Below are 1,021,420 nucleotides of genomic sequence, written 5' to 3'. Positions count from 1 at the left end.
GTTACTTTCGGTCCCGTTCCCCGGTACCCGTACCGTACCTACTCGTAAGGTTAGTCGTACACTATTAAGTTCTTCTACTATATATATATATATATAAGGTAGAGAGAGAGAACTGATGGTTTGTTTAGTGAGGAATAGGTTGGAAAGGAGGAAAGTGCTGAATTTATAGTCATATTCTGATGACAACGCTGTGATTTTTGTCTTCTTTGCCATAAGGGAATCTTGGGTGGTAATTTGATTTGCTCTGATACATATGGTGCTTTGCAACAGCAACTGATGTGTATCAAGACGCAAACGATTCGTGTAAAAGGAAAAATCTGGAAATTCTCTCTGTAAGTGATGTTGTTCTAAGTGAATGAGCATTAAACTTGACAAGTCATTCATTACAGGCAATAAAACACACTGTGATTCCACCAAATAAGCAAGAGATTTTCGGATTTATTTCTTCTTTGCATATGCACCCGGAAATTTGTTATGTATGCTCGCTCGTTTGCGTCTGCAGCACGCAGATGTGACAACCTCTCATGAGAGCAACTGAGTCAGAGCAAGCAAGCAAGTAAGCAGACAAACCTTGCTCTGCATCTCAATCCCTGGTACTTCTTGACCTGCAAGCCATGTTTCAGACTGAGGAGCCCATGAATATTTGTGTTTGTATGTCGATCCTGGTCAAGTCATCTCTTGTTCGTTGTCGCATGATCTGATGTCCAATTTATTCGGATATTTGCATGGTGTTACCAACCTACCTACTCGCCGCAATTCAAAACCGCGCGAGGAATACGACATACCAGGTATCCTACTGAATCATCGTGGTTAATTCTCACAGTCTGGCTACACCGGTGTCCAATTTGGAGGGAAGAATGCCCCTGCACTCTAGTGTTGGCAGCTATTTATTGGGTGTCTTAATTGAGTTTGCTATGGATGATGCCACAGTCAAAGCGCATGAATGCTACGGTATCCAGCCAAAGAGAGCTCTTTTTTAGCTGCTTATGCTTTAAAGCCGCCGGTGACCATGAGAATGAGGCTGGCTGAAGTCGTTAGCGACAATAGTGTCTGTCAGCTGTTACATCAGTGGCTAATAGCTCGACGAGCATAAGCTGAAGGTCAGGAGGGAAGCAAGACATGGTACACGGTATAACTGAATCTTGTTTCCCCTCTTTTTATCACATGCTCGTAATAGCTTCTTGTATTCACATTCATACTGTCCTAATCATCGTATAACTGGTGTTCAATATGGCTCCAGCTTCAGAACCACTCTCAAAAGGGACATATGCACCTTCGGGTCCAAACGACATACGCGGCCCCTGCCCGATGATAAACTCTCTCGCGAATCATGGCTATCTTCCCCGCGACGGCCGAAATGTTCGAGTTGAAGAAGTTCTCGCTGGCATGGACGCAGTTGGCCTCTCCAAGCCTCTCGCTGCTGCCTTTGCCAATCCCATCTTTCAAGAACGCGCGCCTTCAAAATTTCACGATGACCCAGTCGTCAAGAAGTCTCTTTTGCAAAGTATTTTGCTAACGATCAGGGACCCTTGGTCTCTGTTGGGTCGATTTGGTATGCGCAAGCCGGGTCAGCTGGACTCTGAGGGTCACAGGGTTCTGAACTTGGACCAGCTCGGGTTACCCAACACAGTTGAGCACGATATATCTTTGACCCGCCGGGATCATCAACAAGGTGATAACATCACTCTTCAGAAAGACCTTGTCGAAGATCTCTTGGCGAGTTCAAAGGACGGGCAGACTCTTACTGCGAATGACCTCGCAGAGTTTCGCAAGAAGCGCATCGCCAGACAGAGAGAGGATAACCCGGGTCTTCAATACGGGTCTTTCGAACACGATCTTGCGTGTGCGGAGATTGCCCTGATCCTCAATGTCATTGGAAGTGGTGATAGAGTGCCATGTAACTATGCCAGGGCCTTTTTGCAGGAAGAGAGACTGCCGATGCAAGAAGGGTGGAAGAGAGAGGAGTCGAAACTGGGTATAATTGGATTGCTCACCAAGAGGAACGGTATCAAGAAGATTATTGGTATGGAATTCAAGTCTTGATGTCAAGGTTGTCTCTCATTTTACTTCTGTAACAATTTCACCCGGGAAGCCTTTCTTTCATCTTGCTAATCAATGGAGGCAATATTGATGACCAAATTGGTTGGTTTATACAGAATGATAGATAGGTATCTCCTTATGACAACACCTCCCAGCACGACTACCTACCTTACTGCCTCCACTCTTTTACCTACCTTACCTCCTCGGTGATTTTGTTCATCCAGGGCCCACCCGCTTTCAATTCCATGACAACTAGATCCATGGTCATTCTTTCATCTTCAAGCTCCTTCCATTTTCTGACATCTTGACCGAGTGTTTCCGGATACCTTAGAAGTGGCAAGTGCGGATACGGGGGTTTCCAGTCACGCGGAGATCGTGACGGGTAGTTGCAGTTTCACCAAGGATGACTCCTTCCTGCGAGATGCAGTCAGCCATGACATTGGAAGGTTATTGCATTAAATTCGCGCTTTCTGTAAGACATTTACCTGCAGTCAACCTTTTTCAAGGCCGTGGAAGGTAGGTACCTCTAGGTAAGTTCCTTGGCCCCCAAGTACCTACCAGGTATGTAGGTCTCTGACGGGCTGTTTTCTCCTGCCACGACCCATCCATCTCATCGTCTTACTTCTGCCATCTCCACAGCTTCATAACCTGTCCACCAAGAGATAAACCCTTGCAACTCGTCTCATTTGCCGCCTCGTTCAAGCCTCTAAATTGCAATGCAAAAGGACTATTCGATCACAATGTTGAGCAACAAGACCACGGGATACGGCATAAAATACCTTCCTAAACACTCACCCCTTCCACAATCCTCAAACTGTGCCCGACCAGCAAGTAAGTAGTATCCCACTATTCCAATGGAGTTGAACATATAATACTAACACTGCGTTCGAAGCCAGCCAGCTCATCAATCGCAAGCGTGTGACGCCCGAACACTCCCATTTGAAGACGACCAATCGCAAAAACCCAAGGAAAGAAATACTGAACGATGTGGTCGCTCTTGGGTAGTAGGTTGTCCTCTAAGAAGATGTTTCACTCATCTGCTAATTGTCCATTCTCATTTGCACAATACATCGATCACTTTCTGGAACCATCGTCTACATGACTGAATAAGGAATGAAGGGCTAGTGATCACTCCTATCCTTGAGTCTGTGAATCTTGTCAATACCTCAGCAAGATAGATCCAAGAAATGAGAGCATCAAGGATGTGGGCTGTTCTCTTTCTAACTCTCGTAGCACAACAAACACTCACCACAAGCCAGGCTTGTGTTCAGTTTGAGCTTGCGCAGCCACCCGACTCGCCTTCCCACACCATACCGTACCGTGCCGTTGCGTATCATGCCGACCTTGGCGCCATCGTGTCAAGCGACTTCACCGCGAACTATCTCTCCATTGCACAGGGCGGCCGAGTTTCCATACAAGGCTAGATATGTTGAACGCTCCGCTCTGTCATGCGGTTGCACTTGTCCTCCAGCGCACGTCAGCTTGATCCTGTACCTAGTGCAGAATCTCTCTTGTCTACATTCCAAGTATGCTAGCTCGATATGCGAGTATCTATTATGAGCTTTGCCTGCAGCATATGCGTAACTCGACTCGACCAGGGCTTCCATGCTACGGGCAGGTGCTTGGATTCCTGTCCTGACACAGAGCTCTGGCTTCTATTGAACCTCGGGACGAGCAATAGGCTTGGACTTCATCATACAACTTACACAACTGCCCGCCCGATGCCGCGGACTTACCTTTCGGACAAACCCACACACTTTTCGTTGGCCCAAACAGCATTTTTCGGCCTACATCCCCTGAAATATACAATGTGATCGACCACATCCCGCATCAACACCACAAACGACCAACGCGGATCATCATGGTTACTGTGGCCTGGCTTGCGGACACCCGCATCCTTCGAAACTGAGCCGCCCGGTTCTCGCAGCACCCTGATGATACGATACGCACGGGTTCGTACAGCCTCCAGACGACACTAACAGGGTTTGGTCAACTAGCTCTCTGCCGTGCTTCCACGGCCAATTTTGGTGCTGTTGCTCAAGAATTGATACATAAGCCTATATATCGAGAGGCAATCTCCTGCCAACTTGCCAGGACAAAGACTCACAAGACCTTCTTCGTCCCGTGCCTGCCCAGACATTCTAAACCCACCCTAACGCCAATCCATATCTTGTCACAATGATCTTCCCAGTCAGCTCCGACTCTGCCCAGGCTTCCAGCCCTGATCCTGTCGCCAATCCGCCAGCTCAAACCCCCGAACCAGCTCGCTATCAGGTTTTTCATATCCAACACTCCCCTGGCACTCACAAGATCTTCATTCCAACAAGCTCTCCGCGACCGGCAGGCTATCTCTATCATGTTCTGGAATCTTCAAACCCTGGACATACGCAGCCTACCATGACTCTGGTCTCGGATATCGTCGAGACTCTAGGTCAGGTTGGCACCATTCATGATAGCAGATGTGTCGGCTCCATTGCGTCCCAAGAACTCGACAATGCGTGCGCTATGATCAAGAGTCACCCAAGACCATTCGATCCTTACGAGCCTGCCAACGCTCCTGGCAGACCTGGCCGCTGCGAGCTTTGGGTCCTCTCTGTAATCGATACACTGCTTGGGGACGGCCTCCTCCAGCCGCTTCCGTCGGAGCCTACCTCTCGAGCCCATCAACCTCCAAGACATCATCACACATCTCACTGCACTCACCAACGCCTCTACTCGTATCATCCCTATCGACGAAGGAGCCGCCCGGCTTTGGACCGTGAGTGATGAATGCCAGATGCACCGACCCTGTTGCAAATACTTGAGGCAGCAAGGAAATGTGTTTATTGCTTAACAAATGCCGGAAATTTGACGTGTACTTTCGCTCGAGGGAAATCATAATTTGAACGTACGACAAACAGGAAGTAAGGTGTGGCCAACACTTGTATTCATTCAACATACTTTTGCAACAATAATAAATCATGAGATTCAACTCTCCCAAGCATTCCGCCCCAAGCGAATAAGAAACAAGACTCATAAACTCCCTGTATCTGTCCCAAGGCACTATCAAGATTCAACAACCATAGGATATGAGACAGACGTAAAATAACAGCACGTTCAAACGAGATGCGTCCATGGGATCCAGGATTAGAAAAAGAACAAAAAAGTAGATCATAGAGCCAACCCGTCTAAACCCTCAATTCATCCTCCTGCTGCGCCATCCATGCTACCAACCAGGCTTCTTCTCATAGTACCAAGCACACAATCATTCGCATAAAAAAGATCCGGTTATCCAGTTTTGATCAAAATCCAGTAATGTCGTGATATATGCATGTACAGCTCCGGAAGTCACATTGTGCTTGATTGAAAGGTCGAAATATCGTTCCGATAACTGACTCCAAATACAACGTAGCGAGTCCAGGATCAAGGTATCCACACGCCAGGTTGCTCTAAATTGTCGACTTCCACAATTGCCATGTGTCCAGCAGGGTGTAGCAAATATCCAGGCTTGAGCGAGTTGACTCATCCCAAAGGTTACTCAAGAAGTCGGCCCGCGATGCAAACAGGAATGGATTCAGTAGAATCCACGGCAACAAGCGACCTATGTCGCAGACAGTAACGAAGCAAGTTGCGATCCAGTGATGTGAAACGAGATTGAATCCAGATTCGTAGTCATTGAATCACATTGTTTGCATGTTACCTTGGCTCCTTTGGCATGGTATGCTTAGATACTTGTTTTGTTTCTTTGTGTCCCAGGCAACCCATTGCAGACGCAAATGAGTACCGATATCGTCAGTGACGAATGAGCAAACCTCGGCTGAGGTAAGTTGTCCAGGTCATAGGATCCAAAGCAAAGCATTGCTTGAGTAGGAAGAGATCCAGGCAAAAGCAAACATCCTCAGGGAGTGGGTCCATTCCTTGGTCAAGCGGGAAGGTATTTGCCAGGTGGTTGATCAGAGTCCAAGATGTCCAGGAAGTCCAGTAAGAGGTATGAGGTATCTGAGTCCAGGGAGTTCATTTGTGCACCTAGCTGCTTGTGTCAAGTCTGGCGAGTCAGTGTCTTTGCGATTCATATCAAGACAAATATCCATGGAAAGTCCCTATGTGGAAAGAAACAGGAAGAGGGGGAAAGAGGGGGAAAGCAGAAATTCCTTTCAAAAGGGTTGGCTAATATATACAAGCTCAATCGAACTCACCTTGCTGTCCGGATGCCGGCCTCTGCCAATTATTATTCCGATAAACACCACGTTTTCACGATGCTGAACACCGAAGAATCCGGGAGCTAAAGACATTGGAGTCGAGAGCAAGAACCAGCCAGATCCAGGGAAGAACGGAAAACAGAATACTCCCCCTGAGGGTACGTCCGGACAGCAAGGTCATGACATCGAAATACCACCCCAGATCCACCTGGTAAGGGATGGCTCCCCTTCCTTTTCCCAGCTCAGCGCCGTGTCCCATTGTAAAACGTATGCAGCATAATCTCATCCGTAAGGCAAATAGTGGTGTGTAGTCGATGAGGTCGTCAATCCAGGAAAGGCCCATCCACAATGCAATGTCGTCATAAAAAGAGTAAAGAAAAAAGACACCCAGGTATGCGTCTCGTAAGGTCCAGTTCGTGTATCCAGGGCATCATCGGTAGCAATAACAGTTGGCACGGTACGTCCAGGGGTATTATCGACTCCAAGGGAGATCCAGGTTCGTAGAAAACGGAATCAGCGTCCAGAGGATGGAATTTGATACCTTTCCAATAGGAAGTTCCTATTGAGATGCAAACTTGCAACTCGGTGGCGGCACCAGCCAGAGAAAAGAAACCGGAAACCTCTGAAGGGGATCATATCCGGAAGAAACAGAAAAGGATGAAATGGTCGATCCAAGGAAAATAAGCCGTACTCCATGTAACCCGGTCATTATGCAGAAATCATCACACTCGCGAGGAGGTCGGATTGCCTCGTCAAGTTCAGGCAGGAAAGGGAAGGGCACAAAGATCCGGCCTCAGTCCTCCGGGAAACACACCTTTTACCGGCGGCTTGATCGGTGGTGTCGGTCTGTGCTGTGCCTGTCGCTCTCTCGCTCACTACGTCGGCTGCTGGAGGTACCACTGGGATTTGTTTGAGTATTTGTTGGTGTCGCAGAAGCGCGAGTACGGGGGGTTTCTTCATACTGTGTGGCCTGGGTATATCCTTGTGCTGTTGATTGACCTGCTAGACCTTGAGTGTTAGTAATTCGACCATGTGGAAACCCGCCGCGCGAGTGTTGCCTCCGCTATACGCACCACGACCGTAGAAGGGATCCTGGGGCTGCATCGCGTAGCCCGCAGGAGGAGCCTGACCTGAATATGGGTAAGCAGTGGCTGTATAGCCTTGTTGCGTGGGAGCAGCAGTGGCATAAGCCTGCTGTGCAGCAGCTGATGATGTGGCCATCTGGTTAGCGTAAGGGTCGTATCCGCCTCTAGGGCGCTGGTTTGTTCCAACGGCCACGTAGGGGCTCTGGGAAGCCTGGTAGGATGGATCCATGGTGGCCGCGGTAGTAGAGCTGAACCTTGTATCCGCTGGGGGAGGAGATTGCTGGGTTTGGGCATAACCGGCAAACGCACCACTACTTGAGGCACCGTAGGACTGGCCGTATGAGCCAGCGGCTCCAGTGTAACCGGGAGCACCCGTTCCTGGGTATCTGGGACCATCAAAGCCAGGGTCACGAGCGAATGGGTCGGTCTGATAAGGGCCCTCGGTAGGACCGTGGTGCTGACGCGACTGGTGCGTCTCCGAGTAGCGGTATTGCACTACAGGTGAGTTAGATGAGTGTCTCGGCGGTACGCCAATGTTTCTCGAGGCAATAGTACCTCCAGAGGTATTGCGCGACGTCTGCGCACGCCTTTCACTATCCCATCGAGCAGAGTCTGCTTTTAGATCCTCAATCATAGCCTGGCGTATCATTAGTATCTGATGAGTAGTTATTGACGCTGAGAAAGAAACCCACAGTTGTAAGATTCCTGTAAGCGGTGATGTAGTAGCCTTGCACGGCTTGGCCTGTCTGAGGGTTCTGTCGTCATGAAATGTGAGTCATTTGTTTCATTGCGATAGTGGGGTTCATCAAGGTAGATGGCGTACCTCGTAATGACCGGGACGCACGAGGGCATCGTTTCCCAGATAGCGGCAGATGTCTGCGGAGATGACTTCACGGTCGATGCCATCGCGAGGGACGAAGTATTCGTTTTGTCGTCCCGTACCTGACGTGGTAGGGGCAGCGTTCCGGGATGATCTCGACATGTTGTTGATGTGTGGGGAGGATATGGCCGACGAAGTGGTAAGATGAGATGAGGAAGAAGAAGAGATGGAAGAGAAGGTCGACAGAAGTGCGGGAGACGAGGAGATAGAGCCGGAAATGGGGGAGGAGGGAGACGACGTGGAGGGAGCTGAGAGGGTAGAACAGGCAGAAAGAGAAGAAGCGGGCAGGTGAGGATGAGGAGGAAGAAAAGGCGAATGGCGGTGGTGGGCGGTGGGCGTATCCTGTGGGTCTGCACTGTCTATTGGCTGTGGTAATGGTGGTGCTGATGCTAGGCGCTGACGAGGGGATTTCCCACTGGCAGAGTGACTTGCAGGAGACCGAGAGGCCAGAAGACGTCTGCTGGCACCAGTGCTGACACTCGAGCTCGAGCTCAGATTGGAATTTGACCGGCAGTGGGACAGGTTTTGCTGACGGCGAGACGTAGTTGGCTGGAAGCGTCGCCTCGGCGGTGGTCTTGGTGGAGATACAGGAGAAGGCAGAGGAGGAGGAGGGGCCAGTCCAAAGACAGATGTTGCTGGTGCTGATGATGGAGGTGCTGGGAGGGGGGAAAGAAAATGAGAATGGTGGCAATGAGCATGCAGGAGGTTGGTTCTGCTGATGCTGATAACCAAACCCGGAAGGTTGAGGTTGCTGATGACTTGTTGATATTGATGGGTCGTCGCCCACAAAACCCTGATACTGTTGGGCGTTGTGGTTTTTGTGGTGGAGCTGGTTTTGCAGTAAGCCAAGATAGTATAAGCTGGGGTCTCCCGGCTGCTCGAGACAAGCTGCAGACTCTGCTAAAACTTCGTCTATTGATGAGGAGTTTCCCTCTTCAGGCTGGGCTGTCAACGTGATGACTGATTCTTCCCTGGGACTATCCGTGCCGGACGCTTGTCTCCCTCCTTGACCGAGCCCAACACCAAGCTGCGGGATCTGCAACTGGCGCTGGCCTCGTGCGTGGGTGCCCTGATATTGATCCTGATCCTGGCTAGCCTGGTCCTTGTCTGTTCCGTGCTGCCAACAACCCTGCGTCCAGTGGCGACCTATTTTGGTGGACCGTTGGACGTTACCGAAGCCAGATGCGGTTGGCACGTCCTGGGTTTGCAGAGCTTGCTCTACAGCGCGTCCTCTGCCTTGCCCGCCTGGGTCTTGGTCTCGTGGTTGGGCTTTGACTTTAGCGGTGACTGGCGACACTTGGGCACCGCGAGAGGCTGGGCTAAACCTTCTGCTTGTCGGTTGAGAAGCTCTGGGTTTCAATCCCTCTCCCAGATTCTGCTCTCGACTTTCTTGTGACTCTGCGACCAAGCGGTTTCCGGCTGGCGAGTCACAGCGCAGCCTACCGTGTGCTGAATGATCAATGATTGCGGTGGCGGTCACGGCGAACGCCGCTTGTTGTCAATTAACTTTCAAACCCCGCGACAAGGCTTGTTCGATTTTCTGCGAAACTGTTCAAAGTCCCGTACCTAGGTTTTAGCATCTATCCCGTCAACTGAGGTTTTGCACCGTGATGTACCCCTCGTGTGGTGTGACAGGTGCGCTGTAAGCCACTTTTCCTGTCTTATCCCATTAAGGAAGTGCAGATGTCTCGTCGTCCAGGTCGCAACGTGGCTTGTCCCTTGTTTGTTCCAAAGATAGCGAAATTGCGTCAGTTATGGGGTACTTTGATTGAAATATCAATTCTCGAAAATTGAACATGTAAAAACGATTCAACCTGTCGTTTATTAAGATCGAACCCGTCGCGGTCCGGATCAAAGATCGAAACGGATCACGACCTTGTCTGTGCTGGCAACGCAGAATGTCTGGGTCCTTTGGGGACAGCTGTTGGCAACCAAACAAGTTGCAGATATCAATAGCATGCGCGGCAGATGACACTTCCAATATCGCTCTGTTTCTCGCGTACAAGGCTATCCCTTGTTTTGACGATGCCCAACGACCACTCGAGCCTTCTTCTCCGTCTGTGGTAGGATAATGATGGCGGTACGCCGTCTCTAAGTTACGATCGCCCTCAAGCGGAGCTGAGATACCTCGTACGAAACTCGAATAGGCGACATCAAACTTTGTTTTCTTTCAAGAGATCAGCGCTTGTTGGCGAGACTAGTACTGTAGTGCCGTGAGGTAAATTGTAGACGCGAAGAGAAATAATGATGGGGGTACTATGACGTCTTGCTTTCCAACTTGGGGCTTTGTTTTCCTTTTCCAGGGAAGTGCCGTGATCTGTAATAACGAGGCTACCTTGTCGAAGTGACAGAAGAACGAGAGTGGACGAGAAGAATGAGCGGCCACAATCTGTGCCATCGCCCTCAGCTCATCATACACCTCACAATGCTGCTTTATATCTCTCGTCAAGTATTCAATACTCCCGATACGTGCAGATTCACTATCGCTCCTCAACTCTAAGCGACACGTAGATAGATGGAGCTGGTCGTAGCTCTACTCAGCTCTTCGTCACCATTCGCAAGGAAAGCTGTGCCTCTATTCCGTTGCGGTTGCAATATTCGGCCTCGCCCAACTGTCTCGGGACGTTGGGCATCCTTACTCCTGTGGCTCCTTGTTTCTCCATGCCATGTCCCAGTCGTTGTCGCTGACCGTGAATTGCAACCTTTAACGCCCACAAATGATAGGCAACGTGTTTCCACAGCGGGATACTTGTCAGATGTTGCGATATTCCAACAATACCGCAGCTGCATTTGAGGCCTATTCCCGGTTTCAATCTCTGAGTGGCTGGCGGCTGGCTTTTCGGCTGCACTTTGGAGGGTGGGTTGGGTAGCAATGCCTGCACCAATTGGAGCCCAACTCTCTGCCCGCAGGTCCATGTGTTCGGTGCCCAAGCCTTGCTGTCCAATCATCTGGGGAACTTTGACCCAAACTTGTCAACATCTTGGCATCCCACGAAGTCGTACATTTTGTCATTGACTTTGATGGTTTCTGTACTCCGTACATCCATCAGCAGACTGTGGTTTTATTAACATGCTTCCGGCCTCTCCGTTGATTCAAGATGAGACGCGTGCGTGAGAGCACGACAGCCTTGGTTTTTGCTGATCCCCCTGATGGTCGCTTCGGCTGTTCGCAGCCTTACCGAGCTGTCAAGGCGCTTCGGTTGTTTTGACAGACTTGTGTGACCAAGAATCTGCATGTTTCCTGAATTGTGCATCTGCCTCTTTCTTCAAGGGGTTTCCAAAACGCCAACGAAAAGTGGATTATCGCACAGCCACGGCTGTACGAACAAGTCCAAGTCTCGTGTATGCTGAGCAGAATGTTGATAACAACCAATGTAACATGTCGTCTTCTGGCGGCAAAGCCCAGGTATAAGCCGATGCCGGTGCATCGAGTTACCTCCTGCCATCATGCCGTGACCTTTTGTTGACGATAACGCAAAGTGAGCGTGAGCAATTGCAACACAAACCTGCAAAAAGCTCGGGCGAGAAACCGCAGAGTAATCACTCTCTGTTCAACCAAATTTGAGCCGACTTTGACCTTGCTCGAGTTTGCCTCCCCGGCTCCTTCTTGAAGTGGTTCCTTGCGTCTTTTGCGCAGAGTTACGTGCAGCAGGTTGTCGCTCAGCGAATGTGGGCTTGACACGTTCTGCGTCTTGTAGATCTTTGGCCATATGCCAATCTCTATGGCTTTGCAACGCTTCCGGGTCTGCGAAGCTGGCCTTGCAGCGAGAACATACAACATCGGTCAATGAATGCTGTTGTTGATCCACTTGCACATCGAAGGCGCTTTCATGCCACGGTGATCCATGAGACTCATGCATAGTAAGGTCGGATTCATGGCGGGCCTCATAATCATACTTAGTAGCGAGAGTGAAGGTCTTTTGGGCGGGATCTGGTGGCAAAGAGCTATCTTTGGGGTCTTCCTCGGGAGTATGTGAGTCGGTTAGGGAGGTCTTTTCGTGGTCAGTGGAGGGTCGCTTGGAGAAGAACCGCTGAATGCCACCATCCTCGACGCGGCGTTTCTTCGCGGAGGGTTCCGGTCCAGTAGAATATTGACGGCTATCGGGAATCGATGATCGAAGAGCTTCTGCCTCTTCCCCCTTGACCAGAAATGCGCCAATCCCCATGTTGCCTTTGACGCCGTCTTCAAAGCCTGCTACGCTGAGACTCAAGTTTGCACAAGGCCAGACTCCTCTCCCTTCTGCGATTATTTGCGAAAGGAGGTCCTTGGCCAACTCGAAAAGACTGCCTTCGTCTATGGTTCTCCCCTGAGGGATGGGTCCCGACCGAGATCTCACTTGTCCCTCATGGCGATGATGTAAGTTCATCGTCCTCGGTCTTCTTTTGTTTTCCAGAACTCCCTCCTCAATGAGGCGAGCGAATATGTCAGCTGCGAAGATTCTCAGCCATTGCGTTGCTTGTTCTGAAGAGTTGATAGTTGGACGAAAAGATTTAGCCGACAGCATCGATTTGATCTGTGTTCTTGAATTGACCTCGCTTGCGTCAATACCTCGGATGGTGTTATATATCCAAAGACCTGTGTCATGGCCAAGCTTTGCTTTCATAGTTGTCAAAGGAACATCCAACAGTTCAGTGACGCTCTCTGTGTTGAATGTCGATACGATCTGCTCGCCGAGTTTGCCGCCCAAGTTTCGAAGTTTTGTGATTTTGAAGCCAGCCATGAAAGCAGGTACAGCTCTGTTGCGTACAACAGTCTGTTTGTTTGGTTTCTTGTACGCCGAACCCAACTTACTGAGAAGCTTGTTGCTTGCTACTCCAGCTGAGCATGTGTATCCCAACTTCTGTCGAACTTCGGCCCTGACTTTGCGAACGATCTCAGATCCGATAAGGATTGCTACATCATCCCAATCCGGGTCGACTGTTTCCTGTTCCTCATCCAGATCAATCAAAGCATCGGTCTGCCAGTCGAGCGCGGCAATGGATGGCAAGGGAAGGTTCTCAGTAGGATCGTCATAGGGGGGCGGGTTTGATAATTCTGGAAAGCGTTGCAGAAGGATCTGGTGGATTTGGCTCGAAAGATCGAGGAAGACCTCATCAATACTTGCTTTTTCCACCTTCTGGAGATCCAGCGGCAGAGCCTCTTTGATACATGCTAAGATCTTTCGAGACTGGAGGCGATAGTGATCAAGTGAAACCTTATCTGTTGCTATGTGGGCGGCGGCATCCTCGCGATATGCCCACTTGTCGTCACCTTCTCTCCATGTAGCTACGTGCTGGGCGATAAGTTCAGGGCACAACTTTTTGGCTTCTTCGACATTGCAATGGCGTCCAATGCCAAATTCGCGTGCAGGATAGTTGACTGCGATGAGACCTTGCCTGCTGGAATGTCAGAAATTCGAATGTGAGTTGGAGAATCATCATGTTAGGAGCAACGCTCTAGTGATAACTGGGGAGAACAGAGCTCCAGGACTGGACATAAACCCCAGCGTGGCAAAACGAGGCTTTCATTTCCATGGCTATGGACAACCACCGCCTATGAATGTAATCGTGACAACTTTGCCTGCCATCATACAATTTGTGGCCGAGAATAGTGGAGTGACAAGGGCCAAGTGTTACACAACCTGGGTCGAGAGGTCACGATCTTCGGAGAATCAACATATGAGTTTTCGAAGGTTTCACTGAGAATGTTCTCGGGGGCTGTAAGGTGAATTGTTGACTCGCATTTCCATGCTCTACCGCCTTTCAGAGATTCTTGGAAGGAGCATTCTCTGTTCCGCGAACAATAAACGATCATGGCAAAAAGCACGAATATGCTTAGTGACGATCCATCTCGCAAGGTTGAGAGTAACACGATGCAAGCCTCAGCGAAAACTAATTGCTAGTGTCCAATCACTGCTGCATCTGAAGAGAAGGATCGAACAGCAGACTCGATTCTCAGTCCAACAGAGGACTTGAGGAATCGGAGAAAAGAGAAAACACCTTGTGTTCCATGAGAAGTGTGAGAGTGCAGGAAAATCAGGGCTTGACGTTGGTAGGGACTCGGGAAATAGGAAATGCATTTGTGCTCACCACTGTTGAACAGCTAACGGCTTGTCCTCTGGAATACCAAGTCTAACCGTCTCGCACTGCGCATAAAAGGCGTCGAGGTCGATGTGGGCAATGACGCGCAGCGGGTTCGAAGTGTTGGACGAAGCCAGCTGTGAGAATTGGCGATACGTGAACTGGGAACGCCGCCGGCCTCCTCCAAGCAGTGGTGACGAAGCCCCGAGAGGCCTGTGTAGCGGTGACGAAGACATAAATTGCGAGGCTTGGATGATTTTAGGGCTTTCTTGACGGTGAAAAATGCTTTCGTGTTGTGCGGCTACTGCAAGGCGTTGGTAATGCAGGCGGTCGATGTCTCTCTTGACAGATAATTTCTCGTGTCCGTGAACGCCACAAACAGTGCGATAATGTCGCTCTCCTCGCAAGCTCTTCACAATTTGGAGCTGGGCTTGTTGAGAGAATAGAGAGAATTGAGATATGCTTCTACGAGGAGTCGTGAGCTTGAAGATGAAGATAGATGTGGTGAATGGAAAGAGGAACGCGAGATGTGATAGGTTCGCGCCAGTGCCATTCAACGCCTTCACAGAGCAAGATCCACTTTCGAACCTCGTTCCTTCTTGTCCTTGGTTGCCATTCAGTTAAAAGGTGAGGTTTTAAGTAGGATATCTCAGTTGTTTTCTCTAGGAAAGAAACGAGTCTCGCGGTGGTGAATGCCTGCTTCGATGATTGTGTTGTCTGGCGTTATCGAGGTTGCACCCTTGGCGATGCAGAAACATGCACATCATACATTCAAATGAGATGCTGGCCCAGAAATTGCAGTACCTCAACAAGACATTGAAAGAAGTTATCCTCTATGAGATTACGCATGTCCTAGTGAGATTACAAGTATTCAGTAATTTTATATGTACAGGAAGGTTCTTTGGTTGTTAGGTGTCAAGAAAACCACCCAACCCGTGATAGTCACCCTAGACCATGCAGGCGACGATGACTTCAGCCTGCATCACAGCCCATCGTGGTACAAGGCACTTCCCCTCCCCTCTTCAAGTGGCACTGCCTACATGAATTGACCATCTCAGTAACTTGGATCTCAGAGCAGTGCTCATCTGGCTCTCCATATTTTCCTTCACAACTACCTAACTCATCCCCAGCGCAAACGTATGAGCCTTGCCATCACCTCTTCTGGTACATACGACCAAAGCTCGTAGAGAATACGGGATCCCGTCCGCTCTCCCATCGTCAAGCTGCGAAGCGCCGGATTAGTAGTTGGGTCGGTGACGACCAGCGAATCCCCGGTGTTGTATGTGTTTTTGCAATATTTGACATCTCTTTTTGCTTGAGACTACTCAAGTTACTGCACATCCATATAAACGAACTGTGATACTTGTCGAAGGACCCTTCTATTTGCCGTTGACAATAGTACTAAAGCCTTTACCTTCTTCGTGGCCCCCCGCTCGCTGTTTAAGCTGCTCGTAGCACCAAGGAACAGTAGCGCGTGTCTGAGCAACCGATCCCAATGAAAACATAAGAAAACACACAAGTCTTTGTGCTTATTTTGGCGGTTAAGCTGGGATATACCAACTAGTTCTAGTCTTTAAACATTACGTATACCGCTACTGTCCTTTTCCACCTCTTGCCGCGTAACAAATGATATGAGTCTTTGTGAAACTCTTTGGGTATCTAATTCGAAGTCATAGCCGCTGCCCTCTTCTCGGGGTCGATCCCTTCAAGTCCATACCGTCTTTTCAACTCCTCCACCAGTGGCCCAAACTGGTAGTCGCTCACCATGCTATCATGGCGGCTACAGGGCGAGTGACGGATGGGTAGAAGCCACTCGATGATCGAGTCCCCCATGACTGATTTGAAGTTTTGCAGGTAACCCAGGTGCCATGGGTTCTCTCCAGGTTCTGCCTGAAGGATAGCGAATGTCCGCCTGGCTTGCTGGTCTCTAGCCGCCATTGCGCTTGCTCGTGCGGACGCAGCGCCGTTCGCCTGTGTCATCCCACTGGTGTGAGCTGCATCCGGGGTCCTGGGACCCTCTCCGGGTCTTTCCAGTGGGTAGGTGACGGTGTTGAATCGATCATTTGGAGGAGTGTCTGTCGGAATCCGAACTGCCAGTCGAAAGGTCTGGGTCTTCCTGTACAAGTCGACATTGGTGATGTTTTGAAAAGCAAACCTTAAAGCCGTGATTGTCATGGTTATGGTAAACAAACCGAAAAGACCACCAAGCGCCAGAGCAACAATGAGTCGCGCATCAATACTTTTGTCTTCCTGTAGGCGTAGGCTAGTAAGGTAGCCATTGGTAGAAATGATGATTATGCAAAAACAAGCGCAGTAGAAGCAAAATTGTATAAAAAAGTTAAAGGCTGCTGAAGCATTAGTTACTGCACAAGGTTTCGTTAGGGCTTAAACTCACAAGTTTCCGAGATGATGCCGCCCATCCAAGGACAGACATGATCCATCTTGTACACGCAATAATCATACTCGGTAGAATGATGCGCCCGGTCAGGCTTCCAATTTCTGCATTCGGAGCACCACTTAGGGCGACCATCGAGTTCGCAAACGAAGATATCTTTGCTGTAGAATGACTCAAGACCGGGGCTGTCGGGTTCATCGTCTCGAGGGGCCCAAGATCGCATCTCGACCTCGGCTCCGTTGCTCGCTCGTTGGTTACGCTCCTGCTCGATGGTTTCCCTTTGGGCTGTCCATGGCACAAATCCAGGGTTGTACTGAATCGTTACGTAGCATCGTATGTAGGCTGCGACCATGAGAAGGAGGAAGATAGAATATAGTGCAATTAGAACAACGCCAACTGCGGTCTTGCCCCTTTTTTGCATAAAGTCCTGGACTATTGATTGTCAGTAAATGTTTGACAAGCAGCAGCACAGCAATGCAGAGCTCACCGCAGCAGTAGACAATGATATTGTAGGTCGCGTAAGCAACGAGTGCCAGTCCCAGCAGAGGAAGCCCACGCGCGATCCATCGCGTGGAACAGCGGTTGCTGGTTGAGGTTTCTAGCATCTCATCGCTCCATGGGAAGGACCAAATCGACGAATGGCTGGATTGAAGGCTTGCGGGCGGCTCTGTCGCGGCGTTTACAGGGAGTGAATAATCTGATTGTGTACGAGCTGATCGTGGACGAGTAATGATCTCATCTTCTGTTGTTTGTGATGCGGCATTGGCAGTTCCCGCCGTTATAATAACAGTGCCAGGTTTGGCCAAGTCCGCCAAGTCCGACTCGCCCGGGTGGGCCATCACCGTGCTTTCCACTACGGCCGTTTCTTAGACCGCACTGTATAATTACCCAATCAGGCAATGCAAGATGGAAGGGTCCGAGGTTGGTAGATTCTACCGACCGATATATAATCGTCGACAGATTTTGGTTGCAGAAATAAAAAAAAGTCCGAAACGAACAGCGTGTGCAATACTTATGTTATGGAAATTATACTTCAATTCCCTTCACGTGTGAGTGGTAGTGTCCCCTTCTACTGGGCAATGTCAACTTAGACATCGATGTAGAGTACTCTCGAAGCTAGTATTTACACACACGGGCACCACACAGCAAGATATCTTACTTGCTGATAGAGATTTTGACATATAGGACCCAATAAGAGCCCGTAGTTGCATGCTGGTTAAGGTTGTCTCAAGAACCCAGAATTATTACAATGACCAATGACTGACATTTGGAATATTGCATGATCAAGTCCGTACCTTTGTCATTCATCAACGTGACAGAGAAATGAACCAACTAAAAATCTCTGAAAGTGTCAAGATTCCAACCCTACGTATACCAATACCCAGTAAAAATAATGTCTCTTAGGAGACTCACATTCAGGCTAGGGGAGGAAAGAAAACTCAGGACCTTAACCCTAAACGATCCAAATACTTAGGTAAATCTAGCCTAACCTTAGGGGACTCTTTACTAAGTTTATTTTGACACCCTATACTAAGGTCCCGGTGTTTTCTTACCCCCTGAGGCGTCAGGGACCTGAATTTGCGATCCAGAACCCACCCCCACTGTCTCTGCCGCCCTCTTCAATGGATCCATCCATCCATTCCCGATGCCTTTGTCCTCAGCCGAATTGAGCATCAACCAACAGCACGACCAACAAGCCAGTCAATCTTCATTTAGTGGTATCATAGTAACAAAGCTTCATCTCGTAATTGAAAGGCTGTCATTGTCTCCTCCAGAAGCCGCTATTCAGGGATACCTACTCTTTAGATGGCTTCGAAGCATTTGTGAAAGCCCCAAATCAAACCAATGGTGTACGATCTGCCTCAAGTCCGCCTTAAATGCAGAACTCCTGCACCAACTGCGGATTCTATTCACTACATTTACAATCCAGTCCAAATGAGGGTTGTCGTCTTTGTGATGTGCTGCCATTGAGTCTCTTTTTGGACTATCAAGCATTCGAGCTGTCAGAAGATCTGCTGGCTTTCAAAAGGAGGGCTAAGCCTTGGAAGACACCTCAGCGCTTCGTCAGCCCATAGAGTCCACACGTACACCAAGACTAGATATAGTGAGGATTCCTATCCTGTAATTTAAGGAGATCCGACGAGTCTGTTGCTTACATGAGGCCCGACAACCTCTTACTTATATGCCTGATGAGGAAGGCAGAGCAGGGACCCCTTAATTAAAGCAATGCTAATGATCGCCTCGGTTATCATGCCACAAGGTTTATGCCTCTAACATTCATGGCATGTGAACCAAAGAATTCTTTGGCAATGCTCTTGTTGATTCTGAAGCTCGTATTATTGGCCACGATGCAACATGCAAAGCCCGAAGAAGCTGTAACGGGACTGGTGCTACACCTTAGAACTAAGGAAGCCATTGGATGCATTTGATGTCAGGCATCAAGGAAGCTCCCAATCCTTCTTCAGGTTGCCTAAACCCATAATCTACCTTGTCTTTCATCCGTCATCCTCACTCGACTGTGGGCGTAGATTTCACCTACTGAGCGTCACGACGTCGACCTTACAAACGTCTTTTCATCAGTGCAAAACAACAGAAAAAACAACAAAAAAACAGCGTTGCATATTCGCAGAACCCGTTCTAGCATACTTCAAAAATATTCAGGGCCGCTTCTTCACATATCATGGTCTCGTCAAGGCTCAATAACTGTGTTTTCACCGATATTGAACTTTCATCAGCCCATAACATACATCAAAACCCCTGCGCCCGTCTGCGAGGACCATTTTTTCTGCAGCACACAAGATACACAAAACTAGAGCCTTACGGATGCTGTGGCTTGACTACTGGGTCTATTGAGAAGAATCTGTTTCAAGCTCGATAGACCTCCAACTCCACGGTTGGACGCTCATGTTGGCATACTAGGTCTTTGACACAGAGCAGTGTTATATCACGTCCAAGAAACAGCGCTCAGCAATATCACCATGCGGCTCCATATGATACTTGGGGTATTTTCACAATGGCTATATGCTTACACCCAATACAGGTAGGCTGTTGGCACGACTTTTTCTATTTACACTTGACCTGCACAAGCACCCAGCCTGCTGATGCAGGTGCATATTGATATCAAGTGGGGGCAAGGCAGTCTTGCAAGAAAACATCCATATAAGCTCGTTCCCCCGTCCTCTGTCTTTCTCAGTTTTCACCGGAGCCTTGTTTAATTCTTTCATACCGCTGTCGTTTTGTGTCCTTTGAGTTTTCTCGCACTTGCTCGGGGTGAGTATCTGAGGCCTAGAGGCTTGCAATGCTACCTGAGCGAACAAATCATTGTTTGTAAGTCGATATCATTGAAGCAGTTTCTTTTTGACTAGAACTAACGATCCAATATAGATACAAGTATTCTTTCTATATTAAAGTTCCCACGACACGATGTATGGGCGGATGATATGTCCTTGAACTTGAAAGGAACCATGCACCTTTTGTGGAAGCTTGGTCGAGACAAAGCTGCACTATCTCGGTAATTACCCTTCAAATCATGGCCCTCAAAGAAGAACTAGAACATAGCCATCTCTAACTCTCTATTTTGTTACCTAGGCCGGGTGTCTAAGTGTTTGCTTGCGTTGTTTGGCGAACCACCCCCAAAGTCCTAAACGTACCTTTGTGCTTTCAAGTGCTTGGCAGAGGTACCTGGGAACTTGGCGAGGCATGTTACTCTTCGGCTTTATTCTTGTATCGGGATTCATAAGTTCGGCTAGGATGGATGCAAACAGCCCGAGAATGACATTGCATAAAGGAGTTTGCACTTTGATGAACGGGGCTTTCGTCACATGCCTACAACAAACCGGTATCGACATCCGATGTCGGCCGGCGCAGAGCCTCATCCATCCCCATCCAAACTTCGATCTTTTTGTTTGGGCTTGTTTCCATTGCATTCATCCGCCCTGCTGAGTTGGATTTGTTAAAGCTTGCGACTAATACTGTGATTTCGAAACTGACGGTTAATCCAACACCCCCTCGGCTAGTTATTTCCAAATCGAGAACCCTCGCTCTTACGAAAGAACAGCAACCCCGCCCTGGTTTCCAACATACACTTACAGCAAACATGCGCAGTCCCAAAGCCCAAGCCCAAGCCCAAGCCCTGTCGATGGTACTGAGAGGCCTTGCCCTCGCAGGAATGGGTTTCAAGTCTCCGTCCTTGTCTTCGTCGTTGTTGTCGCTAACTTCTAAGCTCCAGGGGCTTAGCAAACACTAACATCCAGGTGGGGCTTGAAAGACTGGCTGCCCGTCAACGACGTTCACCCGCAATTGCGAGGTCCAACAACATCATTTACAATGCCCATGACATTTACCCGAGGCTGCTTAGAAGCTAAGTGGGAGTTGAAAGCAGCTAGTAAGGTATTCCTGCAAGTCTGTGGCTGAGGCGTGTAAGGTATCTTGATTCAAAATGTGCGGTTTCTAGACCCCTTCTAGAGGCTCGCCTCAGTGACAAGAGCACCCATTTTCTCAAGAACTCGACTATCACTGGTTTCCTACGACTGATGTCGACCGAGGCGAAGCTACTCTCGATAACGGTTCTCATGCCTTCCTTGGGCAGTGCCCAAATGCGCAGCTAGTCAGAACCGATGGCAGCAATCCCCGTCCAGTCCTTTCGAGAGTTGACCAGACATATAGTCAGTGCGTCAGGGTCATGGCAGCTAAATTGTGCGCTCGGGGAGTATGAGGGTTGAAACTTTCTCAAACCCCCTATTGAACAACCCCTCTGAAGTTAGCGATGCTCGACCGCTATCTCATACAGTCACACGATAGACGACTCTGGCAATTTCAATCATATACGAGTGTATCTAATTGCTCCTATGCGAGGAACGCTCGGCCTTTTTGACTATCAACCAGGTGACCATGGGGCTTCCAAACATGAGGCTTGTTTGTTCATGGTTCAGCAAGTGAGATCCATGGAAATCACAATATTCTCAGTGATGCCCTGTTTGAACTTGAGGTTGAGGTTGTCAATAGCATGAATTTGGAAACAGTGTTCTAACTCTACAAAAAGAGGCCAGAGCCACCGCCTCCATGATGAATTAAAACTCATCCAGTCTTCTACATCGTTAGCAGCTCTACAGCTCTTAGTCAGAGATTCATATCACCCTAACTATCACTATCTCCTACCACGCCTTTAATCTTGCCAAGATGAGCGAAACGTGGCGCTGGGAATGCTATAACTGTCACTCCGAAAACTCATGCAGCATCAACAAGCAGTGCATAAACATGGATTGCCAAGTTTATTATGATTCTTCGAGGTGCAAGGTCTTTCTATCCACAACCCAAGACAAGTAGACCATCTTTTCGAAGCCATACCTCATCAAAAAGCATCGCTCCCACAAAGCGACCAGATGCATTCGAAAGCAGGCTGAAGAATAAACTATTCTTTGTGGAGAAGCTTGGCTTTGAAGAGGCTCTGACCCTGCATGAAACAACTTCGATCTCACGACTTTTATCCTGGGTTGGTTCTCAATCTGCCAGTCGAGTCGATGTGGGAGACGTATCCAACTGGAGAGGGCAAAACCAACAGTACCATGCTATGATATACAGCGGTACATCGTGACGCTATAGACAAAGCGATGGGGAAAGTACATATCCCTGGCACTGTTGTCCAGGGGCGATAGGTGGCGTCTTGATGGCGGTGAATGAGCATGGCCTCCCTGTTTTCATGATTCCCATGGCTCTCTTCTGCCATGAACTGGTGACGGTCGTCTGGCCTTCTCCTTGTTTTTATTGGGATATAGGACTGTCTTCTGTCTTCAGTTGTTTTCATTTCCTTCTTGATGCTTTCGATTTTCTCCGAATACCCCAGTGGATGCTATCTCATCTTGTGTTCCAGGATGCCAGTATCTCGATTACCTTCGGGTTTCTCTTTCTGCTCTTGTTATATCTTGGCTTCTACTTCTATTCCCGAGTGTCTTAAGACCTGGATTTACGTCTTTGGACTTTTATTTGTTTTCTACGGTCTCCTTTGTTGCTTCTCCTCTGTACCTTAGACTAGATGTGTGCTGCAATATGCTGGCGGTTTCATTTGACATGCGCTTTTCATTTATCCGGACTGGCAGGCTGATAGAAAAAAAAATACTCGTTTTTATCCTTGATTTTCACAGTCCAATTGATAGATAAGTGACTATCGTGACTGAATCTTACTCTAAATCGAGGCGAGTTCTCCTGAACGTATCGCGATACACCCAATCTTAGCACAGCGCCTGGTTTTAGTGAGGTTGGAGTATGTAATACTCGAGGCGCGAGAGCGGTTAGTTAGAGCGGCTTAGTCAACTTCGTTACATGGAGACAGGAAGCATCGCTTTATCAGAACATGCAAAAGAAGCATCATATCATGTTCCCGGAGGCGGTGGCACCTAGAGACTTCATTATAATAGGTTGGTAGCTTACAAGCTATGTATAGGCCTCCAGCCTCAGCAGGATTAGATGTGGCCTCTGGGACCACAAGAGAGGAGGCATTTACCCACGTCGCTCCATCGCAAATTCAAGTTTAAGTCTTTACCTGGAGTTCTTGTCTTTACAATTAATAACTAGAGGGCTTTCTAGACCGTTCAATAGAGTTTAAATTTCTTGAAAAGAGACTCTAGACCTCGGATAAAGAACAGCCTCTCATTCGATCATTCCCCAAAGCACAGATGGAAGGCTGTGAGTGAATGTGTGAAGTGCCTGAAGTAGCCAAGCCGGCTCACCTGCACAGCACGAGAAGCAACTAGAGTATGCATCTTGACCGCTAGAAAACAATATGTTTCATTTGAAAGCACAGGCTCCTTCATCGTGTTGCCTAGGGCCTACGAATTGACGACTCGTACCCTTGGGCCTTCAGTAATCACTGACCCCCCTGGGCTGGCAAACACCCGAAGCTCGCCAGAAACAGTATCAACACTCCCCTCCCAGGCACCACCACTTGAGATTTGACCAAGTCTACAACGTACCCCCAATTAGACGTTGCGCTCCTCGTCCAAGAGAGTGCAATATCAAATAAATGCCCAAAAGCGCAATGCGCACTTGCGACTCATCAGTCCTGCGCTACAAATTTTAGTACGAGAACAAATATGCCCCGACGCAGTGCATTTAGCTCCGATGCCTTGTTTCGCCTCGCAATGTTTTGGAGTCGATGTATCAAAGTGTGATTTACAAAACAACGACAGTCATCCAAGGCTGAGTGAGTATTCAGGAATGTGCAATCAGGTCTGATTCAGTGCTTGAGATATACGATCGCATAACCCCTGATCCTTGACGATCAATGTCATTGCAAAGCCCCGCATCGCATTTTGACCACACACATTGTAACTACTGTACACAACAAGCAAGCACTTCCAAACATCATTACAATACGTGTTGAACAGTAAAGCATGAAAGATAGCTAAAGCAAGGTTACAGACCACCAACAGCCAGCCAGCCTTCCATCCGTTCCCTGATACTGTACAATGTCAAACCTCGCCTCCCTATACGCCCTGGCGCCCGCAGAAAAGCAATAAAATGAAGATAATGGCGGGAAAAGAGCAACATTAGCACCCATATTTCCTATCGCTTCCCCTGCTCCTGTTCGTATTCCTGTCCCGATTCGTTTCTCCTGCCCCTATTCTTGATTCATTTCATGATGCAGCGGAGCAGTCCAGGTCTGCGAGAATGCATCCTTTATCAGTAAGCACAAATCCCGATCCCAACGTCATCAACTCTCTGATATTCCTAATCGTCTGCGACCACCCGGATCTCACCATCGCGTGAAAGATCCAATGCCTGTTGGGGCGAGATCACCCTTGATGAGGTTCTCCTGAGACTGGCCGTCGTCTTCGTCGTCTTAGTTGACACCTTGGTCACTGAAGAGCTCTTGGCTCGGCTTGCAGAGACAAGGCCGACACTCGATGCACGCTCCGATGCTCGTCTCTGTGGAGTGCGTGAGTATGTTTGCATGACTCGCTTGGTAGTCGTCTTCTTAAGGAGAGCCCCGGTCGAGACGCGGCGCTTAGCCGGTGACTTTGAACCCAGAGCCGCCTTCTTGGTGGTCGAGGCCACTGTGGAAACACCCTTCTTGAAAGCATTTGCTGCACCCTTGGCCATCTTAGAACCAGCGTTGGAAATCGCTCGCTTCACTCCCTTTGCAGGCTGCACCTTCCGCTTCTTTGCATTCTTGCCATCGTCTCCTTCGTCTCCAATAAGCTCCTTAAGCTTACGTTTGCCTGCCTTGACAGCGCCCTTGACTGCATTCTTGAGATCGGTTTTGGGCTGCTTGACTTCACGAGGCTTGGGCCCCAGAACACCGCGGCAGTTGGGTTCACCGCAGAGACATTTCTGCACGTTCTTGGCAGAAAAAGGGTCAAAATTGTAGTCATAAGTCAGCTCATCACCTGTCATGATGGGCTTATCACCCGCAAACAGGGCCATTCGCGGCTGTCCGGAAACGATCCATTTAATCATTCTGCAATTTGGGTTGCAGCTGTGATTCACGAAACGCGCGATAGATCCTGTTGTTGCGTCGATGATCATATTTTGATCGAAGCTCATCAGATAGTAGCACTTTGCTGAGTCAGCCAAATCGTCCAATCAAAGTCGCATAATGACTTATAAACTAACCTCATTGTCCTTGTATACTTCGGTCATGCGGCGCTCACACTCCTCTTCAGTGATGATTTCTCCAGCATACTCCATGATGATCTGGTTGGGTCTGAAGCATCGGTTGCTTCGGACACCATATCCACGGTCAGAAGTCTTGATTACCTCAACACCAACTCGGTATTTTCCGCCCTTGTTTCGGCGCGCCGTGAGGGTGGCAAACGCACGGTTGGTGCAATACTGCTTGCCCGCATTGCAGTTCTGCTCATCACATTCGTAAAGCATAATTCGATTCTGACAGCTCTCGCCACACCCATCTTCCGGCTTGCAAACGCACTTCGATGAATAGTCGTGAAAGTGGGGGGACTTTCGCCAGTAATCCTTAGATTCGCCAATGAAGCGATCTAGACAACGTTAGTGCTAAACTTGCAATTTCGGCACAAAACTTACTCTTTGTCATTTTCTTCCATTCATCGGGTTTAGGTTGACCTGGTGGAAGCGGGTTGCAGACCTGGTAGGGGAGCTTGAAGTCGCGGCCTTCAATGAGTGTGCGTAGACCGTTAAACATGGGCAAAGGCATTGTCTTATTAACGCGACCGCTGGGAATGAGTTCCGGCAACTGAGCCAGAGCCTTCTTTTCACCCACGGTCAAACCCTTAGAAATGTCAATGGGAGCATCCTGTCCAGCGTAAAGACCCTTAGCAAGATATTTCTTGACCCGACGCTTCCTGGTGTTAATCACGGGCTCGGGTTCAGCCTCTTTGGGCTCCTCGGCAGATTGTTCAGGCTCAGCCTTCTTTCGTGAGGCTGCTTTGGCAGCCTTAGGGTCAACAAACTTTCCGTTTGACCATACACTCAAAACCACAGGCTTCTCGTCGATGTGCGCAAATTCCTTAGTGTCCTGCAGACGCCTCAGCTCGCGTGACATGGGTGTTGAGGGCTTTTCCGTAGATTTGCGACTCCGTTTGGTAGCCTTGGAGTTTTTAGTAATAGGTGTCGCTGCGATAGGCGCAAAGACACTGGAGCGACGCGTCGAAGAACGTCTGCTCGAGCTACTCTCCTCCGCGATCTTCTGGCGACGAGCGCGGGGGGAGTCCAGCTTGCTTGCTGACTGAGTAGCACCCAGCGCGTCGATACCACTGCGTACGGTTTCGGGTGTTGCGTCCTGAGGAGTATCGGACGTTCCCTTGTCATTGCCCAAGACTGGGCCGGAGATGGTCTTTCTTCTTCTTCGTCGGTCCGCGACAATGTCTCCTTTAGCGCGTCGCTTTCCATGGCCAGCTGTACCACTCAATTGAACAAGATTGTAAACAGGGGCACTAACGCGGCTACGTCGAGAGCGAATTGGGGCAGGCGGCGGCGCATTGGCGGCGCTGTCGGTCTCTGTAGGCTCGATGGGCTCGGAAGTAGTAGGCGCGACTTCGGGAGAGTCAGGCTCGAGTGCAACGTGAACGACATCGCGTTTGGGAGAATCGGAGTGAAGACTGGCTTCATCGGCGACGGTAGTAGGAGGTGTTGAAGTTGCAGACGCGACATTTGAGGAAGAATCGTCCGTGGTGCTGACCTCAAAGGCGCCCTCAGAGGACAATAAGAGTGCCATTCCGGCAGGGGCAAAAGCTCGCCTGAGTGGTATAATAGACTGTTTGACGCGAAATATTTAGAACCCAGAAGTCATTCAAAGTGTAAGAAAAAGTAAAGAAAATGGATAATTTGGGTAAATTGAAGAGAAAACAAGTCAAGATGTTGTGCTTGACAAAATTTAGCGTGTAGAAGGAAGAAAATGTGAGGTAGAGAATTAAATGAAATGGAAGTGAGAAGCAAACGCGGCGCGCCCAGAGATGGAGATGGGAGCGGGAAGGAGCGTGGGCGACTAGATAGGTACAGTAATACCTACCTAGTCGAGTGGGTGGTGCTTTACCCCCGCGCGCGCCGGTCCAACCTTAGACTTGCCCAAGGGCAGGCAGGGAAGAGGAAGTAAGGGTCCAAGGCTAATGCTTGGTACGTACTATGGTTGTTTCCGTGTAGGAGTAAAGAAAGCCGAAAAAGGAGAAGGAAGGATGGATTCGGCGAGCGAAAGGGAATGCGGAGAGAGAGTCAAAGACAGGAAGGAGGTTGATGTGATGTTGTTGATAGAGGGAAGCAAGAGAGGAGCGAGCAATCGAATAAAATAGACTCGATAAAGTGAATCACTCTTCTTTGATGAATGAGAGAAAGAGGTTATCAGAGCAACTTACAGATAAAGCAAAGATGATTGGGTTATTTTATCTTGTGCCGTATTGTATTGTATTGTCTTGAAAGAAGCCCAGTTCAACAATGAATGTTGATGCTGCGTTTGGACCTCGTCGCGTTCTTTGTTGGTTGATTTAAAGAAAAAAGTGGGATTGAGTGGCCAGGACGTGACGAGGGTCGAAGGAATAGAGAGATACGAAAGGAGGGGGGGGATGAAGAAAGGAAGAAGGGTAAAAAACGAGATGAGAGAGATATAGAGACGAATAGTGGAGAATAAAAGTCTCGTGCTCAAGTGTAATACATCAATACCTAGGCTCTTGATACTACAGGAGATAGATGGAGGGTATCGATGTATTGCAGTTGGTTGTAGTTAGTTGGAGGATGAAGAGAGAGAGAGGCTGGGAGAGCAAGGAAGAGAAGGGAGTTGAGTTGAGTTGAGTTGAGTTGAGTTTGCTCGACCCCCAGAAAAAAGGCTGATGAGTGAGCGCGCTCCTGGATGGGATGGGATGTAGGGAGCAAAAGAGGAGAAAATCAACAATTGGATGCGAGGATGAACATGGCTGGCTCAATTTCGAGGCAAACGCGAATCTCCTAGACCAAAGCAAGGCCAAACAGACAGACCAGACCACCCGAGGCTCAAGAGGCTACTTTATTTCCGATGGCGGTACGATACCAGCCAAAGCATTCATGGAATTGGAAAAACTGCACCTGATTCTATGCAAATGTTTATCTTTTGATCGCATGCACACACACTTGATATTGCTCGAGTTACAGGTCTCCATCTCGACATCTCGTCTTTCACTGCTTTGCCACTTTCAGCCTTGAGGGCATCTGACTCAGATACCACCACTTTATCCGACCGATTCAAACTCGGGTATTCACTCAAAACGGACGATGCAAAAATTTGAGTATGCATATCGCCCGTTGTCGAGTTATCTCAGAGTGACGATATCCGGATGCCGCATCACAGCCTCGTTGAGCGAGCATCTCGGCTACCGAGTACCGGAGGTGCCATGTTTCAGCACAGACGTGATCTTCATATAATTGTTCAGTGCCGCAGGATCAGTCCCGAGTTTCGTGTTCAATCCAGAAATCGAAAAAGTCTCGGTTTCTGGAAAACTCTCGTGAGTGACGTTGCGTTCCTTGTTCAGGGGCCAGCGTGCGAGTTACTCCGAAAAGGGCGGGTACTGAGGTTCTCACGGACCTCAAACCACTTCGACACTGCACGCCAAACAAGAGCGAGTCTAACACCTCAGTTTGCCCATTGAAACCCGAAATTCCATTTTATCCCCAGAAGCGAAGGAAAAACTTCGAAGTCGACTTCGCTCTATTTGTGTCCACGACCTTGCGTCTGAAAAGATCCCCTAGTTCCGGATAACACTCCCTTGCAGCGACAGAAAGCATATCAGTCGACTCCGGGGACTCGTGCATTCTTATCCTGTCGGTGGTGTTTCGACTTGCCTGGCCCTTTTCGAGGTCAACATTTGCCGAAAAAATACGCATATCGCCCATGTAACCTGAAGGATCACCAAATCACGGGTTCTAGTCCGGCTTCATCCCTCCCCTGCAACTCCAGCACCGCCGCAGTCAGTGTACTTTGCAAAAGACATTTATCTATGTACTTCAGCATTGCACCGCTTATACTGTTTCTATTTCCGTAGCAAATGAGACATTGTTCTGAAGTTTCGCTGATACAGTCAATAGTGATCAACAGAAGTGCCTCTCGGTATCTCATGGGCCAGTGGTAGTCAACGCACTGAACGACTGGCGCGCGCTGACCTCTATCCCTTCGTGAAGTCTGTTGCTTCTGTTTGCTGCAAGTGTTGGCAAGTTTGGATTCGGTATGCTCTTTTGCGATATCATCAGTTCAGTGCCATGTACCATCTACAGTGGCGTATCACCACATGTGCACACACGCAGGATCATACCAATTCATCACCGAAGCTTACTCGCATTGCCCTCAACTCTCTTTCGTACAACAAGCAAACTTTTTTCTGCCAAAGCTTCAAAGCGCCAATCAAATTACATGTCGTGATTTTTCCAATCGAGTGACGACCAACCCCAGCAGTCCTGTATCATTGAGGTCGAGGTGAGCAAATGCATTTAAAGAGGTCCTGGACAGCCAATTTCTCCATTAGGACCACTGTCTCTCGCTAGCACAGCATCATAGAAGACGTCTGCAAGTAATGAATTGGGTGATGTTTTCTGTGCCAGTCATTGCCATTTGGAGAGGACCTTACGCACGTTGTCTGGTGAGCAGCGTGCTACTAAGGCTGGTGCGCATATCAACACCAATTTTGACCTTGGCAGCAGAATAGTCTCTGAAGATTGCCGCTATGGCTTAGAGTTCCTCCACTGCCCAATTCACTCGTAGAAGAGCTTCACCATGGAAATACTTCAAATATTCTTTTATGCATTTGGTCATGTCCAAGTTCCATTAAAAGCGACGTGTCATCGCGGCGGGTGCAGTTACGCGGATCAAGATCAGCCAGCCTCTCCATTAACGCAGCTCGTTGTCGTTTACGTCCACTGTGGACTTTCTTTCTGGTGGTTTATTTTCGTGCATCCGTGCAGTTCCCTTAATTTGAACTCGCTCTCACAATTCCTGTGTGTTTCTGATGCCTCAACAATAGTCCAAGTGCTATAAAGCCCATTGCTTCAGAAGTAGGTAGGTAGTGGGCGTCACAGGCAACTTACCTATGCTGACAGCCAATTCTTGGTCGTATCGCCCCATCGCTTCTCTCGATCAAGTTTCAGTATTCTCTGATAGGATAGAATGACCAAGGCTGCTCTTCGAATAGCTGTGGCTTCTGAGACGTGATATATCGCTGGTGCATGTTGGCATTTGCATCGAGCTTGAAGCTATCAGTTGTTAACCACGTGAAATGAAAAACATCTTGACGAGAACCAGATGCCTAATGGAAAGCTTTGTTTTACTTTTGACTTTTGACTTCGCTTTATATAACTCTCCAGAAGCATCTGAAACGCACATAGAAGCTGATAGCCGGGAGTTATGTTCGTCTTCGGTGTTCAGTCAAACACTTCCTGACTGAGAGGTCGCTCCCTCAAATCTGCACCAGGAAATTCCCCTACCGTTTCATATGCCCATAACTACCCATAGGCATTCATACCGCAGTCATTTTTAAGACACCTTGAGAGTGCTAACGATCTAACTATCCCAGCATCACCACCTATCAGCAAACGCATCACTTCTTAGGTCCCCTGGCCTCAGAGTGTAATAAAAGTTCTGAAGCTCAGTTAGGGTGTCAAAATGAAACAGCCTCAAGACCTTCAAGGCTGCACTGGATTTACCCAAGTATTTCGACACCTGGGTATAATAGAGCCGTGAGTTTTGCCATCCCTACGCAGCCTGCCTCTACATCATGACTCTAGGGTACGGTCACAAAAGACATCACAGCAAGACGTCATAGGTCTCTTTACAAAAACTAGCATCTCAATTCTCGATCTCAGTCTATTGTAGAGTTAAAAAATTTCTAAGCAGTGATTTTCGCCTCTGGTGCGCTCCTCATAACTGAATGGGGTATTGTTTATGGTATCAAATCACACGGTTTCTTGGTATCCTTCACTCTCTCACTCGCACGTTTTTACTTGCACGCAAGGCGGCTCAGGCAGCCATCTCCTTCTTCTCAGCATCGGTAGCAAGAGAATCCCTCTTCTCAGACTCAGCTGGGTCGACGGACAGCTTCTCCAGGGCCTCCTCGATGGGCTTCTCTCCAGCTTGCTCCACAGCTTGTTCTGCAGTCTCGGCCTTGGCTGCCTCTACAGGAGCAGGAATCGGGGCTGGGACAGCCTCTGTAGCATGAGCGGGAGCAGGGGCAGGAGCTGCGGCAGCCACAACAGGCTCAGCGGCGAGGGGCTTGTCAGTAGCGGGAGCTGACTCAGGAGCGACGGCAGTCTTTTCGGCAGTGGTAGAGTCGCCGGCAGCCGTTTGTTCGGGAACCCCAGTAGGTGAAGGTTCAGCCTTGGTCTCACCAGTCTCAGTCAACGAGACAGACATACCCTCCTTGACACTTGGTCCTTGACCACCATACTCCTTGGGCAAAGTAGAAACGATGCTCTTGAGTTCAGTGGCCAGTGAAGTGCCAGAGGTCATGGGGTGGAACTTGCGGAGGGTAGCAGGGGCAAGGAAGAGCTTCATGGCGCCAAACATCCATCCCATGATGGCGGGAACATTGACAAAGTACTTATGCACGAGCAACTCGGGGTAAGCCATTGAGAAGACGGAGATGGTCTCCTTGCTGGCGACCTTGACGGCAGGGTCCATGCGGAAGAAACTGACATTAAGGTAGTCGTGGACTTGGATCATCTGGTAAGGATCCTCACCCCCTTCAGGAATTGGCTCAGTGACTTGGTCTAGCTTGAGCTTCTGAACGCTGAGTTCCATGATGGCAGCGCGCCATTTGATAAACCTGGTGTAGAGTCAGTGAAGCTGTTTCATTTAAACAAGAAAACTCAAGACTTTAGATGTAAGCCATATAAAGATTTAGCTGAACTATTCCAAACTTTGAGGACCATTCGATGGACTTATCAATAGTCCTCCAAGTTTAGGGTAGTATAACCAGATCTTCTGCTCCCTGAGGCTGGGGTTGAAACTTACTCCTCTACATTGCCAAAGGTGGCCTTGTTGTCCTTGACAGCACCGTAGATGTTCCAGGTGATGATGGTCTCGTTGCCATTCTCTCCCTTGTGGACAGTGACATAGCCCAAGTCACCAAACTTGCTCTTGTCAAAAGTCTGGGTGACGAGTGCGGTAGGGTTCATCTTCTTGCGCCACTCAAGAGCCTGAGTGAGCTGCTTCTCAGCTGCCACTGGGTCATCATTGTTGGCGCGGAGGAACTTTTGGAGGACGACCTTTGTTGGGACATGGTCAATGTTGGTGAGCTGGACACCCCACATCTCTTTGTGGAATGTCTTGGTGAAGATGTCCTCAAGGCGAGCATTGAGCTTGGAGAGAGGCGTCTCGGGAGTTGCAGGGTTCTCAGCAGGGACGGCAGCGGGAACGGTCTTATCCTGTTCGGTAGCCATGGTAGCGGTTGAGGCTATAAGAAGGTGGTAGATGGTGAGATGATTGATGATCGATGATGAGATGAGTCCAGTGATGGAGATCGTGGGGGGGTTCGAAGCTTTTTGTGTCCAGCTTGTCCTTGTCCTTGTCCTTGTCGACTTGACGAGTCTTGTCTGACGCGGCTCCTGAAGTGGATTGTTTTGGTGCACCTGCCGAGCGAGACGGGAGCACAATAATAAAAGACAAACAAACACACTCGGAAAAGTGAAACTCGTTTCGACGAATATAATTCGATTGGTGATGTTGTTTGTCCGTTCAAGAAGGGAGCACGGATTATCAGGTGTCGGCAGAAGACCTTACCTTGGGTACCTTATTATTAAGGGAGACAGCTTGACGGCCGATCCTACCTTAGTGTCCGTGGGCCAAGGGCGGGAAACGCCCTGTCGTTTCGGCAAGTGGAGGCGATGCCCTGAAGGCCGTTTACATTGGATACAGTCTCTGATGAAGGTTTCTTTTCATTGGCTGAACACTGAGAAATAGACTTAGGCACTCGACATCCAATGGGGCTTATTCAACGCCTGTACCTGAATAAATATGCAGCTTTTCAGGGCTGCATTAATCAACTGATCCATTCTCAAGTCTTATTATGCACACACCCTGCTTAAGCCCATACGGGCAGAGGTAGTAGATTCAAAACATGACATGTGACAAAGTTATCTTCCAAAGAGGAGCTGCAAAAGGTGAAACAGTTGGGCCAGAATACAGAATACTGCAACACAGCATTAATATGGATATACCCTGTACACTGCACACCGTACAATCAATACGAACCATTCACCCAGTCAACATCATAGCACAGCATCAGAGCCACCACAATTTACCAAAAATGGGCTTTATGTTCTTAGGTTTTTTTTCGGGGGGTTTTTTCTTTTTAATTATTTTATATACAGCCACTAGGCTCTAAAGTGACCCAAAAACACAGGCAATATCCCTTAAACTCCTTAAACTCCGAACCATGTTAGCGTCCTCTGTATAACCCTGAGCTGGCATCCATCCTCGCCCCCGAATTAAATCCTGCCTATTAGTGCGCCACGCGTTTTCTTCCTCCAGTCTTTATGGTCCTCTAGCCTTAGCCCCGAGTAAGTCAACCAAAAGCTGAGTAGCAAATATTGCCGAAGAAGTGACTAAGGAGTCTTGGGTGTTGAAAAAGATGACCAAAGATCACTGGTGACATAGTCCAGTGCGACGCTGAGATGCAAGGCGTCGTGAGAAAATGAAATCTAAAAGAAGCGAAATGAGTAGCCTCACAAGGCCATCTCAAAAAAGCAAATCGGGTGGCCGAATTGTGATGTGCAAAGTCAGGGAGCAAATCAAGCTGTTATCAGCAGGCCACCGAAGCAGAACAAGAACGGTACCACTGGTTGCTTGTTCAGTTGTAGCCGAGAGCGCGGCCAAGGATCCGCTCGATAGCTGAAAGCTCGAGGTAGGCACACTGTCCCAGAGTCATTTGATCAAACTGAGGACCCTGGATGTAGTTGACCTCGTTGAAGAAATAACCCCAGTACTCATCAGTCTCCTTGAGTGTTTCCTGAATGACAGTACGCTCATGGATAGGGCGGACCAGGACATCACGAGTGCTCTGGTCACGGATCAGACGAATGTACCACTCAACAAGGTCGAGAGGAGCATCGGGCTTTCGCGTGATGGCGTACTGGTGAACCCAGCAGTTGGCGTTGGCCGGCTGGTGGTGACGGCGCTGCTGCTCCATGGGGATCATCTGAACCATGAAGGCAATGTTATCCTTCTGAAGGGCGGTAAAGCCATGACACTGCATTGTAGTCTGAACAACTCGCTGAAAAAGCTGGGAGGTGAGGTTGACAGGATCATCCTGCTGCGAAACTGATCTGCTGAGCAGGCGAAGTAGCTTGATAGTCGCCTTGTACATGGCACCCCGCTGAGAAATGGTGATGTGGTCAGCGGCATACCAGGGAAACTTGCGGAGAGTGCTGATGAGGCACTCGTAGGGGCGCTGGGGGCATTCCTTTGAGAATGGAGATCGATGAGGGACCTCAACATGCTTGACGAGCATGACCATCTCTTCAGGGGAGATGAAGCCTTTGAAGTTCTCCCAAGGCTCTTGATGGTTGTTTGGGAGTACCTTAGGAGTTGCGCCATCCCAAAACACGCCGTGAGCAAGAGGGAAGAGATCCTGCATGAGAGCAGACTGGCTCGACAGCTCAACCTCAATGGAGCGTTCCCCAAGACGACTCACACGGCCAGCCTGAGAATGTTGGTGGTGCTTCTCGGCACAACGCATCGCATCCTCCATGGTAACAAACTCCACGAAGGCGTCCATGGTCTTGGACGTTGCCCTGTCCATGATTATATGGATGGGCTCTTCCACATCCGGCAACATACGACTATTGCGGCCGATAAAGGCCACAATCTCGGCGCGCTTGGTTGAGAAGGGTATCTAATGAGATCAGAAAAGCAAAATGAGGCTCAGACTAAACAGGTACTCACGTTCTTAAGACGAACAGCGCCGGCAACAGAGGCTTTGGCAGAGCCAGGGCCGCTTGCAAAAGGAAAGAACTCAGGTTTCATTGCAGTCTCAAAGGTGGGAAGGCCTGAAGGAGTGTCTACCAACTTGGATAGCTCAGGTGACATGTTGCTGGCGAAGTGTCCGGCCATAGGGGCCGCGAGCATGGCTTGCTGTATAGCGGGCGGGGGCAGATTCGGGAATGGAATCAATGCAGTAGGTTCAGCACGTTCGGGACCACCAAAAGGGTCCTGGGGGATGGACTCATGTGTCATAGGAGTAGCCTGCAGACCCAAGTCGAATCGAGGAGGAGGTAAGCTGTTGATACCGTGGGCGGATGATCGTGGTGCGTAATTTCGCGGCTCTGTCAAATGCTGGTTAGGTCCCGAGTTGGGAGTAGACTGCGAAGCACTCATGCGGTGTCCGCTGTAGTGGTGCGGAGTGTGACTGGGGCTTGCAAGAGAAAGACCCGAATTGTATGAAACACTCTGTGGCAAGCTGGAGTTGTAAACAGTGGTCTGGGAGACCCCAATAGGGGTGTAGAACTGTTGGCCACCAGTAGCAGGGTGAGAGTGAGCAGAATGTTGGCTGCCCGGCTGAGATGCCGATGGGCGACCACGGGGAGGGGACAAGAAGCTAGTCTGTCCTCCACTGCCAGAGTTGCTGCTCTGAGTATGCCGAGTAGTCTAGGGTTGCCAAGGTTAGAATGGGGCTTGAAGTAGATTTGCCATAAGGCTTTATGTCTCAACATAACACAAGCAGGATAACTTAAGACTTACCATAAGCTGTGTACCATTGGGAAGATGACTGCCAATCCCTGAGCCACCAAGACCTCCAGTGTTGCTGTTTGTGAGGTGATTGCCACGAGAAGCCTCATTTGTTGTAGCAGCATTTGCCGATCCATTTACGATAACATGCTCAGGGCTATTGTTGGACGAAGGGGTAGCACCACTAGCCATGATGTGGGAAACATGCCCAGATGCTGAAGGAGCAGCATTGTTGTTGTTGACCATGCCATCGATTGTACCATTGACTGTCTCAGCGATTATGTTCATGCCATTGTCTTGGTAGTGGCCTCCCATCTAAGGGGCCACAGCGTTAGGGGCGTATGACATGACTGAGTACATTGTATGAGCAGCACCGTCCGAGGGGCTGTTGGGTGGTGCTGTGGGAGGTCCAGCAAAGCCAGAGTACTGTGCAGGCAGCGCCGTTGCCATGTTCACTCCAGGCTGAGTACCAGCATATCCGCTGGCCTGCCCCAGAGTTAGTGGGTGATTGAGAAGCCATATGAGTGAGGGTCTCAGGCACTTACCTGAAGGGCATTGTGAAGAGCCTGTTGGGCTGATGGGACCCAAGAATTCGCGTTGGAAACTGTATGCGAAGCAGCCTCGAGTTGGTGTCCGCCGTCCGAGCCTTGGGTTCCGCGAGGCTGCGGATAGAAGGACGGTGCTTGGAACGAAGGGTTGGAAGCTGGCTGGCCAGAGCGTTGGGCTCCGGAGTCTCCGTGAGCCATCGGAAGCACAGAACGATCTGGTTAGCCCAGAGGTGATCGGTTTTGGTCTAACTTGAAGTAGTTGTCAGTCAGCATATTAATGTCATTGACCAAAATATCGATTAACGAATAGATACTGAACTGCAATACTCTAGAGATAGATCCCTAGTTGTTGGAAGTATTGGGTAGGAGTGCGGGAAGAGCTTACCAGTCGAAACTTTGTGCCGATGTATTTCGGGCAGTGAGGGACAATTTGGGAAAGACAGCTGTGTTTCTGAGCTGAGTGTCTACAACCAGTCGTTTGACTTTGAGACAAGTTGAAGATCAAAGAAGATGGTAGAAGCTCAGGCACCCGAAGTCGTTGGTAGAATGACAGAAAAAAGAGAAAGAGATCAGGGGAGTGTTCGGAAATTTAAGGGCAGAGCAATGAAGGTCACACGTGATTATAGAAGCTTTTCCTGAAAATCAGCTGTTAGTCTGTGATCCCAAGAATGAGTTGCAGGCAAGGTTAGATGAAGAATGAAGAGGGGGTGTTTGCAAGTGCTTCAGACGATGATTGCGCCCAGAGAGTGCACGCGGTCTTTTGAGCTTCCTGAACCCCGCTTTATTGTTTGAAAGGCATGTTGGCGTCGGCCGCGAGATGAAATACAGGCAAGTTGGTGAGAAGAACGGAACGTCAGTGTTTGCAGGTACTTATATTCCCGGCAGCTTCCAAAGAATACAAGCGAAAGAGGACTTACGGACTGGCAACACACTACTGATGCTGGAGACGATGCGGAGTTAGAGAGACTACTGAATCAAGAATCCGGGCGCAATCAGAGAGCTGCGTTCAAGACGCGCGCGTAATTGTTCGGGTTTTGGGTTTGGCGGTTCGCAGGGCTCGTGTATGGTGGCGTAAGGGCGTAGGCGAGAAAGCCGAGAAACACCTTCAGAGTATCTAAAGGCTAGCACTATGCTTGATGGATAGTTAGCGTCGCCGAGTGAAAGTGTTGGGCAGAAGTCAGTATTTCAAGGATGAAGGGCGTTGGCTGAAGGTTGCAGAATGGATGAAGGAAAAGGCTTCCTGCTTCTTGGGGCAAGGCAAAGGACAGAAACCTTGATCAAATTATCTTGAAAGATCACAAGATGATCTGAGTTGATAGAGCGGAATGGCCCAGAGTGTCAAGGTTGAAGAGTGGCCAGTGTTAGAGCATAAAGGAAAGAAATAATGCTAACTCCAAAGGGCAGAAGATAGAAAGAGAAAGTAGAAGAATCTCAGTTACTGATTCAAAGCGTTAAAGATGCAGGCATGACATAGCGTTGTCAAGCTTGAAATAGTGCAACGGACACTCGTGGTTGAATTGTTGTTGAAGGTCAAGGAAAAGCTGCCTACCTAGCAACAAAGCAGCACTAGGGTCAAGCCATCGACTCCAAGAAAAGACGGTAAGTGAAGAATCGCTTTGGCTTGACGGTGCTAGGCACTTGTCTCAAAAAGGAGAAGAGAAAAGGCTGAAAGCAGAGCACAATAGAAAGGGGATATCAGAGACAGTTCCTTGTAAGTGATTGGCAGTGATTCACCTACCATTGTGAGAATTGAGTTCGGCAGTGACCAGCAACTGATAGAAGAAGGATAATGGTAACAATAATGCTTATGAAAAATGAAAGTTGATCAATTGTGAAGGATGAGATAATGGTAGTTGGTTCAAAAATATATTAATTCCTTACGTAAAGACCCATTGATTCCACGAGGCAATCACGACAATGCCTCCTTCCTCAACTGGCAGTACTCTGATTCGAGAACTTATATACTAATTTTGGCATAAGATTGGAAATCATGGTCTCTACCCCAAGAATGACTATGTCAGATGCAATAAAGGCTTCGTTTCCAGAATGATACGCATTTCAATTCGGTAAGGTCGGCAAAGTTTATGTCTAATGTCGTTATCTTGAACCTCCTTCCTCACCACGGCATGAGGCTCGCCTATCAGAGCCTCCGCAGTTCAATGCTATCACGAATGGTTGATACATTTTGCCTGATCACAGAAACATTGCGACAACCGACACTCCCAAGCAAACTCCGAGCCTCAAACCAGCTGAGGGGTTTAGTCAAACTGCCGAGGTCAGTAATCTTATAGGTTGTGGTAATTGTGATTGGATCATTCTTACAGGTGTAAGGAAAGACTCGGCCACGAATCGTGCTCGAGCGTTCAACTATGACAAGTTAGTATGGAGTTGCGTAGGGTTACAGTCCAACTACTCACAAATAGCTTCATCTCAGAGATCTCCTTGTCAACCTCTTCCATAAACTGAATAATAAAGTCGACAAGTTTGTGCTTCAGCATTTCCTCGGTGTGGAAGTTTGTTATCAGGAAAGAAATGTCATAACCCTACAACAACGTTAGTCAGGGGTAACTCAATTGAGTATCGCACGACCATTAACCGACCTTGATAGGTTTCCTCCGCAGAATGAAGAAGGACTCTGCACGTTGTGTCAAGAATCTTGTAAACTTGTGGACCAGAATATGCTCAATTTCGTCGGCCTGCTTGATCTTGATGCTGATACGGACGGAGTTGATGCTGGGCTCAATCAAGACACGCTCGTTCTCGTTGCGCGCGATGGTCAAGGGCTGAAGTAGGACCTCGGGGGACGTCTGGGCCTCAATCTCTGGAACGTTGTGTCGCTCGGCGGTCTGGGAAGCAAAGTTGGACAGTGTGAGCGCGGCGGTCAAGCTGCTGCGTACGCATTGCAGGTAGGGTCGGAGGGATTGAGACTAAGCGGGGGATAGCTGTCAGCTTGCGGTCTGGATCGTGAGATATCATTGAGCATGTACCATGACAACAAATACGTCCTCAGACGTCCTCAATCAACTAGAAGTAGTACGAATGTAGATGTCGACGGTGAACACGGAGCTCGGCGGGGTTGGTCGACGTTGACGTTGGAGGTTGGAGCTTCGGTGAGGTGAGGCGCAGTTGTTAGTGAGGCGTCGCCAGGCCTGACGTTTCCCGTGTCTTTAGGGTGGAGCGATGATGGGGGAAAGTTGGAGAGGTTCACGTGTGAAGCTTGAGCCTCAAGAGCCGCCTGTGGCTTGATAACATCATAGCCACAGCTCTCTCTCTGGTTGCCCCGCGGAAGCTACACCGCTTTCCCCACTAACATATCGCCTTCGTCCAGGTACCACTTGGTGACGCACCTCTAGCATCTTCCACGCCTTGCAAACACTGACCTTGAGCAAAGGGACGCTGACTCAGGACGTTTTCTTTTTTCTTCTGCTATTATATTTTCTTTTAGATCCTTCTTTTACAAAACCTCTGAATAGAAGGCATCCAGTGCCTGGGCAGACTCAAATTGGTCTTACTGCACCCCTCCTTCGACGCTTGAGCTCCGATAGACCGAAACCATGTCATCCATATCAGGTCAGTAATTTTCCATGCCCGCGTTTTCATGGTCTCTAGCCCAACTGCACAAACAGGTACTGACCGACCATAGTCGTGGTGAAACACCAAGGCAAGAAACACGATGTCGAGATCGACCCCAGCTCTACTGGCGAGGACTTCAAACTCCAAATGTTCAGCTTGACCAACGTCGAACCCGAACGCCAAAAGATCTTGCTCAAGGGTGGTCAACTCAAAGATGATGCCGATATGAGCAAACTCGGCTTGAAGAACGGCCAGGTCATTATGATGATGGGTACCCCAAGCGCTGGTGGTGACGCCCTTGTCCGACCAAAGGAAGCGATCAAGTTTGTCGAGGATATGACAGAGGCTGAGCAGGCTCAACAAGTTGGTGCGACACCCGCCGGTCTTATCAACCTTGGAAATACATGTTATCTCAACTCAACCCTCCAGACTCTACGTCTTATTCCAGAGCTCCAGGAGGCGCTCGACACGTACCAACCCGATGGCAACGCCAGCAGCTTTATGATGACAGGCACGAACATGGACTTGGCATCTCAACTGTCAAGCTTGTATAAGAGAATGGGAGAAACTCAGGACTCCTTCCCTCCCATGAACTTCTTGAACGCTTTGCGAGTGGTATTTCCCCAGTTTGCGGAGAAGTCCAAGACTGGACAAGGCTTTGCTCAGCAGGATGCAGAGGAGGCTTGGTCCCAAATTGTGCAGCAACTTAACCAGAAGCTCCGCATCAAGAGCGAAAACGCCTCGGAGACCTCCTTTGTGGAGAAGTACATGTCTGGCGAGTTCAGCTCGGTAATGGAGTGTGATGAGGAAGAGGCGCGCAATGCTGGCGAGCAGCCTATCACTAACAAGGAGAGCTTCGCCAAGCTCAACTGCCACATTGACAGCTCAACAAATCATCTGCGAGATGGCATTGCCGCCGCCCTGAAAGAGAAGCTTGAGAAGCAGTCGGAAGTTCTGGGTCGTGACGCAGTCTACACGAAGACTTCCAAGATCTCTCGTGCTCCTAAGTACCTGACAGTGCACTTTGTGCGCTTTTTCTGGAAGCGAGAGACTCAGAAGAAGGCCAAGATCATGCGAAAGGTTACTTTCCCCATGGAGCTTGATATTGTTGAGTTCTGCTCCGACGAATTGAAGAAGGCTCTTGTTCCTGTGCGCGACAAGGTTCGTGAGATTCGCAAGGATGAAGAGGATATCGAGCGGGCCCGTAAGCGACGTAAGAAGACTCACGATCAGGACGTCGGCGATATCCCAGGCGGTGCTGGTCTTCCCACCGAGAAGGAGAAGAAGGAGGCCGAGAAGAAGGAGGGCAAGTCAGCAGATGGCGACGTTGTCATGGGTGAGGAGGGCGAGACATACAAGACAGACGCCGACATCGAGGCCGAGAGAAACGCTTCCATTCTTGAGGCCAAGAAGGAGCTCAACGCTCTCATCAACCCCGAGCTGCGAAACGACGATGGTGCCAATCAGTCTGGTCTCTACGAGCTCCGAGGTGTCGTGACACATCAAGGTGCCAGCGCCGACAGTGGCCACTACACCTCATATGTCAAGAAGGCTGCGCCCGTTGATCCCAAGACTGGCAAGAAAGGTGAGGAGGACGGCAAGTGGTGGTGGTTCAACGACGACAAGGTTTCAGAGGTTGAAGCTGAGAAGATTGCGACTCTCGCCGGTGGAGGCGAATCTCATTCTGCTCTCATCCTCTTGTACCGAGCCATTCCTCTGCCCACTGCCGAGGGTGTCCTGGAGTAAAAAGCGCTACTAGGGCGGGCTTCACTAGAAGTATGGCCACCTGGGAATGGTGCTAGATGATTTGATGAATAAAAACGGACAGGAGCATGCCATGGCATGGCAGGGCGGTCAGGCGTAGGGAGAGGGCATGACATATAACTCAATCAATAAAACGTTAATTAAACAATCATATGTCTCGGCGGAAGCTTCTAATCCTTTACACCCTCGAGGTTCGTTCTATGATGTATGTTTAGTAGACGCCTGTGTCCAGTAAAACCACCTTTTAGCCATCCATAACGCCTTTGCTTCGTTTCCAACAAGATGCCCATAGAGTTACAACACAATAATACAACCGCACCAGTCCATAAACCTTGCCACAGTCATGGGCCTTCCTTTTCTCTCGCCTTCTCAGCCTCGCGTTCCTTGACACGCACTTCGAAGTCATCCATTTTCCTTTGGAGTACAGCCTTTTGTGATAACAAAGTTTTTCGCTGGGATAGGAGAGCAGCTATTTGTTCGTTGGGGGATGTCGCCCGGAACTCTTGAATTGCCTGTCTCAGTGATTAGTCATGTTCTTTGTGATTTGTTCTGTTTGCCATACCTCTTTCTTCTCGTTGTCTGTTTTTAGTTGTGCGCCTGTGATGGTGCCAGCAAAAATGCATGCCGCAAAGGCAACAGCCCAAACACCGCGCTTGAACTTTTCTTGTCTTGTCCACTGATGCACCGCCATTGTATACGTTATTATTATCCAGTAGTTCGTTCGTATTTATCACCAGTATCCCTTCCAAATCTCTTCTGAAAGCTTACTACGCTGTCGGCGTGACAGCTTGTCAGCAGTAAAATATGAACCCGATGTCGAGGAGGACGAATTCGTAGAGCTTAGGATCGGTCGTGATAGATTGAGCGGTAGTGGAGACAAAGTTTTTGATCTGGAATCAAGGCATTGAAGCTCAATCGGAGGAGTCGACGGCGTCGGATCTTCAATAGAGTCGGAGGCGGATCGCCGGGTCACGGTCACGGAGGAGGAAGAATTATCGGCATCACGGAGGTTGGGCACCGAGTGGATCTTTTGCGGTAGCGGTGGCCTTACTAAGCAAGGAGTAGTGGGTGTAGTGGGGATGAGGGGCATCGTGGGGGAATGAGGTATCCTTGATGTCACGGCTTAGGGAGGTTGAGGTCAGAGGGAGTCTGTAAAATATTGGTAAGGATTGGTAAGATTATAAAGATTTGACTTTGATATTCGTAGGTACTTAGGTTTAGAAGGTGAAGAATTGGGTTACAAGGAGATGAACAAAGAAGGTCAGAAGTCAAAGAAATGGAAAGTTTTCTCATGTTCATACAGAAGGAACGGTGATGGATGATTGACAGAGTTTATCGAGACTCGCAAATTACATTTTTGGGACATTTGCACCTGGCGAGGCTAATATTCACGGCTGTTTATTTATCTAGTCATCTCTCATGTGCCTTAATTAGGTAGTTATCGTGTTCTCGTGAGGATAAAGAGTTTCACTTATTGTTTCGACCACTAGGTATCTCACCTACAGCGTAATACTTCAAGCAGAGACGCAGGCTGATACGCCCCATGGATGGACACGCGTAAGTTCAACCACTGCGATTAGGCAGGCGACAGAAGCGGCCGCCGCAAATAATAGCAACAGCATTTATTCTGCAAGAAGGACCCTTGAGAGTCTAGGTAAGGTAGTCCAAGGTAGGTACTCTGTGGGTTAGGTTCTTTCCAAAAATGGGCGTGCTTACGTTGAAAGAACGTCAATGGGAAGGTACCTTAGGTACCTTACCCCTCCACATGGTACCTGACTGATGAGACAGCGGGGTTTGTCACCCAAACGTAATCCATCCACTTCATCCTCAACACCAAAATCAAGGTTGGAGATAATCCATTCGCCATCTTTCCTCCTCCTTTTCTAGGTGGAGATTTGTTTTTAATTTTTGTTTTCTTGCCTTAACAAGCTCTTTTCGTGTGAAATAAAATACCCGCTACTTCCATTTCATCCACAATACCTCTCAAAACGTTGACGTGGTTCGTTTGACCCCGCCATCACCAGGCCACTGTCACGTCAGATCATATTCCTTCTGACCACTCGACAAGCTTGGCTGACACCTGATACAGAATTCTTTAGAGTCTCGCGGGCTTGATATAGTCTAGACGCTTGGCACGCTACTGGGTTAAATTCAAGTGAATTCGCGGAACTCCCCATCAAGTTCCAAACATTCCAAATATGTCAACTCCGCGTGTCTTTCTTATTCGCCACGGCGAGACAGAATGGTCACTTGATGGCCGTCATACTGGCTTGACTGATATTCCACTCACTGCCAATGGCGAGAAGCGTGTTAGAGCTACAGGAAAGGCTCTTGTTGGGCCGGATCGTCTCATTGCCCCCAAGAAGATTGCTCACATGTAAGTCTCCTTCGACTGACGATGATTTCCAAACAATCAGTATGGGAGTACTCCTGGAAGGGCCTCATGTAGAATGAATTTTGCATTGAAGTCTTTCGAGAAAAGCCAGCGAGTTCGGAATTCCAATCGCGTCGCATTATCACCAACCAAAGTTGATTTTATCTGATCTAGAGTGAACTAATACGCTGCCCAGCTACGTTTCACCACGAAAACGCGCCCAGCGTACATTTGAACTTCTCAACCTCGGGCTGAACCGCCCTCTTCCTTGGACACCTCACGGTGCTCCTAATGGTACTGGCCTTCAATGTGAAGCCGAGGTGGAGGTCACGGACTACATCCGAGAATGGGACTACGGTGACTATGAAGGAATCACAACACCTGAGATTCGTAAGATCAGAGCTGAACAAGGGATCAAAGGGTCCTGGGACATCTGGAAGGATGGATGCCCTGGCGGGGAGTGAGTATTTATCTAAACCTAACTACCCTATATTTAATGATCAACGTCTAATGGTTCTTCCATCTAACACTTTCACAGGGCTCCTCACGATGTGACCAGAAGACTTGACCAATTGATAGAAGAGATTCGTGAGAAATATCACAAGCCAGCCATGGACAAAGGAAGCGATCAATGCGGTGACGTGTTACTTGTTGCCCACGGACACATCTTGCGTGCCTTTGCTATGAGATGGGCTGGCTACGCTTTGCGAGAAGGACCAACTTTCTTATTGGAGGCAGGTGGTGTTGGAACACTCAGGTCAGTCAACGGGGCTTATTTCTTCTTCATATGCCCAATTCACTGACAACATACAAGCTACGAGCATCATAGAATCGAAGAGCCGGCCCTTCTCCTCGGTGGCGCTTTTGTCGTTGAACTTGACGGCCAAGATTAGCCGCTTGTCAAGACCAACATCTTTCAGGAATTGGCATCCAAATGGTATCCTAGAGCATAGAATTGATTGTTTAATGAACATATCTTCGGATCGCACCGGCAGCTGAGCCAAATCCCCCCTAGTCCAGAGATGGCAACTCATAATCTCCCGACGATCAGACCCCAATGATATTGCATCACTCGGTCACTACTCCGTACACGACCAACAGACGTTTCAATAATCGAAGCTGACCTCGCACAGACAACGGCAGGGCTAATGTCATCGATACGTATCTCGTGCACTTGAGCAGGCGCTTTCGACGGAAATGACCAGACCTCCGCTCGGTGGCACCAGCGTCAACAATAAGAGTGCGTTTCACACTTATTTACCAAGAGTCGCCTAATGCCTTTCAATAACAAAGGGCGTGGCCAAAAGTACTTCAACAGAGCAAAGCCTTGTTGCACGAGTTGGGAGACCCTTGCTATGGGCGTTCTGGAAGCGCGGATGAGGCTGAAGGGGCGACTCTCACATGATATCCTTTTCCCGCCTACCAGACACGGGATCGCACCGCCCCGGACAACCCATTTCCCTCCCTTCTCATCTTTTCTTCTACCGACGATATCTCTAATTTCCCATAGCCTGCTTCGACTATTCATCGACTAATGTGCCAAGAATGATTCACTTCATCCCTTGACATCGAAAGTGGCTGGCTGCTGCCGGAAGAATGCATCCGTACACCATTACCTACGGCTCCTCCTCCGGACAAAGCTTTTTTCGACCGCAAGGGCGGGACGGGACGGTCCAGTTGGGTATAAGGGTGTGAGGGAAAACTTGAAGGGAGAGGTTTCGTCGGAAGGAGTCGTTGCTAGGGCGAAGGGCTGACTTACTCACGCCGGACTAGTAGTAGCCTCCGGTCACGAACGGCTGTTTAACTAAAGCATGACCGGACTGTTGGATCAGACGGGCTGTTTCTGGGCTGCAATTGGGCTTGTAATGTGACTGAGTCTCGTTATCATTCCAGTATCTGGTGGCTGATGTAACGCCAGTAGGAGCACTGAGAGAGCTGGGTACCTTGGATAGACAGGCTTTGACTACAACAGCTGTACAAAGTAGATGGCTTCAGATTACCATTGTTCTAGGAACTACCACTGATCACGTATGAGACACATCGTCGAAGAGATATTGTGCAATTATAGGTGTCTGTGACTTATTATTTACTCAGCTAAGTAATGATACTAAACAAGACGCTGGAAGCCGAATGCCAGAATGACAACCATCGGCACCTTGCGTCGTGAACTACTGGCACCGTACAAATTGCTCTGGTGCATCCTTGAGGGCCATATACTTACTTGCCTCTGGTGCTGGGTGACGTATTGTTAAGGGCCGGCGAGATAGGCACCCTTTTATGGCTTGGACGCTCTGGCAATGAATATCCTCTTAGTCGTAGTTGAGCCCTTCTTCATCCCGTGGCCTTGAACATGCTCACCACTGCTGCTTCGGTTGTCCTCGTTGTGCTCGTGATTATGACCATGGCCATGACTATGACCATGCCCGTGGCTATGATCGTGGCCGTGACAATCCTTGAATGTGATAGGTTCCGGGAGCTCTTGGTAAGCAAAGTTTGTGAGTCCAGCATCCTCAAACATCTTCTTGATCTCGTCCTCAATAAACCCATGATGTGTTATACCACGCAGAACGGCATCCTTGGGGTCTATCTTGTGGGCAACAAAGTCAATGATGAAGAGGACACCGCCTGGGTTGAGGCGCTCGGCCAATTGCTTGGATGCTAGATCGGGCTTGTCAAAGTGGTGGAATCCGAGCCCCACGCCTGCAACGTCGAATCCGAAGAACTTGCTATCAGCAAAGGCTGTTGGGGAGGGGTCCTTAGGATCAGCCAGATTGCCTTGGTAGGCTTGGCGGGAAGAGCCCTGTACGCGGTTAGGATATTCAGGTCTGTTTGGAGAGCTTCAAGGGGTTCGAATGCGTGGTAACTGAGTTTCATGCTCATGCGATGGACTAGTGGATGGTACTGACATGGCTTTGAGCCTGGGCGTTGTATACCCTGACCATTTCCTCCGACAAGTCAATGCCTATAGCCTCACTTGTATGCTGTGCTAAGACCTGCAACCCACTGTCAGTCCAAGTCAACGTCTCGGAGATCATCTCTTCTGGGGAGAAACTCGTACCCTCGAAAGCATGCCGGTGCCACAAGCGTAGTCTAGCAACCTCGCATCTTGCTTGACACCAATGAATGGAATCCTCTCTCGGATGCCGCGCTCTAGCTGCACAATCGCATCCGCATTGCGCTGGTCATATTCGGTGGCGATCTTGCTATAATTGTACTACATTAGCGACGGACTTTGGGTGAATTGTGTAGCACTGCATCGCATGCCGTAGTGTGCTCTGCTACCTTGGAGCACAAGAAAGGACGACCAGTAACTTAAGCAAACCGCACGCGCCCAAAGGGTTTGGCAACGATCATCCTATACAGGGAACAAGCGCTCATTCATTATACGCACCCAAAATAAGCCTGGTTTTCGGACACGACGTCGGTCATGGTTGCAATGTCGGGATCGGTGCTAGTTGTACAGGAGGATGAGCAAGTATGGTTGCATAAGACAAACGGTGACTGTCGAGAGCCTGAATGTGGTTTCACAGAGAGTCGAATGCGGTTGATGCGATGTAAGACAAACCTCTATCGACTACTCAGTTTGGCTGTCTTATACAAGCTGCAGCGGGGACTTTTCGGGCAGTTAATTTCGTGTCGCAGACATATGTTCGCAGTTTTGAATGATATCTCCGCCATCCATTATCAAGTCGCCGACCAAAAAGAAAGACCCCGCACTTGATTGAGGGTTGTTCTGATACTGGTAATGCAGTTTTGCTCTATGACGAGTAAAACAGCGCAGCCAGATCTCCCGCCGGTTAGGTTGGTTAGAGGCTCTGAGCCAAGCTCGATCCATTGATAGCAACTACACCGCAACAAACGGCGCAGTGCAACTTGCACCTGGTGGTCGATGAAACATGTTCCTCAACTTGTCTGGGTTGGAGTGATACAGCAGCCATTCAATGATCCGTTCATTGTAGAACACTGCAGATGCCTTGACAACAAACGTGGCCGCCCTGGACAGGTTGTGCTTGACGATTTGACTGGGTACGTGCAGTAGAGAACTTGTGAGTACTCTAACCAGGATCGAATTGCGGGTGATCCGTGATCCTGCGGCTGCACGAGCGCACCGGTCCGCCAACCGCGAGGGGTGCACTGATGGTACAATTAAGGCATAGTTAGTACGTATCGAAAAGTACATGACAGTCAGTGATCACAGTCGTGGTCGTATTGCAACCAAGAAATAGTCATGTAAACAGTCGACCGCAGGCATTCCCCGTCCCCTATCCCATTCCGATGCCCCATCTGTGTACAAAACAAGGTCCCAGGTGTCACGGTGTCAAGGGCCATGCAGCCGTCTAACCAGCAAAGTGGTACGAGATGGCATCCCGCCTTGTGAGCCCTGGATATGCACAAAGCCCAAAGAGAAGAAAGGGCGGGGTTTCACCTCGCCCAACGCTGATCGCTGGGCCTGCAAGGGATGATACAATCCCGCAGAAGCTACTTTCTTTTGAAGCGGTAAGAACGATGCATCTCGAGTGCTGCAGTAGATAGGTCATTCCAGGAAAGGCGATGTGCATCTACCTACTGTCTCAGGTCTGTTTGCCTGCCCCTGGCCGGCAGTTCTTTTGTTGACCACTCTGGCCACTCTATCACTATTTGTTTGTCTTACGAGGGTGTTGATAATAATTCCGCCAAAGTAGTTTCGCCCGCCCGACTGGGATACGAGCCGGCACAACGCAAACGAATGAAAACGATGATCTCTGCAGATAAAAAGGAATGCAAGTGTCGGACGCATGCATACGGAGTATTGGACTCAGGTCGGCCACCTCACCGCTTAACTGCCATGGCAAGATACCTTTTTTTCTGGAGCCCGGGGGTTGCCAGCTTCACCAAAGGCTTGCTCCGTACGGGTACCGGGATTCACGGCACCTCGAGGTTCGGCAGAAGGTCTTCAGTGACGGCGTTCTGTACCAGTCCTTGTCCGTTCTTTTGCTGGTCGCCTGAATCACTGGTGACCGGCATCGAGGGTTGTTTGGACCCGCTCAACGGAGACATTATCGCGGTTGGGCTGGCTGAACCTGCAATGGACGAGAAATCGCTGGACCAAGGCCGAGACAATTGGTACCACAACAAATGCAAGGTGTATTACAATTCATCATCAAGTTGAAGCAGAGCAAAGAATGAACTAGGGGCGTGTTTTCTCGCAGGGGCCCCGTTCCCGTCTTGTCACAAAATGGCACTCTCCAGGCCAGATCAACGCGCATTCTTCAGCCTGCAGGTCGCCGTGCATGCAGGCGAGGTCTCGTGGTGCGATAGTACCTGGACAAAGAACACTACTTGCTTGCTTCGTAGTTCTGTAGACATCTTGAGGCCCGTGTCACGTCACACATGTACGTACAAACGAGGCATCAAACGGCCCATGGCATACACAGTATTTTCTCCAAGTCCCTCCTGTTTATTGAATTGAGGTGTGGACACGGCAATAATTGGCTTGCTCCTTTGCCGAAGAGGGGAATGAAGCGGAAGTGACAAGGGGCTGACTGACGGCGGCTTCTTTTCCAATATTGGCAAAGAAATCGGCTTCTGCGCCCCTTTTACCAAATTCGCACTGTAATGTGTACCCGGGTCTTGAGGGCGCAGGATGACATGCAGCCCCCGGGATGGCGCGAAGTGTCCAGCGGCCGTGCCGCGCCGTGAAATTGCGACGTGGCAGGCTTTGATGGATGGATGCAGTTGTAGCTGCAGCCGCCAACCCTTGTTCTCGTTGTTTTTTCCCCTCCCTCCCCTCCAGGCCCAGGATTCCTTCTGCATGCAGTGTTGTATTTTTATTTTGTTGGTGGTCTAGAGAGCCAGATATTTGGGTCGCTGCCACGCCATAAGGGAAAAAATGACTGCTCGACTTTTCTTGACACCCCCCGGGCTGACCCCCCTCCGTTATCACATTGCAAGTCGACAAGCAAATCAAATCCATGAGACGGTAGCCTCGCCTGTCTCATTAAGGTATGGCGGCCCGACCATTAAAGCCACGGCGCCCGAGGAAAATTGGGACTGATTGCGGGAGACATGCAGTCAACTCGAGCTAGCAAGGGTCTTCCGCATGAGCTCCAGCTCACGTGATTGCTGGCCGACGTGTGCGATTGGCGGACCGGGCCTTGCCTCAGCCAGGCCTCTGGAGGTGGACCCTCCAGATGGAGTCGAGATTGTGACAAGCGAGCGTGGCGGCAGCTTATGATGCAAGCCGCAATGTCAATCCTGACGCCAGCCCCGGGGATTCGGAACAGCCTGAACATCATTGCGGCGCAGATATTTGATATGGCGTTCGTGGAAATAAAAGAGTTTGTGGGCGTGATATCCTTTAGCTGTATTGCTTTTTGGCTGTTGTCGAAAAATCTGGTCCACCGCCAAAACTGAATTTTATGCCATCTCTGCACGTCTGCATCAGTACATAGGCTATACAGAGCGCCGTGCATTAGAGTAACTGTCTCAGTTGTTGACTGTCAGCTTTGCTTTGTGTTTCCTGACCAACCGATTCGCAAGCTGTCAGCATGGGTCAGACTGGCTGTATTAGCCAGCTTCCAAGGTGAATCATACATGGATATTTGAGTTACATAGAATACAAACCAGCTTTACCGCATGATGACGAGGTCGTTGCTTCTTTCTGATGCACAGCACTAATCGTATCTCATCTGGCTCCACGACATGCCGTGAGTCTTCTTCGTATGAGGACTTGGGTACTCTGTACTGAAGTGGATTATCGATCGTTTCTCTAGTGACGCTTTGGCGGCGTTAGACCCTCGCCTTTTTGCTGCATATATGTTATTGATTGGCCCTTATCAAAGAGTGGACTCGTGAACTCTATGGCCCGGCCCGTTTACTGTCAACCCATGGCATGCGGTAGCTGTTGATGGTATGTACTGTGTCCCGGACGGAGATCGTCGAGTCGAAGGGGCCGACCGAATCTACGCTTGTTATTGGTCACGGGGACCCAAAGGGAAAAGCAAGTGTAAGTTGAGACACGGCAAGAGAACAACAGCTTGCTATGAAATAAAAGAGTGTGTCCGATTGAGACCTGCATCAAGGAGGAGGGTGCGCTGAAAGATCCAAGAGGCTTAGCGCAGTCCATTAATATGACAAAGTGCCTCGCGTCTCAGGCAAGAAATTTCCCGTGCCCATTCCACTGAAAGCGCGATATCGAAAAAGAAGGTGGCAGGCAATGGCATTTAGTTGGTAGTTGGAAGGTACCACCGAAATCAAACGTGTTTACAGAGGAAGGTACCTTCCTTCTGCCACCAGACGCCCGTACCCGAAGCGCAATGCTCACCTTCCCTAAGTACTATGATAAGACATGCCTCGGATATTTCAACAAACCCAAAAAGAAGTATCCCGACTTCGTTATGAGTCAGACATCCATCCTTGGATATTGTGTTTCTTGAGAGAATTATAATTTCTGTTTTCGGGTATTTTCAGTGGCAATAGGCAACCAACATCAGTGAGAAACGGGGGCGACAGGGGTTCAATGCACTCAGCTTAGGGCACCCTCTAACGTCCCCCACCCAAAGACCGGCCACCCCTACAGACTGGCTACCTTATTTTTAACCTAGCTATTTAATTTATATATACTTTAAACAGTTATAACTCTATTAATTTAATTCTAATTAATTTTAAATTAATATTAATTAATTTAAAATACCTTTTTTTACTAAAAAAGATATAAGTATTATACTTTAGATAGTTATAGATAGTATATTAATAAATAAAGTAACTAAAGCTTATAGTATTAATTATTTTATACTTTAAAGTTAGATTAAAAGAAGTATAATACTAAAAAAAGCCTAAAAACCTTATTAAAAGCTCTTTAATATTTAGGAAAAGAGTCTTTAAGATTAAATTATTATTTAAGCTAATTTAAAATACTTTATATTATATTAGTAAGTTAGAAAGTTTATTAATAAGATTGCTATCTATAATAGCTTCCTAAAAGGCATTAAAAAGAATTAATTATAAGGCTTTTTAGGATAAAATCTTAATATTAAGATATTAAAAGGTAAGAAAATTAACTTTAATTAATATTATAAAGCTTCTTTTAAACTAATAAAGGTATTCTTTATATTCCTTATAATGCCAGTAATATATTTAGTTAAATAAGAGAATAAATATAATATTAATAAAATTAAAATAATAGAAGAAATAAAAATAAATAGTCTATTTCTTAATTATTAATTAAAGAAATTAATACTTATTTATTAGTTTAATTCTTATGCCTAAATTATAATTCTTAAGTATATCTTAATAACTAAAAAGGTCTTAAAACCTATAGTTATTTTTAAGGGAAAAACAGTTTAATAATAATATTTCCTTAAGAATTTAGACTTCCTAAAAGACTAGAAATTTATATATAGTAATAAGGGCTAGATAAGTAATAAATTAATATTAGTTTAATTAAGAAAAGTCTTTATTTTATTAATATAGCCTAAAAAGAAAAATAAACCCTAATTTCTTATTTTTAATAGCTATAAAAATTATATTATAAAAGATTTCCTTTAGAAATATTATAATAATAATATATATTTATTATTTCTTTTTACTTATACTTTCTATATCCTTTAGCTATTAAATATTACAGTTTTTAGTCCTCTAAAGAGGGTATATTATTATCTTCTTTTAAATCTTACTTCTATCTTTAATAATAGTTATATTAATAAGATTATATTTCTATATATTTATAATAAGGCTTAAAAAGAAGCTATTATAAAGTCTAATATAATTGCTAGCTTTAAAGTTATTAAACTGTAGCCTATAAACCTAATAAAGGTCTTAATAAACCTAATAGTTATAGAGATACCTTCTCTTACTATTATAGTAAATTTACTAATAAAAGAGTAGGATTTAAGTCTCTTAAAGACTCCTTATTTATCTATATAGCTTTAGTAAGCTTTAAGTTAAATCCTAGCTTCTATAATATAAAATCTAACTATTAAGCTACTTTTTAGGAAGATTAGTAATTAATTAAATTATTATAACTTTAATATTAAGTAATAAAATAGAGAAATAAGTATTTTATAGTAAGAAAATAAAGAAAATTAATTAAAATAATATAAAAAAGTTATTTATAAATTAAATATAAAGTTTATAAAGATTTTAATAATAAAGAAAGCTTATAAATAGATATAAAAAACTTTATAATTAAAAAGAATAGTAAATAAAGTTAAGAAATTAAAACTTAAGGATCTTTATATTAATTTCTATATAAATATTTATTAATTAAAGTTTTATTTAATATAAAAAATATAGTATTATAATAATTTATTAATTAATTATAATATTAGGTTTTTAGTGTTTTGGCTAAGGTGGCCAGTCTGTGGGGGTGGCCGGTCTTTGGGTGGGGGACGTTACCTCTACAATCATATATCCATCCAGCGACAAGACGAAACATCCAATGCCATTACTTTTAATTTATTACCCCACTGATCTTATACTTTTTTTTCGCTGCTCTAGGTACTGAATAGGTACATAAGGTATGTATGAGAGATTCACCGGCAAGCCCTGAAAACATCGCACCCAGTGGATGCTGGCAAGTCCACTGTTACAGTGCCTCAACAGATTTCCCTGCAGCCAGAATCGATCATGTGAGCGACGATCAAGAAGCCAAGGGTATTCCGGGATCCCATCCGGTTGTTTTTATTCGACCAACAATTCACAAGCCCCTGGCAGATAAATCTCTCGCTCCAGGCATGGAACGGTTGTCGTTGTGATGATTGACTTGGCTAAGGCCCTGGTCTCCTTTCCTTCTTCCTTGTTAGGGGCTAGAGAAAGAAGACTCAATGATTACCTAGGCTGTCGACAGGAGAAAAATCAGTGCTCTGATAGGCCAGCTTCCTCGTAATTTCTCCCACAAAACAAAGTCACTATCGACAGGGATTGGCAGCTCCGCTCATCTGGTTTTACGGAGTACATACCAGGGCCTCATCAACACTCTGTTCCAATTCTTCGGATGGATCGAAACTCGCACATGCAAATACATCAATAGCAATGCACCATCTCATTGTGGCTGTTGAATGCACATCCTGATCCTTACTCCTTTTGTACTTCAGGATTGGGCTATTTGCTCGGCAGCCGAATGTCTCGGTTCAATGTACATACCTGGCCACGCATTCCATGTCCGCCTGAGTCTAGCGCACCACGTCTGCTGCAGGATGAACATCAACGCTGGGAGGCTGGCCAAAGATGAAACGACTTAATTGCAACACCTTTGTCAAGTCTGGGCATGACGCCCCAGCACAAGGCCCCTTGTGGCTAAGATTCGCCAGTGTTAGCGATTGTTGATCCTCTCTATCATCGCTTGTGACGACTCATGGTTGACTTGCAGCTTCTGCCCATTCACAGCTCGAGACCTTTCACGTGAAGCGGACTTGACGCGGCTTGCCGGGTTGGCCAAAATTGTCTCCCTTCAACAAAAACCCTTCCTTCCTTCCTTCGGACGGGACAGCCCTTGCGGCCCGACGCGCACCTAGAAGCCGCATGCCCCGTATGGCTCAGACCACCCCAGCCAGGCCCACCAACAAAACCGCCACTACTGCGTCAATTTTGGCACTCTGCCAGTTCATGCCACGACGATACCTGTCAGTTGCTTACCGACAATTGGGTCATATGCTCACACTTTTGCCAGCCTTGATTGCGCTCGCCATGGATTATCATACTTGGCCAAAACTGGCCGACTCGCCTCACTTTGCTGCAAGTATGTATCTTCTAGGTTGGCATTCTTCGAGCGTTCCCTGCACCATGCCGAGAACAGGCAGAAGGCATTTAGTTAGTACCGATTGACTCACTGAATTAACCGAGCAGGCCCAGTTAACGCCCCCATAGGCTTGTTTGTGGTCAATAGCAATGCCATGAAATGAAGGGCAGAGGCATCAAAGGGAGCCTGACTCCGGTGTATAGCGGTCAGCCACCTGAATATGGCTAAGCCTGCCTCCTCCAGACCTCAATGGTCCAGCAACATTAACACCAAGGCGTGAGATTGGACATTCTGCAGACGCTACATATCATCATGCATAAGCAAGCAAAACCGTAACATCGTGCAATGCTGGTCGGTATTATTTGACAAGGTCAAGGCAAATTCTGCACAGCCAGCGAATAGGATGCCAATCGGCATGGCGAAAGGAGGGTTTGGGCGTACACGGTCGGGACGGGAAGAGCCTTTTCTGTGAACGGCTCAGGCCATAGCCGTGCCTGTTCTCACAAAATCGATTCCCCGATATGCGTTTTACAAAGTTTTGGAGGCTCGGCCTACTGTGCTCGTTGATGATGCCTGCTATAATCTGACGCAAGCGACGTGTTGGCCCATCCCACACACGCATGATGCTAAGGGCCAGGTTATTACGGCAAGGGATGCAATCGCAGCACAGATACATCCACACATTATCTTTTTGCCTATGTATGTCTTGACTCCCCATACAAAGAGGAACAGTGGCTGAGGATTTTCAGCTGATGAGTGTTTGTGGAATGACTTGAAGCTCCGCAGATACAAGACGCCCCTCCGAAACAGACTTTTATTACCCAAAGCTAAAGAATCCCGCCGCTCCCGTGCCTTGGATGTGGCTGGGGGCAGACAGAAGGGTCACGCCCCTGATTGGCTCACTGCAAGTCACTGGAACAAGCACCGTCTTTGATAGCGCCCAGATTTCTGTCCCGGTTCCCAGAGAATCGGAGCCTTGCTCCACCCTCAGCGTTCGTGACACGCAACGATCCGGCATCCAGCGATTTGGTGCGGCCGGAGCTCTGGCCAATGATAGACTTCGACCCCAGGCTTGTCTCATCGGAGGATTGGACTTTGTTGGCCAATTCATTTGTCACTTGAACCGGTGTCACGATGTTGTCTATTGGATTTGTGCCTCTGCTTCCAATTCGATGTGGTCAGCTCCGCGATCGGACCTTCGGTTCTGCCATCATGCACACAGCATTTGCCTCGAACAACATGATTAGATGGGCCACATGTCGTGGTGTTTTTGTTTGCGTTGGTGGCTAGACTACTGACTTGCGGCTTGTATCAGCCACTGGATCTCATGCTGATCGGCAATCATCTCGCTTCAGCGCCAATACCATCCAGCATGCGAAAATGCCTCTAGCCTGAGTAACTCGAAGGGTTGGCAAAAGACTATCGGATACCGCAAAAGAAAATGAGAAAAAAACTTCTCCGCACCACTTCGACGGTACGAGGGCCAAGTCTAAACGGACTTGGAGCCAACACACCAATCAGCACGCTCTACACAACCTTCGGTATTTTCTGGCAAAGTATCTTATGTCGTGTGGAGGGCTGCATAATCAAACATACATACAAACGAAAACATACTTGGACCACACAAGGGGTGAACCTCGAAGGCAATGAATGTTGGTTGAGAGGGGTCATCGGACATGTAAACTAATGCCTTTTCCCATGAGCAGTCGCAGTCAAGGCATTGTGCCATGACCCGATCTAAAGCGCAGGGCACCCGTTCTATTGGATTTGTTCAAAGCCATACTGTGTGCTTCCTCGCGTCTGACTGGTTGCTTATTTCAAGCCAACTCTGGCGCCGATGAGCGAGCGTGGAGCTGAGTGTCGACCTGCATGAGTCGTGTGGATGCTCGTCACCTGGTCCCTGTCAGGGAGGGGCACCAAGCCAAGAAAAGTCCAAAAAAACGTCGAAGGCACATGGACGATGAAGCAGGGATGGAACAGATGGAACACGCTGGCCGATACCTCGTGCGTGTCCAGGGTTTTACAGCGCGTTTGGTTGTCAAGCCCGGCGCTATCTTGAGAGTTGCGGGTTGAACCGCAGTGCATTTACGGATAGATGGCACCCAAATGACGAGCTCTTAGTGGGGCGGACGGTATCGAATGTTCACTGTCTCATGGCTCAGGATCAAGCAATCAAGCATTCATCAATCATCGTCACAACGGCATATGTACTCTTCACCTCTACACCACACAATACATGCGTTGATAAGCAAAGCCGTTACATTTAGCCCCCATTGATACATTTCCCGACAATACTGCAGCTCAGATCATGATGTCTGCGTACACTTCGGATAGCGTCAAACGATGCAGGGTAGCCTTTTCAGTTGTACACCGCGATTTGAATTGAGTTGTTCTTCATTTAGACAACACCATTACGAGTAGTTCCTTGGATGAGCAGCGCCGAGTTAAATCACGTTGACTTTCGACAAATAGCCAGTTTCCCTCCTCTGTCAGTCTATCTCCTTTTTGTTACTCCTCGAATCACCGACTTGAAATCTCAACAAACGACACAGATGCTCACCGCATAATTGATTCAATTATTACTGATAGGCTATATCTCGCAAGGACACTTATGCGTGCTTCACGCATGTCGCATTGCATAGCCTAATGTTTGACTGTCGAGAGCTCCCGTGGTGACCTACGACCCATTGTACATAGCGGTGAGCAAACGCAAGTCAGCTCGTTGCTTGTTCCACCGTATGCCAGATCCTCTTGGCTGACCCCGCGTTCGAGCAGGCGAAGAAGGGTGGCATGAGTGATACGAATCTCTTGGACTACCTTGCCTCTCTGAACGAGGCGTCGTTCCTTTCTCCGGGGACTACTGTACGAGAGCGGCACGCCACTTGGGCCGTGGGGTCCTGTTGAGATGGCTGGATCTTGGATGGTAGTACCATTTTATAAAATACCCCGTCAATACTTGGTCAACGAACCGGCTAGACACATAAAGGTGTGCAATGATGCGAAGAGAATGGTTGTCGCAAGCATGTACAATTCCCCATCCTGTCTACCGTCGATTCACCGACACTAAATAACGTGGAGGAGGCTCTGGTAGTAGACACCCAGGAAGAAAATCGGTGACGGGTGTTTGTATGTAGTTAGGTATGGATGAGGCCCTCAATAGGTGGTGGAATCAGAAGTTCACTGGCATGGTCCCAGCGTTTCAGCGTCCCTGGACCCTAACGCAGGCCGGACCGTCCCAGGCCAGCGCCGTGCAGCCGCGATCATTGGCGAGACCGACCTTGGCCCTGTTCATGTCATCTCAGCAAGCCGTCATGCATCGTCTCCCAGTTCATTCTTATCAACTTGAGTTCACGGGTTGTCAACAAACGACAACAACATTTCGAACGACATGACCAATCGAGGGCATAAAATTCCTCGGCCGGCAAATTCACACCAGGGCGAGGGCCATCGAGCTTATCGTTCTCGCTGATTCCACAAACTCTGCCGATGTGACTTGAGCGTGATTTCGAGTAGAAACAGAACAACGAACGGGCAAGAAACACTGAATTGACACAGACAATGAGAGGATTCACATTGTACTGTACAGAGGGCCTGAAATAGTGAACTGCAAGGGAGCAGACGAGACCACTGCACGAAGCAGAAAGCGGTTGAGTTGCATGAATGATACATACAAGGGATTCGCATGAAAAGAAACACTAACTAATTGCGTCGGCCATTTCCACTATCGTCGTCCAAGGCTCGAATCCGCCGCACCGAGGTCCACCAAACCAAGCAAGTCCAGCAGCCAGGTCCCACGACCGTGACCAGGGTCAGGGTCGTTTTCACACTCATGCTCAAACTGCCAGCATCATCATCAATATCATCATCATCTTTCATAGACCTACCCCTCTGAGAGGCTATGTACGCACTGCACCCAGAACATCTGGCACACACTCACAATGCATCCTGCGGCCGCCTCTGCAACCCGCCGTCGGGAACAAGCGCAGAACCCCAGAACACGCAGCGGCCCAAGGTTCGGGGCCCTAGAAACCCCAAACCATTCGCCCGCGCAGTGCAACGCCCTGACAGCATCTACAGATTGTTCTGTCCTTGTTTCCAACAAGAGAGACGAGAACCCCAGTAGCGTTACACTGATTGATGATAGGATAAATTTCCCGGATACTAACTCAACTCAGCGGATAGCTTTCATGATGTAGGTATGTGTGTCTTCAGGTATGGGAAGCATTACAGAGCCTCTTGGATATGCTTCATTCATGTCCTTTGACTTGGTTGGACACGATGTCTCTACCTAACCTAAGCTGATGCCACATCTAGCAAGTCGCTTTCTGAGCTCCGGGCGCATCTTGCCTCTGATAGGTTCGGCCATATCCAGGCTATCAATGCCCACCTGTCCAACTCTTACGTACGTCTATCAACCACGACTCTCACAAATGGGCCATCACGAGCTCTTCAACCACACTTTTCCTTTTTTCGTGTGTGCAAAGCTCTCGTTTTTTGTCTTTCCTGGTTAGAGGGTGATCCAAAAAGATGCTTGCCGGCGCACGTACGCACACTCGGGGAGAAACATCTTTTGTTTCGCCAACTAATTCACAAGACCTGCGCTTGCTTTGTAGGCGGATCCGGCGTTTGTTCAGCCATAAAACAGAGGAATTATAGTCTACTCACGAAGTTATCACTCGCATCTGTCATCTATTGGGGCGCGGGATGCATCCATGCGGCTGCGAGACGCTTGGAGCCATGCTCTGAATGGAATCAAACACCAGCTGGGCTCGCCTGGCATCTCCTTGGACAGAATGGATGGATCCACAGCCGCTTGTGTCGCCGCCTCGGCTGTTCAACTTACCCCTCGACTGCTGTAAGGTACCAGCCATTATGCTACAGCCAAGTCATGATTGAAGGGCGAGATGGTGTCGAGCGTGTGTGGCCCGGTTGATTTGACGCCAGACAGTACACAGAGAATGCGGTATTCGTACACTGGTGCATCTGTATACACGTCCAGAAAGACTATGTTCTGTGACGTCTCGTGCTGCTGCGCCCTACCTTATGCTCTGTTTCCCGGTCATGCCTTAGCCTTGGTTTGCTGAACCCTTTCCAAACCGCTGGGACGGATGAGCACCCACAAGACAAAGATTGCCAGTAACAGCAAAATATTAACACATGACACTGAAAAGCCCCTCGCCAATACAAAATCCTTTACTGCTATGTGGTCACTGGCCATATCTAGAAATTCTTTTACTTGGATGCCGATCAAAATGTTGCTCTGGCTTTGCGCGACACGCGAGCATGACCTTGATATATTGCGGAGGTTGTTGCTCTCATAGATCTGGGCTGTGTCTCCCATCTTTCGAAATACACCAACTTACTAGACCTATGACCTCGTGACTGTTACTAACTGAGGCGGCAAACGACGGGCGCTCAACAAACCTTGTGGCATATTGGCCTTTACAACTACGTACGTACGGGAATTAAACCTTGAATTGCCGCGCTTGTGCCGGTGTGTCATTTTTGGAACTATACTTGGCAAGCCGCATTCAGTCTGGATTGTTTATTATGCCGAGGACTTGTGTCTGGCTGTATCGTCTCCCATATGGTATGCTCCCATCCAGACGTTGAACGAACGTACATAGGATGCATCGAGGGAGAGGAGCGACACAAATATGATGAGCTTGGATAGGTAAGAAGAGCTAGTCGACAGCGACGGGCGTGGATCGTTGAGCCAAGTTATGATCAATCTGATTGACGAACATATAGTCTAATGGTCTCAGGAAGCCCACCAGGGAATGCCCAGACCTAGACAAGACACGCGAGAGAGGGAGGCGCCGTGCCCGTTGAGATGTGGTTGTCGGCGGACATTCCAGTCGAGAGAGAAGCCCAATGTCCAAGCATATTTCTCTTGCCCCTCGCTTGTTAACATTTGCTTTGAGTTAATATTGACCTGAGACTTGATTTGGTCTACGCAATTACCCTTCCTTATTGATAATTAAATGCTAACTCATCCGCTGCCTTGCCCTTCCGCTCGTTGACCGCTTGAATGTCTCGGCGCGATAGTCATTGCTTGGAGGCAATAGCCTTCCGCACCTCGAAGGATCTCCAGCTCCCCATAGAAAGCCTCTTTTTTGTTTGTCTCTAATTGAATCAAGGATGCATATCAAGCAGGAAGCAATCTTCTATTGTGCCATGTCATGGGCTCGAATTGGGGCCCTGGTCCAAAAGAACAAAGACGATGCAATCAATACGTTGCGATACACGCTGAGCCAATCGCTTACGGTTCGGCCCTCGAGGCGTCGATGAACATATGGGCATGAATAGTGTTATTGATATGGGCAGCCTGGTGTAGCCTTGCCATTCCTCCACTTGGCTACCTAACCTCAGCTTGCTTGAATCAGTCAGTGACACCCAAGGCAGTCCACTCAACTCCGTATTGTTGTTATTCTCATTCTCATTCTGGTACGTGCTCAGCTGGTCTTTTCATCTCCCGAGACGGGCTGGCTTCTAGCCCTCGACTCTAACGCCAGAAACGCCAGAAACGCCCTGGACCCGGTCCTATGCTTTGTTTCCTCCACATCAAGTCTTTATTGCCTGCCTTTTTGGAAGTCTGTTAAATATAGTCTCCCATTGCCAGATCGGTAGCTTGTATCAGAATAGGCGCTTGCGCAGATTAGTTTGTGTTGGGCAGTTTGCACGTCCGTACTGTATGTTACTCTATTATATTGCATGGTACGGGATAGAGACTTGGCTTAGATCATGATCGTGAATGAATCTCATTTTGACCGTACTCGCAGCTTTGCTTCCAGACTAACCCAAGTAATATTTTAGTCGAACTCGCCTGGTAGCCGGGCTCCTGGGTACAGCACAGTGCTTGCCGGGGCTTAAATCAGAGTACAAGGGCAGGCTGCTCGGGCTGGGCTGCAGCGGGTACGGTACCTTAGGTGCCAGGTCTTAGGTCTTAGGCCTTAGGGGCTTGCCTGCGTTAGTACATACTTAGATACAGTGCACTACAGTACCCCGAGGACGGGAGCTGTCCCTAACGTGGTTTTCTGGTTTTTGGTCCATGAGGTGCCCTGCTAACTTACCTCCACTAGCTGGGGCCGGTTCCCTGGGAACGGCACGACACCGGCCCATCCGTCCCATTAACTTACTCCCGCCCTGGCCTTCCGCCACTTGCCTCCACTGTCCTGCCAGACAGTCAGCCAGCCTAGGCCAGCCAGTCCGTCCAGTCCACAGCCAGTTCAGTTTAGTCGGCCAATCCACAACATCTCGCCCTAAGAAAAAAAACCCTTCCTTCTGCTGCACCTTAGCTGCAGTGCACACACTACCTACCTACACTGCGCACTACGGCGTACACTACACAACACTACACCACGCACGCTGCACCTGCGCCTGGCCCCTCGCACAAACCCTTTCTTGGTCGCTTTCGTTAGACTCACGCCCCTTCATCCCCTGCTATTAGCTCCCCACTTCCCTGTCGCCGCAATTGTATGGGATGAGGACATCTTCTGAGAGGAACAGACCTTACCGTAGGTAGGGACAGGATACCTGTAGCTTGACGTGGTAGGTATAGCACCTGCCCTGAATTTACCTTACCCTTACCTCACCTTAACATTGACCCAACTCTCCCTCACCTCCCCTTCTTACTTCTCCATCATACATATCTCTCAGTTCTTCAACTCTCCACTCGCAACCTCCTCTTCTCCATCAGCATTCCCATCAAGTGCAATCAAAACACTCTATCAAAGCTGTAACCTCATTCTTGTTTGACCTTGGTCCAGGGGATGGCACCTCGTTTGTACATGCTCTGTTGTCGCCCGTGAAGGAAAAAGAAACAAATTTCACCAAAAAAAAAAGAGGAAAAAAGAAAAAGGAAGGACCCTCGCGAACGAGAACAAACAGCTCTCTTTCCGTTTCTTCGGGGCGTCAGACATATCTCAATCCCACGTCGATCGACAAACGCTTCCTTGGGAGGATATCTCCTCTTGCAGACACGCACAGCGAGACATACAGACAGACAGACCAGCACCAGTAGGAGGGAGACAGTACATATTTTGTCTCTCACCTGACTATTTCCGCACCCCCAAGAAAAAAGGGAAAGCAAGGGCAAAAAGGGCCCAAAACTGTCCCCTCTTTTATTTTATTTTTTTCTCCCCTCACCCCCAGTACCAAGTCTTAAGTCTCAAATCCCAGTCTTCGCAAAGCAAAGCAAATCCACAATCCACAATCCCCAAAAACCCCAGGCTCCATTTACGGTTGGGTGGTTCCTGGTTCTTCCCACGCACCGCACCGCACGCACGCACGCACGTACACCGTCGACGTGGATCAGATTGGATCGGAGGTTCCTCCCATCCCATTCCCTCCCTCGCTATAATTGTCGGCCTGTCCCGCCGCACTCTTCCCGCCCACGTCAGAGACCATTTTCATACTCCTCCGCCTCTCAGGAACCAGAACCTCCGTCAGGCCAGGCTTAGGATTGCGGTTCCAAGACCTTGTGGAATTTGCTGTCATCTCCCGCCGAGACATACACTCGCTCACTCATTCTTGACTCGCAGCAATCGGTCTTCCCGTCGACCTACAATACAGTAGGCACAAGACACGCGCGACAGCTCAAGAGAGTAAAAGACAGCCTAGGATCTCGACGACTCGGTTTAGAGTACTTGGCTATTTCCCTTTCCCTCCACTTCGCCTTGGTCTTGGATTATTTCCACCGCCAAATGCTCAGTTGCAGAAACGTCCCTCAAATCATTCAACTGCACGCATCTGGTATCATCGTCGCTGACCGCATCTGCCCGTCTGTGGCCCTTTGCGCCTCAACATAGCATGGCCGACGACAGCTACCGAAAAGAGTATCCCCAGCAGAGCCGCCCAGAAGACACTCACACTCGACCCCAGTCACATTATCCCCCTCCGCCGGATACCGCCCAGCGGCCCTCCGACGCTCCTCCATCCAGCATGGCTACATCAGTTACTTTGCCCTCCATCCACGACTCCCGTGGTTACGGCCCGCCGCCTGCAGCTCCGGGACGTGGCTATCCTGCCGACCCGCGATACGCATCTCCCAATACCGTCAATGGCTACCCTCCTCCCGGCCATCAGCCTCCGCCCGGTCAACCTCAACAGTACCTTCCGCCTTTGCAGCCGCAATCTGATCCCCGATCTTCGGCCTATCCTCCTCCGCCGCCGGACCAACGTAGTGGCTACTATGATGACCGCCGTCCACCATACGGGCAAGAGGCGTATAGCACGGATCCCTACTATGCCTACTACCGCGGACAGCCTCCTCCTCCTCCAGGACCTCCGCCGCCAAATGGCCACCCAGGCTACCGTCACATCCCCGCCGGCGTTTATGAATACCCAGTCGGACATGGCAGTGCGCCTCCTCTGACACAGGCAGCCCCGCGACAACGAACATCAATTGCTTGCAGATATTGCCGGAAGAGAAAGGTTTGTGACTGACGCGATGTTTGAAGGTTGTTCCATTGTCGCTCAAAAATGCTGACTATCTATAGATCCGCTGCAGCGGCTACCAGAGCGCCCCCGGTGGCAAATGCCAGAATTGCGCCCGTATGAACCAAGAATGTATCTTTCAGCCCGTATCTTCTTCAAGCTCAACAGCTTTTATCCCCGTGTCAGCTCTCCCAGGAGGTGTACCCCCGGGCACTCAACTCTTCGGTGCCTATGGGCAACCACTGGCCCCAGGCACAGTCCCAGCACCTCCACCACCCCATGCTGCTTATCAGCATGCTAGTGCCCCTCCCCCTCCTGGGAACTACTACGCGCCTGTCCAGTCACCTACAGAATCCTTTTCGTCTTATGGCGATGCGAGAACCGATGACGGCAGCCAGCTTGCAGGGCGACGACGTCGCAGGACGTCAGAAGAACAGGATGAAGGCTATAGACTGCCCCCTCCACGAAGTGCCGTGGATGAAGACCCGCGCAGAAGGTCTCCAGCAGAATTTTCAAACCACAGCAGCCCTGGTGGAGTGGGGTACCCTCCATATCAAGGTGCAAGACAGAGCCCACGAAACCCAACGAGTGGCAGTTTGCCTCAAGCTGCAACAACTGGTAGTTATGCAGCTTCTGCACCCGGCGGTCGTTCCCCGACAGGCCAAAATGGGTCTAGTGGTGCCTCCACCCCTGCGAGGCAGGGACAGCAGTCCCAAGGAGGAAATACATCGATCATGAGCCTGAGCAATTTGGTAGACAAAAGCGATATCGACAAGACCATGATTGACAGGCTCAACCGACCTGTACCTGGTCAGCCTGGCGCACGACGAGATGTCAGCCGCTAAGGAGATTGTATGGTGAGAGTTGACGCTGCCGGACACGTCAACGGAATGACAACGCTTGCCGAAGAGTCTGTTGGTTTCCGCTGGAAGGCTGCCGACAAGTTGATGACGAATGCATTGTTTTTAATACCCTTTCCGAATCAACTACACGTCCACATTTTCGTTGACCGGGAAGTGATAGGAGCGTGGCTCAAGTGAGGAGGAAAAAGAAAAACAGCGGGCGGGGGGATCGCGATAACAAATACAGGACAAGTTGTCAGGATCTAGAAAAAGACGCGAGTTTGGCGACAAACAACCCCTCCGTTCGGTTCTCAAGGTTTATTGGACGTTTTGTTATACGGCACTTGATTTTATGTGAATTGTCCTTGACAGACTGTTCGTTTCTCGGAGGGGGGAAGGATTTTGCCCGAAAAGCAACTACTGCAAAGTCGTTGTATTATTTTTAATCGGTCGGCCACTATGTGTTTCCAGGAAAGACGGATAGCCTCACGGCACCATACGGTTTGGTTTTATTTATGCTGATGCTTTGTCACGTTTGTACATTTGTGTTGTTTATGTTGTCTGTTCTGCTATTGTTGCCATCTGGGTAGAGAGAACGAGAGCCGTAGCGATATGGTCTCGGGTGATGTTTAAGGGTGTTCTGGAGAACGGAGGAAAGAGAAAAGCCAGATCCTATCAAAAGGTACTGGAGGAGAAGATGACAAGCAAAACAGAGTGAGAGAGCTCAGGGCTCCGAGAGGAGGATGATAGCAAATGCTGTGGGGTTGATTCTGAAGATTCTTTTAACTCTTGTTGTTCTTTTGCCTACGTACCTGAGTACTGATCGCGATGGTCAAATCCAATAGGGTGATGACCATGTATAAACAGAATTATATGTTGTGATTTTGATCGAGATGTGTAGGTGATGTGATGAGGTTTTTCAGTTCAAGGTCACTTTATGCTGAGAAGACATCTGCGTGCCTGTATAATCCCATACTGTCTCGTCGAGCACATCTCTCTCTGTCTCTCTCGGGACTGGGACTCGGTGGTTAGGCTCTTGCTTCCGCTGTGCCCAGCTAATGATTGGTTTGTCACAGGCGCAAGTCCAGGCGGAGAGGGGCAAACGAGCCAATGAGTGGCTCTAAATTCAAAGGACCTACCAGCAGGTGGCGTTGGAGTTGGCACTGGCTGTAGGTACTGAATGGGTTTATGTGATGCACTAAAACCACCAACCTTTATTTACTTGATAGACACATAGCCCATTGATTTACCAACTGGGGGCCAGAGTGTGGAATCCGTGGTTGATTATCACCGTATTATACTGAGCTAAAGAGTAAGCGGAGATGCACAAAACTGGAGAGGGGACGAGGAGGCAAGAGGACAGAAAGAGAGAACGGCTCAGGCCAAATCAAGTCAAGCCAAGCCAAGCCAAGCCAAGCCAACAAGCAGGGACAAAAGACTAGAGCTCACAACTAGAAATGCCCAAGTTAGGATTTAGGCAGGCCAGAGGCCAGGCAGGGAACAGGCCTCTCCGAGGGGGGCTTCTACAGTATGGACTGAACACAACGATCTTGTTAGGGGAGTGGGCAAGCAACGGATGCATGGTCATCGAGTGTCACCCGAAGACTCCCGGCGGATACTCGGCAGATACCGTTGAGATTTACCAGGGTATCCAGTGGGAAGGAGTAGGTACAGCAATAAGGCAGAAGGATTTGAATTTTGATGATGATATAGATTCGCACGGCATGGGCATCCATTCAGTTAGGTTGTAAGTATGTATGTACCTGAGACTGAGAGTTTGGGGGACGGAAGCGGGAAAGGCGTTGACAGTAACAAGGTTTTGGGGACTGGAGGGGCATTACAGCACGGTTGGATCAGAGGCCAGGCTCGCCCAAGGGACAGAAACGGCGTTTGACTTTGTCCGATTGACGGTTGATCAAGAGAGGAGCAGAAGAAGGAGAGGGAAGGGCCTCGCGGGGGATGGGATGGAATGGAATGGCGGGGGGCGGACTAGACTACACAGGCGGCTCTTTGTTTACTATGGAGACAGACAGACAGACAGACCATCAGCAGTAGTCTAGCTATCTTGGTCTGGTTTACAAAGAGCGGTGGGATAAGAGCGTAGATGCATGTAGGCGAGAGAATGGAGTATGCTCAGAGAGGGGTAGGCAGAGCAGAGAGAGTACTGAGAGAGAGAGAGAGAAAGAGAAAGAGAAAGAGAAAGAGAAAGAGAGAGAAGACAATCACAGAGTCGATCCACATGGTTAGAGATGATATTGACCGCTATCTAGACAATAAGAGTAAGAGACGGGGCTCAGTCATCAAGTGCATCTTGAAATGCAGCCTTGCGGCATACATGCATGCATACCTACAGTACAGTGTGGTCCAGTGCAGTAGTGGACTGACCATGGCTGGATGATGCAACGGGTAGTGGGATTAGTTACAGTAGGCTCTGGAGAAGAGGGTAGAGAGGCTACCTTGAGGCAGGCTGAGTACAGACTGCATAGGCTAGATGCTAGAGAGGAGGCTTTTTGCGGCTGTCTATCAAACCGTTGACTTTTAGCGTTGATCACCCAATTCGAGTCAAGTTCAAGGGTGTAAAATGTCTCATTAGTAGCTGATTGTGCTGGGTGAGCCGTGAGCGTGTGTGCCTTGTCAAGGGGGGATGGGAGGGGGGAGGAAGAGGAAGAGGAAGAGGAAGAGGAGGGCGAGAAATATTGAGAGACATTACTATACCCCTCCCTCCCTCCATCGGACTATTCCCACCGCCCCAGACCCTCTCGGCCAGGACATCCCCTGTCAATCCATTTTCTTGTGTTTGAAAATAAGTTGAGGGTTTCCATATGGAATGTTGGTCTGAGCACTCTCAGTTCACCCACTCACTCATTACCTGTGAGGACGGGAAGAGCACATGACCTTTGGCTGATGTGGTCAGCAAGACATGGGCAGTTTTAGTGAATTGATTTGTTGGTCTGAGCTCTGAAGTCTTGTTTGTTGGTGATGTAACTGTTGTGCTAGCAACACGAGGCTACAGAGGGACTAAGAGCCATGAGACGAGACGAGATCAGACTCTGGCCTCAGGTACGAGCCGTAGACTTGATAGATTAGCGGACGATTATAGCCGTGACACCGGTTTCCAATGGTCCAAGCGGTGGGCTACTAATAAACTACGTATGCATGTTACTCTACTTGATATTGAAAAGTCTGAGCTCAAACGCGTCTAAGAATAAAACGAAACATTCATCTTGTCAGCCAAACTGACGATCCCCATGAATCGTGACAGATGGCATGGCGTTTGCAGTCTTGCTGAATAAACGCGGCATTTTCGCCTTTCTCTAGTATTGAAAGATTGATATTACAGTGGATAGAGCCAGGGGTAGTAATGACATCCCTTCTGCCGTGGTGCATCACAATTCCAGGGACCCGGTTCGCAACGTTCTCTGCCCAGGCACTCACTGGAAATGCGCTCCAACGGCAGGGGATTAGGGCCAGGGCAGGGCTTGCCGAAAGAGCATGCATACGGTTTGGGATACCTAGTGAGGAATACGGACGGATCAGGATCTGGATCTGGACATGAATAGGGGATTAGAATAGACACTGTAGCTAAGCAAGGGGGGCGAGGAGGGGGAGGAGGGGCTATTGACCGACACCGCGATCAAGAGGGGGGACAAACTTGAGGGGCGTGTGAGTGAGTGAGTGGATGAGGACTGAATGACTGGCAGACAGACTGAGAAGCGATGATCTGATGAGGCGGCAAGGTTTTGCTTGGACTGTGCTTGGCCCTTAGGCGTAGTCCCCAAGACAAGACTGACTGGACGTGGACGCTCGTGGGAACTGGAGAAGAAGGGAGCAAAAGTGGAAATGAGTCAAGCGAGTTCGGCCAAGGGAATAGCCGTAGACTGTAGATGTACTAAAAAGGGGGGCGTGTAAGTCAGTCATTGTCTGTCTTAATTAATCTCGAAGAAGAGAAGCCTCGCAAGCCGTTGGTGATATGATTGTGATAGCGATTGTGATTGTGACTGCGAGAGACTAATAAAACATAGAAAGCGGGGAGGCAAGATATTGGTAATGCAAACAGTAAAGATCAAGCGACGGGAGAGTCTAGAGCTGATGCTGATGCTGATGCTGATGCTGTAGTCTACATCCTGGTTGAGCTGACTTGGGCTACTACCCATTACCACCGAGACACGAGTTCTGATACGAGAAGGAAAAGGTTGAGTTGTGTCTAAAACTGACTGTTATGTGATCAAGCTGTGATAAGACAGACGTTGCCTGCCGCTGTCAAAACGTGATTATGAGGCTATTTCCGTCGAGTCCGCCGCCATAAGGTTAATGGCACCCTAAGGAAATTCCCCTAAAAGCTGGGGAATGCCGTCCTGAAAAAAGTATTCATCGAGTTGATGTTGATAAAGTTTCCGTCGCACGTCGTGTCGAAGTTTCAGAGTCAATGATGAGTCCATCTGTCTGTCTCTAACGGAAGGATTGTGATAATCAAAACGGCAGGCAAATTGAGTGGCATTTGACTCAGGCATGAACTAAATCTCCGAAATCCATGATGAACTGATGTAGAAAGTAACAGGCATGTCGCTGAAATGCCAGTGTAAAAACAAATATCCATTCTTGAAATGCTTGCACGCAATGGAATGCGGGTGGCCTCACAAAATGCAATCAGAGACAGAAAAAAAGGGGCTACTGAGATGAAGCTATACTACATGCCAAACCACGAGATTGCAGCTGACCAAAACCGCTATGGACCGTCCCGACGGAACGAGGCGATTCTCTGAGACACCAGAAGAATGGAGGGAGAGGGAGAAATGCATTCGGCCGCAATACGAGTATCGTGTCTAAGACATCAATCTACTTTGATCATCAGGCACTCGGGCGAAGATCGTGATGAAGAAGTTGCAGGGTTGTCTACATCAGCAGGAATGCAAATCAAGGGACATGGCGATATCTCTTGTCTCTCGGAGAAGTGGCTTTCAGCTGGGTAAGGTATGGAAATGCTACCTCGGAGCTACAGCTACAGCTACAGCAGGTAGAATTTACCAGTTACGTTTCTACCTGACAATAATCTCTCCTTGGTGTTTTGCGCCTCGTCACCACCAACAACTTCTGATCAACAACTCTACTTCGTACACGCCCATACCCGATACTCTGGATTGGGAAAACCAAACTCGGTTTAAGCTTTTTCCACGCATAGAGTTAAAGCAGAAGAAGAAGAAGAGAAAGCTCTTCGTTTTCAGCTGTCCACAGTGCAACTTTACCTCCCGCGAACCAGGAAACCCGGATCGCCTCCCAGCTCGCGTAATCATCCCAGCTCGCCGGGACTGGGAGGCAGAAATAGAGAGAAAGAGGCGCATGCGGACGTTTCTGTACTACGTGGAGGGCGAGATCTGGCCGAAAACGAATCTTCGTAAAGAGCGTTCGAGGGGCACTGGAATGCAAATGACGTCCTTTCCAAACCGAGACCAAGAGCCAAAGGGTCCGGATGTGCACGGGAACAGCTTCGGAGGTTCCGTGAGCGGCCTCGGCGATCCAAACTGACGGGAGCTGAAGACACTTCCCGATATCGTACTCCGTGAGCAGTCGTGACTCTGCCTGACTTCCTTTTGAGTTCGGCGACGGTGATGGTGACGGAGAAGGGAAGGAGTTTACCGACCTCGACTTCCCGCTTCCGGACCACGGGACGTCACGGGATAACGGACGGTTCCATATTACAAACGGGAAGGATCGAACTCTACTGCTTCAGTTATCTTTGCAAACTTGGAAGAGGCAACAGCAGTGCAAGTGCAGCTGAAAGATGAACCCCACGGCAAACTCCGTTCTGGGCCTTTGATTTCTATTTCCATCATCATCATCATCATCACCTCCGCCGCCGCCGAAGACTCGCCCTATTAGCAACTCCGGCGATGCCGTCTTCCATCACGAGACGAACAGGGGCCCTCTACTTTCTATATCCGGCCGAGGGAGAATCATATCAGCCGGGATGTTGTGGAGATGAAGAGCGGTAAAGGGCTCGAGAGCCATTCTGCATCGTCTGGAACCACTGACGCCTTGGGCTGGTCTTGACGTTTATGGATATCCAACCGTCTGGAACGGGAACAGCCTTCTCTGGCAAGAGGAACGAGACGAGGGAGAGGAGTTTCCTGAATCTCCGCGTGACTTACTCGATTCTTTCAGCGTGTGAGTCAAGACCAGAGTACTTGCGCCTGGAATCGCCAACCTAGGACTTCCTTGCTCCCGAGCACGAATCAACAATGGACACTTTGCTGCCAGTTCCGTCAAGACACGACAGGTCGCCTTGAGAGAAGACGATGCAAGGGCTTTGATCAGACATGCCCACTAGGCAACGATGATCAAGTCCAACTGGACATTGAAACAAAAACCATTTGGTTTCTATTGCTACCATCTTCAAGATTTCTGCTGACCAGAATTTTATCGTCATACCGTAACGATAGGAGACACCAAGCTCAAACCCCCCTTTCGAAGAATGGATCAACCCATCACCAGCGGGCAGCTCACCTCTGCTTGACTTGCTAAAGGGATCAAACAGTTTTGGCTATGGCAGTCAAGCTATTCAGATGTTTGATAAACCAAACTCAGACTCGATCCCAGAAACCAACTCGGCGGCGAACGATTATACAATGAAACAAAGGGAAAGAAAGAAATAGTACTTTTGCCCACGATCTGAGAAATACAAGACTGCTGACTTGTGGTGTCCTTGCTGGGTTCTAGCTCGTGTTATTTCCAGTCGGATATTAACTGGAAAGACCAGAGGCTATAATCTGTAACCAGCACCAGACTTTAGTTGGCGTTCCCCTGCATTGAGTAATGCACCAAGAGTCCCTGCATTTTGACTATTCGGAATCCTCTCCTGCCGACTGTATTTACACGGCTTTGAGGAAAAGCCAGCAAGTGCTGAATTGCTCGTGATTGTCGGCTCGCTGTCTTGGTCTAGTTTAGACATGATATGCTTGCAGACAAGAGTCCTAGGTTGCATCCTGCCATTAGCTCCTAGAGACCATGCCTTGCGGGGATTACTAGACATTACCAAGTTGCTGCTGCATATGTTCACAGTTGAAGCTAGTCAAGGGCAAGATGGTATCAAAAGTCTCGATGACTTTACTGTTGATACAAGTTAAGCAACAGTACTTTAATAAGCACGGACCCTATACTTGCTGCCGACCTTTCTTCTCAGCAGTTCTATCACGGCTTCTGTGGTTCATCAATGGGCTTGCTGGTTGTCACTTTGTAATTTGCGAATTCTCATCGAGACATGCAACCGATAAGAACCTTCCAGCAAGGCTGGTCGTTATATACCACCATCCGTTGAACACTCTACTGTTTAACATCTTTGGAAAGCGTTTGTCAACCAAAAGCCTCTATGTCTTTGTTTGATTCTTCTGGCTCGTTCCTTGCTCCTTGCCCGTCGGCCAAATTCCCTACAGGGCTTCAGATCAACCATTTGGTACCCTGTAACTTGCTTTCCTCAGGTCTTCGCATCGGTTGCTGATACTCGACCTCGGAGCTTACCTTTCTCTCGATCCATTGCCCATGTCTACAGCTATTCTGGTTTCCACTTTCGTACGTCTCGCTTGGGCGACACTCGCCGCCTTAAGGGGACTAATGCGGCCGGGCCGGAGACCCGGAGACACAACAGCACGCTCCACACTGTGTGAAGGAGAAACAGGACGCCTGGCCCTTTTCTCTTCAATTAGAAACCGGTCAGAGTCCGTCTCCTTTCGAACGATGTTGGTGGCTAAGTAGCGTTGAGTGATTTCGGTATCTGGACCCATGAGGCATCGCGACATATCATGATGGGGTTTGTTGGCTGAAGAAAAGGGACGGGAAGGCCCGCGCGGGTAAAGAAGGGATGGAACCAACACACGACAGGGGTGGCTTTTAGGGCGTCATGCAAGACAAGATGGGGTAAGGGTGCACTTAACTTCGGCTCTAGAGAGACCGTCTATGGGCTTGGTGTTACGATTCCACCGTCGTTAGGATCGAGACCAAAGGTGGATGAACCTATTTGGCATATCCCTCAAGTTCTCGCATCAATGCAAGCTAAAGTGGTTATCGCTTTGGCTTCGGGTTTGGCCGCCCAGCCTCTCCGTGGCTGGGCTGGATACGATGGGCCCGAAAAGACCCTCAAAATAGAAACGAGTCAAGAGAAAATACTCCCTTACAGACCATAAAGCTCGTAGTGAGCCATTAGCTCTTCAGTAACCTAGAGATAGCCTCTTGGTCTATTTGATTCTGTCGGAAATCCCGATTCATGGCAAGCCCGTGGCGTGTCACTCATGAGTAGTTTGGTCAATTCTCCCGTGAGGGTCTCGACCGAGATAGAGATTCGCGACGTTCCCGATAATAACATATTCCATCTAAAATGGGGAGGTATTGAATAGCCAGTCATGAGGCATAGATGACAAGATCGAATCGATAGTGTGAGAGTGAGAGGGGGCGATGAACTTCAGCTGAAGACTACACAGCTCGCTATATCTAGTCTATCTGACACGATCTCGACTAGTGACGAAGTATTCTTATCTTGTGGGTGAGTGACATTTTCTGTGCGAACGCTACAAGGGATATAATAGTCTGGTGTGTTGAGAGGCCGTCGACATGCTTTGAACGAACACGGTGGGCCATCGCAGCTTAAAGTGAAGTCCCTTTCCCTTGAACGGCCTCCGGGTGAATGGTACTCTGGTACCTGGCTCTTCGCTCGCAGTTACGTTGTACGCCTGCTGAAGACGAAAATTACCCAGAGGTGTTTAAGGATTGAAAATGGTGTCGACTGACTCTCGGGGTTAAGTAAACATAAGAAAGGTGTCTTTCGAGAAAGGAATTGTGAGTATATCACGAAAGGTTGGCCTGTATACATCGGTATCATGCTTGGAGTTGTGTAAAAGTTGGCCATGAGCTATTATGACAAGATTACATATGAAATATGGTAGCTGTCGTTAAAGAACAAGGCAAAGGCCCTATGCTAAAGAGGAGATTTGGACCCTATGGATTAGAAGATCTCTCGATAGCTCGGAGCTCAATTGATCTGTTGCTGGAGTCTTGTTTGAACTACCATGCCCTCAAGGCTGGCGTCAGTCCTCAGCTTGAAACAGTGATTGAGACGGCGGTACTGAAGCACAACTCTCGATACGCAATAATCTTGGGATCTCACTCAATGGGCGATAAACGCACTTGTTGCTTGGGGGCAGGCCGTAGGATGCGAAAGAGAGTGTCGATAAGTGGCATGGACTCTGATTACCAGAGTGTCTGTATGATCTATTGTGTGTTCAGAGAGGAACTTGGGGATAACATTGAGATTCACGCGTCAGTTTCAGTGCCGTCAGCCAAAGGCTAGTTGCTATTGAGGTAGCGTACAGCGGGTAGACTCGAATGATAAGAGAATGGGATATGGATTAGGGAGCCAAACTCGGAAACACGAGCGAAATATGTAATGGCTATATATTATGTTTATGTTTTATGCTCATAAAGTCGTTTCTTCGTTATATTTTCCAGGCGCCTAGTCCAATAGACGCACGTTGATGCAATGCTTCTTCTAATGTAATGTCTTTGCCGATGTGCATGTGTATATGTAACTGGTAGCAAGGTGTTGCAAAGTGGATGGTGTTTCGGTGAGAGCATCGATGCATAGTTTCACTGCAGTTATGGTGATACCATCAAGGGCTTGGGCTTCCTCCACGGCTTGTGTTCTCAACACAGACCTCTTCGCGCACTGCGACATTTCCGTCGCGGGCATCGCGTTCATAGACAAAGCATCTTTCAGCGTAAATGCCCATCTCGTTCCGTCTTCGCCATACATCACCCAATCGCCGCACCATGACTCGCTTCCAACCTCCGACATTGAGTACGATATGTTTCCAAGGCGTATGCGAGCCGAGTCTCTCCTTCTCCTGCACAAGTAGTTTGAAGGTTTGCATCGCAGCCTCTCGATCACGGTCGACTCCTGGAGACACCTCTTCTAGAGGGTGGATTATTGTTTGGACGTGTAAGGTCAGCGTATGCACAGCTGGGAAGACACATATTGCCCTGAGAAAGGTAGTAGGATCGCATAGTCTGGTGTCTAGGTCAAGTTCAAGAGTGTGAACACACTTTAGCTGTTGACCCAGTTGAGCCAAGTCAACAGGTGCCAGGGTTGGGCATTTCTGGTCATCTTCTGAGAACCCAACGTGGTCCCTCAGCCGTAGCACCTGTAGCGACCTTTGATGTGCTGCAATAGATTCAAGCTGGAGCAATCGGATATGGCAAGTCATGTTCAGGATCTCGAGTGCCTCGATATGATCTTTCACCAACAAGTTCAACCCAATGGTGGCATCTTCTCTCTTATCAGACAGATGGGCACTGTAGTCTTCCACATGGAGTGTATGCAACGCCGAGAAGTCTCGGAAAGGCACTGAGCGAAGGAAGTTGAAGATGGGCACAGAAATCAACTCGAGCGACTGTATCTTGGAGAAATCCCAATGTTTCTGGACATCCTCAGCTGTGTGGCTCCAGTCGTATGACCGTAGCATCAAGTCGACGATGGGTGGCATTCGTTCTCCAGGAGAGAACTTGAAGCACGTGCCTTGCCCTCGATCTTCATAGCGTAGTGCTTTTAGCTGTCGAGATTGGACCAAAAGCTGCTTTAACGAGCTGAGCCTCGTTGACAGCACCGGCATCGGATTGGCGAGTTTCAATGACGCCAACAGCTCCGAAGGAATCGATCTCGTAAAAGTTTCCAGTGGATTGCCATTGTAGTCTCGTCGCAGGGGGAGGTCCTCGATGTACAGTCGGGTGCTATTTGAGTTGCAATTATGCAGGCGACGGAGCTCCGAGGGTGACCACAGACCCTCTGCAGGAATGTCGCCATCTATGTATTGCCATCTGTTGTCAAACTATCAGCAAGAGAACGAGGATATCGAGAATGGGTGCCAGTACCGAACCGACTTTAATCGCTTGATGCAAGATAATATTCCAGTGATTCTTGTGGGGTCCAAGTTGCTTCGTATTGTGACATGATTTGTGAGATGTGAGATGTGCCGAGAGACGTTAGGATAGCGTTGTTCAGCATCTGGTGCGACGAGAGATTCGTTCAAGGTCAGGAATCGGTAGGCGATCGGTGTAGCTATGGCATCGAACCTCTTAGAGACTAGACGCACAGACCTGAGCGTCGGTGAGTCTATCTCACGAAGCTAATGTAGCATTTAGTATAAAATACTATCGGTAAAATTGGTTGTATTGTTGTGATATACCTGTTCGAACACAAGAGCCAGAAGTTCCGAGCTCAGGTGATTCAAAGATAGAACTGGCAAAGTCGGGGCCTTGTGCGAAGTGTCCATGCAATAAGAGGATTCCGATGACCTGAATGAAAGGCAGGGCCGAGTTGGTGGTACAGAGTACGATAGCGTGATGGAGGGTGCGGGAACCAATAGTTCGGTAATAGATAGCATGGTAAGATGCCAGGCTCCGAGCAGATGGGGTCAAAGAATATGTTGGCAAGGAGAAATCGTTTCGGATTTGTGAATAACAAGAACTGATGAGCAGGACGCTGCTTTGACTATGTATCAGTCGGCCAGCTAAGATGATGCCCGGCAATGACCGCCGGGCGTAAACTCTACTTTTTTGTTTGATGACACTAGACTAGTTGAGGTGAAAGTAACGAAGGATGGAAGACGGGCAAGCCTCATGCGGGTTGGGAATCAACTTAGACACAGTACCCTCGCTCGACATGGAGTTATGATCCATCAAAGCAGAGCGGTTCCAGCAAGACGGAACCATGCCAGGGTTAATTGCCCAGGATATGAGAGTAAAAGCGGGAGGGGTGGAATGATATCCACCAGGATTATGTATGGTCACGTCCTTTGCCCAAGTCAGGAGCAGCAGAGTCATGTATGAGCGAGATACATTGTCGGTGAGAGAATGTTGAGAACAGTCAACAGATGCCTAACTAGGAAGTGAACGAGAGATGGCGATGGCCATGTCACAGAAGGAAAGAAAAGGCCAGACAAATGCCAGAAGCTCGGACTATCTCGAGACAACTGAGTGACCAAAGAGTCAAACTAAATACGGAGAGTCCAGGAGGGATGTGTGGAGATGGCTGAGCCGCCGAAGCGATTAAGATCGGGGTTCCCTTGTGGGGAGAGGCCGAGAAAGCAAAGAAAGGTAGGCAGATGCAAAGTGTAGACGACGAAGAAACCAGGGTTCTAATCCAGGTTCGGGAGGTGACAGATGAGAGGCAGACATGGAGCCAAAGCCAAAGCCAGCTGTTGTCACCGTTATGGCTTTGTACAGGAAGCTAAGGAGACGGGACGAATAGTGGACAGAGAGCAGAGACATGGTGTGTAAAACGACATTAGGTACAGAACAGGGAGGAGATTCTTGTGATGCTACGCATGAGACGTCGTCTCTAAGAGAAGAATAAGAAGAGATGACCAATGTTGATCGGAATTTGGGAAAATTTGATGCATCATCACGCCCAAAGAACGTCTTGGAACCAGGATAGCCATGCCAACGACCTCGGTCGTTGGGCGGGGACCCAGCTTAAGAAAGAAGTCGAATATGATGCCGTACCTTGTGATGAGTCTAGTCGTGCCGAGGCGGGAGAAACACACGAGAGACAGAGCAAGATTGCGTACGCAACAAGCCATGTGGTTCTATCCAGAAGAGAACAAGCTTCATCGCATTGAATAGGAGACCGCAAACCATCGAATAGAATGGCCTGTGACATTGATGCCGTGTGCGGGCACCTCCCGCTTGCATTGTCATACAGAGAAGTAAAAGTCAAGGTCTGATATATTCTCGCAAGAGTTCCCCGAATCGGGAAAATGGACCCAATTGAAGGGAACGGCGGCCCCTCATGGTTTCAATGTCTGGAACCAATCGCAGTTGTTAAAACGCCCCAGACCACGGTGCGGGACGCAGCGGGGAGAAAAGAAACTTGAGCATTCAATCGCATTCTTCCGAGATCCTAGTTTGACCGGCTCGAGTGTTGATGGGTCGACAAAGATCTCGGCCGATGCACTAGCAGGAAAAGCCACATGAAGGTTTGTTGTCGCTTGAGATATCGGGTTGTGCTTGAGGCTTTGTTGGCCTCGACTCCAACGCTATAGGTTGATTTAAACGTTGAAGCAAGCATTTCCTTTCTTGGATCTAGCGATGGATCCCAATGGCTTGGCTTGTTGGCGGCTCATCGACCCTAGATCCCGGCCGCTACGGTGATATCAGCTTCAGGCATGCCATGAAATGCAATGCAAGTTGTCGCTTTGAGTATGAAATTTGCTTGCTTGGCTCTTCAATGGAAAATGGCAGCTGTCATGTGAGACCTTCCCATGTCAGGCAGGTATTGTTAGATACTAACCTAAGTAGGTATCCAGCAGTCCTTGCTTCCTTCCGGATCCTGTGGGCATGGTTGGTGCCTTCCTTGCAATTAAAGATTTGATGCTGTGTTTTTCTGGAAGGAAGCATGGGGTTTGACAGGTGATTGCTTTTTATGGTGAGCTTTCCCGTTTACTTATAACAGCCCCAGTCTGTTAAGGCCCAAACTTCATTTTAACATTTCTACAACTGACCTGTCGCATCTTATCCCTGGATTCGTTTCTTAATCTCCTGAGGCCTGCTTTGCGATCGTTCTTCATCCACCGGGAGTTGTCAATCTCGAATCCATTTTCGGTGCATCCACTTTCCGAGTATCCTTGCACGACTCATCAACTTCCAGCTGCGACTTCAACATTACATCGCAGCAACGTTATGCTCCTACATCTCGTGTGTCCTCAGAAGGCGGGGCAGACCAGTTCCAAACTAGATGTTGAAGCGGTGGAACAATGATGTCAAGGATTCCGTTAATGCTTCCTCGGTAGCCATGTACAGCGTCATCTGTATCTTCGGGAACAAGTCAACGGAACCTGCTTCCTGCAGTGCAACCCAACGACTTCTCATCCATTCCCCTCCTGTTCATGTCAAGGATAGCCGACATGATCTGATGACAAGTAACGGTCTTGACCTTCTAGACATTCAAGCAGTGATGATAGTGACGGGCAATTCATATTGTCCCATCGTAAATATGCCAACTGCCTATTGCAGATAACTGGTAGCAATTGAGCATGGGCTTTCACGTGGGGTGATTGTGGTCAGGTCGTCGTAAAATGCGACTGGCTCGGTAAACGCTGTTCATGGTTACATCGACTGATTAGTCGCAATGCCCGGAACGGCAATTACAGAATCCTTCAAAATTCCCAGTCAGTGATCCTGGGGGGTTTACGTCTAGGTACCGCGTACTGAGATTCAATGCTTCAAGATGCGCGCTCTCAACGGTTTCACCATTTTACGTCGCATCGCGCCGTTTCAATATGTTTCCACACAGGGCTACGACCAGTGTGGATGAACGACCGTTGTCTGTTGTCATTCATGTCTCGGTTTATGATTGTGTTGCTGTTCATCAACGACAAGCAAGAGATACCTTGGCCACGCTGTCGAGTCCGAGACTCGAGACTACAAACCTGAGATTTGCATCTGCAGTGAACCCTAAAAGGCATGCATGAGTCTAGATCTGTCTGTCCGACGCCAATTCTGGATGTCAGCAGGTTCCAAGGCTCCGACCTGGTGGATCATAAGCTACGCAGCATTTGTGAAAGTAACCACACTTATAAACAACTCCGAACTGGCTGAGGGGAATGTGGTACGATTGGAAACCTCTTGAATTCGTGGATTGAACTTTGGGTATCGCGACATTTTCGATCTCGGAGATGCTTCAGGCTGAGACATGTCCTGTCTCTTTGTTGTCCTAATGCGACAGTTCTGAAATACATATCATATCGGAACCTGATAAGGGAAGGTGATAAATTCTACCTCAACTTCAAACACTGATCGAGACATAGGATCAAGAACAAGTCGTCCCAAGGGCTGAGAACGGGTATTGATGCCCTTGCCTTGACGCAATTAACGATACGATAGGTACAACAAGTAAAGAACGCTATGGGAATCTGCCCTTTCGCCGCGCCAACCTATTTCATGCATGGACGATAATACAAGAATGTCGATCCAGAAACACAATTCCACCTTTCCAAAAGAGTCCATCCCTCACAAATCCGGGGTTACTCGACCCAGGCCGTTGACATCTCAAGTTGAAGCAACGCAACACATTCTAGTAATTCCGGTAAACTGAGGCTCTTGGATTATGGACAGCAGCCACCATGTGCGTGTATCCATTCCTAACATCGCCTCTAGTACCGGTATATAGGCTCCTTGCTCTTGGGTGGTGGTCCACTTGGCGCATCGTAGATGTCATCGTCGGAGACTTCGTCGAGTCGCTGTTGTGCGGGCGGCTGGGCTGATGGCGTCGAAGCTCCAGCGCCGTGCATGTGAACCTTACCAATGGCGCTGTCTTGTCGGCCCAGATAGCTTTCCGTGGGTTTGAAGCCAGGATGGAAGGGCTCGTATGCAAGGCGTTCGTGTTCGGAGTACTGAGTCGCTGTGTTGGATGGTGGTTGGACCGACGAAGAATTACCTGGCTGAGGATCTGCAAAGGGATCCTCGGCGGGCTCTTCATAGGGTCGGTTCGAACTTCCCTCGCCATTCTGGGGTGGAGGACCTGGAGGTGGTGGGTAAGAATGCGTCTCTTTACCCTTGCCGGAACCTGACCCAGATCCGTTGCTGAAGTAGTGATTGTTGCCGTTGGTCTCAGGTTGAGACTCTGGCTGCTGTTGGGGCTGAATCTGAGGGGTCAGACTGGGCGACTGTGAGTCGGATCGTTCGTTCAGACCCAGTTGTTTTCGGGCGCTCAGGACAGCTCGCTTGTGCTGATTGAGCGCAGTTTGCAGCTGCTCATTGGTGTCGATGAGATTCTCCATCGTGTCGTTATCAGGAGTGGGATTCTCAGACGTCATGTAGCCTTGGATACTGCGAGATGCGCTTGAGCATCGATCAGCAAATTCCTTGATAAGCTCGTTGTCGAGAATCTCGCCGGGAGGCGTATTCATGACAACTTGCTCCAGGAGCTTAGCTGATGTTCGGGCTTCTTCGAGTCGGCTGGCCAGCTCAATAGGGTCAGGCAAGCGCTTATTCGTGTGGTGTCTCGCGAAGTAATTCTGCGAGTGTGGATTTGGAGGAGGCGTGTTGAAACCGCCTGGCGACATCATGGGCTGCTGCGGTCCCTGTACCGGCTCGTTAGTATGTAAGGTCCCATAACCCGAATCATGTTACACACCCCAAAGTTCTTATAAGCTTGTTCCTTCTCCTTTTGCCACATTGAAATGAGCAAAGTCAAGTTTTCGTCGTACGCCTTGGTGTGCTGGAAATCATCGAGTGTTTCCATGAGAATCTGCCGCACGCTGGGGTCTCGTACAGCCTTGAGAAGTCCACGCGCAGTATCGACAAACTTTTGGTCTAGGTTCCGCGTGAAAGTCGCGCCAGGGTTGTCGGTCAAGATGCGCAAGAGCATGATTGCGTTGTACTGCCATGATGGCTTTGAAAAGTATTCTTTGGACAGGTACTTGCGGATCAGGCGCGCGCATTCGGCGGCAGCGGCTGGGGAGGATTCGGCGGCATCGACGATAGGAGGGAGAAAGAGAACTTCATCTTGCTGTTTCGCAGGAGATTAGCTGAGCCGTGACGTCTGAGGGGGCGACTGTAAAACATACCTTGGACTTTCCTCCAGACTCGCAAAATGCTTTCTAGGCTCTGGTCAGCGATGGCCAGACGGACGACACGGACGGTTTCGCAGGATGCGCGATAATATAGGGACATACCACGCTGTTGTGAGCTGTAGCCTCGGGTGTTCCGGCTGGTGTCGTGCCTGAAGGTGAAGCTCCGGAGGGTCCGTCAGATGCTCCTATGAATTGTCAGCTCTGGACGTGTGCTGTGTTTATTTTGGGCTGTCTGAAACCAAAGAGGTCGATCGCAAGGCAGCGCGCATGAGAATACGTACGATTGGAGACATTGCTGGCTTTTCTTCTGATGCTACCGAGCACCTTGCTCATACCAAGACCCTTCATGGACTTCATGGCTGTGTTGGAAGCTCGCGCCACAGCGGGCGACTCTAGGGGTGGAGGAATCGGGGGGCTCTTGGAACAGGAGGCGAGATGATGCTGGAGTTTATAGCGGTGTTTGGTAGATAAGGAATAACAAAGTTGTTGAGGTCAAGTTGTGACTCGAAGAGTTGAAGATGTAGGGAAATTAAGGCTCAAAAGGGAAGGCGCCGGGATGCAATGCAATTACTATCACGGTTTCAGAAGCGAACGGTGATGTTGGTTGGTCTTGGTACGTTTCTGCCTCTCGGAGCTGACGATGTTGGAGCAAGCGTCGAATGATTGGCGCCGTTGTCTGGGAGTAGCAAGGGTACTGATCCTTTTGGACTGGTTTGAAGAGGTTGAGGGCAAAGTTGCTTTTAACTCGAGTGATGTGGTATAGTAGATGATGACAAAGCAACAAGTAAACACTGATTGTCCGGTGACGAGGTAGTTGTTTACCCGTAACTCTCCTGTAACTGTAGCTGTACTCGTTCGTTTCTTCTTGTTGGGTCTCGTCGATATTCAAAGTTCGGAGTTGTTAAGGGTCCGTGATGCGCCTCCCGCTAATAGAGCCCCGTGCGTCACCCACTCTCTGGGCTGGGATTTGCAGGGTCCTACAAGGTCGAAATAGAGCAATCTTGCGATAGGCAAAAAGAGTTGAAACACGAGGAAAGAGAAGACATCAATTTACGCATCAAATAAACATAAGGCTCTAGACGATGGCCTAATTATCAACAAATATAACTACTCTAACCCAACTGTAAAGCGGCCGCCGTTGCACAGCCTCATCACCCTACGCAATCAACCCCTCTCTATCGCCGCCGTAACACATGACATTAGCATTCCCTCCCCTCAGCATTAGTATTGGCATCGTGTCTTGGCTTCACTCTAGACTTTGTCATGAAATGTGCCGGGCCTCTTTCTCACTATCGTTCACCAGAGAGACGGACAAACAAGAACGCGTGGCATTTCAATATGCGGAGTGTTTATCTAAAAGGTGAAGATCCGCGCTATCTCCACAGTGGGAGCCGTTCTTCTGGATCTCTAACACGCGGCCCGAAGTTTGAAAGCTGGATAGGCTGTTATAGTGCACCCTTTAACATACAGTAGACGCCGTTAAATAGTGAGTGGCAGAATGTGTCAAGTTGTAAGCTTGAACTGCGTAAGCCTCATTTACTAAGATCATGCTTGTCTCAAGAATCTGACAACCAGACATCACACAAGTCTTGAAGTTGGCAGGGGTCTCGCTGTGTTCGTTAAATTACTGCGGACTTCAGGTTGTATAGGCCTAAGTCCGACAGACACTCAAACCTCTCGGCAGTTTTCTTTGCCCCAGTGTAGCCCACAAGCGAGCATCTGATAAGCGACACCGTTTCCTGTCGCCCAGGCCTCCAACACATGCTCCCACGACACCCTCTTGTAGTCAAAGTCGTGTCTATTCTTCATTATATAACAGCAAAGCTCTTGACCGCCATGAAAAGTCTCCATAACAGACGACCGCTGGTCATGACCTCTTGGCGCTAGTTACTGACTGACCACCCTCCGCCTCCTAGTCTTCGTCATCACCCTCGTCGTCCGACTCATCTTCCGAATCCGGTGATATGTCCTCCACAATCAGATTTCCTGACCGTCCAATCTTCTCCCCCATCGTCACTGTTGTGCTAGGTTCGTACACCGTTCTGGGGAGAATTGAGGCGATTCGGAACTTGTACTCGTGCTCGTACTCCCCCGGCTTATCACCACCCGCTGCACCCTCCTCTTTGAGAACACTGTAGCACTCCACAAAGGCATACAGGTCCTCCAGGGAGGCATCTTGGGGGAAACGCCGCACAATTCGGCCGATACCCGATTCCTCGGGCATCTTGAGTGCGACTCGTACCACGCTCTTATCGCTGGTTGGTGGCTCGGGCACAATAGTTGTTGCTCTCCATGCAATCCATTGCTCGCGCTTCTCCTCGAGTCTCTTTGCTGCCTCTGCTTCTTCCTGCGCGCGCTTCTCTGCTGCTGCAGCGGCGGCCGCTGCTTCTCTCTTCTGGCGTGCGCGTTCTCGGTCAATAGCTAGTGACCGTTCGTAGGCCGAGTCTTGCTCAGTTCGTAGATTTCTTGTTACTTCCTGGGCTGTTCGCTCTGCGCGTACTCCATCCAGATCTGCACCGTACTTTTCGATTGCTGCTCGAAGCTCTGATAGGTAGGTGGAGGGGGGCATGGGTCCAACGAGTCGCTTAACGATGCCCATTCGTGTACTACCCTCCTTTGGTGTAAGGCAAACCAATGCCGAGAAGGGAAACTTGGTGCAGATATATTCCTGAGCCACCTGGTATGCCTCGGAATCCAAGACGTTTCCGCCCCACAGAATTATGTTGTTGGAAGGATCTTTGATGAAGTCTACAACTTCTGGTGCCAGTAAAGTCTCCTTTACGAAAGACTCGGTATCGTCGTGCTCAGGCGACATTAATACCACAAGCATAAACTTGAGGTCCTTCTTGGCTTGATCATGCGCCTGAGCGACCCCGCCCTCGAAGAAGGGTAACTCGTTCTCTCCATACTCCTCTTCGAACTCTCGCTTGAATCTCGAGGCAGTATCTCGAGGCATGAGAGGTCGTCGACCATTGGTGCCTCTGAAGCCTGTCGAGATTCTGCTCGTAACAGCCCGCGGTCGAATCGAGGCGGGCAAGAAGGACAGCGCATAGATTAAAGTCCGAAATAGAGTCGAGGCAGCTCTCCAGCCTAAGCTAAAGGGTGTGAGGAACAGGCCCAGCAACCATGGTGTTCGGTTTGTGACAGGGTTCTGAGGCACGATTCTCGGAGCTAGATCAGTGCGCTGTCGTGGTGAAGCTCGAGGGGCACGAATTGCCTCATCAAAAAGGCTCTCTTGTAGGTTCTCGTGCCGCGCTGTCGCTCGGGGTATCTCTTGTTGTGCTGCAGCTACTGGGTCTGCAACTTCGCCGTCGAAGAACTTGGCGATTGCAATCTATGATGTATCGTTAGAAGGATGAAAAGGAGCAAAGAAGCGAGTTTGATACCTGAACATTCCATTCGGAGCGTCGGAGAAGCGGAATGGCTTCGCTAATCTCTTGGTTGGTCACTTGTGTATATTGATCAAGAGCCTCCTGCTGAGTAGTGGACAGTTGTCCCAAGTCCATGTCGCCTTCAGCCATCTTGTCAATCTATATCATCCACACTTCTCTTGTTACAGGGTTCGAATAATGTCTCTCAGGTGAACAGCAAGAAGAGGGGAAAGGAACCGAGGTCAAATGTGCGGGAACGAAGAGTGAATGCGGTCTACGTCTCGCTTGTGGTGTAACCCCACGGTTTTATAAGATCCAATACATTGGGCATTCGTAAATAAGTGGTTGGAAGATTCCGGCTTCGCTGCATATAAAGGAAAAGAAGGAGTGTGAAGAAAGATTAAAAATTTCAAACTGTCCGAGATAAAATAAAATAAAAAGAGGTTTAAAATGGACTCGGTTGAAGTATCTCTTGTATGTGATATCGAAAGACGAGAGCTAGAGATGAGGTTGACGAATGATGGCATCAAGCGCGCCAAAGCTAAAGTGGGCGGGCTTGCTTATCAAAAGTCAGATTAAACCCGTTTTGGGGTGGGCTATTCTTCGGGACAATGATGTTATTGGTGTCTTCCATGGGAACAACGAACTGGCTTGAGGTTTGGCGTCATGCCGTGGAGACACATGTCTAAGTATATTTCCATACAAAAATAATAGAAAAGATACTAGGATTAAGCGCATTGCTTTGCTGGGCTCGCGACACTGAAGGCTTGTTCACCCAACCCAACTGAAGTGTCCAGTCCCTCCACCAAAACTGCCCCCCCCACCGCCCACATCCACATCCGCACCTAATCCAACCACTCGTTCAACTCCTCATACCTACCTTACCTCAACCTCACCTCTCCTCCTCCCGACCTCGCAAGACTTTGCTTGCTCCCGCTACGAGAGGCGACGGCCCGCGCCTTGTTCCCCCTCGAACACGGTTGTTGGCTTCCCGCGCTTTAACCACTGTTCAAGCTGGTCTGCAACGGCCAGCCTCTGGACCCCGCCGTTCGTCTCGTTACTCCATGGGCGGCCGCTCGCCTCGATCAATTGAACAATGGGAAATGCTTGCCAGAGTCAAGTAGGTGCTGTTTTTGTCAGTATTCGGCCTAGGTGCTGTGGGCATTGTTATCTGCACCAGATCGTTTCTCAGTCGGCAGCTTGCTAACATCCTCCTCTTTCAGACGTCGTAAACACAGCCAAGCGGGCTGCACTACCTTCAACACTATATAACTGACCATGGCGACTTCGCGATATCAAACGGCCGATCTGCGACGCCAAGTTGGGTCCCCGAGACCCAAAGGACGCGGTTCGTTTGCCCTTCCATCCATCCCACGATATCGACACACCCCACCAACAAATCAACTCCAACATGAACGCTGACCTGCGCTCTCCAGAGAATAAAGATACACTATGCCGGAACGTACTTATTTATGGCCATTGTCGATATGAGGACCAAGGTTGTGCCTTTAGTCACGACCAGAACAAAAACAACTCCAATTCAGACTTGTAGGTTACTCAAACTTTTGTTTTGTTTGTTTGTTGTTTTCGGGATGGATAGACCCGACCCATGTTGCGACAGTTCGCAGCACCCAAATTCGATCCGACTTCGCTTGGCTTATAAAGTTACACACTTCAGCCATGAAAGCCTCGCGCTGTCGGTCCAATGGTGGGTTTGTTAATGAGGTTTGTAAGTGATCATTGTATACAGTGGTTACATACCTTACTTTTCCTCTGTAGACGGGAGGCTTCAATGCTGCTGCAGGAAGGACCCTATGTCGCATGAACTCTCCGCTCATCGGCCGATACTCCCTCGTCACCGATGACTTGCCAACTTTACTTCAACTCTTCCAAAACACAACACTCCCATGTATCAGCAGCCCTGGTACTGTATCACTACTTCAGGCATATAATATCCCACACTCTTTCTTGCTCAAGTTGACTCTTGCGAGCTGCTACTCCACATCCAGCAACTCACACTGCGATTCCGGACCTCCAACATGGCTAATGATGATGAACCCAGATCCAAGAAAGCACTCAATGTTGAATCGCCATCTTTCACGCCCGCTAGCGTTGGGAGTAAAAAGGCCACCTTCTCTTCACAAGCTGCCAGCGCTCCAGCTTTTACACCACGTGGCTTGGGCTGTATGTTCCCCATAAGTACCCTCATTCTTGAGTCAGTCAACTGACAAAATGTTTGTGAAGCCGCTACCCCGGTTGGGCCCCAGGACGGCGACAGCAGCGTCTTCAATCCTGCAACTGTTCGCGAATTTACCCCTAACTTTGACGTGAACAGCACGGTATGAACTGTCACTGCCGATATTGAGACTCTCCGCTAATTAAATAGACTACTTCCGCAAATGGCTCCGGTCAAGATGGCGGGATCTCTTATGACCCCTTCACTGTGCCTACTATGAATCAAGGCATTACTACTCCTCAGTACAACCCCTATGCTGAAGATCCAGGAGCTCTCGGTGGCCATGGGCCAGGGTACTTCCCAGCACAAAATGCATTTGCTGCTCCCGTTCAGCCTCTGCAACATCACTTATACTTCCCCGCTGGGCAACGTCGAGATGATTTGATGCCATATCATCGTGTTCCTCACGACTTTTTCATCGCTGAGAAAGAACGAGTTGAGATTGTCAATAAACTTGAAGCGACTGGCCAAGTTCTCCCCAACTCTCAGTTACCGCAACTCGACAATTACCACAACTTGGTACCCTTGGATACAACTCATCGGAAAAATGCTAACATCTTCGGCTATCCGAGCTGGGTATATAAAGCTACACAAACCAAGTCGGGTCACACTTATTGTCTCAGGCGATTAGAAGGCTACAGACTCACCAACGAGAATGCTATCAGGCTTGTCAAAGAGTGGCGGCGCATCAACAATGGCAGCGTGGTTTCTATCATTGATGCGTTTACCACCCGCGCTTTCGGGGACAGCTCACTCATCTTTGTACAAAACTATTTCCCCCTTTCCAAAACACTAGTTGAGGCTCACTTGACCCCAAGCAGTACCCATGGTACACGTTTCCAAGCTAAAACACCCATTGCTGAGAACGTCCTGTGGGGTTACGTCTCACAGATCGCCAATGCGCTCCAGGCCATCCATTCGGTCAATTTGGCAGCACGATGCATCGACCCTAGCAAGATTATTCTTACAGACAAAGGCCGCATCCGTCTCAGCGCATGCTCTATCTTGGACGTCGTTCAATATGATGCTCATCGATCCATTCAAGAGCTTCAGCAAGAAGACTTCATTCAATTCGGCCGGCTATTGCTCTGTCTGACGACGAACACTCTGCCAGTTCATCTCACTAATTTTAACATATCTTTGGAACAATTGTCGAGGGTATATTCAGTCGAACTGCGGGATACTGTGCTGTGGCTCCTCACCCCTCAGCAACCTCCCGCTCAGAAGGGCATCGATGAGTTTGTACGCGGAATCGCCGGTCGTATCACATCCACGTTTGACCAAATTCTTCAAGCCAATGACAAGGCCCGCGCCGACGTCATGCGGGAGGTGGAGAACGGTAGGGCAGCCAGACTGATGATGAAACTCGCAACCATCAACGAGCGATATGACTTCAACGGAGATCAGAATTGGTCCGAAAATGGTGAGCGGTATATGCTCAAACTCTTCAGAGATTATGTTTTTCATCAAGTGGATGCCAACGGTAATCCAGTTCTGGATATGGGACACATGCTTCGTTGCATGAGCAAACTAGATATTGGGACGGAGGAGAGGGTTTGTCTCACCAGTCGAGACGAACAGACCAGCTTCCTCGTCAGCTACAAGGAGCTTAAAAAGATGCTGGCGAATTCCTTTGGAGAACTTGTCAAGGCGAGCAAATCAGGTCGAAGCTTCTAGTCCCAGCAGGAACAACAACCTGGCTCGTGGCAACTTTCAGAGAATCGCGGTACAAAGCCTCAATACTCACAAGGACATTAGAAAAGGCCAGACCGAGGGTGGGGGGCTAGATTTGATGGTAAATTGATGGGTATTGGTCCTAGCCAGTCTCGTGCAATTTCTATTCCTACGAGGCCAAAGTCCTACAGGGCAACAGAATATTTTCCATGGAAACAAACACACCAGGAAGAAACAGGGTCTCAAAGCGAATCAGACCTGTCGCTAGAGGTTCCCGGCGAGTTATGCCAAAGCTCCGAGAGGAGGCTAATGTGCTTCGCACGGGCAGGGCTAAGCAAGCCTCCGTCATTGCCTGAGGATGGATCAAACGACGACTTACAAGGAAGATTGAGTCCTCAGAACGACAAGGACGCCCCGGCTGTCAAGAAGAAACGTAGAAAGAAGAACAGGAGGGCCAGAAAAACAAAGAGTACCATTTTTTGAGAACAGAGTCTCATACAATCACGACACATTGGGTACCTATAAGGGCATCGCCTTGGATCAGTCAAGCACTCAGGACTGGCACAATCGCCAGAAGGTTTCTGGCCTCTTGTCATATGATGCGATGGAGGTTGGGACATTGGAGGCAATCTACAGATTCATGATGGTCTGCCATGGCTGATGATGTTTAGACTGTGTGTGTATATGGCAGAGGTTAGTGGTGGTTCTGAAGCAGAGAGAGACGAGATAGCGAGACAGAAGTAGCGTATTTGTCTTTTCAACCTGATATATTGCCTTCATTCGTTACAATATTCTATGAAGTGGCGGCTAACGTGATGATTTCACGGTTGGTGCCAGGGGTTTTCGTAAGATGCTGCTTTTGATGCCTATGCATAAGGTAAATCAAAATACCCTGGTAGTAGCTGGCGGTCTAATTGTGTCGCTCTGTTTCTTGAGTTTAAACCAGACTTGACACGGCCGTATATATTGTACCAGCTCCAGGTTGGATGGTTTGTTGTTTGCCTTTGTTGTAATATTCGTTTCCAGCTTGATAACAGTTGAGTCCTCAATCATCCTCGGCCTGCACAAAAGGGTTGGCAATCTCTTCGCTGCCGTCGACTGGGCTGACAAGAACAAGGAGAGTACCTCGAACAACTACGAGGCCAAGGGATCGAGTGGAGTCGTTGCCTTCGTCGTCTGCGGTCATTGTGTTAGCTACGAGTACCTATCCAGGGACGGGTAGAATATTAATCAGGAGATGGTTTGTAAGAGTCGCGCGTCATACCTCGAACAACCTCGTGTACATCATCTAGTACCAGGTTCATAAGAGCATCATAGCCCTTCAATGTGCCCTTGACTGAATCAGAAGTTAGTGACTGAGATCTCCTGGCGCGCAACCCGAATAAATATACCCTCGCGACCGCCGTTAAACTTGACGGTGATCTGCTTGTCCATATACTTGCCCAAGTCAAGAATGTTCTCCTTCTTGGGTCTCTCGCGTTCCTGCTGGGCGCCTCCCGCGCCGCCGCCTCCACGACCGCCTCCGCGGCCACCTCGGGGATGCGATCCTTGGCCACCGCGGCCACCTCGGTGTGAGGGTCTATCGGACATGGCGTATCTTTTGGGGGGGTTAGATTGAGGAGATGGGGTGTGATATTGGTGATGAGCCTGTGGTTTGGGCTGAGGTTGGAACTTGTGATGGCTCTGGTGGGGTGAGTGGTGCTAATACAATTGTGGAGGTTTAGGGGTGTGGATTTTGGCTGTTTGTGGGCAGTCATGTGTGAAATTGGTTGAGAGTGGATTGTGAGAAGAGAGCTTGACTTGAGCTTGATACATACGATTCGACCAATGAGTGGCAGGAATTAGATACAGCAACACTCACTTCTTCATGTGAATACGATAATCATAACTCACACCGCGTAATCATCTGGTCTAGTCTGCCGACTGCAGGAAAGATATTGATCATCAGAAACAAGTCTAGCAAGATGCAGGAGAGCTTTGTCGATTAGTGATGGTCACTTACCGACTTTCAGTGCCGCAATACCGAGCGTGATACTATTGGACCTGTAATATAGATGCAAGTGGAAGTCCAAGTGCAAGACGAAATATATCGCTCGCGTGCCTCGGAGACCAGCGTCGCAAATTGCAGTAGCAGATCGACGAGCGGGATGATGCAGCGCAGCCAGCGCCAGTGATATTGCCTCACTCATCTGACTTGAAACTAGATCCATGCAGCTCGAGTGAGCTTGTCTCTTTTCCTGTTTACCGCCTGTAGTAAATCATCCCTCCCTCCATCCGTGCAAGCTACTCTACCTTGGGGATTTGCAGCAGCACAGCCTCAGACAAAGATCCCGCGGTAGGACATGCATTAAGGCGCCTATGTACAGATTGACAGGAGTGATATGCGACTCTCATTACAGGTATATGAGCTGTTTTTTTGCGTGTACTCGACTCCTCAGAGGAGGCCTCTCAACACCCATCATGAACTGTCCGAAAAAGGAAATCAAGCTACAGTAGCACTGGGTCTTGAGCCCGCTGGCCCGCCGTTACCAAGCTGTATAGGTAGTTAATGGATGTCTGGGCGGCTAGCAGTGGTTGCGGTACCCAGTTATAGGGCATCACCAGTGGAGGGCATTTGTGTTTGTGTCCCGTCTGTCAGTTTCGAATTGGTTGCTGCTACTGCCGCTCTTTGTCCTTAAATCCTCCTGGCCTACCTCGTTCCTTCTTTTCTCTAAACTTTCCAAAAGAAAATCTTTCATCCTCAAAGGAACCATCAACTATCGTCGTCCTTTTCAGGCACTATAAGTCGGAGATTCTGGTGTTGACGTGCCGTCCATTCATACCTACCTATCCATTCAAATTAACCAACTCGGCCGTTGTCACTTCCCATCGGCCTCGCACCTCGTTCCGCTGCACTCTTCCCCACATGGTCCCGATTCCCCGGCACTTTCTTCTTGCTCCAAGGCTCCCGTCTCTTTTCCGTATTTCCTTGTGCTTCTCCCCCAGCCTGTCCAATATTTGAACCGTTTTCAATCTCCTTTTCTCACTCTTGAAGGCTCCCCTTCACCCACTAGGGCTCCAACGTTACCCGTCATAGCTCACTGCGTTATTTTGCGCGAGGGATTTTCTGTGCTGGAATAAAATTGAGACTGCTCCACGGAGAATCTACAATTGTTCTCCTCTTGGCGCCCATTTACCTGCATATCCAAGGTATCTATCTATCTGGGGTTACGGGCTCTCTAATACTACTACAAAATCGACATATCCTCTCGATTCACCGTCAACTTATTCCGGCTTCATTCCGTCGCCATGAATATCCAATAACCGCTGTCGTTGCCCCATTCTCTCTCTCTCTCTCTCTCTCTCTCTCTCTCTCTCTCTCTCTCTCTCTCTCTCTCTCGTCTCTTCTCTCCTCTTCAGTCCTATCCGTCAATCGATCAATTGGAATCCCCGTCGCAATCCCTTCGCGACGTTGCCACTCACCTGACTCTAATTCGTCCTCTGGTCAAATCTCCCAGAGAAGCTTTGATATCTATCTCCCTATCCTGTCCACTTTTCAGCGCAATCCAGGCAGATCTGTCCGCTTCACAGGGCATTTCAGGGTTCAATTTCGGCTAGGACGTTTGTTGGTCAAGCGTAAGCGCCTCAATCTGTCACACGGCATCCAGGCTCGTCTATCAATCTCGACCTTTTGGTCAACATACCACATTTACACCCATCAATCACCCATCATGGGCCATACTTCCGACTCGGAACCTGCAAAACGAAAGCGTGATGTCGATGATGCCGGTGGTCAAGGTCGCGCTCAGCATGCACCTACATCTCTTCAGCAAGGTATGTCTAGTATGACAATAGCCGCCAAAGGCTGCACCATATTGTGTCGCCTCAAATCCTGAGACGTTTCGTTTGTAGCACCACATACGAGACTGTCTTGTTTGCCTCGACCTCGTCGTCGTTGCACACTTGCATGTGTCTTCGTGTCTCCTACATTCTTCAATGCATGTCGTTGCCTGATGGCACGCGCAAACGAGACGGCACTTGCAAAGCCGATGCTCTTGGTTTGACTCCTCGCCGGAAGTAGCGTTCAGCTCGACTCCTCCAGGGACGTACATGCTTGTTGCTTTTGTATCCGGCTTTTCTGTCTTGGTGCGATGGCACAGCTTGTTCGCTTGGAGGATATGCTAACCCGACCTCAAAGGCGTTCCCGGTTATATCCACTATCTCCCGAGATCAAATGCATCGCATTTGAGCCTCGTACAGGGTGACGCAGACACATTTGCCGACATCATCGGTCTGATTGGCGAATATGAGAGTAAGGATGCCAAGAGAATCGTTGAAACCATTAATGGGATACCATTTACTGACGTACATCAGACGTGCTGGACAGGCATGAGAGTCTTGCAGCAAGTCTTGGGGCTAAACTTACCGGTCCAAGACTGTTGAGAGGCATTGAGAAGTTTTTCGATGGGCCAATCAAGACGACACCACTTCAACCCTTCTCCAACCCTATAAGTTGGCTGGATGTTGTCAGTTTTGCTAGATCAAACCCAAAGGATTTCACCCTCGTTCAAAAGGCGGATGGCACCCGATGCTGCCAATTTGTTCTCAAAGGCTCACAGGTGGAGATTATGGAGGACGATTGGCGGTTGGTATGGTCTGGCGCTTTGGATCGGTTCCCTCTGGATCACCCCCTCGAAGAGGATGAGACTGCAGAACTGGCGACATTGGATATTCTCGAACAAAGAACATCAATTCTGTACAAGAAGGCTGACGAAGTGGCGGCAAGAGCTCGTATACTTAACCATCGGCTGGGGCAGAGGAAGCAGGATATTCGTCGACGCAGGAGCACACAGGACACACCGCCGTCACGATATCAGCCCACTAACAGCACCGGCAGTAGCGGTTCACAGCGAACGACCAACTTCAGCGCCGGCTATGATTTACATGCAGATTTGCTGCAGCAGTTTCTCGCAGCTTCAGCTTCACCACCACCATCTCGGTCAACTTCAGTTACGGGAATTCCTATAACCACTTTGAGTCAGCCATCTCCTTCACACAGCGTAACACACTCTCAAGCACACGGTCCGAGATACAGTGGCCATGCAGCAGAGACAACAGTGCAGCCTGTGATGGACAGCCGCGAGGCAGCTTTCCGGTCTCTTATTACACAAAGAACTGACCAGCTGGGTAAGGGGGATGTTATCAACCCACCGTGCGATCGCTGTCGGCGACTAAGGGTTGAATGCGTCAAACATTTGACAGCATGCTCAGGATGTACCAAAAAGCATGCAAAATGCAGTTGGAAAACAGTCACAGATGATGAGTTCCGACAACTCAAGCGAGACATGGGTCTCAGGGATGAAATGGATGTTGATGGGCAGTCAGATAGTGGACCAGTTCCTGACACGTTAGACCCCAAAGACGGGCATTCAAGTCGACTTGGAGAGAGGCAAGAAGCAGGCAGAACGTCCGGGGATAGAACACCTGGAACATACGGTACCGATGAAGGTTCGAGGCCTCCTAGTCGGGACAACGGGCATCTTCCTAGTACAATGGAGCCGTCGACTGCATCGATGCACCGATTCGATCTGAGTGCAGAACGACATCGGCTCCCTTTTGGAATGGGGCAGTCAGCTAGGTCAGATCACAGCAACCATTCGGTTGAAACACTAGCACCTGGATCAAACGCCACGGGATTGGCGAGTTCGCTGGCAACACCTTCGAACAGTACGTATAGGGGTAGTGATGGTTCGTTGAATCCTTCAGCCAGCTGATACTGCATCAGTCAGAATAGCCCCACTGGCGTTTTACGCTTGAAAGTCCCGACTAGTGAGAGTCAACACATGGAGATGGCTTGACAAGGAAGAAGAGTGTGCGAGAAGAAATCAACGTTTTATGAATTTGATGAATACAAAGACATTTAAAATCTGCTTCAGGCATCTCATCACATTTAAAGAACTGCCGTTATTTGTGTTTCGTTATTTTTGTCTTGGCTTTAATCGGCTTTACACATGGCAGCCTCTGACCCACATATAGCTAAGTCTCGAAAAGAATAGGTACCTTGAAGACCCGCCAGCGCCACTTCCATTGCGGATCCCGTCGAGACGCATCTCATCCAGTGGCAGCTGTAGAAAAAAAGTTTTGGCAGAGGGCGATTAGATAAGGCACCAATGACCTCTTCTACCGCTAATGAGGTGCCACTGCTGCTAATGCTTCGCTGATTCATGAAAAAGATTCTCCATCTTTCCCAATCACCAGAGGCGATTCCTCTTCTTCAACAAATACTTGGCGACCGAGCCCTTGTCTTATCGCTCGCTGATGATCGTACTACGCCTGCTTTCTTAATAATTATACAGCATCGACAGGCTTCACTGCAGGTCGCTCTTATCGACCGACGGTCCCGCGCAAAATCGAAATTTAACGGCGAATCGATTGAAGGAACGAGTAAAAGCAACAAAACAACCAACATTGACGGAATTCAGGGCTCTCCTCTTACTTCACAACCGAAAACTGCACCTCACCATGTCACACCATCAGCCTGCGTCGCACGCCATGTCCAGCCGCGACGAGAAACCATTCCATCATTCCCATTCACCAATCGATCACTCGGCACTCATCCAGTCACGGGAGACTGGCGATGTAATTCCTGATGACACCCCTATCCAGGGAAATGTTAAGGCATTGCCCTTTGCTAAATCATGGGTTCACATGTTTGCTGGCGGGTATGTAATCCTCCATATGGTCCCCAACTAGCTTGCGATAACTTGTCGTAAGACTAATTTGCGGGGAACGACGAGACTGACTTGATTGTGTTCATAGTGTTGGAGGTATGACTGCCGCTGCAGTTACAGCCCCCCTCGATGTGCTAAAGACCCGATTGCAATCCGATTTCTACCAAGCCCAGATCCGAGCTCAACGCGAAGCTCAAGCTCAGGTCATTGGCCGACTAAACCCTGCCCGGGCCGCTCTATATCACCTGAACGATACACTCCAGATTCTCGGCTCAGTATACCGGAATGAGGGTTGGCGAGCACTCTTCAAGGGTCTTGGCCCTACCTCAGTTGGAGTTGTACCTGCTCGATCCATCAACTTCTATGTCTACGGCAATGGAAAACGCCTAATATCTGAGCATTTCAACAATGGTGTAGAAGCGCCTTGGGTTCACCTATCGGCTGGTGTAGCAGCCGGCGTCATTACTTCAACGGCTACAAACCCTATCTGGATGATCAAGACTCGGCTACAGCTGGACAAGAATGTTGCAGCTGGCGGTGCGCAAATGCGCAAATATCGCAACAGCTACGACTGTATACGTCAAATCATCCGGGACGAAGGTATTCGAAGTCTCTACCGTGGCATGAGTGCTAGTTACCTCGGCGTGGTAGAGTCAACGATGCAATGGATGCTCTATGAGCAAATGAAGGCGTCTTTAGCTCGCAGGCACAACACGATCGTGCGCAGTGGTCGTGAACTGAATTGGTGGGATAAGACTGTCGACTGGACTGGAAAGGGTTTCGCTGCTGGAAGCGCTAAGTTGGTCGCCGCTGTGATCGCCTATCCCCACGAGGTACGTCATCGGTTTGAGACGTTGGAATCTTTACGGGATACTGACGAGGATGAAATAGGTTGCGCGAACACGACTTCGACAAGCGCCTATGGAGAATGGGCTGCCTAAGTATACCGGCCTTGTTCAATGCTTCAAGCTTGTCTGGCTTGAAGAGGGTGTCATGGGTCTATACGGGGGTCTGACACCTCACTTGATGCGAACAGTACCTAGCGCCGCCATCATGTTTGCCATGTATGAAGGCATCCTTCGACTGTTCCACACACCTGCGTAAACCGTTCTATGAACGAGAAACGCACTGATTTTGCACAAAGCGATCAAAAACTAGGGCGCTACCTAGAACTGATCCGCTCATCGATATCCTGTAACACTATCCGACACGAGTCGCTATGAGGCTTTGAAAGCTTTACAAACACTACTCGCTCTTGTATCAATATACAACACCCAAGGTCTTCAAACGAAGCTGGGACATGAAGAATCACGAGAAACTAACAAAAGGGGAGATGGCGTGGCTAAGGCATATTGATTTTTCGGCGTTTGGCGAGTGGGTGGAGCAGTAGAGAGGAAAATGCAAATACCTACACTCATGCTTAGGCTCATGCTCATGCTCACACAGAGGCCATGTACGAAATTATGTATAATAGGAGAGGCGCCTCTATTTTTTGGATATCATCACACATCGGCGATATGGTCATAAACATATCCCCATTCTGGAGAAGGGAAGTATCTCTCCGTGGGATGATGATTAGAAGTCAATATGAATGAACATGAAACCATTTTGCTGACTTTGATATTGTGTTCTAAGCAATGCGCTTTAGCTTCATGGTCTGGGTCTCATGAGTCGGATCACTCCTGTAATTCAGAGCAGATGATATGGATACAAGACAACCCATCAGCACATTAACGCCCCAAGCTAAAGAAGGGAGTGCCAGAGCTTTGAATGTAGGATGGAATGCAAGTTGAAAGAATAGCTTTGGACTGAAAACATAATGACTGGACCAGAGTTTGCTTTTCCCACATGAAACAAAAAGAGGATAGTATGTATGTGAAGAGGAACGCCCATTCCACCCTCTCCTATCGTTTCGTTTCTTTTCGTTTCCCCGACTTTTCTCATGTAGTCAAGGGGAGGGCATGTTGTCGAGAAGGGCTTCTCGCTGGCTGAGAGCCGGATTCCGCTTACGGAGCTTTCGAGGTTGGCGCGGAGCTGAAGTTGGAGATGGAGAGCGAGAGCGAGAAGAAGACATGGCTTTAAAGGGCCAGATCAGACGGAGGCGTCACCAGGCGTTGCGATCCCAGTTAGGGTCTGCGATTCTGTGTCAACCTAGACATCATGATGGCAAAGATAGACATGGCGGCAAACTCACCCTGGACAAAGGCAGCCAGGACCTTGCTCCCTGTCTGCAACAGGGGGTGACCGACGACGATCTTGAGGAACTTCTCGAGGCCTGCGCGACGACCTTCGATAACATCGTCGCTGAAGCGGTTGGTGAAGACCTTTCCGGGCAGAGGAGGAATAGTGACACGGGCGCTCTCGCGCTCGAGAATGTCGCGGAAGTACTCGAAGTCGGAGTATCGACGACGGACGCTGCTCTGACGGAGCTTGAAGGCGGGAATGTTTGTGCGGCAGAGGATCTCGTAGTCTGTGTACATGTGACGGCCCATGCCATGTGTTCTTGGGTTGCGGACCTATAATGGCGCTTTTTAGCATATCCTGCGTGAATTGCTTGTCCGTCTGACGATGCATGGTCGCGGATATGGCGCATGAGGGACAAGGGAGCGCACCTCAATCTCTAAAAAGTTCTCGGGAGGACCGTAGATCTCGTCAAAGCTCTGCTGTCGCGTATCGGGCATGGATTGCAAGATTGGTCGGTGGAATTGTGAGCCGGGCGCATCGAGGCCGGAGTTGTCCTGATCGGACGCCATGGTTGGTGATGTTGTAGGGAGTTTAGTCGTTAAGGTATAGGTATTAAGAGCTAGAGATGTACGTTGCAGTCGACTATCGGCGCAAGGAAGAGGCTGAGGCTGGTGGTGACGTCGTGTAGAGTAGAGAGAGTCTGATGTTCACTCAAGTTCAGGCTGTCGCATGAGATGAATGAGTTCGGAGGTAGAAGTGGAAGAGGGTGGAAAGAAAGTGGAGGTGGGGGAACTAGGTAGGTAGGATAGGGCGGGGTACTTGAGAAACTGGTGGAGGACCAGGGTAATCATAAGTACCTTTTTGTTGTTTCCTTGGTCAGTGATATGACCGTTCAAGAATATGTACGTTAACGGGCATCATCAACAAAGCCTGTTTCGGGTCACTCGGGCTCCGTTTTGTTGATTGATGATTTGTTTGTGTAACCATGAGCGCTACGACATTGCATCGTACAAGTCAAGACAGAAACGGAGATATCCAACCAATAGATAGATAAACTTGAGACCTAAATACAGTGGCTAATGTATTTCTGAGACAACATCGGTTCACTTGAGTACGGAAGAATTGATCATATTGTTTTACATTCAAGTTGTAGGGCTCTGAGTGGCTCGTTAAGAGCGTCAGATAGCACTCGAGCAACAGTCTAGAATGCTTCATTATATAACATCGATCCAAGCTGCGTTGACGCGGGACATCTTGACTTCTGATACAAGTATTTGCCCCCTCATGAGCATGGTCAACAGTCTATCTGTCTGTCTTGCGACATGACATGACATGGTTGAAGATGTACGTTTCCGATCATCTCCTGGCAGCCTATTCACCCAATTCTCAGCCAATCTACTACCTCGGACATTCTCGATTCGGCATCCCCAAAACTCTCGTGCAAGACTGAGCTGCATCAAACAAGTATAAGCCCATATGATTAACGAAACGCCATACGCCAGATGTGCCTCACCTTGGGGCCTCAACCTACAACGCCTACCGCGACATGTAGTTTTACACATGATCCGTGTACACGAGAACAGCATGCTCCCTTGAGGAGCTGGTCTGTTTCTCTTCGTCTTCTTCTTCTTCGTCGTCGTCGTCGTCTCTGATCGGGTACAATCTGCCCATCAACCGAGTTCCTCACTTCTTGTCAGCGAACTTTTGGTGAATAGCGCGGATCTGATCTTCGACGTTAACGTTCTGCATATGACCCAGCTGTGCTTGGCTCTTGGCATCCATGGCGCCATCGTAGCTGTGTATGGCAGCCTTCTTTCTGCGCGCTAGCTCATCCTCAGAAATGGCCTGTCCAGTGACAGGATCGAAAACGTCGCTGCGCTGGCTGGCAAGTCGCTTGAGGTTGTTGGCGACATCGACATGTATCGTGTTGGAGGATGCGTAGCGTGTGTCCGCCTTGGCCTTCTGTTCCTTCCAGCGAGGATCGAGAAGTTCAACTGAAAACAGGTTAGCATTCTGACTGAATAAAATGTTAGGGTGGGGCACTCACTTCGCATGTGAGCTTCGAGCTCATTCATGGGAATCTGCTGTTTACAGTTAGGGCACAGCGCTGTCTGCGCGCCCTGTCTGTTGGCAGCCTTCTGTGCGGCACGAGGCACGTAGTTCTCCTTGATCTTCATCGGAGGAGCACCACCACGCGCTTCAGCAGTAGCCTGTTGTTTTCGTGCTTGTTGCTCCGCGCGTTCCTGGATACGGCGCTCCTCTTCTTCTTCTTGAGCTGATCGCTGCGGTTGCTGTGGTTGCGCTTGTGGAACAGGAGAGTATGGCTGAACAGGAGGGGGCATTTGAGCGGGTTGGTAGGCTGGCTGTTGAGGGGCGATGGGATAGGGGGCGGGTTGATTGGGGTATGCGTTGTAGGTCGTGTCTTCGTCAGGCATGGCTTCCTCAATTCTGAGGCTGGCACTGATAGACGCATTGTTGCGGTCCTCGAGCGAAGCGTACTGAAGATCGGACAGGTTGGTGGGAGGTGGGAGGTTGGCGTGCTCATCGGCCTCATTGAAAGTGATTGTCTCGACAACAACGAAATCGCCCCAATCGATCATCGCAAACTCTTCCTTAGCCTTGACCTCTTCCTCTTCCTTCTTCTGTTTTTCCGATTCGACGTATTTGGCATATTCGGCTCGTTGCTTGGCGCGGTTCAACACAAGGAACTTATCGTTTATGTTGGCTTCGAGCTCCTTTATGCGCTCTTCTTGGAGCTTGCCGCCTTCTCCACCGAGACCGCTTGCACGTAACAACGTTGTGTATTGGTCGATAATATGCTGGAAAAAGTTGTGAAGAGTGTGGTTAGGGATGAGGAAGCCGAATTGTGGGTTACCAGCTTCGCGCTGAGCCAACTGTGTCATAAACTGTCGTCCATTCTTGGCTACAAATAGAGCCGACAGTTGAATCACATCCAGATCCTTTCGGTTGATGCGAGGCGTTCGCGCAGAGAATAGGTAATCGGCAGGCTTCGGGGGTCCCTGAGGCTTGGGAGCCTCGGCCGCAGGCTCACCCACGCGACCAGCAGCAATCGCTGTACCACGTCCGCTCTTGACCTCATCTAGTCGCCATTGGTAGAAGGGATGGTAGGCATCGGAAGGGTTGAGAAAGCTGAATTTCGGGTTTGATCGTTCCTTTTCACGAATGCGATCTTCGAAGACGGCGCCGTTTCGCGCCACATAACCCGCTGTCTTTTCAAGAACATTTCGAATCTCGCGAGGAGGGAGGACTACTCCAGCGGGAGGTTTGATATCGTCGAGAGTATTTGCGGCGGCATCGCCGTTGGTTGTTACGGCTGCCATTGTGAGGAGGACGCGCTGAGAAAGAGGAAAAAAGGCTGATGGAGCTGCTAGTGGAAGGCAGGCGACTTTGGAAATTTCGAGGTGTTCTGGCGACGCGAAGCTTTGGTCGGCGAATTGTTGTTCCGAGTAGTTTCAGGTATCTACCTGCAATCGCCTCGACTTTATTAACGACAGCTTTATTTTGGCCTGCATGTAAGTCTTGTTCATGAGAATTAACGAAGTACTTTGGTTATTCGAGTAGCTCGAGTCTGTAAAAATTCACTGTTTGTTGTTAAATTGCAATGGTACTTCCAGGACATTGTACAAAACAGTCTCTGCCAATCCATTGCAGCAAGTTCTTCCTTTGAGCAGACATATACTTCTCTCAGTCGTTAAGCCTGATCAACAAATGCTCTATCCGGTATAAGCTGTTTGGTACTATACTTGAACAGTCAGTTAATGTACATGAGCTTCTGTGGCTTAGTTGATGGTCGAGATGCCGATACTAGGCCAATCTCTATCATGTTAATTGGTTATATCCTGAGTTACTTTGTACACCTTGATATAGGGTGTCAAAATAAACACACTAAAAGGCATCTAAACTTATCCTAAGCTTATACCAGGTCATCAAGTTTTTTTTTCTTTTTTATCACTTAGAGTTAAGGTGCTGAGTTTTCTTCCCTCCCCTAGGCACGATTCCAGAGTGTGGTAGACACTCGTTTCTGCAATAAGGGTCTGAGGTTAATCTGCTTCTATCCGTGACAGGTTTCTCCCGTGATTAGATCCTCCAACGGCTAGCTACCTCGGTGGTTGTCTCAAACCTTGGAGGGCTACCGCTTTAGGCCATGGTAGAGATTGGATATGTGCCATCAACTTGAAATGCCCAATCTCTGGCTTATCGTGTTCCTTCGGATTACTTCCACAACTCCACGCACAATATCTGAATCTGGATATGTACCCCGCAATACCCTAAATGACGTTTATCGTCTGCCACGGAGCTTTCGCCGTTTTCCCCGACCTACAACCCCAGGCTGGCATAGTATCTTTCAACACACCACCGGTATTCGGCATTCAAAACCGCGATCCAGAGTCCAGACCTGTCAAGTCTATCAGGGGATCTTATCAATAGCCTCGTTGGAGACAAAGTCTGGTTAAATACCAGGGAGTTTCTTCCAGTGGGAAAAAGTAAAAACATCTGCAAAACTGGAGTAGGCTCTTGGTATAACGCTTCTCCGTCGTCGACACAGCTGTCGAATAAACCCCTCCTCTCCTTCATGAGATGAGATGCCGAGCCAATTCCTCAGCGCAGCTTTGAATCTCATATAAGTCACTTTCGATGGAGTTGACAGAATGGAGAAACTCTGCCCTCGAGGCGGCTTCTCAGTCTCTGTTTGACGAGAGCTCCACCCGGTCCGAAGATGCCAGTGTCCTATTAGTCCTACTCTCGTTCTTTTCACCATGCGAGAAAATTCCCCTGGAACTATTTAAACGGGGGTCAACACCTCGAAAACGATGGACAATCGAGGGAGAGGTTGAGCTTGTTGATGCGACCAAAGTTGGCCTGGCCTCGTGGTTGATCGACATACTAGCAGATGACCAACGACTTACACGAGCCTTTTGTGAACTATGTCAACTGGCAGCTGTTCTCAAGTATCCAGATGAGACATATCACTTGAATGAAGATATGTCAGCGAGAGTCCACCGAAGCCTTGCCCCAGATGCGCTCCCGTTCTGGCGACAACAGTCTTTGATTGTGGCATATAGAGCCATACCCTGGAAGTACATCGAGTTCCCGTGAGTCTGAAATCGATATCCAGCGAGCTTGAACCGCTGACACTACACAAGAGAACCCGTGGTTAAATCATTCTTACCGCATCTGCATCATGTTGCTGAGGCGTTCCACGACTGTTTCGATGAGCTGCCTACAGCCACCAGAACCGACTTCATGCTCACACTCATTGAAGCCTTCCGGTTTCCAGACATGGCATGGAAGTATTTCGCGATTGGTCAGGCAGAGTTGGCTGCTGGGCGCTTGAAAGATACACACCTCCGGCTTTGCATTGGCCAGACGAAAGCAGTCCTGGGACGTCTCAGTGGAAACATGGATGAGGCCACAGAAAGTCTTCACGACTTCGGAATCAACTGCCCGACGGCCGCTGTGAACAAGCGCATAAGCTGTGAGGTAGGAGTCGCTATTATCCAACGTTCCCTAAACTCAATCCAAGTGGCGGATCTGTCGACTGCGCAGAAGCTATTGGAGGATTGGAACCCGCTCGGCGATGAACCTTCGCCTCTGGAAGAGATCCTCAGTTTCCGCAAACACTCACTGCTGGGAAGAGTCAAGCGACTGCAGGGCAATTTCGATGAATCTCTAAAGTTGCTGGAGATAGCACACGAAGTGTCGCAGAAATCGAGTCAGCTCGTCTTTGATGAGGATCTTCGGGATCTGACATGCGATTTAGCCGATGCTTTGAGAGAACTTGACGAGCCTATGATAGGCGAAGGATATCTTCGTACTGAGATCATACGGCGTACCGAGAGGCCCGACCCTTTGACAGGCAAATCACTTCTTGAATTGGCTTTGTCAGAGGCTCTTTTTGCCCAGGAACGTTAGGAAGAGGCAGAAAAGATATGCGTCGACATCGAGTCTCGGGCTAGTCTTCTGAAGTATGAAAGACTGCGAGTATATGTCATCTTGGCAAAGCTATCGCACATTAGATCGGATTTTGAGGTTGCATTATCTCGATGGAGCGAGGCGATGCAGGCACTGCAAGAGTTTTCCTTGGTGGATGGACAGGTACAGACTATTATATCGGCGTCAATGGCTGATGTGTTGGATGCCCAAGGTCACAATTGGTTGACGCGAGAATCTCCGCGCAGGGCGTCACTCAATGAGTTGGCAAAACCTGAAGGCGTTCCGCATTGGATTGCTGGTTTTCGACAATGGGCAGATTATTTGCAATCTCGGGGTCGACAGGACTTGTAGTCTTATCTGGGGTTGCAACACCAAAAGTCAATGATGTTATCATGAGTTAGTACCTACCTTGAGGTATATATATATGTCGGAATTGAGATACCCTATATCAAGGTCGTTGGATGGGCTGGCTTAGGTGCCCCCGCGGTAATGAACACGACACGATAAAGTAGAAGGAAAAGTTTCATGGTCTAGAACGCGTGTTTCAAGTAGTGCGTAGCAATTTGGAGATCAAAGGCAGAAAAGGGGTTAAGTTGTCTGTGTACCTGAATGTTTAGTGTCGTTTTGTTTGGAGCTGGTGCCACATTCGAGGGAGCCGGCCCCTGTATGGCTGCAGTGGCTACATCTATCAAGACTCTCGAGGCACTGTATTGTTCCTGATACAGAGATAAGGTAGAGAGGCATGAGGTCGGAAACAAGGCAGTTATGATTCACTGACAGAAGCCTCATGACAAGCCATTGTAGATCTCGAATGCCAAACACATTTGCGGGAGCTGAAACCAGTCGAGCTGCCCTCAGAGAGCTATCGCCAATGGTTGATGTCTACAGGTCTAATGGCGCCTGCTGAAGCTCTGTTCTGAGCCTAGCGCTGCGGGGACGCCAGGGGATCTTCACGGCCGGGGCCGGGTTTGATTCGCTGCAGGGGTAAAGGGATGTTAGGAAGAGCATCCACTGGGCTGACGCTGACATGTCCTGTTAGATGGGAGGTCAGAAACAGACAGGAACGAACCGAAGAGGCCACTGTAGCTACAACTTTTTTCTCCAAGAGCCCCGAGTGGATAGAAACGGGTACGACGCTGGACGCGACTGCTCGTATCGTACTGCAACCATCAATTTACCTATCACCATTTATAGGTGCAGTCTCAGCCCGCATAAGGTCATTGCTAGCTGAGGTGGTGCTAAAATATCCCCTGAAGCTTCATCATCCCTCTTTTGCCCACTTCCCTTTTTATTTTCTTACTCCTTGCAAACTATCGCCCAACGTCCATTCTTCTTCCCCCCAGGCTTTTTTTTACATCGCCTATCGTCCGTTGATATCCATATCATAACGGCGGTCTGCGATTGTGTTTTGGGTCCCTTTTTCCTTTCCATTTTCATTCTTGTTCGCTTTCTGTTTAGTCAAGTACCGGCTATCGATGAGGTATCTCTAGATCCTCCCGGTCTCTGTTATAGCTCTTCTTCGTCAACTCTCGTTACATCGAACGAACGATTTGGACATAGCGCCCTCTAGCGATCGAATCGACTCGAATTCTATATTGATTGATACCTGATTACCATGGCTCGTACGAGGGGCAAGAGTCCCCAACCGCCAGTCAAGGCCCCGACGCCTGTGACCGAGAAGCAGCAACCTTTTGCAGCTCCTCCTCCTCCTCAGCCGCAGACCACTGCTGTCACCACCAAGTCCAAGAACAAGTCCAAGTCCAAGGACACCAAGAACACTTCGTACCAGTCAGATGGTGTTGAGGATAATGATGTCTTCCTCCTCCCCCTCTCCGACTATTGGGTAGCCTTGGCCCTCATCCTCGTTGCTACCCTCGTTCGTGTGTACAAGATCTATCAGCCCACAAGCGTTGTCTTTGACGAGGTCCAGTGCGTCCCCCCAGCCAGCTGAAGCTCTATTGCAGCTTCCACCCCGTCTATTTCATCAATGCGCTAACTCATATATCAAGCTTCGGTGGCTTTGCTACAAAGTATATCAAGGGCAAGTTCTTCATGGACGTTCACCCTCCCCTGGCCAAGATGCTCATTGCCCTTACCGGGTGGCTTGCTGGATTTGATGGAAGCTTCGACTTTAAGGAGATTGGCAAGGACTACATTGAGCCTGGTGTTCCCTATGTTGCAATGCGAATGTTTCCTGCCATCTGCGGAATTCTCTTGGTTCCCTGCATGTTCTTTACTCTCAAGGCTGTTGGTTGCCGCACAATGACTGCTACCATGGGAGCTGGCCTGATCATCTTCGGTTCGTATCTCTCCTGGCCCTTCAAGTGGCTCGGAGAGTCTGATGCTAATTTTCTACAGAGAACGGTCTTCTTACCCAGGCTCGTCTCATCCTTCTCGATTCGCCTCTTGTCGCCGCGACCGCTTTCACCGTCCTCTCCTTTTCTTGCTTCACCAACCAGCACGAGCTTGGCCCTTCCAAGGCTTTCCAACTGAGCTGGTGGTTCTGGCTTGTTCTTACTGGTCTTGGCCTGGGTATTACCGTCAGCATCAAGTGGGTTGGACTCTTCACCATTGCTTGGGTGGGATCCCTCACTCTTCTTCAACTTTGGGTCCTTCTCGGTGACAACAAGAACGTGTCCATGGTAAGAAATTGATTAATATACGCATACGAACATGGTTACTAACAAATGAACAGCGTCTTTTCACAAAGCACTTTATGGCTCGTGTCTTCTGTCTAATCATCATTCCTCTCACCTTCTACATGGCCATGTTCGCCATCCACTTCGTCTGCCTCAAGAACCCTGGTGACGGTGATGGCTTCATGAGCTCCGAGTTCCAGGCCACTCTCAACAACAAGCGTATGAAGGATGTTCCCGCCGATGTCATCATGGGCAGCCGTGTCACCATCCGCCATGTCAACACTCAGGGTGGTTACCTCCACTCTCATCCTCTCATGTACCCTACCGGTAGCAAGCAGCAGCAGATCACCCTGTACCCTCACAAGGACGACAACAACGTGTGGCTCCTTGAGAACCAGACTCAGCCTCTTGGAATTGATGGCCAGCCCATCAATGGCACCAAGGCCTGGGACGCCCTTCCTGAGCCTCAGTACATCACCGACGGTACCGTTCTTCGTCTTTACCATGGTCCCACTCATCGCCGCCTTCACTCTCATGACGTTCGCCCACCTATTACTGAGGCCGACTGGCAAAATGAGGTTTCTGCCTACGGTTACGAAGGATTTGAAGGAGATGCCAACGATTTCTTCCGTGTTGAGATTGTGAAGAAGAAGACGTATGGATCTGTTGCAAAGGAGCGTCTTCGTACTATCGAATCCAAGTTCCGTCTTGTTCACGTCATGACTGGCTGTGTTCTGTTCTCCCACAAGGTCAAGCTCCCTGACTGGGCCTCTGAGCAACAGGAAGTTACTTGCGCCCGAGGCGGAACTCTTCCTAACAGTCTGTGGTATATCGAGGGCAACTCTCACCCTCAATTGCAGGGCGATGTCGAGAAGGTCAACTACCGCAATCCCGGTTTCTTTGGCAAGTTCTGGGAGCTTCAGAAGGTCATGTGGCGAACAAACGCCGGTCTCACAGACTCTCACGCCTGGGATTCTCGCCCTGAGTCGTGGCCCATTCTCCGCCGTGGTATCAACTTCTGGGGTCGTCAGCATAAGCAGGTTTATCTCCTCGGAAACCCCATCATTTGGTGGTCTTCCAGCGTTGCGGTTGCCATCTGGGTCGTCTTTAAAGCTATTGCTGTTCTCCGCTGGCAGCGCAGCTGCAATGACTACTCCAACACCACCTTCAAGCGGTTCGACTACGAGATTGGTACTTCAGTTCTTGGCTGGGCTCTGCACTACTTCCCCTTCTACCTGATGCAGCGTCAACTTTTCCTTCATCACTATTTCCCTGCTCTCTACTTTGCGATCATTGCTTTGTGCCAGCTCTTTGACTACGCCACTGCCCGCATCCCCGGAGCTGGTGCTCGTGATACCGCTTTGATCAACCGTATTGCTACTGTCTCATTCCTTGTCCTGTCGGCTGCCGTCTTCATGCTCTACTCTCCCCTTGCCTACGGAAGCCCCTGGACCAAGGCCGACTGCAGGCGCATGAAACTTTTCAACACCTGGGACTTTGACTGCAACACCTTTTATGATAGCGTGAGTTTCACCGCGAACCTTGACAAGATATGAGCCTTGACTGACATCATTCACAGTATGACAAGTACAGCGAGGTCCCCTCCATCAGCTCATCTGTAGTCCCCACCACCTCAGCAGCCAAGAACGTTGAGCCTAAGCAGGAGGAGGCCCCTGTCTCCCAGAAACAGGAAGAGGCTGTCATCTCTGGAGCTCCCCCTGCTCCTGACCAGGCCCAGGTTGAGCACCGAGTCGTTGCTAAGGAGGAGAAGGTTGAGTACCGTGACCAGGATGGCAACCTCCTTGACCCCGAGGAGGTCAAAGCTCTTGAGGGCAAGGTTGAGTTCAAGACCAAGTACGAGACCAAGACACGCGTTGTTGATGAACAGGGCAATGAAGTCCAAGAGCCTGCTGAGGGCTGGGACCAGAACCTGGCTGGTGTGGCTCCTCCTCACCCCGACGTTGAGGGTGTCAACAGCGAGACCGTTAAGGGCAAGGATGAAGGTGCCGCCGCTCCTCAAGATGTGGCTGCCAGCAAGGATGGTGAGAAGGAGGCTGAAGAGGCCAAGGCTAAGCCTGCGAGTGAGAACCAGCAGGATGCCACCGTCAAGGAAGAGCTGTAGAGTGCCACAGGCCTCTGTCTCGCCCAGCAACATTTCCAGGTCACTAATGACCCTTCCTTTGCTCTACGACTGACCTCATTTAAATCTCGCCACAATTCATGTAACATCATGTACTCTATCACTTACGACTTATGGAGGGAGGGTGGGAAGATCCCTAGTGGTCTGATATTAGAAGGCTGGAAAGGAGAAAGCAATGTCTTGTTCTGAAAATGAGATATTATAGAAAACATCTAAAAAGAAGGAGGAGACGAGGTTACGTGGAACCAGAACCAGAACCAGAACGTCTAGCAATGACGTGCTCTCATTTGTTGGCTTATGTCGAGGGTAACACTGTGGCATCGGTACGATTGGCAGCGATGTACACATTTATCACATAATACATTTTCATGCTAAAGTTTGAGTCTTGTATAATTTGTAGTGATGAATGAATAATCGTAGTGTTCCTGTTACAGCTTGATTACTGCAAGCCTCAAGAACCTAGTCCATCGGGCCGAGGGTTTAATTTAGTTAACAGAGTGTTACAAAGGACAAGTCGTAGTTGGTATCATATCTATTACTACTACAACTAAAGGGCATCGTCAGAGGGCATGCTTGACGGCCTTGAGTAATCTATTGTGTAAGAATGCCGAGGCATGCCTGCGTATTGTGCGCTCTTGTTGCGCAATATCAGCAACTCAATCATGAACGCTCTGAATAACAAGAAATAGCAAAGGACAAGTACGTCATTCCAAAAAGAAAGGCCCATTTCCCATGTCGTTGCGCCGCCCCGAATGAATGATGCGCATATTTCCATCAAACGCCAGCAATGAAATTCCCATCTGAGAAGAACCCACGCAGTCCATAAACGACCAAATGATTGCTTGCTTCCAATCCTTCCATCCATCCAATTTCCGTGCCATATTCGTTCAAAAAGGAAATATTAGGGGCCGATCCATCATCCCCTGAGCTCATAATATTTGATCCCACCAGCCCATAGTAGTTAGCAACGAAAAGGTGCAATCCAAAAACAATGCATGCGATCCTGTAGCCCAAAAGAGTATACATAGTCATACACAAAGTCCACAGTGGCGTCGATATCATCGACTCCAAGGGACTTTGAAGGATGTGGGGTTCTTAATCCGTAGTCGGAATCGTGATAGATAGACGCTTCGTTTCTTCCGAACCAGAGTTGCTCTTCACATCGAGACTCTGGACGGAGCTGCGCACGCTCCTGGCTCCATCAGTTTGCATAGGAGGTGTGTGTGGCTCCTCGATTGGGCCACTCTTGGTTGTATCGCTTCGTGTCCGTTCTATTGTCATCGGTGGTGTTTGAAAGCCAGGAACTTCGAGATGGTCAGACCTCACACTGCCGTCATGGCTGTTACGCGGGCTCTTTTCTATATCGACAGAGAGAGGCGCCGGGATGCATGGAATAACACCACCTCCAATGCGAGACCAGAACATCTGCTCCCTCAGTCGTACACTCTCCTCCCAGGCAGCCTTCTCGTGATCCTCATTGTCCGCTCGCCAATGACCATCCTTAACCATACGCAAGAAGCCCAAGAAGTCACAAGTCGACCGCACACGAGTCAGGCAGTACTTGCACAACGGATGCCGTTGAGCGGAATCAGTCTCACTCGTTCTGAATCGATGGTTTCGTAAATACTGAGGGTCCTTGCGTGAATCACCGCAGAGTGCACATGGGTAAAATTGCGGCTTTGTCAGTGCCACAAGACTGCCAGTGGTTGGTACAGGCTCAACCACCAGAGATCCGTCAGCGATGGCGGCGATAACGGATCGACGAGCCAGCCATGACAAGCCTGGAGCCATATCTAGACGAAGTGTAGGTTCGATATCTTCAGCTAAAACTCGCTTGTAAAACTTTGTTTCCTTCAAGCTCGGCAGAGGGGTGGCTGACGCATTTGAAGCAGCACTGACGGTTGAGGCCGGTGTGTTGGGAGACTGGGGTGCACTTCCGGCCCCCGCGATAGGTGTGCCAAGTGAGGTAGTTGAGGCGTTGGAGGGATGGGCACTCGATATCGAACCACCAAGTCCAAAGCCAGTTAGAGCATTCAGAGCACCGACAGAACCTGAAGAAACGCGGCTGCCAGGGCGATTTCGAGAAGTCCGTGCGAGTATAAGAAAATCGTCATAAGACGACAAATCGGTTCGCAGAACGGGTTGGAGAAGATGCGAGAAGCTGGTCGGGTGAGCAGGCTCGACGGAAGCGGTCCAGAGTGAAGCAGCAGGCTCCTCAGTTGAAGATCGAAGATCGTCACGCGTATCAGGTTTCGTCAAGCCGGGAGAAGAGGGAGCAGTGGGGTTATTATGATCTCCTCGTTCTGAAGCCATATGTTCCATAACGTTCTTGAGCTCGACGAGTTGCTCCTGTTGAGATTTTAGAATGCTCTCAGTATCGGCAAGCTGAGACTTGAGCTGGTCATTCTTGCGTTGAAGAGCCTCATGATCAGCCTTGGCCTCTTCCTTGGCAGCAATCACCATCTTGTTTGCTTCCTCAAACAATGCGGCTGTAAGATTCTCGAGCTCCTGCTCAATCTTCTTCTTTTCCATTTCTGTGTCAATTCGCTTTTGACGTTCCGCGGTAACCTTGGCCTGCCAAACCTTCTTTTCGTCCTCAACGGTGTGCTTGCGAACCCATACGTCACCAGCCAACATTTCGCGTTGTGAGGCATTTTGAGTCTCGAGCATGCGAATTCGTTCCCGTGCGGCATCAAGTTCGTGGCGAGCGGCGGATAAAGAGTCGTCCAGGATGGTTTGGTGATTAATGGCGTTGATGAGCTTATTACTGAGGGTGGCGACTTCGTCATTCAGATCGGGGTGATGACTGGGAGTCGCGACACCGCTGTCATCGGCAGGGCTCATTGCACGACTTCGAGGATCAGGTATTGTGCTCATCTCATCTCCAAAATCTGTAGGCGGGTTCGGTGAGACAATCGGTAGGTGTGTCGAGGACGAAGATTTGATCGGGGTGTGGTCGGGAGTGAGCGAAGGTGTTCGAGGGTGGTAGCTAGGGGTCGCTGCGATGGAGGAGAGAGATCGAAAATGACCTAATGACCGCCGAGAAGCTGGCGATTTTGTCGCGAGTGGTTGGCCCCAGCCGGCGGCTGCGGCGGACATTGGAATAAATCTACAACGCGTAAGCTCGAAGCCAACAAGATGTGGTGGCCAAGTCTGGTGATAGAGTTCGGGCTGGAGAGTATGTGTGACGGAACGAGAGAAGAAGGTGCAAGCGGGTGCGGAGAACGGAGGTATCCTGAGTCAAGAATTCAAGATGGCAATGATGGCAACGTACGAGTCCATTGTGATCGGGCGTATGTGTGCCAGTTGAATACGTCCTGTGCTCTCGGCCCGGGCAGAGAAAGACGTGACCTGACCTGGCGTGACAGGTCAAGATGAGACGACAAGTCCGTTGCGAGACCGACCAGACGTGGAAAAGTCAATCCCTCAGAGAGTTTGGAGAGGGAATGGAGAGAGAGATGGGCGGACCCTCCGGAGCCGACGAGTGACAAGCCAGTCCAATCCAGTGAGGGAAACGGCTGTGAGTGTCAAACGGGGAGACGACGGACGGGAGCTGCAGCTGTAGCTGGAGCTGGAGGGCGGCGAGATAAGTGAGAGATCCGAGCGGAGCGAGTGACTGTGAGACCTCGGGGCCTAAGACAAGATGAGCCACGTTCCACAGGCTCTGAGGAGCCGACGGGTTGATAGGGTCGAGAAATGCTGTGGCTTGTTTAATTCGAATACTGTTGCCAGCTCTGGCAGCAGGCACGAAGAGCGTAAGATGAGCAGAGAGAAAGACGAGAGGGAAAATGAGAGAGAGAGATCCTAGTAGTATGTACGAATACGTGGGTATTGTATGGTAAGGTACCGTCCGTAGTCCGTACTGAACCGAAGCGTACGGTAGCAGTGTAGCACGGGCGGCCGCGGTCCCTGGTTCTCCGCAAGCTTGTGAGATGGAGATGGATCCTAATCCGACAAAGTCCCAGAAGTCGTGTCGTATCGTATCGGTCGCGGATCGTAATTGGGAGGTGGAGTCGTTTGGGAAAGTCGTTTGACGATGTAATGATGCAGACGAAGCAAAAAATAGAATAGACAATCCGAGATACCTGAGGTACTTTTATTCAGAAATAAGATAAGATACCTTATCCAGGGAAAGGCAAGAAGGGTTCAGTTCAGATTGGTAGATGCGCATCATGAATCGCGCCTTCTTGCATGTTCCCCTTGCTTTTCGCCTCACTCCGTCTTTCCAATCTCGACTCGCTGATGGAAGGAGCATCAGTCAGTGCAGATACGCCCAAGGCATGTACCTCTTTGATGCTGACCAGTCATACAGCAGAAAACTAGCAGGGAAGAAGAGACGCGATGGGGTCGGGGCCTTGGCTCCTCCAACCAAACTCTTAGGGGAACCGCCTGCGCCACGAACCGTCTGCTGACGCCACGCTATCACATCGCAGGCGCTTGCCGATGAGTTAATGCTTGTTGGGAATAGCCAATGCTCACGGTTGCTGCGGTGGTCGATTTATCGATACTTGAGAGCGAAGTAGACCTTATCGAGAAAACGAGCTAACGGGATGCGCGTTCAGTGCGAGCCCGTGCGCTAGCGATTTAAAGGCAGGGGCCGTTCCAGCGCCCATCCGGGGGGGCTCGTTCTCTTTGGCAGCTGAGGCTATGTACAGTAGCAGACCTACAGAAGCTAGGCCGAGATTTTAGTGGAAAGGCTTCAGTGGGTTATCGCCAAGGTTCCAGTTCCAGTTCCAGTCCAGCCCAACCCAGAGCCAGGCCTGGGCCTCGTGTTTGACCAGGCTCTTGGGTCTCGTCTCGTTTGGAGTCTATTGCCATTGCTCAAAATTACGAGCTGAAAAGGGGAAAGGAGTAGAAGGAGGAGGAGAATTCTTCCTGAGTCGTGCGTGATTGATTGAGGGAGGAAATATGAGACGAGACGAGTCTTTCTACACAGGGTCATTGGTGAGGTATCGTTTGATGAGACACGGTCAATTGCTGCTGCAGGTAGAGTGTTTCCCTTTGCTTAGCTCCAAGTGGAGGAGAATTGATTTGGCAAAAGTGGGCAGTGATGACGGGTCCATTCGAGTGATTCAATCAAGTTTGGGCAAGGATGACGATGAATTGGACAGGCTTGGACTGAACAGCGGACAGGGTCCTTGTGGAGGATCCACCTTTCAAAGCCACGTCGAGGGGGGAGGGAGCTAAACGGAATTGAAAGGGAGAGTGAAGCGAGACAACAAGCGCAAGGCCATGACGAATACCAGATTTGATTCAGGGTAGGCTATAGTTCTGTATCGAACTGGACAACAACAGGCATGAAGCCTGTTTATTGCAGATCAACTGGAATGCGGTTCTCGAGATCAGAGAAACATTCAACCAAGACGATCAGTTTACCCCTGACTAACTTAGTTGTAGCCCCTGCAGGTCCAACGTCTTGTGCATACATATGTTGGCGTGTTGGCCAAGTAACATTACACGTTGTGAGTGAGTGAGTGAGAAAGTTATAGGCTGTGATAGTGTGATTGCACTGCAGTGTATCCGTAACTTGAGGCTGAATTGAGGGTGAGTTGGCACTTCCGTTAACCGCCTCAACCTAGATCCTAAGTTTCAACTAAATCATTGATTGACTGTCATGTTCCATTGTTTGTCTGTGCCCAGGTCCAAGTGTCTTCATCCATGTTAGTTGTTGGTTAATCTCTCCAAGATAAGGGTCAGGGTCCAACGTGACCTATGACATCAGAGCCAGCATCTCCCTTGAACCTCAAGTTTAATGGAACAACGACCTTGCATCGTCATTCTTTTCGCCCTGGAAAATAGCAAGGACAATTAAATTAGTTCGTCGTTGGTTTCACTACAACCAACAAGTCGCACAGACTCTGACGTACATTCCATCACTTGTCCCTCCCTACGGCGTTTTTAATCACGACGACCAAATGACATATCCCCAACCAACAGCCGAGAAATGTCTTGATACAGCCGCGCAAAACCGGGACTTTCCCCTACAGTGCTGTCCATTCACTAAGGAAGCTGGAGTCTGAGTTATTACACAGCCACATGGAATTTCAATGGAGCCTTACTATGACAACGTATCAAGCAGTCAAATTAGACGCTACGCGTGCAAAGAATAATATACTTATCGTCTTGAACTATAAATTGCAACTTCCCAGCTGTTCAATGAGCTCTTATGTCGGGTTGGCTTTATGTTAAAACCAGTCCAGAAGCAAATGATGATGGAAGCTGAAGGAATTGATATATATCTGTCCGCATATCCATCAACGTACTCCGTGCTCTATGAGATCTAGTCTTCACAAATGTCTTTAACTAGCTGATATAAAGCCACTTTGCCTTTGTGTTAGATATCTTGATCTTGCAGGTTCACCAACCATGAATCGAAATTCAAACAGTGAACCCGTCACACACAAAGCGTGGCTTTAATTCTCAGGCTCAGACCGTGAGATATAAGCCTCTAAGCTTTATAAGTAATACTCATCAGTAACTGCTTTCCTCGTATCTTTACGTAGTGACTATCACTATTCATGAAAATGAAGTATGAAGGGAACATTGTAAGATCACGTAATATTCATTACAGGTTTGGTGATTGGCCAACTTAGGGATTAAGCAAATGACCCGAATAAGATGAAAAGCGTTTCTCGCCAATATAATGATCTAAATGCAATAAGGAATGCCTGCTCTGTATGATGGTATGAGGCTTACGGCAAGCTAACGCTAACCACGATGAACATCATCAGATCTCACGGTAGCTGCCTCTGTACCCCATTTCACATAAACATGTACTCATGAAATAGATGAGAATCAAGTGCCTTTCTGTTGCTCTACTCTAAAATCTGTTCTCAAGTTTCAACATGTAAGCCTCAGTTCTTGAATATCTAGCAGTAGATAGATAGTAAGCACTTTACAAAAACAGGAGATGAAACCTCCAGACAGATTATGTTAGCTACAGCCAGTGCTCTCATCCAGGAGCTAGAATAACCAGGAGAGAAGCTTGTGAGAACTGGCTAGGGCGAAACCAGCTCGGACTGCTGCTCTTTAAAAACTCTTTAAATTGGGAACACTTGAAGCTTGGAGAAGAGCCACAAAGCAGTTAGCAGTCGAGATGTCTGGCTCTAAAGCCGATCTTGTATTAGTTTGTATGTATTCTTTAGTCTCCAGTAGTTGGGGGTTGTTCTGGTTGATTGTACCATGGTTACTCGAGCTCTGAAGCATTTGGTTGCCCATGACATTATCAAAGAAGTCGGTCAAGAGTAATATGTCGATACACCATTCTCCATGTGAACTAGGGAGCCAACAATGAAAGGCGGCCTTACATGCAGCTCCGAAGGCATGATTCCAAAGTTCCAGGGTCTTTCTGGGTTCTTGTCCCAGACAAACTATCGAGTTCCCCTCGACACCAACCATTCTCCTGTTCAATATTCCTTGAGGGCTGATAAGCACCCCTTCAGTATTCTCCGAGATAATGTCAGTCTGGGAAAAGGTTTCAACAGTTTTATGGCCGCTTAGGCTAAGGCGAGGCCCCAATGGACTGGAGTTAGCCCATCCATATGAAGAACGACTGGGCGAGGATACTAACGATATTGCTCCTTGGCTGGTTGACCTTGGTGATGACCTTGGTCATGAGTATTAGGTTTAGTTTCAGAAAAGGTCTCTAGAAGATTGGTATGGCAAGACCTTCTGCGAGTCATGGTAGAAGCTAAGTCATCTGGTGAACTTCCCAAGATCATCGAGCTACTCACCACGACTTCTTCACTCCTTAGCTCTTCGAGTACAAAGGAGAAAAGGCGTATCTCATGCGCCTGATTCTTCACAGCAGGCCTGATGCAAAGTGTGTTCCCATCCTGGCCTACCTCCTAGAAGCCGTGAGAAAGGGATACTCCCGACTACTTATCAATGAAACTACTCCGCGAGATGTTGGTGCTCCTTGGCTATAGACGAGCACTGACTGGACAATGATGGGCATGTTGGTGAATCGCGAGCGGACTGAAAGTCAGTGGCATCAGCTTCTCAATGATGCGAGATTGAAAATCCTTGGGATCGGTCACGAAGGCACCAAAAGTGTGATGAAGCGATGTCGGCTTGAATAAATCTTTGAGATTGGGTTCTTTTACATCTTGAGGTGTTGTTCAGCTGAGATATGTGGCTGAAAAGAGCCACGGAAGATGCATTACTTTTGTCTATGTAGTTCGGGTTTAAAGTCCTTACGAAAACATTCTATGTTCCGTCATCCTCTCTCTCCTTCACGTCGTTTACACAATCCTGCCAGCTAATCCACTTCATATACACACATTCAATAATCGCAATAATGACCATACCACTTCCAAGTCCAATCCAAAGACCGTCGAGCTTGAGGTCAGGGCTTCCCAGCTCGAGCCATATGGCAAATGGCACGGCAGCAAGGTAGTTGACTGCTAGCACAACCCACGCAGCGACGGATTGCTTTGCCAGACCTCTCAACACACCATTAGTGCCACAGATGATTGAGTCGATGACCTGGAAGCATGCCACAGCAACCATGGATCCCGTGGCCAATTCTCTGACAGTACTGTCGTCGGAGAACATATCTGCGAGTGGGTTTCGCAACACATACAAGAATGCGCCGTCGAGGATACCAACCACGGTGAAGACGCCGGTGTATAGAATTGCAGCACGTCGGGCTTCCTTGAGCGCGCCAGCACCAACCAGGTGACCGAAGCGAGTGGTGACTGCGACGCTGATCGAGAACGGTATGTGCCATGTAACAATGGACAGCGTGTTGAGTACTGTTTGCGCGGCCAAGTGGCGGGTACCGAGATAAGAGGTGCTGACCATGAGGATCTCAAAGGCGAGCCACTCGGCAAGATTCACAGCGGTGCTTGCAACAGAGAGCCGGACCATAGGGCCCCATTCGCGGAACGCAAATGCAGACCGGCTATCCCAGCCGCCCCAGCATCGGTGAGACTTCTTTCCAATGAACACGACATACAACAGAAGAAGCGCAGGTCGAAGGTTATTAGCAAGAGCTTGACCGAACGCAGCACCATCAAGGCCCATGTCGAGCTTGACGGCGAAGTACCAACTCAGAAAGGCATTGACGGGAGCGCAAATGATGAGAATGACCATCCCGGGGGCAAATTCACCCTGCGCCTGAAGAAACCTCTTACCAGCTTCAAAAAATGCATAACCGGGAAGTCCGACGAGACTGACACGCAAGAAAGAGGCAGCTTTCAAGGCGAGGCTTCGTTGAGGGACGAGCAATGGCAGAATCCAGTGCGAGCATAGCCAGATTGCCCCGACAGGAACCATGACGATTGACATAAACACGATCATCCGTTGGATGTGCATTCCAACGCCGGTATAGCGACCTGACCCGTAGGCCTGCGCACACAATGTGTCGAGAGCCGTGGCCATGCCCTCAAAGATGGTGAATCCAATGATGTTGATCGTTGTCAAGCCTAGACTTGAAGCTGCCAATTCCTCGGCACCCAACCGACCAGCGACAATGGTTGTAATGACAGTAAAAGAATACTGAAGCAGATACGTCGCGATCAAAGGGAGAGAGTATTGGCATAGTAGTTTCGCCTCAGCCAAGAGGCTGTTGACGTCGGTCAACGACTTTGCGGTGCCATTTTCGCTGACTTCTGATATCCTTGGAAGCAAAGGCGAAGTCTCATTGTGTAACACGCCATCGTGAATGTGAGAGCGAGAGTCTTGGTGACCCTCAAGGCGCCGGCGTTCGCTCGAAGGCATTGGCGCTCGTGTTGGGTGTGTTTGCTGTTAGTCTCGGCTCAATTGACGAAAGCTCGAGCTTCAATAGCGCCTTTGAGCCCTGTGAGATCCACCAACGGAGGGCGAATTGGGTAGAGGATGTTTATAAGAAGAATTCTTCAGTGCCAAAGGCGAAAAGAAAGACGTGATCCACCGATTTCGGACCCAGCAACGGAGAGAGGAGGCTAAGCCAAAGGCAGAATGACAGGCCCACTTAGACGAACTCAATTGCTAAGAATTGCCTGATGCTTTTGGACGACTCATGAACTTACACCGACCTTGTTGATGGAGAATACCGTGACTCGTAAATGACATTCTGGTTTATGACGTTTGGGAGATCAACCGAGGCCAGCCATATCACGTGGTGTCGATGTCAGGCCAGTAGACTCATTCGCCATTGTGATGGACAGCATATCGAGCCCCATCCCATGATTTCTCAACCGACTCGAGAGTCGGTTGAAATACCAAGGAGCATTAGACTTCAAGACGTGATTTCCATGTCAGAGGTGGTATCGATGAGACGCAGAATCCCACCATGTTCGAGAAGAGAAATGTACTCAGCTTGGAAACCGTCAGTTCGCTCTAGGGAACAAAGTCTAAAGTACTTACTCGCAATTGGCCAACGTTCGGATAGCCTTTTAAGACCATCGACAATAGTCACCAAAGCATCTTTCATCTGAGGCTCATTGTCTTCCCGAATAAACCATGAGCATGCACTACAAGCGGTATAAAAACATCTTGCTTGGAGAGGACAATCTGACTGAATCTGAGCCAGCTTAGGGGTCAAAGTACTACCTAGTGCTCTCAGGCCTTGAACGCTAATACTTTGCAATTCTGTTTCGTGTGTCAAGCGTTCTCGACTTGTTATTCCAGGCGCGTCAGGACAACCATAAGCTCCGTATAGGAGCGCTTGAGCACTAATGCAAATGGCGGAAGCACATGCCAGAGAGGATGCTGAAGAAGAAGAAACGTTGCTCAAGGATTGTTCTTCAATAGAAATTTGTAGTGAGTTTAGTGCTCTATTAAGGCTCTGGGCTTCCTGGACAACATGTAGGATATCGTGCGAAGATTTGGTTTTCAAATGTTTGTGTGTAATGACCTTGCCGAGCATATGAGCTGCTTGGCATGTCCTAGCAAAGGAGCCAAGGGTTGTGATAGAGCTGAAGCATGCTGTATACAGTGGCTCGCTTGGTACTGTCTTACCCAAAACCCAGTCTTCGTCGTTGACTGGCAGAAGCTCGTCAGGGCAAGGCTCCGGAGCTGAAAATGGTAGCCCACTTGTGTCCATGCTGATGAATCTGAACATAGTTTCATCAGGTGGGAGGCTGAAGAATGCGGATTTATGACTTACCTGTCAAGTACAAAGATAGTCCACCATGTCCGGCGCTGTTCTTCTCGCTTAGACCAGGAATCAGCAAACTTGAAGAGCTGCTGTGCATCTCTATCATGCCAACTCATTAGTATGCCCAGTCTCGCCGCTCGACTGATTGTGAGGTAGCAGGCAGGATATATAGCCTGGCACGCTTCATAGAGAGCCAATAGCACCAAGGACTGAGTTAGGCGAAGTGAAACTAGGCCTGCACTTTCGGCGGCGGCACATAGAGTTTTTGCCAACATGTACAACGGGTGCTGAGATGGAGGGTGGCCATTGGGTCTGAGCGTGCATATTTTCATGCATAAAAGTAGTAGATCATGGCAAGCATCTTGACTGAAAGGATCGGGATGTGTGACACGCTTTCTGCTAATCATGGGAAGCCACTCATGCACTGAAGCAAAGTAATTGTGATAGAGGACTGGCAAGTCATCTGATTCCAAGTGCTTGGCTATAATCTGCTGCAGATCGACTCTTGGCCCAGGTGCTAACGCATTGCTGGTGGTTAGTGGTGTGAAGAGATCCGGATCCAAGAAGAAGGCCAAGGGAAACGGTTGATTGGGCTCTGATAGAGACGGCTGACTTGTTCCATCTGGCGGAGGAGCAGTTGGAGGTGGAGGAAGTTCTATATATTCACATTTCTTGCCAAGGCGCCGACACTGTAAGCCGTCAGTTTTAGGCTATATCTGCCCAAGTTCTGAGCCGTACTAAGGAGCAAGATGGCAGCTCTCTCATGCATTTCCTCTTCAGGCGGCTGAACAAGTTAGAGAAGCTTCAATTGGTTCGAGGGCTTAAACTTGCCGACATGTTGCACATGAATGACGAGCTACCGGCATCTCGATCTGAGTAACGTTGACAACCGCGTCGATCTGCAGTGATTGTAAAGCAGCTTATAAATCAATCGGGGCCTCTTGGGCTGCAGTGTGAGCGTGAGTGTGGGGGTGAGATACTGCGAGAACAGGCTGAAGAGATCGATTGAATGCAGGAAGAGAAGAGAGAAGCTGAAAAGCTGAGAGCTGAGAACGGACGTGAGCGGGTAATAGGGAGGCAGGAGTCAGACAGAGGCGGATCTGGAGCGGACTTTAGTGGAACCGTTCCTGTATGAGACACCAACCAACCAACCAACCAATACCAAGCCAACAGCGAGGCAGGCATGAAAATGAGAATAACGTGATGAGACTTATTGCGAATGGGACGATTAATAATGAATGAACGACTATATCCTCTCAGGGATATATATGGGTAGAGATGTAATGGACTATTGCCATCTCAAGCAACATACTCTCTCTCTCCCTACCTACACTCAATATGACCACCAAAAAGCTCATAGTCATCATCGGTGCAACAGGCGGCCAAGGAGGCTCAGTTGTCAACTCTTTTCTCAACGATCCAGAATGGCGTGTTCGTGGTATCACTCGAAACCCTTCAAGCCAAAAATCAAAGAACCTTGAGGCCCGCGGTGCCCAGGTAGTCCAAGCCAATTTGGACGACAGGTCCTCACTAGCCAAAGCCTTCCAAGACGCAAATGCCATCTTTGCAGTCAGCGACTTTTGGGGCATCTACAACGATCCAAAGAATAGAAATAAACCAAGGCAGGGACAAGCTCTCAACGAGTGGACAAAGGGACAAGAAACCCAACAACTCAAGATTATCATCGATGAAGCTGCCAGAGTATCAAGTCTAGAACGCTTCATCATGTCTTCACTTCCGGGCCCGACGAAATTATCGAGAGGAAAGTACACAAATGTCTGTCATCACGACTCCAAGGCAGATGCAGAAGAGTATGGTGAACAAAACCAGCCAGAGCTTTGGGCTAAGACGAGTGTATATCTCCCTGGATACTTTCTCAGCAACTTCTTGACTCATCCAATGGCTCAGCCAACCAAGGTTTGATTTCAACAGCTGCCCAAATCCAATGATATTCAAACTGACATTGTAGCAGAAACAGAACGGAAACATACAATTCGCAAACAACATAGATCTAGATACCAAAGTTCCTCTGATATCACACGACCAAGATTCTGGTCCGTTCGTCAGAGCCCTAATTCAAAACCCTCCAGGGAAAAGCGTGGCCGGATATCGTGCCTGGATCACACTACGGGAATTCGTACAATTTTTTAGTAAAGTCACGGGGTACAAAACTGAATTATTACACATACCACCCGGAGAATTCAGCTTTAACTGCAAACAAGAGTTGAGGGCTGAATTGCAAGACAACTTTGCATTCGCTAACGAAATCGGGCTTCATGGCGGTGATGATTCTCCTGCTGTTCATCCCAACGAGGTAAGCTTCCCTTAATATTTGTGACAAGCTAATGATGGAAGCTGATCTGTATACAGCTAAACCCGCCTCCTCAACTCGGAAGCGTTGAAGATTGGATCAGAGAACAAGACTGGTCTAAAGTTTGGGGATCTTGAGATATGGCCTGGGAGGAGTGAGAATCTGGCTAGATGTACCATAGCTGAGGCTACCTACTCATGCTAGTGGTCAAGGGTGAATTGATAGGGGCTAGATAGGTACTATAACAAACTGTTTTTAGTGGCAAATCTTGATAAGTAATTCGGACTAGTCATCGAAAGCTAGGGAAATAGCTTACATGGTTATCGTGACTCTGCTCTGAATAGAATTGATAACAGCTGTTGAATCTACCAATAGCGGCTACAGGTGGGGAACACAGCCCAAGCCAACCACTGCAAAACCCTCGGCTCGGCTCAGCTCAGTCAGTCAATTCAACAAATCACAAACTGATTGTGTCCAGGGTTAACGTTACGTTAGTTACCCATTGATAGTATCCTTTGACCGCCAAGGCATGAGCACATCTCGAAACAATCGAACCATAATCAACGTCCTCGCCAAGAAATTCGCTCTACAAAGACCAAGAATGGAGCCCCCTCAGAAGCAAAAGCTTGTGGTCGTTGCCTCAAACAATATCCCCAAAATCAAAGCAACCCGCGATGGCTTCACACAAATGCTTTCAGACTCTTATGACTTTCAAGGCATAAGCGTAGACTCCAGCGTCCCAGATCAGCCCTTCTCAGATGAAGAGACTCTGCGAGGTGCAACAAATCGAGCTCAGAACGCTCAAGCAGCCAGATCAGAAGCTGATTTCTGGGTTGGCATCGAAGGCGGTGTTGAAACTCACAACGGCTCCATCTGCTCTTTTGCTTGGATTGTTATCATTGGAAAAGATGGCAAGGTCGGCAAGGCACGGACTTCGGCGTATTTTCTACCAGAGAAGACTTGTCAATTGCTGAAAGAGGGTGTTGAGTTGGGGCACGCGGATGACATGGTATTTGGACAGACGGATTCAAAGAACAAGCAGGGCTCGGTTGGGCTATTGACAGGCGGTGTTGTTGATCGCGCTGCGTATTATACACAGGCCGTCATTCTGGCCCTGATACCGTTCAGGAATGCTTCTTTGGACTTTTGATAGCTTTAATTTCATATTGAGCAATTTTACAATTTTATAATGCCATATATGGCGGACGCTACATTTCACTTCTGGAGTCCAGTCAAGAAGGGATTCACATTCTGGCAGAGGAAAACACTTTTATTAACCTGCCCATAAGGAGTGTAAATGTATATATAAATGATTAAAGGATTAGATGTGCGTAATGCGTGTACTTTTCCACCCCTTCCATGCTATCTCTCCATTCTCTTATTACCCTTCGTTCCATCTCTTGACAAATTCTGTAAATGCATAGACAGTAATATATGTACAGCCATGACGCCACGCTGTATTGGGACAAAAAACAAAACCCCAATCACTGATATATCCAGTAGTGGCTAATATGAACTAATATATATATCCAAGAATTGGGGTAAGGGCGGCCGTTACAGGTCGGCTTATATCGCTGGGTTGACTGGCAGTCTAAGAAACAATCTCGAGCAGAGGTAGAAGCATGACATATGCTGGGCGTATATGAGTAGGTAGTGCGTGTAAAGGTAGGTGAACAGGCAGCGACGAATGGCTTAGCGGTCCGTCGCCTCGTTCCAGTCACCCATCTCGGGCATGCCGTAGGGATTCCACTCTTGTCCAGGATAACTAGTCGCACTCATTTGAGGAGGAACCTCTCCATCTGAGTCAGCATTGGGATCGTAGTGAATCTTCTCTTCTTGCGAATCAATTCGCAATGTGCGCTTCCGGGCATCCTCAGTATCCTCGAGCTCAGCGTGGAACGATGTGCCTCCCCTGCTCTTTGGCTCAGGAGGGCCGAGATCACTACCACCTGATGGAGACTGCCTCGTAGAGTTGGGGCTGACACTGCCCGGTGCACCAGATGGGGGACTGAGCGACACGCCCTGAGACTCCTCTGCTTTGGGTGAGAATTGTGAACTGGTACCCGGCGCAGCATGGCCTCCCATGAAATCGCCCCCAGCAAGCACAGGCATGGGAAGACTAGGAGCCCGGGACTTTGAGCTACCATTCTGCTCTGTGCCTACTCTTGGAGAAACGTGTTGCGTTGATGGAGGGTTTCCACCGACTCTAGGGCTCCCGCTGGTTCTGCCACTATGAGGACTGTCGCTGTTGAACCTCTGCATATTGGAGGTTCCCTGATGAGTTGCATTGGGATCATTTCGAGGAGCAGCATCTAAGTGCTCACGCTCTCCTTCCTGAGCGTGGTCGTGTTCAGGGTTGGCAGCAACCATAGCTTGCAGATTCAACAGTGAAGGACGAGGCGACGGGGCGTGAACTGGTGTAGGAGAGTGAACCTGAGTAGGCGTTGACACATGGACAGGGGGCGATTCCTCCCCATGAACATTTTGTCCTGTCGCGAACCCATATTGCGGGCTTTGGGGTTGCGATGAGAACTGAGAGTGCTGAGGACTTCTATATGACGAGGGCGTATTTGGGCTTTGACCAATGGTCCCGCCGTGCCATTGGCCAGGATAAGAAGCCTGTCTTTGTTGAGATGGTGGGAATTGTCCAGCGGGGGAAGGCATCTGAGGCTGCCATTGACCCGGGGGCTGTGGGGGGGATGGGAATTGGCCCTGTTGCTGCGCGGGAGACTGGAATCGACCTTGCTGCTGTATGGGGGACGTGAATTGGCCTTGTTGCATGGGTGGAGGCACGAACTGGCCTTGCGGTTGAGGAGGTGATTGGAAGTGATCCTGCTGTTGGACAGGAGACTGGAATTGACCGTGGGGCTGGGGCGGGGAATGGTATTGAGCCTGTGGCGACTGTGTCGGCGGGAACTGGCCCTGCATCTGAGGAGGAGACTGATACGGATGACCAGGCTGTGGCTGGCTCATTCCTTGGGGACCTGAAGCGAACGCCCCCGAAGGACTTCGGAACTCTTGCTGTGGCATAATTGGGCTGGTAAACATTGATGAGTAGCGCTTGGTCTGCGCTTGTCCCATGCTCTGGTTGCTGAACTGAGATGACGGGCGAGCAGTTGGCACTTGTCCGAAAGGTTGGCCGCTGACCTGCGAGGATGGTCGAGGAGACTGGGTCTGTCCATGCGGAACTTGACCAGCAAATTGCTGCTGGGGCTGCTGTTGTCGCTGCACAGGCCGCATCTCATGGTTCTGATAAGCCTGCAGATCGGGAATGACCATTGACTGCCGATTCTCCTTGGAACCTCGTTTAAATGCCCCAAGGATCTTGCTTGCAGTCAGCTTGTCGTTCTCGCCCTTTCCTTGACTCGCTGCTGGCTTGTTTGAGACCTGTGCCGACATGCGGTTCCTCAAACCCTTCCACTTCGAAGCTCCCGGACTTGCTTGGCGAGCTGGTTGATTGGCAATCTGAGGTTGCTGGAAAGCACCCGAGCCGTCCTTTGGGGGGACTGGAGGACCTGAACCAGAGTGCTGCATCTGCATAGGTGGACGGCCAGGAGAAGTGGCTTGTGGGTGTGAGCCTGGCAAAGGCTGACCGGCAGATGGCTGGCGGAGATTGGGCTCGTACTGTTGACCTGGAGTAATCTGGTAGCCACCATGCTGAGGGTTCACCTGATGCTGTGCCTGTTGCTCAGCATTCACAGGCTGTTGCTGGAATCCAGAAGGAAACTGCTGTTGTTGCTGTGGTGGTGAGACTCCCATCCTGTTGGCAAAGGTCTGATGTTGTGGAGAAGTAGACACTGCAGATACAACAGGCGTGTTAGGCTGTGAAAGCTGGGAGGACTGTCGTCTCCCAGCAGCCAGAGTAGTGATATTCAGACGAGGACTCTGAGTAGCCATCGACGATACAGACGGCGGGCCCGTCTTGGACATTTGCGACACTGGAGATAAGGGCATGTCATTATCTGATGCACCATGGCTAGCCCTATTCTCATGTCTGAAGGACATGTTTGGAGAGTCTGTGACTGGTCGTTGGATCCGAGTTCCCTCCTGCTTTGCATGTGCGAGCTTGTCAAGCGATTGCGAAGATTGTGACGCATGGTGGAATGACGGCTGAGTGGTTGAAGCCGTGCTTGGAACGTTGAAGGAGCTCTGGGTTGTTGGGGCACTTCGGATTGCGGACGCAGCTGGTGAGATCGATCGCATTCTTCCAGCTCGCGCGTCCGGAAAGCCCTGTCCCACGCTGAAAGGTGTCTGTGGAGTCCCATGGCGGCTGGGATCAGTCGCAGATCCGATAGGAGGGGTTCCTGCCGGTGTGGAAGAGCCAAAGCCCAGAGGTGATGGACGTGAGTTGCGGTAGGCAGCTTGAGCGTGCTGGTTATCTCTTATCCCACCAGATAGAGGTCGGGCAGATGACATCGGGGATTGTTCCCTAGATATTGACTGCCGGTCACCAAATTGATGAGGTCTCTGAGGTTGGGGACTAGCCAATGGCGGTGCAGTGCCTTGGGGGCTCCCAAGCTCCCCCCCTGGAAATACAGGGCTGGTCAGTTGGGGCCCCGAAGGTCTTCGCCCTTGTGTCTGCAGGGACGGCGGGTGAGGGGTACCAAGCTGGGAACCAGAAGCGCGGCGATCATAAGGCTGTTGTATCTGGAATGACATAGCCTGTTGGGACTCCTTGCTCTTGTGGACGTGTCCCAAAAGGCCGGAGATCAGTCCAGCAGCCGAGCCTCGTCTCTTGCGGCGCTCATTAGCATCAACAGGCGGCGTACCTGTTGGAGTCGGAAGGATCTGGTTGAAGGTAGGGCCAGCAGTGCTACTTCGCTCAAAGTCTGGATGAGGAGGGCGCTCCAGGGAAACTGGTTGCTGAGCTCCCAGGTGACTTGAGATCGGCCTTGAGGAGGTGGGTGTACCAGGCTTCGAGGATGTACCACTGCTTGGCCGATTGAAGACATTCGTCATAGCAGCCTTGGTATTGAATGCAGAGAATCGCTTCTTTGACGGAGGAGTAGCAGATTGGCTCATCTCGTTGGCCAAGTTCGAAGTAGCTGCGCGTGGGGGACCTGCAGGGCGATACTGACCTGAAGCAGGATCGAAGTCAGGGTTGAGCCGAGATCCCCTTCTCTCTTCCGTCGATGTCGCGGGCCTGTTGTCATCTGGGCGTAGAGGGGGAGGCATCGAAAGCCGTTCTCGGCTCTGCTTACTCCTCAGGCCTAACATGAAACTGGCTCTCGACTTCTTCTTGTCATGTGTTCCGTCCGTCGTCATACTTGAGACGGAAGCCGCATCATGATGGACGTCAGCGTGCGGTGGGTGGAGTTGCTGCTGTTGTTGCGGAGGATGGAACTGCTGACCATGGTGATCCACAGGCGTGCTTCGTCGCTCAGTCGAGCTCTTCCTGAACCGATGTCCAATGTCCTTCAACAATGCTGAGGCCTTTTTAGAACGTCCCCTGTCTTCGTTAGTAGTGTCGCTCGTCCCAGTCCTGGTGATGCCCTCCTGAGAAAAGCGTCTGATGAACTGAGATCCAGGGCCAGGGTGAACATCTTTAGAACCGCTCGGCTGTCGTTGATGACCAGGGAAGAGGCCAGGGTAACGATTGGCCGATGAAGGTGGCACTTCTGAAGGTTTTTGCCGTTGATGATGCCTATTAGCCGTAGAAGTCGAGGATGGAGAAGGGGAAACATCTCCAGTTTCTTTGTTATAGCCGTAGAAAGGATCATGTTGGGACTGCTGTGAACGTTGTGAACGCTGCGAGACCTGTGAAACCTGTGAGGCATTCGTGCCCGCTCGATTTCTGTTAACCATATGAAGGGGTTCAGCCAAGTGACTTTCTTCCAACTTCCATTGGCCCGATGGTGGGACTGCCTGAGGCTTAGGAGTAACGCGGTGAAGAGGTTCAGACAAGTGGCTTTCCTCCAATTTCCAGGGACCAGACGGAGGAAGCCTTTGAACGGGGTTGCCACCCATAAGCTGAGGTGGAAGCAAGGGTAGCGTCGGAGGCTGATATCCTTGAGTTTGCGGTGGCATAGGCCCGGGTTGGACTGGGTGCATCTGGAATGGATGCTGTGGTCCCCTGGGAGGCGATTGCTGCAGCGAGTGGCGTGGGGATTGTTGCGGAGGGGGTGATTGAGGTTCTGATCCATCCGCATCTTTCTTGAACTTCTCTTCCATGATAGAATCTGTCCCAACTAATGTAGAGCCGACCGTAACCTCAGATGTCAGTGTTCCCTGCTGACGAGCAATCTCATCGAAGTCTTCCGGCTCAGCAGAAACATGCTCAGCGATAGGCTGTGTGGTCCTTTGTTCAGTCGCCGTCGATCTCGAGTTTACGTCAAAAGTCGACCCTCTTCTGATGGGAGGTAGTCCAACAAAAGAGGAATGACGCTGAACCATAGCCGGGGGATCGTGTGGCTGAGTCGTAGTTTGAGACTGAGGTACATTTGTCATGGGGGCCTGGATAACTGATGAATAAACAGACGTCGATTGAGGTGATGGGCCAGCAGGGTCCTCTGGAGGCACCATACGAATACCGCCGCTGGCAGGCGTAGGAGTAGCCCCGCCAGACATTGGGTTACTGGATGGCATTTGGGTGCTGGAAACATCCTGAGGATGACCTGGGTTTGCAAACATGGCTCCTGATTGCTCAGAAGCTTTACCCTTGGCAAGGTCTGTTCCCTTGAAAGGATCCCAAGTAGACTCATCGATGGGAGTTGGAATGTACCATTGCGATCTATCATCATTTTCTTTACTGGCGGGAGCGGAAATAGAAGCCGAGGCAGAGGCAGAGGCAGAGGTAGAAGCAGGAGCAGATGGATCTTGTGAGAGCTGAGGCCCGTAGCTCTCGCGTGAAGCAAGTCTCTTACCTGATTCGCCAGTCGATGGCACAGAGCCAAACTGTAGCATGCTAGAAGATTGGGAGGACTGGGGAGCATGATACGACTGGGTCGAAGGCCTCGAGATCACGACGTCTTTCTCGGAGGAGTCATCAGCGCGGGATCTTGTGAGACGATCTAAACCCCACGATGCGCGTCTTTCAGCTTTGAACTTTGTTTGCACCGGAGATGTTGGTTCGCCCTGTCAACCAAAGAAACATTAATAAACACTCTTGTCACATAGCCTGATGGATGGGCAACATCATGATGGATGACAATGCGGGAGGAGAAAAGGGAACAAGCGTCGTAGAATTCCTATCTCATACACCCGTCTCATCATAAGGTAAGGTCAAGAGTGATCATCAGCCCCGAAGTGCATGACGAAAGGAGATTTAATCCAACAGTAACCCTGCTCCGAGGGAGAAAAAAAGAGGAAGAAGCCCATCACAACAGGTTCTAAAAAGAGAAGCGTCAGTGAAATACCTTGTCCCCAGTTCCACGCAATTTGCTCTTTCCCTTGCTAAACAATCCCTTGCCCATCTTTCCAGCAGACTGCATGAATTCCTTGCCCTTGGTTCCAATCTGGTTGCTCGAGTTGCCGAAGCCGCTGGTGCCGGATGGCACGGATCCGCCAAGTCGAGATCGCCCTGGTGGTGGCCCTGTCGTAGGCGAGCTTGCATTAAGATACTGCTGGTAATACGGCTGTTGATTGTGAGAAAGGCTGGGACCTGATGCGTGTCCCTTTTGACTTGTGGGCACCCCAGCTCCGGAGAAGGAGGAAGTTCCGTTCGCGTATTCGGGATGCTCGGTCATCAAATTAGACAGCCAGTTCTCCAGACCTGACTCCCACGCTTGGTGTGTAGCTAAACCCGCTTCAAACTTGAGAGTCCTTTGAACGGGTGTTGCTAGGCTCATAATATCGCGCCATGGAGTAGTCTGAGGGAACTGACTGGGAGGAAGAGCTTTGGTCGACTTATCTGGGGGTGGCGATGCTGACGTAAGATTTGAAGGTACCTGGGTCAATGATTTATTCTCTGCAACAGATGGACGACGATTGTCAACGGCACGAGGAGTAGCATCGTCATTCTCGATAGAGACGGGAGAAGGAGGCTCCAAAGTAGCTGGCTGCTGGCTTGGCGGTAGCGTGCTGGCTTTGGAAACTTGATGAGAAATGCCACCAGAAGGTGGGATGACGATTCTGGGAGTCTCGACATTTTGAGGTGACTCTTTAGTTTGGCTGGCAACATCTAAAGCCTCGTCCTTCGGAGATGGGACTCCCACTGGTGCTAGAGGTGAAGGAGAAGCTGGGCGAGGAGCTTCGTTGTTGAAAGTACCAGAGGGCGGCTCAACAGGGAGAATCTTTGGTGGGGAATCGAAACCAGCCTCCCAAGAGAATCTACGCCGTGAATCAGACTTTGGTGACTCTGGTTGAGTGGTAGGCTGGGATTCGGCAGACACCACGACGCTAGAAAGTGGTTGGACAATTGGTTGCTGTTGCTGTTGCTGCTCATGAACTGGAGAGGTCTCAGTCTTGGGCTTCTCTTGGACTTCTGCTTCAATCTTTGAATCTTGCCCGGGTTTCTGGTTTGAATCGGCCCAATAGCTATCATAATCGCTAAGGGTATAACTGCTATTACGAGTGACACCTCGGTCGCCTGGTGTCAAAGACTGAGAATTATCAGGCAAAGGTCGAGACACTGCAGAGCTTGGTGTTGGAGCAATGGGGCTAAGGGACCTCATGATTTCCTCACTCAAGACGTCACTTTCCTTAACAGGCGACGAATTGAATGTGTTCAATGATCCTTGTGTCAAAGCAGAATTTGGCTCGTAGTTCGATGGAGAGTAATCCGGTTGTCGAGGGTGCAGAGGCTCTGTGGGTGTAATCTTGGAGTCGGTGGCTGATGCAGGCTCTCTAGGTGATGGGAAGAGTCCCTTTGAGTTCGGGCTCGGTGTACGCAGAGGTGGAACAGCTCGAGGGTCATTCGCAGGGGCAAGAGAGGTACTGCTGTTAGGTCCAGGAGTGCTAGTATTGTCTTCACTCTCTCTGGGCTTCTCTTCCAAAGTTGCGAGATTTCCGGGGCTATCAGTTGCTTGGCTGGGAACTGAAGGTTGGTCTTGCTTGGTCGGGTCTTGGGCAGAGGCAGCAGCGCTCGACTTGCTTCCCGAGGAGAAAAAATCAGCGCCAAATACTGACATACGCGCAACATCGGGAAGCTGCGGGCTGACAGATAATCGCTTCCTGTCTATGTCTGCAGGCGAATGAATCACAGCTTCTTCCTTGTGACTAGCAGGCTCTGGAGAAGCAATGCTATCCAAAGTGGGGGGATCGTGCAACCCCTGAGATCCTAAACCAAGCTCCTCACGCTTCGCAAGAATGGCATCAAACGTTGGCTGCTTCTGGACCTTATCAATCGCTGGGCCATCTTCTCGACCGTATCCTGGCTGGTTCGGTTCATTGACTGGGGGTGTAGAGCGGCCATCGGGTCTCGGTGCGATATTCTCTGCGATGGACAACGGCGACCCGCCCAATTTACGTTCATCATCTATATGGCGAAAATCGGGTCGGATTGAAGGCGAACCACGAGCAGCGGAACTTGCGGTGCTCTGCGGGGTAGAGGATCGTACGTCGGGCTGTTGATGATAACTGGGCGCCTTCGAAGATCCAGGGCCTGAAGACAAAGGAGCAGGTGATCCGGTTCGTCCTGAAACCGGCGACGAAACATTATGGAATTGTTCTGGGTGGCCTGGGTTGGGCACATCCGGATGGTTCGTCTGAAGCTGTAGCGAAGGCGCGTTGCTTGAGCTACGAGAACTGGAAGCGACAGCGGCAGCTAATCTTGGGGAGGGTCCAAATGATTCGGTTCGTTGTCCGACCGGTCGGAGACCTGTTGTTACTCGAGGAACCGGGGGAGGCGGCGGTGGCTCGTCATCCTCGAACTCGTCGGCGCCCCAGTCGTCACCATCGTAATTCTGAGTCGGCGCTTGGACCCATTTCCTTGTCTTGGTACGGTTGACGTTGACCTGATATCCTCCAGGCGTTTGGGGAGATCTAGAAGCGATTGCGGATTAACGTTGAGAAACTTTAGATATCTGCGAAGGATAATTACAATGGAGATTGCGACTGCCCTTGCGCATAAGGGTTATTATATGTCCCATCCATGTCGTGTTTGGGGTTTTCAGCCAAACTCGACTATCGAAGCATTCTTGGACGACCTCGTGATGCTTGATGGAAATCCAGCGGTCGGCGGCGTTGGCAACAGTAGAACTGGGAGGACGTGGCAATAGGATTAGGTGTACCGGGCTATTTATCGGGTTCGGCGATGAAGATCGGCGGCGGAGAAAGTAATGCGTCGGTAGGTGACGGACGGTTGGTCAAGATTGACAAAGAGCTTAAAATACAAGGTCTGCAAGCCAAGAAACACAAACAGCAAAAAGAGCCAATACAATAAGAAGAAGGAAGAATGAGATCAAGGCAGCAGAATAAAGAAGGGTATGGCGAAACAGTAGATGCCAACGACAGCTTGTGAATGATGGCGACAAGATGGTGAGTGATAGAAACAAGGAGGCGGAGTTACGTTTCTGGTGGTGGTCGGGAGCGAGCGCGACTGCAAATAGATAGATGGTTTGGTTCATAGAATGTACCTATGAATGAATGGTGCGGTCAGGCACTTTTGGCCTAGTGCTATGCTGCCCGCCGCTGTGGTAGCCCGTTGGAGATTGGATGACGGAGGTGGATGGGGCACTTTAGGCGTTTGCTGTTCTAAAGACTGGGGGCTGCGGACAGCTTGAACCACTAATAAGGGGAGACAAGGAGCCGAATACAGAGGAGCATCAAGATACCCCAGTTCGCCCAGCCTCGTTGAAACCCAAGAAATGGAAGATCACTGCGAGGATTACATATTGCGACGGTTATTTTTTTTATTTTTATGGCAGCCGTTATCATACAGGAGACGACTAGTCCACTTAGAGTCCCAGAAACGACAGAAAAAGAAACCGAAATGGGTCGATCGATGGAATGAAATTATCAGCGGAGTCAACCCAACATTAGAATGATTAGATCTTTATTATTAGGTCCTCACTGGCACGAATTTACGAGATCGTCTGCTAACTTGGGTGGACTCCCGTCTTCGCGTTAGTGCACGGAATGGACGTTTATAGAGCAAGTAATTAAAATCCACGTTGATAATTATCCCAATTAGCCTTCGAGACATGGATCAAGAACTGACCATTGCTATTTTTGACATATCCTTGCTTTTCATTCGGGGGAAACTGTCTATTGTCTACGCCTCGGGATAGGACAAAGCAGAAAAGAGCTTCAAGTCTACAGAGGTTCATCTTAAAAGTCTTTGCCGGCAAGCAGGGATTAGCAACTACCCTTATAAACTTAAATAGGGTATCCTTACTGATTTTATTAGCTATTTTCTATAAGTAATTTTTATACTATTTTTTTCCTCTTAACCTTATAAAGAAGATACTATATATAAAAATAGATATTGCAATTTAGGCTTTAGTAATAATATTAAAAGTACCTTATAAAGAAATAAAAACTATACCTTAAATCTACTTTCTAATTAATATTCCTAAATATATAATTAATAAGATATATTTTTATATAATTAAGAGAGGCTTTAAGCTTAATAAATATTTCCTTAAGTTTATTAATATTTAGCTTAAAAATAAAGCTTAATTTAGGCAGCCTTTAAAGTAAATTAAGGAAAATTAAGGCCTAATTATCGCTAAGGTTAATATAAATTAATTTAGTAAAGAAAAAACACTTATTAATATCTTTAATAAGCTTAATAATTAAGGCATTAAGATTTTAATTATAATTATTATTAAAATCCTTAAATTAATAAAATATAAAAAAATAAAGCTAATAAAAAAGCCTAAATTAACTATAATAATAAAGAAAGAATGCCTAAAATAGTATATTACTTATAAAGATTAAACCCTTAAAGATTAAAAAGCTATAATTTAATTAAATAAGACTTTTATAGTGCTTCTTTATTGCTATAATAGCTATTATATTTAAAGGCAGCTTAAAGAGCAATTTCTTTATAGCTATATTTATAAGAAATAGAAAGGCTTTAATAAGTTTATATTTTAGGCCTGCTTTTTATATAATAAAAAGGGTCTCTATTATTATTAATCTCTAAAAACCTTAAAAAAAAAGAAGGCCACTAAAGAAATAATATAGGTAATAAATAAAGAGCTTAAGTTAGTTATAAAAGAGAAATAAAAACTTAAAAATAAAATAAAAAGGCTAAGGCTTTATAACCTACCTAATAAAAAGCCTATATAGTCTTAAAATAAGGCTAATAGTAAGCTAATAAAAAAGGAAAAAGGTAATATTAATTAATAGTAATACTATATAAAGATCCTAATTTTAAGATTATTTCCTTTTATAAAGGAATATAAAAAGGAAAGACTAAATACCTTTATATAAAAAGATTAAGCTTCTACTTATAAATACTATATATAGCAGCTTCTATATAACGCTAAGGGAGTTTAAAGACTTCTTTAATATTTAAATTTGCCAGATTTAAATACTATTAAGTCTACCTAGCTATAAATAAAGAGAATAATAATAAAAAAAGGCACCCTAAAGAATAAAAAGAAAGCTATTTATAAATAGAAGGCTATATAGAATAACCTTTTATAAAAGTAGATTTAAATATAGATAGAGAGAATTCCTATATATATTTAAAAAATTATAGCTTTAAAAGGTAAGAATAAGTATAAAGAAGGTAGGGATAAATAGGTATAAAATTTAAGATTTATAGGTACCTAGTCTTTTGCCTCACTTAGTGTGATTTTAGCGCCAGCAAAGACTTTTAAGACGAACCTCCATACCGAGTCAAGATACCCGTAAGCTAGCGTGTCCTTCTGTGTTAGGCCCCTCCGATGTTGCACAGAAGGTACTGTAATTATTCTTGGAGCCTTGGAGATTGATCACCTGAATTACGGCCGTCGAAGAGTTTACTGTTTAGTCAAGGGGGGCTTAGTGCCTCGGTCCTCGTCACCCATCCACTAGGATGAACCCTTTTGACACCTCGTGATAACTTTACCTTTGCGGCACTGGCCTCAACATTACGAACTGCGAACCCATTGCATAACAGGTGGCTTTCTTGGGCCCCTTATATCTCCTCATTGCTGTATCATGTATGCGAGCTTTACACGGCATTCAACGCAAATGTCACGCGTAAACACGGATTCCAAGTTGCACATGCACACGTGCTACCATGGATGTGAATAAAAAGACAGCAACGTCTTCATTAACTTGCTTTTGATAGGACAGGTGACGTCGACTATGACACGTCTTGTAGGATACCAGGATTTCGAGTGCCGACTATGAAAAGGCTGTGAATTGCTGACCTAACCACCAATTCTTCCAGTGGCCGTCTTGCATCTGTACAGTGTTCTAAATCTCTAGTCGATGGCATGGAAACTCTCAGTTATTGCGTGTCTAGCAAAGAATGGCAGAAGGGCACAGTAACAGGTAAGGGGCTCATGCCGTCATTCCCGCTCACCCTAGGCTCCACTCGATTGCAGAATAGGTAAGATGATTGGATTTGATATACGAAGTAACGTTTAGACTGGAGCTATAAACAAGCTACGGAGATGGAATTCTGATACGAAGAAATGGTAGTAATTGGAGGTAGACTTAGTGGTGGTCTTTACGAGCTGGTAGCAGAGGCGGCTAATGAGAGCATGCAGTCGTCGTGTGGATTTCCAAATTAAACGATCAAGAACCTTACTATGGGTTTAACGTGTTACTCCATGTACCAAGCATCTCGAACTAAACAAGTACCATTTAGACTGATATAAAATATATATCTCTTGCTCGAAAAACTCGTGATTAACTCGCGATACAGAATCTTCAACCCTCCACGTAGACATGCAGGTCGTGCTTGTGATAGAAGCTGTCGGTCCCAGTAGAAGAAACACTCAACGCATATCCATACTTACCTAGAGAGAAAAAGCTTCATTACCTCTCGTGTCAACATATTCTTTGCTGATGCTGCAGCTACAAGATCTTCTCAAAGTCCAACTCCAAACTCAGCCACATGTAAAGCCACACATCTAATAACAGCCTGTCTGGTCAGCATTGATAAAAGAGCCAGCGTGGCGGATCACACTCACTGAACTGACTGCACTGAATTGAACTGAACCTACCCCTGCCCCTCGACCAGAACTGGACCAGTCTGGAACAAGCCAACGACACGACACGTTCCCCAATCATTCAATCAGTCCAATCTCCTTTCAGACGCAGCGACAACCAATTCAAATCAAACCTCATTTGTCTCTGGCATTCTTTGTTGCGCATCTACCGTTTAACTTAGCTCTCTCTAGCCTTTTTCTCCATTTCGTACCACTCCCGAGGCTTCACGACACTTTAATTGTCTCTTACACATCGCACTCTCGACCAACTCCTTCGATTCGAATCACCAAAAAAGTACTCCTTTCTAATTATCCTGCTTTTTGTTCGTCCGCGTCACCCCTCGACGTTCCGTTCCGCCTGCGCTGCCAACCGAGACCTGATCCGGACCCTTCCACATCGACGTTCGACATTCGCAGCTCGACACATCTCCAGTGAAACAAAAGTCGCATAGGTGGCATATTGATCGCTGCTATCTATCACATCGATTCCCCCGACTCGTTTCGAGACACGAAGCCGCGCTGGCCGCAGTCTGACATCTCGGCTTTTATCCTTAACCCCTCTTAATTTGGCCACCATGGCTGTCGCATCTATTCAAGACCGAACCTCTGAGTTCAAGTCGGTACTCGCCCAGGCACAGCGAAAACAATCCTCCTCAAAAGTCAGCTCTCAGCGCCGGTCTCTATTGACTGATGCGCAAAAAGATGCCGCCAACGGCCATGCTGGAGGTCCCCCAAGACGATCCGAGTTCGCCCGGAAGGCTGCTGAAATTGGACGTGGCATCTCTGCGACTATGGGCAAGTTGGAAAAGCTAGCTCAATGTGAGTACTATCTGCCAATCTCGGCGACGCGAATGCCCGGCGTAGTTCATAGTTCTAACCTAAGAAACAGTGGCGAAGCGACGAACACTTTTCGACGACCGTCCTGTGGAAATCAACGAACTTACTTTCGTTATCAAGCAAGATCTCTCATCTCTGAACCAGCAAATTGGAGCTCTTCAAACACTCACCAAGCAACAACACCCCAAGGCCGATCAGGAGGGCGAGCACAACAAGAATGTTGTCTACCTGCTACAAGGCAAGCTCACTGACGTCTCGGTCAACTTCAAGGACGTTCTTGAGGCCAGAACCAAGAACATCCAGGCATCGCGATCGAGAACAGAGAACTTTATCTCCTCTGTGTCGCAACATGCTCAGCCATCGATTCAACAGTCGGCTTCTCCTCTCTACGGAACACCAGCTCGCAATTCGCCCGCGCCAGGAGCTCAAGATACCCTGTCTCTCAACCCCGTTGGCGATCAACAGCTGCTGATGATGGAAGAGGCACAACCCTCCAACACATATATCCAACAACGTGGTGAAGCGATTGAGGCTATCGAGAAGACCATTGGTGAGCTTGGCAGCATTTTCGGACAACTAGCCACCATGGTTTCGGAACAGAGCGAGATGATTCAGCGCATTGACGCCAACACAGAAGATGTGGTCGATAACGTTGAAGGAGCACAGCGAGAACTCCTCAAGTACTGGAACCGAGTGTCAAGCAACAGAATGCTGATTGCCAAAATGTTTGGAACGCTAATGATCTTCTTCCTGTAAGTTCAACTTCCGTCTCCAGGACACTACCAAGACTACGGCCAAGGGTGATTAGCAGTTACTAACAAACTGTAGGATCTGGGTTCTTGTTTCGGGCTAAATCTTGACGATGAGACGCAATACAACACAAGACACGAGAAAAAGAGGCGGGCGCGGAAAACTTGGACCAAGGAAGGGAGTTTACGGAACATGTTTTGTTGTAATGGGGTACTATTCGATAGGTGCACTTCTTTTCCATATGTACGTATGCTTGTACCTTATACTTTGTAGTCGTTTTTTTCTTAGAAGAGATGGACTGGAACGACGTAGCATAGAGAGAAAGAGTCTTGCAGGATGACTCTCGTCCATGGCTCATGTTGGGGGTTTCAGGATTAATAATGAATCAGTAGATCCTCAATTGCATAGACTTACATACTGAGTGACCAAGTATCAGGCATTTCCGGGAACAGATTGAAATTGTTCGTGATTGGCCTCATGGCTTCTGGCACTTGACTTCAGAAGCAACCCCCACGTTGATGGGAGTGGTACATCACGGCCGGGATATGTGATGTAGCCGGTATAGCATCATCAGTACAGGATATATAGAGGCAGAGTCGGCCATCGGCCCTTCAACTTTTCCTACTCACTTCCCTAGCATATGGTCGAGTGTAGACATTTCCTGGCGTTCTCAGAAAGGGTAACAGCGTCTTTCAACCTTTGGGGGCATCGTCGGCCGGAGTTCTCACCGACCTCTCTACCACTCCAAGTTAGCCTCAACTCACCATCTCGAGCCCTCGGAGCAACCCCACCCCGAGAAATCTCCATCGATCAGCGCTTTTCCGTGTAAACTACACCCCAAACTTGCTCTAAGAGACAAAAATGCCCCTCGAGCTCGGTGACATGCCCAGCGCTTTGGCGGGGTTCACCCCGCAAAGATGAGCGTGTACATTGGGGGGGGGGCTTGTTTTATCCAAGAATAAGGTGCTGTAATAGAGTAGCTCGGTAGATCAAGCTACGTAGGCATGAGGGGCATTGGGCCGTGTTCATGATGTGGCAGCGGTTTATAACCTGCACGTCTCCCGCTTCTGTACGAGCTTCTTCTCTTGTGTTTTGTTCTAGATCTCTCTCATCTTCTTCGCGATACCCCCTCTCGTACAAGATTCACACAATGGCTCCCTCTTCCTTCAAGCTCAACACTGGCCAGGAGATTCCTGCCCTTGGTCTCGGTGCGTTGTTTTCACATGTTTTAATCCTCAAGAGCTCAATTGACTGATTCTTGTTGCTTGTAGGTACCTGGCAGTCTCCCGCTGGCGAGGTTGAGAAGGCCGTCACATATGCTCTCAAGGATGGTTACAAGCTGATCGACTGCGCCTACTGCTACGGAAACGAAGAGGAGGTTGGTGCTGGCCTCAAGGCTGCTTTCGAGGCTGGCGTCAAGCGTGAGGATATCTTTGTTGTCACCAAGGTCTGGGCTACATACAACACCCGCCCTGAGCTTGGTCTCGACAAGAGCTTGAAGGCTCTTGGTCTTGACTACGTTGACCTCTTCCTTGTGGTAAGTTACTACTCGAAATATCTCTTGAATTTGTATGCTAAGCCGTTATAGCACTGGCCTCTTCTTCTCAACCCCGAGGGCAACGACGACAAGTTCCCCAAGAAGGCTGATGGTTCCCGAGATGTCATCCGAGACTACAACCACGTCGACGGCTGGAAGCTCATGGAGAAGCTCCCCGCTACTGGCAAAACCCGTGGCGTCGGTGTCTGCAACGTATGTTAATCACCTTAAGTCCGCCAACCTCAGCTAACACTCGGTATAGTACAGCAAGAAGTACCTCGAGGAGCTTCTGCCTCATGCCACTATCATCCCCGCCGTCAACCAGATCGAGAACCACCCCAGTCTCCCTCAGCAGGAGATTGTCGACTTCTGCAAGGAGAAGGGCATTCACATTGAGGCCTACAGTCCCTTTGGCAGCACCGGTGGCCCCGTCATGACTGCCGAGCCTGTTGTCAAGATTGCAGAGAAGAAGGGTGTTTCTGCCTCTACTGTCCTCCTCAGCTACCACGGCAAGTCTCATGAACCTGATAGTGAGAAGTGTGTTGCTAACAGTCTTCTAGTTGCCCGTGGAAGTACCGTCCTCGCCAAGTCAGTCACCCCCGAGCGCATCACCGCCAACAAGACCATTGTCGACCTCGACGACGAGGATATGAAGGATCTGAACGACTACTCCGAGGACCTTGTCAAGAAGGGTGAAGTCAAGCGATATGTCTACCCTCCCTTCGGCATTGACTTCGGTTTCCCCGACAAGTCATGAATCAAAGGTCGGCTATAGTTACATGATATTGGGAATAAAGATGAGATATGATGAAAAGCGGCATTGAATGATATTGCATCTATAATAGATCAGAAGCTCAACTTGGCTTCATGAATAGAAAAAGTTAAACTCCGCATCTTCGACGTTGCTCAATGTGCTAGTGATTGCATCGAAGTATCGTAGCCATGATGCTTCGAGGACCAGGTCATAAGAACACCTGTGAGATGCTCCTATCTTGGACTACGATGGTATCTGCGATGCCACATCTGCGAGTCTGGACTGAAAATTCTGAACTGATTAATTCGTTTGCATCTTGGTGCAAGACTTTGTGGTTGTTGTGTATACAGCTCTCCCAACACCGTCGTCCATAGGTACGTTAACTCATCAGTTAGACATGTCACGTACAGTAGCGAGAAGGATCAAGATGCAGTATTAACTTATTCCAAGATCTCATCATTTTGCCAGAAATTAGGTATCTATAATCCCCAAGACCCCACACAACACGCCTTTTACCCCATTCATAAACCCTCACTGCCAGCTCCCTCAATTGTTATTAAATTACAACCGACCTTTTAGTCATTTTTCGTCAAAGTCCACTACAACCTTGATAACAAGGTTGCCTTGCTCATCCCTCACCTTACCAGCCATCTTGAAAGCTTCCTCAATGTTCTCCATGCCGTTGTATCTTTGAGTGACCAGACGGCTCACGTCAGGCATGTTGGCAGGAGGGTTGGCCAATAGCTCAATGATCTCCTTGTATGTGTTGGCGTAACGGAAGACACCCACGATGTCGACTTCGCGAAGAGCAGCAGCCGACATGGGGATGGTGAGGACGGGAGTTCCCATGCCAATGATCATGACCTTGCCTCCAGGCTTGGTAGCGTAAATAGCTGTTTGCACACATGTCTCGACACCAGTGCACTCGTACACAGCAGTAACCTCACCGACAGCCTCTCCGTTGACCTGTGTCTCCTTCACCATAGCAGCGACCTTCTGGGCAAAGGCGAGCTTGTCTTCGATAGTTTGTGGGCGCTCCATGGGGACAACTACTGAGGCATCGGCGAAACCGTTGTTGATGGCAAAGTCAAGACGGTCCTTGAGGATATCGGCAATGATGACGGTCTTTGCTTGGTCGGCCTTTGCGACAGCGGCTGCGAGAAGACCGACGGCACCGGCGCCGAGAACGAGGACCGTCGAGCCCTTGGGGAGAGCGGCGCGATCACGGGCGTGCATTGCGACTGAGAGAGGCTCAACGAGAGCGCCGAGATCGAGAGTGACATGTTCAGGCATTCTGAGCAAAAGTCAGTACATTTCTCAGTTCACAAAGTTTGGATTGTCTAACTTGTGGCACCACTTAGCAGGGTGGTTAATTCTCTCCTGTAGAGTTCCCTGCGCATGAGGATTGGCCTTTGCTGAGCTGCGGAACTTCATTCCACGGCAAATGTTGTAACGGCCCTCACCGCAGAGCTCACAGGCCTCACAAGGAAGACCAACCTCGAGAGCGACGTGGTCGCCAGGCTTGAGATGTGTAACTTCTGATCCGACGGCTACGACTGTGCCCGCGGACTCATGGCCGAGGGTAAGAGGTTCACGAACGATGATGTCGCCGTTGCGGAAGTGGTTGTAGTAGTGAAGATCGGAGCCGCAGAGGCCGGTTGACTTGACGGCGACTTGGACTTCGTTGCTTGAGGGTGCGGGAAGTTCACGTTCTTCCTGTCAATTGAGTCAGTCTACGATCTTGAATGTAATTGAGTAATGGCATTTACCAGACGGAGATCCTTCTCGCCATGGAGGACGGAGGCCTTGACACGCTCAGTTGCCATGATGAAGGTATGAGAGAGGCGAAAGTGCTGATATGATGAAGGGGAGCGATTAAAGAAGAGCAATTGAGTAGTTGATGAACTATTGCGACAGAAATATGCAGGAAATGGTCAATGTTACAGATGCAAAAGTTATTGGGAGATCATGGATCACGACGAGAGCAAGAAGTGGGTTAGTAAAGGGCGAAACCAAACAAGGACATTCAAGCCAGGGCCGATGTCGACCAAATATCGGATTGGACAGAAGCTACAGACTACAATCCCCTAATTGATTCTCAAGCGAACATCGCGGAGAGAGGACCGAGATGAACTTGACCTCGGAAAAGGCGCCCCACGATAGCATTGAAATGCCCCGCGACGAGACGTCCCATGACGTGCAATGCCCCCATGACAGCAAAAAAAGAAGAGAATCTTTATCCGCAGTGGTAGAGCCAGTGCTAGCGTGCCCCCACTGCCCTGTATCCCGCGGGGTGAAGCGCTAAAGACTGAGCCGTTGGGTTTAGGACGATCCACTCCATGTTTTGGAGATGTTGGAGAAACCCGGGGAGGAAATGTTGACCGACTCATGAGCTGGATGAGAGAAAGAGATCAGCTTTGTCTCATATGAGATGCTTTGTCTCTGAACAGTCAGTAAACATCTGTAATGCGTATATGCTAGGCCTGTATTGTAGAGAGCTACAAGCTACCAGTCTGCACATATCTCATCATAAGGTACCTACAGAATAGCATCACCTCTCTGCGGGGACCCAGAGCTCGTCTTCGGCCTTCTCTCCGACCTTCACAAGCCGGTTGAATGTAAACCTACAGAGTAAAGTAAACCTGCATTACGAACAGTTAATCAATTGGCCAGTTCTAGTCCGGTCCAATTCACTAATTAGAACCAACCCGGCTCCTCCTAAGTCGGAGCTCAGAAGCTTACCCCTCGGTCATTAATAGCGTAGTACCCATCATCTCATGGTGGAACTGAACTGTCCCTCGTCAAATAAAACAAAATACATCACCAATTGCTCACGACGTCAACAACTAATATCTCAAAATGTCTGCTTCTTTCTTCTCCCTTGAGGGCCAAACTGCTCTCGTAACAGGTGGTACGCGCGGTATCGGCCAGGCCGTAGCAATTGGTCTCGCTGAAGCTGGTGCCGATATTATTCTTGTTCAGGTACGGAACGTCTCATGATGAGGCCAGAACTCGAGACTGACTGGACGTACAGCGAGATACTACATCACAATCGACAAAAGAGTCCATTGAGAAGCTTGGCCGAAAGGCATTCATCTACACTGCCGATCTATCGTCGCAAGAATCTGTTGCTGGACTTGTGCCTAAGGTGCTAGCCGATGGGCATCAGATTCGCATTTTGGTGAACTGCGCTGGTATTCAGCGACGACATCCTTGTGAAGTCTTCCCTGACAGCGACTTCAACGAGGTATGAAAGACCAATTCTTGTGTCATAACACATCTAATGAGCTACAGGTCATCCAAGTAAACCTCAACTCCGTCTTCACCCTCTGCCGCGACGTCGGCGCCCACATGCTCAACCTCGAACCCTCTCCCATCACCGGCCGTCGCGGCAGCATCATCAACTTCGCCTCCCTCCTCACCTTCCAGGGCGGTTTCACTGTCCCCGCCTACGCCGCCTCCAAGGGTGCGGTAGGCCAAGTCACCAAGAGTTTCGCCAACGAGTGGACCTCAAGGGGTATCACTGTCAACGCCATTGCTCCCGGTTACATCGCTACCGACATGAACGAGGCACTTCTCGCCAACCCAGAGCGTCTTGCTTCTATTACTTCAAGAATTCCCGCTGGTAACTGGGGTTCACCGGATGATTTCAAGGGTACAGCTGTGTATCTGGCGAGTAAGGCCAGTGGATATGTAAGTGGGCATGTGTTGGTTGTTGATGGTGGTTGGATGGGCCGATAAATGATTCGCCCGAAGGCGGTCTCTAGAGCAAGCTTGAAAATAGATCATAATATAATATCTTTGGCGTTTTGCAATGTCGGAGTGGCGAGTGATTAGCGACGGGCGCGAACAAGTCTTCGTCTAGCCAAACGAAGGGAACCGCTTGGGTCGATGAAAGTTGTGACTCGTTTTGTGAGGTGTCTAGCAATATGGAAAGCATCAGGATGCTTGGATCGAACACTATAGTAACCAACTTAACAAGGATTCTACAGTGGTAGTTATCACTTACAGCAACTGCAAGGCCGCAATTCGGACTTTGACGAAGGAGTGGCTCAACTCGTCGGACATCTTGATATGACTTGAGAATTTCGACGAAAAGACTTTAGAGAACTGGGCGAGACTGAAGATGTTGGGCTGGGTGATTGTAGCTAACAATGTAACATACGAGCAGGTTTTATGCGCAAACCTTTCGGTCATTTACATGTGCTTCGAATCGGAAGCCGAATATGGAACCTCACTCAGCTGATGATTCTTGTCATACAGCAGCTTACATGGATTTCCTCCGAATGTCTCGGGGTACCCGCAAGATCTCACTCGTTCCGTCGCTCGGCAGATGTACAAGCAGTGCAAGAAATGTCGTCTATATTCTCCCGTCCATATCTGCCTCTAAGCCCGCCCAATATCGTATCCTCTTTAGATTTTGCTTCCTGCGCGCCATGCGAAACCGCATCAGCCTCTGTGCAACGCACACAAACGATAACATAGGGAAACATGCGGATGCGCCACGCATACACATACGCATTTCATAATATCGTAGAATTGCTTAATGAAATCACTGGGATTTACCCTTTGAGCCCTCATAGTAATGGGCCATCTGGAGGCCTGCTCTTCGGAAGCCACACTTGACGTAGAAACCTTCGTTGGCTTCGCTGCAGTCGAGGATGCTCTTGTAGCAGCCGACTTGCTCGGCGATGTGGTCGAGGGCTTGGATGATTCGGAGACCGAGCTTCTTGCCTTGCTGGTCCTTTGCGACGGCGATATCTTCGATGTGGCCCACGGCGCCCAGGCTGTGAATGCTACGGATTGTTAGTGGTTGTCTAGCAGACAGCGAGGACCATTGACTTACAACTTGCGCTCAGTGATCAAGGCGCCAGTTCCGACAACAGGCTTGTCGCCTCGCGAAGTGTCCTCAATGATGATAACGTAGTAACTGCCAGCAGCGAGCATGTCATCGTACTGCTTGGCGAAGTCGGCTTCGGTGATGTCGCCAACGGTGGTCAAGACACGCAGACAGTCGAGGAAACCGCTGTTGAAGTCAGACTTTCGCAGAGCGCGCAGAGTATAACCCTCGGGGAGAGCGGCGCTGACCTCTGAGGAGAGGAGGTTGGCGCTGAACATGCCGTTTTGAGCCATGGCGGTGTCGGTGTCTATTTGGCGGGGGATTATTGTGTTTGGCGGGGTGTTTATCGAGGGGCACGGGGAGATGTCTCAACAAAAAGACGACCTTGAGAGATGTTCAAACAGAGCAATTGAAGAGAGAGATACTCAAAAGAATACGTAAGATGTTGAGATATTATCGATGTAAGATCTGGGAGTAGTTTCGTCTTTTTCCGTTTCAGAACAGAATGGGCGGAGCCTTGAGCTGAGCTTGGCTTGTCCTTTCCCGTACCTTTTTGTGTTTAGTGCCCCCCACTGGTTCTATATCGGGGACGATTTACCATCATCGCTCAGGGGTCGGCGAGTCACAGCCTCAAGGCGATCCCGACACTTGAAAAGGAGGGCAAGGCTCAAGGCCAAGGAACAAAAAGAGTGGTTCCGCCCGGGATCGAACCGGGGACCTTCTCGGTGTTAACGAGATGCCATAACCAACTAGACCACGGAACCGAGGTATTTGATTGGATGGGAGTGAAGGAGCCAGTTGGGGATCAAGATTGTGGTAATGGTGGAGGGCGATGAAGCTGTTACGAAGTCATTCCGTGGTTCACTTACACGGATGAACGGAAAGTTTCTGTCTTATCTATCATCCGGATAGAAACGTGGAGCAAACTCTCATGGCGAGTTCATTGCATAAATTCAAGTAACGACATCTAAACTGCTATTATAGGCATGCTGTGGTTTGTTATGCGATACAGGCGACAATGAGATTAGGAACACCAACGGTCGAGTCGCGACAGATGGTCCCTTCTATTTACGTGAGTCAAGTCACATGCTTGGTACATGACATGAACAGATTGGGGGACTCTGCTCTAGTAGTCATTAAAGGATAAGTTACACGTTGGATCTGTGTCTCAAAAGCTCCGTTGTTTTGTCTCTTACCACTAGCAATCCGCATCTCAAGTCCAATAAGTGATTGTTTACTAGAGACATTCGGTAATCTTACTATCCTTTGAGGCATGAAGGGTCGCGTCAGGAGATTGAATGTTTAAGAAAATCAAAATTGGATGGCCTCTAGACCCTGATAATCGGTATCAGAAGCCTCCCAACTTCGGAATATTCTCGACACCGTCTGTGATAGCGCTGTAACATCGAGGTCTGATCAGGTACAAAACTCGATTCATAAGGCGAATTACAACAGCGCGATTAGACACTAACCACTCACTACATGCTCGCTAAAACAACAAGGATTTAAATTGATGAGTTGTCAAGCATCAAGTCGGGTCTTAGTCTTGGCAGGTACACGCTCCTTTATCATGCAATCACATGCAAATCTGTTTCACATCTCGTCATCTCTTGATGTGTCTCTTGTGTCTCTGTCTTATTCCCTGTCGTCCAACCACATTCACAAGCGACATGCCATTAGTTCTTTGTCACTTCTTATTTACATTCCGACCATGTAATTGGTGTTATTCGTTTGTAGCCACCCTTCATTGTTCAACGTGTCGGGATTCACGACGCTAGAGTTGAACTACTCAAACTTGGCTCAAACTTGGCTCAAACCTCGTCTCGAAATACGCCAGAAACACTCAGACCTCTCTTCATTGTTATTCCATGGACGAACATTTAACGTCTATGCTAGTATCGTTGAACTACAACTATCCCGTTATATCCAGCCTTCTTTCGCCCCTCGGCCCCATTACGCTCGGGCTTCAATGGCAACCACTTCACCATGGATAACGCAAGCATCATATCGGCCGAGGACCTCCCTCCGCAACCAGGCCAAACACTACTGCCCTCTCCAGTCGCTCAAGCCGTTAGTCTTGCAACACGCTCAACATGTTTAGCTATTCGTCTCAGTTCCAGGGCCGGATCTTACGGTCTAAGTGCTGCAAAGGTAACCACTTTATCCTCCTTGGAACTTGCTCGCAGCATGGTCGAAACTGTTCTATCGCAAGCAGGAAGAGAAACACTCTCGCGGTCACAAAGCGATATGTCTACCGCTGAAGCCGAATCCATCATCGAACGAAGTTTCGAACATCTCCACCATGCCATGTCCCAGGCCGTCTTTTGGACAAGTGCAGGTTTTCACTTCACGAGTACCACCTTCTCTGTGGCTTCAGGGATATCGCAGCTACTTCTATCTTCACTCGACCAGATCTTCGGCTCAACTGATTCCTCTCGAGCCATTGCGAGCATAATCACACTAATCAGGCGGGAGTTCCACGATCCCGCCACCGGCATTCATGGAGATACTGTTGGTATGATGGATCTTGTGCTCGGTCTATGTGCTTTAGCGTACCTACAGAGGTGGTCCTGGAAGATGGTAGAAGAAGAAAAACGACGGCAGGACTCCGAAGAAATCATCTGGGATGTTGTTGTTCTAAATGACGGCGAACGTGTTGACATTCAAGATCGCATCACTCGAACACCAGTCTTCACGAGGCCAGCCAGTTCAACATCTCGAGACACGAGTCCTACCAAACTCCAAGAAGCTGTCATTGGTTCTCAATCCGCATCTTTTAAAGAAGAGGAAGCTGTCATCGACCAGCTCAAAGATGAAATGGTCAAGAAACTCCCTCCCGACACTTCCGTTTCCATTTCCAACACGGTATCATCGACACAAACAGTCACCATTGACGTCGATGGACCTCGTCCATTCCCTTTACCTTTGCTACCGGGTGCTGAGATCGTTGAGACTAAGGGATTGAGTAGTCAGGCAGGCCGTCGTACCAGTCAGATACTAAGCGACCCTCCCGAAGCCTCTAGCTACCGTGTTGTCTATAGGCTTGAGAGATCTAGGACTGGTGACATTTCCTTTCAGGGATCTCAGGACATACCTGTCTCTGTGGTTGATGTGTCAAAGGAGGAGCCAGCCCCCGAGGTCCCAGCCAAAGAACCTCCCCAAGTGCCGAAGAAGGCGAGGACGACGGGAGTCAAGTCGCCACCACCACAACGTTCAAGACCCCTCAAAAGTGCCAACGATCAAACATCTCGAACTTCTCCTCAGACCATACCAAAACCTCGAGCTAGTGCACTACGAGATGAAAAAGGGAAGTTGGCACGACCAACTTCCGCGTCACCACCGTCCTCGCCAGTAGAGATCAAAACTTTACAACGCGAAGCGAATCAGAAGAGACCACGAGTGCCTCTCAGCTCCTCGAAGGCCACCAATAAGTCTAACGCTTCACGTGAAAGTACTACGACACCGAAAAGGGTCCTACCAAAGAGGAAGTCAGACTCTTCGACTACCAGTCAGACAAGCGAGAAAAAAACTGGTCTTAGACAGGCTCTTCGAGAAGGAAGTCAGTCAATCTCAAATATTTGGAACAAGGATTCACCGCCACCGGAGAGCAGACCTCGTCCACAGTCAAGGATATCAACTATCAATAAAGCTGGCAACAAATCCATGCATAGTCCGCGCTCTTCCTTGGATCAAAAGCGTATTGAGAAAGCGGAACTTATACCACGCAATCCTTCTCGTGCAAGCTATGTCTCCGTTCACGAACGTCGTCGGGATTCTATGATATCTCAAACAGATACGTACTCCATCCATTCGGGGTATGGCACTCCAACCCACTCTCCGAGTGTTTCGCTAAGTGGTGCTGCATTTGATTCGTCTTGGGTTCAGCAAGCCCAAAATGATGGTCTGCTTGCACCTCCTCCAATTTCTGCTGGTCACCGCAGGGTCCTTCGTAGGAGCCCAAGTCTTTGGAGCATGGCATCCAATGATTCACAATCATCACTGGTCCTTTCATACTACCATCAAAAGAGTGCCTACACAGCGTCAGATGCACTTGGGGAACTTCGACGTGATGGTACGGTGAATGGAATATTTCCTCAAGCACATGTACTTCGAAACATCACGAGGTATATGAGGTTCTCGTCTGCATCGTACGGCTCTGCATTTCTCAAGTTCATGGGCATCTCGAAAGACATGCCCCTGTTGAGGGCTTGGGATAGCACCCATACAGATGTCAGACACTTTGTCCATCATACTGAATCAGACACCCACAGTGTTCTTCTTGCCTCTATTGTTGATCCACAAGGAGGGACGGACTCCAGTGGCTCGACCGGTACTGGCGTTCCTTTGGTGCACTACATCTCCCTAGACCATGATGCTAAAGCAGTCGTGCTTGCTTGTCGAGGTACATTAGGCTTTGAGGATGTTCTGGCAGATATGACATGTGATTATGATGTTTTGACTTGGCGTGGTCGAGGCCACAAGGTGCATAAAGGTGTTCATGCGTCAGCTCGTCGTCTTCTATACGGTGGCGATCGCCGCGTGCTGTTTACTCTCCGAGAAGCGTTGCTTGAATTCCCAGATTATGGCCTTGTTCTCTGTGGCCATTCCCTCGGCGGCGCAGTGACGGCATTGCTTGGAGTGATGCTTTCCGAACCAAACCCAACAGGCACTGGCTTTGTAACTGCGATCGAGGGACCAGAAAGGACTGTCGGTGATGAACTATCCGATGGGCTCCTACCTGTTCACTCTACGTTACCACCACGACGTCCTATACACGTGTATGCCTATGGGCCTCCCAGCACTATGTCAGCATCTCTGCGCAAGAGAACGCGTGGTCTCATTACGACCGTTGTTCATGGAAACGACATCGTTCCATATTTGTCACTGGGAGTTTTGCACGACTTCCAGGCAGTTGCACTCGCATTCAAGAATGACCAACAACAAGCCAAGGCGGAGATACGTCAACGCATATGGCAGGCCTTCCAGACAGGCGTAGCAGACAAGTGGTACGGAGGTTTGCCCTCTGTCCCATCTGGAGACTCCTCCAAATGGGGTCATTCAGTGTTGCAGGGCCTCAGGGCTGGTATGACGAACCGTAAGCTTGTGCCACCTGGAGAGGTTTTTACCATCGAGACACAACGGGTTTTGAGGCGAGATGCATTCTTACTACCCGAAGAAGATCACATTGGAAAGCCCGCCCAGAGAATTGTGATGAAATATGTCAAGGATGTTGAGGAGCGCTTTAAAGAGCTGAGATTCGGAACGAGTATGCTGATTGATCATAACCCAGCTAGATATGAGGAAGCATTGAACAAGCTTCGTGTTGGAGTCGTGTAAGTGTAAGTGGGTCTTTATGCTGATCAGTTACGATACGGAATGATTCGGAGGTTTTGTGATGTAGGTGTACAACAATATGGAGTGTTTCACGACGGAATGACTTGGATATATGTGGTCTATTTACATCAATTGTTTCTTTTTATCTCATATGTGCAACGCCGTAAATATCTAATCAGCTGTAGTGGTAATGATCTTACCATCATCGTCATAGAAGATCTCCTTGGCCTTGACAGATCTCAAGTGATCCACACCCTTGCTTAACTCGCAGTCGTGGTAGAAGAGATATGTCTTGCCCTTGAACTCAACAATAGAGTGATGTGTTGTCCATCCCAGCACAGGCTCCAAGATACGTCCACCGTACGTGAAAGGTCCGTATGGGCTGTCTCCAGTAGCGAAGCACAGGAAGTGTGTGTCGCCTGTTGAGTACGAGAAGTAGTACTTTCCATTCCTCTTGTGCATCCACGCAGCCTCAAAGAAACGTCGGTCATGGTCATCCCCCAGAATAGGCTTGCCAGTCTCAGGATCAAGGATCTGGATCTCCTTGACTTCATCGGCGAATTGGTGCATGTCCTCAGTGAGCTTGGCTACTCTTGGTCCTTGGGCGGGAACACCCTCGCCGCTGACCTCCTTAGGGCCCTGCCATTCGGGGTCAAAGATATCGTTACCCTTTTGGTAGCATTGCAACTGTCCACCCCAAAGACCTCCGAAGTACAGGTACGCTTGTCCATCCTCGTCTACGAAGCTTGCAGGGTCAATACTGTAGCTTCCCTTGATGGGCTCTGGGTCGGGAGTGAAAGGTCCCTCAGGCTTATCACCGACGGCAACACCGATGCGGAAGATTCCCTGCTTATCTCTGGCGGGGAAGTATAGGTAGAATTTTCCGTTCTTTTCAGCGGCATCGGGAGCCCAGAGTTGCTTGGAAACCCAGGGGATGTCTTCTGTCTTGAGAACAACACCGTGGTCAACGACCTCAGCTGGTGGGTCGAGGCTCTCAGTGCTGAAGACATGGTAATCAGCCATGTCATACTGATCGCCATTGTCGTTGAACTTGATATCGGTCTCACGGTCGTGAGAAGGATAGACGTAGATCTTGCCATTGAAAACATGCGCCGAAGGGTCGGCACTGTAGACGTTGGTGATGAGAGGCGCCATGATTTATGACTTTTATGGATGTAGTGTTGTTGGTTGGTTGGAGGTGATGACTTGCAGTGGCTGAGAGAAGACTGCCGTTTAATATTTGAATGAGAATTGCAATATGATATGGATAATTGACCCCGCGTTGACTTGTAAATACGACTTGAGGCTCATCTCAGTTGATTCATTTATCCAGTCAGGCCACGCAATTACCCGGGTTGAGTTCCACACCAGATGATCAAGTTAGAGAGCCAAGCCAAGCACCTCGGCATGGTGCGAATGCTCTCAGTTGGAGAAGGATAAGTCGATGAAACGGTGCGACGGCTTGAATTAGCCGCCGGTAATAGATTCTGCCCATTTAGTTGTGGCGTATTTTGTTCCTGGGTTATTTTACCCAAAAACATCGTGAGAGTTTTTGTGGTTGTTTCATCATATGTTTTCTGATATACCGCATTTGCCTGTTGGACACTGACAGCGGAATTTAGGCAAAATAGCTACAAAATGCCGGCATGTTTTCAATATGCATAATTCAGTTAGCTTGAGCCTTCAGGGTAAGTGGCAATGTGGTGCGGTAATTCATGGGACCGTCATTATCGACGTGTAATTCGTTGGCTAAAATAGAGAGGGTTTTTGTGGTCTGTGGTCCTGGGTCGGGTCTTTGGAGATCATCAGGTTTGAGATGGGGTCGGATGAGAGAGATATTGCGGGCCTAGAAGTCTTGGACTCCAGTCTCGCCCTGTCTTGTTGGCAGCTGTGCTGAGGATTCATCCTCATCTATCCAACTTGGTTCCTCATCATCGAACCAGGCATCTTGAGCGTCTCGTCTGATCATGGTATCGAGATCCTCATCTGCGTCGACGGGCTTGTAGTCAAAGTCATCGTCTAGACCATGGACGAAGCGCTCTTCTAGGAATGCATGCCACAGGAGAAGCCCATGGGCTTTGTCTGCTGCTGGTTTTTCCCATGGATGCTCAAGATCACCACCCGAGTTCTCAATGTCACCATCTTTCAGGCGCGAGAGCTTAAGCTCTCCACGTTGCAAGTCAGCCTCGAGGGTTCTGCCATAGCCTTTGGCTTTGCCCTCAGCTTCACGCTCCGAGGCAGACTGGAACCTCTTGACTAGCCGCTCGTACAGCACGGGATCTAGGGGCAAAGTCAGGTTGGGAGCTGGGGATGATCGAGTAGTACGGCTTTACCAGCGAGCTCGTGCTCCAGGTTATCAAAGTATGACGGATGTCGACTGAGGTACTCTCGCCTTCGGTTCTGCGCCTGGATCTGTGCAGTCCGAGAAGGAGATTTTGGTACGCGCGGGACGGGCTTTTCTGGTTGCTCGCCTAACGTTGTAGGTTTTATAGGAGCCATGGCGATTTATCTGTGATATACCGTATTAAATACTGTTGCAGTGATAGATAAATATTGCAAGTTCCTGATGGGAGATCGACAGAAAGGCTGGTGTATGATGGAGGCGAACTGATGCGCGCCCAATTATGTCAGCTTCTTGAGCTTTGAGGTCCCCACTTCTCATTGTCCACCATTAGATGTCAAAATATGACATTGGTGTGTAACAAACAGCAAGACCTTATGTATTTGGTTGCCAAAAGCACATATCTTCTATCCACTCTTCTACTGTTCCGTTTCCTCGAGTCTAACGCGTTGAAGAAAATCACTGATGAAATGGCCTCCAATCACCTCTGAGTTGGGTATCATTCTTCAACAAAAGAAGATACTCCAACTGGGGGAATATGCTGCCAAGCTTGACCTTTCTGGCGTTGCCACGGTCATGGAAAAGGGCCGCGTAAAGTTTGTTATGCCCCGGCTCCCAATGGCTTCGTTGAAGGAGAAGCTGTGTCTGGGGTATCAAGCCACGGGGCACAAACGGTGCAATGCATGAGCAGCACTGCAGCATGTGAACTCATTGTTACATGTGAGATGTGACATAACCTCAAGAAATGGAATGATCTCAAGACGCCAGCTTTTGACTCCGAGAATCTCTTGACAAGAGATCTAGACTGACAACAAAGTCCAGAAATCAAGCCCCAATGTCGAATGGACCAGGGACCCATCTTTAAAGAAGACTTTCAGAAGCCTGCTGTCAATATTTGACAGGTGAAGCGATGGTCTGAACGGAAAATAAGTCCAATGGACCTGGATAGCCCCTGTCGATGGAGACGCTCGGGTGGCTTTTGAATGGGTGTAACCGTCTCGAATGGGTGCAATGAGCTGTGCATTGGACAGCTCGAGCCAATGCAGGCTTGGCTTAAGATTACCCTGGCCAAAAAAACGAGCGCGCAATCACGATCATAACGAGGCCCGAAAGCACGCCTAAAAAAGCCAACCAAGCTTGCTTGCTTGCCTGCTTGTGCTTGTGCTTGATATCCTGGGGGAAGCTTTGGCTCTGGATCCCATCGACACTGCAACGGCGGATCTACCCCTTGGAGATTATTTTTTTTCTTTACTCCCGTGATATCCATGACAGGCCTTTTCTCTTCTTTTACCTGACTCTGGTCTTCATTCTTGGGATCGTCAGGTTCTTTTATTCCCCTTTTAATCCTTATCGGCCTCGCTTGTTGATACCCTGTTCCGAGAGCTTCGAAGGCTTGCCTCCACTGTCGATAATATTGCGAAGCTCGGTACAGACCATTCACTCGCAATTTTTTGCTGCCTTCACTCATTCACTCATTCACTATTCGTCTCCTTTGTCTAGATTAATTCTTTGACCGAATTTCGCCAACTGTTGGGTCGTTGTCTTAGTCTCCCTGTTATATCGCCTCACCTTCAAAACTCCGACTCCACGTCCCAGTCGCGTCCTGGTACCAGAGGATGCCAATGTCGACCTGATGGGAGCTACTGATATCGCCTCGCGCCTTCGAGCCAAGTTCACCAAAAGGCGACACTCGACGGCGGGTTCACAGGCATCTTCCAGTCGGAGCATTACCGACACCACCTCGTCGTCGTTCGGGAGTCGTCACTTATGGGATCGCGATCGTTCTCGAGCTCGTGACGGAGATGGGGACCATTCATCTCAGCGGGCCGTGAGCAATTCGAGGGGCACCGTGAGTAGCCGGCGTGGCATGACAGCGACGCCTGATGGTTCGCATCGACAGCGAGAAGATGGCGATGATGTTGCAAAGCTCGAGGGTTCTCGGGAGGTTTCAGAAGCAGCAAAGTCGAGCTCAAACTCAAACTCAAATTCAAATTCAGAGTCCCCAGCCAAGAGTTCCTCGGAAATAGGTGCTGAAGCAGCGGTCCCACCCGCTAACGACAATTCCACAGCACCCGACACCACGAGCGAGCCACTGAAACAGCCGCCGTCTCCGCCTATAGATCAGCAGAGCCTCGATGACCTGGATGAAGAGCCTGATACAACCGCCACTAGCTCTAGCGACCAGCTCCCGCCCCATAGCGATCTGCACCCACCACAACCTCATCCAAGACTTCACTTCAATCAACCACCGCTGCTCTCTCCCTCACTTCATCCTTCGGAACAGCCTTCACCATCGCGTCTGCGCCAGGCAAGCTCCAATCTCGACCGTATCCACGAAGACTCCCAGGACTCAGAACCCCCATCACCTACTGCGCGCCCAAGAAAGGTCGCAAGTCTTGAGTTGGACGCTGGTTCTGAGCTTGCTGGTCACAATGACGACGACGTGTTGAGTCTTGACCAAGCTCCCAACTCCCCAAAGTCTGCCGTCTTTGCGCCCCTGGCGGCAGCAACCTCGACGACATTTGTCGCACCGTCTCCTGGCCTTCCACAAGCTGGGACCCCTGGCTCTCCGTCACGACCAGCCCCGCCGCCCAGACGACAAAGCTTGCTATCGAATCGCCAGACGACATTGATCAACACGCTCCTTTCACCATCCTTGAACGAACCCGGATACAGCCAGAACACCACATACGCGCCTATTAACGGAAATATGGTGACCAGAAAGATATGGGTCAAGCGACCTCATGCCTCGCCGACCCTCGTTACCGTCAACGAAGACGACCTGGTCGATGATGTCCGCGATATGATTCTACGTAAATACTCAAACTCACTCGGCCGAAGCTTCGACTCTCCAGACATTAACATACGCATTATTCCTCGCGATCAACATTCAGAACGTATCCTCAACCCTGAGGAGCCAATGGGCCGGACTCTCGATGCTTATTATCCAGGTGGACAAACCGTCGAAGAAGCTCTAGTAATTGACATTCCAAGGCGTCCGCCTAAAGCTTCCCCGCGCCCTGTCGTTCCCGCATATGTTGGGAACATCTACTACAGCGAGGATGGCCGGCCTACGGAAACAAGTGATGGCTACTTCCCTTCGGTCGCCGCCCATCCTGGCGCTGTCGGCTCACCACATCTTCCAGTCGCAGTTCCGACGCATGTTAATCCTCAGGCCCCGCACTCAATCGCAGTATTAGGGACTGGCCATATTCCACCTATTCCGTCGCCTGGTAGATCGCGCGCATATCGCGAACGTCCGGATCGTCCCAGATTAGGCCGCACTCATACATCGTCGCCAACACTGATTGCTAATGGCTCTGCCGTGTCACTGGCCGCCGCCGCCGCCGCGAATCATGCGAACCACGGTACGCAGCACTTCAACCCGAGGCTACCGCATTCACGAACTCATTCAAACTCTTCAGATCAACCTGGTATGCCACCTGCTGCTCCTCCTCTACCGACGCCTCCCGCTCCCGAAACTTCGGCAGTACGTGTATCGACACCTCCAGTCAGGCCAATTTCACCTCGACCTACGGCGAAAATCAAGAAGAGTAAGAAGGCCGAACATCCTAGTTTACCGCCGGGCATGCTCAATGGCGGCGTGCCTCCTATCAATGTCCTGATTGTGGAAGATAACCCTATCAACTTGAAACTCTTGGAAGCTTTTGTGAAGCGCCTCAAGGTGCGATGGTCAACCGCCATGAATGGACGGGATGCTGTAAAGAAGTGGAGGAGTGGCGGATTTCATTTGGTTCTGATGGATATCCAACTTCCAGTCATGAACGGTCTTGAAGCGACTCGTGAAATCCGAAGATTAGAAAGAGTCAACTCGATTGGTGTCTTTTCATCATCCCCCGATGGTGTGGTTACGACGGAAAACCCCGACGAGCTCGACGACAAAGACCGCCTGCAGAATCCTTCCTTGTTCAAGAGTCCTGTGATTATCGTTGCTTTGACTGCTAGCTCCTTACAGAGTGACCGACACGAAGCTCTAGCCGCTGGCTGTAACGACTTTTTGACCAAGGTACGCAAATCTCACTGACAAGCAGAGATAAATAGCTAACTCATGATACAGCCCGTCAATTTTGTCTGGCTAGAGCGCAAGGTAATGGAATGGGGTTGCATGCAGGCCCTCATCGACTTTGACGGCTGGCGCAAGTGGAAGGAGATTTCTCAAGAAGCTGAGGAGACCGCCGCTGCTAAGAAGGCAGCAGTCGCAGCAGCCAAAGCTAAATCAAAGAAGAACCGCCTCTCGATGACCAAGCCCGGTTGATAGGTTCAGTTGGATATACGAAGATACATGCTTTAGCACAACCGAGCTGGTCTTGACAGTAGAATATTCGCCAGGAAACAACAAATATTCTGGCAAAATGCGAGCCAAGCCAAAAACGAGACATTGGTATTATTCACCCGCCGAGGCAACAGCAAACATGAGTTGCCTCAGAGATCTATCCGCTACCTATAGTTTTCGCCATAAGATTAATGTTTGGCATTTGATGTTTGTTGGGAGCTGGTAAGAAGGGAGTTGTATAATGGACGCAAAGCATGATGGCGCAGGTAACAGATACATACGAATACCAATGTTTATAATGCCACAAGACTTGAATAATAAATGTCGACAAGACGCAAGCTAGAATTTAATGCTGCAGAGTTGAGGATGTTCCTGACGAGGTGAATCTGAAGCTCGAGTACGATTCAATGAATGAGATAGGTCCAGTCCACATGTTGCGTCGAGCGTTGAGAATTGATTACCTCAGTCAAGTAATTATTTCTCATCGCGTCTCTTCCCTGGCTTGGACGAGAGCTTCTGTCATTATCCCACTGGGCTTCCGCCCCATTTGATGTGGACCGCGAGGTTGCTGATGTCGGGCCGGAATAATTCGACCCCGGGATGAAAATTACTGCACACTTGGAACAGCATTAAACACCTCCAAACAAGTGCAGCCTTTTCCGACCTGACATCCAACCAATTCTAATCAATTGGACCTGGGTCGCATGTAATGCAGCAGAGAGTCAGAGAGATTCTGAATCCGCTGTAACCATGCCTCCTCGAGTGCGCGGTGCATCGACGCCGCTGGCTGGCCTCGATGCCACCATTTCCCTCTCCACGAGGACCTCCGCTGCGTCACCGTTCCTCCGAACCTTCTCGACAACACCATGCCGCGAGAAGATGAGCAAGGGTCGAGCGCAGATGTTCGAGTGGTTGAACTCAGGCAATGGCAGAAATCTTGCCGAGCCTGGCAACGGTCCCAATTACCTCGGTCCTCACAATGACCAGCCTTTTCCTCTCAACCCGCTCTTTCGAAGTCAGCCTGTGCTCTCTGATGCGACGAGGGAGATCATCTATGAGAAGGTGACAGCGAAGGGCATGTCTCTGAAGGCGGTGTCTGCTGAAATGCACATCGACGTGAGGAGAGTTGCTGCTGTTGTGCGACTAAAGGAAGTTGAGAAGCAATGGCTCTCCGAAGTAAGTACCATCCCAGTGAAGCTCTATCTGTCCTGCTATATGATGAGACCAAACAAAATTTTCGATTAGTCTTGAAGACACATACATGGTTATACCTTTATATACTCTGATAGCATCATCTGATTTTGGGCTTGCTTTTTTACCCTTCCGAAAGCAATGCTGACCAACTCCAAGGGCAAGCAATTAGCAACACCATATGCCAAGGCAGTTATGAAGATGCTACCCAAAACACATTACAATGAAGGCGAGGAGAATATTCCTCACGAGCCTATCAACGAGATTCACGTACACAACCTTACCCTACAACAACTATTTACACCAGTGTCTGAATCCCGACACTTCACAAGAGAAGATGCCGCCAAGGCCTTCCACGAGAAGATGCTCTCCGCCGACCAGCGATCACCTCAACCCGAGCTCATTAAGATGGAGCAAGACATCATCAAGGGCACTGCACGGCCAGAGGCAGTAGCCAAGTTCCAAGCAATCACACAAGCACACGAGGACAAAGTAGCCAAGAAGATCCTGGACGAACGTAAGCGTGAGGAAGCGCGAACGAGGCGCGTCAAGACAGATCGCTACGAGTTCCGATTTAAGGAGATTAACGTTGATGATGTTGGTCGTGATGGTCGATCAAGGAAAGGTACTGGCTGGCGGTATGGTGCGCCGTTCGAGGACCGCAAGCGTGGGTTGGTCAAGATTCCTACGTCGGTGCCTTGAAGTGTATAAATATATATGGGATATGGAGTGGCGAAACTGTACTATACGAATACCAACGCCATGTATTAATTAGACATGGACTGTATACTCGTCCGGAGATGATGAATAGCGCTTGCATTTCTGTATGTAGTTCCTCTATAAAGGTGCTAAAATTATGTCATTGACATTGATGTTCATAACTTTCTGGTCTTCGTTCATAACTCATCGACTCTACTGCCTGCTCTCCTCGGGCACGATCAAGTTCTTTCGAATCTGCTCAAGATCTTCCTCTGTCAGACCGCAGTTCTTGACCACATACTCCTCGACAGAGCCATGTTGTTTACGAAGGGCTTCCAAAGCAGCAAGCATGTTCTCGGGCTTGGCTCCCAGTAATCGTTGAGCGCCTTCAGGATTGGCTCTCAATTCAGGACTCTTCATCACAGCCGCAAGCAGCTCCTCTCGAAAATTACCAAGGCCAACCTCAGTCAGACCATACTCATGAGCAATAGTCCCTTCATCCACGCCACATATGGACAGGATGAAAGCACAGACTACACCAGTTCTATCCTTGCCCGCAGTGCAGTGGATGAGTAGGGGTGAAGGATCCGGTTTGGCAAGGTGTGAGAGAATAGTGTTGATAGAATCCGTTCCCGTCTCCCAAATTCCTCGATACGCCTCAACAAATCCCTGACTTCCTTCGGCGGTATAATTTCGGAAACGCAACGCAATAGCTTCCGGGCCGTAGTCCTCGTCTAGAAAGACTGGAGTAAAGACCCGTTGGGCGCCGGGCCACTCTCGGGTTCCTGTAGCGTAGCGCTCGATCTCAGTTCGCGAGCGCAGGTCGTAGACGTGAGAGATCTTGAGGTCCTGTAGCGCCGAGACGCCGTCTTCAGTGAGACGGGATGGTTCTGCGGAGCGGAAGATGAGGCCCGGTCTGATTGTGTATCCGGGGCGGGACTGAATAGGCAGCGGATGACCGCCGAGATCACGGAAGTTTGCAATACCAGCGATGGGATGGAAAGGAGGGCCGAGATCTGCCATGGCTGAGTGTGGTAAAGCAGTGATATCTTCTGCAAGAATCTATCACAGGTAGAGTTATTATTGCAGTGACCCAAGGCTGACCTTGTAAATATAAGAGTCAGTTCACATATGGCGGTTAATGTTGGTGGAGGTGGGGCGTCATCAATCATGCCTCGGTCCAGAGACGGGTATAGGTCACTCCCAAATCTAGAACCTCCTACAACTAAAACCACGTTTCTGTTTAAAGGCTATCTATTTTTTGTTTAGATATGAAAGTTCGGACTAAAGTTCGTCTCATATTGGAAGTTACAAGTTTGTCGATGCCCACAATCAAATAGACTTAGAACTGGTGGGCCAGCAATGAGAAGTCACTTCGAAGGCCATGTTGTTAAAGAGCGTAGGTAGTTGGATTTTCTATGCTAAACAAAGGAAATAAAGAAAAGCAAGCGTGAGCCCCCTTCTAAGATTCTAAGCTTTTGAAAGACCAGGTATTTTGTGCGAAAAGCCCAAGACAAACGTCCTCCAACTCCAAAGATCTAGCCCATCCACATCTCCTAGTAATACAAGAACCAGTCTTCAAGAAGCGAAAGATAAGGCCTCAGGTTCAAATTCGAACCCATCCTGCCGTCTCATGTCTTAAGAGTACGTGCAGTTGCTGCAACGATGAGTTCCGCATTCGGGACAGTTGGTGTTGATAGCCATACTCTGCCAGCCGCAGCTGCAATTGCACTGTGAAGGTCAGTATATCTCTACATAAAGACCCAGATTCAAACTACTCACGCATAGCCATTTAGATACGGCGTCGACGAGCTGTCCGCGGTTACCAGCAGAGCAGGCGGTGGAGGCGCTGGAAATTGTTAGGGACTACTTATGTTAGTAGTGACAGTGGATGTTCTCGACATACAAGTTCATGGCAGCCATGACTGATGGTATTTTTTGGTTGGTTGAGTAGTAGAGTTGAGTAGTAGAGTTAAAGATATAGTGTTGGTATCCTTAGACACGAGATGTGCTTTTGTCTTATGAGTTTTGGTGAGTGGTCAAGTGTATTGGTATCATGATCAGAGATGTGCAGATGTCTATTATATAGGAAAATATCGACAGTTCTGTCCAAGGCGTACATAATCGAGGGGCCTGTGAGTTACGAACTCCATCTAGTAACAAGTCCATTGTAGTTGGCACAAATCACACGAGATGAAGTCCAAGTCAGTGACTAACAAGGATTAAAGTTCGAGGCGGTAGCAGTGCCACCATTTGGGCTATAGCTGCGATGATTATCTGCTTGAAAGCGAGTTTCCATCCTGTCAGTGGGAGTACGGAACAGGTTTGCAATGGTCATTGTTTGGCTAGGAAGCGAAGAAGACAGGATGAAAGGGTGATGCCTCAGGGGGCTACTCTAGGGTGATTGAGCATAGCCCTGTTTCTGGAAGCTTTAGGCTCATTGTTCTTCGCAAATTCGAAACACTCGATTCGTTTGTTAGGTGAAGGCAGCGACTATGAATCAGTCAGGAGTTTTGTTTAAGATGAAGTCTCCTCTCGTATGCGAGGCGATGCTGGAAACTAGACTGTGCCCCAGCAGCATGCAGCTACAGCTAGGCAGTACTATAGGGAGTAATACGGCAATTGATTCATTATATCACCCTAACTCGCCTCGTGTTCACTGGCCCTCCCTGCAGACCCGTTGCTCAATTCAATGTTGAGGCTCTGCGTGCGGCTCAAAATCTTTCATGTGACTCAACGAATTGGCTGGTAGGCTGAGTCAATTGAAACGACACCGCCCCGGCCTGTTCCCTGCTTACCATGTGGCTTTCTAACCAATGACGTCCAGTTTTGATCACTGTTTTAGGCATGAGTTTATTAGTCCCGTCTCTAAACTCCTCAGAAGCGAGGGTTGGAGTGATAATGGCAATGCCAATATGAGCATTTCAACGTCGTGTCTTTCCTCGCACCTCTGGGGTTCCGTTCCTCGTTGTTGGCTTTAGCGTTTGCCGGAAACGCGGTATTACTCGAGGCATCTGCAGCCAAGAACGATGATGCTACACATGTTCCTGGATGAATCCGGGGTTTTGGGTGAAGCAAGCCTACCCTATTCTCAAACAGCACTTTCAGCTTTCACATTGAACTCGTGGTCAGGACAACAATTTACCAATAACTTTGGCATAGCCTCGAAACTACCCAGGTATCAAGGTGATAAGCTTATTCGATTGACTCAGGCAACGATGTTTACCCTCGCCAACAGTGGAGACGCTCTTGTCATGAGTGAGATGGTTGGTTGTAGCTTATCAAAACCAATCAACAAACGTCACACTCTCGTCTCTCGTATTTCTCACCGACTTCCCAAAACCGCATCAACAACATTGGACTTCTCATGGAGATTAGCGTAGTCAACTCACATGCTATTCTTACGAACATGTGATTTTCAAGTCAAGTTAATTTCCCACTTCGTCTCGTTATGTGAATCTCAAAAAGTCACGCTTGAAATTGTCATGCGCGCCATTAAATTGGCTGACTAACTTGGTAAGCCTCAATCAAATATGGTGACCTCAAAACTTCGAGAACTCTTCTTTTATCAGCACTAGTTTCTCGAGAACACCTGATCTCAAACATCTGCATTTTCAACGATGCACATTCTTGAACCCCTAGGCCGAATTCCGGTTTTGTCTACGGGGCGACAATTATAGGGCGGTCGTGATAGTGATGTAAGATGAGACCTGTTAGAAAGTGTTGACGTTGACATTGATTGAACTTTGAAAAAGACACAAACTCAAGGTTGGAAATTACCCGCTAAACTGATAAACTTTAACAACTCATCCGCTAGCAATTTTCAGCTCTGCATGACTTTCTCTTCCTTGATTGAAGGGATCACAAGGCAGCATCTAAAAGCGGAAGTTCGATAATCCGAAGCCTCTAGAACAGAGATTCAGGGTCTAGATGTCAGAGTCAGGGGTCATGCAGCGACTAAAACAAGCTTGCTTTGCACTACGTCATAGGGTCATATCAGTGAATCACGACAATTTCCAAGGGCGAAATTAGATTCTGTTGAGTTTTAGGTCGATCTCGCTTCTTAGGTCGCAGGAATGACGGCAGAGGCTTCCCTTCGCTACGCTACGCTACCTACCTATTAATTAACTGGCGGTCTACCCTACGAACGAGCGAGTTTTCGCCAAGCTTGACAATTTTGCACGCCCAGTCAAAGTGACGCTTCAGTGACCAGCTCATTTTCTTGACTCATCCTACCTAATAAACCCGCGGTCCTCTTTCCTTTACGTCTGAATCTGCGATCAATCAATCACTGACCCGCTCCGACCTACGATAACCTCATCTCGTCAATCTTTTCTCGTAATATCCACCCCCTTTGCGAATTCCCGTTCGAATTGCCGACACGGAGCAAACCAAAGCAAACCAAAGCGACCATGGGTATCAAGGATCTAGCTATCAGCTATGTGGTGTTTTCCACCATCCACTTCTTCCTATTCGCTCTGGCTCTGACCACTATCGGTTTGTATGGTACCGACCTTCATAATGCGAATAAGCAGGGCAAATACTCTGATTCTAAGTGGGTGAGTGACTTGCTCTCTCCGTTCGTCAACGTGCAAATGCACATTGCTACAACGCAATACAATACAATACAATACAGTGCTGACAAAAGTTCAATGCACAGGTCTATGCCGTGGTTGTTGGTAGCATCTCTGCCGTGACGTGTGTACTCTACTTTATCCCGTTTGTACTGCGTGTCGCCGGCTTTGTTGTCGCGATATGGGACTTCATTCTATTCGTCCTTTGGATCGCCCTCTTTGGCGTCTTTGGCAAGGTACGTTCTATCTGTCGTCAAGTGCTTACTGCAAACGATCGGCGGCATCGTTTGGCTGACATTTGTGAAACCTGCAGATGTACATCAATGAGGACGCCGAGGGTGACGGTGGTGTCAAGCGCATGAAGAACGCGGTCTGGGTCGATCTCGCCAGCGCCCTGCTCTGGCTGATTGCTACCTTGGCGGCCCTGGGCTACTGGTGGAAGCACAGGGACACTCGATCCAAATTTACTGGCCGCGCTCATGTCTGATCAGACACAAACGGGCGTATCGGCCCCCCTCAGAAAGAGACGGACATGTTGAGGGTGGTTGCATATGGGATACACAAATGCAACTCGCGACGGAGATATTCGGCAATGGTAATGGAACGGTAATGGGAAGGGAGGCCTGCAGGTCGGGCTGTTTGTGTGTATGTGTGTGTGTGTGTGTGCGCGCGCGTTTGTGCGTTGTTTTGTGTGTCTGTATGCTGCGATGGGAATGGATGAGACGAGATGAGATGTTGGCACGACTTTTGATACCATGGTTTTTCTGTGTTTCCTTACTTTTCCTTTTCCGACAAAGACTGCTTGTTCCTGAAACACTAATATCTGCATCGAACTCAAAATTTATCGCTATCAACTGAATCGAGAATATCACACTTATTGGTGCAACCATCTACGGCAGCCTCCCGTACGGCGTGCGACATGGCTTGTGAGATGGGTGGCTAGATCTACCAACGGCCGCCGGCAGCAGTGAAACTTGCTTAACCAATGGACAGTCAACGGGCAGTCACTGTAGGATTCATGCTGTGTAATCACCACGGACATTGGCATTGGCAACACAAAGCCAAGAAAGTGCAGCTTGCCGAACCACCGTTTGCGCCAAGACAGAGTGATATCCGAGATACCCTTTCGTAGTACCCTGGAGAGCGTCGATATGGCACCACCACGGAGAAGGATGTTGCACCAGTTTGACCAGGACCTAAAGAAGAAAAGAGAGAGAGCAAAGAGGGGCGAGCGTCGATCGTCGATCGTGGACAGGTTCGCCTCCAACGCTTCCGAGGGGTGATGTGACGATGACGGACTTTTCCTCAGAGGGAGAAGGGGTCTTTTTTGCCCTTTTTTCAAGGGTCTGGCGTTTGACTGGCTGCGTCTCTCGCTCTGACCTTTGTGTCTTGACCCTGACCCTCAAGGGGATTAGGATTTTCGACTCACGGGCGAAAGCAAGCGGCGCTTGTGAGCGGGCCAAGCCAAGCTACTCTCTTGCCATGACGTCGATCAGATGCCTGATGGAAGCTTCAAGTGGGGGCCGCTTCTGAGAGCCCGTTTGTTTTTGGTGTAAGGATCTGTTGATCTCTTGTCCTCTTTGTTGATACCGGCGGAGATGTTGGGCAGCGTTGGTGGTGATGTGAGTGTTGATCGTAGCCTGTAGAGGCGGTAAGTTAAGCGATAAGAAATGCACGTGGGAATATTCTACGACATTAGGCATTGAATACGAGCGGTCAAATGCTCAAGTGTCTCATTGATACCATCTTTTTTTTAGGTGATGGTGGTTGTGAGTGAGCAAGTTGGAGTGTACAGTAGTGTAGTGAGTGATACGAGGGTCTAAGATTGCGAATACCCATAATGGGAATTGTTAGCAAATGCGATCATAAGTTCCTGAATGTAATATTGCCCACGTATTATTGACCTCACATGTACATAATACTATACGGTACATACTCCGCACATACATGCAAAATTGTCTCCTCACAAAGAGTGCCTGTGACTGTCTTCCAAGACTTGGAAATCAGAATATTCGCGGAGTCGGATAATACACCGTCCAAACGGCGTCATTGACCAAAAACAAACCAAGGAGGGGTCTCGTTTTCAAAGGGTCCCTACAGCAAATCTCAGGGACTAATTCGTTAGTTTGCTGCGTCCAGGTCGTTGACCACGAGTTCTAATTCGTCTCTGCAAGCCATCTGAGTCTGGCCTGGCCGTAGACGCGATGGCACAGCAAAAATAAAAACCAAACCCAACCAAAGCAAACACTGTGCTTGGTTTCTTTGTTTGCGTTGGTGACTTTTGAGTGGCTCACAGGGTCGTCCCGCATGTATTTCCTTGGCATTCTGTACGGTGACGGCGCATGCAACCAGGTACAAATCAAGGGTCACTCCAGCAGAGTGTGCCTCAAAAGTCCTAGCGGGATACCTGCCAAACTCGTTGTTGCATGTCGCATTTCTAGAACGGGTACCTTGTAGCGGGTTCCAGCATCGGAAACATTGGGAAACCCGCTGCAGAGGGTCACCGTACGTGGTGGAAGCGATCCACTAAACCTCGCCTTGCCCTGGATCTTGGGCTTCTCTGGCTTCTGGCTCACGTCCCGATGTTCCTCGCTCGAGGTACTCGGAGCTGATTTGTTGGAACTCCCACTTTTCGGGGGTTGGGAGGCGCTGGAAAGAACCAGGATGGAACGGGAGAGGCAAGATCAATTCTGACATTGGATCCATCCATGAAAGAGTGTGTCTAGTGAGTGAAGTGAGTGTGTCTCGCTTGCGATAACAAAACCGTTTCGGAACCCTTCGATCTTCATTTCTCAGGGAACCCTTCATTTCTCGCCCAAATAGGCATACATTTTACTCATCTTACTTACGGTACTCTCCTGTACTGTACTACCAGTATACTGCGGTGCGGTGCGTTGCGTTGCGCTTGCTTACATACTACTACACTGCAGTGTCATGTTGTGTTGTGTTGGGTGTTTGCCTTTTACTAACATTGCATCTTGACGCCGCCATCACATTCTTGAGTTACAGCTACCTACCTACCTACCTTATTCATCCGCCTCACTTCTTTTTATCCGTCCTCCGTGGCATTTCGTCCAATACATTCACCTTCGAAAAAGTCACTCTATTGTACTCTTATCATCTTCTCTTGGCCGCCCGCCATTTGCAACACCGACACGACCTGCCCCTCATTGTTAATCATCAAACCTCCCCGACTGCCGCCGCCCTCCCGTGAGCGCGCATTCATTCAATCCAATCCATCCATCTCCTGCTGCTTCTCAATCCTCCATATATACCTATCTATGCAGCGACGTTGGCGCTTGATTCAAGACTCAGGCTGGGTTCTCAGTCAGGCGAATAGCTATTCCCAAAGAGACCAAAGACTCAAACCTCAGACGCTGAATCACGACTGCAGCGACGATATGGCCAGTTTTGCCAGAACCATCAAATCTCCTTACTTATCACCCCGAATTCGACCTTCCATGCCGGGCCGCTCCATGTCTACGAATTCCGACCAAGCCAACCCTCCTCAAAGCCCACGATCAGGTGAAATCATCGGCGAATTCGACCTGTCTGGGCGAAACACCCCAGCGATTCCACCCCAAAGATCAAGTGAACTGCAAGACGGATTCTTCGACCTTGATGACATTGAACCTCGCACTTCCTACTTCTCAGGTACGTTAGCATTGGGCATTAACATTGTACGGATTGCTTGGAATGCATATCCAATATCCAGTCGTTTGACCCCTGATTACCCATCCATCCCCACCTCCCTCTCGATGATCTTCCATCACCTGGCCTCAAGTGAGTGATCTCAACCTTCTTGCGGCCGGACGTCGGGGCTATCCTCCGGCCGACGATCCCGGACGGAGACGGGCGGTGCTCAACCCGGCAGCTGGCATCGCATCGTGCAAAAAGCTCCGAGGCGAGACACGTTCTCCTGCTCAGACTTGATTCGGCGCCACAAATTCCCCTCTACGAACCCAAGAGACCCTGACACATGGCATAAGCTCTGGTTGTACACCACCAAAAACAAAACAAAATTGTACAACAAATAGATGCGATGCTGTGTAAAGAAAAGGGGTGCCTGTTCTGAAGAGGTCGAATCATGTAAGAGCCGCCTCCACGCCGCTGTCCCTGTCCCACCAGCGCAATGCATCAATAGTTGTGCCTATCAACGCTACTCAAGTTGTCTATTGGAGCATCCTAACCAATGATGCACCCGGCGATTGACTGGCGCAAAGCGCGCGGGGCGGGATTGAGGTCTCGGGAGGCTCCCGCACCCCCCGTTTTCGAGAATGCCATATTGGCTTCTCGAGCTTGTCCATCTTCGATATCCATCTCTTGAGTCGTTGGCCTTTGATCTGCTTGACTTGTCACGCTCCCCAATTTCCACAATTCTCCTCACTTTATTTCGCTCATCTTTTCCTTTTCCCCTCAAATCATCTGCCCCTTCTCCACCTCTTCTCAATCATTTCCGAGTCAAAATGTCTCTTGCACCGGGATGATGGCCATGCTTTATCGCGCTACTCGCTGCTCTCCCCACACTCACTTCCCAGCCATCGCGGGGTAGTCTAGCGGCCCCCATCAACCATCCCGGGGTTGGCCGTTGAGTGACGCCTGGACTGGCCCTGAAGTGCACTACCGGCTTTTGCTTTAAAATGTTCTTATATCCTGTGCTATTCCTCAATTATCCTGTTTTCGATCTTGTTGTCATCGACCCTCCCTTCGTCACTACGCATTCGGTCATCGCAAACCTTATTCTTCCTACTGAACTTCCTTTTTGTACTTACATGTCCCCTCTTTATTAGACGACAACGAGAGGTCTGCTCCTGGCACTCCATCAGCTCCATCAGCTCCCTCAACCCCGCGCAGCCGCAGCCACGTTCGACCTATAGCTATCGATCTACCTCAAATCAGACGTTTCACTTCCGCTCCCGCACGCACGCCTCCCGAACCCTTATCTGCAAGAGGTGACCTTCCTGGGTAAGATGTCCATTTCCCGTGCTCTCTCAATACAACTTCGTTCCATTCATCTTAAGCACCCACGTGGACTAACACCGTTGCAGAGGTTACTTCCCACTTCACGAGGATCCCAACAGCCGTGTCCATCGGCCACACCCTTTCCAGCATCATCCCGACACTCGCATGAGTCGTCTCATCTCTGAATCTGGACCAATCTACGCGGACTCTCCCACTTCTCATCCAGCTCAAAGTGTAGTCATGTCTCACTCAAACACTCCCGTAGCCTCCTACCTTGCCCCAGGCTTCCATGACCACCCTGTCCCCATGGGCAAATACTACCCATCCAACTACGAAAGTAGAAATGGCGCCCAATCAAATCTGCGTCCTCCCTTGTCTGGAAGCGTGTCTTCCAACATTGGATCCGATTCCAGTGCAATCCCCAATGCAAGTAGCCTGTCGAAACAAGAGACCGAGCTTCGTCGCAAGTTACTACAGTATCAACGCGATATGGTTACGCAAACAAGTATGGCTGCAAATGAACTCATCAGTAGCTCAGCCAAGTCTGGCGACAAGCCTGGACTGTCACTCAAGGACCTTCCCTTCCGGGACTCTCGCTTTGCTACTCCCGGCTGTCAGAAGCCCTTATCACCCAGACTCCTTCCCATAGGAAGTCCTGGCCCTGTCACCCCCATTTCACTTGAAACCGTTGGTAATGGTGACTACATGAGTCGCTAAAAATATGGTAGCATGTCGCAAATTTCTTTCTCTTACCAGTTACTATAATGGGATATTGAGATAGAGTGGCATATGCATACAGATTGAGCATGGTTCTTGCATCGAAACTGGCTGGACTTGTTGTTTTCATTTGACAAAGGGCGTTGGCTGGAGATGAGCCCATCAGTGGCCTGATATCCCTCCTAGGTGGCATTCAGCGTGTTATTTAGTTGCATCTGGTACAATTTGATACCGTACGTGTTGAGGCATGATACCCATAGAATACATTTCATTTGTAAGGACTAAATGGTGACCACTGGGCCACCCATCTCCGCAGATAAGTATATGCTGTTCTCTGTGATGTTGAATTGGTCAGTAGCAGGTGAGATGATAGTACTTTTTGTGCAAGCAAACGCGTTAGACGGTAGGACTGGGCAATGATTCAGGCAACACCATTGAAGACCTCGTTCCCGTTGAACTATTTCCTTTACATGCCAGCTCCATCATATACATTCATGTTGAGGCCTCGCCTTGTGTGAGTCCAGTCTGCAAAAGGTCTGCAAATGCATGCCGCGAAAATAGAATAAAGAAAAAAAACTCTGTTGAATTTATCCTGACAAAAAGTCCTAACGTCGCAACAATACACAAATGAGGTTGAGCTGAAGCTGCATGCAAATGATGTACATGTTTCAGTTTCTTTGGTGCTGCCTAAGACTGACGAGCCAAGATGTACAGGGTAGGCGGCACTCCAGGCAGCAAGAGCTGTGGTGTGAATCAACACGTGATTTGGCGTCGCGTTTGCCTGCCGTTCGAGCCACTTCAATTTAACTCTACGCGTTCCGTTTGTCCACCTCGTGTTAGTGAAACCCTGTCTTTTCGTGGACTTCGTGTGCTGCAGCACATTTGAACGATCTTTACGACATCGAAATGTTGAAGGGGTTATTGTTTTGTGAGCTCGAGAGGTCACACCTAGCTTTTCACCAAGCATGACTTCTTCAGTACCTACAGCTGCCCTCGTGGTGGATTTCATTTGTCTCTTTACACACGATCTGAAGAGAAAGCAAAAAAGGTGGCAAGATGGAGTGCTAAAATATCACACGTTCAACAAGCGAGTTATGGTGTATGATGATCGTAACCACTTCATAGGCGATGCTCATTGGCAAGAAGGTGGTGACCTTGAGCCTGGTGATGAGTTTGAGCTGGATCGTGGTGCAGCGATTGTTCAAGTTTCGGACTGTACTGGACAACGAGAACAGGATCTCACAGAGCTACTGGACAAGCGCGCAAAGGAAGTCGAGAAGCGCCGGACAAATGCTGGGACAACGCGAACACCAGGATCGACTGCAGCAGTAACTCAAACACCAAGAAACGACCAAAATGCCCCCCATTTTCAACTCAGACATCGCCCGCTTAATGATCTTGTTGGAGGAGCTTCGAGAATTGGGAGGGCCGTCATTTCACCCCACTCGCCGTTTGAGCAGCGCAAGATGGCAGAGAGCCCAGGTCAGCAGCAAGATTCACCATCAGAAGACGCACGGCCGAGCAAAAGGAGAAGACGAGAGGAGTCGCCTCCGAGTAAGATGGGGCATGCTCGGGCTCTATTTGGAACGACTTTAACTCTCACTCCGTTCTCGTCTTCAATCCCCTCAGCTCGAAGTCAACTATTGCATGATAAGGTTGCCGCAAGGCCAAAAGTTGCACCACCTGGCTCACGAGATGGCACATCCAGGCGTGCTGATGGAAGCTCAACATCACCACCGCCTTCTTCTAACCCTGAAGAGGCGGAGACCAGCACTCGTCAGGCTGCACCCCGCCGAGTTCTTACGCAACGGGCATCGTTGAAGGAGCTGCTGGCAGGCAATGAGCACAATCGAACCAGCGAACTTCCTCGGGCTCGAGAACCTCTGTCGAAGAATCGCACGAAAACCCCAAAGCCGGTGAAATCTCGGCAACCGCCTCCCGAAGGTGAGGTTGTTTCACTTCTCACTCAAGAGCCCATAGCACCAAAACATCGCAGTGATGCAGCCGCGAATAGCTCACGCAAAGGCCGAGGACATCATGATGCCAATGCAGACGGACCGGCCAAAAACCGAACATCTGTGCCCAAACCGCCAAAAACAATTGAATCTGACAAAGGCGATATAGAATCACCAGCAGCTGACGACGAAGCATTTCTCATTTGGTTGGCGGAAAGTGAGGATTCTCCAGCCATAGAACAAGCATTGGTGCCACCTGCGGACAACCGCCCACCACGCCCGAAGAAGGCAAGGAGTGACTCTGTTCCAGCAATCCAAAGGTCTACAAAGGAGTCTACCCGAAAGGTCGCCCAAAAACCCATCGTTGTCGATGAAGATGAGGATGAGGACGTGGAGGCACTACCGCATCCAAAGACTTCCCGAACCCGCCCCGAGAGCGCTGTCTCAAACACGACCAAAAGAAAAGAGACGAGCAAAGCGGAACATCAGGGAACGAAGCGAACACTGAGTGCCGATAGAGCATCCGCAACAGAATCCGATACGGACAAACCTCATCCTGCGAAGGAACCACGGACAGAGCTTAGGATCAGACCAAGGCAGCGGCGCGGGCTGCTCATGATGGCTCAAAGGAAAGAAGGAAGTCGACCAGGCTCAGCGGGAAAATCAGCCCCCCCCTCATCAGGAGCTGGAAGCGACATGCAAAAAACATCGCATACCATCGCCCGCGCTGCCTCGATTTCAGAAGAACCCCCAGCTACTGAGAGGATGAAGACAAAGACGACCGTTTCGAAAAAGCGAAAAAACTCAGCTAAGCCGAGTGAGCTTCATCACTCCGTGGAGGAGCCTTATGACCAGTCAATCACGATTCATAACTCGAATACAGAAGAGCCGGCCCGCGAGAAGGACTCAGATATTGAATCCGAAGCCCTGAAAGAGCCAGAGGTCGAACTTTTACCAACCGACGATGCAATTTCAGCCAGTGGGCTTTCTGGAGATAGGATATCCCCTACACCTCCTCGCCGACGGATAAATCCAAGCCGACGCACACGAAACAGGGCAGCCCCTGTTGTGCTCAGTGACAACGAGGGCGAGACCTCAGCATTCGACTCCCCAGCAATATCTGACGATGAAGAAGGCTTGTCTCTTGCGTCGAAAGCTAGTCGAAAACCTGAGCCTAAGCCCAGTTCTGGCCCACGTATCACCAAGATGTCACGGAAAAGCGTCAAGAGCAGAGAAATTATTGGTTTTGTTATGCCAGATGAAGACTTTTCGATGGGAGGTTTCAACGTCGGCCTTGCTGAGCCGGCTGAGGTCAAAAAGCCAAGTAACGACTTGAAAATAGCTGAGAAGCCTCCAGGCCAAGCTCGCGATACAACAGTGGTACCAGCAAACCATAAGTCTGTCAGCGACGGACTTGAAGTGGAACAACTACAAACGGATAAGAAAGAGCCTGAGAAGGAGCAACCCCCAACAAAATCAAAGGTACCTGAACCATCACAGTCTTCAGCGAATACGAAGGAACCAGACATAGTACCGCGCTCCACGAATAGCAGAGCACCTGAAGCTGCAGAATCTGCGTTGCAAGGAAAAGAGAGTGAAACCGAAATAGTACGACCCCCAACGAACGCAAAACAGCCCGAAATAGGTCAACCAGCAACAAGGGTGCCAGGGAAGGAAGCCAGCGCATCGAAAACAGGTTCGAGAGACCCTAAGGTACAAGAACCCTCAGCCAAAGAGAATGAATCCAAAGAAGTACAGCCTGCAACAAGTGAGAAAGAACCAAAATTAGTACATCCATTGACGAAGGATAAAAACACTGAAGCAGAAGCCCCCTTAACGAGTGGGAAAAGGCTCGAAGCAGCACAGCCACCAGCCAATGGAAAAGAACAACAAGAAAAGCAACGACCGCGTATTGTGAACCCTGCGACTAGAGGTAGGAAAGCCGCAAGAAAACAAGACGCGGCCGGGTTGCCGCCGCAAACACTGGTTCAATTTGAACCTGCTACCTCGTCTCGCATTGCTCCGGCGCAGCCACCAAAGAATATACCCCCCTTGAACCATGTGCCTCAATCAGAATTGCCGGTGTTCTGTAGAGCAAATGGTGGTGCTTGGAGCAGGCATGCCGAAGATCTACTAGGTATGACGAGGCCTACGAGAAGAATGCCTCGACGGTGATACGGCAAGGCACCTCATGTTTTGTTTTTCTTGTGTCTGCATAGAAATTCTTTGTAGGAGAAGGACCTTTCCGAGAAATACGTCGTTGCTGGGGGTTTCTGACTTTGTCTGGCACGTCGTTTTTACCGATACTACCTGTGAATACTTTTGGCACTTCTGTCTTTCACACGGACCCCTCCATCAGTAATCCGGACTGACATTACCTCCGCGTCTGAGCTGTCAACCACCGGCTTTATCTATATTCTGTTGAGCAACAACGGATGCACTAGGTACGAGTTTCCCACTGAAGGCCTTCATTGCTACCCCTGGCCGCTCCCATCGATGTTCAAGACGAGTCGCTAAAACTCACGAAATGAAGAGGTTTGATGATTGAGAGGCTACTGGCCAGTCCCAAGCCTGTCGAAGAACAAGAAACCGCTCTGCACGACTCGATCCTCGGGGTCAATGCTTGCTTTGTTTGAGTAAACAGGGATATTGGTCAGCCACGAATTCGCACGACGACTACTTCTGTTGTCCGACCCGATCTGCGCTTGGCCAGCTCACCCCAAAGGCTCGCCAACAGTATGGCCGTGTACAAAACCCTCGAGCAGCAAGAGCACTGGATGGTACAGCGAGCTCCAAGCCATCTGTCAGATTAGTGCCGTTCAGTCTTTGCAGACATGCCCTGCTGTGGAATCGCTGGAAAACCCTTGTGAGCCATTGGGACTGCAGTGCCTCAGTTGTGCGTAAAGGAGCAGAGCGAGTAAGAAAGCCAGAGCAGTGGATCTGCACAAAGTATCTACGTGTCGCCGATAGAGTCATCTCGGCGCCTTGTCATTAAGGTTTTGGTGATTTATCAGCATGTTGGGGGATCGGAATGGGCTACAGGGGTTAAGTTGACACTCTGTCGGCGTCTATCGTGTTAGATTTCCTATTTGGACGTTTGACGAATACAATCAGAATGAGTCGAAGTTTAGAATGGTGTCTACCCCCGCAGCACCCCTTGTTTTGTTTCTCGGCATGGTTCACGCGGCCAATCTTTGGGTTCTGGTGTCGTGAACTAAAGGATGGACAAGGTGTGGATCCTGGGAAGTGCTGCGTCTGCTTACTTGATGCCCAGATAATTACGGTCGGGCACAATGTTGTTGGTTCCACTGGAATATATATAAGAGGCCACTGGGCCCCGTCTTGCTGTCCCTCATCGACCAACTCACTTGGCGTTCAAAACGGAGCCAACAATGTTACCAGGAGTTTTGTTATCAAGACCAGGCAGGCTCTGACCTGCCTCAGGGTTTTACACTTCAAATTTTGATGAGAGTACAAGGTTGGAGTTATCACTCTAAGTTTTGCCTTTACCTTTGCACCTTTGCCTTTTTGCCTTTATCTTCTCATAGGCGAATGTCCACCCGGTGTGAGACGAGACCAAGTTACGTGGTATGAAGAACGAAGAGTCATAACTGAAGAGATCTCAATAGTTTACACAATAATGATATGATGATTCGGCGTTTCCCCAGTTGATCGATGATCCTTGAGACTATTGAGACGAGATATCACTCAACCAACAATGGCTGAGCGAGGGTACGGCCTCCGACTTAACCGTAGTGTAACTAACACATGGGGTCGAACGAGTTTCAAATCTGGGGTCGCGGAAGTTGAGTCATCCTCGTATGCGGGCTTGAAAGCATTGACCAACCAAAAATGCTTTTCTCTCGCCGAAGTCTTAGCTCTGATGGTGCAGATGGTGGGTCAGGTTGACCAATAGGCATATTTCTTGGGGCGGATCTTACAAAAGTCCAGGAACATGATTGGTGGCTGGGTGTCACTTTGCCTTGTCGCGCTTTTCCTTTTCGAGCACGCCGAAAGACTCAATCTCCTCCACTCTGACTTTCCCTCGAAGTGCTGCGCCATGCTTCCGCCCGGGCACCTGCGGCTTCCATCAAACAGACAGTGAAATACTTCGACGACGCCCTCCCCCGCGGCCTCAGGCGTTTCCTCCTTCACTTCCTCCTCCTCGTCACTATCACGACTGATTCGATTATTCGATCAAGAGAATATCTTGTATCGCAATAGTCCTTCCCAGTATTGACACAAAACAAAACACAACACACGCTACACTAACACCGAAACTGGCGACAAGTTCGGTACCTCAAGGCTTTGCCTATCTCTCTATCCCCCTTCAGTTCAATCTGATACGCGTCAACGAAACAAGACTCTACGCATCTCTCTTGGCGCAGTCTTCCTGTTTCTCACTTGCACGTCCCATTTCGAGCGACCTCAAAACACCATAGTCTCTCGTTTGACTCCTTGACAAGTACCCAAACACTTCACGTGAGAGTAAGCAGGTCGGAGTAAGCAACTATCCGAACCTGTCACACCTTATGCATCGATCGACTAACAGAGCCGCATCTAGCCAACTGACGTGACCTACCAAAGCTCTCCAGGATATTGGATTTGGAGAGTATTACAGCAATTCCAAGGCCCCGTTCCCGTTTTCAAAATTCCGCCTTTTCAAGTAACTTTGAACGGAAATTTCGTGCTTGCAATGGCGTCCAACACCAATACTCTTCCTCAAGGATTCTCGGTCTTCCAGCCTACTCTTGGTGCTCAGCTCCAGTTCTTCCCGGCCATCGGCACCCGTGAGCTCGATGACATGATCAACGCTTACATGCCTGGACCCGCCTCCAACCAGGAGAAGCGGGCCAGCATCGCTCTCGACTACTTTGAGTATGCTCACCTGACTGGGCAGACTTTCAAGTTCTACCCAATCTACTCCGCTGCCGACTCTCCTGCTACTGCCAGCCCTCTTCAGGATTCTGGTTATGGATCTTCTTTCAACACCAGCCCCGCTACCTCTACCTGGGATTGGAGCAATGTGAACACCTCAAGCTCTTCTCGCCGCTCATCTCCCAAGTCGACCTCCAGCCCCCAGGCCACCGACTTCTCCAACCTCCCTGGTATGAAGATCATGACTAAGGATGGACGGGATGTGACCAACTCTGCTTCCCGAGGATCCAAGACAAAGGAGCAGCGAGATCACGCTCATCTCATGCGAATCATCAAGGCTTGCGATAGCTGCAAGAAGAAGAAGATTCGTTGCGATCCTAGCCACAAGAAGCGTGGTGTTTCCAGCACAGCGGCTCAGCCTGCTAAGGTGACCAAGAAGACAAAGACAGTGGCCCCAGAACCCAAGGCCACTCCTGTCGTTGTTCAGGATGCCTTCACGCAATTGGCCTTCCCCGAGCAGGACTTCTCAGCCGAACTCGACAGCCTGTCTGCTCCTACAGAACAGGGAGTCGAGCCGTGGGAACAATTTGTCCAGTTCCCCACTGAGGACGACAACTATGACTTCTTCAACGACCCCGAGGGCTACTTCTCTCCTGGATCCTCCTCCTTCCTCTCTGAGGACTCTACGAAGCCTGTTACTCCCACAACAGACCAAGACTTACTCCGTCGTCCACGCGACGAGGACCTAGCAGGACTTACGGATCTTGCGGCGTATATGCCATTCAACCAGACCGAAGCCAATCACGACTATGTGGACTTTAACCTTTACTCTCCTGCTTCAGTCTTCTCTGAAGATGAGCGTATGGTCCCGATTGAAGTTTCCAAGCAGTCTATTAGTCAGCCTAGGTCACCAGCGCCGAACCCACTACCGCCAAACGAGTCCTCGAGTGGCTTCTATAGTAGTGGCGGCGAACTTGGCGGCGGCGACCTGAATGGCGATCTGTTTGGATCGCTTTCTGTGGCCTCATCATCCGCACCTCAACAACTCACTACCCATGGCCAGCTCGGCCGCGAAGACGTCTATCGCGACCCTGGAGCTGGCCTGGAGTATTACGCCGGTACCCCAGAGTCTAGTCTCGGCTCGCAACTTCTGAGCTCGAGCGCGAACTCACCGTCAGACCGCGCCGCGCATGGCTCTGTGTCTGAACCGCTGTCCTCTGTGGACTCTCAACTATCCACGAATAATAACGTACGTGTCTCACTGATCATCCCGCTTCTGATGGAATGGCAACTAACTTCGGAGAAGGTGACAATTAGTCGCGATATTATCGAGGCCCGCGGAGTAACAACGGCACAATTAGAGTCTCGACCACTCGAGACAACTACCACCACTACAACCGCCACTACTACCACGACTCTGGGCACGCAGTCCACGAAGACGACAGCACAATCAAGCTATCAGCCAATCGCGACGGAAGGCACAGAAGATTTATCGGATTGTCGAACATCCGAAAATCACACTGTGACCGCCCAAACGGTTCTCCAACGTGTCGATGCACAAGGCGACCTACAGCAACCAGCTTCTCAAGATGCAGAGATTCACAATGTGGCGGAAGATATATCCCAACCTTCTTCCGCGCCCGTTGTGCCAGCTCACCACACGACTGGCCTGGAAACTCAATCTGACCAGTCAAGCGTGGAAGCGCTTGCATCTATTGCTGCGATGTTGATCGCCTCGACCGTTTGGTCTTATGTCTCTCAGCAGTTTGTCATGCAAGACAAATATCGGGAACAGCAGACACAAAATGTTGCACTCAGTCAACGAAAGGTCAATGGTATCATGCCCAGCATTGGAGAGAAGGTCTGCAGGCTGCAGAGCACGATACGAAGCGGCAAGACGTCAGTCGGTCGAATGGTCTCGATGAACAGAAGTCTCATCGCTGTGTAGCGATGAATCCTTGTTGCGCACCAGGTGGAATGAATGGAGTTGGCATACAGGCTTTTGGCTAGAGCCATCATAGAGCTTGCACCCTTTTTTATTTGTTTTATTTATTGCATTTAGCATTGGGAGTGAATGGCCGCGCATTTGTGCAGGTCTTGACAGGGAATGGCTGTTGCTATAGAGCGAGCATCGAGCCCAAAATCAATTGAACTGGCTTCCAAGGCCGTATAATATTTAAAATCCGTTCCTCTGTGATATGATCTATGCTGCCTGCCAGATGGTGACCAACAGTAAAGTTTGTGTTGCTTATCTGTGATGGAGACGACACCACCGTATTCTGAATCTGTGTTCCGTAAAACTTGAGGGACTGTAATTTGATGAGTGACTTTGAAGGCGGGTCATCTGTATTAGACGGTGGATCAAGCAGGGATTAGCGCAAGCATGGAAGTATGAAATCTTCTCTCAAATTGATGAAGGACATGAGTATCTTGAACTCTTTCTCTTACTTTTTAAGGTTGGGGGGAAACTTTGTTAAGCCATTCAAGGCAAAAAGAAGAATCCTACTCCTCTTGTCTCTCATTAATTCATCTCTGGGACCATAGGAAGACGCAGCACGACTATACTTTGGCCTTTCTTGTTCGGTGGCATCTGTACTGTACGATCGATTGCCAGAAATCTAGTGATTGCATCTGGCGATGATCTTAGAGTGACAGCCAACTACTGGTCTATTGTTTGAACTTTCTTGTTAAGCAAGTCTCGTGTGAGCTCTGATTAAGCTTACCGGATTATTGTTATCCATTGTCCGAATTGTTAATACACAAAAGCCTGTGTTACTTGGGTTTGAGACGACAGTTGGTGTCAGCCTATTGTTCTAGAAGGAGGAACAAAGGACCAGGGTTGAGGAAGAAAAAAGTAAAAATCGGGAAGAGAAGGAAACATTTGGATACGAGTGAAGGGACTATCGACAACGAGGGTACGAAAGTGAAGGGAATTGTCACTGAGAAGTAAAGAGGAGGATTGAAGCCTGGAGGATTGTGGGTGAGTGAGTGAGCGAGGGAGGGAGTGAAGGCATTCAGAGGCCCGAATAAGGAGACAAAGCCAAACATGGGAGTTTTCAAGTCACTTGGTCTTTCGCCGGCCAAAGCGGCAGGTGCAAAGGCCTTGCGTCGTCTTTTTGGGCGGGTGCTTCCAGGCGAGACTGACAGTGCCAGTGACACTGATCAAACGGGCAGGGGGAACTCCAGCAACGACAATAATACTCAGAGGGAGAACAACAACAAAACAAACGCAGATTCTTCATCTACAAAATATCAGGATAAATCTGCCGCTTCTGATAATCGCCAACAACAAAACGCTCTCACCAATACGGAAACATCTGCAGCTGCCTCCGATATGGTGTCGCCTCAGAAGCGCGTCCCCCAGGGGATCGTAGACAAGGAGAACCAACCGCCGACTGCGGGCCAGTTATCAGACTCGCTCTTCCGTATGAAGATCGGAGAGGAGAAGGCCGTCGCAACATCCCCCAAGCCCGTCGTTTCCACTGCCCCTGCTGTTGCTGCCGAAGATGCAGCTCCCGCCGTTGAGCCTGTACCTGCTGTCCCCATCTACACAGACCCTGCTGTCATAGCGGAGCGAGCGATACACATGAAGTTCACTGAAGAAGCTCTTGACATGGTAAGTCAACCAATAAATTTGGAAATAGCAAACCGTCTCCCGCCTTCTACCGAGGCTGTCTATTCCCTGCGATCCTTAACTTCCAGCTAACTCTCAACTCAGGCGCGACTTGCTCTCAGAACAAACGAAACACCCGTGGGATGTGTCCTTGTTCACGATGGGAAGGTGATTGCTCGAGGCATGAATGCAACCAACGTCACTCGGAATGGTACTCGCCATGCTGAGTTCATGGCCCTCGGCGCTTTGCTCTCTTACCCCCCCAAGAATGGACCAAGGACAACCTACCTGAAGCCCAAGCCCGAGAATCAGTCAGCTGAGGCTTCTGATGAATCTTCTGTCGAATCAGGACCCGCCGACGAGGGTAATGAAGATGGATCCAAGGGCCACCTCTACCCTTATGGCCAGAAGTGCCACCCTGATGCGCGAGTTGATAGGTCGATCATTCGAGAGAGCATTTTGTACGTCACAGTAGAGCCGTGCGTCATGTGTGCTTCTCTCTTGCGACAGCTCGGTATTAAGAAGGTCTATTTCGGCGCAGTCAACGACAAGTTTGGCGGAACAGGTGGTGTCTTCAGTATTCATGCTAACTCACTTCCTGTTAGCGCTGATGGTCAGACTGCCAGCGCGCACCCAACACCAAAGCCTGCGCAGCTTCCTGACGGAAGCGGAACACTGGGCGTCTCGTATCCTCCAGGTGGAGGAGACGGCGGAAACCTCGAATCTGGCTACGAGATTGAGGGTGGATGGGGTCGTGATGATGCTGTCGCCCTGCTGAGACGATTTTATGTCCAGGAGAATGGACGAGGTAAGTGACACGGATTGCCCAGCTTCTTTGACTGATGTGCTGACTTTATAGCTCCGGTACCTCGCAAAAAGGAAGGTCGTGCAGCTCGATTGGCTGCCATGATGGAGGGCGAGGGTGCCGGTGAGGGCACTGGTGAGAGCAACGGTGAAAGCAACGGGGAGGATAATGGTGAAGGCAACGACGACGAAAACAGCGAAGAAGCGCCAACTCCGGATCTTGTTGCCACTGAGGCCGAGTCCCAAGTCCTTGACCTGCCCACTTCAACTCAAACTCTGAAGGAAACGCCCGCGCCGCTAGGTGATCGTACCAACGTCTAGAACAGCGTTGTCGCGATGCCGTTGCCGCATCTGCGCCGAAAGAGGAACACAGAAAATGAAGGAGCCACGGAATAGGTGGCTGCATCCGATGGAACATACCTGATGGAACTCCATCCATCAGCCTTTTGAGACACCCGTGCCAAAGTATTGAGGACACAATTGGAGAGGATAAACTCATTTTAGGCGTTTGGAGGGTAAAGTTGCAGTTTCGGTGGATATTTGAACAGAATTGCGGTGGGAGGATGGCCTTTGACTTTTACTTGATGCATTTTGGGCGAGCATGACGTTCAAGCGGAGGACATGGTGTGCGAGCCGCTGAGCTCCAGTTGATTTGGGGTAGGAAGAATGCTGTCACTGTATGATGTTGTGGTTTGTGATAGCACAATACACCTATGAATAAGGTTGATGTATCGTCATGGAGCCCTGGGTAAAGCACGCTGCGTGGTAGCCTCTACCATGGAGAGTGTCGAAGCTCGTATTGCTTGGCTGCACTATCTTGATCTTGGATGCTCCGAAGTCGTCTTAAGTGATGGTTCCTATCAAAATTCCATCGGTGCCCTTGAATCTGTGTGTTGCGTTCCTTTTGACATTGGTGAAAAAAGCTGATGAGACCCGGGTGCTCCCAGATGCGTGTGCTCTGGAATTGCCCGAGCCTGTCTTGATACAGTTTCCGATCCAGATACCAGCACGAAGCATTTCAATCGTGATGATCTTGGAGCCGTCTCTATTGTTCTGAGCATTATAGTCATTGCTGATTGGCAACAAGGAGCCCCCGTTGCCAGACTCCTCTCACTTCACAGTCTTGCCATCTGGAGCCCATGTCATGCATGATTGTTTTTTGGACATTGCGTTTGCAAGATGTGAGTAGTCCAAGCGAGTCGTAGCTGAGAAGCAAACTTGAAGATCCAGTGTCCCTGCAAACTGCCCTCCAAGCCCTATCACATAAGATATCGAAAGCTGTTACGGCACCTCGTTTTCTAGTGGCCGAGTTGCATCCGTAAGAAATGGTCGTGTCCGTATTTGTGAGGATGTTGCCTGATGGATCACATGCATAGTTCTTTACGGTTGCCTCTCGGATCTGTGAGTTCTAAAAAATGATTCCCTTCGTAGTCGCGTTTCCTAGTCACGTTGCAAATTGAGTCAAGATCCTGGGCAAGTTGGTCTGCTTCGTTTTAGATGTATTTGTCCTGAATCAAGGGCTTGGTGTCGGAGGGAGGCTGTCCTAGAGGGCCAAGGTTGTGGCTGAGGGTGCACGACTGGAGATCATACTCGAATATGAGCTGAAAGTCTGTCTGTCCATCGGGCTTACCGGAGGTGACTTTGTTGGGATTCTCTATGGCATTATTGATGCACTGGTTTAGTTCCCTAACACCGTTGGGATAAGACTTTGTCAATGCCTGTCCCTGCCAATCGTCCTCGAGGACTGTTTCGCACTCAATCAGAAGCTGACCAAGCCGCTTATATTCCATCATTTCTCTTTTGCTCAAGGATGGGAAGCAGGCAACAAACTACCGGCAACATCGTACTTGAACTCTGAAGTCAAGGCTCCCTAATTCGTAGCTGAGATAACATGCTCCTTTCCGTTGATTGAACTGTATGTACGAGGCACTGACCAGAGCACGACATTGTGTTACAGCCTCCAAGACTGTTTTGCCCCCAATCAAAATATTGTAGGCTTTAGACGACGTTGATGACCGTGTTGTTGTGGCATCTGCGAGTCTGGCTAAGGACTGAGGTTGTGCCTTCTGACGACTGGAGCTGATACTCGAAATTGTCCCAAGGAGCTGACTGAAGACTGAAGCTTTCAAAGAGGAGATTGTCGCATGTGTCATATGCCTAATACTTTTGACATGCGTGTCTGTTGACCTGTTAGTAGGGTCGATCCCTGGTATAGATCGTTGTATCGCTTCTTGTCCAACGCAATCAACAACATCAAGTACTTGAGTTGACCCAACGTCTGTGTCATTAACGTATGACAACATCAACGAAGCCAAATATGACTTCCCTGCCCAGCTCTTGGAAGAGGTCTATTGTTGAACTCGGTCCAGGATACACTTGTCGGACAATAGCTTTGTGAAATCGCTCGACGCCGCATGCAGCTTGGGTAGAGATTAATGGGCTTTAATCGAGAGAGTACCCCTGATATTGCTTTCCATGTGTGTCTCGATGTTTCTGCCGCAGTCATCGACGTGAATGAACGTGAGCCCTCCACTAGCCTCACATTTGGGCAGCAGCTCGCCACTCGCCATATCATAAGCAAGAGGTTGGATTGAATTGACGCCGCAGCATTCCTATGAAAGTCGGAGTGGGAGATAGCTAAAGTAGGAATCTTAGGCCGTTGTGGTCGTGGGGTCGGTAGGGCCCGTGGATGAGATCTCATTGCCGTAACCATCGAACCCATGTGCCGTGGTTAAAAGGTATCCGGTATCATACCCTACCTATTGACGGTTGCAAGAAAGACAGACTTGCTGTTATATGTGTACTGGGTCAAGCCCATGCCTCCTGGTTGGAATTCGGTCAACTGCCGGTCGATTTCAAGCAAGTAGAGCTTCATGGCCGTCATGAGATTTGTGATGCTCGGATAGAAGTGTAAGAACAAAGTCCTTCCAAGACTGGAAGTTAATGTGACTATGCTGATCCCCTGAAAAAATTTGGCGGTGGAGTTCCGCTGTCGTCGTAGGTGGACTGGGTCGTCTGTACCCGGACTTCCCCCCCCTGTCTCGAGCTTGTCGAATAGCCTGTCGACAGACCAGACATATGAAGACAATATTTAGCGCCTGGAACCCGGCCTTTCCAAGTGTCCCATATCATACAAGTAAGATCAGTCAGTGCCTTGTTAGTAATGTTCAGGGGGGCGCACGACCAGGACACTGTACTCGGTATGAAAAGAGTCGCTGGCACCATTTTCACTTCCGATGCGGTTCCTGTGCGGTGTGTGAGAACGAGGTAGGGAGAAGATTAACAGTCTGAACCTTCTTTTCCGACTTCTCCATTTCTTGCGAGATATATGAACCGTTAATCCTGGCTGACTGGCTATACGCGAGGGAGTAGGCCTTGTTAACCGTGGTCTCACCGCCGGTATCAATGCCAATGGGATAGAACCGAGGAGTTTGCCTAGGTGATGATAGCTCCCGCAATGGAATGCATGTCCAAGTCCTGGCACTCAGCGTAGTGAAATTGGACAGAACGCACCGCAGGGAGCCAGTAACGTCGTTGGAACAGTAGTAGATCGAGTCAAGACACGATGTGTTGACGTCTTTAGTGTTCGACCTGAGAGGGAACTTAGTAGATAAGAACTACCAACTCGTGCAGTCCGGGGACTCTCTACAATATCAGTCGGCCTCGGCTAGCGTCTTTAATGGCCTGTTTGGTGACTTCGATGAAAAGGGGAAACCATCGTACAAACTTTGGAACCCATTTGGACAATTAGGAGTTATTGCCAAAACACTTGCTCGAGCGGAAGACTCAACAATCCGTGCCCATGCCACGAGACATTCACTTGGAGGTTCATACTCAAGCATGTGCTCTAGCCAGCTTCTGATAGACGCCCCTGATTTTCTCCTAGGGTTCGAGATGTCACCATCTCCATAGACAAGGCTCCGCAAGACGTGGCCTCAAAGATCAACAGTCCTCCCCAACCAGGCCGAAAGTTCACCACCTGAAAAGAGCCCAGACGCGATGTCGTTGATGCAGGCCACATCGTGAGTCCACTTCGAGGCTATTCTGACCTTCTCAACTGGCATTGTTTACAGTCCCGAATTCGTACTATAACTCTATTGTTGAGGCAATCAAGACAACTGCGACGAACGAGACTCTGAAGGGAATGGCTTCTGAACATTAGGCTCCTTGAGTTATGTATTAATCTATATGCCTATTGCAACCTCATTCATGATCCCATCATAACAAGTGAAACCAATAGTTGGTTAGTGCATACGTGTCGTAAGTCGTTGGCTCCATAGCTCGTAACCCCACGAAAGCTTCCACTGCCATAACAACTCGTGTTACAAGATAAAGCAATGGACTTGCAACCTTGATAACAGTCAACGGCCCATCCCATATAAGACTCATCTTCCTGAACTGCATACAGACAACGGATGTGATAACTGAAACAAGAGCACTGAATCGCCATAGCCAACGCTCTGCCTCTGACGGGAAAGAGGAAGTCCATGATATCAGATGAATGGCTCCAAAGGATGCCCCTAATAGGCAAAGAAGTGGCCAGTATCTTGTCATGTAGAGATTCGAGTCCCACTCAGTGATGACGTTGCCGGCCTCGACTTCAGTGACAATCGATTCGATCTTTCTGCAGTTAGGCTCAGTTATGGAAACGCTTTCATCCGCAGTTCGTTCTGGATCCTCCATTATCCCAATCTCATCGTCTCGACAATCACGCGGCACAACGTACCAAGCGATGGAGTTGTCATGTTTTTGACTGGGATCGGAAACGTCAAAGGTGTTTTCCATTGCCAGACTCTCGAACCTATCCCACTGAAGAGGAGTCATTTCTGGCAAGTTGACAAAGGAGGCGGTGACGATATCCTTGGGCTTCTCCCACCAGAAAGCATACGTGACTAGGCCGTTGAACACGTAGGCCAGCGTCATGGTCTCGATAGTTGCCAAAGGAAGATGATGAGCTGAGCGCGTGATGCACTGCACTGTGAACCATACGACCTGAAGAAGAGCAGCCAGTTTCACCAGACCGTCAGCCTTGTTCTTGTCAGCGATCTCCTCCTTGGCAAGGCCCCAACTCTTGTGATCTTGCCATGATACCAGACCGTTATTCAAGAGCCAGGCATACTGGCCTGTCCAGAGAGTTCGGTAACCCCCATTACAGCCGGAATTATAGCGTACACCCATCATGCAGAGGTAGAAGCCATGCACTGTCTTGAACTCGTTGTTCGTAGTGGTGGCGCATCGTTTGACGGCTTAGCCTGTAAGAACTCTTGCAAAGACTCAAGGCATACCATTTCAGGTGCCAGGACAGCTTTGACAAGTTGGTAGAACTTGTGCTGATGCCGAAGCTGGCGAGAGACATGGATACGTGGATGAATGGCCGTCCAAGTGCAGATGGCGATGGTGAATAGACACGACGTGATGAGAGACCATGTGCCGCGGTTTGAATCTTCGGGGACCCAGCCTACGAACTCTGTTTCCGTCGATCTTCTTGCTTCTGTGCCGTTCATGGGTAACTTTAGTGAACTTGATATCGACGGCTAGAGCTTGACATGTGATAGAGAGAGGCATGCTCGTTGCAGTTCATGCCGGGAAGCAAATGTATTTCAGCTCGACTGTCCAACATCATTAGCATTCTCTTGAGTACCAACGACGCGAATAGCATCATGTTCAACCCAATGAATCGTTATCATTCTTCAGTGTGTTGGTTCCATCTAGGAACGGGCCGCATATATTAAGCGCCTGAAGTCAAATTTAGGATATGCCCTCCACCAAATTGGTCAGTAAGGTGCTACAATCGGCTGTTTTAGCGCCTGTCCCTCAAGTTTCAGGGGTGTGGCTGCTTACGTGACGCCTGAAACTCCACCGTGTGATAACGGCCAACATCTGGAGGTGCGTTACTTCTTGCATCTTGACACTTCAACCAAAACAATTGCTTTTGTTTGCCTGCAGCCCTGGGCCATTCTCTGTTTAAATTGGTCGGCTACTGTCTCTTTTTACTGGCCTATTACCAGAATGGCGGCATCTTCAGCCCTGCGGCCGACGATGATGGCGCTTGGTCTAACACTTGGCGTTCTAGCTATGCTGTATTTTAGTATTTTGGGAGCGTTGGTTGTTGCGCCCTGACTACAAGCTCACGCAATTTACCTACACAAAGTTACGTTGACGTGGTTCAAGGATCTAAACACACCGGAGCAATTTGGATTCGCTCATCATCAAGTCACACCCTTCTACATCTCAACACCGGATGGAGTCAAGCTGCACACATGGCATGTGCTCCCTTTAGTGACATATGAGTCGCACCAGGAAGAATTGTTGGCCCAAGGGCCAGACGGTGGATTGGTAGACAGGTTTGAAGATACTTTGAACTTCCGTCTACTGAAAGAGAACCCAAATGCTCGCCTGGTCCTTTACTTCCATGGCACCAGTGGAACTATGGCCAGTGGTTGGCGCCCTGATAGCTACCGCTCTCTCTACTCGGTTGATCCCGTCAACACCCACGTTCTGACGTTCGACTATCGCGGGTATGGAGAGTCAACCGGCTCGCCAAGCGAAGATGGTATTATCATAGATGCGGTAACTGTTGCCAACTGGGCCATGCATACCGCAGGTATCCCCCCCGAGCGCATTGTTATCTTCGGCCAAAGCCTGGGCTCAGCAGTAGCCATTGCTCTTGTCAACGAGCTCGCTCACAGGCAACCATCCGTTTACTTTGCTGGGTTGGTGGTTACAGCCACCTTTGCCGACATCCCCCAATTGACGGCCACGTACCGCATCGGCGGTTTTATCCCTGTGCTTTCACCAGTAGCAAAGGTGAAACCGCTATTTGCGTTCTTTGCACGACAGCTTTCCAGTACTTGGCACAATATGTTCAGACTGGGCGAGTTCGTAAAGGCTGCTGAGAGGTACGATATCACCCTTTTGCATGCCGAGGATGACACAGATATTCCCATGGAGCATTCCATCAAGCTTTACAGAGAAGCTGTCCAAGCTGCAAAGGGTGTCAAGGACTTGGCCGAGAATGACGGTGAGCTCCTCAGCGAAATTAGCAGCGTCGAGAAAGGTCGTGGAGCAGGGGGCTCAATCACCATCTGGCCTACCAACAAGGGAACCATTAGACTCGAGATTTTGAAGAACGGAGTGCATGACAAGATCATGGCGTATCCCGCGACTGGGCTTGCGATCATCCGGGCGTTCGCTTCGGTACAGCAATAGAGGGGCATACAATATACAGAACATAGACATGTTTTCTCTTTACCGTTCAACTTGGCCGACTTCATCATCGAAAGCGACCTCCATTCAGCACTCTCTATCTCATCTTGTGCCAACTGGAAAACGGCCGTTTTGACCCAACAACACTGGGGCGGCGCAATGTTTGCAGTGACAAGGCAGGTAATAAGCCAGAGACACATTAAGAGCCGTGCAAGAGTGGTGTCTTAGTACCATCAATTGCCATTGTGGCATGGCAAGGTGAGTCTGCCCAGCATGGGTACAAGCTTCAGGACTAACACTTCCCTGGGTATATACCGAATTGGTCAATGAATAGGTACATACGACCAAAGGTAGTGGAAAATACGGGATCCCGTCCGCTCTCCCATAGTCAAGCCACTAACCGGCGGATTAGTAGTTGGGTCGGTGACGACCAGCGAATCCCCGCTGTTGTATGTTATTGTACCTATAGCTTGCTTTTTTGCCATTTACTACTATATGTCCGGAACTGTATTGGCTGAAGTGCTTATCAACCTATCGTGAACCGTGAGTTTTAGTGTCAACTACCGCCAATATTCTTTGAATAGACTTACAGCCCGCTGTGTCTCACCTTTTTCACTAACATGCCTTATACCCATGATGGTTCGAATTGGTTATGTGAATAGTGAAGTATATGTTCTCATCGAACGAAGCTGTAAACCGGTTGAATGGCATGAGCAAGGCCGTCTCAAAAAGAAAGGCACAACGCTCTCTTGCGAAGGCAAAATGCCCTCCAAAACCACCAGGTGTTTAACGTTATGTTAACGTTATCGTAACGTTATGCGTCCTTCAACTGACATAATCTCCAACGTTGTCAATGGACCTGAACCTCGTTGAAAAGTTATTTAATCTCAAAGTGCTTGACAGGATGGTGGATGAAGATCAACTCTTCATTTCTCATTTCGAACAGTTACCACCCAATCATGACTGAAAACAGACAACGCAACGTACTTGTTACTGGAGCCAATGGTTATATCGGGTCAGCAGTTTGTCGAGCCTTTGTAAGAGCAGGCTGGAATACCTATGGCCTCATCAGAAATCCACAAGTTCGAGAGGAACTTGCACTTTCTGAAATTATTCCAGTAGTGGGATCTTTCACTGAACTCAGTTTCCTGGAAACACTTTTCAAAGAGGTCAACACTTTCGATACAATCGTCAGTTGCACGGAAAAGACCCCAGGCTATGCTGCACACTTCAAAGAGGTTATGGGTTGTGTAAAGAGACTGGCTGAGAAGAGTAACGAAAACGGAGTCCGACCTCTGGTTCTCTGGTCATCTGGCTGCAAGGACTATGGCATGACTGGTCTTCACGGCATACCTGGTCTTGCGCCTCATACTGAAGAGTCCCCGCTGAATGCACCTGAAATATTGAAAGAACGTACAACGAACTCTGCCAGGGTTTTCGAGTTCACAGAGCTCTTCGACGCGGCAGTCGTCAGACCAACCTGCGTCTTTGGATATTCAAACAGCTACTACGGTGCCATATTCAACTATGCTGCTGATCAGCGACAAAGGGGATCTGAGGTTCTTCGGATTCCCGGGGATCCCGATAGCATCATGCACGCAACTCATGTTGACGATTGCGGTGAGGCCTACGTTTCTCTTGCAGAACTTGATGATCGGCGAGCCGTAGGTGGCCAGTTCTTCAATGTGTCTGGCTATCGCTACGAGACACTCCAAGAGGTTGCAGGAGCTGTAGCTAAAGAGTACCGCTTCACGAAGGGTGTTCAGTTCGTCCCAGCATCTGGGGCAGAGCCATCATTTCCGCCAGGATTGCATTTCGTCTTCAGCTTCAGTCAATGGGTAGGAAGTGAAAAGCTGCGGTCTTTGACAGGATGGAAAGACAAACGAGCGTTGTTCTCAAAGGGGATACACGCTCATAGGTTGGCCTACGAAGCCTATAAGGGCCTGGGCCATCCCAGTGTCGCTGAAGTGCAGAAGAGGATTGGAGGAAACTTTAATGCAGAGAATCAACAGGGGCAGGGCTCAAAAATAGCCTGGGACGATCAAATGCGACTCGGCATTTAGAAGCCGTGACTAGCCCAGTAGGTGAGTCCGGGAGATACGGAAACAGCTGTAGAATGACGTAAGGGAGAGACAAAGTGAACAAAAACGAATTTATTCGGATCGCCGGACTCAGCTACCCATTCATGTGATACTACTTACCAGGTTTTCCCACTAACCCGAGTCATTTCAACAATATTCTTATCAGCACCTCGGCACCTATGGAAGACCCCATTCAACTAGAGCACTAAACGAGGCAGGCAGTTGATCACTATTCAAAGCCAATGCAAAAGGTCAGACAGAGTTTGGGTCTAGACCAGCCTAAACCATCCCTGACCAGTCAATCTCCTGTACCGTCTGACATTGCATCGTGCTAACGTTTAGCAGATGGACAGGACCAGACATTTAAATCTTACCTCGACCCCACAAGTGACTGGAAGCGCAATGGAATCTCAATTTCAACGTCTTTGGCCTAACAAACGATAACGAGCGTGCGTGTGTACCTGTACCTCGGCTTGTATCAAATATCTTCAATTGACCTTTTCCAACGTCATCCTCCTCCCACTGCACACCCACAAGAGCCCTACAAGATGGACCTCAGTCGCATCAAGTCCCATGGACTCGGCCATGTCGCGATTGATGACAGTGACACCGACAATGGCCCCTCAGGAAATGTCATCGACGATGGTCGCGTCAAAGTCCAATTCCACGACACTCCCCAAGCCCTGGCCCAATGGTGCGAACACCTAAAGGAGGCATTCGCAGCCGACGGAGCAGATTCAGAGCATTTACTACCGCCTAAGCCGTCAAAACCGCGTCGAACAAGCACCGTCGCTTTCCTCCCGGGCGTAGAGAAGCCAGCCGAAGGTCCCCGACTAAATATTGCCATCCATATCGTGGGCTCTCGAGGCGATGTACAACCATTCATTCCCATCGCGCAATTGTTGATGAAGCCTCCCTACGGTCATCGAGTACGAATATGCACACATGCGAGTTTCAAGGAGTTTGTGGAAGCACAAGGTGTTGAGTTCTTCAACATTGGCGGAGACCCTGAAGCTCTCATGGCGTACATGGTCAAGAACCCTGGATTACTACCGAACAAGGACAGTCTCAAGGAGGGCGATGTCGGGAAAAGACGAAAAGAAATGATGGAGATTATCTCTGGTACCTGGAGGAGTTGTATCGAGGCTGGTGATGGAATGGGAGACCCTGTGAAAGCGGCAACCGTGGAGAACGTGGATGATCTCTTTCTTGCGGATGTTATCATTGCCAATCCTCCATCGATGGGCCACATTCACTGCGCCCAAAAACTCAACATTCCATTGCATATGGTCTTCACGATGCCTTGGTCACCTACCAAAGCGTTCCCCCATCCTCTGGCTGCTATGAGCTACGGAGATGCCGACGCCAAGGTCGCCAACTACCTCTCTTTCATGATGATGGAGCTTCTAACATGGCAAGGGTGAGTATCTTGGTCCCCTTTCGAGCCATTGGCTGACAGACAATCTTAGGTTGGGCGATCTCATCAACAAGTTCCGCCGTCAAACACTTCACCTCGACCCCATCAGTCCAATGTGGGGATTCCAGCTTCTCTCCAGACTTCGCATTCCATATAGTTACCTCTGGTCGCAAACACTGATTTCTAAGCCTTCCGATTGGGACGAACACTTGAACATCACCGGCTTTTCCTTCCTACCTCTCGCGAGTTCTTACACGCCCCCAAAAGACCTTCTGGACTTTCTCGAAGCAGGTCCTCCACCAATTTACATCGGTTTCGGGTCAATCGTTGTTAAGAACCCGCAAGCGCTCACAAATATGATATTGAAAGCAGTCGAGCTCGCAGGAGTTCGGGCGATCGTGTCGAAAGGGTGGGGGGGTGTCGGAGTTGGCGAAGTCCCCGACAACGTCTATCTCATCGGGAATTGCCCGCACGATTGGCTCTTCCAACGAGTATCGGCTGTTGTTCACCACGGCGGCGCCGGTACAACCGCTGCCGGTATAGCGGCCGGCCGTCCAACTGTTATCGTTCCCTTCTTCGGAGACCAGCCTTTCTGGGGTCAGATGATGGCTCGCGCTGGCGCAGGGCCCGTATCAGTGCCCTACAAGGAGTTGACAGCGGAAATACTGGCAGACAGCATCAAGTTTGCTCTCAAGCCAGAAGTGCAAGAAGTCGCCAAGGATATGGCTATTCAAATTGGCGAGGAGGATGGAGCTGGTGGTACTGCTCAGGATATTCAAGACCGCTTGGATATTGACAGCCTTCGTTGCGACATTTGTCCTGATAGGCTGGCGAACTGGCTTGATCGTAAGACAGGAGCACATCTCAGTGGTTTCGCCGTCGGTTGTCTCATAGATGCTGGGCTTCTTCAGTCCCAGAACCTCAAGCTACTCCGGCATAGACACTGGTACGTAGATGAAGGAGCTGAGTATCCTCTCGTCGGTGCCGTAGCTGCTGTGTCAGGCTTCGCCTCAGCCATAGGAACCGCCACATCCGATTATGCCGAACGCCTAAGAAATTCCCCAGGTCGCGGAAAGACAAGGCGCTCCAGTGTCGACGACGCGCAAGAGGAGGTGCTGACAGATCCCGAAGAAGCCAAGACGGGAGAAGCCCGGCTCCGGAAAGGCCCACGCGGGGCAAATCAGAAGGACATGGAAATCCTGGCACGGAAAATGGCAACCAAGACGCTCAATGGCGCCGAGCCCGTCTTTCTCACTCCGAAACTGCGTCGACCTGTTACGGGCCTTCACCAGAAGCATAAAAAGGCATGGAGGGCCCATGAAGGTGGCAGAAATGGACGCGTCTTCTATGTTACACGTGTGACGGGTAAATACGTAGGCGACCTTGCTGCAGCCAGTGCGAGAGCACCCGTGGCTTTCTTCTATAACGTCGCCAACGGATTCCATAACGCCCCATCCAATTTCTGGAATGTTGAAGTTCGGCGCCGTGATGAAATAACAGGACTAGGCAGTGGACTCAAGGTTGCGGGCAAGGAGTTCGTCTTGGGCTTTTATGATGCGTTCAGCGGAATTGTGACGAAGCCTTACGAAGATACCAAAGCGAGAGGAATAAAGGGTCTTGGAAGAGGCTTGCTAAGAGGTGGATTTGGGGTTTGTGGTAACTTGGGTGCAGGTAAGTCGCTGTCATTCCCCTGAGTCCCAAAGCCGAAAGTCGCTAATCATGTTACAGCATGCTTTGGTCTTCCAGGATATGCGCTGAAGGGCCTCGAGAAGGAAATGATGAAGCATACAACAACGCGCTTGAAAGCAGAGCTATTGCTGATCAGGCTAAGGCAGGGCCATCAGGATTGGCAGAGAGCGACTGAGGGAGAAAGGGAGGAGGTTGTAAGACGGTGGAGGGCATTAAAATTATAATCTCTTTTTTAAATAAAAAGACTTAACCTTTATAGTAAATATATAATATTATTATAGACTGGCTCCTTAACTATAACTATAACTAAAAGGATATTAATATTAATATTATTAAACTTAAAGAAAAGAAAGAAATTTCTTAAAGAAATCTCTTTATATACTATTAAGTTTTAACTTAAGTTTAAATTAAACCCTTAAGTTATATAGTTCTATAAAGGCTTAAATAAAGCCTAAGCCTATAATATATATATATATATATATATATATATATTACTTTTTATAAAGGGATTATTTTTACCTCTTTATTTATATATTAAAAATAGTTTTAAAGTATTAAAAGCTTTAATTTAGAACTTTATTTATTTTAATTTCTAATATATTAAAACTTTAATTTTAAATCTTACTTAATTTAATTTAAAATTATATAAGTTTTTAATTATAAAATATTTAAATTTTAGCTTAAAGTCTATTATAATTTTAATTATAAGTTTTTAAAATTTTAAATTAAATATATATTAAAAAGTTAAAATATCTTTATAGTAATATATAAAATATAGCTAATTAAAGTCTTAAATAAAAAGATAATATAATAAAATACTTATTTTTTAATATAATATAATATTTTTTTTTCTTTTTTTTTTCCTTATTATTAGCCTTATAAGGCTATTAAGCTTTTAACTTTATATATAAAGGCTTAAATAATAAGGCCCTTATAGTAGGCCTATATCTTAAAGGTTAAAATTATAGAAGGTTTATTTGCCTTAATAGTATAATTACTGCCTTAATTAAGCAGTATTAATACTACCTATAGGTTTACCTCTTAATAGCTATATTAGCCTTCTTTCTTTACCCTACCTAAAAGACTAAAATAATATTAAGCTAAATCTATTATACTTCTAAAATGTATTCCCTAACCTATTAGTTATAGTTACTAATATTAATTATAGCTATTATTATAATACTATATAATAGCCTACAGGCTAATTAGGCCTATTATATAGTTAATTATAACCTTATTAATATAATTAAATTAATACTAATAGAAGCTATAGGCTATAAATACTATAAGCTTTATATAATAGCTATAGCTATTAAAAAGAATTTCTTATTAAAGAATTAATTTAATTTAATTAAAATAGCTATTTTTAATTATATTTTAATTAATATAATTAATTATATAGATTTAGATATTCTATTTTATATAATATCTTTAAATTAGCTAGCTAAAGAGCTATTATAATTAAAAGACCTAAAAGAAGCTATAAAGTAAGGTAAGACCTTAATAACTAATTAAACTACTTTCCTAACTGCCTTTTTAGGCTTAACTGGCTATAAAGAGTATCTATAGAATATAATTATTAAGGCTAAATATATATTTAGCTTTTTCCTACTTATATAGAGGTTAATAGGCTAGTTATAATTTAAGACTATAAAAGTAAAGGGATAAATATAAGGTAATAGTAGGGTTTTATAAAGATTTAAAGGAATTAAGTTAACTTTTATATAAGTTAATTAGTAAAAGTTAAATTAACCTAAAGTTAATAATAACTCTACTAATTAAATATATATATTTAGGTATATAACTAATTAACCTTATATCTAAAAGCAGTTAAAGTAATATTAATAAAGAAGTAGTGGTTTAAACTAGGGATAATATAATATAAGGTATTATATATTATATTAAAAAAATATAATAACCTTAATAATAAGCCTTAAGGTTATATAGCTATTGCTATAAACCTTATAATTTAATTAAATAAATGGCTTTAATCTATAAGTATAAAAAAGATATTTCTTTTAGTTTTAGTAAGCTAAATGCTCTTTTTATTACTATTTTATTAAAGTAATTATTATTAAGGCTTTAACTTTAAAAAATTAAATTATAATAATTAAGAATTTAAGAATTTAATTATAAAATATATTACTATATAATTAATATTAATTATAGCTATTTTATTATAGTAATTAATAACTATATAATTAGTTTTTTAATAGAGGTCTATAAGCTTAACTTTAGATATATTTTAATATTATAATCTTTTTTAAGGTATTATAAAATAATAAGAAAATACTTCTTATATATTAATAAACTATTAATAATATAATAAATTAATTTAATAATCTTTAGCTATTAAATATAGTTATTAAGTATTAATATAAATAAAGCTTTAATTAATTATATTATAAATTAAATAGAAATATTAAAAGATTTAATTAACTACTTAAAATAGGGCTAATATCTATTATAATAATAATAGGCTTTTATTAATAATATTATATTAAGTAGTAATAATAGTTAATATTAACTATAATTTATAAAGTTAAAATATATAGTTATAATAGTTAAATAGAGGATATAAATATTATATTATAGAAATTAAAGGTTATTATAAAGTAAAAAAAGAGAAATAAAAGGAAAAAGAAAGAAAAAAAAGTAAATTAAAAAATAAAGGTTTTAATATAAAAGAAAAAACTATAAATATTAATAAATTAAAGCTAACTTAATAGGTTAATAATAAATTAAATTAAATAATAAAATAATATAATTTTTTTTTTTCCTTACTGTTAGCCTTATAAGGCTATTAAGCTTTTAACTTTATATATAAAGGCTTAAATAATAAGGCCTTTATAGAAGGCCTATATCTTAAAGGTTAAAATTATATAAGGTTTATCTACCTTAATAATATAGTTATTGCCTTAATTAAGTAATATTAATACTGCCTGTAGGTCTCTTAATAGCTATATTAGCCTTCTTTCTTTACTATACCTAAAACATCTTAAAATAACCTTTTTATTAAGCTAAGTTTATTATAAAGTATATTTCCTAACTTAACTTTCTCTATATCTATTAATTATAATTATTGATATTAATTATAGCTATTAATATAATACCTATTATAAAAAATAGCCTATAGCTATATAATTATAATTACTATATAATTAATTACAACCTTAATAAAGCTATTAGGCCTACTTTAAGTATAGTTAATAAAAATAAATTAAAAGAGATTTATATAATAGTAATTATTATTAAAAAGAACTTCTTATTAAGATATTAATTTAATTTAATTAAAATAGTAATCTTTAATTATATATTAATTAAATCAATTAATTATATAATTTATTAGCTATATTTTAATATAATTAATTTAAATTAAGTTTATTATAAGTTATTAAATCTAAAGGACCTAAAGAAAGACTTAAAGAAAGGTTATTTCTTTTAGTTAAATTAAATAGCCTTCCTTACTGCCTTTATAGATAACTTAAATATATATAAAAAGTGGCTTTTTAATATAACTAAAAGGGTTATTATAGTAAAAAGGGTATTACTTTTAATATAAGGATAGTATATAGAGTTCTAGGATAAATATAAGGTAATAGTAGGGTTTTATAAAGAAATTAGGTTAACTTTATTTATATAAGTTAGTTAGTAAAAGCTATATTAGCCTAAAGTTAATAATAAATCTATTAATTAAATATATATATTAAGGCATATAATTAATCAACCTTATATTTAAGAACTATAAATAAAGTAATATTAATAAAGAAGTAATAATATATTTAAGAAGTATATATACTATTTAAGTATATATATCACTTTCTTTAACCTTTTTAACCTATAGCTTAAAAAGCTTAATCTATAGTTTAAAAAGGCTAGCTTTTACTTATTAAATTTCTCTTTAAATAATTTAAAAGCTATTTAATAAATTCTTATATTATAACTATTTTTATTATATATATTATAATATTAATTACTTAATTACTTTAATCTTTTTTAATTATTATTTTTTAATAATTTAGCTATTATTTATATATTAATATTTATTTAATTAATTACTTATAATACTTTTTATATAATTATAGTTTCTTTTTTTTATAGTTTAATCCTTTTTACTTTATAATATTAATTTAATATTTTATTTATATCTTAAAGATTATAAAGTTTAACCTTTAATAAAGTAATTTTATATATAATTACCTTTATTACCTTTATAATTAACTTTAAAGCTTTAATAATAAATTTTAAAGAGCTATTATAATACCTTTTAATTTATATTTTAAAGTATTTAAACTAAAATTAGGCCTTAATTACTATCTTTAAGGTCTTTAAAGCCTATAATATTAATAATTAAATAGCCTTTTTAAATAATATTAAGATCTATAACTATATATTAAGCTTTAAAATTATAGTTTTTAAGTTAAAAAAAGTAAATTTATTTCTTTAAAATCTTTTTAAATATTACTTTTTATAAAGATAATTTTAAATATAATATAAAAAGTAAAAAACAATTTAATTTTAAAAATATAAATTATAAAGTATTTAATTAAATACTTTATATTTTAATTATAAGCCTTTTTTAATAGCTTAAAGTATTTAATATTAAAAGGCTAAAGTAAATAAAATATATAAGTAAGTATATAAAATATAATAATCTTATTTTTTTTATAATATCTCTTAAAATTAGCTAAATAATAGCTTTTATAACTATTAAGAATTAAAAGATAATAAAAATTAATTAATTAATTAATTATAAATTAATTAGAGTATTTTAATTACTTAAGATTTAATTTATTATTTATTTATTTATTTTAATTTATTATAATAACTTAATTATTTAAAAGGTTATATTTTTAATATTAATTAATAAGATAATATTAACTTATATTAATAATAAATAGTATAATTAATTAACTTTTTATATTAATTATTTAAATTATAATAATTTATTTTTAGTTTTTAAGCTATATTAATTTTAGCCTTTTTTATATTTTTAACCCTATAATAGTTATTTTAGCTATAATAAGGCCTATTATAAAGTTAGTTTTATTAAAGTTCTAAATATTATTTAATTAAATATTATATTTTATAATTATATTTTATATAGATTAAAATTAACTATAAGTAATAATTAAATCTTTATATTTAGCTTTTTAATAATTATATCTTTAAAATAAATATATTTTTATTTCTAATTATTACTTTATAAAGTTATAAATTTAATACTTATTAATAGGTAATATATTATAATTAATAAATAAAAAATTAACTATTTTTTCTATAAAATATAATTTTAAAAGAAATCTTTATAAATTTAAGTTAAAAATAAATTAAACTATAATCTATTTTTTTAAATTAAATAGTTAATATAACTTTAGGATCTAATTATATTTTAATTAAAGGCTATTTTAATAGTAATATAAGGTTATATAATTAATTTTATAAATATTTATAGTATATTAGATATTTAGTTTAGGGTTATTTTAAAGAGCCTAAAAGGTAAGAAGTATTCTAGCCTTATAATTTAGGTTTAATATATATAGTAGTTAATAAATTAATTAATTAATTAAAGAGTTAGGTATAAAAAGGAAAAGTGATATATATACTTAAATGGTATATATACTTATTAAATATATTAGTTTAAATTAAAGATAAAAAACTATATAAAGTTTAATAAATATTAATAAAAGAGATTAAAATAAATTAATATTTTTTATTATTATTATTATTAGAAAACCTTATTTCTTTTTTAATAAAAAACCTTAAGACTGTAATTAATTTAAAGATATTTTCTATAAATTAAAAGCTTATATTAAAGTATTTAACTATAATAAACTAATAAAAATATTTAACTTTAAGAAATTAAATTATATTATTAATTTAATTAGAGAAAAGAAGCTATTATATAGCCTTATTTATTTCTTTTTATAAATAGAACTTAAGGAGTTTTATAAATATATTTAAAAGAAATTAAAAATTAAATAAATCTATTTATTTAAAAGCCTAATTAGATTCTCTATTTTCTTTATCTTTAAGAAAAATAAAGGTCTTTATCTCTATATAAATTATTATACTTTAAATATTACTATTATAAAGAATTATTACCTTCTATTTTTAATTTTAAAAATTATAAATTATATTTAAAAGGTAAAATATTTTTTAAAAAATAATATTAAAGATATATATTATTAAATTTATATATAAAAAGAAAATAAATAAAAGACTGCCTTTTAAACTTATTATAGTTACTTTAAGTATATAAGAATACTATTTAGATTAATTAATATATTTATTATATATTAATATTATATTTATTAAGCCCTTTAAGGTCTTATAAATATAATTTATATTATCTATTTAAATAATATTTTCTTTAATTTAAATTATTACTTCTTTATTAATATTACTTAAACTGCTCTTAAATATAAAGTTAATTAATTATATATTTAGGTATATATATTTAATTAATAGAGTTATTATTAACTTTAGGTTAATTTAACTTTTACTAAGTAACTTATATAAAAGTTAACTTAATTTCTTTAAACCTTTATAAAACCGTATTATTACTTTATATTTATCTTTAATCTTTATATAAGTAGAAAAAGGCTAAATATATATTTAGCCTTAATAATTATATTTTATAGTTACTTTTTATAGTTAGTTAAATTTAAAAAGGCAGCTAGAAAAATAGCCTAATTAGTTATTAAGGTATTACTTTACTTTATAGCTTTTTTTAAGTCTTTTAATTATAATAGCTCTTTAGCTAGCTAATTTAAAGATATTATATAAAATAGAATATTTAAACTTATTTAATTAATTATATTAATTAAAGTATAATTAATAATAGCTATTTTAATTAAATTAAATTAATTCTTTAATAAAAAGTTCTTTTTAATAATTATAGCTATTATATAAAGCTTATAGTATTTATATCTTATAGCTTTTATTAATATTAATTTAATTATATTAATAAGGCTATAATTAATTATATAATAGGCCTAATTAGCCTATAGGCTATTATATAGTATTATAATAGTAGCTATAATTATTATTAGTAACTATAACTAATAGTTAGGTTAGGGAATGCACTTTAGAAGTATAATAGACTTAGCCTGGTATTCTTTTAGGTAGGGTAAAGGAAAAAGGCTAATATAGCTGCTAAAGGTAGACCTGCAGGCAGTATTAATACTGCTTAATTAAAGGCAGTAATTATATTATTAAGGTAAATAAACCTTATATAATTTTAATCTTTAAAATATAGGCCTACTATAAGGGCCTTATTATTTAAGCCTTTATATATAAGGTTAAAAGCTTAATGGCCTTATAAGGTTATATAATAACGCCCTGGTAATAAGGCTAACTGGCCTCTTACTATATAATTTTAGGACCCCCTTAAGTCTATTATAAAAACCCTTTAAATAGAAATCCTACTTCTTTAAGCTTTAATTAATATAATACTATTATATCTATCTAGCTATTACCTATTTACTATAATAATTCTAAAGCTTTTACTTAAGCTACCTAGGTATAATAGTAAACCTATAAAAAACTACTATAGTTAGTATAAAACCTAATAAGCTATTAATAAATCCTTTAAGAATTAATAGTAACTTTACTTAAAATAGTAATAAAGAATTCTCTTAAATAGTAATCTATATAGCTAATTATATTACCTATATTATATATATTAATACCTTAGAAGTTAGGATTAAGTAATTAGAAAAAAAGCTTACCTTTTGATAATAATAAAATAAATTAAAATAATACCTTAAGGAGAATAAAAACAGATTATAAAATCCCCTTAAAACCTAAAGAAAAAATAAATTATTTATATATTTACTTAACTTTAATACTAAAGATTTACTATAAATAAATAATAATACCTTAATAAAGTAATATTAAATAAAAAATAGCTTTACTTTTAATAATAATAAAGAAGTAAAAGCTAAAAATATTATTACTTTTAAATACTTAATTACCTTTTAAAAATAAAATAAATAGTTAAATAATATAAATTAAAGCTTTAAAAAAGCCTAAAAATAATATTATATTAATAAAAGCTATATTCTATTTACCTATAATAATATAGTATTAAATATAAGGCTTATATAGTTAGGTTATTTAAATAAATAAATAAAAAAAAGAAAAAAAGAGTTAAAGAGAGATTAAAAAGTATTTAAGGAATAATCCCTTATCTTTATAAAAAATAGAAAGAATTACTAAATACTTATAACTATATAACTAAAAAATGCCTAATAATAATCTAATTAATTCCCTTAAGATTTCTATAAATATCTTATTTTTATTAAAAATTATCTTTTTTATAAGCTTAATATAGCTATAAAAGTTTATTAATATTATATTAAACTTTTACTTACCCTCTAGAATACTATAGCCTTTTAGAGAGGTATTAATTTCTTTAAAACTAAAAAAGAATTTAATTAATTAATATAATAACTTTAAAATACTTTAAATTAAAAAAATAAATATATAAAAAACCTATTAAATTCCTTATTATTTAAAAAGAACCTTTATTAACCTTAAAAACTGCTTAAATTATATTTATATTAATAACCTTAAGAAAATAATTAGAATTACTTTTTTATTATTAACCTAAAAGAAAAAGAAAAAGATATAAATTCTATAAAATACTATAATTATTATAAAAAAGGTTACTATTTAAAAAAATTACCTTAAATTTAAAAAAATAAATTAAATAAAGAAATTAAAAAACTAAATATAACTAGAAATATAGGTTAATTTTTAATTAATACCTTTAAAATAACTTTAATTTATAACTAAAATAGACTTTAAACCTGCTTTAAAAGGAGGATTTTAATTACAGTAAAGACTTAAGGCTATAAAACTATTAAAGTATAGGCTTACTTTAATTATAGTATAAAAATAGATACTATTAGTAAAACCTTTATAAGATTTTAGGGATTTTAATAACTAAAAGATATTAATATTTCTCTTTAAGAAGTAAATAATATTTAATTAAAAACTATAAAATGCTAGAAAATAACCTTAACTTTAATAAATTACTAAAAATAAATATATAAAATTATATAAAGTTTAATAGATATTAATAAATAGAATTAAAATAAATTAATATTTCTTTTTATTATTACCTTAAAAGACCTTTAAATTATAATAGACTTTAAGATAAAGAAATAGTAATTTAAAAGGTACTATAAAGGCCTTAAACTCTTTAAATTTTATTAATTTTTAAAGAAAATATATAATAAAGTTAAAATCTTTATTATTACTATTATTAAAGAACTTTACTTATTTTTTAGTAAAAAACCCTAAAAACCTAATTAACTTAAAGGCATTCTCTATAAACTAAAAGCTTATATTAAGGTCTTTAGCTATAATAAGGTAATAGAAATATCTAACTTTAAGAAAATAGATTATATTATTAATTAAATTAAAGGGAAGAAGCCTTTATATAGCTTTATCTATCCCCTTTTATAGATAGAACTTAAAGAACTTTAAAAATATATTTAAAAAACCTAAAAATTAAATAAATTTATCTATTTAAAAGTCTAATTAAATTCTCTATCCTTTTTATTCTTAAGAAAGATAGAGGTCTTTATCTCTATATAGATTACTATAGCTTAAATACTATTACTATTAAGAATTATTACTTTTTACCTTTAATTTTAGAAATTATAGATTATATTTAAAAGATAAAGTACTTTTTTAAAATTAATATTAAGGATATATATTACTAAATTTATATTTAAAAAGAAAATAAATAAAAGACTGCCTTTTAAACCTATTATAGTTACTTTAAGTATATAATAATGCTATTTAAATTAGCTAAGATATCTATTATATTTTAATATTATATCTATTAGGCCTTTTAGGGTTTTATAAATATAATCTATATTATCTATTTAAATAATATTTTAATATTCTTAAGAATAAAAAAAAAATATATTAAGTACTTTAAATAAATCTTAAAATAAATAAAGAATACTAAATTATATATAAAACCCTTAAAGTATTTCTATTATTAAAATAAAATAGAGTTTCTTAGCTTTATTTTAATTATAAAAGGTATTAAAATAGACCTAGTAAGAATTTATATTATCCTTAAATAGCCTAAATCTATTACCTATAGAGAAATTTAGGTATTTTTAGGATTTTATAACTTCTATAGGCAGTTTATTTATAAATACTTTAAGGTTACTACTTTCCTTATAGCCTTTATAAAAAAAAGCTAAAATAAAAAAAAACTAAAAAGTATAAGGTTAAATAACTAAAAAAAATAATTATTTTAGGCCTTTATTATTAAGTTTAAAAAGGCCTTAATTCTATAATACTTTAATTTTAAGAGATATATCTATATTAAAATAGATATATTAAATTATATTATAATAAGAATCCTTTTTTAATTAAATAATAAAAGGAAATATTACCTAATTGCCTTTTAATTATAAAAGTTTAATAACCTTAAGAGAAAATATAATATTTTTAATTAAAAGATAATAGTAATTATAAAGTTATTTAAGTATTAATAGTATTACCTTAAAGGCTTTTTAAAATAAATAAAGGTCTTAAATAATTACTAAAATCTTTAATTATTTATAAAAAATACTAAACTAAATAGAAAATAAATATAATAATATTTATATTTAATAACCTATAACTTTATTATTAAATATAAAAAGGGATTTATAAATCCTATTAATATCTTCTTAAGACCTCTAAAAGTTAAAAAAGAGAAATACTAAAAGCTAGATTTAATTAAATCCCTAAAGAATAAAATAGCTAAAATATAAGTAATAATAAAAGGTTAAAAGCTAAAGAAAAGGTTAAGTAAAAGGCTTATAGAGAAAGTAAATCTACCTTAAACCTTAAGTAAATTAAAGGCAGATAAGATATCTTTAAGTATTAAAAATAATCTAACCTTACTGCTAAATAATATAAATATTATAGGCTAGAAATTTAATTTAAATATATAATTTTAAAAGATATTAGGATTATTTATAGTAATTTTTAATAAAATAGTAAATTAATCTTTATATTAAAAAAAACCTCTAAAAGATAATATATTAAAGCCTTTAATTAAAATAATTAAATTAATATAATTAAAAGATAAAATAATACCTAACTAAAAGGATAAAATATTTAAGGTAAATTATAAAAAAGGATCCTAAAAGTAAAAAGTAAAAAATAACCTTTTTTATTTTAAAAATAGGCTTTATATATTATTAAAACCTAACCTTAAAAAGAAAATATTAAGATTATATTATAATAATCTTTTAATAAGGCAGTTTAATATTAAAAGAACTTAAAAGCTAATTTAAAAGAAACTCTATTAAAAAGGCCTAAAAATTAATATAAAATAGTATATATTTATATACTATATTTACTAAAAGATAATATTTAAAAAATATTAACCTTATAGAAAGCTTAAAAGCCTATTAATTCTATTATATCCCTTTAAGGAGGTTTTAATAGATTTTATTATAGAATTATTATTAATACTCTTTAAAAATTAATAAGTTAATATAATTTTAATAATAGTTAATAGACTTATAAAATTTATATAATTCTTACCTATTACTATTAAAATTATTATATTTAAATTAAATAAACTTTTCTATAAAGAGATTAAACTATAGTTTAAAGCCTTAAAAGGTATTATCTTTAATAAAGGCTTTATATTTATAAATATATTTTAATTAAAATTATATTATTATTTAAGAATTAAATAAAGACTATTAATAACTTTTTATCTCTAAATTAATAAATAAATAGAAAAAATAAATTAAATTTTTAAATATTACTTATATTACTTTATTAAAGATAACTAAAATATTTAGCTAAAACTTTTATAAATAGCCTAATTTACTTATAACTTAAGGGTTAGTACTATAATAAATATAACCTTAAGTAAAGCCTTTATAGATTTTAACTTAATATTTTATATTACTGCTAAAGATATTAGCTTAAAGAGAGAAGTCCTAGAAGTTAAATATAGAGTCTAAAAGCTATAAAAACTATAAAATAAGCTTATAATATATTAATAAAATATAACTAAAAGGCAGGCTAAGTATTTTAACTTAAAGCATTAAAAAATAAACTTTAAATAAAAATAATTAATTATACTTTTAATTAAAAACCTAAAACTTAAAGAAAAGAAAAAAAAGCTAGCTTTAAGATTTATTAGCCTATTTAGAATTACTAAATATATTAAACTATAAGTATATTACCTAACCCTATTAAATTAATATATAAAAATATATAATATCTTTTATATAAACCTCCTTAAAGTATATTAAGTATATAACTAAAAGGATAATAATTTCTTATTAATACTAAACCTTAAAGAAAAGGATAATTAATAGGAAATTAAATAAATTAAAGATAAAAAGGAGATATATAAAGAATTATATTACTTTATAAAATAGAAAGAATAGCTAATTAAATATAATTAATAGGTTACTACTATAAATATAGAAAATACTCTATAAGTTATTATTACTTAAAAAAAGTTCTAAATAAAGTAAAAAGGCAAAAAATTAAAGTTATAAGTAAAAATAACTTTAAAAAAAAGAAAATATTTAAGAAAACAGCTATAATTAAAGCTAAAAGGCTTAAGCTATAAAAATACTATTAAGAAAAATAAGTAACTATAAACTATAAATAAATCTCTCTTTATTTTAACTTAAAATTATTAAGTAAAACTGTAATAATTATAATATTAAAAAGCTATTCTTTAAGCTAATTTATCTTTCTTTATAATATAAGCCTTATATAAACTATTAAAATATTTAAGTAATATACTTTAAAAGCTAAAGTTATTAAAAAGAGATTAATTATACTTTTAAGGGATTAAAAAGGGATATATAATTATTATAGTTAAAGATTAAAAACTTTCTATAGATAAGGTAAATCTAAATATAATAAGAGGCTATATAAAAAAAAAATAATAAAAAAGAGATAAAGTTATAGTCTTTACCTTAATAAAAATTAAAAAGGTAAATATAATAAATATCTAGAAATATTAATAAAGATTTAAACTTAATATAAAGCTAAAAGTAAGAATTTAAGTAATAATATTAAAATTATTATAGGGATTACTAATAAAACCTAAATATATAAGATAGTAAAAAGTATTAATAGTAGCCTATTAGGCTATATATCTTTTATTATTTTTCTTTAAATATAGAACCTATAAATCCTTAAATATAGCCTAAACCTCCTTATTAGTATTACTTTAAGGAAATAGATATATTTTAGTATAAATATAGTAATAAATTATAATAGCTTAAATATATAAAAGAGTAACTTTCTATATTATAACTTTATTAATTAATATAATAAAAGAGATAAAAAAAAAAGAACTTATAAGTAGCTTTTTAATATTAATAAAGTAAAAATTAATAGTATAGATAATCTCTAAATATAAAAAGGCTTTTAATAACTAATAAAAGGTATAAATAAGTTCTATATAGATATTATAATAAAGTTTAAAATAGTTTTTCTTATTTATAAATAGGATAGCCTTATAGATAAAATTAAAAGTATAGTAAATATCTATTTAATCTCCCTTAATTATAACTATAAGACTATAAAGAAGTTAGTTAAATTAATAATAAAAGGTAATAAAAGAGAAATATATAAGTGGCAGCTATATTTATATTTATTATATTTTTTATAATATAAAGTACTAAAGTTAATAAAAATATATTTAATATTATAGAAGTAATATAAATTCTATATAACCTTAAGGTCTATAAAAGTAGCTATTAATTAATTACAGTATTTATAAATATAATAAATATATATATTTTTAAATATAGTAAAGCCAGGGGGATAATAAGGGACCTATAGTTTAGAATTAAAGGCTATAAAAGATAGAAAATAAATATACTTATTATTAAATATTATAATAATAAATATAAAGAAGTTAAAATAGAATTAAAAAATAAAAGGTTAACTAAAAACTAAAATAAAAGAGGTATAGACTGTAAATAAAAAGTAAAAATAAGAGGTATATAAGCTAATAAGGTTATATAAAATAAAGAAAAAAAAAAAGAGAAAGAAGCTTAAATTAAAGAGAGGATTAAATACTTATAGATAAGGTAGAAATAAAAGCCTATAGAAGCCTAAAGAATTAAAGGTATAGCTTATAATTTACAGGCCTAATATATATATATTTTTAAGGGTATCTTAATAAGACTATAGGAAATAGTTTAATAGTTTATATAGAGAAAATACTATAAATATAACCTTTTACTGCTATAATATCTAACTTTACTGTAAAAAGTTAATAAAAGGTAACTATAATATAAAAAGATATTAATAACTTTATAACTCTATTATAATTATATCTAGCTAAAGATAGCTACTTAAAAAGGGAGGGATAATTATAATAATGCCTTAATAATAAGGCTAACTGGCCTTTTATTATATAATTTTAAGACCCCCTTAAGTCTATTATAAAAACCCTTTAAATAGAAATCCTGCTTCTTTAAGCTTTAGTTAATATAATACTATTATGCCTATCTAGCTATTACCTATCTATTATAATAGGTTAATAGTAAGGGAAAAAAATAAAAAAAATAAAAAAATAAATTTTTTTTTTAATATTTTTAAAAATTAAAAAAAAAAATATATTAAATACTTTAAATAAATTCTAAAATAAATAAAAGATATTAAATTATATATATTTTTTCCCCTTACTATTAGCCTTATAAGGCTATTAAGCTTTTAACTTTATATATAAAGGCTTAAATAATAAGGCCTTTATAATAGGCCTATATTTTAAAGGTTAAATTATATAAGGTTTATTTGCCTTAGTAATATAATTACTGCCTTAATTAAGTAGTATTAATACTACTAACCTTTTAATACCTATATAAGCCTTCTTTCTTTACCTTACTTAAAAGACAGGCTAAGTCTATTATAAAGTATATTCCCTAACCTAACTATTAATTACAGTTACTAATATTAATTATAGTTACTATTATAATGCCTACTATATATAATAGCCTATAGGCTAATTAGGCTTATTATATAATTAACTATTATTTTTTTTCCTTACTATTAGCCTTATAAGGTTATTAAGCTTCTAACTTTATATATAAAGGCTTAAATAATAAGGCCCCTATAATAGGCCTATATTTTAAAGATTAAAATTATATAAGGTTTATTTGCCTTAATAATATAATTACTGCCTTAATTAAGCAGTATTAATACTGCCCCTTAGCAGCTATATTAGCCTTCTTTTTTTACCCTACCTAAAAGACTAAAATATCTTAAATTAACATTTTTAATATACCAGGCTAAGTCTATTATATTTTTAAAGTATATTCCCTAACCTAACTATTAATTATAATTATTAATATTACTTATAGCTACTATTATAATATCTATATATAATAGCCTATAGGCTAATTAAGCCTATTATATAATTAATTATAACCTTATTAATATAATTAAATTAATACTAATAAAAGCTATAAGCTATAAATACTATAAGCTTTATATAATAGCTATAACTATTAAAAAGAACTTTTTATTAAAAAACTAATTTAATTAAATTAAAATAGATATTTTTAACTATATTTTAATTAATTTAATTAATTATATAAATTAAGATATTTTATCTTATATAATATTTTTAAATTAATTAATTAAAAAACTATTATAGTTAAAAGATTTAAAAAAAGCTATAAAGTAAGGTAAGATTTTAATAATTAATTAAATTACCTTTTTAATTGCCTTTTTAAGCCTAAACTTAATTAGCTATAAAGAGTAACTATAAAATATAATCATTAAGGCTAAATATACATTTAGCTTTATCTTATTTATATAGAAATTAATAGGCTAGTTATAATTTAAGATTATAAAAGCAAATAGATATATATTTATAAATAAAGTTTAAAGATAAATATAAAGTAATAATAAGTGTTATAGTAGATAGGTAATAGCTAGGTAGGCATAATAGTATTATATTAACTAAAGCTTAAAGAAGCAGGATTTCTATCTAAAGGGTTTTTATAATAGACTTAAGGGGGTCCTAAGATTATATAGTAAGAAGCCAGTTAGCCTTATTACTAGGGCATTATTATAATTATCTTCCTCTTTTTAGGCAGCTATCTTTAGCTAGATATAATTATAATAGAGTTATAGAGTTATTAATATCTCTCTATTTTATAATTACCTTTTATTAGCTTTTTATAGTAAAGTTAAATATTATAGTAATAAAAGGTTATATTTATAGTATTTCCTTTATATAAACTATAAGACTATTTACTATAGCCTTATTAAAATGCCCTTAAAAATATATATATATTAGGCCTATAAATTATAGGCTATACCTTTAATTCCTTAGGCTTCTATAGGCTTTTATTTCTGCCTTATCTATAAGTATTTAATTCTCTCTTTAATTTAAGCTTCTTTTTTTCTTCTTTTTCTCTTTATTTTATATAACCTTATTAGCTTATATACCTCTTATCCTTATTTCTTATTTATAGCCTATATCTCTTTTATTTTAATTTTTAATTAACCTTTTATTCTTTAACTTTACTTTAACTTCTTTATATTTATTATTATAATATTTAATAGTAAGTATATCTATTTCCTATTCTTTATAGCCTTTAGTTCTAAATTATAAGTCCTTTATTAACCCTTTAGTTTTATTATAGCTAAAAATATATATATTTATTATATTTATAAATACTATAATTAGTTAGTAGCTACTCTTATTAACCTTAAGGTTATATAAGACCTATATTATTTCTATAATATTAAGTATATTTTTATTAATCTTAATACCTTATGCTATAAGAAATATAATAAATATAAATATAGCTATTATTTATATATTTTTCCTTTATTACCTTTTATTATTAATTTAATTAACTTCCTAATAGTCTTATAGCTATAATTAAAGAAGATTAAATAGATATTTATTATACCTTTAAGTTTATTTATAATTCTATCCTTTTTATAAATAAAAATAACTATTTTTAACTCTATTATAATATCTATATAAAACTGGCCTATATTTTTTATTAATTATTAAAATTATTTTTATACTTAAAGATTACTTATTACTTAACCTTTTACTTTATTAGCAGAAAGAAACTACCTATAAGTCTTCCTTTTATCTTCTAAGTTATATTAACTAATATAATTATAATATAAAAAGCTTCCCTTTTATATATTAAAGCTATTATAACTTACTGCTATATTTATATTAAAATATACCTATTTCCTTAAAGTAATATAAGTAAGAAAGTTTAAACTGTATTTAAGAATTTATAGGTCCTATATTTAAAGGAAAATAATATTAAATATATAGCCTAATAAATTACTATTAATGCTTTTTACTATTTTATATATTTAGGTCTTATTAGTAATCCCTATAATAACTTTAATATTATTATCTAAATCCCTACCTTTAGCTTTATATTAGATTTAAACCTTTATTAATATCTCTAAATATCTATTATACTTACCTCTTTAGTCTTTACTAAAGTTAAGGCTATAACTTTACTCTTTATATACCCTTTACTTTTAGTATAACCTTCTATCCTATCTAGCCCTGCCTTACCTATAGAGAGTTCTTAGCCTTTTATTGCATTAATTATATAACCCTTTTTAACCCCTTAAAAATATAACTAGCCTCTCTTTAATAACTTTAGCTCTTAAAATATATTTCCTAAATATAATAATTTATATAAGGCTTATACTATAAAGGAAGATAAATTAGCTTAAAAGATAGCTTTTTAATATTATAGTTAATTAATTCTTAATATAATTATTGCAATCCTACTTAATAATTTCAAATTAAAATAAAAAGAGATTTATCTATAGTTTATAATTACTTATTTTTTCTTAATAGTATCTTTATAGCTTAAGCCTCTTAGCTTTAATTAAAGCTCTTTTCTTAAATATCCTCTCTTTTTTAAGGTTATCTCTACTTATAATTTTAACCTCTTACCTTTTTACTTTATTTAAGACTTTTTCTATATAGTAATAATTTATAAGGCATTCTCTATATCTATAGTAATAACCTATTAATTATATTTAGCTAGCTATTCTTTCTATTTTATAAAGTAATATAATTCTTTATATATTTCCTTTTTATCTTTAATTTATTTAACTTTCTATTAATTATCCTCTTCTTTAAGGTCTAGCATTAATAGGGAATTATTATCCTTTTAGTTATATACTTAATATACTTTAAAGAGGCTTATATAAAAGATATTATATATTCTTATATATTAATTTAATAAGGTTAGGCAATATATTTATAGTTTAATATATTTAATAATCCTAAATAGGCTAATAAATCTTAAGGCTAGCTTCTTTTTCTTTTCTTTAAGCTTTAGGTTCTTAATTAAAAGTATAACTAATTATCTTTATTTAAAGTTTATTTCTTAATACTTTAAGTTAAAATATTTAGCCTGCCTTTTAGTTATATTTTATTAGTATATTATAAGCTTATCTTATAGCTCTTATAGCTTTTAAATTCTATACTTAATTTTTAAGATTTTCCCTTTTAAGCTAATATCTTTAGCAGTAATATAAAATTTTAGGTTAAAACCTATAAAGGCCCTATTTAGGGTTATATTTATTATAGTATTAACCCTTAAGTTATAAGTAAATTAGGCCATTTATAGAAGTTTTAGCTAGATATTTTAGTTATTTTTAATAAAGTAATATAAGTAATATTTAAAAACTTAATTTATCTTCTCTATCTATCTATTAGTTTAAAGATAAAAAGCTATTAATAGTCTTTACTTAATTCTTAAGTAATAATATAATTCTAATTAAAATATACTTATAAATATAAAGCCTTTATTAAAGATAATACCTTTTAAGGCTTTAAACTATAGTTTAATCTCTTTATAGAAAAGTTTATTTAATTTAAATATAATAATTTTAATAATAATAGGTAAGAATTATATAAATTTTATAAGTCTATTAACTATTATTAAAATTATATTAACTTATTAATTTTTAAAAAGTATTAATAATAATTCTATAATAAAATCTATTAAAACCTCCTTAAAGGGATATAATAGAATTAATAAGCTTTTAAGCTTTCTATAAAGTTAATATTTTTTAAATATTATCTTTTAGTAAATATAGTATATAAATATATACTATTTTATATTAATTTTTAGGCCTTTTTAATAGAGTTTTCTAAATTAGCTTTTAAATTCTCTTAATATTAAAGTGCCCTATTAAGGAGTTATTATAATATAGTCCTAATATCTCCTTTTTAAAGTTAGGTTTTAATAGTATATAAAGCCTATCCTTAAAATAAAGAAAATTATCTTTTACTTTTTACTTTTAAGATCTTTCTTTATAATTTACCTTAAATATTTTATCCTTTTAGTTAAGTATTATTTTATTTTTTAATTATATTAATCTAATTATTTTAATTAAAGGCTTTAATATATTATCCTTTAGAGGTTTTTTTTAATATAAAAATTAATTTACTATTTTATTAGAAATTACTATAGATAATTTTAATATCTCTTAAGACTATATATTTAAACTGGATTTCTAGCCTATAATATCTATATTACTTAGCAATAAGGCTAGATTATCCTTAATACCTAAAGATATTTTATTTACCTTTAATTTACCTAAAGTTTAAGGCAGACTTATTCTCTCTATAAGCCTTTTATTTAATCTCTTTTTTAGCTTTTAATATCTTATTATTACTTATATTTTAGCTATTTTATTCTTTAAGGATTTAATTAAATTTAGCTTTTAATATTTCTTTTTTTTAACTTTTAGAGATCTTAAAGAAATATTAGTAGGATTTATAGATCCCTTTTTATACTTAATTATAAAGTTATAGGTTATTAAATATAAATACTATTATATTTATTTTCTATTTAGTTTAATATTTTTTATAAATAATTAAAAATTCTGATAGTTACTTAAGATTTCTATTTATTTTAAAAAGCCTTTAAGGTAATACTATTAATACTTAAATAACTTTATTATTACTATTATCTCTTAATTAAAGGTACTATATTTTCTCTTAAGGTTATTAAACTTTTATAATTAAAAAGCAATTAAATAGTATTTACTTTTATTATCTAATTAAAAAAGGATTTCTACTATAATATAATCTAATATATCTATTTTAATATAAATATATCTCTTAAGGTTAAAATACTATAAAACTAGGGCCTTTCTAAATTTAGCAATAAGGGCCTAAAATAACTGTTTTTTCTAATTATTTAACTTTATACTCTCTAGTTTCTTTCTATTTTAGCTTCTTTTTATAAAGGCTATAAGGGAAGTAATAACCTTAAAGTATCTATAAATAAACTATCTATAAAAGTTATAAAATCCTAAAAATACCTAAATTTCTCTATAGGTAATAGGTTTAGGCTATTTATAGATAGTATAGATTTTTATTAGGTCTATTTTAATACCTTTAGTAATTAAAATAAATTTAAAGAACTCTACTTTATTTTAATAAAAGGAGTACTTTAAGGGTTTTATATATAATTTAATATCTCTTATTTATTTTAAGATCTATTTAAGGTACTTAATATACTTTTCTTTTATCTTTAAGAATATTAAAATATTATTTAAATAAATAATATAGATTATATCTATAAGACCCTAAAGGGCCTAATAGATATAATATTAAAATATAGTAGATATATTAGCTAGTCTAAATAGCATAACTATATACTTAAAGTAATTATAGTATTTTTAAAAGGCAGTCTTTTATTTATCCCCTTTTTAAATATAAATTTAATAATATATATCCTTAATATTAATCTTAAAAAAGTACTTTACCCCTTAAATATAATCTATAATCTTTAAGATTAAAGATAAAAGGTAATAATTCTTAATAATAATAGCATTTAAGCTATAGTAATCTATATAAAATTAAAAATCTCTATCCTTTTTAGAGATAAAAAGAATAGAGGATTTAGTTAGGCTTTTAAATAGATAAATTTATTTAGTTTTTAGGTTTTTCTAGATATACTCTTAAAGTTCTTTAAGTTCTGCCTATAAAAAGGGGTAAATAGGGCTATATAGAGGTTCCTTCCCTTTAATTAAATTAATAATATAGTCTATCTTTTTAAAATTAAATATCTTTATTACCTTATTATAACTAAAGACTTTAATATAAGCTTTTAGTTTATAGGGAATATCTTTAAGTTAATTAGGTTTTTAGGGTTCTTTATTAAGAAATAAGTAAGGTTCTTTAATAATAGTAATAGTAAAGATCTTAACTCTATTATAGCTATTTCTTTATCTTAAAGTCTATTATAATTTAAAGGTCTTTTAAGGTAATAATAAAAAGAAGTATTAATTTATTTTAATTTTATTTATTAATATCTATTAAACTTTATATAATTTTATATATTTATTTTTAGTAATTTATTAAGGTTAAGGTTATTTTTTAATATCCTATAGTTTATAGTTAGGTATTATTTACTTTTTAAAAAGGAATATTAATATCTTTTAGTTATTAGAATCTCTAGAATTTTATAAAGGTTTTATTAATAGTATTTATTTCTATACTATAATTAAAATAAGCCTATACTTTAATAGTTTTATGGCCTTAAGTCTCTACTATAATTAAGATCCTTCTTTTAAAGTAGATTTAAAGTCTATTTTAATTATAAATTAGGGTTATTTTAAGGATATTAACTAAAAATTAATTTATATCTTTAGTTATATTTAGTTTTTTAATTTTTTTATTTAGTTTATCCTTTTAGATTTAAGGTAATTTCTTAAATAATAATTTTTTTTATAATAATTATAATATTCTATAAAATTTAAGTTTTTTCTTTTTTTTTTAAGTTAATAATAAAAAAGTAATTTTAGTTATTTTCCTAAAGTTACTAATATAAATATAATTTAGGCAGTTTTTAGGGTTAATAAGGTTTCTTTTTAAGTAATAAGGAATTTAATAGGTTTTCTATATATTTATTTTTTTAATTTAAAGTATCTTAAAGTTATTATACTAATTAAATAAATTCTTCTTTAATTTTAAGGAGATTAATACCTCTTTAAAAGGCTATAGTATCTTAAAGTATAGATAAAAGTTTAATATAATATTAATAAACTCTTATAGCTATATTAAGCTTATAAAAAAGGTAATTTTTAATAGAAATAAGATATTTATAGAAATCTTAAGGAAATTAGCTAGATTATTATTAGGCACTTTTTAGTTATATAGTTATAAGTATTTAGTAATTCTCTCTATCTTTTATAAAAGTAAAGGACTATTCTTTAAATACTTTTTAATCTCTCTTTAAGTCTTCTTTTCTTTCTTTTATTTATTTATTTAAGTGGCCTAACTATATAAATCTTATATTTAATGCTATATTATTATAGGTAAATAGGATATAGCTTTTATTAATATAGTATCATTTTTAGGCTCCCTTAAAGCTTTAGTTTATATTATTTAACTATTTATTTTATTTTTAAAAGGTAATTAAATATTTAAAAATAATAATATTTTTAGCTTTTACTTTTTTATTACTATTAAAAGTAAAGCTATTTTCTATTTATTATTACCTTATTAAGGTATTATTACTTATTTATAATAGATCTTTAATATTAAAGTTAAGTAGTTATATAAATAGTCTATTTTTTTTTTAGGTTTTAAGGGGGTTTTATAATCTACCTTTATTCTCCTTAAGGCATTATTTTAACTTATTTTATTATTATTAAAAAGTAAGCTTTTCTTTTAACTACTTAATTCTAACTTTTAAGGCATTAATATATATAATATAGGTAATATAATTAGCTATATAGATTACTATTTAGAAAGATCCTTTATTACTATTTTAAGTAAAGTTATTACTAATTTCTAGAGGATTTACTAATAGTTTATTAAGTTCTATATTAACTATAGTAGTTCTTTATAGATTTACTATTATATTTAGGTAACTTAAGTAAAAGCTTTAAAATTATTTTAGTAAATAGGTAATAGCTAAATAGGTATAATAGTATTATATTAACTAAAGCTTAAAGAAGTAGGATTTCTATTTAAGGGGTTTTTATAATAGACTTAAGGGGGTCTTAAGATTATATAGTAAGAAGCCAGTTAGCCTTATTACCAGAGCGTTATTATAAAAGCCCTAAAGGGTATTATCTCTAATAGAGGCTTTATATTTATAAATATATTTTAATTAGAATTATATTATTACTTAAAAATTAAATAAAGACTATTAATAGCTTTTTACCTTTAAATTAATAGATAAATAGAGAGAATAAATTAAATTCTTAAATATTACTTATATTACTTTATTAAAGATAACTAAAATATTTAGTTAAAACTTCTATAAATAGCCTAATTTACTTATAATTTAGGGGTTAGTGCTATAATAAATATAACCTTAAATAGGGCCCTTATAGGTTTTAATTTAGAATTTTATATTACTATTAAGGATATTAGCTTAAAGAGAGAAGTCCTAAAAGTTAAATATAGGATCTAAAAGCTATAAGAACTATAAGATAAGCTTATAATATATTAGTAAAATATAATTAAAAGGTAGGCTAAATACTTTAACTTAAAGCATTAAGAAATAAACTTTAAATAAGGATAATTAATTATACTTTTAACTAAAAATTTAAAGCTTAAAGGAAAGAAAAAAAAGCTAGCCTTTAGATTTATTAGCCTATTTAGGATTATTAAGTATAATAAATTATAAATATACTGCCTAGCCCTATTAAATTAATATATAAAAATATATAATATCTTTTATATAAGCTTTCTTAAAGTATATTAAATATATAATTAAAAGGATAATAATTCCTTATTAATACTAAACCTTAAGGAAAAGAATAATTAATAGGAAGTTAAATAAATTAAAGATAAAAAGGAAATATATAAGGAATTATATTACTTTATAAAATAAAAAAGATAGCTAGCTAAATATAATTAATAGGTTACTACTATAAATATAGAGAATACCCTATAAATCATTATTATATAGAAAAAGTCCTAAATAAAGTAAAAAGGTAAGAAATTAAAGTTATAAGTAAAAATAACCTTAAAAAAGAGAAAATATTTAAAAAAAGAGCTATAATTAAAGCTAAAAGGCTTAAGCTATAAAAATGCTATTAAGAAAAATAAGTAACTATAAATTATAGGTAAATCTTTCTCTATTTTAACTTAAAACCACTAAATAAAACTGTAATAACTATAATATTAAAAAGCTATCTTTTAAATTAACTTATTTTTCTCTATAATATAAGCCCTATATAAACTATTAAAACATTTAAGCAGTATATTTTAAAAGCTAAAGTTATTAAAAGGAAATTAACTATACTTTTAAGGGATTAAAAAGGGATATATAATTATTATAATAAAAGGTTAAAAACTCTCTATAGGTAAAGTAAGTCTAGATATAATAAAAGGCTATATAAAAAGAGAATAATAAAAAAAGAATAAAGTTATAGCCATAACCCTAATAGAGATTAAAGAGATAGATATAATAAATACCTAAAGATATTAATAAAGGTTTAAACCTAATATAAAGCTAAAGATAGGGATTTAGGTAATAATATTAAAGTTATTATAGAGATTATTAATAAGACTTAAATATATAAAATAGTAAAAAGCATTAATATTAGCCTATTAGGCTATATACCTTTTATTATTTTCCTTTAAGTATAGGACCTATAAATCCTTAAATATAGCCTAAACCTTCTTATTAGTATTACTTTAAAGAAATAGATATATTTTAATATAAATATAGCAGAAAGTTATAATAATATAAATATATAAAAAGGTAGTTTTTTATATTATAACTTTATTAGTTAATATAATAAAAAAGATAAGAAAAAGAACTTATAGATAGCTTCTTAATATTAATAAATTAAAAGTTAATAATATAAATAGTCTTTAAATATAAAAAGGCTTTTAATAACTAATAAAAAATATAGATAAGTTCTATATAGATATTATAATAGAGTTTAAAATAGTTTTTTTTATTTATAAAAAAGATAGCCTTATAGATAAAATTAAAGGTATAGTAAATATCTATTTAATCTCTCTTAATTATAGTTATAAAACTATAAGGAAGTTAATTAAATTAGCAATAAAAGGTAATAAAAAAGAAATATATAAATAACAGCTATACTTATATTTATTATACTTCTTATAGTATAAGGCACTAAAGTTAATAAAGATATACTTAATATTATAGAAATAATATAAATCCTATATAACTTTAAGGTCTATAAGAGTAGCTATTAATTAATTATAGTATTTATAAATATAATAAATATATATATTCTTAGATATAGTAAAGCTAAAAAGATAATAAAGGACCCTTAGCTTAAAACTAAAGGCTATAGAGAATAAGAAATAGATATATTTACTATTAAATATTATAATAATAAATATAAAGAAATTAAGGTAGAGTTAAAAAATAAAAGGTTAACTAAAAACTAAAATAAAAAAGGTATAAACTGTAAATAAAAAGTAAAAATAAAAGGTATATAAGCTAATAAGGTTATATAAAATAAAAAAAGAAAAAAAGAGAAAGAAGCTTAAATTAAAGAGAGGATTAAATACCTACTATTATAGTGGATAAGTAATAGCTAGGTAGGCATAATAGTATTATATTAACTAAAGCTTAAAGAAGTAGGATTTCTATTTAAGAGGTTTTTATAATAGACTTAAGGGGGTCTTAAGATTATATAGTAAGAGGCCAGTTAGCCTTATTATTAAGGCATTATTATAATTATCCCCTTCTTTTTAATTAGCTATCTTTAGCTAGATATAATTATAATAGAGTTATAAAGTTATTAATATCTTTCTATTTTATAGCTATCTTTTATTAGCTTTTTATAGTAAAGTTAAATATTATAGTAGTAAAAGGTTATATTTATAGTATTTTTTCTATATAAACTATTAAACTATTCTCTATAGTCTTATTAAAATTCCTTTAAAAATATATATATATTAGGCCTATAAATTATAGGCTATATTTTTAATTCTTTAGGCTTTTATAGGCTTTTATTTCTGCCTTACCTATAGGTATTTAATTCTCTCTTTAATTTAAGTTTCTTTCTCTTTTTTTTTTTTTTATATTTTATATAACCTTATTAGCTTATATGCCTTTTATTTTTACTTTTTATTTATAGCCTATATTTTTTTTATTTTAGTTTTTAATTAACCTTTTATTTTTTAACTTTACTTTAACTTTTTTATATTTATTATTATAATATTTAATAATAAGTATGCCTATTTTCTATTCTTTATAGCCTCTAGTTTTAAGCTATAGGTCTTTTATTATCCCTCTAGCTTTACTATATTTAAAAATATATATATTTATTATATTTATAAATACTATAATTAATTAATAGCTACTTTTATAGACCTTAAGGTTATATAAAATTTATATTATTTCTATAATATTAAGTATATTTTTATTAACATTAATGCTTTATACTATAAGAAGTATAATAAATATAAATATAGCTGCTATTTATATATTTCTCTTTTATTACCTTTTATTACTAATTTAACTAACTTCTTTATAGTCTTATAGTTATAATTAAAGGAAATTAAATAGATATTTATTATACCTTTAATTTTATCTATAAAGCTATCCTTTTTATAAATAAAAAAAACTGTTTTAAACTTTATTATAATATCTATATAGAACTTACTTATATTTTTTATTAATTATTAAAAGCCTTTCTATACTTAAAGACTATTTATATTATTAATTTTTACTTTATTAGTATTAAGAAGCTATCTATAAGTTCTTTTTTTTATCCTTTTTATTATATTAATTAATAAAGTTATAATATAAAAAGCTACCTTTTTATATACTTAAGCTATTATAACTTACTGCTATATTTATATTAAAATATATCTATCTCTTTAAAGTAATATTAATAAAGAAGTTTAAGCTATATTTAAGGATTTATAAGTCTTATATTTAAAAGAAAATAATAAAAGATATATAGCCTAATAGGCTACTATTAATACTTTTTACTATCTTATATATTTAAGTCTTATTAATAACCTTTATAATAACTTTAATATTATTACTTAAATCCCTATTTTTAGCTTTATATTAAGTTTAAACTTTTATTAATATCTCTAGATATTTATTATATTTACCTTTTTAATTTCTATTAAGGTAAAGGCTATAACTTTACCTTTTTCTTATTATTTTTTTTTTATATAGCCTTTTATTATATTTAGATTTACCTTACTTATAGAGAGTTCTTAACCTTTTACTATAATAATTATATATCTCTTTTTAACTCTTTAAAAGTATAATTAATCTCTTTTTAATAACTTTAGCTCTTAAAGTATATTACTTAAATATTTTAATAGTTTATATAAGGCTTATATTATAAAGAAAGATAAATTAGCTTAAAGAATAGCTTTTTAATATTATAATTATTACAGTTTTACTTAATAATTTTAAGTTAAAATAAAGAGAGATTTATTTATAGTTTATAGTTACTTATTTTTCTTAATGGCATTTTTATAGCTTAAGCCTTTTAGCTTTAATTATAGCTCTTTTTTTAAATATCTTTTCTTTTTTAAGGTTTTTTCTATCTATAACTTTAATTTCTTGCCTTTTTACTTTATTTAGAACTTTTTTTAGGTAGTAATAACTTATAAGGTATTCTCTATATTTATAGTAATAACTTATTAATTATATTTAGCTAGCTATCTTTTCTATTTTATAAGGTAATATAATTCCTTATTTATTTCCTTTTTATTTTTAATTTATTTAACTTTCTATTAATTATTCTCTTTCTTAAGGTTTAATATTAATAGAAAATTATTATCTTTTTAGTTATATATTTAATATACTTTAAGGAGACTTATATAAAAGATATTATATATTTTTATATATTAGTTTAATAAGGCTAGGTAATATACTTATAGTTTAATATACTTAATAATCCTAAATAGGCTAATAAATCTTAAAGCTAGCTTTTTTTTTCTTTTCTTTAAGTTTTAGGTTTTTAATTAAAAATATAATTAGTTATTTTTATTTAAAGTTTATTTTTTAATACTTTAAGTTAAAATATTTAGCCTGCCTTTTAGTTATATTTTATTAATATATTATAAGCTTATTTTATAGTTTTTATAGCTTTTAGATTCTATATTTAACTTTTAGGATTTCTTCTTTTAAGTTAATATTTATAGTAATAATATAGAATTTTAGGTTAAAATCTATAAAGGCCCTATTTAGGGTTATATTTATTATAATACTAACCCTTAAGTTATAAGTAAATTAAGCTATTTATAGAAGTTTTAACTAGATATTTTAATTATTTTTAATAAAGTAATATAAATAATATTTAAAAACTTAATTTATCTTTTTTATTTATTTATTAATTTAGAGGTAGAAAGCTATTAATAGTCTCTATTTAATTTTTAAGTAATAATATAATTCTAATTAAAATGCATTTATAAATATAAAGCCTTTATTAAAGATAATACCTTTTAGGGCTTTAAATTACAGTTTAATCTCCTTATAAAAGAGTTTAGTTAGTTTAAATATAATAATTTTAATAAAAATAGGTAGAAATTATATAAACTTTATAAATCTATTAATTATTATTAAAATTATATTAATTTATTAACCTTTAAAGAGTATTAATAGTAATCTTATAATAAAATCTATTAAGACCTTCTTAAAGAGGCATAATAGAATTAGTAGGCTTTTAAGCTTTCTATAAGGTTAATATCTTTTAAATATTATCTCTTAATAAATATAGTATATAAATATATACTATTTTATATTAATTTTTAGGCCTTTTTAATAGAGTTTCCTTTAAATTAATTTTTAAGTTCTCTTAATACTAAAATATCTTACTAAAAGGTTATTATAATATAGTCTTAATATCTTCTTTTTAAGGTTAGATTTTAATAGTATATAAAGCCTATCCTTAAAATAAAAAAAGTTATTTTTTACTTTTTATTTTTAAGATCTTTCTTTATAATTTACCTTAAATATTTTATCCTTTTAGCTAAATATTATCTTATTTTTTAATTATATTAATTTAATTATTTTAATTAAAGGCTTTAATATATTATTTTTTAAGGGTTTTTTTTAATATAAAGATTAATTTACTATTTTATTAGGAATTATTATAGATAATCTTAATATCTCTTAAGACTATATATTTAAATTAGGTTTTTAGCCTATAATATTTATATTATTTAATAGTAAAGCTAAATTATCCTTAATACCTAAAGATATTTTATTTACTTTTAACTTACCTAAAGTTTAAGGTAGACTTACTCTCTTTATAAGCCTTTTACTTAACCTTTTTCTTAGCTTTTAATTTTTTATTATTACTTATATTTTAGCTATTTTATTCTTTAAGGATGTAATTAAGTCTAGCTTTTAGTATTTCTTTTTTTTAACTTCTAGAGGTCTTAAAGAGATATTAATAAGATTTATAAATCCCTTTTTATACTTAATTATAAAGTTATAGGTTATTAAATATAAATATTATTATACTTATTTTCTATTTAATTTAATAATTTTTATAAATAATAAAAGATTTTAATAGTTATTTAAAACTTCTATTTATTTTAAAAAGCCTTTAAGGTAATACTATTAGTATTTAAATAACTTTACTATTACTATTATCTCTTAATTAAAGGTACTATATTTTTTCTTAAGGTTATTAAACTTTTATAATTAAAAAGTAATTAGATAATATCTGCCTTTATTATTTAATTAAAAAAGGATTTCTACTATAATATAATTTAATATATTTATCTTAATATAAATATATCTTTTAGGGTTAAAATACTATAAAATTAAAGCCTTTTTTAAATTTAATAATAAAGGCCTAAAATAACTATTTTTTTTAATTATTTAGTTTTATACTTTTTAATTTCCTTTTATTTTAGTTTCCTTTTATAAGGGCCATAAGGAAAGCAGTAACCTTAAAGTATCTATAAATAAACTATCTATAGAAATTATAAAATCCTAAAAATACCTAAATTTCTCTATAGATAATAGGTTTAAGCTATTTATAAATAGTATAAATCCTTATTAAATCTATTTTAATACTTTTAGTAATTAAAATAAATTTAAGGAACTTTACTTTATTTTAGTAAAAAAAGCACTTTAAGGGTTTTATATATAATTTAATATCCCTTATCTATTTTAGAATCTATTTAAGGTACTTAATATACTTTTCTTTTATCTTTAAAAATATTAAAATATTATTTAAATAGATAATATAGATTATATCTATAAGACCCTAAAGGGCTTAATAGATATAATATTAAAATATAGTAGGTATATTAGCTAATTTAAATAGTATAACTATATACTTAAAGTAACTATAATAGGTTTAAAAGGCAGTCTTTTATTTATTTCCTTTTTAAATATAAATCTAATAATATATATTTTTAATATTAATTTTAAAAAAGTACTTTATTTTTTAAATATAATTTATAATCTTTAAAATTAAAGATAAAAAGTAATAATTCTTAATAGTAATAGCATTTAAGCTATAATAATCTATATAGAGTTAAAAACCTCTATTCTTTTTAAGGATAAAAAGAATAGGGGATTTAGTCAGGCTTTTAAATAGATAAATTTATTTAATTTTTAGGTTTTTTTAAATATACTTTTAAAATTCCTTAAGTTCTACCTATAAAAGGGGGTAAATAAGGCTATATAGAGATTCTTTTCCTTTAACTAAATTAATAATATAATCTATCTTTTTAAAGTTAGGTATCTTTATTGCCTTATTATAGCTAAAGACCTTAATATAAGCTTTTAGTTTATAAAAGATATCTTTAAATTAATTAGGTTTTTAAGGTTTCTTACTAAAAAGTAAGTAAAGTTCCTTAATAATAATAATAATAAAGATCTTAGCTTTATTATAGGTTTTCTTTAAGAATTAATAAAATTTAAGAAATTTAAGGCCTTTATAATACCCCTTAAATTACTATTTCCTTATCTTAAAGTCTACTATAATTTAAAGATCTTTTAAGATAATAATAAAAAGAAATATTAATTTATTTTAATCTTATTTATTAATATTTATTAGGCTTTATATAGTTTTATATATTTATCTCTAATAATCTATTAAAGTTAAGGTTATTTCTTAATATTCTATAGTTTATAGTTAGGTATTATTTACTTCTTAAAAGGAGATATTAATATCTTTTAATTATTAGAATCTTTAGGATTTTATAAAGGTTTTATTAATAGTATCTATTTTTATATTATAATTAAGGTAAGTCTATACTTTAATAGTCTTATAGCCTTAAGCCTTTACTATAATTAAAATCCTCTTTTTAAAGTAAGTTTAAAGTCTATTTTAATTATAAATTAAGGTTATCTTAAAGGTATTAACTAAATATTAACCTATATCTTTAGTTATATTTAGTTTTTTAATTTCTTTATTTAATTTATTCTTTTAGGTTTAAGGCAATTTCTTAAATAATAACCTTTTTTATAATAATTATAATATTTTATAGAATTTAGGTTTTTTTTTTTTCTTTTAGATTAATAATAAAAAAGTAATTTTAGTTATTTTTTTAAAGTTACTAATATAAATATAATTTAAGCAGTTCTTAAGGTTAGTAAGGTTTCTTTTTAAATAGTAAAGAATTTAGCAGGTTTTCTATATATTTATTCTTTTAGTTTAAAGTATCTTAAAGTTATTATACTAATTAAATAAATTCTTCTTTAATTTTAAGAAAACTAATATCTCCCTAAAAGGCTATAATATCCTAAAGTATAGATAAAAGTTTAATATAATATTAATAAACTCTTATAGCTATATTAAGCTTATAGAAAAGGTAATCTTTAATAGAAATAAAATACTTATAGAAGTCTTAAGGGAATTAATTAGGTTATTATTAGGCACTTTTTAGTTATATAGTTATAAGTATTTAGTAATTCTTTTTATTTTCTATAAAGATAAAAGACTATTTTTTAAATACTTTTTAATCTCTTTTTAAGTCTTTTTTTCTTTTTTCTATTTATTTATTTAAGTAGCCTAATTATATAAGTTTTATATTTAATGCTATATTATTATAAATAAATAGGATATAGCTTTTATTAATATAGTATTATTTTTAGGCTTCCTTAAAGCTTTAATCTATATTATTTAACTATTTATTTTATTTTTAGAAGGTAGTTAGGTATTTAAAGGTAATAATATTTTTAGCTTTTACTTTTCTATTATTACTAAAAGTAAAGCTATTTCCTACTTATTATTACTTTATTAGGGTATTATTATTTATTTATAGTAGGTCTTTAGCATTAAAGTTAAGTAGTTATATAGGTAGTTTATTCCTTTTTTAGGTTTTAAAGGGATTTTATAATTTACTTTTATTTTCTTTAAGGTATTATTTTAACTTATTTTATTATTATTAAAGAGCAAGCTTTTCTTCTAGTTACTTAATTCTAACTTCTAAAGCACTAATATATATAATATAGATAATATAATTAATTATATAGGTTACTATTTAAAAGGATCTTTTATTACTATTTTAAATAGAGTTATTACTAATTTCTAGAGGATTTACTAATAGTTTATTAAGTTTTATATTAACTATAGTAATTCTTTATAGGTTTACTATTACATTTAGGTAGCTTAAATAAAAGCTTTAGAATTATTATAGTAGATAGGTAATAGCTAGATAGGTATAATAGTATTATATTAATTAAAGCTTAAGGAAGTAGGATTTCTATTTAAGGGGTTTTTATAATAGACTTAAGGGGGTCCTGAGATTATATAGTAAGAAGCCGGTTAGCCTTATTATTAGGGCGTTATTACAATAAGGTTTTATAAAGGAATTAAATTAACTTTATTTAATTTTTTTTTCTTTTTTTTTTTCCTTACTATTAGCCTAATAAGGCTATTAAGCTATTAACTTTATATATAAAGGCTTAAATAATAAGGCCTCTATAGTAGGCCTGTATCTTAAAGGTTAAAATTATATAAGGTTTATCTACCTTAATAGCGCAATTACTGCCTTAATTAAGCAGTATTAATACTGCCTATAGGTCTATTACCCTTTATTAGCTATATTAGCCTTTTTCCTTTACCCTAGCCAAAAGAGTATTAGGCTAAGTCTATTATACTTCTAAAGTATATTCCCTAATATACCTATTAGTTATAGCTGCTAATATTAATTATAGCTACTAACATAATGCCTATATAAAATAGCCTGTAGCTATATAATTAGGCCTACTATATAACTAGCTATAACCTTAATACAGCTATTAGGCCTGCCTTATAGAGAGCTAATAGAGATAAACTAAAAAAGATCTATATAATATTAATTACTATTAAGAAGAACTTCTTATTAAAGTGCCAATCTAACCTTATTAAAATAGCTATCTTTAATTATAACCTAATTAGGTTAATCTATTATATAGGCTATTTTAACTTAATTAATTTAAATTAAGTTAATAATAAGCTATTAGGTCTAAAGGACCTAAAGAGGGTCTTAAGGGAAGGTTATCCCCTTAAATTAAACCAGGCTACCTTTCTTGCTGCCTTTATAGGCTTAAATATATATAAAGAGTGGCTTTCTAATATAGCTAAAAGGGTTATTATAGTGAAAGGGGTGCTGCTTTTAATATAAAGTATATCTATATATAGAGTTAGATAAATGCAAGGCAATGGCAGGGTTTAAAGGTTTAAAGGAATTAGGTTGACTTTTATATAAGTTAGTTAGTGAAAGTTAAATTAACCTAAAGTCAATAATAGCTAGCTCTATTAATTAAATATATATATCTAGGCATATAACTAATTAACCTTATATTTAAAAGCTGCAGTTAAAGTGATATTAATAAAGAAGCAGTAGTTTAAACTAGAGTTAACTCTATTTATATAAGTTAGTTAATAAAAGTTAAATTAACCTAAAGTTAATAATAACTCTATTAATTAAATATATATATTTAGGCATATAACTAATTAACTTTATATTTAAGAGCAGTTAAAGTAATATTAATAAAGAAGCAGTAGTTTAAACTAGGGATAACTAATTATAACCTTATTAATATAATTAAATTAATATTATTAGAAACTATAAGCTATAAATACTATAAGCTTTATATAATAGCTATAGCTATTAAGAAAGTCTTTTTATTATAAAACTAATCTAGCCTAATTAAAAAGCTATTATAATTAAAGAATTTAAAAGAAGCTATAAGGTAGAATAAGACTTTAATAATTAATTAAACTACCTTTTAAATTGCCTTTTTAAACCTAAACTTAACTAGCTATAAAAAGTGGCTATAAAATATAATTATTAAAGCTAAATATATACTTAGCTTTTTCCTACTTATATAAAAGTTAATAAGCTAGTTATAATTTAAGACTATTAAAGTAAAGGGATATTATAATAGTATTCTTATATAAATAGTTAGCCTGGTTTTTAAATTATATAACTTTAAGACTTTATAGAATCTTTTTAAAAAACCCTTCTTTAAGGAATCTACCTTCTTTAAGCTTTAATTAATATAATACTATTAAATCTATTTAGCTATTATTAATTTATTATAATAATTCTACAGGTTTTATTAAAATTACTTAAATATAATAATTAATCTTTAAAGAATTATAATAATTAATTTAAATTTAAATAAATTATTAATAATAACTTTAAAAATATTAATAATTTTATTTTACTTAATTAAAAAGAATTATTTTAACTAATAATTTATTTTATTAAATAAATTATATTATTAATTTATATTATTACCTTTAAGGTTTAAATTAAATAGTTAAAAAAAAAGCTTACTTTTAAATAATAAATATAAAAATTAAAATAATAACTTAAAGAGATTATTAAAAATCTTTTAAAACATTAAAAAAGAAATATTTAAATTATATCTTTAATTAATATTAATAACAAAAAATTAAACTAAATTAATAATAATACCTTATTAAATTATCTTAAATATTATAAAAGCTCTTTTTTTAATATTAAAGAAAAAGTAAAAGTTAAAAAGATTATTATAATAAAATATTTAATTACCTTTTATAAAAAAGATAAATAATTAAATAATATAAATTAAAGCTTTAAAGAAATCTATAAGTAATATTATACTAATAAAAGCTAAGTTCTCTTTATATATAATAATATAACCTTAAATACCTAGATTATATAATTAAGCTATTTAAATAAATAAATTTAAATTTAAAAAGAAATTTTAAAAAAAAATTAAAAAGCTTTTAAGAAATAATCTTTAATTTTTATAAAAAATAAAGAAAATTATTAAATTTTTATTATAGTTTAATATAGTTAATAAGTATATATACTAGATAAGTATATATATCACTTTCCTTAACCTTTTTAAATTATAGCTTAAAAGCTTAAGCTATAGTTTAAAAAGGCTTACTTTTACTTATTAAATTCCTCTCTAAATAACTTAAAAGCTACTTAATAAGTCTTTATATTATAACTATTTTTACTATATATACTATAGTGCTAACTATTTAGTTACTTTAACCTTTTTTAATTATTATTTCTTAATAATTTAGCTATTACTTATATATTAATATCTATTTAATTAATTACTTATAATACTTTTTATATAATTATAGTCCTTTTTTTTTATAATTTAATCCTTTTTACCCTATAATACTAACTTAATATCTTATTTATATCTTAAAGATTTTAAACTTTAGCTTTTAATAATATATTTTTATATATTATAGCTATTACTTCTTTTATAAGAGACTTTAAGGCTTTTAATATTAACTTTAGGGAACTACTATAATAATATTTAATTTAATTATTAAGATATTTAGACTAAAATTAGGTCTTAATAACTATCTTTAGGGTTTTTAAAGCCTATAGTATTAATAATTAAGTAGCCTTTTTAAAAGGTATTAGGGTCTATAGCTATATATTAAGCTTTAAGATTATAGTTTTTAAGTTAAAAGGAATAAATTTAGTTTCTTTAAAACCCCTTTAAATATTACTTTTTATAAAGGTAGCTTTAAATATAATATAAAAGGTAAAAAAGAATTTAATTTTAGAAATATAAGTTATAAAGTATTTAATTAAATACTCTATTTTTTAATTATAAGCCTTTTTTAATGGCCTAAAGTACTTAATATTAAGAGGCTAAAGTAAATAAAATATATAAATAGGTATATAAAGTATAATAATCTTATTTTCTTTATAATATCTCTTAAAATTAGCTAAATAATAGCTTTTATAACTATTAAGGATTAGGAGATAATAAAGACTAATTAATTAATTAATTATAGATTAATTAAAGTACTTTAATTACTTAAGATTTAGCTTATTATTTATTTACCTATTTTAACTTATTATAATAACCTAATTGCCTAAAAGGTTATATCTTTAGTATTAATTAATAAGGTAATATTAGCCTATATTAATAATAAATAGTATAATTACTTAACTTTTTATATTAATTACCTAAATTATAATAATCTATTTCTAGTTTTTAGGCTGTATTAATTTTAGCCTTTTTTATATTTTTAAACCTATAATAGCCATTCTAGCTATAATAAGGCCTATTATAAAGCCAGTTTTATTAAAGTTCTAAATATTATTTAATTAAATATTATACTTTATAATTATATTTTATATAAGCCTAAACTAGCTATAAATAATAGTTAGATTTTTATATTTAGCTCTTTAATAGTTATATCTTTAAAATAAATATATCTTTAGCTTTAATTATTATTTTATAAAGTTATAAGCTTAATGCTTATTAATAGGTAATATATTATAATTAATTAGTAAGGAATTAGCTATTTCTTCTATAAAATGCAGTTATAAGGGAAATCTTTATAAATCTAAATTAAGAATAAACTAGACTATTATTTATTTCTCTAGATTAGATAGTTTTTATAACTTTAGAATAATATTATATATTAAAAGAATACCCTATTTACAGCAATATAGCCTTTAATAGTTAACCTTATAAATATTTACAGTATATTAAAGACTTAATTTTAAGTTATTTTAATAAGCTTAAAGTATAAGAAGGATTCTAGCTTTATTTAAGGACTATAATATATTAAATAGTTAAGAACTAATTAATTAAATAATTAGATATAAGGTAAGGGATTTTTAGTGTATACACTTATTTGGTATACATGCTTATTAACCACATTACCTTAAAAGTATTTAATAATAATTAAAATAATCTTTTTAAGATATTTATAAATACTTTATTATTATTAAAGATTACTTTTTTTATAAATTTAATATTACTATAAAGGTATATTAATATTATATAAAACTATTTTTAATCTTTTAAAATATTATAGCTTTTTTAAAAAAAATATTAATTTACTTAAAATTAAAAAAGAATTAATACAATTTATATAAAGATTATAAAATATATTAAATTAAAAAAATAAATATATAAAATTTTTTTTAAAATTTAATTAATTAAAAACAAGCTTTATATCTTTAAAGAAAGCTTTAAATTATATTTATTATAATATCTTTAAAATAATAACTTAAATTATACTTTAATTTAATAAATAAAAAATAAAAAAAAAGATAAAAAAAGATTTCTCTTTTTAATAAAATATTTTAATTACTATAAGATAAAATATTACTTTAAAAACTGCTTTAAATTCTATAAAATATATTAAATTAAAAACTTAAAAACTTAATTTTAGTTAAAAATAAGATTAATTTTTAATTAAAAACCTTAAAAAAGATATTAATTATTATTTAAAATATTTTTAAGTTTAATTTATAAAGAAAATCTTTATTATAATTAGAATGTAAAGCTATAAAAGTATTATAATATAAATATATTTAAATTATAAAGTAAAAATTAATATTATTAATAAGATTTTTATTAAATTTTAAGGCTTTTAATAATTAAAAGATATTTCTTTTTTTTTTTTTTCTTTACTATTAGCCTAATAAGGCTATTAAGCTTTTAACTTTTTATCTAAAGGCTTAAATAATAGAGCCTCTATAGTAGGCCTATATCTTAAAGGTTAAAATTATATAAGGTTTATTTGCCTTAATAGTATAATTACTGCCTTAACTAAATAGTATTAATACTATCTATAGGTTTACCTCTTAGCAGTTATATTAGCCTTCTTTCTTCACCTTAACTAAAAGACTAAAATATCTCTAATTAATCTATTTAACTAGGCTAAATCTATTATATTTCTAAAGTCTATTCCCTAACCTAACTTTCTATACCTATTAATTATAATTACTAATATTAATTATAGCCACTATTATAATGCCTATATATAAGAGCCTAAAACCTAATTAGGGCTATTATATAACTAACTATAATCTTATTATAGTAATTAAATTAATATTAAATTAGGCTAGAGGTAGAAATTACTATAAGATCTATATAATAGCTATAGCTATTATAAAGAAATTTTTATTAAAAAGCCTATTTAGCCTACTTAAAATAGCTATTTTTAATTATACCTTAATTAACTTAATTAATTATATAGATTAGGCTAGTTTAGGTAATTAAATTTATTTAATTTAATTAATTAAGAAGCTATTTAAATTAAAGAAGCTAAAAAGGGCTATTAAAGAAGGCTTACCTCTTAATATAGAAAAGGCAGCTTTCCTAATTGCATTAATAGGCCTATTAGCCTTATATAAAGAGTGGCTTAGTAATGTAATTATTAAGGCTAAATATATATACTATATCCTCCTGGTTATACGAAATTAAGGATAAAGGCAGGGTAATAGCAGGGTTCTATAAAGGTTTAAAGGAATTAGGTTAACTTCACTTTATATAAGTTAGTTGGCGAAAGTTAAATTAACCTCTACTAATTAAATGTATATACCTAGGTATATAACTAATTAACCTTATATCTAAGAGCAGTTAAAGTAATATTAGTAAAGAAACAGTGGTTTAAATTAGGAAATTAAAAGATATAAATATTTTTTTATAAAAAGTTAATAATAATTAATTAAAAATAATAAAAAAATAAAAAATACCTTTTATTTTAATAAATTATTTAAAATAATTATTTAAAATAATTAAATATTTAATAAATATTAAAAAATAAAATTATAATAAATCTATTTTTTTCTTTATAATTACTTTAAAAGGCCTTTAAATTATAGCTAACTTTAAAATAAAAAAGTAATAATTTAAAGATTATTATAATAATTTAAAACTTTTTTAATTTTAATAATTTTTTAAAAAAACTTAAAATAAAATAAAGATTTTTATTATTATTATTTTTAAGGAATTTTATTATATTTTAAAGAAAAATATTAAAAAGCTTAATTAAATAGTAAGAATATATTTTAAATTAAAAATATATATTAAAGTCTTTAATTACAATAAAGTAATTAAAGTTTTTAATTTTAAAGGAATAAATTATATTATTAATTTAATTAAAAAAAAAGAATCTTTTTATAGATTTATTTATTTATTATTGTAAATTAAATTAAAAGAACTTTATAAATATATATAAAAGAACTCAAAAAATAGGTAAATTTATTTCTTTAAAAGCCTTATTAAATTATCTATTTTATTTATATTAAAAAAAATAAAAAAGTTTATCTTTATATTAATAATTAAGGCTTAAATATAATTACTATTAAGAATTAATACCTTTTATTTTTAATTTTAAAGATTATAAATTAAATTTGAAAACTAAAATATTTCCTTTAAATTAATATTAAAGATATATATTATTAAATTTATATTTAAAAGGAAAATAAATAAAAAACTATATTAATAATTAAATATAGCTATTTTAAGTATATATTTATATTATTTAAATTACTTAATATATTTATTATATTTTAATATTATATTTATTAGGTCATTTAATACTTTATAAATATAATTTATATTATTTATTTTAATAATATTTTAATATTCTTTAAAATTAAAAAATAATATATATATTACTTTATATAAATTCTAAAATAAATAAAGGCTATTAAATTATATATAAAACCCTTTAAATATTTCTTTTATTAAAATAGAAGTAAGTTTTTAAGATTTATTTTAATTATTAAAGAAGTAAAAATAGATTTAATTAAAATTTATATTACTATTATATAGCTTAAATTAATAATATATATAAAAATATAAGTATTTTTAGGATTTTATAACTTTTAATAAAGGTTTATCTATAGTTACTTTAAGGTTATAGCTTTTTTAATTATTTTATTAAAAAAAAGCTAAAATAAAAAGAAACTAAAAGCTATAAAGTTAAATAATTAAAAAATTTAAATATTTTAGGCCTTTATTATTAAATTTAAAAAGGCTTTAATCTTAAGGTATTTTAATTTTAAAAGATAAATTTATATTAAAATAAATATATTAAATTATATTTTTTCTTCTTATTATTAGCCTTATAAGGCTATTAAGCTTCTAACTTTATATATAAAGGCTTAAATAATAAGGCCTTTATAATAGGCCTACATCTTAAAGGTTAAAATTATATAAGGTTTATCTACCTTAATAGTATAATTATTACCTTAATTAAGCAGTATTAATACTGTCTATAGGTTTAACTTTTAGTAGCTATATTAGCCTTCTTTCTTTACCTTACCTAAAAGACTAAAATATAGGCTAAGTCTATTATACTTTTACTTAAAGGTCAGTTAGACCCTACCTAATTAAGAGATTAAATATAAACTTATAAGTATATTTCCTAACCTAACTATTAGTTATAGTTATAAATATTATAAGCTTTATATAATAGCTATAACTATTAAAAAGAACTTTTTATTAAAAAATTATTTTAATTTAATTAAAATAGCTACTTTTAATTATATTCTAATTAATATAATTAAGTATATAAATTTAAATATTCTATTTTATATAATATCTTTAAATTAGCTAATTAAAAAGCTATTATAATTAAATAACCTAAAAGAAGCTATAAAGTAAAATAAAACCTTAATAACTAATTAGATTACTTTTTTAACTGCCTTTTCAAGCCTAAACTTAATTAGCTATAAAGAGTAGCTATAAAATAAAATTATTAAGGCTAAATATATACTTAGCTTTCTCTTGCTTATATAGAGATTAAATATATCTATAAATAGAGTTTTAAAATAAATATAGGGTTATAGCAGGGTATAAAGGGTTAAAGGAATTAGATTAACTTTTATATAAGTTAATTAATAAAAGTTGAACTAACCTAAAGTTAGTAATAATTAGCTCTATTAATTAAATATATATACCTAGGTATATAATTAATTAACCTTATATTTAAGAGCTACAGTTAAAGTAATATTAGTAAAGAAGTAGTAGTTTAAACTAGAAAGCTATATTATAATTAGTATTCTATTTTAATTAAATAACAAAAGAAATTATTACCTTACAGTATTTTAATTTTAAAAGTTTAATAATAGTAAAAGGTTATATAATATATTAAATTAAAAGATAATAGCTATTATAAAGTTATTTAAGTATTAATAGTATTACCTGAAAGAGTCTTTAAAATAAATAGAGATCTTAAATAAATATTAAAATCTTTAATTATTTATAAAAAATACTAAATTAAATAGAAAATAGGCTAAATACTATCTATATTTAATAATATATAACTTTATTATTAAATATAAAAAAGAGATAAATAATCTTATTAATATCTATTTAAGATCTTTAAAGAATAAAAAAGAAAGTTATTATAAACTAAAATTAATTAATTTTTTTAAAAAAAAAATTAAAGTATAAATATTAATAAAAAGTTAAGAATATAAAAAGAAATTACCTTAAGTTAAACCACTACTTCTTTACTAATATTACTTTAACTGCTCTTAAATATAAGGTTAATTAGTTATATACCTAAATATATATATTTAATTAGTAGAGTTATTATTAACTTTAGGTTAAATTAACTTTTACTAACTAACTTATATAAATAGAGTTAACCTAATTCCTGTAGTATAACCTTTAAACCCTACTATTACCTTATATTTATTTTTAACCTTTATGTAAGTAAAAGGAAGCTAAATATATATTTAGCCTTAATAATTATATTCTATAATTACTTTTTATAGCTAGTTAAGTTTAGGCCTAAAAAGGCAGCTAAAAAGGTAATTTAATTAATTATTAAGGTTTTATCTTACCTTATAGCTTCTTTTAGGTCTTTTAGTTATAATAGCTCTTTAGCTAATTAATTTAAAGATATTATATAAAATAGAATATTGAAATTTATATAATTAATTATATTAATTAAAGTATAATTAAAAATAGCTATTTTAATTAAATTAAATTAATTTTTTAATAAAAAGTTCTTCTTAATAGTTATAGCTATTATATAAAGCCTATAATATTTATAGCTTAACGTAGTTAATAAGCAAGCGCTCCAGATAAGTAAGCACTCTAAAAATCCCTTAACCTTATATCTAACTATCTAATTAATTAGTTCTTAACTATTTAATATATTATAATCCTTAAATAAAGCTAGAATCCTTTTTACCCTTTAGGCCCTTTAAAATAACCTAAAATTAAGTCTCTAATAGGCTATAGATATCTATAAAGTTAGCTGCTTTATTTTATATTATTGCTAAAATAGTATTTAATTATAATGCAATTTTATTTTAAATTTATAGAAACTATTTAATCTAAAAGAAAAGATAATAATCTAATTTATTCTTAATTTAGATTTATAAGGATTTCCCTTATAACTGTATTTTATAGAAAAAATAGCTAATTTCCTATTAATTAACTATAATATATTATCTATTAGTAAGTATTAGGCTTATAACTTTATAAAGTAATAATTAAAGCTAAAGATATATTTATTTTAAAAATATAACTATTAAAAAGCTAAATATAAAGATTTAATTATTATTTATAGTTAATTTAGGCTTTTATATAATATAATTATAAAGTATAGTATTTAATTAAATAATATATAGAACTTTAATAAGACTGGCTTTATAATAGGCCTTATTATGGCTAGAATGGCTATTATAGGTTTAAAATTATAGAAAAGGCTAAAATTAATATAGCCTAAAAACTAAAAATAAATTATTATAATTTAGGTAATTAATATAGAAAGTTAAGTAATTATACTATTTATTATTAATATAGGCTAATATTACCTTATTAATTAATACTAAAAATATAACTTCTTATTAAATTAAGTTATTATAATAAACTAAAATAGGTAAATAAATAATAAGTTAGGTTTTAAGTAGTTAAAGTACTTTAATTAATTTATAATTAATTAATTAATTAGTTATTATTATCTTTTAATCTTTAATAGTTATAAAAGCTATTATTTAATTAATTTTAAGAAATATTATAAAGAAAATAAGATTATTATACTTTATATACCTATTTATATATTTTATTTACTTTAGCCTTTTAATATTAGGTACTTTAGGCTATTAAAAAAGGCTTATAGCTAAAAAATAGAGTATTTAATTAAATACTTTATAACTTATATTTCTAAAATTAAGTTCTTTTTTACCTTTTATATTATATTTAAAGCTACCTTTATAGAAAGTAATATCTAAAGGGATTTTAAAGGAGCTAGATTTACTTTTTTTAATTTAAAAATTATAATCTTAAAGCTTAATATATAGCTATAGACCTTAATACCTTTTAAAAAGGTTACTTAATTTTTAATACTATAGGCTTTAAAGACCTTAAAGATAGTTATTAAGATTTAATTTTAATTTAAATACCTTAATAATTAAATTAAATGCTATTATAATAGCTCCCTAAAGTTAATATTAAGAGCCTTAAAGTCTTTTATAAAAAAAGTAATAGCTATAATATATAAAAATATACTATTAAGAATTAAAGTTTAAAATCTTTAAGATATAAATAAAATATTAAGTTAATACTATAAGGTAAAAAGGATTAAATTTTAAAAAAAAAGGACTATAACTATATAAAAAGTATTATAAGTAATTAATTAGATAGATATTAATATATAAATAGTAATTAAATCTTTAAGAAGTAATAATTAAAAAAAAATTAAAGTAATTAAATAATTAATATTATAGTATATATAGTAAAAGTAATTATAATATAAAGACTTATTAAATAGCTTTTAAGTTATTTAGAGAGGAATTTAATAAGTAAAAGCTAGCCTTTTTAAATTATAGCTTAAGCTTTTAAGCTATAGGTTAAAAAGGTTAAGGAAAGTAGAGCGCTTACTTATCTAAAGCGCTTACTTATTAACTATATTATAGCTTTTATTAATATTAATTTAATTATATTAATAAGATTATAATTAATTATATAATAGGCCTAATTAGCCTATAGGCTATTATATATAAATATTATAATAGTAGCTATAATTAATATTAATAATTATAATTAATAATTAGGTTAGGGAATATATTTATAAGTTTATACTTAATCTTTTAGTTAGGTAAGGTCGAACTGACCTTTAAGTGGAAGTATAATAGACTTAGCCTGGTTAAAAAGGTTAATTTAAGATCTTTGAGGTAGGGTAAAGAAAGAAGGCTAATATAGCTATTAAGAGGCAGTATTAATACTGCTTAATTAAGGCAGTAATTATATTACTAAAATAGATAAACCTTATATAATTCTAGCCTCTAAGATATAGGCCTACTATAAGGGCCTTATTATTTAAGCCTTTATATATAAAGCTAAAAGCTTAATAGCCTTATAAGGCTAATAGTAAAAGAAAAAAAAATTTAATATATTAAAAGGTTATATATTAAATAAAGAATTCATTTTTATAAATATATTTTAATTAAAAATTTATTATTATTTTAAAATTAAATAAAAACTATTTATAATATTTTACTTTTAAATTAATAAATAGATAAATTAAATAAATTAAACTTTAAGTTATTACTTAAAGAACTTTATTAATAAAAATTAAAATATTTCATTAAAATTTCTCTAAATTATATAATTTATTTATAATTTAATAATAAATATTACTATAAATATAATATTAAATAAAGGCTTTATAGGATTTAACTTTAATTTTTATATTATTATTAAAAATAATAACTCTTAAAGAAAAGTCTTAAAAATAAAATAAAAGATTTAAAAGCTATAAAAGCTAAAAGATAGATTTATAATATATTAATAAGATACTATTAAAAGATAGGCTAAATACTTTAACTTTAAGTATTAAAAAATTAGCTTTAAATAAGTATAATTAGTTATATTATTAATTAAAAACCTTAAACCTAAAAAAGAAAAAAAAAGTTAGGTTTTAAATTTATTAATTCTTTTAAGATTATTAAAAGAATTAGACTATAAATATATAAATTAGCCTTTTTAAATTAATATATATAACTTTATAAGATCTGTTATATAAACCTTTTTAAGGTATATTAAGTAAGGTATTAAAAAGATAATAATTTTCTATTAATATTAAATATTAAAAAAAAATAATTAATAAAAAATAAAAAATTTAAAGAAAAATATATTATTTAATAAAATAAAAAAAATAGCCTATAAAGTATAATTAACAAACTATTATTATAAATATAAAAAATACCCTTTAAATTATTATTATTTAAAAAAAGCTTTAAATTAAATAAAATAAAAAGAGACTATAATTATAAATAAAATAAATAATATAAAAAAGAGAAAGGCTATAAAAAGATAATATATTAAAGTCTAAAGATTAAAATAATTAAAATATTTAAAAAATTAAATAAAATAAAATTAACTATAGATAAATCTTTTTTTATTTTAATTTATTTCCTTAAAAACTATTAATTACTTTTAATTTTTACTTTTAAATTTAATAATAATAAAATTAATTATAGGCCTAATTCTTTATAAAGCTATCCTTTAATATAAATTTTTTTTTTAAAGTAATTATAATTATAACTATAAAAAGTAGGTATTTTTAATTAAAATAAAAAATTAATAATTATATTTCTTTAAAAAGTTAAAAGAATTTTAAAAATAAAAGCTTAAATAGTTTTATTAATAAAGTTATTATTAAAAATTTATTATTATTTAAATAAATTTATAATAATTAAAATAAAAGTTATTTTATTAAAAAAGTTAAATAATAATTTAAGTTAAAATTATTAAAAACTTAAATTTATTAAAAAAAAAAGATTAATTAATTTAAAGGTAATTAAATAAAGTAATTAAAAGAAATATAAAAGATAAAATTAAAATATAAGTTAAAGTTATAATAAAAATAAAACCTATAAAGAGATTTTTATTTAAATAAAAGCTAAATAAAAAAGAGGTTTTAAGATATATTAGAATATCATAAAGATTATTTCTTAATATTATTTAAAGCTATTAATAAAATATTAAGTTTATAATTATTTAGGCTATAAAATTAAGATTTACTTTTTTTAATTAAAAAGTTTAATTAATTTTATATATAATTTAAATTTTAAAAAACTAAAAATATTAATATAAAATAATATAAATATAATATTAAAATTTATAATAAAAACTAAAAAGGTATTATAAAGATATATTTATAAAATGTAATAATAAATTATAATAATAATATAAAAGGTTTTAGTTTTTTATATTAAAAAATATTAATAAAAAGGCAATAATATTAAAGAGAAAGGTAGGATTTATTAAAAAAGTATTAATATTTTTAAATCTATAGATAAATATATAAATTTCCTTTAAGTAATAAAAGGAAATTAAAAGTTCAGAAAAATATATTTAAGCTTAATATATATAATAAGTATATAATATAGATAAATATATAATATAAAAATCCCTTACTTTATATTAATACTATTAGATTAATTAATTCTTAACTAAATAATATATTGTAATTTATTAATAAGGCTTATACTTTAGGCCTATTAGAAAGACCTAAAATTAAGTCTATAATAAGCTATATTTCTCTATAATATCTACTTCTATATGCTTTATTACTAATCTTAAGGTAGATAAGCTTAAGATAATTATATTCCTAGCTTATAGAAATTAATTAATTAAAAAGAATAGCTTATAGTTAAGTATATTTTAAATCTAAATTTATAAGGATTTCTTTCTTAATATTATAATATTAAAAAAAATAGTAAATTAATTAATAATTAATTATAATATATTATTAATTAGTAAGTATTAAGCTATTAATTTTATTAAGTAATAGTTAAAGCTTAAAATACTTTCTTTTTATAAATATAACTATTAAATAGTTAAATATAAAGATTTAATTATTATTTATAATTAATTTAAATATATAAAAAATATAATTATAAAATATAATATTTAATTAAATAATATTTAGAACTTTAATAAGACTGGCTTTATAATAAATATAATATTAAATAATATAGTTATTATTAGCTTAAAAAGGCATAAAAACCTAAAGTTAATCTAGCCTAAAAATTAAAAATAGATTACTATAATTTAAGTAATTAATATAAAAGGCTAAATAATTAATCTATATATAGTAATTATAAGTTAATATTACCTTATTAATTAATATTAAAATAATAACCTTTTAGGTATTTAAGCTATTATAATAACGCCCTGGTAATAAGGCTAACTGGCCTTCTACTATATAATCTTAGGACCCCCTTAAGTCTATTATAAAAACCCCTTAAATAGAAATCCTACTTCCTTAAGCTTTAATTAATATAATACTATTATAACTATTTAGCTATTATCTATTTACTATAATAATTCTAAAGCTTTTACTTAAGCTACTTAAGTATAATAGTAAACCTATAAAAAACTACTATAATTAATATAAAACTTAATAAATTATTAATAAATCCTTTAGAAATTAATAATAACTTTACTTAAAATAATAATAAAAAATCCTTTTAAATAGTAATTTATATAGCTAGTTATATTACCTATATTATATATATTAATGCCTTAAAAGTTAGGATTAAATAGCTAGAAAAAAAGCTTACTCTTTAATAATAATAAAATAAGTTAAAATAATACCTTAAGGAAAATAAAGATAGATTATAAAACCCCCTTAAAACCTAAAAAAGAAATAAATTATTTATATAATTACTTAGCTTTAATATTAAAAACCTATTATAAATAAATAATAATACCTTAATAAGGTAATAATAAGTAAAAAATAGCTTTACTTTTAGTAATAATAAAAAAATAAAAGCTAAAAATATTATTACCTTTAAATACTTAATTACCTTTTAAAAGTAAAATAAGTAATTAAATAGTATAAATTAAAGCTTTAAGGAAGCCTAAAAATAATATTATATTAATAAAAGCTATATTTTATTTACCTATAATAATATAGTATTAAATATAAGACTTATATAGTTAGATTATTTAAATAAATAGATAGAAAAAAGAAAAGAAAACTTAAAAAGAGATTAAAAAGTATTTAAAGAATAGTTCCTTATTTTTATAAAAGATAGAAAGAATTACTAAATACTTATAATTATATAATTAAAAAATACTTAATAATAATTTAATTAATTTCCTTAAGATTTCTATAAGTATTTTATTTTTATTAATAATTATCTCCTTTATAAGCTTAATATAGCTATAAGAGTTTATTAATACTATATTAAACTTTTACTTACTTTTTAAAATATTATAGCCTTTTAGAGAGATATTAGTTTTTTTAAAATTAAAAATAAACTTATTTAATTAATATAATAACTTTAAAATACTTTAAATTAAAAAAATAAATATATAAAAAACTTATTAAATTTCTTATTATTTAAAAAGAAATTTTATTAACCTTAAAAACTATTTAAATTATATTTATATTAATAACCTTAAAAAAATAATTAAAATTACTTTTTTATTATTAATTTAAAAAAAAAGAAAAAAACTTAAATTCTATAAAATACTATAATTATTATAAAAAAAGTTACTATTTAAGAAATTACCTTAAACCTAAAAGGATAAACTAAATAAAGAGATTAAAAAACTAAATATAACTAAAAATATAAATTAATTCTTAATTAATACCTTTAAAATAACCCTAATTTATAACTAAAATAGACTTTAAATTTACTTTAAAAGGAAAATTTTAATTACAGTAAAGGCTTAAGGCTATAAGATTATTAAAGTATAGGCTTACTTTAATTATAATATAAAAATAGATACTATTAATAAAACCTTTATAAGATTTTAGGGATTTTAATAATTAAAAGATATTAATATCTTTCTTTAAAAAGTAAATAATATTTAATTAAGAATTATAAGATATTAAAAAATAACTTTAATTTTAATAAATTACTAAAAATAAATATATAAAACTATATAAAGCTTAATAGATATTAATAAATAAAATTAAAATAAATTAATATTTCTTTTTATTATTATTTTAAAAGATCTTTAAATTATAGTAAACTTTAAGATAAAGAAATAGTAATTTAAGGGGCACTATAGAGGCCTTAAATTCCTTAAATTTTACTAGTTTTTAAAGAAAACCTATAATAAAGTTAAAATTTTTATTATTATTATTATTAAAAAACCTTACTTACTTTTTAATAAAAAACTTTAAAAACCTAATTAATTTAAAGGTATTTTTTATAAATTAAAAGCTTATATTAAAGTTTTTAACTATAATAAAGCAATAAAGATATTTAACTTTAAGAAAATAGATTATATTATTAATTTAATTAAAGGGAAAAAGCCTCTATATAGTCTTATTTATTCCCTTTTATAAATAGAACTTAAAGAACTTTAAAAGTATATCTAAAAAAACCTAAAAATTAAATAAATTTACCTATTTAAAAGCCTAGCTAGATTTTTTATCTTTTTTATCCTTAAGAAAGATAAAGATCTTTATTTCTATATAGATTACTATAGCTTAAATACTATTACTATTAAGAATTATTACCTTTTACCTTTAATTTTAGAAATTATAAATTATATTTAAAAGGTAAAGTACTTTTTTAAAATTAATATTAAAGATATATATTATTAGATTTATATTTAAAAAAGAGGTAAATAAAAGACTGCCTTTTAAACCTATTATAGTTACTTTAAGTATATAGTAATGCTATTTAGACTAATTAATATACTTACTATATTCTAATATTATATCTATTAGGCCCTTTAGGGTCTTATAGATATAATTTATATTTTCTATTTAAATAATATCTTAATATTCTTAAAGATAAGAGAAAAGTATATTAAATACCTTAAATAAATCCTAGAATAGATAAAGGATACTAAATTATATATAAAACGCTTAAAGTGCTTTTTTTATTAAAATAGATATAATAATGCCCTGGTGATAAGGCTAACTGGCCTCTTACTATATAATCTTAAGACCCTCTTAAGTCTATTATAAAAACCCCTTAAATAGAAATCTTATTTCTTTAAGCTTTAGTTAATATAATACTATTATACTTACTTAATTATTATCTATTTACTATAATTATTTTAAAGCTTTTACTTAAGCTATTTAGGTATAATAGTAAATTTATAAAGAATTATTATAGTTAATATAGAACATAATAAGCTATTAGTAAATCTTCTAGAAATTAATAGTAACTTTACTTAAAATAGTAATAGAAAATCTTTCTAAATAGTAATCTATATAGTTAGTTATATTACCTATATTATATATATTAATGCCTTAAAAATTAGAATTAAATAGCTAAAAGAAAAGCTTATTTTTTAATAGTAATAAAATAAGTTAAAATAATACCTTAAAGAGAATAAAAGTAGATTATAAAATCTCCTTAAAACCTAAAAAAGAAATAAATTATTTATATAATTATTTAACTTTAATACTAAAGACTTACTATAAATAAATAATAATACCTTAATAAGGCAATAATAAATAAAAAATAGCTTTACTTTTAATAATAATAAAGAAGTAAAAACTAAAAATATTATTACCTTTAAATACCTAATTACCTTCTAAAAATAAGATAAATAGTTAGATAATATAGATTAAAGCTTTAAGGAAGCCTAAAAATAATACTATATTAATAAAAGCTATATCCTATTTATTTATAATAATATAGCACTAAATATAAGGCTTATATAATTAGGTTACTTAAATAAATAAATAAAAGAAAAAAGAGAAGACTTAAAGAGATATTAAAAAGCATTTAAGAAATAGTCTTTTATTTTTATAGAAAATAAAGAGAATTACTAAATACTTATAACTATATAACTAAAAAGTGCCTAATAATAACCTAATTAATTCCCTTAAGACTTCTATAAGTATTTTATTTCTATTAAAGATTACCTTTTCTATAAGCTTAATATAGCTATAAGAGTTTATTAATATTATATTAAACTTTTATCTATACTTTAGGATACTATAGCCTTTTAGGGAGGTATTAGTCTTCTTAAAATTAAAGAAGAATTTATTTAATTAGTATAATAACTTTAAGATACTTTAAACTAAAAGAATAAATATATAGAAAACCTGCTAAATTCTTTACTATTTAAAAAGAAACCTTACTAACCTTAAGAACTGCTTAAATTATATTTATATTAGTAACTTGAAAAAAATAACTAAAATTACTTTTTTATTATTAATCTAAAAGAAAAAAAAAAAAACCTAAATTCTATAAAATATTATAATTATTATAAAAAAGGTTATTATTTAAGAAATTGCCTTAAACCTAAAAGAATAAATTAAATAAAGAAATTAAAAAACTAAATATAACTAAAGATATAGGTTAATTTCTAGTTAATACCTTTAAGATAACCTTAATTTATAATTAAAATAGACTTTAAACTTACTTTAAAAAGAGGATCTTAATTACAGTAAAGGCTTAAAGCTATAAGACTATTAAAGTATAGACTTACCTTAATTATAATATAGAAATAGATACTATTAGTAAAACCTTTATAAAATCCTAAAGATTCTAATAACTAAAAGATATTAATATCCCCCTTTAAGAAGTAAATAATACCTAACTATAAACTATAGAATATTAAGAAATAACTTTAACCTTAATAGATTGCTAGAAATAAATATATAAAACTATATAAAGCCTAATAGATATTAATAAATAAGATTAAAATAAATTAATACTTCTTTTTATTATTACCTTAAAAGACCTTTAAATTATAGTAGACTTTAAGATAAAGAAATAGTAATTTAAAGGGCATTATAGAGGCCTTAAACTTTTTAAACCTTATTAATTCTTAAAGAAAACCTATAATAAAGCTAAGATCTTTATTATTACTATTATTAAAGAACTTTACTTACTTTTTAATAAGAAACCTTAAAAACCTAATTAATTTAAAGGCATCCCTTATAAACTAAAAGCTTATATTAAGGTCTTTAGCTATAATAAGGCAGTAAAGATACCTAACTTTAAGAAGATAGACTATATTATTAATTTAGTTAAAGGGAAAGAATCTCTATATAGCCTTATTTACCCCCTTTTATAGGTAAAACTTAAGGAATTTTAAAAGTATATTTAGGAAAACCTAAAAACTAAATAAATTTATCTATTTAAAAGCCTAATTAAATCCCCTATTCTTTTTATCCTTAAAAAGAATAAAGGTTTTTAACTCTATATAGACTATTATAGCTTAAATACTATTACTATTAAGAATTATTACCCTTTACCTTTAATCTTAAAGATTATAGATTATATTTAAAAAATAAAGTACTTTTTTAAAATTAATATTAAGAATATATACTATTAAATTTATATTTAAAAAGGAAATAAATAAAAGACTGCCTTTTAAACCTATTACAGTTACTTTAAGTATATAGTTATACTATTTAAATTAGCTAATATACCTACTATATTTTAATATTATATCTATTAAGCCCTTTAGGGTCTTATAGATATAATCTATATTATCTATTTAGTTAATATTTTAGTATTTTTAAAGATAAAAGAAAAGTATATTAAGTACCTTAAATAGATTTTAAAATAGATAAGGGATACTAAATTATATATAAAACCCTTAAAGTGCTTTTTTTACTAAAATAAAGTAAAGTTCCTTAAATTTATTTTAATTACTAAAAGTATTAAAATAGATTTAATAAGGATCTATACTATCTATAAATAGCCTAAACCTATTACCTATAGAGAAATTTAGGTATTTTTAGGATTTTATAATTTCTATAGATAGTTTATCTATAGATACTTTAAGGTTACTGCTTTCCTTATAGCCCTTATAAAAGAAAGCTAAAATAAAAAGAAATTAAAAAGTATAAAACTAAATAACTAAAAAAAATAATTATTTTAGGCCTTTATTACTAAATTTAAAAAGGCCTTAATTTTATAGTATTTTAACCTTAAGAGATATATTTATATTAAAATAGATATATTAAATTATATTATAGTAAGAATCCTTTTCTAACTAAATAATAAAGGCAGATATTACCTAATTACTTTTTAATTATAAAAGTTTAATAACCTTAAGAAAAGATATAATACCTTTAATTAAAAGATAATAATAATAATAAAGTTATTTAAATACTAATAGTATTACCTTAAAGGCTTTTTAAAATAAATAGAAGTTTTAAATAACTATTAAAATCTTTAATTATTTATAAAAAATATTAAATTAAATAGAAAATAAATATAATAATATTTATATTTAATAATCTATAACTTTATAATTAAGTATAAAAAGGGATTTATAAATCTTACTAATATCTCTTTAAGACCTCTAGAAGTTAAAAGAAAGAAATACTAAAAGCTAGACTTAATTAAATCCCTAAAGAATAAAATAGCTAAAATATAAGTAATAATAAGAGATTAAAAGCTAAAAAAAAGGTTAAGTAAAAGGCTTATAGAGAGAGTAAGTCTACTTTAAACCTTAAGTAAGTTAAAGGTAAATAAGATATCTTTAGGTATTAAAGATAATTTAACTTTACTATTAAATAATATAAATATTATAGGCTAGAAACCTAATTTAAATATATAGTCTTAAGAGATATTAAGATTATCTATAATAATTCCTAATAAAATAGTAAATTAATCTTTATATTAAAAAAAACCCTTAAAAAATAATATATTAAAGCCTTTAATTAAAATAATTAGATTAATATAATTAAAAAATAAGATAATATTTAGCTAAAAGGATAAAATATTTAAGGTAAATTATAAAGAAAGATCCTAAAAGTAAAAAGTAAAAAATAACCTTTTTTATTTTAAGGATAGGCTTTATATATTATTAAAACCTAACCTTAAAAAGAAGATATTAAGACTATATTATAATAACCCTTTAGTAAGGCATTTTAGTATTAAGAAAACCTAAAAACTAATTTAAAGGAAACTTTATTAAAAAGGCCTAGAAATTAATATAAAATAGTATATATTTATATACTATATTTATTAAGAGATAGTATTTAAAAGATATTAACTTTATAAAAAGCTTAAAAGCCTATTAATTCTATTATACCTCTTTAAAGAGATCTTAATAGATTTTATTATAAGACTGCTATTAATACTCTTTAAAGGTTAATAAGTTAATATAATTTTAGTAATAATTAATAAACTTATAAAGTTTATATAATTCCTATCTATTTTTATTAAAATTACTATATCTAAATTAGCTAAACTCTTTTATAAGGAGATTAAACTATAGTTTAAAGCCCTAAAAGGTATTATCTTTAATAAAGGCTTTATATTTATAAATATATTTTAATTAGAATTATATTACTACTTAAAAATTAAGTAAAAACTATTAATAGCTTTTTATTTCTAAATTAATAAATAAATAGAAAGGATAAATTAAGTTCTTAAATATTACTTATATTATTTTATTAAAGATAACTAAAATATCTAATTAAAACTTCTATAAATAGCCTAGTTTACTTATAACTTAAGGGTTAGCGCTATAATAAATATAACCCTAAATAGGGCCCTTATAGATTTTAACCTAAAATTCTATTTTACTACTAAGAATACTAACTTAAAAGGGAAAGTCCTAAAAGTTAAATATAAAATTTAAAAGCTATAAGAGCTATAAAATAAGTTTATAATATACTAGTAAAATATAACTAAAAGGCAGGCTAAATACTTTAACTTAAAGCACTAAAAAATAAACTTTAAATAAGGATAATTAATTATACTTTTAACTAAAAACCTAAAGCTTAAAGGAAAGAAAAAGAAGCTAGCCTTAAGATTTATTAGCCTATTTAGGATTATTAAGTATATTAAACTATAAGTATACTGCCTAGCCCTATTAAATTAATATATAAGAATATATAATATCTTTTATATAAGCCTCCTTAAAGTATATTAAATATATAATTAAAAGAATAATAATTCCCTATTAATATTAAACCTTAAAAAAGAGAATAATTAATAGAAAGTTAAATAAATTAAAGATAAAAAAGAGATATATAAGAAATTATATTACCTTATAAAATATAAAGAATAGCTAGCTAAATATAATTAATAGGTTACTGCTATAGATATAAAGAATGCCCTATAAGTTATTACTACCTAAAAAAAGTCTTAAATAAAGTAAAAAGGCAAAAGATTAAAGTTATAAGTAGAAATAACCTTAAAGAAAAGAGGATATTTAAGAAAAGAGCTATAATTAAAGCTAAAAGGCTTAAGCTATAAAAATACTATTAAGAAAAATAAGTAATTATAAACTATAGGTAAATTTCCCTCTATTTTAACTTAAAACTACTAAATAAGACTATAATAACTATAATACTAAAAAGCTATTTTTTAAACTAACTTATCTTTTTCTATAATATAAGCCCTATATAAACTACTAGAATATTTAGGCAGTATACTTTAGAAGCTAAAGTTATTAAAAGGAGGTTAACTATACTTTTAAGAGGTTAAGAAAGGGTATATAATTATTACAGTAAAAGGTTAAAAACTCTCTATAGGTAAAGTAAATCTAAATATAATAAAAGGCTATATAAAAAGAGAATAATAAAAAGAAAGTAAAATTATAGCCTCTACCTTAATAAAGATTAAAGAGGTAAATATAATAAATACCTAAAGATATTAGTAAGGGTTTAAACCTAATATAAAGCTAAAAATAGAGATTTAGGTAATAATATTAAAGTTATTATAGAGGTTATTAATAAGACCTAAATATATAAAACAGTAAAAAGCGTTAATAGTAGCCTGCTAGACTATATACCTCTTATTATTCTCCTTTAAGTATAGGACCTATAAATCCTTAAATGCAGCCTAAATCTCCTTACTGGTATTACTTTAAGGAAATAGGTATATTTTAATATAAATATAATAGTAAGTTATAATAACTTAAATATATAAAAAGGTAGCTTTCTATATTATAACTTTATTAGCTAATATAATAAAAGGGATAAAAAAAAGAACTTATAGGCAGCTTCTTAATGCTAATAAAGTAAAAGTTAATAGTATAGATAATCTTTAAATATAGAAAGGCTTTTAATAACTAGTAAAAAGTATAGGCAAATTCTATATAGGTATTATAATAAAGTTTAAGATAGTTTTTCTTATTTATAAAAAGGATAGCCTTATAGATAAAGTTAAAGGCATAATAGATATCTATTTAGTCTTCTTTAATTATAGCTATAAGACTATAAGGAAGTTAGTTAAATTAGTAATAAAAGGTAATAAAGGAGAAATATATAAGTAATAGCTATATTTATATTTATTATACTTTTTATAGCATAAGGCATTAGGGTTAATAAAGATATACTTAATGTTATAGAAGTAATATAAATCTTATATAACCTTAAGGTCTATAAAAGTAACTGCTAATTAATTATAGTATTTATAAATATAATAAATATATATATTCTTAAATACAGTAAAGCCAGAAAGATAATAAAAGACCTACAGCTTAAAACTAAAGGCTATAAGGAATAAAAAATAGATATACTTATTATTAAATATTATAGCAATAAATATAAAAAAATTAAAATAGAATTAAAAAATAAAAAGTTAATTAAAGACTAAAATAAAAAAGGTATAGGCTATAGATAAAAAGTAAGGATAAAAGGCATATAAGCTAATAAAGTTATATAAAATAAAGAGAAAAAGAAGAGAAAGAGAAGCTTAAATTAAAAAGAGGATTAAATACCTATAGATAAGGCAGAAATAGAAGCCTATAGAAGCCTAAAGAATTAAAGGTATAGCCTATAATTTATAGGCCTAATATATATATATTTTTAAGGGCATCTTAGTAAAGCTATAGGAAACAGTCTAATAGTTTATATAGAGAAAATACTATAAATATAACCTTTTATTGCTATAATATCTAACTTTACTATAAAAAGCTAATAAAAGGTAGCTATAAGATAGAGAGATATTAATAACTCTATAACTTTATTATAATTATATCTAGCTAAAGATAGCTACCTAAAAAGAAGAAAATAATTATAATAATGCCTTAATAATAAGGCTAACTGGCCTCTTACTATATAATCTTAAGACCCCCTTAAGTCTATTATAAAAACCCCTTAAATAGAAATCCTACTTCCTTAAGCTTTAGTTAATATAATACTATTATGCCTACCTAGCTATTACCTATCCACCATAACACACTAAAAGCAAAGGGTATATAAAGGGTAAAGTTATAGCCTTAACCCTAATAGAGACTAAAGAGGCAGGCATAATAGATACCTAAAGATATTAATAGGGATTTAAACCTAATATAAAGCTAAAGGCAGGGATTTAGGCAATAATATTAAAGTTATTATAGAGATTACTAATAAGACCTAAATATATAAAATAGTAAAAAGTATTAATAGTAACCTACTAGGCTATATACTTAATATTATTTTCCTCTAAATATAGGACCTATAAATCCTTAAATATAGCCTAAACTTCCTTATTTATATTACTTTAGAGAGATAGGTATATTTTAGTATAAATATAGTAGCAAGTTATAATAGCCTTAATATATAAAAGGGAAGCTTTTTATATTATAATTATATTAGCTAATATAACCTAAAAGATAAGAAAAAGACTTATAAGTAGCTTCTTTCTGCTAATAAAGTAAAAGGTTAAGCAGTAAGTAGTCTTTAAGTATAAGAATAATTTTAATAATTAATAAAAGGTATAGGCCAGTTCTATATAGGTATTACAATAAAGTTAAGAATAGTTATCCTTATCTATAAAAAGGATAAAATTACAGATAAACTTAAAGGCATAATAAATATCTATTTAATCTCCTTTAATTATAGCTATAAAACTACTAGAAAGTTAGTTAAATTAATAATAAGAGGTAATAAAAAAGAAATATATAAATAATAGCTATATTTATATTTATTATACTTCTTATAGTATAAGGCATTAAAATTAATAAAAATACACTTAATATTATAGAAATAATATAAGTCCTATATAACCTTAAGGTTAATAAAAGTAACTGCTAACTAATTATAGTATTTATAAATATAATAAATATATATATTCTTAGCTATAGTAAAACTAAAAGGTTAATAAAAGACCTATAACTTAAAACTAAAGGCTATAAAGGATAAAAAATAGATATACTTACTATTAGATATTATAGCAATAAATACAGAAAAGTTAAAGTAAAATTAAAAAATAAAAGGTTAACTAAAAACTAAAATAAAAGAGATATAGGCTATAAATAAAAAGTAAGGATAAAAGGCATATAAGCTAATAAGGTTATATAAAATAAAGAGAAAAAGAAAAAAGAGAGAAGCTTAAATTAAAAAGAGAATTAAATACCTATAGGCAAGGCAGAAATAGAAGCCTATAGAAGCCTAAAGAATTAAAAGTATAGCCTATAATTTACAGGCCTAATATATATATATTTTTAAGGGTATCTTAATAAGGCTATAGTAAATAGTCTAATAGTTTATATAGAGAAAATACTATAAATATAACCTTTTATTACTATAATATCTAACTTTACTATAAAAAGCTAATAAAAGGTAGCTATAAAATAGAGAGATATTAATAACTTTATAACTCTATTATAATTATACTTAATTAAAGATAGCTACTTAAAAAGGGAGAGATAATTATAATAATACCTTAATAATAAGGCTAATTAGCTTTTTACTATATAATCTTAAGACCCTTTTAAGTCTATTATAAAAACCCCTTAAATAGAAATCCTACTTCCTTAAGCTTTAGTTAATATAATACTATTATACCTATCTAGCTATTACCTATTTACTATAATAGCTTTAAACTATAATTTAATCTCTTTATAGAAAAGTTTAGCCAATTTAAATATAATAATCTTAATAAAAATAGGTAAGAATTATATAAACTTTATAAGTCTATTAACTATTATTAGAATTATATTAACTTATTAACCTTTAAAGAGTATTAATAGCAGTCCTATAATAAAATCTATTAAAACTTCTTTAAAGAGGTATAATAGAATTAATAGGCTTTTAAGCTTTCTATAAGGTTAATATCTCTTAAATACTATCCTTTAGTAAATATAGTATATAAATATATACTATTTTATATTAATTTTTAGGCCTTTTTAATAAAATTTCCTTTAAATTAGCTTTTAAGTTCTCTTAATATTAAAGTACCTTATTAAAAGGTTATTATAATATAGTCTTAATATCTCCTTTTTAAAGTTAGGTTTTAATAATATATAAAGCCTATCTTTAAAATAAAGAAGGTTATCTTTTACTTTTTACTCTTAAAATCCTTTTTTATAATTTACTTTAAATATTTTATCCTTTTAGCTAAATATTATTTTATTCCTTAATTATATTAATCTAATTATTTTAATTAAAGGCTTTAATATATTATCTTTTAAAGGTTTTTTTTAATATAAAGATTAATTTACTATTTTATTAAAAATTACTATAAATAATCTTAATATCTCTTAAAATTATATATTTAAATTAGGTTTTTAGCCTATAATATTTATATTATTTAGCAGTAAGGCTAAGTTATTTTTAATACCTAAAGATATTTTATTTACCTTTAATTTACTTAAGGTTTAAGGTAGATTTACTTTTTCTATAAGCCTTTTATTTAACTTTTTCTTTAGCTTTTAACTTTTTATTATTACTTATACCTTAACTATTTTATCCCTTAAGGATTTAATTAAATCTAGCTTTTAGTATTTCTTTTTCTTAACTTTTAGAGGTCTTAAAGAGATATTAATAGGATTTATAAATCCCTTTTTATATTTAATTATAAAATTATAAATTATTAAATATAAATACTATTATACTTATTTTTTATTTAGTTTAGTATTTTTTATAAATAATTAGAGATTTTAGTAGTTATTTAGAACCTTTATTTATTTTAAGGAGCCTTTAAGGTAATATTATTAATACTTAAATAACTCTATAATTATTATTATTTTTTAATTAAAGGTATTATATCTTCTCTTAGGGTTATTAAACTTTTATAACTAAAAGGTAATTAAATAGTATTTTCCTTTATTATTTAGTTAAAAAAGAATTCCTACTATAATATAATTTAATATATCTATCTTAATATAAATATATCTCTTAAAATTAAAGTATTATAAAACTAAGGCCTTTTTAAACTTAGTAATAAAGGCCTAAAATAACTATCTTTTTTAATTATTTAATTTTATACTTTTTAATTTCTTTTTATTTTAGCTTTTTTTTATAAAGGCTATAAAGAAAGCAGTAATCTTAAAGTATCTATAAATAAACTACTTATAGAAGTTATAAAATCCTAAAAATACCTAAATTTCTCTATAAGTAGTAAGTTTAGGCTATTTAAGGATAGTATAAATCTTTATTAAGTCTATCTTAATACCCTTTATAGTTAAAATAAAGCTAAAGAACTTTATTTTATTTTAGTAAAAAGAGCACTTTAAAGGTTTTATATATAATTTAGTATTTTTTATCTATTTTAAGATTTATTTAAGGTATTTAATATACTTTTCTTTTATCTTTAAGAATATTAAAATATTATCTAAATAGATAATATAGATTATATTTATAAGACCCTAAAGGGCCTAATAGATATAATATTAAAATATAATAAGTATATTAGCTAGTCTAAATAGTATTATTATATACTTAAAGTAACTATAGTAAGTTTAAAAGGCAGTTTTTTATTTATTTTCTTTTTAAATATAAATTTAATAATATATATCTTTAATATTAATTTTAAAAAAATATTTTACTTTTTAAATATAATTTATAATTTCTAAAATTAAAAGTAAAAGGTAATAATTCTTAATAGTAATAATATTTAAATTATAGTAATCTATATAGAGGTAAAGATCTCTATCTTTCTTAAGGATAAAAAGGATAGGAAATTTAACTAAACTTTTAAATAGGTAAATTTATTTAGTTTTTAGGTTTTTCTAAATATACTTTTAAAGTTTTTTAAGTTCTATCTATAAAAGGGGGTAAATAGGGCTATATAAAGGCTTTTTCTCTTTAATTAGGTTAATAATATAGTCTATTTTCTTAAAGTTAAGTATCTCTATTACCTTATTATAACTAAAGACTTTAATATAAGCTTTTAGTTTATAGGGAATGCCCTTAAATTAATTAGGTTTTTAAGGTTCCTTATTAAGAAATAAGTAAAGTTCTTTAATAATAGTAATAGTAAAGATTTTAGCCTTATTATAGGTTTTCTTTAAAAATTAATAAGATTTAAGGAGTTTAAGGCCTCTATAATGCCCTTTAAATTACTATTTTTTTATCTTAAAGTCTACTATAATTTAAAGGTCTTTTAAAATAGTAATAAAGAGAAGTATTAATTTATTTTAATCCTATTTATTAATACTTATTAGACTTTATATAGTTTTATATATTTATTTCTAATAATCTATTAAGATTAAGGTTATTTCTTAATATTTTATAGTTTTTAATTAGATATTATTTACTCTTTAAAAAAGGATATTAATATCTTTTAATTATTAAAATCCCTAAAATCTTATAAAGGTTTTATTAATAGTATTTATTTCTATATTATAATTAAAGTAAGCCTATATTTTAATAGTCTTATAGCCTTAAGCCTTTACTATAGTTAAAATCTTCCTTTTAAAGTAAATTTAAAGTCTATTTTAATTATAAATTAGAGTTATTTTAAAGATATTAACTAGAAATTAATCTATATCTTTAATTATATTTAGTTTTTTAATCTCTTTATTTAGTTTATTTTTTTAGGTTTAAGGTAATTTCTTAAATAATAACCTTTTTTATAATAATTATAGTATTTTATAGAACTTAAGTCTTTTTCTTTTTCTTTTAAATTAATAATAAAAAAGTAATTTTAATTATTTTTTTAAGGTTATTAATATAAGTATAATTTAAGCAGTTTTTAAAATTAATAAGGTTTCTTTTTAAATAATAAGGAATTTAATAGGTTTTTTATATATTTATTTTTTTAGTTTAAAGTATCTTAAAGTTATTATATTAATTAAATAAATTTTTCTTTAATTTTAAGGAAATTAATATCTCTTTAAAAGGCTATAATATCTTAAAGAGTAGGTAAAAGTTTAATATAGTATTAATAAACTTTTATAGTTATATTAAGTTTATAAAGGAGATAATCTTTAATAGAAATAAAATACTTATAAAAGTCTTAAGGGAATTAATTAGGTTATTATTAGGCACTTTTTAGTTATATAGTTATAAGTATTTAGTAATTTTCTCTATTTTCTATAAAAGTAAAAAACTATTTCTTAAATACTTTTTAATCTCTCTTTAAGTTTTTTTTTCTTTCTTCTATTTATTTATTTAAATAACTTAACTATATAAGCCTTATATTTAGTGTTATATTATTATAGGTAAATAGGATATAGCTTTTATTAATATAGTATTATTTTTAGGCTCTTTTAAAGCTTTAATTTATATTATTTAATTATTTATTTTATTTTTAAAAGGTAATTAGGTATTTAAAGGTAATAATATTTTTAGCTTTTATTTCTTTATTATTACTAAAAGTAAAGCTATTTTTTACTTATTATTACCTTATTAAGGTATTATTACTTATTTATAGTAAGTCTTTAGTATTAAAGTTAAGTAATTATATAGATAATTTATTTCTTTTTTAGGTTTTAAAAGGGTTTTATAATCTATTTTTATTTTCCTTAAGGTATTATTTTAACTTATTTTATTATTATTAAAAAGTAAGCTTTTCTTTTAACTACTTAATCCTAACTTTTAAGGCATTAATATATATAGTATAAATAGTATAATTAACTATATAGATTACTATTTAAGAAGATTTTCTATTACTATTTTAAGTAAAGTTATTATTAATTTCTAGAGGATTTATTAATAATTTATTAGGTTTTATATTAACTATAGTAATTCTTTATAGGTTTACTATTATACTTAAGTAACTTAAGTAAAAGCTTTAAAATTATTATAGTAAATAGATAATAGCTAAATAGGTATAATAGTATTATATTAATTAAAGCTTAAGGAAGTAGGATTTCTATTTAAGGGGTTTTTATAATAGACTTAAGGGGGTCTTGAGATTATATAGTAGGAGGCCGGTTAGCCTTATTACTAGGGCGTTATTATAATTTTATTTAAGCCTTTATATATAAAGTTAAAAGCTTAATAGCCTTATAAGGCTAATAGTAAGGGGAAAGAAAAAAAAAATTAATTAGGTTTTTTATTATTAATATTAATTAAAGGTATATCTTAAAAGTTTTCCTTTTAGTTTTTAGGGAAATTTTTAATAGTTTCTTTAATTTATTACTTTAATTTTTCTATTTATTATTTAAAAGTAAACTCTTTTTTTAACTATTTAATTTAAACCTTAAGGGCAGTAATATAAATTAATAATTTAATTTATTTAATAAAATAAATTATTATTTAAAATAGTTCTTTCTAGCTAATTAAGGTAAAATTATTAATAATTTTTAAGGTTATTATTAATAACTTATTTAAATTTAAGTTAATTATTATAGTTTTTTAAGAATTAATTATTATATTTAAGTAACTTAAGTAAAAGCTTTAAAATTATTATAGTAAATTAATAATAATTAAGTAGGTATAATAGTATTATATTAACTAAAGCTTAAAGAAAGAAGATTCCTTAAAGAGAGGTTTTTTAAGGAGATTTTATAGAGTCTTAAAATTATATAACCTAAAGACCAGGCTAACTATCTATATTAAGATGCCATTATAATATTTTCTTTTTAAATTTTATACTTATTTCTTTTTTATTTTTATAATAGCTTAATTTTCTTTAATATCCTTTTAGCCTATTACTTAATGCCTTTAAGCTACTTATTATATAAGTTATTTAAGTAAATAGCCTTAATAAATACTAATTAATTATAGCTTAAAGCTATTTCTTTAAATAATTTACCTTTAAGTTTATTAAACTTTTTTATTTTAAACTTTAAGAATTCTTTATTAATTAATTAATAGTAAGGCTATAAAACCTTAAGGACTTTATAATTACAGGCTATTAGCTTAATATAATTAATATTATTTATATACTTTTAGGCTAATTTAATTTTTATAATTATATTATAAAAATTAATATAATTATCTTTATTAATAAATAACTTAATTAAAGGGATTATATTAAAATCTTTAATTAAATAAACCTTATTAAAATTAAATTATAGACTTTTTTTAATAGATATTATAATAAAGTAATTATAATATTATTAATAATTATAATAAAAGTTAAGTTAAATAACTTACTATTAAAGTATATTAAATACTTAAAGTATAATATATTATAGAGGTTAATATAAAACCTTTAAAGTAAGGTTATAAAAAGAAATTTTTAACTAGTTAAAAAGTAAGGCTTTTTAGCTAAAATAAGTATATTTAAGTTTAAGCTATAATTAAAGTAGCTAACTTAATAATATTAACTTAATAAAACTTTACTATTTAAAAGGTAAGAAATATTTAAATTATAATAAATTTTAAAAATACTTAAATACCTTTTAAAGTTAATATATAAACTTAAAAAGAAATATATAAAATAAATTTATTATTATAAATTTATATATATTATAATTAACTTTTTCTTTTAATTTATTAAAACCTTTAGCTATTTAAGTTTAAATAGAAATTTCTATTAATATATTATAAATATTTTAAAAAATTAAAATTTTAAATATATACTTATAACTTATATACCTTTTTTTTAACCTTTTTATTAATATAAATAGAGGTAATACTATATACTTATTATATTTACTAAATAGCTAAAATGTAAATAAGATATATAACTATATTATAGTAATTTAAAGGTTAAAAAGAAGCTATTTAACTGCCTTCTAGTTTAGGTATAATAGGCTATTAAGCTAAGGTTTAAGGCTATTAAGGTTAGGATAGCAGTTCTATAGATAATTTAAAGTTTACTAAACCTTTTTAATACTTTTTAATATTATAAAGACTTTATTTCCTAACTAATAATTTATAATTATAAAATATAGTTATTTTATTTAAATAAGTTAGTGCTGGTAGTATTATATATAGAAAATCTAAGAAGGATATTGCCTGAATTTATATTACTATCTTTTCTATAAGATGCCTCTTTTTTTATAATTATTTACTACTTAAATTAAAGCCTTTTATTTCTTTATTTTAAGTATGTTTTAGGCCTTTACTATTTAGTAATAATAAGTATTTATATAAGAATATATAGAGAAATCTCAATATAATAATTATAAAGCTATAAGTTATATAATTATGTGTTTGTAAAAGAGTAATATAATCTAGATGCTAAGGGAACTGTTGCCCTTACTATTATTTTGTTCTTTGTCCCCTATGTCGTTTAGAGACCTATTAGAGAAGCTCCTATTGCCAAGAATATACGTGCTTAAAATAATCATCTTCTACAGACAAATAATACTATAAAGTTTGTTCCGACTCTCCTCCCCCCCCTTCTCCTATGGTGTTCTTACTCTTTAAGGTGCTCTTCGACAATCGGATCCTCAGCTCATTCACCTTACCTTCCATGGCGGCCTTGATTCCACCTCTATGGCTTTCCGTGCTGATGGCAGTACTCGTAAGACTGGTAGGCGTTGCTCTTAGCATACCCTTTTCAACCACTTACCCTATGTGCTCTTCTCCAGATCATGATCTCAGTGTCGATGTCATCGACAACTCAGACTATAATGCTCTAAAACAATGCTTCTTCGCCATTGAGGGCCAAGCGAAGTTGACCCCTAAAGTCAATACCAAAGATGGCTCCCAGCATATCCTCGTTAACCCCTCTCGAGTGATCACTGCTATCAATTGCACCAGCAGTTGTGTTCCTACGTACGGTAAGCACACCAGATCTAACTCCCGTAATCCGGCATATCTGACGAAGATTAATAATAGGTAAATACTATGATACACATAGGCAGCCTGTAGGACCTTACCGCAACGGTATGTGCATAGCCAATCGTTATCGACCGTAGAACTCGACTCTGTCCTAGACTACTAGCCTACTGGAGAGGCATATAGCGAGAGTTCTTGGGAGAAAACGGTAATTATCCGATAAGTAAACGAGTGTTATTTCGGCCATTCTTCTGTTAAAGATTTTAAGTTAGTATGTCGGTTATGGGCTATCTTCAAAGTATATTGAGTTCAAATTGACCAGACTGAGAATAATTGTGCAACATAGTTGTGCTGTCACTGACATCTTCGGGTCACATCAAGCGTCAGAAATAAGATGTGGATACGATTAAAGCATAAAGTAAATCTCAATTCTTCAAATCCAGAAAGGTATCTAGTGAATATCGTACAGTTGTCATAATCATTATATCATCAACTCCATAGCAATGTGCCGATCCAGTGGTTGTCAATAAGCTCTCTGGAATGTGTAACCTCCGCAATGCTTGAGCATGGTTTTCTGAAGTAATTTGTAATCTTTTTAAGATAAGTGTCAAATACAATGAAAATAGAAAGGCAGTGCCGCCAGTCGTTATCGTCTCCGACCACTGCCATGGTGCTCAGGAACCCTTGTGGTTTGAGCTGAGGCAAGGTCAATACCCTCCCTCATCAGTTTCTGTCTGGTACTGTTGGGATGCTTCTGGCCCATGAAGCCGTCCACCAAGGCCGCACCAAGAGCAGCAGTTGCAACTTTGGCGCCTTTGGGGCCGAGCCAGGGACCAGATTCACGACCAGACTTCATCGCAGCTTGAGCGCCAGCTGTGAAAGCAGTACGGGCACCAGCCTGGACCATGGGATTCTGCCACCATGCATTGCGTGGCTTGGTGCTAGCGGGCATGGAGCTGCGACGTCCGGTAGGAGCGCTGCCACGATTCTTCTGTGTGGTAGGAGGCCGACCTCGATTTGGGGATCGAGCAGGATCTCGACCTCGACGGTCTCGTGTTTGGGACCGTGGGCGTCGTCGACTGGCAGCAGCAGCAGCACCCACTCCAGCTCCGGCGGCTCCAAGTTTGGCACCGTAATGATCATCTTCTGAGTCAGAGTCGGACTCTGGATATCGTGACTTTCGACCCCGTCCTTGTGACCTAGAACGAGGTGGAGGTGGCACTGATCTTCCATGGCGCCGAGGCGATTCTGGGTTAGCATCGCGATGTTTGGACCTTCGCTGGTCTCGGGGATCATCAGGGTATGCGCGGGAAGTTGGTTCTCGGGCATATGCATCACGATCGTAGGGATGCACTGGTGGAGCATCGCGCTCGAATCGAGGGTCTCTGTCAGGGCGTGCATCCCGCTTTCCACGGATGGGTAAATCTCGATCCCGATCCCGATCCCGCCCTGAGCGAGGCTCGCGTGAAGTTTGGCGAAATTCTCGCTCGGGGTGGTGAGAATCGCGATCAGGACGAGCTGAGCGAGCCTTTCGACGAGGTGAATCTGGCGGAGGTCCGAAGGGTGGGGGACTGATGTCTCGGCTTCGTCGATCAGGCCCGGCACTCCGCCCGCGACGCTCTGGCTCATATCTGCGGCGTGGACGGCCTTCGGCTCTCCGATCATCCATCATAGGATCATCAGGGTACACTGGCCTGCTAGGACTCGGAGGGCGGCGACTCCTTTGTGACTTGTAACGGCGGGGAGGTGACGCATCTGTCGCCGGCTCTCTTCTGACTTTACGGGGAGGAGGGGCATTACGGTCATCGTGAGGGTCATATGACCTCCCGGGATCTGGCGCTACGTAGCCATCGTCATATCCGTATGGGCGCGCTTGTTGTCTGGACGGGCGGTAGTAGGCCATATGTGTAGCAGTGGTACGGGTGTTGAGATCTGTGAGAGCGGAAGATGGAGGCTCTATCCGATGGTTTGTTCGTGTGTCTGAGAGGTGAAAGGTTGGTAGGTTGTGGTTGACGTTGTTGTAAGAGAACAAAGGTTTATGTAACGTTAGGTACCAAGTCAGGATTTTGTGAGTTGCTTAGATGTACATATCGATAGTGGAGGGGTGGAATGTTGGGGATAAATCCTTCTTTATGTAAAGAGGTGCCTGCGTAAAACACGTAATGAAACAGGTGACAAGCGGTAAGAGGAGGGAGTAAAGGAGAAGTCCGTATCCAGGGATCATCAAATAAAGCAGGTCACAACTTGGGTCATGGCGCGGCTTGAATCTGAACCGGAAGTGAGACTGTCAGTGAGTGAGTGGGTGACTTTGGCGCGAGGATCAAAGGGCTGAGTCCCTGAGAGGAGGGAGGGGACGCTAACTAGATCTTCTCTTCCGTCATTGAAAAGGATGCATTAATTTTCGCACATATAATTAACACATAGCGCTACAATTCGCTGATGGGATGCATAAAACCAAGGTCAGAATTATGGCGTCGAGGTGCATTACCCGGAGAAGAACACCAGCCATCCAGCTCTGAGCTTGACAAGCTTTCGTGGGGAACTTGGCGTGGGTTCCATTAAAGACCCTGCATGTTCGACGTCATAAGATCCAACTGCTCAGCTGATTGACGTCACTACTCCAAGGGTCTAGTCTCTCGTTAACCAACGGAAAATGGCAGACAAATGATTGGAAAGATTGCGAGTGATTTCTGGTCGATTCCTACAATCGACGCATCTAATAGGCACAGAATATCATTCAAACACCTCTTCTGAGAGAGCATTGTTAATGTCTCATGAGGCCATCGGGGCGCTGCCTCTCATGACCCCCGCTTCATACGGAGGATGGCCGGTCTCTCACCGGCAATCAACCCGCCTTGAGCGACCCTTGGACGAATGTTAGACTGAAACGTGTGCTTCATCCTTCAACGGGAGTCGTAGCAATTGTTGGCCACCGCCTTTCATGCGCATCATGACGATGCTGAGCTTTTCTTCGGCCTCCGAGTCCGTGATACATCTATTGAACCAGACAGGAGCATCGATGCTGCTCCATATGTCATCAAGTACAATAGTGGCCATAGGAGATCGTGTATCATATGACGTTTCCACACGATGATGACAGTCACAGACACATGTTTAGTCGTAGTGATATTGAGAGACATTGAGAGATCCCATCACAGATAAGCAGACACACTGCGAGATTAGGACATTCAGCTCGGATTCCAGACCAGATAGCTCCCGCTCGTCAAGATTAAAATGATCGCCCTTTGATGGACTGGGGTTGCATGTGTTGTATCGGAAGTTTATCACGGGATCTCATCGACAATGCCAATCCAGCTGATCGCATTTAGTTAAACTTTCACCTTGACGCAGGGGGACCAGGGTTCATCCATGCTGCACGGCAATATGCTGGGGTTTGTTGCAGGCAAAGAGCAAGCTGACTGCGTGTATAACCGTGTTACCTGGTTCTCGTCGGCGTCGTATCGTTAGGCGCCTTGTCTAACGCAGTGGCAACCAGCCATCGGCCCTTGAGACGACGGCCTCGGGACTTACAAATTCCGCTCGCAAGTGATGGCGGTGAGAGTCGTCGGTCAAGATCGTCGTCATACACAAATATGAGATCAACAGAGTAATGTTTTAAACAAACCTGTATGATGCTCGGGAGATCAAGAGTAGTCATCTGGAGCAGAACAAGGTTGACCAAATTGGGATAAGAACGAGAGGAATGGAAAGCGGGGAACGGAAACCCGCAGACCACGAATCCATCCTGACCTGGGGAAATGGCGGGAAGAGGTTGAATTGAAGTGCCGGGGACCGGCAGTCACTGAAACTGAGCCATGAGGTTCAGTGCTTTGAGGCCAGAGTTCATGCTGTGCAACTCAGAACGCTCAAAGAACTCCATGTTCCATGTTGAGCCAAAGATGCACGTTTTGCGCTGGGTCTTTTATTAGGTCTGAGTAACTCTACAAAAAGACGGCGTTATTTGGGTCAATATCTCTTTGTTGTCTGTCTCATGAATACGTGGCATCGCTCATTTTTCAGCTCGACTGCTGTTGCACGAAGCAAGGGCGAAACTGGGCAAAGTAACGTTATAAGAATAGAGGGACGAGAACACCAGAATAAGTCCGAAGTGCAGAGACTTGAGACACCCTGGACGACATGGATAGTTATTGCAATTCAGCTGTGATGATTTTGGGAGCTTGTGCATTTACGGCGATCTATTGATGCACTTGCATCGTGATTGACACCATCACCATGAGAGTCGCGATTAGCATTGATACAGCGATTCAATTGAGTTTCGGTGAACGGCGTCAATACAGCTCGCAGACCTCCGGCCCACCTCTATCGGAACAACTCTCGGCCCAGGACAGCTCAATTGAAGATCATCAATCTCCAGTCGTTTCGTTCACTAAAAGCTGTTAGCAGGCGAAACTCGGATAGGTGATAAAGCTCGGAGGACGGCGCTTTTCTGGGGCTTTTGGTCCGTTATCTTTTGCGCTTATCACACTTGACATGCCTCAAGGGTCTTTATCGACGAGTGAGCACAGGCCAATATTCAATTAGTGAGCTACTCACTCCGCACGGTGTACCAGAGTTTCAGCACCAGCGCAGCACGCGACAGTACATCCAGCCTGGGAAGGTCATCAGCCACAAGCTGAATCAACCGACCGCTCCGTTCAAAACGGTGAGAAGCTTCTCCAGCGTGCTAACAGCGACCGCAAAAGCTCACATCTTGAAGCGAAACAGTCGCGATAATTCAAGAAGCAACACCAGAACGCCAATATTATAATCCCAAGGCACAATAGAAGAGCACAGCATTACACCTGTTTCTAGAAAAACAGGTGTTTACCCGCCCTGTTCTAAAGATGTTCAGCTCCATCCATCCACATTAACCTCGAACCATTGAAATTGCCATGCTAGCTGTCTCAGCTCGTCCGTGTTGCCATGTGTAACAGACCAGCAAAGCAGATAAGCACAAGATCGATGCTACCTCCTTACACCATTCAAATTGGAACCTCCGACATTGTGATTGTGATTGTGACTGTGCATTGTGTCTTTTGTGAGCTGTGCTCGACCTTCGAGTCATTTCCCTACTCGTCGCACGAAACAAAGCCCCGCGCCAACTACAATTGCTGGAGCCGCTTGATTATCATCATCAAAACAGCGGATGCATGCAGTTGAATACGTTTGAGCTACAACATGGCACCACATGGTCCAAGCCACAACGCGGCCAGTATTCGCTCGCACAGTCCGCTCCACCTCTTTTCGAAGCCCGCCAGTGACTTACAGTGACTCCATACCGTTAGAACGGAGGAGAGCAAAGAGCTAAGAGCAAATTCGAGTCTTCTGAATGGGCGGCTCGTCTCTGGGTGGCGTTGTACCCGCGCCGCCGCTATCGCTATCGAACTCCACCTTACCCGCGCAATGGCTTGCATCCTCTTTTGCGGTTCCTAGGTATCCGCAACTGTTTCTGGCAATGCTCGTTAGCTGCTAGGCCAAGAGGCGACGACGTTTTAGGTAAGGGTTTAATCGGACGGAAATTCAACAATGGGCAACAAATTTTTTTGAAAGGATGAAAAAACCGGGGTCACTGGCTCAAAATCGACTGAGATGAATGTAGTGCCTCGGCCGATTCGTTCTTGCCATTCAATTTTTTGCGGAGCATCTCGAGGAAGGAGCTGCCCATTCACTGGAGACTGGGCAACTGGTACTATCACGAATTTGCCATCTGCAAATTTGCTCTCTTCTCTTCTTCCTTCGCGCATCATCGCAAATCGCTTCTTGCCTTGGCTGCAACGCTTTGCTCACCTCTCAAGGGTTGGTTGAGCTGTATATACCACCGACATCTCTTCATCGTCCTATTCTTCGCCGTCGTCTCTTCAGAGTCTCTCGCGCAAACTATAGAACTTCCACCAGCTGCAAGTCAAGTTCAACGCTGGCTCCAAGCGCATGAAGGAAACAGAGAAACTGCTCCGAGCTTTCCTTGATCAACCTTGCTAGGGCTTATATCTTTGTGCTCTGGCTCGAGTATTTCTTTGGACCTTCCCTTGATATCGGGACGTTCTCTTCCCAATACGGCACCTTCGTCCGTCGGCGCATTACACCCTCTATTACTCGACAGATTGCGATCGGGACCCATACGTTTCCGTCGCATCTTTGTCGAACTATTTCAGCCGTCAATCGCATCTACAAGTACATACACTGCGTTAGAATTGCATTGCATTGCATTACATCGCTGGCTTGCCTTGCACCACGTACTAGGTATACCAGCCGACGCCTCTTTTGTACTTCCATCGGTAAGTCTCTAGTCTGTTGCCTTCCCTGGATCTTTTGTCGCCCTTGCGCATCAATGTACAACCTCTTCTACGCATAGTTTTAGACCTCGCGCCAATGCACCCTTGTTCACATGCACCCAATTCCTAAAACCCCAGTTCCCAAGTTCCCCAGTCTCTTATCTCCCCCAGTTAAGATATCTGGGCTTGGACCCCCATTGCCTATCCCACCACATACATAACCTCCGTTGTCCCTCCATTAGCCTCCTCGGCCGCCTCCGACCCTCTTTATCGGAGACATACCGTTGGCTATCTATCTGTCTAGACTTGGCCAATACAGGAGCTAACTGTAAAAGAGTCTAGGACATTTGTCGAACGCTTGGGATCGCCATTAGTTAAAGACAGCTGCCTCCCGTCCGTCTATTCAGCTTTCAATCTCGAGCTTCGCAGCACGCCGATCACACTTGTCCCGTGGCTTTTGGGTTTTCCTCAATTTTTGAATACCTTTTTGTCACATAGTCATTGTCAACTCAATCTTCACGATGGGTTGGATGGACAAGACCAACCGCAAGATTGCGGCCAGTCCTGTTGGACGTTGGTTCCAGCTCGAGGGTTCCGGTCATGTAAGTCAAATCGGCCACCTCCGATATAAACTTCATAGCTAATGTTCTCTCCCATTAGCCTCGTGAGCGCAAGGGCTCTCTCTTCTTCACTGAGATCCGAGCTGGTCTTGCCACCTTTTTCGCCATGGCTTACATTATTGCTGTCAACTCTTCGATTGTTTCTGAATCTGGTGGTCCATGTGTTTGCCCTACTTACAAGGACGGTGCTTGCGTCCCCGACGAAGCCTACCAGCTGTGTGTTGCCGAGGTTAAGCGTGATGCTGTCACTGCTACTGCTGCCATTTCCGCTTTGGCTACTTTCTTCATGGGCCTGCTTGCCAACCTTCCCGTCGGTCTCGCTCCTGGTATGGGTCTCAACGCCTACTTCACCTACACAGTCGTTGGTCCCAGCGGCTCTGGCCCCGTCCCTTATGAGCTTGCCCTTACAGCCATCTTCATTGAAGGCTTCATCTTCTTCGGTCTTGCTCTCTTCGGTATGCGTCAATGGCTTGCTCGCGCCATCCCCCGCTGCATCAAGCTCGCCACCAGTGTTGGTATCGGTCTCTTCTTGACGCTCATCGGTCTCACTTACAGCGAGGGTATCGGTCTGATCGTTGGTGCCGTTTCCACCCCTATGGAACTCGCAGGTTGTGAGTCGCAATATCGAGACCCTGCCACCGGTCTGTGCCCTTCCTCGCAGAAGATGAGAAGCCCTACCCTGTGGATAGGTATCTTCTGTGGCGGTATCTTCACCGTATTGCTCATGATGTACCGCGTCAAGGGTGCCATCATTGCTGGTATTCTGCTTGTCAGCATCATCTCCTGGCCACGAGACACCCCTGTGTCATATTTCCCCTATGACGCCCTTGGTGACGATCGATTCAACTTCTTCAAGAAGGTTGTCGATTTCCATGAGATTAAGAAGACCCTGAACGTCCTCCAGTTCAACATATCTGGCCACAGTGGTCAGTTCGGTCTTGCGCTTATCACCTTCTTGTATGTCGACATCCTGGACTGTACCGGTACTCTGTATGGTATGGCTCGTTTTGCCAACCTTGTCGATCCCGTTACCCAGGACTTCGAAGGCTCTTCGATTGCCTACATGGTTGACGCCCTCAGCATTTCTATTGGCGCTGTTTTTGGTGTTCCCCCTGTCACTGCCTTTGTCGAGTCTGGTGCCGGTATTTCTGAGGGTGGAAAGACTGGTCTGACCGCCATGGTTGCCGGAATCTGCTTCTTTATTTCCATCTTCTTTGCGCCCATTTTTGCTTCCATCCCTCCTTGGGCCACCGGCTGCGTTCTGATTCTTGTTGGTTCCATGATGGTTGGCGCGGTTACTGAGATCAACTGGCGTTACATGGGTGATGCTGTTCCTGCTTTCCTCACCATTGCCATCATGCCTTTTGCGTACTCCATTGCCGATGGTCTGATTGCTGGTATCTGCACATATATTTTGATCAACACCGTCGTTTTGGTTATCAAGGTTGTTTCCGGTGGTCGTATTGTGCCCCCCAACTATGAGGAGAGAGACGGGTGGACTTGGCGCATTCCTGGTGGTTTCTTGCCCCCTTGGTTGAACCGTCTGGCCCACGGAAAGAAGGACTTTTGGCGTGAGGATTTCCCTCCTGCTGCCAATGACACGACCTTGAACCAAAATGCCGTGCCTGAGGAGACTGGATCTGATCATGGTGGATCTGAGGGCGGTAAGGTGCCTGAGACTACTCTTCCCCGTGAGAAGGAGACTTAAGAGGATATGGAAGAGATTATGGTTACTTCAAAATGTTAGTATGTGGCGTGGAACGTAGGAGGATCTGGAAGATGCGATACCCAAGAAAACAATAACATGATGATGTTCTGTTTGATATACTCGACATGTCCCTGCAAGTGATGTCTCGGAAAGATGTGTCGCCCCGACTTCCAGCTGCACCGTCAATTCAGAGTTCATTAGTCCCTAGCCCGGTTTCTCGGAGTTGTTGAGATTCGACTTACCGAAGGCGTACATGTCTGGGAAGTGCTGGGTGACACTGATATAAGTAGCATGTCATGGTGTACGTGGACGATCCGTTGCATTGTGTTCTGGGAACTGAATACAGAGCGGACAATATACAATCAGATAAGCACGTGTGATGAAACGAGTAGCACCAAGGCCTTCGTGTTTTCATATCTGAGCAACTGTCAAACAAGGCGTATCTACAGCTGGGTTTCATTCGAGTTCAACACAAATGAGCCTCATCCCACAGCCTGTATCCTGTCCTCATAGCAAGTCGTCTTTGAGATCTTCAAGTCATAAATCATCGCTCTTTGCTAAATAGTTTCGCTCGTTAAGCCATCAAAGCGATGTGCTTCAGTTCCCTAAGACATGGATCAGCATCGATCGTCATTGTTTGGAGAGGTCAACGTACTCCTGCACTTGGTGTCCAACTTTCATGGGAGGATACTCAACCTCTCGTCCCTCGTCTCTTCCAAGCTCTTTCTGTCGCTCTCTAAGTTCCTTTGCCCTGGCTACGAGCTTGGGAACGGGGTTGAGATCGACGTCACTGCCGAGATGCCAGAACAAGGTACTCGAGATTCTGACCAGAGGTCTATCTGGGAAGTCACGCTTCCTCTTCTCAATAGTTTCAATGGTCTTCTCATTCACGATAACCTCGTGGAAGCCAGCTTTGATGAGACCACCAGTGATGTGTTCGATCTGCTTGCCCGCTTGGACGAGAAGGTAGTTTCCTGGTGGGATCTTGACGGCAATACGGTTTCCGGTGTTGCGTGCCCAGATGTGAAGACCAGGGTAGCGGGAGCGTCCATGGATGGTGAGGAAGTTGAGATCTGTGTGGAAACCAGCCAGGATGGTGTTCTTCTCACCGTACTTGACCAGGTCTGAAGCTGTCGGGGCAAGAAGATGAGGTCTGTTTGCGCATGTGAGTTTTGGGGACTACTATGATGTTTTAAGGGTACTTACCCGTATTTTCCAGCATCACTGAAGAACTGGGCCGGTAGATCCAGCCCAACGGCGGTCATCTCTGCCAGTTTCGACACGCTGTTCAGCCGGTCAGTATCAGGTATCCAAGAGAGGGGATCCAGTGACATACGCGCTCTTCATGGACGTCCCCCACTGGTTCATGGCTGGCTCCCATCGGTCTCTGATATGAGGGGCTTCAGGGACCACGTTCGGGGCGTTCAATCCAGGGAACTCGGTCTCAAAAGGGGGTTGCTCGCTCATTCTCCAGAAGAATCTGCACTTGGGGTCAGGTGAGTGAGCTGAGATATCCAAGGGTCTTTGTGAAGGGTCGAGTCTCTGAATGACATCAAGGCATGGCTCATCAACAGCACACTTGGGCTTTTCAGTATTTTCTAGCGTGACGCCAATCTGATAGCTCAGCTCAGGTTTCTCATCTTTTCTGAGAACCCCTTCGGGTTGAGCAAAGTAATCTTCAAGAATGTCGAGGAAAGTTGAGTTATCCTCCTCTGAGACTCGGCTGTCGTGAAGGACGAGAGCACCATATGTGATGAGGGCGTTGGCTGCTTTTCTGCACTCTTCCTGAACGGCTTCTGAGTCGAGAGGGTTGTTTAGATAGACATCGAGGTCGATGACGGGGAGATCCATGGATTGTTCTGCTGAAGCCATTTTGTGAGGTTGTTGGTTTGGAGTGACTGAGATACGATGACAGGTGAGATAAGCAGATGTCGACACCACGATCTGCCCTTAAGTTATCCAGATTTCGCAGCAGAATATATATGAGAAGAAGGTAGAAAATGAGGTTTCAGTGAAACAACAAAAATTCTTTTCTTGGTGTTCCACTTTGGGAAGCTGTTGCGGTTTGAATCTGTGTTCTTTGGGAGAAACGTCGATTACACGAGCTTTGATTGGTCGGGAGCTAGTGGTCCAGAGACGGAGTTGGCCGGTCCCCGATAGAAACTGATCATGAGGAACGGACTTGGGCGGAATTGAACGGACTTGTCATGAGAATGTTACATTCAGACACGAAACATTTGCTATGAGCAGCTTGTTAAGAATAGGCTCTTGCCGTTTACGTATTCTTGGCCCGTATCTCCAGCGCGAGTGGAAAGCGAGCCAGTCAGTTGGCCTAGCTAGCTATCATTCACTAAAACAGGCGTTAAGCGGACATAGGATATCTCAAGTAACAAACGTCCATCTCATGTTCAAACTGGAAGAACAATGTAAATAGGATAAGAGTCTGGTAGTGACAGTCCATAGTATGAGGCTCAGAATCAAGGTTGTCCAATGCTCTACGTGCCTGTGCTATATCATGACTATTCGATATCAGAGATGCACGAGGCCCATCAAGTCCACTGCAGCTCATTCCTTGTAAAACAAGACGCCTAAGCTAATCAACTTACCGTCTTTCAGGCCTAAATTGTCAAGCTCATCATAAAAACACCAACATGAGACAAACAAATGGTTCAAGGAATCTATTTCCATCTCACAAATAAACTCGCCAGGCCGTCGAGGCAATGCCCACCTCCGCTGGTAATATACACCTCTTTTCCCATCCAATCCTCCTCTCGCTCTCCGTAAATCTTAATCTCTCTCCCTCCTCTCTTACGAGCGCTCAGCCTCAAGTTCCCGCTCAGCCTGTTGGTAGTACTTGGCTGTATCAACACCATGCTGGTTATGGTTGACAAAGTTGAACCAAGGAATTGTGCTGAGGAACAGAGCAGAGTATCTGCTTTGTCGGGCAGCAACACCCTGAAGATGAGGGCTTAGCCGGCTGACACCATATAGAGGCTCGCCGTTCTTGACCTTATCGACCATCTCGCGCATATCCATCTCAATCTCGCGAGCGTTCTCGGTAGCACCGTAGAATCGCACTATTCAGATTAGTTCACCTTGTCGATATATCATTCGGTGTTGTAAACGTACGGGCTGATCGCTGGTAGAAGTAGAGGAATCCACCCAAGAGGCCAACACCACCAGCCAGTCGCATGGCCTTGGGGAAACCGCCCTTTCCTACATGTGAGGGAGCGAACTTCTCGAGAGCGTAGAGAGCAGTGGGAGCGAAAGCAGCGGCGACGGTGCCGGCGATGTAATCGGATGTACGGGCATAACCCACGACTCGCTTGAAGTGACTGCCGAGGATCAGCAAAGCTCAACCCAACTCCAATCCAGGCAATTCAATCCTCCAAAACATTCCAATCCATTCGTATCGTCGTCGCTGGATATCGAGGGGTTCAGGTTACGTACGGATCGTTATCAATGAGCTATAACATCATCAGTTAGCAGCTGCAATTACTCCATCAATTGAAGCGTCACTTACGGGATACTCGGTCTGAACGACCTTGCTGGTCCCGACAAAGGACGGGGCCGACTGCTTTGTCGCTGTCTCAGCCATTGTGTTATGCGTCGTCCGTGGCAGTCAATTCCTTGAATACTATCACCAAGGCCTTTCGAGGTCGTCGGTTTCGGTACATTCAGAAGCTGGAGCCAGATTGGATGCCTGAGGATATAGATCACGTGCTTTGGTCAGCCCATCAAAGTTGGCGATGATTGGTCACGTGGGAAATGGTGGGGTTGAAAATCAATTAAGCTCTCGACGCGTCTCCCCAGTTCAAGACGCGTTAAGCAATTGAGTTCACCAGACTTTAGGTACAGTCACAATACAAAATGCCCACACTAGACTCGGATCCCGCCAATGGGCTTGATAACTACGATGTTGACGACTTTTCCGACGATCCCTTTGCATCACCACCACCAGAAGCCGCCAACAAGAAGCGAAAAGAGCCAGATTCTGGCCTCGGTATCGACGAGGAGGTTGATGTCAAGAAGAGGGCGCGAGTCCCCAATGTGAAACTCGACGAAGAGAGGTATGGAAGTATAATACTATTTTGTCTCAAGTGATTCTGACAATACGTAGATTACTTGGACCCAAGGGTATTCCCAAGCTAAGGCAAAGGGCGAAGGATCTCAAGATCAAGGGCAAAGGCCATGAAGTATGCCACCATCTACCAATTAGCACATTTCAAACATGTTAACAATCAGTTCAGTTCTCTGACGCCTCTCGGCTTCTATCCTTTTATCAGCTATGGCTAGACGACCTCTTCCCCAAAGCCAAATTCCTCGACGCCCTTGCTATGGTCGAAAAGGCCGGCCACAAGAAACGAGTCATGATTGCACGAAACGATTACATAAACGAGAGCAAGCCCAAAGACAGAACTGCAGATGACGAGGAAGAGGATGACTTGTTTGGTGAAAACGATACATCAAGACCTACGGACCAGGAGGTTACGAGACCAGCAGAGCCTGCAAGACCAAAAACACCAGAGCAAGACACAGGTGTACCAGACGATGACGATCTTTACGATGCTACACCACGAGCTGCAAGACGAAGCGCAGGGCCAATTGTCCCCATCCGCAACGACGTTCCAGAAGATGATGATTTCGAGGCTCTTATTGCTGAAGCAGCAAGCCACGACGCAGCTCCAAAAGCGAAAACGAAACCTACACCAGCAGAGCCAGATGATGATGACCTAGATGCACTCATGGCAGAGGCAGAAGTGCAAGATACAGCGAAGAAACCAGAAGCAGCACGGGTTGAACCGGATGACGATGATCTAGATGCGCTGATGGCGGAAGCTGAGAGTCATGATCAGACGAGCAAAGAGAAGAGTCAAGGGTCGAGAGATAAGGAGATAAACAATTTTGATGATGAAGAGGCGGCTATGCAAGAAATGGATGGGTTATGGTAAAGTTCCAAGAGGGATTATGATAGTTTGGCGTTGGGCGTATGAGTAAGCATGAGTTTCTGTCTCTGGACTTTGGTGGATGTCATTGAACATCAATTGGATCATATACCAAGCACCTGTTGTCTTCACATTGGCATTATTAGCTAATATGCTGTCAACCTTGAGAAATATCTTTGTTCGACTTCAAATGATACTAGAAGCTACCAGGCGGAGATATAAAACGATGAAAGATACCGAAAACTACAAATGGGCCCAATGCTCAAAAACAAAGTTGACCTAAGGTGCAATTTTCTTCGATACTGGCACCTCTTCATTGCACCTCTATTAGAAGTATGAAGCTCCTCGCACTCAACATCGAAGTGTCATGTGCCACGACGACTTCAAACTGTATCACAGCCCTGTCAACACTCAAGTTGACCTTCGAGGCAAAGGCCAGTATCACGAGGATGGAACAAATATTGTTGGTCATTCGCTTCTTTGAGCGTTCATTGTATTGTTACACAAAAGATTTTAACTGTTGGGCTTTATTGCCAGTCCCCCATGGGACATTGATCCTTTGCGCCTTGCACCTATTTTTTCCCCAAATCAAAACATTATCACATTACGGTAGATCATCATGGATATAACTCTCATAATGTCTGTACCCGATTGTTCTCTTCCTCCAATATCACTGACAAAGCAGCCTTCTTGCTCGGTTGATGTACACGTAGTGGGGAGCGAGTCTCAGGGTCGAGGACCTCGCCAGCTTCACGCTGAATTCGGGCCTCCTCTAAGCGAAGTGCCCAGAGGAGTGTCACCAACAGTTCACGCGACGGCAAAGTAATCTCGGATAAGCACCTTACCAACTCGTCTTGGCCGCGCGAATCCTCAGTCTCGCGCTCCGCATCCTCGACCCTGGAATCGCATCCCTCAGACACCAACCGCAATGCCACCAACGTCGCATCCATGAGAGGACGCGCCAGGGAGGGGCTGCTGGATAGGATTTTCCGAAGAGACTTGATTCTCAAGTTCGTAGATGCGGAACTCGTCGCTGAGGATCGCAGCGGCGTCGTCGGTCGGCTTCTGGAGCTCCACCGAGATGCCGTTGTCCGTGTCGTTGATGAAGGTGTTGTACAGTTCGTCGTTGAAGCTGTTGTCGAGGGTGAACGAAGACGTGTCAAAGTCCAGATAAGGCTCGTCAGTAGCTGAGGAGAAGGGTGAAGAGAGATGCCCGTTTTCAATGAGATAGCGATCTGTGTCAAGGGACGTTGACAGAAATTCAGAACCGCCACAGCTGAAAAGAGTGTCATCTGAAGTGGCAGGAGCCAGGCCAATGTTGGCTGAGTCAAGGTTGTGGGTGACTGGGACAGGAACATCTTCGACACCTCCGCCGACATGTGACACTGCAGGTCGGACAACATCGCAGCAGGACGTTGTGTCAGGTCGGGAGAGGTGTTTTCAGACTGTTCCAGGGTTGTCTCGTTGGCCGGCTCCTGTTGGAGGGTCTCTTCAGATTCTTCGGGGACGGGTGATAGACAGGGGGATAGTGCCATTGGGTCGACAGTGGCGTTGGGAGATACCATGGTCTCCGCTGGCTGGTGTGTGGTTTGGGGGCTGAAGAGCTCCTGGGACAGAGGGGGAAGACCATTGGCCTTTCGCATCTGTGCAAGCTCATCCATGAGCCTGGCGTTCATCTGCTCAGCCTGTTGGATGGCAGCCTCGAGGTCCTTGTTCCTCTTCTCGAGCTGCTCAACCTCCTGCCTCTTGCGTTCACGAGATGACTGAGCCGCGCGACGGTTCCGTAGAACGCGCTCAACTCGGCGTTGCTCCTTTTCATCAGCGGTCTTTGCTCGCTTTCTGCATGGGTAGTTAGTGGAACCGTTGGTGACATCATCTTCAGCTGTCGTTGGTTCATACCTAGGAGGGAGGTTTGTCTTGGGCTCGGGAAGGACTTGGCCCCATGACTTTCTCTTCTTGGTTGTCTTCTTCTCAGGGGCTGGAGAAGGGGATGGTGTTGATACAACGCCCTCCTCCTGCTTGATCATTGGTAGTAGAGAGTCATCGTTGTATGACTTTGGTGTCAACATGTCCATGGGGTTCACTGTTGAGGCCGCGCTAGGGGTGGTAGCGGCGAAGAGTGATGTGTAGGCGTCTTCGGGAGCTGACATGAGAGAGTCGGCTGGAGACTGGAAGAATTGGGAAGCTGGTGACCCTTGTTGCTCCATGATTGTGTTTGTTTGTTTATGTGTGATTAGGTGATATGTGGTTTGTTTGAATGGAGAATCTGGAGTTCAGATACAGCAACGGATATTATGGGGATAAGTAGCTGTTATTAGAGATGTATGAGGCGCAGGCAGCGATGTTCCACCATCACAAGACTTGGCCAAAGTGTGAGTCAGTGACTAGACCTTGATTACGTCTGCCTTGATCAACTATGAGTCAGGTCAGGTGATGGTTGGAAAGGAGCTTCAAGAGGAATAAGGACAGCGTGTTCACTCTGTATTAGCGACCTTGATTTGCTGGGTGCTTGTCGATTTGGGAATGGAAAGGACACCTCAGCTTGGTAGGAGCGGACAGGCCCTCTTTATCTCTTGAGGACACGTTGAGAGTTTGGAGGGGCACGGCTCGGTAGATGCAACTGCCTGAGGCACCAACCCCTGAGATGGGGTACCAAGATCACCCCCTGAACTCGTTTTGGGAGCCTAAAGAGGGAAGGTGCTCTCGGATAGGACCCTTCTGGTGCCGGGAGCCCCTCCTGGAACAGGCTCAAGCTCTCAGGGGGCGCAAGTTACGCCACCGAGCGACACGCACCTCGACTGCAGGGGGGCTTAGGAATCTCCCCCACAGCGCATGCCGCAGGTCTCATTGGCGGAATACGATCTGACACAGCGCTGTCCGGGCCTGTACGGAGCCCCATCGACCGTTCGAGTTTCCAAAAAAAAAGGGGGTTGATCAATCGGAGGCCGTGAGACCTTTTGGTTTGGTTCAGTCCGCCCGTTAGTATTAGGTAGTTACAGCAGTTGACGGGCCTGCGGTGCCAGAAACGCCGTTCTTCCTTTGTTCAGTAGGTGTCGGACCTTGTAGCTCCTTGTGCCTCATTTTGAGGATGGCGCGATGATCCATTTGCCGAGAGACTGTACTCGGTACATACTCGTGGAGGGTACACGAGAATAATGATCAATAGCCAACTCAAAAGCTGATGAGGTTCGTGTAACAAATAACAACAAACCCTGTGTTGGTGGCTTTTAATTTTAGAGAACAAGAGAGAGAGGCAATAATACATGCGTAAGATAAGCCCAAAAACTGCTGTGGGTGGTGCAGCCCGTGCATTCCCACGGAGGAGAAAAGGCTATTGAAATGTCGTGATCCCCTCTTCTTGGTAACAACCGCTGATATGGATCTACACCATCAACTCAACAAGAAGCTTTCATCAACTCTATTCCATAAGTACCTACATAGTATTCACACTTTGCAGATTTTAGCATGGCCCTATAGCATGTTTGTTTGCTTTCCCCAAGGCGTCTTATTCTGCACAATGACGAGATCTCAAAGAATGGATACTCGAAAGGAAAATGGGCGAAGGAGGTCGAAGGAATGGATCCGGCAACACACAATTCTAGCTGCCTCCTACTGTAATTCCTCTGCCTAGCGCTCACGATATGGAGAAGTCCTAGGCTTTTACCTCAAGGTAGTTTTCGTACACAGTCAGCTATTGTCAGCTCTCCACCAAACCCACCAATCCACCCAAGCCACGCAGGGAGAAAATCCACAGACTCGAGTCGATGATGGCTGCTAAGGGGGGAGGAGAGAGAGAGCGGTGTTGAAAAGCCATCAGCTCTTTGGGGTCTGTAGGAATGTGACCGAAGGTAGCTCAACAACATCCCAAAGGCAAATGGTGTCTAGGTGTCTTTGCAATCAACCATTAAACTCAAAGCAAATGATGGACAGGCCAATTGAAGAGCTCAGTAATTATCGTGACCCCTCCTGTAATGAAAGCCTCGTAAACAACGGAAACAATACCACAGCGCCTCAGGAAACATTATCGGTGTTACTGCTGCTACGTGACAGACGAGACTCGTAACGAAGCATTTGTATGCAACCTTCGTAAGACGACGTCGTCTCTTCTGTCAGTAAGGTATCAGCAGCCATATCCCAACTTAGAAGCTGGGCTGACGCTGACTGACGCCTCATCAAGTGGAGTTTTGCTTTCTCGTGTGTGCCCGTGTTCCAAGAAAAGAAACGGCCTGAAGCTAAGGTACTGGCGCTGCTGCTATTGTACCGCCGGCCCTACCGGGGACGTATCCGCCATCCACCGAAATACCACCTCCTCCATTTGTTTCGTTGGCTCTGGAATCTCAAGGCCTCCATGTTATCCACCAAGTGCCCCATATCGCCATCATCGACAGTCGCTCATCTTGGCTCTGTTTTCCTTGATTGATTGCTGAGATCATTGGGCCCTCAGCTGAGAGCTTAGAGTCAAAGCTACCAGGTTTCAGAACTACGTATTTTACTTTTGGTCAAGCTTTGCATTTGAGTTCAGCTTGCGCAGGGACAAACTGCCAAGCGATGAATGCAACAGAGAACCTTGATAAGTCGGTCTGGCGATAACTGACATGCATTAAGATTGGCGATATACTCGCGAATCCCCTCACCAGATTCTCCACTGCCGAGATACCTTGAGATGCGGTGAACCGACTGACATCTGCACTTTGGGTTTTGTTGAGCGCCCTTGATTGCTGGAATTATTAAGTCGGTGAATCAAAGTCTCAAGTAAAGGTCAGCTTTGAGTCTTTAAGCCTCAAACCCAAATTGAGATGGAACATGCAGATTTTCTCATTCGTGAAGATGGTCGATTCCATTCTCCAAAATTCAAATTCACCGGTTCTTCGGTCGAGCTCCCTCGTAGTGCTACGGATCACTTCCCCGCGACCTGGAATGGAACGCTACTTTAGTTCTCTGAGACTTGCCAATGCCAATGCCATGCCACTGGGGACCTCGCTACGAAATGGGACCCTTTTACTTGGCGAGACTTGAACTGAACAAGACAAGACAAGACAAAGATCTCGTTCGTCTCGAGCGGGAAGGGGATGGATCTAGGCGAATCTACCAGCCGCCCATCCCATCCTGCCAGCTCGAGGGATGCCCTCTTCGAGACACGGAAGGGAGAGAGACATGCCAACGGTTAAAGTCGCAGGGAGAAACGAACGTTCAACCTCTTCTGCCTCTGCCCTCGTTTCTGGCATGTCTCAGGAGTACCATGTTTCACTGTAAGTGATCTTCCCGTTCCCTGCCCTGCCCTGCCCTAGCCCGTCAGAGATATCGCTCGACCCTGATCGTCAAAGAAGCCCCCTTTCCTGATCCCTCGAACCCAGGGATACCGATGGTCTATCCCTTTTAGCCTGTCCAGCTCGCCTCTTGTCCCTAGCTCCCACGATAGTTCTTCCGCCGGAGATATAGTCCCATACCATTGTCAGACCATAGATTCGCGCGCCAGTGCTTGAAGGTCTGGACGCAAGAGGAGCTGGTGGAGATTCTCATTCCAAAACATAGTGTAACCCCTGGTTTGCAATATCGGGCTCATCTGAGCTTAATTGAACCAATTAATTAATCTCAAACCTGTGCTCTATTGCCGGGACCGTATCGAATATTATCTTCATCTCTGACTTACGCCATGTCCTATCAAAGGAATCTCATCTCATACTGGACGCGTTCCCCATTGTGTCAGGTTGGCCGGTCCCGTACTTCTGTTAGTATCAGAAGACGATGGAAGCATAGTGAACCCACTTCCTCTCACCATTAGGCATGTCCATGATATGAATTGCCCATCTCCAATCTCATGTCCGTGACTGAGTCAAGTCTTATCAGCTAAAACTTCAGCATTGATCAATTTCCAACCACTATTTTCGCCCAGCCTCTTCGCGTACGGCACCACCCGCCGCCCTTTGGCCAAGCATTGCTAGGACCAGACATTGAGTGAGAAACAGACTCTGATGATTGATCGCAGCAAGTCCAACCTTGGACTCCTAGGATAATTGCTCGTTTGCTGCACAACAAGATGTGTAGTACGCGGCGACGCGCAAATCGGCATGTGGGATACTAATGCTTATCACCCAACCCTAACTGCCGATTGATGAGATATCTCTGGGCCGGTCTGGAAACAACCCTCATTACCAGGTCTCGATTATTCCGACAGAACTTCCACATAGCGAGGACCCAGTAATTTGCGGCCGCCCTCAGTACGACTCAACGGCCGCTACTCTTGAACGGGATCCTGAGTCCTGCGGCATCTCGTAGAGTTTATGCCCGTTCTCTTGAGGTCACTGACGTTTGCTGTGTGTCGTTTGTTGTTTCTCTTGAGGTCCATGTTTCATATTCGATATTTTTAGAATGAACTTGTGTAGTAGCAACTTTATTTATTGAAACAGGTATAGCCCAACAAAGCGTATAAGTAAGTCACAGAACCTGAGGCAATGTTTCAGTGTCGTTTCAATAACCATCGCATCTTGAATCATTAAGCCGAGAGTCGTTCGTTCTTGCTAAATGCAAGTCTACTGTTAGATCCTTCGCGTCAATGTTTGTGTGCGTAGTTCCAAAAGCTCGAGGTGCTGGTTCGCTCTCTGGACTAGGTACCTATAGCAGCTCTTTGGGTGTAACATGCTACGAGAGATGGCCAGTTCCTTCGGTCTCCACGCCGTCTAGTGCTAATGAGTATATCTTAAATTTTATGAGACTATTGTTCATGTGGCATCATTGATGAGTACGTGAAAGAACATGCAGTCAAGTCCTCAACTCTTTGACTGGCAATTTGGCTGCATATTGTCCACTATCCTCGTATGATATCATGGCTAGGTCACCCTCAAGACCAGAAACAGTCACTTTAGCATCTCCATGATCTTCAGCAAAGCACTAACTACTGTCAAAACCATTATTGTCCATCAATTCGTCATTGATGAATTCGCTGGTTGACTGTGGTCAAAACTACCCTAGATCAATGTAACAAGCCATTGGGAAGTGGCTGTGCAAAGCCACAACCAGAGCCTTATCAGTTCCGCCAAAATTATCCGTCGCCGTTCGTTGCGTCATTCGCCCACTTCTCCAGCCTGTCTTTCGTGGCGCCCCGCATTCAACCATCCCATTGCAAGTCAAGTCAAGGTTCTGATTCTAGGCCTTCGGCGCTTCCATGTCTGCTTCACCTAAAGTTTAACGCTCACATGACATTTACAACCTCTTCCAACTCTACTACTCAACCGTAAAAAAAATCTCTTCTTCTACGGCCTCTCCCTCCACGACTCCTACCATCAACCTACCACCCAAAATGGCGAACCGTCAGATGGCCCGCGACATGCAAGTCGAGTTCCAGGCTCGCTTCCAAGCCAAGCAGGCTCGCCGCGAGGCCCAGAAGGCAGCCAAGCAGGACCCCATCCTGAAGAAGCAGATCCAGGACCTGCTCAAGAAGGGCGAGACGCAGAAGGCTTACCAGAAGGCCAAGATGCTGCTGTCGAAGCAGGCGCTTGCTCAGCAGATGGATCAGATGGCTGATATGGCCGAGTTGTCTGCTGCGCAGATTCAGGCCAACAATTCGATGAACCGCATGACACAGATGATGGCCCAGTCATCGCGAACCATGAATGTGGCCCAGAAGAACACCAACCCCGAAAAGGTGAGCACATTCTTATCCATACAATATCGACCGACACTAACAGTAGCCCAGACCCTCGTTACTCTCGAGCAGTTCAAGCAGCAAAACGAAGAATACGCCATGTCCAACGGCATCTACCAAGACGCCATCACCCAGTCCACCTCCACCCAAGTTGGCGAGGATGCTGTCCACGAACTTCTCGGCAAACTTGCCGACGACGCTGGCCTTGAGCTCAGCAAGGAACTCAACCAGGCGACACCTTCGAACGCCGAACCCCAGCAGACCAACGAGCCCACCGCTGAGGAGGAAGATAAGCTCCAGCAGAGGCTGCGAGCCCTGCGCGCATAGTCTTGCCCTCCACAGGAGAACTTGCTGGGTTTAGGACATTTGGATGCCCATCATTTTATGCGATAGGGAGGCATGACTGCTACATCACGATCAACTTTCGGAGAGGTGCGTTTTCTTGGTTAAGGTTTGGCGTTGGGGCTTTGGTGGCGACATAAATTCATCTTCATCTCCAGCTTCGAGAATGAACGCAATTTTTCTTTTTTTGTTTATCAACATCATACATTAGACATGACACTCGCTCTCCCTTTTATCCTGTACACTCGTGACGTACATTGCACGCTCCGTACAAATGCCAGATACTCCAAACCATGCTTGGCTTACATGTAGAGACTTGCCACTGCCGTGATATCCCTCTTGATCATTTCCTGTGCCTGTTGCATCTTCTGATATAGTTCGGGATCACCCACAATCCTCGCCGCATTCTTCACTTCGCGACATGTCTCATCTAATCGTGTAATCGTTCGTACAATCGTTCCCTCAAGGACATCGGTCAAGCCGGTGATGTTCTTGAAGCTCATACCTCGAGCCCACTCGTAGACCACTTCCATGATACCAAACCGTGGTCGAGAAACAAAGTCATTTGAGTCATCAGCAGACTGAATGACTTGAAGTCGGGTCTGCACATCGTTCACCTTCTCGGAGATGGCAACAATCTTCTCCTTTCCTCGTTCGAGGTTGCCAGTCAGGGACGGCTCTATGTCGGTCTTTTCTTGGAATACAAACGCCGAAAGGAGAGCGGCAATCTCGGCGGGTTCATAGTCGGCGAGGACGTTGTCAAGAATGAGCTCAGTCAGAACCAGTTCATCACCAGAGTGAATCTCACAGGCGACTTTGCCCTTGAGCTGGATCCGAGTGGCATCATCGATGAAGCCAAGCTCCTTAAGCACTTGGACTCGTTGTTCGTAATCAGGTAGAAGTTGAAGGTTCTGATCAGACAATGACTGCTTCAGCTGAGAGATATGATCCTTGATGAGCCACTCGTCGTGACACATAGCGAACTGTCCATATAGTCAGTACTGAGGTTTTTTAGGGAGGTTGAAGTGAACTTACGTGCTTCAAGAAGTCTGGGCACTTCTCAGCTGGCGAGTTCGATATCGTCTTGACCAATTCAACTCTTTTCTCCACAATCTCCTGTAGTTGCAGTTGCTTGATTCGAGAGAGATCGAGTTCCTCCCATCTATCATCCCACGAACCACAAAGCTCCTGGAGTTTGTCTTTCGCTTGTTGATAGCCATCTCCACCCTGGAAGATCTCAGGAATAATGCCCTTGGTCACCCATCTTGTGAGACACTCCACGTCACTCAGAGGAACGTGAAGAGTCTTGGTCTGCACTCGCTTCTTACTCTTGGGAAGTTCGTGGAGGTATTTGCGGAACGCAGGGATGAAAGGAAGCTGATCGGTAGCATCTCTTCGATCTCGAAGTGACTTGATGGCGCATACGTGCAGTGTTGGATCCTCCGTCGTTCCCTTGTTACTAACTCCGTCTGCGAGGAGGATACCGATGGAGCGAATGCCGTCCCAGTTGAAGACGACAAGGCGGTGCTGAGAGAACATCCTACGTCCAATAGGGATAGACAGCAAACCCTTGTATAGCTCAAATGTGAGTCTCTTGAAGTCCTGGGAAGCTTGATGGCATTCGTCCATCGAAACGTCACAGATCTCGCAAGAATCTCTCTTGACCTTGGCCAAATCTGCTTGCGCAAGCTTCACGTCCTTCTCGTGTTCGGGGAGCAGCTGTTGAGTAGCATGTTCAGAGAAACTGCGCTTGATCATCTCCTCAATCTTTAACGCCTCCACTCGGAGAAGATTCAAAATCATGTTGTATGTAAGTCGGAACTGTGACCGCAACTTAGACGGCTCTCCCAGAATCATGTTTCGGAGATCTGCAACAGGAGGAGCATCGTCCAAACCTCCTGGTGGCACAATGATGACTGAACCAACGGTATCCAGACCACGACGGCCAGCGCGACCAGCCATTTGAGTATACTCGCCTGGCAACAAATTTCGGAACGAATGCCCATCATGCTTGCGGTACCCAGAGAAGACTACTGTTCGTGTAGGAAGGTTAAGACCCATAGCAAATGTTTCTGTAGCGAACAGTACCTTAACTAATGTCTGGGCGAATAAGATCTCAACTAACTCTTTGACAATAGGCAACAGTCCACCATGATGGACAGCAATACCTCGACTTAGAAGCTCCCTCAGCCTGATTATCTGTGGAAGCTGTCGGTCGTCAGGCTTTAGCCGTGCAACTGACTTCTCGATGATCATGTGAATATGGCTCTTCTCAGCAGCAGTGCAGAAGTCTTGGTTACTGAGGGCATCTGCGTTCTCCTCGCATCGCTTCTTCGAGAAGACGAAGATACAAGCTGGCAGGAGGGTTGACTTCTTGAGATACTGCACAAGATGAACCCAAAGGTTCTTGTCTTGCGCAACAGACGTGAAACCTCCAGCGCGGCCTCCACGGCCCATATGACCAGGAGCATGGCTCGCTCGTGGTGGTCCGCCCCGACCACGTTGCTGACTACCTCCTCTCTGCTGTTGGCCTCCTCCACGACCACCACGCTGGGGGCCGCCTCGTTGAGTACCACCACGTTGATTACCTCGGGGATTGCCTCCACGAGTGGCGACAGTAGTCTCTGCAGGCTTTGGCTTGTCCTTTCCTTGAATAGCAAAGTGTGCGTCCTTCCAGCCCTTTTCGATGAACTTCTTCTCCGAGTCCACGATCTTGTGGATGTTCTTTCCTGCCCAGAGATAATGCTCCAGGGGAACGGGTCGCTTCGGTGTAGAAATAACGTAGATGTCTTTTTGCTTCGTTCGTCCAACCCACGAAGCAAACTCCTTAGTGTTTGGAACTGTGGCGGACAGCAGAATGAGAGACACATGTTCAGGCAGCATGATGATGACCTCTTCCCAGACAACACCTCGTTCAAAATCGTTGACATAGTGGACTTCGTCAAATATCACAAATTCGACATCGCGGATTAGATCGGCGCCTCTGTAGAGCATACTTCGAAGAATCTCCGTTGTCATGATGAGGCAACTAGCCTCTGGGTTGATCTGAACATCACCAGTGAGAATTCCCACCTCGTCAAAGGTCTGACGAAAGTCACGGAACTTCTGGTTACTCAGTGCCTTAATTGGCGAAGTGTAAATGGCCTTGGTCATGTGTTTAGCAGCCAGTGCGATGGCATACTCTGCCACAACAGTCTTGCCGGCTGAAGTATGTGCTGCAACGAACACTGAATCGCCGTTCTCCAGGTGGTACACTGCTTCCTTCTGGAAAGTGTCGAGTTCGAAAGGCCACTCTCTAGCCATGTCAGGTACAAGCTCTCTGAAGTTGGACATATCGTGGTTGATGTCGACCATATGCGCCCACTCGCGACCAGCTTTGCGGGCACTCGAGGCTGCAAGAACTCCATGTGGTTCCAGGGCAGGGAACTCAACAGGCAGGATGTCGTCGATATCATCGCCATCCTCCCCATCTTCGTCGGGAGTTGCATCCGGAGTAGTAACGTCTGTTGAAGCCTCATTACCACCTTCTTCGACCTTGGCGTCTTCCGGATCTTCTTCGAGTACCTCCTTGACAGCGTTGGCATCTTCTTGGCTGATACTTGTCTTTTTCTTAGTGAAGTCGATACCTCTGCTCATTCCAGGAGCCTTTTCTAGTAATCCACCCTCGGAGCCAAGCTGGATCACTCGTTCAAGCTTGTTTCCTGTACCACTGGTCTCTGCAGCACCTCCTGCAGCACCTGTGTGAACTTGATCCTCAAATGCCGCCGTTGCTTCGATGCCCTCGAGGCCACCAGGAGCAAAGGGGAAGAAACCAGCGGCGCCTCTCACGAAATCAGCGCGGTTGGCAGGTTTTCGAGACAGACTTGTCGAGTTCTTGGCCGTAGCACTGTTTGCGGGGACAGTGACGTTCTTGTAGCCTGTAACACGGCCTTCAAGTCCATGACGCTGGAATCTGGTGAGAGTCCGAGTATGCGGCGGCGCGATCTTGTAAAGCGAAGTGTAATCGGCCTCATAATCCCATCGCTGCTGAAGTCGGTTGAGCCACTCGGGTGAGAACTCAGGTGAGGGTGTGAGGAGGAGCTCCTCTAGGTGTCGCTTGAGCTCTTCTGGATCTTGAGTTGCGGGTTGGCGTTGACCGGTCTCTTCAGGCCCTCTTTCAAGGAGAGCGTCGATACCAGCCATGCCTATTAATTTTTGAGTCAGGTTACAGGCAAGACTGTGAGGTTGAATTCGTTATGATAAAATGAATATTGAAGTGATGAAAGCTCCAAGTTAAAACTGCCCCACCATTGACGTTGGTGATTCTGACATTCATGGCGGGACACTCATAAGAGCTCACAGCTCCACATTGGCTACCCTGCACCTACAAATATCATCTTGGGTTTAATACAAAGCTTTGACTGACCGAGTCTCTACAGGTGTAGAAGGGTCACAAAAAAAACCAAGGACGTCTATCCTAAGCAATATTTAGGTGAGCTTAGGGCTTAAGATCAATCATTCTTGTTGTTTAGGATAAAGGTCTCAGGTCTTATTGCCGCCAGTAGGGGAGGCCTTAGGAGACAATGACCTTAAATAGATCTTAATAAGAAACTTTACCAGTAGAACAAGATCTCTACGGAATACAGCTGTTAGGTTAGCGAAAGCACTAGGATCATCATGTATTAAAGCCCGAGATTCTCTTATGGCTGCTGAGCAAATACATGGCAGACTACAAACACAGGTCACAGTGTTGGATGCACAAATGTGAATTGGTAGATCATTAATAAGACGGATGCTATGCCCTGACTATACATGGCAACACGCGGTAAAATTACATTTCCCTTCCCTTCCGCACGTCTATCAAAAAAGTGTCCATCAAATACGCCAATTGGACCAGATTCTCATCCGCATCGCAATTCATATGCCACGATGGGTAGCATGAAGCAAGCTCTGTCATACACGATACGTAGGCATGGGCGTCGACCTGACGTGCTCGAGCAGGTAAACTATATTTCTCTCTCAACCTCCATTTCTCTTTTTTTTACAGACGGAGGACCTTGGCAGCGTAGTCCTCAATCAGCTGCTCGGTGGGGAAGGACATCTCCTCGAGCTTCTGGGCATAAGGGGTAGGGACCTCAGCACCGGTGACACGGGCAGCAGGGGCATCGAGGTAGTCGAAGCCGTACTCCATTGTCAAGGCAAGGATCTCAGATCCGACACCGAAGGCAGGGTAGCCAGACTCGACGGACAGGAGACGACCAGTCTTCTTGACGGACTGAATGATGGTCTCAACATCGAGAGGCTTGACGGATCGCAGGTTGATAACCTCAGCCTCAACACCGTACTTCTTCTTGAGGTTCTCGGCGGCAACAAGAGACTGGCCAACAGTGCGGCCGAGGGAGACAATGGTCAGATCCTTGCCGGATCGCTCAATCTTGGCCTTGCCGAAGGGAATGACAAAGTCGTCCTTCTGGGCAGCCTCAGACATGGGGAAGCTCTGTCCGTACATCAACTCGTTCTCGAGAACAACGACGGGGTTGGGGTCACGGATGGCGGCCTTCAGGAGACCCTTGGCATCCTCGGAGTTCCAGGGAGAGACAACCTTGAGACCGGGGATGCTGCCGTACCAGGCGGAGTAGTCCTGAGAGTGCTGAGCGCCGACACCAGCAGCGAAGCCGTTGGGGCCACGGAAGGTGATGTTGCAAGGCTGGATACCACCAGACATGTAGAGGGTCTTGGCAGCAGAGTTGATGATCTGATCGATGGCCTGCATGGCGAAGTTGAAGGTCATGAACTCACACTAGATTGGTGAAGCACAGTGGTTAGAGTCTCGGGCAATCACAATGCGGAAGCTGAGATACTTACGACGGGGTGAAGACCACTGAGGGCAGCACCAACAGCAAGACCACAGAAACCAGACTCAGTAATGGGAGTATCAATGACACGCTTCTCACCGAAGCGGTCGAGAAGACCCTTGGTCACCTTGTAGGCACCGTTGTACTGAGCAACCTCCTCACCGAGAATGAAGACCTTCTCGTTCTGCTCAAGCTCCTCAGCGAGAGCCTCGTTGAGCGCATCTCGGACAGTGACCTCCTTGACACCGGAGCTCTGGCCGTCGGCGTAGGATCGGGTCTGGGCGGTTCCAAAGACAACAGGTCGAGCAAGAGCAGCACGAGCGGCGGCAGACTGGGCGAACGAAGGGGCAGCGGGAGCGCGAAGAGCCCGGGTCGAAGCAGCTAGGCGAGCTGCGGGTCGGAGAATGCGAGACATGATGTGCGGTGGTTTGTTGAACAAGTCAATTGACCGTGGAGTCGGAGAGGACGAGGTCGGAGGGTCGACGGGGAAGAGAGAACAGAACTTGAAAGACAAGAAGCTGCAGTGGACAGGCTTCTCTTAATTCCCTGGTCGTCGACTTGACGTGGGAATTGGAAATGGTGATGAACTGAAGTTGGTGTTGAGAGATGGAACAGGTCGGGTTGAGAGAGGGAATTTCACCGAACAACGCTTTCGCTGGCCAGCTATCAGTTTTTTTTTGGGGCCAGTCGGTACGTATCGTGCCGGAACTGCGAGGTACCTGAGCCCTCACCAATTTCCGGTGACTAATGGGGTACCCGCTCTCCAAAACCCCCGAGTGAGCCTCCGTTAGCTCGGGGCAGCTTTATCCCTCTTCTTGCTCCCCGCCTACAGCAACTCTGATGCGACCCCTGCCACTCACTGCAGCACTGTTTTCGCAGGGTAGCCTCTAGCGCTGAAGCACCTATCATAGCTCAGAACAGAACCGTCCGACCCATTTCGAAAGTCTGTTGGGGGATCCAGGGGCGCATTGGGGGACCATTTATCTCCACCAAAAACATAAAAACTGAGTGCTTTATCTGCTTGAATACAGTCAGATGGCGGTGCCGGAGAAACAAGAAACCGCTAATAAGAGATCACTTCAGTACCGAATGTTGATATGATTCAATTAATGTTGTATCATGGCCGATCAGGCTATCATTGACAAGAAATTTGAAATTGTATGGTATGTATATTACAATTATAAGCCAGTATTGTCCCCAAACTCCTCTGCCTTCTGGATCCTCTATATCTTGAGGCCGGCCACTTCATATATGTATGCATCGTCAGCCAGCATGATTTGAATGCCCATTTTGATCTTCATAAGATGTTTTTGTTTTGGAATTTTGTTGTCATCAGCCTGTTGCTTTACGCAGAAGGCTTGCGAGCCACCATGAGGTACATGGGGGTGAAGAGGTGATCGCGACCACCTGCGACCAGGCAGTCGGCAGCGAGAGCCAGACTGTCAGCAGTCTTCTTGGTTCCGGCAGGAGCAAGCTTGAATGTCTCAAGAAGACCAGCCAGACCGTGGGCAATGGTTCGTCCCCAGGTGGTCATGCGCACAATGGTGAAGATGTCACCAACGGACTGAATGTAGCGGAGCTCACCAGCCAGGGGCCAGTACCAGGGGAGGGCATCAGGGCGCATGGCAAGATCCTCGTGGTGGAGCATCTCGAAGCCAGAGTCCTTGATGGCGTCAAGTCCCTCAGAGACCTTGCACATGTTGGAGATACCATCACCCTGCTCGATACCCAATCGAATCTCACGGTGGCGGAGGTTATCGTTGTCGTACTCGTCGGTCATGAGCCACTCGTACACACCGAAAACACCACCGGGCTTGAGAACTCGGAAGATCTCGCTGTAGATGCCCTTGAGAGTAGGAGCGTGGCAAGTAGCCTCAATGGCATAGACGGCATCGAAGCTGTTGTCAGGGAAGGACATTTGCTAAAAGGGGTATTAGCTGGGGGGTCGGGACCCGAGGATGCTGGGCAGTACGAACCATAAAGTCACCCTTGACAAACTTGAGCTGGTCTGACAGACCCTCCTTGAAAGCGTAATGGGTAGCACGCTCAATCTGGTAGTCGTTGTTGTTAAGACCAGTAATGTGGGCGCCAGTGAACTTGGCGATCTCGCGAGCGGGACCACCAACACCGCAACCAACGTCGAGAACCTTCATGCCCTCCTTGATGCCGATCTGGTGAGCAAGGTAGTGCTCATGGCGGGCAATGGCCTGGTAAAAGGGCTCGCCCTGGGAGAATCGGCAGAAGTGGAAAGACTGGCCCCAGCCATACTCGTAGAGATCGGTAGCAAGGTTGTAGTAGCTGTGAACCCAAAGTCAGTCGCCGGTCCAAAAGGAGACATTCCAAGACATGGACCAAATGGCCACGGAGAAACAGAGACAATAATCAGATCACTTACTGTCGAGTCAAAGTGGCGTATTCGGCAGTACGGGCCTGACCGCTATGTTAGTTCCTCCTATTTGTTCATGGCGGGGCATATCAAGGGATCATACAGCTCGCTCCTCAGGAGTCTCGTCCTCAGCGCGCTTGTTGTCCCAGTGCTTGAAGTACTCGTCGACAGCAGCCTGCTTAGCAGAACCGCCCTTTCGGAACATGGCAGCAACACCACCTCGGGCCTGGGCAGAGGAGCCGTGCATGGCCTTGTTGAAGTCGGCATCGCGCTGGTGATCCTCGCGCTCGAGGTTGGAGGCGGTAGATGAGGCAACCATGTTGAATATGGTGTATAGTGTTGAAGGTGAAGGTTAAGGTTGGAAGAGAATCGAAGTCAATGCAAAGAAGAGAAGGACAGCAGGCGAATTAAGGATCGATTGAAAAGCAGAAATCTAAAGGGAGTGGGTTGGTTTTAATGGCTGAAGTTTACGCAGAGGGACGACCTGTCGCAACAAACAAATTTCAGGGCCCTCCCCTGAACTGCACAAGCCATCCCGTCTATGGGCATCCAATCTCAATTGCGAATTGAGAAGTAACAGTACGCTAAACCTGAACTGCATTGGTTCCCCTGTCTATCGCTTGGGGGTCTAGGGGGCCGGGTTCTTGGTCTAGGCGACCCGATAGTTTACGACCCGAAGTACCTAATTTATGGATGCTAAGTTGACTCTCCATGACTCTGGCCTTCATGTGAAAGACAAGGACTTGAACGAGTTGTTGATTTCTTTGGAAAAGGTTTGATTTGCTATTGCATTAATTGACCAAATTATCCTTGTAGTTATATCTCCTTTCGCCACAATTCGTAATTGTATGGCGGTGAGAGCGCAGCAGCTAATTGATGGATGCTAGGTAGAGGTATCCGGAGGCTCAATTTGCGAGAAATGATACGAATACGAAAGCGTCTACGAGAACATTGTCTCTTACAACAAGATAACAGTCCAAGTCATGACAACCAACTAAACAATTGAGTGAAGGCTGTAGCCGGACAGGTTCCGTCATGATGATGGCTAGTCTATCATATTGCCTACAATGCTGCATCATGTTTGGGACTTCTCCAACTTTTGAATTGCCAAATAGAGAATTTTCGTTTTCGTATCGAACCATTCATGTCCACCTCATGTCATGAGAAGCCCCCAGATCTACTAACAGCAGATGACTTTTCCAAAACTTAAAGTGAGAGAATTGCGGAAAATAGATTTTATGACGAAGCCATCAGATTATCGATCTGTCTCGTGCAAATCTTCCAAACTAAATGATCCAGTCACGATTGGGCACTTACATCTATCTGTCCGAGATGACCAGGAGATGTTATTACCGAGGCTTATCGATAAGACTATAGCCCCTCTGCCCAATGACGGCCAACTCCGGTTTTAGGTTTGGAGTCTGAGGCCATATTTTGTATTACATAAGGTGGCGGATGACCGAATTTCCGCGCCTCAACTCCAAAAGTCATCACAGTCAACTAGAAGCTTTTCTCTGTGCAAAACCATTACTCTCTATCTACTCACGATGCCGCCTCAGATCAAGCAGGATCTCAACCGATCAGGATGGGAGACCACCGACTTCCCCTCCGTCTGCGAGACGTGCCTACCTGATAATCCTTATGTCAAAATGCTTAAAGAAGATTATGGTGCCGAATGCAAATTGGTAAGTCTTTCGCGTCGATTTCCTCCGCATTTTCGCATAGAGACAATGCTAACATATATCTGAATAGTGTACCAGACCTTTCACCGTATTTGCCTGGAGTGGTACTCGCGCCAACGGCCGTAAGAAGCGAACAAACATTTGCTTGACTTGCGCGCGACTCAAGAACTGCTGCCAGTGCTGCATGCTCGATCTTTCCTTCGGTCTCCCCATCGTCGTACGCGATGCTGCCCTAAAGATGGTCGCGCCCGGCCCGCAGTCCGATATCAACCGAGAATACTTTGCGCAAAACAATGAGCAGCTCATCGAGGAGGGAAAGGTTGGACAGGAGGAATACGAAAAGACGGACGAGAAGGCGCGCGAACTGCTACGAAGACTCGCCAACAGCAAGCCTTACTTTCGCAAAGGAAGGACTATCGAGGAGGGAGAGAGCTCCAAGGGCGGAAACGCAGCTGTCGGCGCTGGACGAGGAGGACCTGGCCCAATTCGAACCCGAGACTCAAAGGCAGCAGCTGCTGCGGGAGCTAGAACTGGTGGTAAGGGTCGTCAGGTCTTCCCCAGTGCTGCCCAGCTCCCTCCTAACCCACGCGACTGGGCTCCTCCTGCTGACAAGAACATCATGTCACTCTTCGTGACAGGTATCGAGGACGATCTTCCCGAATACAAGCTTCGCGACTTCTTCAAGGTTCACGGCAAGATCAAAAGCTTGGTCTGCTCACACATGTCGCACTGCGCATTTGTCAACTACGAAACTCGAGAGGCCGCTGAGAGGGCAGCTGAAGCATGCCAGGGTCGCGCCGTTATTGCAGGATGCCCCCTAAGGGTTCGATGGGGACAACCAAAGGCTATTGGTACTATGGACAAGGATGAGAGGATGCAGATGCTGCGAGAGGCTAGACAGCGCCAAGGAGGACCTCAAGGCCAGCGATCGATCGAGGGTGGCAGTAGTTCGGCCAACCGTCAGGCTCTGCCAGCCCCTGTGGCAGCACCTCCAGGAGCTTCCGACACGCCTGCTTACGCCGCTCTTACCGGAGACTAAATGAAGTAACGACTTGTTTTATGTTCATCACAAGGTAGAAAACCATGCCTTTTGGAGTTTGGCGTCGGGAAAAGGACATCATGGATAGGGTGGTCTTCATTAGCGAAAAGGACAATTGATCATGGAAGTTGCAGATTACGTGAGAAACAGGAATAGAAGGGAAGCAAAGAGCTATTCTAGAGTGATGATCATTTTGGTGCATTTCATTCCTGGAGGGTATCATGATAGTCAGATAATGTTACAAATTGTACAATGGGACTAATAGGTAGTCTCCTCTCATTTTTTACCACCACCGCAGCAGCCACCTCCAACTGTGCCCTTTCCAGCTGTCTTGATAGACTCATTATCGCCTCGCTCAATATCTTCGTGTATTCTGAGCTCTGTAAATGTTATTAGCTTCCGTTTTCGCCCTCTTCCAACCAGTCTGAACTCACTGAAGGTGTCTTTGCCCTCCTCTGTTCTTTGACCCTGGACAACGTTCTGACGAAGGACCTTTGCTACCTCTTCGGCATGCTTAATCGCTGCAGAAGCATCGGCAGCATCGACCGAGGCTTTCTGGCGGAATTCGTTGCGGATCTGAAGCTGGGCGGCAGAGAGGATAGGGGCGTCGCCTGCAGTAAATTGGACAGTCAGCATAGCCCATAGGAGCGAGCAGACTCGAAGATGACATCCGCTGCATGCGAAGTTCGGTTCCGGAACGATCTCGTACCTTGGAAAGCGATTCGCGCCGCGCGCATTAGGTGTCGGTAAGCATTGAGAGCGGGAGCTGGAGCGGTGGCCATTTTGAAATCTGATAATTCTAGCGAATAAAAAGTCTTCGAACTGAAAGGAAGGACTGGCGCAACAGGAGGTCGTGGCTATCGTGCTGGGGCTGTCGTGGTCGAGTTGAAACTGCTTGGAAATCGAACATAAAAAAAGTCCAGTTCAAGTTCAACTGGATTGGATGGTCTCAGTGGCCGGGCGGTTCAGCGGGTTACTGTACCGGGAGAGCCCGATCACTGAGCCGGGAATACTCAGGCAGATCCGGACACATGAAAACGCTGTGGTAGGGCATTCTAGAGCACCATCCCACTGTAAGAAGTGTCCGATCGTCCACTGGAACCTTTACCCCGCCAATGAGTTAAAGCCGTCCATGGTGGGGGAACTCGATCAAGTGCGCCATTGAAAAAAATTATTACAGCCAAAAAAAACGTCGGGATTTTTTCTCCCTCTCTCCATCACCACCAATCCACACATCACATAATGGCTTCCGTGGCTACTGTGACCATCCCCCTTCCCGCCCTTCCGAGCGGCTGGGCTGCCGAAAAGGACTTCAAGGCCATCGGCAAGCTCACTGAGGCTACTCAGCGAACCATCGAGCCCGTTGGACCTCACTTCCTCGCCCACGCTCGCCGTGCCCGCCACAAGCGCACTTTCTCTGAGGATGACCGTATCCAGGCTCAGGAGAGCACCAAGAACGTCGAGGATGGCGACGTCAGCGATGAGAGCGAGCCTGAGGATCCTATGATGCTCCAGCGCGAGGCCAAGGACTGGAAGGTGTGTATTTACAATGATTCGAGACAATATTCCATACTAACAAGCGTAATCTAGACCCAGGACCACTACAAGATTCTCGGTCTCTCCAAGTACCGATGGAAGGCTACTGAGGACCAGATCAAGAAGGCTCACCGCAAGAAGGTCCTCAAGCACCACCCCGATAAGAAGGCCGCTCAGGGCCGTACTGAGGACGATCAGTTCTTCAAGTGTATCCAGAAGGCCACCGACGTCCTCCTTGACCCCATCAAGCGCCGCCAGTTCGACTCCGTCGATGAGGAGGCCGACGTCGAGCCCCCTACCAAGAAGCAACTCCAGAAGACCGACTACTATAAGGCATGGAGCAAGGTCTTCAAGTCTGAGGCTCGCTTCTCCAAGACGCACCCCGTCCCCTCATTCGGCAGCGCCGACGCCACCAAGGAGCAGGTCGAGGAATTCTACAACTTCTGGTACAACTTCGACAGCTGGAGAACTTTCGAGTACCTCGACGAGGATGTTCCCGATGACAACGAGAACCGTGACCAGAAGCGACACCAGGAGCGCAAGAACACCAACGCTCGCAAGAAGAAGAAGGCTGACGACAACGCACGTCTCCGCAAGCTGCTGGACGACGCTTCCGCCGGTGATGAGCGTATCAAGCGATTCCGACAGGAGGCCAACGCCGCCAAGAACAAGAAGCGTTTCGAGCGTGAGGCTGCTGAGAAGAAGGCTAAGGAGGATGCTGAGGCCGCCAAGCTCGCCGAGGAGAAGGCTCGTCAGGAGGCCGAGGCTGCTGCCAAGGCTGACCGTGAGTCCTCCAAGAAGGCAAAGGAGGCTGCCAAGAACGCTGTCAAGAAGAACAAGCGTGTCCTCAAGGGCTCCGTCAAGGACGCCAACTACTTCGCTGCCGGCGAGCCCACGCCCGCTGACATCGACTCCGTTCTCGGCGATGTCGAGACCATCCAGGGCAAGATTGACCCTGATGAGATTGCTGCTCTTGCTGGTAAGCTCAACGGTCTCAAGGTCGCTGATGAGATCAAGGCTGTCTGGGCTGGCGAGACCAAGAGACTCGTCGAAGCCGGCAAGCTCAAGGAGGGAGATGTTAAGGTCTTGGCTTAAGCGATGCGTGCGTGTTACGTGGTTAGGAAAAGTGCATGTTGAGCTATTATGATGGGTTCTAGATAAAAGTAGATACGACGATATGTTTTCCAGATCAGAATAGAACGAGCTGTAGACATTGTTCAGGCTACGTTTTGATCCCATTATCTCGTCTTCAACTTTGCAAATGTGACAAGGACAAGTGACGTCGTTCTTGTAATGATGCTGTATCTGTCTGACCTCGAAGTTGTTGTTCCAGTTGTCTTAAGATACAAGGTGAAAAAGAAGAGTCTCACTGACAGGACCGGGCTTAAATGTCAGTTTCAACTGCTGATGTGTGAAAATTGGAAGTCTATTTGCGTACGGCTCTTGCGGCCGCTCTATATTACAAAAGTAGTGATGATAAATGTACAAAGAGTAGAAAGATTGGTTGTCCTGATCCTGGACTCAACCATGAGCAGATGAGTAGAGAATCCCAAACCAGAAACATCACAAGATCCAAGTCCCGTTTGGCCCTGATATCCTAAGGGCAACTCCCCTGAACGCCGGTTCCTTCTAATGCCTATGCCTCCCTATCCAGAGACTGACCCAGCACCATCTCATAATAAAGCCCCCTTTTCGCAACAAGCTCCTCGTGTCGTCCCCTCTCAACAATCTTTCCACCTGCAAAGACGCAGATAACATCCGCGTCTCGAATTGTGCTCAGTCGATGAGCTACAGCAACTGTTGTCCTTCCCTCAGCAGCTCGATCCAATGCTTCCTTGACGACCTTCTCACTCTCGGTGTCGAGGGCACTCGTGGCTTCATCAAGAAGAAGAAGACGTGGCTTGCGGATGAGAGCTCGAGCGATGGCAATACGTTGGCGTTGGCCTCCTGAGAGTGAGAGACCTTGGTTTCCGCAGGGTGTAGTGAGACCTTCGGGAAGAGATGAAACGAACTCGTAGACGTTGGCTTGTTTGCAAGCCTCAATGATTTCGTCGTCAGAGGGAACGCCTTCCTCGATACCGAGGGAGATGTTATCCCTTATGGAACCCTGATATAAGACTGGCTCTTGCTGAACAAGAGCAATGTCCCTTCTGTGTAATCGTCTGTCCTTCGTCTTGATGTCCTGTCCGTCCGCAAGTAACATACCCGAAGTCGGATCATAGAAACGCTCGAGAAGCGCTATCATGGTCGATTTGCCACAACCTGATGCACCAACCAGTGCAACCATCTTTCCTGATTCAATGCTGATATCGACGCCCTTGAGGACCTGCAACTTGGGTCGCCGGGGGTAAGCAAAGGTGATTTCCTCACAAGACACATCAATACCCTTCTCGGACGACTTCTCACTTCCCAAAGCCCCTGGTCCGTTGTCTGCATTGTCATGAAGGGCCTTTTGACGACGCTGCTGAAAGATGTAGTTGATGGCAGTTCGCGCTTTGGTGATGCTCGTGGTGTATTGGAAGAGCATGGCTGATGTTTCTCCGGAGAAGACGACGGCGATGAAGATGACGTAGAACTGATCTGTAGTATACTCGCCAAACGAGACAAGACGACCGCCATACCTATACTTGTTAGAATTTCCTCTGTGCTTCGCGGATAAGAATGAACTAACCAGAAACCCAGCGCCATGGCAAGGAATGACGCCGACTGACTGAACGAGTAGAACAACATCTTCCACCCCAAACCAGCAATTGCCTCCTTAGCAAGTCCTTCAAGGGCACTGCTGTATCTCTCAATGACAGCGCGTTCCAAGGCCAGTGAAGACACAGTCCTGATTCCCAGCACAGCTTCAGAAGCTAAGCTGCTACTCTTCGCAAACCGTCCAGCAGTATCATCGTCGAACTTATACTCAAGACGGATTCGGACATAGCCTGAGCCAACGAGAACGGGTAGAGCACAAAGTGTCAGAACAAGACCGAGCTTCCAGCCGTAGGCTATGGCGAGAATGGAGCTTGATAGAACAGTGACGATGTTGATCATGATGAGTGATAGGTTCATAGATAGAAGTTCCTGAAGACTGGTAGGCTCGGCAGCTAGTCGAGAGACGAGGGCACCAGTTCCGCGGTTGGGATCGTCGAAGAAGACCATGTCTTGTCGAAGGGTGTTGTCGAACAGCTCGCCGCGATATGCAGTCATAACATGCTGAAAAGTGTTAGTCACAATCATCTTATGGCACAGCACAAGGATAGACTTACCTGGCCGATCTCGTTGCAAACCCAGCCAGCTACAGCATAGATGACAAAGTTGGCGAGGGCAACGACGAAGAACATAAGTGAGAAGAAGTTGGCCTCGCTGACGTCGATAGTCTCGAAAGCCTTCATTGTTTTGGAAAAGAGAATCGCCAATGCTGGGTAAGTACCGCCTAGTTCTTGTAAGTTTACCCCTTTTCTACAGTCGCTTGTGATGAGACTTACCTCCCAATAACGAGATGATGATAAGAATGAACCCAGAGAACCACAAGGACCTCTGCTCCTTGATGACAAGCCAAAGGCCCTTCAGAAGCCCATAGTTGATTCCATCGTCCTGCGAGATATCGGCCGTAGCATGCTGAGAAGCACGAGACAGAACAGGATCAAGACCAGCAACTGGCTCCTCCTTATCCGTCTCACTATCTTCGTCATCTGTTGAAGCACTTCCCTTTCCAAGATCCTGCAGGCGAACAAGACGCGAGTATGTACCGCCTCTCTCAATCAGAGAATCGTGAGAACCTTGCTCGATAGTTTCGCCCTTGGCCATAACAATGATGTTATCAGCATCTCGAATCGTAGACAGTCTGTGAGCGATGACGATCATGGTTCGACCCTTGGCGACGTTGTTGAGAGCTTGCTGCACGATCTTTTCGGCGTTGGGGTCGAGAGCGCTGGTAGCTTCGTCGAGCATGAGGACTTTGGGGTTGGAGATGATGCTGCGAGCAATGACTACTCGCTGCTTTTGTCCACCAGACAGAGAAGCCCCTCGCTCGCCGATCCAAGTATCGTAGCCCTGAAAAGGGGTTAGTCAAAGTATCATACAGGGAAAGGAGAGACTTACATTTGGCAATGTCTCGATAAAGTCATGGGCATAAGCCGACTTGCAAGCATCAACAACCATGCGTTTCTTTTCTTCTTCTGAAAGGTCCACCATCGAAGTACCGGTCAAGCCGTCGACAACGTTTTGATAGATAGTGCCACTGAATAAAGTAGGTTCCTGGGAGAAAGTCAGCGCCAGTTCGGTTTGCAGTGACCATGAATAGTGGGACATACCTGCTGAACCATTCTGATGTTTGTTCTTAGCCATTGCAAGTTCAAGCTCTCAACAGGACGACCATCTAGGGTGATAGAACCAGCACTCGGCATATACCACCGCTCCAAAAGTCCAAAGATAGTACTCTTTCCTGATCCACTAGCACCGACTAAAGCAGTCGTTTGATCGGCCGGAATGTCGAGGTTGAGTGAATGAAGAATTTCAACATTAGCTCGTGATGGATACGCAAAGCGAACACCACGGAACTGGATATCGCCCTTGAAATCAGAGATTGTGTCTCCTTCCTGTGACAAAGCGTCAATCTGAGACTTGCGATCGATCATCTCAAACATCTCTTGCGCAGCTGCAGTGGCTTTGGAGATGGCGATTGTCTGGGGTGCAATTTGAGTGAGAGCTGTAGCAGCAACAAGGACTGCAAAGATGACACTAGAGGCATCAAGTTAGTCAGACCGTCGGAATATGAGTAGAGACAGAAGACTCACGTAACAACTGTACCAGGCTGAGTGATCTCACCCTCAGAGTACATCCTCATACCCTGCCAAAAGGCCAATCCATAACCAGCAAAGATACAAAAGAACTCGGTTGGGAATAGAACCATGTACACCCAAGACTTCTTGTGTCCAATCCTCCTCGCCTCCTCGAGCGTATTCGTGAACCTCTTTGACAGCTTAGGGAAGGCCCAGAAAGCATGGGCAGTTCGAATAGTCGAGAAAGCCTCTTCCGCCAAGGAACTCGATCGCGAGTAGACATCAAACATGGCATATTCATATCCAGTATCGATAGCAACACAAATAATCGTTACAACGAGGTTGACGGGAATGATGGCAAGGACAATGAGTGTCAATTTCCATTGCACGGCAAAGGCGACGACAAAGGCTGAGACAAAAGTTGATAGAGCGGCAATGGTGATGCCAAATTTTTCAGATATTCCCTGGTTGATGAGATTTCCATTTGTTGTGATTTGCCCTGGGATTGACGATGATGGAGAGTCGAAGAAGGCGACTTCTTGACGAAGGGTGCTTCGTACGAAGTCGACGCGCAGTGCTTTTGTGGTGTTGATAGCAGCAATAGAGACGAGAATCTACACCTTTAGCACCATCTCCATATGAGCATATTGCGTGTAAGTGACTTACCGTCCAAAGATATGTCAAAGCAAACTTTGCGATAAAGAGATAGATAAAGTACAAGCTATGAAGGGTCAGTGTCTGAATGCAAACAGCGGCTATCAAACATACCTGTACTTGCTGACTTCGCTTCGATACCCAGCAGGCGACAGCACTCCAGTCGCAAAGTCGGTGAAAACATTGATGAACTTTCCAAAAACAAGGTCCATTAGGGGCAATATCGTTCCAGCGGCGATCATGGCCACGAATGCGATGCTGTTGAGGATCCATCCTAAGCGATCGTTGTAAGTAAAGACACGCTGCGAATATTGTTAGTAGAGGCGCACAATTATCGCTACTGTGACACTTACCAGGTAGTACTTGAAGCTGGTATCCTTCTTTTCTTCCTTTGTGTCACCCTTTTCACCTCCGTTGTGTTCAATAGTAACCGCCATGTCCTGATTATTCGATACAGCAGAACCTGACTGTGAACCGCCAGTCGGCGTGCCTTTTTCTTTAGTTACAGCCATACTGACTTTAGAGGTGCAGTTTGATGAAGTCAAAATAAACTGCAGATAAAGGTCGTTTTAAACAATGATGCTCGCTCTTGGCGTTGACGTCTAGACGCAACCCGCAAACCCCGGGGTGATTACGAACTGACCAATTAGCTTATACAGCCACCAAGATCGACGGGGCTTGACATGTAAGACCTAGTTTTGGAAGGTGTCCCAGAATGGCTCATTACCGGGGGTAATTATTGAGCCGCCTGCTTAATCTTGACAGCCCGAGAGTCCTTTTCCTAGATTTCGTATTCCTCGTTTAAGGGCCTACAGTCCTACATAAGTTACAGAGTATATACTGTAACCTCAGTCCTACATGAAACAAACTCAGTGACAATTGGTTTAAACTAAAAAAGAGCATCAATGCTACCATGCATGTCCTTAGTTAGTCAATTCTACTCCCTGTTTCTCCAACTGTTACCCCCGACAATGTCAATGTCTTGTCAAAGCGAAAGCCACACTCAATGCTGACCAGATCCGGGATGCGCGCGCCACATGCTACTCTAATCTTTGCACGCCAAAGCCACAGCCCGGCGCCCTCAACTGCCGCCAATCGGTCCCCGCGGCTCCCGCTTCCACTCTCCTTCACCCTTCACATCTGCGATGCTTACCGGAATACGCACGTCGTCATCTATCTGAGAGCCTAATCGCTTTCACCGATTACCAGAGCAAAAAAAAAACTTATCACTTTATTGATCTTGAGCTTACTGCTGCAGCCTCAATTCCTTGGCTGCAAGTGAATACCCAAGAGAAGGTTGCCGCATCGCATATCTCTACTATCAGAAACTCGATATGGAGCCTGGGAACGCAAATAACGGACCCGCGGCTTCCGATGACTCTGCTCGGAGAGCGGTAAGTACCAGATTTCCGATTTAGCCAATTCCAGCGTTGGCATTATTCAGAATATGGACTCCCCCGGCCTGACTGTCTGCGTATCGTATCGCATCGCTTACACGGCAACCCCAAAGCGATCAATCGCGAAAATGGTGTGCCATGCCAGTATAGCCTTGTTAGCTGCATCGGCCCGCTGCGAGTTTCACCCATCAACCATATTTTGTGTTATGTAACAATCCTTTTGCATGTCAGGACTGACAAGAACTCTTGTGAACACAGTGTGATCAGTGTCGTACGAGAAAGGTAAGCATCACCCATGAATGCCTTCAGAAACACACCATAGTCAGGACGTTTCTGCAAACAATGGCTGTCCAACATAGATGGTATTAATAACACCTGCACATTATAGATCCGATGCGATAAAGATTGGCCATGCTCCAACTGTCGTACGGCCAAGCGCTCCTGTACATCCACAGGCATTGGCCAGAGACCAAAAGAGCCCCGGCAGCGAGTTCTCATCTCGTCCCAATAGTTCGTAACCCCATATCATCTTCTACCCCAGACACTATATCTGCACTTGGTGCCGCTTTGTCCCCTCCATGCAGCTTCGCCGATAGCCGTTCGCCAACCTGATAAGGCAGTTCATCCACTAACCGCTGGCATGCGTGCCTCGTAGTGAACGAAAGATCGACCAGATTGAGGTCCGCTTAGGCAATATAGAAAGCCTCCTCCGGGATCTCTCTCAACGCCCCGTCTCCACTCCAGGAAGTAACATTCATTTTCCTGTCACCCCTGCAGCCTTCCCGGGTCTCGATCCAGCCTCTGCATCTACAGCGGCTTTTGACAGTTCCGATGATGAGTCTGTTCTGGGTGGCGATTCGGTCATTGCCCAGCAAACCACCTTTGCTAGCGACCTTCTTGAGCATGCCGTCGAGCGCACCTCGTTAAACGATGTCAGTCCTAAGATGTGGGAAGCTCTCGCAAACTTGAGACAATTGGCCGAGCTTCAGAGCCGCCAGTCCATCAGCCATGGTCCTCGTTTTCCACTCCAGCAGCCCATCCCAAAGGGGGGGTTGGGTCAACTGCCAATGCCTCCCATGGATATTGTCGTGAGCTTGCTCAAGAGAGTTAGAGGTAGCAGTGGCCACATCAACTGTGCAACCATTCGCTGACTTTTGTCCAGCTTCTCCGCCAGGTCTCTTCACGTTTGTCTGCTACTTCATTGGAATAAATGACTTCTCCAACCTTTGTCGGATGGTCTACTTTCCCACAGACGACTTTAGTGACTCCACCTTCATCATCGTCAACGTTGGTCTCTATTACTTGTTTCTTGAACAGCACCACTTGACCGTTGACAACAAACCTCTGAAGGATGAGTTTGCATCACACCTTTACACAAGTCGCGTCAACCTGGAAACAGCGCTGGCAAACATGTCTCTCTTCATGTCGACCAAGATAGAGACAGTCCAGGCTCTCCTCATGGGTGTAAGCACAAGTTGGTTTGGTGTAATAAGTGCTGAGCACTAACAAAGGCATAGACATTATACACCATCGACGTCTGCAGACCCTCCGTGGCTTGGCATCTCAACTGTGCCGCCGCCCAAATTTGCCAGACTGCTGGTTTTCATCGCAGGGATCTCTCAACGCGCAACCCCGAGGAAGCTGACATCAAGGCGATCCTTTTCTGGTACACGTATACCACGGACAAAGCACTGGCACTTCGACTTGGCCGTGCCCCTGCCATCCAGGATTGGGAAATCACCATTCCACGTACTTTTGGCTTCGATGGTATCTTGAGTCTTGAAACCAAAGCTGTTGCGGGTACGTGGCTTAACGCTGCAACGTTGCAGGGTCAGGTATATGAGCAACTGTAAGTATCATCATTTGCATCCATGTTCCCGAGTTCTCGCGGCTAACGAAGCCAGGTTTTGTCCGGCAGCATTAAGCCAACCACCAGCTGTCCTCGCCGAACGAGCCCGTCTGCTGGCAGCTGAGTGCCGTCGTGTCGAGGCGGAGTCGTTTCAGAGCCGAGAAATGGCTATCTCATCGCTTGAGAAAATCGGTGCTTCCCCTCTCGTCGATGTCCACCTGAAGGGTGACGAAGTGCAGCTGCTGTCAACCATGACTCTCATTTACAGAGCAGTTCCAGCTCCTGAAGGGTCGCACACAAGGTTCTGTCAAGACTGTATAGACACTGCACGAAAGGCTTGTCACGCACATTTCGCATGCATGGATTTGGTGCGGAAAGACCCCCACGCGAGAGCCATATATGTCCATTGGTAGGTTCATCTTTGCATTTCCTCGGATTTTCAGTAAGTCTAACAAGGTTTTAGGAACCTGGTGCTGACTCCATTTGCCCCCTTCTTTGTTCTGTTCGGATATGTCATCGAGACATCATCTCAAGATGATCTCCAACTGTTGAAGCAGTTCAGCGCGTCCATTGAAGAGACCAGTGATGCGTCCGAGACCATGCAAAAACTGTCGCGGCTATGCAGTATCATGAGCAACGTCGCGGCTCTGTATGTCGAAGCCAAGTCTCAACAAGTGGAAGATCGGACCATGGTGCCAATCAATGACGAGTTTGACGTGTATTTGAGCCAGCTCGGACTCATGCCTGTTATGGACTCGACCATGGGCAATGCAGGTGATCCAAATGCAGAGTTTGGTGAGAACGCCCAAGTCAACCAAATGGCGGACTGGATGTCTGGAAGTCGAAATTTGCTGGGATTGTTGGAACAGGATATATCGCAGATCGGAGGTGTACAGTGGCCGCCCATGTAGAATAGAATTATAGATAGGACCGGGTAGATACCCGCAAATAGAATTTTGGTTTGATGTTTGTAACTTGGGATGAGTCCGATGCAGCTCAGTCGGTGGGAAACCGAGGGTCATAGACTTCATAGCCCTCGTCTTCAGTGTCGCTTTCCGGTGACAAGTTCTTCTGGAGACCAGGATTGACTGGTGTTGAATCGAGTGTACTAGGCGGCTTGGGTTTCTCAGTCGTCGTTGCTGCTTGTCCGCCGCTCTCAACTTTGGTGAAAGCACTCTTAAAGCCACTCTTCTTGAAGCCGCCTTTCTTGAAACCTCCTCCACCAGTGGCAGTCTCTTGGCCAGGGAGCTTGATGCTGATGAGACCGTCGGCTTTGGCCTCGGCCTTACGCGCACGAGAGCCCGCGGTGGGGTCACGAACCATGGCCTTCATGTCTTTGAGGCGCTGTTTGTGACTGTGATCATAGCTACTGAGATGGGCTTCATAGTCATTCATGCGTGAGTAGCCTTTTGAGCAGAGTTGGCAGTAGAAAGACTTTTGAGCTTCACGTGCCGAAGCAGTCTGCGCCGAGGGAAGAGTTAGATGTCGCTGGTAACGCGTTAGTCAAGGAATGAGCACCAGAGTATTCTGATCTTACTGGAGGCATTTTGTTTTTGTGTTCTTGTTAGTATAGTTATGAAGATGACCTCTGATAGTGTGGTGTTTGTGAAAGCGCCGTGACTGTTGTATGCTGCTGATGTTTGATGAAGGAAGTTTGAGCAGTGACCACGATCCAGATAAGAGTGCGGGCACTAACTCAGTTCGGCTAGAGGTTAGAATCTTGACCCGCCACCAATCAAAACGTAGCAGGTCTCGCTGACCGGGCTCCCAGAACCTCAACGTCATTTTCCCAGGGGGTCTTCGACAAGGGGCTTCCAGAACCACCTGCCCCAGAGTCTTGAAGGTTTCCCCCGTTAATCCAGCACGTTGAGGCGCTAATCCCAACTGGAAAAACTTCCAGTCCCTTCCCTGTCACGAGCCCGCGCCGTCATCTCTTGTTTTCTGTCCCCCACCAGATATTGTTTCTTTGTCCTTTGTTTTTGTTGTCGTATAGACTTTAAACGCGCTGGGCGTGGTATCATTATGGATTTCGACCAATCCCCAGATCGTCGAGCCTCACAGGCAAGCTTCTTGTCTTTACAGCAGCTTGACCCTTCCCCGATCGATTCTCCGCCAGCAGATCCCTCTATTGACGGCCAGGACCTCGGGCCACCGCTGAGAGGAAGCGATGATGGTTATGAGATGGTTGATGCCGATGATATGGAGAGGAGCTCGGCATCTATCAAGGCGCCTTCGGCCGGTGCTCCCGGGCTGAGCGCAAGTACAAACCTCACAAATGGAGCTACAGGTCCAGGCCCAATCTTCTATCGTGAGTACCCAATGCGTCCACGTGTTTGGACGGCACAGTAGACTCACACTTCATCAGTCATGCGAATCCAGAAGTTCTCGAGCTACGCAATGGGTCTATTCACTTCCCTCCATCTCGCCAACGTATCCCTCATCCCCGCTGTTACTCGCTCTGTCCCTGGCTCCGAGACGTACCTCCTCATGACTCGTGAAATCTACCAGACCTCCCTTACGGAACCAATTCTCGTCGCTCTCCCTGTTATCGCCCATATTGGATCAGGAATCGCTCTTCGATTGTTGCGGAGATCACAGAACATGAAACGTTACGGTGCTGCGACCCCTGGGATGTACGCTCTTCATCGTTCAAGGACGGAACTCGAGAATCAGAGGAGAGCTTCTTCGCCATGGCCACCACTGAGCTATATCTCAATATCCGGTTACGCTTTTTCCGTCTTCTTCGCCGCCCATGTCTTTGTCAATCGTGTTCTGCCCTTGCAAGTTGAGGGCGACAGTTCCAATATCGGTCTCGCCTACGTCGCACATGCTTTTGCTCGACATCCTATCACTTCTTGGGTTTCTTACGTCGGTCTTCTTGCTGCTGGTTGCGGGCATATGATCTGGGGTCAAGCCAAGTGGTTTGGTCTATCGCCTACGACGAAATACATCTGGGGTACAAGTACCGCACCCGCGGAGAAGAGAGCCAGGAAGCAAAGGAGAAGGAGATGGGCCGCTCTCCACGGAGCTTCAGTCGCCTTTGCTGCTCTTTGGGCAGTTGGAGGCCTAGGAGTCGTCGCGAGGGGAGGTCTCATGGAAGGTTGGATTGGAAAGGTGTATGATGATATCTTCGCAGCGGTGGGGTTGTGAGGGCATGATTTATCTAGCATCATTGGAGTTTGGGTTCGTTTACATGGGAGATGTTGAACTCCTCTCTTTACACGCATTATGGAAATACCCTACGTCTATACGTTGGAGAATGAAGTAGATACGCATGGATGTATCAGGAAACCAAGCCAGTATGATAATCCACGAGCAAATTGGTGTATAGAATATGAAGTGACATTTTTCACAGCAGTGTATATTCCACGATGGCTTCGATTTGTGGACCACGAAGTCCTCAGCTGCGTATTTAAATCACCATAAGAAATACCGTATAAACCATTTACTAATCATATATCGATGAGTGAATCAATTTGGTGCCAAAACTCCGAAACTCTTTGAATATCAACCTGTACAGGGTAAGCTCACAATCAGCAAGCTCCGGTCAACCACCGACCTTTGATCGCCACCGACATTTTGTTTCTTTATCCTACCAACCTTAGAGCTTCATCAACACCTCTACAAACCCCCATTTCCTTTCTTTTCTAGTTTCTATATAGCTGATCGCAGGCTCGTCCTGCTCAGCGCACAACATCCGCACAAAATGCCGAAGCGTAAGCTCCCTCCGACCGAAGAACCCTCCGAACGACAAGAAGTATCTCAACCTCGGCCTTCAAAACGTATACGTTTCGCAAATGCGGCATATAACCCACCTTCCCACGATATTCTCACCACTATATCCTCCGAGGTTCTATTGCGAATATTATCCTTCCTGTCATCGTCAGAGTTGCTGGATATCTCCCCCACTTCACAGCGTCTTTACCGCCTTGCGTCGGATCCTCATCTCTGGCGCGAACATTACTACGAGCGCTTTGTTCTTCCGCGTGCTTTACGTATACCTGGATTTAGAGTCGGCGGAGCTGGCGGAACCAAGCTACAGTATTCTTCTCGACGAGCTGTGTGGGCAGATGGACGGAAAGGAAGAGCGCCAGAGGATGAGGTTCTAAGGGAGAGTAATAAGATCGAGAGTGTCGACTGGAAGAGACAGTATAAGCTACGTCACAACTGGGCCAGAGGTAAGTGCGCCGTGGAGGAGGTCAGCGTGCGGGATGCGCCAGATGAGAATGGAGGGCAGAAGAGGACGTTGGTCAAAGTAGTGGAGGGCATTGCAATAACGGCTGATTCGGAATCTGGACTGCGCGCATGGGATCTTCGAACGCGGCGACCGATTACGCAGCGCAACTTGCAGGAGGAAAACGAAAGCGACGATAATGCGCCGACTTCACTTGCGGTGGACGAAAGCGGTTCTGGAACAGCCGTGGATATCGTGGTGGGATTCGCAGATGGCGGTTTCGGACTTTGGCGCTTGAACCTTGAGCGACAAGAACTATTACGGAGATATCGGCACGAGGAAAGTTGTAACGGAGAACTTGTCGCTGTCGCTTGTGGATATCCTTATGTCCTAACAGCGACGACAGCGGGTTTAATATCGCTATACACGTTCAACCGCCCAGATGACAAAGCTTTAAACGACACTGCGAATAGTGTCAACAACGAACCGCCATCGAAGGCGACAGAGAAACCACCGAGCGCGATCTTGCCGCCTCCATATCTCCTCACATCGCTCAAGTCGCACACCACCCACTTACCACTCGCTCTATCGATACGGCGCATGTCGTCCTCTGTGAGCGCCTCCATCGCCTACACCTTCTCCGCCCGAGAAGGCTGGTGTATCGGAATACAGGACTTGCTGATAACTCCATCAGCCGATGGCTCCGGCGTCGACACAATATCCTCCCGCCTCGCATCGACGCTCCCCATTACAGCCACCGGCGGCGCTGACTCTCCCCTCACCAATGAGTCACGCTCAGGACTTACGACTCTTTGCTACAGCCACCCGTATCTTCTCGCCACACTGCCCGACAACACTCTCGTCCTATACCTGTGCACGTCGACTGCGACATTCCTATCACTGTCCCTGGGTATCCGCCTCTGGGGCCACACATCAGGCATCTCAGATGCGGAGATCACACCGCGGGGTAAGGCCGTGAGCATTAGCACGCGAGGAGACGAAATCCGCGTATGGGAGCTGGAGGGCCGCGGCGGAGGCAGCAGCATCGAGGTACGACCTACGACCAGGCAGCCAGCCGATGACGCAGGCAGCCCTACATCGGCACCAAGGGTTGAGTGGGAAGACCGGAGGAACTGGGTTGGATTCGATGATGAAATGGTCATCGTCCTCAAAGAGGCGCGAGACGGTCGCGAGAGCCTGATGGTCTATGACTTTACATGATCCCAATTGCCTCGCGCCGTCATATTAGACGTGCCAGAAGAAGCATCACCATGGCCACATTGGGACACGCGCAACAGGAGACTGTGTCGCGACTTTGCCGGCAATGGCAATCGCCGCCGCCTCCAGTTCACGCCACGCTCCAGGGGAGAAATTCCGGCCACCCGTGGCATGCTGAGAATCGGCGCTCTGGAACTCACACCATCCGGGAGCGTGGGAAGAACCACTCTGATAGTCCTGGAAGCCACCACCACAAACCAATCGTCTTCAGTTGAGGCTCCTGGGGTTAAGGCAGCACGGCTGAAAAGTCCTAGCAAGCCTGGCTAACGCAAAAGCAAATACAAACTTGGCAGACACCACGATACGAGCAAGGGGACGAAATACATCGATTGGCTCTGAGATGTCAATCGCGACAATTGATAGCCTCTTGCCTGGGCGTTACGATTAAACTCTGAGCGGCATTCCCGCCGACAGATGATCCTTCGCGGCGACTGGTTAGCACGACGCCTCAAGGCTGAAGCAGCGCCAGGCACGTCCCTTTGCTAGCTGGAGTTTATTGAACGGCATGAAAAGCCAATTCAAATAAATAAAAACAAGGCAGCTCCAAAACCAAGGTCGTACAAAAGCCGCATCCGCATCTCGCTCGTCAGGGGGTGGCTGTAAGAAGCCAAACTCTCTCCGGCGTAGCATCTTGACCTGAGGCCAGCTGGGATGACTTGTCAAAAAGCTTAGAGTACCTATGTAGCGATTATCCCAACGCCGCAAATAGAAATCGTCCCTTGAAAGAGGAGATCTTCAAAGGCCCCTCGTTTCTGAAACGACATCCATTGAGTTGAGTCAATAAAACGCCGGAAGTTTACTGGGAGAAGCCCCAGCTAAATTGGCGTAGCATGTCATGTTATGCATTATGTGGCTCCACGGCATGAAACAAAACCCAGGTCGTACTGACAGCGCATCAGAGGAAACAAGGGAAGGGAAGAGGCGAGAGACTTAGTTACGGAATAGACAGTACCGGTAGTTATCAATTGCAATGCGCCTTGCCTTTCCAGACGGTAGACGCGTTGCACGGGACCATTGGCTCACTGCGCCCAAGCAGAAGCTGACACGCTGAGTTGCTGGATTGACCAAGGATGCTTGCTTCTGCCAGCGTATCAGCTGCGCCAATTGTATCCCGCTCGAATTGACAGGATAACGCCTCAAATGCAGTGCTACTGTTTACCTGGCAGCCTCTTCTTTTCTTTTCCAGTCCTGAGTCCTGACTCCACAATCAGTGTACGCCACACTGGCTACCCGCAGCTTCACCGTCCATTTGCTCGCAATACTCAGAGGCAAAAAATAGAAATCGATAGATGACCAGAGGCGAATGCTCGGTCCCATGGGGTAGCATCAAAATGTCCGTACGATATTCGCAGAAACTGCACGTTGCCGCTGTTCGTAACCGCGTAAAGTGATACCCCCACTAGACGCGAGGGGTTCGACTTTCACATGGCAAAGATAGAGGGGGTCTTTGCTGTGTCTAGTCAAGTCTAGGAACCAGACCCAGAAGACGGGGAGGGATTGAGGTACCTCAGTGGGGCCGTCCGTTATGGAGTTGAGTTGTCTTGTGGCTATGGATCATAGTGGAGATTCTTCTTTCCAGGCGGAGAAGTCGAGTGAAGGGAGGGAGTGTGGTTATCATGGACTTTGATATGCGGAGCAGCGTAGTTGTTCAATGCCATTGAAGTCAACAGAAGCAATCATCAAGTGATCAGTATCTTGACTGAAGTGATAACTGAGCACGGAAACCATTAGCACCTTGCTTTTGACCGCCGAAATACTCATAACCGAGGAAGAGCTGAAGTGAACCGAATTGAATTTGACAAAACCACCCGTGCACGCGGCCCGAATCTGCCTTAGCCGCTCAACAAGGCGGGCGATATATCAACCGCCGCCTGAGATTGGCCGAACTGAGAGACGGCACGTTGGAAAAAAGGGAAACGGAGGGCCGAATTCGAGGGGCACAACGGACGGGGACGGTGTAAGCAGACGGACTGCGGTTGGCGTCTAGAACTAAGACGGTGGATCAATATCTCTCACCGTTTCTTTGCGTTACAAATGCCGAAGGGTAAAAAGAAAATAACGCTGCAAAGTTCCATTGCTCGATCCAACCCATCTCAAGCAAGCCAAGAGGTGGAGGCCCGAAGCCGAGGCATGATATGCCGTCGCGTGGGTGTCAATCAAATTGGAGAGGAGGACAAAACAAGACAAGACAAGACAAGACACTTGATATTCTGTGTTTGGTGTTGACGCTGTAGGCGCCTGAATAAACAATCGTGAGCCCAATGTTGTGATATAGACACTCCAGCCATGGCAACCATTTCAAGAAAGTCGATAAGTGAGGCATAATATCTCAATTGCTGATTAGAAGAAGTTGAGTCAATTTGACTTGACCCCTCTATCGCGGGGTCGCGTCGGACATCAAAGAACCATGGAAGCGAACCAACAGTTCACTCGAAGCCAGCACTAGAGTGGAAGGGTCCTCCACTAACACGCCCGTCAAAGACTGGCCTCTGTGACGAGCATTTGGATGACGTCTTTCTGCTAGCATTTGATGGATGCTCGGGGTGGTCTAGATCGCATTGGATCCCAAATGTCGTGAGCTTCAACTGCACGACTCGCCGATTTCCTTGGTTTGATGCATCCGTTGCTATCCCTTCTCTGTCACTTGAGAAGGGAGATGGCTGAAAGATGCCTCAATGTTGACCGCCCTTGCAGTCAATGAATGACATTGGTCTTCACCGTCGCACTGGCCTATGTCCTTGGCGCCTCCAACTATGTTCCGTCGGTCACCAGCATTAGCCTCGTTTGTGGAGTTGATAGACACTGAGACAGTGCTGATGACTTGCCGACGCGCGCAGCACGCTGAGTTCTTCATTAACTTCCCGAATTGATCCAGGATGTTGGGATAGACTACGCCGTTTCATTTCTCCGATCCTGCGAAGTGATGTGGGTGCCAGAACTGCTACTGCCCAAGATTCATGCGTTCAGGCTCCCAAGTCTCAAACTCACGCACAGAATCGCCCACTGTATTGTCTCAGACCAAAGCGGTCAAATGATATATGGTAGTATGATAGCAACACGATATGGGACGGGTGACGCTTCACGGGATATACCTCGTGAGCCTCTTGACTCCAGCCTCCGGACTCAGACGCACCCTTCCTTGAGCCTATGGTCCTCTCATATCCAAGAGCAGCCCTCGTAGGTGAGTCTTCGGAGTGAGGGCGGCCACCACTACGACGGATGTTGATCAGCCACCACCGATTAGAAAGACGGAATGGATGGTACGGAGGATACACGCGCCGAGCGGGCCGTTTCACAATCACCCATGCCATTAGAGATTAAAGCGCGGTAGGCCGTCGTCCCGACTCTGCTACCAGCCTTTACGAGTAGAAATGGAGGGCCAGATGCCATCAACCATTGCAAATCTCAGCAACTTCCTTGCTTGTTGCAACGCATGTCTTGCATTTGGACCCTACACAGTTGAATCAATGATAAGTAGCATTCCGTTATCAGAAGAACTGATAAGCCAATCCCACCATTACTTGTCATGTGCTCCCACCATTTGCTCACCTGCCATAGGACGCCGGCTGACGATCCAAGGCGAATGGTGGGGAACCTGGTTAGTTCATCTGTAACACCCGCTGCCAAACTCTGGGGAATATCCATTTGCTATCGATAAATATTCGGAAGCGGGTATCAATTGTCCTTCCCACCTTGTCTCTGATTGAGAACCGCAGCAAAGGGAGGTGTGTAGCTCGTTTATTTCGATAGCAGCAATATGATGCCAAGGTTGCCGACCACCAAGCTAGATACGCATGTATCACCTCGGTATTCATGGTTTGCTTGGTTGCTCGGCTCGGGCTTCCTCCGTCGGTGCTGATGTGATAATTCCAAATTGGATTGAGCTCAGACAAAGCGTCCTCGGATCATAGTTCCTCTCATTGCTCTGCGAATCCCCCATTGATGGTTTTGCCTCAGGCTTCCACCTCAGAGTGGCAATGCAGTTTCGTTTCGGCTTTACTATAGCAACTGTCCAGCTCCGTTCGGGGTTTGTCAGGCTTTGCTCCGTCAATTAGGCCACGCAATCGTGCTGTCTCGGGGCAATGCTGAGATGAAGCGTCCGGCTCACCCGATGGAGCAATCTGCTCCTGTCTCAAGCTGACCAAAGTTCTGGACAATTTTGCCCATAACCCTTACTGTGTCAATGTTGGGAATTACCACAACAAGCCAGCATACCTCATGCTACTTTCGGGTCCAACAAAGAAAACCATCTCATGTCATCGAGAGATGATGACGTTGATATTTGACCATGATGCAAATGCCATCATGCCATCATCTCCTTCAACAACAACTCAATCCATCGTTGAACGCTAAAGTTCACCAATCAGCGATCCTTCCAGAAGCCCAAACGTACCAGGGCCTCAAACTCCTTATCGATAATTCACTCCCCCCTGGTCTGGGTCGCCCCCAAACCAGCCAAGACACTAGACCAGACATGACTTGGTGGCAGGTCTCGTTTTGGTCTCTCTAGTCTGCTCCTGCGGGAGTCCAAGCCTGTTTCTCCATATCCTGTGACTCACATCAATTCGGTGTGGGGGGAAGTGAAGCCCAAAGCCTGAGGAAGCAACATAGCGATATGTATGTACACAATTGTGTGAATAATGAACGCTGAAATGGCACTCAATTGCAAAGTTGGGGAACAATTGTTGGTAGAGCGATGGTCGTCTGATACTGCTATCTGCTGAGAGCCACGTAATTTGAAGACGACAGTTGTGAGGCTGCCAGTTGGTATCTCGGCTAACACCCAACGACTTACACAAAATAGTCCTTGATGACAGCGCAAGAAGGAGCTGCGCTGCAGGTCCAATTATGAAGTCGATGGCTGTTCAACGATCGCCAACTCAATGGCTGACTTTATTGATATTACTTTCTTGCGCTGCAATGTCTACATTGGTCAGAGACTATTTGAATCATGGACGGGCATCAATTAAGGACATGAACCCTCGGCCAGAAAAGTTGCGACTCTGTTGCATGGCGGGGTTGATCGCTGGGTTTCCCCAACAAGCAATCTTCAGGGCCCTTCAGGGCCGAAACAAAGGGTCTGGAAATGGGAATCCGGATGCGGGAACGATTGACGAGATGCAGAGTGCCAAGCGGGTAGCCACGAGAGTTGAAGACGACAGATGCTCCGCGAATGCGCGCGAATTGACCGGTTGTATCCTTGAATATCCACAAACGTGAATGCAGTCGCTGTAGATTGCGAGGTATGCATATCAGCTCAGAGTGCCACCTCGCTCGCGAGCATGAGCCTGTTACGGTAGGCAGTGGGCTGAGGCAGAGTGATTTGGATAGGTAGGCAAGACTGGTGAAGCCAGACCGCAAATTAAGACAACCGGTGAGATAACAGCCAGTTAGTCTGGCACTCACAAACAAGTAAACCACAGCCAACGGAACCAGGTCGGCGCTCAGCATTCTTAGTTAATAATTGGGCGTCGGGCAGCGAGCAAGAGGAGGGCTGATTCAAGACATGAGCCGTCACACGCAGAAACCACACGCCCCTCAGATATTAGGCGTTATGTAGGCACTGTCGCGATCGTGATTTGCCTAAGGAGGTAAGAGAAAGGAAGAGGGGGTCATGTATGCATGAGGTTGGCTCTTGGTAGAGAAGCAGAAGTGCAAAAGAGTCCATTGCAGTGTAGTGGCTACTACACAGGTAGGTGAGGAACGTGGGAGTTAGCGTACATAGTTGAAGATAATCAGTGATGGCGTCGCAAAGGCCCTCGTGTGATCTTCCCAAGTTCAGATGGCATCATGATCGACCAGATATGAGCATGTGTTAATGTAGGGACGCGCATCTGCCGCCAAACAAACGCAGGCCAGATCTCTTGCCCGGAGACTTCTGTAGGAACAGGAAGATGGACCATACCAAGCTCGGGACTAGCTGGGTTTGGGAGATTTGGCGCCGGGTCTCGTGGACGTTACCAGTTCTGACCAAGCCACTCAGCGCCTCCCAGGACATGATGGATGGCTAAATAGGTTAGGTGGGATGTGTACCTACATGCTGCATACCAAGGCTGTAATGGCGCACGAACTCCTGGCATCACCATTTCCTTGGCCAACAGAGACAGCCAGCCAGCCAGCCAGCCTCATGCATTGAGACTGCGGTTTGGGCTGAGGCAGGACGAGCGAGAACGCAGCGTCTCACTTGCGTATACCATGAGAAAACACAGTGGGAAATCGCATCTTGGTGACCATTAATGATGGTCATGCCCGTTCTGTGGAGGCGCTGGGCTGATTGAATACCGTATTCGTGCAACTGGGGGAACTGGCGTCTGTTCCCGTTGCTCGCCTCGCGCACCCGCGACATGGTTCTTTGACATTGCTTCCGTTATTGAATCTCGGCTGGGTAGGGGCTGTTGGCTGAAGCAAATTGTCTATTCTTCGTTCAAATTAAGTTGAGATTCTCTCTGGCCTCCTACCTCATTCTTCCCCACTCACCCTATTACAGAATTCCTTGGGTGGAATTGACTTCATCGTCCAATTCCTGGCTGGAGCTCTCGGATCGGATGTCAGTGAGGGAAATGACCGAGTCGAAATGGCGAATCGCCAATTGCACAGACTAGGTAACAATGGATTGGACAATGGCATGAGTCAGAGGGCAAAGCAGGGCAGAAAAAGTGACAGGATGAGAATTTGGTTTGTAATTGAGCGCTTACCTTTTCTTTACCTTAGTCGAACTAACACAAGAAAAGGCAAGGCATTCAGTCAGTTTGATGGAAGGGAAGGAGGAAGATGGCGCTCACTCACACCTTCCCCCCCGTGATTCAGTTTCCAGACGGTGGGATATTTGGGAAGGGTCAGCCCGTCACCGTCCGTCAATCACCACTAGCGGTATTCAAGTTCCAGTGAGGTCACACCCCTCGTGGCTAATGAGAGGTCCCTGATGACCTGTGCACGATCACGCATGACTGCTGAGTACGGAGTACAAGATGGGTGATTGGGGACTGCGACATTGGAGGAAAAGCAACTGTGTGATTCAATTGATACGAGCAGTTGTCAATTGACAAACTTTTTGTGAATTGAAGCATCTCCAACCCGAGGCTCTCTCAATGGGCTATGCTTCCAGAATAATGCCCCTCGCAAAGTCTATCTGAGCTCGGATCCACTTCTATTCATGGATCCCAAATGTTTGGCATCTGAGGTGAGTCTGAGTGAGCTGCAGCTAAAACCCGTGCGAGTGCAGCCTGCAGGCAGTCACTCACCGGGGGCCCTGAAAGGGAAAAGCAATGAACCTCTACTCTAGCTAGGGAAATGGAGGGCTGAAAGAAGGCTGCTGAATTTAGATATCCATTGGACGATACAAAGCGTCCATTTTCAGGCATTGATGAAAGCCATTGAAACAAAGGAGACTGACCATGCATGAATAGAGGTGTGTCGCTAGTCAGTTTTGCATCGTCGCATTGTCACATTTGATTGTGGCTGCGTCAAAATTCACGTTTGTTTTACTAATCACACTCCAAAGTGATCTTCCACTCCCTGTCCTGACACCCTCCTTCCCGTCCATCTCCCTCTGTTTCCACAGGACGCCACCCGACTGTGTTAGGTGTGAGTGTTAGGTGTGAGTGTTAGGTGTGAGCGAGAGTGAGACTGGCTGTCTGTGAGTGAGTAGGAGCCATTGATTGTGAGCATCTGGGCGTATTGTGTTAGTAGCAATCCAATTCATATCAATCATGGCACGCGCCTTTTCAGTGCCATTCGCTTTCTCTCCTTCTTTTCTTCTTGCTTCCCTCTTTCTTCACTTCTGCAATATCGCACGAGCTGGTAACTGGCTGATGGACCCTTTGCGCTCTGTTACCCACACTTCACCATCTGAGCCAGGCTCTAATAATCGTCTCTGAGCATCAATCCATCAATCAATCGACATCTCGTTCCACTGGCCCCCCACTCGCGCCCACTCTCCTAAAGACTTTGAGTCTGAGCTGCTTGTCAATAAACCAATCAAGTCCGCCTAACCCGAGATACTACTTGTCAAGCGCACAGTTGTCACAGTGGTTCCTGCTCTGACGCCTTCACCAACAGAAAGGAACTTGACTTCCAATTCACTACGAGAGTGTAGCAATCAATTCAATTGCGACCCAATCTATCCCCAATTGGACTTCCATGAACACGGGAAAGAGTCCGTCATTGATGCTAGTGCTGGTTGGTTACCGAGCCGAAACAATCGCGACTCCTCTCTTTGCTTTGCTTCTCTCCATCTTGAATTCTTCTCTTCGTGTTTAGCATTGCTGCGCGCACATAATTGAGCCAACTGCATCTCCTCTATTGCATATTCACGCAAGGTATACTTTTCTTATAAGAGTATCATCATACTCTGACCCTTAATTGGTGTTTTCTGTCTGGCGTGTGTCGTTTTGCGTTTTGCATGCGCACACGCGCGCAAACTCTCGTCGCTCCTCTCTAGGTATATATGCCCCGTGTTTGCCCAAGAGAGCATTCTACCCATTGTTTTCCTCTTCAAGCCAGTTCACACACTTGCGGACTCGCCTTGAAAACTGTCTGTTTCTGCCCGCTGCGCCCCAGGCCATCCAGTGATCCCCGTCTTCAGCAGGCATAGGCTGCCTTTGTTTCTCTGCCACATCATCAAGTCAAGCTCCCGGCCGACCCTCAAAAGTCGTCAGGTCGCGGCCAAACCAATTGCCCATTCGACTGGCTCGAGAGTCATTGCTTTCAAAAGTCATACGGTCTGGCACGGTGCCCGTCCCATAGATCGAACAACCCACGGCCCTATTACTGTTTTTCGGAGCCTTGTATCTTCCTTGGGATTCTCTGTTGAGGCCCCATTGCTTTACACCTCGTACTCTACTCTACTCTACTCTACTCTACTCTACTCTACTCTACTCTACTCTACCCTACTCTACTCATTTACCCACGTCGACAATCGCATGTCGATTTGCAACAATTGAATTACACTGCACTCTTACAGTCATACGGTTGCCCCCCATTGAGTGTACCCCTGGCCCCGCCTGTTGAGTGCCTAGACACTCCTATCACCCCATATCCATATCAGCATTGACAAACAATTGCACCTACGTGCACTTACACACTCGAATCACTCCGGGCTCAGCATTCTCATAAGAACTGCCCTTCCCACTCTCTTCACCACCATTCTTCTCTTTTTAAACAAGAAATCATCTCGGGCACTCTTCAGTCCGTCTCGGAGGTAAACGCAATTCGTCACTAAACGCCGAAGCAAACTCCGCTGCCTTGGGTCGACAGGACAGTCACAGTCCTGCACATCTTACTCAAGCACCAAGGGACTAGGAGGGTCTCGTCAAGATCTCACACATCACACCCCCCCTCCTTATAACTCCGCCCCCCTCGCCCCCCCTCCAGTTTCGCCGCCCTGTTGCTGCCTACTCTGGTCTAGGCGCCCATCCAGTCACTGACAGCGCACTTACATACACTTTTGGGTTGGGCATACGCAAACAAAGTCGACAAGACTCACTCGGGCTTATTCAGGCCTTTCGTCTGAGCCTATTAATTGAGAGCCCCTCGCTCTTTTAGATTGTTCTAAAAGGTCTCAACGGTTTCGCCACACTCCCTATTGTCCACGTCACAGCCATTGTGACGACTGACTGACGGATTGCGTCTCGTGGCTGACAAACCACTTTCGCTTTATCTGCGCTATGCAACCTTCTACCACTTTCGACGACAATACAATCTCGTCAGTCAAATTGCAGACTGAACGAACCTCGTCTCTTCTCCCCTCTATTCAATCTCTTTCCCTTCATCACTCACCATCCGGCCCCTCAAACAGCACAAACAACACCACAACAATGGCGGCCAATTCTCCTCGCTCTGCGCAAGCGACCAGCGCAATGCCTCCTCCAGCTCATCCTGCCTCAATTCCTTCCAGGATGCATATCAACATTCTGATGTCGCCTCCAGACCAAACCCACGATAGCTTCTATTATCACACCGGAAAGGCCGACTCCTCCTTCTCATCCAGCAAGGACGCTTCAGGGCAGACTCCAATGTCTCCCCCCATCTCGCCTTGCAACAGACCGATGGCCACCACTGAGACACCAACAAACTCAACGGGCCGTGATATCGTTCTCTACCCAGATGATGCGTCTTCCAGTCCAGCCCAGATTCCCCTATTCCCAACCGCTGAGGACCGTGACCACAGTCGAACGATTGAGGAACACATACAAAAGAATATCAACGACAAGATTTTTGTTGAGGTGCAACCCCCGACACGCAATGACTATGAGCTTGTGGTTTCGTTTCAGTCGCAACTCAACAAAGCTTACGCACAAAACCCAAAGGCATGGATGTTGTCAGTGACTAAGCAGGCTCGTGACGACAATCATCGCATAGCTCTAGCAAAAGCACGCGCTCGTCCCTTGGCGGCCAAAGCCCCCAAGATATCCCGGCCTCGCACCGATAATAATCGTGTTCTGAAACCTCCCGGGCGAACTATTCGCGTTCAACCCACGAACAGCCCAAGACGACCAACTCCTCAGCTCAGTGTCAATGACATCGCTGAGCCTAAACCTCGGGCTCAAGGCCCAGACAAAGATTTTGCATCACTGCCGGACTTGTGTCCACCCCCGAGCGTGGCCCCCGACAAAGCGAACTGGTTCAAAGTTGATTGGAAGGGGCAGCCACTCGACAACAGCAAGGATCCTAATCGACATCTTCTTTCTTCTGACGAAATAACGCTTGCAAGCAATCTCCGCCTTGACTGTGCGACGTACCTAGCCAGCAAGAGACGCATTTTCATAGGCAGGCTTTCCAATTATAGGCGAGGGAAAGGCTTCCGCAAGACCGACGCCCAACAGGCTTGCAAGATTGATGTCAATAAGGCCTCCAAGCTGTGGATGGCCTTTGACAATGCCAAATGGTTTAGGGAGGAACTCCTGGAGCCATTTAAGGACGTCGTTCTGAACTAGTGGCCTTCACAATGTTGGACGGTTTCGAGCCTCGTTGGCCACGGCGTAGCTTGTCCTTCATTTGCCGCCTGTCTTCTGAGCAATGATGCTTGTCACCGGAGTTTCACTTCACTTCACTTCATTTCATTTTTCTCTGCTGAACCCAAACGATTGGGTCAATATATGAGAATCAAGCGGAATCACGGCACATTTCCTTTTTCCTTTAGGCGATACACCATAGCCTTAGGGACTCTCATCTTCACGATACCCGGAGTGCATATATACCTGACCCTGACCCCTTTGCGATCATGTCACACCACTCCACAGTTTTCTTTTATTTCATTTTCTATCATGGGTTGCGGCCTTGTCTTGTCAACCTCGCCCCTCTGAAGTCATGTCATCTTCGAGGTTATCAAGGGCGAGATGTTGTGGACAGCGAGGGACAGCATGGATGGATGTTTGGCGTTATCATGTATGGCCCCTCCCAGCAGACTCCGCTGGGGTTTAGGGGACTATTTTATTTGGACTACCAGGATGCAAACGTTGTGCGTATATGTGATGGCTAGTCATAGCCGTGGACTTGAACATCACTGGATGATTTCAGGTCAACGAGTATCGACTGTATGCAGGCGCGCGCCTAGGCAGAGGCACAACCTTCTGACCTTGAGCAGAGATTGGATTATGGTTGCCCTTTGGAAGGGACTAGCTAGACAATAGCGAAATGAATTGTTCACTCAAGCACTTGTTGTATTGCCATGTCTGTGAGCGTGATGGATGAGAATGCCGACCCGATTGATGGAAGGGCAAGAAAACGCCTGCTTGACATGTGTCGCAAGATCAAATGCACGTAGGGCCCCTTGAAAGAAAATCCATTGACTTCAGCCCTACACTACACTACGATTTGGGGGCCGGTTCGCTTCCTCTAGAGGTTAAGCGTGAGCCATATTTCTGGGTAAGTACGGGACATAACCTAAGCATGTTCTGACTGATGTGCGCGGGTGAAGCCGCCGTTGCAGCGGGACCAAGCCATTGGCAAAAGAGGTACATTCCCAGCGACGTCTCACCAAAAGAGTACTTTAGCTAGGGGAGGGGAGTGTGGACTGGACAAGGCCAGGCCAGGGATATGGGTGAGTGGTGGAGTTGGACAGCGGGAGCTTATCGGGTGGAGCAAGATGAGAGAGGAAAAAGAAAAATTACGATGTGGCGCTGTGGCTTGAAGATGTGCGTTCAGTGTGTAAGAGGAACATGTCGTTCAGGGCTTGTGATGTTTATTTGCGAGAGATGGAGGTTTGTATAAAGACACGTTGTGTTGCGGGAATGGCGTGAACGTGTGCGTGTCTTTTTAGAGGCCCCAAGACAAATGATGAAGTTTATAATGAAGTAGTCTGTTTGCCAAGTCCCTCTCACGTTTTGGGTAGAGGATCACATTGGTGGTACAATTGAAGCAAGGTGTCTTCCGAAAAGCCTACATGATGATACTGTCCAGAATAACTTCTGCTGTGAATGATGTGATGAAGAGGGAGAGGCCAATGAGGATATAGTGACTCGGCACTGGGAGTGGCTTGTGAATGGGTAATACGTGTCCGTTGATATCAAGCTCCGAGATTTGACTCAACAGAAAGTGAGGCTGTAGATGATTCCTGGTCTTTATTGCTTAACTTTGTCAATACTTTGTGGTAGCACGTGTCTTGTCGTTGCTGCGCCAATGAGTCCTGACGAACTTGGTCCATACCGTTATCAAGGCCACCATGCTCTGTACTCCGTATGGTACCTATGTTAGACCAGTCGAAGCTCTTATCACGATATGGTTGACATCTTGCAGTTTTCATAAATCTAATTTGCAAACCTAGCTTTCAACCAATTAGCAGCCTTGTCATCCGGTATGGTGTAGTGGCTAACATTTCGCGCTCTCATAACCTGAGAGATCAAGTACCGCGGAGCCCAGGGTTCGATTCCCTGTACCGGAGTTTCTCTTTTGCATTTTTGGCATCTGAATATGTAAGGTGTCTGTGGTGTTGCCTACTTTTCGTTGGTGGTGATGCTTTGTTTGGGTAAATGGGCCGTGTCCGTGGGAGTCTGTCTGAAAGGGATCATCAGTTAGTTAATCTTTAGCAATTGTCTCTTAGGTATATAAAAACGGTGTTGCGCAGTGACTCCTGATGGTTGATTGACATCATCACTCGCTGTCAACTTCATTCTCGGCGAATTGTTTGGGAGTCAATGATATCAACTTAAGGTCTTATCGGTGCTGAAGAAAGCCTGTCTCATGCCAGAGAGAGGGGCATGTTCATACGACCAAGGACATTCACTTCCAGCTGCTATACCAGCCGTAACTGGAAAACAAGTCTAGAAGACAGTATAAGCCATACAATCATCACTGGAATGAACTGAAGTCGTGTTTGTCAATCATTACGGTTGATTCATTATGTCATGTCCCTCTATAGTACAACTTTTGTCCCTCCATCAAATTTACTGGCCAGCGGCAATAGTGTAACCACCATCAACAGCAACAGTCTGTCCCACCAAGTACTGGTTCGTAGCAAAGAACAGCACTGTAGCAGCCATATCCTGATCCTTGCCAGCCCGTCCAGCGGGAACCTTCTCAGCATACTTCTCCTTGGGGATGAAGCTCTTCTGCGCCTCATCACTTCCATCGGTGGTCATCTCGGAGGGGAAGACACCAGGCGCAATACCGTTGACGCGGATCTTGAGCTTGTTGCTCACGATCTCAGCGGCGAGCATGCGTGTGAGATGCACGGCTGCGCCCTTGGAAGCGTTGTAGGCAAAGTGGTGCTGAGACTTCTGGATAAGACCGCTGATGGAACTGATGTTGATGACAGTTGAACTCCAACCCTGATGCTTCTCACTGCTCTTCTGCAAAAGCGGCAAGAAAGCAGCAGTGGTGAAGTACAATCCCGTAACGTTGGTGTTGTACGTCGAGTTCCAGTCCTCGAATGTAGCATCCTTGTTGTCGAAGAGGTTCTCCTTCATCTCCTGCGCAGAATCGGCCTCGACCTGGAAAGAGTTGCTCGAGATACCAGCGTTGTTGACGAGAATGCAGAGGCAGTTCTCCCTGGAGGAGTACTCCTCGTAGAGCTTCTGAATACCCTCCTTGTTGCCAACGTCGGCTTGGATGGGGATGATCTCGCCGGCGATGTTCTTGCCATACTTCTCGACGACGGTGTCGAGCTTCTCCTTTGTGCGGCCGGTGATGTAGACCTTTGCGCCGTTGACAGCGAGGGCTTGAGTGGCCATGAGGCCGATGCCAGAGCCACCACCTGCATTTGTTAGCCACACTCCTCACTGATGATGTCGTTGAGAGAGACGTACCTGTTACGAGAGCGACCTTGCCTGAGAGGTCAAACAAAGCATCGCGGGAAAAGTCTCGGTGCTCGCCACCACTTGCTGGTTGTGTTCCCGACATTGTAGTCGTAGTGTACTGAAAGTTCTTTCTGTTGCTTGACTGAAAGGTTCGTAGTTGATATGAAGTTGCGATGCAAGAGTTCTTAACAAAAGGAGTCGTGAGTCGAAGTGAAGGTGCAAGAAAGCTTCTGGAGCCAAGTCTAAGAAACTGCCTGGACATGATTCTTATAACAAACAATTCTTCAATTAAAAAGAGGGGTAGCTAAGGTACACAATAAAAAGTAGAAACTGCAACTCGCAAGAACTGGCACTTCAGCCAATGCGCATCTTAACTTATGGCCCTCTCTTGTCTCATACACCCAATGACGAGCTCATGATGAGATCAGCACTTTCTCTTCTGCTCAGTCCATGACGAAAGAGAGCGGAGGAAGTGATCCGTGAAATGAGAGAGAAGGAAAGAAAGGGTATGACAAGCGAAACAACAATTGGAGTCTTTTGCAGCGTGAGGCTCTATCATGACGTCGACGTGGGGTCAAGATGATGAATTGATTGGTCCTCATCGCGATCTTCATAAGCTTACAAAGAAAAGGCTGAAGCAAAAACGCTGATCGGCCAAGCCACATGTTACCGTATCTAGAAATCAACGAGTGAATTGACCTCTCAGGTTAAGAAATGGCTTCATAGCGTGTCATGACTTCTAAGTAGAGGCGTGAGCTAGGTAAGCAGAAGCATGAGGCTTAACATCTACCCCACTATAGTTTCAACGACATCAACACCATCACGATCCTTTTCAGAGGCATTGACAGTTTCAACAACACTCGATTGTTTTATTCACAGTAATCCTATACTTGTACCAGATATCGTCTCATTACAGACCTCAGCGGCGTTACCCAAACCAAACGCCATTCCATGCATTCCAAGTCTCCTTCACCCTCGCGAGCATCATCTATTTAACCTCGATATGCTGCACTGCCTTCTGCCACTTTTGCTCGTCCGTCCTGTTACTCTAGATTAGTCTGTGCCCATCAAGGTCGTACGTAGTAAACACTTACTTGTCAAAGCGCAATAGCTTGCCCAGCACCGGCACAAGCTGAGCTCTTAGCTTGGTGTCCTTCTGCTCCAGGAACTGCAGTAGAATTGTCTTGAGATAGACCGTATCTGGAGTTCCGCCAGCGGCCGGCGAGCCATTGCTTCCGCTTCGCACCGAATCGAACGAGCTGCGGCTTGAGTTGGCCACAAGCCTGGTCTGCACCGACTTGAGATCCTTGGATACCTTCTCGTATCGTTGCCTTGCCTCCTCCAACATTCGTCGTAACTCGGCTCGCTGCTTCTCAACATCACGGACTTGCTTCTCTGATGCATCGAGAGCTGTTCGCAGCTGTGATGCTGTTGTTCGGAGTTCGTCCGCCTCAGCCTCGGCCTTCTCTTCCACCGACTCAAGCTCTTCTCGTCGTCGGCGCCACTCCTTCTCGCGCTGCTCAAGCTCATCCCGTTCATGTGTCAAAGTCTTGACCTCACGCTCCAGGTCCTTCAACTTCAGCTTCAGGTCTTCCGTCTCTCGTGTCTTGCGTCGCGCAAGGGTACTCGACTCATCTTCAATTCGATCTCGCTCCTCAACAGCTGCCTCCATTCGCGCTCTCATCTCTCGAACCTTGTTATCGGCACGCTCATCGACATCAGCCAACAATCGTCGCATCGTCTCGCCCTCGCGCGTACGCTCCTGAAGTAGTCGCTGAACCTCAGCAAGCTCCTCCTCCAGTGACTCAGCCTGCGACTTGGACTCCTTCAGCTGCACAGACATCTCCGCCGTCTGGTCTCGCATACTACTCAACAGACCCTGGGCATTACTGTACTGCTGCGTCTTGAACTCAGCCTCCTCTTGCGCTGCTGTCTTCTCCCGCTTCAATTTGTGCATCTGCTCTTCAAGCTCCTTCACCTTGGGTCGCAGCTTGCTGAGCTCCTCCTGTACTGTCTTGAGCTCTGCCTCCGTCTTCTCAGCCTTTGCACTAATCTCAACCTTCTCAGCTTCAGATCGGCGAAGGTCTCGTCCAGATACCCGTTGGGCATCCTCGAGACGAAGTTTGGCGTTTGTCTCGGTGGCCAATTTCTCAAGTAGACCCTTAATCTCAGTCTCGCGGTCTGAGGCTAACTTCTGGACGCGCTCCACATCTCGCTTGAGATCCTTCTCACGCTTCTCCATATCCTTTAGCTCCTTGGTCTTGGCTGCGAGCTCCTCCTTCGTAGTCTTTAGCGTAGCAGACTCCTGGCGCAGGCTCTTCAACTCAGGCTGCGCCTTTTGTAGCACCTCACGTAGGTCTGTAAGATCCTTGAATCGGTTTTGAGCCAGTTGCTGAGCAGCGCCCAGGTCTGCTTGCAGGGTGGTCGTCTTTTCCTTGAGCTCGTCGTATTCTGTCTTCAAGGACTCCATCTCGCTTTGCAGCTTGGTGCTGACTTCGGCATCTGAAGCAGATGAGTCAATCTTCTTCTCAAGATCAGCAATCTGTGTCTTGAGTTCCAACTTCTCCGCCTCGAGCTCCTTAATCTTCTCCTTGGCCTCAACATGATCCTGACCAATTGTGAGCAGGTTCTCTTGGAGTGACTCAATTTCCTCGCGCAGGTCCTCCTCAGTCTTGCGCCTCTTGCTCAAACGTTCGATCTGCGTATCCTTCTCAGCAACCTCCTCCTTTAGCTTCGCGATCTCAGCCTCAAGCTCAGCATTGCCCTCGGGCTCAGCGGGAGTTGCTGGCTCAGGAGTCTCCACAGCGGCCTCTACAGCTGGAGCTGCAGCACCACCGGCGCCACCCTTGCCCTTCTTCTTCTTGTTCTTCTTCTTATTTCCACCGCCCGCAGCCGCAACAGGTTGTGAGGCCGTAGGCGCTGGAGTTGCAGCGGGTGTGGGTGCAACGGGAGCAGGCTTTGACTCTAGTTTCTTGGTCAGATCGTCAATCTTGGTCTGGCTCTCAGTCTTCTCCTTCTTCAGGAGCTCGATCTGATTGTTGAGGTCATCGATCAGCTTCTTGGAGATGTTCTTTGCGTTCGAAGCCTTGGCCAACTCGGCGTCCAATTCGCTTGCACGTTTGTCTGATGAAGCAAGTGAAACCTCCAACTCATCAACTTTGGCTGTGTGCGTGCTCTTGTCTTCTTCCAGCTGCTTGAGTTGCTTTTGCGCCTCTTCCAATCGTTGGTTCAGAGACTCAATCTCCTTGTTGCGCTCATCAAGCTGGGTCTGTAGGGACTCCTTGGCGGCGGCAGCATCGCGAGACTCGCTGAGCTCCCGAGTCGCATTCTCCAGGTTCTCAACCAGACCAGCGCTGTTCTCCTTAACGGTGGTAAGTTCCTTCTGGAGACTCTCGACCTCGGACTTGAGCTTATCAATTTCCTCAGACTTTGACGTGAGGTCAGCTTGAAGGTGAGGAATTTCATCGTCATAAGAGAAGAACTCCTCGCTTTTGGCCTTAGATTCAGTAATGGATTCAGTAACCTCTGATAGAGACTTTTGCGGCTTATGTTTGGGCGAGAACATCCCGATGACAGAGGAAACAGGAGACTTGGACTTTTCGGGGATATCAGGGGGAGTATCTTCGTGCTTATCGTCCTTGGTAGCTTCAGATTCGTCGGTCTTTGGCTGGGTAGAGTCTCCTGACTTGAGTGCCGCAAGCTCCTCCTCCAATTTCTTGGCCCTTTCTTTGGTTTCGTTGTGCTTTTTCTGTAACTCTTCCTTATCTGTCGAAACCTTCTTCAGCTCCTGCATCACCATGTCGCTTCGGAGGTTCAGTTGGTTGAGATACTCGACAAGAGCTTCGGGGTCGCTGATGGAAGTCAAGGGGGTGTTTTCTCGGAGGGCCTTTTCGAATGGTTCGATCGCTGTCGCTCGCCTATGGGCAACACGGTAAGATCGAAGTAATTCTTTGAACATGTATCAGTTTTCTGCCCCTGGCATGCGCACTCGTAGATATCAACTTACCGGGATACGTCGCCTCGAGCTTCTCCAGTTTGCGCAGCTTCTGGCGGATCTCAGGGCTCAACTCTTGAGACTTGGTCGCCTCTGACTTGGCCGCTGAAGCGCCATCTCCACCATCCTGATTCTTGCCCGAATTGGCCTCGTCCTTGGAACCATCTGCATTCTTTTCATCCGATCCGTTGTTCTGAGTGTCACCATTGTCGGTCTTGGAATCGTCTTTTGCAGTAGGAGGCATTGGGGTAGTAGCTCGGCTCGGCTCACTCTCGTCGTCAATCACAAAAGCAGCCTCGAATACGGCAGGATCTGGGTTCGGTGCGTCGCCAGCATCGGCAGCCTGTTTCCTAGCCTTTGCGCGCTGAGCTGGTGTGCCATCGCCCTTTCGCGACGATGTTGAGCGGGTTCTCGAGGGGGACCTGGATTGCGCAGCTGTTTGAGAGCGGGCTTGTTCTTCGGCGATTGTCCGATCGATGGCGCTTTTGAACCTCTGAAACATGTCAGTCGCTGCATATATGAGGTGCAAACAGATAAGTATCACGAAGAACTAACTTGGAACATGATGGCTCCCTTGGGTCAAAGACCAGCGTCTTAAAGATACCAAGGGACGCGCGTAATTTAAATATTAAGTACAAATCTTTGAGGCAGGAAAATACAAAGAGACAAAAGAAAGTCTAGAGGATCGATGTAAAGGGAATAGTAGGCGGCTCAACAAAACGCCTTCATGACGATGCGAAAGTTGGAGTTGTTAAGCTGATGAAAGGAGTTGCAGGGTCTCAGTGGACAGAGTTACAGCACTTGCTTCCGAGCCATGACCGATCCTGTCAAATTTCTGGGGTAGGATTGTGGCGTCTAATGACTGTGGCTCAGCCGGTCAGGGGCCGCATTCCACGTTTGCATGTCAGCTATAGTTTGCTTGATCTTTTGGATGTGATGTCCTTGACATTTTTGGGAGCTTTGAACTATACATGGAGAACATAAGGCATTCGAATGACAGTTCAGTTTATTGCAGGTGGCTGGCCCATTGTTGCAGGTCGAGAGCTGCACTCGCCTGTAACGTCGCCTGTGACCTGTAACTTGTAATATCTTGGTGCTTAAACTATACGGAATAGTGATAAATCACTCTACTATACATTCGAGTCAAAGTTGTTTGAATGATTGAATTCTACAATCAGACAGTTGTATTTAGTTTTTGTGCCTAGTAAACCTCCAATATTAGCCATAACCGCTATCAAATCCTCTCTGGTTGTTGCGCTCAGTTGATCTTCAAGCGTCCCGTCCAAAAATGGCATCAGTGGAGCCACTATCCGTACAGGCCCCCTACACGCTATAGCTCCCTGTCTTACTTGGACTCAAATCTGTTCTAGGCTGCCCACATGCTCACAAGCTCAGCTGAATGAGGTCACTCCTGGCGAGAAGCTACCTACCATCAACTTGACCATTCCTTCATCACATCTTTTGTCTATCTTTTCACTTTTCCCGCCTTTTCTTCGTACCGTCCTTGTTTCGCCCTTACCTGGGCATACTCTCCCTTTCTTATCTTTTTTCATTCTGTCGTCTTTCCTTTGTGTTCTTCATACATCAAATCTCCCCCCACTGTTAGGTTGATCAAAATGGTGGCCTTTTGGCCCTGGGGGGTAAGTCGCCGTCATGACCGAAAGACTTCATTGTCAGCTAATATGGCCTTTCGCAGGGCGAATCTTCCTCGACTGCCTCCTTCGAGAAGACCCTTTCTACCCTGTCGACCAAGATAACCGACACCCAAGCATCCCTCGACAAGGTCCGCGCAAGCTCTCGCCGCGCTCGCGTCATATGGACACTCTACCTCAGTTTCGCCTACCTCGTCTATGCGATCGTTCTTCTACTCGTCGTCGGATATAACAATCTCGGCGCTTTTGAATGGGGCGGTCTTTCCGGTGGCCCAGTGCTGTAAGTCTAAGTCCTCCCTTGATAATCCCTGAGCATGCGACTGACGATATCATGACAGCATCTACGTTACACGCACGACTCTAGCCGCATATTACAACTTTCGCATCGAGAACCTGAGCGCTCGTCTCAAAGACCATCAGTCGGAGCGCGCGAAAACGATCCAGAAACTCAAGGATGCCACCAAATATGACTCTACTATGGAATTGATCGAGAAGTACGGCGGTGATGGAAAGAGCAAGGGCAAGAAGAAGGACGGTGAACAGCCTGCCGATAATGCGGCCAACAAGCAGCGACCTAATGGTCCTCCCCAGGGAGTTCCCGGACGAACACGCATGCCCCCTCCTGCGACAGCCAACATCCAGCGCCCGCATAGCCCAATGCCAGCTCCAAACCCCATGGAACCAAGTGCCGAATTCGCTCCCAACGCCGAATTCTCTGAACCTCCTCCGCCTCCCATCGCCCCCGGTACTCCTCAGCCTCCTCCTATGCCAACCGGCTACGCCTCATACCAGACCGGACCCCCTGAATCTCACTGGTACGACCGTATCTTTGACGTTCTTCTTGGCGAGGACGAGACTGCACCCAAGAACCGCATTGTTCTCATCTGCAAATCATGCCGACTTGTCAACGGCCAAGCACCTCCTGGAACCAAGACACTCTCCGAGGTCGGGCAGTGGAGGTGCATGTCATGCGGTGCTCCCAACGGAGAGATCGACGAGGGAAAGCGCATCATGAACGAGGTTCTCGACGCCGCTAAGGACTCTCCCACAGATGGCGAGAGCGCTCATGAAGACTTCGCTAGTGACAAGAGTGAACCAAGTGGAGGAAAAGGGAACTCAAGACATGGATCCTAAATGATGAAAAGACTTAGGTAACTTAGTCTAAATCTAGGGCGCCTTTTGCTGAACTGTTCATAACTTAGGGTTAAGATCCTAAGTTTTCGTCCCTCCCCTAGGCGAGCTAGGGACCAAGGAGGAAGATGGTGACGGTCAAGCCGCGAGCGTTAAGAAGGCCGAGGCAATGGCAAGAAATGATATATATCTACTATGTAATTCTATACGAGCGCCATGGTGGTGACAACTACGGGAATGAGGTTTGGGTTTGGGTTTGTTTAATAATGCAAATACTTTGGAACTTGATCACCCTAGACTGGTCTGTCAAGGAGGGCAATGGGCCACAAATCTTCGGCTCTGCACATATTTCTCATTAAAAGAACCATAAGGTTTGTAGTTTTCTCGATATGTTACTGGCCAGAGACTGGCGTGTGCATGATGGCCATCTGCAGGAGTTTCTCAATTAGGAGTTGTTGGGAGGTGTTACCCTCCGAAGAAGAATGGTGATGACAAGGGAGATACTCTGTATCGCCGTGAACTGCGAGTCGTTTGTGGCGTGATGATCGTTGACAGGTGATAACTTGCGTTGGATGGGAGAGGTTACCTTTATGACGTCTGTAGTAAAGTTGGTATACTGTCCGTAGCATGTGATCGCAGTATACCTCAGGTTATTATATCGCTATCGTCTCACGGTCTTGAATGGCATAGCTTAAGTGGGCGGATGGGATGAAAGATGCGGGCAATAGAGGGTATGATCTCCGTAGTACCAGCCCTCGTAAAGCCGGCATTCTCTAAAGTCGATCACAGATTCAATCTCATACCATTGCTATAAAACGTGTCATGTCTGTCATGTTTCAGCTATAGTCTTCTGACCAGAATAAATCCAACATACGCTTCCGTCAAGTCTACCATGTAATGCTGTAAAGCCTGACCATGCGTAGCACCCAAGATTCATCATAATCTAGACTAGATAAAGAGAAAACTTACGACCATGATCCTAAATGATGAAAAGACCTAGATAAATTAGCATAAGTCAAGGATACCTTTTGCTGAGTTTGTTTGACAACCTATATTAAGGTCTGATATTTTCTTGCTCCCCAAGGCTAGACCAAAGAGCGCTTAGACAATGGACGAGTCGTTAAATCTTTTACCCCTTACATGTACTCCCTCCCTCGCCTACATACATCATCATCAAATTCGGCTCGCTTGATAAGATGCCGCTGTTCCAAATCGTCAAGGCGTACAAGTGTAATGTAGCACCGCAAGCCGTTCGTGTGGATCATCAAAAAAACAATAAAAAAAAGACCAGTCAATCCCACATGCGTCAGTCACGTGGGTTGCTTTGGACTGTCGACTTGTGTTTCGCTTGTTTCTCTGTATTCGACATGCCCGAAGCGTCTATAGTCACTTTATCTCTTCCTCACTTCCGTCGCCCAGCCGTCGATGCCTTCACCGCGGCCACCGACTTCCAGGCCCTCAATCTTCAACCCCTTCATGCCAGGTGTATCCTCCAACCAGACGTGGCCTGCCATGCCGCCAGCATTGGCTCGTTTCTCGGGTACTAACTCCAACATTGGGGTCAGGAAGTCTGCGATACGCTTTGCTTCGTCTTCCTTAAAGTGATACTTCTCGCGTAGCACATCTGGTAGAGCCCAATGCCGCAGCCGGTGGATGTTTCGCAATTCTCCCTTTCGGTTGAAGATCTCCTGACTCCACTTGCCACTGAGACATAGAGATTTGGGGAATGGCCCAAGAAGCTCGATGATCTGAGCAATGTGGTCATCGTCCTTGCCATACTTGGTACCTGACTGGGGATCAAACAAGTAATCACCTGTGATTAACTCAAACACCTAATGAGCAGTCAGTAATGTTCTGCAGAAGCCAGTGCCAGCTTCACCGAGGAGATCGTTATACGTACCATAGCTGCCATACTCCATACATCAGTGCTGGCACCCCATTTGGAACCTAAAATGACCTCGGGTGATCTATATTGTCTTGTCTGGATGTCGTTGGTAAAGTGATGATTGACCCAGCAGGCGTTGCCCAGGTCTGCAATCTTGACGCTGATAACATCGAAAGCGTGCGCATCTTCTGCCTTGCGCTTTTCGCCTGTTGTAGCAGAGGGAGAGTTTGACTTGTCTAGAGAGATGCCTGAGACTTCTCGACTGAGAAGATCGCTTGAGTGCTGTTAGCGCCTGATAAAACTTCTTCGTTGAGTGGCAAATAACTTACGCAGACTTTTCTCGTTGCTTTTGAGCATCGTCGGATGGTTTAGGAGATGCTTCCTTTGATGACTTGCCTGCTGACAAGATCGCATTAGCCATTGTTGAGCCATATACGAGATGATCAATGGCTTGCTTACCTTCGTTCAGGACACCAGCAAGACTAGAGTGGTTGTTTGGTGAGGGGAAAAGATTGGACTGGTTGAAGCTGGTGTTAAGGGGAGATGGCAGTGGTTGACTGCCGGTAATGAGAGTCCTTCTACGCCGACGTCCGTTGCGATTGTTCTCCTTTTCGGCAGATTCCGGTTTGACGACGCGTTTAACGATCTGTTCAACATCCCCAATCTCGATGAGGACATTTTCTGGTTTGAGGTCGGTGTGGATGATACCGCATTCGCGATGGAGGTAGTCGAGGCCCAGTAGAACCTGCTTTGTAATTTGTTTGACGAGAGGCATGGGAATGCCACGGTGATTCCAGCGCTTGATGAGCCCAAGCAAATTCTCCCCCAGCACCTCAAAAACCATACAGACGTGAGTGCCGTGAGGTCCCTTGTGCTCGAACGAGTCTAAAAGGCTCACAACGTGCTTGCGACCGGGGTGATCGGGCTTGGCTTGGACAATCTTGTTGAGAAGCTTGATCTCATCGATGGCGGTCTCGGTGTAGTGGGCAGCGGAACGGACGACCTTGAGGGCGACATGCTTGCCGTTGGTATTGTCGCGGGACAGCCAGACGGTTGAGAAATGACCCCATCCTAGCTTGCGAACAACGGTGTATTTTCCATCCTTGAACTTCTCTCCGACTTGCACTGGGTGGTAGCCACCTTTGCAGTAATCTTCAGAATCCTCCTCATCTGCAGTATTTTCGGCGGCATCGTCTACGGACGAGGAAGAGGGGGAGTGGGCCATGGCGGAAAGCTGGTGGGATCTATAAGGGGGGAAAGGAGGTCAGCGGTGGCTTAAAATATATGTAGAGATGCGGCAAAAATCAGCGCAACAAGGCGACGTGTAGATGATGAACGAGAATTGAGGCGGAGCCAATGCAATCAGATCAAACAACCACGGTCGCAAGATTTGGTGGGCGAGCGACGGCGGCGAAAGAGCTGAGGCCTTGCGCGTGGTGGGGGACCTTTGCCGGATTGGGTTTGGGTATAGTGAAATGGCGGGGAAGCATCAAAACATCATCCAGACGATAACGTAGCAACGAGTCAAGTCTTTCACTGGCGCTTCCAGTTGAAGATTTCGGTACCAAAAAGACTCGGGCACTGAATTGACCGACAGCGGTGAAACACACGCCTAAGCTTGGGCGCCAAACCGCTACCGACAAAGCATAAAACGGGACGGGGAAGTGCAACCTTGATTTGAGAAAGCTGGTCATGGTGCCTTCACATGACGCAGCTTGCGCTGGTAATAAGTCGGGCGTTGAGTCTGCTTCTTCGTCCTTCTCTGCTCCGTAACTCCGGGAGCACCAGCTCAAGTCAAATCACGAAGTGAAATATAGTGACAATCGCGGGAGCAGCGCGACAGATAAGCCGGTGAGCGGCGTGGCGGTTTATGAGCGGGGGATAAGGAAAGGTGATGGAGAGAACAAGGATATGGCGAAAATGACGAAGATGACAAAGACTTCTGGTGCACGATGGTAATGGTTGAGGTTGACGGCAAGCTGGGGCGCATAAAGGCCCGAGTGAAAGCCAAAAACAGGAGAAAGGAGAAAATAATATAAAAACAGGCGAGGCCAAGTCGAGGGAGAGATTGATGGAGATTAGAGGTCGACTGGGCTCGGGGGCGTGCTCCTTGTCTTTGGTTTTGATTTGCTTCGCTTTCCTTGACTCTGGGCTCAGCGTTCTTTGCGGATCTGCAGTCGCTTGGCTTTCTGTTCCTAGGGCCCTGCTAGAGACCATGGGATGGCTGGCACGCGGCGCAAGACGGAGCGTCCCGCCCGGCGAATAAAGGGTCTCTGAGAGCTCAAGGCTCAAATATCCAGCTCGCCAAGCGAGTTCCAGAGAGAAGGAGCGGCAACAGAGAGTGCAAAGCGATGGCAAAGGGCGGACAACTCAGTCAGGTGGTATCGCATCAGACAGCATGAGCACAACCACCACCATCACATTCTCATCCTCCTCCACATGCATCAGCCAACAGAAGCTTCAGGCACAATCAGAGGTGCCACGGGCAAGTGACTGACTGCACCACCTTCAGGGCAGACCAAAATCAGGTACAGAGGACCCAGTGATCGATCGAGTGATCCAAGGTTGGTGAATGCCCAAGGCCTATGGGGTCGTATCCTCCTATCAAGGCCCAAGCACACGGGCCCCCAAGCTCCAGAGCAGCCACTGTGAGCAGTGTCCACACTTGTTTCAATCTGCCCTCGCTACTTCTGTAGGGTGATGCAATGCCGCGCCATATTTGTTGAGTGTCCATTTTGGCGATATGAATGGAATGATGGTTGATCTTCCTTAATAAACCAGCATCTGTTTCCTTCATAAACAGTCACATGGAAGTTGTGGATCCGGTCTCATAACCGCAGCAACAGCTGATCTGAGCGGTAGCTAGAGCAGTTGGTTGTATCAGGGTCGTTGGCAACATCGAACCAGCGGCGCCTTGGGGATTTTGGGATGGTGCCATGCGATCCGTAAAACCAGCGGTCTCGAGGTGAATGTCAAAGCAATGTGCGACCAAGAAGTTCCCCCAAAATCAAGGTTGTGCAGTGTGATGCGGTTGCAACAAAACAAAACAAAACATGGAGAAAGAATGCGAACAAGATGTGTATATAGATAACCAAAACAAAATGCGGCCAGAGTTCAAAGACCAACAAGGAAACGATTTTATACATACCCAGCTGGTTGGTTTGTACCCTCCATAGTAATTATTGGCTTCAAGTCCTTCTTGCGCTTCTTAGCCGCAAGACTGCTATTGTTGCTGTTGCTCCCGTTGGTGTTGGCATTTGATGCCTTTTGGGCGTCGGGGGATTGTGTGCCGTTCATTGTGGTGTATTCGTCAAATCTGCCTGTGCGCGACAGTGCAGGATCTGTATTCTAGGGACAAGTCGAGATGGATCTGGCGTCTATGTCGCCAGGTTGTCAATGAACAGAGTCGTGAAATCGTCAACGGGTTTATCGTAATGTCGGATGCGACAGCTTCTGGGTTCTTTTGGGCGTCGGTAAGAAATGATGTCGAGATGAAGTGGGGGAAGAGGGGCGCTTGTAAGTGCTTGCTCGACGGACGTGGGGTTATTTTCTGTTCGTTTTCTTTCGTAGAGATGCTTTCTCAAGAATTGTCAAAATCGCTCGGGTAGATGAATTTGAGGGTGTCGGGCAGAGTCAGGAGAAGAATAGATCGGGGAGACGAGCACGGTAGGATAATTGCGGTCGTGGTGCGGCAGTGGCGCCAAGGTAGATCTGTTGCAAGTCGAACCAAAAGATGTTGCGCAGGAATAACCTAGTGGCGGCGTAATCTGAGGTGACCGGGATCAATCAGGCACAGTGAGTGATTGTGCTTGGTGTATTGGTCCCAGTGTAAGCTAAAGCTAATACGCTGTAATATGGATACTTTCATGTAATCTGGTTGTCCGAGTAATGACTTTTGCGGCGGCTTGTCTAGATGTTTTGATGGATACAAACTTGCTTGGAGAAGAAACGGAGGAAAAGGAAGAAAAAGATTATCAGTCGGAGACGAGGAGGGGCAGCTAGAAGAAGCCGGCCAGCCCAGGGTACGGGTTGGTAAGGAAGGTTGGTGAGGTTCTTGCAGCCAACAGATTCCGCAATCATTTATTTGTAAGGCCAGGCCAGGTCAGGACAGGTCAGGTAGATACAAGTGCAAGTGCAGGCTACCTATCTTAGTATCTTCAAATTTTGCGATCTAATCTTTAGCGTAACGAAAATACACCGAAAGCACATACTTTTGCATCGACAAAAGCAGATAGAGATATGTTTTAGAGTTAATCCGGGTTGGAGATTCATCCGAAAACACCAGATTCAGATGGAGGAAAGACAAGTCATGACTGAGACCTCAACTAAGACGACGATACCCAAAAGCAGGCACACTACGAGATGCATCTATATGTGGATATCGTTCATCACGACCCTGAGGCAGCCTAACGTCTCACTGACAGGATTATGACGACGCACGAGAGGAAGCTTCTGGTTAGCATTGGATCCCACAAGAGAAACTTGATCTCTAGCCTTGTAACCCCTGTGCCTGAAATCGAAAGCTTTGGTTGAGATACACAGCTAGTGGCATTTGGAGAAGGCAAGATATCGTTTATCAAAAAGATACGCGCTAAATCGACACTCTCGCTCGCTCGCAGATTTCCAGTCTGACGCCATTCCTCCAATGAACCCCACGTCCGTGAGGTACTTGAACAACATGAGCAGGGCTCTCCAGGTTGTTCTTCTGCAAGGATGCCGCGAGTCAACTACTAATTAATTCAGAAGATGTCAATACTCAGTTCAACTTCATGTTGATTCTACTCTATTACCGCTACCATGTCCCTTGTGTTGCCGGCTTCTTCGCTACTATACCTACCCCAAATCGTATTCGCATTCATAAGGCATTGAATTTCAGCTCCAGCCTCCAATTACCAAACTCTTTGGGCTTCAATGCCCGAACCTGACGTCACCGCTCCAGGGACTTACCAAGGAAGACTTCCCGAAAACCCAGTCGTGAAACCCCATATTTCAAGAACGCCCAGTAAGTAAATAGACTTGTTCAACTTGAGCGCTTTGGGGTCATGGTCTGTTACACAAGGACCTGGGTCTCTTTGTGTTAATGTACAGATAAGTTGATAAAGTCTAATTGAAGCCATATCAGGCGATGCTTCTGTAAGTCAGCAGAGACGCACTTATAAGCATAAACCGAGGTTACCATGAATCCTAGGGCTGAGCCAATCATCATTTTTATCCTTCAGAAGAATCGAACAAGTCACCAACTATTAACCTACCTATAGTAGGTAGAGCCATTTCTGCATCCAAAGTGCTCACAATAAGCTCCTTGTCGATGGTAGAAGGGCCCACTTATATTGGCCAATCCGATTGACGGCTTCTAGTGGCCTGAGGCCAGAATTGTATCGACCATGAGACAGTGATAGGTAATACACCAACGGGCCAGACTTTTGATCAGATATCCTAAGTTGCAGATCACTCAAATCGCTTAATAGACATCTACTTCAATGGCACTCACCATGTGTAAACCAGTCTTGTCAATTTCTGCCTCCTCAACCCCATATGAAGCCTGGGCCAACGGCTACAACGATAATCCCTTCAACCGCTGGAAAACCCTTTTTCAAATTGCTGTTTCTAGACAGATGCCTTCCCGGCGACACTCAAACTCCTCAATCTTATATCTTTCTTCAACCAAACTTGTCAAATATGGTCGCACAGTCCACCTCTCTGAAGCCTCAGCTCTACTCTTCTTAGCTTCCTTTGCGCCTGACGTTCCTATTCCGAAATTGCATTGCGCGTTTCGAGATGATCAAAAGGGGGTGACTTATATTGTAATGGAAAGGATTGACGGGCAACCCTTGAGTGAAAGCTGGCATGAGGCGTTAAGAGACGAGAAGGATAGATTATTGACACAGTTAAGGAATATTTTTGGTGGGCTGCGAGCACTCAAGAAGCCCTCTGGAAAGGGGATCGCAGATGATGCTGTATGTGCCGCTGATGGAGGCAAGTTGCACGACCATCGGATATGGAATGCTGCTGGGGAGAAAGGTTTTGGCCCCTTCTTGAACGAGGCAGCATTCAACCTTTTCCTTCGGAACGGAGTCTCGAATGCAGACTCCATCACAGACCAAGGGAGTCAAGCCGAGATCCAAAAATTGATCGAGATGCATACAGCATCAGAGCAAAGGAAGATGGGGACCGTGTTTACGCATGGGGATATTAGCCTGAGTAACATTTTGGTCAAGGAGGGGAAAGTAGTAGGAATTGTAGACTGGGAGATGTCTGGCTGGTATCCTCGGTATTGGGAGTACACAACAGCGATTAATACCCATTACATCAAAGGGTGGAGGGAGGAGATTGGGAAGTTTTTGGATGAGTGGCCGCAAGAAAAAGAGATGGATGATTTATGGAGAAAGCATTATTGTGATGGGGCTTGAGAGTGTATGTCAGCCAACCTATTCGCCTGGAACTAACAGACATTCAAGATGGCCGGGAGATGCTCAATTCGACCTCACACCGGCAAAGCATATACGAACAAACTCAGTACCGGCTGAGCTATATACAGAGTGGACAACATTGCGCAGTTGTACAAGGAATCTGAGAGTGCGTGCTAAGTGATCAACACGGCTCATTAGCAGCTGCTATGACAGACGCTGAACGGATATATCTATGCGTGTCGCGTTCCTGAAATCCATAACCATGGTTATATCCCAACCCAACCAACTTCGCTCTCGACCTTTGGTGTACAAATGTTACCCAGGTACCTATCAAATTCACAAGCGTCGGCGAGGCGCTCTCTGGGATCATTTGAACGAGGTGAGATAGATCTTTTGCCTCCTTGTTGCTCTCAATACACAGAGTACGTCACAGACCGCAGCACTGCTCTTGATGCCTGCTTCTATGAAGGTAGAAGATTCTGCATAGGCCTTGGAGCTGGAAGGGGCTGCCCTTGACGTCGCATTTCCCGGAACGGGTCCGAGAACGATGTGCATTGCTGATGAAGTATGGCCCAGTCCGCCGGGATTGCATTCGTACCCACGCATCTCTGATCCCCGACGACAGCAGCCAAGGCTTGCTCAACCCACATCTGGCAATTGAAGACGGTCCAGACAGCACTCGTTTCTATAGGGACAGCTTTAATGACCTCCTCCAGGCGCCGTAAGTTTTCGATCTTGGCCACGGCTGTGAATGTGAGCATCGCAGGGGTGGGACCGCTCGAAAGATCGCGCGGTGGCTCCTCGAACTGCCAGTGTATGCCCTGTGAAGTTGGGATGTTGCGAACGTGGTAGAGAAGCATGCCGTCCATTCCACCATCCTTTGGGCCACTGGCGAGACCCCAGTGGTAAGGGTCAGGGTTTCCACCTTCTTGAGGAGCGCGAAAGAAGCAGACAACATACAGTCTTGGCTTGTTCTTAACCATGTTGACGATTGTTAAAGAGGTTGGGACAAAATACCGATGATACCTAGTTATGTCTACTCTCTTTATACCTGCTCTCAGAGCATTTGGGCATGTTGGCTGTACCTCTAGGGGAGTCCAAGGGCGCTAAGTGAAACGACAGTATATCTAAATATATTACCCACATCAACCAACGACTTACACTTGGTCAATCAATTCATCTGGCTAGGAACGGAAGATTCTACGGTATCCCATGGTTGGATCTGCCTCTGTAATGTGCATGACACGTCGTTCAAAGAACCCTTGTGCATGAGTGTAAGCACGTTGTCAGCTTCCTGGTTGACTTGTAGAATAATCTAAAGCGGTCTGGACGACTCAGCGTGTAGTGGTACTCTTCATGGGGTATGGGCACAGCCAGCTTTCTCTTCCGCACTTGAGCGTCTATGTTATCTCCTCCGAGTCCTGAACCCTTCAATCAAACAACATACCTCAAGACCTAACAACTTGGGACCATTGGCTGATAAAGGCCAACTCGAAGGGCCGCCGGTGGTTCATAGACACCTTGGATATGTCAATGATCGACTCGCCTCTGTACCATATAAGGACATAAACCTCTCATGCCGCCTTGATTTATGACCCCAAGCGCACCCCAAGAACGCCAGGCCCTGCATTCGAGTGCGACATGTTGCTGACGTTGACATGTATTCATTTGGCCGCAGGCACCGTCTTTTCCCGAGGTCATACTCGAGGCCTGCTTCAAGGCAACTCGAGTATGATATGGCCAGTTTAGTAGTCCTAAGCGCTGAATTAAAACCACCTGCAACCAGTCGTTAGCGGCCGGGATCTTGGGTACGCCAATTAGGACTACGGATTTGACAGCAGCGCAGGGCGTTGTAATAAACAGTTCATTTACTTCTGGGATGGAACTTGGTTGAAACATCCGCGATGCCTGTCTACCCATCATTAGGCTCCAAGTCTGGAGGCAGGTTTGTGCTGTTGATGGCAGATGAGGGCTGGCTATGGGAAGAAAGAGGCTATGCGAAATGTGTGAGAGGCAGAAAATAGCGGTACGAGACGGGCCAGAGGCACCCTTTGACAAGGAGATGCATAAGGATGGCATTTTTAGAGAAATGATCAAAAGTGGCGTCACAGGAATTGTTCAACGTGTGACTGAAGGGTGCCCTAAGCCGCTCACGCCTCGTATCATCCACGGGGCGAGAAGATAGGCTTGTTCAACTTGAGCGCTTTATTAGGACCGTACTCTGTTGCACAGGTTACTGGGATATTATGCTCTGAGTAGGGCCTGCTGGTGTTCTACATATGAGCTAAATTCTGAGGTTGAAGCTATTTTGGGGAACGCTTCTCCAAATGATGACAGAGTCACAGAAGAGGTGCTCTCACAAGCATGAACCGAGGTTACCATGAAGATCGAAGGATTCCAATGTCGAGCCAATGAACACACCATGACAACGACATTCGTCTCTCTAGCATGTGTTCAGCGACCAAACACCCCCAAACCCATGTCGGAGTCAACCGTCTATGTCATCTGATGTCTCATGAGCACGGGACGACCACGTTTCACATCACAAGTATCAGAGTCACAATCATAAAGGATATGGGGAAAAAACAGTTCGCCTTAGCCCGTCATGAGGGCTCCAGTTTTGATTTGTTTAATAGCCTATTATGTGAACGCCGAGAACGCCAAACCCAGAACCCGCGTGCGTCGACTCTTCTGCCTCAACTAATAGCTTACAACTGTAATGCTCGCCTAAATATGGTACGCTCCAAGAAGCTCCGAACAAAATCCAACCGTGAATTTTAGCCTTAGTTAGCCCTCTTCTTGCTCTTCTGAGCCATCTTGCGGAAAGCTTCCATACCACCTGCACCAAGGGGACGATGGCTGGAGTTTTGCGAGCCCATAAAGGTGCTCTGGGGAGCAACAGTGTAGCTCGAAGGCAAGTTGACCATACGCGCCGAGTTGTTACCTCGTGATGGGGCCAGTAGACGTTCGCGCTCAGCATCTTTGGCGTTGACGGCAGGACGCTGGGAAAGACTGAATTGAGAGCTGGTCTTCTGGCGTTGTGCCATCTTGGCAGATCTATCATCAAGTCAGCACATGTAAGAGACAAGCCGCAAGAGAATACATACTCATAATCGTAGTCACGGGTCTCGATCTGGCGCTTCTTGTAATCGTCGGTTCGTTTCAGGATAGGTCGACTCCATTCTCCCAGGAGTCGTGTAGCAATTCTCTTGATACTGGGTTCGGGCTTCTTGCTACGAGTATAGAACACCACCACTCTTCCGATGCCGCTGCTGAGGAGTGCCTCTTTCTCGATGTTCATCTTGGCGAGAGCGTTGAAGATGTCGCGTTGAATGTTGTACGCTGGAAGAGAGCCATCGTTCAGAGGCTCCAAGAAGAACTTTACGTGCTGCAAAAAGTTCGTATCGGGGTCCAGAACGGCATGTTGGACGTTGTTTCGGTTCAAGATAGCGGTGACCTCGGGGAGAAGCTTCAGCTTGTGCAGAGCTGGTTGGCCGGCCTCGCGAGCCTGGTTATCAGCCTGACAAGCCTGTTCCATCTGTACCTTGAGATCCGCTAGAAGGTCATCAATCTCGTCCTCAAGATCCTGGGTAAAAAGAAATTAGTGAAAGAACTTGAGCATATGCACTTTGAAACCTACAATCTCATCCTTCTTCCTGCGCTTGAGACCGCTTGGCTTCTTGATTGCCGCATCTATCATTCGGTCGAGCTCTCGCTGCTTTCGCTCCGCCGGCGTCAAGTTCTCCTCCTTCTCTGGCTCTGGGCTAGCAGGCTTAGAACGTTGACGTCGCTCTCCATCACCAGCAGCGCGTCTTGAACGTCGTGACTTTTTGCCCCCATCCTCTGCATCATCCATATCAACATCTTCATCTCGATCTCGGCGCTTCTTATCTCGGCGGCCTTCACGTGGTTTCTTTGGGGCTTCTCCGTCTGCACGCTTTCGCTTTGTAGCTTTCAATGTGCGAGCAACATCTTCGTCAATGTCGACGGGACGGTCCTCGATGTTGGCCGTTTCTGGGTCGTAATCCTCGAACTGATCCTCGTCTACCTCGGACAGCGCATCGGAGTCGCGATCAGAATCAGCGGCGGCGATAGCATCTTCGTATTCTTGCTCTTGGCCGTCGTTGACGGGCTCGTTGGCATGCTCGCCAATGGGGGAATCCCTTTCCGACATGGCGTCGCGTCCTCGATCGTGCGAGATCGCTCTGGGAGTTCTTTATCGCTTGTTGCAATTTGGTTATCACAGCGCTTGAGAGACTTCGAGAGGTTCGTGCTAGAAATTTGTTGGTGAAGAATCGTCGAAAGCTGTGAATATGGAAAGATTGACAATTCGCAAACCTTCAACTTTCTTTGTATGGCTAGAGCCGCCACAGGTGCGAGGCGCGACCCCTGTTGGCTGACATAATCGTGAAGCTCCACCTAGAAACCTCAGGCAGGTGGCCCGCACCCTTTGTTTACTTTGGCCTTTTTGGTTGCCACGGATGAGTTGAAGAATACTCGATGGATTGAATCTGGCAGCTACTTTCAGTCACTACAGCTGCCCCGACATCAACCCCAGCCTCTGTCCACCTGGCGAACCTTACATCGTAATTATTCGAGCTAATCAGTAGCTGTCATCGATTATGGATCGTCGAACTTACGAAGGTCCTATGGACTGGGAGTACCAGAACAGCGGCCCTTTTGATCCCACAAGTCCTTTTACACATGCAGCAAAAAGCAACTCACAGAATGGCAAGTTTATCTTCACCGGCGTCACAGTTGCAGCTGTAGCTTCTACAATCCGCGATGTCTGGCAGCTCTTTGCTAACAGTTTGTAGTCTTTGGCTCCCCTTCGAAATCGAGCTTAAGACCAAATCCTTTCGCAAATCTAGGGACACCCTCAAAAACGAAACCGCCGCAATCCTCCTTTACTCCTCAATTGTCTTCGAGAACTACCGCGCCAGCATTCCGCAACCCTGCCTTTACAACACCTCGACGACCTTTTGATGACGTTGCGCTGTCTGAAGCCTCAGGCGCAGAAGACAGCCCTGCCTTGACAGAAGTTTCTGACTTCCCGAATGACACTCCTGAAGCGGACCGTATGAGTGATATCAACATGAGTGGCATGACGAGTCCCTCCAAGATCGACAAGTCCTTTCGTTACAGCAAGACTCCTTTCTCAAGCAAAAAGCATACACCAGGTCGAGGCGAAATACGAGCGACTCGAGACCTCTCTGTGTCGGGATTCATTCGCAAGCGAAAGAGACATAATCTCGATAGAGATGTCAGCAGCATAACTCGACACCGATGGACAGAGTCAGATTCCGATTCGGAAGATAGCATCGCACCGAGACGAACTCGTGGCAAGAAGAAGGCAACAAAGGAAGCCCCGAGGGGTTTCTTGGGATCTCTGTTGCATATGTTGGACGAACACCCTAACGCCCCCGACAATCTTTACAGATGGGTCAAGTTGATTGTGAATTTCTTCCTGGTATCAGTCTTTGTCTACATTGGCTGGTCCATTGTAACCACCGTGAAAACGGACATCGAAAATGCAAACGAGATGGCACGAATCGAGATCATGGGGAAAATTACGGAATGCCAAACTCAGTACAGTATCAACGGATGTGCTAAGAACGACCGTCCGGCGCTCAGAGTGGCATGTGAGGAGTGGTCTGAATGCATGACACAGAACCCTGAGGCTATCATGAGGGTCAAGGTGACTGCCAAGCAAATCGCAGAGATCATCAACGAGTTTTCTGAAGCAATGAACCTCAAAGCTTGGGTGGGTACCTCATGCCGCATAATACTAATCGCCAAGCTAACCACTTCACAGGGATTTTTCTTCGCTGTTCTCATCTTTTGCGCCTTCGCCAACAACTTTTTCTTGGGTGGATATGTCAGCAAGCCAGCACCTCCCGTTCAGTCACAACCCGCAGCTCCACCTCACGATCCATCCATGGCCCCTGAGAACGGTCCAGGATTCATGTGGGTTCCTGTACAAACACCAAGGATGCAGCGTCACATGTTGCTCGACGATGGTACCGATACGGACAGTACACCGCCGCCAAAAATGAAGACGATTCTTGCGCCTCCATACACTCCTTCACTGCGTCGGAGTCCAAGCAAGACGGATCGGGGCCGTAGCCCTGTTAAAAACCGAAGTCCTAGTAAAGGACGCCGGGAACCGTTTGCATAGGCTCTGACGGAGAGTTAGGCATATATTATTTTCCTTTGTCATCGAATAACCTGGCTGTATAATAGTAGTGCATGGAACTGGGCGCATGTATACGGGGCGCGGTTCGCTGGTGTTTGGAAAATCAGGTCATAGCATGGACGGCGGTATCATGGACGGATGGATGGATATTGGGGTATGTAACATTGTCAATCACTATATACCGCAGTTAACTCTGCATCTTTTGTTATTGAAGAGTTCTCTCAGCCCCTCTTATCGCTGCCGCAATTATAGGCCATGTTACAGTGCAGCTCAGCTCCTGGTCATGATCCAAGCTGAATTGATTGAAGGTTGAGGCTGTCAGAGGTTGATGACGTACTGTGGGGTAAGGTTAGGAGGGGCACTTCGATGGATGGCCCTGGCATGAAAGTTAATTCTCAGGTGAAGGTGGAAGACAACTGGAATGAATACCCAATATTCTGAGAAATCGCTCCTTTTTACCACCTGGACCACCATTTATCACGGTCGCCCAGTATCGTGTGGCATTTTTCTTGGCAGTTGCTCCAGTACCATCAGCAGTACTTCGATGCAGCAATGTCAATCATATGTTGCCAAGATATAAATTACCCCAGCCTGGGTACTCCGTACGATCATCCATGATGTTCTGATCGCCGCAAGCCTACCATATCTCTGACATCATATCTACAAGGGCTCTAGACCTTTGCTCTCCTCGAGAGATCCCATTGAACGAAACATAGGGCTTGGTTATGGCCATCCGTTTTATATCCGTTTCGCTTTTTCCGATGCAAAGTTACGGTGATGAGATGGAGGGCCAAAGGATGCGCCAAATGCAAGGAAGCATGCACAATCTGGCAGGCTCCGCAACATTCCAATTGGACGATGGACGTGCTTGTGGTGGATGTGACCTTGGATCAGGCTTGGAGATAAGTTTGATGGCGTACAACTTTGTAGTATTCCTTGCCCAGAAGCTGAGGGGAAGTGCGGTTCGGGCAAAAACAGCTTTGTTTCAGACATCTCAAGGTTCAAAAAAGACATGATTTGCAGCTGGAATATGGCGATGAGAGGGCGAGCAATAAGAAAGGCTCATCGGCAGTCTATAACTGCAGAATGACGAGCCGCTGAACACATTGTCCACTCAGACCATGGCCCTAACTAAATTTCAAGCTTCCAGTGGTATGGCCTGGTCGATCTGGCCATGGCACTCATTCTCATGGTTATCAGAGACCTTTTGACAGGAGAATCCTAGCTTGGCGGTCGACAATCTTGGACTGGATTACAAAGACAAGAACATTTGAGCCGGTTCAAAAATAGAGTTCCTTCCTTTCTTCAGCAGTAAAAAGCGAAACAACCCTCTCCAGATAACATTAGTAACCGTAACCTGAAGAGGTTGAGCGTACCTTCCAAGTTCTACCTCAGGCAGAACCAGAAAAAGCTCTTTCATTCGGCCACCTAATCATTTTCTCAACTTTGATCTCCATACCTCATCAACGCTCATTGTATTTCCTTATAGAGCTTCCATATCCGCGGTTCGAACATCGTCTGTTTCACGACATGAAGCGTGAGACAGAGCCAGGACCCCAGCTACTGTAATCGACTACATACGGAGTAGCTGCAAGACATACAATCTGCAACGAAGTTCGCCGAGGAAACGCAAGATTCATTCAGCACGGTAACAGGGCATCAAACAAATTAAAGCTACAGCCGAGAAACTTCGCCGTGGTTCTAGGCCTCTATTTGAACCGGCCCGAACCTGGTAATCGAGCGCGACGATAATCGTGAGCACAATCGCAAGAGATTCCCATACTGGACATAGCCAATCTTCATCATCCCATTTCCCACACATCCCTACAATCAATCAGTTCTCATTTTATTCCCAGTCTGTCCAACTTCCGTTGTATGCGCAAACTTCCGCTTTCGGTCTCAATTTGACTTCAATATCTTCAATTGTTCAACTCAAATCGTTGCCAATCCGTGTTGTGCATGGACCACAGCGCCCAACTTTTGGTCTCTATCGCCGGCGCAATCGACGATCGAGTGGACACCAAGTACACCAACCAGTACTTCTTAGCAACCTCTTTAATCCCTCCTGAGATCGCAAATTGCGACAGGAAAAGAGAAACAACATTGCGCGCTTCAAAGCGCCACTGATCTGCGACTTCTGCAACCCTTCATTTTCTCTCCCTTGACTCGCGGAGTCGGCCTCGAGCTCCTTGAAACCCCCGGTCACGTATCCTCGAGTTCGTGAGCTTTCAAAGCTCACCTCTAGTTCGGTTACGTCGTGCTAGAGCCTAGCACTCTACTAGCTAGTCGATGAATGCGCATTGCCCGGGCTTTTTACCCAAATTCGACCTACGACTCGCTGTGACTGGTCTTGATGCAATTGTGAGAGCTCAGGTGGGCCATCTTCAACCGTCTTGTCTCCGCATCGCATTCTCCCCGCTACAAAGCCGCCCTGACGCGACTGAGAAAGCAGAAGTCATTCAGGTACCAACAGCCCAAAGTCATCTTCGCTTCTGGCGCCAAAAAACCAGGCCTACTTTTTTTTTTTTTTTGCTGTGGCCAGAGGAGAACAAGGTGAGAGTTCAAGCTTCAGGACTCAGGTTGTAACTTTGACGACACCATCGCGAATCCCCTCGCAGCATGTCAGACTGCGCCGTGCCCTCCGCCGTCGCCCCTCCAAGACCTCATCCCACCCGAAGCTCTTCGAGCTGAAGGTTGGAGCTCACAAAGCTTCACGACAGACGCCTAGTTCCATACGCACGACAACAGCGAAACGAAGAACCTTTCCTCTGTCTCCACAAACTTCTGTACTTTGCAATAGCCTGCGGTCAGGCTCGTTTTTCGAGTGATGGATGTCGACAACGAACATTCAGACGCTGGTAGTCAACGACAACCCAGTGCTGAACACACGCCGCAAGGAGCTACTGCGCAGGTTGGGGGAGCTTCCTCGCAAGGGAATCCTACCCCCACCTCAGTTCAGTCCTCCAATACGCCCTCGACTGCATCAGGTCCTGCAACAGCTAACGTCACCCATTCACAAAACTCGAAACGCCGCCGAGGGCTGGGTGTTGTGACGCCCAATGCCTGCACAGAATGCCGCAAGAAGCGCGCAAAGGTATGTAGCAGATCAGCTTACTTTCCCGAAATCCTTGGTTGCGTAGTCGGCTCTTGTTCTTCACTTTCCTTGTACGTCATAGCAAGTCCCACCACAACATTTTATTTAGCTTGTGATAGACTTCCGCAATTGGGTGCAGTGCTCGCTTTGTTCCCGTAATGATTATGCTGTAAACCCATCCTTGCTAACAATTGATGTTATAGTGCGATGGCAAAAAGCCGTGCGGACGATGTAGAGCACAGAAAGATGCCGAATGTGTATACGAGATTCCCGTGCGCCAGTCGAAGGAGAACCTCCGAACCGAAATCGAAACTCTCCGACAAAAGCAGCGTTCAAGTGACCAAGTCTTCGCTGCTCTTGTCCGACCAGAACTATGGGAAGAGGTTCTAACCCGTCTTCGGGGCGGCCAACCCGTCGAAACCATTTCAGAATGGCTCGCAAGCGCACCACGCCCTGGGGAGCGTTCTATATCTTCGTTTCCTCCCCGTTCCGAGGCGCCTACCATGGGTCCTAACCCGGGGTTCCCAGGAGGTGGACTGGGTACATTGGCAGCCATGAGCCTTGGTGCGAGCCATCAACAGTCGCAGCAGTCTTCCATGCGGCCCGAGATGGGTCAGCACAGTCCCTGGCAATCTACCTTCAGCCAAACCGAGTCAACAAGGAGCGACTCATATCCCGACGTCATGAACTGGCAGACAGATATGCGAGGACCGCCACAAAATCGAGATGGGTCATGGGCCGAAGGGATGAATCCTGATCAAATCTCGGACGGTCTTCCACGATATCGTGGAGTTGAACAGATCCTGTCACCATTGAATGAACCGGGGCTCCGAACACCGGCTTCAACTTGGACCGTAATTACCGGCGACAACGTTCTTGTTCAACACCTTCTGGCGTTGTATTTCTGTTGGGAGTATCCAACATTTGCGTCCCTGAGCAAAGAACACTTTCTTCAGGATTTCCAAAAGGGACGGAATCGATACTGTTCACCGATACTGGTGAATGCCCTTCTTGCATTGGGGTGCCGCTTTTCGACACAGCCCATGTCTCGAGCCAATCCCAACGACCCTTATACTTCTGGTGACCACTTCTTCAAGGAGTCATTGAGACTATTTGCCCAGGAAACGGATCACCATTCCCTTACAACTATCCAAGCTTTGGGGATAATGTCGATCCGAGAGGCTAGTTGTGGGCGAGATTCAGAGAGTTGGTATTACGCTGGGCAGAGTATTCGACTCGCCATTGAGATGGGACTCCACCGAATAATGGACGAAGGAGATGAAGATGAACTCGCTGTGCAGTCAGCAACCTTCTGGGGTGCTTTTGCGCTTGACCAGTGAGTGTTCCCTTTCATCGTGAGATTTCACTCTAACAGACACTACAGTGCATGGTCCCTCGCCACAGGCTCATTGCCGCAATGCTCCTGCTTCCCTCACCTACCACCAAAGCCCGCGATAATAGGAGACGTCGAAGCGTCTCTGTGGGTGCCTTATACTGACGACGGTGAATTTCTTTTGGTGTTATTCTATGACTATCGCTGACTGTGACAGGCGCTCCCTTGCAACGCTCATGCCAACAACCGTCTAACGTGCGTTCCGTGTATAAATGTTTCTGCGAACTCAGCGAGCTCGTACACCAATCTCTGTACATTCTTCATTCCCCTGGCAAACCCCTGACAGCAAGAGAACTTTTGAACATGTACACACAGTACCTCAATTGGTATGATCGCATACCTGAGGTCCTTCGACTGGGGCACAATTTCACCCCAGCTGTGCTGTTCGCTCAGTAAGTCTAAGCCCAACACGTTTGTTTCACCACAGCCGCTAACTTGAGCAGCATGTACTATCATTTCGCTATCCTACTCTTATTCCGGCCTCTCATCAAGCTCCGAATCATTGGATCCAAGGTCTCGCCTCGCGATGTCTGCTCACAGGCGGCCGACGCCATTCAAGGCCTTCTAAGATCGTACTCTTCACTCTATACCTTGCGACGAACGCCCTCGTTCGTACCATATTTTGTTCTTACATCAGCCATCATGCATCTAGCGATTGGCGCAACAACTGTCGGCTCGGATACGACTGAAGTGGATATGGAGAAAGCGGTCAAGGTGGATCCTCGTGTGGCCGAGTCCATCACTCAAGGCATTTCAGACCTCACCGAGATGGCTCCTTGCCACCAATTCGCTGAGCAGGCTCTCAACATACTACGTTATTTGGCCGCAAAGTGGGACATTGAGGTCGAGAACAACGTCGACAAGCTCACGGCGGAAGAGTACGACCGTTTGGTCTTGCCACAAACGGGGAGTCTCAACTTCTTCTCGCCCAACCTGAGGGAGGGGGACATTACGTGCCAATGGGGCGCAGGACCATTCATGGGAGAACAATCACCTTCGGTCCAGAAGACAGGAGATAGTATGGAGAACCCCCTCTTCTGGCCTTTCCCGATGCAAGGGCGGCCGATTCTCCCTGATGGTGTTGAGTTAGAACATGCAGGTTTTGCGATCATATAGAAGAAGCTTTCAGTGGCCTTTCAGTTGTACATCCTGCTTATGTACATTGAGTCCGTACACGACGACAGATATCCCGGGGTGTTGATCGGTGTTCTTACCAGGCGAAATGGGATCAAAGGTCAAAGGAATGCGGCGGGCATTTTCTGGCGAAAGGGGGCTTTGGTCTGTAGAGTCATTATCGCGGATTCCAAAGCGATTTGTTATGGGGTATACCAACACTTGTGTAAGAGAAAAGAGTGATTGCATGATATCATGGGTTTTGGTCGAGTTGTTGCTTTTGGTGAGAGGGTTTGATGCACGGAATACCCGGGAGAAGAATAAAATCGCCAACTCTGTTCATGCATACGTTTGTTCTCTGAGGCTTGTGATTGATGATGAGGCTTGCATGTGTTGTTTGACATGCAGGTCAATGAAGTGTAAGCGTTTGCTGCATGCTGTTTGATGCCCAAACTGCAACAGTGGCATACTGTTTGTCCATGCATGCTTCTAATTGCGCAAACGCTCGTTGCAGCATGCATTTTCTTTGCTAGAATCGCAAATGATGTGGCGACAAACGAAATACACGACAAGTCACAACCCATGTCGTTCCATCATGACACATAAACCCTTTAACTCTGATTAACTGCTGTCAAATCTTGTCCATCCCATATAGAACGACATGCATGTGTCACATTGTCTGTCCCTCATTGCCTTGATTAGGCACGGCCCTGACCGCGATGCAAGATCCCACATACACCCCTGAAGACACGCCCGGTCTATGATTCAAACATGCAAATTGCCATGATTCCGATGCAAAACATCCATTCTTTCATCTTTCACTGGCGCGCTGAGGGGGAACATGCAGCGGACATGACGATTGTTGAGTGTAGCCCTGTGCAGGCTCCCGAGATCAAGCACCAGGGGTGTACTCTACATTTTCTAAAGTTTTCTCCTTCTCCTCTTCCGTTTCTTTCTTTTCATTTCTCTAAATAGATACGAAGCTTTATGTGAGGTTCTAGAAGCTGGTTTCGAAAGACGATTTGTGATTTATGACGAGCGACGAATTACCCCTTTCTGCGAGGGTACGAGACGAGGCATTGCCCACGAGCGAGAACTACAAGGAACAGCTTTCAATTGAAGTTACTAGACTGGTTTCTAGTCATAGCATTTGATGAACGGTTTGTGTCTTTGGGCAAGCGCGGGAAAGGTAGACTCCTGGAACCTGTCGGTCGAGCGCCAACGTGCTAACCACGACGTTTGAGCGCAGGACACTCATACTCTACGAGAACACCAGCGATCAGTCGCTCAATCAACAAAAAGACCTCAGTATACTGATCCTTACGGTCGTCCATTATAATCTTCCCCGGCGCTGTTCTCAGCCGTCGTGTGCCCTGCTGTCTACTCCTCCTGGAGTGTCCCATACTTCCGTCGACAACCAACGTTTGTCCTGCACTGAATTGAAACAACACAACGCGGTTCAATAACAGAAGTCGCTCTCCAAAGTCAGAATCATCTATCAAAGAAACCAACTGTTCCCAATCTGTCAAGGAGGAAACCCCGTGCCCGAGCACTCGCCTCAAGCTCAGCACAACACTCTGTACACTCATCAGTTATACTCCAACCATCGAAACAACCAGTACAAAATCCACAACAGCTTCATCGCAGTATCAAATACATCCTCCGAGCCAGATCACAATTTCTGATTGGATGCCCTAAGGCCATTTACTCGCTACTGTACTGGAACCCTTTCTGAAGCAACTGGAGCCAGGGGACGTGCAACCACCTCCCGCTACGAGGAATATCCAACATCTGCAAGTGGCACCTGGCGGGCAGCTGGCATCAACTTTTCATCCTCAACTTTTTATTGGACTCAAAACTTGAGTTGAGTCCTCAGTCATACCTGCAGCTTGCGCCCGTTACCCACCTCCTTCTTCCTTCTCTCATATCTCCTCGTACTTCTTCCTTCTCTCTCTACTCTCATTCTCATTCTTCAGAGTTGCTGGGCAACAAACGGTTCAAGAAATAGCTCCTTACTATTCCACTCTCCCACTCTTCTTTTTCTTCTTCTACTCGGAGTCTTCAGCCTCTCGCCTCTTCTCTTCTTTAACCGTACTCATCCTTTCCGTCGTCAACCATTCTCATCAGAACACACATCTCTTCTATCACCAAGCCCTCAGAGCTTCCTGATAACATACCAACCCTTTGCGCCGTATCTCGTCTGTTATCTCCTTGACACTGTCCATATTCTCCCTTACAACGCCAGTTGTGGGTGCTTCCCCCTCTCATCGAGTTCATCGAGCAAGGTCACCTTCATCTTGCAAGATGGGGGATCAAAACCAACAGGTGAGTACGACAGCTATACCTTTTCTCCTCGTATACTAATGCTTCCAAGATGCCGGGAGACCAAACTCCTTTGGAAATCATTACTCAGCATGTCAATCACAAGAACAATCTGCCAAAGACTGGCAGCGTCCCTTGGCACTTGGCTCCAGAGTTTCCACACTCAAGCGAGCTGATGTCCATCGATGCTGCCCCATTGCCCCATCCCCCAAACATTAAAGTTCTATCTGAACGTGATGCCAAGAATGCCTACCTTGAGTTCCAGTACATCACGAATCGTTTCGAGGGTACTGAGCTTCTTCGGCAAGCTATCAACTGCTTCAGGAACAAGCCTAGAATGATGGAGGGAGACAGAGATAACTTCTACATCTATACACAAGTCAGTCACATTTTCTCCTTCCTCAAGTCCTCTACTAACAGCTACAAGGTACACGTCCAAGGCTACTTGTTTGCTAGATCTGGGGCAGCTTGCCGCATTGCCTTCTCAACAGAGCGCTCACCCACCAAAGTTGAGTGGAAACAGTCGAACCGGCTTACTGCTGGTACCCTTATTGCGCTGTCTCCCAAAGATGACAACTTCAACACCCAATGCTATGTTGCAGTTGTTGCCGCACGATACATTGTGGGTGGCCTTGAACCTGATCCTGCCAATGACGAAGGTGAAGACACTCCGCCCCGGATCGAGATCTTTTGGTCCGACTGCAACAATGCCGTCTTCGATCCTTCCGTTGAGATGGTGATGCTCGAAGCCAAAGGAGGTTATTTTGAGACTGTTCGCCATGCCATGGTTGGGCTACAACATGCCGCAAAGTTTGAGTAGGTCTATCCCGTTGCATACTCAATACCCAAACTAACATTCCTCAGTTCCAAGTTTGACAAATACATCATTCATGAGTCCAACACCGAACACACGACCGACTATCTTGCAGACACTCCAGGGCAGACTCCTCGTATTCCTGACAGAGCTGACCACCTTGATCCTTCTCAAAGGGAAGCTTTGGAACGCATGGCCCACAAAGAGCTGGCGGTTATCCAAGGTCCTCCTGGCACTGGCAAGACTTTCACATCCGTTGTAGCCATTGAAAGCTATGTCCAGACTCTCAAGTCTCGACAAAAAGGAGATACCCCACCCGTCATAGTTGCTGCTCAAACCAACCACGCTCTCGATCAGCTTCTGGACCGACTCTCGGTTTTTGAGGCCGTCATTGTTCGTCTCGGTGGGCGCACAGAAGACGAGGCGATAGAAGAGCGTACTTTGTACAATCTCAAAGCCAAATTAAAAACACAAAGTGGTGGCATCGCGGCTGAGAGAGCTCGAAGAAAGGTTCTCGGCACAATGGAGAAGTTGTTGTCGCAATGCTTCCCTGCATTTCTGATTCCAGCTGAAGAGTTTCTTAAAGAAGGACTCCTCTCGGATGCTCAGTACAAGTCGTTGGATGATGACGAGTGGGAGTCTGCTACTCTGGTCAATCGTGATGACGGAACTGAGATTGAGTGTCGCATTGCGCACTGGCTCCAGGTCATCGAGACAGACACCACTGTTGACATACGCCCTCCCCAGAACCAGGCTGAAAATCCCGAAAAAGATGATGCTGTTGATGAAACCCAGCAAGAGAATCAGAAGGAGAGACTCAAAGGTGCTTTCTTTCCCATGAAGTTCAATGTCACCGGTGCCCTTCCCAGTGAACTCTCCAAACAAGCCTCCTGGGCTCACCGAGCCCGCAGGCTATTGAAACAGCATCAAGATCTATATAAGATCCAGCCACGTTATCGCGGCATGGTCTATCACCTCCTACGAGAAGAACTTATCCTCGCACGAGCTCAAAAGTTCCCTCAGCTTCTCAAAGAGTACCAGGAAGCATGTGATGATATCAAAGTCAGCCGATGGGAGTCCGATGTCAGACTCATCACAGGTGAGCGTATTGAGATCGTGGGTTGTACAACCACCGGACTGTCCAAGTATCGTGGTATGATCGCAGCATTGAAGCCCCGCATATTGATGATCGAGGAAGCGGCCGAAACTCGAGAAGCCAACATTAGTTCCGCTCTCTATCCCAGCCTGGATCAGGTTGTGCTCGTCGGAGATCACCAGCAACTGGTCCCATCTGTAGATGTGCGAGAACTCGGCCGTGATCCCTACAACATGCATGTGTCTTTGTTTGAGCGCCTGGTCAAGCTCAAGTTGCCATATAGCATGCTCCGAGTCCAGCGTCGTATGGTCCCTGCAATTCGCGAAGTGGTCAACGCGTTCTATCCCAAGCTCACAGATCATTGTTCCGTATACGACCCAGACAACCGGCCTCCTGTACCGGGCATGGGCGGGAAGAGCCTTTGGTGGTTTGATCACGAGGGACAAGAGAGGCAGAATGCCAACGACTTTTCATTTTCGAATCCAGATGAGGCTGACATGATAGTGGGCTTCGTGCGATATCTTGTTCAGAACGGCGTTGACCCGGAACGCATCACTGTTTTGACGTTCTACAAGGGGCAGGTTGCTCTCATCACGGAGAAGCTTCGTCGCGACCTATACCTCGAACTCAAGAATCCTTTGAAGAAGTGGTCGGTAAGAACTGTCGATGGCTTCCAGGGCGAAGAGAACGATGTCATTCTACTATCACTAGTTCGAACCCTTGGCCCGGGCTTCATTGGGAACGCGAATCGGACAAACGTGGGTACCAGCCGAGCGAGATGCGGACTGTATGTCTTCGGCAACTCCCAAACACTGGTGAGAGATGAGACTTCAGAGGCTTACAGTACATGGAGAAAGGTCATTGATGTGTTTGAACGCCGTCAGAGTATCGACAACTACCTGCCGGTCACTTGCCGTAACCACGGAATACGAACAAACATCAAGAATGCCAGTGGTTGGAAGTACATCCCTGGAGGCGGTTGCGATAAAAGTTGCGAGTCCACGTGTGCAAAGGGCCATCCATGTAAGCTCGCTTGCCACAAGTTCGACCACAGCGAGGTCAAATGCTTGGAGAAGTGCGAAGAGGTCTTGAAGTGTGGCCACAGTTGCGAGTCGCGTTGTTGGCAGCCTTGCAAGTGCCCCTCACGATGCGATGAGCCTCCAAAGATGAAGTTGCCCCTCAGGACTTCTCCGTTACCTGCTCGAGCTCCCAAAAAGCCCAATTATCGCCCCCAGTCACGAAGCGATAGAACAATTTCGGGAGGATCTAGACCTCAAACGTCTCCAACTCGCCGGTCCGATGCCTTTGAAGCTCCAAGTTCCCAGGTACCAACTTCAACTCCCATGGCACAAGCTCGAAAACATTGCTTAGAGCCAACCAGTGAACAAATAATGGAGGGGGGCTATTACGCGGAAACGATCCAGCAGGCCCACCAAACTGCGGACAATGCCATAACGACAACTAGAGTCTTTGAGAGTTTCGCGGATGCCTCAAAGGAAGCCTCTCGCCGCGAGAACTGGAGCCCAGACAAATTGGCCAAGAAGGATAAACAGCTCGCAGAGGACGCGAAGGCCAAAAGACGCCAGAAGAGCCCCGAGTCAATACACATCAGTGAGACCTGGCACCGAACAACAACATCGGACAGCCTTCATCGGCGACGTGAAGAGAAAGTTGAAAAACATTGGTCAATTAAGGTCTCAACTTGCAAAGAAGCTGAACCCAGCCGGGAGAAGCCTGCTACATCGGGCACCGATATTGGAGGGTCATCAATGGAGGATGACAAGAAAGATGGGGAGGACTTGATCAGCTTCGATTGAAGTGCCGTCGGGGAGCAAGAAAACATCGGAACTTGTCATAGGGTGTCAAAATAAACTCAGCAAAAGGTGTCATAAACTTATGCCAAGTTACATAAGTCTTTTTGTTCTTTATGATTAGATTCCTGAGTTTTCTTTCCTCGTTGAGAGGTCAGTCGGAGTGACTGAATGAATAGCTTACGATAGGAATTGTAGATTATGTAGTCGTTGGTGTAGAAATTGTACGGGTGCTGTATCAAACCCTGACTGCTGCTGATTGAGTGACCCGAGAAGTCGAAGAATTGAGGAATAGGAATGGAATTTTGTCTAACTGTTATAGAGGCAGGAAAATCCGACTATAAATTAAAGCTCGCCATGACCAACTCCAGTATATACAAAGCACGACGACCAAGTCCCAAAGTTGGAGAGTCAGTTCGAGTTGAGACGACCCCAAGCTATCCATTGGTAGCATTAATCTCATAACCGATGAGGACTTCTGTACTCGTACCCTCCCAGCCTCTTGTGCCTGCAGCGCTCAGCATGTAGCGGCTTGTCGGGTCGATGTAGAGACTGGAGATGACGCCTGCACGGGGAGGACCGGGGATGATGAGGAAGGGAACGCTAGAGTGCTTCATGGGCGATTCACGAAGATCGTAGAGACGCATGATATCGTGGGAGGCACTGGACACTCACTGTTAGTATGGACAGACTGATAAGAGGGGAGGGGGAGGGGAGGGGGAGTCTACCAGACGAGATGACGGCCGTTAATCATGGGTCTCACGGCACTGACTGCTCCGCTGCCCCCGGGGAACTTGAGCGTCCTGTGGGGTTCCCAATTTCTCTTTGCCTTGTGAATATTGTACTCTTCCACGGTCCCGTTGCGACGGCCCGCGTAGATGTTGTTGCCGTTGGGACTCCAGCAGGCGCCCATGCACCACGGGGGGACACCATTCCTTGTGCCGATGCGCGCCACGGGATCTTGTTGGCGTCGATCCCAGATTCTTAATGTTCCGTCCATCGCAGCCGAGAGGAATGTTGTGTTGGATGTTTGTGTTGGATCATGATTCGTGGGGGTGTGTGATCTGAGGAGTAACGAAGGAGATGTTGGCTCAGACTTGGGGAGTGCGTCTTGCGATGGTTCTGTGCCTTGCGTTGGAGCCGGTACGAGATCGACGTCCATAGCGTCGCTTGTATCCAGCGATGGCTCAGGCGGGGGCGGTTCAACGACCGGTTCGGGTTCCGGAACGGGTTCAGGCTCAGGCTCTGGATCTTTTCCTGCGTCGAGAGCGGCCATGTCTGCTGAATGGTCCATAGCGCTATCATGACCATGGCCCGGCATCACGGCAGTGAATTCATCGTCGTCGTTGCCAAAGGGTTGATCTTCCTTTGTCTCGCCGAATAAGCTCCCCGCATCGCTTCCTCCAAAGAGACTGTCGTGCGCGGGTGAAGCTGACCCGTCGCCATCGCCGTTGCTGGGATTGGCGTTGAACTCAGCGGTCATATCGTCGACTCCATCGTTGTTGAGTGGATCTGTAAAGTTCCCATTCGCTATAGGCGCCGCGTTATTTGTAGTCATTGTTGTAGGAGGCAGTGGCTCATCGTCGTCTTCTGGGATGGGAGCACCGCTTGCGGGACGGAGTTCAAGAGCTGATATTTGACCTGCGTTGCCATCGAAGCTTCTGATGGTTTGACCGGTGTTGAGATCCCAATCAAAGATGTTCTTGTCCCATCCACCGCTAAGAACGCTCCTTTCGTCCTGCGCCATCGTCAAGACAGACACAGCGTTTGTGTGCTGCTGCAGACAGTGGATTCTCTTGCCCTCGTCGTGTCGGACGCTCTGTAGATTGATACCCCCTGACTCCAGACCAGATAGTAACCAAAGAGCCTGCGATTGTACAGCGAGAGAGTAAACAGGCGAGAGAATATGCTCCTGGTCTCCCCGTCCCGGAGGCGGCGGCTCCTCATTCTCCCAGTACGACATGAGTATGCCAGCCTTGGTAACGCTATCCACAAACGGATGCCTCTGCGCAACCGTCAAAGCCAGCTTGCCGTTGATGGTATTGGGCCCGTCATATTTACGAATATACCCGTCTGAGCCTCCCGTGATCCAGTACCTCAAATCGGGTGTGATAGCCATGGCATTGACACTCGTCGATTGCGGCGCTGCCATGGTCGGCACGATATCGTAGGACGCTGCGCCGATGTACTCAGGCGACGGCTGAGGCCACCGCTTGTCGAGACTCGGGGCGGGTGTAGCTGATTTCCTGGGTTGGGATTGCGAATCGTCGGGTTCGGATTTTATCTGAGTACTCCGTTGATCGTTTGAGTCTGTCGCAGGCGGTTGAGATTCTTCACCTTCACCGTCTGCATCAGCGTCTGCATCTGCATTGTCGTCATCGTCTTCGTCGTCGTTGTTATCATCGTCATCGCCTTCTGCATCTTGATCCTGATCGCCATTGTCGTCAGCGTCCTCCATTGCCTCGTCGACGTCGTTGCGGTCGTTGTCATTGTCATTATCGTTGTCGTTGTCATTGTCCGAGTCAGCTGAACTGGCGGACAGGCGATCATCGTCCAGGGTATTCATTATGGGTGCTGGGGAGGTTAGCTGGGTGTAATTGGGAGGATTGATCAAGGGAGACATGGGGACAACTCTGGCGCAATCGATCCAGAGGCGTAGTGAGTGATTACCTGTATAATATATCCACCTAGCAAAAGTCTAAAGCATCAATTCATGGAGCAGTCTTTTGAACAAAGGAACCAATTGCGAATCGCATTCGAAAGTGTCGCAAAGGGTCTGTAGGCGTGCGCAGGATCGCCAGGTCGTCTTTGAAGCTTGGTAAGCAGTCGCGAGAGATCAGAGAAGAAGCTCAGGGTATTTGAAGCCAAGATATGACAGGTATAGAGGGCAGTTGGCAAGGTTGCGATGTCGTTGCAAACTGCGGGGCCGTGATGTATAAAGGTCCAAGTTTAATAAGTTTGGAAGCTCCCTTCGCGCGTCGCGTTTAATTGGAGTTGGAGATGGAGATGGCCCGATGTGTCTTAGTGATATGCGGTACAATGTGGAGCCGAGGCAAGGGGGCCATGGGTAAGGGTCCCGAGATGTTGGTGTAAGTCGGCCTTTACTATGTAATATCTCTTTCTATTACTCAATCACTTCAGCAAATGATATATTCCTATCAATTGATTTCATTCTCTGTGATGTCCTGCGACAATAGAGCGCCAGCAGCGTTGACGTCGAGTCTATCAGCCCGATGCATCAATCCCCGTCAGCTGAGGCCACCCACTTACAATCACTACTACACTCACATCACTCAGCATCAAATCAGTATCAGGCAAATATTACAGACAAAGGAAATTTATTGTTGTACTTACCACTCGAGGCTCAGTCTAGGTCTCTCACTAAGACGTAGCTATCAATACTTACCCTCCCTCTCTCGCTATCTCTCTGACTTACACCAATGACTTACCTAAACACCAATCTCACCTTTCACTCACTCTTCTCTCAGCCACTCACTTCCTCCCCGAATGTCGTCTACTCCCACCACTCTTCAATTCCCTCTGCAAAGATCCCCGACTATTCCGCACAACAACCTCCGTAAGGCTATCATCCGGCACAACCGTCTCTCCACTCCCCGGCCAAACCGTCGGAGCATTACTGCCCCCAAACACCGAAGGCTCCGGCTCCGGCCCGTTCTTGACGCAGTCCCTCCAAGACTGAATCCTAGTCTTTGTGCCCTTGGGGACATGCTGAAGTGATGAGGGCCAGGCATCTTGAGGAACGGGGGGTGCTTCACGAGGGTTCAGGAAGAACTGCGATGAGCGTACGGACTGAACGTCTGCGTCGCGATGGCTTGAATCACCGTGTCCAAAGGTCTCAACTGCAAGAAAGTCCTCTCCATCACCGAGACGATGACGATGGACGATAATCTCACCTGGACTCCTCTGATCCCGACGAGGAATATTCGCAAACAGCGCATCATTATCAGCATCATAACTCACCCGATGTCTAAGCCTCTGCTCCTCCGCCATCTCAGCCTCAACCCTCCCCAGAATCCGATTCAGCCCCGAATCTCTATGAACAGCCGGCGGCTCGCGCGTGAACGCCGACCCCTCAGAGTGCGACCACTTGGAACAGATCCTCTGCACCGGCTCCGCACTCACAAGCGACTTCTGCTCATCGTCAGAATAGTCCTCACCGCAGTCACTGCAGTCGCACTCATCTTGTGGCTCGGGAGGGACGTCAGCGTATTGACGCCATTGACGAGCTGTGAGGTTAAGATCTTTCGGGGCGTTTGCGAGACGAGCTTCGCGAGTTGCTGATGTGCTGCGTGGGTGACGACGGCAGCGGGAGCTACGACTGCGGTTGAGAGAGGGACCCATTGTCCATTGGCCTAGGGCATCTAGGAACCCGACTTTGCGGGTTGAGCGCTTGCTGTGTCTAGACATGATGGGTGAAGGGTCCTGGTGTTTTGTTGTGTTTATCTGTTAGTGAAGACGAAGACTACCTGAGCTGTGATATTTGCTGCTGTGACAATTCTCAAAGCTGTTGACGGTGATGAGAGAAAATGAGATGCCGTGAGGTAAGATCATCTTGGTTATATAGCTACTCATGAAAAGTCGATATTCCAGGAACAATAATGGACTTTGATGGTGTACATGAGACTGTCACCACTTTCTTCACCCATGTACACCACCAAGTGAATGAACAAAGGCGCACAGCCACGAGGTGAGAACAAACAAGCCCATTATCTTCACCTTTATCTTACATGCCCTGTTCAGGCGGCCAAAGAGTTCATATAATAACTTCATCATTCACTTGTACGCCGCAAAAGAGTCTTGCCAAGCGACGACTATTCGACTCCCCGCCAACTCAGCCATCTATCTCATCATGGTCGGACTGCGGCTTCAAGATCAAAGTAAAAACTCAATGTGTATTACAGCTCAACGCATCGTAACTCGTGACTCTATCTACATGCACCCAAATAGATCCAAGACATACATCTCCCTAGCCAAAGCCCTAACTGCACAAGGTACAGTACATGCCAGCCCAGTTGTCTCAGACACCACCTCATTTCCCCTACATTCCTCAAATCAATCCCATATATTTCAGCCTCTGACGCACTCATTCATTCAAATCCGTCCCTTCGGGTTCTTTATTCCTTTCTTGCTTGCTTCTCTCTCTTCCTATCATATCCTATCTTACAGCATATGGCTCTCCAGCGTCGCTGTAAATGCGCACCAACCTCAATGCCAGTACACATCCTCACTCACTAACCGCCGGTTTTTGTCCCTATTCAATCCACCAACCCAAGTTACTCCCATATATTCTCATCCATCAATGACATAAAAGGAAACAAAGGACGACAGGAGAGCTGCATCACCCAACTCCACCTTTTTGATCCAGGACCAGGACATGATAAGCCCAATACATTTCTTTCAGCCTGCCGTGACAAGATAAAAAAACAATCCAGATGCCCTCACCTGTCGTCGCGATGAAGGGGTATTATCATTATCTACTAAGGAAAAACAAAAAAGGAAAATGCTTGCAGGAACACCAAGAGGTCCGCAAGGGTTGTTGCTGATTCGATTCAAGGAAAACGTGGGGGAACCCAAAACTGGGCTAGCAAATCAGATGGCTCAGTTATGTCCAAAAGTCAAAGAGTGTGTTGTGTGGCTAGCTTAAGCTCATGAGGTAACGCGAGGGTCATTGAAATATTGCACCATTCCCCAGCCACTTGTGGCACCGTCATGCTGCTGGCCATGCTGCTCGACAACAGAGCCTGTGAGACTCTCCCAGTCGTCAAACAAAACAGGCGGTGCTGCTGGCGAGTACTCAAAGTCCATCATTGACTCACCAGCGTCGTGGCCCTGTGAGTGAGGGGGTGGTGGCAGCTCACGCTTCTCGAGCGGAGAAGGCGCTGGTGGCGGCATCAACGGCGATGTTGAAGGTCCCATCGGAGAGTGGGACGAAGAGTCTGGTGACGGTCTTGAGGGTGAGGGGAATTGTTGGGAAGGCACCATTATCGTGTTTCGGAACGGCGTGTTGAATTGGGTCTGCTGAGGGTCAGGTGAAGGCATCAGAGACTGATGACCTGCGTGGCCCTGGGTAGGCAGCGGCATAAACGACATTCGTGGGTCGTGTGTAAAGCCCTGGGGTCCAAGACTGGCGTGTGAGTACTGAGGAGAGGGGATTGGTGCCGAGGTAAGAACGATATCGGCTAGGTTGTACGCAGCGCTGACAATATACTGAGCTTCGCCTTCATCTCCAGAGAAGAACTCAAGCAGGTCCTGGAGTTGGCCGGGGTTCTCATTCTCGAGGAAACCTTGGGCACGGCCAGTCTTGCTTGGGTGCCAACTGAACTGGGGTCGTCGGCCATTGTACTCGGCCTGCTTGCTCACAACCAATGCATCCCAAGCCTCGTGGATCAGAGGTTGATGGAGGAGACCATACACAACACGGGAATGCATCCAGTCACCCTTTGTCATACCCGACTCGAAGTGTCGAGCAACGTGTTCGACGTGGCGCTCACGGGCAGGGTGGAGGGCAGAGCAGAAGCCACAAGCCCAGTACTTGCGCTTTCGGAGGAACTTGACCACCTTTTCGGCGTGAGGGCAAGTCTTGCACCCGTGGCACTGCTTGTGATGCTGATTGAACGAGTTGGATCCCCAGAAGCTGCGGTTACATCCAGGCTCGGGACAAGGATACTTGCGCCAGCGCTCGTGAAACTCATCCTCGTGGCGCTTCCAGTCATACTTGCGCTTGAAGCTGGTCTCACACGAGGTGCACCAATAAATGTTGGTCTTACCAGCTGTGCCGACCGGGGCACTCATGGGACCGAGTCCGTTCAAGGAGCTGGAAGGGGGAATAGGGAGCGGCGCCTGAGATCGGTTGCAAGTAGAGGCGGACTGCCAAGACATCGAAGACTGTCCCGAGTTGGTCGACCAGATGGAAGCATGTCCAGAAGAACCGGAGCTCGTCGACGAAACGGAGATGCGAGGGCGATGGCTAAACGCAGCTTGAGGGGGAAGAAACATGGCTGAGTTGGGAACTTTATTAGCATCAATGTTAGCAAGTTTCCCGGGGCTAAGGCTTCGTTGTTGGGCAAGCTTCACGTACAGTTCATGTCCTCGGAAGTGATTTCATGCTTAATCTCAGCCAAGGGGGTCGTGGAGGTGGATGAAACGCTATTAGGGGTCGTCGTTACTGTCTGGATACTGGGGCCGTTGGAGGCAACAGGAGGCGGAGGAGGGCATCGCATGGGTGGTGGTGGAGCAAGCGAAGCAGTAGAGGCCGTATGACTCGGGTTGGGAGGTTGCTGGCTAAAGGGAGTCTGCTGAGGTTGGGAAGGAATCGTAGGCATGGCTTGCATGGCTGTCATCGCGCTGAGGTTCAAGCTGAGGCCATGGCCGCCATCGACTAGCTGGTGGAGAAGCTCCTTGGACATGCCTGAGTCAATCAGGACCTGGAGGTTCTTACGGGCCTCGGCGAGAACATCCTGAGGGTTCGCGTCGTGAGACTGCTGAGGCGAGGGACTCGGTTGCTGCGACATGTTGTGCTGTTGGAAATCGAAATGCTGTTGAGGGCTGCTGGTCTGACTTGAGTGTCGCTGATTCTGGTTCTGTCTCGGGTCCATGGGCTCCGCTCACATGGAGGGAAAATCGGAAATTCGAGGTGAATCAAGATGAGCAAGGCGATGATATTCGAGTTTCGTCAGCTGGTTTTAAAATTTGGGTTGGATATAACGCGGTTGTTGAAGCGAATGTGGTTGAAGTCGATGGGTGATGAGCTGATAGATAATACGGGGTAAGTAAGGTAGCGAATGAGTTGGTTCCGTCAAATTTCGGGAACGATTGAACAACGAAGGACAAAAGCGAGAGTCTAAGGTCCCAAGACCTTTGAGCGAGAGTGGATATGAAGCAAAAGAAACAAGAGAGAAACGAAAGAAAAAAAAGGTTTGGTGACGGTTAGCTTGGAGTTGTGAAGAGACGACGACGGGAGAGGATGGAAGATGATGGGGGATGGGGAGGGTAGTGTAGGAGTAGGCGCAGGCCGCGGCGACAGCGACAGCGACAGCGACAAGCGTTGGTTGGTACAGGCTTGCTCAGTCAGGTACTTTACAGGGAGTGCCTCTCTCGTAGGAGTGGGAGAGTGGGAGTGAGGAAGAAGCTAGACTAGGGGTGCTGATGCTGGAGTCTTCCTAGACACTGGGTCCTGGTCGTTCGGTACAAGCACAGTATCCGCCGTAGATTGAGAGATCAGTGGCTGATGGGGGGAGAGAAGACGGAACGATGCTTGCTTGCTGATGGGGCAGAGATCAGAAAGGGAAAGGGGCGTGTAGTGTAGCCAGGATATTTCTCCGACTAATTAATGATCGCCTTTGGTGTTTTGTGTGCCTTTTTGTGTTTTGATCGTACTCCGTAGGTAGGTGGTGTTTTAGGGGGTGCGACAAAATTGGTCTGTGTAGCTCTGTGCTGCTGCAGTAATTGCGGCTGCCGACAGCTAAGCAGTGCGCTATCGCTGGTGCTGGAAGGAGCTTGTCGCACTGAAGAAGGGGGGCGGGCCCGATTTGGAGCCCGTGCTTGAGGCGTCGTCGGTTTGTGATTCTGGCACCACTTGCTCGCTCGCTCACTCAATTCAGTTCAATGACTGTCTGGCTGACTGACTGCCCCAAAAAGAACAGACACCCACGAGACTGGGACTGGGGCAGAACCTAGAAAGGAGCAAATGGGGTCGAAAAATAGAGCTTGAACCAACCAAAATTGTCCCTGGTGTTTAAAATGGGGAACCACTTTGGTTAGGTTCGGGTACCTTGCTGTTGCGGTCTTTTTGGGGGCCTGTTCCTTTTTTTTTTTTTGGCTGTATCAAGCCCCGTCCCGTGCTGTCCGGCTCTTGAGCCAGAGTTTCACAAAAATTAATGATTGATGACGAGCCGCGATGGTTTCCCATGTGGAAATGAAGAGGAACGGGAATCCAAGATCGAGTACTCACTCACTACCCGTGTCGGGTGAACAAGCTGCCCCAAAGATAGAAGAGCCTATTCTCCGTGTGAGAGTGTAGATAAAACGACGGGAGAGGATGAGTGAGTGAGTGAGAGAAGCTATGGATGATGTGGAGGAGGAGAAAATGATCCGGGGGATGGGATCGAGGAAAGATCAAGGATAAGGTAGGAGATAAAATCGACAGGTACAGTTGAATAGTGACGTGACGTACAGGAAGGATCCTATTGACTGGCCGTGACTGCATTGCCAATGTACGCCTGCTTACCTTACAGCACGTTGTGCTTCACTACCGAAGTCCCTATTCGCGGATGAAGCCGTTGTACTGTCGAAGTAATGTAATGGAGAGCGCTACTGTCATCATCTGAATGGCTCCCGTCGATTCGTTTCGATAACCGCTCTACTAAGCAAACAGCGACGATCTCGCCTTGCTCCTCCATCCCCCTCCCCATCCCTATCCCTCTCCATCTTGCCTCGTCTCTCAACTCATCACGATCTCATCTCTCTGTTTAGAGCGTCATGACAACGAGATCTCCCCTCTCTCGCGCCGTCGACCGACAGGCGGGACCTGATGGGCGACGAGACAGGCACATCCTTGTTCTGTTTGGGTCGAAGCGGCACCAGGGGTCAATGACGAGCCAAGGAGCCAGGACAGGGGGTCTTGCAGCAGAAACCGGCCTAGCCAAGACCAGAAGCCAAGCCAAGCACCAAGCCAACAGGAGCCGGGGGGGTTCAGAACCAGGTCCTGGCAGTCAATCAATCCCAAGAACGATGGATGGCGGGAGCTTTGGGTCAAAACAGCCAGCGACAGAAAAGGCGCCAGCTCACTTGTGACATGACAGCCAGCCTAGCTGAGCCAAAACATCTCGTGATGGTGTATCAGTGTGTGTTGTAGCCATACAAACACAGAAAGACCTGTGTTTCACCACATATTGACTCTAAAGATAGCAATTCAATTACCTGTCCGCCTGCTTGTGTTCAAGTTGCGTTGTCGCTTCAATGCAATGTCTCGTTCTTGGCTAATCAAGCAAATAGGATTGATTGCCCCTGTCCCGCGCATCGGCTGCAGGCACAGAGCGACAAGAATCGACATGGGGTCGTGTTCGGGAGACCGAGAAGCGAGAGTCCTATCTGTCATTGAGAGAAGGAAGGCCGTAATGGCCGTAATGAAGCTGTTCAGAATGCGAATTTCCCATGACACGAGCATGGCATATGATCCACAGAGGAAAGATCCATCGCCCATGAACGATACAATAAGGCGGCGCCCTCTACCCAAGCGTCCTTGTGCTAAAGAGCCCGGTTGCTGATCCTGGGCTGTCTATTTCCAAATCCCTTCTCTTTGCTCCGGGGTTTGGCTCGATCAAGGTAGGATACTCCGTGGCACGTCCCTTGTTATCAGAGCTGTTTTTGCTAGCTGACGATGATAGGGATTACCACGTTTTTCTGGCAATCTCTGGAATTGATTCAGTCAATCAGATCAATTTAATTTTGGCCACCCGCAGGTCCCGGAAAGGCACAGTTCTTTAAGCCACCCAGGCCAAAACGTGCTTCCAGCCTTTCTGGGCGGAATGCTGATCTGATCTGGCTCGAACCCGGAACCCGCGCTGTAACAGCTTATGCTCACCTGAAACACCAACGGCAAGGAACATTGGGTAAAGCCAACAGCCATCGATTCAAGGGTCGCGATCCAAAACGGCCAGCCTAGCCAGGCAGAGAAGAGTTTACTGTGCACTGGAATGAGACAGAAGATAACCGTCGACGCCGCCCGTCGAGCGTTTCGAAACGGTTTTCCGCCAATCAGCCACTACAAGTATAGGTCCGAGGGGAAGGCCCCGACAAGAAAAGGAGCAACATCCTTGGCTCGAATGATGTCGTGTCCGTGGCTCTATGTGAACATGGGTAGCGACCGAAAAGAAGAAAAGAATAATTACTACTGTACCTAGAAGAGGGTCTCTTTAAAGGGTTGGTTGTTACGCTGAAAAGAGTTCCGCTGTTGGGTTACGGCGACTGTCGAACCCAGGCATGGATCATGACATATGCCGGGCCAAGACCATTCATTCAAGTCATAAATGACCAGGTAACGATAATTCACTTCGGCCAAGTCAGCATTCAGCATCCGGATTCCAGCTCGATTTCAAAGCTTCCAGGATGATCAAGCCTGTGGCTGGGTCTGAAGCTGAGGCTGGAGCTGGGGGTTGGGTTGGTTGAGTGACTGGACTGGACTGAACTGGACTAGCCTTTCTGACCTGTAGTGATTTATGGCACCATCGTGTCTGCAACTCAACGTCGCACCTTGACGCCTCTTCCATCAGCCCGGACTGGTTTCTAATTAAATCAAACCAAGAGAAGAGAGCAACGCAAGGGGCAGACGAGCAACGTTGTGGTTGGATCTGCTATACAAACAATAGCTACAGTGAGTGAGTCGGATAACTCTAGCTCTTCTCGACCCCTGGATCGCCGCTGTCATCATCGTCATCGCTTACCTATCTCCTCCCGTCTTGGCCTCTCCACCCGCAACGAACGACAGGCAAAGGCAGGGCCCTCATTCAGTTTGTGTTTTCGTCTGCTCCCTTTTTTCGAGCGAGGCGAATTGACTGGTGCCTCTCAGCACTGTAATTGAAGTTCCCCGGGCCATTAAGCAAGCAAGCAACATGATGACTAGCTAGGGTCTTTAATGCGTCCCAGCACAGGGGTAAGCTTTTACTGGCGCGGCACATGTGGAAATTGCCTGACTCTTGTCAGGACGAAGACAAACCCGGGCTTAAACGAGCCCAACCGAACAAACACAACAGCCTCAGCTCGGTTGTCTGCATCTGAATCTGCATCTGCATCTACCTACTGTATCTGCAACAAGAGGAAATACTCCGCTGCTGTCAAATCATCAAAAACTTGTCTTGGCTGAGAGATTAGCCAGAAGCTAGCTAACTAGCAGTAAAGTTTGGGTCACTCACGCACTGTCCAAGTTCGAGAAGCTCGCTCGCTCTTACGTGCATCATTTCGCGTATCACGACTCCCCATGTCCCGCCCCCTTTCGCCGTTGAGCATGGCATGGCCATTCTGACCGACAGAAAGAAAAGCAACCATGACGATCCAGAGGTCGAGAACCTTGATGATGACGATGTCAGAGTTGCATCCCGCCTGACAAACGCTCTCTTGGTGCCGATTACATAGACTAGCAAACATCTCATTACCCACAGTTCACGATATTGCTCACCCGCGTATAGAGTTATATTTTTCATGGTCGCATCGTTACTGGTCCTTGAAAGTTTATCCATATCTGTTCTAGTCAGGGACCAGAGGTTACATATCATCATCATCACATGAACCGATCAACGACGCTATCATGTTCTGGGCATGGTCGCCGAGACTCAGGGTCTGTGCTTCTAATTTCATTCAAGGGCACAAAGTCACGAGAATTGATTGACGATTTCTCGTCGAGTTCCGCTCTATCAGAGACACTTATGCAGCCATCGTGTCTAGCTTGGCCTACTTGTGTTCTTCAGTGACGGCTAAAATCTCCTTAGGCACATATCCACAGCATGATTCATTTGCGGATCCCATTTCGTATTCCAGCATTAAAAGCAGATCATATGCAACAAGCATGTCGCTCAAGACCCTTTTCTAGCCCATTTCTTGGGTTCGTGTTTCTATGTTTGAACATGACCACTGTGTGTCACTGTCACTGTCCCACGTCGACCAAAACTCTTTCTTGTCGTAATAAGCTCTGTGTATGTACGTCTGTCTGCGTTTATTTTTAATTGTATCGTTGCTTTTTAGTCCTCCCGCATTTCCCGTTCAGCCCCCTCTTCACAGAGAAAACCCCAACGTCAAACGTTTCACCATCCTTGGCTCGGGTACCTACGCACCGCGCAGCACACAATTACCCAGCTGAGATAGCCCGGAGATAAAAGAGACTGAGGCACAGTAAGAAATAGGGGATGAAGGGTTTTTTTTTTAAGTATGGTACCTTGACAAACCTTGCTCGGGAACAGAACGTTTCTATACCAAAGGAGCGATATACCGTCTATACCCTGCCCGTTTGGTATATATAAAAGGGCAAATATGTATTGCATGCAAGGGACCGAGTAGTACCACGTTTTTTCGCGAGATAACATTTCCGGCAATTCGTTCACCGTCTCTTTCGAGAAGATGTTGTCTCTTTTTTCAGCTGAAAGATTCTCAACAACAGAAGAGGAGTGAAAAGACTGTTGAACACACACAACAGCCCACTGCACGCTCCTCCAAATCAACATGAAACCAGCCTCCAAACGCACCGGCTCCGAGTGCGCCACCTCCTCCTCCACACCCCGGCACCTCCGTCTTTCTCTATCGCAGGTCTTTGGCCGCGCAAAAGCTGCAGAGAGCCGAACGGAATCGGGGTCTTCTCTCCCTCCTTCTTACGGATCCTACGCTGTAAGGTACCGTTCCATCTACAGGGGGTTCATGTTCTCGGCCGAGCACTGCCACGCGCACTGGAGTCGAGATGGCTCGAGTTGAGTTGAGTTGAGTTCCATTCGCTTGCCTTCACTTGGCCTACACCCCGCTCCACCCCCTTTCCACTAAAACGTCACCGATTTTCTAGTCCCGATCCTAGTTCGCCGTTACTTTTCTTGGATGATTACATTTCGTTTCCTTATTAAACTATAGAAAGAAGAGATAGAGACAAAAAGTAACTCGTACAGTGATCAAGGTGTAACTGATCGTCAGGTTTGTGCTCTCGTCCGTGCGAACCCTTGCGATCGCCCATCTTAGACACCCGCACCACCCAGAGTTGGAAGCCCAAAACCCGATCAGGGACGATCAGAGAAACACTATGCCTGATCGCTCCGAATGGGATCGGACAGGAGGGCTCCAACTTTCGATCTTAGGCTCGGGCTTGGGGCTTTGGGGAAAGACCAGACCGCACGGGCAGAGCTGAAGAGCAATCGTGCAACACCGGCGCGAGAGTTGTATTCCAAATCGGGTGTTCATCAAAGTCAAAGTCAATGCTCGAATGGCTAGCCACTCTTTGCCCATCTGTCGATCGTATATGCTATGCCCCGTAATGTTTACTTGAAGAAAAACGTTTCCAAAACGTCCAGTAGCCGAGATCGTCAGCCGAAATGTCTCGGCGAAGTATAATCTTCAATGTACTTGAGACAGCATGGTCCGCTCTCCAAACCAAGTTGAGTGCAGAGAGTAAGTACACATTATGCGCTCGTGCTAAAGTAGTAATTCTCCCAGAGGTACTCGTAGTCCTCAAGGATACCACCAATGAAGGAGGGCATTCTCTTTGTTACACCTCCGACGACTCCCTTGGTGATGTTCTCGTATGCAGCGCCCCTCATCGCCCACCAACCCATGGCCCAACCACGCTTGCTCCATTCTTCCCGCTCAAGGGTTGTGGTTCGTAGCCCTCGGTCTCGTAACTGCCGGGCAGCATACTCGACTGCAAAGCCGATCAACCAAGGGGTCCAGTTCTTCTTGTCGCCACCTCTCCTGATGTTGTAGGCCATGGCTGAAGCGTAGATAAGCGGTGACAGGATCTGCAGTATCTCAGCACCCTGGCCACTTCCCTGGAGTTGATTGAGGAGCTTGGTCGCGGGCTTGATGTCGTCAGCTGTAAGCACGCGTCCCAGCAGATACGAGCTGATGTCTCCTCCCTCTGGTAATGATGGTAAGCTCATTCCTGTTCGGGGCATGGTCCATTCACGCTCGTGCGCGGGTTTCATGTCCCGCGAAGATCCTGACGCAGAGCCGTTCACCGAAACGTCGTCCATGAGTTCACTTTCACTTCGGTACGCAATCTCTTCCTCTTCATCTGCGGCCGCATCTTCAGGGATAGGCTCACGTTCAGGCAGCACGGGCGTGACGAGTGGACGCGACCGTGTGATGCGCAGGAGCAGAAGACGGCAGAAGGCCTTAAGTGCTTCCAGGATCACGACTACCTTCCACCGTGACTTCTCGCCACCTCGTCGTTTGGCTGTCATCTCCCATAGCATCTCTGTGTAGATGATCATTTGTAAAAACATAGCTATTCTTCGGTATGCACCACTCCGTTGAGTCCAGTATCGTGTATATCGAGCATGTGCCGATGGCATGCTCGCCATCGGCAGACGCGCGATGGCCTTTTGGAGGAGAGAGTCATGGTAGAGAGATAGAAGTTGAACACCAGAGTGGATTGACTCTGATGCGATTTCGGCATCGCGGAAGCGGCCTGTACATTCGTTAGAAACAGTTCCAGCCTTGAACATTCGCCTCAGAAGAGCTTACCTGGAATTATATACGTCAAGCTCCGTAGAGCGCTCTCAATTTGCGACACCTGACCGGCATTCTTGGTTATGAACTCCTCGTACGTAGACAGCCACTTGGGTGGTAATGACAGAATGCGACCGAGCGAAGGTTTCTTCTGTTGTTTATTCGTCGTAGCAGATGGTAATGTAGTAGAATTCGCAGCCGAAGCAGGCACGTCGCGCTTCAGAGAAGGGTCCATATTCTCTGTCTCTCCAGTCGGTCGGCGATGATCGGACAAGGGGGAAATAGCGATATTAAAGGAGCGGTGCGCGCGTGAAGTCGGTCGTTGGCGGAATTGAAATCAGTCGCCAGCCATGACGCGCTATCAGCGGTGTTGATAGGAACGATGATGGTGATAGTCGGTGATGATGGAATGAATGGGTGGGAGAGAGGTGCTGCCAGCTCAGCTCAGCTGCGTTGGGCTTGGTCTTGGGGATTCGCTTTGGCCCCCCGAACCCCGAGGCACAGGCACGTCACTTTCCGTCCAGGTGCCTCGCCCAGAATGTGGAGGTGGCGCGTGCCTGAGGCCGACGACCTCGGCATTTGCGCCGAGGTAGATACCCTAAAGTTGGCAGTTGAAAGGGGTGGATGAATGTGAGAATAACGGCAGATAATAATATATGACCTCAAATTATATTCGTATAATATGCTGGTATTTATTGAATAACAATTCACTTGTAATTCGTCTCAATATTATGGTTTTGCTATCTGTTTGTTGACCAATTGTCGATTTCACATGTGAATGGCACGAGTCGAAGAATTACAGCAACACCGTCAAACTGATAACAATACACAATAGTAAATGTTGGTCAGACAAAGTAATTAAGAGCAAGATTGCACTTGTTAGCATTACGGCAGAAGATACAACTCAGTAAGAATATTATACAGGTTCAATTCACCATGAATCACACAATTGGGCTGGTATCGTCATTCATCTCCTGAGGTTCACCAGATGCTATCTCAACACGTCTAGATAACATCAAATTACGGACACCAGCACCTCTTAAAACAAGTCGTAAGATCCTATGGTTGGCTATCGTCGTAGCCTAAAAGCACGTACGCCAAAACTCCTACGCTTGCTATCTACCTTACCCAAATCCTCCTCTATTCCCATCAAAACTCCCTTAACAAACACCCGAGAGAATCGACACCGACTCCGAGATAGGTTGTCTATGCCAATTCAACTGCCCATCCTCCCCAACCATAAATGCCGCCACTTCCTCGATGAGCTCCCACTCCCCCGTGCCCTGATTCTTCTCCGCATACCGAAAGATAATGTTCATCCCCAGATCCTCAAAGACGAGCTCTCTCCTCCTCAGTCGTAACCACTGCTGGTCTTCGTCACCCTCCGTTGCGTTCATAGCTTCGACTTCGAGGTTCTTCAGAGCGATGGCACGGAAGACACGACTGTCGCGGAGGGCGTTGCGTATGGGGTATTTCCCTAAGATGCGAATTGCGTCTTGCTTGACTTCTGGATCGCGGCAGCCGAATGCTGAGACGAAGAGGGGCCATGTCCAGCCTGAGTCCATTGCGAAACCACAGTTGGGACGCGATGCGATTAGAGTCTCGGCAATGGCGTTCAGCTCCCGGTATTGTGGCGTGAGGTCCTTTGCTGTTTCGACACCAGAGTATCGTGGCATGGCGGTGTAAATGTAAAGGATGAGAAACTCGATATGGAAGTTGATCGCTTGCAGATACGACTGCTCATCGTTCTGACGATTGTCCTGTGCTCTTTGAAGCAATGGACTGAAGGATGTCGACCATCGTTGAAGCCAATGCCTGGATTCCTCCAGAAACTTTGAGATCCTGGGGTTTTGCCTCACGCTGTCTAGCTTTATTTCCAGTTCCTTCATATCTTTCACTTTCGTCAAAGCAAGCTGTGCTGTTGTGGCTGTCAGAAGAGGAATGTACTGCACAAGCTGCCTCTGCAGTAATGTCCAGTATCCATGGGCTTCGTCCAACGTGCTGAAAACAGCGGGCATATCTTCAATCACACTGATGTTGGTCTGCTTCGGCCTGAAGTATGGAGAGTGCTTTGTAAATGGCGCGATACCAGGGGGTCTTTGTGGAGGTGCTCGCGGAGGTGTCTGCTGGTCTGACATAGTTTGCGGACTCGCTTGACTCTGTGGACTTGGAAGACCAACCGGTTTCTGTTGACTTGAAGTTGCGTTCGCCCATGGTGTACCAGGCTGACTCGGTGGACTCGATACCGAACGAGGACTGGCCGTTTGTGAGGGAGGAGCCTGGTTTGCGGCGACTGCGGGCGGTTTCGGCGGGAAGAAGAACTTCTTATACGACCCCATGAATGATCGTGACTGGAGTTCCAAGGGCTTATAGCAATCAAGAATCTCCTGGACGAGCGCTGGAGGTGCAGGGGCGATTCTGACAAGACCGGGAGCTTTGTCGGTACAAGCCGCAAGCTCATTTAACATGCTGAAGCCGTGAGTGATGTGCTTGAGAGCCGCTGGCATGTTTCCTCGTTGCGCTTCGAAGCAGATGAAGAGCAGAGACGCCAACATCGCTGTCCGTAGTCCTTCTTTCGTCGGTCTAGCCTTGGCTTGTAATTGTAAAGCCTCGCAGTAGTAGACAATTGCATTGAGGTAGTGCTTGTTGTCGCCCGCGAGTTCATTCCCTGGCGAAGATGCTTCAAACTCGACATTTGAAGCTTTACGTAGTGCGCCTACTGCCATAGCGGCATACCTCAGTGATGGTTCCTGTAGTGTAAGTTGAGGCATTGTAGTCGTCCATAATCGTGAGTCTCCGAGTCCCCCACTAAGGAACCCAACACTAAGAGCCGACCACTCATCAAAGTAAGATCGCTGCTCACTACTTGTGAAGCAGATGGTGTTGATTGCAGGTTCTTCGGGGATCGTTGGTGGTCTTGCTTTCACAACAGCCGTTGAGCCCGTAGTAACCTTAATCTTGGACGTTGCGCGGGATTTGGTCGCAGAGTTCGCCGTTGCTTTTGATCTTGAGGCTGTTGAGCGCGGCCGAGGTTCGGTGGCGCTCTCAGCGGGTGTAGCTGCTGCGTCGCCATAACCATCGCATGAGCCTCGCCATTTTAAACAATTAAGACAGGCTGGTTTCGTCTCGTCACATTTGACATGTCGCTTTCTTCACGATGTTAGTGCCGTTCTTACGCCATCTGCACCCCAAGGAATTGAGTTCATGCGACCAACTGCATGACACTTACTTGCCTAAGAAGCCGTTAGTAACAGACTCAGGAAAGACATGTACCGAACTCACATGTAGCACAGCCCGTGCGAGCTCTACTTGAGCTTCGTCTTGTATGTCGTGCCCTTGTCTCAAGTGCAAATCGATGCGTACCGGCCCTTGAAGCCGTCGCATTTGCATTTGCAGATCTCTCAGTGTCTGTACCTGAAGAAGAACTAAAAGACAGAAAGGAAAGTCAGTCAGCTGTGCTCGGATCCATATTGTGTGTGACAGGGTTTCTGGCTTACGGCGCCGAGCTGCTGGATCGCCCTCCAGTGATAGGGATCGAGAACTGGATCTCCATGATTTACAGGTACCAGGGGTTCCACCAACAAACGAAACAACAAAACCCCAAGACAGAATAGACACGGCTTGTTGGTTCAAGACTCGAAAAGGAAGATCGTTTGTGTGAGGAGAAGCCCGCTCGCGCAGAGACGAGAAGCCGTTCTGGTAAAGTAGAACGGACGGGGGGGACCAGCTCGGTACTCGGTTTTGGAGCTTACAGGGGACGGGCCTTGATGTACCGACCCAATACTCTGCTGTGCTGTGCCGTACCTGGCTAAGCCAAACCTAAGTGCAGAACCTGTCGGTGGAATCTTTCAACGTCAGCGGCGTTTGTCATGAGGTGAGACCCCGAAATTGAGTGGGATGATAACAACGACAGGCTCCAGGAAAACAGATTATTTCCACGTGTGAAGAAACAACGAGTTCATTAACTAAAGAAGAAGCAGGGGGGAAAGGGAGAAGGCGAATGTGGAGAGAGCCAAGCAAGATGAAGCAAGGTTTATCTTTGTTAGTCACCTCCACTAGACGTTGAATTGACTTTTGAGGAGATAATCTCGATAATTGAGCTGAGTCTTTTAAGACTGATAGCTAAACTTACAATCTTTTGACGTGTCTAACGGGATCTAGAAGCTCAATTAGATGTAACGGCGGTTCCGTTGATCGCTGGACGGGCGAGGCGAGACGGTATGGATCAGGATGGGCTTGGTTTAGCTGCCGGGTTGTGGAGGGGGGCCTGGGTCTGATCACAGCGGGGATTGAGTTCCTTGATTGGATGATTCTGCGATGATTGGTGTAATACGGCGGTTATTGTGGTTAAAGATAAAAACTTATGATATGGATTCTGATACTGATATCTCATCTCTCGGCATTCAAAAGCTGACTTGAGATTATTATAAATTACATTACGGCATGTTATTCTGCACATGTGAAAAGTAATCAGCCCTGCTATAATAGTTTATGTTTTAAGTAGATGAATCCTTCCAATAACGAGTGCGTCATGAATTAAGAACAAGAACAAGAACAAGACTTATTAGCAGTAGATGGCGCGTGGTAGTGGATACCTCTGAGATCCGCTAGAGCATGGAAACGGGTCTCGGCCCAGACTTGAAGAATAACTGCCGTTGCTTCCGAAGACAAATGAGGAGAAATAATGCCCAAACAAGTGTTGGGAGAGCCGGAGATTGCTGCATTGGGCACTGAAACTGTCATATTTAGCATAGCGAGAGCCTTTCCAGGTGTCTCAAGATGAAGCTTAGATATACTTGAAGCCCCCACGCTCAATCGTCAGACACGCAACAGCCATTGGAGAGAGACCTTTTACTGACTTTTCCCTCAACTTCCAACCATCCATCACACTTCCCAGCGGCCGCACTTTGTCCCATCATCCATAATCCAAGACCAACCCTGCCAATCGACTACTGTCCAACTTCCCCTCACTAGTGGGGAGATCCAGGGACCGTTGGAGGCGCTTCAGCAGGGGTGTCAGAGTTCAAAGTCGCACTGCCGAGACCAGGAGGAGGATTGAGTTCATCCCAAATCGAGGGATTGCGACGATCATGGTGAAATCCATGTTTCAATGCTCGATCCTACAATTAAAAGGCGCATCGCGAGGCATTCTCGAGGATGCAGACTGTTGTGTTGCATAGGGCTGAGGGATCAAGGCTGGATGATTATGCCTCGATGGGTTGCATTGCATTGCAGTGAACCATTGCCACTATCTTGAAGCAAGTGGCGCACATTGATGCCCAAGTGTACACTGCTTTACCTTGATGGTTGCTCATCGAGTCTTCGGTCAGGTCGTTTTGTATCACCTTTCACCGTGTGCGACACTACAGCCTAGGATTCATTGACGGCTGCTGATGTTGGACCCGTGTTGCTGACATGCCCGATTACATCCGGAGCTAAAGGTGAATAAGTCCTGCAGATCTACCGGCATATGAATGCAGCTATATGAACGCCAGGCATTTATCATTCTGCCAATCATTCAGACCTCACCTTGCCGCTGGGCGTCGAGCGAAGTGAACCTCAACCGATCTTATAACCCCCCTGGCCATTAGCCTCACATCTCACTGCACATGGAACAATTGACATGATCCGTTGGTTCACATCATTGGCATTAACTCATTAAGCCATCATAGCTAATAATACATATCGCTCCATGTCGTCCGCACAGCAGACATCTAAGCGCGCTCACTGGCAACCTGCTCAGCTTTAACAGGCTCTCTATCCTCCGCACCAGGATAATCCACCGCATTCTCACCACCCTTTCCACGATAGTTCGTAGGATGATCCCGGTCCGCACCCATATCATGAATAGGATCAGATGGGTTCGCGCCAACACCAGTAAGACCAGAACGATCCTTCTTCTCCCGACCGTGAAGCTCCTGGCTCGTCTGCCCAGCGGCAGGCTTGCCTAGACCGGTGTGTACATCAGCAGATGTAGCACCTCCGAGTGTTGCGGAGGCAGACACGCCGCCTGAGGCACCGGGGGCTTGGGCGGGGACTTCGGTCTCGGGGTTAGGCTGGAAGGTGTTCTCGGGGGGGGGCTGTGCCGGCGGGATGTTGCTCGGCGTGGAACTCGGGGACGGCGTCGTTGCCAACGAGAACTCCGGGCTTGTGCTGGTAGATGTGAGTATGATGTATCATGGAGAGAGTACTTGTATGACGATTGACTTACGCCCTTGGTTGCGAGGGGCTCAGCGGGAGCGACCTTGCTTCGGAACTCACCCTGTTGGGGAGTGGCAGACTCGGGGTTCATAGACATGATGATTGTGTTGTTTGTGGAGTGTTTGAAGATGAGTGTTCAATTGAGCTTTGGATCTTTGTGTGTAATCACAGAAGAATTATAAGAATGAAGAGGATAAAAGTCATGTCTTGCACGCTGTAGGGCTACATATAAAGCATCGTGATGCTACATCTACACATGTATGATGTCAACATCTTCATCGTCGCCATGACATCACTCTGTGCGCACCGGACGAGATCCAAACATCGTAAATACAATCTACATCGTGTCTGTTGAAGAAATCACTGTATATCGCCTCTGTTCAAGGCGAAATCGATCGATAAAGATATTCAGTGGGTGAGATATGTGGAGCGGACGTCGGAGTTTTGCTCCGCTTGAGAGCTCGTTGGCTGGTGTTGTGGAGGAAGGCCCTTGTATACAACGTCATATGTCCTTGGCTTGTAGGGAAACCGACGAGTTTTCCATGTATGCTTATTTGGTTTACTGTGTGATGCCGGCTTTGAGAAAGGAAGATGGGAAGATTTGCTTGAAGGCTAGCTGGTGTTGACGGAAGACCCGGTCACATGAGCGGGTTTCTCCAAGACCTTGGGCGAACAGATGGTATAGCAAGGTCGCGTGTTGTGTTTCCTTGTTCCCTGGGTCGGTGCATGATCTAGATCTTATTGATGATCGGGAAAGGCCATTGTGATTGGCGGTTTGTATGTTGGTGATGCTTAAATTGGTGTTGTTGACAGCTGGCCAATTAGCATTAGCTTATTGTAACGACAACCATGAAGGTAGAACATATGTGTTGATGACTGGATACAAGTTTGAAGTGTTTCTCATGATATCAGATCACGACGCACATATACCCTCCATGTTCTCAAGTATGCTGCAAGAGTCTTGTGGATGTTCTGGCCTCTCGGGTTCGGACATATGCTGAGAGGATGCGATTCGTCAGGCTGCAAGTCATCCAGGTCCTACCATGCTTCAACCGAACCTCTTCTTTCTATCGAAAGTCGCGACATCTGCTGAAAGGTCTTGTGCGCTCTGAGCACAAAGTCCACAAGCTGTCATGAGGCGGCGGCATCTTGGTGATGAGGATGGTCATGGGGCGACTACGAGTACAATGTATAATAAAGAATGACTATTTCTACCGAATGCAAGCTAAACCAATTGTGCGCATCGTGTATTAGGCTTGAGTGTACATATTGCGGCTGGCAAGTATCGATTGAGTGATGCGAGCATTGAGGAACAGAGATGGTGTACTGGGAACGCCCTTGCAGGTAGTATCTGATACGAAATGGAAGCCTCGCCAATGTCTAGAGCAATACGACAGACCCAAATATGGTTGCGACATGGCTTGAGAAGAATTTCTGGTACCTCCGACAATGGACGGCGCAATGGTTCTTGGTTGTGAAAATTTCACAGTGATGGGAATTGCTTCACAGCCTCCAAAGCTCAGCCTCTGGTCGAGCATGACAATAAAGAAAGCCGTGAATATATTAAATAAACAATATTGCGCAAAGCACCCAGTCCACACTTCTCAACTAAGCAGCGCAATAAACATTTTCTTACCAGCCTGGCGTTGTTCGCCCACTTGCACTGAATATCATATTCATGTTGTTCTAATTGAAGTCAGTTACCCTGCATCTCTCAGCACCGGCCACATCAAGAACTCTCAAAACGACCAGAGCAAATCAAAGCCGCCAGTTCATGCCCCCAGCTGTCAAGGGATGCAATATTGAGTACTTTGACGTCAATGCAAGACAATTTTTGCACTTTGTGCACCTCTGGCTTGCGCCTTAATGATGATGTACATATTGATCGTGTAACGTTCCACGACAACCTCTCAGTACGGCTGAACCGCGATCAAGACGCAAATCCGAATGCAAGGGATTCCGTCCCCAACCGGAGATGGCTTTTTCGTGAACTTCGGTCTCAGAAATAGGGGTCTCGACGTTAACATTCCGTAGATGTCATTTCTTTTTTTAAGCCTCAAGGGTCCATGGCTAATTCCATTTTCAGCCACCAGCAACCATTTTAAGTCACGAGCATACCACCAATTCAGCCTTCAAGCGACCCGACAGCTTCAATTTGCTGACAGGGAGCCAGAATTGGTCTTGGTCAAATCTCGTGGGGTTTTGTCATAAATCGCCGATGACCAGTTATTTAGCGAATCCTTATCGGCTGAACTTCTGAAGCACAGAGCTTTTTGATCGACCAACGGTGTCGCATAGAAAGCCTCTCAGGCGAGAGGATCGCCGATAAACAAACAGTGTCGCACCAGGGAGACAAGGAAAACTGGGAAGAATACCGGGTCACAGAGGATCCTTTAATCTGCGAATTGTGGTACATAAACAAGATAACAAAAAGACCAGAGTTCTCTTCATAATTCTCTGTTTAATCTTGCGAAATAGCGCCTGGAAGCTGGTTAATATGATGGCGTGTTGGTGGTAGCTGTGCCGCTGGTGATTATGAGGGCGATAAATTAATATTATGGCGACGCCACATGTTGAGACCCGTCTTGCATCGATCAATTGCGGCTGTTATCTTGGCAGCATTCATCTCCAGCCTCATGACTTTCAAGACATTTCTGTTTCTGTTTCCGTTTGTTTTGGTTGATCACTGGATAGTCACAGCTGAATTCTCAGTGATTCTCATCGCCTCTCCCTTCTCTGTAACCCTCGAGGTTCCATGTTGATCGTCAATCGACAGGCTAAAGTCGTATTTTACAGGGGGATATAATCGAGACCCAACTGTGCCATGTTCGTACAGGACTGACCCTCGTCGCTTGTTTGAGTTTTACGATGAGGCCATTGTTTAGCAAATTAAGAATCGATTGATTGAGGGTTTACGTGGTCATTCCTGTATAATACGAAGTAAGTGAGTTTGGGAATAAACGGCGATTAAACTAGAACAAAGAAGTTCGCCCTGGACTGAGACAGTTTCCGAATATAGATCAAGGTTCTGAGGACGCGCAACACGCGCATCCATCCATTATGGGAAGATGGAGTTGGCTTGACCAAGTCAAGACAAGTTCAACCCCGTGTTGATGATCTCACACACCACTAGAGGATTTTCCAACCTCGTGTCTGCCGTTGCACCCGTTTTGGAGGAGGCTGTGCAATGAACCGTTTCTGAAGGGTATTTGCAATTGCTATTGAGTGTCAAGTTGAATCAACAATATTAATGACATTTTTTGTTAATTTGCAATACAATATCTCTCGTATTATCAACGAGGTAAATGCTCTTGGCCCTGGTTCCAGAACATCTGCGTCACGGGTCCCGCCTTGGCCGGAATACTAGGGGCCGGTTGCCGGGGAGTCCAGGGCGGAACACCCGCTAAAATGGGAAATTCCAGGTTATCGGTCCGCATCCGGTGTGGCTACCTGCCCCCCCATTCGCTCCTTCCAACTGGGCCGTTACAGTTGTAACAGCGATTCATTGACTTGACCTTGACTCTTGGCTGAGCTCTTTCTACTCTGGTCCTCGTCACTCCATCTTTTTTTCCCTCTCTTCAGCTCCATCTCCGTCTCTCGCAATAACAAGGCAGAAAGAAAGACTCGCTCGGGTCGGTCGGTCTCTTTATTTCCACTCGCTCAGCTTGTTTGTTCCTGTTCCTTGCGCTTCTCCAACTCTCTCGTTTTAACTGCAAATTATATCTCGCCGATTGATCCACCTTCTTCCAAGGTGATCCCCTTGAGGCGGCGCGCCCGCTGCTGGCATCATCGATCCTCTTGGCACTGCCTGCTCTCGAGTTGTTGCAGTCACCTACCTTATCGCTATCTTTAGCAGTGTCACACTGCTTGAACCTGCCTGCTCCTCCGCCTGGATCCAGATTTAATATCCAACCATTACCCACAATGCAGAACTACCACGGGGATCCCTACGAGAGCGAACCGCTCGACTCTCATAATCGCTACGATTCCTCTGCCCGAAGACCCATCCCTCCTCCCCATAGTTATTCACCTTCTGCTGCCCACTACGACGCTCCCCCGAGATCAAATCACCCAAGAGCACATCCCGATTCTTCATACAGCCGTGTCCAAGGTGGCTACGACGACTACTCTTCTCACGGTCGCCCAGTATCGCCTTCGCCGTACGCTGGATCCGCTGGATACGACAGTCCTCGACGACCATCGCCTCAACAAAACGACCACGGTTATTACGGCAACCAAGGCTACAATAACTACGGAGGTGGCGGCGGCGGACATATGGGGTATGATCACCCAAACTCCCATACTACACCGGGCGCAGACAATTTTGGAATGTCGGCATCTGGTGGTATGACCGGAATTGCTGTTAACGTTGCTGACCGTAATCCTCGCTATAGCGGAATAGGCGCAATGGAACACTCCAACTTGCCCCCGCCTCCATCGCGGACTCAGCAAAACCCTCATGGCGGAAATGGAGGTTACGGTCACGGTTACGATTCTCCTCGGGGGCCACCATCAGCTGCGACATCTCACTTCAACGGTAGCGATCCCTACATTGATAACCCATACCCCGGATATACGAATTCGCGGCACGGTAGCGACAATCTTGGCGTAGTGAATCCTAACGACATTATTGACGATGGGGACGACGGACTTGTGTATGGAAAGAGCCAAAGGAACTCAATGCTTAGCCTTTCCAACTCCGACCGCGCGAAGAGGGGTGCCTCTGCAACCGCTGCTGCGGTTGGAGGTGGTGCGGCTGCTGGCGGCCTTTTGGGTGGACGAGGTCAGTATTCGTCTACCAAGTTTGCGCATTTGCTAATTAGGTACAGGCGGAAGCTACGAGATGAATGCGCGGGAAAAGCCTTACGGTTATGGCTCAGACGATAAGGACACTGGGAGGAGTAAGAGGTGCAAGTGGCTCATCATCGTCGTGGTGTTCCTCGTCATCGTTGGAGCTATTGTTGGTGGTGTCGTTGGTAGTATGGTGAACAATGGCAAGCACGACGACAGTTCAGCGAGTTCGGGAGAGTCAGCTAAGGATGACACCAAGAAGAACGGCGATCTTGGCAAAAACAGCGCGGAGATCAAGGAACTTCTCAACAATCCCGACCTCCACAGAGTCTTTCCCGGCATGGACTACACCCCTCTCAACTCTCAGTATCCCGACTGTATGCATAACCCACCTTCTCAGAACAACATCACTCGCGACGTGGCCATTCTGGGTCAGCTTACCAACAAGATCCGATTGTACGGAACCGATTGCAACCAGACGCAGATGTTGATCCATGCCCTCGACCGATTGGAACTCAAGGATACCAAGATCTGGATGGGTGTTTGGCTTGACAAGAACGAGACAACCAACGATCGACAGATGGCACAAATGTGGGACATCCTAGATGAGTATGGTGAGGATCCTTTTGAGGGCATCATCATTGCCAACGAGATCCTCTACCGTAAGGAGATGAACATCACCACATTGGCCGACATCTTGGACGAAACCCGCACGAAGCTCGACAAGAAGGGCATCAAGCTCCCCGTTGCTACCTCGGATTTGGGCGACGACTGGACATCTGAGCTTGCGACGGACAGTGACTATATCATGGCCAACATCCATCCCTTCTTTGCCGGAGTGACGGCATCCGAGGCTGCCGCCTGGACCTCCAACTTCTGGAAGACCAACAATGGAGATTTTTGGAAGACGGACACGAAGAAGAACATCATTTCGGAGACAGGCTGGCCTACCGGAGGCGGCACCAACTGTGGCTCAGCCACGACCTGTACCGAGGGATCAGTTGCTGGTGTTGACGAGCTCAACACCTTCATGGACGATTGGGTTTGCCAATCTCTCAAGAACGGAACCAACTATTTCTGGTTCGAGGCATTTGACGAGCCTTGGAAGGAGCGGTACAACACCAAGGGCAAGGCTTGGGAAGACAAATGGGGTCTGTTGACATCGGACCGCGAGCTCAAGAAGGGAGTCAAGATTCCCGACTGCGACGGCAAGACGATCCAGGACTACAGCATGTTTTCCTCATAAACGACTCGATGCATTCACGACATTGCTCAGCGGCGATTGATGTCTGAGTTTATGTCAGCTCTGCGGATGCGAGGGCATGCATTGGATATATAACCATCATCACAACACTCAGCATTTAATGTCTTGTCACGGACGGAGTTACGGAGTATTAGGGAAAACAGGTAAAATGTTATGCCCTCTATATGTTTTTTTCTTGTTTCGGATACGCCTGGCACGATTGTTTTGTAGACGATGGAAATGGAAGGCTGGCTTATTGTAACGATTCGCATTGCGAAAGTATATAGTTGATGGAGGAATGGCTAGGACAAACAATACAAACATTGGCTCAACGATTGATGTGTGGTTTGATGAATTGATCTGTCATGTGAAGTATTGATGTTTGTTGCAATGAATTGTTCATTGATATACCTAACTGATGGGTATCTTGCCCGTAGGCGCTGCATATTTGTGTCGTCGTCAGTCGTTAGAAGCTAAATGGCCAAGCAAGATGTAAATAACGTGCTTCGATGCGCCCATCCCAAGCATTCGTGCCAAGCAATCGCCCACGTCCTTATTCCCAGCAACCATGGCATTAATCGCCCGTATGAAAACTCCTCATCTCCGTCTCCCAACGCAAACCCGACTCCATGTTCTCCGTCGCAAGCCTCAATTTCCATGCTGGTACATCCCATCCCCTTCCTCATCCCCTCCCTGCGTCTGGCTTCTAGGCGTGAGAGGTCCGGGATGCGGATAGGTGGCGGCAGACAAGCCCTCGATCCCCTCAACGGGGTAGTTGAACAAGCCAGGAGAGACGGAAGCTGACTTTTCCATGTCGGTGTTCATCATGTCAATCGTCCCAGCCTTGTACATTTCTCGCTCGCGAGTGATCTTGGCGACTGTCTTTTCAAGAGTGGCGATTCTTTGGGCGTACTGGCGAAGGGTGTTGATGACTCTCTCCATGTCTTGCCGCAGGTCTTCGTTAGTGTCCGGGATGGCAAAGTCGAAATCTGGGGGAGAAGCACGAGCACGGGGCTGGGGGATTGGTAGCGGTGCCTGGGCGATGTTGTACGGAGCTGGATTGCCATTGTAGGGACCTGGGTTTCCGTTGAAGGGATCCGGGTTCGCAGCATACACGCTCTGGGGCGGATTGAATGCAGGGCCGTTTCCCGCGTACGGCATCGGACTGGGAGCAGGGGCTGGAGCAGCCATACGAGCACCCGCGAGAAGACGGCCGGCGACTTCGCGCTGAAGATGAAGCGTCACCATGGCGCTGATGTCAGTCCCGCAGGGAACCTTGCCGAGCTTCTGTCTACAGATCGTCAGTTTTGGTCAAGCAATTGAGGAGAGGCGGCTACCTCTTGCGCATAAGAGCGTCACATGTGTCTTCGAGAAAAGAGCGTTTGAGTCTTTCGTCGCCGTAGATGTACTCTGGCTTGCGAGTTGCGCGATCGCAGACCTGCCAGAGTGCCTGATACTCTGCTTCGCGGGCGGCTTTGTCAATCTTTGCCTCTGGGAATGGAGATGCCATTGTGAGAGTCGTTGATACTAGCTTGAGTTGTTGGTCTAAGATTGTAGAATCTTTGTAGAATGTTGATGTGATTGACTGAGTTTTGTAAGTTGGATGAAGGAAGACGAGAAGAGACGGAATTTATAAGAGGGAGATTGAAGAGGCTGTGAATCACTGTGCGATGCGCCTTTAGACGAGACTTGTAAAAGAGAGAGGATTGTTTAGGGGATGTTATGGCGGATTAGAGGAATAGAGGAATAGAGGCAAGTTTTTGAGGAGAGGAAGGGAAAGATTGAGAAGTTGGGTAAAGGTTAGTGGAGAAGAGGAGGAAGTTAGAGGACTTATGGGGATGGATTGAAGAGATTTGATGAGTTGAGATGAACTTGACAAAGAGAGAGATTGAAGGGACTTACAGGAAAGGTCAAAGTCTTGAATATTAAGGTGCGCGACGATGTTGGTGTTGGTGTAGGTGTAGATGTAGATGTTGGTGGTGAGTGGTCGAGTTGGAGTTGTTGATCAATTGAGGATGATGATGAAAGGTCGAAGTGAGGATGAAGGGTTGTGTTGAAGTAGATGAAAGAGAGAATTAAATGGATCAAGGCAGATGTCGAAAGGTCGAAAGGGAATGGTTGCGACAGTTGAGTTGAAGACAGGAGCCGAGATCGGATGTTGGGCTTGATGTTGGAAGAAGAGAGGGTGAAGAGTTGAGTTGAGTTGAGTTGAGGTTGATGGAGAAAAGAAAAGAAAAGAAAGGAAACGCGAAGGAAGAAGCTGAAAGGTTGAAAGGGGATGATTGCGGCAGTTGAATTGTATACTGCAGCCAATATCTGAAGTTGGGGCTGATGATGTTGGAAGCAGTTAGAAGAGAGGATGAAGGTCGCGTTGGGTTGAGGATGAAAGATTGACTTGAAGAAGATGAAGAGAAAAGAACTGTCGACAACGAACTTGAAAGGTTAAAGTAAATGACTGCGACAATAGAATTGAAGTGTGAGGGCAAGTTATGAAGATATTGAGGATTGATGATGATGATGTTTGAAGAAGATAGAGGAGAGGATGAAGCGTCGAGTTGATGTAGACGACGAAGAGAATTGGAATGGTCGCGACAGTAGAAATGAAGAGTGAAAGTCAGCTGCTGTTGAAGATGTTGACGACTGTTGATGATGTTGCATGAGAAGTTAGAAGATCATGAGATGTGGCCGAGGGAAGATCAAAGAGACTAGAGACATTGGACATCATAGCGCGACATTAGATTTACTAAGGAGAGAATGTGTGAAGGAATTGAGCACAATAAAGGAAGCCCATCAGTGAATGGAGCACAGTCTTCGCAGTCACCAGCAATCGAAGCCTAAGACACAGACCATCGCGAGACATGAACAAACACTCGCCAATTAACAATTACCAACAATGATTAATTAATAGTAGTAGTCTCAAGCTTCTTGACCAACTCCTCCTCCCCATTACTATCCTTCTTCTCATCCCCATCCTCAATCTCAACCTCCTCAATCACAATTCCCTTCCCTTTACCCTCACCCTCACCCTTCTCCTCGCTCTTGGGCTTCCAGTAGATACTCGTCGTAGAAAACGCACAGTCCAGTCTCTCCTGGGGAAAGTCACAGCGTTCATATGACTTGTGCATTCTCTCCACGTTCTCGATGTGCTCGTCTGCAAAGATGCTGTTCCCAATTAGCACCAGCCCATCAACTTCATCTTTGGGGCATGACTTACTCTCCCCAATCATCCCAACTAGTTCCAACAAACAGCGCGGGAAGTTCGCCCTCTAGCGCATCGTTGTAGACAGGTCTGTAGAGATGAACGCCAAAGAAGAGCGTCTTCTTGTCAACCATCTGCGTACCCTTCGGATCATCGAGAACAGTGTGGCCGATAGTCTCAAGGAACTTTTTGTCGGAGGCGCTGAAGGCTGGGTCTTGGAAGAATGTCTCAATCTTGCCGCCCGTGATTTTCTCTGCATTCATCAGCACCGTTCACTCACAAGTCATAAACGTAGTAGACGTACCCAGTTCTTCAACCATGATCTCAAAAGCCGCAAGTTGCGCAAACGTGGACCTCTTGCCATCAAGATTGAGCCCATCATTCGGATCAAATGTCCCGACGCCAAGATGAACCGCCTTGTTAATCTCTGTCAAATGCGACACCTTCGCCTTGACGAGCTCACGGAGACGGGGACAGGAGTACGCTTCGTCCTCCCATCGTTTGCGATGCTGCTTGTAATCCTTCTCCAAATCCTCCGGTGATCTCAAACCTTCTGTCTGAGGCTTTACGTGTCTGGAGGAGTGAGATGCCGTGTTGGTTCGTCTGTTCTTGCGGCCCTTGCGGACGACTCTTGTCCAGTCTGAAGAATCCTGTGATGAAGACATTGTGAAGTGAATCTCTGATAGTAAAGTCAAAGTCAATATGCAGAAAAATATTAGTAGAAATGAAGTGAGACAATGAATCAATTGGAGCGCTTGCGTAAAAGACGGGGAATAATGGTGAGATGATCACTTATAGTGAGTCTCTCAATGAAGATTGTCGTCAAGATTGAGATTTCGAGACTCCACAGGGCTCGGTGAACTTCGGTGAAGACAAGGTGAGTTTTGAGATGTTAGTGGCGTTTTGAGTTTCAGTGCTTAAAAACGATGGGGAATAAAACTCCGACTGGTCTGTCTCTGCCCAAGTTATATAGCCCAGCGACGCCATGATTGCTATTTTGTGAGATATTTGCTATTATCGTCGTTGCTGTCGCTTGCCATGCCCATCCCGTAAGGCAAGGCACATACATGCATGATTGAAGAACCCGTGGTCCAACAAGCACAAGTTGAACTAGTCTCTCGCCGAAAATGCAACGATAGCACAGAGTACAGAGAGTAGCCAATCACGGGCCGTACTGATAAGAGCATCAGCTTACGGTAGTGTCTGCGTCTGTGCTTGTCCAACTTGTGTGTCCTAGTGCCCTGGATGTGACCATGGCATGGATCTTGGCGTCTACGCGGCACCCTCGCCCCGAGCCTCAAGCTATCACTCACTGAGAGTCAGAGTCTGAGAGTCCCATCATCAGATCAAAACGCGGCTACGAATCGTTCATCGGCTCTCCTGATCCGATCTTTCCATCAAGTGAGTCGACCTCTACCGTCCCTTTCTTCCTCCTCATTAACCGGCATATCCTATCACCAACCCCCGCCCCTCTACCCCATCAATTTTTGTTTCTTATTGGCCGCCCACTGAAATAAGTCTAGCGCCAGCGCTTAAAACATCTCCAGTCACAGCCCAGAAACGCCCTGTAGCCCTGTAAATCACTCATCCCGCTGATCCCATTGGGCGTGTGTTCCCGTTCTGCAGCAGGGGTCACACCCTCCAAGATGCATCGTCAACGGCCTCTTACTGGGCCATCACATCTGAGCTTGAGCTGGGCGGCTGCAAACATGGCCACTCTGTGTCTGCCTTAAGACCAGAACTCGCGGCCTCCTCTTCCTCTTCCTTTTTCTCCGAAGAATTCTTTTTGCAATCTATAATCGTTGGTTCGTGAATTTGATGTTCGAGGCTGAGCCTTGTTCGTGGTCTTTGTCTGTTTGCTAGAGTACCTATCCATCACCCAATACTACGAGATATACACACAAACCGCAATCATGAGGACGTCAGCATTCATCTCGGTCCTCCTCGCGACAATCGTGTCGGCACACAGCGTCATTACCTATCCCGGCTGGCGAGGAAACAACCTCATCACCAACGCAACATTTCCCTACGGCATGCAATGGGTCTACCCATGTACGTCCCCATCCTCTCCTCTTGACCGTGTCAACACCAATTAACAGCATCAGGCGGCGGTCACAATGTCACGACAAACAGAACATACTGGCCCACAAGAGGCGGCGCTGTCGCTTTCCAGCCCGGCTGGTTCCGTGGCCACGAGACAGCCTTCGCCTACGTCAACATGGGCTTTGGCGATGATGGTCCTGATGGCGGCCCAGCAAACATGACACAGCCCGTTGTCCCCATGTTCCAGATCCTCGGTCCCACCAACAATCCCTTCCCAGGAACCATCTGCCTCCCTCAAGTGCCTCTGCCCAAAAACACCACCGTCAAGGCAGGCGACAAGGCTACAATCCAGGTCGTAGAACTCGCCGTCCACGGCGCAGCTCTGTACTCTGTACGTCCCTTATCTCCCTAAATTCTGTGGTGAAGGTAAAATTAACATGCCCAGTGCGTCGACATCATCTTCGCTGAACCAGGAGACAAGAGAATCGCCGAAGTTAACGAGACAAACTGCTTCAACTCCACCGACATCGGCTTCGCAGAAATCTACACCATCACGACCAAAGCATCCGGCTCCGACGCCTACGTTAGCGAATCCGGCGCGACACAAACACTGCGCCAGCTCAACATGGCAGGCTGGCTACCGCTCGTGGCAGCGGGTGCCTATGCCCTGTTTGCGTGATTGATGAGAAACCGATACGAAAGAAAATTGTACAAAGCATAATGACTGGCGTTTTTTAACGGGTGGGGAATATTTTGGCATATCCCTGGATTGATTTGGTACTATTTATTATATCCCTTCATTTTTATCTATATAATGTTGCGGTTGTCCTGAGGGGACCGAGAAATCGCACGTGGTATGGTGTTGGAGGAGCTTTATTTGCTTCATTCATTTGAGACACCGCGTAGAATGAGAGTCTACGACTATTCAAGTTCACAAACTGTTCCATTCATGTGACAGATGATCGCTGGAATGAGATGTTGAAGTTTTGAAGTGAGATGAAATAAGACGATGCCTCACAATTGAGATCAATTGACAGCCGCCTCTCACAACGCCAGACATCACTCACCACAAAGCCCTTGTGTACAATGTATCACATTCGTCTACCGCTAATTCTATGTAATTCTCTTTTAATTCCGTACATCCGTCGTTCCACGTCAAGAATAACCCGTCTTGGCGCTGCCCGCCTGCATACCCGTCACCATTATATCACATTCACGGAGCAACCTTAGCGCACTCGGCCGCGACAGACTTGACACGCTCCTCAGAGCTTCGTCCAACAGCACTCTGGATCCACCCCTTGATACCGAGATTAGCCGCCTCCGCCTTTGATGCGGAGAGCAGTGTGCCGAGCGCCACCAGGGCGCGGTATAGAACCTCTGAGTCTGTCTGACCATCGCGGGAGAGGATCGTGCCGAGAAGTATGGCGAGACGGCGACGCTGGTCGGGTGTGAGGAGACGCTCGCGATGGACGAGCACTGAGAGGTTGATTGCTGCGGTTGTAGCAGCAATGAGGACGTTGCGGTTGAACGGCCCGATGGGTTCCGAGGAGACACCAACAATACGTTCCAGGAACGAAATGGCCTCGTCCGATTGAGCACTAACAATCGAGCGGCCATTTGCGGTGGAGAAGATGTTGGCGAGGGTACGCAGACCCATCATGGCAGCATTCTCATTGGGAGTTTCGCCCTTGGGTAGAGAGGACGCGAAAGCGAGGTCGAGAAGGGAGCCAGCAGTAGGGTCAGAGAACTGAGCGACAAGAGGGTACTTCGCGACACAGCGAAGGAGATCAAGACCGGCGAGACGGTCTGAGTAGGGCCATTGTGTAAGGATGCGGACAAGAAGAGGCAGGGCTGTTTGCGGAACGGGTTTGTTAGACTCAAGCGCGGCGCGCAGCTCTGACAGCACAGATTCATCGGATGGGTTCAGAGCAGCGTCTTTGCGACCCGATGAGACCATGTTCTTGTTGACGGTCAAGATTTTGTTGAAGATGGCTGGCGCTGTCAGTGATTGAACAAAAGCACAGAGACAAGAACTGACCTTCGTATTTGGCTGCTGTAATGCTGAGGTAGTCCTTCTGAGGGAGCACCTTGGGCTGGGTGTTCTCACCGGGTCGGTATCGCGACTCGGTGCCAAGAGGATCTGGTCCGCTTGGCTCTGAAGTCTGACCAAGAGTAGCTCCCTTGGTGTTTTCCGTAATGAAGTTGGCAACGTTGTCAAGATACGAAAGCGGTAGTTCATTGTCGCCCAAGAACTTGGTGGCTCGCTCGTAAGGGTTCTCAGAGAGGTTGTAGGGGAGCTTCAGAGGAGGCTTGCCATCCTCAATATCTACATCAAAGACGTAGTCGTACATCCTTCCTTGGTACTCAACCTTCTTGCCAGTACTGGCGACAGCATCAACGACAGTACCGACATTGACCCATTGCTGTTGGCTCACTGACCACGTATGAGCAGTAACATTGCCATTATCCTCCTTGATCATCTGGACCTGTCCCTCCTTCGTGCCCGCCTTAGTGGTCAGGAACTCAGGGCCAGGGAGCTTCTCCTTGTTGACACCCCCGACCTGTTGCTGAGGGATTGATGACGCCTTGACAGACTCCTCAAACTCCTTGAGTGTCGCTTGGTCGGCAGTACGATCGGGACTTCGTGTAAAGACGCGGGCAATGCTGTCGCTGGCACCCGTAACGATGTCGCCGGTTTCGGGGTTCGCAGCGACCGTCCATACCGAAATGGCGGGATGTGTGATTGTCTGTACACATTCGGTACCCTTCCATACCCTGACGGTACGATCCTCTCCCGAACTGACCAGCTCACCTGTCGGAAGACTGGCCAAACAGTAAACAAAGCTTTCGTGTCCATGCAGCTCGGCGACTTGTTGACCATTCAGCTTCCACAGGCGGATTGTTCCATCGTTGCTTGCGCTCGCAATATCTGCACCACTGGGGTGACCGTTCGGTACACGACAGAGGGCGCGGACAACGTCAGGTGTGTGGATGGTAGAGCTTGGCGACACCTCACCGGCGGTAGACTGCCGCAGGTCAAAGATACGGATGCTCTTGTCGGCACAACCAGTCACTACTGTGTGATCATCAAATGCAACAACGCTCCAGACGGCCATGCTTTCGTGGCCGCTCAACGAGAGCTCTGTTTCCCACTTCTGAGGGCTCCATACCCGCGCCTGACCATCCCAGCCGCCTGATACCAAGTATTTGCCGTCGGGTGAGACATCGAGCGTGCAAACGTTGTGAGAGTGACCGATCAAGAGGCGTTCGGCGTTATCGGAGCTGGAAGCTTTAGGGGACTTGACTTCGATGATAGTATCCTTGCCACCAGAGACAACATAGCCATCTGGGTGCTCACTGGACGGAGGGAAGAAGGAGATGGAGTTGACGTATTCGGAACCACGGCTGACCAGGGTTGCGTCGAAGTTCGGGGGAGATGCTTGGGTGCGGCGCCATATGCGGACGCTGCAATCGCGGGAGGCGGTTAAGACGGTATCGGGAGAGGGGAAAGTTGCGGCTCGAACCTATCGATCCGTTAGTGTTTCGAGATGCAGAGAAAGTCGCCTAATAATGCCTACATCGGATTCGTGCCCGACCAATTGTGCCGACAGCTTGAAGTCGGTCATCTTTCTGGAGGTTGGTTTGATGGATGGATGAATGATGAGAGTACGTGACACTGCTGAATGCAGTGGAGGGGGGAGCTTGATGAATTGACTGGACGGACGATGATGCAACAGGGTCAAGAAAGAGAACGGCCTGCTATCTCTCTAAGCAAGGGTAACGCCAACGACAAAAAAGGATGAATCACAGGGAGTATGAAGAGGTTGTATCGTCAAAAAGTCATCAAAGGAACGTGACAAATCGTAGAGTTGATCGTTGGTCAGTTATGGAAGCTGATCGATTGATTGCCCCTTCCCGTCAGATCTGTCCCGTCCAGCTTAAGCCACAACTCAATGCGTCACGTCACTAAGCACCAGCCACCTCCACTTGGCCGGCATAAAGTATCGCTCGGGCTTTAATGTCGTGAGCTTTCGGGCATTATTGCTTCGCATTTAAGCATATTTATATACATTCCATGGGAAGACTAAAATTAGATTGCTGCATGTATCATAAGTTATCGTTCTACCTTCATGGTGATACTGCTTTAGCAAGAGTTGGGCAGAAATAGCTGTTGAGGGGACTCAGGAGAGAGCAGTACTGTATATATCTTGCGTGGGATTCCGGTCCTTTTCTCAACACTACACGCTGAACCAAAGACAATCTACACATCCAGGCACCTTAAGACCCCTTACTCTCTGTCTCACAAAACAATTCCTTGTTCTCTACATCAATATCTTTGTCTCTCAAGTCACGTCAAGATATTGCAGCCCCCAATTATACCCCGCTTTGTGGCGGTGCCCACCGGAAAGAAGGGCCCCGTCGTGTAACCCCGCCTCGAGGCTGCAAGAAAACTTAGGAACTCTACCCTAGGACGATCAAAATATTAAGGCAGCTCTAGCTAAAGTTTAGGCTATTTTTTACTGCATTTATTTTGGCATCTTCATCTCAAGTCCCAAGTTTTCTTGCTCCTCAAGGCCCGCTGCTCAAGTCGGGCAAGCGTGACCCTGTCATTTTGAATGCGCGCCGCTGTTTCCTTCCCTGTCCAACCTGTTTCGTCCTCCCCGTCTTCGCAAATATTTGGCAAATCCATCACCGCCCTCCTTTCCTCTCTCCGTCTCTCCTCTCCTTTCTCTTCTCAAGGGGGTTCGCTTTGGGGGCAACATTCACGCTTTCTTGACCTCACGACACGACCCCATACAATCACGACCTTGACGTTCCGCTTCTCTATCTCTTTCCTTCAAGTTTTGGGCCCATCATTGCCATTTGCTCGAGAAAGACGCTCCACACTTCTGCGACGACACGCGACAAGCTCTGCCACGAGTCACGATCCAAACCACTCTTAACGACGCATACGACTGTTACGGCCTCTCTCATTTCCAATTTTGACATCCTCGATTAATATCGGGTATCTTGCTCCTTTCTAGACCGACATCAAATACTACAGCTGGCCGCAATTGGCTAGATCCCCATCAGCAAATCGATTCCCCGCTCGTCTTCGCTTCTCTATACTGTCGCAATGGCTTCCGAACCTCGACAATACCATCCTCTCACCTGCCACGGTCATTCCCGACCTGTTCCTCATATCGCCTTCTCTGGCTTTGAGAAGGAAAATGAGAAGGAGATCGAGAAGAAGACCGACAGCTTCTTTCTGATCTCAGCCTGCAAAGGTGCGTCAATGTCTTGTCTCAACAGAGCGCATATTGACATGATATAGATGGCAACCCTATGCTTCGAAACGGTATGACTGGCGATTGGTAGGTCACACTCAACTGGATCTGGTAGCTCTCCTGACTTGTATAGGATCGGCACTTTCATCGGTCACAAGGGTGCTGTTTGGCAAGCTAGACTGAGCCCTGATACCTGCAGCGCAGCGACCGCATCGGCTGATTTCACAGCGTGAGTATTCCCCTTCACAGAACCCAACACTGCTGACATTTGCATAGCAAAATTTGGGACACCTACTCTGGCGAGTTACTCTATACGCTTCAACACGATCATATTGTCCGTGCGATTGCCTACCCTCCCGACAACTCTGATCTTATTGCGACCGGCGGTTTCGAGAAGAAATTACGCATCTTTGATCTCTCCGAGCTGTCTTCTACTGGGTCCCCTGCTACAATCCCCGCCTCCGCTGGCTTCGAGATCGGCGAAGGCGTTCATACTGGTTCGATCAAGTTCATTTGCTGGACCCAGGACCCTAACATTGTTGTGACCGCATCCGACAAAACAATCCGATGGCTCGACCTGCCTAGCCGAGCCTGCATCCGACATGAAGTCCTTGATGGAGACATCAAGTCTTGCGAGATGGTGTCACTGGATTCGCAGTATGCTTCCCCTACCGACATTGGCGGCGGACTGCCAGTTCTCGCTGTTGCTGCTGGCAAGACGGCGTACTTTTGGGGTGGCCGCAATGCTATGGATGAGCTCAAACGCTTTCCTCTGACCTACACCATCGCTAGTGTTGCGCTCGATCTCAAGGGTCGCAAGCTAGTTGTCGGTGAGGAGCCCGGCACATGGGCCAAGGTTATCCGATACGACGATGGAAAGGAACTCGACGTACACAAAGGACATCACGGACCTATCTGGTCAATTGCATTCTCGCCTGATGGCAAGATGTATGCTACAGGATCGGAGGATGGTACCATCAAGCTTTGGAAGAATTGTGAGGGCTTCTACGGGCTCTGGCGCGGAGGCGGAGAGAGAGTCGCAGAATAGGAACGCAGACTGATCTCTACATCCACGGACAATTCGGAGGCGGATGCCAAATCAGAGTTCTCGTTTACTACAAAGGGTAGTAAGCGTGACATGGCCAGTCGCGCGAGTCTTGGACGCTCGAGCAGAACTGGAGGCAGCGGGCAGTCGTACCGAACAGGCAGTCCTCTTGGGTACCTGTTCAACCATCATCACTGGTGATTAGCTGTATAATGTCGGAGTTTGTTGACAGATGATACATGCATTTTGAAGGGAGATCGAGAAGTTTTCTATGTTAGACACGACACAGTTTAGTGGAGATGGCCTCAGAGGCCGATGATTGAGGCAACAGATTATATACCTATCTACAGACGCTTTAATACAATAGTGTACTATCAGCCGTCTATCTATCCAGTCCGTCTAGTCAATCCCAATACTCTCATTTCACCTGACTCTAATCCCATCGTCCAAGTAGTCTATGTACTCTCTATCTAAAGAAAGCTCATCTTGTCTACCTAGCCACAGTTAGTCAGTCTCTATTCTACGGCCAAGATCCCAATTCAGGGGGCGCATACTTAGCATTGCCCAGAAAAATTTACCAAGAGGAAAAGATCATTCACAAAATGTGGATTACTCTTACTTCTGCAACAGCTTACGAGGACACATCTACTAGGGACAGCCCTACTTGAATGCTCGCATCTCGGCCTCACGCATTGCTCGGCGATCAGCCTCCACGACCCGACGGTCAAACTCGTACTGGTAAGTACGCTCATACTGGGTCTGGCGGTTGGACCCGCTGTCGTCGAACGTCGCAATCGCACTGCGGCTCTTGACGACAACAGCCCAAGGTTCATCCTTGATGGTTGGGATGACTTCCCAAGGCTTGGTGGTGTCTTTGGGCTGGTTGACAGTATTCTCCTTCTGGTCGCGGTTCTTATCTTCGTCGGATGGGCCCTTGATGAAGGCGGTCACCTTCTTGACTAGCATCGAGAACATGATGGGAGGTTGGCGTGTTGGCTTGTCGTAGCCGGGGAGTCCTGGGGATGGTGAACAAGGTTGTCGTGTAAGGCGATTCAGCTCAGCTGTGTAGGCTGATGTTGGTGAGTCGGAAGTTCCTGGAGATAGCGAAGAGGTCGTGGTGTCAGGTGTCCAAAAATGGGTGTGAGTAGGTGTTGGTAGGTTGGTGAGGATGGTTGCTGATTGAGGAAGTTCCGGCTGGAGGTGATGTCGAGGATGATTGAGGAGAGGAATGAGAGGGCCAGAGAATGGGATTATATACGGTCAATCTCGAGGCGATGTTGCCGCCGTCGAGATATCTCCTGTTCCACTGTTACTGGCGAGTTTCGTCGAACAACCAGCATGTCTCTCTGTCCATACCAGTCGATGCACACGCACAACTGGACGTCGCAGTGGCAGTGCAGTCGCCAAGCTGGAAGACTAGTTCATCCAGCGGCGTGAATACAGGAGATCCTCCTGTTCGCGCGCATTGATCTCGAGTTCCTCTCTCAAAGTGCGAGTGTCATCGCTGTTCGCGAGATCACCATCAAGTTCATCATGATCGATGAAGTCCCACTCCTCGCCGGTCTCAGTATCTGTAACAGTGATGCTGGGGTTGCTGCAGAGCTGGTACTTGGGCTTCTGCTCCTTGAGATGCTGCTTGGGGGTCTTGGAGAAGGTTGACCAGAGGGTCTTTTTGAGGCTTGACATCACGCGCGAGGCTTTCTTGGTGGCCTTGCGACTGGCGTCGGAGGGATAGATGAGGTTAAACATGACTGCGATGGTGTTTACTTGTCGAAATACTGGAAGTTGGTGGTGTTGATGGTGGTGCTTGGTTTGGCAATCAAGACTCTTGTCGCAGGATGCTTGGGGCGCAAACAGAAGACCAGGCAGCGGAATAGGATGAAAGAGAGAAAGTAGAGACTGCCTAGGGATTGAACGAAAGATGTTGTGCATTTATTCTAGTGACTGAGAGTGAATCAGCGTCCACGGCGGTTGTTCTCGATCAGTTCACTGATTCAGGCGGCTTGTGCGCGAGCACTGGCAGCCGTCACAGAGGTATTAACAAGCTAAAGAGCTCCATTGTTAGTCTTATAAGAGTCGGAAAGCCAATAGAAATCTCCGAGAAAATGCTAGATGAGCTTTTGATGAAAATGGTGGTTGAGGGCTGTTCGATTGAACATCGCTGATGAGGGCGGCTGTTCCGTTACCTCAGTCTGTCGCGATGAAACAGCTCGAATAAGCCGAACTCTTGTAAACATACTCCAATGGACCTAGCGACACAGGATATTGTGAGTATTATGTAAAAAGAGCTATCGTTGAGCGCGCGCAATGGAGTGGCTCGATGGCAATGATTGACGATTGACCAGCGGAGCGAGAGCGGCGACATCACAACCTGGCATTTCTCGGGATGAATTCACTATATTAACTACCTCAAGGCATTAAAGAGACCCATAGATTGTGCGACAAACACTCTATCTCCGTATCTTTGATGTTCAGTGGTAGTCTTGACAGTCTCACAGCATCAGAGAGAGTCTTATGGCGGACTCCAATTTGCTGCAGCAGACATCGAAGATGAGTCGCAGTCATTTAGAAATGATCTAATGGACCCAGAGAAATAATACATGGAAAGAGCTGAGTCACAAGAGCTTTCGTTTATGGTGTGTGGTAGAGTGTCTTGATGATGAAGGTGGACGATTGACGATTGTGCAGCAAAACCGTGAGCGAGGACATCACAACAAGGGCCCCAATTGGGCCAGTATCACTTCATTGATCTTCACAGATAAAAACGAGGTCCCCCAACTGGACAAGGGACAGTTGATCTCATTATCCTTGTTGTTTGGAACGGCAGCGTTGCCCAATCTCGCAGCATCAGTGGGAATGTTGTCGTGGACCTGAGCGTTCCACGACAGCACATTCAAGACGACTTGAACTTTCTTACACATGTCTGAACGAACAGAGAAATGAGATCTATTTAGAACCAAGTCAATGAGGCCCTTATTCGTTGTATGCAATGTGTACCGATCGCGATAAATGACAATTGGCGACTGCGCACAGAAGGACGAGCGGCGACACTGTAACCGACGATCCAATTAACTTATCCCATATTAGCGAGCACCAATTTACAGAATAGAGGTCCCCTTATCGGTCAAAGATGAGTTGATCTCAGTTTATTGATGTTGGGACCCTGGGACGCAGTGACCGAGAGTCTTGACCAGTCTCGCGATTCAGTGAGATGAACACAGCAATTCCTGGCAACAGAACATTTGAGATAGCTGGAGCCCCTTTGAACATAATCGAATGGATCGAGTGATAATTTTCATTGTAATGGCCAAGAAATAGAGCCTCATTTCGCTCTTGTTCGATATGGTGCTTGCGATCACGATTGAAGATCAATCATGTCGAGAACAACGAGCAGCGACGTCACAGCACAGCGCCATGATCTGTACTCACCTCAATGAGTCTGAGTATGGATATTAAAGCCTATTTCGTTAGATACTGAGCATTTTGATCTCGATACATCTAATACTGAGGTTCTCTGGCACGGTTGCCGGCAATCTCATAGAAACGTTGTCGGAGAACTCAGCCGCGACATACCTTGTGTCATAGCAACAAAGTAATGAAGGTGGGTTGGGTTCTTTCCGACATAATTTAATGAGTCTTGCAATATTGTACTGTGCGAAAGCTGAGCCAGTAGAGCTTTTGTTCGATATGAACAGACATGTTGCTTGGGCGGTTGATCGACGATTGCGCACAACGACGAGCGCCGATATCACAGCATGGCGCCCAATAGACTATAGCCACTACAGTGAGCTTTCAGCTACGCATAATTGATCAATTAACTGGGAAATGAGAGTTTAGTCTCAATGAGTTTGATGTTGGGATCGTCGAGCGCGAAAACGGCAGTCTTCTGCCATTTCTAACGTCAAAGAGATCGCGGAACTCGTCGTGGAGATGGCAGAAGAACAATATATATGAATAAAATTCATACAGGCATACTCTAGTAAGCTTTGAGATACAGCAAATCACTTAAGATGGGTTAATAGACCCTTCGTTCGGCATGGGAAAAAATGCTGCTTCGATGGCAGATTGACGATTGTGTCCAGAACGACATCACAGGAAGACTTGTGATTGACGAAACTCATGATAGTAAGCATGAAAGCATCTAAGATCGATCATTTAGTTAGAGCCTGAGTATTGCACTTCGTCATATTTACTTCTGAGCCCGTTCGACGCGACAACGGCCGTCTGGGTCAGTCTCGTGGAGGATGTTGTCGCAGACCTCGATTGGGAGAATGCCACAACTCATGGCAAAACAACAAACTAGCTGGTCAGAAGTATACGAATAATCCTATAATAGACATAGCGAAACAGGATATTGCAAAAATGAAGTCAGTTGAGCATTTGTTCGTCGTGGGCGATGCTCGATGGTCAATTGACGAACGCGCAGCGAGGCAATGGGCCGCGACGTCGCGACAGGATGTTCCCATCGTCAGACCTCTTTTTAGAGAGCATACGATCTATTGCTATGGGGGTATCGATTGGTGTAGTTGCAGTTTATTTCCCTATCTTCCTTCTATGAACAGCAAGAAGCGAACGACGAGTGATGAGAGAGCAATTGAGGTGCATCGCATCGCATCGCATTACATTGCATCTCGCGGCGGTAGACTTGCTTTTGCATACCTCAAGACAAGCCCTCTATTGATCCTCTCGAGATCTCAGCTCTGCCAAATCGCATGCGGCTCTGAAACGGCACCTTCACGTTGGTTATAACAGCCCTGATGTAGTTGTCAATACTCTTCACCTGACGAGAATGGACACTGACTGCTAACCTGATCAGACTGGCTATCTCTAGGGGTCTACAAGAAGTCGTACTCAATTGGATTTACTCAAGATTTCTACTTTAGACGCAACCGCGACGTGCGGCTATGCGACAATGCCCTTGTCTACTTGGTGTCGCGATTGAACCGACTCGTCAACCCGTCTCCATGGGGGACTACGGACCAAATATCGGTGAAAGCTAACATCAGTGAGCCTCAAGGAACTCTCAAGGTTCAAACTGGTCCAGGTTTTAGTAGCGATGTCTATTTCTGCAACAGTGTTCTCCTGCGTGTCCAGTCACGAACAGCTCCGTCGCGGTGATTGAACCAACTCAACACTTTCGTGACACGATGTCGACTGCGATGCTAGGCAAATTGGATTAAAGAACTTGGGTCAAAGAATTCAATTAGCTCTTCTAAAACTTCCACTTTACAGGGTCATATCGTAGTGACTCGGCTCTGCGATTTGTCCTCGTGTTGAACGACGAGCAGCGGTCGCAATTAAACCAGCCCTTCAATGATCACCTCACTGTATCTCACTCTACATCACCCATCCAGACTCTAATCTACAAGAGATGAGCATCAATGGATTAAAATTCAGTTTCTACTTCATTGCCTCTCATTAAATCTCAGTTAACGACCCACGATCCGACATCACGACGTCTCGGCTCCCGTGTCGGCCGATACGGAGCCGGACTTCAAGCTCAGTCACCAACGGTAAATGGCCAACGATCAACCCGAAGCACGCCAGCACTTCCGCTTACATAGTAGAACTCAATTCCTTCGACCTGAGACCGCTAAAAAAGAACCGCCGCATCTAAAACCCCCCGCCTCTTCCGGCATCGCAGTTCTCAACCAGCAAGAGCACGAGTTTCGCGCATGCACGCAGCCAAAAGAGATAAGAATAGCCAGCCACCTCCACTCTGTCAAAAGACTTAGCGCGCAATGCCATGTGGAAAAAGCGCCAAGATCTTCAACTCGACCTTTAATATCACCGGATCCGTTGACAGTGGATCAAACTCATATCAATCTCACACAATCATTCAATGAGATTGTGCCTCGTGCCAATTAACTTCACTGGAGGGCCCCAGATCCCAGATCCCAAAGATTAAAATCGCGGCTCCGAGCTGTCCGGTCCACGGTGTCAAGGCCGAACGAGAGCAAAAATTCCTTACACATGGCTTAGGCATCTTTTGACGTTTGCGTCTGGAACGGGCTACGACCGGGATAAGTTCGAAGGTCTCATCCTTGAATCTTGGCTACAAATCAAGTGGATCTCAACTCATTGCGAGATTGGCGAGCTGAAGGCAGCGTATAGCCCAAAGAAGAAAGGAAGAGTGTCGATCAGTGGGCGGTGCGGGATGTTACAGTGCAGCAGACGAGTTGAGTGAGATTCGGCAAACAAAGCAGAGAAGAGGGAGATCCTGCAGCGATGGCTTGGCTAAGATGAAGAGGGGGGGACAACTAGACTGCGTTATGCAGTGAAGGATGCACTGGGCATATGATGTCGATGCACGTAGAGCAGGGAAAAGAAAGATGGCAACGAAAAAGGATGTGATCAAAAAAGACCTTTTGTCGCAAACGAAAATGCAAGAAGGAATAGGGTGGCTGATTAAATTGCATGGGCAAGTCTTTGTTTGTTCGGGCACGAGTTTTATGAGACATCATGTTTTCTCGCTGTTGGTGTAACATCTGAACCATCCGGGGTCGAACACGAATTGAGGGGAAAGCTAAAAGAGAGAGGCCTCAAGACAAACGGCGGCCAACGCCAACACCAACGCCAGCGTTTTTGTCTCAGCGTAGCATTCAATCAATTAGAGACAAAAGAGAGAGGAATGTCTCGAGTTACAGCACATGAACGCCACAGCGGAAACAACGTTTGACAAAGGACGAAAACGACACCCGTGAATTTGGGGATCAAAGCTTGGGTAGCTCATGTGGAGACAAGACGAGACGAGACGAGACGAGACGAGAGAGAAGAGGACAGAGCTTCTCCCCCCCGCCCGCCCGAGCGAGCACCAACTGAAGCATGAGTTTATGCAGGGGTCCATTCACTGTGTGTACGCATACACAGCTTCAATTGAGAAGAGAGGAAATAGCTTCAGGTTGTACAAGGAAGAAGAAAAAAAGCTTGGGTGACATCACTTCTCCCCCCCTCGAACGATTGAGGGGAAATGACAAGGAGTAGATAAGGAAATGGAAAGAGTCGAGATGATCGTGCTGCGATGTACAAGCACGGACACTGGACGCTGCCGCAATCGAACCAAGAAATGTGACAGACGAGGTTAACTCAGATACTACGGAGACGAGAGGGACGGGTTGAGATGAAATGTCAGCGCTTGTGAAGCAATTGCCGTAAAAAGAAAAGAAAAGAGAGCCTTTCTTGGGTACATCATGTATTTTGCAGTGAGAGTCAATTCAATTTGCGGAGAGACAGAGACAAGCAGCATCCCATCGACACACACTGTTTTATGGAAATGGTTAGCCGACGCGGCCCGCTGCAGGGACGTTTGACGCCGGGCCATGTCAATAAAAAAAAAAAAAAAAAAAAGAAACACTAACAACAGAAATTCAATTCCTCTCCCTAAACTCAATGTAACTGTGATTGATTCAGCTGCGCAATCCCGTGAATTAAAATTTGTGGCTGATTTAGATACAGCACGGGCAAAGGAATGAGATTGAGTCAAGATGCTCTGCCTCGTGAAGAAGAAAGAAAAAGTGCGGATCCGAAGGCTTGATGATTAGCTTGACACGCTAGGACAGGGCTGATTGACATGCCAATTTCTGTGGGGATGATCAACAGACACTTCAACGTCATATCGATCCTTCACAAGATTCAAAAAACAAGAAACCGAGGAAGAAATACGATGGTGAAGAGGATCATATCAGAGTAACCATCTGTAATTGCCCATCACTTACCCATCGCGATGAGCAAGTCCCTTGCTGCTCCAAACCCCCTTCAACGTCACCACCGTCTATGTCTCAGCCCTCCCTCTCTGGAAGAATTAGATGCCACTAGCCGCGCCGCAAGATGCCGCAAAAAGATGCCGCAAGCTGTCACCCCTTCTCGGTGTTGCTCTCCCGCCTGCTACGGTGAAGACCCGGTGAATCTTGAGACCTCATTAATTAAAACGCGCCGATACTGTAGACAGGCCCGCGCTTAAATGGCGATTCCCGAAACACCGTTCTCGTGACACCGTAAAACACACCATCAAACGGACGACGACAGGCACGTTTCGACGATTATTTCCCGCGATGCAGCCCAGGTCCCTTTTCTCTTCAGGATTGGTGGGGGAGTACATCTAGTCTAACACGTGCCCTCCGTTCCGGCCCCCTCCGCTCACGCGGGCATGGGCAGGTCAAGTCCAAAATGGGCTGTTGGCAAGATCAGGCCACTTTTTGGAGTTGGACCCCGGTTATTTTCACCACCACGGGTGAAATATCGACGATACAATGGGGGTCAGTTTCAATGATGTGCAGCTCTTTGCTTTGTATTTTTCCCGGGACAGCGGACGGGAGGCTGCTTTAGTGGTGAATCATCGACCCATTGCGACGTAATTGACCCGATGAGCTGTGACGATTTTGTGTCTATTCAGAGAAGATTAGATTCATTGAGGTAATTACACGGACAAAGTCTCGGGAGAGAAGTGATGCTGTTTGGTGGATGAATTGAGCATCACGGGTAGTGGCAGAAGCGTGCGCTGAATGAAGATGGAGGTTTGTTGATTGAGAACAGACGTCGACATGGGCTGCATGCACGGCATTCAAACAAGTGGGAACACGAAAACATGTGTATACAGTATCTGTCTGTATACCCTCACATCTTGCATCCCCAATTCTCGTTCCTGGATTGCATTTCCCTTTTAAATGTATCCGCTTCATGCTACACGACGATAACACAATCCCTGACCCCGGACCGGTCTCGACCATGCGGTTTGATCATATCAGCATGTAAATCTGCACGTTTACGATTATTTCCCGACAATTGTCTCACTGCGACTCCATCTTCGGTGTTCGCCAAAACATAGAACGTTGTGTTTGAGCTTCTAGGCCTCGGGATGTTTTTCGAGCCCACGAAGTGTCCAACGGCGATTGACACGCTGCGCTGCGCGGAACAGTGCCGGGGCCGGACTGTACGTATTTGGGGTGGGGGGGCGATAGGCGAGGAGCGAGTTTCTGTTTCGCTTCGGTGAATGCGGCTTAACTTGTGAATGAATGAATGAAAGAGACGGCAAGTGTTTAGTGCTGTTTTATTTTTACATTCTAGCTCTGGCTTGACTGGGCTGAGGCTGATGGTGGATACTGTCTCACGAATTATTGAATCCTTTTGATGGATATGCTTAAGAAATGGCCGCGTAGCGCAGTGTCTGAGCACGCATGCACTCGATGTGTTTGTGTTACATTCACCGTTGGAAGGTAATAAAAAAAATGCGTGTCTCGGCACAAACCCAACGCCTCAAATGACAATGTCTTGAATGATAACAACGTCGCCTACAGCTTGATGTCTCGCCACGGGACAGCTTTCGTTTGACAAACGGCGAGCCAGAAATGATTGACTCGCGAGTCATGATTGGGCGGCACGGACGAGTCTGACAGCTTGTGGGACAGGGATCAGTGCTGTTCTGGACCTTCTGGAAATTCCGAGGTGCATCGGGTAAGGAATTCTGACAGCTTCTGCACTCAACTGCATTAAACCCGGAAGCATTTTTAATTCGGTAGATGCTATACCACGACGTGTCAACATAACACCAGCTGTCAACATCCATTACACTAGGTGTTGGTAGAGAAAACGTATGTAACTGGCACAGCGAAACCCTTCTACAGCCTCGCTTGCATCCTCACGCACAGGGCACTCGTTGGCTCTGGTAGACAGCCATTCAAGTCTAGAGCGCGGCGATCAAAAACGGACGGACGGGGGGAAGCATTTCAGCCGCTGGGAATAAACGGAGTTCGTTTGCGTGCGCATGTGCGTAGCCGCTCACTTGAGTGTTTGGCTTGTCTCAGAATTAAAAAAACAGGATTGGTTACTTGAGATCTCGATGTACAGTAGGTAGATACTTGTTATGGCAAACGTTGTGAAAATCGCATTCCCTGAATTTACAGGGGGGTCACCGAGGTGAGTGAGGATGCTTCAGTGACCGAGGAAGAACGGAAGACGGAGTGCGAGGGCCCCCGAGAAACGAGCGAGAAAACGACCCATGATGGGATCAAAAGTGGTCAATTAAGTTGCCCATCCTCTGAATCCCATCCCATGGCCCATGTGCTAGCTGTCTTCCGTGTCTTGCTTGTGTCTGTCTGTCTGTCTCTTCCCGGCTCAGTTATCCTTAGCTTAGCTTAGGTATGGATAGTTAGTGTCTACCCCCTGGACAGGGCCCTTAGTGCTACACCCCCGCCAAGCTCGGCAGCCCCCGCCGCTCGACCAACGGGTCGTATGACGCGGAACAGACTCGTCGGGCGCTGTCGCTCTGTGCTAGCAGCAATTGAGCAGCGTAGGGTTCTTTTTTATTTTCATTTGTTCTTGTTTCCATGGTCTATATATCGCTTGCCCCGTCTGACCATTCTCTGTTTCTGGAAGCATAGCCATCGATATCTGAATAACATAACATCACAGTCCTCTCACACCACGCACGACTCTCTCTCTCCATCTCATCTACAGCAGCATCTCGTCTCACTCACACACACACACACCCCTGGCGAGTATTAGACATATCCACACGCCCCGAGCAGCAAAGATACAATACCATACAATATCACCACCTCAGCCCTTCAAGCACCACCATCAGTCAACCATCGACTCTGCAAAACCTCACAATGGCCGACATATCATTCGACTACTTTGACCATCCCCAGAACAAACAGGTATGTTTTGTCGGTCCTTTTTACCCTACAGCGCAACGAACCTTACCTCACATTGGACCCTGGCCCCAAAAGAACCCTTGTCTGGGGCATTTTGCTTCGTTTATATGGCACATGTTTCCCCTCCTTCGTCTGCCCCCTCACCTCACCTCACCTCATCTCAGCCCACTCTGCCCAGTTCGAGTTACTCGACTCAACAACATCTGCAATCTATCAATCAATCTCATCTTTATATCAAGACTCTCTCACCACAACTCACCCCATTTGCTCTCTTACTCTACCATCTCATACAAGCTCATCTCATCGTTCATCGTCTTGATCACTCTAACATTCACCTCAGCACCTTGTTCCTACATCCTTCTACGACCCTGCAGACTTCAGCGGTGACTCGGCCCATTCTCCCGACTCACCACTCTCGCCCGTCTTCAACAACCCTTATCAGCTCCCCGTCTCCAACGACTGGGTCAACTGGGACGACAAGGCTACGCTATCACCTGACCTCGACGCCCTCCCCAAGCAAGAGCCCTTTGAAGGCATCAACCTCTCCACCATCCCATCACGGAACAGCATGGAGCTCAGCCCCGCCATCAACCCACACGACCTCTCCGGCACCATCTCCGATGCTGTCCCCTTCGGTAGAGTAGGCCTGAATGACATCGACACTCAGCCTCTCTTCCAGACTCCCATCCCTTCCATCTCTTCTCAACCTCCTCATCTTCAGTCCAACATGATGCACTCTACCTCCAACCCATCTCAGATGTCTTCCTCCCTCGACAGCATCAACTCCAAGGATGCCAACGGTCGATATCCCTCCCGCAAGCGCAAGTCCTCCGGTTCCGGAAGCTCTTCCTCCCGCTCTTCTACCTCTCCTCCTCCCGCGACGCGTCGCCACTGCTCTCCTCCCAAGAAGACAGCCCACAACATGATCGAGAAGCGATACCGCACCAACCTGAACGACAAGATCGCCGCCCTTCGCGACTCCGTCCCCGCTCTGCGCGTCATGGTCCACCGTCTCGAGCAGCCCTGCGCTGAGACCATGGAAGAGGACGCCGACGAGGATCTCGGCGGTCTTGCACCAGCGCACAAGCTCAACAAGGCCACCATCCTCAGCAAAGCGACCGAGTACATTGCGCACCTCGAGAAGAAGAACAAGAGCCTCGCCCGGGAGAACAGCCAGCTACGGAATCGCGTTGAGGGCTTCGAGATGATGGTCATGTCGCGAGATCAGGGACCCCCAGCAGGAGTCTGGGCATAGAAAGCAGAGACATAGAATTGTGTGCTTTACTTTTGCTTTGTTGCGATATTATTGTTTGGATCGGCACAACTGGAAACGCAATGCTTCGAGCTTGTGTGATGAATCATGATATCAGGCGTTTACTTCTGGCGTTCAAGACATGGATTGGGAAAGGCAATTGTGTTATTTCGGCGCATTGAGCGGACATTCTGCCATCATATGGGCTTCTACATAAAACGCAGGAATGGTTCCTGGATAGTATAAACAATCTCCAATACATCTAATGTCCTCTTCAATCTTGTTCTCTCTCAGTGACACTTTGCCGCTTCCGCCTCTGATTGACTTCGACTCACGATGGTGCAAGTTGTTCAGCACTTCACATGCGTTTGAGCCTTACCTTCGCTTGCCGGCCTCGTGGGTCCGTCCATGCAGGGACTTTAACGAGGGACAGGGTGTATGTGAGATGACCACGTGCATATCAGGCGTGACATCGGTAGATGGAGAACGAGAAACTGACGTGGCGTGATGGGCATCAGGCGACTATGGGTCGGTGGCTCAGACGGTTTGGTGGCTGATGAGGAATAGAAACGGGTGATGATGGTGAGAAGAGTAGCGGTGGATTATTGTTGAAAGGATGATATAGAGTGAAGTGGTATGTTATGGATGGTGAACAATCGTGGTTGGGTTGGGGGTTGAGGGAGTTGGGAGTTGTCATGACGAGGATTGGGTGAAGTTATGATGGGGTCAATGAAGAGAGGGGAAGAAGCTAGCTGTAGCATTTTAACTAGTGAGTCTGTTATACTAGAGTGGCTCAGTCATAAGGGTAACTGTCTGCTAAGCTCAAGTTGGCTGAGTTAAGAGTTGTCATGATGAAGGGGCCAGGAGGTGAGAGTTGAGAGTTGAGCGTTGCTACAAGAGTCAGGCTAGTGTAGAACGAATATGCCTTAGCGCTGGGCCTTTGATACTGAATTAACTATGTAAATTGAACTGCCTGTACAGCATTCAAAGTCGTATTGAGGTTGATTTTGTGTCGATTGCCTGAAGCGAAGACGGTGTAAGTGACCTAACCTGGACAACAAGTGGAGGTTTAATAACCTATACCAGGTCTGAGTGATCTAATCTATAGGTACGACCTCGAAGCGTCGCAACCATTACAAAATCACTTCCGAAGTACAAGGTAGTACGCTAGAAATGAGCGACTAACACAGAATATAAGAGGTTACAATGATAAGGCCTAATACTACTACCTAGGCCGCTGCCATCAACTGAAGCCCCTGCCCGGTTGATGAATGGATTTCGTCTGTACATCAGTAGTCTTACGAAATGTCACGACCTTAAACCAGATCCATATTCTGGCAACTACCAAACAGATCAGTAGAGCCACTTGACTTTGAGACCATCCATTACATCAACAGTAAGTGATAAGCCGACATAGGAGGCATCAAGCAGCACCACTATTACTCCCAGGGGCAACAGTTCCCACGCACCAGTCATAGATGACAGCGTTCAAAACAACAAGGTCATGCATTCTAGAGGCTTCACTACTAAGGCGAACCATTTCTTCCTTAAGGTAAAAGACTAAAGCCTTCAGTGGTCAGAAACTGCGGAGATTAACCAACAATTGCCTGAGTGGGAATGTTCGCAAGGGGTTCTTCAGGTGCAATATTACACGAAACTCAAGAAACACAACGAACATAGAGGGAAAGCCCGTTAGACAAGCCTAAATGTATTTGAATGACAGACCAATTATAGTATGTGTTCTTGCACTATTGGTCCGTCCTGACGGTTGTATCATCTGTACGTGCTCTTGGACCCAAATGCTGCTAATCTGATCCTGCAAGACGAGTATATGCACCCCAACCCCATTTCGGTAAGCTCTCCGCCACAAGTAAGGACTGTCCCTTGTAAGAAATGCCAATCAATCTATTCGTAGCCTGCGCGGTATTTGTATACGGGATCGAAGAGTGGGTGCTGTAGGAGCTCCTTGTCAGTAACCCTAGATGCATCTGTGTCGAGAGCCGCAATCTTGATGCTGAAGAACCTTGGATGCTTCTGTCGCCGGGCAGAAGTACAAAGCTCTTGTGGGTTCGCAGATCCCAATAGTTGGTGATTAGAAACGAAATAGTTGATAATAGAGGCTGCTGAGATTTGCCAGCCCGCTCTCGTGTCATCACTTTCTCTTGAAGCCTGCTGAGCAGGCTGGACATTGAAACGAATGTCCGGATGTCCACTCCCGTACTCCGTAATCCCAAAACTCCCAGGCGCCTATTTTCGCATCACGGCGGTATATCTCTTCTCATCTTTCTTCCAGTAACTCTTCTTGGTAGGCTGGTACCGTAAACAATCGCAGCAGAGCGCTAATGTTCGCTTCTGCCGCCGCCCGAGCGCACCTGAAGGGGCCAGTCTTCTCATCAACATGAACATTCTATCGCAGAACGGGGCGGGGGGGGGGGGGGGGATATCCGTGCTTCGAAACAGAGGGGATCTTCACGACGAGGAACGAAGAAATCTGGAGTAGACGTCTGCAGGTGAGTGCCAAGCAGAGCTGGTCTATGGGTCGGTGACGTGGGAGAAGAGGATGAGGAGCAACTCGGTTGGAAGACGAACGAGAGTCGAAGATACCGTGGGCACTGCGCTTAAAAGCTGATCATGGATTCGTTAGATGAGTCGATCTGAGTATGGGAAGCGTATGATTACCTCTTGTGGAATGATAAAGGGCACCGAGTCATGCGGAGCCATCACTGGCTTTGAGATGGCAGTCGGCATGTCGCACAGCCAGTCCCTAATGGGTCTGCACTGGAGACTAGAGTACTGAGCGTGAAAATGACGACAATAGTCTTGAAGAAAGAAAGAATCGTTATCGAGTTGGTTAACTTGCGTGCCCGTAAATGGAGCTGCGTAGTTCTTACGTCCCTCGCATCGGCGTCGGCTGGGTTGTTGATAGGAAGCTCGCTCAGATACCAGCTTCGACACCGTCGGCCAGTGTTAGTAGTGAAGCAACCTACTGAGGCTGGTTATTTAGGCGGAGGCCTCAGGCAGCAGCATCTTTACTGGATTTCAGTACAGGGAGGGTCTTAGTGCTAGAATTTCTAACTTTGAATAATCCTTAGAAAATCACTTAGACACTCCCCAAGCTCTTTTTGCTTTTCTACAGAACTCTCTATTGTTCTTGCACAGAAACCTAACCGCTATAAACAACACATCTCTGTCGCAGCCATGAGCACTTCACCTCCACCAACCCCGCCTTCAAGGGCACCAGGTGACCAAGAGCGGCGATTTAAGGATATTAGGTCGCCTTGCGAATGGATAGAGGACTACCGCCCAGGCGGCTTCCATCCAGTGCACCTCAGTGATTTATTTAATGATGGCCAGTTCAAGGTGATCCGGAAGCTTGGAGAGGGTGCTTACTCAACTGTTTGGCTTGCACATGACCTGAGGTTAGCTAAATAAGACTTGCCTGCATTTTAGTCACTGGCTTATGACATCCTTAGAAACTCTCGCTATGTTGCCCTCAAGATTCTTATCTCAGAGAAGACAGAGGAGACTAGCCACGAGTTGCATGTCTTGCACCATCTTGCCAAGGTTGCCCCCCAAGATGGGATGAGGCATGTTACTCAACTTCTTACAGACTTTGTACACAAAGGCCCAAATGGCACCCATAAATGCCTTATATTTGAACCCATGGGCCCATCTGTCAACTCTATGGTATACGAATTGCCCCAGTTCAAACCACGCAAGTATGGAATGAAGATTCGCTATCCCCCCCAGATGGCGAAACGCATCCTCCTGCAATCCTTGCAGGGGTTGGAATTCCTTCATAAAAATGGTGTTGCGCATGGAGATTTGCAGCCCGGCAATATTTTATTCTCAGTCCAGTCTATCGATTCCCTTGATGAGACGTCCCTCCGCCAGGAAGAAGACGTCCAGACAAAGTTAATCTCGCCTCCTGTAGAAAGACTTGATGGCAAGCAAGACAAATGGGCGCCGCGATATCTCTGCCTTGCTCAACCATTAGCACCCTACGCGAGTGTTTCCGAAAACCTCCGTGTCAAGCTCTCTGATATGGGTGGTGGTAAGTCCCTTCTCCTCTCCTTCAGATCCGTTTCTACTCGAGATGTAACTTACAACGAGTAGCCTACTTTCTGAACGACCCTCCCAAGAAGCCCATCACACCGCTTGGCCTACGAGCGCCGGAGCTTGTTCTCATGGGAGAGGTGGACAAGTCTCTCGATATCTGGAGTTTTGGTTGTCTTGTTTTTGAACTCGTCACCGGACAGCCTCTCTTCTGTACTCCTGCATACGGCGACAGGACCGAAGAAGATGATAACCATATTCTTGAGCTCCAGGCAAAGCTTGGCCCACTTCCTGATGAGCTTTACAGCCGCTGGGAAACATCTTCACGGTACTACACAAAGGACAGAAAGCTTTATAATTGCCAGCTTGGTGGCATTGCCGAGGGTGAAGAGCCGCTTATGCTAGAACAGACTTCTATGGAGGAAGCCTTCGACTTGGCAATCCCGGACTTGACTGATGAGGAGGCAGAGAAGGTCAAGAGACTTATTCGTCGAATTCTTCAGTATGATCCTTCCAAAAGACCCATGATCGAGGTTATTCTACGTGATCCGTGGTTTGCGGAGGATTAAACCCCAGAACTAGATTTTGGTGCGCAAGGCATGCAATGGTTTGCTGTACAACACCAATGCATACTAAAATGGTATCTATAGAACATTCAAGAAAGGGTTCATGTCTATTTCCATATTGTAAGTGTCTATAGAGATACGTTTGGAGCATCGTTATCTTTCTTATGATTATCTTAAACTGGAGACTCTCGTGTCATTCAAGGAATACTGTAGTCTAGTGTTTGTTGCACGGCCATTCACAGACTTGTCCTTTGGAACCAAATAGCGATGTGACAAAAGCCGATGAAAACTCTGTACTTGTTCCGAAGCCAGTAACCCATCTAAACTTCTAGTATTTGGTCATTTATGACTCTGTTCAGGCTGTTCGTGTCTCAGAAACCACGATCTACGCTCGAACAAGCGAGTTCGCTCTGTTTGTTTCCGGTATGACCTTGGGCAATTGTGTTGGGTAGCTGGTATACTGCCCGAACTGACTTTATAGGAGTGTTATTTTTAGTTGACAGACCCACAGCTGATGGCTCACATCACGCGCCTCGCACGAGAACTCAATAAAAACAGGCAGAAGAACTCACAAATGGCCTACGCTTAGATGAAATTCTCCGCTCAGATCTTCTTGGGAAAGGAAAGACATTGGGAGATACAGTGACGGAACCCCATGGGGATGAGAAACAGGCATTTCTCGACCTCGGTTCTGGCATGCTTCAATGGTTGCCCGAAAAGAGGAAGACTGCCAAGCAGCTATTGCAACACTCATTCTTCGATCCATTATGCAAAGACAGCGCAGGCTCCGAATAGATCGATCGACAGGTTTTACAAGAAACAATCATTGCCTGTACCATGTCACATAGATGATTGTGTTTTACAGCAGAAAATGTGCCTTGGATCACACATTGAATATGTCCAACAACACTGTGTTTATGGGGAAGCTACTGTTTAATGGAAGAGATAGATTTAGCATGGTTATACAGACATAGGTAGCTCATATAAGGTCGACGCCCATAATACATTTTCTTTCGAGATGGCCGCAGAGAAGACGGAATTCCGAGCCGATAGAGCGCCTTCTACTACTCGTCCTGTGAGTTGTTGTAATCATCCTTAGAATAGACCACTCTCCCATCCTCGTATGCATGAATTGAAGTCAGACGCTTAGTACCTTTGTAGATCTGACCAGAGACACGGAATCCCTGATCCCTTCGAGAGGTATGAGGTTGGCCCCTGACTCTTCGTTAGAAATTTCCAGGCAACTGGCGGATCTTCGCAATCACTCACGCAATCTCCACTGTATCGGCGTCGGCCAACCTGGGGTTCCTCGACACTTTGTCCTTAATCAAATTTTCGAAGGAATCCACGGGCTCAGAGCCCCTCCAAATGAATCTTAGTAGAGCACGGGCCGTGGTTGAGAAGTAACGGCTCATGTTGAGTGGTTTGTTGTAGTAAATTGGGTCTGAGAAAGACAAACAGCGAAAAGTGCAACTCTAAATGATATCGAGAAAAACTGCGTATTCAGAGGTGAGGGCAGATGCAGGAGAAGTAGAGATAAAGATCAGGGGCCAAGCAAGAGGAAAGATGGGATGAAACAGAGCTTAAATACACGGAAATGAATAACCCATCATCATGCTGCACCAACACCTGGGCAGGGGCAGGGGCAGGGAAATCAAGTTTAGAGCAGGTACCCAAGCGCTTAAAGTAAGAACAGTGTCGATACTCGCCTTGGAAGTGCTGCTAACCTAAATTGCGTTATCTAGGGGCCAATTATGAGCCAGAAAACCAGCACCTGGAATCAAAATAGAGCCATAAGGTCGTAGCCGCGCGGCAAGGTGTGAGTGAGGCTGTTCATGACATCCATGATGGCGGCTAGGTTGTTGTCGCCTGAGGCCGAGAACTAGGTACCTACCCCACCATAATCAATCAACCAACCTCGCTTCCTCACGCAACGCTTTGCTTGCTGAACAGTGGTCCTCATTGAACCATCCATCCTATGCTGGCTTTCATTATCGTTTTATACACAGAATGACCAGGACCTGGCCTTTAATGGCCCTCTATCGACGACCATGGCCCATACCCTCGGCCGTTGCGCCGCGACTCGATCCTTCGATCCTAGTGGAAGAAGAAAAGACACCAAATTATCATGCTGATCGATTCTACCCCATTCACCTCGGTCAAGTCCTCAACGGACGATATCAGATTGCTACAAAGCTTGGCTACGGCGCCAACTCCACTGTGTGGCTGGCTAGAGATCTTAACCGGTTGGCTGCATCTTCACCGGGTTCAGAATGACACGATCTAACGTGCTGCAGCTGGCGCTGGTCACCGGAAAAATATGTCGCCGTTAAAGTCAATGCAACCAACCAACGCTCACGGCGACCCAAGGGAAACGAACTCGACATTATGAGGCATATCTCTCAAGTGAACCCCAAACATAAAGGTTGGCATTTCATCAGGAAGCTCTCTGACTCCTTTGAACTACAAGGTACATTGGGAACCCACAGCTGTCTTGTCTTGGAGGCTTTGCGTGAACCTTTGTGGCTCTATCAAACAAGGTACATAGGCAGCGTGATACCTCCAGATATTCTAAAGATCCTAGTACAAATGATCTTGCATGCACTCGACTACCTCCATTCGGAATGTCGCATCGTTCATACAGGTATGTTATAGGCTACGTCGGCTCCTTGACCTTTTTCTGACCTCACATAGACCTCAAGCCTGACAACATCATGGTGAAGATTGAGGATCCTTCGATTTTTGAACGAGACGCTCAGGACGAGTTCGATAATCCGTTGCCGCAAAAACATATTGATGAACGTACAATCATCTACCTCTCTCGAAATAACTACGGGCCACTTTCTGTCCCGACAGGGACCATTCAGATTGTAGACTTCGATCTGTCTGTTCGGGCAGAGCCGGGTCAAGTTCACACCGGTGCCATTCAGGGAGAAATATACCGAGCACCAGAGGTAATACTTAATGCAGGCTACACATACTCTGCCGATATTTGGAGCCTAGGGGTCATGGTAATGCCAACTATTCCCATATGTCTCTATATATTTAATGCTAATTCTTCAGTAGTTATGGGACTTACTCGAGGGAAAGAGTCTTTTCAATCCTACAGCCCCTGGCAACGCGGATGAATATGACGACCAATCGCACCTGGGCCAGATTTCTGCCTTGATCGGACCTCCACCGCAGAGTCTATTGTCAAGCGGCCAAAGAACTTCCATGTTCTACGAACCCAACGGTATGTGAGGCGGATCCTGAGCAATCAGATGTCACTAACCCGTGTGTGTGTCCAGGCGAGCTCAAGAATCCTGGCCTTGTCCCAGCCCCTGGCGATTTTAGCTTTGAGAATACCATCAGTTGCATGAGCGGCGAGGAGAAGGTCAGGTATATTCGATTCATTAAGAGAATGGTGAAATGGAGTCCGGAGGAAAGAAGTACTGCAAGAGAGCTGCTTGATGACCCGTGGTTGTACGAAGATTTCCCCCAAGACTAGAAAAGCAGTCCCGAAGGGCTGTCGCATTTGGTGAGGGCGGCATAGCTATTCCGACAGTGAAGGACAAGCAGACAGAGATCCATGGACATAGACTCTGAACAGTAATGATCGGTGTCGGATTGAAGTCGTCTTGTTGGGTCAGTCGCGTTGGCTCAATCGCGAAGCAACACTTGACGAGAGGCTACCATCGCAAGCCAGCAAATCGTGAGCTCTATAGATATTACTACCTTGATCCCAATTTCCAATGTATTGTCTCATAGTGACCATATTTTGGAGGTCAGAACTAGCTTGTTGCTTTCGTTATCGCCGAGTTACAGCAATCTGCCACCGCAGCATCAGCCCAAGACACAAGGGGCCAAAATCACAAAATCGCAAACCTCGAAAATAGCATAATAAAATGACATCGCCTGGGTCGCTCGAGTCTCAAATTTCAGTAAATACTATTATCAGCTCTATATCAGTATTATTGGCGCCAATATTGTCGAATAGCAAATCGACTTTCTGCGACTGCCTACCCTGTTGTTTGCCCTGTCATCGATTGCCCCAGCCAACAGAAGGACGTGTCGCAGAGCCACAAATCAAAGAAATAGTAGGAAGAAAGACACTATCTCAAATATTCGAGCGTCCTAAACCGATGAGCCTCTTTATTTTGATCGCATCTGCCTTGAGACTGTTGATATCGACGAGTTTCAGAGTGGCAGTCTGGTGTCAGACGCCCAGCAACCAAGGACGTCTCGCAAAGTCGCAAATAACGGGAATAATACGGTGTGATAATGCTATTCCAATAGAGAGTACCCATTAATTCAGGAAAGACATTTATTAGAACCATAAACATGCTTTTGTTGCCGGAAACGTTGAGTCGCGAGTGACCAGTTGACAACCTCATCCAGTCGTAACACTAGACGCACTTATCACAAAGTCACAAAAGGCAGAAAATGCGGGCACTGATAGCACTGTCTTATCAAAAGGAGTATATTGTGGTCCAAAAGATCTTTTATTGAGTTAGAAATGCATTGACACCGCTATTCTCGTCGAGTTACGCGCCAGCAGTCGGTGATGGTTGACCCGGACGAGGTTGTCGCAGGGCCTCAAAACCTTGAGAATACATTGTTTGATACAGAAAATACAATCAGAGAGGCTGCATCTAGTGGTGAGGGAGCTGAGTCAAGCTCTAAGTGCGTTGTCGCTGACAGTATCACTGGGTTGCAAGCCCAGAGTCTACCTCGGCCCATTCAAGAAAGCAGTGTCGCAAAGCGACACATCACAGAAATGATAGACTTCAGTACCAGTCGCCTAAAATCTAGGACATATGTAATTGCTGCACCCAGTTTTTGAAACCGTAGAAGCCTTATGGGGGTCATTAACGCAGAATTGCAAGCGAGCAGTCTGCAACTGTGTACCCAAAAGGACGCCACCGTAGGGCGCGTTATCGTAGAAATAGCATCTAATAGTACCTATGAATCAATCCAGAGGTATCTGTTTCTTGGTTCTGACTCTCGACTGCTCTCTAAAGGCGTTGTTGCCATCAATATCGCGAACTTACAGTTGAGCATCTACATGCATCCACCGTGCTCGCGACGAAACAGTCCAACGCAAGAAACACAAAACAGAAAATCGCAGGTAATATGAGATATTTCAATATGAAAACAGTCTATAGAATCTTAAATTTAATTATCTGTATTTATTTGAATAAGAACATCATTAATGCTGCTGATATGGCTGAGTGACAGTTCTGCGTTCAAGGCCCGCCTATGTGTCGACGAAGAGTCGCCCAGCTTCCACTGCAATTAAATGAGCACTAATAGATTAAGGGATATTGATTGTGTATGTTAATGTTCAGAAAAGCTAAGTCTTTCTATTTTTCTTTTCCTCCTTGCTGTCAGCCTGATGAGGCTATCGAGCTGTTAACTTTCCATACAAAGGCTTAAACAATGAGGCCCCTATACTAAGTCTTTCTATAGAGATGTGTTATTCTGATGTCCTCGCTCCGGCGATGTTCGCTTCAATCGCTACTGAGGCATGACAGCAGCTCACAGCTCACGTCGACCTGAAGGCTCAGTCCCCTTCCTTTACAAATTAAACGTGTCGCGTGGCCTGTAAGCGAATATTTCCTGGGTCCTATTCTCAAGTCAGAGCTGCGTTGTCATTCTGTATCGCATGCCCGGGAGCGCTGGGTTATTGGTGATGTCCTCAACGCTGATGGCTGCGACGACGACGACGAGATGAGATGTACTACACATGGCTCAAGCGAATGCTACAAACAGAAGGCGCAGAGATCCTCTGTAGTGATGTTTTGCAACTGAATCGTCTCGTTGTGCTGCCATCGCCTACCCTGCTACTCAATCATCAGTCGGCAATGAGACACCGACATCTCCACACGACGAGCATAAGACACTATCTTGGCTGACACGGCACGCGACGTCGGATATTCCATGAGTGCACGTCTGAATCATCGATCACGAGCCGTGACGACGCGTCGTTACTCCGTAGTTCAATCGTACTGCCGATATGATATCGCTCGCTACCTCCCAAAGAAGCCAATCACGTGAAGGATACCAATGGCGAGAGATTTAAACAGAGGTTCAAGATGACTATCGTAGTGAGATCGGTAGCTGTCAGGCTGCGATGTAGGCGAATAACCTCAAGTTGACAGACCATGCTTCAGCTCCATAGGATCGGATGCCGACACTCCTCAGTCAACTGTGCTATCAACCTCTCAGCTTATTTTAGCAACGAGGCGATGACAGAACCAGGACATGGCTCTACTAAGCCAGCAATACCTTGAACGCTTTCCAAGAATTCTTCGAAGAAAGAGAATGCCCATCTGATGCCTCAACATCCGAAAGCGCGGGAGCACTCGCCTCTTTGACAAGACCTGGAAGAGCTTGTAAATACTTGCTCAACTTTTGAAGACCGAACTATAGTGTTGACAATTCATAAGCTTCAGTACAATACGGTCTCCGATACAAGCCAATGGATAATGCACATGCTGCATGTAGATGCAAATGAGATTCTGTGTGGATCCTTCGCACTCTGTATATTGTATCCAGTCCTCTGTCTGTGAGACGTCCTCCATTGTCTTCTTGACCAGGTTCTCTATCAAAAACAACTAGTTTTGAGGCCTATGTACACCTTGTCCGCACTTATACCCATTTGAGACCATTTTGCTTACGAGTCTTGTCCATTGACCCTTCCTCCCCGTGACTCGATATACTGCTCCCTGGTCTGGAAGTCGAACTGAGGAGGTAGAATAAAATCGTAGTATAGATCAGCGGGAATTTTGCAGCTAAAACTTCTTCCGTGATAGTCCCATCTGGAGATACGGCGTCCCACATCATCCATCCCTTTAGTTTCCTCCACCAATACGTTGGGGTCTACCGGGACCCCAGGGTGAAAATCCGAACGCAAAATCGACGTCTTGTTAACCAAGTGCTTGACCGCCTCCCTGAATCTGGGGTCAAGGAAGAACTTGTCTGGTGTGGCGGACAACTGATTTGTAGTCGAGCTGAAGAGGTCCAATTCGCAGCATTTATCGAATGCTGGGCCCTCCGCAAGGGCCATGTGAATGCACCCTTGGAAGACCTCGGTACAGAGATCGCCATAAGATCCACCCCACAAATTAAAGATGAAGGAACCTGAGGGAATATCTAAATCCCGCACTGAAAGAGCGTCAATGAGCCAAGACTCCAGAGTCAAGAGGAAGGTGGGCCCATAAAGACTTCTAGGTTTATCCCGAGTCATCCATTCCTTTTCCGGTCCCGCCCAGCTATGGATGCAGCCAAAAACACTGACACGGCGCTCCACCTGAAGTAGTGGGTTTTCCTGGTATAAAGGGACCAAGCCCTGGGCGTGGAGTGACGGCATGTTGACTGACGGCGAGTCTTCATGCAATATGATCCTGCGGATCTGGGTTCGCTGCTCAGCGGGCAGCCTGCTCATGAAACGTATTGCTGTAGCGGCAGCAGAGAATCTTATTTTATGGCGATAACGGTAATCGAAACGATCGACCAATCTCGTGGGATTCTCATATTCGGCATCGTATTGGCATCTTTCGGCATTTTCTGGACGTGGCTCGACGGGATCGCCAAGCTCACGGTAGAACTGGTGAGGGTATGTCCAAAGTTCTGGCAGCTTCCACGCAAAGTCATGAATATGTAATAGATCCAATGCATGGGCAACATCCTCCCTCGAAGGAATGTCCCAAAGGTTGAATTTGAGCCCGAGAAACTCTTGCGGATGGTATTTGCCAACCCAGTGGGGCAAGGTCTTGTGTACCTGGTTGTTAAATTCCCTTGGTGCCTCTTTAGCGATGAGACGCAGACAATACGAGAGTGCATCTCGGACATCCCCTGACTGCTGTTGCCATCTATCATGTGAGTCACCTGGCAAACTCCCACTTGGGTTCATGAAGTCTTGTTCATGAATACTAGCAAAGCTGACATAGGCAAAAGGACCATAGACATCGGGATTGTCGACGTTCTGTCTGAAAAAGGATTCTACCCAGCGGCAGGAGGAAGGTCGTATTCTATTGACAAGCTCTGTCGTCGAGCGGGGCCTGTCTCTTACGGGATTGCAGATGTCGTGAATTGCCAATTCTGATTCAAACATAGACCTGAATCTTGGAAACTTGGCGTCGATCTGGGCGAACATTTCCGGAGTAATAAACTCGGCGAGGTGGAAGACAAAGTCTTGCTCTAGAATGTAGTACGCAGTAGCAACGAGGTTGAAGCAACCGGCTAAGCTGCGTCGGTCATCGCTGGTTGAGAAATAAATAGTGTTGACCGCCAGGGGAATCGTGGCCGTGTCTCTTGCGATGGAACGGCATGTGTATCGAAGGGAGAGGTCGATCGGGGTACGGGCTTGATCGGCATTGGTCAGTTTATCGGTTTGCGCGTTGTAGGCATAACCGCCATCTACCTTGAGGCACTCTTCGAAGATTTGTTGACGAATCTCTGATGGGAGATCTGTAAGACGCTTTCGAGCCATTTTGATGAAGGCAACGAAGGTGAAGATAAAGATGATGAAGGTAATAAAGGTGACGATTGAAAAGTTTGGCCAAGTTGAGTTGGCAGACTTGGGAGGGGCAGATAGCGGGGTTCTTATAGTGGGTTGAGTGTGCATGAGTCATCCATTAGAGGTACAGAAGGCCAAATCGATATCTGTGCTAAAATTCATCTTAAGGGATTTTTTTTACTCTATCCACCCTAATATAGCACTAAAGGCCCCTTTAGGCTTTTAGGTAATATAATATTATTATATTAAATATTATTGCTATAATATAGCACTATAGATTAAGGCCTATATTAAAGGCTATAGCCCTCTCTCTTATATATACTTATATAAGCCTATAGTATGCCATTTAAAGCTAAATTATTTACTTTTATTTTTATTGTTATAGATTATACTAAATTCTGCCTTAAAACTGGCTATAGTTATAATAAACTTTATATAGAATTAAAGGCCTTTAGAAAAGCTAGTTTTTACCTATTTTATTAATAACCACTTATTAAAGCTATTAAGGTTATTAACTTTACTGTAAGTAGCCCTTTTAGGCCTAATTTAATAATAATTTAAACTAAATAAATATAATTAATTCCTATTATATATATTAATACTATTAATATAGCTATTAAAAGCTAGCAGTATAGTATTATAGTAATAAGCTATAAAAGTATAATTACTATTAAATTAAAGGCTATATTTTATATTACTTTAAAATACCTTAAGGAAGTTATTTTAGGCATTTTTATATTAAAGTATAATAAAGGAGTTAAAAGTAAAAATATTAAAAGTAAGATTATAGCCCTATTAAGCTTTATATTTTTATTTTATAATAAAATAGTTTATTTTATTATATTAAGCTATTATAAAGAGTTTTTATTAATAAAGTAAAAGCTTATTAGTAGTTATATTATTAATATATATTTAAATAGACTTATTATATATAAAGATACTATTTATAAGACCTTATAGCTAAAGGACTTTTTTAAGGCAATAAGTATTATATTTTCTATAAGGGCTAAAGCTTTAGTTTTCTTTATATTTTTATACTTTAATATATAAAATAATTTAGAAGATAGTAATACCTTATAGCCTAATAAGCAGGCAATTAAGTAGGCAGAAATTAAAATACCTACTTTAAAGTATATAATAAAGATTAAAAGGGAGATAAAGAATAAGAAAAAACCTATATAAAATAAAAGAAAGGAGAATAATATTAAAGCTAAAATTAAAGTTAAGATTAAGGCTAAAAAGATAAAAGGTAAAAAAGAGAGATAATATAAAGATTTAAATATATTTAAGGTATTTCTTTAATTTATAATATTAAATAAGGATTAAAGGAGTAAGGAAGATAAAGAGAAATAAGATTAAGAAAAAGCTAAAGGGCGCCTTTTATAATTAAAGGCCCTACTATAAAGGTTTAAGGAATAATATAAGGCTAGCTTTTAACCCTATAATTAATTTTATTTTAATTAATATTACTTTAAGTCTTTTAGTTAAGTAGCTATATATTAATATTATATATAGCTAAATAAGACTGTATGCAATTAATCTTACCTATAGGTATTTCTAGAAGACTAATAGCTGGCTATTTTTTATTAAGTATATATATTTCTAATTATACTTATAGATATAAGTATATAGAGAGCTTTAGGTTTTTAGAGGTATTTTAAAGAAAGATCTGCCCTTTAAGAATCTTTTTATATACTGTAATTATATTTTAGGGTAAATATATATTAAGATTAATATTATTATATTTAAAAAGCTCCTTAAGAGGCTATAGTTAATTAAATAGTATTAGATAAGTATAACTCTTTATTTTATAGATCTTTAGCTAATAATATAAGACTTAAGGCTAATTAGAAAGAATATATAGCCTATTATGCTATTTATAAATATAATATGAATTCTATATATATATAAATTTAAAGAGTTCTATATATATAATTAGCATAAAAAGATATAAAATAGTAATTTAATCTAAAATAGAATTAGTAAAGAAATATCTATTAGCTATAATTCTTTTAAAATACTTCTATAAGCAGTTAGTATATATATATATATGCGTTAATGCCTTATTTAACTATCGCTAAGTCAGTACTACTAACTCTTAATCTTTTTATTATATATGCTTTTACTATATATCTAATAATTATAGAATTATATCTGCTAAGCTATAGTAGCCTATAGGGAGCTTTACGCTTATAAAAGGTAAAAATAAGCCCTAACTATTATAAAAGTCTTATTACTATAATTTAATTAGATAATAAAAGGTATACTCTTTTAATTCTTTAGAATATAAAGGTATTACTTAAGTATACTTTATAATATATTAGCTAATATATTAATATATAGCTATATAATATACTATAAGTATATATTAATTAATATATATATTTTAATCTTTTTTGCCTTTAACTTATTATAAGTATTAATTAACTAAATAAAGTTAGGCCTAGGTGCTATCTATTTAGTTTAATAGTATTATATTATATTCTATTAATTAGTTATATTTATAGGCATAAAGTTATAAAATGCTTTATATAGTGCCTATTAACTTAAAGATAGCTATTTTTACTAAATATAAATATAGAGATATATCTAACTAAATAATTATAGTTTAGTATTTAATAAGGTATTATTCTTAAAGAAATAATATAATTTAATAAATTACTTTTCTTTTTACTTAAAGGTCTAATACTATAAAAGGCTAAGGCTTTATTATATTTTAATTAGCCCTCTATTAGTTATTATAAAGCCTTCCTTTTATAACTAAAAAAGGATATTTTTATCCTTAAGAATATTTTTAAAGAAAAGCTCTTTAATATAATTTTATAATGCCTTAATATCTTCTATTTAGGCCTAGGTTATATTAAATATTATTTAATTTAACTGCTAAATCTAAAGATATTAATATAATACTCTATAAGAGGTAGAAATATTAAATTTAATTAAAATATACTATATAATATTATCTGCAGTTATTTAGTTATAATACTTTTATTATTTAATTTAAATATAAAAAGCATTAAGGTTAATAAGAAGGTGCTTTTTAGAGCTTATTATAAGGTTAAAAGAAAGATTAATATAATATAAGAAAATAAATTTATATTAAGGGACTTAAGATAAGTGTAATGGTTATAGGTTTTAAATAGGAAACTAGTCTGTATTAGGTTTTATATTTACAGAAATATAAGGCATATATACTAAGCCTGGCTTAATTATTATATCTCTTAATAATTAAGTAATACAGATTAGGCTTATTAATATAAAGAAGTTTTATTAATAGCTAGTTAATTAAGTTCTATTTAATGCTAAATAAATATATATATATACTGTAATATATATAAGTTAAATATAGTCAGTTTAACTCTATTTATAACTATTTATTATATAAGTTAAATAGCATATATTTAACTAGTATAAGGTAGGTAACTCCTAATTAGCGAAAAATAGTAAGGTATATATATATATATATAAAATTACATTAGGTTATAATACGATCTCTCCCCTCTTTAGGGTCTTATCTTTAAGGCCTATAAGCAACTAAATATAAAATAGTAAGTATAACCTAAACTTACTTCTATAAATATTTTTCCTTACTAATAATATATCTAGTTATATTTCTAAATATATTAATTATCCTAAAATAGCTTTTAAGCATTATAAAGATATTTCTAGCTTAATCTATAAATTTAGTTTTAAGATGCCTTATTATTTAGCTTATTTTTAAGCTAACTGTCCGTAATATATAATTACTAAAGGCAAGCAGTAATGCAATTTCTATATCTCTAAGAAATATATTAACTGTAATTTTAGAGAGATAACCTCTTAAGCTTATTTATCCTTCTTTTATTCTATATATCCTTCTTTTACTGACCTAATAGTTATATATATATTATATAAAAAAGACCATATTAATAAGCAGAAAGAGTAGGCTAAGGCAGATCTTTAAGAGGCTTTAGCTTATCTATAGCATCTATATTATTAAAAGAAGTATCTTTATAAAAAAGCTATTAAAATAGTTTATTATAATTATAAGGATCTTAATAAATTAGAGGTATTAAAGACTTAAAAGTTATTTAACCGTTAAGTAGCTAAATTATCTATACTAAATAATATTTAATTATTAAAAGACTATAGGGTTATTAACTAAAGTTTTATACCTAATTCCTTTTTCCTTAAGGTTAATAGAAATTCTTTAGGAATCTCTAGGCATTAATAAGGTATTTTAGTAATTTCTATATATTTTTATTTTTTAGGTAGTCTTTTTATTTTACTAGATATTCTCTCTTACTATTTTCTATCTATATTTCCCTAATTGCTTTTACTTTATAAAGTTCTAGTCTATTAATTTCTTCTGGCTTATTACCAATTTTAATATAAATTATATTATTTACTAATTTAAGTAATGCAATATAGAAAATTTTATAAAGTCTAACCTTTATTAGTAGGTCTAGCTTATAGTTATTTTTTAAAATCTTCTTAATAATTCTATAGGGTTTAATATACTTAAAATTAAATTTATAGCTTAATTATTTTATAGTAATATTTTTTATAGATAGATATATTATATCCCCCTCCTTAAAGGTTAGCCCTGCTATCCTTTTAAGGTTATAGTACTATTATATCTATTTATTAATAAATTTTAGTTCTATTTATAGTTTATTATATATATTCTTTAGGTCCTTACTTTTAATTATAGCTACTAAATTAATAATTTCAGTCTATTATATATTATAATATGCTATTAATATATAACTGAAGTTAGCATTAGATAGTATAAGCTTTATACTTTTATTATAAGTAGTATTATAGGCTAGTTAAGCATATAGTAGCTTTTTAACCTAATTATTCTATTTATAGTTAATATAACACTATAAGTATTACTTAATTATCTAGTTTATCTATTCTATCTATCTATCTATCTAAAGTCTAAAGGCTATTATAAGTTAATAGTTAATTCCTATATAGGCCATTAGTGCTTACTAAAATTTACTAGTAAAGGTTATACCTCTATCTATTAAGATCTCTTTAAGTAATCTACATTCTTTTATTACTTTATTATAGAATATATAAGCTATAACTTCTATATCTATTAATTTTCTATAAGGTAGGTAGATTAAGAACTTTATAAGTTAATTTATAATAACTATAATACTATTATAAAAGATACTAGTTAAGGGTTTTTCTAATAGTAATAGCTTTATTATAAAATCCATTATAATTAAGCTCTATAGTGCTTCTATAACCTTAAGTAATTATAATTCTCTATAAGGTTTATATCATTATATTTTAGTTTATATACATATATTACATTATTTAACCACTTTATTAACTAATATTCTTTTTACCTTATACCTATATTATAGAAGTCTCTTTAAAGTTTTCATTACTTCTTAATATCTATATACTAGGTAATTATAAAATTCTTATATAAATTCTTTTAATTCCCTTAAGATTTCCTTAACTTCCTTAATTTATATCTATCCTAATATTTATATTAGCTATATAAATTAATATTCTCCTTTTTTATTCTTCTTTAGGAGTTATTTTATTATTTTAATTATATTAATATTATAATTTAGTCTTCTATTAATTATATCTACTTTTCTATTATCTAATCCTTTTTAGTAAATAATTATAAAGTTAAATTTATATAGATATTTAGTATAGTATAATTATTATCGGTTAAGTTCTTATATTATAGTAAAGTATAAGATATTTTAGTAATTAATATAAACCTTAATTTAATGCATACTTTCCATAAGGTAATGCCTAAATTCCTTAAAATAGTTAATAATTACTAAGAATTCCTTATTATAGATAGGGTAATTAAATTCTATTTTATATAGTTTATATAAGTAGAATATAATAGGGTATAGTTTACCTTAATTATTATATTAACCGATTTATCCTTTTAGTATATACTTTAATAAGTCAGTCTTAAGTTCTATTTCTTTATTAAGGTTAAATATAACTAGTATAGGTTTACTAAAGATTATATCTTATAGCTATTTAAATACTTTTTAGACATTTAATGCCTAAATAAACTTTTATTCCTTTTTAATAAGCTCTATTAGTAGATTTACTATCCTACTAAAATCTCTAATAAATTATTAATAGTAGTTAATAAAACCTAAAAAGCTTTATACTTCCTTAACTATCTTAAGTATTAGCCAGTTTACTACTACTAAGATTTTCTTTTATTTTATCCTAATCTCTTTAGGTATAATAATATATCCTAAGAAGTCTACTTCTTTAATATAGAAGTAACTCTTTTCTAATTTAACTAATAGATTAGTATCTTATAGGGCTTTTAAGACCTTATAGATATATTTCTTATACTCTTTTTTATTATTTAAGAAGATTAAAATATTATTTAAGTAGTATACTATAAAAACATCTAAGTATTATTAAAATATATTATTAATTATCTGCTAAAACATTATAGATATATTAGTAAGTCTAAATAGTATTACTAAATATTTAAAGAGTCTAAATTTAATTTTAAATACTATCTTCTATTTATCTCCTTCTTTAATACAGATTAAATTATAAGCCCCCTTAAGGTCTAAAGCAGTAAAGATCTATTTACCTTATAGACAGTCCTTAAGTTTTATAATAAGCAAAAATAGGGTCCTATCTTTAATTATAAGGGCATTTAACTTTCTATAGTCTATAATAAATTATAGTTTTCTATTTTTTTTAAAAATAAATATTACTAGAAATCCTATTAATAATATAGATATCTTAATATTTCCTTTTATTAGTTCTATTTTTAGGTATTCCTTTAAAGTTATTAATTCCTTTTTATTAAGGTTATAAATCTTCTAGAGTAGTAAGTCTTTTAATTTAAGCTATATCTTATAATCCTAGCAGCTATACTATAGTACTTTTATTTTAAGTTCTTTACTAAATAGTTTCTTATAAATATAGTATTTTTCTAGTATATTTTTAAGTTAGTCTTACTGTTTTTTTTTTTTAAGTTCCTTTTAGATTTATAGTTATTTATTTAGGCTATATAGTTATATTTTAAGGAGCCCTAGGATTTATTAATTTTATTATTTTTTGCCTTTTATATATTTATACTTAACTCCTGTTAGAGGTAGTAAATTCTTTACTTTATACTTACCTATACTGTCTTTATTAGTTAGGGTTTAAGATCTCTTATTGTTTATTATAATTATCCTATTATTTCTATTGGTATTACTAGAAAAGGTAATTTAACCAGTCTTTTAGTTAATATAGGGGTTCTTCCTTTATAGCTAATTAATATTTAAAAAGATATTAACTTCTTAATCTAAAGGAAGGATATTAAAGTTTATTTCCTAATTTTTTTTTTAGATAAAGACCTTAAGGTAATTAATCTCTTAATTAATAATTCTATTATTATAATTAAATAGTTATCTTTTTATATTAATTAGTAGGTAGGGTTTCTTTTTCTTTCTTTATAGTAGCTTTAACTATATAACTATTTTTAGGTTAATAAAATTTTATTTAGCTTTATAATTAATTTAAACATTTAGCTATTTTCTTTTAATCTAAACTTTTAGTATTAGGCATTATAGTATAGGATCTTTATATAGTCTTAATATATTTATTAGTTTAAGTTATTTTTGTCTAGTTTATTGGCTTATTTATAGCTTAATTATAGATAGTATATAACTTTTCCTGATATATCTTAGTGTATTTATTTACAGTTATTATTATTATATCCTTCTCTGTTAAGGCAGTTGTTAAGAAATTTCTTATTAAATAACTATTATTGGTATTTTTCTTCTAAATTTTTATCTAAAGTCTTACATTTATTTAGTTATTTCTATCCTAATAGGATATCTTATATTAGATATAGGCTATCTGCCTCCTATTAATATTATAACTCTTTAGTATTTTTTAAGTTAGTATTATTAATTAAGGGTTTCTTTTAGAGATATTTATATTTTCTTTAAGTGATTTTATTAAATTCTTTTTTTATATCTTTAATAATCTTTATATTTTCTTTAATTTCTTACGTTAATTTATTAACCTTATATACCTTTCTATAGAGTATTATATTAAATTATAGTTCTATTACTTTAAGGTAGTTATATTAAAGGTATATTAAGTATCCTTTTATTTTATTTATTAAATAGGGTTTATTATTAGGTATTCTATTTATAGTTATAAAAAAACAGTTATTATCTATTTTATCTAGCTTATATTGCTTATATTAATGGTTTTTATATAAAACCTAGGCTATCTTATTATATTAAGGGTATATTAGCAGTATTTATATATTATCTTATATATTAAAGATAGGTTTTAAGTATAGTGGGTTTAATGTGTTATTAATGTAATATACTTTAATGTAGATTTTAGTTTCTATTTCTATATCTTAATGCTTTCTGGCTTCCTATATATAGATATCTTTCTATATATTATAAATCTTTAGGCCATCTTTATTAATTTCCTTTTTATAGGGTTACTTCTATTTCTATAAGATCTATTTATCTTAATTATAGAGATATTAAGCAGTTATTCTGGCATTCTTGCCTTTATATCTTATACTGTAAGAACTTTATTATTTTTTCTATTAGAATTAGTCTCTTACTTTAACTTCTTACTTCTATTATTCTTTTTTATTTTAAAGTATTATCTTAATAAAAATACTATCTATTAATTTAAATAGTTTACTTAATTCTTTTATATTAAGGATAATAGCTTTTCCTTTTCTAATAACTCTTAATATTTATAGGTTTTTTATCTTTAGTTATTTCTTAAATTCTTTAAGTTTCTTTCTATTTACTTTTTTTTTTTATTCTTTCTATTTCTTATTAAAGTATTCTTACTTCTTTAGGTCTTATATATATTTATAGTATCTCTAATTTTACAGTTTATTTTATTAGATTCTTTTTTATTTAAGTTCTTCTAGAGTATATAACTTATTTTTCTTTCTTAATTTCCCTTCTTCTTTAGGTTCTAACTATATAATTTCATTTTCTCTATTAAATTATCCATTATAACTGCTTTATATTATTTCTAGTATTTAGATTTATATAGCTATCTAAAGTTCAAGCTATTATATTAGTCCTAATATTTACTTATTATAATTAAGGTTATATAGTCTTTTAGGTTATAGATATTACTATACTATATATCTAAACTAATTACAGTTATAATATTTATATTTAGATATATTATATAGTCTGCAATTTCTATTATCTATTTAGGTAACTTCTAGAGTTATCAGTCCTTTATATAATCTATATAAGGTATTATTTTAATTACTTCCTTATTGCTATTATTAGTTTTAAAAGTTACCTTAGTTATTATTATTTTATTATTAATTAAGGTAATAAGGGTTAAAATTATTTCCCCTTTTATAGTTAGCTCTCTCTCTTTTGCATTTATACTATTATTTATCAATTTTAACTACTATAATAATATATATAGTTAGGTCTTTAGGCCTATTGGCTAAATATAGTTTATCCTTAACTTCTTCTTTTAGACTTTAGTAGTAGATTTCTATAAGTAAGTTATTATCTTATTAAGTTTTAGCAGCTAGCTATTAAAACTTGGCTAAATAGGTTATATATAACTTATACTATTAAAGTATAAATAATTTAGCTATTGCCTATCATTCTTTATTAACTATTTTAAAATTATCTTTAAGTATTTATTTAAAATTTTTTTAGTTTCTAAAGATATTTTAGGTATCTTAATTCTAGAGGTTTTCTTTATTCTTAAGGTAATCCCTTATAATAGGTTTAAACCAGTTCTTAGCATCTCCTTAAATTAATAGTATAGTAAATAGTAGCTTCTTTATAAGGCTATCTAGCTTATTAAGAAATAATTAAAAGTATCCTTTTATTTAGATAAAAAATAGAATTATATTACTTACCTGTCCTTTAAATAGTTTTAGCTTAGGTAGCTTAAGTGCTTCTCTAAAGTCCCTTCTGTAATACTTATAATTACCTCCTTTATTAGTTATAGCAGGTTATAAGTTTATCTGCACCTATAAGTTATAAATAGTATTATAAAGCTATTAAATTTTAGCTGCTATTTTAATATTACTAGATAGTACTCTAGTATAAGGCAGTATAGAGATACTAATATTGCTAGATATCTTAACAGTATAATATTACTTAATATATATACAGTATATACTAAATAAGAGCTATTAATATATAACGGTTATAGGTTTTAAATAGGAAACTAATCTATATTAGGTTTTATATTTATAGAAATATAAGGCATATATACTAAGCCTAGCTTAGTTATTATATCTTTTAATAATTAAATAATATAAGTTAGGCTTATTAATATAAAGAAGTTTTATTAATAGCTAGTTAATTAAGTTTTATTTAGTGCTAAATAAATATATATATATATTATAGTATATATAAGTTAAATATAGTTAGTTTGACTCTATTTATAACTGTTCGTCATATAAGTCAAATGGCATATATTCAACTGGTATAGGGTAGGTAACTCCTAATTAGCGAAAAATAGTAGGGTATATACGCATGTGCATAAGACTACATTAGGTCATAACAATAAGACTGTAAAGAATAATATATAGCCTTATACTATAGTATATAGCCTTAAGATATAGTATATAAGTATATTATATTAACTATAGCTAGTAACACTAAGAAAAATATTTAAAATTACTTATAATAAGGAATTACAAGGTATTATAAGGTGTTATAAAGTACTATAAAATCTATATATATATTTATTATAGATATAATTTAAGGATATAATTAATTAATAAAGTAAGTTAATAAAAATATTAAACTTTTACTATTAGGTATTATAATACTTTATATGCCTTATAGTTATTTATAGTAGCCTATAATGCTTTATAATGCTCTATATACTTATAATACTGGTTATAATTTATAACCTATAAGCTATATTTTTATAAAAATAAAGACCTAAAAACTAATTATAGATAACTAAAAGAAGTTAGTACTATTTTAAATAGTTATATATAGAATTAAAATATCTTATTTACTGCCCTTTACCTTTTTAGATTTAGATTTACCTTTACCTTTAGACTTTTTCTTTTTCTTTTTATAGTTAGTAACCTTATAGAAGAATTAAGAGAGTTTATAACACTCCTTTTTAGTAAAGTCCTTTAATATATTTATAAGGTCCTCTTTACTGTTAAATAAAGAGCTATTATTACTACTAATAATAGAAATAGCATTAAATATAGCCTTATACTTTTTAGGAGTTATTATTAAATAAGTTAGTATAGAGATATATAAGGCACTATAAGTATATATCCTTAATATAGCTATAATTTAATTCTAAATAGTTCTAAAGGTAATTAATATAGCCCTTAAATAGAGCTATAATATAGTAATAGATAAAAGTATTATTACTAAATATATACTTATTATATAGAAGTAATTTAAGTATTATAAATCTATATAAATAGTAAAGTATAGTATTAGCATTTTATAATAAAAATTTAAGTATATATTTAGCCTTAAGGTTTTTACCTTTTTTCTTATATAAAAAAAGTAAGTTAGGCTTTTTAAAAAGCTATATAAATTAATATAATATAATATAAAATAGAAAGTAATTAAATATTTTACTTTATTTTTATTAAACTTTATATATATAAGGCCTTTATAGAAATAATTCTTTAATGCATTTATATATACCTAAATAGTTAACTATAGGTTTATAGAAAGGCATTTAGCCTTATAGTTAAAGATAGAGGTAGAAATTCTATTAACCTCTTTAGCTAAATACTTAAAAATATAATTACTAAAGTTATATTATAGAGCTTCCTTTATAGCTCTATAGTCTTTATTATTATTACATTTAAGGATATATAGCTAACATTTAAGTTACTTTTTCTTAATAATATAATCCTCTTTAAAAGCTTTATTATCTATTTCTTTCTTAATATAAGTAAGTATTTCTATAAGCTTATTATAATACTATTTTAATTTAGTATACTTTACTTTAAACTTCTTAGCAGTAATATAGGCTTTTTTAGCCTTTTTCTTCTAAATAGTAATATAATTAGCTTTAAGCTTCTTCTTAAAGGTAATATATTTCTCTTTAGCCTTTTTAGTAGTAATATAATTAGCTTTAGCCTTTTTAGTAATAATATATTTAGCCTTAGCCTTCTCTATAGTAATATACTTAGCTTTAATCTCTTCTATAAGATAGGCTTTTTTAGCTTTATAGGCTAAGCACTCTCTTTTAGCCTTTATAGTTTTATAGAGAGATATAATATTATAAAATTATATAAATCTTTATAATATCTAAATAGATCTTTTAATTAAATATTAGCCTTAAGTTATTTATATAATATATTAAAATATAAAAAATAAAAGATAAAAAAGATATAAAAATAAAGCCTTTAATTATATAACCTTAATTAATATAATATAAAGGTATAAGAGGGTATAAAGGTAAGGTAAGAGAAGGGTTAATATAGGCTAAAGCTTAATGCCTTAATAGTCTGGCTTTAGGTATAAAATTAAAGAGAGAATATACTTTAAATTACTTTAAAGTAAAATAAAAATAAAGCTTTAAAGTATATAAATTTAATAAAATATATATTAGGTTATAGAGGGTAATTATAGATAAATATAATATATTAAAAGTAAGGATTTTTTACTTTATAAGGTATAATAAATTTAAGGGATAAAAATAAAGCTAAACTTAAGATTAATAATAACTATTATAAAGTTATATAAAGCTATATAACCTTCTTAAGTAAAGGGCTATAATTAATTAGATCTATATTTACCTTACTTATATTGAATTATAAGGAATATTAATTACGGTACTATACGGTATAGGGTCGGCCTACTAAGAGATGAATTTTGGCATAGATGTCGATTTGGCCTTCCGTAAGAGGAAGCCAATTAAAGGAAAGAAACAAGACCCTCTGCCTAACTTAACTGATAGTTGCAAGGTAAGGTTGTAGACTTTCACAGGCAAACAGACAGGCAGGGAACAGCAGGTTGGGGTGTGCCTGAGCACGTTTTTATTTTTTTAAGTTTGCATATCAGCCCCGAAAGGTATCCAAGCATCTCCAAACTCTACCATAATTTAAACGTTCCTTGCCTCCTAGGTGGCAAAGCTTCATTAAGTCAATATCATTAAGTTAGCTGCCTCAATTACAGCCTGAACCTAGATGCACTCAATTCAGCTGGAGAGCCCTGTCATCAAGAGTCAGTGATGCAGATTCACAAGGAGGCGAAACACATACTTACTTGCTCTTCAGCTGGCCGGAATCTTCCTCCTGCCACCCCACTTCAAAGGCTAAGACATTTCAAGTCAGCTATCAGTACAAGGTATCACGGTCACGATCGCATGCCTACTCTTGTGTTGACCCCTGTAACCTACAAACCGGTCAGCATTGATGACGTCTAGTTACAAGATAAGGCAGAGGCGAAGATACAATAGAGAAAGAGCGAACTTACATACCACGCTTCAATCGTCCAACACGCTTCGACTTCTAGGTCAGCCAAAGCCTAAGCACAAGACATTGGACCGCAAACTCACCAGTAAGTCATCCAACCCGACTTCCCTTATCACATTAGCCTAGCTTCATCATAAGAAAGCCAACATACCTACATACCTTCTGATCGCAATCGCTAACAACACCGCAGCTGCCCCATCACGATGCCTGCTGCCACGAGACCGAGGGTTAGAAACTAACAGGATGTGGGAACTAACCAAGTGGTAGAGGGATACTTACTCAGAAGAAGCCTGCAGTCCGATCCCAACGAGGCTTATCTAACCGAAGACCTCGACATGATCCCCTTGATCGACCTATTTATCAACAGAGACGATCACGCTGACCTCCGTGATATGGCCATGGAAATCGGATCGGCCTGGGAGCATACGGACGATGCCAGCCGCGTCACTACAGAAGAGTAAGTATCAAGAAAAGACAGAGACATACTTAGATAAACTTACAGCTGGCAGCCTTTGGTTGCAAGATCCTGGAGGTCTTGCAGCCTCACCACCGGCTGGTCGACAAAGGATTCCTCAAGCTCGAGATAAGGGAACTCAACGAGCTTAAAGGCAAGTTGCTCAGAGGGGTAGCTCCAGGCTACGATCAGCTGGTATTCATCGAGGCCATTCGCCTACTTGATAAGGTAAGCAAAAATATCATTCTGGTAATCAGTGAACTTACGGCGGCTCGTACGACGAGTGGCTCAAGGGCATCGAGTGGCAGGCCGAGAGGGTACTGAGGAAGACCGAGCCGCTGCGACTATGTTGAAGGTAACAGTATTAGCATAGGTACAACAACTGAAAAGGGCTTGATGTAAGACAGAGTAGCATACACACCAGGCTCGTCATGATCTCAAACCACGAGAGCGCGACTACCCGTGACAATAAAGTCAGTAGCAACTCGAAGGAGTGTTGAAAGGAAGGACAGTTGCGGGCTTACAGATGAGAGGGACGGCGTACCGCGAAATCTGCTATCCGAGGATGGTCAATGGAGGAGAAGACGAAGAAAGAGGGCGAACCTACGGATGAAAGAGGGGTAATCGCGGGGTTCTGCTAAGACATGTCAGAGTCGTGGCAAACGGGCTTGGCTGAGAGAGACAGAGGCAGAGGAGAAGGAGGCGATGGCGGAGCAGTGAACGACGTACCGGGAGGAAAATGTATTGAGTCTAACATCGGTCAGCGACATGAACATGCAGGCAGAGGAGGTAGGACTTACTTTGTGTAGGTTCGGCGGTCCGCCAAAAGTCAATGACCTGAAGTCGTGACTGGCTGAGTAAGTTGGACCGGGATGAGAGAGTAAGGCTGAAGGAGGACTTACCGTCGGCGAAGGAGGGGGAAAATAGATCACGCTACACAGCACGTGACCAATCCACAATCATAAAGACCCTGATGGACGACGTGAGCAACACTCGATCGGAATGGAAGCGAGGGAAACGGTGGGAGATACTTACAGCCAAACATTAGTGCACCATCAATATAAACAGGGGCCTCATAGTCAGATGAATGACGTGAGTGAGGAACCCTGAAGACGCGAAATGGAATGGATGAAGAAGGCATAAACCAACAGAGGAATGCAAGGATTGAGTTATGGGTGAACCTGGTCCGGCAACCTCATCGTCTTCCAAGTCTCGTGTGTGGGAGCTCAAGAGCTCCCGGAGTCGACATAGGACATAGCGTCTAGTCGAGCTAATGAAAGCTGTTCAAGCCCGAAATACATCATGGCCCAGTGAACAGCAACCTTCAGGTTAGTTGTCAGAAGCGTCTCCCATCCGAAATGCTTGACCTTCCGAATCAACAGTAACCTGGCATCATGGAGATCAGGACACTCCATGAACATGTGATAAACCGTCTGGTTGGGGTGCCCGCAGGTACAAGTAGCTTCAACTCGGACCCTGACGACCGTATCGGAACCAGGAGACTTGACCTCCCTGAACACGTGGCACTTGTTCAAGCACCAATTGAGTCCAACGCACTCAGTCCGCAGTTGCATGCCAGGTGTAGACTCGGGTCGCGTCATACCTCGGTGGTAAGCTAAACTCTCTCCGCCCCATTCCCCTTTGAATGCGGGAGGCTGATAAGTAGTGGTCTTCGTATCTGTTCGTTCCCTGCGGTGGGCTTCCCATATCACTTTACTTACCTCGGTCGCCTGCCGAATCGCCTGTTGTCGGATGGCCCTGTTGCGGTTTGCCGGGATTATCCAAGCTTCAAGAACTGTTGTTGTCGGCGGACACTTCCAAGTATCTTGAAATGGTTCTCCGGCTTCTTTGACTAGCACTCGCGCGTTGCGCTGGAGGACGTCAAAGGCGCTTTCGTTGTAGTCGTGAAACTTCTCATGAAATCTTCCATCCTCGTCATGTTGGGGTACCTTGTTGAACCAGAAGTCGTGACAGCGCACCTTCAAAGACTTGGAGCGACAAGACCTTGACATGCGGTAGAGGAAGAATTCGATGCTGTCAATGTAACACTCCTTCTCCAGGACAACAGCTTGATGCACTTGTACTGCAGCTTCTGGAGCCGTGCTATCTGGCCAGGTGGCAACGAGCGGTGCAGACCCGGCAGACCCGGTTTGTATGGACGCCAGACAAACCATGCTGCGCAAGCATAGGAAATAACAGGCCGAATCTTGCAGATGTAATACTGCCTAGTCTTCTCGAGCGTCATCCCCCAGTTGGCCCCAGATATCCGTCTTTGATACATCAATGCTGTCTTAACCTTTTCCTCGATATGTGTCAAGTGGTGTTCAAAAGACAGCTTGGGATCCAACATAAGCCCAAGAACCAAAAGCTTCTCCGGTTGAAGACCTTTTGGGTTGTTCCTGAGCTCGTCGATGCCGGGCAGTAGCGTACATGGGAGTTCGACCTTTGGCGCGCCGGTCAACCCGAGGGCCTCGCGTTTCCGTTGGTCACTCTTCTGCTTGTCGTCACTCACGCCAGGTTGAAAGTGCATCACCAGTGACTTCTCTGGAGAGAAGGAGAGATAAGCGTCTATGGCCCATTTCATGATTAGATCGTGGAACACCTTCAAGATAGAACAGTTCTCCTCATAGGAGGGGGAGACAGCCATGATATAAGTGTCGTCCACGTAGGCAAAGATATAAACCTCAGCATATGGCCAATCCAGCTTCTTAATTTCTTCGGCAAGAATTATAAGCAACGGTGCCGTATAGAATAGGAAGAGTAGGGGGGACAGCCGGGATCCTTGGGGGATGCCAATGCTGATCAAGAAAGGGTCTGAAACGCTCTGGGGAAGTTTGAGAACGATGGAGCGGTCGGAAAGAAACAAGTGAATAACGCGGAGGAACCATGTAGCGACGCCGCGGTCGGCAAGAGTCTAGAGGAGTAAGATGCGACCAGCACAATTGTAGGCTCCAGATGCATCAAGTGCAACCATCAAGACGTACAATTGAGATATGTCGCCTTTGGTTTCCAGGCCCAGGCCTTGCGAATAACACCTAACATGGCTTTAAGAGCGTCTGTTATTGATCTGCCCGGAGCACCGTACTGAGTCTCGGGAAGAAGCTTGTGATCCAAAGCAAGCTTCTTCATGCGTTAGGCAAGAAACCGCTTAAATAGCTTGCCAAGACACGATAAGAGTGCTATAGGTCACCAGCTATTTAGGCGGTCATAGGAAGGCTTGGAAGCCTTAGGTAATATTACCGTAATGGCTTTCCTAAACGCTGCCGCGTGGTAATCAAGCCTGATGCATGTGTTGAAGAGCTTAGTGATGTAAGGTGCTACCAACGTGCGACACAGCTTGAGGGCCTCGTTGGGGACGTTGTCCTCCCTACAGGCCTTCTTTGACGGGAGCTTCTAGATCAGGGCAATGATCAAAAGCTCCGTCAAGACCAGATCCATTTCGAGCTCCTCCCGATCAGGGCTGAGGTCTGGGAAGGGAAGTTCCGGAGGGGCAGTCACTCGTCGCTGTCCAAATGAAATTGCGGATACAGTTCTGCTTTTCTTCCTCTGAAGCAAACGTAGTTCGGTTATGGACAAGTGCGGGCATATTGATGATACTTCGAGGCTTGCATTGCGCCTTGCCTATCGAAGTCGCCACCCAGAGTGCCTTACTGCCGATGCCATTGCGATATGCCTTCTGGGCCTTGCGTTGCATATGTTTGACGTGGTCATCCAGTCGAATATCGGAGCCCGCGGGAGTTGAGAGGCATTCAGTCGAAAGGATGTTCCGCAAGCGAGGATCTAGTAGCTGTTGTCGCGGAGGGGGATTTGCAAGACAGCTGTTGACATGTTTCTGTATGGACTTTATCCACCTTTTTTCTTAGCGAGAGTATATCAATAAGGTAGGTTGCCAAATACAAGCAACTCACTCAATCTTGCCTCTTGCAGACACACACACACACACACAATAACAGCCATGGAAGAATACATATCAAAACTTCGTCGAGCGGAGGAAATAAGAGTCCTTGAAAAGGCTCAAACATGAGCGACAACAGTCGCATTTTGCGATGACATGTTGATATCTAGTCCCCCAAGTTGCTCTGCTGCAGACTTCAAGAGGCCGCGCCTCCGGCGATGCCTTTTTGATCCGACCACTATTGATTGGAGCCACTCCACACGTGTTGGTGGTGGACTCGATGGATACATCTGGAAGGTGTGGTTCGGAGCCGATGGCCCTTATGCCCACAATGTGGTAAGCATACCAGATGTTTATAGTGCAGCTAGCCTTTTCTTACCTTCTTCCTCAGTTCAGGGATGCCAATCAGCCGGACTTTTATCACTACTTTGCCGCCCAGAGGGAATGCCAAAATGTTGCCCTTCTTCAAATGCTCAAGACGGCAATTTAACAGGCGACCACTCCAATTATGGTTAATACCAGCCTAAGAACTAAAGATGAAGCTTTAACCAACCTGTACGGGTTTTCCAATGAAGGCCGTCAAACGAATACATCGGCTTAAGGAGCACATGTGGAGGAGATAGTAGCGATCCCACGCATTAGGAAGTGCTATGTGTGGACGATGTTAAGTGGCCATTTATTATTGGAGTTGCCTAAAGTCCTAAAGCCGCCGATTTTTCAAGTCAATAAGTTTTGCCGCTCGATATCGACGGAAAAGGAATATACTGCAATAGTGTATGAATATGTCGACGAAGGCGAAAATCGACCGGAAGTTGTGGAGGAAGCAGATAGATTCTTTTGGCTTGCTGGATTTAGTCATAGTTCTTCTCCTGCTGTAAGTAATTGGAAGAGCGGAGTCCTTGTGGATATACAAAACGCTATGGGCCATAGAAGGCAAGTAAGTTGCTGAGGCTGTAGATATTCTGCTTAAATTAATAGTGTATTAAGTTAACTATATTTAACATTAAAAAGGCAAAAATATATAAATTTAATTTATCTTAAGGTATTACATAAGAAAGTAATCTAATAATTTAATTTATTATTAATAAATACTTTTAAGTAATTTATTAAAATATAATAAATTTTTTAAAAGTAATTATATATATTAATATTTAGTATTTTTATTTAATGTGGTTAATAAGTGAGTAGGTTATTTAAGTAAGTAGGTTAAAAATCCCCTACCTTATAATATTTCTATTTAATTAGATAATTATTAATAACTTAATATATTATAATCTTTAAATAAAGCTAGAATACTTCTTGCCTTTTAGGCCCTTTAAAATAACTTAAAACTAAATCTATAATAGGCTATAACTAACTATAAGGTGCCCTTTAAGACCTTATATTACTGCTATTATAGCATTTAGTTATAATATAATTCTATCTTAAAATTATAAAAACTATTTAATTTAAAGAAATAGATAATAGTTTAATTTATCCTTAACTTAAATTTATAAGGATTTCCTTTATAATTATATTTTATAGAAAAAATAGCTAATTCTCTATTAGCTAATTATAATATATTACCTATTAGTAAATACTAAGCTTATAACTTTATAAAGTAATAATTAAAGCTAAAAATATATTTATTTTAAAAATATAATTATTAAAGAGTTAAATATAAAGATCTAATTATTATTTATAGTTAGTTTTAGCTTATATAGAATATAATTATAAAGTATAATATTTAATTAAATAATATTTAAAACTTTAATAAAACTGGCTTTATAATAGGCCTTATTATAGCTAGAATAGCTATTATAGGTTTAAAAATATAAAAAAGGCTAAAATTAATATAGCCTAAAAACTAAAAATAGATTACTAAAATTTAAGTAATTAATATAAAAGATTAATTAATTATACTATTTATTATTAATATAAATTAATATTACCTTATTAATTAATATTAAAAATATAACCTTTTAGGCAATTAAGTTATTATAATAAGCTAAAATAGATAGATAAATAATAAGCTAAATCTTAAGTAGTTAAAGCACTTTAATTAATCTATAATTAAGTAATTAAATACTTAATATTATCTTTTAATCCTTAATAGTTATAAAAGCTATTATTTAGCTAATTTTAAAAAATATTATTAAAATTATAAAATTATTACTTTTTATATATTTATTTATATATTTTATTTACTTTAGCCTCTTAATATTAAGTACTTTATAGTACTAAAAAAGGCTTATAGTTAAGAAATAAAGTATTTAATTAAATACTTTATAATTTATATTTTTAAAATTAAGTTTTTTTTTGCCTTTTATATTATATTTAAGGATATTTTTATAGAAAGTAATATTTAAAAAGGTTTTAAAGGAATTAGGCTTATTTCTCTTAACTTAAAAACTATAATCTTAAAGCTTAATATATAGCTATAGACTTTAATGCCTTTTAAAGAGGCTATTTAACTATTAATACTATAGGTTTTAAAGACCTTAAAGATAGTAATTAAGGCCTAATTTTAGTTTAAATACCTTAAAAAGTAAATTAAAAGGTATTATAATAGTTCTCTAAAGTCTATTATTAAAGCTTTAAAGTTAACTATTAAGGCAATAAAGGCAGTTATATATAAGGTTACCTTATTAAGGGCTAAGCTTTATAATCTTTAAGATATAAATAAAATATTAAGCTAATATTATAAGGCAAAAAGGATTAAATTATAAAAAAAAAGGATAATAATTATATAAGAAGTATTATAAGTAATTAATTAAATAGATATTAATATATAAATAATAGCTAAATTATTAAAAAGTAATAATTAAAAAAGGTTAAAGTAATTAAATAGTTAATACTATAATATATATAGTAAAAGTAGTTATAATATAAAGACTTATTAAATAGTTTTTAAGTTATTTAAAGAGGAATTTAATAAGTAAAAGCTAGCCTTTTTAAACTGTAGCTTAAGCTTTTAAGCTATAGGTTAAAAATGTTAAGGAAAGTAACCTACTTACTTAAATAACTTACTTACTTATTAACTATATTATATTAATATTATTATTAATTAATTTAATTAATCTTAATGTAACGGTTAGTTCCTAACTGTAGATAAATTAAGCCGTGCTAGGTTTATTGTTAGCAGATTATATAGGGCGTGATATTAAGCAATTATTAAAGTATTATATCTCTTAATAGTAGATTTAATATATATTAGGCTTAATTAATATAAAGAAGTTTTATTAATAGCTAGTAAGTTAATTTACTAAAAGTATAAATAAATATAAACTATATACTACTAATTATAAAGTATTTATTAATACTTCCTTTAAGGACTAAGATATTAATCCCTTAGTTCTAGACCGGTATTATTATATTTTAGTCCTATCTTAACTAATTAAATTAGATAGACTAAAAAAGATTTATTTAGTCTAGTTTTAATTAATAGAGATAGTAGGGAATTTTATAGGGTTATATATAATGTAACTGTAAGGGTTGTAATATAATCTCTCTCCTCTTTTAGGTCTTATCCCTAAGACTATGCTTACTTATCGTTTCTATTAGTTTATATCTGTAAGTACTAACTTAAACTTATTTCTATTTATATATATCTTGCTAATTATTATATTAGGTTAGGTTTTTAAGAAGAAATATATAAAAACTACTAAATCTAGTGCCTTTATGTAATATATTTACGAATTTGGCGATTTTATTATACTATATTTTTATTACTTTTATTATAGTCTTATATATAAGGCTATTAACAAGCAGTCTTATTATTATAGAAATTATATAAATATAAAGGTAGTTTATAATAGTTCTAGTGTTATATCTTTTTATAAGTCTATTATTTTATATATTTATCTATTTTTTATATTAATTTTATAGTTTTGAAAAATATAAAAGAGTGTAAAAAGTTAAAAGAGAATAAATAAAAAGCTAAAGAGGCTCTTAAAGAAACTATAGCTTGCTTAGCTTATATTTAAAAAATAAAGTATTATCTTAAGGAGTAAGGTAATAAGTTATTTTCTTATAGTATATAGTCTTTAAAAGAATAGGGTAATTTCTCTATTAAGCAGGCTAAGTTATTAATTATTTCTAAGGCTTAATTTTATAGTGCTGTAAATTTAATTAATTGGAATTCTATTTTAGCGGATATTTTTTTTATTAATTCTATTATTTCTAATAGAACTTCCTTAAGAGTCTCTAGGCATTAATAAGGTATTTAGGTAGTTTCTATATATTTTTATTTTTTAGATAGTTTTTCTACTTTATTAAATATTCTCTTTAACTGTTAATTTTTTATATATCTCTAATGGCTTTTACTTTATAGACTTTAGGTCTAAAGATCTCTTATAGTTTATTGCCGGTTTTAACCTATATTATATCTGCTATTAATTCAAGTAATAAAATATAAAAGATTAAATAGAGTCTAACTTTTAGTAGTAGATCCAGTTTATAGTTATTTTCTGAAATTTTCTATAATACTTTATAAAGTCTGATAAATTTATAGTCCAGTTTGTGTGCTAATCGGTCTATTTTAATGTTTTTTATAGCTAGATAGACTATATCTCTCTCTAAAAAGGTTAGTCCCTTTAACTGTTTTGAATTATAGTAGTTTTTTATTTATTTTCTAATAAACTTAAGTTCTATTTATAGGTATTTATATAGGTCTATTAGGTCTTTACTTTTAATAATAGTAGCTAGATTAATAGATTTTTTTAGTTATATATTATAGTATAACGTGGGTAATAAGTAAGTAAGTTATTTAAGTAAGTAGGTCAAAAATCCCTTACCTTATAACATTTCTATTTAATTAGATAATTATTAATAACTTAATATATTACAGCCTTTAAATAAAGCTAGAATACTTCTTGCCCTTTAGGCCCTTTAAAATAACCTAAAACTAAATTTATAATAGGCTGTAACTAACTATAAAGTGCCTTTTAAGACCTTACATCACCGCTATTATAGCATTTAGTTATAATATAATTCTATTCTAAAATCGCAAAAACTATCTAATCTAGAGAAGTAGATAATAGTTTAATTTATTCTTAACCTAGATTTATAAGGATTTCCCTTATAACTGCATTTTATAGAAGAAATAGCTAATTCCCTGCTAGCTAACTGTAATATATTACCTATCAGCAAGTGCTAAACTTATAACTTTATAAAGCAATAACTAAAGCTAAAGATATATTTATTTTAAAGATATAACTATTAAAGAGCTAAATATAAAGATCTAACTATTATTTATAGCTAGTTTAGGCTTATATAGAATATAATTATAAAGTATAATATTTAATTAAATAATATCTAGAACTTTAATAAGACTGGCTTTATAATAGGCCTTATTATAGCTAGAATGGCTATTATAGGTTTAAAAATATAAAAAAGGCTAAAATTAATATAGCCTAAAAACCAGAAATAGATTACTATAATTTAGGCAATTAATATAGAAGGTTAATTAATTATACCATTTATTGTTAGTGCAGGCTAATATTACCTTACTAATTAATACTAAAAATATAACCTCCTAAATAATTAAGTTATTATAATAAGCTAAAATAGGTAAATAAATAATAAACTAGGTCTTAAGTAACTAAAGTACTTTAATTAGTCTATAACTAACTAATTAACTAATCCTTATTATCTCTTAATCCTTAATAGTTATAAAAGCTACTATTTAGCCGATTTTAAGAGATATTATAAGAAGAATAAAATTATTACACTCTATATACCTACTTATATATCTTATCTACTCTAGCCTCTTAATATTAGGTACTTTAGGCCACTAAAAAAGGCTTATAGCTAAAAAATAGAGTATCTAATTAAATACTTTATAACTTATATTTCTAAGATTGAGTTCTTTTCTGCCTTTTATGCTATATTTAAAGCTACCTTTATAGAAAGTAATATCTAGAGAGGTTTTAGAGGAGCTAAATTTATTTCTCTTAATTTAGAAACTATAATCTTAAAGCTTAATATATAGCTATAGACCTTAATGCCTCCTAAAGAGGCCACTTAACTATTAATACTATAGGCTTTAAAGACCCTAAAGATAGTAATAAAGGCCTAATTTTAGTCTAAATACCTTAAAAGGCAAATTAAAAGGCATTATAGTAGCTCCCTAAAGTCTATTATTAAAGCTTTAAAGTTAGCTATTAAGGCAATAAAGGCAGTTATATATAAGGTTATCTTATTAAGGGCTAAGCTTTATAATCTTTAAGATATAAATAAGATATTAAGCCAGCACTATAAGGCAAAAAGGACTAAATTATAGAAAGGGAGGACTATAACTATATAGGAAGTATAGCAAATAATTAATTAGATAGATATTAATATATAGATAGTGGCTAAATTATTAAGAAGTAATAGTTAAGGAAGGTTAAAGTGACCGGACAGTTGGCACTATAATGTATGCAGTAAAGGCAGTTATAATGTAAGGACTTATTAAATAGCTCTTAAATTATCTAGAGAGGAATTTAGTAAGTAAAAGCCAGCCTTTTTAAACTGCAGCTTAAGCTTTTTAAGCTATAGGTTAAAAAGGTTAAGGAAAGTGACCTACTTACTTAAATGACCTACTTACTTATTAACCACATTATATTTAGTATAAATCTAAAGTTTATAAATAATAATATAAGTTTTATACTTTTATTATATATAGTATTATAGGTAAGTTAGGCTATTAGTAGTTTTTTAATTTAATTATTCTATTTATAGTTAATATAGTATTATAGGTATTATTTAAGTATTTAGTTTATTTATTTAGTTTGTCTATTAACTTATAGTCTAAATGCTATTATAAGTTAGTAATTTAGCCTAAATCTGTCTATAAGTAATTGCTAAAATATTACTATAAATATGCCTCCTCTATTTAAAAGGATTTCTTTAGGCAGTCTATATATACTAATGATATATCTATAAAAAATATAGAAAAGTTATTTTATATCTATAGATTCTTAATATAAAATGTAATATAAAAATTTCATAAATCGGTTAACTATAACTATAATGCTATTATAGAAGATTCTAGTTAAAGGTTCTTTTAATAAAGGTAACTTTATAATAAAATCTATTATAATTAAGTCCTAAGGTTATTATACTACTGGTAAGGGTTATAGTTATCTATAAGGTTTATATCGTTATACTTTAGTTCTAGTATATAGATTGTATTATTTAATGACTTTCTTAACTTCTTTTCTTTTAACCTTATAACTTTATTCTTATAGTCTTTTAAGTATTTTTATTACTCCTTAATGTCTATATAATAGGTATAAATAAAATTTATAAAGGAAGTTGCATTTTTTATTTATTATTTTTATAGCAATTATTTTTACTATTATTTTAATAGGTTATATAAATTAGTAGTCTCTTTATAAATTCCTTTTTAGAAGTTATTATTTAGTCTTAATAGTTTTTATATTAAAATTATATTATTAACTAATAGTATTTATATATTTATTATTAGTACCTTTATAGTATACTATAGTAAAGTTAAATTTATATAGATATTTAGTGTAATATAATTATTATCTATTTAGCTTTTATATCGTTATAAAGTAAGCTATATTTTTATAGTTAATAAACACTTTTATTAGATATTTACTTCCTTTAAGGTAATATCTAAACTCCTTAAAGTAATTAATAATTACTAAGAATTCTTTATTATAGATAGGGTAGTTAAGTTCTACTTTATATATCTTATAAGAATAAAAAGCTATTAGGTATAATATACCGTTATTATTGCATTATCCTATTTGTCCTCTTAAGGTAAAGTTAGAAGCATCTATCTTAAGTTTAACTTACTATTTTAGGTTAAATATAATTAAAACTGGTTTACTTATAATAGCTATCTTAAGCTATTTAAAAGCTTTCTAGGCCTTATTATTTTATTTAAAGATTTTATCTTTTTTAGTGATTTTAATAAGTAGTATAGTAATTTTACTGAAATTCCTTATAAATTATTAGTAATAGTTAGTAAATCCTAAAAAGGATTATATCTCCTTAACTGTTATAAGTACTTTCTATTTAGTAATTATAGCAATTTTACACTTATCTATTCTAATCTTATTATATAATATTTCGTGACTTAAGTATGTTACTTGGTTTTAATAGAAGTGACTTTTTGTGGGTTTAATAAGTATATTAGTATCTTATAGTGCTTTTAAAATCTTATAAATGTATTCTATATGCTTTTCTTTTATATTAAAGAAGATAAAGATATTATCTAGGTAGTAAACTATAAAGATATTAAGGTACTTTTAAAATATATTTATAATTATATATTAAAATGCTGCTAGTATATTTATTAATCTAAAAGGTATAATTAGGTATTTAAATAATCTATATTTTATTTTAAAGGCTATTTTCTATTTATTGCCTTCTTTAATTTAAATAAGGTTATAGGCAGACTTAAGGTTAAGTGCTATAAACTATTTTTTATTAAATAGTTAATCCTTAAGTTTAGTAATAAATAGTAATAATATTCTATCTTTTTCTATAATTTTATTTAGTTATTAGTAGTCTACTATAAGTTACAGTTTATTTAAGTTTAGTTTTAATATAAATATAACTAGGTATCTAGCTAAGGATTTTAAAGTCTTAATATATCCTTTCTTTAGTATATCTTTTATCTATTTATTAAGTGTATTAAGCTCTAATTAGGTAAGGTTATAGATTAAGAAGAATTTTGGATTCTTACTGTCCTTTAATATAATTTTAATATTATAATTTATATATTAAGGTAACTTTATTTCTAGTTTCTCCTAAAATAGTTTTTTATAAATTTAATACTTTATAAGTATATTTTTAAGTTATTTATTAGATTCCTTTTTAGCAATCTATTTTATCTCTTAGAGATTTTAGTCTAGTTATTTAAACTATCTTTTAAGAGTTACTATTATTTATTTAATATATTTATTTCTGCCTTTATAGAACTTATATTATATTCCTTTTAAAATAGGTAATACTTTATTACTCTATTCTTTACTGTTTTTATTAGTTAAAGTTTAAGATTTTATATTATTATTATTTAAATCGTTTTTATTATCTAAAGGGTAATCTTTATAGATTATCTAGCTAGTTCTTTAGTTAAATTATAGGTTATAGTATATTAGCTATAGGTATTTAAGTATTAAGTTATATTTCTATATAGGAATAATATTAAAGTTAATGCTTTAATTCTTTCTATTAATAAATACCTTTAAGTAATTAATCTTTTAGGTAATATTTCTATTTTTATAGATATAAGTACTTCCTTCTCTGCTTTATACTATATAGGGTTTCTTCTTATTTCTCTATAGTAGCCTTAATTTATTAACTATTTTAGGGGAAATAAGGTTTATAATGGCTCTACTATCTATAAATATATTTAGCCACTTATCCTTAATTCTAACTTTTAAGTTTAGGCATATTTATTATTATTTATTAACTATAGTTTGTAAAGCTTTTATAGGAAGTTTATTTCTCTCTACTCTTTTACTTATCTAGCGCTCTTTTATAGATAGTAAGTTCCTTTTCCCTATAAGTAGTTATAACTGCATTTGCTTTTACAGCAGTTAATATTATTAAGGCAGTTATACTATATAGCTAGTTTATATTAAAATTCTGCTTCTGCTTCCTATACCAATCGTTCTACATTATTATTATACTATAGTACTTTATTAGTTTAGCTAGTTTTAAGGGTATTATTTTATTCTTTCTTTAGCCTATTTACTTCTATAATAGCATTATAGATATCTTTATTTAGACTTTTTTTTTCTTTATTTCATTCTTATTAGATATAGTTTCTCTATTCTATAATTTATTTAGTATTTTAAATATAATTTAAGGCTTATTTTTAGGTTTTAATATATACTATAAGCTTAGCTACTTAAGTCTCTCTATACCTTCTAGTAATTTAGTATTCTAAAGTATTAATAATTAGGTAGGGTTTCTGCTCTCTATATTCTTTAATCTATACCAAAAAGCAGTTATTTACTTCCTTTTCTTGCCTATATTATAAGCAGTAATATTATATATATAATACCTAAGATATCTACTAGTAATTTAGGTAGTTTATATACCTTTTAAGGTCTACTTTAATTTAGATCTCTTCTTTAGGTATTATTAAATCTTCTACTTTATCTTTTATATATAACTAAATGTAAATAGCATTATTTTATTCTGTAATTGCCTTTATTTTAGCTAATTTAGCATATTTAATTGTTTTACTAGGCTATACTTTATTTTTAAATTTATTAAGTTATAGTATATATTTCGTGTTTTAAACGTTTTATCCTATCTTTCTTCTGATTTTTCTGGCTTTAGATTTTTAGGTAAGTCTAGATACTTTTATATAGTTTAGATCCTTATAGTATAGGTTTAGTTATCTTAATATACTTCTAACTGGGATATTATTTACTGCTAAGTAGGGGTTATATTAAATAATGCCTTCTTTTATCTTAAGAGGTATTTCTATTTTAATGAATATTTATAATAGTATTTTATCTATATCTTTATTAGAAATTAAGCTAGTATTAAGTTTATTATCTAGATTAGGGTTAACTTCTTTTCCTTTTTTAACTATAGTAATAGTTCTTTCTTATATAGGTTATGCATTTAAGCTAGATATGGGTTTCTATTATTAGTTATTTTTATTTTTTTAGATTTTTCTATTTTTCTTTTATTATTTCTTCTTTTCTCTATAATTAGGGTTTTATTATTATTTTTATTTATAGAGTTTTTTAGTTTCCTTCTTTTCTTTTTTAGTTTTATTTCTTCTAATAAGGGCAGGGCAGTTAAGTATAGGTCTTTATTTTAATAGAATTTCAGGATAGTATATATTAAGTATTTCTTCCTTACTAAAAAATAGGTTATCTATATAGAAAAAGTCAGGTAGTCCTAATCTATTATATCTAGATTGCATTATATTAACGGTTTAAATAGCTATTTATAGTTTATTATTATCTTTATCTTTTTTAATAGTATTTACCTTCTTGCTTTCTAGAATATAAGATACTAGTTTATATTTTTAGTTAGTCTTAATAGGGTTTTTACATTTAGGGTCCTTATAACCTTTCTTACTGCAGTTCTAGTAAGTAAGTTTTAATTTATCTTTAAGTGTAGTTTTTATAGTTATTAATCTAGATTTAGTTCTATAAGAGGTGTTAATATCTTATTATCTTCTTTAGTTTATATTATAGTAAGGTCTGTTTTCTTATTATCTCTAGCTATATTTATTATTCTAGGTTCTTTAGGTATATTAATAATTATTAATCTTTACTGCCATTCTAATATATTTAATTAAGGTATTAGGTCTAGTTATTTTATATAGTTCTGTTTAGACGGTTTCTTTAAGTCTATTAAAGAAAAGTGATATAAGGATATCTTAATCCTAAGGTAGTTTTAATGCTAACTATTAGTATTCTACTATATATTTAAAAGCTAATTTAGTTTATTTTAGGGACTTAATGCATTATTTAGTATATCCTTTTTTATTAATTATTCTAAATGCCTATTTAAGTATATTTTTAAATACACTAAAATTATTATAAAATATAAATATTTAAGATTACTATTTTAATTTAGGTTTACTAATATAATCCTCTATAATAGGTTAGAACCACTACGCAGCTATACCCTTAAGGCATCCTATAATATATATAATTTTAGTAAAGTCTCTTCTAAACTAGATTAAGTAGTAAATTATAAAGGCTTTATATTAAGTAAGAAATATAATTAATTTACTAAAGGTTCTATTAAATAGTTTAGGTAGGTTAGGCTTAAGTATTTCTCCAGTATCTCTACCTATTACTATAGTGTTTATAAGGTTTTATATTTCTTAAAGTCTATTTTAATTATTGGTTACCTATTAGGCTTAAAGGTTTATAGTTTCTATAAATATCTAATAGAGCTTAGCTATTTTAATAATTATATTAGTAACTTACTGTTAAAGTTAAATAACTTCTTTATTTTCTTCTTTAGAAGAGTTATTATTATTATTTTCTATAATTTAATTAGTAAAGAGGTTATTAATAGGGGCAATAAGATACTATTAGGCAGGTTAGACTGATACAGCTATTGCATTTATATTGCTTAGCGTGATACAGTACAGTCTAAATAAGAGCTATTAATATATAACGGTTAGTTCTTAACTGTAGATAAACTAAGCTATATTAGGTTTATTATTAGCAGATTATATAAGGTGTAATACTAAGCGATTATTAAAGTATTATATCTCTTAATAGTAGATTTAATATATATTAGGCTTAATTAATATAAAGAAGTTTTATTAATAACTAATAAGCTAATTTACTAGAAGTATAAATAAGTGTAAACTATATATTATTAGTTATAAGGTATTTATTAGTACTTCCTTTAAGGATTAAGATATTAATTCTTTAGTTTTAGACTGGTATTATTATATTTTAGTCCTATTTTAACTAATTAAATTAGATAGATTAAGAAAGATCTATTTAGTCTAGTTCTAATTAGTAGGGGTAGTAGGGAATTTTATAGGGTTATATATAATGTAACTGCAAGGGTTGTAATACTTAATATTTTAAATAGTTAAAAGAAGTTTATATTTAATAATATATTTTAAATAAAAATAGTTAATTAAAGATTTTTATAATAATATATTAATTATTACTATAAGGACATTTCTAATCTTTCTTTACCCTTTAGAGATATCCTAAACTAGATACCCAATAGGCTTATGCCTAATCCGTATAGGATGACACCATGCAGGCTTGTTGCTACACACTAAGCTCAATTTGTGCGAATCTTGTACAGCGTACAAGGGGTGCATAGATCGGGTTAGCTGGGGTGTTTAAGAGGCAGGGATACATAACTATTACAAATAAGCTCAAGACCCCGCTATTTTAGTCTTCTCATAACTCCATTCCCCTCACTAGCACCCGAATACTTTAAGTTCTCCACACACTTCGAACAAGGCAGTATCAAGACATTACTGCGGCGGGGGTAAGGTGGCGACCCGCCTTGATTATCAGCTAAACTTATTGGCCGTAGACGGAAATCCTCAGGCGGAGCTCAACGGCGGCCCCCGACCTGTTTCGGGCAAGAAGCAAGAAATCTTCGCCTCCTGAGAGAAAGCGAGCTCAGGATTAGCAAGTATAAGGGATATTCTTATTATCCTCTATTGCCGTCGCCCTCATACAAAGCTACTCGCCTTGTAACGCTAAAAAGCTCTTTGGAGAAGAAGGATACAACAGGCTTGACATACAGGGAAGGCCTGGTTTTGACAGCGTTTCCGTCAAGATCTTTCTTGCTATCCGCAGCAAGTTACTAGAATCATTGCGTCCTGGGGTGGGTCCCCAAGCACGTGAGTTCGGCCAATGCTATAGTAAGCTTCCTCATTCATCATCATTCAGCGGGAGAGCATCAACCGACAACCATCGATCTGCGCTCACACACCTGGCAGTAAGTACACACGTCGTTGAAAAGACGGAACATTTTACGCCTTTCGTCAATAACGCATTGAGCCAACTATCATGTACAGCCACTATCTACATGCCCTCTCGGTGCTAACTGTACTTAGTGAACCACACCGTCCGAGACGAGACACCTGGGCTCACCTGACAATCGAGCTCACTACCCGCTATCACGAACATGCCTCAATTTAGCCAAACTAGTCTTAGGCTTGGCATCGCGTCCACCTGTAGATCTTTACATACCGCTGTACAAGCAGGGCCCTCGTGGAAGGCCTCTTCCATGGCAGCTGTATCTGAGTCTATCCCTGGATCAAGCAGTGGCTATTCAGAAGATCCCAGCATCTTATTAGCATTCTTATCTGTTCTTGCGGTCTCCGAGAGAGTTCCATTGGATCTTCTCTCACGTGGAGCTTCACCCCGGAGACGCTGGAATACACGTGGCGAAATAGAAGAGGTAGATGCTGCTGCTGCTGGTCTTGACCCAGAGTTGTATAGCTTGCTCTCCGGCAGCTCAAAGTTGCGTGATGCCTTTCACGAGCTAGAACTGTCGTCAGCTGTTTCAAAGAACATGGACGAGACCTACAATATGGACGAAATCGCTGCGAGCCGTATCCGCGAGAGGTTGTCACCAGAGACCCTCTTATTCTTCAGGTCCCAAGCCTTGATTGTTGCATATCGAGCAATCCCCTGGAAATATATCGAGCCTGCGTAAGTTTAGCCACCAATAGAATTACCTTTATAGCCTAACAGTAGTCACAGCACTCCCACCACGAAGCTATTCCTACCGCATCTGAGATACGCTCTACAAACATTTCATGAAAACTCTATGTACCTGCCTGCGGGCGTCAGAGCCGACCTTGTCCTTACGCTCCTCGAGGCATCTCGATTTCCCAACATGACGTGGAAACGTTTCATGGTGGAGCAAGCAGAACTTGCCGCGCTCGGCCTGGAGGACCAGTACATTCACTATTGAATCGCGCAATCACGATGTCTTCTGGATCGGATTTCTGGAACTACGAACCGGAATAGTAGCTACCTTGACGATATCGGCCAGGACACGACATCAATGACCATAGATAACAGGATGCATTCCGCAGCCGGTCAAGCATCTATTCAACGTTCTTTGAACTTCATCCAGACTGAAGACCTGTCTACTGTCAAGAGATTACTAGAAGACTGGAACCCCCTTCACAGGATCCCTTCATCCCTTGAACGCGTCGTCGAGTTTCGGAAGAACATCCTGCTTGGAAGGATTCTACGGTACCAAGGTGTATTCAGAGAATCGCTGACGTATCTTGAGAGGGCTCAGACAATAGCAGCGCAGGAAAACGATCTCACCTTTTATGAAGATTTTCGTGATCTTACCTGCGATCTTGCAGATACGCTGCGAGAGCTTGATGAGCCTACGTTTGGTGAACGTCACCTTCGCACAGAAATTACCCGTCGAGACCGCAGTGGTATCTCGACGGGCAAATCTCTATTACAACTATCTCTTGCCGAAGCCTTATTTGCCCAAGCACGCTATAGAGAAGCTGAAAGCATCTGCTTGGAAGTTCAGTCTCGTCCCGGCCTGTTGAAACTCGAAAAGTTACGTTTACACATCACTATGGCAAAGATACACCACGTTGAGTTCAACTATGACGGCGCATTTCTTTATTGGAAAGAAGCAATGGAAGACATTGCAAAGTTTAATATGACTAGGGGGCGTGCAACTCGAACGATCCTCTTATCTATTTGCGATACCCTCCGCAGTCGAGGCCAAACGAAGCTGATGAATGATTCCATGGACCAGGTGGCATTACTTGATACTGGTGCTAAGCAGGAAGGTGTTGAGTACTGGATCGCGGGACTGTGCCATTGGTCACAATATCTGGATTCCAGAACTTCTCGCAGCCACATGTAGCAGGTTATTGCTTTGATATTTGCTGAAATGAGAGGTCTCTGTCACACCCTTCAAGTTTCCTGCATACAAGCTATCGGAAGTGCTAATGTAGCATGGTGAGATAATTAATATACCCTTGTAATGTAGGGATGTAGAAAGACGCAGCTCGTATTGGTACCCAGGACGAAAGCTTGCAGCTTCAGAGAGGAGGAGGACTAGGCTTTGGTAGACGCTTTGTAACTATACCTTACTCATCGCAGGCTTACAGGCCATACAAGAACCCCATCAGTTAAGATTTGTCTATCGTTACTACACAGAAACATGTTTTCAAATGGTTGCCTGCTAGTATCTGTAAGCTGGCAACTTTCGATAGCAATGGAACCTATCCTCGAGCGAGTCTAGAAGTATAGAATGTCATATAGCTTTGCATAGTAAGGTAACACTTCACCAATGAGAGATTGATGATGTCTTGCTTCGCTGACGTGTTTGCTTCTCGTTGTGTAGCTTGCATATCGAGATCAAGGCGGCAGAGTCCCAGATGGTCACGAAATGACTCTGACAGTACGGTATGTATGAAAATGAAGCTATTGATTGGAAGAGTTGGTTCTAGCCTTCCATGATCCGCCTCAAAGGTGATTGCTTGAGGATAAGTGACAAGATGACTTGTCAGAAATCGGACAACGGCTTTGGTCGATAGACGTGAATACAAAAGAGAGTCCTACCCACTCCCTATCTCAAGTTTCATTCTAATGCTAAGCTTCTAAACGATCTCTCGATCTGAGCCCAGCCTACGTGGACCTGAACCTATCATCCCGGGATTGTAAGCAAGTCAAAAAGAAAAACAGGTACGGCTATTCGAGCTAATCTTTTCAAGCTATTAGATATAAGAAACATGCCAACACTTCTCGAAGCTCTTACAAAGCGGAATGTGGCGGTCAACTCTCAGGCCGTTGTAGGAGGCCCCAATACCACAACTGAAACATATATAGAGCCGGGCGGGTGGAGGATGTGGGACGAATTCAACTACGACACTCTAACCCGAATATTCCGGCGAAAGCTTGCTTCGGAGTATCGTGGCTCTTCGGAACCACGGGCCTTGGAGCTAGGTTTGATCGTCAGCAATGAAGAGACATTGGAAGACCTCTCGAGGCGATTCGTGAGTCCATGCGTCAATTACGCGCTGGAGCATTAGCAGGGCCATCCACATCTGGGGCGCGGAAGCCGATGTGGGTTTGAGGACAGGCCTGACTGGTCAACGATCTCGACTGAATACATAACCGAGCACGGACAGTTCGCCAACATTCTCCCCGGAGACACCAAACTCGACGCGAAGTGGTCGCCTTGGATGTCTGAAGACACGGGCAGCTTCCACAAATGGTAAAAGGTCCTGGCCCAAGAGCTGACATATATGGCTAGGTACCGAACTAGATACGGCTTCATTATAACCGATGCCAATCTTGTTGCTCTCAGGATTACTCGCGAGCTTATCGGCGCTGGCCTGGCCCAAACACGTCCGCGAAGGGAGGCCGCTGTTTTTGTTGGCCATCAGTGACACGGTTCAGATGCCACGATGGGGTCAGGCGACGGCTCGAGTTCATTTTACAGTGATGATAGCCCGCTGGAATGGAGCTACCATGACCCCGAATATGCTATCATTCCCTGGAATGCGCATGGGAAAGAGGTTCTTACCGTGAAGCTAGCTCTTTGGTCCTTGATTATGATGGCTACGAGTGGCGGCAGAGGTATTGATTACTCATATCCCCCGTTGGATAGCTGGCGATACAATGGTGAGCGATATGTTCATAACACTTCAGGTACCACCAAGTCGGAGCTGTCTGAGGGTGATCATCTGTTGCTGGAGCCTAATGACATGAGCTGGGAGGGGGACGCGCATTACACACAAAGCCAGGATGTTGACGATATGCTTCCTTCGACCCGCGCTGGCGGCACATTCAGTGTTGGCCCTTCTCAAGCATACCAGCCAATTGAGGTAGAGGCCTCTGTTGGAGGATCCTCCCGACAGGCCGATCAGGGTCCGGACGATGACGACCAAAAGACTGAGGTCGGGTCTTCTCATAGGCACCATAAGCGCAAGAAGGTCCGGATCGAGAAGCATTTGGTTACCAGAAAGCTCTACTATCTAAATGCCAATGGAGACAAGGTCGATACAAGTAGGGCTCAGTGGATCAAGGTGGACGGCGGGTAAGAGTTAAAGGGCCGGAAGAATATCTACTTCACAGAGCAGTTCCCGCATTAGCCTAGGTTGGAGCAGCCACCATCGCAGCAGTCGCTTTGCATTCACATAGTGAAAACGAGCATGGCGAGATACGACGATCGGTTCTAAGGAGGACTTTATGAAAGGTTTTCGTAAAGGGGGCCCAAGTGCAGTTTGGCTCAGAGTTTGTTAGTCATGGCGGGGAGATCATTTGGCCTATACAGGCGCAGGGTTTTCAACTCTGGCCACGGCGTCTTTCGTCAAAGACCAGTTGACAAGTGCTTCTATAGGTGATCCCATGGTCGCAGGAAGGTGGGGATATACTGGTATGGAGTTGTTTATTATAAACACATGTAGGAAAATATCCGCCTTTTAACACAGGTCGTTTGACAGCACGTAGTGGAGTATAATAGTTTGGAGTCCTGTAGTTGTTTTTCTATTCAGTATTGCTAGACATAAGTAAGAGTCTAATCCTAATGTCGGCTACTGACTAGCATTTATTGGATTCAGAGAGCTCCTCATGCCGCCGCCGTTGATTATTTAAGTTGCAAGATTGTGGCCTTTTTTACTTATAGGTCACATCAGCCAAAGCGGAGGTACAGCTTCTTCCGGTGTTCTCGAGTGAAAAGTACTTGAAATCAAACCTCATTATAATTTCCCTTACATCCTTTCCTCCTGTCAGGGGTTTTCGGGCTCTGATCGATCAACTGGCCGGCATCCCACAGGATGTTTATGGGCTCTGGATCCGACCCGAGACAAAATCCAACATCCAAAGGTACCCTTCGTTTTTGTCTCGGAGACCTTGGCACACAGATGAGTGGCGATCGATCGCATGGGCAATGTCGAAGGGAACTTGATGAAGCTCGAAGACCGATTATTTGGCCGACTCGACGGGAACGAACATCAATCCCGAAGCAGGCTACGTGATGGCCAAAATTCACAATTAATTGGATTTTGGTCTGAAGTTTTGAAGACGCATTCCTTGATTGAGCTCACGCAGATGGTCCAAGCCCAACGCGGACTCTGGGCCAAAGTTGATGCCGCTAAGTTGGAAGAAGCTCGATTGAAAGGACAGCCCAATTTCATGATCATAGCGCTTTCTGAATGGGTTACTGGCGATGACATTCGGAAACAGCCTACGAACCTAGAAAATCTGTTTCAGCATGAGCATGGCTGCTCCAGAGGTCTCTCCAAGATCGAGCTTCGTGAGCCTGGCGTCAAGAGAAAGGCTTCGCACCAGCGGCTTATCCTACAAACTGAGCTTTTGAACACAGCGAAGCGACTTACACTGACAGGTGTTACGTATTCAGTCATAATTATGAGGCCAAATAAGCAAATATCCCCTTAGGTGGTCAATCATTCTCAAGGTATGCTAAATGAAATGGTTGAGGCCCTACAGGCTACTGGGCCCAGGGGACCCCGCCCTTTTGCAACAGCGGGATGCTGCAAACCCAAACACTTTGCCACCGATTACAGCGCTAACGCTCCGCGTTGCTGCCTTCCATTGTGCAGAAATCCATGACCCGTTCACTTACGACGTCTAAAAGAACTTCTAATACTGCAATTGTGGCGGAGCCTACAAGACGTGGGATCCATGTTGTAACTGTTACCCTATTGATAAACCTATCTATAACTAGTTGCCTACATGCCTTACTCGGACTACTTCTCTTGTCTATAGGGCTACTAATTCTCACGATCCCTAAGGCGCCTGCGTACGGTTGATGCTAAGCCCGAGGGCCCTCCTCCGTATACTGACAGCAAGCGCGTTCATATTGCAGCAGCCCGGAACCTACGAGTGTATTTCTCAATATACATGGTCAAAGTACAGTCTTAGGCACAAGACAAATGAAAACGAGGTTTGTCGCGAGATTAAAGCGCTGACAGGGACCCGTTGGGCTGCATACATGTCGCATTCAGTTGTCTACAACCTACCCGTGATGTACTATACCTCAGAAAGCCTTGCGCGGCAACATCCAATAGTTACTACGAGAAACCTACCTCTTTTCCTCCCCCGAAAGTCTCGATTGAAGCGCTAAGTGGCTTCCGGATAGGCTACGAGAGGGCCATCATCGGTCCGAAACTCGACAACGTCAGCCAGCCTGTCATAGATCAGCCCAGGGGGGCTTTCTTGCTTGAGTGTGCCATCCATTAGACGCCATTTGGCGACCCAGTAAAAGCCGTGGAGATGCTCGGTCTCCTTAGCCAAGGCCCGCCCATCTAAGGCGACACCAGTATTGAAGTCAGCAGACAAGACTCCAGAAGTCCGATTCACTAGCTCATCAATGGCTTTCACGTCCGCGTCACGCATCATCCATCTGCGGGTCTCTTGGGCGCTTAAAGCGTCGTGAGGAAACGTGCTGTTCGCGTCCAATAGCTTGTACGCTCGATGCCATGCGATATCTCGATGCACTATTCGCTGGAGGAGGTCTGTGCAGAAGTCCTGGTGTGAGCCTGCCTCGAGACGAAACGTGAAGGATTCGGCAGGGATTCCTACATCCTTCGCGGCGAGGGCATCCCTAATCCAGTAGCCAATGTTGCGAGAGAGGTGAGGTCTGATCCACATGGGTTCCATTTGTATTCTCTCACCACGTTGCAGATCCATCACCAGAGAGTAAGGGGGATCCCAGACTCCGATAATACAGTCCAGCAAGCTGACGCGACGGGTAATCTGTAGTGAGGGGTTTTCATTGACAAAAGGAGCGAGACCGCGGGCGTGGGTGTGCGGATCGCTCACTACTGAGTCAAGGTCTTCGTGCAATATGAGATGCTTCAACTAAACGCGCTGACAGGGAATGCGTTTCAGAAAGCGGATGGCATTGGCAGCAGCTGAGAATCGTATCTTTTCTCGCCAATAAACACCAGAGCGAACGTGTACATTGGTATCAGGACCATCCATAATGGCTGTATCTTCATCGTCCTGGCCATCACTCTGGTCATAATCGTCATACTCCTCGTAATAATCCTGGTCATCGTACTGGCCATCTTCACTGTTGTCAAACTCATGGTCAGAGTCTTGCCTTGGATCTGCGTAATGCCACCTGTCCGGACACTCCCAGATCCCATCAATATCCAAGAGTCTGATAGCATTCTTTACCTCGCTCTCTAATGGAATAGCCCAGTTATCGAATCGAAGATGTAAGAAGTCTTCAACTATATCTGACCCAGCCCAGTGCGGAAAGACCCCGCGTAGGTGATTCGCGAACTGGACCGGTTTCTTGTCTGCGATGAGCCGTAAGCAATACGACAGAGCATCCTGCACCTCCGAGTCACTGCCAAACCAGGCCTTTGATGGATGGCTGCTACTAAATGGATCGCGATGAATCTTTGAGAAACCTTCATATTCGTGTTCACCCCACTTGAAAATATGATTGACGGTAGTAAGGATGTCATGAACCGCGACACAGCAGCGACGGCCCTTCAATCGCTCCACGCGTGCTCGCTTAGCACCAGACGCAGATTCGGCAGCCATGACTCGGCTGAGATTGTTATTATTATCATCCAAATAATGAGGTCGATGATTTGTCGACACATCTTCGAGCCGATTCGCAAAATCGGGATATTTCAGAGCGAACTGTCCATACATCTCGGGAGTCATGAACTCTGCTAAATGAAGGACCAAGTCAGCCTCCAAGTGGCGATAGTACGTAGCGACGACATTGAAGCAGCCAGCTAGACTTTGCCAATCCTCGCGATACAGCATCGAGAAGGTAACCGAGTTGAGGGACAACGGGAGATGGCTGGTCTCGTTGGCGATGGTACGGCACGTGAATATGAGGGCGAGGTCAATCGGTTGACCGTCACTTGTCTTGAGCTTATCGGACTTCGCATCGTAAACGTATCCGCCTTCGAGTTGGAAGTAGTCGCGATAGATGTGAAGGCGTAGCTCCGGCGGGAGACGGAGGAAGCAGCGTTTGGTCGACATGGCTCAAAGTGAAATAGTTAAGTCAAAATTATGGAGTTTGCACGAGGGAAAGCGTGTAAACCAAGAGGAGGGAGAAGCCGGGGTTTTATAGTGCACTGTGGGAGGTTAAAGTTCTAGTAGCGGAGCAACGTCCACGTCACCGCCGAACTTTCAGGGATAGAAGCCATCAGCTAAATGCTCTCGGCTGATTTATTAAGCTCTCAGCCACAAGTCTCAACCGCAAATAAACACATCTAGATCACAACTTAGACATTATGCCACAATGCCTCACCTCGGGGAGTAAGAAGATATCAAGAAATAAACTCATCAAAGGGTATCCTAAACTTGGTAAAGGTATTCTAAACTTATGCTAATTTATTTAATTCTTTCCGTCATTTAGCATCAAGGTCTCCAGATTGCTACAGCATAAAACTGAGGAGCCATCAACACGAGGTTTATGCATGCACTGTCACTTTGGATTGGATGCTTCAAGATGGATGAACTTTTTTTATTCATCCTTTTTTCTTCCCCCTCATCCATCCACGCCTCAGCCTTCCTTCACCTTCACCCTCCATTTTCGCCCTCCATTTCTCCCCATTCGACCAACCTCCCTACAGACGAGTTTGTGGGCACAGCATGCCTTATTATATAGCTTTGACCCAGTAGCGGCCAATAAATGGGATCCAGGTTTTCCAATAAGCCACAGAAGTATCAACAGTGAAGTCTATGGCTAGTCTGAAGTCTCAATAAACTTAATCAATAAGGTTACCTTTAGGCTGCAGCATCTCAAGCAACTCTAATCAAGATGAACACATCGCCTGACCAGCTGAAGAGCTTTAAAAAGCCCTTTTAAGGCGATCTCCATATCAGCGATGGCTATGCGAAAGTGGGAGGATGAAATGTACTTACCAGTGGGTGGAGATTCAGTGGGTGAAGGCACGGCGGGTGGAGGTGCATAAACCCAACACCGCGCCCAGGGATCTGTACACTCTGGGCTGAGTAGCCATTCAGCCTCTGCCCTTGAGTTGGCACCCTTATCTGGGCAGATATTTTAGACCATCTGATACACGGAATTTGCCAAAACAACTCTTAATGTTTGAGCCCTTTAATCCATGACAGAGTGCCTTGGCTTCCTTCCAAGACCCAACGACGGTGGTCCAGTCGTAGATCCGGACCGCGTAGAACGTAGACTCTTTAGTACGAGCCATGTTGAGAGTCCAATCGAGTGATGCTAAGGGGGTTGGTTGTAGTCGGGGCTGGATGGAATGGATTCCTGAATTGGAGCTGTTGATTTATACAGACATTCACATCCGAACAAGGTACATCAGTCGAAAGGCGGAAATTGCGAAGCATGCATCAGTCGCTGTAAGTCCCTCAAGCTTGCGGACCAAGAAGCAATTGATGCGAATCCATCAAGTCTCCGCGGAAGAAGCGTCGGCGTCGGCATTGACAATCTCTTTCACAGCTCCGCCTTAGTCGAGGGAAAGGTTGAGTTCAGGGACATTGACCTCGAGGGTCCACTACCAGACCCAGTTTGAGAAGCCCATGTAGGATAGAAAAGGCATGCCGATATCTTCCATGGGCAATTCGTTTCTACAGCCCCTTCTGCTTAGAGAGATTCGACCGTAATTCGTATCCGGGTGAAGAAGAAATTTACAGGGCAAACAACCCGCTTATTTGACTCGTGCGCGTAGGCGATTCTCGGTGAGCTATCCTTTTTGTTTCTCGTGATGCCGAGACCAACACGGGTTCCTGCGTTGGTGGGGAGTAACTCGGGTGCTCCTCGGGGGGCAAGAAAGCAGCGAACCTTACTGTGCGGTGTCAAAATAAACTTAGCAAAAGTCATCCTAAACTTAGGCTATTTTACCTAAATTTTTTTGTAATTTAGGATTAAGGTCCTGTATTTTCATTCCTCCCCTAGGTCCTCCACCGTGAGAATGTGGAGCTCAGAGGATTCAGTTCTTGAAGAACGGGGGCTATTGTGCATCCCAATCTCCCATTTACGAGAATGCGAGCGGATGCAGACGAAACCTGAAGGTGTCTGGATAACATCTCTTCCTGTCGACCCCTCGGCGTGATTGACGAGAGGACCTCGCTTCGAAATTGAACCCACAGACCTTCGCGCCTAATAAGAAGTACTTCATAATGGAAACCAGCGGTACTGGCCGTCGAGGATGTGTCTTGAAGTTCGGTGTTTGCCCAATTTTGGCGGTGGCTAGCGTCAACGCCAGTTACACGGTCTGATTCCCCGAAGCTATCGAAGACGAAGACCACGAGAAATGCTACATTGGGAAAGACTATCGATAATTGTCGCAAGAACCGGCCATAGAACGTGCCCTAGCTAAGACACCATAGATTAACTCGCCAGTTACCTAATGCGAGCTTTCCGTTACCTCCATAACATCACTTTCCGCTTGCCCTAAATGCACGCCCTTTGCCTCATACAGGATTTCCCCAGCGTTGAACAATACAACAACAACAACAACAACATACGCGCTGACCAGTGAACAGTTGATTAACCATGCCGGATATGGTTGCATGTAATTTAGAAATGAATCCTTTACATGCGAGCTTGCACAGGGACTCAGGCGGCAAGCTTTTCAGGGTCTATGCCATCGCCACCTGCTGGCCATTCCATTGCAGCCGTATCCTTTATTGCACTCTTTATCTTCCGGATGCTGGTGGATTGATAAGACTTGGTGGGGCCGTAGAAATCATGTGACGATATCGCAACCATGGATCTCATGAAATGATTATGAAGACAGCCTTCTCGGTAAAGTAGCAGCAGTAATATGTATAAATTCACGAAGACGGGATAGATATAGAACCGGCATAAGTTGCTAAGGCATAGTTTTTGTGATGGGCCATCAAGGGCCAAAGAGTAAGCAGCAGGTAAAGCTGGTAAAATCGGTTTGTTTTGTCGATGACTCTACATATACCAACTGTAGCACCGAGCAATGAATTGATACCGCGTACCTAGACTATATGCTAGGGTGATGTCGATAGCTACAGAAGAACATTTGGTGAGCTAAGACCTCGAGCATGTGTATTGGATAAACGGTCTAGATGTCTCTATATTAAGGTCGTGAGATGAACAGAGGGAGCCTAGTTGAATTGACTGAGTATATGCCAAGTCAATCGTATATTGCCTGCCATTTGACGAGAAAGCTATGGGGGTGACTTGATACATTCAAGAGACCAAACAGGTAATGGAAAGTGACTTTGTACTTTGAAAGGTAGCCCAGCTTATCAGGTTGCATGGTCGTGGGTGTTAGGCTATTTACATGCCAGTCCAGGGTAACGGATTTGGCTGGTGACCATATCACGTGCTTGTATTGGTATCTCGATGAATTGAATCTATTATTGGTCATCATAGGATGAAATTTTCTTTCTCAACTCGCCTTGTTACAGCAATTAGGCCCCAACATCTGCCCATATCAACAGCTTGGAAATGCTAGCCTGGTAGGTTCTTTTTGTTCTTGATCACATCAGGGTCGACAGGGGCCATGATATGTCAGCGACGACGGGAAGGAAAGGATTGGCGGAACAGTCGAGCTGTCTATAACGACAAGCGGTGTAAAAATGAAAGAAAGAAGGCTCATAAAGCAGCTCCCCAGGATCTCCTCAAAGGCAAACCGAGCTCCAAGCTGGATGTCGTGATATTGCGCGGGTACACACCGACCACATTCACCCCCAGACACGCCGAGGCCTACCCCAAGGTGCTGGGATGATTATCGAGGACGAGCGCCGAGGTAGACCGACCAGCCATGTAAATAACATGTTCCACGAGCGCGCTGTACTTGTCAGTCGGTGAAACGACGGGAGGGAGCATCACATTGGCAATGGCTCGACGTTCGGCATCTTCCAAACCCGCATTCTCAAGCAAGGAGGGCTCATTGTACTGTTCGAATTGAGACATCGAAGCGCCGCAAATGCCTCCGTGCACCTCCGGCCCTTGAGCGAAAGCATCGGGCGCCGAGGAAGCCACAAAAGAAGCAACGACGCAGGCCACCTAATACTACAGAGATTGATCGAAACAAACTACTCTTCACTTTGGTGCCCCAATCGTAAAGCCCCAATCCGTCGAACATGACCTGGCCATTGTGTTGCGACATGTTTCAGCAACGCAAGGCGGCCCTTTATATAAATATGACTCCCGTCTGATTTCATGGAACCACTGATGGCTCGGTACGCTTATGCCAGGTAGTTCTCCCAGGGGTCGATACATGGTTGGCCATATATAGCGACGGTATTGAGATCTGAGACAAGAATGATTCCTGTCGTGATTCCTCCATGTGTAAAGTTAACTCTCAACCTCCAGGTGAGGCCTTCCAGAAGGATTATGGGAGCGAGATGCTTTCCTGGGTAGACGCGAGTTCAATATCCTGACTCGATCAGAACTACTAGGAGTTTTCGTCGAAAAAGAGGCTGTCTATCTCCGGTAGCCATGCAGACATGCGCTCTGGTGCAATGTATTTTGCACCCTTTTCTCGAACGGACTGAATGGCTTGTTTTACGGTGGCAAATGGAAGGGATATAGTACCATCCTCCCTGTCGTAACCATAGGAATTCTGTATTGGAGCCAAATTGGGATTTGAAACCCTCGAAGGTAAGACTCAGGAAGGGCCTGTCCCATTCCCCAGCTAATACGGCTTTAGGGGCGAAAGATCCATAGCTACAGGTCATGCGATGGCTCGGATGTCGACAGACCGTAATAGTATCTGATTTTCGTTTTCTCTTATCTGACATGCGGTCTTCCACTAGGCTCCAGAAATCTTTCCAGTAGATTACCTTATGCTCACAGAGGCGAATATAGCCTGTCTTTGCGATACATACTTTCTGACCAGCTGAAAAGCAGAACGACGGATGTTCAACTTTACACGCAGTACAGAATTCCCAGTCGCCGGAATGTCTGGCTGCAAATTTACAGGTTAGCGACACGCCTAGTTTTCGGCGGGCCTCGAGGCCTTCCTTGCATGTAGTGCACAGCTTTTCGTTTCTGACCAGGTCACTAAGTCCCTCTGAGTCTTCTCTGTTGATCTTATGACTAAATCAATGCTTTTCGTAAGAGTAACGATACCTCTTCGTAAGGGATGAATTGTCCAGGTGAGTCTCGTCTTCAGATACTTGCCACAAAGCGGTGGATTGCGAACATATTACGCAGCAGTCCTTATTTGAGAAGATGTGTGAAAGAAATTTTCGATCTCGGGCAAGTCGTCTGAATCGTCGGGAGACTTGACAAAGGACGAAAAAGGCGAATATGGAGGGTTTATCTTTTCCTTGATATATATGATGAATAATAAGCATCATGACCTCGTCCGGTAGTCCGTTCAGCTCAATGGGCTCGGGTCTTGTGCTTGGGGCCAGAGTATTAGTAAGGCCGGCCAGATCGATTTCTATTGTCGATATTCGTTAATGCTATTGGTGTCCGGGATATTTTATGGTTACCGGCTTCACAAGACAGAGGCTAAACAATGCTTGGGGCCAGCTTAGTATGATGAGTAGTATATTCATGGTGGATCGAGGTTCGTCTATGAAGTCCCTGCGACTGATTCGTCGAATCAGAAATGGAAATAGAAATTGATTAAGCGGAAGATTTTACTCCACATCCCAGGACTGAGGGTTGTCTTTTATAAATGGTTGAGTAGAGAGTTCTTACCTTTTGCATATTGCATAATAGGAAATTCAAAGCCTTAAGCCATTTGAAAGTTCCTGTATCAACCAGTCAATCTTGCACTATACATAGTCAAGTCCTGTTGAGTTTGGAAAAGAAGGACACCAAAAAGTGTATTGACCACGAGGCGCTTGTTCACGACGGGGAACGAATTACCTAGGCAAGTTCAGTGCTCTACCAAAAGGAGGCAAGAAACTTCAGAGATTTTTTCACAACAACAGAAATAGTGCATAAGTTAAAAAACCATTTTATATACTAGTGAAACCTTTTATTATGGAGGTCCAAAGTTGTATTATCTACCCTTGACGAGTGATTGAAAGCCTGGGGTCTGCTGTCAAAGCCACGGATCAACCTTTCAGCGGCACCGTCTCAAATGGACCCACTACCGTTCGGTGATGCGGGCAAGAATTGTTCGGCGCTTAGATCATCTCCGCCTGGCGAATTCTTAGCCATGGACTCACCGCATGAAGCGCCATACTATTGTATGGCAGATACAAGATGTCGTCTTTGTCAATTCGAGTTACGAGAAGGCGACTTGGTGATCTCGCGTCCGTTTATCGATCCATACCACTCGACTTGGGCTTAGCTTACATAAAAACAGATATAGGAAGTCAACGATTTTCTATGGATTTCAAGCTCCGTATGACTGAGACTGTACACGATAGCTACGAATGGATCAATCTACATACTTGCGCAAGACGCCGATGCATGATGCAAGGTCGCCGTGTACCATTCTTTCACCAGGAATGCGTCTGCTTTAGACTTTATGACATATCGGACGCCCTAACCACTTCTGGAGAATGGAGTTTTGAACCGCCCGCAAGCGAGATCAGTCGACGTTCTCATCGTATCAAGAACCTACTGGCCCCAAAGCTTAGAGACCAACTTCAGATCAGACTTCCTCTGGAGACTCTAATGACTATTACTGGACATCTTGTACGGGAATGTGCTGCTGTCACAGCTGAAGAACAGTCGCTAGGCACCGCGGTCTCTGATACCACTCTTGACATTAGGCGAGACATATACGCCAATTATACTGCCGTCGAAGGCGTGCGTTATGTCAAGAGCCTTTGCAATACGGCGTCAAATTTCGGTGACCAAGATTACCCCACGCTACTGTGCAAAAAGAGTAAGCCAATTGACAAAATATGGATCGCTGAAGATCATCGTGGAATTCGGTCTGTCATATTCTGTGGTAAGGATTCCCCGCTGGTAGGGCCAACACCGATTACGAAGTCATGGTGGAGGTCTCTTACCATTTCGAACGATACCAAAGAGATTGCAATAAAGTCTGATGTAAGTACGATCTGCCTATTGACATCTTCATCCTAACTTTTTTTAGGGTCTCAAGTTGCGAGACATCGTTGTGTCTGGTGACACTGGACCGAAACCCAACAGCATTAGTTGGGCAGATCCTTCACATCCGGAGAATGTCATCGACATCATGACACTTGAGCCAATTGGCGTTGTCCCCGAAAGACTCAGGATGATGCCCTTCACTTGCAACGCCAGTGGCACAACAGGATACACGGCAGTGACAGGTGGACCATCTGTTGCAATGATCCATGCTCACGGACACGACGATACTAGCTTCTACGCAGATATGGATTCTGCTTACCCCCGCGACTTCTTTATGCACATGCCTCTAGATGATGGGGAATATGTTACTCAGATATGTCGAAGGCATGGACTGGGCGCAGGGAATCGGCCCTCGGCTTGTTTCGTGGTAAGATACTGGTTGCTGCCGTCCTATATACGACGACATTCGGAACTAACACTCCTCAAGTTCACGACCAATAAAGGAAGAGATACACTTTTTGGAACAAGTGGCCCTCCGGAATCTTGTTTAGCGCTTGAGAGGATGGTTACACCTGCAGAAAGCGGAACCACCATATGGTTCAACGACTCATCATCGGTGCAATCAAAGTCACTCAGATATCTTGCATGCGACGTGACTGAACCAGCTTCTCAACGACCCTTCCCAGCCTCATTGGTACCAAACGCTCCGTGCTTTTGGACTACGAGCACTGAACCATGGTTCGTTTCATCCTGCAGCATGGAAGGGCTTGTGGCTATGACCCTCTGCAGGGATACCGCACTGTTTTATCGACCCATCATCGGGATCTTGGTAGAATACGAGAACGGTCACCGGGAGTGTTTGGGTCAATACCGATTTGATAGGACCCTTGCCAAGTTACGGCTGGATCATGCTACAGATCTGTATATTGGCAGCCTAAGGACCATTCGATCATATCTCTACGTTGCGGAAATCACCACGTCTCCACCTTATGAGAGTGGTATCTCGTCTTGGATGCGCGTTTCTCGACATGGTAGACTGGAATGGTGGTCTTCACTGCGACATTCTATCGTGCGTTATACATCAGCAACAGGACAGTTCACCAATATTGAGACAAGAACCTAAATCCAGGCTATGCTAATCTCGAACAGTTCAGTCTCCCAGGAGTCCGCATTAGACCGGATTGCATCAGCTGGACAACACTGAAATAGTATAAACAATAGCGCTTCCAAATTGAGACACTCTAGACACGGAACGAAACACCCAAGGTAGTCATGACATACTCAGACCCTAGATCCTTGGTTCTGATGCAACTTCCAGCTGCATCAAGAATTTGGCTCTCCAGCTCCCAGAAGCTACAGGATGGCCATGAATCCTAACCACAGCATGGCCGATACAGTACCATTGCTGGCGTAATACCTCTCCACTAACGCGTCTACTCTTTTGAGTGACTGGTTCGGGGGTATTTTACGCAAGACCCAGTACGCATCTTCAGGTGAGGTTTGTTACAGCCATAGAGAATCTAGAGGGCCGATGCCTGATCTTTATCGAAGCATCCCGGGAGAGCCTTCGAAAAGGTCCAATGGATGGCATGACGCTCATGTTGTTGTTCCTTGATAATTGATAGTACAAAAACGTAAAATGTGTGAATGGATCGTGGCAAGATGAATTAGGACACCCAAGAGCTTGTGGTATGCTAGTATCGAGATGAACTCTAGAACAGATGTTCGAATACTCAACAAACCTGTTTGCTGGATAAATCATTGGTCTACGGACCTTACCCTGCACGGTACATATATTAAGAACAGTTTGCTGCCCAGATGAAAAATGACAGACGCTGCCAGATTGTGAAAAGGACTGAGAGCCCATCGGTCGCATTCGTTTGGCTGATTGAACGTACCAACTCCGAAAGCGTCAGTCCTAAGATGTCTAAACTTTAAAAAACCTTGAAGAATAAATTTAAGATAAAATCACTCATTGCAGTTTAATTATGACCTGCAAGTTACAAGTCCAAACTTGTGAAGGTAATGAATAGTAAGCGACTTTAACATACTGCAGGGTATGTGACTGCAATAGCTACGAATTTCACCAACCTCGCACAGACCATTTCTTCAATTCGAAATGCTTGAAGATTTCAGCCAAGGCAGAATCCCAGGTTTGTTATCAAACCGATAGAAACCGAGCTAGCGGTAGCGGCTGTGCCTTAGCGCAGGTTCCCTCCCGTCAGGAAAATAGCTGTGAGCTGCCAATTGAGAAGCAAGGCAGATGCCATTTCGCAAATAAATCATGCCTTGATTAAAAACAATGGCCAAGAAATATCTTTTAGGCACAGAAAACTAGCGAACACTTGGCAAAGAGGAAGCTCGGCGTAGCAGGCAACAGAATTGTGGTTTGTCGCCCAATCAGAAAATAGTGTCGGATGGTTTCAACCAATCATGAGGCTAGGCAGAATTAACAGGCAGGCAAGGCAGCCATCGACGTCAATTGAGGCACAAACACCCGGGCTGACTCACTTCGGCACGTCTAATGCATATAAGACGTACTGTGATATCGGGCACTTCTCATCTTTCTCTCTTCAAAACACTTCTTACATCGTCATCCAATACCATTGTAATCAGGCTAGAGTGCTGCGCCTCAGATTTGCTTACCCGGAACCCTCACTGTGCTATCGCTACGACTTACGGTTCCCCATCGCCTCATTTATTTCACCACAGTTTCTCGCCTGATATCGCTGCCGACTTGAGTCTTTTCCAGCACCAGCCAATAGCGCCTTTTCGCCGCGTCATCGAGGTTAAGAAACAACATGTCACTCTTTGGCGGCTCACGAATTGGTAGCCGTAGAGTTACCCCGCCATGCGGCTGCTACATCTTCATCCAAGACGCGCCCAGGTACCTCCCTCAGGTCCAGATCAAGGCTCACACCACTATCCTCGCCACAACATCTCGCACCAACCTCACCCAGACTTTTGTCAATCCCAGCGGCGAAGCCATTGATGAATTGCGCTATGTCTTCCCTCTCTATGATGGTGTCTCCGTCGTCGCTTTCACCTGCACAGTTGGCTCTCGCGTCATCAAAGGCGTAGTCAAAGAACGACAGAAGGCTCAGCAAGTCTACAATGAAGCCAAAGCCAAAGGACAAACCGCTGGTCTTTTCAAGCAGTCCCTTGAAGCAGCTGATACCTTCACCACCACTATTGGAAATGTCCCTGCTGGTGAGATGGTGCAGGTAGATATCACATACCTTGGAGAGCTCAAACATGATGCTCAAGTCGACGGTCTTCGTTTCACTATCCCAACACAGATCGTTCCACGATATGGTGACTCGCAATCCCTCCCTTCATCGAATGTTATCCAGGAACAAGGGATCTCATTCACTATCGATGCGGAGATGCCTGACGGCTCAGCCATCAAATCCATTCAGTCCCCGTCTCATCCTCTTTCAGTAGAGATTGGCACTACCTCTACCACGAAGTCTCAGGACCCCTCCCTCCAGAGAGCTTCTGCTACCCTTCAACAAGGCACTACGCATCTGGAACAAGACTTTGTTGTGCAAGTAGTCGCCACAAAGCTAGGAGAACCATCAGCTATCCTGGAAACTCACCCCACCATCCCGAACCAACGCGCCATCATGACCACGCTTGTCCCCAGGTTCAAACTGCCTGCCGACAAGCCAGAGATTGTGTTCATCTGCGACAGAAGTGGAAGTATGGGTGGCCAGATCCCTGGCCTCAAAACAGCTCTCCAGATTTTTCTCAAGTCTCTTCCAGTTGGTGTCAAGTTCAACATCTGCAGTTTTGGCTCTCATTTCAGCTTCCTCTGGGATCGGTCTCAGTCCTACAGCCAAGAGACACTCGACAAGGCTGTTCAGCACATCGAAACTTTTGACAGCGACTATGGCGGCACTGAGATGTACCAACCATTCGAGGCTACTTTCAAGAAGCGCTACAAGGACATGAACCTCGAAGTCTTCCTGCTCACAGACGGCGAGATCTGGGACCAAGATCGCCTTTTCCAGCTTATCAACAAGGAGGTAGCTGATAGCAAGGGTGCTGCGCGAGTCTTTTCCCTTGGTATTGGCGCAGGTGCCAGTACCTCTCTGATTGAGGGCATCGCCAGAGCTGGTAACGGCTTTGCTCAGACGGTTGCTGATGATGAGAAGATGGACAAGAAGGTAGTTCGCATGCTTCGAGGAGCTTTGTTTCCCCATATTTCCGACTATTCTCTGGAGATCAAGTATGACAAAGGAGATTCTTCGAGCGAAGATGACTTTGAGTTGGTTGAGAAGGTCGTTGACGCGTTGAAGATTGATACCGTCCACGACGAAAAGAAGACCAAGGAAGTGGAAGCACCAAAGAAGCCTATTTCCTTGTTTGACGCATCCGCAAACGATGATGACGATACCGAGATGGCTGATGCGCCGGGTGTTGACAACAAGTTTGACCATCTTCCTGATGTTTCTTCCCCGCGTTATCTTCAGACACCAGGCACTATTCCTCCCCTCTTTCCTTTCAACCGTACCACCGTGTACGTCCTTCTCTCCGAGGACACTCCTTCACAGCAACCCAAATCTGTCATCCTCAGAGGCACCTCGAGCCATGGTCCTCTTGAACTCGAGATCCCCATCACGGTAGTTGCCGAAAAAGACGCTGTCATTCATCAACTCGCGGCAAGGAAGGAAGTCAAGGAACTTGAAGAAGGTCGGGGATGGCTCAAGTATGCCAAGGACTCTGACGGCAAACTCCTTGGGGAGAAGTACGATGGCCACTTCTCTGACATGGTTGAGCGTGAGGCTGTGCGTCTTGGTGTCAAGTATCAAGTTGGAGGCAAGTGGTGCTCGTTCATCGCTGTGGAGGATAACGGAAATGAGGTTGAGCAAGGAGAAGCCCAAGAGGCTGTACCTGATGAGCCTTCACGGCGCGCCATGCCACAAATGATGACTGCTAGCTTCGGTGCAGCGAGCAGCGGCAAACCTTTTCTTTCGTTTCTCAGCCGTTCTCGCAAATCAACCCAGCCGGATACTCGTAGCGCAGGGTTTGGGAGCTCTGGCAGTGTTGCATTCGGAGCTGCTCCAGCTGCATCTCCCTACGATAACTTTTCTTCCGCGGGTCGAGGTGGGGGTCTCTTCGGAAGTTCTACGTCATCCAGCACTGGCGGAGGACTATTCGGCAACTCAAATGCTCAAGCCCGCAGTTTCGCCCCAGGGTCTAGTGCACCACCTGGTAGTCTTTTCGGAGCCGCGCCGCAAAGATCGTTTGGCACAGCTGAAACTCTGTTTGGCAGTGCTTCTATACCTCCCCCTCCTCCTCCTGCAGCACCAACTGTTCAAGCCGCAGCACTCGCACCCCCCGCGGCTGCAGTTGATGAAGACCTTATCGATGAGTATCGGAAAGAGATGGATGAGGCTGCGGCTATGCCGCTGGACTTTTCAATTGAAGGCGAAGAGTCTGATGAAGACATGGGGTTTGCATTGATGGATGACGGACCTCCTGCTCCTGCGCCAGCTGCCGCCTCTTCACTTTTCTCCATGCCTGCATCCTCTATTGCTGCAGCACCCAAGAAAAAGTCCATCGGCGACATGGAGCCATTGCAGGCTTTGACCTCTCTTCAAACATTTGCAGGTAGCTGGTCATGGAGTGCGGATCTCGAGCGTGTTCTCGGCGTGACCTCTGAGGAGGCTTCCAAGTTGGCACTTCCGGCTTCAGTCAAGGACCATTCAGAGAAGGACGATGTGCTGGCTACCGCGTGTGCTGTGTTGTTCTTCAAGAAGAAGCTGCAGGAGGAAATGGATACTTGGGAAATGTTGGTTGAGAAGGCAGAGGGATGGTTGGAGGACAAAATTGGGGAGGATGAAGTTTCTGAGCTACTTAGTGTGCTCGAGAAGTTGTTTTAAATAGTTTATTTATGGCCATATCTTGAAGAAGTGTTCAAGTAGTTAGTTAGCAGTATGAAATAACAATCATGGTTCTTTCTAGATTCATATCTCCGTGTAGTACAAAACTCATAGAAGCCTACTGCGCATGATTATCCGACCGGTAAAATTAAGGGCATTTGTCAATGTTGTGTAGCTCTAGTTATTTGGGGAATCACAAACCTGATAGCAGCATAGAAACAGTAGATTAAATGGAGATATCTTTGAGACAAGCCAAATAAATTAATCTTGCCTTATTACAGACAGACCATAATGCCAGGTAGCGAAGTAAAAAGACGTGCTTGCCAGGGAGGCAAGGACGGAATACATTGTAATGCATGAAATGATGTAACATTCTGGGCTCGTGAATTGTTATCCGAGAAGTTGTCGCATGTAATAATATATCATATTACTCATGTTTTGTCCCATCCACCTGTCAATGTACCAGGACAGGAAAAAAAATCTGGTGCAAGTTACTTTTACCCCCAACAACGAAACGGAGTGACAACAGGGATTATAATTTCCTATCCTCCTATCCACCAATTCACACATCTGCCAATCAATTGATTTTCTCCCATCGTCGTAACTCAACTACCAATACTCTTGTATAAATTGTTTTATCGACACTTTTCCTGTTACAAACACGCTGTTATAGAGTTGAACGCAAAATGTTTGTTGAAAAGTTTGGCTGACTTTAGCGTTTGCAATTTCCTATCCTCCAATCCTACTATGCGAATATTGTTTTTCTGCCATACAACAAGAGGACTGGTAAATGTAAATCCGTCTCAGCAACGCAATACAATACCAGTTGGCATTACACTACTGCACACTACCTGCGACATCAGAAAAACAGCAATGCATGCCCTTTACCACGCGCAGATGAAGAAGTCTATGCCCAGTCTTACTCACGTAGCGATAACCTCAAAGCGTTGTGAATGTAACCCAGTTCTTTTCGAAATTAGGCCGTAGTTTCAAGAGCAGCCATAAATTCCTCGGTCACAGTCTCGATCCATTTCGAGTCATCTTTCACCGGCTCCCATCCCAACTCACGACTCCGATCGCCCCTTGTCTCAGACCTATCACCGATCAGCAATGCGCAGGAAGAATAACTATCCAACTTACCTCGAACACAGTCCAAGCTCAGTGAGATGCTCATCACCATCGAACCAAGCCTTGCTAATTTCCTTCAATCCTACACTCTCCGGTTCAGCGGCGAGTCTTCCTTGTTGATGGCCAACTCTTGCAATCTCCTTCGCTATGTCAAGCCAAGACTGTTTACCATGGTTTGCGAAGAAGAAACCCTCTTTTCCAAAGGGTACATCCTCCCCTTTGAGGATCTTGGCCAGAATTAGGGTGTAAAGCGCTGCAATGTCTTCAATATGGGTGTGATCCCAAATTCCCAGCCCATCTCCGGCGTACATCGCCCGTCCCCTCTCAAGAGCAGCCCTAACCATTGTCGGAATCTGTATCGAGGACTTGTTAAACAAGCCTGTTCCCCTGCCATAAATCAAAGGCGAGCAGATGATATAAGTCTTGACACCCAACTCTTCGCCGAGTTCAAAAACGGTAACATCAGCAGTGCGTTGATGATACGGCTCAATTCTTTCCCTCATCTTCTCATAAGCATAAACATCATCTTTATCCGAAAACACATTCGTCACAATGTAGGCTTTGGAAACAGGTCTGTCGCCAAAGTTTGACGTCCCCGAGTTGTGAATGTAGTGTACTTCGCGTCCTGTTTTGCGTTTCCGTTGCGCAAGACCGCGAATAAAGGCCTGAGCGGAGGGGACGTGATAGCCGTTGGCTGCGTGGATGACGATATCGTGTGCTGAAGCTACTTCAGTGAGGAAATCCGTATCGTCGAGGTTTTTGAAGAGAAGAGGTGTTAGTGGGAGGGATGATAGAGTCGAGGCCTGAGCTTGAGTGCGGACCAGGGCTGTGATGGGGAATTTTGCAAGGGACGTGTTTGCGAGGATCGTTGTTAATACGCTGCCACCACTGAAGTTTTAAGTAAAGGGTTTCAAAAGATAAGAGAGGACACTTACACGAAGCCGGTGGCGCCGGTGATAAGAATTTTCTGAGTTTCCATGTTGCCTGTGATTAATTGAACCTGTGAGTATCGTTGAGTATCATTCATCATCACTGTTTGACTAGGGATACCGGCTATTTTATACTTTGAACAGAGGCTTGATGTCACAAGTCACATATACTGATGGAGTGTAGGGAGTTTCCCAAAGGAGAAATCGGAGGTTGTATGGACACGGCTTCGGGGTTAAGGACCCGGACTTAGCAACACTGGATCTCTCAAGCGGATTTAAACCATAGGATGCAGATCTGACATGGTCTCAGATTGATAACGTCATGGAGGAGGAAGATAACAGGTTGAATTGGGTAATGATATCGTTCAGCTGATCTCTGCTCGGCAAGTTGCGACAAAACATGGAAGAAACCAGTCCACGCCCCTATCTTCGTCTGCTAGCAGTCCACAGTTGCTCAACCTTCGGTATAGGCCTTTCTACGCTGAAAGCCCATCCGCACAACGTGAGAAAACAGAGTGAGGCTGAAAGTGGATGTCAATATTGTCCCCTTCCAAATTGGCATCTGTGTTTCTTCGTGCCGTCTTAGTGAGATGCCACTTGAAGTATTCTCGCAATTCTACTGCTTATCTTGGTTGCACCAGTTGTGAACATTTGGACATTGGGCTTCTTGCATCAGCTTTTAAAACAGACGATCTTGAGCTTTCTCTTTTTGTCCCACAACCTACCGTACGGGGGTGTCACATCAAGAACATCATTCCTGGCACGGATATGGATTCTACAAGAAGTAATTCTCATGTCGAGGTCTTATCGGATTTGAAGGAGTTCCCGTCCACCAGAGCATACATCAGCGCGCTTACACAAGACCCGTATTCGTCGCATAGTGAAGGGCTGTGAGGTACATATGCGGTGTGCGATTTGGGACCTGTCATGATTTATCAACCTGACCAGTAATGACGGAAACCCCCTCGCCATTGAGGTTGCCCTCGCGCGTCTTGCCGAGAGTCAGCCAAACAATCGAGATCTGCCTCGAAGCATGGCGCAACCCTTGATGGATCATTTACATCATAGGAAAAGAGTCTTTAGCTGTGCATTGGAAATTGAAATCTGAGAGAAATGCTACCTGGGTTCCATGCGGTAGAGAACATCCATAGGGAGTCGACAAGGAATGAAACCACCTTATTATAGGCTCCAAGTTTTCTCTGCTGATTTTAGCTCTCGGCCGCAAGCCTCAACTGTGAATAATGCATCTGACTCAATTGATGATTTCCTAACACTCGCTGCCTGCATCGCCATCCTGGCTATCGAATTCTCCTCTCCAGAGACTGCAACGGATGCATCACTATTCTTCTTCATCTTACTGAATTCCGCCGATGGCGCCCTTCGTCTCTTTACTTGCCCAATTAAGTCAGTAAAGCATCTTTTGAGGTAATCCACCCATATTACAACTGGAGGGCCTCTTCCTCCGCGATCTCTCGGCCAACTCCCACACCAAGTGCATAGGTCTCGCGAGCCAGTTTCTTCCTTGTTGAGGAGGTAAGAAATAAGGCAGGATAGGAAAAATGGAGTTGGCCGAGAAAAAGAAAAAAAAATAGCGAAAGGAATTAGGATTGGTGCGCTCCAATCCACCTTTTCTCCTATCCGCCTTTCTGCTGAACTCCCATCCCCTCAGTTCCGTCAACTCCGTCCTGAAGTCTATCCCGAACTTATCTTACATTTACTAAATCTTTCAAATTTTAGACCAAGATTTTAGTGCTTTAGGCCAAAGACTTTTGTCAAGTTTATCGGGCTTGGCAATAATGCAAAGACTGCAAGCAAATGGGACGCTGTAGAAAGTGAAAGGAGACTGGAATCCATGCAATGTCATCCTGGATCGTGTTTAGAAAAAGTAAATCTTGCGAAAAGAAACTCGCTCTGTATATTTAAACCCCTGATTAAGCGTGGCATGCGGAGCTAGTGTTTGTGTAGTCTAAAAATTTTGGTATTTACTGGGCAGTACTTGAAGGAAAATGGTTTTCTACGGACATGCTGATCTCGATGTACGCATCTAAGCACCAACGCACGGATCCCACCTCTCCAAATCCTCAACTCTTCACTTCTCATCCTCCACCGTCAACATCACCGACACACAGAGCATCGCTTCCAACGACCATCATGGAGACAGGCGAGCCATCATCCGCGTGGCTGTGAAGAGGGTAAGGCTCGAAATTCAACGCAAAAAAAATTTCACCTCAAGCTAACAGGCTTCTCAGCAGGACTCAATCCAAATCCCATCTTGAAACAACCACAGGGCATCTCTAACCCGCCAGAGCGGAGCCAGCGTGCCTCTGATGAGCTTGATACACCACTGGACACCCATGTAGGCCCCGCGGGGTCCAGTGTAATAGATGCTTCAGCAGCCACTATTGCAACAACCTCGAGTTGTGATGATGCTATCAATTCGCCTGGCGTCAGCGATGGAATCATGGTCTCTGTTAATCCACATGCATCAACAGCTCCTGATTCTGACCAGTTTGGAAACGAACTTTCAGTCCCTACGACAAGAGGTAAATGATTTTACACAAGCGAAAACCCTCGAGATGAAGAAAGTTCGCGAGGACCTGCACGTCGCGCAGAGAGGTCTTTTGGGTGACATTGAAGCATTCCGCAAATGACAATACCGTTTCGACGAAACTTGAGAGTACTCACAACAGATCAATCGATGAACACCGAGCACGGTTTAATGCAATCAACGAGGAGATATCGACAGGATTCGAGCAGATGAGACGCTCGGCAGGCGAGTTTCGCTCCAGTATCAGGAAGGTTCTGAACAGTCGCAACGATGTCCATAACCAGGTAAAGCGCGTTGGGACAAGTATCACCACTCTCCAGAACAGGGTAAAGTACATTGAGGAAATTATCACCGCTATCCAAAACCAGGCTACAGGCACTGTGGCAACTGTCAATGCTCTGTCAGGACGGGTATCCGAGATGGAACAGACACTTACTCTGGTCCCAGCTCTGGTTCGGTTCTGTGCTCAACTGAGAGAAGCTCTCAAGTCCATTTCTGGCCCGAACCCACAACTTGCTTCCAACAATGGTGGCAACAAAAGAGCCGGTGAAGCATCCGAGGGGGGCTATGGAAAGCGACCGAGAGGAGAATCAAACCGAGTAAACGACAAGAGGAAAGAAGTTTATTGGAATGCCACCCCGACCTCTGAGGGATATTGAAAGCTTCGAAACATCGACGAAATGAGAACTAGACTCTATTTCTGTTGCGAGGGTTGAGGGGCATTAGAAGTGTAGACTGGGAGAGGGATAGTGTTGTTACTGGCTCTGGACTATGTAACTGAAACCGTAATTGAGCTTGACAATTATCTGCGACTAATACAATTTGCACTATTGTGCAAACATACACCTTAACTCCAGTAGTCATCGTCGTAACTAACACTGATCGTTTCACTGGTGACAACTGTGCGTGTATCGCTGAGAGCATTATATGCCACCTCTCAGATATGGGAAGTGGAAGGAACTCATTATTCGGCGAACAGGAATGATTTACCTTACGAACCTAGTTGCGCATGTTTCTGCAATAGACCTGGCACCCAGCTTGAATTGGTTATCCAGATTATCACGGCATGAGTCGGCCGGGGAAAAGCTCACCATCTAGCTCCCCATGAGTTCACCAACTGCGTCAGTTGTGACGGCCTCTAAGCCATCCCCCATGTCACCAGCTGGGGCAATCAGTGGGGCAACGCGCGAAGCCTTGGTGACTATACAGTCATAAATTCATGGAGAGCAGAGCTGGCATTGTTGCTCCGTTGATACAATCGAGGGATCGGCACATTGCAACGACGGAGAACGACTAGCACGACGATGGAGTGCTTCAGATTGGGAGGAATTCTGAATGGCAGGTTCTTTACTCAACAATATTGCCAGCGAGTGGACTACTGTCGGACATACCCCGAGTGTGCCGGAATCCAGCAAGGCGGAACAAATCATCTACTGAACCAGCGCTACGTCAATTTGTACATCGCCAGCATCACTCGAGGATTGAAGTTGAGATTCAAGATTCTTAATAGTGCTTTTATGGCGAGTTGAGTGGCCGTTGGCGATCTATAGTTGTCAGCTGATGGGTATTGAGACACATTCGACAAGAAGCATACTTTTCCACAGGGTAGTACACATACTCTGGCGGGCATTCAAGGTCTACCTGAAGATTTAAGCCGCGTGCACCTTCAAGCCTATAAGCACGTTGCGGTGAAAGTCTTTCCACTCTTGGTCTGGCTTTTTTATCCAAAATTCAGCTTCGTCTGGCCTACATGCTCGGCCTCGGACTGATGGTGCAGATCGATCAAGAGCTGCTTTTCGCCGTGATGTCAGCCAACCAAGACCTCGTCCTTGCCAACGGTGAGGCCAGCCCTGTCATCAATGTCGAGTTTGTCCCTCTTGGCGAACCGAACGAAGACACGGAGCCCAACAGCATGGATTATGAAGTGAACGATGAGCATGCGGTTAATTCACCTCCGTGGTTTCCAACCGCAGCCCAAGTCGGGATAGGGGTTTCAATCTCATGGTATAACGCTTGGCTTAAAGCATGGCTCAGCTGGGGGCATCATAGGGTTCTGACCATAAACGCCTGCAGATTTCGTACACCAGAAGGCTCATGTTACCAAGCGCAAGTCAGACCATCAACAACCACAATCATGATCAAGCGAGAAAATGAGATCGACCAGTACCGGGTCAAGAATGCCTTACAAGCCTTTCCCAGCGCCGACTCGCTTCAGATCGTCGAAGGTCCATGGCATCACGAGCCCCCTCGTGTCCGCGACCAAGAGCCAGTCTAGCGCCACCTCAGCGACCTGTAGGGTTTTAAGCATCACTCCTTGAGCGCAGCTGACAATTTACTTCTCATAGCTTCATCTGATCGAGAAAGAATTCTCTTCCCTACTTGCCCTTGGTACCCTGCACCATAAAATACAACGGGCTCCAACTCACGCCAGAGCCTGCAACAACTCCAAATACTCCCCATTCCTCCCCCATGCCAACGTCACACTCTCCAGAACCCTCCTCCCCTCCTTCAATATCCTCTTGGGCGCATTCGCAGAGTAGATATCCCCAACCCCACTAATATACGCCTTCAATACCCCCGTCCTGACGAACAGCTGCACCATCTCATCATCGTTAGGTCGATCCAGCCTTATGAATGTGGGATTCTCGTCATCCGATCGATCAGGCGATATTTGGCGTGTTACGCTCCCGCTGCGTGGTTCACCTCCAGGTCTTCGCGATTTACTGCAAAATACACTGTAGGCCCAGAGAGTCAGGGTCGCCCAGAATACACAGGGGGGTTCGTAGAAGGTCATTTTTGCGTAGCGGCGGACGTGCCAGAGGAAACAGCCGCAGTGCAACGCTGCAAGACGAGCTTTGGACTGTACTAATGTTAGCATCCAACCAAATGTGAATACGGACGACTTACGCCATCTTGCTGAGCCCATTCCGATATCTCCCGTTCCGCCTGCAGCGCCTCCTTCTGACTCGCAGCCTCTTTCCTCAAATGCTCCGGCGCCTTGAGATACTTCGCCAGCGTAATTATCGCTCGCCGCGGAACGAGCAGCACAACGCGCGAAAAGTGCAGATGCAGAACAGTAGGGTGTTCAGCTCCGAGCAACGACGCTATGGTGGCGTTGGCGGCCCAGTGAAGCGTATCGACGCAATCGAGAGCAGCGTTTCGCCAGTTTGAGTCGGAGAGTTGAAGGTGTTGGGTCTCGTCGCTGCGAGGTTCGGGGTTGTTCTGGGGGATCCAGGATGAGAGAGGGCGCTTGCAGTAGGTGCTGACGGTGGTGTATTCTTGGTACACTGCGTGCAGGAGGAGGATGCGGGAGAATTCGCCGAGGTCGGCTTTGGCGGTTCGTTCGCGGAAGAGCTTACTGATGGCAACTTCGAGTGTTGGGTTCGCTTATAGCGCGTAAGCATGAGAGTTTGGAAGAGAGGGGGAGTGTGGCTTACCGTCGACGCGGCGATGGAGTTGGATCCAATCTGATGACGTTACTTGAGACCAAAGGCCATCGTGCGGTAACATCAGATCCGCGACATTGAATGTACCTGTCTGATGGTCATCGAAGAAGTACCGTCCCATGCGATCTAATAACTTCTGTGTGTCAGCCTCGATACTCAAAGACGAAACAGTGTAACCTCACCCAAATGAAATAGCACAGTCGACGCCAAGTCTCATCTTCAACCCAGCCTCGCCATTTATCTTCGTCTCCTTCACCATGACCCGAAAAGCCTTGTCGAGATCGATAGGACGTGATGACTCTCTGCAGACTTCCCATTCTCTCGTAAGCAGCCTTTTGGAGTTGACTACGACCAGAGTATAACAAACCAACTTGACTCAATACAAGAGCCTGTGCCAGCGGCAGGCTGAGCTCTGATCCTTCCAGCTGAGTAACCAAAGTCCTTCTGAGAAATTCGTGGAATGGTACGACGCAGGCGTGAATATCCGCTGTAGCTGAGTACTGGCTCCCGATGACGCAAATCGCTAGAGCAAGAACCCAGTTTCCGTTAAGGTCTGTTGTATGAGGATGGACGAGAGGAATGATCGGGTCGAAGTGCTCAAAGAAGAGCTTGACGAAGTACTCGAGTAGCTTCAGTGACGGAAAGTCAGCAGAGGCGTAGGGTTGATGAAACATGGAAGATTCGAGACACGTTTGTGTAAAAGCATCGCAGATCTTGCTGTATGTCAACTCTGTCATGAAGGACTCTCTGTACGCTTCGTCTTCGAGGATAATATGGCTCAGGTCTGGGAACGAAAGCTGGTTGGCTTGGAGGCCTGAGTCTTGAGAAATGGTGGGTAGCTGGGTGTATCCTTGAAGGCCTGGCGGTGGATATAGCTGCTTTGACTTGGCGGTGCAAGGACGTCGGGCACCGTTTGAGCTCGTGGCGTATAGGTCTCCGGGAATAGTGCGTCCGGAGCTCATACTCAACTGGGGAGAAACTCCCAGGCCGCTGCCTGGGGAAAGCGACGTTACAGCTGACAAACGGCGTGGTGGAGCATCGATCATGGGAAAGCTGGGAACTGGCTGATCTATCATGGTTGCGTTACCAGCATCAAGAGGCTGGGCAATATCAAGGCCTAGGATGGAGTAGTAGTTTGTCTCAATCTCATTGTCGTACGGTAGCCAATTGATAGGGAAGTCCCAGTCGATATCGTAAGTGGACAGGTCATAGTCAAAACCCGGTTGCTGCTCATTCCCGGCACCGTCAATGAAAGGACTGTCTTGTGAATGCGGTGTTTGATGTGAAGGTAGCGCAAGCTGTAAATCTGACGGTACGTGCTGAGGCTGCGACGCGTGATCTACTGTCTCAACTGGGCTGATAAGAGTTTGGTTGGGAGTATGCGCAATGGCACCAGTTTGTGAGGCCGGGGATGCTCCGACTGTCTTATCTCTAGTCTGGGGATAAGCGCATTCGAGTGCCCTGGTCGAGCAGCGCAAACACGGAAGGTTTCTCGAGCATTTCTCGCGTGCCCTAGCACACTCCAAACACGCTCTGCGCCGCCCAACATCACGTCTCGACATGGCGGACGGATGATCGTGGATAGCTACATGCTTCGTTAAGATATCACTTCCATCATCAGCAGCGGCTTCCATCAAACTACTCCGCGCCACGTACCTACGCGTAAAGCTCTTGTGGCAGACATCGCATTCAAAACCCCGCAGGCTATCGTGGCTTTTTTGGTGTCGCTTGAGATGCTCTGGCCGCTTGAAGCTTCGCGAGCATTGTGAACATTGGTACTTCTCCATTGCGGAGAAGGTTTCGGACGTTTTTAAGCTTGTTGGGGCGTAATTGATGTTGTTTTGTGAGGATGGTTTGAAGCAGAGCGAGGTCGGGGACTTCCCCACTCGCGCATGGACATATCGGGCTAGAGCTGGTCTAGAGTCTGGGGTAAAAGTCACATCGGGATGATCAAACTAGGCGCACCAATCCTGTAAAATTATGGAGTTTTTGGACCATCTCCGCTTCATTGAATTGACGTCAGTTTTCTCGACATCTCGAGGGAAGAAGATGAAATGCAACAGCGCAATAATTATTCTCTTTACTATTCTTAGGCCAACATATTTTCCAGGTCAAGCCAATTGCATCAAGTTAGTCGTTGTCGATATGAATCGCGATATTTGGGATAACATATACCCGTGAATGGAGACTCATCACGAGAGAAACAAAAAAAGGCTTTTCGCCGCTTTATCTAGTTACCAGACCTCTTTCGGGCATCAGGCGACTGCGCAATCCACTCTCATGAGCACTTGACCGTTTCCCCTCTTTGAGGCGACTGGTCCCCGGTGGGAGCTCCGGTGGGATATCCGGGCCTCCCACCACGAACTAACGGCATCCACCAATTGATCAACAATCGTCAGTGATGACTCGCATACAATTATCAACAGCAGTATATCATGGCGAACTAGAAACATTTCTGAGATTCAATTCCGCCATCTTTGCCTCAACATATCGCCAACATGTCTCATCCCCAGTCCATCTTCCATCATACCACCTTAACACCAGGTTCCCTACTCCACCGTCGAAGGGCCACAGTCTCAAAAACAACACTGCACACGCAGCTCAAACGACTTCGCGAGACAGGCCGCTACGATTGCTTCAAGCTGCAATGGCATGAGATCTACGGGGACAAGTCCATGTGGCCTGTCCCCTTCCATCTCTTCTGGGACAGCGACATAGCGAAGTGGATCGAGGGCGCCTGTTATTTTCTCCATGATGAGTTTGATGCTGAGATTGACGCTGCGGTGAGAGATTTGGTCGACATGATTCGAGGGGCGCAGCAGAGTGATGGATATCTGAATGTTCATTATACTGTTGTTGAGCCGGGAAAGCGGTGGACGAATTTGCAGGATATGCACGAATTGTGAGTCAAGTAGCCGCATTGTTGTATCTCTTATACTCATTTCTCAGATACAACGCTGGTCATCTCATCGAAGCAGCCCTAGCTCACCACCAGTACTACAAGAACAACCTTCTTCTGGAGCCCATTGAGAAATACGTCGCCTTGATTCACAACACTTTTGGACCAGGCGAGAATCAACTGCACGGATACCCGGGTCATCCCGAGATCGAGTTGGCTCTGTTCCGCTTATACCAAGTGACCGGAAACAAGGACGCTTACGACCTATCCCGATACTTCCTTGAAGAACGAGGGAACCACAAAGGTCAGCACGGACAGCATTACTTCGAATGGGAGTTGAAGCAGCGTGGCCAGAGTCTCTACCATCGACCTGATTCTTACCCCGAACACGCATCTCACTGGTACTGCCAGGCTCACCAACCCATTCTGGAACAACAAACCGTCGAGGGTCATTCCGTACGCGCCATGTACCTCCTCACCGCCGTAGCCGACATGCTCTGCATCGACATATCCGGCTCCCAGCCACTCTCCTCCCAATCATCCTGGAAGGACGCCGTCTACCGCCTCTGGGACAACATGGTCACCAAAAAGATGTATCTCACCGGCGGTATCGGCGCCATCAAGCAATGGGAAGGTTTCGGACGCGATTATTTCCTCCCCCAGTCCACCGACGAAGGCGGATGCTACGCTGAGACCTGTGCGTCCATTGCAGTCATGATGCTAGCTGAGCGACTGCTACATATCGAGCTCGATGCGAAGTTTGGGGATGTCATGGAACTTTGTTTGTACAACAATGTCATGACGGCGATGAGTCTTGATGGAAAGGCGTTTACGTATGTCAATCAGCTGGGGAGTTCGGAGAGCGATAAGAGTGTGAGGGAGGAGTGGTTTTGGTGTGCGTGCTGTCCGCCTAATGTGACGCGTTTATACGGGTCGTTGGGGGGATATCTGTGGGATTTTGGGGAGGAGAATGGGAAGGGGGCGTTTGTGAATGTGCATTTGTATACGAATGCCGAGTTGAAGTTTGGGGTTGGGGAGGGAGAGGTTGTTCTTCGGCAAGAAACGGATTGGCCGTGGGATGGACTCGTCAAGTTTCGACTTACGAGTCCCTCGGTGAACACCACGATACGGCTCAGGATTCCAGGCTGGTCCCGAAATCAGTATACTCTGGATCCAAGGCCTAGCGAAGGTAGTGTTCATTTGCACAAAGGCTATCTCACGCTCGATCCAGCTTACACAGCAGCACATCCCGTCTTCTCGCTGACCGTCGGCAACTTCACGCCTCGATATATCACTCCGCATCCCTACACGAACCAGCACACTCTGACACTTGCTCGAGGACCACTGGTGTATTGTATCGAGGATGCAGACAACGCATGGGAGGACAATCACTATAAGGACGTTGGACTCAAGGCTGGTAGTGTGGTTAAGGAGGAGAGGCTGTGCATTAGCGGGACGGACGAAGAGTATATTGCGTTGAAGACTTCGTGCTGGAGACGCAGCGGGAAGTTGGATGAGGCGGTTTCTTCGCCCGGTTTTGTTGTTGAGGGAAAGGGTTCCGGGTTTGATGATGAGAGGGAGGGTGTATTTGTGCCGTATTATCTTCGGGCTAATAGAGGGGGAAACGGGCATATGAGAGTTGGGCTGCATCATATACAGGGCTAGTTCATCTCTTCGAAAGAACATAGAAAATATACATCAAGATCAAGATTGTATCAATTAGACTTGTTACGTTCTTCATATCGCTCTGATTTCGTCCTCTCCAATTATTATAGGTTTGAGTCGAATCTGAGGTTGAAAGATGAGTATTGGACTACCATGAATGTCCCAAAAACATCACAACGAGAAAGTTTTCAGTCATTCTACTCTAAAAACTTCATGTACTTCTCACTCCTAAGTACGATCCTATGCGGGAATGGCTTGACACGAGAAATAACACCCGGCAACTGGTCATATCCAACCTCAATCTCATTTCCCTCACCATCCGTCTCTTTCTTAATCTCAAAAACCGCCAATGTCTGCGCAATACTCAAAAATAAAGTCTGCTCAGCGATCCACCGCCCCGGACACGCTCTCCTCCCAAAACCAAACACAAGATCCGACGGTGAAGGTTCGTTGTACGGCTCAAAATACCGTTCAGGCTTAAACTCCATCGGATCATGGTAGACTTCAGGGTCGTGCGTGAGAGACGCTACAGCTGGGAAGAGGAGAGTGTTCTTGGGGATGAAGTACCCGCGGTATGTATCGTCTTCAGTCGTCATGTGCGGGAAACCCATTGGAGCGAGGGTGTGCCAGCGGAGGACTTCTTGGACTATGGCGGTGATGTAAGGAAGGCCTGGCTTGTCAGAGAAGGAGGGGAGGCGAGAGTCTCCGATGATGCGGTCGATTTCTTCTTGGGCTTTTTTTTGGACGTTGGGGTATAGAAGCATGGCTGCGAAGAAGGCGAGGAGTGTTGCGCCGGTGGTGTCGGTTCCTGCGTTCATCATCGAAGCTGCAGTCCATGCAATGACCCTTTCTTCCTCGGCATCGATCTTGCGGTGAATATCCTTTATGAGACCTGCAACGTAGGAAACATTATCCTTACGATTAGCCATCTGATCCTTGACGTATTGGTACGGATCCAGAACGTTTTGCAAGAGATGCTGCCTGAAGAGTTTGGCGGTCTTCTTGAACCCAGCGCCTGGCATCCAGTCTGGAATGTGTCGGAGCCATGGGATGAAGTCTGCCATCCATGCACCTGGAGTCGTGGCCTGAGAGAACTCTTCCATCACGAGATTAGCCGTGGTGACGATATGATCGCTTTTGCTGGGGTCTGTCTCATAGTTGTACAGAATGCGGAGCATGATGGAGCCGGATAATCTGGAGGCTTATGAGCATTTGCTTCGGGAGATGGAGGAAGACGCACTGGTTCAAATGGTCCGGAAGATTCTGACTCTTAGGATCTTTATGGAGTCTCTTTAATAGCTTGAGGATCTCTAGTTCTTGAATGGGCTCGAATCGGGTGATGGATTTGGGGCTGACTTGGGTAGCTGTGAGTTTGCGATGCATGCGAAAGGTTCGATTGTAGGGCATCAAGCCCATAACCCCATCGTACCCAACAATAATAGTTCGTCAGCATACCGCACAGTCAACTGGATATCTGTCTTACATATCGCCAGCAAAGACGAGTTTGGGGCGTGAAGCACTTTTCATGGCTCTTGTCTCGAGAAGATCCATGATGACCTGTCTGTTATGCAAAATGACAAAACGTTGTCCGAGCACAGTAACTGAAGTGATCGGGCCGTATTTCTCTTTGTGGCTTTGCCAGTGAGGCCATTCTAGTGTGCCGGGTGGTGGAAGGTCACGTATGTTACCCAAGAAGGGCAGACCTTTGGGACCAGGTGGCAAGGGAGGTATTTTAGATCGTTGTATATGTTTGACAAGGAGAAAGGACAGCGATGTGAAAATGGCTGTGACCAGGACAAGAGAAGTAGACATGTTGAAGGATAAAGTAAGAAGTCTTTGGTATGGAGTGATTTCTAGAGGGCCACTTATGGTATTTAATCTTCGCTTGCGTGTAGGATAGCCTTTGAAGTTTGCTGGGCTAACACCTCACGCTACTGTCTCGACTAAGACGTCTGTCTGACATGGATCACTAGTCTTGATCTTGGCATCAGCGCCTAAGAGATTATCTCCGTGCCTCTCCCGTGCTTGGTTGCAGTCAGATTTTGGGGCTATGAGCGGGACCATCCGCTCTGACGTGTGTTTGATTGGGCAATTGAAGATGGGACAACTCGCAATGGGTCTCATCTTATTGGATGCTGGACTCGCCAGCATCTGAATCCTCTGGCTGTAATAATTGCGAGATCAGCTTGGGAGGTAAGTGTCTGTCCTACAAGTCACTGTCATTCTTTCAGGTGGTTTCAACATTCTTCATTTACTTTTGACATCGTCTCGTTCTCCCAGGTGTCAATGAACAGTCTGTCATCAGCAATATTTCACGCCGCTGATATTAGAATTTCTTGAGAGTGCAAGTTGCTCGTTCAACACCGGAGGAGACTTGTCTATTGAAGATGCTGGCAGCATCAACGTAGGCTTCGAAATCATGAGGGTCGGCACCGGCTTGAGAAATATTCCGCTGATCCCGAGTCAAGGGATTAAATTCAGCTTTGAGACTCAATTGCAACGAGAGCGCTGGCTTTGACTGGGTCTGTGCTTTGGGGTCCCACCTTTTCTGGCCTTAGAGGTCAAGTGAATGAGATGCAGACCAGCGAGGCTGAAGTCCCAATTCAAGAGGTTTCTCTATGTAAATGTATGAGGATTTTCAACTGAGCAGACGCCCCTCAGATCGCACCGCATAGCCGTCTCATTATGGTAAATTCCTACTCCTCCCGCATGTGGTTTCTCAACTCACCACCTCCATCTTCACCTCACATCACAGGATCTCATCCTGTCACCTCTCACATCGCGCCTCACAAGTGATAGAGAAAAACAACGAGGTTCGTTGATCCCACAAGTCTTCATCGTTCTTTCTCCATTGTTGGTCGACTAACTCTTGGTTATAGCCACATCGTGCGACCGCACAACGGGGTCTTCTGCCCAGAGTTACAACTCATTCAGCAACAGCCCAGCATCACCATGGCTAGCAACTGGGGCCGCCTTGCTAGAGATTCCTTGTCTCCCTACAGACAGGAATCGAATGAAATCGCCGATGTTGTCGAACGTCTAATGAAGGAGCGTGAGCAAGGTCGACAACAGAGAGCCTGGTTGCATTTAGCTGATGTCGAAGCCCGTCTCGAGGCCGCCAACAAACAAGTGACTGATCTCAAAGAAAGCCTCCAGGCCTCGCAGCACCGCGTCGCTGAAGTTGAGGCCAGTGCTGCTCAGGCTAAAGTCGATGCTGCTCGTCGCATCGCTCGGCTCAAGACAAAGTTCAAAGCCGGTGCTCGTCTGTGGATTCAACTCTGCAAGGCATTTCAAGAGACCGGCAACGATACCGCCTCAACTGACGCTCATGCCGAAAACGAGAGTGCTGGATCCGCCGCTGACGTCAACTCGTCTGCCAATGCCGAAGAGCAAAGCAACCAACCTGAGCAACAGGTGTCTCCCAGCAGCTCAAACACCACCGCCAACACACTAATCAAAAGAGAGGAAAGTCCTCTTCATCTTTCCGTCGCTAGTTATCAACCAAGCGAAGGAAGCGGGATGAGCTACATCTCCCTCCCGCCCTTTAATGGAGGAAATTCGCGACTACGTTATTGCGACAGCATCTCAAATAGCGATGGAAGCGCCGTCTCCAGCATGTCTGAGGATGTAGAGATAAAGCAACAGCACGAAGCGCCCAGCAACAATAACGGCGTAAGACGCTTCAGCGGTATATCGCCCGATGACCTGCTAGTCGATGAAATCTATGGGATTGAGCGCGAGAGACGTCGGGAGTTGAAAGAAGAGGATGAAGCTATCAACGGGCGTGGCGAAGGCGGTGCCAAGCGTCAACGAACAGAGTAGGAGCGACAACTACCAGACATGACACACCCAGTATCCTTCTGGCAATTTTGATGGATTACTAGTTTGGGAGATCGTGTCACTGGTCGTAGAATGGGAGATGGGGTAGAATGATCAAGGACTGTCTTATCGTGGTTATCTTCAAAGATAATAGAGGTCGCTAGGAATGAATGGAAGGGCTCCTCAGCGTACTCAATTGAAGATACCAATACACCCACTTTACTCAATTGTTCTCATCTGCTCGCTTTCTGTTATCAGGTCAAGTTGCTATGTATTATGCGTCTTCTGTGCATTGTCACCTGTCGCGTCTACTTGGCGTTCTCTGAAGGTTCCCAATCGAGCGTAGTGCCATTTTCTACTTACCCGGGACACTCAAGTCAATTGAACCTTTTCGACTCCGCGGACTTGTCGAAATTTTGAGAATCGCAGCTGGTCAGTTAATCCGCTCCGAGCTCTACAGAGCACTGCCGGCTTATTCCCGGTTCTCCTGAAGAGCAGACTGAAGACGAGTTGAGGCTCGTCTCGCTGATTGAAAAGAGACTGCACATAATTGCTATACGACATGAATAAGTCGATATGTTGATTGAAGTACCAGTAAATATGTTGTCGCTCCGTCTTGGTTTACCTACGATCTCTCGGTGATAAGCTAATTAACGCCTCGTCATTTGTGTCGGGAATAATACGATAGAAACACGTTGGAGCCGGATCTCCATATTTTCGGGCGAGCTTGCGGCCCGACCAGCGCAAAGATCATCGACGCGACCTCGGTCTGTTATTTCCATGCAAGGATCCCCAAGTCACAAGCTTTTCGGGAGTGGACTTCGGCATGTTTTTAATTAAAACAAGATCCAAGTTTGCAGTGTTGGGATGCGACAGTGGAACAGCCCCATGTGTCAAGGTTTTGGCTATGGCTGCCTCCTTGAATGCGGTGTCGCGTCGTGCCGAGGTGGCTGGTTACGCCTCGCGACAATGAGAAAAAGCACATGGCGCTGGTATTGGGTTGCGTATGGAGTAACCAAGGGAACCCAAAGGAGGCCGGTAAATGCTGATCATTGAATGGTCATGCTGTTTCCGCTGCATTATTTGTGACAGACGCGTGGTTTGCTGCTTTAGGCTGTCCCTTGCTTGTTGGCTGGTCATGTTTGTCTCAAAATACGGTCGCTACCCTATGACTCGACGATGAGTCAACTTTGCGCGTCGAATACCGGCAACAAACACAGTTGAAAGGGAAAAGTATTAGAGTGGTAAGATTAAATAAATAATAACATTCATTTGATCAACAAATATTCATAAAAAGTGATTGGTATGTGGCGTCACGGCAATGTTGAGGCAAGCACGTGGTTAATCTCCAGACTTAGCAATCACCACAGACAAGACACTGAATCTATCACGGTCGCATCATTACCACGAATGAGAAAATGCCATGAAAATAACACAAATCGCTTGCAATTAATTGACAAAGAAGATCTAAGAGTAAAGAAGGTCTAAATACTTCCAATTAACCCACCAAACATGTACATGAATTGAAACCCCATTCATTTTGCCATCGCAACTCCAAAACTTTTAAACCCAAGTCCAAACTTTTTACAATTACATGTCCCGCCAATTCATACATAATAAAATACACGCTAAACCACAAAGTATCGAGGGTATCCTATGATGTACAAGTAGCCAAGTTTACAGGTCAAAACTTCAAACAATTGTGACAAACAAAAAGAAAATTAGAGACGGTTCGTGAGAGCAATGCCTGGTGACGCAGGACGATCAAGCTCAAGACGGTGCATGTGCGCGTCGAGAGCGCTGACGGACGTAGACGCGCCGATGGATGTGTGTCGCTTGTGGCGCGATGTCTTCTTGGTGACGCTCATCTTGCGAGGGCGTCCGTTCTTCTCGGCCGGTGACTTGGGGCACTTGTCGTCGCATGTAGCGGTTGAGGAGATGGAGGACGTGGATGAGTGCGTGGATGTCGTGCTGGCGTAGGATGAAGCGCGCGAGATGGAGGAGTGGATGGACGAGCGCGATGACGCTGTCTGGGGACGCTCGGCGATGTCGGAGAGGATCTCCTGCGGCGTGCGAGGCTTATCGTTCACCATGCCCAGACAGCGCTGCCACCAGCCCTTGTCTTTCTCATCAGAGAACTCAACCATATCGCCGAGCGCTTCCTCCGCACGCTCTGTCTTGTCCTCGTCGAGGCGCAGGGCACCGTGCTCAGAGGCCAGCTCCAGCAGGGCGGCTGCATCGCAGGCGTCGCGTCGCTTGCTGTTGTCGTTCTCGTGCAGGCCGCAGGCGTCCATCTTGAAGATGATGAGGTCCTCGAGCGACGTGTAGGGCAGGGTCGCTTCGTTGGTGACGTCGCGGACGCGCTTCGCTGACTCGGGGAGATACGGGCTCAGCCAGTCGGGGATGAGCTTGACCTCGATCTCCCAGCCGCTCGTGTGGCGGTACAGAACGGTGCCGGACTTTTCGACGAGGGGGCTGATCGGGTGGCCGACGATTTCCTTCTTGACGCGGCCGGGGGAGGAGGATTTGCTAATGACCAGGTCGATGCTCTGAGTTCAGTGTTAGATGATGCGTAATAGTGATCGCAATTGAGAGAAGACGTACTGCTATGCGGTTCTGGCGCGAGAGATACTTTGCGACAGCCAGATCGCCAATGACGGCGAGTCTGGTGTTGTCCAGGCCGGGAATGTCGGCGATGAGACGGATGATGTGAAGTGCAGCTTGTTCAAGCTGGGCGAAGCTTAGTCTTTGCGCCATGGTCTGCACAGGTTGCTTTCTCTCACAAAAGCGACTAGAGACTTCGCCCGCTGTGTTCAAAAGGTATGAGATACAACAAGAACCCCTTCCATTCTCTGCCTGCGCAGTCCCCTAGATATAATATGAATTGGCTGTGTGTGTTTTTTTCGTGCCCTTCGGTCCCTGCGTCTACGGCACAACCCAAACAGTGCCCAACTTGGCCATTGCTACAGGGGGTTCCAGGGATTCTGCCAATGGGATGGTCTGTGTACCTGACCTGCCAATCTTAAAATCTCAGGGTATCCCAGTGAATTGCTATGGCTTCCGCGCGTTGGGTTTCAATGCCCAAGGGAGGGGGGATTTCGTCTTCCTTGGAATGCGGTTTCTCGGGCGAATCGAATTGACAGCGATATCCTTGACAATTTGTTTTGTTGACTCGAGAAAGTAAGGCTCGCATCTATTTCTCGGGGAGACGAAAGGATCTCGATTATTGGAATGAGTGTGCTGGGAAATGAGATTTTTCAGCATTGACCTGAGGGCAGTGCTGACACGAGCTTCGAAGCCAGGGTTTTCTTTTTCTGTCCCTGATTTTATTCCTTTTTACTCAATATCTCGAATATTTCTCGGGCAATTACGATGTTAATTCTCGTGGAAAACTTTTATCGCATGACTTTTACGGGTATTTACTCTTAATTGTCCCGGGTTGATCCAGTGTGTTTTGATTCGGGTTTAATCCAAGGGCGAAGATCGTGATCAGCGGCGCAGTGAAACAGGCAGCGCAGTTTCAGGCTGACATTTATAATAGCGCTGGAATGAGTCCTCCCTTCAAAAACAATTCGAGTCATACAATGGAAATTAATGGGCTTTTAGATTTCCCCAGGATCACGGGCCGCAGCGGATTTATTTCCATTGACTATCCACTCCTTGCGCCTTGCCCGATTGAAGACGCTTGCGTAGATGGTAACGAATGACGTCGTGTACCCTACAGACGCGCATTTAAGGATCAATTGAGCCAGCAACGTATCGATCTAGACCTGCGATAGTTAGAGAAATTAACCTTTACCTGTTCTAAAATGATTGGCATTGTATGTCACCATAATAAATAATTGTGTTGTGATATCATCTTGTTGGCATGTAAACAGAAACAAGACCAGGATTAGGCTCGTTTGGACATGACAGCGAAAAGTCATCTGGTCGGCAACAGCCTTCGTTCCCGCAGATTCAAGCATTGCGCAATTAAAGTTGACTACCAACTGTTTCAAATGAGGACACGGCGATGCAAGACACTTGGCGCTGCCAAAAACGGTCAAAAACCACCATGGTTGTCCATAATTGTAAAGTGAAGTCAATTTCACCAGGTCTCGCAAAACGTGAGTCTGCTCTGGATTTGGTGCTAGCCGGTATGCGGTAGTGACAGTGCCATCCATATTCCCTGCTACCGCGCCAAAACTTTAACAACATCCGGTATGGTGTAGTGGCTAACATTTCGCGCTCTCAAATTCTGAGGGATCAGTACCGCGGAGCCCAGGGTTCGATTCCCTGTACCGGAGTTTCTTTTTGCCGTTTTCGCCATCGAGCCCTTCTACCAATTCATGTTTTAATTATAAACTACTATTATTTATCCCTATGTACGCGTTCCCCTTTGGTTTCTCTACTATATCTATAATAAATCTGTAAGTATTAATAATATTGACCCTCAATGTCCTGTCGTTGACACCTCCGAAAATCAGGCCCCAGAATCTCCTCCTCACTCTGATTCTCCCCATATCCCCTCTCCGCCCCTTTCGCGAACACCTTGGTTTTGTGATATGAACTTCCGACGCCCCTCCTCTCATACTCTTGCACGGAGGTTTCGGACCTGCTGTCCTTCTTGTGTACCTGCGCTGGATACATTGTACTTCCACCAATGGTTTGCAGAGGAAATGATGCGCCAGAGTTCTGCTGATACTTGCTGCTGCTGCGAGAACTCCATTTGCTGAAGTACTTCCTGTAAAGAGGTCTACAGACGGGGATGCCGATACAGATCATTGTTACGGTCATCTCGGCGGCGGACCAGACGATCAGGCCGACAGGGTCCTCTGATCGATGTCAGTGCTGATTCGTATGGGCTGAGGCAAACGTACTAGTATGATTCGGACTCTTGAGCTTTGGGACTTCAAGAGTCCTCTTAATACCAAAAGCCCCAGCACTGAAGCATCGTTAGTCAGTTTTGATTAAAAATGATAGGGGCTTCCCGTACATGACGCCAAGACTGAGGCTGCTAAGAATGACAATCTTCTCTTTCATCTTCATTTGCAAACCCCAGATGAACAACCAAGGAAAGCCAGCAAGAAAAAAGTCCACCACAACGCAAAGAACTGCTCGCGTTAGATCTATCCTCAGCACGCTCGCATGAAGAACTCACTGCAGAGCAACATGGACGCAGGAGCTGTATCCACCGTACATCGCCCACCAGGTATAGTCCTATCCCAGAGATAATTCGGCGGAGTGCACTGCAGCCAATACACGAAGCAGACAGTAATGGAAGCGCACATCAAACTAGCCATGGATATCCAAATAGCTACCTTATGCCATTGCTGCTTCACAAGGCGAAGCAGAAATAAACCAAGTGACCATTTCGCTAAACTCATTCCTACTATCGCGAAGCTTTGACCGACGGCTTCGAAGATGAGCGCGGGGGCTAGGTCGGAAGGTTTGTTCTGGATGACATCGTCCATATCTTGGCCGACGCCGTAGTCGACTGCGACGGTGGTGAAGACGGTGTCGAGGAGGAGGAATATCTACTACACGTCAGCGAATTTCAGTTCGTTATTGTATCGCAGCTTACCCAGGCTAAGTTGTAGACATGATCGTCGATGCCGAGCGACTTGACGATAAAGATTCTCGTATACGCCCTAAGCACGACAAAGACAAGCGCAACCGCCGTCAAAGCCCACATCGCCCCGATGACCCAGGGCCCTGCCCCTTTGATCGCCATGATGAGTATCTCCGGGAAAATGCGCTGTGACTTATAACCTGACAGTTCAGTCCAGTCAGCGAGTGAGAGAGAAAAAAGGAGCCACTAAGATGATTTTCGCGACGAACAGAAGAAGCAGAACCAACATATTTCTTTCCAAGCCACGCAGAATAAATACAAACACAGCGTATGGACTCATTCACAAAGCGGCCATTCTAGACTTGTGATGGCGAAATGCCAATGCTATTGATACAGACACTCGGCATTCCAAGCAGACCCAGCAAGTCGGAGAGCAATCCTGGTATCGGCACAGGCGATACTTCTCTTGGTTCCTCGTACGGCTTTAACCCTATTTTGGTGACATGGCTTGGTGTACGGGGGATGCGATTGGGTAGATTTCAGCCGGTTTGCTCATAGGGCGCTATTTCGTCAAGGGAATTGGAATAATCATCGTGGCGATCTGACAATAGCTTTATGGAGGGTACATTGCGGGCGCTTGTCAAGATGATCTGATCTGAGATGGATATCTTCAACGACACTGGAAGCGATCTAGCTAGAGCGCTCTCGACGACGCTACGATAATGCGCTTCTCGTAATTCCACTGTTCAGTGCAGTTGAGATCTTTATGATGTCGATTTAATTGATCTTCGCTCTCGTGTGTGACGAAAACGGTCTACATTCCGTTGTTGTCTGGGTCGAGACGAATGTGGCGTTGGCGACAATAGAAACCTTGGGTGAGATGCTCCGCGCTACGCCGGCGCTAGAGCTCTACAAGTGGATATCAATCGCGGAATTTGATCGTGAGTTTAATGGATTTGAGATATTCATTCTTGGGTGATCTATATAAATGATGTCGCGTATGACGACGGCGCGAAGATATTAATGTCGCGTTGTTCTCGCTACTTGCTCTACGAAGTTGATACCGACTCGGGATTAGGACGGGCCTTATTCCGCAGAAGCGCGCAAAGACCGCACTATTGCCGACAGCACTATGCTCTGTATGGTCAACCCGCTTACAGGTTCACGGAAGACCCCTTACGCCCTGTTCTCTCCCGCGCGATTCTAGCTCTACTGGGATAAAAGTGTCGACGATTAATCTCAGCATGATACCTGACATGCATAAAGCTATCGGAGAAATGACTGTAGCCATTGATCCGAATAGCTTGGTCTTTTAGTACTGCCGCAACGTTGAACCCAGCCTCTTGAGGCTCAGCATGCCCCTAGTGTCGCGGAAGCAGTATGCGCTCGTTGTATTGAATCAGCCCTAGATGAAGCCGTACATAACTCGATGAGATGATACTACCTTCAGTGTTAAGTCTACAAGTAGCTTGAACTTTCCACGGGAGCGTCCTCGCTGCTTATTCTGTTCATTGGCAGTAGAATTCCTCGAATATCATATCCTGGATCCCGGCATTAATCGGCCATCAACGCTAGAGTTATTCCCGGGGCCGTCATTGAGATGTATTGGGAAGCCAGTTCGATATCTCGGCGGACGGCCGTAAAGTGCATGTCCTAATTTTAGAACAGTTAGTCTTTCTGGGGAAATCGCCCAGAATTGGCAATCTGTCTGCTATCACGTGGGTAAAAGACTATCTGTGAGCTCCAGGTTTTAGACGCACCAGTCAGAGCGCCTTCATCCGTCAGCAACCTTGTCCCAGCCGTTGACTCGACAACGCTCAACGACATGGAAGTCGATGGGCTTGCTCGGATTTGACAATGGCAACCTATCAGCAGCGACAAGAGTAGCAGAGTATCAATGACGAAGCCATCCATCAGAGACATGCACAAATACAACAAGCCCTCTGGTTCCTTTTCTTTGCCAAACGCAACACGCCCACCAGTACTCAACTCCTGCTGTCAGACGTCGTGTAGTCCGTGATAAAGCATCGGAATTCCGTGCTTGCAGGATCCTCCTCCATGCAAGTCCAGATGCACCCATAAAATCCATCAACAAGCACCGATCGCGATAGGGCGATGTAACAGATAAGTGGCAAGCTGCAATAGGCTAATCCAGATCTCCAGAACCAGATCGAGAACAGTAAAGCTCGGTGATGGCCAGAATCAGACGATGCGGTAGGGCTAGGAAATGCAACCTGACATCCGCGATAAGGCATACGTCGTCGATCTCCCATTCTAGAGCCCGCTTATCACGCACTCAGTCCGAGCAAATCGCGGCCGACCGTTGCAGGCTCGTTACAAGGCCTCGAGCGGGTCATTCCACCATTTGGGATAAAGGTGGACCAGGGGTTGAGCAGTTCCTGGATGGAGATACGCGGCGGGGATTGAGTGATGCTGACATGTGTAATGAGGATTCCGTCTAGATCATAAGACAGGTCTGAAAGTTGCGACAGACCTGCCTATTCAGTAGCACTCGCGATTGATAGCGCCAAGATGACGGCCAAGAAATGCATCATGAAATTTAAATCCGAAACCCGAACGCCAAGTGACATTGCGTGCGATTCACCGGGGAATTATCACTCGGCGCCGAGAAAATGGCCTATCGTACCCGTCTTGGCCCAACCTGTCAAAAACGCGGCTCTGCACTGGCAAGTAACCCGCATTTCACATCTCAATTACGAGATAAGAACAAGGTGTCAAGCACGATATCTCAACTGTATCTTGCACCATGGCCCAAACCCCAAAAAAGAATCTGGGGGAAAACGTTTTCATTACTTGATAAATTGGAGAAACGCCATTGGGGAAAACTGAAGTGGAGAAGCGAAAAAAGGGAGTCCGAGGCGCTAAGCAAAGGGTCCTCTGCACTGGGAACTTCTGGCCGGGTCTGCGACTTCAACTGCAGGGGGTGAGGTTCTACAATCTTGGCGGGTTCCAAAAGGCCGTGGGGCCGCTGAGCAGCGTCAAAAGTTCCGACGCCACGCGCGTGTAGGTCTTTTCTTGGCAGGTTGATTAAACGCGCGAAGCAGGACGAAAGAAACGTTAGTAAAGGAACAGTTGGGTAATGTCAGATTCCGTGGTGGTCGACTCTTACATAATAAATAGAGTTCCCCCGCGAAAAAAGAACCTTGTTTGCAAGCTTATCTGGAGAAGGGCCAAAAGGGGAAGCTGAGTGTTGAATCTGTGAGGTAACGAGATCCGTTTTACGAGGTTTTGGCATGGACGCGTGCGTCTGATGTTTAAAATGTTAATGTTAATTCAGTGGAGACTGGGGACGTTGACAGGCGATATCTGTGCATGCAGTTTCTGAGCGAGGTAGCATCGTGCACTGTATGCTATCGCATCATTCAACATTTAATTGATAGATTGCCACTATCTTTCTTCATTTGAACTTGACCGGCGGCAGTGAAAATTCGTTTAGCTGGACCGGGAATAGTATACATACTATTTCCGAAGCTGTAACCAGTTTAACCGCTTTAGGAAGGTTACGGTTACATGAGCTTTAGGGTTAAAAGGAGGTTGAAGGAGAAAATGTTGGAATGGCGTGCTGGGATCAAGCAATTTTGGAGTACTGAAGAAGGATTTTAATGATATGAGATTACTGATCCAGATATGGGCTTACGAGATATGTGACTTACGCTCATATCTCGATTCGATTTGAGCGTGAGACACTGAGAGCAACGAGAGAGCAGGCGACTTTTCCCTCCAAATGTCACCGCCAAGACCCCTATGACACATTCAAGGCACCACTCAACGCTCAATCCCTTTGCAAAACGGAGAGGCGACGTTGATCTTGTCGCATTGCAATCACCAACATCCAATTACAATGCCAATGCAGGCGAATTGGCTTCAACGCTCTTGGCGTATTGGCAGCTGAAGACGCCACGCCACGCCTCAGTGTCGGCAGCTGGTGGCTTGGCCCAATCGCAGCCAAGACGTAATATTCGGAGCCGGAAGACGCCCAGCTCCGACGTCCAAGCCGAGGTCCTTCAAAACTCATACCGCATTTAAAGAATTATTTGCATTGTTTAATGTCACCGTTGCAATTCTAGACATTCTTTACCAGGTTCTTCCCTGATGGCAAACCACTTCTCTGGGTCAAACCGATACGGTGCTACCATTTGAAATGTTCGAGAACAAAATACAGAAGACAAAACCTCCACTTTGTTCGGCCGACGTTACGAGAATGTCGACCTTCCCCGTTGGGTATCATGGCAAAAGGACCGATCCCGTACAAACTAGTGCTCGGGCCAATCCCCGCATGTGGCCTAACCTCCTTGCAGGAACTTTTGTCGTCAAAAACATCCTGCCCTGATTGGTCCCGCGGGCAGATAAGGTCGTTCTCCACTAAACAACTCTGTTCTGTAAGGTTACTTTGACCTGCGACTCTGGGGTTTTCTGTATCAAGCTGGGATCATCAACTTGTTCGCTTTTGAGAAGGTGGCAATCAAGGAGACCCATAGTGGAGTGATTGCTTGTTACCCCGTAGATAAATCGTCTCATGTATAATTATCCTTCACATCCCCGCCTCAGACCCAGGCTTTCTCTCATCCCTCTCAACCCTTCTCTCTCTCATTTCTTTTGACAGAAAGATCGTCAAAATGACCACCGCAGGTCACCTCGACACAGACGCCATCGCCCGCTCTGGTCTCGCCGACCCAGAGACGCACGGCATCCCCCAGATCGCCGGCAAGGGCTCCATCGACGTCACGCGCCAGCGCTCCGTCTCGGACTCGGACGATGAGCTCCCCACGGAAGAGGAGCTGCAGACGCTGCGCCGTGTCTCAGGAAAGATCAAGTGGGCCATGTACACCATCGCCTTCGTAGAGGCCTGCGAGCGCTTCTCGTACTACGGCTCTGCGGTCCTGTACACAAACTTTGTCGGGCAGGCGCTGCCTGAGGGTTCCGTTACTGGCGCGCCTCTTGATCCTAGTGATGATCAGGCTCAGGCTGGTGCGCTTGGTATGGGACCCAAGGCCGCGCAGGGTATTTCTCTGTTCAACCAGTTCTTTGCCTATCTCATGCCTCTTGTCGGGTGAGTTCGCCTTACTCCCATTCTTTACGTCTTTTGCTAACACCCTCAAAGTGCCTGGATTGCAGATGCCAAGCTCGGTCGTTTCCTCACTCTTCACATCGCTATCGCCATCTCTACATGCGCTCACGTCATCCTCGTTGCTGCCTCTTCTCCCACTGTCATTGTCCGCAAGGATCCTGCTTTCGGCGCCTTCATCGTCGGCCTCATTGTTCTCTGCGTCGGAACCGGCTTCTTCAAGGCCAACGTCTCGCCCCTCCTCGCTGACCAGAATGAGGACACAAAGATGCGCGTCGAGGTCCGCAATGGCGAGCGTGTCATTGTCGACCCCGCTGTGACCAACACTCGTGTCTTCCTCTACTTCTACCTCGCCATTAACATCGGCTCCGTCTGCGGTCAGATTGCCATGGTCTACGTTGAGAAGTATCACTCCTTCTGGCTCGCCTTCTTCATCCCCACCATCTTCTTCCTCGTCGCCCCCATTGTTCTCGCTCTCAACAAGAAGAAGTACAAGCTCAAGCCCGCCACTGGTTCCGTCTTGTCCAAGTTCTTGCGTATGTTCTTCTACGTCCGCAAGCGCAGCTCTTTCTTCAGCTTCAACTGGGAGCATGCCAAGCCCTCTCAGATTCCCGTTGACCAGCGCCCTGCTTGGATGACTTACGATGATGCCTGGGTCGATGAGGTCCGTCGTGGTCTGATGGCCTGCAAGGTCTTCCTTTACCTGCCTGTCTTCCATCTGGCTTACAACCAGATGACTGGTAATCTCACCACTCAGGCCTCCACCATGGTTCTCAACGGTGTTCCCAATGATGTCATTCAGAATTTGAACCCCATTTCTATTGTCATCATGGTTCCTCTCATTGATCACCTTCTTTACCCCGGTCTCCGCAAGCTGGGTATCGCTTTCACCCCCATCAAACGCATGACAGTCGGTTTTATCATCTCAGCTCTCGCCATGGTTGCGTCTGCTGTCATGCAGCACTACATCTATGACATGAGCCCCTGCGGCAAGTATGCCAATGGTAAGGATCCCAACACTGGTAAAAAGTGTGCCCCCGCCGACATCAACGTCTGGGCTCAGTGTCTGCCTTACATCCTCATCGGTCTCGGTGAGATCTTCACCAACGTCACATCTTACGAGTACGCCTACTCCAAGGCCCCCGACAACATGAAGTCTCTCGTCATGTCTGTCAACCTCTTCATGTCCGCCTTTGCCTCCGCCATCGGCCAGGCCTTCACCCCCCTCTCTGGCGACCCTCTCCTCGTCTGGAACTACGTCGTCGTTGCTGTCATCGCTTTCGTTGGTGGCACTGCCTTCTGGTTCAACTTCAAGCATCTCGACGCTGAGGAGGACAAGTGGAACATGCTCAAGGCGTCTGAATTCAAGGGTACCTATCAGCCCAACGCTCTGGAGAACAAGATTGCAGAGGAGCATGAAGCGCCTGCTGCTCCTCGGGACATTGAGAAGATGTGACTACCTCCCACTTGTAAAAGTTGCTATAAATTTAGTTGTTGAGATACCACCATAGTCTATAATTATATTGCCTGTTTGAGCAATGTCAATACATATTACATGACTTTACCTTTTGAGTGTTTGACGCGAAAAAATCTGTTTTGTCTCTGAACTGTTTTTGTAGATCGTGTTTGCATTTCAGAAAACTTGTGCTTGTAAAAGGTCTGATTCAATTGAGCCTTTGTCATACTTCCATGTTGATGTACACGATGTCAAAATATCATTGTATTTAGTTCCACCATTCAATTCATGTATATAAGGCTTGTGACTTGGCAGAACTCCAACCCAACAAGCATTGATACAGACACCGGAAATCCTCCATGTTGCCGTGTTCTGAGTAGAGTTGGTGCTTTACAAGCCATAAACAGCTAGGAGAGGAACGAAACTGCAGGACCTCTCGTAAATAATAAAGAGACTTGAGCAATTTAAAACCAACTGAGGAGAAATTGAGGATATATTCCAATGAGTTTACTTTCATATTTTACGTTGAGCTCTGATCTCTTGTTGCTCTCCGAAGACAGTTACTAAATGGAGTCGAAAAGGTTGCGATAACAGATAACAGATAAGACAGATATGCACATAGCGGGGTTCATATTTCGTCAACAGCACTCACTTCGAAACAGAGACCAAGCTCAATCGCAACGCAACGTTCATTTTTATACAAGACATGTCGTTGTAACGAAAGTATGAAGCATGGTACTGGCTTTGAGGATGATACAATCTACACGTCAAAATCTCGCCAGCTCCTTCGTCCCTTTACTTTTCATGTTTCTCTGTTTTCAAGTCTCGTAGTGCTATGAAAGGGCTGTTATGCATTTGATGAGAAAATTGGAGTTTTTTGACCTGGCTCAGCTGCTGAATTGCTGCAAATTGAGGCAGCTTTTGAAGATACAAGGTTTGTTGAAGATGTAGGCAGCCGAAATGCGAATATGAAACGCAGCTTGAAATCCGGGAACAACACGGAAACACGATTGTACCTGTTTGCCCTCGTAGCCAACATCGTTCTGCCTTTCTGCCTTTCTTCACTGCCCATCCCATACATGAGAGGCCATTGAATATCCCGCTAGATCCCCATGTAATCCTCACTGTCCAGGAGAGATCCAGCGTTGGCGTTGGCGTTCTTGAGAGCCCTCAACGGACCACGTCCAACCCGCGACTCAAGATCCTTCTTGATCCACGCCAACTTCGGCTTGACCCGTCCATTCGGGAGAAAAACATTCGGCATACCCTCAAAGAAGCCTTTTCCAGCTAGTGGGCCGTCAAGAAAGACTCCGCCGGTGGCGCGACGTCTCGCAGGAACAGACTGCCACATATTCTGAGCGAGCTTTACGTCAAAGTCAGGAGCTTCCTTTGGGGGAAGGTTGAGGTCGATATTCATAGCCTGGGGAAACGTTAGAACTGGGAGGAGAGGAGAGGAGAAGGGTTCGAACCTCGATTTTGGCAAGCTTTGCGTGGCGTTCAACGTGACGCGCGAGGCTGCCGTTGCGGTTGACGAGAATGGCTTTGCAGACAGGACAGTTCTTGGAGGAGCTGCGGATTGCGTTGGCAGATCGAGCTTTGGGAGGTGAGGAAGAGGGGAGGGACTCGGAGACAGGAGATGAGGGCTTGGGAGGGGAAGAGGGAAGAGGTTTGCGCTTGAGTTTGGTGTTGAGAGTCATGATGACGAGCTTTTGTGAAGGTGAAGAGGAGGGGTTTTGGAATTTTGAAGAGTTCAGGTGAGTTCAGATGATCTTTGAAGAGTTTTGAGGAGATTGGGAAAGGCTAGAAGGAAGAATGAGAAGAGGGTTGACAAGCGATGATGCTCTAGGTACATTTGTGGATGTATATGAAGAAGTGAACGTGCCACTGTTGACAGGTGCTGGGTCAGAACGGCTCGAATAAGGGCAAAGGGGTACGGAAATAATACACTGTCGACCCAGCTGTAGCATCAGAGTCAGACTAAGTGAACCACCAAGTCAAGCGCTGCTTGAGTCATTGGATGCTGAACACCATTTCAACATGAGATTACAAGCAATTGAGGACTTCAAAGAGAAAGCAAATGTCTTCGAAGCTGAGTGTATTTTGGATGTAATCATTTAGTTCGCTCCGTATCCCATACCCGTACCCATGCCCAACGCCGTATCAACCTCCTCCAGGCAAGGAAACAAAACTTAGGATCTCAATCCTAAATTACATCAAGACTTAGGTAACTGAGCCTAAGTTGAGGGTGCGTTATGATGAGTTTAGTCTAATATCCCATGTCAAGGTCTCATGTTCTCCTACTCCCCAGGGCCCCCATTGCATCAAGCTCCCCGTATCTAGCCCCTAAACGGGCGCTTGTTGCCGCCCTTACGCTCCAATGCGCTTCCAGGTCTCTTTATCGCACCGCGTGAGATCTCTTCAACACGCTCCTTGCACTTATCCTCCAGCTTCGCGAGCTGACTGCATGACTCCCTCAGAGTTCGATAGTCGTTCGGCTTGAGACACCCGGCATGAGTTGTAGCGCTTACAGCGCGGTGAGCCGCGGTGACATTGTTCCCTGACGTTGTGATTAGATCTTTACCTCATGTAGTAGGGCCATTGTACTCACGGACTTCCTTGGCAAGATCGAGTAGCGAATCGGTCGCTTGGTCCTTGATTTGCTTCTGCAGCTCGTCGTTACGGTCGGTGAGGCTGAGGATTAGGGCTTGGGTTTCGTCGTCGGGATGGAGGTTGGCATCTTTCCGACCGGCTTTGAGGCCAAGGTCGTAGGCGTTGTTGCTGATGTCCTTGAGGAGCTCCTGGTGTTCGAATGCAGCAACGAAATGGAGCTTCTTCAGCTCGGAGGGTCTTTCGTTTGAGGGATCGCTTGAGGAGCTGTTCGAGCTTTGGGATGACATTGTGTTTGGTGAGAATGTTGAAGAAGTGAAGTGAAGGGAAGTCTACAAGCTTGAAATTGATGTGTTTTGAACGCGATGAAGGTTGTAAGAAAGAGAAACAAAGAAGGAAGCGTGATATAAATAGAAGAATCTCAATGGGTCTGGGTAGGGTTGATGTTGCTGTGAATCACAAGTGCTGATGGTGTTTCAAATAGAGGAGGGAAGCCAGCGATCTCGGCGCGTTGAAGGGAGATGACACGGACTTCACCTTTTCGTCAAATATATTTCTGTGGATCTTTATCTCTGCACAAACTGATTTCAATCAGCGCGCTTTGCATCCTCAACTCCACAAACAACAAACATATACTTGACTTCGCATGCCTACCACTCACGCATCACCTCAAGATGCCTTTATACTGTCTCTCCACGAAAGAAAATGATACACCGATCTCTACAACACTCTCCAACGGGCAAGTCGACACTCCATTTCGACTCGGGCTTCGGTTCCGCCCTCACGATGGGACTACAAGAGCCCAAGTATGTACAGAAACATCATCAACAAACGCTTTGCGCCTAATATGTTGCAGGATAGAGACTTCATAAAGCTCACGAATGCGCCAGCGAAGGTCCCAATGCATCAGCGCGACCTTCCATGCGTCCGCAAGGCCGCGCGCCTGGGAGAGAGCATCATTGCTGCCTTCAAGGAGGTGGAGCAGACAATGCCATTTGGCCTTGCAGTAAAGCTCAAGGAGACTGTCATACAGACGTTGGGAATCACGTCGACCATGGGGTGTATCAGCAAGGCCAAAGTGAGCACCCTGATGCCATACCAGAGATTGGCCGGAAAACATGGCATCAAAAAGCAGCTTGGCTATCCAGACTGGTTCTTCATGGCTGCTTGGCTCGGCCCAGGCCACCCGTTTCTCGAATCTATTCGTAAAGACATATCAGATGTCTGGGGCGTAGAGTTCCCAACCGACGCCATCATTTATCCCGCGATCCTCAACCGCGAAACCGAAGAGAGGCTTTTCAACGGAGAAATTGCCCCTGCAACCAACGAAGAATCCCTTGAGGAGCGTGCAAAAGCCATCATGAAAACAATCAACGAGTCATCTGTCAATGGTCTCAGTGCTGCCATCAAAGATCATCTCCCAGATGCCTTTAAGGATTTCGGGGACAGTAGCAGAATGCACACGTTAGAGACCAGCCTTGCCTCGACAAACCGCGATCTCGAACACGCAAGAAAGCAAGTCAACAGTCTCGAGAAAGAACTCGCCGAGTCCAAGGCACTCCAAGCGAAGACCGAAAACGACATGGAAACTCTCCGAAATGAAGTTCAACAGCTCAAATCCGCACAAGGTTCAACCGACAACGTCAAGAAGGACCTCGGAGTACTCCGGGCGACAGTCACGGGTATGGAAGCCAAGGTCCTCAAGGGGGAGAGGGACATGATTACCTTGCGCAATGATGTAGTCCACTCAGCAGAGAAGGCAGAAAAGGCGCTGGAGACTGGGGCTTTAGTCCTGAGCGTCCTGTCAACTTCTGGAGGCCAGAAGCGAAAGATGGATGCGATTTCCTGAAGACCAAAAACGTCTAGTCCAAGGTTCGCTAAACTTAGATTAAGATATACTAGATTCATCCGGGTTTTATACAGTTTGCCTAGGTTATACAAATTCTACCCAGGTTTTAGTAAATGCATACTAAATTATACGAAACTCATCAAAGTCGTCCTGTCACCTAGCCTAAAGATCCTAAGTTTTGTCCATAAGGATCAACCCATACAAGACTTCCGACGGCGTACCCAAACAGCAACTGATGGAGATCAAAAGTATGTATTCATAAATCGTATCCAACACCGTCATATATGGTATATCTTTATGACAAATCCAACGTACATAAACCATCCAAGATCCAATCTCAAATGCCAATTGAAACAACCAAGGTCCTAGTGTCTATCCAAAACCTAGACCTTACCCTGTTTATCATCAATGACCAATAACCCAGCATCAATTCCAGCTCTAGCAAACCTATCACCCAGCACACCAACCGTGCGCTGAAAGTCCCTCTCAACACCAAAGTCCTCAGCAAGAACATCATCAAAGAGCGTATGCGCACGACCAACGACGATCAAATCGCCAACGCTCAGACGAGACTTGCCAACGGTCTCGCGAGCGTGAGCGACAGCGAGGTCAGGAAGGTTGCGCACCGAGTCAACAGAGATTTCGACAAAGGTCACGCGACCCTCGAGCTTGCCTGAGGCGTTGCTCTTGGCGGTGTTGAGGAGATCCAAGTCGCTTGCGGAGGGGACACTCTCGATGTTCTTGCCGTCGTGAGCATCGTGTTCGTCTTCGTTGAAATGCAGATGGATGACGTGAATTGAGACATGAGGGTTGTGAGCGAGCTGAAGGGCGAAGAGGAGAGCGGCGCGGTCGTCTTTTCCGCCGATAAAAGGCACGAAGATGCTCTGGCGCTGGTCGACAGGCCTCTGGATGATAGCACCATCGTGAGCGCTGTGAACTGAAAGACCGGTGCGAGTTCTGGTCAGAGTTGGCTTCTTAGACGAAGAATCGCTGTGAGGATTGCGATTGATAAAGATACCGGTTGTGCAGGTTGAGCGTTGAACAGCGGCAGCAACGTAGTCGATGTACGTTCGGCTAAAGAATCGGTCGTTGGGGTTGCCGGTCTCAGTCAAAGCAGCAGCACCAGAGCTCTCCTCAGCCAGACCTCCGTAGGTACTCCAGGGAATGAGCATGAAGTCGGATCTGGCTTCCTCGGCATACTTGACAATGGTCTCTGCGTAAGCGTTGGTAGGAATGATGGAGACCTGGCCAGCAACAGCTACACCGTTGAGACGAGAGAAGGTCTGGAACGCGGAGAATACGGCATCACGGGAAGCAAATTCGTCAAGCTCGGCAGACTGCATGACTGAGGATGTACGGTCTGTCAACTCCATGAGACGCACGCCGCGAACTTCAAGAGGGCGATTGGGAATTGGCTGGGTCTTGTCCTCAGAAGTGGAGTCGGCGGTCTCGATGCTTGAGTCCGGAAGAGCATGCGTAGTCTTGCGAGAGCCTCCGAGAAGCGACACGAGGTTGAAAAGTCCGGGCAGGGCGTCGAGGCGGAGATGAAGAATGAGGCGATGAGTTTGAGACTTGTCGAGAGCCTCTTCCATTTTGTGCTCAGAAGTTTGAGCTTCAGTCTGGAGAGGGTTTCCGTCCCAGTCAATCTCTCCTCGGCGCCACTTCTCGACCTTCTGGCGATACCAGACAGGGTAGAGCCATTTAGTGAGCGGGGAGGTTGTCACGGTGGTAACCTACTCAATCAGCGGTGAATTGGATGAGTAAAGCGGAGAAAACTTACGACTGCCATGACGACAAACATGGTGAAGGTTCGGCTGGATAGAATGCCCGCTTGAAGACCAATGTTCTAGAGTTGTTAGCGCCGCGCTGCTTCAATGACAAGTAACTTACCAGCACGATGAGTTCTACGAGACCTTTGCAACTCATCAAGGCACCGATAGTCAAGCTTTCTCGCCAGAGACATTTGGTGAGACGGGCGGCCAGTGTACCGGCGATGATTTTGCCAAAGAAGGCGCACGCAATGATGGCAATGACATACCCCCAGGTAGTGCCATCGTTGAGCAGACCAAGATCAGTATTAAGACCAGAAAGCGCAAAATAAAGAGGCAGAAGTATAGAACCGACGAGATCTTCAATCTTTTCGGTCAACTTGATGGCAAAACCACCGTCGTGCGGACAAATGAGACCTATGAGAAAAGCGCCGAAAATGGCGTGAACACCAATGGCGGCTACATTATGTTAGATATGGCAGAGAATGGGAGCCGTGGTCTTACCGGTGAACCAGGACGAAGCCAAGACGAGAAGCAGAGTCAAGGTAGTGATGCCCTGGGATGGGCCATTCTGGATGCTATCGGTGCGGCGCAGAACCCAAAGAAAGACGGGTCGAACAGCATACACCAGGAAGAGTACCCAAGCTGCTGCAGTCAAGAAGACATAGAGCGCTGTTAGGCCATTGGCGTTGTTGACGAGAGCGACACTCAGGGCGAGAAGAACCCAGCCAACGACATCGTTACCAATGCCCGCAGCAAGAACAGTGACACCGACCGAAGTTGAGAGGAGTTGAAGCTCAGAAAGAATACGGCAAAGAACCGGGAAAGCGGTAATGGCGAGCGCAGTTCCAATGAAAAGAGCAAAAGTGCCAAACTCCATATCCTTCATGGTCCCCTCATCGCCGTATTCCTCATACAAGCCCCAAGCAACAGCAACACCAAGACCAAATGGCAACATCATACTAGCTAATCCGACGCTGACAGCGACGCGCCAATTGGACTTGAACATGCGCGTGTCGACTTCGAGACCGACGAGGAAGAGGAAGAGCAGGAGACCGATGGTAGCGACGTTGCTGAGGACGGGCATGGACTCGGTGGGGAAGATGTTCTCCTTGAAGCCGGGGATGCGCATCATCACGGAGGGGCCGAGGACGATGCCGCCGATGACTTCTGCGATAACACGCGGCTGGCCGAACTTGGAGAGCGGCCATTGCAGCAGGCGGCAGAAGATGATGATGATGAAGGCCTGCACGATGAAGAGCGAGATGGGGTCTTTCGGGTTGTAGTGGATCGGATTGAGGCCTTCGATGATGCCGCCCTGGGGATGTGCGCCCGTGGCAACAGCGGCTGCAGCCGTCGCGGTGGAGGACATGGCGACTCGGGGGGTACGCTCGTGTCGCTTTCGGTGTTGGAGGGTCGAGACTGTGAAAGGTTGAGAGAGGAGGGGAGAAGAGAGGGGACCGTCAGCCCTTTTTTGTGTCTGGGGAGACGACGAGGATGAAATGAAATCAAATGAAATGGAGGCGGAGCTGGAAGTTGGTGACTGTTCCCAAAGGGCGGGCGGTCTGGGCGGGGCAAAAGCCAAGGGTCTAGGCTGTCGTAATGGAGGGTGCAGACGCTAAACCCGAATCGCCCTGTCAGAAGCCTTTTTCTCGCGTTACAGCTCTAACCTTCACAGTGGAGGCTTCATACAAGGTTAATTTCTTGTTATTTAGTCGCATTTCGGTCGCTGATCACCGAGTTATTGCATCAGTCGTTCGTTCTATTCTGTTCTGTTCTTTCGTGTCGTGGTCCGATAAGGTACAGCGCTTAGCTAGAGGTTATTCGGTGGAGAAGTTGGGGAACCCTCCAGAACGGTCTTGGCGGGTGAAACAGCAACAATAAGGCTTGTGATTGTGACTGTGACTGTGACTGTGTCTGTGTCTGTGTCACGATAAGCACGTCAATTGCGGGCGCATTCAGTTTCGCAATGATTCTTTCAATTAATACGGGCGTTACAACTGATACTTTTGGTGCATCTTGAGCTTGGTGCTTGGTGCACGAGATCAAAGACGGTGGTCAATGTGACAGTAGAGAAATAAGCTTGTTGAATTGACACTGTAGATCTCGCAAAATGTCTCATCTCATATGTCTAGTCCATTCCATTTCTTTGTCGCAGCCTGCTTCGACTCGACTGCATGTGATACCCTGCCCTTTCATCTCTATTGGACCCCTGTTGCTCACGCGCCTTTTTGGTGTCTCACCGCTCCACGTCTAGACCCCGCCGAATTTATTGGTGGGCGCTATGATATGATTGAGGCTGGGTCAACTCGTGATGCAAGTGTCACAAGCAGATGCGGGGAGTTCGCTATCGCACCACGCTAAGAGCCCATTCGAGGGGACGCAAAAAAGCTCAAGACCTTGACCTAAGCGACAAATATATTGAGGTAAATCTTGGCTTGGATTAGGGGACTGCTTACCGAATTTATTTTTGCATCCTCTTTTAAAGTCTTGGGGTTTCTTGCTCCTCGAGGCCATTCTCCCCGCTGGATCTCCACGATGTGCACTCTGTAAATGTTAGTGGCTCATGTTTTATTTCTGGGCATCGCGGTAATTCATCAGCCGGGATTGTCAGCTGGATCAGAGCCAAGATAAAAATATGAGCTAAGCGGATCTTGGCGAATGGCCAATCAGGATTTCGGATCTTCCATTACACGAGGACTAACTCCAGTTTGGACAAATTGAAGCTATTCCCAGATTCATCATTATTGGGTAGCAAGCGATCTCATATTTCCCCCACTTTCCTCCCATTTTTGATCAATTGACAAACGCACCTTGGCATCGCCGACTTTATGGACCTTTTTATTCCTGCCCTGTTCACAGACATATATTTATAATGACGAGAATGCGCGATACCAAATGGGCGCGCGATATGTGCCGAAGGTGATGAAATGGTATAGATTGCCAGGTGCAAGGCGGATCTCCAGGCAAAAGCTCAATTGGTTAGGGCGTGATGGACATTTGAGAGATTAAAAGCTTGGTAAATGGATAAGAATTAACGCCATATCGTGCAGGGAATTACATCATACAATTGAACGGCAATACTCAGCCACGAGCATGTTCAATAAAGTTATTTTAAGCATCGCAGCCATTTTGTCTATTGTCGCCTTAATTACTGGCACCCTGATCACGTCTGAGAGACACTGTGACGTGCTCGCGGAAGCCCAAGGTTCGTCCTGACCATTGATTGCCCTTGCGCCATTGGCGACGTGAGGCGTAAGCTACACAGCGATTCCAGGCTGGCTTCGCGTTTGAAGATCGTAGGGTATAGACGCGTTGGTCACAAGTGGTAACGTGTCGAAACGGTACAGATTCCGGATGAGCCTTAGTGACCAGAGTGGACGGTGCAGGGAGCAAATGACGCACGAGTCAAAGTTAATATGAGTAATAATCTCCCCAAGAAGGGCGGCAATGGTAGGCACGATATGGGCGACTCAGGTGAACGTTGTTGTTTTTAAAAACTTAATTTGAAACTGATAAGGAAACTATTGTACCCATCTGCATCCCTCAAATCCCAGACTATTCAGAACGTCCAAGCAATCTGCTCCCCCAGTCCGAATCTCCATAGCCATGGTTGATGAATGACCTGACACAAGACTTAGATCCGCGACCGTGCATGTATACACATCAACCAATCACTCGACGTGACTCATACTCTTCTCCTTGATGTCGGCATCCTGGTCAAATCGTCGCTCGGTCACCTCATAAGGATTGACATAGGTCGTAGCAAACTTCCTCGCGGAGACTCCCTGGTCGAAAAGCATGTCCAGCTCGGCGTAAGAGCGATCCTTGGGCTCAGGAAGTCGGAAATAAGCCCACAGAAAACACAAAGCGCAGTTACCAGCCCAGAAGAACGCCGACTTGGCTCCCCAGTTCCATGCCGTAGGGTTCAGCGAGTACAAGCCGATGATGTTGGTGTATGCGACACCGACGATGTTGTAGGCGTTTCGCGCCAACACGATGGTCCTCTGGCGAAGTCTGGACGAAGGCAGCTCGGCGACGAGGGAGTAACAGACGGGACCGACGGTGATGTCGTAGGTGAAGGTGTAGACGAGAAGCAGCGATCCGATTGCCCAAGAGTAACTAGGTGCCTTTGCAGGAATGCCTAGGCAGCCGGTGACGAAGAGGATCACAGTGAGGGCGAAGAGGCCCCAGACGTAGATCGTGCGGCGGCCTACACGAGCCATCAACGGCCAGGAAAGCACGGTACCGACGAATCCGAGGGCGAATTGGGCGATTGTCATAGTGAAAGCGTTAGACTCGGCGAGACCGGCTTGTTCGTAGAAGTATGTCGAGTTGCCCATGAAGGAGGAACCGCAGATGGTCTGGCAGATCCAAGTCAGGCATGCAATCTCAGTTCTGCGGAGGTTAACTCGTCCCCGGAAGCAATCGAGGTACCCGGTTCCTTCGCTAATCTTCTTCTCAACCTTGTCAGTGTGGACCATCATGGCAACGGTATCGTCAGCATTGACACCTGTGCCCTTGCGCTGCAGACGCTCAACAGATCGCTTAGCGTCCTCAACACGGCCCTTGCGGATGAACCACCAAGGAGACTCGGGTGCAAGCAGCACAGCGATGAGGATCGGGATCGGCCATACCCATTGGACAGCAAAGGGGATCTTGTATGACCATTTGCTATCCAGGGTGATGACTCCCCTCAGCACGCCTGAAGCAATAAGCTGTCCGATGACCCAGCAGAGGTTGACGTAGGTTGTGAGATAGCAACGAAGGTGAATTGGGCAAACTTCAGCGGCGTAGGTCGTGGTCAGGGTCTGAAAGACGCCCCAGGGAAGACCGCAGAGGATTTCGCCGGCCAACAGCATCGACAGGCTGACAGAAAAGAACTGGATGAAGATGAAGGCAGTCATCATGACGAGCGCTGTCGCCAGTACCTTCTTGTACCCATAACGATCGGCGAGCCAGCCGCTAACGTACAGTCCTAGAATCTCGCCGACACTGGCGCCGTTGGTGAGGCCGGACTGCCAAGCGGCGGAGATAGAGTATCCTCCCTTGCCGTCCGGGTGGCCGTAGTACTCGTTGAAGGGCTTCATGGCGTAGAGATTACCGATCAAGATTGTGTCGTAGCCCTCCATGATGATGCAAGTGGAGAGGGCGATTGACCATCCCATGGCTTTAGGATAGGCCCGGAGACCCTCCATGAAAGTCATGTTATGTTCGGCGGCGGCGGCATTTTCGGCGGCGGTGAGGATGCCGCGGAGCTCTTCGCTGTCGTTGACCTCGTGGATGTGCTGGGCTGCGACACTCTCGCGGCGGTCGCCCTTTTCATCAGGCCCGTTGTTGTATGCCATGTTGGTAATTGTGAGAGTACCAAATGATCAGAATGGTAAGGGTAGATGAGATGAGAGACAATTGGAGTTCTTGATGAGCTGTTCATGATTTTGAAGAGGTGAGGGGGCATGCCTTTATAGATGCAGATCCAGTGCGCACGCGAGAATTCAGCTCAAGCCGAGTTGAGAAGTTCAGAGAGAGGATTAACTCGATACGAGCAAGCGGACTCGAAGCATTGACCAATCGGTAGACAGTCTGGAGTGTCTAGACTACCCCAAGTTCTGCGTGTGGAGTCGCGGGGACCCCAAATACCAAAATGCTTGGCCACGCGGCTGCAAACTCTAATACAGGGAGAACTCGTCGGTCCGACACATCGGCTGACGGTTTAATTAATCCTGTTACCTGTCGCGAAAAAGACGCCTCTCCAGCAGGCTGAATCTAGCCTTGACAGTAGCGTAGCGATCTAAGGGAGTAGGGAGGGTAAAGTATGCATCAAATGCATGTTCTGTGTTGCGGGTGGCGCCATGGTAGCGGCCAGAAGCAGGGAATTGAACATGCGATTTCATGCGCCGGTCCGAGTATCTTCAAAGCGTTGAAACGTTGTTAAACGTTCTCCAAGTGACTGCCAAAATTGAAAGGCACCAACAAAAGTCATTATGGCCTTGTTGCTTATCTATGAGGCAGACTTCGACACTCTTGCGAGACTTGGTCCCTCCCACTGCCACTCATCTCAACATGTCTAAACAATAAATGGAGAGACTCGATCTACGACGTAGCTACGATCGGAGCGTCTCCGCAGATCCCAATACACAAACGCGGGGAAATGTCTCCTACATCATCTCCATTCGGCGCTGTACCACTTTGGAGTTCTCGTACCAGCTAATTCCAGACTTGGTGGTTCTGTACTAGTGCCGACATCCCGTCCCGGATAACACGGCAAGCCTTTCACGAAACAGGCAACACGGGCAATCCACATGATGATTTTACTCGGACCGACGAAATAAGGGAGCCAATGGTGTAACTTGAAGACAGACAGATTAATAAACGCCACGTTCGATAACGTCGTAGAAGCCAGGTCGCAGTTTGCGGGGGAACGAGCAGCGATGCTGACTGGTAGCCCGTCGGGCCGGGTTCGTTGCGGTGGTAAATGAATGGCTTCATCCTAGCACGCTAGCGAGTTGTTGGAGAGAAGAAATGCTACGAGATGAGAAATTGCGGAATGTGGGAGCTGAAACCGCTGGGCTGATTATGTAGAATCCCCTCAAGATCTTGGGGAGCCTGAAGCTGTAGCTTACTTACTGCAAAGTTGAATGAGGGGTAATATCTGAGCTTTATGCTGTAGCAATTGATCGGACTTTGCGGTGTATGTCTAAATTGCGAGTTGCATGTGTATTTTACGGTTAAGACTTGTCGCTGAGAGCTTAGATCAGTACAGAGAACTTTAAGGTGAAATATCAGATATATCTTTAATTATTAGCTGCCCCGTCAGTCGGGAAGCCGTAATTCGGCGATGCTAATTGCAACAAGATGGATTCCAGAAGTCTATATGTACGAGATACAACAGTCTAAATGTCAGTCAGTCAGACGGCCTTGGTTGAAGGCCAACCATCGACGCATGCCTATCTCTCATTGGACAGCAAGACATGATTGGCCAGTATGCTCTACAGGCCTCCCTCTCAGCCTTTGTCTCCCAGCAGAAGCAATATTGCATCGTCAGGATTGCCAACTTTTTGAGTGCCGGAATATTTTACCTCCCAAAGTCACAAGAACTAGCAACCTGGTTGTATTGGTTCCTTCATTGACTCGCAGACCACCTGCGACATCAGGATTCAGGTACTCGTAGTCTCAGCATATCAGCAAGTGCTGGTAGCAAGGCCGTGCTTGCATGTCGTAGAACCTCCAATACAGCCTTGGAGGGAAAAGGCTCTCCTGGCTAAAGTGGCTGATGTTACCTTCTACGAGTATCTCGACTGATTTCTAGGGATGTTCCAATTCATAATACAGTAAACCGAAATGGGAAATGACATGCGAACCTGAGTCGTGTCATACTGTGACCGTTGAGATTCCCTAGCGGAAGCTATTGATTGGGTGCTATTCATAGCATCGGTGAAGAAGTAGTTCTAAAGTTCAGGTTCAAGAGAACGGGGAACAATGTATAAGTTCCTTGCGTTGACGATGAATTACCCTCCAGGTCGCCAATACACTTCTTTTGTCGTGAAGTGCAAGAGTTGCGAATGATAGAAGGCCCGCAAAATATATTGACTGACACGTTTTCACCTCACAAGTTTGCTTTCCCCTTCTGGTTTCAAATTCGTTGCCGCCAGACTTGACCCTTGGAAGAGATTAATAATACGTAAATCGGAAGCTCATACATGTCAAGAGAGGTCTGTTCTGAGATGCAGCCCTAGGCTCACCTCACGGCGTAATTCCTGAAGATCAAGATGCTCTTGCCCTTAGATCGCGGAGAATGAGTACCTGGGAACATGTTGATTTCCGTAAAGTTTGCAACATAGTTAAACCTGACATGAAAGAGGGTAAAAGATATAAGATTGGATTAGATTTACTTGATACAAGGCTGTTGTGGACGTAAACCCGGTGTTGGGTTGCGTACTTGAGATTCGTGTAAAGATTCTACCAGAACTTTTATCTATAGACATTTCGTTCTAATTCTACTCAATTGATCAAAAAATCATTCTATAGACGAAGCGAAGGCTTCTTTTTCCGTCTCTAACTAACATGTTGTACACTTTTTCTGGTGGAAACAGCAATGCAGCAGCCTTTAATTTGGCATGGCAGTGACTTACCCTGAAGAGGCCAGCGCTCCATCGCATACCTCCTGACTGCATGTGCGGCGACTAGCATATAACTAAAATGCAGTATTTATTATTCCTCAGAGCGACGAGCATTTATTTTAGTGGTATGTGAAATCAACAGCCATCATCAGGACATTGTGTTGTCATTGTAGAGCGTTTTGCGTCAGATACGAGTTCCGGGTAACCGTTTACAGTGTATCCAATGCACTGGCCGCCTGCGTAACAACTGAACCAGACACGGCGATTCAATTGACCCGATACCTACCTACACCCCAAGAACAATCCAGAAACTGACTTATCAATATTTCCATGTCAAAGGATCCAGTCGACAAGCAGATGCACAAAGAATATCTGCCGCACTCACAATAAAGTCAAAGGATGCTCCCGCTGTAAGACTCTTACGCAGCGCCCTGTAAAGTGCCCCGTAAAATGTCACAGCGCTGAAGCTTATCGCGCGAATCTCAATTCCTCCAGTACTCAATACATTCCAACATTCTCTCACATTCAGATTGTCGCCAGGTATCCTTCAACGCTTTTCGTCCACTAAAACTCTCTTTCAAGTCTACAGGTAAGTTTCTTCCAAGGGGCTATGCCTCGTCAAGTCTTGAAACCGTGTCCAATGAAGGGCAACGAGAGGCAGGAAGTGTCGCATGAAGCCTCCATCTTTGGCCAGACACTACGCCTCGGAGAAAATAACCATAATCGATAACCTGACGGACTCGGAACCATCTAATATCAGCCTCTTAAAGTGAGAGGCTGCACCATTTCGGCTATCAACTAGCTACTAAACGAGAACAGTCGCCAATGCAGCAGGAGACTTGAGAGAGAGTAAGGAAAACCGGCATTCTTAATAGTCGTTTGAGGTTTCTATTACATAAGTAAGTCAAAGACAGGTTTCAGTATATATTGGGGCACGCTGACTGTCAGCTGATCGTCTCCAGAACTGGTCTTATCCCAGAGGAGCTAACCATCATTGATTCGACCAACGACTGCTAACATGCGCTTATTCCCTTGCAGTATATTTATGCAGCATAACGCGAGCTAAAACTGTGCCTGTGGACCGATATATGGTGATTCCCTAGCCTGGCAGATGTCATCGTCAACATTAGACTTTACCTGTTTTCCAAAGGGAATTCGATGACTGCACTAAAGGGCCGTGAGTTTTGGGATTGTGATCAGCATCTAGTTCATACTCAACTATTCTAAATCTATGTAATCCACGAAAAAGACAATAAATTTGAGTCAGGGTTGCTAGATATATATCACAGACTTAAAATACTACTAAGCTGGTTTCTATAAAGTACTCAATGCAGCCTGCGTAGGGCAAGTCTTGCTGAGTCATTCTGCAAGCGCCAGGGTTTACCGCCCTCTGCAGCGGGACCCCACGTTCAGGTTAGCGCGCGTTATGAACGACAGCCATTCCATCAAGTGATGGCCACTTCGGTCATCGAGGAGCTATCCTCACGGCTAAAACGATAGAATCAAGAAAACCTTTAGTTTAGTACAATAAAATCATATTCTAAGGTCTTCAGCTAGTGTGAATATTGATGCTATAGTACGTATGACTTGTAAACTCCTAAATTAATATATTTCCTCTCTCAAAGACTTTCCCAGTAAAATTTGCCTTATAAGTCATTGATCCGCAATTGAAATTAACCAGTCCAGTCAAATTCGCTTTGGTGAAGTCCAGTAAGATATACCCGGTGGTAGGCAGAAGGTGTGATCTATCGAAAGCGATTGCGGCGCCCATGTTCTGTCTAGCCAATTGATCGTTTCGGGTTGGGATGATTTCGAACTTGGTCATTGAATTTCTGACGTATTTGGTGTATGTTCGGCCCGAGCTCGACGGGCGCCATCCACGCATCCAGGGCACGAAGTATGAGTTAGTAGTGTACCACATTTCTCCGTTGCTCCCGCCCCCTAGCGACCACAATGGGAATGATACTCCTGGAAAAATCGCAAGATCGTATATGTTTGCATCCCACTGGTTACCCTTGGGATCATACACCCCGGGGAACTGATATATCCAACTTGGTCTCGTAAAGTTCGAACCATCCCCAAATCTTCCTTGGAAAGTGACCTTCCATAGCCTGTATGGAAGAGTAAAAGGCGGCCCCGAGCGCTTTTCGTGCTTCTTTTGAGTCTCTGTGTTTCCAATATCCAATTCAAAAAAAGGAGGGTCGTCAAAAATAGGGACAGAGTCATCGCCTTTGAGCTTGAAATCGGTTTCGAGTGAAGAGTCTTGAAGAGCTACAGGAGTAAGTCCAACAGGAATAGAAGGGAACAGAGAAAATGCATGTTTGTGGTGCTTGTTAAGTGATAATATTGGTAGCAGCTGAGTTCATACAGTGAGAAGAAGTAAATCTAGGATTATTGCTGGGATAATGTAGCTTCTAATATACCTTTGTCACTTGGTTGTCTTGCAGAGACCGCATTGTCCCCAGTAAATGTTCCCCTACCTAATCTGGCAAAAGTGTCAGCTTGTCTAGCTCTTTGCAACTTAGAGTTTGTGGCAGATGCCAGTCGCCCCTTGCTGACTTTTAATGTCTCAGGTTCTGGAACAGGTGTATCCAATAGCTTTCTCCTCTAATAATTAATAGTATAGCTTACATTCCACTACTTACTGATACTGTGGTTTGGCTTCAAGCCACTTTATATTTCTGCAATAAGCTTGTCCTTATTATAGGTCTCCTTACTTTGAGCCTAGATTCATGACTGATTTTGGTAGACGGAAAAGCCTTGAAACCTGGGCAAGGCCAAATTCTAAGTCTGCCCACAGTGGGGAACAGAAAGTGAATCTCCTCATGCTTGCCTGATTTTCAAGCCTTTAGCTGCAGTCCAGGCCTTTTAGCTTAGATGGGGAATTTGAACGCATATACCTATTGGTTTTTAGTTGCAACATGGGGGTCGTATGCTTTTCTAGTAGGTTTTGCAATCAACTTACTTATAAGCTTAGAGAGACTTGCGCCCAGTATGAGGGACGTGGGGACTGAAGACGGGATCATCGGGGCTAGACGAAGATCCCGGAAGAGCTCCAGAGCCACCAGCGAGCGATTCATTAGACGTCGCAGTAGAAGATGCCGCAGGGACGGAAAGGAGGTGCTTGAGAGCCTCCATTGTACGAGCATCTCCGAAGTTCTGCTGGAGAAGCTGAAAGAGCAGACCCATAGAGCCGGGAGGCGTAGACGATGGAGGAGATGAACTGGGGACAGCGGCAGGAAGTGGGGCAAGAGCTGGAAGTGATGCGGCTGCAGCGGCCGCCTCCTCACTAGCAACTGCGGCCCTTGCCGCTGCCAAGTCAATAAGGTCCGGGCTCTCGATGCCGTGAACACGCAGCATCCATTCCTCAGCATCAGCACGAGATTTGAACTTCCTGACTATGTTCAAGGTCAGTGATGTCCATGCATACATCCATATTGGGGGCTACTTACAAGATGCTCCAGGATAGCACCGGGTCAGGATAGAGCATATGTGCCAAATTGTCGTTATACCCTTCAAGCGCCCATCGCCGATGCCACACTAGCGTTCTTCGTCGGCTTTGAGTTGTTGCTCCAAGACCTTCGGATTCTTCAAGACACTAGACATGATTGGGTAGTCAAGGTGGTAATGGACGGTGATTGAATCGATGTTGAGTGTAAAGAACATAACTATTTGGCGAGGGATGCGGTCTTTGATAGCCATGGCCGAGCAAGTTCCGCCCCTTTTCGCCGTAGCATGAGTGCCCTCAACAAAGGGCCCTTGTCAAAACCGGCTTGCAAAGGAGTAAACAGCGACAAGGCCGCCAAGTGGAAAAAGAAAACATCATCCAATGCCCCCGTTGGCTGAGTGATGTTCCAATACTCATCTTAATTGATACTGTCGAGCCCGAAGCCCCCGTTCCGTGATTAGGTATGGACCGTTGATTCACTGGAAGTCTCTTAGCGCTGTTCTCTCCTCCTTTTGAGCGCAGAAAGTTACAGTGGAGTGAAGACAAGGTTGATAACTACGAGGTGATTTAGAATTAACTCAGGTTTACTACATAAAGTTAACAACTGGTGTTAAAACCCCTAAATTCAAAGAGGTTTGATCTGCAAGCACAGGTTGTCCCCTATTGGCCAAAGCAAGATGTTAGCATTCACCCCACTCCATCAAGCCCCCGGTTCGCCGGCTTCCTTCCGTCACAGTTCCCTCAGACTAATGATTATATTGCTTTTGATTTCTTCTAGCGTTAGGACCTTTTGTCTCCCTTTTTCATTTCTTTTTACACCCTCGGCACTCCCTCACCGCCGCTATCGAAGCCAATCAAATACTATAGATATTACTGAAACCTTTCTCAACATAGTACCGCCCAAGCATTCTCCACCGCCTGATCAGTAATTTCGCCGTTGATGCACCATAACTGGTCAAGATACTTCGCCGCGCTTCCTATCGACCAACCCGGCCAGCTGTAATCTCGGGGGCCATAAGTTCAGGAGACTTGCTTGTATAGAAACCTCCTTTCATACATACCTTGTTTCCTCGCTTGGCAGTCCAAACAGGATCAAAAGTCATTTCTTGCCGACGCCCGCTGTATTCAGCCCGTGTGATACATCATATTAGGCGTTTACCGGAGACTCCTGTGTGAACCAAGCTGACGACGGTGTTGACAAGCTGACCCCCGAAATTGTTGGGAATGGGGCTGCTAAGTCTTGGCTTAGTGGCCGTTGATTTCGGCAAGTATATCTCTTGTCCCTAGTAACCTTGACGTTCTCATAGCCTCTCACCTTATAGAAGCCATTTTAATCTTCAAAATAAAATATGATCAAGGTTTTAATATAGTGAAATAGAAAAAATACACTCTTTGTTACATAGATAGGGGAACCATAGTGATAGTAACACAACCAACAATGTCGATGCTTCCAAGCTACGAAGAAAGCACCAAAGCTAAGCAGAAGGAAAGAGATCAAGTTTGTGCCCTGGCTACGTTTTCATCCTGAACTACCGAGTTGAGCGCGGCCATGGCCTCATCGCCACTTTCTATGCTGCGTGAAGGCTTCCTCCTCTTCTCAGGGGAGTGCACACTCAGTGGCCCTTCGCGCTTGCCGGAGGGAGACACCGGCTGTGAGATCTCTTCGAAGTTGAAGCCCGAAGGCTGAGTGATACCAACAACGGGAGGCAGTGGCAACAAGTTGCTGAAGGTAGGAAACATAGGGGCAGAAGGACCGTTGGTAGTAGAGGGTAGACTGGCGGTTGGAACGCTATTACAGGGAGTGCTAGAAGTAGGTATAGGCGGAAGAGGAGCCGGTGCAGATGTAGCAGCAACTGACGCATCAGGTACAGACATAGCTGGTACAGGCACAACAGGCAAAGGCGTAGCTGGTGCAGACGTAGCACCTGCTGGAGGTATGGGTGTCGAAATGATACCAGAATCCAGAGGCGTGGTACGAAGAGGAGCCGGGGAAGAAGGAACGCCAGGAGCTTCGCTGGTAGGAGTGTTACTGACAGGAGCGTCGCTAACAGGAGCAGGGGTATTTTTGGCTGATGCAGATTTATCTGCCTGTTTCTGTGCCTTTTTCTTCGCCTTGTGCTCTCTCCAGGAAAAAGGCTTTTTCTTTCCCCTCGCACCGCCGGGCTTATTGCCATTTTCTTGTTGAGAGGTATTGGATACTAATGATGTAATTGTCTGGGTTGTCGTCTGCTTGGGGGCGCTGTTATTCTTGTTCTTGTTGTTGTTCTTATTGGTCTTCTTGCTATTATTGTTGTTCTTGTTATTGTTCTTGCTGCTTCCTTGTATGCCCCCTTTCGGATCGCTCTTGGCCTGGGTACTGCTGCTGGGCTTTGACTGCTCGGCCCCGGGTGCTTCGCTTTCAGCCGGCTCGTTGTCGGCTGTGCTAGCTGTATCAATATCGATATCTGCAGCGCCACTATCACCATCACTGCCAGAAGACTGACTAGCACCCGGCGTCGAAGATGATGTGGTGTCTGTGTCCATCTCCATGGCCGTAAGAGAGTTGTCAACGTCACTGACAGAAGAGCTACTAGCATTGGCTGTCAAAGGCTGAGTGTTGGGGCTTGGAACTCCTGTCCCCTCGCTGCGTGGGAGAGGGACAGTATTTGTACCGGTCATGTCTGCGTCTGGAGACGAAGGAGGTTTCTTGGAGGTGGCAGGAGATGATCCGATTCCCCCAGTCTTCAAGAACTGGCCAAGCGTCCGTTGCCCAGACTCCTTGGATGGCAGCGCTTTTGGCCTACCAACCGGTCGTTTCTCGACCGCCTTGGAAGGAGATGCGCCGCTGTGTTCACCAGACTTAGTAGGCGAGCTTTCAGCGGGATTCGCCTTTGCCTTCTCCGGCTTAGTTTTGGTAACCGTTGGAAGAATAGGCTTTCCGGTCTTGGGTAAATGCTTAGCCCAGTGAGGCACGAGCTGTCGATACCAAGCCGACGCTCGGTGCTCCTCCCTGGATAAACTGATTGTGCACTCCGGTGACCAGGTGACATGAGGGCCGTTGCAGTTGCAGCACCGGGAAGCCGCCTTGCAGCCCCTTGTATCATGGGCACCAGAACACCGCCCGCACAGCATGACACTGACGGTGCAGTCATCCTTGAAATGGCCTGTCTTCCAGCATCTGTAGCAAAAGAGCGGGGTACCTTGAACGCAAAATGGTCTGATTAATGCGGTTAGCTCTTAAAGTTATGAAATGCACGGTGGTAGCCTTACACAATCTCGTAGTAATGACCGAGCAGGTTCACGCCTGTGAAGCAAAGTCGACTGACAAGTTCGAAGTCTTGGGTCTTGAGTAGCATGCGTTCGTATGTTACCTTCGCTTTGATGTCTTTTACACCCAGGGCTTTGAGAAGAGCTTCTTCCAATTCTTTGTGTCCCATGCCTCCTTTGGACAAGTGTGGCACCAGATGCTCGACGTGTAGTGTATAGACTGGCGAAAGGCAATAGACACCGTGCTCAAGACCGAAGAGCTCACTCATCTCCGAAATGTGCTGTCGCATATACGCCTCTGACTCCCTCGTCAAGAAATTGATGATGACTTGGTGTTGCTGGTCGGCGGTCTTGGGAGCCTTGAGCTTGATACTTTCAATCTTCCAGCCTGAGCCCTTTTCGCGAAGCTTCTGCGCTATCTCGGTCGGGTTCATCGCGTCGAGCTTTTGGAAATCAAGGGCGTCCATCACGACCGTAATGAAGCCCGTTTCGTCATCAATTGCACCATCGAGGTTGGCAAACATCCTGTCCTCCAGGCGGTGCAGGTTGCTTTCCAGATTGCTAAGACGATCATCAATCTTGCCGAGGTAGCGCTTGATGGAGTCGTCAGAGTCGTCGGCGGTGCCTTGGATGGCGTGTTTGAGACATTTGATGTCCTCTTCAATGCTGAAGAGACGCCCGTTGAAGACATCAAGGGCCCTGATGTTCCCGTGATCAAGCATGCCGGCCTCGTTGAAGCGTGCGTTGATATCATCGAAATGGCTCAAGCGCTCATTGATTAGATCAAGAGCTAACATCGTTTTAGAGCCGCTGATCTCGCCGACCTCGATTTTGAGCTCAGAAAGGCGATCATTCATGTTGCGGAACTGTTGACACATGAAGTCCATGATTCTGCCCATCATAGCCTCAACCTTCCCATATTCTGGAGAGTCAGGTTGAAGATTTGTAGTGGGTGAGATGTAGCTCTCACCACCACCGAGGGTCGACTGTACAAGATCTGACGACATGACGAGAGAATAAAGTGGATAGATTGTTTGGATGTAGTAAGAAGAATGGAGATAATCCTAAGACGAGGAATATACTGATTACTCTGGAGGCAATCTTTAGCTTAACAATTGGGGTTACAGCTTGTATCCCCAACACAAAATGCGGATCAACTGATATTATAACTCTGTCACGGTTCCTCCTGGTTACCTTGATCAGCTTCACCCCAGCAGTACCCAGCGACTCATAGTGCCTTTTCTCTCTTTGGGTAGTAATTGGCTCCTAGTTGCTTTTCGGGTTTGAGGCTGGGTGGGAGTTGGCGTTCTCATCGGGACCTGTTACTGCTGTAAATCACACCGGCGCTATTCTCATTTGGAATCATGGGCGGTGACTCCGTGACTGGTCGGTGATCTTATCAATTATGCCAAGATCTACAGTTCAATGCCTCTTTTTAGATTTTGGTTTTGCTTTTGGTAAAAATCCCCCTTTTCAGTGCATCTAGCTAATCGCGTAACGAACAAAATTGCAAAGCGCCCCCCGGTCCATTATGCTCTCAACATTTTACAGCCCCTTAATTTCACATGTTGTCACTTCCGAGGGCCCCGATGAACAACCAGCTCAACAAACTCGAATCAACGTATAAGCCACCTATTCTACACTGACAGTTGAGGAGCTGACCAATCCGACCCATGCATTAGCACGTTCCACTGAGTTTATTTCTTTGTACCCAATTAACGCCTGAACCACCGACCACAATCTCACAAGAAAGGGGCTTTTCAGGTAAAGATTGGCTACCTGTTACTCCTGCATCGTACGATTATTCGTTGCGCGAGATTGCGACCGGCAAGGTCAGCGTCTGATGCGATGAGGGAAGAGGAAGCCATTGAGACACTGTACAGTCATATATTAGGTCGACTTGTGAACCCTCCTGACACGTCCATCCCAAACCACATCTCTCATTCTTTACTTTCAACCATTGTCACTCTGTGAAACAACAAGATTGCTCATACTCTTTTCAACTAGAGCGCCTGGCTTTACTCCGTTCATTTGCCCTCCATCTGCTTCTCGCTGCTACTTGCCGCGCAAACTCAATCCCTGTTCCCATCGCTCCTGGTGTCTACTCTTGACATTGCGCAAGCTCAACACGCACCGGGAACGATGGGAAAGTCTCAGCGGCGCAAGAAGCGCCTGAAGGAAGAGGAGTTTCTGGCCCGCCATCAGCTCATCATCGATCAAGCAAACTTCAAAGGCTCTTTGGACCGTCTAAATCTCTTTCAAGCGTACCAACGTGACGGGCGTAACGGTGGGACAGCTGACATCATATGCGGCTCCGACCCGTCCCCCCGGACCCCATTTCGGAGTACTCGGTACTATCACTTCAGCATCAGCCCTTCTAGAGCCCTTGTTGAGAGTGATAACCCTGATGATCCAAACCGCGAACGCAAAAAGCCTGGCAAGAAGCAAGACGGTGACGACGACAAGGAGCCCGTGCGGTTCAGTCGTGTCTTCTTCTTCGTCCACAAGTCAATCCCGAGAAATCGTTGGAATGTTGAGTATCATGAGGGTCCCAATAAGGACATGCTGGCAACTCTTCATTTAACGACGGCCGACGGTCCGATTGCGATACACTCCGTGTATAACGTCAATCAGGACGATGTGAAGATTGACATCGAGCTCTTAGCTGAGCAGACAACTCGCGAACCACGCAATATCGTCATGGGAGATTTCAACTTGCATAATATATTATGGAGTGGCCCTTCATTGATGAACTCCTCCCGGGACACCCCAGCTGGCCGGTTGCTGGCGCACGAGATGATCACAAAGGCCAACATGGCACTCTTGACGAAGCAAGGTACTATCACATATACCAGGGGCAAAGGCGATGACGACGAACATGCTTCATGTATCGACCTCACCTTCGTCAGTGACTGCCTACGCTCTCAAGTTACTCATTGGGGTGTCTTCTCAGATAATCCTTGGGATGCAAGCGACCATCGTCCCATCAGGACAGTCCTTGAGATTACGCCATATAGAGACGACACAGAGAAGTTTCAGCACAACAAGGTCAAACCTGCAGTGTTTGCCGCCGCCATCAGAGAGGATTCGTCGCGTGTTCGCGAAATGCCACTTGAAGATGAGAACGATGTGAAGGAGTACATTCCAGCGCTTCTCAACCTCATCTCATCCGCCTCTACACGCACCACCCCAACCTGTCTCGTAAACCCACCACCAAGACGGAAACCGATGGACCCTCATCTGAGACAGCTACTGCTTGGAGGCGGCGTTGGGTCAAATGTACCTGCTTCCAAACTCGACTTCAAGCCGCCGCCGAAGAAGCCAACTCCGTGGCGTGAGCGCGTTCAACAAGCAGGCGAGTCACAAGAAGCCTTTTGGTTTCAGACCAAGTTGGCACGCCAAATGGCACAAGACCGGATTGTCAAGTGCATGTCGCCGCTGGCCGATGATAACGGTGTTGCCACTTTCTTCAGTGAGGAAGAAAAACAGGACAGGATACGATGCAAGACATGGACAAGAACCAGCGATCTCGATCACCCCGTTGAGATTCCATTCCCCACACTGAACGACACGGTGAAGATGAATCGAAAGCTTCGTCGCTTCATCGAGAAACACCTCACAGATAAAGATATTGAGATTCTCATCCGGAAGCTACATAACCGGAAGGCTCCAGGATACGATCTGATTTGCATCGAGCAACTCAAGATGGCCTACAAAGAACTTGCTCCTCTCATCGCACGTCTATTTAATGCGTTACTCAAACTCGGGATCTTCCCGGCAGAGTTCAAAACCGCCATTACCGCAATCCTTCCAAAATCAGGGAAGGATAGGTATGACGCAGTTAATAGCTGGCGCCCTATTGCTCTTCTCTCTGTTTTGGGAAAGCTCTATGAGAGGATTCTTGCTGAGCGCCTCAAGAAGTTTGTCATGGACTACGATATACTTCCTGAGACTCAATATGGCGCCCCTGGGAAGTGTACTACACATGCCATCCAAAGCATGATAGGCATTATACATAAAGCCTGGTCTCGGAAGTTAAGCAAAAAGTTCAAGAAGCGCTGGAAGTTTATCAAGGAGAAGGTGACCATGATGGGGCTTGATGTATCTGGGGCCTACAACTGCGTCGACCCTGCACTGCTGCTACAGATGCTTGCAGACCTTGGAGTGCCCGATTCTTTCCTTCGGATAATGCACTCATATTTCTCCTACCGGGTCGTCATTCTCAAGCTGCCACAGAGCACATCAAAAGCATTCTATATGCTTATTGGCATTCCGCAAGGTTCGCCTCTCTCTCCGTTATTATTCCTCATCTTTACCGCACCTATTCTCCGGCAAATCAATGACGACAGAGAAAAGCTTGGCAAGGACAGAATCAGAATCTTTTCCTTCTCCTACGTTGATGACACCTATCTTATCGCCGTCTCAAACTCTTACGAGAAGAACTGCATCGGCTTAAAGATATTCCACGATGAAATCATTAAATGGGCTTCATCTGTCGGTCTGACATTTTCACCGCAAAAGTATACCGTTATGCATTTTCGGGCTCCCAACGACCCCGATCCTCCCTGCGAACTTCTTCCTGATATCGAGGGGCTCAAGGACAACCCTGAAGCGCTCAAGCAGGATAAGCTGAAGGTCCTTGGAGTGGTTCTGGATCCGGCTCTCACCTTTGCTGAACACATCTCCAACCTTGAGAAGAAGGCCAACAACACAATACGACATTTCCGCATGCTTTCGGGGCCGACTTGGGGTATTCGGCTGTCCCAGACGAGGAGTTTCTACATGTCCAAGATTCGACCCATCATATCGTACGGGTGCGCTGCCTGGTTTCTCCACTGCCCTGGTCGACGTATACCATGGTCCCTGAAGCCGAGGCAGATTCAGAGACTTGTGAAATTACAGTACAAGTGTTTACTGCTGATCTCAGGGGGTATTCGTGCAACCTGTGGTGATATGATTCTCAAGGACATCAACATCGAGAGCATTCGTGAGTTTCTGTGCCGCATGTCCCTGTCTTCACGAGCCAGGGCCCTCAAAGCTCGCAAAAATGACGCGTGGTCTGAGAAGCCATTGAAGATCCCCAAGGATCCGAATTACAACGTCACCGCGTATCAGATACTCGATGAAGAAGCATATAAGTTGACCGGTAGATCGGCCAAGTATTTCCGCAAGCGCCAGAAAGGCACCGACGAAGCGGCATTGAAAGCTTGGAAGATCTCAGCCAAGCGCAACGCCGCCGTCAAGAACCAAGCGAAGTGGGAAGCAGAAACGAAGTGCGCCTCATCCTGGATCACCTATCGTCGCAAGAGAACTGCTCGAGTTCGCACGACACACCGTCCTGCCGCCGTCGAGGAGAAGCGAGGCCGAGTAAGCTTGAGCTACTACAAGGGATTAACTCGTCCGCAATCTACACTTGCACTACAATTGCGCACCGAGCGCATCGCGCTCAATGGATACCTGAGCAGCATCAAAGCAACTCGAGACGTGGAGGTCCCAGGAACCGAGGACGTGATCAGGCATCCCATAAAGCCAGAATGCACGTGCGGTCATCATACTCAGACCGTCTATCACATGTTCATGCACTGCTCGGATCTTCATTCCGCCAGGTTGAGGTTGATTGAGCGCATTGGAGCACTCAACTGGAAGACGTTGCTCACTACCCACCTCAAGTTCGCCGTCGACTGGGCCATGGCCTACTTCAACCTCGGCCAGTTCAAGATTGCCAAGGCGGACTCGATGTTCTACATCCCAAATGAAGGAGGTTAATCCCCTCCTTCCACGGGGTATAGATGAGACAGAGTTTGTCAGACTGTGTTACAAGACTACTCCACATCCTTTGGCAATGTTTAAGTCCCGAGACTTCCTTATTTAAGTGTCACCACTACACACTCCATGCATCCCTTTGGAGCCTTACTCAATCTCTCCATCTATACGCCGACCTAGAGATTCCTCTCTGGATTCAACATCTGAAGAGGGATTTCCCCAGTTTAAACCACTGCTTCTTCACTGATATCACTTTAACTGGTGCGTCATGCTGGTCCCCATCATCAACGAATACTGACACGATTCAGCAGCTCTCAGACGCAAGGTCGATTGGTCACGTGCCCGGGCACGTGCATTTAATTGGTGGAGGTATGTCTCCTTGTCTCTGCTGTTGACTCTGGTCCAACTTACTTAAGCTAGTCGTCATTGACTTCAGGTCAATTTGACTTTCGCCGACTAACTTACACAAAGTAAGTGAGCTCCCCCAACCATCTCATCATTCCGGTGCTCTCACTAACCACTATTCTGAACCAGCAGAGTCAACCCAATTCCTTCAGTATGTGCGCTACCCCTCGTCTTCGCTACTTTGACTTTGCCTCACAGCGCCAGATTCTGACTTTGACAGAACCTTCGGTCCGTAGGGCACCCCACCTCCTCCAGCAGGCTTCACTTAACCTCTCTATCCGTCTTAAGTCTGACATGTCTTAGCAGAACCCCGCCATTACCCCGCATTCATCCGTATGTCCCTTCTTCTTCTCCCCTCACCTTAACCCATTCACCCATTGACACTCCCTGCCCAGCAGAACTCTGTTCGCAGATACGTGTCCGTAAGCCAGTGCAGAGCCTTCTCCCTATCTTCTCATCAAGCCACCACTGACCAGAGCTATCTTAGCAGCTTTGCTTTCATGGTCTCAGACTATGACCGGCCTGGTCTGTATAGCCCTTAATTAGAGTGTTGACTGTATTGATAGACCGTTTACTGACTCAGTGTTACTCTCTAGTTGACCCCCGTACGAGCGGGAGGAAGCCGAGCACACATTCGGCCTCAATGATCACATTCTGTAGCCACTCTTCGTGGCCGGCTGAGTTGTAACTTCCCTATCGAATTGTATTGGATCCTTTACTAACAAGCTCTAGCAGGCCTGAAAAGGCAGCTAGGAAGGTAGCCTGGTCGGTCGTCAGGGTCCTGCCTTGCCTTATAGCTTCTTCTAGGTCCCTCAGTTGCGATAGCTCTTCAGCTAGCCAGTCTAGGGATATCGTACGAGATAGGATATCCGGATCCGTACGACTGATCACATCAATCAGGGTACAGTCAAAAATAGCCATCTGTAAGTTACCTTAAATACCTTGATAATCCCCAAATAATAACATCTGTTATTAGTGACTAGGCTAGACTGGTTCCTTGACGAGAAGTTCTTAATGGCTGCAGCCATCATACGAAGCTTGCGGCATTCGTGGCCTGCAGCTTCTGCCAGCACCGATTCGATCGCATCGATAAGGTCGTGATTGGTTGTACGATAGGCCTGATTGGCCTGCAGGCTGTTGCGTAGTAAGTTAAAGTACAAGTTTCGCTGGTACTCTACACTCCTCTGACCATAGTTTTCCTAGTAGCAGGCATCGTGACGGTGGCTATGATCGATGTTAGCAACTGTGACCAATAGGTATGTAAGTCGCCTTTGCAACTGCTACTAAAACCGAACTAACCGAGTTGAGGGAAAGTCAGGTCAGGGAACGCACTTGTGAGTTTGCGCTCGATCTCTTAGTTGGGTAGGGTCTAACTGACCTTTGAGTGGAAGTGTGATGGACTTAGCCCGGTATGTGAGTATACTCTTTAATTGCCTCCCTCTTATCTCTAAGCTCCTGTCAAGTCTTTGTCGATACTGACCTTTTATTAAGGTTGAAAAGGTCGATCTAAGAGTAAACAAGCTTTCCCCTTCTTTCCCTGTTGCGCTGGAAGCTGACCTGCAGTGTCTTAGTCTTTTGGGTAGGGTGAAGGAAGAAGGCTGACACAGCTGCCGAGGGGTAAGTATGTGCCATTCCATCTTGGTATCTCATGACACGCAGCTAACCAATAGTGGACCTGCAGGCGGTATTAATACTGCTTGATCAAGGCAGCAATTGCGCCACTGGGGCAGATAAACCTTATACGATTTTGACCTTTGAGATACGGGCCTACTATAGGGGCCTCATTTTTTAAGCCTTCGTATATAAAGTTAGAAGCTCGATAGCCTCATAAGGCTGACAGCAAGGGAAAAAAAATAGATTGTGCTATGGGTCGCAAAACTCTCTGGTCTCCTCTCTCCTGCATCTGTGAAAAGTCTATCTGACACCTTCGTGTGATTGGTCGTATCGCATGACTCATGATCTCCACACCGCCAGCTATAAAACCCCGCCCGCCCCTCCAAAGTCCTTTACCTTTCAATACCATCATCCTCGACTTTACCCTTCGCCATCGTCGCTCACACCACCATGGCTCCAAAAGCCCTCACAAATCTGCCTTCTGAGATTCGTCAGCAGATCTTCAGAGAGTGTCTACAGGTAGATGGGGGCTATGTCTTCGATGTTCAGACTGATAAACTGACGAATGCCGACGGGACCGCGATTGATCTATCCCTTCTTTATACTTGTCGCTCGATCGCAAATGACACCAGGGCGATGCCACTAGCAGTCAATACAATTCAGTTCTCGACTGTCTTCCGCCAAGACTGGTGCAACTTGGCCGGATGCTTCGCTCTTGCTGCTACCACTCACTATGTTCTGGAGCAAGACTTTGTGTTTCATTTAGCTAAATTCATCACTCCTGAGATGTTCACCGAGCTCGAGTCAATATGCCCGGGCTTTCAGCAACTACTTGAGTTTGAGCTCGTCGAGCACAACAGATGGATACATGAGAACAACGACCCTGGATACTATTTCCAGACCGTCAAATTTCGACCAGCTGTGTGCAGCATGGTACGGCAATTTATGAAAGTGGTCGACATGTTCAAGATCAATGGGATGTCTTTTCATCGTCCGTTCCGTCTTCTCCACACTGAAGCCAACGCAAACAACGGCAGTGGTTCAAGTGATCGCAGGCGGCAGAAATGGGTCCAAGGCGAAGTTCGCGAGGCTACATCATATTGTCTGAAACTTATCTCTGAGACGCAACCTGATGAGTTTAAGAAATATGTATACAAATCTCTCCCCCATTGGATTGGAGTTCGTCCCGCCGACGACTTTATCCACTTGAGATTCAACCTGTGGGATATCCCTTCTCAGGAGCGAGTGGCGCATATGATGGAGTTATTTGAGATTGGGCCGTTTGTTTGGGAACTTCCAGCTACCTGGTACTACACCCCGCGCAGCTTCTACGATCAAGTTGTGAAAGGTGCCCCGCAAGATCGACGGTCTCCAGAGTTTGAGAAACCGGATAATTTATTGGAGCACTTCACCAGTCGATGTCGTGAGAAGCTAAGGTTTTCTGCCACGGCTGCTGCAATTCGCTTTATTCAACGACTTACAATTAGCCAGCGGAAGCAGATGAGAAGTATTGTATTGCATGAGGACTTGCCATCGGTGAATCTGCCGTCTCGTCATACCCAGGGGTTGATTCCCTTTTTGAAAGAGAATCACATGCTTCGAATCGAGCGTCGTGCCAGTGTTTTTGGCTGTGTAACAAGCCAGCGTCCCCACTCCATCATTGCTTATATGGACAGTGATGAGGACATACCCCTACCGACAGAGATTGCGAACCGAGAGTTTGAGGCTAGCATATACTACTGGCTCCTTGACGCTTTCGCGGTGGCGGATTCGGGCGTTAGCACCAATTGCTTCACTTTTGTTTTAGAAGCTGGGCAACACAGGGATTACTGCGCTGACCTTTTCCAGAAGGTGATCCAGACAGAAATCTCCAAGTCGAAGGCTTGGAAGATATGCTTGGATACCGGCCTCTTGGCATCTTTAAGACAAAGTACACGTGACCGCAATGCGACCAGATTTGCAAAGGACCCGAGGTTTGAGAAACTCATTGATCAGTTGGCGAACCAAACATCGAATTTGTGGTGCGACTTCAACCCCGGGGCACCATTGGATGTAGACGCATTGGTTGAGGATGTCAAGGTAAAGCACGGGGAAGCCATTTCGGATAAGTGGGTGAGCAAGTCGGATTTCGACGTCATTCCTTTGCCATATGATCTATACCATGATACAATGGTGGCTCCGAATTTCGAGTTTCAGACCCGGCAAGAGTATATTGAGTCACGGGGCGTGAATGACAACGCGGAAGACTCATAGGGGACTTGGATAGATAGACTGTCTAGGAAGGTGCTGCAATTTAAAGGGGATCTTGGGACGCTAGTAATTGACCGGGTTGGTGGACGGCATGTAGCAGAAGGTGAGTCTTGGATTTCGAGACTGATACTGCATATCCGATGACTATCTAAATCATATTTCTTTGTCCTTTAAATTTGAAAGATCCGTTAGCCAACATGGTTAAATCTACAGCAGGCGAGTGCATCTATGGAATCCGTTCGAAAAGAAGGCCTTTTGTATTCAAACTCAAGAAAGCTGAAGTCTAGGATAAACAAGTTTTATTTATAAAATAATAGAATAAGGCAATGTATCAGACTATGTTACACATAAGCCTCAAAGGAGCCCTACCAGGCACAGTCATGTTGTATTACTGCTACGTTCACTCCGAATCCCAAACGTGGACGAGAAAGGAAGCTCAAGGTCAATGAAGACAAAGAGATGCGATGAGTAGAGAGTATAGGTCATCAGCATCAGGGCCTCATAGATGAAGTAAATCTGCAGGCCATCTTACAACAAGTCATTCTAGAACTTGGCTGTCTCAAAAACACCATGTCGTCCTGCTCCACCACTGAAATTCGCCGCGCCCTTCACACTCTCGGTCGTAATGACCTTGACCCCATTCTCAAACTCATTCCTCAATGCATCCTGAAACGACGATGCGTTATATACGGAGTAGTAACAGTTGGCCCTGTCCACATTCATGCACTCCTGCGGAAACGTAAGAAGCTGCTTCGCAATCTTGGTCGCCTCCACCAACGCCTGTCCCTTGGGTACAACACGGTTGGCGAGTCCAAACTGCAATGCCTCCTGCGCTGAGACAGGTCTTCCAGTGAGGATCATGTCCATCGCTCGGCCGAGGCCGATGATAGCCTGTAGCCGAACTGTACCGCCGTCGATGAGGGGAACGCCAAATCTTCGGCAAAATACACCGAAAACAGCATCTTCCTCGGCAATGCGCATGTCGCCTATGAGCGAGAGCTCCAAGCCTCCAGCGACAGCGTAGCCTGCTACGGCGCTGATGACGGGCTTCTTTACTTGCATTCTAGAAGGTCCAATTGGGCCGATGTTGCGGTCTTCAACCTCGTGACTGGGGTCGATGATTGGGCCAAGGTAGTTGTCTGTTCCCTGAGCGGGATTCCATTTGGCAACTTCGTGGAGATCGAAGCCTGCGCAGAAAGTACCGTGTGCACCGTAGATGATGCAGACCTTTTGCGTGGCGTCGTTCTCAAAAGCTAGGACGACGTCGGTGAGCTTCTTGGCTGTAGGTCCGTCTATCGCATTTTTGCGGTGAGGGCGTGAAAGAGTAATGGTTGTGATTCCATCAGGAGTCTGGGATACCTGAACTGCTTGAGGCTCGGTATCAGACATTTTGGTTGAGATGAGGGAGTTGTTATAAGTGCTGAGGCAACGAGGAAGAATTAGTCTGTTCAAACTTCCTTTTGTAACCTGGATCGGCTGGATCGGATCATCAGTCCGTTATAACCGATGGCCAGTTTACTGTTAATTATTATTAATACGAGGGGAATGTATACTGAAGGGCGTGGCTCATGAAGTAATTGGACGTCTCCCCAGCTTTGACGTCTGCACAGGATATTTTGAGTTTAGCGCCATCCGATAGCCTCGGCAATGAGGCCGTCCTTATGAAGGATTCTTGAAAGAGGTAGGTAGATGCAAACAGACGCTTAACTTTCATTCCAAGATGATTCGCAATTAAATCTACGAGGACTCAGAAGCGAAAAGAGTAGCACTATCGTGATAGAAACTCGTAGGTCTCTTGTCAGGCTTGTGAATGTGAGCATTGTCGGGAACACTTTAATCCGGTCTCGTCTAACCGAATCCAATCGTCCCTGAACTCGCAACGCGACGAACATCTATACAATCAAGGATACAGTTCCTGCAACCATGGAGTCAAGAGAAATTAATTCTGGCCTTCTTATGCGACTCTTCACTTTATTTCTCTACAATGTTAACAAACTCCCATGTGTCCACCGCCTATGAAAACATCCAGGGCGTATCCTCCTAATCTCATCCAAGCTCTGTATCAAAGCAACCGCTTTCACAACGCTGACTGAAGCAAACACCTTGCAATTCGTTGCGAATAACACATCAATACCAGTTCCCAAAGTGTACTGTAGCTTTAAGCACAGAGGCCGTGTCTATATACTTATGGGAAGGATCCGGGGTCGGGATCTATCCCAAAATTGGACGCAACGACCCGAAGACTCCAAAGCGCGAATTCTCGCGCAATTGAAGCCTTTGATCACGGAACTACGCAGTATTGTCCCACCGGATGGCGTTGGTATCTCCAATGTTGATGGGGGTCCCATCTTTGACCTGCGTCTTCCTGATAAATCCTTGGGGTCTTTTTGCAACAATTCAAGAGTTTCATCGAGAGTTACGCCGTGGTCTTGAGCTTAGAGATGGTGAAGGAGCCTTTCCGGGTCTAAGGGAACTCATAGACTTTCACAATGGGCCATGGGAGGGCCCAGTCTTCACTCACAGTGACCTAAGCAGTCTCAATATCATGGCTGATGGGGATACGGTGACAGGCATTGTAGACTGGGAGTCGGCTGGATGGATGCCACCATACTGGGAGTATACATCAGCTTGGCACGTTAATCCACGAAATACATTCTGGCGCGATGCGGTCGACGGGTTCCTGACACCTTTACCGCATGAGTTGGAAATGGAAAGAATACGTCGGCAGTACTTTGGCGAATTCTAACTGGGCCCCAACATACAACTCTTCTACAATTTGAATTCTTCGTAATGCCAAATCCTCAAGGTAAAAGCTCCTTTTCTTCAAGAAGAGTGACTATACGTCAGCATTGGACTGTCCTTCGGCAGCTTGACCATCAAATCGATGCTGCAAGGCTTTCTTCTCAACGTACCAGAAAGCCGTATCGCGGACTGTTGTATAATCTAGCACCAAAGTTCCCAGCGGCTTAATATGGGTCTGCAGGGCTCCGAGTGCCTCTTTGATCCATTCAACACAAGTCTATCCCGGCTGTCCCCCCTCACGGGTATACTCATCAATTGAGAAAAGGCCCGGACCGTATATAAAGACTAACTTAAGCTACCCGCCAGCCTCTTGCACAGTACCCTCTCGAGCACACAGTCCGCCATGTAGACGATTTTCAATACATTGAATGCTGCATGTCTGTCATCTATCCACGTAATGACTATAGCGATTCTTATTGAGTGTCAGGTGATGGACAATGGTGTCAAATGTGGGCTAAGTTTGGGCTCTGGTCGGCTTGTAAAAGGCATAATAGAGTAGTACTTATGAAGACTTGATGGTGATAATAAATCCACTAATAGCAATGTTGAATTGGTAATATCCTAATGGGCTGATACCTTTCACAGGCTCTTTAGACAAGACACCTTTGCCCCGTTTTTGCAGCGTTATGTTGCTGAAGACAAATAGACAGTCAACATTGTCGACGAGGTCCATTAAGCTCACTGGCACTGCTGTAAATCACCGTTGCTAAAGTTTCATCCTACGATTTATTGAACCTACTAATACTTTAGGAAAGACTACAAAACAGTGTTGATTACGCCAATTGTTTTGATGATATTTATTATATGCCCTACTCTACAAAGCATCAACCCGAGGAACGCGATTCTTCGCCCTCAAGACTTGCCAAGCTTCTGACGCGTAATGATAATCACCTTGAGCGTCATTAGCTAGCTTGGAAGCTTATGAGATTCCCCGGAAATAATTAGGTTGCATAATCTGCCTTTATGTGCCCCCCCTCCGTCAATTCTCAGCTTCACGCGTACGCGATTGTGGTCTTTGCTTTGATTCGCCGAATTTGCGTCTGACTCATCAGCAAACAGCACATAGGCATTCGAATCCACAACACCATTTTTCACCACCTAACTTGAGCGAGAGCGCCTAAAGCCATATAGTTGAGCATATTTGGGCCACTCGCTCTGGTAATCCGCTCTTCAAGCGCGTAAAAATGGCCGCATTCCTTCGGAAAATACAATGGCCTGGCAGGGCATGGAAGCCTCTTGTCTTCTCCAGCCCCGATGTCCCAAAAGTCCCCAAAGAGGTGAAAATAGAGGAAGAGCGGTTCCTTGACTACGTCGCGTCTCGCTACTACCCCGTCAAAATTGGGGAAGTCCTGCGCGACCGCTACCAAGTTGTCGGGAAGTTGGGCTTTGGAGCGAGCTCGACCGTTTGGCTGGCACGGGACCTGGAGTAAGCCACTCAAGACCTTTGGAGGCTGCTAAAGTAGGAAACTCTCTGCTAATATCAGGCAGTGGTCGTCGAAATGTCGCGCTAAAACTCTTCATTAATAATCAGTCCATGGGACAGCAGCTGGAGAATGAGCTCGAAATGTACAAGCGCATCTCTGCCTCCTCATCAAAGCATCCTGGCCGCAGCGCGGTAAGAGAACTGCTTGACTCGTTCGATGTTACTGGGCCTGATGGTTCTCATCGATGTCTTGTTCATCCTCCGCTCTGGGAGAGCATGTGGACATTCCTAAACCGCAATCCAGTAAGAAGACTACCGCCAGTGGTCCTCGCTGTCACCTTGCGTCGACTCTTTCAGGCGCTGGACTATCTCCATACAGAGTGCAAGGTTATACATACAGGTATTGTTGCATTGTCCTCCTCGTGACTGGCGCATTTTCTGACGCATTGACGCATAGATATCAAGGGAGACAATATCATGTTCGGTATTTATGACGACTCAGTATTCACTGCTTTCGAACAGGAAGAGCAGAGCGAGCCGACTCCACGGAAGGAGATTGACGGCAGAACCATATACATATCACGGGAACTTCGAAAGCCGAAGGACTATGGCGCGCCAGTTCTATGCGACTTTGGCTCAGCTGTTGTAGGTGATGTTGAACATTGCGAAGATATCCAACCGGACATTTACAGAGCTCCTGAGGTCATTCTCGAAGTTCCTTGGTCCTACAAGGTGGATATATGGAACGCAGGGTGCATGGTAAGCCACTCAGATTATCGGTCAGTGCACTGAAGCTGATTATTTTCGGCACCAGATTTGGGACATCTTTGAAGGCCGGCATATGTTTACAGGACATGACCCCGAGTTCCAAAAATATCGCAGCAGAGCACATCTCGCTGAGATCATTGCCCTCCTCGGCCAGCCGCCATCAAATGTCCTTGAAGCCGGCAAGGCCAGTCGCAAGTTCTTTACAGACACCGGTAAGTCGTTTCCATCGTACGTCAAGACGTTATGCCATGGCTGAAACTCACATTGTTAGGCGATTTCCGTAATGAGATCCCCATTCCAGAAAGCACTTCTCTTGTTGAACAAGAAATCAGCCTTGAGGGTGAGAGAAAAGAAATGTTTCTTGCCATGATGAATAGGATGCTTCAATGGGATCCGGCTAAGAGAGCATCAGCAAAAGAACTTGCCGAAGATCCGTGGATTATGGCATATATGTAGTACAGCTGGGCAGTTAGCAACAGCGGGAATTGCGATTTGTATCAAGATGTATTGCTCAAGGACACTACTCCTACTTGACGGACCGGCGGCGTTTCTTAGCATTGCTAAAAAAGCAAGAAATGGAAACATTTTGTATAGCTGTAGATGGATATCTTGTAACTAAGTCCTCTCTGTTGATTTAAGCTCACAACCACAAGTCTTGACTGCAAATAGCACTTCTAGATCTTGTGATGACTCCGCTCCCGCTCGTCGACCCGGACACACTATTCACAGCCGTGAAGCCCGACGATAGACCCAGGACGATGCAAGCGATGCCTATTAACAGTTTAATTAGCTTATTGCCTTGGACAGCTCCAGGATCGCTTCCCGAACCACCCACGCTACCGAAACTTGCTGACTGACCGAGGGTGGTCCTGAGCCCGATTCACCTGGTTCGTCGACCCGATCTGAACACACCATGCGCCCGAGCGAAGGCCTGCTAGATACAAATGAGATTGAATTGGATCACTCCTGGCATGGTTTTACGGCAATCGAGGATAACTGGAATCCGATGAAATGGTAAGTCCGGTCGCGGATATAAACACTGAAAGACGAAACGCAAAGGCTGAGCTTGGACTTGACAAGTTGGTTCCGGATGCTGAAATCGCAGAACCCGGCCGAGCCCGGAATCTTCCATCTTTGTCATCAAAACCGATGGATATGTTGTTTTATTGGCCTTGTCATCGAGGCTCGTTGGTTGCCTCTTCATAGAACAGAATGACTGGTACTCTACCGTCACTAACATGGTCCCCGTGCTGCTCCAGCGAGACAAAGACCATTCTCTCTATCTCGTACTTGCCTTTCAGCTGCAACTGAAGGGTGCTCGGCCAGCACTACCAGCCTTATATCGGTTTATGCTTGCTTATTGCTGATTAGAATTAAGCTCGCCAACTCCATGGTTGCCACAGCCTAATGCAGCCAGAGCCGGTATAAGGGTCAGGCGATGCTCGACGGCTATTTATACAAAGTGAATGTAAGAAACTAGGCAGGAAACCATAGGTAAGAAGTGCTAAGAGAGCATATGTATACACTGCATTACTTCTACCTGAAGGTTAACAAGATCCTGATAAAGTTAAGAGATGTAGCAACAACTTATAAGTGTACGCCCGGACCTGGCTTTGCTCATCGTCTCTCTACAATCGTTAACTCGAACGCAAAGGCCGTCGTAGGATCCTGATGCTTCATCTTCAAGCTCAACTTCCCTCCCTTCACGCGCTCCTCCCTCTCCTCAAGATCAAGCGGTCCATCAACACGCTTGAACCTATCCCCGTCAACAACACGAAAAGCCAAGGTCTTGACCTTGACTCGCGTATCATCTGTCAAGCCAACTACATCAATCGACCAATTCCCGGGCCTTGAACGAGTACCAGCCAATATCCGCACAACATCTTTCTCAACAGTCGCATAGACGTCCAGCAATCCATCTGAACTAGCAGTAGTCTTCAGACGTTGACCCTTCATGCTGGAGGCGTAGTACTTGTAGACCTGATACTCAGCCGTCGGCCAGTAGCCTTCGCCCTCGATGGCATAACTACCGTCACTGCCGTTCGGCTTACTCAAAAGACCTAGTATCATTAGTATCTGAACGACGGCCATGTTGGACAGACTTACCAGCCATAAAGTCATGCAAGGCTCCAGCAATTGCCCAATTGCCTCTAAGGCCGTGTGCATTCTCTCGCTCAAGACCAGCAATCCACCATGCTCCTGCAGAAGGAACCTGTTCTCCATAGACAGCATACTCGTTGATGTTCACATCTTGCGCTTTTTCGAGAGGGATGCCGTGCTTGGATAACATATCGTGGAATGAGGCCATGGAGCTCGCCATGGTAATTGCTTCCTCACCGCCCTCCATGTGCCAGGACCATTGATCCGGCAGGCTGTCTTTGCAGCGAGACAGGAAAGCCGACCACCACTCATGCGATGCTGAAGGAATGGCTGAAATGCTTGGACCAGTGATGCGAACGGATGGAAGTACTTCTCTACGAACATGTTAGAAGGAGTTTATTTACCTGGGGAGCAATATACCGAATCTTCTTGAACGAACGAGTCCAGAGCTCCAACCACTGCTCCATCGAACGATTCCAAAAGAAGCTCAAATCTGGCTCATTCCAGATATCGACAACAAGGCCCTCAATCATATCAGACTTCTTGACATCATCAAGCGTCCGTTCAAGAAACTCATCCCAACTTGTCCAATTATTGTCATCTCCAGGGTACGCAAAACCTTCCGACTGTCCACCATCAGCACCCCAAGCCGCGGGGAGCAAGTAAATAAACTCCCCGCCGTGTTTTCGAGTAGTCCTGTAATTACTCAACGCCGAAGCAAAGCGAGCCTAATCATGTTAATTCACATACGAAGAATGCCCGGGGGTATTTCACCTCGTAGTCTGCGAGACTGACGGCGTAGCCTTTAGTCCCGGGTAACTGAGATCCTCCGCCGCGACCATAATTGAACCCAATGGCTTTGTAGAAGTGATCTGGTATCTGATCAGGTTTATCTGGTATTCCGTACAGAATGCCAGAGGCGAGATGGCGAGGTGGTCCTGTTTGAACGCCGACGTCTACCGTTGCTACGCTGACAACAGGGTCCTTGACCTTGTCTACCTCTGACGGCAGGCTTTTCAGCATGGACATGTACTCTTCCGGCATCTTGGGGATGGTTTTCTTGCTTGCTTGATAGTGTGAGTTGAAGTGTTGAGCGCTGAGGTATATACCCATGGAACAACTGAGACTAAGCCTTTAATGGGAACTCCGGTGGGATGCGAAAATTGTCGCAATGAGGTGACAGGGCAAAAATAGACTTATTCTCCGCCAACTTTCCGCGAAAAACTCAATTATTTTGGTTCATGAGTCAAGTCTTGCAATGCCAGTTTCAATTCATGTACCATTCCCTTCCACCGGAGCGTCTTGACTCGTGATGATGCGATTAGTGAACTACCCCCTCCAGGCATCCTCCGGTGGGAGATCAGCTCCAATTGGATGAGAAAATAGCATCAACCCCCGCAAAGATCATCAAACCTAATCTCTTACTCTATCCCCATGGGGGGACAATCTTGGCACGATGCTACTTAAAGACGCGACGATCCTCCAATTCCCTCCATCTCATTGCCATTCTTCACAATGTCTCTCGACGAGAAACAAAACGCCGACCACATCGAACAAGATGTCACCTCACAGAAAGAATGGAGCCACGTCCAAGGCGAGCAAGGCGCATCCATCGACCGCAACATGTCCCTCTGGGAAGCTATAAAAGCCTACCCGGGTGCTATAGCATGGTCGTTCCTCGTATCGTCGTCCATCATCATGGAAGGTTATGACATTGTCCTCATAGGCAATCTCATGGCTCAGCCAGCCTTTCAAAAAGCGTATGGTGATTGGTACGGCGAGAAGCTCGGATATCAGATTTCCGGACCGTGGCAGGCTGGTCTTGGGAATGGAACGGCCGTGGGGACTATCATTGGTGCTTTTGCTAATGGTTGGCTTACGGAGCGGTTCGGATATCGCCGTACGCTTGTGGCGTCTCTTGTTGCTGTTACGGGATTCATCTTTATTACTTTCTTTGCGCATAATCTTCCGATGCTTCTGACAGGATCCATTCTCTGTGGTCTACCCTGGGGCGTTTTCGCAACTATGGCTCCTGCTTACGCCTCAGAGATCTGTCCAATGGCTCTTCGGGGCTATCTCGCCAACTATGTTTGTCTCTGCTGGGCTCTCGGCCAACTCCTCGCTGCTGGCGTCTTGTTCAGCTTTTCCGACAACGCAACCCAATGGGCATACCGACTGCCCTTTGCGATACAGTGGATCTGGCCTGTTCCTCTCATCATTATTCTCTGGTTCACGCCCGAATCGCCGTATTGGCTTGCCAAGAAGAACCGTCTTGACGAAGCGAAAGGCGTTCTGCGACGTATTTCGGCCAAGAGCAGTAAGACAGATGAGGATCTCGACAAGCAGCTTGCTATGATTGTCCACACCAACAAGATCGAGAGTGAACATACCAAGGGCTCGAGCTACCTCGACTGTTTCAAGGGCATCAATCTTCGACGCACTGAGATCGTTTGTCTCGTCTTCGTCGCGCAAAATACAACTGGCGTTGGTATCGGCGGTACACCGACCTACTTCTTTGTCCAAGCTGGTGTCGATCCCAGTAACTCCTTCAAGTTCGCAACCGGTGCACTCGGACTCGCTTCCGTTGGCGTCATCATCTCTTGGTTTCTCATCTACCGCATCGGCAGAAGAGCGTTATATGTCTGGGCATGTGGCATCTGTACAGTCCTCATGCTTATCATTGGCATTCTCGCCAGCGTTCCCCAGACTCAAGCTGTCAGCTTCGGTCAAGCTGGTGTTGTTCTGATCTGGGAAATCGTCTTCTACGCTACCATCGGACCCGTTTGCTACGCCATCATCGGTGAGATTCCTGCCGTCAGTGTTCGTAGTAAGAGTATCTGTCTTGCCCGAATTGCGTACTACATCTCGCAGATCCTCAACGGCACTTATGGCCCCTACATGATCAATCCCACCGAGGGTAACTGGAAGGGCAAAGTCGGCTATTTCTGGGTACGTATCAAGATCCTCATGCTCAGTTCTTCTCTGACATTATCTAGGCTGGACTTTCTCTGTTGACTTTCACTTGGGCCTACTTCCGCCTCCCCGAAACAAAGGTATGCACTCGGTGTCACTGATAGTGATGGATCGCTAACATGTACAAGGATCGAACCTTTGAGGAGATCGATATTCTTTTCGCCAACAAGACTTCTGCCAGGAAGTTTGCCGACACTCAGGTTGATGCTTATGCGGATGATTCCGAGGGGCGAATTATCAAGGATACTGATGTCTGATGTAAGGTATTGCTGGACGGATGGTGGCGGGACATCGGAGATGGTCGTGATAGTACTTTGGTGTTAAAGTGGTGTCTAGAAGCTATACATCTCTTTACTCATTGGCACTAGACCCTGCGAGTCATCGGAAACTTTTGACAGCTGTGTTTATAACAAATGCGATGCCTTGAGGAATCTCACCTTTGAACCTGGTCGCCCATTGTCTACAATCAGAACTATCATATACTTGTCTGTTATGGACACACCGACAGCAGCTGTATCAATTGCAGGTCTCTCTTGTAAATCAGATCCATTCTTCTCACTCTTCTGTCCTAAATGACCTCTCTACCTGCAGGTAATGCCTCACTAGATTCGCTCCTGATTGCCGATATAAACCCGTATGCAGCAACCATTCAGCCTCATGATTTCATCACCCCAATCGCCATCTGATCTAGGCGTCAATGAGCGGGTAATTGATCTGACAGATCTGAGCTATAGATCTTACCCGCGGAGATGATATCATGGCTTGTCATGACATCATAGATCAATAATGGCTGATATATCGGCTATAAAGTGTCAGACACCGAATCCACCCAGATCGCTCGTCATTATCACAACCGCCAATCACTATTGTCAACACAATCACCTGTACAATCAAGTCTCTTCTTACCCATCAATTTAAACTGTCAACATGTCCGACAAGCCTATCACAAACCTCACCGATACCGTGCCCAAGGCCATGGATGAGCAAGGCAGCGTTGGCAAGCAGTTCACAGGTACGACGGTTGCAAGTTGATCAGCAAGATCAAATCTAATATTTATCCCAGAGAATGGATCTATTGGAGGTACCGCTCAAAAGATCGGTGGTCCCTTTGATAAGGAGGGCGTGATCGGGAAGCAATTCACTACAGAGGGAAGCATTGGGGGGGCGGTTCAGAACAATATGGGTGGAGAAAAGAAAGCATGAAAAGCTGATGAATTTTAGTCGTCAGCCATCACCGTGACCCAGTGATTAGCATTTCTATATATTGTCATGATCAAGTTGTAATACCCAACCACGACAGCAACTATAAGAAGGCAACATCCCGCCAGTCAATATTATTTACTTGAATAAGAACTTATTCTTTGCTTCAAATGGACTTTTATGCTACATAGCTAGAGAATATGAGCTCTGGGCTTGCTTGCCATGTTGTCGGGGTCATTCTGACGTTGACATGACGGCCAAGACATTTCAACGTCATACTGTTCACATTTCAGCCCCAATGATGCGCTGTAGGACCAATTGCTCCGGAGATTGCTACCAAATTGCACGCATGTGAAATGTAATGGAAATAGTGACGATTTCGTGATGTGAAAGCTGAGGCGGTGTAATACAAGCCACGACAATTGTTGGAGCGAGATGCATGTCCCTGGCCGAACTTGCAGCTGAATTGATCTCGATTGGCAATCAGCTCGATTCAATTCGTCCGTGTCTTGTGTTGTACGGTTCATCATCTTTCTCAGTTCATGCATTGCAATGATATACACCTCTTGAGCTCACTCCAGTCCTCTCGCAGACTCGACTTCACTCATACCTCCTAGGATGCTCTTCTCACTGGCCTCAGCATCACTTCGAGTCTCTCGCATCTCACGCCGCTGCACAGTCCAGCTATCCTTCAGAGCTTATCAATCTACAATGGCAACCTCTAAGTCGCAACAGTTCTTTCATACCTCGGGCGCCACGGACTCGGTCTGGGTTCATCAAGACCCTGTTTCTAACCGCCCATCGTTCTCCAAGCTTAACCAAGACATTGAGACTGACGTCTGTATCATTGGTGCTGGCATCGGCGGTATTTCCACAGCCTATGAGCTTGTCACCCGAGGGCGCGAAGTTGTCCTTCTGGAAGCTCGCCAGGTACTTTCTGGAGAGACAGGTCGGACCAGTGGCCATTTGACCAATGATCTTGACGATGGGTATACTGAGATTGCCAAGAAGCACGGTGATGAAGGCGCCAGGGTCGCAGCTGAAAGCCACGCGTGGGGAAGAGATCGCGTAGGAGAGATCTCTCAGATACTTGGTATTGAGTGCGAGTATCGCAAACTTCCGGCTTATGAGGTTTCTCAGTACTCTACGAAGGATGCGAAGGAGCATGAGGATGAGATGAACGATCTTCGTAAGGAAGAGGCAGCGCAGCGAAAGTTCGGCATTGATGCTAGATTTGATGCAAGTCTCTGACCCATTATCATTCTTGATCTTCATTTAACTTGGTATAGGAATCGCTGACCGTTCGTGGCTGGGATGGAGCAACTGATCAGCGCGGCGGCCTCATCGTCAAAGACCAAGCAGCATTCCATCCAACAAAGTATCTCAACGGCATCCTCAACTGGCTCAAGACTCAGCCCAACTTCCGCTGCTTCGACCAAACGCGCGTCATGTCCGTTGAAGAAAAAGGCATAGAGATTCTGGGTATCGGCAACAAATCTGTTAATGTCTCGACAGCAGATGGCTACACCGTCAAATGTAACAATGCCGTCGAAGCAACCTGCGTTCCCCTCCAGAAGCTCAGCGTCATCGCTCAGATGGAGTTCATGCGCTCTTACTGCATCGCTGCGCGTGTACCCAAGGGTGCTATCGAGGATTGTCTCTTGTATGATCAGGCGGAGGAGTATAAGTATGTTCGATTGACGTCTTGTGATGACGAGCATGATTATCTTGTTGTGGGAGGCTGCGATCACAAGGTTGGACAGGAGGATACGACTACTGAGTTTGGTGAGCTTGAGAAGTGGACGCGTGAGAGGTTTTCACAGGTCAAGTCTGTTGACTACCGCTGGAGTGGCCAGATCTTTGAACCTGTTGATTTCATGCAGTTCATTGGTAAGAACCAGGGAAACGATCACATTTACATCATCACTGGCGATTCAGGTGACGGTTTGACGCATGGAGTTTTGGCTGGACGGTTGATCGCGGATGAGATCGACGGCATCAAGAACCCATGGGCAGACATCTATTCCCCCAAGCGCATCGCATCAATGGTCAAGTCCCTCCCCAGCATGATCGCCCACGACGTGCAGATCAACGCGCAGTACAAGCGCTTCCTACAATCCGACATCACAGACATTGAAGACCTCGGCCGCGGAATGGGCGGGGTATTGAACAAGGTAACGTCCTTTGTTATTATCGTACATGCACAAACTAATGTGTTCCAGGCTGGATCAAAGCCCATCGCGGTGTACAAAGACGAAGAGGGTAACGTGAAGCAGTACAGCGCTTTGTGTCCCCATATGAAGGGCGTCGTGTGCTGGAACACTACTGAGAAGAGCTTTGACTGTCCTGTTCACGGGAGTCGATTCTCACGAGAGGGCATTTGTGTAATTGGGCCTTCGAAGGGAAACTTGGATCCTGTTGATGAGGCTGGAAAGGCTGATCAGGAGAATGTCGCTGGTAGTTAAATGCAGTCAACAATTGACAACGTTCTTATGTAATTCAGGCTCACAAAGTATCCGCGTATAAGATGAAACGTGCTCGGGTAATACGTGCTAAACCGCCGAGACGTTGTACGCGTACACATCATCAATCCGCCAAAAGGCGACATGCTCAGCGCGTCATCTCACCAATGAAATGGCTGCGTTTACGATGAGCCCAATTATTTGCGTTTCGCAACACCCTTGCCTCACGTCAGACCATGAACACCGAAGAAGCCGAGCGTGGATGGTGACAAAAAGGATGAGACATATTTAGCCTGAAAGCTCACGTCATCTTTTCTTACATCCCATGCGGGGTAAAATAGCTGGTGACGCCAACATTAGTCCCGTCATAGACGTGAGATCGATACAAAGTCTGAGCATCATTGACCGTTTCTCATCTTGATAAGGACATCGGAGTGGCTTAATATTGTCATTTCTGTTTCCATTGATATCGATTCATCATGAGGTCTCTTTTGGCTCTTACTTTGGCTACGGCCACTTCGGCCTTCGTCATCCCCGAGGGCTTGGACGCGTTCAACACCTGGAAGGATGATCTGAAGCAAACCCTCGAAGACATCCCCACGCGCTTTCGCAAAACCCTAGATGAAGCGACTGAGCAGCTTTCGACTGAGTTCACGGCCGCAATTCACAACAGACTCCAAGATGAAGAAGCCTTCCTCCCTGCTGATGATGTAGACGACGACGAGTCTGCGGATATCTTTGGTCGGACAGGCGGTGACTTTACCGATCATACGACTTATGAACTCATCGCCAAGAGCAACTACACCAAGAAGTTCTTCAAGCTTGTTCAGAAGCATGAGAAGTTTGGCAAGCTGCTTAACAGCACTGATGCAAACTACACGCTCTTTGTCCCTACTGACGAGGCATTTGAGCATATTCCTCATCATCATAAGGATAAGCCTAGTGATGAGTTTGTCGAGGCTGTTCTCAACTACCATCTTGGTATTGGGGAGTATCCTGCGTCGCGAATCCTCTTCACGCATACTATTCCTACGACCCTGAAGGAACCTCTGCTTGGTGATAAGCCTCAGCGTCTTCGCACCAGCGTTGGGTTTTCTGGGGTGAGGGTTAATCTGTACAGCAAGGTCATCGCTGTCAACTTCGTAAGTATATCCACTAAATAAACTGATCTTGGCTGACTGTCACAGAAAACCAAGAACGGCATCATCCACGCTGTCAACAGAATCCTCGTCCCTCCTCCCTTCATCGGCAAGGAAATCAGCCTTTTCCCAGCTCAATTCTCAACTCTTCTGCTCGCCTTCGAAAAGACCGATTTCGTCAAGTACATCCACAACATTCCCATGGTCGGCAGCACTGTCTTCGCTCCCTCCAACGACGCATGGCGCCGTCTGGGTCCCCGCGCAAACGCCTTCCTCTTCAACACCGAGACTGGCAAGAAGTATCTCAAGGCCCTCCTCAAGTACCAGATCGTCCCCAACATTACTCTTTACAGTGATGAGGTCTACTATGGAGACGAGAAGGTGTCGAAGAAGCTTTATGGCCATGGCGATGACTTCCATATTGAGCTCCCGACTCTTCTTGAGAGGAGTGTTGGTGTTGATGTTCATACTTTCAAGAGCTGGACTACTATTGTGCTCAATGGGCATAATGTTATTGGGTTTAATGATGCTGTTGGTAAGAATGGTGTTATCCAGGTTCCCAAGACTATTCCCATTCCGCCTCATAGAAAGGGTGAGCACCCTTCTGAGATGGAAGGTGAGATTAGTGTTGAGGAGCTCAAGGAGAGATTGGAGGAGTACGTTGAGGAGGAGGATGACGATGACTTCGAGAACGGCGAGCTGTAAGAAACTTTCGCTCTATAGAGATTGAATGGATGAAAAGTCCCAACGGAGAAAGAAGAGTCGGTATTATAGTGTAGGATAGTAGGGAGAGGACAAGTTAGACTACAAAGAAACAATGAATAATCTCCCATCTGAGCTTCATTTGCGCACGCCAGGATCATGACACAACCATCAAATCAGCATCAAGAGAACTTAGGCTTAACCAACATGAGAGGAACATCACTCTACAAATGCAAAAGGTTGACAGAAGACCAATGGATTCTTAATCTAGATATCTCGTCTATTCCGTCCTGTGTATCGCAATTCCCAGGATCTCCGTCACTGGTAGTCCGGCACTCTGAGCTCAGACAAATCCTTCCCAAGACTCTATCAAGTCAAGAGGTAAACAACATCAAAAACAAAAACAACCATGAGTGGGGGACTTTTCCGTCTACTCGCGCACTCAGTCTGGCATTCCAAGCTCAGACAACTTTTACCAAACTCCGAAAAGACCAAAGACATAAGGAAGATGGGGTGAGATCACACGGGTGTAGTGAACTTAGTTCTCAGCAGTCTTGATGATATACTGACGCATACCGGAGTTCTCAGCCTTGCCGAGAGTCTCAATCTTGAGACCAACCTCGTTAGTGAGCTGGTGAATCTCGTCCTCGTATCGCTTCCAAGATTTGAACATCTTGAAAGTAGTTCCGGCGGCGACATGGATATCGAACTTGGTACAGATCATGTCGTGGTTGGCAGTGACGTCGAAGTAATGCATAGCTTTGTTGAGCTTGCTCTCGACAGTCCAAGCAGTCTTGGGGTTAGCACCAACAATGCCAGCGTGATCCTGAAGACCCTGGAGATAAGCGGTGAAGAAGGCGTCGTACTCGACAGTGTTGTACGCAGCATGGGTCTGGCTGGCTTCAGCGCCGGTAGGTCCATCTTGGCCAACGATGAGACGATCAACAGGAGTCATGTGACCCTTGAACTCGACACAACGATCCTTGGCCATAGAGTCGGGAGCGTTGTAGAAGATACTGCCAAGAGACAGGAAGAGACGAGTAGTAGGACGGGTCTGCTTGAAATAAACGTCACCCTGCTCAAAGGAGCCCCAGAGACCAATACACTTGACACCAGGGAAGGTAGCCTTAGCCTTGGCGATATGCTCAATGAGAGAGGCATGAGAAAGGTCAAGAGCGACGTAGACGCACTCCTTGCCCTGAGAGATGAATTCGTGGACGTAGGGCTCAAACTTCTTGGAGTTAGCAGCGCCGAGGTCAACGATGTGAGTACCGGACTTGAGTTGCTGAACGACCTGCTTGGCGGTGGCCTTGATAATAGCCATCTCATCGGAAGTTTGGTATGACTTGTCGGCGATTGCGTTCCACTTCTCCATTCCAGAAGTGTAGGCGACTTCCTTAGGGAAGTCACCCTTGCCAAGGAAAGCCTTGGGGAGTTGATCGTCAACGAAAGTGAGGTTGATGGAAGAACCACCAATGTCGATGACCTCGCCGTCAGTAGGATAGGCAGTGGAAAGAGAAGACATATTGTCGGTAGTGAGAGGGATGGTTGTTGTGTTTATGTTGGTTTGGGGTATGAGTGTGAGGTTGATAGTTCTTGTGAGTTGTTAAGAGTTGATGTGAAGACCAAGGTCGAGATGTTGTGAGGTTGGTGAGGAGGGAGAAGAGAGCTGGATCAACAACCGAAGGGAAGTATTTATTGAGAGACTGGAGGTGAAGAGCATTTCGCAGAGGCAGCGAACAATGCCACTGGCAACGAGAACGACAGTCGTTGTTCCATTGCGACTGGCAGTGTTGTTCAGCCTGGGGAACTGCCAGATACAAGTTGAACGAACTGGCAATCTAATAGAACAAAGAGTTTGCAGTGGCAGAAAGCATAAGCCTAAAAGGTTGTTCATGATTCATTCTCTGTGAGTTGTTTGAGAGCATTGTGGACTTGATTGGTGAGAGGGATGGATGGCAAGTCTTGACACTGTTCATACGAATAGATAAAGCCAAATCCTGCTTGAAGGGATGAAATACACAATTTAGTGCTTTAGTAAGTTGGTTAGCGTTTGGCTCATGTTACTGTCAAGACAATGGAATTGGTTTACACAAATTCATGGATGGATCATAGACTGTACCTACAGAAAGATATCCGCACCATGCCCCTTTGCGAGCATTGACATACCCTCCACTACACACCATTTCTCAAGAAGCGTAACTAAGAGATGAGTAAACATGACAAAGATTGTTCAGTATCAATAGATCATATACTACGTCTCCAAGTTTTAACCACCAGGAGTCCATCCGCTAGCGCTCCAACTCTCAGGACTAATATCAGGCCAATACAGCCCCTGCGCTCCGTCTTGATACATCGACGCATCAATAAACTGCAAATCCAAAACTGGCTGCGACAACAACTCCTGCAATGACGGCTCCGACAACGCCATGCCCGCCGTAGGATTCAACACATCCAACCCCAACAGCCCCGTATCCTGCACCACAAACTGTCCCCGTCTCGCCTCAAGCGCCCTCATACAAACCTTCATAGCATCAACATGGCGACAAAATTCTTCCGCCGCGAAATTACCATTTTCCTTTAGTTGGTGCAGAAATTGCGCAGCTGACTCGAACTGCTCTTTATCACTACGACATTCCTTCCCGTCGATTAGGCTTGAGATAGCGAGAACCGTGGCGGATGAGAAGAGGTATTGCGTGTAGAAGTAGTCGAATGTTGCGAAGGAGCCGTCAATCCAGCAGTCGATTAGGAGACGGCACGAGTGGCGAGCGCAGCGAATGCACGCTTCGGAGAGTGTCATGGCCGATACGGGGATTTGGGGCTCAGTGCGAGGTTGAGTGTCCCAAGCTGAGACGTGAGTCCTGAGAACATGCAGAAGAATAGGACGCGTTGCGGTTATGGCGACCTGGTTAAAGTACAAGTGCAGTGAGAGAGGCTTTGGGCTTGGTTCAGGTGCATCCGTCGGTTCAATGTGAAGATGCGGCGGCAATTCCTCCACAAAAGCTCTCAGATCTCTCAACGCCTCCTGAACCCTCTGCGAGAGTGTTTTCTGCTGCGGTCTCCTTGTGTAAATCGCATTAATTACCTTTGCCGCCAGTCTCGCGAGTCTCAGACCCGCGATAAAATACGATGAGTCGGCAAAGTCATCTGAGGGTGTGTCCAAGACTGGATCGGTGGGGAGATCGACTTCGATGTCGTCGTCTTGAATAGCGACGGGATGACCGAGACGAGAAGCCCACATGCGATCGAAGCTATATGCAGTCCACCATACGCGATTTCTATGTTCGCGGGCGCCGGCGTCGCGGAGTTGGGATTCGGGGACGTTGAGGTGAAGACCCATTACGACGGAGAGACGAACTGACGAGCCGGCGAGGGCGTAGGCTGTATAACGACGGTTGAGGGCGAGGGAGTAGAAAGACTAGAATGTCAGCTTGTTCCCATGAAGAAGTGAGAGACTTACCAGAAGAAGACGAATCTCAATGGCATCAATGCGAGGTCTTTCGCTGATGATGCGAAGAATACGAGTCGCGCGGGCAAAATACGCCATACCGGGAAAGTTCCTATCCTTGGCCGCCGTACGCGTAGAGTACATCTCCCCAATCGCAAACAGAACCCAAAGTTTACTCCTCAGCAACGAATCCGCCGAATGAGGGTTCAGAATCGTCTGCTCCAGCCCCTCCAGGATCTGACTCTTCCTTACGATGTAATAAGTCCTACTAACATACTTCAATGCAACATTAACAAGCAACCGTGCCCTAGAGGGTATCGGCCACGGACAATCCTGATCTGAGAGCGCAAGCAACCTCTCATCAGGTGCGTAGTTAACCCTCGGGATGTGACTATGTCCCGGTTCAGAAATAGCCTGTCTAAAACGCGTCGCAAACGCAGCGTCGGAAGCTTCGCCGATGAAGACCGGGGTGTGAAGCACGTTCATGTCGAAGAACCAGGGTCGTTCCTCGAGGAGTGTGCCCTGTAGGGATGAGGGCGTCTCGGTGCTTGAGACGTCGGGGATGGAGGGCTCAGGCCGAGGTTTAGCGTCATCTTGACGAAGTCGCTGGTTCTCGGCGATTAGATCGTCAATGTATCTGTGCCAATTGATGAATATGACAGTATTAAGAGGGAGGCGGTAGACGTACTGTTGGCTTACTTTGACGAGGCGGTTCTTTCGGGGATAAGAGCATTCAGCGCCTTTACTTGCTTGACGACAGTTTTCACAGGGCTGACCGCCTGAGCATTTAACCTTTCTGGCATGGCATCGCCGACATCTGAAACAATTAGTCAGACCTCAAAGGTAAGTGAGAGAAGGACTCTTACGCTGTAGATTTCGTCTTACGCTGTCGCTTCCCGGGACTCAACGGCGTAACAGTCGACGACCCAACATCCTCCTTATCCGAGTCACTCTGATGATCCGCCATTGTCTCAGACCTTGCATAAACAGGTGATCTTCACGGCCGAGTAACACAGTCTTAACCAATTACCCACCCGATATCTTCCTGATTGGATAACCGAAGTACCGACGCGATCTGCGTACTCGTGTGACTCCCCAAGAATACTGAAGCAAAGTCGGTTCATTGACGCCGACAGAAATCGGCGAGAATTTTACCTTTCCCGCGCTGACTCAGCGCTAACCTCGGCAGAAAATACTGCTTCTCGGTGGTTTTGGCGGTTGGCGCCGATAGAGGTAAGTGGGAATAAGACGGACAGAAACAAAAGGCGTCCGACACCGCTGGGAAAAGTCATAGTGGTCCACTATAAGTGAGCCAAGATGCAAGGAATTGGTTTGTTTTAAATACCTGATTAAGAAGGTGAAGAAAACTCTTTCTGGTAAATATTTGTATTGCAGTTTCAATGGATTAATTTGACATTCGTTTGATTCACTTGTGTTGATTAGGTTACGCCTCCATTCGTTTAACTCACCATGACAGAACCAAAAACAGCCCTCACTACCTCCCCAGCATCACCGCTTCCTCCAACCGGTGCAATAGACGACGACGTAGCCCAAATACCCACCTGGCGAAAATGGGTCATCCTCTTCGTTGTCTGCTGGATGCCGCTCCCCATGACATTCTGGAGCACCGCCATAATGCCCGCCACGCTCGAAGTAGCCTCCGACCTAAACATCCCCGTAACGACCATAACGACCATCAACGCGGGTGTTTTTGTAGCGCAGGCGTTGTCGGGGCTGATATGGCTGCCTGTTAGTACGATTATCGGACGGAAGTCTGCGTATCTTGCTGCGAATGCTGTGCTGTGTGTTTGTGCGATTGGGTGCGCGACTGTGCCGAATCTAGCTGGGTTTGCGACGTTGTGGATTCTGGGAGGGAATACGGGGCCGTTCTTTTTGGTTGCTGGGCAGACTATTCTGGCGGATATTTTTGATCCTGTGAGTTTACATTTAAGGGTGAAGGCTGCTTGCTGATGATTGTAGACGTCGCGAGGTACAGCGGTTGGGTTCTTTCTGGGGAGTTGCGTGTCGTTCAATTCAATCGGTAAGCCTATCCGACGCCCTTGACCCGCGTTAGTATTAAGACCTACAGCACCGCTTCTTGGTAGTATCATTGCTACATTCACCAGCTGGAGAGTCATCTATGGCGTTGAGGCGGGCATGTGTCTCTTTGGTCTCATTCTCTCTCTCTTATTCATCCCGAAAGCCAGTGAAGTTGAGAATCCCAAGTTGGCTGAGACGAGACGCCCGCGAACAGCCAAAGACATTCTTCGGACCTTTAATCCGATGCATGTCTTCTGTCAATTTAAATACCCCAAGGTCATCCTCGCTGTACGTATCCTTCTCAATTGAACAAGTACAACACTGACGTTACAGAACATCGCCTGCGGTCTCCTCGGCTTCAACCAATACGGCCTCCTCTCCTCCATCCGCCGCGTCATAAACCCCCGCTTCAATCTCACATCTCCTCTCTCCAGTGGTCTCTTCTACCTCGCACCCGGCGCCGGATTTCTCGTTGGAAGTACCGTCGGCGGTAAAGTATCCGACGTGATCGTCAAGCGATACATGCGAAAGCGAAACGGGCAGAGAATTCCTGAAGATCGTTTGAACAGCAGTTTAGTCAGCGTTCTCATCATTCTTCCACTTGGAACCTTGCTCTACGGATGGAGTGTTTATCATAGACTGGGTGGCATGGCGTTGCCGATTATCAGCGCGTTTATCCAAGGTTTTGGACTCATGGCGTCGTTTAGTGGGCTGAATACATATGCAGCTGGTAAGGCAATCAACCTTAACAAAGAATCACAACTGACAGTCTCCAGAGGTTCGACCAGCACACAGAACCGCAGTTATCACAGGAAAATACGTTATCCAGTATAGTTTCGGCGCAATGAGCGTTGGAGGTGTCGTTCCCATGATTGACGGCATTGGTGTTGGCTGGGCCTTCACCGTTAGTAAGTGCATCTCTCCACGTCCACTCTATTCTCCACTGACTCCTCAAAAGTCACTTGTTTCTCAGTGCTCGCCGGTGGCTTGGTTCTGCTTATTGCGAGGTTCAGCAAAAATTGGAAGGCGTAGATCAAAGACATGGCTTAGATAAAATTACGGATAGACAGGCTGGGAATGATGATAGTTACGAAAAACAGCTGCGGGATCTAGATGCGGGAAAATCTAGATCTACGCGGGGGAAAAGATGAATTACCATAGAAGGAATAGATAAAAGTTAATGCTAGAGCGCAGTAGTCGAAACTCACTCCTCATTTTCGCTCCGCAAGCCACGAAATCCGAATAACTTCGGCTTACATTCCTCCGCCAAGCCTCGTTCGCATTCGGTCCCGAGAGGGCTGATAATTAAACAGTCGTAGATTCTAGGGACCGGGTTGGCTGGAATAAGCCATTGAGTTTGGTGGTGGAAGTTTTCGCGGACATGAGCTAATATAGCTTGGGGCGAGGGAGATCGGATACCGGCATGTAGCTCATACGGGAATGTCCACGCTGGGGTATTTAGATGCAAGAGCTGCTGTTTTGGCCATGCACTGAATATTGATTCTCTTATCATTGCAGAGCGTTAACAAGTATTTCGGTTGAAACGAGTTGTAAGATGTATCGCGATTTATTGCTCCTCACTTCATTCTTCAGCGTCGTCCTCGCGCAAAGTGGCGCTGATCCGTACGCCCCAGTCTACACGGAATGTCCCTCCTCTCTCAAGATCCGCAAAGCATCAGACGTGAACCATCCCCATTATCACCCCTCTCTACCATCTCTAACTTTCCCAGGGCCTATCCGATGAAGAGTCATCCTGGCGTGAACAGCGCGCTAAGCAGATCATTCCCCATCTCGAAGACTATCTCAAACTCGCCAACATTTCCAACTTCAACGTCTCAAACTATATAAACAAACTCAAGAGTGACGATGTTCCCGTCGTTGGCCTCTCTGTCTCTGGTGGAGGCACGCAGTCTGGTCTAGGCGGATTGGGTGTCTGGCAAGCATTCGATGCTCGGTCTGCTATCGCGAGGGCGGCGAGGACAGGCGGCTTGACGCAGCTTTTCTCGTACATCACTGGACTATCCGGCGGAGGCGCTGTCACCGTATCTCTTCTGTAAGTCCATTCCACCATCATCTCGATCACCACTAACATTTCAGCGCCGCAAACAATTTCACCACAACAGATGGCGTCAAAAAAGCTTCCAACTTCTCCCTCGACTACTCATCTGGTCCAGACGGCAACCAAACAGCCTTCTTCACCAACATCTTCGAAAACATGGGCGCAAAAGATGAATCCGGCTTCCCCGTCTCCGTCGCAGACACATTCGGTCAATTTTGGGGAACTTGGCTGCCCAACGATAAAGTATACAGCAACTACTCCGACATCGCCTCCAAAAACACTGCCTTCGCTCTCGGCGACGCACCAATGCCAATCATGTGCTTCGCAGAAGTCATCCCCGGAAAGTCCCCCGAGATCGGAAAACTCATGTATCCCGGCTTCAACAAATCCACGCGCTTCAACTTGACAGCTTATGAGGTCACGCCCTTTGAGTTTGGAAGCTGGGTCGGTGGACGCGTGCAGGCGTTTATCCAGACCAAGTTCCTGGGAACTTCTATGACGGAGGGAAAACCGCAGAACAAAAGTGAATGCGTGCAAGGCTTTGACAAACTTACGCTCATGCAGGGGACGACTGCCAATGCGTTTACTGCCTGGTTTATTGATTCGTTTTATGGAATTCCGGTATTTGCAAAGAGATGGTTGGGGAAGAGACAGAAGGTTAACCCGGATATCAACGACGTTCCTGTGCCGAAGGATCAGTATGATAACCCGCTCGTTCAGCTTGTGAATGAGACGGCGATGTATTTTGACTTGACGTTTAATGAGTCGCTGTGGGCGACGTATCCGAATCCGTTTGAGGATTATAATGACGATATGAAGGGTGTCTCGGAGCTTCTTCTGGTAAGTTATCCTACGGCGGTTATGGATGATGCTGACTGTTTAGGTCGACGGGAGTCTTACACTTGAGAGTAACCCTCTTCGTCCGTTAATCATTCCTGAGCGCAAGCTTGACTTGATCATTGTTTACGAAGCATCATCTGATGCGCCCAACTCTTGGGTCAACGGAAGCAACCTCATCAGTAAGTCCCTTGCTGTACTGGTATGATCTTCACTAACATTTCAGATACTGCCCTCAGTGCATCTCAGGGCAACATTCCCTTCCCCAAGATCCCAGACGTAAACACCATCGTCGCGCAAAACCTCTCCTTCCAACCAACATTCTTCGGCTGCAACGCCTCATCCTCCACGCCTCTGCTCCTTTGGCTGCCCAACGCCCCATGGACAGGGTACACCAACTACTCCTACACACAGACCCAATTCACACCTAACCAAGTCGACATTGCTCTCGAGAACGCATTTCAGGTAGCCACGTACGGCAACGGCAGCGTTGATGAGAATTGGCCTGCTTGTTTGGCTTGTGCGGCGATTAAGGGCTCGTTGAGAAGGTTGGATATTGAGATACCGAAGCAATGTGAGGAGTGCTTTGAGAGGCATTGCTGGAATGGGACGACGAGTGATAGGGAGGCTACGGCGGGGGATTTTGATCTCAGGCCGAGATTGGATCCAGAGTTGAGCTTTGCGAAGTGGAATGAGAGTGATTGGGAGAAGGAGGAGAGTACGGGTAGTGGAAGTGGAGGGGATGATTCGGGTGGTGTCAAGCTTGGGAATAATATGGTCGGACTGGTTTTGTCGCTGGTCGCGATGGCTGCACTGCTGTAGTTTTACGTACAGGGTATCAGTTGTAGGTAGTCAATTGGCGAGCACTTGTAAAGGCCGAATAACAGATTAATTACTTGAATTGATGCTTCAATTGCGAGATGTCAGCCGAGTATATGAAAAGGGTCATAATCAATCTCGTTGAGCTATGTTCACTGTGCTGGCAGCTAACTGAGCTTTAGTGAGCGCTCTAGAGAGGGCCAGCATTGCGTCCACTAACAACGGCTCCTCGCTATCCAGTCACTCAACATCATGATTCAATGGAATAACAACCTTCAATTAATCCTACAGCGCCTCGATTAAACCTAATTCTTTACCTGCACATTCTCCCTCATTACAGCCGGCTCAACCTCCCCATCAGTAGACTTGTTCTCCTCAATCTTGGCCTCATCAACCTTTGTCAGATCAACAGCCTTCAGCGCAAACATAACAATCAGCATCGGCGCAAGAGAGCACGTCGCAGCAATAGCGAGAAGACGCTGCGTCTCGCGATATGCCTGGTCGATAGCTGCGCGAACTGGTGTCCCCTTTGCGAATTTCTGAGCGACGACGATGGACTTGTAGATCTTGAAAGCGTTGGGCTTGGCTTGTTCAGGGAGATATCTTGTGAGTTTCTGGGGGAGGATATTGTTCCAGATAGCACCGCCGACGCTGTAATTGTTAGTGATGATGGACTGTGAGGAGGGCATAACTAACCTGGTACCGACAGCTCCGCCAAAGTTCATGGCTGCGTAGTAAACGCCTGTCACGACGGGGACGTCTTCCTTGGCGACGAGAGCCTGGATAGAGACTTGAGCGGCGGTTTGGTAGAATGCACGACCAACGCCGACAAGAGTCTTTGCTGTGATGAAAGATGCTTCGTTCGCGTGGCCTCCGTTCATGTTGACGAAGTGAATCATGAGACCTTGACCCAGAACACAAAGCGGGACACCGATAAAGACGAAGATCTGACTGCGCTTAGTATACTTCATTAAGATACCAACAAGCACCGAAGCGATCTGGAACGCGACACGAAGGGCGTTGCTATTAAAGTCAGCATTATTCCATGCGTGTTTCGAAGGAGGCTTACTCAATGCGTGTGGCGTGTCCAGGACTGAACCCCCCAGCGACCTGAAGGTAACTCGGAAAGAAGAGCGTAAAGCAAGAATAATGGAAAAAGTCCAGCATGGATAAAACACAAGCCGCAACGACAGTTCGCTCCTTGATCATCCGGAATGGAACGAATGGAACCTTTGCAAACTTTGTATCCCAGACGAAAAACACGCCGACAACGACAACGCCAATGACTAGCATGGCGATGTAGCTGCCCTGGTCCCAACGATCACTATTCCTCGCGCCCGTAAGCGAAAGCGGAATAAGCGTGAGTCCCAGACCAAGAACAAGAAGCACAGCACCGAGGATGTCGAGATCAACCCAAACGAGATTTATGATCCTCTTGCTCAATGGCTGCGTCTTATCAGCTGCATCCCACGCGCCCTTTCTTCTATATCCAGCCTTTCTCGCGCGTCGCTGAAGAATGTATAGAGTAATAATAAGCGGCGCCGCGCAGAAGGGCAGAATGAGAGCCCACATTCCGTAGCCCCATCGCCAGGTTGAGTGCTTGAGAACACTGTCTGCCACGATGGACCCGAGGTACAGTGTTGGGATGGAGGCGAAGGATTCGGGGAGGGATGTCCAGAGACCGCGGTTGATGAGGCTTGTTGTGTCGGCGATGAAGACCTGTTGCATGATGACGTAGCCGGTGTCGCCGATTGATTCAAAGATTCCGCCGGCCTATGGTGTTAGAGAAGTAAGGTATGGGGATGGGAAGCTTACGATGTAGGTTGCGATGTTTTGACAAGCTGCGTACATGACTTGGGATAGAACGAGGAAGAGAATTGAAAAGGTTAGACCCTCTGCTCTACCAAAGACCTGGGACAGTTAGTCTTGTGTATTGGGATGGAGAGATATACGTACGTTGGAGAACTTTGCCATGATGGGATATGTAACGAGACCGATGATTGTACTGACGACATTGGCTGTCGCAAGCGCTGAATGGCGCTGGAAGGCAGAGGTAGCGTATGCATCGTAGACTTTTGTCGCGTATTTGAGGAATTGGGTAATAAACGTGGTTGCAAAGAGGCTGTTCCGTCAATTGTCAGCAGAGCCAGGTAATTATGAGAAGTGAATGGAGACATACCCAGTGAAGGCGACGATCAGAGCCTTCTTGGACCAAGACTCCCTCAGAATATCCGTATTCGAGACTTTCTCACGCTCCTCTTTCGGCGCAGCTTCCAGGTCGGAGCTACGATGAGAAGTATGATCTGCCATTGCGAATAAGCTTAAACAACATTGATTACTTCAACTCCAAGTTCAATGCAACGTTGTCTGTTTATATCCTCTGAGTAACGGAAGTCATTCCGCGCCCACAATCCGGTGATCCATCTAATCTTATCAGATTTTAACGCATCGCGTGATATAATTGGTCTGCCAAGACTTCGCGTGGCATGACTTAGCCGTGATCTGATAAAAAAAAAGCCTCATGTTTACAGGGATTGGGTAGAGCCGCCTTTTCTTCTGGGAATAGTGATGGCGACTTTTAGGTAAAACGTGGATCACATGAAGATGAGTTACGCTGGTGGGTTTGGTCTTGGCGATGTTCCGAGAACAGGCGATCTCCAGTGACACGTTTTTTTCATCCCTGCTCAGAGTTTTCGCATCTAATCAATGGTGAGATTGAGTGTTGGTTGGCTTGTTGGGTGTTGCCACGAGCTGGAGTGACATCGACCGTATGATTGAAAGCTTGTGACGTGAGATAACCTTGTTGTTATCAATCTGATCAGTAGCGTGGGGACCATGTAAATACACGCGCAAACACTGACCAAGCGAAAATGAGCAGTATGCTGACTTGCGACGCCATCAAGCACCGAAGATTCGGAACCGACCGTTGGGTAGATGTCTGTGCGAACAAATTCTATGAGACTTAAGAGCAATGGTTCAGCAGTGCGTTGAAGTTATTTCCGACGCGATGGTACACGGAATGGTCCGCTTCAGGTCCACTTAAGGAGCAAATACGCCGAGTTCTGGTCTGCAGACGAGTTACCGCTTTGGGATCATGCATCCGATGTTCTCACGATGAATTTTCGTACCCCATGTAATGTAGTATGAGGTTCACGTCACTAGATGTTCTTGAACAATTCAAGCGAATGGCATTATTTGAACGAGGACGTTGTCAACTCTTAATTACAAATTCTATACTATATACCAGTTGTTTACTAGACAACTACTTCTCTATGTATCTTCCCATGTCAACCTATCCATTGACCATCGTCAAGCTCTGTCGCGTCTAATCAAGGTTGTTCGGGCTCTTGGCTCGAATCTTGGGTCCGTACAAGAAGAAGATGACGGGAACAGGTACAAGAGCCAGCGCCAAGAACGCAAGGATACTATTTCCCCAACCGAGGCCGAGATCATCGTACATAGACAACCCAGCGAGAGGAAGCATAGCACCAGCCAGAGATCGGAGGACTGTCATTGCGGCGACGGCTGATGCGGCGTAGGTGATGTATGCATCGACGAGGTAAGTTTGAAGACACATCTATATCGTTAGTGATGTCCAATGCCGTTGAAATAAAAAGAGTACTCACCATAATTCCCATGAGACCAAAGCAAAACAGCGCAACGCCAATCATGGGCACAATCCAATGCGTATTCTGATCCGCCGCCCAACCATACCAAAACAACGACCCCACAATAAGCAATCCCGACGGCAACGTCATCCAAATCGGCAACCGATCTTCCGGCACTGTCTTACCATTCTGCTCAATCTTCTTCTTAATAACAACATCCGTCAAGACCCCAAACGTCATTGTACCAAGCAGCATTCCGATACCGGTAGGGAGATACGCCAGACCGATAGTACCAGTGCCGAAACCGTATTGCTGCGCGAATACAAAAGTGAAGGTGCTAAACATGAGATACAGCACGCCGTAGACGATGGCGACGTAGAGGGAGAGAATGAAGACGGGGAGATGGGTGAAGAGCATTCTCATGGGGCGGATGGAGGCGTTTCTGAGGCGTTCTTTGGGCGTGAGGCCGTCTTTGTCGAGGATGGAGTATAAGTCTTGGTTGCCGGTTTCTTTCTTGAGTTTGGCGGCCTTAGCGCGGAGGAGGGTTGGGGCGTATGTCTCTGGGGCGGCGAAGTAGCACAGCGCAGCGATGAAACCGGTCTAAGAAATTAGCAATCATACTCCTCAATGAACAAGGCACTTACGAGAATAGCAATCAGCCAGAACACCCATCGCCATCCAATAGCCTCGACCATATACCCGCCCGCCAACGGTCCAATACACGGACCCAGCAGCGGTCCCATGGCCCAGACAGCCATAGCCTTACCTCTCTCCTGCACCGGGAAGATATCCGATATAGTCCCCGATCCATTAGTAACAGGCGTCGAGCCCGTGAAGCCCATCAAGAAGCGAAACACAATAAGCATGGGCATGTTTTGGCTCAGCGCCGTAGCGACGGTCATTATAAGGAAGAGGACGTTGGCGATGTTGAAGACGATGGCGCGGCCGTAGATCTCACTTAGGGGCGCGGCGAGGAGAGGACCGAATGCGAAGCCGAGGACGTAGACGGAGACGACGAAGGTGGCGATGTTGCGGTTGGAGGTTTCGAATTCGCGCATGATGTCTGGGACGCCGGGAGCGAACATTGATGAGCCCTGGATTGTTAGAGGGGAGTGTGATTGAGGTTGAGGTCAGGGACGTACGAGAGGTCTGAGATGTTAGTGATTGTATTAGGGAGAGTGAGGGGGGACTTACGTTAGGAGGGTCATGACGGAGAGAGCACCAATACAAGTCCATTTCTTCTTCGCAGGCCAGTTCATGGGATTGTTAGGATCATCTGGTCCATCCCAGCCAACAGCATTTGGGTCTTCAGGCTGAGCGATGTCTTCTTTCGTAGCATTCTCTTCATCCTTCTTCGCAGCACTACCAGTGTAAGAAGGCGTGAGCGTCCGCTGACTCGCGGGTCTCTCAATATCGATCGAAGCTTTTGTTTCCGCCATCGTGAAGATAAAACGTAGTGAAGACAAAGAAGAGAGGCGGAAAGGGTGATGAGAAGATATTTAACCCAAGCCACGAGTCAATCTCACGAGGACCAACGAACCAATGAGCGAGGGGATCGAAAGCGAAACCGAGGGATGGGGGAAGAGTGGCCAATCAGCGGGCTTTGTCGGGCCCGTTCTAGAATCCGTCGCCCGGGTGGTTATGCGGAGCCCCACACGGATCTGGCGATTTCCGTACCGTTAGTTATGCAAATCTACGGGATTTGTGCAGATTTGTGCAGAGCACGGCCGGATGGCCCCTTTTAATATGTTCCGGAGATGGAGTTGTGAATGCATGCAAGTTGCGCCCCCAGGCCATGACGCGATGAGTGGTTCAGTATCTATTACGTTTGGAGGTGAGATAGTCCTTGGCGAGGGATTGATTTACTATTTTGAATGCATCTGTTCATGAGACAGGCATTTGTTGGCTGTTAGATTGAGAATACGTTATACGCGTATTGGTTCCCCGCAGGGTCCGATCATGTGAGGTTAATGTTATTTTTATCCTCAACCTTATCCTTATCTTATCGCATCACTAACCTGCACTCAGACACATGAAATAGCAATTCAATGCGCAACCTCGATCAATTCATTCTATCCATATAGACAATCTAGTCCCCAATTCCATATTACAACAAACTCACTCAATCATCTCCATATATACCTTCTGCGAACTCAATCTAAGCCTTCCTCTTCTGTAACAGTCCCTTGAACGGATTCTTGCCTCTGAACCGCATCCATGTAGCAAAGTAAACTACCGCATAATTAAACGCGATAAAAGCGCAGAAAATGCCAAAATCTCTCCAGATATTCCTGTAATACACACTGAACCCGGCTCCAAATTCATCACCTGTCGCATACTGGCAAAATTCACAGTATCCATCCGACCCAGTGGTCACATATCCTCCAGCGCGCTGAATAAACGGCTTAACATACTCATCGCACGATTGACCGCTCGGCGGTTCAAAGCGTGCGAATTCGCCCTCTTCACAGCGAACGGGCTGGTCGTGAATCGCAGCGCCGAGGAAGGCTTCGAGGAGATAGTGGAAGGGAGTGAGCCAGTACATCCATTCGCGCCAGAAAGTGGGGAGACCTTGAGGCGGGACGACGACACCGCAGAAGGAGACGACGAAGAGGAAGAAGATGGGGACGAGAAGAGACGCGAGGAGCTCGTTTGGTGCAAAGGCAGCGATGGCTTGGCCGAAGGAGACGTAATAGAGCTCAAAGAGCAGAACAAGCAAGAATGCGAAACCAGATGTGAATGCTGACGCGCGCCAGCCAAAGACTCCCCACCACCAGCAATTGAAGTAGATACCACCCGCGACAATACGATACGGAATCTCAACGACGACAACGGCTGTAGTCCAGGCAACCCAGCTGTAGATCTTGGCGTTATTCTCCCGCCACTGGAATATCTGGCGCGATTTGAGAAAGACAGGCTGGAGCTGCTGAATGAGAGGCGGGCTGATCGTAAGCGTCATGAAAATGGAGAACAATCTGTTTTGGTAATCAATCGATGCGAAACCAATCTTGTAGAAGGTGAAACAGTTGAAGAGACCCGTCGCGATGTGAAGCATAAAGTTACCGAAGATGTAATCTGGTGAACGCCAGAATGAAACGAAGCTGCGTCGAACAACGGCGTATGTTTGAGTGGATAACGGCATGGCGTACTCGCGATCATCTTTAAGACTCTTTGACGGCTCAACATTGCGGCGCCGTTCAATCATCTCCTCAATCTCTTGAGTTCGTTTCTGTCGTTCGGAGGATTCAGCCCAGACATCACCCCAGTCCTGGCCATCGTAGTCAGGATTTCCAGCACCAATTGCATCGAGCATGTACTCGGCTGGGTTAGCGTGCGGGGGACACTTGGGGCCGCCGTTGGACTCGAAGTAATTGATCAAGTTCTCTGAATCATGGCCTAGAGGGCCGTGATAAACAACGCGACCGCCTGATTTGAGGAGTAAAAGCTCGTCGAAGTTTTCAAAGAGAACGGCGGAGGGTTGATGAATTGTGCAGAGGACGGCTTGGCCTGCATCTGCGAGTTTGCGCAGGAAGCGCACGATATTGAATGCAGCGCCTGAGTCAAGACCAGAAGTCGGTTCATCCAAGAACATAAGCAGTTCCGGCTTCGATGCCAGCTCAACACCAATCGTCAGGCGTTTCCTCTGCTCTGCGTTAAGGCCTTGTCCAACTGTACCGATAATCGCACCAGCAATGTCACGCATCTCAAGAAGATCAATAATGGTCTCGCAATACTCCATCTTTTCCTGCTTCGATACTTCCTTTGGTTGACGAAGCAGCGCAGAGAACTGGAGGGCTTCGCGCACGGTAGCGGTAGGTTCGTGGATGTCCATCTGCTCAGCGAAGCCAGTTGCGCGCTGGAAGGATTTGGGAAGGGGACGACCGTCGACGAGGAAATCGCCGGTGATGGTGCCGAAGTTGAGACGTTGGGCGAGGCCGTTGAGAAGTGTTGTTTTACCGGCGCCTGAGAATGTTAGAGTTGGTAGGTTAAATGAAAGAAATGAAACTTACCGGATGCGCCCATGAGAGCGGTCAATTTACCAGGACGAACGTAGCCTTGAACGTCGTTGAGAAGTTTTCGCTCGCCTTTCTCGAAGGGGATCGTGTAATTGATGTTCTGGAAGGTAAACACTGTTTCATTCTTGGCGACTTCTTGCGTGATTTGTTCATCGCTCTTGGTCCGTTCAGCATCACCGTTCGCAACAGGATCGTTGCGTCCAGATTCTTCATCTTGTTTGTCGCCCTTGGCTCTACCACCAGTTGCGATAGACTCTTCAACCTTCTTGGGGACTTGGCCTCGCTTGAAGACGGTGATCGCGCCGCCGCCGACGTTGGGCTTCATATGTTCCATACCAAGAGCAGTGAGGAACACGAAAAAGATGAAGAACGCCCAGAGGAAGCCGAAGTTGCGCCAGAGATGGGAACGGGTGTATGTAAAGGATTCTTGGATGTACGCGGCACCAGATACAGAAGTTGAGCCAGGCGATGCACCAGCTAGAGTACAACCCTGGTTCTGAGGTCGTGCGTTCGGGCCTTGCGGGACAAGATACGGCGGCTCGCATTGGAGAGTGAGGTAAGCGAACTCATTAGCCATGAGACACTCGAAACCGTACTGAATCCAATTGATCCATCGTAACCATCCAAACCAAGGATGCATCGAGTCCGGCGGGATGAGATAACCCGTATACACAACGAGAATCTGAATCGCAACACCTGTAAACCGCGTCGCGACATCCAACGTCCCGCACCAAGCTGAAATAGCCCTGAAGAACGCATACGTCACCATAGTGACCAGCCAAAGAATAAGACACGAGATGAAAAACTGCGACGCCGTTCTCGCAAGGTTGGCCATGAAGTAGATGATGACATTGAAGATGATGACCTGTATAAAAACAAGCGGGACATCAACGACCGTCTGGGCGATAGCGAATGCAGAAGGGCGGTAGAACGAGAAGGACTTGTGCTTGAGAAGAATAGGTTTTGACTCAAATGCAGCTGTTTGCTCAGCCAGTGCGAGAAGAGCGTTGAAGAGAAGAAGAAAGAAGAGTGTACCGCCGCGGGGAAAAGCTCCAGCTGCTGTATCGGGGAGATTGTAGAAGAGCGAACCGACGATGAGACCCTGGAACAACAAACCGCCCCATTTTCCAAAGAGCGATGCTTTGTCGCCGAACATGACGAGGAATTGACGATGCGTGCACGCCATGACCTGTTTGTGGAAGGCAATCTCATAATTCTTCTTCTTGCTCTTCTCACTCTCATTCCGCCGCCGCTCCACCGCCAGCGTCTCAAGCTCAGCCTCGAATTCATCGATATCTCTCAGATTCTTCTGATAGTCCTCGCTGCGTCGATACGCATCTGAGAACTCCCCCGCCGTGCGCGGGATCCGATCCTCCCAGCCCTCACGAACACTGCGCTCATGCTCATCCGTCACACTCGTCAGAAAATCAGCCGTCGTCCAGCGCTCAGGACACTCAAAGCCCAAGTTTTGAAAATACTTCTTCGCGTCTTCTGCGCGGCCAAAGTACAGACATTTTCCCTCATCAATGAGCAGGACTTTATCGACGAGGTCATATAGCGTCTCACCAGCTTGGTAGAGCGACACGGCGGTTGATGTATCAGCCATGTTGGTCATGGCACGGATGGACTTTACGTACTCCACTGCTGTACTTGCATCAAGACCTTTGCTGGAATTATCCCAGCCCTGCACCGAAGCACGCGTGATCATGGCTTCAGCGATAGAAACGCGTTTGCGCTCGCCGCCGGAGACACCACGGATGAATTCATTACCGACTTTTGTGCCGAGGGTATGTTCGATCCAGAAGAGTTTCGTAACGACGCGTAGAAACTCACGGACGTAATCCTCGCGCGTTTCGCCCTCGAGACGGGATTCTTTGCCGGGCGTGCGGGTCTGCAGTGCGAAAGTGAGGGTGCGCTTCACAGAGAGCGTGGCGTAGTGCAGGTCGTCTTCGGGGTTGTAAATGATCTCGCCGCGGAAATCCTTCGCCATAGTCGCTGCGTCGGTTCCGCCGTAGGTTACCTGTCCTTCAACGGACTCAAAGCCCGCGCGCTGGTTACAGAATGTTTTGAGGAATGTACTACATCCCGCGCCAGGTCTACCCAGAACAAGAAGCAGTTCACCTGGTCGAACGCAACCGTCGAAGTTACTGATGAGGTCTCTAACAGGTGGTTTCGCCATCGTAGCTTTGGGGCCCTGGGTAAACAACTTGCCCAATTTTCGGGGTAGGCCCAGAAAGAAATCTCCAACGGTAGGCTGAAGACTCGAGCCCAAACCGACACCGCGAACGGTGAGGTTACGAAAGATAACACCGCTATGGCGCGTCTTTTCCTCCTCGCTTTGTTCCTGGCGCTTCTGACCGAAGATACGAGACATGAGACGGTCGAGTTCCTCATTATCTTCGTTCTCTTCTTCTTTCTCGGCGGGTGTTGAGGCATTCGTGCGACGACGGGAGAGCACGCGGAAGAGGTCATCTTCCGTACGATGAGACTTGCGTTTCTCGAGGGTCGGTTTCTCGTTCTCGGTGTGAGATTTGATCGGCGCAAAGATTGGTTCGTCGTTATTGGCAGACGATGCACTCTTTCGCTTTTCCTCAATGGATTCGCCGCGAGGGGGAAGAACAGTGCTCGATGAAGAATTGCGATTGAGGACAGGCGCGTGTTGCTGAGGCTCAGAGGTTAACGCCCCAGTCGCGCCGGGTGAGGCTGAACTGCCGGCAGTGACATGATCATACGTCGTAGCGGCAGCATCATATTCACGGCCCGCAAACCCGGCCTCAAGGTGTCTGTCGGTGACATTTCCCGTTGGGGTAATCGAATTGACGCTTGGCGTAACGGGGAAACCGCCTGGGATGTCTTCATCCCTGGGCGTAGGTCTCTCATCAGCCATTTTGACGGAAAACTTCACAGCGATAAGGATGAACACATTCTTGAGGATCTACGGGCGTCGACCATAATAAACAGCCATTTTTTTACTTGTGATTTATCTATGACGACATCAAGGAATGGTCTAGTCGGGCTTTCGGACATGCTGGAATTGCGACGCGGTCCGGGCGCTGGGTGGAGATTGGGCGTCATAGATTAAAAGAATAGATTACCCTAGAGGGCATCGGAGAGACTAATCTTGAGGTGCGAGCAACAAGCGCTACAGGTCGAGTTACGCATGACGTTGCAGCGGCATTTTTAATTGTCCGACGGACGGCAAGTGTCGTCAGCTGGAGCTTGTGATTATCAGCTTGTCATACACTTTGACTTTTCGGGATATTTGTTAAGTACCTAGATCGCAATCTTATCGTTCGGTCCCGGGCGGCTTGCAACCCAACCAGATGAGAGCAAGATTAGGGCTCATAGATAATGGAATATTCACAGAAATAATGCGTGTAAGATTTGTGTATGCTGTGTAACTCCTCCCGGGGCAAAATTTGTCATTGACTCAAATGCGGCGTCTCACTCAAAAGCCCATGTCGCTCACAGCCCCCGTAGCACTCACTCACCGTATTCCCCTATAATCTCCACCGCCAAGATCCCATCACTTCTCACTAAAAATACAGCATCGCGCGATGGCACTAAAACATTCCGATTACCAAGGAATCTCACCAGGGGCAGAAAAAGCCCGGACTAGATCTACCAATTGACTAGACTAGAACATGATTTGAAACATGGCCTGATAAAAATCAGATCATGGTCTCCGATGATCATCGGGCATTGATGCTGCCATTTCGAGACGCCTGCAGCGAATGTTTCAATGTCTGTCTCAGCTCGACCTCTCATATCTCAGCGTCTCAAAGGCGGGCGCCAATTAACCGCCGACGCAGACAATGCGCTTTTCTCGCGCTCGGATGAAATAATCCGATTGTGATCTAGCGGGAGATGTACCGGCGTCGGGCAGTTTTTTATCTGATCTGGTCTAACTCGTACGGTACCTGAATTTAAAAATCGTGAAGCTAAGCTAAGCTTCAAAGCTCAAAACACCACGACCAAAGAGTGTAGATACCCAAATTAAAACAAAACGCTGTGTTATTCAAGCGTCAGAATCGATGCAAAAGTGCTGCGACATGTGTCCCCCTCATACGATTTGCACTTTTTGTTTCCCCTCAGCCCAGACCCAGCCCAAATGCAAGCCTCGAACGCATAGGGAGCCCTTGTGTTACACAAACCTCAAGGGCATTCGATGCCCAACATGCCTCTTGAGATCTCCGGACCGCTCCGTTGTGCTTGATTCGCTAAGCTTGCTGCTTTTTGCTTCTGTGGGCGAAATGCAGGCCGTGTCCATGCTGGCGCTGGTCGAGGTCTATATGAAGGCCCCAATGCCCCCCAAGATTTCACTGACAATAACGCATCCCAAACCACTCAAACATCCTCTTTTTATACTATATCATCACCAATATCTTCATCAACACCAGAACCATGTGTCAGGTAGTTGAAGAAAACGGCAACAAACCCCAGAAGGAGAGTCAGAGTCAGAATCAGAATCAGAATCAGAATCAGAGCTGCGGCGCGTCATCTGAGGCTACGGGATCGACGCAGGGTCTCAAGCCTGTCGATCAGCCTCGGTATCATGTCGAGACGTTCCCCATCCCCGCTCCCCTGTCGGAATACGACCTTGATTACCGACGCACCATGACCATTGAGTCCCAGCAGCGACTGTGGCCTCAGGACATCTGGGTTCACAGTCCGCATGGACGCCAGCTGTACCAGCCTGTGCTGATGTTTGCGACTGCGCCGGAGGACAAGACGGAGACGAACGGAAGCGCTTCTAAGAGCGGTTAATTGAGATGCGATACGGGATATTGGGTTGGAGGAGTCGTGGTGGGAAAATGATTGAATGGGCTTGGGTTAACGGACGGTACGGAACACACGCGACGGAGTTGGGGTCTTTCATGACATGCCAATCAGATCAATTGGGATTTATTTGCTTTATTCTGCATTTCGACAAAAACAACAAAACAACAACAAAGGGTTTTCTACGTGTGTACCAACCTGCAACATATTGGGGTCAATCACTGTACTAGCATGGCGAACACGCTTGATGAGAAACAATACATCACAATTGCTTCCCCAACCAAATTAAAGCATCAGCACTCAAACCTCCACTCCACATCTTCCCATCCCCGCCTCATCGCCATCTCAGCACCCAACCCAGCGCCATACCTCTCAGGCCTTACCGTCCCGCCCGCTAGCTGCGGCCCCAGCATCTTGACATCGCCAAAGCCCATCCCCACAGCCTCAATCTCAAAGCCCAGTAGTAGAGCAGACGAGAAGCCGATGATCTCTGCGAAAGCGAGGTTCCGGCCGGGACACAGATGGCGACCGCCGCCGAAGGGTATGTACGCTGCTTTTCGCTTGCGCTCGTCTTCTGCGCTGCCCTTGGATGCGGGGAGGAAGCGCTCTGGATTGAAGACGTTGACGTCTGCGCCCCAGACACTGTCCTCGTAGTGGGCTACGCCGGCGGGGAGTTGCAGGTCGGTATCCTTTTTGAGAATGTATGTTGTTCCTTCGGCCGTCGTGACGCTTGTGTCTTGGAGGATACGTCGCATGCTGAGAGTCTGGTTCGCAAGCCGCAACGTCTCGCGATAACAGCTGACCAGCAGAGGCAACCTCTCTTCAAAATCCGCGATATTAAACGTCGCACTCCTCTTCCCATTATTATCCTCCACGACAGCTGCATCCTCAGCTTCGGCTCGTATTCGCGCAAGAAGATCCGGTCGGTCGAGGATATACAGCAAGAGCCAGTAGAACGTCGGCACGGCATTAAGCGTCGCCACGTTCGGGAGAATAACCTCAAACTTGCCAATCTCGTATCCCGTAAGACCGTTCTTTCGTAGTGCTCCGGCGCGATTTCGTACAAGGGCCGAGACGCTGGGGTCGTGAATGTCGTGGTCTTCGGAGTACCACTGCAGGCGATGTTTTGGAGCGTGGAGCGCGCTTTGTAGGCTTTTGGCATCGTGATTGAGGGGAAGAGCGAGAGGAGGAAGTAAGGGACTGATTCTTCGAAAAGCCTGGCTTGTTAGCGATGCGTAGATGCCGGATGGGGCGCCATACCACATGTCGTCAATTAAAGAGGGATCGCGATTGAACGGATCGGTGTCGCCGTACAGAGAACGCGTTGTAGCGAGGCTCATAACGTCGCGACACCAAAGATATAAATTCTCCACGTGCAGTTTTCCATTTGCGACCGTCTCTTTTCCCGCATTGATCGAATCGGCACGTATCGTCGCGCGGTTCAGCTTCGCAGCGATGCTACCCAGGAAATGCACATTCATGTGATGCAAGTGCCTAACCTGAAAGCTCGCATGGATCGCCTCGGTGAATTCATCGTAAACTCCGGGTACTTTAACCTTCGCAAACGTTTCTTGCTTTAACGCGAATGTCTTCTTCGCGTAGTCGAAGACAAAGGGCTCGAAGGACGCGGTTTTATTGCGGAGGAGAGTTTGGAGCAGGGCGGGATCGAAGGCGGCGTAGACTTTGCCGTTGAGCATGGGCAGGGTCGCGATTTTGACGTGAGGATTCTCATTGCTGCGATTGATGTGTGAGAGATTGAGGGAGAGGGAGAAGAGGAGGAGAGACGGACTGGAGGATTCTGCTATAATCTGCTTGGTGACGAATTATCCCGATGATGTGTCCTACCCACGGAATTGACGGTTTCACGACGGGCGGTTCACGTGGGTCAATGCGGGGAGTTAGTAGGCGGTTTAGCAGAGCGAACGCCACTATAACCGCCAAAACGGTCGTGCTTAGAATTGTGACATTTGGACTGCGATAGTCAACGAGACTTGTCAGTAGAGATTGAGATTCCATTGTCGCTGTGGATGTGAGAGGATGAAGGAATTTGGGCGGATTTATTTGAGGAGCGGTGAATTGTTAATGGTGCTGACTGTATTTGTTCCTGGCATCGCTAGTGCTGAGGCCGGGAGATCCGATCCAGAGGAATTGGCCAGTTATAGTGTATTCGCTTGCGTATCAGTATCGTCAGCGAGTGACTTGCGCGATTAACATTGGCTTCAGTGCTGAAGATGTCATTGTTGAGCTATAACTACCAATTTCTAGTCGTGAGGTATCATGGCCAACACTTTCATGGAGCAGCACGTAGTCTCGTCGGTGCTGTTTCAGTGAAGATGCACTGAAGCTTCCCCACTGTTGACACGACCATCGTTCAACTGCCGACAGTATGAAACGATTCTCTCACGACCAAACGGTATGAACTAAATTCTATCTCTAGTACCAATTGTAGCGAAACTCAAAGCTTCGCAACAGGCTTCTCCGCTTTGATCTGCGCCTTCAAGACCCTCCTCAGAATCTTCCCACTCGGACTCTTGGGTATAACATCCAGCACCCTAACCCCGCCCTTTAGCCATTTATGCCGTGCCTTATGACTCTCAACATGCTCACAAACAGCCCTAACAACATCCTCATCCTTCAAACCGTTCGTTTTCTTACTCTTTACAATGAATGCTAGAGGCACTTCGCCTGCGCGCTCGTCGACAATGCCTATGACTGCGCAGTCATCTACGTATGGATGATCGAGGAGATGCGCCTCCAGTTCAGCGGGGGCAACTTGATGGCCCTAAAAAGTCAGCAATGCTTTCGAGGAAGAGCTGGGAGGGGGGGGGGGGGCTTACCTTGACTTTTATAAGTTCCTTGATTCGATCGACGATGAAGAAATGATCGTTTCCGCGTGGTGATTTCCGCACGAGGACTTCATCGCCCGTCCTCAACCACCGCCCATCATCGCGGTGTACAAACGTCTCAGCGTTAGCCTTCTCATTGTGGAGATAGCCCAGTACGACATTCGGCGCTTGGACGTATAATTCGCCTGGTGTTTCGTAGCTTGTCACTTCAGAGCCGTGCTGGTCGATGATCTTGACTTTGGCGCCGGGGAGGAGAGAGCCTGATGACCCGAGAACGGGATCTGCTTCACTTGTGTGAAACACCGACGGTGAAGCCTCCGTTAAACCTGATCTGTTAGTTTTGAAGGGGTATTGGTGATGGCGAACGTACCGTAGCCTTGGCTGATTCTCCATTTGGGATACAACTCGAGTAATTTCTGAATCGTCTCGCCTCCCAAGGGCGCAGCACCCGAGAACACAAGCCTCACCGAATCGAGATTGTATTTCTGGCATTTATCCTGGTTACTCAGAATCTGCACGATGATCGGCGGTACGACGCTGAGTTGCTCAATGCGGAATTTCTCAATGGCCGCGAGCAATTGATCGAGTTGGAAGCGCTGCAAGACGATGATCTCATCGCCGCGATACTGCGCTATATGGGCGATTACAACGAGCCCGTAGATGTGGCTGAAGGGTAAAAGACCGAGGGCTACTTGCGTGTCGATGTTGTCTTGGGCGCGCGTTATGGACTCGAAGGTATGGATCATGAGGGTGCATGCGATGACGTTGTAGTGAGAGATCATAACGGCTTTCTAGGCTTGTTAGACAGAACATGCAAGATTATGGTATACGTACGGGAAGACCTGATGTGCCGCTTGAGTAGCACAGATACGCGACTTGTCGTTTTCCCTGTCCTGGTGTCCAAGCTGGTAATTCCAACGGCGGTAGAGTCTTACCCTCTGCGATGAGGTCTTCAATCGTTTTGAAGGATCCTTTAGAGGGAGTCTCGGGCAGAGGGAGCAGGAAAATATGCGTCTCTGGAATTCCAACGGCAGAAGCTGCTTTGAGAGCTGTGCTGAGAAGAGGAGCGCAAGTGAATAGTGCTTTTGCGCCGGATGATCGAAGTTGGTGTTCTAGTTCAGACGCAGAGTGCGCTGAACTAGCAGGCGTGACAATGCCGTCTACTCGGTGGATTGCGTGCGTAACGGGGATGTAATCAATCTGCCCAAACTATTAGAACTGTCAAATTCGTATAAAATTGAGAAGCGTTACCGTGTTGAGGGCGTAAATCGCCACGACTCTGTCCCACGCTGTTCCATCATTCGGATCAAACCCGACATTTTTCGCTAACCCGCGCGCCAGCAAGTCAACACGCTGTGCAACCTCCTCCGCAGTCCGCGACGTGCCCGTCACACCGCACGTATACGGCCTCTTTGACTTGTCAAAGCTCTTCCTCCCTGCTTTTTCAGTATTGATAAAGTCTGCTACACTGATTGAGTCAGGTATATCTACTCCAGTTAGTACTTCTTCCAGGAGCGCGGGGCGCTAACAGTACCGGGGAGGTTAGGGACCCAAGAGGGAGGGTAAAACGCCATTTTTTATGGATATGAGGTGAGATTAGATATTGAGGGATGTTGGTGATGAGATTGGGAGGTTGTTTGATGTATATAAGCTATCTTTGGACCGAGGTTTGCCTCTTCAAGTTCCGCGGGATCAGATACCGAGCTGTTGATCTGGTATGGAAAGTGGACCAATGAGAGGAGAGGGGATTGAGGAGCGTGGGGAAATCTGGGGAAGACACGTGAGGGATCTTCGTGGGTTTACCCTGGAGGCTTGGGTCTAGCGGTTTTGGTGAGTAAATGGCTTTTGGGCGAACAAGACAAAGGTGTGGCTTTGTATGTTCGAGATGCATTTGCGAAGTCTACATATAGGGCGTTGCAAGCCAATAGATGCAGGTACAGGGTTAAGAGTCTGGAGATTGAGATACGCGATAAACTCAAACATTGTTACGTAGCAATGAACGATGGCACTCCAGCAAAACGTAAAAAGACTTCAGCCTTGACGAAATTTACCCAATAACCCCTAGAATATTTCGCTCCATATTAATTGAATAATATGAAATAGCATTTTGTTCTACTAAAAAAGCAGTCATCGCAGGTGCATCAGACTGGGCAAAGGGCCAAAAACGTGGTTCCGCCCGGGATCGAACCGGGGACCTTCTCGGTGTTAACGAGATGCCATAACCAACTAGACCACGGAACCGAGTACTAGCTTTGATTGGCTGAAAGTCGAGTGCGAATTAGAGTTCAACTCGCTGCCCCTCACTTTGCGCATTAGCCAGACTTAATGGGTTATGTTTTCAACGGTGAAGCTTATCGGTTTGCGACGTCGAGTGTCAATTATAATTAGACACTGAAGCTTTGAAAGGGCTTTTAGATTGATATCAATTTTATTAATGACTTATTCCTTGATTAATATGCCGACATTGCCTGTAACGCCTGTGATCTGCGTATGTGTACCCCACCAAGCCCAATAATTTCATTACCATTCTAGTATAGCATCACCCATCAAATCGGCAACCTCGTCTTAGCCCTACTCAGCGTCTCAGCACACCTCCTCGCAATATCACTCTTCTTCCCCAGAATCCATAATATCCTAATACACTCCTCCCCCCTCCCCAACCTCTCCTCCAACTCCTCCCCCGCACGATCAACCTGCAACAACTCATTAACCTCCGCCATCCAATAGTTCGCTGCCTTGCTAAACGCGCGGATCAGGATAACCGTCCACGGCTCCGTGAGGATCATGCACTGGTTAATGGCGTGGTGAAACTCCGAGAGCGTGGGCACGATCGGGGTCCTGTTGTCCGGGGCGGTCACGCGCGCTAGGTCGGATAGCTCTCGGGCGCTGCGCTCGCGGATCCGCATCACCCATTTGCAGTTGGAGCGGGATTGGCTTGGGGCGGGGAGGCCGAGGGCGTGCTCGTCGATGTGGTGGATTAGATCGGCGAGGAGGAGGACGCCGAGATTCCAGTGGGCGCAGATGCAGATGAACCAGCTTTGGATGCGGCCGGGGATGGAGTTGTAGTTTTGAAGAAGTTCTCTAAAGAACGTGCCACTATACAGATTAGTACCAGTGCATGAATCAAAGAAGTGCAGACTTACTATGTCGTGTTCCAGTAGCGATAAACCCTTGCAGACCGTTCAATAAACCCCTCAACCTTCTCCCCAGACTCCCCCTGCCTCAATAAATTCTGCAAATATGCTACATGTCGAAACATCAACACCTTGACCGGCGCAGATCTCGTAACCGCCTCAGCAGCCTCTTCATACGAACAAGGCCAGTGGACGTTCTGCCTCGGCTTCTCAAGACTATCCTGAATAAACAGCGGAACGTTCCAATCCGTGTCCCCACGCGCATCATCATGCTGACTGTTCGCATCCACAACAACAAGCGGCCTCTCACTCATCGTCGAACTAACCGTGTCAAACATCACCGTCAACCAGTACAGCAAACTCACGGTCCCGGCGTCTTCGCTGCTCATGGACGCCACGAGATTGGCGCGCTTGCGGCCCTTGGTGAGACCTTTCCGCTCAGCGTCGAAGCGGTATTTTAGAGTGTGCATTTTGCGGGCCGCGCGCTCCATGAAGATGGGCGGGCCGTCGTTTTCGATTATGCTGGCGATTTCGTCGGCGACGGATTGCATGTCGTATACGTCCTCGAAACAACCTGATGTGTCGACGTCGCTGTGTTCTGTGTCTTCCGGGTCAAGAGGTTTTTGGGTGAGACCGAAGATCATCTCGGCGCAGACGACGCGGTAGGACTCTACGTCTGCAACGTCATCTAGAGCGCGTCGTGCTTGATCCCAGATATTTCGTTGAAGGTGGCGATCAAACTCTTCTTTAAAGTCGTCCATGTACTCGTTTAGTGGATTCTCTTCTGCGATGTCGTCTAGTGAGGGATATCGTTCCCTGTGTCGTCGTGAACTTTGAGCCCATTGTGTCGCGAACGCCATGATACAGAGATGAAGAGCTTTCGCAGTCGCAGAATCTTGCTGCCGGGACAAATGAACCAATTGCGTTGATTGAGCCACGCGATCGAGATTCATAGTCCGTCGTAGAACTCGATTCGTCCATGAAGATCCCCATTCTGCAAGATTTCCTGGCTGAGAGACAGTCTTCTGCTGCCGACCGAACGGACACGTAACTTCATTCAGCCAACACGATAAATTATGCTCCAAGACATCGTGATAAATCTGCAGCAGATTCGTTGAGATCATCAGGTTGTTGGACCTTGTCATCATCGACTGATCCATAGTGAACGACGATAACGAACTACTCTGCGTATCGCTCCATGTATTCGACACACGACGCCGTTTCGGTCTTCGCCAGTCTTTGTCGTTGTTCGGACTAACTGCGATGAGAGACTGTGCAGGTTCCGTGGGACTGACGGTAGGGAACTGCGACATTGATGCAACATCGAATTGAAGTTCAGGCGAGATCGTTGAGTCTTTGCAGAAGTCCCAGGGCTCGCTTAACGGTTCCTCGGGTGCAGTGAGATCCTTGAATTGAATCCCGTAGAAATTAGCGTCAACAGGCTCTGTTTGCTCAGGCACAAAGTCGAATGGTAGCGCATCGAGTGAATTGTCGAGAAATGAGGGGACGTCTAGGCTGGTGTCGATCTCTGAAAAGACCGGTACTGGAGGGAGTGACTGCGAGACAAAAGATTGTGCTGCTGATTGGACATCAAAGCTGTTATCATCCGGGACAATAGAATTCGGCGTATCGCGTGTATTTTCTGTTGACGTCGATTCTCGTCGTGTAGAAGTTGAATCCCGCCTCGAGGGGACAATGCATTCAATACCTGGTTCACCCCGCGCAGCCGCAGCGAGAGCATAAGAGATCTGAATCTGCGTCCACGCCCAGTTCATGGTACATTTCTTGTGAGTCTTGGTGCAGTACGAACACGGCGACGATTGAGCTAGAGGTGCTACATCATCTATCTGTCAGCACTATCAAGGACTGCTGAAGCGAGCGGGGATCTCACGCTTCTCGCCTACAATCATCTTGCCATCGCGGAGAGGGTCCATATTTCCCGGGATCTCCAACGGCGGAGCGTCGCAGCCCCTCTTTGACTTTCTACACTGATCGCAGGCATATTGCGTTCTCTTCATGGTCGTGCTGTAATGATGTCGATATAAGTTAGGGGTCCTGGAGTAAATAGAGATGGTAGCGTGGAAAAAATTGCATCAGCGACAAAAAGTGGGCGGAACTTGGGTTAAGGCTCTCCCCTCCCTTGCAGATATAGTCCCCTCTTGCCCCCTCCGGATCCCCGGATTCCCAACTGATCCGAGCGCTTGTTTCCCCGCGTTCTTTGCTCTTTTGGTTTAGTGCGACCAGTCAAAGTTCGTGCTGCCTTGGAGGGATGAAGGGGGGGACCCCTGGGAAATGTTGGCTTACGACTAGTGAACAGCCTCATTTGTTTAATGAATTGGTTGTGTAGATCGAGATGAGCAGAGTTTCTAGACTCTTCCAATATCGAGGTCAATGTGTAACTTTACGCGAGGCACTGAGGCTGTGGAGTTTTGAACGGGCTACGCCGCAATGTCTTAGCTGACTCTTCGATTCTGACTCAAAACTAGCTTAACTTAGATCTCAAATCTCATCTCATCTACAAAACAGCCTTGTAAATCTCAGTCTCAACAGCGGCCCAGAGTCCCAGGACCTTGGCATCAGCAAACGGCAGAATCTGCGTGCAGACGATCCCTCCAATGCCGTGCTCGCGATCAGCCCACCACCACAAATTAGCTAGCCCAGCCCACTGAACCGTGCTCTTCGATCGCCCTGAGAAGCCCCCATTGGTGAGCATGAATGTCAATCCCCAGCCCTGCAATTTCAATGGTTAGTGAGTCTGCTGAAATGCGGGGAAAGGGAGGGAGCGTCGTACCTGGGGTGGATTTCCGTCGACGGGGTATAGCTCGCCGATTGGGTTGGTCAGATCTGGTTTGGCAGCCGGGATGGGCTGACGGCTGAAGTTGGGGAATTTCTCGATGCTGTTGCTCAGCATGAGATCGACCGTTTCCTTCTTGAGGATCTGGGCGCCTGTGTTGGGACATGTTCCGCCGTTGAGCAGAACAGTGAGGACCTCTGTTTAAATCAGCATCCATTCACCCGCATCAACATTAACCATATGCACTCACTTCCGTACTCCTGGGGCTGTGCAAACATTCCCGCGCCGCCGCTATGGAAGATTGAAGCGATTTCGCTCGCGTTGTCAGTCACGAGAGGAAGACGCTGGAGATGATCGCGCGTTCGCAGTGTGCCGTCTGCGTCGCGCTGATGCATGTGAGCTAATCTGGCGCGCATTTCCTTACCGGGAAGCATGGACATGTTTTTGATGCCCAGAGGTTGAAAGACGTTCTTCTGGAGATAATCATTGAGACGCAGACCGCTGGCTCGTTCAAGCGCGATGCCGGCCCAGTCAATTCCGACCTGGAATGTTAGCAGACGTTGGATCAGGCGGCAATTGAACTTACACCGTATTCCCAGCCTTCGCCGGGCTGGAACAGAAGAGGAAGCTTGATGATATCCTCGATACGACCGGAAAACTCATCAATACCAGCAGGATGACTCCAATCCCTCAAGCGCTCATTGAAAAAAGTGTATCCAAAGCCCGCAGTATGCGTCAGTAGCATTCGCAACGTAATCAGATTCTTCTTCTCCTCAAAGCTGCCATCAGGCTTCAAGACCTTCAGACTCTTAAGCTCAGGCACAAGATTCTCCAGATGTTCACCGTCATCGAGCTTCAGTTTTCCCTGCTCGACGAGCTGCATGCACGCGACACCGGCAAGCATCTTGGTGCACGAAGCGATCCAGAATACGTTGTCCAGCGTCATGGGCTCATTGCTCCCGACACCGCGCGTACCCGCTGAATGCGCGAATATCTCGCCAGATTTGTCGACCAATACGACCGTGGTACCGGGAATACCGGTCTTTTGGTCGGCGCATGCATCGTCGATTATGCTGCGCAGCTTGGATGTCGCCTGGGCAGTGATAGGCATGTTGGGGCAATACAACGTAATGTGAGGTTTGAATGGGGGTTGATCAATTGTTACGGAACTGTCTGCGGTATCCCTAGTGAAGCTATCTATTTATACTGCTAGTCGCAATGGCGCCTTGATTCAAAGATAGTGCAGCCTTGGCTCGTGGCCCGCGCCAGCTCACAAAGGTTATTAAGTCATATGACAGGCTAACACCCGCATACAGCACCATACTCTATTCAACCTCAACCCCGCCCTCGCGCAATCTAACTGAGTTCTGTTGACCAAAAACACCAAGGATTCCAGCGTAGATCCCTTCCCTAAGCTTGCGGACCCGCATCCGCAGATACGAGTGCACAGACGAGGGGTAAAACAAAAAACAGATAAGACCCGCTCATCCTTTTGAATTTACTGAGGATGCGGCGCCGCGTGCGCTCGGCAGTTCATGGCGTCTGAGGCCCCGTGGGGTTCGATCCGGGGTAGAGCGTGCGGGGAAGACGACGTGCTGTAACCTCGCTGAGTCTCGTTTGGTGGCATTGCATGGGACAGGAGCGAGCTGGACGTGGAGACGTGACGAGGCGGATGCGGGTACGCAGTTACGCAGGGCGGAACGGAGGCCGGTTGCTTTCACATGATGCTACTGTAGAGTTTCACGGAGATGCAAGGTGTTTCGATTTGATGAGATGCAGGACCAACATGCATATGACGGACGAATTGTGTTTATATACTGGTGGTGTTTCCTGTAAAAGTGAACCATTATCTCTATCACAAGCAAGTCTTTTCATCTCAAGCATTACTCTTTTATTCAAGAATAGTTCACAATGGGCGAGCAGATTCCAGTTCACAAGAAGTTCAACACTGAGCTTACGGATTACTCCGTCGAGCATCATGGCGATCAAGGTGTCTATGCCGATAATCTCGAAGTAGACGCTCTTGTCGTCGGTGCTGGCTTTGCTGGTATCTTCATGCTCAAGACACTGCGAGACCGTGGCTACAAGACTGTTGTTTACGAAGCTGGCAATGATACTGGAGTAAGTAAACCACTGCCAATCTGGCCATCGAATACTGACGGAATAGGGCACTTGGCGATGGAATTGCTATCCCGGTGCTGGTGTCGACTCCGAAGTGCCTGAATACGAATTCAGCTGGCCTGAGGTTTACGATACCTGGACTTGGCCTTGCAACTATCCTACCTACGCTGATCTTCGCGCTTACTTTGACCATGTCGACAAGGTCCTTGACATCAAGAAGGATATTGCGTTCAACACCGTTGTTGTAGGCGGCAAATTTGACACCGAGAGCGGTCGATGGCACATTCGCACTGCAGACGGTCGCGTCGCCAAGGCCAAGTATCTCGTCCTCGGAACCGGCTTCGTAAGTCTTCCTACAACCATCAACAGCGAGTTGAGACTAACCTCGTAGGCTGCCCGTCGATATATCCCCGACTGGCCCGGCATGGACAAGTTCAAGGGCATAATTCACCACTCCTCCTTCTGGCCCGACGAAAAGGTCGACGTCACCAACAAGCGCTGCGCCATCATTGGCACCGGCGCCTCAGGCGTGCAGATCACGCAGGCCTGGGGTCCCGAGGCCGGACATCTCAAGGTCTTCCAACGAACCCCCAACCTCGCCGTCCCCATGCGCCGCAAGTACCCCTCCGCCGAGGAGCAGAACCAGGCCAAGAAGTTCTACCCCGAGCTGTTCCGCTACCGCGAGGAGAACTTCGCAGGCTTCCACTACGACTGGTATGAGAAGAACACCTTTGACGATACGCCCGAGGACCGCGAGGCTCTGTATGAGCAGGTCTGGAAGGACGGCGGTTTTAGGTACTGGGTTGCTGTGTACAAGGACAACCTGTTCAATGCGGAAGCGAACAAGGAGTCGTACAAGTTCTGGGCCAAGAAGACGCGCAACAGGATCGGTGACCCTAAGAAGCGAGATCTTCTTGCGCCGACGGTAGAGAACATGCCTCATTACTTTGGTATCAAGCGACCGTGCTTGGAGTATGATTACTACGAGCAGTTCAACAGGGAGAATGTGGATGTTGTTGATATCAAGAACAATGCGATCAAGGAGTTTACCGAGACGGGTATTACGCTGGAGGACGGGACGCATCATGAATTCGATGTCATTGCTGTTGCGACGGGCTTTGTAAGTCATCTGAAGAGTTCTTGGTGGCGAAGAGACGCTAACGATGATAGGATGTTGTCACTGGTGGTGAGTACGGTTTTGAGAGGGGGGTTTGAGTATGCTAATGATTTTAGTGATGACGCAGCTTGGTCTTCAGAGCATTGAGGGCGCTGAACTCGAGAAGGAATGGAAGACTGGCGCGACGGTATGTATCTCCCCATTGATCTGCTCATCTCAGTACTAACATGAATAGACCTATCTCGGCGTCACTACCCCCGGCTATCCCAACATGTTCCATATCTACGGTCCCCACGGCCCGACCCTTCTCAGCAACGGCCGTAAGTCACAAAATTCTCTCTATATCACCACGACTAACAACCCCCAGCTACATCCGTCGCCGTCCAAGGCCGCTGGATCGTTGATGCCATCGACAAGATCAAGCTCAACGACATCAAGTACATCAACCCCTCCAAGAAAGCTGGCGAGGAATGGAAGAAGCACATCGTCGAGCTCAACGACAGGACTCTCTTCCCCACCACGCGCTCCACGTAAGTCACCTCCACTGCACCAAATGAATAACCTTTTGCTGACGACGTGAATAGATATATGGGCGGCTCTATCCCTGGTAAGATTTACGAGCCTGTTTGTTACTCTGGCGGTATTCCTGCGTACAAGATCGAGATTCGCGAGGCGCTTGATACTATGAAGGGTTTTGAGGTTGTCAAGAATAAATAGACTTGGCGGTGGGGGGGGGGGGGGGGTTGGTATTCTGGCTATCTCGAGCTCTTGCTGGAGTATGAAGTGTTGGTAGATCTTAGCTTTTAGTTGTGCAATTTATGTTTTTGTCCTTTCACACTATTGCATTTCATTTCATTGCATTGAATGATGTCTTTGGCCTCCCTGTCTTGATTCGCATATGAAGTTTGGAAGCTCGCTCTGGGGCGGCTTGACCTTGATAGCTTCTGAATAAATATCTGGCCTGAGATACTGAGCAGCGCATCAAGTTCCGCCTCTACGGTTCTCAATTGCAAGCCATGCACTTACGTCGGTGATGCGCTGGTATTACCATATGGGCTACTACCATGGTAATCGCGGTCTTAAACGTATCTTGATGTCTGCCCCAGCCAAGACACGCATGGACTGCGAATGTCGCGTCGAGTCCAACTACATGATGCATCAATTGCCTGGTCATCTTCCAACGGTCGCATGCCAATCTCTATCCCGTCGTGCCACATTAATTATCCTGCAAAGTAAATGGACATAGCATCTGCCCTCTTTCGTCAAGATTGTATCTGAGCCAAATGAAGCAAGTGTCCCGCATATTTATAATCGAGTCACATCCCGTCAAATCGTCACATTCAATCGCACGCACGTCATCCGGCAGTTCCGCATCGCATCGTATTCCCGAGATCTAAATCTTGCCATCTTTTTTCGCAATTGGAACATCTCAAGTTCTGACAGGCCGAACTGTACCTGCATCTCCTCGGCGGGTATGGTCTGACGGGTAACCCGGCTGTACAGGCAAACTTCGGTAACGCGACGCGCAAGTCGGCAATAGCCAATGTCCAAAAACAAAGCGATCCTCTCCTTGTCACAATTGAACAGAAACCATATTGATCATGGCCAATGTCATCATGTAGCATGTCCACAAATGTTTCAGTCACAGATCAAATTCTTTCCCTCGGCAATCAAGGGGATAAATAATACCAGCCCAAATTCTCATTATGTCATAATTTCGGAACCTCCCAACACCGAACAAACCCCGTGAGCAAAGCCGTCCAACCAGAATAGGAAACTATGGGGAAATGATCCACAATTAACCGCAAAGTTGAATTTCTGTTACGAAATCGTCTCCCGAAGATGCCAATAACAAAGCGAGCCCGGCTCAAACGGCCTTGGAACGTATTACTCACTCTTTCTGCCCTGTGCTTTTGCCGCTGTTTCTTGCTGGCATTTTTTCGGAATTATGGAAGGCTATGGTGTTCATTTGGTGCATCTCCGCGGCTTGGGCCAGTGGTATAAGGGCGTTGGCCTGCTCTTTTTTCGCTGAGGGCATCGTCAGACATTCATTAACAGAGTTTGAACGCGCTGGGACAAGCAGACGCCATTATTACTAATTTTACGTCATATTTCGTGGTCTCATCTCAATTTTACTTCTTTCGTTATTTTGAGCCGCGTTTCTCGTACATCACCTGATTACCCCGGATTTTTCATCTCAGATCATCTCATCTCGAATCTCATGTCGCGCCTCAACCCGACATCGTGGACTTTCGATATCGATCGATACCTCAATCCATTTATTCCATCACCACCATGGCAACATATCCCGTATCCCGTCGCATACATCTTTGGATTCCGACGCGATAAACCAAAAAGCATTGGGACGATCCTACCAGTAATATGGGCATTTGTCGGAATATTCATCGCCCTCTCAGTAATTGAATTGGCGTCTGAGCGCATTCCCTCTTTTGTCGAACGAGGTGCCCCCATCATTGTTGGATCTTTTGTAAGTTGTTTCCAAGTATAGCTTTGATGAATGTCGATGCTAATGATGCAGGGCGCTGGCGCTGTTCTCGAATTCTACGCCATCGAATCTCCCCTCGCCCAACCACGAAACTTCTTCGGCGGCCAACTCATCGCCGCAACAATAGGCGTCAGCATAGGAAAGCTCTTCCTCCTCAGTTCAAACTTTCATTCCATCCAATGGCTCGGTGGCGCCATATCCTGTGCGACCGTAACATCCATAATGGCCCTTACAAAAACCATTCATCCCCCCGCCGGCGCAACAGGTCTCCTCGCCGTTGTCGACAACCGCCTCCTCGATCTCGGCTGGTTCTTCATCCCAGTTGTGTTGTTCAACTGCACCATCATGTTTGGTGTTGCGCTGTTGGTTAATAACATTCAGCGCGCGTACCCGGTTTATTGGTGGACACCTGAGGACTTGAGGGGGGCTAAGACGGAAGCGCAGAGGGAGAGTGTTGATGAAGAGAAGGGAAGGGCGACGGAAGAGAGTGATTCAGAGAGGCATGAGAGGCATGATGGGATGGAGATTATTATGAAGCCTGGAGGAAGCTTGGTGCTGCCGCAGAATTTGTTCCTCATGCAGGAGGAGCTGCAGCTGTTAGAAGAGATTGCCAACCGGTTATAGGTTGCTTAAAAGTGTTGCATTGCATAGCATTCAATTTAAAAACAATTAATCTGTTTTCATTCATGCTATCAAAACATTATCTCGTGACTCATTGGCCGTTTCTCATAAAGACATGTCATCCCCGTAATGTTCATAGTGCCAAACCAGGACAGCCTCATCTGACCAACACCGTATCCCCGACGCTCAAACATTCTTTCTCCCGCAAAAGGCAATTAGCAATATCTTGCACTTACTCCAATGTGAGGTAGTCTCTCTTCAATCTCCCAAGTCATTCTCGACTTGGCGAGGCTCAATACTGCTGGTGTTTGTACACTTTTCCGTAAAGGGTAGCCCGGTGGGTATCGCCAACCAATCAAGATGCTCCGGGGGTATCTTAGTACAAGTCATAAGGGCTCATACATCCACTCTCCTCTTCATCTCGAACGCTGAATCTCTCCACAAACCGCGGCGCACCATGAAATCGGCGCCCTCGCGACACGGGAATGCTATTGCACGGCGCATTCTCACCGTCTCGCAGTCGCTGCTCATGCTGTCGCTGGAGTTCATCTACATGACGCCGATACTGTCGGATCCCAAATTGCTCCTCTTGCATTCGACGGCGACGGAGCATTTGAGCGTGACTAATCGCGCGTCGCTGATTTCCACGGTTGATGAAGAATTGGAGATTGCGACGGATGCCGTGACCGTTGACGCGGCCTCCGAGCGTGTTTCGCTGGGCGCTGGTTCGAGGTGAGGGCGCGCGAGATGGGATGGGCCGTTCGAAGTCTTCGGGGGCCGGTTGAAGAGGGGATAGGTCGGGTGCGGCGTAGAACCGGGAGATGTCGTAGAGTGAGGGAGATCCTGGTGATCGAGGTACCTCTACGACATCTTGGACAGTTTCTGGAGACAAAGGCTCCGGCTTCACAGTGACAGTTGCTTCATTCTCAGTAGAGTCGATGGCTGCCTCTACAAGATTGAGTGGAGAGGGGCTTTGTGAGCGACGAAAGGGCGTAATGTCGTAGAGATATGGCGATCGAGGTGACTCGGGTGCCGCCAGGGTATCCGGCGACGAAGGCTCAGCCTTGATAACTAGGTTTTCTTCATCTTCAGGAGAGTTGGCATGCATCTCTTGAGACCCGTCTCGAAGAGGAATATCTGAGAGGGGAGGGATTCCCCAGTTACACAACCATGGATGCCAGAGTTCACCCTCTGCCACGATTGGCACAACTGGCATCGAGCCTGGCCACAAACAGACAAAGTCTTCTTCATTCATCTTGATGTCGGGTCCTGCCGAGCGTCTTGAGGCTCGAGGGAATGGCTGCAAAGAAATGAACCCGAGGGCTGGTTGGTCTTGGGGTACTGGGTTCAGGCGTCCTTTGGGTATTGGCTAGGATATACTGTCGCACCATCAGAGGTGAATACCAGGAGGTTTGACGAGATATACCAAGAAGGTGAAGAATAGAGAAGGGCTTTGGTGAGTAAGAAGTAGGGGTAGTCCCGTTGGGGGACGAGATGCTTTGATGATAGATCTCAATAACTTGAGATGCTGACGAGGTGGTTAATGGATAGTGTTGTGAAGAAGCTGATTATGGATATTGATATCTTCAGATGTTGTTGATGGATAGTATGTAAAGAAGGAGAGTTATGGGATGTCGAAGACGAATGCGAGATGCTGAAGAGGTCAGCTGTGAGACAGAGCTGGAATTAGATGGACTTAGATGGCGCTTGGGTGCGTGAAAAGCCAGTGCCAGCACCAGCTGGCCCATTAGTCCCTGCGTCATATGCACAAACGAATACCAAACGCAATGTCCCAGTTCCACTGGCAAGTCTTAATCTTGATTGCTGCCTGCTGACATGTCTGTTCGCTCGCAGAACATTGTGAATTTCATTCATTTATGTTCAGCGCTACAGCAAGCAGAACACTTAAAGTAGTCATTCTTCTCTTAAAGGGACTTTGTTTGAGTAGGTAGCAATGGTAAATATACAGACTCTGCCGTTAAAACTCGTCGCTGTAGTGAACAAATACGCTGCAAATATCAATAGCGTTGGATAGCAGATCTATTCCTACGACCACGGAGAGTGCACTTTTCTTGCAATTTGACGGCTAATATGAATTGATAAAGAAGCTATAAGATAATGCACGATTCCCTGAAGACATGCATTTGCGGATAACCCAAGTCAGTGAGCAAGGTTTTGTCCCAGATACAGCCAGGGACGAGGTTTAATGCGCGACGAACTCGTTAATGCTCAGCATGCCAATCGCTATTGTGTAGGCCTGTTATACTTATAAATGTACCAAGATGAACAGACTACTACTATTGGCCGCATTGTGTTCCAACAGATGTCCACATCAATTCCTTTCTTGGCATCTCCTATGACCTACAGCAATGGTGTATCTCAAAACACGCCAATTGGCTAATCACCGACAGAAAACCCGTTCTTGTTCCCAAAGATGGGTCTGACAGGCGCCAAGAGATACCATTTCAGTTAGTCACTCTTATGCTTAAGCCGATTATAGCAAATTTTGTCGTTAGTGCGGCACCGGAAACCAAACTATTGACTCGGCGGAAATTAAAGCGCTGCGATAAGCATCACGATAAATACAGAGTAATCCCCGCTACGCGCTCCGTGATTTTTTATTTCTACACCGACCGTTTTCGCTCTTTCAGTCGCTCGTTTGACAACATGATTTCTGCAAATATTTTGCTGGCCTTTGGCCTGGTTGCTTTGGACGCTGTGGCTGCGGGTCCTTGTAAGCCTGTTACGACTTCGTGTGAGTCAACCGCTTGAGCCCCTCGATCTGACCTAACGAAGTAGAACAGTGGCCGTGAGTTCGGGTACCAGTGTTACTGTTGATTCCACCACTTTAGTTGGAAGCACCGAGACTACCGCCGTCACAGTCACCGAAACCGAGACTGGGACCGCCACGACTGCTACCTCGGATGCGACGTTGACTTCTGATCTGACGACTCTTTTGACTGCTACCAGCGACTTTACAACCTTGACCACCGAAGCAGCCACGACAACCACGGAAGAAGCTACTACCACCACCGCCGAGAGACCCGACTCAACCCAATTCAACATCTACCCCAACCAAGGCGTCGAAGCCAGCGGCCCCCTCAAAGTGCGAACTATCCCCGGCGGCTCGGTCTACTTCAACAACCCCAACGCCGACTACACCACGGGCACATTCGTCGTCAGCGGCCGCGGCAAGCTCGTCAACGGCAACCAGCTCATGTGCGCATTCTTCCGAACGGGCCAGCAGTACGGCGACATTGTTGGCTGCCCACCTTCCGACGAATCGGATGCTCGCTACTCGCCCATTGATTGTGAGCTTGGCGCTTCGGGACAGCTTGACTGTCAGGTCCAGGGCAAGTTCTGCTACTACAGTCAGGACATGCTTACGTGTGATGCGAGGGCGGTGTATCCTTATTTCTATATTGAGAGCGCTGGGTCTTATGGGTATGGGCTTATTTTGGGACCAAATGGGCTTAATCTCACGCCCGTTGAACTTGCGGCTCAGCCTGAGCCAACTGAGCCTTAGACTGGCGCCTTCTATTCGTGCTTCGCTTCTCATGCTCCAGATAGAGAAGTCTTGTCAGCGTTGTTTCCTTCATGTACATATCTTTAAGCAAGGCCACATAGATTCGTGGTATAAACCCTTAGCTGATCTAAACTAGTGGCTGTGAATGATAATTACATCATTTTCATGGCACAGAGGATCGTATACAGGCTAGGCTGGCCAGCACAATCATTGCAATCGAGAAACAAGCCTTGATGAACATATCACGTATATGGCACGATCCCATTCTTATTGCCCTGGACCTAATGCTTAGCAACTTTCTTGTGAACAAACAGTTTCCAGCGGTTCGGCTAAAGATCTTGAGATTGACAATAATAATTGACGTCAATATCCGACATGGGTGAGCACTGCTACGTGAGAACTTGTGCCTGAAGCGGGGTCTCAACAAATGCCTCGCCTCAAGAAGATGCCACTGAAATTTAAGGTTCTCCAAACCCTTGATAAATAATGGATCCAATTACGGTGTTCCAAGTCACTGGCACCGTCGTAACATTCGTCGAATTCTCCTACAATCTAATCTCCGAGACGCGCTCCATCTACAGATCTCCCGATGGTAAACCAGCCAAGGTCAATAGCCTGTCTACAGTCATCAACGATTTTGCCGACATTAGTTATCGCGTCAAACAAGCCCTTGACCTTTCTAATTATCAAGCGACGACAGCGTCTGATGAAATACTCATCAGACTATGCAACGAGCCAAGACATAGCTACCGACTTCCAGCGCACATTGACATGTCTGCAGGCCAACGGCACTTCCGAAGTTGAACATGTCAAGACAAGTCTTGTCATCAGCCTCAAGGCGATTTGGTCCAAGGATAAGCTTGTAAGACTAGAAGAGAGACTTCAGCAGATTCGGTCTAAGCCCTCTGGTGAGTAAAGATGATCGGTCCTAACTTAGTCTCATAATCTTATCTTGATAGGGAGAAAGAGAGAGACTGCGGGGAACAAAAGAGGACCAGGAATTGAATGCCAAGATTAATCAGCTTTCAAAAGCTGTTGATCGGAATAATGCACAGCTCGATGTTTTCTTTGAAGAGTTAGATGCCACGACTTCGAAAGATGACGCGCTAGGTCCGGCTAGGCGCCGGAGGTTATTCAGCAATCTCTGGGATGCAAATTAGACACCATCCGATGTCCGTCTGAGAAATAGCCTGGAAGGCTACATGGGCGACAAAGCTCTTGACGAGAATTTCCAGAAAAAATTCATTCAAAGCTTGCATTTCCGTGGAATCGAGGCAAGGGGGAAAAAACTTCCAGATGGCGACACTTTTACGAAAGAGATGCAGGACAATATTAGCAAGGTATTGCAAAGACGTCTGCCGAACAATTGGGTGACGAGAGGATCTACAGTTGCCTAGGCCAGTCACAGCTTGCCTTTTGGACCTTTGTATTTCTCGGCATAGTCGGCATCGCAGCCCAATTCGCAGTGGTGCCATACATGACAGAAAAGACGATGCAGGACTGCAATCTTGTCAGGTCTGGCCCTCGTAGAATTCCCATCCTGGAGAATGCTGTGTTTGGCTGGCAGCAGCACAAGTACCGCACGTACGAGGCCTTGGCTGAGTATATCCGCATCGCGAGGACCTTGCAGGACAGGAGAATGCGGCAGAGAATTGAACTGGTAAAGGAATTGCTTGATCTAGGAGCTCAGTCGGATGAAAAGGGTCACGAGGCTCTGACTATGGTTGAGCAGATGGATGATGATGTGAGATTGAGCATAGACCCGAGGGAGTATTGGGAGCAGATTTTGACGATGATGCGTGGGAGAAGGAGACGAAGCCGTTTTGGCATTATAAGCTGCGATACATGGTTTAGAGGTGCTATGGGCAGTCTATATAAATACACCGAGCGCGATGGCTGCGGCAGCGACCATGCCCCTCGCCTTAGAAGCGGCGTTATCCGAGACAGTAGCTGCAGCCGCTGACGTAGTCTGACTGGCAGCCGAGCTCTCAGTACCCGTAGCTGTAGTCATCGCCGTTGCTGACTGTTCCTCAGCTGTAGTCACGGTCTCGGAAGTCTTCGCCTTGGTAACACTGGTAGCGTCCGTGGTGGTCGCTGAAACAGAAACAGTCTCAGAAGAAACAGGCAATTTAATTCCACAAGCAGCCTCGGCGTTGAAAGTGAAAGGAATGCCGTGAGCATCGCAATCATTTGAAGATCTCTCAATTTGTTCTTTTCTCACAAATTAATCACAGTTTGTCATTTTATAGGGAGTCATTACCTGGTAGGACGTTCTCGGCGCAGTTCCCAGCGATGCAACAGAAGAATTTCTCGCGCATGTCCTTGAGAGTGCATACACACGCTGGGTTATCGGCGTTGCACTTATTGGTGAAATACTTGAAGAAACAATTATTCTACACTACTATTAGCGCCGTTACCCTTGGGTTAAAGAACCAACTCACGACGCATGTAGCATCCTTGTTCTGCTTCTCCTGATCGTACTGAGCAGCCGCAAAGCTGCCCACGACGCTAAGAAGCATCAACACGTTAGATAGACGAGCCATTTTATCGATACTGGTATTTTACGTGCAATTGTCAGAGCGAATATCGCGGTTTTAAGTACGGCATTGACGCCCCTAATTAAACTTAGCGGGTACAGACGCTGATTAGTTGAAGAATGGGTCTGGAAATTTAGAGCGGGGGACGATAAAACCACAGCGAATGGGGGTCACGAATTGAAGCTTAGCTTCTCTGTGCCTACGCCGAAGGATTCGTCGTTCATTTTGGGACCCAAATGGCCAATGAATCGTGAGATTGGCTGGCCAAGACTGTTTGAGAGCCAGCCGGTTAGCCGGCCGGTTAGCCGTTTTGAACCATGTGAATATCATCCATCTCGTATTAGCTTAGTCATCTCCGTAATCAGTGAAGAGCCGTGAACTATGTTAGCTAGGTTCGTATTGAATCGTACCTGGGTAAGCGTCCATGAACAGCCAGCATCACAAGTGATAATGTCCAGCAGGTCTGACGTGACGTTGCATTTTCGAACAGCATAACTTGAATCGTATTGACAGAACAAGAACTGAGATATTGACTAGAAGTCTTGATAGGAGCCCACGACGGAACAACGTGTCGATCCAGTTCTGAAACCTTTATGTAAATACCAGATCTTTTACAACTTGCTCCCAAAGTACATCATATCCCCAAAGACTGGCCTCCAATTATCTCCGTAGCCGCATTATATCACTCGGAACATATTCGACTTGACGCCTCTCTTCAATCCCTCCGCTCGGCCATTCTCATACTCTACGCCCGCGCCTCCTCCATCACCAGACATACCCTCCAGCTTCTCCCTGAGTTCCTGATCTAGTTCTGCACTCTTCTTTTTCCGAGTTGTCACCTTTGCCGTTGACGCTTCTTTGCTTGACGTATCTGTCATTCTTGGTTGAGCTTGACCTGGCTGAGGTTTCGCAGCGTTGGGTGCGTTTGGCCAAGCGCGCGGGCGGGTTGTGTGAAATGCTCTTCTTGTTGCATTTGCCCGGAGGCTTAGTGTCACTAGAGCGCGCTTCATTTTTTGATGTTTTGGTGATGAGAAAATGAAGGTTGAAAGTCTGGCCACCAAGTCTTATGATGGGTTTTGTGATGACTAAGACAATACGTCATTGGTTGGAATTGACGGCATAATGTAGTCATTCAACGTCGTGCATATAACTTCAGACAATGTGAAAACGTCCTCTATAAGAGCATGTTCTGGTCATTTTAAAATTCAATCCTTTTTCTTTTCCATCTCAAGATACACTGTTGACTAATTCGCCTTCACTCTTCGTTTTTTGCCTTGGCCCAGTCTTCATACACTGCGATGACTTCTAAGAAATCTTCAACAACCATCCATCAGCCTCAGTCTCTCCCTTCGCATTAATACCTCCCCACATCAAAACCCCCTTCCCATCCAAGCACCCATCAGCCCCAAAGAACCCCCTCGGTCCCGGGTGCACCTTGCCCGCCTCCTGCGTCATCTCAGCCGGCGCGATCTCAAGTTCATGCCAACTAAACGCTCCCGACTGAACACCCGGGATCGTTTCGCGAATAGCATCCTTGACCCGTGTAGCACTGTAATCATCAGACGGGAGTTGAAGGGTCCACATGTCGGAGTAGAACGGGTGTTCCTCGGTGTAGGCTTTATCACTAGAGATCGATGCGTCTTGGCGGCTGCCGAGGAGGTAGAGCAAGTAGCGACGCCCGTGGCCAGTAGTTACGGGGATTAAAGCGCTGCCAACGCGAGGGCGTGGTCCAGGGACGAGAGGGTTGGAAGGGAAGTCAACGGTTGTCCACTCTGGAAGCGCGTCGAGAGATTCATCCTGAATCGTACCAGTCTTGACATAGTGCACCGACCCATGGACATCCGACTCCGCACTAATAGCGTACAGCGTCCCTTCGACAAACTGCGCCGCTAAAGGCTCTGCAGGCGCATCAGGTAAAGGATGCCAAAGACGCGTCGTGAAGTCAAACAACCACGTTGTCTTAGTCCGCTGCCCATTCTCATACCCTCCATGAAGAACAAGATTATCCTTCTTGGCATCATAGAAGATCTGATGTCCGTAGCGCGATTGGGGCGCTTTTCCAGCGGCGGTTATAGAAGACCATCTTGCGGATTTGGGCTCCCATTCCCAGAGGGTGAATTCATCGTCGACGGGTTCGTCATCGCTGTTTTGGCCGCCGTGAATATGAGCGTGTCGCGGCGCGTGCAGGAGGCGTGGTTGATGCGTGGGGAGGGGATTTGGCCTTCGTCGCCTACGGCTGGATAGCATGCGTATTCGCCTTCGCCTTGATGATCGCCGATGGATACAGCGTGGATGTCGTTGTTGCACAGTTTACCATCATCTTTCTTGCCGCCAAAGATGTACGCTTTTCCATCGATGACACCGACACTGTGATGAGATCTCGCAAGGGACAGTCTACTCTCATTAGCTCATTCATAGCCACGACGGGAGGGACATACGAGTTATCCTCCTTCGGGGTTGTAGCGATTTGGCTCAAGACTGCAGTGAGCGGCTGCGTGGGACGAGCTACGGTCGCTGCGGCGCCGACTTCAAGGCCGGTTGAGACGACTTGCTCGACTGCAATGACACCTGCTGCTACTTCTGCCATTGTGGATGATGATTTGGTGAGATTGTGTTGTTGAGAAGGATTGAGATATACGAGGCTGAAAGATGACGGAGAAACATGACGTATGACGGATGCGGGCCATGACGTAATTTGACGAGGGCTGGAATGTGCAATCGTCGGAATGCGATTGATTGTGCTTTTTATGATAACTCAATATTCACTGTTAATTTAAGAGGCTACAAATGAGAAATTCATCGATGGTTTCTGGTATTATTGTCTATGGGGAGATGCCATGCGAATCTGCAATTGATAGCTCACGAGCTAATGGTATCGCTTACCATTCTGACATCAGAACCAATTCTCATGTCGCATCTAAGACGTGAGACTCAAAAAATCACATTGTGCTCGTCAGTAACATGTGAAAGCGTCAAGATTCAGTATGGAATGATATTAGAGTCTAATAGCGAAAACGGCAGCGAGCCAATCGTAGACCTTAACAATCCCCGGAAATAAACGGGCGTATGCCAGTCCGTCGCGTATCCATTTAAGCCTCAGCGATCAACACGCTAACAGAAACGCGCCACCAACTCATAATGACATTGTACTAAAGACGCAACAGCTATGCAGGATCACACAGTAAAAGTCACGCTGAAGTCGGGGCATAAAATGAGTAAATGTACGTGCTAGGAGCAGTAGAATTAAATATGTACACTAAAAGTTATCGGTCATCAACTCTATCTCAATCTATAGTCTACCGTCTATAAATCATTCCGTCATGCGCTTATTTGCTGCGACGTTCCCACTCGTAAATAGCCATCATGAAAGGTCCCATACCGCGAGTATCGTTAGGAACAACAGGAACCTCAGTGTAATACTATAAAAGTCAGCCAAATCCACGAAATCACGAGACAAACTTACCTCGAAGGAAGCATCACTGTTCAGCGATCCAACCTCGACGGTTCCCTCCCAGGTAATGGTTCCATTGTTGTTCTTGGTCACAAAGTCCCGGATGAGACGCTTGTAAGCCTGCTTAGCGGGCTTGGTGTACGTCTTCTCATCGAGAAGTCCGCGTCGAAGACCAGCCAACCAGCCGTAGGTGAACATGGCGGAGGCGGAGCTCTCGATGTAGTTACCCTCAACACCCTCGTACTCCTTGTTCATGACGAGTTCCCAGAGGTGAGACTCGGGGCCCTGGGCGCGGAGGAGAGCGGATGAGAGATCCTTGTAGTAAGTGACGAGGCGCTTGTAGCCGGGGTGAGATTTGGGGAAGACGTCGAGGACTTCGATGAGCGACCAGATGTACCAGCCAACGGCGCGGGACCAAACGATGGGGGAAGCGCCGGTCTCGGGGTCAGCCCAGACGGCGGTCTTGCTCTCGTCGAAGCCGTGGACGGGAAGACCGGTTTCCTTGTCGATGGTGACTTGCTGGATCTTATCCCACTGAAGGACAATATCATCCCAGGCCGTGGTGTTCTTGGCATCGAACTCAGCAGTCCACTCAGCGTAGAAGCTATCGCACATGAAGATGCCATCCAGCCACATCTGATCTGGATACGTCGGCGAGCGATGCCAGAACCCACCAGTAGGCGTCCTAGGATGCTGGTTGATTCTATCACGGATGAAATCCGCAGCGATCTTGTACTTCTCCTCACCAGTCTGCTTGTACCAGTACAGCAAGTTCAAGCCGATGCGGTAGTTGTCAAGCGAGTACTTTGTTAAGTCATAGTTGATGATGGTGCCGTTGGGGTACACCACATCGTCCATCTGGTCGCGGTACCATGCGAGCAAAGTCTTGTTCTTGGTCAGCTCGACGGTTGCTTCGATGCCCTCGTAGACGACAGCGCGGCCGTACCAGTATGCGCGCTGGGTCTCGCGGTTGTTGCGGATCCATGAGTCGGCGGTCGTGGCGAGGAGGTTGTTTGCGAGGACGATGTTGGCCGAGGCCACGGTGAGGAGGGTCTGGAACTTCATGGAGAGCAATGAGATTGTCGAAGTCGATACCGATTCAATTACCTGGGCCTTGAACTAGGTATTTAAACAACGTTGCAACATTCGATGTGATCCACTGTCATTTTGGAAAGGGAATTTTCTCCGTGTTCTAGCAGATGCTCTAACCAATAAGCTTAATTCTCTAACCTTGAACTTATCCATTATCTTTTTTTGGAAGACGGACGTTCCATATTGATTAGGTCAATTACCGTGCACAGTTACATCCACCGCGGATTATCCCGGCGGACCGTTATTCTCCGCCAACCGGATACGATGGGACGAACGATCAGCGAAGTCAAGATGGTTGCCCGTTGGCTTTCGTCCGAACTGTTCATTTGTGCTGGGCCGAATCGGGAAGTACTGACGGTTCACCGTTGGGGAGATTGATAGCCGCATATACGAATGAGCTTGGCGCGATGACAGTCGTGGACGATTATCCACCTATCGGACGGTCATTTTAGAGTATTAAGCTTGTCTTTTGGTTTGTTTTAATTACGCTTGAATCTGCTGAGCCTCTTGATGGCGCAATCCCCCACGATTGCCCCCAATGTCTGCAAGTGCCGCGATTGAGCCCACGTCGGGTTACGCGTCGTGGATGGCGTAATGTTCCTGCATATACACTACCCAATTTATCAGAGGAGAAAGCCTGTAGACTAAAAGCAGTTCAATGAAGGTGAGTGCCTCTTTCAAGAATGGTCCACGAGCATCAACATTCCGAATTGCTGTCGATCGCGAAAAGTAGCGAAAGATAGCGCTAGCAGGATGAAGAGGCTTGCGACACCAGTATTAATTCGGTCCGCTAAATCTGGTTAAAGCCTAAAATGTTCGTACCATATGGGCTCTTAAATATTTGCATATCAAGTTGGACTAGCAATACTCCGACAACAGACGACCAATTGAAGCCGTTGATGGATACCAAGAGATCTTTATCCAAGTGCCCCCCACGAACATTTGGGGTGATCCACTCAAGATTCAAGCCTCCATGCTTATTGGATGTGAGCTCTATGCCATTGTTTTTGGTCACATACTGCACAAGGTGAACAACAGAAACACAGAGAGAAAAGCTTGAGTACGGAAGGACCTAACTGGGAGTCTAATAGTTTATCTAAAACAATGGGGAAAGTTGAGAATGCGACAGACAGAGATTGTTGCTAAAGTACTCGGAACATAAAATACAAGCAGCCGATAAACGTTGACTTGTCCTAGCACTGTTGGCGGGTAACAGCATAAACCTGTTGCTCTATCAATTTAGACTCAATATAAAACTGACTTTTATATGTATTTCTTACTTGCTACTAGCTTTCCGAATGGGTCAGCACACAAATACTAAGTCACAGTTCTCTAAGTCTCGGGTAGCTAAAGCTGGTCGATATCCAGAGATCTCCGATAAGCCTTATCTTATCAATGTCAGAAGATAAGAATAAAGAAGAAATAAACTGAAGGGAATAAGTCATAATAAGGGCTGCAGCTTATATACAATAGCCCTTTGAGAACAAGATGAAAAAGGAGGGTCTTCGATTTCAACATATATGACCATGAAATCTTAATTGGGGCAAATGCTGATCCGCCATGATACCAGGATCGACTCTTCCCGGACCTTCAACGTATTAACTGAACCTAACTCTTTACTATGGCTTTCTTCCCCAGATGAAGTAAACAGGAAGATAGATATGAATACTCGGATCAGAAAGATCCTTCTTCACCTTAGCCATGAACACCTGAATCTCCTCATCACTCCATCCAAGAACACGCGAGAAGATACCAGGCGTATACGACGTAATGACCTGCGTTTCTTGAACAGACTGAAACTTGCCAATCTCTTTGAGCTTCGGATCTCTAGGCCAAGATCCAATGGGCACCTATTTTAAAATCAGCAATCATCTTACCAGTAACCAAAGTCCTTACCTTGAGAATCTTTTGCTTAACATCCACAAACCCAGCATCCTCCATTTCCTTCTTCCACTCCGGCGCTACATTCAACGGCTTCCCAAACTTCGCAGACCCCTCAACCATAGTCTTCATCCAAAGCAGCGCATTTTCCGCCCTATCTTTCGTGTTATCGTCAGATTTGAACTCGGAGTGCACAGCCTGCATTTCAAGATATCCACCAGGCGCCAAACTCTGCAGAGCGCGTGTGAAGAACTGCGCGTTGTTACTGATGCAGCCTTCTAGTTCGCGTGCGTGGATGAAGTCGAAGGGTTGGCGGAAAAGCCAGTCTGACTCGAAGTCATCGACTTCGAAGAGGCAGTTTGGCGGGGTCCTGGGCATGTTAGAAGAGTGATGTGGAGGGAAGAAGGATTTACCATGGGGGTTGGATTGGGCTTAGATCGGTGCCGAGGACTTCGGCTTCGGGATACTCGCTGAGAATTGTTAGATATGGTTTGTGAGGGATGAGGGGATGCGTACTCGGCGAAGTCCATGGCCCAGATTCCTGTTCCCGTGCCGAGGTCAAGAACTCGCTTGACTTTATCGCCAATAGGCGCCAGGAAGAGATCGCCTCCGAGAACAAGACGATAGATATGATGGCCTAGGTCCATTCTATCTTGCTCTTCATCATCGTTAGGCTTACGGCCGTTAGTATGAGCTTCCGAAGGCCGGTGCCTTGACATACGACTAGGTACGCGCCTTCGCGGAATGCATGATATCGTCGTCCATTCTAAGTCCGTCAGTTAAGGCCATTGTTTAAGCAACTTCTTGAATCCATACTTGGTATCTGTAGGTAAACAGTTAGATGGGAAGGTATCCATGTAATGGCACATACTTGTAGTTCAAGACGCTGGAGTTGAGGGAAGTCAGATAACTTCCTGACTCAAAACTAGACAATAGTCAGTGGGTATTCATTAGATGGCACGAAGCCACGCACGAGGCAGCCAACGCAGAATCATGGCTCAAAGAAGCACCATCCTACCAAAATCAGCAAGCACATTATTTAGAACCTTTCATCGGAAAGCATACATCTGCTTGAAGAGGGCCTTCGTGTTCATTCGCTGCTTGCGCCATTTTTATGCCACTTCAAAAGTCGATTCAATTGAATGTGCGATAATGTGTTTTTCGGGCGCTGTTTTGGTCAGATCATTGCGTGGCCGGCGACCAACACAGGGTTGTACTGGATGCCATATTCGGAAACTGTTCGTAACCAGAGCGGGGGCTGGTCTTGAATGGCCTGCGAGACAACGCCGTAAGACAGATGTAAAACTGAGACGTAAAATAAAGAATGGTTCGTTTTTACGAATGGAATTAATTTATTGACGCAAGCTATAGACTCCTGGCAAAAAGATTCAGAAACAGTTGACTTTGCGCATCATCATGCTGCCCGACCCAGCCGAACCGAAATTGTCAGTATTTGCCTTACGACAACAGCACAGCACCGTTGCGATGAGGAGGCGCAGGAAGCGAGCTCATGTCGACTTTGAAACCATTAGACATTGACTCGCACTTGTATGACAAGCCCCTCATCAGCCCATCAAAAAAGAATTGAGATTCGACAGGCGATGCCTCTGTTCGATGTCTCAGCACCTCTGCCAGCTTGATCTTCCTGCCTTGTTCAGCCCACGAAAATGGCGACCCTAAAGCAAGCTCGATGCCCAATTTCGCTGCTGCAACACTGCTGATTGAAGCCTGACGAAGGATCCTGTCCTGGATCTCAATGGGAAGGTGGCTGAGCCGACGAGGCTTAGGTTCTGCTTGATGAAGGTCTGATGCCCAGAGAAGCAGATCGATAGCGGAATCAGAGGGAAGAGTGTCGCTGAATAGTGGCTCGGGTCGTGTGTATACCAGTTCGCCATCGTGAACCTTGCAGCAGGCTATTTGTCTGAGAGTCAATATTGCGTACGTCGCAGTACCAGTCATCGTCGCGCGGGTTTCAACATGCTCTCGTATCATCTTTATTCCCTTGGGAATATCTCGTGCTAGGAAGATCCAGCATGTACCGACTCGCACGATCGTTTCATCTGGAGCATCCCATGGTGGCAAGTCTGCCACTCCAACATATGGCCCGCCGCGGCCACCAACGTGCTCGAATCCCGTACGTTCCACTACAGTGAAGTCCAGATTTATGATCCAGATAACGGCGTATGCAAGCTTTGTAAACGTGATGTTGTTCATTTCTGCGCGTAAAACGTGGCGCCATGTATGACCCAAGTCGCGGAGAATCCGGCCAAGAAATGCCCTTTTTCGATCATCAACTTTGGGCTGAAGGTCCCAGTACAGTCGTGGTACAAGTCCCTCCTCTGCGATTGTTTCAGTTTGGGATTTCAGTATCTCAAAGTCGTCCAAAGTAAGTATTCTCTCTCTTGCCAGGCGCAGAGGTGCAGAGCAAAGCCGATCATGCTTCGTGAGAAAGAGAATATCCTTATCGAGGTCAAATGTCCATACACTGTTGAAAGCCCGGCCTCTTTTGTCGCCGAAAGGATTTACCAAATCGTAGACATCCTCCCATTCGAGTTCGATACCTTTTTTTAGCGCTTTTGAGATCTCATCTGCGATTGAGTCAGAGAATGCCAGCGTGAAGAGTTGGTTTGACGGACCTGGGCAATTGCCGCGGCCAATGAGAATGCGAGAAAATAACTCGAGGAACGCGACATCATCTGCATTGAGCCTTTTTGACAAGCACCGGCGGAGGACATTCCCTGGAGACCAAAATTAGTCCATTATCCCGTAGATTAAAGTGCGAAATAAACCTTTTGACACGTAAAGAAGTACAAAGAGGACTGACATCGTGATGCGATGATGTAAGAGCGGAGAATTGGCTGATCCATTTTCGGAAATCCTTGGCGGGGATAACAGGGGGTTGAGTATCCACGAGCCACGAGAGCATGTCTCATCGCGATGTACACCGCGTACCTAGATATGCCTTCTATCGCAGTGTCTATATGTTGAGTCTCTTTGTATTTCCATTTTCTCATCTTGTAAATCGCATTGACGTTAATAATATTGCTTGGAGATCCTGCATTCCGTGATCCACTCTGCAAAATTAAGGATGCGGCACGGACTTGGTCGCTTGAAAAGACGCGTTGTTTCACTTTGCTGACATCCTTATCCTCATCCTCATCCTCACCGCTGATAGAGCTCAATCGTCTCAATAATTATACAATCTACATAAAATACAGTCTCGTCAATTTCAAGCAAAAGCCTAACTGCGAGCTCTTCAGCCACCGCCATCCCCCAACGCCTCAGTCAACGCCAAAATGTCAACATCAGTCAAAGATCTCCTCCTCATCCCCTCAGACGCCATGACTCTCCATGGAAAAATCCTGGGTGTAGACGCGACAGCGACAACATACCTTCTAAACTGTCCACCCGACGCGGAAAGCTGTGAAAGAAACGGTCAAACAATCACGTTAGGTCCTTGGGCCGAGAAAACACTCGCATCAAGCGTAGACCCAACAGGAACCATGGATGTAGTCATCACCGAGCCACAAGACGGTACAAAGTGGTTTTACTCGATCCACTGTGAGATGAGTAGATCTGTTGCGCAAGACTGCACCATGATCAATAGACCGGCTGATGGCCCCTCGACGATTGGACCGAAGACGTACAGGGGAGAGTCGGATTTGAGAGAGATTTATGGACCGACGTTTGAGTATGGGAGGGTCACGCTTACAGAAGGGCTGGAGAAGCTGAAGAGTGAGTATCCGAGTACTACTACGGCTGAGGGCACGGAGTCCGTTTCCAAAGAGACAGGTAGTTCTGCGGCGGGGGCTGATGCACCAGCGGAGTCAAATGGAGGGTTGAAAGGCGTGAAGCTTTCTTTGGCTACTATATGCGCTGGACTGTTCGCTACAATGGTATTGTCGCTCTGAGCATCTGTTGTTCCTCATGGAAAGTGGCGTGTTGCTGCATTAATTGCTGTATGCATAGCAGACGAGATGCGTAATACGTGAGAGAGTGGAACTAGATATTTAGAGACCTCGAACTGTTGAGAAAGGAGATCTGATCACTGATCACTACTCTGTAGAAGACGATGTTCATGAAGAGCAGGAATAGCGTGCCATTCAACCCATTCAGTACATTTCCAAAGCGGCTTGCGTTCTTCCCCATCAGCATAGAAATCATATTCATAATCCCTGATTTTCTCCTTGAAAGGCTCAACGCGACCCTGCTTCCCCGGATTTGAAGCCTTTTGCTGCGGCGGTGTCGGCAATGAAGCGAGAAGCGCATTCCACTGTTCCGGATGCACGTCAGAGGAGGTATAGTCCAGTAATTCCTTACAATGAAAGCCTTCCAACTGCGCAGGATCAGGCGACTCCCTACTTTCGTAGGTCATCCCGTTTGCTGAAGTGACGTCGCCGGTGACATGGTATAGCGTGCCAGAGCCGTCTTTGCTGGTCTCCACGAATAGGGCGTGATGGAAGCGATTGGGCGGCATGTGCGGATCTGGGAGGGCCATATGCGATTTGACTTTGTAGACTGGATAGTTATCGGAAGTCATGATGATAGCGGTGAGAAGATGATGTCATGTCTTGTTGGTGACGGTTGCGAAGATCAGGCATCGGGGTTCCGCGGCACGGACCAACGAATCAAGCTTTTCCGAAAGACGGACCGCCGCGATCTGTATCACGAAACCGCCGAGGCGCGCGACTCATGAGAAGGATCTCAGCTTTCTTATTATAGCTCAATTAATTTAAAGTGAGTAGCATACAACACTATTTGGTGTTTCGTGCCAGCTTTTGGGTGTCGTTGGACGCGTTATGGCCTCACCGACATGTAAAGAGTCGGTAAGACCGCGGTGTTTGCATAGAATTGAACATGACATACGAATCACGGAACAAGGAAAGAAAAGCTTTGATTCAATTGGAAGAGTGTTGATATTAGAAGGTTAGGACTGTGCGCTATGTACTGGTATTACAGGTGTATTCATGCCTTCTGATCATGGACTGTTAAAACACGTCTACGCACTCAATACTTCCTCGCTTTCAGGAGAAGTGGGAATTCCCCTTACAGAGGAGTCGGTCAATTAAATTAGTGGAGGGATTCAGTTTTAAACCAGTTAAAAATACAGGTGATATAGACATGATAATTCCTACGCAATGCGTTTACATCAGTCCTGATCCTTGGGTGAACGAATGGTCATAGCATCAGAGGAAGGGCCAATGGTCTACGAATGGTGACTTATTGACATACGGCAAGTAAGGTTCAGAGATTATCATGGACTGACAGTCAAGAGACTGGTATTCGTGATATATGCGTGACCATCACCGCCCGCGAAACTTTGCAATGAGACGCCCTCGCGATGATACATTGGAGATACAACGTAACATCTCGCTTCAGACATTGAAAATGATTTACTGATCGACCAAAGATCCATTATTATCTAATATCCCCGAACTCTCGATCGTCCGTGATGCACGGATTTCTCGGCCTCCGGATATGACTCCTTGGTGTTGAGGCGCATTGAGTTCGGCATTCCCGAAAACCCATTTTAGTGGAGTCGAGGCTGTGTACCGCCCCGTCTCCCGGAAAAGCGGCTCATGGGATTCACGATTAGCGAGGCCAGGACGAAGCTTATAACACAGTATGATAGGGCTACTTACGTGGTGATACATGTGATTGGGACTTTGGTTCTTCACCACTGCGGTGGGTTGTAATGCCAAGGTGACATAAGGTCAAAGAGCTGGTCAACAAAAGGCAAAAGATGCTTTTGCCAAGCCCGAGTTATCCTGAAGATCTCCTTTTCTGTATGAAGCTGTTATTCGGCATTCGAGGAATAAGTTCCCTTGCTGTCTTTTGAGGGGTTTGCTCCGGTGAGTGTTGGATCACCCTGGGCCCCCTAACAAGGGCGACGTAAGCTGCTGTTCACAAATTCAGGCTAATTAACAGCCTCCTGAACAGAGTAACGAGTGATACTCCTCGATGAGCTCTTTTCAATTGGCTCATTTCCCGCTGGCGATATCAACGTTCTACAGCCGCTCTGCATTCCCGTGAGCCGTAGTCCGCGGAGCGCACGTGCTCCGCCACGAAACAAAACACCCGAATGTCTTTGTTTCTCAAAGCTATCCTGGGCTTGGTCTAGCGACCAAACTCAAAAAGCGCCGTAGATATCTTATACGAGATAGCGTTTATGGTTGTCTATAGGCTTTTACATACGCTTAAACACCATCAGGTTGATGAGAATAACTGTCCCAGACAGTTTTGAGAGCTTCAAGTACGGGGAATGCAGCGTTGCAGCCGTTCCGAGCCAGGCGTTCCGAGTTCCGGAGTGGAAAGTGCGGAACGGGTGAGTAGATCATGATACTCCCTTGATTCTTGGCAGTATCAGCCCTTAAACGACCTCGACGACTGTTTCGTCAATCGCTGCAGCATCATATTGTTTTACAATAGTTCCGCTAGTAACATATCATCCTCATCACGGATGTGTTTCCCAAAAAGGCTCGCCGCGAAGCGATGCCTCATGTTACAGCGTGATTCCAGCATCAAATTACAATTGGGATGTTCTCGAACCTGCAAAGCCCCTGGGAGCCGCGTAATTCATCTCGATCTGTGCCTCTCTAATTCAGCCTTATCGGCACTCAAGAGCCGAAAGCGTGCATGCCAAGATGCTCCGTTTCAGGTGAATTGGGAGGCACTGCCAAACATGCATGCTTCTTGCAGGCTGTCGCAGTGAAAGTTGATCTGAGGCTTACGCAGTTTCTATCAAGACTGACTTCTCCCGGTATGACACAGACAGTTCCAGATGCTTTGAGGCCCACGTTTCAGCCGAGCCTTTGGGCGTGATTGGCTGCGTCGTAAAAGCAGGGATCAAGACCCTGCTAGCGTTGAACTGCGCCTCTTGGCGGTGGAGACTGCGACATGTTGATGTTTCCCCGTACGAAGGGCACCATCCAACGGCATCAAAATTCTCTCGCTTTCCCTGCCTTTGCTTTGTTTTTTTGACCAAGCTTTCTCGTAACAGTCAAGGCAAAGGAACAAATCATGACTACGTCCACGAACCAGCTCGTAATCCTGCCCAAGAAGGTCAAATGGCAGCGCGCCTCCAGACCAAAAGTCCGCACTGGCTGCTTAACCTGGTATGTCGCCCTGTGCCGTATGCTTAATTAACGAATCAGAGACTAATATACATGTAGCAAGTACGTATTTCTGTCTTGATTGGGTGCTTGGTCGCTTCTAATCACTGTATTATTGCAGAGTCAGGCACTTGAAGTGCGATGAGGAGAAGCCGACGTGTCGCCGCTGTCGCGATGGCCGTGTTAAATGCGACGGCTACGCCACGCCTAACAAGAACCAGATCCAGCAGCGCGCTTCAATGCCCGTCGCTGGATATACCGTCTCGTCTCTCAACCCTCGTATAGCCGAGACGTCCATTGAGAACTGCTATTTTCACCACTTTCACCACTGGACCTCTAACCAACTCACCTGCTCCCCGGGCTCATCAAACTTTTACATCAACTATGTCCTCCCCCTTGCGCATTCGTGCGAACCTATTAGACACGCCATCATCGCTGTTGGTGCTGCGCATAGATTCTACATGGCGGGTCAAGAGACTTGCTCTCCACTCCAGCAGCTGAAAAGCTTGGCTATGCAGCAGTACAACAAGTCCATCCAGCGGATAATACCCCACATGTCGATGGAGTCTGCCTTCGACCTGCAGTGTACCCTCGTATGCTGTTTGTTATTCGTTGCGTTTGAGGGCATCACTGGTCGGTATGCAGAGTCGATCCGACATATCCGCGCCGGAACGAAACTGCTCTCGTCGCCTCTTCTGATTCACAGTGCGAAGGAACAGAAGATGACGAGGAAGCTTACAGAGGTCTTTGCGAATCTTGGTGTCGAGGCTTCGATGTTCATGGAGGACACCATCATCCCAGACATTCACTCTGGCTGTCTTGATGTCTTGCAGTGCGGCGATATCTCGGATCAGCCATTCCAGGACCTCGACGAAGCAGCGAGCTACCTGCGCAGACTCGACGTCGAGACCGTCGACATTATCGCGCAGACGCCATATTCATGCTCGATGAACGACGACGGCCAAATCGACATGTTTACCCTCGACGCGCCCCAGAAGGAGGAACTCGAGGCGAAATGGGCCGAGATGGACGCCAAGTTCGAAGTCTGGAACTCCCGATTCGAATTGACAAAGAAACACATCGCGACATGGGAGTACCAAGACCTAGCATCCCCGCAACTCACATACCTCAACATGCAGCAGACCTTCTGGCGAATGGGCATGTCGTGCGGTCCCGAAGACCTCTCCGAGCCAACGCCCGACACAGCCGAGGCATTCCTCAATGCCGCCGAGATCTTCGCCCAGCGGCTGATCACACCGGGCCAACCGAGCTACTCCCTCGATGGCGACCTGGTCTCCGGTCTCTCGGTGGTGGTATGGTCGTGCACTGAGGGGCCGCACCGGGAAAGGGCGCTGGATCTGTTGCGGAGGTTGAATAGGCGCGAGGGTATCTGGGATAGCAAGGAGATTGTGCAGATGCACGAGGCTGCGCTGGCGATGGATGATCCGAAGTTGTGGTATAACATGGAGATTCCGGGTGGTGTACCCGGGTTTGTTGCTGAGTTGGCTAAGATTTCGCCGAGGTTTGGGTTGCATCGCTCGGGGCTGTTGATACCGGATTTTGAGTGTATTTAGGTTAGGCAGGTTTTTGTGGGTGATTGATGAGGATCGATGGTTTTTGGTAATATCCCTTGCGCGCGATAGTCATGGCTCGAATAAATATAAACATAATCATTACGTTACTCGCAGAATTGGTGAGTCTGGCCGCGAAGAATTAATTTGTTGTGATGCTCATCTTTCGATTCCCGGTGTCATCTTTGTCAGATCAGACCACTACGTCATTGGCTGCACGCAAGATGTATGCCCCTCCCCCTCCATGCCTCACCCAAATCACTTTCTAAAACGAGCTCAATTGACACATCCGGTCAAAGCAATCGGTTATCTCGTATTTCTCAATTAACAAACATGTCTCAGCTCGAGCGCTCACTCAAGGCGACAAGCCTCTCAGAGACGCTCAGTACATACAACGAATGGGCAAACACCTACAACCAAGACGTCGAGAAAGAAGAATACGTCGCTCCCCAACTCGCATCTCAAGATCTAGTTACCCATCTCGGCACTCCAATCTCCGAAGCTAAAATACTCGACGCCGGCTGCGGAACAGGTCTCGTCGGCGAAGCGCTCACAAAACTCGGCGCGTCAAACATTCACGGCATCGACCTAAGTTCGGGCATGCTCCAAGTCGCTGAGCGAACAGGCGTGTACAAATCACTCAACGTCGCGAATTTGGCTGAAAAGCTTGATGTTCCTTCACAGAGTTATGATGCGGTTATTTGTGTCGGGACTATGACGGAGGGTCATGTTGGACCTGAGGCTTTTGATGAGTTTGTTAGAGTTACCAAGGCTGGGGGCGTTATTGTTTCGACGATTCGGGAGTCGGTTTGGCAGGTGAAGGGTTATGAGGATAAGGTTGATGGATTAGGTGATGAGGGGAGGGTGAAGATTGTGGGGAGGAAGAGGGAGCTTCAGAGGATTGGGGCTGGTGTTTATGCGTATTTTGTTGTTTTACAGGTTCAGTAGGTTCGCTAATGAGTTAGTTTGGGGGTTAGGATGTCATTAGTTCGTATTCTATCTGCAAATAGTATTTGACATGTTTTCTTCGAATCTCACTTGAGTGGTGTCTGGTCGTACGAAATATGTTGTAGCCTCATGATGGGGTTGGTCATGCCGCAGGCTGACTACGGCCTGGCTCACGTCAGATCAAGGTGCCATTGATAACAATGCGCATTATATGATAAGCAACTAGATAGACCATCGCCGAGGTGATAGGTCAATTTTTTCATCCAATATCTTGCTTCTAGACTGTGTGAAGATTGACGAGGATGAATGTCAAGCCGAGTCAGCAAGACGAGATGTACTGTGGCCATGAGATGACCCGAACGAAACAGGGTATGCGGGACTGTTACATAAGCCCTATATTTACAAATGACAATTTCTCCTACAAGACAATGCCGTATATCCCGAGAATAGAAATTAGACATGAAGTTCTTTTGTCTTTCAAAGTGAGTCAGTTCCATGACTCAGGCGCAATTAATCCGCGTCGAGAATTGATCACCTTTTGACTATCGTGAATTTGGGTCGTGAGTCACGCGCCATCACCAAATAGGAAGGTGAAAGTGGAGGCGCCGATGCATTGCTTACCCTGCGCTTAGATACGTGCCGTATTCCCGATGCGATAAACGACTATCTACGACTACATAAGCCAGAAAGACAACCACTATTAGAATCTCTCTTTCATCGTCATCATGGACATCTCCAGCGTGAGCAAGGCGTTCCAGTCGGAGCGCCTCATCTACCGCTCCCCAGAAGATAACGACAAAGACAAGGAATTCTTCTTCAAGCATACCGAGAATGACCCCGTCGCAAAGGCCCTCGCGGACCCTTCTATTCTTCGTCCCAGAAACAAAAAGGGCGTTGAGGAGTTCCTAACAGAGTTTCAAAAGTCCACTCTGGCTGTTGTACTATGTCTTTCCCCCTCCGAAGCCAAAAAGCAAAACATCGAAAGCGAAGAACCAGTCCCCATTGGCTTCATATGCATCGGCTGGGGCGGCAACCCCAAGAACCGCGAACATCATCGGAGTACGCATATTGGTATCATCATCGCGGAGGAGTTTAGAAACAAGGGCTATGGCGGGGAGAGTATTAATTGGGCGCTGGACTGGGCGTTTAGGTTTGGTGGATATCATCGTGTTGGGATTGGTACATTTGGGTTTAATGAGCGGGGGCAGCATTTGTACAAGAAGTTGGGGTTTGTGGAGGAGGGGAGGAGTAGGGAGGCGCTTTGGTTTGATAGAAGATGGTGGGATATGATTGACTATGGGATGCTGGAGCATGAATGGGAGGCTTTGAGGGCCAAGGCAAAGGAAGCTTGATGACTCAAAAGGGAACACGTGGAGGGTTGATAGACGAGGCTTAGGGAGAGGTGGTAATAACTCGCTATTATAATTCGATGGCTATTCACAGCCAGTGTTCCTGATAAGCCACAATGTCAATTCTGAAGTTTGTTTTGGAGATGCCAATGAGAGCATGCAAAATACTCGTCAGTAGTACGTGTCATGTTTCCAGCCACAGATCTCACCGGCAAATGACCTTCGTATGCCTAGTGATTCATCCATTGTGCTTGAGCGATTGCTGTAGGAACATTGTGGAGAAAATGGCCTTTGTGGCTCCTTGAGGGGGTATAAGATGCCGGATCCATCTGCGAGATGACTGATGGCTGTTCTGACCTTGCAATCCCGTCAACAAGGGTTTATCGTCGGCTGAAATTAATCCGAACATCCGAATCTCATCGATAACACTGCGTTCAATTATAGACAAGTAAAGAAGTGTTGAATCTATCACAGGTGACAATGCCTCTTAGATGCGCTCTCTGTGGGATTGCCATCCCCTGCCACCACCAACCAGACCAACAACGACAACAAGTTTGGTGGCGCAAGATCTTCGCTGGTAATGTAACAGAAATTTACCGGTAGCTGAAGCCAATACTGACATCCTCTAGTCCAACGTGAAGAAGACCAGCGTGAAGAAGACCAGTCTCACTTCTCGCTCGTGCCTCTCGGATATTACGAAGATGGGTCTTTGGAACCGCACCCAGTCATCCCGCCGAATGAAGGATTCTTCATCCACCAAGCATGTTGGTCCATATACCGTGACCAGATGTTCTTGAACTCAGAGCGACGCTATGACACCGAGCAGATCCTGCAGGCGTTGTTTGACTTCATTCAGAGTATGCCTAGCAACAGCGATGGTTGGATATCGTATCTTCGCCATCAGAATGAACCGGCGGTGTTTCTTGCCACGTTTGCAGGCTACCCTGGCTACTGGGATTTCTTGAAAGCCGATCCAAGTATAGCCGTCACCCATCCAAATTCGCATCGCTTTGTTGATGGAGGCACTTACGGTACGCAAGCATCGTCGGACGTCTTCTCCAGCCTTTCTACCGAGCTGAACTATTGTGTCATCAACTTTCTAAATACCGTGTCTTTTTGCAACCTTCGACTTGCATCAACGACTATTGCGAACCTCAGCAAGCCTGGCGATATTCCTCAAGCCTTCTGGGCAAGTCGTTTCACCCGTGATCACGAAATGAACTTCTTTCCGATGGAACACGACAGCACTGAGACATGGCGAGATCTGTACTTCAACCTCAAGTATTCCCTTAAAGACAGCTCTACAACAGGACACATGCGAAATCGGCTTTGGATCTGGAAGGGTCTTGACAAGATCACGCCCTACATAATCGCCATACTTCAACAGCGTCCATGCCTGAAGGATACAGCTCAATTGAGAGAGCATATAGCTTCAGAGGGATATGAATTGACCCATAAGATACAAGGGTTTGAAGGCGTACCAGGCACAAATCCTTCCGGGGGCATTCGGGTTACAGGCTCGCGATACCTGAACCTGCGAGGCGGTGCATGGATCTCGGTTACCAGAGGGTCTATCGATGGGAGGCAGTATATATTAGGCTTTCGGGTACAGAGGCGAGACGGAAAAGAGAAGTTACGCATTGGCCTGATCAACACTAACAAAGAAACAACCTTTTTCATTGGGGAAACTGATCAAGTCATCGCTTTGAAGGTGGCGACGACCTTTGGTGGTATAGTTGGACTTGCCTTTAGGATCAAGGATAAGCTCAGTGGAGTAGATTGGAAGGTCGTGGGCAAAGTCGGCGCACTTGACGATTATGTTGGCATCAAAATCCTAAAGCCGCAAAATGGCCGATACGTAAGCGGTCTGCTGCTTGGCCTCGATGTACGTCTTGATCCACACTCTAAAGGTAGTAACTAACGAGTTCAGGCTTGCAAAGTCGTTTCTATCCAGCTGGTAGAGAAGCTAGGCGACGCTACTGCTATCGACAGTTCAGGACAGCACGTATGGCACCCTGCACCGCCTCAACCGGACGTGGTTACTATATTGCCTCGCACCATCGATGTAGCAGCGTCGCAACCTACGTTCATCATGAACATGGACTTTGGCGGCCCAAGCGGTTCATTGCTCCCACTCCTCACTAGAATCGCCATATTCCACGATCATATAAATCACAATGTCAGAGGCTTGGGCTTCTACTACAATGACGGAACAGAAAGGGAGTTCGGCTTCCGTGAATTCTTAACTGATTATCGATGTCGAGACACGGCCCTTGAAATGTCTGTTTCTATCGATGGACCGGCTGGCGAGAGAATTATTGGCGCTGCTTTCTTCCCAGACTCCATCACGGTAAGTCGCGTCAATCATTCCAAAGACAATATCAGCTGACAAAAAGTATGAGATTCAAATAAATACTAATTTTGGGCGGTGGAAGACTCTTGGGGATAGGGATCCCTCACAAACAAGGAATTTCCTGGTTTCGCCTCATGGAGAGACTATAACTGGATTCCTGGGACATATGCGTGTGAGTTTTGTCACGATCCATGGTATCTAAGTCTTTGTTTGAGATACTAACTGGCACTTCGCAAGATGGCTCCATTATCTGCGACACTAGAATCCATGGGACTTGTACATCTTGACCATCTGGAGTCAGTCTCGCCCAAGCCGCCGCCAACCACGCCCAGCTACTACAAAGGCCTCCTAGGAGGAACAACGTTTGTTCTTCTTGACGGCGTCAAGCGCGTGGGTATCTCATGCGGAAGAACGGGACGCAGCCGACGTCCAGATCATGTATCAGGCCTCTACTTCGAGTTCTGGGACGGAAGGCCACCCGCGTATGTTGGTCAGTGGTTTAAAGAGATTGGCCATCTCGAAGTTTATCGAGGTGAAAGAATCACGGGCTTAACCTTCTGGAACGAAGTGCAGAATTGCGCGTGCCATCATGGTAGAAATGCAAGGTACAGCGGAGTACGGATCGAAAAGTCTAGTGCTGAACCGAATGCTGTCGAGGTGCATCCTGGGCCACAATGCAATATGCACGAAACATGTTATGTAGAGAATCGCTTCGAGAGATTGGTAAGACTTCCAAATGTCAAGGACTAAAGGCTAACTCTGTTTCAGGACACTTTTGCTTGGCTTACTTCCCATGATCGCGACGCTAACGACGTTAAAGCGAAACCTACACCGTTGGCCAAGAACTGCCTTTCGAGCGCATCGCATATACGCGAGGAAGTATGTACAAATAGCGATAAGCTCTTCTGGGAGATAGAAGATGGCAAGGGAGGCTGGACGAGTGTGTCTCAGATCGCCGCGTTCTTTAATCCTAAGAAGAAGCGACTCTGCGGTCTGGAGTTTATATACAGGGACCACCAGGTCAAACGCGGTGGGTATACCGAGGGAACCAAAGTGATTTTGGAAGTCAAATCACACGAAAAGGTCACAGGCGCATCATCCAGCGTTTCGACAACAACTGTCGACGGTGGCGTTGATCTTGTATCTGTAAGTTCTCTCTACAGCTTCCCGAGTAACAAAGCTAACGGCCAAAGTTCATGTTGGGAGATAATCGAAGGATGATGATGGACTTCAGCGGAGTGAAGGTCGATGATTCGAATTTCTACCAAGTGCTCCGTTTGCAGATTGCGGCCTCAGTGACGAGAGAGGTGCCCGATGGGGCGTCGAAGTGTGTTGGTGTGTACCTGGAAATGTGGCCAGACGTGAAGCACAAGGTTTGCGTTCAGAAGTTTGGGTCAGTGTATGTTGAGCCCGCAGATGAGTAGGCAAAGAGATGAACGAGACAGATACTGTGAGGATGGCTTGGCATTTTTGATCGGATCAAGAATCGTTGGGGCTTCAAATAGACGTAATTGCGCTAAATATTCTTGATGAGTCTGAAGACAGCCCATCGACACGCATTCCCAAGCAAGGCTTATAAACACGTCAGATGTCCATGTACTTGATAGTGCGCCCCTCGAAATCATTAGCAAATACAACATCCTGAACTTAGACAAATTGACTACGCGCCTGCTACTTTGGCTAGGAATGTTCAGGGTAGGCAAGTATCCCATTGTCACTAAGGCAAAACTCTATCATATCAGGTTTCCAGGAGAGAATGACTAGTTATGACCAACTAATGTGTATTACATACGCTGGAGAGCGAAAATGGGCTTGCATTATGGCTGGGTGAAAGGTAGTGGCAGCCTATACTTACCATGCCGAGCCGCTATGCACAACTTGAGAAAATCTTCCAAGACGTCGCGCGATTAAATGCAGTTTGTAACATGAGCTGTTGCCCAAGTTGGAGTTCGATGAAGTCTTTTTCCGTTTTTCAATATCTGATCCTCCTCGTCGGAGTGTGTCAGTACCTCTGTAGGGTAAGCAAGTTAGAAAAACACATTTTTAGCGAATTAACACTTCAACATCAGGGCTCGCATATGGCATTGCTAGACTTCACGCCGATGTATAACGAGGCCTCGTAAGTTGGCTAGTTGGCATTGAGGTTTCTTTCTTTCCGAGTTCAGGTCTTGTGGGAGGAAGCTATAGGGTAAGCATATTGCACCTTGCAACCATGCTATCTAAGGAGAGCCAGTTTAGTACATGTTCTTAAATATTTGCTTTGATGATGGCATTGCTCTGTGGTGACAACACACGGCTGTGATGAAGTGCGAAATTTGTTGTGCGACTGGTATAGGGTAGCCCGGGCCACAGATTCCCAGCGAGGTCGATTTAAGCTTGTGGGGCCAGGAGATTGGACATCTAGAGATCTACACAGGGATTGCAAAACATCATTCACCCCGCATCATGTGATCAAGAATCTTGACCACAACGCAAAGACTTTTTCTGCTTTGCTGTCAGCAAGAGCAGCGCATCGCCTGTTTTGCTTTGCCGCCATTGACTTTTCAGTGCATTATCTGACGTGTCGCCAATCCTGCAGGAGAATGGTGAAATTGAGATCACGTGACTTTGGGAAAAAAATAGGATAGGAGGATAGGAGAAAAGTAGGACAGGAGAATTATAAGTGAAAAGTCATCCAACATTTAAACTGATATTCACCACCATGAGATCTCTTAACTTTAAATACAGAACAGCCATTTAACAAGAGACTAAACCTTTCTTTGTGACACGCCGAAATCTAACTTTCACCCTGGCTTATTGAGTTTTGCCCACAAAGCATGCTAGCAATAGGGCAGAGTGTGCGTCAGCCCTGCCATGACTCTAAAAAAGGACCGCGATCCTGTTTCCTAACATTTCCAGTATTTGCGATACCTCTACCGCAGATCCCACTTCCCGAGGTCGCCATGCCCCTCCTGCTTGCACCCTACAATGACAGCATGCGTCTGGTATGGTTTTTTCACTGCTTATTAGAATTGACCGCTCTTGACACTTACCACGAGGACGGCTCATCCATTTTGTCATACGTAGCCACGTTTGAGATCATTCGTTGACATCTATCTGCAGGGCATGGGGTTCAACTCGTACACCCAGACGATGTGCATCGACGGCACCGTCGATGCTACGGATGAGACCATGATAACTTCAGAGACACTCCAACCGAAAATCACGTCCACGTCTAAGCTCTTCGAACGGTTGTCCGAGGTCGTCGATATGATGGATATTTCACGCGCTGCCACTATGACAAGTGGCATAATGGATGTCCATGGACACATGAATGTACTCAACGACACTAAGATCGACGATGCCGATATTAGTCTAATGGTATCAGTGCGGGTGATGAGCAAAATCATCAGTCTAAAAGGCTCTGCGAGATTCCTTCCAATCGATGGCATGGAAGCTGGCTCGCCCAGATTCAACGAGACGTTCGGAGACTCTTATATCTCTGGTCTGTGTTAACTCGACGCGCTTTCTCCTGCTACATGCTGACCATGGCAGGCTTTATAACAGGCGGGCTGTTCATGAACATCATCTCCTTCACCGCCTCTGACCCAGAACACTAGGATAAGATGATTGAAGCGTAAGAATTTAACACATCCATCGTGCATCAAGCTAACTTCCACAGTGTCAAAAAAGGGTTAACCGGCTCTGCCATGGACTTGAGGAATATCTGTAAAGAAGTTGCGATCACATCTGTCAACCACGGCGTAGAGGTAACAGGCGTTACAGACGTCGCGTCTATACTAAGGATAGCCGGCGAATTTCCTGCTCTTGTCGCCCAAGATCCTCAGAGAACTTGGTAACATCAAGCATTATGGCACTGGATACAGACTAATGAAAAATAGGGCCATACTTACCAAGTACAAGGCAAATCGCAGCTTCAATGAATGGTCAAGACATCAGATCCTGAAGCCGCTTGATTACGACAGTGTTGCGTCATATACGTCTAAGCTCTTTGACAACTACATCCAGTACAGCGACTTGTCAAGAAAGGTTAAGGATATCATCTCTCAGCGAGACAAATATTGTATGGCTTGAGCTATTCTGGTCTGACACCTAAGCGAACTGACACATGTTTTCTAGCTCAGGTCGACAAAACTAGGGCTATCCCGCTTGAACTCAACACTCTCCTGGCTGCGCGCCGTGCGCTTGATAAAGAGATGGACAAGATTGTTGCAGTGGTAAGTTTAATTTGTTGCCTCCATTGAATTGTCTAACACTTTACGAACTAGGTGAATACTTTGACACGACACCCAGAGCTCCTGCCCAACATCGACCTTCTGGACGCAAATCCCAAGAACGGCCTTGTGCAAGGCATCGTCAACGAAGCCCTTTCTGAATCTTCTCGACCCATACCGCAAGAAGAGTCCACGGTTCAAGAAAATCCATTCCTGTCTTCGGTTGCGGACTGCGTCCCGAGCGAGTCGAGCAGCGGCATCGAAGAGCTTCATACACCTTGTACTTCTGATATTGACTCTTGCAGTATCAGTGACGGATCCCTTGTATTCCGAGATGAAACAGAGCCCTCCAATGATCTGGCAACGCGAATGCTGGTCCCGCCTGAAGTCTGGGCGGACTTGCTCCCTGTGAAGAATGATCCTCCGACCAGTCTCGTCAGCCAGCCAGCCAAGACCGCTCCAGCACTCAACACTCCAGCACCCACCGTCAACTACAAAGAGCTCCAGATTCTTGCCGCTATATGCGGATCGTATGACGTGGCTGCTAAGCTCCAGGGTTGGGTGAGTCCCGGAGAAAACGGAGATCGGCTGGTCATCCCCTTGGAAGACATCAAAACCCTTGAGGAAAACGATGACCGTAGGGGCTTACCACCAGGGACCACGACCAAGCTGTGGTTCGTCTACAAGTACACTGATATGCCCATACGTGTTTTTTCACTTGATTATGACGCGCAGTCAACTGAAACACTGGAAATTACACATGATGGCTTGGAAGGTGTTGTTTTCTATACGTACTCAAAACTCAAGGGAATTCAGAGCGCCGTTTCCATGGGTACCGCAGGAAGCACGTTGGTGGATCAACAACAACTTGCCACCAGAGCCAAGATAGGCAAAGAGGCCACAGATGACGTCTCGGAGAAGGAAAGCAAGCAGGTCAAACTAAACCAGGTCGCTCTGGCCAAAGGCATCCACGCGTCTGGTAAGTCAGATAGTGGTCATAACTCTGTACAATCACTAACCTGTCTACCAGACTACTCTTGTACCTTCCAGCGCGGCACCCTGAAAGTCAGTCCCTCTGAGACAGCCTTTCTACACTTTGAGAATGGCGTCAAGTTTTTCTTCCGGAACAACGGTAGATTCGAAGTCCTTGATAAGCATGATGAGGTCTTTTGGTCCAGCGAGGAGGCACCGAAAGGTCAGTCCCCTCGGCTGTTAGAATTCTGCGGTGACGGCATCTTGCGGCTTTGAAACACCGACGGGCAGCTATACTGGACGCCCTTGATGAAGAGCTTCACTCGCCGTGAAAGAAAGCTGGTGTTTTCAAGTGAGTTTCCATACTTGGAGATTGACAGTGAGGGGGGGCAGCTCTGGGGAGCACATGGCCTGCAATTGGCGCAGACCGAGAATGCATGATATCCCGGGCAGGAATTACGAGGAAAAAGCAGAACCGGAGACACATTCGGTTGTTATGAAAACAGACACTTTATTAATTGTAGAGTTGCACTTTTATTGAGCCATCTTTCCTGGTCTGGATCATACGCGGTAACGATGAACAGCCAAGTCATCACTCAGTTCAGATAGCAGAACAATAGGTTAATGGCGAGGCTTAAAATCACTTCAATGTCCCGTTCTCGTTACATACCTACGAAGCATATTTACAACTTGTACACAACATGGAGTCTGATCCTAATCGAGTACCTAAACCGGGCTCTGCCCTAATTCTGCTTAGCCATTGTCAAATAGAGCTGTACGAATAGTTACTGTACAATATTGGCCATCGACCTCCCAGGTAAGTTGTGAGTGTATAGAGCTCAGCTGACTTCAGGCTACGGTGTCAGTTCTTGACGGACGTCGAAAGCGGTGTTGCCTGGGCCGGCGAGGCTACAAGTGCCACAAGTCCCGTCAATTTCTCAACCGTGATGGTTCATTTTTTATCGAAAAACGAAAAGCCTAAAGAGAAGTCCATTCAAGACTACTGTCTGGTATCCCTAGATAAGTCGGCCACTGGGATTAGTATCAATACCGGCGTCGGCAGCATTGGCTCTGTCAGCCTTCAAGACATCAAACACTGCAGTCAATGCTACGGGCGTATTGAAGGTGCTTAAGCGGGATAGGCCTCTTCCGTAAGAAGCGCTTGGAGCCTTGGTGGAAGGGGTCTCTAAAACCCAAGTTTGGCCCATCAGTGAGGGAAGGTCAGTTGGCTCTATCTACGGACAACGACGCATGTGGCAGATATAGTCGATTGATAGATCTATATAATAACATACCCGCTAGTAGGGCTAGCTAAGATTCTGAAGGAGCATGCCAGATACCTTCTGCACAAACATCCTTTCGTTGACGATGTATCTTCGTTCTTCAACGGCACTGGTATAAATTCGTAGCGTACGCCAGATGGGAAGTCAACATATGATAGAAACGAGTCACATATTAGAAAACAGCTGCCTACTTGGCTAGCTGAAATCTGATGGTCCTTCCTCACGTGGAGAAATCGAAGTTCTGGCTTTTGGAGCCAACTGGATCATGGAAAATCTTCCAGCATCTGTCACGGTACAGGTCCTCGTAACTGATTCGTTCTTAATGGCCTAGAGATATATGAATACTTCAAAAGCGAATATTGTATATGACATTTACAGCGAGGGCCGTTCCCCTTCAGTTGATATAGATGAAATGCACATCAGGGTTTATCAGCAAACGCCCTATAGCAAGGTGTCTCCGTTTCTTCCCCGTAACTTAGGAAGTGAACCCTGTGCTCAACCCAATTGCCTCGCTTACGTAGGACCAGCGGTGGGGGATGGAATTGACCCTCAGGGATTGCCGTTCGTACTGACAAGACTGGGAGGCTCGTTGCGCCAATGCAGCTCGTCGCTCGTCACCATGAACTGAACCTACGTACTTACTGAAGCAGGCCCCCCTAATATCTCAGTCTTTGCAATTTCTACAGTAGTAGACTCTAGAATGCTAAATTGCGCGGCTTGAATTGAGCTGCTACACTTGAAAGCTTAATGCCGCATCTGCTTCCCAACATGCTGCCGCCTCACTCCTGCTTGCGGCACAGAAGGAAATGGCCCGATTACTCGACTGGACTCTATTACCTTTCACATACTGTACAGCACGTGGCAAGACATCAGTGCAGCACTGAGTAATAATGCCGTGACACAGGTGTTTATATCCCTCAGTCGCTGTGTCATCCCGAACAAATCCGGAACATCCGGAACCAACACCGGCGGCCCGAGATATCTCCCTCAGCTTGTGAAATCCCCTCATTACGTCAAAACAGGTTATTCTGCCCGTCAGAAGACGAATGCGACGGCTCCGATCTGGAGTGGTATTGCGGATGCGATTTGTGGAGTTTCCCGCAATCACATGCATTAGTCCATTGATCAGCTGCTCCTCATAGAGCCTCAGCGTAACCTCAACGGAACAGTGGAGTATTATCGACAAAGCACTAAACAGTATTGGCTGAAGAAACGATGAATGGCCGCTGTGGCGACGGAATCAACGGCAGCCTCTCTTCCTCAACATCGTCTCAAGCGTTGATCCCGAGCCCAGGCAATAAACCCCCAAACTACCATCTCACTCATCAATGCTCAAACGCGGGGTTTTCCCCAACTTCCCAAATCAATCTCATCACTCCACATTGATCAGGAGATAAAAAGTCACAGTAACATGTTATGGCACCACTTACCCCAAACGCGGGCACGTATCGGAAGCTCGGCCGTTTATTTCCCCGTGGGGTTAAAGGGTCTCACATGCTTTGCGGCTCCGAGAAATATTGGGGTACGCCCCGGAGATACGAATGTCATCGCCCCCTCTCCATTCCGGAAGTGGTAAGATTTTGGGGTTTTGGAGGGATATAAGGACTTGCTTGGCGCCTACACTTTCTGTCTTCTCCTTTATAGCTTTATGAAGAGAGAACATCACCAACCTTCTACACATCGTTATCTTATCAACTGGACCATCACATTCCAGTCATGTCTATAGTGCAACCTATCATCCGAGACCAAGTCGTCATCAACGACGATGATGACTGGGACTCAGTGTACCACGTCGAATGGGAGCCCGATGCCAACTTCTTCACCGGCTCTGAACTTCGACCCAGAACACCACTATGCAAGGCAACAGCCGATCACCAAATCACACTAGCCCGCGCCGCAGCGCTGATTATTCGCGCATCTCTTAACAACATCCCGTTAGATATCCCGGACTTTGATCCCTACAAACTAACCGGCTTCCGGAAACAATTGTATCAATGGATGCAAGCCTATAACTCGTCTCCGGCGAGTAAGCTTGTGCTAGGCGATGTGACGATGACGGTTACGATTGAGATCTTATCGTCGCTTACGCGCATGGGCGTGGAGGGAGAGATTTTGGCTAAGATTGGACCAAATTTGGGAGGCATTTTACAAGGAACTATTAATCCGATGTCGCTGCTTTTGGAAGGCAATAGGTTCAATCGGATGCAAGACGGGATGGAGTTGATGCAGAAGATGAGAGGGCATCTCCGACAATATCTCTCCTCATACGCGACAAAGAAACCTGTTTTGAACGTCCTCGAGGTCGGCGCCAGTACGAGCAACAACACACAGACGATATTCGATGCGTTACGAGAACAGAAGAGTGTATCATATACTCTTACCGACTCGTCGCTTTCAGTGCTGGAGCAGACCAAGGCGGGCACCACCAAAGACTTCCTCAAGCTTAAGAGTCTTAACATAAACCGCGATGCTATTGAGCAAGGCATCAATCCCAGTACCTACGACATTATTCTCGTCAACAACATCCTTCATACAGTCAACTCTCTTCCGGAAACACTGGCGAATTTGCGCAAACTTCTCGTCCCTGGCGGTGTCCTCGCTCTCGTCGGATTGTCAGACATATCACCCGCTTACAGCCTGATCTTGGGTATGAATGAGAATATGTGGCCAGGTACGTGTTCTACTACTCACATTGGCCATTTAGAGTCACTGACAAGTGATTTAGATGAACGGTGTGAACAATTGCCATACCCTTCGAACGATGACTGGAACAAGCTGCTGCAGGGTAGTCAGTTCAGCGGACTCGAACCAGCGACGAAGACATTCGACTACATCGGCCAATCCTGCTACTGTGTCATCTCAACAGCGGTGACTTCGACTCAGCGACTAATGGTTAATATTCTACCGGGCTCAAAGGACAATCTGTTCAGCTTTGCGGACCAACTGGCTTCCGCACTGGCAGAGAACGGGACAGCGTCCACAATCACGCCAGCACGTCTAGAAGATATCTCGTCACGATTCATTTACGTCGCTCTCGATGATGGATCCAGCTCCCTTAGCGAGTATGAAAGTCTCCACAAAGCGCAAAACGTTCTTTGGATCAACATGGGGGCTGGGCTCTCGACACAACGAGACATGAGCATCATCAGTGGTTTCGCTCGCGACGCCCAGAAGGATAATGAAACTCTCAAGCTCGTGCAACTCGACGTTAAGCAGGAGTATCCGGAGTATGCAGACCTTCTTAAAGTTGTCATGCGGATTATACAGGTGTCGTTTCAAGAGGATCGTGGTTCCAGGACGGAGTTGGAGTATGAGTATCGGAATGGGAGAGTTCTTGTGCCGAGGGTAAAGGGATCTGGTATGATACAGAAGTTTGCTTGAAGGGATTCAGCCAGGCAGAGGGATGGACCTTAACAATTTGGAGTTAGTTTTGTCTTGGGGGCACAGTTCGGAGTACGCTTTTAGTTGTTCATTGGAGTTTGAGATAGCACTTACATCGGGCATTCGTATCAAATGTCCCTTCGTTCGCTGAATAAAGTACTGTCTGTAGTCGCCCTTTATCTTCAAATTGACTTCTAGTCTCCTACAGACAGTTCTGACTCCTTTTGATGAGGCCCCCTGATCAATGGAGCAGGACACTTGGGAGGGGAACATGAGAAACCTAGGCTGCTCTATATTTACGTTACTATCGTTGATTAAGGGCATGCATACGCGTCAGTAGTGGTGAGCCTCCGCTCGAACAGCTTATAATGCTGAGCTGTTCTGTGCCCAGATGCCTGTCACGTAGGAACCTGCCAAGCCATGATACGTGTAGTGCTAGCTGTTCCGTTTTCTGGCAGTGCCAGGAAGCAAAGGAGAACAGAGATTCCCGTCATCTCTTAGAGAATTTGGTCTGCCAGTGTCAAACAAGTATCCATAATACCTGATATACCTCCTACTCGATCGTCCCTCCGTCTTGGAATCACTTCCTCCTCTCTCAGCACTCTTCCATCTCTCACTTCCCATTACCCAACAACATCTGACAACCTGTATCCTATCTCAACACACGCTATCTTCATCACATCCCTCAAGTGTCGTCTTCTAGTCGCTGGTTGTCAATACACCCCATTATCTTCTTGTCCCCCAATACCTACTCATTCCCAACAAGGTTGGCATTATCTGTTGCATTGTCTCGCCTTGGACCTTTAGACTAATGCTCTACCGTTGTAGCGACATCGGCTCTTTGACCGTCTCAAGATCCATCTCTCACATGATGTCCGACCTAGTCCCCACTGGAATGTCTGAGCTGGATATCTATCTGAGAGATAGATATACCCCTCAAGATACTACCAACCAGTTGACTAGCACACCAGAGGAAGCGGCTGATATCCGCAAGAAATGCTCCTACGTCCGAAAGAAGTGGTATTTTCCCGTGCTAGAGAACCTCGGCCCCATCCCGAAGGGCCTGACAAGTCCTCTTGGGACACCAACTGCAGGTCTCGGGCCATTCGAGAAACTTCCGGGAGACATTGTAAGCAACATCCTCCTTCGCCTTGACGTGAAGTCCTTTCGGAACTTCCGAAACCTCAACGCGAAAGCGCACCGGATCACAGAGATTGTAATCGACTGCAAGGATGTCATGGTTCATGGAAAGGCCGCTTTTATCAGCATCTCTCGCACCGGCCTGAGCCGTCACATTACCATTGGCGAGATACACCTGGCGCTTACATCCCACAAGTGCAATTTCTGCGAGGAATATGGGCCACTCTTGTTCCTACCGACATGTACTAGAACATGTCACGAGTGTCTCAGAACCTCACCTAGGATGGCAATGATTGGGACGGAAGAGATACTTCCATTCTATACTCGATTCGGGATGTACAAAGGTCACGGCAATCGTTCTCATCTCCTCAAGTCTCTCCGCAAGTCATCCATGGCGGTTATGAAAGTTCGCGACCATCTACGCCCTAGAAGAATGATCAAGAATGCTCGATGCGTGTCAGTAGATGACCTCTTCTGGTTTCAAGAAGAGTTGGGCTTCGAGACATCAGACTCGATGCGAGCCCTGTTCGACAAGGAATGGCTCCATTACCGGACCGCTGCATGCGTTAACTTTCCCTATCTCAACACCTCCACAGGTGTACTAGAGAAAGGTCTCAGCTGCAGAGGCTGCCAGGAGGCCTTTAATGAACGAAGACTGCAGGCAATTGCCACCGGAACTACCTACGGCGCTGTCGCTAACCGCGACACTTGCTACTCACACGAAGGCTTCCAGGGGCACTTTCAGAATTGCGAGCATGCAAAGCTAGTCTGGGAGAACAGCGAGCTTCCTGGTCGGGAGGCCTGGTTTGCCGCGAATGGCGGTGCTCACTGGGGAATCACAGAACGAACCGAATACTGTGGCCGGTTCGTGGCTCAGTTGCCGGAGGTAAATAACGAAGAGTTCTGGGTTTCGGTCGGCGTTGCTGCACAAGTCGTCTTCTACGCTTGTCTCTTGATTGGCTATGCCAAGTGGCATACCCTAGCGGCTAGTTCTGGGGGAGTCTGATCAGGAGGCTAGAGGGAAACGGTAGCAAGGCTTTGTTCGGTTTGTCTATGGTTTTTTGGGGTCTGGATGAGATCTTATGCGACTGCGATGAAAGGGAGATGAGACTATGGTTATGCGATTGTGGAAGAGTAGCAAAGCTAGTAGATAGCAAACATGTAAGAGTCTTGTAAAGTCCATGATTCGGTAAAATCGTGATATATCTCGTCTTTGAAGATAGAGATGACAAAGACGTGCTCTTCCGCGTGTATTAGTTGACAAGGATGCCGACACTACGTATATTCGCTCCCACCCGTATCACTATTACTCAGCGTATGTACTGCTGATTCTGGTTCCGAGAGCCTCCAAACCTTCGATAATCACAGTGTCCAGTTCATTCTTGCAAAGATAATTCTGAGGCTCGATTACCCGTTCTTGACACATCAAAACAGTCTTCTCTAAGAACACTCGTAATTCGAACACTTTTTTTGAACAATCAGCTCTACAACCTATTATGGCCTCATGAAGCGCAACGACATCGTGCTTAGTCTGTCAAGAACTGTGAATCAATTATAATCGAGGTTTGTATACTCGTTAACCGCCTAAGAAGACCGACGTAAACTTATCCAAGAGCTAGTTTGGGTCATGAGTGCTAGATACATACGCCATAAGAGCTTATCTTTCTCGATTAACTGTGAATCCTTAAAGAACCTGACAGCGACTGCAACGTACTTTTATCCAAAGTAAGTTCGATGTAAGTTCCAAATCTCAACCCTGTCACTGGTCAGTCGCTGAGAGGAACTCAGATTTCTCATTGGAGTTTATCTTCGATCCTATCATAGGTCAAAGGGCATGGAAAGCATGATTTACCCTGCGATGCACATGACCGAAGTTTACTCAAATGGCACTGGTAAAACACTGTACCTCTTATGCTACTCCACGTCCACCGCCAAAGTGTACTTTCCTAACTTTACCAGAGACCATGAATCACAGAAGCGAGAGTTTAGAACTTAGGTACTTGAAGTAGATAAACAAAGTATTCGCACGTTTTTTCCTTTCCCACCAATCTTTCTCATCTCTCATCTCTCGGAAACTCTTCCATCGATTAAATTCCACCTCAGCAAATCAACGAAATGGCTTCCATATCTGCACCAAACACCAACTCGGTGCCAGGACCCTCCAGTATCCCGCAAGACATAATAGCCACTAGAAGTCAAATTCTCAGCACTTGCTTTTACAAACGTACCAAATACTACTTTCCCCATCACGATTCCCAAGTAGAGCAATTTTCCAAGGATGTGTACCGGTTATTCTCCCACTGTTACAAAACTGAAGTCCCAAACCTGGGTATTTTAGCGCGCCTCCCTCAGGATATCCTCGAAGGTATCCTCTTGCAGCTAGACATAGATTCGTTCCGCCGGTTTAGACAAGTTAGCCGGAGGGCGCGATACCTCGCAACAGCTCTCCTCTTCTACCAGCGAGTTCTGCGCCACGCCCCTGATGCCCTCAATGCTTTGAGACGAACAGACCTTAGCGGTTATGTCTCATACTCGGATGTCTACACCGCACTGATGACAACGAAGTGCACTTTCTGCGGACAGTTCGGCGATTTTTTGTTTCTCCCTACTGCTGAACGCTGCTGCTTTCAGTGTCTTCGCACTTCACCAGAGACAGCTCTCGTCAACCCAGCACGCATAAGTAGAAGACAACCGTGGAAGGGCTTGTACACCGACCACGCTGATGTCATCACCAATACCGTAGAGTCGATGGGTGTGCGTTCTTTCAAGACACACAACTGGGATGACGTTCAGAAAATGTCCAAGACTCGTGGCGTTCTAGCAAAGGACTTACTAGCCGCTTATATTAAAGTCGACAGTACCCTGGAAGAACCTGGCCGAGCCCTTCTAAACCCCGGCTGGCTACACTACCGTCTCGCAGCAAGCATCATCTTCCCCTGCCTCAGTCTTCGTAGGGGAAAGGTCAAGACGGGGGTAAGCTGTATAGGCTGTCATAGGAAGATCTGGAGTCAAAACGACGCATCGCTCATATCCGTGTCGAACGCAAATATCTCGTCCAATCCGTGTTTTCGAGCTCGCGATCGATCATACTCTGAAGACGAAGCTGTCTCGCATTTCTCCCGATGTGCGGAGTCGCAGCGGGTCTGGTGGGCAAGTGGAAGAAATAGTGTTCGATGTATGTTTATCCAGCAGGGGGGGATTCATTATTACAAGGCGAATAAGTGGCGGCGAGATGAGGAGAACTTGAGTGGTTGAGTGAGGCTTGGGTATTTCACTAGTGGGAATGAATATAGAAGAAGATTAAAAGTCTCATCCGTCCACAATGATATTTTGAACATGAATCTATACGTGATCTGTCCCGATCCCTCTGATTCTTTATCTTCAACATAGCAACCCATTCGAGGTCAGCACAGCCTCATTGCGTAGCGTCACAACTGGAGTCTCTCGCTCTCGCTTACCCTGAGGTTGTCGCACTAGTCTCGATCCGTCAAGCCATTCGAGATAACCCAGCCGCGCGACTGTCGGAGTCTCCTATTGGTTCAGTATCTGGGTTAATTCAGATCTTAGGGCTGAGCACGATGCCGTTATAACCGATGACGAAGTGGCATTTAAGCCGTGTTCACCAGCTACTTAAAGATCTTACGGTCGCTGGTTTATTTATCGTATTCAATTCCTCGCATCTCACTCACATCTTGCTTATCCATCTCCAACAAACTCAACTTTTGATCTCGGGTTCTTCTCATCATGTCTTCAAGCAAAGAAGCAGAGCATCTCGCCAACACCTCCCAACCATCAGATCCCTCACCAGCCTACCAAGCAGAAGCAGGCCCCTCATCTGCAAACGAACCATCATCCGATAAGATCCCAACCGCCGAGAACCCCTTCAACTTCCCCTCTGCATCTCCTCTGCCGTCTTACTCCGAAGCTTCATCCGCCAAAGAACCCCCGATCGCCATCCCCCAGGAGAGTCCCACCCAAACATCTCCCTTCCTAAAAGCTTACGCGCCCGCTCTTCTCGGCCACGGCATCACAAAAGAAGCATGGGGTTCATTCCTAGATACCATCTCCGCCTTCATGACAGCCAAGGTCGGAGAACGCGCTATTAATCACGCTGGAGATGTCGCAAAGAACATTGGCCAACAACCTGTCAATTACGTCAAAAATGTTCAGAACCATGCTAAGAGCGTGGGGAAGAACATCGCCGCCAACACCAAGCGCGGAAACATCCTTGGCGCAGCAGCTGGTGTCGTTGGGGGCGCTATATCAATCCCCCTAGGCGCTGTTTTCGGTGCTGTAGGAACAGTCGTTAGTCTCCCAGCTCGAACAATCGCAGCAGCTACGCGGAAGCCAAAAACAGCCGCTGAACGCGCGGTCGCATATGTCGTTGTCGCGAATCACGATTGGTTGAACAAGCGAGGCCTGCACGCGAGCCTGGTCAATACCGAACAATTGTCAGAAGTCGTCGGCGTTTCTGTAAAGGCGCTTTTGGAAGCTTCAGCAGAAGGTGACAAGAGCGCTGGACCTTTGGGGCCTTTGAGTGCGCTGAGTGATCATATTGCTCATTTGGAGGTCAATGGGCCTGGGGTTGTTGATATTGGGGTTGAGACTTGGTGGTTGGTTCTGGTGAGGATAGAAGCAACTGCTTGAGCGATTGACCTGGCGTTAAAATAAGCATTTTTCATAATTATTATGCCCAATTATTTTTATTGAGCGAGGCATTTCATGTTTTTGTTGTGATCATGATGTTTTATCGTGAAATGCCGCTTTAGTCAATAACGTTGAGTCACGATTCATCTACCCCGCATACGTGCAATTATCAGTACACCTCGTGCACCAATTCCCGTCAGCCGATTTCGCTCACAAGACTCATATCCCAGCCAAATCAACACGCGACTATCTTTATTGCCCTTATAACCACTGTCACTACAAACCCTCATTCCTTAACATCTTAAACTATCCCCAGATTTAGCGTCATCTCACCGCCATGGCCCCAAGCCCCCAGGCCATCTCAGGCTACTTATCCAGCCTCTTCAGCCTCGCCGGCAAAGTCGCCGTCGTAACTGGCGGTTCGTCAGGCATAGGCCGCGAAATGGCGATAGCTCTCGGTCGCGCAGGCTGTCGGATTGTTCTTGTCGCGCGACGACCGAAACCGCTTCAAGATACTATTGATCACCTAGCGGATCTTCACGTCACAGCTGAAGCGATCGTCGCTGATCTCTCAGACCAAGCTTCGGTGCGCGATGCGATTCATGCGATTAAGACAAATGCTGGAACACCGGATATTCTCGTTAATGCGGCGGGGGTTAATTATAGACCTCATATGAATGATCTCTCCCAGGGAGCTTGGGATGAGACTATCGCCGTGAATCTTACTACACCGTTCACACTCGGTCAGGCATTTGGACCAAAGATGGCTGAGAAAGGATGGGGACGTATCATCAACATTATCAGCCAACAGTCTTTCCGAGCATTTGGAAACAGCGGTGCCTATGGAGCTTCTAAAGCAGGTCTTTTGGGTCTGACACGCTCACAAGCTGAGGCATGGTCAAAGCATGGCGTTTTGTGCAACGCGATTGCGCCAGGTCTTGTTGATACGCCCTTGGCGCGTGCTACGTTCAATGATCCGGGCAAGGCAGATGCTCATGCTGCGAGGACGATGATTGGAAGGAATGGGCTACCGAAGGACTTTGCAGGTGTTGCGGTTTGGTTGGCGAGTGATGCTAGTGCTGCTGTGACAGGGCAGACTATCTTTGTTGATGGAGGATATTCGTCTACATGATAACCAGTTGAGGATTGGCTTGGAGTATGATACCACGGACAAGAGAAGACTGGCAAGATTGTACAGCTCCGATAGATATAGAGGCTTTCACTACATACTATACTCGACTCATACATACATCCTCATTTGTCATGTTATGCCTCACCAACCAACGCATGCCTATGCCCTCTGATCTGCCTCTTATGCAACGCCCTAATAGTAAACGCAATACCAATCAACCCCACCGCCATCCCAACCATAGTAGGATATCCCTTGGGATAACTCGGCGCCTCAACCTGCTGCCATATAATCAAAGGCAGCCACGCCTGAAACACATACGCCATCTGATTCATCGCCCCCGTAACCAACGCCCTCTCCTCATTATCATCACTACATATCTCATGCGCCCACGCAAACGTAAGTCCACTGATCCCGCCCCCAAAACCACAGAGCATGAAGCATACCCACGTGAACGGCGTAGGGACTTTCCAGACTGTGAGGCCCACGTAGGCTATTATCTTGACCAAGCCGGAGAATACGATGGCGGGCCAGCGTGCGCCGCGGAAGAGACTGTCTGATGTCCAGGCGTAGATGAGTGTTGTTATGACGCTGATTACTTCGACGATGGTGGGGTAGAGGTTTACATCGCGGATGGAGTAGCCTTCTGATTTTAGCCAGAGAGGAAATGCGGGCTGGGAGTTTCCGCCGTTGCCGTTGTTGAAGAGGATGTACAAGAGGACCAAGGTGTAAATATGCCAGCTTGTGAAGATCTTCTTGAACTTTGCTTTCGTGTAGGGTGATCGTTGGGCTCGACCTTCTAGTTCCATTCGTTTCTTTGCCAGGGCGATATCCTCTGGTGTAAAGTACCAAGCTCTCGTAATCTCAGGTAAGTCAGGTAGGAAGAAGAAGCCTGATATGGCGATGGGGAAAGAAACAACTGTATTGGTGATGAACAACCACTGCCAGCCGTGATACCCATGGACACCATCGAGGTTATGCGAGCCAGCCATGAGATAGCCTGAGACCATGGATCCAACATTACCCATGGCGTGGAAGAGGCATGATCGCTTCGCAAGTTCGTCTTTGCGATACCATGAGCCGACGATGTATTGCATTCCGGGATAGAAGGTACTTTCTGCCAGACCGATGAAGAAACGAAGGACGTATAGCTGAGTAGCATTTGTGCATTTTGTGAGGAGGATCGTCAGGACGGACCAAGTCACTTCGCAGGCGGGGATCCAGATACTCGGTCGGATGCGTGTCAATAACATGTTACTGAGCAGTTAGTATAACATTGAAAGTGACAGGAGAGGAGAAAGTTACCTTGGGATCTCGCCGATGACATATCCAACAGTCCAGCATGTTTGCATATAGTTCAACTCATTGCCGAACAGATTCATGTCTTCTTTCATACCAGAAACAAAAGCATTGTTAATGTTGACCTATCTTGTCAGTCTCATTTCACAACCACCGCCGAGACTCACATACCTGATCCAAGTACTTGATAAAGTAACCCAACGACGCCAATGTCATGAGAGCAGCATCGAGCTTGAACAAGAACTTGCGCTCTTCAGGCGATTTGTCGAAAGTATCCCATATGTACGACTCCCAGCTCCTCTTAGGTGTTTCTTGCAGGACAGCAACAACAGGAACGTCTGAGTCCGAGCCTGGACCAACGACTCAGGTGTGCCTTGGACCTTCTCGGTAGATACTTCTTTGCTACCGCCTGTCATGTTGATTGCGTAGTCGGGAATGGGGTCGGGTTGAAGATGGTGGCTGGTCGGGGAGAAAACCTTCTTTTAAGCTTATTTTCGCGGATGGGAATACGACATTAATTCCCGGTCATCCTATGTCCCCCACGAGACCGCTATTTACTGCTTTTAGTAATCTTGTCGCGATGCAACCGATGTAGCATCCTGTGTGGCGAGCGGGATGCATGAACAGTATGCTATAACCAACCCAATCACCGAACGAACAATGTACTGCTCATTCTGCACATAAATGGCGTCAGCGTCTTTTCTATCAGTATATTTCCGAAATTACTCAGATCAGCGTTGATAAGACCAAGAGCAGTAGTCATGCATCCGCGATTGTAACGTCGGGGTAGGTTGATGATTCGCTAGCTGCGGTGGCATGACCAACACCTGGTATGTGGTGATCATCCAGTTCAGTATCTCACTTCCGGGCAACAGAACAACATCCGAGATAAAGCCATAACCTTGCTGCGTTAACGAAATCCTTTGAAAGGAGTTATTACTTAAAATGCCATTCTGTTACTCTATATCTTACAACAAGTTCATTCGGTAGGAAGGTGCTTCTGGATATTTGGCTCATCCAGCCGCTCTGCCAAGAAATCACCGCTATTTACGAAAATATGAGTACCAGTATCAATATATTATCAGTGCACTGCTCAGACATATTCAACTTGTGGCAATTTGTATCATAGGTGGCCGTGGAAGTCGTACAGGTTAGGCAGCTTTGTGTTTACTGGAATCATGTTGTCAAATCGCCCTGATCAACATTAATAGTGCATTTGCAAAGCGGTGAGCTCTTATCATAAGACAAGGCGAAGGCAACTAAGAACTTTATATTGTGTTATCTTGGTTTTGGCGACGATGAAAGCTTGGTCATCGTATCTGGGAAAGTATATGGAAATTGGTATAGTCACTGAATTACTCATCAAAGACAAAAACTAGAGTATGATGCGATACACCGCGCTCATGCCTCCAAAGAAGACAACCAATAACTCTGACATGCGATCTGAAAGTTCCTACAAGATAGAAAGACTCTGACACCTTTCTCACGCGTGGAATCCAGGCCTATGACCTACCCGACTTAGAACACCCAAGTTCACAATGGAAACGCTATCCTCAACGAACGCTCATCTGCCGCAAGAAATCATTGCCAGATACAACCGTCAAAAGCCTCAGCCGCTACATCAAAGAGACATCTCTGTCCCACTCAAGCCTCTGTAAGTCCCCCAGTCAACTTCAGAACATTCCAGTGAAGCAAGTCTCGTGTCGCAATCGCATCCTCAAGGCTATCGTGACCTCTCCCCTGCTGTATGGCCCGGCCCAATCGCTCCTCCGCCAACCTCTTCAGCGAAAGCCCAGTCTTCCTGTCATCATTGTCACGCTCGACGATAAGGGTGTCGATAAGTCGAGGATGAATCCATCGCAATGAAGTAAGATCTGATTGGACACCATGACCAATAACGATGGTCTCTGAACTCACGAACTTCCAGACCAAAGACCGGGCGTTCTTCCAGCCAAACACGCACTTTCGCTTGTTCCGCGCTTCGTTCATCATTTTCCATGTTACGCCTGACCACTTGGTGTTCAAGTGCTGTATTGGAACATCAGGCCAGACGAATTTGTCGATCAGAACATCGCTGGAAAAATAGTCGATAAGAGTCAGGCGGATCAACTCATTGTCACCAGATGCGGCAGTTCCCATTTCACAGTCAATTACGACAGCTTTGCGTGTCTCCTTTGTCGTGGTAGATGGCGTTGCGGAGTACTGCCAGCGACTGGAAATCTCTTTGAGGGTACGTTGTTCAGGTTTGTGTTCATCCTCTTCCTTGCAAGGAGGGCCCATCACATGCTGGTCACAACAAGTCCACTTCTGTCATGGCTGTTAGTGAGCCCTGTTTATTACTGGGGACTTCAGAGCTACTACCTTGTTGACAAGCTTCCCGTCATGAAACTTGCAGAGCGCAGCTGGTTTGCTCGGCTCTTTCAGCTGCAATTGATCCATCCGAATTGCATCAACCTCGTCCGTGACCTTGCTCTGCAGGGAATTTGGATTAGTCGAAGGCACGGACTGTTTTGCGAGAAATGCCTTTTGTCGACTTCTTCTTCTTTCTTCCTTGATAAGTACTGGACATGTCAGATTATATCTCTGGGATCAGATCAATGGATTCTTACAAATGTTGCATCTCGCACAACGTCGCTTTTTCTCGAGGTCGGCCTCTGACAGGCGGGTTGTCACAAAGCCTTTTGACGATAGAGATTCTGTTGAATGGACGAGTCCGAATAGAGAGTCCAGATAAGATGGCTGGTCCAACATTAATGTGCTCAAAGGCGCGATGGGGTTCTCCATGATGGAGCCGATGAGGTTGAGAGAGTAAACGAGGCAATAACGTCAACAAAAAAGTATACGATAAAGTTAATGGAAGAATAAAGGCTAGAAGAGATGTCTTGTTGTGTCTTGGTGTGATGTTGAAGGGAAGAGGTAAGAGAAGCAACTGCGGGGCCTCAAGTTTAGTTTAACCGTCTTGAGGGGCAGTCTGCGGCGTAGTTCCAGCAGTGGGGCCCTGATTCAACTGCAGTAGGGCCAGTGCCACTGGAACTTACAGTCGTTGAATGTTAGACGTTGCAATGAACGGAAGCTACTATCGAAAGCGAAACTCAAAATTCAGATACGAAAGAAACGCAGTTGGAAGTAGAAAATAACAGACAGGTCAAACAGTTTCTGGCGCTGGTCAAGGGCCAGAAGCCAATCGAGTCTATCTGCATTGGGTGATAAATGAGGCCTCCCTTGGCTGCCTGCAGGCTGTGCTGGATCCATCGCAGAAGCCTGTTGGGTGGAGGTTCATATTGTGAGAGAGGGACTCGTACTCAATTGACCTGCCAGCTGCCCGAAACAGTTGCTCAAGGGATGCAGTTTTTCCATCGGCTGACCTGGTTGGGTGTAAAAGGCCTTACGCTCGCTTCAACAATCCGAGCGATAAAATTTCGAGGTGGATCGAGGCTTTATTGAAGGATTGGTAAGACTGGGGACTGAGTGGAGTGACTAAATATACTAAAAATGCACATTTGCATAGCCTTTGCCTGAACTAATGCTTCATGCGCTCACCGCGACCTTTCAGAACCTCAACCAAAGCGATTCCATCCTTCGTAGCCTCATCCAAATCCTCTTTCGGCAAGTCAAGCAGCTCATTCTGCGCTTTCGCAGACAAATCACTCGGATCCTCCGGGAAGAACGCTCTCGCGTAGAGCAGCTTACTGAACCCAGACATGTCTCCTCGCTTGACCTGCGCCATACCGTCCTCATACCGTTTCCTGCTCGACTCATGAGTAACAGTCCAGTCCGCGTCTGAAGTACCAGTGACGCGCTTGACACTCTCAAACAGGTCTTTCTGGCTGACGACGAAGCTGTTCAAGTAAACAGCCCGGTTTAAGAAACTTGAGACCGTGAGACTATTGTCGTTTTCATCATCGGGAAGTTCCTTCAAGCTCAGAACCTTGGCAACAGCTCTTCCAACCTGCGCGAGTGTGGATGTCGAGTTCTTCACACTCCCATCGTCATAAAGCGTAAGTGTCTTTTTGTCAAAGTCAAATCCGAAACGACTCTCACCGCCAGCAAGACTGTAGTCGAACCAGAATCCGCAACAAACGGTGATCCACTTCATACCAAGTCTCTCAATCTCATCTCTGTTCGCTTTGGCGATCGGTCCAAGGAGGGTGTCTTTCCCAAGCTTGACCTGTTCAATGTCGCCAGCGTATCCGTTCGGCATGATGTACGGAACACCGGCTTTGGCGGCTGCCTGGACGAGTTTGCTGTGAGTATCTTTGGGAGCGTTGGGAGCCAAGGTTATGATGAGTAACTGCTGGTTCTTCAGGGCAGCGGTGAGTGTTGATTCGTCATTATAGTCGATCGTGGCGATTACAATTCCGTCGCGAAGGTCGTTAGTGCTTCCATCACGGGTCAGAGCGGTTACGGTATGTTTTCCGGCTTGGAGAAGTGCGTTCGCGATGTGAGAGCCGACTGTACCACCGGCCTGACCTATTTGTTAGTGCCGGTCGGTGGACTAAAAGCTGCATGTACTTACGCCGACGATTGCGACTCTCTCGATGGAGTTGGTAAAGTCTGCTGGCTGGTCCTTAGCGTAAATGGCCATCTTGATCGTTGTCAAATGTGAAAATATGGAAGAGTGAAGAGTAGTTGTAATTGTAGCTGTAGTAGACGATAGTTGTGCTTGATGAGATTCCATGGCGGGAGACAATATGTCTTTTATAACTTGCAATCTCACTTTGACTGCGTAGGTGAAATGCTCAGTAGTCTCTGGATCTCGGTATTTTCGTATACCATGGCTTACAAACTGATTCACTCTGCCCGTTGCATCCTCGGGCTATTTCGATGACTGTATCCACATTTGCCCGGTCTAACGGGTGTAGTGCGGGAATATTGATGCTTATTCATGACTTCGAATAAGCCGAGATGAAAAGACCGAAAAGGATTAAGATGATCATTATTTTCCCTGTACCGCACATCCCAATGCATGATGGCAATCTCAAAAAGAACGGCAATTTACTGTCTCTGAGTAATTTGCCATCAGTGGTAGGATGACTTGGTCTTACGAACGGCTGTGGAGTGAAAACTCCAGAACACGTGGCCTCGGCCCTTCACTTCTCGAATATTGACCTTCTTTGTACATTTCACGACTGATGTCCATATAGGGACAACCTGATTCTTGATAATAATACATTTGAAAGTATCACGCTTGAATTATAACAGACCTTTTTTTGTTTTATGTAACTCTTTGTATGATAAGTTCGGATGTAGGTTAGTTAGGTTTTACGCTGGTTGAATAGACATTATATAACGGATAACCGTGCTCGGCCTGACATCGAATTCAGTAAAGCTAGGAGAGCATTTTACACTCCCCATAGGGCCGTTTTCATGAGTAAATAATTAACCATAAGAGGTCTAAGAGGTTTCTACTAATTGTTATTAAATACACGACGTTAAAGTTTGCCAAAAAAATCGTGTCGATCTTTAAAATGTTGCCTCCGTCAAATAATACAAACTTCATCGACAGAAGCCTCTCCAAAGGGCCATGCTCGCCGATTAGACGTTAACTCGGGACAGAGTGCTTCCTAAGTTCGCGAGTCAAGGATGCCTCTTTTAGGGATCCAGTAGTTCCTGATGTTGCTCATAGGGTCAGCGATTAGAGATCGACAGAACTTGAATATTCATAGGTCGGGGCCGTCATCTCTGAAACCTTAAGTCTTATTAACTTTCACAAAAAGATGGCAGACGAGTTTTTCAGTATTCATGCCAGTGAAGTCTGTAGTAAGGCTGCAGAGGCAGACGTTCGGAGATAGTGAGGACAAGCAGACATGAAGCTTAAGTTTTGGTACCACTGGTGGGCAATGAAAAATACTTTAGAGTATGGGAATCAAGAGCCCACTGACGTTTTGCCGTGACTAAACGGGCCGGGGCCAGGTGACTCGACTCAGGTATTTGAGGTACCTACGGATAGCTTCTGCTACATGAAATAATTCTCGCTTTCGGCAAGAGCACTCTTCTCTTAGGCACTTAATTTCTATTCGAAGACGTTTGAAATACTGACTAAGATTCCCTGGTCGACAGAGGTAGAGCAAAAAAAGCAAGAAAACAATCCAACAATCAACGCAAGGAAAATCCAAACCATATTGTTGCCGCGAAGTGAGTCCTGATAGGCCTCAAACTTGCGAGATGCAATCGCATCTTCAGTATTCGATGTTTCAACTCCTAAATCATGATATGAGTATCTGATGACCCCAAAACTCTCAGGCTTATATCTTTTCCATCTCTTGTCGTCTGATATATGACTCAATGACCTGCGAGCTTCCGTACTTGCTGGACTAATAATAAACTGAGAATGATTGCCGCGAATGAAAAGCTTGATGAAGTAATTTGACTGGGCGCCAGAAGCTGCCGTCAAGTTTGCGACAATGGTAAATGTAGGCGATAACATTCCAGGAAACTGCCATCGTCGAAGCTGCGAACGAATTGGGAGCTGTGGCGATGTGCTATTCTGTAGATGCCACATGATGAAGAGCCAAAATCGTGAAAAGTATGCGTAGTGATCTCTTCCGTACATGAGACATGGTTCGCTGACTTCATATCCCGCTAGGTTGATCTGAACCACTGGAAGCGACGGTGCCAATGAATCATAGATTGGCATGTAAACTTCCAACCCTCTCTTAAACAAGAGTCGTAGAACCCGGCGATGTCTCGGATCAAGAATCTCGTAACCAAGAGGCCTCCACCAATCGTCAGCAGATTGCCGAGATCGAAAGCTCAGATGTCCGCGTATGACAGCGAACAAAGCGTTCCGAAATTGGTCTTGTCGTTCCTGTTCGGTGTGAAACTCGCCGTGATCAAGAACAGCACGGCAATGATATATTCTGCCATGAAAAGCAGCCCCGGCTAGTACACTCCCAAATCCGACGTCAGTTCTGTCCGAGAAGTTTGCCAAGGCCTCGAGTAAAGTTCCAAAGAAGCTAAGCTCATGGTGGGATTTGGCCTTTAGGTACGGACTCGGTAAAGGCCCATGGGCAGGATAGAGACGGAGTTTGCGCTCGTATCTGGAATACAAGGTTAAGGCTCGGTCAAAGACATCGGCCTCAACTTTTCTGCCATCTATGGAGACCCCAGCGTTCGAGAGAACAGGGAAAATCTCCGTACCGCAGTTCGTCTTTAGAGCTGAGAGAAATGCCTCTCTGGTCTTGTGACAGGACAGGTCCATTTGCGTATCTGACATTTCCAACAAGGATCGAACATTCGGTAGATTCCCTTGCCTCAATGCCCACACTGATGGTAAAACCCCTTCCCACGGCTTTTCGATATTGGCGCCAAGCTTTACGAATAATGGAACAAGGTTGAATATCTTGTTCTGAGCTGCCAGTCGAAGGAGGTGATCTGGACTGTACTCCTCTGTATTTGCGTTGAGAAGAATACCAACGGTTTCCTCATCGGCATACTCGACAGCGATCTCCAAAACACTTTCAAACTGTGTCCTTAATTTGACGTCTGCACCTTGATCAACGAGTCTCTCTATGAAATATCTTCGACTTTCGTTGTTGAAGACCCACAACGCAGTTTTCAGAGGTTCATCTGGCTCCATGTGGCAAGAATTTCTTAGGTCGCTTAGAGCTTCCAGAGAGCTAGGCTGTAGAAACACATTGTTCACATCTGCCCCAGCTTCAAGCAGTGCTTCAAAGGCTTCCATGTCCTCATGTCGTATTGCTGCTGTCAACGGCCGCGGGATCCCGCTGTTAACGTTCGCCTTTGCGAGCAACATGAAGTTCCAGATATATTCATGCCCATGATCAATAGCTAGGGTAAGGGGAGATGGTAACCACTTGGGGAATGAGTCCCATTCGCCCTCAGACTTCTCCCATAAGCCTCTCAAGATATAAAATAGCCCGTAAGTAGACATTACCTGAAGAGGTGTAGCCAATAACCCTTCCCAGATTGGCGATCCTCGACTCGTTGTGTTGAGAAACGATCTACTGCTTTCCTTTTCTATCGAGAGTCTCCTCCAAGCCTGGAAAGACGAGCTGCCCTTGGAAATCGGCTCGAAAAAGTTCTGTAAAAGATTTGACAGTTCGATGTGTCTAAATTCAGGCGTATCTAGTTCATGGGCATGCCGGAATACATTCGTTACAATATAGTCACAAGTAGCTGTATACTCAACACAGCGACTATTCGGATCCGGCCGGATCGGTGCAACTATCCGAAAGGGGGATACAATCTGTGTCTTTTCATCGGGTGGCAACCAGACCAAATCTCTTTCAAGGAACTTGATAGAAGAAATAGTAACCTGGTAATGACATTGAAGGATGTTGAAATGATAATTCTCAAAATATTCTCGGGCTGACAAGTGTGAGAATCGCCAAACTTCGGACTGCAGATCATAGACTAGCAGGTTTCCGCAGATACACTGGATAGTTTCCGCTTCCAACACTGTATCGGATTCTTTCTTACCGGAGTCCGGGTCGATGTGCATCATAAGTGATAGCTCGGGTGTTTCCAAGGGTCTGAATGCACATAAAGTCCATTGAAAGGCTCGCCTAGCCAGCTGCTGTTCGTATGAAGACATCTCGTGGATCTGATTCCAGACCACTTCATATGCAGCATCGAGCCCGGTAGGTGAGATACTAAGTTGCTGTCGAATATTTGCTTCACTCCATAGTTTCAACCGGCGAATTTGGTCAACTTGGAGTGCTGCCCATTGGAACATTCCTAGGCTTTTCTCGTGAAACCTCGCTTTGATCTCTTTCTGAAGTTCTGGGCTTATTTCTACCCAGCGAGAGTCGCGCAGTAGTTTTTCTTCAACAAAAGAAGCGATGTCTTCCTCATTGTCTGTTGCCAGCATTTCTATGATAGGAGTATTCTTGAAGTGACGTTGAATGTCCTCATCATGTCTGCTGGAGATAAAGACCCGAACCTTTGAGCTCCTACTGGCTAGATTACTGAAGACCCTCATAAGCTCCTCTCGGGTGTTTCTGTCACACTCATCCAGAGCGTCAAGAATAATGGTGGTTCTGGGATAATCTTCAACCAGCTCCCCAAGCAGGTTTTCGCATGTTGACACGTTAATGGTTGTGCCCTTGAGTGCAAGCTTGTTTGGCAGGTTCTTGAGAGCGGCGTGGATAGTTCCACTTTCGATATCCCGGACAGGAGTGGATAGCTGACGAAGAATACTGCGGAGGATATCCTGAGGATTTCGTCGATTCTCTTCGTCCCTCTTGCAATAGAAGAAGGCCAATCCCTCGCTAGTTTCAGCCTTCTCGAGGGCGTAGTCGATTACTCTTGAAATGATAAACGTTTTGCCGGCTCCAGCTACGACTTTTTAGCCTGGAATTACGATGAACCTGAAAGGTAGTAAACTTACGATTCCCATAGAGAATGGCAATGCATGAGTCGCTTTCCTCCCATTGAATAAACTTGTTCTTCCTCAATATCCACTCACAAGTACCCTTAGTTCGCTTTCTGCTGACTTCTTCGTGATGAGAACGAAACATGACGGAAGAGATAGCTCCAAGTGTCTTGCGTCGCTCGGACACATCAATCTGTACAAGTAGCTCTCGGACTCGGTCCCCTAGCTCGGCGAGAGATGGCTGGACCTGCGCCAACAAGTCGAGAGACTTGCGCGACAGGACATGACTCAGGAATTTATGACAGGTTTCTCCGCAGCTTAGGACCTTTGTGTGTTGCGCTGCAAGGTCCTTATGGATGCTCGCCACCTCGGATGAGTTAAATATCGCTGTGGCTTTGCGTTTGACCTTATGCTGGCTAACAATCGAGTGGCAGTACTTAAGGGCACCTAGCAGGGCGCAGTAAAGTTTAATAAGCTCATCGTGCAAGCTGTCAATGCATTGTTGACCGATTTCGACCTCTTCCTGAGGTCCTTGACTATTTATGGACTCATTTGTATAGACCCTCTCTAGAACGCGACCGGAGAAAACCAAGTGCGGGGTAGAAGCAAGAAGCTGAAGGACGCTATCTGTTTGCTCTCTTTCGGCTAATATAACCTACAAGAAGTTAAATTATCTCCCTTAGATCGTCAAAATCGGGTCATACGATACCTGTAAGGCGAAGCGAAATGCAGCCCATGGGAGTGCTGCATGTACGGGGTCGAAGGAAGAGATGACATCACCAATTCCTTTGACCTTATCTAACCAATAAATGATCTTATCAAAATACTTTCTAAACCTGTGGTTGGACTTTTCAAGGTCTTTCTGCTTTGTTGTTGTTTGTTCAATGAGCGCATCGATCTGTTCGGTCGCGGTCGCGCTGGGCTGTATGCCATATTCGAGGGAGGCTAACCATTCTTTGACATCCGCTGGGAGATTTTCACGCGCCTTTGTCCATAAGCATGATGAGCTAGTCATCATGTACTAGACGTGGTAGGATGGGCGTGGCCAGTGTCGATAGTGTAGTAGAGCAAGTCTTGCAGATAGCAGAAGAGACTGAAGTTAGGTATCAACTCTGAAAGATGCAAGCATTTGGAGATTTTCAGCTGCGTGACCAACTGTTTATCGCCACGTGAGCTGCAGCTCAGCCTCACGGTGCGCCAGCGAGTCAGCCTTATATGCAGGTTTTGCATAAGATTACTATTCTTGGTGATTTATGCTTTTGAGTGGCTTGGAAATGTGAGAAGGCAGATTATGATCAATTAGTGCATAAAATGTTAAATTGATTTCAACATCAAGCCTCTTGGCTGTTCAATCTAAAACCCAACAAAATTAGCTCCCAGCCATATTGGATATGGCTACACATTCTTGGGCCAACTAAGTCCTTGTATCTCTGTGAAGCTATTACTTCGGTGCTCGTCGAGCGGCGACCTTGTAGAAGAGGCTTCCGTCGTAGATCCCTCTAATATCCTCCTTCATCATACGCCCATCATCTGGCCAAAGTAAGATGTAGGTCGCCAACCCTGCATCATGAGTTAGTTATAGTAGGTGTAGTAGACTCACGGTATATCCATTACTTACACTCAAAGAAGGCACCACCCCATCCGATGGGATCGGCGATGAGTCTTTGGCCTTTCATCAAATTACTCACATCCCATATCGTCAAGTAATCACGACCTTCTGCATACTTGGAGAAGATGTCTTCGAACTTCTGTGGAATGAATCGTCCTTCGGTATCGTAAGTCCCAGTGTCGCTGCCATGCTTATCCTTGTGAATGTTGTCGATGTGGATTCGGAAGAAGGGATCGGGGAGGAGCGAGGATTGTGTTGGATACGAGAAGTTCCCATGGATAACCAAGACGGAGATTACGGATAAAATGATTCCGTAGCCTAGCTGATAGAAGCCTCTGAAGGTGTCAATTGGCCATATCACTCCATCGTGGTCCTTGCAATAATTAGTATACTGTTGGAAGTCCTGAGAGAGAGGGATAGTACCTTATCAAAGAAATCGCAATGCTGCTGCAGAACCTTTGAAATATGAGCACTGAGGTCATCAGAGTATGTATAGTCCTTACAGTTTGATCCTGGTGCCGTTGAGCCCAGTCATTCTCGGTCGTTCCCTCAGGGCGCTCGTGAGTTGCAGCAAGATTGGCTCTCGCAACTCCTAGATAACGTGAGCCACCGAGCTTCGACCATGTCGGACTGAGGATGATTACCTGCATGGGCCAGTCGAGGCTTATCAACCCCCGGTTGATACGGCTTCCGTTCAACGGTTACAGGAACTGCATCAATTGAAGTCGTAATAATGGAATTCGGATCGACCTTTAGCGCATCAGAGTAAGACTTTGTGTTTTTGGGATCGTCGAAGTCCATTTTTGCGGGTTAAAAAAACAATATCGTGTCAAATGTAATTGAATGAACTGGAAAGCAAAATGTGCGAACCTGCTTTATATTAAATGTGGTTACTGGAATGCAATCATACGTTTGACATGTGAAGATGTGGATGTAAACATTTGACGTCATCGATCCGAGCCAAGTCATAACAATCGCACTCCTTTCTGCAACGCGACAACATATTTGCAAGCAAAATCGTCTAGTCTTGTAACCGGGCTTTTGTAATTGTCCTATTGATAATTGCCCTGTAATTGTTTGTCAGGCGATGTTCCACGTTTGCTGCTACTGTATGACCACGATGCGGAGTCATAGCAGACTTGGATTCGCGTCATCATGACTCCAAACATCCCTGTCTTATCGTAAACACCACGGCACAATTATATACAGCATTGACAATTGCATCATAAAGACATCAATGGAACAGCAGTAAATATGTTCTATAATAACAGAACGGTAGGTTAAAGAGGTTGCCTGATCTCTGTCTTAGTATTTCCGCCAAGTTTCTTCATACTTCTTCTTTACGCAACGCCAAGTACTTTATCTTCAGACCCTGTTAATATGGACAAAGCACTGCAAACCGGCCTTTCCGCAGGCATGTCTGCTGTGTCAGGCTTCCATTCCAAGAAGCCCAATTGGGCAGACCCCGAAACTGCCGGCGCCAACGTCCTTCCTACATCATACTGCCCCCAACCCAGCACTCGCGTGGAGTTTCCGAGTGCTCAAAAGCCAGTAAGAGCTTCTCATATCTGCATTGGGGCTTGGTCGTGGGGTGATAAGTCGACTTGGCAATGGGATCAAAAGGAACTACCGCAGGTCATGTTGGCTTGGAAGACGCTTTATGAGGCCGGCATCAACTTCATTGACACAGCTGAAGCTTATGGAAATGGAGAGAGCGAGAGGATAATCGGAGAACTGGTTAAGGATATTCCCCGCGAGACCATCGTCATACAGACAAAATATTTCAGCACTCCTCTCAAGGCTGCTAACTTCATTCATCCTGTCGATGCGCCCGTCAAGAGTCTCAAGGCCAGTCTTCTGCGCATGAACCTCGAATACGTAGACATTTATCTGGTTCATGGACCGATCCATCCGCAGAGCATCGCAACAATCGCTGAGGGAATGGCTCAATGCGTTGAACAAGGCCTTGCGCACTCAATTGGAGTAGCCAACTATGACGTTGAAGACGTTCAAAAGATCAACGATGAGCTTGCCAAGTTCAACATCCCTCTCGCGACAAACCAATGCGAGTACAACATTCTCCGTCGCTACCCTGAGCTCACCGGCAATATCGAGAAGTGCAAGGCCAGCGGCATGATCTTCCAGTCATACTCATCACTTGCGCAAGGAAGATTGACTGGCAAGTACACCAAGGACAACCCGCCACCCAAATCACACCGATTCAGCAGCTATAAAATGGAGGATCTTGAGCCTGTACTTGAGACTTTGGAGAGGGTTGCTGAGAGACGGCGCAAGAGCATCGCCGCTGTTGCGCTGAACTATAATATCAGCAAGGGAGTCTTACCAGTTGTTGGGATCAGGAACGTTGAGCAGGCAAAATGTGCTATTGAGGCGCTTGGATGGAGGCTTACGGATAGTGAGATTGTTGAGATTGATAAGGTCAGCATTGTTGGAGACAAGACTGTGCTTTGGCAGCAAGGCTAGGTTCGTGGGCCCCAAGCTGGACGGGCAGTCTGGAATAGTACTGTTTGACTTATCAGTCCGTGATAATAAAGAATAATCAAGGGGAATGGATATGAAGCTTCTCCAACACATTTCGACACCACCAAAAGCGTTTGACCTCCAGGTTATAATTGATGTCAAGGCCTCGTTGCATATTCGCTGAATTTGCTCCGATGTTAATTAGCTGTTGATAAAATTTGCCAAGGGGGCTTATAGTAGTGACAGAGTTTAATTGAAATGAAAGTGCCAAGTTGGAGCATATAGTATACAAAGTGTTTCTTTTCCGACCTAAATTTAGCTACTGTTTCAAGTGCTCCTAAAGTAACAGGCTTAACTCGCTGACTTGCCCTCTGGTACGCTCTATCAGCCGCTCTGCATTACTGACTCTTTAGGGAATGCTTTGCGACGTCTTCCTGTTGGCTAGTTCTTTAACACGAAAAGGCATTTGCTGCGGTAGCGGCAGCAGACAACGAAGCTCGCAGCAAGTCCGCCCAAAGTAATTGGTTGAGGGGCAATTTCACAATGCCGGCACCAATGCGGTCAGAATTTCAGCTGGAGTGATCGCCAATCATGCTACTGAGTGAAGCGCCCAGTAACGCCATATTATGCAGGCTCAGGCAAAATCCAGGGCTGTGCTTACGTGCCGGCGGTAAGCAAGAATCAGGCTGCGATACATTTCTTACCGCCATTCTTTGACCACACAGCATTTATTGCTCACAGATCGCATGGTGTTTTTGCAAAAGATCACAGATCGCCATTCAGCAGCATACACACCGTTATCTCTCCGTGATAGCAAAGCAGCACACTATGCCCGAGGTTGAGGAATATACAATTGGTTGGATCTGCGCCCTGACTAAAGAGCTCATCGCAGCCAAAGCGTTCCTCGACGTTCTTCACGATCCTGTTGACAACGCAGCCATCAACGATGACAACAATTACACGCTGGGTAGCATCGGGAAACACAATGTGGTCATTGCAGTCTTGCCGTACGGGCAATACGGTCTTGTCAATGCCGCGGCTGGCCTGAAAGATATGACCAGGACCTTTTCCAACCTGCGAGCTGTACTCATGGTCGGGATTGGTGGCGGCGTCCCAGGCACTGAGGATATCCGCCTGGGTGACATCGTTGTTGGATCTGTAGGTCGAAACAACAGCGGTGTCATCCAGTACGATTATGGGAGGGCAGTCCAAGGCAAGGAATTCGCTGTCACTGGTCACTTGAACCAGCCGCCTATGGCGTTTCTAACAGCCATGAGCGCTCTGCATGCTACTTATGAGATGGAAGGTCACAGTATCCAGAGCAACATCGATAAGGCCCTTCGAAAGTACAAGCGACTAGAGAAGAAATACGAACGGCCTGCTGCGTCTACAGATCGGTTGTACGAAGCGAATTTCGTCCATGGAGAAGGCGAGGGTATAGACTGCAACCAGTCTTGCGGTGATGACAACCTTCTGCACCGAGACGAAAGAGGTGACGACGAAAGCAATCCTGCCATTCATTGCGGTCTGATAGCATCGGGTAACTCTTTGATGAAAGATGCGCTTCTACGCGATAAGCTCGCAGCGAAGCATGGTATCTTGTGCTTCGAGATGGAAGCAGCCGGACTTATGAATCACTTTCCGTGTGTTGTCATCAGGGGAATCTGTGACTATTCTGATTCGCACAAGAACAATGACTGGCAGGGATATGCCGCGATGGTCGCAGCGGCCTACGCGAAGGACCTACTCCTTCAGGTAGCTCCGAGCAGCTTGCTGAAGGAGGAACGAATCGAAAGTCTTTTGCGACAATGTGAGTAACGAAACATGCGATAATTTTCGGAAGCTGATAGCGATGAATAGTGCATGACAAGGTTGAGGATATTTACCAGATAACCTCTGAAAGTAAGCGTTATATCAAGTCTCTTTCATCAAGTATCCACGATGATGCTATATCAAAATGGCTCAATGCAGCCGACCCTTCTGTCGATCATAACAAGGCTCACCAAACATGCCACCCAGGCACCGGACAATGGTTGTTAAACAACCCCCGATATCGTACCTGGAAGTCCCAAAATGGTTCGTTTCTCTGGTTAAATGGAAATTCCGGCACAGGGAAGAGTATCCTAAGCTCAATTGTCATTGAAAGCCTACGAAGTAGCCCTCCCCCCGGACTTGGCGGCTGTACAGTACTGTATTTCTACATAACGTTCACTGATAGTCGGAAACGGTCTCTTGATGCAATTCTACGATCTTTCATCAGTCAGCTCTATAGCAACCGGCAAGAGTCTCGGCATCCAATCACCTCACTATATTCAAAATACGGCTGTGGAAATAGTCAAGCAACTCTAGAACAGCTCAAATCCACCTTTCGAGAGATGATGTCAGCTATGGGAGAGGTATTCATTGTTATTGATGCACTAGATGAATATCAGAACCGGAGAACCCGGGGAGATGATCTATTCAGCTGGATACAAAGCCTTTGCAATGAGCTGGTCAATACCCATATTCTTGTCACAAGCCGTCCTGAAAGTGATATCAAGACTTTCATCGAGGCCTGGGCTGATTCAGAGAGTATCATCTCCCTCATAACAGAGAACGTGGGCAGAGATATTTCTGAGTATGTACGGGATGTCGTGAACAACTCCACAAGCTTTTGTCGCTGGCACGGCCATACATTAACCCTGGATAACATTGTCAATACTTTGACTACAAAGGCAGATGGAGTGTACAGTCCCCGAAGATTCTAATCTATAGTGAGAACAGCTAATGATCGATTTCAAGATTTCGTTGGGTCGCTCTACAATTAGAACGTTTGAAAGACTGCATCAACTCAGAGGAAGTCAATACAACACTTCAGACTCTTCCAACGACGCTTCACGAGACGTATCACCGAGCATTAAACAACCTCACAAGTACTAGAAAGAAGTACGTCATCCGAATACTGCAGTTTCTAGCCTACTCAGATATTGAACTGGAGCTCGAAGCGGCTGTCGATGCTCTCACAGTAGATGTTACAGCACCACCCGGTTCGCGTTTCACTACAGAAGATCGTATGCCGTTACCAGTTGAGATATCATCGCTTTGTTCTACATTATTCTTCGCGGTTTCTACTACACAACACAATCGATTGCTCGGCAGACCACGTTCTAGAGTAGCAGTACTGCAACTGGCTCATTCTTCCGTGAAGGATTTCATATTATCCTGTCCTAAAAACGAGTTCGATGGCTTGTTGATCGAATCTACCGCAAGGCTGACCATCATAGAAATTTGCCTCATATACTTCCTGGAAATGGATTATTCCTTGCTTCAGGAAGACCTGATACGAACACACCATCTACTGGCATTTGCCGCGGAAACCTGGAGGGACGAAGCTTGTTGCCGCGAGCCAAGGCTTGATACCTTCTCACACTTATCCATCGAGCTCTTTTCGAACGACTCGCTGTTCAAACGATGGAGAATTCTAGTTAACAAGTATCCTAAGGGCCTAATATCACTTTCCTGTTCTTCACCAGAGCAGGATCAAATGTTTTACGCAAGCTGGTCTGGGGACGAAAACTGTGTCACGGAGCTGCTAGACTCAAGCGCCACGGGGGATAAAACCACATGGAGGCTTAATCAAGCCCTCCTTGTTGCCTCCGAGTTTGGCCACTTAGGAGCCGTTATGCGTCTGCTTCGAGAAGGGGCCGATGTCAACGCTAAAGGCAGAGTGTGTAGTGTCTTGTGTTCTGCCGTCTACGGTGGCCATAAAGATGTTATTGCACTTCTGATTCAGGAAGGCGCCGATGTGGACGCGCAAGAAGGAATATATGATATTGCCAGTCAAGTTGGCCGTTTGGATATCGTCGACCTCCTCATTTCTGAAGGTGCTGATGTCAAGTCTGAGTCAGACATGGCTACGGCCCTTTATTGTGCCTCTGACCATGGCCGCCTGGATATTGTTATGTATCTGGTGGAGAAAGGTGCCGATGTCAATGCACAAACATGTAGTGGCACGGCGCTTCAGGCTGCCTCTGCTTCTGGCCATCTAGACATTGTCATATTCTTACTCGAAAAAGGGGCCGATATTGACGCGCATGTTGGAATGAACTACAACGCTCTTCAGCGGGCCTGCCGCTCTGGCCACCTGGACATTGTTAATCATCTTTTGGCCAAAGGTGCTGATGTAAATGACAAACGAGAGGAGTACAACGACCCTTTCATTGATTATCTTTATCTAAGCCAACCACGTCCTTTTCTACGGCCTGATGAAGAAAACATTGGCAGACCTCTTCATCTTGCCTCTTACTTTGGCCATTCAGATATCGTCGCACGTCTAGTAGAGGAAGGTGCTGATCTGAATGCCCGGGGAGGATGCTATGGCACTGCAACTTGCGCTGCCGCGAGCGCTGGCCATTTCAACATTGTCAAACGCCTAGTGGAGGAAGGTGCAGATATGAATAGTCCGGCGGGGCACTATGAAGATGGACATCAGGCTGCTCCCACCAGTCAACAAAGCAGAATGATCGAAATCTTTCAAAGATCAAACACTATGAAAGCTTATAATCAAAGCTTGTATTAGAAAAGGAAATACCATAGTGTTATGTATTACCCTTATTCATCATCTGAAGCTGAACCTTATAGGTAGCAGCCAACTCTGTGGTTCCACTTCAAAGGCCAACGAGCTGGCAACAGGTATTTCGAAGCATATCGAGTCGGCTTATGACACCTTCACCATACTGGCAAGCGCTGTTAGATACTAACAGAATAACATCTTTTCAGGAGGCTCAATATAGATGCCAAAGTTACATAGAAAGGCGCCACTTACATTATGGATGATAGAAAAGTACTTTATCAAATTAACTCTATTTCTTTTCTACCAACCCGCTGGTATACGTAGATTAAACATAAGTATAAAGTGCAGGCTTACCGATAGGGTGTATTATATCGTAAACTCCTTTTATTGCCATAGTCTCTGAGCTGAAATCTCTCTATAATACATATATATAGCACCATCACAGATCACCGGTGTAAATATTGAAGGTTTGTTTGATTAGAATACTTGTATTTGCTCCTTGGAAAGAAACAGCAATTATGTCGCCCGCTAGCACTGCATTTACTAGTCGATGAAAAGCCTGGCTCATTTGGATTGACTAGTACAAAGGTAAATATGTATGTGTTTGAATATTTAGCCCATGTAACGTAGCCTCCAATTCTAAAAAAGAAAAAAGAGAGAGAAAAAAAAGAAACGCATGACAAGTCGGGAACTTCTCTGTATCGTGACATTCTGTAAACATGATTCACTTCAGCCAACCTCCGTGTTGCAGCCAGTTTGCACACTCCTCACCAAGCTCCTTCTTTGCCCTCTCATCATACGCTTGACAATCCTCTTCAGACAGTACATCCTTCCATCTTGAATTCGTTCCTTTGTACACAAAGTCCTTCGCACCGTTCTCCCAAGCAACCTCAGCCTGAGGCGGCGCCGCGAGATGCGCATGCTCTTTCATCCAGTCAAACGTAGAATGCTCAACGACATCGTTGAACTTATCCTCCGGCATGTCGGGAATCTCCAAAAACTTAGCAATTCGCTTGATTCCTCCCTCTAGATCAGCCTTAAGATCGTTGAAGTGAACAAGAAGAAGATTCGGTTGGTCCCGATGCTCCCACCATCCACGAATATGACTCCAGAAAGGCCAACCAATGGAACTTGGCATATCATCCTTCACAAGCTGATCGAAAATGTCTTTGGGGTTCTCACTAGGTCGCTGAGGAGGCTTGCCTTCGAAGCCCGTGTTCTCGAAAAAGCTGTAGAAGGTATCTGTAGCGTGATACATATGGTGATGAATACTCCACACCATGTCACGACCGTCGCGTGCGATGAAGATATACTTGGCTTGGGGACTCCAGACAAGAGCATCAAGAGGGAGATGTGTCTTGAGGAAGCGGCGGTGAGTTTGGGACTCGATGAGCTCCAGCATGACGGGCTTGGGGACAATGCGCATATCGACCCACGGTGAGAGGGAGCCTGCGGGGACGGTTGGGTCACCTTGGTGGATCAGTTGTGAGACGATCTGTTGAACCCACTAATGCCCTTTTTAGCTACGTGCTGAGAGGAATGAGTGAGTCGCTTACAGTTGTGCCTGACTTGGCGTAGGTCGTGATGATGATATCATCTGGTCTGAACTTGACATCGTTCCAGATAGACGACTCCATGTGATGGTTACTCTCCTCACGAGTCTTCACCGGCATATTGCCGTTGGTTCCATTGGTTGTCGCCATGTTGATTGATCTGCGAAGTAAGACAACGAACTTGTTCACCAAACACCAAGCGAGTCCTCTTTCACATGGCCAACAGACCTCTTTTATACGCGTCAACCCAACATTTTCCAAGATCTCGTATCCCGGTCGCATGCAAGTAAGACCAAAGGATCTTCAACCCTGCTCCCCGGGTCTCGGAAGCAAAATCTCACCAACGAACTCCATTCACACCGGAACTCGCTGACAATCATCCACCGACAGCCCGAACCACGGTTCAAAAGAGTAAAGATCGTCGTAAGCTTCGTCACATGGGATGGTGCCGATGCCAAGCTAATGTACCAAAAAGGGCCATTGCAGCGCTGTCGATAGCTAATTCAGGGCTGCGGAGTCGAAATTAGCCCGTTTATGACGTAGTCAAAGAAGCCAAGTGGGAAAACGGACCCCAGATGTTGAAGCTAGATTTACATCAGCCAATAATCTCTGGAAAGGATCTCAATGGTTGCCGCATTGGCCTTGGAAATGTCTCCCACATGGGCTTTCTTCGGATAAGACTTTCTTTTGATGCATGATATTTCACCGGTTAATATGCTATTTGTCTATGCTCAACCATTCATAAGTGATAAGTGATAGCAGAGGGTTATGAAGGGCGCACTATTGGGGGCCGCGAGAATTGCAATGGAGGGTAAGCTGGCTTACCGGCTTCGATTACGTTGACCCGTGCCGCTATGCCGCTCGAGTCACCGCCGCCCGTCAGCCTTTTGAGCCACTTGCTACAATGGTCAGCATCGCGAGGTGGACCCAAGTAAGACCGTTCGCTAGCTCTCAGGCGCCAGTCAGCTCGCTAGGATCTAGTGGTCACTAGCCCCCTGAAGGCTCATGCACTTGTTCTCAGATTCAAGTCCATAGCCAGCCTTGGTGACATGAAGTCTCTAATGTCCAATGGATGGCCGAAATACACTTATTTCACTAGCGGATGAGGCATCAGTGTGACAGCAAGCAGTCGCAGACTTGAGTAGTCCGTCTTAGGACTTTTATGCGTAATTTGTCTGTGATAGGGTTTGAGGAGTCAAAAGAGACCTCAGCCTCAAGGCCACAAAGGTAAAGAACACCAAAAAAACACATACAGGCAAAATACTCGTCGCCCTGCATAATTTGTCAGTAGACTATATGAAGTTGCGAGAATCGCTCCTTGCCAGGGAGAGCTAGTGCTGATCTTAAAGAGGAGATGCTGAGATCAGCCGGGTAGGGCTGAGCCGCGCACTGTCACCGAGATACGAGATTTCGAATCCTCATCTGTAACCAGATTATAATCCATTTATATGTACTGCAAATACTTAAGATATCCTCCAAACTGGGTGTGAACCGCAATGTTAAAGAAGGTCTATATCAAGATATTAGTTTCATATTATCAACAGAAGAAGGCTGGCCCGTTCTCGCGCACGCGTCTTCATCAGAAATCAGCGGAGGTATTGGACGCACGTTGAAATTACGGGTATATTGTATAGATACAATTCCCCAAGCATGCAAAGAGTATACTCACTGTTATATGCCTCAATATTATAAAACCAACTATGATATCCTTATGGGTAAGGGATTTAATAAAGTCTATATTGTACTATGTACTTTGAATACCTATACAAAATATATCTCTTTTTGTTCTGAGTTCTCTCTTACCAGTCCTTCTAATACAGGTTTCCATCTTATAGTTTCCTTGATACTGCTATACTTAGGGTGTATATCTTTGAGGTCTAGTGGAAAAACCTGATCTAAGAGCAATTGATCTTCTTCCAACGCTATCAGAAGACGGTCATAGTCGTCAAAGAACCCCTCCAATGCACCTGGGTAGCTTAGAAGGTCACTGTCAGCCCATCTCACCTCGCAGTTTGCTAGGTGGTCGAGTAGGGCCCAAAGATGGTGCAGGCTCTGAAGGATAGGCCTGCCCCCTGTAATCGTCCCAAACACTCCTCCCAACTCGCGCGACTTCTCCATAAGATCTTCTAGAACCTTTCTCACGTCCCGTGGAAATTGATACCACCACAGAATGCGAATGTGGTCTGACACCTGCAAGGCACTCTTTGTCCATTCTCGAACTGTCGTATGTAAGTCATGAGCCTTGTGCCAGAAGTTCACGAGATTTGGAAGTTGCTTCTGTAGCTCTGAATCATCCTCTAACATTTTCCTGGTTTCCAAGCTTAAGAAAGGAATCCAGCTTCTCCAACTTGGGTGCGTTGTCTCGGTCTTGTCTGCGAGGGAATAGTCGCAACTTTGGCCCTCGGTTGATAAAATTTCTTCCGTACGTTTCAAGTCTGACCTTGTGAGCTCGAGGACTTGGTTCCTCCACTTTGCTACGAACTCAATCATTTCGACCGCAAGAGGTGTGAACCGTAGATAGCGATGCAGGTCACCTGGCTTAAGGATCTCAGCGGGCCTGGACTCAGGTGTTGGACAGACTATAGCTGCGACACAAGAGCCGATCAGGCGATATTTTCGGCTATCAGAAGTCTGCTGTGCCAAGAACAAAGCAGTACACCCCTCGACTCGGATCAGATGAACATCTGCGTTGGAGACTGTACACTTCAATGCCCATGCAAAACTCCTAATGGCAAGTTTGACACCATCCTTCAGATTCCAGAACCCTGTGAAATACTCGCCGTCTGCCCATTGATCAAGCTCCCAGCGAACAGTAAGAACAGACTCAAACGAAGAATCGAGTTGTAAAACTGTCTCTATCCTGGTTGTAAGAAAGCCCGATTTAGCGTCTACCATTTTACAAGATTTTGCTCCTAGGTCGCACACTGAGTTCCTGTCATGAGGCCAGCCACCTATGATACGTATTGTACAACAGTCAAAAAGTGCTTCCCGCTTAAGAAGACATTTGCTGTCTAGTTCGATCTGTTCGACTTGTCTGTAGATGCCTTCAGAAGCTTGAAGCGGTACATCTGTATCCCAAAAAGGGACCCAAGGCGGAATCCCATACTCATTGTTGCAATATCGGTGGTCTTTAACAAACCAGTTCCTATCCCAGTAGGGGTTGGCGTGCTGAATAATATCGCAACAATGGCCATTTTGCATGAGGTATGCAGCGACTCCAATGTAAACCTCACGGACCGTCAGTTCGTAGTCAGGACTGAGCTCTGAAGCCTGATCGTTGCTAATAAGACCTAGTAACCCAAATATCTTGTCACGTAGGTCTGTGACACGACAGACACTGGTTGCGGCAAGAAGATCTCTCAGGTCCAAAGGGGCCTGCTCTGCGTTGGACCTGGCCTTTCCAGCAAATCGCACCCACGAAGGAACATTGACACCTTGTTCGTACAGCTGCGACATGGACTCGTTGGTAACCTTGAGTGAGGCCTCTCCACAATGTATAGTAATGGATTGAGCGAGCAGAAGCTCTTGGACAACCCATAACCGAGCGAAGTAGGGCCTTCCGAAGAATTTATTGAGAACGGAAATGTTGCTTGTTTTCCCATGAAACAGGATTTCACATATGCCATTCACTTGAATATCATGTAACAAAGCCATGGCTTCCGTCCCTGTCGAGTCGTCTCCACATTCCATCTCTCCTACGTATGCATGAACAGCAGTTGCTTTGGAGTATATGGTCTTCATCAAGCCGACCTGGTGCGACCTTTCTGACGGAGATAACTGGTTAATGCATATGGAATCGACCCATAGTAGAACTGACTGGTGTTTCTGGCGCAGGCTTCGCAAGGCCCGATCACAGTTTCGTGTAATGCGCATAACCTTCTGTTCTCCATCGAGGAATATCAGATTCGAAGGTGAGGCATCACCATTATCATCTGCCCAAGTATAGGACAGTGCTGAATATGGAGGACATGTTTCTTGCTCCCACGGTACCTGGAAAAGCCGCCCACTGAGTGTATCGAGCCTGCTGCCGGGTGATAGTTCCAGTAGTCGAATCCAGGAGCCCTTGGGTAGATCAGTGTAGACGTAAGGGTTTCCCTATCAAATTTGATTAGCATGTTGATAGTTTATAAGGGTAAATAATATCTTACCTCTCTTTGAGCTTCGCTTTGAAACGAAGTCTGCATGTTTGGACGGTAGCTGTAGAATTCCCTGTCTCCAGTCGCTGCCTTCACAAGGGTCGCTTCAACAGTCTCGGGGTATTGAACGCAATGTGGCCATGACAGTGGCTGAACCTCAGCTCTAAGCCAGCCTTCCCATGGATCAACCTGTTGCTTTTGTTGTGATAGTTCAAAGTCCTCGATTAATCCGCAGGAGAGACAGGTCCTCATGAACGCCTCGTTGGCCGGTAGCAACAAAAAGTCATGCCTTTTACAACTTTGTTCTTGCTGGTCCATAGCGACAAACTTGGGATGGATGACTGTGGTTACTCAAGGTTACGACGGTCGCTGGTCTGGGAGATGAGGGGAATTTAATGTAGAGGAGTGTGGCTGTGTCAGACAAGGCAGACTTCCTGCATGATTCCCATTCTACCTCCAGCCCCCGCTGAATTACACAGCAATCTACTGTGCAACAGTCAAGTGAAGGTAGAGTAGCTTGGCAGCATCGTTTTTGGTCAATTTATCTTGCTGGGATGCTACTGGAGAGGACGTGAGCATCTAGGTGCAACGAGATGCAGCACGCACTGATTGGTTGATCTGCAGCCTCTTACCTAGCTAGGGTTGGCTTTGCTGAAATCGCTAATGTTTTCGTTTCAACAAAGACTTTTATCTGTACCTGTAAAACAGGATATTGCATAAATTATACCATAGGGTGACTTGTATTGCTGTTTCATAGGAATAAGAATTGGCCTGTTTGCGTAATGTGGCGCATAATTGAGCCTCGCGAAATGATCAGCTGGCATGCTTTCAACCCAGCACTGCCTCAGCATCATAGAGAAAAGACAAATGTCATAGACTACAGTTATCGCGAAGCATTATCTTGGGGTTACAGAGTCTCAAAGGTAGTATGTTCCCGACGAATCATTCTATGCTAACAGCTCGTTTTTCGCTGAATTTGCTGACAGGTGCCTGACTGTCGCTGCAGCCATTGCGAGAGACGACCGTTCATCTGAATGGGTTTATCAAATATTGGGCGCGCCTATCATTTATTATCTGAATAGCTTTGCTGCCCATTTGATTCCTCATAATAATCCATCGGACTGATCACCTTCTGTTTGCAGTTCAATTTCGACCTGATAATACTATCTTCCGACTTAGTGATTGAGGTCAAGCAGCTAGTTTCTAGTCATGACAATAATTCCAATGCTATCTCGACAATCAAATGTTATAAGTTATACCTGGAGACAATCTTGTACTTGTCCAAGGAACAATAGTCGCATCCAAGTTATGTCGGTAGCCCACCAGAGATCAGATCTAAGGGTTAATGGCAAGATACCCTATCTCTACCACATAGGCAACGGACAAAACACTGTCCTTTTCTATTATCGTTATATTTGCTCAGTGACTCACATTGAATCCTTCCGTTCTTCATTATCGCTTATTGGCTCAATCTGAAAGGTACCTAACATTCTGGGGATAGCGTCACTTCTCCACCAGCGGACATTTTCAAGTCCGCCGCGCCCTCTGACAACTTTGCTGACATAAAACAAGGCCGTGAGACTCGTTTTGGTCAGTATTTCTTTGAGATTATCCTCCAGGCACATATTAACTTCGTATCGTACCTATCACTTTGTCTGATCTTTGAAAATGGCGGTCCCTCAAAGACATACCCCTCCAATGGAAGAGTTGCGCCAATTCTACGTCGGCAAAAGCATCCATGATGTTCCCAAGCCCGCAGTCATACTAGACAGAGCCAGGATCAACCGCCATTGTCAGTCCATGCTCAATGCCGTTGAAACTCTCGGTCTCGGTTTTCGAGCGCATGTGAAGACTCATAAGGTCAGATACACCAAGTTCGCATGAGTCCCCACGCTAACAAATTTCAGACAATAGAGGCAACACATCTCCAAGTCGGCCAAGGAAGTGGCGATGTCAAGCTCATTGTATCAACTCTAGCGGAGATTGAGCATCTCCTACCTCTCCTCAAAGAGTATAGAAATGCAGGTCGGCGTCTTGATATCCTCTACGGCCTTCCTTTACCCCGCTCGCAAATCTCACGACTGGCAGCACTTGGCGCCGAGTTGGGGCAAGGGAGCATCTCTGTGCTTATCGATCACCCATCCCAGCTCGATTCTGTCAAAACGTTCTCGCGACATGCCAAGTTTCCCGCGAGAGTGTTCCTCAAGGTCGACACGGGGTATCATCGTGCAGGATTACCGCCAACAGCTATGAACAAGAACGGTCTCATTGAGGTACTTGCACAGCTTGAGGCCAATGGTGAGGCTGAGTTGCTCGGACTGTACTCCCATAGTAGTTTAAGCTACAAGGACACAACTGCCGAGCAAGCCATGGCGAACCTTGAAGGAGAGATTCAGGGCTGCCTTGACGCAGTCAACGCCCATGCTCGGCTCTTCTCCAAGGACAAAGAGCTTGTCATCAGCGTTGGGGCATCTCCCCAGGTAACAGCAGTTGAGAACCTTGTTACGTCACAAGGGGACTTGCCACCAGCAGCTCAGTCTCTACGCAAGTCAATAAAAGCTCTCACAATGGGGAATCCTGGTGGACTTCAGACCAGGCTCGAGCTTCACGCTGGTGTATACTCGATCCTTGACATGCAACAAGTATCAACCAACTCGAGGAGAGAACTGGGATCCTTTGAAGAGGAGATTGCTATTTCCATCATTGCTGAAGTTTGCAGTGTCTACAATGACAATGAGAGGTCGCAGCCTGAAGCATTGGTTGCTGTTGGATGTCTTGGACTTGGCCGCGAACCGTGCGCCGCATACCCAGGTTGGGGGGTCATCAGTCAATCGTCTTATAAAAAGACATCCGATAATGCTAGACGTTTGATCATTAATAGAATCAGCCAGGAACACTCCATCGCGGCATGGGAACACGCTGACGGCGAGGATATGTACTCTTTGCCCCCGGTGCCGTTGGAGGTTGGACAGGATGTCGTCATATTCCCGAACCATGCTTGCGTTGCCGGAGCTTTGTATGGATGGTATCTCATCGTTGAATCTTCGGAAGGAGATACGACTAAGATTGTTGACGTATGGGTTCGAGCTAGTGGATGGTAGAGAAGTACAGACATCGATATAATAACCTTGCATAGACTCTAGATATCTCGTCCTGGACAATAAGCACCCTGATCTCTATGCTGCGCATTCGGTGGTCCTTTACTGCCTCAGGCTCTCTTCAAAGAGCTTCTGCAACCTCGCACCCTCACTATCAGCAACCTGGCCATGCGTTCTGACACTCCCGTAAGGGTGATATGGATATGGACTGTACATGTCAGCAATACGTAACTAAAGCTCAATTCATGGAATCCACCTACCCATACTCGGGTACAAAAGTGATGAGATCACTATCCTTGCTTCGCGCCTTAACAATACGTAGCCAGAGCCTCTCAAAGAAGTCTCGCTCCTCTTTGAACACAGGGTCTTCTGGCTCGGGACACTGTGAGGACTGAGTCGCTCCAATGCGAGCATGAATATGGGTGACCTAGATACTGTGAGTAACGGTTCGAGGTAACTGGGGAGGAATTATCGTACTCTTGGGATAAGGAGATCAAGAATCTCTTTGTCTTCCTCACCAAGGTCTAGAAGTCTTTCGCAGACGACAACCCAGTGAGAGACATCTGCCGTCACTCGAAGCCTTGCACCTCATCAGCCTACAACCTCGAAGCCATTGTAGTATAACCTTACTCTGGGACCTTAGGCAGGATATATTTGGCAGCATACGGCGTGAATAAAGATCGATTTCGATGCGTCTCATGGCTGACGAGGCCCGTGAGACCCAGCTCTTTGTCGATGGCGAGGGTCTTCTTGTAGAAGTAAACTGATTCGTCAAGACTCCAGTAATCCCTACTATCGTAAGCCTTGAATGGAACCCTCGGGAAAATTGGACTCACCCTCCGGATTGGGCGTTGATCTTGACAGGCTTCAGGATCTTTGCGCGCTCGAGGTTCTGGCGGTAAATATCAAGGTGAACATCTGGCGTGAGATCTCTAGGCCTACCGCCAACGTATCCCGCCCATGCTGTATGTGGTCTTACAAAAGTCAGCCATCGTCGCAGACTTGTGATGAGCAACTTACAGCACAGTGGCTTCCAGGCCAACATCATCCAAGATCTTTCGCAATTGCTCAAGGTTGTCGGCATCACGATCTGTGATATCAACTTCAACACCAGCTACATCAAGTTAGTATCTGCATACACCAGCTTCTACGCGTGAAACTCACCATAGCCTTGCTTCTTGAGATCAGGAAACCATGGGATCCAGTTCTCAAAGTCCTTTCCAGACTCGACACCCCAGACTGTTCGGAATCGCTTGATGACAACCATTTCAAACTCTGCAGACAGGAATAAAAAAATGAACTGAGAAAATAAAGAAAGAGACTTGCGATAACTGCGTAACTGCGTTTAATTTAAATCGGCCTTCTACCCGTCAATTTCCAAGGCTCCCAAAAGAGGATCTTCACCCCGCCGGGGAGAATTGCCTTAAATGGACATGCTTATAATTATAGTGGGTCAGCAAAGGTCTGGCCAAATATGTCTATGGCCTATGCGTGAACTCCAACGTCTATTCATGTAAGACGGAAGCAAGATGCATTGGCGAGGCCTGAGAAATTGTCGATGAGCGATTCTTTGACGCAGTGAAGAAAACATGAAGCCTTTTGTTACTTTGCACCTATAGACCTTCAACAACATCGTCACGGCTCCGGCCAGTCAGGTATTTGTCAAGTCAAGATTCATTGTCGGTCATCATTGTCCAAATAGATGAGTAACTGAATGGATAAAAACGGAACAATTTCTTGGACCAGGAGATCTATACCTTTTGTTCCATGGGATCTTGGTGTATGGATACAACAAAGAATCCGTTCCGGGTAGTTGCCCGTGTCCTCCTTCGCACACCGCCTCACATGATCCGAAAGAATCATGTCATGTGTTGAGCCAACCACTCAACAAACATCTGAGGATTCTCTTGGAAGTGCGTGTAACCCTTCATACGAACTGTTCCATCAACCCAATGCAATCGCTTATCCTCAACAGGGATTCTGTCATACATGGTTTGTACATCGCTCTCCTTTGTCAGAATATCGTTGCGTACAGAGTAAATGAATGTTGGGATACGGACACTCCCCATGATTGGTATAGGAGAGAGCTCGTCAATGTCGAAACTTGATTGAATCTTGACCAATCTGTTTACCTCGTCGAAGTGGTCGTCAAGACTAGTGATCTCGAGGGCCCTTTCGACAAAAGGTCGATACGAGAGTGGTTCCGGTACGAGTAAACAGCGGACATCCTTGAATATTTCTGGCCGACGGTGAATGGCAAAAAAGGTCGCTATACCGCCAAGACAACGACTGAAGAGGCCAACAGTCATGTCTTTGGTATCCTCTCGGCTGCGGACATAGTTCAACGAGCCAACTACATCCCTGGACTCGAAGTGCCCAGTACCGGAAATGCCACCGTTGGCCTGTCCGCTGTTACCGAAATTACGCATGTCATAAGCGAGTACGTTGTAGCCAGCTTCGTGCAATATCTTCAAGTCGGGAATGAAGTTAAGTTCGAAATCATTGCCAGTCATGGAGCCGCCGAGGAAGGCCTTCCAGGGCTCGAGGTGAGCGGGGAATCCCGATCGGTTGCAGCGAAGCGGGTGATTAACGATAATAAGCTTGTTCGAGCCAGGTCTTGGGATATACCAGGCCTCAAGGGTAATGCCATCTTCGCTTGGAAAGAAGACATCCTGGTACTCAAGGCCGGCCTCGCTAGGTCGATGGAGTAGAGGCGTGGGTATGTCATTACGCAGAGGGGCAGCGAGACTTCGAAGGTAGCTCTGGATTTCTTCAGGTGTCATTCTGACGACTAGTCACTCGAATACTCCGGTGTTCCAAGAATATGACGAGGGTTTTGGTTTAAAATTTGTAAGTAAGCTGAGAAACTCGGCGGACTTCTTGAATTGCAAGAATATGGAAAGAAGAAGTATAGCAACCTAGAGCACATTCAGATATATATCAGGTAAAACATCACGTACCAGATACTTGTAAGCTATACTATTCTGTAGGAAGGATTCTTACAGACTTAGGCTAATACGATCATGATTATGGGGTAATATTGTTGTGTAGCATTGGTGCTTACTGCAGGATCAAAACCGGTGAGTGTAGACACGTTAGCGTAGTCACTGACCCTATGAGATCGTTCCTCTTATCGCACTTGAACGCTTCTAGCGTTCTGACATAAGCTCATTGTTCTCACTGCATATCCGGAGAATGCCAAGATTCCCGAGTGGCCAGTCAACGATGGACGAGCTGTTATGGTGCGAGAAGTTCCGTATCACGGATACCTAGGCAATACAGCCATTTCTTAGTTCTTGCGAGAACACAAACCATTTCAAAGCTACACTGGCTGAATGTAGCCTAGGGCTTTGTCTTTAGTAATGTGAAGCCTTCATATATAAGACGGGTATGCATGAAACGACCGGAGACGACCCGACCGGCATGACTACGTCATCACCCCAGGCTTCAAGCAGGGCATTCCTTCCAGGATCGATGAGTTGAATTGTGCCACGATAACTAATTTGATATTACATCTTTCAGCAGGTCAAACATCATCCCCAGGGCGGGGAAAATTGCCTGAAATGGGCATGCTGATCACTTTGGTGGGGGAGCTCCACCCTTCGCAATGTATTGTTTCCGGATCGGAGAAAATAAGGAAAACGTTCCGGACACCACAGCGGATCTCTGATTGTCTCATTTTCCTAGACGATTTTGTAATATAGGTATACGTGCTGAATCTGCCTACTCACTCGGAGTGCTTCTCAGCAGCAGACTGACACCATCTGTAGGAAGACCCATCGCGTCGTCCCTCATACGTTTCTAGTCGCTGTCAAGGCCGTGACCTCCCGCGCTTAAGACCTCTCTCAGTTCACAATACCTGCTGATCCAGACCCGCCTTCTTCATCGCTCCTTTCAGCCGTGAAATCTCGCATCTAAGATCTTCATTCTCACTCTCAACCTTCTCGAGCTTGACATTCAGCTCTTCTGTTTGCTCTTGAGCCCCAACGCCAAGTTCTTCAATAATCTTGACTACTCGCCAAAGCCGCATGACGACAATCAGAGAAGCGACCTCCTCGATGATACCGCGGAGTGCGACATCTGTGATGAAGCCTGCGATGACGATGAAGGCGTCGAAGCAATGAAACCAAGAGTTGAAGTATCTGGACAAGTCAGCCATGAGGTCTGGGTGAGATAGGGACAGGACTAACCTCCAGCCGAATGCCCAGACAGAGGCAATGAGTTCGACAACGAATAGGCATGAGAATACCAGGCTTATAGAGCCGAGAATCTCTAACGCCAAGTCCCAGTCTGAGCCCTTCTTGCCTTGCTCACACTTGAACAGGTTGAGAATGAAGTCTGTGGCTGTGAGTTTCTTGCTCATCAACATACCTAATTTACTCACCAGCGATCATGCTAAGAACATCGAGCGACACCAGCATCAGAACAGAGTAATGTCCGGCTTTCGACGAAAGAAATTGCGCAGTCTTTTGCTTCGTACTCCTCACACTCCATTCATCACCTCTGAAAGGATGAGAATGCCAATGCTGGATGTTCAAGGACGGAAGTCTTCTCTTGCCCCGTTGCAGAAGCGGCTGTTCCTCGAGCGAGCTCCCCGCATGCTGAATAATTGTTGACGACATGTCGCTACTGATGGAAGCAGTGCATTTGGAGAGGGAAATGGGGGAGACGCGTCTTCCTGACAGGGCAGGAAATGTTGAGTTCACGGTATGCCGCTTTATCCGCACAACGACGTCATCGGTCTTATCTTATCTTATTTCACAACATAACCTGTACACATCGCGATAAAATCACCGTTTCGCGCGTCGCAGGAGAAAGTAAGTCCATTGGGGCTAAAAGTTTCTTGAACCTTTGAATACTTAAGTATACGTTCTTTCTTTCTTTCTTATAACTGTATTAAAATACTCTTTGATTGATTGATGGATGGATGGATGGAGCCTATAATATTTCCACGAGATTTATCAGGTCAACATAGTGGCTCGCGCACTTCTCATTCATTCTTAAGCATCCACATCCGCGTTACCCTATTTTCGGACGATGGAAAACGAAGCCTTCTTTTGCTAACCAGAGATCGTGAGTTTTGAGTAGCGTTAGGCGTGTCTCGCTGTCGCCGAAAGGCCCTCTTAAACAACAGCCAACCAACAAAATGACTTGTTCTATCCAATCGGATATCTCCCTTCGTAAACTTCAAGAAGCATCTCTCGACAACCAACAACGGCTTCATACGAGAAGTCATACGACTGCTCTGACTCAGACCTTGTCTGGAAATCAGATTCGCTCTGACTGTAACTCTATTTGAGGTAAATATGGTTCATTCCGTCATTGACTACTGACGCGGGAGTACCTGTCTGGCCATTTAAGGCGAAGATAGGGAGCTGAACATGTGTCTCAAGTTTGCGTTATTTATTGCGTTAGCCGGAGTTGATGCGTGCCGGTGGCCGAGGCTTCTGGCCAAGCAAGTAAGATGCTTTAAAATGGAAGGGAATGGCCCCATCTTCTCAGGATCTTTTCTCCGGATTAAAGTCCAACTTTTAGCAATATGCTGCTTTTCTCGATCATCGTCAACATCGCCATCTTCTCTTTTGCAGCAATGGCGCTTCTTACTGCTCGAGATGCGATCCACGCCGATGACCTGGAACGATATGATGAAGTCATGAAGACGATTGCCGGCAATCAGATCCTTAACTTTTACCCTGAGAACCAAGTGATCAAGCTCGATATTCATGAATACCCCACCGAGCAGGTACGGCGCCTGTGAGTCAGACTTAATTTTAACTCACATGTAAACAAGATTGTCCGGTCCGAGGCGTTCAAGCCGAGCCGAGATGCCGATGCGTACTTTAAACAGGAGGAGGAATTGGCAAAAGAGTTTCTTCAACAATATTCTGGAGAAGGAACAGTAAATTAAAGAGGAGTCGCGTGAGGACAACTATCTTCAGTCACAGTAGTTAGAGGCTCACGCTCTTGTCATGTGAGCAGGGCTGCCAACAACAAGTCATAGACATTAAGTAATAAATACCGTGGCCCAGTACACTAAGAAATATCTGCTATATACACCGAGAGAGCCTTGCATACCCCAAATGATACAGCATGTCATGCGAAAAGATGCGTGACCACTACGAAATATATAGGGTCAGCGGAGACTACCCTTTCTTGGATGTCATGTTACTAAAGTCTGGGATTAGCCTGGATCGTCTGCAGGGCGTAAAGCTCATAACATAGATGGAGAGGTTCATCTCGCGTGAATTGCACGTAGATGCTCTGTTATTCTCAAACGGTAAATGATGAATGTATTTGTTGTACCGCTGAACGGTGTTAGTCCCCGACGCCATGATGCTTCAATGATGATCAGCCGGGGTAATGACACTAATCGCAAGTGCAAAGATAGCGGGACTAATCAGCACTGCTAGCTGCGATTACTCTATCTTACACAAGCCCAGATCGTATCTCCAAGTGTTTAGCCGTTCAAGGAGTTGTATACCTTAACCACAGAAGTGGTATGATAGCTGACGTCTCAGTGTAGTGCATGGTGGTCTATCCGACCTTATCCATATTTACCCGACTCTGACAGATTGATGGTCTAATCATAATTAAACACCCAGACATTGTACAGCAACTAGATTGAAGATGCCATATATACGTATACTTCAGCATAAAACTAACAATTGCTGACTTAGACCAGAGGAATGGAGTTGTGAAAAACAAATTCCTTCTCACGTCTCAGACCTTGTTCTTTAACAAGATGGTTCTGTCAGTCGACTCCATCGTCTATTCAAACTTATTCGTCCTCGTGCATTGATGCATCAGCAATACAATTCCGTTTAAACTCGTGACACCAGGAAACTATCCATTCATCGCCTTCCAGAAAGTGGATTATCGCCCTCGCTAATCTAAGCACTACACATGAAACACGTTATCCCTATACTTGGGCACTTATATCCTCCCGCCAGTTTAACCGCTATTAGCCTAAACACTCACAGGTGAAGATGAACAACCTTAATAGGGAACTATTCCTCAGGGAATAAGACGCACGTCGATCTTTTACCGATCATGGAGACCATCCGAGGTTAAAAAGAAACCTTGTGCATCGTGGACTTTAGCCAGAATGCGGCATGCATGGATCGTGCATATGATCCGAAGAGCCCGGGTCAAGCATGCTGAGCCGGATTGACCCGACGGGATCAAGCGTCGTGAGTTTAAAGTTTAACCTTTGTTGACGTTTGTCGACGCCGTGTTTCATTAGATAATACTACTTCGATCTGGAGATCAGCTTGATTAGCGAGCTATAGCTCAGAGAATATTGAAGTATTGCTCAAAAGAGGAAGCAGAGAATAAAACCAGTGCTTCAATTCAGTGGCATTACAAGCCCAGTAATGTGAGTCCCAGAATCATAAATGGCCTCAAAGCTTCTTTTACCCGTCAAGGAGGAAGCAGGCCATGCCAAGCACAATCACTCCATCAAACCATGCTCTGGGCATCCCGGCAATAGATTCGGCTCTCAGTTCTGACATCCTGGGTACACATCAAGGAAAGCATGTTGTTAGAAGTGGTCCCATTGCAACACCAAGTCATCCTGCTTTTCTTACTCGTTCCTCAAAGAAATCTTGGCACGCATGTTTATCCTTCGGTATAGCAGCCTAATATGATATATCTGCCACGTGCACTCCCCATACCCCATGATCCCCGCCTCCCCGCAATAAGCCGCTGGAATCCCGAGTCACGATCTCAAGCCACGGACAAGAGGAATCGGAGTATTTGACTTTAGCCGGAATACAATAATGGATGCCACTGATCGAAGAGTGCGGAGGAAACCTCACACCAGTTCTTACGTACGCGTCCTACCAATCGCATCAGAGACTCGTTCTTGGCCGTAAGGGGTTCCTCGGCTGTCATTGGCCACCTGAGTCCTTACCGTCTTGGCTCCAGTGTTTACCGACTTGGCCTTCATGCGAGTGGAGAAGAAGAGGCTGAGATTTCCAAGATGAATGCAAAAGGTTGCTTTTGCGAGTTACGGAGAGCCAGGTTCCGAGGTAGGGCACCAAGCTAGACAGTCAAAGAGCCTGTTGATATTGGTATTAAGGACTAAGAAGCTTGGCATTGAGTTGTGAAAGGCGGAATGAAGCTGTCTACGAGTATATATAAAGAACATTTCGCTCACCAACTGAACTGACTCTCCAGCTCATTAGGGTTCTTCGATCTACACTCCAATTATCCAGCCAACATCATGGTCTCCTTCAAGTCTCTCCTCCTCGCCGCCTCGGCACTCACTGGAGCTCTCGCTCGCCCCTTTGACTTCCTCGACGAGCAAGACGACGGCAACTCCACCTCCGTACTCGAGGCCCGCCAGGTCACCGGCAATTCTGAAGGCTACCACAACGGATACTTCTACTCTTGGTGGTCCGATGGTGGTGGCTATGCCAACTACCGAATGGGCGAGGGGAGCCACTACCAGGTTGATTGGCGCAACACTGGTAACTTTGTTGGTGGAAAGGGTTGGAACCCTGGTACTGGCCGGTGAGTCGAAGATATTGTCGAGTTTGAGAAGAATGATTTGCTGATTACAGACTAGAACCATCAACTATGGCGGTTCTTTCAGCCCTCAGGGTAACGGCTACCTCTGCGTCTACGGCTGGACTCGCAGCCCTCTCGTTGAGTACTACGTATGTGCCCAATCTCCCCCCTCAACCCTCCCTCCACTAACAAAATCCAGGTTATCGAGAACTACGGCACTTACAACCCTGGCTCTGCTGGCCAACACAAGGGCACTGTCTACAACGACGGCGACACCTACGATCTCTACCAGACCACCCGCTACCAGCAGCCCTCCATCGACGGTATCCAGACCTTCAACCAGTACTGGGCCATCCGCCGCAACAAGCGCAGCAGCGGCGCTGTCAACATGCAGACTATCTTCAATGCTTGGTCATCGGCTGGTATGAGACTTGGAAACCACTACTACCAGATCCTGGCTACCGAGGGATACCAGAGCAGTGGATCTTCGTCTATCTATGTCCAGACTAAGTAAGACTTTGACTGATCTGCCTGTGAGAGGTTGCTAGCCTTGAGCAACGGGAGTTGGATCTCTCTCTGGCATGGTTCGGGGGTGATGCAGTGAAGATGGCGGATGTGAAAACTTTTGAAGAAGGCTTGACATGGTGTCAATTGATGGGGGCTTTACTTTTCAACGCGGGACATTTCTCCTTTGGAATCATGTCTTGTCATTCTCTAGTACATAAGTTTGATCTGATCAATATTACATATCGTGAACTACCTTCAAGCTCAGTGAAATCATTAATCATGTTCTATAGCCATTCTTCATACCTTTATCCACCATAACTTACGCCCCTCGTTCTGGCTCCCGGTAGAACTCTCAGCTCAACATCATTCGCCTCCTTGAACCCTTTTGTATCACCCAAAGACCCAACGACCGTCTGGTCTATCGACGAGTATCTCGCATGGCTGCCTGACGAGGATGGCCACGCCTCGCTACCTCGCTGCTTAGAGTGAAAGCATATCGTTCGGTTACCAAACCCTGAATGTTTCCTGCTTGAATCCCAGCTGTTGCTCTCTCGACTTTGTTCTTGGGACATTGTTCGTGATCCAAAATATGGGCGCAGTGACGGGAGGCAAGCGACGACGAGACCTATGTTGACATCTAAAGTGCTCCAAAGAACTACAGTATGATCAGCGATGCCGCGTTAAGCTTATGACAGACGCCGTACCAATTGTACTTAGTGATATACTCGAGTCTGCTCCGGCCTTCCAGATCACGACAAAGCGGACTAGACTAACAGCCATGTTGACGGTGCCCAGGAGGAAGGTGAAGTATATACCGAGTCTCAAGGTTCTTCTGACGTGAAGAGCTGGTACAATCAACCATGGTATAATGAACACTGACCTGGTTATATGTCGTTCTATCAAGTTGAGGATCAACTCACCTAGCAAATCTCCCAGAAATGACAGTCCCCAGCCAACGTGAAAGGTGACAGCATATGTCCACTTCGGACATGTCCTCGAAGGCCTGATATCCCTGTAACCCTATCAGCGCCGCGCCTCAAGCACGTACCGAAAGAACTTACCAGTTTCGGCTTATGGGGAGACAAATGCAGAATAATATCACGACAGTGATAACATAACTGGCTCCAACAAACCAAATCGTTGCCCAAAGAAATCTGCGCCTCTTGACCATAAACTCGGGAAATACTTGTAGATAAACTGCCAGAAGAGCAGCTTTGCACAAGTATAGCGTCGTAATAAAACGGAAAACTCGATGCAAAGAGCAACTACACCACGTTAGCTACATCCACTACCCAATTCCTCTACTCACCTTCAATATCAACACCAAATTGGCAGATCCTCCATGATAGCCCTCCAACGTCGTATGAACACTCGGATCGAATGCGTGGAGGACCGCAAACGCAGGTGAGAAAGCCGCTGTGATTACCGCCGAGATCCACGCTGCCACCATAAAGATATCGCTGAGTAGTAATTTTCGCTTTTGTATCCGCAGTCGAAGATTGAGGCGCGCGATGACGAGGATCGTCGCTATGATCACGAGTATTTGAGACACCTGCAACCATTAGCACCAGTCCGTTCTGTACAAGCGCAGACCTTACAAGAATATCCTTTGCGTCTGGATTCTTCATCGCGACAACATGCCAACAGCACTTTACGAGAAACATAAGAGCGAGTTAGCTGTTTATAACCGCGTCAAACGGGTCTTCGGCAATAAAATGGCTTGAGTTTGAGTTTGGCCCTGGCATTTCTTCGTGTCTTGCCTTTCTTGGCAACATGCCAACTGTGGCGCTAAGATGGAAGCGTCAGTTATTGTACAGTAGATTGGGATTAGGGCTGGACGTTTTAGGGGATTGACGGTGCCTTGAGGGCCGAGGCCACCTTGGCAAGTATTGAACTATTCCCGTTGATGGAAGGGAAATGGCGTGTCGGACAGTAGATCTGATCGCCGTATGAGCAAGACAAACAGTGATGTCACAAGGAACAAACATGATCATAATGTGTCTTTTCTCTTGAATATCTAGATGGAGTTCTCTATAGCTTCGTTTACTAGCTAGTAAGGCAAGAAAGCTTAGGATCTCTATCCTAAGTGGTGAGAATATCCAGGCAGCTCTGCTCTAAGCTCGGGTGCTATTTCTTCAGCATCCTTTTCTCACGTGTCAAGATTTGGTGCTCCCTGAGGCCTAGTCTGACCTATCAAGACCAGGGGGAACGTAGTTATGTCTTGCTTCAATGCATGGATCGCAGTAATAGGGGTCGGAGCGGCAAACCTCCTGGCAAACGCAGGGGCAGCGACAGACCTTGTTAGCAAGCTGCTTGGGACCGTTGATATTGTTCGAAGGTTCGATGACTGCCGTTGGTACTCCAGGCGTAGCAGTGCTGGGAGGCGTGCTGGGGGTTGAGTTGTTCTGAGACATGGTGATCTGAATCTAGTGACTGGTTGAAGTGCGTGAGATGCTGTGTCTGTGGGTTTGAATGTGTCTTGTGAGTTTACAGACTTGGATGGCGCGTTGAGCAACCATATATACCCTGTTGTAGAGTCTGCTAGATGCCAGTGGCAAGGCGAGATGAAAGGTCGGGTGTCCTAGGTCACTGCCAGTGAGAGCAGCGAAACATATACTATATACTGTAACGGTGCTTCTCGTGTATTCTGACTGACACTTGAACAGGTTTGTGCTATTCAATGTCTTGCCACTCGCAACCGTTCACCATTTGTGAGCATCATGTTCCACTATGAACAGCAAGACTGTTCGAAACAATCACTACAAGCTCCGGACAAAGGATCTAGAGGCACATTTACAGAGTTGAGATTTTCTAGGATGGAACATAAGTATGATATGAGACAAAACCTGCTATTTCACACTTTGTTGTGTGTGACTATATTGACCTAGCCCCATTACTGAGCATTATGCGTTCCCCCAAGGCATATGTCGCATAGCTTCTTCTCAGTCTGGTGAACAACATTCGTGCAGATATTGCAAATGGTGCATGCACATATTTGGTTGGCCATTTCCTTTACCTAAGAATATGAAATGGCTATATCAAGAGCCTCAAAGGGGAGAATCTGGATGTCCAGAAACTTGATGGCGTTATGGGTTTACAGTTTGTATTCTTCAGTTTCAGTAGAAGAGCTTTCGGTGTCTTGTTGGGTTGAAGTGTGACTTTACTTTGAGGTCATGTCCCGCGCGGTTTATATGGCTGTTGATGTAGAGACATGTCACGGACGAGAAGATTATCAATCTCACTCCGCGACGGCAGCGGAGCTTGTTATCCACGGCTACTTGGGTTACCCAATGGACATCGCTGGAGTATTACTGATGTTTTATCATATAACCTCAATGACAAATACTTCGATCATACGGAGTACACTAACAAGGTGATCTAGATTTGTGAGAGATCCTCTTTATTATCAGCGAGAAAGCCCATCCCAGGGAGTTGCAAGGCTATGATGTATGAGAATGCGCAATGAGCATTATCGACACCCAATTCCAGTGGCTCTGACAATCAGTTGACCAATCTCCATCTCCTCATGATGTTCCATCCGTCAATAGCGGCGCTTCTGTCTCAAGATCAGGGCAAATCTCAACACAAGGTTGACACCGGGAGCCCCTAGTGGCTACAAGGTTCACGCATTGCGGTATGATCTTGCAGGCGCAGAGAGACATGGCGCTTTCCTTGTTGGCATCGTGACTGATGCGTCCAGTGTGTGGATTCTTTGCCTGGACGGGAGGGGAGGGAGAAGGGTCTGGGGTACCATTGGTGGAAGACATAGTGACAGATTGCGGTTCGATCTTGGATGTTGCTGTGATTGCGGAGTAAGGTAGTGTTTGTGTTGCGTGCTTGCTGAAGTGTGATGTTCCAGCTGAAGTTGAGAGAGCAGTGAGTTTATATCTCTAATAGACATAGCAAGCATATAAATCATTCTCACGTTGCTGAGACTTATCACGGCCGATTTTGACTTGCTTCGCCGTGCAACGGGTGCTGAACGCGCAACAACTGCCTCCAGAAAGGCTTTAATCAGTGTCTCCTTGATCTCCAACATTCACTTCGAGTCTCTCGTCATTTTTCAGAGGTATCGGCACACACATGACGGGCAGAAGAGAAGATTCACGAATGGCAGCTGCGAGTAAACTGACAGATTCCAATATCCCTGAAAGCATCGCAAGTCTAAAGATTGTGCTAGATGGCACTGAATCTCCTTCTATCGAGACAGCTCCAACAGATATAGCCAAACAGTAGTTTTTCGTGTCATGACAAAGCTCGCTGTCATTTTCTTTGTCACACTCATATCAAGTTCATTTAGCACGTACTGATCAGAAGCCAGTATTCTCCTTTCAACATCCATTGTCGCAGAGAGCATTGTGTCTTGCTCACATTAGGGTCGAGATAATCACGGCTGATACACTGGCGTTGCGGCTTGTCAATGCGCGGCACGTACACCACCAGGTTGCCTTACAAGCAGCAGCTCCAAGCACTGATACTGTCACTGGGTATGCCAAATGACCTCAGACTCTGATTCCCTCAATCTCTTGTCACTGACCGACCTGTTCCTGAATTTCTCGGCAAAAACTGCGCCTCGGATGCCTCTCGAAGGATTCAGCACGTGTAATGATATCACCAATCAAAGCGTAAGGCTTAGCGTTCCCAAAAAGGGGCCCCGCAAACGAACCAATCACTTCCCTTTCTAATTCCGGTACAGCGGGGTAACCACTGTAACCCCAGCGGCCGAGCCCCAAACCTCCCCAACCCAATTCGATTCCATCAATTCTCTCCCTCCAACATCCTCTCCAAACCGCACGCGACATGACGCCATGCGCCCTTCCCACGCAAACATCGGCTTCTGGCTGATGTGGTTCACTGCCCTGATCTGGTCCTACCACAACTCTTACGACGACCCGTCCTCCTTCTTCTACAAGTCCCGCATCGCCTTTAACCGTCGCTACTCTGCCCTCCGCGAGAAACAGGTCGACGAGTACCTCGAGCGCGAGATCTTCCCCGTCGCGCACAAGCAGCGCACCGAGGTACAAGTCGACAATGAGTTCTTATGCATCGGCATACCGAGTATCAATCGCACCACGTCGGGGTTTTTGGCGCATACCGTGGGCAGTCTTGTTGATACGTTGACGCCGAATGAGCGCAATCAGATTCACATTGTTGTGCTGCTGGCGGATAAAGATCCGACGAAGCACTTTGCTTACGGGAAGGATTGGTTATTCGGGCTGGCGGATGATGTGCTAGTGTACTCCAACGACTCCAAGACCGATTCGAAACTCAATTACAAAGTTCTTCCTCACGATGTTCGTGGAATGGGACGAAGCGACGATCGCGTGGAGAACATACGACTCGACCACTCCGTCCTCTTCGAAGCGTGTCGGCGACGCGATCCGACGTATTTCGCCCTCATCGAAGACGATATAATAGCCACGCCCGATTGGTTCACGCGGTTCAAAAAGGGTGTCATCGAGGTTGAGCAAAAGGCGACCGATGCGCATCAAGACTGGATGTACCTGCGCCTCTTCTACTCCGAGATCTATATGGGCTGGAACAACGAAGAGATCTTTGACTACCTCAAGGTCGTCATCCTAGGCTACACTGCGTTAATAGCCTGTCTTCTTCTCGCCCTACGCTGCAGACAGCGCCGCCACGCCGGCTCCTTCGCCACCAAGGACTTTGCGCAGACTGTCGCTCTGCTCCTGGGTCTTTGGATCCCGGCCTGTTTAGCGCTCGCCTTCGTAACGGGGCGCATCACCCTCCACCGATTATTCACACGCTCCCCGACTGTACGCGAGATGCCACGCTACGGATGTTGTGCGCAAGGCCTGGTGTTCCCGAACCATCATCTACAGAACTTGCAGGATTTTCTGCGCGAGCCGCCGTTCCAGTTCCCGGGGGATATGATCATGGAGGATTACGCGAGGGACCATGGGCTGAGCAAGTGGGCGCTTGATCCGAGTGTTTTGCAGCACGTTGGGCTGGTTGAGTCGAGTGATGGGCCGCGAAGGGCGGAGGTATGGAATTTTAGTTTTGAGAGGTTGAAGGGATCGTTGGCGCGATAGAGATACCCGGCATATATATTACACTGCTCTGCGCATTTGTGATGACGGGGATCGTCGCGTTAGAGTGGCGATCAATTGGCGCACGCGATGGAGCGGGTTTCTTCAGCGCGTCGCCATCTGTACATGACGCTCAATTGAAGCATCGCAATAAATAAAAGTTATCATTTACATATTATTCTAACTCTTTACGGAAATACACGCGTTCAAAGCCATCCTCCTCCCTCCGCGCAGTCTCTACAAACCCCATCTTAAGATACAGCCCCAGATTCTCAAACATCTTGACATTCGTGTACAGCTCCAACGCATTGCTACCTCGCGACCTCGCAAAGTCTTCTGCATAGCGCATCAATACCTTCCCGTAGCCTCGACCTTGTGCGCTTGGGTCAACGACCAAGTTCTCGATCTTAACGGCGTCGGAGTCTGGTTCGTGCTGGAGAACGAGCGCGCCGACGGGGGATTGAGAGGTGCGAAGGATGAAGATGTCGTGGGTTGTGAGTAGAGATGGGTAGTCTGCTGTCATTGGAGCTGGAGGTTTGCTGATTCGGGGGGTGTATTTCTCATATGCTGCGTTGACCATCGATTGAATTGAGGGTACGTCACTCGCTTGGGCGCGGGAGAGCGTGAGGTTTGGCGAGATGAATAGAGGGTCAGGCAATACCTTGGCCATGTTGTCGCGTTCACAATGTATGGGTATTAAGATAATATAATTCACAGAGAATACGATGCAAAGATAATATTGACTCACTCACTGACTGACATTCATTCTTGAGTCAATGGCTCATCTTGATTGAGGACCGGGCCGGTTCAGTGAGTCAAGTCAGCGAAGAGTAGCCTACCCGGCATTCGGCTGGCCGACGTTGATGACGCACATAGCGATTGACTGCCTAACAGCACCGCGACTGATGATGTGTCAGGTTGAATACAGTTATTTCGTGTTAAACAAGATACGACTGTTTACTAGCTCATCCGGCATCAATATTAATCAATGGTGCCTTGAATGTATAACCCGCAGTAGCAATGAATTGGCTGATGTGAGCCACTGCACCCCTGCGGAGAATTAATTTTCACTCTCTTCATTTTCGTATAGCGTATCGCTCGACAAAGTAAGCCAGCCCATAAGCCAAGCTCCAAAATTCGGACGCTTGTAATCTAAACATGTTTTTTATCGCTGGTAGCCTCGCATGCAATTAGATAAACGCGCCAAGACAGATGGCTGATCCACGCCAGCGGACTTTGGGATCATGATCCTTGAAAGTCCGCAACCAGTGTTTCCAGAAACGTCTACCCGCTGCCTTTATATAAACGTCGCTTGAGCCTCATGATTACCCTCTCACAAACCAAACTTCAACATCATAGACACAATTAAGATGAAAGTCCTCTTCCTCGGCGCATCAGGCTCCATCGGCAGCGAAGCCCTCCGCCGATGTCTTTCCCATCCAAAGGTCACATCCGTAGTCGCCTTCGTGCGCCGCGCCCTTCCTTCAGATCATCCCAAACTTCAGACCGTCATAGTAAGCGACTTTTTAAAGTGGTCCGACGATATTATTCTCCCGCATGTTGATGCTGCTGCGATGATTTGGTAAGTTATCTCGTTACTGAAGGGGATTCGGGGCTGATGATTTTAGTGCCATGGGGTCGTATAGAGGAAACGTGAATGTGGATATGGAGTACCCCCTCGCTTTCCAAACAGCTTTCGCGGCTCTTCTTGAGAAACAACCAAGGCGAGAACCGTTTCGATTTATTCATCTCAGTGGAAAGTGGGTTGTTCAAGAGCAAGATGCCAAGTTATGGGTGAACGACTACCCGCGTAAACTCAAAGTACGTTCCCTCCCATTTCATCTCACCACTATCTACTAACAGGTACAGGGACTGTATGAGATTCGCTCACTAGAGGTTGCGAAAGAGCATGCGGCTGTTTGGAAGGCTTGGATGCTAAGGCCTGGCGGAGTCATTACCCAGAGGATGAGAGTGCCAGGGTGTTTCGCTCAGGTGCTCTTGGGTGATGATTTTGTTATCAAGAATGAAGAATTGGGTGCCTTCTTCACCTATTTGGCTGTTGAGGGAAGTGAGAAGGACGAGTTTGTTATTCTGAATAGAAGGATCGTTGAGGGGGGAAGGGAATATTTGAGGAAGATGAGCTCCATGATTGAGAATTAGTTCATGGAAAGTTGGTAACCAACTGATGTGTGGTTTGTACGTTGTATGAGTATTGAGATTCGAACGGCGAATGGGTTCCTGCAGACAAGAACGTCCTGATTTATAGCGCAAAAGCAACAGATGGCAAACAATTTCTATGTCTGATAGTTGAAGTTGCCTCCTCACCCATTGGCCAGTCTACGTTTCCTTAAACACTTGACCTAGATCTCACCAAAGCAAACTTAATTAAGGCTATGGGCCAGGATCTTTGAATGAGCAAGATGAAGCATATTTTGCACTGGAAGATTCACTTTTAGCTGTTTCGCCCCAACAGCCTGGATCAAGGCTCTCTCGTGAAGTGCATGTGGCGTTAATTATAACCGGACATACTTACACGGTCTTAAGCATGAAGCTATGTTCATGAGACTGGCGAAGAGAGGCTTCAATTCACTTCTGCATTGTCTTAACCATGTTGGCTATCTGCAAATATATAGTTCTATGGTGGCCATGCCGGAACAACTGAGAGCTTGTCTATAAGGCCGACGATGGAAGTATTATTCATGATAGCACAGAACCAACTAATCCTTCATAAAAAGCCTAGATTCGCGACTGCATCAGTCATCGTGTCGAGAACAGAACCCTCCAATCTGGCGGGTTAAAAGTGAAGCCCTCACTCACATTGCGACGACGCCTCGTAAGACAGAGCGATCATTCATCATGCTACGTGAGTTACTCAAGACTAGACAAGTAATGCATGCTCTAATGTCACGGTACGGCGGATATGCAAGGCCTAGACCTGAACATCATTATGCTTCCCTAGTCGTCGGCTTCGTCATCTATCCCGTTCAAGATTATTAAGCGCCGAGCCGAGCCGAGCCGCGCGTTACAAGTCCATTCCATCGGCATCCCACAATCCAGCATTTCACCGATCTTTACATGACGATCCCTCTGCAGGCGTCGCAAGACACTCGGCCGAATAATATATCCGTATGACTCCCACCGTTACATCCAAGATCCCATCCCTGCCAAGACCCCAAACACAAGCCGAGAAGATCTCATCCAATTCAGGAAACTCGTCACCTTCACATGCAGGTCCAAAAGCCGTATTTCCAAGCCGCGTACTAAAAAGACATGGCTTTTATTAGCGCTGACTCGTGCTCTCGCATTTTGGTGAGAGAACCCCTAAAATGCCGATGGAAAAAGCCGATTTCGGAATTAAATTCGGATAACCGGCAAAGCGTACATCCGGAGGCGGGGACCGTAGATTGATAAGATGGCGCAGATAAAAAGCGCCGAGCTCTCTTTCACTTTTGAAGGTTGTTTTCTCATATGTTTTAATTGTTTGGGTGATAGATATCAACATGACTGCAGGTTTGAAGAACGTTATTGTCATTGGCGGCTCGTATGTTGGGCTTGTAAGTGCATTCTATGGAATGGTGATGGATTTAACTAAACATGAATCTAGGCTGCTGTGAAGGAACTAGCTACGCTTCTACCAGTTACTCACCGTGTATGAGCCTCACCTTGCTTTCCAGAATTCATGGCTAACATATCGAAGGTACTGTTAATAGAGCCTCACAGCCATTTCCATCATCTCTTCGCATTTGTAAGTTACTCCTCACCGCTGAATCCCATCTCACTCATACTAATGCCCCTCAGCCCCGATTCGCCATCGTGCCGGACCACGAACACAAAGCCTTCATTCCCTACACCGGCTTCTTCTCTTCCCTCCCCAATGCCCCCAACCACACCATCGTCCGCGCCCGCGCAGTATCCCTGCAAAAGAACCAACTCACCCTCGACAGACCATGGCAGGGCTCAACAGAAATCCCCTTCGAATATGCAGTTGTGACGACGGGAACGCGACTACAGGCACCTAGTAACATGCAGCACGACGATAAGAAGCCTTCTGTTGAGTACTTCAAGTCTTACCAGCAGGGCATCAAGAATGCAAAGTCTATTGTGATTGTTGGCGGTGGTGCGGTTGGTATTCAGATGGCGACGGATTTGGGGGAGGTTTATCCAGAGAAGAAGGTGACGCTGGTTCATTCCAGGGATAGGCTCATGCAGCTTTATCATGAGAAGATGGATGCTATTCTGAGGGATAGATTGCAAGAGCTTGGTGTTGAGTAAGTCCAGCCTTTTTACTCTGAGATGAGAAGTACTAACGGAACAGTGTTATCACCGGCACACGAGCTGTGATCCCAGCGAAGGGTTTCCCAACAAATGGATCGACATTCGAACTAGAACTCAAAGACGGAAGAAAAATACAGACAGATCTCGTCATTCCGGCAACAGGACAAACGCCGAATAACCAGTTCCTTAAGGATCTCCAGCCCACGTCTGGATACGAGATAATCAACCCTGCTAACGGCTTCATCCGAGTTGCACCAACACTACAATTTGCTGAACCCGAGTACTCGAACCTGTATGCATGCGGTGACATCGCCGACAGCGGTGCTCACAAGGCTGCGAGACCAGGAGCTGGACAAGCACAAGTTGTAGCGCAGAATATCGCTGCTATGGTGAACGGTGGCCGACCTGAGCAGAACGTCACGGTTGATCCTCCTGCCATTCACCTGTCTCTAGGATTGGTTCGTACTACCCATGTAACCAGAAAAGTCGTGGCTAACAGTTTTGTAGAAAAAGAACATTGTGCTTAGAAATCCTGGAAAGGGCCAGACTGAACCTACGATCATCTGGAGAGACGAGTAAGTTTCCTACTTGGTTTTACAATCTGAGGTACTGACGTGTTTGCAGTGGATCGAGGGATATGAACATTGAGGGTGTCTGGGAGAGGAGGGGGCAGAGGGTCACGCGACAGGATGACTACCATCTTTGAAGTGGCTGCCTTGCGACGACGAATAGGAGGTCAATTTTATCAAATTTAGACTTTGGCTGGTTATGCAAGAGTTCTTCCAAGGCCACTCGTGCTCGATATTTTTGTGCAGGATCCGGAAGGCTTTGCGTGCACACTTTATCTTGTGAATGTGAATTCACTGATTGTCCGCGCCTGTCACGCAAGATGATGTGTCCGATGGAGCCATAAGTTGTCAGTTCTGTCAGCTCAAGAGAACAAGATCCTTACGCAGCATACAGACAGCCCATCAATACATTGTATGTTAGTACGGACTTAGTGCTTGATTCATGTAGTCGGTCAGCTTGATTCACAAGTGAAAGCTTTCCTCCTCTGTTGTTGAACTATAAGTCTTTTTAAGTCACATATCGAAAGTCCGCACGCCGTTGGCAAACTCTGAGAGCCGTCTGTCCAATCAACCGTAGGCAATATTAACGATTGGATACTATTAAGGCAAGAGACAGACCCTGTGATCAAAGACTTACGCAGATCTCGACGCATTGCGCCTATCATCAAGCATTGAATGTGACTTGGGATCAGTAGTGGCGAGGCAAGCCTTGCGGTTTGACTTTCGAATGACACCACAGACTCTTTCCGCCCCTCAGACACCAATTGAAGGGCAGAAGTGACGATGACAGGGTTAAGTCTTTACATCGTAGAATACTTTAGGCGGTTCTTCTCGTCAACGACTTTCCGATACGGTGCTGCTCAGTACGTGGCTATCACGACAATCCAAACGTCGTTCTTTAGTAAATACAACCATTCATCTAAAGCCTGGACCGCAAGCTACTTGAGTACCTCTTAGTTGGGGTACTGGGTTGGAGATTGGTATGCTGCCCGAAGCGTGTGTCTCAGTGTGTTGTTTTAAGTTGATAGACCTGACAGCTGATCCTTCCATCGTGCGCCTTACCTCAAGTCGCTCTTGATGCACCACTATTCACCTTATGCAACTTCACTGCTTAACATAATTCGTGCAGGTGTTTCGAGAGGGGTCTGGATCCTTCGAGAAGAATCCGTAGCAATAGCAACGAGACCAGGAGACGTCACTGCAGTGCTCTGTCCTTGCATGCAAAGTTACCTACAACTTCAAGGGGCGTCATTGGATCCTGCGTGGGTCGAATTCTACCAAGGCTGATGCCTCCATGTCATGTCCACGGTCTGAGCATCGTCAATAGGTCACGAGCTCCCTGACGACGAATAACAACTTGCGCAGAGGAAAACCCTGTACCTCATTACTAGGTTCGCTCAGGCCCGTGTTTTCCTCCAGAGATGCTGCGTCAGAGGAGAATAGAATGGGGGTGCGTCAGCTATGATTGGCTGATAGATAAACTTTGCAGCTGTGAATCACTGGACAAGTCGGTACCTATGAAGGTTTGGTGTGTACTCGAGCAAAGCTACATTGTGACTTGACATGAATCTTGCAGTTCTGTCCTATCACCAAGGGAACACTTCCCATTTAACCTTTATAACGACAACCTACGATTCCTCTTCATCCAGGACAGCAAAGCCCTCGATCTGAAAAACTCTCTTGCTCTTCCTCTATAAGCAAAGGCCTTTCCTCCCTCTGTCTCAGTTTCCATTCTTCATCCTTTCGTATCAGTTTCTGCCTTGTACGTCTTCAGCTTTCAGCCATTTTGCTTACAGCACTGTTGCCTTTGGTCACCCGATTTCTCGATCTTTCAGCCAGTCTTAGCAGTTACGTTTCTCTTCACATTGGCGTCTCCTGGTTCCTTGATTCGCACCATTCTTTGAAGACCCTGCTCTGCTTTCTTGGCGACAGCTGTACAATAGCCTTGTTAGACGCTTTTGAGCCGCAGAACGATATATACAAATACATTACTTGACGCACCTTGCCGACTTACACTCACTCATTCTCTCTTACAACTTTCTTCATCAGCGACAATGCCTTCTCTTGCAGACTTGGGGGTCATGGACCACATGAGCAGGTCAGATGATGACATGGATGACAACTCGTCAACATGCTCTTACTACTCTCTCTCCGACGTAGATGACATCTCATTCAAGAAGATCCCTGCGCATGAGGTTCGCAAGCAAAGCGAGCAAGTTCCCGAGTTCAGTCCTTTCTCTACATATCCTCATACCTTCCGCAACAGCGAGGCACTACCACTCAAAGTAGCCGGCCCGTGGTTGGAGTATCCTCTCTGCCTTAAAGGCAAATACATATCATCCGTGGGTATGAACCCAGGACCAGCGCGAGTCATCATCAACCCGTCAGTCCCCGGTGGACATGACGTTATTTATCATCCCACAAAGTGGGAAGGGAGGTTTCTTCAGGCAAAGTACCGACCTAAGGGGTACAGAGCAAAGATCTCTGGATGTACGGCTATTCCGACAATCCCCTCACCTCCGTCATCACCTCCGCCATCTCCTTCTCTCTCGCCATATCCTTTTCTCTATTTCTCTCCACCTGCTAGTCCGGGCTTTTACGGAGCATCTCCCAATGGGCTGATCGCGAGTCAGCAAGCGTTTGCCTTGGCAGCGCAGCAGCATCAAATTGCATGGCAGCAACAGAGCCTAATGGCTAGTTGTATGTACCCACAGGTCATGGGCTACAATGGAGTTGTCCGCGGTCAGTCTTTGTTAGAGTTCTATTGAAGCGCTTATATATCTCTTGATCTCTTCCCTTTGTAATGCCCTAGGGCTTGCAGCAAGATGTAATGGTCATCGTGAAAGCTTCTAGGTAAAAGCTTATATTAAGGGGGAAAAAAACCCGTGTTCTCATTCGTCACCTGTGTTTGCAGCCTAAAGGTTAACCTTATAGGCGGCAGTCATCCCCATAGTCTATTGAAGCGCAAGTCAGCCTGGCTATAATGCCATCAGCAGCTCTGGGCACTGCTAGCGATCAAGCGACTCTCTGTTTTGTATCAGCATTTTTGATCAGTTATTACTCTCAATCTTATCAGCAAGTTTGCGTCCTTTATTACTCTCGACTTCTCATCATCTTCATTCAATCATTTTCAACAGCGATCTTCCTTTTGGTTCAGCAGTGGTTTGCTCGTCTTGTTTGTTAGCATTGGACTTTATGGACTTTGCCCTTCTTGACACCTTTTTGGATCAGAAGTGGTATGAAGTCATGGCTTGGTTATGCATTTTAGAACTGGATCGATGAATACAAATCGCAATTTCTTCTCTCTCTCAATTATAGACTCCAAATTGTGAAACACTTAACCATCATTGACATGTACTAACAATAATATTTCTAATCGCCATATGAACTTATAGTTGACTGCCAATCCTACTGAAGCTTGGTAAATGACACTTATCCCACGTATTTTATCTCATTGAAACGTAAGTCTTGACTATGGAAGAGTTCGTCTCATGCGCATTTCACACGAAACAAGTCACTCTTCCGCACTCACCTGTCTCTTTTCATTAGAGTCTGACTCAGCCGGCTATCTCGAGCGGAATTACTCTCCTCTCCATAGCAATTCTGCCGAACTACCCCGGATTATCACCCTCACCCCGCACTCCGCCGGAATCCTTCCGACACCCAAGACTTCAGAGTTCGGCACTACCAGGCTAGCGACGGGTAATGCTTTACACAATGACAGCACAATCATCCTCATGACATAAGAAGGGCGTGACCTTGGGGTTCGGTTATGGTGAGGAGGTTCTTTACTTCTCTTCAATTGAACTGCTCTCATCTACAGTAGTAGCTTGATCAATTGCATCATTCAATATGTCTGACTCTCAGTATACTCTCTACTCTTACTTTCGATCCTCATGCTCAGCGCGTATTCGCATCGCTCTCAATGCAAAAGGAGTTCCATATGAGTTAGCATTCGTCAATCTACTCAAGAATGAGCATCTCTCCGACTCTCACAAGACCCTCAACCCATCAGCTTCCGTCCCGGTTCTCATCTCAAATGCCTCCCAAGACAAACCCTTCCGCATTGGCCAATCTGTCGCAGCCCTAGAGTATCTCGAAGAAAAACACCCTTCCCATCCTCTCCTCCCCTCTAACCCCGAAGCACGTGCAACAGTACGAACTCTCGTCAACATCGTTTGCGCAGACATCCAGCCCGTTACAAACCTGCGCATCATGCGCCGTATCAGAGAGCTCGGTGGAAATGCAGAAGAGTGGAACAAGCAGCTCATGACTGATGGACTTAAGGCTTATGAAGAGGTTGCTAAGGATTCAGCAGGGAAGTGCAGTGTTGGTGATGAGTTGACGCTGGCGGATGCTTGTCTTATGCCTGCGATGTGGAATGCTGAGAGGTTTGGTGTTGACTTGACGCTCTTTCCAACGATCGGGAAAATCGTGGAGGGTTTGAAGGATCATCCTGCTGTTGTGAAGGCGCATTGGCAGAATCAGCCTGATACGCCTGACAATCTCAAGGCTTGATGGTTGTAGAGCTGATACGCAAAGCTGAGCGGCCACGGTAGTTAAAACGTAAATTTCCAGCTCTTTCAAATAAATGCGTATTGCTACTTGCTAGTCGTAAGCTGAATCTTGATCGCGCTGACATGAGTAATGGGGACATAACGCTCAAAATATCAAGGATACGAGAAGCTACATGCTGCCGTGATCCAGCATGACAGTACAAGGGTAGAATGCACACAAATATGGCAAACGAATTGATGCAAGTAAAGTCTATTTAGCTTTTGATACTACCTACACGTTTCCCTAAATTCGTTTCAATTGAACAGAGGAAGAGGCTCAAGGATCTGTCCCGACACCTCACCAAAGCCAACCTTCTTATCGCCACTGCCATACGCACCACGAATAATGAGGGTATCGCCATTCTGGATGAACTTACGCTCCTCTCCATCCTTCAATTGAATGGGCACCTTGCCGCCCTTGGTTTGTTCCAGCATACTACCCTCGGTACCAGACTCAGTGCCGGAGATAGTGCCTGATCCGAGAAGATCACCAGGTCGAAGGTTGCAGCCTGTGATGGTGTGATGTGCGATCATCTGAGGCCACGACCAGAGCAAGTTGCGTGAGGTTGTCTTGCTGAGATGATTCTTGTTGCCAGCGGCGGCTGCACTTGGTTAGTCATGGGTATTTAGCACACTCGATAAACTTACTGATGATTTCGACCTCGAGGTCAATATCCAAGACATTGTTCTCCTTCTTCTCCTTCAGATAGGGCAGAATCTCATTATCGTTCTTGATACCAGCTGCCTTGGCCCCCTCAAGAGCATCAGCCAGCACGACCCAAGCACTAATACTCGTACCCAAGTTCTTAGCCGTGAAAGGACCAAGAGGCACATATTCCCAAGCCTGGATATCTCGTGCGCTCCAGTCATTCATGAGGACATAACCAAAGATGTGCTCATCAGCCTCGTCAATAGGAACAGGGCTTCCCATCTCGTTCTCACGGCAGATAAACATGCCCATCTCGAGCTCAATGTCGAGCCTCTCACATGGCGCAAGGTCAGGAACCTTGTTGCCAGGGCGGAGGATTTGTCCCCAAGGTCGTCGGATTGGTGTGCCTGATACGACAACGCTGCTGGCTCTTCCGTGATAAGCGACGGGGAGATGAGTGTAGTTGGGTTGGAGAGCGTTGTCGGGACCGCGGAAGAGACAGCCGACGTTGAAGGCGTGGTTCTTGCCGGCGTAGAAATCTGTGTAATCGCCGATGGTCAAGGGGAGATGGTTCTTGACATCAGAGCGCTTCAGAAGAGCCGTGTCTTGAAGTTTCTGGTTATCCTTCAACACTGGATTCTTGGTGTCTTTCGCAAAGACATCCTGGAGGTAACTCCTCGTCACGCGATGAAACGGACGACCAAGCGCCGCGAATGCATTCAAAGACTGTTGCGAAAACACATCGACATACTTCTGGATCTCAGAACTTCCCGAGAACCCATCACCCTTCGCAAAAGCATCAAGGTCTAGAACATGATCGCCGATCGCGATAGCAGGTCGAGGCGTAGCATTTGACGAAGTAGAGATGATGCCAAAGGGGATGTTGGCGATGGAGAAGTCAGACTCGGCGGGGATAGATAGCCACGACATTTTTGAGTGAGTACAGTGAGATGAGGAGATTTGTGTAGGGTTGTAGATGTCGACGTCAGTTTTATCTTGTATTACAAGCTGGTGATGGAGCCGCCGCAAGCCGACTTAGCGGGGCTGGATGCCGGGGCTAACGCGGGGTGCGGAACGGAAATGGTTCCGAGTATTCCGTTGCTGATGCTGTCGGCTACTTCGGCAGAAGAGCGGCCTCGGCGGAGAGTTCAAGTGATAAGGGCGATAAGATAACGGCCTAAGATCGATACGATCTTAAGGCGACACAGATCTTAAGAGGTGACAAATCTTAAACCTTAAGATGAGACAAGTTACCCTAAATGAGTAAAAGCCAATTTTCGTGATGCACTCTCCGACTCTTACAGCATTGATCTTATCCAATTAAAACTGTTCTCAATTTACGTGAATTTCGCATCTTGGCCAGACGCTCATTCTGACTGCAGCAATATATCACTATCAAAGTCTTATTATTTCCTACCAATATTGATTGCATTGTTGAGTTTGCGACTCTGCCATACTATGATCTAGTATTCTAGAGAGTTCCTAGTCCTTTTCTGTCCAAATCTTGCTCTCTCTCTCTCTTTAGTCATTTCTAGGAATGGTCAGAGGCTAATATTGGTTGTCAGAGAATGGTTCATACGTAAACGAGCGGCGGACAAATCCGCACTACTTTAGTGTTGAGGCTTCTACTAGGACAGAACAGACTAACGCGTTAGTCACTGCGCAAACGCTAGGCAAGATGCAGAAGCCCTAAGGTAAATGCTTCAAGCGGAAGGTATAGGATATATAATAGTTTCCTGCTAGTTATATAGTAGATTCTCTTGAGATAAGGTTTTAAGATACATGCGATCTTGAGATGCGCCTAAGATAAGAAGATAAGATAAGGTATCACGACAACAAAGCTCTAAGAAGATGTAACCAAAGAGCCTGGAGTTTTTTTTACCTGACCTAAAATAATTTACAGATTGATAAAAGTCGCATATAGTATGCTAACATACCTGTCGTTCTAATCCACTAAGTCTCTTCGGCTTCTCGATGGTGAGTTGGCTCCTAGTGAGGCGGAGCTGAGGCTGAGATGCCTGCAATGTAACGGCACACTGGCCAACAAAGGTGAACCGAGTCTGATTAGTTTGCACAAAGAAAGAGGTCAGCAGATTGTGGGCGGTGCCCTCTTAATCTGTTACTAATAGTTACCTCTCCGTCTCCTTCATATTCTAATTCCTATAGTTCTCAAAGTAGTATAATGATCTACTGGATTTACAATGGCAGCGAATTTTGATCCAGCTCAATCCGACGAAGCCAACATGGCTGCAGTTATACATGCTTCCCCGAGCCTTTGCCCCCGCTGTAAATCCTTCCCGTGGCCCTCAATGCCCGAAGACTGGGTCAAGTCCCACAAAATACCATTGCACGAATCGTTCAGCTCTCTGCAAGATTCGGCTGATCAAGGTTGTGCATTTTGTCGGTTTGTCTGGCTATCCTTGGTCAACAAATGTGACGTGACTGCAGATATCTCCGAGAAGCTGATGAACGGTTTGATACAAGGATCAATTCTCATAAAACTTTTTATAGGCAGCGGGATCTTAGAAATAACACCCAGGATAGAGCATGAGGGCAGATTAATCCTTTCCAGTGCAGGAACTGATTATATACCTGCTGAGTCCAGCGACAAAGAGTTGCTCAGAGATATGAAGAGCCGCCATATCAAAGGTATCCTCACTAAATGCCCTGTAAATTATTCCGCGCTAAGATGAAATTTTAGCCTTCGTTGGGGAAAGCATCCAACAGGAGCTCGCTGAGCTCATCAGGCACCAGATTCATCCTTGGATGAAAAGCTGTCGTGAAAAGCATTCAGGCCATGAATTCTGTGGTGCGAAATACGCATCGTCAGGTCTACCGACTCGACTACTTGACGTTGGTGAGACAAATGACCTTTTGCTTAAACTTGTAGAAGTCAAGCGCTGCAAAAATCTGCGAGACGTGGAATACCTCATCCTCAGCTATTGCTGGGGCAATGGAAACGAAAAGTCCAAAACGACAGAGGCCAATCTAGCGACTCGGCTACGTGGCTTTGCCGTGTCGGAACTTTCCAAAACCATCCAGGACGCCATCTTGCTGACACGCCTGATGGGTTTCCGATACCTATGGGTTGATGCGATATGCATTATGCAGGGGCCACGTGGTGACTTTGGCTCAGAGGCGCCCAAGATGGGGGGCTACTACTCCAATGCTGCGTGCTGTATCTCAGCATCGATTGCGAAAGATAGCCGAGCAGGCTTTCTGACTGAACGACCGCTCGCACGATTTCCCATGGATGATATTGCTATTAAGATTGCCAACCACGATACAGGATATACCGTATTTAAAGATATTCACGTCGACCGTTCCCTGGTATCGAATATCCATGGCTCCCCGTTGGCGAAACGCGGGTGGTGCTTGCAAGAGACAGCCCTCCCAAAGCGGATACTTCACTGGACTCTACAAGGACTCTATCTCCAGTGTCAGACTGCTATCTTCTCAGAAGACTGCACAGTCCCTTTCGTATATCAATCTGGCTATGGACACTTCTCACCACGGGACATAATGACCAGGCCTGATGAAGACATTATTCTTGCAGGTGGATGGTATCATCTTCTTTCAGTTTTCTCAAAAACACAACTCACTTACGAAACGGATCGGCTGTACGCTATCCATGGACTTGCATCTATGCTTATACGCCGTCTAAGAACAGAGTACTTCAACGGTATCTTCCGACCGAGTCTCGCCCAGGGTCTTTTATGGTATCATGATTCCAATCAGTTTGAAGAATGCAAGAGACCAAAAGACGCGCAGCTCCCATCTTGGTGCTGGGCATCTGCTTGTCCTGTTTCGTATCTCGAAATCCAGGAGGAACCCATCTATATCAAGGACGACCACCCAGAGCGGCCTCTTCAATTCCCTACACACTTCGAAGCCTTGAGTGTAGTAGAAAGCACCTCCTCAAGACTATATATCAGAGCCCCCATTTTCCACCTTACCATTGGGAGACGCGAGATTGGATATGTTTGGAAGAGCAACGCTGTAGGTTATACAGCGTTCTTCCAATGTCGATACTTCCTGGACGCAAATCGTCAGGTCTTGCAGAACCTGCCTCAAACTCCTGCCGATGACGGAGATTGGGGACAGGGCTTTGACGTATTGTGGTTTCCCGTAGGCAGAGATCATACTCTTTATCCATATGTTCCTGGGTTGTTAGTGTATGAGGTACCCAAGGAGGGAAAGGGGGTATACCGCCGTTTTGGACTTTTGCAGTGCCATGACGAGTGGCTAGATAAGAAGGACTTGGCGGATGTCAGGGACATAATTTTAGTATAATACCTGACATTTGCGCCTGACGAGGGTATCTCAGCAGAATAGACTTGTCTGTGTTATAGATTATAACTTCAACAATTGACTCTCATAAGTATAGATTAGAATACCAAACCTCCCCAGTTCATATAGCCTGGCTCAATAGGATAACCGCCCTGTATGTATCCCAATTCCCTATTGGCTTAGTGTTAACTATTGCTACTAAGCTTAGAGACAAGATTATAGCATGCCAAAATCTATTTCCATTTCTGCAGCTGCACTGAGTTCTCACTGCTGATTTAAGCTCTCAGCCATAAGTCTCAACTGCACATAACACCAGCGTAAAATGTCATAGAGGAGAGTTTTATGTGTACTGCCAGCTAATCCAGGACGTCAAGAAGAAATAAAAATGTCATATCCTAAATTTACTCTGGAGATTATGCAAAATGCTATCCGAAGGATGCATATCGGTTACCACCCGTTTTCTCGAAGCTGCTCTCCGATGTCCATTTATCGCGATTGTAAAGAACCCTTGTTGCACCTCCTCCAAATCGAACACTTAACAGCATTTCTAGACACGCTTGTGATTCTTCGTAGGTTGAAAGTCCTGCAGGTCGAAGATACGCAGATCGCTTTCCATCTGTGCCTCATATATGAACAGCTTGTCCTGGAGACAGCAGGAATGCCTGTGGTTCCTGGTGCCGTACCACCCAGGCCTTTTCAGCCCCTCTATCATCTCTTTAATACCTTCGATACTGAAGCCATCGAACGGCGGGGTGTCCCGCGGGTATAGGATACCACGATTTCTGAGTTCCTTCGTTAGGACACCTAGGAGCATAGGTGAGCACTCAAAGGAGCATTCTTGTTCTTCTTGTAGACGATCAAGGAGCTCATAGATACCTGAGAAGATTTCGGCGAGCGCGCTTTGACGTGCTATGTCGATCTCTTCTGCAGTTTGCGTCAGCACAGGCCGTCATACTGAGTTTGGACTGGAACTTACCCAGAATATCGGCTGAAATTGGGAAATCCGCTTGGATTAACTTTTGACTGTGCCTCAATGCCAGCTCAGTCATATTTTGAAAGGTAGTTGGTTCTGAGAAAACCCAGGACATGAATAGGCAAAGAATGCAGTCGCGTCCATAAACCGTCGGTACCTCTGACCTCAAGCCTTCTAGCCAAATGTCGGTGTATGGTTCGACGCTCTCGAGGCAGTCGTAATAGTTCACAATCATGGCCACCTTTAAACAAGCATTTCAAGGCTGAGTGATCTTGGGACATCTCGACCACACCCATGCATGATAGTCAGGATGATGTTGAAAGCTTCAGGATCCCAATCACTGGCTGTTATTTGACGAAAACCTGATACATCGGTCTTTCCCTCTGCGAAAGGGCCAGTCACCATTGTTTTGAAGATAGGCGAAGCCAGCTCTAGGTGCTTTCCTGAGACTAGCATTCGAAGCTTTAACCTTTTAAGGTGAGGTCTGCATGTTTCTCCATATTCCCAGTCCTGTATTTGCAGGCTTGTGCTGTCGGCGTTCGTTCCAGGGACGGTACAACCTGGATCTGTTTCATCTCCATCTGCGATTTCCGGAGGAGAATCACTCGCATTCAAGAATTCTGACAAATCGACTTTACCCCAGTCTATGGGAGGCGCGCTGGTAGTGCCTCCTAGCGATGTTGAGGCTGCAACGTGAGACTCCCGCGGCGCTGGTGGCAGTCTCTTCCATTTCTTCATTTCGCGCTTCTTCATTTTATAGTATGCCTTCGGAAGCTTTTTTTCCTCTATCCAGATTTTATCTGCCTCCCATTTTAAGGTCTGGGCTAGGTGCGTGCTAAGGATGATCCGAGTATCGCCGTTCGAGTCGAACATATACGCCGATGGCTTTTTGCTGGGACGGCTTCGCTGAGTGGAATCAGGCTTAGAGCCTGGGGCATGTTGAGCCATCTTATTGTCTTCATTCTTTAGTGTCTTGGTCTAAAGGGATTAAAGACATACTGTGCTGACCTATGGAGGAGCAACAAGGCCGAGTCCTGATTGTTGTGTCTTGGCAATATCGTTGCTAAGGCTTGCAAAGAAAACGAGTTTTGAATCATGGTTGACGTTAGGCTGGCCTGCGGGAGGCCGACCAATTCAGTGTCAACCCCGCTTCTTTTCTTTGGAAATCAGACCAATCGTATCTTGCTTAATACAGTTACACTCGATGGTTTCAAACTCATGCAAGTAAAAAATAAATCATTGGATATCATCCGACCAATAATGACAACCAGATTGTATTTTGTCCACTTTAACACCTGGCGCCTACTCCCTAGCCAAGCTTCGAGCCACTATAAAGCGATTCAGTTAATGGGAATGGACTCAGTGTATCAGCTTATCTATATAAGTTATAGAGTGAGTTAGGGGTAGATAAATGTATACATTACCTTGCTAATTGTATAGTAATGACTTTAGGTTTATGTAAGTCCGTAAATATGACTATTGTCTTCTTCTCCTGGTTATATTTGAGAACACTTGATAGCAGTGTTAAGCTTACTGGCTCATGTTATTGAAGAGAGCGGTGGATCCGGCCACGTTCCGGTTCTGTCGACATCCCGATCCGACGCCATGATGTAGCGGACTCTCGATATCGGCAACATTAGTATCCATTCTGGCGACCTCGCTAAGAGGCCGTTGACGTACGCGCCTATGATCCCTTTAAGCTTGGACAAAGAACGGTTTTTCTCTCAGAGTCATGGTTCTTTATTTTGTCAATCAGGTGCGATAAGAGCGGCTCGCCACACAGAAGGATGTCAAGATTCAAGCACGCGGCCTCATGGATAGCTCTTAGGAACCGATGCCTGTCGTTTTCATCGTCAGTACTGATTTTGCAGCTAGGAAGCGTGTTCAAATGTGTAAAGGCAGCAGAGAGATAAAAGTCTCGAGTATTTGCATCCTGCCAATAAATACAGTGCCTTGAAGTAAACATATTCTAAGCTGTACATAGATCCAATTCTGAAATATAAAATGAATGACATGTCGTAGATACGCGCATCATAGCCTGGGCCTGGTAAGCCAGCTTCACGAGTTCTTCTAGCCATCCACATACTTTGAATAGATGCTTGATATAGGTTTCGTAATTAATCCTTATACCAGCCTTACTGTTCTAACCTCGACGTTATCGAAGAACGACAGACCCCCAGCTGAATGAGGCTTCGAAAAGAATGTTCCCACTCGATAGTATTCGTTCGGATTCCCCGTTGGGTGAATCAACAGGCCATAAGCCAGCCTTTTTGATCTGGTCTCCGTCTCCAAACCAGCACCTCTTTCAGCACTCGTAGATGAGGTGTTTGGCACCTCAGAGACAACCCCAGCATCGGCTTCATCGTTAACATTCTTAGAGCTTTTAGGATATCTTGGTGAGATATCACCTGTATCTGTTTCGTGTGGAATGGTACTACCTATCAACAGGAAACTAATGGGCGCCTGGAGAGCAAAGCCTTCCGTTCGGCCGAAAAAACTTTGAACAAAACAATCAGGATGAATATCTGCAAAGTATCGCCCGTCAAATGCAATAGTGTCTGGTTCCCCGGATAGTCGAATTAGTTTATGCAATGCTAGCCTCGGCGATCCCACATGTACCCTAGAGGTAATATCAAGTGCCGCATGCCTTACTTCGCCAAAGGCTGACTCTCCACGCAACGCGATAGCTGTGTCTAGGCTATGGAACTCTGGTCGGCAGCCACCTGAAAGATTTGGACGGTATAGAAGGAACAAAAAATCTTCACGTCGACTAGCCCAGCTCCAAGAAGGCGCAATGTATGGGGAAGGAGCTCTTAGTCGCTGTAGTAGGTCTTGATGACTAGGCTTGTCTTCTTCGCCCGCGGCCCAGCAGAGCGATTGATGCATATTATTTTTCCAGAGACCAGCTGCATAGTCATCGTTCAACCTTTTACTGAATAGCGATGCGATACCAGCGATCGAAGGAAGGAAATCTGTTTTCCGCGTAAGCTGATGGCGCCTAGGGTGGATTTGAGCTATTATATCGCTCCATTCTTGATAATTGGCTGCTGTGCTGCCCGAATCGATTGTCACGCGGTCAAGCATGATATAATACTCTTCATGTGTGACTCTGTGGCCTCCCGTCGATTCGTTGAAGTATTTGCACTTTACGTAGATGTCTCCTTTTGAAAACATAAGAATACGAGTTGATGAGATGCGTTCCTGGAACGTCCAGCCTCTCCGAGCCCAAGGGCTGTCGGACACTTCGTTTGCGTCGTTGATTAAGTGAGGAGGGGAATATATGGCAAAGGCATAAGTGTCATTAAGGTGAGTTCGAAAAGGAACGAGGATTCTTTCCGTCTTTTTGAGAAATCCTTGCTCGCAGTTGTCGGAGAATGTAGCAGCAACTGCCGCGTAGGCGTTGCCATAGATTCGTTCCATCACGGCACATTGATTCTCCCAGTCAGATACGTCATCTTGGAGAATACACAATGCATCGACCCACAGGAATGGGACCGATAACGCTCTGGTCACGGATACGGCGTCCTTAATAACCTGTGGCAGAGAGAATTCTGGGATTTGCCGCTGGTGCTGGGAGATATTGTCTCTGGTTGTCTTGAGCTGCTTCCTTGCGTGAGGCTCTGGACCCCAACAGTACGTAAGGGCAACATATCGATGGATTTCGGCGCCTCGAGGTTGCCAATCTTTAGTAAGGACTAGGCTCAGCCGGTTTTCTCTAACATCAAGAAGCCGATCGGGAATGAAGGTTTTGTTGGAGTTAAAGTGGTTGTGTGATACACACGACTCCAGCTTCGACTTCATCCACAATATGCTCTCTTCATTGATATGAGACAAATGCGGCTGAAGCCTCAGAGGCGTGCCCATATCGAGATCGGTAGCTGCCGTGACAGGGCAGTCAATATGGAATTCCTTGCCGTCTATGTCGTTTCTTGTCAGCCATTGCAAGTGTGTCGATCGGTCTTTGGTATATAGCGGGTCTTAATCTGATCCGTAGAGCCTTTAAACCATATTGGTCGGCTTCGCCGAGGGTAAACACATAGTGCAGCGACACGGGAACACGTTTTAGTTCGAGTGCCCTCACTGACTCATCGTATACTCGCCACCATTTCACAACGCGACGAAGAAACTCGCAGGCATCGCATTTGTCTCCCCCTGGATGAAAGGCGATAGACAGGTAGTTAGTCACATTCCAGTCCAGATCAACTTCTTGTTCCTGGCTCCGTTCTCCAACTGATGGGTTTCTGGGTTGGATGTCATCTAGCGTTGTGCTTCTCAGCTGTAAGCATGCGCAGCGCTTACAAAGCTTTGCAAATTGGTATGGGGAATTATCAGAGGCTGCCATTGATGAGACGCTTGTAGTTGTTAGAAGTATTCCCCGCTTGCGCTGACGTGGCACTTCTTTGGAGACATAGGCATGACTAAGCAAGGCAAACGCATGAGGCTCGCTGGGCTGCACACGAGTATACTTAACTAGCAGTATAAGAAGTTCATAAGTGAGTTATAGAAAGAAAACTGAGGTAGCGTAACTCTTACAGACACGCACAATTTTACTTCTATTTGACAGTACTAAATACTCTGTCCAACTAGTTACTAGCTCCGCGTCATCAGCTGACCAGCATCCTCTTCAATCTCATCATCCTCATCAAAGCCAGACTGCCATGATCGATACATAGGTTTGAGCTTCAAAGTCCAATCAGAAGAGTGTACTCCCCCATGTGCTTCTATCGCTGCAGAAATCTCGCCGTAACCATTGACTGATGCCCAGTCCAAAGGGGTGAAGCCATCTTCATCTTTGGGAGACACTTCGATCCCGGGCACGCGCAAGAGAGCTCTAGCTGCAGCCAGGTTCCCTGCCCTTCCCGAAGCATGAAGAGGTGTATGCTTGTGGTGATCCCTCGTATTGATATCCACGCCAATTGCAGCGAATGCTTTGATCAGCCACTCGGCGGGCGACAAGACTTGCTGGGTCTCAGCTGGGTCGATGTCCCGGTCATCATTAAGTTCTTCGACAACTTCATCCAATCCATCGTCATCGTCACTCTTTTTAGGATCCACCCAGTGACATAGATAGTGAAAGGCGGAGCGTCCGAACCGGTCCACGTGGCCAGCTTCTCGGGCAATCTCTGACGGTGAGTACTTGGACTGAAGAAAGTGGACCAGACTCTCGACCGTGCTAGTGTTCTCGCTTCGAAGGGCCAAAAGGACAATATTCCTATCGAACTTGTCGTTCAAGTCGTACCTTGCCCCATGCCTAATAAGGGTTTGTGCGCATTTAACCGAGCCTTCCATGAGAGCATGGTGTAATGGCGTAAATGACGAAGCGTCTCTTTTATCCGGGTCCAGCCCAATATTCAGCAAAACAGAAACAGCAGGCTCGTTGCCGAATATGCAGGCAAAGTGCAGCGGCGTTCTCCCTTTGCTGTCCTTAGTGCTGACTTGTGGTTGAAGGACGGCGAGACACTGGCGAATGAAGCTGTCGGAATGCCACATTACTATATAGTGCAAGATACCTCTCCCTTCCTTATCTACCTCACATGCTCGCAAGTCCTTGATGGGGCTTTCCAGTAGCAGCTTCACTATCTCCCGGTGACCCTGTTCGGCAGCGACGTGAATCGGCAATTTGCCACTTCTGTCTCGAATAGAATGGCTGGCGCCTGCTTGGAGCAAGTCTTTGCAGGCAGTATAGTTCCGGTACTCCGCGGCGGTATGAAGAGCTGTTTTCCCGTCCCGGGCTGTTTTGTTTAGCCATTCCCTTGTCTTGGAGATCAATAGAGACGACAATGATACCCAACCAAGCTCACATGCCCAGTGAGCAATACTCCTACCGTCAGAGTCTGTTGATGTATCATCGACAGAGAACTCATAGACCAGGACGTTGACAACTTGCTCCCAGTCTTGCTGAGCGCACAGAATCAAGAGCTTTGATCCACAGTCGTTTGACCTTTGGAAAGTATTAGATGGAAGACCTTTCAAAATCTCTATCATTCGCTTCTTCATGCCATGATACGCGTACCGTTCTAGCAAAGTGAAGCCATCCCCATCAACGGTGACGGCTTTGAACGGGTCGCAAGCAAGAATAGTATCTTCCAGAGAATACCAGCGTAGTGATGAAGCACGATGGATGAACGTTCGCGGAACATCATCATCCAGATAGTTGAGCCCAGTAGAGTGGCGAAAGGTGCGAGCTTTCTCGAACCAATTGGCAGGCACATCAGATCGAGAGATGAGCTTGAGGGCGCTTTGTTCCGATACCCCTTCATCGAAAATCTGATCAAGGGCATTGAGGCCATGGCAGTCTTGCTCATAAATGTCGACATTTTTGCGGCGCAGGAGCTCAAAGCTGACTGATTGTAGAGACACTCGCGACAAACACCACTGTAAAGCCGTCCAACCTTTCCTACTTTTGGCATTCAGTTCCACTCGAGGATCGGCTATTAATCGAAGAATTAGTGTGGGGTTGACTCCTGCTTCGAGCGCGAGATGAAGCACATGGCTGGCATCGCGATCGGTTGATTCCATCCTAGTCTTGTGGTTGGCCAAGATCATTTCAAGACATTGTTTCCGATCCTCGATTAGAGCCCATAGCAAGGGCGGCCAGCCTCGTGAATCAGTCCCATTGATGTCTTCCCCACGGTGCAGTAAATCCGACAAAACATTGGGATAGTCGCCCGCCTTCAGAATGAAATGCATTGGAGGTAGCCGAGAGAACTGATCTATACTGTCCCAAAACGGACCTGTGTGGTACCTCGCTAATCCTAAGAGTATGGCGACCATCAGAAAGTAGTGTGATTGCCGTAGCAAAGCAAAGTCGGTCAAGGACTTGTTCACCTCCGGATCTGACAGGCCATGGTTACAATGGTAGTTCCAATAAGAGACGCAATACACAAATAGGCCTCGAGTTCGGTCGTCCAGTTCAGTCTGGCCAAGCTTCAGCATAGCTGTTCCAATTCGCTCCTTTACTTCCGGCTCGCTCTCAATGACGTCCATGTCGTCGTATTTGCTAAGGTCAAGCGAATCCAGGTAGTCCTTGCCCTGAAGTGACATGACGAACAGGTCTCGCATCTTGTCTGCCATGGCCTCTCGGGCAATGTCTCGGAATTTTGCCAGGTCTCTGAAGCTAAGCACTGTAATACATCGTTTTGCGAGTTCAGCATCTATATCCGCCTCACGAACAACATATTTTGATATCACCCCAGACTTCGGGCTTGAAGCCAGAGAATCATCTGCGGTCAACAACTCTTTGACTGTACTATGCGCAAATCGTACCCTCAGGTCTGGGTCGACGCGGAGAAGGTACCCAAAGGCTTGATCAAAGTGGGCGTCAAAGTTGAACCCAAGTGCGTTTTTAAGGTCAGACCAAGTTCTCTGGCCAGCACTGATTGCCACCGCGTGCTGGAGTTCGCTCAAGCTCAGGGGCTTTCGAGACCCAAGCACCCAGGTAAATCCTATCTTTGCGACATCCTGAGAATCCTCTGGGATCTTCTGGAGTAGAGAGCAGTAGAAGGCTCTGGCTTCTCCAGAAAGCCTTCTTAGCCCTTCTAGTCGAGACTTTATGACTTGAGCAGACCAATACGAGACACCGGCCGTGAAGTGGCTCCATGCGAGAGCTACTTGTAGGAAGTTGCCTTCCGATACCTCGAGAAGCGACTCTTCGATGAGATTCTGATACTGCCACGGGATGGCGCCACTAGAGCATAGGTCCCCAAGCCTGGCATTAATAAATTGCCGAATGTCTTCAAAGACCATGTCTTGACGACGGATGTCAAGCCAGGTCACTGATTGTAGTATTCCCCTTGCATTCGGGCTACTGCGATCGCAGATGATAAACTTGAGCTTTTGACCAAGGTCGTTTGAGACTAGATGCCGAAGTCTCTGGACCAAAGCAGTCCGCGATGTGTCCTGCAACTCGTCGATTGCATCAATCAGAATCCAAAAGTTAAGATCGGGGCTGCGTTGGAATACGGTGGTCAGAAGCCTCCAGACGACGTGGGGTTCCGCGTTGGCCCTGTCAATGCTGCATACAGTCTGCATATCAGAATCGCTCAAGTACCTGAAGAGACCTTTGTTGTGAGAAAGAACCTGGAACAGAAGAGACTGGGCTATTTGCACATCCGAGTTTCGCAGCCATTGCTTGGAGGCACAAAAGAAGAACGCGACGATCGACCCTCTTACAGCACTGCTTGTGTTTTTCTGGAGCCAGCGCCGCAAGTGGTCTATAAGAAATCTCGAGGCTGTCGTCTTACCAGCACCGGGGGCTCCCGATATCCAAAGAATTCGGGCTGTGGACTGATCACGCCAGTCTCGAAAAGCACTGGTCTCGGTGATCCACGAACAGGTTCCCGGGCTGGGTCTGGTGACATTTCTGAGGACCTCTTCTGGATCTAGGGTTTTGATAGATCGTAGAAACCGATCTCGTAGTGGGTTCTGCGTTGTGTTTGGGCGGTCCAAGGCGTCTTCGACCATTTCCATGATGCAATCTGATATCATCTGATATTTCTCACTTGTCATATCGGAGAATTTACACATTGACCGATGGTCAGCCTCGATGGAGATGGGGACCTCGTTTGGAAGACCGATAACGGCAGAGTCTTCTTCGACGACTAGGCCCGATGCACCTTTGGTTCGCTGGCGCTCGTAGATAGAGAAGATGCGGTGCAGTGACTCGGAGCGCTCGATGAACTGCGAACATATCGCACCAAGCATGTCTGACTTCCGTTTGAGGTCTTCTAGAACCTGAGTGCGAATAGATCCCAAGGTTACGACGTCAGCCAGCTTTACCAGCAGACTACCCCAGAATGCTACGTCGGAGCCGCGATGAGGCGTGCCGAGAAACATGATGCCAAATGTGTCTCTTGTGATTGGGTTATACCGACGACTTCTCTCATGGGCAATAGCCAGCGCTCTCTTAACGACAATGCCGCCTAGGCTATGGCATATAAACAGCAAGGGTCGCTCTTCGCTGAATTGTCGCCGCTTCGCCATGAGCCTTTCGAGCAAATTTCTCGCATGGTCGTTCACGCGTGAAGCTGATCCGGTGAATGCAACGCGCGAATCATAGCCAAAGGTAAAAATCCGAGCGTATGGAATTTCCAGCGGGAGAAAGTCCGCAAGCCACAGCTTGCCATCTTGGGTCCATGTTTTGAATGCTTTTCCATTCAATCCATGCACAGCTATTATACTAAGACACGAGAGTCAGGACAGTGATAAAGCCTCGATGCTCTCATGAGCCAAAGCGCGTACTCAACCTTTGTGTTCTGAACTTCATAAACATCATTTTTCGGAGGCCATAGCTGATAAAGCCCGAATAGATCGCTTTCGTCGGTCATGTCACACGAACGGCCGGGTGACGTGCTTGCTGCCACTGCTGACTGGGGAGTTGACCCTGCGTTGACTGCTGGCGTATCATCGTTCCGATCAGAAGATTTAGAGAAGCGCCCTATTATTTTTTCCATGCTCGTACACAATGCAGTTCCTGGGAATGCTGAATAGGCCTGCCTGAGATATATATCGCATATGCAGTTCACAGTAGGACTGTACCCCTCATATCGACTTCTGATAACGTGACTCTCAAGAAACATGGCATCCAGTGATTCGATGAAATCTCACGTGAGAAAATGACAATGCAATCGTCTACGTGCTCATAATCCTGCTTTTCAATACTAGCCTAAGGGGTCTAGGAAGATATTAATTATTTCTGGCTATACTTATAAATAGGTCTTATAGCCTTATACTTCATTAATTCAAAGACCTCTAATATGATAGTATATTAGAATTATTTTTGTGACTCTGTAAGACTCCCCGCATCTGATGCCTGCTCCTCAGGCAACAGCGCATGCTCTTGCGGTAAGCCTCAGTGGCATCTTACAGGGGCCTCACTTGCTCCCACGCCACATAGTCACTGCTCCTTGGGCAACTCTTCAGATACACGCTCTCACCTCATTTTACTTATCCAGCATGCTTCACAGGTACATTACAAGCAAATACAACCTAAGCCATAAAAAGGCACGTATCGCTATGTTTCCACCATCTGCGATAAAGCCTAAGAAATTACCACCATCCTCTGCCAGAGCATCCTCGCCGCGCCCTCGGCTGTTCCCCCATAACATGTCAGCGCTGAAAATTACACAATCTTAGTTAATGCCGACGCGTCTGTGCGAATTGCACAATTAAATCCATCCATCAGCATTGCGTATATGGCGTGAACATCGCTTGCTGACCTTCCAAATCGGGGAAAGGCTATTGTTTTGCACTTGCATGGTAAAACGAAAATCAGGCTGACCGCGTCTCAGGCGCGAGTCAGTCAAAACAAGTCATTCACATGGGGAGTAAAGATTCTTTTTTCGCACTATTATCGTTAGAGTTGTTGGGGTATTGTATCTCATCGACGTCGACCACTTCGCGGTAAGAAAGAAGATGTACAAGGGCGCATTGCTACATGAAACATCACCATGATGGCCCTCACAGGGCCTCGATACTCGGATGATCGCTCGTGATCAAAGCGCTCTGCTTGTTGCATTATATGATCAGATAAGGACAAGCTTCATGAGTCTTGTCCCTCCGATCTTCATATCACTCTCCATCGCGACGGTTGAACCTCCTTCTTCCAGCAACACCAATGCCGATCCCTCACACGACAGCCCTAAAATCCAGAAGCCATCTACCGGCGTCTTCCATCTCCCCACCACAAATTTGACACTGCGCCAATTGGAACCGTTACCAATAGCGACTATTTAAGCCTTATGCTACTTTAGGTCCATGATTTGCAACGTCCCGGGTTCCCCTTGGCGATCAAATATGGGGTTCCCCTGTTGCAGATCAATCCTTCGGCAAATTCACATGAAAGGAGGTGATCACTCTTACATTTAAAGCATTGACAATGGCTTGTTTCCCCAGGAATGAATCACGCATGTCCTTTTAGGGATTTCTTTGCTTTTTTCTTTATCCAAGAATTGTTCTGCAGAATGGAACTCGGCCTGTCAACCAGCGATGTCAAGCTCATCACCATCATCCAGCAGGTATGCTCTGTCCTATCGCTGGTAGGATGTCTCTTCATCATCACAACCTTTTGTCTCTGCGACGCCTTCCACAAACCCATCAATCGGCTTGTGTTTTACGCGTCGTTTGGGAATATCATGGCGAGCATTTGCTTCATCATGGCGGATTCGTTCATTGATGCGCCTGATGGGGCTGGATGCCAAACACAGGCCTTTTTACTCCACACGTACGTTACACAGACAATATCGTGACGCTTGGCTGATTTGTGTAGATTTGTTGGAGCTGATGCGCTGTGGACGCTTGCGATGGCGATTAATGTTTACCTTGCGTTCTACTATCGCTTCGATGCGCAGCGATTAAGGAAGATGGAGTTACCGTATTTATTACTCTGTTACGGTATCCCATTCTTGCCGGCGTTCATTTTTATCTTCATCAAGAATGGTGATGGCGTGAGAGTTTACGGTAGCGCTGTCCAATGGTGCTGGATCACTTCGTCATGGGATACTCTACGCATTGCAACATTCTACGGTCCAATCTGGTACGTCTGCCTCCCTCACAACTCATTACAGTTCACTAACAATACAGGGTCATCATCGCCATCACCCTCGCAATCTACATTCGCTCCGGCGGCACCATCTACCGCAAACGCCAACAACTCCTCAAAGCCCAAGGCTCCGGCTCAGGCGGTCTATCATACGCCCACCAAAGCACCGTCAACAACATGAAGACCACCGAAGTGACCATCACCTCCGAAGCAGCGACTCAACCCGACGCGATCCAGTTACAAAATATGGGCCATCAAGTCACCGTGCATGCTATCGGTGAGCATGTTGAGCCCCAGCCACCTCAACCTATTGCTCGTGTCACCGGCACCGTGCCCCAACCTGTCCAGCGCCCGGCGGTCCGGCCTAGCAACGATGTATACCGTGCGGCGTGGGCTTACACAAAAGTCGCGATGCTATTTTTTGCGGTGATTCTAATCACGTGGATTCCGTCTAGTGCTAACAGGATGTATTCGCACATTCACCCGGCGGAGGTTAGTAAGCCTTTGCAGTTCATGAGCGCGACGGTTCTTCCGCTACAAGGATTTTGGAACGCGGTGATTTACACTGTCACGTCTTGGGCGGCGTGCAAAGCGTTGTTGGAAGAGAGAGGGCTTTGGCGCTCGAGAACAAGAATAAGTGAGCCAGCTTGGGAGGCTAATGAGGAGCGCGGAAGGAGGAGGAGTAAACTCAAGACTATGCTGAACTCAAGGACAGAGGATTCAGAGAGCCTGAGGGAGCTGGCTTATCAGAATAAGTCCGACGATGGGCGAAGCGTGTAAAGATGACGATATTTTCATTTTAATTCTTCTTCAAGTAATGATACAAGATACCTTTACACAGCATACAGACTTTTGTTCACTGCATTAGTGAGAATAGTGGCGTTGTAAGTCTCTTCGTCCGTAAAGCCCAGTCGCGTGTGTTTGTGGTCTGTGCACGTAACAGCTAGGTCTATCACATCAGAACAGCTTCACTTAAGCTTCAGTGATGTATGGAAAATAATAAACCCAGGAACAATCTCACAAGGTTCGTTTCTCTCGTGCCTTGACTCATGTGCGTCGGCTTGCACCCTACAAGCTCTAAGCACATCGCGTTATCCTGGCCAGTAACGATACACTCTCTCGGTCAAACGTTTTCCCGATTTACACTGACCGTCGTCTACGCCCAGCGGCAAGAGAAAACATGTCGCCAAGCTTGATGATGAATTGCTTGTCACTTTTGTGCAGAGATCTTCTAAAGAAAACAGGATTTTTGCAGTGCCTATCCGTGTTCTAGCCCTCATTTTATGCTGCCACCCGAGCGCAAACGCTGAGTGTCATAACGTATCTTCACATAGTGCGAAATGCTTTTTCGCATGCTTAGACGGATGTCCTGTCAGGACACTGTGAGCTATTCAGCCCGCGATATAATGAAAGCAACACCGCGAAATTGACAAAAAGAAACGATATCCTCATAGATTTCTTTCATTTCCTTGCAATAATATTTGCTGCAGTGCTGATGCCATCTTCAATCAGATCATTTTTATTCTGGTGGCGTTGGCCATGGCTCATAGCCTATGCAATCAGCCTCACACTATCTCACCGCTTAACGGTCCGCAACGGTCAGCATAGACAACAAGGCAACCGTTTCGACAAGAGACAACAAGCCTAAACCATTACCATGCAAGCCACCGTTACAAAACCTGACGAATTTGCAGGGATGCTCACCGTGCTTGCAACTGGTTGGTGTGTTGGTTGTAGGGCCAGCGGCAGACATCCCGGTCTACCAATATTTTGATTGGACGTGCACAGAATCAGGCTGTCAAATATAGAAAAAAACAAAAAAGCAGAAACGTGCACGAGGGGCCTCCTTTTTCTTTTCCATTTGACGCTTCATTTAATTTTTCTCTGCTGTATCTCTCTGTCAAAAAAGTCCTTTTTGCATCAATGGTTTCTAGCGCTATTGTTGACGTATAGCGTATTGCTGTTCTTCAAATCGCTTCCGTTGGCACTCGACATATCGATACTACCACTAGACGCACTACCGTAGCTAGTTCGCGCTATAATGGCGGAGCAGCCTCAATCGACCCCAGCTACGGATATCCCCCCAGGCCCACACTCATCGCGAGTCGCTCCTATACAAAAGCTTATCCAACAATGGACACCTCTGCGACATCCTACAAAGTCGCCTGAAGAGAAGTATCAGGAGAGGCATAAGGAAGCGCAGGCACATTTAGAAGTGGCGGCGGCCTCAGCATGCGTCCAATCCGATGCAGCGAGGCTGGATGCTCTTCAATCCTGCATTGACCAGCTGAAAGAACTACAGGCGGAGCGCGAAGCAAACAAGGACGATGAAGAGATCAAATACCAGGAGTTGTACTGGGAACAACAGGAGGCTCTTATTCTGGGGTTGCTCGACACAGTAGGACCTAAGTTGGGTGACAAAGTGTGCAACAAGTGGCGACAGCGCACTCAGCTACCTGTGAACAGTTCTGCTCAGTCAAATGCTCCTGCTGGTTCATCAAGCGAAGTGACAACAAACACTTCGTATTGTACCCCAAACGCCAGCCCTGTAATGCAGTCTTTCCGCCTGCCGAATCCCAGACCACAGAGCGAGTCCGTTCCCATACTTCCTACTGCCGAAACATCATTGAATCAAGAGACACACACGATCGGCCGACCCTCAAACGAAAGCCAACAATCCGCGAAAGCCCAACAAAAGAGACCTGCAAATCCCACTCAAGGGAGCCTCTCCCGCCCTTCAAAGCGTCCCCGATCGAATGTCCCTCAGCCGCAAGGACCTCTTACTGGCGACCGAGCGATCGGGTTCAACGAGGTGTACCAAGATGGCCACGCCCCGACGAAATACATAATCACAGAGCACAAGGGCTTCTGGTATATCCTCGAGTGTAAGAAGCACAAGCTGCACTTTATGAGCAATAACCCCATCCACGGCGCACGCAGGCACTTGGCCGCGGGGACACACGGCAATCAGAACGCCAGGAACGATGAGACAGTTCGCCTTCTCGGAACAAGAGTTCTAAACTGCAGTGCAGACAAAGCCAAGTTGAACAATCTGGCCGCGCAGAGACCTACGTACGCGCAGTATGGGCGACCGCTTAGCAGCGTCTCAGCTGGGTCGGCTCATTCCAATGAGGGACCTAGGACACGAAGTACACAGTTCCTCCCTGGGATTGATCCGCAGCCTGGCGAGGTGTACACAACCTTCTGGAAGAAGACGAAGCGATTCTTCGCTATTCTTGTGTTGCCGTGGGGTAGTTTTCGGCAGTTTGGCTGGGACATGAATCTCATGGATAACACGGAACTCTTGAAAAAGAATATCCCTACGTGCTATGATTATGATCCTGTTACCGGGACGGCTGAGTGGACCGAACATTACCGGCCAGGTGGGAAGTACCATCATAGACGGAAGTATCCAGTCATGTACATCGATGCACCTGTCTTTCCGTGGGATTGCGCTATCGGGTGGGTTGCCGTGAACGAGTTCCGTGCTTATGATCCCAACGACGAGGGAATTGACCATAAGGATAAGGTTGACGAGTTCATCCTCCGCATGAAGGACCGGGATCGTTTGAGGAACGGTGAAGAAGATTCGGGAGAAGCAGGTAAGTCAATCGAAAAGCTTAAGAGGCGTGGCTAATCGTGCACATGGCAGAACATCAAGATGTCGACTTGGCGACGGATAACATCTCGGACGAGCAGCAGAGTACGGAAGTCGAGCAGCCACCACTGGGATCATGCATGCGTTTGGCGATTGAGATTCTAGACGATGACAGTGATACTGAAGAAGGGTCGGGTATGATGCCTCAATACGATGGCTGGCCGGAGGAGGAGCCACGGGTTAAGATGGAGCCGACAAACCAAGAAGCTCCGACACAGCCCTCCGATGCTGCTACGGCGCAAACAACTACCAACTCGACCGGCTCAGAGAGGACTAGCCAGTGGAATGGCCTTGATCATACATCGACTGCTCCTAACCTCCATCCAGCCCTTGATGCCAATGGCGTCCTTCATCCTATAGCACCAAACACTCCTACGGTCGATAACCCCGGTATCCCTTCTACTAGTGCACATCTCAGACCCACCGGGCAGATGTATGATCACTCACAGTCACCATGCACAAGTGGGCCCCCGTCGCGAGAGCACCATAACGCTCCGTCTCCCCGGGCCCCGGAAGCTGTGATGGCTCCCGGAGATCCCCCGGCAGCAAACAGACAAGCTCCATTGGCATCCATGATTGGTCACGCTGGGTTTGAGAATTCTGCCCCGTTGAACCTGTATGGTTATCTAGCTCCGGGGTATACCGCAAGCACGACGACTACGAATATCGCAGGGAGCAGCGAAGCGCCATGGATGACCCATGCTCAGGCCGCGGCAGAGGGAGCGCGGGACCGTGAGATTGATATCCGCAACAATGCCGCCAGACGATCTAATTGGCGACATCCGTTCGTCACCGATGATACTGATTAACAAAAATGCATGCCCAGGACGAGAACTCGGTCCTAAAAAAATACATATTACTCTATTAATATCTTCCTGTATATAGTCAACCCATTTCTACAGCTTAGGCACAACAACGCCCTCCCTCAATCTCATAATAGACTGCTGCGTATTACTCGCCACCAAATTACCATGTTTATCCCACAACTTCCCCTCCGAATACGTCCTATTGCCGCCTCCCCTGCTCGTCTTCCTCTCTCTAACATGCCACTCCCCCATCTTAACCTCCGGCACAAAGATCCTCAATGCAAAGTCCAGTGTCGAACACGCAGCTGTATCATCAAACCACATGTGATTATGGCTCAAGGGAAGAAATGAGAGACCGCCGTCCATGAGGAATGCCAGCGCGCTCATGTTGGCGGTTGGGGTCGGGAGGTCATGTAGCGCGCGCTGCCACTCGGCGGATACTTTTTCCGTGATGGGGAGGTGGTCTTGGGTTGTTATGGTGTCGCGTGCTGCGCCGGAGAGGTTCTGGGATGATACGCCTGCGGTGCAATAGCGCGTCTCGAAGAAGTCGGCGTTGGCGGCGAAGGATTTAGTAAATTCCTTGCCCTGTTTCTCAGTGATGCTGCCCTTTTCTAGCAAGTCCTTCACCAATTCCTCCAAATTCGGACAATCTTCCGCCCTCGGCCACTTTGAGCACGTCGGCTCAGAGAAATCCCAATTTGAAGGCTCAATAACATGGAAATCCGCGAGGACTTCCATACAAACACGGAATTTCCCATTGGGCTGCTGCTGCTTGACCTGGACCCTCCGTGTCGCGAAAGATCGCGTGTCTCGAATGTTGGTCACGCTGCAGTGCAGTTTCTTATCTGTTGACGCTGGACCGTGGAAGTGTCCGAGGACAGAGTACAGAGACATTGAGGCGGGTGCTGTCTGACACGCTGCGTTGACGGCGATGCTGGCTGTGCAGCCGCCGTAGGCTATGGGCATGGCGTTACCCATTCTGATGGGGTTGAGGCGGGAGACGTATTCTCCGGGGGAGACTTGGTCTACTGCCACTTGCTCTGCTAGTGTTGGTGCCATCTTGTTACTCCGCGATGGGTAGATGTAAAGTGAGTGTCGGCAGAATTGCGATGATGATAGGAGATGCTCATGACTTCAAATAATGTCGATTAAGCTCGGGATCAAGTGGGTCTACCTCGGTTCGGCTACTTCAAGAGTGGATCTAAGATCTTGTGCTTATCTCGATAAGATGCGATGAATCGCGATGCAACAGTGAAATTGCGTGACATTGCAGAACTAGCTGCATTGATATGCACTGTAATGCGATGCAGAGTTGCACTGGACACTGTAAGCCAAGGGTACTTTCCCTATTATGAAGAGATACTGCGGATGCCTTTCGGAAGGAATTATAAATTGCGGATAAATACTCCATAATGTCGGAACTAACTATAAATTGGCGGATTATCATTCATCCGCAGCCAATGTCTTATTGACAAGAATGAGCAAAATACTTACAGTATAAAAACCAAATAAAGGATATAAAGCTATTGACTTTATTTAATATATTGCTATAGATCGTTCTTTTTATGTATCCGAAATGACTGTTTTTATCTCAGCCTCTGAAGTTATAAGTTGATTGGCCAGCTAACATGTCAGCAAGAGGAATAACGCTTTCGCTAAGTGGTGTCTGCATTCAGGCCAATTATAAGCTTAACATAAAATAGCGGCCAGACTAAGACGTGCTGCTGGTGACGAATTTAAGGGCATCGGCTGGGGCCAGGAGATAGTATATCAGTATGCTTCTTATAAAACGTCAAGCATTTAAGTAAGAGTAATAGCATAATAGTATTGCTTGTTGTTGTTTTTTGTGTAGTTAATTTGAGTTGAGAATTGACTGGTACCAGCTTTAAATTATCGCTAGATGTTCGTCTGTTACTGCCAAGTTGGAATTTACAGCCGCATGATTACGGGCGCGTCGTAGAAAGACAAAGCTTCGCAGATTATTCTTTGTCAATGTAAATGGACTCAATTCTATTCCTTTGCGGCTCTGATAGAGCGCCAATTTCTGCTGCTGGGTTTTGATCCATCAATCTACTCGAAGTGTGTAGGGTAACGCGTCTCCCGCACTGACCACAAATAAACTCAAAGACCGATTGAGACGGCAGATCTATCTCTCCGATCATGGCAGATAATTAGCCCGATTATTCTCTGCATTGCGCACACAGTCAGACTACGAAATAACGTATGATGGACCCATCATGCCAAACCAGATTCACCCAATGGTGTGCAACGTGGCTTACATCTTATCAATCCAGACTCTTGGCGAGTGGGAATATCTGACATACATAACGATTTAGCGATTCGATGGCTCGATCAAACCTGCTCGTACTCGCTCTTTGCCTCGCTGTCGCGTCTCACGGACAGCGAGAGCGAGAGCGATGCAGAGTAAGACACGCCTTACATCGTGATGCACACATGCACTATAACCTCGTGACAAGATGAAACTCAAAGATCGAGTTCATCACAGAATAACTCACATCGAATCCAATTGACTCAAATTCACTCTTGGCAGAGCCGCAAAGCGCAAAACTCGCGTTCCGAGAAACTATTCCGAATCAGGGCTCCTCCTCATAAGCGAGATGTCAACTCCTGCTCGGACACCCGCGGGTTCCTTGCGCAGTGGGTAGCCAATCCACTTGCTCACCAATGACAGTCGCCGTGTCCGTCGGGCCGGGTCGACTGCATTTCATGGGGTGATTGTCCGCGGGGACCCGGGGGAAACGAGGGTGATATTCGTAGAAAAAGATTTGATCTTCTCCCGACTCCGTTCGTTATGTTCTGGAAAAGACCGAGTGATTCAATCGGTCTAATTCTACGCTATTCATCTGCCGGTCTTGGATCTTGATTGATGCACGTACATAAGCATAACTGAACCGCATGCTATGCCTTTAGCTTAAATAGATCTCCTTGTCTCGATTGAGTCGATTTGATCTCTTTCTCAATTGAGTCAATCTTACTCAAACAAATTCATCAAAAATGACAGCACTACTCTCGAGGACAATGTCCTCTCGCAGCAAACACGACGACCAACACTCCGACTCAACAGCCGCTACACCAACAGAAGAACCTCAGCACGACATAACCCAAAACATCAGCAATCTCGCCCGTCAACTCTCCCGCGTCTCAACAACAGCGGGCACAGAACTCCACGCCTTCTCACCTCAGCCCGGCACAAAGCTAGACCCCAACTCACCAACCTTTGATCCAAGAGCTTGGGTAAAAGCTTTTGTGAGACTAGTCGAGTCAGACGCTGGAGCTGCGCCGTCAAGAAGTTTGGGCGTGGCGTTTAAGAACTTGAATGTTTACGGCTGGGGCACTGGCGCGGAACATCAGAAGACTATTGTTGATTATCCTATTGATGTTGTCAAGTATCTTGCTGGTTTGGTGGGTGGTGCAAAGAAGCGACGGGTTGATATTCTGAGGAATTTCGAGGGTGTTGTTGATGAAGGAGAGCTGTTGCTTGTTCTTGGACCACCAGGTTCAGGATGCTCGACGCTGTTGAAGACTATTGCTGGTGAGACAGCTGGTCTCGAAGTTGGACCTGACTCCTACATGAACTTTCGAGGTATGTCACTCCCATCTCCTCATGGACGGTCTTAACAAGGTTAGGTATCGATGAAAAGAGTATTCGTCGTTCATTCCGCGGCGATGTCCTCTACAACGCCGAAATCGACTGCCATCTTGCCCATCTCACCGTCGGCGAGACCCTCTCCTTCGCCTCATCCGCGCACTCACCGCGGCACGTCCCCGGCGGCGTAACCCGTTCTCAAGCCGACACCATGATGCGCGATGTCATGATGGCCATCTTCGGCATCAGCCACACGGTCGATACCCGTGTTGGCAGCGACTTTGTACGCGGTGTGAGCGGTGGTGAGCGGAAGCGCGTTAGTATCGCCGAGGCTGCGCTCACGGGCGCAAAGTTGCAGTGCTGGGATAATACGACGAGAGGACTGGACAGTGGGAATGCGATTAATTTTTGCAGGAATTTGAGATTGCAGGCTGATCTGGTGGGTGTTGCTGCTGCGGTGGCGATTTATCAGGCGCCGCAGTCTGCGTACGATGTAAGTGCCCTGATGAAGCTCCAGACATGGATACTAACGAGGATAGTTATTTGATCGTGTTACGGTGCTGTACGAGGGCCATCAGATCTTCTTCGGCCGCATCAACGAAGCGAAGCAATACTTTGAGAACCTCGGCTTCGAGTGTACGTCCTCCCCCAACAAACATCTATGTCTTGCGCTAACAATCCAGGCCCCGATCGTCAAACAACACCCGACTTCCTCACCTCGATGACCAGCCCCCAAGAACGCCGTGTAAGGCCAGGCTTCGAATCCTCCGCGCCTCGAACACCTCAAGAATTCGCATCCCGCTGGCAATCCAGTCCCCAGCGCAAAGCCCTCCTCCACGAAATCGCCGCCTACGAAGCAAACCACCCGCCCTCATTACGTCTCGAAGAATATAAATCCTCTCGCCGGGCAGAACAATTCAAGAACCAGCGCGCCAAGTCTCCTTATACCATCTCGTACGCTGCGCAGGTTAAACTTACCCTTTGGAGAGGCTGGAGGCGGTTGTTGGCTGATCCAGGGTTTACTATCGCGTCGTTGATATTCAACCTCATCATGGCGCTTGTGTTGGGGACGATGTTTTATGATTTGAAGGATGATAGTTCGAGTTTTTACTATCGTGGTGGACTGATCTTTTTTGCGCTGTTGTTTAATGCTTTTGCGAGTCAGCTTGAGGTATGTCGTCTTTGCATCGTGAGGAGATTTACTAACAGCTTAGGTCCTCACTGTTTACGCCGAACGACCTGTTGTTGAGAAACATAACCGCTATGCGTTCTACCATCAATCTGCGCAGGCCATCGCCAGTTACATCATCGACCTGCCCTACAAAACCGTCAACATGATCATCTTCAATTTGCTGATCTACTTCATGGCCCATCTCCGCCGCGACGCAGGACATTTCTTCTTCTTCTGCCTCACTTCGTACCTCACCACGCTCGTCATGTCGTGTATCTACCGTACCCTCGCATGCGTCACCCGCACGACGCATCAAGCAATGATTCCCGTGTCGATTCTGAGTCTTGGACTTATGATTTACACGGGCTTTACTATGCCGACGGATTACATGCTTGGATGGTCGAGATGGATGAACTACATCAATCCTCTGGCTTATGCCTTTGAGGCGTTGATGGCGAGTGAGTTCCATAATCGAAAGTTTGCCTGTGCGGGTATGGTTCCTCAGGGTCCAGGCTACGATGACCTTCCCGCCGATTCTCGCATTTGCTCTGTTGTTGGTGCCGAGCCTGGATCGTCTGTGGTCGATGGCGATAGGTATATCAACATGTCCTTCAAGTACTACAACTCTAACAAATGGCGGTATGCATCACCTTTTCTCTTGTACGACATATACTGACTACTCACAGAAACATCGGTATCCTTCTTGGCTTTCTCTTCGGTTTCCTCATCCTGTACATCATCGCAGCTGAGCACGCAAAGCCTCCCAGGAACAAGGGCGAAGTTCTCGTCTTCCGCAAGGGTCGCATGCCTTCCAACTTTGAGAAGGATAAGGACGATGTCGAGACTCAAGCTACAGATCGACCTGTCGTCGCTGAGAAGGTTAACAACAACCCTTCCAGTGGACTTACGGCCGGTGCTTCTGTGTTTCACTGGGAAGATCTCTGCTACGATATCCAGATCAAGGGTAAGGACCGTCGATTACTGGATCACGTTGACGGATGGGTCAAGCCCGGTAAATCAACAGCTTTAATGGTACATCCCCTTCCTTCTACCGCTTCTATACATCTCAGCTTACTCTTCAGGGCGTGTCTGGCGCTGGCAAAACAACCCTTCTCGACGTCCTCGCAACCCGCGTAACAATGGGCGTCGTCTCCGGAAACACCCACATCGACGGCCTCGCAACCGACTCCTCCTTCCAACACCGCGTCGGCTACGTCCAACAGCAGGATCTCCACCTTACAACAATGACGGTCCGCGAAGCCCTAGAGTTCAGCGCGCTTCTCCGCCAATCCGCCGAAATCTCCCGCGCTGACAAACTCGCGTATGTGGAGGACGTCATCGACATGCTGGATATGCAGGAGTTTTCAGATGCTGTTATCGGAACGCCTGGTGAGGGTTTGAACGTTGAGCAGAGGAAGAGATTGACGATTGGTGTTGAGTTGGCTGCTAGACCGCAGTTGTTGGTGTTTTTGGACGAGCCGACTAGTGGATTGGACTCACAGACTAGTTGGGCGATTTGCGATCTCATTGAGAAGCTTACGGCTAGTGGACAGGCGGTGTTATGTACCATTCATCAGCCTTCTGCGATGCTGTTCCAGAGATTTGACCGCCTGTTGCTTCTCGCTCCTGGTGGAAAGACAGTTTACTTCGGCGGTACGTTCCCCATCACCCCAATTGAACCTCACTGACATCCACAGACCTCGGCGAGCAATCCCAAACCCTGCTCAAGTACTTCGAACGGAACGGCGCCCCGCCTTGTCCCGAAGACGCCAACCCCGCAGAGTACATGCTCGAGATCATCAAACCCTCCAACGACGAAGAAGCCGAGAAGATCAACTGGCACCAGATCTGGAGAGACTCACCCGAGTTCCAAGAAGTCAAACAGGAACTTTCACGACTTAACTCTCTGCCTTCTACACGGGGAACAGCGATGAGTGCTTTGGAAAACGGTGATGCGTCGCAGCATAAGGAGTTTGTGGCTTCGTTCTCGACGCAGTTCCGCGAGGTGTTGATCAGGACTTGGAAGCATTTCTGGAGATCACCTACTTATATCTGGTCCAAGATCGCACTGATCGTCTTATCGGTATGTTTGAGTTGGCTATGACAAGACATTGGCTAACCTGTACAGTCTCTTTACATCGGATTCACGTTTGAAGCCAAGAATACTATTCAAGGCTTGCAGAACCAGCTTTACGCTATCTTCATGTATATGGTTCTCTTCCAGAGTCTTAGCGACCAGATCATGCCCATGTTTCTGCCTCAGCGCGATCTATACGAAGTCCGTGAGCGACCATCCAAGATCTACCGCTGGAACAGTAAGTCCTCGCCATTTCACTTCCTTACATCATCTAACCATTCGCAGCATACATCTTGTCCAACATCATCGTCGAAGCAGCTTGGAACACCTTCATGGCTGTCATAATCTACTTCACCTGGTACTACCCTGTCGGCTTCGTCCGCAACACAACTTCCGACGACCAAGCCATCCGAGGCTTCCTTGTCTTCTTGTATCTCTGGATGTTCATGCTCTTCACCAGTACCTTCTCTCACGCCGCCATCGTTTGCATCGCTACTGCTGAAGAGGCTGGTGTCATTGCGACCTTGTTGTGGATGCTTTCCATTTCGTTCTGCGGGTAAGTCACCTCTCCCTCGATTCATCACGCATGTACTGACTTTCACAGTGTTGGTGTCGCTTACAAGGACATCCCCAAGTTCTGGACCTTCATGTATCGTGTCTCACCAGCGACCTACATCGTTGGCGGTATCATGTCAACTTGTGTCTGGGGCTCCAACGTCAAGTGCGCAGATAACGAGATTCTGCAAATGGCTGTTCCTGGAAACATGACCTGCGGCGACTACATGGGTCCTTTCATAAAGGAGGCTGTTGGTTACCTCCTTGATCGCGCGTCTACTGATGTCTGCAAGTATTGCTCGCTTGCTACAACAGAGGAGTTCTTGCATCGGTTCAACATCGACTATGATGATCGATGGTGGCACTACGGACTTCTCTGGGTGTACATCTTTGTTAACTGTGCTGCTGCTTTGGGCTTCTACTGGTTGTTCAGGGTGCCGAGAGGAAGTGGCGTGAAGAGGGCTTGAATTGGAAGCCTAAGAGGAGATCTTAAGAGGGGCATCTTAAGATACACCATATATTTCTGATCTCATTTCACATGGATCAAGGCAGCATATCATAGACATAGGATATTTAATTAGATGGTAATACATAATCTTAGAATACAAGCGATACATATACACAAAATGAATAATAACTGTCCAATAATACTGTTTCTACTCAATCTTTGTGGCACTGATGTAATCACACTCAGCAGTGCTGAATGGATCACCGCATCCGACCTCTCGATCCTTATCAACGTACACAGCAGGAAGATCAAAGTAGCAAGTCGGAATCTCGCCACCAACCAAGCTCCCCAAGTCAACATTGTCATTGGGACTAAGCGCACAGTCCAGAATAGCACGGTAGTAGACCTCCCTGTTCCCAAGCCCATAGCTAGCCATCTTGTCATACACCTCACCAGAGACCTCAGCCCAGTCTCCAACACGGTTAGGCTTGGGATCATGACGCATAATGTAGAAACAGTACTCTTCACCTTCTCGAAGAGCCATCCACTGACGACCTGTTTCGTAACCGCAGTCCTCACGGCTTGTGCGGCGCTTATCAGCAACGAGGTGGAACTGCGCAGCCTTCATGACGTTGTTGGCGACCTTAGGCTGGATGTTCCCGTAGACGGAGTTAAGCGCAAGCTGAACAGCCTCCGAGTTATCGTTAAGAAGAAAAAACCCGCCGTTGAAGAAGTTTGCAACGGGAAGCTTGTAGGGATCCGGGTTGGACGTCTTGAGTGCATTGTACTGTTCCTCTGTGCCGCCGCCCATGACAATGCGCATGGTTTCATCGAGCCGGTCGACGGCTGCTTCGAATAGATCGGCCAAACCAGCTGAGATACTGCCCTGGTCGATCTCCTCTTGCTTGAGGTTGCCGAAGGCGGAGAAGATACCGCCAAAGAGGTATAGGCCTACTCCGAAGCCAGGCTGCTGAGATTAGTTGGCTGTTTAGACAGGGAGACAGAATACGTACGTTTGCAGATAGACCGCTGAGAGCACCGCCAATTGCACTAGCTGAAGCCAGCCATTTGACCATATCGCCAGTATCGTCCTCGTTTCCGCCAAAGTCGGAGACCATCTGACCGATTCTGAGACTGCTGATGATAGTCTTTTCAGTGATCTTGGTCTTGAGTGCCTTGAACTTGGAGTGCATGCCCTTAGCAGCCTGGAATATCCAGTACGACGTCTTGCTAAGGGGGTCGTCGGTACCGAACTTCTCATATTGCTCCGTGCACTCCATGTTGTTCATGGGACTGCATTCATGATCGAGACCACTGCAGCCAGCGGCGCCAGACTTTCCATCTGTGCCGGCATAGACTCGGTCCTCGAGGTTGATAAGCCAGTTATTTTGGTGTTCTGTTGGTCAGTTATTGTATTGTGAAATGGAAGTGAAACATACCCCATTGTTCACGCAGGAAGTAATCTAGGTGATCGCCGGCTTTAGTTTTCATTGTCCAGAGCGTGTCGGCTTCCTCTGGCGTGTTGAGGACCCAGCCTTTGCACAGAGTGTCTTTGTTCTCCCAGACGTCGGGGACTTTGTTGTCCTGTCTTTTGGAGAGAGGCGATGCGTGGACGGCGGCGGCGAGGGCCACGATGGCGGTGGTGGACTTCATTGTGAGAGAGTGATGAGGAGATGAGATGAGTGAAGAAGGTGTTTCCTCCAGCTGAGAGAGGAGGTTTATATCATGGTGAAGCCATGGTGAGAAGAATACCTGAGCACGGATCGACATTAATTGTTACGTTTGATTAATTAGCTTGGTGAATCCTATGATGGGCTCGAGCATGCTTGCTGTTACACTGAGGCTCTTGGCATCGAGTGAGTCGTGACGATAAGCGGTTAGATAAGGTTCTTGGTACGGAGGACAAGGAATAAACTATGCCGAGTCTCCGGCGGCCGCGGGAGGAGCCGTGCTAAACCCGGGTAGAGACGAAGAGTGGAGTAGAAGCTCATGATGCTTCGCCTCAAAGGAACAGAGCGTGGCACTTTTAGATTGGGGTCCATTATTTGTTGTTGGATTCCAACCATGCATTGGACATGAGACCTGCTTCTTATTTTGGGCTCTTGCTGTGGGCTCTTGGCGTTGGCTGTAATTATTGCTTCGGGCTTAGACAGTTAACCTTGAGGCTTCAAGTTGACCAGAGCTTTATCAAAGACCAGGTCCTCAAGCTATCTAAAGTGTTATTCAGAGTGTAGCTTTGAATTGATAGACAGACCTGAAAGCTGGTGCTTGTATCACGCTCCTATGCCAATAGGTGTTTCCAAAATCGAGCAAGGAGCCGGTCTGTCTATCGTAATATTTGCATAACCTAATCTCACCAACGCGGCATGGCTCAGCCCATCCTCGTCAAACCGCCCTACCAGCGCTCCCCGACCCCAAATCCTCCTCTAGAATCGGCAGATGAAACGCGAGTGCAGATCCTTCATCTAGGAAACAATCCACTAACCGTATTAGGTCATCGAAAAACTCACGATGCACCCAGATTAGCTTCACCTCGAGACTTGGCATAAGCCGCAAGGGCCACCCGACAGAGCCAGCGCAAAGATTATATTAAGTCAGCCGATTTCAAGCATGATTCAGTTATCGGCAGTTATTCCAGACTCGCAGGAAGACATTTTCCGTGGCTTGTCGTGGCGGAGCTTGTGTTTAGGGTTACAATGGAGGACTTGGCGTAATTTATTCGATTGGTCAATTCATGGGAACTTTTTCAGCTCTCGCATCGTAGCCTATGATGTAGATGCTATGGAATACGACCGAATTCCTTCGGAATGCTACCCTCCACTGCATTGAATACCTTTCGCCCCCAACAATTTTCATCACCAGCGTTTACTTCGCCGCCGGAGGCGCGGGCATTGCGTATGTAAATGACAGCAAAGTCTTTGGTTCCTGCTTGCGAAGGTATTCCTCGAAACTATCTGTCTTGACAGGTTTGCTCAACTGCTCTGGTGTGATAGCCCCTTCGACGCCCTCGACGTATCCATACTCATCGAGGTAAGCTGCTCCGTCAAGAACCTCGTAAGGCAGACCAGTCTTCTTATGCATTTCCTCCTCCGTCAGTGACTGGAAGACAGCTTTCTGGCCGGTGACTCTGCTCCAGGTGTCCATGATCTCGAGGATATTCAGGTCACTGTCATAAGCGAGAAGCTTTGTTCCAACGGGTTCATTCTCAACAAGAGCTCGGACGAAAGATCCTGCAGAGCCTTCGATATCAATGATAGGCAACCTAAGATTCTTGGAAGCTGGCACCGCGAGTACATACTCGCCCGTCTCAGCATCTTTCTTGGGGTACAAGAAAGCGTTTGTAGCGTAGGCAGCCATGTAGACATATGACGTCTTCTTAGCCAGTTCAGGCATCTCGTTCTTAATATACTTGACAGCCGCAGCTTTCGTCTCCCAATGATGACAATGGGAGTACTTCCCCTTGGAAACATCCTTCATAGGACCAAGAGCAGAGTAAATGTACTTCTCAAGAGTAGATGTCTTGGAAGCAGCATAGGCCGCATTCTTGACATGTCGCTCCTCGGTATCATAACCGATTTGCTGAGCTGTGGCCTGGTCTTTGCCTTCAGCGAGAGCAGTCCGGTAAGGAGCCCAGAAGTCAGTGTTGACAAAGATTGCGTGAGCACCTTCAAAGGCTTTGATGAGAGACTCTGGATCATTCATGTCTGCTTCGACGACCTCGGCTCCGAGGCTTTGAAGGGCTTGGGCTTTGGCTGAGGTTGAGCTGCGAGTGATGGCTTTGACGTGCCAGTTGGGTTGGGAGATGAATGCTCTCACGACTGAGCCTCCTTGGGTGCCTGTGGCGCCGACGACAGCGATGGTCTTGGTAGACATGGTAAGAGTGTATGGTGAATAAGATGGTGTTGAGTTGGTCAATGATGAAATGATGGAGATGGGTTTGGCATAGGTGCTACTATGGTACTTATAGTGCTCGACATTGCGGCGTTAATATTGACTTCTCTATTTCCTCGTTCCGTATTCATTATCGTCTTTGGTATGCAATCGGTGAATGGAGCCAGGACCGTAAGCCACTGTTGCTTACTGGCGTAGCAGCTTTTGATTGGTTGAAAAACCGTAAGCCAAATTCGCCCCCACGGACTTCGGACTTAACATCGTCTCATTGCGTCAGAACAACGAACAACTCGAATCTGACATGCTCCAATGAGATAGTTCTTGAACCACGTCCACCTTCAAGCCATGAGCGATACAATTAAAGGCAGTTCGGCCAATGAGAATGACACAGTATCTCGAAAGCGGACGAGTAGCAGGGATGGTGACGCTCCACCAGCGAAGCGTCGCGTTCTTACTACGGCGCGGAGAGAGCAGAATCGCCAGGCGCAAAAAGCATATAGTATGTTACATTCCTATATGTATCGTAGTTGTAACTGACAAGGTCGTGTAGGAGAGCGACAGAAACAAGAGAGGATACGATTGAAGCAGGAAAGGGCTCAAGCGAAAGCTACTTGCGGACAGCGCCTGAGACCTCTTCTAAAACGAGAGGATCTCTCACCAGTAGACTCTTCTGAGCAGCAGAGCTCAATCGAGGAGATATCCTTGTGCGATGAGAGTCTCTTAGAACCCATCGACACTTCTGCCAAAAAGCTCGAGCCCAACTTTCCAGACCTTTACATGAACATGCTTCAATTCTCACCAGCAGCCATCTTCACATCATGCCTCACCAACGCGCTCTCCCTTGGCCTAGACCCATCCGTCATCGCAAACTGCAGTGTGGAACACATATCTCCCTTCTACCAACCCAACCTCTCATCCACTCTCAACCACGCAGCTCTCATACAAGCAGGCTCAAACATCCTCTCAACCTTTGACAACACCAGTATCCCCATTCATCTTCGCCCAACAATGGCGCAGATCTTAATCCCGCATCACACGAGCCTTGATCTAATTCCTATTCCATTCCTGCGTGAGCGAGCAATAATGCTATCAGCTGCGATGCCGCATGTCTTCAATAATTGGGAACTTAAGCTGGATATTTATGAACGAGGCGGGTTGACGATATGGCGATTGAAGCATGAGAAGGGCGAGAGTGTGAGGGATACGTATCCGCCTTGGGATATGAAGAGTTGGGAGGCTGCGCCGTGGTTTATGAAGAAATGGTGTATGCTTATGGGGAGGGAGTACGATAAGATGCGCAATCAGAGTGTTGGATGGCAGATTGTCAGGGACTTGATAAGTTCGAGGGATATACAACGATTGACAACTAGTTAATTCTAGAAAGGTTGTTGCGTGTTGGCTATGACAGGTTGGGAAATAAATAGTAAAGAACTTAATCGTACAGACAAAGCACATCATAGAAGATGTTTACTCCAGAACCGTAGCCAGCTCCCTCTCAGTCCATTCCCAGAGCTTCTCTGCCAACTCATCATCTCTCCCCTCTTCCGTCGCCAAGCCATGCTTCCCAACAGGCTCGTAGTACTCCCCACTGACAACACCGTTCCCAACCGATGCCCAAAGCTGATTCCTGGCACCCTTTGAAACAGGCGTGATCAACATGCACCTCACTACTGCATATAAGTACCAAACCATCCCCGTCGCCTTCACCAACAACTCTGTGTTCACGAGACCAGGATCAATTGCAGATACCGTGAGGCGCGGATACTTTTTGGCTAGCTGCCGTGCCCAAAGGATGTTGGCAAGCTTGCTTTGGTAGTAGCACTGATAAAGACCAATTGACTCGCCGTCGGTCTTGAGGGTGTCATAGTTGATGCCGCCTTTGTTTAGATAGACGTGTCCATGGGATGCAAGAGACACAACTCTTACGTCTGAACCGGGTATACGGGTTGTTTTATCGAGGAGCGGAATGAGCAATTTCGTGAGCAGTGCATGACCCATATGGTTCGTCCCAAACTGAATCTCATAACCATCTGCAGTACGATCAAGAGGGACAAACATAGTGCCTGCGTTGAGCATCAAGATATCAAGCCTTTCAGATTCCGAGAGCACGATCCGCGCTGCTTCTTTTACAGAAGCGAATGAGCAAAGATCGAGAGGGAGGACTCTTATTGAAGCAGATGGGACGGCATGTTGGATATCTTGAGCTGCTAGTTGCGCTTTTTGTAGGTTACGGCCGCAGAGGTAGATACGCGAGGGATCGTGGTGGGCGAATTGGAGGACGGATTCTTTGCCTAGACCGGCGGTGGCGCCTGTAACGAGGATGACTTTTTCTTCGAGGGAGGGCATGTTTTTGGGGTTGAAGTCTTGTTCTTTGGACCAAAACATTATGTTGATAAGAGTGGGCAAGCAGGGGACTGATTGGAAGAATGAAAGCGACGGAAGACTTGGATTGAAGGTAGTTGCTAATAAAGCTCAGGCAAAGATACACCATACAGCAGAGGATGCCGTCCCTATTTATACAAGATCTAGCCATGTTATAGATCCATATTAATTCGAAGTCTGAGCTTTCACCAGAAGTCAAAACTAATAAGAGGCTTAGATACCAGAGTCTACTCCTATATGGGAAAATGGTACGGCCTTGGCGCGGCAGTCAATCTATTAATGCTTGTCACTAACAGACTGAACTGAATTGCCGACTGCCAGTCTGACGCTTAGCCACATTTGCTGCTGAACAGGCTCCAATCACGATCCAGAACAAGTCCTCTAAACCCTTTTGAGCAAATGGTACGGAAGAACTACGGGGAAACTTATACCAGAAGTGCTTACTCTCAACATGGATCGAGACCGAATAGCATCAGAAACAAAGCATGTGATTAGTGAAACCACCGATACCAGGAGGAGATCCGTCTTGACGATCCAGTTTATGCAATATGGCCACCTTTGTGATAACCACGTCTTCTGGAAAGCCTGACAGGGATACCATGAGAAAGATTCGCAGCTATGCGATGCGCGGGAGGAATACACGAGCGGACAGACTAGCTCGGGCCCAAGGACGCATGAATCCCGATAAGAGCCTGGAACGTACTATGGAGGCCGATAGGAGTGCATCTTTCATATCAGTACCCTGTACTGGTTCAACGGCAGAACCGTGTAATGACCAGAAACCCGGTAAGGATAGTCTGTCAACAATGATTATCCCGCGAAAGCTGGCACCAGAGCTTTTGTTGCAGCGGTCAGAACTCGAGCTGAAGCCGTATATGCTGGAGTTGATATATCAAGGTATTCTCACGAACTCTATATCAACGATCCAGAAACTAATGGCATGGTATCAGCTTTCACGACGTCAAAACCCTGTCGATACGCCATAGACATGAAAGTCGCTCACGAATGCGAGTCTCACATCTTCAACCTCAGCGACATGCACACACACGAAGTATCTCTCCACTCTATTCTCTTCACAGCATCAGCATTTAAAGAAGTCTGCCAAGGTCTTGAATTCAGCGTACTCACGAGATATCATCTGGGCGAGACACTACGCTGTATACAACACAGTCTCCAGGATAAAAGCACCGCAACGGCCATGGCGACGGTGGGGGCTATCGTTAATTTGGCGTCGGCGGCGTCGAGTTTCGGAGATGTTGAGACTGCGAGGAAACATATGGATGGGATATGTCGGATTTTCGAACTTCGTGGTGGGGTATCGCCTTTTGGAACTGCAGCGTTGGCAGAGATGAAGTGCCAGAGGTACGTGGTTCCATGCTCAAAGTTATATGTGGCTGACGCGCATAGGATTGAGATCTGTCTCTCGATGACAGAAGGGCGAAAACCCCGCCTACTTCCCGACATCCAATTCTGGGACTCACTCATGCCAATATCTGCAATCCATCCCCCTCCAGAGTCTACATTCTTGAACCCTCGAAGCTTGACACCAGATCGGCGTCTACTTTCCATCTGGACCGATTTGCAATACTACAGCAGGCTAGCCAATGAAGGCGCGCCTATCCCACCAGAGCTGTTCCTCTTTATAAGCACGACTCTTCCGAACAGATTACTTCAGCTTTCTTACAATGTCCAATCGACTTGCGAGCTTATGAGGCTTTGCATGCTGGCTTATATCAAGAGCATTCTTTTTAGTCTTCCTGGGGTTGGGAGGAGAATGTCTTACTTATCTACTAATCTGGAGATTGCACTTCAGCAGTTTGTGCCCTTGTATCGAGAACGCTCGACTTTCTTGCTATGGGCGTTGTTCATTGCTGGGAGTTGTATTTTTGAGGATTTTGAACGAGAGTGGCATCTTCGGGCTATTCAAGAGACATGTGACGTTCTTGGTGTGAGTAGCTGGGTGCAATGCCAGGTGATGTTAAACAGCGTGCTTTGGATTGGTGAAATACACGATTCGATGGCACAGGAAGGATTCATGAAGGTGTTTTGTGCTACATAAACGACACTGGTCACGGAATAAACTGTGGTTAGCGGCTCTGTTCTGATTAACATAAATGCGGTACAATAACCTCAAAACTGCCTGAATCACCCTCATAACAATTAGAGCGAGATGTAGGAGATTTCAGCCTGAAGCTTCAGAGTCCTTGCCCTGCTTACGTGAGACCGCTGATAGGGTCGCTGGCATTTAGTGCTGACGCGCAAAGCTGGCGGAGTTATCCTCTCATCTCCGCCATTCCCCTTCAAGGAATGTTTATCTCCTCTCAAAATTATATTTAAAACACCAAGCAATCCTCTCTTTCACATCAACCAAGAATCTCATCATGTCCTTCATCTATCTCAACCGCGCAACGCACGTCGTCTCTCTCATCCCCGCCCTCTTCGGCATCAACCTCCTCACGCGCCCTGAAGCAACCCTCCAATCATTCCAGTACCCTATCCCCACAGACCCTCAGGCTCAAAAGCTTGTTCGTGGCCTTGCACGTATCTACGGATGTCGAAATCTTGTCGTTAGCTTTTTGTTCTTCAACATTAGCCTCACTGGGGATAGGAAGCTTATGAGCTTCGGGTATCTTGGGGCGCTGGCTATGTGTGTTACTGATGGGCTTGTCGCGAGGAATGTAGTTGGGCATGGGGAGTGGCAGCATTGGTCGTTTGCGCCGCTTTGTATTGGGTTGTTGGTTGGATTGAACTGGTGAACGAGATTGAGTAAGCGATAGACTTTCCGAATTAGTCAAAGTGGACATTGGCTCCGAGATGGTTTAGAATATCTATATGTTATGATAAGAAATACGTGGTCTTGTTATAAATCCCGACGATTCGTTTTACAAATAATCATACACTGGTCAATTACAGATGATGTTCTACTAGCTTTCCATAAGTGCAGTAATAAGAACAATTTAACTTCCTGCGCTGTTGGTAACTATAAACGATAACCATTTCTTTTATATCTGTATTCTCTAGATCTATCGCTGCAAAATGCTCCTTCTTACTTCCCCTCAGTGAAAGTCCATCAGCTCCAATTCCTCGAGTCCCTGGTCTTCCTCAGGGACAGGGGCCATATTATGATCAACGAACTTCCTCACGCGGTCCTGATACTCCTTGACAGTAGCGTCGCTACTATTATCAACGGCCCAGGACTCTCCTAAGATAGTAGCCAGTTCTTCAAGGATGACTCTATTGCCATCTGGAAGATTCTCCACCCAGGATGCGACAGTCTTCTCTAAAAAATAAGTAAAAGCGGCCTCATCCTCCCATTCAGCAAGCCAGCCTTTCTCTCGTTCGACTCCCTTATATACCATGCTAAACATACATAGAAGACTCCATTGAAGCTTTACTGATTCCCAGTTGCTGCGGTAGCCTTTGTAGTGTTTATCGAAAGTACGAAGCTTCCTGCCCCATTGTCGTGCGCGTAGGGCTTGAACTGCAACTGAAGGAACCTCAGAAGAGGCAACATCTTGGTCTTCAGGAATTTTGGGGGAGATATCATCCTGATCCTCGGGGATCGTCAGTGTTAGTTGGGGTCTGCCGGACTTGCATGTTGACTCTGTAGGAGAAGATTGAGTCTGAAGCATGGGAGTAAGGCTGCTGGGGTCGATGTCAGAGCCTGGGATCGAGGTAGTAGATGAAGACATTTTTGGTAGGGGATCAGATGGAAGTTGTTTGGGGAGTGGAAGAGAGTTGTTATTTGTAATAGTGCAGAGTGTTGTTGACAAGATGGGAGATAATGGTTTTAGAAAGGATAGTTTATGCCGACAGGATGAAGTATTTGTATTGAATGGCTGAAAGTAATTAGCTTCAACATTTGCTGAATAATGGGTAAATTCATTTTTACTGCTTGTACATACCGATAGATCTGAATAACTGTTAGGGTGGTGTTCTGCTGATCTTGCAATATGTATGACCTGTTAGACCTTTCTGTTATTAACTCAAGCTCTCTCGACATAAACAGTTTGGATTATCGCATACCTGAAGTAAAAGAATTAAATATGCCTCTATTATTTCTACTCAATGAACAGTTAAAAGTGAGCTGCTACGGTTGTTTCGGTCTCTAAAGAGGACATGAACAATGCTTAGGGTAGGCGCAGCTGATACTAGTGACTATGAACCACGCTAAGTACTCCAGCACCCAGTTAAAACATTTCCCCTGTGGCTTAGTTGGCTAAAGCGTCCGACTGTTATTAATAGACAATCGGGAGATCGGAAGTTCGAGCCTTCCCGGGGGAGAATTAGATTTATTTCTCTTTTTGATCTTTTTGCTCTTTTTACTCTTTTAGCTATTTATTTCCTTTACACTCAATATCTAAATATTCTTGTTACTGTACAGTTTCTAACTACGTCCTTTTTCCGCAACGCCTTAAACCGTTAAATAATACCTGTAAGTTTGTTATCTTTTGCATATAATAGTGGCGTCCGACCATAATTGTCTTTGGCGTGTATATCGGCCCCATTCTCGAGCAATACCTTCGCTATAGTTAATTTACTAGAAAATTCTGCCTTGCTGCTTGACTTCTGTGCGTGAGCCAATCTCATCAGCACGCCAAGTAGCGGCGTACAACCAGAGTAATCCTTCGAATTGACATTGACATTACCTGTTGAGAGGAGCAGTTTCACAATATCCACATAGCCTTCAATAGCGGCTAGCGCTAACGGTGTCCGGCCCATGTAATCCCTCGGGTCAAGTTGCACGGTTTCAATCGCTAATAACAGTCTCACAATGCTTTCATAACCATTCTCTGCGGCCAATGATAGAGGTGTCCGTTCGTCGCTACTTGAAACAACCGGTATAATTTCTTTGGATGCAAGTAGGATGGTGGCGAGCGGTACGTCGCCCTGCTGGATTGCCCAATGTAGTGGCGTATGACCTTTACTCACGCTAAAGTACTTTCCGTATCCAAGGCGGGCACAGATTTCTTCCGCTTGAGAAGCACTCATTTCCTGTTGCAGGAGCGTTTTGACCGCGCCGCGATGACCATTAGCCAGGGCCGCAAACAGCGGGTTTTCAAGTCGTTCTTTGTGTATGTTACTTGCAAACCCGAGGCGAAATGCTGCCGCCATGAGATTTGTGAAATCATCCTTTGCAAGGATATAGATAAGACTTGCGTTTGAGGTATGGCAAGGTCTCTTATTCCAAGGGTCCGCTCGAATGGCGCCAACGTCCCTCAGGATGTTGTCAAGAACGACCCAAGCCTTGATAGAAAAACCTTTAAGAAAGTCATCCTGTGGAATCTTGCTCCCAGCCTCTTCTCCATGGTGGAGAACGCAGTGAGTTGCGTACTTCATGAACGGGAAATAACGTAATAGGGTCTTTCGTAAATGAAGAGCCGCATCTTTTTTCAAGTCTGGTATTGGGGTAGCAAGGTTTATATATCTTGAGATGTCGACTTGAATATAGGTATGACAACAGGCTTTCAGTCGATCGTGAGCTGAAGAGTGGGTATCTTCCGTCTCCAGGTGTAAATCTCTTCTCAGGTGCCTTAAACCATCGTCCTTCAATAAAAAGTCTCGCACAGACTCGTGAACAAACTGAACCGTCTGGGCATTGGGCTTTGTGATCTCCGCCAAACCTTTGGATGAACTCAGGATGAATTGCTTCATGTCTTGGATGGTAGTGTTACGTCGGTTCCATCTGCTGAGTGTATCAGGATGCAGCCCGGAGATAAGGGCAAAGTAGAGTTCTTCCCACTTTAACGGTCGCGTGGAAAAGAGAATCCACTCAATGGACAGGAGTAGGTTCTCTGGCCGCTTGTTGTCCCTCCTCAGTATATCTCTGATCAGGTCACTTAGTTCGGGTGGGATTTCCTCAAGAGTCTTTCTCTGAATAGCAAGACTATTCGCATATCCAAAGTCCTCATTCAGCATCTGGACAACCAACTTGACCCATAGAAATACCCCGTTTGCCTTAACGCGAATATCATTCCTCAGTTCATCCGCATCCGCCTTTCTATGCTTTTTTACTTTGAGCTTGCTGCGTATGTAGGCTTCAAGGTCGTGTTCATGGCCAGGGTGATGTTCCAAAATCAGCTCCTGACCATTTCCTATGTCCATGAAAGGATAGTTGCGACTGGAAAAGCATATGTATACCTCGGAACCTCTTGACACGGAGTCTTCCCCTATAGCCTGAAAATGCTCAATCATGCCATAAACATCTCTCCGATCGCATTCGTCAAGTGCATCGACAAAGCAGAGCAGGCGTTGCCGGCCAAGGCTGGCTATCGCAAGAGATAGAAGTGACCGAAGAATCTCTGAATACCATATAGGCCGATCGTCGCGGCTCAATGGAACCAAGTCTGCATCATCAAGAACCTTTTGAAGTCCAGAAGCCTTGCTCAAGAGCTCCCATAGCAGAGATCTGTACATCCCTCCAATCGACTTTTCCAGGTCGTCCCCTCTCGCATTGAAGAAGAATGAAATGACAATTGCATTCCCCATCGTCTTCATCGCTTGAGAATATGCAAACTTCATGATTGTTGATTTTCCGACACCTGGATTCCCCTTGATCCACAGAAACCCGTGGTGTTGAGTAAGTTTTGATCTATCAAGCCAATGTTGATAGACCGGCTCTTCAAGCAACCATTTACATGTTTCCTCATGGGCGACCTCTACGCCTAAGCGACGAGAATGAATTTCCCTGAACTCTAGTGATTCGAGTAGTGCCTTCCGACGTTCCTGCAAGACCGGATCTTGATCGCGTCAGTTTATGATGGACCATATTTACTTGGAGTCTACTTACCTACACCTACTGATGAGGTAGGTCTATATGTCTTGTAGTGTTTATCCGTAGGGATGACAGAAAGAAGCTCCTTTGCATATGCTGCAGCAGTCATTGCTGCATACGGTTGCCATTGCTTGTTCTTATGAGAATCTGCATAATCGCAGATACCACGGATAACTAGACAGGGGAAGCTATCCATCAGTCCTGCCGCCTCCATCTCAAAGCAAATGGCATCAAGCTCTTTTGCAAGCTGATCTCTTGTAAGGGAATGCTTAATAACCTGGTTCGCTGAGGCCACAATCCCATAGTGTATCCTGGGGCCATTGCTACTTCGAGCGGGCCGTTGTACCAGTCGAGATACGTCACAGTGCTCACAACTATCAACCTTCGGGCTCATAGCTTGACCGGAAGCCTCAATATGGTCGTATGAGGCGTCAAATAACTGGTCTTGAAGGGTACTGGAGCGGGTAGAGCTGACCATCCCAGGGTATCGTTCCAGCATGGCGGCGAGGATTGAAGGGATTCTGCTGGGTTCAGTTCTGTGGTCCGCTTGAAGCTTGGCGACTGCGGTCGTTAAAACATGTGGAGGTTTATTCAAATTTCCAAATGGGCGGAACTCGCCATCTCCAGTCCTTTTCCCAAAGTCATACTGTACCACCTCTTTACTAACCACGACATCACCGAGTCGCACATCGACCTTACCAGGGACTCCGCCACCGACGCCGACCATGAGACCGAAGCGTATCGAGGTGAAGGTCCGCATCATGTTATTCGCTACTGTCGCGGCATTAGTTAGGCCATAGCGACCCAATGGAAGGCATGCGATAACTATGTTATGGATGCCCATGTTGCCAAGGGTATATGTGTTTGTATCCTCTCGACTGGTAGGCAGAGCCTCGTGGATGTCGTCCAGCATAACCTTGGCGGCAGTCATTTCGATATCAAGTGCGCAAATCCAACCAACAGTATAGTCTTGGTGGGAGAGCCTTTCTCTGTCTCCCTGCCTATTGAAGTTGTCTGCGCCGGCTGTCCGTCGCCGTTCGGCATCACCAGGCAAGCAGTCTGGAACATTGCCAGTTCTCCAACTCATGTTATTTGACTTTAAAAATGAGCGATAGTATTCGTCAGTTGCGAGTCTTCTTAATTGAAATCCCTCTAAGGGAGAAAAAGGTTATCAGGGAGAGCCTTGACCTTAGCTTGCGGGCTGAGTCGGTCCAGCTCCGTTGCTCTGCTCCAAGCCACCATATGCGCGGATGCCTAACTGGCTTGAAAACGGACAAGGTTGTGTCGAATCAGGTGGTTATTCTAACGACAGAATGTCTTGGAAGACAGTGCCCTAGAACTCTAGAGCGGGGTAACAAGTCTACCAAGTCATGCCAGTACTCCATGATAGGAAACAACTGTTTAGCAGGTGTGACGGAAGCGATTGTAAGTCCGTAGAGGTCTGCCCCATCTTGAAAGAACAGGGACAATAGATTGTAGGGTATAGGATAATAACGAGTTAGCGGGAAAACGAGCAAACCGCTCTTGTTAACAATTGCTGACGTTTCTTAGTCTGCCAGACGCCACTTTCGTGGGGCGCCTCAAGCGGCGAAATATAACCGGCCTACAGAGTGCAATAGACTATAATCTTGGCAACTTTTCTTAAATCTTTATTAATTTATAGGTCTGGGAAAGGATATTGCGTTATTATTGGCGACTTACCTAGCCCTTATAATTATATTCTTGGCATTGTATTATATATACTCTATCACATCTTCTGCTTTCATGTCTCTATAGTTAACCGTTCTGTATGAGGTGAAGCATCAGTCTGGGAACACAGGTGCTGGTATACTTTCCATCTTGAGTTTAGGAATAATTCAATCTTGGATAAGCCTTCAGAAGCCATCTGCGTTAGCTCTTGCAACTATTCCAGCCTAATTTCAACCCTACAGAGGGTACTTTGAGGTGGAGAGGGTAGGTAGAGGCCTTTGGGAATTTAGAAGTAAATACCAGCTAGTTAAGCTACAACCCTTACGCTGGTAATAACCTCGGATGTTACCATGATGGTGTATCAGTGCCAAGCAAAGAGCAGAACTCGAACGGATCGGCTATGAGGAATATTGTAGAGTAACCCTTTTCAGCTTACCATTAGTCCGGGCTGGCTCGCGGTTGAGTGCGGGGGAAGAAGCCGAGAGCCGTTTCACAAGTGGTCGAAAGCATACGGATACATACAAAATGGTTGCTTACCCGAAATCACGTGACCAAAACGGCAGTGAAATCATCATGCCCATCGGCAATTCATTTGGTCTTTCACTTCGGTCCTGCAATATACTATACTATAGCTAGCATATAGTACCACTGCCATCAACTGAGCTTCAATAAGACATTATCTAGCCAACCTAAGCCATGGCAACTCGCCCAGTATTGAACGGCACTTGGAGATTATCTCACAGCCTCTTGTCATGTAGGGCCACCAAATATTTGTCAACTTACGTACCTAGGCATCAGAACTTCGATGCCACCATTGCCAACTTGAACATTGGCAAGGATACTAGGGTGATCTATCAAGGTATGGACTCATTTCGCCTGACAGATAACTTAGGACTGACCGTCGACCTGCAGGGTTTACTGGTAAAGCCGTACGTATTCTGAACCTTGTTCCACCAGCCCTTAGGTAACCGACTGAGATAATATGAAAGGCAACTCTCAATGCCAAAGATACAATTGAATATGGCACCAATGTCGTTGGTGGTGTATCTCCAGGCAAAGGCGGCCAAGAGCATTTGGGTCTTCCTGTATTTAATACAGTCAGAGAGGTAAGTCATCCACGCTGCACTCTTCAGGTATTTTCAAGGAGCCAAATTCGTTAACAATTTGTATAGGCCGTGGAGCAGGTGAAACCCCATGCGACATCAGTGTTCGTACCCGCGCAATTCGCCGCCACCGCTATCATTGAAGCCATAGAGGCAGAAGTTCCTCTTGTCGTGACCGTGGCCGAGCATATACCCGTACATGACATGATGCGCGTCCACGATGTGCTCAAAACTCAATCTAAAACCCGACTTGTCGGTCCGAACTGCCCCGGTATCATAGCTCCCGAGCAGTGCCGTATTGGCATTATGCCGCATAAGCAGTACAAGAGGGGCCCTATCGGGATAGTCTCCAAGAGCGGAACCTTAAGTTACGAAGCTGTGGGCTCAACATCGAAAGCTGGATTGGGCCAAAGCCTCGTTGTTGGTATGGGAGGGGATATGATGCCTGGTAGGTCTCATCTCAGAATCATCAGAGGGAACTTAGCTCTTCATTCTACCACCATGAACCAGGTTTCTAGTGAGAGGACTCTGCTCACATTTGGACTATAGGAACAACACTTGTGGATGCCCTGAAGCTGTTCTTTGATCACCCAGAAACAGAGGGCATTATTGTCATCGGGGAGATCGGTGGGGAGGCAGAACTCAGAGCTGCTGAAGCCATCAAGGAATACAGGAGAATCATGAGGAATCCAAAGCCGATCATAGCCATGGTCGCTGGTAAGACAGCCCCCGAAGGTCGAACCATGGGCCATGCCGGTGCACTTCTGCAATCAGGAGATATATCCGCTGAAGCCAAGGCGAAGGCTTTGGCAGATAGTGGCGCAGTGGTGGTACCGCATCCCGGGGTTATGGGACATGTTATGAAGGACCTTCTTTCGTCACATACTCACAGAGTCCGTAAAGGATTCGGCCCATTAAGTCCTGAAGTGTCTTTTTCGAACCCCACATCGGAGCTACGAGAATAGGAATTAGGAAATATACAAACTCATTTGTAATCTGCAAGTTCTAAGCGGTTTAATAGTGGGTTTAAGCTGTTTATGGCTTTAGGCCTTGGTATTCAGTTGCCAGAGTGGAAGTGTTGCCAGACAGAGTTTAGGTATGAAGTAATCACATCAATGATGTATACTGATGATTTGAAGTAATCTTCAAGCAACTGAGTCAAATCTTTCCATGGAATAGCAAAATAAAATCTCGGTATATAAAAGAAGACTAAGTTATGAGGACTTGGAAAGCTGCACGGCCTTCTTTGCTGCCTCTCCAAACTCCGACTCAACATGGAATCCGAGGTCGGCTTCCTCAAGCTATTAGAATATTAGCAACAAACCTGCAAGCAGATAATTCTGACGAACAATTTTCAATCCCTCAGCTGAATTGGTCCCCTGCAGCCGGACTACAAGCGGCACACGCATTGTACCGAGCTCTTTGGTAGCGCCAATAATCGAGTCAGCGATCATATCGCATTTAATAATGCCTGCAACACGTCAGCTCGCACAAACCTAGCCTCGAGATATAGTATCTCTCCCTTACCTCCATAGATGTTAACAAGGATTACCTTGACCCGCTCATCTCGAAGAATAATCTCAAATGCCTTTTGCATGGTTTCCTTGGTGGCCTGGCCGCCCGCATCAAGAAAATTCGCACTTGCGCCGCCATGATGGGCAATAGCATCATTGGTAGCCATGGCAAGACCTGCACCGTTGACTACATTGCCAATATTCCCTTCCATCTTGATATACACCAAACCGTACTTCTGTGCCTCAATCTCCTCGGGAATTTCTGCTTGGATATCTCGCTCGGCGAACAGCTCGGGCTGGCGTCGCTGCGAAGCATCATCGATCATAAATTTGGCATCAAGGCACTTGAAATTAGCTTCGCCGGTGCGAGCTAGAGGATTGATCTCCAGAAGCGTGGCGTCTTTGCTCACAAAGAGGTCCCAAAGACGGGTAAGGATAGCTCCAAGCTTTTCTGCCTCGGCAGGACTCGCACCGACACCTGTACCGAGACGTTTCAGAAGATCTGGTGTGATGCCCTCAGCGTAGTCAAAGTGAAAGCTTCTCAAACTACCGCTCTCACCCTTAGCCGTATCTTCAATGTCGACACCACCACTTCTTGAGATGAGCACAACGGGGGAGTACCGTTCGCGATCGAGGGCTATGGCGAGATACCACTCCTCATCGCATTCTTCAAACTCTGCCACCAACACTTTTTCGACAAGGATACCGTCACCTGAAGTCTGCTTGGTTCTAAGGCGATGTCCAAGCATTTGAGAGGATATATGCTCTCCTTCTTCAGGGAGCTTTGCGATTTTGACACCGCCGCGGAACCCATTGTCGAATGTTCCCTTGCCTCTACCGCCCTTGAGAATTTGAGATTTGATGACGCATTTTCCACCTGCAAGACGGGAAGTCAGCATACTAGATTGACGGGAAGAAAGGAGATAACTCTACCATATTGACGCATGATCTCCGGCACCTCAGCAGCCGTTGTTGCTACTTTTCCATTCTGCACTGGGATGCCGAACTTGGTAGATCAGCCTTTTTAATTGCAATCACTTCTAGACAGGGAAGATCATAAACTTACCTCCCTTAAAAGCTGTTTAGATTGATGTTCTTGCAAACTAAGACCTCGGCGCTGATATTTCGTAGGGAACTGGGCAAAGTCAGCGAACTAGAGCGTATCTTACGTCATCGCCATGGATTCTCACTTTGGGCTGCCAAAGCTTTCGTGCAATGTGTCGTGCTGCCATTGTGAGAGGGTATTATTAGTCTGGTTCCGCGGGCGACACGAATGATATAACGGGAAGTAAATTTGCGGAAGTTTATGATTCAAGAGGTTCAAGTCGCCATTACTCATGAATGACGCGGACGGATGGAAGTCTCATGGCTTGCAACCCCTCCAACAATCAAGTAGCCTATCGGCTATACCGGCTTCTTGGCTGCTTACCCCGCAAACTTAAAACTAGCCCTGGAACATCACTTTCATCAGTCACGGATGGGTATACTACGGATGCAGACCTTATTGTAACCAAGATACGCAGGTAGCTAGGCGCTAGATGGACCTATAGATATTCCAATCGACAAAGACATACCAAGAACAGTAATAGTCATTAAGCAACTTGCCCGTGCCTATCTGGTGTTTAAGATTGCCCTCCTACTCTATCTCGAAAAGCTTCCTGTCCCATTCAGGCAACCCCAAACATTTTACCTCACTCCCCTCAAGAGCAATTTGAACAATGCCTAATCTCTGATGGAGCACTTTGTCTCGTCTCCTCCAACCCTTGCTTCTTCTGGCGAGCACAAGACAATATCCGTAAGACCCAAGCCGGCCAAGCCAGACGCATACATAATCACCGCCACTCCCTAGCCTTCCCTCCCAAGTGTCGTCGCTAGTGTTGGGGTCGGCACCATCAAGCGTGACATCCAAGGCCTGGAGGCACTCAGTGAAGACGTGGTTGGGAATGACTTGAGCAGACATCACCAGGATACGCGGGTGATCCTTAGCAGGACCATGGGCCCTGTTTAGTTGCACAATATCATCCAAGCTGATGTTGCTGGCGCCCTTGTCGCCATCTCGAAACATCACATCGCATGTGACGTCACTCAGCAGCCCATGGCCGCCGGTCTCGAAACTTGAGGGAAACTCCTTCATGCCCTCCCAAGCAGCCCATGACCACGAGGGAAAGTCCGTTCTGCGATGGCAAGGTGGGTTATGGACCCAGCCCCAGTTACCTTTAGGCTTCCCGTCACCCCCGTGATTCCAGGCCAGACCCGTCGTGAAGAAACGGACTGCGTCCGCGTGCCTGACGGCGAGGGTTGCAGGGACTGGAACTCCCCAAGTGTGGCAGAGAGGGGTTGCTATAGCGTGCTGGAAGTGTTCCAACATGCCCACAAATGCATGCAACGAGTCGGAGGGGTCGGTAAGTGTCCGCTTACTATACGCCCTCACGGCCTGGAGATAGGGGAGTAGGCCATGCTGAATGTAGGCTTCGATATCATCGCTTTCTCTCGACGGCGGATTAGGCTGGTATGCGTGGCTTGGCGGGCTTTCTTGCAAGATTTCTCGCAACAGTGCCTCCTTCCTCGCCTCGGCATTGGAGCCGTAGATGGTAAGAAGCGACATACTCGGATTGTTACTGAGGCAAGCTTCCGGCGAGTGTAAGATGCGCTCGCATGCGTGTCCCAGATTACACTCAAAGTACAGCTGGTCTTCGAGAAAGACGAGCCGTCTGCGGCTTAGAAATGCTTCTTCGAATGTCCATCCGCGCGATGCCCACATCGATGAGGGGATACTCTTCGAGGGTAACAGTGGTACCACCCGAACTGTGACACTACCGACCTTGAGGGTGGGTGGGTGTCTCCTTGGCCGCTCGCCTACACCCGGGAGGCCGTAATTCGCGTCTTTGCCAGCGGCGGCGACTATGGTGAAGTCGGCGTTGCCATAGATCCGTCGCATCTGCTTGATCTGGGCTCGTTTCTTGACGGGGTTCTCTTGGTCGATGCAGTATTGGTCGACCCAGAGATATCGCCGTCCTAAAGCCGTCGTTACCTGGATAGCGTCGAAAATAGTATGCGCTACCTGGTCCAGACGGGGACCGAGAGCGATGGATGAAGGAGGTGGTGGATTCAAACCGTCCTCAACCTGTCCTTTGGCCGGTTTTGTCGTCCCCCACACGTAACTGAGAGCTATATACTCGAAACTAGATCCGTCAAGCTGGAAAGGGGCCACATCGACGGTCCCGAGTCTCTTACCGGGGCATTTCGAGCCGCATGGGTGGCTTGTATGGCCGTGCCGGCAAATCTGGCTCTCGACGCAGTCTACCAGCGTGAGTGTCTCCGGAAAGCCCTGGCTGCTTAATGAGCACGAGAGTGTGTGTTCCTGTTGGCAGCGTTCTAGCCATTCGAGCACTAGCGGTGGCTCGAATCTATCCGAGGTGTCCCTGACCACGATAGGCTGCGCCCTAGATGGGATTGTCTCCATATCTTGGTCCACACACAGGGCAATGAATGTCCCCAGATCCTCTAGCATTTTCTTCTCGTCCCAAGGCTTCTCAAAGACGTTCCTACGCAGAAGAGCCTTCACTGCCACACAAATCGTGTCGCCCGCACCAGGCGGCCCAGCCGAATCACTATAGTGTGACCTAGGCCCTCGGATAATGTTCAGGGTTAGTGGAGTCTGCTTCACGAGGGAAAAGGTGACCATCTCCAGATAGCCTTGAGGAGTGACTTGAGGAGTGAAATTAGTAGCTGGGGACAGGCGTTGTCTGTAGGTGTAGAAAAGCAGCGGACATAGTTTGCAGCCGTCCTGCAATCGGTACCGAATGCGAGGATTCGGTGGAACCTCGAACGTCAGAGTTGGGCTTCTGACCGACATGGTAATCAATTCGGCGCAGCCTGGACATAGCCCGTTGCTGTCAAGACCAAGTCGTGGTTCCGAACGGTCGTCCCCATGCTCGGGGAGCCACGATAGCCACGGCGGTCGCAGAGGTTTTGAAGCGAACGAGATTCCAGCCCCCCGGAAGGAATCTGGAGGAGGGTCTTCGGAGGATGGCTCGGAGGCTTGAGTTTCAGGGGATGGTCGTGGATCAGGTATGATTGGTGCAGAGTTCATCCCTCGTTCACTTTCCGCAGCGCTATGGCCGTTCTGGGGCCGATTGCACCCCGGAATCATTTCTTTCTTGAACATCTACATTAATCAGGAAGGAAGTGCCTCCGACAAAGTATAACAGGCACTGTGCGCTTAAAAACAGCGGCGCTCGTTTTATAGTTGGAGTTGGTGAAGGCTCGAATGTCTTCTGGGGGCCGAGGAATCTTTGGATTCGGGAAAGGCTGGCGCGTCTATAGCCGTATTGCAAGTCGGTGCGTTGAAAGTCACACTAGGCCTTCTTGCAACCCGGGCACCTGCTCCCACAAAAATGTTTGGCCCATATGTTTTGAGAATGATGCAACCAGGTAGGCGGCGTTGTTGGTTCTAATTTGGGGGTTGACGTGTCATACGCCACATCAACGATCGCTTTCGGTGGTGAACCCTGTGCTATAGTGTTTCTGTATATAGATTTCAGGTTGCTCCCTGCAGTTTAGAGTAACTGGGAGCATTATAAGGATTTTAGCACACTATTGGATGGTAAGATGGTTATGGCCGCCGGCATGGGCCTAGGTCTAGCTGGCCTGAGCCAACAAGGAGGCCTGGTGGGCGGCTATCAATGCCAATTATCAAAGCCTGCATAACAGGCTGTCACAATGTTTCAGACTCTTGTCATCTGACCACCAAGCTGAACCTGTCCACTCAAGCCAAGGCGTTTTCCAGACCCAGGCAAGGCATTATCCAGGCTTAGGACACATGTGCAGCTGAACTTGCTCAACCCCAGTCTGGAACAAGGTATTGGTCACTTAACCCCGCTCTAGACAAACATGTTGTTATACTTTGGCAGCCTGCTTCTCAACCAGCCTCCCAGATGCAGGGAGTCACGTCTTTCACGCTGGGGGCGAAAGCTACTCTTTTTGATTGGCCGAGTTATGTATGCATCGCCCCCACGATTATCACATCAAAATCGATTTTGCGAGGGCCAAATTTTCACAGCCTGATTTTCGACACGCCTGCTGATGTCTCTTGATAAACCAGGCTGGCGGCTACTGAAGCCTGGACCTACCGCGAACTTTTACATGTTGATTGTATAAAAGAAGTCACGATTACTGTTTGCAAATGCTCGACGCCTTTCATCGCAGGCCAGGACATCGTGAAAGATAAGAAGTGGTGTGAGCTGGGGAAACGGTATAAAGCGCATAACCAAATGCAGTGGTCCTTAGCCAGAGTAAGTTCGGCCCGTTCCCCTCGAACTCATATACTTGCCATCTTTCTAGGGCGAGAATGTATTTACGAAGGAAGCCATCTCGTAAAGCTTCTACATGCTCTACAACGGTCAATTTGACGGCGAATGGGACATAGAGCCCTTTCAGTGCGATATTAACTCTGTCTATTGACATCAAACAGACCTATATCATTCTGCCTTGCTGATGCTATCCGTGACGGTAGGCTAAGGTCTCGTAGGGCGTCTTCGGTCAGCATATTTGTACCTTCTTCTGTGTTATAGCTTGGCATTGTGTTGTTTGTCGAGGCTCTCTTATCTACAGTACTGATTATACGAAGACTCCGTAGCGGTCGATTCGAGATTTGATTCGGCGTTCGACGGTAGACACGCAACACAAGTATGCGCATGACGGGAATTGATGCTGCCATGATGGTGACTGCGCACTCGGTAGTACTCCATATGATGATGCCAACTCGGTCCACTGCGAGATGTATCAATCAGTGCTTTGCAACCAGAAAATTATAGCCAATCCGTGACTTACGAGTTCGGTTCTTGCTGCTGAGGCCAAGCATCTTGTAGCATTTCGCAGCAGCAGCGGCGGCGGCACTGGGGTATTGTTAGTATGTAAACATGAGGAGAGCCTGGAAAGACTGACAAGATACCAAAGGTCAAAGCAATCCCAACGCCGATTTTCTCTCGGGTCCGCATAGAGAGTTTCCAAATGATCGTCCAGGCAATGACACAGAGAATCAGGTCGACCAAACCTGAGAAGGCTGCATATAGTCAGTAAGATGCATTTCCACGTACTGAAAACACTAACCCCCAGCAAAGATATTATAGTATGTCGCAACCATAGGATTCCAACACGTTCCGGGCAGATTCGAATGCCAGACCTTTCTGGCGGGTGTACACTTCACAAACGAGAACAAAATGACCAAGTTCATGGCGATGTTCGTCGCGATGATGAGAAACCATAGAAACCAGCTCGTCCAGCCATCAACCAGTCGTATCAGTGTCAGGGCGAATGACGTTTTGCTCCATGCTGCAGATAGAACTCCGAATATGCCGAATATTGTTCCAGTAAGGGCGATTTTCGGTACGACTGCTGGATCAACCTCTGCCTGGTCCTTGCCAAAACCGAGGGTGACGTTGAAGATGACGAGACCAGTGCCGATCACGAGGCAGATCTGGCGAGACGCGTGATGTTAGCTCGACTCGACGAGTTTAGCTGCAGATGAACAATAACTGTTTGAATCGCGTCGCTATGACGGATCTCACGGATCACAGAGATTCGATGGTTGGTACTCACCCATGCCGCGATCAAGATATAATCATCCCACCAAAACCCCCGACGCCGAATTACCTTGCAATACAACCTGAGACCCAAAAACAAACCGGCCAAAACAGTCAGCGACACACAAACCGCGATTATCGTTGCGCCGAGACCCGTAGGCGACGTCATCAGGGAGCGGGACGCATTCGCTGCCTCCCAGGGTATTTTATTCACGGCATGGGAATGGGGAAAAAAGAAGGTGAATGTTGAAAGAAAGGGAGGGCGAGGAATTGAGATGAAGTGTCATCTGTACAGTACGAGAGGTCCGAGCCCCTTTTGCTTTTTGCGCCTCCCCGGAAACAGGCGGACCAACGGATTTAATGATCGGCGGCACTTCTGCTGGGCGTGACATTACACCGTGGGCTAGTGGCTTATGGCGCTCGGTAGTGCAGTTCGTCACGTACCCAACAATTGTTACCGCTGAGCGTGTTTAATTGTCGGTCCAGGTTACCTCAGGTCATGATTCACCCTTGTATGATGAATTGCTTCAAACCTGCGCATTCTCAGCTGAAGGAGAAATAAACAGAGAGCGCATCGAGCCGAGATTCACTCACGGGCGACAACGTCTCACTGGGTACGAGTCAGTCACAGTGCATTGCAGCCACTGTCACGTAGCTAACCTTGGCTAGAAACTCAAAAATGAAGCCGCCTATGAGCAACTCCCCGAATGTCCTGGGCATTACTGATTGGCTGGTGGTCTGTGTACTAAAGAGCATCCCCGATCGAAGCCACAAGCTTATCGTCGCGGTGCGCTACCCGGTTCTCGTAGAGATTTACTATTACTAAAAAGCAATAGAAGCGGGCTACAGACCACTTTTTTTCATGTCTCTCATTTTGATCCCGTCTTCCAAAAATACCGCGTTATTCATGTGATTGGAGATCCTAAAAGCACGATACGACAACTCGCCACAGACCCCTGGTGATAATTTAGCAGCTTATCCAAGCCTATTGCCCCCAGGCCATCCAAAATAGCCTCACGATAATCCATCCAGCTGGACAACCCAAGTCTTAAACCGTGTCTCAATACCACAACCAACGAATCTCTCTTCAAAAGCCTCCCCGCGCACCTTCATATCTGACAATTTCACCTGTTGCTCCTTATCCCAGTCATCATCCCCGCTATTACGCAAAGGCATCATGCACCAGATAGGAGCATCAACTTGAACCCTCTTCAGGTTCGGAAACTCGCCAGAAAGAACTCGTTGTGCTAGCAAGGTACTATCATACACAAGCCCATATCTAGCCCATCTGTCCAAGAGGATGGTCAAGGTATGGACTGTCTGTGGCAGGAAATCGACGAGGTATGTTTCTTGCTCAATGTCATCTTCCTCTCCGTTGTCTTGGATGCAGTAGCACAAGGGGTCGACTTCGAGAGTATTTAGACTTGTAAACTGCTTGATCTGCTGGGGCCTTATGGGTTCGGGTTGCGAAAAGCCAAGCCGACTGGGTACTGACCTGCTGTCGAAGTTCAAGCTGAGGTGCTGCAATGTCTTTTCCGTTTCTGGGCTAAGGAATCCGAGTAACTGTGCAGGTGAGATTTCGGATCGAGCATCAGTATGCCAGTAGCCACTGCCAACACCGACAAACTTGAACGTCTTAAGATTCCGAGCCGCCCCGAGAATCCGCTCGAGTGCACGAGTTTGCCAATTATCCGTAAAGAACGGCCAACCCAGGATCTGGATCTCCGCGATGTTCGCCACACCAGCGCAGAATTCCTGTATGTTCGATTCGCTATTCTGATTACCGTGTCTCTCGGTCGCAGGACCTCGGAATATCAGTGTTCGAAGACGAGGTGCACCACGCAGAAGAAGGATTGGCTCGGGATCACAAAGGCTGAACTGAATGCATTGAGTCTTGTCGATGTCAAGATGTCGAAGCTTCGGGAAGATATCTTCATGCTTACGATTTTCTAAAAGAGAATATAGAATTTCGAAATGCCTCGGATGCCCGAAAATTTGATCGTCTGCGATTTGTATCTTCAGGCGTTCTATGCCAGAGCATAACGCCATAGCGAGACACATTTCTGCGTCGACAACAGAGAATTGCGTCCTTTCGATCCATTCGCGACTGAGTGATAGCCTATTAGCAAATCTCGCGAGAACAACGGGGTCCGCCATTATAGAGGAGCTTTTGGGTGTCGATAGTGGCAAGCATAGATGCTTCACCATATGCACCAAATCTGGCTGGTCATCCAGGACTCGGAAGATATAAGTCGACGGAAGATGAGGGCCGAGACTGTGGAATAGGATTGGCATTGCAACTGAGCGAAAGTATCTGCATGTTTGCGTCAAGGCCAATAAGTCTTTGGTGTTTGCTGCATTGTCTTCACTGTCGACGTCGTCGCTGCAATGAGAGCAGAGCCGAGAGAAGATATCACCGAGAAGCTCGGGAGGTACAATACTAGTAATTGCCGGTTTGGCGAATCGAACTGCATCCATGATGAGATTCCATGGAATGGAGTGTTGAAAAGAGCTGTGTTCGTAGAAGCGGGGTTATAGCCTGCTTACTCCTCGATATTTCAGGCAGATATTCTGCGCCATTTCCAAGACATAGTCCATTATTGGTCAGGTGCCAAGTAGCTGTCTGTAAGCCCTAAGACATAATAATGATCTTAATTATAGATAAGCTATTTAGTAGCTATCTTACGAATGTACATATCTTGGAAATACAAGTATCTTGAGATAAAACAGATCTGAAGATAAATAGTTTATTAGTTCTGATCCATTGCTCCTAACCTACCTACAGCTTAGCTACAACTTTAGAGTCTCTGACTACTATGTTCCCACTAGCACTGGAAGCCGGATCTTGTAGCTTGCGCCTTAAGATCTTACCAGCCGGGCTCTTTGGTATTGTAGACACAAGCTCAATCTCCTTGAGCCACTTGTGTCGCGCCTTTTCCTTCCTAACATACTCAAAAATCCCTTTTGCAGCTTCCACCGGCCTTAGGTCTTGAGAAGACTTGAGAACAACAAACGCTTTGGGCCTTTCACCTGCCCGTTCATCAGGAACACCGCACACTGCAACATCATCGACGTGAGGATGTCCGAGAAGAAGGCCCTCGAGCTCTGCTGGAGCAACTCCAATGCCTTTAACCTTGATTATTTCCTTCAGCCTGTCGGTGATGGCCAGCATCCCGTCATGATCGAAGTAGCCTATATCACCGGTATGTAAGAAGCCGTCCTTGTCGAATGTGCTTTCGGTTGCCTCGAGGTTATCAAGATAACCCATGGCTATTTGTGGCCCACGAGCCCAAATCTCACCTGCCTTGCCAACTTCACAGTCTTCACCAGTATCGATATCCACAATTCGAACCTTTGTTGATCCTACCAGCATACCGACTCGATCGCCATATTTATAAGCATACTTGGAAGGGGGATGCGATGTAATCGTCGAGCATGACTCGGTCATACCATAGCCCTGCCTAAACCCGGTCCCAGGGAAAGCCTTCTCAAGAAGACTCAAAATCTCTCGAGACAGAGGGGCTGCGCCGGATGAGAATCGTTCAACATGAGATAGATCATACTTCGACACAAGCTCCGGTTCTCGTACTAGTCTGATCAATATCGGAGGAACGATGATAAGTTCTCTGATCTTGTTTTCAGAGGCCGTCTTGAGTAATGAGTCCAGGGTGAACTTGGCTAAGACGTAGACATTGGCGTTTAGGTGTATGGGTAGGTGTAGTTGATGTATTATACCTGAAATGTGATGGAATGGCAAGGCTGCCAGAATTCGATTGTGATCAGGGAGCGTGATATCAGCTGTTTGGATGCATTGGGCGATAATGTTGGCGTGCGAGATCATGACTGCCTTTGGAAGGCCCGTAGTACCGCTGCTGAAACAGAGAGAAGCACAAATATCCCGGTTCGACTTTCCGTCCGCTATTTGGGAGGCAGGTGCCTCGGCGAGAGTCTTTGAGCTTTTGAGTATACCTTGAATGCTCGTGACGCCTTGACTGGAACCCTCTAGCAGCAGGACATTCTCTGGCGCAATCCCGGCCTTTTTGGCTGCAGCGCTGGCTGTATCAAAGTTATCAACCGTCGCAAAAATGACTTTAGCTTTGCTAGTTCTCAGACTGTAATAACACTCATTAACGGTGTACTCGGGTGATATACTGCAAGCTACTGCTCCAACGCGAACGGCAGCAAGTGTCGCTACAGGGTACCAAATGGAGTTTTTCGCAAATACAACAACAGTGTCATTTTCACTGATATTATAGTTGGTAACAAGAGCAGATGATAAAGTTGTTGCGTAGTCTTTGAGAGATTTGAAGCTGATGTGCTCTTTGGTGAGAGCATCAGTGAAGCCTGGGGCATTGCTATCAGAAGACAGAGGCTTGGACTCCAAAAGCCATGACCAAAGGGTCTGCTTGGGAGGGACTATAGAACTAATGTCAATGCTAGACATATAAGAATGAGGAAAATCATTTACATGAGATCTTGGGGTTCTGCGACTGGTAGATCATGATGCTTGGCTAGACCCTGAAGTAGTGCTGTATTTCTGAGTGCGTAATAAAAAGACAAGTATTTGGGCTATTTTAATAATACTAAAACTACCAGTAGACGGAGAATGTCTAAGAGCCGAGGTTGTCGTCTAACGACTTAGCTTTTAACTCATTGCAGTAGAGCTACCTCAAAATGTGAATCCCTCGGCGCGGCACCTGCAATTATAGTTAGTGGAGAATGAGGAGATTCTGACTCGCAAAATTGACTCGGAATTATTGTAGTGTATGGACCCCGCCTTGTATTTAGAACGCCGGCTCTTGCATTACCCGACCGTGACTTATACAGGCAAAGACCGTCTCAAACTCACAGGACTCAATTGAGAAACTATTGACACTACTGCATACTCTATCCGTTCATTCTACAAGATACTTATTGCCTATTAGACAATGCAAGCATTACCGAGGACGATTGCTGTTATCCACACTCCATACTGGAATGCATCAGAACAAGAAGATGAACTGCAGAACGTCTCTGTACCAACAATTATTTACTTCCCGAGATCAGACAAGAAGGGCTATGCTACCAACGACTCATCACGTCGCCCAAACAGAGAATCTCAGTCAAAAGTACATCACAGCTACAATAAGCAACTTCCTTCCCACTCAGAGGCAAACCGACCAGAACAATCGCCCAAGTCTGTATTCTCAAGCCCTTCAATCACATGCAACTTTAACATGACGGATTTCGAGCGCTTCCTGCTCAGTGACACTGGCAAAGAAGCAGCGCAGAATAAATATTCTTACTACACTGTCCCCCAGTCTACTCCAGAACGCATTTCAAGTCCAAAAAAGAGAAGGAGAGTGGATGGTCTGAAGATGGCAGAGCGGGAGCTTCGCGAGTATGAGCGCTGGGTTTTTGGCACTTGGGAAAATATATTTTCTGGATCCTATTCATATTCTGGGTAAATAATAGAGAAATGGATGAGCCTCTGCACTAAACAACCCTTTTCAATTGTAACATGATTCTCAATCTACGTACTCGACTGCCTCCTGTCAGATTGATCTTCAGGCTGCGAACACGGGTGGTGAATGAGAAAACGATCTCGCCCCCATATGAGTTTTTATTTACCCTCAATCAAATGCCTTCAAAAAGAAAACCAATTACGTCATTAGCTTAATATCGCATTGCCTTGAAGGGATGATCTAGACTCTTCCAATTGCGGGCAGCTTGACAGCTCGGGATACCCCTCATGAGTTCTCGGTACTCGGGCTCTAGGATCAAACCATGTTCCAGTTCCCAAAGCCTTGTTGGCCACTCTCGATCAGCTGTGTCAACTGTCAATTCTTCGTATAAACTTTAATGCTGCAACTGCCGAGGTCATTACGAACGCGCTTACCGTTAACTACATTAGCTCATGTTTTTGTCCCTGTTGCCTTGAATGTATTAGCCCGACATAGCAAACGCTTTGACAACATCTCCTCTTTACTGGGATTATCCCCGCAAAGGTCCTCGAACCTTAAACAAACTGGAATGTTCGTGTCAGATAATCTGACAAGACTAGACGAGGGTTTTGAAAGCATGGTAGCTCTTTCGCAAGTAAGCCCAAAAGGAGTCTAGAGTTGGGATCCTCCGCAAAGCCTCGAGCCAGGACTATTTGATCACTTACCTCTTGTCTGTTTGTACAAGAACAAGCTCTTGGACTCTTATCTATGACGTGAACTCGCAGATACAGAACTCAGACTACTCTTATCTAGTATTCTACCCTATCATTCTTATCATTTTTGTTGCAGACTAACCTGGCCTACGATGAAGTTCTCTTTTCTAAAGGCACTGTTACCAGCCCTGGCCTTGGTCATAGGCGGCTTCGCCCAATGCCCAAAGCAAGTCACGACCTACTCCCCCATTCTCTCCCCCGGCCCCAGCGACGTCCTGTTCACTTCTTGCGCATCTGGTGCCGACGGTCCCCGTGTCTACCCCATCAACTCGACCACTTTCGATTGGTGGTACTTTGACGCTGTATCTGATGATGGCGAACACGCCTTGACCGTCATTTTCTTCACCTCTTCCTTTGTCGGATTCAGCTTCGACTTGTTGAACGCAATTGACCCTCTAAACGTCTATGTCTTTTACAACAATGGCGGCGATGGTTTCTCGTTTCCTATTTCCTCTACTTCTGTCACGATCAAACTCGATGGCGATGGAGCTTCGGGTGATTGGACCGGATCTGGTGCCAGTTTCCAAGGAGCGGCAGACCTGAGTACCTACAAAGTCACCTTCAAGAAAACATTGTTGAATCCATCCGTAGAGGGCACCTTTACCTTGAAGTCTGTAAGTATACACCACGTCTACGCTGCGATAACCTTTTAGAAAGATGTAAGGAGCTGATGTTGATGGATTTAGCGTGGCCCCGGTCACTATGTTTGCGGTCCCCTTGAAGCTGGCCAGAACATGAAGGTTCTTCCTAACGTCGGCTGGGTGAATGTCATGCCTGCCGCAGATGCCGCAGTTGACGTGAAGATCAATGGGCAAAACATCAAGTTTACCGGTAATGGTTACCATGATAAGGTATGTTCAGGTGTTCACAGCTGCCTGTCCCCAACAATCTCAAAATAACCATTTTGATATCGAGACCAATAGACTGACTTGGATCTGCCACTCAGAACTGGGGTGATGCTCCCTTCTTGGCCTCGCTGAACGGCTGGTACTGGGGTCATGCTACATTTGGCGACTACAACATTGTCTTCTTCGACATGCTCGATAAAAACAACGTCGAGAGGGTGGGCGGCTACGTTTTGAAAGACGGAAAGGTTGTAGGAAATACGTGCACCACGGGCCTTCGAGTCCGACCTGTCGGCACGCCGTATCCACCAACTCTGGGCTCGGCCAACCCAACACAGATGACACTGAATATGACTCTGGACGACGGCACCGAGTTGGATGCTCTTCTCACGGTGAAGCAAACCCAGATTGACATTGAACTCTACAGCAGGTGGATTGGCTCGATTGAGGGAACTGTTGGTGACTATGCAGCTTCGGGCTCTGCCTTGTGGGAACAGTTCAAGGTTGCTTCATAATCTTAGTTGGCTGCAGTTAGTTATAGTGGGAGGGGTGGGAAACAGCTGGGGGATAAAGGTAGAGAAAAAAATAAAAATAGAAAAATAAAAAAAAAGATTAAAAGAATAAAATCCACTTTTACTTACAGTGCCTTATTATCAGTACTAATAAGTATATTACTTTAAGTATTAATTTAGTTTTAGGTAATATATAAAAGCTTGGTGGCCTTAATTCGTAAGATAATTCAGGCCTTAATGTCTCCCTCAACACTAAGGCCTACCCTAAGTTGATCCCTCAGACTATACAAGATACCTTCACTTAGTGGCAACAAGGGTGATCCAGCGTTACTAATAATTTAATTTACATCATTTAAGTGTGTAATATGTATCTAACAGCTGTCTATAAGGTAAAGGCTTAGGCTGCAAATACAGGCAAGTCATGAGAAAATATATTAACTGACAGTCAAGGCTTTTGACATCTCAGTCACACAGAACAAGAACACATATATGTAACGCGTTGCATAAGTGTAGCTACATCATCTCTCAAACCAGAATATATAATTAGTGCCAACTCTTTCAATGCGCAATACGAGCAGCAATACGGTTAGTCATGTACTTCTTGGTGTTTCCAATAAAGGCGCATGCTACAATGGCACAGACGCCAAAAGCAATGCTTGTCAACCAAACATATTTCAGCGCGTATGCATATCCCCAGCGGCTGCCAATAGCTGCAGCCTTCAGTATCTCAGGAGTGACGCCAGGGACAGACGCCAGGGCAGAAGGATCCAAAATGTAGGCAGTGACGAATTGTGTGGCCGAGGTGATTGGTAGGCCTGCTGCAATGGCGTAGTCGGCAACGACGTAGGGGAGCTTGGACTTGAGCTTGTGGTAGAAAATGTTGTAGTAGATGCTGTAACCGATAGAGCCTCCAACGACACGGATGGACAGAGACAGGGCGACACATGTGGCGATCAGTTCGTCGGGTCTAAGATGAGAGCAAGGTAGTTAGCAAATGGGCTCGGAAGGGGACGCTGAGGGAAATCCGACTTACGCAACGGTAATTGCGACGGTTGCTGGTGGAACGAGGACGCCGCCGACTCCAACGCCTGAAAAGACGCCGAAGATGTAGATCAACGCGGGAGTGTCGGGGGTCACCGCGGCTAAGGCTCCCCCAAAGGCAGTCATCATAACGCATGAGAAAAGGAGCAGTTCTCTAGCATTTCCTTTAAACCACGAAAGTGCACCATTGATGACCGTGGCGCCAATGGTGATCCCGAGGCCAGAGGCCAAGCCCTTGAGGCCGACCTGGACAGGTTCCGGATCGAACACCGTCAACGCCTCAAGCGGATAGAAGTTGATTGACGAGTAGAAATTCAAGCCGCCGACAAAGGCCACAAGGAAGGCCACTGCGACGACTCGTTGCCCTTTGAACAAGTCGCCTGGTACCATTGGAAACTTTGCGAACTTGGCTTCCCAGACGCAAAATGTGATGATCAGAACGATGCCGACGAGAAGAAGGGATAGAACATAGGCGGAGGACCAAGGATGTGAGTATCCACCAGCCTGAAGAGCAACGAGGCTGTTTGATCGTGTTAGAACATTCTGTAGCGATTTACTTAAAGGGAATTATAAGACACTCACAAGAGAGTCAGGCCGACAATGGACAGGAAAGCCCCGACGTAATCGATAGACTTGAGAATCTCCATCTTGGGTAGTTCTTCACCTCTTCTATGAGACTGCGGAAAATATGTGAGGGCCACCACTGCGAGGCATATGCCGTTGTATATCCTGGATCGATTCTTGTCAGCGCCTATTCATGCCAAATGCCATCGCAGAGACCTACAGTGAAATCCACATGCCCCATCTCCAAGTGTGATAGGCGCTCAAGATCTGGCCGTACATGACGTACGGAACAAATGGAATAACGAAAAAGGTCACCAGCGCAAGGTAGAAACCGCGTTTCTTCACAGGGACAAGTTCCGCAATGCTACCGGAAGTCAGCATGTGTCCCAATCAACGGAAGCGAGGAGAATACAAACCCAGCAAGAGCAGTGAGTTCACCGACGGCAGCTCCAGCACCGGCAAGAGACATGCCAACAACCGCCTGGCCAAAAGTGTGCGTTGTGCCAACGAGAATGACTCCGATAAGGATGGTCACGCCGCCCGCGAGAGAGATGTAGCGACGGCCGAACAGATCTTGGAGATAGCCGACAAAGGGGGCCACGACGGCAATGGTCAGTGTGTTTGCGATGGGCAGCCACGAGGACTTTTCAGACGATCCGATGTCTTTCACGATGTAGGTGAGGGAGCCACCCACAAAGTAAAGCGGAATCTGGGCGCCTAGCAAGCATAAACAGGGAGGTTTGATTGAGAGGACTGGGGAAGTGACATACCTACGTAGAGCCCAGCAAGAGAGATGGAGGCGACGGCATGGCGCCAAGTCCAATCAACAACTCCATCAGAATCATCTCCCTTGACGGCATGGGTGTTGTAGTTGACGTCGAGGGGCGGAGTGCCACCGTGTTCAGCTTTCTCAACCTGCTCCGAGGAGGGGGTGGAATGATCGTCTTCTTGGGACTTGGTCATGGCTATTTCATGCACAATTGACAGGAGACGATGGAGCAAAGATTGGGCAGATAGGATTAAGGATGAAAGGTCAGAGCAATGTATTATAAATGTCGTACAAAATATCATGTTCTCATTTATCACCTGTGTTCGGAGCCTGAAGCTTGACCTTATAGGCAGCATTTAACTACACAGTACATGAATGGACGCCGTATTGTGTGCCAGGGGACCAAAGCTGTCAAAACGCGGGGACTCCAGATAGCCCGGCTCAAGCAGGCTAGACCGACTTGATTAGAGGTCAAGTCCTCAAAGGCGCTTTGTAGAATTCAAGGTCTGGATGCGGGGCCCCGCACTCTTCGTAGCCAAGAAAAAGCAGCCATTCCACTTTAGGGATAACCCCAGAAAACTGCCGAGTTAGCGTACTTGTCCGTGTCAGATTGTCCTTGTCAGAGATTCGGGAGCCTTGACTCCGACAATCTGACATGGACAGAATACGCTAGCTCGGCCTGGGGATCGCCTGTCAAGGCTGTGACTAGTCCCGTCTAGAAGCAGTAATTATGTGTTAGTCAACGGGAAGTTGTAATTCGTCGAATGGAGCCATTGCCATCCACTCTTCGCAGTCCTGTAACACCCCGAGAGTGCGCCTGTCTTGCCAAGCATGCATGATACAACAAGTTCGACGCAAACTGTTACACACACCAGATAGTTTGTCCGCTGGTTTGGGACGTCCACCTGCGGCCTGGCTATTACTACTGTACCACCATATCACAACTCGCAGAGCAGTCGGGTTTCTCAATGGGACCGAGGCTGTAGATATCAGACCAAGACCCCCTCCCAGTTGTCCAGGATTCTGTTCTGCATCAACTGTCAACAGCGTCCGTATCATAGACATCTAACTCAGTCACCGTCTCGCACTTATCAACCATGACACCGCCCAAAGCCGCCAATTATGAGGACGAGATGCGGGAGGCCTGGGGATATCGATTCAAATGGACCAAACACCACCAGACCCCAGAGCAGTATGACTACCTCAAACACTCCTGCGATACACTGGGCGAGGATTGTGCGGTGCTCCTGAATGAAATGTATCCGACTGAACGCGGGACCCCCCAGAGTCAACAAGACAAACAAGGCTTCAATGCCGCATCTAAGTCAGAGGAACGGGCCTCGAAATGGAGGGATCTATACGAGCTCTTCTGCGAGCACCATACGGAACATTCGAAGCTACAGCAGCTCTGGGATGAGGTCAACACCACCCCCGAATGGGTCGACTGGGACCAGATTGCACGCGGCCAGGACGTACTGTACCGTTACGGCGGTGCTGCTTTCACTGGCCTCACATACCAGTCGCTCGTTGGAGGCACCGCCGGCGCTCGAGTCGCCGAGGTATTGGGCCGAACAGGTGGCTTCAATGTGAACACCGTGTTCCGCCGTATGCTCGAGACAACCATCTACTTTATCGACGTCACCGAAAGTGTCGACAGCCTCAAGTTCGGCGGCCGCGGGTTTGCCAGCTGCATGAAGGTGCGCTTCCTACACGGCACAGTTCGGCATCGCATCCTCCAGCTCGCAGCCAAGCGCCCTTCCTACTTCTCCGTCGAAAAGCTCGGTATCCCAATCAACGATCTGGACTCGATCGGCACCATCGCCGTCAACTGCGCAACTATTATCTGGCAGTCACTCCCGCGGCAGGGTATATATATGCGCGAGCAGGAGATACGCGACTACGTAGCCCTCTGGCGCCTCATCGCCTACTACATGGGCACGCCGACCGACTTCTTCTCTTCGCCGGCCAAGGCGCGTGCTATCATGGAGTCACTGTACCTACATGAGTACAACCCCTCTAGCAGGTCGAAGGAACACGCACAGAACATCATCATCGCCATGAGTGACACGGCGCCCAGCTACGCCAGTAAGCCGTATCTCGAGGCTACTGCGCGCTGGCTTAACGGCGACCCTCTCGCTGACGCTCTGGGCATCGGCCGGCCGAGTAGGTACTACACGGTGCTGGCAGCGGGGCAGTGCATGTTGTTCATGATTGTCTACTATGTCTGTCGTGACATCCCAGTCCTCGACCGCGCTCAGATTGGATCGTTCCGCCGAAATGTCAGGGACTATATCAACAACCCAGAACTCGGTTTAGATCACCGATCTGCCTTTAACTTTAAGTACCTGCCTAAATCTGACGAGTCCAAGCAGCAAGGCGAGGGCAGGACTCTTGCTAAGACTAAGAAGATGGTACTCTGGACTGCTGATCGTAAGGCGTTGGCTGTGGTGTTAATACTTGTGGGCTCCTTGGTTACTACTACCTGGGCGGCTTTTAAGCTTGCGAAGTTTGGAGTTGGTATGGGTTTTAATATAATGAGGAATATTTAAGTATTTTTAGGATGCTACTTTTATATATCTCAAGGTCTTCTCTATTATAGCTATATAAAAAGGCTGTAATGTATTAACTTCAAGCGGTTTTTGTATAATTTACTGTTATCAGCTGGCTGTAATACTTACAGTATCAATATATTGATGCTTTTCCTTCATATCTAAAATCCTTTTACTTAAGCACATGAATTCTCTCAGTTTCACAGAGGTAACTCTCCGGGCTTCTCACGCTGTTTCGTAATACGTCGGTAAGGGCTAGTGTCTCTTCTACCTAGCTGGATTTTAGGCTGTGACATTTACAGGCGATTTCCAAGCCGAGGCTTCCCCCGCACATTGGTGCCATTTAGACTTTGCTAACTGACAAGGAGTTGACAATGCCGTCATGCCGGCCGCGGCATACACTGTTACTACAGTGTGTCAATACGCCATTTTACCGAGTCTCAGGCTAGGTCTCTTGCTACTAGTACACATCCAATGGGTATTCAAGTGACAGCTGCTGTTCAGTTGTCACTTCATCACTCCCCAGGATATCAAGGAGACGAACCTACCCATGAACACCGATTCACGCCGACGCAATATACAACACACTACGTGGCAATAAACCCCCCAGCGGTAGCAATAAACATTACATCATGACAAAGGTAGACGTGGTAATCATAGGGGCAGGATTCTCGGGTAAGTTTGAATAAGGCCGGAGGTTTGGCTACGACTCAAGGAAGCTGATCATATCAAAGGGATTTGCATGGCCATCAAGCTGCTCGAGGCCGGAATACGCAACATCGTCATCGTCGAGAAGAGTGCAGGTTTCGGTGGGACGTGGAAAGACAATATCTATCCAGGATGTTGCTGCGACAGTTGGTTTATTCAATCCCCGCGGAGAGTACTCACTAACTCCTTTGGCCTCAGTTTTATCACACTTATACTCGTATTCTTTTGCACAGAACCCTCATTGGTCAAGAGCATATCCAGAACAACAAGAGATTCTTGTAAGTATACGTCCCTATGTAGACCCAAGCTCTCCCGTTGATCGAGGCTCCGCGACAGAGTTACATTCAAGATGTCGCCCAGAAGTATGGTTTATACAAATTCGTACGCTTCTCCTCAGAAGTCACTGCCGCGGAATGGGACTCTGAGAGTCATGAGTGGAACGTCAGCATCCAGGTTCTAGGTGGAAAAGAAGCAGAATTCTGCGCTAGATACACAATCAAGACAACCTTCTTGATTGCAGGAGTTGGTCAACTGAACGAGCCATTCTGGCCCAAAATTACCGGCCAAGAAAGCTTCCAGGGGAAGGTTATGCACTCTGCCCGCTGGGACTGGAGTTTTGACTTTACTGGCAAGCGTGTCGGCATAATCGGCAACGGTAGGCCTTCAAGTTACATGCTAGGGAGAGAACACAAGTCTGACGATCTATTTAGGGGCGACAGCCGTTCAAATTGCACCTGAAGTCGCAAAGGTCGCTTCTCATGTCAGCATCTTTCAACGCTCACCGAACTGGCTAATCCCGAGATTTGATGCGGAAATTCCACGATGGAAGAGGATCGTATTTGATCATGTGCCTGCAGTTCTTAGTCGGGCAAGGGCTGAGATAATGAACCAACGCGAATCCTACTATCAAGCTGTCAATCACGCCGGCTCCGCCGACTCCTCAGCCATGACTGCAGTCTGTAAGCAGCACATGCAGACTCAGCTTCCTAGCCGCCCAGATCTGTGGGAGAAACTGACGCCGAACTATCCGCCGGGATGTAAACGCGTTCTACTCAGCGATGATTACTATCCTACGTTGCGGCTGTCACACGTTACTCTCGAGACACGACATATTGACAGAATGACTGATACCGGCGTCGTTGTGAGAGAAGGACTACAAGAGAAAGATATTGATCTTGACCTTGTCATTTTCGCAACTGGATTCCAAGCCAAGGATTTCCTGCACGGCATTCACGTGCAAGGCGCAGGCGACCAAACTCTCAGTTCCAAATGGGCAAACGGTGCATCTGCTCTTTACGGCGTCACGGTAGATAATCTGCCAAACTTTGGAATGCTCTATGGACCAAACACAAATCTGGGCCATAACTCAATCATTCTTATGATTGAAGCTCAAGCCCGATATCTCGTCCCATTGGTAAGGAGAGTCTTGAAGAGCAGAGCCCGAGGGGGGAAGCTATCTGTCATGCCCAAAGCATTGAGGGTTCAAGAATGGAACAAAGATCTGCAGAGCAGCCTGGGAAGTTCTACCTTCGCTGACTCTAGGTGCAGTAGCTGGTATAAGACAGACAGCGGGGTTGTCACCAACAATTGGAGCGGGACTGTGATTGAGTACCAGAAACTACTGTCCAATGTTGACTGGTCGGATTACGAACTTGAGGGAGATGGGATGGAGAATCTTCCGGCTGGCAAGGAGAGCATTGGCCGTGTCGTGGAGGAGACACTGTTTAGTAACCTGCAACTTTTTTCGGTTACGGCTCTAGGGGCATTGGTCGCAACAGTCTATTATCGTCGGGGCTCGTTGCTGAAGCACATTTTGTAGCTGTCGAGATTTGCTAAGTACTTTCGATACGAAACTATAGTCGAGATTTATGTTTATGTTTTATATACACCTTTTCAATTAGAGTCAAGCCTATTTGGCTTTAGGAATGTGGTATCGGATGAGCTTTTCTCTTTTCGCAATATGCCCGACCTGTCAGGCCATTTGGCTAGTATGGTTTGTCCACAATATCGATCCATGTGTTTGCGTTACTAGTAACCCGCATAACATCCATTCTCACCGTTATTCTTCTGAGTCTTCTTGTCTTTACTTACAATATGTGTAAAAACTCGTGGAACGGTCTTAGTTCATCACTGAATGTATTTGAGATATACATACGACTAAGAAGTTGTAACTGAATAGAATCAAGCCAAATCAAGTACAACTCTTCCATGAAGTTTCCCCTCTTTCATATCCATAAATACCTCAGTCAAATCTTCCATCTTGCGAACCCCCACGTGTGGCTTGATGATACCACGAGCAGCAAAGTCAAGAACTTCGATGGCGTGCTGCTGATTTCCAACCGCGGAACCTACAATTCGCAACTGCTGTGAAATCATCTGGACAGGCTTTGCCCCCGCGATAGGCACTTCGTCGCCCTCAACCATTCCAACGCAGACAACAGTTCCATTGAATCGCAAAAAACCCATAGATTGTGCGTAAGCTCTCGGGGAGGCCGTGCACACAATGACTGCGTGAGCACCGAGGCCGCCGGTCAAATTCTTGATCTTGGTCGTCATCTCCTCGTCGCTTGAGAAGCCCCTCACATCGACAAAGTGCTCTGCACCAGAACTATGCACGAGATCAGCCTTGCTGTTGTCATCGACGCCGATGACGCGCAGGCCTAGAGCTCTGGACCCGAGCTGGCAAGCTAGATGACCTAAGCCACCTCCCGCCCCAGCGATGACAACCCAGTTGCCGGACTTTGCCTGACTACGCAGTAGAGCAGCGTACACCGTCACACCGGCGCAGAGCATCGGGGCAGCTATAGCTGAGTCCAGCCCCTCTGGTATAGGCGTCACGCACGCAGCTGTCCCAAGTACGTATTGTTGAAAGGTGCCTGGGGTGAAGTAGCCCGAGATCTGTTGATTGAAGCAGAGACCATCTTCGCGGACAATGCAAGGTTCTGCGAGAACAACTTAGCTTTGACTAGGTGTGGATGTCAGGTGAATTACATACCACATCTTCCACAACAGCTAGCGATCCATTTCACTCCAACACGATCTCCAATCTTGATACCCGTAGACTCAACTCCTGGTCCCAGCTTGACGACCTTTCCCACACCCTCATGGCCGCCAACCTGACCCTTGGGTGTTGGAGCAGGGAGCGATGTCCACTGAAGTAGTGTCAGTCTTTGTATCAGTATGAGGTTTAATCTTAGGAGTACAGCTCCAGGCACAAAGATACATACACCATTCGTCATGACAGCCAAGTCCGAGTGACAGACACCGGAATGCGTCCTGGGTAGGTCAGTATCAGCTGGTGCACGTATCCGACATTATTGGTAGCTCACATATTAATCAGCACTTCGCCTGGTCCAGGTTCTGGCGTGTCCAATGTTGTAATCTTGGTTGAGATGGAGCCGGGGCTATCGTATACCACGGCTCTGTACTGCTTTGGGATCTCGGGTCCCTTGGTGGCCATTATGGAAGCTATCCTGGTTGAAACCTACGTTCAAGTTAAAGCGGGGCTACCTTGAGATCAGAGGTCTGTATCGTGGTGTGTTGGTGATTTGTTGCTTCTTTTTCCTAGTCTGTGCTGCCTTCGAACTCTCAAGCGATGTGAGCGGGACGAATTAAAATACGGCTTTCTGATGGGAGCAGTTACTGAGGCACAGATGTTAGATTCTCAATCCAATGCGATTGCAGATCGTAGCGTGTTGAGCGTGACAGACCAAAGGCTTAGTGACGTTATGTTCTGTCTGCTGCCTCGGCCCAGCGGGGTAGGTCACAGGTAAGGGTTAAGTCTTGTCAATCATGCATCCCCGCACTGCCATTTTGCGACCCCATTAGCGTAGTCCGAGTCAGAAATCAGTAGTCAGTGCTAAGGAACCGAGGCTGTACGTCAGTTAACCAATGGACCTCGTGACAGAGCTGTCATCTCAGAGGAATGGCCGAATACGGTTGGTAATGACTCTCTCTTCATAGCCAGTGAATATAAGTGCTTCTGCAAAGCCAGATGGATTTGTCAAGTAACTAGCATGAATATTTGACATGGCCTCGACCCTCTACGTTAGTTCCTACACCTCTCTCGCCGCATAATCTGACCGCTACAAGACACAAGATGCCACTGACCTCTGACATCTGCCTCCCTGACGGCAAAAGTTACAATCAACCTTTAGGCCTGTATGATGGTGTCCCTCCTGTCTATAATGGTATCTTTCTAAACTAAAGTGTCAAGGTTCATTGATAACGAATTCCGTGAAAGCATAAAGGGAAAGACCTTTGAAGTTGTAAGTTGCTTGCCAAATTATGAGACTGCGCCGGTTGCTGAACGACGCCTTTGCACAGGTGAATCCTACGTAAGCAAATCAGAACCACGCAACCTTTCAGTACTGATACCTAGGACAGCACCGAGGGAGTCATAGCCCACGTCTCCGAGGCCGGGGCAGAGGATGTTGACTTGGCTGTGGCCGCCGCACGACGAGCATTCAAAGGCCCATGGTGTACAACAAGCCCCGAAGATAGGGGAAAGTTGCTGCGCAGAGTAGCCGACCTGATCGAGGAGAACCTCGAGCTGCTGGCCAAGGTTGAGACGCTCAACAATGGCAAGGCTCAGCAGTGGGCAATAGGAGATGTGAAGCACTGTGTCTCCGTCTTCAATTACTATGCAGGTTGGGCCGATAAGATGGAAGGTAAAGTGATTGATGTTGATACAGAGCGCTTCAGCTTTACCAAGCGTGAGCCGGTATGTACTGTAGCTCCCATACACCAATTACATGACATGCTGACTTGACTCGTTTTGTGTAGTTTGGCGTGTGTGGACTAATCGTCCCATGGAACGCACCTCTTGTCCTCATGTCCTGGAAAGTGGCTCCAGCTCTTGCAGCTGGCAACACCGTCGTCGTCAAAACCTCAGAGCTAACTCCACTGTCTGCCCTTCTACTAGCTAACTTATTCAAACAAGCGGGAGCTCCGGCCGGTATCTTCAATGTCATCTCAGGCTTCGGCGGTGTGGCCGGCGCCGCCCTTGCCTCTCACATGGACGTTGCCAAGATATCATTCACAGGGTCGACTACGACTGGACGTGCCATCATGCAGGCGGCAGCCAAGTCTAACCTCAAGCCTGTGACCCTCGAGCTGGGCGGTAAAGGCCCCAATATCGTGTTTGATGATGCAGACTTCGATGCGGCTGTGGAGTGGGTTACTTTTGGCATCTTCTATAGTTCTGGGCAGGTCTGCTGCGCTGGCTCCCGCGTGTACGTGCAGGCTGGAATTTACGGTAGGTTTTTGAAGGCGCTTAGGGCAAGGGTAGCCCAGATTCAAGTGGGCGATCCATTCGACATAAACACATTCCACGGACCGCAGACCTCCAAGGCTCAGTTTGATCGCATTCTAGGGCATGTTATCTCCCCCCGTTTCACACTTCTCTGTGAAGAAACTAATTGTCAATAGGTACATCAAGAGCGGCGTGGACGATGGCGCAAAGATTGAGGCTGGTGGCTCTCGCTGGGGCGACAAGGGCTTTTTCGTTCAGCCCACCATCTTCTCCGGTGCCTCTCATGATATGAAGATCATGCGCGATGAGATTTTTGGGCCAGTATGCGTTGTCTCCAGGTTTCAAACCCAGGATGAGGTAGTTCAGGCAGCGAATGCAACTTCGTATGGCCTTGCTAGCGGAGTACATACCAAGAACATCGATCGTGCCCTCAACGTGTCCAACCTCCTCGAGGCTGGCACCGTTTGGGTCAACCAGGTTCGTACCCAACAGTAGAATACCTGATATTTACTGACTTTCGTCGCCGCGCGTAGTACAATACTATTCATCATCAGCTTCCGTTTGGGGGATACAAAGAAAGTGGTATTGGTCGCGAGTTGGGAGCAGCTGTGTTGGAGAGCTACACGACTATCAAGACAGTCTCTGTCCGCCTCTCAGGGACACAGTGATGGACTGGACTCTGAAATTATGATATCAGATAGCGAATTCAACAGGAAGAAAAGAGATGACAGTGGATTAAATGAACGAGGTTATACATCATATCACTATCCTGTGTACTATTTAGGAATCTCGTCAAGCATTGCCGTCAACAGTAACCAGTCTTGTTCTCCTTCTTCCTCGATATGACGAGAGGTGTCAGGAGAAGCCTGAGACTCGCCCATTATTTGCTTCATCCAGTCATCATCATCTGACCCAGCACACAACAAATTAGAAGGCAACGGCGGTATGTAGGTCGTTACGACAGCAGACTTCATATACCACGAGTCCAGGTTTCTGTATGCTTGATTGAAGTCCTCTGAGAAACTATATACCCCTTTGGAGGGCTGATACCTGCAGGTATCTCTTAGGTCGTATGACCATCTGAATCCAATATCGCTGGCGAATTGAGCTGCGAGACTCTCGGGCGCGTAGTTTATGCCGAAAAGAATCAGGTAGTCACGCACTTCGGGCCTAGTTCTGTCAGAAGGACCTGGTCTTGAGTGTACAGGTATAACTTGGCTAAGGGTTTGTTCACCATACAAAGTAATCGACCAGCCTTGAATGGTCTGTCTGAGACTGCAATGGACTGTTTGTTCTCTCGATGAGTAACTGCCAACACGCGATATGAGGGGGTTTGCCTATTGCGCACCTTGGATTCATATAAGCAGGGGGCTTCCTGCTCGATGGAAGTTGTGGGTTGAGTTTGACCTGTTTCTCCGCTTAGCACATAATCAAGGGCTGGATGTATGATGGGCGCATACCATGAGCATTGACCGGATCACCCGGAGCATGGCCATCCTTTCCACCGCCCCGCCACGCCAGAGAAAGCCCTCATCGACAGCCTGCAACATCAGCCAGCCGATATCGAATGGATTCCTTGCTCTCGCAGCATCCCAACCGTCAAGAACCGCCCGGATGTTGATGTCGTCGTCGATCTCCGGGCCCGAGAAGGCGTGTCCTCCCGCGTCGCTCTCGATGGTATCGAGCGCTTGGCTGAATGCTTGAAAGTAATCTCGCTGTTTGTCGCCGCAGCTGAGATCGAGGGCTGGATACAAATGCTTAAGCGACTCTTGATGGGGGTGGCATGCTGGATTGTATGCATCGCGAACATGTCTGGAGCTTTTCTCGCTACTCCCGGCGGGAGGACGTGGCGTGGAGCAAATGCTTTGATCCAAGTCGTCATCAGCTGTGTGCTTTGAGATTGTATTGGTTGCGAGCTTAGCGATCTGAGCCAAAGCTTGTTTCAAGCTAGCGATCTCGTCGAACTGCTGTCTTAATTGTTCAGAAACATTCAATCCCGAGTTACTCTGGGCCTCTGTGAGCCTTGCGACGCTCCTCTCGAGATGGGCGATGTATGCTTTGGTCTTTGCGCGGGATGCCTGCTGGGACATACGATCGCTCGCCCTCTTTCGTTCGCGTCGACTGAGGTTGGCATCGTTGCGCTTTGTGGTCAAGGCACCGAGGCCCTGAGGAGAAGACGTGCTGTCTGTTGCCATGTCGAGCAGGTTGTTGGCAGGAGATAGAGAAAGATGCGGGGAGAGCTATGGCATACAGAGGTTCTGCCTGTCTGCCGACCAATGGAGAAGCAGTTCTGCATTCCCCAGACTTCGTAGCTTCAGTGCAGCGAAAGGGATCCGAGCGTAGAGGTCCGTGAGTGCCGAGGGTCCCGTAGTTGCTAGCCCTTATTTGGCCAAGGTCAGTTCGTTTCCCCTGCGTGCAAATCCCTTTGGAATGCGGGGTATGCGGCCGAAGTTAGATAGCGAGACGTCTTTTGTCAGTCATGGTGATAAGATTATTATCTACTCTGACCTGGCCTCTCGACTGGGATACGATGGTGGGCTCTTATAATGCAAGACGTCAATTACCTCATATTTGTGCTTGCCTTGATCTCCATCAATTTACCCTCTTTTTAACCCCAACGACTTTATAGACAGTTCCAATCTTGGCCGAACATGACTTTCAGTTCTGTCATTTTGGAGTTCCCGCCGACCTTGTCCTGGAGGGCTGGGTCGATCATAACATGTACCCCGCGTTTGCCAGACATTATACCGTGTTTGCAGAGGCATGAATAACCTCGGCTCATAGAATCCCATGGCTTCATGTGCTTAAGAGCCCATCCCCAAGGTTTTCATCCTTGATTGGAAAGATTATTTGATGAAATTCCATCTACGGTACCATATTCTTAAGATCTTAACAAGTTACACGTTCCACGAGACATGGCTTGGCCTGACAAAAAGCAGTATGCTTTTCTGGACATCCCAGAATAAAAAGACCATGCTGCCCTTGGAGAAACCGTCAAAAGGTAAGGGTCCGGAGAAGTTGGTGCCAATCATATCTGATGGCATGTCCCCAGTGATGAACCCTGATATCTAGGCCCCTACAGAATCGCTTTTCGCAAAGGAACTTCCGTGAACGCAGGTCAATGGACGTTAAACACTTAGGGGAACGTTCAAATCATAATTCTGTGAGGAGAATGCACGGAATCGAGTGCCAATGTATGAGACCAGAGACATAAGCGCAGAAATGCTGCAGATACGGTTCAAGGACGCCACGCCTTTCGTATGGCTGAATACATTTGGTATACAAATTGGCATTATTCTAAATGTAGAAGAAGTAGACTCTTTTTCGGGGCAGCCTCTGAGACGTACGGTAATTGGCAGCGATTTGGAAGATGACATCCAGCCACCTGGGCCTCCGGCTTAGCCAGTTATGTGGAGGATTAGGACCGCATCGCCGAGAAGATACCCGGCACCTGGGTTCTCAAAGTGAAGATGCAAATTTCACCAGATGTTGTGAATATATCGATGCAAGCACAGATATCAGAGATCCTAGGAAGATCCTCTAACAAGTTCTAGCTCAGAGTATATACGTAGACCTGCCAAGGTCATAAGCTCGGGGACATCGGACTATCGGAGCAGACCCATATGCAGGAGATAGCGACGACGTCTTGAACCAAGTGACTGTGTTTCCAAAGGATGATGTCACGATGGGGTTTGCCTTAGAAGACACAAGATGTGACAACTATGGCATTGTGGAGTTGTTCAAGCTATCTCGGCATACCAAGTGTTAGTACTGATAGAGGGAAAGAGCTGAGGTAAAAATGCTTTAAAAATAGGTACTATGAAATTTGAATAAGATCAGAGGATAGGTCGTAGTGGTTAGCCTAGCTCTGGGCATACAGAAATATATGGCCCAACCAACTTGCACCAAGATAAAAAAACTAAGCTAGTACATTTCAAAATACCAGCACCACTCCGACTATAACAACCATCATACTCCAGTACATGACCTGATTTCTACATGCTTCTGATGAAGGAATCAACGATGGACTGGATGAAGACTCCCCAGATCGCAAAGGACTGAGCCTATATGTTGAATCGGGTGCCTCAGCCTCTTTGGTAACGTCTACCTCAGTAGCAAACGTCGTTGAGACAGCTGGATGATGCCCGTGAACAGGCACTGACTGGGGAGGGTTAGTAAAAGTGTCGGGTGCCGGCGCTGACACAACGCTTGTCTCGGTTGGGAAGCTGTCAGAAGCAAGTCTCTGATCCTGTGGGGGCAAGGACTTGGAAGGATTCAGTGCGCTACTGGGTTGGGAGGCCGACACAATGGGCCTGTTCTTGGAATTATCGTCTGCCGAAGTTCGGACTGTAAATGGTGATTGGTCCTTCTCATCTCCTGGTCGATCGCCATTTTGCTGACCTTGTGTCGGCTGGGGGCTGGCTGTCCTTCCTTTTGAAGCTTCAGCTCCCGGTCCGTGAGTTGCTCCCTGAGTACTGAACTGACCGTTCTTATGATCCGGCACCTTAGAATTCTGCTTTCCTTGTGTCGGCAAGGGTTTGGCTGTCTTTCCTTTTGGTGGTTCGTCTCCTGGTCCATGGATAGCGGCCTGGGTACTGAAGAGCCCGTTCTGATAATCCGGTCCCTTGCCATTTTGCTTCCCTTGTGTCGGCTGGGGGTTCGCTGGCTGTTTGTTTTCCGCTTCGCCTCCTGATCCTTCAGTTGCGGCTTCAATGTCAGATCGATTCTCATAATCCGATCCCTCGCCGCTCTGTCCTCCTTGTGTCGGCTGAGGTTGGGATTTGACATCTGCAGCATTGCCAGTGTAAACCTGATGGCCTTCAATTTGATCAGTGTATCCGTGGTTCCAAGCCTCGCCCTCGATCCAACCAGCGGGGTTGTAGGTTCCACTACCAGTCTCACAAGCAGCAACTGGCACCACCATGGTGACGACATCCTGCCCCTGAAAGCCACAAGCGTCGCAAGACGAAATAATGGTGGTCATATCTACTGGTGGATATTCTTGGTGATCACAGTTGCAGGGAGTATACTGCAGCGTTACCGGTATACAAGTAGTGATAAGAACCCCTGGCTGACTTGGGTTAATAGTGACATATGTTACAGTGGTTACTGTCTCTGCAATGACAATCTCTGTGTATGTGACGCCCTTAGTGACGTGAATGGTTCGGATGGACCCTGGCTGAGTGGGAAATGGAGTGCTAGAGACTGATCCCGACTCGGAAACAGTTGACGATGCTGAAGTTGCTGGAGAGGATATTGAAGAAGAGTAGACTGATTGCGTGTAGCTTATCTGGGCAGTTGACGCGGATGTTGAGGAAAAGGCCCGTGTTCCTGAAGCCTGTGAAGTCCTTGAAGAGGGGGCAGAAGAAGAGGAGGAAGAGGAGAAGACCTCCTGGCGATAGATTGTCAAGAGACGGTTAGACGGAATGGCACGACGTCTGTCTGCACCACCAGTGGTGCCTCCGCAGAATACAGTGGGATCGCCAGGACACCGGAGGCTGCAGCGCTCATCCTCAACAATTTCAGATCCATCGAGGGAATCAGCCTTGTAGCAAGTCCTAAAAGGAGTTAGCTTGAGTACTCTTGACTATAGAAACACTCACTCTTCATAAACACCGACATAAATGCTTCCAGCAGCCAACTTCACACAGATCTCTGTGGTCATGTTGGCCTGGGTTGCTACCTCTGTAAAGGTTGGGAACCCCTCATCGGATCGCAGACAGGCGATAAAGTCATAGCCATCAAGAACTTGGATATTTCTTGGGCTTGCAGAAGGAGCTGATGAAGTCGTCGATGAAGTCAAAGAAGCTGAGGTTGAGGATTCCGAGGGTGAAACGCTTGTCACGGGCGAGGTCTGTTGTTGGCTGGATTGCGCTGTAGACTCTGTCTCTGTTGTAGCTTGACTAGTGCTGCTCGAGCTTGCTTCCGGTCCTCTAGAACTTAAAGAGACAGTGGTACTCTCACTTGACGTCTCAGAGCTTGGGTTCTCGGTACTAGCAGAGGTCAAAATGGTGGAGGTCTCGATACTCAAGGTTGCAGTAGGGGTCAGAATAGAAGAAAGTGGAGAGGATTCTGCTGAGGCTGATGTTGTAGGGTTCAGAGTAGACTCTGATACAACTGAAGTAGACAGGTATGTGGACAGAAACGTAGACTGAGACTCAGATTGTGTCCTGGATTCCACTGTCGACCATGACGTGGCGTCTGAGGACATGGGCTCTGATGATGTAGGTAAAGTGGTAGAGGTTGATAAGGTTGTAGATGGGGTGGATGTTGTAGTCGTAAGTGAGGTAGTTGTAGAAAGCGTAGCTGTGGAAGACGTAAACTGAGATGATGTAGCTGACGAAGACGTAAATGCTGATGTAAGAGACGTAAACGTAGACGATGTAGTCATAGAAGACATAGGTGAAGACGATGTATCTGAAGAAGCAGACGTAGATGTAGAGGATGTAGAGGACGTAGATGTGGATGCAGACGACGTAGATGTAAAGGTTTCAGTTACAGATGCTACAGTTGTGGATGAGGCAGATGTTGCGGATGTTGAAGTTGAATCGGCTGAAGATGTAGAAGAAGTTGAAGGTAATCGGGCGGGGATGATAGCCGCATCATAAGGAGGAGCCGCGCTCGAACCAACATACACATCAAACGTGTAGCAACGATTCATAGAGCCAAAGAATGATACTCCAAGGCAAGCTGAATCAATTTGGCATAAGTCCATACATTGCTCAAAGCTGTTGGCTTGAGTGTTTGAAGAAGGAGAGCCTCCCAATATCGCTTCACATGTGATTTCGAATACCGTATTGGAAGCACCGGTGTAGGTACCGCCCAGTTGAGCGCAGGTCAGTGGTGCTGCTGATGATGTAGATGATGCCGATGACGACGTAGTAGAAGATGTTGAGGACATTGGAGTTGTTGAGGATATTGAGGTTGAAGATGATGAGGATGATGAGGATGATGCAGGCATTTTGTAAATGTAATCAGAGCCTACACTTAAGTACGAATCTGACAAGGCACCCTGATATACAATGCAGTAACCGCTGTTCTCTGCGAAAACTGCAGCATCGCATTGGCTATCAACATCGCATGCCTGCAAGCATGTCTCCAGGGTATATCCATTCCCGAGACTAGACAGTGTTTGATACCCATTTGGCGAGGCATCACATGTGATTGTAAACTGATTGGTTGTACCACTATAGGTACCATCCTGACAAGCTGGCGGTGTTGAAGATGTTGCTGCGGGTGCCGACGAGGTCGAGTCAGCCGAAGATGTTACATCGGTTGAAGATGTCGAATCAGCCGAAGATGTCGAATCAGCCGAAGATGTCGAATCAGCCGAAGATGGCCGCGATGAAACAACACCCAGGTCCCAGGAGGCATCGGGCGTTGAATAATCAGTGTGACTGAAGAGGTGGCAGACATTTCCGCTGTACGACAAAGACACTGCAACGCAGTTTAAATCACTTGCGCACATATCCATACACCCTTGCAGATCAGCGGCGACGCCATTGGAGATTTCAGTGCCCACGTAATGTCTTCCACATGCAGTATTAAACTGCACATTATCGATAGAACTTGTATAGGTGCCAGCTTGACATTCCGGTGCGGCGGATGATGTAGCCGCCGCAGAAGAAGTCGTCGATGATGCCACGGATGTCGACGTGGATGGCTGCTGGCGGATAGCTGTATCGGTATAGTCGCTGTACGAACCAGTAACCACGCTGAACAAATTGCAAATGCCAATGTTGTCCCACGTGATTGCAAGGCATGATGGATCTTGTGCGCATGCCACCATGCACTCTTCAATGGTGCCAGCATTCATAGCAGCTTGACTTTGGTAAGACGACGTACCCGATAACCCCTGACCGCAGATAACATCGAAAGCCACATTTTGAGCGGTATAAGGGCCTTCGACGGTGCCCGGCTGGCAGGTCCCTGCAATTGCTGTACTGACCCAAAGGGCCAACAGTCCGAGTTGCAGCCTCATGGTGTGTAAGCTGGCTTTCAACAAGCACAAGTTGCGATTGGTATACAATTGAGGGAATACAACTAAATAACACTCTGTAGAGACTCTAATTCTGCATTGCTATTTTGTGTACTGTTTCTCTGTGAGACATTTATTATCTGACTGTTACCTAAATTAGTCGTAAGGTTTATATTGCATTCCTTCAACTTCGTATTTAGGATCCAGAACGATTTTTCCGAATTGTAAGCTCTTCAGTGCAGCTTAGTGCAAACTCTAGCCATATTGCCCCAGCTTCTCTCTAAATTATACTTATACTGTAATCTGTATTGTATTCCTTATCGCAACTTCTTGATAATCAGCATTAAGCAAATCTTTTACCTTATAGTAACAACAGGGCAAAGTATAGCATTTTCAACGATGCAAAATTGCCATCTCTATGGTCTCGGATATCGGCATTCCTTTACGCAAGGTGGCGCTCACCATTCGAGAGTTTTATCATTTTAGACATCTTCGGTTACTGGTTCTAACCGTTATCTTCAACCGTCCACCTGTTACGCCTCATTTAAGCGGCGTGGCTTGCACTAAGTAGATATCTACTGGCCGCCACAGCTGCGCAAGGACTGTTTTCTGGTATGCCGAAGCTCCGTGAAAACAGCTCATGTTTTTAAAACCTCGAACAGGCTTCTCACCACCGATGGCATTCCGAAAATTGCATTGCGTGAGGGTGGTGGCTTGCATTCTATCGACCAGAATGATAAGCACACGAAGTTGTCAACGTAAGCATAAGCACAAAAAGCTCTTCATAAAATGGAAATACACAATATTGACAATAAAAAGAGTGCATTATACATAACTGAAGCTGCAGATAATGCAGGTTCGAGTCAAATCATCTATATGGCAGGTTGCGCGAGTTTACAAGGATCTTCTGGGTCCAAGCAGCGAGAACACGCACTATTCATTTGGATTTGACAAAATCCCACTAGTCTTGAACTCAATAGTTCGCTTAATCTCAGCCTATCATATACGTCTCGCTTAACGGTCATTTTAGCATCAGCCAGCTACAGCTTAACCTGTAGCCGAGGGTCTGGCAGAGTGACTCGACATACTACGACGTTGTAGCGAGCCTCTATCAGGCCATTCTTTAGAGTCATTATGCCCAAGCCAGCTATATCGTTTAGATGAAGCGTTTTTATCTTGTAGATGTAGTTCCGATCGAGCTTATACATCATTCAGCGTCACAGAAGGGACCGACCATAGTTGCTATGACAGGTCATATATGCTACTTGTGTTTTGTAAACTATTGAACCATTGGCTGAGCTATCCATAGATTGCAACTAATAAATACTGAGCGAATGGTGTTGGCCTCTTCGTAGCCCTTTGGCTTTTCTTTATTTTACGCCTCTACCTGACTGAACCAAGCCGCAATCTCACCAATGTTACTGTCCACAACATCTGGCTGATCGTAATGTTGGAAATGCGAAACACCGTTATCCCAAATCAATTTCTTCTTCTCGGCCGGGATCGACTCGAAATGCCTCTTGGCTGCAGGCGCATTCATGCAATTGTCTCCATGAATAACCAAAGCCGGCTTAGTGAGTTTGGCTACCCCAGGTACGGTTGAATAGCCAAAGTGATCCAAGTCACTCATAACGGCGTATCGGTTCTCAAATCCCTTCAAAGTCCACGGACCGTACCAGGTCCACGCGACGGGACCCGGAAGACCAGCCAGTGAACCAACATCTGGGTCTGCGGCTTTCGGATCGACGAGCGGTTGGTAGATGACTTGGCCTGTTTCTTCGTACAGCTCTTTAGCCTTTTTAGCTCGCTCGATGCGTGCCTGATATAGCGCCTCCCCTTGCTCAGGCGTAGGCATCTTCAACGACCCAACGTCGACCCCGGGTTCGATGTTGACGCAGCCAGTGCAGATCATCCAGACGTCAGTCTCATGGTCGCGATAGTACCCTGTCACGGAAGCCACAGCGACGACTCGATCATCGTACGATGCAACGTCTAGGCACTCAGGACCGCCTTGGCAGACACCGACGAGGAACAATCTCTTTGCATCTACGTCGCCTCTGCCAGCAAGGTAGTCAAGGCCAGAGACGACGTCTTCGTTCTTCATCTTAGGATTCTCTAGACGCCGCGGCTGGCCGGTACTCTCGCCGACCGTGCGTGGGTCAAAGATTAGAGCGGCATAGCCTTCGTCGGCAAGTCGTGTGGCATACTGCAGTGGGGCTTGTTCCTTGACAAATGAGTATGGGCCGAGAACGACGACGCCGGGCGGGTTGGCCACGTCTTTGGGCATATACAGGATGCCGGCGATGGTCTCCCCGTGAGATGGATAGGTCACCTTCTCTGTGGTGTAACGACCGTGGTAGCCCATTGTATGAAGTGAAACAAAGTAGTCTTGATCTTGGTAGAGTGTTCAGTTATTGTTAATGAGAGAGTAAATTGGAGCTTATTCATCAGAAGGGGTGATAGTTAGGATGTTTGTATACTATTTGTTATATGCCCAAGACCAGTATTCCAACATCATGTTCACTGTTTGATAGAAGACGAGCGATAGCTCCGTGAGCCGCGTTTCTAGGTAGGTGTTCATGTTTCGGGGATAGCCCCACTCATTTCGGAGATGAGCCCACTATTTTCGGAGCCACGGCATATGCTATCTTTTCATTCGCCGCTGGCGATGCACATAATGAGTTTTCCGATGGTCAATTGATCCCCACGGCCTCGGGTGTTGATCAAGGTAGATCAAGGCCTCTATTTGACATAGTTGGGTTCTGCGTCCTCCTGCGCGGAACGGACGTATTGCATCACCCAACACATGTCCGAAACGCTAGCCTCGTACCAATTCGGTGTTAAGAAAGCGGGCGTTCAAAGCTAAACCTTATAGGCGGCAGTCAACCCACAGCTACTCGCAGCTCCCTTCGGTTGGTAGCTGAGAACCAATGGCAATATTGGTCGACGTTAACCCTTCCTTAGCTTGTGCTGATCTTAAGCTGCTTCGGACTTTGAAGCTGTTTACCCTGGTCACTGCGGGAGAGTATAATCAAACTGGCCATTCTCAATGCTTCCTCATAGCTAGGTTCTGCTGGCATGTCCGAATAGCCCGCACAGCGGCCGTGCCGACACTCTATGCGGCTCAGTGGGACGACAAGATGAGTCTTGCCTCGGTTTCTCGCCTCGATAGAAATTTCACTCAAAAGGCGCAAGGGACCTTGTTGGATAGCTTACATGTTGTCACTCGACTTTATTCTTTTTATCTCTCGACCGAAAACGATACATTCATACTTGACATACTTTTGCAATATAATGCCTCGAGAACAGCACGACATGACTGGGTCTAATAAGATTGTCCTTGTCACCAGTGCCAATGGCTTTATCGCCACTCACGTTGTGAAAGACATTCTGCAAAAAGGGTACCACGTACGAGGAGTCGTCAGGTCTCAAGCATCTGCCGACGCTGTTCTCAAGACTTTTCGTGACAGTTCAGAATTCCTTTCTGTAACTGTCGTTCCTAGCATGACGGTCGCGGGGGCTTTTGACCAAGCTGTCAAAGTTGTTGATGCGGTATGTATACTCTACACTTCACGCACTGACGTTAATGCGGGTCACTGACAACTGTTCTCCATCAAAGGTTCTTCATGTTGCGAGTCCGTTCACACTCGATGTCAATGACAATGAGACTGAGCTACTAGTACCGGCGATCGCGATGACCAAAGGCCTGCTGGAATCTGCTTCCATGTATGGCGCGGAAATTAAGCGAATCGTTATTACATCCTCCTTCGCTGCCATGGTCGACCTCAAAAAGGGATTGTGGCCCGGCCACACGTATAATGAGGCGGACTGGAACCAAGTTACCTACGATTATGCCAAAACTGCCGACGCCGGTACCGCATACGTTGCATCTAAGGCTTTAGCTGAAAAAGCTGCTTGGAGCTTTGTCCAGGATCGGAAGCCGCATTTCGACATTACTGTTCTGTGTCCGCCGATGGTCTTTGGTCCTCCCGCGCATTTCCTGTCCTTCTCAGCGTTGAACATTGCCGCCTGGGACATAAATCGATTCATCTCCGGAGAACTCCAAGATGTACCCAATACGGATTTCTGGGGCTTCGTTGATGTTCGGGATCTCGCAACGGCGCACGTCCGCGCTCTTGAGGTTCCTGAGGCTGGCAACGAGAGGTTTTTGATCGCTGGCGGTCGATATAGCTATCAGCAAACAGCGGATGTACTGCGGGCATCTTCGCGAATCCCCGACAATGAGAAGGCAAAGATACCGCGCGGCCGGCCCGGGGACAACTATCCAGGCCCCAATGTCTACGAATTGGATAATTCCAAGTCAATTCGCATTCTGGGTGTCGAGTATCGCTCATTTGAGGAGTCTATTGTTGATTCTGCGGTCAAGGTAGTTGAAGCGAGGCGCAAGGCAGGAATTTAGCAGAGTCAAAACGATTCAGGATCATGCATGTTAGATGACAAACATACTCATAGACAGCTAAGATCAGACGAACCTCTAAGGTCTACCATAATTGAACTCTCGTCTCTATTGTATGTAACTTTATAATTGACTCAGCAACACGATATCGCCTGTAACTGAGTGGAAGGCTTTCGTGGAATTTGTACTGGGTCTGGCTCTTTCGCCTGGCCATCTACGCCGGATTAAAGGAGAAATCGCAGGCAGCATTAAGATTCGCATCTCAGAGTCGACAATTCATGCTTTGACTGCTTCTGCTCTGTGTACCTAGAGCTAGGGTTGCTTAACCTTGAGGTTTCGGGAAAACGAAATGCTAGCGAAACTAACTAACCGTATCATCACGTAGCCTTCTCCCTGATTGTGAGGCGTAAACAATTATGTCCGTACCCGATCCCGAATTTCGGAGTGAGCAACCAACTAGTCTACCAGTGGCGATGACCCTAACAACTCCACCATAACTATCTCCAAAAGCCGACGGTATCTTTGTATGTCCGTATACATTTGCACTTCTTAGTGCGAACGAGGAGCCATTGAGAACCTAGTGATGTCACAAGGTCGCTCTAGCACTAAATATGACGCTGTGGTTCCTTGAGATGGCCGCCGCCCATAGTAGCAATAGTCTCGCAGAAGAAGTGCGAGAAATCGAATGCCAAAAGGATAATCAAGGCTAAAACGGCAATATACTGGATATTTTGATACCGTTGAGAGCCTTTAATGAAATCAGAGGGAACAACACACTGGTGCATTCCAATTTGTATTCGGACTATACTCTGCTACAAACATTCGTGCTTCTAAATGTGATGTGAGGCTACTTGGCGCCATGCAATGTATCATCTGTGATGTTATAAGGCATTGAATCATATCCAAAACTGCCCATAATGCTCATCCCGAACTGGTCTTGCCCATAAGCTGCTGGTAATGAAGGACTTGTGCTCAGCGACTGAGCGAGATACCCGCTGCGTAATAGTTCGTTCATCGGTTGAGGAACCAATACATCTCCAAGGTCAGGTTGTAGAATGGTGCCCCAATTCGCTCCCACCGTCTCAGTCTCCATTATTGTAAAGCTTCCATCATCATTACCTCCCTGGCCGTTGTCCAAGGTTTCCTCCGGATACACAGTCGCAAGCATTTTTTGATACAGCCGTTCAACAATACTGAGTGCGGAATTGGCAAGAACATTTTTCCTCGCCTGCAAAGACTTGAGTCTCTCAATGCCCAACTCGAGAATCCTCCTGGTCGCTGTGAACTGTTCCCGTAGTTCATCCGGAAAGCGAATATGCACCGCTGCAACAAGCACCATCGCGTCAAACGTCGCGAACACCAAACTAAAAGCTTTGTACTGCAACGGTTCTGTCTGGTCGAATAGACGACCTTGAGATTCCAAGATTTGCATCGCTGCGTCAAAGGCCTTGTGGCGGCTGTTCGGTTCTGCAAAGATGAACGGTCGATGCAAAGCAAAGACGACAAATTGCACGTTGGTGTACATTGTTTCCAAGGCCGCAGAAAGCCAAGGAGGTTCCCCCTGGCGAGACCTCTGGACTGTCGCCCATCCGGGAAGGTTCGCAATATTAGTAAGAATAGTTTCGTGGATTTTGTCAACTGGGATACGCCAGTCCTCTAATTTCTCGAGATCGTGAATCTCCTGTAAGAATTTGTAAGCCGTGTGATAGCCGCACAAGATGACGTCGCGAGGTTGCGGTGGCCTTTGGTTTCCAGAGCTGTCTCTTGAAGACATTGGCGAGGCCACATCGTTGGGACTAATTCTTGTCGACATGGGCCTTCCGAGTACTATGCCCATATGAGCATCCCATAAGTGAAGGATAAGCCAGACGTTACGGCCCATTTCGCGATCTGATGACTTTGCGGATCTCGAGTATGTCGTGGAATCTGGTTCTGTCAGATGCAAACCGAGTTCTTGGGCGTCACGGATAGCAGTTCCGAGCGTGTGCCATGCCTCGATTACTGCCCCTGTGGACTTTTCAAAACAGGCTCGCATGAGTTCAGCCTGGACTCCCGTGAGCGTGGGCTCGCTCTTTCTGAAAGATGAAGCGAGTCGACGACCTGCATCACTGTATTCTGCTGCCCGATCAGATAACTCCATATCAACAGCATACTTCAGGTCGTTCAGGGTCTCAATATGCTGTGCGGGTTGAAAAAGCAGGGTCTGTGCTAGAACCTGGAAGAGCAGAGCAGGGAAAGATCGGAGGGTGGTCGGTAAGGCGTCAGGTCCTCTTTTGAATTGATCATGCGTCAGGCGGCGCCATTGAGCAAGTTGGTTCATAAAAGCAGCTTCGTCGACGATATCGTAATGCCATGCTACATTTCTGAAGAAGTCATGCACGAGAATGTCTATGTGTCTTTGAGACGGGAGTTCTCGAATCATGCTCACGTATTCGCTAGGCGCAGGACAGTCCCTGGGCGGGGGTTGATACAAAAGACTTGCAGACTCCCCCACACTACGGAGGACTCCTGGTGTTCCTTTTGTGCTGTCGCCATAGCCCAATGGCTTGAACTCACTGGGCACAACACCCAAGGCGGGTGGAATTGGTCCTGGACATGCTCGCAAGACGCCGTTGGTGGATTGATCTTGGAGCTCGACAGGGAGGAACGTAGAAGGCGTGCGATTGGCATCCAAATCATAGAGGCAGACGTCCTGTTTCCTCAGCAAATGGCATGTCCCTAGGGAGATGTACACGCTTACTGCTTTGCCTCGTTTCATACAATGAGCACATGGCTGGCGGCGGTCGCACTACAACACAACGTTAGTCTGGGACGCCTTGATAAACGAACTGCTAATCGATGCCTTTTGTTTACGTCGTTGACATTCCCTGCACGAGATGACACAGCGCTTGCGTCTCGCGGACGGTCCAATCCCGTTGTGGCTCATAAGCATTGGGGTTCAAACGTCTTTAACTACTAACGTTGAGCCTTTAAGGAAATACAAAGGAACAAGTAGAACATGTATGTGTATGGGGCAGGGTATGAACCGCGAGTCAGTGGTAAGCGCCGCGACCCCGCTTCAGTATGACATAATACTGTGGCGCATTGCAGAGCGAGTAACCTAAAGCCTGTCTATGGGTAAGAACATGGCTTTGTGCTCCTCAACGTTAAGCACACTAGTGAACTAGACTCGGAGGCTTAGTCGTCAATTAACAAGAGGTCGAAATTGAATATAGGGCTGGCCTGCAGGGGAAAGAGAAAGTGTATGACCAGGCGTTAAAAGCGATCGTATATGCCTTCTGCTGTATATTTTTGGAAGCTATCTGGCTTGCAAAAGTAAAATTATGATCTATCGCCAGCTCATCACTTGAGTATATATAGTTACGGCTTGCACTGTTGTAATGATCCCCCCTGGAACCCTACTGTTGAGCAGCCAAAATCTTTAGTCAACTGGTCCGTTCACAAACTTTCTGACTAAAACAATCTGGACCGCCGAGTGGGATAGATGGGGCTAGATTCATTTTCTTCTGCGTAGTTTCCACGGTTTCACTTCTCTGCAGTTCCTACAATTTAATAATACAATTCGTATCGGCAAACAATGGCGACTACACAGCTTCGAGTCGTAACCCGCATCAACCATGGCATTGCTCAAGACATGGTATCCTCTTTGATCGTGGGTAGTCAAGCAGCCGTACTCGTTGATGTACCCTTGACCATCCCCCAAGCAAAAGAGCTTGTCCCATGGATCCGATCCAACGCCAGCGTGCCATTAGTGGCGATATTTGCCACGCACTTCCATCCAGATCATTATCTCGCTGCTCACATCATCTTAGAGAGCTTTCCTGAAGCCGAGCTATATGCTACTGAGAAGACAGTGGCTTTGATCAATGAAATCGTCGAGGACAAAGTGTGTAATTGCTCAAACCAAACAATTGAATTAGCTAAGATAAGAACAGACAGCCTTTTGGAAGTCGGCATTAGGGGGCGAAAACATTGCCAACTCGCCAAGAATCCCGAAGGTTTTCCCGTCAACCTTCTTTTTGCTTCCAGGAAACGATATCGTCCATCTTCTTGGACCTGTCAACGGAGACAGCCCTGAGCAGACCATGTTCTGGATCCCCTCCATTAAAACACTGATTGCCGGCGATGTCGTATACGGCAGTGGAATGCATATGTGGCTCGCTGACCTTGACGACCCGTTAATGACGGAAGCATGGCTCAGCTCTTTGCGACTCATCGACTCTCTCGGTGCAGAGAGGATTATTCCAGGACATGCACTTAGTGATCAAGACGGTTTCAGTGGAAATAAGGATACGGACCACACACGAGCGTACGTTCGCTTCTTCCAGAAAGAGATCGAGTCGAAACCGAGGGATACCTTCACGCCAGATGAAATCACCGCTATGTTTGATCAAGCTTTTCCAGAGTTGGCAGAGATGGAAGAAGGTTCGACCTCGAAGCTTTTGCTCCAGATCAACGCTCAGCATTTTGGCAAGGGAGGCCAGCGACAAAAACACGACGCCGATCTAGTTTCACTTCAAAAGTCTTATACCTCAGCCTGGGACTTTAGTAAGAACTAATTGGCGATGGCCTAATATGATAAATCAGCCATACTTATATATCTCAGCGGAAAAACCTGTCTAAACATTATTCGCCACTCTCTACAATAGCAGAATCATGTATCCATGATTTCGATAAGCTCCTTTACCACAATAGCATTGACTGTCGCTGTGCCTCTTCCTTGGCGTAGTCTACCCTTATTCTATTTATGGAGATCCTTCCAATTGCTTTGGAGCAGCCGGCGGGACCGGTGGGGTACTAACCGGATCTAGACAGACAAGTGACGGTGGGGCCCTCCCGACGGCATCATGCGACGGCATACGGTTGACGAGATGTAACAAATGCTCTGGGCTCAAGGCAGAATACAATTGGCCAACTTGAGCTTTACTTAAGTCCATAAATTATTTCATGTCGTGATGCTACAAAGTTCCATATAAGCTACACGCTTTACAACTACCAAGACCCAAACTCCCGACCATTTCCGAATCACCTTACCAAACAAATAACACAATCCATTAGCCGCTCACCCAATGGCTCCTCTCAAAGTGATCATAATCGGTGGCGGCCTTGCCGGCGCATGTCTAGCAAACGGCCTCATCAACAAATCCGACGGCCGAATCGACGTAACTGTCTTCGAACGCGACGAGGCTGGTTCAGAACGAGGAGGCTACCAAATCCGACTTGGGGCTCACGCACTTATCGGTTTCAAAGTCTGCCTGAACGAAGAACAATATGCAAACCTACTCCCCTGCTTCGGCAAGTCTGGAGGCGTCGTCTCCTCTGCCCCTTGCATCTTTAGTCCTTCTGACTTGAAAGTTCTGATCGACTTGAGTAAAGCTCCAGTTTATGAGAAGAGCGCTCCAATTGCACGAACGAGACTTCGAAACTTTCTCCAGAAGCCACTACAGGAGAATGGCTCTATCCATTTTGGTAAGAAGTACGTAAGGTATGAAGTACTTCGAGGAAAGATAGCTGGGCAAAGCAGCATCAGGGTTCACTTCAGCGACGATACTCATCATGACTGCGATGTCCTCATATCTGCCGAAGGAAGTGGAAGTCGTATCAACAAGCAGATTGGGCTTAACAACATCATCACCCAGGTGACGCCCGGACATGGTGGCTACTTGGGCAAATGTCATTTACCGTGGTCTGTACTACAGACACTGCCGCGACAGCTTTTGGAAAAGGGCACGATCTACACCGGCAACTCCAAGGCTATGGTGTTTGCCGCTGTATATCTACCAGAAGCGCTATCGTCTCCCAAGAATGCTTCTTATTCCGAGCACACGGATTTCCTCAAACCCAAGAACTACGACGAGGATGAAGCTTCTCTTTTCCTCGGTATGGCATGGACGACGGGTCCTGACGCCGCAGAGCTACCTCACGTCAAAGACAAAAAGGGTTTGATGAAGACGAAGCTCACAGAGGCTGGCTTTCATCCTGGTTTTCAGAAGCTTGTTGACGCTGTCGAGGACGACGCTATCATGACGACGCCTTGGCGATATGCGAACAACGACACGCCCATGGATTGGAGACAACAACTTCTGTCTAAGAGCGAGAGCATGTCGGATCCAAGCATTGCGAATTCGCGGGTTTGGCTCATTGGAGATTCTATCCACCCTATGCTCCCTTCTAGAGGAATGGGCGCGAATAATGCGATCCACGATACAGCTGATGCACTTGGTCCATTACTTGAACTCGCGAAGCTGAAGAATGCAAATGGAGATGTGTCTGATGAACAGATTGGTGATCAGCTGGCGGTATATGAGAAGGTTATGATGCCGAGGGCTTTTAAATGGGTTAAGAAGAGCAGTAGCCAACAGGTATGAATCCCATTCCCAGCGTGATGATTGGAGCTAATGATGTAATAGTTGCCGGACCTGGACAGTCTGTCAGGGCGAGCAATAATCATTGGTCTGCGAGTGATGCTCTTTGTAGTTGGTGGTTTTGTCAGATGTCTTAGGATGCTCGGTTGGGAACCGAAGGATGATGCTCCTGAGCTCTCTTGAAATATCCGCACCATATTATGAACAACTGTGCTATATCTACTTACGGTATTAATTTACTCTCTGTCCTCTTCTAGTTTCCACGTCTGGCTGATGGGCTTGGATGTAAATCAGGACTTTATTGGAGGAAACGCTATCTGCGTACAGGATTTCGTGTTACGTAGCAGCCATCTGTTAGTGTTCTCTTGTTCTCATCCTGAAGTTTGTATATACACAGTCATTTTATAGGTCATAGTGCGAGTCTATGAGAGTCATCGACAAGGAAAGTTCACTGGTTTGTAAGGCCAACATCCAATTGAACAGACAAGACCATTGAACAACGTATAGTAAGGTAACACTAGACGTGTAATATCGGACTTGGGCAGTAGGAGCATTGATACAATGATGGAAATTCTCGTGCTTCTTTTGAAGAGAGTTGTACAAATAGAGGACACACGTCTTATGGAGTACAGCTAGCAATCTGGGCAAGATCCTAGACCTTGGTCCTTCTGAAACCTGCCTGGCAATACCTTGCAGTCCCATATGCAAGCACGGAAGCAATCATGGCACAGCCACAGAACAACTGCAAGCCCATGAAGCTATTCCCGCTCCCACTCTTATCTGAGATTAACGCACCGCCAAGCGGACTGCCCGTCAAAGCCCCGAATGCATTTACAAGTGATGCGAGTCCGATTCGTGTACCGATCTCTTCAATTGGGCTGATCTGTCCGACACAGCCAGGAAAGATGGATACGTAGCCACCTGAGCCGTAGCCAAAAGCAACAGCATATGCCATGATGGCTGCTGTACTTTGACTGCCCGGAATCCAGAGCACCAGCGTCAAGATGCCTGTGAATGTCGTGATTATCAGCATGCAGTTGAACTGGCCGATGACATCTGCCAGTGCACCTGCTGTCAAACGACCGATCAGACTGATACCGTTAATGAGCGGGAGAAGATAAGGAACAAGGTCGGACGAAACGCCGCTCGCCTTTGCCTGAATGATGATGTAGTTCAACGGTAGAAACATTCCCCAAAAGAAGAGAAAGCCACCAAACATGGTCAACACCATGACTGGCTCCTTGAGGCATCGCTGATAATCTGACAACGCGAAAGGACGCGGTTTAGACGGGGTCCGTGACCTGATCAAGACGCATGAAATCGCCATGAAAGCCAAAAACATGAAACCAACAGCTCTCAAGGTCCACCCAAAGCCGATGATCTTGAACAGACGAGATAGCATGATGGGTAGCACTATACCACCGGCTGAGGATCCGGAGTTGACGATGCCAAAGACTGTTCCGCGCTTCTTTCTGAACCATGATGTTGTCGATGTAAGAGAAGCAGTGAATACGGCGCCTGAGCCCATGGAACTAAGCAGTGCCTGGGAGAGAAGGATCTGATAGTATTGCGTTGATAAAGAGAGCATCATTATACCGAAGACATATACGGGAGCGCCGATGAGAAGAAGGTATCTAGGACCGTATGAGTCGTAGACACGTCCCCACTGCGATTTGTCCTATCAGTTCCATGTTCTATACTGTGAATGAGGTTGACTTACGACTGCTGAACCACCGACTTGGAAGAAGACCTGCAAGCTGGTGATCCAGCTAATGGAGCTGGGACTGTAGTCTGCTAGAGGACCTGTCTGGTAATACTCGAGAAATACACCGACGCAGGTTACGAGGCCGAAGGTGCAGAAGAGGCCGAACCAGCCTCCGATAACGACGAGCCATGCTTCCTGTCCGCCCTCGGGGTACTCAGTCTCGCTGATGGGAGATACTGTTTGAGACTCTGGTAGTGCCTCTGGTAGTCCCTCTACATGGGGATGTTTCTCGGATGTCTCGAGATTCATGTCTGGTCTGGTAGCGCTTGAAAGTGAAGTCTTGGTTTGAGCCATGGCGATTCAATGCTTTGCTTAGCTCTCTCTGATCTATGTTTCGCAGTCAAAAGGTAGCTTATCGGAGCAAAGGCTGAATACAAAGTAGTGCCAGGCTGTGATGTATTTCTTTTTAGATGGTAGCATATCTCGGAATCTAGATCCGTGCCGAGCCGAAAGAGCATATGACAAGCCATATTCGTGGCGGGACATTGCACATTCAGACAAACCAGGTAATGAAAAATGAAAGAAATTAGTCACCGGTGGAGATGCGTTTGCTTAACGCGGTTCTAAATGGGGTAGAGTCGAGATCTGATCAGTAGCCGACGGGGCCGCGCGGGGGACGCTACAGATCACATCGGGATGAGGGGGAGGTGTCAGCGGAGCCTCGGCATCTTAACAAGTCACATCCTGATACTTGCAGTGGAATGCATCTGCTTCTCTGCTTCGAGATTCTATCACTAGCCTGGTAGTTTACGAGGTGAGGTTTGTCCATGAGGCTTACAGGTTATAATAGCAGGCTGAACTGGGCCTTGTCGGAATACGCGCATAATCTGCAATAAATAATAACAGGAAGATAAGCCAATTCATCTGTTCAAACATATCTAAAAGTCTCGATATTGATAAATGAATCATTACTTTTACACTATCAATGTGGCATAAATGTGATGGCATGCCCTAGAGGATGTAGTAACAACAACAGTCTCGTATGAAAACCATTGTACTTCATTGAATATACTCGCAGGAGGTAGAGCTCGTATATTGGTGAGCTCTATGAGATATCTAACTAACACCGAGCTAAATATTTAACGTAAGAGGCTCAACAAAGTCCATCGCCAAGACCTTTGTCTTACCATTCGCCTCGACCGCCTTCGTCGCCGCTTCAGTCTTGATCCTCCAAGGTGGAATGCATCTGCGGTTAATTAGCGGTCTTCCATTCAACATTTGCTTGGGCAAGACTACGTACGCTTCATCATGTAGACACCAGATTACCTGAGACGGATTCCCAAGCCAGCCAACCTTCAAGGCCGCAAACTCAGCCGCCGAGCCATCATAGGGCCTACCGTTGAGATTCGCTCTTCCTGCAATAGCGAGTATCGCAATATCTGGTTTTGGCTGTAAGTCTCGTAGAATACCTTCATAGCCGCCTAAGTGTGCACTCCAAAGCAATGCTTTCTCACCAATGACAAAGTTGAACATCAACTGCCCGCCATCGCTGTGAGAAAACACGTTCCGCTTTCGATCAGAGACATACTCAATAAAAGAGCGGTGACCAGGGGTAAGTTTCTCGGGTGGCAAGAGTTCTCCGATCTTGAGCAAACCATATTTCATGCCGATGGTAATATCAAGCGTGCAACTGTACGGACTCGCGGAGCCCTTGTATACAGTCGCCGTGTCGATAACTTCAGGGTGATCCGCAGGCATTATGCAGTGCAATGAAGGCCAGACATCAACTGAGAGTGCTGCGAGTTCATCAAGCGGACGTCGAGGTGCTCCAGGGGGAGCAGGACAGAGCAATGATGGGTCAGAATTGGCTTTATTCCAGGTCTCACGAGTAAACAGTGGAATCCGCTCGCCGCCTTGAACAGGAAGGAGTTGTTGTTCAGGAACGCCGGCCTCTCTTAGGAGATTGATGGCTTCATTGTTGGCTATGACGATAGCGCCAGTTTTGATTGCGATGCGATCTGCGCCAGGCAGGCTGCGGATCCGTTAACATTATAGCCTGGAATCTGACGATTATTACTGAGTGGTCAAAATGGGCATGCGAGATGAAGATGTAGTCAGCTTCTTCGACGTCATCAACTGGTAGATATGTTTTCAAAATCGAGGGTCTGTCTAGCCATGTGTCAAGGAAGATGGTGACGCCTCGTGTACGTAGACGGAATGTCGTGGCACCTTTTGAATTAGTGACAAAGAATCTCCAGAGAAAGAAAAGTAGACTCACCGAACCATTCAAGGGTAGAACTTGTCGTCATGGTTGGCTTTGAGACGAAAGTTGCGTTGAGTGTCGTTGTTGTGAGAATAGGGCAACTTAGGGATGTTGTCTGAAAAGCTTCACCACTTTCACGTTACTGTAACTTGAGAACTAATGCATATTTTACTAGCCAGTAGTAGTTATCAGCCCGAGAAATGGCATTTTATGAGGGAATAACTTCTACCTACACATTTGATAGTATCAGCGTGTCGCTTCACGACGACTACCCTGGAGCAAGCGGGGCCGGCGGGGTAAAACACTCCGCCATCCAGACACCGTTAGCCCCCCACAATCATCGAGATAGTTATCCTGTCCCGTCGGTTCTCGATAACCCATCCTCTCCCCCTAAGCAAGCATACCAGTCGTGCCGTACCGCAACGGGGTAATTCGCTATGCAGCAGAATCCATTGTCGTGTGACCATTGCGGAGAGAAATTCCAACGCCGTGAGCACCGTGATCGACACGTCCTCCGACACACGGGCCTCAAGCCGTTCCAGTGCGACATCTGCTCCAAGTCGTTCTCTCGCAGGTTAGTCACCAAATGCGCCCAGAAACGCCGTGAGCTTTCTGACCTAATAAAGTGATACCCTTACTCGCCATCGAGCCTTGCATGGTAGTCAACCTGGCACGTCTAAAACTCGTCGCCGCCGGCGTGGCCAAGCTTGTGTACCTTGTTCAAGGGCGAAGCAGAGCTGCGATGGAAGCCATCCTTGTTCGCGATGTGAAAAGCGCAATTCGGCGTGCGTGTATCCCGATAGAGTATCTAGTGCACGGCAAGATGATAGTCATACTATAATCGTGGGAGAATCATCCCAAGGCCAAGACATTTCTGCCTCATCGCCCCTCACAGCCCAAGGCGCAGACTTCCGGGAGGAAGCTTTTATGCCTGGTGAACTCCATCTCACTTCAGAAGAATGGAACGATCCTCCTTCTATTCCCTCTGGTACTAGTGGAATGCCGACGATGGCATCAAGCACCATATACACAACAGTCCCAGACACTTCTTCCAGCTGTTCTAATGTACCAACCTTGCCCAATATCTTTACTCTCACCGGAAATTTTGACAGCCTTGGGACCATGGCAGATAACCAATGGATGCCCTGGAATCCTTCAGTGGCTCATTTCTCTTTTCCGTGGTTCATGGACGGATTGGGGATGCCACTTGAGCTACCGGATATGGCACATCCTCATGAAGATGTAGCACATCACGCAGCCTTGAGTCAACAGGTTGTAGAAGGACCAGTTTATTTAATCCCGGAAAACATATGTTCCACTTACACGAAGCCATGCCACCCGTTTCCAGAGCCGGAACCCATTGGACTGCAAATGGCTGGCGCTGAAGTCTTTGGGCATATCCATAACTTACCTGGACAGGCCGTAGAGGGTTTGAATAATTTCTACAAGACACAGAGGAGAGACACAACAGCAGCAGCTATTCCTCAGGATATCATACACGCATTTGTAGAACTATACTTTGAGTACTTTGACTCTCAGTTCCCCTTCCTACACCCGTCTCGCATGGAAGAAGCGAACCTCCCGTGGATGTTATTATTGGCCGTAGCAGCAGTTGGGAGTCATTACTCCGAGATCCGAGGTGCGGAAGAGTATAACACTGCGTTGTGTGACCTCCTCGCCCGGGCTGTTGAACTACCTGCAAGTAGAGCCACTAATTGCTGTTTATGATGTGCTAGCTAACCATAAAACCGCAGGTACACGATAACATTGCAAATGTCGACGTCACAACAGTACAATGTGTCTTTCTTTTACATGTTCTCTGGCTGTTCTCAGGCTCGCACAGAGACAAGATTGTTCTACAGCATAAGCGAAGTAGCCTAGCGACGATGTGCTGGGACCTCGTTGGCAAGGCTGACAAACGCAGACAGTCAACTCAAACTGAGCCTCGTAGTCAAGAAGCATGGCAAGTGTGGATCTCTGAGGAGAGTGAAATACGTCTCGCCACTTGCGTACGTGTATTGGAGTGTTTGAGCCATATGTTCCTGGGTACTCCGCTGGTATTCAACCTTCGTGACGCGACGCGACAACTGCCGTGTCCTGAAAGACTGTGGCGGATACGAAATGCTTTAGAGTGGAAGTCACTACAAGAAGACTCTACAGGTATCGTAGTTGTCACCAGAAGTAAGTTTATTAGTTTACTGACGATCTCTTAGGAAATGATCCTAGGCCCGATGCCTTTGCCGCCAAAGTCATTCTTCTCGAACTATACATCGACAACATGAATTACTACCGCCAAATGCACAGTTCGCAACTCCTACAGTCTTCATTTGCATCATATTTAAACTCCCCAGCAACGAACGATACCCAATACGTACCGAACTCTTCGCTTCAAAGACCTGACACCGTTAGGAGCGAAAGTGCTCTTCTAGACACGACGATCGATCAATTGACCTTGAACAACAAACCGGACCATAGAGCCTGTACAGACACAATATTACATGTCATTGCAATTCTAAGGATGATTCCTCTTGAAACTTTGCACTCTGCTACAGGCTGGGAGACGAATAAAGAGCAGATGATGAAGTCTAAAATGCATCTCAAAGACTTCTTCAAGAACGACAGTGTCAAGGCTCGGAAGGGCTTATGGCATGCTACTTGTATCTTCAAAACAACGCGGAGCTCTTGTCGTGTCGCGTGTTATGATGCACTCAGTCTCACAGTGGCGATGGGCTATATATACTGCTACAGCGAAACACGCGCATCATTGGCACCGGCTCCAACACGCCCGGTGATTACACGCCTTGACCAATTGCAAGACAGAGACGCTATTGAAGAATGGATAGAGAACGGGGGTGATAACGTCGTTCACTTGACTGGTGTTGGATTGCTGGATGGCTCTGACCACTGCGTCCGTTTCCTTCGAGATTTGGAGAAGACACTGGTGTCGCAGATTGCGTGGCGCGGGTTCTGTCGTGCTTTCGCCAGCAGTTTTGCTCAGTTGAGACGTGGTGAGACGCCCACCAAGAGCTCGAGAGAGTACCTCAATGCTGAATGATAGAGCTGTTGTGCTTACCATACGGCAGAAGAGGTCAATACATGAATAGTGGGAATCGCGTCGTAAGCTAGATATATGGGAACTCTGACTCTACTATAAGCGAGCATGTCGTGGAGAAAGTATTAAATAGTTATTGAAGTATGTACGATGCAAGGTCCTGGTTCATCGGCCCTTACGCGGTACAGCCGGGGCACTCAAAGCAAGAGTTATCGCTCCATGTTCCATCCCTTGAATGATCAGGCCAGTCCCTAAAGTCCGCCACCTTGAGCTCCCTGAACGAAAACATACACCTATCATCCTTGTACCCAGACCCAACGCAGTAATCCAGCGCCATGCAAATAGCCGCGCACTTCTCAGGTGAGCTCTGGTCAGGATACGTCGCGAGGTCCCACTGATTGTACGCTTCCCAGAAGCCCTGGTAGTTGCACAACGCACCTGGTTTGCCAGACACAGCGCGGCAGCTATCACCTTGCTCGTACGAGCAGTACCTCGTAGCGGGGAGAACAGCCGTCTCAGAGCAGGCCGGGCATGTCCAGCAGGAGTTGTGGCTCCAGACAGCGTGATCCTGAGGCCGATCTTCATGCGAGACCATATCGGATTGCTGGATTTTCTTGGAGGTGAAGAGGCAGCGGTTCTCCGTCTGAAAGTAGGCGGAAGATTCACAGTTCTGGAGAGTCTGGCAGATAGCGGCGCATTGGTAGACATCGTCTTGGTAGGGATAGTCTGCGCGGGACTCTTTCCATGTCGTGCCGGTGAAGAGAGCGGCCCAGATGCAGAGGGTGTCGCTGTGGTCTTTGAAGCGGTTGAACTCGCATTCTTGACCGCGGTTGTAGATACAGTTATCGGCGGGAGATGTCGTAGTCGCTGGGCTGTAAGAGGTACTAGTCGCAAGGGTTGTAGATTCGGGGGCGATTGTTGTATCAGTATTGACAGGCGTAGAAGAAGTCTCTGCAACAGTTGTCTCTGCGGGGCCATTCTCACAGGCAGAGCATGTGAAACAGTCCATTCCATACCAATCAACATCAATACCATCATCCGACATATCGCGGACCTCAGAGCGTGTAACAACATTGTTGGAGAAGAAACACTTCCTGGGGGCAAACATATAACCTGCTGACTTGCAGCCAGGCAGCGTCTTACAGATCTCGGCACAGTCATCGGCACCATCATAATAAGGGCGTGTCTCGTCATCGTCTTGGTTCGGGAGCTGGTATGTCAAGCCGTTGTAGAGGCCGTAGACTCTGCAGTTCCACTCGGGGTGGTTGTCGAAGCCGTCGCGCATGTCGCATGTTGGCTTACAAGCTGTCTCGGTTGGCTGCGCGGGACGTGTAGTGTCTGTGTTGGGGGGAGAGGTGGTGGTTGTCTCGGGCATGGTTCTCTCTGTGAATGTCTCCGATGAGGAACTGGCGGAGGTGGTCTCGGGGTCCATGGTTCGCTCGGTGAATGTTTCGGAGGTCGTGACTGGGTTTGTAGTGGGCGCGCCGAAGTCGAGGACAAAGTTGCCAATGTTGGCTGGGGTAACTTGATTGGAGATGAAAATTGAGTCGACCAAAATAACCGAGATGCCATTCCCAGAACATGTGATCGAGATGGCAAAGGTAGCGGAAGCAGATTCAGCATCAACCTGCTCAAGAACATGCGTCCAAGACACGCTGGTTCCGACAGATGACAGAGACTGCGAGTAGAACTGCCTGCTGCCTAGAGATGCAGCAACAGTGCAATCCTGGCTACCAAAAGAAGCAACGAGATAGTAGAACTGAACGGTATACCTGCTTTGAGAACCAGTGCTTAGTGAGTTGAGAGTCTGCCAAATACTAGCAAATGATCCTGTATCTCGCTTTCCAGCTGGGTTCCCAGAGGCAGTCAATGCAGCGCAACCATCATCGCGACTACCGTCAGCCTTGTAGCAACCTCCCTCATGAAATTCTGCATTTCCAGTCGCACCGAAGTTTGTGAGTTCGCTGGGAGGGTTGTTGGCATTGCGGACGGCGAGACTTCCTCCCTCAATAGCGTTGGTGATGATGATATCGACTTCTTGAGTTGTAGTTGTCGATTGAGGAACGGTTAGACTGGGGACTTCGGATGTTTCGGAAACGTCGGTCCGGATGGACGATGTAAGTGCAAGGCTGGAAGGTGTTGGAGCACTGGGTTTGCAAGGTCCAGCAGCGGCCAAATTAGCCAGAACCAAGCCCACGAGCGCAAGAATGGACTGCATAATGAAGTAACCTCAGTAAAAGCGACCACAAAATTGGCCAAAAAACGAGCGAACGAGAGCTTACCTCTAGAAAAGAAATCGTCCGATGCTGATTTAATATGTATGGACCCCTTGCTCTGCCAAGTCTTTACTCGACTCAGCTTCGGCAGACTATTGACAGCATCACGGTCGAGATTTACTGTTTTCCGGGTTCATCATCGAAATTCGGGTTAGCGAGCTGCCACTATTGACAACTATTGATCCTTATAGCGGGCCGTTTTGGTTGTACCTTGCAGTAATGAGTCTAGAACCCGAGACCTAAACCGAGTTCGCGATAGCGGGTGATACAGCACCAATCAGGGCTCGGGGTCGTATCCATGACGGAATTACCGCCGTTAGAATCATCTGTCCTTAGGCGTGAAGGGGATAAGAAAGCATATTTAAAAATACTTTTCACAAGCTAATTTTCCTCTTGTTTATCTTCAAGTTATCAATCTCGTGGTTTACTAGGAATTATTCTCGCTTAAGACCTCCGCTCCTGGCGCCACCGACCCCAACCTAGCCACAGCTTCGGTTAACATAGAGCCTACATTAAGGTCTTCTAGCCGAGCTTTTAGATCTGCCATCCTCTCCTTCCTACTCTCCTCAGCATCATGGTCGCCGTCTCTCGGCTCCTCCTGTGACCCCGAGCCCTTGGACCGGTCTATCTCATCCCTAGCCCTAGAGGCTTTCGCTACATGCTCGCAGGACTTTTCCAAAAACGATAATCGCAAGTCGACCTTCTCGAGATCTTCCTCGAATTCTTCCAGCCCGAGTATGTACGTAAAGGCGTAAACCATCTCCATTTCGAAACTGAAGACTGCATCACCATTGACATTTAATGACTCTTCATAGGCCTGGCAGAGCAAAGGAATGCACTTGGCAAACTTTCCGGCGAAGAGGTAGACCTGGCTTGCTAATCTGAATGTCCATGACGGGTCATCTGAAGACATGTCTGAGAAAATACGTGACGCCGCGTCTGATGAAACAATATCTGCTGCTTCGGTATTTCCTTGGTTGAAGAAGAAACGCCCTAGCATTATGTATCCACCAATGGCGTTGAATAATCCATCATCAAGACGGAGGCATGTGTCGATGTACTTGAGCTTGAGTAGAGGTAATCTCTTACTGAAAGATTCAAGGTCGTCGTATATTGAACATAATCGCCGTCCGAACCAATCGACCCTTCCAGCCATGTCCCGTACGCCCTGTGCTGTTATCAGTAATGAGTGACAGCGGAGGAATTCCAGATAGCTAGGGTCTATGCTATTGATGTCCTTGAGCTTAGAAACGAGTGACTCGAGCGGCCCAAAACCCAGGTCTTCCTCGTCGTCGGATGGTGGGACTCTTTTGATCTCTAGTAGCTCACGGGCCATGGACTGGGCAAGCCTGTACTGCCCCATAAGCGCCACATCTTCCATCATAAATAAGAACCAACTTTGACGTTTTTGGTGTCGTTGATCCGGACCAAGGAGCGCTATTTCGTCCGTCGCTTTACGAAACCACATATCGGCCTCTGCTGTATCAACTGCCATGGCGAGACACCTTGCCACAAGTATTTGGGTTTGCCATCGAGCATCTGTAACGATAGGCTCCGATGAGAGCTTTGTTGAGTGGTCCAGTAGTTGTTGGCAGCTGGAGATGCACTCATCTAGCTTGCCGGCTTTGTAGAGAGAGTCTCGATTAATGGCTAGCAAACTCAGGTCTTTAGATGTCGGTTTAGATCCTGAGTCTGCCAGAATTCCTACGGCTTGAGCAGAGAAGTCTGCGGAAACTGTGTAGTTACCGGTATATAGGAGCTTCCGGGCCATGTATTCCAGAGCATCTGTCCTGCTCGCTGTTCCAATTCGGGTATGGCAAAGCCCGTACTCCCACACACGGCTGCTGGACTCCTTGCGATACCTCCCGATAAGATCTTCATACATACGGATGAATTCATCTGCTTCCACTTTCCTCTCATGCTGTAGCAGAATAAGGATCAAGATTTGGAGGGCCTCCACCTTGAGCATCTGTATATGGGGCAGAGTAGGGAGGCGATCGGCAATTAGAACTGATTTTCGCACCATTTCCACGGTTACTTCGCTGGTATCTTGGTTCGAGTAGAATCTCACTGCTACAAGTAGCAGCAAGCTGCAAAGTTCAAAGATGCCACCTTTTCCGTTTGTCTTCTTGACCGAGATAATCGCTATCTTCTCTGCGAGTAGTGGATTGCCTTGTTGTCTCGCAACCCTGCCCGCAAGGAGAAGCATTGGAACCGGCATCGACTCTGCCGACGCAGCTAGGAGGTCTGTGCCTGTACTTCTGAATGTCGCAAAAATCTGGGACAAAGCCTGAAGACTTCCAGACACTCGTTGAATGATAGGTCCATGCGTGTTTCCGATATGTCGAGGCAAGAAAGAAATTCCATTCCCTTTCATCTCCGCAAACACGCTCCTGTGGCGTGCAAACCTTTTCAAGGGCCGGGCCTGCTGTTCCGGCACTTTCTGGGCACTTTCTGGGATGAGAAAGGCCAAAGCCAGCCATGATTGGTAGCGTTCGTCTTGATCACCGAAGTCTCTTTCTCGACGGTCCAATTCGAGATGAAAAGCCTGATCCAGTTCCATCCACATTCTGGCAAATATCTCACCCCAATAGTACATAGAACCAAGGAAGTCGTTGGGCAGGGAGTTCTCACTCGTAGCCAGAAGAAATTCGATCAAGGCGCAGAAGTGATGTGTTTTCACAAATTTGGATGTTTCGATTCTTACTTGTTCACTCTCCTGTAGAGCTGCTGCTAAATGGAACGGGAGATATCTTGCAACGTAGGGGAAGAAGATATATTTTGATGGTAATGATGGGGCTCCTCCATCCGTTAATGGGTACCCAAGGTCTATAGACTTGATGTACTTGAAGCAGGCCAAGGACATGGATTCCTGAGCTTCCGCGAGGTCGACCTGGAAATATGAAATATTCGCATCTTCTGATTCCCATTCGTTCTTTGGTCTAATTAGAAAATCGGTTGCGGATGCATGGATGGTATGATAACGACCTTCTGTGAGCCTCACAAAGTCGCCACAGGCATCCATGATACCATCAATGGTGATGAGATCATCCTCAATTGTGCCATTCATGTTGGCCTGAGTGGCATATGCATAGCATAGGTCTTCGCCCGTCATAGGCTCAGGGCAGGCTAGTATGGAAGACAAGACACATCTCGCACGCTTCATCGATATCGAAGGCTTTGCTAGTGATCCTTTTGTCCGAATCATGAGTTGCAAAAGTAGTCGATGATACTCGCGATCGAGGTCGTGGGGAACCTGTTGAAGCGTTTGTCTAACGTCTTCAACACTAGAGCAACGCCTCAGCTCTTTCAAGACCAGGGTTACCCAGAGGAACATAACTTGAGTCTTGGCTTCTAAACTCTTCTGGGCCTCGTCCCTTATGGCCTGTGAGTAGCTTTTGAGTGAGTCATGTATCTCGGCAGCAATTAGCTTCTCGATGTCGCCTCGTATGAGATGTTCTGTGATCTCCAGTCTTGGCCCAGCTCTTTTGAGAAACGTTCGTAACGAGGCTTCTCGCCCAGCCAGGAGCACGTGAAGGTTGGTGTGATCCTTGACCAGGTCCAGAACAGTTGAGAGACACCCATCGGTACTGCAGTTCCAGTCCTCAGAAGACTCATCAATACCGTCGATGGTGCAATAAACCTTCTGGCTGATACCAGATAAAGCAATTCGTAATGCCTCAACAAGGCTCCTCTTATCGATGCCATCACTTCGAGTTAATAGCTTGGATACTTTCTCAAGGTCGGCATCTTTAATGCGCCTCAAAGTCTGCCATACCAGGGTTCTCAAGAGGTCTTGGAGCTTTCGTTGGTTTTCATCACCAGACCAGAACGAAAAATGGAGAGCGATCTGGCCTTGATCTCCAAGTTTTTGGGCAATAGACTTGATGAGCACAGATTTCCCGCAGCCCTTCATGCCATGGATACAAAGAGTGCGCTTGAGATAGGAATCCGGCATGGTTGGAGAGCTTTTGACCCAATCAGAGAGCGTCGTTTGTGACCAAATCCATTCGCAGGTCCCGGGTGATTTGTCGGGAATAAAGCTGTCGCTACAGGGATGCAAATCTGCTCGCAAACGAGAAGTGACGGTTTCGTGCAATACATCTAAAGTATTTAGAGCTATTCATTAATCTCTTACTTGACAACGCACCTTTCATGATTTCTTGTTGAATATGCGTCATGATTAATACGAGCTCAGTTTGGATATGGCTTAGGCGGGTCGACCACTCATTGAGGGTTTTTTCGAGTTCAGTCAAGACAAGATAAAACTTCTTCAGAGACCTGCGCGTCTCTTTCTTGATGTTTGAAGGCTGAAGCACAAGCTTGAGGGAGACAAGCTCTGTCGTCCACTGTTTGATGGTTGATTTGTGCTGTTCGAATTGCGGTTTGGTCCATAAGCCCTGTTCCTTTCCGCGCTCGAGGATTTGTTCGACATTTTGGAGACTTTGAATCAGATTCTGGGCTACCTTTGGCGCAACGTCTTTTTTTGATACCCCACGAACTGCCGTTATCACTGCCTGGATGATCTGGATAAGGCCCGGAACAGCGGCTACGACACCAACGACCTCCATGATCAGCGCTGACTCTCAGTAACAATGATAGTAATAAAGGGTTGCGGAATAATGGACTTTGAAGTTGAGCGTCGTGGGACAATGAAGAAGTACTTGTTGTTGTTGTAAGAGAGAAAAAGATTTATGCGACAATCGCAAGATCACTCATTTGGGGCTGTGTCTTCAGTCTTACACACCCCCGCATCTAATCTGTCCAAACCTGCATAATCGGGCTGAGGACCAGGGCCTTATTGGAGAACACGTTTCTCTTGGATGAGTCGGCCTCTTGCCAATCAAACAACGAGGCTTGTTATTGTCGACAAGGTTGTTGCAGCTATGGGCTCTGGCGTGCTAAACCTAAATGTCCAAGACACCTGTTTTTGCAGCTGAACCTTTTCCCAAACGCCAACGAAGCCTTGATCAAGATATTCGTTTGTTGCCGGGGGGCAGGGGTAGTCCACCCGATCAGCCTCAAGCTCCTCTTTTGTTCGTGACCCATCTCGCGCTCCTCGTTGCTGGGGTATATCAATATTGCTGTACCAATTGGATTGAAAATTGTGGCACTCGACACCCCCACGACGACGAGCTTGATAGAGAATGCGAGCCGATTCATACGACATGACATATGTCAAATATGGCGGTCATTTGCATGGCGACCAGTATCCCACCATACCGTAGTAGCCGATTCCTAAAATGGCTACCTTACCATTCGACCAGCTTTGGGCAGCGGCCCATTCAACAACGTCATAAAGATCTAGGGGGTGAATTGTTTTCTTACAATGGTTTCCAATCAAGAATTCTTAATTACTTACCTTGGCCTCCGGGGTCAGCTTGGATCTTAAATGATCTTTCGAAGTTAAATATCTTTCGAAGCCAGAGGGATGTAGCCGCCCTTCACTGTGACCGGCATCACGCTCACCGATACGGGGAAGAGCACAGCCGTGATCCAAGTAATGGCTTACTTCCGTTTGCTGGCCCTGAGTATTCCAATACAAGTATTAGCTATTTCTGGCAGGAATAGGGAGAAATGACGGATGAACCACCTGGAGCCCAGGTGCATTGACGCATACCCTTGAGGCAAATTGTCCCAATAAGCAAGGTTGAGACCTGCACTACCATCGGCAAATCGAGGGCTCTTTGCCTGACTCCAGAGCTTGGTCTGACACGACTAACTAGCATCAGCATGCCGAGCTTTGCCACCGATTCTGATCAAATGTAGGTTAAGCTGGCGTTCTAATTGGGCAATTGTGTTGGTTAGGTGGTATACTGCCCGGAATGACTTTGATAAGAGTGTTGTTTTGAGTTGATAGACCCTCCAGCTGATGGCTCACATCACGCGCCTCACACGCTGGCGTCCTAAGACTGCCCTATCTCCAGTGCGCTCTTCCAAAGGCGCTTGGACGGTGGTTTGAGAATACCGAAGCATTTAGGTTTCATAAGGCTTACGGCAAAGTATATATTATAAAAGCTTTTAAAAAAAAAAAAACCTTAGATTAAATTATAATTTATTATTGATATATATTATATAAAGTATCTTATAATTTATTATAATAAAATATAATAAAAACTAAAGGTTAAAGAACCTAGAATATTAAATATAAATTACTACTAAATAATTAATATTTTTTGTTAACCTTATTTTTATAATAACTTTATAATTAACAGTTTAATAATTTAACTTTATAATATTATTAATAAGGTCCCAAGAGCCGTTCCCTTAGTGTATCTCTCATGAGATACCTCGCCCTTCCGCGAGATCTTGATCCGTCTCAAACGGAAGGCGAAAAAAAAAGGGTCCCCACCACTCTGCGACCGCCTGGTAGACATGGTGTTGCTACCTCCTAGCTGAGGTCCTAGACTTATCGGAACCCCTTGTGAGGTGAATCAGTACCGAATTTAAGGTGTAGCCCTCTCTGCTTTGGACGTTCGATGGTTAAAGTGGCTCCGTATGCGATTTTGATACCAGTAATCATATATGACTTATTTGTAGCGAACCAAGGCTTATTAGCACGCATGAACCTTTGCACCCCCTCATCCATTGATGCTAGAAGTTGAATTTATTGATGAGATAATGAGACGAAAACCTGATGAAAGTTATAAATACCCTAGAGGCCGCCGACAAGCCAGTCAGCCTCACAAGGATATCCATCCAATAACAAACAACCTCAAGCGCGCACCCCCATATTTATACCTGGCAGCACAGCCCTCGGCGCAAAGCCCCGCCTCAACTTCTACACAACCGTGACACGTCTCAAATAATCCACTCTCACAACACATCACAAAAGCATCGTGAGAGATCCAAGACCCAATTCAAATTCATCTTGCCGACAATTTCGTATCATCAATCTGAACTCTATATTAGAGCAAAGTGATTCTGTAACGGAACCATAAGCATGGGCCAAATACCAGCTTCCGAGATTAGACGTCAATCTCGTTCCCAGGCAGCTCCTCCACCTCCCAGTAAATACTCGGGAATAAGCAGTGCTTTTAGTGCTTCTGCCAATCCCGATGAGGACTGGACTAAGATCTTTGACCTTGCTGAGCGCCAAAAATTACAGAACCGCATTGCTCAGCGCAACTACCGTATGTTAACCCTACTTAACTCTAGATTCACTTTAGAGCTTTATAAGCTATTCTTACAGAGCTTATAGTCCTTTTTAGGCAAGAAGCTCAAGCGCCGCCTTGAAGACCTCAAGCGGCGTGCTGGTTCTGACGACGCGGAGTCTGATAAGCAGCTACAGAAGCCTACTGAGTCGAAGAAAGGACTTCAATCTTTGAGGGGGATTCGCAACAGAGATACGATATCAAAAGATAACACGCGGGGAGATGAAGCGCGGATGGATGATCTTCTAGCCTCTTTTGGAAGAAGGGCAATGCGAGTAAAACCTGAAGCGCTGTCTTGGAAACAGCAGTACGTGGTCGATAACAGAGCAATTACTACACTACCTGCTGACTAGACTTAGTATAGTAGGACCGGGATTTGAGCAGAAAAACGGCCGGATTTTTGAGGTACCTCAAAGCTCCGAGCGTCGCCCCCAAGTCCTGCGTGCCAACACCGGATACTCTTACATCCCACCGATAACAGACACGTATGACATGTTTGGCAACACCAACCTGCTTCTCGCTGAAGACGATCATGAAAGCCATGGGGGACATAATGGCTTTGTTGTCCAGAATATAGATGGGGATCAGTGGATTAAACCGACTGTAGTCCCCTACTCTACAACAGATGGGGAAGACACTGTTCCAAGACAGGTTAATGGCATTGAGATCCGGATGAAGAAACAGAAAAATAATACAAGAGGGAAGGGACAGAAGTCAAAGAAGGGATAAATAGGGCTTCAGGCATCATCTCGTGCAGAGGTTCTGGCCAAACTGTCAAAATGAACAACCTTGCCAAAGAAGAGCATAGCATCGCCAATTTCAGCTCTCCGCGGATAGACAAGGAGAGGCAAAGGAAAGGTTCATATAACGTCTGCGACTTACTCCCAGCATCAAAAGCTAAGATAGATATATTATATGTCTGATTAAGGGGCCCTTTATGGTTATTATCAACTAGATCCGAGCTCAGCGGACGACATTTACAGGAACTATTCTCACAAAGTCCCTACACTAATACTCTTACGCTAGTTAGAACATGTCGCCTGTGAGATTGATTTACGGCCAGCAAAGCACGTGATGTAACCGCGGGGTATGTGGGTTTCAGCTAATACTCCGCCCCTCACTGCAAGATCAAGGAAGAGAAACGCATGATGCCACGACAAAAGGGCAAAGGTAAGTTTGCGCCAATTGAAAGTATAGTCATTCACTCACTCAAATAATGCTAGGTTGCTCAATTTGTTCGAGGCGAAGGATCATCTGCGATCTTGGCCAACCGAGCTGTCAAAAATGTCTCGGCAGGGGATTTGCCTGCCCCGGCTACGGTCCGAGACTTCGATGGGTTCAGGGCGTGGCTCTTCGTGGCCATCTTCGGGGTATCCAATTTCCTATCCCCGAGTCTCCAGCATCCGATTCCTCACCAAGTCTGGATAACAACACGCAACAACTGTTAGACTATTATGACAAGAACATCGCCGGGTTGATGGTCTGGATCGACTCGGAAAAGAATTATTACCGTCAAAAGGTTCTGCCTCTTGCTCAGACGAATGAAGCAGTCCGTCTCGCTATATGCGCTGTCTCGGCCCAGCACGCAGCAAGAGACTTCACGCCATCTACTGTTTATGAGAAAGATAGGGATCATGTTTTGTCGATGATCATGCAAGGTGTTGATGACATGACCGCACATCCCCAACTCACAGTGACTGCCGATACAGCAGAATGGATGCTCTCGTCGATGATGGTCCTGTCATCCTACGAGTTAGCGCATGCTGGCGGTGCAGAAGCTGCTGATTTCCACCGAAAGGCAGCTCGTGCGTTAGTCAACACTCTATCGACTCTGGACTTTCCTAAAAGTAGCCTTTTCAACTTTTTGCAGAACCAGCTTTCTATGTATGATATTTTCGCTTGCACTACTATATTCGACACAACAGACGTGCAAGATGCGATTCGGCCTATTGAATTCGGGGAAGATAGGTCATTCTCTGCGTATCTACTACTTCTTCGTGATGTGACGCTCATATCTCGTAGCGGTTCAGCTCAGGGCCCAACTCGCGATTGGAGGGGCGAGTTTGTGCAAGCACGAGGGGAGACTTTGATGGAAGTTGGTAGCAGCGGTTTGTGCTCGTCTGCTGATCGTGGGGACTTTATACGGCTTGTTGATGCCTACCATAACGCTGCGCTGTTGTACACTGCAAGATGCCTTGGTCATCAGTGCTGCCCGGAAGAGACAGTTAGTCTGCTCGATTTGTTCCAACTACTGACTGGTATGGAGAATCTACATGCGTGCATTCATAACCTCGCATGGCCAATCTTCATCGCTGGGACAGAATGTTACGGCGATGACGACAGGCAGCTCATAGTGAGAGATCTTTACCAAAGCTTGTCTGACGTCACAGGATTCAAGCATCACGGAGACGTTCTCACATTTCTCGAGACATTCTGGTCCGGTAGAGATCCAGACTGGCGTGTACTAGCAAACCAATGGGAAGGTCTCGGTAGAAGAATTCTAGCAGTTTAAGAAAATAGACTTTTTACTTCTTGACAGTCTCTTCATCCTCAATCCCGAAGATGACTTTCATCGGATCCCGATACTTGTAGTAGCCCAAAGCCGGTGGACACATGCCATACCCCAGCAATCTGAGCATCTTGGGGGGAAAGTTCCGAGCTTTTGCAACCTCTGGGGGTATGCTAAGGTACTGATTTTCTTCCTGTCTCAAGGTTCCCTTACACATGAACATACCGATTGTTTCTCGGGCATCATCCCTTTGCACGTTAGCTTGCATGATACGAGAAGAAGTGTGATATACTAACTTGGTGGTATTGGCTCCGCCTGCGTGATACACGTTGCCCAGGAAGAGCATAGCATCGCCGATTTCTAGCTCTCCGGGTATAGCCTCTTCGTCCAGTGGGCATCTATCAGGGCCCCAGAGATGACTCTTTGGGATCACAATAGTCGCGCCATTCTCTTTAGTCGTCTTGGTCAAAGCCTAGCGACGTTAGATAATCCGAATTGTTCAGCTCAACGGGATGTGGCTTACCGTCACGCAACCGAGCATTACGGGCATGTCGCAGTTCCTCGGATGATAATCCGAATCATCTCTATGAAGCGCCTGTTGTTTTCCACCAGGCTCAACGCGAAACCCAACGGCACTGGCAATGTATGGCTTTCCGAAGACCGTCAACTGCTCTTGACCTTCCCAGTATGTGTACTTACTACCCAAAACCTTTTCAGCAACAGATTGGAACAAGGGGTTGATGGCTAGTTCGACACATGCGTCTGAGGTAGTAAAGAACCCGGTTGCTCGCTTCGTGGTGGGAGGAAAGAAGCCAGAGTCATCTTTGACATCTGAGTCAAAGAGCGGTTTCAGGTCGCTTCGAATCTGTTCGCATAGAGACTTGGAAGCTATTCCTTTGACGATCAAGGCACCGTCTCTCTCTAGGGCATTGATGATGGTGTCTGCAGTTGTCCCAGGGTCATTGGCATGCAATGTCGAGATTGCGGTTCCAGCCTCTGTGGGATAGGTTGAGGAAGAGCACATGATGTTTGCGGCCAATGAGAAATAAATAGACCAGGATCAGTGATTTACAATTGGGAGAAAGATTTCAAGAATCGCAGTTGCAACTGATATGCCTTTTAATACTTGCTTGTCAGTTCCTGACCTTACGCTACTGTTTCTCACATTAGCAACTAAATTAAGAAGTTAAACTGAGATTTCTCTGAGTAACTTCCTAAGTCAGTATAGCTTCAGTGTTATGTGGGTCTTCTCACCACAACATCTAAAAAGGGAACACCTGATAGTTAACCTATAGTAGAAATTATATTACCTTTTTACTCTTTTAATAGTGGATTATGTACTCTGAATCGTTGAAGAAGTGTAACTACACACTTTATTACTGACCCTTGAGCGGTCTATTTTTATTTAGCCCAAGCCTACTTTGAAGCTCTAGGGCGAACACGTCATAGACGCTCTGTCAACTTATAGAGATTCACATTAACGACAACAAGATTTCACTTCAAGTACTCATCAATTATCTAGATTATCTTCATAATGGCGGAGGAGCATCTACACGATTGCCGCTTTTGATACCAATCAACTTCAGCAGCTGAATAAGTGGCTGTACTAAGCCGCCCCAGTGCTTGAGGCTACTCACAAAAACAAAGATCAGGGCTGTCAAGTTGTTAGTAGTCCGTAACGCAAGTCTTTTCAATAACACTAACCAGATTGACGGATAGAGGCACGATCAAAGCTTGGAACCTATTTCTGTCTCTTCTCTTGCTGCTGACTGAAGTTGTACAAGTCGGTCGGACCAGTTGTTACAGTTATAAAGAAAAGCTGCAAGCATCGGAGTGGTTTGGCCCTCAGAAATGACCCTCTGGGCCGATTCCCTTAGTCATTTGTTAGATGTGCCTTTTAAGAGAGAAAAAACCACAACGGCTTACTGAGGGCTTTGGGTTGAAACGGAGTTCTCTGGTGATCTATCCACAGTGGCGAAAATGAGGATTGGTTCCAAGATGCAAAGGTGCCCTTTGAAGACATACCATTTTAAGCTTGATTATTTACGTGATCTTTATAACATTTAAATGAGCTTCTGGATATCGGTATGACATTTTGAGGTGCGTCAACATTTCACCCCTATAATCATCCGAAGTGCTCCCCCGCTACGTCAACAAAATACGAGAGCCACGTTGGGCTCCCTGTTCAGGCGCCGTTTGATATTCAAGCCACATCAAAAGATGAGGCTGTTTTAGATGTTCTTATTGGCTCCAAGTACCAAGGCAACTGGTTCGCATTACGCCACTTTGCACCCCGAAACCTACCCCGCTGCACCCCAAAACCGCACCTTATATGCTGCACTAAACGTCATTCCAGATTCACCCTGAACTGTCCTGAATATAAATCCCGCCAAGCATAAGGTCGACCTATTTTTGACCATCAGACATTCCAATACCTTTCAAGATCACAACTCTTTTTGTGCTCCTGACTGAACCATTCTTCACTCTCGTCCTTTGCCCCGATGGCATCTATTACTGAAAAATGGGTTCGCTACCTTCGGAACCGCGATAGCCGGGGGAAAGAGAAACTGGAATCCCTCGTGGCTTGTGAACATCCTTCATCTTCTTCCAAATGTCGCTCAGAGCTAGAGGACAAAGACAACTGTCGCCCACAGCACATAGAACGCCCCCAGCAAGTGCCCCCGCCTCCAGTTAACAACCGTATTTCTCTCGTGTCCAAAGTCAATACTGTCTATTCACGCCTGGTAAATGTGGAAGAAGTATGCACCCAAATCGGACAAGGCCAGCCCAGAAACAGTGAAAGAAATCCGGATCTCAACCTCGAGCAGTGGGTGGCCCTCCAGGCTATCCATCGTACGCTCTTGCACGAGCATAATGAGCTCCCCGTCGCCTTTTCACCAATCAGTCCGGAACTGCGCCACCTCAGAAAGATAGCCCATGATCATTCACTCCAGTCGCGTAGTTTGCGGAGATTCAGCGACTGTCTGCTTCCTCTTCTCAAACGCGAGCAAGACTTGGAATCAGCACGACAATGGCTAGAGCTCATGAAATCGTCTTCTTCACTCCTTGAAATACTTGGGAAGAATGACTTGCTCGTCACCTACGAAGAAATGACCCTTATGAACTTGATCGACCAGATTGAAGCGATGTTGGAGAGATTGAAACAATGGTTTAGGTGCAGATACGAGGACTTGAGCCGCAAGAAAGATGTGACAGAGGAACAAGGTCTTTCTGAGCCCATCTTTGAGTTTCCTAATAACATCAGGCACACTTGTACGACAATGCCATGGACAATTTTCCCAGCACTTTTGGTACTCTGGGGTGTCTGTTGGATGTTCATCATCGGTTCTAGCCAACCTGAGCCTGAATGGGGCAATGCTACTGACCCCACTATCTCGCCCTTGCCGGCTGCTTATGACTTTCACGCCGACTTCTATGGTATTGGAATTGAAGGTAATGTCCTCACAGAATTTGTGGAAGTCTATCTAACGCACAACAACAGAGGGACCTCAAGGATCGGTTGCAGATAGCTCCGACAACAGACCGTATGTCAATCATGATACTTTGGAAGACCTCTTCCCTGGAGACGGCCAGTCAATGAGTGACCTGATCCATCCATTGACATTTGTCGGAGATATCCCTCTAGATCCAAACTTTCTGAGTACGGACATGACGTCGCATAGTGATTCGGGAAACATGGAACTGGCGGCGCAAGATACGGCCGAGATATTGCCGGCCGCCGCCATGGAAGACTCTACTCTTAGGGCTTGCATCAGTGCCGGTGATGGTGGGGAGAGGGATGACACAGGTAGTGCCGACAGCAGTAGCTATGGCCATCGAACGATTAACTCAGATGAGTGAGTACAGTGCTCACTTGATGACAGAACAAGTACTAAACAGATACAGTAGGGCGGGGGAAACAAAAAGTCGCTTTGTGTGCCCGGACTGTCAACGGACATTTGCCAGGCCATTTACCTTGAGCCGGCATCGAACAGAGAAACACAATCATCCATCAAGCTTAGAAGCAGCATTACTATGTCCTAATCGCGGCTGCAAGAGGTCTAAAGGAAAGCCTTTCAAGCGTGAATTCCATCTAAAAAGACACCTTGAGAATTGCAATCATAGCCAGGAAGACCTTGGCCAGGGCGACGATCAATCTTGTCCAAGGCCAGTATCAACATCAACTTCTGCCTCAGCTAGCATTCATCATCGCCAAGAAGTCGGACTAGATAAAGCTATCAGAACCAATGACATGAAGAGACCAAGGGTTGAAGATGATGAGGGGTCGAATGACGGATTTCTCCTTGCAGAGATGGTAAAAAAGTATAAAAAGATAGAAAAGGAGATCGAGGGGAAGAAAAAAGAGATTGAGGAAAAGGAAAAAGAGAACTCACAGAAGCAAGATGACTTGAAGGCACTCGGAAAGATTATTCAAATGTTGGAAAGATCTTGAGAGAGTTGGTAGGTAACTACTTTATAGTAGCTAGGCGGCGCAGAAGCTTTATATAGGGGGGACTTCAAGAATGACAAGGCGGTAATGAAGGACTATATAAAATTGAACAACAACTCACCAATGACTATATGCCAAGTCTCCGAGATATCTTTATTCCCAGATCAATACAAACCGTTACATGCTGCTACTTTATCTTGGTAGTAATGGCCATTAGATCGCAATTATCCGGTGTCTAGATGTAGTGTTCGGGGATGACGTTAACCTGTTGAATGAGAGTTGCAAGAATGCGATGTATTGTTACCTCCGGTTGTCAATGCACAATATTGCTCGGCCTTTGTACCAGGGGAGTTCTAGCGTACTGCATTTCGCAGGCTTGAGTGGCGCCGAAAGATAAATCCCATATTATTAATGCTTGCCATTTGTATTATGACCAGTCTTCGATACAATTCATAGAGATCTCCTGTATTTTTACCGTCCCCTGTAATCCAGCCTCTCGGTCTCTGTGACACTAGATATCAAGCTTGATCGAGGGGTTTGTGGATCTCAGTTATCCTATCTGCTGGCTTAAAACCGTCTATAAAGCTGTCTCCAGATGCATCGCCCAAAAACTCCAGCCAGTAGTTAAAATAGCAATTTATTTACTCCTTTACTCATCTACTAATGCTCAATGTGCTCTGACCCAAAGTGAAGCTATTTTCTTCCTGACTGACCCTTGACCTTCCTATCTCTATGTAGTCCCAAGGCATTGCGAATATCCTCAAGAACTTCTTCCCTAGTATTCCACTGCTCTTTTTTCAGCCCCGCCTCTGCCAACCCCAATATTCTTTCCCCGCGATCTGTCTTTCTAAACCTCTCTCTTTCCTCCTCGCTCAGCATATCCACTAACTCCTGAAGTGTTTGTGCTAGTGGATCTTTACTCTTGTGCTCTGGACCTGGCCCCCGGCTAGCCCAATTTGTGGGAGCGAACTTGTAAATGAACGTTGGAAATGTAGATGATGCAAAAGCAAGTAAATAGGCATATCCCCGCAAGTCTGTATCTTCAAGTCCCCATAGGCGAGTCCATTTACTTTCCGCCTTGACCAGGAAACTATAAGTCCAGTGAGATGCTGTTTCTGCATCCCTCAGCACTGGGCTTGTTTGGGCTATAACCTGATGAAAATGCGAATATGTGCCTTTTGATTGCCAGAAGGTGGAGTTACTTGCTGTAAGAGATCTCATCTGTTCAAAGTGACTCGGAAATGCGCCTGGTATGGCTATGTCGCGTAGGGGCAGTTCGAACACTCGCGTGTTGACAGGTGTGTAATTCGGGAGATCATGTGAGTTACCAGTCAATTGGCTTTTGTTTCCCTCGGTGGTGAAGTGTAGCAGTGCCGGAGCAGCAACACGCCAGGATCCGCAGAGGAAGCTCTTTTGGCATGATACATAATGAAAGTTTGATCGTCTCATATCATCATGCTTGTCCCTGTACTCCAAGAGTTCCACGAATGCTTTGTCCCAAGGATCATGCAGGATCGAACCCTCAGATTGTCTCCAAGGTTCTTGCTGCGCCGACAGATAGATCCAGTGATGCCACTGCTGTGCTTTCGAATGACGGCGCGTTCTTCGGTATAAGTGGCCAAGAGCTGCCAGCTCTTCCTCATCCCCGTAGCCCGATACTGTAGGTGGTTTGAGACCTACTTGTGTAGTCCATTTGAGAGGGTTAATGATTTGTGGTACATGAAATACAGGTGCGACGTTGGACCAAGTATCGTAAGGCTCGTCGAAATACTCAATGATCTTGTACTCCAGGACGTTTTTCAAGAGGAATCGGGCATTTTGTTCTTTCGTTTCGGAATACCACTGTGCGATGATGGCACCTTGATAGAAGCCAAGTATCAATGTAAGACCGTAGAAGGGGAGCAACGTCAGGATGACTTTCTTTATCGCACGGCATACTGATTTGATGCTGACCCAAATGGACCGGGCAAAGCTTTTGGCGGAGGTGATGGCCCCCATCTCAACATAAACGGGGACCTTGATAAAAGGAGAGAAGGAAATCACGAAAGAATACAAATCAGAAAGTGGAAATGCATGCAATTTTATTACTTGAAGATGTCGGTCCACGGCTGTTGGTTCTGTTCTATGGAGTCGGCTTCTGCCTAGATTATCGCCGAATTGTCCGCAAAGTGGAGAGTTTATGCTTCTTTTTAGGAAACGTTAGCGATATTTTAATTTTGTTTTGTTGTTGGTTGCAAAGTCAGGCCACGCATTGACTAATGCCAAGACACTACGTCTCAAACAAGAAACTGCAATATGATAGTAATTAGGGCAGTTTGTGGCGATCACAAGCATTATTCAATCATTCATCGATTAACTATCTAAAACAGCTCTCTAACTGGTTCTCGACCCTGAGAGAAAACAACTCGAGCTAGCATGTCTAAGACAGGTTGGGAAGCTTAAAGACACTGTCGGTAACCCAGTTATCACCGTTGAGGTATCCAGCGCTCATAACATACAGCCAATCAGGGTTATCCATAACCATGGCCTGTCGGGAATAGGCACCAGGCTGGGGGATGTCATAGTAAACCCAAGAGCCCGCAGCGCCGAGGTTAGTGTTGATGTAGATGCCGTTATCGCTGTTAGCAGTAACAATCAGAGATCCACTAGATCCTCCTGAAGGCGACCAGGTCAGATAAGGCGAAGAGCTGGGCGCACGGCTACCAGCGGTGAGAATCTGGTTGGATGCACTGTCGAAAGTGAGAGGAGAGTCGGAGATGCGGTAGTAAACGGGGAAAGCAGCGTTGTTAGGTGAAGCACCTCCGCCGTACTCAAAGGTCATCATCCACTTTCCATTAGGAAGCTTAGCGACAGTTGTCATGCCGGGACGTTGAGAGTAAGCAGTTCCTCGAACGTCGTTGACGACAGCATCCCAGGTAACACCATCACTGGAAGTCTGATGAACCAGCTTCTGACCATAGGAAGGATCGCGCTGATCGGAGTAGTAGCAGACAAGCTTGTTGTTATACACCATCAGGAAAGGCTCCCAAACGGGAGTCTCGCCATTGTTGGGAACGGCCTTTCCTCCGGTAGCAATGTTGGAGATGTACTTCCAGGTCTTGCCGCTGTCGGTAGAAGCGTAGAGGTCGATCTTGGTCTTGCTGAGATCAGTGGGGATACTATTTCCAGCAAGGAGGATAGTTCCCTTGGCGAGGTTGCCGATGGCCTGGGGCAGGACGTATAGGAAGGGCTGGTAGCGAAGACCCCAGCCGTTCTTGGTGTCAGTCACATTGGACAGAGGAGCCCAGGTTGATCCTTTGTCCTTGCTCTGGTAGATGGGGAAGTACACCTTGGGTGGTTCAGGACTATAGTTCTCCCTGTTCTACGTCAGTAGGTGCCGGACCGGATCATCCGGATGACTCACCAAGTAGCCAGAATGGTTCCATCAGCAAGCTGGACGTTACGGCCGTACAGCGTCTTGGGGGTGTTGTAGTTGGAGGGAGGCTTGTAGATGGTCTGGAACGTCACGGCATGATCCGCGACGGCCCGCTCCTCAATGGCTCTGCATGATGCAGGGTTGAGGAGAGCCAAGCACGATAATAACAGGGAAGCCTTGATGCCAAGCATGATGAGGAGAATGGTGTGAAATGTATGGATGATCTGATCTGCTGAAGACCAAAATAGACGGACGAATGTCTGTTTATATATCTTGGCATCGTGACAGCATACCAATCCCGATTTGACGTTGCATTTCCAAAAGTGCTCTAAACTCTAAGCTATTCCTGGGTCACCGTTCAGCCCAACCTAAACAAGACGCGTCAAGTCCACCTAATTCTGAGCCTTTATTTTGACGCGCCAATTACCCTCTCAGAAACTCACCCGACTCACCTAAATCGTCATGTTCCTGGCTCTGCAAGGTAGCGCACCAATTGACAGCTCGCGCAAGAGTCTTTCCCCGCGTCATGTGCCGGTGGAAGCTCCACGCGCTAGGCTCTAGGTCCGGGGCGCTCCCCTTACATTGACTAGCGAGGTTAGGTCTGATTGGTGCGCATCAGATCGTTCTGGAGAATCTGGGGTCCCCGGGTCTCGTGGATTCGGTCTTCGGCACTGATGTTTTGTTTTGATGTTGCAGCCAATCAGAATGGCATGTGAATGTTTTAGTTGCCTCGGTCTGTGATATGAAGTTCAGCAAAATTGATGTTTTCTTTAGGGTAAATGGGATATTTCTAGTAGACTGGCTACAATGAGATTGGAGGATTTGAGTGGGAATTGATTCAGCAATGATATTCAGGAACTGTGTTATAGGTCTCAAAAGTCACCAGCCTTGTTACTAACACCCAATCATGTCACGGCGGTACCGTCGAACCTCCCGTACCAAGTCAAAGAATGCCGCATCGACTTTGACACTGGACTCGGCATCTGCTTCGACGAATATGCAACCAAGTCGCTTTGCCAAGGATCGACCTTCTTGTGTTGATACTTCTCTGAGCGATTCCTGCAAACACTCAATGCCAACTATAACCGTCGGGAAGTAATCCTTGTCCTTTTGCTTCAGGATCTGATCATAGTAAGTGGTAATTCCTTCAAAGCCCTGACGACTTGTGACACTGTAAACCAGCATGAAGCCTGCTACTTCTCGGCCAAACTGATTTATCGTTGCAAAATAAGAATATTCTTCTTGTCCAGTCGTGTCAATCACGTCGATTTCAGCAACTTCATTGTCAATGACGCATGATCTACGATATGTGTCTTGCTTGGAGGGGTCAAAATCATCGTGAAAGTAGGGCTTGACGAACTTGAACAATGGTTAGCTTCCGCTCAAATGGTAATAAGGAGTCATGTGTCGACTTGCTTGGATGGTGAGATCACTGGTTCTACACCCCCCGGCACCCAACAACACCAAGGGGTATTCTGCCCGGGCCATGCCCTGGAGTTTTTTATAACGTAGGTAGACTTGGTTTTGATGCTTGACCTTTTTGATTTGATTTATCCATTCCATACACCTTGTTTGGGAACCAATAGTAAAGCAGATACGGCATTCGTTTTCATCATCCATCCACTTGATATCGCAAGCATTTAATCCTTCTCTATGTTAAATTGATCTGTAGGAAGTCTTTATCTGGAACTCTTACCTTGTTTAGCTGATACGGAGACTTCTTCTACCTGCTTGATGTCCTTTGCAGGAATGATTTGAACAATTGACAGCCGGGCTCTGAGGAGTTCTAGAGGGGAAGGCTTTCCATATCCTAGCATACCTCTTCGTCGACTCTTCGGGAGCGATTCTACTGCTCGTAAAATCCCCTTCTGGAACAAATAGAGCTGGATCTGTAGGATCAGACAATTAGTAAAATACTAATCATAGTTCTCTAAATAGTAAGAAGCATACCTTTTCTTGTCCAGCATCCATTGTATCGACTCTATCAAACATCAAGAGTTTACCCAGTCCCCAAATAACCTTGTTGGTCTCATAATCTTGGTCTTTAGACAGCGCAGCTTTAGCACGGCTGAGTTCCCGAGCAATGTTGGAATCGTTAACAGCCTCTTTAACCATTTTTAGACTCGTTTTTGCTGATTTTATGTGATCAGGGTCATGGAGCCCGTATTGGGTAAGTTCCTAGATACAATTAGTACTATGGATAAGTAATACAAACCTGCTGTCTCATACTTCTAAAAGGGCATCGTATTTGTCTAGTCGTTGAGTGGGAAGGCCAAGCACTGCTAGGACATCGCCTAATAATCCTCGACGCTCGAAATCGTTAACATTGCTCGATGAGAATGCAGCTCTGACCATTGACTTTGACTCTGCTTCCCCGGTGATGAGGGCGGCATAATAAGGGCTCGAATTTACTGCCCATTCCTGGAAAGCCTTTTGCCAAGTTTGCTGTGCATACGGTTTCGAAACCAGCATTTCGGCTTTTATCAGAAACTGTCTTTGAACATTGACCAGTGGGCCGACGGGCGCAAACAAGGGGTCGAAAGTATCTGTGGGGAGGATGCGAGATGATCTGATCTTCTTGACATTTTCGAATAGACTCTCCAGATGTTGGAGATAGAGCCTCTCATCGCAGAGGAATGCATCCACAGCCAAACCTGCGGGGTTGGGCTCCATGGCAAAGATATTGGGTGCAGATTCAAATACGATCGCTTGAATTACACTGGCTTTGGTTAGCCTCGATAGAAGGAGTCGCACTAGGCTGATGACCTTGTTTTGCATTAGTCGTCGATTTATCTTAAGTGATGTAAGGTATATGCATACCTTCACATGATTCGTCGTATCGTCGAGTAGGATTTCGGTATCTGTGACGTAATGGGATGGGGGGATATGCGAACATTGGATGCAAGCTTCAACAAACTCAGTTATCGCGGCTTTTGATACCTCGTCAGATGGACTCGACGCGATCAATTCTTTCCATCTCTCGTGATATGAATTGTCGAGTTGATCGAACAGCATCAACAGTGGTGTACCTAGACTAAATATGGAGATCAGATTTGACAGTGGACTTTCATCCTCGGAGAGCTGATGCTGGAACTGCGCGAACCATTCGAACTGCGATAACTGAAGTTGCACTTCAATGCAGTCGTGGTAGATCGATCTCGTGAGAATCGTTGGAGCCAGTAAAGGTGTAAGCTGGACGATATCTCTCCCAAATTTATAATGCTGTGGATTCGAGATGTCCTCTACGTACAGCGGAAGAGCTAGGACGGAAATGTGAGATATGTCGCTCAGACTGATTCCGGACAAGCTCGACCATGCGTGGGTGGGGGCCACAGAACTGCGTGCTGAAAAGTCCATGGTATCTCTCTTGGCATGACGGTAAACACGAGATAATTTGAGATCATGCTCAAAGTCAAATTCGAAGAGAGAGGACCGCCAAGATGACGTACTCTTCCCCTTCAGGGTATTCATATCCCTCGTAGGCTGGGTTGTTGCTCGGCGATGCGACATTGCATCAATAGTGTTTTCCATGCCTATCATCCTCCTAGATAGATCAGTGTTGCATCTGAGCAGGTCATCTACTGCTATAATTAACCGCTGCTGACCTTCTTCGGCTCTTGCTTGGGAATCGCTTTTATGCTCAGTTGGTTACCTGTAAACCTCAATAAAGCAGGAATGGTGGGCAACGTACCTCTGCAGAATGCTTAAGATGCAGACGATAGATGACTTGAATGCCTGCAATCTGTGAAGTATTGCAGCTAAAGAACTCTTCTTTCTGACCCACTGGATCGGCGTCCACAGGCCTCCACCAGGGCTACTAGGTTCAAGTGGCGGCAGCGTCTGCAGCGCTACCAACAGCTCGGAAAATATCTTGACTCCATCGAAGAGCACTGCTGTCAACTGATCCACCTGTATCAGTGACGCGTATCTCACATTAGACGTGGAGAAGTTGCTGATGAGCTGTTCTAGCCCAGTAATGATAGTTTGGGTCGCCAGAGTCTCAGAGGAGACTTCAGCCGCAATCTTGGGTGCGTCCTCCCTTGCAGTTATATATGGACCGAGAATCTTGATGACCTCACCTGCAGCGGTTGCAATCCCCGCTACAGAGGCAATCACGCTCAATGGATCCATCTCAGATGCTTGGGCAGCGCGTTAGACAGAGCTGAGAATGAGCATGAACTTGTAGTAGGTAGAATGTCGGCGTTTGGAATCGTGGAGGCGGCTGTGCAACTGAAAATCCGCCCGGGATACACGTTGTCAGCAACCCCACGCCACAGTCAGTATTATAAGGCTGTGTTGGGGTCAAAGAGTACAAGGCTTTCCAGTGATCCGCGTGTTCCAACACTTTGCTGCGCTCACAAACAACCGCCATTCAATTGATGGCCGACCTCTAATGAAGTGTTCTAAATAATTGTATTATATAACACTTTCTGTTCTTACGACATCTTGGCTATCCGTGGTTGATGTCTACCCAGTTGCTGCCTTATCTTACATGCATAACGCCACCAGCGTGAATCTCAGCCACAGCCTGATCATAAAACGAATGTTTCCCCGCTCTGACGAGCCGTGACATGGTGAGATGTTGTTATGTTTTGTGATATACCCTTCTAGAAGATCCTGCACACATCAATACGGCTTCTCCATGACTCCGGATTAGGACAAAAGGAGTTCTTGGTTGGCAAGAATACAACGGAGGCATCGAAGTTCGTGCTTTCAATTAAACTTGCCGCGCCACTGCAAATGCTGGTTGAAGAAGATTAACTTCTGAACCATGACCAAGATAACTGTAGTAAAGCATCCTTGCTGTATATTCTAGATCGGGTTGACGATCACACTGTTGTGCTCGCTGGCATCCAGTGGTCCAACTGGGTCCAGTAGACAGTGTTATTACCCCGAACAACAAACCTTGATAGCACGTGCCTTGAGGTTCAAAACGCTGTAAATATTGGCTAATTTATTTCCATCGCTGGACGGGCTCATCGCTGAGAATATGACTACAAGGGACCGCGCGTAATCCAGAGATCCTATTCGTCACGTTTTGTCTCACACAGCCTCAAGGCGCAGTGCGGGGCTGACTGGCAGGCACTTGCTAACCCAACATTTTCATTTGATTCACCTTACCCTTCTTCTATCTCTCATCCTCCCTATCATTCTCAACAGGGTCGAACTGAATCGAGATGCACTAGGCTGCCATCATTGCCAGTCAATGGAGGTGACATTTGGCGCCGTTGGGGACTTTATCTCCATCGGGGTGCTGATCAAGGATTTAATCCAACTGCTCGATGACAGTCGAGGCTCTGTTTGGGAATACAACTCGTTAAAGCAACAACTCATCTTTCTTCGACTGAACTTGGACCTCGCAAAGCGCTCGTACGATGAGCACTATAACGCACCCCAGTTCCAGGATATTCGGACCACGCTGGAGAGTGTCGTGAATGAGGCGGAGAGAAGGCTAGAGGGTATTGCAGTCAAGGTAAAAAAATACACATCAACTCTGTCTAAAGACTCGACCGAGAGACGGATAAAAAGACTTGCAAGAAAAGTTCAATGGAGTCTTGAAAAGAAGGAGACGGAAAATCTTTTGTTGGACCTCAATCGTTACACATCCATCATCCAATCATTGCAATTTGATGGATTTACGTAAGTGTCATTCATCCAAAGCTAGCGCTTCACCTCATGGCTGACCTGCTTGTCAAGGCGTTTGATGGCACACAAACTTGATAGTAGCCAGAAAGACCAAAACGATACCCAAAAGCTTGTGAGCAAGCTTCAAAAGGACTTTGACGATCGATTTACTAGCCTCGAGGACGAGTTGAGAGCTGTCAGAACTAATTCTGCCAATACGCAGCAATATCTACTTGACATCAGTGTGGTCATCACTAGGCGACTCGACATAGTCACACAAACAGTCAACTCTCTGGGCGTTGCTGTACTGAGAGGTGTTTCAGGGTTGTCTTACCTTGGGACATCCGTCTTGTGCTTACTATCCACAATGCATAGCAACATTATAGGTCGTCTCGAGCGCCCTCCGCATATGGGCCCCTTTTTTACGTTTGAGGATTATCTGGGTGTTGATTCGATCATATTACTTAATTTTGTTGATTCCTGGAACGCCTTTGAGGGATCTTTACATGGCAAGTTCAAGGGTCGAAAGGGTGGCAGACGAGTGGCCCAGAATCGATTCCTGCTGCAGGATCATCAAACCGGAGATGAGATTGATCGGGATGTTCATTGGAACTTAGCTATCACGCCAGGCTCTCGGATCAACATGAGTTTGATTTGTGAGGTTAAGGAGGACGAGGATGAAGCCTAATCCCTCAAGTGCCCGTTTCCATCATGCGGAGCAATGTGTGAAGGAGTTATAGGGACAGTAATACAATGGTAGGCCCCACACGATACACTCAGCACGTTATACTTGTTTGGCTAAAAGAACCTTAGCCCTTCATGTCAGCAATTGTTTCGAAAACTACCAGGAATGTCTGATGACGAAGACATTCCAGTAGCGCCCAATGCTCCCGATTCGGGAATTAGGGATCCAAGCTTGAAGTCGGAAAGTAACTCGTCTGATCTTGGTCAGTCTAGCAAGAGAAATGGAACCCCTCTAGACAAACGAAGAGCACTACGGTCCAAAAGAAAGCCAAAAGACGCACGGAATACTGATTCTGACTCGGACGACGCCGACTTGACCGGGATCAAGCGAGTGACTGTACTACCAATATTGCAGCTTGCTGTGCGACCAACTCCACCAAAATCCGAGGCAAATCGAAAGCTAGAAGCTTCAGCGCCACAGGTTGCTTCCGAGGAACAGGGAAAGGGCCGCAACTTAGACAATGTCAACAGGAGTGCTAGCGTTGAGACGGCATTAGGTACCATCGAGTCGCAACCCCGGGGAAATAATAAAAGAGTCTCGGAGCTACAGTCTGAATCTCACGAGGAAAAGCTCGGAGCTGCATATATGAGCGGTATGCCGTACCAGCAGATTGACGGCCACAGTGGATATCCCGATCACAAGATTCCTGGCCGAGGCGCATATACCTATGAGAGAACGTTGCCGGGTGATTCCATATCCAAAGGCTTTGGACAGAAGTACACATTGGCACGAGTTCCGCATAGATCATCACAATCCCGAAATATGGTATCTAAAGAGGAAAGGAAGCGCTTGAAAAGATATTTGCGAAAGGCCCCGATGGCAACAGAAGCAGATGCAGAGGAGCACAAAATCCCCGCTGGATATTCCTTGAAGAAGTGGGACCCAAGAGAAGAACCAATACTGCTCCTTGGCAGCGTTTTCGATGCCAATTCTTTAGGGAAATGGATTTATGACTGGTCTGTTTACGCATATAAGCCTTCGACACCGATATCGGATATGGCTGGAGACTTTTGGCTGTTACTCATTCAGCTGGCCGACAGATTGAAGAGAGCGGAAGAGACAATAGAAAGGATCGAGTCAAAGGACTCCAAGGAGTTGGTTGAGGAATATATAGAGGCAGGGGAGAGGTTTTGGGCGAGATTGCGGTCGCTGCTAAAGAGGTGCGAGGCTCCCATGTTGAGAGCGTACAAGTTCGACGAAGAGGACCCCAAAAACACAGTTAATCAGAAAGGGAATACTGACGAGAACAACAATGAATCTTCACAGGAGGCCAAGAGCCAATCAGACGCCTTAAACGAATCTGGAGAAACCTTACCTTCAAGCGAAGGGGGTACTATCCAAAAGACGGGAAAGACGAAGCAAGATGTCGAGAAAAATGTTGGTGTTGCTTTCATTGAGACTATATTTGGCAAAGGTGGGGAGTTGAAACGGACTGAGGGGTTGATGCGGAACATGCGGCTTTACAACCTGAGGTTCGATGCCGATTGCGAGGAGGTACTATCGAGCATTCAACCCTACAATTTCTTTTGAATGTCCGCGATTTAGGATCATAAATGAGCAGCTACCTATCTATATGAGCCGATTGCACTATTTCGAGTTGGGTTAAAGCATTATGGCTGCAGATTCTAAACTTTGAATGGCATATGTAGAGAGCTCTATGTAATAGAAACCAGTATTCTTGCAAAGTCGAAGGCCCAATCGATGACTTGAGATACCAGGCATTGCCTGGTCTCAACGCAACGGAATAACTGACTATATTTTTAAAACCTCTTGATGGCCTTCCATTATACGATACTGACTGTGTTCAAAGATATCCTCACGTAAAACATGATCTTGAAAATTCCGTGATTATCATTTCTATGCATAGCTTAGAACAAGATTTTATGAGCAGCAAGCTTTTAGCCACACTGCGCTCTGAAGCTAGCCACGCCCGTGACTTCAAGCTGAGGCTGCAAACAGCCTTCCGGATCCGCACTCGTCAAGATATCAATAATACCTCCATCATCACAGTTATCATTGTTGTAGATGTACACCGAGCACTTGTCGCTGATCTCGCCAGTCGTGTAAGAGCCAAAGGAACCATTACGGATTCCCTGGGTGCACTCTTGGGTTCCGTCACCGCTGTAAGTGTCGCGAGCGCCAGTGCATCTCTCACTGCTTTGATAGACGCTGAACGACCAGGCTGGGTCTTGGCGGGTTGAGAGAGAGGAGGAGGGGTTGCGACTCATGTGTATGGCAGCGGATTGGCTGAGGCCGAGGAGGGAGGTGATGGAGAGGATGGTTGTGAATTTCATGTTGAATTGTTGGTGAGACTTGATATTGATAGTGTTAAGCTTGATGAGATTTTGGTTGTCTTGCTTGCTCTGGTGTTGAATGGCTATGTGTAATCTGTAGTATATGATGTATAAGGTATGATATTTCTGTCTCTGGAGTTATGAGGATAAGATGCTTTATTTATGGTGTCTTAAATATTTAATAGTTGAAGATGATCTGACCTCTATATACTACCTAATTGCTTCTATCGTCCTCACTGTTTCCCTCTGTATATTTGTCAGATGATGCAATTGATCAACATGCAAATGCCTGGTTACAACGACATCACAAACCAGTTTCTGTAAAAACCACAATGATGATTCCCGTCAGATCCATCGGATGCGATAATCAAGTCATTCATCGTCAGCCTTGATCCTCAAGAGCACTATGCCCAAGGCGAAGCAGGCTACTGGCCCCCAATATCCACTCACATGTCTTACAACGGCTTACAGGAAGGATCATTTGTGACGTTTAGACGTCTGATCACCACGTGGGGTCTAGCGTAGTTCAAAAGTTCATCGGCCGAGCCGCGTGGGGTTAAAGTTTAGTCACATTAGAGATGAATCGGCCCGCTATAGTAAGCGTATGAAATGCTCCGGCGTGATCCTTTGGCGCGTAAGACGATGATCATCGGCACATCGGGTGACTTGTACGCCTTGCGAGCCGATTTGCCAATGGGACGCTGGTGCCTTGTCTCCACTGGTAAGCGTATAGCCTCATACAAATGAGGTATACAGTGGACTTTTGTCGGGAGTAAGATTCTCATACGTTTCTTTGTAGAGTTCCATCGCGATTCCTTCGGGTTACTGAGTCATGAGAATGTTGAAAAATGACTCGTTTGAGACCTGCATGTCAGAAGACCAGTGTGAATGGATCAAATATTTGCTTGGCGCTTACAGCTGAAAATCATCAGGCTGTGCAGACATCAGTATGACGTTCATCACTGTTACTTCTCACCCGTTTAATGAGGCAATTAGATAGCCAATTATAGGCATTGAAGAATGTGACCCTTACTAGAAGTATGCTTTCTGACTGCTCGGTTGGTAGCTTAGTGCTCTACTTGCCCTCCAGGGCCTCGACCATCTCTGACGTAGCCTTGCCCTCTTGCTGCAACTGCTTAGCAAGCTGGATAGCTGAAGTACCAGTACCATCAGTAGCTTTAGGATCAGCTCCATGTTCCATCAATATTCTAGCTATACCGACATGCCCAGCCCTGACAGCCACGCGAAGAGGCGAATCATTAGTGGCCGTCGAAGTACCATCTGTTTTAAGCCGAGCCCCCCTCTCCAGTAGATACCGCATCATAACCTCATTGCCCCGCCTGGCCGCAGCTGCAAGAGCGCCTGAGTTCTCGATCTTGGCACCATACTTCAACAGCAGGTCGATGGCAGCAGTATCCTTGTACAGCGCTGCAACCAATGCAAGCGGATACGCAGCTGCATCAGGCTCCTGATTAGGATCTGCCCCAGCCTCAAGAAGAAAGCGTAGAAAGTCGACGTGCTGTCGACCCATGCATGCAACGATGAGAGGTGTTCCCCGCATGTCGAACTGCATGTTGATCACAGATGGATCCTTGGTGATCAAGGCCTGCATAAGCGGGATTGAACCTGTGTTTACACCTGCTCGGACGACTTCCTCGTTGAGAGGGGTGGAGCGGGACTTTAACAAGAGGTAACGTACAGCATCGTATTGGTAGTTCTTCACGGCTGCTGTCAGAGCCTCTTGGATAATTTCTTGTGATGGGCGTTGTTCGCTGGTTGATAAGAGGGTTCTCATTTTGTTGACGTCTCCAGTTGAAGCCAGAGCGAGGAGCTGATCTTTGAGCGAGTCTGCCATGTTTGCGGTATAAAGTGATGATTTTTGAATTGATGCGAGGTCTGAGTATGTTGTCTACCGTCCTCATCCTTTGGAACTTTTTATGATCGACGTGTATTTCCGTTTGTCATGAGACGTGGCAACCCGTCGTGCATCACATGAGGCTGTGCGTTTCTTACGTGAGATTTATGATTGGCAGGAATCGATTGCCTAGAAAAGACGTCATTCGCGGCGAGGCATCGAGGCTGTGACCCCGCCATCGAAGGGGCGGTAGTTGAGCGATCGGCATAGCTGAACTAACATCGATCCTTCGGGTGCTAAATTAGTCTTCCGTTTGGTTTGCTCCTTGCATCGGGGATTATTCCACCGACTTGGCATTTCGAGGCTGACTTCTTTGATTCCACTTTTGCTGACGCTTATGTAAATCTATACTCATGGGAAGCGTGATAGTGACTGTGATGGCAGATGGCTCAGGCCATGGATGAACTTCTGGTCAACGATCTCGATCTCGGGAGAGGGATTTTGGAGTACGCTGCGGTCCGACTGATATGGAGCCCGCTGATAAACTGGAGACTTAAAAGGATGCGGAAGAGGTCTGTATGATACCTTGCTTCAAGGCTTGGAGACAACTAAACAAGGCTCCGTGTCGTCTGCCAGGGTTCCAGATACAGTCCTTGACAATACTATAAAGACGGCTCCAGGTCGCTTCGTTACCTCTCTATCACATCAAGGCAGCATTCAAACAGTATCATAGCGTCTCACTTCACTCCCATTCGTACTCCACCAACCAATCTCTTTCAACCCGAACTCCCAATCCTTTCAAGATGAGACTCTCGAACATCCTCTCCCTCACCCTCTCCTTCATCGCCCCAGCTACCGTCCTCGCAGCCCCAGCAAACACCCTCCACCGCCGAGACTGTCCCTCCGTAGACACCATCCGCCAATGGATCCGCGACAACGCCAGCGTCGGCGAAAACACAATCTTCTACACCGCCGGCGCCAAGCAAGAGCAGGCCAAAGCCTTTGCCGAGCAAAAGGTCACAGACGGCAACTACTGGGGCAAAGTGTTCGACAACAACAAGTACCTCGACTGGATCGAGGAATGCGGCGAAGGTCCTGAGCAGGATAAGCTGTTTCCTCGTATGGGAGAAGCGCTTGCTAGGGAGTCTAGTGGAACAGCGTATGTGATCATGATCAAGGGGAATGCTATTGCGAACTTTTGGAAGGACAATGAGTATCCGTATCTTGATGAGAATGGAGTCAAGATCATTGCTGTTAATGCTGAGAACTTTGATGATCAGAAGGATTACAATGGCCAGCCATTCAAGCGAGCTATTCAGTTCTAGACTGATGGACGTTGGTCTGCCCTACGAAAGTGCTGAGTGCGATAGATGGATGTTGAGAGTAAGGTTGCGCGAGATGGGGACTAACGATTGGCTTTTTGTCAGTGATCTGCTAGATCCAGTTGTACATAGGAGACGCTGATGTGCTCAATACTATGAGAGTAACTACATGTCATACCAAAGTCTATTGAGTCCCTCAAAACGGCAATGCAAAGTCTTCGAAGTACTTTAAACCTTACACCACGGCCCACTGACTAATACGGTGATTAATGAGAAATTTTTGACTTATTGTAACGCTCATGGTGTCGACCCCGCGTGTTTCTTCGCTAAGCATGCCACTGTTGGTCCTCCCCTGTCTCGCGTATGCAGGCCATTCACCCCCATTGACTCCCATTGCGTCCAACCGAGCGATGCAACCTTGCAGAAAAGACAAGAGATCCACCACTCTACCCAGGCCAGCCATTTAAATCACTCAGCAGAACGAGCAGGCTCAGGATTAGCAGTGATTTTAGTTGTTATGTCCGCGACCCTAAATCGTTATACGTGAGAAAGGATTCCAATAACTTTGAGCTGGGATCTGTAACAATGCATGACGTGAACATGACACCGTGACATATGCTGCTTTCCGGCACAGCACTATGCATGTAAATACCTCGTTCGTCCAAGGTTCATTCGCAAATCAGACCACGAGCGGATAAAGTGTTAGGATCGAACCAACAACCAACATGTCTCAAATACAGCCGACCCCGCCCTTTTTCTCGACATTGCATTCAACCTCTGTATCTGCACGGCCATCACCAACAAAAGAGTGAGCTGCAAATATGGCGAATGATAAGTCTAAAAGTTCATCACCAGCTGCGGAGCAATCACCTCCACGGGATGCTGATAGCCCTGAGGAGACTGTTCTGGTAAGTGGGACGCACGAGCGGAACGGCCCGTGGAGCTACCATTGACGTTAATTATTAGGAAGCGGGCGATGACGATTCCGCACTTGGGGTCGTGAGTTATTAGGCCCCCATCATGGTAGTAATGGTAGCTAATTGGATGACTATTTGAAGACCGATGATGAGCTATCGACCGCGTCTTTGCGCTCTAGTATTTACGAATACCATATGATCAATGGCCGAGGGTATCACAAAGATGAGAGTGAGCAAGGATTGGCTGCTTGATACATCTTATGCTAATTGGCATTCACAGAATACTGGCTCCCCAGTGATCAGGTACAACCTCCTATCCATGCCGATACAAATGTTCACTAACATGCTCCCAGAATGAATCAGAGCGCTTAGGTAAACTCGTCTCGCGTGTTCCTGGAAATCCGAAGCTGACGAAGCAACAGATCTCCAGAACCATCAACTTCTCTTGACATTCGGCGGCAAGCGATATTTCTCGCCCAATGCTGACACTGCAAAGAGAGTACTCGATGTCGGAACCGGCACGGGAATTTGGGCTGTCGAGTTTGGTATGAGAAATACTAGCTGAATAAGTTACCTGAGCTGACATTGGCAATACAGCTGATGAACATCCTCATGCCGAGGTAAGATGGCCTATCCAGTTTTTCTCACAGACATAACCGAATGCGTTAGGTCTTTGGCATCGATATTGCTCCTATCCAGCCAGACTTGTAAGCATGGAACTTCAAGAGTCCGGGCACGTAGCTGAAGTTATCCAGTGTTCCTCCAAACTGTACCTTTGAGATCGACGACGCCGAGAAGGAATGGACGTGGACTAAACCCTTCGACTACATCTTCGTTCGCCTTATGGTCGGCAGTATAGCAGACTGGGATAAACTAATCCGCCAATCCTACGAGTATTTCACCCCCTACTCCCAGGTTCTCGCTTCTCTTAATAACAGCGTCCAGTAACTTGGAACCCGGAGGCTGGGTCGAAGTCATCGACCCCGTGTTCCCCGCCAAATCCGAAGACGGAACGCTCAAGCCCGACTCACCCCTGCATCGATGGGACGAACTAACCGCCAAAGGCGCCTTGGCCCTCGGCCGTCCTTTCGACGAAGGTGTGAACCACGAAAAGCGGCTCAAAGAAGCAGGCTTCGTCAACGTTACAAAAAAGGCGTTTAAGTGGCCTACTAACACTTGGCCCAAGGATCCGAAGTTCAAGGAGATTGGACTCTGGACACTTGCTAATATTGAGAGGAATCTTGAGACTATTAGTAGCTTCTTGTTGAGGCAGGGACTTGGGATGAGTCAGGAGGAGATCTTGGTGTTTATTGCGGAGTTTAGGGCTGAGATGAGGGATCTGAAGGTTCATGCCTATTGGGAGGTGTAAGTATTGTTGATTCAATGGGTTGATTGGGCTGACAATTGTGTAGGTTCGTTGTTACTGGGCAGAAGCCAGAGGAACAGGTCCAAGGATAGTTGCACCAGCTTAGTAGTGCAAATATGGAAAAGTTCGTTATGGTTCGGAATCGGCTTACAGATATGGAGTCACTTCTTCAGAAATTATTTAGTACATAACATGTGACGAGAATAAACATCGAAATCATTATTATTCTCGGTGCAATAATGACCAACTCCAAGAACTCCCAAGCCTCAGGTTAAAGAAAATACATGCTGACTCCATCCTGTGATAGCATTTCAAGGCGTCACAGGAGCCATCAAATTCGTCCTCTCCGCCCTCTTCGCCTGCTTCAGCGTCCTCACCCGCTGAATACTCTGCCACTTCTTCTCCCTTCTCTTATCCCTCAAACACATCCCCACCAAAACCGCCATGCACCCCGCAATACACGCCCCAAAGAACGTCGCTACGACAATACCCTCCGTTCCAATCTCGTTATGCTGCTCCATGCAGACTGTCGCGCCAGAGTCGGGGTGGATCGTGCAGAAGAGGCCGGGGGAGCAGGTGCTGGACGTCATGCGGTTGGTGATGCACGATGCGCTTTCGGTGCGGCCGTCGGTTGTGATGGAGCAGACGACGGTGGTTGAGACTGTTGTGCTGTAGCAGGACGCGCCGGGCTCGGTGGCGGTGATACTGCTGCTTGATGAGGAGGTGGAGGAGATGGAGGATTCGGTCGAGGTTGACTCGACGGTAGATGAGGATTCCTGGGTCGTTGTTTCTTGTGTTGTAGACTCTTCGGTCGTGGACGTGGGCTCGTCGGTCGTTGTAGGCTTGTCCTCCGTCGTGGTGGTCTTTTCTTCCGTCGTGGTCGGTTCGTCTTGCGTGGTCTCTTCGGTCTTTCGACTCTCCGATTTTGTTTCCGTCGTTTCCGACGAGTCCGTATCTTGTCGCCGAACCCATTTTCGCCATTGCTGCACTAACGGTCCATTCTCCCATGGATCTTGCTGAACCTTTTGCGCATCGAGGGGAGCTTCGTGGCCGCGGTTTATGGCGGTCGGTGCATCGTAGTATGACGGATCGGGCGGTACGTCATTTGGCTGATGGGCTGCGACCAGTAAAGCGGGCAGGGCGAGGAATGGGCTTAGGGAAAGGAAGCGCATGCTGAAATTACAAGATTAAACGACAGAATGAAAGATAAAATGATCAAGGCTTCAATTTTGAGAGCTTGATGAGATGAGGAAAAAAGGTTTGCAGAAAGATGAATTGTTTTCTTTGTTGCGTGATAGCGGAGATATCATCTCGTATTACCATGTTACTATAAAAAGATCTGTGGCCGCGCGTAGCCAGCGCAGGTCGTTCCACACAGTGACGATCAGTAGCACAGCCGCAAATTTATTGGATAAAATCCCGTAAGCTGACACATATATAGCAATAATACGAGCTATACTACATACAAAGAGTGACACACTGTTCAATCAATTTTCTGTATATCCGACCGCTGGTTTCGAGTGCCTCTTCAGGTCTAGGTCGGTGTCAAGCGGGTTTAGCATGGTGATACCGTTGAGCGTTGGGTTGTGGCTGGGGTTTTCTAAAATAGGCGAACGAATCATTTTTGCCTGAGCTGACAACAGTGAGGCGCGGGGGTGAGCAACTCCGTGAAATATAACTAATGTTATTGGGATTGGTTTTAGACCAAGTACCAGGAAGACTGAACTTAATATTCTTTGCCTTTTAACTTAATAATATTTACTATAAAATCCTAAGTCACTGATAGTAAATACTTCAGGGTAGCTGTTCTTAATAAATCTATTAACTAAGTTAAGATACAATACATTAAGCCTTCCCTAACGCCTTTAGTAAATTTGCACAACTTTGAACTCCTACCAATTCCCAGATTGCTCTAAATTAGAGGATCCAGTTCCTTCAAAATGACCCATGTCTGAGTCGACGTAACTTATTACGATCCCCCCAAGATGGCGCTCTCGTCAACAATCTGTGGACCATGCGGTACGTTAAATAAAAATGAGGATAACTTCTTCACCAAGAGCTACTTAGTACTTTAATTCTCGGCATAAGTAATAGTTACGTATAAATAGTGCTCCTTCTTTAATGCCTGGTAACCTAGCCATGTGTGAGACCGAACCTAGGGATGAAGTTAGCGCGGAATTCGGGCCGGGGCGTCATCATGTTTGCTGCCGCCGGGAACGAAGGGGGCAACCGACCTGTCCCCTACCCGGCTCGAGATTCGAATGTGTTTTGCGTCCATTCCACAGAAGGATTCGGTAACAGCTCGCCATTCAACCCCAGTTTGTTGGATCCGCGTGACAGGTTCAGCACACTAGGTGAAGAAGTCAGATTCGGGAGGATTGCTGAGGATACCAGGGGGACAGGGTCAGGCTCGACTTTTCTGCCACTATCGCTGCAGCAATGGCCGCTGAAATCCCTCAACTGGTGGCGCCGTTGCCACGAGGCGAGGGTTTTCCACCGTTTAGAAAGTTCTGCGAACAGGATCGATTACATTGGCATGGAGGAGATGCGAAAGATATTTCACCTAATGTCCGTCGAGAGAGATGGGTTCAGGTATTTGGCGCCTTGGATGCTGTTTGGAGATGGAGATATAAGCCAGGTAGCGAGCAAGGTGGTGTACGCTCTCGAGTCCGGCTGGTAGTATTCACTTGACATTTCACATACAGTAGGTCGGGACTGCATTCCCTATTAGGGAGAATGGATGAAAGTGGCGATGGTGCAGATGGATAATTCGGCATATCTGTGTCTGGAAAATAACGGACTAAATATAGTAAAGACTGGCATAAACCTCTTCGACCTCGATTTTGTCGTCTCATCCCAATCACGCTAATCCTACGACCATCCTTCAACGCTTCTTTCTTACCCTTCTATTCTCAGAGCAGGCTATCCCCTTGATGACCGCAGCTCACTATTACTACGCTGGGGCATCACGGTCCAAGCCCACAACAATGTAGGGATCTGCATACAAGGGATGCTGCAACCGACGACCGGCCTCCATGGGGCCTACCGGGGGTTGCGTTTGCGGAGGCTTCTGAGTGGAGTGCTCATTCGCCGACCGCTCATATGGGTTGCATTAGTTTCTCGAGTGATTATTGCGACGGTAAGGGAGATGTATATAACCAACAGTAGTGAATCCAATTTAGTACGGATGTTAGCGGAATTACCTGAAGCTAGATTACATAAAACGATTGTGTTTCAATTTAAACCAATCCTTCCCATTAGTTCATCAGCATCCTGTGGTTTCCCTTAAGAGCTCACACTGCCGTTGCTACAATAGTCAGAGTCACTCGCTGAACAACTCCACTCTGAATCCGAATCTTCTGTAGCGTTCACATGCGGATCAAGAGCATTAGTCCACAAGCCAAGAAGTCTGCCCAAGCCAGTGCCCATTGTATTAGGATCAGGAGACCATGAGTCGGAAAGGTGAAGCATCTCCTCAATCTCGCCGTGGACTTGTTTCATCGTCAGGGAAGTATAAGAACGTGTTGATGAGCTGCTGGAGGTGGTAGTGCTTGTACAAGGAGGGCCAACAGTAACAACATTCGAAGGCCCAGGTGGCATCATACCCGGACGACGATTGAAGGGCGTTGGCCCACCGAATACTGGTGGTATTGGTGTGCCATAGTTCTGAATGTTCAGTGTCATGCCAGGACGGCGTAGCGATTCCCACGACTCAGGTAAAATGACGGTTCCGTCCTCGGCGCAGAAATTATACTTTCCGTCTTTCAAAATAGCTGACGCGGGATATCCCAAGGTGAGGCAAGAGAGTCTTTTACGCAGTGACTGCAGTGAATATCAATCAGCTAGTGCTAGACGCTTCGGTATCTCCTAAACTCACATCTAGATCCTTGCAAGAAGCATACGGGAAGGTGAGCCTTTTACCCGTGTGTAGCTCAACTACGTGTATTGGCTCTACTTCATCACCGAGCCGGAAGAAAAGACAGATAGAAGCATCAGTCTGAACAACAGCCTCGTATCTGTTTTTGAGTGGAGGACTGGCGGTTGACATGGCGATCCAAGTACGTTCCCTACAGCTCGATTGCTTGGCGGCATCGATACCATCGTCGATTCGTTGGCGGACACGTTGATCGAGTGAGTCGTATTGCTCGAGGAGTCCTGGACACTTCCTCCATCTGGACTTGGAGGTTGCCTTCGAGAGAGCGGACCTGACATGTTTGTCATCCAGTTCAAGCCGCTTGAATGTCTTGGTTGGGGCGCAGTTGAAATGGGCGGCAAGATCAATTTGCCAAACCTCAAGGTCTTGATTCTTCCATTCGTCGTGCGATCCTGGCATGACGATTCGTTTGATCCAGTCTCTGGTAGCAGTCAGCAGACTTGGGCCAGGTTCTTTGGCCGGCTGTTGATCCTTTTGTGTTGGTGTGCTGGTGGTCTCTGCGGTGGTATCAGCCAAAACCTCGGTGTCCTTGGACAGCTCTGGCGACTGGGTTTCAGCGGGTGGAATAGTTTCAACGGGTTTGGTCTCTTCAATCTTGGTGTCAACTGCGATGGTAGGTGTACTGCAAGATACGTTGGCGTTAGCCTAGCTCCAATATCTCTGTTGCCCATAACAAGGGAAGCAATCACAACGGTGCATTACCTTGAAACACTGCAAGTGCTGTTGACATCTGTGGTGGAAACATTGCTGGAAGCTAGTGGCGGAGCGATGATGGTCCATTTGTCCACCTTCTTGGACCAGAATTTGTAGTGACTTGCTCGCTTATAGGCCACTTGTCCTGCAAGCTGTCTGATTGCATTCTCGGTCTCAAAGCTGCCTGGGACACGAGTCTGTGCCCTAGTGGAATCATAAAGTCAGCAAAGACAGCATATAGAATAACAGCATGGCCCAGGCTTACCGCATCTGGTGCTGGGCGACACTGCCCAGAAGATATCGCAGCATGAGTTCAAGCTTGATCTGCGTCAAGCGATACCGAAAATACCCGAGTTGAACCTCGAGCGACTCCCAAGACTCGTAACGCCAGACATTGATGTGAGCAATGGATTGCAGATACTTTCCTGTCTCCTCCCGTGGGATCTCATTGATCTCCTTGTCGCCGACAAAACTCTCTGTCTGCCGCACCAACATGATCAAGATACCGATGTAGACCTTTTCGCATGTGGCTGTTAGGCGCGTGACGTCTTCCAGGCACAGCTTTGTGAGTGCATTTTCTTGAATCACATCATCAACTTTGATCAAAGTCAAAGCAGTTGAGTTGATCAAATTGATTAACTTGGGAAGCCTTTGTCGGGCTCTTCTGTTGGCTTCCGAGTGTACTTGTAGGGAGCTTGCAAGACTGAGGCCTAGTTTGGCGACAGGCTCAATATCGTTGTGAGCCATGGTTCAACAGGGACCAATTCGGCAAGAAGAATGGAACAGAGACCGAGAAAATAGTTCAATGTCTTCTGGCTTTATTGAAATCAGGCAGCACGTTGAAAGCACGCCATTATGTTATTTCTTATCATTACCCCTCAATACGTGCATCAGTGTAGCCAATCATCAAACATGTTGGTTGCACTTCTGTCTTACGTGACTCTAGGACTATTGAACAACGTATCATACATAAGCCACCATTGCAACGATTGGTACTTTGGTCAGTCATTTGCTGCAGTAAGACGCATTTGGAAGAAATTTTGACCGCTTCTTGCGGGGTTCAAGCATGTCTCTACCATGATTTGGATGGTAGTGAAAAGGTCCCTAAAAGCAGATAACGTACGGTCTTAACTGACTTTTTTTACAGTCGGTAATTAGATTGCCCGATACTGGCATAGACTGGCTGGTACAGTTGTATGACGGTCCATCTTTATCCACTCCGGTTGAAGACCTTTACGTTGTTATCGTGCCCCGGCGCAAAGCGACATCAAACAGTGTGGATTGGCACATTTGAGGCAAGGACCAATCATACTCCTTGGCCCCCAATCTGAGAATATCGGAAGGGTACTTCTTTCAGGCTTTGGCTGCCAAGTATAGCCCGTGTTATATTCTCCTCATGGTTGTCTCACTAGAAGTCCACTTCGGGAACATTTGGGTCTGGCGCGACATACACTTGTCGCAAATATCATTGAACGTGTCTAATCTCCCGTACGTATAAGAATAGGCACGATAGGGCTGATCTGCAGACGCTTAAAACCGTAACTAAACAGGGATAATAATGCATTTGTCGATGAGCAAATAGTGCTTGTCTAATTACTCAAATATCACACTGTCGCTTCATTGCAACTTACATTCCCAACCCTAGACAGCGAAAGCCACGGATAATATGGCGCGAACAGAGCCTCCAGTAGGCTTTCTAATTGGCATGTTTCATTATTCAGATCCAAATAGTGAGGCCTTCTCACTGCAGGTAGCCAATGCCAAAAGCGTTGGGAGATATACCAGCATCGACTTCAAATGGCTCGTCAGCCTCATCGGACTACTAGAAGTGTGTTCGTTTGCGAAAGAAAATCATAAGATCGGACACGAGGGGGGGCACGAAAAGCGGCATGTGATGTATCAATGAAAACCCTGTCACGCATTGCAAAATGTGACAAATATCAGGCTGCGAATATCACTATGACAGTCTGTTGCGTGGGGTCGCTGTCCTCTCTTTGTTATCTCTTTTCTCTTGTCTTGTAGCAATGACATTGTGCTTTATCAGAGTGCAATCAATGGTTGCATAGGTGCATGGGGAATAGATAAAAAGAGAAACGACTGCATATTTTCAATTGACCCCGACCTCAGACTTGCCACTATCTTTGACAGGTATTATCTGGGCCTTTGAAACTGCCAATTCTTTCAACCTTCCCTACTGGCCAAGGCAACGTGGCGGCGTTTGATTGGATGTCAGTCCATCAGTCTCTCACCAGCGTGAAGGGGCTCAAAGTTATAGATAGGTCCAGATCACCCTTACCATCAGTCTCTAGGAAGTGATATCCTATCCCAAGACTCTTTGCATATCATCCAAGTATCTCATTCAGGACGAACTCGCAGTCGCACGTTCACAAGACTATTCACTGCGCTAACTGTAGCCAACATGTGTAGCAATAACCCCGGATGCACTGGCCATGTGACGACACACGTTACTTCCTGGGCATATTGTACCGCAAGGGTTTACGACGCTTCATCGGCGCGAAATTATGTCGGCATTCGCCCCTCCAGGACTTGTCAAGCAGCCTTCGCAAAACCCTGGTGGGAGGAGTGCGACAGATTGCTACTAGTAACCCCGACGAAGACAACAAATGACAACGTCTGTCCTAGCCATCGGACAAGAATCGAGTAGGTGAGTTTTCAAATAAGAGGTCGAGAGGCCACGGGCGATCACGCACAGATGCTAACAGCAAGTCAGCTCGGTGCAAGGTCAGAACGAGCGCACATATCTCCCACAAGTGCGGCCGGATGGGCGGGCCTTGGAGGTGAAGGTTGGCATGTCCTGTATGAGGAATCTTTAGTAACGTATATAAGAGATAGGTAGTATGTGATTGTTGTTTTTGAGGGTGATTGATTGGCTCCTTTATGCCTTACGTCTCTCGTGCATCTCCTTAAGTTGATCCTCAGCCGGGTCATCCGAGATGCACGAACCGTTCTTATCCTCGGTGGCGTTAAGGAAACCCTCAGCACGCTTAACAGTGTGGATATCTAGATCCATCACGTATGACTTGCCGTCGGATAGCTTAATGTGGACCTTATAATTGCCGACTCTATTCTCTTTGACCAGTCGCCGTGCGTTATATCCCAGTAGGCAACTGTAACTTCAGTTTTCAAGACCATAGATAAAATTCCCCGTCCTAAGATACTAAGAAACCACTAAACCTTAATATAGAGTATTGAAATAAAATTAATAAAAATATCTTGAGTTTATATAAGCTTATTTAATTCCTTTTATTATATAGGGTTACGATCCTGAGTTTCTTTCCTCCCTTGGCCTACCTTAGTAGCTGTTTTGAACTGGCGGTTGATTCCCCAATTATTCGTCGACAGATTCATCTAACCAGAATTGAATCTCTACTTTGCAGCCCGAAAGCCGACTTACTCAACATAGAAGATTATGAAGCAAGTATGAAACGGTTCATCTCATTTCGCGGGTCAGTTCAGTGCATGACCATTTCAATAATCTTTCTCGGCTATACCGGCTGTGGCGGCTGTGGCCGTCACTATACTGAAACCACAGGTTAAATAACGGCATCTGAACCGCTTCTCGGATCCGGTCTAGCCGAGAAAAAGCATTTTGACCATTCTTCCTAGTTGTTGACATGGAAGAGCCGGGCGTTTATGACCCCACGAAAGCAGGGGTCAAAAGACGAATAGCTGCATGTCGATTGGGCAACTGAAACAAGTCACCAGGCTCGCTTCACGCACCAAATACAATCATCGGAGTTATGATGTATGTCGCGTGGCTTTCAGCGACGGATCTGGCGGCATTTACATTAGGCTCACCTCGCCTATCCACCCGTGCCTAGCAGCTACACGGTAGACCAAACTACAGTAACTTTGAGGGAGGGTGCTTCGATTATAAACAATGACATAACTGAGGCGCTGACTTGAATTCTTAAGCTACCCGCTTGGCCTATACATAAACCGTTGTTTGCCCTTGAGCAGTGTTCTCTTGCGTTTTCTTGGCGGAGAAGTTGATGTTTCATATATCTTTTCTTAGCTGAAATTGTTTACTTACAACTTGAGATATGGCTCGCTGTCGGCGGAATTCTTCCTGCGGAAGCTTAGAGGAAGACACTGCTTCTGCTGGCAGGCCAACGGCGCAGCATTGCCACACGTTCAAACGCAGATCCGCCAGGACCGCGCCCAGAAATGCCAATGGCAGCATGAAAGAACCAATGACGGACAAGGCTCATCAAAAGGTCCGAAAGGCTTGTGTGAGATGCAGAATGAAGAAGACCAAGGTAAGTCCTCAAGCTCTGAGTGATATAAAGGTCAAAGTTGAGCTCATAGACATGATAGTGCGATGGTAAGATACCTTGTAGAAGATGTAAGGACGATCAGAAGATATGCACAGCCAGTGCCAGGAGAACCATTACCTTCAAGCATGCTCCTAGAGGGTAATTAATATGCCTCTCACATCCCTTATGGTCATATCACTGACATCAGATACAGATACGCCGAGGTCCTGGAGCAGTCCCAGTATATCCTGATAGAGACTATCTTCAAGCTATATGGTATGGTCAGGAACTCACAGCCTTGGAAGCTGGCTGAGCCTCAGTTAAATGAGCACGGTAAACCCGTCGCCCAACACATCGCGAAGCTTCTGGGCTGTGTACCGCCAAACGCCGACATTGACCTCCCAGTGGGATCCATCTTCCCCGAGGATGTAGACAGCTTGGAGGAGCTGTATCACGAGCTGGAAGAACATGAGAGATCCGAAGCTGCGTCCACGCCCAGCCTTGCCAGAGAAAAGGAGTTGAGTTGCGATGAAAGTGCGATATCGGAACCGCAAGACTCGGATATGGACCCTCCGTACTACTGGGCTGATTGTCAGACACAGGGCACGGTGGATCTACTACTCCAGACTAGGAGTCATGGCCTGGACTTTGAGGGCGCTGTAGCCGCTGACATGTATGGAAATGCACTGTTTCCTGACACTCCTCCCTCACCTTTGGCATGGAATAGCTATATCGATGGGCGCACCGACTCAACACTGTGTCCCCTACAACAGGTCGGCGTAATGCAGGGTAGTGGTATGCTCCAGCAGGGTCTGTTGAGACCCGTCTTGGAGGGCGACGAGCCGTACAGTATGTCTGTTGATCTGGGGATGAGACATAGAGAGAGAGAATGAGTTATAGATCTTGGGATATAGTTCAATATGGAGGTATTATTGAGAGATCGAGAACCTTGAGATGGACCTTGAGATGGTTGTGAGTGGAAAGACATGGGCTCTGGCCTCTGGTGCCAGCAGCTTTCCTCTAACGAGGGTTTGGACATAATCAATTAATTTGTGATTCAGAACTACATGTTTGTAATATTATACGCCAAAATGAACATAGGGAACCCAGTAAAGTGGCTTGGTATCCTCATCGCAACCAACAATATCCCTAATATCAGCGGCTCGTCTCGGTAGAGCAGTATTCATGTCTCGCCATTCCATCTCAATCCGCCCTTCCCGAAGCGCCCTGACAGCACGGTGGAGACCACTGCAGACGGCCTGGTCTGTCAGGCCTTCATGCTGCATCGTCTCGTACAGCACCCTCGCCACATGAACGGAATGCCTATCAGATACTCTCCAGAGCGTGCCAATGACATGCCGGAACCCAGCGAGCTGGAAGGCTTGGGCAAGATGGACTCCCTCATCGGCGAATTTGTCGGACTCATTGGCCCCGGTTGAGCAGGCGGAAAGGTAGGCGAAGAAGGGAGGGTTGTCTTGCAGCCTGTGATCACGAAGTGTGCCCGCCGTCAGCGGATTTGTCTCCCAATCCTCGAGGAACAAGCAGCTTCGCGAAGGATCTGCTGGATCAGACTGCCCATGGCCGGCAAAGTGAAATATCTTGCACGTCTTTAGATGCTCAAGGACCTCGTCTCTGCGCCGTGGGGGCATGGTGGGTTCTAGCCCGAGTGAAGGGCAGAGTGCTGCCAGCATATCCACCTCATCGGCGGCGAATGGAAGGAGTCCACCCGCCGACAAGTTGGGTGTTTTTTTGGCATGGCAATCAGGAGTGCCGACTCCGGCTCAGCAGTTTCAAGGCCTCGAATGGTATGTCGGCGTCCATGTATCAATGCCTTGATGGACGAAGCGTACGTCGACATAACTCTGTCCATGACGGTATCAGTGGACGACGAAGCTGCAGTATGGTATCCTGCTGCGTGAAGAGGAAGCCGGCTGAGATACCTCTTGGGAATCCACCACACACGAGGCCAACTATTCTCAGGAGTCGGATCCTTAAAGCCCAGAGCGTTTAGGCATGGGCGGCAGATAACATCCCAGAGCCATTCCACTAGTGATTCCATGTTGAAGGAGCCTACTGAACCATGTCAATGTACACCGTAGGCTTGTCTCTGAGCATCTTCCAACGTGAGATCAGGAAGTTCTACCACTGAAATGTGATCGAGTTGGACAAGAAATGTATCACAGTGGTACGAACTCAGATTAACAACGACAATGGGACCCGAGCTCGCAGCAACCATCATCTCATCTGCAGTTGGCGGAAAAAAGAAACTGTCAAATCCCGGCCGAGCACGAATCTCTGCAATAAGGTCTGTGAATCTCTGGTCTGCCTTGCGACGTCTTGTGGCTTGCGATTCCAGGGAACTCGCGCCATTGCTTGGAACTGAAGGAGATGGTTTGTCCCCCGTCGAATCGAGCTCGTCCCGGAGGGATATATAGTCATCTGCCAAATCGGCATGCCTCTGCTTCAGGTCAGAGATATCACCTCGCATGTCCATAAGCAGATTGGCGATGATGCCACGGCCGAGCTCAAGCAGTTTCAGGGCATGGTAGGGATCCCTGCCTGCGTTCCAGGCGACTGCCGCTGCTGTGGAAGCGAGGCCTACAAAGTTTGCGAGCATGTGCTCCTTGTCGTTATGCGATGATGACCGCGGACTGACAGCCGGGAGCAGTTCCACGGCCTTTTTAAGTAGCTGGTTTGACTCTTCCCAGTTTGACTGCGAGGCGTAGGTTTCAGCGGCACTGAGAGCCAGGCGAATGCGGATAGACGTGGGCGTGCCTGGACAATTCCAGCCTTCCTTGAAGCATGAGAGAGAGCGAATGAGATCGCCCATCCAACCAGTTCGTTCGTATCGCTTGTCGAGATAGCATCCAAGATTGTTTAAATAACTGGCTCGGTCCATGTGGTTCAGAGGAGTTGCCTCTACTGCCATCTCAGCTAAGTCTATGGCGTGGTTGAGATCATCCATCGAGCTGGCTCTGTCAAATCGTCTATCGAGCCATACGCCAAGGGCATCCCAATGATCCGTTTTAAAAGGATGACCTGCAGTAATAGCTTCTTCTGCCGTGCTTTCAACGTCAATAGCGCGATTGAGATCGTCCATCGAGGCTGTCCGATCGAATCGCTTACCAAGACAAAGTCCAAGAATACCCAGGCAGACTGTCTGCTCGGGGTGATCCCAAGCAGTGACTGTCAGAGCCAGTTCAGCAACTTGTATAGCCCGGTTGAGGTCGTCCATCGAGCCGGCCCTGTCAAACCGGTTGCTCAGACACGAGGCAAGGTTTTTTAGCCATGCGGTTTTAGAAGTGCTGTTGGGTAACAAGAGTTCTAGCCCAGCATCAGAAATCTCTATGGCACGATCTAGATCACTCATTGACCCAGTCAGTTGAAATCGCGAACAGAGAAACTGAACAAGGTTGATCAGACACATGATTCGCTCAGGGTGCTCAGGTGGTAAAGCCTCGACTGCTATATCGGTAGCTTCGACGGCACGGTCAAGATCCGCCTTTGAGGCGGTTCGACCAGATCGTACACCAAGCCACAGTCCGAGAGTTGAGAGGTAAGCGGCTCGATGGTCAGCATCTTGGCCTGGGGCCTCCAGCGATAGCTCAGCCACTGATATCGCACGGTCAAGGTCGTCTTTAGAATCCGTATGCTGGTATCGCCTGCCAAGGCAATTCCCCAGAATACTCAAGTAGTTTGCCCGCTGAGATGCGTCGTCCGATAACGCCTCCACAGCTAAATCGGCAGCCCAGACAGCACGATCCAGATCAGCCATCGAACTGATCGCCTCGAATCGTTTACAAAGCCAAATCGCGAGGTTGCCTAAGAAGCGGTTTCGATAAATGTGGCCGGGTAGTGTAGCTTCCACTGCCTTATCGACAAGGTCAATAGCGCAATTGAGATCATCCATCGACCCGATCAACCTAAACCGCCTGCTGAGCCCTGCCGCAAGATTATCCATATAGCGCGGTCGATCAGGATTTTGTTGAGGCATAGAGTCGATGGCCGCATCAGCAACGTCAATGGAGCGATCCAGGTCTTCTATTGAGCTGCTTACATCAAATTTCGCTGCGTGGCAAATTCCAAGGTCGTTCAAAAGTTCAGCTCGATCAGAGTGGCCCGGCGGCATGGCCGCCACCATTCTCTCCGCAGCCTCTATGGCACGATTAAGAGCATCCATAATTTACTATACCTCAGTCTAAAAGATAGATTCAAAAGTAACGTAATCTTCTATGTATACGCTATAAGACATAGCTAGATCTGGGTGGTTTAGTTTAGTATATTCAGGCTGAGGCTGATGCTACTTCTTTTAAAAATGCCTGAGGTATCTATAAAGTCCTATCCGTCATACTGGTCATTGGCCAAGGAGGCTGAGTAGAGCTGATGAGGAGAAGATGGAGGGGGTTGATTCACAGCTGAGCCGAAGTTGAGCCAGCGAGCGAGAAGCCCATCAGCTAGGGTGTTATCTTAGGATACTAATGCAATGTGCTACCACAGACATACCCATACGCATGGCAAGTAAATTCAAGGAGCATATTTTTCACCACTGCTGGGAAGATAAACTACAATAATCTATGGAAGAAGTGGGCCGTTTACCTCGACGGTCTGTTCAGGTTCCGTTGGAAGATTGACCTTTGTTGCTGGGTTCATCTGCATACAACACCTATAGGTCGTACCTTATAGTGGCTAATGGTAATATGAGCTTAGGACGGCTTTTTTTAAAATATATATATATATAAAAGGGGGGGGGGGGGGGGGTTATATACATCGTTACCTATTGTATAATCACTTAATATTAACTCTTAGCTTGCTGTCCAAGGCTCGCGTGCCTGATGCCGATTCGGCTTGGGTGAACAATAAACAATATTAATAAAAACCGGAGAATGTCCCCCTGCAACCGATTGGCATTTGCCTGACCCTCCTCTACTAGATATACACTGCAGTATAGCTAGGTGGTGCGCCGATGATGATGACTTCAAGAGATGCCTCGACAACCTAGGCTTCGTCAGAAAGGTTTAAGTTTTGCATAGTGTCAAGGCAAACCTGGGTCCTCTCGCTTCCGCCTACAGATATCCCCACCGAAATGCGAAGCAAATGAGTGGTATCCAGCACGCACGACTTAGACGTTGGCAGCGCATCTATGATTAGGTATTGTCCCCATGCCCCCAGGTCCAACTCGAAGTTCTGTCTATCAACACAGAACATACCTTGGAGACTCCAGCCTGTCTGTGTCTCCGTTACAGTCTTCCTCACCAGCCCGACTTTGGCTTCTATGCAAGTCTCCAACTGCGCTTCGACACTGCGTATGTAGATGTTCTCGCTGTTAATAAGCTCTGACGGAGTATGCAGAATTAACTGTATCTCCGATGGCCTCCCCGGGGTCAGTATGGGTGGTGACGGAAGTAATAGCTCGAGTTGCAGCGTAGGCTCATACTGAGGTAGACACTCATCAGAACGTGATCTGATCCTCGAGACGCCTTGGCTAGCCAGAGCTTTGTATAGCTTTGGAAATAGCTTGCTCGCAGAGAGAGACCCGATATTCGATGATGGTAAGACGGGGATCGAAGGCTCTGACTCGAAGGATATGGCTCGGCGGAGAGTTTTGAGTCTCGATACTCGGCAGAGCAGACGGTGTTTGATGGTTACGATTATGGCGTATTCGACTTTGACTGTATATCCGGACGATGATCTATCAAGCGATGGCGGTAACTGGCAGCGGCATTGGCAGGTGCTGTTTGGGAGTGTGAAGTCAAATGGGGCATAGTAATCGGCGTCATGATTGTAACTCTGTGGATTAAAGGTCGAGTTGTTTGTGGCGAGTTTGATCTTCTTGGTCTGTTGGAACAGCTACTCTCCTTTTAGCATAAGTCGCCGAGTGTCAGGTTGGCTAGTTACTGTGTGCACCACATCGTCTGACTTGTTGCATGGGGATCCCGTGTATGTAGAGGACGATGTTGCACCAATTTGACGCTTGTTGGAGTGCAAACTTAGTTTACCTATGTGCGCCCGCATTCAGCGCCAGGGGCATAGAGTTTATCTTGCTGTTGAGAAGACCCACCTTGAAGTTCGGCAGTGATCTCCGATGGCTGCTTGAGTCTGTGGCCCCAGACGAGCAGCTCTCCCCGTACACAATCACCCGGACGGTAAGAGTGTGCATTGGCATTTGCTTCAAGAACTAGCTCAAGGCGCATGGCTGGGGTGATGGGATAGATATCACTGAATGTAGAATAGCCCTGAGATGGCCAATGAGTTGAGAGAAAATATTGCTAAGTATAGTTGAGCAGGTTCATGGCGGAGGTCCATCAGGTCCAAATATAAGATATGCCCTTACATCTAGTGATGGTGATCTCAAGCCTTACAGGACCGGTGGCATCTCACATGTAGCCGGAACTGGAGCATAACCCGGAAACCCGGATGAACAGGACTGAGCATGACATTGAATTGAACTTTTATGTAACAAAAATGCAAAACGCTCGAATCCTTAGCCAAGGTTCAATCCAACAGACACACTCTTCCATGTCACGACGTATGCATAACAGACAAGGCAGCACCTCTAACTTCCAGTTCTGGTAAAGCACGAACATCAAACCCAATCAAGCGCGTCTAAATTAATAATTCGTAATGTCCTCAATTAAGAATCTCCGTGCACACCATACAACCGGAGAAACACCAACTACGGGTATTCGGATAACTCGGATCAGGCGGCTATACCGCCTATAACCCCACATGGAACAAAAAGAACAAGTATCCGGCTTCTAGCCGCTGTATCAAGCCCAAAATACACGGCATCGATTGAAACTCGCATATCATGGCAGAAACCCCGTCCCGAGTCGGCTTTAAGCGGAAGCGCGTCGCCAAGGCATGTCATAAATGCCGGTCGATGAAATCCAAGGCAAGCTTACCCGCATTATCTTATCTCTTTCTTATTGTTGATGTGTTAGTGTGATGGAAAATGGCCTGAGTGCAGTCGCTGTAAGGGCTATGGGTATGATTGTGTCTACGCAGCTGGGGGTCGGGCCAAGAGGCGCCAGGACGCTTCTACTGATGATGGCTCGCTGGACAGTGCTGTTCAAGGACATGGAGATTTGCGTGAGGCGATAAGGCAGTACGAGTCGTTATTGGACATGGTAGTGTCGAAGCTCCCTACGCCACAACATCAGGAAGACGCATCTTCAGTGCTGGCTTGTATGAAAGCCGCTGACAGAGCCTTATCCAACATCGACGCAACGACTCTTACGACAAGGCTCACAGCTAGCTTGACTGGCTCTGATGCTCTTTCTTTCCGTCCGCAGGCCAGTCAAGCCGAAAGATATCTTGGTAAAGTGAGCGACGTGTGCTTCTTCAACCTGGTCAAGCGGGTGCTGCAGGCTCAGCCGGGGCCTTTGGACTCTGACCAACGAGTCGACAGCTACGAGCAAGTTGACGACATTGCGTCTCCGAGTTTGAATGTCATGCCTGGTAGAGTCGTGGAACTGCCGAGTCGTGAGGCGGCCAAGGTCTTTGCTGATGTGTACTTTTCTACTGTGCATCTGGCGTTTCCGTTTATTCCGCAGTCACTGTTTATGAGATCGCTTGATCAGGCGCTGGATTCGTCGGTTGACTGTTCTCTGGATAATACCAGACTTGCACTGATATGTAAGTTGTAGCCATCGTTGTGTCGTCAGAAGTTCGTTACTGAAGCTATGGTAGATGTCATTTGTGCCATTGGAGCTTATTACACAAGCATACCGGGAGAGCAAATTGGAGCAAACAAGTGTCATGAAGTTTACTTCCTTCAAGCACTCTCTCTAGCTCTACCCGCAGGGGCAGACCGATCAATCCACCATGTGTCTCTGCTCTTGGCTCAATGCTTCTACATGTTAGCAGTCTGCCGAACAGACAGGTAAGTCCGGGTTCGATGTCAGTCTACTTATGTATAACTAACTTGACAGCTGTTGGGCAACACTGGGTCAAACCGTCCGTATGGCCCAGAGCATTGGGTTGCACGTAGAGCAGAATGATCCCCAGAGGCTCAAGGGACCCGGTCGTTTACTTGTCGAGCGACGACGGCGGATCTGGTATTGTATATACGTTCTCGATCGCCTGATCTCTCTGCAATTGGGCCGGCCCCCAGCGATCCATGAAGACTACTGCCATGTTCCGCTGCCCTCACGGCTTGGTGATTCTGACATTGATTGGGATGGCGACGAGTTTCCAACCATGTTTGAGGGTCCTTCTGTTGGTGACTATCATCTAGAAGTCATCTCTTTCTCCAAGATCGTCAGCCAGGTCCTGCGAGATCTATATAGCCCAAGAGCTGGCCAGAACTTGACTAGTGATCTGTTCAATACCAAGGAGCTCGACCTCAAGCTCATACAATGGAAGCAATCGCTGCCAAGAACATTGCGATTCGACTTGGGGCATGCTTTCGACAGGTCCTTCATCTTCAAGCGTCAGGTATTTATCTATCAGTATAAATAATCGCTGGTCATCACTAACATACTGAAGCGGAGCATGTTGGCGATCAAGTATCATCATCTACGAGCTCTCATCCACAGACCATACCTCTGCTACCCAATCATGCGCAATCTTGATGACGAGACCGACATTGCACTCAGCCAGCCGAACTGGGCCCTTGTCAGCATGTATGAAAAGGTATGCATCGCCGAGGCACGCGAGACAGCACGTCTGCTGCACTGCATCTCATGTGAGAAGGACTTGGTGCAGGAATTTCCTTGGTGGCAGATGATCTCATGTTTGATATGCGCAGGATCCATCTTGGTGGTCTCGAGCATTTTTAGTCAGCAGACGGGTGATGCGTTGGATGGTTTCGACGCTGCTGGTATTTCTGATGATGCGGAGACTTGCTTGAGAGTGTTTGAAGCTTTGAGTGTTAACTCGAAGGGTGCGAGGATTGCGAGAGACATGATGGAAGGATTGAAGGAGTGCGGCCTGAGATGGAGTATGTGCACGCCTTTCTTTCTTGGATACATCGCTAACATCAGTTCTAGGAGACGCGACGATGGCATCTGAACCACCTTATGCAGCACTACCAACATCACATACAGCCTTGGCAACTAGAGGACACATTCCAAGTCTTGATGGGCAGGATGCGTCGTTGTCGGAATTTTCTTTTACCACGCCCAGCGCCTGGCCAGCAGAGATTGTCGATTCCATGGCGTGGTCGGTCCAATTCTTTGGCGCCGTTCAGTCTGGGGAGTAAAGCCCTAGTCACCTCGTTGAGAATCAATAAGCGAGACTAGAATGGGTTGCTACAGGGCGACGGGATACATGTCAAAAGAAACTTATTGAGCAATTGCCTGCAACGCGTAGTGTTATTACGCGTTTTATGATGACGCGACGCGACTTATCCGGTGGGGACATAGCAAACGCCAATCCGATTAGACAGCTCGAAGCTCTAGGTTATCAAAAGTTACAGGGTAAACAGATCTTTAAATCAGGTTACCAGCAAGCTTCAGTCAAACACAAATTATAATTCATTACCGCCTTTATATATGCTTGTCATATAAATGTATCATAATTACTATTTATTTGCTGCTTTATTTTAGCTTAAGATATCTTGAATGCTACGGCATCTATTCTGTTTTGTTACTGTTTCATTACCCTTCCAACCTATCTCCACTAGCCAAAACTCGACAACTACCGAGTAAATGACAAGCTTGATTGCAACACGCATGGAATTCACACCGCTAAAGCACGCAATAACCATAATCCTGTTTTCGCACGCTTGACAGCTCGGCAGTACCAGTCAAACACCTCGTGGCCATCCCACAAGCTGAAAATGATGCAATCCCCATTCGTACCGCATGCGGCTGAAGAGGTCCAGACCAGGGAAATAGCGACAAAGACGTAATCCCAGCGAAGATCATACGTTGCACAATTATGATCGAAGATGCAGCTCCGAACTGAGCGGAGCTTGAGAATGTGGATGACGGAATGGCGTACAGCTCTTGGCCCAACTCGGTAAGGTCGACAGGGATCTCGTTGTCCAAAGCTGGAAAACCCAGACGTCAATCAACGATTTGGCTGCACCCCACACGATCTGTTAGTTCCCGTGGCGGTCATAATGATGTCGACGACATAGGCAAATCGAGCTGTCCCTGCTTGGGGAACAAGTGAAGTGGTATATGAGAGCGGTGAAAGGTCTCACTTGGTCGAGCTCATCATCAAACGCTCAATACTCACTCAATAACAAAACACCATCTAATAATTCACTTTTGATACCCATACCCTAAAATAAACACTGCACAACATTCACAATGAGTAGTCTGGGCGCAAAGATCAAGGACATCCTCCACTCCGACAAGGACACCACCACAGAGACATCTCACCATCCCCCAGGATCATTCCCCACAGAAGAGATGGAGCCTAGCGAGACTCACGAAGGATACTCCAAGGGATATGAGCATAACAAGCTTCACAAGGCCGACGACCCTCGAGGCCACGCACACAAAGACTCTGGCGTTGGGTTCACCGAGCCCAACGATCCTACTTCCTATAAGCCCTCCGACGAACCCATCTCCGAGCGACGCAACGATCCTCTAGACAGAACCACCGACACTACTACAACTGCTGGCACTACAACTGCGGGCACTACAACTGCGGGCACTACAACCGCTGGTACTACAGCTACAGGTACTACTGCTGCTGGCGGTCTGGGCGACACCAGCAAGATCCCCGCTACGGAGGGCGCCACTGGCGCTACTGCACCCTCTACCCAAGACCATCCCTACTGGGGAGATCTCCCCAGCGGAGGCGTTCACAACACCGTCATCGGCCACGGCAGCCCTGAAGATGAGAACGCACGTCACCGAGCCGTCCATTCTGGCGCGACGGAACCAACTCGAACGGCTGGTACTCTCGAAAGCGGGACATTCCTCCACCGACACGATCGCGACACCACATCCTCTACTACCAACCCCACCGACGCTCAGCGATCTACTCAAGAGAACCCCAGCCAAACATCCGGCTCCCGCTTCAACGAGGGCCTAGCTGGCGCTGGTGCCCTGGGCGCCCATGAGCTCGAAAAGCGCCGTCACGCCGATGATACCCAAACACCTAGCAAGGCTGACCAAACCACCGATAAGACTCACGACGAGCACAAGGGCCGATCATTCCCTCTCCTCGGAAGGGACCATAAGGAAAAGGAGACTCACCACAAGGATAAGGAGACGCACCACAAGGAGGACAAGCACGCTAAAGAATCCAAGGAGAGCAAGCTCGGCGCTCTCTTCCATCGCAAGGATAAGACTGAGACGGAGGCCAAGGCTGAGCAGGAGGCCGATCAAGAGAAACATGGTCACTCCAAACCTGCTCTTGCTGCTGCTGGAGCTGCGTGGGGTGCGAGCTCTGCTGGGAAGGGCCATGATGACAAGACTCAGCGTGACGTGACTGACTCTTCCGGTACTCGAGGTGCGACGCAGTATCCTGCTTCTGGACTTGACTCTACTAGAGACTATAGCACGCAGCCTATTGGTACTACACAACAGCCTCATCAGCAAGATAGCTCTCACCGAGGCGCTGGTCTCGCGACTGGTGCTGCTGCTGGTATTGGCGCTGGCGCTTTGGCATCGCATTATGCTCAGCGCTCTGATAATGACCGAACTGGCACTGGTTATGACTCTCAGAGCTACGACCCTTCTAGCACTTCTACCAGAGATCCTACCTCTCAGACCTACCAGCAACAGGGCTCTCACGGCGATCACAGCCTCGCCAAGGGCACTGCAGCTGGTCTAGGCGCGGGTACACTTGCATCTCACTCGGGCCAGCACTCTAGCTCCAACCAGCCTTCAACCCTGGGCTCCTCCTCGGCATACGGTGCCCAGCCAGATCAACCCGCCAACTATTCTCACAAAGATCCCATTGGTCAGACTTCCCAGCATGACTCTCATCGCGGCGCAGGACTAGCTGCTGGTACTGCTGCTGGTCTAGGTGCAGGTGCTCTTGCTTCCCGATCTGGTCGTGAGCACGAGACGACTGGTCAGCATACCGGCCTTGACTCAAACCGAGGTCTGGAGTCGCAGGGTTACCAGTCTGCTTATAGTTCTACCAACCCTGCATCTCAGTATGAGCAGCATGATTCTCACCGTGGTGCAGGCCTCGCTGCCGGTACTGCCACTGGGCTAAGTGCTGGTGCCTTGGCCTCTCGATCTGGACGTGAACATGAGACTACTGGTCCATCGGGACTTGACTCTAACAGAGGCTTAGAGTCGCAGACTACTCAACCTGGATACAGCTCTACAAACCCTACCTCCCAGTACCAGCAGGACAACTCCCATCACGGTGTTGGTCTAGCCACAGGAGCTGCCGCGGGCCTTGGCGCTGGAGCGTTGGCCTCTCGATCCGGTCGCGATCATCATTCTGATCAACCCACTGGCCTTGACTCCAACCGAGGTCTTGAGTCTCAGACCACTCAGCCTACATCCACTTTTACCCGCGACACTACTTCTCAATCCTACCAACAGGAGGGCTCCCACCGGGGAAGTGGACTAGCTACCGGTGCTGCTGCAGGTCTTGGTGCTGGAGCTCTGGCTTCGCATGAGTCTAACAAGCGTGACGAGGATCGATACCTGAGCAATGATGGTTCCCGCACAGCTCAGCCTGGTACCATTGGCACTACTGGTACTGGGGCTGGCCTCGGCACCTCTTCCTCTGCCTTCGACAGCTCTCATCATGAACCCTCGCGCAAATCCGAGCATTCCCAGCGCTCAACCGGCTCTCACCACTCCACACTCGCTGAGAACGCCAATGCCGGAAAGTACAACACCCTCGCATCCGGAACCCCCTCCGGCGTCGCCTACGATGACGACCTTTCCACCAGCCGCTCTACCCAGCAGCCTACATCTGAGAGGAAGGATGATAGCCACTTCGGTGCCAAGGCAGCTGGTCTAGGAGCCGCTGCTGCTGGGGCTGGTACTGCTGCTGCTTTGTCTCGCAATAAGGACGAGAAGCCTGTCGAGGATAGAATTCGCGAGGAGCCTGAGACTGAGCGTAAGCTTGATGAGACTGAGTCTCACAAGCCTATTACTGGTGCTGTTGCGCCGCAGGTGGGAACGAACAAGCCTGTTATTCACAAGTGTCAGAAGTGTGGTGAGGATAATGATATTAGCAAGTACTTTACCTCTAACTCTGGAAAGATCTAAGGATTGGGATGGGTATATAGGTTGAGCATACGATTATGAGGCATGTTTGTATTTAGTAATTTATGGAGTTTAGTTACGCAATGATTCCAATTTGTTTCGCTGTCAATCCATCACATGCTTCCGTGAGATTAGCTCAATAATATGATCACTCAGTAAATGGCCATTCAGTCGATGCTTGCTATCTACCAAGCCAGCTGTTCAGCATTCTCCCCGCAAGCCAACCCCGAACAAAATCCCATATCACTCTCCGTACCACGAGAAGCATCAGATGGAACATGCTGCGCCGGGTTGATCTCCTTCCCAACTACCTTCTCCAACTGAAAATGGTCATTCAATATACCTCTAACGCGATGCTGAAAGTAAAGAGGACCTTGCTCCATCTTAGGATGCATTTCCCCATTCACAAACACGCCCGCGTTGAGGTTCTTCTGTGCATTATTGCAGAGCCATTTATCCTCAGCCAAGATTCTCTTGAACATGGCGTCGATGGTCTGGAAGCCTTCATCAGTGGCGTTCTTGTGTCGGTAAACTTCGTATTCCATGGAGCAGTGGCCAGGCGAAGTAGGAACGCATCGCATCATGTAGAAGAAGTTGGGTCTATCATGTCAGCTGCGTAAGGGAATGAGAAGATGAGACTCACGAGACAGTCATGCAAGCGTTGGGGAAGTAATAGTTGCTGACAATCTTGAGACCTTGTTCCTCCATCTCAGATTTAGTATTGGCAAAGTGTTCAATGTTGCCGCCCTTGGTATCAACTCGATATGCCGATAGATCAGCGACGTCCGCTGCATCTGGATGTGCCGTCTTGCAGTGATAACATTCGTTGTAGTTATCGGCCAACGTCTTCCAGTTGTAGTCACCGCTCATTCCCCAGGTATGATCGAAATGATAGTCCTCAAAATTGAAGCCCTCATGTCTTGCCATCTGATCAATGTTCTTGAACTCAGTTGAGAAGTCCTCAGGCGTTTTTGAAGAGTCGAGGTTGACCCAAATGAAGCCTTTGGCATCAACATGAACATGGACAGGCAGAAGACCGTTCTTGGTCTTGTCGAAGCCTTTCATGTCGTCATATCCTGGAGCTTTCGCGAGTTGACCATTGAGACCGTATGACCAACCATGGTATTTGCAAGAGAGGATACTTGACTTTCCCTTATCTTCAGTCATGATAGGAAAAGCCCGATGCCTACAGATATTGTGGAAGCCATTGATCTGTCCCTGCTTATTCTTGACAAGAAAGAACTGAAAGCCCGCCTGCTCAAACTTGACCCATGAGCCTGGCTCTGTGAATCTGAGCTTGTGAGTAGTAAGGATCCATTTCTTGGCAAAGATGGCCCGCCTTTCAAGCTCGTATACTTCTGGGGATCTATACCAAGAAGCAGGCAATGCTCGTGCTGTGGAAGTGGTGTCTATGAGAAATGCGGGGACGGGATCTTTATGGGATCGGGATTGTGAGAGATACCTCGCTAGCAAGGATATGAGCGCTGCGACGCCAGCGGCTGAGAAGAGATAGTGTATGAAAGAGGGAGAAACGGAAATGGACATGTTTGCAAGGATTAGACAAGGTTAAGCGTTAAGTTGTTGTATTGACGAGTCATGAGTAGGGTCTTTATGGATATGGTCTGAGACTATTCTACGTGGCTGACTTCATGTGATGTGCTATTTGAGTATCATAAACTCAGGCTCAGGCCGCTGGGAGTAATAGGCCGGGGAGCTAGATTCCGAGTCCGCCGTCAGGTGGTTGTAGCGGGGACACGGAGCTAGTCAGTGCAGGCACGGGAAGAATCCGTGTTCGGTCCGTGTCCGACTTCGGGAATGAGGCTTATCATGATAAACACGGAAACTAAGCCAACCAAACGACAATCCAACTAAGACACTTCAAAGTGCAACAGGAAATATCGAGATACATGAGCTATTTGATGAAGATACACTGATAAGCTGGAAAAGCATACATGCTGTACGAAATCTTGGTTTCAAGAAACACGCCTCTCTAGACGTTGCTTTGTGACAGGGACATACCATAGCCATTACTCAACCCATAATTATTACCAACTACATTGAAACAAACGTAGAAATGGCCCCTCTAGAACAGTCTCGACAAGAGCTGTCCCAATCATACTCCGCCCTAAACAAATACACTCAACCTAATCATCTTGGCTAGATCACAACACCGCCCCCTATTGGTGCCCATATCTCGCATCCCTTCACCCCGCCTTCTCTCGATAGCGCTACCCTCAGTTTGTGGGGTAGCGCGTATCAATTTCCATTGAAGCTTGGATAACCGAGCGGCCAAGCCTGGAGAATTATCATGGAGAATTACCGATTCAGGTTTAAAAGCGACATCCGTCTCCATGTTTGACGCAAGATCTTGCATAGTATCATCTACATCGTATGATTTGAGAATTTGTTACAATGTCGAATATTGAAGCTTCGGGTTCTGTTAAGGAGAGCCGTGATCAGGAGAAGGACGGTATGGCTGCTGATGATGTGTCGTATCATGTCAGCACTGTCAATGAACTTGGTAACGTTGTTGATCCTGTTTTGTCGGCTAAGATCAATCTTGTCAACGAGGTAAGACCACAGAGCAGCGGTAAGTGTTGCTCATGCTAACTTTTCAGACCATCAATGAAATTGGATGGACCAATTTCCATCTCAAGCTATGCTGTCTCACAGGCTTTGGCTTCGCAGCTGACTCCCTGGTAGCCTTTCTCCAGAGCGTTGCAGCCGGCCAAGCCTACCTTGAGATCGGTCATGGAGGCTATCCTACTGGCTCAACTATGGCTCTGTATGCAGGACTCCAGATGGGAGCTCTCTTCTGGGGTTTCGGTGCTGATATCATCGGTCGAAGAATCGCCTTCAATACTACTCTCTTCATCGCTGCCATTGCTACCATCGTTGCAGGAGCTGGTCCCAGCTGGGTCGCCTTCTGTGTCTTCGTTGCCTTTCTTGGCTTTGGAGCAGGTGGTAATCTTGTTTTGGACCCAACTGTCATGCTGGAGTTTGTCCCTGCGAAGCAGCAGTGGGTTATTACTGCTATGGCTGGATGGTGGGGTATTGGTCAGGCCAGCGCTGGCTTCATCGCCTGGGGCTACTATTGTAAGCTACCTCTCTTCTTTGATCTTTTAGGTTTAGGAACTAACTCGACGTCTTTACAGCTCGAAACGATTGGACTTGCGTCGCTACGGTCGAGACATGCACATGGCAGAACAACAAATCTTGGAGACTCATCATGTTCACCGGCGGAGCCCTCATGTTCGTCATGTCTGCCCTGCGTATCCTCATCATCCGACTCCCTGAGACTCCAAAGTTCTTGGTTACCAACGGCAAAGAGGAGGAGCTTGTTGCTATGCTTCAGAAGCTTGCCAGCACCTACAAGAGACCTTGCTCATTGACGCTTGAGGGTCTTCAGGCTTGTGGTACAGCTCATATTCCCGAGCACGGTGGTAGCAAGGGATTGGCTGTTCGTGGCTTGGGTAAGAGTCTCGTTGGCCACGTCAAGGGACTCTTTTCGACCAAGAAGCTGGCTCTGTCGACTTGTCTCATCTGGTTGTCTTGGACTTTGATCGGTCTTGGATATCCTCTGTTCTTCCTCTATCTCCCGTAAGTTCTATCATCGCAAATCTCGCGAGGTCAGGAAGACTAACAGCCATAGATCCCTTCTCAGCAGCCGTCTTCCCGACTACAAGCCGTCCTTCACCGAGACCTGGCGCGATTACACCATCACCAACATCTGCGCCATCTTCGGGCCTCTCATTGCTGCTGGTCTTGCTGAAGTGGGCTTCCTTGGACGACGATACACAATGGCCATTGGAGCTGTGATCACAGCCATCTTCTTCTTCTGCTACACCATCATCAAGACTCCTGCTCAGAATCTTGCCATAAGCAGCTGCATCTGTAAGTTCACCCTGTCTATCATGCTTTTCGTACTAACAGGTCTCAGCTGTTTGCATCAACCTCTACTACGGTACACTCTACGCATACACTGCTGAAGTGTTCCCGTCTGAGCACCGGACTACAGGCAATGGTATCGCAGTCTCGCTTAACCGTATCATGGGTCTCCTTTCCGCTGTCATTGCGGTGACTGCTGATACTACCACTATAGCTCCATTGTACATCTCTGGGGCTTTGTTCTTTGTCATGGCTATCGTTTCTGTCATTCTGCCATTCGAGCCATATGGTCGAAGTGCATCTTAGGGAAGGGGGCTCGCAAGCTGTCATGAGAGGTTCAAACCCCGAATGCACATCGCTTCAATGTATCTTTTCAGTAGTAGGATTGTAGTCAATAGTATTATTCATCATTTTAACTGTTTTCCCATACCCTGACATTTAAAATTGATTCATGTCCCACCAGTCCATGTTCATACTAAAGTTCTCGCCCATCGGTCCAAGATTCTCCCAAGGTCCCCATGCCAAATCATGCGTAGTCACATGCTCATTACTGACCCCTTGCTGTGCCGTAATCGTCCCATTCTCAACTGTCTCTTGCGGATTCATATCTGTCCTCTCAGATACCCAAGCTGGAGGTGACGCGTACTGAGCTGTTGACTCTCGCATATCTGTTGGTGGTGAGCTCGTCTCGGACCTTGGAAGGCCATCTTCGTCCTGAGTGGCAGCATGACCGCCCCAAACATCTCGACCGTGGACGCTTTGATCATGGTAGTTGGGGAATTGCGGTGCAGCTACGTCTAGCAAGACCCAGATGAGAGATGTTCTGACAACGGCTGGGGACGATTTGTCAGTTGCCATCTGGGTTGATCGATCGGTGGACTCAATGAACTGATCCAGAGTATGTTCCTGGCATATGCATTAGTAATCGGTAGAATATGTTTGTGGAGTGTAGGACATACGATTGTCTTGCAAACTGGCCAACATGTAGCCATCTCTCTCACGAGATTCCTGCAAACTTCAAGATTTCTGACTGAAGATGCTTGCAGCTGACTATCATTAGTCCTGGTCCAGTACAGATGCAATGTACTGGCGATGGCCGCTGCTTGAGCAAAGAAGGGATCAGCCAATCGCAGATTCTTCTCCTCCGCTGTGCGAATCAACCTCGAGACCCAAGTGCAGTGTCTCAAAGCTTTCAGGTACGATGCTCTCCAGAACGAATCGCCTCCAAGTCTACTCTTTGGTGTTTCAGCCATGACGGTATATAAAGATGGGTGATTGAGGACGCAATGAATGGTATGGTAGGTCATCTGCACCCTGAGCCACGGCAGCCAGTCCATACGGTTATTCTCTACCTCCAAGGGTGAAATCTCTGGGAATTTGGCTGCGTTATAGCTTATAGAGATTGGCCAAATCATCTCAACCTCCAACAGCCGCGAACAAAGTTTGGTATAGTCGGAATCTGGATGCCAGGGACGTTTGGCTAAGCCTTCGAAGCACTTGGCGATGTAGAGTCTGACATCACTCCATAGTTCGCAAATCTTTAGAGACTGAGACCATACGTCAACGAGTGTTTCCCGTAAGCCCGAGTGTGTTGCCTTTGGAGCTGCAATGCAGCTTCCTAGAGAATCTCGGGTTTCTACCGTGAGCATTTGAGGCGCGTCGATACTTGTTGGTATAGACGGCAATAGGACAGGCCTGCCGCAGGAAAAGCTTAGGCACTGGATACTCCAGAAGAGTCGTGATTTATCTTGTGAGACTGCTGAGCCACTTGGATTACGCTCACTGCCGGGAAGAAGTTGGATCATGTTCTGAACAGTTGCTATGTCAAAGCCAGCCATGGGGATGTTGCCCACTTATACAGTGTTAGCAGGATTCAGACCGAAAGAATAAAAACTGGCTCACAAATGAAGTTGTAGTACGCTAGTAGACACAGCGCCTGGGCACATCTGATGGTAACTCTGCCCTCTGCAATCTTGAGCATGACGCCTCGCCGTGCAATTTTGATGTAAGAGTCAGGGCTTTGAAGGTTATCCATAGGCGTATCTTGCGTATTGTAAGTCATACTTAGAGCCAACATGGCATAGATCAGTTCCTCAGATGTATCTGATGGTAATAATGGGCGCTCCCCGAAAAGCCAAAGAGGTTGCCGGTGGATATGGCGAAAGTAAAAGTCAATGGCTCTTGTAGTAACCTCGGTTGGTATTGATGATCCGCTCTTCATTAGCACTTATAGGCATGGCTTAAGGGAAGAACTTACATTAATGGAAGGGTTGTGTGGGGCGAGGTTGATGAGAATGATGGTATACGGTTATTCCTGTCTGACGTCGAGGTGGGTGTAGTCTCTTGCATGGAGGGGGGACTGCATATCGTCAGTTTAGAAGGCTCTGGTGCATGAGCTAGGGTACTATGCAACGTACACAACTCTGCTTATTAAGTTATCCAACTTATCCTCGAGTTGTTCAAGTCGATTGGACTGCAGGTCTTAGTAAGAGGAGTGAGATACTCAGATGAGCAGCCTTACCATGCGAGTCTCCATTCTACTAGTGGTATCATCATTGACAGGGTTGGCTTCGGTGAAGGAGCATTGTTGGCGAAGACGTGTGCATGCTGAACATCGCGGTCTTTCACCTGGGCAACGAATCTTCTTGCGCCTGTAAGGTCATCAGCAATCATATCTGTGTCAATCCGGTAATGATTGTACCGGCAATTATCACAAGCCTGAGCAACGCGTCGATATTGTCTTGATCGTGGGGCACTCATTCTGCGTGTTTATTGGTGTGGTTGATAAGAGACTGGAGGACGGTTGGTGACATTCAGAGCTGGTGCAGATTATGTATGCTACGCGTCTGACTGCTGCTGAGCCCTGGGCCTCGAGTCAAAAAGTGCGGGGGTAAAAAAAGCCACTGAAAGCAGGGGGTAAGCCACTGAGAACAGGGAGCTCGCCACTGGCTCGGCCTGCTTAAAATTCCGGGTCTTGTCTTATCGGGCGCCTAATTTTGCGATAAGAAGCGTGGCTTGCAACGGCGAATAACTTTTTAATAATGGGCTTAATTGAGGAAAAGCAACTGTGCTACGCGTTGAACTCTCTCGTACGACTGTCGCATCGCTCGAATTTTAATTTTACTTGTTGAGTCGAGGCAACAGTTGACGTTCCTAACTGGTTTCATCATGTTGCCTCAATGCACGTAGACCGAATCACCTTCTTTGTGGAATGCAGCCACCAGGCTGCATTAAATCATTGTATAGCAAAGAGCATGAGTTGTTCATTTTTCACGATCTTATGATAGAAGTTTAAGAATTTGGATATAACAGTGATATCTAATTAATGCTGTCTAAATGCTCTGCTTCTACAACTTGCTATCTGCCCCTACCCTAGGGATGCCAAAGTTGGAGATATCCTCCTTTGTCTCACCATCTATCGCAAGCTCGGCCAAAACACGGCCAATCGCGGGTGCAAACTTGAACGCATGACCTCCGCCCAAGCCGATGATCACATTAGGATAATTCTTCAGAGGGCTGATAACAAATTGACGATCAGGCGTGATGGCATATTGGCAAGTGACTGTTCGAATGGCTTGGCCCTTATCAGGTATCAGACCGCCCATAAAAGAGGTCAATTCATTAAACAAATCGTCAGATGGGACAAAGGTGCGTTCTTCGGGTGTCATGAAGTTGTTGGATGTATCGCGGCCTGCCTTGATTGTTGGCTCGCCATAACTGGGGAACCCGTAGAAATATCTGCTGCCAGCCCAGATCCATACAGGAAATTTTGTGTCGTCAAATGGGGTGATATCGGTCGGTTTGTAGTAGGTGACCTGTTCTTGCATAATTTGGAGCGGGATGTTTGTTCCAAGCGGTGTGATGAGCTTGTTGGTCCACGCGTCGCACGCCAAGATAACTTTGTCGGCGTGGAATTGCCCTCGAGATGTCTTGATAGTCATTCCCTTTCCATTTGAATCTGGGACCAATGCATCCACACGCGTCTTCTCCTTCAAAACAGCGCCGTTGGCACGAGCTTGATACTGCATGGCCGCCACAGACTTGGACGCATGTACGATTCCCGAGTCTGCAGTGTAGATCGTCTGAACACCTTCCGCAATGTCAAAAGAAGGCCAGCGCTTCTTGACTTCTCGAGAGCTGAGAACCTCATACGGGATATTGTTTGCGTCAAGACTCCTCATGAACTCAGAAGCACTCATGCTCTTCTCGAATTTGTTCAGAGATGCTCCGTCATCGGCCAATTTGGGGAAGAAGACAACGCCGCCAGTGATGGTGAGCATTTGAAGACCACTTCGACGTTCCAGCTCAGCCCAGTCCTTGTAAGCTGCACGGGCTAGAGCCACATAGTCTGGTGAGCCATAGGATGTTCTAACGATACGTGATGTGTCGTGTGAAGATCCGTAGATGTTGCCAAAGTCATATTGCTCAAAGCCAATCACAGTAGCTCCTTTGATGGCGGCTTGATAGGCTGCTGCGCTACCGAGAGCACCGAGGCCAACTACGGCCACTTGGAAGTTGCTGTTTGACATGCTGAAATGAGAGGTCATAGACTGTAACTCTACAATGATTGAAATATGGCTGAGGGATAAAAGGAAGTGAATTGGCTTGCTAATCTCATACTCTCGTCACAATGCCCTTCCTTATAATCGCGTCTAGGCCGATATAGCTTGAACCTTATCTTATCTTATCAAGCCAGTTCCCCGAGTTTGCGGGGCACATCGGATCATGAAATAAGTTGCCCGTACCCACTTGAGTGTTCACGGATTTTCCGTGCCCACCACGGATTCTCACGGATTCTTCAGCCGAGACTTTACTGTAGGCCTGGGCCAAACAAGACATCTCTGTTAGTAATAAGCCCGTGACTATCACCAATACAGAGGAGGCTCCAACAACTATGGCCAGAAGATGCTTGCGTACGTCTGACATACACGTCTCTGCTCTTGGAAAATGATGAGAATAGCCACGATTCGATTCCAAGTGACTAGTGCGTAGCGTGCCGGGACGGTTTTCCAGCGCGATCAACTGGGGAGGCAGGTCCAGCGTTTGGATACTCTTGAACAATTCATACACAAGATACGATGCGCTCTTTTTGTCAAACCTCCTTCGAAAGGACTCATGAGCCGGTGGATCTCCCGATGCATTGCGGCAGCGACACCCTCTGGATATAAAACGGCAATAAGAGTCTACATACTTGGCGGCAACGGCACCTTGTGCGGCAACAACACCAGGTAACACAGCGGCAGCGATACAATTGGGCGCCGCGGTCGATGTATTCTCAAGTGCAAAGAGGGGTTAAGCGTTACACGATGACGAGCCGAGGGAGCGTGAACATTATTTCTGTCAGCATCTTGGAGGAGTTGTCTTGTAAATATTCCAGCCTTCAACCCAGTCCCAAGTGTTCTATTCAAATAAAGCTATCATCACCGTTGTTCTTCGACTAAGACATTCATCATTGCATTATTCTACATCTATTCCTTTGTCAAGCACTTTCATTATGGGCATAAACTCGTCAAACCCAGCTCATGAACCCGCGATTATCCCGCCGCAGACAATGGATAATAAACCAGTCTTGGACCAAAAGCCCACTGCAGACAAAGTGGTAAACGGATTCACCTCTCATGCGAATGGCGTCCATGAAACGTTCACTTGCAAGGATGCTCCAGTCGAGAACCAACGGCCTCTCAAGGTCCGTGTAATTGGCGCTGGGTACTCAGGCGTCTACCTCGGCATCAGAATTCCCCAGCGTCTGCGCAACATCGATCTCAAGATCTATGAGAAGAATGAAGGCGTTGGAGGAACGTGGTGGGAGAATCGGTATCCAGGTTGTGCCTGCGATATTCCTTGTAAGCAAGAGAACTTCATATAAGATTGCAAGTTACTAACATACATGTCTGTAGCCCATTCTTATCAGTACACCTTTGCCCCAAACAAGGCTTGGTCGGGCTTTTATGCCCCTGCACACGAAATTTGCGCCTACATCGACGGCGTGGCAGAGAAATACGGTGCCAAGCGCTTCATTCATCTCGGACACAGAGTGACCAACGCAACTTGGAATGATACCGCCAAGAAATGGTATTTCTTGCATTGCATTACCTTGACCAATACTGACAATATCTAGGCACGTCACGGTTGAGACCAACAAAGGAGAGACCATCTCCGAGGAAGTAGATGTCGTTGTTGCAGCGAGAGGTAACCTCAACACAATCTCCTGGCCGGACATTCCTGGCTTTGATACCTTCAAGGGCAAGAAGATGCATTCGGCAGCCTGGGACCAAGAATATGACTTCAAGAACAAGAATATTGGTGTCATCGGTGGTGGATCGAGCTCGATTCAGATAGTGCCGGAGCTGCAAAAGGTGGAGGGTGCCAAGTTGAACTGCTTCGTTCGCAGCAAGGTCTGGATATCGAACCGTTTCGGCGATGTTACGATGAAGCAATTGGGATGGGATCCTTCTGACATTGAGTGTAAGTCCTCGAGATTGACTCCAGCGAAACTGCATTGTCTAACATGGTAACAGTCTCAGCCGCTCGTTTGGCAGAATTCGTCAAGAGTGATGATGAATATCTTCGCTTTCGCAAGCGCATCGAGGACGACGGCAACTTGGTTCATCTCTCAACACTTCGAGGCTCAGACATGCAGAAAGAGTTCGTGGCCATGTTTTCAAAAATCACCAATGATGTTCTCGCTTCACGACCCGATCTTCTAGAATCGTTCTCACCAGGCTTTGGTGTTGGATGTCGGCGTCTGACACCGGGACCAGGCTATCTCGAGGCATTGTCCCAACCCAACGTCACCTTCATCACCCAAGGCATCGAGAGTATAAACGAGAGGGGCCTGAAGCTCAGTGGACCCGAAGGCCGACAAGTCGACGTCGATGTGTTGGTCTGCGCAACGGGTTTCCAGACCAACTACACCCCTCCTTTCCCTGTCGTCGGCAAACAAGGAGTAACGTTGAAGGAGAAGTTTGATCCGTTCCCTGCGACGTATCTCACTATGACAGTAGATGGCTTCCCAAACTACTTCATGATGCTCGGACCTAACTCAGCTATTGGTGCCGGCTCCTTGACTTGTCTGCTAGAGGCAGAGGGCGATTATATCGTCAAGTGCATCCGCAAGCTCCAGAAAGAGGACTACGTGACCATGACGCCCAAAGCATCGCGTGTTCAAGACTTTGCAGACTACATTGGCGAGTACTTCAAGAAGACAGTCTACATGGACGACTGTAAATCTTGGTATAAGATTGGGGGCGGACATGGCGAAAAGATCTCAGCTCTTTGGCCCGGAAGTGTCATGCATGCACTAGAGGCAATGAGGGCACCGAGATGGGAGGACTTTGAGTTTGAGGAGATGCACGAGAATAGACTTCGATGGTTGGGCAATGGCTGGAGTATGTGTATTATGGAGGAGGAGGAGCAGGGTGATCCGAGTTGGTATGTTAACCCGGATGTAGTAGATGTGCCCCCTGAAGGGAAGCCAGAGAGAGATCCCAAGTATCTAGCCAGACCTTTCTCGTATTAATCCATTCGCACTGCTCTCCATAAATCGAACTTTTACTCTGAGAATGTATATAGTAGTAAATAAAATACTCAAGTAAGTGTAAAGAAGCTTTCTTCGATTTGGCCCTGCAGCGCCTCGCCATCCATCATGCCATGCATATAACACTCACCGATGAGAGTATAAGTTCTTTTCAAGTCATTTGACCCTTGGGAGAAGTTTTGCCGCAGCACGTATGGTGTCTGCGTTCCATAGATGAGACAGATCAAGTCGTCTGGCATACTTCTAGGTGGAACAAAACCCATATGGCCTGATTTGGTAACACACCATCTTCGGCCGTTTGCACATGCAACAACGTCTTTAAAAAACCTTGTCGCTCGCAAGTGTGGACCTCCCAAGTCCTGGAGTGAGGAGAGCAATCCAGAGATCATCTTTATCTGCTCATCATTCATTCCTTCAGCTATGTCAAAGAATTGTGAGAAATCGCCATAAGACACCCCCTTAGAAGCCGAATGAGGATTACCAAACAAGTTCCAGTCCAATTTACTGAGATCTGTCAAGACACGGAAGACTTCGCCAACAGAGAGAGTAGCTGGTCTTGGCTGGAGCATCTCTCGGTCACCAACTAGAGTCCTCCAGAAGGCTTCTGTAATACCCTGGCCATCGAGATAAGGATCATGCACTTCTGCGTGGACAAAAGAAATACTGTCATCATACCAATGCTTTACTTCTCTTGCATATTCCCAAACCGAGCTATGATCGATGGTAGGGAAGCATGGCCCTACCATCTTGATCTTAGTGACAAAACAACCCCTGACCTTCAGCGTCTTTTGCTCCCTGTTAAGAACGAACTGGTAATTTGAAGGGTGTGAACCTTCTCCGCAGGCTTTGTATCTGTAATCTGGATGGCTATCCTCCTGAGAACCGTTTTCAATATATCGAGATAGAGCCGTCGCCATTCGATCCGGTTTCCATTGCGGCACCCACGAGGGCAATCTTGGACTTCTGTCTGAAAAGCCTGTACCAGACAGAGGGAGTATCCAAGAGCACTGACGTCTCTTTACCAAGAAATCAGCAGTCTCTATAAGTACATCTTCAATAGATGTACTTTCAGAGTATTCAACTTTAACCGGCAGAATAGAATCGTTCTCTCTGGCAAATGACGTGAGCCCCTGCAACGCGTAGACCTTATCTTTGTCCACGGTTGCTTGGCTGTGTATGAATGAGGCCAAAAGATGGTCCAATCTGATTCCCGCTAAGGAACGGAAGTCATCTCTGATTTGCCGCATTTGGCTGACAGTGGCCAAGGCCTGCGGCGAGTAAATTGCTGAGTCCTCAAGGGAGTTGCTAAGCAATTGCTCTAGTGGTCCATTGTAAAACCCTTGCATAACATCCGCCACCATCTTCCAAGACAAGTAGTGGTCACCATATATAATATGTACCTCTTGGGCTACCATCACCTCTTGGATGATCCAGACTCTTAGGAACCAAGGTCGTGAGAATAACCGTTGAAGAGCTGTCCACGACGCAGTCTCGGTTGGGTCTGTTTTGTCCGAAAGCAGCTTCTCAAGCAGCTCATCCGGTTCGTATGCGTGAAGTAAAGTCGATATATCCAGCAATTTGCTCACTGCTAAAGAAGCATCAGTGGCATAGCCAAACCAAACAATGACTCGAGAAGCATTTTCGTATATCTCAGTCATTTTCGTCACCTGGCTATTTCGTTCTTTGATGTTATTTTGATCGATGCAGACAGAATCAATCCATAGGTACCTATGTTTCCAATAGTCTGCTCTTCGAACCAGTATATCATGTACAGATTGTGATACGGCCATTGTCTTGCCATTTAATGTGATTTCCTTCGATTTCGATCCGGAACCCCAGGTATAAGAGATAGCTTCATAGGGAGGAGATTCACCCCTACTGAATGTAACCAGCTGCAGTTGCAGATGTGAAAGTGAACGAGTAGGACTTAGCATAAACCCAAACAAGTTCCAGCGACGTGATGGAGATACTAGGATCAGTCTGAGTTCCATCTCCCCCAGCGGTTCGTATACGAAAGGGCTTCGTGGAGTGTCTGGGATTATGACGGGGAAGCTTGTTGGGTTGATGAAAGCGGCATGTGCATCATTAAAAGCCTGCAGACCGTTCCCAACTATCCAGACCAGCCATAAAACAAGGAAGAAAGATTCCTTGAAAAGGCCCAAGAGTATCAGACGGCCAGGCCAGTACCAGAAGCCATCATTGACAAACCGAAGGATAACGTAACCCTTCAAAAGCCTGTGCCAAGGTCTGTCTACAAGCTCACAAATAATAAAAAAGGAACAAGCGGTAATGGAGACGAGATAGGGGTGCTGACGAAGGGAAAGTAGCCATTTAGAGACAGAACCTATGTTGTATAAGAGCAGTGTCGTTGCAGTATACGCAAGGGCAGGCTCGCGACCTTCTAGCATTCTCTGGCATTCGTGGCCTAATGGTACATCCCTAATGGGTCCGAGTAGGTAATGTGCCGGGATGTAAGCGAAGTTCCATGCGACGACGAGAAGGGAGAAGATGATAGACCATGGAACTCCAAAAGGGCACTCGATATAGTGACCAAGTATGTGCGATAGAAGGAAGTTGATGCAGAAAGTCGAAATCGCAAGTCCGATATGGAAAGGGACCTTACCGAAACGCAGTTTGATCATGGGCTCTTCGAGCAACGTTTGCAAGCCTAATAGTGCCATACTGAGAAGGACGCAAAAGCAAAAGTTTAAACTTTGATGCGACTAAACGAATCGAAATGGTGAAATAGGTCGAAACTGAGTACCTGAGTAGTGGTGATGCAATTAAATTCATGATTGAGCTGATGTGCCGGTAGAGTATTAATTAAATGAGGAGGTTGAAAATGAAAATAAAAGATGCCTAGCGTCAGGCATTCTTGCATAATATTGAATCAAGTGTGTCAGCCAGGTGGCTTTTAAGTGGCTACGTTGCATTTTATGTGCTTTTACATAATAGGTTTCTGACCAATAGAGTCTGCATGCGAGGCTTTCTGTTAGAGTAGAAACCAAAATATCAACAGAAGCAAACCATCGACCTCAATTGAGTAGTGCAATCTTGTAACCGCGGTGCCATTTTCCAGTGCCACCAACTACGACCTTGCGGAGTAGCCACTCCAAGCCGGAGCAAGGTTATCAAGACCTATGTCTGACCAAAGACGTTGAATCTCCTCAGATGGCCTGGGCGAAGTTTTGAGATCACCTCCCGATCCCTGACTCTCTTCCGGTGCTCCATACACTCTCAGATCCTCAGAAGCATGGAACTCGCCCCAGGGCTCCTCCGTGTTTGCGAAACTAATCACATCTCGAGCAAAGCCCGTTGCTGTCTTCTTCTGGGAGTCATCCATGACGTGATTGAAGTTCAGGAAGAGATATGCTATGTCAAGACAGTGAGCAGACCGACCCTTATGTGGCCCATCCCATGGATTAGATTCATTAAAGTAATAAAGCCATGAATTGGTAGGCCAACAGTTGGCGTAGTGTTTAGATGTCGCAAAGTACTTTAGATCTGTCCCGAACTGGAGAATCTTGATGCGGGTTTTGGCGTCCTCATCTGCTTCTGAGATCCCATACAGGCTGAAAAGTTTCTCGAGTCTGTCATGGTGCTCTTCGGGGATGGACTTCGTCAAAGACCTGACGAAGCCTTGGGCCAGAGACCCTTGATCACGGCCTGCGAAAAGACCGAGAACTTCGAAGATGACTGCATCAAAGTCGGTCGAGCCAATCATTAGAGGTGGCTTGTCTTTCGATGAAGACAAGTGAGTCTCGACTGAATTGAACGAGGGCAGTTGGTCTGTCTCCACGACGGGCATTAGCGGGACTGACATTGGGATCTTGGATAGAATGTCTTCCGGAGAGATTGCTATCAATGCATCCACTTGATCCTCGCTCGATAACGCAGGATCTATTCCTAGAAACTGTAGCACAGCTTTATATGCATTTTGGGCGACTTCCTTAGTAGATGACGGAACGGCCAAGTTGTTTCCACTCAAGCAAATGGCGCGGTCGAAAAGAGATTCGGCTTGTAAGTCCAGGTCAAGGAGATGCATGATGGAGCCTGGGATCAATCATCAGCTGAGTTGTCTTCGAATAACGAGCAAATAGCTAATACTTACTACCGCCTGCGCTCTGACCAATGGCTGTGATGCGAGTTGGGTCGCCCGAAAACCCGCCGATGTTCTGATGAACCCACTGAAATGCCGTCTTTTGATCAAGGATGCCTCTGTTTGTAAGGATACCTGCGGCCTTCATCTCATTGCTGTCCAGAAACCCTGCAACTCCGAGTCGGTAGCTGTTAATAGTCAGTATAAGGCCCTGAAAATACCCCGTATCTAACAACTCATATGGAGAGACCCTACTTGATAGATACACCAATGATAGGCTTTCCGATAGACTTGGAATATGCTACGATGGCAGCCATATCATAATGTGGAGCCCCGCTGTCACCTATGATATATGCGCCTCCATGAATAAAGACAAGCACGGGTAGTTTTGCATCATTCTCGTTGAGGGTCGCTTCTGGAACGGTGATATCGAGAGTCAGGCCGTCCAGGTCCGACATGGGACGGTCATCGGGTTTGTTGAGAGCCTTTTGAATGAGGCCAAACTCAATGTCGCATGCTAGAGGTGGTCTGACGACAGTCGGGCTGTGAGGAGGAGGGAGGATTAGGTCAGGTCATGCTCGCAGATCTGGCAACAACCTACCCTCTCCTTGTCGCATGAATCTTTCCTCCATAGTCACTTTTCAGCACTGGAGCGGCAAGACGATGAGCTATTGTGGCATACTGGACACCCAGAAATTGCACTACTCCTTGATCGTCCAACTTGAGGCCTTGGATATCACCCAATCGGGTATGGTTAAGCGTAAACGCCATGATTGGGGCAAAAAAGAGGGGAACGTGATATTATCAAATGTTTACAAATGGCGGAGTAAAGAGGAGAAGACTGCAATTGTAGCCGAAGCGACGGCTTTAAGACGTCAGCGAGTCTCATGTAATGAAAAGTAACTAATCCTGCCTTGCCATCACTGGCTGAGGTCACCCTTGCTACCCCAGATTTCTCCAGCCTAGGTAGCTATCCGATGGACCGGACTGGGGATATAGGTGCACTTGCCGCCGTGATACCTCGCGCACAAAACATGTGGACGACTATCATTACCCGGACCAGTAACTTGTCATGCATGTGTAAGCGAGAAACGAGGAGTTGAACTGGCACTACCCCGCTAAACCTGGGGCATGATGCAGTCTACCCGCTCGCTTCCCCGCACAAGATGCTCATGTTGATATCACTAACCCGCAAGCGTTAGAGTCTCGGCTCTGGGTGCGGCAAATGATTGCAGACTCTTCATTTTGACATCCCGGGTTGATCCTGAATTCAATACCCACTAATCTCAATACCAAGCGGCAAACGTACACGGCCAATATTCCCGTCATGCCACGTCCCAAGGTTCGTGCTCAAGATCGTAGACGCGCTGTGATAGCCTGCGTGCCCTGCCAGAATAGCAAGAAGAGATGCGACTCGCAAACTCCATGCGCCAATTGCCGGCGACGGGACTGTGTTCCTTATTGCATCTACGATCCAGAGGCTGCTCGGCCGCGACGTATAAGCAGCAAGGCACAACGTCGAGCCACGGCCAGACAAGACGACATCACGTCTAACAGCAACGACGATGCCGCCAGCTTAGACTTGATCGTTTGTTCTACTATAGCCTCGTCTGTCAATGAGAGCGATACCCATGAGCGCATACAGGCACCACGGACTCCAGAGTCTACAGCTGGAGAGCAGTCCAACGAAACCCCCGGCACCATCTCATCACCTTGCATGTCAAACGGCGGCAGTCAAGGCAGGGACTCAGAGGGCGAGAACTGTAAGCACATAAGAAAAATATGGCAATTTGAGCTCCCATCCCATACCTGACTGGCTTGTAGTATCCATGGGCGATTCGGCATCTCTCTCTTTCCTCGACTTCCTACGTCACATGTTCCTCTGCTACATGGGACCATCCCCATTCACCGACAAAGAGCGGGCCAAAGCTATGTTGGAGTCGTCGTATCCCCAAGCCTCGTACTACGTCGCCGAGGACAGCCCAGACAGTCAGCTTACACTGGAAGAAAAGCGAGATTATATCCATAGGTTTCTAGTAGCGGTATGGTTACAACTACAACACGATATGTACGAAGCTAATATGGGATTTCAGACAACCGGAATTGTATATGTTTACTCCCCTAAGCAATTATTAGAGCTGCTCGAAGAGACTGAACACCCAAGTGCCTCTGATCCACCACAGTCTCTCCAAAAAGGCGCCATCATCGACTTGGCTATTGCCGTCGGCGGGCAAGGTTGTAGAACAAGCCCCAAAACTCTTTATCATGCCCAGAAGCATTTTGACCGTGGACAAAAGGTAGCCTTTGATGGTATGCTGCTTAACCCTACAGGCGAACTAGTTGCTATCTTTCTGCTCATGAGTATCTATATGGTGAATGCGTGCAAGAGAGACGGGGCCTTCATATATCTTGGTGTTGCGACTCGAGTGGCACATGCGATAGGGATGCATTTGCCGGATTCTTATCGCAATTTGACACCAGAAGTACATCGATTCAGGTAGGAGACCTTGTGGTCTTGATCAACTAGTGGTGGTGAGCTGACATACTTGCTTCAACAGGCTTCAGGTATGGAAAAGTCTGCGTATCTTGGATATCGGATTCGGAGCAGTCCTAGCCCAAACCCCAGCGTCTTCACCAAGACGTGGAATAAGTGACCCATCATTCTCGGTCCCAGACGGACCAGAACCCTGTACGCCAGAATTCACATCCATGTCAGCGTGCTATGGAGTCTGCGTTATACTCGAACAGATCACATATCTCCTCAACAACAAACAGGACACGAGCTTGACATCAACAAAAGAAATCCTCAGACAACTTCGAGACTGGAGCTCGGCACTGCCGTCGAGCATGACGAACTGCACGGTCAGCTCCCCGATCTCACCGGAGAAGTGGTGGCAGACTTTGGGCAACTTTGCTGTCTCGATCTTTTATTACTACACTGTTATGCTGGCTACTAGACCGGTTCTGATATCGTACATGCTGGGGAGGCTGAAACGCCTGGATCGCTCGGATGGTGCCTTTGGGGAATATCCTGCCAGTGATGCGGAGACGAAGGAGTTGGCACAGGTCTGCATTGATGCGTCTGTATTACTGATCGAGACTACGCGAAGAACACAATCTGCTGGCCTGCTCATACAGAACATGACGTTACTAAAGTAAGAACTCCCATTTCCACTTAGCCAAGGCATATACTAACCGTGGACTCAGAGCTTGGATATTTAGCGGCTGTCTCATCCTGGCCTTTTCTCTCTTCGTCGAGGCCACATTGTCAGAAAGATCAACAACATTCGAGACAGAGGCCGCTCTACATAGTGGCATTGGCCTCATTAGAGACCTGGATCGAACAAGTCCTCAAGCCCATCGCTATCTAGACGTGTTGACAGAGCTTCGCAACTCCCTACAGAGTTATCGAGAACGTCTCGTTCCACCCAAGAGAGAGAGTAGCGGGCAGTTTCTTAGCCAGATATTCGTCCTGGACCAGGAGAGGAGTGCTCCGCCAGATGCAGACACTGACATGTCAACATTGGCATCGTCAATTGTGCCGCCGGAGCTGGGTGACGAGACATCTGGAGGTCTGCTATTGTTGCAGCAGGTGACGGAGGCAACGCATAGTATGGCGAGTATGTGGCGCATACCAGATGAAAGCCAAGGGTTTGGTGATGAAGGCTTGCCCATGGCATTGGGGGCATCTGATTTACACTGGAATGGAATTATTCAGGGAACAGACAACTTTTTGTTTGATACGGAGCCATTTACAGACATGCTGAGCCATTTCTAAGTAGCTCTTGTAATGCAACACAACTTTTAAATTATATTTGCTACTAGGGACCTTGAATCAATGCCTTGAGAATCTCAGCAGGCGTCTTCTTGGGCGCAGCAATCTGGAGGACTTCCTTGCTTGTGGTGTCAACTCCGCATTTCCCTTCCCATGCAGTTTCAGGAGCATGCTTGATCGACAAGATGACATTCTTTGAATGCTGTGTCTGGGCTGCGGCATGTTCAATGAATGACATGTCCTTGGAGACGACATGCTCAACCTTGGTGCCGATGTACTCCTCGACAAGATCTACAATCTGACGTCCAGTGATATCCTCGGCCCCGTTCAAGACATATTTCGCCTTGTTGTGGGAATCAATGTCCTCCGAAGCCAAGAGGTGAGCTGCAAAGACTCCGACTTCGTTGGAATCGATGGGCCCGACGGCTGCATCCTCTGAAGCCATGAGCCTCAGCGGCTCTTGCTTCCCGGTCTCGCGGAATGTCTTGATCAAGCTAGCAGCAGGACCAAGCCAAAATTGGGTAAAGACGTTAGGCTGCAATGAAGTCCATTTAAGTGCATCAAACTCGGGCGAACTCAGCAAGGTCTCGATTGCCCAGTGCGTCCTGGGATAGTAGGCGGGGCAATCAGGACGGACGTTTGCAGCGGTGGTTGAGATACGCACGACGTACTCAATGCCAGCGCTGAGAGCAGCGATATGGAATGTCGACTCTTCGGCAAATTGATTGGGTTCGTTATGCGAGGCGATGAAAGCTCTGACGACGTGCCGTTCTCGGAGCCAGTCTGCGGTGATCTCGACCCAGTTCTGTTCAATGACCTCGACGTTTGGCAGGCGAGCGAGTTGTTGAGCGGCAGTTCCGTTGGCTGATCGTGTCAGAGCAAGAATCTTGTAGTCTGAGAAGGTCTTGTTCTCTTTGAGAAGTTCCGATAGCGTTGTGACGACCCCTCGTCCCGTGTTGCCAGTGGCGCCGGCGACGAGAAATGTACCAGACATGTTGATAAGGAAGTACCAAACAAGTCGGTACTTGGATGTTACAATCAAACGTCAGTTCAAATTAGGAGATTAATATTTATATTTTACGATAGCTGCACATTTTGCGATTAGTATTCCAGCCAACGTTATAGCCCAAGCGTTCGGACTGATTATTAAACAGACTCTATTATTAATATAGCGTTGCGGACTCCGCCGTTGTTAATATAGCGTTGCGGACTCCGCCGTTGTTAATATGGAGCTGCGGACTTTGCTTTATTTTGTCAATTATGGAAATACCAACCCAACTCGCTTCCTACTGTTTGCAGGAAATGGCTGGTATGACCTACTGACACTATGCACATTTAATCCAAAGTTGAAGTCACAGAGGCCGATGAAAACAACGTTGTACTCATTGAAGACTGCACATGTTTCAGATATCAGACCATTGATCACCCTAATGGGGGATATTAGCAGATGTCCGCTTAAAAACACTATGCAGTGATGTATTATAATACTTACCGTCCCAAAGGCCTTTTGTCCGCGCCAGAACTCTTCCGTAAGAGGTCCAAACCACTCAGACATTGTCCTATCAATGCCTTCCTCTGTATCAAATCCTCTGCCACCAGCGACCAGCACAGACTTCCCACTCAACGACTTGTCAGTTGCCAGCTGAGTGATAAACTGCGCAACATCATTAGGTGCATTCAATGGAAGATGATGCTTGTCCCAGATCGAGCGGACGTTATCGATCATCTGCGTGTCTGTTGCCCAGGGACACACGGCGTTGATGCGGATGCTGTACTTTGTTGAAGCCAGCGCCCGTAAGGATCTCATTAGTCCTATAATGCCATGCTTTGAAGCGCTGTAGGCGAAGAGACCTGCGGCTTCAGTTATTCCAGCGATAGAGGAGAGTAAGACAATGGACTTGGAGAAGCCCTTCAAGTTGGCCTGTCCTTTGTCTGCCTTCATAAAGGCAATTGCTAATCGACAAAAGAGAACAACGCTTGTGAGGTTGATGTCGATAGTATTCTTGAGCGGCTGGGGTTCCGTCATGACCGCCTCGAGGGTAAGTTGGTCTGGCCCAAACCATTCATTAGGTTCTACAATGGCAGCGCATGATATTGCGATATCGACATGACCTCGTTCTTCATAAGGTGTCTTGAAGAGCTGAAGTTGTTCGCTGTAGTTGCGGACGTCGAGTTTCTGGAAATGTACCGATCCGCTGCTATGCGGTATGCTTGACTGGATATGACTGACCATCTGATGGCCCTTGACATCGTCCACGTCGCCGAAGTAAACATGAGCGCCTCTCTCGTATAATAGGGAAACCGTTGCTGCGCCAATTCCTTGCGCACCACCTACGCGGAAGGCATATTAGAAATAGATATATAATAGAAGTCGATGAAAGCTAGAGAGCGAAATGTTGAGCACTACCTGTCATGACAACCACCTTCCCCTTCACATTATCCGCGATGTCTGAGGAGAAGAATATCTCGGCCATATTTTGTTCAAAGTTGCGTAGATAGAGAAGATGAAAAAAATGAGCAAGAGTACTAGCAGTGTTGACTAACTCTAGAGAATTTAGAGAAGAAAATGGGTTTTGAATGGGCTGAACTAAACCAGGCCTAGAACTAACAAGTGGATAGATCTCTATGGCTGTCCTGTATTATAGGTGCTGTTGCCGACAGTGGGGAACTCCGGACACTCGGGAAACCGGCGCGGCATCTACACCCATTTCATCGGCACGCGTTTACATGTCCAAATTCCGGTCTTCCGAGCTAAATAAGTACCATTCACTGTATCATCCGGAAATTGACATCAGTTACCTCACAACAGATCCCCGAATCACCAAGTGCAGCCATCCAGTCTTCCCATTCTCACTCCAACCTAGCTACAGTGCCAAAATGTCGCCATCTGCTGATTCAATTGTTGATACGTCTTTTCAAGGCCAAAGATTATCTATCGTTGTCACTGGAGGCGCAAGTGGCATTGGTTTGGCTATCACCCGTCACTTCGCTGCACAGGGCCACATGGTTGCCGTTCTTGACGTCAACTCAAAGACTGGACCAGATGTTGTTGCGGAAGTGTCAAAGCAGTACCCTCAAGCCACCGTCAGTTTTCGATGGTGCGATGTTTCTTCCTGGGAAGGACAATACGCGGTCTTTGACCAGATCTATCGTGAGCACGGAGACCGAATCGATATTGTTATCGCCAATGCAGGAATCTCTGATCCTGTAGTCGGAGCCCTCGATTGCACTCCAACAGAGTTTCCCCGGAAACCGAACCTGAAAATGCAGGATATTAATCTCAATGGAGTAATTTACAGTCAGTTATACCTCTTCTTAAGCCTCCCCATGCTCTATAAGCTAACAGGCACCAACTGTAGGTGTTGGACTTGCTGTGCATTATATGCTCAAGAACGAAGTCGGAAGTCGTCTTCCAAATTCGAGAGGCTCTGTTGTTTGCACATCATCATCAGCTGCCATCTATCCGTTCCCTGTTTCGCCGCTCTATTCTGCAGCAAAGTCCGGCATTATAGGACTGGTTCGTTCCATGGCTATCAGGCTTGAAGAACCCAAGATACAGATCAACGCTCTTGCACCCGGAGTCCTGGGTAAGTTTACAGCCCCCAAACACCTGAGCCATTTTGTCCGCCTGCTAACATATAATACAGAAACAAACATCACTCCGGATAAGGAACTCTTCAAGGCGATGATAATCACGCCACTCTCAACCTTGACAAAGGCTGTTTCGCAATTCGTGACAGACCCTTCGAGGACTGGTCAGGTGGCGGAACTGAATGAGGAGACTATTACACTGAGACCTCATGCGGAATATGCTGATGCTGGGGCGGAACATAACAACAAGATGTTTTATAAACTAGGTCATGCTTGAGATACGGTAATAATGACTGTGTATTTGATTGCATTTGCAGTATCATATCTAGAATAGGCGTGGCCTCTTAGTTCTCCATCGTTTGATTAAACAGTTAATGCTTACATCAAGCGCCTTGCACGGTGCTTGACTAACGTGCCCTGTTACCAATACGACCAAATTGTGCTAGACACCCTGCCTTCGTGTACCAGCAACACTATGTGCTAGTGATATCCTTCCCTTGAGTTCAATGCCCGCTGCCGAATATTGCGACAACCAAGCTAGCGGCAAAGGGACAGACCCATGATGTCCAGTCCGCCCCCGCACTACACTAACCCCACGATCTGTATCTCACATGTCCAGAGACTAAGCATGCAATATTAGCGGGGTAACGAGCGTACTACTACTCTATAGCTGTAACCTCGACGCCCTTGCCATGTCTTGGCGAGACACTACGGCTAACTCTGATGGTGATATAGCGTCGGCAGATGGCCCTTGGTGATTGTCGGCACGAGGGATCAACTGCACCATTGGCCTGCCAAGTTCTCTGGGGTAATGTGAGCTCCCAGCCACAGAGTCTCGACTGCCAATAACACGATTGGTCACGACTAACATTGGTCCACCACGAAGCGGGAAACGATTCTGCCAATCCAGCCCGGGCTCCTTCACCCCATACCCCATGAATTATCCCTGAATGATGTCGGCGATATGCCCCCGAAATGACATATAAGCTACCCACATCCTCGAATCCTCCGTCATACTTCTGCATCATCCCCATCTCCAGCATAATTGCCTATCGCCTTCTATTGCATACAAGATTCGACCTGATTCTACATCATGGGTCTGGGTGTTCTTCCTGATCGTCACCTCTCCGATGTCCCCGGAACATCATTCCTCAATGAGAAGGGTATTTCTTCCAGCCTCGAAACCGCTCCCGAAAAGGATCATTCCAACCTCAAGCATGATTCGACTGGCAAGATCGTCCTTGTTCCTCAGCCTTCTGATGACCCGAACGATCCTTTGAACTGGCCGCGATGGAAGAAGGAGATGTTCACTGTCTCTATCATCGTGGGCTGCGGGTGCGTCGGTGCTATAGGACCCCTTCTCGGTCCAGCATTGGTGCCTATCGCTGAGGAATTCGACGTACCTCTCCAGAGGTTCAGTCTAGGCTTCACTGGATCCCTGCTCATTGCTTTGGCGTTCGGCAACCTTTTCTGCAACTCGTTGGCGATGATGATTGGCAAGCGGCCGGTGTACCTCATCACCACATTGGGCCTCCTCTGCTCAACTATATGGACTGCCGTAGCCAAGGACTTTATCTCGCTCGCCCTCTCTCGTGCCATCCAGGGATTTTGCATGTCTCCGATGGAAGCCCTGGTTCCTGCATCAATCTCGGACATTTGGTTTGTTCACCAAAGGGGCTTTCGGAATGCGGTTTTCAATCTGGGTGTCCTTGGTGGCATCAACCTTGCTTCACCTATCGGTTAGTCTTATCCTCTACCCTTTATCCTGTCTATCTCATACTGATCTCTTACTGTCAGCTGGCGCTATCATCGACCGATATGGCTATAAGACCTGCCTCTGGGCTATGGCCGGTGCCTTTGGACTTCAGCTTATACTCACCTTCTTCTTCATGCCCGAGACAGCTTACAAGCGCTCAACCAATCCAGACACCCTTGTGAGCTCTCACGTGGAGGGACATTCTGCTGTGGACGACAAGAAGGAGTGCGTATCAGAAGTTGAAAACAAAGCTTCAGTTTGTGACAATGCACCCATTCCAGAGCCTCGTTCATTCATCTGCAATCTTCGACCTTGGAGCGGCTACTACGACGCGTCTGGATTCTGGTATAGCATGTTTGCGCCTTTCAAGATGCTTGGTTCTCCCGTGGTCATTTGGGGATGCTTCCAGTTGACCATTTGCATGAGCTGGCTGGTGCTCCTTGCATCCACGGCTTCGCAAATCTTTACTCAGCCTCCATACAACTTCACCGTTGCCCAGGTGGGTTTGACAAACCTGTCATCCTTCGTCGGTACCTTTATCGCAACCGCGCTGGCCGGTATCATGGTGGACGGGTTGGCCACGTTTATGGCTAGGAGAAACGAGGGAATCTACGGTAGGTCATCCGTTACCCACAGACCAAAAGGTTATCCAAAACATATTTGCTGACTCCTCCTTGTCACAGAGCCTGAATTCCGTCTTCCAATCCTCGTCCTTCTGACTACACTTGGCGGCAGTGGCTTTTTTGGCTACGGCCAGAGCCTTTCAAACGGCGAGCCTTGGCCAATCCCTGTCATCGTCTGCTTGGGCATGATCAACCTTGGAGTCCAATTCGGCATCGTTGGGCTTGTATCCTATGTCGTCGACTCGCATCGTCGCGAGGCTGTTGAAGCATACGCGATGATGAGTTTCACCAAGAATGTCTTTGCCTTTGGCATGAGCTTCTATATGAACGACTGGATTGAGTACCAGGGCGTGAGGGATGCCTTCTTCGTGATTGGAGGTATAACTATGGCACTAAGCATGGCTACCATCCCCATGTACATCTACGGAAAGAGAGCACGAAGCTTTGCATTTCGCCATGGTTTTCTTCTATAGGATTATTCTGGTTAATTAACTTTACCTTGTACTTTAATTTACGATCGGAGAGCTCAGCCGCTTTTTTCTACTTTACGACTCCAAATTTCCAACTTGTGAATGTGGCGTCAATGCATAACCGAGCTGATGTGTTGGCAGTTTCTGATTGATAGCCTGATTCACGAATCTGCCTTGTCTGCTTCTCGACGTAAGCCGCAATGTGCAACCAGTACCAGAACAAAACTCAGCGCTTCCCCTACCACTTTACCCCGCAGTCCTTTTCATCCTTCTCTTCCAAAACCCATCAGATTCGATATGGGTGACCCATTCTCTATCGCGACCGGCGTCGCTGGTCTCATTTCACTTGGAATTACTGTTTGCGACGGTCTTCACACCTACTTCAGCGCTATCAAAGACAGAAAAGAGGATCTCGCAATTGTCGCACAGAACGTAGCCTTATTCAAATTCCATGTTTTCGCTGTCCAGTCGAGTGCATCAAAGCTTGGCCATCGTCATTCCCCAGCCATCGATGGCTTACAATTGAGTTTAATCAATTGCGAAATGCAGCTTCAATGTCTCCAGAAGTTGCTCAACGAGTTAATGCCGACTGAAGATCCATCATTGTTCAAGGAGATTTGGAGAAGACAGAAACTAATTGCGCGATATCCCTTTGATCGCAAGAAGCTGGTGCAGTTCGAAGAGTACCTTACACGGGCAAACACCACGCTCAGTAGCTTCATCCAAGCCCTCAATCTGTGAGCCATCTCCAAGCATGCTAAAAGAGAATTGTGTTGAATAAGACTAGCGACCTAAATATCCGAATGGGTGATGAGTTGGAGGCTTTCAGAACGTCTCTCGAAGCACTTGACATCAACACCCCAGCTACGTTGAGAACCATCGCCACCAAACTCGACGTCAGCCCCAAAGTAGAACCCATCACCCTTCAACTTCTTCCATCCAGAATAGAAGATGTTACAGCCTCCAGCAGCAACAGTATCGGCTTGCACCAGAATGGCGTGAGTGTTGCCGAGACGAAGACCTCTTACTCTGGAAATCGGCGATCTTTCGAAGACATCACCGACTCCCACTCCACGCCTCGTTATCTGCAGAATGCCGAACTCGAACAAAGACTCTGCAAGAAGCTAGCAGACATGGACTGTACCTGTGGAGCTTTAAACAACAAGACTAGTAATCGTCCTGCAAGTTGGACATATCGATTTTGGGGCGGACTGACCGTCTCAAGACAAGGAGACACACGGGCGAATCATCGCCCTGGGTGCATTTTCTTTCGGAAGTCGAAGAGGAATATCTCGAAAGCTTCAGCGACGTACTTCGGGCTTCTATCCCTTTTCTCCCATAGTTTCACTGTTTCTTTCACACAAGATTACCCTGGTGGGCCATACAGCGTCTTTTTTGGGTTGCGGCCGTGTAACATTGTTGAGAGCAGTCCAGCTTTCGAACTCTTTGAAATGCAATCATTAGCGAAGGAGAATGGTCTGGATTACCTAGCAGACAGTGTTATTAAAGAGTTGAGAGTCATCTATGGATCCGGAAATGCATCACCTTTCGATGTTGACCAACACGGTAATAATGTTGCACACTTGTGTTTGGAAGTGAGTATCCCACTGTTAATCCCGTTTCTGTTTCTTGACGACTTCAAGCTAACAACTTTGAGGCTTTTTTATTCTGTGATCCACCACGGTCAACGGACATAGCAACCGATGCCATTTGCAAGATACTAAGCTACCTAGCCGATGTCGGTGTGCCTATCACGGCATCGACTTTCAATCAATCGTAATATTGAAGCCATTCCAGATTACTACACTGATCTGATATGAATTAGTAACTTATTAACCCTATCAATGTGGCACTACAATCTCTGGGTTCTCCCGAGGCTTTATAAACTGGTTATGGTCTACGATTCAAACTTTTACAACACCGAGCTGGCTAATCGAAGATTCGCAAGCCTAATTGCTTTTGGGATGGATAATGGAGAGAAAGTTCAAAGGCGCTTAAAGACCCTATTTGAATATCCCGATATATGTGAAGGTCATATTTCTGTTGCCTGCTTGTCATTATTGCTTAATTATTGACGACTTAGCAGATATTGGATTCTCGGAGCTGTTTTTAGCTGTCATCACGAAAGATCATCGAAGGCTTCAAGCTATACTGGCAGAGGAGGATAGCCTCTTGACTATTTCGCAAACGGATCTCTATGGTCGCAACATATTACATGCAAGTTGCAATTGGCCTGATGGCCTGAGACTTCTTTTACAACGGCAAGATGTCCGTCTCTTGATGGAAATGGCCCCGTTCACATTTCCCGGTCTCAGCCCTCTGTACTATGCTCTCATCCATAGCAAGATACACTGCAAAGCTCCAGACCAGTGGACTGAGTGTGACGACTGCACTTGCTACGTCGGTGTCCAACTCCTGCTCGAAGCCGATTGCAAAGTCACCGCCGGTTACATATGGGGGATAACCCTAGCTGATTGCTCATTGAAGGCCCGAAAATTATTCTTCAAGCATCTCAAAGACAGACGTCAGCGACTCCGGAATATGGCACTCAGCATCCTTCCTGAAAGGATCCTGCGCCAATATGGAGTATCCACAAGCCCCTTGCCTGACAAGACTGCTTTTCTACTGTGGAGCGAACTGCAGGAAGCTCAAGATCAGCAGGATCATCGAATATGGGTTCCCGATAGCCTCAACCCTTGTAACAACAACAGGCTATGCATACCCGAGAGCCTTTTCGGTGTTCCTCATCACCCATTTGTTGTAGAGATGGCACTCGACTATGGCTTCGCACCTAGAGATGAAAATGGCGTTCAACCACTTCTTTATGGCCGCCACATTATACAGGACAGTTCTCCTGAGGATCCAAGAATTTGGGTTAAATATTTAGATTGGCTTCTCGGCCAAAATCTATGCTCAGAGCTTTCATTGGGACCCTTCCGGCTTTCAATTCTTCATCGCATTGCATATTACATTGGGTTGCAGATGCGTCCCAGGGCCTCCGGTTCGTGGCGGCAGGATGTCTGGTTATCCGAACTACAGGATTCAAGGACATTGCTAACATCCATATGCGACAGCAAATCCGAGTGCAATATTCCATGTCCTTGCTCATCAGGCATATTTACCCGACCTTTGGCACATATCTTGCCCGCACTTTTGTTGCCTGGAGGCGGATTATACTGCAAGTATTTCTTTTCGGTCATAGAAAATCATATTGAACATGTGATTAGTAGCACCTCTCTGTTAAAGATTTCAGAATCCAGCTCTGAAAGTTTATATATGGCGAAATGCGGAATTCATATTCTGACTATGATGTCCTTGGGGGTAAGGCACTTGCCAATCTGCCTGACTGAAGGTTACGGTCATCTCAAGGACTCGGACTTCATGGAAGAAGAATGGAAAGAAATATTAGACGAGGACCGAGAGTTGATCGATCAGCTTGAAGCACTTGATGAAGAGTTTGGGGACGTTTTCGATCGCCAAAACGTCCCTATTGCAGAATTTCTTTCAGGCTACTGGTTGACAAGAATGGCAGAAGTCATCCAGGAGTTGCATAAGCCCCTGACTCATCACGATAGACATGAACTTTTGGAAGCCGGGGTAGTGTTGGAAGAGGATAACGCTGACGGCTCGGAATGTTGAGAGGATATGATTTACGTAAGACAGAGACCATACTTTCGCTGTTCAATCCAGTGCATTAAATCTACGCCATCGTCCTGCGCGAAATCGCCGCTGGTATCGCTGACACGAAAGCTTCGCTTATTTTGTTCTAGAGCTAAGAACTATCTGTAGATCCGTCACCTTTTGGAGTCGACTAAGACGGTGATGATAATTCTCGCTCACATATGCTTGAATGTGAGTTAGCTGCGTACTCAATATTCTGTTCCCTTTCATTTCCCTGCCACACCTCGCTTCTTCCTTCTTATTCCTACCAAGGTTCACTTCTGCATTCATTTTCTCTGGCATGTAACAACATAAGTATCAGCACCGTCACATTGCTCAGACAGCTAAGCTTTCCGTGGTAATATACGCTGTCGGCCACGAATCCCAACTGCATTTCTCAGACAGCAACATTAGTTCTGCACTCTCCAAATAACCGGATTTGGCAGTTTGCTCGGCCCAAAGCCTTCTCACGCCATTGCAGAGTCTAGAACCTAGCAACACGCGATAAAGCTGAGACACAAGAAGCTCGACCCAAAGCCAGCTTCAAAGATACGATGGCTGCACGCATCACTCCCTCACAGCGATACACAAATACCGCAATCAGAGCGCCACAGTTAATGTTTTGCGAGGCCTCGACTTCCTCAGTGCAAGTCACACAAGACAAGTGCAAACTTAGCTACTGCCACAACTCGGTTCAATTGGGAGAGCAACTTTCTAACCGAATCATAGCCATTATGATTAAGGTATGGCACACGGATTGAGGCGGCGCTCGGCCAGGTTCAACCCTAAATTGCGCTTTACAAAATTGACTTCAGCCATCATACCAGCTGTTCAGACAATTACAGGGGTTCTGACTCTTCAGATGTCAATGTATTAGCTTAACCTTAACAGAACAGAAGCAGAGCTTTAAAGTACTGCATTAATAACTAAATAAAAAAGATTTATAACAGCAAAACTACCAAGTTCAAAAAGCTCATTACAGTATTTTTCAAAATATATGGGTCTTACTCTTTATATATACTTATCTTTTGAAAATGAAATTACTTATTTTACTTTTTATTTTACTTTTTATTAATGCCGTTATTGCCTTACCAGCAAACGGGTTTTGTATGTTAATGCTTATGTTACTTACAGTAATTGAACTAATAATCTTATTATTCTTTTAGCTTGCTTTTGTAATCCCGCTGTCGATATGCTAAGAGGAAAGGGAGATGAAGCATCAACCTTCTGTTTTCAATGGCTGAGACATACAATACCTATATACATCCGACAAACTGAAGCTATTACTTCTCAACTAACGACAACCTCTTCTGTTACTGAAACTAAGCGTATCACTGTTACTCATATGCTCACTACTACTGTTGCAAGCTTCATCCCTCAGACAAGGACAAGGTTAACTACAGCAACATCAACAAAAACCGCCTTTACTACAACAACTATACCTCCTGCAGTTCAACAGAAGTCTACGATCACAGCTACAGTCACTCAAACAAGTACAAAAGTAGTTCTTGCGAGATATAGCAAGTATATTGATGAGACTGTCACCCAAAGGGCTACAGAAACCGGTATAACTACTATCAGTACTACAGTTACTACACTTCTGACAGATATTGACACTGCAACTCTTTCAGGCACAATTACAGAAATTGTTCCTTTTACTTAAGTCTGCTTCGATTATGTTAACTTTCAAGCTAATAACAAACCTTTCTCTAGTACTGAGTAAGTTATGGTCGAATGAATCTTTCCAGTTAGCTGTAACTAAGTCGCTTAATAGAGAAGCACTAGCTACTGTAACTATAGGGGGCCGCAAGTTCTTCTATAAGCGACATATCCAGGCTCCTACTCACATGCATTCAGGGGAGGTCTATTGTAACATCGATGGTAATTACGATCCACAAGACTGGGTTGGCGTTGCATTAGTCGAATACCTCAACGAGCCAATTCTCATCAATTGCAAAACCTATTGCTTAACTATTTATAGAGCTGTTAGCTTTGCCTTGAATCCTAACTTTTGCATCTGCTTAGCAGCTGGGGCGTAGGTGGTTTTATTCTAGCTTTCTTTAATGCCGAGACTAACATAATTAGGCGCCCTTCAGCCGACGAAAGCACCGAATCTTCCTTCAAAGTTTATGACTTGACTTGTGACATGGCTGAAAGGGTAAGTATATTCTTTTAAGTACCAATAGCGCAAAAACAAGCCTGACTGTTTCAAAGCCTAGGCTGCAGGCCGCAAGACGCCATGTAGTCGCTGCTGGCCCACATCTTGCCAAGCGAGACGTAGCAATACCGAACTGGCTTCCAGGACCGAGGAATTTCGAAAGCATCTACCCAGAATGTTTATAGGTTTTCACTATGCCTCAAGACAATGAGTTCATGACTATTTATGACACTCGTACCGTCATTATTAGGGCGACCAAAACCATGAGGGTAACTGGGACCCTATCCACATTCATTCATGTGTTCTCTACATCAAGCAAGACCACTCTCGCAACAAAAACGACTGCTATTACGAGAACAAGCACCGAGAGGGTAACTAAAAGTCTCACTGCAACGTATTGGAGTTTACAAACCCTCAGCACTACAGTTACTGAGACCAACAAGTATGTTGTAACAAAAACCTTGATTACTACAAGGATCGTTACAAGAACTGTTCCTATTACCGAGGTTTATACCGTTACTTTCACTGGCATCAATGCTGTTACGGAGGCAGTTGGCTCCACAGTCACTGTAACTCACGCGACTATACAAACTGTTTTATTTACTATCACAGCTTCAGTCTCAGCCATCACTGCTACCGCCGAAGCGACAACAATCTGGGGCTGAGGTCCTTGGTATCATTTCTGGCTGTTCTACTTGTTTCTCCAGGGCTACTGGAAGAGGTCGAGTGGAGCAAGCCCCTAGCTGATGCCGATGGACATGTGAAAGGTCGGTCTGTTGTTGAAGGAGGACGATACTGATGGCTCTGAATGTTGTATTGGAGGATATTCGAAGGTGTAAATTGATAATATCTCAATCTAGTCATCAACTCCCAATTCCAAGCATAATCAATAGGTGAGACTCCGTGTCACAGCCCAGAACTTGAAGTTATCGAATCGGTGATCTCGCGCGCGCTCATTGGACGGGCTATGGCAGTATATGTGAGTAATCCGGATATATGCTCTGATAGATAAAGATCTCTTATCTCTGTGTATGCACTGATTGGGATGTATTAGCCGGAAGCTTATCTTTTGACATAGAGATCTGCAGATTTATATCCTAGTCTATCGTGGTTTATCTGCGGGGTTGCTCCATTTTCAATAAGCGACATGCATTAATTCACCCATCTTCCGGGTCGTCGGCGCGCCCTTTAACATTGTCTTCTTAGTAATTCCTCACCGTTTAAAGATAAGCATACTCCGTAACCTCATTTGTTGTTCATGACTAGCTTAAGGCTGATTAGCGGAAGTAACGTTAATGCCCCGATCTCGGATGCTCCATCACATCTGCAGCTCATGTCTTGCTGCAGCGCATCTCTGACCACTTACAACATGCCTTGCGTTTATGCAACCAGGGCTTGAACGGAGCTTTTGACTTGGCCGACGCCTATGGGTGTCCTATCATGGCTTCGGGGAACTAGCGGCGCCGACGGGGCAAAGGGCGTTCAAAAGTTCTTTGCAGATATGTCGACGCGTCTCTTTCGGGCACTTGGGGTCGCCGATGCTCACGTTGCCCTATCTAATCTCAAGAAGAGAACATAAGTTGATTCACTATTCTAGGTAATATATAGTTCGCAATCCTCCTCTTCCGGCCATACTCATTGCTGGCTATAGACTATAATTGTGACCTGTTGCCATGAAGCAATCTATTGCAAATGTTATCTTTGGGCTCGGGGGCGCCATAGCCTCTTCTCTACCCGTCCAACTCCATACAAGAGGGGCCCCAACTTCTCACTTGACGAATATCTACGTCAAGTTTGATCAACCGTCAGAGGGTCCTTTGTCATTCACTTATGGTCTTTGCAACAGCAAATCTCGGTCTGAGTCCCACCACACAATAGCCATTACTGAAAGCCAAGGCGTCTCACGATTAGTCTGGATCATCCCAGAAGACTCACACGACAACGGCTGCATTTCAGCGTGGACAGAGGACAATGTTCTTGTGGGACGTAGTGAGCCCCAAAGGCTTCATCGTGTCCGGCGTCGGAATGTTCAGAAGCGGGCAGCAGGTGAGTCATGGTCCTTTCATTGTGGCTGGAGACTGATAGCAAGGCTGTGACAGATCCAATCCTCATGAATGCCGAGAATGGTATTGATACACTGGGACCATGGTTCGACGGCGTTGAGCACCTCTCCAAGACCGGCCTCTCTGCACTGGATGCCGACGCTGCCAAAGAGAAGCACGTTGCGATCGTTGGTGCGGGTATGTCGGGCTTGATGACATACCTGGTTCTCTCACAAGCAGGCATGACCAATATCAGCATCATTGAAGCCGGCAATCGACTTGGCGGCCGTGTTCATACCGAGTATCTTACTGGCGGACCTTTTAACTATTCTTATCAAGAGATGGGACCCATGCGATTCCCTTCAACTTACAAGAGTCCTGAGACCAACGAGACAATGAACATCACGGACCATCAGATGGTGTTTCAGCTCGCAGAGGAGATGAACAAGCTCAACAACCACGACAAGAACCTCAGTGTTGACTTCATTCCGTGGATCCAGAGTAGTCCAAATGGCCTTTCGTACAAGAACGAGTTCAAGCTACCAAGTGGACTGCCCCCTACGCTAAAAGAGATTGCAGCCAATGCATCACTCAGCCCTGCAAGCGTCAATGACCCTATGACCCAAGACCTTCAGACCAAGGTTGATACATTCATGCCTGGCTCAGAGTTCAGCACTCTTATGGCAAAGAATATGTTCAAAGCTCATAAGCAATGGCTCGAAACTGGTCTCAATGGCCTGGGCGGTGATCAGTGGTCCGAGTATGCATTCATGGTCAACTACTTGAAGGGTAGCCTGAACAGCACTGACATGAATGGCGGCTGGTCTGCTTCGAGTTTCTGGGACTCGTTGTACGAGGGCATGTATTTCTCAGCCGCCAGCTACAAGACCATTGATGGAGGTCTTAATAGGCTTCCTTTGTCTTTCCATCCTCTTGTCGACAACATTACAACCATGGAACGCAAAATTGAACGTGTCAGGTACAGCGAGACCGAAGAGAAGGTTACATTGCAATGGCGCAAGGAGTACAACGACACAACATTCCAGAACTCAACTTTTGACTATGCTGTTATCGCAGTACCCTTCTCTGTTGTCCGAAGATGGCGTCTTCCTAAGCTCCCCGCAACCATCTCCAACGCCATCAAGGAGCTGAACTATGGGTCTGCCTGCAAGGTTGCGCTCGAGTTCTCTGAGCGCTTCTGGGAACACTACGAGAACCCGATCTATGGCGGGTGCAGCACAACTACGGATATTCCGGGCATTGGAAGTATCTGCTATCCATCCTATAACTTGAATGGCACGGGCCCTGCTACCATTCTGGCAAGCTACATCAGCGGTGACATGGGAGTTCGGCTGGCAAGCATGTCTGAGGAAGATCACGTCCAGATGGTCCTTGAGGCCATGATTGAGATTCACGGAGAGTTTACTCGTGATCTATATACCGGAAAGTATAACAGAAGATGTTGGGCGCTTGACCCTCTTGAGTCTGGAAGTTGGGCTAGCCCGACTGCAGGACAGCATTCACTCTACATACCCGAGTACTTCAAGACTTATAACAAGGTAGGCAGCGCATCAATATTTACGAGTCAACTTCTGACGACGTGAGTAGATGATCTTTGTTGGCGAGCATACCTCGTACACGCATGCCTGGATCGCCTCGGCTTTAGACTCTGGTATTCGTGGCGCAGTCCAGCTCTTACTAGGTATGAATTGGTGCTGATCATACAACCATTCACTATTACTAACTAGGTACAGAACTTGGGCTCGTTGACGAGGCAAAGCACGCAGTGGAGAAGTGGATGGCGAGATGGATTGAAGTGGTAAGACCGTTTGGCCTCGTTGAACGTGACATGACTAACATTTCGGGAAATAGTAAGCGACTGTACACGCTTTTGCCGGCACTCAAAACCTTTGTGGAACATTCGGTAAGACTCACGATGAGAGACTGGTCTATGTTTGTCAAAATGTTTGCCAAGCGAAACAGGCGTGCCGAATTGTGTAGTTTGGTAGAAAATATCCATCGGCTGCCAAGCTTTGTTATACGCGTATCGCATTGATGCCGCATTTCTAGTTATACGATGTAGCCAATCAGCGCGAAGAAAAGTTCCCGCTTCACCCCTGTGCTAACGGAGCTCTCCGGCGGTTGTCCAGCAAAAGTCAGACGACTATTTCCGTACCATAGCCGCACCGCCCCGAGAGAATGTTGAATTCATAGAGAGGCTGCTTAGAATCGGTATAGACAGCTTTGACTTGCAGCAATACTAGTGGCTGTGGTTAACTTACATTTTCTACAACCGATCACTATATCCTAGTAATTAAATCCTCCATACTTCTCAATACCGACAATGTTTATAAGATCGCTGTAGCAAGGGTGAATTCCTCTGCTCTGCTCCCATTTTCCCAGCATCCCCTTAGCTCTGGCTAACTTGATTCACAAGTCAATCTCAACATGCTCGTCCTCATTTTCTATAGCCTTCCGCTCTCCATTCTCCTGCCAATCGCCACGGTGGTTTATGTGGATTGCTTATTGTTGTGCGAACTTTAAGCACTATATTTTCACGCGAACGAAACAGACATTGTTCTTTCCCAGGATTCAGCTCAAAGGACATATCTTCCTTCTTGAACGATTGCTTTATGGAGATTACCTGTACTTTTTTACATGATAATAGCCTCTTTTGTACCACAGAATCTGCCTCATGATGCGTGCGATTGTCCTACTGTGATATCTTCTTAGCGCTGTTTGTGCAAGAACCAGGCACGTGAGGTCTTTGTGCTTGTGCTCTTGGAGGATATCCGTCCATCCGAGGTGTCATGCAGTTACTGACCGGATCATTGCGGTCGGGTAAAATAGGTCTTGTGATAGATATCCCGCCAATTTCATTGTGTGCAGTAGAGGACAGCCTGGTTTAATTGTCTCTACGGAGGTCCCTGCCAAAAGTTTGGTCTCGACCCCCTGCTCATAAAATAGAGGATTAGGCGATTACAGCTAATAAGGTACTTCAGTACTTTAGTCTTATCTTATCAGGACTAGAAGCTCTATAACCTTTCCCCTAAAGTCTACTATAATTATAATTATAGCGCTTACTTTACTATCGATAAGAGACCTCTTATACCTTCTGGGTACCGATAGGGGCATTCCCTGCTAGCTTCATTTGGCTAACAGGGGGTCAGGACAAAACTTTTGGCAGGGACCTCCGTAGTAGATCTCGTTAAATAAGTGGAGCCAAGATTGATAACAACGACCCCAACAGAGACCAAGAACAACCCCGATACATGACAACAAGGAGTAACAGGACACCAAGTCCGACAAGGACCGGCTATTCAATAATCGGAATAAATAGGTTTCATAAGAAAAGTCATACGATGCTTACGTCTACAGTAGGACCTACCCGGAACAACCGGGAGTCACGTGACGCTAGTATTCTAAATTTGATTACGTGTAAAATTTTCATGCGCTCAGCCCCTTAGTATTCTCATTGTTTTGTGCACATCCCATCGCCGCTCCCTTCACCGCATAATGGCTGAGAAAACCGCCCACCAGCAGCCGCCATCGCCAGTGCGGTCTGGCATGAGACACAACGAGGATATCCGGTGCATCGTGTCCACGATTCTTTTTTTCCTCGTCTTTGTGATTACTTGGCACAATTTCTCATCGCCGCTGGCGGGAGGCTGGGTTTCGCTTACACTATGGTTGTCGCTCTTCCAGCTGTCCTTTATGGGCGCTGTGACAACGCATAATGCGATTCACTTGCCCGTCTTATGGAGTAGGAACTGGAACAACTTCTACCAGATTTGCTTGTCTCTTCAGTACGGCGGCGCTGTCACGGTCTTTATCCCAGGTCACAATCTGTCTCATCACAAATACCCTCAGCAAGCAAGAGATGTCAGTAAGTAGCTTACTTCCTTCCTATTCAGACTCAATCGTCTGACAGGAAATTAAATACCTCAACCTCTCCACATATGACATTGCTAACCGCATAAACAGTGCGCACCACTAAAGTCCGATATAGCTGGAACCTGTTGAACGGTCTGCTGTTTTTCTGGCATGTTGTTCTGTCGGGGAACAAAGATGACAAGCTATACTTTGAGGCCCAGGCTCGTCTCAATCGACCTATCGTGAGGCAGCGTCGCCGCGAAGAGATTGCTGTGTGGGGTACTACCGCAGTGCTCATCTTGATCGATTGGCGTCGATGGATCTGGTTCGCACTCTTGCCCCAGTTCTACGCAAAGTATTGCATCCTCTCATTGAACTTCCTTCAGCACGACGGCTGCGATATGAGCTCAAAGTATAATTTTGCGCGCAACTTCACTGGCATAACGCTCAATTACTTGTGCTTCAATAATGGCTATCATACCGTGCATCATTTATACCCTGGTCTGCATTGGTCTGTCCTGCCGCAGAAGCATCAAGAGCTCATTGGGCCTCATATCGCTGAGAGTCTTGAGAGCTCTAACATATTAGTGTATATGTGGAAGAGCTTTATTTATCCTGGCCTTCGTCTTGACTATAAAGGGCGTCGGCTTGTGATTACAAAGGAGGAAAACGAGATGCCTGACGAACCGTGGTTTTACGATGGGTCAGAGACGTTCTCAAACACGAAGGAATACCTTTCTCAGGGTATGAAATGAGCGCATAGCATCTTAGCCGGAGTTGTGGAATATAATGCTTGGAGCCTGTATATACTATAGATATAGATACCAAAAGTCCATTGTGCCAACATTAATGTCTATAGTTTGCATTTACATTAAAGAGAATCCATAGTTCACAAAACAAACCATCTTTAACATCGATAATAGCATTATTACTAACTACGGTGAGTTTAAAGCTTTTGGGCTATAGAAGCAGATCCACCGAGGCCAATTAGGAGTAGAGGGCGGAATTACAGTGGACATCATTCCGCATAGGGAAAGTGGATCCAACCAAGCATCAGACATCCAAGCTCTGGCTACATACCCTAAGCCCAATTGCGTAGGTTCTGCTAGTGATTTAATTAATAACAACAACTGCAGTGTGATATACAGGCTTTAATGCAATAGTAGGCAGTAAATAAATTACAGATAATAGAAATGTTATTTGAAGGTTGTGATTATTACTGATCTCCTAACCTACTGAAAGAAGTTTAGTATAAACATAACCTCTGTATACTTATCATCATCCTGCGGCTTGTTGATATAAATATTCACTCTACAAGTAGTAATTCACAGACTCCAAAGACTTCAATCTTATTGTCTTTGATCTAGCACTAGGATTTATTTAACAAAAGATACACTTGTTGCCAAACGCTTCAGCATTTATTCCCTCCAGTTTCCAGACACCATCATGATCAAAGTTCTTTTAACAGGTTTGTTCTTATTATGATTGCTAATAAAGCCAGAGTGCTAAACCTTTCATCAGGAGGGAGCGGTTTCATCGCGTCACATGTCCTCAGAATTCTCTTGGATCGCGGTCACTCTGTCGTAACCACTGTTCGATCCCAGGCCAAGGCAGACCATATCAAGAGTACTTATTTTGATGTTCCTTCATCCCGACTCGACTTTGCCATCGTTGAGGATATTTCTGCTGAGAATGCATACGATGAAGTGATGAAGTCAGCTCCTTTTGAGGCTGTCATTCATACAGCGTCACCTTTCCAGCTCTGGGGCGACGACATCAAGAAGACTTTTATGGATCCGGCCATACTGGGTACCACTGGGCTGCTTGAAGCTGTCAAGGCTTATGCGCCAACGGTCAACCGTGTTGTATGTCAAAGAATTGACTGATGATATGTACTGATAGCTGATATGGTCCTAGGTCATCACTTCGTCTCTCGCGACAGCTGCTGTGGTGCCTGTTAACTCAAGCTATGTTCATTCTGCGAAAGACTGGGTCGAAGTGTCGGAAGAGAAAGCCTACTCAAATCCATGGGACGGCTATGTTGGTGAGTTACACCCGGGTAGAGTGAAAAGTCCTTAGTGCTGATTAATACAGCAAGCAAGGTATATGCCGAGAAGGCGGCGTGGGATTTTGTAAAGAGGGAAAATCCACAATTTACCATCACAACAATTCTCCCTGCTTTCGTCCTCGGTCCAATCATCCATGACGTTGGCTCACTCGATACCATCATGACTTCGGGGCTACTGATCCGCGATTTCTTATCTGGTAACTACAAAGATGAGATTGCACCAAGTCCGATTGGCCGGTTCACTGATGTCAGAGATGCGGCCATGGCGCACGTCAGAGCCATTGAAGTCAGGGAAGCCGGTGGACAACGGTTCTTGGTCGGCAGTGGCACATACTCCAACAGACAAGTGGCTACTATCTTATGGAAGAACTTTCCAGCTCTTCGATCCAAGCTCCCGGGGCCAGAGGTCAAGTCTGGTGATTTCCCAGTTGGAGGAGTGCCCGATTTCGATGTTGAGCCGTCCAAGAAGATATTGGGTATGGTGTATGCAACTCTCGAGGACACTATCGTTAGCATGACTGGTTCTATGGTTGGGCTTTACAAAGAGTGAGAGATATTTATATTAGCTAGATAGTGCTCAGACCTCCGTTGTCGTTATCTGTATAGCATTGGGTGCACCAAGACCATTATACACAGCCTTACGTAGCCACGTCTCAATATAATCCTTTGCCTGCGTACGATAATCCTCGATAGGGCTGTATAGCTGTACGATTACCAGAGGAAAGAAGAGCCTGACATGGACGCAGGTCGACTTTCTCTCTTTGAGGAGCTTGACACAGTTCAAGACCATTTCGCAGCCTTGACGGAGATCTATTTCAGATTGAAGAGTATGAGTTTCCGTATGAAGCAGTGCAATGAGTATCCATGAGCAGGCAAAGTAGGAGAGCGTTAGCGTCATCACGCCCTTGAAGGAGTCTTTTTGCTCATCAGTTAGGCTCTTTTGGACCTCCTGAAACTCTTTCCACAGGTTGTCAAGCTTTGACGGTGCGTCTTTTGGATAGCGAGCTGATTTATGTTGATAGCTTTTTCTGATGTAGAAGTCGGCTAAGACATATAGCTCCACAAGTAGACGATCGAATACAAAGTCTGCAGCGGCGGTATATTGGCTACAGAGATGTTCGAACACAGGCCAGGTGTCTGAAGCATTGGATAAGTAGGAGCGTGGGGACATTAGCATTGCTAGCAACTATGGATTTATGTTAGCATCCAACGATTCACGAACAAAGAGGGCCAAGGCTGGCATACCTGTTGACATAGACAATGATTGGCAGCTTGCCATAAAAGCGGTTGCGTGCTGATATCACCTGCAGCTATCAGCATCCTCCAAGCACCAGATAAATGCATCCCATATGCATCCGACATCAAGATGGTGGGTTGGATAGCCTCAAAGAAAGACAGCATCACTGATGTGCATACATTAGGCACAATGGATCTTGAACTTGCCGCGACTGCCCTCGAATGACCCCGGAGCGTCTTGATGTATAATTCGGTTGCCTTCTCAGCAGCTGATTTGTTTCTCGACACAGTCGCACAGAAAGCCAAGCCCACAGCCTGGACAGCAAGGTCAAGGGTTGGTGCCGTTTCCTGAAGCCGTGTCTTTTGTAGCTCCTCGAGAAACGACTTGACCGAAGCTCTCGCATCTGGGGTAGCAAAAGCAAAGAATCCGGCTTGGAAAGCGACGGCCTCAACAGCCGAATTAGACACGCGGAGGTTTGACAATGGTCCAGTCTGGCTCCGCGTGAATGGATGCCGTGGTTGGCTGTGCTTTTTGGTGGTTTTCGCGGTCTGGTCAATGATGATGACTGACGTTATTGGACCAGAGCATTGTCGATTCCATTGTTGGCAGTTGTGGCAGACTGGAAATTGGCCATCGCAGCCTATACGCCTCTGCCGGCAGGCTTGGCAACCTCGGCTGCGGCGCGGCATCTCAAGAAATCGAGCAAGGTTTCTATTGTCTCGTTTCGAACTAAGATACTCTCGGTAGATATCGCGAGGAGGGTTATGTAGTTTAAGGATGTCACTCTGATATGTGAGTCTGATGTCAGCTTTACGCTACGCCTATTTGGGTAGGTTTCGCTAGTGTCTTCTGCTTTGGTTGCTGATTGGTAGCTAAGCCTCGGTGTAAAAGGCACTGTAAGCGGGATCTTGCTTATGTGCTCTATGTAGCCAAACCTTGGTTTAATAGGTATTATAAGCGGGATTCATTCAAAGTTATGTGAAGCTAGCATCGGAATACTCTGTTTAGCCTAGCTTGGTTCTGCACTGTAAATCAATTCCTTAATCTCGTCGGCAAGTTTGATCAACATCCCGAGTGATAGATCCAAGTGATAGATCTAAGCAGACAAACATTGCTTGAGTAATTGGATGACGTTGGACACTACGTAATTACTGCCGGACGCATCCGACTGTCTGTAACAATTATAAAAGCACCTCTGCTATACCTGTCAAATGAACCACATCCACAAGAATTATACAACAGTTTTACTTCTAATTCCTGCCTCACTTAAGGTTCAAAATCAACCTCGACCGCTCAAACTATGTCTGCCAATTATTGTACGATCCCAACTGCGGCAATCAAACAGCCTAAACCCTTTGTCGTGCGTCATACCGATGAGCAGCTACGAGATTTTAAGACTGCTATTGAGTCTGCCAAGCTTGGTCCAGCTACCTACGAGAATCTTCAACAGGACCGTAAGTATGGAGTCACCTCGCAATGGCTCCGTGAGGCCGTGGCGGCATGGAAAGTATTTGACTGGTAAGCAGTATAAATGTCCTTTTCACAATACATTACTAACATAATCATTGATCTTTAGGCGCAAGGTGGAGGGTGAAGTCAACCGATTCCCCAACTTCACGGCTGAGATTGAGGACAATGGTGTCTCATACACCATACATTTCATGGCTCTCTTTTCCAATCGGGATGATGCTATACCTATACTCGCTCTACACGGTTGGCCAGGAAGCTTCCTCGAATTCCTGCCTATATTCTCTCGGCTATCCGCCAAGTACAGTCCCCAAGAGCTCCCATATCACATCATTGTACCTTCACTCCCTGGATATGCATACTCATCAGCTCCACCACTGGACAGAGACTTTCGTCTTGAGAATGCCGCCAATATCCTGGATTCTCTGATGGTCCAGTTGGGATTTGGGAATGGCTATGTCGTTCAGGGCGGTGATGTCGGGAGTAAGATTGCACGCGTCCTTGGTGGTACCTTTCCAAGGGCCAAGGCCATTCATCTGAACTTTTCGATTATGCCTGACCCTGGGAATATTGACGAGAGTGTCTACGATGACTTGGAGCGCGAAGGTCTCAAACGCGCCGAGTGGTTCACCAAGTTTGGCAGTGCTTACGCTCTTTTGCATGCTACCAAGCCTGCCACTATCGGCCTAGCACTATCTGCCAGTCCTGTCTCCCTCTTGGCGTGGATTAGTGAAAAGTTCCTCGACTGGACTGACGATGATCTGCCCCTTGATGCTGTATTGGAGTCAGTTTCGCTCTACTGGCTAACACAGTGTTTCTCAACATCGCTCTGGCCATATAGGCAGCTGTTTACGCCTGGTAATATTGGCGCGCATGAGAATCCGGTATGGCATATTAATAAACCGTTGGGAATGTCTTGGTTCCCTAAGGAAATTGCCCCTGTCCCAGAGGCATGGACTGCAACAACTGGAGACTTGGTACTGTTCAAGAAGCATAACAAAGGTGGCCATTTTGCAGCGATGGAGCACCCTGGTGTTTTATTAGCTGATCTGGAGGAATTTCTTAACATGGTTAAGGCTTCGATTAAATAAGTACGAGATATACTTCCTTAATAATTCATGTTTGTCACTTGGCGTCCTAGCCACATGGCACTGGCTGGTAATATAGATCTGCCATACGCAGCCAGACATATGCAATGCCTTTGACAGTTTAAGTGAGCGATGCGAAGACCTCCCTAGGAGTATTGCTTCCGATTTGCTCATTCAATTGCGATCTGTAGATCATTGTGGACACCTTCCAGATCAAGAACTGGCTTGGAGAACTAAAATGTAGCCGCAGAACGAAAGCCAATGACGATGCAAGAACGCTTTAGCTGCATCAGTCGTACAAAGGCGCTGGTGCCCTCACCAAGAACAGTTTGATAGGGATTGGACTTTGTAAATGCGGTGGGAGAGACAAGGATTGGCGGCCGAGATCTATTTCACCAGGTGGCGAGAAGTAGATGGTTTCAAGACCTTCGACTCGCTATAACATGTCACTGGTCCATGGTATTTTCAACAGATGACTCAACATTTGCATTCAGTCAAGGAGAGAATGCCATTGAAGTTCATGACCTGGCAGATCAGATCATACACAAACTTGAACTCGAATATGTTTCATGTCTAGAGTTCTCACCTGATGGCCTCTCTCTAGCAGCTGGGGATATGCATGGTAATGTCGAAGTCTGGGACTTACGAACCAAAGACGCCCCGAAGTGGATATTCCAATCTGATGGCTCATCACTTGCCATTGCCTATTCATCTGATGGAAAGTTACTTGCACAGGCAACATCGACAGGGGAGGTTTCTCTTTGGCAAATCGCAACAGAAAGCTGCCTCCTGAAACTTAAGACTGAGCGGCAGATTGAACAATTGTCGTTCAGTCCTGACAATAGATCGCTCATGACTGAGCATGGCCGTCTGATACCGGACACATGGCCTTCTGATGATGAAACTGAGAACGATGGCATCCAGAACAATGATGATCGCGATAAACCCTCACAAGTACTGTTTACCACTCACGGCTATGGAATCGATTTTGACGGATGTTGGTTGACAAAGGATGGTGAGAGAATAGTTTGGTTGCCGCCTGAGCACAGGCCGAGCCCAGCCCTCGTTATAGATTCGGAAATTGCAATTCGCAATAGCTCTGATCAGTTAATGATGTTTTGTTTTTATGATTAATTCTGTAAGGTTTTAGTCTATATGTTTAATTATATAGGTAGAGCTGGCTAAGGTAGTTAATTATAGGCTGGAGGGTATTTTGCAATACCCCAAGTTTCTATATTTGGCAAGCCTTGGGCACACTGCATTTTGGCTTTGACTTTGGTGTCGGCTTGGGATTGAGACATTGCCGGCCGCTGGAGGCTTCTTGTTACCACCAATTTCCCGACGTGCAGAACGGTCTATGAGGTTCCCCTCGTCACCCGTCTTTCTGCTACTCTAGTTGATATTCTTGAGGCCCGTCAAACTGCGACGACTAGCGAGAAGGTACCTGACTGAAGATGTCATACGCTTGCTTCACTTCCTCTGGTACGAGGTCAGTCTCTCTGCAGAGACTCGGCTACCATTAAAATGCTCTTGCAGGATTCTTATTGTTATTATAGACTCAGTTCATCTTTTCAGTGCCTGTGAAAAGAGTTTAAATAAACATGGAAAGATTTAATAAGACAAGTTAACTAGTCTAGCTTAATTAGCATCTTCCGGCTAGTTGAAAAGGGTACCGGTGCTAAGCAATCACCACGTGATGATACCCCGCGAAACTCGCTACCCCAGGTATTTGCTCGGCCTAGGTAATTAAAATCCAACAGTTCAAGCATCTTTCCTCACCTTTTACTCCAATTATAATGACAGAGCCAAATTCTACTGTATGTCCCCAGGAAAACATCCTTTTACCACATCTCTCTGCTAATAATTGTTTAAAGCGCGCTCTCCAATGTCCGGAATGCACTCTCAAGTTTTCGCGTCCAAGCCATCTCCATCGGCATCAGCTCACGCATTCTGCATCCAATCACAGACAACACATATCTTGCCCATATTGCCCAAAGACATTCAGTAGACGCGACGTTCTGCTGCGTCACCTGCGCCATGGGCATCAGGTTCAAGAACAATCGAGACGATCAAGTCAGAAGTCGTGTTTCCGATGCGTTGAACGGAAGGCGAAATGTAACCGTGAAAGACCCTGCAATGGCTGCGTTCGGTCAGGTAGCGATTGCGCGTATCCTGCGACAGAGAATATAAATGACTGGGGGCCGAATGAGGGCGCTTCTCCAACAGAACAGTCATTTCTTCCCTCCAGCGCGCAGGAGATACAAGAACAACAGCATGAATCGATGGCCGCTCAAGCGGAGGACGATACTTCTCCCTTTCAACATGAGACAAGATCTGAGAGCCTCTCATTGGGGGGTTCGGCAGGGACCGTTCCTTTGCCAACAACATCTACAGTGGATCAAGTACATGGTTCTCAAATCACGGATGAAGATTGCCACGCTGGCCCTTTTTACATTCTGGACGATGAGCCGACAATCTCTCCAACTATAGACATTCCACAACCCTTCAACGTCTTGCCAGTAGATCCAACCCATACAGTCTTTGAAGATACATTTGCTCTTTCTCCTTCGTCCATCCTTCCGGGACAGACAAGCTTTCGGACTGGTGGCTTTGACTGGCTGAACTTTGACATTGGCAACAGTCCCCAAGGCTTCCAACTCGAGACCTTTTATAATAGCTACATACCAGAATTTTGGTCTTCTAGCACAGCTCAACAAGTCCCCGAGTCAGGAGAGCCCGGTAGCGGTGATGTTGGCAATGGAGTGCAGCACAAGATGGGCAATGGAAACTCGAGCCGGGATTCACAAGACGAAGGGCAGCCAGACATCGAACAAAACACGCTTGCGTGGCCTTTTGATCAGGCGCATAAGCAATCCCCTCATCGTTATCAGCTCCCTCCACTTCGCGATATTCTCAACGGTTATTGCCCCACAGACAGACCACGGCCTGTTCAAACAACACTTGTAAAAGGCTTCATCCAGATCCTCTCTGAGAATCCCCTTCCTCAGCTTGAGACTTTAAGAGACCCTCACTCTATACAAGCTTTCTGCAGCCTACAGCGTCTTGTTGACTCTTACTTTTCTCGGTTTCACGATATTCAGGCGATTATACACAAACCTACTTGGACCATGTCGGCTTGCCCGCCTATTCTTCTCACGGCCATAGCCTCTGTTGGCGCATTGCTCTCTGATAGTCAGTCAGATTACGAGCTCTCAGTCGCACTGAGTGAGATTTGCTCTACAATGATTAACTGGATGGTTGGTTTTCACTTCTTGCCTACTGTACGCAATACTGACTGTCCAAGGGCGCCTCAGATGCTACCAACTACAGCGATGTTTCATATCTTAATGCCCTGTGTCTTTACCAGATCTACTCCCTTGGCTCAGGGAAAAGACAGCTGTATCAGAATGCAGACAGGTCTCGTGGGCTGTTAATCGGTGGCTTACGGGGAATTGGCCTGCTGAATCCTCGCTCTTCGGTCGCTCTGAGTCAGGATCATGAGACCATTCGAGGTTACGAGGACGACCATGTTCTTATGAAAGATTGGAAGGAGTGGATCAGAATTGAGTCAGGACGTAGGGCATCTTGGGCAGCATTCGAGTATGACTGCAGTCTTTGCACCCTCACAAGTCGTCGAGGCATTGTTGACTTGAGCGAGCTACCATCAGAATTGCCATGTCCCGAGTCCATGTGGAATGCCACTTCAGCACGAGCTTGGTTTGCTCTCATGTCTCGTCTTGGCCAGGACGACTCAAAGCCAAACCTGTCTAGAGTGCTGAAACAGGCACTAGCTGGGAAAGAACTGCCATCGTCCCTGGGATCCTGGGCCAAGAGACTCTGTGCGCAGGTAATCGGACGGTTACTCTGGGATCTCTGGCAAATTGAGGTTGTCGCAATGCCAGAGTACCTCGGCCTTGGATCCATTGTGGCTGCTCACCAGGACACGAAGAGGTCGCTGCTCAAGGGCTTGAATAACTTGGTTGAATCTCTATCTTCACCATTATCGACGAGCGATCTTACCAGCTACAAGTAAGCATTGAGTCCTCTGTAAGAACTATATACTGACAAAAATACAGTATAGCCAGTCTTCTTTGCCACTATTCGCACTTGTGTGCTGCGAATGGCGTCCTCGACCTCATCCTATCCATCGTGCGAGGCCTCATCTCGACGGAGCCGCGAGTACACGATGGAATCAAGATAGCGCGCAACCGTCTCAAGTTGACATTTGCCAGAGACCCAAAAACAGCAAGAAGGCTGTGCTGGCACGCAGCCCAAATCGTCGCGATCGCTAATGAGTACTTGGTCTCTGCTCCTTGCGAGATTATGCGTGTGTTTATGGGTTACATCTTCATCATTGCCTATTCTGCTTATGGGGATCATACTAGATCGTCGCCAATGGAGGTCACCCAGAGTGTCAGGCTGGACCTGCATGATCAGAATCTTTCTCACAGAAGAGTCGTTGTTAGATGGATTGAGGTCGGGGGACCGGCTAGCTCTGGATCTGTTCCAGATATTGGTGCTGACGGTTGCGTCCCTGCCATCAGCTCCGATGCACAAGAGATTTTGAAGAAGTTGCAATGCTGGGGACTGGCTCACAAGTTCACCAAGGTATTTCAAGTATTGGAAGCAAAAGGACTGTAGCATAAAGCGTGGAGTTGTCTATTCTCTCACTGTATATATCATGTTCAGGCGTTAAAATATAGCTATACAATTTGGAGGAGTACTGACGCCTCCTGGCATGTTCAGAGGTGCCGACGTTATAAAGAATTCCCATCTCTGTTCTTCTTGACAAATGTGGCTAAGACCCTCAAGATCGAATAGTTCACCAACTGGCATGCCCCATCCGGCAATAAGATACTCATGCATAAATAAACCCTTGACTGAAGCATTCTCTCCTCGCTTATAGGACGGTTGCGGAGGGTACACTTCGAAGGAAATGGCATCACTTGCCACAGCTGAAAAGCCTTCATTCCATATCCATTTCAGCATCTCTTCAGTGCCTTCAACCCCAGCATGCTGCGGATTTGAGCTTTGTGCATAAGCCAGCTTGTCAGCTGCCGTCATCTGCTGATCCCACTCCCTAACAACTCCAATTCTGATGAAGAGGATATCTCCACGGAGGAACTTGACGCCTTGTTCCTTTGCGACGTCAAGGAGTACATGGAGCGGGATCGAATGGTCTGAAAATGTCGTGTAAGATATAGAATGGCGTCGAGCGTACTCAGCATAGTCTAGTAGAACACCACGACCGCAGATGCCCTCTTTAGCCCAATGCTGAATGCCTAGGCGAGTATTATTTCTATCTTGTATCTCACCCGATGTCATTCCTCCGTAGAAGAGACGACGGTTTGGGTCTGAGGGAGTTGGAGCTGGGGCAGAAAAATGGCGGAGCCCGTCCCATTGAGACGACTGTTGAGGGTTGAAGATATAAACATCGTCATACGCGGCGCCGTTTAGAAGCGACACAATATGATGTTGGGCTGGAGCTCGATTGAAGTTGGCAATATCCAATTTGGTCAGCTCCCAGTTTAACGAGGTACGGCGACCTGTCTTGATGCATGTTGACGCCGCGTTGGCTACCACTTCTGGTGTGAGCAGTACGAGACGGCCGAGACCCTCTTCCCTAGACCCAGGCTTACCGGTCCAGACTCTTTTTGGGTCCGGCAGACTATCGTAGTCTCGGTAGTGTAATGAGGCTTTGCTAGTCGTAATCATGGAGCCCATGTTGGGAAATTTGGGGGAGCCTATGTATAATGAAGCAAAGAAAATAGATCTTGGGCTCTAAGGAACGGAATTGGATATTGCTTACTTTTACAGGGCACAGGTTTCTCTTCCAGAGATTTGAATTGGGCCTCGCTAAGCCAGAAGAGCATAGCTTGGGAAGCATGATGCGGAGAAGGACTCGACCCCGTGGGGTCATCTGCCATTTGCAAGACCCTTAGCCTGGCCACCTGAACCGGAGCGTGCCACTGCGGGGTTGGCAAGACACCAGCCCTCACATCAACCGGGAAACATTAATCGAATGCCGAGATTTTCTCATCCTCTTTATTAGCGAGACCTACTTCAGTTACCAAGGTGCTGCTCTCTTGGCTTCTAAGGGACATATGATAGCTAATGCCTTGCATAAGAATAATAGGCGCATGTTGACAGATTAACCACTATGTGATTGACACGTGGACAAGTAGAAATTGGAGTGATGTGTGACGATCATATCATAACAAACAGATCAGATAGAAAGGTGCCCTTTTTACAGCTTTATTTCTTTTTTCTTCTTTGATGACTTGCATTTTGGATTGAATATCTCTCCAATTACCGTTAGCCTTAACAAAAGTATTGAAAATGGCCGAGGAGAAGCCCCGGCCTCATGTCAAGATCCTGCAGAGTAGCTCGATTCGTCTACCTGAGTTTAAACCGTACCAACCTAATCCTGCTCTGAGCCACACACCCGAATTCCAACGACATACTTGCAAAGACTGCAAAAGACTGATCTTGGAGCTCCTTGAACACCCAGCAGGTAGCTCCTCAGGCGGATACAGCAACTCTGAAAGTCACCGTGATGGGCTTCTGTCCTCTTTAGTACATAGTTCTGCCAGTTGCCGCGTATGCGCTGTTATCGTCAACCAGATTATGTCCGATCGCGCTGACGTTCAACATGAATTCACTCATTATCAGCTTGCTTTGAAAGCCAAGAAAAATAGTTTTTGTGTCAGGCTCACAAATGATTCGGAAGCGGCTGACACCACCACCAGGAGAAATATTTACGGCGAATTTGCCCTTTATCGCAGCGAATTACCGAAGGAGTTCTCTTGGTTAGATTTTGGAATTGTCTATACACCCACGCGGAACGACTTGTCCGTTAGTTGTCAGCCGTATCTTGCGTCGCGAAATTATCCTTGGCGTGAAAAGGCAATTGACAAAATCAAGGGCTGGATAGATGCCTGTGAAACAAAACATGGTCACTGCCCCGGAAGGCAGTCTACCGCCCTCCCTGAACGGGTCCTCAAGATTGCAAACGATAGCGTTTCTCTCTACATATCCCAGAAAGGGGATGTTCAAACTGAAGATCAACGCTACGTCGCTCTGAGTTACCGATGGGGGAACGACCTTCCTGTGAAACTGACCAAGGACACCATGGGAGACTTCATCAAAGGACACCCCATCTCAAAGCTGCCTGAGACTCTCCAAGACGCAGTGCGCATCTCTCGCAATCTAGGCTTCAAGTTTATCTGGATCGATGCTCTCTGTATCGTCCAGGATGACGAAAATGACTGGGTGGAACAGTCGGCCCTGATGGCGGATATATACCAACGCAGTAGCCTCAACCTGTGCGCGGCGGACTCAGCAGGTTGTGGCTCAGGAATGGTGGAAATGGTAGCGCCGCACTTGATAGAAATTGCTGCTGCAACGACCCAATCCACGGATACGGGTTCCAAAGAAACAGTGGTTCTCGTGGGAGGTCCCATCTCCACCGCTATTATTGATTGGGGTAGATGTGGGCTTCTTTCCAGGGGGATGGGTCTTCCAAGAGGGCCTCTGCTCCCCTCGCGGCCTCTATGTTAGCCGTCGGCACGGCTTATGGTGGGACTGCGGAACGATGATCGATATGATTGACAGCCGTGAGTCAATATCGACCGGGGATTTTGATCATGCATTCAACCCACGCACCGAAAGGCGGTCCTTTTTGTCTCTTACCAAAAATGCGAACCATCGCTCTATGGCAGTCCGAGATTTCTCCTTCACCTGGTATGACTGGATGGAGCTCTATACATCGAGATACCTCACGCGAGAAACAGATCGTCTCCCTGCCGTAGCGGGTATGGCCTCTTACGTCGCCTCGCTATCGGGAATGAAGTACAAGGCCGGGTTGTGGGAGGAAGATATTATATGCGGACTGATGTGGCGTAGAGGCAGTTCGGGCCACGCCAAGCGAGTACCAGGAGGCGCACCTACTTGGAGCTGGGCTTCGATCACCGGGCCAGTCTATTACGACGAGTTCTTTACCATGCGTGTTAACCACCGTGGGAAGATTGACCATTGTGCCGAGTTGGACCTCGACATCATGGACACGACCATCGAAGAAGAGCGGCCAGGTACATTTGGGAATGTCCGGCGCGGAGAAATCAAGGCCTCTGGCGTCATGAAGCACGCAGCGATGATGCTGCTGAGAGAACAGTGGAATACGAAATGGGAATTCGATATACAGCCCAAAGAACCCAAAGCTGAAGTCCTCGAACATTGCCAAGTACTCCGGCTCGCGAAAGCCTACCGGGATAAGGAGGGTACCCCCCCAGTTGTCTATTTTCTAATTATCCGGGAAACAGGCCGGCGCGAAAACGAATACCAGCGCGTCGGTCAAGGGTGTATCATGCTAAAATACGACCAGCACCCGAATCGTTGGGAACTATTTCGTATTTATCGAGACAAGAAGCCTGATTATGGGTTTTTAGAGGAGGAGATATGGGGGGGCTTAAGAAAGCTTTGTTGACTCTTATTTAAGAGAGAAGAGGAATAGTAGAGTTAAGTTAACTGTTGAGAAAGTAAAGTTATGTACCAGCACTACATCAGAGCCTTGCTCTTATCCGTTGATTCCTCCATATGGGTAATGTCCAGTTTTCCAATATACTCGTCAAGCTCCTTGCGCTGCTCGGCTGGAACATCGTTAACGTGAACGGCAACGTCATCACCGAAGCGGGCGGAAATCTCCTCAAGTGACAGCTTGGCTGTCTCGGGAAAGTACAGGTACACGATGGGTATGAAGAAGATGCACCAAATGATAATGACGAGGTAATACTTCCAGCCGATGTTCACGAAGCCAATTGGTGCGGTTTGGAGTAGAATGATGGTGCTCGTGAACTGGCCAAAGAGGGAGAAGCCCATACCGATAGGGCGAATCTCGGTCGGGAAGATCTCTGACACGTAGATATACATCGTTGTATCACAAAATGTCCTTGGACAATTGTCAGCTGACCAAGACTCCCAGTTCAGGTGTGAAGACTTACCCTTGGAATGCCAGGTATAGGAAAACAAAGAAGACGCCTGCTGCATTGCCTGCCTTGTTGGCCGTTCCGGAAAACTCTGAGATGCAGGCAGCAAGACCGCTCGTGGTAATCAAGCAGCCAAACAAGCCCGTCATGAACATCCATCGGCGTGAATTAATCTTATCGTGAAGCCAGGCGCCGAGCGGGTTGTAGATGACGCCAGCGGTCGTCAGCCACAAGGCCGAAAGAAGTAGAGGCATAGATCCAGTTTGACCTAGATTGGTGTAGAGAATGACTGAGTAGTTGTTCTGAGAGTGTTAGAGCTTGAATGAAGTGGAGAGTGGTAAGCATCAACTTACGATGATCAGTGGTCCGGCGAACTCGGCGCCCCATTGAGTCAGAAAGCCAATCGCCAACCGTTTTCGGTAGCTCTTCTTCTTGAGGACTGCCATGAAAGGTCCGCAGCCTAGTGCCTTGAGTTTGGCAGAGTCTAGAGCCAGTTGTTCCTTGATCTGGTAGATCTCCTCGCGAGCGACTAAGTCATTTGGGTCGTCCGGTGACTGTCGCAAGTTACGAACAACGGTCCATGCCTCCTCAATTCTGCCCTTCTGCAAGAGCCATCGCGTAGACTCGGGGATCCAGAAAGAAGTGATGAGAAGGACAGTGGGAGCTAGGCATTGCATGCACAGCGGAAATCTCCAGGCAAAGTCCGGCTTACTTGTGGTGAGAAAGTAACAGCCATACCCAAGCCAGCCCGAGAGCATGTAGCCAAAGACAAGAAAAATGGCGTGGTGTCCGACCAGCCATCCGCGTTTGTCGTGTGGTGCGAGCTCTCCCATATACATCGGGCAGACCGTGACGAGGATTCCGATACCGATGCCAGCCAAGATTCGACCCGCTTGGAACATACTACAGTATCTAGTCAGTCTTTTGAACGTTGCCAGGTCCAAATCAAGCAATCATGCGAGTAATTAGACAAGACTCACCTCAGGTTTGCTGCACCGCCCTGCAATGCTCCTCCCAGCAACGCAAAGGCTCCGCCAATCTGGATAGACCGCTTCCTGCCCAGCGCTGTAGCAGCCCACATAACAAAAAGCGTGCCAATGGCGCCGCCTGCACTGTAGATTCCATTTGCGGTCGAGATGGCTTCAGTCGTCTTGGTGCTGTAACCAGGCTCACCCGCCTGAGGCAAGTCGAAGAACTTGTACCATCCTGGCTGTCCGATTGTGCTGCCAATGACGGAGGAGCAGTAGCCGTATGTCTGGACAAAATGAGCATAATGCAGCTTGAGATGAATAGATGTCAGGGAAACTTACCAGAGAGCCAAAGGCGACCGCGACAGTCACCAGTCTGTTGTAAGCAGTTGTATGCTTACCCATTGCTAGCGGGTTGACACCAGAATGTTGGAGGTATTGACGATGTTGCTGTTTAGGTATTGGCTCTTGGTGCTGGAACAGTTTGTCAAGGTAGTTGTCGATTTATCCCCTGACTCTGCCTTCTTATAAATGAATGACCCTCTAGCAAATCCCGGTCTGGCTATTGTACGAAGAATATCATTCGTTTACCCCGTTACCCCGGATTTCAAGAGGTCGGCGGTCCACTTTCCCCACAAACAGAGCAATGCAGCAGCGGGGCAACTCCGAAGTGGCTGGCAAGTCTTCGGAGCGTGCCACTTTCTGGGGAACTTGTCTTGACCTTCAGTAATGTCTGTGCCAAAACAGGCCACGTGCCGCTGTAATCAAAGAAATGACATGCCATTTCCTTGAGCTTCAATTGTTAATTAGTAAGCCTCCTTGTGAAGACTCCTTGTGACCAGCAAACTTAGTCTCTAAAGAACGATTTACATACCGCAATAAACATCAGGTCTTGACTGCGACTTCAATCTCGCTGACAGGGAAAATAATGAAGCGACTATGCGCGTCAAAGACGACAGATTTTTTTTTTTTTTTTTTTCCGTTGGTTTTTGCAGAGAACGTCGAACGACAATTACTGGCATTGAATTTGACGTATTTTACAGTCAACGCAGTTTCTATCTTGTGACAAAGCTCCACAAGATGGGAACGAGAAGAAAGTTTGCGAGAGTATTTGAGAAAGGTCAAGAGACTTATTCATTTAACAATTGAAACAATAATGAGTTTTAATAGGTGTCTTTTAACACTTTTAATCTGCTATTATTTTGCCTACCTTAGGGTAGCAAGCAAGCAATTACGATAAGATAAGCACTCTGATAAGAGTCCTTGTTGATCGATAAGTGATAAGTGATAAACCTGTTCACCGCCTATGGAATAATCCGGCGAAACGCGGTGGGGTCCCGATCATGTGTTTTGTCGTGATACAGCTTGACCAAGTGACACTGGCCCCAATTTAGGTTAGTGCAGCTACAGATAAGCAAGCTGCGCAACTCTCAGGCACGGAGCTACGGGCCCGGAGCCGTATCCCGTATCGTTCATTGCGTGTATATGCCGAGAATGCTCCGTCATGGCTTGGTATTTATATAACAGAGTATAGGAGTTGCCATTGAACATTCTCCTCCTCTTTCTGTCTTTACAGTCATACCAAATCCACAAAAAGTAAACAGCCCTGAACTGACGAGCCCAAGAATGTTCTACTAACCCATCTGTAGTGTCAAACAAGATCGTTCCTCTTACCATTATCAAGGGCGCTGGCCACGAGCACATCCCCATTCCCGATGGCGAGTGCGCTATTATCGCCGACTTCCACTCTATCAAGAGTCAGCGCAACGACTCTGATCATTATCTGACCACGGGTTTCTATAAGGTCGTTCCTGGACCTACACGATATGGATCCTACGACTACGAGGAGACAAAATATGTCCTCAGCGGTCAAATTGATGTGACTGTAAGGATCTCTCCCTGCAGCCTTGCAAGTAAATGATACTGATTACGAACAGGATGAGGCTACTGGTATCACTCACCATCTTGTTGCTGGAGACTGGGCCTTCTTCCACGTCGGTTCCAAAGCTCAGGTTAGTTCTCTTCCTCCCATGACTTTGAGAATCATGACTGATCTGTATTTAGTTCTCCACCAGGTCTCACGGTGTTGCTTTCTACGCTGTTACTCGGCCTGCAAACGACACTCCTCACATCAACCTCAAGGGTCGTGAGGAGAGCACTTCCAAGTTGTAAAAGTTTAATGATATCATAGCCTGTTAATAGAAAGGAATAAATGGACATTCCATACATATTGCTGCAATAAAATCATAGCATCAGAACCCAACACGCATTGACCGCGCAAGTGTGTATGAATAGAGTGAGATCATGATCTGCAACTATTTCGCTGGCTTGCGTCCGTATACCGAGATACTTATAATAGTTAGCTCACTATCTCTCAGACATGATTACTTTGAGACTCACATTGGCCAGTATGCATGAATTCGAGGGTCGTTGAGTTCTTTCCTGGCTTGAGCGATGAAAACAGTGACCTCCTCCCTCGACCATCCCAAAGCCCGGGTAAGTGGAGCTATCGCCACAGCTTCGAGAAAGAAATTCGCATTCTCGTTGTTCCATACGCCTAATTCCTTATGCTTCTTATCTTTTGGCCATCGATTTGTCGGCCATTTAAACTTTGCTTCCGTTACATCTTCAAAGCCAACCTTGGTGAGAACATCCTTTATGTTGCCTGGGTCGAAGTACGGTCTCCCCAATTTGACGGATGCATCGTAAATGAGCTGAGCCCACTGCCATAGATTGTGCTGCGGTTTCAAGGTGTTGTCGTCAGATTTTGTAAAGACATCGATCTCCTGTAGCTCTACGTAGCCACCGGGTTCCAGGTTCCTAGTGCGTGTCAGCTGGTAGCTTGAAGGAATGCACATGAGAAGAGCCGCACTCAAAGATCTTGGTAGCGTAGCTTTCCCAGTCGGCGACACTAGAGTTCATCATTCGACTGTGAATGTAATCAAACTTTGAAGAGTATTGCCACTCCTCTTCAATATCGTCAATAATGAATCGAACGTTTGGTGGGACACTGATATTGTTAGCTGGTTAAGGAGAAGAGGCGTAGATATCCATACAAGCTGGGTTGAATGGGAGACAGGTCAACTCCGATAACCTACCAAGCATTAATTGGTGCCAGCAAGGAATGGTTGAGGGACCAACCTCAGCACCTGGATGGTCGTCTGCATAGTCCATGACCCAGATGCCAGTGCCAGTGCCTACATCCAGAACATGCTGGACTTTGGCTCCAGGCTTACACGAAGGGGCAAAACCAAGTCGATCATCAAATGTTCGAAGGAACAGAGCATGTTGCAAATCTATTCTTTTCAGTAAAATGTCCATTAGATACAGTGAGGCATATACCTAGTCTCTCGTTCTCTTCCTCGTCATTTGGGACATTGTATTCTGTGTAATCAGCGACCGTAAACTCTACTAATCGCGGGACTCACTGCCATCTTTGTAACCGTGGTAGGTTCTCCCATTTTCCTGACGATACTGAAGAATGGAGCTGCTTATACTTTGTGTCGATGATTCCACTTCCTAAGAAGGCAGTTTGTCAGTATGTACCCTGTTGAAGAACACCGGGGTTGAGACTACGCGTACCTCGTCATGTCCAGAGTCGTGGTCTTCAATTACCTTGAGATTGTCAAAAAATGTAATTAATAATGCGATCAGCTGCTTACATTCTCACTCTCGTCAGCAACGAGCGGCTGATTATCCACGGCTGACATTATGAGATTGTGAAATCGATTCAAGGACTCGCCAAACGTTATTTCACAATATGAGAGGGGAAAATAGAGGAGGAGAAAATCTGGGACCCGAAATGCCTGATATGAGTTTTGAGGTCAAGACAAACCAGGGCTGCTGACCTGATTCGTAACCTACTGACAAGTCAAATTCTGTAGCCAACATGAGTGGAGTCTCAGAAGGTCAAGAAGCTCCCCGATTCGCCCTCGAGGTGAACTCGTTGAGACATTGGGACAGGGTTACATTTTACACAGATTTACCAATAGAAGAGCAGGATGCTGCATGGTATGACAATTGGCCTCCAGGCAATTGCGGTAATTATCTATGCTACTGCGACTTGCTGTCCATGGCAATTACACTAGGCCGGATTACCGACTGTGATCTAGGATCGGTCAACTGCGTGATGAGCTTCAGGAACAGCTCATTGGGCTCGGCCAATGTACCAGCAAACTCAACGCAGAAGGCAGGTTAAACAGAGATAGATGGGAAAGACGGGTCATGCTCCAGGGAAGCGCCGGCAGGAATATTGTCCGGAGTGGTGGTTTCGCTGGCAACATGACCCGTAGCTACTGCTGATACCAGCGGAGTAACCTTTCAAAAAAGCATCATGACGATGGTTGAAGAATAGATTGCGAGTGAAAAGAAGACACGATATCGAGATAACATGTTGTTGTACCGTGGAATATATCAGGCGATGTTTATCTGAATCTGGCCAGTCGTTGATAAATGAAAACGAGAGGCCTGACCAGTCTCGTCTAAAGATCATACATGAAGATATTTCTAACAAAGCCTAAAGAGTGACATCGAATAACAGGGAAACTAGCCTGGTGAGGAGTTGTCAGTTCGAAACGTCAACTTGACATTCTCTAGTACTACCCTCTTTAGGACCAAAAACAGGCCAACAGAGAGTCAGGAAGGCCCACCCAATCCTTGACGTAGGTATAAGCTGCCTTGGTTCCAGAGGCGAGCTGTACAAGGGCTTCTGGATCGTGTGATACGCCGAAACCGAACGTACAGATACCAATACCAGCGACATTTGCCCGGTCTATGATACTCTGAACTCCAGAAGTCTCGAATATTGATGCATCACTGAGGAAAGTTCTGTTTATCTGCACTGTTCCTACGGCACAGATCACTCTGCATTATTCATCCCATGTTGTACATAAAACATTCAGTCATAAATTGGCGGTGATAGCTTCTCTTATTAGTTGCATCTAACTCTATTTCCTTTGCTTTATGCTCTTAAGAAAGAGGCTAAGGGGGGCCGTGCTAGGAAGTCAAGAGTTTTAGTTATAGTTGACGGGCTGACGGCCCAGCGGACTGATGTTAGAGGCTAGACGTAAATGGGTTATGTGAAATCAGTATTGCTTAAATCCGGGTCGCAGCCCATTATGCAGTGTATAACTACATGGCTGACGATTGGCTCGATCTTCCTGAAGTATTGATCCTGTCAGCTTGGTGTTTCACAGAAGCGACTGCTAGATATTTTGGCGACGTCGAGCTTGTTACTGCCAAGTTGAGAGTAGAGATAAAAGAATTTAAAGTAGTTCAGTCCAACAGTCGTGCAGTTTATCTCTCCTTCGGGGCCCATGGTATGCACAACATTGCGGCCGACAGGTTATTAAAACATGCAGAGAATAGCTGTATTATCTACCATGGCACACCAGCCGTTTGATTTCTGCTGATTATCTCACATAGAAAAGTCGATTAGAGCCCAGTTGATGCTGCTTCCGGTTTCCCCAAACTCTTGTGCTCCGGTAAGAAGTTCATTGATCCAACCGGTCTCATTGATAGGAGACGAAAACAGGGTCAGGCCTGGAAAGTCCCATTCGAAGACAAATTGGTCTGGGACAAAAGACTCAAGCTCGTTGTCGCAGTTCCTCTCTTGAGTCAGAGGAAAGGATGTTTGTCCTCCTCCAGGGCCTTGTTCATCTTGACCTAGCCAACGCTTATACTTCTGTATACTCGTCTTCAAAAGTTGAAGGTATAGTGAACTGGTATTTGATCGAGTGTCGTCTTTATGCCCCGCAGCAGCGACTAGTTCTAGTTCTTGCAGCAGGATGCTAGCCTTTACGATAAGCTCATTGCTGAGACCTTGCGTCTGCAACTTATCTGTGTCGGGTAGCAAAGCAGACAACTTGAGCAGAAGAAGACAACAGAAAGTGTTCTTTGCCCAGACAAAGTCCATTGCATAGCGGATACTCTTGAGATATATCCTTGGTTCTTGGATGATGATATCAAGATGTTGCTGAAGCGAAGCTCTGGTCATTGATAACATGTTCTTCTGGATGGGCGACATGACGTTGACATTCTCCACGCCCGCGGCTCTCACAGCACGACAAAGAGCCATGTTGTCAGCCCAGCAGCGCTGAACAGAAAGGTTAGGCACAAACCAAGGCATCGCTTCGTGATGCGGCTGCGAGATTCGTACCCAGTCCTGGAACCAGACATCGATGTCGAGTTTGGCATCTTTGACAAGATCAAGAATCTCTTCGTCACTCAGATGGGCGCCCTGGGGTAGAGATGCATATATCTTTGCGCGAAGAACATTCAGCTCGACCTGAGCGAAGAGATAATGATCCATCCCGGTAGCGAGTGGGCTTTGCAGGAGGACTCTGCATCTGCGTGAAGCACCTCGAAACTTGAACGTTGGCATCCCTCCGGCATCTACGTGTAGAATGTAGCTCATCACCAATAGATGCAGCCAAACTCTAGTTTTGCGCATGCGCATAGTGTTGTCGCTGTAGGTAGCTTGGTCGGTGTTGTCCATCTGCATGTCTCCCAAGACGGATTCCGCAATGAGCGTATCGTAGGCTTCAGGGAATCCAAGATCCAAGGCCATGCGCGTGGCAATTGCAATGAGGAGTGCCCTTTCTCCTGCATAACAGGCTTGAACGAGAATTGCTTGTACTGTCTCAAGACTTCCCATCAACGGATTGACGATAGCGGCATTGAGCAAGCGTTGAGTCTGGAGTGCAAGAGCTCGCCATCTCGAGCTTGTGCCGTTGAGCACACGACACCCAACTGAGCATATTGTGATAAATAGCAAAGCACTGTTGTTGCGAATAGCTTCCATTGTGTCAAAGCGCTGGTCAAAAACGGGAACGTAGCGGTCACAGCCGGAGAAGAATGCATTGAAGTACAGCCGCGCCTCGTCGTCCTTCATATCAATCCCGAGCTCAGCTGTTGTGGGGGCTATTGTATCAGTCTCGAAGGCTGACCTCGATCTTCCTTGGGCTCTGTTAAGGAATGTAGCAGTATCTGGAGAGCTAGTGCAGGTCGATCCCACGGGTTGCAAAGGGACTCTTGCTGGTGCAGATGTATATACACCATGAGCCGGAACGTCGGTACGACTCGCTGTCATGAATGTCGGCTGATCCTCTGCTGGATAGGTGGTAGGTGAGCGCTCCATCACTGAGGATGAATAGGATTGCAGCTGTGATTTAAGAAACTCGACCTCTCTCTGGAGCGCCTCGATCTTGCTGTAACGACGAATTAGAAACATTACTGTCACCGGTGACAAGGAAGTCGAACAGTTCATGGTCCTCTTTTGGTCTCTCGACAAATTGGCACGTCTTTTGAAGTTGACAACACCTATGTTGTCCATCAGCACTGTGAGTTCGTGTCCGTCCATATAATATACACACCGAGAACATGGCCGTGAGCCATTGCACTTCACCTAATCAAGAGGTAAGCTACGTGCGTCCAGAGAGGTACCTGGATGCCTACTGACTTTGCTCTGGCGACAAGCTATGCATGCTTTCTAAAAGATTCATGTTAGATTCTTTATACATGCATGTAATAACTCTAAGTTGAGGCTGGCAAATTTCAAATGCAAGGCGGATATACCGGTAATCTTTTCTTACGGATACGTGAGGACGGGGCCGTTTGTGAAGTTGCCCCTTCTGAAGGTTGATGAATCTGTGACATGTTGATCTCTTTTCATCTTAATATATGAGCTTGGACTGGTATTGAATGCCGAAACGCGCTTCTCATGATGTTCAGTCTCCCCCTGGCGAATCATGTTTGCGCGGGGAAGTTTAGAAGCGGAAGTCTTGTTTCGACGCCTCAGGCAGGAACATCATTTCTCAGTCATTGATAGGTCTGAAAGACATATATGTGGAGCTTGATCTCTTGGTCCTCTACATAACGATCTTTATATTACCTATTTAATGTCTGAAAAAAAAAGACTGAAAACTCATCAGATTGAATTAACTAGCTCAAATAGTTTGGGGGTCAAGTGAGGGTTATGATCATCAGAAATAATGCTGTTGCTGGTCATCGGAGTGGACTTTTTACCCCGTGGGGATTCTCGGCAAAGAAATCGGACTTTTTGGTGTTTTCTCCGACCCCAGCGTGAGGGGTTTAGTACTGAACGGGTCACGCGGCAGAGCAGGACCGGACTTGGGCAGAATTCTCCGGCGATGGCGTCGGACAAAACGAGGCAGACCCGATCTTGGCTTCTTCTCGATAGATATTGGCTGTAAATGAGGCGATACTTGCATCCCGAACGCGGCAATGAATGCATGCTGCGTCAAGTTAAAAGAGGATCATTCCCTCCTGTATTTTCCTCTTTCAATCGTTAACTATTGAGTTTGTACATCAAACCTCGATTATTGTTTCATCATGCCTCAACGTGAACGCATTCCCTCGTCGTGGACCGTCGATGCGGCTGGTCAAGACAGCACCAAGCCGTCTGTCCACTTGCGTTGCAACGATGCCACTCTACCCTTTGAGTTCAACTTTGAAGCCGTTCGTCCCAACGTCTTCAGAACCACCTTCACATCCGCTACCCATCCGCTACCGCCTCGTCCCAGTGTCCCTCGTGCTGAGACAAAGCTAGACGGTGCTCAGCCGAAAGTCACATCCAGTGACAAGGGTACCAAGATCCAGATTGGCGATGTGATCGCTAATGTCGACTACGCCGGAGAGACCCCTCTTCTCTCGGTAGGCTTTGATGGGCAGCCACCTATTCTTCAAGATCTTGACAACAGATCTTATGCGGTCAATGGCGACGGTGTCGCTCATTACACTCAGTACAACCGCAAGACGTTCCATGTCGGTCTTGGAGAAAAAGCTGCACCAATGGATCTCTCTGGTCGCCGCTTCCAAATATCAGCCACCGACAGTTTTGGATACGACGCTCACCGAACTGACCCTCTCTACAAGAACATCCCCCTCCTGATCAATGCTACGCCCCAAGGATGCGTGGCTATGTTCTCCACCAGCCATACTCGAGGAGAATACTCCATCGGCTCTGAGATGGATGGTATGTGGGGATTCTACAAGGTCTATCGTCAAGACTTTGGAGGTCTGGAAGAGTATATTATCACCGGAAAGACGCTCAAAGAGGTGGTTCAGACCTACGCTGATCTCGCCGGTTATCCTCTTCTTGTCCCTCGCTGGGCCTTTGGCTACCTCTCCGGAGGCATGAAGTATTCCATGCTTGACGACCCCCCTGCTGGTGAGGCCCTGATCGAGTTGGCGCACAAGATGAAGGAGCACGACATTCCTTGCTCAGCTTACCAGATGTCATCTGGATACACCGTGGCTGAGCAGCACCCAAAGAACCGACATGTTTTCACCTGGAATCGCCACCGCTTCCCTGATCCTGAGGACTGGATCAAGGAGTTCCATAAGCTAGGCATGCGTTGTATCGCAAATGTCAAGCCATATCTCGTTTCCAGTCATCCCGAGTACCAGAAGCTCAAGGATGCTGGCGGTCTTTTCCTTGATCCCCATACCAAGGAACCCGCTGTTACCAAGCTTTGGAGCGCTGGAGGAGGCGAGAGAGCCAATGGTGGCCATATCGACTTTACTTCTGAGGCCGGTTACAATTGGTGGTACAATGGAATTAAGAAGCTCGCAGAAGAGGGTATCGACTGCATGTGGAACGATAACAACGAGTACACGATCCCAGATGACGAATGGGAGTGCGCTCTCAACGTTAACAAGGACGTACTCGAGGTTCCTGAGGGGCTTGAGAAGCGACCTCAGGTCGGTCTTTGGGGTCGGAGTCTACATACCGAGCTGAACGGTAAGGCATCTCATGATGCTCTTCTCGCTGTTAACCCAGACTCGCGCCCTTTCGTTCTCACTCGCAGTGCTACAGCGGGTACCATGCGTTACGCCTGCAGCTCTTGGAGTGGTGATAACACTACTAGCTGGGATAGTATGAGAGGCTCGACTGCCCTAGGTCTCAACGCTGGCCTCTCCCTCATGCAATGCTACGGACATGATATTGGTGGCTTCGAGGGTCCTCAGCCTGACCCTGAGCTTCTTCTCCGATGGGTCCAACTCGGTATCTACTCTCCTCGATTCGCAATCAACTGCTTCAAGACAGGCGAAGACAACTCGATCGGCGATGTCATTGAGCCTTGGATGCACCCATCGATCACACATCTTGTCCGCAAGACTATCAAGCGTCGCTATGCATTGATTCCTTACATCTACTCTCTGTCTCTTGAGAGTCACCAGACTGCTTCTCCTCCTCAGAGATGGATCGGTTGGGGCTACGAGTCCGACCCTGAAGTCTGGAAGCTGCTTGATGGAGAGAAACAGTACTGGCTCGGTGACTCCATGCTCGTTGGCGGCGTTTTCGAGGCTGGAGCAAGCAAGGTCAAGTTCTATCTTCCAAAGGCTTCAGACGATGATGAGGGATATCTGAACCTGAATGCACCATACCAGTATCTTGAGGCTGGGCAGTGGGTTGACCTGGACGTTGAGTGGCATGGTGCTGGTATTCCTGTTCTCGGCAAGGTTGGCCGTGCCGTTGCTGTTGGCCGAGATGTCCAGGTTCTTTCTCCGGGTGAGAAAGAGAACGTGGCAAATCTCCCACTCGATGACTACCGCGGGGTCGAGATTTTCCCTCCTCAGAAGGCGTCTCGCGATGGCAAGTGGCACGAGACGACGTGGTATGAAGATGATGGTACCTCTGTGTCAACCAAGAACAAGATCTCTTCTTATACCATTGCTTACTCGGCTACCGAGTCGGTGATCAAGGTCAAGTTCTCCAAGGATGAAAGCTCTGGCTTCCAAGCTCCCTGGAAGTCACTGGTTGTTATCCTTCCCTTTGGAGACTTGAGAACGGTCGTGAGCGAGGAGAAGGAAGTTGTTGACTTGGGTCTGAGTGCAGAGGGTAAAAAGCAATTTGAACTAAAGTAGATATTTTGTAGATAATAAAACGGTTAATGTGTTATTTATATCGAAGACTTATGGCTAGGGTTTAAAATTCTTACCAATGCCTATTAATTATTTAATGTCTAATTACTTAAGTACTTAGTCGGATATGCAACAACATATATAGAAAGTAATTTTTTCATTTGAAGTCATATTGAAGCTAGAAAATTATTACATTATCCGATTTTTAGGTATGCAGTGCCTGAGCACAGCATGTCAGAACACTGTCTATACCCCTCGCCGTAGGCGTAGACCTGCAATTGCGTCAAACGGACCAGCCACACCGTACTGTTAAATCCTTCCCAACAACATTGCTCAACGCCAACGGGAACCGGACTGGCTTGAAAAAAGTATTTAAAAGGATCCCTCCCTCATGTTAATGCCAACGAAGCCTGCCTGCATTCCAATAACTAAATCACGAAACCATTATGACTTCGAACAACAATCCCTTATCCTATAACGGCCGTTCTGAGGACAGGACCAGAGAGATGGAGCAAATTTCAGGCTCGACTTTGGACAGCTTCTTGATGAAACATCCGGGGCTGGGTGTCAACCTATCACCACTTCGGTTAAGTAGTCCAGTTGTCATCCCCCAGAGACGCCCCGGAAACAAAGAACGTGGTTTCGTAGAGGCATACGCACCCGATCTTCAGGCATTTGGTATCGATCAAGAAACATTCATCGCCTTCATACAGTCTATCAACAACGCCGTACAAGCGTCCAAATGGCTCTATGCCATTCAGGTGGCTGCCATGGGCACCGGGTTCATTCCCAATCACATCGCCCTAGGCGTTTCCGCTGCCGTGCAGATCGTCGCTGGGGTTATCGCCAAGACGGAGACTCGATGGAAGTAGGTCTGCTGTTTGCTTTCTCGTTCTTATGGCTGATCTACAAATAGAACGAACTCTTTCATGGATCGAGCGAACGTCAATTTCTTCCAGCCGCGGGGACTGTATTGCCTTCTCATGTCTTACAGTCCGATCTCCACCATCAACAAAGAAAGAGTTGATCCAGCGCAAGCTATGCTGAAACTTGAGTCGACGTCCGCAACATCATCCAAAGCCAAAAGGAACCTGCGAAATCCTTTGGCTGGCGTCTCCCATGGTGAAGAGGATCTACCCGACTCCGTTGCGACTCTAATCTATCCAACTATCGAGAGAACCACTCCGGACACTGACAAGAAGAGAACGGTGTTTGCCAAGCTGAACGACTACTTTGATCAACGCGCTCAGGCGCGCTACGTAAGTAGTACCTCCCTTCCACGTAGCCCTTGAGTCTCATTAGCTGACTCCAAGACTTACGAAGGCATCTGAAAGTAATGGAGATGTACTCTCCTCGGTTCCACGAAAGCCTTTCTCAAATCGCTATCTGGACCCAAACCATCCTGCCTCTAACGGTGGCTTACTTGGCCTCTTATCTGGGGGTAAGCTGACACCCAATATTGAAAAGCAAAAAGAAAGTATGCGCTCTGCCATGGCCAACCAAGAGCAGCTTATCCGAGACCAACAATCTTCTCAGATGGAAAACCTCATCTCTGTACTACAAGGTATGGATCTCACTGCTGAAGAAAAGCAAGCCTACATCCAGCAGTATGAAAGCGCTTACGAGCTACAACTACAACAGTTCCAGCACCAGTCTGAGCTGTTAGAGAACGGACAGCGTCGCATTAGTCGCGTATGTCGCCCGATGCGAAGCTTTTGACAGAGATTTAGCTGACACAGATCTAGAACATTCTCTATTTGATGATTGTTAATCTACCAACGCCTGAAGAGATAGAAGTAGCTCGAAACGGTAGATCTGCCACAGATCTTGTGCAAAGCAGCAATGGCGTGGCAATTGCAAGTGTGGATGTAGAGTAGACAAGATATGAACATGCGCACAAATCCTGGAGATTATAGGATCGCGCGTACATAGGTTACTTAGTCCTTGCTTTCGTTTTATTCATGACCACTCGTGTCTCATTAGTGCTCTGCCATGTCCACGTCTCATAAAATGCCCGTAGCTGGCTGCCACGATTTGGGTCCATAAATATCTTGTAGAGTAATTCTTTCAGCGCCTCAAAGGCAGCATGATTCTCTTGTCGTGCGATAAAGCTTACGACAACGCTAACTGGAAACCCCACAAAGTTGATGAAGATGGCACCCATATCGGGCCTCTGGAAGAAGGGGACCATGAGCAAGATTTTACGGCAGTGAAGCCCGGTATTAGTGTCGTCAGCCATGACTCGGTACAGAAGGCTGCAAGTCGCCCAGTAGATCATACCCAAATGAGCCATGGCGAAGTCTTCTGAGGACAGAGAGGAGACCTGGGTTGCAGGGGTGGATATTAACCCTTCGGCGAAACTGACACTAGCTTGGCCGGAAGAAGTGGACCAGTTGCGTAGACTTTCATCGCAAATACGGCATCTTTCCTGCAGTTGCGCATACAATGACCCCTGCTGCGTCTCATGTGCAGGCTTACGCTCAAGATCTTCCAGCAGACCTGGAATCTCCAGAAGTATGTCCACCAACTCGTCCTTTGGATTCTTTGGCAGCGTGGACCATGGTATGGACTTCCACCCTGGGGTATTAAATACCGACCGTTTACGTTCGTGAATGTCCGGGTATATCTAGAGACGAATCTTAGTCTTTGGAGTTGAAATAAGAATAGGGTCTCCCATACCAGATGTAGGCGGCCGTCTACAAATAGTTGGTGAGCGAGACCGTTTTTGTAGCTCTCTGGGCCTCTGGCAAGGATAATGGCTTTTTGCCCTGCCGAGTGACGAAGCCAGGTCATTCCATGGAGCCAAGACTGACGGCCATCGGATACCTGAAGTAGCTACCCATGTCAGCCATGAGAGAAAGGCAGCAGCACAAAAAGTAACAATACCTCAAATGCCGCCAGAAGCGCCGATGTCATCAACCTAGGGTCCTCTGTCGTCTCTTCTGGTTTGATATGGCGTAAAGATCGAGCGAGTGTCTGCAGCGCTTTGGTGTACATATTAAATGCCTCCATAACGACGGACAACTGTTCCGTTTTCTGCCCAACCAATGCCAATGCATTGGCGAGAAGCCCAGTACGAACGCAGGCATCGTTTTGGGCCAAGTCTTGCACGATCTGTATCCACCCTGTAGTCGAATACCTGTTGGCCTGCAGGGGGAACAGCTGTCCATTATTAGGGAGTAGGAAGCGCCAGTAGAGGAACAGACACTTTGACTCTGCTGCTGTGCGTTCAAGCGATAGGTCAAGCAAAGGCGTTGATACCGCAGTCTGGTCTGAGGCATGACGTGGCGAGTATGATCTAGCCGATAGAGCGCTGTTTCCATCTTGGGTGCTGTTGACGAAGATGGGATACCTATCATACCCTCCACAGCTGAGTCCAGCCCGGGTGCATCGGCGACACCACGGGCGAAGTTGATCACACTTGGAGCAAATCAGCAGACAGATACATGACTGACAAAGGTAAGAACTTACCCCGAGCTTACGACTCTTGCAGGTATGGCAAGCTTTTGAACGACCCGGAACTCCGACCATGACTCAATTTTTTTCGTTTAAAAACTGGTATAGCGACAGGATGAGGAGTTGTTATTGCACATGGCCCCTCAGTTGGACATCTACTCGGCTACGCGTGCGCCGATCATCTTTCGCAGTGGTGGTCCCGTCCCGCAGAATGCTTCCTGATTTGTCTTAGCTTCTCATTTACCTTTTTTCGCCATCCACATCCAGAGTGCAAATAGTAAATATGGGATAAAGCAATACTAAGGCTAGTAACTAGATTATGGAAAGAAATTCTTCCCATTACATAAGTCCTAGATACTGGTTTTTAAATTTAATTCAAACCTTCCTCTATTTTCTTTTATATTATAGCTTGTCTAATAGCTATCCTTAGGATCAAATTCAAGTTATTGTTTCTGACTGCCTTACAGTCGTGTGGACGCGTTTTGGTGACAGTATTATGCATGAATATGGTAAAATCTGACCCTAGGAGGCTTTATAGAATTACTTCAAGGCCCCCATCAAAGCATGCTTGTTAAGAAGAGATAAGGAATTCGCGCGAAGCTTTTCTGGACGAATTAGAGGTCCTCTTTTATCCGTAGCCACGAATTGTGCATACTGCAGCAGCAAAGCGTCAATGGCAAAGGCTGGAGCATAAGGGTAGTCGGACCCAAATAGGATGTGGTCTGCATCTACTGTGTCCAGAAGTCCATGCAGTTGGGCAGCACTAGTGCTCAAGGCAATGTCGAAGTAAAAACGACCAAGGTCAGCCTTAGCATCAGCCATGCTATACCCGATAATCTGGCTAATATCTGGTACGGCAAGACTGCCTAATGCTCTACTAGCAATAAAAGGAAGTGTGCCGCCTGCGTGGGATAGGATTATGTCAATATCCGGGAACTTGCGCAGCGTCTTGGTCATGATCAAGTCTACCGCCGTCCGGGTAGTGGCGAGCGGGAAATCGACAATCGGCTGGGGCAGGCCGCCAGCGATGAACTTGGGGCCTACCGATAAGCTATCCGGATGAATGAATATGAGAGCTTTGTAGTCCTGAAGCTTTTGCCAAATTGGGAGGAAGAGTGGGTTGCCGAGAAGCATATCTCCATAGGTAGTAAACACCGTGACACCGTTACACAACTTTTGCGTCGAGTACAGAAAGTCTATCTCAGCCAATGTACCATTTACATCGCGCCAATCCGGCAAGACACCGAAGAATCCCAGTCGTTTGCCATACGCGGACTTGGTTGCGGTCGTGGCCAGGTACTTATTGCATGTCCTTGCAAGGTCACGGGCAGCTTGGCCAGTGCCGGCAATCTGGACTCCGGGTGCCGAGACCGACATGATGCCTGTAAGTGGGACACTTAGTTAGAGTCTGTTTTCTTGCAATGTATAATCGTTGCCAATGACGTACCAATGTCTGTGCTTGTCCGATCCATGGATGCAATCATGCCCTCAAGAGTCCAATAGGGAGTTGTGTATCCTGTGGGATCGCCGCCAGCGGCATTGATCGCGGCGGCAAAGGCAGGAGGCAATACATGAAGATGTGTATCAATCCTGGAAGAGGCGAGTGCGGCGGTAAATGCCGAGCTGAGTGCCAGTGCCCGGCACAAGGAAGTCAGAACAGCGTGTGGCAGGTAGTGAAACAACATAGGTGACGTGGTTCCAGGATCAGGGCACTGGCGCAACAGGAATTCAAAGACACCACTCGCTTGCTTAGAGACGTTCAACGCCGCCGAAAGAACAGAGCGAGTGGCTTTCAGGCTGCATTGGGCAAGGAATAGCTTCATGTGGATTGGAGTCTCAAATAATATGCAAACTTGATTAAATACAAGAGAGCTAAAACCACGTTCTTTTAAATATAAAACACGAGTTAAGCTAGTATATCTCTAACTGCGCGACTGAAGCTTATGAGTTTCTGTGCAGTATTCTAGTTGCTCGGACACTTTGATGATTCACAAGAAGCCTCGGCTTCGTGCTGAGGGGTTGTGTCTCCCACTGTTACTCCGAAGAGGCCTAACCTGTTGCTCCGGTGCTAAGTTCTGAGCTAGCAACCCGCAGCAGACCAGACTATTCCCGAGGGCTATTAAATACCATTGACTAATTGCTGATTCTTGCGGGGTAGTGGCACTAGAGATCATTGACGGAGATATGAAGGTTAGCGTCATGGAGATCCTCCGTAGAGTCATAGATCTTCCGAAGTAAAACAAACCTCCGCCGCCAAGGACTTTCCGACGATCTTCACTTACAGCTTTCAAGCTCTATGATTGTACGGCGTAATGCCACTTTATAGACAGACCCGGATAGCGCATGTGTATTTTAACTTTGCCAAACTCATCCCTAAGATACTTGCCAAATTGACATAGTAGCAATCCTCAGAATGAGGCTTGTCTGTATCTGATTGCATTTAGTCGTTACTTCTCAGGAGCTGTTGCATTTCCCCTTGGGATGACGGTAACATGTGATTCAGGGTAAAGAGAACATGGGGGATTTCCCCGTCCTTTGCTGAACTCCTCCGATCGGAGTAACTACCCCACAATCGGAGCCCGCTTCTGTCCAGCTTAACACTTACAAAACTGAAGCTGCTGCTGCACTAACTGATAGGCACCACACGAGTTCCAGAAGATTACAGCGTACTCAGTTTCATTCAGCATGACGTGCTCAAAATGGGTACTCTACGGAGCACTGCTAACTGGTCTCGCTCTCTTTCAACTCATCAGGTTGACATTTCGAGCTGGCCTCCGACATATCCCTGGGCCATGGCTCGCTAGATACACGACCTTGTATCGGCTAAGTCTCGTTTATAAAGGCGATTCCCCTCGGCAGTATCAACTGTTACACGAAAAGTATGGCCCTATTGTGCGCACAGGACCGAATCATGTCTCGACCTCAGATCCCGCTATGATACCCGTTGTATACGGCATAGGAAAGAACTTTCAAAAGGTAGATGCTGCCTTTCTATCATTGAACAAACCGCTGATATAGATCGAGACCCCCTTTTACACAACAATGTCCTTGATGTACCAAGGACGGCGAATGGACAGCATGTTCACGGAACGGAACCCTAAAATACATAAGGCGTTAAAAGGCTCAGTGGCGCAGATATTCTCCATGACAAACATGCGAAATTTCGAGGTTTATGCCGATGAATGTAGCGCCATCTTCCTAGATGCGATGCGCGATCTCGAAGGGCAGAGGTTAGATTTGGCACATTGGCTACAGTGGTATGCCTTTGATGTTATCGGTAGCATCACATTTCAACGACGATTCGGTTTCTTAGAGAGAAGGCATGATGTTGACGAAATGATCAGCAAGATCAACCACGGCCTCGAATTAGTCAAGAACATTGGGCAGTCCGAATGGTTGGTTGCACTGTTCGACGGATTGTATGCCAATTCCTGGATCAGGGAAAACTACTGGCCTGACACAATGGATAAGTTCTTGAAAGTATGGTCATCCTTTTCTTCTCCGGGCTGTTTCTCCCGGTTTAGTGCTGACATCTGCGCTCTTAAGATTACCGAGAAAGAACTAGATAAATATGATCGCAGTCCAAAAGAATCTTCCAGGACAGACTTTCTATCTCAGCTACGAGAAAAGCAGGACAAGACTGGCAAAGTAACCCACAGAGATATGATAAATCATCTCTCGAACAATCTGTGCGTACTGATGCGATGCAATTGTTCTATTCCTGATGCTAATATTGATGCAGTCTCGCGGGAAGTGATACCACAGGCATATCCCTGCGTGCTGTAGTTTATTTCGTCATCAGAACTCCACGGGTCTACGACAAACTGCAAAGAGAAATTGATGAGGCTGATCAGGCCGACCAGCTCTCTGAGTATGTGACATATCAAGAGTCGTTGGAACTGCCATACTTGTAAACCAACCAGTTGAATTCCCATGGCCCCAGCGAATACTGATAAACTCAATAGTCAAGCTACATTGAAAGAGGCTATGCGGATGCATCCTGCCGTAGGGTTCCCTTTGGAGAGATATGTACCTGAAGAAGGTGCAGAAGTCTGTGGCTACAATCTTCCAGCCGGCACTAATATCAGCACTTCGGCGCCATTGATGCATATGAACAAAGACGTTTTTGGTAACGACGCGCAGATATTTCGACCTGAAAGATGGCTGGAGGCTTCCCCCGAGCAGCTGAGTCTCATGGATCGCACCTTTATTGCTGTACGTAATCTCACGTATTGATGAACAACAACTAACTTCAAGCCTTCCCTTGGCAGTTTGGACACGGTTCGAGAACTTGCATCGGTAAAAATATATCCCTCATGGAGATGGGCAAGTTAATCCCGCAGCTCTTTCGTCATTTCGATATTGAGTGGGCTTCAGAGCAGTCAGAGTGGCATCTACATGCCGCCTGGTTTTGGAAGCAGTCAGAATTGTTTGTGAGGCTTAAGAGACGTCAAGCAAAAGAATGCCGTGCGACAACTGAACGAGAGATTTATAAGTAATAAGTATTATAATTAAGTCTGTTTTGGTTTTGCCGACCCAAGAAGATCCTTTGCGTCATCTAAATAATGCATATTGATATGGCTAATGTCTGTTCTATCGCCTACGTTCATATCTAAGACGGATTTCTCCAAGCTGCAAACTGACATCTCCTTATAGGCTGTTATATCCTGCCAGCAGCCAGTAATCAAGGATAAAGGTCTCCTGAGTTTACACCGGCGTGACCATTAAACCAATTGGAGATACCTGACTATCATGAGCCCAGTCAGCAGCAGCAAACCTGAGCTGATAATAAGTTCCGCTCGACGCGTATAGAGGCGCAGAAGAATACATATCACTCCAAGAAGCATCTGTAGTTGTGCAAGTACGAGTTCCACCGTTGCTTGTGACACAGTTGTAAAGCTTCACAGCCACGCTGCACTTGAAGCTGCCACCAGTCGGTCGATCGCAGACCAAGGGCGCGTGGTAGAACTGTAAAGTCGTGGGACAGACTATGACTGAAACAAAGTCGAAGTTTCCCTGGTAGGATAAAGCGCACAAAGGGTTTCCATCAACCGATACATGACCGGTGCCCTCTTCGTATTTAAACAAACCAGTTGGCCAAGTCAAGAAAGCACCTATCCACACAGAGTACTCTGGCAGACCATTTCCATGTATAAGTAAGCCATCTGCTGGGCCACCTTGAGCAGACAACGTGAACAGAGTCGGAATAGGCAAGAGAGTGGCTGTTGTAGACACTTCTTCAACAATTGTGGTGGATGTTGGCGCTTCGGTGGTAGTCGTCGTTGTTGCCTCCAGTGTTGTATCGGTAGAGATCTGTGTTGAAGAAACTGCCGTGGAGTCAGTGGTAGACTCTGCAGTTGTGGTTGTTGAAGCGGGAGCTGATGTTGTGACCGAAGCATCGACCGAAGATGTCAATTCATCCGACGTCGAAAGAACAGATGTTGAAATAGATGAATCAGATACCGCTGTACTGGTGACCTCAGTTGATGTTGTTATAGAAATATCAGACGATGCGACCGAAGTCGTAGACCCAAGATCAGTTACAGAAGTGGATTCCGAGACCGCGATCGTCGTTGTTGCTGTCAACTCAGTCTGCTCGCTTGATACCGTCGTGTCCGATAATGGCGCTGAAGAGCTAAAGGTCGCGGAGAAAGTGGAGTCGGAAATCGCGAGAATGGTTGTTGTCGTTGAGTCTGACTGCTCGGCTGCTTTCGTGGCATCTGTCGACAATGCTGAGGATAGTCCCAGACTTTCTGTGGTGGTAGCAGTAGTTGCGGTAGCTGATTTGGGTTATTAGTAACTTGAGCAATTAGCGTTTTAAGTGAACCCACTGAAAGAGTTTGGCTTGCAAGGACCAGCGACTACAGACTCAAGTCCAAAGGCCAGGGACAAGAGAAGCGCCAGATGCATAACTGCCATTAAAGAGCGGAAGAATTAAATCGAAGTCAAATCCGAAAGTCAAAGAGGAAGAAGTGCTAGCAAAGGGAGGTTAGAACCCTTTATGCTTATTTTCTCCTTTATCTCAAGACGCCAATTTGGCGAGACCGCTTTAAAACCAATAGTCTCCCGTAGTTTCTTATAACTGAAGATTTAGCGCAAAAAACTTCAGCGCTATTGAACACCACTCAGGCACTAATTTTAAAAGAACCAAACGGTACTAAGTAGCTCGAGATTTCTCTATATTAAACAGCCCGCCTCCTCAATTATGTCGCGTAGAACATTTTTGTTCTTGTCGCGATATCATTAGACCGTGGACAATGAATTCCATAAGACAACTAACAGAGATCGGAGGAGATAGCGAATTACCGCCCGCAATCTTACCGGGATGGCCTACGTGGATCAAAGGACAAACTAATCAAGCTGCTGTAGCCCAACAGACTCTTGCCCGGTTCTAACTGGACGAGAGTTCTTTTCCCGCCAAGCTCTCTCAACGAAGATAGTATTAGTGTAGCAAATCTGCAATAAATCTTGGCTGCTTTTCTACCCGGTGCTGCATACTCCGCGGCTTACCTGGTGCATCAGGGCGAGCATTCCACGGTCTAGGGCCTTTCAGGGGTCGATAATTGACACCAAGCGCTTCCAGCCTTGGGAGATGCTGTTCCAGTCGGACTTGGAAGTCACCAATATCCGAATGGTTGTCTGCCTTGCCCCAGGCAACCTCTGCAAATGCACACAAACGGGGGAAAACCATATAGATAACACGAGACGCACTCTCCATGTGCTCAGTCCAGACATTGACCTGAGTTCCCATCACTTTCTCCTTCTCATCCTGTGTCAATCCCTCTGGTACAGGATCGAAGTTGTAGATGTCTTCGAGTGACAGCACAACTCCCACTGGCGTTGGCTCGTTTTTATCCTCTGACTGCCGATAGTCCAAATAACATTTGATGTCTGGGCACGCAATAACTTCGAACCCACTTTTGGCTGCAATCTCTGTCGGTTCAATCCCTCGCCAGGCTGCGATGAGCACATCTTTGGGAACTTTGTCTCCACATCCCATCAGTTCATCCCAACCGTACGGACGACGACCATGGACGTGCAAATGCGCCGCCATCTGTCCAATAAACCACTCATGTAAACCCGCTTCGTCTGCCAATCCCAATTGCTTCATCTTGCTTTGGGAATCCGGATTGGCCTTCCACTCATCGTGAGGACACTCGTCACCGCCAATGCCAATGAATTCGCCAGGAAATATGTCGCAAACTGTATCCAGTACATCTTTGCAGAATTCCAAAGCCTTATCTGACATGTTAAGCACATGTTTGGAAATACCCCATTCCTCCATCACAACAACCTGCGCGCCATTTCCAAGTTCAGGATAGGCTGCAACAGCTGCTTGCATATGCCCCGGCATATCAATCTCGGGCACGACCCTTATATGTCTCTCGGTGGCAAAAGCGACAAGTTCCTCAAGATCCTCCCTGGAGTAGTACCCACCATGTGGGCGTGAATCTAGCTTGCCATGTGGCGGAGCGCCTTGCATGGTTCTCTTTCTCCAACATGCTACAGTGGTTAACTCGGGCCATTTGGCAACAGGCAATCTCCATCCTTGATCATCAGTGAGATGCAGATGTAGCACGTTGAGTTTATGAAACGCCAAAAGATCGATAAAACGCAGTAGATCAGGCAAAGGCATGAAGTGGCGAGCGACATCGAGCATGACCCCTCGCCAAGCAAAGCGCGGGGTATCATGAATAGTTTGCGTCGAAAGTGCCCACAAACCTTCCCCGGCGCTCTTTGTATGCCGAAGAGACGAGGGAGGTAAAAGCTGTTTGAATGTCTGTAGACCATAGAATATCCCGCTAGGCGAGCCCCCGCGTATGGAAACAGCTCCATCTTGTTGATAGCCAACATCAAGGATATACTCTTCGTCAGAGAGCGATGAGTCGATTGAGTTTGTTGTTTGAAGGCCTGCGACCTCAGTTGTGGCATTGCCATTAGTTACCGACTTGGGAAAGGGAATCATCCTCCTGTTTTGGCTTTAGGAAAGTAATGGTATAGAGGGAAAACAGGTGGGCGATACTCAAGAATGCTATTTCTCCATGATATATGCAAATAGCTAAAGCTTTTAGAGACTGCGTTGCTAAAATCTTACAAGAGATTCAACCCCACTTTGAAATCCCCTGATAACCAATTGCGCTGTAATGGAATCTGACAGTCAGCCTATTATCTGCTCTGGAACCAATCAACATTGTGTAGTAGCCGCCTGGTAATGTCATGAGTCACAGGGGTCAGCAGCGATTGTGAAGGATGGCTTATTTATAGCTTACTAGAACACATACATTACCAGTAACATTTGAACGACTGCGCTAGTCGACAGCAGCATCATTTGTGGATTCATTCTGTCTAGGTAGCCAGCAGATACGTATAGCGACATTAACTAAACCCTCAGTTATACGACTTTCGCTTCTATTCCCATCGAGATGCAGGCAAAGGGCAGTAAATGGATGTTCCTGCTGGGCTCATCATCGCGAAACTCTCCGCATATAAATTCTTCACCCACTCTCCAAGTAGCGATAGCCATGAAGACTTACCAAAGGACAAGACTTTGGATAAACCCTTGTTGCTTATGGTTCTGCACTGAATCAAGATTTAAATTCAAGAGTAATGCTATTCAATACCCTTCATCTCATCTCCGTAATCCTGTTTAGCTTCTGCGGATGTTAAAACGCCGCTCCGTGAGTTCAGAGCTTTGGGATAGGAACCACAGCATCAGCAATCCCATTATACTTCTTGTCTCCAAAGTTGCCACCGTTCCCGAGTAGCAGTCGCTTAGTTCCCCTGATAGTAATCTCTCTGACACTCCGAGAGTAGGCAGACCAGTGGTTGATGTCGACCTTCTTCCACTTTCCTTCAGCTGGATTATCACCTTGAATCAGAAGGTTCTCGGAAGAAGTGGTGCTGATGATAATGATACCAGAGCCGTCGTTGGTGTAAGGGTTACGAACCCAAGTCACGTATGGTCCACTGGTGAACAAACTACCGTCGGTGGCTTGGAGCCTGGTACCAGGAATAGGCCCAAATGTAAGAGGGCTATCGGAGATTTTGTAATAGATTCTGCAGGAATCCACGCCGCAGCGTTCCCAAGTCATGATCCACTTATCAGTACTCTCGATGTGAGCCACAGTGGTCATACCAGGGCGAGCGTCATAGTTACTCTCAGCCTCATCGTCGACAATGTCTGACCAGTTCTTGAGGTCGGTGGTGGTGGTGTGAACGAGCTTCTGCGCATGGTTCGGGTCACGCTGGTCAGAGTAATAGCAGACCAGTTTTCCGCCATACATCAAAAAGAAGGGCTCCCATAGCGCTTTATTGCCATTTTGAATTGTGTTTGGTCCATCGCCGTACGCAATATGAGACACAAATTCCCAAGTCTTTGCGCTGTCTTTGCTGGCGTAAACATCAATGTAAACACCGCCTTCCAGGCTTTCAGGGGTCGAAACACCAGCGGCGAGTATAGTGCCTTTGGCATAACCACCGAAATCGGTGGGGAGTGTGTACAGGAATGGCTGGAAGCGCATGCCCCAACCGTTCTGTGTGTCTTTAACGGCACTGAAGTTGGACCAAGTTGCGCCTCCATCGACCGACTTGTAGATCGGGTCTATCAAAGTGTTAGCCTCTGCAACATCTAAACATACATATTTCAAAAGACATACGATTAACAGGGTATTCTTTGGACTCAGCTGGGTAATTTTCCCAGGTCATAAGCAGGGACTCGTCAGGCAGTTGGAGTGACCGAGCATAGAGTGTACCCCAGAGCTGAGCATCAGCCGCAGGTTTGAAGAATTCGTTCTTGGTGAAGTTGGAGAAAGGAGTAGGGGCACGTTTCTCAACTGCAGCACCATAAGTGGTGGCCAAGCAGGCAAAGCCAAGAAGAAGAGATCTCATCATGTTTGATAAAAGTAAATGGAGGAGAGCTTTGTTATTGTTTGGTATCTGGGGTAAAGAATTAGTTCATGAGATAAAAGGTAAAGAACGATAGAAGTCTTATATACTCAAGATTGAGCACAATGAATACTTCTCAACTAAATACAGCTTCGGGCACCAATACCATATCCAACAAAGTATCCGAAAAGACGATCAAAGATGGCCCAAACGCACCAATGGCGCAACTGCCAGTGGCTTTCTGAATTTAGGCAAATAATGTATTGAGGATATTAGAGAGCAGGATGGGGTAATTCGTACGGAGTAGCGTCATTCATGCAAGGTGGTAGTCTGGGGTAACTGGTGTCTGTGCGTTTGTCCTTGCTCATCATCAGCTGATGGACTTCGGTGTTTGACCCGACACTCCGCACATTGGACTTCGCCCAGATTGGCATCGGACATGGCCCGATACTCCGCGACCAAAAGATGGCATGATCAGTGATTCTCGTATTATTCTACTATAGAGTGGTTTCGCACAACAGGCTGTTATATTTCTTTCTCACTTCAAGAAACCGAGGACATCTTTTCAACCATTTCGCACACGTACCGCATACATCCTACCTTAGATCATTTTTTGCAAATCAATCACTATGAAGAGCGTGATCCTAACGATTCAGGCGCATCAACACCAGGCTCATGATCATGAGATCTCCCAGCCTCTGACCTTCGACAAAGCCGTCAAGGAAGTCGAACAAGGCCAAGATTCTTCAGCTGTTGCTATACGCCTACTGGCAGAAATGTCATCCGCCGAGCGTTTGCATCTCTTGTATGGAGACGTGCCTTTTTGGGAAGGTTTGCGGGAAATACTCTGCGATCGTTATAACCGCAGACCATTTGTCATGGGCGCGATCCCTCGTCTCAACATTCCGGGAGTCAAGTTTACCGATGGGCCCAGGGGAATTGTTATGGGCTCGTCGACAGCCTTTCCCATTGCCATGGCACGCGGTGCAACCTGGGATATCGATCTTGAACGGCGTGTCGGTAATGCAATTGGACTTGAAGGTAAAGCCCAAGGCGCCAATCTCTTCGCCGGAGTATGCATCAATCTCCCGCGTCATCCAGCGTGGGGTCGCATCCAGGAGACCTACGGAGAAGACCCGATCTTGTTGGGTGAATTTGGCACTGCACTGACCCAAGGCGTCCAAAATCATATCATGGCATGCGTCAAGCATTTTGCTCTGAACTCGATAGAGAACGCTCGATTTCGAGTTGATGTGCAAGTGGACGAAGACGTACTTCATGAAGTATACCTTGCTCACTTCAAGAGAGTTATCGAAGCCGGCGTAGCATCGGTCATGTCTTCATACAACTCGGTTAATGGAGAGTGGGCTGGGCAAAGCAGGCTATTACTTACAGAAATCCTGCGCGACCAGTGGAATTTCGCCGGATTCGTCATGTCAGATTTCATTTTCGGTCTACGAGACGCTGCGATTTCTCTTAAGAACGGCTTGGATATTGAAGCTCCTTTTGCGCAACAACGGGCAATGCATCTGAATGATGCACTGAAGAGTGGTGGAATATCCTCGGTGGATGTCGGCAAAGCGGCCATGAACATTCTGCGCACGAAGCTCGAATTTGGCTCTCTTCTTGTCCAGGAAGCGCCTGATGCGTCGGTTGTCTTCTGTGAAGAACATCGACAGCTCGCCAGAGAGGTTGCAGGACGATCAATGGTGCTTCTTAAGAATGATCATATCCATGGCAATCCGATCCTGCCACTCAAGACAGAAACTCTATCTCGCTTAGCTGTCGTTGGCCGTCTGGCAAACAAGCCCAACACCGGGGACAAGGGATCCTCACAGGTTTTTTCACCGACCATCGTCACCCCCTACCAAGGGTTGAAGAGCGAGATTCTAAGCGCAGAAGTCATTCTTGAAGATAGTGACAATCCAGAAGCCGCTCGAGAGGCCGCCAAGCAAGCAGATGTTGCTGTTGTCATCGTAGGCTACGACGCCGGCGATGAGGGCGAATATGTAGTGCCTTCTCTCCAGAACGACCCTTGTTTATCTGAACTATTTCCTCCAACGAGTAATCCTGGTGAGGAAGAGATGTTGTCGATTGTACAGGGAAATCCAGCCCAAGGAAAACAAGAATCGGCTTTGGAAGTTGGTGCTGGTGGCGACCGACGGTCTCTGCGGTTAAGACCTCGAGACGTTCAAGTCATCAATGCCGTGGCGTCTGTCAACTCACATACGATCGTCATGCTTGTTTGCGCCGGTGCTGTCATAATGGAGGAATGGAAAGGCAAAGCACCTGCTATCTTGGTCAGTTGGTACGCTGGGGCAGAGGGTGGCCATGCACTCGCAGACGTCTTGCTTGGACGTGTTGATACTGGAGGTAGATTACCATTTTCTATCCCTAAGGATGAAAGCCACCTCCCAGAGCTTGACATCGAAGCATCAAGTATTAAATACGATCGTTGGTACGGCCAAGCTTTGCTCGATAAGCTTGGAGTTGACGCGGCGTTTCCGCTCGGCTATGGGCTGTCCTATACCCAGTTTCGGTTCAGGAACCTCGAATGCGTGTATTTGACAGAACAGAGGATTATCAATGTTGCTTTGGACGTGGAAAACATAGGTCTGAGATCCGGCCATGACGTTGCCCAAGTGTATGGGTATCCCAAGATGGCAGAGTTTCCGCATCGGGTCTTGCTTGGTTTCGGGAGTGTTTACTTGCAATCGAGGGAGTCGAGACGAATCTGTATTGAAGCATCCCTTCGGCCAATTGAACGATGGGTCAATGGAAAATTCTGCTTGTTGGTTAGTTCCGTTGAGATTGAGGTTGCTGGACACGCTGGGGACAAGGAAGCAATTCGCAAGGTTTGTAACCTATGTTGAAGCGCACAATTTGTATAATGAGTAAATAAATTGATTTAAAAATCGACTTCGACGTATTACGTGCGGCAAATAATAGTAGGGTTATTACACAACTTGGACAAGCCATTTCATTGTTTGTAATACCGAAAGCATTCCGTCCGCCTCAAGGCTCCAGTATTCGATCATTTTCAAGGTATCCATGACTACATCCTTCCAACATAAAGGCAAAAAGGTAGATCCAGGGTGCAAGCGTGCAAACCCAAGCAGTATGCATGCGCTTCTTGCTGAGCTTCGCAACATGAGCCAAGTCCCGTGGTGACGATGGTAGTAACCCGGTGCGTTAACTAGCAGCCTTTGGTGGTGATAAGCCAGTGCAGCAGAAGTATCATGCTCGTCCAACTCCTGGTCTCCTGGTTCATTAAGAGCAACATGCATAAACGGCCAGGAAACAAGCTCGCGGATATATGTGATGCGCCCGCGCAGTACAAATCGGATCACATCGTCCTCGGCACCTCCATGAGGAGACGGTTCACCTTCGATACTGACGAGCGGTGGTAGGGAGGCTTGCCACGCCCCAAGTTGATGTGATGTATCTTTTCCAATCTCTCTCAAAGCGCTTGAAAGCGACCGCCGTCTTCCATGCTGGAGCTGGCCCATTAATCTTCGAGCATTTACCTCAATTCTCCAGAGAGCTATCTCGGACAGGTAAAAGTACCATGCTCGCTCAACATCACCTTCGCAGCCATCAGGAGGCTTGGGAAATAGCTCGGGGGGGTCATCAGCTACTCCAGCAGGGCTAGACATGCCCAGTTCGAACCTGAGCTCCTGTTCAGACTTCCAGCACGACCATAAGACACTCTGTTCTGAAGTCTCCTGGGGACTTGTCTGGCCCGAAGCATGGCCGATTTGTCGGACGTAAGGAAGCGTCTGGCAAATCGCCAAACCGTGTACAAATGTTGTCCACGCCTCGACAGGTCGTATCAGTGACATGAGAAGAACGCCTGATAGAAAGGCGCACTGGGCATGTATCAGTCCCGCGGGACCTAAGCCGCCACTAAGTCTTCTTTGCGCTGCGTCGAGGAGAGAAATCGCCATTTGTCGGTCTGGGTGTGATAGGGCGAGAGACTCTCCGAGCGGGCGGGCAATGGCTCCGTTGGCGCAAACCAGAAGCGCCAGACCGGATTCGACGCTCCAGTCGAGTCCCTGTGCGCACAACCTGGAGACGAGCCTTCGTGTTTTTTCCTCGTCCAAGATTGGGTTTTTGACGTGAATATGGGCGAAGAAGCTGCTGAGCCATCTCTCGCATGATGCCCGGTCGGTGATCTCATCCACCCATGGTCTCTGCGCATTGCTGCATTCAGACTGTGACTCAGGGGATTGGCGTGTATGGAATGCAAGGGTTGGTAATTGGACGTCTTTGAAGACTCTCCATTGGAGGACTTTGTCGATCGTAGTAGGGAAGAGAGTTTTGTGAATAACACTTGGTTCGGGCGATAAGTCGTCGCTGGTCTCAGGAATACTGTCATCATACTGGGTCCCAAGGAAAGCTGGCTGGGGCCTCGACTGGTTGTCTATCTTACGCTCAAGTCGGTCGAGCCGGTCTATGATGGCAAGGCTCGCTTGATCGAATGTCACATTGGTGTCTGGTTCGAAAACACACTCCACACCGGCCTTTACGCAGAATGAACAGGCCGGCCGTTGCTGGTCGCATTTTGTTCTCCGCGCGCGACATACCTGGCATGCTTTGATGGCTCGTTTCCTGGCGTACGTGGAGCCAGGGCGGCTGATGGAAGCACGATGACTGTCTATGCGACGGCGAGATGGAGATGCCATAGGAGTAAAAGATAAAAAAGGGCAGCGGAATGTCGGGTGAAAATGCTAAAAGAGACACGACTGATATCGAGTAATGGCTTCTCTTTATTTAGCAGAAAAAACACATCGAGAAACTAGCGGAGTATCGGGTCTAAATCCGACATGTAAAAGTCATGGTGCCATACCACTTTTCGCCTAGCTACGCCCTTCTTCCCCGCATGGGGAATGAGTCTAAGACTTTCCTAGCAACCCCGCGGATTAGACCAACCTTTCCCCAGACTTGGCTTGGAAATGGCCTGGGTTGCAAGTAGATAGCAACACATCATGGCGTCAAAGTCGCCAGACACCGGCTGGATGGAAAATGATATAAGACGCAAGGAGCACATCGCTCTTCCTTTTTTTTCCCCTCTCAATCATTCTCAACACCATCGCCAACCACTCCACTGATTGGAATTTGACAATACAACATCGATCTCGCCATGGCCACCACCAATCACCATGTACTCGACCAGAAAAGCACCTTAAGCGACAAGGACGCGACCGTTGAGCACATGGCAGTCTCTGACAAACATATCCTTGATCAGATCCAGGTGGCCAATGCCAATGAACACAATCTGACCTTCAAAGATATCGCTCGAAAGCACCCCAAGATCATCTGGTGGTCCTTCTTCTGGTGCATGTGTGCCGTGGGTTGTGAGTTTTTACTCATCTGATGATACACTGGAAGAGGCTGACTTGTCTTACTAGGGGGTTTTGATACCCAGGTCAACGGTGCCATGGTAGGTGTTCCAGCCTTTCGCAAGTACTATGGGTAAGTCAACATTTCACCTTTCCAAAAATGTCATTTCTAATCCATGATAAAGTCACGAACTCGATGGTAACTGGGTGATCCCCGCGGACTGGTTGACCGCCTTCAACATTGTCTCTTCTGTTGGTCAATTCTTTGGAGGTTTTGCTTGCAGCGCCATCTCTGATAGAATGGGTCGCAAGAAGAGTCTTACTTTAGGCGTCCTTGTTGTCACTGGAGGCATCATGGGGGAGTCCTTTTCTTCCACCCGAGCTGCTTTTGTAGTCAGCAAGCTTATCCTTGGCGTTGGAGTCGGCTTTTACTTGACGCTGGGCCCTATCACCTGCTCTGAGATCGCCCCAACTGTCTTGCGTGGTCTCTCTACCGCTGGTGTCAACCTTGCTATTGCCGTCGGTCAGCTGATTTCGAACTCGGTGACTTCGGGTTTTGGTAACAGAGACGATGTTTGGGCTTTCCGAGGGCCATTCCTGGCGCAGCTGATCTTCTCTGTCTTCCTCTTTATCGGCAGCTTTCTCTCTCCAGAGTCACCGTGGTACCTTGTACGAGCTGGAAAGACAGAAGAGGCCAGGCTTGTTCTCCAAGATCTGTATGGATCTGAATTCGAGGCACTGGAAAAGCTTCAAGCCATTCAGCAAACGGTCGAAGAGGAGGCCACCATGGCTAGTCCTTCCTATATCTCGGCATTCAAGGGCACCGACAGAGTTCGTACACTTATTTCCGTCGGTGTCTTTGCTTGCCAACATGCCGTCGGTATCATTTTCGTCCTCAGCTTCTCCACCTACTTTTTCCAATTAGCTGGACTCGATACGCAAAAGTCTCTGAACCTCGGCGTTGGTGTTACCGCCTGTGGTGTAGCTGGCAATATCTGCTCGTGGTTTATTGTGAACCGCTTTGGCCGCCGCCCTATCTTTATCACGGGAATGTTTGCCTGCACAACCATTCTTCTTCTCATCGGGATTCTCGATGTAGTACCAACAGGCGCCGCCAAGTGGGCTATGTCTTCTCTAACTGTTGTCTTTTCTTTTGTGTATTTCCTCACAATTGGTGCGGTGGCATTTGTTCTACTGGGAGAGGTTTCTTCCCTATCCCAGAGGGCGCGAACAACCGCTTTGGCCACTGCAACTCAGGCTATCTTTGGTATCATCATGTTTTTTGCCGTTCCATATATGGTCAATCCTGACGCTGGTGTAAGTTCTGCCTTGTCCTTACACGATTGAAATCTAATTATTTTAGAATCTTGGCGGCAAAGTCGGCTTCATCTTTGGTGGACTCTCGGCGTTTGCTTCTGTTATCTGTGTGTTCTATATCCCCGAGCTCAAAGGACGAACTTATCAGGAGATCGATACAATGTTTTATCGCCGAGTTCCACTGCGCAAAATGGGATCTTATACTATATGATTATAAAGTAAGACCTGATTTATCTTATACCCTTAATTGTATAGTTAAAGCAATAGTTATAATATTTAAAGAGCTGCTTTAAGATAGCTACTAAGTCTTTTATTAACTCAGATGCTGAAAAGTCTAGATATAGCAACTAAGAACTCGTGACTCACCATTTTTGAGAGTCTTGGTGAGCTAAAAGTTCATCTGCCTTGCGTTTATCTTTCTGAGAGCGGACTGTATTCATCGCATAAGCTATAGATTTCGCGCACTAGCAAGAGCGTAAATGCATATTAAAAATGGCCCTCTACTGACAGACGATAGTATATTAATGGTGCGGTTAACAGATCAAGATGGTAAACTTGGCTATTATGGGAATCAACTCCATTTGTAATTTAGTACTTGTCGATCTGGCTCGTAACCTCAACCCTAGTCCCCATGGGAACCCCGCGTGAGCAATTGCGGGGGATCAGTCATTTGGCACTCCAATGAAATAATTTTATCTTCTAAAATGACGATCCGAGGTCGCCAGAAGAAGACCAATCCCTGCACTAAAGCGTTGTTTAACTGCACCGAAACCCCGAAAAGTTTAATGATCTTCGCGTTTAATAGAAAGCTTAAAAACGGGAGATGTTGACACTAGCCATTGCCTGGGGTATACATACTCAAGCGCCTCCTGATAGACTACTCAGCAGCACCATCATCTTCACTTAAACTTAACAATGAATTTCCTCATCAATTTTGGAGTCCTCCTGGGCACTCTTTATGCTGCTAGGGTTGAAGCCTTCCATAATCCCATCCGTAAACCTGGTCCAGATCCTTCAGTCGTCTTTGCAAACGGCTTCTATCATTTGTAAGTCATACCCTCAGACCTCAAGGGCAATGGCATGATTTAGAATCATTTAAGCCACGAACCATGAGCTTGAGATTGACGTGGATTCCAGAACATACACTTCCTATGATCACATAGAGATTACGCGATCTATGACACTGGGAGGTCTGTTGAATGGAGAAACGAAGACGATATGGACCGACAAGAACACCACTCGCAATGCCAATATGTGGGCTCCAGAAATCCACCGCATTGATAACGTGTGGCATATGTTCTACTCAAGCTGCGACTCATCTCTTCCCTGTTGCGATAGCTGCCACACTCGCGTTCTTAGAGGATGCAATAAGGCAACCCCATTCGACTGCACCTACACGCACTTGGCAGATTTAGTCCCTCCCACTGGCTCACAAGGTGGTCCCAAGTCGGATTTTGCCTTCAGCATTGACGGGACATATCTTGAGATCCCAGGAAAGGGAAGGTATCATGTGTTGAGCATTATTAACAAGGACGAGCTACAGTCTATCGCTATTACAAAACTCGATACAACGAAATGGACCGTTGATGGTTGGCATGTTATTTCTGTTCCTGAGCAGCCCTGGGAGAAAAACACAACCAACTCGAATCCGAACAGTATTACCGCTGTCAACGAGGCGCCTCATGTGAGTTTGAGCTGATCGTCGCAAAGCTTGTCGAATATTAACGTGTCAGCCTCTCTATCACAATGGACAAATCTGGCTCTCTTACTCAGCTTCATACTGCGGAACGCCCAACTATTCGCTCGGGTTACTGCACTACAACGGTGGCGATCCATTACAGGCTTCATCATGGGATAAGAAAGGTCCTGTATTCTCGCAAGCCAATGGCAACTATGGAACCGGTCATAACTGTTTCTTTACGTCTCCGGATGGACACGAAACCTGGGTCAGTAGTGCCTCTCGAAGAAGTTTCTCGTATATACTAATCTTGTCCAAGAATGCTTTTCATGCCACGAGCAACCCCAAGGGATCCTGCGGTACCGACAGATTCACTCTCGCACAGAAAGTAACATTCACATCGAATAACTCGCCGCAGTTTGGCATCCCGCAGCCGTTGTCTGCTGTCTTGCAACCGCCGAGTGGAGAGTAAAAGTATCGCTTGCGTCTTGGGATGGATTTAAGAATACTGTAATTAAGGACTTTGGAGACTAAGGCACTGTTCCTTAGAAACCGCTTAGTCTAGTACATGTATCTTAGAGCTGGAAGAAAGAAAGAAATCCGGAGCCCATGATCTTGTTGGCATGCCATTTCAAAGTCCTTTTGTGCAACTTCACCCTCTACCGTCATTTCCTATAGACTGACTCGCGTCCTCATTCAACATGGCACCGATATGTAATAAGGGATAAGAAGCTCTTCAAATAAAGGTCTTATGACTTCCTCCCATATTATAAAGAATTCGGCTGGCCGTTATTGAATTAAAGGACTTCTTAAAGTGTAAGGAAGGACATCTTCCAATCATAGGCTGTTGCAATGCAAGGCGCTGATCATCGCATCGATATCATCAAGAATAGGAAAGCCCTTTACAGCGTTTAACGTTGTAGAATTCGATTCTTGAATTCCAGAATCGTAGCCGTAACCTTGCTACTGGATGACTAGACGATGAAGTGTCCTGCGAGATGGCTCCAATACCCCTATAGATATACTATTTGAAGTAAATATCTATGTAATAACAGAAATAGATACTGGCTTTAGTAGCATTATTATAGGTAGGTACAGATTGTATCCTTAGCAATATCTGCAAGCTGTATCAGGACAGTATCCATGGTTACAAGTATAACTGCACAGTCCCTTATAACTATCATCAAGACCAGAGGCAGGGCAACCCTCACGACCATTCGAGGCTGGAGGCGACACAGCTGTTCCATACCTGATACACTTACACTGATCTGGAGGACAGTAATTATAGCCACAAGTGAACTGACAGAGACCAAGATAGTTACCACTTTGACCGTCCGCTACAGCCCCTTCAACACAAGCATTGCCGTTTCCTGGATTAGTCACCGTGGGGGGGTCATTTGGCTGTGTTGGAGAGGCAGGGTTGGTTCCGAGAGAAGGCTTAGGCTGACAAGTTGTGACGTGCAGACCAACAGTCAAAGACGCGAGCCCACTGCCGTCGAGAGGATCAGAGAAGCCGGCGGCGACAGTACCAACATAGGCATTAAAGTTGTACAAGCCGCAGGGACAGACAGCTGTAATGTCCATAAGAGAGGTATCAGACAAGACGTTGGTGCTGCCACGCTTGAGAGTGAATGTCTGCTTGCCAAGGTTGGCGTCGACCTTGATGAGGGTCGCTCCAGCAGGGACCTCTTTCGTCACAGTGTTGCTTCCTGATTTGATGATGACAGTTCCAGCAGACTTGAGTAGACTCACAACGTAGACAGCGTCTTCCATAGACTGCCATCCATCGGGACGACCCTGGAAATAATTCTCATTAGGCTTGGGTGGAGCTCTACCAGAGGTCGTATCAGTGGCATCGCAGTTGAGACTCTTCAGGTTGCGGCGATACCAGTAGATGATTTGGTCCTTTTCAATATACTTGGCCACGTTGGTATCCTTGTTCTTGTATGCAGCGATGAAAGGTTTGGAGAGGTCGAGCCAACCGTTGTGAGGCATATCGTTGGACCATTTGGATGCCCCATCGTCGGTGTGTTTGTTTTTGAGGGGTCCGATATAGTGAGACTCGCCGTAGTCGTTCCAGGTCAGGATTTCAACCATAGGGAAGCCCTTTTGCAGAACCTCGTTCCAACGGTCGAAGATGAGTGAGCCGCTCGGGAAGACCCAGTTCTGATAAAGTTAGTCTCCTGGCTGACCATGTTCATGAAGAAAAGGAACTAACCTTGGACCAGTCGACCTCAGGCCCATAGTGAGTAAAGAACCAGGGCGAGATAGCTAGTTATAAATTAGTCACCTACATTAGTATGTAGAGGAGGGATACTCACGAGCCATGTACTTTTTATTTCCAAGCCATTTCGTGTAACTAGTGTCACCATCGGCGACACTTACACTCTTTCCATCCTTTGGCGCCTTGTTATTGCCATCGTTTGGCCAGCCCATCCAGTTCAGAGCACCGTCGATACCGTTTGTAGAGCCTCCCCAGGGAGTAAAATTAGGGACGAAGAAGATATTAGAGCCAGAAGCACTTCTGACAGCATTTGCATCAAGGCCATCTCCTGCAAAACTAGACACAAAAACTCTGTTGTCGATGCGCAGCTGACCTGGGTGGTCGGCATACTTCTTGACCTTCTGGCCGACAGCGGCTGCATCGCCTACTGACCAGAAATGAAAGTCGAATGAGATGAAAACCTTCATGCCATTGTTGTTGGCAGAGTCATACGCGTAGCCGAGCTGTGCGTCCGTGTAATCATCGGTGCCGATATTGAGGGCAAAGGCGTCAATGCCAGCGGACTTTGCACGCTTCATATCATCGTCATAATCGGCAGAGCTTTGTCTGTTGCCAACAATTCCAATCTGGTGATGTTAATTGAGTATGAACATGAGGGTAAAATGCATACCATGAAGTGGGCGAACACCAAACGATCACTCGAGGAAGCTCTTTCAGCAAGCGATCGACTGTCAAGAACAGCACCCCGACAAGCCGTAGCAGCAAAGGCTGCAAGGCCAATGCCTTGGAGCAAGCGAGAAACAGAAACCATTGTGAACTATCTTTGGCTGCCAAGGTCTTGGCTGTTGCTTCGTCGATGAAGATGAGGGATTATCGAGCAGAGGCTGCTGCTTTTATGTGCATTTCAGATATTGAAGAACAACCCGAGTATGACAGAATACGCGCGCATGCAGACCGTGCAGGGAATAAGATTACAACGCTGTGGGTCAGGAGATCCATTAACGTGCAGTGTGCTGACATTGTGTTTCATGGCTTGATCGGGCGTTTGGTGTTAACGATGTGCTAACAATCAGAGTACAAGATCCTATAAGCAACTGGGAGGTACCTACATATTAATCAATTAGAGAAATGATGTATAATATTATTTTACTGTCCTTATTGCTCCTAAAACTCTCCCTTCAACGAGTCATCAGATAAATGCCAAGAGATGTCTCCTATTCAAGCATATAACCGACTGTGAATACGAGCATGACAGGGCTCTGAAGGATTCACAGACTCCACACTGTCGGGTGATAATGCAAAGTCAGTCACCATTTTGCCCAAATTCACGGCAATCCGGCATTGGTATTTAGTCACTATATACAAGTTCCTACAAAATAACACGCAAAATAATAGTCAGCATAACTAAGATTGAATTGGCCATGACCCCAAACGGGTCCCAGTAATCACTTAAAGCATTACTAGGGCCAGAGCACATAAGCTTGAAAAACAAGGTATGAATCGCTTATTCGTCAAGGCGAAATCATAGGGACGTAAATTGAAAAACACCTTCACAGCCAGCAGCACTCACGAGGTTCAACAAGGCCAACAAGGCAAAGAAAATCGGAACCAATTGGGGAGAATTGCTTCTAACACAAGTGACAGTCAGCTCCCCCAAAGCTACAGCTTGCCTGACACTAGCAGAGGGCTTAAGTGAGGGCACGCTGTCGAATGGAAAGAATCCGAGGAAGGTATTTTATCTAGTGCGGACCAAGAGACTGCTCTTGTTACATCTCCACTGATCACTGCACTCATTGTTGAAGCCGTTATCTCTTAGTATGGCTACAGTGAGTGACCTTGTATTTTACCACTAGAGAGTTGGTTAGTAATCCAGATGAGTGTTTAACGTTTCACGCCGCTAGCACTACAGGATAAGATGGTATATACAATGAATCAGACGCCTCCAGGCATCATTATTGATCTTTTTGTCATATATATCGATATTACTAACTTTCTTATAACAAACTTCCCCGATTGGGCTATATTTCAAGTATCGGGCATGGCGAACCAAATGTCAACTATCTGAACAAATTACATATTGCTATCAATGACCAACTGCAAACTCAAAAGCCCAAGCAGTGTTCTTATCAACATCCGTCTGGTAAACTGGAAACGTCACGGAGTTGCCAGAGTATGTATGCGAATACACTCCTCGATCAGTTGGAGCTGAGACTCCTCCATAGTGGCCATCATCAACAAATCCATAAGTATGAATAGCGAGACTGCCTGAAGTCGGGAGACCCACGGAGCTGAGGTTGTTGATGGTGATGTACCACGTGCCAGTAGCGATATCCACGCCGGTCAAAACGCGAACCTTGTCTGTTCCAATAGTTGTGTACACGTCCAGCTTCCCGTCCCCGCTCCCAGTCGTGGTAACTCGAGTGCCAGTCATGTTCAGGTTGTAATACTTGTAGACTTGGTACTCGCCGTTGGGGACATACCCTCCAGCAGTGCAGCTGTTGTCGTCGGACTTGCCTAGCAGAGATGCCATGAAGTCGTGCAAGCCGCATGTGCTGAGCCAGTTTCCGCGAAGCCCGATGTAGTTGTATCGCTCAAGACGTGAGATCCACCAGGCTGCACCTGTCGCAACCTGCTGTGAGAAGACGGCGTATTCATTGATGTTGACTTGGTTGTCGGGCGCATTGTACTGCTGACGAAGTGTTTGCCAGTTACCATGGTCATTGGCCACATCGCCCGGTTCGTCATGCCACGTCCACTGGTCGGGAACTACATTATTGGCCATGACATATTTCACAAATGCCACCCACCAACTGTTTGAGGTCTAAGGCTGTCCAGCACTGGAGGGACCGACCAGGGGCACATTTTTAAATGCGGAGGCTGATGGAAGTATCGGAATTAGTAGGGTTCCTCCGTTCTTAATCTATCAAGACGTACAGGATCGAATGCGTTGGTATGTGCGCTTCCACATCTGCAGATACTGATCTTGGCTGCGGCTCCAAAAGCTACCATCTGCTCTGTGTGTTCTGTGTCAGAAATAATACTGGCCAGTAGCATAATATGAATATTCCACTTACTCGTTCCAGATGTCGATATCTAAGCCGTCCAACATGTTATTAGACTGCAAGTCACCAAGCAATTGATTCAAGAACTTGTCGTAATCTGTCCAATCGCCATTATCGCCAGGCCAGGCCGTAGATGAGGTTGCATGATCAGTGCCCCAGATATCGTGGGGCAAGAGCTGGAACCTGGCACCAAACTTGCGAGAGGTCAGATAGTTCTGTTTGGTCGAATTGAAACGCGCGGCATAGGCTTGAAGGCCCTGGACCCAGCCGCCTTCGTTCATCTGTGCGCCTCCGGCACGGGCATAGTTGAAGCCCATGTCAGTGTAGAAGTGATCAGGGATCTGAGTTGGGGATTGGCCAAACCCGGAGTCCGGAATACCGTAGATAAACCCAGAAGCCAAGTGCTTCGGCGACCCACGACCCTTGGAGAGGTCGACTGTAGCCGTGTTGGATAATGTCTGGCGGCGCTCAATGGCGGATGAAAAGCCCAGCTGAGGTAGCGCTGCCAAGGCCAACAGGCCGTGGATAGTCAGAGACCGCATAGTTACAAGGAAGTGTCAACCTTGAAGAGGGTGTAAGATGTTGAGATTTGAATGAGCAGTGAAGATCTTGTTGTGATGGGAAGGCTTGAAGGTGAAGCCTCAGAGATGTGTTATGGAATTGAAAGTATACTTATACTTGACAATTTAGTTGCGCTACGGAACTCGGCAGTATAGCTGGTTCCGCACCGTCTACCCCGTGGGGACGGGTGAGGCGTCCGGCAATGCTTCAAAGGGTACAAAGCCAAGAATGCTTCAATTTTCAACAAGGCTCCGCTAGTCTGCTTGCTCTAAAAGTCCCGGTCCCAGTCCAGCATGTCTCTCCGGTGGGAGGCTTTAGTTTATAACTTATGTCTAGCGGGGAAAGTCCGGTGGGAGAAGGCGGTGGGATGTCAGGGTGCATACACTTGCATGACAGTAAAAGGATTACATTGCGGGGTAATATAGGAGAAGTTCTTATGCGATCCAATCGTCCCGTAAACTTGTTCAAAGGTAGGATGGCCTAGATTGGTGCGGCTTTTGTTGATATTTTATGGTATTATTAAGGCAGTCCGAACTTACAGAGGCATATCTTACCGTATCTGGCTTGACATCTTAAATCAATGCTTTGCTAATGTGTTTTTCTTAAGTCGTGGACCAAAACTGTAGTTTTTTATTGACTCAACTATGTCTTGTCCAATTCAAGGAACAGCACTAATTTACTTCAGCCTGAGCACTGAGGTCACGAGGTACTATAAGTTGAAACAGAGTCTTAGAGGTAACAGAGCAGTCTGCTAGAGATATAAATGAGAATAGCGATTAACAGCGGTATATATGGATATACTTCAGAATGGGTTAAAGTCATAATTGCGCATTACCTTATTGGCTCATTAATGCGTCTTAGAAATATAACTATACAGATTTTTGATTGACGCAACAACGTATCCAACTCACTCGCACTACAACGACAGTACAGTTGGAGGTCTGCCCTGTCACCAGGTTTTAAGGCGATGAGGCATTTGTTTAGGCTGCTAACCTTTTTCCTTCATTTAGACTAAGGAATCCCATCAACAACCAGCTTCCTCTCCTAGACGGATGCATGAGGTAATGCCAAGGCACCTGAAGTGCCATCTTGGACTAGTTTCAAGCTCTGCACAAGTGCCTTGTTTTAAGTTGGCCAACTTCAGTCACTCGTATGCTCCTGACTCGTTATCAGATCCTTTTTAATCCTGATGCTTAAGAAGGATTTGCAGATCTCGCGAATCAGCCAGTTAGGAGAGCGGAATGAGGTAAACTTGTCTCAGCTTGTCGATCCCTTATGATCCTTCGCATGTTTGGATCCACAGCCCCATCTCAGCTTGTTGAGGATGCAATAAATGATGTCATTCAATGGCCAGGCAGATGCATATAGCTCTTCTGTGTCAAGAATAAAATCAGGACGTCCTCCGTGGGCTGCCTTCTCATTACGACTTGAACAGACAGAAGACAATCCAATACTCCTCATCTAAGCTTAACAGCCCATCAACACTACACTCACCATGAAGGTACGTTGTCAGAAGTGTACATGCGTAGTGCTAATATTTACAGTTCCCTCTTATTCTTTGTGCGATGATTCCTCTGGTCTACGGATGCAATGGTCCTCGGGAAGTAGGGTCGAACCCCAACTGTCTAGGAGGTACATACACGGACTGCGCGGCTGAGAAGCAATCTCTGTGCACTCTCGAGTGCTTCAACCAGCCACCTGGACAATGCACTACTGGTTGCACAACACGAGCTCAACAAGAGTGCCAGAGAGATTGCATGGCCATCAACAACTGTGATGATTGTATCGAGCACCTCCTGATCATGGGCGGAGCCGAGTCAGCTGCACTGGAAGCTTGCTCGCAGCCAGGTAGGCATTCGATGAAAAGCCCCATGACGAGACCCTAGCGAAGCCGAGCTAATGGAACAACAGGAGACTCTTACTACTGCAACTGTGGCTGATCTCTAGTTGACATGAGTGCTGTAGTCTATGGGATATATGGACTGAGATTCTGGAGCGCCATAGTATGGGACAATAGTAGCATGTATTGCACGTGCATGTCACAAGGGGGGAGGGGCAATGCACAGCAGAAGGTACAATGGGACAAGGGCAAGACGAAGTGAAAAGGGTGATTTACAAGTTTATATCCCAACTAAAATAGAATACGACATTCCCAATCTATTTACCTTCCTTCAAGTAGCCGAAAGACAATGTGGGATTGATGAACCCAGCCTCCTCGGGGAACTTGCCATAGTCCCAGATGGTGTAGAAGTTCTTCAAAAACCGCGCGCCAAGCAAGGCGAATCCCTCAGCCCCAGAATCAATTGGCGGCCAGCAAGCATCGTCTCGGTTGGCAAAACCAGGAAGGGCCAGTTGATCGCCAGTGACGTTGAGGAATTTGGATTCACCATAGTAGCCAACCTCAAATGCAACAGACCAGTCCTTGGTAAATTCGCTGCACAAAGGAATGTGCTCGCCGTTGAGAATTGCAGTCCAGTTCATGCCGATAGATTCGTAAATGTCCTCGATCTTGGACTCGGGAACGGTGATACCAGAGGCTCCAGTATCAAAGACAACCGAAACATCAATGTCAACCTTGGACCTGGTCTGAGAGCAGTTCTTTCCCTTTCTTGAAGCGGTAGTGCTGTGAAGAACGGATCGCCAGACGTCATAGTCATTGAGGTTGGTGTTGATAGGAATCTCGATCAAGTCGCCCTTGACATATTCCTTCTCCTTGGACCCTCCGAGTGTGAGAAGACCCTTTCCTGGTTTGCCCTTGGTATCGTCGCCATCTTCTTTTGAATAGTAAATTCCGAATCGGGGTTCGTCCACCTTCTTCTCCGCCATAAGAGTCTCGAAAACGGGTGTGGCGCCGCCATCAGCGATACTACCAAAAGCCAGGCCCATGAAGCCGGCAGCGGCCAGCGAAGACCAGTTGCTCTCGTTGGCTGCGATAAACTTCGATTGCCAAGTCACGCCATCTACCTCAAAGCGCTCCTCCACCGTCGGACCAGCAACCTTTCCTCCGAGATAGTCGATGGAGGCGTCCTCTCCCGTGTATTTGCCAGTAGAAGATGCGGTGAAATTATACCCGACTCGGTTCTTGTTGTAGTGAGGACACTCGGTGGCGCACTCGCTATCGATCATCCAAGCCGAAGCGCTTCCAGTGTCGAACAGAAGGAGAAAGTCTTGCTCGGGCTTTCCGACGCCGACCTGGACCATTTTCTATTCAAGTCAGTTTTCGCCCGTGCAACATGATCTGGCTAACATACGTAGCCATCCTGAACGACTATGGGCATGTCCAAGACGGCAGCTGAGGCAGCGCCGAGAAGGGTCGAGGTGGCCAAAACGGCCGACGCGAAACGAGTGACAGAACCCATCTTTGCTTATGTGAGGTCAATGAAGAAGTTCAGGTAATGCGAGAGGCGGGATGGGTCGTCAACAAATTGTAGATTTTGCGATATCTTATAGGCAGAATGAACCATGTGACGTATTGCGCACAGAACGAGATTAAGTGGCTAGTGACTCCATAAACACGAACTAATCTCGGTTGTTGTAGCTATTATTAGGATGAGCAAAGCTAAAGAACGGCATTTATGTCCATTGCATAATTTCAGGTTATGCACTTCACAATACATGCATAGGTCCAAGCCAATCAGATAGCTCAAATTATCTCTGAATGTGTCCACATTTCACATCGTTGTTAATTCTGATCGGCAGTCTCCTGTTCCAATTCGAGCGCAGACAATTGTCGAATACAAGCCCAATACACAAGGCCAGACGTCGCATACCAAAACAAACATGGTCAACACCTAAGAAATATTAAGTAGACGAATGCTCAATCTGTTGTGATGATTTTACCGATATTTTCATCAATTTGAGACAAATATCAAATGTTCAGTGCATGATGTTCGTGAGACATGCTAATGAACTTAGCGCTTGTGACGTCTTGGCTTGATACAAGAAATCTCGGGTTTTTAGTGGACATAATTACGCTGTAGCCGGAGGTGCCGAGGTGTGGATCCATACTCAGTAGGAGCTTTAGGGTAGCAAAGTCTGTATGTAAATTATAAATACTCAATCCAGTGTACTCTCTTGACCATCAGACGCATGTCAGAGACATTTGCATTATGAATTAAATGGCCATATTGCTTGGGAGAAGGTTCAATAAAAAACTGGCATATATACAGAGGTAGGTTTTAAAAGTCTTTGCTGACACTAAAATCACGCTAAGTAGGGCAAAAGAGTTAGTACCTGCAAATATCGATTTTTATATTAATTTATCCCTGCCTTCTTTATATTTATTCTTACCTTCTAAAGCTATAATTTTCTAAATATATATAAGAATTCTCTTAATCTATGCCTAAATCTTCTTTTATAGAAGGTTATTTTATATAGCCTCCTATTTCTAAATAGCTTCCTTTCTATTTTTTAAGGCACCTTTTTTTATTATTATTCTCTTTATCTATAGCCAGGCAGGCTTAATAGTATTTAAATCTAGTAAATTTAAACACTAAAGAAGTCTCTAAACTCCCTTAGTATTATATAAAAGCTACTATATATAGTATTTATAACTAAAAGCTTAATCTTCTTATATAAGGGTATTTAGTCTTTCCTTTTTATATTCCTTTATAAAAGAAAGTAATTTTAAAATTAAGATCTTTATATAGTATTGCTACTAGTTAATACTACCTTTTTTCCCTTCTTTTATTAGCTTGCCTATAGCTTTCTTTTAAAATTACTTAGGCTTCTTGCCTAGTAAGTTATAAAGCCTTAGCCTTTTTATTCTATTCTTAAGCTTCTATTTCTCTTTTATTATTAGCTTAAGCTCTTTATTTATTGCCTATATTATGGCTTTAACTTCTTTCTTTTTCTTTTTAATCTCTAGAGATTAGTAATAAAAGGGACCCTTTTTATTATATAAAAAGTAGCCCTAAAATATAAATTTACTAAAGCCTTTCTATCTCTTATAAATATAGTTATAAAAGAATCACTCCTTAAGTAGCCTCTAAATATAATAGTTATTATAGCAATAAAGAAGTATTATAGAAGTTTTATTTAACTAAATTATAGCTTTTTAATCTTTAAGGGTCTAATCTTTATAAGTAATATACTATTTTAGACACTTTTTTTTTATTACTGCAGTTAGTCTAGGCTTCCTTATTAGCTTTATTTTTCTATATATAACGGTTATGGGTTTTAAACAGGAAACTTAATCTATACTAGGTTTTATATTTACAGAAACGTAAGGAATATATACTAAGCTTGGCTTAGTTATTACATCTCTTAATAATTAAGTAATGCATATTAGGCTTATTAATATAAAGAAGTTTTATTAATAGCTAGTAAGCTAAGTTCTATCTAGTGCTAAATAAATGTGTATATATACTGTAGTGTATGTAAGTCAAACGAGGTCGGTTCGACTCTGTTCGTAACTGTTCGTCATGCCAGTCGAATGGCGTGCATTCAACTGGTATAGGGTAGGTAGTTGCTAATTGGGCGAGAAATAGTGGGGTGTGTGTGCACGTGCGTAAGACTGTGTTGGGTCGTAACACTATATTCTGCTAATTTAAGGATTTTAGAGATAGTTATAACTAAAATATTAATACCCTAACTGCTAAGCTTACTAAAAATATTAATAAGTAACTTTTCCCTATTAAATTAATTTAAGCTAACCTTAATAATAATTACATTATAATTTTTATTAAACTGCTTTAAAGGCTACCTAAATTAAGGCTTATTTTCTAACTAAACGTTAATAAGTTTAAGGGGACTTTTATTAGGCTTAAAGCCTGCCTTAATTGCCTAAAAATATATCTTATTAATTATATATTTAGAGATATTAATAAAAAAGTTAATTTACTTTATAGTTTTCCCTTCTCTGCTAGGCGCTTTTAATATCACTATTAAAGCCTAAGTTATAATATCTATATATAGTATCTTCTTTATAAGTTAAAGAGAGAAAGAATAGTATAAAAATTACTTATAGAAGATAACTAATAAAATTAGTAGGGATACCCTATTTGACTTTATAGGGGTCGTTGCCAATCCCTCTTGGCCAGCAAAGACTTTTAAAACCTACCTCCATATTAGTAAGTGGATTTCCGCAAACAAGCATGTCACTCACGTCATGGATCAAACGCCATGGAATAAGCAAGCACAACCTTCAACGACAAGATACTCTTTCTTGCAGATCGAATGACGTAAACATACCCTTAGCCTTTTATTGGTCGCCTTCAACTCTATAAGAGATACCGGTAAGTTACTCTAAGCAGTATTCAATATTTAATATATAGTGTATGAACTCTAAGTGATTTAAGACATACGTCACAATTACGCATTCTGTACTTTAATGCCCGTCTAAACGTTTAAACAGACTTTAAGAGATAGCGCGTACTTATTGTGTACTATGATTCATACAAAGACAGCCCAAGAAAAATGCAAGTTTAAAAACCGGCTTGAATGCCGAAGTTAAAATTTAAGGAAGACGCATGAGCCTATCATGATTGGTGGGATCTAAGCATCTCCGTCCAACGATAACAGTGCCCAATCAATAGCCGACATTAGTCTCGGCAATGGCAGCAAGCATACTTGTTCTAGAAAGGTTCGAAACCTACTTCTCAGTAGCTCTAACCGTCTTTGGACTGCTATGTCGTCTGAATAATCATGACAAACAGTGAGAATTTGCAAGCCGACCGGGATGCGACCTGTCAACCTTGGCCCCAACACAGTGTTTGACGTCTCCAGGGCGGACATGACGAGTGTTTCACGGCAAACCCGGACCTCCTGACTAATGTAAACACTCTATCTTATCAAGATTTAGCCTGGATTATGGAGTCAAATCGGCCAACTACGAGGATCTTAACTCATCGTAGCATGAATCAGCTACCATGGCACCCACTATCTGCCCGGCGTTATCTCGTAGACAGTTTAGTCTTCGGCCTTGGTTAACGGAAATGCCTTGGTTCGCTCCATCGATGAAACCTCACAAGCTGAGGACCTCAAAAGCATACAATGGGGCGACAAGATCGGGTTTTCAACACCCAACTTCTTAAGGAACCAAGGCCCCCCATCCTCGATTGACATTCCCATGACCGGTCATTATCAATCTATAAAGTGGACCGTCATTTCTTAGGCTCATCATGCGCTTCTCATCTCTTTCGGGCGTGTCTGCCCTTACCTTGGCCGCTCTCACGGCACCAGCCTCATGCAAGCCCGCCGATTCTACCTACGATTACATTGTCGTTGGCGGAGGCCCTGCTGGCCTGATCACAGCTGAGCGACTCTCAGAGGCCAACAAGAAGGTACTTCTTCTCGAGCGTGGACATGGTCCAACCGTCGCCACTGGATCCAACCACACTCTATCTTGGGACTCCTCCCTTACCCCAATCGACGTTCCTGGCCTCTCGTCTGCGGTTGGTGGACTTGATCTATGGAATGAGTATATGTGTGATGATACTGCCGCCCTAGCCGCTTGTGTTCTTGGTGGCGGTGTCACCGTCAACTACATGGTCTTTGTGCATCCTCCTGCTCGCGACTTTGACGACAAATGGCCCAAGGGTTGGAAATGGAACGATGTTGCACCTGCTGCCGACAGACTGTATGCTCGCAATCAAGGCACTCTAGTACCATCCAAGAACAACGAGCGATACGACCAGGGTCTCTACAACACTCTGTCTGGCTTTTTCGATAAGCTGGGTTGGAAGTCGGTCGACATGATCAAGCAGCCCAACGAGAAGCACGAGGTGTACAGCTGGCCATCTTGGAATGTCCAGAATGCCCTGCGAGCTGGGCCCGTCAGGACCTATCTCCCCCTTGCCCAGAAGCGAAATAACTTCACTCTTCGCATGGGTTCCAAGGTCATTCGCGTTGTCCGATCTGGCTCACGAGCCACTGGCGTTGAGGTTGAAACTGCTGCAGGCAAGAAGGAGATTGTCAAGCTTTCCAAGCACGGTCGCGTTGTTCTTTCTGCTGGCGCCCTAACAACTCCTCGCCTGCTGTTCAACTCAGGCATTGGACCAAAGAAACAGATTCTGACTGCTAAGAAGACTGGCGTCACTCTTCCTGCCGAGAGAAACTGGATCAGCCTACCTGTCGGCGAGAACCTCATGGACCATCCCATCTTCACCTTCACTGTCAAGACTGGTGGTGCTTGGGGCATGCTTGACACTGATAGTGTATTGAACGGCACCGATACCAAGAACATCGATCTATATGAGAAGAAGTCCTCTGGAGTCTTGACTCAAGGCCGCCATCGCATGATCTTCTTCAGCTCCAACAAGGGTTCCGATGGTGTCACTCGATACTTCCAAGGATCATGTGCTGCTGGAGGTGATGGTATCGCTTCCATCAAGGTCTACATGACTCACGGCCTGACCTCGACTGGTGTTCTGGGTATGACTGAGGAGGGCAAGACTGTCATTGAGAAGTCTCCTTATCTGCAAACAAGTGGAGATGTCGAGGCCGCGAAGGCTTTTGTTCAGGATATGGTTGCGAAGATCACCGATTCTTCATCTGGATTCGTTCTTCAGAAGGAGACCAACACCACAGCTATCATTAAGGCTGTTACCAGCGGGAACCATTATGCTGGTACTACCAAGATGGGTACTGATGATGGGCGAAAGGGAGGCTCTTCCGTTGTTGATACCAACGCCAAGGTATATGGCATGGACAACCTTGTAAGTGTAGCTTGTCTCTTTCTACCAATGTACTTGCTAACTATCTCTAGTTTGTCTCCGATGCTGGCATCCACCCCGACCTTCCTACTGGCAATATCCAGACCATTGTTATGGTTGCCGCAGAGGCTGCAGTTGCCAAGATCCTTGCTTGTTAAGGAAATTTAGCTGTACAAGGGCATGTCTAAGTTGTGAGCTAGAAGTGTTATTTGCCGCTGAGACTTATGGCTGAGAGCTTAATCCAGCCGAGAGAACCTAGTTCCTACACACTTTTCGCCACGTCGATGCAGACCTTGCCGAAATACTTCATGCTCTCTAAGTATTCGAAAGCGTCCCTGGACTCTCCAAGACTGAAAGCCTGCCTATCTATCACTGGCTTGATGTTATTAACGTCAATTGAACAGTTCATCTTCTCGAATTGCACGCGAGGGCCCACGTATGCAGTACGTATAGTCAAGTGCTTTATTCTTGCAGAAATGGGGATGGATGCCATAGGGATATCGAGATATCCCTCAAGCTACTAACTACAGGCGTGAGAGTCGAAGAGAAGACAGGATACTTTCCTAGAGGGCAGATGATAAAGTTGTAGAATAGTGTTCCTTGTGGTAGAAGATACGTTTTCGAGACTCATCGGTTCATGCCTAGAGTTCGCAATTTAATTATCATCAAGTCACCTAACCTCACTGTCGAGGCTTGTATTCAATAGATCCTCACTGGTTCTTGGTTGCATGCCACCAAGCTTCATTAATGAACTGAAGTACATTTTCTGTATGCCTGAAATTCTGCATGTCGATCCCTTGTCTGCCGAGACGCAAGAGCATCTAAAACATTCTTTTATCAGGTGAACCTTCTTAAGTTTTAAAGAAGTGTATTAAGTGTTGGAAGTAGCATGGGTTCTTGGCTATTGCTGATTTCGGGGTATAAACTATTCACTCGCCGTAATGGTATGTTCATGACATGACGCATTGTGTCAGCAGCTAACGACTAATCGCCGTTAGCAAGGTTCTAGTAGCCAGAAAAGTTTCGAAGGATTTGGGCCATTTATGTCTGGCTATTTATGTCATTGAATTCAGAAATATCACCGGCTATTAAAGTGATTGCCATCGTACGACTGCGTTGACACAGCGTAGGTCTTATACTGAATCGCCGAATCCGGGGAATCAGCGCTAGACTCGGGTTTTAGTTAATACTGCGATTTACAAATAAAGATCTCAGACAAACAGTAATAAAAAGGTCCCAAATCTGCTAGTTGTCAGACTCATATTCCTCTCAAAACATCTCAACTTCTACCATATGAAAACCTCTTAAGGATGCCCAGGAGAATCATCATCATTGGTGGGGTTGCGGGCGGCATGTCCGCGGCCACTCGTCTTCGGCGTCTTGATGAATCAGCCATCATTACTGTATTCGAACAGGGAGCATATACCGGCTTCGCCAACTGCGGCATCCCCTACGCACTGGGCAAGGTCATTGAGCATGACGAAGAGCTGATCCTCCACACACCAATGGACTTCAAATAACGATTCAATATCCATGTTCATGTTCGGGCTGAAGTCGTCAATATCGACCGTGCAAAACATTCAGTCAGTGTACGGACTGAAGGAGATGATTGCATTCGTCAATTTGGATACGACAAGCTCATACTTGCGCAAGGTGCCGAGGCCTTTCGCCCTCCATGCGCTGGGACGGATGTGGACAACATTACCACGATACAGACCATTGCTGACCTCCAAAAGGTGCATGAATTGCTATCAGATCGCGATGCAAAGTATGTATGTGTGATCGAAGCCGGCTTCATCGGCATCGAGGTTGCTGAGAACCTGCGAAAGCTTGGACTCGCCGTTTCAATTGTCGAGTATGGATCGCATATCTTTCCGCCTATTGATGGCGAAATGGCTGAAATACTCCACTCAGAACTCCGCGACAACGGTATTCAGCTATTTCTGAACGAGTCAGCCCAGAAGATCGATAAGTCACGAATCACCTTATCTAGTGGACTCGTGCTACCCGCCGACCTGGTGATTTTGGCTGCAGGAGTCAGGGCTAGAACAGGACTGGCAAAGCAGGCAGGTTTGGTATTGGGCGCGACCGGAGTCAGCGTCAACACTCACATGCAAACCTCCGACCCTGACATATATGCAGTCGGGGATATGGTTGAGACACAAAACAATATCACGGAAAAGCCGGCAATGCTGGCCATGGCTGGTCCAGCCAACAGACAAGGCCGAATGGCGGCTGACCACATCTGCGGCAAAACGGTTAATTATCGTGGAAATGTTGGCACTTCCGTCTGTCAGGTATTCGGTTTGACGCTCGGCTTTGTCGGACTTTCGACTCAAGTACTCCGTCAACTTGGCCATGATCCTCTTTCGATCACGGTGCATCCCCCTGATCATGCAGGATATTTCCCAGGGTCACATACTATGACTATCAGACTTGCTTTCCGGAAGGAAACAGGCCAGATAATGGGAGCGCAGATTATTGGCAAAGCTGGTGTTGACAAAAGAATCGACGTCCTGGCGACAGCAATGCAGTTCGGTAGCACCGTCTTTGATCTCGAGCATCTTGAACTGGGATACGCGCCACCGTATGGCTCGGCAAAGGATGCAGTCAACATGGCTGGCTTTGTGGCATCTAATGTTCTTCGCGGAGGCTGTAAGATTGTCCATGCTGAACAGCTCACTAGAGAAAAACTTGACGAACTGCAAGTCGTGGATGTCCGCTCTCCTGAGGAATTTGCTCGTGGCCATCTTCACCAGGCAGTGAATCTTCCGCTCAATAACCTGAGGCAACAGTTGGCCACTCTGGATAGGTCAAGATCAACTATGGTATACTGTCAAGTTGGTTACCGCGGCTATTTGGCCTACTGTATTCTCAAACAGTTTGGGTTTGATGTCGTTAATCTTGATGGGGGCTTTAAGACAGTAGTTCAAGGAGGATGCCAATCATTACATAGCTGAAGTCTGGTTTCAAGTTGGGTATCAAGACTCTGTATTCTCTTCTTTCAGTTATTGAATATACTTTTAAGAGATTTTCAAGAACCCCTATTTATTCCTTTTATCCTTTTTCTTCCTAGATAGTCCATATATATATGGTTTCTTAAGCTTAAGCATAGTTGCGTTTTGCCAGAGAAATCAGGTCATCCTGCCCAGCCTTCATGTGCATTGTGCAAATGAACGACCACCACGGGATCGTCCAAACAAGCCAAGCCGCAAGCCAAACATATCCAATGCATCTCGCCATAATCGAACTCTTGACCAGCCCGATCTTATTATTTAAACTTTGCACCAAGTCCTCAATCATGATACCCACTGCCTGAAAAGTAAAGAACATTATGGCAGAAGATTCTTTCAGAGGCATGCCAATGGTAAGATCAGGTGCTAGATGGATCAACCCAGATATATAAAATACAACCAAGTTCTTGGTGTGGCGGGTAATCAGTGAAGTCTTGGGGAGGTGTAGTATGTCATATACAACCCAATCGGCGTGATCCGTGAGGAAGCATCTCCAGGTTTGATGCCACGAAATGCTATAAATAGTCAGTACCTAGGAATGGAAGTATGAGTGGAATTAAAACTTACCTCCACCACCTGCGCACACTATAAGCCTCTGTAAAGGAGCCAAACCAAGAAGGCCACATAACTGGCTCACTCAGGCCTAAGCCCACTAACACGACAGCGATTACGTTGTAGCAAATCTCGCTGGTTGTCCCAATTCCAGAGAGCCATGTGACCGTTGAAATGGCTCTCTGGAGAAGCTCATACAGTGTCACTTCATTTAATCGCGAGAAGAATATAATTCTGTCACCAGAGAGATCCTCGCGAGTTGGTTGGGGCTGGAGACCAATAATGGCCATGTACGCAATGGAAGCGAGGATGACAGCAATGCGGTTCAATAAGAATCGACCTCTTGATGGAATATAACTTGGATCTTTGGAAGAGAATGGAGGTGTGTTTCGGGCTGGTCTGTATGTTTTGATGCGACGCAGATTCCACTGCATGGCGATAGCCCATTTGAGACGGCTAAAGAATGATCCGTTACCAGAAGCACCACTACCCACGAAAACAGACTTTGGTGCGGTATTTTGATGTCTCTCTTGGTTCAAGGTCTTGTACTCAGCCTTTGAAAGACAGAGCAGCGAGTTACCATTGAATGCCTGAACCCAGGAGAATGTTACGAGAAGGCATCGAATACTCGCGTTATCCGACACGGCGGAAGCGGTGCGATCACCAATAAACGTGAAGATAAATACCAAGATAGAGGCAACTCGGCGGATCCATGCTTGATCTTTGGCTGTGAAGCCAAGCGTAGCTGTGCAAAGAAAGTGAGCGGCTGTGAAAGAACCAAGTGAGAGGCCCGGCGTGGGATGGCTTATGAGAAAAGACATGGTGGTTGGCAGTTGTCGATTATGACGACGAGAACATTGGATGCCTTAATTCACAATACTGTATTGTATATAAATATCAATTACTACAATTACATCTCTCTTACGGACAATCATTAGTAGTCTGGTACGGAAGCTGCCATTTCTTGACAGTATTCAATGTCGTGGAGAAGTACTTGCCTCTAGGTTGTCGGTGAAGCATGTCCCCTGCAATATCATCGGTGACCGAGAGAGATCAGGGTTCGGGCCGCTGTTCTAGTTTTGATTCAAAATAGACTAACTCCGAACACGCTGGGCTAGGGATTACAATGTGCTACCCAATATCGCTTGCAAAAAAAGTCTTCCATGTCCGAATTCTGTTCGACGAAGCATTCATTTCTTGCGGACGCTTTTTTTTCCACGACCAGCATGACCTTGGAAGGTGAGAACGAAAAGGCCAAAAACACGTCTATCCAAGAATACCCTTCTGTAGAGGAAAGCAACGCGACTCTTGGAAATGATGCCCCAAGAACTCCGGGGATAGACTATCCCAGTGGCCTCCGCCTCATCTCTCTGATTGTCGGGCTTGGTCTCGCTGTACTCTTAGTTGCGCTCGTGAGTATCGTGGTCTACGTAAAATGTCCGCCATGTCTAACCATATGATACAGGACAACACAATCATTGCGACTGCTATACCTCGGATTTCCGATGACTTCAAGTCTCTTGACGACATAGGATGGTACGGCTCATCCTACCTCCTAACAACATGCGCTTTCCAACTCCTGTTCGGGAAATTATACACCTTGTTCAACATAAAATGGGTTTTCATTGCGGCAATGGTTCTTTTTGAGGTCGGCTCGGCCATTTGCGGAGCTGCGCCGACGTCTGAGGCGCTCATCGTCGGACGTGCCATCGCAGGATTGGGATCTGCTGGTATATTCCAAGGTGCCATTATCATTATCGCTTATTCTGTTCCCCTCGACAAAAGACCCTTGTGTATGTGATTTCTGCTGGAGTGGTGACATGATTCTAACCGGCATTCACAGACAACGGCATGTTTGGATCTGTTTATGGCGTTGCATCTGTTATTGGACCACTGCTGGGAGGAGCATTCGTTGACCATGTTACTTGGCGATGGTGGTAAGTTGTCTTCACAAGATAATATAGCAGAAAGCTGACCGGACAAAGCTTCTACATCAACCTACCCGTAGGTGCCGTCGCCATGCTTGCCGCAATAATGACCGTTCGTATCCCGAAGCAAAAGGACCCTTCTCAAAGGTCCTCATGGATATCCTATGTGAGCGATCTGGATCCCATTGGCACAGTTTGTTTCCTTCCTGGTGTAGTATGCCTATTACTTGCTCTCCAGTGGGGGGGAACAAAGTATCCTTGGAGTTCCGGCAAGGTCATAGGTCCTCTTGTCCTCAGCACTGTACTCCTCGCAGCCTTTGTTGCTGTCCAGGTATGGAAAGGAGACAAGGCAACAGTACCGCCTCGGATCATGCGCCAGAGGACAGTTGTATCTGCGAGTGTCTTTACTCTCCTCCTCAGTGCTGCATATTTCGCCATCGTCTTTTACATACCCATATGGTTCCAAGCTATCAAAGGCGTTTCTGCTATCAAGTCAGGAATTATGTGTCTGCCCATGATTCTGTCAGTAGTCATTTTTTCGCTTGTGGCAGGTGGAGGAGTTACCGCCATCGGGCATTATGTACCCTTTGCTTATGCCAGCAGTATCTTGACCGCCATTGGAGCGGGCCTAATCACAACCTTTGAGACGGACACTGGCCATCCTAAATGGATCGGATATCAATTCTTGTTCGGGGCAGGAGTTGGTTGTGGTATCCAGCTGGGTATCATCGCCTCCCAGGTTGTTCTGCAAGAAGCTGATATTCCTACTGGAACTGCCATTATCACGCTCTGCCAAATGTTGGGAGGTGCGATATCTATATCAGCTGCTCAAAGTATCTTTGGTAATCTCCTTGGGCATGGAATTTCACAAACGGTAGGAGAGGATTTAAATATCGTCACACAAGTTGGAGCTACGGATCTGAAGGACGTTGTTGATCCTCGGTTTTATGCCAGAGTTTTGGAGGCTTACAACAGTGCACTGACGGAAACGTGGTATCTCTCGGTGGCCCTGGCTGCACTGTCCATTGTTGGAGTTATTGGTATGGAATGGAAGAGTGTTAAGAGGCTAGCCGCAGCTAAGTAGTATATCCATGCATGCAGCTAAGTCTTTCTGATAATCTACAGCTATAATTCGACATTCTGGACATTCTAGGAATTTTTAGAGATAGTAATAGAGAGTATTATTCTCTAAAACATAAGTATAGAATTAATAGTTTATTACAATATGTAGGTATTTAATCTACAGTAGAGTTACTATACAAATAATAATAGTAAATGCTTTTATTATTTTGTCCGTAATTATCTACCTTGTACTTATTACAGTCATCAACTGCTGCTATCATTACGTAGGGGCGCTCAGGTCCCAGCTTCGGCCACCGAAGCTCGATCATGGTATGACATTTCGGACTAAATGTGGAATAGAGTGTTTACATTTGAAGTAGCTTCTAATTACGTGAATTTCTTATCGACTAACATAATAATTACAATGAGCTAGAACCTCTCTGGCGCACGATGCAGCCACAAACTTTGAACTGCGAATAATGCCAATTTTCGGGAGCCGATTGGCTCTTTTAGATCTCATTTTTTGCACAAAGTGTCCAGACCATCCTCCGCTCCTCTCCGTGTTACGCGAGGTGGCGTCGACCATCAAGGTGCTGTGCCTGTAGTCTTGGCGTGGGGGAGAGAATGAGTCCGAGGGTCAGAAAAAGTGTCCGGACCGATGGCTCAGCAGATAGCGTAATTAATAAGAGGAACTGCTCCAATGAAGATTATGCAGGACCATTGCTACGCAGATCATTACTCTTTCCTTCTCTCCTCGATCCTTTTGATCTGGTGTCAATCAACCATCTTGCATCACCATGAAACCCTCCACCATCTTCGCCCCATTGTTGTGTACCATTGCCTCTGCGCAAACAACAACTCTTGATGTTCTCTTCCCTGTTGAGGGCATCAAGTCAGTCTACGGTACCGTAGTAGCAGCAAGCCCTCAAGTCACCACCTTCGCCCTTCACTGCGGCGAAAAGGTCGACAACGTTCAATGCGAAATTATCGGTACCCAGACCGTGGTCGTTGGGCCAGAGACTTTGTCCATCAACTACTCGTTTGATGGGAACGAGAAGGCTTCTTACTTGTGAGCCAGTCTGTTAAGGAACCCCCGTCAACCAAACTGACCTTCAATGCTTAGCTCTGAGGACCTGAACTGCAAGATCAAGACCGCGGAGGCCAGCTGTCACATCTGGATCCAGACCAAGAACTCAGCCGGTGTAAAGGTGACCACGTCCTTGTCGAAGTATGAAATGAACACCAAAACCGGCCTGATGCCTGCCATCATTACCGAAGGAGCTGAAAAGCTCAAGGCTCCAGAGGCCGCCGCGACTCCCACGCCAGGTGCTATAACATCCACTGCTGGAACTCATGCACACGAGACGCAAGAAACTGTTGGAACCTCTTCAATGCCCATGCCTACTCCATCCACGGCCACAGGTGATGCAGCTCGGGGCATGTCACTCCACGGTGCAGTGGTCGGGCTTGTTGCTGTCTCTGTAGCCTTCCTGATTATGTAGTTTAGTGTTAGGATGATATGTTGGAAATGCCTAACCGTCGCGAAGATCAAGCACTTCTTTCTCCGTAGAGAGATCAATTGTATAAGTGGGACTGTTGTAGAGGTTCATTAGCATAAATACATACCAATGAATCGGGGTTTTATCATATTAATATATATGCTTTACAGCATGAATAGTAATCTCTTGTTGACTTAAAGTCTTACACTATTAGTTAATAGTTAAAGCTTATAACATCTCAATGAGATATATCTTGTACTGTAAGCATGTATCTCTATATAGTGCAGTATAAAGTAAAAGCTATTAGTAGCAGCTTATATGACATAACAGCCATTTAAAGTTTATTGCCTTCTATTGCATACTGTGCTGTAAATGCTGATAATAAACTCCTGCAAAAAGACTTATTTAACCTCTAATCCTACTATTTAAAGGGCCAAGTTGGTACCAGAACCCCGAGAACTCCTTAACGTTCCCATCCTAGTCAGTATATCTTTCTGTTCTGATGTCCATACTTCCTCTATCGGATCCGATAATACAGGTACGTGGCCTTTGAGCTCTCTTGACACGGCTTCCACCTCACCTAGAACCCGAATTACATTGCCACCAAGCGTTTGTGCGACAACATCTTCTGAGAGTCCACGCTCGAAAAGCTTTTCAACAAGCTTCGGGTATTTAGACACATCATCTAAATCTTTTGGACCTTCTAACATACCATCGAAGTCAGAGCCAATGCCAACATGCTCGAAGCCTATCCTTCGACCTGCATATATGATGTGGTCAATGACCTGATCGATCATAGCCCCCTGGACTCCGTTGGCGCTGACAAGGTCAGGGAGAAAGCAGATCATTATAAGGCCGTTGTTTGTCTTTAAAAGATCTAGGATCTCATCTGTGACGTTACGAGGACTGGGTAGTAGCGAGTTACTGGGTTGGTCAGATTTATTAATTCCTAATTACTTAGTAGCTGAGGACTTACCAGGAGGAATGAGAGAAAATGACTGGGGCTTCAGAGACACTCAAAACTTGTTTTTGAGTTTCTGTAGTTGTATGCGACAAGTCGACTATCCTGTGAGGGTAAATATTAGCACTATTATCGCGAAAACAACGCTGGGCAACTCACATGCCAATGCGGTTCATTTCACGTATCATATCCAGGCCATAGCTGGATAAACCACCATTTGTACTCTTTCCGTTCTGAAATAACGTTAACCAAGTCATTCAACCGAGATTAAATACTTACCGAGGAATCAGCGTATCGATTATCGTCATCATGACAGAGAGTGATATATCTGACACCAAGTTTGTGGAACAGCCTCAGAACGGAAGCACTGTCAGCAATCTGATGCAGTCCTTCAACACCGATCAAACTAGCAATCCTTCCTGATTTAAAAATTGTTTCAATATCCTTTGATGAGTTTACCGCCCCGAAATGATCAGAAAAGTTCTCAATCATTAAATGAATGGTGTCAATCTGCTGCAAAGTCTTCATCAGACACTCAAGCTTGCCGAGTGTATCATTGGTTTTTGGACTAAGAAGAATCAGAATAGGCACAGTGAAATCAAATATTGAAGTAATCAAACATTGGGATGAAAGCGCTCCAGAATTGTCCACCAATGAGGCCCTTTCTTAATCGTGTTAGGTCTGTTTGGCCAATAGGCATATTATGAATCCCAGGATGGAAGAGTTCAAAGTTATTTCCAAACCATCCTCGAATCATGTAGGGAAAGTCATTGTGTCCATCTGTGATTCTCGTGAGTAACGGAGTATGACGGCAAGTGTTTTACTGACCGACCAACGGGACTCTTTTCAGTAGAGCATGAGCCTGCGACAAGTATTCATCAGATATTGGAGCCATGTTTCATCAAGTAAATTATCAACAGCATTAACTTAGACTAGCACTGAGCCATCTTTAAGTAGTTCCAACTAAACTTCTTCCACCATTACGACCCCAGATACGGCTGTGTACGGTATCATAGTAGAGCCACATGGTGATAAAAACCAACCTAACCAATTCCCCGACCCAAGGCGGTGCATTACCTTCCGAATTAGTTCTCCGCTTGACTCTCTTCATTATACCATTGATTAAAGGCATCCAAAAGCCGACCAGGAGCGACGCGCCGAGTCCTTCGTACTTGGAAAGACTTTTGTGATACGCAGTTAAACCCCGTAGATAGTCTTGGTATGAGGCTGGCAGGCCGGATTGTTCGGCTCCCTGAATCAATAGTCCCTTCTGAAGTCAGATCAGATTCAAAGCATTGGCCCACAGTGCCTACCATGTACCGAACGCTCGGAAGCGCTTCGGGCCGGAATGGAAATCTCGCCATCAAGGTCCACACCGGAATCTCCTCACAAGTCGCCGCACGCTCCGTACACACAGTTGAACAGGTCCGGGCTATCAACTCCATTTCGACATAGGCTACGCCCGCCCCTTCGGAGACTATCAGCCGATGATATTCTTCCCGTGATAGCAAGTAAGCCATCCCGTGCACCGAAGGCGTCGCTTTTGTGTCATCGACTGGAGTCCTCTCCCGAATACCGGCCATAGCGGGTTCCTTGTATGGGACACCGAACACATCGAAGCAAAGAACATGAGAGAACACAACGACAGGCCGAGAGTCTTTTGGGCTCAGTTGCCGTCGTATGAGTGTTGTGCTGGCCATATTGGAGCCGTAAGCAAAGTACCAAACCATGTCGGTGTGCTGCATTTTACTGGTATTTGGAGGCGCAGATTGTTAGTGCTGCCGAAATGGTGCTGGGTTAGATTCCTAAATACTGTAAGCAGGGTGGACAGGATCGATCATACGGCCCGCGACGATGTTTCCCTAATCTGAACTATCTTATTGGACACTGATTTTGATCTTATGTGGTGTCTGTGCCTTCAATTCCTCATAAGCATTCGAAAGCAGTAGCCTTCCCAGAAGAGACATCAAACTTTTACCATCATTCCACTTCTTCACCATGGGATTGTTACAGTTTTCAGCTAGTCAGGCTGCAAAGCTACAACATGTGCCCTTTCATTACGGTATTGCCTTACTACTCGCAATGACCTATGGTCTATATCGCATGATCCTACCGAAAAAGAAGCATAATTTGCCGGTATTCAAACTACGAGACAATAATGTGCTGGCTGTTCTTACCGAGGCGTACCAAAAGGTCATTCAGTCCCTGATCCGATTCTAACTTTGAGAGCTGACTCGCTTCTGCAGTACCCGACTTCGCCTTTTATGCTCGAACTGCCAGGGATGGAAATGGCTGTTCTGCCACCCGCCGATGTAGACACCATCCGTGGGCTCCCGGAGTCAGTTGTGTCAATTAAGTAAGTCGGCCGATAGATAATAGCTGGCGGTTCAACTACTGACAAGATTCAGAAAGCACCATTACGATGTTTTTCTCGGAGAATATACTTACATGGGTACCAAGTCAGACGAATTCGACTCAGCAATGCGCAACGTTCTCACCCGAAACACCCCGGCCGTTCTCGAGTCATTCACCGAGGAGGTCGAATATGCGATTTCCAACACAATCGGCCCATGCCAGGACTGGACGCCTGTTATTGCTCGCAAGGCCATGTGCAGAGTCGCATCTCTCATGTCTGGAAGGGCGTTCGTGGGACTTCCACTGAGTCGTGAACCAGACTGGGTCGAAGCCAATGTCAACTATACAGCCGACGTCTCAAAGGCTTGGATGATTCTAAAGATGATCCCTCAGCCGGTCCGGTTTTTTGTCGCCCCTTTTCTCCCTCAGGTACGAAGCTTGAAGCGTCAGAGGAAGAATAATGAGGCGAAACTGGCACCACTCTTGGAAAAGAAACAGGGCTCGTCTCCAGCTTTGGCTAACGAAGAGAAGCCTGTTGGGGGAAATTTACTCGACTGGTTCATTTCGCAGTACAAAACAACCCCAACTGTTCAGGAGCTTGGCAGAGATCAACTCCTGGCAACATTTGCTTCAATCTACAATTTATCCAACGCCTTGACCTATATCGTCTTTGACCTGGCTGCCACTCCCGAGGAAGACGTTGAGGAGATGCGAAAGGAGCTGATGGAAGTTCTTGGAGAAGATGGCGTAATTGATAAGAACTCATTGGCCAAGTTGAAAAAGCTTGATAGCTTTGCCAAAGAGTCTCAGCGCCTTTGTCCTCCGTCACTAGGTAGACAAATACATTCTCCCACTTTATATTTCATCGTACTAATCGCAGCACAGTCAATATTCCCCGTATCGTCACGAGTCCTGAAGGACTTAAGACATCTACCGGGGACGTTCTTCCTACAGGGACACGTATGACCATCATGAGCCACTTCATTAACCACGACCCCAAAGTATATCCTGATCCAGAAACATTCGATCCATTTCGTTTCTCTAGGCTTCGTGAGGTTCCAGGGAACGAGACTAAATACCAGCACGCATCAACAGGTCTTGACAACATCAATTTCGGGCACGGTATTTGGGCATGCCCGGGTCGGTTCTTCGCCAGCGCTCAGATTAAGGTGGTGCTCGCGCATCTACTTATGAACTATGATGTCAAACTTAGGAAGGGCACGGGCAAGCCAGGTCAGATTCATTACGGTTTGGCAATCCTTCCTGATGCACAGGCCGAGATTATGTTTAGGTCTCGGAATTAGGACCAGTTAGCTAGCATAGTGCAATACTAAAAGAATATAACTGTATTTAATTCTAGTATAATTCTTTACATATTTAAATATATAATAAAAACTTAATAAAAAGTAAATTAACTTAAGAGATATATTATTAAATAATAAAATATTTAAATTTAATATATAGTAAAGTTTATAAATTATATTATATTTAAATAGTTTATTATAATTTTATTTAGAAGCCTATTAATAAATAAATAAATATTTTATTTTAGGTAATATAATTTACATTTAATACTTACAGTATATATTTAAAGTATAAAGCGGTTTCTAAATATAGTAAGCCTAAATTTAATTACTATATAGAAATTTTACTATAATATATACAATAAGCAAGCAAGATAGATAAGCAAGTAGGATAAAAATCTTAACTTTCTTAAAATAAATTATAATAAAAATATAATAGACTATCTAATTAATTAAAATTAATTATTATAATTATTACTAAATACCTTTAAAACTACTTAATAAATCTTTATATTATATCTAGTCTTACTGTATATACTATATTACTAAATACCTAACCTAATTGATTTTTCTTAACTATTATTTCTTAATAATTTAGCTAATATCTATATACTTATATCTATTTAATTAATTAAATCCTAACCTTTTTATATAGTTAAGCTCTCTTTATTCTATAGATATATCCTTTTTACCTTATATTGCCAGTTAAATATATTATTTACTTTATAAAGCTTTTAGTTTTTAGCCTTTAATAAGGCAGTTTTTTATATATTTCTTATAACTGCCTTTATAAGAGACTAAAGAGCTTTAAGGATTAACTTTAGGGAGCTGCTATAATATCTTCTAATTTAGCCTTAAAGGTATTTAGACTGTAATCTAGCCTTAAAGACTATTACTAAAGTCCTTAAAGTTTAAGCTTAAGCTTATTAAGCTACCTCTTTAATAGATATTAAAGTCTATAGCTATATATTAAGCTTTAAAATTATAACTTTAGAGTTAAAAAAAGTAAGTCTAGTTCCTTTAAAACCCTTTTTAATATTTAATTTAATTATAACGTGGTTAATAAGCAAGCGTTGCAGACAAGCAAGCATTACACTTTTCCCTCTTATATTTTACTTCTTATTTAATTAATTAGTTCTTAACCACTAAAGATATCCTAATATTTAAATAAAGCTAGAACCCTCCTTACCTTTTAGGCCCTTCAAAATAACCTAAAATTAAGTACCTAATATATTACTAAAATATATAAAATTAATAAATACTATCTATATTGCTATCAGTATAGTATTTAATTATAATATAATTCTATCTTAAATTTATAGAAACTATTTAATTTAAAGAAGTAAATAATAATTTAATTTATTCTTAACCTAAATTTATAAGGGTTTCCCTTATAACTGCATTTTATAGAAGAAATAGTTAATTCTTTACTAGCTAATTATAATATATTATCTATTAGTAAGTGCTAGGCTTATAACTTTATAAAGTAATAACTAAAGCTAAAAATATATTTATTTTAAAGATATAACTATTAAAAAGCTAAATATAAAGATCTAACTATTATTTATAGCTAGTTTAGATTTATATAGAATATAATTATAAAATATAATATTTAATTAAATAATATTTAGAACTTTAATAAGACTGGCTTTATAATAGGCCTTATTATGGCCAGAATGGCTATTATAGGTTTAAAAATATAAAGAAGGCTAAAATTAATATAGCCTAAAAACTAAAAATAAATTACTATAATTTAAGCAATTAATATAAAAGGTTAAGTAATTATACTATTTATTATTAGTATAGGCTAATATTACCTTATTAATTAATATTAAAAATATAATTTCCTATTTAATTAAGTTATTATAATAAGTTAAAATAGGTAAATAAATAATAAGTTAGGTCTTAAGTAGCTAAAGTACTTTAATTAGTCTATAATTAATTAATTAACTAATTATTATTATCTCTTAATCTTTAATAGTTATAAAAGCCACTATTTAGCTAATTTTAAGAGATATTATAAAGAGAATAAGATTATTATACTTTATATACCTACTTATATATCTTATTTACTTTAGCCTCTTAATATTAAGTATTTTAAGCCACTAAAAAAGGCTTATAGTTAAGAAATAAAGTATTTAATTAGATACTCTATAACTTATATTTTTAAGATTAAGTTCTTTTCTGCCTTTTATACTATATTTAAAGCTACCTTTATAAAAAGTAATATTTAAGGGGGTTTTAAAGGAACTAGGCTTACTTCTCTTAACTTAAAAACTATAATCTTAAAGCTTAATATATAGCTATAAATCCTAATGCCTTCTAAAGAGGCTACTTAACTATTAATACTATAGGCTTTAAAGACCTTAAAGATAGTTATTAAGGCCTAATTTTAATTTAAATACCTTAAAAGGTAAATTAAAAGGCATTATAATAGTTCCCTAAAGTCTATTATTAAAGCTTTAAAGTTAACTATTAAAGTAATAAAGGCAATTATATATAAGGTTATCTTATTAAAGGCTAAACTTTATAATCTTTAAAATATAAATAAGATATTAAGCTAGTATTATAAGGCAAAAAGGACTAAATTATAAAAAGGGAAAATTATAACTATATAGAAAGTATTATAAGTAATTAAATAAATAGATATTAATATATAGGTAGTAGCTAAATTATTAAGAAGTAGTAATTAAAGTAGGTCCTAGTAATTAGGCAGTTAGCGCTATAGTATATATAGTAAAGGCAATTATAATATAAGGATTTATTAAATAGCTTTTAAGTTATCTAAAGAGGAATTTAGTAAGTAAAAGCTAGCCTTTTTAAACTGTAGCTAAAGCTTTTAAGCTATAGGTTAAAAAGGTTAAGGAAAGTGCAATACTTGCTTATCTGTAACGCTTGCTTATTAACCACATTAGTCTTTTAAAAGGTAATATAAAAGGCTAGAAAGAACTTAATTTTAGAAATATAAGTTATAAACTATCTAATTAATTACTTTATTTCTTAACTATATATCTTTTTTAATAGCTTAAAGTACTTAATATTAAGTAACTATAATAAATATAAAAAATAAAAAAGTATATAGAGTATAATAATATTATTAACTTTATAATATAGTTAAAAATTAATAAATTAATAACTTTTATAGGTATTAAAGATTAAAAGATAATAGATATTAATTAATTAATTAGCTATATATTAATTAAAGTACTTTAGTTAATTAAGGCCTATTTTATTATCTATTTAACTATTTAATATTATAGTAATAATTTAAGTATTTAAAAAGTTACTATTTTAATACTAATTAATAAGGTAATATTAGCCTATAATTACTAAATATAGATTAATTATTTAGCCTTTTATATTAATTACTTAAATTATAGTAACCTATTTCTAATTTTTAGGCTAAATTAATTTTAGATTTTTATGCCTTTTTAAGCTAGTAATTACTATACTACTTAATATTATACCTATTATAAAGCCAGTCTTATTAAAGTTTTAGATATTATTTAATTAAATGCTATATTTTATAATTATATTTTATATAAGCCTAAATTAATTATAAATAGTAATTAAATTTTTATATTAAGCTCTTTAATAATTATATTTATAAAAAAAATATATTTTAAGTTATAATTACTACTTAATAAAATTAATAACCTAGCACTTACTAACTAGTAATATATTGCATTTAATAAGTAATTAATTTACTATTTCCTTAATATTATAATATTAATAGAGAAATCTTTATAAATTTAGGTCTAGGATATACTTAACTATAATCTATTCTTTTTAATTATTTAGTTTTTAATTATTAAAGATATAATTAATGCAAGCCTAATAACCTTAAGATTAATAGTAAAGGGTCTAGAAGGGAATATTATAAAGAAATACAGCTTATTATAGACTTAATTTTAAGTCTTTTTAATAGGCCTAAAGTATAAGATTAATATAAGCCTTAATAATAGATTATAATATATTATTTAATTAAAAATTAATTAATTAAATAGTGTTAATATAAGGTAAGGGATTTTTATCTTGCTTGCTTATCTATCCTGCTTGCTTATTATGTACGTTATATTTAAACTTAAAACCTCAAATAATACTTATTTCCATTTCGAAATGCTTGTTTCGGCAACCTTGATAGCTCTGTTCATGAGGAACCTTTTGAAGGTCTATCATTGGTGGCTTCCAACGGGGGAACCTGGAGGCTCGTTAGGCCACCAAGGTTCTCGGCTTTTCGTAAGTTGTTTTCGCAAAGCGGGCCGAAGCGTTCCTTCCACTTTACAGATGCCGAAAGTCATTCCAAAGCCGGAAGCAATCACTGCTTGCAGGATTCTAAGTTCTCTGAGCTGATTTAAGCTCCCAGGCATAAATCTTAGCTGCAAATAACATATCTAGCTCCTGACTTGAACGCTTGCATTGGTTCAACACGAAATGTATATAGATAGCGTTAGCATGGAACGCTCTACATGACTGACTGTTGAGTAAGATCATCAACCCTGTTGCTTTATCTGCATTGCTCGACCGATACGAATTACTTATTCGGTATATTTTACTTTCAGTCAATCTTGCTCATTACCCCCTGTTAGACCATGACCCAGTCGATGTTCAGCTTCAACATTGCCTTCACTCAATCCGTGAATCCCCCAGATCAGAACGTCGTTCTCAATGAGACAGAACTTTGGTATGGGATTCGACGGGGAGGCCGCAACCCCCACGACTTTGCACCGTATGTAGCCTCTTGTGAGGTTTTAGCAGGTACCAAGAACGAATTTCGTCGTAAGCTCACCCTTGCCGATGGTGCGGTCCATACAGCGGCTGGTGAGGATCTGATCCAGGATGTTATCATCGCCCCACCGCTTCATGTAAGTGCGCCCCCACATTCAATTCCGAGGCATTGATTGATGTCCGCTCACACCCATCTAGGTTCAAGCAAAAACAGTCTCAACGGGCGCCACAAGTACCTTCCTACTGTCTCATGGCACAACTTGGCAACAGGACGGTGAGCGACCTGTACTTTTCCTGACAGCCATGTATGAACTCAAACTCGACAACGTTGAGCCTGGAACACAGGCTGCTAAGGATATAGAGGTCAATTATACAGCTCTGGCTAGAGGAGCCTGCGAGAACGCTGTCAAAGATATTCGCAAGTGGAAGACTGAAGGAAAGCTAGCCGCCTGGCAGAAAGAAGACGAAGAAGATGGGGCGGGTGGGCCTTAGGAGGGCGAGACAGTGCTGCACAAGGCTTAGCTGCAGAGTACTGGATTTTTACCAAGTTCCGTCTACTACTTTAAGCGCTCAGCCACAAGCCTCAAGTGCAAGTACTAGATTAAAGCCGAAGTACGAGGAATTGAAAAAGTCCACAAGGGTTTCATTGATGAACTCAATGTCAGTGAAGTGGGTATTGGTGGGAGAATCTAGCCCATTGAGTGAGCGGACTCGCTACGCGGAATAATTAAAGGCGGTAGTTTTATGCTTGATTGATATTACGAATGACCTAAACCGGTGCAGGCTGCGCTATTTCCGACTGATTTTCGTTTAGCGGACGTGGGATGATGCAACCTTGATGGCCGGTAGTTTTAAGTAGCCAACGGCCTTGCTGAATCATGATTCACGATCCACAACTCTGCCCAGCTTGAGCTGACAGTTCAAGATCTTGAGAATTCAAGAGATTTCGTTGGTTGCTCATTGTTATCGATATAATCGAGCCACTAACAAATAAACCAGGGACAGCAAGAATAAAGTCCCCGCTGGGAACCAAGTCGATCGCACCCATGCTGTATTTATTTTGAAAGGACACATAAAGGGTAGTGTCAGTTGCACAATTTCCGGCCCTCCTGGATTTGTGGTGCCATGACCGAAAAACAGAGGGAAAAGCCTGCTCGATTGAGAGCCGCATGCACTGAGTGCCATAGTGCCAAGGTATACCAACCAGCCGCAGTGAATGGGGATCGGCAAGGCTGACAAGCATGCACATCAGGTTCGGTGTAGTGGAGAAAAGACAGGTTGCGCTCGGTGTCGACAAGCGGGACTCAAGTGCTGCTACAAAGTCTCTATGGTTGGAAGAATGTCACGCAAGAATAAACAAGTATCGCAAATTACAGGGGGAAATCAAGGGCTATCACAACAGAATGAGGACCAACAACGAACACGGCATAACTCCACCAGTTTGGACTTGTCACAAACCGCTCTGGCATCACCTTTGAGTAGTTCGGCAAACTTCGAGGCTTTCGATTGCTTTAGTACTGGTACTGGCAGTGCTGCAGATGCCGGGCTCTACGGCGACTCGACCATTGAGTCCGATAGGTCACATGACTTCCAATCAGGTCTGAACTTTGACTTCAATATGGATCACATGACGCTCGACATGATAGACATGGACGGCGATTCAACCATACACGCAAGCGGGGGGCCACCACCACAATTTCCTCCTAGCCCAGAATGTTCGAGCTCATCGGTAGCTGCATCCTTGGAATCAGCTACAAGAAAGATCCAGCTCGATGGTCGCCAATTTCCTCATGTTGCGGCGCTGTCCAAGATCATACTCATACTTGAACACCATGTCCGGTCCAAAACGCATTCCATCGACGAAATTCTGCGCGTTAATAAAGCATGTTTGACAGATCTAGCCACCATAATGGATCAGGAAGAGTACAAAGCTTGTCGTAGCTGTCACATGACTGTATGTTCAGTGTTGGATCTCATACTGGTGCTATTTGAAGACATGGTTCAGGGTCAGGCGTGGAGTCATCAACAAAATTCAGCAATCACTTCGCCAGTTTTACAGTTTGGCGTATTTGAACTGGACCCTGAAGAGCAGATTTCGATGACAAAAAGAATACTTCATAAGGAGATCCAGCGAGCCTTGAAGATTGTTTATGAATTATCTAAAGAGGTTTGTGGAACTGGAGAGGATGGACAAAAGAGGCTCGTTGCTCAGATGTGCACATTGTTTATTCGCAGGGGTGAGCATCTTACAAAGACTCTACATAGCGGATCTACTTAGTGGTGACTATACATCTACATAAGCTACTCAAGCCAAAACGAAATACAGAAGCAATACTATACTTAGTCATGTTATGTAGCATCCCAAATAGCTACCTCTGATCAGGCTTCAGTCATAACCTTCTTTATCAACACTTATATCCTGTCTTCTTTCTCCTCGTACTTCAAAGCATCCGCGATCCTATCCAAAGTATCAAGTAGTCTCTCCATTGGCACTGCAACCGTCATTCTAACCCAGCCGAAGTGGTTTAGATTGTCAGAAATATCCTTCCAGCCCGCAAAGTCGCGAAGTCTTGAGACCACGACCCCAGCTTGTTTCAGCTTTTCAAGTCCCTCGTCTTCCTCTTCGAGATTGCTGGCCTGCGTTACCAACTTTACTGTTACATAGGGACCAGCATGCGGATATATAAACGGAGCCCCCCATTTACGGAACCGTGTAATAGCAGTTTTATGAGCTCCTTCAAGACGTGTTGCTGCTTTCTCTAGGAGAATTGGTAGCTCTTTTGATTTGAGAAGATGGGTTGCTGCGATGGAGGATAGACAGGACGTATGAATAGTTGACAGTAGGTAGACTGAAGCTAGTAAGGCTTTACAGCTAGGATTTTGGCTTATGAGGAATCCCTTGGTAATATGTTAGTTAATAAAATACTTGTAGGATAAACAACCTTACCAGGCGCAAGCCACTTGAACCAAAGTCCTTGCTCAAGCTCCAGATAATATGAATCTTACTTGGAGACAAGGCCTTAAGCTTTTGAGCCTCTAACTCAGGGCTCTCATGAGCCAACCTAAGCGCCGAGGTGAAAGGCACTCCGCGATTACCGTCATACCCACGTTTTCGTTGCAGGTCACTCATGGCGTACAGTTCGTCAGAGATGTAGTGTAACCCATGTGTTTGACAAAAGACAATTGCTTCCCTGAGATCTGTTTCATGGTAGCACTGGGCAAATGGATTATGTGGATTGGTCACGATAAGAGCTCGCACGCGGCTTTTATCTGAGACACTTTCATATGCTTCATTCAAGGAAGAAACTAAAGAGCCTTGAAGTATTTCGTAGTTACACCCCTCGGTAGGTATCTCGTACTTTGTCATAACTGGCACTATCGTTACTTTGGCCCGGAGTCTGAAATGGAAATCAAAACCGTCTGCGTCTGATTAGTCCTTGCCTCGAGGATTGAATGGCTTACAAACTCCAGTACGGTGCGGGTACCAGCACAATATCCCCTTCATCACAAATGCTGAATAAAAGTGAATCAAGACACAAGGTGGCGCCAGGCGTAGCTACTATGTGCTCTGAGAGGACAGGGTTGAGCGGCTTGAAGTAAGTGTTGAAGAAGTCGGCTGCTGATGCAAGCAGCAATGCGTCGCCACCAAAGCCTTTGGAATAAGACAAATGCTAATATAGAGATGAGCTCCATGATCCAAACTGTAACATGACCCGACACATACGTCTTCAGTCAGGTGGTTCTGAATAGCCTCCTTGCAGAGACGTTGAAGCTCAGGCCTAATTAACCAGTTCTCAGCTGTGGCAAGGTCTATCTTATCAGAAGATCTGTCGCTTAGATTTGATGAGACTGTTGGAAAAACTGCGGCCACAATGTCTCTCATGTGAGGAGAAAGAATCTCAGTTAAGCTCATAATTTAAATAATATTTAGAAATATTTCAGATGCTTATTTTAACACACTATAGTATTATATAAATTAATTCTATGTATTAATATCTCTATATTAAAGCTATACTGGCTTTCCACTTTGAAGCTTTTGTATATATCTGGCTACTGGTGATTTTCTGACCGCCATGCTCTACTAAGTCTCCGGCCGGTATGTCCCCGCTAAGTTTCGGGCCGTATAAGATTGTGCATTTTGTATCGCCTATCCCTCAAGGTTCGCGACGTCCTTAACAGGGATGGTCGTTTCTCCAAAGGCGGGGTAACGTTGACTTTGTTAGCTAATACAGTGTAATACAGGGTAATGCAGTAGTCATTTACGCAAGGGACAGATGGTTGAGGACAATCAGTTGAAAGATCAGATCAATGATGGTGAGTCTATTGGCCATAAAGAGATAATCCATGAAATTGCCTCTCCCGCAGGATAAAGAATTTGCGCCTTGCCAATGAATGTGATTAAAAGCTGCGGAAGCTTGATAGCTAACGCAAAATCCGGTCGAAATTGAAATCGCTTTCTAGCAGCATCTCCAATGTGACCTTTACCCTGGAAGCAAGGTCTTCTACCTCAGGTAGTGAAATGCACGAGTCATCGTACTCTATCCTAAGCGTAAGGCTACCATCTGGAACCTCCATAAACTCAAACATCAGCTTGAATTTGGCACCATTCGCCCATATATGGCGAGATTCAAAAGATGGGATATCCAACTTTAGTTGGCTAACCATTCTGTCATCTAGAAACGTGACCATTATGTCAAAAATGGGATGGTTGGGATATTGGTGGTTTACGCCAAGCTCATTAACAACGCTATCCCAACAAGTCGCATGTGCCACTGCGGCCTGCATAGAGCATTGAGTTGATTGAAGGAATGACGAATTTCGAGTGGCCTTGGAATGCTTTAGTCTGACAGGCAAAGGTTGGAGAAACAGCCCAATCGTCTGTAGTTCATCTTCGGTTTGTCGGTGCATTGAAGGTATGCCAATAACAGTGTCCATATCATCCGCATCTTGGTGAAGACAAACAGCAACAACTGCGATAGCTAACAGCTGATTACTGCAAGCCCTGGCTGTAGATAGCTTCACGATAGAACTCCAAAGCTGGGAGTCAAACTGTATAGTGAAAGAGCAGCCCTGGTACGTGGTTCTCAATGGTGTATCACGTAATAGCTTTGGCGCTTGAGGTAGATCGCTTAGATAATCCCTCCAGAAATGAATAACAGATTCGGATGTAGCATCCATCAATGAGGTAGAGTCCGCGTAGATGGGTCTCTCTTGCACCGGGTGCCCATGATAAAACCGAGATGCATCCTGAAGTAGAAGACTGAGTGTAGTGTAATCTGCTACAACATGGCTGATGACAACCATAAGCTTGTTCCTGGCCACAAAGACACGTATGGGGCTTTCCTGTGTCAAATCAAAGGGTCGGTTGGCTTGTTTCCAAAAGTCAAAATCGGACAAAGCTTCAAGTCGTGGTGGTGCTTGATCAGAGTATCGCTTTGAGGCCTCCCCATCGAGTTTGAATCGCGATGATAGAATTTTGTGTCTCTCCAAAACTTGATTCCATGCCCAGATCAGCCTGTCTCTACAAACCGATACTTCAATGAAAGTGGAAGCGAAACAGACGTTGAAAGAAGCAGTCCCTCTTGGAGATTGGTACTTGGCGAGCCACTCGTGCTCAATGGGCGAGACCCTGTCCCCAAGCCGCGCGCAAGATACAGCCAAAGGCTTTGATTGGTCTGGACCAAGCAGGACCTGAAGGCTATCTGACAGCCCACGAATCGACGGGTTGGATAGGATCAGTTGAAGAGGTATTCGCGTCTTGAATGTTTCACTCAGTGTTTGAGCAAGGCGTATCTGTTTCAAGGAATGTCCGCCCAAACCGATAAAGTCCGAATCGAGAGATACTCGCTTTGTGTCTTTTATCTCAAGGACTTTGCAGACAACACAGGTGACCAACCGCTGCATGTCGCTCAAAGGCTCACTATGGCTCTGTGGAAGTCTTTCGCAAGCATTTGAAACAGCGCGATAGTCAACTTTTCCAGCTGGCGTCATGGGAATCTTGTTTAGAGCAACAAGGTGATGTGGGATGGCGTAACGGGGCAAAGCTAAGGATATCTTGGCTTTCAACTGCTGAATGTCAACACCTTCTGGTTGAACAACGGCCACGAGCTCATCTTGCTTTCGAGCTAGGGCAACCCCAGAAAGTTCGGGGGCTGCTCGCGAGATGCGAATCTCTAAGTCATTCAGATCCAGACGATATCCACGCAATTTGATCTGACGGTCATTTCGACCAAGGCAACATATTTCACCAGCTTCGGTCCAGTACCCTCGATCCCCTGTACGATACATGGTTTCTCCATTTCTCATGATGGTGTCAGGGAGAAATCGCTCTTTAGTTTGGTCATGAAGACCTACGTATCCCCGGGCGACTTGGACACCTGCAATGTAGATCTCACCGATCATACCTTGATGGGCGAGTTTTCCCTGCGAGTTCAGGATGTAGACTCTTGTTGTTGGGTTGGGTGTTCCAATGGTGACTGCATCGCTAAGAGTCAACAGTTTGATAGTTGCTCCGCCAGTACCCTCGGTAGGGCCATACATGTTGTATAGAGTTTTGACAGAGGACCAACGATCCGATACTATCTGAGGAACCGGTTCGCCAACAAGGTACACCTTAATGATCTGTTAGTCCTAGTTCAATCATCAAAATAGTGGCTCTTACCCATTTCAGCATCGGATAGTCCTCGGGATTCAGTACCCTAGCGATAGAAGGCGTTAGAATCGCCGAGTGAGCCGTGTCCAAAGCACCCAAGGGATCAGCACTAGACGGTAGAACTAGTGTTGCACCATGTGTCAATGCGGAGAATATCTCATGAATGCTGCCGTCAAATGCAACCGACATGACCTGAGCAATGCGAACTCCAGGCTGAGCAAAGAGCCTCACCTCAAGGTCGCTCTGGAAAGCAACCAGACCCTCGTGCGTGCATACAACGCCCTTAGGGGTCCCAGTGGAACCAGACGTAAAGCAGAGATAGGCATTGGCCCATGGCTTGGGTGTCTTGTCGCTCTTGTCGGGGTTTACCGTAGGATCTGCTAGAATTGAGTCTATCGAGTCGCTTAAATCACACGTCAATGGCGTTTGGCAAAGCTGGCATGCCTTTGGAGTGAGGAACAACTTGGCGTTGGCATTCCGAAACATGGTTGCTCTCAATTCTGATGGAAGGATTGGATCCAGTGATGAGTATACACCGCCTGCCTTGAGGATACCAAAGATTGCCACGATCCAGTTGAGCGACTTGTCCGAGTGAACGCAAACAATGTCACCTTCGGAGATCATTGAGGCAATTCTGGAAGCAGCACGACTTGCCATAATGCCAAAGTCACGATATGTTACTTGTACAGCCCCGTTGTCGACTGCAATATCATCTGGATGTTTCTCTACACATCTGTTGAACAAGCTGATGAGGTCATCACTGACCGAAGACCTTGTGGTTCGACCTGACATGCAGTTACCGAACTTGGTCAAGAGGGCTCGGCTTGGTGCTGACACGAGAGCCTCCATAGCCACCCCGACGGGCGTGTGTACTCTAATGATCTGTTCAAGGGCGAGTTGATAAGAAGAAGTTATTCTCTCAGCATCCACAGTGCGGAGTTTGTCCGTATGGTACTGCAATTGAAGACTCTCAGTGTTTACAGTTACGCCCAGCGGGACATCGCTCTGCTGGGACTTGGACGTCGCAACTGGTCGAATGTCGAATTCAGACCAGTCATTGTGCCATGTCTCGACAGACAGCGTCGAGTCGTAGCCCCGATCAAATCCATGGTCGGTGCATGTCCAGGAAAACTGCTCAAGGTCAAGAAGGCTCCTAAATAGAGAAGCGAGAAATTCTTGAACCGTAGCATTCGGATCTATAAATGTGTACAATGGCAAGGAATTGATCAGAGGACCAATTACCTTGTCAGAGTTTGCAATCGGGATATTTCTTCCACTTAGTAGAGCACCGAAAACAACAGTCCTGCAGTCTGAGAAGCTAGACACGACAAGCGCCCATGCTGCACAAAACATGGTGGCCAACGTGACATTAGAATGTTTTGCTGCCACTTCTAGGCGATCTCGTATGTCATCTATAGGAAGTGTGATAGTTTTGGCCTCGCTGGGCTCTTTGTTCGTGTCCGGCTTTGGTAACTGCAGGGTACCCTTGGCCTCGGGATAAAGCTGTTTCTGTCGCGACCAAAATTCTTTGGCAAGGTTGGCGTTGTTCTGTTGGTACGTTTTGAGATCTTGTGCCCATTTCCAAAAAGATGGCATGGTGCTTGGGGGGTGGCCGCTGGCGACTCTTAGGACGTTGCGGAGGAGAAGCCGGGCTGAAATGCCGTCGATCAGAGCATGGTGTACTGTCCAAATAATTTTCGAGCTACCGTTGTTCGTATCTTGGGACAGAACCATGAACCTGGAGCCGATGAGGGTCGTCTTTGCCTCGTCTTCTGATGGATCTTCAACCCACACAAAACGCGGATGCTGAGTACCAGTAAACAGCGCAGCCCAAGCCATATCAAAGATATCCACTCGATCGACAATAAACTTCCAAGCTGCGCGAAGTTTATTGATGTCTTCGTTGCGATGCACCATGGTAAACCTGATCATGTTCATTCGACGATCCTTAAGAGTTCCATGGACCAGCGCCAACTGCATCTCTGTGGCCTGCTGGGCCCCTTGAGCCATCGATATCGGGTCGAGACGATAGGTCGATAAGCTTTCTTTAGGTGGAAGCACTTCATTTTCTAACGTGGCCGCGGAGGAGCATACGCTTGAACATGACGTCCTACAGCTAGAGCCGTTCGGGCTGGACAAAACGTCTTGCTCCGCGGGAGAGACTGTCTGCCAGTCGCTCTCAGACAGATCAGTTGAGTACTCTGCTGGGGTTGAATCAACCTGCAGGTCATAATTGTCCATCGATGGGTATTCGAAGAGGCTGAAAAGATGCTTAAGTGAAGGGCTCGTGAGGATCATCTCTCGCGTGACCATTATTCCTCGTTTACGGAAATGGTTCGCCAGCGACGTTGCTTTGAGCGAGTCTCCTCCATTCTGAATGAAACTGGAATCAAGGTCCAGGCTGTCGATGACAACATTTAGGATTATCGCCACGGTGTTGAAAGCTTCGTTGTTCATCAAGCTGTCCATGGTGGAGGATGTGTTGCTATGTCGTATTGGGGCCTTTACTAGATGCTCTGAATACATAATTACTCACGAAGCCAGTAGTGTTACTCCTTTTTGGTTTGCTACCGTGATTCTATCATAAGCGCTTCTGCAAGTCCAAGCTGCAGTTACCCCGGCTCGCGATACACCGGGCCATCGGTGTCCTGCACCACTGCAGTATGATTCCTTCGGCCCGTCGGTTGTCAAGAATCTAATGCCCCGAAAAGCAGCTCATAATGCTAAATATCTCTCAGTTTTGATCATTTGTTTCTCTCTAAAACCAAAACGCTTTTTCTTTCTTACACAGGCTAATATAAGCGCTCTCATATTTCTCTTGCAATGTCGACCGCAAACACCACTTTTGACGCCCTTGTTATAGGGGGCGGTCCAGCTGGACTATCGGTAGCAACCGGCCTCGTACGTCAGGTGTACAAAGTAGCCGTCTTTGATTCTGGAGTTTACCGCAATGCCGCGTCTAACCACATGCATAACTTCGCTGCGTGGGATCATAAGTCACCTGCCGAGTTTCGTTCGAAGGCTCGGCAAGACCTCTTAGACCGTTATGCAGACCTATTCCAGTTTGTCGACAAGCAGGTAGACGTTGCCAGGAAGACTGATTCTGGTTTTGAGCTTGTCGATGCGGATGGGACTACTTGGACAGGCAAAAAGCTGTTCCTTGCTACAGGATGGAAGGATCTTTTCCCTGATATTCCCGGTTACTCAGAATGCTGGGCCAGAGGAATGTAAGTATCTAAGATGCTTGAAACCCAAGATTGAACTATAGGTTCACTGACACCATCAGTTTTCACTGCCTCTTCTGTCATGGGTATGAGGATCGAGGCAAGCCATCTGCAGGTGTCCTGGGTATGAACTTCAGTGGTAGCTCACCCATGGCACTCCATCTTGCTCGCATGGTCCTACGGCTCTCTAATAAAGCCGTGATTTATACCAACGGAGGAGACAGTCTTGGCGAACAGATCAAGTCCGACCTCACAGCCACTGGTACAGACGGGGCCAAAAGTCGCATCACAGTAGACAATCGCAAAATCGTGGGGCTTTCAATGAAGTCCACAGACAGCTCGGACATTGTGATCAAGTTCGAGGATGGTTCTGAGGTGGTTGAGGGATTTTTGGCCCACGGGCCGATGGGGCAGATTAATGGGCCTTTTGCCGAGCAGCTAGGACTTGAACTTACACCGACGGGCGATATCAAGACGGAGGGTCAGATGTTTGAGACTCAGGTCAAGGGAGCTTTTGCAGTGGGAGATTGTGCTACCATGATGAAGGCGGTGTCCCAGGCAGTTGGTATGGGATGTTTGGCAGCTGGTGCTGCGGCCGCTCAACTTGGCGCTGAGCTGGCTTGATGGGATGCATTCATATGATCACTCTGCTATTCTTCATAATTGAGGTAGACCTTGAATAATTTGAAAGTATCCTCTTGGATTAGTTTACATAAAGTGAAGCCCTTATTCTACGCGAGCCTAATAGTCCAACACCACAGTTATTGGCTTAAACGGTTATTCTTGTTATACATGGCACTCATGAACACTTTAAATCTTAGTGGATTGCCTCTATATGCATTCTTTCTATGTTATTTCGGTGAATTTGAATGCCGACAGAGTCTTACCGCTCCCGGGTTTCTAATAAATACGGGCCGAAAAGCACAGGCCGACCATACCGCATAGAGCTCCTGTCGTCCTCCAACCAATTACCATTTTGTCACGTAAGTATATATTCTACTACTGCACCTGGATTGTTAAGGGATGTAGAATGATACAAGTGCTAGTCTTTTACTGCAGTATCGCTGTTATTTCGTCATCACTTTGAGCTCACTATGTCGCTTATTCAAACCCTTGTCCAGCTAGAGGCATCTTTAACAGCGTTCCTCTCGATACTGACTAACGATGGGGTCAAAAGAGAGTTGCAAGAGCTGTTATATAATGACAAAGCTTTGCCGGACAAGGAGATATTACAGCGTGTTACATCGGTAGTGGACAAGCTGGGAGAAATGCAATTGATTTTGGAACCGGCCCATCTTATCCTCGCGGATCATTTCTTTGGTAATCTACCACCCATCTTATCCGCAATTCGATTATTAATTAACTAACCAGATACTTAGGATACACTGATACCAAATGTCTTGTTGCAGCGGTAGACCTGGATGTTCCTGGTCATCTCGCCAATGGTTCGAAGACATTGGAGCACTTGGCTAAGGTGACCCATGCAACGCCACTTAGGCTAGGCCAAATCCTTCGTCCTCTCTACACTAAGGGCATCTTCTCCTATGAACCTGCGACGGGGGAGTACGCTTTGAACCATGTATCCAGACTATTACTGAAGGACCATGCAACTCAATGGCATAACTGGGTGACTCTGTATGGCAATCAATTCTTTGATATTGCAAGAGGCATCCCAGAAGCTGTTAAATCTGGCTCTACTCGATGCGCCGCACAGGTCAACTTCGACACAGACTTGGACATGTTTGCTTACTTTGAAAGCCAAGGCTGGGTCCCGCAACTACACAAGACCCTTGGAGGGGGTGCCAAGGCAATGGCCCCTGGAATTCTCGTAGATTATCCTTGGCACGAGATTGGAGATAAAACTGTCATGGATATCGGAGGAGGCAGTGGAGCTCTACTAGCTTCGCTCCTACGAGCTAACCCCGGGATGTCGGGAGCTCTCTTTGACCGACCGGCCGTGATAGATCACATCATTCCGTTCTTCACGAAAGGCGGTCAATTTGAAGACCTTGAAAGCCAAGTACCACGTGGTAATCTCATATCTGGGAATTTTCTTGAAGAATTGCCCAAGTATGAGGCTTACACAATGAAGTGGTGCCTTCATGACTGGGATGACAAGACAGTTGTCAAAATTCTAAAGAACATCCGGGAGGCAATCATTGCGACCGAGTCAAGCCGGTTGATAGTGCTAGAGTCCGTACTATCCGACACTCGGAGTGGCAGGCTTTCGGTATACGGAGACATCAACATGATGATGACTGTCAATGGCCAGGAAAGGACCGAAGATAAATGGAATGAACTAGCTGAGAGGGCTGGGTGGCGGACCGAGAGGATCTGGCCGTTGAGGAATGCTTGGGTACAGGCTATTGACTTGAGGCCATAAGGGTATATTCAGAGACCAAGTGCCGATATGATGTTCGGTCCGCTGGTCTTCATAATGGCTATTTATTCCATCTAGATACAGACATAGACTTCAAACAGCACCGAGTTGGATATACGATCACATCTCCAGAACCATCATGGCGAGTGGCGAAATAGTCAAAGGAGACCTCGATGCCGATGGCAGGGTGATCTTGTACATTATCAAAGGTACAGCTCGAATATAGACATCTCAGACCAAGAAGCTGATCAAGAAGCTGACGCCACATCGTATATCAACTACATCAAACCGATTATCCTAGCCGAAGAGCTAAAAACTCCCTACGTCCATTCCATTATCGATACCAAGGACGAATGGTTCTACAAAATCCATCCAGAGCGCTATGTCCCGTCTCTTAAGGACAGCGATCCGGAAACTGGACAGGATGTGATTGTTTTTGAAGGCACTGCCTGTCTCCAATATCTCGCGGACCGATCTGATAATTATGGAGAGTGGACAGGAAGAACAGCAGCCGAGAAGGGAGCTGTGCTTTCATGGACGGCCTATCAGACCGCTGGACTTGGGTAAGCCGACTAGGGATGTTACATACATGAACATGTTCGCTAACAAACGGTCTAGGGCTACGGCAAAGTATTGGCTCTACTTCTTGAAAGGGTACCCTAATAGACAAGAGCCAGTTCAGCTTCCAAGGACAATCGAGAAGTGAGTTATTAACCGCGGTACTTAATTGTGGGTATAATTACTAAATTGTAATTGTCACTTTAGACTGCACCAGAATACAACTAAGCAATGGGATATCCTCAATAAACGCCTTTCAGAACCGGGCCAGAGATACATCGCTTTGAAGGACCGTCCCACGTTAGCAGACTTGTCGTATCTTCCCTTTGCCATGCCTTGGATGTTTAATCTCTTCGGTTTAGACATAAAAGATTGGCCAGCTGTGAGTGAGTGGGCTCAGAGGATGCTAGACCGTCCAGCTGTCAAGGATGTTTTGGAGAGAGCGCCACGATTTGGACATGATTAAAATTCACCAACGTCTCATCTGGTGGAAAACCTGTGTCTTTGGTAGTAGATTCAACCATGGTGACCGATAATATGGGCCGAAAAGGTAGCAACGGACACCGAAATAGCCCTGCCACTACCGAGCCAAGATCATTGGGCGGGGGACTCCGGACCTTGAGGTGGGGCTCAAGCTACAAGCAACCCAAATGGGTTCAACTTCAGAGAGCAGAGCCAAAGTTTAGATATTCATTCATTACTGCCAGTAGCGCCAGACCACTGATGAAACGCATTCAATCCGAGCCCATCTATCAAAATGATCGACACTCCTCAGATCCACCCACTTCATGACTTGATGACTGTAACTTGGAGTCCTTTGATAGGTCCCTTTCTCGTTTTCTTGTTTCTTGGTTTGAGTCTACTCAACCGACCCGTGAACTGGCTGCTGTCAACTATCATTAATGTGTGCCAGCCGTTTCATTCTTTGCACGCCAATTGCTTACATCTCATAGGCCTTCTTATCCAGACTTCATCAAGTCCGCGACGTTGGTGCCGGGAAACCCTTTCCCTCAAACAGATACTGGTTCCCCAGTGGTCAAGGGGACGCAGCCAAGTTTCTACACGGCAAAGAAAACAGTGTTAAATGGGAGTCAGAGTATGGGCCCATTTACCGTATATGGTCTGGTCCTAATCCTGAAGTGTACGTATGCAGCACCATTAAAATCATTTCCGTCTAATCTATCGTAGTGTTCTCACAAGACCTGAAGACGTCCAGCAGGTTTTCAAGGATTCAGACAAACACATCAAAGCGGTCAATAATAACTCTGGGTATTTACTGGGGCAACTACTTGGAAAGTGTGTTGGCCTCGTGAGCCAGAATGAATGGAAACGGGTCAGAGAGGTCTCAGAAGTTGCATTCATACGAAGCGCGGTACCAAAATACTTGGAGATTATACAGAAACGAACCGTGCGTCACTTTAAGACCCTTGAAGCCGGAGACAACCTATCCAATGAAATCATCGATCCAGCAGCAGACTTGAAGATGCTCCCTTTTTGGATCATTGCCGATGTGCTTTATGGACGCTTATCAAGGGAAATGGAAAACACTCTTGCTAAACTTGCACCTCTGCGCGAAGGGATATTTCGCAAGATCATAGAAGGCGGTCTGTCGAGATTCAAATGGTCACGACTTTTCCCGACCGATACCAACAAGTCTCTCGAGTTATTCAAAGAGCAGTGGATTGAGTTTAATCGGGCCGCCTTTGATCGAGCTATCCACATTGGATCTCGACCCCCGATCGTGGACCTCTATAATGCTGTGACTTCAGGTGCAATGACCCAGGAGCATCTTTTGCACACTCTCGATGAGACTCTTTTTGCCAACCTAGATGTTACTTTGGGGGCTATTTCTTGGAACCTCGTGTTTTTAGCCGCCTACCCTGAGCACCAACGGCGTATACTTGATGAAGCACAAGAACGGAGACAAAGCCCTAAGGGAGGAGATTTCAACAGCTACTTCACTGACTCAACCACCTACCTATCGGCATGCATACTAGAATCATCCCGGCTACGGCCCCTCGCAGCCTTTTCTGTTCCGCAGGCAATTCCAACAGACCGTGTAATTGATGGTTTCCTCTTCCCCGCTGGCACCAACTTCATTGTCGACGCATATGCTCTGAATCAGCGGAACCAGTTCTGGGGAAAGGATAGTCTTGAATATCGCCCAGAGCGTCATCTATCTCTAAGCCCAGTTAAATCCAGGTATAACTTTTGGAGGTTTGGCTTTGGGCCGCGACAGTGCATGGGAAAGTACGTGGCAGATATGATGTTGAGAGCAATTCTCATTTATTTGCTACAGGGCTATGAGTTGCAATTTACTGATGACCAAGCTGAAGAATGGAAGAGGGATCCCGAAACTTGGATAAATCACCCAGAAATGAAGTTAAAATGTATACCCAGACAAAAGAGTTAGATTGACTAGCAATTATATTACAGTTAGAAAAACCTGTACTAGGCTGTTATATAATGAAATATTCTAAAATGCACTTATAACTAATTATTTAAAAGAAAACCATTAATCCTAAAAAAGAAATTAATTATAGCTAGTTAGATATTATAGCTATTAAATATATAATTAATTAAGTTCCTTAAAGATAATTATTATAATTTTAATAATTTTAATTAAATATTTATCTTAATATATATAATATATATAATAAATAAGTATAATATATAAGTAAGTATAACACTTTTCTTATACCCTTAAGTTAGAAATTACTATAAAAATATAATAAATTAATTAATTAATTAAAACTATTTACTATACTCTTCCCTAAATATCTTAATTACTACTTAATATATTCTTATATTATATTTAGGCTTACTGTATATACTATATCGCTAAATGCCTGGCCTAACTGACCTTCCTTAACTACTACTTCTTAATAATTTCCTAACTATCTATATATTTATATCTATTTAATTAATTACTTCTTTTACTTAATCTACTATTATAACCCCTCCTTTCTATAGTTTAGTCCTTTTTGCCCTATAGTGCCGGCTTAATATCTTATTTACCTCTTAAAGGTCTCTAACCTTAGCTATTAATAAGGTAACCTTATATATAATAGCCTTTATTTTTTTTATAAAATACTAAAGAGCCTCTAAAATTGACTTTAAGGAGCTACTTTAATGCCTTCTAATTTATTTTTTAAGGTATTTAAATTAAGATTTAGCCTTAAGTATAATCTTTAGGGTCCTTAAAGCCTAAAAGGTTAATAGTTTAATTGCCTCCTTAACTAGCATTAATATCTATAACTATATATTAAGCTTTAAGATTATATTTTTTAGATTAAAAGAAATAAGCCTAATTCCTTTAAATGCCCCCTTAATATTTCTTTCTATTATAATAGCCTTATATATAGTATAAAAGGCTAAAAAGAACTTAATCTTTAAAATATAGATAATAGAGTATTTAATTAAATACTTTATTTCTTAACTATAAGCTTTCTTTAGTATACTAAAGTACTTAATATTAAGGGGCTAAAGTAAATAAGAAAAATAAAATAGTATATAAAGCTAGATAATCTTCTTCTCCTTATAATATCTCTTAAATTTAATAAAGTAATAACTTTTATAGCTATTAAGGATTAAAAGATAATAGTAATTATTTAATTACTTAGCTATATACTAATTAAAGTGCTTTAACTACTTTAGACCAGTTTTATTATTAATCTAGCTATTTTAAGTTATTATAATAGCCTAATTACCTAAAAGGTTACTATTTTAGTATTAATTAGTAAGGTAATATTAACCTATATTAATAATAAATAGCTAAATTACCTGGCCTTTTATATTAATTGCCTAAATAACTATAATCTATTTTTAGTTTTTAGGCTATATTAATTTTAGCTTTAAATGCCTTTCTAAACCTATAATAACTATCCTACTTACAATTATATCTATAAGAAAGCTAGTCTTATTAAAGTTCTAGATATTATTTAATTAAATATTATACTTTATAATTATATTTACTATAAACTAAAATTAATTATAAATAATAGTTAAATCTTTATATTTAGCTCTTTAATAATTATATTTATAAAAATAAAGTATTTTAAGCTTTTAATATTATATAATAAAGTTATAAGCCTAACACTAGCTAACAGGTAGTATATTACAGTTAATAAGTAATTAATTAACTATATCTTTTATATTATATAGCTAGAGAGAAAATCCTTATAAATTTAAGTTAAGAATAAAATAAAGAAAAATCTCTTCTTCTAAATTAAATAGCTAATATAATTTTAAGATAGAATTATATCTTAATTAAATGCCATTCTAACAGTAATATAAAGTTATATAATTAACCTTATATATATCTATAGTACATTAAACGCTTAGCTTTAAGTTATTTTAAAGGGCCTAAAAGGTAAGAAGCATTCTAGCCTTATAGTTTAGGTCTAATATATCTAGTAGTTAATTAATTAATTAATTAATTATAAAGTTAGGTATAGGAGGGAAAAGTGTCACACTTACTTGCATGTCACACTCACTTATCATATACGTTACCAAAAGTAAGAAAAGCTCTGAAGCCAGACAGTGACGTCAGGTTTTTTTTCAGAGCGTTGCTTTACACGTGTCCATTTAACAGTCCACCCGCCCTGCAAACGTGCTATCCCTCCGAGAACGATTTAATTTCGAATGCAGAGGTAACTGACCTCGCTGGCAATCTTGGCCGAGATTCGCCATGGAAAAGTGGCTATACGTACTGCCAAAAACCCTCCCTTCGCCACCTGATGAAACCCCCTCGCTGACATACCTGCTGAATACAGCCCTTGTGACGCCCCCACGTCCGATTGCATCCAATACGGCTGTCGTCTGACAAGCTTTGCGGGCGCGTGATATCCCCGGCCGTTACATAGTAATATGTGCTTGCACTATACATAGCACAGTTGCCTAGCCTTACGGGATCCTTCTCCCCGCTCGCTTTGCTTACACGCTAATTGACCCAACTCAACCACGACACAACAACGTTTTTCACCATGGCACCCCGTGCTGCGCATACGCACGGCCTTGCCATTTCTTCGGGCGCAAAGCGTCGCTTTACTGTCCCCGCGACAGACTCAGATATTCTGATTGACGAGCACGAGTTGCTTTTGCAGCCAGAGGAGCGCGACGTTGAGGAGGATAATAAGGTTGACGAGTACAGCCCATGGCGTCATCACTTTCGACTGCTTGCATTGGGATACATGTCGTTTATTTTCTTGAAGCTTTCGCCCAATATGTTCAATACCATCCTCAGCCAGATTTTGGAGGGTATTTTGTGTCGGCAGTACCACGGTGCTACTGACCCTACTTCAGATCCGCGCTGCAAGGATGAGCGTGTGCAGGGCGAGCTTTCCATCATTTTGAGCATGAAGGCGACCTTTGAGCTGCTTCCTACGGTCATCTTCAGCATTCCCTATGGTCTCGCGGCTGATGTTTACGGTCGCAAGCCAGTTCTCATGATAGCGACACTGGGGTGCGTCTTGTATGGCTTAGCTGGCATTATGATTTGTACGTCTTCACTGGTGAGACATTCTGAACCAGAACTCACCCTCTTCTAGGCTGGTTTCCTCATATCTTTCCTCTGCGTCTTCTTTGGGTAGCCCCGATTATATCTATTATCGGTGGCGGGCCATTAGTTCCAGTAATGATGGTTTATGCAATGGCGAGCGATGCAGTCCCAGAGTCACTCAGGTATGGGCGTTTGTTTCTGACCCATGGTCATTTATGCTGATTCTGATCAAAGGTCTGGTGTTTTTGTTGTTATGTCAACTGGCCTGGTTGTTGGAACGCTTCTCAGCGGGCCTGCAATTTACTACCTCATTTCCAGTGGAGAGTGGCCGGCTATCTTTATGTCACTGGGATTTCAAGTCCTTGGACTCATCACGACTGTATTTATCCCTGAAACTCTCTCCCTTAAGAGTGAGCAATCGGATACAAGCAGCTTGCGAGGCCAAACGTCTTTCACGTATAGGATCCGCACCGGGAGTCAAGAGCTATTGACAAAATCGTTTAAATCGCTACGGGACATCTTTTGGTCCGATTCGACAGTGACTCTCTTTATCTTCAGCCTCCTCTTTATTGACGTTGGCGAGGATATCGGTTCGATTATCACAAAACAATATGCAGCAAAGCGATTCTCTTTGACTTGGCCAGAGGTATAGAGCCTGCGATATTTGCCAATCAAGGCTAATTATAGGGACAGGCTGGTGTTATCACTTCAATCAAAAGCTTCACACAGCTGGGGCTATGCCTTGTTGCACTACCCTTCGCCCAAAAGATTATGCGACAATCTCATGTTCCAGCTATCACGCAAGATATATGGGTCGCTCGAACTTGCGATATCATCCTTGTGATAGCTTATTGCATGGCTGGGCTCGCCGATAACTTGGTCATGTTTATCATAGCAGTTGTCTTATCCGCAGTCAACTTCTGCTTGAATCCAGCCCTTAGGAGTCTCCTGTTGACCATGGCATCTAGCTGCGGTGCTGGTGCGGTCCTTTCAGCTGTGGAGGTGCTGAATGCAATAGCTGCTGTTGTCTCTGGTCCGGTCATGGCTGCTGGCTTCCGACTTGGAATGGACTGGGGAGGCAGGTGGCTTGGTCTGCATTGGTTCATAGCCATGTTGATACTGATGCCTGGCGCTCTGATTGTGGTTTGTATGCGTTTCAATAATGTTGGCCGAAGACCAGATACCCCTGAGGATGAGGAAAGCTGAGAAGGACAAATAGAGGGCACTCGTTGGAGCATTGGTGATGAAGCTACATGACCTTTCATGGCGCTTGTACAACAATTAGAACGCAATATTTTATTGGTTACAGGAGGACCCTGGGACGATTACCAGCAAGTTTGGACTTCTGGAGGAGTTTCAGTAAGACGGGACGGACGGATTAGACCACTGAGACAACACACCAGCTCTGTATAACTAAGTGAAGACTCGGGCGCCTGGGTTCTAATTTAAGTCTCATAGGACTTACTAAGAGCATCAGATACCTCTCACTCTTGATTGATGTCCAGCGATCATAGACTCTTTCCTTCTCCTGTGTCAAACTCCAACTCCAGTTCCCATGAACCTTATCCAGAAAAGGACAAAGCCATCTTGCATCTCCGAATAAGCTCAGCCCACATAACCTTTCGTCCACGTTCCGTGCGCTGAATTGCATCCCGATTCTCATAAGCACGGCGAAGAAGATACTTCATGCAGTCCGCCAAATTCCCCCAAACAACATATTTATAAACAGGTAAGGCGACGGAATTTCTGCCAGAGTTAGATTGAATAAGCTCGCAGCCAACTTCATCTGCCATCCCCTGGAGTTGAGCAAAGACAATCCCAGTCTTGGCCCTTCCGGCGTCACATATTGCTCGAGCTTGGTTAACAGACTCGGCGTTGTGGGTAGCAAGAACCATATGGACATTAGGAAACTCTCCATTTCCGTCAACAACTGAACCCCACTGCCTGGTAATAATGGCACTCGAGATTGCATTATAGCAATCATCCGTTTCGGCTTTCGTATTATGGAAACAGTGACGAGGGTCAGAATCAAGGTAGGCGCCACGAACAAGCTTTACACCGAGAGTAAAGCCACCTTCCTGAGCTTCTGCGAGATGCCGTGATATATTCGCAGGCGTTACCTTTCTGTAGGCCTGGTAGGTGCCATAAATAGTTGCAGTGTCGACTGATGAGTTGTGGCTTCGAGCATAAGTCATGGTCCACTTGTCAACCCCCTCTTGCAGACAATCGTGCTCGGCATCGATGAGGAGATGAGCACGTCGTTGGCGGGCTAGGGTGCAAATATCGTGAATAGACTTGGACAGATATGGAGATGGACCAATGTTTTGAGACAAGTTGTATAAAGCGAGACGGCCTGCACCAGAGAATTTGAGTGCAACATAGTCATTGGGCTCAGTCATCTTGATAGTCTCAACTACACTGTCAACCCAGGGCTGAATCTCGGCCGTCACATCATGAGCCGTCTCCTCGCTAATGTCGTGAGTGGTAGCGGCCTTTGCTTCTTCCTCCTGCATGGCAGTTTCTTTGGCGTGTGACAAAATAACACCCGCAAAGCCGATGTCTCTCAAACCGGTGACAGTAGATCGTACTTCAGCTGGAGTCTCACCCGCGCAGAATTGAGCGTAAAACGTTTCCTTGAAAAGGAATTTGAGAATGGGATTTTTCTCATGACTGAGAATAGTATTCTCAGCGTGTGCTATAATCCACAGGATTCGAAGAGATGAGTTTTGGAGTATAGCAGAAGAATAGATCGAGGTGATAATCAAAGACCGAATGATCATTCTCAACGGTAGAATAGATAAAGGGATTGTTTTTGGCTCAATCGTCGTAGATTTGGCAGTGGGAAGGACCACGGGAGGTTCGGCGACGGTATTAGTGCGTTGATGGTGAGAAATCACGCTTTTGAGCTCTGATGAGTGCATCCAGAAGCGTTGAAGATGTTGGTATGACGTTAAGGGGGCTCCGATAGCACGAGGAGTGGTCACCCGAAGTAGTGATCGTCGAGCAATAAGACTCATTGTGGTATCAGCCGGAGGTATGATCAACTGTAAAGGTGCTTGTTGGGTCAAGAATTAGATAGGTGACATCCAAATTTAGAGCAAGCTGCCGCGGGGATATCTAAGTACAGGTTGCCTATAGAAAATGAGTCTTGCAATACAAAAGAATAGCGGTCAAGCCTCTGTTGAGCTTCGTATAGAGAGTCACTGCGCCAAAAACATCTGATTGGAAGAAACACTAACGTGGAGAGCCAATAGCGTTTTCAAGAGGCCATTGGAATGACACGGCTAGAAACAGAAGAACGCCACAGTACTGAGGAGTACAACGGGAAATGCTTAACCAGAAATAGTGATGTGCATATAGCATTCATCGATCGAGGGCTAGATGGCCATAATAATCATGATATCCACTTGCCTGACGCCTTCGAGGTCTTTAGCAAGGTATTGAGCCCTTATCCGCAATCTGATCGACCTCCCCTCAACTTTTGCTTTTGACACAAAACAACTTTCATCGTTTCATCTCATTTCATTCCATATGATTGTTTCCATGGAGGACCAAAAGGCGGCCGTGAAGGATCATTCTAGCCTGCCATCAAAAGAAGACTTACGAAATGTAATGAGCGACTACATTTCCAGTCTTGAACCCAAACTCCAATCTTTGAATAAGCTTGTGAGGGCATCACCCATGTTTCGAGAGTCTCTGACCCTAGCTGCTAATGCGTGGAGTGGCAGATCCACGAGAATCCTGAACTCGCATACAAAGAGCACATTGCACATGATGCAATCTGTGACTTACTGGAAGGCCTCGGTCATCACGTAAAGCGACATGCATACGGGCTCCTAACAGCATTCGAAGCCATTAGTGGAAAAGGAGTCAGGGCTGTCAATTTCAATGCAGAGTACGATGCACTCCCAGGAATGGGACATGCATGTGGTCATAATCTTATTGCCACAGCGAGTGTGACTGGATTTCTTGCCCTATCTCACGTTCTGGAAAAGTTTGGTGTTGATGGGAAGGTACAACTTCTTGGCACACCGGCTGAAGAAGATGGAGGCGGAAAGATTGACCTCCTCAATGCTGGAGCCTATGACAAGATTGATGTGTCATTGATGATGTAAGAGTTTCATCCCATCAGCGCATACTAAGATGAAGCTTCTGACTATCGAAGGCACCCAATGTCGGATGACGAGTACACGAACAAAGGCGTCTTGGGCTCCGCAGGATTCTCCAACGTCGCATCATACAACGTTCAAGGCACATACCACGGCGTCAGCGCCCACGCTGGAGCCACTCCATGGGAGGGGATCAATGCCCTTGATGCGTTGGTCTCAACCTATGTCAACGTCTCAATGCTGCGGCAGCAGATACTACCTTCAGAGAGAATCCATGGTGCTATTGTTGAAGCACCGAAACCTTCTTCTAATGCGATTCCAGCTCTCACCAAGACAGAATACACAGCTAGAAGCACCACGGTCCGTGGAGCTAAGAATCTGGCTGGTAGAATTCGTCAATGCATGGAAGCTGGCGCTCTTGCTACCGGTTGCAAGCTAGACGTTGAGGAAAAAGCCGGATACTCAGAATTGCGTGTCAATGAACCCTTATGCAAATCATTTCAAGAGCACATAGCTGCCAACGGTATCAAAGTCCTCAAGACGGAGGGCCCTGTTGCCGCAGCTACAGATCAAGGAAATGTGTCTTACGCTATACCAGCTCTCCATGCAGTCATTGGTATCCCAGCGAGGGATGGGTCGAAGAACCATACAGCTGGTTTTACTAAGGCGGCGGGGGCATCTATTGCTTACGAGAGGTCGGTGATCTCTGGAAAGGCAATGGCGATGACTGGATGGGATGTACTTACGGATAATACTTTCTACCAGGATATCATCGAGGATTTCCGCAGAGATGAGAAAGTTCGGTGAGAAAGAATTGATACTAGCAGCTTATATTACAGCGCCTTATTATGTTGGGCTCTAATTTCGCTGTAATAAAGGTATTAAAATACAATGGTGACGAAATTTACTAACTCTTTTTGCCTCGAGACTGCAAGTAGTATGCTAGTGTTAAATATATATAAAAATTAGCCGTATGGATTACCTTCCCTCTCCACTAGCCTAATTAATTAAGCTCAGTGCAATGACTATTTTTATGCAAGATCTAATTGGCAGATCAAGCTCCTTAGATAAGGTCGGCTGGCTTATCGTTACATCTTAACTATTTATAGACACCAGGATCCACTTGCCGTAAGACTAGAAGTATGTATAGGTTACGACCTGTCTAGATATTAAAATAACTGCTGGCAATCCATAAATGGTCTTATTTAGATAAGCTAGGTGAGCATTAAAAGCGATATATAAGAGAGTGTTATACAGTCCTCTGTATTTATTACTTTACTAGAAAAATAACCGAAGTCTATTTCTGTCTCCATTTTCATTTTTGAAACACTTTACCTTTTCATCAGCATTTTGAAACATCATCTTTGATCATGGGCATTGAAAACCACACTCAACTCACCAACGGTGAACGCCATGGCCCTTCGACAGTAGTCAGCTCGGAAGAGGCACTCAAAGCCGAACACGATTTCTCGGCCAAAAACTACCAGTCTCTTCCTATCGTTTTATCCCGTGGCCAAGGAGCGTCCGTATGGGACCCTGAAGGTCGTCACTATCTCGACTTTCACGCTGCTTCCACCGCCCTCAATCATGGCCATTGCCATCCAAAGCTCGTCGCTGCCCCAGTTGAGCAGGCGTCACGACTGACACTTACGTCTCGCGCGTTTCATAACGACATCTATCCTCAATTTGTGCGGTATGTAACTGGGCTTTTTGGGTATGATAGAGCTCTACCTTCGAGTACCGGCGCCGAAGCATCAGAGACTGCCATTAAAGTCTCGAGGAAATGGGCGTATAAGGTCAAAGGTGTACCTGAAAACGAGGCTATCGTGCTGGGGGCGGCTGGAAACCACCATGGACGTACGGTATGTGAATTGAACATTATGAGATTAATTTCATCGATGCTAAATTACTTTTGCAGTTAGCAACTATCGCGTTAGCTTCAGATACCATGTCGCGCAACAACTATGGCCCATTGGACCCGAATATCAGCTGCACCATCCCTGGAACCGATCGGCACATCCAATTAAATGACAAGGCTGCACTCGAAGAAGCATTTGAAGCAGCTGGATTTAGCCTAGCAGCCTTCATTGTTGAGCCGATCCAAGGCGATGCAGGTGTCATTGTTGCCAATGACGACTATCTTCAACATGCAAGAGCACTCTGCGATAAACACAATGTTCTCTTAATTTGTGACGAGATTCAGACAGGAATTGGAAGAACTGGAAAGTTTCTGGGCCACTACTGGAGTGGCATCAGGCCTGACATGGTTCTTTTGGGCAAGACTATGACAGGTGGCATGTATCCTGTCTCATGCGTGTTGGGAGATGATGCTGTAATGCTCACGGTCGAACCAGGAACCCACGGATCAACATATGGTGGTAATCCACTTGGAGCCGCTGTTGCGATGCGTGCTCTGCAAGTTGTCGAGGAAGAGGGCTTGGCTGAGAATGCTGAACGACTTGGTTGCGTCATGCGCGATGGTCTCAAAGAAATCCAGGCTCAGACGGACATCATCGAAACGATTCGCGGAAGGGGCCTGCTCAATGCGATGGTCATTGACCAATCCAAGACGAATGGGCATACAGGTATACGCCTGTGCGAGCTGATGATGGAAAAAGGATTGCTGGTAAGTCTTAGCTGCTGAATATATACCTGTTTACTGACTTCTGGCTAGCTCAAATCCAGCCGCACAGGCATCATCCGCATTTCCCCCCCTCTTGTGATCAAGGAAGAAGAGATCAAGTGGTCGCTTCGAATTATCAAGGAGTCGATTGATGAACTTACGCAGCTTCCTCATGCCACATAGGAGAAGGGATTAAATAGAAGCACTAAATATTGTTTACTTACAAATTATTGAGAAGAGGTCGTATTTGCACGGACTCGTGATGTATACAACTCTATCATCAAGTTCAGGCCCACCAAAGAGTCTACTGCCGCATTCCTGACAAATCCCATAACTTGGAGGTTTTGGCCCGCATGAACTCACTAACATCCAAGACTTCAGTCGCCTCATCATAAAGACGATCATTGCTATCCTGCGGAAAGAACTTTTGTACCACTTTCTTCATCGCAAGTTTGCCAGACCAAGTCCGTGGAACTTCTTCATGATGTTTCAGCACACGAAGCACTGTCGGAAGCTGATAGGCCGGGAGTTCATTCTCCAAGTCGCTTCTGATTCTCTCCAAGTTGACCTTTCCGGCACCTTCACGGAGTCGGACAAGGGAGGCAACACGGGTGTCGCAGTGTGGATCTGCAACTGGGAGGACGTATCCCTCCAGGATGTATGGAAGAGCTGTGAGAAATGCTTCGACTTGCATGCGGGGAACCTTGTAGGTGTAGAACTTGAATACTGCATTGAACAAGATGAAAGTTAGATCATGGTCGATATTCAAGAGTGAAATGATAAGACAGATACTGACGGTCCATGTTAGCCCTTCCTTGGAAGATGAGCTTCTTATCGCGACGGATAACGAGATCTCCCGTCTTGAAAAACCCTTCGGAGTCGAAACGCTCCGCTGAATCTTCCGGTCTGTTCAGGTAACTGGCTGGACGTGAGTGATTGTTTCTCCCCCGGTGCACAGAAAGGACATACCCAAGAAACAAAGACGGCGTCTTGACAAGAAGTTCTCCTTCGAAGCCATCTACTTTGACCTCGACGCCAGGTTGAGGTGTTCCGAGGTCGTTCTGTACGCCTCTCGTCAGTGGGACGTCTCCCAACTACAGTGCGTCTTACCTCAGTGAATTCCACCTCTCCATCGCAGACCGAGATCTCTTGAGTCTCCGTAGATCCATACAGAACCTTCAATGCCCTCTCACCACGGACATCCCGCCAAAACTCCTTCAGCCTCTTAGAAGGCATAGCTCCAGTCGCAGTAGCGTCACGAAGATGCCTAGCCCCTTCAACGTACTCTTGAACCTCGGTCTCAGGTAATTGTGAGATGTTCTGCTGAAAGTAATGCATCATACCATACCAAAAGGTTGGAGATAGAACAATCTTGGTGGCCGTCTTGGCGCGGAACCTCTCCCATATCAGGTTATACTGTCGACCGAAATTTTGAATTTCGATACGAACGCCTGTGAGGAGCATTTGGAAGACTTTTGTAAAGTAGACGGACCAAAAAGCTCCGCTGGGTATGAGACAAATGTCATCATTGAGTCCTGCTTCTGCCATTCGCGCATACTTATTGATAGTTTTGCGGGCATGAAGTACGCCCTTTGGGGGTCCAGTTGTGCCTGAAGTAAAGAACAAGATGCTGGGATAGTCCTCAGATACCGCCATGGTTGGAGTGAGGGCATATGCTGTTGTCGGTGGTAGTGCATCGATCTGAACCTGGCCTTCAATGGTCAAGGTGGATATCTCGAGTTCAGCTTGAATTCTTTCACCGAGGTCAATTTGCTCGGGGCCGACGAGCAGGTATTGTGCGTTGCATTGCTGGAGCATATAAGCTGCCTCAGTGGGAAGGGCTCCTGTAGCTGTTGTTTGGTTAATTGGCTATTTTAAAGTCTGATTGTCGTATTATCTAACTCACGCATAGGAACAACCACTCCCCCAAATGCCAGCACAGCAAGAACGGCGATGATGAACTCATAGCCATTTGGAGCCAGAACAGCAATGAAAAAGTCTCCCGAATGTTCTGGGGTATATCCATGAAGGGTTTGTAGCTTCTGTAGCAGTCTTGAGGTGCCGTCGAGGACATGACGATAACCAAATTGTGTACCGTGACTGTGGTCGTCAACAATAGTCTGGTCCTGATATTCGCGCACCAGCTTCAAGAGCCTGGAAAAGAGGATGTCGTCAGGGAGGTTGATCTTTGAACTAGTCATAATGGAAAGAATACGATTGTGGTGAGGAGTATTGCTAGAATATTGAGCTGAGGGATGCTTGGTATTTAACTTCAAGGTCACCTTGGCGTAGTTGATCTGCTGAATTGGATGGCTACCATACGATTCCACATCATGCAGAGCTAGGTACGCGACAAATCAGTTTCATCTGAGTGGATTATTAGACGGTTTGACGTAGTGGTTAAAGCATTCACATCAATAACAAAATGACATTTGAACATGGCTCTAATTGATGAGCCAAAGAATGTATACAGCTCTCTACTAATCATCCTTCCACTCCCTCTTCGTACCATTTCGATATTCTCCATTCCCACTTTCACCATTCTTATGGCCATTGGAAACTATGCGACGAGCGACGCTACTGTATGAATCCAGCGTCTGAATCGCAGACTGACATATCGCCGTAATGTCCCCATGAATAATAAACGCATTCCATCCCATATCTATCCTGCTCTTCATTGTAGAGTGAGATATGCCGAATCCCATCATGGGCAGGCCGTTGGCCTTGGCCGCGTCTCGTATCTTCTCAAGGGCCGACACGAAAGCAGGCTCATCGCCATCAAGACTCCCTGTAGCCATTCCCATACATAGTCGCAAATCACCTGTGCCAATAAATAGTCCATCAACTAAAGCAAAAGGATATCAGCACAAGTTTCGGGTCTACGCAAGATTGATACATACCGCCGGGAACCCTGCAGATTTCCTCAATATTCTCCAAACCTTCCAGGTCCTCAATCTGACAGATCACAGCGGCATGGTTATTCCAGACATCATACGTCGTTTGACCTTCTGGTGTTTTATGTTGATGTTCGTTGATCAAGGCAGCAGGAGGATAGCTTCGATCTCCCGTTGGCGGAAATCTTGACAGTCGAACCAAGTCCTCAGCCTGCTTCGCATTTTGTACGTGAGGCATGATCACTCCTCCTGCGCCTGCGTTCAAAGCATGTGGGACTAGTTCTGGTGAACATACTGGGATTCGCACAACCGGGACCATGGTGCCGTGTGAATGATACTGTATCGTTCGAATCATGCTCACAAGCAGAGTAATATTTAGCGGCGTATGTTCCTGCATTCACTCATCAGTCACTCATACCTTTCCATTATCGTATGGGCGTGAATTTTGTCTTTGGGTAATAGGGAATCTAACCGCATCAAGGAAGCAAAAATGATATGGCGTCGAGGCAACGATTCGAGCCGCCTCTTCGTGAGGAATTCGACAGCCAGTGCCCCATAGTATCGTTCCAGACTTGAGCATCGAATTGAAGTTGGTGGGCTGAGCCAAGCTCAGTGCATTATAATCTTTTGTATTGAGTGTTCTCATATTGCTGGCTGGATCCTTTGCGAGCGATGGCGGCGATGATGATGAGTGAGACTGCAAATTATCAAGTAATTATGTTCATTCCCCTACTAGATTATGTGTGAAAAAGTCAGGCGGCTAGTCCAATGGTCAGCCTGTTGAATGATACGAGTGGAGAATGAGAAGAGAGTGACGCCCAGGACACCGTTGGTCGCCTGGTCCACATGTAAAGACTATGTCGGGTTAATGTACCTGCCTGTGCAATAAGCCTCATGATCTGATACATGCCACCATCGACTGCGACGAGTATGTTGGGGCCGGCAGCTAATATGTGTGTATGCTTGGCACTATTGTAGATCAGATTGTCAATGATTCAGAACGCCAGCAAACAATGGTTTAAGGAATTATACTGTAGAACATGCGACATGAAAGGATGTTAACAAGTCAAAAGTATTTAAGGGTCGATATTTCTCCTAAGACTAATTAGTTTATAGAACTTAACTTGACCCAAGGGACACATTTTTACTCGCTCTCTAAAGGCATCATGGCCATAGGCACAAATAAAACCGCCAACCTCGCGTCAGTTTCACTAGCAGGACTACTCGCTCATGATGCCAATGCTATCAATGATCTTGTATCAGAATGCAAAACCAATGGGTTCTTCTATCTCGACTTCCGACATCCATCTACAAGCGATATCCTAAAGCTTGTTGAACAGCTTTCCATCATTGGCAAGTCAATGTTCAAGATGACGCTGGAAGAGAAGGAGGAGTACAGCACGGAGAAGTATCTCCCTTCGAGACTGCTAGGGTACGTCAGATGCAAATGCTTCTACGCACCGCCCTGCTAAATCAAGTTTGTAGTTATAAGCGAGCCGGATGTTCTGTCGGGCCATTTTCTGGAAAGAAGGATGGTTACGAGAGTTTCTCGGTATGTCTCAAATGACATAGACTTTGTTCCTGAGCTTAATGAGCTGACATATATCAGATTCACAACAATGGCATGTTTGGTGATGATGCCATGATAGTCCCACAAGACATCGATGATAACTTGGAGTTGTTCAAGATGTTCATGAGCGGGGTTCATGAATATACTGATTGCATTCTGTCCATCTTGTCAGAAGCTTTGCAACTCCCATATGACCTGAAACAATGCCACAGAAAGGACAAGCCATCGTCGGCAAATATGGCCATGTTGAACTACTTGCCCTGGGGCAGCAGCGACGAGAGAATTGGTAACATGGCTCATACTGATATGGGCACGCTAACCGTTGTCTTTTCCAAATCTGAAGGTCTGCAGGCCATGTTACCTGGACGTGAAGATTGGTCGTTTATTCCACCTCAAGAGGGGCATGCCGTGGTAAACGTCGGAGACTCACTTCGGTTCCTGTCCAATGGCATGTTGGCCTCGTCACTCCATCGTGTCGTTCCCCCGCCTGATTCCGCTGGCCAGGATAAGTTTTCTGTCATATACTTCTTGCGACCTGAGTTTGACGCCAAGTTCAAGAATCATGAAGGAAAAGAGATCAACAGCGTGGAATGGCACAACAAGAAATATTCCCTGTTCAGAGAGGATAGTCTTGATGCCAAAGAGCATGGAGCTATGCTTACTGGGCGGAATGAATATCTTGGCGCGACGGCTAGTACTTGAAGTGACGAGATGGATTGCTTTCTGATTAGTTTAATATCTGAACAGAGAAACTGAAATTAACCATCATTCCAATATTCTCCATGACACAATATTCCTGTCTTGGGCAAAAGGACCAATTCCCAAGTGAGTGATTACCCCGTGGTTTCACTGCAAGTTACCATCTGCACTTCGGTATTATTGAGATGTTGATACAGCTCGTCAAATGGGAAGGAAAAAGCCGGCAGCTGATCGTCCATGCTTAAATCCAGGTATGCAGACGAGCTCAATTGATCTGACTCATGTCAGTAAATTCTCGCCGAGAGCGTACGCAAGGCCATACAGTTGCTCAAATCGTCATCTACAAACATTGATGGAGATAAGAAACTTGCATGATCCAACATAGCTGTATCTTCGCAAATTGTTATCGCGCCAGGTGAGCTTTCAGTTTGTTCTGATTGGAGCAAAGTTGGTGTGCCCAATGATGATACCAATCGTGGCGTAGATGACTGCTGAAGTCTTTGGCTTGGTTCTAAAAGAGGAATATGTTAGAAAAAAAAGCTAGGCCAAATCGGGCATCATACCAAGTCGCTTGCCTGTCGTCATTTCTTCCAACCTTCGTGCAATGTAATCACCCAATTCTGAAAGCTTCAAATCTTTTACAAGGTCGTTAATGCCAAGAGCAACGAACCTAGCAGCTGCCGCACTCATATGCTCTTTGGCGCATCTCGATGTGTACCTGTAAGAGTGAGACACAGCAATTACCCAGGGATGTTGAACATACGCTGATCTGGGTATCTCAGGAGGCAACGCAATGAGGATTCCAAGCCCTGACACTTGAGTGAACATCTTAAGTCCATTCATGATATCTACAGCCCTGATCAACCCAGTTGAGGCATTTATTGGCCGCTTTAGTGTCGTGGAACCGCTCAGGAAAGTCGTCACAAAGCCTTTTGGCAAGCTCTAGCCGCTTGTCTCGTATCCAATGCTCACCAGTGTGAAAGCCGGCCTCTGCTACATGGCGGTAAATGTTATAGCACTCAAACCTGTGATATATGCTTAACAAATCCCGCATGTCGGCGTTTTCTTGTTCGATTGCTATAGCGGCTCTCCAGCCTTGCCCATTTGGGAGAGATGCTTTGGATTCCTCGATTTTGCGGATGAAGAGGCTTTTGTCGGTTTTGCATGTTTCTAAAAGCTGTCGCAGAGTCGCTGTGAATCTTAGTTCGCTACATGTGGCCAGGCGTGTTTTGCCGATGGCGTTATCGTTGTCAGGGAAGGCCATCGTGTCAGAAGGATTTACCGTTAGGGTGTTTGAGATTGGGTGTTGTAATTCGTTCAATGTTTGTTGCTGGTAGAAAGTGTTTGGTTCTAGGAAACCTGATTCAAGCGTGTAAATGTCATCAATCTCTCCCGAGACCTGGGCGCCACCGTTCTCCGCAGCCGGGCTTGAATGTGCAGTGGGCAGACCATTGTCGTTTGTGGAAACTGGATCCTGCAATTCTTCAAAACCAGGGATACTCGAGCTGTTGTTTTCGTGTGAGTTTTGATGGTCACGAAGCCCAGGCGGCGGCTCTGGAGGATCTGGCTGCCTATGGGTGTCGTTATCGTCGCTGGGTCTAGAAGGTGTTGTCGGGAACACAGCAGACACCCCACCTTGGTGCGACAATACTGATCGGACTATCGAAACTAATGTCAGTAGGCATCACCGCATAATCAGTACCAAGTGGGTGGTGTATTGTATTTGCCCATTAGCAGGTCAATAAAAGCTATCACAGACTCAAAGGGTCAACTCAAGCAAATAAGATGAAACTCACAAGATGGGCACAGCAAGAAGAACAGGCGAATTAGCGCGACAGAATCGAGTAACGAAAGGCACAGGAAGCACTTGGAAGCTTCTGCAGCGGAGATTTTGTCTTCGTTGGCACTAAAATAGCGTGCAAGCTGACAGAACAGGTCTTGGAGGTTCGCATCCGAATTTGACTCGATATGCATCCTGACAGAAAAAAAGTCTGTGATCCAAATAGAGAAGCAGAGTAAACACGACGAGTAACGAGTATCAAGTCCTACCAAAGATCTAACACGGTCAATCTCGGCTATTTGGTGACAAAGATCAGATCTGACAGAGGCGAGCGGAGCGATGGAGACGAGATCCGGGACCGTGGGTGGAACCCCAACAAACCACGGCACGGGCCTTGAAATATGTTGACATACATGCAGAACTACACCGTGTCTCATAAGTGTCTTGCGAGCGGGGCGACCCTAGCGCCTCTACGATAGCCCCCGCATAATATGCTGGTCCCACTCGGTGAGTGAGATGCAGTACACCACATAATATTTATATGCGAGATTCTCCCATAACGGTAAAGCGAGACCTTACCGTCTTTTAGCTTCTGAACAAGTTCGTTCTTTCGTAGTTAGTAGTTAGACTTATTTATAACTCCTCTTTGGTATTAGATAAGGTTAGGGTATAACTGTATGTAAACACCAACCCTATAGTACCCCCTATAGTTCTTCAACATTAGTAAGTAGAGCCATTAAAACTTGAGAAACCATGTTTTTTTTTCAGACGCCAGTATACCATACGCACTAGGACCAAAGTATATGGAGATCGTCAACATGTAGGCGCCGCTGTATCCTCTGCCGTCCCATGTATGCATTTGCTTCAAGTGTTTGCTATGTCGAAGGACTCCACTTAGGCATGAAAATAAACAAAAATTCAGGGCCATGTGGATTTGAAGCAAGTTCTTATAGGTCCCCTCTTCGTGCCGTATTTACAATAGGTCGGGACTGCTGTTGATTATTGCAGGTCCATTGCAGGTGGCGTATCGATTGGACATGGTTCCGTGCAATGGAGGGTCGGACCGTCGGGGTCAGCTCCGATGATTCGCCTGCATTTGGCATGGGCTCCTTTGCCCTTTTCCTTTTTCTCGTCTCTCGCCTTAGTTTGGGACAAGTTGCATTGGGCGGCTTTGCTGCATTAATATGCAATTCAGAATGTCTTATAGTTTTGATAGATCCACGTGAAGTGAAGCCCCCGAGGTGATTAGCTTGCCGCGGGTCATTATGGGTTTTTATACATTATTTGATCGTGTTCCACAATTGTATGATGGGCTTGAACTCTTGAGACCAAGATAGGCGAGATGACATGTCACAAGGACCAATGCACAGTCTGACCGTAATTAAATCCACTGGGCATGTCATGTAGTCACGTAGATGGAGATTATTAATTAGTATCTCAGACAAACACCTGCAATAAGAACAGTGGACTATATAGATATCGCATGCGTCTAGACGGTGCATTTCTCCTGTGGATTAGTGCTGAGAATCAAGATGTACCATATAACACGGTTAAGAGAGAACGTGGCCTGGCAATGCGTACCTTGACTTTCAGTACGTATCCACGGGGCGGGGAACAAAGTATGTGCACTGTGTTACGATTATGGTCAAACTTGGTAAGGCTGAAGGTGAAGGGGAGGTTTTCTCAATAAGAGTACATCTCCCTCCCTGTCGCATGCGCATATCGGATCAGTCCAAGTTAGCTTTTTTCATTACTACAGTCATGACAATTCGCAGACGTCTTCCGCAACTTGCCTCCGAATTCGTCCGGAGGCAATTCCCCGGCCTTGACAAGGGCTCTATCTGCCTCAATAATGGCGCTGGCTCTCTTGTCCACAAGGGCGCTATAGAGAGGCATGTCGTCCATTCCAAGTTGAATAACATTATGAAAATATCCTAACACTTAACAAAGCATTGTCAAAACTATGTCTTATCCTCTCTTGAATCTACGGGGAATGGACTCCAAGAGCCATGTTGATGTTCAGAACCGCGCTGCTCAATACGCAAGAATAGCTTCCTTCGTGAATGCTGATCCTGACGAAATTGGTAATTTCTGCTGAAAGACTTTGGTGTAATATTCCTGACGAGACCAGCGTTCGGTCCTTCGACAACTGGCCTGTTGCGAACATTGACCAATTCTCTACGTCCAAACCTCAACGCAGACTCAGAGATCATTGTATCTATACTCTGCCATGAAGCTGGAATCACCGCATGGCGCGCCTTGGCAAAGAGTCTAGGTATAGTCATCAAATGGTGGGCTCCCCCAAAAGTCAATGGATACAACACAGACCCCAAGCTCACCCTGGAATCACTGCGGCCACTTTTAACCCCAAAGACAAGACTTGTTTGCTGTGGCCATGTTTCAAATATCACCGGGACAATCGAGCCCATAAAGGACATCGCAGACCTCGTTCATACCATACCCAGCGCCATGGTATGTGTTGACGGAGTAGCAATGGCACCTCATCGCCCTATTGATGTTAAAAGCCTGGATGTCGACTTTTACATCTTTAGTTGGTATAAAGTTTTTGGTCCTCATATTTCTCAGCTTTACGCTCGTCGGCGGATTCAACAGCGCTGGCTGACCAGCCTCAATCACTATTTCTTCGAGCCCAATGCCTTGTCCATCAAGCTTGGCCTTGGAAATCATTGCATTGAGCTCGAACATTCTGTTGTCCCTATCATCAACTATCTGGAAGACCAAATCGGCTGGGAACCCCTTATTGCTCATGAACAAGCCATCACCGGATATCTCCTTCGCTATCTGAAAGACAACCCAGATCTTTACACTGTGTACGGATCACAGTCATCAGATCGTAACGATCGCGTGTCTCTGGTTAGCTTTTCTGTAAACGGACTTTCGTCTGATCAGGTCGCAAACGAGATTCACGAAACGTCACCTTGTCGGTTGATAAGCGGAGACTGTTGGTCCCCTCGTACAGTCTACGATATCCTAGGACGCGGAGATGATGGTATCATACGGGTAAGTCTGGTGCATTACAACACCATAGATGAGATGAGGACTTTTACAGAAGTTTTGGATCGCGCTGTGCGTCGCTTGAGCCACGGGGACTCTGGGTCAGTAGCCATGCACGCTGAAGCTTTCTAGACACAATCAACGATGAGCAGTATTTCAAAAATCAAGCTTGCTAAAATAGAATAATTCCGGTATTTTGCTAGCAATACGTAAAAGCGTTTTGGTTACTCCTGAAACCGTGAAATGGTTCCTTATTATGTATCTGTTATGGAGAACTCTTTTTCGAGAAATTTAAGATGGCCATCTTGTAGGCATCCTCGTCAGCTGTAATTTGAACCTTTGCCACCGCGTTGATTGTAAAGAGCCGCGGTCCTTCAGAAGCTCCCGTAGAGAGTTCTGTCACATGAGACGCTTATGGTTTCATATGACGACATTGGAAATTATCTTTGCTCCCTTTTCACCTCGATATATCGAGGGGTGTATAACCCAGTATTGTCTTTACGGAAATAAATACGCATCCTAATCTTCAATGCTCTGTTACACTTAATAGTACTACTTCTCTACTTCAACTGTTGTTTGAACTAATCCATCCTACCGTTTGGCAATGTCTCCTTCTCAGATCGAAACAACTTCATCCCATGGCAATGGAAAAGCCACTCACGACACCAAACTCATCAAAGAGCCTCTCAAGCTAATTGGTTTACTGGACAAGTACGAGTCTTTCAGCGTCACTCCAGTCATAGGAACGGAGTTTACGGACGCAAATGTCGCAGAGTGGTTAAAAGCTGACAACAGCGATGACCTCATCCGCGAATTGGCTATCACCAGTAAGAAATTATCTATTGACTCTCATAACGCACAATTGATAAAGAAGCAGTATCTCGACGTGGTGTCGTCTTCTTTCGCGCCCAGAAAGACCTCACCAATGAACTTCAGATGGAGCTTGCCGATCGCTTGGGGAGGCTCACTGGCAAGCCCGAGTCTTCAACACTTCATGTTCATCCATTACAAAACTTCAATCCTGACGAAGAGAAGCACATTAATACCATCACGACTGACCAAGCTACCAACCCGGCTGAAGACCTTTGGAAGAACAGGCCCGCCGATATTAGAAACAGTTGGCATACTGATGCTGGCTATGAGCCAAACCCTCCAGATTACTCAATCTTGAAGGTGGTTAAGATGCCTCCAACGGGTGGAGGTAATTCTATCTCTTCCCTTAGCAAAACGCAAACCCTAACAGCGTCTAGATACAATGTGGGCTTCATCATGTGAAATCTATGACAAGATCTCCCCTCATTATCGCAAGTTTCTTGAAGGTTTAACAGCCAGCTTTTCGCAGAGAAGACTGCCACGCGTAGCTAAGGAGAAGGGATTCGAACTATATACCCAGCCACGAGGATCCCCAAACAACGTGGGTGATTCTCTCACAACAACTCATCCAGTCGTTCGTACCAACCCCGTGACAGGCTGGAAAAGTCTCTTTGCAGTTGGCAATCACTGCGAGAGTATTAATGAACTTACACCTGATGAGAGTAAGCGTCTTCTGGATTGGTTCCTGCAAATGATTGTTGAGGAGCATGATTGTCAGCTGAGGCATCGCTGGCAGAATCCTTATGATCTTGGTGAGTGTGTATCTCCAAACTTTGCCAGTCATCTAATTAGATTATAGCTATTTGGGATAATCGTACGGTTTATCACACTGCTATCTTTGACTACGCTGGGCTTGGTCCACGTACAGGTCATCGCGCTGTTGGAATTGGAGAGAAGCCATACTTTGATGTCAAAAGCAAGACTCGCCGCGAAGCATTGGCTATGGAAGGACACTAAACTCTGTTTCAATATGGAAGAATATATATTACTGCTTGAACCTGAAATCATATGTGTTCTGCCAAACGAGATGATTGCGGATATTACCTGGGAAATGCAAAGTCCAGAATAGGCAATAAATTAAGTCCATGGGCTTTTGAAACCACAATGAGAAGGAAATTCTAAGAGAAAAAGTGGCTTCAACTGCATCCCTAGCTCAGCTATAGTAAATCAATTGATCCAAAGCCTGTGAGCACCTCTTTCAGATCATATAAATATATTTAACGTCGATCCTGGTGTTCTTTTTTCCTTCTCTTACTAAATATCTTGACTCAAATAGGCGTCACACAACGACCAGTAACTCATCTACCACACAACAATTACACACCATGGCAAGCATAGGCGACAGTAATGCCACTGGCCCTCGGGATGTTTTTCTATTTGCTCTCAACCGTACCTGTTCTCATGTCCTATGCCGTTTGCTGTCGGGACAACCAGGATGGATTCAGTCGAACTATCACTTCAAACGTGCTTTTGACTTTGCAAGAGAATCTTTCAACTGGGGGCCAATCAATTCCGTATCCCATCAGCAACGTCGAGATTTTGAAAGTCTCCTCCAAGAGGGGTTTGATGAAATTCACGAGGAGCTGAAGGTCGCCAAAACTCAGGTTAGTTACTTCCCTTTTATGAACCCGTGGTAAGCTTGTCTCTAATGGTGTTAGAATATGTCTATGTTCCTTAAAGAACATACCTTCTACGTCTGGGAGCCGTGTAAGCTCTCAGAGCATATGTGGGGTACATATCCGAGACCTTCTTTTATAGTTCATCAACAGGGTTGTTCTCACTCAGCAGAGGACGTAAAAACAAACCCAACCATATTCCCTGACAAGTTCCTCCTGCGATGGAGACCAATATTCCTAATTCGACACCCGGCTCTCACGTTCGAATCTTGGTATAGAGCCGAAAGCGCCGCTCGTTCCATTGATCTTGCTGATAGGTCATGGGCGTTCTATACGACATATCAGTACTCTCGCCAGCTCTATGACTGGTTCTTGTTCAAAGTTGGAGAACCTTCTAGACCTATTGTTGTTGATGCGGACGACATTCTTGATGGCAGTCCTACAATCAAGAAGCTGTGCAATTCACTCAGCATGGATGAACAACATATCCTTTACAAATGGGATACGATCAAAGCACCTGAGAACGCTGGCTGTCGCGAGCTCAAGTTCATGAGTGAATATTGGAATTCAACTTCAATTGACAGCTCAAAGAGCTCTCGGGGAGTCAATTTGGATGCTGTTTTTGGGCGATGGGTGGAGGACTTTGGAGCGGAAAATGCTGAAAAGCTTAAGGGTCTTGTCCATGAGTCAATGGAAGTCTACAATTATTTAAAAGGTAGGAAGATATAAATCATACTGGCTACTGAAGTAGCAGACAGTGAGAAAAATCTATGATTAGATACAGCAGGTTCTGCTATGTTAAGATAAGATACTATTAAGAAATCCTCGCTCACTAATGAATGTTCTCTTGGTCTGATGCCATCCGGCAAGGCTTTTCCTTCTGTTTTCTACTTCTATACCGCATATCTTATAACCCCGAACACTTATTGGAGCTGGTCCTTCTCCCTAAGTGTTTATCTATAAAATCCCGGCTTGAAGCCACCTTTGCTGTGATAGAGTTGAGGGGTCAAAAAGAGGCTTCAGCCAGGCCCAAAGACGTACCATTTGCTTGGGCAGTGGCCTCATTTACATTCTCGTAAGTAAGGATGGGCATGATTGGACCTAAAATCTCCTCTTTTACAATCTTCATCGTATCAGTCCAGTCACTGAAGACAGTTGGAATTACCCAGTATTCGTTAGATAGATCAGAAGGGAAATCATCTGGCCTTTTCTTCCACCATAGACCAGCCGGGCGCCACCAATTTCGAGGCCATAGCGAATGTAGTAAATGGCCTTGTTGTACTTCATTTAACTCGAGAGAGGGCCAAAGTTCGCTTTGGGGTCCTCCGGGATCCGACGCTGAGCAATTGCAGCTTCTTCTGAAGCTCTTCTTCAAACTGCTTCCGCATTTTCACAGGAACAAAGATCTAAGTTCCATTTGTGCAGATTTGGCCACTTGCAAAGTAGTTTTCCATCATAGCATCGCTTAACGCATCTTCAATGTCGTCGTTTGGCGGGACAATGAGAGAACTCTTGCCACCCAGCTCCATCGTCACATATTTCATACCCTGAACAGCTGACCTTGCGAACTTCTTGCCAGTGGAGACCTGACCGGGAGAGCTGACTTTAGAAATGAGAGGATGCGAAGCGAGATAAGCTCCAACAGAACCTTTGCCTTGACAACATTGAAAATACCTGGGTGGCATCCAGCTTCAGTCATGATGGCTGCAAGAACAGTACCGTGGGCCGGTGTGTACTCGGATGGTTTGTAAACCATAGTGTTTCCAGCAGCCATAGCAGCGTTCAAAGAGCGCTGAGATTAAAATTATTAGTCATGGCCTGTAAATGCGTGCGAAGGGTCAACAAGTCTCACATCTGCATCAGGTAGCTCCATGCACCAATCCCTAAGCACACCCCAAGGGGCTCTTTATAAATTTCGACAGGACCAGTTTCATCGACTGGAATGGATTCGCCGTTCAGGGCCCTCCGCCAATGAGATTTTCGTAAAAGTAAAAACATCCGCACCACCTGCAATATCGACGGTGCTGGTTTTGGAGAGCGCCTTTACAGTATCGCGTGTTTCCATTATTGCCATTTCATCGCTGCTTTGGCGCAGAATCGGTGCAAGTCGGAGCAGCACTCTGCTTCGCTCAAGTACGGGTGTCTGGGTCCAGTTGGGGAAAGCCTGCATGGCTGAGCTAACGGCAGCATCGCAATCATGAGTCGAAGTTTCAGAATACTCGGCAAGCACTGACGCTGACGCTGGGCTTATGGATTCAAATCGGCTTTGGCCTGCTGGAGACAGGACACCACCATCGTAATACAAGCTGTATGAAGGGTAGAGGAGTTGAGATGCCGTTGCTATTGATAGCTATCAAAAATGGAATAGAATTGTGAACAGGTGTTGGCTAATGGCCGGAAAGCAATCCTGCCGCTTGGAACAGGAGGCATTCTTGTGGTTTATAGTTTGTATTTCTTTATGTGAGAATTTCTTCTGCTTCTAGCAATAAGGGATTAGGCCGGCTTTTTAAACCCTAGCAGCTGCCAATAAGGTTACTAATTAAGTTATTATAAAAGTATATTATTCTAATTTTAATTAGGAGCCTTATCTTTATAAAGGCTATTTATATATTACCTTTAGAAGCCTCAAGTTAATTAGTATCTTTTAGTGTATTAGCTTGATATATCTTGTTAAGATATTATAAGCTCCAACTATTAATCAATTAATTGTAAACAGGTAGAGATGTGGCGCCAGTGCAGTTACATATCACAAGGCCTACGACAAGATACCCTAATATAGCAGAAAGAGGTAGAACGAATGACTTGAAATAACGTAAGATAAGCAAATAATAATCTCATTGGCTGACATACATCGCAAGATTGGCATGATACTCATCGGCATAATTCACCTCAACGAAAGTTTCTGGCCCCTTTTAACCCACCAGAACGAAAAATCTTAAATCTCGTAGACTCGAAATGGTTACCCATACTGGTAAGCTTTATCTTGGACGATAAGGCGCTGTATCTCACGGAACTTAGGCATTATCAGAAATATACGAACTGTGACATTGTCATCGAGAAGTCAGCTAGGGATCTCAGCCCTGGATAGGCAAGTCTATGTGAATGCACTTGAGTTCTACTATTTGCACCAACAGTACCTCGGCCTGCTAGCAGATAATGCGGAAGTCTAAGTCACTGTATATGCACTGCACACTTACTGTATATAAAGCATTAACCCTGTTAAAAATAGCCTTACTTGATCACGATCAAGCTGGAGCACCTCATCGCATAGAACAACTAATGACAAGGACACGGAGATTGCGGTCATGGCTGGGCTCCCCCACTAATTGATCCTCAGGTCGCGTCTTGATTTAGGTCAGGGACATATCCTGGATCGATTCCTTGTGTTCCTTTATGTGATTCCAACCGACCTCCGAAATGTAGTTACACACAGTTGGAATGGATTGGATGAATTCGAAGTTGCCGCAAGCCAGGCCAAGCATGTTGTTGGCACTTGTATGGGGTAAGGAAAAAGTGACACAAGCTTTCAAGGCTATCCCACGCAGCCTTGTTGATGAATGCAGACGCGATAACCTAGTCAACGGAAGCGTTTATATAGTTGGCAAGTGCTTTAACCGCCTTGAATCTTGTCGGCTGTTTCCTCAGGCCCAAAACAAGGGGTTCCAGGCTGCACGTTGGAGTTACTGAAGTACTGGCGGATCGAATCAATGCAGGCTTGGATGACCTGAGATCCTGTAGCATTATCCGTAAAGATCTGGTTCCTGGCAAGAGCCAGGAATTGAGATTAAATGCGCTGAAAATCCATTCTGGCTTATTGCTTGCTAGACATCTGAGTTAATAGCAAGAGCGATAAAAGTGATTATGAGGTATCACGGCTTCAGGCGATCTGAGTGGTCGGTAAAGCGTGGAACAAGCTTTGTGATGAGGCATTTAAGATCTTCTAGATGCAGGATCAAACCGGGAGGGTTATCCAATAAGAAGAATTATTCTCTATTTACCGCAGATTGGAAATTATGCATTTGGTCCCTAGTTTAACTATTAATATCGTGATATATTACTATTTACGGCAACACAATTACTTAATATAAGCACAGTTGACGGCATGTATGCTAAAGAGTTAGGTAAATAGAGTCTTATTAGCTGCCTAAGTCTTATGTAGGGTATCTGCACAATTTAATCTAACTCAATTCGTCTCGTCTCTTTCCTTTAATCCCGACCAATTATAGCTCTCTTCATTCCCCCGGCTCCGGTATAAAGGTCACGTGCTAGTTAACGTACCAGGTTCGGTGCAGGTGTAGGTTTCCGTCTTTACCAGTAGCTCGCAGCACTAGCTTACCATTCGGCTAACCGGCACGCTGCCTTGACCAGGGTTTGAGCTAGCTAACTACATTAGTCGCGCACCTCGTTGCAATCTACGCCCAACTCAGGTAGGCAAGTTAGGGGGTGTCAGAAAACGTCTGACGTAAAGATCTGATTTTGTATGGTGAATGTGGATTTCGCGTCAGACTCTTTTTGACACCCCTAGGGCAAAGGTCATAAGACAAGCTTTGAGTAAGCATTCGCGTATTGCCTTGGCCGCAACTAGGTCATTTGGGGAAGCTGAATCTCGTCGCCCGGAATCCACATGTACTACTCGCATCTCCGCAAATGGCAGGTAGTTGTGTCGAGCATGATAAGGAGCACAGGAGAACCACCAATGATATCAGAGCTCACGATACCGAGTGTCTGAAGACCTGAATGAAGGATCACCTGTCACGCTATGCGGCTTCCTGGGACGGATGAGCCGGCACATATTTCCCCTCGTTGACGGAGTGTCCGAGTGCCATGGCGTGGAGTAAGATTGGAACAGGCGGCTTATCGCCAAACCATCGCCAATTGGAGGCATTAGCTATTGATTGCTGCCGCACTCCGTATGGAGTTCTCCATTGAGGAAGGCAGTATTGTGCCAGCAGCGTAAGCAATGGCTCCCATAGGAGGGGCACATGATTTACCTGGAGCTTTAAAATTGGGGTAGCCTTCCATCTTCTACCTTTCTTTCTTTCTTCTTTCTCACTTCTCCCATTCCTACCCGTCTCCCCCCCTCCTCCGTCCTCGTCACGATGAGTCTTACGAATGAAAAAAATGGGAGCAGCGATGCCCCCGACTACAAATCGGGTACGGTTGATCCCGCGGCCGGCCGGCAGTCCCCTGTCGATGACCCAGAGGCCGGGGCGACGAATCCCCTCCATAAGAATCTCAAGGGCAGGCACATGCAGATGATTGCCATGTAAGGGTTTAATGTCAAGTACTCAAATATAGCAACTAACGGTCGCTTTTCTAAGTGGTGGTGCAATTGGTGCTGGCCTGTTTATCGGTTCTGGAACTGCCTTTCAGACTGGTGGACCTGCTTCTGTTTTTCTTGGTTTCCTAATTGTTGGTAAGTTGTGCACACTGCATTGGTCGTGATGCGATAGCTAACGCGTGTCTTCCTCAGGTGTCATGGTGTATGTTCCCTCGACGTGGAAGTCGAAGCATCTTTCCCTTCGGTTGATGGGTATTGACATAGATCATTTAGATACCTCATGATGCAGGCCCTCGCAGAAATGACTGTCCTGTATCCGATCAACGGTGCCTTCACCATGTACATCTGCCGCTTCGTTGATCCCTCCTTCGGGTGGGCGTGCGGCATCGAGTACGCCATCAGCTGGCTGACTGTCCTTCCCTTCGAGATCTCCGCTGCCTGCAACATGATCCATTTCTGGCCAGGTTCGCACGGTATTAATAACAGTGCTTGGATCGTCCCGCTACTTGTCGCCTTGGTGGTCATTCAATTCTTTGGCGTCAGGGGATACGGCGAGGTATGTTCCTGACTGTCTGAAAAGTTCTCAGCCTTGAGAGATATGGAAATGAGCTGACCGCTTATTGAACTAGGTCGAATTTGCTCTCAGTTTGATGAAGATACTCGCCTGCATAGGCTTTATCATCCTGGGAATAATAATCAACTGTGGCGGCGTTCCAACAGACGACAGAGGCTACATCGGTGGAAGATACTGGTAATGTTATGCATGCCTCCAAGTGGCTGAACTAGGCTAACATTGAGTTTGAAACAGGAACGATCCTTACAGCGCTTTCCTCAATGGCTTCCACGGCTTCTGCAGCGTCTTCGTCACTGCAGCGTTCGCCTACACTGGCACCGAGCTGACAGGACTGGCTGCTGCGGAAACAGCCAACCCAAAGAAGGAGATTCCGAAGGCCTCGAACCAGGTCGCATGGCGAATCGGTATCTTCTACGTCGTCAACCTTCTTCTTGTTGGACTTGTCGTACCGGCAAACAGCCCCCTGTATGGCAGTGCGACTACCGCGTCGCAAGGGTCGCCTTTTGTCATTGCAATTGAGCTTGCTGGCATCAAGGTCCTGCCATCGATTTTTAACGCCGTTATCCTGATCGCCGTTATGAGTGTTGCTAACTCGTGCACCTTTGGCTCGACTCGAACGCTTCAGGCTCTCGCTGCAAATGGTGCGTGCTGCGTGATAATATGAACATGCTGTTTGAGACGCTAACAAACACTTACTATGCAGGAATGTTCCCAAAGGAAATGGCCTACGTTGACAAAAAGGGTCGTCCTATTCCCGTGGTCATTCTTCAGCTTCTCTTCGGGTTGCTAGCATTCATTAACCTGGCACATAATGGTGGTACGATCTTCAATTGGCTCCTGTCACTGTCAGGTCTTACCATCCTCTTCGTGTACGGTGGCATCGCTCTGGCTCATATCCGCTTTCGCAAGGCCTGGTAAGCAAATCACCTGTTGTTTTCTGGCTTGCTTTGTTCCTCCGATGACTAACTTCGAACAGGGCCATGAACGGTCATACCTTGGACGAGCTTCCCTACAAGGCCAATTGCGGCGTCTGGGGTTCTTGGATATGCTTGCTTGTCTGCGTTCTTGCTCTGATCGCCCAGTTCTATGTCGCGCTTTATCCTATTGGCGGTCCTAACTTGAATGCATCAAACTTTTTCCAGCTCTACCTTGCCGGTCCGCTACTGATTTTCCTCTACTTAGTCTGGAAGGGCTACAGCTGGATCTATGTGCCAGAACATCGCCCATTGTTCATCAGAACAAAGGACATCGATATCTACACAGGCATGAGGGACATCAGTGCTGTAGGTACCTCTGCAGAAGGAGAAGAAAGGCACCAGGGAGGTGCTGTGGCATACATTAAGAACGCTGTCCGAAACATTATTTAAATTTTACAGGAGTGTATTATTTCAGGGGTATGCAGTAAGGAGTTTCTTAGCTAGATGATAATTCTCTCAGCTGTGGCACTGACGAGAGTTAAAACCACTGGCACTAATGAAACTTGCGACTCGATGGGACTCAAGCGCGGCGTATAATCAACCTCTCTCTTTATTGTGAATCAATACCGCCTGCCCAACTGCAGCTCAGCTGCAATGATTGAGCCTGGTACGAGGCTCTGCATGCCTGTAAAGTGTGATCGTGTTTATCCGCTGCGAATTGAGGAGGATTGCCATCTACTTGAGTCTAATGCGACCAATAAGCTTTTGAGGGGGATATACAGCTTTATAACCCGTGGGTCGGCTACAATTGTATTAACCTGCAGGAAACTACTGCCGTATATGGGAACATAATATGCTTTGGCCCCGAATGAACAGAACAATACCTCGTCCAACAGCACCGATACCACCACGCCTCAACCATTCAATCTATACACCTACAACAAGATTACTCCTCCTGAGGGCGCGAAAGTACCTAAGGGTACAACAGAACGTTGTGTCCAGTGGTATGTTGCAGGCAAGGAAGACTCGTGAGCTTATATCTGTGCGGTGTCAAGTTTCGATGTCCATTTGTTATTAATGGTCAATACCGGACTGGGCACCGACGCGGCAGCATGTTCAGCGCTACCTGTGGCCGGCAACGCGTACTGTATAGGACCGAACCATGACTGGCGGTTCCTTATCCCCAAAGAACCTCAGTTTCTACAACGATTTACATCGCAGACGGCTATATCTGGCCTGCTGAGACAGGTGAGTGAGGTTAAAGAAGAAATATTTGGTTCAATGCTGTGTCTTTTCTATGGACTCTAATACGCACCGTGGGAAAGAGTCATCACAAGTAGCTACAAGATTATGTCACAAGACTTAAATTGGGCAACACATATACTTTACATATATATCGGCTGCAGTAAAGCGAAATACATAACAGACGTCTAAAACAAGGAAAGAGGTGGTCCCCCAAATGCCTCAAACCCTTCTGACGGCGGGTCGCCAAAGTGAAGAACTCCAGGATAATCGCGATCTTTCCTGTGTGTCAACACATGGCTTCGGATCAGGTTCCGGATAAACCAGTATTTTATCAAATCGTCAGCTCCACGCACACGTACGTAAACCGCCTCGTCAGGGGTTGGCTCCACGTCGACCATCTTGACCCAAGATGAGGAGCTGTAAACACCAAAGCCGTGAGGAAAGCCCTTAGGCGCCGTAGCAATCTGAGAGAGGGTTTCTGCATCGAGCATGATGCACGCAACATATCGTGTATTCCCAACGTCCGACTTGCACCCCTTGGATGGATTCCAGGTCCTGAAATATTCGCGCACCGCAGCCAAAGAGGCGTTATTCAAATTCTCATCCTCCAGGACGTCATTCTCACACCGGTGTACGAATTCTTCATTTGGGCGCGTCTCAATGTCAATAGGGACATCCCTAAATCGAAAGTCTGTTTCTTTGCCACGGGTAATCCGGAACTTGACACCCTCGACTTCGGCTTCAGCCCAATGCTGGGCGATATTGTTTATAATATCAAGAGCATGCTCGAATTTCTTATCTGATCCAGGGTCGTAAGCGGTGCGTATAATAGAAAAGCTTCATTTCTTAGGTCTATGGCCGTCTAGGAGAGATATCGTTGTGTCTAGTCGCTGGATAACGCTACGGTTATATTGAGGATCTCCTTGAAAGCGAGCCTGCCGGAAGACGTTATTATTAATCCAGGAAGGATAGTGTTGATTATCCACCACTGGCTGAGCCATAGTATGTTCAAGTATTAGATTGGTTTTTCTATATTAGGGAAAAGAAAAGGGAAAAGGTTATATTAAAAAACTAAAAATAAATCAGACTAGAATGAAATTTACTTAAACTTAAGTAAGGGTATAGCTTAGTAAATATATTTTATTAATTAAGGTATTATAAACTATTAAAAATTACTTTATATAGTTTAAAATATTATTTAAAAATTAAAATTAAAAAGTAATAAAGTTTTTATTTAATTTAAAAATTAATATAGTTTTATATAAATAATATTATACTTAATAAAATATTATATTATAGAGTTTTTATTTATTTTAAAATTTATTTATATTAAACTTATTGTCTCTTTTATTTTTATTTAATATACTAAATATTTATAATAGTATTTACCCTTGAATTAATTTACTCTTAAAGACGAGCTAGAGATCCGTTATATTTTAACCAGACTATGTAACAGATATAAGATAACTGTTTATAAAGGCTGTAAATTAGCTTATAACCAAGGTCAGAAGCCTGGCAGTAATAATAGCTTGCCCTCACTCTACTAAGTATTTCAAGATATTGGAGGATATGAATTGCCTACCTAATTGGGTACCAAGCTAGAGTTGCCACAGCAGTTTTTGTAGCTTAAATCCATCTGAGCTAATGAATTATTTACTATAAGAACCATAGCCCCTTATATAGAAACACAGAATCAGTAGGACAAACCTAACCAAATTATCAACACTCTAACTGTAAAGGGCAAAGCAGTACAGGTATTCAATACAAGCCTACACAACGTCTCGTCATTCAGGTTTGAATTTTCTCCCTGCGACGGTTCTCTATGTATAGGGCGAGAGGGCTGAGACCATTAGAGAGGTTAGTCTATTAATTGTCCTATTTATTACACTTCAGAGCAGAGCTACCGCTAGCAACCATAATCGCCAGTGGGGGTTAACGGATACAACATTTGCAGGCTTGTTTCTGTGCTCCGACTCAAGCCCGCTTGTGACTTCTAAAGATGAAGATAAGGTGATATGGTGTCTATGTTGCGAGGGCGTAGAGATATGGGGTTTCTTGCTTTTCAATCTCCACCGTACCCAATTGGCAATGTCTAGAACTAAAAAAGGCTATATCGGGCTTCCTCATCCGTAGACTCAAGTCGGAGACGAAGTGACTACTCTTATTGGCGCCGCTGTTTCTATTGTCTTGAGACGGTATCCAGAGGGGTGCATCGCCTAACGACATGTAGCTATTTTTATGGAATAATAAAAGGTGGCAATTCAGCCTAGAGGAGGAAGAATGACAACACCAACAAAGAAGGGTTTGAGAAATTTAAAGTTATCTGGGTAGTGTAAATATTGCCCTGTCGTTTAATATAAAACATGTATAGGGCTCGCATACGCGTGAGATGCTTTTCACGAAGCTGGACGGCAATTTTGGCGCCAACGTTAGTTACACTATAATTACAGAGCAGCTTGGATGGGTACCAAATAAACTTAGTAAAGGAACCCCTAAGTTTAGGCTAGATTTACCTAAGCATTTTCATCGCTTAACTTGGAGACAAGGTCCTGAGTTTTCTTTCCTGCCCTACGAGCGCACCATCAATCTGACTGGCTGTGCTTGAACAGGGGAGCCCGGACGCGGAGCACCGTGCCGCTCAGCCATCATCACATGGTTGCGGGGAGAAAAGGAGCGTTAGCCTCCGACACCCGCTTCTGGAAATAACGGGATCTTGGTACTCCGTACACTTTTGGTAATATAACAATCTTGGGTGAAAGGGTCGCGTCGAAAAGAGGCTGAGCAAAGATACGGCAGAAGTAGAACCATATGCATATACGCCAAAGAATTCGAAATGCCAGTGTTCTTTAATTAGTGGCAGTGATATATCGAGTTGGTAGATCTGATAGCTGACGCTCACATCTCACGCATCTCGCGCCTCGCTCCCTGAATCGGCTCTTGTAGAATGAAGGACTATGAGTTTGTTTGGGTTAGAGGAATTGCCGTCGCAGATTAATGGTAAGCATAAAGATAATGTTGGAAACAAGGCCCGGGTCTCCGTTCGTCAACTGGGGAAAGGGATAAGGTTTGTTTCATCCGACATAGACCCCTGCTAGGGCGCACCCTATTTTGCTTTCTTTCGGAACGTCCAACGTAGCAGCTAAATACGGCATCGGTCCTTGGTCATTTTCGACTGCACCTTGGCTAATTATGGCTCCCGTCGGTATATGAATGCGCCTACTGCTCTGTTTTTGAATCTTCCCAAGGCCTTCACCAATCGTCGACCGGGGATTCGTCATCATGGTTTCCTACCGCTCGTTATGGCTTCTGGCCCTAACCCCTTGTGAGTCTGAAGATCTTCCGCTTCGACAGTTTTAGAGTCCTGACCTTTGAGAAGTTACCCAGTATGTGTCTGCTCAACAATCAACGCCCGTATCTTACACCGACCCCGACACTGGGATCGTGTTCGACACATGGACTGCATCCGGATCCCGTATGACGTTCGGGTTCGCTTTTCCTGAAGATGGCCAGACCACAAACGCCGATGAGCTCATTGGATACCTCGTAAGGAACTACTCGATATTAATAGCTCTTCTTCTCTGACCATGTACACAGAATTGCGCTACTCCCAGCGGGAAAGGCACTGGATGGTGCGGTCTCTCCTACGGCGGACCCATGACAAACTCGCTCTTACTCATGGCCTACCCCCACGACGGCGATATTCTGACATCCTTCTTCTGGGCCAACGCTCAGGTCGAGCCTGTCCAGTACAAGGGCAAGGCTAGCCTGACCCAGATTTCTTCCAGTATTACGGCGGATGGTTTTACTCTTATCTACCGCTGCCAGGGCTGCACTTCGTGGTCACAAGACGGGAACTCGGGCCAATTAGCAACCACGTCTTCGATCGCCGTTCTCGGGTGGGCTCATAGTACCACGGATGTGATTGACCCCGAGTGCCCCCGTGAGGCGAGGATGCTCCAGCACGAAACCCAGAGCATCTTCGGTGGCCAACTTACAAGCAATGCCTTCAACAGTAAGTATGGCACATGGGCTAAGCTCGCTACAAAGGTTGTTGAGGGCAACTGCGGCGGTGAGCAACCTACTTCCACCGCAACCAGTCAGCCTACCTCCACCGCTGCCCCCAGCGGTACACCTGTTCCTGACGAGACATACGACTATGTTGTTGTCGGCGGTGGTGCCGGTGGTCTTCCTGTCGCTGACCGGCTCAGCGAGGCTGGCAAGAAGGTCCTTCTGATCGAGAAGGGACCTCCGTCCTCTGGCCGTTGGGGCGGTACTCGTAAGCCAGACTGGCTTGGAGGCACCAACCTGACTCGCTTCGATGTTCCTGGTCTTTGCAACGAGATTTGGGCCGACTCTTCTGGCATTGCCTGTCCCGATACCGATCAGATGGCCGGATGTGTTCTCGGTGGAGGCACCGCCATTAACGCCGGTCTGTGGTGGCGCCCCAATCCAACAGACTGGGACTTCAACTTCCCCGATGGCTGGAAGGCCAAAGACATGACCACGTACGAGCAGCGTGTCTTCGGTCGCATTCCTGGTACACGTTACCCATCAATGGATGGTAAGCTATACCTCGACCAGGGCTTCAAGGTTGTCGCTGGAGCCCTTGATAAGGCCGGTTGGAACGAAGTGAACGCTCTTGAGAAGCCGGGTGCAAAGAACCGTACTTATACCCACCCACCTTTTATGTTTTCCGGAGGTGAGCGAGGAGGTCCCCTTGCTACCTATCTCGTCTCTGCCAAAGCGCGAAACAACTTCAAGTACTGGACCAACACCCAAGTAAGACGTGTCGTTCGCTCTGGCGGTCACGTAACCGGCCTTGAGGTTGAGCCCTTCTCCGGTGCTGGTTATGCCGGTACCGTCAAGCTCACTCCCGAAACTGGTCGCGTTATTCTTGCGGCTGGCACTTTTGGCAGTGCTAAGATCCTTCTTCGCAGTGAGTCTTGTCTTACCCGTATGCTGCCAAAGTTTGTTAGTTCTAATCATTCTGTATAGGTGGTATTGGCCCAGATGACCAGCTCAGCGTTGTCGCCAACTCTAGTCGCGATGGTGGCTCCATGATCACCAAAGATCAGTGGATTAACCTCCCTGTTGGGTACAATCTCGAGGACCATACCAATGTAAGTGCATATCACAGAGTAACTTGATTGTCCGGCTAACAGCATGACAGACCGACACTGTTATCAAGCACCCCAGCGTCGTGTTCTACGACTTCTACGAGGCCTATGATAACCCAATCCCCTCGGATAAGAACAAGTACCTGGGTCAGTATTCAATCATCTTCTGCAACTTGGATATCATGACTAACTTGGAGGTAGACGCACGCTCCGGCATTCTCGCTCAAGCTGCCCCTAACATTGGCCCGATCATCTTTGACGAGATTTCTGGTGCTGATGGCCGTGTACGATCTATGCAGTGGACAGCTCGCGTTGAGCCTAGTCTCGGCGAGACTAGCAACAGTAAATACCCCTTGACATTCGGTACAATATATCAGACCAGAACTAACTCGTGGATCAGAGTCCATCACTATTAGCCAGTACCTTGGCCGTGGTGCCAAGTCACGCGGTCGGATGACTATCACAAGTGCTCTCAACACCGTCGTCTCTGGTAACCCCTACCTCAACGATGCAGAAGACAAGAAGGCTGTTGTAAAAGCCCTTGATAACCTTCGTAAAGCTCTTTCTGGAGTGGAGGGCCTAGAGTGGCTCCAACCAGCTCCAGGTGTCACTTCGCAGAAATACGTCGATGATGTAAGTTCTTCATGAATCTCTGCTGGCGCTCAAAGCATGGCCTAATGATATATATAGATGGTCGTCTCTTGGAGTAACCGCCGCGCCAACCACTGGATTGGAACCAACAAGCTCGGCAAGGATGACGGTCGCCAAGGCGGTACGGCCGTTGTTGACCTCAACACCAAGGTCTATGGCACTGACAACCTCTTCGTCACTGACGCTTCTATCTTCCCAGGCATGGTCACCACAAATCCCAGTGCCTACATCGTCACCGTCGCGGAGAGGGCCAGTGCCGCTATCCTAGCCCTTCCCGTGTCCAAGGCGCAGGGGCAGTACCAGCAGTGCGGTGGCAATGAGTGGACCGGGAACATGCAGTGTGGCAAGGGATTTTACTGCAAGATTCTGAATCCATTCTACTCTCAGTGCTATCCTGAGTCTAAACGATGAGGCTAGGAGGTGTAGGAAAATTTGAACTGCGTCGCCATAAGGCTAAAGCTTCAATGTGAGAAACGGGCAGGTTCTCTTACATCATGAGGGTTAGGTCGATAGATACTACGAAGCATTAGGCAAACTACACATGTCAAGACTATCATCACAGTCCCGGCCTCTTAATACACAATAAGACGCGTTATACTTATAAAACGGATTGAGAATACTCTGTGCCTTCGTAGCGTTCGCTCTATCATCCCTGTAATTAGGTAGTCAACATTGCGTCCTGGCCGCCAGCAGTTCATGTTCACGTCATGCTCAATACGCCAAGAAGCAAATTGTTAAGTAGCCTCCGATGACGAATGCTACCTCTCTTTCGAGGATCGAGATTCACTTAGGGTTCACAGGATACTATAGCGCACGGCCACGAGTTTCTTTCTGGCTAACAGCGTGCCAGAAAGTTAGAAATCGATACTGATTCTTAACAGAACTTCTGCAAATTGACTCATGAAAGTAGGTACATAATCTACAAAAGTGGATAGTTGCACTAGTGGGACTTCGGAGGCTGTTTGTCCGCGTTTGGTAGTCTCCTTTCGGTAGCCCTCGGAGGCATGATCTTTGTTACCGATTGTCAAAAAAGGGTGTCATCCCAGACGAAGATGGCCTATCAATATGGGTAAACTTCTAATCACTGCACTATTAACCCCTGCAGAGTCAAGACGACGCAGAGAAGTCTCTTCATCTGGGTCTGCCATCTCTCGTATTATCAAACTTACTTTGTACCCTCGACTCCATTCCCATTCATTTCCGTCTTTACTTCCCTCAATGCAGCTCTTCTTTTCCGCGTGACAATTCAGCAGGCGCGGCCTTTCCTTCTTTCGGAGGACTGGGCACTGGTGTGATGCTCTCCTTCGTCTCCCCCTCCAGCAGTTCATCCTCGCTGATGGCGTAACCGTCCCGTCCAACTCTGGCTTGGTAGTGTGGTTTTCTGGCTGCACCACTGACCTAGTTCCGTTGCTTTGCCTCCATAAAAACATATAAAGGAGCGCATCAAGCACTGCAGTACCACTTGCCGGCCCTTAACCCAGTCATAACCTACCAGTGAAAATTCTAAAACTGTCAAGTGTCTTGAAATGAGTCTGCCGACGAGTCTAAGCCCTAGCAACCCCGGAATATCTTCTCTTCACTGTCTAGGTCCTCCAAGGAGGGCATAGTCTCTTGTGCCGGCTTCGTACAGTTTCCTTCGCCACCATACGAGCCCTATTCAACATCTTGGAATAGGTACTAATGAAACCATGAGCTGTCAATATATGGTTCTCCTTGTAAGACAAAATCGAATGTTGACCTTTTACAACTCAAAGAATTTCATATTGGTAAAGTTGCCACCCATATCAATTTATTCGACGATCCTGAGCATATTTGCTGTCACATTGGAAAGCGACTGATTGTCATTCAGCACGAGTCCCCAGAGTGGTTCGATCTGTAGGAAAGCCTAGCAAGGTATCGAGGACTTGGTTATCCACAGCGGTGACCTTCTGTGTCATGGATTTCGAACACGACAGGAACTATGTGCTGAATGTGTTGTGAGAAGATTGACGAAACTTTATACATCCAGCTTGACATGTCGAATTAACACCGCGACTTCGCATAAAAGGCAATACAGACACAAACCATCCCTTGACTGTACCAAAAGCTCACAAATATATTATTAGGCTCTGATAATCACGCCGGATTATAAAGACACGTATTGGTATCAAGCTTACTCTGCCATATCACACCGACTTTCTTGATTGGACGGGTTCGGATAAGGAACATTACAAGTCCGCGTCCGCAGGATAACACGTGGACTCACTGCTATTGAGTGGGCTGGGCGCTAATACTGTGTGTGCGGACTTTGAAGATGTCCGCCGGCATTAGCAGAAGTCCGTAGGACCGTTAACGCGGCACATCGATAGATTCCTCAACTCGGGAGGCATAAACCAGGAATCATACCGAGTACTCTGCGTCGTAAGCTTACTATGTCATACTAAGCCACGATCGTATTTAGCATATCTCGCGTGCTTTATGACAGCACTAAGACATAGTCAAGTTACAGCAAGTTGTCGTAAGTACTTAAGAGCCATTGCGTTCCACTAATTGTTTCCAGTAAATCTGCGTCCAATCGGAAATCTAATTTTTGAAATTTAAAATATGTTTATACTTACAGTATTTACGGTGATACTTCTTAGCTCTGGGGTATGGGCAAAACCGCATGTCCATATTCTTCGCGTCGCAAATCAAGAGCGGGGTATACTCACATTGGGTTTTAATCCCTCTGAACCTAGCAACAGAAGTATTCAACTAGTTGGTACTACCGAGGCAGGATATCAACCAGGATGGTTATATACTAGGGGAGAATACCTGTACTCTGTCTCGAGAACACACTTCCCTGACAATTCGTCTACGAGTGGCGGTATCTTCGCATTCAAAAAGCTGCCTAATGGATTTCTTGAGCTATCCGATGCAGTAGCATCCCGCGGCGATGGTGGAGTCTATCTTGACATTTCAAGAGATGGAAAAACGTTATCGTCAGCCAATATGTAAGCAATGAATCAATACATTTGCAGCAGCGGTTCGAATTTCTGACTTACTCACGAATCAGTGACGGCTCTACAGTTTCTGTGCTCCCACTGACCTCTCCTGGCAACTTTGGTCACGATGCAAGCGTCTTTCATTATAACCTCAAGCATCCTGGCCCCGGAACTGGAGATTCGCAGGAGATTGCGAACCCACATGCGGCCATCTTCAGCCCAAGCGGAAATATTATGGCTGTTCCTGACCGAGGTGCGGATCGTGTTTACATATATCAGGCCCACGATGCGAAACATGTGGAACAGATTCGGACCATTACACTGTTACCGGGAACTGGACCGCGTCACATTGTCTTTTCTCAAGTCAGCAAAGAGAAGACAATCATGTTTTTGGTTTCAGAGCTCGACAACACTGTTAATGTCTTCTCACTTGAAAACGGCACCTTTGGTCATCATGGCAAGCACCCTGACCTAAATAAAACCTTGCGTATAACTCATTTGCAGAGAGCATCTACTCTGAATGGTTCAAGCAATCGTACAAAGCCTAACAATGTCGATTTAGCTTCCGAACTTTCAGTTTCGCATGACAGACGCTTCTTGTATGTATCTAATAGGAACACAGAGTCAGTCGATAAGGCGGATACAATTGCTTTATACTCTTTAGATCAATACTGTAAGAAGCCACTGCAATTCTTGGGTCTTAACAGCACCTATGGTAAAATACCCAGGCACTTTTCCCTATCATCTGATTCTCGCAATCAATTCCTTGCGATTGCAAATCAAGTCACCAATAACCTTTTCATCTTCAAAAGAGACCACAAGACAGGTTTTCTAGATGGCATTGTTGGAAACTATAGTTTCGGAAAGCTTGATCTGACAACGAAAGTTGGCCCGATGGCAGTTATATGGGATTGAGCCACGTGTGAGTTGAGTACAAGCACCTTGGACTTATCTCGTTCTTGGAGGTGATGGCGATGATCCATAAAGAGATCAATTTAGGACAGCAGCAGATCAGACCCTACTGGACTACCTTGCCTGAATCGAAATGGTACAATATTCAAACAAGCATAATATTTCCTAGAGTGCCATCGCCGTTGAAACAGTTATCCCGCTGCAGTGCAGAGTCGTTAGCTTCGCACCTTGCTCAGAGACTCTTTAATGATGACTGGCATGTTAATGGTGATCGTGCTATGTATGACTTAAGACAGGCAGAGGCCCTTATTTAAAGTATGCAGCCCTTTATTAGATTAGGAGAATAAAATAATCGCTTATATCTAGGTAAAACCTCAGTAAGATGCCAGAAGTTAAGGGATTTAAATATAGAATTTTCCCTCTTTTAGAAGAAAGATAATATATAAGCTTTTTGTAATAATTAAAAGTCTTATTTATAAAAAAAACTACTATAAGTATAACTAAAAAGGAAAGCTTAATACTTACTAAAGATATTTAAAATAATAACTAATTAAATTATTAGGCTTAAATTTAATAATAAGTAGATTAATTAATATAAGGCCCTAAAGGTTAAATTAAAGAATAAAAATCTATAGGTCTATATTAACTTAATAGTATTTAATAAGCCTACCCTTAAGGTAATTATATCTATATCCTTTAATATATTAACAGTAAAATAGTAAAGTATTATAACTATTTAAATAATAATTACTATAAGAATATTATTTTCCTTAATATAAAAGATAGCTATATAAAAAGTTAATTCTAATAATTATTTACAGATAATTCTAATAGAATTGCCTATATAAATGGAATTTTATAAGCTATATATTACTATAATATTACTTACTTTAGGGCCAAGTTATTAATTAGTTAAAAAACTCCACTTAAGGTTAGTTAGGGTTAGTATTATATTTAAGGTTTATAATAATATAGTAAAAGGGGTTCTACAGTATAGAATATAAGATTTACTACTCTATTCTATTTTATTACTATAATTTACTAACTACTACTTTAGAGTAATAGATAAATATATAAAGGTTAATAATAAGTACTATATACTTATTTACTAAAAATATAAGACAGTTATAACAGTTATAGGTTTTAAACAGAAAACTAATCCATACTAGGTTTTATATTTATAAAAACATAAGGTATATATATTAAGCTTAGCTTAGTTATTATATCTCTTAATAATTAAGTTATATAGGTTAGGCTTATTAATATAAAGAAGTTTTATTAATAGCTAGTTAGCTAAGTTCTATCTAAATGCTAGCAAATATAATCTATATACTAATAGTAATTACAGTTTAATAGTTATAATTACTAGATAATTGGCCTTTAATTACTAATAAGTATTTTAATTATTAAGTAATTATAGGTAATTACTGTAATTATATAGTAAGAATATATAATTAGGTTGCTTATTAATTAAAGAAATATAGAGGGTATATAACGTAAGTGCCTTTTTAAGTTTAATTATAATATAATCTCCCTCTTTTTATTAATCTTATCCTTAAGGCCTATATTAGCCCTTATTATCTATAACTATTATTATAAGTATTAACCTTATCCTTTAAATATTTTATTTTTAATTTTAATATTTTAATTATATCTTTAGAATCTACCTATTATTATCTTACTAGAGCTTCTCTTATTAATTCTAAAGGTTATAATATTATACTTTATTCTTACTATATATCCTTTAAGCCTCTTCTTTAATATTAAATAAAGGAGGGGCATAAAATTTATAGTAAATGCACTTATTAGGGTTATCTTTATAATAGAAAAGGAGTTTCTCTATCTAAAAGTTAATTTATTCTTTTTATTTTTCTTTTATTATATACTAATTTATATAGTAGATTATCTAATATAGGTAAGGCAATATATTAAGGCTATAAAGAAGGCTATAAAAGAAGAACTTTTTAATCTCTAATACTAAATAAATAAATATCTCTCTTATTTAATATAGCTTTATTATTAAAAATATTAAATCTAGACTAAAAGGGCAAAGATATTAAAGTAAGGTTTACAATCTATAGATAAGCTTAAGGAATTTAAGTAGCAGGAGGTATAAGCAGTAGTTAATATATATTCTGCTAGGGCTACTAATATTATAAATTAAACTGCTATTTTTAGGGATTTTTAATTTAATCCTATTAGTAAGGTTTCTAGTAGAAATTCTTTAAGAGTTATTAGATATTAATAAGATATTTTAATAGTTCCTATATATTTTTACTTTCTAGATAGTCTTTCTATTTTATTAAATATTCTCTCTTGCCGTTTTCTATCTATATTTCCCTAATTACTTCTACTTTATAAAGCTCTAGTCTATTAATTTCTTCTAGCTTATTGCCAATTTTAATGTAAATTATATTATTCGCTAATTCAAATAATGCAATATAGAAAATTTTATAAAGTCTAACCTTTATTAATAGGTCTAGCTTATAGTTATTTTTTAAAATCTTCCTAATAATTCTATAAGGTCTAATATACTTAAAATTAAGTTTATAGCTTAATTGTTTTATAGTAATGTTTTTTATAGATAGGTATATTATATCCCTTTCCTTAAAGGTTAGCCCTACTATCCTTTTAGGGTTATAATACTATTATATCTATTTATTAATAAATTCTAGTTCTATTTATAGTTTATTATATATATTCTTTAGGTCCTTACTTTTAATTATAGCTACTAAATTAATAATTTCAGTCTATTATATATTATAATATATTATTAATATATAACTAAAGTTAGTATTAAATAGTATAAGCTTTATACTTTTATTATAAGCAGTATTATAGGCTAGTTAGGCATATAATAGTTTTTTAACCTAATTATTCTATTTATAGTTAATATAATACTATAAGTATTACTTAATTACTTAATTTATCTATTTTATCTATCTATCTATTTAAGGTCTAAAGGCTATTATAAGTTAATAGTTAATTCCTATATAGGCTATTAATACTTACTAAAATTTACTAATAAAGGTTATACCTCTATTTATTAAGATCTCTTTAGGTAATTTACATTCTCTTATTACTTTATTATAGAATATATAAGCTATAACTTCTATATCTATTAATTCTCTATAGGGTAGGTAAATTAAGAACTTTATAAATTAATTTATAATAACTATAATACTATTATAGAAAATACTGGTTAAGGGTTCTTCTAATAGTAATAGCTTTATTATAAAATCTATTATAATTAAGCTCTATAGTGCTTTTATAACCTTAAGTAGTTATAGTTCTCTATAAGGTTTATATTATTATGCTTTAGTTTATATATATATATTGTATTATTTAATTACTTTATTAATTAATATTCTTTTTACCTTATATCTATATTATAAAAGTCTTTTTAAAGTTTTTATTACTTCTTAATATCTATATACTAAATAACTATAAAATTCCTATATAAATTCTTTTAGTTCCTTTAGGATTTCCTTAACTTCTCTAGTTTATATCTATCTTAATATTTATATTAGCTATATAAACTAATATTTTCCTTTTTCGTTTTTCTTTAAGAGTTATTTTATTATCTTAACTATATCAGTATTATAATCTAGTCTTCTGCTAATTATATCTGCTCTTTTATTATTTAATTCTTTTTAATAAATAATTATAAAGTTAAATTTATATAGGTATTTAATATAATATAATTATTATTAGTTAAGTTTTTATATTATAGTAAAATATAAGATATTTTAGTAATTAGTATAAACCTTAATTTAGTATATACTTCCTATAAAGTAATACCTAAATTCCTTAAAACAGTTAATAATTACTAAGAATTCCTTATTGTAAATAGGGTAATTAAGTTCTACTCTATATAACTTATATAAATAGAATGTAATAAAGTATAGTTTGCCTTAATTGTTATATTAACCGATTTATCCTCCTAGTATATAATTTAATAAGTTAATCTTAAATTCTATTTCCTTATTAGGGTTAAATATAACTAATATAAATTTACTAAAAATTGCATTTTATAGCTATTTAAATGCTCTTTAGATATTTAGTGCCTAAATAAACTTTTATTCCTAATGGCATCCCTTACGTTATTTAGTAACTAATAAACTAATTTTAGTAGGAAATAAAAGAATACTAGTATAATATAGGGCAACTAATAAATTAAATCTAGGGTAACCAATAAACTCCAGTTTGCCTATAAGATATAATACAATCTTTATAAAAACTTATAAGTATATAAATTTTAATAATAGGATTATAATAAAGTGTTTTTTTTATTATAAAAGTGCTTCTATTACTAGCTTTAACTATAGATATTAGATTTAATATAAGTCTGTTAGTAAGGGTAGCCTATATATAGCACCTAATTAGGAGCTTGCCTTAACTGCCATATAGAGATATAGTAATTACACTTATATTAGCTCTTATTAATAAAAGAAAAGTAAGTTTACCTTAAAAGCAGGTAAAAGGGGTTTAAGCCGCTATTAATTTTAGAAAAGATAGTCTTTAATTTATTTTTATATTTTTATTAATATTAAGTTAATATAATAGAATATTTTAACTATATAAATAACTTATGCCTTTTATACTATAAGTTATATAAATATATAATTATATATAGAAGAATTTAGATATATCTTTACAGTAAACTATATAGACTTATAAAAAAGGATATTAATAAAGTTAAGTTATAGGCTAAAGCACTTAACCTTATTAAAAGTAATAAGGAGATATTAGCTTTACTGCTTATATTAAATACTAATTAACTAATTAAAGCACTTAATAAGCTTAAAAGTAAAGGGTTTTAATATATCTTTACTATAAAATGCCAGACTATAAGTATAAACCTAAAATAAAAAAATAAATACCTTTAGAAAGTATATAGAGTTAAGCTAGATTTAAGGCCTGGCCTATAGAAAGCCAATACTATTAAAGTAAATATAGGCTTAATATATTAAAGAGATAGTATATTCTATTAATAGCTCTTTACTAAAGGCCTATATAGTAAATACTTTAAGGTAATAAGAGGTTATAATCTAGAGAGTCTAAATGCTAAGCAGGTAAGGGAAAATATAGCTACTTAATAAGCCACTTAAGTCTTTTAGATAAGATCTAAAAAGGCCTAAAAGAAGGAAATAGAGACTATTAAAGAAATAGGTAATTTAGCTGCATTAAACTTATAGCTTTATTAACTAGAATTAACTACTTACTTAAAAGACTTTAGTAATAGGAAATAGTATTTAAGGGGCCTTATATTATTAAAATATATTATAAAGCTAGATAACCCTATAGCTAAAAATAATACTAAGCTTTAATATATATATACAGCTATTAAGTGCCTTATTTAAAAAGCTGCTAATATAACTAGGCTAAGTATAGTCTTATAGAATATACTATTTAAAGTAAATTACAAAGAATTATATAAAGAATACAGTATGCCCTTTTACTTTTAATTTAAGTAATAGACTTAGGAAAAGTATATTACTATCTATCTTTAATTCTTTACCTATACAGTTTAGGCTATTTCTTATAAGGATATTTTAAACCGGCTACTATTTAAGCTAACTAAAAGCCAAGATACTGCTTTTAATATAATAATAAATTATATAATAAAACTTATTAATATTAATAATAAAGTTAAGCTTATACTAATATTATTATAGATTATTAAATTATATTAATAGCTTAAGGATACTACCTTTATATTTTATATCTCTATTTTTAATTATTTTACTAAAGTTACTAAATATAATAATATCTTTATTAGTTTCTTAACTATTTTAAATATTTAAGATAATAAAATATAAAAGAGTTTTATAAATTTTACCCTTAAACTATTAGCTATTATAGCAATCTCTTAAGTATTTCTTATTAAGTATATAGTTAATAAGAGGGCTTTATATATCTAGCAGAAAGTAAAGTAAAGGCAGGCTAAATAAGAGGCTAAAGATAAAAGCCTAAATTACTTTAAAATTATATTTAAGATAATATATCGGTTTTTAGTTAGCAGCACTAAAGGCTAGAATACTATACTAATGCAATTTATTATTTAGCTTTATAATTATAGTATAGCAGCTAGCAGTTAGCAGGCTATATTAGGTTTAATTAGTTAGGATAATAAGAAGGTAATATATAAAGGCATTTAGGTTAGTATTTTTAGTATTTAGTTTATACTATAGACTGCTTTACTATAAGTTAAGGCATTACTATATAGGTATTTACTTTTATATAATAAGTATAAAGATTAGTTGCCTCTTAAACTTAAATTACTATAGATTCTATAGGATAAGCTTATTAATAATACAGCAGATATTAATATAGGCTATTTATTTATAAATAACCTTTTTTAGCTAATACTAGAAAGTAATAGCTAGATATTCTATAAAGTATAGATTAATATAGTTTTATAAAAAGCCTGGTTTAAAGGAGAGTCTAGAGGTAAGCCTAAGATTCTTAAAAAGAAAGCTTAGCATTATAGTAAGTACTTAAAAGAATTTCTTAAATATCTGCTATTTATAATATATTTAAGTAGTAGGTAAGCTGCCTGGTTATTAAAGCTACTTACCTTATAGTATAGAAATACCGCTAATAGAGGGATATAAAATATCCTCTATAAGTATAAAGTTATTATACTTATAGCTAGATACTATAAAGGATTCTTAAAAACCAAGTAACTTAAGATTATATACTATTTCTTACTATATAAAGTTAGTATATTAGTTATTTATTATTTATAGCTTATACTGCTGTTTTAGGAAGATATATAGATAAATACTTAAAATAAGATTAAGTTATCTTTTAACTTCTAGGCTCTAAAAGAAACCTTTAATAACTTAAATAGCAATAATAGGAAAGATAGATATAGGACTAGCAGTAATAAAAGCAATAATAAGGAGGATATATATAGGTATCCTTAAAGATTAATAAAAGCCAAGCCGCAATATCTAGGCCCTAGCCTATATTAAATATCTATATATATAACCTGTATACTATATTAAATAAGCCTTAAAAGTTATTAAGGTAAACTTACTATTAGTAGCTAGAGATATCTTTCTATTATAATTATATAATGCTATTTCTATAACAGCACTACTGCTTATATATCTCTTATTAAAAAAGCTAATAAAGGTTATAGCAGTAATAGTAATAGCAATATAAAATAGGACAGTATCTGGGATATATAAGCTTACTATAGCTCTTTAACTATAGGGTTAGTATATAGCAGGCTTATTATAAAAGGGTATTTTAAGATAAATAAATAATATATTAACTTCTAGTTTATTAGCAAAAAGTGGCATTAACTACTTAATTTCTTATTTACTATTAATAGGTTTAGAGAGCTTTTTATACTAAGGTATAAATAAAAGATACTATTATTATATTATAAAGCAATAAAAGACCTATAGCTAAGGCAATAGAAGACCCTTAGGTAAGTCAATATTGACTAGAAGCTTAGTTACCTATATAGAGATTACATTTAGTTTTATAGTAAGTAGCAGAAAGCAGTTAATATAATTATAATAAATAAGAGTCCTATAGTTATAATTATAAAGATAGGTATTAAAAAGAGTCTTTACTTTATATTACCTGCAGCTAGCTATTTTAGTAGGCTTACTGTAGTAATTATCTTACTTATATCTCTTTAAGGTAATATAATAGATTGGTACTAAAAGCTTAAAATATTATATACTAAATAGAGAAGTAATAAGGTACTTAGAGATATATTAATTGTATTTATAATATTAAAGTTAGCTATAATAAAGCACTTTCTAGACTTTCTAGAGTTATAGTAGGTTATGGCTAAAGTAGACTGAATTATTATTAATAAATACTATATAATTATAGAAAGAAGCCTATCTTTTTAGCCTAAGCTATATAAGCTAGGTACCCTTACGTTAGTTAGGGTTTAGATAATCTATCTTACTATAACACTACTGCCAGTAAATAAACTAGCATTCTTTAGTCTAATTAATATATAGCATAAAGATATTATTATAATCTAGGTAAGGATAATATATAGCAATATGGCTTATAGTATTAGGTCAGTTTTAGCCTTAACTACTAAGGAAGCAGTTACTGCTATTATTAAGTAGGTAAGGGTAATAGTTAACTAAAAGCTAAAAGAGTATCTATAGCTAGCTAAAATTATTATTTACTGCCAGTAAATAAAGGCTATAGAATATCTAGCTATAAAGCTAGGTTATAATACTTATTATTAAGAGATTAATATATAAAATAGAAAGGCAAAATGGCTTAAGTTTTAAATAAGTAATATAAAGTATAAGCAATATAGAGACAGGAAAGTAATTATAGCAATAAATACACTTAATCTTAGCATTAATATACCTAATATTTAAGTAGTAGTATATATAGAGATGCTATATAGAATAGCCAACTATATACAGTAAAGCAGGCATATAGGCAGAGATAGATAATACAGTAAGGCTATTATTATCTAGCTAGATATATAAGGTAGCTCTAGAAGGCTATAGCCACTAGTATCTAAGCATACTGCTATAAATAATTATATAAGCAGCAATATATACTGGCATATAATACTTAATTTAGTTATAGATAGCTAAAATAACTAAAAGTGCTATAAAGAGGGCAAAAAGCTATATAATATCTGCTAATACTATATAAAAAAAAAAAGAAGAGAACAAAGACAGTATAATAAAAGATAGAGAGGAAGGTAATATACAGTAACAGGAGCTAGAGGTAGAATATACTTAGTATTATGCTATAACCCTAATGGCATCCCTTGCGTTATTTAGTAACCGATAAACTAATTTTAGTAGGAAATAAAAAAACGCTAGTATGATATAAGGCAACTGATAAACTAAATCTAGGGTAACTAATAAACTCCAGTTTGCCTATAAGATATAATATAATCTTTATAAAAACTTATAAGTATATAAATTTTAATAATAGGATTATAATAAAGTGTTTTTTTTATTATAAAAGTGCTTTTATTACTAGCTTTAACTATAGATATTAAATTTAATATAAGTCTATTAATAAGAGTAGCCTATATATAATACCTAATTAAGAGCTTGCCTTAACTGCTATATAGAGATATAACAGTTGCACTTATATTAGCTTTTATTAATAGAAAAAAAGTAAGTTTACCTTAAAAGCAGGTAAAAGAGGTTTAAGCTGCTATTAATTTTAGAAAAGATAGTCTTTAATTTATTTTTATATTTTTATTAATATTAAGTTAGTATAATAAAATATTTTAATTATATAAATAACCTATACCTTTTATACTATAGGTTATATAAATATATAGTTATATATAGAAGAATTTAGGTATATCTTTACAGTAAACTATATAGATTTATAAAGAAGGATATTAATAAAGTTAAGTTATAGGCTAAAGCACTTAACCTTATTAGAAATAATAAGGAAATATTAGCTTTACTGCTTATACTAAATACTAATTAACTAATTAAAATACTTAATAAGCCTAAAAGTAAAGGGTTTTAATATATCTTTACTATAGAATGCTAGACTGTAAGTATAAACCTAAGATAAAAAAATAAATACCTCTAGAAAGTATATAAAGTTAAGCTAGACCTAAGGCCTGGCTTATAGAAAGCTAATACTATTAAAGTAAATATAGGCTTAATATACTAAAGAAATAGTATATTTTATTAATAGCTTTTTACTAAAGGCCTATACAGTAAATACTTTAAGGTAGTAAGAGGTTATAATCTAAAGAGTTTAGGTACTAAGTAAGTAAGGAAAGATATAGCTACTTAATAAGCCACTTAAATCTTTTAGGTAAGGTCTAAAGAGGCCTAAAAGAAAGAGATAGAGACTATTAAAGAGATAGGTAACTTAACTATACTAAACTTATAGCTTTATTAACTAAAATTAACTACCTACTTAAAAGACTTTAGCAATAGGAAATAGTATTTAAGGGGCCTTATATTATTAAAGTATACTATAAAGCTAGATAACCCTATAGCTAAGGATAACGCTAAGCTTTAGTATATATATATAGCTATTAGGCGCCTTATTTAGAAAGCTGCTAATACAATTAGGCTAAGTATAGTCTTATAGAATATACTATTTAAAGTAAATCGCAAAGAATTATATAAAGAATATAGTATGCCTTTTTACTTCTAGTTTAAGTAATAGACTTAAGAAAAGTATATTACTATCTATCTTTAATTCTTTATTTATATAGTTTAGGCTATTTCTTATAAGGATATCTTAGACTAGCTACTATTTAAGCTAATTAAAAGTTAAGATACTGCTTTTAATATAATAATAGATTATATAATAGAATTTATTAATATTAATAATAAAATTAAGCCTAATGGTATCCCTCGCGTCGTTTGGCAACTGACGAATTAATTTTGGTGGGAAATAAAAGAACGCTAGTATAATATAGGGCAACCGACAAACTAAATCTAGGGTAACTAACAAACTCCAGTTTGCCTATAAGATGTAATACAATCTTCGTAAAAACTTATAAGTGTATAAATTTTGATAATAAGATTATAATAAAGTGTTTTTTTTATTATAAAAGTACTTCTATTACTGGCTTTAACTATAGATATTGGATTTAATATAAGTCTATTAGTAAGGGTAGCCTGTATGCAGCACCTAATCAGGAGCTTGCCTTAACTGCCGCGCAGAGATATGGCAGTCGCACTTATATCAGCTCTTATTAACAGAAGAAAAGTAAGTTTACCTTAGAAGCAGGTAAAAGGGGTTCGAGCCGCTATTAATTTTAGAAAAGATAGTCTTTAATTTATTCTTATATTTCTGTTAATATTAAGTTAGTATAATAGAATATTTTAACTATATAAATAACCTGCGCCTTCTATGCTATAGGTTATATAAGTATATAGTTATATACAGAAGAATCCAGGCATATCTTTACAGTAAACTATATAGACTTATAAAAAAGGATATTAATAAAGTTAAGTTATAGGCTAAAGCACTTGATCTTATTAGAAGTGATAAGGAGATATTGGCTCTACCGCTTATACCAGATACTAATTAACTAATTAAAGCACTTGGCAAGCCTAAAAGTGGAGGGTTTTAATGTATCTTTACTATAGAATGCCAGATTGTAAGTATAAACCTAAGATAAAGAAACGAATACCTCTAGAAAGTGTATAGGGTTAAGCTAGACCTAAGGCCTGGCCTACAGAAAGCTAATACTATTAAAGTAGATGCAGGCTTAATATACTAGAGAGATGGCATATTTTATTAATAGCTTTTTACTAAAGGCCTATATAGCAAATACTTTAAGGTAATAAGAGGTTATAATCTAGAAAGTCTAGGTGCTAAGTAGGTAAGGGAAGATATAGCTACTTAATAAGCCACCTAAGTCTTTTAGGTAAGGTCTAAAGAGACCTAAAAGAAAGAGATAGAGACTATTAAAGAGATAGGTGACTTAGCTGCACTAAACTTGTGGCTTTATCGATTAGGATTGACTACCTACTTAAAAGACTTTAGCAATAGGAAATAATATCTAAAAGGCCTTATATCATTAAAGTATACTATAAAGCCAGATGACCCTATAGCTAAGGATAACGCTAAGCTTTAGTATATATATGCAGCTATTAGGCGCCTTATTTAGAAAGCTGCTAGTATAACTAGGCTGAGTGTAGTCTTATGGAATGTGCTATTTAAAGTAAATTGCAAAGAATTGCATAAAGAATGCAGCATGCCCTTTTACTTCCGGTTTAAGCGATAGACTTGAGAAAAGTATATTGCTATCTATCTTTAATTCTTTACCTATGTAATTTAGGCTATTTCTTATAAGGACGTCTCGGACCGGCCACTATTTAAGCTGACTGAAAGCTAAGATACTGCTTTTAATATAATAATAGATTATATAATAGAACTTATTAATATTAATAATAAAGTTAAGCCTGTGCTAATATTATTGCAGATTACTGAATTACATTAATAGCTTAAGGATACTGCCCTTACATTCTATATCTCTATTCTTAATTATTTTACTAAAGTTATTAAGTATAATAGCATCCTTATCAGTTTCTTAACTATTTTAAGTATCTAAAATAATAAAATATAGGAGAGTTTTGTAAATTTTACCCCTAAACTGTTAGCTATTATAGCAATCTCCTAAGTATTTCTTATTAAGTATACAGTCAATAAGAGGGCTCTATATATCTAGCAGAGAGTAGAGTAAGGACAGGCCAGATAAGAGGCTAAAGATAAGAGCCTAGGTCACTTTAAAATCATATTTGAGATAATATATCGGTTTCTAGTTGGCAGCACTGAGGGCTGGGATACTATACTAATGCAATTTATTATTTAGCTTTACAATTACGGCATAGCAGCTAGCGGTTAGTAGGCTATACTAGGTTTAGTCAGTTAGGATAATAAGAAGGCGATATATAAGGGCATTTAGGTTAGTGTTCTTAGTATCTAGTTTATACTATAGACTGCTTTACTACAAGCTAAGGCACTGCTATATAGGTATCTACTTTTATATAATAAGTATAAAGATTAGTTACCTCTTGAACTTAGATTGCTACAGATCTTATAAGATAAGCTTATTAATAATGCAGCAGATGCCAGTATAGGCCATTTATTTATAAATAACCTTTTTTGGCTAATGCCAAAAAGCAATAGCTAGATATTCCGTAAAGTATAGACTAATACAGTTTTGCAAAAAGCCTAGTTTAAGGGGGAGTCTGGGGGTAAGCCTAAGATTCTTAAAAAGAAAGCTTAGCATTATGGCAAGTACTTGGAAGAATTTCTTAAATGTCTGCTGTTTATAATACATTTAAGTAATAGGTAAGCTGCCTGGTTATTAGAGCTGCTTACCTTATAGTATAGAAATACCGCTAATAGAGGGATATAAAATATCCTCTATAAGCGTAAAGTTATTATACTTATGGCTAGATACTATAAAGGATTCTTAAAAACTAAGCAACTTAAGATTATATACCGTTTCCTGCCGCATAAAGTTAGTATATTGGTTATTTATTATTTATGGCTTATGCTGCCGTTCTAGGAAGATATATAGGTAAATACTTGAGATAAGACTAAGTTATCTTCTAACTTCTAGGCTCTAGAAGAAACCCTTAATGACTTAAATGGCGATAATAGGAAAGATAGATATGGGACTGGCAGCGACAGAAGCGATAATAAGGAGGATATACGTGGGCATCCTTAAAGATTAATGAAAGCCAAGCTGCAATATCTAGGCCCTGGCCTATATTAGATATCTATATATATAACCTATATACTATGCCAAATAAGCCTTGAAAGTTGTTAAGGTAGACTTACTATTAGTAGCTAGAGATATCTTTCTATTACAATTATATAGCGCTATTTCCGCAATGGCACTACTGCTTATACATCTCTTATTAGAGAAGCTAATAAAGGTTACAGCAGCGATAGTAATAGCGATATAGAATAGGATAGTATTTAGGATATATAGGCTTGCTATAGCTCTTTAACTGCAGGGTTGGTATATAGCAGGCTTATTATAGAAGGGTGTTTTAAAATGAATGAATAATGTATTAACTTCCGGTTTATTAGCGAAGAGTGGTATTAGCTATTTGATTTCCTATCTGCTATTAATAGGTTTAGAGAGCTTCTTATATTAGGGCATAAACAGAAGACACTATCGTTATATTATAAAGTAATAAGAGACCTATAGCTAAGGCAATAGAAGACCCTTAGGCAAGTCAATATCAACCAGGAGCTTAGTTGCCTATATAGAGATTACATCCGGTTTTATAGTAAGTAGCAGGAAGCAGTTAATGCAATTATAATAAATAAAAGTCCTGTGGTTATGATTATAGGGATAGGTACTAGAAAGAGTCTCTGCTTTATACTACCTGCAGCCAGCTATCCCGGTGGGCTTACTGTGGTGATCGTCTCGCTTATATCTCTCTAAGGTAATATAATAGATCGGTACTAGAAGCTCAGGATATTATATGCCAAATAAAGAAGTAATAGGGTACCTGGAGATATATTAATTGTATTTATAATACTAAAGTTAGCTATAATAAAGCGCTTTCTAGACTTTCTAGAGTTATAGCAGGTTATAGCTAAAGTAGACTGGATTGTTATTAATAAATGCTATATAATTATAGAAAGAAGCCTATCTTTTCAGCCTAAGCTATATAAGCTAGGTACCCTCGCGTTAGTTAAGGTTTAGATAATCTATCTTATCGCAATACTACCGCCAGCAGATAAACTAGCATTCTTTAGTCTAATTAATGCATGGCATAAAGATATTATTATAATCCAGGCAAGGATAATATATAACAATATAGCTTATAGTATTAGGTTAGTCTTAGCCTTAACTGCTAAGGAAGTAGTTATCGCTATTGTCAAGTAGGTAAGGATAACGGTTAACTAGAAGCTAGAAGAGTACCTATAGCCAGCTAAAATTATTGTTTACTGCCAGTAAGTAAAGGCTATAGAATATCTAGCTATAAAGCTAGGTTGCAATACTTATTATTAAGAGATTAATATGCAAGATAGAAAGGCAAAACGGCTTAAGTTTTAAATAAGTGGTATAAAGCGTAAGTAATATAGAGACAGAAGAGTGATTATAGTAATAAATGCATTTAGTCTTAGCATTAATATACCTAATATTTAAGCAGTAGTATATATAGAGATGCTATATAGGATGGCTGACTATATGCAGCAGAGCAGGCATGCAGGCAGAGATAGATAATATAGTGAGGCTATTATTATCCGGCTAGATATATAAGGTAGCTTTAGGAGGCTGCAGCTACTAGTATTTAAGTATACTGTTACAGATAATTATATAAGCGGCAATATATGCCGGCGCATAGTACTTAATTTGGTCATAGATGGCCGAAATGACTAAGAGTGCTGTAAAGAGGGCAAAGAGCTATATAATATCTACTAATACTATATAAATAAAGAAAAAGGAGAGAACGAAAATAGTATAATAGAAGATAGAGAGGAAGGTAATATATAGTAACGGGAGCTAAAGGTAGAATATATTTAGTATTATGCTATGACCCTAGTAGCCTAAAAGTATTAAGACTTTTTGGACTATAAAAAGAAGCTTGCAGATTAAGTCCTTAAGGGTTGCCTATTCTATAAGTGGCAGGGTTTAGATAATAATAAAATGCACTTAAGGTTATATTGCAATAAAGTAATAGAAATAGGTAGGCAGGTATAGGAGGCATATAAGCTTGCTATTAGTATGGAAAAGTATATACAGAGAAGTAAGGTAGTAGAGAATTTTGGTTGCTATTTAGGATATTTTATGCTGCAGGAATTATATAATAGCTAGGAAGAGAACTGTAAGGAAGGTGGCTAGAAATGGGTTATAAATGGCAAGTGCCAGTATAAGGGGGTTATAATATCTATTATTGCCTGGGTATAGATATATTTGCCTGGTGAAAGTAAAGGGCTATATAGTTAGCTTAGATTTTCCGATAGGGATAAGTAGATAGATAAGGAAAGAAAGGAATAGGTTTGGAGATAGATAGGTAGAAGGGTAGTTTAGGAAGGTATAGAGGCGTTATAAATATGTTAAGTTTTTAATAAGATGATAGAGTAGTAAGGCAAGAAAACTATAGTCTAATATATAATAACTGATAAACTCTAGCTTACTTATAGGGCAGTATAGGGATATATCTGGTCTTTAATAGAATAATAGAGTATCTAGCTATCTATTTATAACCTAATATATTAATATTATATTAGTAATTATATAGTATAGACATCTTCTTATCAAGAAGGCAGAGGAGGAGGAGGCTATAGTCCTTAAGGCAATAGCGGTATAGGAAAGCTTATAAGCTTCTTGCCACCAGGTAGCCCTTTACTTTTCCCTCTAGCAATTTGCTTTACTATAACTACATAAAATATTATAGAGAATGTAAATGCAAGCCACTTAAGTACCTGCAGTGTATTTCTGAACTTAATGTAAAGCAAAATGGTACCTAACCTCTTTATGGCAAACTGCAGTGTATTTCCTGTCTGTATGGTAGATACTATACTGATAATAGAAATGGCAACTGATGCTATAAGGGCCTTCTCTGGCCAGCCCTGCTCAATTAAGTGCCATCTCTATGCTTTCCTTTTGCTAACCTATATATAGATATAAGTAATAAAAAGAAGGATACTAATGGTAAAGAGTATGCCAGTAAAGGCCTGTAAATAGAAAAATATACTTTATTGCAGCTAAAGGGCGGTCTTAAGAGTATATAGACTAGGGACTAGAGATCCCTTGCCCTCTTAACCTATATTAGAGGTTAAGTTAGCATTAAGTGACTGTAGAGTTATTAAGTAAGGTATAGCTATGTAATTGTAACTATTATTTCTAGATATATATACTCCTATATATATTAGTCTTAGACTTTCTAGCAGAACTGTTTATAGGAATGTTAGGCATAAAGAGGAAAATCTTACTGAAATAACTAATTTAAAGTTCTGCTATGCTTAAGCTGTTAATTGCCACTAAAAATATACTAGATAACCTAGGGCTATTAGATATATATCCTGTTAGGGATAGTACTGGGTTAAGTTAGTAAATATAATAATAAGTATTGGATAAGTGAAACTATTACTATAGAATATTAGGCCTGTAATAGGGAAAATAGAGATGACTAGTAGTTCTATAATTTAGAGCTCTTAAATTATAGGGTTAGTTAATTTTCTACCTTATATATGCTTGCCAGACTTATATATTAGACTAAGAACAGACTGTATAGATATTAATAATACAGGAAGATATTAGAGTTAAGGTGTAGGGTTGTAAGTAATTAATTAATAATAACTAAAGAATAAAAGCGTTTTTCTATAGTAATTATATAAGAGTAATAAATAATATTAGACTTAATGGATATTTAAGCAGTATTTTGCCTCTTATTAATACTCCTTAAATAACCTTTATATTTTATGTTTTACTCTAATATTATTATTACTAAAAGCAATATAATGTCTTCTTATTAAAGGCACTTAGAACCATTACGATAATATATAGCTGCATAAGTATATTGATATCTTGCTTAGAATCCTCTATGTTAGTTTAGCTAGTATATTAACTTCACCCAGTTATAACACAGAGATCATTAAAGCGTTTAGTCTTATAGCCGCCCTCTTATTGCTTTTAGGTCAGACTTTATATTTACTTAAGCTCTATTTACTTAAAACATTTAGCTCTAACAAAGAATGCCGACAGCAAAGGACTGGCCTTACTGCATTATAGAACCTGCCTTAGATGCACTCTAGGATCACGACACAAGGATCTTCCCATATATCAGTCAGGTAGGCAATTATATGATAATATTGGCCTACTTAATGCATCAGGCCAGGATATAGGAGACTAGCACCTGACAGTGCGGTTATACGGCCTAATAGGCCAAGGTCAGTTACTAAAAAAAGAAATATACTATATCAGTAAGCTTTTAGGTATGCCTTATCTGGCCAGTAGAAAGGTCTTTAATAAACCTAGCCCTAGAAATAAGGCATTTAATTAAGTGTTGGCGCTCTGTTAGCTCTTACTTTTTAAGTTGAAATAAAACTATTAGTCTTTTTGCTTATCTTTTGCTCTTAATTGCCTAAGTAAGTAACCTCTAACTTAAGCTATTGGTACTATATATCCAGTCTAGGCTGATAGAGGCATACAGGCGGTTATAAAAGGTTATTAGTTTAGATATATGGTAGATCTAGGCTTTAGTGGAGCACTTTTATTGGCTAGGCCTTTGGCGAAAGTTTAGAAGAGTCGATTTACTGAAGGTTTATAATAGGGATTATAAAGTTAATAACTAATACCTAAAAGATAACTAACTGTAGGTAGGCAAGGCAGATTACTTATATC

The 1,021,420-nt window shown here is 45.5% G+C and overlaps 334 protein-coding genes and 7 non-coding genes; 172 read left to right on the top strand and 169 right to left on the bottom strand.

Annotated features, from left to right (window-relative positions):
• Positions 1-1,230: 1,230 nt before the first annotated feature.
• Positions 1,231-2,043, top strand: FFUJ_05660 (related to chloroperoxidase; the record flags this gene model as incomplete). The annotated part of the gene is made up of 1 exon (XM_023578897.1): positions 1,231-2,043. One exon carries the CDS (start codon positions 1,231-1,233, stop codon positions 2,041-2,043), a length of 813 nt encoding a protein of 270 aa, XP_023431830.1.
• Positions 2,044-4,218: 2,175 nt separating this feature from the next.
• Positions 4,219-4,806, top strand: FFUJ_05659 (uncharacterized protein; the record flags this gene model as incomplete). The annotated part of the gene is made up of 1 exon (XM_023578896.1): positions 4,219-4,806. One exon carries the CDS (start codon positions 4,219-4,221, stop codon positions 4,804-4,806), a length of 588 nt encoding a protein of 195 aa, XP_023431829.1.
• A 2,414-nt stretch (positions 4,807-7,220) lies between these two features.
• FFUJ_05658 (uncharacterized protein) lies at positions 7,221-8,285 on the bottom strand (the record flags this gene model as incomplete). XM_023578893.1 has 3 exons in its annotated part: positions 7,221-7,940; positions 7,996-8,058; positions 8,127-8,285. The coding sequence occupies 3 exons, from the start codon at positions 8,283-8,285 to the stop codon at positions 7,221-7,223; spliced, it is 942 nt and encodes a 313-aa protein (XP_023432872.1).
• A 3,449-nt stretch (positions 8,286-11,734) lies between these two features.
• FFUJ_05657 (related to DNA polymerase eta) lies at positions 11,735-14,479 on the bottom strand (the record flags this gene model as incomplete). XM_023578892.1 has 3 exons in its annotated part: positions 11,735-12,759; positions 12,976-13,559; positions 14,253-14,479. The coding sequence occupies 3 exons, from the start codon at positions 14,477-14,479 to the stop codon at positions 11,735-11,737; spliced, it is 1,836 nt and encodes a 611-aa protein (XP_023431828.1).
• A 933-nt stretch (positions 14,480-15,412) lies between these two features.
• FFUJ_r4 lies at positions 15,413-15,528 on the top strand. Its single transcript, XR_002792820.1, has one exon. It is a non-coding gene; the product is annotated as a ribosomal RNA (ribosomal RNA).
• A 374-nt stretch (positions 15,529-15,902) lies between these two features.
• On the bottom strand, positions 15,903-17,477 carry FFUJ_05656 (probable Palmitoyltransferase PFA5; the record flags this gene model as incomplete). XM_023578891.1 has 3 exons in its annotated part: positions 15,903-16,588; positions 16,639-17,070; positions 17,126-17,477. 3 exons carry the CDS (start codon positions 17,475-17,477, stop codon positions 15,903-15,905), a joined length of 1,470 nt encoding a protein of 489 aa, XP_023431827.1.
• A 6,886-nt stretch (positions 17,478-24,363) lies between these two features.
• On the bottom strand, positions 24,364-26,827 carry FFUJ_05655 (related to histone-lysine N-methyltransferase; the record flags this gene model as incomplete). XM_023578890.1 has 3 exons in its annotated part: positions 24,364-25,191; positions 25,249-25,631; positions 25,678-26,827. 3 exons carry the CDS (start codon positions 26,825-26,827, stop codon positions 24,364-24,366), a joined length of 2,361 nt encoding a protein of 786 aa, XP_023431826.1.
• A 4,254-nt stretch (positions 26,828-31,081) lies between these two features.
• Positions 31,082-32,502, bottom strand: FFUJ_05654 (related to SFH5-phospholipid transporter; the record flags this gene model as incomplete). XM_023578889.1 has 2 exons in its annotated part: positions 31,082-31,886; positions 32,075-32,502. The coding sequence occupies 2 exons, from the start codon at positions 32,500-32,502 to the stop codon at positions 31,082-31,084; spliced, it is 1,233 nt and encodes a 410-aa protein (XP_023431825.1).
• Positions 32,503-33,911: 1,409 nt separating this feature from the next.
• Positions 33,912-36,534, bottom strand: FFUJ_05653 (uncharacterized protein; the record flags this gene model as incomplete). XM_023578888.1 has 5 exons in its annotated part: positions 33,912-34,955; positions 35,006-35,707; positions 35,801-36,103; positions 36,140-36,274; positions 36,334-36,534. The coding sequence occupies 5 exons, from the start codon at positions 36,532-36,534 to the stop codon at positions 33,912-33,914; spliced, it is 2,385 nt and encodes a 794-aa protein (XP_023431824.1).
• A 2,060-nt stretch (positions 36,535-38,594) lies between these two features.
• Positions 38,595-39,692, bottom strand: FFUJ_05652 (probable ARP2/3 complex 20 kDa subunit; the record flags this gene model as incomplete). XM_023578887.1 has 5 exons in its annotated part: positions 38,595-38,603; positions 38,659-38,703; positions 38,754-38,879; positions 38,937-39,263; positions 39,684-39,692. 5 exons carry the CDS (start codon positions 39,690-39,692, stop codon positions 38,595-38,597), a joined length of 516 nt encoding a protein of 171 aa, XP_023432814.1.
• Positions 39,693-39,890: 198 nt separating this feature from the next.
• Positions 39,891-41,655, top strand: FFUJ_05651 (related to ubiquitin-specific protease 7; the record flags this gene model as incomplete). XM_023578886.1 has 2 exons in its annotated part: positions 39,891-39,906; positions 39,980-41,655. The coding sequence occupies 2 exons, from the start codon at positions 39,891-39,893 to the stop codon at positions 41,653-41,655; spliced, it is 1,692 nt and encodes a 563-aa protein (XP_023432813.1).
• Positions 41,656-42,014: 359 nt separating this feature from the next.
• Positions 42,015-42,364, bottom strand: FFUJ_05650 (uncharacterized protein; the record flags this gene model as incomplete). XM_023578885.1 has 2 exons in its annotated part: positions 42,015-42,185; positions 42,236-42,364. The coding sequence occupies 2 exons, from the start codon at positions 42,362-42,364 to the stop codon at positions 42,015-42,017; spliced, it is 300 nt and encodes a 99-aa protein (XP_023431823.1).
• Positions 42,365-43,871: 1,507 nt separating this feature from the next.
• On the top strand, positions 43,872-44,940 carry FFUJ_05649 (related to phosphoglycerate mutase; the record flags this gene model as incomplete). XM_023578884.1 has 4 exons in its annotated part: positions 43,872-44,050; positions 44,244-44,507; positions 44,586-44,804; positions 44,862-44,940. The coding sequence occupies 4 exons, from the start codon at positions 43,872-43,874 to the stop codon at positions 44,938-44,940; spliced, it is 741 nt and encodes a 246-aa protein (XP_023431822.1).
• Positions 44,941-46,322: 1,382 nt separating this feature from the next.
• FFUJ_05648 (uncharacterized protein) lies at positions 46,323-47,476 on the bottom strand (the record flags this gene model as incomplete). XM_023578882.1 has 4 exons in its annotated part: positions 46,323-46,847; positions 46,954-47,040; positions 47,106-47,250; positions 47,439-47,476. 4 exons carry the CDS (start codon positions 47,474-47,476, stop codon positions 46,323-46,325), a joined length of 795 nt encoding a protein of 264 aa, XP_023431821.1.
• Positions 47,477-63,575: 16,099 nt separating this feature from the next.
• Positions 63,576-65,047, top strand: FFUJ_05647 (uncharacterized protein; the record flags this gene model as incomplete). XM_023578881.1 has 2 exons in its annotated part: positions 63,576-64,199; positions 64,265-65,047. The coding sequence occupies 2 exons, from the start codon at positions 63,576-63,578 to the stop codon at positions 65,045-65,047; spliced, it is 1,407 nt and encodes a 468-aa protein (XP_023431820.1).
• Positions 65,048-69,967: 4,920 nt separating this feature from the next.
• On the top strand, positions 69,968-70,567 carry FFUJ_05646 (uncharacterized protein; the record flags this gene model as incomplete). The annotated part of the gene is made up of 1 exon (XM_023578880.1): positions 69,968-70,567. The coding sequence occupies one exon, from the start codon at positions 69,968-69,970 to the stop codon at positions 70,565-70,567; it is 600 nt and encodes a 199-aa protein (XP_023431819.1).
• Positions 70,568-74,697: 4,130 nt separating this feature from the next.
• FFUJ_05645 (uncharacterized protein) lies at positions 74,698-76,467 on the bottom strand (the record flags this gene model as incomplete). XM_023578879.1 has 3 exons in its annotated part: positions 74,698-75,901; positions 75,956-76,209; positions 76,270-76,467. The coding sequence occupies 3 exons, from the start codon at positions 76,465-76,467 to the stop codon at positions 74,698-74,700; spliced, it is 1,656 nt and encodes a 551-aa protein (XP_023431818.1).
• A 3,768-nt stretch (positions 76,468-80,235) lies between these two features.
• Positions 80,236-82,014, bottom strand: FFUJ_05644 (uncharacterized protein; the record flags this gene model as incomplete). XM_023578878.1 has 5 exons in its annotated part: positions 80,236-81,165; positions 81,219-81,593; positions 81,652-81,684; positions 81,760-81,842; positions 81,939-82,014. 5 exons carry the CDS (start codon positions 82,012-82,014, stop codon positions 80,236-80,238), a joined length of 1,497 nt encoding a protein of 498 aa, XP_023431817.1.
• A 1,555-nt stretch (positions 82,015-83,569) lies between these two features.
• FFUJ_05643 (related to UBX3 UBX (ubiquitin regulatory X) domain-containing protein) lies at positions 83,570-85,178 on the bottom strand (the record flags this gene model as incomplete). XM_023578877.1 has 2 exons in its annotated part: positions 83,570-84,991; positions 85,044-85,178. 2 exons carry the CDS (start codon positions 85,176-85,178, stop codon positions 83,570-83,572), a joined length of 1,557 nt encoding a protein of 518 aa, XP_023431816.1.
• Positions 85,179-86,708: 1,530 nt separating this feature from the next.
• FFUJ_05642 (related to poly(A)-specific ribonuclease) lies at positions 86,709-88,941 on the top strand (the record flags this gene model as incomplete). XM_023578876.1 has 5 exons in its annotated part: positions 86,709-86,753; positions 86,808-86,952; positions 87,006-87,212; positions 87,273-87,367; positions 87,415-88,941. 5 exons carry the CDS (start codon positions 86,709-86,711, stop codon positions 88,939-88,941), a joined length of 2,019 nt encoding a protein of 672 aa, XP_023431815.1.
• Positions 88,942-89,983: 1,042 nt separating this feature from the next.
• Positions 89,984-90,528, bottom strand: FFUJ_05641 (related to snRNP protein; the record flags this gene model as incomplete). XM_023578875.1 has 3 exons in its annotated part: positions 89,984-90,114; positions 90,203-90,274; positions 90,330-90,528. 3 exons carry the CDS (start codon positions 90,526-90,528, stop codon positions 89,984-89,986), a joined length of 402 nt encoding a protein of 133 aa, XP_023431814.1.
• Positions 90,529-92,648: 2,120 nt separating this feature from the next.
• On the top strand, positions 92,649-94,691 carry FFUJ_05640 (uncharacterized protein; the record flags this gene model as incomplete). XM_023578874.1 has 3 exons in its annotated part: positions 92,649-92,751; positions 93,116-93,229; positions 93,292-94,691. The coding sequence occupies 3 exons, from the start codon at positions 92,649-92,651 to the stop codon at positions 94,689-94,691; spliced, it is 1,617 nt and encodes a 538-aa protein (XP_023431813.1).
• Positions 94,692-95,439: 748 nt separating this feature from the next.
• On the top strand, positions 95,440-96,752 carry FFUJ_05639 (probable mitochondrial carrier protein; the record flags this gene model as incomplete). XM_023578873.1 has 3 exons in its annotated part: positions 95,440-95,639; positions 95,737-96,481; positions 96,540-96,752. The coding sequence occupies 3 exons, from the start codon at positions 95,440-95,442 to the stop codon at positions 96,750-96,752; spliced, it is 1,158 nt and encodes a 385-aa protein (XP_023431812.1).
• Positions 96,753-97,739: 987 nt separating this feature from the next.
• FFUJ_05638 (putative sorting nexin GRD19) lies at positions 97,740-98,401 on the bottom strand (the record flags this gene model as incomplete). XM_023578871.1 has 3 exons in its annotated part: positions 97,740-97,789; positions 97,843-98,164; positions 98,261-98,401. 3 exons carry the CDS (start codon positions 98,399-98,401, stop codon positions 97,740-97,742), a joined length of 513 nt encoding a protein of 170 aa, XP_023431811.1.
• A 1,114-nt stretch (positions 98,402-99,515) lies between these two features.
• On the bottom strand, positions 99,516-101,173 carry FFUJ_05637 (related to spliceosome-associated-protein; the record flags this gene model as incomplete). XM_023578870.1 has 2 exons in its annotated part: positions 99,516-99,826; positions 99,880-101,173. 2 exons carry the CDS (start codon positions 101,171-101,173, stop codon positions 99,516-99,518), a joined length of 1,605 nt encoding a protein of 534 aa, XP_023431810.1.
• A 1,315-nt stretch (positions 101,174-102,488) lies between these two features.
• On the top strand, positions 102,489-103,766 carry FFUJ_05636 (uncharacterized protein; the record flags this gene model as incomplete). XM_023578869.1 has 2 exons in its annotated part: positions 102,489-102,946; positions 102,998-103,766. The coding sequence occupies 2 exons, from the start codon at positions 102,489-102,491 to the stop codon at positions 103,764-103,766; spliced, it is 1,227 nt and encodes a 408-aa protein (XP_023431809.1).
• A 1,636-nt stretch (positions 103,767-105,402) lies between these two features.
• Positions 105,403-108,548, top strand: FFUJ_05635 (related to dolichyl-phosphate-mannose-protein mannosyltransferase; the record flags this gene model as incomplete). XM_023578868.1 has 5 exons in its annotated part: positions 105,403-105,716; positions 105,797-106,086; positions 106,146-106,429; positions 106,483-107,949; positions 108,006-108,548. The coding sequence occupies 5 exons, from the start codon at positions 105,403-105,405 to the stop codon at positions 108,546-108,548; spliced, it is 2,898 nt and encodes a 965-aa protein (XP_023431808.1).
• Positions 108,549-109,661: 1,113 nt separating this feature from the next.
• FFUJ_05634 (related to protein transport protein) lies at positions 109,662-111,665 on the bottom strand (the record flags this gene model as incomplete). Its single annotated transcript, XM_023578867.1, has 1 exon — positions 109,662-111,665. The coding sequence occupies one exon, from the start codon at positions 111,663-111,665 to the stop codon at positions 109,662-109,664; it is 2,004 nt and encodes a 667-aa protein (XP_023431807.1).
• A 4,191-nt stretch (positions 111,666-115,856) lies between these two features.
• On the top strand, positions 115,857-116,494 carry FFUJ_05633 (uncharacterized protein; the record flags this gene model as incomplete). XM_023578866.1 has 2 exons in its annotated part: positions 115,857-116,024; positions 116,321-116,494. 2 exons carry the CDS (start codon positions 115,857-115,859, stop codon positions 116,492-116,494), a joined length of 342 nt encoding a protein of 113 aa, XP_023431806.1.
• Positions 116,495-116,774: 280 nt separating this feature from the next.
• FFUJ_05632 (related to ethionine resistance protein) lies at positions 116,775-118,289 on the bottom strand (the record flags this gene model as incomplete). The annotated part of the gene is made up of 1 exon (XM_023578865.1): positions 116,775-118,289. The coding sequence occupies one exon, from the start codon at positions 118,287-118,289 to the stop codon at positions 116,775-116,777; it is 1,515 nt and encodes a 504-aa protein (XP_023431805.1).
• A 499-nt stretch (positions 118,290-118,788) lies between these two features.
• On the bottom strand, positions 118,789-120,515 carry FFUJ_05631 (related to Zn(II)Cys6 transcriptional activator; the record flags this gene model as incomplete). XM_023578864.1 has 4 exons in its annotated part: positions 118,789-118,868; positions 118,917-119,605; positions 119,659-120,338; positions 120,510-120,515. 4 exons carry the CDS (start codon positions 120,513-120,515, stop codon positions 118,789-118,791), a joined length of 1,455 nt encoding a protein of 484 aa, XP_023432812.1.
• Positions 120,516-120,987: 472 nt separating this feature from the next.
• Positions 120,988-122,097, top strand: FFUJ_05630 (related to nitrogen metabolic regulation protein nmr; the record flags this gene model as incomplete). XM_023578863.1 has 3 exons in its annotated part: positions 120,988-121,566; positions 121,622-121,963; positions 122,020-122,097. The coding sequence occupies 3 exons, from the start codon at positions 120,988-120,990 to the stop codon at positions 122,095-122,097; spliced, it is 999 nt and encodes a 332-aa protein (XP_023432788.1).
• Positions 122,098-122,489: 392 nt separating this feature from the next.
• On the top strand, positions 122,490-123,110 carry FFUJ_05629 (related to hypothetical protein yjjx; the record flags this gene model as incomplete). Its single annotated transcript, XM_023578862.1, has 1 exon — positions 122,490-123,110. One exon carries the CDS (start codon positions 122,490-122,492, stop codon positions 123,108-123,110), a length of 621 nt encoding a protein of 206 aa, XP_023431804.1.
• A 542-nt stretch (positions 123,111-123,652) lies between these two features.
• FFUJ_05628 (uncharacterized protein) lies at positions 123,653-131,992 on the bottom strand (the record flags this gene model as incomplete). XM_023578860.1 has 3 exons in its annotated part: positions 123,653-129,034; positions 129,316-131,881; positions 131,940-131,992. The coding sequence occupies 3 exons, from the start codon at positions 131,990-131,992 to the stop codon at positions 123,653-123,655; spliced, it is 8,001 nt and encodes a 2,666-aa protein (XP_023431803.1).
• Positions 131,993-136,568: 4,576 nt separating this feature from the next.
• Positions 136,569-137,683, top strand: FFUJ_05627 (probable syntaxin, vesicular transport protein; the record flags this gene model as incomplete). XM_023578859.1 has 3 exons in its annotated part: positions 136,569-136,812; positions 136,883-137,582; positions 137,659-137,683. The coding sequence occupies 3 exons, from the start codon at positions 136,569-136,571 to the stop codon at positions 137,681-137,683; spliced, it is 969 nt and encodes a 322-aa protein (XP_023431802.1).
• A 1,047-nt stretch (positions 137,684-138,730) lies between these two features.
• FFUJ_05626 (probable aldehyde reductase) lies at positions 138,731-139,874 on the top strand (the record flags this gene model as incomplete). XM_023578858.1 has 4 exons in its annotated part: positions 138,731-138,788; positions 138,852-139,117; positions 139,169-139,330; positions 139,380-139,874. The coding sequence occupies 4 exons, from the start codon at positions 138,731-138,733 to the stop codon at positions 139,872-139,874; spliced, it is 981 nt and encodes a 326-aa protein (XP_023431801.1).
• A 576-nt stretch (positions 139,875-140,450) lies between these two features.
• On the bottom strand, positions 140,451-141,697 carry FFUJ_05625 (related to sorbitol dehydrogenase; the record flags this gene model as incomplete). XM_023578857.1 has 3 exons in its annotated part: positions 140,451-141,165; positions 141,217-141,587; positions 141,641-141,697. The coding sequence occupies 3 exons, from the start codon at positions 141,695-141,697 to the stop codon at positions 140,451-140,453; spliced, it is 1,143 nt and encodes a 380-aa protein (XP_023431800.1).
• Positions 141,698-142,730: 1,033 nt separating this feature from the next.
• Positions 142,731-143,612, top strand: FFUJ_05624 (related to 2-deoxy-D-gluconate 3-dehydrogenase; the record flags this gene model as incomplete). XM_023578856.1 has 3 exons in its annotated part: positions 142,731-142,853; positions 142,906-143,118; positions 143,166-143,612. 3 exons carry the CDS (start codon positions 142,731-142,733, stop codon positions 143,610-143,612), a joined length of 783 nt encoding a protein of 260 aa, XP_023431799.1.
• Positions 143,613-143,704: 92 nt separating this feature from the next.
• FFUJ_05623 (uncharacterized protein) lies at positions 143,705-143,939 on the bottom strand (the record flags this gene model as incomplete). XM_023578855.1 has 2 exons in its annotated part: positions 143,705-143,831; positions 143,881-143,939. 2 exons carry the CDS (start codon positions 143,937-143,939, stop codon positions 143,705-143,707), a joined length of 186 nt encoding a protein of 61 aa, XP_023431798.1.
• A 484-nt stretch (positions 143,940-144,423) lies between these two features.
• On the bottom strand, positions 144,424-145,004 carry FFUJ_05622 (probable glucosamine-phosphate N-acetyltransferase; the record flags this gene model as incomplete). XM_023578854.1 has 2 exons in its annotated part: positions 144,424-144,667; positions 144,718-145,004. 2 exons carry the CDS (start codon positions 145,002-145,004, stop codon positions 144,424-144,426), a joined length of 531 nt encoding a protein of 176 aa, XP_023431797.1.
• A 396-nt stretch (positions 145,005-145,400) lies between these two features.
• tRNA lies at positions 145,401-145,474 on the bottom strand. Its single transcript has one exon. It is a non-coding gene (tRNA).
• Positions 145,475-146,697: 1,223 nt separating this feature from the next.
• FFUJ_05621 (related to lipase) lies at positions 146,698-150,048 on the top strand (the record flags this gene model as incomplete). Its single annotated transcript, XM_023578853.1, has 1 exon — positions 146,698-150,048. The coding sequence occupies one exon, from the start codon at positions 146,698-146,700 to the stop codon at positions 150,046-150,048; it is 3,351 nt and encodes a 1,116-aa protein (XP_023431796.1).
• Positions 150,049-150,216: 168 nt separating this feature from the next.
• On the bottom strand, positions 150,217-151,200 carry FFUJ_05620 (probable alpha-N-arabinofuranosidase / alpha-L-arabinofuranosidase; the record flags this gene model as incomplete). Its single annotated transcript, XM_023578852.1, has 1 exon — positions 150,217-151,200. One exon carries the CDS (start codon positions 151,198-151,200, stop codon positions 150,217-150,219), a length of 984 nt encoding a protein of 327 aa, XP_023431795.1.
• A 691-nt stretch (positions 151,201-151,891) lies between these two features.
• On the bottom strand, positions 151,892-152,544 carry FFUJ_05619 (uncharacterized protein; the record flags this gene model as incomplete). XM_023578851.1 has 2 exons in its annotated part: positions 151,892-152,325; positions 152,379-152,544. The coding sequence occupies 2 exons, from the start codon at positions 152,542-152,544 to the stop codon at positions 151,892-151,894; spliced, it is 600 nt and encodes a 199-aa protein (XP_023431794.1).
• Positions 152,545-154,019: 1,475 nt separating this feature from the next.
• On the top strand, positions 154,020-156,662 carry FFUJ_05618 (related to response regulator Mcs4; the record flags this gene model as incomplete). XM_023578849.1 has 2 exons in its annotated part: positions 154,020-156,413; positions 156,465-156,662. 2 exons carry the CDS (start codon positions 154,020-154,022, stop codon positions 156,660-156,662), a joined length of 2,592 nt encoding a protein of 863 aa, XP_023431793.1.
• Positions 156,663-157,430: 768 nt separating this feature from the next.
• Positions 157,431-158,573, top strand: FFUJ_05617 (uncharacterized protein; the record flags this gene model as incomplete). XM_023578848.1 has 2 exons in its annotated part: positions 157,431-157,856; positions 158,031-158,573. The coding sequence occupies 2 exons, from the start codon at positions 157,431-157,433 to the stop codon at positions 158,571-158,573; spliced, it is 969 nt and encodes a 322-aa protein (XP_023431792.1).
• A 210-nt stretch (positions 158,574-158,783) lies between these two features.
• On the bottom strand, positions 158,784-159,593 carry FFUJ_05616 (related to protein-tyrosine phosphatase; the record flags this gene model as incomplete). Its single annotated transcript, XM_023578847.1, has 1 exon — positions 158,784-159,593. One exon carries the CDS (start codon positions 159,591-159,593, stop codon positions 158,784-158,786), a length of 810 nt encoding a protein of 269 aa, XP_023431791.1.
• Positions 159,594-160,201: 608 nt separating this feature from the next.
• Positions 160,202-160,493, bottom strand: FFUJ_05615 (uncharacterized protein; the record flags this gene model as incomplete). XM_023578846.1 has 3 exons in its annotated part: positions 160,202-160,301; positions 160,353-160,419; positions 160,457-160,493. 3 exons carry the CDS (start codon positions 160,491-160,493, stop codon positions 160,202-160,204), a joined length of 204 nt encoding a protein of 67 aa, XP_023431790.1.
• Positions 160,494-162,982: 2,489 nt separating this feature from the next.
• On the top strand, positions 162,983-163,631 carry FFUJ_05614 (uncharacterized protein; the record flags this gene model as incomplete). XM_023578845.1 has 3 exons in its annotated part: positions 162,983-163,129; positions 163,231-163,380; positions 163,458-163,631. 3 exons carry the CDS (start codon positions 162,983-162,985, stop codon positions 163,629-163,631), a joined length of 471 nt encoding a protein of 156 aa, XP_023431789.1.
• Positions 163,632-166,545: 2,914 nt separating this feature from the next.
• Positions 166,546-168,823, top strand: FFUJ_05613 (uncharacterized protein; the record flags this gene model as incomplete). XM_023578844.1 has 3 exons in its annotated part: positions 166,546-166,798; positions 167,935-168,109; positions 168,193-168,823. The coding sequence occupies 3 exons, from the start codon at positions 166,546-166,548 to the stop codon at positions 168,821-168,823; spliced, it is 1,059 nt and encodes a 352-aa protein (XP_023431788.1).
• Positions 168,824-169,788: 965 nt separating this feature from the next.
• On the top strand, positions 169,789-172,953 carry FFUJ_05612 (uncharacterized protein; the record flags this gene model as incomplete). Its single annotated transcript, XM_023578843.1, has 1 exon — positions 169,789-172,953. The coding sequence occupies one exon, from the start codon at positions 169,789-169,791 to the stop codon at positions 172,951-172,953; it is 3,165 nt and encodes a 1,054-aa protein (XP_023431787.1).
• A 2,521-nt stretch (positions 172,954-175,474) lies between these two features.
• Positions 175,475-177,604, top strand: FFUJ_05611 (uncharacterized protein; the record flags this gene model as incomplete). XM_023578842.1 has 2 exons in its annotated part: positions 175,475-176,905; positions 176,963-177,604. 2 exons carry the CDS (start codon positions 175,475-175,477, stop codon positions 177,602-177,604), a joined length of 2,073 nt encoding a protein of 690 aa, XP_023431786.1.
• A 1,098-nt stretch (positions 177,605-178,702) lies between these two features.
• On the top strand, positions 178,703-180,394 carry FFUJ_05610 (probable TAD2-tRNA-specific adenosine deaminase 2; the record flags this gene model as incomplete). XM_023578841.1 has 3 exons in its annotated part: positions 178,703-179,272; positions 179,375-180,077; positions 180,129-180,394. 3 exons carry the CDS (start codon positions 178,703-178,705, stop codon positions 180,392-180,394), a joined length of 1,539 nt encoding a protein of 512 aa, XP_023431785.1.
• A 1,172-nt stretch (positions 180,395-181,566) lies between these two features.
• FFUJ_05609 (uncharacterized protein) lies at positions 181,567-181,866 on the bottom strand (the record flags this gene model as incomplete). The annotated part of the gene is made up of 1 exon (XM_023578840.1): positions 181,567-181,866. One exon carries the CDS (start codon positions 181,864-181,866, stop codon positions 181,567-181,569), a length of 300 nt encoding a protein of 99 aa, XP_023431784.1.
• Positions 181,867-184,291: 2,425 nt separating this feature from the next.
• Positions 184,292-185,577, bottom strand: FFUJ_05608 (uncharacterized protein; the record flags this gene model as incomplete). XM_023578838.1 has 2 exons in its annotated part: positions 184,292-185,284; positions 185,359-185,577. 2 exons carry the CDS (start codon positions 185,575-185,577, stop codon positions 184,292-184,294), a joined length of 1,212 nt encoding a protein of 403 aa, XP_023431783.1.
• Positions 185,578-186,082: 505 nt separating this feature from the next.
• On the top strand, positions 186,083-187,282 carry FFUJ_05607 (uncharacterized protein; the record flags this gene model as incomplete). XM_023578837.1 has 2 exons in its annotated part: positions 186,083-186,161; positions 186,225-187,282. 2 exons carry the CDS (start codon positions 186,083-186,085, stop codon positions 187,280-187,282), a joined length of 1,137 nt encoding a protein of 378 aa, XP_023431782.1.
• Positions 187,283-187,618: 336 nt separating this feature from the next.
• Positions 187,619-187,734, top strand: FFUJ_r6. The gene has a single exon (XR_002792822.1). It is a non-coding gene; the product is annotated as a ribosomal RNA (ribosomal RNA).
• Positions 187,735-188,238: 504 nt separating this feature from the next.
• Positions 188,239-189,342, top strand: FFUJ_05606 (uncharacterized protein; the record flags this gene model as incomplete). Its single annotated transcript, XM_023578836.1, has 1 exon — positions 188,239-189,342. One exon carries the CDS (start codon positions 188,239-188,241, stop codon positions 189,340-189,342), a length of 1,104 nt encoding a protein of 367 aa, XP_023431781.1.
• A 566-nt stretch (positions 189,343-189,908) lies between these two features.
• Positions 189,909-192,690, top strand: FFUJ_05605 (related to sterol glucosyltransferase; the record flags this gene model as incomplete). XM_023578835.1 has 3 exons in its annotated part: positions 189,909-190,780; positions 190,830-192,448; positions 192,524-192,690. The coding sequence occupies 3 exons, from the start codon at positions 189,909-189,911 to the stop codon at positions 192,688-192,690; spliced, it is 2,658 nt and encodes an 885-aa protein (XP_023431780.1).
• Positions 192,691-258,115: 65,425 nt separating this feature from the next.
• FFUJ_14424 (uncharacterized protein) lies at positions 258,116-258,540 on the top strand (the record flags this gene model as incomplete). XM_023578834.1 has 3 exons in its annotated part: positions 258,116-258,152; positions 258,211-258,402; positions 258,461-258,540. The coding sequence occupies 3 exons, from the start codon at positions 258,116-258,118 to the stop codon at positions 258,538-258,540; spliced, it is 309 nt and encodes a 102-aa protein (XP_023431779.1).
• Positions 258,541-259,046: 506 nt separating this feature from the next.
• FFUJ_05604 (uncharacterized protein) lies at positions 259,047-260,303 on the bottom strand (the record flags this gene model as incomplete). The annotated part of the gene is made up of 1 exon (XM_023578833.1): positions 259,047-260,303. One exon carries the CDS (start codon positions 260,301-260,303, stop codon positions 259,047-259,049), a length of 1,257 nt encoding a protein of 418 aa, XP_023431778.1.
• A 4,890-nt stretch (positions 260,304-265,193) lies between these two features.
• FFUJ_05603 (probable permeases) lies at positions 265,194-267,000 on the top strand (the record flags this gene model as incomplete). XM_023578832.1 has 2 exons in its annotated part: positions 265,194-265,274; positions 265,333-267,000. 2 exons carry the CDS (start codon positions 265,194-265,196, stop codon positions 266,998-267,000), a joined length of 1,749 nt encoding a protein of 582 aa, XP_023431777.1.
• A 630-nt stretch (positions 267,001-267,630) lies between these two features.
• Positions 267,631-268,872, bottom strand: FFUJ_05602 (uncharacterized protein; the record flags this gene model as incomplete). XM_023578831.1 has 3 exons in its annotated part: positions 267,631-268,153; positions 268,207-268,284; positions 268,337-268,872. The coding sequence occupies 3 exons, from the start codon at positions 268,870-268,872 to the stop codon at positions 267,631-267,633; spliced, it is 1,137 nt and encodes a 378-aa protein (XP_023431776.1).
• Positions 268,873-269,808: 936 nt separating this feature from the next.
• FFUJ_05601 (probable NADH-ubiquinone oxidoreductase 21 kDa subunit) lies at positions 269,809-270,598 on the bottom strand (the record flags this gene model as incomplete). XM_023578830.1 has 4 exons in its annotated part: positions 269,809-270,077; positions 270,130-270,335; positions 270,451-270,467; positions 270,524-270,598. The coding sequence occupies 4 exons, from the start codon at positions 270,596-270,598 to the stop codon at positions 269,809-269,811; spliced, it is 567 nt and encodes a 188-aa protein (XP_023431775.1).
• Positions 270,599-270,870: 272 nt separating this feature from the next.
• On the top strand, positions 270,871-271,952 carry FFUJ_05600 (related to Chromosome segregation in meiosis protein 3; the record flags this gene model as incomplete). XM_023578829.1 has 3 exons in its annotated part: positions 270,871-271,070; positions 271,121-271,196; positions 271,251-271,952. 3 exons carry the CDS (start codon positions 270,871-270,873, stop codon positions 271,950-271,952), a joined length of 978 nt encoding a protein of 325 aa, XP_023431774.1.
• Positions 271,953-272,578: 626 nt separating this feature from the next.
• FFUJ_05599 (uncharacterized protein) lies at positions 272,579-274,153 on the bottom strand (the record flags this gene model as incomplete). XM_023578827.1 has 4 exons in its annotated part: positions 272,579-272,843; positions 272,905-273,268; positions 273,331-273,785; positions 273,846-274,153. The coding sequence occupies 4 exons, from the start codon at positions 274,151-274,153 to the stop codon at positions 272,579-272,581; spliced, it is 1,392 nt and encodes a 463-aa protein (XP_023431773.1).
• Positions 274,154-279,243: 5,090 nt separating this feature from the next.
• On the top strand, positions 279,244-279,915 carry FFUJ_05598 (probable class E vacuolar-protein sorting and endocytosis factor; the record flags this gene model as incomplete). XM_023578826.1 has 2 exons in its annotated part: positions 279,244-279,588; positions 279,640-279,915. The coding sequence occupies 2 exons, from the start codon at positions 279,244-279,246 to the stop codon at positions 279,913-279,915; spliced, it is 621 nt and encodes a 206-aa protein (XP_023431772.1).
• Positions 279,916-280,232: 317 nt separating this feature from the next.
• On the bottom strand, positions 280,233-284,112 carry FFUJ_05597 (probable SKI2-antiviral protein and putative helicase; the record flags this gene model as incomplete). XM_023578825.1 has 2 exons in its annotated part: positions 280,233-280,913; positions 280,966-284,112. 2 exons carry the CDS (start codon positions 284,110-284,112, stop codon positions 280,233-280,235), a joined length of 3,828 nt encoding a protein of 1,275 aa, XP_023431771.1.
• An 838-nt stretch (positions 284,113-284,950) lies between these two features.
• On the bottom strand, positions 284,951-286,179 carry FFUJ_05596 (probable pyruvate dehydrogenase (lipoamide) beta chain precursor (PDB1); the record flags this gene model as incomplete). XM_023578824.1 has 2 exons in its annotated part: positions 284,951-285,709; positions 285,775-286,179. The coding sequence occupies 2 exons, from the start codon at positions 286,177-286,179 to the stop codon at positions 284,951-284,953; spliced, it is 1,164 nt and encodes a 387-aa protein (XP_023431770.1).
• Positions 286,180-287,109: 930 nt separating this feature from the next.
• FFUJ_05595 (putative delta(24)-sterol C-methyltransferase) lies at positions 287,110-288,469 on the bottom strand (the record flags this gene model as incomplete). XM_023578823.1 has 4 exons in its annotated part: positions 287,110-287,685; positions 287,741-288,062; positions 288,160-288,194; positions 288,254-288,469. 4 exons carry the CDS (start codon positions 288,467-288,469, stop codon positions 287,110-287,112), a joined length of 1,149 nt encoding a protein of 382 aa, XP_023431769.1.
• Positions 288,470-289,697: 1,228 nt separating this feature from the next.
• FFUJ_05594 (related to cell cycle control protein cwf5) lies at positions 289,698-290,871 on the top strand (the record flags this gene model as incomplete). XM_023578822.1 has 2 exons in its annotated part: positions 289,698-289,835; positions 289,903-290,871. 2 exons carry the CDS (start codon positions 289,698-289,700, stop codon positions 290,869-290,871), a joined length of 1,107 nt encoding a protein of 368 aa, XP_023431768.1.
• A 276-nt stretch (positions 290,872-291,147) lies between these two features.
• Positions 291,148-291,653, bottom strand: FFUJ_05593 (probable Mitochondrial zinc maintenance protein 1, mitochondrial; the record flags this gene model as incomplete). XM_023578821.1 has 3 exons in its annotated part: positions 291,148-291,251; positions 291,306-291,482; positions 291,581-291,653. The coding sequence occupies 3 exons, from the start codon at positions 291,651-291,653 to the stop codon at positions 291,148-291,150; spliced, it is 354 nt and encodes a 117-aa protein (XP_023431767.1).
• A 460-nt stretch (positions 291,654-292,113) lies between these two features.
• Positions 292,114-293,502, top strand: FFUJ_05592 (probable zuotin; the record flags this gene model as incomplete). XM_023578820.1 has 2 exons in its annotated part: positions 292,114-292,407; positions 292,462-293,502. The coding sequence occupies 2 exons, from the start codon at positions 292,114-292,116 to the stop codon at positions 293,500-293,502; spliced, it is 1,335 nt and encodes a 444-aa protein (XP_023431766.1).
• Positions 293,503-294,043: 541 nt separating this feature from the next.
• On the bottom strand, positions 294,044-298,342 carry FFUJ_05591 (related to multidrug resistance protein; the record flags this gene model as incomplete). XM_023578819.1 has 10 exons in its annotated part: positions 294,044-295,028; positions 295,079-295,608; positions 295,662-295,828; positions 295,881-296,448; positions 296,497-296,652; positions 296,709-297,135; positions 297,192-297,790; positions 297,843-297,897; positions 297,945-298,132; positions 298,184-298,342. The coding sequence occupies 10 exons, from the start codon at positions 298,340-298,342 to the stop codon at positions 294,044-294,046; spliced, it is 3,834 nt and encodes a 1,277-aa protein (XP_023431765.1).
• Positions 298,343-299,164: 822 nt separating this feature from the next.
• FFUJ_05590 (uncharacterized protein) lies at positions 299,165-301,987 on the top strand (the record flags this gene model as incomplete). XM_023578818.1 has 6 exons in its annotated part: positions 299,165-299,224; positions 299,893-300,340; positions 300,390-300,691; positions 300,745-301,076; positions 301,132-301,485; positions 301,540-301,987. The coding sequence occupies 6 exons, from the start codon at positions 299,165-299,167 to the stop codon at positions 301,985-301,987; spliced, it is 1,944 nt and encodes a 647-aa protein (XP_023431764.1).
• An 85-nt stretch (positions 301,988-302,072) lies between these two features.
• FFUJ_05589 (uncharacterized protein) lies at positions 302,073-302,622 on the bottom strand (the record flags this gene model as incomplete). XM_023578816.1 has 2 exons in its annotated part: positions 302,073-302,564; positions 302,614-302,622. 2 exons carry the CDS (start codon positions 302,620-302,622, stop codon positions 302,073-302,075), a joined length of 501 nt encoding a protein of 166 aa, XP_023432811.1.
• A 476-nt stretch (positions 302,623-303,098) lies between these two features.
• On the top strand, positions 303,099-304,226 carry FFUJ_05588 (uncharacterized protein; the record flags this gene model as incomplete). XM_023578815.1 has 2 exons in its annotated part: positions 303,099-303,384; positions 303,442-304,226. The coding sequence occupies 2 exons, from the start codon at positions 303,099-303,101 to the stop codon at positions 304,224-304,226; spliced, it is 1,071 nt and encodes a 356-aa protein (XP_023431763.1).
• A 556-nt stretch (positions 304,227-304,782) lies between these two features.
• On the top strand, positions 304,783-306,471 carry FFUJ_05587 (uncharacterized protein; the record flags this gene model as incomplete). Its single annotated transcript, XM_023578814.1, has 1 exon — positions 304,783-306,471. The coding sequence occupies one exon, from the start codon at positions 304,783-304,785 to the stop codon at positions 306,469-306,471; it is 1,689 nt and encodes a 562-aa protein (XP_023431762.1).
• A 9,872-nt stretch (positions 306,472-316,343) lies between these two features.
• FFUJ_05586 (related to protein involved in sporulation and meiosis) lies at positions 316,344-317,462 on the top strand (the record flags this gene model as incomplete). The annotated part of the gene is made up of 1 exon (XM_023578813.1): positions 316,344-317,462. One exon carries the CDS (start codon positions 316,344-316,346, stop codon positions 317,460-317,462), a length of 1,119 nt encoding a protein of 372 aa, XP_023431761.1.
• A 1,854-nt stretch (positions 317,463-319,316) lies between these two features.
• On the top strand, positions 319,317-319,407 carry tRNA. Its single transcript has one exon. It is a non-coding gene (tRNA).
• A 503-nt stretch (positions 319,408-319,910) lies between these two features.
• On the bottom strand, positions 319,911-320,865 carry FFUJ_05585 (related to NAD(P)H-dependent oxidoreductase; the record flags this gene model as incomplete). XM_023578812.1 has 2 exons in its annotated part: positions 319,911-320,719; positions 320,772-320,865. 2 exons carry the CDS (start codon positions 320,863-320,865, stop codon positions 319,911-319,913), a joined length of 903 nt encoding a protein of 300 aa, XP_023431760.1.
• Positions 320,866-321,750: 885 nt separating this feature from the next.
• Positions 321,751-325,258, bottom strand: FFUJ_05584 (related to vesicular transport protein; the record flags this gene model as incomplete). XM_023578811.1 has 3 exons in its annotated part: positions 321,751-321,802; positions 321,857-324,710; positions 324,769-325,258. 3 exons carry the CDS (start codon positions 325,256-325,258, stop codon positions 321,751-321,753), a joined length of 3,396 nt encoding a protein of 1,131 aa, XP_023432787.1.
• Positions 325,259-326,372: 1,114 nt separating this feature from the next.
• FFUJ_05583 (uncharacterized protein) lies at positions 326,373-327,542 on the top strand (the record flags this gene model as incomplete). XM_023578810.1 has 3 exons in its annotated part: positions 326,373-326,396; positions 326,453-326,688; positions 326,747-327,542. 3 exons carry the CDS (start codon positions 326,373-326,375, stop codon positions 327,540-327,542), a joined length of 1,056 nt encoding a protein of 351 aa, XP_023431759.1.
• A 1,388-nt stretch (positions 327,543-328,930) lies between these two features.
• On the bottom strand, positions 328,931-331,118 carry FFUJ_05582 (probable dis1-suppressing protein kinase dsk1; the record flags this gene model as incomplete). XM_023578809.1 has 5 exons in its annotated part: positions 328,931-329,329; positions 329,440-329,698; positions 329,754-329,823; positions 329,884-330,668; positions 331,096-331,118. The coding sequence occupies 5 exons, from the start codon at positions 331,116-331,118 to the stop codon at positions 328,931-328,933; spliced, it is 1,536 nt and encodes a 511-aa protein (XP_023431758.1).
• A 3,798-nt stretch (positions 331,119-334,916) lies between these two features.
• FFUJ_05581 (uncharacterized protein) lies at positions 334,917-335,834 on the top strand (the record flags this gene model as incomplete). Its single annotated transcript, XM_023578808.1, has 1 exon — positions 334,917-335,834. One exon carries the CDS (start codon positions 334,917-334,919, stop codon positions 335,832-335,834), a length of 918 nt encoding a protein of 305 aa, XP_023431757.1.
• Positions 335,835-336,295: 461 nt separating this feature from the next.
• Positions 336,296-336,817, bottom strand: FFUJ_05580 (uncharacterized protein; the record flags this gene model as incomplete). Its single annotated transcript, XM_023578807.1, has 1 exon — positions 336,296-336,817. One exon carries the CDS (start codon positions 336,815-336,817, stop codon positions 336,296-336,298), a length of 522 nt encoding a protein of 173 aa, XP_023431756.1.
• A 1,800-nt stretch (positions 336,818-338,617) lies between these two features.
• Positions 338,618-340,008, bottom strand: FFUJ_05579 (Transcription factor IWS1; the record flags this gene model as incomplete). XM_023578805.1 has 3 exons in its annotated part: positions 338,618-338,891; positions 338,942-339,420; positions 339,475-340,008. The coding sequence occupies 3 exons, from the start codon at positions 340,006-340,008 to the stop codon at positions 338,618-338,620; spliced, it is 1,287 nt and encodes a 428-aa protein (XP_023431755.1).
• Positions 340,009-340,456: 448 nt separating this feature from the next.
• On the top strand, positions 340,457-342,012 carry FFUJ_05578 (uncharacterized protein; the record flags this gene model as incomplete). XM_023578804.1 has 3 exons in its annotated part: positions 340,457-340,643; positions 340,706-341,598; positions 341,650-342,012. 3 exons carry the CDS (start codon positions 340,457-340,459, stop codon positions 342,010-342,012), a joined length of 1,443 nt encoding a protein of 480 aa, XP_023431754.1.
• Positions 342,013-344,857: 2,845 nt separating this feature from the next.
• On the top strand, positions 344,858-347,633 carry FFUJ_05577 (related to nitrate assimilation regulatory protein nirA; the record flags this gene model as incomplete). XM_023578803.1 has 5 exons in its annotated part: positions 344,858-345,124; positions 345,328-346,460; positions 346,509-346,627; positions 346,675-346,909; positions 346,961-347,633. 5 exons carry the CDS (start codon positions 344,858-344,860, stop codon positions 347,631-347,633), a joined length of 2,427 nt encoding a protein of 808 aa, XP_023431753.1.
• Positions 347,634-350,004: 2,371 nt separating this feature from the next.
• FFUJ_05576 (related to NAM7-nonsense-mediated mRNA decay protein) lies at positions 350,005-353,679 on the top strand (the record flags this gene model as incomplete). XM_023578802.1 has 2 exons in its annotated part: positions 350,005-350,768; positions 350,817-353,679. The coding sequence occupies 2 exons, from the start codon at positions 350,005-350,007 to the stop codon at positions 353,677-353,679; spliced, it is 3,627 nt and encodes a 1,208-aa protein (XP_023431752.1).
• A 431-nt stretch (positions 353,680-354,110) lies between these two features.
• On the bottom strand, positions 354,111-356,239 carry FFUJ_05575 (related to transcription factor SPT8; the record flags this gene model as incomplete). XM_023578801.1 has 2 exons in its annotated part: positions 354,111-354,336; positions 354,402-356,239. 2 exons carry the CDS (start codon positions 356,237-356,239, stop codon positions 354,111-354,113), a joined length of 2,064 nt encoding a protein of 687 aa, XP_023431751.1.
• Positions 356,240-357,165: 926 nt separating this feature from the next.
• FFUJ_05574 (uncharacterized protein) lies at positions 357,166-358,101 on the bottom strand (the record flags this gene model as incomplete). The annotated part of the gene is made up of 1 exon (XM_023578800.1): positions 357,166-358,101. One exon carries the CDS (start codon positions 358,099-358,101, stop codon positions 357,166-357,168), a length of 936 nt encoding a protein of 311 aa, XP_023431750.1.
• A 1,239-nt stretch (positions 358,102-359,340) lies between these two features.
• On the bottom strand, positions 359,341-361,205 carry FFUJ_05573 (uncharacterized protein; the record flags this gene model as incomplete). XM_023578799.1 has 2 exons in its annotated part: positions 359,341-360,704; positions 360,773-361,205. 2 exons carry the CDS (start codon positions 361,203-361,205, stop codon positions 359,341-359,343), a joined length of 1,797 nt encoding a protein of 598 aa, XP_023431749.1.
• Positions 361,206-367,841: 6,636 nt separating this feature from the next.
• On the bottom strand, positions 367,842-369,124 carry FFUJ_05572 (related to peroxisomal membrane protein peroxin 16; the record flags this gene model as incomplete). XM_023578798.1 has 2 exons in its annotated part: positions 367,842-368,848; positions 368,905-369,124. 2 exons carry the CDS (start codon positions 369,122-369,124, stop codon positions 367,842-367,844), a joined length of 1,227 nt encoding a protein of 408 aa, XP_023431748.1.
• A 925-nt stretch (positions 369,125-370,049) lies between these two features.
• FFUJ_05571 (uncharacterized protein) lies at positions 370,050-372,442 on the bottom strand (the record flags this gene model as incomplete). XM_023578797.1 has 2 exons in its annotated part: positions 370,050-372,039; positions 372,387-372,442. 2 exons carry the CDS (start codon positions 372,440-372,442, stop codon positions 370,050-370,052), a joined length of 2,046 nt encoding a protein of 681 aa, XP_023431747.1.
• Positions 372,443-374,603: 2,161 nt separating this feature from the next.
• FFUJ_05570 (uncharacterized protein) lies at positions 374,604-375,187 on the bottom strand (the record flags this gene model as incomplete). XM_023578796.1 has 2 exons in its annotated part: positions 374,604-375,042; positions 375,090-375,187. The coding sequence occupies 2 exons, from the start codon at positions 375,185-375,187 to the stop codon at positions 374,604-374,606; spliced, it is 537 nt and encodes a 178-aa protein (XP_023431746.1).
• Positions 375,188-379,014: 3,827 nt separating this feature from the next.
• On the top strand, positions 379,015-381,127 carry FFUJ_05569 (related to endo-beta-1,3-glucanase of the cell wall; the record flags this gene model as incomplete). XM_023578794.1 has 2 exons in its annotated part: positions 379,015-379,873; positions 379,920-381,127. The coding sequence occupies 2 exons, from the start codon at positions 379,015-379,017 to the stop codon at positions 381,125-381,127; spliced, it is 2,067 nt and encodes a 688-aa protein (XP_023431745.1).
• Positions 381,128-381,772: 645 nt separating this feature from the next.
• Positions 381,773-382,634, bottom strand: FFUJ_05568 (uncharacterized protein; the record flags this gene model as incomplete). XM_023578793.1 has 2 exons in its annotated part: positions 381,773-382,415; positions 382,462-382,634. The coding sequence occupies 2 exons, from the start codon at positions 382,632-382,634 to the stop codon at positions 381,773-381,775; spliced, it is 816 nt and encodes a 271-aa protein (XP_023431744.1).
• Positions 382,635-384,021: 1,387 nt separating this feature from the next.
• Positions 384,022-384,988, bottom strand: FFUJ_05567 (uncharacterized protein; the record flags this gene model as incomplete). XM_023578792.1 has 3 exons in its annotated part: positions 384,022-384,286; positions 384,339-384,576; positions 384,628-384,988. 3 exons carry the CDS (start codon positions 384,986-384,988, stop codon positions 384,022-384,024), a joined length of 864 nt encoding a protein of 287 aa, XP_023431743.1.
• Positions 384,989-386,236: 1,248 nt separating this feature from the next.
• On the top strand, positions 386,237-387,045 carry FFUJ_05566 (uncharacterized protein; the record flags this gene model as incomplete). XM_023578791.1 has 3 exons in its annotated part: positions 386,237-386,375; positions 386,429-386,757; positions 386,812-387,045. 3 exons carry the CDS (start codon positions 386,237-386,239, stop codon positions 387,043-387,045), a joined length of 702 nt encoding a protein of 233 aa, XP_023431742.1.
• A 534-nt stretch (positions 387,046-387,579) lies between these two features.
• FFUJ_05565 (related to phospholipase a-2-activating protein) lies at positions 387,580-389,992 on the bottom strand (the record flags this gene model as incomplete). XM_023578790.1 has 3 exons in its annotated part: positions 387,580-388,358; positions 388,405-389,890; positions 389,945-389,992. The coding sequence occupies 3 exons, from the start codon at positions 389,990-389,992 to the stop codon at positions 387,580-387,582; spliced, it is 2,313 nt and encodes a 770-aa protein (XP_023431741.1).
• A 1,490-nt stretch (positions 389,993-391,482) lies between these two features.
• FFUJ_05564 (related to UNR-interacting protein STRAP (serine-threonine kinase receptor-associated protein)) lies at positions 391,483-392,681 on the top strand (the record flags this gene model as incomplete). XM_023578789.1 has 4 exons in its annotated part: positions 391,483-391,633; positions 391,681-391,720; positions 391,767-391,862; positions 391,910-392,681. The coding sequence occupies 4 exons, from the start codon at positions 391,483-391,485 to the stop codon at positions 392,679-392,681; spliced, it is 1,059 nt and encodes a 352-aa protein (XP_023431740.1).
• A 657-nt stretch (positions 392,682-393,338) lies between these two features.
• Positions 393,339-394,427, bottom strand: FFUJ_05563 (uncharacterized protein; the record flags this gene model as incomplete). XM_023578788.1 has 3 exons in its annotated part: positions 393,339-393,872; positions 393,937-393,976; positions 394,120-394,427. 3 exons carry the CDS (start codon positions 394,425-394,427, stop codon positions 393,339-393,341), a joined length of 882 nt encoding a protein of 293 aa, XP_023431739.1.
• Positions 394,428-397,040: 2,613 nt separating this feature from the next.
• Positions 397,041-397,796, top strand: FFUJ_05562 (uncharacterized protein; the record flags this gene model as incomplete). XM_023578787.1 has 2 exons in its annotated part: positions 397,041-397,416; positions 397,495-397,796. The coding sequence occupies 2 exons, from the start codon at positions 397,041-397,043 to the stop codon at positions 397,794-397,796; spliced, it is 678 nt and encodes a 225-aa protein (XP_023431738.1).
• A 5,489-nt stretch (positions 397,797-403,285) lies between these two features.
• Positions 403,286-404,585, top strand: FFUJ_05561 (related to myc-type bHLH transcription factor; the record flags this gene model as incomplete). XM_023578786.1 has 2 exons in its annotated part: positions 403,286-403,333; positions 403,671-404,585. 2 exons carry the CDS (start codon positions 403,286-403,288, stop codon positions 404,583-404,585), a joined length of 963 nt encoding a protein of 320 aa, XP_023431737.1.
• Positions 404,586-407,780: 3,195 nt separating this feature from the next.
• On the top strand, positions 407,781-409,207 carry FFUJ_05560 (related to dis1-suppressing protein kinase dsk1; the record flags this gene model as incomplete). XM_023578785.1 has 3 exons in its annotated part: positions 407,781-408,001; positions 408,056-408,636; positions 408,699-409,207. 3 exons carry the CDS (start codon positions 407,781-407,783, stop codon positions 409,205-409,207), a joined length of 1,311 nt encoding a protein of 436 aa, XP_023431736.1.
• Positions 409,208-410,268: 1,061 nt separating this feature from the next.
• Positions 410,269-410,619, bottom strand: FFUJ_05559 (uncharacterized protein; the record flags this gene model as incomplete). XM_023578782.1 has 2 exons in its annotated part: positions 410,269-410,419; positions 410,474-410,619. 2 exons carry the CDS (start codon positions 410,617-410,619, stop codon positions 410,269-410,271), a joined length of 297 nt encoding a protein of 98 aa, XP_023431735.1.
• A 595-nt stretch (positions 410,620-411,214) lies between these two features.
• Positions 411,215-412,694, top strand: FFUJ_05558 (related to dis1-suppressing protein kinase dsk1; the record flags this gene model as incomplete). XM_023578781.1 has 5 exons in its annotated part: positions 411,215-411,450; positions 411,502-411,848; positions 411,899-412,215; positions 412,271-412,439; positions 412,495-412,694. The coding sequence occupies 5 exons, from the start codon at positions 411,215-411,217 to the stop codon at positions 412,692-412,694; spliced, it is 1,269 nt and encodes a 422-aa protein (XP_023431734.1).
• Positions 412,695-415,862: 3,168 nt separating this feature from the next.
• FFUJ_05557 (uncharacterized protein) lies at positions 415,863-417,680 on the bottom strand (the record flags this gene model as incomplete). Its single annotated transcript, XM_023578780.1, has 1 exon — positions 415,863-417,680. The coding sequence occupies one exon, from the start codon at positions 417,678-417,680 to the stop codon at positions 415,863-415,865; it is 1,818 nt and encodes a 605-aa protein (XP_023431733.1).
• Positions 417,681-427,574: 9,894 nt separating this feature from the next.
• On the bottom strand, positions 427,575-434,719 carry FFUJ_05556 (uncharacterized protein; the record flags this gene model as incomplete). XM_023578779.1 has 13 exons in its annotated part: positions 427,575-427,583; positions 431,520-431,583; positions 431,637-431,806; positions 431,857-431,934; positions 432,012-432,046; positions 432,115-432,145; positions 432,198-432,227; positions 432,320-432,340; positions 432,391-432,439; positions 432,890-433,260; positions 433,312-433,693; positions 433,762-434,504; positions 434,624-434,719. The coding sequence occupies 13 exons, from the start codon at positions 434,717-434,719 to the stop codon at positions 427,575-427,577; spliced, it is 2,079 nt and encodes a 692-aa protein (XP_023432810.1).
• A 325-nt stretch (positions 434,720-435,044) lies between these two features.
• FFUJ_05555 (uncharacterized protein) lies at positions 435,045-440,556 on the bottom strand (the record flags this gene model as incomplete). XM_023578778.1 has 2 exons in its annotated part: positions 435,045-435,408; positions 440,552-440,556. 2 exons carry the CDS (start codon positions 440,554-440,556, stop codon positions 435,045-435,047), a joined length of 369 nt encoding a protein of 122 aa, XP_023432809.1.
• Positions 440,557-449,180: 8,624 nt separating this feature from the next.
• FFUJ_05554 (uncharacterized protein) lies at positions 449,181-450,803 on the top strand (the record flags this gene model as incomplete). XM_023578777.1 has 3 exons in its annotated part: positions 449,181-449,608; positions 449,660-449,857; positions 449,930-450,803. 3 exons carry the CDS (start codon positions 449,181-449,183, stop codon positions 450,801-450,803), a joined length of 1,500 nt encoding a protein of 499 aa, XP_023431732.1.
• Positions 450,804-452,352: 1,549 nt separating this feature from the next.
• Positions 452,353-452,988, top strand: FFUJ_05553 (uncharacterized protein; the record flags this gene model as incomplete). Its single annotated transcript, XM_023578776.1, has 1 exon — positions 452,353-452,988. One exon carries the CDS (start codon positions 452,353-452,355, stop codon positions 452,986-452,988), a length of 636 nt encoding a protein of 211 aa, XP_023431731.1.
• An 841-nt stretch (positions 452,989-453,829) lies between these two features.
• Positions 453,830-454,345, top strand: FFUJ_05552 (uncharacterized protein; the record flags this gene model as incomplete). Its single annotated transcript, XM_023578775.1, has 1 exon — positions 453,830-454,345. The coding sequence occupies one exon, from the start codon at positions 453,830-453,832 to the stop codon at positions 454,343-454,345; it is 516 nt and encodes a 171-aa protein (XP_023431730.1).
• A 684-nt stretch (positions 454,346-455,029) lies between these two features.
• FFUJ_05551 (uncharacterized protein) lies at positions 455,030-456,919 on the bottom strand (the record flags this gene model as incomplete). XM_023578774.1 has 2 exons in its annotated part: positions 455,030-455,730; positions 455,785-456,919. 2 exons carry the CDS (start codon positions 456,917-456,919, stop codon positions 455,030-455,032), a joined length of 1,836 nt encoding a protein of 611 aa, XP_023431729.1.
• A 6,151-nt stretch (positions 456,920-463,070) lies between these two features.
• On the top strand, positions 463,071-464,994 carry FFUJ_05550 (uncharacterized protein; the record flags this gene model as incomplete). XM_023578773.1 has 3 exons in its annotated part: positions 463,071-463,868; positions 463,915-464,298; positions 464,359-464,994. 3 exons carry the CDS (start codon positions 463,071-463,073, stop codon positions 464,992-464,994), a joined length of 1,818 nt encoding a protein of 605 aa, XP_023431728.1.
• A 1,678-nt stretch (positions 464,995-466,672) lies between these two features.
• On the top strand, positions 466,673-469,759 carry FFUJ_05549 (related to Vault poly; the record flags this gene model as incomplete). Its single annotated transcript, XM_023578771.1, has 1 exon — positions 466,673-469,759. The coding sequence occupies one exon, from the start codon at positions 466,673-466,675 to the stop codon at positions 469,757-469,759; it is 3,087 nt and encodes a 1,028-aa protein (XP_023431727.1).
• A 976-nt stretch (positions 469,760-470,735) lies between these two features.
• Positions 470,736-471,866, bottom strand: FFUJ_05548 (related to NAD dependent epimerase/dehydratase family protein; the record flags this gene model as incomplete). XM_023578770.1 has 3 exons in its annotated part: positions 470,736-470,853; positions 470,900-471,775; positions 471,823-471,866. 3 exons carry the CDS (start codon positions 471,864-471,866, stop codon positions 470,736-470,738), a joined length of 1,038 nt encoding a protein of 345 aa, XP_023431726.1.
• A 2,403-nt stretch (positions 471,867-474,269) lies between these two features.
• FFUJ_05547 (uncharacterized protein) lies at positions 474,270-475,023 on the top strand (the record flags this gene model as incomplete). XM_023578769.1 has 2 exons in its annotated part: positions 474,270-474,401; positions 474,454-475,023. 2 exons carry the CDS (start codon positions 474,270-474,272, stop codon positions 475,021-475,023), a joined length of 702 nt encoding a protein of 233 aa, XP_023431725.1.
• Positions 475,024-476,168: 1,145 nt separating this feature from the next.
• On the top strand, positions 476,169-476,639 carry FFUJ_05546 (uncharacterized protein; the record flags this gene model as incomplete). Its single annotated transcript, XM_023578768.1, has 1 exon — positions 476,169-476,639. The coding sequence occupies one exon, from the start codon at positions 476,169-476,171 to the stop codon at positions 476,637-476,639; it is 471 nt and encodes a 156-aa protein (XP_023431724.1).
• Positions 476,640-476,786: 147 nt separating this feature from the next.
• On the bottom strand, positions 476,787-479,372 carry FFUJ_05545 (uncharacterized protein; the record flags this gene model as incomplete). XM_023578767.1 has 4 exons in its annotated part: positions 476,787-477,224; positions 477,272-477,750; positions 477,802-477,943; positions 477,993-479,372. 4 exons carry the CDS (start codon positions 479,370-479,372, stop codon positions 476,787-476,789), a joined length of 2,439 nt encoding a protein of 812 aa, XP_023431723.1.
• Positions 479,373-480,308: 936 nt separating this feature from the next.
• On the top strand, positions 480,309-482,374 carry FFUJ_05544 (uncharacterized protein; the record flags this gene model as incomplete). XM_023578766.1 has 2 exons in its annotated part: positions 480,309-480,712; positions 480,760-482,374. The coding sequence occupies 2 exons, from the start codon at positions 480,309-480,311 to the stop codon at positions 482,372-482,374; spliced, it is 2,019 nt and encodes a 672-aa protein (XP_023431722.1).
• A 197-nt stretch (positions 482,375-482,571) lies between these two features.
• On the bottom strand, positions 482,572-484,186 carry FFUJ_05543 (related to O-methylsterigmatocystin oxidoreductase; the record flags this gene model as incomplete). XM_023578765.1 has 3 exons in its annotated part: positions 482,572-483,568; positions 483,615-483,725; positions 483,858-484,186. The coding sequence occupies 3 exons, from the start codon at positions 484,184-484,186 to the stop codon at positions 482,572-482,574; spliced, it is 1,437 nt and encodes a 478-aa protein (XP_023431721.1).
• Positions 484,187-485,326: 1,140 nt separating this feature from the next.
• Positions 485,327-486,196, top strand: FFUJ_05542 (uncharacterized protein; the record flags this gene model as incomplete). Its single annotated transcript, XM_023578764.1, has 1 exon — positions 485,327-486,196. The coding sequence occupies one exon, from the start codon at positions 485,327-485,329 to the stop codon at positions 486,194-486,196; it is 870 nt and encodes a 289-aa protein (XP_023431720.1).
• A 1,718-nt stretch (positions 486,197-487,914) lies between these two features.
• FFUJ_05541 (uncharacterized protein) lies at positions 487,915-488,950 on the bottom strand (the record flags this gene model as incomplete). XM_023578763.1 has 2 exons in its annotated part: positions 487,915-488,742; positions 488,798-488,950. 2 exons carry the CDS (start codon positions 488,948-488,950, stop codon positions 487,915-487,917), a joined length of 981 nt encoding a protein of 326 aa, XP_023431719.1.
• Positions 488,951-490,388: 1,438 nt separating this feature from the next.
• On the top strand, positions 490,389-490,478 carry tRNA. Its single transcript has one exon. It is a non-coding gene (tRNA).
• Positions 490,479-490,609: 131 nt separating this feature from the next.
• On the bottom strand, positions 490,610-491,906 carry FFUJ_05540 (related to integral membrane protein pth11; the record flags this gene model as incomplete). XM_023578762.1 has 5 exons in its annotated part: positions 490,610-491,007; positions 491,053-491,117; positions 491,169-491,286; positions 491,334-491,709; positions 491,757-491,906. The coding sequence occupies 5 exons, from the start codon at positions 491,904-491,906 to the stop codon at positions 490,610-490,612; spliced, it is 1,107 nt and encodes a 368-aa protein (XP_023431718.1).
• Positions 491,907-496,381: 4,475 nt separating this feature from the next.
• Positions 496,382-498,286, top strand: FFUJ_05539 (related to peptide transport protein; the record flags this gene model as incomplete). XM_023578760.1 has 2 exons in its annotated part: positions 496,382-496,815; positions 496,867-498,286. 2 exons carry the CDS (start codon positions 496,382-496,384, stop codon positions 498,284-498,286), a joined length of 1,854 nt encoding a protein of 617 aa, XP_023431717.1.
• A 1,102-nt stretch (positions 498,287-499,388) lies between these two features.
• FFUJ_05538 (uncharacterized protein) lies at positions 499,389-499,983 on the bottom strand (the record flags this gene model as incomplete). XM_023578759.1 has 2 exons in its annotated part: positions 499,389-499,706; positions 499,756-499,983. The coding sequence occupies 2 exons, from the start codon at positions 499,981-499,983 to the stop codon at positions 499,389-499,391; spliced, it is 546 nt and encodes a 181-aa protein (XP_023432808.1).
• Positions 499,984-500,622: 639 nt separating this feature from the next.
• Positions 500,623-501,183, bottom strand: FFUJ_05537 (uncharacterized protein; the record flags this gene model as incomplete). XM_023578758.1 has 2 exons in its annotated part: positions 500,623-500,843; positions 500,895-501,183. The coding sequence occupies 2 exons, from the start codon at positions 501,181-501,183 to the stop codon at positions 500,623-500,625; spliced, it is 510 nt and encodes a 169-aa protein (XP_023431716.1).
• Positions 501,184-501,567: 384 nt separating this feature from the next.
• FFUJ_05536 (uncharacterized protein) lies at positions 501,568-502,742 on the top strand (the record flags this gene model as incomplete). XM_023578757.1 has 2 exons in its annotated part: positions 501,568-501,699; positions 501,750-502,742. 2 exons carry the CDS (start codon positions 501,568-501,570, stop codon positions 502,740-502,742), a joined length of 1,125 nt encoding a protein of 374 aa, XP_023431715.1.
• A 383-nt stretch (positions 502,743-503,125) lies between these two features.
• FFUJ_05535 (related to potassium:hydrogen antiporter) lies at positions 503,126-505,883 on the bottom strand (the record flags this gene model as incomplete). XM_023578756.1 has 4 exons in its annotated part: positions 503,126-504,475; positions 504,523-504,588; positions 504,633-504,970; positions 505,016-505,883. 4 exons carry the CDS (start codon positions 505,881-505,883, stop codon positions 503,126-503,128), a joined length of 2,622 nt encoding a protein of 873 aa, XP_023431714.1.
• A 2,302-nt stretch (positions 505,884-508,185) lies between these two features.
• Positions 508,186-509,859, bottom strand: FFUJ_05534 (probable maltose permease (MalP); the record flags this gene model as incomplete). Its single annotated transcript, XM_023578755.1, has 1 exon — positions 508,186-509,859. The coding sequence occupies one exon, from the start codon at positions 509,857-509,859 to the stop codon at positions 508,186-508,188; it is 1,674 nt and encodes a 557-aa protein (XP_023431713.1).
• Positions 509,860-515,604: 5,745 nt separating this feature from the next.
• Positions 515,605-516,063, bottom strand: FFUJ_05533 (uncharacterized protein; the record flags this gene model as incomplete). The annotated part of the gene is made up of 1 exon (XM_023578754.1): positions 515,605-516,063. One exon carries the CDS (start codon positions 516,061-516,063, stop codon positions 515,605-515,607), a length of 459 nt encoding a protein of 152 aa, XP_023431712.1.
• A 1,510-nt stretch (positions 516,064-517,573) lies between these two features.
• On the bottom strand, positions 517,574-520,332 carry FFUJ_05532 (uncharacterized protein; the record flags this gene model as incomplete). XM_023578753.1 has 2 exons in its annotated part: positions 517,574-519,275; positions 519,329-520,332. The coding sequence occupies 2 exons, from the start codon at positions 520,330-520,332 to the stop codon at positions 517,574-517,576; spliced, it is 2,706 nt and encodes a 901-aa protein (XP_023431711.1).
• Positions 520,333-521,467: 1,135 nt separating this feature from the next.
• FFUJ_05531 (uncharacterized protein) lies at positions 521,468-525,091 on the top strand (the record flags this gene model as incomplete). The annotated part of the gene is made up of 1 exon (XM_023578752.1): positions 521,468-525,091. One exon carries the CDS (start codon positions 521,468-521,470, stop codon positions 525,089-525,091), a length of 3,624 nt encoding a protein of 1,207 aa, XP_023431710.1.
• Positions 525,092-527,557: 2,466 nt separating this feature from the next.
• Positions 527,558-529,360, top strand: FFUJ_05530 (uncharacterized protein; the record flags this gene model as incomplete). Its single annotated transcript, XM_023578751.1, has 1 exon — positions 527,558-529,360. One exon carries the CDS (start codon positions 527,558-527,560, stop codon positions 529,358-529,360), a length of 1,803 nt encoding a protein of 600 aa, XP_023431709.1.
• Positions 529,361-529,900: 540 nt separating this feature from the next.
• Positions 529,901-530,746, bottom strand: FFUJ_05529 (related to 3-hydroxybutyryl-CoA dehydratase; the record flags this gene model as incomplete). Its single annotated transcript, XM_023578749.1, has 1 exon — positions 529,901-530,746. One exon carries the CDS (start codon positions 530,744-530,746, stop codon positions 529,901-529,903), a length of 846 nt encoding a protein of 281 aa, XP_023431708.1.
• A 940-nt stretch (positions 530,747-531,686) lies between these two features.
• On the top strand, positions 531,687-532,103 carry FFUJ_05528 (uncharacterized protein; the record flags this gene model as incomplete). The annotated part of the gene is made up of 1 exon (XM_023578748.1): positions 531,687-532,103. The coding sequence occupies one exon, from the start codon at positions 531,687-531,689 to the stop codon at positions 532,101-532,103; it is 417 nt and encodes a 138-aa protein (XP_023431707.1).
• Positions 532,104-533,343: 1,240 nt separating this feature from the next.
• Positions 533,344-534,806, top strand: FFUJ_05527 (probable dis1-suppressing protein kinase dsk1; the record flags this gene model as incomplete). XM_023578747.1 has 5 exons in its annotated part: positions 533,344-533,585; positions 533,648-533,982; positions 534,040-534,341; positions 534,397-534,562; positions 534,622-534,806. The coding sequence occupies 5 exons, from the start codon at positions 533,344-533,346 to the stop codon at positions 534,804-534,806; spliced, it is 1,230 nt and encodes a 409-aa protein (XP_023431706.1).
• Positions 534,807-535,967: 1,161 nt separating this feature from the next.
• FFUJ_05526 (uncharacterized protein) lies at positions 535,968-537,473 on the bottom strand (the record flags this gene model as incomplete). XM_023578746.1 has 4 exons in its annotated part: positions 535,968-536,410; positions 536,457-536,824; positions 536,871-537,178; positions 537,225-537,473. 4 exons carry the CDS (start codon positions 537,471-537,473, stop codon positions 535,968-535,970), a joined length of 1,368 nt encoding a protein of 455 aa, XP_023431705.1.
• A 492-nt stretch (positions 537,474-537,965) lies between these two features.
• FFUJ_05525 (probable alpha-glucoside transport protein) lies at positions 537,966-539,680 on the top strand (the record flags this gene model as incomplete). XM_023578745.1 has 3 exons in its annotated part: positions 537,966-539,399; positions 539,447-539,503; positions 539,552-539,680. 3 exons carry the CDS (start codon positions 537,966-537,968, stop codon positions 539,678-539,680), a joined length of 1,620 nt encoding a protein of 539 aa, XP_023431704.1.
• Positions 539,681-540,350: 670 nt separating this feature from the next.
• FFUJ_05524 (uncharacterized protein) lies at positions 540,351-540,626 on the top strand (the record flags this gene model as incomplete). XM_023578744.1 has 2 exons in its annotated part: positions 540,351-540,435; positions 540,487-540,626. The coding sequence occupies 2 exons, from the start codon at positions 540,351-540,353 to the stop codon at positions 540,624-540,626; spliced, it is 225 nt and encodes a 74-aa protein (XP_023431703.1).
• Positions 540,627-541,334: 708 nt separating this feature from the next.
• Positions 541,335-543,088, top strand: FFUJ_05523 (related to oxidoreductase; the record flags this gene model as incomplete). XM_023578743.1 has 3 exons in its annotated part: positions 541,335-541,812; positions 541,944-542,797; positions 542,846-543,088. 3 exons carry the CDS (start codon positions 541,335-541,337, stop codon positions 543,086-543,088), a joined length of 1,575 nt encoding a protein of 524 aa, XP_023431702.1.
• A 476-nt stretch (positions 543,089-543,564) lies between these two features.
• FFUJ_05522 (related to oxidoreductase) lies at positions 543,565-544,929 on the top strand (the record flags this gene model as incomplete). XM_023578742.1 has 2 exons in its annotated part: positions 543,565-544,227; positions 544,273-544,929. The coding sequence occupies 2 exons, from the start codon at positions 543,565-543,567 to the stop codon at positions 544,927-544,929; spliced, it is 1,320 nt and encodes a 439-aa protein (XP_023431701.1).
• Positions 544,930-545,464: 535 nt separating this feature from the next.
• FFUJ_05521 (uncharacterized protein) lies at positions 545,465-546,451 on the bottom strand (the record flags this gene model as incomplete). The annotated part of the gene is made up of 1 exon (XM_023578741.1): positions 545,465-546,451. One exon carries the CDS (start codon positions 546,449-546,451, stop codon positions 545,465-545,467), a length of 987 nt encoding a protein of 328 aa, XP_023431700.1.
• A 744-nt stretch (positions 546,452-547,195) lies between these two features.
• Positions 547,196-549,341, bottom strand: FFUJ_05520 (related to positive activator of transcription; the record flags this gene model as incomplete). XM_023578740.1 has 4 exons in its annotated part: positions 547,196-548,344; positions 548,387-549,011; positions 549,074-549,191; positions 549,260-549,341. The coding sequence occupies 4 exons, from the start codon at positions 549,339-549,341 to the stop codon at positions 547,196-547,198; spliced, it is 1,974 nt and encodes a 657-aa protein (XP_023431699.1).
• A 503-nt stretch (positions 549,342-549,844) lies between these two features.
• FFUJ_05519 (related to MFS transporter) lies at positions 549,845-551,446 on the top strand (the record flags this gene model as incomplete). XM_023578738.1 has 6 exons in its annotated part: positions 549,845-550,309; positions 550,355-550,415; positions 550,464-550,702; positions 550,748-551,144; positions 551,191-551,322; positions 551,373-551,446. 6 exons carry the CDS (start codon positions 549,845-549,847, stop codon positions 551,444-551,446), a joined length of 1,368 nt encoding a protein of 455 aa, XP_023431698.1.
• Positions 551,447-551,969: 523 nt separating this feature from the next.
• Positions 551,970-554,132, top strand: FFUJ_05518 (related to lysophospholipase (lpl); the record flags this gene model as incomplete). XM_023578737.1 has 5 exons in its annotated part: positions 551,970-552,095; positions 552,145-552,467; positions 552,512-553,313; positions 553,357-553,492; positions 553,537-554,132. 5 exons carry the CDS (start codon positions 551,970-551,972, stop codon positions 554,130-554,132), a joined length of 1,983 nt encoding a protein of 660 aa, XP_023431697.1.
• A 302-nt stretch (positions 554,133-554,434) lies between these two features.
• On the bottom strand, positions 554,435-556,439 carry FFUJ_05517 (related to major facilitator MirA; the record flags this gene model as incomplete). XM_023578736.1 has 6 exons in its annotated part: positions 554,435-554,780; positions 554,826-555,152; positions 555,199-555,902; positions 555,945-556,040; positions 556,086-556,251; positions 556,309-556,439. 6 exons carry the CDS (start codon positions 556,437-556,439, stop codon positions 554,435-554,437), a joined length of 1,770 nt encoding a protein of 589 aa, XP_023431696.1.
• A 1,015-nt stretch (positions 556,440-557,454) lies between these two features.
• On the bottom strand, positions 557,455-559,176 carry FFUJ_05516 (related to multidrug resistant protein; the record flags this gene model as incomplete). XM_023578735.1 has 5 exons in its annotated part: positions 557,455-557,706; positions 557,756-558,337; positions 558,382-558,831; positions 558,880-558,886; positions 558,932-559,176. The coding sequence occupies 5 exons, from the start codon at positions 559,174-559,176 to the stop codon at positions 557,455-557,457; spliced, it is 1,536 nt and encodes a 511-aa protein (XP_023432807.1).
• A 719-nt stretch (positions 559,177-559,895) lies between these two features.
• Positions 559,896-564,640, bottom strand: FFUJ_05515 (probable ATP-binding multidrug cassette transport protein; the record flags this gene model as incomplete). XM_023578734.1 has 2 exons in its annotated part: positions 559,896-561,700; positions 561,748-564,640. The coding sequence occupies 2 exons, from the start codon at positions 564,638-564,640 to the stop codon at positions 559,896-559,898; spliced, it is 4,698 nt and encodes a 1,565-aa protein (XP_023431695.1).
• A 1,517-nt stretch (positions 564,641-566,157) lies between these two features.
• FFUJ_05514 (uncharacterized protein) lies at positions 566,158-566,520 on the top strand (the record flags this gene model as incomplete). The annotated part of the gene is made up of 1 exon (XM_023578733.1): positions 566,158-566,520. The coding sequence occupies one exon, from the start codon at positions 566,158-566,160 to the stop codon at positions 566,518-566,520; it is 363 nt and encodes a 120-aa protein (XP_023431694.1).
• Positions 566,521-566,825: 305 nt separating this feature from the next.
• On the bottom strand, positions 566,826-568,548 carry FFUJ_05513 (related to cytochrome P450 8B1; the record flags this gene model as incomplete). XM_023578732.1 has 2 exons in its annotated part: positions 566,826-568,266; positions 568,322-568,548. 2 exons carry the CDS (start codon positions 568,546-568,548, stop codon positions 566,826-566,828), a joined length of 1,668 nt encoding a protein of 555 aa, XP_023431693.1.
• A 439-nt stretch (positions 568,549-568,987) lies between these two features.
• Positions 568,988-570,952, bottom strand: FFUJ_05512 (probable phenylacetyl-CoA ligase; the record flags this gene model as incomplete). XM_023578731.1 has 6 exons in its annotated part: positions 568,988-569,314; positions 569,370-569,704; positions 569,749-570,169; positions 570,213-570,578; positions 570,630-570,865; positions 570,913-570,952. The coding sequence occupies 6 exons, from the start codon at positions 570,950-570,952 to the stop codon at positions 568,988-568,990; spliced, it is 1,725 nt and encodes a 574-aa protein (XP_023431692.1).
• Positions 570,953-571,544: 592 nt separating this feature from the next.
• tRNA lies at positions 571,545-571,618 on the bottom strand. Its single transcript has one exon. It is a non-coding gene (tRNA).
• Positions 571,619-571,924: 306 nt separating this feature from the next.
• FFUJ_05511 (related to regulatory protein alcR) lies at positions 571,925-574,530 on the bottom strand (the record flags this gene model as incomplete). XM_023578730.1 has 3 exons in its annotated part: positions 571,925-572,474; positions 572,522-574,346; positions 574,404-574,530. 3 exons carry the CDS (start codon positions 574,528-574,530, stop codon positions 571,925-571,927), a joined length of 2,502 nt encoding a protein of 833 aa, XP_023431691.1.
• A 497-nt stretch (positions 574,531-575,027) lies between these two features.
• Positions 575,028-576,417, bottom strand: FFUJ_05510 (related beta-lactamase; the record flags this gene model as incomplete). XM_023578729.1 has 4 exons in its annotated part: positions 575,028-575,243; positions 575,304-575,503; positions 575,557-575,848; positions 575,893-576,417. The coding sequence occupies 4 exons, from the start codon at positions 576,415-576,417 to the stop codon at positions 575,028-575,030; spliced, it is 1,233 nt and encodes a 410-aa protein (XP_023431690.1).
• An 800-nt stretch (positions 576,418-577,217) lies between these two features.
• FFUJ_05509 (related to Cyclohexanone monooxygenase) lies at positions 577,218-579,261 on the top strand (the record flags this gene model as incomplete). XM_023578727.1 has 8 exons in its annotated part: positions 577,218-577,427; positions 577,474-577,770; positions 577,819-578,547; positions 578,598-578,613; positions 578,661-578,731; positions 578,780-578,864; positions 578,912-579,074; positions 579,129-579,261. 8 exons carry the CDS (start codon positions 577,218-577,220, stop codon positions 579,259-579,261), a joined length of 1,704 nt encoding a protein of 567 aa, XP_023432806.1.
• A 1,504-nt stretch (positions 579,262-580,765) lies between these two features.
• Positions 580,766-581,674, top strand: FFUJ_05508 (related to HPP family protein; the record flags this gene model as incomplete). XM_023578726.1 has 2 exons in its annotated part: positions 580,766-581,032; positions 581,084-581,674. 2 exons carry the CDS (start codon positions 580,766-580,768, stop codon positions 581,672-581,674), a joined length of 858 nt encoding a protein of 285 aa, XP_023431689.1.
• A 373-nt stretch (positions 581,675-582,047) lies between these two features.
• FFUJ_05507 (uncharacterized protein) lies at positions 582,048-582,926 on the bottom strand (the record flags this gene model as incomplete). Its single annotated transcript, XM_023578725.1, has 1 exon — positions 582,048-582,926. The coding sequence occupies one exon, from the start codon at positions 582,924-582,926 to the stop codon at positions 582,048-582,050; it is 879 nt and encodes a 292-aa protein (XP_023431688.1).
• A 1,412-nt stretch (positions 582,927-584,338) lies between these two features.
• FFUJ_05506 (uncharacterized protein) lies at positions 584,339-585,197 on the top strand (the record flags this gene model as incomplete). XM_023578724.1 has 2 exons in its annotated part: positions 584,339-584,426; positions 584,476-585,197. The coding sequence occupies 2 exons, from the start codon at positions 584,339-584,341 to the stop codon at positions 585,195-585,197; spliced, it is 810 nt and encodes a 269-aa protein (XP_023431687.1).
• A 486-nt stretch (positions 585,198-585,683) lies between these two features.
• On the top strand, positions 585,684-586,357 carry FFUJ_05505 (uncharacterized protein; the record flags this gene model as incomplete). XM_023578723.1 has 3 exons in its annotated part: positions 585,684-585,789; positions 585,920-586,059; positions 586,157-586,357. 3 exons carry the CDS (start codon positions 585,684-585,686, stop codon positions 586,355-586,357), a joined length of 447 nt encoding a protein of 148 aa, XP_023431686.1.
• Positions 586,358-587,067: 710 nt separating this feature from the next.
• FFUJ_05504 (uncharacterized protein) lies at positions 587,068-587,740 on the bottom strand (the record flags this gene model as incomplete). XM_023578722.1 has 3 exons in its annotated part: positions 587,068-587,408; positions 587,458-587,590; positions 587,639-587,740. 3 exons carry the CDS (start codon positions 587,738-587,740, stop codon positions 587,068-587,070), a joined length of 576 nt encoding a protein of 191 aa, XP_023431685.1.
• Positions 587,741-588,411: 671 nt separating this feature from the next.
• FFUJ_05503 (uncharacterized protein) lies at positions 588,412-588,744 on the bottom strand (the record flags this gene model as incomplete). The annotated part of the gene is made up of 1 exon (XM_023578721.1): positions 588,412-588,744. The coding sequence occupies one exon, from the start codon at positions 588,742-588,744 to the stop codon at positions 588,412-588,414; it is 333 nt and encodes a 110-aa protein (XP_023431684.1).
• Positions 588,745-589,039: 295 nt separating this feature from the next.
• On the bottom strand, positions 589,040-590,321 carry FFUJ_05502 (uncharacterized protein; the record flags this gene model as incomplete). XM_023578720.1 has 3 exons in its annotated part: positions 589,040-589,831; positions 589,969-590,113; positions 590,173-590,321. The coding sequence occupies 3 exons, from the start codon at positions 590,319-590,321 to the stop codon at positions 589,040-589,042; spliced, it is 1,086 nt and encodes a 361-aa protein (XP_023431683.1).
• A 739-nt stretch (positions 590,322-591,060) lies between these two features.
• FFUJ_05501 (related to cell wall glycosyl hydrolase YteR) lies at positions 591,061-592,250 on the bottom strand (the record flags this gene model as incomplete). XM_023578719.1 has 2 exons in its annotated part: positions 591,061-591,153; positions 591,198-592,250. The coding sequence occupies 2 exons, from the start codon at positions 592,248-592,250 to the stop codon at positions 591,061-591,063; spliced, it is 1,146 nt and encodes a 381-aa protein (XP_023431682.1).
• A 1,646-nt stretch (positions 592,251-593,896) lies between these two features.
• FFUJ_05500 (related to TAM domain methyltransferase) lies at positions 593,897-595,268 on the bottom strand (the record flags this gene model as incomplete). XM_023578718.1 has 9 exons in its annotated part: positions 593,897-594,127; positions 594,174-594,528; positions 594,572-594,628; positions 594,675-594,832; positions 594,880-594,924; positions 594,975-594,981; positions 595,030-595,083; positions 595,132-595,172; positions 595,224-595,268. The coding sequence occupies 9 exons, from the start codon at positions 595,266-595,268 to the stop codon at positions 593,897-593,899; spliced, it is 993 nt and encodes a 330-aa protein (XP_023432805.1).
• Positions 595,269-595,616: 348 nt separating this feature from the next.
• Positions 595,617-596,984, bottom strand: FFUJ_05499 (uncharacterized protein; the record flags this gene model as incomplete). XM_023578716.1 has 3 exons in its annotated part: positions 595,617-596,746; positions 596,795-596,896; positions 596,948-596,984. The coding sequence occupies 3 exons, from the start codon at positions 596,982-596,984 to the stop codon at positions 595,617-595,619; spliced, it is 1,269 nt and encodes a 422-aa protein (XP_023431681.1).
• A 470-nt stretch (positions 596,985-597,454) lies between these two features.
• FFUJ_05498 (uncharacterized protein) lies at positions 597,455-598,069 on the top strand (the record flags this gene model as incomplete). Its single annotated transcript, XM_023578715.1, has 1 exon — positions 597,455-598,069. One exon carries the CDS (start codon positions 597,455-597,457, stop codon positions 598,067-598,069), a length of 615 nt encoding a protein of 204 aa, XP_023431680.1.
• A 134-nt stretch (positions 598,070-598,203) lies between these two features.
• Positions 598,204-598,698, bottom strand: FFUJ_05497 (uncharacterized protein; the record flags this gene model as incomplete). The annotated part of the gene is made up of 1 exon (XM_023578714.1): positions 598,204-598,698. One exon carries the CDS (start codon positions 598,696-598,698, stop codon positions 598,204-598,206), a length of 495 nt encoding a protein of 164 aa, XP_023431679.1.
• Positions 598,699-601,225: 2,527 nt separating this feature from the next.
• FFUJ_05496 (uncharacterized protein) lies at positions 601,226-602,844 on the top strand (the record flags this gene model as incomplete). XM_023578713.1 has 2 exons in its annotated part: positions 601,226-601,290; positions 601,392-602,844. 2 exons carry the CDS (start codon positions 601,226-601,228, stop codon positions 602,842-602,844), a joined length of 1,518 nt encoding a protein of 505 aa, XP_023431678.1.
• Positions 602,845-603,174: 330 nt separating this feature from the next.
• On the top strand, positions 603,175-603,789 carry FFUJ_05495 (uncharacterized protein; the record flags this gene model as incomplete). Its single annotated transcript, XM_023578712.1, has 1 exon — positions 603,175-603,789. One exon carries the CDS (start codon positions 603,175-603,177, stop codon positions 603,787-603,789), a length of 615 nt encoding a protein of 204 aa, XP_023431677.1.
• A 725-nt stretch (positions 603,790-604,514) lies between these two features.
• On the top strand, positions 604,515-605,141 carry FFUJ_05494 (related to GNAT family acetyltransferase; the record flags this gene model as incomplete). Its single annotated transcript, XM_023578711.1, has 1 exon — positions 604,515-605,141. The coding sequence occupies one exon, from the start codon at positions 604,515-604,517 to the stop codon at positions 605,139-605,141; it is 627 nt and encodes a 208-aa protein (XP_023431676.1).
• Positions 605,142-605,618: 477 nt separating this feature from the next.
• FFUJ_05493 (uncharacterized protein) lies at positions 605,619-608,915 on the top strand (the record flags this gene model as incomplete). XM_023578710.1 has 7 exons in its annotated part: positions 605,619-605,715; positions 605,768-607,023; positions 607,069-607,488; positions 607,535-607,663; positions 607,729-608,214; positions 608,260-608,637; positions 608,685-608,915. 7 exons carry the CDS (start codon positions 605,619-605,621, stop codon positions 608,913-608,915), a joined length of 2,997 nt encoding a protein of 998 aa, XP_023431675.1.
• A 1,518-nt stretch (positions 608,916-610,433) lies between these two features.
• FFUJ_05492 (uncharacterized protein) lies at positions 610,434-613,009 on the top strand (the record flags this gene model as incomplete). XM_023578709.1 has 8 exons in its annotated part: positions 610,434-610,475; positions 610,594-610,975; positions 611,164-611,326; positions 611,373-611,554; positions 611,611-611,708; positions 611,760-612,684; positions 612,736-612,900; positions 612,969-613,009. The coding sequence occupies 8 exons, from the start codon at positions 610,434-610,436 to the stop codon at positions 613,007-613,009; spliced, it is 1,998 nt and encodes a 665-aa protein (XP_023431674.1).
• A 2,667-nt stretch (positions 613,010-615,676) lies between these two features.
• FFUJ_05491 (uncharacterized protein) lies at positions 615,677-617,341 on the top strand (the record flags this gene model as incomplete). XM_023578708.1 has 2 exons in its annotated part: positions 615,677-616,631; positions 616,686-617,341. The coding sequence occupies 2 exons, from the start codon at positions 615,677-615,679 to the stop codon at positions 617,339-617,341; spliced, it is 1,611 nt and encodes a 536-aa protein (XP_023431673.1).
• An 871-nt stretch (positions 617,342-618,212) lies between these two features.
• Positions 618,213-619,487, top strand: FFUJ_05490 (uncharacterized protein; the record flags this gene model as incomplete). Its single annotated transcript, XM_023578707.1, has 1 exon — positions 618,213-619,487. One exon carries the CDS (start codon positions 618,213-618,215, stop codon positions 619,485-619,487), a length of 1,275 nt encoding a protein of 424 aa, XP_023431672.1.
• A 1,109-nt stretch (positions 619,488-620,596) lies between these two features.
• On the top strand, positions 620,597-621,736 carry FFUJ_05489 (uncharacterized protein; the record flags this gene model as incomplete). The annotated part of the gene is made up of 1 exon (XM_023578705.1): positions 620,597-621,736. One exon carries the CDS (start codon positions 620,597-620,599, stop codon positions 621,734-621,736), a length of 1,140 nt encoding a protein of 379 aa, XP_023431671.1.
• A 489-nt stretch (positions 621,737-622,225) lies between these two features.
• FFUJ_05488 (uncharacterized protein) lies at positions 622,226-623,128 on the top strand (the record flags this gene model as incomplete). The annotated part of the gene is made up of 1 exon (XM_023578704.1): positions 622,226-623,128. The coding sequence occupies one exon, from the start codon at positions 622,226-622,228 to the stop codon at positions 623,126-623,128; it is 903 nt and encodes a 300-aa protein (XP_023431670.1).
• A 337-nt stretch (positions 623,129-623,465) lies between these two features.
• Positions 623,466-624,260, top strand: FFUJ_05487 (related to 2-deoxy-D-gluconate 3-dehydrogenase; the record flags this gene model as incomplete). Its single annotated transcript, XM_023578703.1, has 1 exon — positions 623,466-624,260. One exon carries the CDS (start codon positions 623,466-623,468, stop codon positions 624,258-624,260), a length of 795 nt encoding a protein of 264 aa, XP_023431669.1.
• A 134-nt stretch (positions 624,261-624,394) lies between these two features.
• FFUJ_05486 (related to transporter protein) lies at positions 624,395-625,972 on the bottom strand (the record flags this gene model as incomplete). XM_023578702.1 has 4 exons in its annotated part: positions 624,395-625,514; positions 625,563-625,681; positions 625,728-625,906; positions 625,963-625,972. The coding sequence occupies 4 exons, from the start codon at positions 625,970-625,972 to the stop codon at positions 624,395-624,397; spliced, it is 1,428 nt and encodes a 475-aa protein (XP_023432804.1).
• Positions 625,973-627,200: 1,228 nt separating this feature from the next.
• On the bottom strand, positions 627,201-628,340 carry FFUJ_05485 (uncharacterized protein; the record flags this gene model as incomplete). XM_023578701.1 has 3 exons in its annotated part: positions 627,201-627,863; positions 627,918-628,117; positions 628,166-628,340. 3 exons carry the CDS (start codon positions 628,338-628,340, stop codon positions 627,201-627,203), a joined length of 1,038 nt encoding a protein of 345 aa, XP_023431668.1.
• Positions 628,341-629,076: 736 nt separating this feature from the next.
• FFUJ_05484 (probable isoflavone reductase family protein (CipA)) lies at positions 629,077-630,234 on the bottom strand (the record flags this gene model as incomplete). XM_023578700.1 has 2 exons in its annotated part: positions 629,077-630,021; positions 630,073-630,234. 2 exons carry the CDS (start codon positions 630,232-630,234, stop codon positions 629,077-629,079), a joined length of 1,107 nt encoding a protein of 368 aa, XP_023431667.1.
• A 1,335-nt stretch (positions 630,235-631,569) lies between these two features.
• FFUJ_05483 (related to vegetatible incompatibility protein HET-E-1) lies at positions 631,570-635,908 on the bottom strand (the record flags this gene model as incomplete). XM_023578699.1 has 3 exons in its annotated part: positions 631,570-634,856; positions 634,909-635,548; positions 635,603-635,908. 3 exons carry the CDS (start codon positions 635,906-635,908, stop codon positions 631,570-631,572), a joined length of 4,233 nt encoding a protein of 1,410 aa, XP_023431666.1.
• Positions 635,909-636,334: 426 nt separating this feature from the next.
• FFUJ_05482 (related to calcium-binding protein caleosin) lies at positions 636,335-637,303 on the bottom strand (the record flags this gene model as incomplete). XM_023578698.1 has 5 exons in its annotated part: positions 636,335-636,453; positions 636,512-636,875; positions 636,926-636,958; positions 637,006-637,094; positions 637,147-637,303. The coding sequence occupies 5 exons, from the start codon at positions 637,301-637,303 to the stop codon at positions 636,335-636,337; spliced, it is 762 nt and encodes a 253-aa protein (XP_023431665.1).
• Positions 637,304-637,882: 579 nt separating this feature from the next.
• On the top strand, positions 637,883-638,986 carry FFUJ_05481 (related to aldo-keto reductase family protein; the record flags this gene model as incomplete). The annotated part of the gene is made up of 1 exon (XM_023578697.1): positions 637,883-638,986. The coding sequence occupies one exon, from the start codon at positions 637,883-637,885 to the stop codon at positions 638,984-638,986; it is 1,104 nt and encodes a 367-aa protein (XP_023431664.1).
• Positions 638,987-639,811: 825 nt separating this feature from the next.
• FFUJ_05480 (uncharacterized protein) lies at positions 639,812-643,541 on the top strand (the record flags this gene model as incomplete). XM_023578696.1 has 3 exons in its annotated part: positions 639,812-640,793; positions 640,844-641,708; positions 641,765-643,541. 3 exons carry the CDS (start codon positions 639,812-639,814, stop codon positions 643,539-643,541), a joined length of 3,624 nt encoding a protein of 1,207 aa, XP_023431663.1.
• Positions 643,542-644,259: 718 nt separating this feature from the next.
• Positions 644,260-645,238, bottom strand: FFUJ_05479 (related to N-hydroxyarylamine sulfotransferase; the record flags this gene model as incomplete). XM_023578694.1 has 2 exons in its annotated part: positions 644,260-645,042; positions 645,092-645,238. The coding sequence occupies 2 exons, from the start codon at positions 645,236-645,238 to the stop codon at positions 644,260-644,262; spliced, it is 930 nt and encodes a 309-aa protein (XP_023431662.1).
• A 1,611-nt stretch (positions 645,239-646,849) lies between these two features.
• FFUJ_05478 (related to heterokaryon incompatibility protein het-6) lies at positions 646,850-649,542 on the bottom strand (the record flags this gene model as incomplete). XM_023578693.1 has 2 exons in its annotated part: positions 646,850-649,183; positions 649,237-649,542. 2 exons carry the CDS (start codon positions 649,540-649,542, stop codon positions 646,850-646,852), a joined length of 2,640 nt encoding a protein of 879 aa, XP_023431661.1.
• A 1,350-nt stretch (positions 649,543-650,892) lies between these two features.
• On the top strand, positions 650,893-652,325 carry FFUJ_05477 (related to alanine racemase; the record flags this gene model as incomplete). XM_023578692.1 has 2 exons in its annotated part: positions 650,893-651,084; positions 651,132-652,325. The coding sequence occupies 2 exons, from the start codon at positions 650,893-650,895 to the stop codon at positions 652,323-652,325; spliced, it is 1,386 nt and encodes a 461-aa protein (XP_023431660.1).
• Positions 652,326-652,578: 253 nt separating this feature from the next.
• FFUJ_05476 (uncharacterized protein) lies at positions 652,579-653,589 on the bottom strand (the record flags this gene model as incomplete). XM_023578691.1 has 6 exons in its annotated part: positions 652,579-652,749; positions 652,800-652,902; positions 652,953-653,111; positions 653,159-653,260; positions 653,343-653,436; positions 653,487-653,589. 6 exons carry the CDS (start codon positions 653,587-653,589, stop codon positions 652,579-652,581), a joined length of 732 nt encoding a protein of 243 aa, XP_023431659.1.
• Positions 653,590-654,181: 592 nt separating this feature from the next.
• Positions 654,182-655,105, bottom strand: FFUJ_05475 (gibberellin synthesis family protein; the record flags this gene model as incomplete). The annotated part of the gene is made up of 1 exon (XM_023578690.1): positions 654,182-655,105. The coding sequence occupies one exon, from the start codon at positions 655,103-655,105 to the stop codon at positions 654,182-654,184; it is 924 nt and encodes a 307-aa protein (XP_023431658.1).
• Positions 655,106-656,172: 1,067 nt separating this feature from the next.
• FFUJ_05474 (uncharacterized protein) lies at positions 656,173-656,944 on the bottom strand (the record flags this gene model as incomplete). XM_023578689.1 has 2 exons in its annotated part: positions 656,173-656,660; positions 656,707-656,944. 2 exons carry the CDS (start codon positions 656,942-656,944, stop codon positions 656,173-656,175), a joined length of 726 nt encoding a protein of 241 aa, XP_023431657.1.
• A 968-nt stretch (positions 656,945-657,912) lies between these two features.
• Positions 657,913-658,230, top strand: FFUJ_05473 (uncharacterized protein; the record flags this gene model as incomplete). XM_023578688.1 has 2 exons in its annotated part: positions 657,913-658,065; positions 658,114-658,230. The coding sequence occupies 2 exons, from the start codon at positions 657,913-657,915 to the stop codon at positions 658,228-658,230; spliced, it is 270 nt and encodes an 89-aa protein (XP_023431656.1).
• A 2,316-nt stretch (positions 658,231-660,546) lies between these two features.
• FFUJ_05472 (endo-1,4-beta-xylanase) lies at positions 660,547-661,347 on the top strand (the record flags this gene model as incomplete). XM_023578687.1 has 3 exons in its annotated part: positions 660,547-660,836; positions 660,892-660,982; positions 661,033-661,347. 3 exons carry the CDS (start codon positions 660,547-660,549, stop codon positions 661,345-661,347), a joined length of 696 nt encoding a protein of 231 aa, XP_023431655.1.
• Positions 661,348-661,645: 298 nt separating this feature from the next.
• On the bottom strand, positions 661,646-663,754 carry FFUJ_05471 (related to integral membrane protein; the record flags this gene model as incomplete). XM_023578686.1 has 6 exons in its annotated part: positions 661,646-661,995; positions 662,045-662,185; positions 662,261-662,352; positions 662,402-662,552; positions 662,650-662,989; positions 663,638-663,754. The coding sequence occupies 6 exons, from the start codon at positions 663,752-663,754 to the stop codon at positions 661,646-661,648; spliced, it is 1,191 nt and encodes a 396-aa protein (XP_023432803.1).
• A 2,394-nt stretch (positions 663,755-666,148) lies between these two features.
• On the top strand, positions 666,149-667,393 carry FFUJ_05470 (uncharacterized protein; the record flags this gene model as incomplete). Its single annotated transcript, XM_023578685.1, has 1 exon — positions 666,149-667,393. The coding sequence occupies one exon, from the start codon at positions 666,149-666,151 to the stop codon at positions 667,391-667,393; it is 1,245 nt and encodes a 414-aa protein (XP_023431654.1).
• A 172-nt stretch (positions 667,394-667,565) lies between these two features.
• FFUJ_05469 (related to acetyltransferase, GNAT family) lies at positions 667,566-668,060 on the bottom strand (the record flags this gene model as incomplete). The annotated part of the gene is made up of 1 exon (XM_023578683.1): positions 667,566-668,060. One exon carries the CDS (start codon positions 668,058-668,060, stop codon positions 667,566-667,568), a length of 495 nt encoding a protein of 164 aa, XP_023431653.1.
• A 700-nt stretch (positions 668,061-668,760) lies between these two features.
• On the top strand, positions 668,761-669,550 carry FFUJ_05468 (uncharacterized protein; the record flags this gene model as incomplete). XM_023578682.1 has 3 exons in its annotated part: positions 668,761-668,972; positions 669,019-669,211; positions 669,260-669,550. The coding sequence occupies 3 exons, from the start codon at positions 668,761-668,763 to the stop codon at positions 669,548-669,550; spliced, it is 696 nt and encodes a 231-aa protein (XP_023431652.1).
• A 1,340-nt stretch (positions 669,551-670,890) lies between these two features.
• On the top strand, positions 670,891-672,371 carry FFUJ_05467 (related to Amid-like NADH oxidoreductase; the record flags this gene model as incomplete). XM_023578681.1 has 7 exons in its annotated part: positions 670,891-670,944; positions 670,995-671,039; positions 671,088-671,135; positions 671,189-671,658; positions 671,706-672,123; positions 672,173-672,240; positions 672,290-672,371. The coding sequence occupies 7 exons, from the start codon at positions 670,891-670,893 to the stop codon at positions 672,369-672,371; spliced, it is 1,185 nt and encodes a 394-aa protein (XP_023431651.1).
• A 1,917-nt stretch (positions 672,372-674,288) lies between these two features.
• On the top strand, positions 674,289-675,002 carry FFUJ_05466 (uncharacterized protein; the record flags this gene model as incomplete). The annotated part of the gene is made up of 1 exon (XM_023578680.1): positions 674,289-675,002. The coding sequence occupies one exon, from the start codon at positions 674,289-674,291 to the stop codon at positions 675,000-675,002; it is 714 nt and encodes a 237-aa protein (XP_023431650.1).
• Positions 675,003-676,086: 1,084 nt separating this feature from the next.
• FFUJ_05465 (probable maleylacetoacetate isomerase) lies at positions 676,087-676,752 on the top strand (the record flags this gene model as incomplete). Its single annotated transcript, XM_023578679.1, has 1 exon — positions 676,087-676,752. The coding sequence occupies one exon, from the start codon at positions 676,087-676,089 to the stop codon at positions 676,750-676,752; it is 666 nt and encodes a 221-aa protein (XP_023431649.1).
• Positions 676,753-677,045: 293 nt separating this feature from the next.
• Positions 677,046-678,369, bottom strand: FFUJ_05464 (probable fumarylacetoacetate hydrolase; the record flags this gene model as incomplete). XM_023578678.1 has 2 exons in its annotated part: positions 677,046-677,392; positions 677,439-678,369. The coding sequence occupies 2 exons, from the start codon at positions 678,367-678,369 to the stop codon at positions 677,046-677,048; spliced, it is 1,278 nt and encodes a 425-aa protein (XP_023431648.1).
• A 1,271-nt stretch (positions 678,370-679,640) lies between these two features.
• On the top strand, positions 679,641-681,732 carry FFUJ_05463 (related to tol protein; the record flags this gene model as incomplete). XM_023578677.1 has 2 exons in its annotated part: positions 679,641-680,088; positions 680,141-681,732. The coding sequence occupies 2 exons, from the start codon at positions 679,641-679,643 to the stop codon at positions 681,730-681,732; spliced, it is 2,040 nt and encodes a 679-aa protein (XP_023431647.1).
• A 544-nt stretch (positions 681,733-682,276) lies between these two features.
• Positions 682,277-683,650, bottom strand: FFUJ_05462 (uncharacterized protein; the record flags this gene model as incomplete). XM_023578676.1 has 3 exons in its annotated part: positions 682,277-682,653; positions 682,706-682,905; positions 682,995-683,650. 3 exons carry the CDS (start codon positions 683,648-683,650, stop codon positions 682,277-682,279), a joined length of 1,233 nt encoding a protein of 410 aa, XP_023431646.1.
• Positions 683,651-684,826: 1,176 nt separating this feature from the next.
• Positions 684,827-692,154, bottom strand: FFUJ_05461 (related to tol protein; the record flags this gene model as incomplete). XM_023578675.1 has 4 exons in its annotated part: positions 684,827-686,619; positions 686,708-686,959; positions 687,316-691,880; positions 691,943-692,154. 4 exons carry the CDS (start codon positions 692,152-692,154, stop codon positions 684,827-684,829), a joined length of 6,822 nt encoding a protein of 2,273 aa, XP_023431645.1.
• A 1,509-nt stretch (positions 692,155-693,663) lies between these two features.
• Positions 693,664-695,021, top strand: FFUJ_05460 (related to G protein coupled receptor like protein; the record flags this gene model as incomplete). XM_023578674.1 has 3 exons in its annotated part: positions 693,664-693,923; positions 693,969-694,235; positions 694,283-695,021. 3 exons carry the CDS (start codon positions 693,664-693,666, stop codon positions 695,019-695,021), a joined length of 1,266 nt encoding a protein of 421 aa, XP_023431644.1.
• Positions 695,022-696,282: 1,261 nt separating this feature from the next.
• FFUJ_05459 (uncharacterized protein) lies at positions 696,283-698,708 on the top strand (the record flags this gene model as incomplete). XM_023578671.1 has 2 exons in its annotated part: positions 696,283-697,843; positions 697,894-698,708. 2 exons carry the CDS (start codon positions 696,283-696,285, stop codon positions 698,706-698,708), a joined length of 2,376 nt encoding a protein of 791 aa, XP_023431643.1.
• An 87-nt stretch (positions 698,709-698,795) lies between these two features.
• Positions 698,796-699,764, bottom strand: FFUJ_05458 (uncharacterized protein; the record flags this gene model as incomplete). Its single annotated transcript, XM_023578670.1, has 1 exon — positions 698,796-699,764. One exon carries the CDS (start codon positions 699,762-699,764, stop codon positions 698,796-698,798), a length of 969 nt encoding a protein of 322 aa, XP_023431642.1.
• A 1,956-nt stretch (positions 699,765-701,720) lies between these two features.
• Positions 701,721-706,582, top strand: FFUJ_05457 (probable ABC1 transport protein; the record flags this gene model as incomplete). XM_023578669.1 has 11 exons in its annotated part: positions 701,721-702,309; positions 702,354-702,805; positions 702,852-702,948; positions 702,996-703,483; positions 703,527-704,122; positions 704,170-704,515; positions 704,566-705,136; positions 705,181-705,566; positions 705,612-705,798; positions 705,846-706,116; positions 706,165-706,582. The coding sequence occupies 11 exons, from the start codon at positions 701,721-701,723 to the stop codon at positions 706,580-706,582; spliced, it is 4,401 nt and encodes a 1,466-aa protein (XP_023431641.1).
• Positions 706,583-706,771: 189 nt separating this feature from the next.
• Positions 706,772-708,216, bottom strand: FFUJ_05456 (uncharacterized protein; the record flags this gene model as incomplete). XM_023578668.1 has 3 exons in its annotated part: positions 706,772-707,530; positions 707,577-707,959; positions 708,003-708,216. The coding sequence occupies 3 exons, from the start codon at positions 708,214-708,216 to the stop codon at positions 706,772-706,774; spliced, it is 1,356 nt and encodes a 451-aa protein (XP_023431640.1).
• Positions 708,217-709,428: 1,212 nt separating this feature from the next.
• On the bottom strand, positions 709,429-710,436 carry FFUJ_05455 (uncharacterized protein; the record flags this gene model as incomplete). The annotated part of the gene is made up of 1 exon (XM_023578667.1): positions 709,429-710,436. One exon carries the CDS (start codon positions 710,434-710,436, stop codon positions 709,429-709,431), a length of 1,008 nt encoding a protein of 335 aa, XP_023431639.1.
• A 363-nt stretch (positions 710,437-710,799) lies between these two features.
• On the top strand, positions 710,800-711,828 carry FFUJ_05454 (uncharacterized protein; the record flags this gene model as incomplete). XM_023578666.1 has 2 exons in its annotated part: positions 710,800-710,953; positions 711,005-711,828. The coding sequence occupies 2 exons, from the start codon at positions 710,800-710,802 to the stop codon at positions 711,826-711,828; spliced, it is 978 nt and encodes a 325-aa protein (XP_023431638.1).
• A 93-nt stretch (positions 711,829-711,921) lies between these two features.
• FFUJ_05453 (Bli-4-like alcohol dehydrogenase) lies at positions 711,922-712,839 on the bottom strand (the record flags this gene model as incomplete). Its single annotated transcript, XM_023578665.1, has 1 exon — positions 711,922-712,839. One exon carries the CDS (start codon positions 712,837-712,839, stop codon positions 711,922-711,924), a length of 918 nt encoding a protein of 305 aa, XP_023431637.1.
• A 545-nt stretch (positions 712,840-713,384) lies between these two features.
• On the top strand, positions 713,385-714,895 carry FFUJ_05452 (uncharacterized protein; the record flags this gene model as incomplete). XM_023578664.1 has 3 exons in its annotated part: positions 713,385-713,733; positions 713,787-714,198; positions 714,244-714,895. The coding sequence occupies 3 exons, from the start codon at positions 713,385-713,387 to the stop codon at positions 714,893-714,895; spliced, it is 1,413 nt and encodes a 470-aa protein (XP_023431636.1).
• Positions 714,896-715,217: 322 nt separating this feature from the next.
• On the top strand, positions 715,218-715,592 carry FFUJ_05451 (related to integral membrane protein; the record flags this gene model as incomplete). Its single annotated transcript, XM_023578663.1, has 1 exon — positions 715,218-715,592. One exon carries the CDS (start codon positions 715,218-715,220, stop codon positions 715,590-715,592), a length of 375 nt encoding a protein of 124 aa, XP_023431635.1.
• Positions 715,593-715,892: 300 nt separating this feature from the next.
• On the bottom strand, positions 715,893-716,528 carry FFUJ_05450 (uncharacterized protein; the record flags this gene model as incomplete). The annotated part of the gene is made up of 1 exon (XM_023578662.1): positions 715,893-716,528. One exon carries the CDS (start codon positions 716,526-716,528, stop codon positions 715,893-715,895), a length of 636 nt encoding a protein of 211 aa, XP_023431634.1.
• Positions 716,529-717,035: 507 nt separating this feature from the next.
• Positions 717,036-717,119, top strand: tRNA. The gene has a single exon. It is a non-coding gene (tRNA).
• A 139-nt stretch (positions 717,120-717,258) lies between these two features.
• FFUJ_05449 (related to ankyrin 3) lies at positions 717,259-720,698 on the bottom strand (the record flags this gene model as incomplete). XM_023578660.1 has 2 exons in its annotated part: positions 717,259-719,576; positions 719,627-720,698. The coding sequence occupies 2 exons, from the start codon at positions 720,696-720,698 to the stop codon at positions 717,259-717,261; spliced, it is 3,390 nt and encodes a 1,129-aa protein (XP_023431633.1).
• A 1,298-nt stretch (positions 720,699-721,996) lies between these two features.
• On the top strand, positions 721,997-723,368 carry FFUJ_05448 (related to succinate-CoA ligase alpha and beta chain; the record flags this gene model as incomplete). XM_023578659.1 has 5 exons in its annotated part: positions 721,997-722,159; positions 722,213-722,229; positions 722,290-722,406; positions 722,473-722,851; positions 722,953-723,368. The coding sequence occupies 5 exons, from the start codon at positions 721,997-721,999 to the stop codon at positions 723,366-723,368; spliced, it is 1,092 nt and encodes a 363-aa protein (XP_023431632.1).
• Positions 723,369-723,617: 249 nt separating this feature from the next.
• FFUJ_05447 (probable beta-succinyl CoA synthetase precursor) lies at positions 723,618-725,149 on the bottom strand (the record flags this gene model as incomplete). XM_023578658.1 has 6 exons in its annotated part: positions 723,618-723,704; positions 723,753-723,874; positions 723,931-724,794; positions 724,851-724,923; positions 724,984-725,052; positions 725,108-725,149. The coding sequence occupies 6 exons, from the start codon at positions 725,147-725,149 to the stop codon at positions 723,618-723,620; spliced, it is 1,257 nt and encodes a 418-aa protein (XP_023431631.1).
• A 404-nt stretch (positions 725,150-725,553) lies between these two features.
• FFUJ_05446 (related to tol protein) lies at positions 725,554-728,070 on the bottom strand (the record flags this gene model as incomplete). Its single annotated transcript, XM_023578657.1, has 1 exon — positions 725,554-728,070. The coding sequence occupies one exon, from the start codon at positions 728,068-728,070 to the stop codon at positions 725,554-725,556; it is 2,517 nt and encodes an 838-aa protein (XP_023431630.1).
• Positions 728,071-729,116: 1,046 nt separating this feature from the next.
• FFUJ_05445 (related to integral membrane protein pth11) lies at positions 729,117-730,670 on the bottom strand (the record flags this gene model as incomplete). XM_023578656.1 is given in 6 exon segments in its annotated part: positions 729,117-729,373; positions 729,393-729,689; positions 729,750-729,814; positions 729,864-729,981; positions 730,029-730,395; positions 730,518-730,670. 6 exon segments carry the CDS (start codon positions 730,668-730,670, stop codon positions 729,117-729,119), a joined length of 1,257 nt encoding a protein of 418 aa, XP_023432882.1.
• An 845-nt stretch (positions 730,671-731,515) lies between these two features.
• FFUJ_05444 (uncharacterized protein) lies at positions 731,516-732,979 on the bottom strand (the record flags this gene model as incomplete). Its single annotated transcript, XM_023578655.1, has 1 exon — positions 731,516-732,979. One exon carries the CDS (start codon positions 732,977-732,979, stop codon positions 731,516-731,518), a length of 1,464 nt encoding a protein of 487 aa, XP_023431629.1.
• A 301-nt stretch (positions 732,980-733,280) lies between these two features.
• Positions 733,281-735,003, bottom strand: FFUJ_05443 (related to phenylacetyl-CoA ligase; the record flags this gene model as incomplete). XM_023578654.1 has 2 exons in its annotated part: positions 733,281-734,917; positions 734,970-735,003. 2 exons carry the CDS (start codon positions 735,001-735,003, stop codon positions 733,281-733,283), a joined length of 1,671 nt encoding a protein of 556 aa, XP_023431628.1.
• A 426-nt stretch (positions 735,004-735,429) lies between these two features.
• FFUJ_05442 (uncharacterized protein) lies at positions 735,430-735,948 on the top strand (the record flags this gene model as incomplete). The annotated part of the gene is made up of 1 exon (XM_023578653.1): positions 735,430-735,948. The coding sequence occupies one exon, from the start codon at positions 735,430-735,432 to the stop codon at positions 735,946-735,948; it is 519 nt and encodes a 172-aa protein (XP_023431627.1).
• An 841-nt stretch (positions 735,949-736,789) lies between these two features.
• On the top strand, positions 736,790-738,057 carry FFUJ_05441 (uncharacterized protein; the record flags this gene model as incomplete). XM_023578652.1 has 3 exons in its annotated part: positions 736,790-737,311; positions 737,384-737,548; positions 737,644-738,057. 3 exons carry the CDS (start codon positions 736,790-736,792, stop codon positions 738,055-738,057), a joined length of 1,101 nt encoding a protein of 366 aa, XP_023431626.1.
• Positions 738,058-738,612: 555 nt separating this feature from the next.
• On the bottom strand, positions 738,613-740,622 carry FFUJ_05440 (related to MFS drug efflux pump; the record flags this gene model as incomplete). XM_023578651.1 has 6 exons in its annotated part: positions 738,613-739,021; positions 739,088-739,615; positions 739,678-739,824; positions 739,880-740,023; positions 740,076-740,376; positions 740,430-740,622. 6 exons carry the CDS (start codon positions 740,620-740,622, stop codon positions 738,613-738,615), a joined length of 1,722 nt encoding a protein of 573 aa, XP_023431625.1.
• Positions 740,623-741,525: 903 nt separating this feature from the next.
• Positions 741,526-742,977, top strand: FFUJ_05439 (uncharacterized protein; the record flags this gene model as incomplete). The annotated part of the gene is made up of 1 exon (XM_023578649.1): positions 741,526-742,977. The coding sequence occupies one exon, from the start codon at positions 741,526-741,528 to the stop codon at positions 742,975-742,977; it is 1,452 nt and encodes a 483-aa protein (XP_023431624.1).
• Positions 742,978-743,609: 632 nt separating this feature from the next.
• Positions 743,610-745,504, top strand: FFUJ_05438 (monooxygenase-like protein; the record flags this gene model as incomplete). XM_023578648.1 is given in 4 exon segments in its annotated part: positions 743,610-743,652; positions 743,668-743,963; positions 743,986-744,340; positions 744,396-745,504. 4 exon segments carry the CDS (start codon positions 743,610-743,612, stop codon positions 745,502-745,504), a joined length of 1,803 nt encoding a protein of 600 aa, XP_023432881.1.
• A 362-nt stretch (positions 745,505-745,866) lies between these two features.
• FFUJ_05437 (probable ADH3-alcohol dehydrogenase III) lies at positions 745,867-747,145 on the bottom strand (the record flags this gene model as incomplete). XM_023578647.1 has 4 exons in its annotated part: positions 745,867-746,627; positions 746,681-746,837; positions 746,913-746,961; positions 747,015-747,145. 4 exons carry the CDS (start codon positions 747,143-747,145, stop codon positions 745,867-745,869), a joined length of 1,098 nt encoding a protein of 365 aa, XP_023431623.1.
• Positions 747,146-747,784: 639 nt separating this feature from the next.
• FFUJ_05436 (probable aldehyde dehydrogenase) lies at positions 747,785-749,607 on the top strand (the record flags this gene model as incomplete). XM_023578646.1 has 7 exons in its annotated part: positions 747,785-747,846; positions 747,902-747,953; positions 748,012-748,022; positions 748,072-748,408; positions 748,471-749,042; positions 749,116-749,416; positions 749,494-749,607. The coding sequence occupies 7 exons, from the start codon at positions 747,785-747,787 to the stop codon at positions 749,605-749,607; spliced, it is 1,449 nt and encodes a 482-aa protein (XP_023432898.1).
• A 108-nt stretch (positions 749,608-749,715) lies between these two features.
• On the bottom strand, positions 749,716-751,134 carry FFUJ_05435 (uncharacterized protein; the record flags this gene model as incomplete). XM_023578645.1 has 3 exons in its annotated part: positions 749,716-750,109; positions 750,288-750,346; positions 750,400-751,134. 3 exons carry the CDS (start codon positions 751,132-751,134, stop codon positions 749,716-749,718), a joined length of 1,188 nt encoding a protein of 395 aa, XP_023431622.1.
• Positions 751,135-752,873: 1,739 nt separating this feature from the next.
• Positions 752,874-756,920, bottom strand: FFUJ_05434 (MUC1-Extracellular alpha-1,4-glucan glucosidase; the record flags this gene model as incomplete). XM_023578644.1 has 2 exons in its annotated part: positions 752,874-754,497; positions 754,543-756,920. The coding sequence occupies 2 exons, from the start codon at positions 756,918-756,920 to the stop codon at positions 752,874-752,876; spliced, it is 4,002 nt and encodes a 1,333-aa protein (XP_023431621.1).
• A 1,372-nt stretch (positions 756,921-758,292) lies between these two features.
• On the bottom strand, positions 758,293-759,282 carry FFUJ_05433 (uncharacterized protein; the record flags this gene model as incomplete). Its single annotated transcript, XM_023578643.1, has 1 exon — positions 758,293-759,282. One exon carries the CDS (start codon positions 759,280-759,282, stop codon positions 758,293-758,295), a length of 990 nt encoding a protein of 329 aa, XP_023431620.1.
• A 929-nt stretch (positions 759,283-760,211) lies between these two features.
• On the top strand, positions 760,212-761,337 carry FFUJ_05432 (related to aldehyde reductase II; the record flags this gene model as incomplete). XM_023578642.1 has 2 exons in its annotated part: positions 760,212-760,469; positions 760,537-761,337. The coding sequence occupies 2 exons, from the start codon at positions 760,212-760,214 to the stop codon at positions 761,335-761,337; spliced, it is 1,059 nt and encodes a 352-aa protein (XP_023431619.1).
• An 844-nt stretch (positions 761,338-762,181) lies between these two features.
• FFUJ_05431 (uncharacterized protein) lies at positions 762,182-764,092 on the bottom strand (the record flags this gene model as incomplete). The annotated part of the gene is made up of 1 exon (XM_023578641.1): positions 762,182-764,092. One exon carries the CDS (start codon positions 764,090-764,092, stop codon positions 762,182-762,184), a length of 1,911 nt encoding a protein of 636 aa, XP_023431618.1.
• Positions 764,093-764,911: 819 nt separating this feature from the next.
• On the top strand, positions 764,912-765,893 carry FFUJ_05430 (related to metallo-beta-lactamase domain protein; the record flags this gene model as incomplete). XM_023578640.1 has 2 exons in its annotated part: positions 764,912-765,220; positions 765,270-765,893. The coding sequence occupies 2 exons, from the start codon at positions 764,912-764,914 to the stop codon at positions 765,891-765,893; spliced, it is 933 nt and encodes a 310-aa protein (XP_023431617.1).
• Positions 765,894-766,403: 510 nt separating this feature from the next.
• FFUJ_05429 (uncharacterized protein) lies at positions 766,404-767,882 on the top strand (the record flags this gene model as incomplete). XM_023578638.1 has 2 exons in its annotated part: positions 766,404-767,696; positions 767,745-767,882. The coding sequence occupies 2 exons, from the start codon at positions 766,404-766,406 to the stop codon at positions 767,880-767,882; spliced, it is 1,431 nt and encodes a 476-aa protein (XP_023431616.1).
• Positions 767,883-768,351: 469 nt separating this feature from the next.
• On the bottom strand, positions 768,352-769,758 carry FFUJ_05428 (related to monocarboxylate transporter 2; the record flags this gene model as incomplete). XM_023578637.1 has 2 exons in its annotated part: positions 768,352-769,365; positions 769,420-769,758. 2 exons carry the CDS (start codon positions 769,756-769,758, stop codon positions 768,352-768,354), a joined length of 1,353 nt encoding a protein of 450 aa, XP_023431615.1.
• Positions 769,759-770,535: 777 nt separating this feature from the next.
• Positions 770,536-771,713, bottom strand: FFUJ_05427 (uncharacterized protein; the record flags this gene model as incomplete). XM_023578636.1 has 3 exons in its annotated part: positions 770,536-770,650; positions 770,705-771,386; positions 771,683-771,713. The coding sequence occupies 3 exons, from the start codon at positions 771,711-771,713 to the stop codon at positions 770,536-770,538; spliced, it is 828 nt and encodes a 275-aa protein (XP_023431614.1).
• Positions 771,714-772,104: 391 nt separating this feature from the next.
• FFUJ_05426 (uncharacterized protein) lies at positions 772,105-774,722 on the top strand (the record flags this gene model as incomplete). XM_023578635.1 has 4 exons in its annotated part: positions 772,105-772,241; positions 772,294-773,369; positions 773,438-773,827; positions 773,881-774,722. The coding sequence occupies 4 exons, from the start codon at positions 772,105-772,107 to the stop codon at positions 774,720-774,722; spliced, it is 2,445 nt and encodes an 814-aa protein (XP_023432786.1).
• Positions 774,723-774,894: 172 nt separating this feature from the next.
• On the bottom strand, positions 774,895-776,937 carry FFUJ_05425 (uncharacterized protein; the record flags this gene model as incomplete). Its single annotated transcript, XM_023578634.1, has 1 exon — positions 774,895-776,937. One exon carries the CDS (start codon positions 776,935-776,937, stop codon positions 774,895-774,897), a length of 2,043 nt encoding a protein of 680 aa, XP_023431613.1.
• Positions 776,938-777,422: 485 nt separating this feature from the next.
• Positions 777,423-781,566, bottom strand: FFUJ_05424 (uncharacterized protein; the record flags this gene model as incomplete). XM_023578633.1 has 2 exons in its annotated part: positions 777,423-781,099; positions 781,146-781,566. The coding sequence occupies 2 exons, from the start codon at positions 781,564-781,566 to the stop codon at positions 777,423-777,425; spliced, it is 4,098 nt and encodes a 1,365-aa protein (XP_023431612.1).
• Positions 781,567-783,938: 2,372 nt separating this feature from the next.
• FFUJ_05423 (uncharacterized protein) lies at positions 783,939-784,878 on the top strand (the record flags this gene model as incomplete). XM_023578632.1 has 3 exons in its annotated part: positions 783,939-784,128; positions 784,207-784,456; positions 784,503-784,878. 3 exons carry the CDS (start codon positions 783,939-783,941, stop codon positions 784,876-784,878), a joined length of 816 nt encoding a protein of 271 aa, XP_023431611.1.
• A 419-nt stretch (positions 784,879-785,297) lies between these two features.
• Positions 785,298-786,661, top strand: FFUJ_05422 (uncharacterized protein; the record flags this gene model as incomplete). XM_023578631.1 has 2 exons in its annotated part: positions 785,298-785,319; positions 785,373-786,661. 2 exons carry the CDS (start codon positions 785,298-785,300, stop codon positions 786,659-786,661), a joined length of 1,311 nt encoding a protein of 436 aa, XP_023431610.1.
• Positions 786,662-786,674: 13 nt separating this feature from the next.
• FFUJ_05421 (uncharacterized protein) lies at positions 786,675-787,682 on the bottom strand (the record flags this gene model as incomplete). XM_023578630.1 has 3 exons in its annotated part: positions 786,675-786,906; positions 786,955-787,130; positions 787,182-787,682. The coding sequence occupies 3 exons, from the start codon at positions 787,680-787,682 to the stop codon at positions 786,675-786,677; spliced, it is 909 nt and encodes a 302-aa protein (XP_023431609.1).
• Positions 787,683-789,159: 1,477 nt separating this feature from the next.
• Positions 789,160-790,519, top strand: FFUJ_05420 (uncharacterized protein; the record flags this gene model as incomplete). XM_023578629.1 has 2 exons in its annotated part: positions 789,160-790,111; positions 790,161-790,519. The coding sequence occupies 2 exons, from the start codon at positions 789,160-789,162 to the stop codon at positions 790,517-790,519; spliced, it is 1,311 nt and encodes a 436-aa protein (XP_023431608.1).
• Positions 790,520-791,801: 1,282 nt separating this feature from the next.
• Positions 791,802-793,106, bottom strand: FFUJ_05419 (uncharacterized protein; the record flags this gene model as incomplete). The annotated part of the gene is made up of 1 exon (XM_023578627.1): positions 791,802-793,106. One exon carries the CDS (start codon positions 793,104-793,106, stop codon positions 791,802-791,804), a length of 1,305 nt encoding a protein of 434 aa, XP_023431607.1.
• A 421-nt stretch (positions 793,107-793,527) lies between these two features.
• FFUJ_05418 (related to BNR/Asp-box repeat domain protein) lies at positions 793,528-794,714 on the bottom strand (the record flags this gene model as incomplete). XM_023578626.1 has 2 exons in its annotated part: positions 793,528-794,464; positions 794,512-794,714. 2 exons carry the CDS (start codon positions 794,712-794,714, stop codon positions 793,528-793,530), a joined length of 1,140 nt encoding a protein of 379 aa, XP_023431606.1.
• Positions 794,715-795,417: 703 nt separating this feature from the next.
• FFUJ_05417 (uncharacterized protein) lies at positions 795,418-798,654 on the bottom strand (the record flags this gene model as incomplete). XM_023578625.1 has 6 exons in its annotated part: positions 795,418-795,882; positions 796,251-796,412; positions 796,474-796,701; positions 796,753-797,289; positions 797,344-798,067; positions 798,215-798,654. The coding sequence occupies 6 exons, from the start codon at positions 798,652-798,654 to the stop codon at positions 795,418-795,420; spliced, it is 2,556 nt and encodes an 851-aa protein (XP_023431605.1).
• Positions 798,655-799,729: 1,075 nt separating this feature from the next.
• On the top strand, positions 799,730-800,836 carry FFUJ_05416 (uncharacterized protein; the record flags this gene model as incomplete). XM_023578624.1 has 2 exons in its annotated part: positions 799,730-800,163; positions 800,221-800,836. 2 exons carry the CDS (start codon positions 799,730-799,732, stop codon positions 800,834-800,836), a joined length of 1,050 nt encoding a protein of 349 aa, XP_023431604.1.
• A 162-nt stretch (positions 800,837-800,998) lies between these two features.
• FFUJ_05415 (uncharacterized protein) lies at positions 800,999-802,423 on the top strand (the record flags this gene model as incomplete). The annotated part of the gene is made up of 1 exon (XM_023578623.1): positions 800,999-802,423. The coding sequence occupies one exon, from the start codon at positions 800,999-801,001 to the stop codon at positions 802,421-802,423; it is 1,425 nt and encodes a 474-aa protein (XP_023431603.1).
• Positions 802,424-802,791: 368 nt separating this feature from the next.
• FFUJ_05414 (uncharacterized protein) lies at positions 802,792-803,187 on the bottom strand (the record flags this gene model as incomplete). Its single annotated transcript, XM_023578622.1, has 1 exon — positions 802,792-803,187. One exon carries the CDS (start codon positions 803,185-803,187, stop codon positions 802,792-802,794), a length of 396 nt encoding a protein of 131 aa, XP_023431602.1.
• A 1,075-nt stretch (positions 803,188-804,262) lies between these two features.
• Positions 804,263-805,042, bottom strand: FFUJ_05413 (uncharacterized protein; the record flags this gene model as incomplete). Its single annotated transcript, XM_023578621.1, has 1 exon — positions 804,263-805,042. One exon carries the CDS (start codon positions 805,040-805,042, stop codon positions 804,263-804,265), a length of 780 nt encoding a protein of 259 aa, XP_023431601.1.
• Positions 805,043-805,845: 803 nt separating this feature from the next.
• On the top strand, positions 805,846-806,367 carry FFUJ_05412 (uncharacterized protein; the record flags this gene model as incomplete). Its single annotated transcript, XM_023578620.1, has 1 exon — positions 805,846-806,367. The coding sequence occupies one exon, from the start codon at positions 805,846-805,848 to the stop codon at positions 806,365-806,367; it is 522 nt and encodes a 173-aa protein (XP_023431600.1).
• An 818-nt stretch (positions 806,368-807,185) lies between these two features.
• On the top strand, positions 807,186-808,739 carry FFUJ_05411 (related to methyltransferase; the record flags this gene model as incomplete). XM_023578619.1 has 11 exons in its annotated part: positions 807,186-807,272; positions 807,331-807,363; positions 807,423-807,510; positions 807,562-807,584; positions 807,635-807,653; positions 807,704-807,826; positions 807,879-807,901; positions 807,951-807,988; positions 808,037-808,174; positions 808,227-808,646; positions 808,694-808,739. The coding sequence occupies 11 exons, from the start codon at positions 807,186-807,188 to the stop codon at positions 808,737-808,739; spliced, it is 1,038 nt and encodes a 345-aa protein (XP_023431599.1).
• A 219-nt stretch (positions 808,740-808,958) lies between these two features.
• On the bottom strand, positions 808,959-809,819 carry FFUJ_05410 (uncharacterized protein; the record flags this gene model as incomplete). Its single annotated transcript, XM_023578618.1, has 1 exon — positions 808,959-809,819. One exon carries the CDS (start codon positions 809,817-809,819, stop codon positions 808,959-808,961), a length of 861 nt encoding a protein of 286 aa, XP_023431598.1.
• Positions 809,820-811,932: 2,113 nt separating this feature from the next.
• FFUJ_05409 (uncharacterized protein) lies at positions 811,933-814,021 on the bottom strand (the record flags this gene model as incomplete). XM_023578616.1 has 4 exons in its annotated part: positions 811,933-812,469; positions 812,525-813,203; positions 813,284-813,478; positions 813,540-814,021. 4 exons carry the CDS (start codon positions 814,019-814,021, stop codon positions 811,933-811,935), a joined length of 1,893 nt encoding a protein of 630 aa, XP_023431597.1.
• Positions 814,022-815,913: 1,892 nt separating this feature from the next.
• On the bottom strand, positions 815,914-816,305 carry FFUJ_05408 (uncharacterized protein; the record flags this gene model as incomplete). XM_023578615.1 has 2 exons in its annotated part: positions 815,914-815,990; positions 816,182-816,305. The coding sequence occupies 2 exons, from the start codon at positions 816,303-816,305 to the stop codon at positions 815,914-815,916; spliced, it is 201 nt and encodes a 66-aa protein (XP_023431596.1).
• Positions 816,306-817,338: 1,033 nt separating this feature from the next.
• Positions 817,339-818,444, top strand: FFUJ_05407 (related to zinc cluster transcription factor; the record flags this gene model as incomplete). XM_023578614.1 has 3 exons in its annotated part: positions 817,339-817,554; positions 817,613-817,710; positions 817,766-818,444. The coding sequence occupies 3 exons, from the start codon at positions 817,339-817,341 to the stop codon at positions 818,442-818,444; spliced, it is 993 nt and encodes a 330-aa protein (XP_023431595.1).
• A 186-nt stretch (positions 818,445-818,630) lies between these two features.
• FFUJ_05406 (uncharacterized protein) lies at positions 818,631-819,200 on the bottom strand (the record flags this gene model as incomplete). The annotated part of the gene is made up of 1 exon (XM_023578613.1): positions 818,631-819,200. The coding sequence occupies one exon, from the start codon at positions 819,198-819,200 to the stop codon at positions 818,631-818,633; it is 570 nt and encodes a 189-aa protein (XP_023431594.1).
• A 434-nt stretch (positions 819,201-819,634) lies between these two features.
• On the bottom strand, positions 819,635-821,731 carry FFUJ_05405 (uncharacterized protein; the record flags this gene model as incomplete). The annotated part of the gene is made up of 1 exon (XM_023578612.1): positions 819,635-821,731. The coding sequence occupies one exon, from the start codon at positions 821,729-821,731 to the stop codon at positions 819,635-819,637; it is 2,097 nt and encodes a 698-aa protein (XP_023431593.1).
• A 746-nt stretch (positions 821,732-822,477) lies between these two features.
• Positions 822,478-823,742, bottom strand: FFUJ_05404 (uncharacterized protein; the record flags this gene model as incomplete). XM_023578611.1 has 4 exons in its annotated part: positions 822,478-822,546; positions 822,595-823,398; positions 823,447-823,547; positions 823,610-823,742. The coding sequence occupies 4 exons, from the start codon at positions 823,740-823,742 to the stop codon at positions 822,478-822,480; spliced, it is 1,107 nt and encodes a 368-aa protein (XP_023431592.1).
• Positions 823,743-824,421: 679 nt separating this feature from the next.
• On the top strand, positions 824,422-826,753 carry FFUJ_05403 (related to transcriptional activator acu-15; the record flags this gene model as incomplete). XM_023578610.1 has 6 exons in its annotated part: positions 824,422-824,427; positions 824,493-825,186; positions 825,241-825,433; positions 825,483-825,987; positions 826,039-826,492; positions 826,542-826,753. The coding sequence occupies 6 exons, from the start codon at positions 824,422-824,424 to the stop codon at positions 826,751-826,753; spliced, it is 2,064 nt and encodes a 687-aa protein (XP_023432802.1).
• A 1,057-nt stretch (positions 826,754-827,810) lies between these two features.
• FFUJ_05402 (uncharacterized protein) lies at positions 827,811-830,693 on the top strand (the record flags this gene model as incomplete). Its single annotated transcript, XM_023578609.1, has 1 exon — positions 827,811-830,693. One exon carries the CDS (start codon positions 827,811-827,813, stop codon positions 830,691-830,693), a length of 2,883 nt encoding a protein of 960 aa, XP_023431591.1.
• Positions 830,694-830,875: 182 nt separating this feature from the next.
• FFUJ_05401 (related to Rieske 2Fe-2S family protein) lies at positions 830,876-832,235 on the bottom strand (the record flags this gene model as incomplete). XM_023578608.1 has 2 exons in its annotated part: positions 830,876-831,290; positions 831,334-832,235. The coding sequence occupies 2 exons, from the start codon at positions 832,233-832,235 to the stop codon at positions 830,876-830,878; spliced, it is 1,317 nt and encodes a 438-aa protein (XP_023431590.1).
• An 867-nt stretch (positions 832,236-833,102) lies between these two features.
• FFUJ_05400 (related to synaptic vesicle transporter SV2 (major facilitator superfamily)) lies at positions 833,103-834,884 on the top strand (the record flags this gene model as incomplete). XM_023578607.1 has 5 exons in its annotated part: positions 833,103-833,261; positions 833,309-833,786; positions 833,846-834,290; positions 834,343-834,584; positions 834,631-834,884. The coding sequence occupies 5 exons, from the start codon at positions 833,103-833,105 to the stop codon at positions 834,882-834,884; spliced, it is 1,578 nt and encodes a 525-aa protein (XP_023431589.1).
• Positions 834,885-835,016: 132 nt separating this feature from the next.
• On the bottom strand, positions 835,017-837,338 carry FFUJ_05399 (uncharacterized protein; the record flags this gene model as incomplete). XM_023578605.1 has 7 exons in its annotated part: positions 835,017-835,484; positions 835,538-836,430; positions 836,481-836,791; positions 836,836-836,937; positions 836,996-837,051; positions 837,100-837,229; positions 837,280-837,338. The coding sequence occupies 7 exons, from the start codon at positions 837,336-837,338 to the stop codon at positions 835,017-835,019; spliced, it is 2,019 nt and encodes a 672-aa protein (XP_023431588.1).
• A 587-nt stretch (positions 837,339-837,925) lies between these two features.
• On the bottom strand, positions 837,926-839,107 carry FFUJ_05398 (related to monomeric sarcosine oxidase; the record flags this gene model as incomplete). The annotated part of the gene is made up of 1 exon (XM_023578604.1): positions 837,926-839,107. One exon carries the CDS (start codon positions 839,105-839,107, stop codon positions 837,926-837,928), a length of 1,182 nt encoding a protein of 393 aa, XP_023431587.1.
• Positions 839,108-840,072: 965 nt separating this feature from the next.
• On the top strand, positions 840,073-842,097 carry FFUJ_05397 (monooxygenase-like protein; the record flags this gene model as incomplete). XM_023578603.1 has 4 exons in its annotated part: positions 840,073-840,421; positions 840,476-840,650; positions 840,697-841,043; positions 841,097-842,097. 4 exons carry the CDS (start codon positions 840,073-840,075, stop codon positions 842,095-842,097), a joined length of 1,872 nt encoding a protein of 623 aa, XP_023431586.1.
• A 68-nt stretch (positions 842,098-842,165) lies between these two features.
• Positions 842,166-844,796, bottom strand: FFUJ_05396 (related to heterokaryon incompatibility protein het-6; the record flags this gene model as incomplete). The annotated part of the gene is made up of 1 exon (XM_023578602.1): positions 842,166-844,796. One exon carries the CDS (start codon positions 844,794-844,796, stop codon positions 842,166-842,168), a length of 2,631 nt encoding a protein of 876 aa, XP_023431585.1.
• A 407-nt stretch (positions 844,797-845,203) lies between these two features.
• On the bottom strand, positions 845,204-846,985 carry FFUJ_05395 (related to triacylglycerol lipase V precursor; the record flags this gene model as incomplete). XM_023578601.1 has 4 exons in its annotated part: positions 845,204-846,168; positions 846,227-846,402; positions 846,470-846,757; positions 846,816-846,985. The coding sequence occupies 4 exons, from the start codon at positions 846,983-846,985 to the stop codon at positions 845,204-845,206; spliced, it is 1,599 nt and encodes a 532-aa protein (XP_023431584.1).
• A 556-nt stretch (positions 846,986-847,541) lies between these two features.
• Positions 847,542-849,992, top strand: FFUJ_05394 (uncharacterized protein; the record flags this gene model as incomplete). XM_023578600.1 has 5 exons in its annotated part: positions 847,542-847,977; positions 848,039-848,256; positions 848,308-848,711; positions 848,773-849,369; positions 849,422-849,992. The coding sequence occupies 5 exons, from the start codon at positions 847,542-847,544 to the stop codon at positions 849,990-849,992; spliced, it is 2,226 nt and encodes a 741-aa protein (XP_023431583.1).
• A 43-nt stretch (positions 849,993-850,035) lies between these two features.
• On the bottom strand, positions 850,036-850,983 carry FFUJ_05393 (probable NmrA-like family protein; the record flags this gene model as incomplete). Its single annotated transcript, XM_023578599.1, has 1 exon — positions 850,036-850,983. One exon carries the CDS (start codon positions 850,981-850,983, stop codon positions 850,036-850,038), a length of 948 nt encoding a protein of 315 aa, XP_023431582.1.
• Positions 850,984-851,392: 409 nt separating this feature from the next.
• Positions 851,393-852,463, bottom strand: FFUJ_05392 (related to NADPH-dependent beta-ketoacyl reductase (rhlG); the record flags this gene model as incomplete). XM_023578598.1 has 3 exons in its annotated part: positions 851,393-851,416; positions 851,482-852,320; positions 852,397-852,463. 3 exons carry the CDS (start codon positions 852,461-852,463, stop codon positions 851,393-851,395), a joined length of 930 nt encoding a protein of 309 aa, XP_023431581.1.
• Positions 852,464-852,866: 403 nt separating this feature from the next.
• Positions 852,867-853,857, top strand: FFUJ_05391 (related to short chain dehydrogenase/reductase; the record flags this gene model as incomplete). XM_023578597.1 has 3 exons in its annotated part: positions 852,867-853,287; positions 853,349-853,576; positions 853,637-853,857. 3 exons carry the CDS (start codon positions 852,867-852,869, stop codon positions 853,855-853,857), a joined length of 870 nt encoding a protein of 289 aa, XP_023431580.1.
• An 816-nt stretch (positions 853,858-854,673) lies between these two features.
• On the top strand, positions 854,674-856,432 carry FFUJ_05390 (related to transporter protein HOL1; the record flags this gene model as incomplete). XM_023578596.1 has 3 exons in its annotated part: positions 854,674-855,319; positions 855,378-855,950; positions 856,020-856,432. 3 exons carry the CDS (start codon positions 854,674-854,676, stop codon positions 856,430-856,432), a joined length of 1,632 nt encoding a protein of 543 aa, XP_023431579.1.
• A 294-nt stretch (positions 856,433-856,726) lies between these two features.
• FFUJ_05389 (uncharacterized protein) lies at positions 856,727-857,170 on the top strand (the record flags this gene model as incomplete). The annotated part of the gene is made up of 1 exon (XM_023578594.1): positions 856,727-857,170. One exon carries the CDS (start codon positions 856,727-856,729, stop codon positions 857,168-857,170), a length of 444 nt encoding a protein of 147 aa, XP_023431578.1.
• A 5,271-nt stretch (positions 857,171-862,441) lies between these two features.
• Positions 862,442-862,912, top strand: FFUJ_05388 (uncharacterized protein; the record flags this gene model as incomplete). The annotated part of the gene is made up of 1 exon (XM_023578593.1): positions 862,442-862,912. One exon carries the CDS (start codon positions 862,442-862,444, stop codon positions 862,910-862,912), a length of 471 nt encoding a protein of 156 aa, XP_023431577.1.
• Positions 862,913-864,357: 1,445 nt separating this feature from the next.
• On the top strand, positions 864,358-865,893 carry FFUJ_05387 (probable L-amino-acid oxidase; the record flags this gene model as incomplete). Its single annotated transcript, XM_023578592.1, has 1 exon — positions 864,358-865,893. One exon carries the CDS (start codon positions 864,358-864,360, stop codon positions 865,891-865,893), a length of 1,536 nt encoding a protein of 511 aa, XP_023431576.1.
• A 1,912-nt stretch (positions 865,894-867,805) lies between these two features.
• On the top strand, positions 867,806-868,917 carry FFUJ_05386 (uncharacterized protein; the record flags this gene model as incomplete). XM_023578591.1 has 2 exons in its annotated part: positions 867,806-868,175; positions 868,274-868,917. The coding sequence occupies 2 exons, from the start codon at positions 867,806-867,808 to the stop codon at positions 868,915-868,917; spliced, it is 1,014 nt and encodes a 337-aa protein (XP_023431575.1).
• Positions 868,918-869,608: 691 nt separating this feature from the next.
• Positions 869,609-870,780, top strand: FFUJ_05385 (related to aldehyde reductase II; the record flags this gene model as incomplete). XM_023578590.1 has 4 exons in its annotated part: positions 869,609-869,630; positions 869,684-870,027; positions 870,080-870,206; positions 870,257-870,780. 4 exons carry the CDS (start codon positions 869,609-869,611, stop codon positions 870,778-870,780), a joined length of 1,017 nt encoding a protein of 338 aa, XP_023431574.1.
• Positions 870,781-870,807: 27 nt separating this feature from the next.
• On the bottom strand, positions 870,808-872,067 carry FFUJ_05384 (uncharacterized protein; the record flags this gene model as incomplete). XM_023578589.1 has 3 exons in its annotated part: positions 870,808-871,416; positions 871,476-871,958; positions 872,038-872,067. The coding sequence occupies 3 exons, from the start codon at positions 872,065-872,067 to the stop codon at positions 870,808-870,810; spliced, it is 1,122 nt and encodes a 373-aa protein (XP_023431573.1).
• Positions 872,068-872,767: 700 nt separating this feature from the next.
• FFUJ_05383 (related to epoxide hydrolase) lies at positions 872,768-874,025 on the top strand (the record flags this gene model as incomplete). XM_023578588.1 has 2 exons in its annotated part: positions 872,768-872,985; positions 873,044-874,025. The coding sequence occupies 2 exons, from the start codon at positions 872,768-872,770 to the stop codon at positions 874,023-874,025; spliced, it is 1,200 nt and encodes a 399-aa protein (XP_023431572.1).
• A 453-nt stretch (positions 874,026-874,478) lies between these two features.
• On the top strand, positions 874,479-875,156 carry FFUJ_05382 (related to vegetatible incompatibility protein HET-E-1; the record flags this gene model as incomplete). Its single annotated transcript, XM_023578587.1, has 1 exon — positions 874,479-875,156. The coding sequence occupies one exon, from the start codon at positions 874,479-874,481 to the stop codon at positions 875,154-875,156; it is 678 nt and encodes a 225-aa protein (XP_023431571.1).
• Positions 875,157-876,059: 903 nt separating this feature from the next.
• Positions 876,060-878,663, top strand: FFUJ_05381 (uncharacterized protein; the record flags this gene model as incomplete). XM_023578586.1 is given in 4 exon segments in its annotated part: positions 876,060-876,171; positions 876,177-877,303; positions 877,327-878,051; positions 878,099-878,663. Coding segments are annotated over 4 exon segments (2,529 nt in total).
• A 51-nt stretch (positions 878,664-878,714) lies between these two features.
• Positions 878,715-879,895, bottom strand: FFUJ_05380 (uncharacterized protein; the record flags this gene model as incomplete). XM_023578585.1 has 2 exons in its annotated part: positions 878,715-879,766; positions 879,832-879,895. The coding sequence occupies 2 exons, from the start codon at positions 879,893-879,895 to the stop codon at positions 878,715-878,717; spliced, it is 1,116 nt and encodes a 371-aa protein (XP_023431570.1).
• Positions 879,896-880,361: 466 nt separating this feature from the next.
• On the top strand, positions 880,362-882,507 carry FFUJ_05379 (related to protein TOL; the record flags this gene model as incomplete). XM_023578583.1 has 2 exons in its annotated part: positions 880,362-881,448; positions 881,513-882,507. The coding sequence occupies 2 exons, from the start codon at positions 880,362-880,364 to the stop codon at positions 882,505-882,507; spliced, it is 2,082 nt and encodes a 693-aa protein (XP_023432801.1).
• Positions 882,508-882,578: 71 nt separating this feature from the next.
• FFUJ_05378 (related to sugar transporter) lies at positions 882,579-884,379 on the bottom strand (the record flags this gene model as incomplete). XM_023578582.1 has 5 exons in its annotated part: positions 882,579-882,969; positions 883,022-883,308; positions 883,360-883,909; positions 883,987-884,261; positions 884,317-884,379. The coding sequence occupies 5 exons, from the start codon at positions 884,377-884,379 to the stop codon at positions 882,579-882,581; spliced, it is 1,566 nt and encodes a 521-aa protein (XP_023431569.1).
• Positions 884,380-885,478: 1,099 nt separating this feature from the next.
• FFUJ_05377 (uncharacterized protein) lies at positions 885,479-886,146 on the top strand (the record flags this gene model as incomplete). XM_023578581.1 has 5 exons in its annotated part: positions 885,479-885,486; positions 885,551-885,570; positions 885,624-885,859; positions 885,912-885,986; positions 886,039-886,146. The coding sequence occupies 5 exons, from the start codon at positions 885,479-885,481 to the stop codon at positions 886,144-886,146; spliced, it is 447 nt and encodes a 148-aa protein (XP_023432871.1).
• Positions 886,147-886,289: 143 nt separating this feature from the next.
• On the bottom strand, positions 886,290-887,684 carry FFUJ_05376 (related to methyltransferase; the record flags this gene model as incomplete). XM_023578580.1 has 9 exons in its annotated part: positions 886,290-886,323; positions 886,375-886,794; positions 886,847-886,984; positions 887,031-887,068; positions 887,116-887,270; positions 887,317-887,358; positions 887,403-887,493; positions 887,557-887,589; positions 887,637-887,684. 9 exons carry the CDS (start codon positions 887,682-887,684, stop codon positions 886,290-886,292), a joined length of 999 nt encoding a protein of 332 aa, XP_023431568.1.
• Positions 887,685-889,390: 1,706 nt separating this feature from the next.
• Positions 889,391-891,369, bottom strand: FFUJ_05375 (uncharacterized protein; the record flags this gene model as incomplete). XM_023578579.1 has 2 exons in its annotated part: positions 889,391-891,294; positions 891,348-891,369. The coding sequence occupies 2 exons, from the start codon at positions 891,367-891,369 to the stop codon at positions 889,391-889,393; spliced, it is 1,926 nt and encodes a 641-aa protein (XP_023431567.1).
• Positions 891,370-892,326: 957 nt separating this feature from the next.
• FFUJ_05374 (related to ROT2-glucosidase II, catalytic subunit) lies at positions 892,327-894,864 on the top strand (the record flags this gene model as incomplete). The annotated part of the gene is made up of 1 exon (XM_023578578.1): positions 892,327-894,864. One exon carries the CDS (start codon positions 892,327-892,329, stop codon positions 894,862-894,864), a length of 2,538 nt encoding a protein of 845 aa, XP_023431566.1.
• Positions 894,865-895,307: 443 nt separating this feature from the next.
• Positions 895,308-896,738, top strand: FFUJ_05373 (uncharacterized protein; the record flags this gene model as incomplete). XM_023578577.1 has 4 exons in its annotated part: positions 895,308-895,729; positions 895,778-896,120; positions 896,185-896,553; positions 896,607-896,738. 4 exons carry the CDS (start codon positions 895,308-895,310, stop codon positions 896,736-896,738), a joined length of 1,266 nt encoding a protein of 421 aa, XP_023431565.1.
• Positions 896,739-896,794: 56 nt separating this feature from the next.
• Positions 896,795-898,392, bottom strand: FFUJ_05372 (uncharacterized protein; the record flags this gene model as incomplete). XM_023578576.1 has 4 exons in its annotated part: positions 896,795-897,487; positions 897,541-897,696; positions 897,748-898,281; positions 898,333-898,392. The coding sequence occupies 4 exons, from the start codon at positions 898,390-898,392 to the stop codon at positions 896,795-896,797; spliced, it is 1,443 nt and encodes a 480-aa protein (XP_023431564.1).
• Positions 898,393-898,857: 465 nt separating this feature from the next.
• Positions 898,858-900,140, bottom strand: FFUJ_05371 (uncharacterized protein; the record flags this gene model as incomplete). XM_023578575.1 has 2 exons in its annotated part: positions 898,858-899,699; positions 899,765-900,140. 2 exons carry the CDS (start codon positions 900,138-900,140, stop codon positions 898,858-898,860), a joined length of 1,218 nt encoding a protein of 405 aa, XP_023431563.1.
• An 862-nt stretch (positions 900,141-901,002) lies between these two features.
• On the top strand, positions 901,003-902,553 carry FFUJ_05370 (related to pisatin demethylase cytochrome P450; the record flags this gene model as incomplete). XM_023578574.1 has 5 exons in its annotated part: positions 901,003-901,293; positions 901,342-901,797; positions 901,864-902,006; positions 902,060-902,227; positions 902,283-902,553. The coding sequence occupies 5 exons, from the start codon at positions 901,003-901,005 to the stop codon at positions 902,551-902,553; spliced, it is 1,329 nt and encodes a 442-aa protein (XP_023431562.1).
• Positions 902,554-903,375: 822 nt separating this feature from the next.
• FFUJ_05369 (uncharacterized protein) lies at positions 903,376-904,114 on the top strand (the record flags this gene model as incomplete). XM_023578572.1 has 2 exons in its annotated part: positions 903,376-903,473; positions 903,517-904,114. 2 exons carry the CDS (start codon positions 903,376-903,378, stop codon positions 904,112-904,114), a joined length of 696 nt encoding a protein of 231 aa, XP_023431561.1.
• Positions 904,115-904,516: 402 nt separating this feature from the next.
• FFUJ_05368 (related to beta-hexosaminidase precursor) lies at positions 904,517-906,694 on the bottom strand (the record flags this gene model as incomplete). XM_023578571.1 has 3 exons in its annotated part: positions 904,517-904,647; positions 904,828-906,287; positions 906,600-906,694. 3 exons carry the CDS (start codon positions 906,692-906,694, stop codon positions 904,517-904,519), a joined length of 1,686 nt encoding a protein of 561 aa, XP_023431560.1.
• A 307-nt stretch (positions 906,695-907,001) lies between these two features.
• FFUJ_05367 (related to BNR/Asp-box repeat domain protein) lies at positions 907,002-908,208 on the bottom strand (the record flags this gene model as incomplete). XM_023578570.1 has 2 exons in its annotated part: positions 907,002-907,918; positions 907,974-908,208. 2 exons carry the CDS (start codon positions 908,206-908,208, stop codon positions 907,002-907,004), a joined length of 1,152 nt encoding a protein of 383 aa, XP_023431559.1.
• A 623-nt stretch (positions 908,209-908,831) lies between these two features.
• FFUJ_05366 (related to beta-glucosidase) lies at positions 908,832-911,075 on the top strand (the record flags this gene model as incomplete). The annotated part of the gene is made up of 1 exon (XM_023578569.1): positions 908,832-911,075. One exon carries the CDS (start codon positions 908,832-908,834, stop codon positions 911,073-911,075), a length of 2,244 nt encoding a protein of 747 aa, XP_023431558.1.
• An 84-nt stretch (positions 911,076-911,159) lies between these two features.
• FFUJ_05365 (uncharacterized protein) lies at positions 911,160-912,887 on the bottom strand (the record flags this gene model as incomplete). Its single annotated transcript, XM_023578568.1, has 1 exon — positions 911,160-912,887. The coding sequence occupies one exon, from the start codon at positions 912,885-912,887 to the stop codon at positions 911,160-911,162; it is 1,728 nt and encodes a 575-aa protein (XP_023431557.1).
• Positions 912,888-913,345: 458 nt separating this feature from the next.
• FFUJ_05364 (related to maltose permease) lies at positions 913,346-915,072 on the top strand (the record flags this gene model as incomplete). XM_023578567.1 has 4 exons in its annotated part: positions 913,346-913,559; positions 913,614-913,677; positions 913,730-914,861; positions 914,908-915,072. The coding sequence occupies 4 exons, from the start codon at positions 913,346-913,348 to the stop codon at positions 915,070-915,072; spliced, it is 1,575 nt and encodes a 524-aa protein (XP_023431556.1).
• Positions 915,073-915,776: 704 nt separating this feature from the next.
• Positions 915,777-917,011, top strand: FFUJ_05363 (related to alpha-L-arabinofuranosidase II precursor; the record flags this gene model as incomplete). XM_023578566.1 has 4 exons in its annotated part: positions 915,777-915,907; positions 915,999-916,545; positions 916,595-916,807; positions 916,859-917,011. The coding sequence occupies 4 exons, from the start codon at positions 915,777-915,779 to the stop codon at positions 917,009-917,011; spliced, it is 1,044 nt and encodes a 347-aa protein (XP_023431555.1).
• Positions 917,012-917,646: 635 nt separating this feature from the next.
• FFUJ_05362 (probable mutanase (glucan endo-1,3-alpha-glucosidase)) lies at positions 917,647-919,574 on the bottom strand (the record flags this gene model as incomplete). XM_023578565.1 has 4 exons in its annotated part: positions 917,647-918,705; positions 918,758-918,810; positions 918,861-919,389; positions 919,434-919,574. 4 exons carry the CDS (start codon positions 919,572-919,574, stop codon positions 917,647-917,649), a joined length of 1,782 nt encoding a protein of 593 aa, XP_023431554.1.
• A 1,272-nt stretch (positions 919,575-920,846) lies between these two features.
• Positions 920,847-922,367, bottom strand: FFUJ_05361 (uncharacterized protein; the record flags this gene model as incomplete). XM_023578564.1 has 4 exons in its annotated part: positions 920,847-921,529; positions 921,571-921,640; positions 921,698-921,803; positions 921,838-922,367. 4 exons carry the CDS (start codon positions 922,365-922,367, stop codon positions 920,847-920,849), a joined length of 1,389 nt encoding a protein of 462 aa, XP_023431553.1.
• A 1,514-nt stretch (positions 922,368-923,881) lies between these two features.
• On the top strand, positions 923,882-924,326 carry FFUJ_05360 (uncharacterized protein; the record flags this gene model as incomplete). XM_023578563.1 has 3 exons in its annotated part: positions 923,882-923,887; positions 923,931-924,234; positions 924,298-924,326. The coding sequence occupies 3 exons, from the start codon at positions 923,882-923,884 to the stop codon at positions 924,324-924,326; spliced, it is 339 nt and encodes a 112-aa protein (XP_023432800.1).
• A 217-nt stretch (positions 924,327-924,543) lies between these two features.
• Positions 924,544-925,745, bottom strand: FFUJ_05359 (related to aspartic proteinase, pepstatin-sensitive; the record flags this gene model as incomplete). XM_023578560.1 has 2 exons in its annotated part: positions 924,544-925,590; positions 925,638-925,745. The coding sequence occupies 2 exons, from the start codon at positions 925,743-925,745 to the stop codon at positions 924,544-924,546; spliced, it is 1,155 nt and encodes a 384-aa protein (XP_023431552.1).
• A 3,762-nt stretch (positions 925,746-929,507) lies between these two features.
• FFUJ_05358 (related to cellobiose dehydrogenase) lies at positions 929,508-931,198 on the top strand (the record flags this gene model as incomplete). XM_023578559.1 has 2 exons in its annotated part: positions 929,508-931,043; positions 931,094-931,198. 2 exons carry the CDS (start codon positions 929,508-929,510, stop codon positions 931,196-931,198), a joined length of 1,641 nt encoding a protein of 546 aa, XP_023431551.1.
• A 1,152-nt stretch (positions 931,199-932,350) lies between these two features.
• FFUJ_05357 (related to pyridine nucleotide-disulfide oxidoreductase) lies at positions 932,351-934,000 on the top strand (the record flags this gene model as incomplete). XM_023578558.1 has 2 exons in its annotated part: positions 932,351-932,506; positions 932,777-934,000. 2 exons carry the CDS (start codon positions 932,351-932,353, stop codon positions 933,998-934,000), a joined length of 1,380 nt encoding a protein of 459 aa, XP_023431550.1.
• Positions 934,001-934,145: 145 nt separating this feature from the next.
• FFUJ_05356 (trichothecene synthesis TRI7-like protein) lies at positions 934,146-935,427 on the bottom strand (the record flags this gene model as incomplete). XM_023578557.1 has 2 exons in its annotated part: positions 934,146-934,569; positions 934,622-935,427. The coding sequence occupies 2 exons, from the start codon at positions 935,425-935,427 to the stop codon at positions 934,146-934,148; spliced, it is 1,230 nt and encodes a 409-aa protein (XP_023431549.1).
• A 405-nt stretch (positions 935,428-935,832) lies between these two features.
• On the top strand, positions 935,833-937,618 carry FFUJ_05355 (probable DHA14-like major facilitator; ABC transporter; the record flags this gene model as incomplete). XM_023578556.1 has 4 exons in its annotated part: positions 935,833-936,018; positions 936,072-936,399; positions 936,450-936,543; positions 936,592-937,618. The coding sequence occupies 4 exons, from the start codon at positions 935,833-935,835 to the stop codon at positions 937,616-937,618; spliced, it is 1,635 nt and encodes a 544-aa protein (XP_023431548.1).
• Positions 937,619-938,393: 775 nt separating this feature from the next.
• FFUJ_05354 (uncharacterized protein) lies at positions 938,394-939,098 on the top strand (the record flags this gene model as incomplete). XM_023578555.1 has 2 exons in its annotated part: positions 938,394-938,665; positions 938,720-939,098. 2 exons carry the CDS (start codon positions 938,394-938,396, stop codon positions 939,096-939,098), a joined length of 651 nt encoding a protein of 216 aa, XP_023431547.1.
• Positions 939,099-939,520: 422 nt separating this feature from the next.
• On the bottom strand, positions 939,521-940,951 carry FFUJ_05353 (related to microsomal dipeptidase precursor; the record flags this gene model as incomplete). XM_023578554.1 has 6 exons in its annotated part: positions 939,521-940,019; positions 940,072-940,161; positions 940,216-940,289; positions 940,336-940,624; positions 940,677-940,836; positions 940,885-940,951. 6 exons carry the CDS (start codon positions 940,949-940,951, stop codon positions 939,521-939,523), a joined length of 1,179 nt encoding a protein of 392 aa, XP_023431546.1.
• A 190-nt stretch (positions 940,952-941,141) lies between these two features.
• Positions 941,142-941,786, bottom strand: FFUJ_05352 (uncharacterized protein; the record flags this gene model as incomplete). The annotated part of the gene is made up of 1 exon (XM_023578553.1): positions 941,142-941,786. One exon carries the CDS (start codon positions 941,784-941,786, stop codon positions 941,142-941,144), a length of 645 nt encoding a protein of 214 aa, XP_023431545.1.
• Positions 941,787-942,138: 352 nt separating this feature from the next.
• FFUJ_05351 (related to cytochrome P450 monooxygenase (lovA)) lies at positions 942,139-943,715 on the top strand (the record flags this gene model as incomplete). XM_023578552.1 has 4 exons in its annotated part: positions 942,139-942,249; positions 942,303-942,412; positions 942,465-943,243; positions 943,297-943,715. The coding sequence occupies 4 exons, from the start codon at positions 942,139-942,141 to the stop codon at positions 943,713-943,715; spliced, it is 1,419 nt and encodes a 472-aa protein (XP_023431544.1).
• A 4,604-nt stretch (positions 943,716-948,319) lies between these two features.
• On the top strand, positions 948,320-948,935 carry FFUJ_05350 (uncharacterized protein; the record flags this gene model as incomplete). XM_023578551.1 has 2 exons in its annotated part: positions 948,320-948,580; positions 948,642-948,935. 2 exons carry the CDS (start codon positions 948,320-948,322, stop codon positions 948,933-948,935), a joined length of 555 nt encoding a protein of 184 aa, XP_023431543.1.
• Positions 948,936-949,782: 847 nt separating this feature from the next.
• Positions 949,783-950,721, top strand: FFUJ_05349 (uncharacterized protein; the record flags this gene model as incomplete). The annotated part of the gene is made up of 1 exon (XM_023578549.1): positions 949,783-950,721. One exon carries the CDS (start codon positions 949,783-949,785, stop codon positions 950,719-950,721), a length of 939 nt encoding a protein of 312 aa, XP_023431542.1.
• Positions 950,722-950,855: 134 nt separating this feature from the next.
• On the bottom strand, positions 950,856-952,356 carry FFUJ_05348 (related to 1-aminocyclopropane-1-carboxylate synthase 1; the record flags this gene model as incomplete). XM_023578548.1 has 4 exons in its annotated part: positions 950,856-951,341; positions 951,391-951,863; positions 951,910-952,114; positions 952,168-952,356. 4 exons carry the CDS (start codon positions 952,354-952,356, stop codon positions 950,856-950,858), a joined length of 1,353 nt encoding a protein of 450 aa, XP_023431541.1.
• A 509-nt stretch (positions 952,357-952,865) lies between these two features.
• FFUJ_05347 (related to non-ribosomal peptide synthetase) lies at positions 952,866-957,564 on the bottom strand (the record flags this gene model as incomplete). XM_023578547.1 has 2 exons in its annotated part: positions 952,866-955,055; positions 955,105-957,564. The coding sequence occupies 2 exons, from the start codon at positions 957,562-957,564 to the stop codon at positions 952,866-952,868; spliced, it is 4,650 nt and encodes a 1,549-aa protein (XP_023431540.1).
• Positions 957,565-957,918: 354 nt separating this feature from the next.
• FFUJ_05346 (related to thioredoxin reductase) lies at positions 957,919-958,943 on the top strand (the record flags this gene model as incomplete). XM_023578546.1 has 2 exons in its annotated part: positions 957,919-958,322; positions 958,382-958,943. 2 exons carry the CDS (start codon positions 957,919-957,921, stop codon positions 958,941-958,943), a joined length of 966 nt encoding a protein of 321 aa, XP_023431539.1.
• Positions 958,944-959,413: 470 nt separating this feature from the next.
• FFUJ_05345 (related to O-methyltransferase GliM) lies at positions 959,414-960,702 on the top strand (the record flags this gene model as incomplete). XM_023578545.1 has 2 exons in its annotated part: positions 959,414-959,639; positions 959,699-960,702. 2 exons carry the CDS (start codon positions 959,414-959,416, stop codon positions 960,700-960,702), a joined length of 1,230 nt encoding a protein of 409 aa, XP_023431538.1.
• A 136-nt stretch (positions 960,703-960,838) lies between these two features.
• Positions 960,839-963,670, top strand: FFUJ_05344 (related to trichodiene oxygenase cytochrome P450; the record flags this gene model as incomplete). XM_023578544.1 has 6 exons in its annotated part: positions 960,839-960,908; positions 960,956-961,262; positions 961,318-961,401; positions 961,465-961,639; positions 962,211-962,398; positions 962,446-963,670. The coding sequence occupies 6 exons, from the start codon at positions 960,839-960,841 to the stop codon at positions 963,668-963,670; spliced, it is 2,049 nt and encodes a 682-aa protein (XP_023431537.1).
• A 2,572-nt stretch (positions 963,671-966,242) lies between these two features.
• FFUJ_05343 (uncharacterized protein) lies at positions 966,243-967,963 on the top strand (the record flags this gene model as incomplete). XM_023578543.1 has 4 exons in its annotated part: positions 966,243-966,756; positions 966,807-966,939; positions 966,992-967,403; positions 967,451-967,963. 4 exons carry the CDS (start codon positions 966,243-966,245, stop codon positions 967,961-967,963), a joined length of 1,572 nt encoding a protein of 523 aa, XP_023431536.1.
• Positions 967,964-968,319: 356 nt separating this feature from the next.
• On the bottom strand, positions 968,320-969,774 carry FFUJ_05342 (related to proline oxidase; the record flags this gene model as incomplete). Its single annotated transcript, XM_023578542.1, has 1 exon — positions 968,320-969,774. The coding sequence occupies one exon, from the start codon at positions 969,772-969,774 to the stop codon at positions 968,320-968,322; it is 1,455 nt and encodes a 484-aa protein (XP_023431535.1).
• A 526-nt stretch (positions 969,775-970,300) lies between these two features.
• On the top strand, positions 970,301-971,673 carry FFUJ_05341 (related to amidohydrolase AmhX; the record flags this gene model as incomplete). XM_023578541.1 has 3 exons in its annotated part: positions 970,301-970,423; positions 970,486-970,868; positions 970,923-971,673. 3 exons carry the CDS (start codon positions 970,301-970,303, stop codon positions 971,671-971,673), a joined length of 1,257 nt encoding a protein of 418 aa, XP_023431534.1.
• A 563-nt stretch (positions 971,674-972,236) lies between these two features.
• On the top strand, positions 972,237-973,672 carry FFUJ_05340 (probable ornithine aminotransferase; the record flags this gene model as incomplete). XM_023578540.1 has 3 exons in its annotated part: positions 972,237-972,728; positions 972,785-973,492; positions 973,541-973,672. 3 exons carry the CDS (start codon positions 972,237-972,239, stop codon positions 973,670-973,672), a joined length of 1,332 nt encoding a protein of 443 aa, XP_023431533.1.
• Positions 973,673-973,793: 121 nt separating this feature from the next.
• FFUJ_05339 (related to AMP-dependent synthetase and ligase) lies at positions 973,794-975,690 on the bottom strand (the record flags this gene model as incomplete). XM_023578538.1 has 5 exons in its annotated part: positions 973,794-974,215; positions 974,286-974,407; positions 974,459-974,550; positions 974,600-975,339; positions 975,396-975,690. 5 exons carry the CDS (start codon positions 975,688-975,690, stop codon positions 973,794-973,796), a joined length of 1,671 nt encoding a protein of 556 aa, XP_023431532.1.
• A 279-nt stretch (positions 975,691-975,969) lies between these two features.
• On the bottom strand, positions 975,970-976,702 carry FFUJ_05338 (related to 2,4-dihydroxyhept-2-ene-1,7-dioic acid aldolase; the record flags this gene model as incomplete). XM_023578537.1 has 2 exons in its annotated part: positions 975,970-976,334; positions 976,390-976,702. The coding sequence occupies 2 exons, from the start codon at positions 976,700-976,702 to the stop codon at positions 975,970-975,972; spliced, it is 678 nt and encodes a 225-aa protein (XP_023431531.1).
• Positions 976,703-977,549: 847 nt separating this feature from the next.
• Positions 977,550-978,655, top strand: FFUJ_05337 (related to naringenin,2-oxoglutarate 3-dioxygenase; the record flags this gene model as incomplete). XM_023578536.1 has 3 exons in its annotated part: positions 977,550-977,815; positions 977,869-977,935; positions 977,993-978,655. The coding sequence occupies 3 exons, from the start codon at positions 977,550-977,552 to the stop codon at positions 978,653-978,655; spliced, it is 996 nt and encodes a 331-aa protein (XP_023431530.1).
• A 131-nt stretch (positions 978,656-978,786) lies between these two features.
• FFUJ_05336 (uncharacterized protein) lies at positions 978,787-980,626 on the bottom strand (the record flags this gene model as incomplete). XM_023578535.1 has 6 exons in its annotated part: positions 978,787-978,926; positions 978,975-979,163; positions 979,216-979,370; positions 979,416-979,461; positions 979,505-980,311; positions 980,449-980,626. 6 exons carry the CDS (start codon positions 980,624-980,626, stop codon positions 978,787-978,789), a joined length of 1,515 nt encoding a protein of 504 aa, XP_023431529.1.
• A 1,769-nt stretch (positions 980,627-982,395) lies between these two features.
• On the top strand, positions 982,396-983,579 carry FFUJ_05335 (related to selenocysteine lyase; the record flags this gene model as incomplete). XM_023578534.1 has 2 exons in its annotated part: positions 982,396-982,516; positions 982,564-983,579. The coding sequence occupies 2 exons, from the start codon at positions 982,396-982,398 to the stop codon at positions 983,577-983,579; spliced, it is 1,137 nt and encodes a 378-aa protein (XP_023431528.1).
• A 472-nt stretch (positions 983,580-984,051) lies between these two features.
• On the top strand, positions 984,052-985,277 carry FFUJ_05334 (probable taurine dioxygenase; the record flags this gene model as incomplete). XM_023578533.1 has 4 exons in its annotated part: positions 984,052-984,274; positions 984,325-984,648; positions 984,698-985,072; positions 985,120-985,277. The coding sequence occupies 4 exons, from the start codon at positions 984,052-984,054 to the stop codon at positions 985,275-985,277; spliced, it is 1,080 nt and encodes a 359-aa protein (XP_023431527.1).
• Positions 985,278-985,645: 368 nt separating this feature from the next.
• Positions 985,646-986,665, top strand: FFUJ_05333 (uncharacterized protein; the record flags this gene model as incomplete). XM_023578532.1 has 3 exons in its annotated part: positions 985,646-985,924; positions 985,979-986,051; positions 986,109-986,665. 3 exons carry the CDS (start codon positions 985,646-985,648, stop codon positions 986,663-986,665), a joined length of 909 nt encoding a protein of 302 aa, XP_023431526.1.
• A 677-nt stretch (positions 986,666-987,342) lies between these two features.
• Positions 987,343-988,106, bottom strand: FFUJ_05332 (related to aldehyde dehydrogenase; the record flags this gene model as incomplete). XM_023578531.1 has 3 exons in its annotated part: positions 987,343-987,522; positions 987,585-987,728; positions 987,933-988,106. The coding sequence occupies 3 exons, from the start codon at positions 988,104-988,106 to the stop codon at positions 987,343-987,345; spliced, it is 498 nt and encodes a 165-aa protein (XP_023431525.1).
• A 2,929-nt stretch (positions 988,107-991,035) lies between these two features.
• Positions 991,036-993,158, top strand: FFUJ_05331 (probable GAP1-General amino acid permease; the record flags this gene model as incomplete). XM_023578530.1 has 8 exons in its annotated part: positions 991,036-991,202; positions 991,258-991,352; positions 991,410-991,419; positions 991,491-991,773; positions 991,847-991,968; positions 992,026-992,432; positions 992,495-992,705; positions 992,768-993,158. 8 exons carry the CDS (start codon positions 991,036-991,038, stop codon positions 993,156-993,158), a joined length of 1,686 nt encoding a protein of 561 aa, XP_023432799.1.
• Positions 993,159-994,138: 980 nt separating this feature from the next.
• FFUJ_05330 (uncharacterized protein) lies at positions 994,139-994,954 on the bottom strand (the record flags this gene model as incomplete). XM_023578529.1 has 2 exons in its annotated part: positions 994,139-994,752; positions 994,858-994,954. The coding sequence occupies 2 exons, from the start codon at positions 994,952-994,954 to the stop codon at positions 994,139-994,141; spliced, it is 711 nt and encodes a 236-aa protein (XP_023431524.1).
• A 2,278-nt stretch (positions 994,955-997,232) lies between these two features.
• Positions 997,233-1,000,132, top strand: FFUJ_14423 (probable cellobiose dehydrogenase; the record flags this gene model as incomplete). XM_023578527.1 has 7 exons in its annotated part: positions 997,233-997,275; positions 997,330-997,496; positions 997,548-998,889; positions 998,949-999,073; positions 999,124-999,412; positions 999,471-999,703; positions 999,761-1,000,132. The coding sequence occupies 7 exons, from the start codon at positions 997,233-997,235 to the stop codon at positions 1,000,130-1,000,132; spliced, it is 2,571 nt and encodes an 856-aa protein (XP_023431523.1).
• Positions 1,000,133-1,002,304: 2,172 nt separating this feature from the next.
• FFUJ_05329 (uncharacterized protein) lies at positions 1,002,305-1,003,232 on the top strand (the record flags this gene model as incomplete). XM_023578526.1 has 3 exons in its annotated part: positions 1,002,305-1,002,693; positions 1,002,756-1,003,132; positions 1,003,189-1,003,232. 3 exons carry the CDS (start codon positions 1,002,305-1,002,307, stop codon positions 1,003,230-1,003,232), a joined length of 810 nt encoding a protein of 269 aa, XP_023431522.1.
• Between the last annotated feature and the right edge of the window lie 18,188 nt (positions 1,003,233-1,021,420).

Source organism: Fusarium fujikuroi, chromosome FFUJ_chr06, assembly GCF_900079805.1.
Source record: "Fusarium fujikuroi IMI 58289 draft genome, chromosome FFUJ_chr06".
NCBI classification, from domain to species: Eukaryota; Fungi; Ascomycota; class Sordariomycetes; order Hypocreales; family Nectriaceae; genus Fusarium; species Fusarium fujikuroi.
This window is presented reverse-complemented; position numbering and strand designations above follow the sequence as displayed.